Consider the following 1,137,887-nt stretch of genomic DNA (forward strand, 5'->3'; position numbering starts at 1 on the left):
AGGAGGCAATATCCTATTGTAGATTGCGAATTGGTTAAAAAATAGGAAACAGAGAATAGATCTGAATGGTCATTTCTCTCAATGGAGAAAATAAATAGTAGAGTGCCCCAGGGATCTGTACTGGGACCTGTACTTTTTAATACATTTATAAATTATAAATAATCTGGAAAAGGAAGTGATGAGTTAGAGTATCAGATTTGCAAACAACACTAAGGGGGTCATTTTCTTAGCGTATCGCACGCGAAAAGGGACATTTCGCACGCAAAAAGTCCCTTTTCGTGTGCGATAGCTTCATAGGGGTGGATTTGGGGCGGAGTTGGCGCCGGAAGAGGAGGAGTCAGGGCGGCGTCAGGGCAGACGCGTCAGTAACTTTACTGGCGGCGATAAGGTAAGACCCGTTATCACTGCCAGTAGCACGCCCAATAGCACCACCTTTCACGGTGGTGCTATTGGGTGCGAACCCTGGCAGCGATAACACTGCGGTGGTGCGATCACTGCCGGCTTTCGCAGGACTGCCCCCCCCCCCCCCCATTATCGCTGGGATTCAGTAATCCCAGCGATATTAGAAAATCCAGGCCTAAATTATTCAAGGTAGTTAAATCACAAGGAATTCCAAGAGGACTTTACAAGACCAGGGGACTGAGCGTCTAAATGTGGACAAGTGAAGTGATGCATTTAGGGAAGAATAATCCAGTCTATTGTTACATAATGCTGGGTTCCAGATTAGTCATCACCAACCAGAAAAAGGATCTTGGAGTACTGTGCACAATACTTTAAAATCTTTGGCTTAGCGTGCTGTGGTGGTCAAAAAAGCAAATGGAATGTTAGGTACTATAAGGAAAGGAATGGGCACTAAGATGGAAGATATCATAATGCCTCTGTTTCTATCCATGGTGCAACCACACCTATAGTATTGGGTGCAGTTTTAGTCACCCATTTCAAAAATATATAACAGAAGTAGAAACGGTAAAGAGAATGGCAACCAAAATGATAAAGGCCATTAAACGGCTCACCTCTGAAAAAAGGCTCAACTGGTTAGGGCTTTTCAGCATGGAGAAGAAATGGCTTACAGGAGATATGGTAGAAGCCTTTAAAATCATGAGTGGGGTGGAATGAGTAAATAAGGAATATGGGTTTCCAGTAGGATTAGGGAATATTTCATGAAGCTAATAGGCAGCACTTTTAAAACAAATTGAGGAAAGTTTTTTCACTCAGTGCACAATTAAACTGTGGAATTTGTTGTCAGCGGATGTGGTGAAAGAAGTTAGCATAACTGGGTTTAAAATTGGTCTAGCAGGTGTAACTTGTGTGGGTAGATTCATTGGGATAGTTTTAAAAGCAGATCAATGTATGGAAGTCTGACCAAGTCATGCACGACGTTACAAAATTTTCAAAGGGATTTTTGCTGGTAAAACAGTGTTTTATATGCAGAAGTGGCTTTGTATAAAATTGCACACCCAGTATGCGAGTAAACCTATATGCTTTTATCATGTTTGTGTGTAAGTTTACCTAGATTGAGCAAAGGCATTTCTGGGGTACAGTTGGGAGTTACATGCAGGCCCAGATTTAGGCATAGGCAATATAGGCCACTGCCTCCGGTGCCAAATTTTGATAGGCACTGGAGTGTTGCCGCTGTTGCTGTGTTTCCATCAGGCCCTCCTGTCTCCCAGCTGCTTACCTAAAGTGGCGCTGTGCTGAATCTGTGCGGAGGCAGCTGCAGCAACCTAAAAGAAATTCAGTGCGGAACCTGCAGCCGCACTCTGAAGGTCCCTGCCTCGCGCATGGGTGTCCATAGCAACAGGAAACCTGTATGGGGAAGGGGGCAAGGCCTTGAGTGTGCAGCCATGGATTGCAGGGCCCACGCTGAATTTCTTTTAGGTTGCTGCTACTGCCGCTACACAGAGCCGGGACAGCGCCGCTCTTGGTAAATGGCTGGGAACTGACTTCGCCCTCACCCCCACCCTGAGTATCTCAATAGGAGAGAGGGAGATGCCCCCTTCCTCCCGCTGCCTATGCATGCTGGCAATGCAAATCTAGCCCCATGCTTTATAATATCTTACCATATGTGTATACATTTTCAGGAAGATTTTGTGCACACCAAAACAGCAGTTATAACTTGTGCATGTTGTGGCTTTGAGGTATTTGAGTGGATTCTCGGGTGCTGTGGAGATGACCACGCCCACGGGGAGGAGCCCCGTGAGGAACCACAGCACTAGGCTAGACTCGGTAGGCAGAAACCCAGGAATCAGTCTATTATTGTACAGCTGAAGTATACCACCAGAGGTGGCAGTAGTGAGATGATTCGATGGTAGCAGTCTGGGGACCCTCGGCTGAGGGACCCGTCTCACCAAGATGTAACAGGGAGATCCAGGTGCAGGTTCCCAGCACAGCAGAGCTGTAGATGAGACACACTGAGATGGTTAGATTACTCACAAGTAGATAGCTGTATGGGTGAAGATTCCAGCAGGCAGAAGTAGTTGAAAACAGGCACTGAACCAGGAAGAGCAGGTCCTCGAGGAGTGAGTACCTGATTCCAGATAGGCACCTGAAATAAAGCAAAGGGCCCCTGAGGAGTGGGTACCCAAGTTAGAGAAATACCCAGAGGGGCAAAGAGGCTTCCGGCGACAGTACAGAAGCGGCAGAGAAGCTCAGACCGGAGGCTTTCCATCAGTTCACCATCCTTGCTAACTTGCAGGTCGATACAGTAAAGTGTGCTCCGTCGGAGCGCACTGTCAGCCTGCTCTGGACGCGTGTTTTCCCTTACCCCTTATTCAGTAAGGGGAGGAAAACACGCGGCCCACCCGCGGCACCTAATAGGGCCATCAACATGCAAATGCATGTTGATGGCCCTATTAGGTATGCGCGCGGGATCCAGTAAGTAAAATGTGCAGCCAAGCCGCACATTTTACTCTAAGAAATTTCTTCCGGCACCAGGAAAGTGCACAGAAAAGCAGTAAAAACTGCTTTTCTGTGCACCCTCCGATTTAATATCATAGCGATATTAAGTCGGAGGTCCCCAAAAGTAAAAAAAAGTAAAAAAAATAAAAATAAAAATTTGAATTCGGCCCGCGGCTGTCGGGCCGAAAACCGGATGCTCAATTTTCCCGGCGTCCGGTTTCCGAGCCCGTGGCTGTCAGCGGGCTCGAGAACCGACGCCGGCAAAATTGAGCGTCGGCTGTCAAACCCGCTGACAGCTGCCGCTCCAGGCCAAAAGGAGGCGCTAGGGACGCGCTAGTGTCCCTAGCGCCTCCTTTCCCTCATTTGCACCGCGTCGCCTTATTTGCATGCTGGAGCATACTGGATAGCTGGCACCGGCGAAGGGCCGGTGCATGCGCCGGGAGAGCGGGCGTTCGTCCGCTCTCCCGCGGTTTTACAGTATCGGGCTGTTGATTAGCTAGCAAACAAGGGCAGGCTAAATACCCGGATGTCCTGACATCACTCGGAGGGGACGCCCCCGAGGTTCTGGATAAAGACGTGGGTAGCGCACGCGTGCGCACCCTAGGAGGTCCTTAGAAGAAACATGGCATAGCTGTTCCTGGGACGCCGGAGAGAGCGGCAAGCAGATGCGGCGGTGGCCATCTTCCCAAGTCTGTCGGGGAGAGCAGAGAGAAAGGTGAGGCACAAAGGTCGAAGCCGTCTGAGACCGACAGATGCAACAGTGCAGGGTAGGTTCAGTGGGCTAATTTTCAAAACAAACATAGACATATAAGTCTGCTTCCAAAATTAGTGTATTTTATGCACATATTTGTTGCATAAATTATGCAGGATGTTTGAAAATCATCCTCTGGATGTCTATGACTCCTAGAAACTTACAGTGATAACATTGTCTTGGCATGTACGTGACTTCTGGCATGAAAAGCAGATAAACTAATTATATTTGTGAGAGGAATGTGTACACAAGGAGTTGCAGAGATATGAGAGAAAAAGCTGAGGAACTTCCTTCTTCTTGTTGCAGTTATTATTTTTGGACACTAATGTTTCACTTTCACTTTCAATCTCACTCAAGTAGCGGTGGTGCATCAATTAAGACTGTGTCCATATCTTTCTTATTTTAAGGTAAGATATCTGATTCTGATTTAGCATTATATAATGTAAGCACATCGCACTAATTACAAACAGCTTGATAGTATCTAATAATAAAGAATGTTAAATGCATTGAAAGTAATGTGCCAGGGGATTAGGCTAAGATACCAGTGTATTTTTCAAGCAGACCAGTGCCCAGCATGTGATATTCTCATGTGATACTGACAGTCATACATCTTATTTGGATGAATTTATGTGACATGAATAATCCTTTGTTAGGATTGGGATACGGTTTTTATGACTGTCTGTGTCACAGGTTGTGTTGCTTCACCAAATTGTTGACTCTTTGTGAGCTGTTGTGCTGAGAGGTCTTCAGGCTACAAGGGGAGGGTGGAAGAGACAAAACTAGGTTGAGGATAAAGGCTTAAGCCACTTTGTTGCGGTGAATTCCTGCCTGTAAAATCTGTCATCACAATGCTCCTTGTTTTTTGTTTTTTTGTTTAATTTTGATTGAGATTTTATTTTATCCTTGTTGGATTGTTACTCCACCTTGACCACATGAGGCTCCTGGTTTTCCATTTTTATAAGTAAATGCAGAAGGAGTTGCTGTTAATATTTCATTTGTACAATAAAATGGATGTACAGAAGTGGTAGAGGGCAAGAAGGAATGTCCACAATTCAAAAACAGAAAGAAATTAAAACTAAAATTGCATCATAATAAACGATAAAGCAATGTGAAAGAACAAAGCAAAATGCTTTGTTAATAAAGCAGAGACATTGCCCCTTGTGTACATTTAATTCTGACATTTATAACTCATCTTTCCAATCCAGTGCTCAAGGCAAGCATACAGTTTTGACAGTAAAAACAGGCTGGTATATAATACATACAGTGAAGCATAATAAAACAAAGCAGGTAATCAAGTCACATAAAATAAAAAATGTAAGTTTATATTTTCTGATCCTTTTCATTTACAGACTTTCCTTAGGGATAAGAAAGGTGCGGTGCTGGGTTGGTGCACGGACGCCGCTGATAATCCAGCGCTGCACTTGTAGCAGGACGGGGGGGGAGTGGGGGGAGGATTGCGGCACTTACCAGCAGTGCATCAATGGTGGTGTCACTCCGACTGTGTGTGTATGCGCGGCTGAGTGCGGTGACGCCGATGGGGTTGAAGGAAGAAGGGGAGGGAGGCAGAACAGGGGAGGTACCCGATGATGCCTAAGGGCTTTGGGGGTGGGTCAGGTCAGCCAGAGATGGCCCATTAGGCCATTTTGTATACGGGGGGGCCCATCCCGAGGGGCAGAGGCAGCAGCGTGGAGAACTTAACCTGGGCAGCACACCCAGGCATCCTTCACTTTTGGCTCCTGCTCCCCCGCGCTGCTGCCTTCGCTGCGGGTCCTGGTCCCATCTGAGGTGCCACGTTGCTGTCACTGACCTGAGATGAGAACCAAATGCATTTTCTGCTGCCTTTGCTATAATTCAGTGGCTCAGGCCACAAGAGGCCATCTGTTGAAATCCAACCCCAGTTCCTGAGGCACATTTTTGTGAACCTGGTAGGTTATTAATCTAACTTTATTTATCTAATCTAACCTAATTTAAATTGAATCGACCTATTCAGCTAATTGGTTTAAAAAAAAAAAAGGGTAAAGGAGGAAGAGGGTACATTTAAGCCCTTCTTATGCAGCCCTGCCGCAGACCCGCCAGCCGACTTGAGTAACCCAGAGAACGGCAGCACAGCGTTGGGGGGGGGGGGGGGGATTGGGGTTTCCTGCTGGAGGTGGTTACATCCCTCAGTTCTCTCCATCGTTCCCTAGCCAGTGGGGTAGGGACCTCATGGGGACCATGTAGCCATCCATCCAGGCAGTTTCACCCTCCATTCCCCCCCCCCCTCCCCGGTAACAGGGGGAGCCCAGCCATGCAACTTCCCTGCTTTCCGTACAGCGCACCCTCGGTGCAGATATTGGCTTGGAGGGCTACAGAGGCTGTACCTCCTTCCTGGCCTGTGTGGCCATACTCGGGTCCCACTGGTTTTTATCAGGGGGCCCAATCGCAATAGCAACCTGGAGCACCCCCTTGGCACAGGGCAATGGGCTCTCATGTATGTTATGTGCCCGCAAGCTCAACGCAACAACATGCCCACATTGCAGGAGTCCGTGGTGCCAGTTCCCTCACATGGGGTAGGCTTGGCCCCTGGCTGATGCCTGTGGTACAGCTCCTAGCGAGATTTCCTGTCCTTCGGACTCACTGGATCTCTGGAATACCATCAATATGGATCCTCCTCCAGCCCCTGTGGTACGGGCCCCTTCCCCCTGCCTTTTTTCTACAGAATGGTTTTATCATCATTGTTTGTAGTGTCCCAGAAAGAGCCAGGTAATTTTAGGCTTATACATAGCCTTTTTTATCCGGCAGGTCAGGCCATGAATGATTTCATCCCCCAGGAGGCCTGTATGGTACAATATGCCTCCTTCGGCAGCGTGCTTGACCTCCTCCAGGACTGTGGGGAGGGGGCCCTCATGGCTAAGGTGGTCATAGAGTCTGCCACTTGGTTCTTACCTGTACATCCAGATCACTTGCCAACTAAGGTGCTTACTTTCCTTGGCATCCAACTTGTCCAGATTCCTGGCCAATAAAATACAGGAACTGGCCGAACTGATCCGCAGTGCACGCCTGGCTTGCAAGGTAACCCTAGCCACCGGGCAATCCCTAATCAGAAGCCTGGTTTTTGCTTGTCGGATAATTCCAAGGGGGCAGTCGTTTCTGCGCTGATTGATTATTGCGTCCATGACAGTCAGGAAGAAGTACCACTGCTGTGAGTTACCCATGCCATGCGTGACGATCTAGGGGTGGGGAAAAAAATTCTTGGCTGATTTCAATGACTCTGAAGTGTGATTACCTCCACCAGTATCCAGCTTTGACCAGAGTTGTTCTTCAATGCCTCGGGCGGCATTGGCTTTGGCCTATACTGTCAGGGCAGCTGGTGTGCGAAGACATGGTCATACAATTGGGTAGCATCAGGGATCACATCGAACATCACCTTTCTGGAGCTGTTACACTAGCAGTTGTCCACGTAATCAATCGACAATCTTCCAGATGCAATCTGGTTTCGGAACTCATGAGGCTAATGGTCTTTAAGTGATTGCAGATAAACGTGATGGTGTGGGCGAAGCACATTGCTGGTCTTCGCAATGAGATTGCTGATTGTCTTTCTCATTCTAAATATGAAGAATTCTGGAGGCTCGCTTTGGATACCGAAGAGAAGTGGACACTGGTTCCTTCATACCTCTGTTGGATTGGAGCCAAGATGCACTCGAATTGCTGCACCAGTCGATCACAACATCTACCTGGCGAGCTTTCCTGAGGGATATAATGAAGTCTTGAATTCCTGGAATTCTCTGACCAGTCAGAGGACCTGAGTCTTTCACACAAGATGATGGAATATATTGCGCAGGTTAAGCAGTACATCTCGTCTCAAGGCACAGTCCAAACCAACCTAGCAGGTTACACCTTTTGCAAAGACCCGGGGTTTGCCCAAGCCAGTAAGGGACTTTGCGGTTATGCGCATCCTTGTGGGTTGGGCCAAATACAACCCACACATTCCTGATGCACGCCATCCTATCTTGAACGATCACCTGCTTGCCCTATGGTGCTGTCTGCCCTCTGTGGTGCTGGACAATTTCAAGCTGGCCTTGTTTCGAGCTCTCTTTTGCATTGCATTCTTTGCCGCATTACACGTGAGTGAATTAGTTGCTGCAGCCAGTTGTAGATATGACAGCTCCCAGCTTCAAGCTTGTGAGGTTTCCATCGCCAGTGAAAAGTTAACTTTCCGGATATGGAGATCAAAGAACGACCAGCTCGGCCAGGGAGCATTGGTCACACTCACTTAATCACTAAAGTACCAGATCTGTTACGTGTCTTGTTGCCAATGTGGTGCACTAAAGGGCACTCAGGCCCACTGGGGGGATACAATTTCTATTGTATGCCAACTCACTCCCTCTGAGCAAGTATCAATTTAACACCATCCTAAAGCGCGCCCTGGACGTGGCTGGGCTGAGGTTGGAACAGTTCCTCATTCCAAATTGGGGCAGCCTCCAGTGCAGCTGCATCTCGGTTGTCGAGTATCAACATTCAGCGTATTGGTAGATGGTGTTCCCTGGCATATCTATCCTATATTAGACAGGTAAATGGATCCCTAGGGCTTGGCACACCTTAGCAATTTGGGTATGGAATCTCACAAGCGTTATTGTTCCCTCCCCCCCACCCCCACGGCTATTTTAATATCTTCTGACTTTCAGGCCCCCATCGGCGATATCGATTGATATGGATTGCTGGACACTTGTTTGTGTTTTGGGCAGAGTAGCACGCAATGAAATTACCAGTGGCGGGAAACTGGGCGTAGCGGCAATGAACAGGAGGGTGCGATGACTGGGTTGGAGAGGCATGCATTGGGACCAGCTTGCCCCCCTACTGAAACAGCAATTAACAAGATTTGCCCCTCTAGAGGTATTAATCATACACCTAAGAGGCAATGATTTGGAACCACACCGGGAAGCCTGCTCCTGGACAATATGAGGAAGGACATTGCGATCATCTTGTCCTTAATGCCTTGCACCAGGTTTATTTGGTCAGAGATCCTCCCCCATTGCCAATTCCAGAACTTGCTACTCTGGGGACAGTGGAGGAATAAATTAAACAAGCAGATAGGCAATTTCACCGAACATCTTGGTGGCATTCACATGAGGCACAACTGGCTATGCGTGCATGGAGTTGCTTCGCAACAAAGGGGGCGCATGTCTCAGATATGGGACAGGACCTGTTCTTGAACACTTTGAAGCATGCTGTTCACATGGTGGTGTTGTGTTCCTAATCATTGGCCGCAGTGGTGTTGGGGGAGGGTCCCGGATAAGGCGTACAGCTATCTGGGCCCTATGGCGGGGGTGCCCGAGCTGGGAAGGGGGGGTCACCAGTTGGAGGCAGTGCACAGCCTGCCAGTCCCGGAGCGGTAGCAGACCAGATGCCCCCATCCTTTGATTGAGCAGTCACCTTGCTTGGGCAGGCAGGAGACCGGAATGCCCTAAAAATAATTACCACCCAGAAGGCAGGGCCTTGCGGGGTTGCAGCAGGCCCCGGGCCAGAGGTGGCATGCTGCCTGCACAGGGGGCTGTTTTACAGCTTTATCTTTGTTACGGCTCAGGTACACGTTTATGGTTGTATATTATTATCATTGTTAATAAAGCCGAGGCCAATTTTACACCTCATCTGGTCTCTATGGTACTTTGGAATACGTGAGTGTGAGCTGCCTTCGCTCCCCTTCTCCCTTTGCGACAAATGGTCACGGCTGCCTGGTTCTGAGGCTAACTGCGATTTTTTGATACTATGAACCATTAGATCTAATTAGGGAAGGGCCTGGTAGAATGTATATTTTTTGCATGGCTTGCCTAATTTTTTATATTTTTCTTTGATATATTCTTATATTTCTCTCTCTCCTCAAATTAAGGGGACTTATCATAGTGTACTAATTATTTTTTCCTGATAATTTATACTCTTTGATATTTTCTTTATATATTCATGTTTGCTTTATGATTCTAATTAGTGTTAATCATTTATATGCTAATAAAGAGGAAAAAAAATAAGACAAATATAAAACACAAATATAAGTAATAATAAACAATCTAAAAGCCATCCAAACTAAGAATGCAAAACATTAAAACCCTGTGTCTGAATGTACGTGCCCTGTGCTCCAAATCGATATCAGAAACTAGAAACACAGAAACCTAGAGCCCTATATTCAGCAACTTGGGGAGCAGACAAGTTATCCAGCTAAAGTTAGACAGATAACTTGCTTGGGATATTCAGCGCAGCACTGCTGATTAGGAATTCCACTGAATATAGCTGCGTAAAGTCCTAGTTTGCCAAAGAAACTTATTTGGTTAACTTTAGGACTGCTCTCCTCCATAATCAGAATTAGCCAGATAAGTTATTTGACTAACTCTGAATATCACATATCTATATGCTTCAGACAGCCCACACCAAAAAAATGAACAAATATTTGGTGTTTTTCTCGGGCTTACAATGCCATCGCCTGGACTTCCTTAGCACCGTGGGGAGAGGGTTCAGTAAACCCCTCTTCCACTGATGACAGCAGCAGCAGCTTTTACCTATGATGACATTGTAAGCCTCTAGAAAAACAGGAAAACTTTGTTAATTTTTTGGTGTGGGCTGTTTAAGGGTTTTTTCCCTTCTTTTCTAATAAACCTTTTTGGGATAAGCCTTTTCACCAAGCTTATGGTATGCACACCGTATGACTGAGATTTATAGACCATAGCTTAAATTTTCAGAGCAGGTTTATGTGCACAAGTCCACACTGAAAATTCCACGGTGCCCGCAGTACGCGCGCCAGCACAGGCACATTATGTTACACCTGCTCCTGAGCGGGTGTACCTTGATGCATGTAGATTACTTGCATACCAATAGAAAATCAAAGGTAGTCACATAAATCCTCCCATTCCCCAATTCCACCCCCTAAAATGCGTCTTGCGAGTGAGCATAGAAGTATCTGTATAATTAAATGATGCACATACATTTGCATGCAGTGGCTCTGGTTGATTTTCAAAAGGCAATTTATGGGCATAGATTGGGTTTTGTGTGTGGAAATCCTTTTGAAAATGAACCCCACTGAGGATAATTTTATATTTCCACAAACAGCAGTAAAGTCTGTGTGTATAATGTACACAGAGATTTTACCAAGGATTTTTAAAGTAAAACTTATGCACTGTCGGGACTGGGGTCAGGTGAACCCCGTGCAGCTGACATCATCAGCAGTCAACCAACTGGCCCTTTAAGGGGTTGCACCAAGGGACCACCCCGCCAGAGACCCACACAATCTGCCATGAGGTGGCGAGTAGCCACCACCTGGACTTCCTTTTAAGGGTCCTGCCCACTCTCCTGCTCTAGCACCATTGGGACAGGGACAGGTAAACTGTGTTCCACTGATGTCAATAGCAGTTGACTAACCAGTCCTTTAAAAGGCTGTTCCAAAAGCAGGCCCCCCTTTGATGAGCCTGGCATAGAAAGGCCATGCCAAAGGCTGTTCCCCACTCCAAAGTGCACTCCAAATACTGGAACCACTCCTGAACTCCTCAGTCAATACTATCAGTTCCTGAAGGTATTGCTGCCAGTGATTTACTATCCCAGCATACAACCTGACTGACAGCAAGCCCAATACACCACACACTGTCAGTTATTGACTCTGGCACCAAGCAACGCACACAAACCAGACTACGCTTACTCGGTTCCTCCCCATGCCTCTTGTGAGCCAACCTGCCCATGCCTAACTCACTCGCCACTCCTTCCTCCACCATCCCCACCCCACCTTCAGGATGTGCCACACACCAAACATAATCTCAACCCCTTCTCAGCTTCATGAATTACCGTAATCACAGGCAAAGGCAAAACACTTCACCCACTACTTTCTCAATCCATGCAAACAAAGAAACTCCAACAAATCTCTTATCTACCCATCAAAAGAGGTCCAAAACCAGGACTGGGTGCTTCCCAGACTCAGCCCTCCTCATGGGAGAAAGATGCTGCTCCTGAATGCCTGATATATCCATAATAAGATTAACTTCCTTCATGATCTACAAATATATGACCCTGCTGACGTCCTCTGCCTAACAGAAACATGGACAGAAGTCACACCTATACACCCTAGTTTAACCAATTCTGGCCTAAGGCTATACCTTTCCTCATACTCTACACAAAAACAAGAAATGTGTAGGGGTAGCCACAATTTTTAGGACCTCACTGGATCTGACACCCAAGGAATTGAAGCCATCTTCCTCCAGGCTAATGCTCACCTGAAATGGGGGATCCTTCTGATATACGATCCCACATTCATGCTCCATTGCAGTCCTATAGGACTTCATACAGCTAATATCAGATTCATAGATAATCCTGAAGCCTCCAAGGTCTATGCTCCTGGATGACTTCATCGTTCATGTTGTTGAGCCTCACCTGGACCTCCCACAAGAATTTGTAACCTCACTGGAAATTCCTGGCCTTACCCAATTAGTCAGTGAACCAATGTGTGCTGCAGGCCACATATTTGACCTGATGATACTTGCACTATTGCAACTGCTATTCAAATGTGCTTCCTCAGCCTCTTTGGCGCCCCTTCCCATTGCTCAGTCAGAGCCACCAATGCCGATTGCCCCATATCCTGTCTCAGCACACCAGAGACGTCGGTACACACCCACTTGACATGCTGATTTAGATGAGGATGAAAAGGATGAAGAAGAACTAGAGGAAGATGAACTATGCATCCTCATACCTCTTCCTCTTTGTTCCCCCATCTGAGATCCACACATTTGACTCACCAGCCGCAGGCCAAGAGGTGACCCCGGCTCCAGAAGTTCCAGGCTGCTCACTCTGCCTTCTTGCACCACCCACTGACTCCTCAGGGTTAGGATTTGTGTGTATGTGGCCCCTTTGGTCGAGGTGAGAGGTGGTACCACCCACAGGGAGGAGCCCAGTGAGCCTCACTGCTGTGAGGCAAGGTCTTGTCTGTGGGATATGCAATACAGCAGGTGCTGAGATGGAGGAGAGAGAGAGAAAGCAGGAAGGTCCAGGAGGAGCTAGAGAGGGTGGCTCCAGGGGGTGGAGCCACGGAGCATCAGCGAGGCGAGCTGACGTCAAACACAGCTCAGGAGATACAATAGTCTCTCTTGAGAAGTAGAGCGGCACAGGGCGGAGGTGTGCCGGGAAAGTCATACAGTCACAGTGATGCCATAGGGTCCGCAGAGTGGGTATTACCCACGAGGTTCTTCTGTGGTGATATCACAGCAATGGTCCGCAGAGCGGGGTACACCGATGAGGGTTCCTCTGTAGAGATGACATGGCAATGGCCTGCAGAGCAGGGTACACCGACGAGGGTTCCTCTTGAGAAATGACGTGACAATGGTCCGCAGAGTGGGGTACTCACCGTAGAAGTAGGAGTAGTAGTAGTTCTGAAGGAAGCCCCTGGAAACGGGGCAGACAGCGGTCCTAGGTGCAGGGCCCTCTGAGGAGCGGATAGCCAGAGACAAGGGTATCCAGGGAGTTTCACACCAAGGAAACAGGAGCTGGAACGAGAATTCCGTAGCGAGTGTAGCGGATTCAGCAATGAGGGAACTCGTTGCCAAATTATAGGCAGTCAGGGCCAGCTGACTTAAGAGTCCACGATGAATGACATCATCCGGGGGGGATGCCCCCCGAGGTTCCCGCCATGACGTGCTTAAGATTGGCCCGGGAGCGAGCACACGTGCCTAAGGAACTCCGAGGGCAAGATGGTGGTCGGCAGTGTCCACGCCGTCCAGGGAGGCCCGGGAATGGAGGCCAGAAGGCTGGCAATAGCTGGTGGAGGCCGTGAGTCTACCCAGCAGAGATAGAGCAGTGAGGCAGGAGGTCAGCAACAGCGGTCGCAGTCGTTTGCGACCAACCGGCGTAACACTCAGGTCCACCCAATCGAGCAATACCTGCTGGGGTTAAGGCACCACCATTCTATGACTCTTGTCACGAAGTGCCTGGACTGTTCTCCTCCTCCAATGCCCCTAAGAAACCAGAAACACACTGTGCAGTGCCCCTCTCTACCCCAGCACCCAAATCACAAGGCAATAACATTGCAGTGCTATCCTCTGGGCCCCAACACCACCTCTGCTCACCTCCATACTTCTGCCTCGCCCGTGTACCACCTGTCTTCTTCTCTATCCATTCAGTGTTGCCCCAGCTCTCTGCATATCACGAACACCCCTACCACCCCAATCTCCGCCCCCCCCCCCAAATGGCTCACCCCTTCCTTCGTAAAACTACCCATCCTCCATCCCTCCATGCCCCTCCCCATTCCTCACTAGGCAACCAATCCACATTGCCCTCTCCTTCCCCACCCATACATTCCTCACCCTGCCTTCCCTCTATCCCAAAATGAGGGCATCCTCCTAGGTGTCTTGCAATGAATATGCCAGCACATTATCAGTCAAAATCAATAAACTGAAAAAACAATTCCCTATCTGATCTCCAACAAAAGCATCTGAAGACCCAAATGACATGGATAAGCGGTCAACACATGACAGAGTATTGCAGCTGGGAATTAGTCAATTATTGCTAAAATTAAACCAGCGACAAACCCACATGACCCAATCCCAGCCAGCTCCTTGAAACAAGTACACCAAGTTGTCACTCCAACAATCACTACCTTAATTAATCATTCACTATCAGAAGGAAGTATATTACATGGATTAAAATAAGTGGTAATAAAGCCAATCCTAAAAAATAAGACTGGGAGGACTGATGACTTGGACAACTATCATCCAATAGCAAACTTACCATTCCTTACAAAAGTTCTTGAGAAAGCAGTGTTATCCCAACTTGTAAATGATCTGGAAAATCAAAGTACTCTCTTCCCAAATCAGTTTGGATTTAGGAAATATCACTCAAATGAGACACTACTCCTCTCATTAACGGACCTGTTATGATTCTACCAGCAGCCGGAGCCGCAGGTAGCCTCTCACCTCTTTTTCCACCCTTCTTCGCAGCCTGGAGGCTGCCGACATTCTCTCCTTGCAGCATGGAACCGCCGTCATCGCCGCTGAGACCCACGGCATGGAGCCACCACTGCTGCTGCTTCCATTGCGGCAGGAGCCGCCGACCTCCTCCCTTTGTTCTGCGGCCAGGAGGCTACAGACGCCGCTCCCATGTGTCTGGAGGCTGCCCGGAAGCCTGCCCCCCTCGCGGTGTGGAGCTGTTCTCCTGTGGCGGGGAGAGCCGCCTTCAGCGTCCTCTTCACAGCCGGAGGCCACCGCCAGTGTTTCTGTGTGCCTGGAGCCTCCTCCAGCCTTCCTTCTTGCGGCAGGAAGCCGCCTTCAGTGTCGGGGCCTGTTCTGCGGCCTGTTCCAGCTCCTGCTTCGCTCTGTGGCATGGCCGCTCTCCAGGTCCTGCCTTCCACCTCTGTAGGCGCGGGGCCACGCCTCCTTTTCATATTTAAAGGGCCAGCCTGGGAGTGGTCCTCCTGATGATGTCATCGTGGGAGTCTCTCTTCAGCCCTATTAAAAGGGCCTGACTTCATTGCTTCATTGCCTTCGCAAGGAGCCAGTCCTCCTTAGGACTTCTCTTCAATCCAGCTTCTCCTAGGCACTCCGTTTCATGTTGGAATTCCATGTCTTCATCAAGGTCCCTCGTCGGATCCCGTGTCTTCATCCGTCCAGTTCCTGATGTTCCGACGTCCTTCTCTTCGGATCTCCTGATGTTCCGACGTCCTTCACTTCAGATCTCCTGATGTTCCATCCTTTAGGTCCCCTGTAGTCCTGATGTCCTGTTCTCCGGATGTCTTCACATCCTAGATGACCTTTTCATTCCAGATGTCCTTCTCCTCTGCAGCGCAAGTCTCCAGAAGAACCCGGCATTTAATGTTCCTTACACTGAGCCCCAGTGTTCCTCGTAATAAATCCTGTCTCGGTGTTTCTTGCTCCGAGTAGGAGCTGGAACCAAGCTCCTACTCTGAATCCTGAATCCTGTCCAGGTCTTCGGAGACCCTTGCACCTGTCTCCGTCCATGACTAAGAACTCTGCTTAAACCTGTTCCATTTCTGCATGGTCCATGCCTTGCCTTGACTGGCTATGGACGGCACGCCTCGGTGTAGGCCTCGCCGGAGCCTTCATCTTGACACCTCCAAGTAACCTGAGTTGGGAACCACCAGTGTGGTCCATGACCTGCCTTGATTGGCTGTGTAGGATGCGTGGTGTGGCAGTACTAATTCAGAATTGTTGATTTTGTGACTCTGTCAGAGTCCTCCTTCAACCAACCTGAGTTCCGTCTCAGTCCTTCAATCAACCTGAGTCTCGTCTCAACCCTTCATCCAACCTGAAGCTCGTCTCAACCCTTCATCCAACCTGCGTCTCATCTCATTTCTTCAAGTATCCTGAGTTTCGTCTAATCCTTCATGTATTCTGACTCTTCGTGTGAATCCCTCACGTACCCCGAGTCTTCGTCTGAGTCTGTCTTCACCCTTCAGCCTCTGTTCGTCCTGTCACATCTGCCATTCTGTATGGCAGGTCCGAAAGTGCTATTGAGTGGCTGGAGGGCTACTCCAGAGACTAACATTGCATTGTTGGGTCTCTCTGATGCATTCAGGTTCGACAGAGGCCAGGGTTCAGCCTGTCCGCCCGTGCTTGGACACTCCTCGCCTGCCTCGGCGCTTCCCAGAGCCCTCTGCGGTCGCATCATGGCCAAAGGGTAAACAATCTCCAGAAATGGGACCGCCTCCAGCGCTCTGCATAACAGGACCCAGTTTTATGAGGACTTGACACTGATGAATATTATTGTCTTGTGCTAATTGACTTAACAGCCACCTTTAACACAGTAGACCATAACCTGTTATACAATCAGTTGAGAAACATTGAGATCAACGACAGGGTTATCAGATGCTTCTTCTCATTTCTAGTTAACAGAACATTCCAAGTCAATTTGGGCAACCATATATCTGACACTTTCTGCCGTTAACAGAGAGCATTTGGAATGCTGAGAGCTGAATGAAAGATATTCAGGGAGATTTCTACTTATGAAATTAAGTTAGAAGGGCTATTGTGATACTCCTTGGAATTAGCTTTCATTGGTTACATTGGGAGCATCCTTATGAACTGTCCCCTGATGCAGGTGGCAAGGAGCCGCTGAAACGCCATGGCATCGGGCATGTTTTAAGACAGCAGGGCATTGTTGAAGATAATTATGGATATGGCTAAAAGAAGCTGAAAAGGAAAATATACTCCATTTGACACCTATAAAAGGAGTATTATTGCTATACGGATAAATCAGAAGCGGTCCTTTCTGTTGTGATATCTACTTGAAATGAAAAGTAAAAGAAATGGACCCCATATAAAATCTGCAAAAGAAGAAGAAACATGATCTTTATATGACTGTGGTTTGAGAAAGTAATATAAGAAAAGCTCATATTCTTTGGGATATTTACAAATGATGTAACATCAGTCTCGTATAAAAAATTAAGGAATTATTGATGTGCAACAAGGAGTTGGGGCATTTCCCAATAGTGATAACATCTGCTAAGTTGTGTAGAGTTCACATCCGTGCAACTAAATGTGTGTATTTTTAAGGGGTGGGGGTGAGTGTTAATGTAATATGGTTTGAATCCGGATGAATGAATGTTGGGTTGTTTTAGGTATTTTTGTAAAATGTGGTTATTACATGGGGGTATTAGGTAAAGAAATATGTAATACTGAAAAAAAGAGTATAAATAAAGAAATAGTATACAAAAAAAGCTTTTGGTGTAGTGCAATATAGAGTGAGCAAACATTAGGACCTTGTCTATTGAGTTATTGTACTTTCCAATGTGATACAGGTATACCTCAAGGCTCAGCCCTCTGCTCCAACTGTGTAAATTACTGACAAAACTAGGGATTACTTTCTTCCTGTATGCTGACACATATAGTTCTACATCCCACTCTCCAGATCATTTGAAAATACAGCTTTGGTTCTCTCTACCTATATAAAAGCAATACAACAAGAACTATCGCAACTTAACCTGCCATTAAACCCTAAAAAGACTGAAATCATTTGGCTGAGCAGAAAACCATCAATAGTTAAACCACCTGCACTAGCCCTGGGCTATTTTCAAATTAATCCCTCAAATCAACTATGGGATTTAGGTGGACAGATAGAGGAGATCCTCTCAATGAAAATGCACCTCAGTAAATTAATTAAGACAGGTTACACCTAGTTACGTATACTACATCGGTTGAACCATTATTAACCTTCGCAGATTTCCGTACTGTATTGCAAACTCTAATCTTCTCAAACCTTGACTATTTATTTATTTATTTATAGAATTTTCTCTACCGTCGTTTGGTGGGGACCGTCACAACGGTTTACAATAAGGCACAAAAAGTAATGATCCTATGATTTGTTCATTTACATAGGTGCCATAAGGTTCGGTAACATAGTTTGTTATCAATGTTGTTGTTAAATGTGATTAATCATGTCCATATCTTTCCTTCTCAGTTTTAAGTACAGAATTAATTTCACAAATGTAACTTATCCATTAGTTACTATTGTAACTCCTTACTACTAGGTCTTCCAGCAAGTCACTTAAAACCACTTCAACTACTACAAAATGCAGCAGCAAGAATACTACTAGGATCTAGGAAATATGATCACATTACACCCTTGCTGATGTCATTGCACTGGTTACCAATACAAACCAGAATCTACTATAAAGTACTAACGATAATATTCAACATCATTCATTCCAATAGCATTGGCTTAAAGGACTACTGGCTATTTCCACGATACGGAGCACACACCTGACACAAATAAGAGATTGTGTGTTTTCCATAGTGGGTCCAAAGCTCTGGAATTCTTTGCCTGAGACGCTACTTACTTTACCAGACAGAACAAAATGTAAATGTGAATTAAAAACACGGTTATTCAAAAATGCATATAGCTTAACCTAAAATCATTAGAATGCACAGAGCCACAAAGACTACAAAGACAAAAGATAATAATTGAATCATGAAGAATAAATCAAACGAGAGAATGCAAGGTTCTCAAAACAAACCACTGACAAAAGATACAAAAGCTATCATTTTGTTTTAACTACCCGTACTCTTTGCCTTTTGAACTAGATCAAATATTACTTTTATTATTACTAGAACAAACATCTTGATAAATACCAATGCCTGCCTATGAAAACCACCTCTGTAACCAATCTTTGTTTGTATGTTTATTGATTTATAACTATGAATGTCAATCTGTAAATTGTTGTTATCTGTACATGGAGCAATATAAAATGTCTAAATAAATAAATATGCAGCCCAGCATTCTTTTGGCTTTAGCTATTGCCTAGTCCCACAGCTTCGCCATCTTCAGATCATCAGACACTATCAGTCCCTCTCCCAGTCCATGCGCAAGCTCTTTTGGATTACCACACCCCAGATGCATGACTCTGCACTTCTTGGCATTGAATTCCAGCTGCCAAATCTTTGACCACTCTTCACGTTTTCTTAAATCACTTTTCATTCTCTCCTTCAGACGTGTCCACTCTGTTGCAGATCTTAGTAACATCCACAAATAGGCAAAATTTACCTTCTATCCCTTCTGCCAGGTCACTCACAAAGATATTGAACAGAGCCGGTCCCAAAACCAATCCCTGGGCTCTCCACTTAACACCGTTCTTTCTTCAGAGTAGGTTCCATTTACCATTACACACTGTCTCCTGTCAGTCAACCAGTTTGCAATCCACGCTTCTCATTTTGTTCACGAGTCTCTTATGTGGGACTGTATCAGAGGTTTTACTAAAATCCAAGTAAATCATATTGAGGATTCTTCCCTGATCCAATTCTCTAGTCACCCAATCAAAAAATCAATCAGATTTGTCTGACAGGACCTTCCCCTGGTGAATCCATGCTGCCTCGGGTCGAGTAACCCACCAGATTATAGATAATTCACTATCCTTTACTTCAGCAGAGTCTCATTAATTTTCCCGCTAACAAGGTGAGGCTAACCGGCCTGTAGTTCCAGTCTCCTCTCTGCTCTCACTCTTGTGAAGCAGGACCACCATCGCTCTTCTCCAATCTTGTGGCATCATTCCCATTTTCAGGGATCTATTGAACAGCTCCTTCAGCGGATCCACCAGCACATCTCTGAGCTCCCTCAGTATCCTGGGATGAACTTCATCCAGCCCCATGGCCTTGTCCACTTTCATTTTCCTAGCTCTTCCCATACATTCTCTTCTGTAAATGGAGTTTTGTCTACTCCACCCCCATCCACAGTCTTGTCAACTAGTGACGGTCTTTCTCCAGGGTCTTCTTTAGTGAACACCAAACTGAAGTATTTGTTTAATATTTCGGCCATTTCTTCATCTCTCACCACACATTGATCTTTGTCACCTTTCAATTTTACTATACCACTTTGGACCTTTCTTCTTTCTCTGTTATATCTGAAAAATGTTTTGCCACCTCATTCTACCTCTTTGGCAATCCTTTTTTCTGCCTGACTTTTTGCTTTCTTGATTTCTTTCTTCGTTTCCCTCAGTTTCACCAGATATCCTTCTCATTTTGGAATCCTTTGTAGGCTCCTTCACACACACACACACACACACACACACACACACACACACACACACACACACACATGATCCCTCACACACACACACACACTCATTTTCACAGGCTCCCCCATACACATACACACACACACATGCTTTCAAGGACACACGATCCCTCTCACACATATAGACACACAAACACACACAAACATGTTCTCACACACACAGATGCTTCCTCACTCCCTTATCCTCTCTCACACAAACTGGTTCTCACTCTTGCCAGCTCCTTTATACACACATGCAGGCTCTCTCTAACAGGCTCTCTCTCATACACACATGCAGGCTCTCTCACATGCTCTCTCTCATAAACAGGCCACTCCCACACACACATGCAAGCTTCCTTACTCCTACATGATCTCTCACAAATCATCTCTCACTCCCACAGACACTCTCACATTCATATGCAGGCTGTCACATGCTCCCTCTCACAGGCTCTCTCTCATACATACACACACACACATGCTCTCACTCTCATATGCTCTCACCTCTCACAGGCTCTCTCAAATACACATGCTCTCATATACACACGTTTCCTCACTCCCACATGTTCTCTCTCTCAAACGCAGGCTCTCATGCACACAAGCTTAGTCTCACAGGCTCCCTCAGACACACACACATGTGCTCAATTTCACAAGCTCCCTTACACACACACACATGCTCCCTCACACACACACACACACACACACACACACACACAGGCTTCCTCACTTCCACATGCTCTCTGTCACAAACTGGCTCCCTTATAATATACACAAGTTCACATTCTCAGATGCTGTCTCTCACAGGCTTTGTCATACACACTCACACACACACACACACACTCTCTCAAATACACAGGCTTCCTCATTTCCACATGATCTCTCTCACAAGCTCCCTCTCTCTCACACACACACACACATACTCTCTCTCACTCCCACAGACTCTCACACAAACACACACACATTCCCACTCTCAGGGCCTCCCCATTTTCTGGGTCTGTGGTGGCCCTGCTGCAGAGCCTCTCCTTGGGCCATGGCAGCAAAACCTTTTTGGAGGCAATGCCACTTCCCTGTGAGCTGCGAGCTGGCAGAAGGAGCAATAATATTCGAGCCTATGTTATCTCCTGCTGCCACGGGGCCTATCTTACAGTAGAGACAGCATAATCTCACAACTTCTACCACAAGACAGGCCTGTGGCAACAGGTGATGACTTAGACTTAAACGCTGCTCTTGCTGGTAGCTTATGCAGAGGGAGTGAGGATGAAGTAGAGGACAAAGATCGATGGGTGAAGGATCTGTATGCAGAAGATTGCACCTTATTGGATTGGGCAGGGGTTTGCATAACCCTGGGCCCGGCTGGCAAAAGGATAATAAAATATTTTTTGGGGTGGCACTTACCACCCCTTAGCAATAACAATGCACATACAAGCCAATACAGTAAAGTACGCTTAGCACAGTGCACTGTTTAACCCGGGTTGGACTCACGTTTTGGACGCACTAAACCCCTTATCTGCACATTTTATGCTCAGAGATAAGCGCCTGCCCAAGAGCAAGCGTTAATTTCTGAGCAGCCTGGAAAAGTGCGCAGAAAAGCAGAAATGCAGAATGCTACAGTGGTTTTTAATTTTAAGTAGACCCCTTGACACGTGGCAAGACTTTATGCCTGCTCCGGGGCAAATTTTGATGGGTTAAAAAGTGCACCTTGGGCACATGGCAATTTTTTTAATCGTGGGATAATAGCCAATAGCCTCATTTCCATGACATTTACATGTGATGAGCGCTATTAGCTATACCTTTGTTTGGCTGCGCCGATCCCCTTATTGCATCGAGGGTTATGGACGCACGTCCAAAATGTGTGTCCAACCGCTCGTTAACCTGTGCGTTAGGCTGCGTGTACTTTATTGCATTAGCCTGTTAGTATATTTTCGGGGATACGCCTTCCTGCGTACTCCCTGCCAGGCTGGACACTCCTCCAGTTAGAGAAAGAGACTTTGTTAGGATTTTGGACTACATTGAGGGTTGTTTTGCTGGGTTGCAGCCAGGTGCTCTCGGTGAAGGCTATTCCCCGGATCCAGAGGCCAGGTCACTGATGATCTGCCAGTATACCCTTCTGGAGCCAGAGAAGAGCTGCAGTGTCAGTGAGATCCAAGAAGGTTTTGGACATTTTAGTGAAGCATTTTTGTTTGGTTGAGAGGAGGTCTTTTTGTTACCCCCCTCCTCTCATTTGGAAATTTGGCAGTGTGCCTGTTTTTTTGTCAGTCAAACAGAGTAGAACAGACCAAAGAAGAGCTACTCTGCTCCCTAGTTTAAACCCTTCCTTCTGTTGTATTCCCTGTCTGGGCTGCAGAAGCAGGGCCCACTTCTAGCAGTGGCACCCTTGGCCCAGGTCATACACTAGTCATAAACTAGCTACAACTCTGGCTTACAAGCACCTGTTACATTGTTTAATTTTGTCTGAATTATATATGTTTTAGGTCTGGGACAATCAAAGAGCAATGACCTCTTTGAAAGACAAGACAACTGAAATGCCAACTCTAGGCCGTCCTTTCCGACTTGGGATGCTGTACGACTGTCGCACGGAGACTCTTATTCCAGGTAAATGCTTTATGTGACACATGTAACTGCATATGAAAAGGTGAGCACAAATTGTTTGAGTTTGCATTCATTATTCCCAATTATTTTAAATCCTATTTGGACCGCATTTTCAAGAAAGGAACCTGTTTTTACAGTATAAAGGAAGATTTAACAATCGTTTACTGAACCAATGGCCTAGGCTGAAGATGAGGGTTATTATCACTTCTGTAGTTAGGGTCAGGGCCCCTATTCTCTCACAGTGGCCCTGGGAAAGGCTGCAAAATCTGACCCTTGCCATGGAATTTATTGGTCCCCGTGGAATCGCCATGGAAAACCGGAGGCGAGCCAGGTCAGGGAGGCTCCGAACCTTGAAGGGCGCGGGATAGAAATACTTTTACATGATCAGGTGGCAGCAGGAAGAAGAGAGGGATGGCACCTCAGGCCATGCCCTCCTCCTCTTCCTCTTCCTCTGCCGCCTGGGCCCTGACCGCTGCTTTGAACAGTGCGGCAGTTTGGAAACCCGCACTGTCAGAGGGGAAGGACATGGCCAAGGGCACTGCTGCTCTCCTCCTGCCTCCTGATCAGCAGTGGAGGGGAAAGGGATGATAAAAGGGGGATCGGTGGACTAGAGAAGGTCATTGTGTGATAGAGGATGCGGGAGTTGTGTGAAAGAGGAGCCGGGGGTTGTATAAACGAAGTGTCACAGATGCAGAATATAAATGGTAGGGCCTTTGCAAGGGGTAAGCAAGATGGGCACCCACCTGGGGTGGGGAGGGTGCCACACCACTGCCATCATTAGTGGTGTCCTCCCGTGCAGCTCCCAGCCACTTCATGAGAGTTGGATCTCTCCCATGGCCTGCCAGGGTGCCATTGCGCTCCTACCAATGGTCCTGATGGGGGGGGGGAAGGGGGCTGGAGGAATAGAAGAGTTGGGTGAATGGGGAATGTGCGAGATAGAGGCTGGGGGATTAGGGAAGGTGTGAAAGAGGAGTTCGGGGAGGGGGGGAATGTGTGTGTCTATGTTTATATTGGCACTTGGGATGAGAGAGAGGACACCTAAGATGGGGAGAAGAAGGGAAAGAAATAATGTTTATCCATTCTATGTACTACTCTGTAGTCAACAAGAGGAGTCCCTGTCCATATCTACTCCTCAACTCCCTGTAAATTGACATCATATACACTATATATACCCTTGTTATTTGGTTAATCTCTCATCAATCATAGAGGTTCTGTTGTAAGATATAATTTCTGCGCATTGACTACTGTAAGATAGAAGTTCTCCCGCTTTGACTTTTGTTTAATGTTCCTCTCTCTTTTTATCCATTTCCATGTTACAGATGTTCATTGTATTAGACAAAAGGAAATGCCTGATTTCCTGCACCACTCATGTTGAATGTAAACCGATGTGATATGTAAAATCAAACACCGGTATAGAAAAAAACAAATAAAGAAAGAAAAATAAAGAAAGAAAGATGACTGGGGTGGGGAGTAAGAAAAATGGGATGTGAGCGAGAGCTGGGCTAGAGCCAGGGGAGGGGACACCTCCCTATCCCTCTCTCTGGATCCCCCTCCCCCCAAAGATCCCAGAGCCTCCTCTCCCTCCCGATCCCCCTCCAAGATCCAGAACCTCTCTCCCCATCCCCTATCTTAATCTTATCTCTTCTCCACCCTTCCCCAATTCTTCCTCTCGCCTCCTCCATCCTTCCTCTCTCCCTTCCTCCCTGTGCCCAATCTTCTCTCCTTCTCCTATCCCTAGCTCTGATCCTCCCTCCTTCCCTCTCCTCTCCTCTCTCTGTCCTTGATCTAGATGGTCTTTCCTCTCCCCATCCCTGAGATCTCCTCTTCCTTTGCTTCCCCATCCCCCATTTCTATATATGAGATTTCCCTACTCATGCAACTCCCAAAAAGAACAAAATAAATTTATGCAGAAATGAAGCCAGTTGGAACAGGTTTTTATTGTGGATAGTCAAAAGATTTGTATGGCTAACTTTGGTACTTCGCTGGTGTAAAGTCTGCCTGGCAACAGAACCAGAGGGTCAGGCTGTGTGACCTGTGTGTGAACCTGAACATGGGTCCAGCGTGTGAGACCATAAAGAGGAGCAAGAAGATTGCAGCAGGCAACGTAAATAATGAAGTGTTTGCCACAAGCGCCGCCATGGTGAAACTTATCAGTACAGAACAGACACCTGTACGATAGTAAGAAATCAGAGCAATGCTGGGAGTAGGGAGGCTTGCACAGTACCTGGCAATTACTGGTTGCTGGAAATTTACAAGAGATCTAATGACGCAGGACAGAAAGGCTAAAAATAGTCAGAGAGTGGAGATCACTTGATGTAGTGAGCCAGGAAGACGTGTCTCTCTCTGGCTCCGGGGCCCACTACTCTCATCGTGACTCATCACAGTGCGTAAGATACTAACTTTGGGCGCTGGACACAGAGGTGGACAGTGCCTATGTCGATTGTTCATTTTATGAGCAGAGCATCACCAGCGATGACAACTAAAGGTGGCAAAAAGGAGAAAGAAAAGCTGAGGGCTCCCAACTCAAAGATGGCGGCTGTCAGTGACAGTGAGTCTCCCTCCCCCTCTTTACCGCTTTCGATCGCCGATATTAAAAACAGGCGCTCGTTATGAGTGCGGGTTTCGATCACCGCATGAGGCTGAAGCTGCCGTGGGACATAAAATGCATAAATTATGCAAATGATTTGCTCGCAGAAATCCATGCGCGTGCGGAAAATGCGTGCAACTAAGCTTGGTGAGAGTTTACATAATGAGCAGTCGCATCCGCTGCACATAAAAGCGAGCCAGCGAACTGGTCTCCCTATTAAGTGAAAGTATGACCCTGGATAGTATTTCTAATATTTCTAATAACTCTGTGCTGCAGAAAACAGGGCAAATATTTTCATGGATGCTAATTCACGACAATCTTGCCGCTCTTCTGGCCGTGTATCTGTCCGCCCAGGGAAGCTCCTACCTCGGACGCCGTGAAAAGCGCTTTGCTAGGCTGGTCACTCTGAATCCGAGATAGGCGCTTATCAGGCCATTCGTGCTCTGCTGGTGGCAGAAAAATCTATATAATAGGGCACCCAGAAAGGTGTCTAGCTTACCTTGCCGCTAAGGTGCTGAGCTATGCATTTACTTGATCGCAAATCTATACAATCGGGCACCCAGAAAAGCACCTAGTTAAGCTGGCCACTCGGATGCTGAGATAGGCGCTCAGCTAGGTGGTTTTCAGGACACTCAGATACAAACATAGCATCCCCCCCCCTGAGTCAGCGCTGACATTTAACTCATGCCCTGACCATGGTGGTAAAAAACCCGCATTAAAAAAGCCACACTAGCATTAACACGGCTCTGTGCATTGCCTATGATTAGGTTATCGCCTCCTTTGCATGCTGTTAGCATGCATTCGCGCAGGAAAAGCCATGAGTCTGTAAGCGTGTTCATACGCGCTTTTCTCCCACGCACAAAACCCTTATTACATCCCCCTATAGGGCTTTGCGCGGGAAAACGCGCAAAGCCCACGGCAGTTTCAGTGCTCCTAATTCCATCGGCCCCTCGTGTCTTCCGAGTCTCAGGAGGAGAGCATGGTCTCTGCAGCGGCAACAGGACCACCGGCGGAGAAAAAAAAAGGAGCAAATAAGTCAGCTACTAGAAAGGAATGCCCCCACCCCCTGTCTCCAGTGCTTCTGGGTTTTTTTTTAGCCTTTAGAAAATGTATATTTTTAAATGACTAAGACTGGAATCTTTCCATTTAAAAGGGAAGCTGACTAAGGATGTCTTCCTGTTCCATATCTCCCACATGAATAATAATACGACTGATAGTTTGAAGAAAAACACTTGCTTTATTGCCTGAAAGCATAAAACAAGAGAAGCTGTACAGTGTGGGTGGCTGTCCCTTGGGAGGACAGAACCTGAAGGAAGGGTGTCATTTCGCCTTCTGATAGGAATGTGGTTTCCTTATTTAATGGTTGGGAGCATCACTTTCACTTTTAGTAAAAGTGAAAAATCATGCTGCAAGTCTGAAAGCATTTTAGTAACAGTGAAAAATCATGCTGCAAGTCTGAAAGCAAGGTGCTTCTGTGAGAGTGTAATGTGTATGTGAGACAGGGAGGGTGCTTCTGTATGTGTGTGGTGTATATGTGAGACAGGGAGGGTGCTTCTGTATGTGTGTGGTGTATATGTGAGTCAGGGAGGGTGCTTGTGTGTGTCAATGTTTGTGTGCTAGAGAGATGGAGCATGTTTTTGGCTGGCTTGTGGCTGTGAGAGAGGGCATGTGTGTGATTGAGAGCTAGTGTGTAAGTGAAATAGAGAGAGCATGTGTGTGATTGAAAGCCTGTGTGTAACTAAGAGAGAGCGAGAGCATTGTGTGATTGAGACTGGCCAGAGAGGTGATGTGTATAAGTGTGCGAGCGACTGATCAGGGAGATGACTGGTATGTGTGTGCTTGTGAGTGTGTATGAGAGAGAGAGAGAGAGAGAGAGAGACTGGTTGGGGAGATGATTGGTGTGTGAAAGACAGAAACTGATCCTGAGGGTGTGACTGGTGTGTGTGTGTGTGAGAGAGAGAGAAGAGACTGGTTGTAGTCCCTAAGGAAGAGGACTGTGAGGACAGCTTCAGCAGCTACTGCTGCTTCTGGTGTGGCCTGCAAGGGAAAGGAGTAGGAGAACTGCTGGAGAGGGTAAGTAAAGTTGGTTTTTTAAGTTCATTTTTCTTGATTGACTCCCATTTTAATTATTGGGTAGTATGCGATGTGTCTGCTGTATGAAATATTTTATTGGTGTTTGGTAAAGCTTTCACAATTTGCATGAGTCTTTAATTATTGGATATTCTATTCATCAGCTGTTTTGAATTTATTTTATTTGTATGATTTTATAATTATGATTAATGATTTGTATATTTTGATTTTATTGATTTGTTTCACGAGGAATGGTGAAATTTTTGTTTTTCCATTGTTATACTGTATAGAGTCTGGCGTGATGCGTTTTACAGTTCAGTTTTTGTCTGCACATTTCTATTTATACTTTATGTGGCTTTATTCTGTATTTGGTGAGGGTTTGTGTTCTGCATGCAAAGACTGAGATGAAGCATTCTTTTAGCATTCTTTTGGTTTCTCTCTAGGGATCTGTAGTAGCTTGGCATGTTCTGTTTTCCTGATAGGAGGTGTATTGATATTTTAGATTCTGGTGTAATATTTGTGGTATTCTTTATCATAGGTGGGGTTGTTATTCTTTGAGTGTTGGAAAATAGTACTGTGTTGATACGGGAGGACCATGCCAAAATATATCACAATAGGTATGATGCCATATGAATTCCAAGATGCAAAGTTTTCTTGTTCACATCACAACAGTGCATGAAATTATCACAACAACTTGTATATTAATTTTACCTCAGAATGTCATTTTTCATGTAAAATATGTTATGCATAATTTAAAATTGTGTATGGGGAGGGGGCGCCAGGCTATAAGGTTTGCCTAGGATGCCTAATACCCTTGCACCGGCCCTACAACTAGGCCGAAGCCACTTAACCTCTAAGGAGAGACATTATCGCAAGCGCATGGGGTTGTGCATGTACTGTGGCCAATCGGGTCATGCAGTCCAAACCTTTCCCATTTGTCCAGGAAACTGATGGGCCTAGGATCTGCGGGAGGTTTTCTCCTGGGCCTCACCTCTCCTACTCCTCCATTATCTTTACCTGTATCTCTGCTTTGCAGAGGTCTCGAAGTTCAGACTCTTGCTCTCCTTGACTCCGGAGCCGGAGGTAATTTTATTCTGAAGCGCTTGGTCGAACATCTGAGGATTCCTACCACACCAATAGCTAAGCCTCTGCTATTGTCATCCATCCATGGAGAACCTCTTCCTGGAGAAGTTTCATTGACCACCCAGGCAATTGGCCTGCGCACTGGAGCCCTACACTCAGAATCAATTTCCTTTCTAGTGTTGGAAAAAGCCATGCATTCGGTGGTGTTGGGCCTGCCGTGACTCCAAGACCATATGCCACAATTTAATTGGGCTACCTTGGAACTGTCCCGGTGGGGACCAGACTGTCATGGTGGTGTCTTGCTGAAGTTTCACCGCTCATCTGCATGCCTACCACTCCATCATTACCTGGCTTACCTCCACAATACGCCTCCTTTCAGGATGTTTTCTCTAAGCAAGCAGCTGATGTTCTTCCGCCACACAGAGGGTTCGATTGTGCTATAAATCTGAAGCCAAATTCTGAACCTCCCAAAGGAAGAGTCTACCCTCTTTCAGTAGCTGAGACCAAAGCTATGTCTACCTACATACAAGAAAATCTACAGAAGGGATTTATCAGACCTTCTAAATCCCCTGCTGGTGCAGGCTTCTTTTTTGTAGGGAAGAAAGATGGCACCTTATGCCCCTGCATCAACTACAGGGGTCTGAATGAGATTACCATCAAGAACAGGTACCCCCTGCCCTTAACATCTGAACTGTTTGATAGGCTCAAAGGGGCCAAAATATTCTCCAAATTAGACCTAAAAGGAGCTTACAACTTGGTGCGTATTCGAGAAGGAGACGAATGGAAGACTGCTTTTAACACCCGTGATGGACACTTTGAATACCGCGTCATGCCCTTCGGTTTAAGTAATGCACCTGCAGTCTTTCAAAATATGATGAACAACATCTTACGGGACTTACTGCATCAATGCGTAGTAGTTGTGCGTCCGTCGGTCTTCAACGGCTTCGCCCCGCCTACCTCTCTCTACTCTCGGCTCCTCCCGCTCACCTTGGACTGATGGCCGCTATGGCATCTGCTTGCCATTCTCTCTGGCATCCCTGGACCGGCTTTGATGCTGCACTCCTGCCATTCTCCTCCAAGGTACCTCTAGGATGCATGCGCGCACACCACCCTCATCTTTAACTCTAAGTTGGCGCGAACCTCAGGGGCGTCCCCCTGTTCTGACATCACAACTTCCGGGTATATCTGCCTACAGTATTTGCTATCTCGTTGAGTTAGCAACAGGATTCGTACGGATGGGATTCGCTCTCCGTTCCGAAGCTACTCTGCCACTCCAACACTATCTGGAACTCTTACTACCCTTCAGGGTTCTCTAACAGGGTACCCACTCCTCGGGGGCCTCTCTGCTTCTTTCAGGTGCTATCAGAAAACCGGTACTTGCTCCTCAAGGGCCCATGTGCCCTGTGTCGCTGCCTGCAACCTCTACCCTTCTACTTGGAAGAACTGATTTACAGTTACCATCAGTGAGTACAGATACCATCTCTCTTCACAGCACTGCTTCACTGGAATCCGGTACTCGCTCCTCGAGGGCCTGCTCTCTGCTCCGGTGCCAGACCTCTCATCTAGTGGAATTTCTGATACTGCTAAGTGAGTACAACGCTACCACGTCTCTCTGCTCTAAGGGACCAGGTACTCGCTCCTTGAGGACCTGCTCTTCCTGTCTCAGAGCTTCTCCTATTTCTACATTGGGAATCTGAATGCTAATCTTATTGGGGCAGATTTTCAAAGGGATACGCGCGTAACCCCCGAAAAGCTGCCCCTGCCTGCCCCTGCGCGCGCCGAGTCTATCTTGCATAGGCTCGGCAGTGTGCGCAAACCCCGGGACACACGTATGTCCCTGGGGTTTGCAAAAAGAGGCGGGGAATGGGCGGTCCGAGACGGTCTGGGGGCAGGGCATGGCCTGAGCCTCCAGGCACAGTGGCCTCCTAGGGCGCGAGTGCGCACATCTCCAATGCTCAAATACACGTCATAGCGGGAACCTCGGGGGCTGCCCCACTGCATGATGTCAGTACTTCTGGTATATTAAATTAAATTAAATTAGCTTCCCTTAAATTAGCTGGGAGTCTCTTTCATGTATAGCCCTATGTTTATATTATACTTAATTTTTTTTTTCCTATGGTATCATGTGTTCATTGTTTCTTCATGTTCAGTATACCACATGTTCTTGGTATTACTACCAATTGTTCAGTGTTTCTGCATGTTCTATTATATCACATGTTTCATTGTATCCGCCACATGGCGACTATTCAGTTTTGATGTAAACCGGTGCGATATGTATACTTTAAAGGAACATCGGTATAGAAAAGTTAAAAATAAATAAATATATCTAGCCTCCGCTTCTGCTACCACTTTGAGTTAGCAAAGACTTCACTTCGCTACTCTGACTGCTCTAAGCTGCACGCTTAGATGCCACTTTCTCGCTAAGGGCCTCGCTCCAGCAGAAGCTCTAAATACCCACTCCTCGGGGGTCTCTCGCTTCCAACTTCCCTTCGGGGTCCTCACTAACCAAGACAACTGCTCCTCGGGGGTCTTTTCTCTCTATTCATTTTCAGGATATTGGACCATTGGGTACTCGTTCCTCGAGGGCCTATCTACTTCATATCCTGCACCACGGACCTTCAGTCCCACCATTCTACCATCAGGAAGACACCTTCTCTCTGTGAGTACCTCTACGATCCGCACTCCAACTCCACCCACCAGCCACGGTGTTAACCGCACTGCAGGCTCCTACCTATCATGAACATCTGGGTGAGACTACACTTCTGAGCTGTTGAACGTATTGGCACTTCGTGGATCAGTGCCTTACCTTCCTGCTTCACCATCTAATTACAGCAGTACAATAAAGACTCTATCCATTCTGTGTCTGTTATCTGTGTCAAAAACCTATATCAGTGGTTCCCCATGGAGCCCCTCCCCATGGGCGGAGTCATCTCCATTGCAACCAAGGGTCCACAATGCCTCAGACACAACAAAGGTTAAGCTTGCTGAAAACCCCTGGTGGAAAAGAGGCTGTACAACAGGCTGGATCAGGTGGCCAATGATGAAATGGCTTAGGTAACTAGGAGCAGAGCTCCCTGGAGGCCTCTGATGGTGAGGAAGTATAGTAGGCAGAATCAGGGGATGGTTAGGCTGCATGGAAGACAAAATCCATGACAGTACCTCCCCTTTAAGACCCCCTCCTTCTGGATCCTATTTTCCATGGGGGCTATGGCTAGCAGGTACTTGGTTGCCTGAAGGTGCAGAACTAGATTTCTTGAGACATGGAGGTACTGAGTCAAAGTTTTTTGAGCTTAGAAGCATGGGCTTAGGAATTTCTAGATGCTAGTGCCAAGATTTAAAGGTTCCAGATGATGGAAGGGTTAGCCTAGTATTTCTTTGGCATTGGATAGCCATGGTTATGTCATAAGGAGAATGGAGAGTGCACCCAGATTCCTTTCAGTCTGGATACATATGTTGAGACTCTCCCATGATGGACTGAGGATCTGACATCTTACTGGATTTGACTTGGACATGGGCATGTCACTGTAAATGAGCCCCAGGCTCAGGGCATCTGGCTGGAACTGAACCCCTGGCTGGAACTGGGACTCTGTCACAAAGCATCTTGGCTGGAACATAAGAACATAAGAAATTGCCATGCTGAGTCAGACCAAGGGTCCATCAAGCCCAGCATCCTGTTTCCAACAGAGGCCAAACCAGGCCACAAGAACTTGGCAATTACCCAAATACTAAGAAGATCTCATGCTACTGATGCAATTAATAGCAGTGGCTATTCCCTAAGTAAACTTGATTAATAGCCGTTAATGGACTTCTCCTCCAAGAACTTATCAAACCTTTTTTGAACCCAGCTACACTAACTGCATTAACCACATCCTCTGGCAACAAATTCCAGAGCTTTATTGTGCATCGAGTGAAAAATAATTTTCTCCAATTAGTCTTAAATGTGCTACTTGCTAACTTCATGGAATACCCCTTCGTCTTTCTATTATTCGAAAGTGTAAATAACCGATTCACATCTACTCGTTCAAGACCTCTCATGATCTTAAAGACCTCTATCATATCCCCCCTCAGCTGTCTCTTCTCCAAGCTGAACAGCCCTAACCTCTTCAGCCTTTCCTCATAGGGGAGCTGTTCCATCTCCTTTATCATTTTGGTTGCCCTTCTCTGACCCTTCTCCATCATAACTATATCTTTTTTGAGATGCGGCGACCAGAATTGTACACAGTATTCAAGGTGCGGTCTCACCATGGAGCGATATAGAGGCATTATGACATTTTCCGTTTTATTAACCACTCCCTTCCTAATAATTCCTAACATTCTGTTTGCTTTTTTGACTGCTGCAGCATACTGAGCCGACAGTTTTAAAGTATTATCCACTATGATGCCTAGATCTTTTTCCTGGGTGGTAGTTCCTAATATGGAACCTAACATCGTGTAACTACAGCAAGGGTTATTTTTCCCTATATGCATCACCTTGCACTTGTCCACATTAAATTTCATCTGCCATTTGGATGCCCAATTTTCCAGTCTTGCAAGGCCCTACTATAATGTATCACAATCCGCTTGTGATTTAAGTACTCTGAACTGGGCCTCTGACAGAGGCCTCTGACTGAGAGCCTCCTGAGCCTCTGACTGAGGGAAACTGGAACACACCTCTCTCTGGGATCTAAATGAGTGGAATAGTGCCTCCCTCCTGGTGTCTCTTTGTGGGTGCTGGACATCTATAACAGCACCTCTCTGTGGACGCTAGGTGTCTGGAATGGCACCTCCTTCCTGGTGCTTGGCTTCTGGAATGGCACCTCTGTATGGGTGCTCGATATATCTGAGTAACCGAGCCACTGGTTCAGGGCATCTGCATGGCTGGGCCCACAGTACAGAGAGACTTGATGGTAAAACCATCGGTTCAGCGGTTAGGAATGGCTGGACCACCAGCTCAGAGTTTCTCAATAGTTGATTCTGAGGTTCAAGGAATCTCAGGGTACAAATTGGTGGCCCAAGGTTACTCAAGGGCCAGATAGTTGGGCTGGTATCTCCCTGATGTGGGATGGTGTCACTCTGGCATTGGATGGCTAGCTCAGGATCTCCTTGAGGCTGGGCATTGAGAACAGCAGTACCTCCCTCTGGGCGCTAGGCATCTAGAACCACAGAGTCTCCTTCTGGGCACTGGGCATCTGGAACTACAGCACCTCCCTCTGGGCACCCATACTGAGATCTCTCTAAGACAGAGTAGCTAGGCTCGAGTCTCTCAGGCACCGGCTGGCTGGAAAAGCCAGCATGGACTCCTCCTGGAGTTGAGGTACTGTTGGACGTGAGAGGGATTCAAATGGGTTCATAGTTCCCTCAGGCTTGGGAGACAAGACAGGATGTGCAGAAGATATGAATGTTGTTTTTACACAGATCAGTGGGAGAAAAGAATCACTGACCTTTTCTGGACACAGAACTGCAGCAGGATGAGCAACTTGGCAAGAATTCTGTGTAGGAGAATGAAGTTGGTCCCTGAGCTGGGTTCCCTCAGAAGGTTCTGGAATGGCAGGTAGAGCAAAGATGCAGACTACCTGCCTCACATTCAGTGCTGATCTTTTTGTTGTCCTGCTACAAACAGCTGTGGTACTCAGAGCTCTGGAGTTAGAATTAATTAACTTCCCCTGAGTCAAGATTTTTATCATTGGGGGCAGAGCTGTATTTTGCAGTGCTTTTACTTGCCTCAGGTTTTCTGATCTGGATTCAAAAGGAAATTCTGCCTTTCTAGCAGGTCAGTACAGTAAAGTGCGGCCGCGGTTACCCTGCTCCTAACCCGCTTTCTACTCACTTTTCGGCCGCGTTAGTCCAACCCGCGATACACAATCCCCTTTAACCCATTCTTACCGCCTCTTTAAATCACCGGGTAACCCCTTCCGCCCGCGGCATGTATATTAGATGTAAAAGATCGAATTAGCTATTCCCTCCCATACAGTAACGCGCGCCCCGACTATCGCTTTTTTACCCTGCCGTTTTGCCGCGGGTTTAACCTGCTAACTTACCACCTACCCTGACCCCTGCGTTAGAGGCAGGGGTAAGGGTAGGCGGCAAACTTTCCCCCAGCCCCTGCTCACCTGCCCTGGCCGCGTCCATGGGTGCTGGTCTCCGGGGCAGCCCCAGTCCTCTCCCCTCCTCCCGAAGCAACGAAAGCGGAAAAAAGCGAAAAAGCGAAAAAAAAAAAAGCGAAAAAGCGAAAAAAAAAAGTAACAACGAAGTGGACGGTTCTCCTACGCTCGGGATTGCCAGTCCTCTCTCCCCTCCTCCCGAAGCAAGGCGCATAAAGCAGCCTTGCTTCGGGAGGAGGGGAGAGAGGACTGGCAGTGTAAAGCAACGAAGCGACTTACTCTTCTTGCAGCCCCCCTCCGGAGACGGACATCGGCGGAGACGGACCTGCTTTACGCGCCTTACTTCGGGAGGAGGGGAGAGAGGACTGGCAATCCCGAGTGTAGGAGAACCGTCCACTTCCTGGTATCTGTCATTTGAAATGACATTTGAAATGACAGATACCAGCATGTCCGTGAAGCGTTAAGCCAGCGCACCCAGGATACTGTATAGCGCTCTATACAGTAAAATGGGTTGTGCGGGCCTAACGCTTCACGGACGCTTCTTGGACGCAGCTTGCATTTGCAAGCTATTTACATACAGGATCGAGCGGTAGGTGAGCTGCACTGTGCGTGCGGCAACCGCGGGTGCGCCCGGCACTAACGCAGCTCTTCCTACCGTTCCTTACTGTATCGGCCTGTAGGTAAGGAACTTAACTCATTTGGAGAGACTGAGCAGTTTAAATTGGCTTGGCAAACTGTGGAATTTAGGAAGGTAGTATCGATTTTTAAAATATCTTGGTTGTGCTTAGCAGCTTGGGTGCTGGCAGGCTCTGGTGAGCATAGCTTGAGAATTCTTTTTAAAAAAACTCCATAATTACTACAGGATTCTGTGGACTAAAGTTTACCTTCCTGGCCTTTTTTACATGTCCCCATAGCAGTGCTCGGTTTCTGTGGAGTGGAGGATGCTGATGATTTCACTGAACCTAAGGTGGGTTTCTCAGAAGCAGTTTCTTTTCTGATTGAATCTAGGCTTGCTTTCAGAAAACCAGGATTCATGTCATCATGAATTTAAGATAATTGCTCAGCAGCTGGTTTAGGGGCTACACAGAAAAAAACAGAACTCTGCAGAACAGTTATTTTCTAAGGAGCACTGACTGCATCTCCAGAAGGGAGTTTCTAGATTCAGAAGCTTGCAGATCTAACATACTGGTTCTAAGGTGGGGGTCATATGGTGGCACCTTGCACAGTTACAGTAATACAAGACAGTTGCCTGACTGGATCCCCCACTTAAAGGAGCTTAGTCTCTGGTTTGAGCTTTCTGTACCTGAAAAACAGTCATAGGTAAAATTTTTCCACGAGACTTGCCGGCTGGGCTGAGAGTGCTGTACCCACTCCTGTGGGCAGTGGTTGGCCTCTTCATTCTCTCCTGGGGCACTGGGCTGGACTCAGGGTATACCATCCCAGGCAGAGTACAGAACTACAAAGCAAGACATGGTCTGCTCTTCTGCTTAGCCTGCCTCCTCCCCCACAGGTTGAGCCCTTGAGTTCTGGGGACCAGTAGGTCTTGGCTATGACAACAGTACATCATGGTAAGTGAGGCAAGACTTGGACTTAGATAGGCTGGATGAGGCAAGATATGGACTGGCTGGACAAGGCAAGGCTGGCACTGTGGACAGAGACAGACTGAAGCAGAGTTGGACTGGATACTGGAGCTGGACACAGAAGAAGGACTAGGGCTGAGTACAGGCAGAGACAAGGCAATGTACTGAGCATGGAAACTGGGAGAGATACAGGCAAGGCAGGATATTGGACAGGAACTGGAACTAGATACTGGCTGAGGCAAGACAAAATACTGACAATACAGGGAGTGAATACCAGGAATAGGTCTGGGCTGGGCACAGCAAGAGCAAACAGAGACAGGACCAAACAAGGAATAGGCAGGACAACACAGAACAAAGAATATAGAAGCTCAATGGCAGCAAGGCTGGAGGTCCATAGATCATTAGGCTATTGGCCCATAGGCCCCTAGGTATAGAGAGGCCTGGATAAATCACAAGGCAAGATACAAGTGTAGAGAAGCCTGTAGGCGACAAGGCAAGGAATAAGAGAGCAGAAGGTCTAGAGGCAACAAGGCAAGGTATAAGACTGGAGTGACCAAGTCAGAGAGCCAAGAGAGATTCCATGAAAAGGCATTTTGGGTTTGGCACGGCAGGAGCTTGGGTGTGGTATGAACAGTGAGGAGGCAAGGCTGGAGGTTAAGCTTGTTGAGGACCCCTGCTGGAGCAGAGGCTGTACAACAGGCTGGATCAGGTGGCCAATGAGGAGATGGCTTGGGTAACTAGGAGTGGAGTTCACTGGAGGACTCTTCTGGTGGGGAGGTGTAGAAGGCAGAATCAGGGCATGAGGAGGCTGCACGGCAGGGTGATCTTTGTATTACTTATCTAAATATTAGCAAAAGATATCTTATGATTTATCTCTTTATCTCATACTGTATCGGACTTATTTTTCTTTGTATTAGAAGTGGTTCCCGTTCTCCCTAGGGGAGGAGACTTTGACTCCCATCTAATTCACTGTGAACAACGGTGGATTCACCGTCTGAACACTGTCGCCCCGGTAGGGCTAAACAAAGAGATTGAATGGGTCCATTTTACCTGACTCCTGATTGGATGAGAGTTCTAGGTCCTGATTGGTGGGTCAATCTCCTTAGCTGATTGGTCCATGGAGATTTTTGGCGCCTTTTGACAGGTTTAAAGCTCCTTGTCTAACTACATGTAACGCGCTCCCTGTCATGGTTCTCTGAAGACTGTATTTTGGTAAGTGTTGTCTCTTTGCACATTTTACATTTATATACTATGTACGGCACTGGTTTTCTCTAATGCAGTCCCATGTTTATGCTTTATTTACAGTACCCATTTAAGTCTTTTGTGCGTCCCTCCCGATGCAGCCCCTGGCGAAACACGGGTCCGTGTCGGGGGACCCTTCTCTTTGAAAGAATTGTGGTTATATACAGTGGAGTTGCCGTTATGAACAATAAAACTTTTGATATTTAAACATTAATATGAATTCCGGGACTGTATACCCTTTATTCTAGCACTCACTTTCTGGCGTGGATATATATTTGAGTGCTAGTCGTGCTCGGTTATTTGTGGACCTGCATTTGTTTTGCCATTTTTTATGTTCATTACATGGTTTATTAATTTAATTGTTTAGTTTTATGTTTTATAATCTCTATACCTTGCCCTAAGCAGTTAGTTGAAAGGGCAGAAAATAAATGTATATGATCTCTTATCAGTTCTGATATAAAGTAAATAAATGACATAATCTTTAAATCTTCAGTTGTGATGCAAACAAGCTCATGTAATTTACTCTGTTATTTATATGTAGGATTTCTGATTTTAGGTGTTTAAAATTGTAAATTTAGATATTTTCCAGCTAATTAGAGTTTTTTTGAGGATACAAAACATCGGTGTTTATCAGTGCTTTTGCAGCACAGGTACTATTGTTGGGTAACTTTTCCAGTTGAATTAAATACACATATTTGTGCAGGTAAGCAGCTGGTAGCTAGAAAAGGAACAGAAACAAAGGGGTAGGCAAAAGGAGAGGTGAAACAGTATTAGGAGCCAAGATGTTTTTCTGGGATTTATCTTATAAACATCTATTTCATTTATTTATTTATTTATTTACTTATTTAATTTTTTTGCATGGGAGAGCATTTTTATTGGGGTTTATCAGCTTAAACCTAAAATCAGAAACCTCACATATGTAATGTCTAAGCTTATCAATCTATTTTGGAATGGTGTACAAGCTACAAAAGACAGAACAGCAATCTCAGATTAAATATCAAATAAAGAAATAGCCATGGCAATTTTCAGAGAGAAGATACACACTTAGTTTCCTTTTCAGAACTGGTGCACAGCCTGCAGGTAAAAAGACCCAGTGCTGACAATTTGAAAACTGTCTCCATCATGTTAATCCAATGAAATATATCACATTTATCTTGTTGTCATATTGTAACTTTGCAGGCATTACGCTGTGGGATTTTGAGACACTCCAAAAGAATGTAGCTGCAAGCCCACTCCCCAACAGTGAGTTTCAAATAATTGCATCTGACAGCATTGAAAAGAAAACGTCTGCTCTCGGGGTCACTGGATCATTAAAAGCCAGTGTCCTGTGTGATCTGATAAAAGTGAATGGATCTGGAGCCTTTCTGAAAGACATGAAGACATCCAAACATCAGGCAAGAGTTACTCTCCAGTACTCCACAACAACAAAGTTTGAGCAACTGACAATGAGTCATTTGGGGCGTCAAAATGTCTCTTATCCAGATGTGTTTGACCAAGGAACGGCAACCCATGTTGTCACAGCTGTGTTATATGGGGCTCAGGCTTTCTTTGTCTTTGATCAACAATTTTCTTCTACAGAGAACTTGCAAGATATACAGGGAAACCTGCAGGCCATGGTAACAAAGATACCAAAAGTAGCAATAGGAGGAGAGGCATTTCTCCAGAAAAAGAATCAAGATGACACAGATATGAAAGAGTTCACTTGTAAATTTTATGGAGATTTTTCTCTCAAATACAATCCTGTCACATATCAGGATGCCATTCATATTTATTCAACTCTTCCAGGTTTGCTTGGTGAAAATGGAGAAAATGCTATCCCAGTGAAAGTCTGGCTATATCCTCTCAGCCAACTTGATTCCAAAGCTGCGAAGATGGTGCATGAAATACACATTGGGCACATTTTTGATACGCAGGCTGTGACGGAGGAATTGATTCATCTGGACATACAGTGCTGTGATATGATGAAGCATCCAGCTGCCATGCTCTTTCCTGAAATCAAGCAGAAAATCAAACAGTTCAAAAACCTATGCATGCAATTCAAACTCACCTTCCAGAAAGATCTAGCAAGGATCTTGCCTTCTATCCGTGGAGGTGAGGAAGAAGAAGGTGCACTGGTGGATATCTTACTTAGTAAGGAGCAATCCCCATTCAACTCTCTGTCACTGATAGAATTTCTGGATTTAAAGCAGCAAGAGATTGACTTTGTTGTTTCCTATCTTGATTTACTGAAGGATGTGAGAGTGCTCTCCTCCAAGGCAGGATTAAACCAAATAGTACGAAATCCAACAACTGAGTATGTTGTGTCATTTATGTTTACTTCTTTAAATGAAAGAGAACAGTGCTTAGATGATCTGCAACACTTCATGAAGAAAACTCTTGAGTCAAATTTAGTCAGTGATGCCTTTGAGAAACAATATTCAGATCCATGGTTCAATAACACAGAAATAACTGCTAAAGCTAGAAAACAAATAGAGCTATTTTTAAAGCTTGCAAATATCAATAAGCCTAATGAGAAGATTCAGTTCATAGTGGCATCCATTCCAGACGAAAGCAAACCAGGAGCTTCCATTTATCTCTATGAAAGAGGACAGCTGGTGAGCACAAATTTTGAAGCTCCATCCATGCCAAATCATTTTACCATTGTTGGAGTTGGTCACAATAGTGTGCAACTGCACTGTAAGCCAGCAGACTCTGGAAATGAGGAGATACCAAGATGCATGATAGAGTATAAGCATGAGAATCAGGCTGAGTGGACAATTGTGGATGTGAACGAGCACACAGAAGTATTCACCCTAACAGATTTGTGTCCAGATTCAGAGTATCAGCTAAGATTCTTTATGCTGTGCAAACCAGGACTCAGAGCACTCTCTGATAAAATTGATACCGTGAAGACTCTGCCAACTGGTCCACCTGGAAAGCCATCAGTCATCAATGTGACGTCTTCTGCTGTTGCCCTCAGCTGGCAGATGCCGACTGAGGTTGTGGATGGAGTCACCATAAATTGTTATAAAGTAGACTATACAGAGGAGACTTTTGAAAGGAGTGCTGTGGAAAATGTCAACTGGTTGGAACAAAGAACAGCAAATGAGACTCGATGTGAGATTCAGGAACTGAAACCTGATACATTGTACAGATTCCGAGTGTCTGTGGTCTGTGAGGACGGGAGGCTCAGTGTCCCAAGTGATGAGACTGAGGAGTCAACACTGCCACCAGAAGAAGGTAAGGAGACCTCCAAGAAGGCATTTTCAAGTCTAAATATGGGAAGTAGCTGAGCACTAAATAGCATAACACAGCTGTAGCTAGAGGTTTCAATCCCCATGCAGACTGCTCGGTGAAGCACAGGAAAAACAGATAGTCTGAAACAGAGAGCTGCCATTTGGAATTGTGCATTATGGGGGTAATTTTCTAATAGGTTCTTGGAGGAGAAGTCCATTAACGGCTATTAATCAAGTTTACTTAGGGAATAGCCACTGCTATTAATTGCATCAGTAGCTTGGGATCTTCTTGGTGTTTGGGTAATTGCCAGGTTCTTATGGCCTGGATTGGCCACTGTTGGAAACAGGATGCTGGGCTTGATGGACCCTTGGTCTGACCCAGCATGGCAATTTCTTATGTTCTTATGTAACTGCTTGCGTTTGTGAAAGTCCATGGGTACTTTTTACCAGTGGCCTTTGCCCCAGTTTTCAAAGTGAAACTATGCACATGTTTTCAATTTGAAAATTATTCTAAGGAAACTACCCACAATTTTTTCTGAGAAAAAAATGCACACATACTTCTGGAAATTCTGAAGTTATGAGCCTGATTTTAGAAAGTATTTGCATGCCTAAAATTGGGTTTTACACATATAAATGCACTTTATCTATGTAAGTGGGCTTTTGAAAATTGCTATAATATATGCCATTGAATTGTCCATAGGATACTCACATGCACTTTATGTGCGTAAATGAATTTTTAAAATTGCTATGATCGTATACATTTATGCATGTACCTTCTTTGAATATTCACCTGCATGTGTGCAAGCACCTCCCCAGCCCTGCCCCTGAAAATGCCTCTTCCCACTCTGGGTGAGCTTACTCCCTTGTAGAGGTGCTACACATGTAAGGTTACCTTCACAAAGGGAAGACAATATTTTAACAGCCCATTTCTTCAGATTAAGTAATGTGTAACCCATGGAAATGGCTTAGAAAATTGCACTCCCTACCTTTTTATTCCATTGTGTGACTACAATAGAGAAAACAGATATGGTTCAAGCCACCAAGATGACAGCCACTCCTGAATAAATCTTAGGACATTAATATTGATGCAGCAGGAAGAGACAGGTATCATTCACTACAGCACAAAGTGAAATGTGTTTTTTGTCTTTCCTCATCTCTATATCTATTCATTACCACACTACCAAGTAGCACTCAGCTTTACAAATATAACAATCCCCATCCCTCTGTAGTCAACTTGTTGTTTTTTTCTATTGCATTATAATAAATTTGAGAAGCACTATTAATTTTGATGTGGGCTTCTGGCTATCTATCCGGCTGACAATCCATCTGTCTAACTTATTGTCCCACACAACTCTCCACTTGTTTTTCTTATAGAGATTCTGTGCAAAGAGGAAGGGCTTATCAGTAACTTTTCTAATTTTCATAGAGTAGTCTTTGTGCTGAAATGTATTATCTATACAACTTAATTTTTAAGAGGTTACAAGGGGCAGTTATAAAAAAAAGATTGGTTTTTTAAATCTTTAAACAAAGTTTTAAAAATCTATGCTAAAATAATAGGAGGTGGTACACTGCACAGCCACCTTCAAAAAAAAGCTTAAGACGTGGCTGTTCCAACAAGCCTACACTTGAATTAGCTCCCCATTGCTCCTTCCCTCTTTTCCACCCACCTCCAGAATTATACAAACAATGTTATTATAGTTATTGTTCTAGCTACTTAACCCCTCCTGCCTAGGTCACCGGACCATTTCGCTCCAACCTCTTCCAAGTTTTTATACTCCCTGTTACATGTAACTTTATATTTCATACTTCCCTCTCAGTTTCAATATATTTATTCCCCTGTTAAATGTAAACTGATGTGATATGTCTATGAACACCGGTATATAAATGTTTTAAAATAAAAACATAAATAAATAAATGTTGGGCACTGTTACAGTGTAATAACTGTGGGACAGTGGTCTTTAGAAAGACCTTCTGGAGGATTTGCTGTTACCCTCTGTCAAGTGCTCTGAAATGAAGATGGAGTTGGTTCAGCTCTTAATAGAACTGTCTAGGGTTACAGGTGTCCTTCCCCATATCCAGAGTCCTGCAAATCTGCCCCCACTATCACAAAGAATTAGAAGGATAAAGTGTAGATGGATAATAATTGGTTCTGGAATAATAAGAGAAAGAACTGTGACTGGGAGATATACCCCCAAATGATACTGCCACAGAATGCCTTCATCATACCACAAAGGTTTGTGATGTGGAGAAAAAGTTGAAGGAGGAGTCCTACAGTAAAGGAGATCTCAAGCATAGTGTCAGAAGATCTCAAAAAAGGAGATAACTCCTTCTGGTGGGGGGACTTAATCATCAGAGGAGTTAAATTTGGGGGCAAGACTGGAGAAAGAAAAGAGGGTTAAATATCTACCAATGTTTTCAACTAGTTGGGATACAAACCACATTCTTACTATTGCTTGAATAGAATGCAGAGAAGGTAAGATTATTTTCATAGTCCACTAAGGGATAAATGACCTAACTAGGAACCAAGTAAGTGTAGCTCCTCCTCTGGTATTTGTCTGGGAAGAAAGGTGTCCCTACCCAGTCCAACAAGCACCAGGATGTGAATTCTCTGAAAGGGGGAAAGAACTATCTCTAGGGTCCAAGATGTAGAGGGGAAACCTCTTCTGGGGTTGTATGGTCTCAGTAAAGGTAGTGTAGATGGATACAAGTGCCAAATAAGCAACCGAACATTCTGAATGGGTATTCTAAATCAAAATTTACTGTTGCAGATCTTCCACTTATTTAACTGGCACTATGCACGTTTGCTTGTGGTTACCTCCATGTCCCACACTGTATGCCAAGCTTCTCCTTTGCTATGCAAGTGTCTAGAAAAGATCTTACCTTCCAGAGCTTGGAATCGTAAGCTTCCCAGGTGGGCAGAGGTCTTCTAACCTAACGGGATCTCTTCTCAACAATACCTAAGGTCCAGATGTACTTCAAATTCTCGACAAATCCCAATTCTCTCTTTTCCCAGGGCAGAGACTCTGGTGGGATCTCCAAATGAACAAAAATGTCTTACCTACAGTTCTTCTTTCCAGTTGGTATCCTGGGGACCTTCCAGGTGAAGTCTCCAAGACAACAAGGAAAAATTCTTCCCCTTTCCTATCTTTTTTTCCCATTATATCTTTATTAAGGTATACAGCAAAGACATTTCAGTCAAAACATAGAACCCCAAAAACTGTGCAGTATACCTACAAAGTTTTCACCTACTATATCTCTTCCCACACCACCCCCTTCCCCATAATAACACCGCGGCAACATTTCACTGGCATAACATGTTAGAATTCCCATTTACTTAAGAGAGTCATAGCTATATTAAGACAAAATGAAATAATGGAGTTTATGAACCTGCCCAATCAAGTAGTCAGTCCTCCAGTGTATGAAAGGCCTGGCAAGAGTCAGGCAAAGACACTAAGAACCGTCTCCAGATCTTAAAGAATACCTTCTTCTTCCTGGAGAATTGTTGATACATTGAGCCATATTCCAGCTGGAAAAGTTCAATCATTAACGTTTTCCACATTTCCAACGTGGGGGGATCAGGTTTGATCCAATGAAGCAGGATACATTTCTTTGAACTAAACAGTGTGTTATCGGAATTAATACTTTCCTCACCTAGATCATTGTTTAACAAGGAAAAAGAGCAGAACCAGTGGATATCAATATTCATCAGAGTACAAAGTAGACCATGTATAGGTTCCCAAAATGCATGGATAACTTTGCAGTGCCATAGACAGTGTATCTTTGAAGCTTGTGGGCCATTACATTTTAAGCAATGATCAGTTCCAATCAACCCCATTTTGTGTGCTTGCAAATGTGAGAACACAACCCGATGAAAAATTCTTATTTGCAGTTCCCTAAGACTAACATTGTTAGACACCTGAGGAATCGAGGTATAGCATTCCTTCAGCATGCACTCATCAAGTTCCTCTTCAGTTTCTGCCTGCCATTTTTTGACAAGCTGTTCAAAAATTGGGCAAGTTTTAATTTGTTACAAAAAGACATATAGGCATAACAGGGAACCCATCCTAGTAGCAAACAATTTTAACAGTGCAGAGTAAGAGGGATTATCCAGGGCTCCTGATTCCACAGCCTTAATTTTTTGAAAATGCGCCCTAATTTGCCCATACAAAAGAAAGGGTCCATTCTGAAATCCCAATTTATCTCTTTGCATTCCTCAAAAGAATACAGATTCCCAAAACTGGGGTTTATAAAATCCTGGAAGACCCATTCTGAGGGGGTTTGCTAAACCTGTGGCTGGGGCAGCTCTAAGAAGGGAAACCGAGGGTTTCTTCTTAGGGACAGTTGAGGTGATACATGAATTGCCAAAGATAAACATTTTTTAACCAAGGCCCAGATATGACATACAAGCAGTACTAATCCATAAACATGCCGTACCATTCTGGCATGTAAAACAAATTTAAGGCTCAGAGGGACACATAGGGCAGTCACCAGGAATAATCAATATTATCAGACTTTGCAAATAATCAATAAGCCCTGGACATGGATTCTCTGAAAAGGGGGGAGGAAATATATCCAAGGTCCAAGATGTAGGGGAAAATCTTTTCTGACGGTGTGAGATCTTAGTAAAGTGGATGGATGCAAGTGAAAAATAAGCAGGCTGAATACTGTGGATGAGTGTTCCAACTCAACTATACTGCAGATCTTCCATTATAATTAACTGGCCCCATACGCATTTGAATTTGTTTACATGCAGGTCCCAAAGTTATTCTCCAAATGCTTTTCTATACATGAAAATGTCCCTCACTATTGTATTTATTTATTATTGTATTTATTTATTTATGTTTATATACCGATATTCATGGGACATCATACCGGTTCACATAATTTAAATACAAAAAATACAAAAATTGGTTAAAATATATCAATTAAAATATAATGCATCATCACTTAGTACATAAAATACACATCAATAAAATAAATCAATAAAACTAATCAAATTAAAAGGTAATAAAAGAAAACATTAGATTAGGTGGAGACAAAAAAAAATGTCTGAGAGAGAAATTGAGATTTCATATGTGCTGAAATAGCCAAGTTTTTAGTTTCTTCTTAAATGTCTGAAAATTACACTCAAGCCATAAATCAGAAGGTAAGGAGTTCCATAATTTAGGACCTGCTAAAGACAGAGCTCTCTCTCTTACACTATTTAAATGTGCTAACCTGGGAGATGGTATTGAAAGTAAACCTATATTAGCAGAATGCAGATTCCGTTGTGTTGTATGAAAATGAAGTGCTGCGCTGAACCATACAACATTGTCATTAAATAGCATTTTATGGATCAAAGATAAAACTTTAAATTGGGTTCTATAAGTGACTGGTAGCCAATGCAAGTCTTTTAAAATGGGTGTAATACAGGGGCGGATTGGCCTATCGGGGGATCGGGCTTCCCCCTAGTGGGCTGGTCTAGCTGGTCACGTGGTCTCGACCGTGTGGCTCTTTTTCAGCCCAGCCTCAGCGCCTCCCAGCCAGCCCCTGCTAGAAACCAAGCCAGCGGGGGCCGAAGAAATAAAAATCGAGCCGGCGGAGGCCGAAGAAAAGAAGATCAGCTAGCCCGGGCCGAAGAAATAAAAATCGAGGCCGGCAGAGACCGAAGAAAAGAAGATCAGCCAGCCCCCGTGGGAGACCAAGTCGGCAGGGGCCGAATACATTAAAATTGAGGGTGGCGGAGGAGGCCGAAGAAAAGAAGATGGGCGCCTCCCAGCCAGCCTCAAGCGGGGGCTGGCTGGGCGGCGCCCATCTTCTTTTCTTCAGCCTCCACCGCCGCCGGCCTTGATTTTAATTTCTTTGCCCTCCACCGGAGACCAAGCCGGGGGGCGGAAGAAATTAAAATTGAGGCCGGCGGAGGCCGAAGAAAAGAAGATGGGCGCCTCCCAGCCAGCCTCAAGCGGGGGCTGGCTGGGCGGCGCCAATCTTCTTTTCTTCGGCCTCCGCCACCGCCGGCCTCGATTTTAATTTCTTTGCCCTCCGCCGGACACCAAGTCGGGGGGCGGAAGAAATTAAAATCGAGGCCGGCGGGGGCCGAAAAAGTGAACACTGGTGCTGCTAACCGCCGCCGGAGACCAGCTGTTCAGCTGGGGGCCTTAGATCGGAAGGGTGCTTCTGTGTGTATGTGAGAAAGGAACGGTGCTTCTGTGTATGTATGTTGTGTGTATGTGTGTGTGAATGTGTGAATGTGAGAAAGGAATGGTGCTTCTGTGTGTGTGTGTTGTGTGTATGTGTGTGTGTATGTGTGTGTGTGTGTGTGAATGTGAGAAAGGAATGGTGCTTCTGTGTGTGTGTGTGTATGTGTGAATGTGAGAAAGGAATGGTGCTTCTGTGTGTGTGTGTGTGTGTGTATGTGTGAATGTGAGAAAGAAATGGTGCTTCTGTGTGTGTTATGCATGTGAGAAAGGTATCTGCCAGTTTAAAAAAAAAATGAAATGTGATAATAATTATACCTCAACTTTTGTGCTGGTAGCACAACTTTTGAAAAGTTGGATGAAAGATGAAATTACTGAATTTTAAGCATCCCTCTTCTGGAAAATAAAATTTAGCAAAGTGGGTAGAAACAAATACTAAAGCAAAAAAAAATTAAAATATTAATGTTCATCTCAGCAAAATCACAAATTTAAGATACTGATGCCAGGTGGGGTTTGGTTTTTTTTTTGAAGCATAATTTAAGCATGAAGACTAGAATAGTTCCAATCAGAAACGGTTTTTCTATTTTTTTTTAAGCCTTTAGAAAATGTATATTTTTAAATGACCAACGGGCAGATACAGTAAAGTCCGCGGGAGAGCGGGCAAACGCCCACTCTCCCGGCACGCACACAGGCCATTCTCCTGTCCGCGTGATTCAGTATGCAAATTAGGCCCGGCGGTAAAACAGGTAAAAGGAGGCGCTAGGGACACTAGCGCATCCCTAGCGCCTCCTTATGGATCGGAGCGGTGGCTATCAGTGGGTTTGACAGCCAACGCTCAATTTTACTGGTGTCAGTTCTCGAGCCCGCTGACAGCCATGGGTTCGGAAACCGGACGCCGGCAAAATTGAGCATCCGTTTTTCGACCCGCGAGCTGACTTCAATTTTTTTTTTTTTTACTTTTGGAACTTTTTACTACTTTTCTGTGCACTTTCCCGGTGCCCGAAGAAATTAGCACCTACCTTTGGGTAGGTGATAATTTCTGAAAGTAAAATGTGCAGCTTGGCTGCACATTTTCCTTTCTGAATCATGCAGGAATACCTAATAGGGCCATCAACATGCATTTGCATGTTGTGGGCACTATTAGGTTCGGGTGGGTTGGACGCGTGTTTTCGGCCCCTTACTGAATAAGGGGTAATGCTAACGCGTCAAAAATGCGCGTCCAATCGAGGGTTAACTGTATCGGCCTGTAAGACTGGAATCTTCCCATTTAAAAGGGAAGTTGACTAAGGATGTCTTTCGGTTCCATATCTCCCACATGAATAATCATGTGGGAGATATGGCTGATAGTTTGAAGAAAAACACTTGCTTTATTGCCTGAAAGTGTAAAACAGGAGAAGCTGTACAGTGTGGATGGCTGTCCCTTGGGAGGACAGAACCTGAAGGAAGGGTGTCATTTTGCCTTCTGATAGGAATGTGGTTTTCTTATTTAATGGTTGTGATCATCACTTTCACTTTTAGTAAAAGTGAAAAATGCTGCAAGTCTGAAAGCAAGGTGCTTCTGTGAGAGTGTAATGTGTATGTGAGAAAGGGAGGGTGCTTCTGTATGTGTGTGGTGTATATGTGAGTCAGGGAGGGTGCTTGTGTGTGTCAATGTGTGTGTGCAAGAACATAAGGGGCGGATTTTAAGAGCCCTGCTCGCGTAAATCCGCCCAAAACCGGGCGGATTTACGCGAGCAGGGCCCTGCACGCCGGGAAGCCTATTTTACATAGGCCTACCGGCGCGCGCAGAGCCCCGGGATTTTCGGAGGGGGCGTGTCGGGGGCGGGCCCGAACCGCACGGCGTTTTCGGGGCGTGTCGGGAGCGTTCCGGGGGCGGGTCCGGGGGCGTGGCTACAGCCCGGGCGGCCCGGGGGCGTGGCCGCGCCCTCCGGACCCGCCCCCAGGTCGCGGCCCGGCGCGCAGGAGGCCCGCTGACGCGTAAATCCCCCGACAAAGGTAAGGGGGGGGTTTAGACAGGGCCGGGCGGGTGGGTTAGGTAGGGGAAGGGAGGGGAAGGGGAGGGGAGGGCAAAGGAAAGTTCCCTCCGAGGCTGCTCCGATTTCGGAGCGGCCTTGGAGGGAACGGGGGTAGGCTGCGCGGCTCGGCGTGCGCCGGCTATACAAAATCCATAGCCTTGCGCGCGCCGATCCAGGTTTTTAGCAGATACGCGCAGCTCCGCGCGTATCTACTAAAATCCAGCGTACTTTTGTTTGCGCCTGGAGCGCAAACAAAAGTAGGCTATTCGCGCTCCTTTTAAAATCCGCCCCTAAGAACGTAAGAAAATGCCATACTGGGTCAGACCAAGGGTCCATCAAGCCCAGCATCCTGTTTCCAACAGTGGCCAATCCAGGCCATAAGAACCTGGCAAGTACCCAAAAACTAAGTCTATTCCATGTAACCATTGCTAATGGCAGTGGCTATTCTCTAAGGGGCGGATTTTCAGAGCCCTGCTCGCCTAAATCCGCCCAAAACCGGGCGGATTTAGGCGAGCAGGGCCCTGCGCGCCGGGAAGCCTATTTTACATAGGCCTACCGGCGCGCGCAGAGCCCCGGGACTCGCGTAAGTCCCGGGGTTCTCCGAGGGGGGCGTGTCGGGGGCGTGTCGGGGGGCGGGCCCGGTCGTCGCGGCGTTTCGGGGGAGTGTCGGCTGCGTTTTGGGGGCGGGTACGGGGGCGTGGCTACGGCCCGGGGCGGTCCGGGGGCGTGGCCGCGCCCTCCGTACCCGCCCCCAGGTCGTGGCCCGGTGCGCGGGGATTAACGCCTCCCTCTGGGAGGCGTAAATCCCCCGACAAAGGTAAGGGGGGGGTTTAGACAGGGCCGGGCGGGTGGGTTAGGTAGGGGAAGGTGAGGGGAGGGCAAAGGAAAGTTCCCTCCAAGGCCGCTCCGATTTCGGAGCGGCCTAGGAGGGAACGGGGGTAGGCTGCGCGGCTCGGCGCGCGCCGGCTATACAAAATCCATAGCCTTGCGCGCGCCGATCCAGGTTTTTAGCAGATACGCGCTCCTTTTAAAATCCGCCCCTAAGTGAACTTAATAGCAGGTAATGGACTTCTCCTCCAAGAACTTATCCAATCCTTTTTTAAACACAGCTATACTAACTGCACGAACTACATTCTCTGGCAACAAATTCCAGAGTTTAATTGTGCGTTGAGTAAAAAAGAACTTTCTCCGATTAGTTTTAAATGTGCCCCATGCTAACTTCATGGAGTGTCCCCTAGTCTTTCTACTATCCGAAAGAGTAAATAACCGATTCACATCTACCCGTTCTAGACCTCTCATGATTTTAAACACCTCTATCATATCCCCCCTCAGTCGTCTCTTCTCCAAGCTGAAAAGTCCTAACCTCTTTAGTCTTTCCTCATAGGGGAGTTGTTCCATTCCCCTTATCATTTTGGTAGCCCTTCTCTGTACCTTCTCCATCGCAATTATATCTTTTTTGAGATGCGGCGACCAGAATTGTACACAGTATTCAAGGTGCGGTCTCACCATGGAGCGATACAGAGGCATTATGACATTTTCCGTTTTATTCATCATTCCTTTTCTAATAATTCCCAACATTCTGTTTGCTTTTTTGACTGCCGCAGCACACTGAACCGACGATTTCAATGTGTTATCCACTATGACACCTAGATCTCTTTCTTGGGTTGTAGCACCTAATATGGAACCCAACATCGTGTAATTATAGCATGGGTTATTTTTCCCTATATGCATCACCTTGCACTTATCCACATTAAATTTCATCTGCCATTTGGATGCCCAATTTTCCCAATTTTCCAGTCTCACAAGGTCTTCCTGCAATTTATCACAATCTGCTTGTGATAATAAGAGAGATGGAGCATGTTTTTGGCTGGCTTGTGGCTGTGAGAGAGGGGATGTGTGTGATTGAGCCTGTTTGTAAGTAAGATAGAACATGTGTGTGATTGAGAGCTTGTGTGTAAGTGAAATAGAGAAAGCATGTGTGTGATTGAAATCCAGAGGGAGCGAGAGCATTGTGTGATTGAGAGAGACTGGCCAGAGAGGTGACGTGTGTAAATGTGAGACTGATCAGGGAGATGACTGGTATGTGTGTGTGTGTGAGAGAGAGAGACTGGTTGGGGAGATGATTGGTGTGTGAGAGACAGAAACTGGTCTTGAGGGTATGACTGGTGTGTGTGTGTGTGTGAGAGAGAGAAAGAGAGAGAGAAGAGATTGGTTGTGGTCCCTAAGGAAGAGGACCGTGAGGACAGCTTCAGTAGCTACTGCTGCTTCTGGTGTGGCCTGCAAGGGAAAGGAGTAGGAGAACTGCTGGAGAGGGTAAGTAAAGGTGGTTTTTTAAGTTCATTTTTCTTGATTGACTACCATTTTAATTATTGGGTATTATGTGATGTGTCTGCTGTTTGAAATATTTTATTGGTGTTTGGTAAAGGTTTCTAAATTTGCTTGAGTCTTTAATTATTGGATATTCTATTCATCAGCTGTTTTGAAATTATTTTATTAGTATGATTTTATAATTATGATTCATGATTTATATATCTTGATTTTATTGATTGTTTCATGAGGAATGGTGACATTTTTGTTTTTCCATTGTTGCACTGTATAGAGTCTGGCGTGATACGTTTTACAGTTTAGTTTTTGTCTGCACATTTCTATTTATACTTTATGTGGCTTTATTCTGTATTTGGTGAGAGTTTGTGTTCTGCATGCAAAGACTGAGATGAAGCATTCTTTTAGCATGTGGTTTTCTCTGTAGGGATCTGTAGTAGCTTGGCCTGTTCTGTTTTCCTGATAGGAGGAATATTGATATTTTAGATTCTGGTGTAATATTTGTGGTATTCTTTTTCATAGGTGGGGTTGTTATTCTTTGCGTTTTGGCAAATAGTACTGTGTTGATATGGGAGGACTATGCCGAAATATAGAGGTGTGTACATATATATGTAAATTATATATGTAAATTATATTGTATATGTAATTGGGTACCCATGGGCCAGTATGGAGAAAAATCCCCCGGGCCACTAGTTTCCCACAATCCGCCCCTGGTGTAATATGATCATATTTCTTAGTACTGGTTAAAATTCTTGCAGCTGCATTTTGGAGCCGTTGGAGGGGCCTGATAGTAGCTAGCAGAAGGCTCAGCAAAAGAGCATTACAATAGTCCACTTTTGAGAAGATCAAAGCTTGTAAAACTGTTCTAAAGTCATTGGGGTATAAGTATGGTTTCAGTTTCTTTAGAACTTGAAGTTTAAAAAAAAACATCTTTGCTCAGCTTGTCAATGAACCTCTTTAAGTTGAGTTCACTATCTAAGGTAACCCCTAAATCACTTACTTCGTTAACTATTGCGTACCTAGGCTGCATATTGTTAATCTCCAATGTCCTCTTCTTGGTATCCTGAAATGATCTCACCCTGCAGGACATGGAATTGTAAGCATCCCAGTTGGGCAAGAGTCTTCTGTTCTTGGTGGGCTCTTTTCCCAAACAATTCTTAATGTCCAGATGTTCTTCATATTCTCCACAAATCCTCTTTTCTTCTCCTAGGGCAGAGTCTCTGGTTGGGGTCTCCAAATAAACAAAAGCTTCTTACTCACAGTTCTCCTTTCTAGATGGTAGTCTGGGAACTTTCAGGAAGAAGGCCCCAATGAAGCAAGGAAAAAATCTCCTTTCCCCATTCCTGGGCAGGAAGGGTGGCAGCAAAAATCTACCCCTAAAAGTACAGGAGAAAATCTTCATAAAAATCCTGAAATACTCTAACCAGAGATACCACTTTCCATCTACTAGGTGTCAAATGGAATAGCAGATCTTTTCTTGTCCTGATCCTTCCCAGAGCCAGAGGGATTTTTCTCTTCTTGAATCAGGACCCAGAAGTTCCAGAAAAATACCAAAATACACTCAAACGTTCCTTTGATGACCTCCAAAAAAATGTTATAATAGTATTAGTGGATCCTTAGTTCAGCTAATCAATATGAATTGATCAGATGATGGGCGGTCAAAACAGGAAATAGTTCAATTATAAATGACTTTAATTTCACTGGAATACGAGGTTTAATCAGAACAGTCAGATGAGATAAAAAGATTAAAAAACAAACCAAGAATCTGACTGAAATCTGTAGTTGTCACAGAAAAATATCAGCTTCAGAACAAAAGTGTATACAAATACACAGTCTACTAATTAGTGAAGAAATTAGTAAGCAAAAACACTTAAGCATTCAGAAATAACAAATTAATTTGAATTAAAATAATTAATTAAAATAATAAAGGCAACAGACAAGAGCACAATGAATACCAGCCTTTCTCCGTAGTTGATTGTTGCCAAGGCAACCTGAACGCTTAAGCGACACTGTTTCTGTTCCTCAGCTGTTAAATTCAACAGCTGATGAATGTTCTCTGTCCCGCGAATCCCCATACCAATCAATCACTAAACCCCCTTGGCATGCGAACACACGCGCGATGACGTCATCGACGCGTGTGCATGCAAAATATGGCACAGGGATGAAAAAAGTCCCATCAGGAATTACTACTCGTGCGCATAGGGGCGGATTTTAAAACCCCTGCTCGCGTAAATCCGGCCAGATTTACGCGAGCAGGGCCCTCCCGCGCCGGCGCGCCTATTTTGCATAGGCTGCCGGCGTGCGCAGAGCCCCAGGACGCGCGTAAGTCCCGGGGTTTTTTCAAGGGGGCGTGTCAGGGGCGGGGCCGAATGACGCGGAGTTTCGGGGGCAGGATGTGGCGTTTCGGGGGCGGGACCGGGGGTGTGGTGCCGGCCCGGGGGCGTGGTCCAGGCCTCGGACCAGCCCCTGGGTCGGATGACGGCGCGCCAGCAGTCTGCTGGCGCGCGTAGATTTACGTCTGCTTCTAGCAGGCGTAAATCGAAGGACAAAGGTAAGGGGGGGTTTAGATAGGGCCGGGGGGGTGGGTTAGGTAGGGGAAGGGAGGGGAAGGTGAGGGGAGGGCGAAAGAAAGTTCCCTCCGAGGCCGCTCCGATTTCGGAGCGACCTCGGAGGGAACGGAGGCAAGCTGCACGGCTCGGCACATGCAGGCTGCCCAAAATCGGCAGCCTTGCGCGCGCCGATCCAGGATTTTATAAGATACGCGCGGCTATGTGTGTATCTTATAAAATCCAGTGTACTTTTGTTTGCGCCTGCTGCGCGAACAAAAGTACACTGGATCCCGATCAAGCTGACTTCGAGACCGACACGCCGCAAGCCCCAAGGCAGCCCGACTCAACCCCCGACAAAGGGAGAGAGGTAATGAAGCCTTAACAGTACTCCCCCTCTTACGCCCCCTCCCAGAGGGTCCGGGTTTAGTAGGATTATCTTCATGAAATTGTCTTAAAAGAGATTTGTCCAAAATGTTTCATGCCGGTTCCCTTGTATTCTCCTCCGGCCCAAAACCTTCCCATGAAATCAGATATTCCCATCGACGATGATGAAAACGTACATCAAGGATATCCTGAACTTGGTAAATAATATCTGTATCGGCAGCTGTATTCACTGGTTCAGAGGGAGCTGGATGAAATTTTGAAAGAACTAATGGTTTAAGTAGCGAAACAAGAAAAACGTTATGAATTCGGAAATTTGATGGTAGTCGTAGACGATATGAAAGTGTACCTATTCGTTCAGTAATTACAAAGGGTCCAATGTCTTTGGAGCCATACGCATAGAAGGAACTTTAAGACGAATATGTCGAGTGCTAAGCCACACCCGATCTCCAGTTTTAAAGATAGGAGCTGCTCGTCTATGTTTATCCGCAGCTTTCTTTGCCATGTTTTCTGCTTTCGTTAAAATAACTTATGTTGAATCCCACAATGATCGAAGTTGTTGAGCTGTAAGTTGAGCTGCTGGAGATGGTACAGACATTGGAATTGGCAAAGGAGGTTTTGGTTGTTTCCCAAAGACTAATTGGAATGGGGAATTCCCTGTAGCAGAATGAATGTGATAGTTATATGAAAATTCTGCCCATGGAAGTAAAGTCGTCCAATTATTTATTTATTTATTTATTTAACGCTTTTCTATACCGATCTTCAGTCGTAAAAAAGTTTTCAATGACCTGTTAGTACGTTCTGCTTGTCCATTTCCTTGAGGAACGAAAGCTGTAGTGAAATCCAGTTGAATATTGAATTTTTTGCAAAGAGATCTCCAAAATTTGGCTGTAAATTGTGTACCTCGATCAGAAGTTATTTGTTGAGGTAATCCATGAAATCTAAAAATATGTTCAGTGAATAATTGTGCCAATTCGGGTGCTGAAGGAAGTTTTTTAAGTGCTACAAAATGAGCCATCTTTGAAAACCTATCTACTGTTACCCATATTACTTGCTTCCCTTCCGAAGGAGGTAAATCTACAATAAAATCTGTAGATAAATGAGTCCATGGTTCAACGGAATGGGTAATGGTTGTAATAGTCCCATGGCCGACCTGACAAAGGTTTATGTTTAGCACATGTAGGACAAGAATCCACATATTTCCTTACATTGCTATTAACATTTGGCCACCAATAAAAATGAGACAAAAGTTCCAAAGTTCATACTCTACCAGGATGTCCCGCAGTAAGGGAATCATGAGCCCAAGAAAGTACTTGTCTTCGTAAACGAGTTGGCACCACTGTTTTACCTTCAGATGATAAATTAGTATTTGCCGTAACAATATTAGCTGGGTTAATGATATATTGAGGTTGTATGATGGTATCCTCAACTTCATTGATTCGTGAAAGAGCATCCGCACAAATATTTTTGGAAGCTGGTCTGTATCTTAAAGAAAAATTGAAACGATTGAAAAATAGAGACCATCGAGCTTGTCTTGGATTTAAACGTTGTGCTTTACTTAAATATTCCAAATTCTTATGATCAGTGTAAACCGCCACTGACACCACTCCTCAAAAGCCATTTTAATTGCTAACAACTCCTTATCCCCAATTCCATAATTTCTTTCTGCGGAAGAGAATTTTCGTGAGAAATATGAGCAAGGTAATAGTACTCCTTTATCTGAAATTTGACTAAGAACAGCTCCTACTGCTGTATCAGAAGCATCGACTTCCAAAATAAATGGTCGACATGGATCTGGATGATACAAACAACTATCAATCAAAAATGCTTGCTTTAACTCTTGAAAAGCTTTTATAGCTTCTGGAGGCCATTCCTTAGCATTTGCTCCTTTTTTAGTTAATGCTGTAAGTGGAGCAACCTTTCTGGAATAATTAGGAATAAAATTCTGGTAAAAATTATCAAATCCCAAAAAGCGTTGTAATGCTTTAATTCCTACTGGTTGTGGCCAATCACGAATGGCTGAAACTTTTTCAGGATCCATATGAAATCCTGTAACAGAAACTATATAGCCCAAAAATGGTAAAGACTCCTGTTCAAAAAGGCATTTTTCCAACTTAGCAAATAAATGATTATCTCTAAGTCTCTGTAACACTTGTCGAACTTGTTGACAATGAGTATTGATATCTCTTGAATATATGAGGACATCATCCAAATAAACTATAATGGAAGAATTTAGCATATCCCTGAATATTTCATTCATAAGATTTTGAAAAACGGCTAGAGCATTACATAAACCAAAAGGCATAACTAAATATTCATAGTTGCCATCATGGGTATTAAATGCGGTTTTCCACTTGTCTCCTGGCTTTATTCTTACTAAATTATAAGCACCTCTTAAATCAAGTTTAGTAAATATTTTAGCTCCTTGCAATCGGTTCAATAATTCAGGAATCAAAGATAAAGGATAACGATCTCTTCGTGTAATAGCATTTAATCCACGATAATCTATGCAAGGCCTAAGAGTTCTATCTTTCTTAGCAACAAAGAAAAACCCCACTCCTGCAGCTGAAGTTGAAGGACGGATAAAGCCTTTGTCTAAGTTTTCTTGGATGTACTTTGACATTGCTTGAGTCTCTGGTAAAGATAATGGGTACACTCTACCTCGTGGAGGAATAGCACCAGGAAGTAGATCTATCGCACAATCAAAGATTCTATGTTCTGGCAGTAAATCAGCTTTTTCTTTTGAAAAAACATCAGAATAGTCAATGTATTGGAAAGGTAATGTCCAGGAAGTTGAAGATAACGGAAGGTTTGGAATAATGCGATCTGGTATCCAAATAATAGATTTAGGTATTTTTTGTAAACAAGTGCCGAAACAATTTTTTCTCCAAGCTGTTATTTGTAATCCATTCCACGAAATAAGTGGAGAGTGTTTTTGTAACCATGGTAATCCTAATACTATAGGATGAATAGATTTATTTAAAATATAAAAAGAAATCTCTTCTTTGTGTAATACTCCAGTACTTAACTTTAAGGGAACAGTTTTTCTCTCAATGATACCAGGAAGCTGAGTTCCGTGAATAGATGAAATTTGCAAAGGTGGTGTATTAAGTTGAGTAGGTAATTGTAACTTTTTAATAACATCTGCCAGAATAAAATTTCCTCCAGAACCCGAATCAACAAAAGCTGATGTTGAAAAAGACACCCCGGCATACTCCAAAGTCACAGGTACAGTAAATAGGGGAGCAGAAGTAGAACAGCCTAGGATCAGCTCCCTGGAGATTCCTAGACTTTGGAGTTTCCCGGTAATTTTTTACATTGAGCAAGCATATGACCCTTCCCTCCACAGTATAAACATAATCCCAAAGAACGGCGACGTCTTCTCTCCTCAGATGTAAGTGGAGTATGCCCAATCTGCATCGGTTCCTCTACCCGATTATTTGAAACTTCAGAAGATGGAGCTAGAGGACAAGAGAAAGATGTGCTAAAGTCACTGGTCTCTGAAATGCTCTAGTCTCTCGAACTCTCTGTTGTATTCGACGATCGATACGTCCAGTAAGATCTATTAACTCTTCCAGATTCTCTGGAAGATCTCGAGCCACTAATTCATCTTTGACTCTAGATGATAATCCTTCTAAATAAATACTTCGTAGGCTATCCTCTCGCCAACCAAGTTCTGAAGCTAGAGTACGAAATTCAACTACATAATCCACTAATGAGCGTGAACCCTGTCGTAAATTTAAAATTTCTGTAGCAGCAGTGGATTGTCGAGCTGGTTCATCAAAAACTTGTTTAAAAACTTTAATAAATTGTTGTAAATCTCCAAGAATCTGGTCACCACGTTCCCAAATTGGTGAAGCCCAAGCCAAAGCCTTACCATCAAGCAAAGACATAATATAAATTGTCTTAATTTGATCATTTGGAAATTGACAGGGTTGCAATGTAAATCTCATAAAACAGTGATTCAAAAAACCTCGACACTGTTTCATGTCTCCATCATATCTAGGAGGAGCAGGTAGTTGTATTGGAGTCACAGGTCCATGAACTAAACTCGCAGCCGAAGTAGTAGCAGTCTCAGAAGAAGGATTCTGACGATTAGTTAGCCGCTCCACAGTAGCAGCTAAAAGATCCAAGCAATGTTGTTGTTGTTGTATGCGCTGAGCCATACCAGGAATAGCTTGTAAACCAGATATCTCCACCGGATCCATGGCCTTGGCAAACTGTTATAATAGTATTAGTGGATCCTTAGTTCAGCTAATCAATATGAATTGATCAGATGATGGGCGGTCAAAACAGGAAACAGTTCAATTATAAATGACTTTAATTTCACTGGAATACGAGGTTTAATCAGAACAGTCAGATGAGATAAAAAGATTAAAAAACAAACCAAGAATCTGGCTGAAATCTGTAGTTGTCACAGAAAAATATCAGCTTCAGAACAAAAGTGTATACAAATACACAGTCTACTAATTAGTGAAGAAATTAGTAAGCAAAAACACTTAAGCATTCAGAAATAACAAATTAACTTGAATTAAAATAATTAATTAAAATAATAAAGGCAACAGACAAGAGCAGAATGAATACCAGCCTTTCTCCGTAGTTGATTGTTGACAAGGCAACCTGAATGCTTCAGCGACGTTGTTTATATTCCTCAGCTGTTAAATTCAACTGCTGAGGAATGTTCTCTGTCCCGCGCTGAATCCCCGCACCAATCAATCACTAAACCCCCTTGGCATGCGAACACACGTGCGATGACGTCACAGATGCGCACGCACGCAAAATATGGCACAGGGATGAAAAAAGTCCCATCAGGAATTACCTCTCGCGCGCGTCCAATGACGTCACCGACGCGCTCGCGCATACCGCGCACAGGCAAGGCCAGTGACGTCGGTTCCGATCAAGCTGACTTCGAGACCGACACGCTGCAAATCCCGAGGCAGCCCGACCCAACCCCTGACAAAGGGAGAGAGGTAATGAAGCCTTAACAAAAACTTGAGACAACCCAACCAATCAGACTGTGGACTGAAAAGGTATTTCCTCAATGTTGGAAGATAAACAGTGGAGTTGCCTAGGGATATGTACTTGGACCAGTGCTTTTTAATATATTTATAAATTATCTGGAAAAAAGAACAGGTGAAATGATCAGATTTGCAGTCAACACAAAATTATTCCAAGTTGGATTGTGAAAAATTGTAGGAGGACCTTGAGAGACTGGGAGACCAGGCATCCAAATGGCAGATGACATTTAATGTGGACAAGTGCAAAGTGATGCACATAGGGGCGGATTTTCAGAGCCCTGCTCGCGTAAATCCGCCCAAAACCGGGCGGATTTACGCGAGCAGGGCCCTGCGCGCCGGGAAGCCTATTTTACATAGGCCTACCGGCGCGCGCAGAGCCCCGGGACTCGCGTAAGTCCCGGGGTTCTCCGAGGGGGGCGTGTCGGGGGCGGTCCCGGTCGTCGTGGCGTTTTCGGGGCGTGTCGGCAGCGTTTTGGGGGCGGGTACGGGGGCGTGGCTATGGCCCGGGGCGGTCCGGGGGCGTGGCCGCGCCCTCCGTACCCGCCCCCAGGTCGCGTCCCGGCGCACAGGAGGCCCGCTGGCGCGCGGGGATTTACGCCTCCCTCTGGGAGGCGTAAATCCCCCAACAAAGGTAAGGGGGGGGTGTAGACAGGGCCGGGCGGGTGGGTTAGGTAGAGGAAGGGAGGGGAAGGTGAGGGGAGGGCGTTAGAGGATTCCCTCCGAGGCCGCTCCGATTTCGGAGCGGCCTTGGAGGGAACGGGGGTAGGCTGCGCGGCTCGGTGCGCGCCGGCTATACAAAATCCATAGCCTTGCACGCGCCAATCCAGGTTTTTAGCAGATACGCGCGGCTCCGCGCGTATCTACTAAAATCCAGCGTACTTTTGTTTGCGCCTGGAACGCAAACAAAAGTAGGCTATTCGCGCTCCTTTTAAAATCCGCCCCATAGGGAAAAGTAATCCAAAGTGTCATTATTTATTTTATTTACTAAACTCTTGTATTATGCAGCTTCCCATAAGAAAAATTTTAGTTCAGTGTGGATCGCATGCAAACACTCATAAAAATAAACAATTTGCCCATAAACTCAGATAACAAATAAGTATATCAGATAAAAATAAATCAGTTAAAACAGTTATAACAATTAAACAATTAAAACCAAATATAATTCTCGTGCATATGCCAATAATATTTTCAACTGTTTTCAAAAGATGCTTACATCTACTTCCTTTCTTAGCTGCCCTGGAATTGAATTCCAGAAGATTGGGGCAGCCTAAGAAAAAGCTTTAGCATGAGTTGATACTTTCCTATATACCCGGGCTGAGGGTAACTCTAAAAGATTGGCACCAACAGAGCATAAAGCCCTTACTGGCACAACCATGAGAGTTTTGCTCTGAGGGAACAGGATTCATCTAAAAACAGTAAACTATGGACCATTAGCATTCTAAATTGTACTCTCCATTTTACTGGAAGCCAAAGAACTGTTGCAAAGTGGGGCTTGTATGTTCCCATCGAGGCAGCCCAAACAACATTTGGGCAGTAGCATTATGTATCAGTTGAATTATCCTAAGCACCTTATCAGGAAGACCTAACAACAAAGTAGTGCAATCGTCACTATGTCCAAGAACCAGGGATTGAAGCACGGTCCTAAACAAAGAGATTGACAACAAAGTACATAATGGCCTTAACATCTTCAATGTAAAGAAACATGACTTGGACAGACACCCTAGGTGAGACTTCATAGTTAAAGTGGAGTCTATTTGGATTCCTAAACTGTGGACTTCTGACAAGATGTCAATAGTTTCTCCAGCAAATTGGAAGCTATTAACGCCATTGACAGGCTTTTTGCCAATCCAAAGCACCTTGGTTTTCTGAATATTGAGTAGTAAGCCATTTTCAAACAGCCAGGATCTAATGTGTGTCATATATTCACCAAATTAGTGATGGGCAATACTCCAGGAGTCATGCTTGAAATGTACAATTGGACATCATCAGCATATATAAAATAGGTGTAGCTGGTCCCTCATTTCAGTGCGTTATCCTAGACTAGGGGTGTTACAGGTCCAGATTCATGAACGGATAGGGAGGAATATTTCTCTTCCAGGTCCTCTGGAGTTGTCAATTACTATCTCCATAACCACTTCACACTCCAATTCAAGGATCTCCAGAAGGTGCCAAACAGTGAAGAATAAGAGCAAGGATGCCAAAAAACACCACAGGGAGAAACCAGGAATCACAAAAGCGTCCATCCATCCCCTAAAAGGCCACATTCGGGTAAAATGCAATAAAAACACTGGGGTCTGAAGTTTTTGTTCAAATGAAAGATAGTCTTTATTGTAAGTGAAATAGAAAGATCCAGGCCAAAATGACAAAAATTACACTCAACATACATCCAATGATCAACAAAGAGCAACTTGTTTCTCTGTCCATCCTTATTCTACTCACATCTCTTCTTACTTCTGCACCTTCATAAGAACATAAGAACATGCCATACTGGGTCAGACCAAGGGTCCATCAAGCCCAGCATCCTGTTTCCAACAGTGGCCAATCCAGGCCATAAGAACCTGGCAATCATCCTGATTCAAAATATCCTCACCAGTGAGGATGGGATAACTAAAGTGTAGTTCCAGTTCAGGCATGAACTGGTCTGGAAAAAAAGTATCCCCAAGCAAAATATCCAACTGTGTCCTCAAAATATCAGAACTCTTCCAAGTCAACTAGTGGCTCAAACATCTGCAACATTCTCTTCACCCAACCTATTAACTGGTCGAATGGGTCAAAAGGTCCTTGGCATAGCCCTTTGAGTTACCAGGGAAATTTGCCCTTCCCTCAGGCACTGGTCAATCACAATCCAAAAAGTCTTATCAAGACAATCTCTTCCTCAATTCCTCTGTGCCATAATGCTTGAATTGCCTTCTGTGAGATCCAGGGGGAATCTCCAGCTCTGCAACCACCTTGCTTTGAGATCTTAGGGAAATCTCTTGCTCTCCAATCCTCTCTCCTGATTGAAACCCAGGGAAGATTTCAACTCCTCACTCTCCAACACACTCTGCTTGAGATACTGGTAAAATATCTAGCTTCCTTCCTTCTCCTTAGCTCCTGACTCACTTGAGTCTCTCCTTCCCTCTGAAGCATTGAGCATGTCCTAAAGATTTTTATATCCCAAAAAGCTTATCCCCCAAAAAGATGGGGTTATAGCAATGGGAGGAATCAAAAACATCAAAACCCCTCCTATTGCCCCTAGCTAGCAAAAATCACATAGGGATAGGCTAGTGACTGGTGAAGCCCCGCACATAGAAAACACCCATTGTTTGAAGTCTTGTACATAAAGAGGTCAAATACAGAATAAACAAAACTGAGGAAAGGGCCGACCCCTGTGGAACACTTAGAAACATAGAAACATAGAAACATAGAAATGACGGCAGAAGAAGACCAAATGGCCCATCCAGTCTGCCCAGCAAGCTTCCCTCATTTCTTCTCCCATACTTATCTGTTTCTCTTAGCTCTTGGTTCTAATTCCCTTCCACCCCCGCCATTAATGTAGAGAGCGGTGGAGGAGCTGCATCCAAGTGAAATATCTAGCTTGATTAGTTAGAGGTAGTAGGAGTAGTAACCGCCGCAATAAGCAAGCTACACCCATGCTTATTTGTTTTTACCCAGATTATGTTATACAGCCCTTATTGGTTGTTTATCTTCTCCCCTGCTGTTGAAGCAGAGAGCTATGCTGGATATGCATCGAAAGTGAAGTATAAGAATGGAGTGATCAAGCTAGTTGAAAGGCATCAGGAATAGAGGAAGGTGGAGGTAGTAATCTGGATATTTGGTTTGGGGTAGTAACCGCCGTGACAAGCCAGCTACTCCCCGCTTTGTGAGTGTGAATCCTTTTTTCTTCTCCCCTGCCGTTGAAGTTATGCTGGATATGCGTGAAGTATCAGTTTTTCTTTTCCCCTGCCGTTGAAGCAGAGAGCTATGCTGGAAATTCGTGATGTATCAGTCTTTCTCCGATGCCGTTGAAGTAGAGAGCCATGCTGGATATGCGTCGAGAGTGAAGTATCAGGTACATTTGGTTTGGGGTAGTAACCGCCGTAACAAGCCAGCTACTCCCCGCTTTGTGAGTGCGAACCCTTTTTTCTTCTCCCCTGCCGTTTAAGCAGAGAGCTCTGCTGGATGTGTGAAGTAACAGTTTTTCTTTTCCCCTGCTGTTGAAGCAGAGAACTATGCTGGATATGCATTGAAAGTGAAGTATAAGAATGGAGTGATCAAGCTAGTTGAAAGGCATCAGGAATAGAGGAAGGTGGAGGTAGTAATCTGGATATTTGGTTTGGGGTAGTAACCGCCGTAACAAGCCAGCTACTCCCGTCATTGTGAGTGCAAATCCTTTTTTCCACATTTCCTCATGCTGTTGAATCTTAGAGTGATGTTGGAGTCACAGTAACCATGTGTATGTTTATTGACTAAGGGTATTGTCTCCAGGCAGTAGCCATCATTCTGGCGAGTCACCCACTCTTCATTGGCGGCCTCTTGACTTTATGGATCCACAGTGTTTATCCCACGCCCCTTTGAAGTCCTTCACAGTTCTGGTCTTCACCACTTCCTCCGGAAGGGCATTCCAGGCATCCACCACCCTCTCCGTGAAGAAATACTTCCTGACATTGGTTCTGAATCTTCCTCCCTGGAGCTTCAAATCGTGACCCCTGGTTCTGCTGATTTTTTTCTTATGGTAAAGGTTTGTCGTTGCCTTTGGATCATTAAAACCTTTCAAGTATCTGAAAGTCTGTATCATATCACCTCTGCTCCTCCTTTCCTCCAGGGTGTACATATTTAGATTCTTCAATCTCTCCTCGTACGTCATGCGATGAAGATCCTCCACCTTCCTGGTCGCCCTTCTCTGTACCGCTTCCATCTTGTCTTTGTCTTTTTGTAGATACGGTCTCCAGAACTGAACACAGTACTCCAGGTGAGGCCTCACCAAGGACCTGTACAAGGGAATAATCACTTCCCTTTTCTTACTCGATATTCCTCTCTCTATGCAGCCCAGCATTCTTCTGGCTTTTGCTATCGCCTTGTCGCATTGTTTCGCAGACTTCATATCATTAGACACTATCACCCCAAGGTCCCTCTCCTGCTCCGTGCACGTCAGCCTTTCCCCCCCCATCGAATACAGTTCATTCGGATTTCCGCTCCCCATATGCATGACTTTGCACTTCTTGGCATTGAATCTCAGCTGCCATATCTTCGACCACTCTTCCAGTTTCCTTAGATCCCGTCTCATTCTCTCCACTCCTTCCGGCGTGTCCACTCTGTTGCAGATCTTAGTGTCATCCGCAAAAAGACAAACCTTACCTTCTATCCCGTCCGCAATGTCGCTCACAAAGATATTGAACAGGACCGGTCCCAACACCGATCCTTGCGGTACACCGCTTAAAACCGCTCTCTCTTCAGAGAAGGTTCCGTTTACCATCACACATTGTCTTCTGTCCGTCAACCAATTTGCAATCCAGGTCACCACCTTGTCACTCACTCCCAAGCTTCTCGTTTTATTCACCAGTCTCCTGTGCGGAACCGTATCAAAAGCTTTGCTGAAATCCAAGTATATGACATCGAGCGCTCTTCCTTGGTCCAATTCCTTGGTTACCCAGTCAAAAAAGTCAATCAGATTTGTCTGACAGGATCTTCCCCTGGTGAATCCATGTTGCCTCTGGTCCATCAATTCTCCGGACTGTAGATAGTTCACTATTCTCTCTTTCAGCAGAGACTCCATTACTTTTCCCACCACTGAAGTGAGGCTAACCGGCCTGTAGTTGCCAGCCTCCTCCCTGTTCCCACTCTTGTGAAGCGGGACCACCACCGCTCTTCTCCAGTCTCTCGGCACCACTCCCGTTTCTAGGGATCTATTGAACAGGTCACACAGCGGACCCGCCAGAACATCTCTGAGCTCCCTCAATATCCTTGGATGAATCCCATCAGGCCCCATGGCTTTGTCCACTTTCAGGTTCTTTAGCTCTTCCCACACATTTTCTACTGTAAAAGGATTTTCATCTATTCCACTTCCCTCCAGTTTCTTGTTGTGTAGAGATGGTCCTTCTCCAGGGTCTTCTTTAGTGAACACAGAGCTGAAGTATTCGTTTAATATTTCTGCCATTTCTTCGTCTGTCTCCACACATTGATCATTACCACCTTTCAATTTCACTATACCACTTTGGACCTTTCTCTTTTCGCTGATGTATCTGAAAAATGTTTTGTCACCATTTTTTATCTCCTTGGCAATCCTCTCTTCTGCTTGATTTTTTGCCAACTTGATTGTTTTCTTTGTCTCCCTCAGTTGATACAAATATTCTTCTTTGTGCTCCTCCCTTTGGGATCCTTTATATTTCTTGAATGCTGTTCTTTTAGCTTTAATTTTGTCAGCCACCTCCTTTGAGAACCAGATAGGTTTCAATTTTCTTTTGCTTTTCTTTATGTTTCTAACATATAGAGCAGTTGCCTTGGTGATTGCTCCTTTTAGATTGGTCCACTGCTGATCCACATCTCTCTCGTTCTCCCATCCTTTAAGTTCTTCCTCCAGGTACTTTCCCATTTCCTCAAAGTCTGTGTTTTTGAACTGTAAAACTCGGGTCTTTGTGGTTCTTTTCCCTATTCTATTAGTGATATTAAACCATACCGTTCGATGATCACTGCTGCTGAGGTGGGCGCCCACCTGGACATCTGAGACATTATCTGCATTATTGAGCAATAAGTCGAGTATAGCACCTTCTCTCGTGGGTTCCAACACCATTTGTTTGAACAAAGATACTTGCATGGCATCCATTATTGCTCTACTATTTTTAGTTTCTGCAGAGGGGATTTTCCAGTCTACATCTGGCATATTAAAGTCACCCACGATCACCACTTCTCCCTTCTTACCTATCTTATGGATGTCTTCAATCAGATCTCTGTCCAGCTCTTCCTTTTGGTTTGGAGGCCTGTAAACCACTCCAATATAAATGGACACTCCGTCATCTTTTTTTAGGTCGACCCATAGAGCTTCTTCTTTACCCCAACTTCCTTGTAGCTCAGATGCTTGGATGTTGTTTCTGACATAAAGAGCCACACCTCCCCCTTTTCTATCCTCTCTGTCCTTCCTTAACAAGTTATAGCCTGGTATTGTTGTATCCCATTCATGAGATTCTGTGAACCATGTTTCTGTGATAGCAACAATGTCCAATTCTGCCTCAGCCATTAGGGCCTGCAGATCTGGGATTTTATTTCCCAAACTATGAGCATTTGTGGTCATAGCCTTCCAGGTACTCTCTTTAAGGTTATTGCTTTTCCTGGACTCCTTATGAGATATTAGTTGAGATTTGTTATTCACTTTACTCTTTCTGTTTGTAGTTGCTTTCAGAGGCCGCCAAGATGAAAAAGCTATATCTAACTGGACCCTTTGCTCTTTGTCCTGTAAAAATAGATATAAACCTAGATAACACTTATCCATCAGTGCCAATAGCCCACAATATGAATGTTGTGACTAATGCTGTCGAAAGCCACTGACACATCAAGTTGTACTAAAAACCCTATTTCTCCATGATCTAAACATCCTAACAGAGTATCAAACAAAGAAGTAATAATTCCATATTATGTGCTTTACAAAACCAAAATAATGGTTAACATCAAGCACATTTTTGCTTCTCAAGTATTCCTCTAGTTTATTTATTTATTTATTTTATTTAATTTCTTTTACTATACCGATGCTCAAGACTAGGTCTTATCGTACCGGTTTACAATGTAACTGAGGGGAAACCAATTAACATCAAGGTAGAAAGTAAAGTTACATTAAACAGGGAGCGTAAAACCTGGGCAATGGAAGACAGTACAGAATTTAAACTAAGAAACAATTAGAGAGAGATAAATATATATATATAATCAACAAAAACTATAAGATACGTAAACATAGATTTATCCTAGGCAGTTATTAGCATGGTATGTCCAGAGGGAGAAGGAAAGGGTGAGGTTGGGTGGGGGGGAAGGGGAGAGGGAAAAGAGGGGGGGGGGGTAGGGATTAAGGAGGGGTGGGAGAATGAGAGACAGTGATGGTTGAGGAGATCCTTCAGCGGTAGGCTTCTGCGAAGAGCCAGGTTTTCAATTTCTTTCTGAATGTTGAATGGCATTGTTCTTGGCGTAAGTCTTGGGGAAGTGAATTCCAATGTAGTGGACCTGCTGTTGAAAGAGCACGCTTGTGAATAGAGTTGTGGACAGATGATTTGTTGGGGGGGGCCTTGAGCGAACCTTTGTAGGCAGTTCTGATCGGTCTTGCTGAAGTATGTAATTCGAGTGGGAAGGTGAGTTGGAGAGTGGATTGCTGGTAGACGGATTTGTGGATGATGGTGAGAGCCTTGAAAAGTATTCTATATTGGATGGGCAGCCAGTGTAGGATTTTTAGGATTGGTGTGATATGGTCCTTGCGACGAGTGTTTGTAAGGATCCTAGCCGCTGCGTTTTGCAGCATCTGAAGAGGTTTGGTGGACGAAGCGGGGAGACCAAGTAATAGAGCGTTACCATAGTCGATCTTTGAAAACAGTATGGCTTGAAGCACCGAACGGAAATCCTTGAAGTGTAAGAGCGGTCTAAGTTGCTTCAGGACCTGTAGCTTGAAGAAGCATTCTTTGGTTGTGGCGTTAATGAATTTTTTGAAATTCATTCTAGAGTCAAGGGTGGCCCCAAGATCTCTGACCTGGTTTGCTAATGGGGTGCTAGCATTATTTGCGAGGGGGTTGTTGTCACTAGGGGAGATAACCAGTAGTTCCGTTTTGGAAGTATTTAGGACCAGGTTGAGACTAGAGAGCAGAAGGTTGATGGCTTGTAAGCAGTTGTTCCAGAAATTTAGAGTAGAGATGGGGTCCGAGATGGGGATTATGATTTGAACATCGTCCGCGTATATAAAGTGGGTGAGATTGAGACTATTGAGTAGCTGGCATAAAGGGAGTAGATATATATTGAACAGGGTAGGGGAAAGTGACGAACCCTGAGGTACGCCTTGGTTTGATGGAATGGAGTGAGATTCTTTGTCATTTATTTTGACTTTGTAGTGTCTGTTGTTCAGAAAGGATGTGAACCAGAGCAGTGCAGAGCCGGATATGCCTATTTCCATTAAATGGTTTAAGAGGATAGTGTGGTTTACCGTGTCGAACGCGGCAAAGATGTCGAGAAGGGCTAGCAGGTAAGATTGTCCCTTGTCAAGGCCCATCAGGATGTTGTCCGTTAGAGAAAGAAGGAGGGATTCTGTGTTTAGGCGTTTCCTGAATCCGAATTGAGAGGGGTAGAGAATATTGTGGGAGTCAAGGTAGTCTGTGAGTCGGATGTTGACAAGCTTTTCCATTAGCTTGGCTATAAAAGGTAGGTTTGCAATGGGGCGGAAGTTTGCAGGGTTGGCTGGGTCCAGGTTGGGTTTTTTAAGTAAGGGTTTAAGTGAAGCAATTTTTAAGGAGTCCGGGACCGATCCTTGATTGAGGGAGCAATTTATGATGTCTGCCAGCGGTTTAGCAATGGTGTTAGGGATGGTGAGAAGTAGTTTGGTTGGTATTTGGTCCAATGGATGAGTGGAAGGTTTCATTTTCTTGATTATTGATTCAATTTCCAGGGAGGATGTCTGTTCAAGAATTTCTAGTGACGGTCTGTAGATAGTTGGTGGAGGGTTATTGGTTGCGAGGCTTAATGGTTGCGAAGGGTTTGGGGAAGTGTTAGTTGATGCCAGGGGGGCAAGTAGGTTTTTGATTTTGTTATCAAAAAAGATAGCCAACTCTGTGGATTTGTTCTGGGCTTCTTCTTCTGGGATGGTGAGGGGCCAAAATGTTACAAAATGATAGGACTTACTACCCAGGAAAAGGCTCTAAGCGTCATCATGGACAATAGTTTGAATTCCTCAACTTGGTATGTGGCAGCAGTCAAAAAAGCAAACAGAATGTTAGGAATATTAAGGAAGGAATGGAGAATAAAACAGAAAGGGGCGGATTTTAAATGCCCTGCTCGCGTAAATCCGGCCGGATTTACGCGAGCAGGGCCCTTGTGCGCCGGCGCGCCTATTTTGCATAGGCCGCCGGCGCGCGCAGAGCCCCGGGATGCGCGTAAGTCCCGGGGTTTTTTAAAAGGGGCGGGAGGGGGCGGGAGGGAGCATGACGTGGCATTTGGGGGGCGGGCCCGGGGGCGTGGTTTTGGCCCGGGGGCATTCCGGGGGCGTGGCCGTGCCCTCCGGAACAGTCCCCGGGTTGGGTCTTGGCGCGGCAGCAGCCCGCTGGCGCGCGCGGATTTACATCTGCCTCTGGCAGGCGTAAATCCATGGATAAAGGTAGGGGGGGGGTTTAGATAGGGCCGGGGCGGGGGGTGGGTTAGGTAGGGGAAGGGAGGGGAAGGTGAGGGGAGGGCAAAAGAAAGTTCCCTCCGAGGCCGCTCCGATTTCGGAGCGGCCTCGGCGGGAACGGAGGCAGGCTGCGTGGCTCGGCGAGCACAGGCTGCCCAAAATCGGCAGCCTTGCGTGCGCCAATCCGGATTTTATAAGATACGTGCGGCTACGCGCGTATCTTATAAAATCCAGCGTACTTTTGTTTGCGCCTGGTGCGCGAACAAGATCTACCTCAAAATGTCATAATACCCCTGTATCGCTTCATGGTGAGACTGAACCTGGAGTACTGTGCACAATTCTGGTCACCACATCTCAAAAAGGATATAGCTGAACTGGAAAAAGCACAGAGAAGGGCAATCAAAATGATAAAAGGGATGGAACAGCTCCTCTATGAGAAAAGGCTAAAGAGGTTATGGCTGTTCAGATTGGAGAAGAGACAGCTGGGGAGGGGGGAGGATATGATAAGAGGTCTATAAAATCATGAGTGGAGTAGAACAGGTAAATGTGAATCATTATTTACTCTTTCAAATAATACAAAGACTAGGGAACACTCCATGAAATTACTAAGTGTTATGCTCAGGCTTGTGAACCCTTGGCCGAAGGGAAGATGGAATAACTTAGGAGGAAGATCCATAGGTTCTACCGTCGGTGGCAAGGAAGGAACTGAAGACGTGACCAGCTGACCCTTGGCACTGGAGACAAAGGCGACTGAGGAGGCAGACGAAGAGTCGTGACGTCGAAGAAAGGAGGTGTGTCTTTGCCACTGGAAGTCCGCGGTCCCCCCAGGAGGAGCCTGTAGGGACCCAGACCGCTGGGACTTGGGTGGACCTTTGAGAGGTCAAGAAGTTTGGTGCAAGGGCTGACTGGAGCTTTACCCCTGGAAGCCTGCGGTCCCCCTGGGAGGAGCCCGTAGGGACCCGGGCCACTGGGACTTAGGCGGGCCCTTGGAGATGATAGTCAAGAAGAGGTCCGAGGTCAAGTGCCAGAGGGTCGTCGTCTACCACTCAGAGGCCACACACCGAGGAATCACCACTTGCCAGTCCGAAATCACACACCAGAGAATCACCGCTTGCCAATCCGAAGTCAATACCAGGAATCAACGCTAGCCGATCTGAAGTCAGGAACCAGGAACACCAAGACGGAACAGGAACAAGAGTTCAAGACACTGGAAGACTCACCGAAGCAAGCAGACTTAGACAGCATCAGAGGACGTTGCCAAGTCAAAGAATGGGCAGAGGAAGCTGCCTTTTATACTTCCCCTGCTCTGGCTGATAGAGAACAGCTGAAGCTGATTAAAGGGATCAGGTCCCTTTAAATCAGCCAAGGAAGCGCGGCCTCACGCCTAAAGATGGCGACAGCCATCTTGGATTTCCTCCACGGAGGAGCAGGCTGCTGGACGCCGTGAGGGGGGAGCAGGAACGGCTCCCCCTGCAGCGAGCAGCACGGAGATCTGTGCCGGAGCGACGGGCCTCAGATCAAGGCCTTCCCCCGGGAGTCCCGCGGCGGTTCGCCGTCGCGGGCAAGGTAGGGGACCGCAGTCATGGCCTACCACGACCGCGGAACATAACAGTACCCCCCTCTTTAGGGCGCCTCCCCGGAGGCCTGGGTTTAGCTGGATGGTCTTTGTGGAATTGCTCTAGTAGGTTTCGGTCCAGGATGTTAGCCAATGGCTTTCAGGAGTTATCTTCGGGACCGAAGCCTTCCCACGCTAACAGGTACTCCCACTTCTTCCAATGTTTCCTCACATCTAAGACCGCTCGGACTTGATAGGTGAGGTCATCTTCGGAGGCAATCGGTTGGGGAGTCGGAGGTGTCCTGGAAGGCCATGATAAGACCAAGAGCTTCAGGAGGGACACGTGGAACGTGTTGTGTATCTTAAGAGAGGGTGGAAGACGAAGTTGATAGGAGACAGCACCCACCAGCTGGATGATGGGAAATGGCCCGATGAATTGCAGGGCTAGTCGCGCTGATGGTAGCTTCAGACTGATGAATTGCGTGCTCAACCAAACCTTTTGGCCCGGCCTGAGAGGCGGGTATGGCTTTCTTCATTGGTCAGCACTCTTCGCCGCCTGACTGGCCTTGATCAGAGCGCGTTGTGTGGATACCCACAGGCGGTGTAGCTCGTCTGCAGAGAGCTGGGCTACCGGAGACGTAACTGAGATGGGAACGGGCAGTGGTGGACGTGGCTGTTTCCCATACACTATTTGGAACAGAGAGGATCAAGTAGCCGCGGAGAGATGGGAATTAAGAGCGAATTCGGCCCATTGGAGCAGGCTAGCCCAGTCATCTTGTTTCTCATTGACGTAAATGTGGAGGAACTGTTTCAGAGTCTGGTTGGTTCTCTCCGCGAGACCATTGGTCTGTGGGTGATAAGCTGACGTATAGTCTAAAGTGACGTCGAACTTCTGGCAGAGGGCCCTCCAAAACTTGGCAGTAAATCGAGGCCCTCGATCTGACAGGATGCTTTTTGATAGGCCATGTAGCCGGAAGATATGCTGGACGAACAGCTGGGTCAGCTGTGGAGCGGACGGCAATGGCACAAAGTGCACCATTTTACTAAAATGATCGACGACCACCCATGTTACTGTGTTGCCACTGGATAGTGGCAGATCAACCACGAAGTCGGTTGCCATATGGGTCCACGGTTCTGAAGGCGTGGGTAAGGGCTGAAGTAAGCCCGGGACCGAACCGGGGATCCTCTTGTGGCGGGCACATGCCTGGCAGGATTCCACGTACGCTCGGACATCTTTATTAATCTTCGGCCACCAGTAGTACCGGCGCAGGGTCTGTAATGTCTGGGATTGTCCTGGGTGACCAGAACAACGTGAGTCGTGAGCCCATGCCAAGGCCTGTTTCCGCAAACGCGGCGGAACTAGAGTCTTCCCGGCGGAATGGTCGTAGTGGCCGACAGCAGGATGCGGGACAGCTCAATGATGAACTGCAGCTCATTGGAATCTTCCGTGGACTCAAAGACCCGTGAAAGGGCTTCAGCCTTAACATTCTTCCCGGCCGGTCTGTACCGGAGGATAAAATTGAAAACGGGTGAAGAACAGGGCCCAACGGGCTTGTTGTGGGTTGAGTCGTTGTGCCCGATGCAGGTATTCTAAATTCTTGTGGTCTGTGAAGACTGTAAACTGGTGTTGTGTCCCCTCCAGCCATGGGCGCCACTCTAAGGCTACCTTGATGGCCAAGAGTTCCTTGTCCCCAATGGCATAGTTCCGCTCTGCCGGCGAGAACTGGCAGGAGAGGAAGGCACAGGGACGTAACTTATGGCCTTCGGAGGCCTGGCTCAGAACGGCCCCTACTCCTTCCGAGGATGCGTCCTCCTCGATAAAAAATGGCCGCTGCGGATCTGGATGCCGAAGGCACGGTTGTTGCATGAATGCCTCCCTTGAGGCGACGAAAGGCGGCCTCTGCTCCCGGAGGCCAATTTTTGGGATCCGCGCCTTTCCGGGTCAGGGCTGTCATCAGGGCAACAATGGACGCATAGTGAGGAATAAAACACCGGTAATAGTTTGCGAAGCCCAGAAATCTTTGGAGTGCCTTTAGTCCAGACGGCTGTGGCCATTCACGAATGGCTTTTAGCTTTTGCTGATCCATACAGAATTCCTGACTGGAGACTATATATCCCAGGAAGGGAAGAGACTCCTGCTCAAACAGGCACTTTTCGAGCTTCGCATACAATTTATGTTCCCTGAGGCGTTGTAAAACTTGGACGACGTGCCGGCGGTGAGCGGCCAGAGTGTCGGAGAAAATCAAGATGTCGTCTAAGTATACGACCACGCACTGGTACAAGAGATCGCGGAGTATCTCATTCATGGTATTCTGGAATACTGCGGGGGCATTACAGAGCCTGAACGGCATCACCAAATACTCATAGTGGCCGTCTCGGGTGTTGAAGACCGTCTTCCATTCATCACCCTCCTTGATTCGAATGAGGTTGTAAGCCCCTCGGAGGTCCAACTTAGAAACAATCCTCGCACCTTGTAGCCGGTCAAAGAGCTCAGAGATGAGAGACAAGGGATAACGGTCCTTGACCGTTATATCATTCAAGCCCCAGTAGTCAATGCAGGGGCGAAGAGTCCCGTCCTTCTTCCCGACGAAGAAGAACCCAGCCCCTGTGGGGGACTTTGACTTCCGAATGAAGCCCCTCTCCAGGTTCTCTCTGATGTACTCATTCATGGCCTGCGTCTCTGCAGGCGAGAGGGCGTAGGTGCGGCCCCGAGGAGGCTCAGTGCCAGGGAGGAGGTTGATGGCGCAATCGAAGGATTGATGAGGTGGAAGTATCTCGGCCTTTTGATTCGAGAACACATCCGCGTACGAGGCATAGGGGGCCGGCAGGCCTGGAAGACTGGTGGAGGCAACGGAGCAGGAGACTGGAATTACTGATTGGAAGCATTTGCTCTGCCTGTCTTTGAGCAGATAGGAGTTTACCACTCCAGTAACCAAACAGGGGATGCTGTAAGAAAATGGTATGCTTCTCTCCTAACTCCTCTACTCTACATTATAAACTAGGGCCATTTAGTGGAGATCCCAAGGCAGTCTCCATACAAAAGGAGATCAAGAAATTAGGAAAGGCTCAAACACAGCGACCAAAAACAGTGGTACCCCCTAGCCAGTTGGGTTTTTCAGAATATCCATAATAAATAGGCATGAAATAGATTTCCATGCATTCCCTCCATTGCATGTACATTTATCTCATGCTTATTCATTGTGGATAAGAACATAAGAATTTGCCATACTGGGTCAGAACAACGGTCCATCAAGCCCAGTATCCTGTTTCCAACAGTGGTCAATCCAGGCTACAAGTACCTGGCAAGTACCCAAAAACTAAGTATATCCCATACTACTGATGCTAGTAATAGCAATGGCTATTTTCTAAGTCAACTTGATTAATAGCAGGTAATGGACTTCTCCTCTAAGAACCTATCCAAACCTTTTTTTAAACCCAGCTACACTAACTGCACTAACCACATCCCCAGGCAACAAATTCCAGAGTTTAATTGTGCGTTGAGTGAAAAAGAACTTTCTCTGATTAGTTTTAAATGTGCTACATACTAACTTCATGGAGTGCCCCCTAGTCCTTCTATTGTCCAAAAGAATAAATAAACGATTCACATGTACCCATTCTAGATCTCTCTTAATAGCCTGTGGTAAGTGGAGAGGCTATGTTGTATCTCAGGGGTGGTGCTATCTGTTCTCTCCCCTATGGACACATAATTACTGTACTTCCCTCTCCCCCAGAGATTCTAATGGACCCCTTCATGGGCTTCTCATTTTTCCCCCAACAACAAACTTTATGAGTGTCTGAACACTGTTTATATTTGCCTTTGCGTTAGACTAAGTGTTATGGTTATGAGGTGTTTGAGTGGATTCTTGGGTACTGTGGAATTTGACCACGCCTATGGGGAGGAGCCCCATGAGGAGCCACAGTACTGGGCTAGACTCAGGATGCACAAACACTGAATTGTCTTTTATTATATTTATTTATTTATTTAAAATAATTTATATACCGGAGGTTCCTGTATAATATACATATCACCCCGGTTCACAAAGAACAGTAACTATCGCTACAAATAGCGGTTTACATAGAACAGAATAAAAGAAGTTTTACATTGAACAAAAACTAAGTAAACAAGTTTTTACATTGAAGTCAGCATGTGTAAATTTCTGATTAACAAAGGAAGAAAAAAAAAAAAAAAAGATCTGAATAACTCGTTGTGGGCTTGAAAAGACTTTTCTTCGTGTTCTTGGCTCTAGGGGAAAGCTTGTTTGAAAAGCCAAGTCTTAAGTTTCCCTTTAAATGTAGAGTGGCATGGTTCCAAACGAAGGTCTGGAGGGAGCGAGTTCCAAAGTGAAGGGCCCGCTGTGGATAATGCACGTTTCCTCAGAACGGATTTCGCAGGTTGTGTGATTAGTCTGTTCTGATAGGCGCTTCTGGTTGGTTTCACAGATGTGTGTAATTGAATTTGGAATGTTAGGTTGAGAGGTGCGATGTTGTGTAAGGCCTTATGTATCATCATTAAAGACTTGAACTGGATCCTGTATTTAATTGGAAGCCAGTGGAGATGGTGGAGAATTGGGGTGATATGATCTCTCTTTTTGGCATTTGATAGAATTCTTGCAGAGGCGTTTAGGACCATCTGAAGTGGTTTGATGGTGCATGCTGGAAGGCCTAGGAGGAGAGAGTTACAGTAATCCAGCTTTGGGAGTATGATGGCTTGTAAAACCATGCGGAAGTCTCTGTATAGGAGGAGAGGTTTGAGTTTCTTTAATGTTTGAAGTTTAAAGAAACATTCTTTTGTTGTGTTGTTGACGAATTTGTTGAGACTGAGTCTGTTGTCTATGATGACTCCCAGGTCTCTAACTTGTTGCGTGGTGGAGAGCCCTGCGGTGACCGGATGTTGATTAGTGTTAGAATGTGAGGAAGGGGTATAGTTTTCAGGAGTTATAATGAGGATTTCAGTTTTGTTTTTGTTTAGAACCAAGTTGAGGCTGGTGAGTAGATTGTTGATAGCTGACAGACATTTATTCCAGAATGATATGGCTTTGTGTATGGAATCTTCTATAGGGATGAGGATTTGAATATCATCCGCGTATAGGTAATGTCTTAGCTTAAGGTTAGTGAGAAGTTGACAAAGTGGGAGTAGATAAATATTGAAAAGAGTCGGGGAGAGGGATGATCCTTGTGGTACCCCCCTTTTGGATTCGATGGTGTGGGACTCTTTGTTATTTATCTTGACCTTGTATGTTCTGTTCTCCAAAAACGATTTGAACCAGTTAAAAGCTACTCCTGCAATGCCGATGTCTATTAGGCGTTGCAGGAGGCATGAGTGGTTAACGGTATCAAACGCTGATGAAAGATCCAGGAGAGCGAGGAGACAAGGTTGGCCCTTTTCTAGGTTGAAAATGATAGTGTCTGATAATGATGTTAATAATGATTCGGTATTCATAGACTTACGAAAGCCAAATTGGTTTGAGGTGAGGATGTTGTTTTCGTCAAGATATTCTGTAAGTTGTTTGTTTACAACTTTCTCCATAACTCTGGCAATCAACGGGAGGTTTGCTATGGGTCTAAAGTTTGCTGGGTCTGAGGTGGGTAAGTTGGGTTTTTTGAGCTTGAGCATGGCTAACTTGAGTTGGTTCGGGACATGTCCTTGAGAGAAGGAGCAGTTAATAATGTCTGCTAAAGGTTTGGCTATGGTGTTGGAGATCAGACACAGTTTGTTGTATGGAATATGGTCTGATGGATGGGAGGATGTATAGCAGCTGTAAGCCACCAGAGGTGGCAGTAGTGAGTAGATCCTGTAGTAGCAGTCCAGGGAGATTCTGCTGTAGGGTTCCCAGCATGGCAGAGCTGTAGATGAGACAGACTGAATTAGAGTACTCACTAGATGATAGCTGTACTGTAGAAGGTTTCCACCAGGCAGAAGTAGATGGTTCAGGCACCAAGGCAGGGAGAGCAGGCCCTCGTGGAGCAAGTACCTGATCCCAGTAAGGCACCTGAAAGAGAAGATAGAGCCCCCGAGGAGCGGGTATCCAGGTTAGCAGTTACCCTGAAGGGCAGAGAGGTAGCTTCCAGCGGCGGCAGAGTAGCGTAGACCGGACGAGTCCAATCCTTGCTAGCTCAACGAGCTAGCAAACAAGCGAAGGCTAAATACCCGGATCTTGTGACGTCACTCGAGAGAGACACCCCCGAGGTTCGCGCCATAGCTGGAATAAAGACATGGGTAGCACGCACACCCTAGGAGGCCCTTGGGAGGTACATGGTGGCAGGCAACACCATAGCCGTTCCGGGGACGCTGGAGAGAGCGGCTTGCAGACACGGCGGTGGCCATCTTCCCAAAGCTGGTGGGGAGAGCAGAGAAAAAGGTGAGGCACAAAGGTTGAAGCCATCTGAGACCGACAGATGCAACAGTTACCCCCTTCAAAGGGCTCCCTCCAGACCTCCTACCTGGTCTTGGTTTCTGAGGATGCATTCTGTGGAATTGTTGAAGCATCTCTTTGTCCATGATATTTGCCAGAGGTTCCCAAGAGTTATTTTCAGGTCCATAACCCTCCCATGACAGGAGGTATTCCCATACTCTGCCTCTTTTCCTGACATCAAGGATAGTGTCTACCTTGTATTCAGGTGTCTTAGTTGAGAACTCACTAAGGATTAATGGCTTCAATAGTGAGACATGGAACGCATTATGAATTTTTAATGCTGGTGGTAGTTTTAGACTGTAGGTAAGAGTACATAGTCGTCGGAGAATGGGGAAGGGTCTGCTGAAGCGAGGAGCAAACTGAGCTGAAGGTACCTTGAGCCTTAGGTGTTTTGTAGACAGCCAGACTTTGTCACCAGGCTGGAATTCTGGAGCCTTGTCGTGATGAATATCATAGCTTTTCTTCACTCTTTGTCCTGCTTTGTGAAGCATCTCTTTAGTTTTAGTCCAAAGTTGTTGAATAGTTTTGGCAGTGGATTGAGCTGCCAGGGACGACACTGAAAGTGGAAGTGGCAAAGGTGGAGCTGGTAGTCATTCGTAGACCATTTCAAATGGTGTTGATCCAGTGGATGTTGCTGGATGAGAGTTGATGGCGAATTCAGCTCAGGGCAACAGTTCAGCCCAATCATTTTGACGAGTGCCAACATAGGCGCGAAGGAACTGCTTTAGGGTCCTATTCATTCTCTCTATTTGCCCATTTGACTGAGGATGGTATGCAGAGGTGAAATTGAGAGAGATATCAAACTTCTTGCATAGTGCCTTACAGAACTTGGCTGTGAATTGAGTTACTCTGTCAGAGACGATGTGCTTAGGCATGCTATGAAGGTGAAAGATGTGAGCTATGAAAAGTTTTGCAAGCTCTATAGCTGAGGGTAAACCAGGGAGAGCCACGAAGTGAGCCATCTTTGAGAAACGATCCACTGTTACCCAGATTGTGTTGTTTCCTCCTGAAAGTGGTAAGTCCACCACAAGGTCTGTAGCTATGTGAGTCCAGGGCTTGTCTGGCACTGGCAGTGATTGGAGAAGGCCCCAAGGATGTCCGGGCGGCGGTTTCTGTCTGGCACAGTTGGTACATGAAACAACGTAGGAGAACTTGTCTTCCTTCATGGTAGGCCACCAGTAGTACTTCTGTAACTTTGCCAAGGTTCTGCGTTGGCCAGGATGTCCAGCCAGTTTAGAGTTGTGAGCCCATGCTAACAGCTTTTTCCTTTGCTTCTTGGGTACAATGGTTTTATCCGCAGGAACAGGGTGAGTAGCTGACAAGATAACTTTCTTCGGGTCAATAATATGTTGAGGTTCATCTGGTATGTCCTCAGAGAGGAATGAGTGAGATAGGCCATTTGCTCTGACGTTTTTATCTCCAGGGCAGTATTTCAGCACAAAGTCGAACCTGTTAAAGAACAGGGACCATCTTGCCTGCCTATGGTTTAGGCGTTGAGCATGGAGGAGGTACTCCAGATTCTTGTGATCTGTGGAGACTGTGATCTGATGTTGTGCACCTTCAAACCAGGGTCGCCACTCTTCGAATGCCATCTTTATTGCCAGCAATTCTTTATCCCCTATGCTGTAGTTCTTCTCCGCTGGCGAGAAGTGACGGGAGAAAAAGAAGCATGGGTGTAAGGTCTTGGAATCACCAGACTGGCTTAACATGGCCCCTACGCCCACGTCAAAGGCATCGACCTCTACGATGAAGGGCCAGTTCGGATCCGAATGTCGGAGGCATGGCTTGTTTGAAACAGCGTCTTTCAATTTCTGGAATGCTGTTACTGCCTCAGTAGACCAATTGGCAATGTTGGCACTCTTCTTGATCATTGCTGTCAGCGGGACAGTTAGTGAGGAATAGTTCTTGATGAAAGTTCTGTAATAATTAGTAAATCCCAGGAAAAGTCTAAGAGCTTTGAGACCTGTGAGTTGAGTCCATTTCTGAATGCTCTCCAGCTTATGGGAGTCCGTCTGAAAGCCTTGATTGGAAACAATGTACCCTAAGAAAGGCACTGATTCCTTGTGGAACTCGCATTTTGACAGCTTGGCGTATAAGTGGTTTTCGCGGAGTCTTTGCAACACCCTTTTGACATCTTCCAGATGTGAGTTCATGTCTTGAGAAAAGATTAAGATGTCATCCAAGTACACGATGACACATTTATAGAGTAGATCGCGAAGGATGTCGTTCATCATGTTTTGGAAGACAGCCGGGGCGTTGCACAGGCCGAAGGGCATCACTAGATACTCAAAGTGCCCATCCCGGGTATTGAAAGTTGTCTTGCATTCATCGCCAGAGCGAATGTGAACTAGGTTGTAGGCTCCCTTGAGATCAAGCTTGGAGACTATCTTGGCTCCCTGTTGTCTGTCAAATAGCTCTGAGATGAATGGTAAGGAGTAGCGGTCTTTCACAGTGATCTCATTTAGACCTCTGTAGTCGATACATGGACGCAATGTTCCGTCCTTCTTCCCCACAAAGGAGACTTGGCAGGAGACTTGGAAGGTTGTATGAAACCTTTCTGGAGATTCTCCTGTATGTATTCAGACATAACCTTGTTTTCTACCACAGAGAGCGGGTAAACTCTTCCTTTGGTTGGCTCAGTGTTAGGCTTCAAATTGATGGCGCAGTCGTAAGATCTGTGTGGAGGAAGTATGTCTGCAGCTTCTTTGGAAAACACATCTTGAAAAGATGCATACTGAGGCGACAGTAGTTGGCATGCAGGGTATCGGAGAGACCTTCATCAGACATTTATTCTGGCACTCTGGACCCCAGCATGAAAGCTCCAGAGTGGCCCAATTGAATTGAGGCATATGCTGCTGCAGCCACGGTAGCCCCAGAACTAGAGTGTGCATGGACTTCTCTAGCACAAAGAAGGAGCACCGGTTCGTAAATTCACTGGTTCGGTGAGCTGGATTACTTCGCCCGGTAAGGGCTCTCCATGAATTGAAGATAGGAGTAGTGGAGTCATCATGGTGGTAGTGGGGATTCGTAAGTGCTCCACTAATCATTTCAGAATGAAGTTGCCTCCTACCCCTGAATCCACTAGGGCAAGAGTCTGGTATTCTAGAGGTCCGCAGATTAAGGATACAGGGAGAGAGAGTGGAGGAGAGGGTGCAGTTAGACCTAAGAAGAGTCCTCCCACAGGACTTAGGTCTGCCAGTTTCCCTGACATATAGGACATGTTTATACAGCATGACCCGCTTGGCCACAATACATGCATAGTCCCAACCTCTTCCGTGTTCTTCTCTCTTTAGACGTCAGGTGACTGCGGCCTAATTGCATTGGTTCTTCTTTGCCAGCAACTGGATCCGAGAAAACAGGTCTGGGAGTAGACTTAATTCGAGTCTCACCCTGAAGGACTCTTTTGGGGGGCTTGGCTTCTTGAACCTTGTCACGAAGCCAGTGATCAATCCGGGTTGCCAACTTCACCAGTTCAGCCAAGGTCTTGGGCATCTCACGAGCTGCCAGCTCATCTTTCAAACGAGAATTCAGTCCTTCAAAGAAAAGGGTCTTCAGGCATATAGGGTCCCAATGTATTTCAGATGCCAGTGTCTTGAATTCGATAGGGAAGTCAGATAAAGGTTTATTACCTTGCTTCAAGTGAACCAACGAGGATCCTGCAATGGTGAGCCGGGCAGGGTCATCAAAGATTGATTTGAACAGTTCAAGGAACCCGGCGAGGTCATGTAGGATAGGATCATCGTGTTCCCACAGCGAGGAGGCCCAAGCCAGCGCTCTTCTGTCCAGATAAGACAAGATGTAGCTGGTCTTGGCATATGCTGTAGGGAAATGATTAGGTTGCAGAGAAAAGTGCATGCAACATTGGTTGATGAATCCTCTGCATCTCCACACTTCTCCTGAGAAGCGTGTTGGAGCAGATAGAGGTACAATTATCTTAACCGTCACTTCAGGCAGTGTCACTTCTTTACCTGTGGAGGTTGAAGAATTCATCTGTGCATGCAGCTGATGAAAGGTAGCAGGCAAAGTCTCCAGCGTGTTCTGTTGTTCAGAGATTCACTGGGCCAGGCCTGGAATGGCCTGCAATGTGGTGAGCTGAGCCAAATCCATGGAGCTAGCAATCTGTTATGGTTATGAGGTGTTTGAGTGGATTCTTGGCTACTGTGCAAGATGACCACGCCCATGGGGAGGAGCCCCCTGAGGAGCCACAGTACTGGGCTAGACTCAGGACGCACAAACACTGAATTGTCTTTTATCATACACCCCATTCGTTTTTGAAACATGGAATAGGAATTTTGCCCATTTGTTTGTTCTTTGGTGCCAGGGAGCAAGGATGAAGATGAGGGGTTGTGATGGAGTTATAAAGGAGAGGAGGCAGTCATGTCTCTCCTCCTTTTGCCACTGTCTAGTCTGCTCCCTCCTTCCCACCCACTCCTGTCCAGAGCAGTCTACCCCATAAATCACAGCTAACATGTTCAGCAGACACGGTGACTCAATTTCAGAAACAGATTTGTATTATATATGTACAAAAAAATGTTTAATATTTAAAAGTATTAGGGAAACTTTCAAAACTTGTATGGTTCAAGAACAAGAAGTGGATCTCAGGTATTTTAGGGAACAATCCTTAAGGAGATAAAAGGATCCTATTCAGTTTACCCAGGGCAGCTTCACAATGCATCCCAGGAGAAGGAAGGGACCCTAAGGGAGAGATTAAGGGAGCCTTAGATTCACAGATTTACTATTTGCAATTTCTTTATGGACATTATCTGAGACATGTATATCAAGTGCCATACTTTTCATGTTTGAACTATTTCTTCAATAAAGTTTGTCCTGGAACACCAACATTTGGTGTCCAGCATTTGGGGCTTAAAAAGTGAGTACAGAACTTAGTTCCAGTATTGAGTGTTTGGGATACACTCGATTTAGTTTGATTATAATATTTAGCTTGACCTCGGTGACATTCTCACTTTTATAAGTTAACACCAGGATCTAGCAGATATTTAATAGAAGAAAATGGGTTCTTACCTACCAGTTTTTGTTCTTCTAGTACCTCAGATCAGTCCAGAATTCTGGGTTTAGCATTCCTGCCAGCAGATGGAGACAGAGAAAATTTTACTGACACTGCTACATAACCTAGGAGCCAAGCGCACTGTTTAACCCACAGTTGGATGCGGGTTGTGTAGGCGTGTCCACAGCCCCTTATACTATAAGGAGATTAGTGCCTCCACAATGTGCGTCCAACGCGCCGCAAAACTAATAGCACTCATCACATGCAAATCCATGTTGATGAGGCTATTGGTTAGTCACCTTAAATGCTAAAAAAAAATGTGCATCCAATATGTACATTTTTGCGCTCATAAATTAACATCTACCCAGAGCAGGTATTAATTTCTGAGTGCTCCTAAAAAGTTGCTTTTCTGTATATCCTCCAACTTAATATTGTGGCAATATTAAGTCAGAGGAATGAAACATTTAAAAATAAAAATGTTTAAAAAAGTGCCGGCGGTCAGGTTTGGGAAATGGATGGTCAGTTAATCAGCATCCGTTATCCGAACCCATGGCTGTGCACCGAATAGGAAAACAGATGCCATTAAATTCAGCATCCATTTTCTTAACCGGCGTACAGCCGACTTCTCCTGGGCACCCGCTGTCAAGGAGGCGCTAGGGGCGTGCAGTCGACCCTAGTGCCTCCTTGACAGTGCGACCCCTAATTTCAATATTGCATGGCACCCTGAGGGGACGTGCCTGGGGGCGCATTAGGAAACGGGGCACTGAACACTCAGCGTCTGCTTTCAGTGCATTTGTTTTGCATCGGCCCCCTAGTGTCCCACCTGCAGTCCCTCAGTATCCAAGCCAAGAGAATATTCTCAAAAAAACTCAACCTTAAACTCCCTCCCCCCAAACCGGAGGCTAGTGACACCTTTAGTAGTCAAAAGCAAAACTAACAGCATGAAAACAACAACTAACAACTCTGCATTGCACATCAAATAACAGAACGAGCAGATGACTTTCTTAGCCTATATGGATGGGTTCTGGACTGATCTGTGGTACTACAGGAACAAAAATTAGCAGGTATGTACCCAGATCAGTCCAGACTCCTGGAATGTAATTAAGCACTCTAATCAGGGTGGGATCTGGAGAGTCCCACTCGCAGAACACTCTCACCAAATGCCATGGAAGCCAGGTCCGCTAGACAAAATTGATCCGCCTGATCTGAAAATACTGGGCCCTGACAAAGAAGATTCATCAGATGACTGAACCGCAGTGGGCCATCCACTGCCACGTTGCCAAGATCCATGAACCAAGGACAGTGTAGCCCCTCCAGAGCCACCAGAATCATATTGCTTGGATGTCTATTTATCTGTCGCAACACCTTGCCTACTAGAGGCCACAGAAGAAAGAGGTAAAGTAGAACACCCTGAGGCCATGAGAGAACCAGAGCAGAGCATTGATGCCCTCTGCTGTGTACTCTCTTTGCCAACTGAAAAACAGGAACGCTTTGGCATTTTGATGAATTGCCATTAGGTCCACATGAGGACAACCCCACTTTTTGCGAACATTCTCCAGGGTCCAATGCTCTGTGACTCAGAAAATTCACCTGCACATTGTCTACTCCTGCAATGTGTGATGCCACTATGCTTTCCAAGTGTTTCTCTGCCCAGAGAATGAACTCCTGAGGCACCGCTTGACTCATGGTTCCTCCCAGCCAGTTGATGTAGGCTATCGACATCGCATTATCCAATAGGACCCTCACTGACCAACCTCTCAATAATGGCAAAAAGACAAGCAAAGTGAATCACACCATTCTCATCTCTAACCAATTGATAGACCAAGAAGCCTCCTCTTTGGACCACCAGCTCTGCATTGACTGACCCTGACCCCACTCCCCAGCCTAACAGGCTGGCATCGGTGGTGAGAATCACCCAATCTGGAACCTCCAATTACCCACCAGGCTCCAGATTGGACTGAAGGAGCCACCACAATAGACTGTCCCTGCCTACTCCCTTGAGCAGAAGGGGAAGATGAAACTTCTCTGACAATGGATCCCACTGGAAGAGAAGAGCCCGCTGAAGAGGCCACATATGTGTGAATGCCCATGACACCAACTCCAAGGTTGAAGTCATAGAACCTAAGACCTGCCAGTAGTCCCAGACCCTGGGCACCAACATCTCCAACAGCCTACGAATCTGCTCTTGCAGCTTCAGCATCCTCTCTTCCGTGAGAACACTCTGCCCCCATATATTCTAGGGTCTGAGCGGGAAGGAAGTGTTTCTTCACCAGATTCACCACCCAGCTTTGCCCGAATAAGCTAGTCATCTAGATGGGAGAGTGTACTCATGCACCCCTGATGCATTTCCACCGCCACTACCACCACCGCTTTGACAGCCAGATCTTGCCCATAACGTGGTATATAAAAACTTTTAAAATAAATAAATAAATAACATTACCTTGGTGAATAGATCCCTAGAAACGGGAGTGGTGCTGAGTGATTGGAGAAGAGAGGTGGTGGTCCTGCTTCACAAGAGTGGGAGCAAAGAGGAGGCTGGAAACTACAGGCCGGTTAGCCTCACCTCGGTGGTAGGAAAAGTAATGAGGTCACTGCTGAAAGAAAGAATTGTGAACCATCTACAGTCGGAAGAATTGCTGGACCAGAGGCAGCATGGATTCACCAGGGGAAGGTCCTGGCAGACAAATCTGATTGACTTTTTTGATTGGGTGACTAGGGAATTGGATCAAGGAAGATCGCTCGATGTCATCTACTTGGATTTCAGCAAAGCTTTTGATACGGTCCTGCACAGGAGGCTTGTGAATAAAATGAGAAAATTAGGAGTGAGTGCCAAGGTTGTGGCCTGGATTGCAAACTGGTTGACGGAGAGAAGACAATGTGTGATGCTAAATGGAACTTACTCTGAAGAGAGAGCGGTGTTAAGCAGAGTGCCGCAAGGATCGGTGTTGGGACCCTTACTTTTCAATATATTTATAAATGATTTGGAAAGAAATACGACGAGTGAGATAATCAAATTTGCAGATGACACAAAATTGATCAGAGTAGTTAAATCACAAGCAGATTGTGATAAATTGCAGGAAGACCTTGTGATACTGGAAAATTGGGCATCCAAATGGCAAATGAAATTTAATGTGGATAAGTGCAAGGTGATGCATATAGGGAAAAATAACCCATGCTATAATTACACAATGTTGGGTTCTGTATTAGGTGCTACAACCCAAGAAAGAGATCTAGGTGTCATAGTGGATAACACATTGAAATCGTCGGTTCAGTGTGCTGCGGCAGTCAAAAAAGCAAACACAATGTTGGGAATTATTAGAAAGGGAATGGTGAATAAAACGGAAAATGTCATAATGCCTCTATATCGCTCCATGGTGAGACCGCACCTTGAATACTGTGTACAATTCTGGTCGCTGCATCTCAAAAAAGATATAATTGCGATGGAGAAGGTACAGAGAAGGGCTACCAAAATGATAAGGGGAATGGAACAACTCCCCTATGAGGAAAGACTAAAGAGGTTAGGACTTTTCAGCTTGGAGAAGAGACGACTGAGGGGGGATATGATAGAGGTGTTTAAAATCATGAGAGGTCTAGAACGGGTAGATGTGAATCGGTTATTTACTCTTTCGGATAGTAGAAAGACTAGGGGGCACTCCATGAAGTTAGCATGGGGCACATTTAAAACTAATCGGAGAAAGTTCTTTTTTACTCAACGCACAATTAATCTCTGGAATTTGTTGCCAGAGGATGTGGTTAGTGCAGTTAGTATAGCTGTGTTTAAAAAAGGATTGGATAAGTTCTTGGAGGAGAAGTCCATTACCTGCTATTAAGTTCACTTAGAGAATAGCCACTGCCATTAGCAATGGTAACATGGAATAGACTTAGTTTTTGGGTACTTGCCAGGTTCTTATGGCCTGGATTGGCCACTGTTGGAAACAGGATGCTGGGCTTGATGGACCCTTGGTCTGACCCAGTATGGCATTTTCTTATGTTCTTATTCAATATCTTTGTGAGCAACATTGCGGCGGGATAGAAGGTAAGGTCTGTCTTTTTGCGGATGATACTAAGATCTGCAACAGAGTGGACACACCAGAAGGAGTGGAGAGAATGAGATGGGATTTAAGGAAACTGGAAGAGTGGTCGAAGACATGGCAGCTGAGATTCAATGCGAAGAAGTGCAGAGTCATGCATATGGGATATGGAAATCTGAAAGAACTGTATTTGATGGGGGGGGGGGGGGGGGGGGGCGGGGGGAGGTGAAGGGCTGATGTGCATGGAGCAGGAGACAGACCTTGGGGTGATAGTGTTTAATGATCTGAAGTCGGCGAAACAATGTGACAAGGCAATAGCTAAAGCCAGAAGAATGCTGGGCTGCATAGAGAGAGGAATATCTAGTAAGAGAAAGGAAGTGATGATCCTCTTGTACAGGTCCTTGGTGAGGCCTCACCTGGAGTACTGTGTTTAGTTCTGGAGACCATATCTCCAAAGGGACAGAGACAGGATGGAGGCGGTCCAGAGAAGGGCAACCAAAAAAGGTGGATGGTCTTCATAAAATGACTTATGAGGAGAGATTGAAGAACCTAAATATGTACACCCTGGAGGAGAGAAGGAGCAAGGGTGATATGATACAGACTTTCAGATACTTGAAAGGTTTTAATGATCCATGGTCAACAACAAACCTTTTCCGTTTGAAAAAAATCAGTAGAACAAGGGTTCACGATTTGAAGCTCCAGGGAGGAAGACTCAGAACCAATGTCAGGAAGTATTTCTTCACAGAGAGGGTGGTGGATGCCTGGAATGCCCTTCTGGAGGAAGTGGTGAAGACTAAAACTGTGAAGGATTTCAAAGGGGCATGGGATGAACACTGTGGATCCATAAAAGCTAGAGGATTGGAATGAAGAGAAGAACCATGGGGGTGGAGTACTGGAGTGGAGGCTACTATCTGATGATTACTACCCTTACTCAATAAGCCTTCACAACTCCAACATTGCTCTCTGCTTCAATGGCAAGGGGAAATGTGGAAAAGAGGATTTGCATTTAGATAACAACCAACAAGGACTGAACTTCACAATCTGGGTAAACAAAGAAGCATGGGGGTAGCTTGCTTATTACGGTGGTTACTATCCTAAACCAATTAAGCCTGATACATCACTTTGAATGTATATACAGAGTCGCTCTCTGCTTCTATGGCAGGGAGAAATGTGGAAAATAGGATTTGCATTCAGACAACATCCAACAAGGCATTGATCTGTGCAGTCTGGGTAAACAAGCATTGGGGTAACTTGCTTGATGCGGCGGTTACTACCCTTAACCATTAAGCCTTATGCTCACCTTTGATGCAGCTCCAATATTACTCTCTGCATCAATGACAGGGGAGGGCAGGAAATTTGAATCAATCAGTTACCAACAAGGGCCCTGAACTTGGTGGTTGATGAAACAGATAATTTGGGAAAATAATGAAACAGATAAGTATGGGAAAATAAGTGTGGGAGCTTGCTGGGAAGACTGGATGGGCCGTTTGGTCTTTTTCTGCAGTCATTTCTATGTTTCTATGTATGTTTCTATGAACATTCATGGCACTGTAGCTACACTGAATGGGAAGGTTCAAAACTTAAAATGTTTTCTTAGAACCATAAACCGCAGAAACCGCAGGTGTTCCGGCTAGATGGCTATGTACAGATACACTTCCGTCAAATCCAGAGAAGACAGGAACTCCTCTTTGTGCATTGCCACAATGACCAAGCACAGGGTCTTCATTCAAAAATGTGGAGTTCTGAGGGCCACATTCACATTCTTCAAATTCAAAATCGGGCAAAAAGTCCCTTCCTTCTTTAGCATGACAAAATAAATGGAATACCTTCCTGTGCCTAGTTCCTCACAAGGAACTGGGACTATGGCACCTAGCCTTGCAACCGGTCTACAGTGTCACGAACCACCAGCCAATTGAAGAGGGAACCACAGGGGAAAATAAGGAAGACATCTCAAACCAGATGAGCAAATTCTAAAGCTTAACCATCTCTTACCACACTTAGAACCCGCTGGTCTGTGGTAATTTCGGTCCACTCATAAAACAATGCTAGGTGTCCTCCTACATCTGAAATGGAGGAGTAGACCATCCTCGCTTCATTGCGACAATTTCCCCCCATGTTGCCTGGGAAGGTCTTTGACTCTCTTGAAAGGGCTACCCCCCAGGACTGAGCCCTAGGGGTGGCTTGCCTCTGAGGCCCCAAAAAACCTCTTGCTGGGCGAAATCTCCTATTATCCAGAAAACGTGACTGAGCCAGGAAGAATCTTCTGCCCTTAGGCTTGTCTTCTGGCAACTTGTGCACCTTGGTCTCTCCCAGGTGCTTTATTATCTGCAATTTGAGTTTGTATTGCTACTCCCGGTTTCTAGTAGATTGGGCTGTTTGTATTGTGCTTTATTATCTGCTCCAGGCCCTCACCAAACAAGAACTTTCCCCTAGAACAGGGGTCGGGAACCCATGGCTCGCGAGCCAGATATGGCTCTTTTGATGGCTTCATCTGGCTCGCAGACAAATCTAAATCAGTGTGTCGCCACATTTTCCAGTCCCCCGCTGACCCAGCTGCTCCCCGGTCCTCCTCCGCCCGGGCTTAAAATGCTGTCAGCCCGGGCGGAACGCAGCAGAATAGCTGGAGTCGGCGGCACCGGCGTGCACTCTTCTTCCCGCCCCCCCCCCCCCCCCCCCCCCCCCCATTGCCCGGAAGAGGAAGCGGCAGAATAGCTGGAGTCGGCGGCACCGGCGTGCTCTCTTCTTCCCGCCCCCCCCCCCCCCGTTGCCCGGAAGAGGAAGCGGCAGAATAGCTGGAGTCAGCGGCACCGGCATGCTCTCTTCTTCCCGCCCCCCCCCCCCCCCGCGGCCCAGAAGAGGAAGTGGTGAGCATCGGGTGCGTGCGCGGGAAGAAGAGACCACGCTAGTGTGGTCAGCGTCGGTCCGACGAAAAGAAGACTGTGCAGCGCGGCTCGGAGGAAAATAAAGAAGAGCTTCAACCGCGGCCGATGGGACTCCTCCTCCGCGAGGGCTGAAAATGAAGGAGGTTAGCGTTGGGAGGAGGCTGCTGCTGCCGCGAGTTCCCGGGGTGGGGGAGAGAGAGAGTGAATGAGCGAGCAAGCATGTGTGTTTGAGATCCTGTGTGTGTGAGTGAGAGATTGCATGTATGTGAATGATTGAGAGCCTGTATATGTGAAAGAGAGTATGTCTGTGATTGAGAGCCTGCCTGTGAGAGAGAGAGCATGATTGGGAACCTGTATGTGTAAGTTTGTGATTGAAAACCTTTTTGTGTGAAAGAGTATGTGTGTATGATTGAGATCCTTTGTGTGTGAGAGAAATCGTGTGTATGTATGATTAAGAGCCTGTGTGTATAAGTAAGAGAGAGATCATGTGTGTCTGTGTGTGATTGAGAGCTGGTTTAGGTGATGGAGCATGTGAGTATGTGATTGAGAGCCTGTGTGTAAATGAGAGAGAGAGACCATGTGTGTCTGTGTGTGACTGAGAGCTGATTTAGGTGAGGGAGCATGTAAGTATGTGATTAAGAGCCTGTGTGTAAATGAGAGAAAGAGAGGACATGTTTATAAGCATGTGAATGAGAGTCTGTGTGTGAGAGAAAAAGACAGCATGTATTTATGTGATTGAAAGCCTGTGTGTGTGTGTAAGCGTGAAAAGATAGACAGCATGTGTGTAAATGTGTAATTAAGAGCCTATATAAGTGAAAGAGAAAAAGCATGTGTATATGTGAGTGACTGAGAGCATGTGTGTATAGGTGTGTAATTGAGAGCCAGTGTGAGAGAGAGCGCTGGTATGTGACTGAGAGAGGAGAAAGTTCCAAGCAAACCACCCCTCCTCCTGCTAATTCAGAACAATCTCAGGACACCTGGATATCAAACGTTCCCAGGTATGCAGAGCAAAAAATGTTTTGTATCCTTATTATTTTTCATTACTGGGTCTTTGTGTCTGCTATTTTGAAATATTTTGTTGGTATCTGGAAATTTTTTATATGAGTTTTTAATTATTGGATATTCCACTCATCAGCGGTTTCGAAATATGTTCTTTTTGTTAGTACAGTTTTACTGCTGATGATTTTATATTTCTTGATTTGTTTTATAAGGATGGGTGATGTTTCTTTTTTCCTTTGTTACACTGCATACAGAGACTCTGGCTTGTTGCAGTTTCCAATTCAGTTTTTTCTGCATGCTTCTAGTTATGCGTTTTGGTCTCTTTATTCTATGTTAGGTGAGGGTCAGCACGTGATTCAGGTGAGGTTTTCTGCTGGCGTGTAGTTTCTGTGTAGGACTCTACAGCAGCCTGACTTGGTCCGTTTTCCTAATAGGAGATGTATTGGTGTCTTAAGGCCTGGTGTAATATTTTCAGAGACTTATTGTACTTTAAAAGTGTGATCTTACATAAAATGCACACATTTACTTGTATTTAGTTTTAAACATATTGTATGGCTCTCATGGAATTACATTTTAAAATATGTGGCGTTTATGGCTCTCTCAGCCAAAAAGGTTCCTGACCCCTGTCTTAGGCTGTCTGGCAAGCTATTCCATAATACTGGGCCTGCTACCAAGATTGCTCTTGATCTCACATCACTAAGGCAGGCTGTACGAATGGATGGTACAACTAATAAACCTTTGTTTGAAAAGCGTAGATTTCTTTGTGGTTTATAAAGATGTAAAGATGCGTTCAGCCATTCAATGTTCTCATTATTAATGAATTTGTGTAAAACACAAAGAACTTTAAATTCTATTCTATATTTTATTGGTAACCAACGTAAAGAGACCAGTGTCAGGGTAATGTGATCAAAGTTTTTAGCACTTGTTAATACCCTTGTAGTTGCATTTTGCAGCAGTTGTAATGGTCGTAATGTGTTGGCTGGAAGTCCAAGAAATAATGAATTACAATAATCAAAAGTGGATAATATCATTCTTTGGAGTACTGTGCAAAAGTCATCAGCATTAAGCAGTGGCTTTAGATGTCTGAGTGTCAAGAGTTTGTTGTAACCATTTCTTATTATTTGACTAATACGTTTTCGCATGTCTAGGTCATTATCAATTATGATTCCAAGATCACACGCATGGATAACCAATTCAATTTCTGTTTTTTCTATTGTCAGGGTTGGAGGATTATTTATTTGCAATTTTCTGTTTAATAGTATAATTTGTTTTTTTCAAGTTTAATGAAAGTTTCATATGAGACAGTAAATGTTTGATTGTTGTAATGTAAATGTTCACAAATTTTAATGTATCTTCTATTGAATATTTTATTGGAACCAGAAACTAGATGTCGTCTCCATACAGGTAATGTGTGATTCCAAGTCCAGCTAGTAATTGGCATAACGGCAACATATAGATGTTGAAAAGTGTTGCCGACAGTCAGGATCCTTGGGGTACCACTCATTCAAGGCTAATTTTCTTTTTTAAATCGTTGAGTTTATTCGTACTTGAAAGGTTCCGTTTTTCAAGTATGATTTAAACCATTGAATTGTTGTTCCTTCTAGACCCAATTTCTGTAAGTCTTGTCAATAAAATTTGATGATTTACTGTATCGAATGCAGCTGATAAATCGAGCTGTATTAAGAGATATGACTGGCCTGCATCAAACCCTCTTAGAATTTTATGGAGGCAGACCTGGCCCACCAGTCATATTGGCCACCTGTGATCACCGTGGCTACCTGGCCTCTGGCCATCGCTAGCACCTCCAAGCATGGCACCCTGGGGGACTGCCTAGCTCACCCTACCCAAAGGCCAGCCCTGGTAAGGATATAAATTAAGCGGGGGAAAATCCCCCCGTGGTTTCAAATGAAGGCTCAGACATGGCGCCAGTTCCCAGTCCTAGGTTCTGATTGAGCTGAAGGTACAAAGGAACAGGAGGAAAATAACCAGGTTAAAAAAAATAAAATAAAAATAAAGAAGTCAAACTTCAAAGCCACTGAGATTGATAACTCAGAAGCTCTATAGAAGCCCGAGAGATTTATTAATTTATTTATTTAGGCATTTTATTTACTTTCATTCCAAAAGAAGATCACAATGGTACACTTGCATGAAGCAGCTGCCATTACCACAGAGGGAGAGTGAGAGACAGCCAGGGCAGGAAGAGAGTGAAAAGACAGAAGATACAGAGAATTACCAAAAAGTAAAGGGTTTTATAGCCACTGTCATGAAAACTCACATAGGATGGGGTACATAAGAACATGCCATACTGGGTCAGACCAAGGGTCCATCAAGTCCAGCATCCTGTTCCCAACAGTGGCCAATCCAGGCCATAAAAACCTGGCAAGTGCCCAAAAGTTGTCTATTCCAAGTTATTGTTGCTAGTAATAGCAATGGCTTTTTTCTAAGTCAACTTAATTAATAGCAGGTAATGGACTTCTCCTCCAAGAACTTATCCAATCCTTTTTTAAACACAGCTACACTAACTGCACTAACCACATCCTCTGGCAACAAATTCCAGAGCTTAATTGTGCGTTGGGTTAGGATAGGATGGAGCTAGCACAGTGGCCCCCCAACTTTAAACTTGGGCCTCCCATTCCTGGATACAGCATGGTCTCAGAGCTATACAAAGTGCTCAGTACTGAGCCAAGAATGGTCTTAATCTTTATTCTACATGTGCAGCCCTATGCAGTTCATAAGAACATAAGAAATTGCCATGCTGGGACAGAACAAGGATCCATCATGCCCAACATTCTGTTTCCAACAGAGGCCAAACCAGCCAACAAGAACTTGTCAAGCACCCAAACACCAAGAAGATCCCATGCTACTGATGCCAATAATAGCAGAGGCCATTCCCTAAGGCAACTTGATTAATAGCAGGTAATGGACTTCTCATCCAAGAACTTATCCAAACCTTTTCTGAACCCAGCTACACTAACTGTACTAACCACATCCTCTGGCAACAAATTCCAGAGCTTAATTGTGGGTCGAGTGAAAAAGAATGTTTTCTGATTAGTCTTAAATGTGCTACTTGCTAACTTCTTGGAATGCCCCATAGTCCTTCTATTATCCAAAAGTGTAAATAACCTATTCACATCCTGTGAGGGAGTCAGTTGGACCGTTAGATGATCGAGGGGTTAAGATTAAATGATTTCTTTGCTTTGGTGTTTACTGAAGAGGATGTTGGGGAGATACCCGTAATGGAGAAGGTTTTCATGGGTAATGATTCAGATGGACTGAATCAAATCACGGTGAACCTAGAAGATGTGGTAGGCCTGATTGACAAACTGAAGAGTAGTAAATCACCTGGATCGGATGGTATACACCCCAGAGTTCTGAAGGAACTAAAAAATGAAATTTCAGACCTATTAGTAAAAATTTGTAACTTATCATTAAAATCATCCATTGTACCTGAAGACTGGAGGATAGCAAATGTAACCCCAATATTTAAAAAGGGCTCCAGGGGCGATCCGGGAAACTACAGACCGGTTAGCCTGACTTCAGTACCAGGAAAAATAGTGGAAAGTGTTCTAAACATCAAAATCACAGAACATATAGAAAGACATGGTTTAATGGAACAAAGTCAGCATGGCTTTACCCAGGGCAAGTCTTGCCTCACAAATCTGCTTCACTTTTTTGAAGGAGTTAATAAACATGTGGATAAAGGTGAACCGGTAGATATAGTATACTTGGATTTTCAGAAGGCGTTTGACAAAGTTCCTCATGAGAGGCTTCTAGGAAAAGTAAAAAGTCATGGGATAGGTGGCGATGTCCTTTCGTGGATTGCAAACTGGCTAAAAGACAGGAAACAGAGAGTAGGATTAAATGGGCAATTTTCTCAGTGGAAGGGAGTGGACAGTGGAGTGCCTCAGGGATCTGTATTGGGACCCTTACTGTTCAATATATTTATAAATGATCTGGAAAGAAATACGACGAGTGAGATAATCAAATTTGCAGATGACACAAAATTGTTCAGAGTAGTTAAATCACAAGCAGATTGTGATAAATTGCAGGAAGACCTTGTGAGACTGGAAAATCGGGCATCCAAATGGCAGATGAAATTTAATGTTGATAAGTGCAAGGTGATGCATATAGGGAAAAATAACCCATGCTATAATTACACGATGTTGGGTTCCATATTAGGTGCTACAACCCAAGAAAGAGATCTAGGCGTCATAGTGGATAACACATTGAAATCGTCGGTTCAGTGTGCTGCGGCAGTCAAAAAAGCAAACAGAATGTTGGGAATTATTAGAAAGGGAATGGTGAACAAAACGAAAAATGTCATAACGCCTCTGTATCGCTCCATGGTGAGACCGCACCTTGAATACTGTGTACAATTCTGGTCGCCGCATCTCAAAAAAGATATAATTGCGACGGAGAAGGTACAGAGAAGGGCTACCAAAATGATAAGGGGAATGGTACAGCTCCCCTATGAGGAAAGACTAAAGAGGTTAGGACTTTTCAGCTTGGAGAAGAGACGGCTGAGGGGGGATATGATAGAGGTGTTTAAAATCATGAGAGGTCTAGAACGGGTAGATGTGAATAGGTTATTTACTCTTTCGGATAATAGAAAGACTAGGGGGCACTCCATGAAGTTAGCATGGGGCACATTTAAAACCAATCGGAGAAAGTTCTTTTTTACTCAACGCACAATTAAACTCTGGAATTTGTTGCCAGAGGATGTGGTTAGTGCAGTTAAAATAGCTGTGCTTAAAAAAGGACTGGATAAGTTCTTGGAGGAGAAGTCCATTACCTGCTATTAATTAAGTTGACTTAGAAAATAGCCACTGCTATTATTAGCAACGGTAACATGGAATAGACTTATGGGCGGATTCTAAAAGGCCCGCGCGCACCGGCGGCCTATTTTGCATATGCCGCCGGTGCGCGTAAAGCCCCGGGACGCGCGTAAGTCCCAGGGCTTTCGAAAAGGGGAGGGAGGGGGCGTGTCTGGGAGGCGTTCCCGAAACGACGCGGAGTTTCGGGGGTGTGCCGCAGCGTTTCAGGGGCGGGCCCGGGGGCATGGCGCCGGCCCGGGGGCGTGGTCGAGGCCTCCGGACCAGCCCCCGGGACCGGAGGACGGAACAGGGCTGCCGGCCGACGCGCGCAAAGTTACGCCTGCTTTCAGCAGGCGTAATTTTGCCAACAAAGGTAGGGGAGGTTTAGTTAGGGCCGGGGGGGTGGGTTAGGTAGGGGAAGGGAGGGCAAGGTGGGGGGAGGGTGAAGAAAAGTTCCCTCCGAGGTCGCTCCAAAATTGGAGCGGCCTCGGAGGGAACAGGCAGGCCGCGCTGGGCTTGGTGCGCGCAGGTTGCACAAATGTGTACCCCCTTGCGCGCGCCGACCCCGGATTTTATAAGATACGCGCAGCTACGCGCGTATCTTATAAAATCCAGCGTACTTTTGTTCACGCCTGCTGCGCAAACAAAAGTACGCGCTCGCGCAAGTATTTAAAATCTGCCCCTTAGTTTTTGGCTATTTGCCAGGTTCTTATGGCCTGGATTGGCCACTGTTGGAAACAGAATGCTGGGCTTGATGGACCCTTGGTCTGACCCAGTATGGCATATTCTTATGTTCTTATCTACTCGTTCAAGAGCTCTCATGATTTTAAAGACCTCTATCATATACCCCGTCAGCCGTCTCTTCTCTTGTTGAGGCTTTTTTATGTGCGCTGAGAAAAATATATATGATTGTTTTTGTGATTTATGGGTGAATAATTGAGAAGACTGGGAAAAATTGTGGAAACTATTATAAAAATAAAACCACAGAACAAAGAAATAGACATGGTTTAATGGGGCACAGCCAGCATGGATTTATCCAATGGAAGTCTTACCTCACAAATTTCTTACATTTTTTTAAAAGGATAAATAAACATATGGATAAAGGTGAACCAGTAGATGTGGTGTATTTGATTTTTCAGCAGATGTTTGACAAAGTTCCTCATGAGAGGCTTCAAGGAAAAGTAAAAAGTCATGGGATAGGAGGCGATGTCCTTTTGTGGATTGTAAACTGGTTAAAAGACAGGAAACAGAGAGTAGGATTAAATGGTCTGTTTTTAAAGAGGAAAAAAGTAAACAGTGGAGTGCCTCAGGGATCTGTACTTGGACCAGTATTTTTATATATTTATAAATGATTTGGAAAGGGGTACAACGAGTGAGGTGATCAAATTTGCAGGTGACACAAAATTATTCAGAGTAGTTAAATTACAAGCGGATTATTATAAATTACAGGAGGGTCTTGCGAGACTGGAAAATTGGGCATCCATATGGCAGATGAAATTTAATGTGGACAAGTGCAAGGTAATGCATATAGGGAAAAATAACCCATGCTGTATAAGGTTGGGTTTCATATTAGGAGTTACCACCCAGGAAAAAGATCTGGGCATCAGGGTTGATATTACATTGAAATCGTCAGCTCAGTGTGCCATGGTGGTCAAAAAAGCAAACAATCGGGCCGGTTCAGTAAAGTCCGTGGGAGAGCGGGCGAACGCCCGCTCTCCTGTCACACGCACAGGCCACTCGCCTGTGCGCGCAATGCAGTATTTAAATGAGGCCCGGTGCTAGGTTGCCTTTAGCTTGGCTGCAGAGACGATGGGGGACCGGGGGTCTGGGAGTACCGGACATGCAGCTTTATAATTTGGCTTGCAATGTGCGTATTATCCGTGATTGGCTGCTAGGGGAAGCGGTTTATACGTCCTTAGAGGCGGATAGGGCGAGCACCTTCCCCATTGCTCTCCCCTGTGCTTTGCAGATGGAAAGACGAAGTTTACCCTACATGTTCACGCAATCAGTACTTGTCACTCCGCTTAGGCAAACCTGGGAGGCGTTTACAAAAAAATTGCATCTACCCCGAATATGTGCTTATTTATTGTCCGTGATAGGGAACCCTGATTTCACCCCGGGAACTCAGTCACGGGCTTTCCGGAGGTGGCAGCAACTGGGCATTACCTATTTGGGGCACTTCTATCATACTGATTGGACGTAGATTTACCTGGCCCGAATTCCGGGAGCTCTATGGGGTGGACGGTAAGGATATTTTTCCCTACATGCAAATAGATCATTATTTGAAATCTCTGCCGCCTGCTTTTCTGCAGCAGAGGGTGTTTCAGAGATTGGAGGAGATATTGCATTTATCCCAGCCTAAAGCCCTTTCCCTCTCTACTTACTATAAATGTTTAACTAAGACCAGCAGTTCGGATTTCTTTGCAGTCATGGCGGCTCGTTGGAACGCAGATGGGGAGTTTCCGATGACAGCTACAGTGTTACGTACTTGCTACCGGGGGATATCTCAGATCACGAGCAATAGCGCTTATCGTGAACTGCTGTATACATTTTTGGGACGGGCGTATACTTCGCCACAGCGGGCGTACCAACAGCATATTGCGCTTTCAGAATGCTGTCTCCGATGTCCAGGCCGCATTGGAACTTTGACTCATGTTTTTTGGTCCTGTCCTGCGGTTTTGCGGTTCTGGACACTTATTGCTAAATATATAGCTGGGATATTGGGGGTTTCCATCCCAGTTGCTCCACGGTGGCAGTTGTTTGGTTATATCCCGGAGATGGGGATCCGTGATCTGGGTACTCGCCTTTTTATCTAAAAGGCGAGTACGGTGGGGAGGAGAGCAGTCCTTGGGCAATGGCGAGAGGTGGATCCACCCTCCTTTTGGGTGTGGAGAAACCTTTTGTTTACCATGATGCATATGGAGTCTCTCTCTTCCAAAGTACCTCCACAGTTGCGGAAGAGATTCTTAGACATTTGGGAACCGTATATTCAATCGCTCCCACATCGGGTTCGGAGCCGAATTCTAAATGACTGACACACAACGAATCAAACTCCGAAGAGCAATTGCGGAAGGAGTTTCTTTTTCTTGTTCTGCTCACAACGTTGGAAGCGGGTGCGCTCAGTGATGGACTGGACTTTCTTGGGAGAAGTTCACTGGACAAAGATCGACGGCGATTGGGGGGGGGGGGGGGGGGGGGCTGGTATTGGGGTTTCAGTTCTGTTATTGTTGTGGTTGTTGTCAGTACTGCTGGGGGCGGCGGCAGAACAAACCGAGCCCAGACAAATGTATTTTTGTACTTTGACAAAATTTAATAAAATTGTTTAAACATAAATGAGGCCCGGTGGTAGAAACGGGCAAAAGGAGGCACTAGGGACACTAGCTCGTCCCTAGCGCCTCCTATTTGACAGGAGTGGCGGCTGTCAGCGGGTTTGACAGCCGACGCTCAATTTTGCCGGCGTCGGCTCTCGAGCCCACTGACAGCCACGGGCTCGGAAACTGGCCGCTGGCAAAATTGAGTGTCCGGTTTTCGACCCGACAGCTGCCGGCCAACTTCAAAATTTTTTTTCTTTTTTAACTTTTTTTACCCTTCAGGACCTCTGACTTAATATCGCCATGATATTAAGTCGGAGGGTGCACAGAAAAGCAATTTTTACTGCTTTTCTGTGCACTTTCCCGGTGCCCGAAGAAATTAGCGCCTACCTTTGGGTAGGCGCTAATTTCTGAAAGTAAAATGTGTGGCTTGGCTGCATATTTTGTTTTCTGAATCGCGCAGGAATACCTAATAGGGCCATCAACATGCATTTGCATGTTGAGGGCGCTATTAGGTTCGGCGGGTTGGACACGCATTTTCCGCCCTTTACTGAATAAGGGGTAAGGGAAAACGCGCATCCAATGGCAGATTGTTAGGAATTATTAGGAAGAGAATGGCAAATAAAACAGAGGATATCATAATGCCTCTGTATCGCTCCATGTTAAGACCGCACCGTGAATACTGTGTGAAATTTTGGTCACTGCATTTCAAAAAGATACAGTTGTACTGGAGAATGTTCAGAGAAGGGCAACCAAAATGATAAAGGGCATGGAAGAGCTCCCCTATGAGGAAGGCTAAAGAGGTTAAGCCTGTTCAGCTTGGAGAAGAGATGGCTGGGGGGGGGGGGGGAAGGGGGAATATGATAGACGTCTATATATTCTTGAAAGGAATTGAATGGGTAAATGTGAATCGGTTATTTACTCTTTTAGAAAATACAAGTACTAGAGGGCATTCCATGAAGTTAGCAAGTAGCACATTTAAAACAAATCAGAGAAAATTGTTTTTCACTCAACCCACAAGCTCTGGAATTCATTGCCAGAGAATGTGGTTAGTGCAGTTAGTGTAACTGGGTTTAAAAAATTTTTGGATAAGTTCCTGGAGGATGATATGTGTGCCTGAACTTGAGATCAACATGGAGACAGCAACTGACCCAGAATCCTCTGCTATCTTAGCCTTTCTGGCTATGTGAACTTTAAATGCCCAACTGAGCCTGATTGGAGGAATTCCAAGGACATTTGGACAGCAGTTGAAGCTGGCGACAATTTGTGATGCCTAATTATAGGGTCACAAAAGCAGAAGGCAACGGTCAGAACCTCAGGCTAGACTGTCAATTACAAGGGCTTCTGTAAACACAGCACACAGCCTACGATATGATGATTGCCCTGAACAGCAAGATTTTAACAGAACAAAGGATAATCTAAAGATTGATGGTAAATGGGCCTCAACTTGGAGAACTGGTCAGGGTAATTTAGGGATAATTTATCATGCTGTTGACATGACAACCTATGTAAATGATACTCCAGTTGGTCATGCATCTTCAGAATTTCTGACCTAGTACGGAACATAAGAACATGTCATACTCGGTCAGACCAAGGGTCCATCAAGCCCAGCATCCTGTTTCCAACAGTGGCCAATCCAGGCCATATGAACCTGGCAAGAACACAAAAGCTAAGTCTATTCCATGTTACTATTGCTAGTAATAGCAGTGGCTATTTTCTAAGTCAACTTAATTAATAGCAGGTAATGGACTTTTCCTCCAAGAACTTATCCAATCCTTTTTTAAACACAGCTATATAAACTGCACTAACCACATCCTCTGGCAACAAATTCCAGAGTTGAATTGTGCATAGTTTTAAATGTGCCACATGCTAACTTCATGGAGTGCCCCCTAGTCTTTCTATTATCTGAAAAAGTAAATAACCGAATCATATCTCCCCATTCTAGACCTCTCATGATTTTAAAGACCTCTATCATATCCCCCCCTCAGCCGTCTCTTCTCCAAGATTTATCCTTCTCCAAAACTTCTCCAAGTTTATCCTCCTGTTCCATGTAAGACAATTATTTTGTCACTGTTTGTTCAAGGTTGATATGTAAACCGAAGTGATAATTAACTCTGTTATTTGAACTTCGGTATAGAAAAAGTTATAAATAAATAAATAAGATGAAAAGTCCTAACCTCTTTAGTCTTTCCTCATAGGGGAGCTGTTCCATTCCGCTTATCATTTTGGTCGCCCTTCTCTGTACCTTCTCCATCGTAACTATATCTTTTTGGAGATGTGGCGACCAGAATTGTACACAGTATTCAAGGTGCAGTCTCACCATGGAGCGATACAGGGGCATTATGACATTTTCCGTTTTATTCACCATTCCCTTTCTAATAATTTCCAACATTCTGTTTGCTTTTTTGACTGCCACAGCACACTGAACCGACGATTTCAATGTGTTATCCACTATGACACCTAGATCTCTTTCTTGGGTTGTAGCACCTAATATGGAACCCAACATCGTGTAATTATTGCATGGGTTATTTTTCCCTATATGCATCACATTGCACTTATCCACATTAAATTTCATCTGCCATTTGGATGCCCAATTTTCCAGCCTCACAAGGTCTTCCTGCAATTTATCACAATCTGCTTGTGATTTAACTACTCTGAACAATTTTGTATCATCTGCAAATTTGATTACCTCGTCGTATTTCTTTCCAGATCATTTATAAATATATTGAAAAGTAAGGGTCCCAATACAGATCCCTGAGGCACTCCACTGCCCACTCCCTTCCACTGAGAAAATTGTCCATTTAATCTTACTCTGTTTCCTGTCTTTTAGCCAGTTTGTAATCCACGAAAGCACATCACCACCTATCCCATGACTTTTAACTTTTCCTAGAAGCCTCTCAAGAGGAACTTTGTCAAACACCTTCTGAAAATCCAAGTACACTACATCTACCGGTTCACCTTTATCCACATGTTTATTAACTCCTTCAAAAAAATGAAGCAGATTTGTGAGGCAGGACTTGCCTTGGGTAAAGCCATGCTGACTTTGTTCCATTAAACCATGTCTTTCTATATGTTCTGTGATTTTGAGAAGACTTTTCATTATTTTTCCTGGCACTGAAGTCAGGCTAACTGGTCTGAAGTTTCCCAGATCACCCCTGGAGCCCTTTTTAAATATGGGGGTTACATTAGCTATCCTCCAGTCCTCAGGTACAATGGATGATTTTAATGATAGGTTGCAAATTTTTACTAATAGGTCTGAAATTTCATTTTTTAGTTCCTTCAGAACTCTGGGGTGTATACCATCTCATCCAGGTGATTTACTACTCTTCAGTTTGTCAATCAGGCCTACCACATCTTCTAGGTTCACCGTGATTTGGTTTCGTCCATCTGAATTATTACCCATGAAAACCTTCTCCGGTACGGGTACCTCCCCAACATCCTCGCGTCAGTAAACACCGAAGAAAAGAAATCATTTAATCTTTCCGCGATGGCCTTATCTTTTCTAAGTGCCCCTTTAACCCCTCGATCATCTAACGGTCCAATTGACTCCCTCACAGGCTTTCTGCTTCAGACTTATTTTTAAAAGTTTTTACTATGAGTTTTTGCCTCTACGGCCAACTTCTTTTCAAATTCTCTCTTAGCCTGTCTTATCAATGTCTTACATTTAACTTGCCAACGCTTATGCATTATCCTATTTTCTTCTGCTGGATCCTTCTTACAATTTTTGAATGAAGAACTTTTGGCGAAAATAGCTTCTTTCACCTCCCCCTTTAAACCATGCCGGTAATCGTTTTGCTTTCTTTCCACCTTTTTTTTTTTTTTTTATTTGTCAATTTTTGCAAAAATATACAATAAATCATTGTATCGGAAATTACAGAAATTATAATCTCAGTATTGGGCCTTTCCTGCCCTTAACATAGAAACAAAATTCAAAAATTTCTCATTCAAACATCGTTTTCTTATTACATAGGAAATACTGGGGGGAATGAAACTATGCGAGGAGTAAAAAAAGAAAAACAATTACAAGTTACTAGCCCTGTAACTACCGCTTTTTCAAATAGACCTCACTACATCTCCTCTGGTGGTCTCCTACCAGATAAGAAATCCTTCAATTGGGCTGGTAAGAAGAAAATATATGTATTTCTGGCCAGTTGTATTATGCATTTACAGGGGTAGCGTAATTTAAAACTACCCCCCTGCTGCTATGGTCTCAGATCTCATAAGTAGAAATTCTTTTCTACGCTGTTGCGTAGACTTAGCTAAGTCGGGGTATATCCGAACAGGACCTCCACAAAAAGAAACATTTATATTTTTAAAATAATTCTTCATTATCAAAGATACAGCTGTTTCTTCAAAAAAGGTCACAAAGAGCACTGCACGGTCAATGATTTCAACATTAGAGTTTTCTAAGTAATCAGTCAGATTATGAAATTCTGACGTTTGAGAAGGAAAACTGATCAGCGTGCTGCTTTTCTTTGGAAGAAAAAAGAGCTTTTTAGTAGCTGGTATCTCACTTTGTGGAATCTTCAAAACCTCCATTGCGAATTTTTTGAAAGTTAGCAAGGATATTTCCCCTGCAATTATAGGAAAATTCAACAGTCTCAAATTTAAATGTCTCATATGATTCTCTATCGATTCAATTCTTCTTAAAGATGAAATCCTTTCTGAGACCATTGTAACATTAATGCTTTGGAGGTTTTTTATATCACTACTTATTTTCTTTATGGAATTATCTTGCTCCAAAAACTTTTGATTAGTGTCCTGTTCAAGTACACCAACCTTAATCGCTATTTCATCCAGTTTCAGGGTTTGGTTATCTAGTTTGGTAGACATTTTCACCATTAGTTCCCAGATGTTATCCAGGGTAATAACCGCCGGTTTATTCAATTGCTGGGAGAGGGTTCTTACCCCAGTTCTCTCGAGTCCATTCGCTTCTCCCGTTGTTCTGGGTCCATCTGCAGCCTTCTCCACTCCTCTGCTCGGTTCCTCGGTCCCTCGGGGTTCCAGGATTTCTCCTGCCTCTCCAGCCGTTCGTTCGGCATCTGAACCACCCAGCTGAGCATGCCCGATGATTTCATCAGCCTGCGACTCAGCTCCTCTGTCGACGAGCGGGGGCAAAGCTCTAACCGGCGTCCTGAGGTCAGGAGGGCTCAATGATAACTCCCCTGGTGAGTACGGCTCTCCTCCCGCCTGCTCACCAACGGGGATTGTAGCCCTCAATTGCGGCATTTGGAGGGAGAATTCAGTTATTAAACGCTGACCGGCGGCATTATCAGGGTCGGGTGGGAAGACCCGAATCTTGCCTTTCCGCTTATGAGGCATTACATTTCGAGGAAATAGCATTATCAGCTTTAGATATTAAATCGTGGGTCCGGAGCGACACGAATTCACTCCCTCTCAGGGTGCCATCTTGGTTTCCCCCTCTTTCCACCTTTTTTAATGTGTGGAATACACCTGGAATGTATAAAAGAAGGATCAGTTCATGTATACAGACAAGATGCTGGCTGATCAGTTTGTCAGAGAAATTGCATCCACATCTCCCAAGAACACTTATATAGGTCAGTAAAAAATTATACTTTCTATAAAATCTAAGTACATTGTTCTTGTGCTCATGGAGAAGCACCATAAGCGTGTTTGGCGCATAACAAAGAGAAGTCCATAAACTGCTATTAATCAATAAGGAATAGGCACTGCTTGTTGTCGGCATTAGTAGCATGGGATCTACAGAATTTAATGTTTGGGTTCTTGCCAGGGACTTATGACTTGGATTGGCCATTGTTGGAAACAGAATACTGGGCTTGATGGACCCATGGTCTGACCCAGTATGCATATGTTATGCTCTTATGACTCATAAGACACCTGGAATTTTGCCTTGCTGCACCATATGCATATCACATTTTTTCCTATTTGGAAATTTATGTTCTTGTTTCTTGATTCACAGTACCTTCTTATTATAATTTTAGATGGTGACCAGGCTTGTTAAATAGGGACCTTGTGCACATTACAGTACTGCTCCTGTGGGACCTGCAGTGGGCATAAAGGCCTTCGAGAGATGTCCAAATCTATACATGAGGCAAGATCTGCCTGCATCATGCTTTTTGCTTTAATCTGTTTCCATTATTCCTGCCCCAGGGAGATCATATAGTCTGCAATTCCAACTAAGTTCAGGTCCTAGTTAAAATCATTTTGTCTTCAGTTGGTCCCTTTTCTTTTGAGTTGCCCCTTTCACAGAAACTCTTAAAATTTTGTAAGGCACCATGAGGCCTTCAAGTTTTGGTTCCATAAATTATTTAAAAAATCAATTAAAATAAATTGAAAGAAGACATCATGGTGATTTCTAAATTATGGCATTCTTTAATCTCTTCCCAGGAGATAGCAGAGCTGACGGCCGATACACTGGTAAAGATGAACTGAGAATAGTCCTTGTGGGCAAGACTGGAGCTGGAAAGAGTGCAACAGGGAACACAATCCTGGGGGAAAGGAGATTTCCAAGCAAAGTCGGAGCCAGCGCAGTCACCATGGAGTGCAGCCGAGAAAGTTGCAGCTGGAAAGGAAGACAAGTTGTAGTTGTTGATACTCCAGGACTCACTGATAAAAACGTTCCCGATAAAGTTAATGCCAAAAAGATCGTCCAATGCATTGGAATGTCCTCCCCAGGCCCCCACGTCATCGTGCTGGTTCTGCAGTTGGGTCGTTACACTAAAGAAGAAATGCAAACCGTAGAGAAAATCCAAGCCATATTTGGAAAGGAAGCTATCAGGTACATGCTTGTCTTGTTCACCAGAAAAGATGATTTAGAGGATCAATCAATAGAGGAGTATGTAGCAGATTTGAGAGATAAGGACCTGAAGAAGATGCTTCAAAAGTGTGGACATCGATTCTGTGCTTTCAACAACAAAGCCTCTGGAGAGGAGCGTGGGGCACAGGCCTCAGAGCTCATTGCAATGATTGACAAAATGGTAGAGGAAAATGGAGGCACGTGTTACACCAATGAGATGTACGCCCGCACTGAAAAGAAAATTGCCAGCCAGGAGAGGCAGCCGATCAGAGAGCTAAAGCAAAACATCAGCAGAGCATTAGAAGGAATACGAAACAAGTTTATGAGACAAAGTAGTCTGCCAACAAATTCAATAGCAATGACAAGGTCAAACACTGCTATGCATAACAGTCTGTTGGACATGAGACATAACTATATGGTAAAAAAAAGCAAAATCAGACAAATAGCAGTCCAGGATGTGCTGGAGGTCCTCTTAATAATTCTTGGGGTAGTATTAGCCACTGCTTTTGTTGTGATTAGATCATTATAGAGCTGTCAGACAGCAGCCCAAGAATTCAAGTGCCCTTGCACTTACTGGTGCTAGAAAAGTAGTGCCATTAAGTGCAAAAAGTTAAAATTGCTATTATTGCTTCCTAGAAATGTACACCCGTAATATTTTCATTTTAGGGGTGGAGGGGGAGGGGTATTTGTTTTTCTTTTTTGTTTAATGTTTATTTTTAATTGATTCATTTGTCGAATCAAAATAAACATTAAAAAAAAACCCCTAAAACAACAACAACAAAAAAATCGACCAGGCCCCAGCCCCGCTAATTCTGTTGCCACTTCTGAGGCCTTTCCTGGTCCCTGTTATCTTCCACCTCCCCTGCCAAAAAGAAGAGCAGCTAAATAATGATGTCGAGGTCCAGGCCTACTCAGTTGTGCTGAACCAAGTCCAGCCAGGTAGGCCAGGCCCTGCCATCTTTTAGTTGCTTTGCTTTTAGATGGGGGCAGGGGCGGATTGGCCTATCGGGAGATTGGGCATCCCCCGGTGGACCGGTCGCGCTAGTAACGTAGTCTGCCGAGTGCGGCCGTGACAGAACCGCACTCGGCAGGCCACGTGGTATCTCTGGGGCGGCGAATCCCCCGGACCGGTCGTCAGCAAGAATCCGCCCCTGGATGGGGGGAAGGGGAGGTCAGAGGAGCCTGGGAAGGCCCTGGGGATGGCAGCGTGGATAGTGGGAGGTAGAAGGCGTTACATATATTGGGGATTTTTATGTTCATGGCTAATAGTGTGCAATATTTGCCGAAATGAAAACCAAAGAAACATTTTTGTGGTTTTTGATAGACTGGTACATTTGTTTTGGGTAAAATGAACCGAAACAAAAATGGACCATTTCAGTTCAGATTATCCATTCATTTAAAATGAATTCACCTCCCTATTTCTTACTGTGCCCTAGAGGTAACAGGAACACGCCCATTAAATTAAACTGTTCCCTTATGTTTATGTCATATTTTCAGCCTCTACTAATGAAATGCATGCCACAAGATTAGAGCTCAAGTTTGGCATTATTCAGAATGGCAACATAATATAATATCATTACTTGCACAGTTACAGTCCAGGGTCGTAATCTCCAGGAAGTCTGTCCAATACCCTGATAGACAACGTACTTAGCTAATAAGAATTTACATTTCTCTCAGAGGGTTCTCCCGCACACAGTTCAAACAGCCTTCAAATTGCTGGGAACAAGGTATTGCTCCTAGAGATCCGTTTTGTTAGCTCTGAGGAAAAATTCAATTCCTCAGGAGTGGAGTTGCAGGTCTTGCCTCAGACCCTATTGCAAACCCTCCTGACTTGCTCAGTCTTAGGTTTTCAAGAGCCACCCAGTGGACCAAAATCAGAATGTCAGCCTGTCATCCCAGCAGACTATGGGGGTCATTTACTAAAGGTTTTCTCCCATTCTGTGTCTATGGGAAAAATGCTTAGTAAATAGGGCCCTATGCTGGTTCATAATCAGCCAGTACATTTTTCCCCTTACAATCTGAGTGCCTAACAAGATGCCTAGCAGTGAAAATCAACACTGGGCAGCTAAATTATTTCCCCTAACTGCACCCGGAGGGATTCTCTCAATGTGCGATCTAGCCACCTATCTCCCTAGTTAGGCAGCTAGATTTATTTGAAAATGCAGCTCTAAGTCATATTATAACAGATGCTTACCATAGAGGTTATTGCAAATAAGTGAAAGGTAAAACCAGAAATCATCTTTTATGTTGTTATATGCTTATGCCAGTACTATTCCCCTAAAGCAAATTCAGGTGGCTCTTAATTACTGGTTCATGACTCCGGTTGCTGCCTGCTGCTAGATGGCTATTGTTTTAAAAGAGCAGCCTGTAGATGTTATTAGTTTTGTAGCAGTCATGAAGGTTGTAAATGCAGCATGGACACTTGGAAGAGTTCTTGTCCACATATTACAGTCAGGATAAAGTTTAGTGTGCTTTATGCCCAGAGGCTATTGCAGTTTTGTCTTGACAAGATTCATGAGACTAAAAGATGTTCAGCTTCAGCATGGGAATGAGGCAGTGGAAGCCCTACTTTTGCTAGCGAGTGAACATCCGTAAAGGGATTTGTTTCCTGCATCACAAAATTTATTGAGCTCAGCTTAGAAAGTGATGGCTTAAGACTAGTTCTGCAACCTTCTGAAGTTTATCATTTCCCACTGGGTTACAATTTTCTCAGTGGTTTCAAAGCCAAACACAAGGAGCTGAGCCTGCTCAAGTCTTCCCTGCATGCCTTTGTATTAAGTGCTTCTTCAGTGCTTGCTATCAGCAGCATTTTCCCGTCCACTGGAAGCCAGTGATGAAGTTCTTTGCTCAGCGTAGCTTTGGAAGCATTAACTTGAAGTTGAATTATGGTGAAAGTCCAGCAAAATGTCACCAGCTGAACACATTGAGAAAGGGCTTGCCTGTTTACAGTAATTCTTGGTGGATAGTGATATTGGTTCACAGCCCAGAAGCCTTGTACAGATAGAGGCAGTAGACCTGAGAAGGCCTGCAGAGAAGCAGATGAAGCCCCCAAAGAGGAGGTCACCGCAAATGCTGAAAACATGGAGGAGCAAAAGGGTAAATTAACAGAAAAACATATTTCTGTAAAAAGCTGCTGCTTTAATACATCAAAAAGCAATATATAGTGACATATATTTATCTCAATCTTTATTACATCAAAACAATTACAAAAACAGTATTTAAATATTTAGCATATCACCCTTTTTGTTAACAATTTTGTGATATATAATTAAAGTTGCCAGAATAATTGTAGCTTTAATTCATCAGCAAAAAGCTGTTGTGATTAGAAGCTTCCTATCCATGAAAGTAGGACCATATTGCAGTAGATTGGGACCTATGTCCCAGCCAGCTTAAAATCATTTATTTTTGCATTATGTTATCAGTCAGCAAACGATCCCGGCATTAAGCCTGGGCATAAATTCAAGGAGCAAACCACAAATAACCAATCGGAGCTTTAATTATGGAAACCGAAGGCTTGGGGCCCTGAGTTAGCAGTTTATACTCATAATACAGAAATAATTAACCTTTGTATGAGACAGATCCCCTGCACTCTTAATAGATAAGGTGAACTGCAGGAAGCGCAGAAAGTATGCACCAGGAAGAGGGAATTGCAGAGAACAAAGATCTGGGAAAGGTACACAAGGGATCCCCAAGTGGACATTGCTGGGGACCCACAGACCAGAAGGTTGGAGGCTGCTGGAAGGAGAGGTGGTCAGCTCCAGCCCGCAGCGGTGCAGGGGATGGTGAAAATGCGAGGAGGTAAGAGATAAGACCAGTTACTAGAGGGTCCAGAGGACGTTCCTTGCCCCCTTGCTATTTTGCTAAGTTTGAATTGTATTAATGTAAAACTGATTTTTCTGACTAAAGGAGCTGCAATTTGCTCACAATGCTGTTATGAAAACAATTATTAAACATGTATACCAATTATATTACAACTCATTATCTCATTAATAAAATCATTTATATTTTAACTGTGACTCTAGCTCTTGATTGGTGTGGAAGGGGCAAGGTTTTGTTAATAGCCAGACTATTATACTGCTGCCCCCTGAGGCAAAGGAGATGAAATAAGATGGTTTATATCCTAAGGAGTCAGATGCATGGATAGAAATCAGCCACTAGGGGTATTTAAAATGACAATGGAATAGATCTGAAAGGCTCAGCCAGCAGGGGGTAGAGAAGGAGAAGTGAAAGGGTCAAATGGAGATGTTGAGGATGCAGTCTAGAGCATCCTGCAGACACCCAGGAGTCAGGCACATCAGAGATGTCTCTTGAGAGATGTTGTACCACCCAGCTGGAAGAGGACCTACAGACTTGCTCACACTGTGTTAAACAGAATATGGCAGCAGTCTTGTTAGACCTTGCAGCCCACATTAACTATTCCACAGATGTGAGGCCTGGGCTGGTTTGCCGAACTGCAGGGGATCCGACCTTCCCCCTCCCCCATTAGTCAATCACTCAAAGGGGTGGGTACAGACATTTTGGGGGAGTGGCTAGTTAGTAAGGACTATGATTGTTAAGAGGCAGTGAGAGAGGGGAATGACTGGCTGTGGTGGAGAGTGTATGTCTGTGGGAGAGAGGGCATACAGGATTGCAGGAAGAGGAAGAAAACAAGGTATGAAAGGGGGTGAAGATGAGCAGGAAAGGGCCAGGGGTAGGAACACTTACCCCCCCCCCCCCCCCCCCCTCATTCCCTGTTTTATCTTGGATTCTGTCTGCCAGCTCCTGGAACCTCCCTCACCTTCCCTTCTCCCAGCCCATATCCTGGAACCAACCCCCTTCCCAATCCTCCCATCTCCTATTTGGCCGCCTCCTCCCTGTGTTGATACTCAATATCCCTTTTATGTCAGCTCCTCCACCCACCCTGAAGAAAAAAACAAAAGCCAAAGAAGCTATGCAGACGCAACAAGACTGGAAACCTACTTTATTTTTATAACACAATATAACATTTACATTATTTAGTATGCAACACTGTGAACATTTTTTTGTTTCAATTAATATCTTTCTGAAAATTGTTGGGTGGCCCACATGAGAAAATATTGCAGTAAGATCCTTGCATGAAAAGGTTGGACAAGCCTGAGATAAGCAGTAGTAGGGGGGAAAAGGGATACTGGAATAAGAGACCCGAGAGCGGGTGTATTTCTAGTCCCACAGGCCTCCAGCCTCTTCTCTGGGGGCCCCACTGTGTGATGGGAGAGCACCTCCGAAACAGCCCAGCAGCCGTACGATGATCAGGAGCAGGGGGCGGCTTGCAAAGAAATAAACCTTTGCAAATTACCAATCACATGAAGTCTGAGGCCTCCTGCTGGTAGCTTACAGCCTCACACCAGGAACCTGTCTTACTGGAAGGGTTTGCCAGAAACAGAAATAGTGAAGACCCTCAAGTGAGCAAGGCTGAGGGAAGGCACCCAGCAGTTTCCTGTCTCTACCATTAAATTCTTCACTGCCCAACACAGCAGTTTTTCATGTATCAGTGTCGCCAGCAGAGTCCTGCACAAGTTGCTGACGACGGATGAGGGGTTTATTATTACTATTGTGGCAGATAAATCCTGAACTTTTTGTGTGTTCTTTATCTGTTCTATCTTCTGGGACTCTGTATCTCTCAATTGCCTCACCTTCCCCCTCCCCAACCCAGCGACAAGGCCCACCTGTCTATCCCTGCAATATTAATAATCTTATACTTCCTGTTGTCAGGAATCCACCCTTCAAATAAATTTCATCCTAAGCTGCAGCAAGAAATGTCACATTACAAATCAGTGTGTATTAAGTACAAAATAGTCCATCTTTGCTCCTTCTCAATCTAAAAATGTCTGTGTGGCACTGATGAGCCTCTGAATCTCTGCCTCTCTTGCTCCACTTCTCCTTCCCTCGTTTTAGGCTCTCAGCTGTACTTGGTCTTTTAGCGGTGTCCAGGGATGACTTGTTGATGAGAGCAGTTGGAGTACGGGACGCCCCCTCATGGTATATTGAGCTTGCACGCTTCCTGAAACTCCTCCCACACGTAAGGTTTCTCCCCCAGGGCCAGTATCGTCAAATGGGTTTGTTTTGCACAGACTATGAGAAGAATGAGCCTCGCTCGTAAGTATGTTGTATATGAACTCAAGCCTCAAATTTACTGTTAGTGCTCTTCTTAATATGGGCATTGTGCTAATCAGCTTTTCCTTCTGGAGTTCATAGGATATAATACAGTATGTACACACAACATATCAAAATGTGTTTAGAAATGTTTTAATCAGGCCAATGGTGCTCAAAACAACTGGGACTATTTCTCTTTCTGTCACATTTCTTGGACTCCAATTGCATCTTTCAGTATTTGAGGACCTCCTCTCTCTCTCCATACTTTTTACAGAAAATAGTTGCTTGGTACTGACACTTGTGGTTTTTTCTCCTTTACCACTATGTCCAATTTCTAGCATCAAGCTTTTTAATCGGTTAGAAGGGGAACGCCTTAGGTGATCACAACTTCTTCAATCTCTGCAATTCTGGCAGAGTCTCCTTGGTGTAGATTTCCTGGTGGTCCACAAGACCTTGGTTGTACTTGAAGCTCTTCTCACAATCAGAACACTTTTGTGGTTTCCCCCAGCATGGTTCTAGGATGAGCTACCTCTGCAGGGCAAAGCTCATCTCACATTCACCACATGTGAAAGGGCTTACTGTGGGGTCTTTGCTGCTCACTCTGAGGAGAAGCTGCACCTAACCATTCCCCAGCATATCCTGCCCGAACACTTCTGCAGAGCTCCAGGGATCAGCTCTGGCTGCTGTCAGAGTTCCAGAGAGTTTCTTCTGCGTCGTCTTCTCCCCGACTCCTCATCTGCAGGATAAAATGCATTGAGAACAAGATTATTTATTTATTCTTATATTCTGCAAAATCTCATATAATTATTCAATGCAGATAAACAGTAAAACATCCAGAATCACAAATAATGAACAAATACATCACTGAGAAGATGAAAAACAAGGTATAAAATGATCAAGTGAAATGACTTATTCAAATGCCAGTAAAACCAAAGGTTCTAGCTTGCATTTCTTGCAGCTTAATGAAAAGAATTGACTTCAAACAAATTTTGCCCCAAAGAACAAAGCTGACTTGTAGGAACAAAAAGATTCACAGCATCATTCAAAGAGTGCAGACCATCACTATAATAAATCTTATGTACCATTGTTGAATTCTCTGCTCACTTTTGATAGCCCAGTGTAAAATGAATTGCAGTAATCAAATGCACTTAATACCAAAGCCTGCAACAGTATTCTAAAATCCATAGCAGTCATGTAAAATGTTAACCATTTGATCATTCTCAGCTTACAAAAAATGCTGATCTAGCTTCACAGTAAGCCTCGAATCTAAACGCTCTTGAGATCACGAGCTTCAGTTAAGTTTTAGTATCTCTGCTGCACACCCAGACACAGCTGTGAGAACAGCACCCAAACCTATCCTCTCCTTACTGTGCTGCTCAAATACCTTCCTCACCCCTTCACCCCCCAAACCAGCATCTCCCTCCCATTCCTCAGTCTAGCCCAGGAGTAAGCAGCCACAGGCCAGTTGGGTGTCCAGGATATCCACATAGAATATGATTGACATGCATTCACAGGCACTACCCCCACTGCGTGAAAATACATCTCGTGTATATTCATTGTAGATAACCTGAAAACCCGAGCAACTTGCGACACTCAAGGACTGGAGTTGTTTACCCGTGGTCCACTCTCTTATCACTGCTCTCATAACCTGACATCCCTCCCTCCTCCAGCCTCCCCCCACACCCAACTCCCTGGCCTCCATTTACCATACATCCCTCAAACCAGCGTTTCCAATCCTCTCTCCTGTAGGAACATCTAACCAGTTGGGTTTTCAGGATATCCATAATGAACGCACTCATGAGACAGATTTGTATACAGTGGAGACCCAGAGTATGCAAATCTCTCTCATGCATATTCATTGTGGCAATCCTGAAAACCCATCTGGCTAAGTGTGCCGCTGCAAGAGAGTTGTAAAACACTGCCTCAGTCTATCCCTTACAGCAGGGATTCTCAACCCATTCCTCAGGACTCATCTAGCCTCTCAGGATACCCACAATGAATATGCTTGAGCTGGATTTGCATGCATTGCCTCGACTGTATGCAAATCACTCTCATTCATATTCATTGTGGATATCCTAAAAACCTGACAGGCTAGGTATGTCCCGAGGACTGGGTTGAGAATCCCTGCCTTACAGCATTGTTCATGCTATAGATTCTGCTCGAGCAGCCTCTCTCAGTCCTACTGGCCATTCCAGCTCCAACAGCCATTCCATGACCTGACTTGAGGAGAGAACTATTCTGGCTGCTTTTACTCTTTGCTTTCTCTGCTGAAATGCATTCTGTATTATTTAATCTCCATCTTGAATTCTATATTCATTGGTTTTCTCTCTCCCCTGTGCTCCTCACTCCTCACTCTCTCCCTGGCTCCTCACTCAACAAAACCCAAACTCAACTGACCACACACTCTAAAGCATTCTGTAAAGCACTGTAAATACTCATAATAGCATTTGGCCTGGAATTCTCTTTTGAACAGTGGGAGAAATGTTTTTAAATTTTTCTTTTATCTGAGACGTGGTACTGAACATAAGGAGCAGAGCTGACAACTAACTCAAAGTCCAGAAGAATCCTTCAAGCCAGGCCCACATCTCTGTTCTCCATGCACTCTGGGATTTGTATTGCCTATAAAACTGAGGCCTTCTGCTGCGGCTGCTTTAAATATTTAGGATGGACAGAGAGGGAATTTTAAATTTCTTATATTCTGCGACTTCTGAAAACTTCGTCCAGTGTGGATTACATGCGGAACAATCATAAATCATAACACGTTCAACATACGTCATATAAACATTAAAACATCCTTCAATTTAAAACAGTAAAACATCAGTTAAACAGTAAAAGAACCACCTCACCCATAAATCTCTTTGAAAAGCATCAATTTAATCTGCAAAAAAAAAAGTACCTCCTACACTTCCCTCGGCTTTACAGGCAACATGTTCCAATGTATAACTGCTGCAAAAGGAAAGCCCTCGACCGAATCTGCTCCAACATAAAATCAGGCGCCGGAGGCATCTGCAACAGGCAAGAACTCTCTCTTCTTCACTTTGTGCAGACGTCCTTTCCACTACTCCAGCGGTTCCCAACCCTGTCCTGGGAACCCCCCATCCAGTCAGGTTTTCAGGATATCCACAATGAATATGCATGAGAGAATTTGCATGCACTGCCCCCATAACAAGTACATTTTCTCCCGTGCATATTCATTGTGGATATCCTGAAAACCCGACTGGCTGGGGGGGTCCTGAGGACAGGGTTGGGAACCACTGCACTACTCTCTAGGAGCCGCTTACCCCTTTACTTGTCTGCAGGACAAGGGGCCCCATCGGGAAGGGAAATCTATTGAAAGGCTCCCCTAAATCCCCCCCAAAATCAAACCTGCTGTCCAATAGAGTCCCGGATGTTCCCAGCTTGTGTCCTGTGTTCCGCGGGTGGAGATCTAGTTGGGGCTCTCCAATTATACTTGAATCTTCTACACTAGACTCCTTCTACTGTTTGCCCTCTTAGGGGAAAAGACTCTTTCCTGAATACCAGCAGGTGACTTCTCACCCAGCCTCCCAGTGAGGAGGGGGGGTGGTACAAAAAAACCTCCTCATACAAAAGACAACTCTTTTGAAAATCTCAAATTTCACCACTGGGTGAGGAGTCACTGTAATCCTCTCACAGACAGGAAAAGTGTAAACAGGTCTTCTCCCTCCTGTCCAGCTATGGGGGTTGCCTCACCAGCAGGAACAGGATTCACCGGGGCACAAATAAAATTGTGAAAAGCTTCTTGCTAAAATCCTTTCTGATCACAGGAAGGGATAAGCCCCCACCAGGCAAGGGGTTCACTGGAAATGAGCAAATCCCAACCCAATTCAGCTCAGGTACAAAAATCGGCTCCTCACTCAACAAAACCCAAACTCAACTGACCCCACACACTAAGGCTCTGACTCCCACCTTCTAGACAGGGACTCAACCATTACAGACAGCCTCAGGGGGCAGTGCTGCTGGAAACAGTCTGTCCTGTTCACTATTACCTACAAGGACAGGGAACTATGGCCACCTAGAGAGAGACCAGAGGGTCCCCACACTAGGGAAGACAAAGTCCCTCTAATATTTCTCTCCTCAACTTACCCCAACAGTCTCTTCCCTGCAGCTCCATTCTCCCTCATCAGCCTATCCACTTCTTCCACCTTTACCAATTACAACCACTCTCTCTGAAACCACCTCCTCCCCCGGTTTCTTTCATTCTCCTAATCTCATCTTCCTCCTCTCACTGTCTTTTCCCTTCTTCACTCTTAGCTCTCCCCCTTTTGCATGGGCATACTTTGAATTTTATATTTGGAGGGAGAGGGTTTAATACCTGTTCCAGTCCCTACAACCCCTTTGCCTGCTTTGCTTCCAATTTTCCACAGACTCATCCTTCTCTGTTCCCCTACCAGTTCCTCTGTCCAACCCTCCACACCCCAGAAGGTTCCTCTCTCCTCACCCCTCCTTAGCTTCTTCTGCAGGCTTGGATCATCTCATCCCTTCACTAATTCCCACTCCTCATCAGCAATTATGCTTCCCTTCATTGGCAAGCTCAGCTCACCTTTCAATTTGTTCTTTCTCCTCTTCCACAGGCTTGGATCACTCCCTGCGCTGCACTCCCTGAGTCCAGACACTTTTTTTCTGGAACTGTTCCCATCAACTCACCCTTTGCAGAACTTCTCCTGGCCTTCACAGATTCCAGGCCAGAACCAGTCCCATGCCTCTACCACCTGTATGTCATGAGCCATACCAGATCAGTCAGTAAAGGAAAATTGGTTTTTACCTGCTAATTTTCGTTCCTGGAATACCACATCTCAGTCCAGACGCATGGGGTTTTCATCCCCTACCAGCAGATGGAGAGGGAGAAGAAAAGCTTTACTGATATTGTGCTACATAAGATAGTGTTCTACCTGCAGTCCCTCAGTATGACCTATACCAAAGTCAAGATGGGAGTAAACCATAAATAACTTCAACCCCCAAACCGAGCAGGTGAAAGTCAAGATGAGATTAAATCAAAACAACGTCATTCCCAAAACATAGTAGGGGAAAAGGTCAAACTTCCCAACAAGAGCCCTTTTGACTATAAAGAAGACTGAAAACTCCCAAACACCCACAATTTCTTTAATAATTACTAGGTATGTGCATTCGTCAGGTCTTTCGTTTCATTCATTTCATCTGTGTGCACATATCTCCCGACTGGCATGTACACGCAAAAACTCATGGCATACGCGTACTCAGGTGGGCACCTACTGGAGAAATTACTTACCTGATGGACTCAGGTCGACTGCCAGCTGGCACAGAGTCTCCGACTTGGCCTGCACCAGCCAATCATCCAGATAAGGACAGACCAGGACTCCTTCCAGTCGGAGAGCGACCGCCACCACCACCATGACACTGGTAAATGTGCATGGAGCTGTGGCGAGACTGAAGGGCAGAGCCCGGAACTGAAAGTGCTGGCCCAACATCTCCAAACGGAGAAATCTCCGCTGGCTCTTGACTGTTTTAGGGCGGTCCTCAGGCAGTTTATGAACCTTGTTCTCACCCAAGGATTTAATAAGCTGCTCCAGGTCCTTGCCAAAAAGCAACTTACCCTTAAAAGGAAGAGTGCCCAACTGTGGTGTGGAAGAGGAGTCAGCAGACCAATTCCGGAGCCAGAGGAGCCATCTGGCCGAGACTGCTGAAGCCTTCGTTTTCGCCTGGACGCTGAACAAGTCGTAAAGGGCATCCGCCCCATACGCTATAGCGCCTTCCAACCTTTCAGCCTGCTCTGCCTCTGCAGACGGGAGGTCCTGGGTGCTGAGCAATTATTGAACCCACCTAAGGCTTGCCCGCTGCATGAGACTGCTGCAGATTGACACATGAACTCCCAAGGCCAAGAATTCGAAGATGCTCTTGAGATAGAATTCGAGCTTGCGGTCTTGAACATTTTTCAGGGCTGTAGCACCCATCACCGTGATGGTGGTGTGCTTAGTGACTGCCGACACCGAAGAATCCACCTTAGGGATTTTTAGCATGTCCAGGCACTCCTCGGGGAGAGGATAGAGCTTTTCCATAGCCCTGCCCACTCGAAGCCCCGACTCAGGATCTTCCCATTTCCGGAGGAGCATCAGCTTGTGCATGGGATGGAAGGGGAAAGTGCGCGGAAGAGCCCCGAGTCCCGCCAGGACTGGGTCCATGCAAGCCGGCATTGCGGCTGTGAGCGCATCCATTGAAGGACTCTCAATTCCCAGCTCCTGAATGATGAAAGGAATAAGCGGATCCGGTTCCTCCCTTTGAAATAAGCGAAGAACTCATGGGTCATCCCCCTCTAGAGGGGAGGTCCCTGTCAAATCCAGAACCGCCAAAGGAGCGGGGGGGATCTGGAGGGGGGGCCGCAGGGACCTCCCGCACTCTGATAGACCCCTGCGCATCGGAGCTGGCTGGGAAGGCATCCGAGGGAGTTTGGGGGGGAGGGGGCCCTGGGTCTACCTCCTCTTGCAAGCTAGCTAAGTAAGATTTGTGCATGAGAAGCACAAATTCAGAAGAGAAACGAGGTCTGGACTTCCCGGGGGGGGGGGGGGGGGGGGGGGGTGGTCAGCAGGGCCGGTGCAAGGGTATTAGGCGCCCTAGGCGAAACGTCAGCTATGCCGCCCCCCCCCCGCCTCCACACACAATTAACTTACATTGTGCATTAATGAAAATAACGAAGTCTGTATTTATAACAGAACACTTATTTGACATTTTTATGCCATGTAAAGCATTGAGATGATTTGTCTTATCGACGGTATAGAAACTCTTTTATAAATAAAAATAAATAAAATAAACATAAACCAAAGCTATACTTGTTGCTCAAACAAAAAAAGCAGACACATCACATAATATTAAATAATTAAAATGGCAGTCAATCAAGAAAAATAAACTTAAAAAAGCCATCTTTACTTACCCCCTCCAGCAGCTCTCTTACTCCTCTTCCATGCAGGCTGTAGTACACACCAGAAGCAGCAGTAGAGGCTAAGCTCTATACTCATGGTCCTCTTCCTTAAGGCCCATGTCTCTCACACACACACCATATCAGTCATGCCCCCATGACCAGTTTCTGTCTCTCACACACCAATCATCTCCCAAACAGTCTTTGACAAACACACCAGTCACCTTCCTGAACAGTTTCTCTCATGCCATACACACACAGGCTTCCCACTCCCGTGTTCCACTTACATATATGGGCTTCTCACTCTCATAATCACTTTCTCTTTCTCACACACACTCACCAGTCTCTCACTCCCATGCTTGTTCTCTCCACATGCACAGGCTTCTCATTCCCATAATCACTTTCTTTCTCTCACACACATACACAAACACACACACCAGTCACCTGATCTCTCTCATGCATACACACACACAGGCTTCCCACTCCCATGTTCTCTTTCAGATATACAGGCTTCTCACTCCCATGCTGTATCTCACACACTTCCAGCTTTCTCACTCCCATGCTCACTCTTCACATGCACAGGCTTCTCATTCCTATAATCACTTTCTTTCTCTCTCTCACAGACACAAACACACACCAGTCACCTGTTCTGTCTTACATATACAGGCTTCTCCCTCCCATGCTGTGTCTCACACACACCCAGGTTTTCACTCCCATGCTCATTCTCTTCACATGCACAGACTTCTCATTCCCATAATCACTTTCTCTCTGTTACACACACACACACACACACACATACACCAGTCTCTCTCTCATTTCCATACTCGCTCTCCAGGTGCACAGGCTTCTCATTCCCTGAATCACATTCTCTCTCTCTCACATTCACATACACACCAGTCACACCGTCACCTTATCAACCAGTCTCTCTCTCATACATGCACACACACACAGGCTTCCCACTCCCATGCTCTCTCTCACATAATCAGGCTTCTCACTCCAATGCTTTCTTTCACATACACTCCCACAACACCAGGCTTCTTACTCCCATGCTTTCTCACATAGCCAGAGTTCTCACTTCCATGCTTTTTCTCTCTTTCACACACACACACACACACACATCAGTCACATCCCTGACTGTCTCACACTCTCACACATCAGTCATCTCCCTGAGCAGTCACTTTCATTGTCTCTAACATATACACATACATCAGCTCTCTGACCAGTTTCTCTCAATCACACACACATGCTCTCGATCAAATACATTCTCTCACTTACACACAGGCTCTCAATCACACACAGGCAGGCTGGCTGCTTCTCTCTCTTTCTCTCACTCACTTCCTCCCCCCCCAGCACAAACGGTAGCTGCTCCTCCTCCTCCAGCGCCCGCAGGCCAAGAAGGAAGAATCCCATCGGCCGCAGGAGGCTCGTGCTGCTGACTCCTTTCCTGATTACCGGCTGCTTCAATTGCTCGGGGGCCGATGCTGCTGTCGCCGCTATTTTTTTCATGCGGCACGGCTCTTTCTCCCCGCGCATCACTTCCTGTTCCGGGTCACGGGGGGGGGGGGGGGGGGGGGTCAAGCGCGCGGGAAGAAGAAAAGGCCAGCCGCGGATGCCACAGCTTTTTTTTTTGCACCGCTGCCGTTCCCGAGCCTAGGCTGTATCAAACAAGGGGCCAAGCCCCCCTAGACTCCCCAAGAGCGAGGAGACAGAATTGTCTCCTGAGAAAAAAAAAAACAAAGTCCAACTTTTTTTTTTTTTTAAACAAACTTCATTTCAAGAAACAATAATACTTGCTTGATCCTGACAGAATTAGAATAAGAAAAGCCCCACAAGCAAGGGCTAAGGAAGAAACCAGGGAACCGCAGGGTGGGCTGCCTGCATCTGCTGGAGACAGAGAAATACTGAATGGACGCAGGGGTGGCACTCTCCTGATATAGGATATCCTTTCAGTTTTGGTCTGCCTCCATCTGCTGGACAGGAGGCTCAACCCACGGTCTGGACTGATCTGGGTACCTACAGGGAATGGTCGTCTTCTTTGTCTCTGCCGCATCCACCTTTGGAAGCTTCCAAAGCTCTAAGGTGTCCTTTGACAGGGGATGCAACCTGGCCAGAGCCCTAGCCACCTTCAGTCCTGCCTCCTGGAAATCCCATTCCTGGTCAATCGGCTTCTTCACCTTCTTCGGTAAAGGGAAGGCCTTCGACGGTTCACGCAGTCCATCCAACACCGGGTTTACCCTCTCATTGTTGGAAACTTCCTGCACAACCTTAATCCCCAGCTCCTCCAGAACCTGTGGGATGAGAGGCTGCAACGCCTCCTTACGGAATAACCTGACCACCCTAGGGTCATCCCCTTCCGCATCCAGGTCATTACCCACCGGGCCAGCCACTGGACCCATGCCCTGACCCAGCACACTGGTCAATATGCGGATTCCCCGGAGGATAGTCGCCCTCAGAATCTTCAGAGGAGTCCTCCTCCGCTCGTGATCAATCCAGGCCCAAGAGGCGAAGAATGCCCCCCGACTTTGGAGGCTTCTTAGACATGCCTCAGTATCTCTGGGTGGCCGGCCACTTACCTGCCAATTCCTTCTTGGCAAAGTAAGCATCATGCAACAACAAAACAAAATCTGTGGAAAATCTACCATGGTCCCCCTCATCTGCAACTGCCAGGTCCTCCCCTGGTCCCGCTGGCACCTCTCCACTTTCTCCAGACTCCTGGTGCACTGGATTCTTGCTATGTGGAGCCAAAATGGCTGCTGCCTTTTTCACTCACACCCCTGCCCCCCGGGGCATCCTGTGCAGGGCCTGCCAAACGGGTGCAGCATCTGCCTGCTGATCCCTCTGTCGAGGCTCCCTCGCCTCCAGAGGCACAGCTGGAGCAGAGAAGGGCTGCATTGAGGCGGGACACCCCGCTCCCCGCCCCTGTAGGCCCGAGAGACTTTCCCGTGCTCCGCAACGCGGCCCACAACTAAAAATAACCCCAAGCGGGGACAAACAAAAGCCGCCACTGCAGTTCACACTGTCCCGGCCCCAGGTGCTGAAAAAACATGCAAGAGTCGCACGGTTCCCTGCTCACCCCAACGCTGAGCAGACTGCCGACCGCCTCTGCTGAGAGCAGGCCTGACACTTTTTTTTTTTTTTTTTAAAGAAACGCCCCCCCCCCCCCCCCCCCGAGCAGTCCAGAAAAACAAAGGGAAGTTATACTTTCCTGTTTCTGGGTGCTCCTGGCTGCTGCAGACAGCCGGACTGGGTCAGAGGACCTCAGAGGCAATGAGGGAACCAGGACCCCTGGATTTTCCTTCCCCTGGAATTCAAGGGTCAAGCCTACCCAACCCCCTGCTCCACCAGAGGCATGGCCCACGAAGGAACCTAACACCTCTGGGAGCACTGTCTTCACTTCTGTCTTCTTTTTAAATCTCTCTATGCTTTTTTTTTTTTTTTCCAAATAAGTTCAGACTGCAGGTTTGCACTTCTACCATCTGCTGGAGACAAAGAAATATTGAGGGATGGCTAGTGGTACTCCTGGTTTAAGTAGCAGTGCCTGAAAAGATTTTATTCTCTGCCTTCATCTGATGGTAGGGATGCAAAACTCTCTTCAGAGTAGGTTCCATTTACCATTAAACGTTGTCTTCTATACGTCAGTTTGTAATCCACGCCACCACCTTGATGCTCACTCCGAAGCTGCTCATTTTGTTCATGAGTCTTCTATGTGGGACCATATCAAAAGCTTTACTAAAATCTAAGTAAATTACATCGAGCGCTCTTCCCTGATCCAGTTCTCTAGTCACCCAATCAAAGAAATCAATCAGATTCATCTGACAAGACCTTCTCCTGGTGAATCCATGCTGCCTCTGATCAAGCAACCCACTGGATTGTAGATAATTCACTATCCTTTCCTTCAGCAGAGTCTCCATTAATTTTCCCACCACAGAGGTGATGCTAACCAGCCTGTAGTTTTCAGCCTCTTCTCTGCTCCCACTCTTGTGAAGCAGGTCTACCACCACTTTTCTCCAATCGCTCGGCACCACTCTTGTTTCCAGGGATCTATTGAACAGGTCGTGCATTAGACCCGCCAGCACATCTCTGAGCTTCCTCAGTATTCTGGGATGAACTTCATCAGGCCTCATGGCTTTGTCCACATTCAGTTTTCCTAGTTCTTCCCATACATTCTCTTCCGTAAATGAAGTTTCGTCTACTCCACCCTCTTCCACAGTTTTGTTAACTAGCGACGGTCCTTCTGCAGGGTCTTCCTTAGTGAACACCGAACTGAAGTATTTGTTTAATATTTCCGCCATTTTTCGTCTCTCTCCACACATTGATCCTTTTCACCTTTCAATTTCACTATACCACTTTGAACCTTCCTCCTTTTTCTGATGTATCTGAAAAACGTTTTGTCACCTCACTTTACCACCTGGACAATCCTTTCCTCTGCCTGAATTTCTCTCTTTCTTCATTACTTTTTTCACCTCACTCAGTTTCACCAGAAAATCCTCCCTGTGCTCCACTTTTCAGGATCCTTTCTATTTCTTGAACACTGCTTCTTTTGGTTTTATTTTGACAGCAACCTCCTTCTTGACCCAGATCGGTTTCTTGTTTCTCTTACTTTTGTTTACTTTTCTAACACATAGATTTGAAGCTTTTGTAATTGCTCCTTTTAGTTTGGCCCATTGTTGGCCACCTCTCATTTTCTCCCAGTTTTCAAGTTCCACCTCCATGAATTTTCCCATTTCAGCAAAGTCTGTATTTTTGAACTGCAAAACTCGGGTCTTCGTGTGACTTCTCTGTATCCTATTTGTGATATCAAACCATACCATTTGATGATCACTGGTGCTGAGGACAGGCTATACTTTCTTTTTTTTTTTTTTTTTTTTAATTCTTAGCCCAAGAAAGCAGACAAGATTGGAACCTGGAAGGGAGCTATTACAAATCTGCACAATCTTATGCAACTATAAAGCCCTATTTCATTAGACACAGGTAAATTACAAAAAAATTTCACTTAGTTTCAGGAAGGCTTTGAGTCCAGGAGATCCCAGGTCCAAAAGATTCAGTTTCCCCAGCACACGAGACTGTGGCCAACCAATTCCAGTTAACCCCACCCCCATTAACAATGGCTAGGAGGACAGGCTATACTTTTTTAATTCTTAGCCCCAGAAAGCAGAAAAGATAGCTCCCTTTCAGGTTCCAATTACAGATCTGCCCCTTTCTAACAAACAAGGCACAATCTTATGCCATTATCCACGTGGCAAGAGAGGCAGCGCTAAAAAGAAAACTTCAGTCTAAGCGTGCCAACCAAAAAGAACAGGCCGCACACGTGGCTTGAATGCTAAGCTGCATGACCACATGATAAACCTCCTCCACACAACTGCATCCCCCAGTGGTAGGAAAAAAGGTGTGCTTATATCTCTCTCCCACCTGGTGGCGCTGACACCTCCTGCCGTCAAAAGCACCCCTGGCGCCGTGCCACCCAGACTGAATCTCCTAATTTTCTTTCTCTTTGTTAAACTTAATGTAAACAGGATTACTTCCCTGACACAGGATGACGGCTTGAAGGAGGAGACCTTCGAGGTAACGAGGGAGCCAGTCCCCTGGCTGTCAAAACCTCCGGAAGTAGCAGGTTACAGCCAGACAGGGTTTCCAACCTCCTGGTCTCCCAGCTCCACCTGATGGATGTCCACAAAGGTTCCTAACACCTCAGGGAGCCTTAATCTTCCTTCCTAATGCCAAATTCGTTTTTTCTGTCACTCTACAGGTTTGCACCTCTACCATCTGCTGGAGTCAGAGAAATACCGAGGGACTGCAGATGGCACTCTCGGATATGTAGCAGTGCCTCAGTTTTGTTCTCTGTCTCCATCTGCTTGTAGGGATGCAAAACCCACTTGTCTGGATTGATCTGGGTATGAACAGGAAAGGTGCAATCTCCAGCTACGGCTTTCCTCACACTCCATGCACATGTAGGGTCTCTCCCTCCGTCTGAATCCTACGGAATCTTAAGATCTCCAGGAAAGCTGAAGCTCCTCTCACATTCAGTACACATGAAGTTTTTTTCCCCATATAGATTTTTTGGGGGTTTCGCACAGTCTTGTTCCTTGTGGGTTTTTTGGTGAGACCTAAGCCTTGACTTCCTGCTGAAGTATCTCCCACAGACTGGACACGCATATACTCTCTCTTCCATGTGCGTTTTCTGAGGCACTTTAACATGACCCTTTATATAGAATCTCTTCCCACACTCTAAGCATGAAAAAATGTTACAGGAAGTTTTTGATGCACAGTTAGATTCTTCTTGTGCTGGAAATCTCTTCCCATGCTCACTACACAGAAATGGTCTCTCTTGGGGGAAGAGCCTTCAAATTAGTTTGTTTTGTACATTCAATGCCAGGAATGAACCTCTCTCTTAAACCAGGGTATGAATTCCACACCTCAAATTTACTGCTAGTGCTCTTCTGTCAAGTATGGATTCTCTGAGGGAATAGAAAATCCTACTGCAAATTGAAATTCTTCCCACAGTTTGCACATGTGAATGATTTCTCTCCCGTGTAGATTTGTTGATGAACTTTAACATTCTGCTGGCTGTTCCAATGTTGCTTACCTTGCGGTGTTCTCCATGGCCTGCTCTCCCTAGCATGCATTTACATTTATGTCGTCGCTGGCATTTTGCTTGCTCTGCATCGATCCCTCCACAAAATCTCTCTCAGGGTTCCTAGTTTCCTCTTCAAGTGACTCAACTTTGACAATCTGCACCCGGAGCTGCTCCTCTGCTGCTGGGGTGGGGGACACCACAAAGCACAGGGATCAATGGCTTATTTATTGCGTGCTAAAGGAAAGGCATGGCCCATGCAAGTGGAGCACCATGCCGCAATACCCCAACATAAGGAGACAACTGCTATATTGAAGGACAGTTAAGAGACCGGCTCCTGTAGGGGCCCCTCAGAACTTGTACTACAGCAGCAGGGTAAACCAAGGCAGAAAAATGGGTGGATATGCCAACATGGAATCATGCTAGGAGAAATCTGCACTCTCCTCCAAGGCACACTGGCCCTGCTGTCCCCACCTTCCCTCTCAATCTTCAGTACTCCCAGTCCCCATAACCTATAAATAAAGCTTTCTCCTAAGCTGGGGGAACAGGGGGCGGAGGGCAGCTGTTGACCCAGCAGTTTTTTCCTGCTTCTTTGGGTTTCCAGCTCAAATTGGCACTGGCTGCCTTCTGGCACCATGAACTTTCATCTGCAGCTATCAGGAGAAGATGTTGCCCGAATTTATGCTCCCTTCCAACCCCCCCTAACATACCTCATCTAGTCACTGTAGTGATGGTCCCGGGCCAGAGGCTGTGCACTAGGGCTCCTTCCAGAATCCTGCAATCATGGGTCCTGAATCTGGCCACCAGGTGTCACCCTTGAGCAATGATCATGACTCCCTCTCTCCCTTTTACTTCCACAGCAACCCCAGCTGACCTGGTGCTGTGAGTTCATTCAGGGTCTGTATTTGCCCTGTGGTCTGTATTACTGAACTGACTAAGAAAAATGACAAGACTCACTATGTATTTTTTGTGAAATAATGAAGAGCTATATTTTTTTTTGTATAATTTATGTACAAAACAAAATTACGCTTATGAGAACACTAGTGAAAATTCAGCAAACAAATTATAATATATGTATTATACATATTGGAAAACTTACTTACCTGATAATTTCGTTTTCCTTAGTGTAGAGAGATAGACTCAGGACCAATGGGTTATGTGCTCTCCTGCTAGCAGATGGAAACGGAGTCAGGTTTCAGAGCTGATGTCACCTTAGTTATAACCCTGCAGTGACCTCAGTCATTCAATATTCTCTTCAAAAGCCACTGTGGACATACTGTTGAAACAACTTGATTAAAACTTGATTACAGCTTGATTAAAACGGATAACCAGAACTGTACTCATCCAAATGTAAACGCTGAATCCCAGCAAAGGTTATAGATGGCCTGATCTATGGACTGGGTGACGACTTAAATGTAACCTCTTGGAATCTATATTCACCTCATGGGTGATTCCTTGGCACCGTTCTTGGGCAGCCGTGGACGGGATGCTGAGTCCATCTGTCTACACTAAGGAAAACAAAACTATCAGGTAAGTAATTTCTCCATTTCCAAGCATGTAGCCAGATGGACTCAGGACAAATGAGATGTGTAAAAGCTACTCCAGATTGGGGCAGGAGGCTGCCCGCGGTCCGGTTAGCACTGCCCTTGCAAAGGCTGCGTCCTCTCGAGCCTGAACGTCCAGGTGATAGAACCTGGAGAAAGTGGGCAAGGGGGACCACGTCGCCACTCGGCAGATGTCGACAGAAGACAGCAGTTTAGCTTCCGCTCGGGAAACTGCCTGAGCCCTAGTGGAATGAGCTTTAACTTGAAATTGTAATGGTTTTCCTGCCTCTACGTAAGCTCCTGCGACCACCGCCTTGGTCCAGCGAGCTATGGTAGCCCGCGAAGCTGATTTGCACTATTTTCTTCAACCATGAAGAACAAACAAGCGGTCCGTCTTGTGCACAGATTCTGAAAGTTCCAGGTACCGCACCAAAAGCCCACTAATGTTTAAATGGCGGAGGAGGCGGTAGTCTTCCGAGTCCTTGTGGCTTTCTAGGGATGGTAAGGAAATGGACTGATTCAAATGAAATTCCGAGACTACCTTGGGCAAGAAGGATGGAATGGTATGAAGCTGTAACGCTCCTGGGGTCATCCGGAGGAAGGGCTCCCGACACAACACTACCTGTAATTCAGAGATGTGATGAGCCAAGCATATTGCCACCAGGAACATTGTTTTCAGTGTTAACAGGCATACTGTGCAGCAGCCAAGGGAACAGGCCACCGTAGGGGTGGTCAGAGGTGTTTTACCCCTTTTAGAAAATGGGTCATGTCCGGATACGCCGACAGGCGGATTCCATTCACCTCACCTCTGAATCAGGAGAGAGGGTCAACCCTTTATTCAGGCCATCCTGTAAAATTTCCAGAACCAGAGGGATTTTGGTCTGCAGGGCAACCCCGTGTTCCTCACACCAGGCCTCAAATACTCTCCAGACCCGCACCTACGCTAAGGGCATAAAGAACTTTTGCGTACAGAGCAAGGTGGAAATACTGCCACTGAATATCCACGCTTCATCGGGTGAGCCCTCTCAAAGGCCAGACCATAAGACAAAACTGAGTCGGATCCTCGTGAAGGACTTGACCTTGTTGGACCAGGTCCCTGTGCGGTGGGAGACACAGCGAGTCTCCACCAGAAGTCTCCGAATGTCTGCATACCATGGGTGTCTGGACCATTCTGGAGCCACTAGAAGGACTAATCCCCTGTGGCACTCAATCTTGTGAATGACCCTGCCTAGCAGGAGCCACGGAAGGAAGGCTACAGCGAGTCCTCCTCTGGGCAAGTCTGATCAAGGGCATCAATCCCCAGGGATAGCTGATCTCTTCTGCAACTGAATAATTGGGAGACCTTCGCATTGTGAGATGCGGCCAGCCGGTCGATGGACGGGAGGCCCCAGCGAACTACCAACAGCTGAAAGGCTCTGGCGAGCAACAACACCCATTCTCCTGGATCCAGACTTTTCCTGCTTAGAAAGTCTGTTCCGACGTTGTCTTTTCCTGTGATGTGGGAGGCCGAGATCAGTAGATTCAATTTCGCCCATTCCAAAAGGCGATCTATCTCCAGAGACACTTGCTGGCTCTTAGTTCCTCCTTGGTGATTGACGTAGGCTACTGCTGTTGCATTGTCCAATATCACGCGAACCATCTGACCCTGGTGCATGTGGCTAAACTGTAGACACGCCCATCTGACTGCTTGGGCTTCCAGATGGTTTATGTTCCAGCATGCCTTTTCCTTGGTCCAACGCCCCTTGGCCGTTAGTTCCTGATAGTGAGCTCCCCAACCCCGGAGGCTCACATCTGTCGTGAGAACTAGCCAGTTCGATGGGGAGAGGCTTACACCCTTGCTCAGGTGAGTTTCCTGTAGCCACCACTGGAGCCAAGAATATACTTCCATCGGTAGGTGGAGGCGAATTGAATAGACTTGGGACAGTGGGTTCCAACGTGACAGCAGAGAGCATTGGAGTGCACACGTGTGCCCTCGCCCATAGGGTTGATGCCATCAGATAGAGGACCTGAAGATAGCTCGACACTCTGGGGCGTATCGTGTTCGTCAACCGACGCACTTGGCACATCATATTATTTAGGAGAGTTGGGGGTGGATCCTTGGGCCGGTGGCAGATGACCACACCCCCGGGGGAATATCCCGAGAGGGACCACCAGTCAGGCTCAGAGTTAGGAGACAGACACACACTAGTTCTTTTATTAGACAGTATACTGAACCACAAGAGGTGGCAGTAGTGAGCTGGAATGCCCAGTTGGGCTGTAGTCCCTCAGATACTGGAACGGCGATCCCTGGAGGCTGAGCTGTAGAGAAAGCAAATGTTGCTTACCTGATGTAACAGGTGTTCTCACAGGACAGCAGGATGTTAGTCCTCACAAATGGGTGACATCGAGGATGGAGCCCACCACGGAAAACTTCTGTCAAAGTTTAAACAGAACTTTGACTGGCCCCTACTGGGCATGCCCAGCAAGGCACTGACCCTGCAGCCAGCAGGGGTCTCCCTTCAGTCTGATTTTCAAAGCTACAGGCAGTGCCTAAAAAAGTAAAAAGTAAAACGAACCCAACACCGCGGGGTGGCGGGCGGGTTTCGTGAGGACTAACATCCTGCTGTCCTGTGAGAACACCTGTTACATCAGGTAAGCAACATTTGCTTTCTCACAGGACAAGCAGGATGGTTGTCCTCACAAATGGGTGAGTACCGAGCTGAGGATGTCCTGACGTGCACCAAATGCACCCAACGGCGTGCAACAGGCACAACAACTGGGGTGGAATTTGGGAAAGGGCATCCGCACCCTACCGGGCAGGTGGAAGGGTGTTGGTACATCATGTTGGAAAAAGGTTACGCAAGACAGATTGGCCGAAGATGGAGTCCTGTCTTCCAGCTTTGTCCAAACAATAGTGGGCTGCAAAAGTATGGAGAGAACTCCAGGTTGCAGCTTTGCAGATGTCAGGAAGCGGCACCGATCGAAGGTGTGCTACTGAAGTCGCCATGGCCCTCACAGAGTGTGCCTTGACACGGTCTTGAAAAGGAATGCCAGCTTGCTGATAGCAAAAAGAAATGCAGTCCGCCAACCAGGAGGAAAGAGCCTGCTTACCCACAGGATGTCCTAACTTGTTAGGATGGAAAGAGACAAATAATTGAGTGCTCTTCCTGTGAGCAACTGTACGGTCTAGATAAAAAGCTAGAGCTCGTTTGCAGTCTAGGGTATGCAGAGTCTGTTCCCTGGAGTTGGAGTGGGGCCTGGGAAAAAAGATAGGTAGTATGATGGATTGATTAATATGAAACTCAGAAACTACCTTAGGTAAAAATTTAGGGTGAGTGCGGAGCACCGCCCGGTCCTGCAGGAGCTTAGTGTAAGGCGGATAGGTGACTAAGGCCTGCAATTCACTAACCCTGCGAGCTGAAGTGATAGCCAAAAGGAATAACACTTTCCATGTGAGATACTTTAATTCACAGGAGTGCAAAGGTTCGAAAGGAGGTTTCATTAGACGACCAAGAACCAGGTTAAGGTCCCAAGATAGGGCCGGAGGACGTAAGGGTGGCTTCAGATGGAGCAAGCCTTTAAGAAAACGTGTTACCAGGGGTTGTACTGAAATAGGGACACCCTGTACACCTTTATGGAAGGCGGCTACCGCACTGACATGCATCCTAATGGAAGAGGTCTTTAGACCGGATTCTGATAGGTGCCATAAATAGTCCAAGAACTTAGAGATTGGACAGGAAAGGGGATCAAGGGACTGAGAAGTGCACCATGATGTGTACCTTTTCCATTTATATGAATAGGATCTTCTGGTAGAGGGCTTTCGTGAAGCTATCAGGACACGAGAAACCGAATCCGAAAGGTTAAAAGGCTGAAGGACTAACCTTTCAACATCCATGCCGTCAGGGACAAGGCTTGGAGGTTGGGATGGAGGAGGCATCCGTCGTTTTGAGTGAGCAGATGCGGATCCGTTCCCAGAGGAATGTGCCTGCGGATGGAGAGATCCTGGAGTATGGGAAACCACACTTGGCGTGGCCAGTGGGGTGCTATCAGGATCATGGTTCCTCCGTCCTGGCGTAGCTTCACGAGAGTCCTTGACAGAAGAGGAAGTGGAGGGAATGCATAAAGCAGACCTGTCGTCCACTTGAGGGAGAAGGCATCCCTCGGCTGAAAGTGTTGGCTCCGAATGAGAGAGCAGTAATCGTCCACTTTGTGGTTCTGAGGGGACGCAAAGAGGTCTATGCGGGGAAAACCCCACTTGTGAAACAGAGAGGTCACTACCAGAGGATCGAGTGACCACTCGTGTGGCTTGAAGACACGGCTCAGCTGGTCTGCCAATATATTGTCTACTCCCGGCAGGTAAGTGGCCCTGAGGTACATAGAGTGGGAGAGGGCTTCCGCCCAGATCTGCGCAGCTTCCTGACATAGAAGGAAGGAGCCTGTGCCTCCCTGCTTGTTTATGTACCACATGGCCACTTGGTTGTCCGTCTGGATTAAGATTATCTGATGGAATAGATGATCTTTGAAAATTCGGAGTGCATAGCAGATTGCGCGAAGTTCCAGAAAATTTATCTGGTGTTCGGCTTCCTCTTTGGACCATAACCCTTGGGTTTGTAATTCGTCCACATGGGCTCCCCAACCGATGCGAGAAGCGTCGGTGGTTAGGATTACTTGCGGATCCGGTGGAAGAAAAGGTAAGCCCTGAAGGAGGTTGACCTGAGTTGTCCACCAGGTTAAGGATAGGCGCAGGGCTTGTGTGACTGTGACTATGGAGGACAGAGGCTGAAAAGCTTGAATCCATTGGTGTCGTAGAGTCCATTGTGTTACTCTCATGGCTAGTCGGGTCATGGGAGTGACTTGAACCGAGGATGCCATGTGTCCTAGGAGAATGAGGAACTGGCGAGCCGTGGCAGTGTTTTGAGACTGGAGCTGGCGAGCCAGGGATATTAGGGTGTGGACCCTCTGAAGAGGAAGGTAAGCCTTTGCCTGCAAGGTGTCCAAGTCTGCTCCAATGAAGGATAAGGTTTGAGACGGGACTAAGCAAGATTTCTCGTAATTGACAAGAAACCCTAAGGAAAGGAGTGTTTGAATTGTCAATTTTAGGGAGGATTGAGCTATGTGTTGGGAGGAGGCCCTGATTAGCCAATCGTCCAGGTAGGGGTAGACGTGGACACCTTCCTTCCTTAGGAATGCTGGTACCACTACGAGACATTTGGTAAAGACTCGTGGGGCAGAAGCGAGACCGAAAGGTAGGACACGGTATTGATAATGGTTGTGGCCTACAAGAAACCGCAGATATTTGCGATGGGATTGTGTGATCGCAATGTGGGTATAAGCGTCCTTGAGGTCGAGAGAGCACAGCCAATCCCCCTTTTGCAACAGAGGGAGCAAGGCGCCCAGGGTTACCATCTTGAATTTTTCTTTTTGCAGATACTTGTTGAGGGCCCGAAGGTCCAGAATTGGACGTAGCCCCCCTGATTTCTTTGGTATTAGGAAGTATCTGGAATAGAATCCTTTCCCTTGTTGACAAGGAGGGACGGGTTCTATAGCATTTGATTGTAGAAGAAGGGATACTTCTTGATGTAATTGAGTAAAATGGTTGGTTAGACTCCATGCCTGAAGGGGCGGGGAGTCTGGCGGAAGTGTTATGAAATTGAGGTGGTAACCCTGTGCGATAATTGCTAGCACCCACTGATCTGAGGTGATCTGTTTCCAACGGTGGAAGAAGTGGAACAGTCGACCCCCCACAGGGATGTGTGGAAGAGGGAGATGGCATGTGCTCAATACAGGGGAAGTCAAAGGCCCGCCGCAGGCCCAGGAGGTGGGGCTACAGTAGGTCTTTGCTTTCTCGGCTGACGAGGCTGAGGCCTGTTAGAGGACCGTGCAGGACGAGCCCTAGTTGACGGAGGGTAGTAGCGACGTGGTCGAAAGAATGACTTCTTAGAGTCCTTCTTTTGCGGTTGCTTGGAGGTCACCTCAGGTGGGACAGATGAGAGTTGTTTCAACGTCTCATGGTGGTCTTTTAACTCCGCCACAATCTGTTGAATTTGCTCTCCAAACAAATTGTCGCCTAAGCAGGGCAAATCAGCAAGACGATCTTGGACTTCTGGGCGAAGGTTGGATGACTTTAACCAAGCCCAACGTCTGGCTGAGATGGCTGTGGCTGAAACCCTTGTGGAAGCATCGAATATGTCATAGGCAGTCCTAATCTCGTGCTTCCCTGCCTCAAATCCCTTGTGAAGAAGGGCTTGAAGCTGTGGTTGGTATTGGTCCGGCAACGTGTCAGCATAGTCTTGCATCTGCTTAAAAATGGCTCTGTTGTATTGAGTCATGTAAAGTTGATATGAAGCTATGCGTGAAATCAACATAGCTCCATGATACACTTTCCGTCCTACACTATCCAGGAACTTGTTGTCCCTGGTAGGTGGGGTAGAAGAATGCGGCTTAAGACGCTTGGCCTTCTTCTGCGCGGACTCAACCACAACAGAGCGATGATCCAGTTGAGGTTTTTGGAAACCTGGTGCTGACTGGACAAGGTATGTGGAGTCAGCTTTCTTGTTAACTGGTGACACCGATGAAGGAGATTCCCAGTTTTTCTTGAGCAGATCCAAAAACACCTGGTGTATAGGGATGGAAGCGATGATTTTTGGAGCATCCAGAAATTGAAGTAGTTCCATCATCTGGTGTCTGTCATCAGCTTCAGATTGTAGTTGAAAAGGTACAACTTCTGACATCTCTTTCACAAAATTAATGAAAGATAGATCCTCAGGAGGAGATCTTTTTCTACTCTCTGTAGGAGATGGTGGCGAAGGCAGATCTGTGTCAGAAGAGGTATCATCATCATCACCCCAGGTATCGTAGGGATCATGTGTGGCTTGTAGCCCTGATGGACCTGGCTGAGGCTCTGAAGGCATCGATGGAAACCGAGGTGGAATCGGTGCGGTAGGTGGAACCAGAAATGGCATCGATGGCTTCGGTGCTGCCGATGGAATCGGTGCCTGGCGCGGAATCGATGGAGCCGAAGGATAAATCGGTGGAGATATACCAGAAGGTACCGATGGAACTACCCCGGAAGGGGGAATTCGAAACGGTGTTTCTCCTGCCGATGAGAAACCAGTCGGAGACGGTGGTGTTGTCGATGGCACTGGAATCACCGATGGAAGGGCCGTCATGAGTGCCTCCATGCGGCTCAGTAGCGGTGCTAGCGCTTGTATCAACGGCTCGGTGGTCGGTTCCCTCCTCGGTGGCGAAGCTGGTGCCGGCGTCGGTGCCGGGGGCGGTACTGGAACCGGTGCCGGAGACGGTGCCAATGGAGGTTGTAATTTCTTCATCGCTTTCTCGATGGCCTCCTGGACCAGCCGGTCCAGTTCTGCCCGGAGACCAGGGATAACCATACCCGGCTCGACGGGAGAGGGAGGCTGAGGCAGGGCCGGAGGGACCACCGTAACCGGTGGGATCACGGCCCCACACCCCGAGAGGGTGAGGGTTTCCTCGATGCCGGCGAACGAGACGTGGAGGGCGTCCGGTCTGTTCGCGGCTTCTTTGTCGGTGGCTCGGCTTGAGCAGAGGTCGATGGCTGTGGATCCTCGACAGGCCGAGACTTATGCCGTCGATGGCGGTGCTTTTCTTTCCGATCCCCTCGCCCATCCGGGGAAGGGACGGGAGTCGACGGCCGAGAAGCGATCGATGGCGGACGGTCACCGGAGGGTTGACGATGATGGTACAACTTCGACGGTGCTGGTTCCGATGACGTCGATGCTATCGATGGGGTTGGGGTTGGTGCATGGAAGAGGAGCCCCATCTTCTCCATCCTGGCTTTGCGACCCTTGGGTGTCATTAAGGCACATTTGGTGCAAGTCAGGACATCATGCCCACTACCCAAACACATTACACAAACCCTGTGGGGGTCTGTGATGGACATAGTCCGGGTACAATCCGGACAACGACGGAACCCCGTTGCCATGGCTGGGAGCCAAAATTTAGGCTGGGGATCGGTAAGTGCCCACAGGCCTCGAGGGCCAAATTCGACGGCAGTCGATGGAAGAAGGCAAAAAACTTACCGGGTTCCGTAAGATGACTAAAAAATTTGTCGAAGGGAGAAGGGGCAAATTTTCTTAGGAAATTAATTTCCAAATTCCTGTCAGGAACGTGGTAGAGAGCTCCTTTCACCGCGTGGCAACTGCTGCGCGGAAAAAAGAAGACTGAAGGGAGACCCCTGCTGGCTGCAGGGTCAGTGCCTTGCTGGGCATGCCCAGTAGGGGCCAGTCAAAGTTCTGTTTAAACTTTGACAGAAGTTTTCCGTGGTGGGCTCCATCCTCGATGTCACCCATTTGTGAGGACAACCATCCTGCTTGTCCTGTGAGAAACTGAAATATAGTGAGTAGGCAGGGTATGCAGAGTTCATGGACAGAACCTGATGGTAACACTCACACAATGTCTCAAAGAAGCCCAGGAGCTGGAATGAAGTAGGCCCTCAAGGAGCGAGTACCTGGTTCCAGGGAAAGCGATGGTAACTCAGATGTAGTAGACAGCGATGATTTCCAGACAGAAGTGAATTCCGAAGAAGTCCGGAAACGAGCGCCCTCAAGGAGCGAGTACTGGTTGCAGACTGCAATCTACAAAGTAAGAGAGAAAAAGGTCCCCCAAGGAGCAGGTACCCCTGGTTAGTCCGAGGAGGCAGAGTAGCATAGATAGAATGAATCCTTATCCTTGCTAATTCGAGTTGTTAGCAATTCAGAGACCTTTAAATATCTAAAGCGGATGATGTCATCTCAGGGGGACGCCCCTGAGGTTCGCGCCACTTCTGGTACTTGAGGCGGGGCCACATCACGCGTGTGCCCCTAGGCCAGGTCAACATGGCGGATTGCAGCATCAGGCTGGTCCGGGCGCGCTGGACGAGGACGGCCGAAGAACACCGCAGCAGCCAGCCTTCCATCAACCCCGGAGGGAGTTGCCAATGCGCTAAGGTGGGTGGAGTGGAGACGTCGGGCAGTGACGGTTGCAACACATCAGCTTCCTTAACGGCGAGGGAGGGAGGAAGACCTTGTCCTGCTTGGTGTTGAATCAGACTCCCAGATACTCTAAGGACCTGGTTGGCTTGAGACTGCTTTTGTCCATGTTCATGACCCAACCAAGCTCCTAAAGCAGGGACATCACTTTGCTGGTCATCTGGAGACTCTCTTCTAATGACTTCACCCGGATCAATCAGTCGTCCAAGTATGGGTGCACCAGGATCCCTTCTTTCCTCAGTGCCGCCACGAGCACCATAATTTTGGAAAACGTTCTGGGGGCGATGGCCAGGCCGAAGGGCAGCACCCAGAACTGATAATGGTGGCCCAGCTCTGCAACATGTAGGAAACGCTGGTGGTCTTGTCAGATTGGAGTATGAAGGTAGGCCTCCGAGAGGTCGAGGGAGGTTAAGAAATCTCCCGATTGTATAGCCATTATAAGGGAATGCAGAGTTTCCATGCGGAAATGAATTACTCGTAGATGTCAGTTGACGCTCTTGAGGTCCAGGATGGGGCGAAAGGAACCCTCTTTCTTGGGTACAATGAAATAACGCTCCATATTTTCCTGGGACGTAGGTACTGGAATTCTAGCCCTCAATTTGAGGAGCCTTGTCAAGGTAGATTCCACTGCCAGCTTCTTGTGCTGGGAGTGGCATTGAGACATCATGAATATGTCCCGAGGAGTGCTGCGAAACTCCAGCGCATATCCTTCTCATATGATATCCAGTATCTGACGTGATCTCGATCCACCACTAGAAGAAGAGGGATAGTTGACCCTTTATCTCCTTGTTCCATGGATGGGTTGGCAAAACTTCATTGGGAAGTTCAGGCCGAACCTGAACTCAAACCATTCACTCTCCTCTTTGTTGACTCCGAAAGGACTGAGACCTTTCCAAGGACTGAGATGTAGAGTTACTGTAGGGCTGAAAGTGCTGGGAGCCCCTGGCCCAACCCCCTCATAGGCAAGGGGCACTGCAACCTCTTTCTCTTATCTTCCGGTAGCCTAGGCACTGTAGATTCACCCCACTTACTGGCCAGCTTTTCCAATTCGCTTCTGAATAGGAGGAATCCCTTAAAGGGCATCTTTGTGAGGTTTGCCTTAGAGGCCACATCCACTGACCAATTTCACAGCCATAGCTGTCTTCTGTCCATCACCACTGAGGCCACTCCTCTGGCCGAGGTACGGACTAGGTCAGAGCTCGCATCCGCTAAAAAGGCACCGGCCAGCTCCATTGCCTCTCTGGAATGTGCCCCTGAGTTATTTGCCTCTCTCTCTCGAGAAGCAGGCAGAAGCGAGCCACCAGGGCACAACAGGAAGCAATCTGTAGTGTCATTGCTGTCGCGTCAAAGGCTTGTTTAAGGATGTACTCCAACCACCTATCATGTGCATCCTTTAAGGCCGCTCCTCCCTCCACTGGGATAGTTGTTTGCTTCAAAATAGCGCAGACCAAAGCGTCCACTTTATGGAAATGCAGGCGTTCTCTGGCCATTGGATCCAGTGGGTATAGAGCTTTCAATGCTCGACCACCTTTAAAACTGGCTCCCGGGGCATCCTATTCCAGGTCAATCAACTCCTTGATGACTTACAGCATCAGAAAATAGTAAGAGGCTTTCCGTAGAGACACCAGGATGGGTTTCTTTTTCGGTACCGTCATATGATCCATGTCAGGAACTCCCAGAGTCTTCAGGTGTCTGGGAAACCATGGCCAGCAATTCATCTCTATGGAAAAACCGTAACATGGTCCAATATGGCTCCAAGCCTGGAGGATTTTTCCATCCTTCAATGAATCTGATTCCCCTTCATCGTCCATGGTGTCTGGGTCCCTGGCAGGGATACCCTTGGTGAGACGAGGCATGTCTTGAGGCCTGCTGATAGGGCTGGGAGAGGAAGGCCTTCCCAGCTGGGGACTGGCCCAGACAGGGGCAGGGGAAACAGACTGCGCCTGTACTAAGGCTTGAAGGCCTTGAAAAAATTCCACCCAAGAAAAGGTCACCGGGTCCATGCCTAGCCCAGGAGGAGCTTGGGTAGGTGCTGCTGAATTTCCCTCTCCCGTGGTAGACCCAACCCTGGGATTACTCAGTTCCAGGGTGCTAATGGTTAAGATCGAGGCTGACCCATCATCTGAATGGGTGGAGCCAGACTTAGTAAAGTTCCGGGAGTCCAACTCTCCCTGGGCCTTCTCACAGTGCTGACATAGGTAAGGATCAAGGTCAGACTGTGTAGCCCTAATATGGCAGGCAGCACAAAGAGTGGCGCTTATGCTTCTTTGTTGCCAGAGCCATTATGAACGGTAACTGTGTGCTCAGCCGGCTAGCACGTGAAATTGAGGGTGCACAGAGCTTGTACTGATTCGTGTAAGCTGAAACATAACATAGAAACATAGAAATGACGGCAGAAATAGACCAAACGGCCCATCCAGTCTGCCCAGCGAGCTCACACACTTATTTTCCCATATTTATCTGTTTCACTGATCACCAAGTTCAGTGCCCTTATTGGTAACTGTTTGATTCGAATTTCCTGCCACCCTCTGCCATTGATGCAGAAAGTAATGTTGGAGTTGCAGCAAAGGTGAAGCATAAGGCTTAACGTTTAAGGGTAGTAACTGCTGCATCAAGCAAGTTACCCCGATGCTTGTTTACCCAGACTGCACAGATCAATACCTTGTTGGATGTTGTCTGAATGTAAATCCTTTTTTCCACATTTCCCCCTGCCGTTGAAGCAGAGAGCAATGCTGTATATGCATTCAAAGTGAAGTATCAGGGTAGTAATCGCTGCTATAAGCAAGCTACCCCCACGCTTATTTGTTTACCCAGACTGTGTAGTTCAGTCCTTGTTGGTTGTTGTCTGAATGCAAATCCTCTTTTCCACACATTTGCGCATTACGAGCACAGTGTGTGTATGCACCGACGCTCTATGAAGGGCAATGGAGATGCACAAAACCGCGCGTAAGATGGCACCGCTTCAGAGCCTACCACACGGTGTGCCCACTGAGCCTGAAGCGGGGCCTAGCCCAATTGGGGGCCCCTCGACCCACTCGAAAGCCCCCTTCCCTTACCCCAACAGGATCGGGAACATTGTCAGTATGGCACGCCGAGCAAGGAGACAAGAGTAAGACTTCCGAGCAAGGAGACAAGAGTAAGACTTCCTGAAGCCCCTCCAACATCTCTGAATCAGAAGGAATCCTCTCCTCTCTTTACTTACCTGGGGTCAGCACTTACCGGCTGAGTACAGAGACGGTCTCCGGCTGCAGGGGGAGAGGGCTTTGGCTGTCACTGCCGTGCTCGGCTTCCTGCACTCGTTGCCTTTCAGCTGCTTCAGCAGCAAAGTCCACACTGGGAACCGGCTATTGGACCAAGGCTCACCTCTGAAGGATCTCGAAAATCACCTCAGGAATTCTCGACTTGGGGGGGGGGGGGGGGGGGACCTTTAGGTATCACCGCAGGAGAATGGGGCTCAGTCTTTCTCCAATTTAAAGGTAAAATTTCTTCTTCTAAAGAGTACAGCGATCCTGACAGGGATAGGTATAGGCACATCCTCATCTGCTAGGAGACAGAGATACTGAAGGGCTGAGGTCACTGCAGGGGTACATCTAATTTCTCCAACTAATAGGGTATAATTTATACAAAGCATAGCAGAAACTGACACCTTCACCATCCAGACGGGTGAATCAGCAAAGTGAATTCTCTTTTTGGAGACCTTAGTTCTCAGCAGGGAATCTGCCTGGGGTATGATGGGCTGAGGTTTTATACCTCTTGGGACTACACATACTCAGAAGGGATCTCTGTTCCCTTTTTCTGAAAAAATTGCCAAGCTAGGAAATTTTTACTTTCTGATCACCATATTGTCTTCCCTGGGTAGTTGCCAGAGGTAACCTTGACTAGGCCAGAGAAAGGGAAGAGAATCTGTGAGTGAAGGAGGGGGAACAGTGTGTCCAGGCTATTTCTAGCAAAGGGAGAGAAGGGAGGGAGAAAGAAAAGAGCAGGGGGCTACCCACAGCCCACAACCTTGTGTTTTATATTTTGCTATGCAGTACTCCCTACTAGCTATGTGCTCACCTAGTGCACAGCAATGGAGTCTAAACTGTACTTTCTGTAACAAGATGGACAAAGGTGAGGGCCGGAGGAGACTCACAGCACAAAGAAAGAACTGCCTCACAGTGACACAAAACTATAAACAATCATAAAAAACTATGACAGTATTTTTCTCTCAAAAACCCAGAAAATTATACACAAGATTATACAATAATACACCTGGGAAAGGGAATAGCTGACTCAGGGAATTGGGGATCTTCTGCACTGAGCCACCAGGCTGCAGTTTTTGCTGTACTATAAGCATCTGCCCAGATCACTGGCTCTACTCACATTCAGCGCACGAGCACTGTTTTCTCCTTAGCATTAGATTCTGAGATTGGGCACATTAGGCTCTTCTCTCCAGAGATTCCCCTATCTTCTGTAATTTGGAAGTTCAAACAAAACTTCCATGTATACAACATTTTGATGCATTTACAAATTTTGGGGGAAACTGAAAGAACACAGCCGAAATTTTAAGAAATTCTTGTAGGTTTTACAAGTTGAATTTTTCCCACAGCCCTGCTTCTCCCATTTTCCCCCTGGGAAAAAGACTTCTTTCCCCAGGTGTCTGTATCTTTGCCTGTATGGTACCAGCAGCTCTTCCTACCTTTGCTGGAAGTCTGTGATTTCTCCTCTGTGTGGACGCGCCGCTGATCTTCAGCAGAATGAGGCTGCTGGGAGCGCCTCTCGCACTGTCCCTCCACTTTCTGGCATGCCTGAAGCACGATGGCCTTCAGGAGGATGCTGGCACTGAACTCACGAGTCGTGGATCCTTCCAGTGCATCTCCTGCAGGGTTTCTCAGCTCCTCCTTTGGACACTCCACTTTCACCGTCTGCTCCTCCTTAATCTCTCTCCCGGGCCTCTCATCTGGAGGGGGGGGGGGGGGGGGGGGGGGGGAGACAGCAATGCACAGAGGTCAGAATAGCAACTGTTTAAAAAATAAGAAAAGAAATGGACTAAATCCTGGGACCTTGTTTTCCAGTCCCAGCTTTGCCAACTGACTGACCCTGTGCAGGATGGCTGAGCAGTCCTTTCTTGTTTGGGTTTACATCAGTTTTGTATCTTTCAGAAACAAGCACAAACATTAAGCGTTCCCTCCTGCGGCCAGGGCTGGCAGTGAAAGGTGTTTCTGGGGTATTTCAGAGGTTTTCTGGTCAGAAACGGTTCCCTGCGTCACTATATGTGGGAGTCGCCACTAAGATTAAAAGAGAAAACCTCAAGCCCATCTCTTATCACGCTGTTCGTGGGAAACTGACCTCTCCTGACTATCCGTCTTTCCGACCCTTAACCTTCTGGCCTACACACAAGCTGGGAGCACACTAGGATAGACTGGGGAGAATCCTTGTTATTATTTTACAGTTTTTCTACTAAAATGAGTATTTGTGCAAGATGCTGAAATGACAGCACTGGAAACCGAATTCCTCCATTTATAAAAAGAGCAGGTACAGCACAGGCAGTGACAGTGCAAGCTTCCCATCACAGAACAGTTCAGAAGCAGTGCAAGCTCTGCTCACTGCCCTGCCAATGTGCATCTACAAGGGTTTGGAGGGAACCACCTCTCGGAGTGAGCAGGTACTTCAGTCTCTGTGCCTGTGCCATCTTTGGTCTCTCTGCTGAGATGGAACACAGATCCCATTCACTGCTAAAATGTGATAGGAAAATTATCATCTTTACCTGATAATTTTCATTCCTGTAGTACCACAGATCAGTCCAGATTCCTGGGTTTGGCCCCACCTCTAGCAGACGGAGACAGAATTTTAACAACAAACTCCGCCTCAACTGGGCTGGTGCCACCTACAGTCTGGCAGTATTACTAATTGTCAAAGCAGAATGGATCATCAAAAACCCCAAACTATATACAGAAACCAAACAACCGGAAAAATTGGCTCATGGAACCCCCAGATGGGATCAGCACCCATGAGCTGCAGAATAACGCAATCGGTCTGCAAAAAACTAGACAGGAATACAATAGTGAGGACTCTCCACACTGATAAGACCCTAAAGAGGGTGGGACTCTGGACTGATCCGTGGTACTACAGGAACGAAAATTATCAGGTAAGGATACTAATTTTCCTTTCCCTGTAAGTACACGGATCAGTCCAGACTCTTGGGATGTACCAGAGCTTCATCTACTTGGGATAGGATCTGGAGAGGCCCACACGCAGTACCCCCTGCTCCGAATGTCCCCTTCCGTGACGCCTGAACATCCAAACGGTAATGTCTAGAAAAGTGTGAAGCGACTTCCACGTAGCTGCCCGACAAATTTCCTCGGGCGACCCCTGATGACTTTCTGCCCAAGAGGCAGCCTGAGATCGAGTAGAGTGAGCCCGGATACCCATCGGCAATGGTCGCCCACTTAAGTATGCAGAGTTTATGGCCTCCTTCAACCAGCGAGCGATCGTGGTCTTAGAAGCCATATTACCTCGACGAGGTCCATTCCAGAATATGAAAAGATGATCGGACACCCGAAACTCATTAGTAAGTTCCAGGTAATGCAGCAAAGTCCGAACATCCAAGGTCCTTAAATCCTTATAATTGGGATCTGACCGGTCCGAAAAGGCTGGTAGTTCCACCGGCTGATTCACATGGAAAGTAGATACCACCTTGGGTAGAAAAGATGGCACCGTACGTAAGGAAACGCCCGAATCAGAAATTCGCAAGAAGGGTTCCCTACACAACAACACTTGGAGCTCTGAAATCTGACGAGCTGAGGCAATCGCCACCAGGAATACTACCTTCAAGGTGAGATCTTTCAAGGTTATCCTACGCAAAGGTTCGAAGGTGCCGCCCCCAAGGCTTTAAGCACCAAATTCAAATTCCAAGACAGACAAGGTTCCTGGACAGGAGGCTTCAAATGCTTCACCCCGCATAAAAATCGAGAGACATCCGGGTGTGATGCTAGGCTTAGACCATGTATGTTACCACGCAAGGAACCAATCGCAGCCAATTGCACTTGTAAAGAACTCCAGGACAAGCCCTTTGATAAACCATCCTTGAGAAAACCCAAGACATTCGAGACCCCCGCTCGGGTAGACACAACACTTCTGGCGAGACACCAAGCATCAAACACCTTCCAGACCCTGACATAAGACAAAGAAGTGGAAACCTTACGGCATTGGAACATCGTGGAAACCACCGCATCTGAATACCCCTGGGACTTCAGACGTTGCCTCTCAAAAGCCATGCCGCTAGACAAAAGCATTCAATCTGATCGAAATAAGCCGGACCCTGATGGAGCAAATCCGGTAGATCCGGAAACCTCAAGGGGCCGTCGATTGCCAGATTGATGAGATCCGCGAACCACGGACATCTCGGCCACTCGGGAGCAACAAGAATGACCTCCAACCGATGCGCTTCTATTCTGCGAAGAGTGCGGCTGATGAGTGGCAAAGGAGGGAATACATACAGAAGGACGCCCATCGGCCATGGAAGAACCAGTGCGTCCACGCCCTCCGCACACTGTTCCCTGTGGCGGGCAAAGAAACGGGGCGTCTTGGTGTTCTTGAACGTCGCCATTAGATCTACACAGGGTGGCCCCCACCGATTGCAAATACGAAGAAAAGCTTCGTCCGCGAGCTCCCATTCCCCTGGATCTATGCAATGTCAACTGAGAAAATCCACTCGAATGTTGTCGACCCCGGCGATGTGGGAGGCGGCTATACTGAACAAGTTCCGTTCCACCCAAGAGATCAACAACCGAGCTTCCAACGCGACTGGACGACTCCTCGTTCCTCCCTGTCGGTTGATATAAGCCACCGTGGTCGCATTGTCAGAGAGGATGCGCACAGACTTGCCTCGAATCATTGGAAGAAAAGCCTGTAGAGCTAACCGTACCGCTCGAGTCTCCAGACGGTTGATGGACCAACGTGCCTCCTGCAGTGACCACCTGCCCTGCACCGAGGTCCTCTGACAAACCGCCCCCCAACCATAAAGGCTGGCGTCCGTGATGACCACCGTCCCCGGAATAACCAAGGGTACACCCCGCCTTAGGTTCTCCCGGTTAAGCCACCATGCCAGACTGGAATGAGCGTATCCCAGTAATGGCAAAGGAATGTGAAACTGTTCCGACACTGGGTTCCAGCGGGAAAGCAACACAGATTGCAAAGGCCTCACATGAGAGAAAGACCAAGGAGTCGAGGTCATGGAACCCAGCACCTGTAAATAATCCCAAACTATTGGTGGAAACTTGGCTAATAATGTCTGCACCTGACCTTGAAGCTTGATCACTCGCTCCTCCATGAGGGAGACCATACCTCGTCGGGTGTCGATCAAAGCTCCCAAAAATTCCAAGGACTGCGTGGGAGTCAGCCGGCTTTTGGACAGGTTGACTACCCAACCAAGATTGCGTAGCAACTGGAGAACCCAACAGACCGCTTCCTAACACTGCAGTTCTGACTTTGCCAGAATCAGCCAATCGTCCAAATATGGGTGGACTAGATATCCCTCCCTGTGAAACTGTGCTGCCACCACTACCATGATTTTGGTGAAGGTTCTGGGAGCCGTGGCCAGACCGAACGGGAGTGCCTGGAACTGACAGTGATGGCCCAGAATGGAGAAACGTAGGAAACGCTGATGGTCCGGTCGGATCCAGATATATAGATAGGCTTCGGTGAGATCCAGCGATGCTAGATATTCCCCTGTCACACCGACGCAATGACTGATCTCAGCGTTTCCATCCGAAATCAAGGAATCCGTAAGCATTTGTTGACCCACTTGAGATTCAGAAAGGGCCGAAAAAAGTGCCCTCTTTCTTGGGGACCACGAAATAAATGGAGTACCGACCCCTTCGAGGCTCCTCCAATGGGACTGGAATGAAGGTTCCGAGATTGAGCAACTGCTGCAGAGTGTTCTGCACCACTGAGCGTTTTGGCATGGATGCGCAGGGGGAGACCATGAACCGCTGACGGGGCATATGTGCAAAATCTAATGCGTAACCGTGTTTTATCACAGTGAGGACCCAATGATCCGACGTTATCTTGACCCATTCTTCGTAAAACATGCCTAGTCTGCCGCCCACTACAGGGACCGAGGAATGAGCCGGCGACCAATCATTAGGAGGCCTTCCCACTCGGTGCTCCCGGTCCAGATCCGGGTCTACCGAACCTCTGTCCCCGAAAGGATTGAGTGTAGGACTGCTGTCTATTGGCATTGTGACGAAAGGAAGAACCCGAACCTCTGGATGTCTGGGTCCGGCGACCTCCCCGAAACAGAGACCTGGAAGAGAAGGACCCTCTGGACTTTGGCTTATCCTCCAGAAGGCGATGCCCCTTGTTCTCGCCCAAGGACTGCACGAGGTCCTCCAGCTCCTTGCCAAAAAGAAGCTTACCTTTAAATGGCAAGGACCCTAGATGTGCTTTCAACGAAACGTCCACAGCCCAATTCCGAAGCCACAATAGACGCAGAGTGGAAACCGCTGAGACCATGGTTCTGGCCGATGTGTGAAGCAAATCGTGAAAGGCATCCGCACTGTAGGCAATGACTGCCTCCAAATGACCAGCCTGTAGGGCTTCCTCCTGGGATAAGGACTCATTGGTCAGGAGCTGTTGAACCCACCGGAGAACTGCTCGCAACGAAAAATTACTACATAACGCCGCCCGAATCCCTAGGGCGGATATCTCAAATATCTTTTTAAGTTGGACTTCCAGCTTACGATCCTGCAGGTCCTTCAGGGCCGTGCCCCCGGTGACCGGAATGGTGGTCTTCTTAGTGACTGCCGTCAAGGCTGAATCCACCTTCGGAACCCTCAAGAGTTCCAAAGCCTCCTCAGGCAAAGGATATAGCTTATCCATGGCCTTCGCCACCTTCAGTCCCAAATCTGGAGTGTCCCACTCCTTAAAAAGTAAATCCGTGGCTGAGAAATGAAAAGGAAAAGCGGTAGGAGGACCCCGGAGCCCCAAAACCAAGGGGTCCGTAGAACCCAGGTGAGACTCCTCCTGGGGAAGCCGATTACCTCGTTCCCCCAGAATAGCTGGGATAAGTGGTCCTAGCTCATCCCTGCGAAAAAGACGGACTACCTTTGGATCATCCCCATCCGTCCCATGGGCTCCCTTCATCCCTGCTTGCTGTCACCCTACGTCTCCCTTCATCCCCCTCGAGGGCTGAGAGGTCCCCACCAGTTCTTCTGGGTCCTCGGACTCTGAAGAGGAGGAATCTGCGTTTACCGCCTGCGCTCTCAAGGGCTTTGGGCATGGAACCGGGAAGGAATCTGCCTCCTGCGGGGTCCGTGCCCGTTTGGAAGGACCGGGCTGTGAATCCCCCAAATTAGGTCTCTTCTTAGCCGCCTTGCGTGCCCGAAATGCCTTATGCATAAGGAGCACGAAATCCGAAGAAAAAGAAGAATCAGACGAAGAATCATCCCCAGTCCCTGCTACATCCGGGTCCGCCAGTGGCTTGCCTCCAATCGCAGCCCTGACCCCTCAGGGACTCCGTACTGCGGTGACAAATGAGGAGGTAAAACCTCCTCTCTCTGTAATGCCGGCGCCGCCGGGGAGACAAAAGGGCACCCGGAGGCAGGGTCACTGACCCTAAGGCATTCAAAATTGCACCCGTTCCCGCGCTGTCGGGGGATCGCCTCCAGTAGCTGCCCCAATGTGCCGACAATGGATTGTACCTGAATCAGGACTCCCCTCAGAGCCGCCGAGGCCCCTTCGCCACCAGAGACACATGCGGCACATAAATGTTCCCTTGACAGGCGCACGCCATGCCGCAGGCCCAACACGCAGCCCGACGCGGCATGGCAGAGATGAAAAATGAACCCCCGCAGCCCGAAAACTCGGCGATCTGGCCCAAAAAAGCCCCCCCCCCCCCCCAATCAGAAGGGCTCACGGAGTCAAATGGCGCAAAACAAAAAAAAAAAAAAAAGAAGTGTCAAATTTAAGTACCTGTCCAGCGCCTCAGGTCCTGAACCTACCAGGGGGAGTGAGCCGGGCTCCCCAGTGTCACCCCCAGTAGTGGTATGTGTTGGATGATGGGTCCTCAACCCCCAACAACCACCGCCTCTGAAACCAGGGAGGATGGTCCCCTCAGGACCTCACAACCCCCTGGGAGGCGGGAGACCTTGACCTGCAGGAACACACTGCGATCAGTCTCTGTCCCTATTTTAATTCTTTTTTTTTTAATTTGCCTACCCCTGACTAAAATGCTAGGCCCTAACTCAGACTGTAGGTTTGGCCCGTCTTCCACCTGCTGGAGACAGAATACTGCCAGACTGTAGGTGGCACCAGCCCAGTTGAGGCGGAGTTTGTTAGGGAAGATGGTTTTTGTGATGTGGAAACCTGAGCACCTACTCCCAAACTGATCTCAAACTGACCAACGAAGAGCTCTCAGCTGGTAATTACCTTAAGGTTACTAGTTACTTGTTACCATCCCATGCAGCCATGCAGTCTGTCCATCCTCTCACCTGCATACTGTTACCACCATTTATTCACGCAATGGACAGGAATGAACCTCACTCTCACGCCCGAGTACGCTGAGTACCTTCTCAACCTCTTTCCCGTATGGCTTTTAGGACACCATGTCCTAAATCCACATTACTTACCCAGGAATGGTCTCTCAGTGACACTTGCAGCATTGCCGGCATTTTGCTCGTGCCGCCTCCATCCCTCCGGTGCCTCTCCAGCAGGGTTTTTTGGCTCCTCCTCAGGCGACTCGATTTTGATAATGCGCACCTCCAGCTGCTCTTCCTTAATCTCCCTCACAAGCCCCTCCGCTGCTGGGGGATAGCAATACAGAGTGATCAGTGCCAAAAAAAATGCGGGTGCTCCTAATGAAAACAGTCCCTATCCAGTCACAGCAGAGTAATTACAGTGACCTACAGCAGCGGATGCTTTATCTGGGGGTATAACTCAAGGGCAGTAAAGCAGCGCATGCTATGTCCTAAGTACATGCAGTGTTAGAACAATGTATACAACCCACATATAGTACAGAGACTTAATATGGCTACTCCTTTATAAGAATCATTTCTAGTACTAAGTGCTGTACCTGTAGCTGGCGTCTCCCCTAAGTGCATCCTCTGGTGTGCCATCAGGTCTGGCCACTGTGTGAAAGACATGCCACACGCGGTGCATATGTAGGGTGTACTTTCCGTGTGCCTCCTGAGGTGACAATTCAGCTCAGCCCTGCTCCTGAAGCGCCTCCCACATTCAAAACACAAGAACAGTTCCTCCCCCGTGTGTATCCACTCATGCTCCACCAGCCTCCGCCACTCCTGAAAGCTCTTCCCGCACACGTTACACACGTGCGGGGCCTCTGCTGCTGCACTGCCCTGCGGCACAGAGCCATCTGGGAGCTGATGGAGGCCCCCCCTGTGACAATCACCATTGCCCCCCATCGCTTCTCCTGTGCTCTCGCAAGATGTCTCGGGTTTGAAAGCGTGTCCCGGGATGTTCTCCTCCTGCTCGCTCCCCGACCTGCTGTTACCTGTTGGATGAAAAGAAGACACCTGGACTAGCTCTGGGTTTGAATGTAAGAGGGACAAAAACCTCAAAGCCGAAGGCTCCGATTTCAAAATTAGAATCAAGGTGAAAGGATAAAATTGGGAAAAGAATGTAATGATGGAGTCAGCAAGAGCACTTGTCCGGGAACCTGTGAGCGTCTGCTCTGCTCCCCCTTGCACCAGAGGGGCAGGGGCCTCGCACCTCAGGGGCTGCCCCACTGCTGGGCTCAAAGGGGCAGGGAGCAAAGGAAAATTAGGTCTTACCTCTGATAATTTTCATTCCTGTAGTACCAAGGATCAGTCCAGACTCCTGGGTTATGCTTCTGCACCAGCAGATGGAGACAGAGCAAAACTTGTCAGGCTCTGCCATAAATACCAGGGTGCCACCCACAGCCTGCCAGTATTACGTAATGTCAAAGCAGAATAATCCCCAGGTGCAAACTAACTATATACATGAAGTTCAACCGGGAGACCCTCGGGTCACTACCTCCAACAAGGAACCTGACCCTAAGACAGAAAACAGACTGGTATAATAAACTTCCAGGCCCAAAAAGAAAAACTTGAGCAAAAGGTAGGAACAGCGGACTCTCCAACTAAAACAGAAGTGGGCGGGACTCTGGACTGATCCTTGGTACTACAGGAACGAAAATTATCAGAGGTAAGACCTAATTTTCCTTTCCCTGTACGTACCGGATCAGTCCAGACTCCTGGGATGTACCAGAGCTCCTTCTACTTGGGATGGGACCCGGAGAGGCCCGCTCATAACACACCTGCTCCGAAATTTCCCTCCCTGGAGGCCGGAATATCAAGCCGATAATGACGTGCAAACGTATGCAACGACTTCCAAGTCGCCGCTCTGCAGATCTCCTGCGGAGAAATCTGATGACATTCCGCCCTGGAGACCGCCTGTGAGCGCGTAGGATGCGCCTTCAGACCCAAAGCAAGAGCCGACCAGCCAAAAGCATGTGGAGATATTGGCCTCCCTCAACCAATGCGAAAAGGAGACCTTAGACCCCAGAGGCCGAAGAGATGATCCGAAAAAACAGACTCATTAAGTTTTACCAAGTCCTTGGAAGACGGATCTGCCCTGTCGAGCTGCACAAACGGTGGGAGCTCCACTGACTGGTTCAACTGTAAAGACTAACTACATTAGGCAGAGAAGAATGGAACTGTCCGGAAACTAATACATGATTCGGAACTCCGTAAGAAAAGTTCCCGACACGACAACGCTTGAAGCTCTGACACCCGTCTGACCGAAGTGATCGCCACCAAAAGGACGACCTCCAACGTGAGGCCCTTCAGCGTTGCCCTTTTCAGTGTTCCGGACAGTGGTCCACCCAAGGCCCGTAACACCACGTTTAAGTTCGTGAGGAACGTAAATGTCTTGCTCCTTTGAGAAATTGTGTAACATCTGAAATTGGACGTCAGCTTCCCACCGTCCACTGAACCACGCAAGCAGCGTAAGGCAACCACCAGTACTCTCAATGAGCTACAGGACAGGCCATGGGCCAACCGCCCTGAAGGAAAGCTAAAATCTCGGAAATGGACGTCCGAGTGGGCTGGAGTGCCCGAAGTAAACTCCAGGATTCAAGAACCCTTCCAGCCCTGCCCGTATGTCAAGGAAGTCGAGGTCCTGCGCAACTGCCGGAGGGTGGAGACCACTGCATCAGAATAACCTTTACCTCTTAAAAACGGTGCCTCTCAAACGCCAGGGCGCTAGACAGAAGTGATCTAACTGATCGAAAAGAGACAGGTCCCTGATGAAGAAGAATCGGTAACGCCGGAAGATGTAGTGGACCTTCCACTGTCAAATTGAGGTGGTCTGCGAACCAAGGTCGCCGCGGTTACCCTGGGGCCACCATAAACACTTCCGCAAGGTGACTCTCTATTCGACGAAGGACCTTGCCTAACAGAGGTCAGGGAGGAAAAATCTACAGAAGAATCAACATCGGTCAGGGTAAGGCTAAGGCTAAGGCATCCACCCCCTCCACCCTGCGGCGGGAGAAGTGTGGAGCCCTAGCATTCTGAAAAGTCGCCATTAAATCCATGACCGGTTGTCCTCACCTGTCGCATATGAGTTGGAACGCCCTGACCGCTAGTTGCCATTCTCCGGGATTGAGGTGATGCAGCCTCAAACAAATCTGCGTGAACGTTGTCTACCCCTGCTATGTGAGACGCGGCAAAGCTGGGAGGGTGGCGTTCCGCCCACTGGATCCCCAGTCGAGCCTCTGACGCCAGCGGGCTACTCCGAGTCCCTCCCTGATGATTGATATAGGCTACTGTTGCCGCACTGTGGGACACGACTCCGACCGATTTTCCCTGGACCAGGGGCAGAAAACGCTCGAAGATCCAACGTACCGCCCTGGTCTCTAAACGATTGATTGACCAACGGGATTTAGGAGGAGACCAGAGGCCCTAACGGATTTCTGCCAACAGACCGCTCCCCAGCCGGGAGGAAGACCCCTCAGAGGAGAGTGTCCGCACGCCACCCCCAATTCAGATTGGAGTGGGCCACCTCTGGTAGGGAAAATGGTAGGTGGAACTACTTGGAAACCGGGCTCCAGCGGGAAAGCAACGCCGATTATAACGGCCGCATATGCGCGAATGCCCACGGTACCAATTCCAGTGTGGAAGCCATGGAACCTATCGAATATAAATGGTCCCAAACCGTGAGAAACTGATTCTGCCAGAAAACCAGACCTGTCATTGCAACTTGACTGCGCTTGACGGAGAGAAACTACCTGGAGTGTTGAATAAAGCTCCCAAAAACTCCAGAGACTGAGGCGGCTCGAGGTGACCCTTGACCGTATCGACTACCCAGCCAAGGGAGCGTAACAGCTGCAAGACCCTCTGTATCGCCAAACGCGCTACGGACTTCGCCCGTATCAACCAGTTGTCCAGATACGGATGGACTAACAGTCCCTCCCGGCATAACTGTGTTGCAACTACCACCATGATCTTGGCGAATGTTCTGGGGCCGTCGCGAGACCAAACAATAACGCTTGAAAACTGATAGTGCTGTCCCATCACATAGAAACTTGGGGCACCTCTGATGGTCCTCTCGGAGACCAATGTGGAAGTACGCTTCCGTGAGATCCAGCTAAGCAAGGAACTCCCCCGTTCTCATGGCGGCAAGCACGGCCCGCAAAGTTTCCATGTGAAAACGCGGTATCCGGAGACAGTTGTTGACCTCCTTGAGATCTAGTATGGGCCGGACTGACCCATCTTCCTTTGGAACGACAAAGTAAATGGAGCCGTGTCCTCTTCGTTGCTCCGAGGTGGGAACTGGAGAAATTGCCCCCGGATGCGACAAACAAAGCAACATCTGCTGAACCGTCTGTCGCTTTTCCGCGTAACCGCACGGGGAAGGAAAGATGTCAGACTGAGAAGGCGAGCAAATCTAAAGCGTAGCCGTGCTTTATCCACTGGTCTGGCGTAATTGTGATCCATACCTCGTAAGGCGAGCCAGCCGGCCCCCTACTGTCAGCACCGACAGGACATCATTGGGCCGACTTAATGCCGGAAGACGAGGGGTCAGACACCTCGAAAGGACTGGGACAGCTGCCTGCTCCCCCCGGAACGAAAGCGGAAAAAAAGGAGGTGCCCGGGCAAAGGACACGAGTCTTACGGTGTCTTCGAAACCTGGATCTGGAGGATAAGGCCCCCCTGGAGTGCGGCTTGTCCCCTGAGAGACGGTACTCTTTCCTTTCGCCCAGCAATTGTATCATGTCATCCAATTCCTCCCCAACGAGCAGCTTCCCCTTAAAGGGCAAGGCATCTAGAAGTGACTTGGAGGCCCCGTCCATAGCCTAGTTTCATAATCACAAGAGTCGCCTGGCTGATGGAGCGAGCCGAAGTCCTGAGAAGGTCATCCAGGGCATCCACCCTATAAGCCACGACCCCCTCGAGGCGACCCGCCCGCCTGGCTTTTTTCCTCGGACAGTCCATCGTTGGCAAGCAGTTGTTGCACCCAACGAAGACCAGCCCGTAACACGAAAATTACTGCCAATGGCCGCCTGCGCCCTCAGAGCAGAGACCTCGCAGATGGTCTTCAGCCGAATCGCCAACCTGTGATCCTGCCGGTCCTTCAAATCCGTGGTTCCTGTGACCGGTATGATGGTCCTCTTCGTGACCACCGAGATGGCGGCGTTCTCCTTTGGTACCCGCAGGACCTCAAGAGCATCCTCTGGCAAGGCATAGGGCTTATCCATCGCGACCTACAGCCCCAGATCAGGAGTATCCCAATTCCGAAAGAATAGGTCCGCTGCCAAGAAACGAACCGGAAATGTGGTGGGAGGTCCTCAGGCGGCGTAGCGATCCCCAACTCCTCCAGGATGGCCGGGATTAGCAGAGTCAGTTCATTCCGTCCACAAGACAAATTGCACTCGGATCATTGCCGCTCCCTGCAGCACCGTGCCATCTCCCTCGGCCCCCCCCTCGGGGGCGAAGAGGGCTCCTCAGGACTTTCCTGATCCGAGGAGTCGGGGGGGGAGGGGGGGGGCTGTGCGTCCGCTCTGGGCGGGAGAACTCTCAACAGGCGATTTGCCTTGGACCGACCCTCTGAGCTCCCCCGAGGGCGAACATGTCCGCGGGGAGAGTCCCCTCAGGACCCCCCCTCCGATGGGAATGAGTGTCTTTTGAGGGCATTGTGGGCCTTAAGGCCCACAATGCCCTCAAAAGTGCATGAGCAGTGTAAAGCCAGAGTAAAGCCAGAGTAAACGGAAGTAATTTATCCCAATTCCGTGTCCGTGCCCCTCCCTACCCTCCCCCCGATGGTGAGAGAGAGCGTGGGGACGGCCGCGAGCGAGAGTGGAAAGCCCTGGGATCAGATGAGGGCGGGCCGCGATAGGAGCCGTGGACAAAATAGCCGACTTTCCCGCGATTTTTTTTTTTTTTAAACACTGCTTGATGGGGGGGGGGGGGGGGGGGGGGAAGGGCCGCCGATCACAAACGCCTGTTGCCTCATGACCACCCCCAAACCGAAGCTGAAGCCCCCTCGCCTCCCGGGATGCAGGTCGAGCAAAGCGCGTCCCGGGAGAGACGCTCACCGCCCGCGCCTCAAGTCAAGCAGGCCACACCGCGTGGCATGCTCGGTCCCAAGAAAAAAAACACTCGCACCTAAAACCGCGGCGCCGAAGGAGAGAAGGGGGAAAAAAGGAACACCGAGAACGATCGCCGCCGAGAAGAGAAAAACCACCACCTGACAAAGAAAAACCGCTCCGTCTTTTTTTTTTTTGTACCTGGAGCTGTCCCTCGTCGGGTCCTGAAGCGGTCCGGCTGGGGTGAGTGAGCCGAGCTCCCCGGTATCACCCCGGCTGGGCCAACACCACTGCAGGGTCCTCGACCCTTGGGCCCAGCAACTGCTCGACCAGGGGGGATGGTCCCCTCAGGACCTGACAACCCCCTGGGAGCAAAGGACCAGTCAAAACAACAGCGTCTCCTGCAATGAAAGGACCAGTCAAATCAACGGCGTCTCCTGAAATGAAGAATTTTCTCCTTTTTTTTCCCAAAACTTAGTCAATCAAAAGAACAATGAAACCTGCTAACTAAATAGCCCTTCACTCCTAATTCAATTGTTTTTTTGTTTTTTTTTTTTATAAATCGACCCAGGCTGTGGGAGATGCATCTGAACCATCTGCTGGAGACAAAGTAATACTGGCAGGCTGTGGGTGGCACCCTGGTATTTATGGCAGAGCCTGACAAGTTTTGCTCTGTCTCCATCTGCTGGTGCGGAGGCATAACCCAGGAGTCTGGACTGATCCGGTACGTACAGGGAACAGAGGTTCCGAAGGCCCTGCTTTTCCAGCTCTCTGCAGCAGCAACAGGAAACAGGAACCACACGTAAGAATCTCCACAGGGAAAGGGAGAGTGAAACAAGGGGAAATCCAGGAAATTGACGGGGGGGGGGCAGGGAAGAATTGCGTGTCCCTGATGGTGGTCATGGTGCAAGGCCTCCTATAGTACACCATATTCCCCTGCCAAGGCCCCCCCTGGAAGGGGGTCACCGCCAAGACTGGTGCAAGAGTATTTAGGGTCCCAAGTGAACCTTGGGTCATGCTCGCGCACCTCCTCCCCCAACTTACCTATTAGTGGCAGCTCCAGCACAGCGCTCTCTTCTTTGGCAGTATTGGCTCTGGCACTGCACCCATCTGGGCCTTGTGCTGGTGGGATTTTGTGGCCTCTAAAATTTGGGCACTCTAGGTGACCGCTTAGTTTGCCTAAGAGAAGCACTGACCCTGTTCCCGTAAGAATATCATGGGAGGGACAGCAGGGATAGATAGCAAAAACAGGAAAAGAAAACAGGGAATTCCTACCGAGCATTTGGAGGGGCAGCAATCCTCCAGCCTGCTCACACAGAGTAATACCGCAGGGCTCAGCATTTGCTCCCCAGCACTCAGTCAGATGGAAGACCTGACTCATCACATGCTATCTTCCTGACAAGGGATGGATGCTAGGGAACCGGGAAATCCATTATTAAATACTCTACATTTAATTGCCCCTTAAGGCACCATTCTGCCTGCATTTCCACCCTCATCTCTGGAACAATTCCCGGCAAGGTTGCCCTCCACCCCCTTACACGGTACAGTAACTAGTTTTCCTGTTTAAAGCAACTTTCCTCTGGGACCCAATGCACCTGCACACCCACCCCCCCAGCGCATTCACCTCGTCGTCTCCTCTCCGCGCAGTAGGACTGGTAGTGCGCCTTCAGCTGCCTGAGCAGCTGGAACGTCTTCCCGCAGGCCTCGCACACAAAGTGCTTCCCCAGGCAGCGCAGCTTCTCATGTGCGTCGAGTTGGGAGCGCCGGTCAAAGCGCCTCCCGCACTTGGTGCACCGGTACGGTCTGCCGATCCAGTGCATTTTCAGGTGGCACTTCAGGCTGGCGGTGCGGGTGAAGCGCTTCCCGCACTCTGAGCAGGTGTGGGGTTTCTGGCCCGCGTGGGATTCCATGTGCCGCAACAGGTTCTCCCTGGTGGCCACTCTCTGCCCGCACTCAGGGCAGGCAAAGAGTTGGGCCCGCATGTGGACCTTACGGTGCCCGCCGAGGCCATGCTTCCCGGCAAAGCACTTCCCGCAGTCGGGGCAGGGGAGGAGCTTCTCCCCCGAGTGGGTCTCCCGATGGATCCTGAGCGTTCTTTTCAGAGTGAAGCTTCTCTCGCACTGGGTGCAGGGGAATGGCTTCTTCCCCGTGTGAGTCCTTTCATGCGCCACGAGATTCTGCCTGTACTTGAACCACTTCCCGCATACCGCACATTTGTGAGCGTTCCCTCGCAACAGATCTGGCGGGTGTGCGGGGGCGCTCGTCAGTTTCTCAAGCACCAAGCCACGAGGCTGAAACGCCACCAGCATCTCTCCAGCACAGCTTCTCAGAGTCTTCTGACCTGGTTCAGCTTTCTGGACGTCTTCCCTAGGATGTTCCTCAAGGTTTCTGCCTCTGGCGTCCTCACCTGAGAAGTGAAAACATAGGCACAGACATTACTTCACTACCTTGCAGCCAATGCTACAAAAGCAGCCAAAGGATTTATAGCACTAGGGACCACATGGTATACATAGTGTATAATACTGAAGGTGTAGACCATGCCACTAATCACTTCAATAGTATACAAAAAATTGATGATGCTAAATCACTAGGTGCAATGATTTATTAACATTTATCCCAGAAAACTACATTTTTAAATACGAGGAAGTGAGAACTGGAAATTCATAAGCACGCTGCATTTAGGCAGAAAGGAATCACCAGTATATATTACCTGACCTTTAGCTAATCACTGTGTTCCATAACAAACACTCACCCTTCTTATAATCATTTTTACACAAAGTCTCTACCATTACTTTACATTCCCTACAAGGGAGCCCTTGTTTCCTCAGTGGTAAATTTTCTAGAGCATAAAATCAATTTATTTGAATATTGTATCCAATACAATATTCTTTATTCATCACCTTCCCTCATGGCTTCTGTAAAATAACCTAATCATATAATTATTAAAGTCTAAATAAAGCTTCCATAATTTCATAAAAATATTGTATTCCCTTACAGCATATCACCTTCCACTACAGACCACCACTAAATCCTTACTGAAAAATATATACTCATCAATATATGAAGGCCTTCACTCAGTGTTGTAAAGAATCAATACTGCTGCTCAGCGTCTTATCAGGATTTCTCTCCCTGGCAACTTTCTCAAGTTAAAATGAGCATTCTGCCATTAATGAATGTTATTGTTATTATGTGTTATTGTTATTATGTGCACTGTTATTGTTATTATGTAAATCAAACCTTTTACCAAAATCACTCATCTGATGCTGCACACAAGAAAATGCCATACTGGGTCAGACCAAGGGTCCATCAAGCCCAGCATCCTGTTTCCAACAGTGGCCAATCCAGGCCATAAGAACCTGGCAAGTTCTCAAAAACTAAAGTCTATCCCATGTTACGGTTTCTATTAATAGCAGCTTTACCACAATATTGGAGAAATTACTTATCTGATAATTTTGTTTTCCTTAGTGTAGACAGATGGACGCATCTGCTCCCCTGCTAGCAGATGGAGATGGAGCAAGCTGACATCACAGTATATATAGGCCCGAGAGTGACCGCAGCCTGCCAGTATTCTCTTCAAAAGCAACTGTGGTCAGACTGGCAAAAAAAAAAAAAAAGATTAAAAAAAAGATAACCAGAACTGTACTCAACCAACCATAAACACTGAACTCACGTAAGATTCCAGGTACCCCAAGCTAGGGACTGGATGAACACTTACCAGTAATCCCTTGGGATCCAGAGCCCCACAGGAGGACTACTGACACACTCATGAGGCAGCCAAGGGCGGCAAGCTGAGTCCATCTGTCTACATTAAGGAAAACGAAATTGTCAGGTAAGTAATTTCTCCATTTCCTAGCGTGTAGACAAATGGACTCAGGACCAATGGGATGTACCAAAGCTACTCCCAAACAGGGTGGGAAGCTGCCCGCGGTCCGGTCAACACCGCACATGCAAAGGCTGCATCCTCCCGGGCCTGCACAATCAAGACGATAAAACCTGGAAAAAGCGTGTAAGGAGGACGTTGCAGCTCGTTCACTTCTCCCTTATCGGGCGCTTTTAAATCGTGGCGGTTTCTCTGTAGTTGGAGCGCTGGGGATTGCCTTCAGCTCTGAGACATTGGCCTGCCCTGAAATTGGAGATCAAAGCCACGACAAAGCAGCAGCGGCCGCACGCCTATCTATACCGGCAGTTAAAATCAAGATGGCGGCCGCACGAGGTTCCCGATAGAGAATCTCCCATCCGGCAGCCTCATGAACGCTAGTTCCCGCAGGTATAATTTGTTAAAGGTGGCTTTGAATGTTAAATACAGCAATCACCTTTGCAGCAGTGTTACTCATGGCTAATGATTTTTAGGACTAGCAGGTCGGGTCTTAGTATATTGCTACTGCAGGTCCCCTTGTAGACACACCAGCCAGCTCTCCCAGAAGGAGTACATCTCTAAGAACTTTATAATTGCTAACATCTCTTTAAGAGGTTTTTGAGAACATTTTAGGCACTAGTGTCAAGGAGAGTGCAGTGGGGGAAAGGGACTCTTTGGCTCCGCGCTGACACCCTTTGACGAGGTACAGCTCTGCTGATCCAGCCAGTTTCACCTTTCTCTCCCCCGCCTACCTAGTACCGTGGTAAGGCTCCTGGGCAAAGAAACCCCTGTGGGGAATGCGTCATAGAAGTGCTCGCAGCATCTCATACCGCCGTTCTCACCCTCCGCCTGCGGCCAAGATGGCGACGGCGCCAACAGGAGAACCTGTGCTGGCCTCTTTCACAGAAGATGCATTACAGCAAATATCACAGAGGGTCACTGATGCTTTGGATGGGCAGCTAATTAAACTCCAGTCCTCTATGGAGGACATTAAAACAGAGCTCAAAGGACATTCAAAACGACTGGATGTAGCTGAGGGGACAATTTCCAACTTGGGAGACCATATCTCTGAATCAGAACACTATCTGGCAGAACTGCAGACCCAGCAACGAGAACCGTTAACAAAAATGGAGGAGCAAGAAGATCATGGCAGACGAAACAACCTTAAAATTATTGGTCTGCCAGAAACTGTAAATGAAGGAGAGCTAAAGGAGTTAGTGGAACAGTGATTACTGCAACACGTTGGGCTGACACTGGCTGACGAGCGACTTGAATGTGAAAGGGTACACCGCGTGGGACCCCTGCGGGACAGAACTAACCAGCCATGGCTGGTAATGGCGAGAATCCTCAATTAGGCCCATAAGACGCAACTGTTAAGAGCCTATAGGCAGAAAGCCACAGTGGCGTATCAAGGAAGCCGGTTACTTCTGTTTAACGAATTTTCCTCTAACACTGCGGCCCAAAGGAAGGTCTTAGCTCCGGCGTGTACCGAGCTGCATAAACGGGGCATTAGCTTTGCCTTACTGTACCCGGCGAAGTTGCAGGTATATCACGCCAATAAAATCCTCTTCTTTCACTCCATGGAGGAAGCAGACGGCTTTATCAAGACCTTGCTGCAGTCTGGCAAGGAGTGAGTGGCCTGACCTACCTGCATTTGGTTTTCAGTTTTAACCTGTTCAAACCAGTTTGATTTAAGGAGCCGAAGTTCAGTTGGATGGCAAGCCTTGGCAGTGGCTGAAGCCTCTATTTACCGGACCTGGCAAACCAGTTGACTATGTTTTTCAGGAGTCGTCGGCGCAGGTTGTGGGGTTCTGTACCTTGCTGGGTCTCACTCTCTCCTTATTCGATGGGAACTGAAGATGATATGAGCTGCATATAACCCTGGGCTTTTCAGCCACTGGTTCCAGTGTCTGAATCTTCCACAAAAAAAAAACCAAAAAACCCTGCCATAATTTTCCCAGAGTCCCGATGAAGCTCCTCATACCCTATAGTTATGGACATTGGCATGGTGAAGCAATGACGGACACTGGCTCATTAGAATCCTCTGGGAAGGGAGGGGGGCCGAAGGAGGGCAGCCCTAGATCCTGGAGTACAGATGTGGGAAGGGGCGGGCCCTGGACCTCTTGGAGCATTGGTATGTATGGCTTATCTGGATGTATGCTGTGCGAATGGTATGGCTGTTGGGGAAGATTTGTGGTATGCGTGATCTTGGGGTGGGGATAGGTTTCCTTGGACAAGACAGAGATTTAGGTCAAAACTTTTCACTCTTCCGAGGTCTAGGCTGGGAGGCCCCGGAGAGATATACGGTATAGTACCGAAGTCCTTGAGTGGGCCTCCGTATAGGCCTATTTTGGGTATAACAGCTAATGGCGCAAGTTAAGATTGTCTTGTTAAATGTGGATGGCATTCACTCCCCGATTAAGCGACAAAAACTCTTCATGATGTTCAAAAGAATGAAAGCTCAGGTGGTATTTCTGCAGGAGACCCGCCTGGGGAGCATGCTAAATTGAAGAGGGATTGGGTGGGGCAATGTTACTACTTCTTCATATACAACGCGCAAGAGAGGAGTTGCCATCCTCATACATAAACATTTACCGTTCCAACTGTTGAGAACCTGTCAAGATATTGAGGGGAGGTACGTGATAGTTGTGGGGACGTTATATCAACAAAAGGTGGCGTTTTGTAATCTATATGCCCCAAACGTGTACTCCCAGGCCTTTTTTTGCTAAACTGGTGAGTTGCTTGTAGATTTGTCAGATTGTCAATTAGTTGTAGGTGGGGACTTTAACGTAGTCGCCAACAAGCAGATGGATGCAAGCCCCCTTATACTTGTCACGTGGGCGGACCAGGGTGTGGGAGTTACATAGAAACATAGAAATGACGGCAGAAGAAGACCAAACGGCCCATCCAGTCTGCCCAGCAAGTTTCACACTTTTTTTTTCCTCATACTTATCTGTTTCTCTTGGCTCTTAGTAACCTTTTGGTTTTATTTCCCTTCCACCCCCACCATTAATGTAGAGAGCAGTGTTGGAGCTGCATCTAAGTGAAATATCTAGCTTAATTAGTTAGGGGTAGTAACCGCCGCAAAAGAAAGCTATACCCATGATTATTTTGTTTCCCAGACTATGTAATTCAGTCCTTGTTGGTTGTTGTCTGTATATAGATCCACTTTTCTTCATTCCCCCTGCCGTTGAAGCAGAGTTATGCTGGATATGCATTGAAAGTGAAGTAGCAGACTTTCTCCCCTGCCGTTGAAGCAGAGAGCTATGCTGGATATGCATGAAGTATCGGCCTTTCTCCCCTGCCGTTGAAGCAGAGAGCTATGCTGGATATGCATTGAAAGTGAAGTATCAGGCTTATTTGGTTTGGGGTAGTAACTGCCGTAACAAGCAAGCTACTCCCCAATTTTTTGTGAATGCAAATCCTTTTTTCCACATTTCCTCTTGCCTTTGAAGCTTAAAGCAATGTTGGAGTCTTAGAGCAATGTTGGAGTTGCATTAACCGTGTGTATGTTTATTGAATAAGGGTATTATCTCCAGGTAGTAGTCGTTATTCCCGCGAGCCACCCACCCACTCTTCATTCACGTCCTCTAGACTTTATGGATCCACAGTGTTTATCCCTCGCCCCTTTGAAGTTCTTCACAGTTCTGGTCTTCACCACTTCCTCCGGAAGGGCATTCCAGACATCCACCACCCTCTCTATGAAGAAATACTTCCTGATATTGGTTCTGAGTCTTCTTCCCTGGAGCTTATTTTATTTATTTATTTTTAACTTTTCTATACCGAAATTCCTGTATGGGATACAAATCATTCCGGTTTACAAATAACGGTAACTCGCCGGGGCTTGGGTGGCCGGGGCTTTTTACATTAAACTCTTAATGTAGCTTCAAATCGTGACCTCTGGTTCTGTTGATTTTTTTTCTGATGGAAAAGGTTTGTTGTTGTCTTTGGATCATTAAAGCCTTTCAAGTATCTGAAAGTCTGTATCATATCACCTATGCTCCTCCTTTCCTCCAGGGTGTACATATTTAGATTCTTCAATCTCTCCTCATAAGTAATTTGATGAAGACCCTCCACCTTTTTGGTCGCCCTTCTCTGGACCGCCTCCATCTTGTCTACCTCTTTGGAGATACGGTCTCCAGAACTGAACACAGTACTCCAGGTGAGGCCTCACCAAGGACCTGTTCAAGGGGATAATCACTTCCCTTTTCTTACTCTACATTCCTCTCTCTATGCAGCCCAGCGATAGCCTTGTCACATTGTTTCGCTGACTTCAGATCATTAGACACCATCACCCCAAGGTCTCTCTCCTGCTCCATGCACATCAGCCTTTCTCCCCCCATCGAATACAGTTCATTCGGATTTCCACTCCCCATATGCATGACTCTGCACTTCTTGGCATTGAATCTCAGCTGCCATATCTTCGACCTCTCTTCCAGCTTCCTGAAATCCCGTCTCATTCTCTCCACTCCTTCCGGCGTGTCCACTCTGTTGCAGATCTTAGTGTCATCCGCAAAAAGACAAACCTTACCTTCTATCCTGTTATGCTAGGAGCTGCAGTTGTTGGATGTCTGGAAAGTTCTACACCCAGATGAAAGGGATTACACTTTTTTTTTCAAATCCACACCGTACATATTCTAGGCTTGGCTACTTGTTAGTTTCGGACAAGGCTTCCCCAAAGTGACTTGACGCTAGTATTGGCACCCCCTCCCTCTCAGACCATGCCCCTGTAACAGTAGTTTTGCGCTGTGGCCTGGAAGCTAGACCTCCGTTCTCCTGGCGCATGCGGCTTGACCTGTACTCAGATCAGCAAGTCCATCAGTATTTACTAGGCTGCTGGAAAGACTATGTGGATATGAATATTACTGCTGATGTCACCCCTGAGACGGTATGGGAGTTGGGAAAGGTAATCATGAGGGGTGCTATTACAGCATATGTGGCCAAGCGCAACAGACAAAGAAATGCGGAAATTCTGCGGCTCACTGGTCCTTAAGGCTGCCCAGCAGCAACATATGCTTGTTTTTATTTATTTATTTATTTAACACTTTTTTTATACCGGCATTCGTAGGACACATCATGTCGGTTTACAAGTAACTGAGAAGGGAAATTACAATGAACAAGGGAGGGGCTAACTGGGTAATATGCAAAATACAAAGGAAGAGAGTCAACAGCAGGATTACAACTTTTTGCATTCAAGTTAGGGTTAAATATGCAAAAGAACTTATAAACAAATTAAGCGAGGCATGTACACTTGAGAAATTAGCATATGAGGGCTTATTTACAGTAAGAGGAGGCAAGTGTACATATGTATAGTTAAAAGCTAGTGGGGGGGGGAGAAAGGAGGGAGGGAGCAGGGGGGAGAGGGGCGGGTGGGGTAGAGTGAAGAGGGGTACAGTAAGGCACGGGTACTTTGAGGGAGGGGTTGCTAGGGGGTGAGAGGGAGGGGTAAAAGGGGGGGCTAGGAGTGCAAGGGAAGGAAACAGGGAGGGGTGGTATGAAGGCTGAGTGTGAGCTGAGGTGGTTCGTAGGACAAAATTAGGATTGAGAGGAGTTGGGGTATGCCTGTCTAAAGAGCCATGTTTTGATTCCTTTTTTGAAGTGGCTCAGGGATGGTTCTAGGCGGAGGTGGACGGGGAGGGAGTTCCAAAGTGTGGGGCCCGCAATAGAGAAGGCTCTATCTCTGGTAGTGGTAAGGTGCCCAATTTTAAGTGAGGGGATTTGGGGAGTGCCAGCAAGGGAGTTTCTCGTGGGGCGATTAGCTTGGCGGAATTGTGGCATATTTTCAAGCCAGGGTGAGTTGTTATTGTATAGAGTGTTATGGAGGATGGTGAGTGTTTTGTACTGGGAACGGAAGGCGATGGGGAGCCAATGGAGGTCCTGGAGAATGGGAGTGATATGGTCTGTTTGTCGGTGGAAGCTAGGACTTGGGTAGACAAGGCCCGGGAAGCTTTAAATTACTTAATGCATCAAAGAGCATCTAAGACAGCCTGGTACTATCAATATCAGCTCTATAAGCAAGGAAATAGGGCGAGCCACCTTATGTCTAATCTGGTGCAGCCTAGGGGCCAACAGGCGTCAATGGTGGGTATCCGAGATGACCGGGGTGTTCACCAAACCTCAACTGCGGCAATTGTGGAGAGGTTTTTGAATTATTATAAACAATTGTATGGGGGCAAATCTATGGATGCAGCGCTTGCGGACTCACTTTTTAGTACGATTCATTGGCTGCGACTGACCAGCGCCTATCTTGCTGCCCTAAATAGTCCTCTAGCCGCCCAGGAAATTTTTGCTGTAATTCAAAAATTAAAAGTTGGGCAAAGCAGCGGGGCAAGACGGGTTGGGATCGGAATTTTATAAGATTCTGAAATTTCCTGTCCTGTCCCCCCTGCAAAAATACTATACTGCGTTATTGACCTCCAATAAGATATCTGAGCTCTCCAACCGTTCCATTACAGTGGGTCCCCAAACCGGGGAAAGATCCCTTGGAGGTGGGTTCATATCGTCCCATCTCATTACTAAACATTGATGTAAAAATTTTAGCAGCTATCCTGGCATCCCGGCTGAATAATATCTTGCCATCCCTTATTCATGAAGATCAAACCGGTTTTGTCAAGGGCCGGCAGGGTGTTCGCAATGCGTGGCAGCTCTTGGCAGCACTTAGCTATCAGCCAGAGGCGAAGGCCCTGATTCTTAGCCTGGATGCCGAAAAGGCCTTCGATTCATTATCCTGGCAGTACATGTTCTGGGTGTTACAAAGGTTTGGTTTTAATGGCGAATGTTTGCAATGGTTAAAGGTCCTGTATAGCAATCCAAGTGCCGCAATCTTATTAAATGGGGCCCCTACGGAATCTTTTACCCTTAACTGTGGGGTCCAGCAAGGTTGCGCGTTGTACCCTTTATTGTTCGTGCTGTCGTTGGAGCCCTTTGTCACTCACCTTAGAGATGAGAAACAGTTCAACGGGTTTAGTGTAGCAGGATACCAATTAAAAACTGCTCTTTTTGCTGACGATGTTCTGTTGTTTGTTGGGAGGTCCCGCACCAGTGTGCCTATCATTGTCAATCTGTTCGAACAATTTCAGAAGGTGGTGGGCCCCAAACTAAATTACTCTAAATCAGAAGCTTTGGCTTTAAATGCCCGGCTGCCCAACACCTGGGAGGGCCTCTTTCCATTTCATTGGGCCCCAAACAAATTTAAGTATCTGGGTATATGGATTCCAAGGCATTTGGATCGCTTATATGATTTGAATATTACTGTCTGTTTAGCTAAGCTACAAGCACAGCTACGGATATCGACTCCCCTCCCACTGTCCCTTTTTGGTAGATGTGCTTTGCTAAAAATGGTGCTCATGCCCAAATTTCTATATTTACTCCACATGGTTCCATGTTGGGTGACGGTAGAAGACCTTAGTCGCTTGCGCTCTAGTATCCAACATTTTTTATGGAAGGGAAAGCGCGCTAGACTAGCTTATAGTGAATTGGAGAGCCCCCGGGAGCAGGGAGACCTTAATATGCCCGACTTTTGGCTGTATAATGCAGCCTGTCAGCTGCGATTCGTGGGGGAATGGTTAACTGGGACCTATAAGTATTGTGAAAAAGGATTATTAGCTCGAATGGTTGCCCCTGGGTCTCCACTGCACATTATGCAACAATGACAAGGTGCGAGGAATGCGGTGGCTTATCCAAAGACACTGATATACCCCTGCATATGGGCTTGGAGGTGGCTCCGCCAACTCGGTAAGCAGACAGGCGTTGCCTCTCTCTGATGCCGGGAAGGGACAGTGGTGCTGTTTTTCAATCTTGGGCAGATAATGGGGTGGTCTCTATATTTCATATGTATGATCCTGAACTTTGCCACACTCACACGCACCTTTTGGATACCAGTGTGTCAGTTCTATGCCTATTTGCAAGCTTGACACTATGTGCGTTCCTTTTCCTGGACACCAGTGGAGCTGGTGGCTGAGACTGACTTTGCCATTAAATTGTTTGCTGTGGCTTGCCTTGCTAATACCATCACTGGGTGGAAGAAACTGGGACTCAAGATGAGGCAGGGCGATAATCTGGACTATCTTGCCGATCTCTGCCAAACAGATGACAGCGTACTTTGGGGCCTTATATAAACAATTGCCTGATGTGAGCCTTAGGGAGGTTAAATTTAAAATACTACATGGTATTTACTGTGATGATGTTCGTCAGCACCAGATGAAGCTTGCCCAATCTCCACTATGTCTTAAATGTGGGAAAAGGGAGGGCACTCTCTTTTATTGCTTATTCGACTGTGAACTACTAAAGACCTTTTGGGTGTCTGTCTGGGCTACTATTAATCAATGTACGGACACTTGTATACCAAGCATCGGTCGGGTGCTACTGGCGAGCTAGGTGTTTCCCTCCCTTCCAGGGAGCTCCTCGAAGGCGAAATTCAAGCGAATGGCCGTTTTGCTGTCATGCCGTACCATATTGGCGGACTGGATCGACCTGAAAGTGCGGCCTTCACATGCCACTTAGCTTGGCAGAATGGCATCACTATTACAGATAGAGAGACTGGACGTTCTCGCAGGCAAACGCAAACCAGATAAAATATATAGTACATGCTGGAATAACTGTTTTGCTCTATTCCCACAGGGCCACAAGATGGACTCATAAATACTGGCTACACGTCTGAGTGGTCTTCGGGGAAAGCTAGGGTATGAATGGTAGACGCATGAGGTATACTTGAGGTATGATTCCGGCTGTGTTGCTGGGACGCTGGATACTGGATTGGGTAGATAGGGGGGGGGGGGGGAGAGGGTGGTTGGGGGACAGGGAGGCACCTTTCATATAAAATAATGGGGGGTGCACACTTCCATGAATATCTGAGATTAATGGTTTACAGGCTAGTAGTGATTGTTCTATGTTATTGTACTTTTTGATGTACTTATGGAATTTGTGTTTGTGGAGGCTGTTTCCTCTATTACCAATAAAAATTATTTTGGGGGGGAAAAAAAACAAAACTCCACAATGGAACCGGTAACATCAAGGTAACATTCAAAAAACAGGCCACATTAGAATGAGACAACAAGGAAACACCATTCACCAGGCCTCTGAAACAGGCAAAAGCCGCAACCTGCACCTTCAAGGAATTAAGGGCCAATCCTTTATTCAAACCATCCTGCAAAAAATCCACAATGAGAGGGATCTTAACTGAACAAGGAAGAACACCCCGCTCCTCAAACCAGGCCTCAAAAACTCTCCAAACCTGCATGTAAGCCAAGGAAGTGGAGAACTTGCAAGCGTGAAGTAAGGTGGCAATCACCGCAGAGGAATAACCACTCTAACAGGCGAGCCTTCTCAAGGGCCAAACTGTAAGACAGAAAAGAGTCAGATCTGCTGTAACAGATCAATGTGTGGTACGGTGTGGATTTGAAAAAAAAAGTGTAATCCCTTTCATCTGGGTGTAGAACTTTCCAGACAACCAACAACTGCAGCTCCTAGCATAACAGGATAGAAGGTAAGGTTTGTCTTTTTGCGGATGACACTAAGATCTGCAACAGAGTGGGCAAATCCACATACCATGGATGCCTGGGCCAGTCCAGTGCCACCAGGAGTACTAGCCCTGGTGGCACTGGACTGATAAGAGAAGGAGAAAAACAGTTGACTGATAAGGACGCACCAAACTAAAAGTAGTTACTTGTAAGCTACAAATGCACATTAATGTTAAATTCAAACCGCCTAATATGATCCCAACAGACAAGCCTAATTTACACACATTGTTTTTTTGAAATGAATTGTTACCGCACTATGATGGCACATGATTAATTTGTAATCTATACCACTCACATTTTCATTAGCGTGCCTTGCTGTAAACCGTTGTGATGGTTATCTAACTTAACCACGGTATAGAAAAGTTTTTAAATAAATAAAAAATAAATAAAAAGATCTTACGAATTATACTGCCCAGCAAGGGCCACAGAGGAAAGGCATAAAGCAGTCTGTCTTCTGGCCAGACCTGTTTTGAGAGCGTCTATTTCCAGGGACCACTGATCTCTCCTGCGACTGCAGAATCCAAGAACCTTCGCATTGCAAGAAGTCACCAGCAGGTCTAGGAACAGAAAGCCCCCACAATCAGCTGAAACACCTCAGCTGACATTCTCCTGGGTCCAGACTCTCTCTGCTGAGAATGTCCGCTCTTACGTTGTCTTTTCCTGCACTGTGAGGGGCCGAGATCATCTGCAGATTACCTTTTGCCCATTCCATAAGCTGGTCTATTTCCTGCAATACTTGCTGGCTCTTGGTTCCTCCCTAGCAATTGATATAGGCCACGGTTGTCGTGTTGTCCAACATCACGTGAATTGCTTGATCCCGCAGTTTGTGGCTGAACTGCAAGCATGCAGGTCACACTGCTTGGGCTTCCAGGCGATTGATATTCCAACAGGACTCTTCGGAATTCCAACGCCTTTGGGCGTTAACTCCAGTCAGCCTCCCAACTATGGAGACTCACATCTGTCATAAGTACCAACCAAGTTGGAGAGGACAACGAACTCCCTTTCTCAGATGAACCTCCCGCAACCACCACTGGAGGCGGGAGCAAATTTCCATCTTCAAGTGGAGCCGAACTGCATAGTCCTGAGACTGCAGGTTCCAATGAGACAGCAGAAAGCACTGAAGAGGACGCATATCCACCCTTGCCCACAGCACCACTTCCAGGGTAGGCATCATCACCCGAGCACCTGTAGGAAGGACCACACTGTCAGGCATATGGTGTTTACCAATTGACGCACTTGAGACTTTAAGTTCTGGATCCGAACTTTTGGTAGGAAAACTCAGTTCTGCCCCATGTCAAACCGGACCCCCAGATATTCCAATGACTGGGATGGCTGAAGACTGCTCTTGATCAGGTTCACCACCCAACCAAGCTCCTGCAATAAGGAGATCATCTTGTGTATCACCAAGCGGCTCTCTTCCTGAGACTTAACTTGAATCAGTCAGTCGGCCAAATACGGGTGCACCAGGATCCCTTCTTGTCGCAAGGTCACCACTTTTACTACCATAACCTTGACAAATGTTCTGGGAGCGGTGGCCATCCAAAAGGGCAACGCCCGAAACTGATAATGGTGCCCCAACACCAAAAAGCATAGAAAGCATTGGTGTGCCATTCGGATGGGAATATGTAAGCCTCAGACAGATCCAAGGATGTCAGAAATTCCCCTGACTGCACCGCCATTATCACAGAGCGTAAGCTTTCCATGTGAAAATGAGTCTCCTTCAAATAATGATTGACCCTTGAGATCCAGGATGGGACGAAAAGATCCCTCCTTCTTGGGCAAAACAAAATAAATGGAATATCGCCCTATACTTTCTTGAGATGTGGGCTCCTCTACGGGGTAGTCGTCTGCTTAGAGGCGGCACATACCAGTGCATCCACTTTGGGAAAACGTAAACGCCAGATTCAGGGGGTACATGCCTTCCAATGTGTAACCCCCTTTAAAATTTGCCCCTGGAGCGTCCCATTCCAGATCAATCAATTCCTGAATGGCATCCATCACAGGGAAAAAGCAAGAGGCTTTACGTAAGGAAATCAAAATGGGATTCTTCCTTGGCTCTGACATGGCATCCGAACCAGGGACACCCAGTTGTTTCAAGGTCTGGGATATCAGAGCCGAAAGTTCATATCTATGAAAGAACCACATGGTTCAATATGGTTCCAGCCCTGGAGGAATTTCCCCATGTCCAGGTAATCAGGATCAACCTCATCATCAGTGCCATCCGGATTCCTTTCGGGAACACCTGCAGGGAGCACAGGCAAGCTCCGGCGCTTAAGCACAGGACTGCAAGAGGGAGAAGCCATCGGCTAAGGGTCTGACTGGACAGGCATGGAGGATCTGGAGGACTAATTCTGAAGAAAAGCTTGTAAGCCTTGAAAAAATTCCACCCAAGATAAAATAGCCGGGTCCAGACCAAGCCCAGAAGAACTGGAGCTGGTCCCACAGAACTGTCCTCACCTGCAGAGGAGCCAGTTAAGGGAAAACCAAGGTCTGGCTTCCTTCTAGTCAAGGCCGTGACCAGCCCATCATCAGAATGGGAGGAGCCAGGCTTAGCAAAATCCGAGGGAGCCAATTCACCCCGAGCATCTGTGCAGCACTGACACAGGTTAGAAGCCAGGTCGGGCTGAGAAACCCTAATATGACAGGCAACACAAATAGGAAAACGCTTAGGCTTTTTGCTTACCGACGCCATCGTAGCGGTAAACATGCGCCTGAATGGCTTGCGCTCAAAAGGGGAATGCGCACAAAAAATAAACGCCTAGGAGAAAGTGCGGCAAGGCACATGTACAACTTGTGCGCCAAGCTAAGCGTGTGAACAGTGTAAAATTTGTGCACGTAAAAAGCACGCCCAAAAACAGAGCACACAATGTGTGTGCGCAGAGTCGATGCACTACACACACCGAAGACGGGTAAAGGGCAGCACAGCACGCACAGGAGCAGGTGAAAAACACTGCCGCGGTGTGCAAGAAAAAAGCCTAAGTGCGGGGCCTAGCCTACCGGGGGCCGCTCAACCCGCCATGCAGCCCAGTTCCCCAACCCTAACGGGAGCAGGAACAAGCATCAGTACAGTGTGCCAAGCATGGAGACCAGAGGTAGTCCTGAAACCCCTCTGTCTCCGATTGAAAAGTAAAACTTCTTTCTTTTTTTTCTTAAACCTTACCTGAGCTCAGCACTCACCAGCTGAGTACAGAGACGTCTCCAGCTACGGGGGGAGAGGGCATCTGCTGTCACCACCGTGCTTGGCCTCCTGCATCCACCGCCTTTCAGCTGAACTAGCAGCTGAGTCCACTCCGGAAACCCAGCTACCGGACCAACACATACATCTGAGGGGCCACGGAAATCACCTCAGGAATTCTCAACTGGGGGAGGGAACTTTAGGTATCATCGCAGAAGAGCGGGGCTCTCTTTTCCTTAATTGAGAATTTCCGCAATCCCCATAGGGAGATGCACGTCCACCATCTGCTGGAGATGGAGAATACTGGCAGGCTGGGGTCACTGCAGGGTTATGTATACTGTGACGTCAGCTTGCTCCGTCTCCATCTGCTGGCAGGGGAGCATAAACCCACTGGTCCTGAGTCCATCTGTTTAGGCGCTAGGAAACCCAATATTTTGTCATTTCGATAATTTCACCATCAATCTGAACTCTAATACCAATACATTTACATATTACAACTGACATCATCTCAGGTCCTCTCAAAGCCAGCAGACGCACTGATTCTTTATATAATGGTGATTCCTTTCTGCCTAAGTGCGGCATGTGATATGAACGTTCCAGTTCTCACTCCCTCTTAGATAGATATGTAGTTCTTTTAGCGATAAATCATTGCACCAAGTGGTTTAGCATCACCAATTCTTTGTATATTATGGTATCAGGGACCACTGGGTGACAAAGGGCAACTGGAGAGAGAAGCAAGAGAAGGAAATGTTCTGATTAGTCAGATACAGAACATGTATATGTCATCTCTTTTTTCAAGGGGGGGGGGGGGGAGGGTTCGGCTCTACAGTTTCTCCTTCCTCCTTTTTCTTCCAGCTCAAAAAGAACCAGTGCTGGGATTCTGGCACCATGAGCCTTCTATTGCAAGTACCCGGGGGCTTTCTCCACCCTATTTTAGCAAACCCTGCCTCCCCCCACTGTTCTTAGACTGGCCATAGCAGCAAAGGTCCCAAGGCCAGAAGTCAGAACCTTGTATCACAGGCTCGAAATCTGGCTTCCAGCCGGTGTCCTTGACAATGATCATGCCTCCCTCTCTCCTCCCCCCAGGGAATGCGAATGCTGCCTCTGCAACCTCCCCAGCCCCATGGTTTGGAAGATCCAATTCAGGAAGCCAACCAGGAACCTTCCAGATGGCAGCGTGCAACACTGCTGCCAAGCCACAGGGCCGGCCCCTGACCAGTTTATTTTAATTTTTTTTTTTTTTTTGCATTCAGTGAAAAATTCAGTTTGTGAAATATTCCTTTCACCATGTGTGAACGTTTAGCAAAAATGATCCCCTTCCCTTCCTCCTACTGTTAGACCCAAAGCCATTCTACCATTAAATGGTGGCATAAAGCTGGGATGGAGATGGCTAGGCTGAAAGACCAAAGGTCCATCGAGTCCAATCTCTTTCCATCACTGCCCCCTCACCTCCATCCCGAGTGCGCTCTATGCAAGAATCCAGGGAAAAGGGTCAAATCCACAGCCAATTCTGCAGCTACACAAAGGTTTCCTTCCGTCTGCTGCTGGTAGGAGAAACAGGTGGAGTGCGAGATCCCGGTAGGGTCCGATAACCCTTGCATAATATAATTAAGTCTCCCCTGGAATGATTTTTTCCTACGGTGGACAGCCCTGGTTTGTACATTCTCACTACACATATGAGCCTCTGTCTCTTGCATTAAATTCAGGGGTCAATATGCAAAGAAACTGAGCACCTGATTCAGGAACCAAAAGTTAGATGACTTTTTCAGCCAAACTCTGAATACGCCAAAGTTTTGGGCTGAAACTTCGCCTTACCTTACACACCTAAATATACGTCTAATTATTCACCTACATTTAGAGGTCCAAGTTAGGGGCCTAGCGCTGAAAAATCAGTGCCGAGTGTGTAACTTACTTCCCCTGACCATACCTCATCCCCTGGCCCTGTCCATCTTTCAGCAGTGGGGAGTTTTCATGTAGGTAGATAGGTGCCCAGATATTTTGAATCTGAATCCCTTTAAAGTCCTCGTTCTATCATTTGGAGATCTTTTGCGACAGGGCTAGGCAACCTTTTTTTGGCCGAAGGCCACAATGGGTTAGCAAACAGTCCCTGGAGGACCGACAACAGGAAGAGGGGTCCTTCTGATAGTCTGAAGTAAGGGCGGGCAGGGAGGGTAGGATAATAATAGTATGCAATCTTAAAAGTGCATTACACAAACAAAACAGCACACTCCTACCCTCCTCCCCTCTTTCATAAATGTGAATAATATAGTTCGGTTACCTCTCTTTACGATGGCATCAAAGTCTGGAGTCAGATTTGTTGTTGAAATCCGCATCACTGGGCTGAGATGGTGGTCTGATAAATGGGATCTGGAGTGAGCCCTGTTGCACTTCAGAACGGAGAAAGTTTGCTCGCACACATAGGTAGAGCCAAAAAATACTAAGGTTTTCTGCGCTTCCCTGCAGATATTGGGGAACTTCGTTGCACTCAAGGATGCATAGAACGCGCCCAGATTTTCTGCATTGTACTTTTTCTTCAAGGTGGAGTCGCACTGGAGGTCAATGAGCTCCAGCTGCAGCTCTTCTGGGGCTCTCTCGTAGTCGAACAACAGCGGGCAGGAGACCAGCTCCAGGGTGCTTTCAATCCCTTCAAAGTCGGCAAATTGATGGGAAAATGCCACATGAAATTCACTCAGAATTTGGCTGTACTTGCCTGCCTGCTCTGGTGACACTTCCAAACCTTGGAGTGTTGCAAAGTGAACCAACACGTTACTCTTCAGTTCTCTGGCAAAACATAACAACATGACTTGGAAAGCCTTCACCCTAGGATACAGTTCATGCACAAACAGGTTCTTGCCTCGCAGCTTCATGTTGAACTCATTTAAATGTGCCATGATGTCCACCCCAAAAGCAAGGTCACACACCCAGCTTGAATCCTTTAATTCAGGGAACTCACCAGCTTTTCCCTCCAGAGCCAAAAAATGGCTAATTTCATCTCGCAGCTTCCAGACTTGCTGCAGCGCCTTTCCTAAATTAAGCCAGCCAACATTTCTATGATCCAAGTGTTCAGCATCTGTGCTTTCAAAAAGGGAAATGAATCGATAGTGATCAAAAGCCCTTGCCCTAATGCACTTCACTATTTTCACTACGGTGCAAAGAACGTGATCAAGGTCCAGGGCGTTTTTGCAGAGCGCCACCTGGTGTAAAATGCAATGCAAAACAGTGAGCTCTTGCATCGGGTCTAGTTCCTTCACTCTATCCCCAATTCTTTTCAGAAGTCCACCGTTTTCCCCCGTTAAATCTAGAGAGCCATCTGTGGTCACGTTTGCCAGCTTACTCCAGGGGAGCTTCACGCGTTCCAGCCAGCCGGACACGGCCTCGTACAAATCCAGTCCCGTCATGCCTTTTCTGGATACCACCGTTAGAAATTCCTCCGTGATTTCAAATTTATCATCAATTCCCCTGACAAAAACCAAGAGCTCCGCTGTATCTTGGAGGTCTGGGCTGCCACTGAAAGCTAATGAGAAGAGCGTGAAGTAGCGCGCTTTCCTGGTTAACTCAGAGACCAATTCTTCATCGATCACTTCGATACAGCGAGCGATAGCTTTCCGTGACAAGCAAAGGTTCTCCATTCTCGCTTGATACTCAGGACACAGCAACCTAGCGACATCTACCAGGCATCGTTTCAAGAACTCCCCATCAGCAAAGGGCTTGTTTTCTTTAGCAATCCTGAAGGCCAAAACATAAGAGGCCTTGGCAATAGCTTCCTGAACTGTGGCTTGGGGCACAAAAGATTTCTGCTGGGTTTTTAATTTAGCTGCCAGTCTCTCAGCTTTAATTGCCCTCTCTTCACACGTTAGGTTGCTCGCATAATTTGGATGTTTGGTAGTAAAATGGCGATACAAATTGTACTTCTTCAACACGGCAATGTTCTCCTGACAAATCAGACAAATGGGCTTGGAGTTCAAGACTATGAAGAAATACTTTGCTTGCCATTCTGGATTGAAAAGTCGGCATTCAAGGTCCACTTTTCTTTGTTTTGAAGAACTCATTTTTTTTTTAATTTTTACTCTATAAAGTATAAAAATATGGCACTGCAATATGTCTGACTCAGTAGGGGTGACTGCTTGAAGCTGGAAAGATCTTCTTCAGGAGTGTTCTCTTTCATTTGCATTCACTCTTTATCAGATGCCTCACGTTTGCGACAGATCTGCTCTTCAATCTCCTTTCTTCCTAAAAAAAAAAAAGAACAGAACCAGCTAAGATAGTCTAACACACATGGCATCACTTGTATTTATTTCATCTTTTGAGGCCTGGTAGGTCCTCATATTTCCTCTTTCTTCCAGCTCAGTTGAAAGAAGTACTGGGATTCTGGATCTTTCATTCACAAACCACCCAGGGGAATTTTTCCCCTATTTTAATAGAATTCCCCCCAACCCCCCAAAATTGCTAGTCGGGTCACTGCATCTCTCCTGAGGCTGGGGGCCATGCACCAGGACTCTTTCCGGATCCTGGCATCATGGGCTCTAAATCCAGCTACCAGGTGTCGCCTTTACCGATGGACATTCTCCTTCCTTCCCCATCTGAACTGGGGTGCAAAAGATCCAATTTGGGACTTGAACTGGGGGGACCCTCCACACTGCCACTGCATCACTTTTATTAATGGTGAAAGCCGATCAGCAGAAAGCAGAGGTACCAACTAGTAACGTCAAGCCAGGAGAGCCACAAGCACTGGAAAGCAATAATCCCCTATACAATTAAAGCCAGAGAGACATAATGAAAGAAACACGCACACAGCCAGTCTCCATCGTTAGCACTGGACAGTCGTTCTGAAAAACAGAAGAACTGGTGAAGGCCTACCAGCCCAAGTGAGGAAGAAAGCTACAGAAATAAGAAAAAAAAAAAAGGGGTTGATCAATAGACAAGGAAAAGCATGTGGCAAACATACAAATTTATAGGAAAATTGGTTCTTACCTACTAATTTTTGTTCCTAGAATACCATAGATCAGTCCAGACAAGTGGGTTTTGCATCTCTACCAGCAGATGGAGTCCAGAACAAAAACTCTGAGGCACTGCTATATATCTGAGAGTGCCACCTGCAGTCCCTCAATATTGACCTGTACCCAAGCTAAGATGTAGACAAATTCAAAAGGTAACCTAACTCCCTCCTCTACGTGAGCAGGAGAATAAAGGTAGAGCCCTTTAACAAGAGCCCTTATGTCCACAGCAGGGATCGAAACCCTTGAAAGTTAAACAACAAGACTTTTCAGTCTTCTCTATGCTACACATAGCTGAAATAGCAGTCTTTAAAATAGAGTGGAGCTCTGGACTGATCTGTGGTATTCCGGGAATGAAAATTAGCAGGTAAAAAGCAAATTTTCCTTTCCTGTTCATACCCCAGACCAGTCTAAATAACTGGGATATACTCAAGCTTTCCTAAACAAGGTGGGAACCTGAAAGACCAATTTGCAACACATGTTCCCCAAATAGCAACACAACTGGCATCCGAACATCTATTCAGTAATGTCTGGTGAAAGTGTGAAGCAACGACCAAGGCACCATATAGCAGATCTCCTGCAGAGAAACCAAGTGACACTCCGCCCAGAAAGCTGCCTATTCTTTGGCCTCTTCAGGAAGTGTCCTTCCCTTTCAAATATAATCCGAAATTAGGGCCTCTTTTATCCACTATACAATTGTAACTTTCAAAGCCTTGCATACCTTCTTTGCTCCACAGAGCAGCACAAAAAGGTGATCAAACCTTCGAAATCCATTGATAACCTTCAGACACCGAATTTTACATCATAGAAACATAGAAATGACGGCAGAAGAAGACCAAACAACCCATCCAGTCTGCCCAGCAAGCTTCACACATTTTTTCTCTCATACTTATCTGTTTCTCTTAGCTCTTGGTTCTATTTCCCTTCCACCCCCACCATTAATGTAGAGAGCAGTGATGGAGCTGCATCCAAGTGAAATATCTAGCTTGATTAGTAAGGGGTAGTAGCCGCCGCAATAAGCAAGCTACACCCATGCTTATTTGTTTTACCCAGACTATGTTATACAGCCCTTATTGGTTGTTTTTCTTCTCCCCTGCCGTTGAAGCAGAGAGCTATGCTGGATATGCGTAAGTATCAGTTTTTCTCCCATGCCATTGAAGCAGAGAGCCATGCTGGATATGCATCGAAAGTGAAGTATCAGGCACATTTGGTTTGGGGTAGTAACCGCCGTAACAAGCCAGCTACTCCCCGCTTTGTGAGTGCGAACCCTTTTTTCTTCTCCCCTGCCGGACAACCCCTGTTGGACAACCAACAAATGTAACTCTCTGGGTCCACCACATCCAGATGCCAGAATGCAGCAAGTTTAACTTGTTGACTCAGATAGAACAAAAAATGACCTGTGGTAAAAATGATGGAACCGTTTTCCACAAAACCCTATTCACTGAAATATGAAGAAAGGGGTCCCTACACGACAAGGCCTCAAGTTCCGAAATTCACCTGGCCGAACAGATAGCCACTAGAAATAGCACATTCAGAGAAAGATCCTTCAGGGATGTCCCCAGTAATGCTCAAAAGAGCCATAAGCACCAAATTGAGGGTTCAAGAGGGATATACCCAACTAATAGGAGGTCATAAACGTTTAGCACCTGTCAGAAAACTACATCTGGATGGATTGCCAAAGAATCCACCTTACCTTGACAAAAACAGCCCAAGACTGCTATCTGAATATGAAGAATTATATGCCCTTTCTATAGAAAGGCCCAATTTTGAGGACAGACACCCACATCAGGTTAAGCCCTTCTTCAACACACCAGACCTCAAATGCCTTCCATACCCTGACATAAGTTTAGGACATGAACGGTTGCCTGCCTGAAGTAAGGCAGCAATAACTGCTTCTGAGCACCCCTTCAATTCCAACTAGCGATCGCAAAAAGTAATCCATCCAATCTGAAAAGATGGAACCCTACCGGACCAGCCTTTGAAGATGACCTAACTTAAGAGAGCCACCAACTGCGAGATTTACAAAGTCTGCAAACCAGTGTCAAACGGCCCCTCTGGTGCCACCAGTTTATAACAAAACTCTCACCGACCAAAGAAGAACCAATGCTTTGATGCTTTTGAGTAGAACTCTTGACTGCTCATCTGGACATTCTTCCTTGTCACCATGAGATCCTACTGAGGAACTCCCCACCTGGCCTGAATTAGCTCCATTTCTTCTGGCAATAATTCCCACTTTCCCAGGTCTAACTGCTGCTGGCTGAGATAGTCCACTTGCACATTGTCCACTCTGGCTGCTAGTGCCGCCAAGTAAGATTCTGCTCAAGCAAACAGCCACTGAGCCCACTGTTGCTGCAGTGTCTGACAAAACTCAAACCGCAGAATGATAGACCATAATGCTTGTATGGATGACCATTGATCCTGAGCCATCTGTCCTTGTCAGACTGGCGTCGGTGGTCACTACTCCCCTATCCGGGATACCCAACTCCACTCCTCGCTCTAAACTGGTCCAAGATAGTCAGCACAAATGACTGGATCTGGCTATCCCTTGAAGCAGTGTTGGGAGCTGAAGTTTCTCAGAGAGAAAATTCGGGAGAGACCATGTGTGTTAATACCCATGGAACTAAATCCAGCGCAGATGCCATAGGACCCAGGACTTGCAAATAACCCCACACTTTGGGTATCAAAGCCGCAATAGATGATGGACCTGAGCCTGCAACTTCGTCACCCTCTCCGCCATGAGGAACACTCTTCCCAACTTGGTATCGAACTTTGGCCCCAGATACTCCAGGGACTGGAAGGGCATAAGGCTATTCTTTGCTGGGTTCACCACCCAGCTCAGAGACCACAACTTCTGCATCACCCACGACACGGAATGATGTCTTCTGACTTTGACTCGAGGAGCTGTACCAAGAACCCTTCTCTTCGCAGAGCTGCAGCTACCACCACCATCACACCTTGGTGAAGGTCTGAGGAGCAGTCACCAATCCTAACTGTAGAGCTCCTGGAACTAAAAATGCTTGCCTAGGGCCAATCGCAGACGTTTCTGATGCCCTGAGAAGCCTCTGTCAGTCTGATGCCAGAAACTCCCCTTTGTAAACCGCCGGTCTTACTGATTTCAATGTTTCCATACAACGAGGTACCCGGAACACCACACTGATCTTCTTCAGATCCAAAATGGGCTGTAAAGTATCTTCTTTCTTTGGCACTCTGAAATTGATTGAATATCTGCCTTTTCCCCATTCCTCCTGAGGCTCAGTCACCATCGGCTCCAAATGCTCTCTTTACTTGCGACGTGCAAGGGGAACTCATGAGACTTCTCGGATCGGACGAGGAAAATCTTAGGTGAAGCCGCTTATGACATCCAGTACCCATTGGTCCAAAGACCTTGGTCCACTCCTTGTAACAAAAGATCAATCTCCCTCCAACTGCTCTTTATTTTTATTTTTTTTTTAGAAGAGTAGACCAGCCTCCCTTCATTGTGCAGCCTTGCTGCCTCTGGCCCCTTGACCAGAGTTATCCCAGGTGGAATTACGCAGACCCTGAAAGGTCTGCTGCCGCCCTGATCCTTGCTTCTGAGATGAGAAAACTCCCCTGATGGAGCAATACTCTCTCTTTGGCTTATCTTTAGGAAACTTTAGCCCTTTGGACTCCCCCAAAAGGTTTACTAGTTGCTCCAGATCCTAGCTGCACACTAACCTCCCCTTAAAGAGGAGATCAATGAGCTGGGACTTGCATTAGACATCCGTTGACAAATTGCGCAACCAAAGAAAACATCTAGCCTGTACCACTGACACCATAATCCCGGTTGACATCTGAAACAGATCATAGGGCGCATAAACCACAGCTACCTCCAGGCATGCCACTTGCCTAGCGGAGGCCAAGAAAACCTGTCCTTTTGCCTGCAAGCTCTGCACCCACTGCAACTAGTCCCGCATGCCCAAGGTTGAAACCTCAAACATCCTTTTTAGGTAGATCGTCAATTTCCGACCCTGAGCAACTTCCAGTGAGGCCGAATGCTCCGCCTAGGTGGTTTTTTTTAGAAAACTCACAGACCAAAGAATCCGCCTCCAGCAGGGGACAGAGCTTACCATAGCTCTCCCCACCTTCAGTCCCGCTTGTGGAGTATCCCACTCCCGGAGAACCAATTTCTTTACTGTTCTATGGAATGGAGGATTTGGAAGCCCCTACAGGCCTTCCCTGACATGGCCCCCCCTTCATGGGGGTCCATGTCAGGGAAGAAATCGGATTACATGGCCTAACTTTAAAATGGTTCAGATCTTATCTAAAAAACAGGTTTTTCCAAGTTCAGATCAACAACACATTATCAGAAAAAATTAATCTCAAAACAGGAGTTCCACAGGGATCAGCCCTATCTGCGACCCTTTTTAACATATACATGCTGCCATTATGCCACTTACTTGCAGGGCTAGGAATTATCCACTACATTTACGCCGACGACATTCAACTAATTCTACCCATAGAGGACACTCTAGAGAAAACATTAAACCTAGCTAACATGTACCTAAGCATTATAAAACAACTACTGACACAAATGGAACTTGTAATTAATATTGATAAAACAGAATTTCTTCACTTAGAATGAAAAAATTCTGAAATCAGTCAAACATCAATAATACTCAAAGACAACCAGAAAATTGAACTAGCAGAAAAAGTACGTAACCTGGGAATAATAATAGACCCTGAAATCAATCTGAAACAAGACATATCACTAAAAGTAAGGGAAGGTTATGCAAAACTCATAGTACTCAGAAAACTTAAACCACTGCTAACTCAAAATGACTTCCGAACAATACTGCAGGCACTAATCTTCTCCAGCACAGATTACTGCAATGCCCTTATGCTAGGACTACCTAATACAACATTAAGACCACTGCAAATACTTCAGAACACAGCAGCTAGAATATTAACTGGAAAAAGAAGGAGGGACCATATAACTGAAACCCTAGCAGAGTTACATTGGCTACCAATTGAACACAGAATTAAATACAAAACCCTATGTATCATTCACAAACTAATTTATGATGAGAAATCAGACTGGTTGAACACAGCATTACGGGTACACACTCCACACAGGAACCTCCGCTCAGCAAATAAAGCACTCCTAACCATTCCATCAGTTAAAACAGCAAGACTGACACAAGTGAGAGAAAGAGCCCTATCACTAGCAGGACCCATAATCTGGAACACAATGCCTCCAGAGATCAGGCTACAAAGTGATCTCAAGACATTCAAGAAAAACCTAAAAACATGGCTTTTTAAACAAGCATTTTACAAAGAGACAGGAGAATAGAGAGAAATATTTCAGGAAAAGACAGAAAGGCACAAACATACAGTCCTTAGGACTATACAGTAGATTAGTCTATGAACTCCACACCACAATAAACCATAACTATAATACTATGTGTAATAAAACTACCAGTGTAAGTACCTTGGTACAATTGGTCATGAACAACTTCGCTAAATGACTATGTCTAATAATATATTGTAACCGAACCTTTGACGGCACCTGTTAGAATGTACTATAGTACACTTTTACCTACATTAAATATGTGCCTACATGTAAACCGTTGCGACGGTATTTAACTTAGCAACGGTATATAAAAGTTTTTAAATAAAATAAATAAATGGTTAGACCCCAGCTGAGAAATGTCAACTCCCAACTGTTCCACCTTAACCTAGGCTGCCACTGAAGGGCTTCCTCCAGAGCCATCATCTTGATCCCCGAACCCCTCTGAGGGATCTGTGTCATCAGCATCACCACTCTAATGACCTTGAAGGTCTAGCAGACAGAAAAAAAAGCACTCAGCCCTCCCAGAGAGTCTTGCCTGCCCATCTTAGCCTGTTACTGGGGATCCAATGGAGGAGCACTCTTGCCTACAGCTCCCCTTTTTGGCTAAATAAGCTTTGTGCCTTTGTACAGGTCCTTGGTGAGGCCTCACCTGGGGTACTGTGTTCAGTTCTGGAGACCGTATCTGGAGACCGTATCTACAAAAAGACAAGATGGAAGCGGTACAGAGAAGGGCGACCAGGAAGGTGGAGGATCTTCATCAGATGACGTACGAGGAGAGATTGAAGAATCTAAATATGTACACCCTGGAGGAAAGGAGGAGCAGAGGTGATATGATACAGACTTTCAGATACTTGAAAGGTTTTAATGATCCAAAGACAACGACAAACCTTTTCCTTAGGAAAAAAATCAGCAGAACCAGGGGTCACGATTTGAGGCTCCAGGGAGGAAGATTCAGAACCAATGTCAGGAAGTATTTCTTCACGGAGAGGGTGGTGGATGCCTGGAATGCCCTTCCGGAGGAAGTGGTGAAGACCAGAACTGTGAAGGACTTCAAAGGGGCGTGGGATAAACACTGTGGATCCATAAAGTCAAAAGGCCGCCAATGAAGAGTGGGTAACTCGCCAGAATGATGGCTACTGCCTGGACACAATACCCTTATTCAATAAACATACACATGCTTACTGTGACTCCAACATCGCTCTAAGCTTCAACAGCAAGAGGAAATGTGAAAAAAGGTTTTGCACTCACAAAGAGGGGAGTAGCTGGCTTGTTACGGCGGTTACTACCCCAAACCAAATATGCCTGATACTTCACTTTCAATGCATATACAGCATAGCTCTCTGCTTCAACGGCAGGGGAGAAGAAAAACTGATACTTCACGCATATCCAGCATAGCTTCAACGGCAGGGAAGAAGAAAAAAGGATTCGCAATCACAAAGCGGGGAGTAGCTGGCTTGTTACGGCGGTTACTACCCCAAACCAAATGTGCCTGATACTTCACTTTCAATGCATATCCAGCATGGCTCTCTGCTTCAACGGCAGGAGAGAAGAAAAACTGATACTTCACGCATATCCAGCATAGCTCTCTGCTTCAACGGCAGGGGAGAAAAAAAAAACTGATACTTCACGCATATCCAGCATAGCTCCCTGCATCAACGGCAGGGGAGAAGAAAAAACCACCAATAAGGGCTGTATAACAGTCTGGGTAAAACAAATAAGCATGGGTGTAGCTTGCTTATTGCGGCGGTTACTACCCCTACTACCCCTAACTAATCAAGCTAGATATTTCACTTGGATGCAGCTCCATCACTGCTCTCTACATTAATGGTGGGGGTGGAAGGGAAATAGAACCAAAGAGCTAAGAGAAACATAAGTATGAGAGAAAAAAGTGTGTGAAGCTTGCTGGGCAGACTGGATGGGCCGTTTGGTCTTCTTCTGCCGTCATTTCTATGTTTCTATAAGAAGACAAAGTCTGAGGAAATTCCTGTCAAACTGCTAGAATCTTCCCTCATGAGTTCCCCAGCCTCATCACCGCCTCTCTGGGTCTGCAGGGAAATCATACTCGACTGGCAATAAAGGGATTCTGCTGGTTGATTGCCACACAAATACAAAATGGCCACTGTTCCACATTTGTCAGCCAAACTATCTCACCAGCTGCAGCCAATTGGGTGTCAGTTTTATCCTGCACTTCCTCAGCAGCTGCCCCACAAGCTTCTCCTCCTGAGAAAACACTTTAAGCACATACACCTCTCTCCACAGGCCTAGCAGCCTTGCTGTATCCCGCAGCCACCACCATTATGCAAACACCTGCCTGAAGCACACTTTAGGAACGTACACCTCTCTCCACATTGTAGCCCTTGCTGCATCCCACGACCACCGCCATTATGTGCACACTTGCCATATCGTGCACTTGTACTTAGGCACATACTCTTCTCCCCGCCGGCTTTGTAGCATTAGCTGTGTCCCAAGGCCGCCACCATTATGCACGCGCTTTGTGCTCGTCCAAGCCAGATGTGCCTCATGCTTGACAGGAAGCTGCCTGCCAACAGGTCACACTGAAGTCGTCCCCCCCGCCCCCCAACACGGGTACCCAGTGGGCATTGACCGCTCGCCCTCCTTCTCCTCCCCCAGCTGTCTCATGACCAGCCGATCAGCATCTGCACACGCACTGCCTCTTTTCTTAATTAAAAAAAAAAAATATATGAGATGACAGGCCTAAGAAAATACCCCATCCCCCAAAAAAAGAAAGGGAATACCTTCCTGATGGTGATTCAGACACTGGAGGGCCAGTGGGAGCAGTCCAAGGGGAAGGAGGGAGCTAGAACCACCCACTTTCAGTCCTCTCGTTGACCTTCAGGGGACAGAGGGAGCCAGAACCACTGAGTTTCAGTCCCCTCATTGATTTCAGGCTGAGCTAAACCAAGGATACCAACACCTTGCTCACCCTGCTCCTCCTGAGGGATGGTCCACGAAGATGCCGAACACCTCAGGGAGCCCATACGAGAATCCTGTTCGCTCTCTTTTCTTTCTTTTTTTTTTTATCTAATTCTCCAGACTGCAGAATTTTCACCTCTACCATCTGCTGGAGTCAGAGAAATACTGGAGGACTGCAGGTGGCACTCTAGCTTATGTAACAGTTTCAGAAAAGTTTTTGTACTCTGACTCCATCCTCCTCAGATCCAAAGAGTTACAAATCTGCCTCATATATGCGCCTCCAAGCTTACTTGAACATGACCCATCCCCACTCATTGAATTCCTCTCTGATACCATCAATATAGAAATCCCCACCGTTATACTAGGAGATTTTAACCTCCATGTTGACACCACCCCCAACTCGCCTTACTGTGATACCCTCCTCAACTCACTACTTGCACTCTGCTTCAAACAAATCATCAAATCCCCCACACATAAAGCCGGGCATACCCTCGACCTCATATTCATTAACTCCTGTATAGACGCCACCCACTCACCGGATAGTATCCGTCCCCTGGTCAGATCACTTTCTCATCAATGCACACCTTACCATAAATCTACCTCCCACCAGCACCGCCCCACATAGCACTAAAATCACTTTTCGTAAACCATGCACCACTGAAGATCTCATCTCTGCCTTCGATAACTTCTCTGACAACCTTGACCTCTCCAACCCTGAAGCGGCCCTCTCCTCTTGGCACTCTCTTACCTCCACTATAGCCGATAATATCTGCCCTATCATCAACAAAGAAATACGTCACGGTCAGACAGCAAAAAAACCAAGATACACAACAAAGCTCAAAAATCTAAAAAACGACCTGAGAAATAAAGAGCGCAGCTGGCGCAAAAATCCTACACCCAAACATACAGCCGTATATAAAACTACCCTCCATGCCTACAGCCTCGCAACCACACAGACAAAACGCAACTACTACTCTGCTAGAATCCATCACTATCAACTCAATGCAAAGGCTCAATTCTCCTACGAGGCGGAACTCACGAAACCCCCTCCCCCCTCCTCTAATGAACAAGAAAAAGGTTCATGTGAAGAACTTGCCCTCTACTTCAAAAACAAAATAGCTAACCTCCTCCTACACCTCCCCACCAACCCCCCCCTAACCAACCTCCTCCCCACAAATCCGAATCTCAAGCTTGAGTCCCTCGACTCAACCTCATCCAAGGAAATCAAAACTATCAAATCAAACCCGTTACTCACCCCTCTGACACCATCCCAACTAAAGCCCTCCTCTCCATTCCCTCCATCATCGCAAAACCCACTGCAGACATAATCAACTGTTCCGTCACACGGCGAAGTCCCAGTCCCCCTCAATCTGGCAGTTGTCAAGCACCTACTCAAAAAACCCACTCTCGACCCCTCCAACCCCTCTAACTTCCGGCCCATCTCTAACCTCCCCCTCATTTCCAAAGTCATGGGAAAAATCGTCAATGCCCAGCTGTCCAACTATCTGGAAGACCACAACATCCTTCACCCCTCCCAATTCGGATTCCTCAAATCCCGCAGTACGGAACACCTACTACTCTCCTTAACTGACACCCTCCTCAAGGGCCTGGACCGCGGACACTCCTTTATCCTGGCCATCCTTGATATCTTGTCCACCTTCGACACCATCAATCACAAAATCCTCCTTACCCGCCTCTCAGAGGTCGGCATCTCAGGCACCGCCCACCACTGGTTCACCTCGTACCTCCTTAACAGAAGCTACACCATAAGAATGGCAAACTCAGAATCCTCACACATCCCCCTCACCCAAGGCATCCCACAGGGCTCTTCCCTTTCATCTACCCTCTTCAACATTTACCTAGTGCCCCTCTGCCACCTGCTTACCGACCTAGGTCTTAAGTTTTTCCTTTATGCAGACGACGTCCAAATCCTCATCCCCATCCAGGAATTCCTCACCAAATCCCTCAAGTTTTGGGAAACTTGCCTTGCATCCATTAACGCCATCCTCTCCAACCTTCACCTTGCCCTAAACTCCGCCAAAACCGAACTCCTCATCATCTCAAAGCACTCAGACCTGATCACACCCACCATAAGCAACCCCTCCGCTCCTGCTATGACCCTACCCAACTGTGTGCGAGACTTAGGGGTATCCTTAGACCATCAGCTTAACTTCAAAGACCACATCAACACTATTATAAAGGGTGGTTTTTACAAACTCCATATCCTCAAAAAACTCAAACCTTTGCTCCACGCCCAAGATTTCTGTACAGTCCTGCAAGCGACCTTGCTATCAATAATGGACTACTGTAATTCCTTGCTCCTAGGCCTCCCCTGCAACACCAGACCCTTGCAATTGCTACAGAATGCCATGGCAAGAATCCTCACAAACAAGTAAATCTGAACACATCACCCCCATACTGAAGGAACTCCACTGGCTGCCCATATCCTACCGAATCAAATACAAAACCCTGACCATAATCCACAATTCACTTCACAATCATCATCACTACTAGCTTGAGGACCCCTTCCGCCTCCACGCTACCAATCGTCCCTCAAGAAGCACACACTCCGGCACCCTCCACACCCCCTCACTTAAAAGTGCCTCCCTCACCTCCACCAGAGAAAAAGCCATATCCATTGCTGGACCCACCCTCTGGAACTCGATGCCACCTATACTCCGTCAAGAATCATGCATTAAAAAGTTCAAAACAGGGGTCAAAACTTGGCTCTTCAAAATGGCCTATCCTGACCCGGAACCCACATAGCTCCTCCCTATGGCTTCCCCTCCCCTATCCCCCCCTAAGTCAACACATTCCTGCATACCCTAACCCACCTGTGAAAGTACCTGTGTGTACCCATGCCCATAGTACCCCTGTGAATACTTCCGCATTATGAATACTACTGCATGTAAAGATTTCTACTCTGTAAATAGCTCTGCCTTATGATTATTACCACCTTGTTAACACCCCTCCCGTCATATAGATTTATAATCTTCCTCGCAAATGTATGTCTCTCACCCAGTACAAAGTTGACCGTAATCACAGAGATGTATAAGACTCTCATAGTTGTATAACATGTAAAAGACCCTCCCACCTTCTACAAACCTGTCCGTAATCATATAGATGTAAAAGACTCTCACATTTGTATATGCCATTGCATATGCCATTATCTGAGATGTTTAAGACCTCCTACCTGTACAAAGTTGACCGTAGTGCCTCTCGCCAAGTGCTCACTACAATGTTATAGTTCTTAATCCCTCTGGTGGCCTTCTTTCACCACTGGTCTTTCCTCCCTACCTTGCCTTCCTCCTGCTCTGCTCTCTTCCTCCTTCCTGCTGCTCCCATCTCCCCCCACCCGTTTTATGTAATTTCCGTCTTTCTGTTACATTGTAAACTGACATGATGTACCCATGAATGTCAATATATTTTAAAAATTTATAAATAAATAAAATCTGTTGGTAGGGATGCAAAACCCACTTGTCTGGACTGATCTGGGGTATGAACAGGAACAGGAAATACAAAGAGTTACTTCAACAACTCCACAGGAAACAGAAACCTAAAAATGAGATAGTGTTAACTGGGGCTCAGAACAGTTGTCTATGGACAAGGTGTTTCACAGGCTCCAGCCAGCATAAAAAAAAAATGGTGAAAAACAAATGCAAATTTGTAGCATAGAACTGGAAACGGATACACATCTTGTCACTGGATGAGATGTGCTGATGTCAGGAGGTCCGTATACAGAGATGCACAACGAAGTGGCACGACTCATTAACTGGAAACCATGGCGGTACCAAATCACCGAGAGAAATTACACGAGATGCTCCCATTCCAACTGATAAAAAGCTCAATGCTCCAAAAAATTGGGCATTGTGTCGAAGGAGAAAAGCATAAGAACAACACTGCTGACAGAAAATGTCTAGAGGGAGTTAAGCCGTGGCAAAGAGGCTGGTGGCACCTTGGAGACCAAGTGATTTATGGAGGGGTGAGCTGTGTCAGATGCATGAAGAGCAGTTCAGGAGTTAAGGAAGGGAGGATACAAAATGCAGACAAGACAAGAAGGGGAGCAGAGTATAGAAAGGGAGCGATAATATCAGCATGGCTAAACTCTAACTTTAGAGGTTGAGAAGAATCATTGATATGACAATGCGAGCATAGTTAAGTCCACTACTAATGTGAATTAACCTGCTCAAACTCTCACTGCAATGGTTTCCCTCAGTCACTACAGGTATTAATTCTCTTAGCTCTGCTGAAATTATCACTTCTTCTCTGCGCTCCTTAAATGTCCCGCCTTCCTTGAAACAAGTCTGACCCAAAGCAGTTTACATCAAGCAATGAATACAATAGTCAAATCAAGCCCGGATTTAGGCAACACAGACAATTGCCTAGGATGCCAAAGTGCAACCTGTTTCTGCTTGCTGTACAGGCAGAGCTTCAAACGGTGCCACTGTGGCCCTCTGCCAACGGGCACCAAAGTCATAAATCCGACCCCGAGTCAAGCACATCATAATAAATCTCCTCCACACCCACCCCCCCCCAACCATCTACTTCCATCTTCATGCATATTTACCCACCTCCTGAATGTCACTTCATGCATCTGACAGTATGGACTTCTGTCCTCAAAGCTTAATAAACTGCTTGGTCTATAAAGGTGCCACAAGCCTCCGTCATTCTTACAGAACGACAGTACCAAGTGACTACATTATATGTATCAGAAGATGCAGAGACCAAGAAAATGTGGCGAAAAGAAACAATTGTACCAGCTGCCTTGGGCACTGCCAGCCTGATTGAAAAGAACTACCAAGGTGCCCACTGAGATGCTGGCTGTACATATGACACCCTATGAGCTCCAGGAGGCTGTTCTGTCTGGCACAGTGCAAGTATTAAGAAGAACACCAGCAGCGAATCTGCGAGACTGAGATCCCACCATCTTACGAGCGAGGTTCTTCCCTACCAAGGTTTGTGCAAAACAAACCCAGCTGGCGACACCGCCCCCAAGAGAAACCATAAGGGTAGGGGAACACGGGCTCAGCCAGGGCTCCGCTTCCTTTCCTCGCATCCATAAAGCTAAAACAGAACAAGAGTCACTCCAATATTAGAACAGAAATACGGAAATCATGAAAGCCACCCAAATCCCCCAGTGCAAGCCCAGCCGGAGAGACAGGGGGGTAACCACACACACACACACACAGTCACAGACAAGGAAGGAGACAGAGAGAAAGCCCTAACAAGCAGATGAGGCGCTGCCCCCAGCTTCAGGGGGGGGCTCATTGGGTCCCAGCAAATGGGACCCCTGCCCCAAACGCGTCTGCCCGTGCCTCGAATTTCATTCCTCGCTTGCTGCCCCCTCCCCTCCTCCATAACTGGATGGCTCTCAGGGAGCGTCAGCTACGCGGGGCCCAGATGCCCAGGCTGCTCTCCCGCGACTGCGAGACCGCGAAAACCGCACGGCGCCCTAACTCACGGATAGCGAGCCCTGCCGTGCGTTTAATACATGGCGGCTTCTGGTGCCCTCTGTGAAAATGACGCGATCGCCGTGTATTCCCTCTGCTTCAGCGCTTCCCCACCGGTGGGTCGCGTGCTCCCCCGCTGCCGCCGGGCTAACAGCACGCTCGAGCCCAATGGGAACGGCGGCGGTGTTAGAGGAAGCTGCGGCTCCTGCGGCTGCCCCGGAACAGGAAGTGATGCCCAGGGCGGTGCGCGGGAAGGAGAAAGAGCCGTGCCGCGTGGAAAAGTGGCGGCGGCAGTATCTGCCCCCGCGCAGTAGCGTGGCCCGGAGCAATCGGCAAAGGACACTGCAGTATAGGCCTCCCGCGGCCGATGGGATTCTTCTTTCTTAGCCTGCAGGGGCTGGAGGAGGCTACTGCAGCTACCATTTGTGCTGGGGGGGGGGGGGAGAGAGAAGACAGCCAGCCTGTAAGTGAGAGCATGTATTTGATTGACAGCATGTATTTGATGAGAGCATGGGTGTAAGTGTGTGAGAGAAGAGCATGTGTGTGATTGAGAGGAACTGGTCAGAGAGACCAGTATATGTGAGAGACAATAAACGTGACTGGTCAGGGAGATGACTGGAGTGTGTGTGAGAGAGTGAGAGATTGGTCAGGGAGGTGACTGGTGTGTGTGAGAGAGAAAGAAAAAGCATGGAAGTGAGAAATCTGGGTATGTGAGACACAGCATGGGAGTGAGAAGCCTGTATAGGTGAAAGAGAGCATGGGAGTGGGAAACCTGTGTGTGTGTGTGCGTGCATGCATGAGAGAGAGACTGGTTGGTAAGGTCACGGGGTGTGAGAGAGAGAGACTAGTGTGTGTGTGTGTATGTGAGAGAAAGAAAGTGATTAAGGGAATGAGAAGAATGTGCATGTGGAGAGAGTGAGCATGGGAATGAGAGAGAGACTGATGCTTGTGTGTGTAAGAGACAGAAAGTGATTAAGGGAATGAGAAGAATGTGCATGTGGAGAGAGTGAGCATGGGAATGAGAGAGAGACTGATGCTTGTGTGTGTAAGAGACAGAAAGTGATTAAGGGAATGAGAAGAATGTGCATGTGGAAAGAGTGAACATGGGAGTGAGAAACCTGGATGTGTGTGAGACACAGTATGGAAGTGAGAAGCCCGTATGTAAAATAGAACACAGGAGTGGGAAGCTTGTGTGTGTGTGTATGCATGAGAGAAACTTCAGGAAGGTGACTGGTGTGTGTGTGTCAAAGACTGGTTGGGAGATGATTGGTGTGTGAGAGACAGAAACTGGTCATGGGGGCATGACTGGTATGGTGTATGTGTGAGACAGAGAGACTGGTCATTGCCCCTAAGGAAGAGGACCATGAGTATAGAACTTAGCCACTACTGCTGCCTCTGGTGTGTGCCACGGCCTGCATGGAAGAGGAATAGGAGAGCTGCTGGAGGGGTTAAGTAACGGTGGCTTTTAAGTTTATTTTTCTTGATTGACTGCCATTTTAATTATTTAATATTATGTGATGTCTGCTTTTTTAAAATATTTTATTGGTGTTTGGAGAATTTTTAAGTTTTTATGAGGTTTTTAATTGTTGGATGTTATTCTGTTCATAGCTGTTTTGAAATATTTATTCTGCTTATTAGTATAGTTTTACAATTATTTCTGTGTGGGGATCTATAGCTGCTTGCTAGTTCTGTTTTCCTAATTGAAGGTGAATTGGTGTTTAGGGCCTGATTTAATATTTGTAGTGTTGCCTTTTCATACATAGGGTTGCTCCTGTTTGAGTGTATTCCACAATACACTCAAACAGGATTAGTGCGGATTAGTTTATGTGCATAACTGCAGACTCTGAAACTTCTAGGTTAAACTTCCAGGTTAAAGCACCTTTTAAGCTTTAACCCGTATGCTCTTTGGTAATACATTGTAATACGTTATAATTTCTTCCTGCCTTATCTTCCTTCCAGCTTGTTGCAAGCTTCCAAGTTCTCCTCCCCTGTTGATTGTAACTTTGACTTATTCCCACTTATGGTTATCTTCGTTCAATTGAATTGTTACTCCAGTTATACCCCTTGTTAAATGTAAACCGATCCGATATGGTTATTTACTATGAAGGTCGGTATATAAAACTGTTAAATAAATAAATAAATAAATAAATAAATAAAAAAAATCCTGGGAGCATGTTAGATCAGTTCTGTGTGTGTTACTGAGGTGAGATATTTTACTAGCATGTAAGCATTTATATCAGTCTTATTTGTTGTGTTTTCTCAAGAGAACATGCATTGGTGGTAAACTGCTGTCTTTTCATAAGTAGGGCTATTGAGCCTGGTAGTAGAAGGAGTTTGAGTTGCTGTTACTGAGATGACTGAGGGTGAGTTGTATGGGGAATGTCGTAATTCTGCTTTACATCCATTATTGTGGGTCAGGGGGGTTCCCGTGGATGAAAACTGTACTTTTACATCTAGCCCCGATACGATCATGGGCGGAACACACTGTTAACCTGCGATTGGACGCGCGTTTGACGCGCTAGCTTTATCCCTTATTCAGTAAGGGGTAATAGTGCGTCGAAAACGTGCGTCCAACCTCCCTGAGACCAATAGCGCCCGCAACATGCAAATGCATGTTGATGGCCCTATTAGTCATTCCCACGCGATACAGTAAGTAAAATGTGCAGCCAAGCCGCACATTTTACTTTAAGAAATTAGCGCCTACCCAAAGGTAGGCATTAATTTCTGCCGGCGCTGGAGAAGTGCACAGAAAAGCAGTAAAAACTGCTTTTCTGTGCACCCTCCGACTTAATATGGCAATATTAAGTCGGAGGTCCCAAAAGTTAAAAAAAAGTAAAAATTTTTAAAATCAGCCCGCGGCTTGCGGATTGAAAACTGGACGCTCAATTTTGCTGGCGTCCGGTTTCCGAACCCGTGGCTGTCAGTGGGCTCGAGAACCACCGCCGGCAAAATTACGCCGACAAAATTGAGCTTCGGCTGTCAAACCTGCTGACAGCCGCCGCTCCTGTCCAAAAAGAGGCGCTAGGGACGCGCTAGTGTCCCTAGCGCCTCTTTTTACCATGGGCCCTAATTTAAATATTTTGTTTTACTGAATCGCGTGCACAGGACACCGCAAACTTTACTGTATTGGCCTGTTCATTGGTTAGGGGTAGTAACTGCTGCAATAAGCAAGCTACTCCCACTCTTAATTAAGAACATAAGAAATTGCCATGCTGGGTCAGACCAAGGGTCCATCAAGCCCAGCATCCTGTTTCCAACAGAGGCCAAAACCAGGCCACAAGAACCTGGCAATTACCCAAACACTAAGAAGAACCCATGCTACTGATGCAATTAATAGCAGTGGCTATTCCCCAAGTAAACTTGATTAAAAGCAGTTAATGGACTTCTCCTCCAAGAACTTATCCAAACCCAGCTACACTAACTGCACCAACCACATCCTCTGGCAACAAATTCCAGAGCTTTATTGTGCGTTGAGTGAAAAAGAATTTTCTCCGATTAGTCTTAAATGTGCTACTTGCTAACTTCATGGAATGTCCCCTAGTCCCTCCACTATTCGAAAGTGTAAATAACCGAGTCACATCTACTCGTTCAAGACCTCTCATGATCTTAAAAACCTCTATCATATCGCCCCTCAGCCGTCTCTTCTCTTGTTTACCCAGCCTGTGCAATTCAGTCCTTGCTGATTGTTGTCTGAATATAAATCCTCTTTTCTTCATTCCCCCCTGCCGTATAGTATAGTCAATTGTCAACTGAGGTAAGTGTAAACTGTCAGAATGATCTGATAACAATTAAGTTCTTAGATAATAAGTGTGACTGGCTCTGTTCTGTCCTTGGGTGCTGGTGTTACGTTTTTTACTGAGCTCCAATTCAGCAGTTTTAGGCTGGAGTGTTCCTTTGAAGTTTCTCTTTAGAAGTATGGCAACATTAAGGTCAGATAGAGAATGTCCTGGAAGACTGAAATGTTCTCCTACTGGTTTCTGGATGTTGCCATTTCTAATGTCAGATTTATGTTCATTTATTCTTTTCTTTATAGATTGACCTGTTTGTCCTACATAGACCACGGAGGGACATTGCTGCCAGATGATGGAGATATTACAGTGGAAGAAGAGCAGGTGATTAAGCTCCGGATGTTGTAGTTGATGTTGGGTCCTATGATGGTATTGTCTGGATTAATATGTGGCCAATCTGCAGACACAAGGAACTTGGTTTCCAGAGGAAGCCAAACACCAAATCAATTTCCTGGAGCTGCAAGCAATCAGGCTCTTAGGGTATTTCAGGATCGCCTCTCCAACCAAGTCATCCTGATTCAGATGGACAACCAGGTGGCCATGTGGTACATCAACAAACAGGGAGGGACAGGCTCCTACCTACTGTGCCAGGAAGCTGCGCAGAAATGGGCAGAGGCCCTCTCCCATTCGATGTACCTCAGGGCCACCTACTTGTCGGGACTGGACATTGTGTTGGCAGACAAGCTAAGTCAAAGCTTTCAACCGCACGAGTGGTCTCTCAACCCCTTAGTAGCGGACTCGATCTTCCAACAATGGGGTTACCCTCATATAGATCTCTTTGCAACATGTCAAAACCGCAAAGTAGAGAACTTTTGCTCCCTCACTCGCAGCCAACACTCACAACCAAGAGATGCGTTCTCCCTCTCGTGGGTGACAGGTCTCTTATATGAATTCCCTCCACTTCCACTTCTCTCGAAGACTTTCGTGAAGTTACGTCAGGACAAGGGAACTATGATCCTGATAGCCCCTCACTGGCCTCGCCAAGTGTGGTTTCCAATACTTCAGGATCTCTCCATTCGCAGGCACATTCCCTTGGGAAAGGACCCGCTTCTGATTACACAAAACGACGGGTGCCTGCGCCACCCCAATCTTCAAGCCTTGTCCCTGACGACATGGATGTTGAAAGGTTAATCCTTCAGCCACGTAACCTTTCTGAATCAGTTTCCCGTATCCTTATTGCTTCTCGGAAGCCTTTCACGAGAAAATCTTACTCTTACAAATGGAACAGGTTTCAGTCATGGTGCTCTTCTCAATCCCTTGACCCCTTTACCTGTCCAATCATGAAGTTTCTGGACTATCTCTGGCACTTGTTTGAGTCAGGTCTAAAAACTTCCTCCATCAGAATCCATGTTAGTGCGGTGGCCGCCTTCCATAAAGATGTTGGGGATGTTCCTAACTCAGTACAACCCCTTGTAACACGTTTTTGTTTTGTTTTGTTTTTTATAATTTATACTTTATTGATTATTGAATATCATTTACAAAAAAATGAAATCACATTTATTGTGGTTAATACAAGAAGATAATATAGCAGCAAAAAAAAAAACAAAACAACTTTCCAGGAAATCTTATAAGGAAAAGAAACAACTGCTATATTAAACCATATAATATAGGGGCCCATTAACCAATATTAATAATATATTAATCAAGGGAATAGGAGGTTTTTTTCTACTATCTTATTGGGCTAACATAGATGATACCTCGTTCTCCATTCGTATCTGACTTTTATCTTTCAGAAATTTTTCCAAATGACATGGTTGTAAAAAAATAAATTTCTTTCCTTGAAAATTTATAAAGCATTTACTGGGGTACTTTAAAAAGAAGTCACCCCCAGTTCTAATGCTTTATTTTTTAGGGCTAAGAACTGCCTTCTCCTGGTCTGTGTTGGTTTAGAGACATCAGGGAAAATAAAGACCTTCTGCCCACAAAACAATATATCCTTATTTTTGAAAATTTTTTCCAAAATAATCTCTTTATCTCTTTCTAATACAAACGACACAAGCAAAGTTGCTCGCTTGTTTATCATATCAACAGACTCCTCCAGAAAGGTAGATATTCCTGGTGAACTTTCTCCTTCCTTCCCAGGAGTATCACCAATTGGAGGAGAGTAATAATATATTTTTGAAAGCGCAGGTACTTTGTTACAAATTAAAACTTCTTTCACATATTTAGAAAACATCTCAAAAGGCGATAACAACCTTGTAATCGGAAAATTTACAATACGCAAGTTTTTTATACGCAGAAGATTTTCAAAATTTTCCACATTAGAATGTAAAATACTATTATCGGTTATATGCAAAACTTCCATTTTTTTAACACTCAACTTCAGTAATTACATTCTGAATCGATGTTTCAATATCATTCAAACGCTTTCCCTGCTCCTGAATAGATATCTTATGTCTATTAACTACAGCTCCAAGAGAAAGATTCATCTGTGAAACATTAGAGTCCAGTTTAATCATCATCCTCCAAAGATCCCCCAACGTCACATTAGTAGCGTCTATGGCATCTAACCTTGCGCTATTAATGTTAGGTATTGGGGTTCCCACTTCTGTCCCTTGCTGAAATAGCTCTGAACATGGGGAACCTGCAATGTTCAGCGGCTGAAGAACCAGTTCAGCTTCACTTACTGTTGCTGTACCTATGGTGGTTTCTCCTGATGTTCTTGGTGAGGGTTGAAGAGGTGTTGGCCCTGTGCCGGGACTTAAAGAGACTTCCAAAGAGTCCCTACCAACGTCCCCTTGTGGCGATATCCTGTAGATGTGAGCATCCATAGGGCCTGGTCCCTGAGGAGCTGGAGATGATGTGAAGACTTTAGCTTTCCTTTTCCGCCTCATAAAACGCAAATAAACTCCAAGGCAATCAAAAGCGATCAAAGTCTATCTAAGTCGCGTGCGCGCCCCTTTGGCATGCGCGGCTTAGGCGACGCGCCGGCGGTGGCAGTGCGCCGCAGTTCTATGGTCTTTTGAACACGCGGCGCCGGCAGTTGCCGTCACACGCAGAGGCTCCCCAGCTGCAGCAGATCTCACGGCACTCTCCGCATCCTCTCGCCGGACTGTCTGTGTCGCCTCCTACTCCCTTTCTCCACAGCAATCAGGCCCCGTAACCCTATCCACCTTACACTAAACTTCTGCAAGACCGGGCAGTACTCTGCACTCACCCTAAGTTCTTGCCAAAGGTAGTGTCACAGTTTCATCTCAATCAATCCATTATACTACCTACCTTCTTTCCCAGGCCCCATTCCAATCCAGGAGAACAGGCTCTGCATACCCTTGACTGTAAACGTGCTCTAGCGTTCTATCTAGACCATACAGCTGCCCACAGGACAAGCACTCAATTGTTTGTCTCTTTCCATTCCACCAAATTGGGGCAGCCTGTGGGTAAGCAGACTCTCTCCTCTTGGTTAGCGGACTGCATATCCTTTTGCTATCAGCAAGCAGGCATTCCACTTCAAGATAGAGTTAAAGCACACTCTGTGAGGGCCATGGTGACTTGAGTAGCACACCTACACTCGGTGCCGCTTCCTGACATTTGCAGGGCTACTACCTGGAGTTCTCTACATATCTTACAGCCCACTATTGCTTGGACAAAGCCAGACGACAAGATTCCATCTTCGGCCAATCTGTCCTGCGTAATCTATTCACAACTTGACGTACCAACACCCTTCCGCCTGCCCGTTAGGGTTCAGGATGCCCTCTACCAAATTCTACCCCAGTTCTTGTGCCTGTTGCACGCCTTTGGGTACATTTGGTGCATTTCTCGGACATCCTCAGCTCGGTACTCACCCATATGTGAGGACTACCATCCTGCTTGTCCTGTGAGAAAGCAAATGTTGCTTACCTGTAACAGGTGGTCTCACAGGACAGCAGGATGGTAGTCCTCACGAAACCCGCCTGCCGCCCCGCGGTGTTGGGTTCGTTACGTTTATTTTATTTTTCGGCACTTTCTGTAGCGTTTTAAACAAGACTGAAGGGGGACCCCTGCAGGCTGCAGGGTTAATGCCATGCTGGGCATGCCCATTTCTAGAAACCTTGACAGAAGTTTTTCCGTACCAGAGCTCCATCCTGATGATGTCACCCATATGTGAGGACTAACATCCTGCTGTCCTGTGAGAACACCTGTTACAGGTAAGCAACATTTGCTAAACTCGCATGCAGCACCATTGAAGGTTGTAGTCAGTCATAGAAACAAAGAACAAGTCAGAAAACAAAGGCCATAAGGCCCATTCAGTCTGCTCATCTTCATCTTCTGTCCTATTTACCTCCAACCTTAGTCGATCCTTGGGCATTTCAGTCCTTTTCCCTACCTCCAGAGATCCCCTGGGCTTGTTCCATGATTTCTTGAAATCTGACATTTGTTTGAGTCTCAATTCTTTGCAAACCGCACAGAAGTGTTCCAGGGCCGGGGGAGAGGATTTGGGCACTTACATGCATATACTTACTGATTTTAAAGTTCTGTGCGTACATGAACTTGCCTAAATTACACCCTCGGAAGAGGGACGTGTAACTTCGTACAAATTAAACCTCTGCATGAACTGTGCCAAACTACCCAAGCATTTTCACAGCCAACGTATACACACGCAAATTGGCTTTAACAATAAATGCTGGCTAAAGTGTGCGAGGTCCCTATTCAGCCGCTATCCACCCGAGAAAGTTATCCAGATGAACAGATCCGGCTAATCTCTCGAATTTTTTGTTCTATGTAAACCAAGGTGATGACTTCAGTTGAATGTCGGTATATAAAAAAACAAACAATAAAATAAATAATCTAGCTAGGATAGTCCACGGAGCTGTGCTGCTGAATATATCTGCTTATCTAAAAGCCTGTGGGGGGCTGGGGGTAGTGCTGGGACCATCTCTTGAGAGGGAGGGTTAAAAAGAGCAAGAGAAAAGGTAAGTGTGAGCCCCCCCCCCGTCTCCACACCAACTCTCTCCGAGTGACCACAAGTGAAAAGTTCTCAGGTGTGTTCCTTCCTGGGGCCTGGCCTGCAGGCATATGGAGGGAAGGGGGATCCCCTGCCGTGTGCAGGAGCTGTAAGCCCTGGACTTGCCTGCCAATATTGTTGTCACTGGAGGAGCCTGCGCTGATCTGTGCCGAGACAGAGCCGTCAAGGGAGGGTCTGCGAGGGGAGCACTCTGCCAACCTGGGAGCCCCCTGCTGGGTGGAGGACTCGAGGTTAGGGAATGTTAAAGATCTACCACGCTTGGGGAAAGGAGGGAGATGATGGGAGGAAAGACAATTTGGGCAGAGCATAAAAGGGAGAGATGCTGGGCAGTGGGTGAGGTGAGAGTCCCTGTCCCAAAGAATTTAGAGGGAAAGAGAGAGACAATTATAGTGTATGCAGTGTTTTACAGTAGTAATAAGTATTCAGGTATATATGTCCCTTCCTCAAAGAGTATATCATCTAGAAAGCTGAGCAGCGTGTGAGTGGAGAGAGGAAGTCCGCTTCAAGCTAGGCCAGGAGAAGGTATGACAGTGACAGACTAGGGCTGTCCAGAAAGAAGGTAATGAAAGACAGGCAGATGAAGGATAGGATTGCCACCTCCCCCAGGTCAATCAATAAGGATGGTGTGTTCTGCTTTAAACCCCCCCCCTCCCCAAAACACACAAATTGCATGCATAGAGTTGCCTTTCTGATTTTCCCTTTGATTTCCCTAAGAACATCAGAACTACAACTCCCTGCATGCAATGGGGGGGGGGGGGGGCGCAAAAATAGCCTGTTTGGTTGGCCTGGAGTGAGGTGGCAAATCATAAAAAAAAATCTATTTTAATTATGCAACTTTGGAGAGTTTTAGATTATATGTATTTTTTACGTTCTAGGCAGAGTTCTTGAAAGGGGTGGGTTCAGATAAGGCCTGATTCTAGGTGCAGTGTTTTCCTTATGCTAATGCTTATGTCCTGCAAAATTTAGAAAATTCAGTTTGGCCGGGAGGCAGGTGTTCTGGGCCTACACTAACGTTTGTTTCTTTTCCCAGCTCTGCCTGACCCATCTTCCTGAAATTCAAACTTGGGCTGTCTCCACAGGCCCCGGGCATCCCTAACTCCCTCACCTCCTCCCTGCTTTCTTGCCCATCATTTCCAGCTCATCCCAGCATCACCTTTTGACCTGCATGTGGACAAAGCATGAAGTGGCAGGGAGTTGGCTGAATTTGATAGCATTAGGCAAAACAACAGTAAGCACCACTCCTCCCTCCTATGGAGGGGCATGGGAGATCAGGGAGACCGTGAGGGGTCTGGGAGGCTTCCAGTTGCTCTGGGCAACCTTGCTGTGCTGAGGTCCATGCAGGCTTGTTGTGCCAGGAAGGCAGTGGAGCAATCAGTATCTAGATGGCCTTTCTTTTGTCAGAGAGATTACAAAAAAAACAATACAACATTGTGACCCTGTGATGCAGGGTTGGCACACAAGCATTTTCCCCACCACTACTCCACCCCTGGGTGAATTTCTCATAGCTACACGACAGTGAGAAAATTAATGCATATTACTTCATGTAGGGATAGAATTTCATATATCACTCATTTAAATAATTACCCTGCACTTAATTTGTCACATGACAGCAGCAAACTTTCTGGTCTCCCCCAACTTAAGCTGTCATCCTACACCCTGTTTACCACTACCCTTTACTGCCTCCCACTTAACCAGTTTCTAACCCAGTTGGTCACTTTAGGGTCCATGCCTAAGATGCTCAGTTTGTCTGTAAGTCAACGATGTGGAAACTGTGTTAAAGGCCTTACTGAAATCCAAGTATATTCCAATGATCCAGCTTTCTGATCATCCAGTCAACGAAATGGATTGGTCTGACAAGATCTACCTCTGGTAAACCCTTCTGCCTCAGATCCTGTAATCCATTGGATCCCTGAAACTGCAGGAACCTCTGTATGAGCAGAGGATTTATTAATTTATTAACCACCGTGCCCAGACTACCTGGCCTGTAGTTCCCAGCCTCCTCTTTATATTCACTTTTGTGAAGACCAGGACTGTTGCAAATGGTGGTGGGCAAGCAGGGTGATTGCCCTGGGTGCCAAGCCATGGGAAGTGGACATGCTGCTCTTTTAGTCTATGGGTCTGCGACCATGTGTACCGGGGTGGGGGTTGCTGAAAGCATCTTGTCCTGGCTGCTATTTTGTCCGGAAACTGCCCTGGTGAAGAGGAACAGCTGTCTATCTCCAGTCCTTTGTAACTACTCATAACTCTAAAGAAGCATTGAAAAGATCAGCCAGCAGAGCTGCCAGAACTTCTCTAAGTTCCCTTCATACCCTCGGCTGTATACCATCTAGCCCCATTGCTTTATCTGCTCTTAGTTTTGCTAGCCTTTCACAGTCTTCTGAAAATTGTTTGAGGTCTGCCTCACTTCCATTCTTATGTGTGGCAGTTTTCTGTGGCCCTACTCCTGGCCCATCCTCCGTGAACAGAAATATTTTTAAATCAATTCCTTTTTCTCCTTGTCAGCTTTTCCCTACTCATCCCCTGCACCTCCGAATCTTACAATTTGTTCCTTCTCACTGTATTTGCTATATTTTCTTCCATTTGAACCTTCTCTCTTGCCAACATTCCCAGCTTCTCTTAGTTTTTTCAGATACTGTTGCCTTTCTTTCTCTTTCTGTGATTTCTTCTAGTTTATGAATGCTTTTTTTTTTTTTTAAATCTTTATTAAGCTGAATACAAACATACATAGCAGTAGCAGAATCAAATTCTTTTTACACATGGTTCCCTGTACGTACCCGGATCAGTCCAGGCAGTGGGTTGAGCCTCCTGTCCAGCAGATAGAGACAGAGAAAAACTGAAAGGGTATCCTATATCAGGACAGTGCTCACCCTGCGTCCCTTCAGTATTTCTCTGTCTCCAGCAGATGAAGGCAGTTGAACCTGTGGTTCCCTCTCTCTGTTTTTTCACTCTCTCTCTCTGTGGGAATTTCTTCCTACCTTTGTTTTCTCAGGATCAAGCAAGTATTAGTTACATAAATTAAACAAAAAAAAAAAGGAGGAAACTCAAGGTTTTGTTATTAAGTGAGACAGATCTGTCTCACAGCTCTTACAGGGGCCTAGGGGGGATTTTCCCCTTGAGTGCTCAGCCTAGAATTCCCTGTTCCCGGTGCCTTTTGCCTGGCTGGGGTGATACTGGTGGTCCAGTAACTCCCCCTTTGCTTGGGTGACCTCAGAGATGAATCAATGCCTCTGCTCTTGTAATATAACTCATTAAATATTAAGGAAGCACTATTTCAGGCACCTGCGATTGAATTTGTCCTAAAATGCAGGGGAAAAGGAGCGCACCAGGGCTGATTCGCCTGCTCGCTCGCAATTACTGTCAGGCTCCGCCGATTTAGTTTTTTTCTCTGCAGCAGCTTGTTCCCCTGTGCTCATGCCGCGTTCAGCTGTCTGCTTAGTCTGCGGAGAGTCTGCTTCGTGGCTCTCCCGCGATGGGCTGTGTTCCGTTTGTTTGCCCGGCAGGGAGGGACCCTCCGCAGCAGCAGCGAAATCAACGGTCCTTGGTCAGACCGGTCCTTGCTTTCAGGCCGGCCCCTTCACGAAAAGCCGCGGGAACGGTGGCCATTTTGTCATTGGATCGAGTAGCAGATTTGGGGCCTGAGGGGGTAAGGGAGCCTGATTTTTGTAATTTGCCACCAGATTTAAGCCCCATGGACTCTCCCGGGGCAGTCCCTGACCCTCCCCACCAGGTCTCCCCTCCCCCTCTGCCCGGGAAAGCTCACCACCATTTTTCCACGGATTTTGTTCTCTTGTTGCACAAATCCTATTTAGCGAGTCTGAAAGAGCAAGATGATCCCTCCTCGGACCCCCCCCCCCCCCGGCAAAGATCCCTCGGGTGTCCACTGGGCCGGCCCCTAAAGCTCCGGATTCCCAGGGCTCCATTATGTCAGCACTGTACTGGATCCCCTTGACCCACCTCAACCCTCTCCTCTGCCAGACCCAGATCAGGATGCAGACTTGTTACTTCCAAATCCGCCCATCGAGGGAGAAGACCCGCAGGTTTTGCGATTGTTCCACCGGGAAGATCTTGATCCACTCATTCCTTTTGTTTTGGACGAGCTGGGTATAGAGGTCCCTCCTGAATAATCCACGAGTGCCTCTACTTCACATACAGTGGACCCGGTCCTGGCAGGACTTAGGGCCCCTCCACATACGTTTCCATTCCATCCCATGCTAATTCAGCTGCTGCTCTGGGAGTGGGAGTCCCCCGAATCCGGTTTCCGGGTGGGTAGGGTGATGGACAAGCTCTATCCCCTGCCAGACCAATGTCTTGAGATGCTCAAGATCCCTAAGGTTGACGCCTCTGTGTCCGCAGTCACCAAATGGACCACCATCCTGATTGTGGGGGCAACCGCTTTAAAGGATCTTCAGGACCGTAAGTTGGAACTCCATCTTAAAAGGATTTTTGAAGTCCTCGCCTTAGGTGTTTGGGCGACGGTCTGTAGCAGACTCATGCAGCGGGCAAGCCTTAGGTGGGTTCAACAATTACTCAGCACCCAGGACCTCCCGTCTGTAGAGGCGGAATGGCTGGAAGCCGTGGTGGCGTATGGTGCTGATGCTCTTTATGATCTCAGGGTGCAGGCCAGAGCCATGGCTTCTGCGGTGTTGGCCAGGCACCTCCTCTGGCTGCAGAATTGGGGGGCAGACTCCTCTTCTATGTCGCAGTTGGGCACTCTACCCTTCAAGGGTAAGTTGCTTTTTGGTGAGGACCTGGAACAGCTTATTAAATCTTTAGGAGATGACAAGATTCATAAGCTACCTGAGGACTGTGGGATCGTAAGCTTAGCCCCTGAAGGAGTATCTCAGGGGCTAACTCTAACTTTCCTCTTTCTCCGGCATTCACTGGAGACAGCAGAATTGTGCAAATTTCCTCCTGCCCCTGAGACAGGAAATCTGTCTCAAACAACCTGCTCCAGACAGGCCTGCCCCAGGAATAGATCTCAAACTGTATCAAACTGAAACTGCTCGGTGCCTACTTCCTCTTACACTTAGCCAGCTAGTTTAACACATCTTAAAACTGTCTCAATGTCCAGCTTATGAACTTTCCCCCTCCTGGCCTGCTAGCTTACGCGTAGTCAGCATAAAGGCCAGGAAAGGACATTTATGGTAGGTCGCTGAAACATCCAATGAATGATATATGTATTTGCAAAGACCCAATGATGTTATGACAAATCTGCATGCCATGCTTTGTGATGGAATTATGTACAATAAAAAGGAGCCCCAGGGAAGGAGGAGGAGAGGTGACCTTCCCGGGGACACGCTTCACCACAAATCCTGCCTGATGTGTCTTTATCATTCCAACAGAGGACCACCCTAAACAGTCCAAGTCCTTATTTCCTTCGCGCTCTCTTTTCAGGGAGCAGCGCAGGTACAACAAACTGCAAGGGGCCTGCCAAAGAAATACTTCCACAAGTATTCCAATGCTTGGGATATTGTTTTTTTTTTTTTTTTAAGTATTGGGGCAAAGTTAACTATTTGTGAATATTATTTAGTGTGTTTGTGCCTTTAATAGTCAGAAAGGCAGTGAATAAACAAGTTAGACTGTTTGCATTTTTAAATAGTCAGTCAATAAGGTAGCAGTAGGTAGGCAGAGAATAAACAAGTTAGACTGTTTGTATTTTTAGTCAGTCAATAAGGTAGCAGTAGATAGTGCGTTTATTTTTAAAAGTCTGCAGAACTGAGTGTTTTCCAGACTTTTAAAGAGCTGAGTGTTTGTATTTAATACTAACTAACTGAGTGCTTGTATTGAAGAAAAAAAAACCCCAACCCAAAAAGTAGCCAGAAGCTAGAAATAAGCTAGGAGCAGTGTATACCAAAGTAAAAAAGTTGAATAGTTCAGCTCAGTTACTCACCTTGGAAAGGTGTTTAGGTAGTGTGATTGGGTTTGAATAGGGACCAACATTTGTTAATCAAGGGAGCAGTGAGTCACTCAGGCTGAAGTTAGACTGTTTGTATTTCCCACCCCTTGCCCACCCACCCCTAGCTCATCCCTTAATTTATAGACAGGTGCCACTTTCACAAAAAAAAAAAAAAAAATCAACAAAAACTTTGAGAATTCAATCAGACCCCGGTAGGCCACTACCAGACACATAGTGAATTCACTAATACATTTAAAGGACGTTAGACACATTCCTACTCCCATAGCAACCTAAAAATTAACTAGGAACTGATCAAAATTGAGATGAAGGCAGCAGTCCAGCAGCAAGAGGGGGGCTTCCCAGTCTTTTGCATCGAGTGTCACATGTATGATTTTTTACCCACCGGTGAGAAGTTGTACATGTGCATGCGATGCAAATAGCTCCTGGCTCTCAGAGAACGAGTCCGATCTCTGGAGGCTAGAGTGGCAGACCTGGAGGAGCTGAGGCAGACAGAGAGGTATATAGATGAGACCTTCAGGGACATAGTAGTCAAGTCCCAACTTCAGACGGGCAGCCCTGGTGCTGCCTTGGAGGAAGAAGGTCTCATGATGGGAGAGCACCAACCAGGTGGAGCAGGAAAGGATCCTGTAGCAAGGACCTGCTCTCCAGGTGATACATTGTCCTTTCGCACTGAGGATAACTCCCCAAGGCCTACTGCCCAGGAGGGAAGGGTTAGGTCGGCCGTCATAGTTGGTGATTCGATTATTAGGAATGTAGATAGCTGGGTGGCTGGTGGGCGTGCGGATCGCCTGGTAACATGCCTACCTGGTGTGAAGGTGGCGGACCTCACGCGTCACCTAGATAAGATTTTAGACAGTGCTGGGGAGGAGCCGGCTATCGTGGTACATGTGGGCACCAACGACATCGGAAAATGTGGGAGGGAGGTTCTGGAAGCCAAATTTAGGCTCTTAGGTAAATATAAAAATTTCTAAATAAATAAATAAAAGCTTAAATCCAGAACCTCCAGGGTAGCATTCTCTGAAATGCTCCCTGTTCCACACGCAGGTCACCAGAGGCAGGCAGAGCTCCGGAGTCTCAATGCGTGGATGAGACGATGGTGCAAGGAACAGGGATTCAGTTTTGTTATGAACTGGGGAACCTTTTGGGGAAGGGGGGAGTCTCTTCCGAAGGGATGGGCTCCACCTTAACCAGGGTGGAACCAGACTGATGGCGCTAACCTTTAAAAAGGAGATAGAGCAGCTTTTAAACTAGAACAAAGGGGAAAGCCGACAGTCGCACAGCAGCGCATGGTTCGGAGAGAGGTATCTTTAAAGGATACTAATGATGCATTAGAATTAGGGCATCCCGACAGTGAAGTTCCAATAATTAGAAAAGTAGTCCAAATGCCTGTAACTAAAAACTCACCTGAGCTAAAAAATTCTAACTTATCCCTATCAATTAAAAAGCAGAATGAAAATACAAACAAAAAACAAACTTTGAAATGTTTGTATGCTAATGCCAGAAGTCTAAGAAGTAAGATGGGAGAATTAGAATGTATAGCAGTAAATGATGGCATAGACTTAATTGACATCTCAGAGACATGGTGGAAAAAGGATAACCAATGGGACAGTGCTATACCGGGATACAAATTATATCGCAATGACAGAGGAGCACTCCGGAGGAGGTGTGGCACTTTATGTCCGGGATGGCATAGAGTCCAACAGGATAAACATCCTGCATGAGACTAAATACAAAATTGAATCTTTATGGGTAGAAATCCCTTGTGTGTCAGGGAAGACTATAGTGATAGGGGTATACTACCGTCCACCTGGTCAAGATAGTGAGACGGAAAGTGAAATGCTAAGAGAAATTAGGGAAGCTAACCAAATTGGTAGTGCCGTAATAATGAGAGACTTCAATTACCCCAATATAGATTGGGTAAATGTATCATCGGGTCACGCTAGAGAGATAACGTTCCTGGATGGAATAAATGATAGCTTTATGGAGCAATTGGTTCAGTAACAGACGAGAGAGGGAGCAATTTTAGATCTAATTCTCAGTGGAGCACAGGACTTGGTGAGAGAGGTAACGGTGGTGGGGCCGCTTGGCAATAGTGATCATAATATGATCAAATTTGATTTAATGACTGGAAAAGGAACAGTGTGCAAATCCAAGGCTCTCATGCTAAACTTTCAAAAGGGAAACTTTGATAAAATGAGAAAATTTTTTAGAAAAAAACTGAAAGGAGCAGCTACAAAAGTAAAAAATGTCCAAGAGGCGTGGTCATTGTTAAAAAATACCATTCTAGAAGCACAGTCCAGATGTATTCCACACATTAAGAAAGGTGGAAAGAAGGCAAAACAATTACCGGCATGGTTAAAAGGGGAGGTGAAAGAAGCTATTTTAGACAAAAGATCTTCATTCAAAAATTGGAAGAAGGATCCAACAGAAGAAAATAGGATAATGCATAAACATTGGCAAGTTACATGTAAGACATTCATAAGACAGGCTAAGAGAGAATTTGAAAAGAAGTTGGCTGTAGAGGCAAAAACTCACAGTAAAAACTTTTAAAAAATATATCCAAAGCAGAAAGCCTGTGAGGGAGTCAGTTGGACTGATAGATGATAGAGGGGTTAAAGGGGCACTTAGAGAAGATAAGGCCATCGCAGAAAGATTAAATGATTTCTTTGCTTCGGTGTTTACTGAAGAGGATGTTGGGGAGGTACCCGTAATGGAGAAGGTTTTCATGGGTAATGATTCAGATGGACTGAATCAAATCACGGTGAACTTAGAAGATGTGGTAGGCCTGATTGACAAACTGAAGAGTAGTAAATCACCTGGACCGGATTGTATACACCCCAGAGTTCTGAAGGAACTAAAAAATGAAATTTCAGACCTATTAGTAAAAATTTGTAACTTGTCATTAAAATCATCCATTGTACCTGAAGACTGGAGGATAGCAAATGTAACCCCAATATTTAAAAAGGGCTTTAGGGGCGATCCGGGAAACTACAGACCGGTTAGCCTGACTTCAGTGCCAGGAAAAATAGTGGAAAGTGTTCTAAACATCAAAATCACAGAACATATAGAAAGACATGGTTTAATGGAACAAAGTCAGCATGGCTTTACCCAGGGCAAGTCTTGCCTCACAAATCTGCTTCACTTTTTTGAAGGAGTTAATAAACATGTGGATAAAGGTGAACCAGTAGATATAGTATACTTGGATTTTCAGAGGGCGTTTGACAAAGTTCCTCATGAGAGGCTTTCAGGAAAAGTAAAAAGTCATGGGATAGGTGGTGATGTCCTTTCGTGGATTGCAAACTGGTTAAAAGACAGGAAACAGAGAGTAGGATTAAATGGGCAATTTTCTCAGTGGAAGGGAGTGGACAGGAGTGCCTCAGGGATCTGTATTGGGACCCTTACTTTTCAATATATTTATAAATGATCTGGAAAGAAATACGAGTGAGAATCAAATTTGCAGATGACACAAAATTGTTCAGAGTAGTTAAATCACAAGCAGATTGTGATAAATTGCAGGAAGACCTTGTGAGACTGGAAAATTGGGCATCCAAATGGCAGATGAAATTTAATGTGGATAAGTGCAAGGTGATGCATATAGGGAAAAATAACCCATGCTATAATTACACAATGTTGGGTTCCATATTAGGTGCTACAACCCAAGAAAGAGATCTAGGTGTCATAGTGGATAACACATTGAAATCGTCAGTACAGTGTGCTGCGGCAGTCAAAAAAGCAAATAGAATGTTGGGAATTATCAGAAAGGGAATGGTGAATAAAACGGAAAATGTCATAATGCCTCTGTATCGCTCCATGGTGAGACCGCACCTTGAATACTGTGTACAATTCTGGTCACCGCATCTCAAAAAAGATATAATTGCGATGGAGAAGGTACAGAGAAGGGCTACCAAAATGATAAGGGGAATGGAACAACTCCCCTATGAGGAAAGACTAAAGAGGTTAGGACTTTTCAGCTTGGAGAAGAGACAACTCAGGGGGGATATAATAGAGGTGTTTAAAATCATGAGAGGTCTAGAACGGGTAGATGTGAATCGGTTATTTACTCTTTCGGATAGTAGAAAGACTAGGGGGCACTCCATGAAGTTAGCATGGGGCACATTTAAAACTAATCGGAGAAAGTTCTTTTTTACTCAGCGCACAATTAAACTCTGGAATTTGTTGCCAGAGGATGTGGTTAGTGCAGTTAGTATAGCTGTGTTTAAAAAAGGATTGGATAAGTTCTTGGAGAAGTCCATCACCTGCTATTAAGTTCACTTAGAGAATAGCCACTGCCATTAGCAATGGTAACATGGAATAGACTTAGTTTTTGGGTACTTGCCAGGTTCTTATGGCCTGGATTGGCCACTGTTGGAAACAGGATGCTGAGCTTGATGGACCCTTGGTCTGACCCAGTATGGCATTTTCTTATGTTCTTATCTCAATCGTGGTCTCATTCCTTTTGGGGACGATGTCCCTTCCGAGATGGTAACTACCAAGGATCTGCCACAAAGTCATCGCAATGAGATGCGGCCGGACCATTCCTCTGATCCCAACTTAGGTGGACATCTGTCCCTATTTTATGAGGAATGGATCAAAATTACTTCGATCAGTGGGTCCTCGAAGTCATCGAAAGAGGCTACGCGTTAGAATTTGCTCAGGATCTCCCGGACCGCTACTTAATATCTCCCTGCGGCAGTCGAAAGCACCCGGCGGTGTGCCAGACTCTAGCCAGGCTACAAGAGCTTGGTGCCATAGTTCCTGTCCCCCTGGAGGAACAAGGGTCCGGCCGTTATTCCATCTACTTTGTCGTCCCCAAAAAGGACGGCTCCTTTCAACCGATCCTGGATCTCAAGAGAGTCAACAAGGCACTGAAGGTTCCCCATTTTCAGATGGAGACCCTGAGGGTGGTAATAGCGGCGGTTCGCTCAGGCGAATTCCTTGCCTCTCTCGACTTGACTGAGGTCTACCTCCACATCCCAATCCGCCAAGAACACCAGAAGTATCTTCGTTTCAACATCCTGGGATGGCACTACCACTTTCGGGCGCTGCCCTTCGGTCTCGCCACTGCTCCTCGCACATTCACCAAGGTTATGGTGGGTAGTGACTGCCTTCCTTCGCCAGGAGGGAGTCCTAGTCCATCCTTACCTGGGCGACTGGCTCATTTGGGCAAAATCGGAGAAGCTCTGTGCAATAGCTGTCAACAGGGTCTTGTCTCTCTCGACAGAAAGTTACTAATAATGTAGATCTTAATGATATGTCGTCTTGAGAGGCTTCCAAACATGAGGTCAAATTTGGAGAATGTTGGACAATGTCCATATCCTCCTGCCCCTCTTGTGTCCTTAACCTCATCTTAGAGATATAGTATATCTTGGATATACTTGACTCATCTATGAAATTGATAACACTTCAGAAAGATACTTTTTGAGCAATTCAGTAGCAGATAATAATCTGGTTTCTGGGAAATTTAATAACCTTAAATTTCTACAACGGTTTTGATTTTCCAGAATTTCCATCTGCCGGTGTATAACTATACTATCTTTTATTGAAGAATTATTTATTTCCTTAAATGTTTCTATCTGGGAAGACATAACCTTTGATTGCTCTTCTACTTTTACCAAACGATTATTATGTTCTTCTAGTACATTTTTAATTTCAGAAATAGGTATTCTATTCTGCTCTATAGTAGTTGACATCATTTTCTGAAGGTTATCTACAGCTACCCACACGTCACGCAAAGTAATATCCTGAGGGACACTAGACTCGATGACCGTTTCATGCGGTCTCGGGCCTAACTGTTGCCCAACATTTTCTAAATTAGATGAATGTGTACCATCCTTATTTATTTTAACCATATCCCTTAGTCCAAGAAATTCATGGTGTGTGGATAAAGCCGTATCCATACTAGGTTGAGACATCTGCAGTGGCCCTTGAGTCTCAGGGGCCTCAGGAGATCCCGAGGAAAAGGAAATATCAGGAATAGTTCTTAAGTTAACTTGACTCACCCCTCTTGCAACATGAGAGTCCATGGGCCCCCTCACAGGTTGTCCTGGGGATGAAGTCCAAACCTTCACTTTCCTCTTCCTGCCCATAAAAGTTATTACTTTATCAGAAGAAAAAAATTTCAGAAGGGGCGCACGGCTTAGGCGGCGCACCGACGGCTGCGTGCCATAGCGTCTTACTTTATATAAGAAGCAAGTTCCGTCCCCTTTCGATGACCTCACGGGGGGCAGAGCAACGGGCGGGTCGGCTCAGCTGTTCCTCCGACTCAAGCCCCGAAGATGGTAAAGCCCCAAACTCAGTCCCGGCCAGTTCCTCTCACTTGGAGAGGGTTCTCCTGCAAGAAATCGCCTCCCTGGTATAAATATTTCTGATATACTGGAAATAATCAGAAGACAAGCTAGTAGAACCTACAACATTAATTGTAACATTCATGCTTGAATCTGATAGAGATTGGATTTTTTAAAAATATTTTGCTAATAGATTAAAAGAATTCTTAGGATGTAGGGTTCAGATTTTTCCTGATTTAACACCAATAACACAAACTTAGGAAACAATTTATATTATTAAAAACACAGGTCTTACAGATGGGAATGTACTTCATTTTGAAGTACCCCTGTAAGTGTATTATAAAAGCTGAGGGTCAAACATATTTTTATGCAACCTAATCAACTGTTTATTGAAAGTAAATCTAAATCTAAACTGACATCTACTCCAGGACCCTAGATAAAGTGCTCTTTTGTGGGAAAAGACTTCCTATATAGAAAGAACTATCCCTAATGGTTGGTAAATGATATTCTTCTATATCTAATTATTGGGAATTTGAGTATTTTGGACCCCTGATATAGTGGGCTTGAAGGACAGGTTTTACAGGGTTAGTTTAATTGTTGTGAATTATTCTATAAAATAACACTGTGTATTCAATAAGAACATAAGAAAATGCCATACTGGGTCAGACCAAGGATCCATCAAGCCCAGCATCCTGTTCCCAACAGTGGCCAATCCAGGCCAAAAGAACCTGGCAAGTACCAAAAATCTAAGTCTATTTCATGTTACCATTGCTAATGGCAGTGGCTATTCTCTAAGTAAACTTAATAGCAGGTAATGGACTTCTCCAAGAACTTATCCAATCCTTTTTTAAACACAGCTATACTAACTGCACTAACCACATCCTCTGGCAACAAATTCCAGAGTTTAATTGTGCGTTGAGTAAAAAAGAACTTTCTCCGATTAGTTTTAAATGTGCCCCTTGCTAACTTCATGGCGTACCCCCTAGTCTTTCTACTATCCGAAAGAGTAAATAACTGATTCACATCTACCCGATCTAGACCTCTCATGATTTTAAACACCTCTATCATATCCCCCCTCAGTCGTCTCTTCTCCAAGCTGAAAAGTCCTAACCTCTTTAGTCTTTCCTCATAGGGGAGTTGTTCCATTCCCCTTATTTTGGTAGCCCTTCTCTGTACCTTCTCCATCGCAATTATATCTTTTTTGAGATATAGCTATTAGAATTTTGGAATTAATGGGATGATACTGTTTATTATATCACTGTAACCTGTATAAAATCAAGAAGTTTAAAATACTTGATGTATGTCAAAATGCTATAAATAAAAAATAGAAAAAAGTCTGAAAATGGGAAGGTGACTCACTCTACCCCAGAGATGCTACAACTGTTTTCTGCCTATTATACAGGCCGATACAGTGAATGTTGGCAGTTTGATGGCTGCCATTTTACTCTGTAAACGCGCAATTGGACGCGCGTTTTGGACACGCTAGCTTTACCCTTTATTCAATAAGGGGTAATAGCACGTCCAACCCCCCCGAACCTAATAGTGCCCGCAACATGCAAATGCATGTTGATGGCCCTATTAGGTATTCCGGCACGATACAGAAAGTAAAATGTGAAGCCAAGCCGCACATTTTACTTTCAGACATTAGCGCCTACCCAAAGGTAGGCGCTAATTTCTCCGGGCACCGGGAAAGTGCACAGAAAAGAAGTTAAAACTGCTTTTCTGTGCACCCTCTGACTTAATATCATGGCGATATTAAGTCGGAGGTCCCAAAAGTTAAAAAAAGTAAAAAAAAAAAAAACCCAGAAAAAAAAATTTTGAAATAGGCCCGCGGTTCGAAAACCGGATGCTCAATTTTGTCGGTGTCCGGTTTCTGAACCCGTGGCTGTCAGCGGGCTTGAGAACCAACGCCGGCAAAATTGAGCGTTGGCTGTCAAACCCGCTGACAGCCGCCGCTCATGTCAAAAAAGAGGTGCTAGGGACGCGCTAGTATCCCTAGCACCTCTTTTTACCGCTGGGCCTAATTTAAATAAATTAAATACTGTATCGCGCACACAGAAGAGTGGCCTGTGCGCGCGCTGGGAGAGCGGGCGCTTGCGTGCTCTCCCGCAATTTTACTGTATCGGCCCGATAGTAAGTTATACAGTGCAGAAGGCTGTGATATACGTGTCAAGTGTTTCTATCCAATCTCGACCTCAAGCCATTAGGTGAGACACTCCTCAATAGGTTAAACAGACCACTTAATATAGAAGTGAGGGTGGGCATCCAATCGGCAAAACTTCTGAAAGCGCCAGGTGCCAACTGTTTCTCTGAATTCTATAAAATTCTAATTGATGAAGTCCCTCAGTTAATGCATTCCTACACAGATCTGATACAGGCCGCTTAGTACCCACCATAGAAAACAAGGCAATTATTAACGTTATCCCTAAACCAGGGAAAGACCCTTTGTTTGAGGAATATTATAGGCCTATGTCGCTCCTAAACTTTGATCAAAAGCTACTGGCAAAGATTTTAGCAGATACATTAGCATTAGTACTCCCAGAATACATCAGACAAGGACAGGCGGGTTTCCTCAGAGGGTTTCCTCAGGGGGTGATATGCCTCGGTGAATGTTGGCAGTTTGATGGCTGCCATTTTACTCTGTTCTAACAAGAATACACCTTTTATGGTGCTGAGCTTTGATGCCGAAAAGGCTTTTGACAGAGTGGAATGGCAATACCTCTTCTGCAATCCTGCATCATTTGAATTTCTCTGGGCTCTTCCTTGAGGCTATACATTAGTTCTAAAACAACCCCTTGTCTTCCATCATTGTCAATGGAGAGCTTTCTTTACCGTTTAGCATCGCTAGAGGTACAAGGCAGGGATGCCCACTTTCCCCTTTATTATTCATTATAGTTTTGGAACCACTTCTGAAAGCAATACAACTCTCATGAGACATTCAAGGTATTTGGAGGAGCCCTTATCACGTTAAATATGCAACTTTTGCAGATGATCTGCTGGTGATATTAAGTGACCCACCTACGTTTTTACCATGCATTTTGCACTCGATTCAGACATTTGAGGAGTTTTCGGGGTATAAACTTAACCAGGACAAATCGGAAGCACTGATTTCTTCAGATACTTTAAAAGAAACTTGGCCGGGGCAATTCCCTTTGAAAAGGGCAAACGGATCATTCCAATATCTGGGAATTATTATTTCTTTAAATCTAGAACAGCTTTACTCTCTTAATGTTACTCCTTTGATGTCCTATACCAAAGGTAAAGTAAAGGTCTGGCAGCAACTATCCTTATTAGGGGGCAGCGTGAACCTTTTTAAAATTATCCTCTTTCCCAAGTGGCTTTATATCCTCCAGACTATCCCACTGTTAGTAAAATGCCTGGACCAACAGGCCTTGGATAGAATGCTAACCCGATTTATATGGGCAGGGAAGAAGCCTAGGATCGCCCAATCATAGTTAAAACAACATCGGTTACAAGGAGGGCTGGTGATCCCGAACCTGGCTGTTTGTTTGTTTATTTATTTAACACTTTTATATACCGATATTCATGTAGAAAAATTACATATCTATTATAAGAAAACTTATCTATTTCAGAAAGCATATACCTTAACCACTAATTCATAAAACAACTTTCATTCATTCCAACTGCTTCCTCTCAATTTATACAATATTCACATGACATAATATTTTTTCTTGTTGTTAATTTATTTGAAAATTGCTGGACATGAATGTTTACTGCGCTATGTTAGCTTTTATTTGTTTTGTCTAGTTTATTTATTGTGTATGTTTGGTTGTAAACCGTTTTGATTAATTCTTTGAATTGTAAAAGCGGTATATAAACATTTTTAAATAAATAAATAAATATCACTTCGGTTTACAATTTAGCCTGCCCATTAAGAGTAATGAGAGTGGCTATACGAGGATTTGGTCTTCTCTCGCCTGGAATGTGATAAGGCGGCACTACATAATTTACATCCGTGCTATCTGTTGCATGCCAAGGCATTTAACCTTCCCATGGGACTCACCAGTCACAAATTGCTGTACCCTATATGTTGGGCCTGGCACACTCTTCTGAAGCGCCTACAACTTAATGCGTCCTGCACACCTTTCCTGCCTCTGGGGTGGAAATTTGGACTTCCTGCTGGGTTTAAATTCTCAGGGTTTTTTATTTTGGAAATCACAAGGTCTCACCTATTTACACCAGATATTGTCCTTGGCAGGAAGTCTTGTCTTTCCAAACTCTGCAGGTGCAATGGGGGCTGAGATCACAAGATTTTTTTCTCCTACATGCAATTATCTCATTATATCCATTCTTTACCCTTCACGCACCTGGGTAATACTGTGACACACAAACTGGATGATTTTTTCCAGATGGAAGGAAACTCTCACTCACACAAATTAAGAAAACTTTACAACCCCTTACTCATAATATTATAGTCTCTGCCACCTCAGAATGAAGGTGTGTGGATAGGGGAATTCATTTAATGGACAAGACTATTCTTGGCCTTTTCAAAGCGCTCAATCAAGTGTCCATAAATAGTTATTTAAGGGAAATGCAATATAAGTTCATCCACCGAGCATTTATATCGCAAACTGTTGCCTTTAAGGCACATATCGCCCATTCAGAGGTTTGTATCAAATGTTTATCTGTATGAGGCTCTATAGCACATGCTTTTTGGTTTTGCCCAATCCTCTTGAAATTTTGGGACAAAATATTGAAGTATACAAACCATTTATTACAAGACTCTCTCCCTCCAATACCAGAACTGATATTGTTTTGTGTTGGACTTTCTCACAGGATCTGAAGAGAGGAGGCATGCCTGTTATTCCTCAAGTTAATGGCACAGGGAAAAGACCATTCTACTAGTTTGGAGGAAGGAATCTCCACCTTCCTTCTGGCAATGGAGAAATGCAGTACCTAATATGATGGTTATAGAATCTCTTGCAGCTCGATCTTCAATGCAAGCCAAGTCGAGATTCCTAAAGGGGTGGGAACCTTAACAGTATCTCTACCAAAGCGAGGAGTCTCATATTAAACACCCTGTGAATTTATTGTACCTCAAGTACCTCATGTTCCTATGTTCGTTTTTTTTTTTTTACTTCTTTTCACCCAGGTAACATAAGGGATGGGTGGAGGTGGTGGTGGTTAGGAGCCCATTATAGATATATTCAGAAGTTTCTGGAAGTTCAGCACACAAGACTCAGGCGTTGGCCCAGCAATCTGTTGTGGTGTATATGTGTTGTGGATGTAGATAGAGATGTGCATTCTTTTATCACAAATTAGGCAATTTCAACAAAATTGCTTAATTTGTCGTGGTTCGGGGACCCGAACCCCGAAACGGATTTTCCCGAAACGGATTTTCCCGTTACATGGTAGGAGCAATGGACGGCCGGTGCCATCATGACCCCCCCCCCCCCCAAGACTTGCCAAAAGTTCCTGGTGGTCCAGCGGGGATCTTGGAGCGATCTCCTGCACTCGGGCCGTTAGCTGCCAGTATTCAAAATGGCGCCGATAGCCTTTGCCCTTACTATGTCACAGGGGCTACCGGTGCCATTGATCGGCCCCTATCGCATGGTAGGAGCACAAGATGGCACCGGCCGTCCATTGCTCCGAGAGGGAGACATCGCTTGCGGGACCCCGCTGGACCACCAAGGCTTTTGTAAGTCTTGGGGAGGGATCGTGATGGTGGGGGGGCTGTAATAAAGTAAAATTGAAGGGCTGGGGGGGTTTTGATTAGTTTTCAGACTAGTTTCCTCCGATCCGCGCCGCTGAAAAACAAAATTTTTCAACGAAGCTCTCGAACCAAAATCTGACCCGACACGGAAAAACTAAGCTTATCTCTCGATGTAGATAGGGTTCAGGGATAAAGGAAACTTGGTTCTTACCTGTTAATTTTCGTTCCTGTAGTACCACGGATCAGTCCAGACAGTTGGTTGAGCCTCCTGTCCAGCAGATGGAGACAGAGAAAAACTGAAAGGGTATCCTATATCAGAAGAGTGCTCATCCTGCATCCCTTCAATATAAACATTATCAAAGCAGAGAAATGTAAAGGTAATCAGAGTAAGATCAAGCAAGTAGCAAAAAATCTATAACATCAAACTTGCAATTTGAAATGCAAAACACTGTTAAGAACCACTCTAACAAAGATATCTGGTAGATTCTTCCAGTGCCTTATAGATCTGATATGAAGTAAATATACACAAACACTGTGAATGAAAAACTTCGGAGGTATCAAAAGTAAATACAGCCAGGGCGGGATTCTGGTTCTACAGGAACAAAATTTAGCAGGTAAGAACCAATTTTCCTTTCCTTGTACATACCTGGATCAGTCCAGACAGTGGGATGTACCAAACTTCCCTAAGTAGGGTGGGAACGAGATAGTCCCACTCGAAGCACTTGTCTGCCGAAGGAGCCAAAGACTGGCACCTGTACATAGAGGCGATAATGCCGAGCAAAAGGTATGCAGAAATTTCCAAGTAGCCACTCGGCCTATCTCTTGCGGAGAGACTAACTGGCTCTCCGTCCAAGAGGACGCCTATGAACGCAAAGAAATGGGCTTTTAAACCCTCCAGAACCATCCGGCCCAGATAGATATATGCCGATGCAATTGCCTCCTTTAGCCATCGCATGATAGTAGCCTTTGAAGCCTTGTTCCCCTTACTTGGCCCGCTCCATAGAACAAAGAAATGATCAGAGACTTGAAACTCAGTAACCTGTAAATATTGCAGTAGGACTCTCTTAACATCAAGATGCCGCAGTTCTCTGCCAGGCATGCTGGCAATGTCCTCTGGAGAAAAAGCCGGAAGCTCCACTGACTGATTTATGTGAAAGGAGGACACAACCTTAGGTAAGAAGGAGGGAACCATTTTAAGAGAAACACCTGAATCAGAAATGTGAAGGAAGGGCTCCCTACAAGACAAGGCTTGGAGCTCGGACACTCTCCTGGCAGAGCAAATAAAGACTAGAAATACAGTCTTAGGAGTCAGGTCCTTAAGCGTGGCCCAGAGGGGCTCGACAGGCGCCTCGCAAAGAACTCGCAGTACCAAATTAAGGCTCCACGACGGACAAGTAGCCAGGATAGGCAGGTTCAAATGCTTGGCGCCTTTGAGGAATCGAATGAATTCCGGATGGGCCACCTCCGCGTAACCATCGACCCGCCCTAAGAGGGAACCGAGAGCCGAAACCTGTACCCACAAGGAATTGAAAGACAAACCTTTGGAGAGGCCATTCTATAGAAACGAGAGTACTTGGGACACCGGGGCCCTGTGTGCCGGTACTCCAGACTCGGCACACATTCTCAAAGACGCTCACTAATCAAATGTAAGCGAGAGAGATAGAAGCACAACAGAGTGGAGATAACTTCCTCCTTATAACCCTTCTTCCTCAGTTGCCACCGCTCAAAAGCAATCCGTCTGATCGAAAAATATGGAACTTTGCTGCAGTAGGTGTGAGAGATGACAGAGATGAAGAGGACAGTCTGTCGTGAGGTTCACCAGGTCCGCGAACCATGGCCTCCAGCGCCATTCTGGCGCTATGAGAATGACCCCTGTGGAGTTCTATTCTTCGGAGTACCTCACCCACCGGAGGCCAGGGCGGGAACACGTAAAAGAGGACGTCGCGAGGCCAGGGCATCCACCCCTTCCAAGCAGTGCTCCCATCTGCGACTGAAGAATCTGGAAGCCTTCGCATTCCTCAGAGTGGCCATCAGGTCTAAGTGAGGAGGTCCCCACCTGCACACGACCAGATCCATCGCCTCTTTGGACAACTCCCCCCTCTCCTGGGTCTAGATGCTGACAACTGAGGAAGTTGGCTTGAATATTCTCCTTCCCCGCAATGTGAGAAGCTGCTAGTGTATCCAGGTGGCGCTCTGCCCAGGAGAGCTGCTTGCTGGCTTCCAGGGCCACCAGGATGACTCCTGGTGCCCCCATGGCGATTGATGTAAGCTACGGTGGTGACATTGTCGGACAGGACTTGCACAGCTTTGTGACGGATCAAGGGTAGGAAAGTCTTGAGTGCCAGACGGACCGCTCGGGTCTCCAGACGATTGATGTGCCATCGAGATTGGGCTGGAGACCATTGTCCTTGGGTAGACTGATTCTGACACACCGCTCCCCAGCTGGAGAGACTGGTGTCCGTCGTAATAATGAACCACTGGTGTGTTTCCAAGTGCATCCCCTTCAACAGGTGAGCGAGAGAGAGCCACCACTGCATGCTGGTGATGGTAAAGTTGGAGAGCGATAGAGGTGTCCGAAACTCCTCAGAGACCGGCTGCCAGCAGGATAGCAATGCTTTCTGTAAAGGACGCATATGTGCAAAAGCCCAAGGAACCAAGTCTATAGTTGAAGCCATAGAGCCCAGGACCTGGAGGTAGTCCTAGGCCGTGGGCACCGAGAGAGATAACAGATGTTGCACTTGATCCATGAGCTTGAGCGCCTGGGCCTCAGGCAGCAAAACTTTGCCCATGCGGGTGTTGAAGCATGCTCCTAGGAATTCCAGGACCTGAGAGGGTTTGAGATTGCTCATACACCCGAGGGTAGTACCTCTCCCGAATGATGGCTAGGACCCACTTGTCCGATGTTATCTCGACCCATCTATGGTAGAATAGGGCTAGTCTGTCCCCTATGGCTTCTTCCCTTGGATGGGTTGGCTGAATCTCATTGTGGGGTGCGGCTGGGGCCTGCACCCGAGCTGGTTCCCCTCTTGTTTTGCTTGGTCCGAAGGACTAGTTCCTGCCCGTAGAGCGGGGGGGGGGGGGGGGGGTTGATAGTTGCTCCTGTAAAGATTGAAGTGCTGTGAACCTCTGCCCCTGGAAGACCTGGGGAAGGGTCGCTGGTTTCTCTTCATCTTAACCTCCGGCAGGCGTGGCAATGGGGATTCGCCCCATTTGTCAGCCAGTTTCTTTAGTTTGCTGCCGAACAGGAGGGATCCTTTGAAGGGCATCCTTGTGAGGCGCGTTTTGGAAGATGCGTCGGCTGACCAGCTTCGGAGCCAGAGTTGCCTTCTGGCCACCACCGCAGCTGACACTCCTCTGGCCGCTGTGCACACTAGGTTGGAAGCAGCGTCCGCGAGGAATCATACTGCTGGTTCCATGTATTCTCCCGGGGTGTTGTTCCTGGTTTGTGATAAACAGACACGTGTCACCATGGTGCAGCAAGCTGCAATTTGTAGAGACATAGCGGCTACGTCAAATGACTGTTTGAGGATGGACTCCAGACGCTGGTCATGTGTATCCTTGAGCGCAGCTCCTCCCTCTACTGGGATAGTGGCGCAGACCATGGCATCCACTCTTGGGCATGCGAGATCTTTGGTTGCCGGGTCCAGGGGATAAAGGGCTGCCAAGGCTCGTCCCCCTTTGAATGTGGACTCTGGAGCACTCCATTCCAGGTCAATCAGCTGTTGTTCTGCTTGTAACAGAGGGAAATGTTGAGAAGTCTGTCGTGGACCCTCCAGCAGGGGGTTCGGTTTAGGTTCCCTGAAGTCCCTGGGCCCGGGATAGCGAGCTCCGTCGGGCATTGATTGACCAGGTCCGGGAGCTCATCCTTTGTGAAGAAGCGTCTCATGGTTTGGTGAGGCTCTGTCCCTGGGGAGAGCTCCCCCTCTTCTACGGGTTCGGCTTCCTCTTCAGAGATGTCAGAGTCCCCATAGGTGGGGCTTCTGGGTAGTGGAAGCCTGTGCCTAGGTCTTGAATGGCCTGGGGCATGAGGATCCTCCAGTGGAGCATGTGGCTGGACAGCCAGAGGTTCAGTTTGCATTTGAACAAAGGTGTGAATCCCTTTGAAGAACTCAACCCATAAGATCGAAGCTGGGTCAAAGCTGAGGGGCGCTGGATCCTTGGGGTTCCCCGTCTGTGGGGAGGTCCCTCTGGCTAGGTCCGGGGTACCCCGAGGAGCTAGAACTCGGCCCTGGGTGGAACTGGCCCTGAACTGGATCTCCCAGGGCCTCCTCGCACTGGGTGCACAGGGCGTCAGCCTCCTCGCTTTGTGCGGCTCTGATGTGGCATGCTGGGCAGAGGCCTTGAGCTTTTATCTTTGTTTCTGGAAGTGCCATGGCTGTCAGCGCGTAAACTCTTATGCACACTGGTGCGCTTAAGGTAAGCGTGTAGTTGTGCGCCCAGCCGTACACATGCGCCCGGCTGTGCGCGCGTAACTTATGCGCGCAAGACTTGATGTGCGTGTAAGGCTATGCGAACATGTGCTTTGTGCGCCTAGGTCGAAGTTGTGCGCTCGGGCCAAGCGGCGAATGGTGCTGCAAACAGGGCCAAAACGGCGACGGCGAGCACACGGGCAATATGGCGACCCCCTCGGAGAGAGTCTCCACGTGGGTAGACCCTTGGAAATAACCGGGGTCTGGCCCTGCTAGGGCGGATCAACCCGGTGGCACTGGTCCCAGTCGGCGACCTGTGCTCCTCCTCGATCCTCGGAGACCAGATTCAAGCAGAAGATTTCTACCTTACCTTGTCTTCGGTGCTTCCCGGACGGTCTCTGGCTGCTGGGGGAGAGGGCAAATACCTTCACCGCCGCACTCGAGGATGCACCCGCTGCCTCTCAGCTGCACCCGAGGTTCGGGGGCTAGGTCCTTGCCGCGATTCGGCCGCCAAACCAAGGCTTACCTCCAAGGGACCACGGAAATCACCTCGGGAATCTCAACTGGGGGAGGGACCCTAGGGTATCACCGCAGGAGAGCGGGGCTCGTCTTCAGGTAGGTTTGTTCTTAAAAATGTGGATTTTCTTCTTTGAATTTGTTCGAACGCTGTGAGAGCGTGCAGATAGTCCCTAACTGCTATGGAGACGGAAAATACTGAAGAGCTGCACTTCCTGCAGGGATATATGTACTAGGAGCTGACATCAGATTGAAAGCTGATCAGTCTCCAACTGATAGCAGGAGTACACTATACCCATTGGTCCTGAGTCCATCTGCTACACGCTAGGAAAGTTTCTTTCTGTAGTATCTTGTTTTATCAACACTGACCTTTTTTTTTCCTTCTCTTTTCAGCTTCTTTAGAAAACCAAGGCAGCCTCTTTTTCCTTTCCTTTATTTCCTTTCCTAAATTTAGTTGCCCGTATAATTTTAGTTTTGACCACTGCTCTTCCACTTCCCCTTGAGGGAATTCTCCCATTTTAACAAAAGTTAGTTTTTCTGAAGTCTAGGACCCTCACACCGTTGAATGAATCGTCTCCTGTGCTCTAATACTGAACCACATCATCTAGTGATCACTGGCTCCCAGATTGTCTACAACATCAGCAACACCGTCCCCACTGGTAAGCACCAGTTCCAGTTATCCCCCTACCATATGGATTTCATTACGATTTTAAGTTCTCTGGGGTAGGGACTTTTACTTGACTAAGGAAAGAAAAATGCTGCATTCAGCCTTGATCTCAGTGCTTTACAGTCCCCGGGTGCACGCGACAATTTATTTTCTGGGGTTTGTGGCAACTGTAAATGCAATTCCTTTCTTCAACATCTGGCGGGTTGGGCTCTTCTGGCTGCCACAGCCCCAACTCTCTTCTTTGGCAAATAGCAGGACAGGCTCTTCCAGCTACATAAGTGACTTTCCTCTGTAGTGCCTGACAAAAGCTCCTTGGACCTCTCCACAACTCGCCTTTCACTCTACAGCCAGTACAGCTTATGTTGCCAGCCACAACTTTGCAGATGGCTCCTCCATCCATGTGACATGTAAATGCACAAGAGGACAAGCTTTAAATGTGAGACCTGTGATGTCTGCAATGCTCAGTCACCCACTTTCTGGGGAAGAATTTAGGCCTGGTTTTTATTGTTGCTACAGACATTATGATACCTGTACTGCTGATTTAAAATGAAAGAAAGAAAATGCCACCATATGCAAGGATATAAAAGTTAATAAAATTGGAAATTGTGTAAAGCCATCTTTACAAAATGATCCATTTCTGGAGTTACAATATGTAAAGTTACAAACTGACAACTTAAAAAAAAAATTGTTTTAGTAGGAGGTCTAATCATAGCCAACGCAAGATGGTTCATTAATACCCTGCCTCTTTGAGGGTCTAACTCCCTTCCTCCCTATATCCAACAAGTTCTTAATCTTAGCCAAAAGGCCCATAAAGGGACAGTCCTCAGTTCACAGCTGAGACCCTGCACTCTAAGATCATCCTTCTCTAAACCCAGGCACTCTCACATAAGAGCAGAATACGGAAACTTGGCCAATTTATCTGTACCCAGCATGTTCTAGTCACACACATGGCAGCGACATCTGTAGAAATATCTGTGACCTCAGGAGGAGGATTCCTCAGACCTGGGAGGCACTGAGACCACAGATTCATGCAGTAGTACCCAATTAGATTCAGCAGGGTGAGCATGTTACTAATTATTCCAATGTCAGCTACACAATTAACCAAAACTTAGACCTGCAAAGTCCTACTGCTTCTTCAACAAAACAAAGATACGTAAACATTTCCTTTCACTTGGCTTTCATTTCTTCTGTTAGGTAACAAATTGTACATCTGATTAGTATGGTCCTACTCCTAGAACACTGTAATAAGAAAGCAGCAACAAAAGTCCAAAGTCTACAACAGCAAAGTAGTATGGAAATGCCTACCAAGGGCAGGGACTAGCTCTGCCAGACAAAGGAAAAACTTTTCTATCATACAATTCACAGGGCAGGGACGAGATGGAGGAACAAAAAAAATACAAAAGTTGATGGAGCCTACAGGCAAAAAAAACCAAACAAACCCCAAGATGGGGGTGACACTCCAGTACAAGCCATCTAAGGAAGTCTATGAGTGGGATTTGTGTGCACATAGAGGGATAGGTTGTGGACCCCTCTGAAATACATTCTAACTCTAAAGGGCAAAAAAAATAAAATATTGGACCTTCTGTGGGTCACCTAATTGTTGGACAATGTCATGAAAAATACATTTGGGATACAGACCTGGAAGCAATGTCATGTGGTGGAAGGCCTGGGATAAGTATGGAGGAACCTTAGTTGCCCCCCAAAAAAGTGACGAGGCAGCAGAAGCACAACCTAGTGGCAAGTGTTTAAAGTGCCCTTTGCAAACAATTAAGTGGTAAGTTTTGGGGATATCAGAATGAACGCAAAGTGAGTCATCTAAAACATTAGGCGTCCAAGCAGAAAAGCAGGCAGCCCTGCCGCCAGGTCACTCGGGCATGCTGTGATGACAATCAACTAGCAGCTAGGTCTGTCTGGCAGATTGCAAATACAATAATTACTAGAAGACATAATGGACAAGCAGGTGCTTACATAGCTGGGTTTGTCTTGCAGGCTACATACCCCTCGTGTTGATCGGGTTTGGTATGGCAGGTTGTTAGTGGTTGTGCACCATCCAGAAAGGCCACAGGGACCTAGGAAGCCAGATGTTTGGGTAAAGATCATGCTGGTGTTGGTAGCAATTTGGATTAGAGAGGGGCTTTGTTGTGGGTTTTTTTAAATATGTATCTACATTTGATATTTCACCTTTTTCCAAAGTTGATCTCAAGGCAGATTATGAATTTAAATGAAGAGGCATTTACACAGCTTACAATCAAAATAAAGTTACAATTAGAGTAGCAATGAGACCCAGCATAGGGGACTTTTTTTTTTTTTTATATATAACTTGGAGTCCCCTACTTGTCCCTGTTGTGTATAACACAGTTCCTAATTAGACATGGGAGAGGGTGCGGTCTATAAACTAAATAAGAGAGCTTACATGCTCATCTACCCAGGGGTACAAAGGAGGATGGCGGCAAATACTGTCTTGCATAAGGAGTGATATCCTACAAGTGGTCATGCCTATTGGCTGGCAGCTGGGATATATCCTCCGCAGTGTGGAGAGCAACAACTACACACAGCACTGAGAGACAAGCAACCTATCATCATTATGGTACCATGTTACTACATAGTTGCGTCATAAAAGGGGTAACATTTTGGAGGCCTGCCCAGAATTCTGAATTCGGGGCCACTGTTCATCACAATTTTTATTAAGATATAGATATAAATTGGCACTGTATCTTCCGAGGATGGTAAGACTCCTGCCAGCAACCCATTAGGGACAGTGAGTCAGCGCTGGCATTCTCAGATTTGGAGCGCAGGATGGTCCATTTATAACAGATCGGGCTCTGTTCCCAGTCGCAGAATGCTGGTGTGCTGCGCTGGGCAGCATCCTTTTGCTTTGAGAGCAACACTCATGCCAGCCTGTACTTGCAGATTTCCTCAAAACTAATGTGCTTCCGAGTCCTGTACTCGGAAGCATATTAGTAACTTGATACTCAAAGGGAGTATCAAGTTACACTCCCTTTGATCCTCCTAGTGACACTTAAACCAATTGGGACTGTTTCTTTCTGCCACGTTTTCCTGGTCACCGATCACATCTCTTGGTACTTGGTCTTCCCGTAGGTAGTAAAGAAGCACTGTTCAAGACAGAATTCTTTTACTTTAGCACAGTCATCCTCTATTTTGAAAAGTAACCAGTGAAGCAGGCTTGGTAGCAGAGGCAGAGTGGTTGGTCCGGGAGGATGAGATGCAAGGTAGAGGGAGGAAAAAAAAAAAAAAAAAGTGAATGAAGGATTTTTGTTAGGAGTCAAAGCCATTTGTTTCCTTTAGCACATTAGGCCTGCTTTGTCAAGGTCTTTTCCCACAGATACAGAATGGGAGAAGCGCCTCCAAGAAGCTAGCCCTATGTCTGGTGTTCTGGCATCAATTAGTGCAGGAATACTGCATGCGATCACATCTCCATTCTCACTAACTCAAGCTGCTTCCTGGTCCTGGGATTCACAGAGTACAGAAATATTAAAGCAGCAGAGATATATACATTTATCTAGATGTGTTTCCTGGCTCTATAGTCCTGCGTCTCCCTTTCTTTCAGTTCTCATATGCTTTATTTCTTGTATATGTACATTCTTTCAGAATAAAAGGCATGCACATTTTCTTATGGCTGCAATCCACTTCTAAAAATCACTTTACACATTTGCTCTAATTATCTGTGCTATATTGATGCTGTGTGCATGTCCGTGCGATGCCTGCAGGGGGCTCTGATGAAGGTATACTAATCAGCCGTCTGAAATATCAGTGTGATGGCTGCATGTGGCTTTGAGGAAAATCTGTTCCTTCAGCTGTCTGCTGCATCCATCCTTTCCTTGCATCCATGTGATGCCTTTTTGAATCTTTTCATACAGATACAAATGCTGCTTGAGTGTCACTGGGGATAAAAGATGTGGTTTTGCTCTGCGTTGGCGACTCCACACTCTGGGTTTCTCATAGGTGCCACAATAGAAAGGGGCCTTATCTTGGCACAGCAGCACACTGGGCCCCCTCTCTGCCCTCTAGCTCTGCTGCCAAGACTATTCTTAATACAGCCATCCCGCATGTGTAGTTTGGTGCTTCGTAAGGTGAGCCCTCTGGCTAAAGCTTTTCCCACATTGCAGACACATAAACGGTCTCTCCCCAGTGTGAGTTCTTTGGTGTGTCTGAAGATTGCCCTTCTGACTGAACCTGCTCCCACATTCAATGCACACAAACGGTTTCTCATGACTGTGGGTCCTTTGGTGAGTCGTGAGGTTGATCTTCCCGCTGAAACTTTTCCCACATTCTATACAGATAAATGATCTCTCGCCTGTGTGTCTCTTCTGGTGCGTTATTAGATTTCCCTTCTGAATGAAGCTTTTCCCACACACAGTGCACATAAATGGTTTCTCTCCAGTGTGCGTTCTTTGGTGGGACATTAGGTTTCCCTTCTGATGGAATCTTTTCCCACAATAAGGGCACCCAAAGGGTTTCTCTCTCGTGTGGGTTTTCTGGTGGATTAAGAAAGACTGCTGATAACTAAAACTCTTTCCACATCTTCCACATATATACGACTTTTCGTCTGAGTGGGTTTTCAGGTGTGTCATCAAATTTCCCTTCTGCACGAATCCTTTCCCACATTCAGGACAAGTAAATGGTCTCTCCCCAGTGTGCGTTCTCTGGTGCACCCTGAGATTTCCTTTCTGAGTGAACCTTTTCCCACAGTGATTGCATGCAAACAGGCGTGCCGCCCCGTGGACTCTCTGGTGCCTTTCAAGAATGACGCCAGCCTTAAAGCTCCTCTCACATTCAGCACAGGTGCAGGGTCTCTCCATTGCCCATCTTGTCCGATGCTCGGAGAGGTGTGTGAGCTGGCTGAAACTTTGCCCATACTCTGCGGCATTACACAGGGCAACCCAGGCAGCATTTGTCTCATGCATTTCTGCTTGGCAGTGATTTGCAAGCTTTCCTGCAACATCTGGAGGTTGAAGAATATATTCTCTCTTTGGTAATATATGGGAAGGCTCCAGTTTCACACAACTCCCCTGCTGTCGCTGAAGCTTCGGCCTCCTCCTCCAACATCCATCCACTGAAACAAAATATCAGAGGGCGGGAATTATTTTACATCCGTCATCCAGCAAATCTAATATAAGGCTTAAAGCAGGAAACAGTCAAATGAAAAAGCAGCAAATCTTGCCATCCAGCACTAAACACTGGAAAGCCAGGATGCCTTGAAAATAGCAAGGTTAATACAACGCCACCAGGAAAAAAATCCCAGGCCCTACAGTCTGTGGCGAGTAGCTGTATCAACAAGCTACAAATAGAATTTGTCTCATGCTCAGGATCCAAGCCAGTTCATGGTCCTATCCTACCGGGCAATCATGTTTTGAGCCCAGCGCTGGCTTTCTCCAAGGGGCTGGGAGCAACCATTTTGTGCAGAGCAGCAATGTCAGCATGCCCTGTCCCTGCTATGGAAGAGCCCAAAAAGCAACAAGGTAGGCAATCCAGTAAAGCCGTGAGGAAACAACAAAGAAGTGGATGCCACAGAGAAGTCTTTTCCAATTCTTTAATAAAAGGAGACGTGTGATATTGTGTAAAACTGCCCGACTCTGGCCGAGTTTCGCCACAATTAGTGGCTGCCTCAGGGGCCTTTGTTTACACGTCAGCACAGACTGTCTCCACTCACATCAGTTCAAGTGGAGACAGTCTGTGCTGACGTGTAAACAAAGGCCCCTGAGGCAGCCACTAATTGTGGCGAAACTCGGTCAGAGTCGGGCAGTTTTACACAATATCACACGTCTCCTTTATTAAAGAATTGGAAAAGACTTCTCTGTGGCATCCACTTCTTTGTTGTTTCCTCCTGCTATGGAAGAAGCAGCTCATACTTCATACCCGTGGCAAGGAGCAAAACAAACAAACAAAAAAAAAAAGTACACACATACTTTCGCTTTTTAAAAAATACCCATAGACTTTATCCCAAGGTTGGACAGTTTGACGATTGCTGCCCCAAAAGCAGTAGCTGGGAGTTCTCACTCAAGAAAACTCACTCCCAATATATTGCGGGGGGGGGGGGGGGTTCTCCAAATAACTGCCAGTGGATGGAGGATGATAGAAAGCTGCCTCTGTAGAGGATGACTACCCAGAAAAAGGCAAATCATACAAGACTTGAGAGAAGATTAGCCAAACAATTGAGTTCTCAGCCTTGTGTGCTTGCAGGTAGACAGGGACATGAGATAAAGATTGATAGCTGCTCCTTATCTTTTTGTAAACTCACTGTAAGGCACAGCTCTTGCTTAACTCCCACTGCAAATTGATAAAGAGATTTAAAGCAAAAAAAAAAGTGTCCAACCTGAACTTTGATAAGGTGGCTTAGGGGTTGGTTTTCAGAGAGTTGTGTGGGAGGAGTAGCCTAGTGGTTAGAAGAGGACTGAGAACCAGGGTTCAAATCCCCCTGACACTTCTTGTGATCCTTGGGCAAGTCACTTCACCCTCCATTGCCTCAGGTACAAACTTAGGAAACTATTTACTAAAGATTTTCTCCCATTGTGTGTACACAAAAAAAAAAAAATGCTTAGGCAGGCTGTAAGCCCGAAAGGGACAGGAAAATATTTTATTTATTTAAAGACTTATATACCGATAACCGTTTGCACATCGTATCGGTTTACATGGAACATTGTGATTCTATAGTGTAGAATAACATTTACATGGAATGATTGGTAGCATATAGAGTTAACATATATAAAAACAAAACTATATACATATTGATAAATAAGGCGAGAATGAAATCAGGATATGTATACTGTACCTAAGGGAAAATTGGTTCTTACCTGCTAATTTTTGTTCCTATAGTACCACAGATCAGTCCAGACTCCTGGGTTTTGCCTCCCCCCCAGCAGGTGGAGACAGAAGTTTTTGATTGACACTGCCACTTAAGTTGAGTGCATCAGTATTGAACTGTACCCAAGCCAGATGAATAGAAAAAAACACAATCAATATGAACTATGTACAATTTCCCCTGAAAGAGCAGAGGTTAGAAGAAAACCTTGGAAATTCAATAAGAACCCTTGCCCGCACAACACACCTGCGCGGGACCAGAACCTGAAGGCAAACGCTGATCGAGTGGACTCTCAAATTCCCCTAACCCAGACTGGGCGGGACTCTGGACTGATTCGTGGTACTACAGGAACGAAAATTAGCAGGTAAGGATCAGTCCACAGACTCCTGGGATGTACCAAAGCTTCCCTATGCCTGGCGTGACCCTGAGTCCTGCTCAAAGAACATTTTCACCAAAGTCCCCTGGATGTCCAGGCCCCAGAAACAGACGATAGTGTCTGGCAAATGTGTGCAAAGATTTCCAAGTAGCCGTCCTACAAATTTCTTGGGGCAACACCCGCTGACACTCAGCCCAAGAGGCTGCTTGCATTCAGGAAGAATGAGCACAAAGCCTAACAGGCATCAGCCGACCTTTAGCGATGTACGCAGAGCTGACAGCCTCCTTCAACCACCGAACAATAGTGGCCCTAGAAGCCTTAAGCCCTCTCCTGGGGCCACTCCACAGCACAAAGAGACGATCTGACAGGCGGAAACTGCTGGTAACCCCCAAGAAACGTAAAAGGGCCTGCTTTACATCCAATCTTCGTAAATCTCTGGACTGAGGAGTAGAAGAATCCAAATCCGGAAAGGAAGGAAGCTCCACAGACTGATCCAAATGAAAAGAGGATACCACTTTGGGCAGAAAAGAGGGAACCATTCTCAAGGATACTCCAGTATCAGTAATCCTCAAGAAGTATTCTCTACAGGATAAGGCCTGAAGCTCTGTCACCCGCCGAGCTGAGGATATAGCCACTAGAAAAATCACTTTCAAAGTCAGATCCTTTAGAGTTGCGCGCTTCAGAGGCTCAACGGGGACAAATACATGGTCCTCAAAACCAGAATGAGACTCCAGGAAGGACAAGTATTCCGGACAGGAGGACGCAAATGCTTCACCTTCCCCCCCCCGAAGGAACGCACAATGTCCGGATGTGCCGCCAAGCGAACACTGCGCACACAACCCCAAAGGCAACCCAGGGCTGCTACCTGAACTCTCAGGGAACTAAACGACAGGCCTTTAATCAGACCATCTTGCAAAAAGGCTAAGATATCAATCACGGAGGCATGGGTGGGGTCCACCCTGTGCTCCATGCACCAAGAATCAAACACACCCACACCCTGACACATGCCAGGGAAGTAGAGGTTTTCCTGGACTGCAAAAAAAAGAGTAGCAATCATGGCATCCAAGTAACCCTTATTCCATAGGCATTCCCTCCCAAAAACCAGGCCACTAGACAAAAGCAATCTGCCTCTTCCAAACAAACAGGGCCTTGATTGAGGAGATTTGGCAGGAGCTGAAACCGCAAGGGGCCATCCACCGCCAGGTTAATCAGGTCCGCAAACCATGGCCATCTCGGCCATACCAGCGATACAAAGATTACGTCCCCTCGGTGGGCTTCTACCTGACGTAACACCTTGTTGATTAGCGGCCACGACGGAAACACTTACAGCAGGACGTTCGGCAGCCAAGGGAGGACTAGAGTGTCCACCCCCTTCTGCTCCCATCTCCCGACATCGACTGAAAAGCCTCGGGGCCTTGGTGTTGCGGAAAATCGGCATCAAATCCATGTAGGGCTGACTCCACCTGCGGCATATCAAGCGAAAAGCTTCCTCCGAAAGCTTCCACTCCCCGGGATCCAGCTGGTAAAAGCTCAGGAAGTCCACTTGAATGTTGTCCAAGCCTGCAATATGAGAAGCTGCTATCCTCTCCAGATGCGGTTCCACCCAGCAGATCAAATCCTGGGCTTCCAGAGCTACTAATCGGTTCTCAGTGCCTCCTTGGCGGTTTATGTAAGCCACATCTGTCACATGTCATACAGGATTCTTACCGACCTTCCCCTCACCAGGGGCAGGAGAGCATTGAGATCAAGATGTACGGCTCTGGTCTCCAATCGGTTGATGGACCACAAGAACTCTGTCACCGAACAATGGCCCTGGACTGCTTTGATCTGACAGACTGCACCCCAACCGGAGAGGCTGGCGTCCGTGGTCACCACCGTCTAAGAAAGGACTTCCAGGTCTGCCCCTCGGCAAAGCTTGTCTGGAGTGAGCCACCAGGAGATACTGGACTGCACAGATTCTGTAAGCGAAAGCGGTAGCTGGAACTGCTCGGAGATCAGATCCCAACGGGATAGTAAGGCTGATTGAAGAGGCCTCATATAAGCAAAGGCCCATGGGACTAACTCCAGGGTTGAAGCCATCAACCCAAGAACCTGCAGGTAATCCCAGACCCTGGGCATGCGCATGGACAACAGCAAGTGAACCTGAGCTTGCAATTTACTGATCTGCTCCTCAGTGAGTAACACCTTGCCCAACCTCATGTCCAAGAGGGCTCCCAAAAACTCCAGGGTCTGGGAGGGAAACAGATGACTCTTGGCCAAATTGACGATCCACCCCAGGGACCACAGGAGGCAAAGGACTCAATCCATCGCCTCCCGACAGAGAGACTGACTTCACTCGAATCAGCCAGTCTTCCAAATAAGGGTGCACTAGAATTCTGACCTTCTGAAGGGCAGCTGCCACCACCATCTCCTTGGTAAAGGTTCTGGGCGCTATCGCCAGGCTGAAAGGCAGGGCGCAGAACTGGAAGTGTTCTCCTAGGATCATGAATCAGAGGAATCTTTGGTGGTCGGGTCAAATCCCGATATGCAGGTAAGCCTCTGTCAAGTCCAGGGATTATAGGTACTCCCCCTTGTGGACCGCTGCAATTACCCACAGCAAGGTCTCCATGAAAAATCACGGCACCCAAATCGCTCATAACATCATAAGAAATTGCCAAGGGTCCATCAAGCCCAGCATCCTGTTTCCAACAGAGGCCAAAACCAGGCCACAAGAACCTGGCAATTACCCAAACACTTAAGAAGAACCCATGCTACTGATGAAATTAATAGCAGTGGCTATTCCCTAAGTATAATTGATTAATAGCCATTAATGGACTTCTCCTCCAAGAACTTATCCAAACCTTTTTTGGACCCAGCTACACTAACTGCACTAACCACATCCTCTGGCAACAAATTCCAGAGCTCTATTGTGCGTTGAGTGAAAAAGAATTTTCTCCGATTAGTCTTAAATGTGCTACTTGCTAACTTCATGGAATGCTCCCTAGTCCTTCTATTATTCGAAAGTGTAAATAACCGAGTCACATCTACTCATTCAAGACCTCTCATGATCTTAAAGACCTCTATCATATCCCCCCTCAGCCATCTCTTCTCCAAGCTGAACAGCCCTAACCTCTTCAGCCTTTCCTCATAGGGGAGCTGTTCCATCCCCTTTATCATTTTGGTTGCCCTTCTCTGTACCTTCTCCATCGCAACTATATATTTTTTGAGATGCGGCGAGCAGAATTGTACACAGTATTCAAGGTGCGGTCTCACCATGGAGCGATACAGAGGCATTATGACATTTTCCATTCTATTAACCATTCCCTTCCTAATAATTCCTAACATTCTATTTGCTTTTCTGACTATTGCAGCACACTGAGCCGACAATTTAAAAGTATTATCCACTATGATGCCTAGATCTTTTTCCTGGGTGGTAGCTCCTAATATGGAACCTAACATCGTGTAACTACAGCAAGGGTTATTTTTCCCTATATGCAACACCTTGCACTTATCCACATTAAATTTCATCTGCCATTTGGATGCCCAATCTTCCAGTCTTGCAAGGTCCTCCTGTAATGTATCACAGTCTGCTTGTGATTTAACTACTCTGAATAATTTTGTATCATCCGCAAATTTGATAACCTCACTCGTCGTATTCCTTTCCAGAACATTTATTTATATATATATATATATATATATATATATATATATAGCGATCAAAAAATATTGGCAATATCGTCTCTAGTGCTATGACTAGTAACCTACAAAAAACCCCCTGTACATTAATAAATGTAAGGGAGACCACTAGCACTTTTAGTTCTTTCAAAAAATTAGAAATTAAGATATTATTAAAAAATTTTTTGATTTGTTTAAATTGTTTATTGAAAACTTAATCACTATCACTATTGCACATATTGAATTTTTAACATAACACAAAGTACAAATTCACGAAGACTAACATATATACCTCTAAAATATGCCCCTCAATAATCTCCTACTGCTTGCCCTAAACTGGACCCTGTATCTCCTGATCCCTATAGATGTTATTCGGGTCTTTATAAACATATACACCTCTAATATGAAAAACTTATATATTTTTTCTTTAGATGGTAAGTCTATATTTTTTTCAAAACAGATTTTTCTTTGGTGTATGTCTATTCAACCAGTTCTTTTGTCCAAAGATGGACAAAAGAACTGGTTGAATAGACATACACCAAAGAAAATCTGTTTTGAAAAAAATATAGACTTACCATCTAAAGAAAAAATATATAAGTTTTTCATATTAGAGGTGTATATGTTTATAAAGACCCGAATAACATCTATAGGGATCAGGAGATACAGGGTCCAGTTTAGGGCAAGCAGTAGGAGATTATTGAGGGGCATATTTTAGAGGTATATATGTTAGTCTTCGTGAATTTGTACTTTGTGTTATGTTAAAAATTCAATATGTGCAATAGTGATAGTGATTAAGTTTTCAATAAACAATTTAAACAAATCAAAAAATTTTTTAATAATATCTTAATTTCTAATTTTTTTGAAAGAACTAAAAGTGCTAGTGGTCTCCCTTACATTTATTAATGTACAGGGGGTTTTTTGTAGGTATATATATATATATATATATATATATATATATATATATATATATATATATATATTGAAAAGCACCGGTCCAAGTACAGATCCCTGAGGCACTCCACTGTTTACCCTTTTCCACTGAGAAAATTGACCATTTAATCCTACTCTGTTTCCTGTCTTTTAACCAGTTTGTAATCCACGAAAGGACATCGCCTCCTATCCCATGACTTTTTAGTTTTCGTAGAAGCCTCTCATGAGGGACTTTGTCAAACACCTTCTGAAAATCCAAATACACTACATCTACCGGTTCACCTTTACCCACATGTTTATTAACCCCTTCAAAAAAATGAAGCAGATTTGTAAGGCAAGACTTCCCTTGGGTAAATCCATGTTGACTGTGTCCCATTAAATCATGTCTTTCTATATGCTGTATGATTTCGATCTTGAGAATAGCTTCCACTATTTTTCCCGGCACTGAAGTCAGGCTCACTGGTCTATAGTTACCCAGATCGCCCCCGGAGCCTTTTTTAAATATTGGGGTTACATTGGCCACCCTCCAGTCTTCAGGTACAATAGATGATTTTAATGATAGGTTACAAATTTTAACTAATAGATCTGTTTACTTTCTTCAAATCGAGGATGGACCGGAAGGTACCTTCCTTCTTTGGCACTACAAAGTAGATGGAATATCTGCCTGTTCTTCGCTCTGCAGGAAGCACCGGCACAATGGCCCCCAGTTTGCTGAGGCGATGGAAGGTCACTCACACTTCTTACTCTTTTTGCTGGTAAGAGCATGGGAAGATGAAAAAACGGTTCCTGAGAGGCCGAGCAAATTCTAAAGCGTAGCCTTGACTTATTACATCCAAGACCCACTGGTCGGATGTAATTTTGGACAATTCTTCATAAGAGAGCGCCAGATGGCCCCCTATTAGCAGCACCGAGGAGCGGCCTCACCTCATTGCGAAGATTTTGCTCCACCCACACCCTGGGTGGATTTGTCTCTGCTGGGCCGGTGGTGGCGAAAAGGTTGACTCCGCGACTGCTCGACGGTTGCCTGGCAGAAGAGCCTAAAGATCTAGATGCCCGAAATCTATGATTTCCTCGGAATCGTGCCCGAGAAGGAAAAGAAATTCTCGTTTTCGGCTTATTCTCAGGTACTCTGTGAACTTTATTCTCCCCCAGGGATTTGATCATCTCCTCCAACTCCTTGCCAAACAGCAGCTGCACCTTGGAGATGTCTGCCGCCCAATTCCTCAACCAGAGGAGCTGGCGAGCAGAAACAGCAGACATGTTTCTAGCCGAGGTCCTCAGCAGATGGTATAACGCATCTGCACTGTAATCCACCAGGGCTTCCAGCCGTTCCCCCTGGAGGGACTCCGCATCTGAGAGGGACTTATCCATTTGGAGTTGCTGCACCCAACGAAGGCCCGCTCGTAACATAAAACTGCTGCACAGAGCAGCCCAAGCTCCCAGAGCAGAGACCTTGAAAATCTTCTTGAGGTGAACTTCCAGCTTCCTATCTTGAAAATCCTTGAGCACCACAGAGTCAGTGACAGGGATGGTCGTCTTCTTAGTAACTGCGGACACTGCAGCATCCACCTTTGGGAGTCTGAGAAGGTCAAGCACATCTTCCAGAAGCAGGTATAGCTTTGTCCATGGCCCTACTCACCTTCAAACCTGTGTCTGGAGTATCCCACTCCCTGAAGAGCAGGGCACTGACTGACATGTGAAAAGGAAAAGCCGTGGTTGGATCACTGGATCCACGGCTCCCAACGCCACGCTCTCCTGGGGGGCCTCAATGCCTAGCTCCTTGAGAACTGCAGGAATCAGGGAGGCCAGCTCCTCTCTACGGAACAAACGCACCAGCCTGGGGTCATCCCCGTCCACCACTGGAGCATCCGACTGGGACTGATCGGGATTTTGGGCCCACCCCCCCCCCACCAGCCACCACCCCTGGAGGGTCTGATGGTTGTGTGATATCATGAGCCAAATCCTCAGCAGGTGGGGGCGCTATGGACCTTATGGGACGGCTAACTTTAGAGATCATTCGATTGTCGGGGGCCCTAGGCCTCGTGGGGGCCGCAGCCACCACTCTCTCCTGCCGCGGTCCCTTGAACCTCTTGGCAGCTCGAAAGTGAACGCTCAATTTTGCTGGCGTCTGTTCTCAAACCCGCTGACAGCCATGGGTTTGGAAACCGGACGCCGGCAAAATTGAGCGTCCGGTTTTCAACCTGCGAGCTGATTTTAAATTTTTATTTTTTTTTAATTATTTTAAATTATTTTTTACTTTTGGGACCTCCAACTTAATATCGCCATGATACTAAGTCGGTGGGTGTACAGAAAAGCAGTTTTTACTGCTTTTCTGTACACATTCCCAGTGCCAGCAAAAATTAACGCCTACCTTTGGGTAGGTGCTAATTTCTGAAAGGAAAATGTGCGGCTTGGCTGCACATTTTACTTACTGAAACGTGCGGGAATAACTAATAGGGCCATCAGCATGCATTTGCATGTTGCGGGCACTATTAATTTCGTGGGGGTAAAGCTAGCGCGTCGAAAACGTGCTGCCAAATGCGGGTTAACAGTGTGCTCCGCTGAAGAGCACTGTACTGTATCGGCCCGTATGAATTAGCCACTACAGCTTCCGAGTAGCCTTTGCCCTTCAGCCATTGCCTCTCAAAAGCCATGCTGCTGGAGAGAAGCTATCTGCCTGATGCAGCAGGTCCGGAAGATCCGGAAACCGAAAGGGACCTGCCTCCGCTAGATTGACCAGATCTGCAAACCATGGACGACACAGCCATTCCGGAGCTACCAGGATCACTTCTGCCAGGTGTATTTCTATTCGCCAGAGCACCTTGCCAATTAGAGGCCATGGTGGGAACACTTAGAGCAGGACATTCAACGGCCAGGGAAGAACCAGAGCATCTACTCCCTCTGCTCCCGTGTCTCTGCAGCGAGCATAGAAGCGTGGGGCTTTGGAATTCCTGAATGTCGCCATCAGATCCATGCAAGGTGTACCCCACGTGTTGCAGATGAGCTGAAATGCGGCGGCCAACTCCCACTCTCCTGGATCGAGTCGATGTCGACTGAGGAAATCCGCGTCAACGTTGTCCGTGTCAACGTTGTCGACCCCAGCTATGTGGGACGCTGCTATGCTGACCATATTATGCTCCGCCCAACTGATTAGCTAACGAGCTTCCAACGCTACTGGCTGGCTTTTTGTTCCTCCTTGGCGATTGATGTAAGCCACCGTGGTCGCATTGTCTGACAGCACCCTGACCGATTTCCCCTTGAGGATCGGAAAGACGACTTGCAATGCCAGCTGTACTACCCTGGTCTCCAGACAACTGATGGACCATCGAGACTCCTCTTGGGACCACTGGCCCTGCACGGACTTCCCCAGACAAACTGCTCCCCAACTGGAAAGACTTGCATCCGTGGTGACCATCGTCCATTCTGGAAACACAGCGGCCCAAGTTGTCCGAGAGAAGCCACCATTCCAGACTGGACTGTGCGGACTCCGTCAGAGGCAGGGGTAGATGAAATTGTTCGGAAACAGGACTCCACCGGGAAAGCACGCATGTGTGCAAAGGCCCATGGAACTAGTTCCAGTGTAGACGTCATTGAACCCAGGACCCGCAAGTAATCCCAGACTCTCGGAGGATGCTTGGACAACAAGACTTGAATTTGACCTTGCAACTTGGCAATTCGCTTGGACGTCAGAAACACTCTGCCCTGTTGCGTATTGAATAGAACACCCAGAAATTCCAATGACTGGAAGGGAATTAGACGATTCTTCGCAAGGTTGACAACCCACCCGAGCGCTCATAATAACTGAAACACCCGACGGATCGCTGAGTGGCAAAGAACTTCTGATTTCGCTCAAATCAGCCAGTCGTCCACGTACGGATGTACCAATAATCCTTCCTTGCGTAGTTGCACCGCCACCACCACCATTATCTTGGTGAATGTCCTGGGTGCCGTAGCAAGGCCGAAAGGTAGAGCTTGAAACTGATAATGCCCTAGGATAGAAAACCTCACGAACAATCTGGTGGTCGGCCCGGACCGCGATGTGCAAAGATGCCTCCGTTAGATCTAGGGATGCTAGAAATTCCCCCTGTCGAACTGACATAATAACGGGCCGCAGCGTCTCCATGTGGAAGCGGGGTATCCGAAGACATTTGTTTACCCGCTTTAAATCGAGAATGGGCCGAAAGGTCCCCTCTTTTTTTGGTATGACAAAGTAGATGGAGTAGCGGTCCTTTCGTTGTTGTGACGGAGGCACAGGCACAATTGCTCAGAGGTCAAGAAGGCGCTGTAACGACGCTTTGCTGCATAGCCGCATGGTGAGATCAGGAACTGGTGCCGGAGCAGACGTGCAAAATCTAAAGCGTAACAGTGTCTTATCAAGAGAGAACTCACTAGTCCAATGTGAGTTTGGTCCACTCCTTGTAAAACAGGGATAGTCTGCCCCCTACAACCGGAACCAAGGAATGGACCGGCCGCACATCATTGCGGGGGCTTACCGCCCTGTGCGTTACCAGGTCTACCGAAGCGTCGCCCACGAAAGGACTGAGAGCATGACTGCTGTCGGCTAGAACTCTACCAAAAGGAGAAAGTGGACGCTTGGGACCTTCGACCCCCACAAAAGCGAGACCTAGAAGAAAATGATCCTCTCAACCTTGGCCTATCTTCCGGCAGACTATGAACCTTATTCTCGCCCAGAGATTTAATCATGTCATCCAGCTCCTTTCCAAACAGCAGCTTGCCCTTAAAAAGGCAGACCCCCCAGCTGGGATTTGGAAGAAACATCCGCCGACCAGTTTCTTAACCTTAATAGCCGACAAGCAGAGACCACAGACACCATGGACCTGGCCGAAGTGCACAGCAAATCAAAGGGCATCAGCATTATAAGCAATGACAGCTTCAAGACGCCCAGCCTGGAGAGCTTCCCCCTCAGACAGTGATTCGTTGGCCTGCAGCTGCTGCACCTATCAAAGACCAGTCCTCAAAGAAAAATTGCTACGACACTGCAGCTCTGACCCCCAGCGCGGAGACCTCAAAAATCTTTTTGAGTTGAAGCTCCAGCTTCCGGTCCTGCAAATCCTTGAGAGCAGTGGAGCCTGTAACTGGAATCATGGTCTTTTTTGTAACAGCCAAAACTGCTGCATCCACCTTAGGCACCCAAAGAAGGTCCAAAGCCTCCTCCGGCAGAGGATATAGCTCATCCATAGCCTTAGAGACCTTTAAGCAGAGATCAGGGGTGTCCCATTCCCTAAACAAAAGGTCAGTAGCCGAAAAGTGGAATGGGAAAGAAGTAGGACCATCCTTCAGGCCCAACAACACTGGATCCATAGAGCCTAAGCGGGATTCCTCCTTTGTCACCTCCAGACCTAATTCCCCCAAAATAGCAGGAATAAGAGGGGCTAGCTCTTTTCTCAACAGGCGGATCACCTTTGGATCACCTTCCATGAGGTGAGAGTCTCGGCCAAGCCCCTGAGGCAGGACACCATCCCCTTCCACCCCCCTCGGAGGCTGGGATGGATGGTTCTGATCCTCCGGATCAGAGGTGTCCATGGACGAATCCATGTCCTGCGACCGCGGTACTGACCTCAAAGGGTGCTTAGCGTTAGTGGACCCTTGATCTTCCTTTTGTCTGGACCTTTTCTGGGACTTAAGGGGCACCGGTGATACAGACTTGTCCAGTCCCTGCTTTTTACTAGCTTTTCGGGCCTTGAAGGCCTTATGCAATAAAAGGACAAAGTCTGAAGAGAAAGAGGATGAGGAGTCCCCATCCCCATCAGGGTCATCCCCCATTGAAATTGGGTCCAAGAATGCTGATTTGGCCCCCCCGGGGATAGGCCGTTGAGGAGACAAGGAAGGCTGCAAAATGCCTTCCCCCGACGCGGCCCGCGCTGAAATTATTCAAAATGGCGCCGTTCCCGCGCTCAGCTCCCCGAACGCATGGGAGACTGAAGTAAGCCGCATCACGACCCACCCCAGCAGCCACGGATGTTCCCTCCCCCCCCCCCAGGTAGACAGCCTGAACAGAGACCGTCCCGCGACAAATGAGCCCGCGCCGAGCCGCACACCCAACTTCTCGGCATGTTGGGCCGACAAAAAAAAACAACCCACAAAAACCCAACATTTTTTTTTTTTTTTTTTTAAACTTGCAGCCACGACCGAACAGTAAGTTAAAAATAACCCCGGCGAAGAGGGGAGAGCCAACGCAGGAACCAATTTCCAAGCAACAACACAAAACGCTTTTTTTTTTTTTTTTAAATGCAATCTGTTGTTCTTATCTGAGTTCCAAACTTCTACCTTTAATCCTGTCTAACTGATACTCCTATTCTCACTAAGCAAGCAATACAGACTGTGGATTTAGCACCTCCACCATCTGCTGGAGACAGAAATAATGACGGACTGTGGGTGGCACCTCAGTATATAGGGCAGAGTCTCTCTCTGTCTCCATCTGCTGGAGGGGAGGCAAAACCCATATAGGGAAATAATGGATGAGGAATCTGAGCCCTCCTCAGAAGAGAAGTCTCCAGCCGCCATGATGCCCCCCCCCCCCCCTCCGAGGCCTCAGTTTGCGACGATAAAGAGGGAGGGTAATACCCCCCGCGGGCTGTGCGAATGTGGCCAAAATTGCCTCCGTTCTTGCACTAAGCAGGAACGGATCACCCGAGAGCTTCTGCGCTGAGGAGAGCCTCCCAGGCTCCTGATGCCTTCCCCCATGCAGCTGTTCTGGAGGGTCCCTCCCTGACGGGGAGCCTCTCCGCGCATAGGCTGTCACGCAGTCCCCAAAGGCACTACAGATCGCAAAGTCCTGACCATGGGACTCGGGGGGGGGGGGGGGAAAGTGAGTGCCAGAGAGGCAGGGAGGAAGACAGCCATCCAATGCAGGAGCCGCTAGAGCCGGGATGCACCAAGCCTACCTTCAAAGAAAAACACCCCGGTCTTCCTTCTGAAAGACTGAGTTTTAAAAACAACTAAACAAAAGAAAAACAAATAGCTTAACTACAATGTTCAGCTGCAGGCTCCTTCCTTCCCCTGGCAGGGTGAGTGAGCCGGGCTTCCTGGTATCAACCCTGGTGGCTGCCTAAAGAGGGGTGAGCTATAAGGACTCCGACCATCTGCTCGAAAGCCTCTATTACCAGGGGTGATGGTCCCACCACGACCAAGCAAACCCCTGGGAGGCTATAGACTTCTTCAGAAAATCTAACCTTTTTCCTTTTGTTTCTGTTTGGTTTTTTTTTTTCCAGACTGCAGGAGTTTGCACCTCCACCATCTGCTGGAGACAGAGAAATACTGACAGATTGCAGGTGGCACCTCAACTTAAGTGGCAGTGGCAGTTAAAAATGTCTGTCTCCATCTGCTCGAGGAGAGGCAAGACCCAGGAGTCTGGAATGATCCGGGTATGTACAGGGAAATATAACTTGCCTTGATCTACCAATGAAAAGGCCTGAATTAAAAACAATAAATAAATAAAAACTAAAATAAGAGTTTAAATGGCTAAACTTCAGAAGTTAGTTGGTTAAACCTCGCCGGTTAACAATGGGCCTCCTCAGACCAGCTGAAGGTGCCATGCTGACGGCATTCCCAGGGAGTGTTGCACACTTAGCCGGTGAATGCAGATATTCCGAAAGTTCAAGCGGCTAACAGTTGCACAATTGGCAAGCCTAAATCTCACTGGCCAAATTCTGTCCGTAGAGATTTAGAAGAATTGCCATCTGAAAATTCCAGCTGGTTAGGCTCTGCTGAAAATATGCAAGACAGCAATGTTAAAATACTTCCAATTATAATATTTTGGATTTATCCAGGGTCCTTTACTAAAATGGGTTCCCACTTTGCTTTCCATATAACTTTATACATCAGTCATTGCTGGGCAGGTCTGGTGCCATCTTCCCCACCGGTCATACAAGTCTCACCTTCCTCAGTCTCCTCCCACCCCAACCTAAAGAACTCACCCGTCTCACCGGCCACCCCCATCCTCTAACAGGTTAGGTCAACAACAGTCTAGTAGAGTGAGCTCCCTCTCTCCTTAATCTCGCCGGCTGGCCTCACTCTCTTCCTTCAGTATCACTGGCTGGTCTCCTCCAATCCACAGTCTCACAGGCATCTCTCCTCCAACCCCTCTCCTCAGCAAGGAAATTGAAACAATTTTTCTAGTGGGGGTAGGGAAAACTAAATTTAGCTCATATAATAGAGGCCTAAACCCTCAGAGGGTGCCCAGACAGCTATACTTCTCAGCCTCAGAACCTGGTTTCCGCTCCCATCTCCTTCAGCCACACAGGCTTCCCCCCCTCCCACCATCCCAGTCTTATAACTTAGCTCCCCAACCACCCAGCAATTCCCCCTTTACTCTCACAGGTCCAGCTTTCGGTCCTTTGGCTCCACCCTCTCTCCCACTATTCACAGGCCGCCCCCCCCCCCTCCCTCCCTCTAATAGAGCCCCAGCTCCCTCCCTCCTATACGTACATTCTAGAATAGCATCAGATGTCACTCAGCAAGCATCAGTGAAGGCTAAGAGAGTTCACCAGGTTTGACTGACCTGCAGAAGAGATACCCGGAGCATCTTCTTCCCTGGGGTTCCTGATCCCATCGCTGCACACCTTCTCCTCAGCTGCAGGCTCTGTCACAGGGTCAGGTTTGGGCATTGGATAACCTGTTCCAGGCAAGAGACAGCCATAGGTTGATCATCTACACTACAGGAAGTACTTTTCACTCAGCCTTAGACCACAGATGGCGAAAGCAGCATGTGTGTCTGTGCATTTTAATATGGTGGTCCAGAGAGTGCAAAAAAAAAAAAAAAAGGCTTATTTGAAAAATATTTTTGTAAACATTCATAAAAATTGCACATGTAAAAATATTCTCCATAGGGTTTAATGTGGAAAGTTTTGCTCAAAACTGGAAAAATCACTAGTGCCAGATTTTGCTTAGCAGAAATTCCTGCACATATTCTGGATGCATGGTAAGAGACATAAAAAGGGGTTAAATTAGAACCTGTCTGAAACCTGCGAGCAGCAGCACCCACTGACATGGCTTCAACCCTGGTTGCTGTCCATTTGCACATTTTTCATACACATTCTTGCTAAGAATGATAAGAAAAGTACATGAACGAATAGCAGCCAGCATTGAAGCCTTTAACAATCAGCACTACTGCTCACAAGCTGCAAACATGCTAATTTAACCCCTTTTTGTGTCTGCCTTTCAGAATGACAAGTGATCGTACAGAGACGTTCAGCAGACACGCTGCCTGGCACTAGAATTGTCTTCCTCAGAGGAGGGCAGAGTTCTGACCGAATATGACCAAAGCACCTTTATCTGCAGACGTACAGTTTCTCTGCAAAGCAGCATCTTGCAAGTCAGTTTGGCATATGGATTGGAAGGGGGGGGGGGGAATGGGAGGGGAAAAGAGGTTTCATGTCAGATTCAGTGCTGCCTTCCATGAGCCTTCATTAGTTCAGCCCACCATGTGCTCTCTAATCAGCAACATATATTTTATATCATTTTAAAGAATTATTTGTCCTTATATCTGCGAAAAGGAGAAATTACTACTTACCTAATAATTTCGTTTCCTTTAATGAAGGCAGGTCAAGTCCCACAAGTAGGTTATGCACCTCTACCAGCAGATGAAGTCAAGAGTAAAAGCTAATGTCTCAGATATATAGCCCTGCCCCAACATCAGTCCCCCAGTATTCTCTGAAAAGCCAAACTGTGGACAAACTGATTATATTAGAAAATGATTAACAACAATCAACCTCTCATGCTTCCAACCAATAAGGAACACTGAGATCAGACAAAACAACGAACATTCACTAGACAAGTCACTTACCAATCCACCAATGAATAGCAGAAACACTCTGCATCAACCGTACCTAAAGGGCGACCCAAAGGCAAAAATCGGCAGCCAAGGGCGGTTAGAGGATTGGCCTGCCTTCATTAGAGGAAAGGAAATTATCAGGTAAGTAGCAATTTCTCATTCTTCTGCAACAGGCAGGCCAATCCCCACAAGTGGGATGTACCAAAGCTACTCCTGAACAAGGCGGGAGGGCTGCCCGCGGTCTAATCTATACCGGATGCACGAAGCTGGCATCCTTCTGAGCCCGGACGTTCAAGCAGTAATGCTTGGAAAAGGTGTGTAAAGATGACCACATCACTGCTAGACAAATCAAAGGAGACAATCAAATCTCTGCCACGATACTGCCCGAGCCCTCCTGGAAAGTGGTCTATTCTGCTTCCGCAAAGGAATTCCAGCATCCACATAGCTGGCCGTGTTGACTTCCTTAACCCAACAGGCTATAGTTGCCCAAGTTGCTGGCTCACTCTGTTTACCTCCACCATGGAGTATAAACAGTCCCTCAGACTTCCAGACAGATTTAGTAACCTCCAAGTACCACAACAAGTGCCGCTTGACATCCAAGATATGCAAAAGATGGCACTCGCTCACTTCTGTCTCTGTCCAACATGGGCAGAGAGAGAGAGAGACTTATTCAAATGAAAGTCCAAATCCACTTTCAGCAAAAAAGGTGGCACAATCCAAAGATCCTGGAGTCATGCGCAGAAAGGGCCTGCAGCTCGGAAACTCAACATGCAGAACAGACTGCCATTAGAAAACAGTCTTCAAGATAAGCAGCCGCAAGGAAAGGCCACATAAGATCTGAAAAGTCGGATCCGCTAAGAAATTCAGGAACAGATCAAGTTCCCACAAAGGCACTGGCAGTCACAAGGAAGGATGAAGATGCTCAACTCCCTTCAAGAATCTGAACACATCGGGATGGGAAGATAAAAGGCCCATCATTGACTCGTCCCCTAAAACAAGTGAGCTGCCACTTGAAATCTTCAAGGTGTTAAGGGCCAAATCTTTAGCAATCCTCCCTGTAAAAATTCCAAAATTAATGGAATTTCCACTTTGAGAGGTTGAGAACCTCACTCCTTACAACAGGCCTCGAAAATGCTCCAAACTGTAAGCCAGAAATGTAGAAAATTTCCTGGCCCAAAGCAATTTGGAAATCACTGCAGTAAAGTAACCATGCTTCAACAACAGAGCCCTCTCACAGGCCAAACCGCAAAACCAAATAGACCCGGATATTCGTTTAAAATGGGTCCCTGCCGTAACAGATCTTTCTGAAGTGGAAGACTGAGGGGAATGCCCACCAGCACTCTCTGGCCCCAGAGGCTATGGTATGACGATCTAAAATCTGGAGCCACCAAAAGTACAGTGTCATCCTGACTTGCAATCTGCCAAATGATCCTGCTTATCAGAGGCAGGGCAGGAAGGCATACAACATCCTGCCACACTTGAATGAAAACATCAATGCCCAGCACCTTCGGATCCCTTTTGCAAGTGAAGAACAGCGGAACTTTCGCGTTGCCGAAGGTCGCCAGCAAGTCTAGGTGCGGGTTGTCCCCAGCACCCCACTATGAGTTGAAAAGCTTTGTCCGTTAACACCCACTCTCCCGGGTCCAGGTTCTTCCTGCTGAGAAACTCGGTCCTTACATTGTCCTTTCCAGCAATGTGGGAGGCGGATGTCGAGCAGATGCTGCTCTGCCCATATCATTAGCGCATCTATCTCCTCAGACACCTGTCAGCTTCTGGTGCCATCCTGGTGATTGATGTAGGCCGTCATCGCACTGACAACATTATCCTGACTGCCCGAGCCTCCAGACACTTGGCAAATCGCAAGCACACCAGCCGAAATGCCTGTGCTTCCAATCTACTGATGCTCCACTGCCGTTCCTTGGCAGTCCATCGACCTTGCACTAGTAACTCCTGATAGCGAGCCCCCAACCCAGGAGGCTCGCATCTGTCGTGAGCATCTACCAATTCAGCATCTCCAAGGAAGCTCCCTTAGATGATCAAGGGGTTAAAGGGGCACTTAGAGAAGATAAGGCCATCATGGAAAGATTAAATGATTTCTTTGCTTCGGTGTTTACTGAAGAGGATGTTGGGGAGGTACCCGTAATGGAGAAGGTTTTCATGGGTAATGATTCAGATGGACTGAATCAAATCACGGTGAACCTAGAAGATGTGGTAGGCCTGATTGACAAACTGAAGAGTAGTAAATCACCCGGACCGGATGGTATACACCCCAGAGTTCTGAAGGAACTAAAAAATGAAATTTCAGACCTATTAGTAAAAATTTGTAACTTATTAAAATCATCCATTGTACCTGAAGACTGGAGGATAGCAAATGTAACCCCAATATTTAAAAAGGGCTCCAAGGGCGATCCGGGAAACTACAGACCGGTTAGCCTGACTTCAGTGCCAGGAAAAATAGTGGAAAGTGTTCTGAACATCAAAATCACAGAACATATAGAAAGACATGGTTTAATGGAACAAAGTCAGCATGGCTTTACCCAGGGCAAGTCTTGCCTCACAAATCTGCTTCACTTTTTTGAAGGAGTTAATAAACATGTGGATAAAGGTGAACCGGTAGATATAGTATACTTGGATTTTCAGAAGGCGTTTGACAAAGTTCCTCATGAGAGGCTTCTAGGAAAAGTAAAAAGTCATGGGATAGGTGGCGATGTCCTTTCATGGATTGCAAACTGCCTAAAAGACAGGAAACAGAGAGTAGGATTAAATGGACAATTTTCTCAGTGGAAGGGAATGGACAGTGGAGTGCCTCAGGGATCTGTATTGGGACCCTTACTTTTCAATATATTTATAAATGATCTGGAAAGAAATACGACGAGTGAGAATCAAATTTGCAGATGACACAAAATTGTTCAGAGTAGTTAAATCACAAGCAGATTGTGATAAATTGCAGGAAGACCTTGTGAGACTGGAAAACTGGGCATCCAAATGGCAGATGAAATTTAATGTGGATAAGTGCAAGGTGATGCATATAGGGAAAAATAACCCATGCTATAATTACACAATGTTGGGTTTCATATTAGGTGCTACAACCCAAGAACGAGATCTAGGTGTCATAGTGGATAACACATTGAAATCGTCGGTTCAGTGTGCTGCGGCAGTCAAAAAAGCAAACAGAATGTTGGGAATTATTAGAAAGGGAATGGTGAACAAAACGGAAAACGTCATAATGCCTCTGTATCGCTCCATGGTGAGACCGCACCATGAATACTGTGTACAATTATGGTCGCCGCATCTCAAAAAAGATATAATTGCGATGGAGAAGGTACAGAGAAGGGCTACCAAAATGATAAGGGGAATGGAACAACTTCCCTATGAGGAAAGACTAAAGAGGTTAGGACTTTTCAGCTTGGAGAAGAGAAGGCTGAGGGGGGATATGATAGAGGTGTTTAAAATCATGAGAGGTCTAGAACGGGTAGATGTGAATCTGTTATTTACTCTTTCGGATAGTAGAAAGACTAGGGGGCACTCCATGAAGTTAGCATGGGGCATATTTAAAACTAATCGGTGAAAGTTCTTTTTTACTCAACGCACTATTAAACTCTGGAATTTGTTACCAGAGGATGTGGTTAGTGCAGTTAGTATAGCTGTGTTTAAAAAAAGGATTGGATAAGTTCTTGGAGGAGTAGTCTTGGAGGAGAAGTACCTGCTATTAAGTTCACTTAGAGAATAGCCACTGACATTAGCAATGGTAACATGGAATAGACTTAGTTTTTGGGTGCTTGCCAGGTTCTTATGGCCTGGATTGGCCACCGTTGGAAACAGGATGCTGGACTTGATGGACCCTTGGTCTGACCCAGTATGGCATTTTTCTTATGTTCCCAAGATGATCCACCTGCAACCACCACTACAATTGGACGTTCATCTCCACTACTAAGTGAAGCCTCACCACATAGTCTTGTGAGTGTAGACTTCACTTGGAAAGCAATGTGCACTCCTCGCCCAAGAAACAACCTTCAATGTGGCCACCATCAAACCCAGGGCATGTAGATAAAGACCACACCGTTGGGCAAATAGTCCTTCTCAGTGCTTGAACATGAGCAATCAGCTTCTAAATGAGACTGGCAGAAAACTCTGCCCTGCTTCATATCAAAAAGAATGCTGGAGGCTGGACCACCAGGGTGTTTTGGGGGCACGATGGCGGCGTAGCCAGACACGTATGCGTTGAGCTCTGATTCTTGCTAAGAATTTCTTCAAAAATGCCCGTGAAAAGGAAAGGCAAACTCCGAATTTTTCCTTCGGATTCGGAGGTTATGGCTACTCAACGCCTAATAACATCATACGTACCTGGAGTGACCATCGAAACGGGAGGTCCAAGCTCCGCTGTAGAGTCCATTGAGGAAGCACTGGCTCTACTAGGAGAAGTTACTCTCACCCCCCGGATCCTCGCAGACCCGAAACTACTCCACTTCCTGAGAGCCCTCAGACAGCGGTGTCGCATGTTTGTGACGCGGCAGATGCAACCTCAGCGGGAGGAGGCCAGAGGGCGGAGGACGCCGACGATCTACTGCAGCCCACAACGAGTCTAGAGAAAATGCGAGCAGAGGGATTAACTTCGGTGCCTCCGGCGTCTACCCCGACTTCGGAGAGGGAAGCTGAGAGGTTTGGAGAGGAGTCGACGGGTCCCAGACGAGAAGTTTCACTGGCGGGACTATCTCCGGTGCAGAAATCGGGTGAGTCAGTTTCAAGACCCCGTTTTCAGATGCCCGGCAAGCCGGATAAAATAACTCTGGAATCTATTTGGGACATAATCGCTGCTTTAGTTAAATCGATCGGGGATTTTCAAGAAAATTTGGATAAAGTTGAACAAAGTTTGGAGATTTTCGACACGCAATTAAAAGAAATTAAGCCAAGATTGGAAATAGTTGAAGTCGAAATGGGGAAAACTCAACAATGTAATGGGAAAATTATAAAAGATCTAAACGTAGTATCCAAAAGGCTAGAATATTTAGAAAATTATTCGCGTCATTTAAATCTAAGATTTCTTAATTTTCCAAAAATGGTAGGAGAATTACCCTATGTTACCCTTATGAAATATTTCAAAGAAGTGTTGAAATTTAAAGAGGATGAAACTCCTTCTGTTAATAAGCTATATTTTTTGCCTGTATCTACGAGAAATAGAGAACAACATCAATCTGTTGATATGAATAAAGGTAATCTGACTAGGTTCTAGAAGATTCAGCTTATGAATGTGCTACACTTTTTAGTAATTGAGAAAGATATTACTGAGGTCATGAAAAGATATATTAAAAATGCGGATCTCCAATTTAGGGGGATCACAGATTCGTGCATTTCCTGATTTTGCTCCTGTTACCCAAGACAGGAGAAGAGAATTCCTCACAATGAGATCACAAGTGTTGGCTTTAGGGTTTTCTTATTTTTTAAAGTATCCTTGCAAGTGTGTAGTAAAATCCCCAAAGGAGAGTTTCATTTTTTTTTACCCCGAGCAACTAAAATCTTTTCTAAATGCTAGGAGGGTAATTGTTACCCCCGGGTTAAAGCCGTAAAAAGAGGATCACATTTTATGAATGATGGTCATTAATCTATGTAAAGCCAATACTTGCATTATATGTTTAATCTTCCTATTTTCTGCCCCCAAACAAGTTTTCTTGATGGGAGAATGCATTACACTGTAATTAGGTGAGGTAATATTTCGCAATTTGTATTTCTTTTTTGAATGTATAATGCATTTCATTTTCTGTAAGTAAGTTGGATAACTTGCTGTATAATTTAAAATGATACAAAATAAAATTAAAAAAAAAAATGCTGGGATATTTCAGCATCTGAAACGGCTGCAAGTTGCTGTTGACCAAGTTCACCATCCAGCCAAGATCCTACAGTAAGGAGACCAACTTGCAAGAAGCCCAGTGACTTTCCTCCATGCTCCTGGCTCGGATAAACCAGAAGTCCATATATGGGTGAACTAGGATGCCGTCCTTATGCAAGGTTGCCGTTACCACCACCATGACCTTGGAGAAGTTTCTGGGTGCAGTGGCCAGCCCAAAGGGCAGGGCCTGAAACTGGTAATGATACCCCAAAACAGCAAGTCTCAGGAATGTTGATGTTCCAGGTGAATGGGAATACAGATATGCTTCTGTCATATCCAGAGACATAATGTATTCCCCTGATTATACTACCATTATTACGGAGCGCACACTCTCCATTCAGAAATGAGTTGACCTCAAATGATGATCGATTCCTTTGAGATCCAGGATGGGTCAAAAAGACCCTCCCTTCTTGAGTACAAAATAGATGGAATTGTGGCCCATATTTTCTTGTGATTCAGGAACAGGAATTATGGCCTTCAAGTCCAGTAGTCTCCACTGCCACCCTCTTCTGAAGAAAGCTGCATGGAAAAACCATAAAGTCATCCGGAGGAACACGAAGGAATTCTAGGGCATAACCATCCAGAATTACTTCCAGGACCCATTGGTCCAAACTGATCTGGGCCCACTTCTGATAAAAACAAAATAGGCGCCCGTCTATCTCCTGCACTAGCAGGTGAGCCCGCAAACCTTCATTGAGAAGATCGAGAGGCTCCACTACCAGAGCACCCATCCTTCCATGGCTTTCTGGGGCAAAAGGACTTAGGCCTACCAAAGGGACAACATCTCTGAGGGGAAGCGCCCCCCCCCCCCCCCAAAAGGACGAAATTGCCTGTAGTCCCAAGAACATCCACTTGTCCGAAAAGGATGTTAAGCAGATTTCTTATCCTAAGGCAAACAAAGGACTTTCTCCCATCCATTTGCCATCTTCGCCAATTCACTGCCAAATAAGAGAGAACCCTTAAAAAGCAACTTATTTATTTAAAAGGATTTTTATACCGACATTAGTCGGATCATATCGGTTTACATCAAACTGTAGGAAGGAAATTACAAAAAACAGGGGAGAGGGGAGGGGAGCAACAAACCAATAGGAGAGCGAGGAAAGCACAGGAACAAATCAACTGGAAACTTTAGGACCTAGAGGACTAGGACTGAGTCAAATTTAAAAAAAACACACATTACATTACACTTCAAGGGGGAAAATTATTGGTTAGGGGGGGAAGGCTTGTTTGAAAAGCCAAGTCTTTAGCTGGGATCTGAATTTTAAAGGGCATGGTTCTAGCCTGAGGTGGGTTGGAAGGGAGTTCCAGTGCATGGGGCCAGCAATGGAGAGTGCCCGATCCCTCGTGGATGTGAGATGTGCCTTCTTTAAGAGGGCACATGGAGGGACCCTTTGTTTAAGGTCCTCGTGGGCCGTTTCAGGCATGTGAGGTGGAAAGGGTCGGCGAGCCAATTGGAATTGTGTGAATAGATGGCTTTATGGATGATGGTCAGGGTCTTGTAAAGGATACGAGAAGGGATAGGGAGCCAGTGCAGGTCCTTAAGAATCAGGGAGATATGGTCATACTTGCGTGCGTTGGAGAGGGTTCTAGCTACTGCTTTCTGCGGCATTTGGAGAGGTTTTATGGAGGAAAAGGGTAATCCAAGAAAGAGGGCATTGCAGTAGTCCATCTTGGACGCGAGTGTGGCATGGACAACAGTGCGGAAATCAGTGGCATGAAGAAGTGGTTTCAGATTTTTTAAAAAACTTTTAATTTGTAGAATCCCTCTTTGAGCATAGCATTGATATGTTTTTTGAGGTTCAGTTGCTGGTCAATCTGAACCCCAAGGTTCCTTGCACAGTGCTGCGCATGAAGGGTCTCGTAGGCAGGGTCGTTTGTGATTGAGGGATTAGTAGTAAGACTACTTAGAAATAGTGTCTGCTGACCAATTTTATAGCCACAGCTGACATTTATCCACTATTATGGAAGCAACTCCTCTGGCGGCAGTGCGAACAAGGTCACAGCTCGCATCTGCTAAAAAGGCGGCTCCAGGTTCCATTACCGCTCTGCCACCCAAAACCATTCCTTCAGGCTCTTGAGAAAGACGCAAACTAGCTCGAACCACCAGAGAACAAGAAAAAAAATCTGTAAATTAATTGCCATGGCCTCAAAGGCTTGCTGAAGGATAGCTTCAATCCTGAGCATCCTTTAGAGCTGCCCCTCCTTTCCACTGGAAAGGTGGTTCGCTTAGTAACAGACACACCAGGACATCCTACTTTGGGAAAGGCAACTGCTCTCTTGCCTTCAGATCCAAAGGATACAAATCTACCAAGGCATTTCCCCCTTTAAAGCTTGCCTCTGTGTACTTGTAGAGACACTCCCAGCCACCCCAAGCATTTTCAGAATCTGAGATAACAAACCCAGCAACTCATCTCTCTGAAAGAAATGGTGCAGAGTTCATTGTGGCTCTAAATCCGGGGGAATTTCTCCCTCCTCAAGAGGAGAGAAACCCAAATCATCAGTATCATCTTGATCTGCATCCTTCCGATCATCATGCTGCACCATGGCGTTTGCACTCATAGTGGACAAGAGGGGATCCCAAACACATGACCCTGATTTAGGAAGCATTACCAACTCTGAAGGGAGCCCCTGCAGAAAGGTCCCAAAAACAACAAGGGAGTTGATCTATCAAAGCCGTGAGGTAAAGAAAAAAGGAGGAGATACATCTATCATCATAAATAGCAATATATCAACCAAAGCCTGACTCAGGCCGAGTTTCGCCTACAAGGCTGCTTCAGGGGCTGTGTTGACAATGGTATGATCATATAAAATCTTGCAAAAAAAAGGGAAAATCCTTGATAGTATTCTAATCCAGTAATATAAAACTGGTCAATGCCGTGTCTCTCAATATTGTATTGGATCTAATAATGATGTGGACTATTCAAAACAATTATTAAGACCTTAGAAAGTCAATTCTTCATTTCTCAAAGACTACCATCGGTACATTCATAGGCTTCTGGTGTTGTTAGATTACAGCTATATATGATAATAAAGACTGACTGAAGGACTTTTTAGATGTATCTCCTCCTGTTTTGTTTACCTGCAGAAAGGTCTTCAGCCACGGAAAAATTCCACCCAGGAAAAGGAGAATGGGTCCATTCCAGGCCCCATAGGGCAAAACCTGACATCCTCTGAGCGAGCATCTCCTGAAGATGTCTCTGCCATCTGATGAACCGAAGAAAGGGACACCCCAGTAAGGGCGTCTCCAGTAACATTCCCCTCCGACTGAAGGGGATGGACCAACTTTGGCAAAATCAATAGGAAAGAAATACACCTTCAGCACACAGGCAGCACCGACACAGGCTCGCATAAAGTCCTGGCTGTTTCACCCTTATCTGGCAAGCAGCACAAATTGCTAAGCGTTTAGACTTTTGACACCAGCGCCATGTGGTCCTGGCTTGTCACGCACTTCAATAAGATATGTGCTCAAGTACACACTCAGCAACATGCAGAAGATGTGTGCAAAACACATTTTCTAAACAGTGCTCAACTATTTATTTATTTAAAATTTTTGTATACAGACATTCGTTAAGAAAACATCACATCGGTTTCCATGTAACATAAAATGGCCAACGGGGCTTTACAATGAAACTGATAAGGGAACTGGGTAGGGGGGAAAACGAAGGAGATTATTTGGTTATCTACACAGCCTAGAACGCTCCAAGCTATGAGCACAAAACGCATGCAATACGTGCTCAACTACTAGCCAAAGCGCGTAAGACAGGCCACATAAGCATGTGCACAAACAGAGGTTGCGGTTCTAGGCTCTCAAGTAGGTGCACACATGTGCACAGACGTCACACACAAAGCATACATGAAGGAGCTGCCTACCACACGGGTGAAGATACTAAGCCTGGAAGTGGGGCCTAACCAAAGGACTATTTATCCTGTCAAGCTTGCGCTGCCTCCACACCTCACTAAACTCCCCAGAGACGTGAGCAGGATGACACCGATCACTAAAGCAAAGAAGGAAAACCCGGTAAGAACGAAATAAGGAATGGAGAACCTCGCTAGGTTTATTACAACTTTGTCAATTTTATTTATTTTTTGTTACATGAACTCAGTCCTCCCTGGCTGATAGCAGGAATGGGTCACCAGCTATGGGTGGAGGCGGCAAAAGCCTTCACTGTGGAGCCTCTCTCAATCTGCAACAGCTCTTTTTTTTGGTCCACGCCAGAAAAAAAAAAAAAAAAAAAAGACTACCACCGACTCAAGGCACTCAACTAAGGGAGGGACAAAATGGTATCACCTCAGGAGGCAAGCAGTGCTATCCAGTAGTTTGTCTTCTCCAGAATTTTTTTTTTGTTTGGTTTTTTTTTTTTTTTTTTTTTAACTTTAACAAGCAATCCCCAATAGAGAAATTCAAGCCCACCATCTGCTGGAGACTGAATACTAGGTATAACAATACAAAGGGCAATTTAAAGTACTACTCCCTATATCACTGTAATCAACATATAACAAAATAGAGAGACATTAATTAGCATCAATATAATATTTTATTAATATTACATATCATCGAGCTTTTGGAAATAGCAAGAAAAGATAAGGTGATTACCAACAAGGAATATCAATTCCTGTGTGTGTCCTTTCCCACTACGGCACATTTGTATATATTACCAAAAGTGCATAAGACTCTAAATAATCCTCCCGGTAGACCAATTGTAGCCGGTATAGGTACTGTGCTGGAACCTCTTGCTCAAATGATAGATCATTATTTACAACCTCAAGTGATAGCAGTGCCCTCTTATGTGAAAGACTCTACTGACTTTATAAACCAACTAGCAGAGGTACCTGATATTCAATCTAATTGGGTTTTATTGACTGCCGACATTACTTCACTATACACTTGTATACCTCAATGTGAAGCATTTGAAATAATCAAGACAGAATTGGCTAAAATTGACATGAGTCCTAGAAGATTAAAATTCTCTCAGTATGATCGCAGAAATTGCATTAACGCAAAATGTGTTTAGTTTCCAATCTGATTATTTTTTGCAAATTGAAGGCATCCCAATGGGTTCGCCCATGGCCCCCAGTGTTGCTGGGTTGTATGTCGCCCAGTTTGAAGACAAATATGTTTATCAGTCGGTATGGTATCAGTACGTTAAAACTTGGAAGCGTTATATCGATGACCTGTTTTTTGTTTGGAGTGGGGGGGAGTAGTGAATTAGATCTGTTTATGCAATTTTTAAATTCTTGCGATCCACACTTAGAATTTACGTTTACTAAGCATAATCAATCCATTGTGTTCTTGGATATGAGGGTACAGATCTATAATGGGAAATTGATTACCAGTATCCATAGGAAAAGCACGGACAGAAATACCTTACTGCACTACCAGAGCTTCCACCCCAAACAGTTAAAGGATAATATACCGGTGGGCCAGTTCCTCCGGTATAGGCGTTTATGTACCTCTACTGCAGAACTCAAGATTCAGGCTACACAATTACAGGAGAGATTCCTTGCTCGAGGTTACTCGAAGTCCGTTATTAAAAAAGCATATAAGCGTGCATTGTACGCTAATAGGGACAATTTATTGATTCATTTACCAAAAGAATCTCCAACCAGGCTAATATGCACTATTCCATTTTCTTCTAAAGTTAATCAAATCAAAGAAGTGATTCGTACCCATTGGCACGTTTTGTCTTCGTTACCATGTTTTATAGACAAACCTATATTTGCCATCAAAAAGCGCCACTCATTGTATGATAAATTGAAAGGTCGTCAAGTATCTGAAGATTCAAATTCCCCTCATGGACAGTTTCCATGCGGATCTTGTTCGGTGTGCTCTCTTATGCTGCAATGTCAGTTTTTTGATCATCCTCATTTAAAATATCCTTACCGCATTCCCCAAGTTTTTGATTGTAATACGAGTGGTGTTATCTATGCAATTGTCTGCCCATGTAATTTAATTTACATAGGACAGACAGTAAGACCTATACGTTACCGTATCATTGAACATCGAAGCCGGATTAAATCAGTTCGTGAACATGTTCCTTTAGTAAATCATTGGGTAGAAAAAAATCATGTTGTGGAGGATATACGGTTTTTTGTTATTAAACAGATCACGCTCAAGTATGGAGGTGACTTGTCAACATTATTGAGAAAAATAGAACAGCGTTTTATTTTTAGTTGGCGCACCATGAGTCCGAATGGATTGAATGGACCTATTGAGTGGAATGCTTTTTTCTAATTAGTATTTTTTCTAATTAGTATTATTATGGTTTGATCTACGAATTATTTGTGGTCGAAGGTCCCTTTAATGTGTGAAGTTGTAGCAACGTCGAGTCGTTGATTTGCCAGGATGGAATGGTGTCTTCTATATAAAAGTTGTTCAATGCTTTGAAACTTGTATCGCTGTGGGTGACGTTAGCCTACGTCACTTCCGAGGAAACGTGAGTACGGGACAATGGTGACGGGATTGTGCCCTAGTAAGTTTTGAAAGTAATAGTTTGCTGAGGTTGGTTCTAATGTTTTGTTTTATATCATTGCAGTGTCATGATAGTTTGACTATGTGGGCCGGCTGATGTGGTAAAAACTTCTCTTTGTCTTCAAGAGAAAGTGCAAGTGTATAATAAACCGAAGGATGTACGCTACAGGAACGACATTTTGAATTATCCAGCCTTTGACAATATTCTTTATAGATATGTTGCAACATTTGGGCGTCCGAATTTGGTTGCAGTGAATAGAATACGGCAATGTGAGTTGGGTTTCATTGGATACAATATAGCAATGTGAGTGCTTTGGTTTTCAGATTTCTTTGAAGTTGCAGATATGAGGTTGTTGAGAGTGTAACCCGTGGGCCTTTGGGTTTTGAAAAGACTTCATATGTAGGATGTGAAGTTGTTTAGAGAGTTGAGTATGGCGGTAGGGTTTGTTTAGTTGGATGGTAGGAGCTTTATAGGGCCAGTTCAGTGTATAAGTTTGTTCATAACATTTATTAAAAACTCCATTAAAAACGATATTAAAAAAGATTTAAATATTGGTGGGAAATATCATGTTGATACAGGATTAGAATATTTAGGTGTGAGCTAAGAATCATGACACATTATGCATTAAGATTCACAATGGCTTTGTTATTTTTTGCAGTGCATGACTGCAAGTATAACGTTATTAAAATAGTCCCTGAGGAAGCCTCTACATAACAGAGGCGAAACGAAGATATCTTTTGTCGGACTCATTACAGATGGATTCTGAATTTATGAAAAGTGTTAAATTACTAAATGCGTGATTTTTACATATTTGTATTTACAGAACTGAATGTATAATTATACTGATATGAAAAAAACATTGGTTTATTAATTTTTCAAACTTCATGCAATGTTTTTATTGTGTTGTATGTGGATGAATGTACTAGCTTAGTTTTAATTTGTCTATGTAGGGGGGTTTTCTATATTAATAAAATATTATATTGATGCTAATTAATGTCTCTCTATTTTGTTATATGTTGGAGACTGAATACTGGCAGGCTGATGTAGGGGCACAGCTATATCTTCATGACATCAGCTTTAACTCAGTCTCTATCTGCTGGTAGAGGTGCATAACCCACTTGTGGGGATTGGCTTGCCGGAGTGCAAAGGAAGCCATATTGTCTGCTACTGCTGCATAAGGCCACTTCTTTGTGTCATCTGGCAGGAAGGCCCAAATCTCAAGAATGACGGATGAAACAACATTTGGGCCTGGAGGCCTGCTTGGGGCTAACATGTACTGTACGAGCCATTTGGTACCTTGCTATGGATGACCTAGCCCTTAACATGATTTGATTGGTCTAAGCAATCTGGATGCGTGAGATTTCATGCACCCAGATTACTTGCAGCAATCAGTGCCAGTGCCAACATGGCAGCTCCCAGGATGGTGCTTGAGGTTCAAGAATGCTGCTGAGAGACTATGTCTGAAATTCTTAATAGTAAAATAGCTGTACAGTACACACTGCACATAGCTTTTTTTTCACTACCAACTGTCAATTCTGGCTGTGGTATCACTAATATTTATTATTCCTGGGCACCAATGTACCCTGCACCATAGAAAGCAATTCACAGAGAGGGAATGGCCCTGCAGAACAAATTTAACATTCCAGGGTGCCGCATGCCCCAGTATGCAATCTGTCATTAAACGTAGGCCAGCATGCCCACAGGCCAGGAGAAGACCATTTTATATCAACATTTCAATCCTAATTCCTCAAAGTCCAACCCAATGCAAGCTTTTTTTTTTTTTTTTTTTAACTCAAGAGTATTCTGATGTATAAACTTGTTTCTTGTAATGTGGGGAATGGGGGTGGGGACAAATAGCAGAACTACACATTCCAGAATACTTATAAACCAGCAATAAAGACCAGGATTGGCCTAGTGTCTCTAACAGCTCAAAATGTTAGCCAAGCAGACAACTCACGTACTCCTTTAGAATGGGGAGGTTAAGTGACTTGCTCAGCCCAAGCTGTTGTGGTGAACTCTCATGTGTGGCTGAGGACTGGGGCGTGAGAAGCCAGGGGCTCTCTCTCAAGAGGAGCTGTGGCTGTGAAGCATCTTGTGTCAACCTGGGGAGCCAGGGATCATCTCATGTGGAGCTGGGGAACTGTCTCCTAGGGCACTGCAACTATTGTGGATTGGGAACTATTTAAAAGCTAGGTCTGGCTAAATGGTCAGTTTTCTCAATGGAGAGAGGTGAATAGGGGAGCGCCCCAGGGATCTGTTCTGGGACCACTGCTTTTTAACATATTTATAAACAACCTGGAAATGGTAACAAGTGAGGTGATCAAATTTGCAGATGACACAAAATTATTCAAAGTTATTCAAGCGTAAGAGGATTGTAAGAAATTGCAGGAGGACCTTGCAAGATTGGTAGACTGGGCATGCAAATTTAATGTGGGCAAGGGCAAAGCGATGCATTTAGGGTAGAGTAATCCAAATTATAGCTCCACAATGCAAGGTTCCACATTAGGAGTCACCATTCAGGAAAAGGATCTAGAGTTCTTCGGCTCAGTGTGCAGCAGCAGCCAAGAAATCAAACAGAATGCTAGGCAGTATTAGGAAAGGAATGGAGAACAAAACAGATAATATCATAATCCTCTGTATCGCTCTATGGTGCGACCTCATCTTGCATATTTTGTGCAATTCTGGCCACCACATCTCAAAAAAGATATAGCAGAATTAGAAAAGGTACAGAGAAGGTGACCAAAATGATAAAAGGGATAGAACAATTCACCTATGAGAATAGGAGAAAGAAGTTAGGACTCCAGCTTGGAGAAGAGACAGCTGAAGGAAGATATGATAGAGGTCTATAAAATAATGAGCGAAATGAAAAGAGTAAACGTGAATTTCAAAAAGTAGAAGGACTAGGCAGGGACACACAAAGTTAGTAAATACTTTTAAAACTACTATGAGAAAATATATTTTTTACTCAACTCACAATTAAGCTCTGGAATTCATTGCCAGAGAATGTGGTGAAAGCAGTTAGTGTAGCTGTGTTTAAAAAAAAGTTTTGGACAAGTTCCTGGAGGAAGAGTCCAAAAACCATTATTAAGGTGGAGTTGCAGAAATCCACTGCTTATCCCTGGGAGCTGTGGTTAAAGAACTGTCTTGTTTCCTCATTGGGTGAGTTTGTTCTCACTAAATTACCATCTGGACCCTGACGTCAGTGGGAGGGGGCTGGAGAGTGCCTCTAAGACCAGCACAGAGCAGCTTCACTACAGGACAGCTAATTACCTGAAAAAAAAGAACTTCAGAGCCTGCTTGAAGCACTGTGTTTCCTCATTGGGTGAGTTTGTTCTCACTGAATTACCATCTGGACCCTGACGTCAGTGGGAGGGGCTGGAGAGTGCCTCTAAGACCAGCACTGAGCGGCACGCCACCGCCACGCCGCCTAAGGGGCACACGTGGCTTTGCCCGGCTTAGTTTGTGAAGGCTAATAGATTTTAATATTTCCGTTTAAATTGTTATTTCTTGTGATAGCTGTCCCACCAAGAGGCGAATCTTAGGTTTGGTAACGTGGAAGGGTATCTCTGGATATATTCTTTGTACATTTAATCTTTTTAGTACAATATGCCGCATAAACGTAAAGCCAAGGTGAGAGTATACCCAGCAGAACACTCACTTTCGCTACAACAAAGATTTATTCCAGAGTATGCTGTTTCAACATCAAGTCAGGGCCTGGCAAATCCCATAGGTGGGAATGTGGGAGGAACACAAGTTTCACCAGGGGAAATATCACTAAGCCCACCTCTACCTCGCCAGCTGATTATAGCTTCCCCACAAACTCCTTCGAATGTTGCTGGAGTAGGAGGAGAAATTCTCGCTCCATTACCCCAGCATGCTGGGAACATTGAGGGTAGTTTGGAGAAAGCTAGGTCTTCGACTCCAGATTTTAAATTAAATCTGGATGAAGGAAACAACATCCTAGCGGGGATTGGAGAAAAATCAGCTGTAACAATAGATTCTTTGGCAGATCCAATGAAAAGATTGGCATATAACATTCAAGAACAATCAAAGTTATTACAGCATGTGTCTAATAAACTGGACTCTGTTACTCAAGATCATCAACGGATCCTTTCGGATCAGTGCATACAGATTATTTCTTTGGAAGGGGAAGTTAGAGGTTTAAAAGATCTAACCATTACTATTACTCATGAAAGATCTGCCACTTTGAGGAAAATACAGTACTTAGAAAATACAGTAAAACATTTGAATATTAGGTTATTAAGTTTCCCTAAGAGGAAAATTTGACAACTTTTAAAAAATATTTGGAAAAAAATTTAAAAAATTTCCTCTGAAAAAAATTCCTGTTATAAAGAAAATAATTCAATTACTTTATAAGCATAATGAAGTAAAAAAAAATACTGAATCTAAGCAACCTATAGATTTCCAGAATTTAACCCAATATTTGGAAGAAACACAGGATGAGATTTTGGATCGGATTACTTTATTAGTAACATTTCAGACCCAACAGGAAATGAATCTGGTTATGCAGGCATATTTTAAAAACATGAGTATTGAATTCTTTGGTGGTAAGGTCAGGGTATGCCCTGACCTTGCCAGAAGTACTCAGATTAGACGCAAAGCTTTTCTTTCTTTAAAGCCTAGCGTCATGGCATTGGGGGCAACTATGGCTGTAAAATACCCATGTAAATGTGTAATAAAACAGGGAAATGTTTTTATTTTCTTTGAGGTATCTCAATTGCAAGATTTTCTGAATGCTAGGATGCAGATATCTATTAAAGATGGAGGTGTAAGTAATTAGTATATTGTTGAAACCTTCATGAATATCCAAATTATTCTACTATAATGTTTTTCAAAAAAAAATTTTTTCCTCACAAATTTCATCCTCTTGGAATTGCCTCTGTGTCGTCTAGTTTTTGAACAAATATGTTTACTTCTTATCTGTAAGTTGTGTAATTAGAATGTATGTTCAAAACTTTAATATTTCATTTTGCAAAGTTGATTTTTACTTTGTAATAGTTTGAAAAACTAATAAATTAAAAAAAAAAAAAAAAAGAACTGTCTTGGTAATTCTGGCACATGGTATTTGATGGTTATCCTGAGGCTGGAGAGAACCATAAGCAGGTGTGCGATAACTTTGAGGCAGGTCCTGCCTATTGTTCTGTCACCACTCCCGAGAGATAGGTCTCAGACAACAGAAAGATGGAAGAACACTGACCAGAGATTGTCTGTCCTCTCTCTGTTGCATCTTTTACCCTGCGGAAGTCCACTTGACCCAACAGTCTGAAGAACACACCAAAACTGCTCCCACTTGAATCCATACGTGGCTTACAGGCAACTAACTTGCTCTGTTGGTTAGTGACTCAAAAACACTGGGTGCAGGCTGTGATAATTTGGGCCAATAAAAGATTAAGACCCTAACACTGCCAAAGCCAACAGGAAGAAGTACAGACTGCAGCAGGTCAATTAGAATAACTTTACTGACTGGGATATATGGACTAAATAATTCTACCAAGGATCAAAGTTCATGTGTATGAGCCTTCAAGGGTCAAAGTTCATAAGGGACTAGTGATTTGAGCAGTGGGTTATGAATCATGGAAGCCAGGGTTCAAATCCCACTGCCACTCCTTGTGGCCTTGGGCAGTCACTTCTCCCTCCATTGCCTCAGGCACACACTTAGATTGAGAGCCCTCTGGGGACAGGGAAATATATACAGTACCTGAATCTAATGTGCTTTGAAGTGTCATGAAAAGCAGAGTATAAATTTAAAAAAAAAAAAAAAAGGGATTTAGTCCTCACCCATTGACAAGAGGGTCTTGTAGTTTTCTTTCATTATATCCATGTAAAGTTTCTTCTGCCAATCTTCCAAAAATTCCCACTCTGTCTCCGAGAAGGACACTGCCACGTCACTGAGTGTGACCAGCCCCTGCAACAGAGTCAGTACAATGTCACCGGGTGTGAACAGCTCCTGGATCCCAGGTTGACTACAGTGTCACAACATGTGACCTGTTCCTGTAACCCAGTCACTACTTTACCACAGTATGACCATCTCCCAGTTTCTAACACACCAAGAGTGAAAACATTTTCTGAAAAGCCTGGAAGCCAGGCAACTTTTTTATTTTTTTAGGAAGCCGTGGGACAAATTTTTTTATTTTTAATTCTTGGTTTACTTAAATTGTTTTCTTTCAGTTTTATCATTTTTTTAAAAAGTTCCTCTTATTTTGTTCTTTTCCCATTTTTTTTTATCTTTGCCTTGCTTTCTTTCCAGCATCTATCCCCCCTGCCATTTTTAACTCCCCTCCTACCTCTCTCTAGCCTCATCATGCACTTTCCCCAAAGCCCTGGCTGGAAAGAGTGGACATGTTGCTTGCTAGGCCCAGAGCAGATACAGCAACTCCTGTCTAGGGCAGGGTGGCTTCTGGGACAAGGCCACAAATTTTAGGCAACTTGTTATTTTTCCAGCCCTGTACAATGTCATTGTGTGCGACTATCTTCTGTAACCCTCAGTACAACCCCCCAGGAGTGTGAGACCATCTCCTGGAAGACAGTTATTCCCCCACAATCCCTTACATAGGGTTACCAACTGGTCATCAAGACATCCCCGGTTCCACCTCAATGCATCTATGAACCTGGAGATTAAACTTCTGATAGTGACCAGGACAGTCTGGGCTTTGCACTATTTTTATCTGGTTTGATGTTAAGCACAGGCACAGCTGTTTTCCCCAATGTTGCTGGATATATATTTACTGCTTTGATTTTGGCTGTTCCCGCTTCTCTTTTAGTCCCCTTTCCCACTAGTATTGTCGCAGGCCAATGTACAAGAGCAGACCTGCTGCAAGGGTGGATCTTCCTAAAAAGGGTTCCTTCAGAGGGATAGAGTCTTCTGGGTGTTGAGCACCTATTAAAGAATTTCAACCACAAGGAGTGAAGTATTCCTCCCTGAAAACAGAGACAGGGGTAATATTGGCAGCTCACTTTACTTCTTGAGATCGGTATATAAAATAAAAAAAATGTAATGCAATGCAATATAAAATAAAAAAAAAAAAAGGCAGTGTGGGGAAACCGTAGAACAGACCAGCCTGGTCAGGTGACACGGGTGTTGGCAGCTTCATGGATACAGGCATTTATGTAGTGCTTTAAAGCAGACCGCTGTATGACAAGTTATACACAAGCACAATCAGTCCCTGTCTTGAAGCGCTTGTGATCTAGTCCCAGCTCCATCAGCGACTCTGTGACCCCAGGAAAGCCACTTTATCCCTCTTTGCACTTCCGGCAGCCATCTTCAAGGAAGGCATTTGTCAAACTGGGTTTCCTAAATGAAGTTTTTAAAAACCTTCAGCACATAGCGTACAGCAAAATCCCCGTGCCAGCCTCCTAATTTGAGCGAGACAATTTTTCCTTAATGGCTGTTTTACCAAAGGAAATGGAGGCCTGATCCAGTACCCGCAGGGCATTAATAATAACGTGGCTCTGACTTTCAAGCAAGAAAGGGAGGATTTTTTTCTTAAAAGATTTGCACTGGATACCGTAGAACAGTTTTGTTTATTTGTTTTTAACGTACCTGAATTAGATTGTTTTGGAGTAACAGCACTCTCAAAATCCCAGCAAAATGGAGCAGCTCATCTGAAGCTGCCCGGCTTCACTTTAATCCATGGGGGGGTGGGAAGGAGAGAAAATGCTTTTATTTTGCGAGGGAACATGAAAATTCTTCAATCCCCCCATCCCAACTTTTCAGGGCCCTGTGGGATTCGCCTACCTGCACCGAAACGGCCTCCACCTCAGGCTGGAGCTGGCTTTTCTCCGGCGAGCCCATGCGGCCGGCCGCAGAGAGAGCGGCGCTCTCGTCCAAATTTTTAGGGGCTGCCATGCAGAGAGCCCGCCGCAGCCCTTTCACTTCCGCCCGCAGTAGAGAGCGAGGGAAGTCCGGCTGCCGACAAGCCGCTCCAGTCCTGCTTTTACCACGGGCCACGCGCCGAATCCCAACTTTTACACTTTCACGGCGAGGAGGGGGAGGGGGGAAGACCAGGCCCGGATCAGCCTGTCCCGAAGAAGCTGGAGCCCGCAACCTCGCTTATTTACCGCGAGATTGGGCTTCTTTTTGTAGTCATTCGCGGGTTGTTTTTTTTTCCGAGTCGCGGGTTGCTTTAAATTGGGCTATTTTTTCTGCCAGTCGCGTTTTTTTTAGGCTTCTTGGGCGGGACTTGTGCTCTGATGTTACAGTGATTGGCTGCGGCTGCGGCTGCTGCGATGAAGCCTGTCTATAGCAGGCACAACCTATCCCTATATTGCAGCAGTAAGCCAATCAGAGCAGACCTGCAAGCCTTGCACACGAGCACGTTTTGTGGGCAGAGCTAGCACCGTCCGTGCAGCACGGCATGCAGTGCACAGCATCGCACGTGGGCAGACCTGGAACGGGAAGGCCAGCAGCAAGCAACAGCTTCAGACCCTGCAGCTACAGCCAGGTATCAAGAGGGGAGGAATGAGTATGTTGGGAATGGGGAAGGAGTGTGTGGGGGGCTGGGGATGTGCTTGGAGGGGGGAAGGAGCGTGTGGGGGCTAGGGATGTGCTTGGAGGGGGGCAATGAGTGTGTGGGGGCCAGGGATGTGCTTGGAGGGGGGAAGGAGCATGTGAGGGGCCGGGGATGTGCTTGGGGAGGGGGAAGGAGCGTGTGGGGGGGCCGGGGATGTTCTTGGGGAGGGGAGGAGCATGTGGGGGGGCCAGGGATGTGCTTGGGGAGGGGAGAAGGAGCATGTGGGGGGCCGGGGATGTGCTTAGAGGGGGGAAGGAGCATGTGGGGGGCCGGGGATGTGCTTGGGGAGGGGAGAAGGAGCGTGTGGGGGGCCGGGGAAGTGCTTGGAGGGGGATGGGGATGAGCCTGTGGGGGGCAGGGGATGTGTTTGGAGGAGGATTGGGGGGGAGGGGTTTGAGCATATGGGGCTGGTGCTTTTTAATTTGTTCTACACCACTTGATTTCATTTTTTTTTCTCATTTCTTCTCCCTGCAGCAGATCACCTCTGTAATCTGTCCATACCTACTATTTCAGTCATTGGCTGCTACGCTACTAAATGGTTTTGATCTACTATGGCTAGAGTAAGGAACTGGGCTAAGTACTGTAATAGGTACTGCAAAGTGTGGGAAGAGGAATGTGAACTAAAAGCATGGATTCAGCCTGCTGTCAGCAATGAGAGGAGGGGGGAATGAGCGTGAGAGGATTGAATTTTCAATCTCACGTGTTTTGGGCTTTTTTTGGGCTTGTTTTTTTGGAAAAAAAGTGCTTGTTCTGTCATGAAAACCTGGCAACCCTGCCGCAGGCCCAGTGCTTACAAAACCCCGCTCCGGGTCTGGTTTTCCGTGAAAGCGAGTCGGATCTCGGTCTGCACTGCTGCGAAATAGCGACTGTGGCTCTCCCAACACTTGGGCCTGTTTGTGGCCTTCAGGGACCAGGCCTGTGCAAGTGGGAGGGGCGCTGATTGAACTTGATCAGCCCCCTCCTCAGGTCAATGGAACGAGGTAAGATAATCCAGTCCTGGTTTTGCTTCCATTACATGCATGAACTCCCAGCCCTGGTTTTCTCAGGGGAAAACAAAACAACCAACAAAAGAATAAAATAAATCAGTGAGAAGCTTAGAAGTGCAAGTCTTTGCATGTGATGGGACAAAACCAGCACATCAGATGCTGGGCTTGCCAGACCTTTTGCTCTGATGCAGCATGGCATGTCTTATGTTCATTTCACCTGGGGAAGGGGAAGGTGGCAACTGTAATTACTCTGTAGTCTTGGGCATCTTATAACGTTTTCCTTACTGCTTGGGCAGGCATGTGGAGTCCTGGTGGGGCGAGGAAAAGGCGGGTCACAGGCTGTGCTTTACAGCTGTTGCTATAGCAATGTGTACAAATGTTCAGGACAATAAAGTTTATTGGATTGATTTGACTTGTACTTAATATCGTAACAGAGTTAAGTGACGGCAGATAACGACCAAACAGTCTATGCAGTCTGTCTAGCAAGTTGCTTATGGTAGTAACTTGCCGCTCTATACAAGTTAGCCCATGTCCTCTTAAGGGTAGTAACTGCCACTCCGTACCTGTTGTCCCTATGTAGAAACGTTACAATTAAAGTTAACAGAGGGTAACCTATTTCTCCATTACCATCTTCGAGCCTCTAAGGAGCCGCAGGATTTGTACCATAACCTTTTGAATTCCAATACTGTTCCTGTCTTCACCACCTCTTCTAGGAGGGCATGTCAGGCATCGACCATGTTCTCGGTGAAGAAACATTTCCTGATGTTGGCTCTCAGTCTTCCAGCCTGGAATTTTATATTGTGACCTCTAGTTCCATAGTTTCCAACTGAAAAGGTTTGATGTTTGTGCATTAAAACACTAGAGTGGTACACAGAAATATATAAATAAGCAAGCAATAACTACAAGCAGGGGCGAATGGCGACTGCTGCAGTTGGTGGTGCACCGTAAAATTTGTGTTATGGAAGGGAACGCTAGGAGAGCGATCCCATCTAGAGGGAATTGTGTACCCTTGGACCTCGGCACGAATCCAAGACAGCAGCGAGGATGGGCGAAGACAAAGTCTGATCCTCTGCCGGACCTGCATGCTTCTGGAAGCCAACAACATTATGTTGGTAATTGAACAGTCCTCCTGAAGGAGTTCGATTTTGTGAACATCTGAAGAATGAGACAACTGACAACCCCTCGACTAACCACGCCAGCAGTGAAACGCACAGCCATCTTGAATGTACTAACATTTGCAACGCAAACGGCACATAATACTTAGTGACGTAGTTACGCACTAACATTTAGTGGAACGTGACTCCATTTTGGAATAATAATTTGTATTGTATTAATACGATCGCCGCTATAAAATGTCTAACACGTCAATTAAATGACGAAACAGTAGTCTGATCATAAGCTACACCTACTAGAGGACCACGCTAGCAAATGCTTGTTCAGCAGTTTGTAAATTGTTTGTTCAGCAGAAAGTAAAACGCATGTGCAACAGATAAGAACTGTAAAGTGCATAAAAGTTTGCTCCTAAGGGGGCGTGGCATGCAGTTGTACTAAGCCCTTGTCTTAGCTGCATCTTGCTGGCAATAAAAGTCTATCTTTGCGGATCAGTTGTCTGGGCCTCCTTACTGAGATAGAGATGGTTACATTTGGCGAGCCTCAGCCAGGAGGTACCGGGGACGCTATTTTAGCCCCCCAGTGGGTCTGGTAGTTTGGTGGCGGAGCGATCCCCCAGACTTACCTGGTGAGTGGACACCGCTGAGTTCAGCGATCAGGTTTCTGAGGGGACCGTTCCACAGAAATTCTTCTGAGACCTCTGGGCTGGTGATCCGGGACGAAGGCTTTCGGGACGATCGGAAGAACCCTGCAGGCGAGTATTTTGGGGAATAGCGGAAGAAGTGGAGAATAGATAAAGAGTAGCTGGTCCGTCACCAAGCGGACCGAGGGGGCTTTGATCACACCCCTCGCAGTGGTTAGTAGGAATCCTGTTCCGAAAGCCACGCGCATAAGAGTAAAAATAACAAAGTGTAAAATAGTGGGAATAGGTTTCTTGTTGTGTGAAAGAGAGTGAAAGGCCTCGCAGTTCTAGACCGGGCGACTGCGTTCTAGTCGGGGCAAGTGTGACCCTTTTGTGTCTGACGGATACGGACCCCTTACCTATCCGTCTTCCCTTCCCTCCTTTGTCTGTGATTCTATCCTAATGGGAGGGGGCTATTCAACTCCATTAAAAGTCATGACGAAGCACTATAGTGAAGTGTTCGATAGACATAAATGTACGAAACCCGGAATGATTCAACGATGCACCCATAGGTGGCCCAGTTTGTGTGTAAATTGGCCTCCGAAAGGAACTTTCGATTTTTAACGGCCACAAGGGTCCAGAAAATCGTTACCCAAGAAGGGAATCCGGGTTGTCCTGAAGATTTACCGTACATAACTGCGTGGATTGCAGTCATTGTAGATCCTCCGTCATGGGCAAAGAAGTTAGTGGAGGGAGCCGCCCTCGTAATGGTGGCTCAAGTGCACAAAATGGGGAACCGGAAGTCCCCAAACCGGAAGAGAAGGGGAAAGGCGGCCATCTTGAGTATCAAAGATGATGCGTCATCTGCGGCGGCCATATTTGTAGTGCAAGAGAATTCAGAGACTCAAGAAAAAAAAGTTAAACCCCTGCCGCCCGCAGCGCCGTCTGAAGCGGAACATCTCTTGCCGCCACCTTATGTTCCTAGTTGTCCTCAATTATATACCTTGCCACCAACCCCCGCCTATGCGCAGGCCGATCCTAGATTAGAACCGTCTCCCGAAGTGAGACTTGAAGTTGAGGCAGCGAAAGTTGAAGACGGCGGCGAGTCGTCCGTCGCAGACAGCACTCGTAGCAAAACCCAAGCCGCAAGTTTGCACCTGCCAATCAGGGAAACGTCTACAGTAGTTCCCTTGGTCCCGACCGAAGAAAACGAATATCGCACTACGCAAACTATAAAGTTATTTACTTACATACCTTTCACCTCCAGTGATCTCTTCAACTGGAAACAGCTTGGCCCCTCTTACGCTGATAAACCAGATCAGATGATAGATTTTTTCCAAATACAAGACAGTAAAAACCTGAATCCTGCAACCCTATTGCCAGCTCCCAAACCAGTCAACCACAATTGTGAAGAAGTTATGGCCACAGTACATTCCAGCCGACCCGATCTCAGAGATCAACCCTGGCAGGGAGCTTGGACTTTATTCACTGATGGAAGCAGCCAGGTTATAGATGGAATTCGGGTCGCTGGTTATGCTGTAGTCTCTGAAGACGACATCATCGAGGCTGAGCCTCTACCCCCAGGAACATCGGCACAAAAAGCTGAGCTAATTGCACTAACCCGAGCTCTGCAGCTGGCTGAAGGGAAAACTGTAAACATCTATACTGACTCTAAATATGCCTTCCTTACCATTCAAGTACACGGAGCCCTCTATAAGGAACGAAGATTTCTAACTGCTGAAGGAAAGCAGTTAACTAACGCATCTGAAATACATAATTTGCTAAACGCTGTCTGGGCACCAAAAAAGGTAGCCGTCATGCATTGCAAGGCACATACAGGAAAGTCAGACCCCATTGCAAAAGGAAACCAATGGGCAGACAAAACAGCGAAAGAAGCAGCACGCGTGCAGTCAATGCAAACAACAGCCACAGCTTGCCCACTCCTACAATTCCCAACTGAAAGTTCTGTTTATTCTGTCGAAGAGAACGATTGGGCACAGAATGAGCAGTTTCACCAGCAGAATGGTTGGTGGGTTCTACAAGATGGTCGAATATGGATACCGGAGGCCATTGCTTGGACTATAGTTAAAGAAGCCCATAACAAAACCCATCTTGGTCGAGACTCATTAACAAAACTATTGGAGAAAACATATTACATCAACAGAATTACTCAGCTAACCAAGTATGCCATTAATCAATGTGTCACCTGCGCGAAGAACAATCCCCGGAATGGACCCGGTCCTGCCCCTGGACATATCCTACGGGGAACAACACCTTTTCAAGTTTGTCAAATTGACTTTACTCACATGACTCCTTCAAAAGGATACAAAGCACTGTTAGTAGCAGTCTGTACATATACTGGTTGGATTGAAGCCATGCCTACACGAACTGAAACAGCTAAAGAAGTAGTGTCCTTACTTCTTCATCAAATCTTACCGCGATTTGGATTGCCAAGACAAATCAATTCCGACAATGGACCAGCTTTTGCCAGTGAGGTCACCCAACAACTAAGTAAAATTCTGGGTCTCAGGTGGCACTTGCACTGTGCTTGGAGACCCCAAAGCAGCGGAGCAGTTGAACAAGCCAACAGAACTCTGAAGAATCAAATAGCTAAATTGTGTCAGGAAACAAAGACTAAATGGTCAGATATCCTACCGTTAGCTTTACTACACGTCCGATGCAGCCCCAGAAAGTCTGGCTTAACACCATATGAAATGATGTATGCAAGACCTCCACCTCTCCCATCCTTTCCTGAATCGCTACAAATCCAAGGAGAAATGTCTCTCAGCAACCAACTTAAAGGACTGTATGACACAGTCATTGCCATCCGCAACTACACTTGTGAGACTGAACCGCTAGTCTTGCTGACACCAACCCATCCGTTTCAAATTGGAAATACAGTCTGGATAAAGGAATGGGATGAATCTGATTTCCTCAAACCTCGATGGAAAGGGCCATATACTGTGCTACTAACCACTCCTACAGCTGTAAAAGTCTACGGATGCCCATCATGGATTCATTGGACTCGACTCAAACCTGCTTCCTCCCAGTGGCAAGTCTCCCGGATAGGGGACCATAAATTAAAATTCACTCAAGGCAGGCAGAGAGATACCCCTGAGTAAAAGACATAAAGTAAATTACTGAAGAATACTAATGTATCCATTTCTTTCCTTCTTTTAGAGACAATAACACATGAAATCAACTCTCCTCATCACAACTTGAAGTGCTAAAACGCAATCTCAAAGGTTCTGAAGATGGGGTGCTACCCCACCCTAAACCTCCAGATCCATACTGCTCCTTATTCTTTTCTTCGACTGTCAAGATGTCTACAGCTCTTACTACTGATCTCATATGCATCAACTCTATCTCCTAAGCTTCCCTTAAGCAAAAATTGTTCTGAATGCATCAAACAAATACGTACTACAACTCAAGATGGATTTAAACTTGTTTCTACAATCATACATCAATCTCAACCTCCAACACCTTGTACATCACGACCTGCTTGTGCTTTAAATACAACCCAAGGGTATCAATCCTTTCACCGATGCTTGGACGGCAATAAAGTCATCTGTCATTCTCCAACCACTCCCAAGTACTATAACATTACCCTCACTGCTGGGTTGCCAAAGAGTCCCACCACCAGCATTGTACCAGAGGGAAAAGGACTCTTGTACTACATCAACTCTACCAAGATCCTAGTGGGGAGGAGGATCTAGTGTTACACTCACTTTCGACGCCTGTGACGCAATTAACAAACATCCCAATGCACTCCACTGCGGATCTCAATCTTGGGAAGAATCCTATACTTACAACCATAAATATCTTTGTCCTTACAATCGAGTAGCTAATCCATCTAGCTGGATGCCTTGTGTTGGGGATCTCACCCTATCCGGATGGGCCCTGGTGTGCGATTATACTGGGGGGGGGGGGTTACCCAGGCTGCCAAGGAGTAGGCAGACTGACAAAAGCAACTGGAAACATTGTGTCCTTGCAATGGCCACTCAGGAGTGAAGGATCCCCTTGGCAGGACACATGGGGATTTGGAATCGACGGAACCGGAAGAGATCCTATGACCTACATTACCATCACACAACGAAGAGACAAACCCCGACCCATCATTCACCAAACCACTGTAGTTGGTTATCAATCATTTTTCGATGAAGTATCCCAACTGACTGAAGAATTACAAAAGCATACAACCTCACATCAAGCCAAAAATATGTTTGTGAATTTAGCTGAAAACATAGCTCTATCTTTGGAAGTCAAAAATTGTTTTGTATGTGGAGGTACGAACGCAGGAGAGCAATGGCCCTGGGAAGCCAAAGAGGTATTCCAATCTGACTTTAATACTCTGAATACCACTGTAGCTTATAACCGAAAAACCAGTCCATACGAATGGGCTCTCCAGACTGATGTCATTGGCAGACAATGTATATCTCGACAACATTCAAAGCTATATACCGTACCTATTGGAAATTCCCCTTGCACAGGGGTCCTTACTATCAACACAAACAATCGTACCTGGTGGCAGACAGAGAATTCTACCATGCCTGTTCCTTTTTGGACTGAACCAACACTCAACAAGACATGGACAGCTGCTGGAGGACCCACTACTTCCTTCACCGCTCCGGATGGATATTATTTTGTATGCGGTCGAAGGGCATATGAACAACTACCTACAAGCTGGTATGGAACATGCTTCTTGGCCACGATCCGCCCAAGTTTCTTCCTATTACCAGTCACGGCTGGAGAAACATTAGGAGTCCCTGTGTACAGTCCCATGAAACCAAACAGACGTCGTAGAAATAACAAAGTTTCGATTGGAGATTGGACTGACCAGGAGTGGCCACCCGAGCGAATTGTGCAGTATTATGGACCTGCCACATGGGCAGAGGATGGTTCTTACGGATATAGAACCCCTATCTACATGTTAAACCGTATCATTCGACTTCAAGCAGTATTGGAACTCCTAACTAACGACTCTGCTCTGGCTCTCAACATACTAGCCAAGCAAAACACTAAACTTATTACAGCCGTTTATCAGAATCGGTTGGCCCTGGACTACCTCCTAGCCCAGGAAGGAGATGTGTGTGGGAAATTTAACCTGTCTAATTGTTGTTTACAGATTGACGATAAGAGCAAAGTCATCGAAGACATCACCGACCGGATGGTTCGCCTGGCCCATGTTCCTGTACAAACATGGACTGGAGTTTTTGACTGGACAGCGTCACTGCCCAACTGGCTCACTTCGATTCCGGGGCTGAAGGAACTCTTTCTTCCTTTATTGTTCCTACTCATTACTTGCATTTTATTTCCTTTATGTCTCCCTCTTATTTTCAGGAACTTACGTTCAATGATTGAACGCATTGCTGATCGAAGAGCAGCTGCCCACATTATGATGATGAACAAATATGCTTCAGTTTCCACATTTCCATCATCTGATTCATCTGACTCCGAAGACGAATACTTTGATACTACTTTATAATGCAATTTATACCACTAACCTGTCCGGGCCATTTTGTTAGCTGGGGTAAGCCGGGCTACAAAGGGGGGTGACGCCAATAGGGCCCACCCGTCTCAAACCCGTGAAGACACCAACGACCTCGCAACATTTTAGGGCCCACCTGGAGTGATAACTGTATTAACTATTGTCTGTCTTTTCAGCTACCTCACAGATTAAAGTGATACTTCTGCCTTCGACCGAAGTTGAAGTATCAAAGGGGGGAATGAAGGAGTTCGATTTTGTGAACATCTGAAGAATGAGACAACTGACAACCCCTCGACTAACCACGCCAGCAGTGAAACGCACAGCCATCTTGAATGTACTAACATTTGCAACGCAAACGGCACATAATACTTAGTGACGTAGTTACGCACTAACATTTAGTGGAACGTGACTCCATTTTGGAATAATAATTTGTATTGTATTAATACGATCGCCGCTATAAAATGTCTAACACGTCAATTAAATGACGAAACAGTAGTCTGATCATAAGCTACACCTACTAGAGGACCACGCTAGCAAATGCTTGTTCAGCAGTTTGTAAATTGTTTGTTCAGCAGAAAGTAAAACGCATGTGCAACAGATAAGAACTGTAAAGTGCATAAAAGTTTGCTCCTAAGGGGGCGTGGCATGCAGTTGTACTAAGCCCTTGTCTTAGCTGCATCTTGCTGGCAATAAAAGTCTATCTTTGCGGATCAGTTGTCCGGGCCTCCTTACTGAGATAGAGACGGTTACACTCCGACCGTTCCCAGCCCTTTCGGACCTGCCGCCAGGTATTGGCAAGAAGCAGCAGGCCGGCTGAGGATGAGGGTAGACGGAGGCCTTGTGACAGAGAAGACTCGAGACAAGACGACACTGGAAGTGGATGAGGATCTTGGAAGACTCTCGCCGAGACAAGGAACTTGGAAGACTCTTGGACGAGACGAGAAGCTGGGAAGGTTAGACATTGGCACTGTCTCTCAGGGCGCCCTACACAGTCCACCCACTGGACTGCTCATGGACCACCCTGTCCCACTGTGCACCCTACACAACATGAAGAGGCTGGTCACAGACCACACAGAGAGCGGGACAAGTGCAGGAAGGGAATCCAGCTGAGATGAAACTCCAATGACAAAAGCCGGTGTCATCCGGAGAACCACAGGAGCTGGAAGGTCAAGAGGACTAGGAAACATAGGAAGAAATCCAGCTGAGACGAGACTCCAATGACAAAGCAAGGTGTCATCCAGAGAATCACAGGAGCCGGTAGATCCAGGAGAACTTGAAAACACAGGAAGAGAATCCAGCTGAGACAAGACTCCAATGACGAAGCGAAGTGTCATCTGGAGAACCACAGGAGCTGGTGGATCCAGGAGAACTCGAAAGCACAGGAAATGAAACATCAGGAAGCCTGGACAAGGAACCTTGAAACATGAAGACATGGAACATCAGGAAGTCACAGGAGACACTAGAAGTACGATGAGACATGGAGCTCCAATGAAGAACGAAGTCCTGACAGAGCGCTGGAAGACGAGACTTCCAGACACAAGTAACTCCAATGCAAGGCAAAGCTGAAATGCAGGAGAAGCCCTTTTTATAGGGCTGACACAGGAAGCAGTCCTTAGGTGGGGCCCAGGGCATATTCGGCCGTGGGCCCTTTAAATCTGGTAAGAAGGCGTGGCTGCACGCCTAGAGCAGGGAACAGGAAGCTGTGCAGGACCATGGTCAGTGGCCCTTCACAGACACCTACGAGGAAGAAGCAGGGCTGGGCCGAGGAGCAGGCCCCGCCGTTGGTAGCGGCTCCTGCCACTGCAGGAGGAAACAAAGGCGGCTCCGGCCGCTAGGAAAGACTGGGGACTGCGGCCTCTGGCGGTGAAGAAGGTACAGACATCGGCGGCGGCCCCAGCCGCAGGCCCACCATGCTGGAAAGGCACCCTAAAGTCTGCAGCTCCTGCTGCGGGGAAGGGGACAAGTTGACTGCGGCGCCGTGCCGCATTGGGGAAGAGGCCTGCTCGCGGGGAGAAACTCCGCGGGCAGGATTCATAACAGTTTGCTGCTGTCAGGAGCCCTAGAACACAGTCCACCTTCCTACATTAGCTTATGAGCACTACTTTCTTTGCTGCAAAAAGCCTATTAATTTTATGCTCACAGCAACCCAGTCCTTGGGAAAATTAGTTAAAGCCATCTCTTAAAATCATCGCCTAATCTATAAATCATTTACAATAAACATCTGAAAGAAAAAAAAATATTTTCTGCAAGAATATTCAAAGCCATTTTTCTGCATGGGAAAGAAATTAATAAAGAACAAACTTCTGTTGAAAATAGAAATGAGAAAGGGAGGATCATAATGCCATAAAGCTAATGCTGATAATTTTCACAGCAAAAATTCTAGTTACACAAGAACTGAACCTTTAAAATACAGAGAAACTCTCACCAAATACAAAATACCAAAAATTGTACTGGAAACCAGAAGTCCGACTGTATTATTATTCCTCGCAAATATCAAGCAATAAAATCAAGATATATAAATCATCATTCATAATATTACAACCAAGATAATAAAGAATAAATGTCAACACAGCCAATGAACATCCAATAATTTTAATAATTTGCATAAATTTGTTCTAATATTGCCAAAACATCAATAAAATATTAAAAAAAAAATCTGATGAATAAAACATCCAATAATTTAAAAATGTTCTAATCTTTACCAAAAAAAACCCAAAACCCCAATAAAATGTTTCAAAACTATAGAAACATTTTACACCCAATAATTAAAAATAATAAAGATTAAACAATTTCCTGCTCCTCCATACCTGGGACCTTTATATTTCCACTCACCCTGAGATTATCCTAGATTGGGGAGGTAGGGCCACACAATGGGGGGTAATTTCCAAAGGAGTTAGGCGTGTAAATGCAACATACTATTGTAACAATTTTCAAAAGCTATTTACTCGAGTAAAGTGCAAAAACAGTGCGGCAGCAACAAAGGGACCTGCGGGGTGCGCGGCCTGCTCTGCCGTCCCCCACCGACCGGCAGCGACAGCGTGAAGGAGGACGAGGTAAGGAGCTCCCCTCCCAATACGAGAGGGGAAGTGCCGGTGCCATGGCAACTGCCTGCCCACCAGCACGAACACTGCGGCAGCCACGACGGGACTTGCGGTGTATGTGGCCTGCTCTGCCGGCCCCCCACCGACTGACGGCGGCGGCGTGAAGGAGGACGAGGTGAGGAGCTCCCCTCCCCCCTCCTCCCAGAACGAGAGGGGGAAGTGTTGGTGCCGCAGCGACTGCCTGCCCTCCGTCCACCCGCTAGAAAGAACACCACGGTGGCGACACCGTAGGTGCCCGCGCCGAGAGGCGCCACAACAAAGGAGCTTGCCCCTTTGTGCACGAATGATGTGCAAGACTAAAGTAATAATAACACTAATTACTATCCCCTGGCTAACCCTACTACCATAATGGATCAAATATACAAAACTGAACTCACAACAGGACAAGGTAGATATGGGGAGCTAAGAAGGAAAGCCCGAAAAAAAAAAAACCACAACACAAAGACGAGCCTCTCCACGATAAGTAACAACTCCTCTTTACTCTCAGCTACTTGTGCCTTGCATGCTGCCCATTAATTACTATACTACGTGCCTCATGCTATAGCTAGGAAGAAGAGACATGCATGATTACAGACAGTATGTTCTTAGAAAGGAGTTCCTACAAGCGTAAAAGCCACTGTTCCTAAACATACCCAGATCAGTCCAGACAAGCGGGTTTTATTCATCCCTACCAGCAGATGGAGGTAGAGAACAAATCTTTGGGCACTGCCACATGTACGAGAGTGCCACCTGCACTCCCTCAGTATTTCTCTACCTCCAGCAGATGGTAGAGGTGCTAACCCTGCAGTACTGACTGACTGGATATTTTAAGGAAAATTGCTCCCCGAGGTGACAGGCTCCTGCAGAAGGGTCGTCCCTCGGGTTGAGCCAGGCGAACAGGGGGTTGGATGCCCCTGGCCAGCTTCAGGCCACGACCCCGGGAACACAGACAGCCAGTAGTCTGGTTCCCTCGGTGGGCCCGAAGCCCCTCCGCCTGCCCAAGACAGGGAAGTACCTTTACTTTTATTTTTGTGCTTTCCTGTGTGTCTGGGCCTTTAAATCTTTGTTAAAAAAAAAAAAAGTCACCGGCAGCTGTCTGCTTTTGCAACAGCAGCCACCTGTGAGCAGGCTGTGCGGCCTAGCAGGCTGAATGCAACAGCAGAAGCATGTGGCAGGCTGTGCGGCCTAGCAGGCTGAAATCCTCGGCGAGATCGTCGGGTGCAGGCCTGGCTGGGCGGATCGGGGGGATCATTCGGAGGAGGGTGGTCCTGGTCAGAGCAGATTCACTCCAGTGGGGGCTGGCCGTACTCCCGAACGAGCTGCACAATTTTCAGTCGCAGCAGCGGCCTGTTCTCCTTGCCGGTGGGAAATTCTTGGGGGCAGTGCGCCCTCTTCAGGGTTTGACAGCTGCCCCGTGATGCACCCCTCCCCCTCGCAATCTGGGCCGCGTGGAAGCGCAGCAAGCATAGGATTGCCTGTTTGGATTTTTTATTTTGCCTTGCTTTATTTCTTGGTGCTTGTTATGACAGACAAGCAGCTCAGAGAGACCCTGCAGGGTCTGTGGTAGCCCGGTCGGCAGGCCTGAATGACCTCCTCCTCTGCACGGGGTGTGCTGGAGGGGGAAAGGGGGGGGGGGGTCTGAAAGACAAGCAAAGTCGCGGAGGCATTCGTGGACCGCGGCGGTGGCGCTGGGATCACAGGAGGGCGTGGCTATGGCCACAGAAGCGGAGCTGGATAGGGGGGGGCTTCTCCCCGGGGGTCCGGGAGTTCCCCGCCGCTTGTGTCTCCTATGGTTCGACCTGGGGAAAAAGGTTCGGATGTCTCAAGCCCTAGCAGCCCCAAGCGCCCAACTTCGTACTTTTACTGCACGAGGCCTTCCTGGCTAGGCAGGCAGGTAAGTGCGGTATCACAGAAGTCCCTACGGATTCGGCAAAGTGGGGGAAGGTCCCCCCTAAAGGTTCCACGGGCCCGTGAACCCTGCCTCCTGAGGGACGGCTAGCGCAATTGGAATCGGACTCGGAAGATTCGGACGAGTCTAAGCAGGAGGATGAGATCTCGGAGGCCGATCAGAATGGGGACCCGATTGGGGGTTCCCCTCTGGACCCAGGGGACTCTAAAACTGAACAGGGGGACCTTGGAGGGTCCAGAGGCTGAAGGTGATGATCCGTGAGTGATCCAGCTTTTCAAGAGAGAGGAGCTTCGTCCGCTTATACTTCAGGTGTTGGAGGAGCTGGGGATTAAGCTCAACCTGGAGGATTCAGATGCTGAACGGGTTAATCCGGTTCTGGATGGCCTACAGAGACCCCCCAGCGCTTTCCCAGTTCCAAAGAAAATCCAGAAATTGATCAACCGAGAGTGGGATTCCCTCGACTTGGGTCTGCGAGTTGGCAGAGCAATGTCCAAGCTTTATCCTGCTTCTGCAGGACCATCTGGACGTTCCTAAGGTCCCGAAGGTGGATGCGGCAGTTTCAGCAGTCACTAAGATGACCACTATTCCGGTGGCTGGAGCTTCTGCTCTGAAGGATGTTCAGGATTGGAAGTTGGAAGTGCATCTCAAGCAAGCTTTTGAGGTCCTGGGGCTCGGCCTGCGGGCAGCGGTATGTGCAAGTCTGGTGCAGTGGGCCTGTTTGGGATGGATCCAGAAGCCGCAGGAACAGTCGGCCTCCGGGACTCTTTCCCCAGTCCAGGCGGCCCACCTGGAGGCAGGGGTTGCCTAGTATGACCTGGTAAGAACCACGGCCCGCGCTATGGTGTTGGTGATGGTGTCCAGACAACGCTTGTGGCTACGCAACTGGTCAGCGGATCTGTCATCAAAATCGCAGCTCTGTAATCTGCCCTTTCAGGGGAAACTGCTGTTTGGTGAGTGTTGTGTCCGTCGCTGTCCGACGTCTCTGCTCCGCCCACCTTACCTCGTTGGCGACTCTCTTTGGGATGGATGGAAGGCTAGCTGCTGCAGCGACTCCTGGCCGTCCTCCTCCGGCGTTCCCGGACCGGCTCAACGCTGCAAGCCGCCATGTTGACCAGATGCCTAAGGGCGCACGCGGCCCGACTGATGTACCAGCATTGGCGCGAACCTCAGGGCATCCCCCTGAGATGACGTCACCAGATCCAGATATTTACGGTCTCAGTTTTCGCTAACAAGACGAGTTAGCAAGGGTTCACTTCCTCCTGGTTCTGCGGATGGGATTTGCTCTCCGCAAACCCAGCTACTCTGCATCCTCGGACTTCCACCTTTGGTGGTTTAATATATTGCTTCTAAGAAGTCTTTGTTGCTTAACATCAGTGAGTCTGTATCTATCTCTCAGAGCGTTCCCTGGAACCAGGTACTCGCTCCTCGATGGCCTAATACATACCAACTCCTGGGCTGCCTTAAGAGACTATTGTGTGAGTGTTACCATCAAGGACTTGTTCCTGAATGCCTCATGCTTTGCCTACTCACTGTCTTAGTTTCTCTACAGTTCAGCTACCTTGGGAGCGCTGTTCCAGAAACTGAGGGACTACAGCCCAGCCGGGCGCCTCCAGCTCACTACTGCCACCTCTGGTGGTTTACAATATTGTCTTATAAAAGAACTTGTGTGTGTCTGTCTCCTACACTAGCCTGACCAGTGGTCCCTCTCAGGATTTCCCCTGAGGGCGTGGTCACCTGCCACTGGTCCAAGAATCCACCCACAACTATTCTAAATAACTACAGATTACTAATACCAGCTTTAACAACAGAGCTTTCTGACAGATTGCTAACTCCCAGCTTTCTCTCAGAGCTTTGTTCACAGATTCACAACAGATTGCTAACTCCTCACGGAGAAAACATCAGATTGCTAACTCCTCATGGAGAACTCTGACAGATTGCTAACTCCTCACGGAGAACACTGACAAATTGCTAACTCCTCACGGAGATCTCTGACAGTGAGGACCTCGATTGTCTGATGAAGTCGCTGGGAGAGATAAAGGGCAATAAGCTTGAGGATCGAAAGTCTGGCCAGAAATCTTTCTCCTCTCGGCCTCGCTTTCAGGAGCCCAGACATTTTCGTCAGACAAGGCCCTCAGGGGCCTCGGCCCCAAGACCGTCGTCGCATAGGCAACAGTCCTTTTGAGGGGCAGGAAGATCATCTAGAGGCAGATCCACCCAGGGTGTGGGTGGCAATAAGTCCTTATAATGAGATCCAGCAGGTCCACTCCTCGTCTCTGGTAATCGGGGGCAGGCTGGCCCAGTTCTACGGGGAGTGAACCAAGATCACTTCCGATCGGTGGATGTTGAGTGTGGTGAGAACAGCTATGCCTTAGAATTTTCTCGCCCACTGCGGTCGGTCTTTCTGGAGTCGCGTTGTCTTTCCCGAAGCAAGCGGGCAGCGGTCCAGGAAATGCTTCAGCGGTTGTTGAGTCTGGAGGCAGTTGTACCGGTGCCAGTGTCCGAACAGGGACAAGGCAGATATTCCATCTATTTCGTGGTGCCCAAGAAGGAAGCCATGTTCCGACCTATCCTAGACCTGAAGAAAGTCAACCAGAGTTTGAAGGTACCACGTTTTCGGATGGAGACGTTGCGCACCATAATTGCGGTGGTACGGGGAGTTTTTGGCATCTCTGGATCTCACCGACGCTTATCTGCATATCCCCATCAGTCAGGAGCACCAGAAGTTTCTCAGATTCATGGTTCTGGGATAGCACTATCAGTTTCAAGCGCTGCCTTTCGGGCTGGCCACCGCCCCGCGGAACTTTACAAAGGTGATGGTGGTAGTGGCGGCGACGCTGCGACAGGAGGGATTGCTGGTGCACCTGTACTTGGTCGATTGGCTGATACGGGCGATGTCACTAAAGGAATGTGTGCAGTCCGTGGACAGAGTTCGGTCGCTTCTGGAATCTCTAGGCTGGGTTATCAATGTGCAGAAGAGCCATCTGGTCCCTCCCGTTCCCTCGAATACTTGGGAGCCCATTTTGACACCCAGCGGAGCAGAGTGTTTCTTACAGATGACAGGGTGAACAAAATTCAGGGGCAGATAGCACATCGGCTTCGTCTACAGGTGCCAAAGGTCTGGGATTACTTACACGTCCTGGGATCGATGGCGTCCACATTGGAACTGGTGCCCTGGGCAGTTGCCCATTTGAGGCTCTGCAGAGAGCCTTGTTGTGCAATTGGGATTCTCTGTCGCAACAATATTTCCTGCCCCTGGCTCTGATGGAGTCGGCCAGGGCCAGTCTGGCCTGGTGGATGATGCGGAACAATCTGGAGAAGGAGATGCCTGTCGAGGTCCCAGAGTGGGTGGTGGTCACCACGGAATCAAGTCTTCGGGGCTGGGGGACAGTTTGTCTGGGCAGGTCTGCTCAGGGCCTTTGGTCGACGTTGGAACAGACATGGTCCATCAATCGCCTGGAGACGAGAGCAGTGCGCCGAGCTCTGGAGCAGTTTCTACCCTTGGTCCGCGATCGGATGGTGCGCGTTTTCTCGGACAATTTGACCATGGTGACTTACATCAACCGCCAGGGGGGGACCAAGTGTCCCACGGTAGCACAGGAGGCTCAGCTGCAGTTCAAGTGGGCAGAGCGTCATCTCGAAGGAATCGCCGCCTCCCATGTCGCAGGAGTCGACAACGTCCAGGCGGATTACCTCAGCCGGGAGCAGTTGGATCCGGGGGAATGGGAATTCTCTCAGAGGGCCTGGGAGCTTCTCTGAAAACTGTGGGGAACCCCGCAGTTCGATCTCATGGCAACGGGTCTCAATACCAAGACGCAAAGGTTCTTCAGCCACCAGAGGGAGTCCGGGACGGTGGGACTCGATGCCCTCGTATGTCCGTGGCTGACCAGGGTCCTCCTGTATGTCTTTCCTCCGTGGCCACTGATAGCAAATGTTCTCAGACGTGTAGAGGGCCACGCGGGGTCAGTGATTCTGGTGGCTCCAGAATGGCCTCGCCGTCCATGGTTTGTGGATCTGGTGCAGCTGGCAGTGGACGGACCGCTACGCCTGACCCATTTACCGGATCTCCTCTGTCAGGGTCCTATATTTTCTGATCGGGAGGATTGCTTTTGTCTCTCGTCCTGGCTTTTGAGAGGAGGTGATTGCGCATGAGGAGGTATTCGGAACCAAACAGACAGCTCCATCAGAAAAAATAGCCTGATTGGTTTATAGATAATGGATTAACGCTATTGAAAATATGAAGGTTATGAGAAACCACAATATGTGATAATAACCAGTGTGAGTGGACGCTTTGATGTATAGGATTGAAGTTTGTAGGATTACGGCTTTGTTTGAGGACAAGCGTGGAAGAAATATTACGGAGATTACTATTTTGAGTTAGTCTCTGAGGAAGCCCCTAGGAGTGGGTGAAAAAAAGATCTTTGAACCAGACACAAGATATGAAACTTGTTGCGATTAGAATATAAATCGAATAACAAAGATTGAAGACAACGCATAGAAGATAGAAGATAAAGGAATAAACAAATGAAAGATGTTATAAGTTTTTGAGCAAAAACAATGTTTTTTGAGTCACAATGTTTACATGTAATTGATATGTGTTCCATGTGGTTTTAAAATTGGTATGAATGATGAATGTATGAATATGTATTGGTTAGTTAGTTTTTAATTGTCTAGATAGAGGTTTATATATCAGATGGAATAAACATATATATTACCTTTGCACAAATAATATGTTCTCTGAGTATGTTATCAGTTAATGGATAGAGAATAACTTGTTGAAACAAATTGCTTTGTGTGTAATACCTTGTATTTATTTGCAAAGCAGATTTGCCATTTTTTGGCTTCAAGGTCTAGGTTTAGCTTTTTCTGCATGGTTATCTAGTTGGTCAGGGGTGTCCATGTTGGGAGTCTCGTTCGCTCTATATTTTTCTTATCTTGGCTTGGGTTTCGATTAATATTTATTTATTTATTTATTTATAACACTTTTATATACCGAGGTTCTAGAGACAAAGTCACTAAGCACTTCGGTTTACATACAACAATTGAAATGACTAATAGTGAGTCTTACAGAGAACAGGGAAATGAAGAACTGGGATGTAACTCATTTTAAACTCATTATGAAATAGATCATTTAAGTAACAGAATAAAAAAAAAAATACAAGATTGGTAGTCAAACATGGAACAAGCGATTATTTGTTGGCTAGAGTAATTCGTTATTGTATCTATGGTTGTTAAGCAGTGGGAGACATAATGAATTGACCAGGGTGGGTAGGAAAGATTAAAGTCAAAGTTAGGCGTAGGCTAGGGTGAAAAGCCAAGTCTTGAGTCTTTTTTTGAATGTAATTGGGCATTGTTCGAGCCTAAGGTCTGAAGGGAGAGAGTTCCAATGGTTCGGGCCGGCTGTGGAAAAGGCTCTTTTATTTGAAAATATTTTGATTGGAGGGGTTTTTAGAGAGCCTCTTTGGGCAGATCTCAAAGGACGGGAGGATGAATACAACTGTAAAGGGATCCTGAGGTCAAGAGGGGAGGTTTTGTAGATGGATTTGTGGATGAATGAACAAGTTTTGTAGAGGATTCTTTATTTTATAGGGAGCCAGTGGAGATTTTTTAAAATTGGAGTGATGTGGTCCCTTTTGTTAGAATCCTAGCTGTGGCATTCTGTAGCATTTGTAGAGGTCTTAGGGAAATCGCTGGGAGACCAATTAAAAGAGCATTACAGTAATCAATCTTTGAAAATATGATTGCTTGCAGAACTGATCTGAAATCACGGGGGTGAAGTAGGGGTCTGAGTCTTTTTAATACTTGAAGTTTGAAGAAGCATTCTTTCACCGTGTTGCTGATGAAGCTTTTGAAGTTAAGTTGGTTATCCATGATGACTCCTAAGTTTCTGACAAGGGGAGAAAAAGAAGGTGGTGCCATTGGGTGAGAGTTGCCATCTTGGGTGATGAGGAGAAATTCAGTTTTGTTGGTATATTAATACTTTTATATATACGATTAATACTGAGGGACTGCAGGTGGCACTCTCGTATATGTGGCAGTGCCCAAAGTTTTGTTCTCTACGTCCATCTGCTGGTAGGGATGAATAAAACCCACTTGTCTGGACTGATCTTTGGTATTACAGGAACGAAAATTAGCAGGTAAGAACCAATTTTCCTCTAGTATCACTTGTTGCTGTGTGGTTCTGGGAACAGAACACAGGCATTGGCCTGGATCTGAGCACCAGGCAATGGTAACGTCTGTGGCACACCTGAAGGCACACTAACTAGTTGGGAATTACTCTCTATTATATCCCACCCTTCAGCCATCTTTTCTCCAAGCTGAACAGCCCTAACGTCTTTAGTGGTAGTAATTATCTAGTGTACCTAGCAGGGGTGGTCCAACACCCTTGGGAATTCCCAAATGGATCAACCTTGTGTGTATCCCCTGATTAGAATCTCTATATATTAGTAGTTCAGCCTGACACCTTCACTGGTTCGGTCTTCCAAGGCCTTGCCTGTGGTGTCTAACTTCAGATCCTTGCCAGATTCTTGAGCCATGCCTAGGCCCAAGCCTCAACCTGCCTGCACCCGTGGGCTCATCTCATGGGGAACAGCCACAGCGTTAGATAAAGATTCTACCTGGGCACCGTGCCTTGTGAGTTTACGTCAGAGGCGCTGCTTACCCAGACCCCTGGCCTCCTCTGGACGCCGCCTTTGTTCTCCCTCATAGGGAAGCCCCCGTATCAACCGACGTATGCTACTCAACTCCATGATAATGTGTCCCCTCCCTGAGCGGTTGCATCCCTTTGCTGCTCACCTCCGTTTGTGCGTGTGCTCACGCAGTATAAGGAAGCCCACTCTGCTCACCTCACTCTATGCACTCATGTAGTAAAGAAGAGCTCAATCCACTGTGCCAGCCTCATTCCTATTCTGTACAGCATATGGATTTGGACATACTTGGGACAAATGGCCCATGGTGGGGGGGATGGCGTGAGAGAGATGGAGGGAACTGATGTTGGTTTATCTGTAGAAATTTGTATAAGTCTCAGCTGGGACTATTGCTCTTTATCTGCCATTGGTGACTCTGTTATAATTAGCTTTCAACCCTCTTCCTATAAAGACTGGAGTCAACTATAGGTTAAGAAACTTTTTTATTATTTCTCGTTGCTTTGATGAGGCTAAAATGAAGAGGAGCTACAATAAACTAACTCGGCAAGGCACAACTACAAACACATACACAACGATGGTTGAACAAATCGAAGCTGGGGATTGGGTGGGGAAGAGGTGGGGGCGGAGATAAAGTTTTAATATTAGTGTTGCTACACCTGAGCTGCATTTTTTTTTTTTTAATTTGCTCAAAATTTTGTTTGAGCAGCTAGAATTTTTTTTCAGAACCTGTTTTGTTTTTTTTTCACCCAGACCAATAAATGTCCTCAACAGTAAAACAGTAAAAACTCCAGAAATTCTTTCTGCGTCCAAAGAAAAGGATCTGGGAAAAAAAAATCACAAAAACACCTTTTCACAGTTGACACCTTAACTCAGTCTTGCCCCCCAGGCTATTAAATCCCACTGGCCGGAGTATATGAAAGTGCAGTTACCAGAATAAGGCCCCATATACTAATTCAAGGCCTCCCTCCTGTCCCGGCTGAGGTTAACCGGTCTCCGGCTCCTGCAACGGTCTCCTCTTCCTGGCGCAGAGTGACTTCACAACTCTGATTCAAGGTTCTACAAATACTCTGTTTCCTTTCTGTCCCCCAATAAAAATGTCTTACTATTTCCCTTTGAAAATGGTGGTGGGTGCAGGAGACCCCCAGAACACTAATTGTTCACAAGCCACAATGAGTTAAACCGATATTTCCCTTACCCTACCCCCAAATATTGGAGGGGATTCACTGACCCGCCTCTGACAAGAGGATTGAGTTCTCTCAGGCCTTGATGTTCCTTGGGTACTGTCCAACAGTGCTGTGGCTTTTCCTCTTTAATACTGCCTGCAGCCTTTCTCCTTCCCAACCAGACCAAGGGTTCTGTCCCTTTCCCTCATGTAAATGTAGCAGAAGTTGAGAGCTCTTTCCATCCTTTCTGGAGATCAAGAGACTTCCTTGCCCCCTCATACACTCTGAAAGAGTTTCACAGAAAACTGTCATAACTGTTACTGGTAACTCCTGAGGAAAAATTAACAAAAAGTAAGGATTGATTTAGGTCTCAGTCATACTTCAAGATGTAACATCATTATTTGATTGTGATGTAAGGTATCACACTTTTCTTTCTTAATGTATATATTTTTTTCCATTATTATTTTTTCTTTACAAAAACCTTCAAAACTAGGTTGTCCCTCACTTCCTGGTTGCTGCATGGTACCGGAACACCTCCATTTGTGAAGGCCTTGACACCGTAGCTGACTGTTTTTTCTTCTCCTTCAGTGCGTTCCCAGCTCATTTTTGCACATTTGAAAGCTCTTGTACCCACAGCATGAAGCCTCAGTGTTGATCTGCCACAGTATGGGAACGGGTGAGCTCCTTTTGGCTTCCATCTTCTCCGTTCGTAACCAGATTGCAGCCAAGGCCTGTGCAGAGGACGTGAGTGAGGCTGGAGGAGTGAATACATTTCCTGTTTTGCAAATGAAGGAATGGGGTGGGCAAGGAGGGGGCATGAAGAGGTGATAATAGAACATGTTTTGCTACCTTCAGCGATTCCCCTTTGTTCTGCGGTAGATCCAGAGTGTTATTCAACCCATTGTCACTCAATGTTATTTTTTTCCAGCACACAGTTTGAAGAATAGTACAGAGCAGAATGAAGGAAGATGAGATTTGGAAGCAGTCACTCAACAAGCAAAGCTGAATGTCATGGGCCTGAAGAAATGGAGCAGGCTGCTATCAACCAGTTCAGTTCTGATTTATTTTATTTTGGCAGTGCAGCAGACCTCTGCCTCATTAATCCCATCCACTTATCAGCCAACAGATCACAGATATCGTGCACAGAATGGGAGAATGGCGGTTTCCAAGGCAAGATGTCCTCCTCCCTTTTTCAGCTGAAATGATAAAATATGCACGCACAAATATGCTCTCTTCCAGAAAGAAAGTTGAAGTTGCTTGGGAAATTCCAGAGAGCATTTCTGCCTCTGTTCAGCATGACTACAAATACCCATTGTGTGCCTAACAAAATCCAAAATCTTCCATATCAATAAATTAACTAAAAACTTTACAGATATCAAAATGTCAACCTTAGCTTTATTAAACTAGTGAAAGAACAAAGGACTGCATGGTGAAGACACACGAGGGCTGCCTGGTTCAGCACGGAAGGTTTATGAGGGGCCGACGTAGGTGGGGTCGCCCTCTTTCTTATTCCTGACGTAAAACATGTTCCTGATTCCTTGGTTGATGGCCGTGCGTCCCTTGGACAGTGCGCTGTCAGCAATGTCCTTTGGGAAATAGTCATGGAAAGCATGCTGGATGGCATGAACTCTCCGTGGGCTGAGGGGCAGCTTCTGGTCCGTGCCATTAAAGTTGTGGCCATAGAGTTCCTCCTCAGTGTACAGCAGCTTGGCCAGCTGCCAACCAAAGGGGCCTGGGTTGTTGACATCCACCTGCCGGCGGATGGAGAGCGCCAGATCCTCATCCACTCTCAGCTCCACGGCATCGACCGGCACGTTGGGGGAGTTGATGACAGTGACAGGTCCCTGCCAGTCACAGATAAAGCGCTGCCGTCTGCGGCGCTTGATGATAGGAAACCTAGGAGCAGCCGCTTGGGGGAGGCTGTTAATGGGGTATGGATAGGGGTATGGGCGGGGTGTTACAGGTGTCAAGTTCTCCTCCTCCTCCTCCTCCTCCACCACTTCTATCTTCACTGCATGGAACTCCTCTTCTTTGGTTTCATGGAAGGTGGTGGCGTCCGGCTCATTGGAAGCTGCACTGCCGCCACCGTCCTCCTCCTCTGTGGCATGACCTGCCCTAGCATTAAAATCTTCCAGCATCTCCTCATAGCTGGAGTAGACGAAGACGGGGTTGGTCTGAGTCCCCACATCCTTCAGCACTGTGGTGTAACGTCCATTTGGAGCCTGTGCTTTCCTGCTGATGGTGGGCTGCTGCAATGAGCTGCTATCAGATGCCACCATGGGTTCCACTTCCCCATTATCAAGTATCCGGATCACTTGGAGTCCCTTAAACAACAAAAAGAAGCAACAGGCGTTAGGTACGGATTCTATCAGTGACATACCCTTTAAGTCAAACATGGCATACGCCAGTCCTCAAGTGCAGGGAAGTGACCTCATTTTCAGAATGGACAAGATATGTCAAGTCGGTATAAACTGGATACAAATAAGCCTCATGAATACATTCAAGGACCAGAATTCTTCACCCCTAACTTAATAAAAAAAAAAATTAAAAAAATTAATGTATACAGTTCCATTCTGCAATCCTTTAGCATCTGAAGATGTGCTCTTCTATAGGGACAGTTCTAAGGATCATAAATAAATATTTACGTTGCTTCCCCAAGTTTATCTGTACGGTGAAAGTTCAGTTATTTTCAACCGGGTCCTCAGGGAGCACAAAGCAGTTGCATGCAAATGCATCTCATATAGATTCAGTGTAGATAGCCTGAAACCCTGATTGGTCGAGGACTACACTGAGAACCATCAAGTTATATGAAAAATGAGAAGAAATTTGATCAATTTCCAAGAATGAGATTGTTCAAACTGTTTTGAGAATGACGATATGTTACAGTCCTTTAAATCCATGTTCACTTGCACTCATACGAGTTCTAGTTGAAGACCTAGGTGACAATTTAACAGACATTGTAAACTTGTCCTTAAAAACAGGTTCTCTACCTAATAGTTTAAAAAAGCCTTCATTTAATTTTGAAGAAACATAATTTGGACCCTACCAATCTCGGAAACCCCAGGCCAATCTCATCCTTGCCGTTTTTGGAAAAAAAAAATCACTGAAGCTATTGTTCATTCGCAGCTATCTGAATTCATCGAAAAACTCGCTTTTGTTAATAAATTCCAATTTGGGTTTAGAAAATTAGCTAGCATGGAGACTTTGTTACTCTCCACCACTAATAGCATCCTTCGAGGCTTTGACAGAGGTGCAGAGTATGTCATATTTTTGACGACATCTCTGCTGCCTTCGACACAGTCAATCATAACATCTTAGTTTCAAGGTTAGCGCCTCTCGGAATTTCTCGGACTGTTCTTAAATGGTTTAAATCCTATCTTGATGAAAGATTACAATTTATATGGCTTGACAATGCATGTTCATCTTTGAAGGCTATGTCAACTAGTGTACCCTAGGATTCCGCCTTGTCTGCTACTCTTTTTAATATTTACATTGATCCAATTTTCAAGATTTTCAGCACATTGGGTGTGCATTACAGGATGTATGCTGACGATGTTCAGCTTTTTATTCCATACACTTCGTCAGAAGCCTTTAAACATGTTACACTTTGTTTGCAGTTAGTAAATCAATGGTTATTTCATAACAAATTATTATTCAACGTTGGAAAAAAAAATCCCAAGCTTATGATTTTGAGCAAATTCCCATTAACTCATTTAACTTTCAACTCTTACAATATTCTGGTATCCAGGCAAGTGCAGAGCCTTCTTGATTTTGAGTTATCTTTTGATGCGCATATCAGATCTATGGTGAAAAATTCATTCTTTGAATTGCAACTTGAGAAGAAGTTACGTCTGTTTCTTGAACCATACGATTTCAGGACCATTCTTCAATCTCTTGTGCTCAGCAGTTTGTAGTATTGCGACGTCTGTATAACTTGCCTTCCTAAATATGCATTACACTCACTCCAGCTGGCTGAAAATGCAGCGGCAAGAGTTCTATCTGGCGTCACATAAAACCTGTTCTAGCAGATTTGCACTGGCTTCCTGTTAGATGAAGGATTATTTATAAACTCGCAATTACTATGTTCAGTCTTTTACATAAAGATCAGCTAAATTGGGTGAGCTCTGTTTTAAGAGTTTACAGGCCTATGAGAGCCTTGAATTCAGCAGAAAAGAACCTTCTTGAAGTTCCAACGGTGAGAGCAGCCCATCTCAATATTACTAGAGAACAGGCCTTTTTTTCTATTGCGCACTCATTATTATGGAAATCTCTTCCCTGAAGAGATCAGGTTAGAGCCATGTGTTTAAAAAGGCCCTGAAAACATATCTTTTCATGGAAGCCTTTTTGAAATTATGTTAATGGCAGCATTCATATATTTCTTTGATCATATCTGCTTTTGTTACTGTTTGTTTATTTTATATGCTTATTGCCTTTTGTGAACTTATTTGAAGTTGTATGATTGGGTTGTATACAAATTTTAAATAATTTAAATATATATATAGGCTTGTCCTGTAAGAAGAGAGATAAAATCATAGGAAAAAAAAGTTCCAGCTCAGTTCCCTGTACGTACCCGGATCAGTCCAGACACCTGGGTTGTGACTCCGCACCAGCAGGTGGAGACAGAGCAAAACTTGTCTGGCTTCCCTACATATAGTAAGGTGCCACCCACAGCCCCTCAGTCTCTCTCTGTCTCCAGCAGCTGAGGCAGGGTCACTCACAGCCTCTGGGATCCCTGGGTGAAGTTAGATAGTCAGGGATTTTTGTTTTGGTTTCAGCGGTGGCTGCTCACCCACTCCTCTGGCTTCGCAATTGGGCGGCAGATGGCTCTTCAAAAGCTCACCTGGGCGCGCTGCCTTTTAAGGGAAGATTATTGTTTGGTAAACAGCTGGATGACCTGATGCAGTCGCTCGGAGAAAATAAGGCTTTTCGACTGCCGGAGGACAGGCCCAGGGCTCGCGCTTCCTTTGCCAATCCGACACGATTTCGAGGGGATAGACCAAAGGTTCCACCCCAACCAAATATCCCCGTATCCACACAGAGTCAGTTAGAACAGGCCTGCCTAAACTGAGGAATAAGTCTTGGACATACGGCTCTTGCTTACCTGCTGGAGGTATGCATCAATTGACACCATGCTGCAATGTCAGTGGACACCCCCCCCCCCCCCCCAATTATTGGCCTATTCCCCTGCTCGGAAACTTCCTCCTCTAGTCTAGTCCCCTTAATAATTCTCCTAAAACCAAACACTCTTGCTTGCACATGCTGATGGTGCCATCTCAATGACAGATTCTTGTTTAAAATGATAAATTACCTGGTTCTTACCCTCCGTTTTTCCCAGGACAGGTAGAGGCCCATTAATCTTACTGAAAAGATTTAAATAAAAGGAAGTTAGTATGCAGCTAAAAGAGAAAGCCTAACATTTCAGACAACGAACGCCCCCCTCCCCCCCCCCCCATCAAAAGAGCGCTGGGATGCGGCAATATCTTCCGAGGTGCTGGGAGGCTGCAGGGTGGCAGGCACACACAAGACAAGTCTGCCTGTCCACCGTGTGGCCAGCACGGCACGGCGGCGTCTCTTGGCGGCCAGTGCCGTTCCAGGCAGGTCATGGTATTGCAGGCACTTTGCGGGTAATTTTCAAAATCGGGTACACTAAATCTGTGGGTACTGCCCCCTCCACCTCCCCACCTCAGTTTTGCACCGGGCTTTCAAAAGGAAATTACAAGGACTCCTTCCCTTTATATATTGCCTCGGGAGGAAAAAAGAAATTCCCGCAAAGCTTCACACCTGCTTTTTCTGCAAGCACTTTTTCCCCCTTGAAAGTAACGTGTGAAGATTTGAAACTGAATCCTCGCGTGAAGATTTGAAACTGAATCCTCCCCCCCCCCCCCCCCCCCCCCTGGGACCATCTACTTTTTAGTCGGTAAAAGCCGGGCAGTGTTTTTAAACAGCCAGGTTACCCAACTAAAATGCTTCTGAAAACGTCTCCATCTGAGGTGGTCCTGGATACAGCAAAGGCTTCCTGGGGCTTAGGGGAGAGGTTAGGTGGCCACCGAAGGTCTCTTCCAGGCCTGTCATTCTGCGAGGCTCTCGCCACAGGGGGAAGGGGCATGGTGAGCAGGCTCTGGGGGATCAGTACTTGAAAGGGCGCACGGGACCTGCCTCGGAGCTGGGACAGAACCGCAAGAGTTGCCACAAGGGAAAACAATGGTTTTGAACTGCAAACGGGGATAAAAGTAATCTGCTGTCATCAGAGCTGTCCAAGAGATGCCATGTCTATAGGCGTCCATTTCAAGGCTTCGTGCCTGCTCTTCTGCTTGTCTCTCCTACGTTTCTATACTGGGGAATCCTGGACCCACCCATACATCTTCTGGGGTCCCCGGTTTGGGTAAACTCTACTCTATGCACTATTACTGCTGCTTACGACTATTAATGTACGCAGGGCTGTACAGTTACACACAAGAGAGCCCTTGCTCCGCTGAGCTTACCATCTAATCAAGACGCACAGGCAAGGCAAGTTAGCAGGTTTCAGGAAGTGTACTTGCCACGGTAAGGCTAGCATCAGGAACAGAGTGAAGATTTAAAAGCAACCTCCAATCGGCAGGTGTTTAGGGTGGGACTTGATTCTGCCCAAGAGACAGGGCAGGATGCAGCAGCTCAGGAAGGCACTGAATGTGGAAAGCCCGAGCTGGTGATGGGGAAAGGCACAGATAAGAGCAGCCCTGAGAGACGACTCGATACCACAAGAAGGGGAAGATAGAGAGCAGCTGCAGAGTGAAGGCACTTCTAGGTGGGTAAAAAAGGAGCCAGTGTGGCGCCTGGAGAAGAGGAGGTCACATGGCTGTTACTACATTGGAGGAAGATAAGTTAAGGCAGCTGAATTTTGGATAGACTCTAGTGGAGATCGGGGGGAGGGGTGTCACAGAATATCGATATGATGACAGAGAAGGATTATTAGTAGGCTCAGCTAGTCTGCCCAGCTTTATTCTGTGGGGCAGTGTCACAGACCCAAGTTGATCTCCCCCTTTACCCTTGCTTTCCTGCAGCGCGGGTTCCTCTGTGTTCATCCCAGGCTTACTTTACTTCTGTTACTGCTGATGGCTGCTGTATGCCATCCACCCCCCCTTCCCATGAAGAGATATGGTCTGATGAGGCTCCCAAGGCTACTCTTGGGATCCTCGTGACCCCACAGGCATCAACCTTTGAAAATTATTTGGGGGGGGGGAACGACTGAAGTCGACATACATTATATCCTCCCCTCCCCCCCCAGCAAAAAATACAAAACAAAACACAGTGGGTCGTGAGTACAACTGACTGGCCTGTCTATAGAAGCAGGTAATGTGAACCTGGGAAAGATTCATGTGGCCAAAGCAAAAGCAAGAGAGGCACTCAGTGATCCACCAGTCAACTCTTCTCCCCAACTCCAGCTCATCCTCACCAGTCTCCTCCTCTCCCCACCACAGTCTCTCCCCAACATTCTCTTTCAACTCCTCTCCTCCACTTTCTCTCACATCCTCCTAATCTCTTCTTCCTCCTCTCCCCCTTCCCCACCTTTTACTCCCTCTGCACTTTTTAAATTCTCCCTCTCCTGCTTGGCCATACTTTTGACTTTTCTACTTGGGTGCAGCGGGGTTTAACCCCTCTGCCTGCTCCACTCCCTACATCTCCTTAGTTTTTTCCGTTTCCCAATTCCCCTTAACTCTTCTCTCTCTGTTCCCCCTCCCAGTTCCTCTTCCCACCCCCTCCATTCCCAGCAGTTTACTCCCCCATCCCTCTTTAGCTAGATCCCTTCCTCTGCAGGCTTAATTTACTCATCCCTTCACTGATCCCCACCTCTCATCCCTCTCTCAGCAAACTGGACTTTCTTTTCACTGACAGGCTTAGTTCACTGCTGAACGTGTGATTTCCCCCTCCTCCACAGGCTTAGTTCACTACCTTCCTCTGCCCTCCCAGATTCCAGCTGCATTTTGGTTTTTTCCTGGAGCTGATCCTGACTCTCCACCGCCTGCAGCACTTCTGGCGCTCACAGATTCCAGGCCAGAGCCAGTCCCGGGCCTGCAGAGTCCATGTAAGACACTCCCAACAACTGCAAATTCTCAGCCTGGGCAGTTCAGTAGCCCGCCTCTTCCCAGTAATAGCCGTATGTGGTGCATCCTACCCCCCTCAGCTAGGAAACCCTAGAGATAACTGCTGTCTCCTTATTTATTTTTAAAATGTATGGCCCGCACTAGACCAAGGTTCAAGGCAAGGAACAACATAACGGTCAAAAAATCTTACATGAAACACAGCACAACGAAACGGCTCCTCTGCATGCCTATAAGATCCCCAAATACAAACAATTACCTGCAAAACTGAAAGGCACACTCCACAGAAGAACAGCCTACACCTTCATAAAACGCCTAGAACACCAGACCCAAAAGCTAAAAGGAACAGGTATGTCCGCTTTCTACAGGTCTGGGCGCACACACATATATGCACACCATTAATCCATCTCAGCTAGCACAAAACTCTTCACCAAACTTAAAACAATTTTCCAACCTGTGGGCCTGTAGTTTGAATCTATCCTCTGTCTCTGTTGAATCTATCTTCTCTCTTTTGCATCTCTCTTAGTTTCTTCTCTGCCTCCTCGTTTCTTTTCTGGTCTTCTTTTTATTTCTTTACCTTTTCTGGTGGGGGTTTCCACCTCCATGGGTACATTTCTTTCTATCTTCCTGTTCTCTCTCCACAGCTTACTATCTTCCCTCACCTCCTACTAGTCTCACCCCCTCCTGCCACTTTCATCTCTCTCCTCACCCCTCCATGCCTCTTTCCTCCACCATGATCTCCTCTCTTCTCACATTCCTTCTTTTGGTTTACCTCCCCTATTAATCTCTCTCTTCTTTGCCTGACACAGCTCCTTTCCCAGTTCTCTTTTCCACTCAATTTCCCTTCACCTCACCATATACCCTGCTCCTTTTCTTATCAAAGCTCATGTACTCTCTCCCAGTCCATATTCCCTCTCTCAGCCGTCTCTGGCCTCACAGTCTGTGTCTACTCTTCTTCCAGTCAGAATTCCTTCTTTCAGTTCCTCTCCCAGTTGCTTTTAGCACTATTTTCTCTTACAGACACTATTCCCTTTTACACCCGATCTTCCCATCTCCGAGCCTGCATTCCCTCTCCTCCTCCCTCCATCTCCCAGCAGGTCTCTCAGCCCCTGCTTATACTTCCTCTCTCCCTCTTTCCTTCCCTAGTTCCTCTATCAGCAGTCTTCCCCCATCTCCACATCACCTCAGGCAACCTGTATGTCTGATACTGCTGCTGCTCTCTGGTGCCCCTGCAGCCCATTGGTCAGACATTCCACAGTCAGCCAATAGGCTGCAGGAGATGGCGGGAGCAGTACCTTACCTGCCCTCCCCTGCAGCCCATTGGTCACACATTCCACAGCCAGCCAATACCTCACTTATGATATATCTCAATCATATCCCCTCCCCTATCTCTCCTCTCCTATATTATATAATACTTAAGTCATTAACTTCTCATATGGCTTTTAATGTAGAACCTGCACCATTCTGGTAGCCACTATCTTGACTACCTCCAACCTGTCTATATCCTATTTGAGGCAGGATCTTCAGAGCTAGACAATATTCCAGTTGAGGTCTCACCAAAGACCTATAACAGAGGCATTGTCACCTGCCTTCTACTGGTTATGCCTCTCCATAGGCATCATATCGTGCCTCTGGCACTTGCCACCACTTTATCATACTGTTTTGATACCTTGAAATGATCAGATATGATCACCTTGAACTCCCTCTCCTGATTGGTGCAAATCAGCATCTCACCTCCCAATGTGTGCTGCTCCTTTGGATTTCTGAATCTCAAATGCACGACACTGTACTTTTTGGATCTAAATCTTAACTGCCAAGCATTAGATCATTCCAGAAGTTTAGATCTTAGATCCACAAACATCAATCATTGGGGCCTGTTCTGATTCATATCTCTCTTCATGTCACAAAGTCTTCTGGGGATCTAGCAAAGCTGCCTAAAATTATCTTCTCACAATTTATGAGTTTCCTCTGTGGGACAGCATCAAAAACTTTGTTGTAATCCTAGTAAACCACATCCAGTGCACACTCTTGCTTTAATTCTCTAATCACCCAGTCAAAGAAATGAATCAGCAGTTGTTTGGCATGATCTTCCTCTGGTATAACCAGGCTGCCTCAGATCCTGCCACCTGTAGGATTCTAGCTACATCACTATCCTTTCCTTCAGCAAAGTCTCCATTCATTTTCTGACCACTAAGGTCATACTACCTGGCCTGTACCTTTCAACCTCCTCTCTGTTGCCACTTTGATAAAGAGGGACAACATCCGCTCTTCTCTAGTCCTGTGGAACTACTCCCATCTTAACAACGCCTTCAGCAGACTCATCAGAACCACTCCAATCTCCTTTACTGTCCTAAAACGTATCCCATCTGGCCCCCTAGCTTTCTCCATTCTCAGTTTTTCTAGTTCTGCCCACGTTCTCTCTTCTGTAACTGGTGTGATCTCTACCCCATTAACATACCCACCCCTGCCAACAATCGTTAGTCCTTTTCTAACCACTTCTTCAGTAAATACCGAACCATTTCCAATTTTTTGTCAGCTTCCTTTTCTCCTCTTAGCCTTCCAATCTCAGCCTCTGCACGTCCTCCTTTCACTGAGACTTGAATAAAGTCTCGTCACCTAGCAATCTTTCCGTCTGCTCTCATCTTCAAGGTATTACTACTTTCCCTTCTGGGAGAGACCTGAGGGGAGCAGAGTTTTGTGTAGTGTGTTCAGAAAGGAAGGAATGGATTTTGATGTGATGAGAAAGAAATGACACATTTTAGCAGTGTTTGAACATAAGAACACAATTTGCTCGACTGGGTCAGACCGAGGGTTCATCAAGCCCAGCATCCTGTTCAACAGTGGACAATGCAGGATGCAAATACCTGGCAAGTACCCAAACATTAAACAGATCCCAGGGTCACGTGATGCCATGCACTGAGTGAGACACATTTGCTTGGCTCTTTGCTACCTCCTGCCACGTCTCTTATTATTTTGAATCTTTTTCCAGCAATTTTGTTATTATTGCCCCACTATTGACTTCTTCTCACACCAAGGGTTGTTTTACTAGGTATGTCGGTCCGTCTTGCACGGCGGGAGAAAGAGAAGGAAAAAGAGAAACCCCGGCTGAGTCCTGGCAAGATGGCAGACGCTTCGTTAAGCGTGGACCTGATCTCAAGAATAGCGTGGACCTGATCTCGAGAATAGATCCCGTTGCAACAACCTGCCGTTTGTAGGTTTGCCTGAGCCTTTGAGTGACTCCTCCCTGCCTCATTTCTGGAAACATGGCTTATGGCTGAATTGGGTCTGGATCTAACGAGAGGCCCGTTGAGAGCTGAAAGAGCACACCGACTGGGCCCGTGACGGGAGAAGGATGAAAGGTCCCATGTTGTCATCGCACGATTGTTAAGACTTTGCATACAAAATTACAATTTTGCAAGCTCTTCATTCTGGGGAAAAATTTACTTATGATGGTAAGACTATTTTGGTTTTTCAAGATTATTCATCTAAACTCTTGTCAGTTTGGAAGGAATTTTCGCCAGCATGCCCAAGGTTGCATACGCTAGGTCTACGTTTTGCACTTTTGTATCCAACTAAGCTTCAGGTAATCCTTCCTGAGGGGATAAAGTGGCTCCAATCTACAGCGAAAGCTAATTCTTTAGCAGATCGTTTGGAATCGGCACAAGAGGTCTTGCTTTCACGCTGAACTGACTCTCTTCTGACTACATTTTTATTTTTTTCTTCTCACGTCTGGGCTACAGTCCGGTTACCCAGATATTGGTGGGGGATTCGTGGTCCCAGAACCGTCATTTCTTTTTTGTTTTTTATGTTCATTTTGTTCCTAAAGGCACTTACTTTTGTCTGGTTACATGCTGCTTTCACCCTGTACCAGGAACACAGGGCGCTACTGCTTTTCAAAAACAATTTTAATTTTCCTCTGCTTTAGTGCCTACTGTTGAGAAGGTGGTGAAAGGGCCCTCAGTGATTTCTATGTTGAGAGTTCTATACATGGGGCCAACTGTGTTGTTTATGTTGTATATTTGCCTCTTGGGGTTTCTTTTTTCTCGGGGGGGGGGGAGATCTGGCAGGAGGGGGCATCTTGGGTGATCCTTGGTCCGATGGTGGGCAGCATTTGGACTCGGGGGGGAGGGGGGAAGGAGGGCTATATTTCAAGTGGGACTTCATTTTGAAGATATGGGCAAATTGGCTTGCTATTTTGTTGAAACAGTTTGATTGGGATTCGAGTGGATGCCTTAGTTGGGGAGGCAACCACTTTTCAATACCTTTTGCAGTACCGTTTTGGCATTTGACCACACCAAATTTAAATACTTGGTAAATCTTCTTTGAAGCTAGTGTCTTGGAATGTGTGTTGTATAGGATCCCCAATCAAGCGGAAAAAAAGCTTGACTTCTTTGAAACAGCAGGCAACGGAGATAGGGTTTCTTCAGGGAACATCAAAAGCTTAAGAAGGATTGGGTGGGTGAAATCTTTTATGCCTCTGCCTCCACTAGGTCTGCGGGGGTAGCCATCTTGGTGCATAAGAATGTGATTATGACTGTTCTCCAAGAATTCAAAAAACCCTCAAGGGCAGTTTTTAATTGTGGTCATGGAAATAGGGGGGAAATGTATTACTTTTTGTAACCTTTATGCTCCTAATGTGTATAATCACTCCTTTTTTCAACTGGTATCCCAAAGGTTATTATCTCTAAGGCAGGAGCTATGGTAGTAGGGGGGGGGATTTCAATCTAGTAGTGGACTCTTCTCTGAATAAGACTCACTATGCAAGGGGTCAGGTGGTAGGTTTGCAAAAGGGGATTCCTTTTCTGCTCTTAGAATTGCTGTGGCGTGTTTTACATCCAATGGATAATGATTTCATTCACTTGTCTCGAGCGCATTCTACTTTTCCCCAAATAGATTATTTTTTATTCTCCAGGGGATGTCTATCTCAGGTGGTGGATGCGGGTATTGGCAATATTAAGATTTCAGAACATGCTCCTATCTGGCTTCAGCTCTCAGGATTGGGAGGCAGACCTGCTCTGATGGCCTGGAAATTTCCTTATTACTTAGCTAATGCTACTGCCTTTCAATCATATGTGAAGCAGAAATGAGCACAGTTTGTTAATAATAATGGGAATCACTTTGAAACTTCTCCGATTCTTTCTTGGTATACCGCCAAGGCTGTTCTGCGGGGCAATATTATCTCTTATCTTGCTTGGAGGAATAAGTCTATAGATAAACAGATATTATATCTTGAAACCATGTTGACTAAGGGCAGGAAATCTCTTATTGCTAAAAATACTGCAGGCAATAGGCAGGTAGAGTTTGCTACTAAAATTGCTCTAAATACTCTTCTGCACCAGAGAGCAAAGAAAAGTCTTTTATTCTATAAATATAAGCTTTATCAGTATGCTAAGTCGGGGAAACTGCTGGCACGCTTGATTAAGGGTGATAGGGGCCTCTCTCATATACAAGGTCGGGGGGGGAGTTCTAACTGCGACCCAAGATATTCTCCAACAGTTTGCAGAATATTATCTAAGTTGTATTCTTCTGAGGGCTTTGATACCAACAAATGTAAACCAGCAAGATATGTTCTCATGATTGCCGGTATATAAAAACCTTAAATAAATAAAATAAAAATAAATAAATGTACTGACTTTTTGACATCCTTAGGTCTTAAGCCATTTGAAGGGCATCATTTACAACATCTAAATTGACCCATTAGCATAGACAAGATAAGAGTGGTAATCCAGACAACGAAATCTTTAAAGGCCCCTGCTCCAGACAGTTTTACTGCGGAATTTTATAAAATTTTAGTGGATGATATCCCTGAATTAATTAGGAACTCATTTATGGCCTTGGTAGAGAGGGCGCATTTCCCTTTGGATATAAGGTGGTTATTACAGTTCTCCCCAAACCGGGGAAGGATCCAACCTTGGTTTTATCCTATCGCCCTGCCTCTCTGCTAAATTTTGACCAGAAACTGCTGGATAAGATTCTAGCTGACAGATTGGAAGAGGCCAAGTGGGTTTTGTAAGAGGGAGATACGCCATAGTTTATGTTCGTAAATTACTAACAGCCATTTCCCTTTGTACCATCGAGAATTTGCCTTTTCTAGTGGTCGGCTTCGACACATAAAAGGCATTTGACAGGGTAGAATGGCAGTACCTATTTTCATATGGGGCTGGCTGGCCTTTTCCTTCAAGGGATACGTCTATTATATACAGATCCAGTGGCATCTATTGTAATCAATGGGGAGATGTCCTCCATCTTTGCAATAAACCATGGTACAAGGCAAGAGTGTCCCCTCTCGCCTTTGTTATTTTTATTATCTATGGAACCATTATTGTTGGCCTTTCAAAATTCTGGGGACATTCAAGGATTTTCCATGCGTTCCTCTGTTTTCAAATATGCTGCTTTTTCAGATGATCTTTTAGTCTTCCTGTGTAACCCAGTGCCATCTCTATCACACCTTTTATGGCTTTTTCAGAATTTGGGGGAATTTTCTGAAGCACTAGCCTTTCCACACACACTTCAGGAGCAATGGGGGGATACTTTCCCCTTGAAATGGGCGGAAGGTTCCTTTCATTATCTGGGGATTAAAGTTTTCTTGAATTTGAATCAATTATATAATCTTAATATTGTTGCGTGTGCTGCCGCGGCAGGCTCACAGTCAGGCCCACGTACCCCCGTTTGCCTGCTCCAGTGCCTGGTTCCACCTTTCTTGAGGCCGTAGGTAGCCGCCTCCGTGCTCAGACTGCTTCCGTTGCTCCCAGCTCCTCCGCGGATGTTCCAGCTCCACGACAGGCCTCCCCACGTGGTCCGCGGGGAGACGCCGCCATCTCGCGCCACACCTTTCAAGGGGCCACGGCGGGAAACCACCCCACGGCCTCGGATAACGACATCACTGGGTCCCGGTATATAAGGCCGGGCCCAGCCAGTGTTTCCCTGCCTTGGCAACAGGTCTCCACGCTTGTCATTGCTTAGTTGCTTGTTCCTGCGTTCCTGGTTCCCGGTTTGATCTGCTTCATCTGTGTTCCTGATTCCTGATCCTATTCCTGCTCCTGAGACCATGTCTTCCTTGTTTGTCTACGCTTCTGATTGATACCCGGCTTGACCCCTGCTTTGTCTGACTTAACATATACCAATAAAATCACAGACAATCATAGCTGTTCCTGTGATTCATCAAGTCTAATATGTTTAAAAGAGGGCGTATCTAAAAGCAATTGCAAGGATGATTGTAGTGTGTAGGCTGATAAAACTTTAAGACTGAATGAAAAGAAGGAGACACAAGCCCATGTAAACTCTTAAAGACATACAACAGAATTTGAAACTTAATTCTCCATTCTTGGGTAAGCAATGATATTGTACCAATATTGGAGAAAATGCTCATGTAAAGGGGTCCCTGAGATCATTCTGGCTGCTGAGGTTTGGACATACTGAAGAGCTCATAGGGTAGTCTTCAGAAGACCAATGAATAGCAGGTTACAATAGTCCTATGGTGTCATTATTAAAGAATGGACTTTGGTTTTTAGGTCATGTTCCTCAATATAGGGATGAATGCTCCATATCATGTGACATTTATAATATGCATTTCGGACAAGCTTGTTAATGGGAGGCTACAATGAAAGAGTAGTATCCATAACGATCCCTAAATTTCAGGCTTGGTGAACTAAGGGAATCAATGATCTGTTGATTTGAACATTGGCTGGAATATTCTGTTTAGGGTATCTTGCTAAATATAGAATTTCAGTTTTGCTCATATTTAGTGATAACATTTTCCAATAACCATTGATTAAAAGAAACCAAAGCAAACTTTTATCTTCTCCACAGCTGGGTTAACAGCCCAGATGGGACAAAAAACTAAATATCATCTGCAAATATATGAAATTCGACATCTAAAATAACCCAATCTCTCGTTGGTTCCTAAACCAATTTCTCCATGAAGCAGTAATTTATTCCATCCAGGAACTTTACATCTCTAGCCTGTCCTGATGTTACATTTATTTGGTAAATGTAACATCAAGACAGGAGAAGGGGAGGGAGTCGAAGATAACCCCAGGTTGTGAGCTAGAGGAACCGGGAAGATGACAGTTTTATCCACAGAGCTAGAAAAAGGGGGAAAGAGAAAGTGTGTTTTGGAGGAAAGCTAACAAGTTCTGTCTTGGCCATGTTAAGTTTAAGGTGGCAGCGAGTCATCCGAGCCATGATGTCAGACAAGCAGGCTAAGATTTAGGACTGTATTTCTGGTGAAATTTCTGGTACAGAGAGGTAGATAAGAAAATAAGACCATAAGACCTGCCATAAGCATCCTGTTTCCATCAGTGGCCAATCCAGGTCACAAGGACCTGGCAGAATCCCAAAAGGTCGATCGATTCCATGCTACTTATCCCAGGGATAAGAAGTGGATTTCTGCTACTCTACTTCAATAATGTTTTATGGACTTTTTCTCCAGAACTTTAGCTTCCACCACATTCTATGTGTTGAGTAAAAAAATATTTTCTCTTATTAGTTTTAAATGTATTACCTAGTAACATCATTGTGTGTCCCCTGGTCTTTGTACTTTTTGACAGAGTAAACAAATGATTTAACATTTACTTGTTCCACTCTACTCATTTTACAAACTTCTAGGGGAAGTCAGCATAAAAATGGTACCGAAAGCCATGAGATGAGATCGGTCAGTCAAGGGAATGGAGCGTAAAGAGAGGAGAAAAGAGGGCCTGGGACAGAGACCAATGGATAATGGGACAGCGCTGAAGGAGGAGCCAGCAGAGAATATACTAAAAGTGTGATGGGAGAAGAGGAGAACCAAGATAGATTGAAATTGCAGTAAGATCATCCTGCTCAACCAGGGTGGGGAAGGGACTCATTAGAAATGGGACCCAATTTATCACTTCACAGAGGCATGTGAAACCTGCAGATACCAAGAGCACACAACCCAACTGCCAGCAAAAAAGCAAAAAAATACTAGCACCTGCCAAACCCAAACAAATCCAGAGTACTAACCTCTTCTTCAGTGTCAGGGCCATGTTTCTAGAAGCAAATGCATGGACTGTGGAAGAGGGCTGGTGATTGATCTTACCGAACTCTGCAAAACACAAAAGACAGTCGCTGACAACCTGGAATGGCAACATGAAAACCCTGGGGACAGAGAGGAAAGTAGCCACCTCCTTCCATAGGCCAGATTTTATTTTGATCATTGCGAATATTAAACTCCGCCGCGCGTTACATCCACATTCAAGGCGCGAGCTTGTTCGCCTGCCTTTAAATTGCAGGGCCACACCCTCAGGTATCGGTCACGCTGACAAGTCACATATGACTGCGCCAAGAGTGGCTGTGGCATTTTCCAATACCGCCATCCCTAGAAGCAGGAGTTTGTTCTGACAGCTCACCGAATCACTCAAAGTGAAAACTGTTTTCTCTGGGTACTGTGCATGGAATGCCCCTCATCGATCCTACACCCAACGGCTCTGGAACACAAGCTTTCCACTAGGCTGCTCTCCTGCATGTGTTGGAAGGAGCTTCTATTGCCATCATACATGCTTTGGCATCTGATAGGGCCTTGTAGCCGCAATGTGGGGGCAATGTCATTTGGGACATGTTTGCCAAATCAGGCTGCAGAAAAGTTTTGAGACAAAACACCACTAAGCAGAAAGGAAAAAAAACCCCCAAAAACCCCCCAAAACCTCTTACCCTGATGCAGGGTTAGTAGGCACTCATGTGCACACACAAGGTATGGTCTGCTGGAAAGGAAAATAAATAAATAATAATTCTCAAGGTATTCCCGAGAACATGACAGCTTTGCATTTGACAGTGTTTTCATTTTTATACAGGGCCAAGCATATGCAGCGTTGTGCAAGGTAAATGCAGACCCAGTGAATGATTACAACCAGCAGGACATTAATATATGATCCTCTTAATAAGAGTACTAGTATAATTTTATCTCATATATATTAATGAGCTGGGATTCTTGTATGTGTGTGTGTATATGTGAAGGGAGATGGGGGAAGTATGTGTATGTAGTGTGTGTGCTCCAGCCAGTGGTGGAGGAATCTGTGTGTATAGGGTGTGAGGTGGTGTGCAAGTTCCAGCTGCCAGTGGACACGTGTGTGTTTGCTCCCGCTTTTCACTATCTGTGTCTGTTTTCCTCGTGCAGGAAAATGAATATTAAAAAATAATCATTAAAAAAATGATTTAATAGCAACAAATGTAGCTGAGGTTCAGTATTTCTCAGCTCCAGTAGCAGGGGATAGAGATGATTACAAGACCCCAATAAGTAACATAAAAAAAAATTTAACAGCCTGCGAATCCCCACCGCTGCACATTGGCGCAAGCTTTTTTTTTTTTTTTTTTTTTTTTTTTTTTTTTTTTTTTAAAGGTGGTTGCTTTTCCTGCTCTGCCATGCCATTGCCACACGTGCTCTGGGCTGCCTGCGATGTCACCTGCTCCTTTGAATACAGTTTTAGTCGGCTACCAGGGCCATCCTTGACAATCGTGCTGTAATTGTCTGTATATTCCTCTCCCAAAAACCCACAGTGACTATAATCTCCAGCTATGTTTACACAGCAGAAACACAACCCCCAGCCCAGCAACAAGCCATCCACACACATACCTGCTGTAGGCCCTGAGAGGGACTGGCACAGGAGCACACACCCCAGCGAATGAAGGGAGCAGGGAGGAAAGATTACAGGGTTTGCTAATTAATAAAACACATTCAACCTGGCCGTGCCATTCCATGCAGGGCGGCTTGTGCTACAGAAGGAAGCCAAAGGGGTCTAAGCGAGAGGAGATACGACAATGACATCTAAATTATAATTGGGCTCTCAGTTTTAACCAGCTGAATTTCCTAGTTTTACTGGAATGCAGCTCCTAGGCCATTCGAAACAGACTATCCACCATTTCATTCCTGGTGGAGATAACAGTGCAGTGTTTCTCAGTCTGGTCCCTGGACCTTCCCTCATCACCCCCACTCCCTCAAGTTTATTTGGGTTTCAAGATGTCCTCAAGGAAGAGGCATGGAATATGATTTCGATTCATTATTGCATATCCTAAGGAAAAAATGCCTGGTTGAGAGTGGAGGGTTTATCTGCTGTGGGACAGCTCCCTGGAGGTGACACACGAAGGCTCCTGGGGCTCCAGCCTCTCCATTGTAAGTAGCTGTAGTGAGCTGGATGGGGGCAGGTTCCATTTGGGCTGGGAGCCCAAAGAACTGGAAGGAAGACTTTAAAAAAAAAAAAAAAGATGTAGGAGGATCACGTGATGTGGTGAACGGAAGACGACGCATCTCTCTTGGCTCGGGGTGCCACATTCCTGCAATCGCCAGCAATCTGATCCCAGAAGGGTTTTTTATTGTCTTACACTCTTCTCCTAAATCAGGCACATGTCGATAGTCCATTTCATACAAAAATTGCCAACTGTTATGCCAGCTAAGGCAGGAAGAATGGAGAAAGACAAACCGCGCAGAACAGAAGGCAAGATGGCGACCGCAAAGGAACTCAATGAGGGCCAACCGCAAGCAGAGGCGATGATATCTGAAATTAAAGAGGTAGTTATCGCGACCCTTATTGAAAAACTTAGCGGCATATCAGAACAGATATCCAATCTAAAAAAAGTAATTACAGAATTCAGCCCTTGTCTCAGTGCTTGAAGACAATGTCCTGGCTATTACCAACAAAATGGTGGCCTTGGAAAAAGCATTAATGATCATGTCGATAAAACAGACGACCTGGAAAACAGGTCAAGACGGTCTAACTTATGTTTTGTTGGCTTTCCTGAATCTATAGAAGAAAGAGGCCTGAGAAGCATGCTGCTTAGACTTGCCCGACCTGAAGGGAACTCTGGAGATAGAACAAGCTCACAATCTGGGCATGCATAGGGAAATGGATTCGCGGCCCAGAGTGGTCATTGCCAAAATACTGAACTTTGCCCAAAAGCAAAGAATTATGCAAGCCTATCATAAAACCCTGGATTTCAAATTTCAAGCCCAGAGAATCCGTATAGCCTACGATTATTCGGTACATGTGTCTGAACTGTGGCGTGAATTTTCGCCAGTCTGTGTGGCTCTAATCCAAATCCAAATCTGTTTTACTTTACAATTTCTGGCCAAACTACATGAGGGGAAATCCACAGTTTATGATGCCTTAGCTGCGGCACAAAAGTTTTTGGAGGGACTGAATAAATGATTGCCAGCGTCTTTGGAAACTGATAGTATTCCAACTTCTCAATAAAGGACTGCCAGCATTTTTGGAAACTGAGATTACTGCAGCTTCATGGAACTTTAATGGTTGCCTAAAGCGAGGAGGAAGTTTCTTGATTTGCACCAACTGCGTGGCTTATACAGGCAACTTTCTACAGTTCCAATCCTACCTATGGCGTATGCAGTTTCCACTGTTCCTTGTTTCTATATAAAAGACTTTTTACCAGTCTGTAATAGAACTTTTACATTATTGGCGAAGCGAAAGTTCAGGTCCAATCGCTCGTGTCCAACCTTTCACAGATGCCACTATGTTGCTTCGACCAAGTGCTGTGACCAGCAGCAGAGTATGGTATACATGCAGCATTTTCTTTACGTCTTCTTGTTCTCCGATATAAGCTCATGTTTGTACAATTGTTGTTAATCTGCATACCTTCAGCAGCAACTTGAAATATATGCAGCAGCGGGGTTGTAGGAGCGAGGCCCCTGCTCACATATAATGTTGATCCTGTTTTCTGATTTAAGGAGACCAAGATGTGTGGGGTACCAGAGAGGTTAAGAACAGGAGTCCCTGTTCTTTGGAATGGGTGGGCTTTTTGGCCTGCTCAGATACAGCCTTTGTATTAATTTGGAAACCAACATGGGGTACACGTTGTTCGGGTGGAACCTGGAATTATTTTGTTCTTGAGTTATGTTATTTCTTCTCTCTAAGGAGGCAGGCGCTTATGGTATCTTTTGCAGTGGGAGGAGTGGCTGGGACCCTTCCACTGTTCTTTGGGAAGTTTTTCGTTTTCATAAATATCACCTTTGCTCTAAATGGGGGTTAAAATATGAATAGTTTCCTGGAATGTGGACAGGTTAGGGTCCCCTGTTAGGAGGAATAAAGTATTCCAATCTCTGAAATGTGCCAAGGCTAATATTGCATGCCTCCAGGAAATGCATTTAACTGAAGCTGGGAGACAAAAACTAAGAAGGGAATGAACCATAGCCTGTTACATGCTCCAGCGAAAGGGAAAAAAGGAGGTGTAGCAATCCTTGTGAATAAAAATACTGTATTCCAAGTACTCAGAAAAATTAAAGACCCAGAAGGTCATTACCTTGTTATTGGTAAAACTGAAGGCAAGATCATTACAATTTGTAATGTGTACGCGCCTAATGCATATAACCATTCTTTCTTTATCAATTTGGTTAACCAAGTGATGACTAACTTGCAGGGATCCTTAATCATGGTGGGTGATTATAACTGCATACACAACTCTTGCTTGGATAAATCATCTAGCTCCCGTGGGTTGCGTTTGGGAGCTGGTAAGGACATTGTCTTTTTATACAAGCGTTTACAACTGATTGATATTTGGAGGGTATTGAACCCTGAAGTCAAAGAGTTTACACATGTCTCTCGTGCCCATATGACAATGTCCAGAATTGACTATATCTTAATCTCACAAGATCTCTTTGCCAGAGTGGATAGGGCAGAAATAGGCCCTATTGAAGTAGCTGATCATGCCCTGATTTGGGCAGATTTCTTCTTCTCAGTGATTCCTGGGGCATTTGGGAGATGATAAGGAATTTAAATCTTTTTTGGTAGGAAAGTGGGAGGACTTTCAAAAACATAATTCGCAACACCAACATAACCCTACTTTATTTTGGGAAACATGTAAAGCTGTTTTGAGAGGGGAAATAATTTCCTGTGGGATTAGTAAAAACAGACAACTAAATAAGACCATATTATATTTTGAGGACCAATTACATCAAGTAAAAAGGAAACTGGCCAGTCAAATTACTCAGCTGCATAAAGATCTCTAATAAAATACCCTAAAAAGTTTACATTTTTATTTACATCTGGAGAGCTCAAAAATCTTTGCGGTGTTCTGAGCACAATTTGTTTTTAGATTTAACAATAAGTCAGGCAAAATGATGGCCAGACCGGTAACATTCTGGAAAGGGAAAACCTTTATGGAGGGTCTGAAAAGTGAAACAGGACATATGGTTACCAGTGGTAAGGAAATAAGTGAGGTTTTGAGAAGATTTTATGAGGCCATATACTCAGGAGGACAGGGAAAGGGGAACATTTTAGGAAAACAATTTCTTTAAGGACCTCCATCTCCCGCAGCTATTGGAGCTGCAACTAGAATACATTTATAGACCTATCACTAGTTTGGAGGTAATGAAGGTGATTCATGCTAGTAAGCCACATAAAGCGCCTGGCCCTGATGGCTATATGGTGGACTTTTATAAATTATTTTGTCCCCAGATTGCTGGCCCTCTAAGTAATTTCTTTATGGATGCCTTTCAAAAGAAATCCTTCCCAATAGCTTTAATAAAGCTTTTATAATGGTGCTAGTGAAACTAGGTAAAGATCCCAGCCTAGTGTCATCATATAGACCAATATAATTTACTAAATTGTGACTTAAAGATTTTTGCTAAGAAACACTGTGCCGTTATGACTGTTGCTCTTCCTTGTCACTTTCTAAACATCACATGTGAGACGTCGGGAGGGGGATACAGCCAGCTATCCACAGCCAGGGCTACAAATCCATAAGTGTTTCACAAAGAATACCCAAACCACTGTGCAGCCTCATTCTTTTAAGTGGATGACCTCGTGGCCAGGCTGCACGCGTCCCACAGCGGCATGGGAGACTTCTTTTTTTCACTTTTTTTAAATAAAACCATATACCCTGCAAAGCCCCCAAGAGTTGTCCACTCAACGTTATCTCTGCGGCATTACCTCAAGGTAACTAGATACAGCAGATCCTGGTTTCACCCCCGCCACCACTACACCTACAGACTTATAGTCATGCTGATCTCAGAGAAAAACAAAGTCCCAGAATGCAGTAGGAGTAAAACTAGGACTGCCTCCTCCTGTCCTGGCATGGAGCTACTTTGCCACCTTACACACATGTGCACGTACAGCCTTTAGGATCATGTTTTTCTGCATCCGTCTGACAATCAGAAGAAAACGTTGGTGCAAGAGCCACAAAACACTTTGCACCTCCTTTAATATTGATGTTATGCCTCTGGGAATCTTGAAGTCTTGGGGAGAAAAATGACAGGAAACTGAAATACCTGGAGTAGTTACTTACTTCTGTAGGAATAAGAAATGGAGCCTGTATAATTTACTACAGCACACAAAAAAAGAACTGTCTGTGCATTTGAATTCTTTCAAGTTCATCTGAATAATAATGACAAATATACCTAAATTAGGGCCGAAGCTGGAATCACACACAGAGATCCTTAGGTGGATTTTTCCTTTACAGCCGGCAACTAGGGAAAAAAACACAGAAAAGCTTTAAAATATAATAATAAAATAAACAGAAGACAATATACACAGACAGGAAGGAAGTTCAAACCTTCTGACCTAGAAATAGTATATAACCATATCTGATGTTATCCCATGGAAATAGCTGAAAATTGTGTGCCAGAGAAAAAGCAAATACACCGAACGTTTGTATAGAGCAGTAACCAGAGCACTTTATTATGGACCAACAGTAACATTTAGGTACAGACCCAAAGCACATTGAAATGCCACTATCTTCTTATTCTTGTAACAAGGGCTGTAATTTCAAATAAAACTAATCTTCCCATGGACCGGTAGAATATAATGAAAACAATTACTAGTGTATTCACTTCTGAAAATGAGGCCTACATGATCTTGAAACCTCATGAACCATCTCTGCATTATTCTTACTTTGGCCTGATAACAGGTAGCAGTTGCGATTTTGTCACATTGTCCCCACAGCTCCTTCCACCATGCTTTTGCTCTTGCTCCAAAAAGCAGTGACCAGTAGCTGAAAAAAAGCAAGAACAACAATAAGTGAGACTCATTCTATCAGAGCCACATGCAGGGAGGGCTCCCTCAAAGGGGAAGCATCCTTCTACACACACACACACACTCCTTTCTCTCTGGGAGGCAAATGGCAGCTGTAGAAGACTTCCCCTTGCCCCTCAGGCCCTGTGCATGTGGCAGCTTTCCATTCTGCATGCTTTGCTTTGAGAATCCTGCACTCACGTGCCACAGAGGCATTATGGCAAGGGGTTAGAGCGGTCTGATGTGTTGGCAAAAAAGAAGCGCAATTTAAAGGGGCAATGAAATGGAAATAGGGAAGTGGCCATCTTAGTTTCAAAGATTCTCCAACTCCCACGATACACTACAACCTCTGCCACAGCATAATTCCAGAAAGAAGTACATCTAAATACCAAGAAAACATGAGAGAGACTTATTTTGGTGCAGTAATCCAGTTAAAAAAGAGAAACATCTTGATTAGGAAGTGATGTCACTCCTCATGAGAGCAGCCTAACTCTTTTGCTCCCCGAGAACGCTGGGCTTTAAGCTTGCCTTTTGAACGATATCGCACCTATAACCGGACCCAACAATTGATAAAACACCCCCCGACTGAGCGGCAATGTCCACAAAAAAGAAAACTTCAGATCTGCATAAGTTTTCGTTCTCCCGCGGTGGAGACGAAACATACTCCGGGAAATCCAATATGGCGCAGGATGACCCGATCGCCAAAATGGAGGAAGGCAGTGGAGAATCGCCCGACTTGGATTGCGCTTACCCCACCCGGTCTGAAATGAGAGGGTGGTCTGGGGAACTCCGGCAAGATATTAAAAACTATAAGGCTGAGGTTTCTGCCTTAATAGATGAAATGCGGGAAGACACTGCAGAGCTGGGCAGTCGGGTCGACGAGGCCGAGATCAGGTTAGACACGCAAGGAGAGGGGTGGCTTACTCTGCAAATAGAGCTTAATGCGCTTCAGGAGACTTGCCACAATTTAGCAGAGAAGCTTGAAGATATAGAAAACCGCAGCCGGCGCAGTAAGATAAGGATTAGGGGAGTGCCCGAAACGGAGGAGTTTACTGACTGTGTCGCAGTTGTGGTTAAAATTTCCACCTTTCTTCTCAATGATGGTGCTGCAACAGCTGAAGTCTCAGATCAAACAATCCTAGTGGATCGGGCTCACAACACCCTAGGGCCTAGGATAGCGAACAAGCCAAGAGGCACAGAGGTATGCTTTCACTCATATACCTTAAAGGAGAAAATCCACAACGCTGCGAGACGCCAGCGCACATGGCTTTGGGAAGGCCATGATATCGCCATTTTTGCTGACTTGTCATCTGCCACCTTGAAAAAATGCCTGGAGTTTCGCTGTGTCACTTCTAAGCTTAACGAGGCTAATATTCGTTATAGATGGCTGTTTCCAGGAGGACTATCCTTCATGCTACGGGGAATCTCTCACCGCATTAAGTCAGTGCAAGAAGCAGCTGGGATTTTAAAAGACGCTGGCATCAATGGTGACATTCCACAGTCGGCATCTAGTGATCAGGGGACCTCAAACCACGCATCTGTACCGCAACCCCAATGGCAACGTGTCACTAAGGGCAGACTGCGACTCCAGATGAACCCAGCTGATAGTGAGAATGGAGAGCCACCTGCGTGAACGGATATTATTTCATACATTTTTGACATATTCCTGATATGTATTGCGGGAAGAAAATACGCTGGCAGACCAACAAAGGGAATCTCCTTTGTCATTTCTTATGTTTATATGCTTAGGTTCGATTTCGCCTTATTACAGCGGAAAAGGCAGTTATTGTTGATTTGAAAAGCAAGCCCAGGCCGGGTGTCATGAGGAGTGCTGTAAGACTTTCTCCATGGTTCTACGGGGCATGGAGATAGTGCTCTAGATTATTGAGGGTGGGGGATGGGGAGGCAGGAACTTGGGCTGACAATGCGAAGGTGATCTTGTTTACTATGTTGAGATGGGTGATTATAGGAGGGGTGGGTTACATAGGATGGCTACTTTTACATTTTTCTCTCTGAATGTGAAGGGCCTTAACACCCCGAGAAAAAGGCGGTTGCTGTTCAAAGAGTTAGAGCGCTTAAGAGTGGACGTGGTACTCCTACAAGAGACCCACTTACGGAAATGGTATCAAGGTCTGATGAGTAATCCGAAATTCCCTCACCAATATTGGGCAGCAGCTACTGTTGCGTCTAAATATTCTGGAGTGGGGATCATGATACATAAAGATTTTCATTTTGTGGCAGACTTTTATTGGTTAAGCTTTCCGTGGTGGGGGGGGACGACTCTTTTCCTTGGACTCTATTTACGGCCCCACTTCCCATAAAGTAGAATTTTATCAATCTCTTAACCAGACCTTGGCTCCCAGAATAGAGGGCCAATTGATTCTCGGGGGAGATTTTAACCTGACGCTCAATCCCTGCTTGGATACTTCCTCAGGCTCTAGTTCAGACCCCAAATTGGCTAGAAGTGCTTTAAAAACTTTTATGCATAGTCAGGGTGTATTAGATATGTGGCGGTCTCGATACCCAAGATCACGGAATGCACCTTCTTCTCCTCCCCCCATGGCAGCTACTCCTGGATAGATCTATTTCTGGGCAGTGTGGGACTATACCCTAGAGTTATCATGGTCTACATTGAACCTATTTTGTGATCTGACCATGCCCCTATTTGGTTCACCCTATAGATTAGAGATTATGATAGACGTACCAGGTTTTGGTGGTTCAATGACTCGATTATTGAGGACTCTAAATACGTGTCCCACCATTGTGTCTGATATACAGGAATATCTGGAATTGAATGATACTGTGGATGTGAATCCATTGGTGGTCTGGGACTGATTGAAGGTGGTTCTCAGAGGGAAATTTATTGCAAGGGCATCATTCCTAAAAAAGAAACGAGAGGGTGAACAGGTCCAGCTACTGAGTAAACTTAAGGAATTAGAGCGAATTCATAAGCTCGCAGGACCTTCTCGGGTCTCCCTTGCTCAATTGGATGATTTAAGAACTCGCATAGCATCTCTAGATGCTGTGACTATAGCCCATCAGTTAGAGAGAACACAGCAAAAATACTTTGAGGGGGGAAATAAAGCGGGGAAAGTGCTGGCCCAGCTTTTAAAGTGGAAGCAGGCTCAGAATACCATAGTAAAGATAAAGAGTCAGGAGGGAGCTATGCTGACTGATAATAAATCTATAAGGCAGCGATTCCCATCAGTTTTATTCTGAATTATACGCGAGGGATGAAGCTAATGACCAAGGAGAGATTGATAGTTATCTTGAGAAATTCAAACTCCCGGTACTCGAGGAATCCCAAAAAAGCATATTGAATAAGGACATTTCAGAGACAGAAATTCTAGCGGCCATAAAATCCCTCAAACCTGGGAAGTCCCTGGGACTTGATGGTTACACTGGTCAATTTTACCAACAATTTGCTCCGCAGTTGGCCCCTGTGTTGGTGAAATTTTTTAAAGCCCTAAAAGAGGGGACCCCACTTACAGCTTCTGCCAACACAGTGGGTATAACGATTCTTGCTAAACCGGGCAGAGATCCCACTGTGTGCAGATCATATCGACCGATTTCCTTAATAAACATTGACCTGAAAATTTTGGCCAAAATTCTAGCAACCCGATTGAATAGTTTTATAGCCCAAATTATTCATCCTGATCAGGCGGAATTTATACCGGGACATCAGGCTAGTGATAATGTTCATAAAATTCTCGACATGATCTGGTGGGTCAAAAAACATAACATCCCCACTGTGGCTCTCTCGGTTGACGCTGAGATATGTGCACTGGCCATATCTTTTTGCTCTGTTGAGGAGGTTAAAGTTTGGGGATAATTTTGTTCAATAGATCCAACAGCTATACATAGATCCCTTAGCGTGTATTAAGATAAATGGTGGCTACTCCCCCACCTTTCCGGTCAGACAGGGCTGCCCTTTATCACCACTCTTATTTGCTATATTCTTGGAGCCCTTTGCAAATTAGGTAAGGCAACATCCTGATATCCGGGGCATAGACGTGGAACAATTCTCCTCAAAGTTGTCATTATTTGCAGATGACATCTTGATTATGGTAACTGAGCCAGAGTCTTCTCTTAACCATCTGACTGCAGCCCTAGAATATTTTAGCAAGGTTTCTGGATTCCGGATCAATTGGGAGAAGTCGGAGATTCTAAATGTTAATATTCCCTCCTCCCTAGAGACTATCCTTAAAGTGAGATTTCGATTTAAATGGGCCACGCACAAACTAAAATATGATATGATAAATTTACCCGTAAAAGTACTTTCAGTACACTCGGTCATGACCCACTTCTCTAAAAATTATTTTGTCTAATGATATATTGTAACCAAACTTTTGACGGCACTTGTTAGAATGTACTATAGTACACTTTTACCTACATTAAATATGTGCCTACATGTAAACCGTTGCGATGGTATTTAACTTAGTGACGGTATAGAAAAGATTTTAAATAAATAAATAAATATTGGCGTCACTCAGGACTTATTCCTACTGAACTATGATACTCTGCTTACCCATGAGTTGGAGGAATGGAATAGGTATAGAATATCTTGGATAGGCAGAATCACTGCTGTTAAAATTACAGTTCTCCCTAAATTGTTATATCTTTTTCAGACATTGCCAATCGATATGCCACGGAAATAGTTGGCTCAATGGCAGAAGAGGTTATTGACTTATGTTTGGGGTGGTAAACGGCCACGACTAGCTTGCAAAACTCTCTATAAATCTAAGCTACAGGGAGGACTGGGGGTTCCCGATTTAGAGAGAATCTTCTTGGCTGCTCGGTTTAAAATGCTAATAGAATGGCACAGGCAGCATTCGCAAAAAGCCTGGGTGCATTTTAGTCAGCAACTCCTGCGTGATATACCATTATTCAGTTTGCTCTGGCAGCCCAAGAAGACATGGACCATGCGCCCAGACGATATTTTACCCCTTACCATGTTATTATCTCTTAACCTCTGGACAGCCAGGAAGCATGTACTTTTGGGTACCCGGGAATATCATTTTAGAACTTATTTATATGCTAACAATAACTTCCCCCCGGGGTATAGGTCTCGTACCTTCCGGAAGTAGCATCTCCGGGGGATTTGTCTATGGGAGCATGTCTGGGGGCAGAGGAGTCTTATCCCGTTTCCCGAACTTCAGCTGAAATACGGGTTGGAAGGGTCCAATATATTTATGTATTTACAATTACGTCATTTCACTCATAGTGCACAGCTTAGCGGACACTTCCAACAAGGAAAATCTAAGTTTGAGATACTATGTCAAAAAGCAGATAAAATTACTAAATTGTTATCGTTAATATATGCTTTGTTGGGAAAGGAGATATTCCTGAAACCTAAATTTGTGATAGCATGGGAAACTGATCTGAATGTATCTCTATCTCAGTGGGATTGGGAGAGGATCTTTATGCACACTGGTAGGGGATTGATTGCGTCCTATATGATTGAGAATTCGTTACAGTTGTTATTGAGATGGCATTATTGCCCGATCCATTTACATCGTATGTCACCAGCTGTCTCAGATCAGTGTTGGAGGGGATGCCGTAATACTGGCAGCTTTCTACATATGTGGTGGGACTGTCCCATGATTCATACTCTGTGGGCCTCTATAGAAGCCGGGATACATCTGTTCTGTGGGGTCACAACGAGGATTCTTCCAACACATGCCCTTCTAGGGATGCCCATGTTTTCGGACAAGGACAGCTCTAATAGATTGGTAAACTATATTTTTACAACTACCAGGATTGAAATAGCAAGGAAATGGAAATCACCCCAGATTCCCTCATTAGTTGAAATTCAAACTAAACTTAGGACTGTATATCGCTTTGCAGAAATTACAGCGAATGTTAAGAAAAACCTTGGAAAATTCCAGGACACGTGGCGTACCTACTGCAGATGGAAGGAGGGTATGTCTGGCTCTTCTGCAGATTGAGGATGGTCCCCCTATTTCGCTCCCGGTATCTCCATAGTATTTCATTTGTTATTCCCATATCATTTCTATTTACAACCATTTTTTGGGTAATGTACTGGTATATCACCTTCGCATCCATCAATCAATTAAACGTTTACTAAGGCTAGGGAAAGGGAGGGGGGAGAGTCTTGAGGGGATTTCCTGTTAGTTCAAAGACACAATGAGACAATGACTCACTGATTACCCGTGGTACTCTTTATTTGTTATCTGTTCTGAGTCTTGATACTAGACATTGATATCAGTTTCTACTATGATGTGTTACTTCGATACAACCTGTCAGTGTACAAGAACTTGCTCTGGTTTGCACTGTTCATGTTTCGGATCTTGTTAACTGTTTCACGTGTATTATTGAGCCTTAATACTAAACAAAAACATTTAAATTAAAAAAAAAACCAAAAGAGAAAACTTCTTGAATGTGGATGGCTATAGCTGCTGTGGGAGACCATACACATAGCCCCCTTAGTGTTATGTGTGTGTACTAATACAGCTGTCTGCTGAGACAGGAAACAGTTTGAAAAGCTGAAGAAACTTGTATTATTAAAAAAAAAAAAAAAAAAGTCCCCTTTATATTGCTGTCAGTGAGAAGAATGTGTTTGATTTTGGAGGCCCACGTTTGTAAGCACATTAAGAGGATGGAAGCAGTTCAGGGAAGGGCTACTAAAAATGATTTAAAAAGCCTGCAACACAAACCCTACAGTGGTCCAAGATACTCAAAATGTATTCACAGGGGGAGGAAGTGATATCATTGGAGGAGTTAGAAGCTTAAAATGTGGAGCTTCTCTCCCTATCCTGAATATCGTGGGTGATCGAAGCATTAAGAGCAAACATCTCTTACAAAGTTGGGCGATATCGCTGCGAAGAGAAGCGTGGTGGCTGCGAAAAGAAAATCCATTGATTTTTGCCAGTTCTCCTATCAAAAAAGGGGCGCTGCTGAAGAGGAAGATGGTGGTAATGGCAGCGGCTAAGATAGCCTCGTGGAAGACTCGAGCCCCGATGACGCATTTAACACCACTGCAGCAGTTTTTCCCATACATGCCGAATTTAGAGACTGGTTTTGCAGTCTGAGAAAAGATCTGAAGGACTATAAAAGAGAAATGATGGACATGACTCAGTTCTATTGTAAACCGGTACGATAAGACCTGGTCTTGAGTATCGGTATAGTAAAAGAAGTTAAATAAATAAATAAATAAATGATGGGAGAAAATAAAGAAGAAATAGCCAGCCTGGACCATCATGTGGATGACTTAGATAATCGGATGGATTATCAGGCTGAAGTTACCAAACATATTCAAGAAACTTGCACTGAGCTATAAGAGGAGAATTTTCTTATCAAGGAGAAACTGGCGGATAGGGAAAATTGTGCTAGGAAGGGAAATCTTCATTTTTGAGGATTTCAGGAAACCTCAGCTAACGCAGATTGCACAGCGCTGATTGTACGATTCTGCAGGAATCTCTTGGCCATTGCTAATCCAGAGGATGAGACCGATTCTCTTGAGATTAAATTGGATAGAGCTCATCGGGTGCTAGGTGTACCTAATAATAATCACATTAGAGATATCAAGGTCTGCTTTCATGATTTTTCAGTCAAAGAAAAGGTGGCAGCCTATCTGGTCAAGGGAAGACCAAGATATAGCAATTTATGCTGATCTATCACAAACCACTCTTCAGAACAGGCAACAACTGTGGGAAGTCACTACCTTTCTGCACAAAGAAAACATCAAATACAGATTAAGGTTAAACCTGTTTGGTTTTCCTTTTCTTGTGATGGGGTAACCTCTAAGATCCGGGGTCTGCGGCAGAAGCTGTCATTACTCTCAAAGACCGAGGGTTTGTTAGCTCTTCACAAGCGCAGAAACCGGCTAAAGCTTCTTCCACGAAGGATACAGTTCCAAAATGGGAACATGTGGGTACACGTAACAGCTGACTGAAGACATAATCTTCCGGTTCCTTGGTAGCGAAGCAAGCCACTTGACATTTTTATCTTTTCTGTTCATAGTCTTGTTCATGGAAGTGTTCTGGTTGATTTTAGTGATCTTCCTGATTTCTTCCAAATGGAGGTTTCTCTGTGTCACATGCTCCTGTAATTGAACTTTATTTTGTTCTTAGCTCCAAGTGATGATTGTATAATATGCTGTCTCCTATCACTCTTGTTTAAAGTTTCTTTCTTCTAGGTATGAGAGAGCTCCATTGCCTTGATGACTGACCTTCCTTCGTTGGAGATGGCGTGAATGATCTGCAAGGAAGTTTCAGCAGATCTAACTTGGCCTCAGCGGGGGGGTCTTTCTGGGGGGAAATAGGCTGGGGGTACCTTCTAACCCTTATATTTGTATTACTGATCCTTTATATCAGTATTTGGCAGTATTGCATAAGTTTCTGGTATATGGCACCAAGTGTCCAATATCTCTTTCTTTCGCTAGCTGAGGATGTGAATTTTGGTTTGGGTTCTTCTATTACGGGTCAGTGGTGATTTTCTCTTATTTTGTTTGGTTTTTAGGCGATATCTCAGGAATTGTATTAGATATCCTTCCTAATTACTATAATTAACAATGGTTTATTTTTTAATAACATCTATTAATATCAAGGGGCTCAACTCCCCATTTAAGAGAAATTTGTTCTTTAGAGAAATGGAAAACCTTAGGGCGGATATATTTGCACAGGAGACTCACCTTAAAAGCAGGTATGAGTACCTGCTTCGTTCTTCAAAATACTCCCACCATTTTTTCACCCCCCTGCTGTAAAAATGCTAAATACATAGGTGTTAGTATAATGTTCTCCAGAGATTTTATTTTTGATTGTAAACTTTGTGTCAAAGATCTGATGGGTAGATACTCGTTAATGCAGATCTTAGTTAATGGTTCCCCATATACTCTGGTTAATATATATACTCCTAACAGGGACCAGGTATATTTTTTGCTTACCTCATGTTTTGGGTCCTTAATACTTGGAGGAGATTTCAATCTGGCTAAATCCCCTACCCTAGATACTTCTTTGGGTTCCTCTTCAGAGTCTCAATATCACAGGAGAAGGTTAAAAAACCTTATGCCAGATTTGCACTGAGTCTGGAGGCTGTTTTATCCTACCTCTCGCTCTTATACTTTTTGATCCCATTCTCACGATTCTCAATCGAGAATTGATTATCTATTAGTGAACAGGTCTATTCTTAAAATGATGACTAAAGCAGACACAGAAACTATAGTTTGGTCTGACCATGCTCCAGTGTGGCTGGATATCACCTTTGAAAACTAAGATAGGGGGAAAAAATTCTGGAGACTGAATGACTCTTTGCTACTATATGACAATTACAATGCTGTTCTCTCTAATATTCAAGATTTCTTGGCTAGGAATGATATTGGAGATCCCTCTCCAATAGTTTGTGGGATTGTCTAAAGGCTTATGTATGCATTCTCTTGGTATCAAGGTTTTCCTATCAGACAAAAAGGAAGGAAAGAGACAGCCAAGCTTTACAACATAAAATTCAGTTTCTAGCTCAGAAACATCAATCAGATGGTTCTAGAAAAACACCTACTATGCTTTCATATGCCGGTGAAGAGCTTAAAAGACTTGAAACATCTAAATTATCCCATACTTTTGAAGGAGATGAGAAAGCAGGAAAGCTGTTAGCTAATAAATTAAAGAAAATTACTCTCCAAACCACATATTGAAGGTTTTCTACCTTAAAGAAAATGGGGTTCAGTGAGTCTTTTCATTCATGGCTTCATACACTTTATGATCGCCCTAGAGCTCGTGTTAAAATAAATGGGGGTTATTCACACTTCTTCCCAGTAGAAAGAGGTACTAGTCAGGGTTGCCCCTTATCCCCATTATTTGCACTTTTTCTTGAACCCATAGCTATTAGAAGTTGAAATAATTCCTCCATATCTGGTTTTCAGCTGGGTTCACAAATGTTTAAACTTTCTCTTTTTGCCAACGATATCATGTCACTCTTACTGATCCACATACCTCTTTGACAACTATAGAAAAAGAATTAAAAGATTTTAGTAAAGTATCAGGTTTCAAGACCATCTGGGAAAAGTCTTTAAATTCTCAATAATTCCTGTAGTCAGGTTATGGAGTTTTCTTTATGTTCACAACACCCATTTGAATGGACATCTAGTAAACTTAAGTGTCTGGGTATATTCCCTAAGCAAACATCCGAAAGATTTATTTGCTCTAAATTATCATCCTCTGCTTGACAATATTTGCCATGGTTTGGAAAAGTGGAATCATCTGTTTCTTTTCTGGTTGGGGAGAATAGCAGCTGTAAAGATGAATGCCTTACCAAGACTGCTCTATTTGTTCCAAATTTTGCCTATTTCAATATTGAATAAATATGTTAAAACTCTGGCAAAGAAAACTTTTTAGTTTCATTCGGGAGAGACGACATCCCCGGGTTAGCAGGTAAGTATTATAATAAAGGGATCTCGGAGTACCAAATCTTTTGTGGTACTATGCTGCTGCTCAACTATGCCTGGTGATAGATTGGCATAACACTCATATTATTAAACAGTGGGTCACCATGGAACAGTCTTGGATGAATAATATGCACTTATCAGCTACCATTTGACAGTCAAGGCAAACCTGGCGCAAGTGCTCTGGAATGGCATCCACCACTCGTAATACTTTAAGGGCCGGGTTTTAAAAGGGTTACGGGCTTAAGTTAAGCGCGTAACCCTTAAAAAAAAAGTCCCGGGGCTTTGCTAGGGGGGCGTGTCGGGGGCGGCGTGATGTTCGGGGCGTTCCGGGAGGCATGGTGCCGGCCCGGGGGCGTTCCGGGGGGGGTGTGACAGAGGCCTCCGGACCAGCCCCCGGGTCGGGTGATGGCGCGGCAGTGGGCCATTGGCACGCGCGAGCAGGTGTGACTTGTGCGATAAAGATGGGGGGGTTTAGATAGGGCCAGGGGGTGGGTTAGGTAGGGGAAGGGAGGGGAAGTGGATGGAAAGTTCCCTCCGAGGCCACTCCGATTTCAGAGCGGCCTCGGAGGGAACAGGCAGCGCGCATAGGGCTCGGCACGCACAAGTTGCACAAATGTGCACCCCCTTGCGGGTGCCGACCCCGGATTTTATAAGATATGCACGTATCTTACAAAAGTACACACGTGCCGTTTTTTAAAATGTACCCCTAAATATATGGAAAACTAAACTAGTGGGGTTTAGGGAGTATTTCTATTCCACACACCTATTTCATAACATTTCCTTTCTTTCTTGCATTCCTCTTCAATCATTTAAAATTTGGAAAGCTTAGAGAGTTGTGCATTTAGACTATTTATAGGAGATGGGTTCATCGACTTCATATGATAATCTACAACGCACTTATCAAATTCCTCAATATGAATTTTTATCTTACCAACAATTATGTCATTTTCTCCATAGTATTAAGATGAGATCCCATCTGAAACTTGGGAAACCTCTTTTTGAAGGGTTCTGTTCCATGTCTAGGGGGGACACAAGGGCGTACCCTCAGGCTCAGACTGAGTTTGTTGCGCACCAGTGCACCATGATGGATGACGTGGCTGCAGGGCTACCCACCCTGTAGTACTGGGATGGGACTGGACAAATGCTGGGACAAACAGTGCCACAGTAGCCTTTGAACTGTGGTCTGCTCAGTTTGGGGCCAGTGTGTTGTGTGTAAAGCCAAAGAATGGCTTTGAGGAATCCAGCCTCAGATTACTGATAGCTTGGTGTATGTCCCCCACCCCGGGGCTCCAGATTGATCATCGGGGGATTCAAAAATTGTTAGGACACCAGGAAGGAATCCCTGTTATTTAGATGACTCGGAGGCTAAGAGACGGTGTGTGATCTTTGTGTATACAGGCAGGGCCGGTGCAAGGGGATTAGGCGCCCTAGGCGAGCCTTCTCCCTTGCGCCGCCCCCCCCCCCCCCCCCCGGTCTCGGCCCCGATTCCTACCTCATTCTCGATCACGCCCGCTGACTGTGTGGTTTTCCAGTCACAAGCAGGTTGGGCACTGCTTGCGGCCCGCCAAATCTCCACTCCTCTTTGCCACCGCTTGCAGCCCCATATGACTCGCACCCAGTGGCGTACCAAGGGTCTCCGGCACCCAGGGGCCAATGCATGTGTGTGCCTCCCCAGCATCCCCCCTTAATCCTTCTTGTACTAATGCTTAAGGTCACAGAAAATCTGTGGTGTCTCTAGACAGAAGAATTTGGGGGGGGGGGGGGAGCCAAAATGACATTTCTTCATCACACCCACCTCTATAGCATGGATCGTGCTTTCAAATTGGTTATTTAAAAAAAGTGTTAATAAAAAAGTCCAAAGGCTCTTCTGGGTAATTTTAAAAAGCTGGCCAGTTTCACACTATAAAATTATTTGATAGCCTCATTCAACTAATTCTATATGGCTATGAGAGTGAAGTCAGGAATATATAGGAAGGAACAGAATGTCAATATAAATCCTGCACCTCCAGTTCTGTAACTGTGCATCCACTGAAATTCCCCCAAACAATGGAGCTTGGATGTTTCCCTTACAGCTCATCATACTAAAAGATATTTTCAAATTCTGATGTCACCTCACAGTAACAGCAGCACAAACATCTTCCACTGCCAGGCACATTGTGAACTAACACAAAACCCCGCAAAAAAAGACACTCAAAATCTATACTGCAATCCCATCATAACATAACAGTAATAACACCAAGGACTCAAACAACAATAACCCTACCTTTGAAAAAGCAAGGGTAAATATTACATTGGGTCCTAGAATACCAATACACCACCTACTGAGGAAACAAAACAAACCCGATTGCTAATGATCCCTATACAGACACTATATGCAAGCAGAATCTCTCATCATGGTCACACATACAGAGCAGAGACAGACCTCTCATCAAATACAGAATAAAGCCACATAAAGTATAAACAGAAATGTGCAGACAAAAATTGAACTATAAAACGCATCACGCCAGACTCTATACAATGTAACAATGGAAAAACAAAAAATTCACCATTCCTTGTGAAACAAATCAATAATATAAAGATATATAAATCATTAATCATAATTATAAAACCATACAAATAAGAATTTCAAAACAGCTGATGAATAGAATATCCAATAATTAAAGATTAATGCAAATTTTGAAAGCTTTACCAAACACCAATAAAATATTTCAAATAGCAGACACATCACATACTACCCAATAATTAAAATGGTAGTCAATCAAGAAAAATGAACTTAAAAAGCCACCTTTACTTACCCACTCCAGCAGTTCTCCTACTCCTTTCCCTTGCAGGCCATACAGGAAGCAGCAGTAGCTGCTGAAACTGTCCTCACAATCCTCTTCCTTAGGGACCACAACCAGTCTCTTCTCTCTCTCTCACTCACACACACACACACACACACACACACACACACACACAAAAGTCACACCCTCAGGACCAGTTTCTGTCTCTCACACATCACTCATCTCCCCAACCAGTCTTTCTCTCTCTCACACACACACACACACACACATACCAGTCACCTCTCTGGCCAGTCTCTCTCAATCACACAATGCTCTCGCTCTCTCTTACTAACACACAGGCTTTCAATCACACACATGCTCTCTCTATTTCACTTACACACAAGCTCTCAATCACACACGTTCTATCTCACTTACAAACAGGCTCAATCACACACATGCCCTCTCTCACAGCTACAAGCCAGCCAAAAACATGCTCCATCTCTCTCGCACACACACACTGACACACACAAGCACCCTCCCTGACTCACATATACACCACACACATACAGAAGCACTCTCCCTGTCTCACATACACAGTACACTCACAGAAGCACCTTGCTTTCAGACTTACAGCATTTTTCACTTTTACTAAAAGTGAAAGTGATGCTCCCAACCATTAAATAAGAAAACCACATTCCTATCAGAAGGCGAAATGACACCCTTCCTTCAGGTTCTGTCCTCCCAAGGGACAGCCACCTACACCTTCTCTTGTTTTATGCTTTCAGGCAATAAAGCAAGTGTGTTTCTTCAAACTATCAGTCCTATGATTATTCATGTGGGAGATATGGAACAGAAAGACATCCTTAGTCAGCTTCCCTTTTAAATGGGAAGACTCCAGTCTTAGTCATTTAAAAATATACATTTTCTAAAGGCTTAAAAAAAAAAAAAAGCAAAACTGTTTCAGATTAGAACTATTCTAGTCTTTATGCTTAAAAAAACCAACAAAACCCACCTGGCATCAGTATCTTAAATTTGTGATTTTGCTGAGATGAACATTTTAAATACTTTAATTTTTTTTTTTTTTACTTTAGTATTTGTCTCTACCCACTTTGTTAAATTTTATTTTCCAGCAGAGGGATTCTTAAAATTTAGTAATTTCATTTTTCATCCAACTTTTCAACAAAATCAGCACAAAAGTTGAGGTATATGTATTATCACACTTCATTTTTTTAAACTGGCAGATTCCTCTCTCACATACACATCACATACACACACACACAGAAGCTCCATTCCTTTCTTACATATACATCACATACACACACACAGACACACAGAAAGAAGATCGGCGCAGCCGGTCTAGCTGATCACGTGGCCGAAGAAAGGAAGATCGGTGCAGCCGGAGACCAGCCGCCGAGACTTAAGGGGCGCCGGGGCAAGCAGCCAGCCCCCGACTCTCCCTGCCTCCTCCCCAGTGCCACCCTCCCGACGCCCCCCCCCCGATGGTCCAGCGGAGGGCCCGGGAGCGATCTGCCGCTCCCGGGGCCTCGGCTGCCACTAAGCAAAATGGCGCCAGTGGCCTTCAGCCCCTGTCACATGGTAGGGGCTAAAGGTCACCGGCGCCATTTTGCTTAGTGGCAGCGGAGGCCCCGGGAGCGGCAGATCGCTCCCGGGCCCTCCGTTGGACCACTAGGGGGGTGTCGGGAGGGTGACACTGGCGGGGCGGCAGGGCGAGTCGGGAGCTGGCTGCCTGCCGCGGCGCCCCCTAAATCTCAACGCTTGGTCTCCATCTAGGCGAGTCGAAAGCTGGCAGGATTTTGAAAGGGCACTTTTTGCCCTTTCAAAATTCTGCTGCCTGCCGTGGCGCCCCCTAAGTCTCGGCGCCCTAGGCACAGGCCTAGCTCGCCTGGTGGTTCCGCCGGCCCTGTATACAGGTGTCCTGCGATACGAATGTATTGAAATTTGCTTTAACCTTACAAGACGAAGTCTTGTCTCAGCTATCCCCTGTGACTGTCCCAGAAGAGGAATTACCCTGGAAACTGGACCTGGACTGGATTTAAGCTTTCCCCTGCCTGTGAGTGTTTGCAACTTTGGCTGAAGTTACCTGTTAATGTACACTTGCAAATACATCATAAGCAATGTTTATGTTATCATCTTATCTATAAATAAACCAGCATTGAGGCACCATCCTCAGCAAGGTATGTACTGCCCGAGCTACCAACCCGACAAGTCTCCCCAACAGCAGACGACCAGAACTTTACGTTAGTGGCAACCCAGGTCCACGCCCAGCGCAGGCAGGACCCACCCTTTTCTCAGAGAAACTCTTTCCCCATCAGCAGCCCTGACCTGGTCAGTTTAAGGCTCCAAGCATGCAACACTCAGAGGGCGTGCTAATCCCCCAAGGAAAGGAATTACTCAATCAAGGAGGAGTGCTGGACCGTCAGATGGGCAAGAAAGCATCCACTAATACCCGCAACAGATCTTTCCCCCCAACCACAGTGGACGAAGGACCCGAAACTATCATTAACCGGTGAGAAACACTCCGACAATTCAGTTTCCCAGTGCTGAGAAAGAGAATTCCAATGCGGATTTTTTTTTTTTGTCCCAAGCCAAGAAGCTGAAGAGAGGGATAGGTGCTGACGCTGGAAGTGTAGAAGCGTTCAAGTAAAGTGAAGAGGTACCGTACGTGGCTGGCCCAGAAAAGAAGAAGGAAAAGAGACAGCAGGCAGCCCCCGCAGCTGTGAAAGGAAAAGTGCAAATAAAATTAGGAGGGGGAAAAAAAAAAAAAAGATGGAGAAAACTGGGCGGAGTTTTGGGAGAGGGAGGCAGCAAAGCTCCACCTTCTATGAATAATTAGTTTCATAAGCTACAAAACAATATTCCCTCTAGCTCAACTGCATCATCAAAGAGAAGGAAAATTATCTTCAGCCAGGATGCCTTTCAACAGTATGGCGCTGAGCTGCAAAGTGAAAGGAGAGCAAAAGAATCCTAAACAGCAGCTTGCAATCAACAACAAAAAAAATATATATGTAACAGGTAACCCAAAAGGTCACAGCCCATCCTACAAATGATTTCAGGTAGATATTACCATGAGAAAAATATACTGAGAAACCTTGCTTTTGAATGCTGACACTGCTGTAGAAGAAACAGATAAAGGCCACCTGCTCCACTCATCTACCCCCACATGTTTAAAAGCAATCTGAGTTGATATTTTAGCCTCTTAGAAATGTTGCACTCTTATCTGAAATCTGCACATTTGAACTGTATAGAAATGAGATTCTGTATGCCATAGCAGCAAAAAAAAAAAAAAAAAAAAAAAGGCCCAAGATAGCACAAGTAATACAATTTAAGAGAGTTTGTCTTGGGTTATTCTTGGGATTTTTTGGCTGTTGTAAGAAAGTCCTGACCACCATTCTTGAAGAAGCTCCAGCTGGCAATGACACAACGGTATGGGGCTGGATGGAATGGATTCCAGGATATTAAGGGAGCTCAGGAAGGTTCTGGCAAGGCCTGCTGAGGAACTTGTCCAATAGCTGTTTGGAGACAAAAGTGGTTTTGCAGGACTAGAGAAAGACAAATGTTATTTCTCTTCATAAACGTGGTAACAAATGGCAGTTGAAGCTACAGTGGTGTGAAAATTTAATAGAGACGCTAACTGAAGGAAAAATAGTGAAGGATCTAGGATCCAAGGCAGTCTGGTTTTTACCAAAGGGAGAGAGATTGCATCAAAAAAATCTAATTGTTATGACTGACTAGAGAATTTGATCAAGGGCATGCACCGGGATGTGGTTTACTTGGATTTCAGCAAAGCTTTTGATACTGTCCCACATATAAATGAAATGAGCAGCCTGAATGTGGACTAGATTAGAGACTAGTTGATAAATGGAATCCACTTTGAGGACAGAACGACGATTACTGAAGTGCCTCAGGGACTGATCCAGGGGCCAATTCTGTTCAATATCTTTATCAGCGAAATTTGCAAAAGAGTTAGGGGGAACTGTTTCATTCAGGTGACATTAAGATCTGCATCAGAGTGGACAGAGTATGAACGATGCCTGCAGATCCACTCCCTCAGGAAAGAGGTGACAGAACTCAAAAGAAAAGATGGGGAGACTGAGAAGCATCCTAGAGAATGAGGGCTACATCGATGAAATGCTTATCAAGGCATCTAAGATGGAGAACTCAAGAGTGGAAAGTGAAACTGGTCCACGAGATGATAGCTGGTCCCAGGCCCGTAATAGTGGCAGCTCCTCCTGGGTAAATGGCAGGTACCCAGGAATTTGCCCCCCCCCCCGGCGTGACACCCACAGTTGGGGATACAAGGTGCATGCATACTGGGCTTCAAAGGGAGCTCTGGTCCCCCCCCCTGCCCTACTGATGGCTCTCACTACAATGACTAGCACTAGGGTTGCCATGGCTGTCCGTTTTGGACCGGACAGCCAGGTTTTCAGGCATTCTGTATAGTGTCCAGTCAGAAGTACCGACTGGACACTAAATGTCCGGTTTTGCAGGTGGATCCCCCCGCAGCCTTTTAGAGGAAGAGAAAGGCAGATCGGAGCCTATGGGAGAAGAGCTGTGCTGTATCTCTGCCTCCTTTCCCATGCTGTGATTGGACAGCATAAGGAGAGGAGGTGGTGCACAGCACAGCCCTCAGCTCCCAGTGCTTCTGCAGATACATAGATACACTGTATAGGCAGTTCACTGGCAGGATCTAACATTTATGCAAATGAGGGGGTACCATTCCCCCACCCCAGCCCTCAAGTGTCAAGTCCTGGTCTGTGGAAAAGTTGGCAACCCTAACTAGCACTAGCTTTAAAAATGGGAGGGGAAAAATAATAAAAATTCAGCCACAACGTATGCAGAATGAACAGATGGCGGGGCCATCACCGCTTATCAACAGTGCTCAAGATAAGCAAACTTGGAGTACCTGCACTCAGGACTCCAGCCGTTCCCTCACATCACCTTAACTTAAAGCGCTCTCCAGAAGCAGAGCCAGGAGCACTGTAAATAAAATCCTTAAGAAATAATATCCAGGGTATACCAAAATTGGAAGAAAATACAGGAAGGTGTTTTGGGGAGAGTGGCCACTACTGAAATGATATCGCACAGTAGTACTTCACCCTGGGGCCCTCCCTGTAATACAAAAGGTGTTTCTGCCCCCAAGACCCTTACTTCCCCTGCCCCCGCCCAATATTCTTAAAAGTATGGGTCCTAAAAATCTCCCTGCTGCATTTGGATAGTTTTTTGTTTTTTTTACAGCTTCTGAGAGGAGAAGAAAGATTATGGTTTATTTTTAACCCGTTCAGTACAGTAACTGTTTCAGGGTCTCCAGCGGCAAAAAAAAAAAAAAAAAAATCAGTTTACAGACGGTGCAGGAACAGGGATCTGCTATTCGTTCACTTTATACTTTATGGAAGTGAACGATTAAAGAAACCAAACAGAAAAAAAAAAAACCAAACAGAAATTTAGGTGGCTTGCAGCAAGAAGTGCTTAGGTGGGGTTTTCCCTTGACCGCCGTTCCAAGGGGTGAAAAAGGTAAGAGCAAACATCAAAGGCAGGACGAGGAGGGGGGGGAGAGATTGACAGTCCGCTATTATTCTGGAGATGTATCGGAAAGCCATCAGGAAGTGACGTGCAAACACTTACAGAAATGAAGGGGCAGGGGGAAAAAGAAAAGCAAGCAAGAAAGCAATCAAGGCCCGGAAGGAGAAAACCAGTTCAAACCTCGGTGTAAAAGAGAAGGAGAAGGAGGGCTGCTAGCCCTGGAGGATGAGCAGAATTTTCCAACTCCATACAGCAGGGGACTGCAACCTCCCTTCCATTGCAGGAGCAGCCACTAGTGGACAAACTAAAAGTTACCCAGGACAGCTGCTTGTGGCTGGTTGCGTTACAGGAGCCGGACGCCAAGTTTTAAAGAGGGGGTGGGAGAAGATTTCCAGTGGGGGATGGGCGCCCCGGGCAGCTCTTATGCACACATTTGGGCGGGGGGAGAGGAGAAACACCTACACCTATAGTCATTCCCCCCACTATCCTCTTTCTCCTCCTCCACCCAACCAGGGGGAATGCAAACGATCTGATCAGCCAAAAATAAAGAACTGTGAGCACTGGCTCCAGCTCACTCCCATAAGTAAAGAAACACCCCCCCCCATACCTGCACGGAGCAGCTCCCCCCTCGCCCAGGAATGGGTGAGGAAGGGAGGCAGGAGCCCAGGCGCCACCCTTGCCTGGATCCTGGCCCGGTTCGGGAAGGCTGGGGCTGGTGACTGCGGTAAAACGCCAGACTGGGAGAGCGAAAGCCGCGAGGAGGAGGGGGGAGGGGCAGCGATGGCAGCGCGTTCTTAACTCATTGCTGGCCTGTTCCCGGCCCGGGCTGGTACGGCATTGGGAGCGCATTGCCAGGGGGTTGGCAGCTGGCTGCTAACGAGTTAATCGGGCAGCGGAGCCCCACGTGGGCTGCAGGCCTTGAATAATGCATGACTCCCTCCAGCGGGCCAGGCTCTGAGCTTTGCATTTCTCGCTCCCTCTCTCTTTTTTTTTCCCCCCTTTTTTTTCTTGAAAAGCCTAATGTGCACATTCCTGCCGCTGCCTTAACCCTTGCAATGCTGAGGCCGGTGACTGGCTTCTGATTGAAATCTGCAAATTGCTTCTCTCTCTCTCTTTCTCTTTCTCTCTCTCTCTCTTTCTGGGAGGGGGAGGAGGCCTCCCGCCCCATGTCCTGCCTTGTGAAGGTCACGAGCACTGACCGGGACCCCTCCCTGGAAATCGTTTCATCTGCTTCTTCGCTAGCTTTGGCAATGCATTTCAAGCAGGCCTGGCAAGGCGCTGCCTCTTCGGCATAGCGCACGCTCGAGTCCTAGTACTGCATCGCTAGCCAGAGGCATGTTCAAGGTTTTTTTTTCTTCCCTACATAATTACAGTTTGCTGCTCAACTAAACCTCTAAGCAGGGTCGTGTTCAAGTATATGTAGAAGAGAGTCACTAGCCAGGGGGGTGCTCAAGTCACTTATACAGGATTACTAGTTACTGGTGTGCTCATGTGCCTAAATAGGATCACTGGCCAGGGGCATGCTCAGGTCTTACAGAATTACTAGTCAAGGGTGTATGTAGGTCACTTTTACATGATTATAGTTTACAGTTCTGCTAAACCATTAGCCAGGGGTTTGTTCAGATACCTGTGCAGAAGCACTAACCTGGGGCGTGCTTGTGCCACTGTACAAGATCAGTACCCAGAGATGTGTTCAGGTGCCTGTATAGGATCACCAGCCAAGGCCATGGTCAGATCCCTTTACAAGGGCACATCTCAAATAATAACATCTGTGTTTCTGTATAGAATCAAATCTCTATTGCCCTGCCAACCAGGTCAAATTCAGTGGTTTCCTGTGGTCAATAAACTTTCAGTCAGCTCAGTGACCAGTGCTGGGATACTATCCTGCTTGTGGGATTTGGATCTGGGGAGGCAAACACAGAACTTCCTGGGAGAAAACCTAAGGTGATAAGCTGAAGTGAGGCCATGCCTCAGCCGGAAGGGCTCACAATGCTGGAAAGTATTACAGCCTGTGGGGATCTAGAGTTATTTATCGCCTGAGTGGGAGAGTGAGTGAAAAGCTTGACACGTCCCATGGGTCACTTCAAGAAGAATCCCAGGACTGCAGGAAGAGTCTCAGACTGTCAAGCATATCAGTTGTTTAACAAAATGCAGAGAAAAAAAAAGTCTGAATGGTTAACAGTAACCAAATGCCAAGCACATAGTACACCAATATCCTTTTATTAAGAAAAAGAACATTTATTTATTTAACAGTTTTTTATACCGACCTTCATAGTAAATTACCATATCGGATCGGTTTACAGTTTAACAAAGGGAAAAACTAGAGTAACAAATTCAAGTAAACGAAAGATAACAATAAGTAGGAATAAGTCAAAGTTACAATCAACAGGGGGAGAGAACTTGGAAGCTTGCAACAAGCTGGAAAGAAGATAGGCTGGTAAAAGAGATTTTACCATAGAGTGTACAAGTTAAAAACTTAAGGACGGTGCTTTAACCTGAATGTCTCAGAGTCCATTTATTTTCTTTGAGAAACGGAGTGCCAGACTGGGTAGGAATGAAGGCCAACTAGTGATTGTCTGGTGGTTCAGGGAAGGCTTGTTGAAAGAGCCAGGTTTTAAGTCTTTTTCTGAAAGATAAAAGGCATGGCTCCAGTCTGAGGTTTGATGGGATACTGTTCCAGATCGATGGGCCTGCTATCGAAAAGGCTCTGTCTTTGGTCATAGCAAGGCGTGTGGCTTTAGTGGGGGGAACATTAAGAGTGCCTTTGTAAATGTCTCTAGTTGGTCTGATAGAAGAGTAGAGTTTGAAAGGTATTTCCAGGTCAAGTTGAAGTTGATGATGGATGGTTTTATGGATTAAGGTGATTGATTTGTATAGAATTCTGTAATTTACTGGTAACCAGTGTAGATTCCTGAGAATTGGTGATATGTGATCGTAGCGGCTGGTACTGGTTAACAATCTTGCTGCCGCATTTTGAATCATCTGCAGAGGTTTAGTAGAGGATTTAGGAAGTCCTAGTAGAAGGGCGCTACAGTAGTCTATTTTGGCGAACAGTAGCGCTTGGAGGACTGTCCTGAAGTCGTGGAAGAATAAGAGAGGTTTAAGTCGTTTTAGGACCTGTAATCTGTAAAAGCAATCTTTCGTTGTTGTATTGACCATTTTCCTTAGATTTAGTCGGTTGTCTAGAATCACCCCAAGATCTCTAACCTGATTACATGTGATTTGAGAGTTGAGTGGTGTTGGTTGGTGGATATTGTTGTCATTTGAGGAGATGAGGAGAAGCTCTGTCTTAGAAGCGTTAAGGACCAAGTTTAAACTGTTGAGTAGATTGGTGATGGAAAGTAGGCAGTTATTCCAATGGGTGAGCGCTTTTGAGATTGATTCTGTTATGGGGATTAGAATCTGTACGTCGTCTGCGTACAGATAATGAATTAGGTTGAGATCTGTTAACATTTGGCAGAGGGGGAGGAGGTATATGTTGAAGAGGGTTGGGGATAGAGAAGATCCTTGTGGTACACCAAGATTAGATTTTGTTAGGGGTGACTCTTTATTATTGATTTTGACTTTGTAAGTCCTATTGCTGAGGAAGGACTTGAACCAGTTGTACGCAGTTCCAGAGATGCCGATATCTGCTAGGCGATCCAACAGGATGGTGTGATTGACGGTGTCGAAAGCCGCCGAAATATCTAACAAGACTAGTAAGAAGGAGTGTTTATTTATTTGTAAGCTTTTATATACCGACGAACGTTGGGAACATCTCATCGGTTCACATAAAACATAACAGCAGCTAAACGAGCTTTACAAAGAACAAGGAACAATGGGCATACAATAGAAAAACAGCGAGCAATGTAACATAAACAAGGGGGAACCACGAAACAGGGTAGTGGAGTAAGAGCAAAGGATATGTACATGAACTCATAACTATTTACAGGGAGGATGTCTAGTAACATAGCTAATTGCATCAGTAAATATGGTTAGGGAAAACAGGAGGCAAAAAACAGATACTCACAAAGATAACTATTACATGTTTGCAGTTTAATTACATAGCTAATTAAGTAATAATCTAAGGCAGAATAGGAAGAGGAAAGGGGTCTAGAAGGTTATTCAGGGAAGGCTTGCCTAAATAGGCAGGTTTTCAGATTCTGCTTAAATTTTTTTGGGCATGGTTCCTGCCGTAGGTAGGGAGGGAGTTTGTTCCATAGAACGGGTCTAGCTAAGGATATAGCCCGAGCTTTAGTGGAAACAAGTTTAGATAGTTTAGGTGAGGGAATGTTGAGGGTGGCTCTGTGTTGATGCCTTATTGGCCTGTTCGAGTTGTGAAAGGTGAGGTGTTCCGAGAACCAGTGCATGTTTGGGTTGTGGAGAGCTTTATGGATGAGAGTGAGAGTTTTGTATGTAATTCTTTCAGCAACAGGTAACCAGTGCAGATTTTTTAGACCAGGGGTAATATGGTCGTTTTTGTGTGTGTTAGTTAGGATGCTTGCAGCTGCATTTTGGAGTAATTGTAAAGGAGGTAGTGTGCTTTTGGGTAAACCTAGTAGTAAGGCGCTGCAGTAGTCGATTTTGGAAAGGATAAAAGCTTGTAATATGGTGCGAAAGTCACTAAGGTGCAGTAGGGGTTTAATTCTTTTGAGGGAGTGGAGTTTGAAATAACAGGCTCTAAGCGTGTCATTGATGTGTTTTTTGAAGGAAAGTTGGTTGTCAATAGTAATGCCAAGACTGCGTACCTGTTGGTTGAAGGCAGTGGTGGGGTTGGGGGAGCAACCTGTCTGCAGGGGAGGGGATATACCTTGTGTAGAGATGTACAAAAGCTCTGTTTTGGCCGTGTTAAGAGCCAAGAAGTTGCTTGTGAGGAGTGTGTGAATAATGATCATTAAATAAAGGGTATGGTATAACTATAGTTACATGTGAACCAGGATGATGTTCCCAACGTATCCCGGTATATAAAAACACTTAAATAAATAAATAAAATAACAGATTTAATCCTTGTTCTATTACTATTTTACTAATGTGTTTACTAATGTGTTTAGGCATGTTGATGCCTGCTTTTTGTGGTGAGGGGGGTGGGGCAGAGAACTGCTATAAAAGACACACAGCAAAAACTGTCATCTGGATGAATGGTGCGCTACATAACCCAGTATGTCTTGGTTGATCATTGGGTCCTATCTCTGGGTGCTGACAGATGGCAGTGAGAAGAATGGTAGAGTAAAACTCCTGTCAATCTGAGGGAAGGAGGTAACATAGCAGCAAGGTCAGAGGGATTGGAAAAATGAGACATGAATTAATAATACTTGAGTGATTGAGAGTTTGGCAAACTAAGATTAAAAGCAAAGAAGTGCAGAATTTTGCATTTGAGGGCACAGAAACCCAGAGGAGTGGTACTTGATGGACAGGGTGGGTGGGGTTTTGAGTCCTTACTGCTGTGCAGCAAACCAAGAGAGCGATCTTGGGATCATCGTATCTGATGATCTCAAGTTTGACAAATAGCGTGAAAAGGCATAGGGAGAGGAAAAAGGAAATGATAATTGATGAGACCTCATCTGGAATATTGTGTCCAATTCTGGAGATCATACCTCCGAAAGGCCAGAGAAGGGCTACCAAAAAGGTACAAAGTCTGCACTGCAAGCCCTAGGATGTGAAATTTAAGGATCTAAACATATATACTCTATACTAGGGTTGCCAACTCTTCCATAGACCAGGACTGGACACCGAGACCTCATCTGGAATATTGTGTCCAATTCTGGAGATCATACCTCTGAAAGGCCAGAGAAGGGCTACCAAAAAGGTGCAAAGTCTGCACTGCAAGCCCTAGGATGTGAAATTTAAGGATCTAAACATATATACTCTATACTAGGGTTGCCAACTCTTCCATAGACCAGGACTGGACACTTGAGGACCGGGGGGGAATGGCACCCCCTCATTTGCATCAATTTTAGATCCTGCCAGTGAACTGCCTAAACCATGTATCTATGTAACTGCAGAAGCACTGGGAGCTCAGGGCTGTGCTGTCCAATCACAGCATGGGAAAGGAGGCAGGGATACAGCACAGCTCTCCTCCCATAGGCTCCGACCTGCCTTTCTCTTCCTCTAACTAAGGAGGAGCCACCTGCAAAACCGGACATTTAGCGTCGGGTCGGTACTTCTGGCTGGACACTGTACAGAATGCCTGAAAACCTGGCTGTCCGGTCCAAAACTGGACAGTTGGCAACCCTACTCTATACTCTAGCCTGGAGAAGAGAAGGGAAAAGGTGTCTTTGATAGAGATGTTGCAATATTTCAAAGGTATAAGTAGTACACAAGAAGCAGACGTTTCTCCAGGAGGAGTTCTCGGACAAGAGGTGTTGATGTGAGACTGGAAAAGGAGGGAGGATGGGGAGGGTAAGAATCAGGAGTAATATAAGGACACAATTTTGTCACGGAAAGGATGATGGATGCACGGAGTGAACTCCCAGTAGAGGTGATGGGACAGCAATGATAACAGAACTCAGGAAAGCACAGGGAGGGTCCTTAAGTGGTGGGGAAGTGTAAGACCAGAGATCAAGCAGGGCTTGCAGTTATTCCAGTAGGAGAGGAGGGGATCTTACCTGTCGTCTTGTCTCTCTCATTCTGTGCCCTGCAATCCGCAGCCGTTGCCGGGGTGCATCGGAGAGAGCGCAGGGGCAAGATCATCACCGTCTTCCGACAGGTGAAAATTAAGATTTTAAAGTGAGCTAAAAAACATTTTTATTTCTTCGTTGCTGGTGCTCCGTTTCTAGTCGTTCCATTCTAGGAAACTCAGGGCAAGCCGCAATTAAACTGGCATTGTGAACCAGTGAACTTTTTGGCTTGGCTAATAAAGAGTTAGCATATTGAGGTCAATATTCAAATGTAAAGCTCTCTTGTCTAAATGGCAAAGCCAGCATATTCAGCTACAATTATCCGGGGCGTTCCGGGGAGGAGTGGCGTTAGCTGGATAACTTAATCTGGCTTACTCTGGTCGGGCCACCGACCTGTCCTAAAGAGATAGCCTTCCTTCTAGGTGGTATTAGCCACAGGCACGCCACCCTCCAATAACCCCAGCAGCATTAATAGAACCGACCTGTCAATGTACCTGGCACATCTCATGCAGAAGAGAGAGACATTGACAGACTGACTGAGTGCCATGTACATTTTAGGAAGGTGAGGGGTTCATTCCTGTGAGGATAGTTCTGTTCCAGCAGACGGGGATACTTCTTGTAGGTATAGCTTTCTTTCAGGCCGATACACTACAGTGCGCTCCGACGCGCAATTTCCCTTACCCCTTATTCAGTAAGGGGAGAAAAACGCGCGTCCAACCCGCCGAACCTAATAGGGCCCTCAACATGCAAATGCATGTTGATGGCCCTATTAGGTATGCCTGCGTGATTCAGAAAACAAAATGTGCAGCCAAGCCACACATTTTACTTTCAGAAATTAGCGCTGACCCAAAGGTAGGCGCTAGTTTCTGCCGGCACCGGGAAACTGCTTTCCTGTGCACCCTCCGACTTAATATCATGGCGATATTAAGTCGGAGGTCCCGAAGAGTAAAAAAAGTTAAGAAAAAAAAGAAAAAAAAAATTTAAAATGGGCCGGTGGCTGTCGGGCCGAAAACCAGATGCTCAATTTTGCCGGCGTCCGGTTTCCGAGCCCGTGGCTGTCAGCGGGCTCGAGAACCGACGCCGGCAAAATTGAGCGACGGCTGTCAAACCCGCTGACAGCCGCCGCTCTGGGCTAAAAGGAGGTGCTAGGGATGTGCTAGTGTCCCTAGCACCTCCTTTTGCCCGTTTCTACCGCACCACCTCATTTACATACTGAATCGCTCGCACCGGCAAGTGGCCGGTGCGCGCGCCGGGAGAGCGGGAGTTCGTCCGCTCTCCCGCGGAGTTTACTGAATTGGCCTGTTTGAAAGGTTTGTGGGTGTGGGTGTGGGTGTGGGAGAGGGGGGGGGGGGAGGGGATACCTCCTACGGGAATGCCCTCCATTAAGAAGGTGAGGGCATTACTTCCTGCGGGAATTGCATTTTTTTTCTTTTCTAGAAATTGCAGAAATCGCTTTTTGTGGGGCCTATTGTCATTTAGAAAGCTGAGGAGCCACTTTCTGGGTGAGATGACTTCCTATAGGAAGGCTGAAGGGTTATTTCCCGAGGAAGTGAGAGAAAGCAGAAGTAGAGGTGCATGGAGGAGCAGAGGCAGAAGCAGCAGCTCCCGTCCTTTCCAGAAGTTTCCCACGTGCTTGCCCCATCATGATTTGCAAGGGAAAATATGCAGCAGAGGGTTATTTTTTTTTTTGTCTACAGGGGTCCTGCAGGCTGGTTACTCCTTGGCTCCTCCTCCAGCAATCCCTGACAAAGATTCATTTCTATTGCTTTTATTTATTTATATACTGCCTACCCAGTCCTAAAAGCGTGCCTGAAGTGGTGTTCAAGTCATAAAAACAATGAAATGAACCCTAGACACAGACAAACCAGGTATACAAGCCACAACAGCACCAAACCACCTAACTTGTCCAAACATAATCTATTAACTAAGCCACTGGAACCTGATACCCAAGGCCATAAAAATGCCTTGTCGCAAACTTAATCAGGAAAGAAAAAAAAAAAAAAAGCAAATCTTTACAGTTATGAAAGGATAAATAATTTGGCTGCGAATGAATCTCCAAAGGCAAACTATTCCACAGCTGAGGTGCCGCAGCTGAGAAAGTATTGCATATCAGTTGCATCTCCGAAAATATTGGAATTTATACTAAATCCCCTTGACTGAATGGAACTCGCGCTTTGGCACATACCGCTCCAAAGCGAGGTGACAGCTGCTTTCAGGAGTATCAGAGAAAGGAGCCAGGCCAGAGGTGGAATTGTGAGATTAAAAGGTAACAGAGAGAAATGTGTGGATAGGGACAACAAGAAAGCCAAAATGCTAAACAAATACTTCTGTTCAGTGTTCGCTGAAGACGACCTTGGAGAAGAACTGTTGCTGGCTGGCAAGAGTACAGTGGGGTAGATACCGCACCATTCACAGAAGAGAGCGTTTGTACAGAAGCTGAGTGATGGACAGCAGAGGGTGGGGGGTGAATGGAATTCACTCTGAGGAGAGATAGATGTGACTTGTGGAGTGCTTCGGGGATCGTTTCGGGGGTCAGTTCTCAATATTTTTGTGGGCGACATTGCAGAAGAGTTTGAAGGAAACGTTTATCTTTTATGGCCGACACTAACAGCCAAAAAAAGAGTGGACGTGCCGGAGGGACTAGACTGAATGTGAAGTGACCTATGAAAGCTTGAGGAGTGGTCGAAGGCTTGGCAGTTAAGATTCAGTGCAAAAAAGTGTTGTATCATGCATTTGAGGTGCAGAAATCCAAAAGAGCTGAAGGGAGGGAGAGGTGCTGATGTGCACTGATCAGGAGAGAGACTTTGGTGTGATAATCTCAAAGTGGCAAAAAAAAAAAAGGGGGACAAGGCAGTGGCTAGAGCCAGAGAGATTCTAGGCCACACAGAGAAAGGCAAAACCAGTAAAAAAAAAAAAAAAGGACATGCTAATTCTTCTGTATGGGCTATTGGCGAGGTCTCACATGAAGTGCTGTGTTCAGTTCTGGAGACCTCATTGCAGAAAGAATAGAGATAGGTTAGAGGCAATCCAGAGAAAGACAACCGAAATAGTGTGGGGTCTGCAGCAAAAGACGTATGAGACGAGACTTGAGGGCTTAAAACATGTTTACCTTAGAGGAGAGGAGAGAAGGGAATATGATACAGACATTTAAAGCACATAAAAATAGGAAAACCACTCTCCACCAATTTTCAAAACTCCATAAAATATGATCTAATTATTTTCTAATGTCAACTTTATAAGCAAAGTTAAGAACACGGAAGATGATCACAAGTGATTTAAGGTTCCGTCCATCTTGTGGAGATTGGGGTTGTTGTTGTTGTGGGCCCATGCGATGCACTCTTTCCATTCTTCGGGCATGTAGGAGATTGTGTGATTTGCAATATGAGGGAAGGAAAATTCTACTCTTTAAGGATATTCTGCTAGTGTGGCAGAGAAGAGAAGATCCTTTGCACCGGTCTGCAACCAATTGATCAAAAAAAGTCTGCGCATTACCCTTTTATTCCCTGCTAGATTACGGGTCATACATCAAGGCTGGGCGCACCAGTTTACTACTCCACAAGATGCTTTTTCCTTCAAAACATGGGCAAAACGCTCTTTTCATTAAGTTGTTTTGCTGCTTAACACAACTGATTACATTTATATCTTTCGGTATGTGGCAGGCGAAATATTGGTCGGGGTACATTTGATCTTTTTCTTTTTCCTTGGTCGTCCTTTTTCAGTGCTAATTTTTCTGGGCTTAGGGGGAGGAGTCCTCGGGGCATGAAACATGAGTCCCTCTGTGTGGATTCCAGGTCGCTTTTGTGTTCTTTTCTTGTTTTTCTATTTCTTTGCAAAGTCACATGGCGTCCTTGTTGAATTTGGGGAGTTGGGTATGGGGAAGTTCACAGGTTTGATCTTGGAAGTAGTTTTCCTTTTCATGAATCCTTTTCAAAGGTCCTGTTCAATATGGTTTCTCTTGGGGGTGACCTAGGCTGGGGGGTGTCTCTCTCCTTTACTCAGTAATAACACTCATTCCTTTTTCTTATTTCTTCTCAGTGGCAGGGGAGGATGGCTAAGACTCTTAAACGTATTTCATGGAATGTCTGTGGTACTGGTAATGTGGTGAAACGCTGCAAACTTACAGGCTAGGCAGTGTTTTCAGGCTGACATAGCACTAATTCAATAAACACGTTTAACTGCTATCGAACATGTCGAACTGCAGAAACTGGGTTAGGAGAGTGCTTCATGCCTCCACCACTGCTCATAAAGCAGGCATAGCAATAGTGATACATAAATCATTACATTTTCAGCAACTGAAAGTGATGCAGGATCCCGAGGTTCCAATAGATATTTGTAGAGGGGCAAATATTTGGTTGTTGCATGCTTCTGGGCAGTATTTATGCATCTAATATCTATTCTCATGCTTTCTTTGCCCAGATAGTCAATATATTGGCCCCTTATTCTTATATACCTATCCTTCTCGGGGGTGATTTTAATGTGGTTTCTGACCCTCAAATGGATCGATTCCCGATTAAACCCCCCAGCAGGAGTTCTCAGAGGAGGGGTATCTCGTATCTATGTGAACATCTTTGACTAGTGGGAGTTTGGAGATGTCTCCACCCTCTAGAGGTAGACTTTATCCACTATTCAAGGGCACACAACACAAAGTCTAGAATTGACTATATATTACGCTCTGAGATCTCATTCTCACAAGTGCAGACTGCAGACATTAGGCCTCTGGAAATCTCAGACTATGCACCACTGTGGGTTACTGGTGCATGGTCTGAGATTTCTAAGAGATCTTGGAAATTCCCTCATTACTTATATATTGATCAGGTTTTTCATTCCTATTTTATCAAACCATGGAAAGAATATGTGGAATTTAATAGAATTCACTCTGACACCCCTTTATTATATTGGGATGCTGCTAAAGCTGTATTGAGGGGAGCTACTGTTTGTTATGTAGTCCGGAAAAAATGGATGAGGTTCAAGGAGATTCTCTTGTTGGAAAAACAGCTACGCTCTGATAAACGGAAACTACTTCTTGACCCTTCTCTGTTACATAAAACCCAATTCTTGTCAACCCAAATTGCATTTAATGCCCTGATCCATCAAGAGACACAAGAGAGTTTTATATTATAAATTCCAATTTTTTCTACATGGTAAAACGGGTCGCATATTGGCTAATTGGAACAGACTTGGAGGGAGATGTTGCATATAGTGGAAATGAAGGGACCAAGTGGTCAGTCGGTGCGCTCCTCTAAAGAAATAGGGGATTTATTCACCACTTATTATCAACGTCAATACTCGGCTGAGGGGGTGGAGAACAATGATATACTGTAGTATTTAAATTAGATTGTGGTACCTAAGCTTACAGATGATCAGTTGCAATCATTGAATTCCCCTTTCACGTTTACTGAAATTTACTCCCATGTTAAACAGGCACCACTGGTAAGGCACCAGGCCCCGATAGTTTGCCAAGTGAGTTTTACAAAAGATTCTACTTGACAACATTTGCCATCCCTTGGGGAGAATGCATGAGACTTCATTACACCAGGGTGCCTTACCTAAGGAGACTAACACAGCGACCATAGTTCTACCGAAACCAGGGAGATACAGAAAGGTGACCAGCTCTTACTGCCAAATTTCTTTATTGAACTCTGAGGTTAAGTTGATGGCAAAGACGTTAGCAGATAGACTGTCTAAACGTCTTCCCCTTTTAATCTCTCCCGAGCAGGCGGGTTTTATAAAAGGAAGAAATGCTGTGACTAATGTGCATAAAGTGTTAGCTTCGGTGGCCCCAATCTCTGCAGTTTAACTTGAAATTCTGTACTTATCAGTCTTCATGCTGAGAAGACATTTGATGGGGTAAATTGGAATTGTTTGCTGTGCTTGGGAAATATGGTTTCGAGGTAGCTTTCTGGATTGTATTCCTATTCTGTACCGGAACCCTAGTGCACGTATTTTGATTAATGGCACCTTTTCAGATGCCTTTCCACTACAACGGGGCACATGACAGGGCTGTCCACTTTCTCTACTTTTGTGTTATCATTAGACCCTTTTGTTCGTACTATACTCCTAAATGACAAAACACAGTTAGGAACCATGCTTTTAAAATTGAGGCTTTTGTAAATGCTGGTTCATCTTACAGATCCTCAACTCCAGCTCTCCACTTTGTTACAAACAGTTTCACAATATGGTATCATAACTGGTTTGAAACTTAATTTGGACAAATCTGAAGCCATGGCTATAGGCCCTTGGAGTAGGTGGGATTGGATGGCCCCTTGCTTTAAAACAGGCAGAACATAAGTTAAGTTAAGTTTATTTATTTATTTATTTTTAATTTTTATATACCGAGGTTCTTATAGAGACTACAAATCACTCCGGTTTACATATAACGATAAACTGCCCAACAGAGATAAGGGGCTTTACATAGAACAGTGGCACATATGGAACAATATAACTGGATGACAATTTAACATAATGATAATAAATAATATAGTATAGTTTAACATTGTAATTAATAAAATTATGTAATATAATCTGTATAATTTAACTATTTAACTTGGATATAGTGACATATTAACCATGCCAGATATAAATAATAAGATAAAATGAATTTTTGAACTTAGAAATTGTAGTCCAGTTGCAGACGAAAATATAAATAATAAGATTAATTTTTAGAACTCAAAGATTGTTGTCCAGTTGCAGAGACCTGAAGGTAGGACTTGGTATGGTGACCATAATTAGGGGATACTTCTTATTTGGGAAGACTTTCCGTCTTGGTAGGATTGTGAGTCTGGGAAGGCTTGTTGGAAAAGAAGAGTCTTTAGTCTTTTTTTGAACTCTTGATGATTGGGTTCAAGTCTTAGATTTGGGGGGAGCATGTTCCACTGGTGGGGGCCTGCTAAGGATAGCGCTCTTTTGCTCAGAGATGATTTTACTTGTTGGGCATGCAGTGTTCCTTTGTAAGCGCTTCTGATTGGTCTAGAAGATGTGTGCGGTTGGAGTTGAAAGCTTAACGTGATGGGAGCTATTTTGTTTGTCGCTTTATTTATTTATTTATTTATTTATTTAAAGTCTCTTTTATACCGATGACCGTTCACACATCGCATCGGTTTACAATTAAACAGTAACAGATGGGCGGAAACCCTTACATATAACATTGTAAAACAGCGTAACTTACCTGTTTGTGGATGATTGTGAGTACCTTACCTGTTTGTGGATGATTGTGAGTACCTTATAGAGTATCCTTTGTTTAATGGGAAGCCAATGTAGGTTACTAAGGATTGGGGTGATGTGATCTTTTTTGTTAGTGCTTGTTAGAATTCTGGCAGCAGAATTCTGTACCATCTGTAATGGTTTGATCGTGTTGTTGGGTAGACCTAGTAGCAGGGAGTTGCAATAGTCGAGCTTAGATAATATAATGGATTGAAGTACCAGCCTGAAGTCGGAGAAGTAAAGGAGGGGTTTAAGTTTTTTGAGGACTTGCAGTTTGTAAAAGCAGTCCTTTGTGGTATTGTTTACGAACTTTTTTAGGTTAAGATGATTGTCAAGCCATGCTCCAAGGTCTCTGACGTCTGGTGAGAACATGTTATTAGCGTTTGGTAGAGAGAGGCTAGAAGAGATTGTGAAGGGATCCTGAGAGACAATGAGCATTTCGGTTTTATTGGCATTCAATACTAGGTTGAGGCTTGAGAGTATTTCCTTAATGGGCTGTAGGCATTCGTTCCAGTAAGTGATGGTTTTTTGAAGGGATTCTGTAATCGGGAGAAGGATTTGAATGTCGTCTGCATAGAGGTAATGGGTAAGCTTGAGGTTTGAGAGTAGGTGGCAGAGAGGGAGGAGGTAGATATTGAATAGGGTGGGAGAAAGTGATGATCCTTGCGGGACTCCTTGCTCTGTAAGGATTGGATGCGATTCTTTGTTGTTTATCCTTACTTTGTAGAATCTGTTGCTTAGGAAGGAGTGAAACCATTTGAGAGCTGTGCCTTTGATCCCTATATTAGCTAGTTGGTCTATAAGTGTAGTATGTTTTACCGTATCAAACGCCGCAGAAAGATCAAGTAGAACCAGCAGGTAAGATTGTTTTTTCTCCAGGTTCACGAGGATGGTATCAGTGAGCGATAATAAGAGAGATTCGGTGTTTAGTCGTTTTTGGAAGCCATATTGAGCTGGGGATAGAATGTTATGATCTTCCAGATATTCTGACAGTTGCTTGTTGACAATTTTTTCCATCAGTTTGGCGATGAGTGGTAAGTTTGCAATAGGTCGGAAGTTAGCTGGGTCTGATGGAGAAGCATTTGGTTTCTTTAGTAACGGTTTGAGGATTGCCAATTTTAACTGGTTAGGAACTGAGCCTTGAGACAGGGATGTGTTGATAATTTCTGCTATTGGTTTTGAGATGGTTTTGAGATGGATCCAAATACATAAGTTAAAATACTTATGTATTTGGATCCCGGCGGATCTTTCCTCTCTGCACAATATCACTATTACTACCTTACAAAATGCCACTAAACCTTTCCTTGGGGCGGGAGTCGCATTCAGTTATACAAAATGAACAATTTCCCTAAATGGCTTTATACTAAGTATTCTCCCTTTACTTCTTTCTAGACAAGATAGCCGTAGGTTACATAGAGAGCGCCGGCATTATTTATGGAGGGGAAAGAAACCTAGGATTCCCCAGACAACTGATGGCTACCAGCAAATAGGGAGGGATGGGTCTTCGAGATATTTGATTATATAATTATGGAATACACCTTTGTCATCTTGGCTCCTGGCTATGTCATATTACTGTGATTATGTTTAGGAGGCGGCCTTTACCTTTCCCTTTCCCTGTCAGCTTCGGTTTATACTGCATGCCACCGGATCACAACTCTCTCCTTATTTGAAGACACCTGTACTTATATCGCCTGCTCAGAGAGTGTGGCGTTGGATCACCTCTAAGATGGATCTAACATATATTGTCTCTCCCTTCTTGCCTATTCTTAGTAATTTGTCCTTTTCACTGGGACTGGATAGGGGAGGGAGGTTTTCTATTGACCCATATTCTGGATGCGCAAGGTCAAATGCTGGCCTTAGATTCCATGTGACAAACATTTCCTGATTTTACTATCCCAACGTTTAGTTACTTACAATTGCAACATTATCGGGCCATTACAGTAAAAAATGCGGGAGAGCAGGCGCTTGGTGTTGAGCGCCCGGTCTCCCGAGGCAAACCCAGGCATCTCTCCTGGGCACGCGATTCTGTATTTAAATGAGGTGGCGTGCTAAAAAGGAGGTGCTAGGGACAATGGCACGTTCCTAGCACCTCCTTATTAGTGGGTCAGGTGGCTGTCAGCGAGTCCAACAACCGAAGCTCTATTTTACTGGCGTCGGTTCTCGAAGCAGCTGACAGCCACGGGTTAGGAAAATGGATGCCGGTAAAATTGAGCGTCCAATTTTCTAACCAGCTTGACCGGCGGGCAGATTTTTTAAAATATATTTTTTTTAAGCTTTGGTTCCTCCGACTTAATATTGCTAGTATATTAAGTCAGAGGGTGTACAAAAAAGCAATATTTTCTGCTTTTCTGTACACTTTACCGGGTTGTTCAGAAATAAACAGGGCAGGCGTTAATTTCTGAGCTTAACATTTTTTCTTTCAGTATCCCGGGGTTAACTAATCGCATCATCAACATGCATTTGCATGTGATGAGCGCTATTAGCTTTTGGGGGGGGGGGGGTGTTCAATGCACTAAATCCTTTACTGTATAAGGGATAATAGGCGCGCGTCGAAAATGCGTGGCCAAATGCAGGGTAAATGGTGCGCTCAGCTGAGCGTCCCTTACTGTATCGGCCTGTATGTAAGATCTTTGGAAGAGAATACCCTTGCAGCCAAGGGATGGGAGGTGTTCCAAAGTTGGTTGATATACAAGATCTGTCCAAACATTCATTGTCATTTTTTTTCACAAATCTTTGAAATTCTCATTTGGCATTATTTCCTTGGGATCTTTATGGTCCAAGTGGAACCAAGACTTGCACACCTCTCTCCCTTAGTTGGACTTCCAGACTTGCTTTCAGCATATTTCTAATCTCGCGCAAAAATGCACAATTACAGGAGATGTAATTTAAATTCTTATATAGAGCATACATTTCTCAAAGGCAAGCCTTTTTAATGGGTCTAACTGATTCTGATTTATGTAACAAATGTATGATCAAAGAGGGAACCTTAGGATACTTTTTTTGGTTCTGTACTCATGTTCAAGTTTTTTGAATGCAAATATTTAGCTATATGGAAGCGTTTCTGTCAATCCTTTTGCCCTTTTCTGTACAACTTGCCCTTTTCTTTCCTATGGCCAGAGCTTATACAGATGAGCAAAGGCTGTGGGTTTCTACGGTTTTGCTGGTTGCCCGCAACACTATTCTGCACTACTGGAGACAGAACGTGTACCCTTAATTTGATTTTTGGAGAAATGCTGTCCATCGCCTGTTAATCATGTTATTAATGCTGGGCAGACGGAGTCACCCTACCAAGAAGCGGAGCATCCTGACCATAGGGCTCCCTTATTTACTTTTGAATACTTATCGATGGGCCTTTGCTGAAAATAGGACTCATACCTGTGATTAGTGGGGAGGGCAGGTTTGGTGGTTTTATTTCCATTGTTATTCCAACTGTCCTACCTTATTTTGTGTATTTTATGCTCCTTGTTGTGTTAAGACTCAAAACCAACAGGGTTGCAGTTTTGATTCTCTACAGTTTGTGCTATTGGAGTTCTTTGTTAATGTTACTATTATTATGCTGATAATTTAAAAAAGATTTCAACATAAACTTTGAACTTGTCTTATTGTGAAGCAAGTGAGATTATCTACTTACAAGGCTCACCCAGAACAGCCATTTTTTGTAACAGCTTGCTTTGGGACAGCCATGTAACAGACTCACACTGTTGTAGTATGGGTGTTTGTTCTGCCAGTAATAATTGTAATAGTCAGACTGCTGATATGCAGGTCTCCACTAGATGGCCCTAGATCCCTGCCCTTTTGTAAGTCGGCTTCAGAGGGACAAAGCAGCAAGCTAGAGGATGGCTGAGCTGGTTAGTTTCCAGTCCAGAAGGGGGTGGGGGCTAGGACAGTGTAGAGCAATGTTTCCCAACCTTTTATAGTCCAAGGTACACCTGTATTAACAGAAATGTTGTGTGGCTCACCAGCCTCTATGGAGCAGGCGATTACGACAGAGAGAAGACTCGTATGGCCAAAAGAAAAGATAGGGAAGCACTGAAAGCCTCACCAGTCTCTCTTCCTAACTTTAAAATAAAGGGTGGGCAGCAGAGACATGCACGAGCTTGTCACAATAGGCCAGTTCCTTCTATATACAAGTGCAGGAGAAGGGAGAAGCCGGCGTGGTGCAGGCAGCCTGCTCAGTTAGCCTGGCTGCTGCTTGTGGCTGCCAGAGCTCCTCCACTGCCGCTACCCCCCCACATTCAGAGTGAGCCATGTCCAGCGCTCAGGGCACGCTCTCCCCATCTCACTCAGCCTGAGGTCGCTGAAAAGAGAAAGCTCAGGAGAGGGGAGATGAGGTGCTGTCTGCAGTGCGTGTCGAACAAAGCAGGGCTCGACCAGCCATGCTGCCCATTCTGCTACCCTCGGGGTCTCTTGCTGTAGCTGGGAAGAGGAGGCGTGAATAATTGCACATGTTCTCAGAAAGGAGCTCCTACGTGTTTAAGAGCCACTGCCGGTGTCTCTTGTTGCTGTGAGGTGCTGAGGGCAGAGCCCAGGTGCTGGTCTGGATCTGAGCATCAGGCAGTGGTGACTTTTCCATGGCACACTGGTTGGGAAACACTGGTAGAGTGTGGTCATTTTTGGTTTGGATTTTAAGGAGAGAGGAGCTATATTATAGTACTCTTTCTTTTGCATTTGGAATCCTGGTCTGACACTTGATTTTTGAGGAAGATCTGTTTCAGTGCATCCCTGGCCAGTTCGGATCTGCTTCCAGCAAGAGAAGCGACCTTTCGGGTAAAGAGACTTTTGTCAGAAATTGTGAATTTTTGGTCGAACCCTTGGGTGAGAACCTGGTCCAGTCTGGAGAGGGACAAGCCCCAAACCCAATGGCCAGAGGTTAGAAGATCTTATGTGCTCCTCTCCCAGCAGCTGAAAGGGGCTGCAGTGACTCTCATCACCTTAGAGAAAGTTGGAACTTTGAAAGGGTTTTTTCTTCCTCCTCTTTTTGGTTTGTGAGGAAGTTTTGTACCATCCTTCCTTACACTGAGGCTTAGGTTATATCATCCCTGCTTCTTCCAGCTTCCGACCTTTCCCCAAGAAAGGTCACTTCAGGAGGAGTCTGGACCATGCAGGACACAGAGAAGAGACACAATCTTTGGAGAACCCATCTCTAGGGATCTCCACCCTTCGGGACACAAGATACAGGCCGGGGCTTTGAAGAACTGGACTCTTGTGGACCTGAGGTGTGATTATTTGGGGCTCAGTGTATCCCTCTCACATCCAGGGCCGGCGGAAGCACTAGGCGAACTAGGCGATCGCCTAGGGCGCTGAGCATTAGGGGGCGCCGAGCCGCTGACGGCCAATGGCCGCCGGTGGACGTCATCCCAATGGCAGATACACACAGCAAGAAGATCGCAGGGCCGTGGTACAGTCGCGTCTAAACATGCTGGTGCTCCTCCTCCTTCCTGCCCGCGCGGCCCCGGAAGAAAAATGTTGCCGGAGCCGCGCGGGCAGGAAGGAGGAGGAGCATCAGCCAATGCAGGAACTTCTCCTCCTTCCTGCCGGAGCCGCGCGGGCAGGAAGGAGGAGAAGCATCAGCCAATGCAGGAACTTCTCCTCCTTCCTGCCCGCGCGGCCCCGGAAGAAAAATGTTGCCGGAGCCGCGCGGGCAGGAAAGAGGAGGAGCATCAGCCGCGTGCCGGAAGGAGGAGGAGCATCTGCCACGTTCAGAAGAGGATCAGCGCGGCTCGAGAAGACCGGGGCCGCTGCAGAGCCCATCCTGCAGTGGCCCGTGAAGAGGAGGCCCAGAGGTGAGAGAGAGACTGAGGGTTTGTACAGTGTGTATGTGTGCGTGCATGAGATGAGTTGAGAGACTGTGTGTGTGTGTGTGTGTGGGAGTGAAGACCTGAATGTTTGCAGAGACAGCATGGGAGAGCCTTTGTGTGTGTGAGAGACAGCATGTGGTAGTGAGAGCCTGTGCTTGAGCAAGACAGCATGTGGGAGTGAGAGAGAGCCTGTGTGTGTGTGTGAGTCAGCATGTGACAGTGAGAGCCCATGTGTAGGAATGATTGTATGAGAGAGAGCATGTGACAGTGAGAGCCTGTGCTTGAGCAGGACAGCATGTGGGAGTGAGAGAGAGCCTGTGTGTGTGAGTCAGCATGTGACAGTGAGAGCCTGTGTGTAGGAATGATTGTATGAGAGAGAGCATGTGACAGTGAGAACCTGTGCTTGAGCAAGACAGCATGTGGGAGTGAGAGTTAGACAGCATGTGCAAGAGAGAGACTGTGTATAAATGATTGTATGAGGGACAGCATGTGAGAATGAGTGCCTGTGTATGTGAGAGAGAGAAAGCATGTGAGAATGAGAACCTGACCGTGTGTTTGAGGGAAGCAGACAGATGGAGAGAAAATAAATATGTTATAAAAGGAATTGGCAAAAAAGTAAGAAAGGGAAGGTGGAAAAAAAAAAGCCTGTGACCAACCGATTAGAAAACTAAGATCAGACAGCAAATGTAAAAAGAAATAAATTACTTTTTACTGATTGGAACATGTAATCTTTGGGAATGTGCAAGAGTAGCACTTTCTCTATGCGGATCTCACAATGTACGAGATCAGCATAGAGGAACTGGAAGCCCATGGGGCCTGCACAGAGGAGGCAGCAGAATGGGCTTCAGTGCCAATAGCAGCAATCAGCACCTCCGCAATAGCCATACAGCGGCAGTGACAGTGGCAGCAGAAGAATGAGAGAGGCTCTGAGGTTGCTGGCAAAAGAAAGAGAGGGGGTCTCTGCCTTTAGTGTGTGCATGTGTATGAATGGGAGTCTGCCTGGGGGTGTATGTGTGTGAATGCATGGGTGCCTGCCTGAGGGTGTGTCAGTGCATGAGAATGTATGGGTGTCTTCCTGGGGTTTGTATGTGTGAGAATAGGTGCCTGCCTGTTTGTGGTGTATGGGTGTGTGTGAGAATAAATTGGTGCCTGCCTGGGGGTCTGTGTGTGTGAGAATGAATGTGTGCATGCCTGGGGGATGGGGAGGGAGTGGTGTGAAAATGAATGGGAGCCTGCCTGGGGTTCAGTGTGAGAATGACTAGGAGCTTGCCTGTGTGTGTGTGTGTGTGAGAACGAGTGGGAGCTTGCCTGGGAGTGTGTGTTTGTGTGTATGTGAGGGAGCCAGTGAGAGTGAGAGCATGAGTGTGTATGAGAAAATCCAGGGGAGTAAAAGTTTGTGTGGGGGGGGAGAGAGTGCCTTAGAGCCTGAGTGTGTCAGTGTCTGTGAGAGCGAGAGGTTATGGTGGGTATAAGAGCATGAATGTGTATGTATGTGACAGTGTATGTGTGAGAGAGAATGGACATGTGAGTATGTGTGAGAGAGAGAGGATAACCTCCTAATCCTCGACAATATCAGGGTGACTGGAAATCAAGAGCTCCCATGTATGGACAGCAGGGGCTTTTTAAAATCCTTATTAATTTTAATTATTGTGTGTTATTTGATATATGTACTGTTTTGAAATATTTTATTGGTGTTTGGGAAATTGTAAAAAATGTATATGATTTTAATTAATAGAAATTCTATTTATCAGTAGTTTTAAAATATTTTATTAGTATGGTTTTACTATTATAACTGATGCTTTGTTTCTTGATTTTATTTGTTTTATGAGGAATGGTTGTTCTGTTTTTCCATTGCTAATACACAGAGTCTGACTTCTTGGGGTTTCCATTCCAGTTTTTGTCTAATTTGTGCTCCTTTATTTTGTATTCTGTATTTGGTTAGGGTCTGTCTCTGCTCTGTGTGTGTGACCATGATGAGAGATTCTGCTAGCATGTAGTGTCTGAATAGGGATCTATAGCAATTGGGTTTGTTTTGTTTCCTCAGTAGGTGGTGTATTGGTATTCTAGGACCCAGTGTAATATTTACCCTTGCTTATTCACAGGTAGGGTTATTGTTGTTTGAGTCCTTGGTGTTATTACTGTTATGTTATGATGGGATTGCAGTATAGATTTTGAGTGTCTTTTTTTTGCGAGGTTTTGTGTTAGTTCACAATGTGTCTGGCAGTGGAAGGTGTTTGTGCTGCTGTTACTGTGAGGTGACACCAGAATTTGAAAATATCTTTTAGTATGATGAGCTGTAAGGGAAACATCCAAGCTCCATTGTTTGGGGGAATTTCAGTGGATGCACAGAGTTACAGAACTGGAGGTGCAGGATTTATATTGACATTCTGTCCCTTTCTATAAATTCCAGACTTCACTCTCATAATCCATATAGAATTAGTTGAATGAGGCTATCAAATAATTTTATAGTAGTTTTACTAGAAGTGTGAAACTGGCCAGCTTTTTAAAATAATGCAGAGGACCCTTTGGACTTTTTTTAACAACACTTTTTTTTATAACCAATTTTAAAGCAGGATCCATGCTATAGAGGTGGGTGTGATGAAGAAATGTCATTTTGGCTCCCCCCAACCCAAAACAAATTCTTCTGTCTAGAGATGCCACTGATTTTTTGTGGCACACAAATGCATTGGCCCCTGGGCGCCGGAGACCCTTGGTGCGCCACTGGGTGCGAGCCATATGGGGCCGCAAGTGGTGGCAAAGAGGAGTGGAGATTTGGCGGGCCGCAAGCAGTGCCCAATCTGCTCGCGACCCAGAAAACCCCAGTCAGCGGGCGTGATCGAGAATGAGGTAGGAGTCGGGGCCGAGACCGGGGGGGGGGGGCGCAAGGAAGAAGGCTCGCCTAGGGCGCCAAATCCCCTTGCACCGGCCCTGCTCACATCTAGGATTTCCCTGCCCAGCTGGGACCCTTACCCATTCACATCGGGGGGGGGGGGGGGGGGGTGAGATTTATTTCAGGAACCAGTACCAGGGACACTTAGAAAGAGAGAAGAAGAGGAGTCCAGAGTGTAAACAAGCCAGTTTGAACAGAGATGTAATTTGGAACAGTTTTATCCAGAGTAATTGGACTTTATTTATTAATCACAGTAAATGTTGATTTGGAGCACCTAAATCTGTTTCCTGTCTGTTCCCTGCAGCACCATCACAGCAAGAGGCTTAGTAACACACAAGGGAAGGGGATTCCACTTACCCGCCCAGGTCCTGAAGGACTACCTTCCCCCCACTAGAGAGAACCCACCCCAGGGCAACAAGAACTGCGACAGTGAATGATTTGGAGCTGGTCCGGGCTTGTACTGTTTTGTTTTTATGGCCCCACTAGAATTCAGTTATGAACCTGAATTGAGGTTACAGTAATAAGGCATATTTTGGTATGAACTGGATTTTTCCACCGTCATTTAGAGACATAGCAATGTTTGATAAAAATTAAAAAAAAAAAAAAAACTTTTGGTAGAAAATAATTGCATCACATTTTTGGATGTTTTAAAAATTGATGGAGGGCATATCCTTTTTTTGTGCGATATATTTTTTGAACACACCACTATTGGATTATTTGCTTGCTGAATAATTTGTATACCTCAAAGACATTAACACACAAACAAACGTTTTCCACTGGAAAGGAAACTGCAGAACTAGGGGTTACAGATTGAAGCTACAAGGTGTTCTCGGGAGCAAAAATCAGAAAATATTTTTCACAGAAAGGATGGTGAATGCCTGCAATGACCTGCTGGAGGAGGAGGTGGACATAAAAATGGAAACAGAATTTAAAAAACCAGGGGATAAACACAGAGGATCCCTTATAGGCAAAGAAAGGAAACAAAATATTGGGTTAACCTGCATGGAGTAGTGGTTCAACCTAAAACCACATTGCTATGATTGTATTGTGCTTCCCAGAAAGACAAGGAGGTTACCTACACACAGGCCCAGCGCTACCAGGTGTGCAAACTGTGCAGTTGCACAGGGCAACACCCCCGGGGGGGGGGGGGGGGGCAACAGACTACACCTCAGGTCCACAAGAGTCCAGCAGAAGTGAGGAAAGGCCCACTAAAGAAAGCAGAGATCCATGTGACCAATGGTAGTGGATCCAATCCCTCCAGCAGAAGGAAGATGGCCATGTGGCCTTCTGTGGACCCGATCTTATCAGCAATGGAAGATGGGAGAGGACCATATGGCTGCCAGTAGACCTGATCCCAGTATGATTGGAAATCAAAAGTTTTCACCTGAGAGTGGGGGATTTTTCCATCCTTATTAGTTTTAATTATTGAGTGTTTGATGTGTCTGCTATTTTGAAATATTTTATTGCTGTATGGAAAAGTATAAAATAAGAGTCCTTAATTATTGCATGTTATTCTATTTGTTAGCTATTTGGTGAAATTATTTTTATTAGTATGGCTTGTTATGACTGAGTTATTTTTCTTGATTGATAATTCATGAGGACTGGTGATGGTTTTATTTTTCCATTGCTGCACTGCATAGAGTCTAGCTTGTTGCATTTTCCAGTTTGATTTTGGTCTACATGTTTCTATATATACTTTATTTATTTATTTATTTAACATTTTATATACCGGCATTCGTAGGACACATCATGTCGGTTCACAATTAACTGAGAAAGGAAATTACATTGAACAAGGGGGTTTAACTGGGAGAAATTGGATAATAATTGGATAAATTTATAAATTGGATAATTTATGGTCTCTTTATTCTGTATTGGGTGAGGGTCTATCTGTGCTCTGCATGTGCGATTGAGGTGGGGTATTCTGCTAGCACGTAGTTTCTTTATAGGGATTTATAGCAGCCTGGTTTGTTCTGCTTTCCTAATAGGGGTTTTTTAAAGGCCTGGTGTAATATTTGCAGTGTTGCTTTTTCATAGATAGGGTTGTTCCTGTTTGCATAGTATGATAAGTTTAATATATTGTTATTGTAATTCAGTTTTCTCAAGGTTGTCTGAAGACTAAACCACACCCATCATGCATTACAATAAGCCTAATACCATATGGGTTCCAAGTGTCTTTTTTTTCTTTTTTGCAGGGTTTTCCAGGTGGCATCAAAGCAGTGTATATTTTTCTGTAGAACAAAATGGTGCTGGCTACAGGGCCCAGCTGGCGTCATTTTTATTTACCTGTAGGTGGCGCAGGAGCACCTGGGGCTCACTCCTGGGTCTTTTGGATCTGTGGCTGGGGTAAGATAGTTTAGGAATTGTGTCAATTTTCAGTTTTGATCATTGGAGGGAGCAGGACTTGATTCAGGGACCTGGGACAGAGTGTAAGACTGACAGTTTCTATTGTGTGTTGGTTATTGGGAAAACAAATATTTTTGTGTTAAAAAAAACCAAAACAGAACGAGAAGTCAGGCAGCACAGTAATTGTTCACAGAGGGCAGGAAAAATGCTAGCACAAGCCCCACCTGCACAGAGCAGCAGTCCCAACCCTAAACAAAGGGCATGGGGGTGACCCGCACAGAGCAGCAGTTCCAACCCTAAACAAAGGGCATGGGGGTGACCCGCACAGAGCAGCAGATCCAACCCTAAACTAAGGGCATGGGGTGACCCGCACAGAGCAGCAGTTCCAACCCTAAACAAAGGGCATGGGGGTGACCCGCACAGAGCAGCAGTTCCAACCCTAAACAAAGGGCATGGGGGTGGCCCGCACAGAGCAGCAGTTCCAACCCTAAACAAAGGGCTAATGGAAGCAGGTGGGGGTAAGAAAGACTAGAGTTGGGATTTGGGGATGGGGAGGAGAGAGGGTGTGGGGAGGAGCGCAGGCACCACCAGCTTTAAATCTCGGTACTGTTGAGTTCTTATCCACCACCAAGAAAAGGATACAGAATTTTCCAATAACAGGTAAGAAACATGGAAAGCACCCCTAAACCCCTCTCCCATCTAATTCCCCATCCCATCCCCCTAAACTATTACCGTCCTTCATTATACCATAGAGTCGATTACCTAGGCAGTGCAATTCACTCTACGGACAGGTCATTAACAATAACAATCATACTGCAAACTTTATGTGGAGTCGATTGTAGATACATATTCCAAACCCATAAGAAAATGGACTTGGTTTTTGATAAATCATATTTAACCACATCTTTTTCCATAATACACAAGATAAATAAATCATTTTTTAATTGTGTAATTGTGGATAGCTGCAGTTTAAGCCATTTCTGTAAAATTGCTTTTTTCGCTAATGAAAGTTCCTTTCTGCACCACAAATGAGAAAATTTAATGCGAAAGAGTTCTTTACTCAAATTATCAAATAATATGTCCTGTGCCGCTAAAGGTAGCTGAGTCCCAGTAATTGAAAGAACTAAGTCCATCACTTTTCTCTAAAAGCCTTGAACCCTGGGGCATGTCCAGAACTGATGTCCAAGAGTTCCCAGTGCTCCCCTGCACTTCACACATAGGTCTGACGTAGACAAGTGCATTCTCTTAGCCTGTTTCTGAGGATATAGAAATCCACCTGGATAATTCAAATATCTGCGTCAAAATCTTTAAAATTCTGCATCTTTGAGTTAGAACATTTTATGTTTTCAAGTTTAAATTATTACTTTTCAAAGACAGTGATTATACTATATTACTTTGATAAATATGCAGAATTTGGAAGAATTTTAACATTTTTTTTGTGCAGAATTCCTTCAGCAGTAGAGCATCTGACTTTAAAAAAAGGAGAATATAATAGAATGAGGAAAGTAATTGAAAAAAATAAAAGAAGCAGTTGCAAAGGGTTAAAGGTTTACATGAGGAATGAATATTTTAAAAAATACCATTGTGGAAGCCCAGATAAAATGTATCCAATGCATTCATCATTAGTATCTTTAGATATAACTCCTGTACAAAGTCTCTCTCCTGTTCCACCTTTCTTTTTGGCACAATGTACATAAAAATGCAATTGAAATGTTATAATCACACTGCGCACCCTTAACCTCCCCTATCATAAGAACATAAAAATATGCCATACTGGGTCAGACCAAGGGTCCATCAAGCCCAGCATCCTGTTTCCAACAGTGGCCAATCCAGGCCATAAGAAACTGGCAAGTACCCAAAATCTAAGTCTATTTCATGTTACCATTGCTGGTAATAGCAACTTAATTAATAGCAGGTAATGGACTTCTCCTCCAAGACCTTATCCAATCCTTTTTTAAACACAGCTATACTAACTGCACTAACCACATCCTCTGGCAACAAATTCTAGAGTTTAATTGTGCGTTGAGTGAAAAAGAACTTTCTCCGATTATGTTGCGACCGTCGGGCTTCGCCCCGCCTACCTCTCACTACTTGCTGCTCCTCCCACTCACCTCGAGCTACTGGCAGCCGCTGTGTCTGTTTGCCATCCACTCCGGCGTCCCTGGACCGGCTTTGGTGCTGCCTTCCGCTATGCTCCTCCAAGGTATCTCAGGGCGCGCGTGCGGACGCCTTCCTCATCTTTATTTCCATGTTGGCGCGAACCTCAGGGGTGTCCCCCTGATATGATGTCACGCTGCCCGGATATTTAAGCCTACAGTATTTGCTAGCTCATCGAGTTAGCAACGGAAACCCTACAGATGGGATTCGCTCTCCATACCGAAGCTGCTCTACCACTCCAGCGTTATCTGGAACTCTTACTACCCTTTGAGGTTGCTAACGGGGTACCCGCTCCTCGGGGTCCTCTTCTGTTTCTTTCAGGTGCTATCAGGAAACCGGTACTCGCTCCTCGAGGACCCATGTTCCCTGAGTCGCTGCCTGCATCTTCAAATCTTTCTACTTGGAAGACTTCACTAACAGTTTCCATCTGTGAGTGCAACTACCATCTATTCCACAGTACTGCTTCACTGGAACCAAGTACTCACTCCTCGAGGGCCTGCCCTCTGTTCCAGTGCCAGACCTCTCGTCTAGTGGAATCTCTGTTACTGCTACGTGAGTACAATACAACTGAGTCTCTCTGCTCTAAGGGATCAGGTATTCTCTTCTCGAGGGCCTGCTCTCCCTGTCTCGGAGCTTCTCCTAATTCTACCTGGGACTCTGAATGCTTCTCATTGTGTACTCATAACTCTCAGTCTCTTTCCACTACAAATCTGCTTATGATTTAACTACTCTGAACAATTTTGTATCATCTGCAAATTTGATTACCTCACTCGTTGTATTTCTTTCCAGATCATTTATAAATATATTGAAAAGTAAGGGTCCCAATACTGATCCCTGAAGCACTCCACTGTCCACTCCCTTCCACTGAGAAAATTGTTCATTTAATCCTACGCTCTGTTTCCTGTCTTTTAGCCAGTCTGTAATTCACAAAAGGACATCGCCACCTATACCATGACTTTTTACTTTTCCTAGAAGCCTCTCATGAGGAACTTTATGAAACGCCTTCTGAAAATGCAAGTACACTACATCTACCGGTTCACCTTTATCCACATGTATATTAACTCCTTCAAAAAAGTGAAGCAGATTTGTGAGGCAAGACTTGCCTTTGGTAAAGCCATGCTGACTTTGTTCCATTAAACCATGTCTTTCTATATGTTCTGTGATTTTGATGTTTAGAACACTTTCCACTATTTTTCCTGGCACTGAAGTCAGGCTAACTGGTTTGTAGTTTCCCGGATCACCCCTGGAGCCCTTTTTAAATATTGGGGTTACATTAGCTATCCTCCAGTCTTCAGATACAATGGATGATTTTAATGATAGGTTACAAATTTTTACTAATAGGTTTGAAATTTCATTTTTGAGTTCCTTCAGAACCCTGGGGTGTATACTATCCGGTCCAGGTGATTTACTACTCTTCAGTTTGTCAATCAGGTCTACCACATCTTCTAGGTTCACCGTGATTTGGTTCAGTCCATCTGAATCATTACCCATGAAAACCTTCTCCGGAATGGGTATCTCCCCAACATACTCTTTAGTAAACACCGAAGCAAAGAAATCATTTAATCTTTCTGGGATGGCCTTATCTTCTCTAAGTGCCTCTTTAACCCCTCGATCATCTAACGGTCCAACTGACTCCCTCACAGGCTTTTTGCTTCAGATATATTTAAAAACATTTTTACTGTGAGTTTTTGCTTCTACGGCCAAATTCTTTTCAAATTCTCTCTTAGCCTGTCTTATCAATGTCTTCATTCAAAAATTGGAAGAAGGTTCCTACAGAAGAAAATACGACAATGCATAAGCGTTGGCAAGTTATGCATTATCCTATTTTCTTCTGTTGGATCCTTCTTCCAATTTTTGAATGAAGATTTTTTGGCTAAAATAGCTTCTTTCACCTCACCTTTTAACCATGCCGGTAATCGTTTTGCCTTCTTTCCACCTTTTTTAATGTGTGGAATACATCTGGACTGTGCTTCTAGGATGGTATTTTTTAACAATGACTACGCCTCTTGCACACTTTTTACCTTTGTAGCTGCTCCTTTCAGTTTTTTTCTAACAATTTTTCTCCTTAATACCCACCCCTAATCTGTGACTTTCTCTTATAACATTGGGATGTAATTTCCTTTCATATTCTTTTTGTTATGAAAGTGGACCCTTGTTTCGAGGTAGATGACTACCGTCGAAGGGCGAGGCCTCTTGGACTGTAGAGACTTGCTAGAAGTCTTCACCCTGGAAGCACGCAACCCCCTCAGGAGGAGCCTGTAGGGGTCCGGCCGCTGGGACTTAGGCGACTCCTCTGAAGACTGTAGAAGGTCGGGATGCAGGCGCCTCCTGCAGGTCGTGTGTTCCAGATGGCTGGCGCCTCCAGCAGGTCGAGACAGTCTGAGGACGGAGTCGAGGAAGAGTCCAAAACTGGTCCGAGAATCAATATACCAGCGGGGTCCGAGTCCAGTCCAGGGTCAAAGCAGGAGAAGGGTCCAGAGCCGTACTGAGGTCAAGCCAGGAGAAGGGTCCAACGCCATACCGGGATCAAGCCAGGAGAAGACACGTCCACCAGTCCAGAGGTCAGAAGCCAAGAATCAATCCACGGAGCAGGGGAGAAGTGCGGGACGAAGAACCAAGAACCAGGAGCCAGGAACACACTCAGGCAGGAACCTCAATACCAAGGCAAGGACTGAATGCTCAGCCCTTGCCTTTAGTACAGGAAGCCGGGGGAGGAGCTCCAGGGGGAGCCATGACACTTCCTGTCATGGCTCCTTTAAGAATTTCCTTCAGCCGCGCGCGCGGCCCTAAGGGGCAGAGGAGGAGGAGCCGGATCACCGCAGAGCCATGCTGCCGACACAGCGATGGCAGCAGCCAAGAGAGAGAAGAAGAAGGGCTGCCTGCCCCCGCAGGCACCCTCCACCATATCCGGCGATCCGGGTGAGTTTAGTTTTGCTGCGCCCGTCGGCCTTGCCTCAGTCGCGGCCGACTGCGGCCGGCAGCCATGACACCCAGTCCCGGTTGCGGCCTGCCGCGGCCAACGCCGCTAACACTTTTTACAACGTTTATCTTTCTGTTACTTGTAAACCGATGTGATGTGCAAACGAACGTCGGTATAAAAAGCTATAAATAAATTATAAAAAGGTCAAGAAAAGACCAAATGACTGCCAGCATGATTTCCTGATGAGGTGGAAGAGGCAGTTAAATCCAAAAAGTCATCATGCAAAAAATGGAAAATAGACCCTAATGAGGAAAATAGGCATGAGCATAAGAATGGAAAGTTAGATGTTAAAACAGTAGAATGGCTGTCCTAGAGAGAATTTCAGAAGAAGCTTGCCAGAGAGGCAAAAAGTTACAGATTACTAGTGACAGGTTTACAATTTCATGTCTGAGTTATTTTGGTCCTGTAAATTTGTTATTCTTTAGTTTGTCAATTTGGTCTATTCCATCCTCCATTATCACAGAGATTTGTTTTACTTGCTCAGAATCATCCCCATAAAAGAATGTTTCAGATGTGGGTATGTTCCCAACATCCTCCTCAGTAAAGACCGAGGCAAAGATTTTAATCAATTTTTCTGCTATTTCCTTGTCCTCACTGAGGAACCCTTTTGCCCCTTAGTCATCAAGGGGCTCAGCTGATTCCCTCACAGGCTTTTTGCTTTGAATGCACTTGAAAACGTTTTTTTACCCTTAGTTATCATTTAAAACAGCCAGAATGCTAGAAGTCTGGAGTGTGGCCAACGTAATGCCGATTTTTAAAGAGGGCTCTAGGGTGATCTGGGAAAATATAGCTCAGTGAGCCTGGGTGAAATGGTAGAAGAAATTTTTAAAACAAAATCACTGGCCATGTAGATAGACATGGCTTAATTAGAGAGGGTCAACATGATTTTAGTAAAGGGAAGTCTTGCCTTACAAATCTATTAAATTTTTTTCATGTGTAGATAAAGGTGAGCCAGTTGATTTAGTGTATTTGAATTTTCAGATTGCATTTGACAAAGTCCCCCATGAGAGACTCCCAGGAAATTTAAAAGTCATGGGATAAGAGGCAGTGTCTTTGGAGTGGTAACTGGTTAAAAGAGAGGGAACAGAGGGTAGAGCTAAACGAACAGTTATCCAAATGGAGAAAGGTTATTAGTGAAATACCACAGGGACTGATACTGGGACTTATGCTGTTTTAACATATTCATATATGATTTGGGGAAAGGTCAATGAGTGAGATAATTACATTTGAAAATGACAGAAATTGTTCAAAGTTATTAAAACAGTAGTGGATTGTGAAGAATTACAGAAGACCTTGCAAGACTATTATTATTAGTTTATTGCTTATTTATTTGATTTATATTCTGAATGGCAGATGTTATGAAGTCTCAGTTTAGTGGACCCTTGGGCCGACCTGCAGGAGACTGGGAAAGGTATTCTAAAGTCTCTAGTATACCACAGGCCGGGAGGCAGATGTTCAGGCTGGACGTAGAGGTGCTCTTCACCCTGGAAGCTGGTGCTCCCCCGGGAGGAGCCCGTAGGAGCCCAGCTGCTGGGACTTTGGTGGCTTCACCCTTGGAAGCCGAAGCCCCCCCGGGAGGAGCCCGTAGGGGCCCGGCCGCTGGGACTTAGGCGGGTTGATGATCTTGAGACTGAAGCAGGCAGGCTGATGAGCAGGACTGGGAACTGGAACCAGACTAGGACAGTAGACAGGAACTGTAGCAAGACTTGGGTACTGGAACCAGGCAGGAACTGTAGCGGGCAAGCAGGAACCAAGCAGGTACTGTAGCTGACAAGCAGGAACCAAGCAGGTACTGTAGCAGACAAGCAGGAACGGAGCGAGTTCCAAGGCAGCTCACTCCGGGGCACGAAGCAACAGGGATCCGGTAGGTAAGCCCGTTGCAAGGCGAAGACTGAGTGTCCGCACCGGCTTATCAAGGCCACGGCGTCTGACGTCAGGAATTGGGTGGAGTCACCACTGGCGGGAAACGGCCTAGAAAAGCGCCCAAGCGGCGCGTGCGCGCACCTAGGAGCAGGGCGTCCATGGGAGGTTTCCTGGCGGAGTGACCCCCGCGGGGACGCCACCGAACAGGCCGCAAACTAGACCACCAGAAGCGGGAACAGGTCTAGGAACTCGGAGGTAAGGGTCTGGTCGCGGCGCTCGCGGCCAGAACTGTAACAGGCAGATGCAATTTAATGTGTACAAGTGCAAAGTGATGCACAAAGAGATAAATAATATTAACTACAGATGCACACTGCTGGGTTCCATATTGGGAGTTACCACCCAGGAATTAGAGATATTGTGAACAATACATTGCAATTCTCAGCTCAGCATGCAGTAAGCAGTGAAAAAGCAATAGCATGTTAGGAATGATCTGCAAAGGAATAGAGAATAAAACTGAGAACTATCATATTGCAACTGTAACAAGCCATGGTAAGACCATATCTAGAGTATTTTGTGCAGTTCTGGTTACCCCACCTCAAGAAAGAGCAGAACTAGAAAAGATGCAGAGGAGCCTGAGAAAAATGAGAAAGAGGATCCCAAATAGCACTCACCCTCAATCACACAAAAACTGAAATCTTACACATCTCTAACAAGCCACCAGCATGGAATCTTCAAGACTGCACAGCCACACAAAGCACAAAACATCTCGTCACAACAACAAGAAACCTAGGCGTCACCATAGACTCCGAACTCAACTTAAAAGCCTACATCAACACTATAATAAAAGAAGGATATTTCAAATTACAAGTCCTCAAAAAAATCAAACTCCTACTTCTCAGTCAAGATTATCGATCTGTACTCCAAGCCCTCATTTTCTCCAGACTCGACTACTGTAATTCCATCCTTCTTGGGCTCCCAACCTCCACCCTCAAGCCACTCCAACTACTCCAAAATGCGGCTGCCAGATTCACACAAACAGCAAGCGCTCCACACACATCACCCCCATACTAAAAGACTCCACTGGCTCCCCACAAACCACAGAATTCAATACAAAGCCCTTACCCTAATACACAAATCCATTTACAACGAAGAAACAGAATGGCTAAAGGACACCCTTCATCCATACTCCTCTCGAAGAAACCTACGGTCAAACAACTCTGGATTACTTTTCATTCCATCCAACAAACAAGCACATCACACCTCAACACGTCAACGAACAATTTCAATAGCAGGACCCACACTATGTAACAAAGTACCAGCAAATCTTAGAATGGAACCCTCATCACAACTTTTCAAGAAATCACTAAAAACATGGCTATTCCAAAAAGCCTACCCAGCCAACAGTTAATTTCACAGCATATCCAAAGATCGACAACAACCAGATCTACTACCCCCCACATATATTCACAATGAGTCCTCTTAACAGTCATATCAAATCTCAAGCTATTATATTGTCATGTAAATAAGCCATCCCATTACAATGTATATTCCTTTCCTTTGCAATGTTTATTACTACATATTATATTCCTAACTTTCTCATAACTATACCTCGCTGTATACTTCACTCCAGCTTTATACTGCCTCAATGTAAAGATAAAGTGACCTGTAATCACACTATCTCACTAAACATCATGTAAACCGATGTGATACCCTTGGGTGAATAAAAAAATAGAAACAGCTCCCCTATGATGAGAGGTCCCCTGTTCAGCTTGGCTGAGAGGGGACATGATAGAAGTTTATAGAATCATGATCGGGGTGCAACAGGTAATTAAAGGATGGTTATGTACCCTTTCAAAAAACCCTAAAATAAGGGGACTCTCCATGGAACTAAGAACCCAAGGATTTAAAACAGAAAGTAGTTTTCACTTGGTGCACTGTCAAGCTGTGGAATCTGTTGCCAGAAGATGGGGTTAATGCGACTAGCGTAGCGAGGTTTAAAAGAGATTTGGACAAGTTGCTGGAGGAAAAGCCCATAAAACATTATAAGACAGGTAGACTAATGAAAGCTATTGGCAATCCTTGGGAATGAGAAACAGGATCTACTTTTTTTTGGGATGTTGGGTACTTGTGACCTGGATTGGCCACTGTTGGAACTAGGATGCTGGGCTCGATGGACCTTGGTCTGACCCTGCATTTCTTATGCTCTTATGGATTGGTGCATGGCGCCAGACTGAGGACTGTTGCTACAGTGATTGGGCTATATGAAGCTGACAGGAGTTACAACATAGGGGAAGAATCTCTGGCTTAGTTGTGAATGAAGACTAATGTTTCCAAATCCAACTGAGCTGAAGAAAGAGCAGGAGGAAATGGCCCAGGCTCCCCAAAATATAGTAAACAAAGCATGTTGAAGAATAATTTTTGGGCACGCACATTTATCTGTTTAACTTTCAAGTACCAGCTGTATGATGTAAGGAAGATTGATCATCACTGCAGATCAAAGCAGAATGGTCAAAATTAAAAGTACAATTTTCAAAATGACATACGTGGGTAAAATAGCTTTTACCCGTATTTTTCAGCTGTCTGAATATTGCCCATCCTTTATTTGTTTTTAATTTTTGTGTTATCCTGGATAGTGCCTCAGTTTGCTACTCTCAATTCAGTGTCTCCAGGTGGATTTATATTGCACAAACCACAACAGGAATGGTAAACCAGGGCATGCTGGGTATGATCTCAGTCTCTCAAGTTTACTGGTGCTGCTCTTCTTAATACAAAGCATTGTGCCCCATAACTCAGTCTCTCCAGCAGGAATTTTCAACTGGAAGCAGCCCTAAGCCCCAGGAGAGATATCCTGAACCCAGCTGAGCAGTCTTCACTGTACTGTGGCATCTGACTCCATGGGAACTGTGAATGGACATTGGTTGAGCCTTGGTGGTATCCCTGAAATTCCCTTGTGCAGGCTAAAGGGGACACCCTCATGATCTGGCACAGCGGTCAGTCAGCAGCACACTCCTGGATGTCACTTTGCAGTCCAGTCACTGATGGAACCTGTTCTACCCTGACCAAACAGATATGCCCCATGGTTTGGGAAGCTCACTCCAAACCTTTCCCTGAATAATCTGCAGGAGACGCCCATGCAGTGGTGAGAAGGATGCAAAAGGTGAAGAAAATATACCTGCTCGGCATGGACAGGAATTACTGACTGCAATTAAACTGTATTTTCCTACTGATATAATAGCTCCAACTTTCTACCTCTGAATAATAAATGCAAGCTATTGGGAATCCAAGCAAAATGTGTGGAGTACTTCCTTGCAGCTACTCTGGGTTCCCTGCCATCGTGGGTCAGATTGAACACCTCCATGACCCCCTAAACTGGACTCATACACCCTCCAGTCCTGTAATTGGCGTAGATGGTGGCTACATGAGTAATAAAAACATCCCAGTTGTCTGTTCCTTACCAAAGTTTCTCCATCTTTCTTATGACCACAGCCAACCAGGTGGAAACTTTTTTCTCAACATCCTAGCAACAGCTAACTTAACAGCCAAGGGAAAATGGCTGATCAGGCTAGTTGGGTTCTTTTGCTGATTGGTCTTAAAGCCTCACCCTAAAATTAGAAGTCTTACTTCCATTGGCAGCAGAACGTTAGTAATGTCCAGATGGAATTAACCTGAAGGGTTTTTACAATCTGGCAATTTAGTTTAGTTTAATCACTGAATACGTGTAACCTCACCAGCATTTGTTATCATTGATGTGGTAATACTGTATTATTTCATACTTTAGTTCAAGAACTTTATTCAGTCTATATCCCCTCCTCTCTCATAATGTGCCAAGAAATTGAGGGAGGGAAGATGACCCTGTCTACCACGCGCACACCATCTGTTTTGGCGCACCTACTATTCATTCGCGAGATACGGGCGTATGGCTGAAATAATTGAAACGAATGGAGCAATGAATGCACATCTTTAGTCTGGGGTGCCCCGAAATGCTATTGTTACAGCAATATTGTCTGTGTTACCCCAGCTCCTATCCAGCACATAGTACACTCTTAGTCTGTGGCGCCCCGTAGTGCTTTAAAGTGCGACCTTATAAACACAGACGCGCTTTCTAAACTACAGACTAGCTTTTCATCCTTGGCAAATGTGGCTGATGCTGGAAACCGGTTTGGAAATCTTTAGCTCTACTGACCTGTACTGTATGAGAAGAGCAGGAGAGACAAGGGAGGGATGGAAGTGTTTACGCACACATATGTGTACGAGTGAGTGTTTGCTAGGGGGAATCGGCTGGGGTTACTGGAAATTCCTCAGCAGGCTCAGCCGCTGAACAGGACATGAGGATTAAAGCAGTTCCGTATTTTTCAGCAGCTGATAAAGAATCACTTTGCTGGGGGGGTGGGGGTGGGGTCCTCTCCATACAAAAAAAATACCTCCATGCTTGTTCCCACCCCATCCCCTCCTGCTATGAATGCCTCTCTCTCCCCCCTCTCTTGCCCCCGGCTCTGGTCACATCCTAGTTTCAGAAGCAGTAGGTAGTGCATATCCAATCCAAAACTGACGCACGGCTCTCCCCCCCCCCCCCCCTCCTCTCTGCACCATCGTAAGCACTAAGGGACTTTAACTGATAGAAAGCGAAGCACATAGTGTGTCTTGCTATTGCCTTAGATTCTTTCCAGCGCCTTTATTTTGTTACAGATTTTTGTATCACCTGCAGACCCACACATTTTCCCTGCACTCTCTGCAGCGGTCACTAATAAAGATACCTGAAAGAGACAGGGGAACCTCACTGGCCCCCTTTCTCTTCCTCCAGGGTGGGCTTCGCTGACCACGCTCTTGTGTCTTGCCGCTTAACCAGCCCCTCACCCATTATCGGCTCTCAGGCCGGTTTTCACGCTGACCGACCCCCGTTGACCAGTTTTCTACGCAGAACGGCATCAAATGGCCCTTATTGAGTTTCCGGAGAGGTAAACATCTAGCGCCGCTTCCCGACGCAACGCTCTTTATCACCCCATTAAAGAGCTCAACTGAGTGCACCGGGTAAAACATTCTCCTTTTTCTTGGGGCCCTTTAAATCACTTCTTTCAAAGTGCGGCACTAATGGTTAATTTAGTAACATTTTCATAGCTTCCCCCTGCCCCCCCAGAAAACGTTATCCTGACGGGCCCATAATTACCTGCCTCCTCCTTGTTCATAGAGAGGACAGAGGGAAAGAGAATCCCCAAGATTGTTTCGTCAATACATGTGTACGCTTTGGTGGTGAGATGGTGGAGAGAGGGCAAGCAAGGCACTGGGGCCCTAAAGCCATGGGGAGGAGGGGGCCCTGTGGCAAAGCGGAGTTATTTGTTTTTTAAAGTGTTATTTTGATTAGATTTCTCGCCTTTCCTTGTTTTGCTCAAAGTGAGGTGCAATTAAAAATAGTTTCAACGTAAATACAGTATTAAAATGAACCCCCCCCCCTGTTCAACATGCATAATGGGACCCGTCGCCAAGCAGGAGTTGAAAAGGGACATGGCCCCCAGGGCCAGAGAGAGCAGGAATCAGGCCGGCGCCAGCTAAGAAAAGTAGGCCCCTATGTAAGGTTCTGAGGTGATACTTAATAAGGGAAATTGTTTTCTAAATTTCCCAAATAATATTTATTTATTTAAGAAGGCTTTACGAGCTTTTTTTTTTTTTTAGCAATTTCTTCAATTACAATTGAAATTTTTATTTATACACATTAGAAATAGATATATTTAGCTTTTTTTTTTTTTTTAAATTTTGCCCAACAAAAGTAGGCCCCTTGAACATTGCAGGCCCTAGCCAAATGGCCATGCTGGCACCCCCTCTCTCTCTCCTGGAGTGCATGGCCCTCTCTCTCTCTCTCCTTCTGGCCCCGATCCTGGGTAACTAGTCCTTTCTTCTCCTCCTGCTCCGGTACCCTAATGAGCAGCCAGCACCTGGCAGGAGGAGAGCAGCACTGCCGCTGTCACATCGTTCTTCTGCCCCCGCACAGCAGGGTAAAATCTTCAGTGGAAACCCTGAAGAGTTCCATAGTCTCATGAAACCTGACAACGTGATTCGTACCCCGAGAAGATTGTCTGGAATAGGTAGGGTCAGTGCCCATGTGACACAGGGACTCGGAGAGAAGGCTTGAAGCTGAAAGCAGGACTGGCTTACACAGACACAGTATGAGGTACTGGAGATTTGGGAGGGATGGAGATTGGGGGTGCAGGAGATCAAAGCCTAAGAAGCGGAAAAGGAAGCAGGCAGGAGGAGGAGGAAGAAAAGGACCTAAATTAGGGGTAGGCAATGCCAGTCCCGGAGTGCCACAGACAGGCCTGATTTCAGGATATCCACAATGACTGTCTATGAGGTATATTTATGTGCACTGCCTCCACTGTATGCAAATATACCTCATATATATTGATTGTGGGTGCCTGAAAACCAGGCCTGTTGGTGGCACTCCAGGTTCAGAGTTGCCTAGCCCTGGTCTAAATGTTGGGGAAAGAGGAAGAAGGACAGTGATGGCAAACCACAGTCCCCGAGTGCCACAAACAGGCCAGGTTGTCAGGATATCCACAATGAATATGCATGGGAAAGATTTGCGTACAGCGGAGGCAGTGCGTGCAAATCTTTCTCATGCATATCCATTGTGGATATCCTGAAAACCTGGCCTGTTTGTGCCATACGAGGAGCAGAGTTCGTAATCTCTGAAGTAGGTAGAGGTAGAGGACAGGGAAGGGGACATGGTGGTGGTGGTGGAGAGAATACGATCCAAGATTAGGGGTATTTATTGGAGGCTTTCTTTCTTTTTTTTTTTTAATTTCAGAAAATAGTACACTGTTTCCAAATAATGCCAACTATATCTTGGGAAGAAAGAAATGAAAAGCAAAACAAAACAAAAAAAATCTCTCTTCATTGTTGTCCAAATGTGTTCCTGGGCATGGCCTGGATAAATGGGACAGTGGTGGTCCAGCTGCCACTCTTTCTGGCTCTGAGCTGTTTCTCCTTGCTCGCAGTTTCTACCTCTCCTTCCTGGGGAAAGGGCCTGCTGTGCATCTTGCCCTGGAAAAAACAGGATGGGACTCAGGGTAAACTGTATTTTTTTTTTCTAATCCCTTTAGGAGCACATGCTGAGGGAGGTGGAAGGGCATGAAAATATTCTCGGGGAGGGGAAGGACAGATTCCACCGTCCCCCCCTTTCACCCCCCCCTACCTGCTCTCAAGTTTCCATTTGAATGGAGAAGGCTAATGCCCCATCCAACAGCTGTGTTGAAGCAGAGGATTATCCAATCCAGAAATACTCAGATGTTGCAGGCTCAAGCAAAGCCTTCCCCCCCGCTGCCCCCCCTCCCCTCCCCAGGTATAAAATGCTCTTCTCCAGAGGCTGCCACAGTTAACAAGGTAAAGGCCAGGAGAGGAAGAGAAGAGGAGTGACACAGATGCGGTAGGCGGGGAATGGTTGTGGAAAAAGAGACCGGGAGGAACTCGAGACAATCCAGGTCCCTGTGACCAACGCAGGAACCTCCAGGTAAGAGGCATTTCATGCCAGATGTCTGAACCCGGCTTCTCAAAGGCTGGCTGAGCCAGCTCTCTGGCTAATGCACAAGGTCCAATGGTTCCAGCACCCCTGAGAAAAATCAGGCTATTATTTTAAGCATTTCCCTCTTGTGCTGCAAGTGTGCACAGTGCTGTGCAAGGTAATATAGAGAGGGGGAAAAAATGACCGGTCAAGCCAAATCAATGAAGTACAAGCAGGATGATCATCGCACTGCAAGCACACTAGTAGTGTCTGTAAGTGCGTCTGTGTCAAGGGCTGAGCATAGTCACAGGACTGGTTCAAGGGGGTCCTTGGTGACCTGCAAACCCTAGGTGAATGCGCATACCACATGTTGTCAGGGGAAAGGGGACAGGAAGGGCTATCATTATTCTCTCTAGAGTAACAGGCTTTAGTGCATGATAGCATAAAACACCGTGGGAGCATCGCTGACGGTGAGGGGCTGAACTGCACACTTGCTGGAGTGTGGATGGTGGCCTATGGCATTCAGTCCCGGGGAATGGAAAATATTAAGACACATTGTGGAGCATTCCTGATAGATACTGCAGGCACAATAGATGGGTGCTTGCAGGCCCTGAGTGCAAAGAGACAGTTTTTCCAGTTGATAAATATTGAGCTCTGTTGCACTAGTGTTTGTTCTGGTAAATAGGAATGTCCTCCCCCCCATGCCCCTGGTGCACATTGATGATAACATGGTAGAGCACACTACTGCACCCAGATACAGAAGAAAATAACCTTTCGGTTACACAGTCTGCTCAGCCTCAGCGTCTCAGTGAGGCAGTGTTTCAGCTAGGGGGGGATTTCCTGACCTGATAATGGTACACACAGGGTTGGATTCAGGAGGAGGGATCTCGTAAGCCCTCTGAGAGCACGGATAGACTTAAACACAGGGTGAATTTCTGTCCGGCTCCAGGCAGTGGAGTGCACCTGAAGCTCACAACTTGATCTTATGCCTTCTCCTGGTTTCTTCTGTGTGCTTTTTGACAGGAGCAGTCTGAATCCCCCATGGGGACAGCGGGGGTCCACCAAGGAGCAATGGGAAAGACACTTCTCCTGCTGCCCCTCTGGGTGAAGCTGGCATTCACAGACGGGTACGTGCACTCCCGCTCGCTTGAGCCGAGCCCTTTATTCCCCCTCCTCAGCCTCTGTGTGTGAATGCAGGACATTGTGCAGGGTCCATCTGTGAGACATATTGTCTGCAGTGCTGTGTATGCTGGGGTAATTTTAAAAAGGGATTTACGAGTGTAAATGCACTTTACCCATGTAAGTGGGCTTTTGGAAATTGCTACAAATTATGCCTTTGAATTGCCTATAGAATTTACCCATTTGCTTTACGCGCACAAATGGCTTTTTTTAAATTGCTATGATAGTATGTTATATTTATGCATGTAACTCCTTTTAAGATTACCTCCATAGTGAGCAAGCTCCAAAAAAAGATATGCTGATACTCTTAGGGAGTGAAGCATGGGGGTGATACTGCGGGGCTATCTTCTGTAACTGAGGGGTGAATCGGGATTACCCGAGAGCTTCGTGTTGCCATCAGCAGGCTGAGGCACTCCAGGCTTTTCTCGGCTGCGTCTATGGTTTTGTAGTTCCTGCTCCGGCTTGCCATCTCCTCACCCAAGTAAATTCGAAGATGCTGATCTGGTCCTGGTTGTGCCCCAGTGTATGTGGGAAGTACTCTTTCTGATTGCTGTAAGATAAGTAGGAATTACATCTGCATGCAGGCAAAGGGAGGCAAACCCAGGACTGAATCAGTCTTTTTGGGATGACCTTAGGGTTGCCAGTTAGCTCAATGTTTGAACAGCGAAGGCTGATATAGGCCAGGTTTTACCCCCTTGTATGCATGGGCCTATTTCAGTCCAAAAGCGAAATAGACCTGGGGGGAAGGCAAGGTGGCCGTCCCCCCATCAGAACAAAGAAAAACAACAAGTGCGCCCCTGCATCCCGCAGGGTACCTTGTATGCATGGGTCTGTAGACGATACAAGAACTATATTTCCCAGCATGCAGTGGGTGGGTAAAACCAGGATCGGATCAGCCTTTTCTGTCAAAATGGAACCAGCTGGCTACCCCATGGGCGCCCATTGCACTTGCGATAAGGAAAAACTCTCCCATTATAGATAGACTGCCCCAAGGATAAAGGAAGACTTGGGTGAGGTCGCAACCTAAGTTTCTGCTGTTCCTGGAGAAATATATAATTCAATATACCCACCACCAACCTTCAATCTAGTGGCAAAAACTGCTAAATATTTAAATCAAAAAATATATTTAAAAAATGTATTTAAAAGAGAGTGGTAGCAGTTTCATATATACGCTGTTTTTGAATAATTTTGGTACCATGCAGGTTACCCAGCGTTATTCTACTTATAATTATTAACAAACCAGCATCCTCCAAGACTTTTTAAAATTTGCAGTGCCACCAAAAGTTTTTTTGAATGATTTTTTGAAAATAATATTTAACTTTTAAATTCTTATATCAAATCGCCATTTAATACAACTGTATAACATTCAACATTCTTAGACTGAATCACCCGTAGTCTTGTACCAAATCACCATTGCCTTTCTTCTTAGTTTATAGCGTTCTCGCTTGTTATCATCCCGACTTGGCCAGGTTTTGGAAAGATTCCTCCGTCAGGGGAACATGCTTGAATATATTCTTCTCATAGATGTATCAAATTTAAACATCGCAATCTCACTCATACCACTTCAGTGATTTAAAATGGCGAAGTGTCACTTCAACAAACATACCCAGTTTAAATATGTTGTCATGTGTTCAAAGAATTATATAATTCAATATACCCACTACCAACCTTCAACCTAGTGGCAAAAACTGCTAAATATTTAAATCAAAACATATATTTTAAAATTATATTTAAAAGAGAGCGGCAGTGGTTTCATAGATACGCTGTTTTTGAATCATTTTGGTACCTTGCAGGTTACCCAGCATTATTCAACTTGCAATCATTAACGAACCACCGTCCTCCATGGCTTTTTTTTTTTTTTTAAATTCATGGAGAAATTGCAAGTAGAAGTCCACAAATCTGGGATTAAAACCAGGACTGGCTCAGTCTCTCCTTATCCTAACCTTACCCTGAATCCCCTAGAGTCGCAGAGACCTGATTTCCTTCCCTCTGCGATGCTTCCTACAGACGCTGGTGTGACCGAACGGTGCAGGTCACCCAACAGGAGGTGATCAGCCCACGGCGAGAGCAGCTGGTGTCCTGCGCTCAAGTCTACCAATACAACATGCAGGGCTGGCGGCTGGACCAGGAGCGCATGCGCCAGACATATGGAGGCGATGCGGGGATAGCGCACTACTACGCCGAGAGCGGGTCAGCCTCCATGTGCTTCATTTACAAGTAAGGACATGCTTTCTGCAAATCAGCATCTTGTCAGGGTCGTTGGGGAACCTCGTCCTCCTTATGTAAATCAGAGGTGCAGGGTGCGCTCGATATGTAAATCGGCACCTTCTCAATGTCGCCAGGTGCAGTGTGTGCTCCTTATGTAAATTAGCACATTACCGATGACAATGGTGCACTGATGTTGAAGGCAGGTGTGTTGTACTGTGAGAGGAGAGAGCAGCAAGGTTTGGCTGTGGTGTGTCCTTGGTATGAGAGGATAGAGCAGCGAGGTTTGGCTGTGGTGTATCCTTAGTATGAGAGGAGAGAGCAGCGAGGTTTGGTTGTGGTGTATCCTTGGTATGAGAGGATAGAGCACCGAGGTTTGGCTGTGGTGTATCCTTAGTATGAAAGAAGAGAGCAGCGAGGTTTGGCTGTGGTGTATCCTTAGTATGAGAGGAGAGAGCAGCGAGGTTTGGTTGTGGTGTATCCTTAGTATGAGAGGAGAGAGCAGCGAGGTTTGGTTGTGGTGTATCCTTAGTATGAGAGGAGAGAGCAGCGAGGTTTGGCTGTGGTGTATCCTTAGTATGAGAGGATAGAGCAGCGAGGTTTGGCTGTGGTGTATCCTTAGTATGAGAGGAGAGAGCAGCGAGGTTTGGCTGTGGTGTATCCTTAGTATGAGAGGAGAGAGCAGCGAGGTTTGGTTGTGGTGTATCCTTAGTATGAGAGGAGAGAGCAGCGAGTTTTGGCTGTGGTGTATCCTTAGTATGAGAGGAGAGAGCAGCGAGGTTTGGCTGTGGTGTATCCTTAGTATGAGAGGAGAGAGCAGCGAGGTTTGGTTGTGGTGTATCCTTAGTATGAGAGGAGAGAGCAGCGAGGTTTGGTTGTGGTGTATACTTGGTATGAGAGGAGAGAGCAGCGAGGTTTGGTTGTGGTGTATCCTTAGTATGAGAGGAGAGAGCAGCGAGGTTTGGTTGTGGTGTATCCTTAGTATGAGAGGAGAGAGCAGCGAGGTTTGGTTGTGGGGTATCCTTAGTATGAGAGGAGAGAGCAGCGAGGTTTGGTTGTGGGGTATCCTTAGTATGAGAGGAGAGAGCAGCGAGGTTTGGTTGTGGTGTATCCTTAGTATGAGAGGAGAGAGCAGCGAGGTTTGGTTGTGGTGTATCCTTGGTATGAGAGGAGAGAGCAGCGTGGTTTGGTTGTGGTGTATCCTTGGTATGAGAGGAGAGAGCAGCGAGGTTTGGTTGTGGTGTATCCTTGGTATGAGAGGAGAGAGCAGCGAGGTTTGGCTGTGGTGTATCCTTGGTATGAGAGGAGAGAGCAGCGAGGTTTGTATCATTAGTATGAGAGTGTATCATTAGTATGAGAGGAGAGAGCAGTGAGGCCATGCACTAGCTTGTCCTCATTGTAAAAAGCATGGAGACTGTCTTCCTGCTGTCTCAATGTTTTTCATTTTTCCAGGCCTGAGGATACCAGACCCACAGTGTGGAACCGGACTGTGCGAGCCTGTTGTGATGGGTGGAGTGGTCCCCACTGCACTGAGGGTAAGGAAAGTCTCCCCATTATGCAGAGGCTGCCCCAAGGATAAGGAAAGACCCCCCAGCTCTCCTTCCCCTTCCCCAACACACACAGGGGCTAATTTTCAAAAGTCCATTTATGCAGGTAAAACCCAGTTTTAAGCGTGTAAATCCTTTTGAAAATTACCCCCCACGGTGCCCCAAGGGGGGTAGGAAAGACTTTATAAGGGCAATACCCTCATAGGAAGGCAGACACTCTTCCCCCCTCACCCGAGGGTAGAGAACGCCTCCTGATCCTCCTTTCCTCTCCCCCATTATACGCACGCAGAGAGGTAGGAAATACTCTCCCACGTTACGCACACGGTGCCTGAGGATAAGGACCTTCCTGACCCTTCCTCCCTTTCCCTGTTATACACTCAGTGCCCGGAAGGGCAGGAAAGTCTCTGCCACATTACAGGCACAGACGCCTCCTGATCCTCCTTTCCCCTCTCCATTATACACGCAGAGCCCTGAGGGGTAGGAAGGACTCTGCATCATTATAACTGTAAAAGCATTCATTAATTAATTGCATCGCTGTCTGCGTGGACACTGGAGTTAGGAGGTCAGAGAGCAGGAGTCCAGCGCTGATCAGCCACTCCCGAGTGGAAGGCGTTGTGTGTTTCCATAAAACTCGTCAGCCCCCTTCGCTCGTGCTCTTCTCTTCCATTTCCTGCCCTAGGAAGGTGGCTGAGATTCAAGGGCGGGATTGGGGAGAGTTCTTGGGGGTCCAGAGCAAGAGAGAAAGGACCAGAAGATGAATTATTGCGAGAGCCAGGGGAGTCGGCTGCACGCTCCTTGCCTGCAATGAAGAATTAAGTGCCGGTAGAGCCGATTTACATTCTGAGGGCGGAGGAAAGACTGCCAGCAGGGCTGGTGGCAGTGACACTGCTTCAGAGTTGCTGCTTAAAGGAGAGGAAGTCAGCAGGAGCTCATCTGAAACTCTTCAGGAGGATTGCCTTAGTTTCATCCTCTGGACTTCAGAGATCTGCACTTTATCAAGGAGGTCTCAGTACAGGGAGTGGCAGGGGTGACAGCACACTGCGAGGGGGTTTCGAGGAAAAGGATTCCCTAGCCCAAAGGATTTCTCTGACCGGTATCATTTGACTGTGTTTCTGGATGTTTGATGTCTGTATGGATTGCACCAGACGCAAGCGTACAGCTTGCCAAATTATCCCATCTGCATCAAATACCACCAGTAAAAGGATTTAATTTTTTTTTTTTTAATGCCACCACGTTGTGGGGTGCTGTGTGTTTATTCCTACTGGCCTTAAAAGACTTTTCCTTTACCCCCCCCCCCCCTAAGAGGAAAGAAACCCCTGGGAGCACGGGTCACAACCTGGTCCCTGAACTCCTGTAAGAGTCCCCTGCATCTGGCAAGGAGGAGGGGGCAGGGGGCCAAATTCATGAGTCCCTCATATCAAATGCAGACTGCCCCAAGGGTAAGGAAAGATCCTGACCCTCCCTCCCCATGATATTATATACAGTGTCCCCAGGGGATACGAAAGATCCTTCGTATTGTAGAAGGGCAGGAAAGGTGCCACTCCCCTCCCACTGCTCCCCCTCAAGGGTCAGCAAAGACTCTCCCGCATTAAACGCATGGCCACAATGATAAGGAAAGACTCTCAACAGTCTACAATCAATCCCTCGTGCACATATTGCACATATTCGTCATGTGGAGAGTCCTCCCCATTTTAATATGGCATTTTCCGGGTCCAAATGAGGTCAAACCCCTTCACTCATTCTCTTTATAAGGTCAATACCCTCATAGGAAGGCAGACACTCTTCCCCCCAACCACATCATTCAACTCGGCGGACCTGAGAGGACATCGTTCGTCTACCAAGGCAGTCAACCTCCTACCCACATCATTCAACTCCAGCGATCAATGGCCTCAACTTCTCGGACATCACTTCCCCACCTCCTTGACATTCAGAGACTCCCACAGTATCGTCCTCTGAAATATTGGAAAGGGGCAAAAGGAACGTCCAGATTTCTGGCTCAGCAGCTTTAGGGATATCCGGAAATCTGAGAGAGGATATTGGAAAGTAACTCGCTCTGCTAACGGGAGGAAATGATTTATGTCTTTGAGCGTCCTTTCTGTACTTTGTGTGTGTGTGTGTGTGTGTGTGTGTGGAGCTGGAGATGCCTTCCTCCCCCTAACGCACCTCCAGGAACGCCGTTTCCAAATTCAGCTGCAAACCTGTGCGTTCTTCCACGCCGTGGGCACTTTTGGCTGCATTGAGGGAGGGCAGATTTACAAAGGTAAATTACTGTTTACCCCTGTAAATGAACTTTGGAAATTATCCATTTCAGTTCTGTTTTTTACTTTGTATTTCTCGCCTCTTTTATTTTTAACCATTTTTGGGGCAATTTTTTTTTTAAAACCGTGGAGACAGGTGCAAAGCCCACGGGAACTTAAATTTAAATGTTAAATTTTGCACCGGTTTCTCAAAGGGAAAAGTGCGCCTGCACTTCTCATGTAAAAACTGTCCAAGGCAAAAAAAAACTCGCAGAGCTCTGCAGCTGCGGTTTCTGTGGTCACTTTTTTTACCCGGTGAAAAGGAGCATGCAATGCTACGTGTGTTGTTGCTTCCCCCAGACTAACCCTGCAACGACTCCCTGCATAGAGTGTGGGCAATTTTCAGATAAGCCCTTTTACCCATGTAGGTAGCCATTTCCATACGGCTTTTGAAAATTACCCTCCATCTATATTACTTTGGCAAGGGCTGAACAAAATTGTTGTGCTTTTAAAGTTTTCTGACTCTGAGTGGCAGCTCCCGGCTGGAATTTACTTGTTGGTCCGTTAATGTGCTGCAGGGGACTCACAGGGGCTTTAGTGGGGCCAGAGAGATGGCAAAGGAAGGCTGAGTGTAGGGGGAGAAATGGAGAAACAAAAATGGCGTGCTGGGAGGGGCTAAGAGACATAGGGAGGGGCTAAGAGACATAGGGAATTGGAGAATGGAGGTGTGAGAAACAGAAAGAGGAGGTGATTGAGGGTCGGGAGAAATTGTAAGGCTGAGAGATGAAGCCACGGAGTGGGGATTTCCCCAGCAGGAGCAGGGCCAGAGTCTAGGGCAAAGCCAGACAGGGTCTTCCGCCTGACCAGCCACCTCCCGCTTGGGTTGCGCCCGCAGGTTTGGTGGCCGACAGGGCTTTTCCGGAGAAGTATATAGCAGACTGGAGTCAGGGCAGGCAGCGAACAGGCAAAGTCAAAGCCGGGGGCAGTCCAGGTCAGCAACCAGAGCAATCTTAGGAATGCTAACAGGGAAGACAAGACGAGACAACATAAAGGAACCAGACTGGAGCTGGAGACTGGCCCAGGAGACAAGGGTTGGGACTGGAAACAGGAACTGGAACAGGAGGCAAGGCAGACAGGGAGACAAGGGCTGAAACTGAAGGCCCACAGGGAGCATGGGCCATAGGGAGGACCGGCAGGACAAGACAAGGCTAGAACAAGACAAGGACTGGACAGGATAGGAACAGAACGGGGAAAAGGAAGGGGAAGTATAACGCAGGAAACTTAACATAAAGCAAGGTACAACATATACAGCAAAACAAGGGAAAACAGATAAGGAGATCTAAGCAGGCCACAAAGCAAGGCAGAGCTTGTTAATAGGCCCGAAGGCCACAGGGCTGGTCAAGAAGGCCAAGGAGGCTGTAAGACAAGGCAGGGAGGCCAAGAAGGCTGCAGAACAAGGCAAGAAGGCTGAGGATGCCACCGAACAAGGCATGAAGGTTGAGGAAGCCACAGGACAAGGAGCAACAAGAAGGCCATGGGGGCCGCACAGAAGTAAAGCAAGGCAAAATGGGCCAATGTAAAGAGCCAAGGTGATTTGATGACGAAACACCAAGTTCTGGAAGAGGAAAGGCTAACTAGGGCTGGCCTTGCTGCATCATAGGAACATCAAGGAGGTGGCTAGCACAGGAGAGAGGGTGGCTCCATGAGGACCTCTGCTGGCAGGGAAGCTGCCTATCAGCCCGGATTGTGACAGATGACAAGGTGACAAAGTAAGAAAGGGAAGATGGAGGAAAAGGAGCAGAGGGAACGCTAGAAGGGGCACTGTGGATAATAAATGGGAAGGTAGAGTAGGGCTATGAGGGGGAGATGGAGGAATAAGAGATGAAAGATGTGGGTAGAGATGGATAGACATGATAGATTCAAAGAAGTGATGGAGCGAAGAGAAGTGGAGAAAAAAGATGGAGAGTAGTAAATAATTGACTGGAAGGGGGTTATGAGGAGGGTGAATGGAGGTAACACATATTGGATATTTAAAAATATGAGCTTGGGTTAGGGAAGGGTCCAATGTTTTTTTACATGAAAAAGAGAAGATTGCAATGCTCACATGTGCAGTCTCTTCCTCTTTCACTCAGTAGATTCCTCGGTATCAACAGGATCAGTGGAGTTGAGTCCTCCACCCCTGCTATCTGGTGTAGGGGGGCCATGGAGGTGGGTTCTGCTTTTCCCATTATCTGGCATCACGATGCAAGGAAGTGGGTTTGCCTCAACCCTTATCTGGTATCTGGACCCGTGGAGGAGAGACCTGCCTAGCAAAAGGACCCATGGAGATGGTTTCTGCTTCCCTCCCCTTGCTCCCCACTTCTCACCTGGCATCAGGACCCATGAAGTAGGATTTACTCCATTCACCTGGTCTCACGATCCATGGAGATGAAATCTACCTTTCTTCCTCCCTCCCCTTACCTGGCCCTGTCTCCACTATTTTTTCAAGGGACTTTTGTGCTCCTTCTGAAGAGAGGTTTTTCAGGCAGCCATCGCCAGATGTCGTAGGTAGCAGCCTGGGTGGTTAGATTTTGCATACCCCCCCCCATGTTTTCAGTCAGGCTGTCAGGGTCCCTGTCTTCCTCATGCTGTTGTGGTCTTCTCATGCCAGGTGAGGAGTTCCTTGGCCACTGCTTTTCCAGCTGGAACTGCCAGGACTTTCCAGGGATGAAGAACATCTCACTGATGAGCATGGAAGAGTGTTGCTCCCAGCCCTGGGGCCACAGCTGGAAGAACAGCACATCCCAGTTCTGCTTCAGCTGCTCTTACATTGCTCCAACAGGTCAGTGACCCTCAAGACAAAGAGTCTCACCCCCTCACTTCCCTCAGTCTGAAGAAATGCATCAAACTCACAGTCCAGCGGTGGGGGTGGAGGGGGGGGGGGCACAATAGAAGTGTCATAAAAGTAACATAGTAACATAAACATAATGAGGCCAAATTGTTTTAGCTCCTAACGTTTGGCGTTAGGACCCTAAATTATCCCTTTTGAAGCTGAGACCCTAAGGGGGTAATTTTCAAAAGGAGTTACATGCGTAAATGTAGCTACTATTGTAGCAATTTTCAAAAACCCACTTACTCAAGTAAAGTGAATTTACCCCAGTAAACCTGGTTTTTACTCGAGTAAATGCTTTTTAAAATCAGGCCCTAAATGGGGACTCCTGGTTTAAGTAGGACCCTAAATTTAGGATTCTAAAAAGTGGATGGCTACAGAGGCGGAGTAGGGAGGGGTGACAAGTTAGGAGCTTAACATTGATTTTCTGAGCTAGGGACCTAATTTAGGGTCCTAAATCTTGGCAAATGAATTGCAGGCTTACATTTAGGGTTGTTACTTTTAGGCCCCTAAATTAAAGTGAATTTTCAGCTAAAACTTAAGCTGCTACCTTCAGCTGAAAAAAGGTGCTTAACTTAGGAACCTGATTTAGGGGCCTAGATTTAGGAGTTCAGGGACCAATATTCAAACAAAGCTGAGCTCCTACATTTATGCTTCTAAATTAGCTGCCTAAGGTAGATGTTTATTTTCAGCCAAACTCAGGAACCTAAGTTCTCAGCTGAAAATTCACATAAATTTAGGGAGCTGAGGCAAGATGGCGGCATAGCAGGAGGCAGGAACGCTTGGTGCTCCTAGCTGGAAACTTTTTTCTTCTAAAATTAATATGCCCGCCAAGCGTAAGGGTAAGGTGAGGATTTACCCGGTCGAGTCCTTGCCACCCATGACCCAGCTGGAGATAGACCGCTTCCTGTCCGCTTCAGTTGTGCAAGGAACCAAGAAAGCCGTTGAGAGTCAGTGTGAGGGAGAACACGGGGCTCTCTTGGAGGAGGTGTCCTTGAGCCCCGAACAGCGTCAACCTCCAGCGCAGCGCGAAGCCGAAGCTGAATCAACCCCGGCGCCGGCTGATGATGCGGTGGAAGCGTCACGGCAGGAGGGGGGAGAAGCTCCGGCTGAAGAACTTGCGGAAACCTCCCAAAACGCCGTGGAAGAAGCGGAGTTCGGCGTGAGAGGGGGAAAATCTGGGTATCAGATGGCCGGAGGGCTGGAGAAGGAGAGGCAGTCTCCGGAGGATCGAGCCCAGACTACAACAGCTTCTGGAGGTGAGTCGGCGGTCAGTTTCCTACGACCGCAGACCATTACCTTGGAAAGTCTTTGGGAGGTTATGGTGGGACTCGGAACCTCTATGGACAGGCTTGAGAAAAAAATGGACTTCGTTGCACAGAACACCCAAGAGAAAGCACAAGAAGTCAAAGAACAGATTGCTCAGATGTCCACTAGAATTGGAGTGACTGAAGATAAGATTAAAACAATGCAGGAATTAAATGGGACTATAATAAGAGAACAGATATCTTGTACTAGGAGATTGGAAGCAATAGAAAATAGTGCAAAACACTTAAATATTAGGATTTTGAATTTCCCCAAGATAGTGGGAGAAATTTCTTTTACTACTTTGAAAAAGTTTCTAAACGAGGTTCTCTCTTTTTCACCTGATCAATTACCGTCTGTAAATTCATGTTACTTTATTAACAAGAGAACCTCGGCTGCAGAAACTAATCAGTTGAATATTCCCGCTAACCTGACTAGTTTTCTTGAGAGCTCAAGTCTGGATATTATAGAGAGGGGTACTCTTTTAGTATCTTTTATCTATAAACAAGATGTTAACTCAGTCATGAAATCTTATTTTAGGAAGTTCCCTGTTAACTTTTATAGTCAACCAGTGAAATTATTTCCAGATGTAGCTCAGGCTACTCAAATAAGGAGAAGGCAATTTCTTTCTTTAAGACAAAAAGTTATCGATTTGGGGTTTTCCTACACGTTACGATATCCATGTAAATGTATGTTAAGAAAAAGCAACGAAGTCTATGTTTTCTTTCAGTTTGATCAGCTTAAAAAATTTGTAGAGGCAAGGGTTCCAACTACTTCTTCCCCAATTCCGACCAATGTATAAGGGTTAACTAAATATAGTACCTGGAGAAATGCTATGTAATTGCCCTGTTTAATATTAATAATAAGGTCTTTTCCTTAAATTCTCTCTATAATTTGCACTTGCCTTATCTATAAGTGTTTCTTTAACGCTCTTATTGAGAATTATATAAAAATCAATCCTAGTATACTTTGTAGGGATACGCGAAGTAAATTTTCTTTATTTGTTGAAATGATATGTATAACAGTGTATGTTATGGATTGGATTTATTTCTATTATATAATGGAAAATTTGAATAAATAAAGAATTTAAAATAAAAAAAATAAAAAAAAATTTAGGGAGCTAAAAGTTAGACTAAATTTAAACCTGCTACCATGCCCGGCGCCACCGGGTGTGCAAACCGTGCAATTGCATAGGGCTGCACACCTGGTGGGACAGCGTTGGGAGCAGGAAGATGCTCGTGTTGCTGCTGGCGGATCTGATCCCACCGGTTCTGGAAGAAGTGGAGGCCCTTGGTGCCAGCCGGTGGGATCAGATCCGCTGGCAGCAGAAAAAGCAGGAGGGCCCTGGTGACACCGGAGGACCCAATCCTACCTGTGGCAGAAGAAGCAGGAGGCTACAGCAGAAGAGGAAGCCCGTCCAGCAACTCCTCCTCGTGTTGCTAGCACTTCCTGTATCCTCATCTCACGATGAGAATACAGGAAGTGCTAGCAAAGCGAGTGTTGAATTACCTCGGGGCCAGCAATGAAGAAGATCTGCAGAACAACTGCTTTCCACAAAGAAGGTACAGGCTGGCAGCAGCAGCAGTGGAGGAGGAATGACTCATGGACCCTAACTGCCTGGTCTGCATGTGTGTGAGAGTGAATGGGAGGCTGCCTGTGATGGGTGTGAGTGTGAATGGGGAGCCTGCCTGGGATGGGTGGGTGTATAAATGGGAGCCTGTTTGGGTTGCATATGTGTGTGTGTGTGTGTGTATGGGAGGCTGCCTGTGATGGGTGTGTGTGTGTGTGAATAAAAGGCTGCCTGGGATGGGTGTATGAATGGGAGCCTTTCTGGGATGGGTGAGTGTGTGTGTGTGTGTGTGCGCGTGCGTGAATTAGCATACATGCATGGGAGTCTTCCTGGGATGGGCAGGGAGTGTGTGTGTGTGTGTGTGTGTGTGTGTGTGTGTGTGTGTGTGTGTGTGAGAGAATGGAAGCCTGCCTGGGATTTGGGTGGATGTGAATGGGAACCTGCCTGGGGTGTGTGAGTGTAAATAGGAGTTTGTCTGTGTGTGTGCGAGTGTGAGAGAGTGAGAGAGAATGGGAGCCTGCCTGGGTTGTGTGTATGTATGTGTGAGAGAGAATGGGTGCTGCAGGTGGATTCTAACCTTCCAGCAGCTGAAATGAAAATTAGGTCCTGATGCTGCTGGTAGATCACAACCAAAAAATCGCTGGAGACACCTGTAGGTTTATCTGAAAGGGAGCATATATGTGTATGATCTTGTGTGTGTGGTATATAATAAAGAGAGGAGAACGTTTTTTCATCCCACTCCCACTAATCCACGACACTCTCAGAGTGACTGGAAATCAAAGTTCCCAGGAATGGAGAACATGAATTTTTTAAATCCTTTTTCCCTGTACGTACCCGGATCAGTCCGGATTCCTGGGTTTTGCCTCCCCTCCAGCAGATGGAGACAGAAGTTTTGACTGACTCTGCCCTATACCCTCAGGTGCCACCTACAGTCCGTCAGTATTTCTGTCTCCAGCAGATGGTGGAGGTGCAAAATCCTACAGTCTATAAATAGTTAAAAAAAAAAAAAAGGAGTATTAGGATAGTTGTAAGGTTTTTTGTTTTTAGGACTGGTTTCATTTACAAAAAAAAAAACAAAGAGCGGAAAATCCTTCAGAGCGGACGGCAGTTGCTGGAGCCTCCCAGGGAGCTGGCAGGTCCTGAGGGGACCATCCTCCCTGGTATTAGAGGCTGTGGGTGGCAGGGGTTGAAGGACCTGAGGACCAGTTCTGCCCTCAGTGTTAGGGATTGAAACCGGGGAGCCCGGCTCACTAACCCCAGGAAGCAGGACCTGCGGTGACAGGTTGGAAAAAAAAATAGAAGAAGAAGGAAGATCAGTTAGTTGCTGCCTTCGGGTATCTCCGTTTGTTCCTCTGTGAGGAGAAGAACGCACTGAGGGCCGAGGAGAGCTGTTATTTGAAGGTAGTTTTCAGGTTTGGGAGCTTTGGTCCGCTACCAATGCCGCATGCGGCTATTTCGTGATGGCTTGTGTTCCGCCTATCTTCCCGGCGGCGAAGGCTGCTCCATTGATGCCGGGGGTGATGGGTCTAAGGCGTGCCATGACTTGTCTCGCTTCAGACGGCAGCAGTATGTACCTCCCGATCTGTTCCCGCTCAGTGTGGGAACGGACGCCATTTTGAATTCCCTTCAAACTGCAGCGCAAACAGCTGAGAGGGAGGGGAAGTCTCCTCCTCCCATATCCCCACAGAAATTGGCCTCTGAGTGGGCAGACCGCGGGAGGAGTCAGCAAGCGCGGCTGAGGAGGGCCCTGAGAGGGCTTCAGACTCTTCCTCCTCATCCTTTTCCCCTGATTTTATTATGCTGCTCCACAAGGCCTTTATGGCCCGGAAGGCGGCAAAGAGGTACCCGGGAGGAAACTCTAAGGGGTTGGTTGCGGCCCGAGTCCCAAAAAGGTCTTGACCCACGGATAGAGCTGAGGCTCCGAGGGCAAAGCGCCTCCTTCGGAATGCGTCGACTTGTGCGTTGAATCCTCCTCCAAGGATTCTGATCAGGAGAATCCAGAGCCGAACGACAAGCCTCCGCAGGGGCTAGACCATGGGAGGATCGGGGCCATGGCCCCCCCCCCCCCCCCATGTCATTGAAGGTGATGATCCCAAAGTGGTTCGTCTCTTTAGAAGGGACAAACTGGGCCCCCTTATTCCGGCAGTTCTGGAGGAATTGGGCATTGAGACTCCACCGGAGGATTCCAGGATGGGGGCCATTGATCCAGTTATGGTGGGCCTCCGTGGTCCAACCCAATTTTTTCCCTTTCATATTTCTGTCACTGACTTGTTGTTTCGGGAGTGGGACACTCCGGACTTGGGATTGAAGGTCAGTAAAGCCATGGACAAGCTCTATCCTTTACCAGAAGAAGCCCTGGACCTTCTGCGAGTCCTCAAAGTTGATGCAGGTCTGTTGGCGGTCACCAAAAAGACCACCATCCTGGTGACAGGCACAACAGCTCTGAAGGAACTTCAGGATCGTAAATTTGAGGTCCAACTCAAGAAGAGTTTTGAAGTGTCTGCGCTATGGGTGCGGGCTGCCATGTGTAGCAGCTTTGCCTTGCGAGATGGGCTTTGCTGGGTGCAACATTTGCAGAATATCTCATCTCTCTTAGGCAATGACACCACTCAAGCAGGATACTTGGAAGCAGCAGTTGCTTACAGTGCGGATGCCCTATATGATCTGCTACATACCTCGGCCAGATCTATGGTCTCAGCTGTCTCTGCCTGCAGGCTTCTCTGGTTAAGGAACTGGTCTCCAGATGTCTCCTCCAAAGCTCAGCTGGGATCCCTGCCTTTCAAAGGCAAACTTCTTTTTGGGAAGGATTTGGAAGACATGATTCAGTCCTTGGGGGAGAACAAGGTCCATTGCCGGCCTGAGGATAGACCCAGGTCGAGAGGTTCTTAGCCTTCGTGGCCTCGGTTTCGGGGGAATCAGAGGCTCTGTTCTTCCCGGTCGTCGGCTCTCGTCTAGGCAGAATTCTGGCAGGCAATAGTCTTGGTTCCAGTCCTTTCAAGGCCGTCGCTTCAGCAGGGTCGGAGCCCCCCAGTCTGCAGGAGGAGTTAAGTCCTCCCAATGAAATGAGGTCGGTCCATTCCATGGTTCCGGTTGTAGGAAGCAGATTGTCTCTGTTTTACAAGGAATGGACCAAATTGACTTCAGACCAGTGGGTCCTCAGTGTAATAAGACGCAGCTACGCTTTAGATTTTGCTCGACACCTTTGAGACCACTTCTTCATCTCCCCGTGCTTGTACGAAGAGAAGTGTCAGGCGGTGCGGGATAATTTACAATGTCTATTCGATCTCGGAGCCATCGTACCAGCTCCTCTGGCGGAACAGAGGAGGGGCCGTTATTCCATCTACTTCGTGCTGCCCAAGAAAGAAGGCATGTTCTGGCCCATTCTGGACTTAAAAAGGGTCAACTGCTGTCTTCAGATTCCGTGGTTTCACATGGAGACCCTAAGGCTGGTCGTGGTGTCAGTGCACAAAAGCGAGTTCCTAGCATCCCTGGATCTGACCAAAGCATATTTGCACATCGGGATACAAGCCGACCATCAGAAATTCCTGAGGTTTTCCATTCTGGGGGACCATTTCCAATTCTGTGCTCTGCCGTTCGGACTTGCCATGGCACCCAGGACCTTTACCAAAATAATGGTTGTGGTGGCGGTGCAACTCAAGAAGGAAGGATTCTTTGTTCATCCGTATCTGGACGATTGGCTGATTCGGGCGAATTGGAGTCTCTCTGTCGCTCTGCAGTGCATCGAGTTCTTCATCTGTTGCAGTCACTAGGCTGGGTGGTCAACCTAGCCAAGAGTTACCTAGTTCCCTCCCAATCCCTGGAGTTCTTAGGGGCCCTGTTCAACACACGGCTAGGGAGAGTCTTCCTGACAGAAGAGCGAATCATCAAGCTGCAAGGGCAAGTTCGGGAATTGTTGTGCAAGCGTCCTCCCAGGGACTGGGATTATTTGCGAGTCCTCGGTTCGATGCCTTCCACCTTGGAGTTAGACCCATGGGCCTTTGCTCATCTGAGACCTCTTCAGTCAGCATTGCTTTTCCATTGGAACCCGATGTCCAAACAATTTCCCCTTCCCCTTCCTCTTACAGACTCTGCAGGTTCCAGTCTCGATTGGTGGCTCCTCTCGGACAATTTTCACCGGGGGGTGGTCCTGGAAGTTCCCACCTGGACGGTGGTCACTATAGATGCCAGTCTCTCCGGCTGGGGAGCAGTTTGTTAGGATCCTGGCCGATCGGTGCAGGGACAATGGTCAGTGGAAGAATCCCAGTGGTCGATCAGTCATTTGGAGACCAGAGTGGTGAGATTAGCATTGAAGGCTCTTTGGCCGCTTCTGCAGGGGAAGTCGGTCAGGGTTCTCTCCGACAATGCGACCGCAGTGGCTTATATCAACCGCCAAGGAGGAACGAAAAGTCAACCGATGGCGATCGAGGCTCAGCTGTTGATAATCTGGGTGGAGCAGCATCTTGTGAGCATTGCGGTCTCTCATATCGCCGGAGTCGACAACATGCAAGCATATTTTCTCAGTCACAGCCGACTCGATCCCGGAGAGTGGGAACTTTCCAAGGAGGCGTGCCTTCTCATATGTGACAGGTGGTCCAGACCGAGCATGGACCTGATGGCAACGTTTCATAATGCCAAAGCCCCACACTTCAGTCGCCATCGGGAGCCAGTCACCTGGCCGACAAACGTCCTGCTGTATGTGTTTCCACCCTGGCCTCTGATAGGCAGGGTGCTGCTGCGCATAGAAGCTCATCCAACAGAGGTGATCCTGGTGGCCCCAGAATGATTGAGGTGTCCATAGTTGTGGATCTTGTCAATCTCACAGTGAATGGACCCCTGAGGTTTCGGGACCTCCTGAATCTTCTGCGTTAGGGGTCCGTTTGTTTGGAAGGGGCAGATCGCTTTTGTCTAGCAGCATGGTTTTTGAGAGGCAACGGCTAAAGGACAAAGGCTATTCAGAAGCAGTTGTTGCTACCCTTTTGCGGTCAAGGAAAACTTCTACATCCCTGGTTTTTGTCAGGGTGTGGGGAATTTTTGAGTCTTGGTGTGTGGAATGCAAGGTGGACCCTACTCGGGCATTGGTGTCTGATATCTTGTCCTTCTTAGAGGCCGGCCTGGCTAAAAGCTTATCGTGCAGCTCTCTAAGGGTACAAGTAGCAGCCCTCGGTTGTTTCCGTGGTAAGATGCATGGTGTAGCTTTAGCCGCACATCCAGATGTGGTGTGTTTTCTACGGGGGGGGGGGGGGGGGGGGGGGGGGAAACATTTGCGTCCTTCGGTCAAGAACTCTTGTTGATCCTGGAGCCTAAATTTGGTTCTCAAGGCTCTGTGTGCGGCACCATTTGAGCCTTTGAAGAGGGCAATGCTAAAAGATCTTAAAATGAAGGTGGTTTTTCTCGTGCTATTTCCTCAGCTCGCCGGGTTTCTGAGCTTCAGGTGTTATCCTGCAGAGAGCCCTTTTGTAAGGATATTTTTAAGGATAACAGATTCCTTGCAGATGGTACCTTCCTTTCTACTGAAGGTTTTCATTTGAATCAGTCGGTGGAGCTCCCATCCTTTCCAGTATTGAATTGCTCTGATCCCCAGTCTAGAGATCTGAGGAAACTTGATGTCCGCTGAGTGTTGCATTATTTGGAGGTTACAAATAGCTTCTGTTTGTCGGACCATCTTTTTGTGCTGTGGAGTGGGCCCAAAAGAAGTCATAAGGCGTCTAGGGTGACGATCGCTTGTTGGTTGAAAGAGGCTATTGGTTCGGCGTATCTGCTTAATGGCTGGCTGATTCCAGTCGTTCTTCGAGCACATTCTACCCGTTCACAGGCAACCTCGTGGGTGGAGTGTCAGTAAGATTTGTAGGGTGGCTACGTGGAAGTCTTTACACACCTTTGCTAGGGGGAGTTTGGTGAAGGTGTGGTTTGAGCGGGACTCTTAGGGTCCCACCCCATGTAGGAAAGCTCTGGTACCTCCCAGGAGTCTAGACTGATCCAGGTATGTACAGGGAAAGGAAAATTAGTTCTTACCTGCTAATTTTCGTTCCTGTAGTACCACGGATCAGTCCAGAGTCCCACTCATTTCAGCGCAAGGACAACTGAGAGTCTGCTCGTTCAGTACTTCTTTGGCTTTCTGCAGAACATTTTAAGAGTTCTCAAAGTTTTCAATGTTTTTTCACGGGTTCTGTTCCTTCTTGGGGTTAGTGACCAAGTAGTGTGTGTGAATTAAGATGGTTATTATTTATGGAGGTTTTGAAATAGTCTGCTTGGATACAGTGTAATACTGACGGATGTAGGTGGCACTGAGGGTATAGGGCAGAGTCAGTCAAAACTTCTGTCTCCATCTGCTGGAGGGGAAGCAAAACCCAGAAGTCTGGACTGATCCGTGGTACTACAGGAATGAAAATTAGCAGGTAAGGACCAATTTTCCTTTAGTTTTATTTTTCAGGTGTTATTTGATGTCTACTGTTTTGAAATATTTTATTGGTGTTGGGGCATTTTAAAAAACTTGTCTATGAGTTTTTAATTATTTGATCTTTTATTCATTCTTCTGGAATTTCATTAGTATAAAAAAAAAAGAAAGATAATGTTGATTAGTTTGAATTCAGGTTGTCCACTGTTAGCTTGTAACAGATACTACTGACAGGCTGAGGTCAGCATGGATGCCTATAAAGGGTGACATCAGTAGACCTGTTGATCTTTGTCACCATCTGCTGGATGGTGAGCATGAGCAAAACCCATTCATGTGAGCTGGTCTGATTATATGTAAGGAAAAGAAATTATTGGGTGAGAATTCATTTCACCATATTTTTTTTTTTTACAGACACTGACATATGCTGCCTGACTTCTGTAGAAGTGCAGTCATACCCTGCTTAATATACAGTTATACTATAACCATCTGACAGAGAGATTACTGTTTCTACTACTGCTGGTAGCATGGCTAGGATACAGTGACTATAATACCACACCTTGCTTTCTCCTCTAAATTTAAAACCTTTTTCTAATATTTTCTTTAACTCTGGAACTTTTGAAGTAAGGTGCTTCAAAATCTGTCTTCTCTCTTAAAGGAATGATTAAAAACAAAGTGGTCACCAGCTGCTCACAGTGCTCTTAGCTTTACTTTCACCTAAAGAAATGATGAAATTAATCCGAGCTGCTGCTAGCTGGATAGGCTGATTGAAAACAATGCTGAAATATGTTTGGCTCTCTCTTCTTTATTCCATCCCCAACCAGCTCCGCACTGTGTGGCTTTGCTTCCCCCACAGACCTTAATAGGATCGTGTTGAGAAACTCAAGGTGTGGAACTGAGCCATCAATCATTGGACCAGGGAACAATAATGGCTATGAAAGATTTAGTTTCCACTTCTTTGGGATATGTTTCTGAGGAAACCAACCAAGTTGGGAACTTCTCCATCTTTAAACATACAGAACCAGGGATCATTGCTCTTTCTCAAAATCTGGCCTCTGGGCCTCATAGTCTGGATATTGAGAGGAATGTAATATGGTCCCTTGATGTCCTCAATAAGGTGTTTTAAATCCTTTTGACTTATAGATGGAAGTCCACCAGAAAATCTTATGGATTTAAATGGAGGAGATTTTGCCATCTGGTGTGAATATAAGACCCTAGATTTCTTCACTTGCCTTACACAAAAACTGCCTGAATACCTTCTATATTTTTCAGTTTGGCCTAAACTACAATTCTGTAAAGTTTCACCTCAGTGCAACTGGCAATCATCACCAGCGTGTAGAAGGAACCCCCATTTCTGTATAGCCTTAGTTGTCAGAGTCATTTGAGGCTTGCTTCCCACCAAGCCTCCCACAGAGTCATAGGGCATCAGCATGATTCTTACTCAGCTGATGAAATTTCCCTTTCAGCCGCTTGACTCTCGTGAGCTCAAGTTCTTGACCTGGAAAGTCATATTTTTGGTGGCAGTCACTTCAGCCCACAGAGTCAGTGAACTCCAAGCCCTAGGGATTTATCTACCTTATACTAGATTTCACCATAATAGGGTATAGGTATTAGGTAATGCATATAGTCCAAGTACCTGTCTAAGATGGTGCAAGACTTCCACTGTAATCAGTCACTTGTACTGCCAACACTTTCCCCTAGGCCACATGTCTATAAAGGGGAAAAGGCCTTTCACTGCCTTGATTTCAAGAGAGATGTAACCTTCTATCTGGAGCAGGCTCAAGTCCATAGGAAATCCACCCAACTTTAAGGATTCATTTTGTTTTGTTTTTTTACTTTTTGGAAATAAAATTTTAATGCATGTAAAATTATACTTACATGCATAAAATCAAATTTATGCTTGTACTCAAATGCGTATGCACATAAATATCAAACAACAAAAGAAATTTAAACATGCAACAAAAATCCCCCTCCAAAAAAAAAACTTTTTTTTTTCTTTTTACCCCAATAGCCTTTGAAGTGCATGACAATACACAGCATTTCTAACAGTGGACCAGGTTTCATCTCTTTCTGTTATGCCCAGGCCAGGCCTGATCTTAGAAGAGCATGTCAAGGCCTACAATGTTAGGGCCATCGTAACATTGGTCACCTGTCTAAGGCCCACCTCTCTTGAGGAGATTTGAAGGTTGTGATGCAAAGTTCAGGCCACACAGCCACGTCCCATCTGGACGTGGCCTTGTAGCTGAATAGTAGATTTCGACTGTCCATTCTCCTCTGTCTCTTTGAGGGGTAAAGCTCAAATCCCTCCTTCCTGGAGCCCATTTTATAATTTTGAGTTGTCTTGCTTGCTGTTAAAAAAAAAAAAAAAAGACAAAATAGAAAAATGAATTTTTCCTCATTAAAAATATTACCTTCACATTGGTGGCTCTTGCTATTGTCACGTTTTCTTTTTTATTTGTTGAAGATGACCCTTAGCTAGGGAGTCCCATGTATGTGACTCAGTGAACTGCTTGTCTTTTGGAAAAAATGAATTTGCTTACTTGTATCAGTTGTTATCTGAAGACTGAAGTTCATCCCCTACTTCTCCCTTTGAATTGTTCTCCTCTGCAAAGCTTTATAGAGAGAGCTGAGGGGAGATATGGAGTCACTTCACCACAGGAATAGCTGAGCATATGCAGTGAAAGGCTTTTTTTCCCAGAAAGATCTGGAAGTTTATGTCTGTTTGGCACTAAGTGTTTGTCACATAGCACAGTTGTGTGACTGGTGAACTGCTATCTTCAAAGAACACCTGATACAAGTAAGCAGCTTTGCTTTACGTACTTAACTCTATGTCAATACATGGTCCCCAACTGATGCAGTATTTTAATGAAATTCAACAATGTGTTTTATGCTTGTTTTATAAATAATAGAACATTTTCAGCACATAATGCTCTCGTCCATTCAAAGAGGCACCATGCAGCTCTGGGGAATCTGCAATTAATGTGACTAAAGGCTAAATTAGCAATGCAAAGATAAGTGTTGATACTGGGTATCCCTGCCTTATATAGAAACATGATGATAGAAAAAGACCATATGGCCCGTCTAGTCTGCCCATCTACAATCCCTAACACTGCTCAGAGGTCCCCCGTGCTTGTCTCATGCTTTCTTGAATTCATATACAGTTCTTGTCTCCACCATCTCCAATGTGAAGCTATTCCACCACCCTGTCTGTAAAGAAATATTTCCTTAGATTACTCCAGAGTGTACCTCCTTTCACCCTCATCTCTGCCTCTTTCTGTTGAAAGAAGCCCATTGCATTGATACTTAGAGACTTGTAACCTTCCCAATGCTTCATTATCTTGCTGCCTACAGTTTTTGTGTACATTTTCTCTTACAATGAGATCAGTGACCTGGTCTCCATTTGTCAGTGCCAGATCTAATATAGCCTGCCTTCAGATGGACTTTTCCACTCGCTGCCTGAGGAAAGCCTCTAGCAGGACATCAAAGACTTCTGCACTCCTAGCTGATCACAACAGGTAGGCTCCAGTTCACACCTGGTAGTTTGAGATCTCCTTACAAGCAGCACCTTCCTTTCTGCTCCAGTCTTATAATGCCTCTCATCATGTCAGAATCTACATTTCCCTGTGCCAGAGGGCTGTACATTACTCACATATAGAAGGAAGTCTTCATAGGTTTTTGCAGGGCAACCCACAGTAATTCATCTTTTCTATGATCGCCCTGTATTTCAATGGCCACTATTGTGCCCCTAATGTAAAGAGTTGCTACCCATCCCCTTTCTCCCCCTAGTCCATCTCTTTAGAAGAATTTCTAGCCTGGGATGGTTACATCCTAATCCTGATTTCTATTACACCAAAACATAGTAACTGCAACCATGTCCAAGGACCTGATTTAGAACGGGCTTTCCTACAGGTTCAAAATGGGAGAAAGTTTTTGATAAATCAGGCTTGAAGTGCACCTCTGCCGTGCTGGTCTCCCCGTGGTCAGTTTTTTTTTAACAACTCTTCAAGATGATACTCTTCCACACCTTCTCTTCATTTCCTTTCATTGTTCACTTTATCTTCTCCATCATCATCCTCTTGAATATCTCTTCCCCATGTCATTCACCTCCAGAGACTTCCATGGCATCAGCCTCTTAAATTTCTCTTCCCAGAGCTGTGCCCATGGTTCTGTCACAGTGTTGTGTGCTGCCGTACAGTAGATCCAGGCTTGATTCCTGAGACAGGCTTCCGCATTTTGGGTTGGCCAGGGCTGGTGATACTGTGTCTATAGGTGCCAACAGGGAGAGTATAGACATCTCTGAAAAGTGACACCTATGGCCTGACTCAGGTTGCACACATACCAAGTTCTGGATGGAGTCGTGGTCTGAGGACCCCTGACCAAGCACTGTTGCAGTAGTGGCTAAGGCTTAGATGGGAGATGGGGAGAACAAAATGGGAAAGGGGGGGGGGGGGGGGGTTAGGGCCTGATTTAGGCGAAAGCAACATAGATAAGTGGCTAGGTTGCCAAATTCTGAAGGCACTGGGACCGCCCCACTGCTCTTTCATTTCCCGGCGTGAAATCTCCCCCCCCCCCCTGTATTCTGCCTATGGCCATCATAATCTGAAATCCAACCCTGGGTGAGGGCGGGAACCCCTTAGGTGGTTGCGAATGAAGGCTCTTAGCATTTAGATGGAAGGTCAAACGGCGCAGAAGGAAATTCTTATGTCAGAAGGATTTCTCTTCCCCCACACAATTCACCGCCAGAGACTTCAGTGGCCATCAGTATTCTTTCAAAAAAAGCTATTGCCACCCATATTTGTGTATCAGTTGGCTGGAAAGAGATTTGAGCCTCCAACATAGAAATTTGATATTTTTGCGCCAATGCTTTCATCCATCCGGTCTTTTGAGTTACCAATAAAAAAACACGAAGAGTTAGGTGGCCCAATGCCTTTCAAGTCTTCAATGTATAAAACCCAGGTCCGTGTTCTGCCTGGATCTGGTTGGGGCCAAGCTATATGTCCTCTGTAACCTCAGTAGCCAAAGGCCGGGATTTCTATGCTGAGGTGTGGGCTCCTTTCCTTCAAATTCTTCTGTGCTGGGCCACTGCCAGGAGGAGCCTCGCCTCTGATACGTAGTTTATGGCTTTGAATGTTCATGACCTTAAAAGCCTAATGGGGAACGTACAGTGCAAGCATTTAAAAATAAATAAAAATGAAACAGTAAAGTTGCTGCAGTCCTTAAGCAAAATCTTTTCTCCATTTTTGGTTGGGGGGGGGGGGGGGGGGGGCGGGCTACATTTTGATAAGGCTCAACCTGCCTGAATAAAGGATTCATCTTCCAGCCTGGCTGAACAGAGCTGTCAGGAATGAAAGATTCATCTCCCCAACAGATTCAAGCCTCCAGGAATAAAGCTTTATCTTCCAACACAATTTCCCTTCCACAGCAACCCTGAGCTGTGCCATTGGATCATCAGTCTAGTTCTGTATTGGTTTTCTTATGGGTGCTCCCAGAGTTCTTTTCCAGTGACCCGGCTGTGCCATTGTTCTAGCTCCTTGTTCAGCGGTTTCTGCCTTTTTTCACAGGCGGTCTTCCCTCGCCCTATCTCCTGAAGCCGTATCTCTCCATTGCTCTGATGGGGGGTCCTGTTGGGGACCATCACCGCCTCTTCGCCACCTGTGTGACCTGGGCTGGATTCCACTATCGCAGCTTTGATGGAAAGCACTTCAACTTCCACGGGAGCTGTACCTACACCCTGGCCTCCTCCTCCGACACCACCTGGGCCATTTACATCTCAAGTGAGCCCTGCCCACATGCTGGAAGGTGCCCAAAGGTACAGTACCTAGAGTGCATTGGGGATAGCAGCAAGCTTAAGGGAAGCTCAACAGGGTAGAAGAATTTGATTCACTTCTTTCTATACCTCCTTTGACCTCCTTCCACCGCAAAAGAAAGAAATGAACCAAATTCTCTTGAGAGTTGCTCTGGGTATTCCATGACCTGTGTCTCTCTCCTTTTTGTATCTCACTTTCTGTCTCCTCGTCTCACTCCAGTCTTTCTCCTTCTCTACTCTGTCTCTCCTTCTATCATCCCTGTTTTCCATCTCTTTGTCTTTCTTCTGTGTTTCTTCTGTCTATATCTCTCCTCCTCTTGCCATCAGATCCCCTTGTAGGGTTTGCTCAAGGCTTCCCGAAGAACAGACAGACAAGCATGTCAAGTACAGGTCTAGGTGTTTACTTCCGGCTATAGCAGGTAACAGATGCAGACAAGTCAGCTTTGACTTTGGCAATGGGGAGCCAATAATTCCAGTCCCAAACCAAGGCTCAGTGAAGTCCAGGCCCATTCCAGGTACAGGGCAAGTAGGATTGCGGCAAGAAGGTGAAGTCCAGAGTCAGAACGCTGGTCTGAAGTTCTGCAGAAAGAAAATAACCAACCTTTAGATTGCTGGAAGTGTTTCCTTTTTCCCCACACCCCCTTTTCACTGGTCCCCCCAACTAATCCAGTTCCTCAGATTATGTAGCTTTGGATGCAAGCCCTGAGGTCATTTCTCCAGGGCCTTTGATCTTTTCCTGTATTCTTAAGTTAATTCATTTGTCCTCCATTTTGAGCTGTCCCCGATTCAAACCTGTGGTGACCAAACCTCAGCGCTTTGGGCCTCTCCTTTGTGCCTTTCCGCTTCTCTGTCCTCTCGGTCTTCCCTTCTTTCTGCCACAGCTTCTTTTCTTCCTACTTCCCTCTAACCCTGCCAGCTAAAAGACTTCTCTGATTCCTTCTCTCCTTCCAGGTTCTCCGGATGATGTTTGGTTTGAATTTGGTTTTGGCTAAAAACAGAAACATTTCAGTGAATGGAGCAATGATTCCGGAGGGGGAGCCACACCTCCAAAATGGTGAGAGATGAAGATAAATAGAGAGAGAGAGAGAAAGAGAGAAAAAGGGAGACTGGGAAGCTTTCTGTGGATGAGATGGAGGAGATTGCCAGTGGGATGCTGTATATTGTGAACAATACTGTAGGTCTGAGCTCTCTGCTTCTGCTTTCAGTTTTCCAGGCTGGAAGTTGCTCATCTGTACATTGTGCTCTACCTTCCCGTGGCCTTGTTATTGTCTTCAGGATCTGTGCAGACTGCTCTTGCTGTCTCTCTCTTCCCAAGGATGGCTGTGCATCTGGGGCACAGAAATCTAAGGGAGCAGTACATGATATGTGTGTGGTAATGATGGTGGGGTGGGGGGGGGGGGGGGTGAAGAGGTGCAGGAAGGGAGGAAGGTGAGATACAGATGTGGGGTGATCATATTTCATGATCTCAAGTTGCAAAACAATGTGACAAGACGGTGGCCAAAGCCAGAAGGATGCGAGAAAGCATAGAGAGAGGTAAAGCCAGTAGAAAAACGGAGGTGATACAGGTCATTGGTGATCTCTCACTAGAAGGTGAATTAAAAAGACTGGCTTGCGCCAAAACTGGGGGATGCACACTCAAGTTGGATCGGTGCACACCAAGCAGATTTTAAAAGCTGCCCGTGTGCATGCATATTTCCTGCTACGCACACAAACAAAAAGTTCCAAAAAGGGGCGGGGAATGGGTGTGGTCTGGGCGATTCTGGATTTCACCTTGAAGTTTGTGCATAAATACTTACATACACAGGCACATGCTGGGGGGTCCCCTGCCGTAACTTTGTTTCTGCTATGGATGATATGCAAGTTATAAAATAAAGATAAATAGGCAGATCGGCAGGGTTTTAAATGTTGGGGCTAACAGGGGAGAAGAGAGGCTATTAAACTAGAAGGGTTTGGAAGTCCTATCCCTTACCTAGGCGAACTGGGAAAACTGGAAATGGCATTGGCGTGCGTGTCTACTAAAATCTCCCCACTTAACACGATAGAAGCAGCATTTGTGCACATAGGTGTGTGTCCACTTAAAATTGTGGGCACATATGCACACGATCAGTCTATTTTATAACATTCGCATATACGCATGTATATTATAAAATGGCCACATCCCTGGGCATGGGCCGAGAAACGTGTTTGCGCTCTGGTATTAAAGTTACTGTCTAGGAGTATTGTGTCCACTTCATTAATACTTAGCTCTGAAAGATATACTGACTGATAGGAGTAGAGGTAGTCCAGAGAAGGGCTACCAGCATGGTGCAGAGTCTGCATTATAAATCCTGTGAGATGGGTCTTAAGGACCTAAGCATGTATAGTCAGCCCAAAAGATTAGAAAGACAAGGAAGAATCTGATAAAGACATTAAAACACTTGAAAGGAATGAATAATCCACAAGAGACAAGCATTTCTCAGTTCAAGAGATCAAGAGGCCATGATATGAGACTGGAAGTGGGGTAGTTTCACGACTACCATTAAGAAGTGTTTCTTCACACTAAGAGTCATTGAAAAACGGAATTCATCTCGGTGGATTTATTGGGGAGCAAATGTGATATCGGAATACAAGAAAGGAAAGGGCAGGCACAGAGGGTCCTTAGCAGCGAAAAACAAAGGTAAAGCTGGAGATCGAGTAGGATTTGTAGTATTGCATTAGGTGGGGGAAAGGGACAGATTAGACAGGCCAGTGATGTTTACCCATCGTCAGCTTCTGTGTTTCTATGACAACTTGATAAATCTTGGATGTCTCTTTCCTGCCATTGAAATTTTCCTGAAATCATTGAGATAATTTATCTTTCTGAGCAAAGGAATGAGATCACTGAGAGGAATGGGCTCTTCTCTGCCCTTTCCTAGGGTAACCAGGTCATGGGGGACGGGAATAATCCAATTCAGGTTTTGTGCCCTTTGCATTTCTGATCCTACAGTTTCCATTTCTCTGAGAAAATCAGGGATAGAAGTTCATAGATGCAATGGGGCGAGACCAGGAGGCACTGGAACCATCTGATAGGTCCTACCTTTCACCCTCTTTGTGTTGCACCCTGACCTTTAACCCTTATGCTTCTCATTGCAGGGATCAGTGTTCTTTGGCTGGGGGACTTCATCTTCATCGAGAGTGGGCTGGGGGTGCGAGTGAAGTTTGACGGCCTGGACACCGTGTATGTGACAGTGAGTGCGGACCTGCGGGGTGGCACACGCGGTCTCTGTGGCGTGTACAACGATGACCCCGGTGGTGAGTGGCTGACTCTGTGCACCCAGTCGCAGCTCTCTGCTGCTCTTCTCCTCATGGGAAGCATCTCGCCTTCCCAGCCCAAGGGGCACGCTCCTCGTGAGAAAGCTGGGCCCCTTACATGCCATGCTTTCTGGAGCCTGAGCCCCTTCAAATAATTTGGCCATGCTCTACTTCTCAACAGATACAGTTGTCAGTGCCAGCTTTAGTGTTTATTCGCACTAGTGTTTATTGCTAGCCTAGCGCATCCAAAACGCTCATCCAACTGCGTGTAAACCCGTGCACTAGGCTGGGTGCACTTCATTGCATCAGCCCCCGAAGTTGCCATCACCCGCCCCTATTCCCCTGCTTAAAATTCTTCTTTTTTAAAGACATAGCCTGGCAGTGCTCTTTGTGTCACTGCTTGCCTTTGCTTACAAGACCTGCAGTCTTTCTTGAATTTCAGTACATTTTGAAGTCAAGAGGAAGCAAGACATTGCCCCTATGGCTTGGGCTGCAACCTGAATCTCCTCTCTGACTGGTGTAGCGGGGCTGGGTCATGCTGTAGAGGGGGAGGAAGGCAGCTGTAGTGACCCTTGCTGGCCAAAGGGGCAGCACTGAGGGGAGGTCTCAGAAGTGATCTCTCTCCAGTATTACTGGCTGCCTTGGGGGATATGCGTTGCTCAGGCCTGCCATCTGGGGCGTGTGGAGGTTGTATGGAAAGAAAGAGTGAAAAATCGGGGATGAAAAGAAGTTTACAAGTATCAGAGAGGAAGGCCATTGTGCCAAGAAAGAGGTGAGGTGATATTTTGCAGAACTGGGCTAGAATTAATTTGTCCTTGCTTGATTTCAGTTTTTGTCCCCAGGTCTCCTGTCACTAGCTGTACTGCAATAGCCGGATTGGTACCAGCAGTCTACATTTCCTTAGAAACCAATTGGGTTGATGCCGGCAGGATGATGGTGGTCTGGTACCATTCAGCAGGGTCATGGTTTCAATGGCCACTGGATGTTTGGTTAACAGTCTCATTAGATTTTTGTAGCTATTTAGATAATTAAAAAGCTTGGCGGTGTCAAGAGAGTGCCAGTGGGGGCTTGGATAAAGTATGGGATCTTCTATGTTCATCTACCTAAGATGAGAACCAATGAGGATGAAAATAATAACAGACTTGGATAAGGAATGATATCCTACAAGTGTTCAAGCTTCTTTGGCTGGCAGCTAGAAGATATTCTTAGCAGTGCGGATGGGAATAATCGAGCCAACTGGATGGGCCAATTGGTCTTATTCTGTATTCATCTACTAATGTATGGTTCTGTCAGGTCCCTGAATCTTAAACAGACCCTAATGGAAATCTTTATAAACTCTGAAATGCAGCACTTAGGTGATGTCAGCTGAGCCTTCCTGGACCCCTTTCTTCAGCATCCTCCTATCTTTGTTTTTCAGATGATTTCACGCAAGTCGGTGGCAGTATCTCGCCGTACCCTGCCAGCTTCGGGAACTCCTGGAGGAGCCCAGATTCCAGTTCAGAGGTACAGATTTCTTCCTCTGCTTCTCTCCAGCCTGCAGAAAGCTTTACCTGTCATTAAGCAGAGAGAAGAAAGGAAAGGGATAGAACAGTGATTCTGAAAAAAAAAAAAAAAAGAACAGGGAGAAGGAATAGAGAGAATTAGAACAAAATAAATCATTCAGGAGCACATAACAAAGACTGTAAACCATTTATTTTTATTTAAAGGATAATAGATATCTAAAGAAAAGAACATTTCCCTGTACGTACCAGGATCAGTCCAGACTCCTGGGTTTTGCCCCCCCTCTAGCAGATGGAGACAGAAGTTTATAAACAAAAAACTCCGCCTACATATAGGCTGGTGCCACCTACAGTCTGGCAGTATTCTTCTGTCTCCTAGCAGGTGGAGAGGGTGCAAAACCTACAGTCTGTGTTAGGCCTACGTTGGTTAGGTGGTTTTTTGTAAAAAAAAAAAAAAAAAAAAAAAAAGGTAGGAAAGTTTGTTGTTTTGTTTTCTAGTGGGAAGGGACCGCAGAGGCTTGCCTGCTGGTCCCAATCCCCGCCTCCCAGGGGAAGTTAGGGTCCTGAGGGGACTGTTCCCCCTGGTAGAGGCAGCCGAGGAGTGGGAAAGCCCCACGTACCGGCTTCACAGGGCTGGGGGTGATACCGGGGGTCCCGGCTCACTCCCCCCAGCCGGCTCCGGATCCGAGGTAAGCAGTAAAAAAAAAAAAAAAAAAAAAAAAAAAAAAAATTGTTTTTCATTTATTTTGTCTGCTGTGAGTGTGTGTGTGCTTGTACTTACTAGGCTGTGCTTGCTCGCGGTGACTGGGACCCGTCGATCAGGGGAGCAACTTGATTTTTGTCTCTCTCTGCCTCCGTTCGCCTCCGTTCGCCGCGGCAGTGTGAAGGATGCCTCGGCAGGCATCGTGCAGGGCCTGCGGGTCCGCGACAGGGAGGCTATCGCGCGACAGCCTCTGTTCCGCGTGCGTGGGCGGCGGCGAAGGGGGGTCGGCGGTGCCTTCGGCGTCTCGGCGGGGTAGGCAGGACCGCGAGGTAGCAGCGTTCCCGGAGCGGACGGCGGCGAGTTCGTCAGGGACGGCGGCCATTTTGCCAGCGTTTTCGGCGGGAACGGCGGCCATTTTCTCAGCGCGGGCAGCACAGGTTAGCGCGGGCCGGCAGCCCAGCGCACAGGTGCGGGACCCGCCGCGTTTGTCCCCCCAGAGGGTATCTGGAGGTGAAGAAGGGCCGTTAGGGTTCAGGTCTCCTGCGGATGATTCCCCCGAGGATGGGGAAGAGGAGGAGGGGTCATCGGACTCCTCCTTTAACTCGCGGTTCGTGTTACTTATGCATAAGGCGTTTAAAGCACGCCGCCTGGCTCGGAAGAGAGGTCCGGGGGCCCCGGCTTCTGAGAGCGGAGCGCCAGCGGTCAAGGCCCCAAAGGCCAGTACGGGGGGAGGGGGGCTGTCTAGGCCCCGGCCCAGGCCAAGGCCTCTTCGTTCCTCTAGAGGGGCGGAGGGGCCTTCGCTCTCCTCGTCAGAGTCTGAGGCGCTGGCGGATCCGGAGGAGGATCTGGACTGCCCATCCCAGCCCCCGAGGGGGGTTGAGGAGGATGAAGAGCTGGAGCCTAAGGATGCAGGGACTCTGCACGCTGCGGATGGGGACGATCCGAAGGTAGTTCGGTTGTTCCATAGGGATGAGCTAGGGCCCCTCATCCCGGAAATCCTGGGGGAACTGGGAATCCCACTTCCCCAGGTAGAATCTCGTCTGGGTCAGACGGATCCGGTTGTCTTGGGCCTCAGGGGTCCCTCGTCGGCGTTTCCACTACATTTCTCGGCATCGGATTTGATGTTAAAGGAGTGGGATACTCCGGATTTGGGACTCAAGGTAGCTAAGGCTATGGATAAATTATATCCACTGCCGGAGGACGTTTTGGAACTTTTGCGCCTGCCAAAACTTGATTCGGCGGTGGCGGCGGTTACCAAAAAGACAACCATCCCGGTAACCGGTGGTACGGCTCTCAAAGATATACAGGATAGGAAGTTAGAGGTTCAACTGAAGCGTATTTTTGAGGTCTCAGCGTTGGGTATCCGGGCCGCGGTTTGTAGTAATTTTTCGTTGCGAGCCGGTTTACGCTGGGCACAGCAGCTGTTGGCGAATGAGTCTCTATCGACGGAGGAGGCGAGACAGGCGAGTCGTTTGGAGGCGGTCATCGCGTATAGTGCGGACGCTTTTTATGATCTCCTGCGCACTTCGGCACGGACCATGGTCTCTGCGGTAGCGGCGCGGCGTCTATTGTGGCTTCGTCATTGGGCGGCGGATGGTACCTCCAAGGCTAGGTTAGGCTCTCTTCCCTTTAAGGGGAAGTTGCTTTTGGTAAGGAGTTGGACGATATCCTAGAATCCTTGGGGGAGAATAAAGCACACCGTTTACCGGAGGATAGATACCGCTTCCGGGGTGCTCCAGCCGCTCGGTCGCGGTTTCGTGGGGGCCGTAGAACTCGGGCGGCGAGAGGATCGATCTCTTCGTTCCGTCACGGTGCGGCCCGCCAACAATCGTACTCGCAGTCCTTTCGTGGGCGTCGATTCGGCCGTCCGGGGGCCAGTCAGGCTGTGCAGGGCAGTAAGCCAGCACAATGAAGTGAGGCCGGTCCGTTCCTCGGTTCCTCCGGTTGGCGGCAGGTTAAGCCGGTTTTACGAGGAATGGACCAAGATTACGTCGGATCAGTGGGTCCTAGAGGTGATAAAACACGGCTACGCGTTAGATTTTTCACGCCGTCCGGCTCCGGCTTTTCTGGTGTCCCCTTGCGGGTTTTCAGAAAAGCGCCGGGCGGTGCGGGAGACTCTGGCGCGGTTGCGCGACCTCGGGGCCGTCGTTCCGGTTCCGTCCGGCGAACTCCGACAGGGCCGGTATTCCATTTATTTCGTGGTACCCAAGAAGGAGGGGACATTTCGTCCCATCCTCGACTTGAAGAGTGTCAACAAGTGTCTAAGGGTTCCGCGTTTTCGAATGGAAACTTTGCGGTCCGTGATCGCGTCGGTCAGAAAAGGAGAGTTTATCGCCTCTCTGGACCTCACAGAGGCGTACCTGCACATTGGGATTCGACGGGAGCACCAACGGTTTCTCCGTTTTGCGGTACTGGGACAACATTACCAGTTTCAAGCGTTGCCATTTGGCCTCGCAACGGCTCCGCGCACGTTCACCAAGATTATGGTGGTGGTGGCGGCGAGACTCCGCCAGGAGGGGCTGTTGGTGCATCCATACTTGGACGATTGGCTGATTCGGGCCAAGTCGAGGACTCTTTGTCAGCTGGCGATTCAGCGGGTGCTGCACCTGTTACGCTCACTGGGCTGGGTGGTCAACCTGGCCAAGAGTCATCTGGTGCCGTCGCAATCCCTGGAGTATTTGGGGGCGGTGTTCAACACGTGTCAAGGCACGGTGGCCCTAACGCAAGAGCGTATCCTCAAATTACAGAGGCAAATTTGCAGGTTGTTGCACAAACCGGTCCCAGTGGTCTGGGATTATCTGCAGGTCTTGGGCTCTATGAACTCCACGCTAGAGTTAGTTCCATGGGCGTTTGCGCATATGCGTCCCTTGCAGTCCGCGTTGCTCTCCCGTTGGAGCCCGGTCTCGGAAGAATTTTTCCTCAGCCTGCCGTTGACCCAGGAAGCCAGAGACAGCTTGCCATGGTGGCTCTGCCAGGAAACTTGAGTCGCGGGGTTTCGTTGGAAACTCCGTCGTGGACGGTGGTTACCACGGATGCCAGTCTGCTCGGTTGGGGAGCAGTCTGTCTCGGTCGAGCGGTTCAGGGAACATGGTCGGCTCGGGAGGCGTCGTGGTCCATCAATCGGTTGGAAACTCGAGCGGTGCGCTTAGCTCTGGTGAAGTTCCTCCCGCTTCTCCGCGGGCGTTCCGTCAGGATTCTGTCGGACAATGCGACCACGGTGGCTTATATCAATCGTCAGGGGGGAACCCGGAGTCAGCCGGTAGCGGCAGAAGCTCGGTTGTTGATGATATGGGCGGAGTCCCATTTGAGCAGTATCGCGGCTTCCCACATCGCCGGGGTGGAAAATGTCCAGGCGGATTTTCTCAGTCGGCATTGGTTGGATCCCGGGGAGTGGGAGCTCGCGGAGGACGCCTTCAGGCTCATTTGCGATCGGTGGGGCACACCAGCGATGGACCTGATGGCCACGTTCCGCAATGCAAAGGCTCCTCGGTTTTTCTCTCGTCGCCGGGAGACGTTGGCGGAAGGAGTGGATGCACTGGTAGTTCAGTGGCCGAGGGATGTGTTACTTTACGTGTTTCCTCCGTGGCCGCTTATCGGACGGGTGCTGCGTCGCATAGAGCAGCATCCGGCGGAGGTGATCGTGGTGGCTCCAGAATGGCCAAGAAGGCCCTGGTTCGCGGATCTGGTAATCTAGCGGTCGAGGGGCCACTTCGGTTTCCGTTTCTGCCGGATCTCCTACATCAAGGGCCCGTTTGTTTCGACCTGGTGCATCGCTTTTGTCTAGCGGCATGGCTTTTGAGAGGCAGCGGTTGAGCTCTAAAGGATACGCGCCTTCCGTGGTGTCCACGTTGTTGCATGCCCGAAAGAAGTCTACGTCTCTGGCGTACGTGCGCGTGTGGCGACTGTTTGAGACTTGGTGTGTGCATCGCGGCACAGCACCTACTCGGGCGACTATTCCGGATATTCTGCTGTTTCTACAGGAGGGGTTGACTAAGGGCCTGTCCTGTAGTACTTTGCGGGTGCAAGTGGCAGCGCTAGGATCTTTTCGGGGGCGAGTGCACGGAGTTTCGCTAGCGCAACATCCGGATGTGGTACGTTTCCTTCGGGGGGCAAAACAGTTACGCCCTCCGTTTCGTCCTCCGTGTCCGTCTTGGAATTTGAATGTGGTTCTTAAAGCGCTGTGTAAGGCACCGTTTGAGCCTCTGCGACACGTCACTCTTAAGGACTTGACGCTCAAGGCGGTATTTTTGGTAGCTATGGCATCGGCGCGGCGGATTTCTGAGCTGCAGGCTCTGTCGTGTCGAGAACCTTTTCTGAGGATTTCGGATTCGGGAGTCTCCTTGCGTACTGTGCCGTCTTTTCTACCAAAGGTGGTTTCGTCCTTTCACGTCAATCAGACGGTGGAGTTGCCATCGTTCGGTCAGGGACAGTCTTCGGATCCCTTAGCTAGGGACCTGCGGAAGCTGGATGTTCGGCGCGTCTTGTTACACTATTTGGAGAGTACTAATGTGTTCAGGGTCTCCGATCATCTGTTCGTCCTCCATGGTGGTCCCCGGCGCGGTAAAGCGGCTTCCAAGACTACAATTGCTCGTTGGTTGAAGGAAACCATTCGCTCAGCATATCTGTTGGCGGGGAAGCCGTTGCCGGTGGGTCTGAAAGCCCACTCAACCCGCGCCCAGGCGGCATCCTGGGCGGAATGCCAACATATTCCTACAGAGGAGATCTGTAGGGCGGCCACTTGGAAGTCAGTCCATACTTTTGCCCGGCACTATCGTTTGGATGTGAAGGCGCCAGGGCCGTCGGGATTTGGAGAAGGGGTGCTTAGAGCAGGCCTCTCCGGCTCCCACCCTCAGTAAGGGAAGCTCTGGTACATCCCAGGAGTCTGGACTGATCCTGGTACGTACAGGGAAAAGAAAATTAGGTTCTTACCTTTGCTAATTTTCGTTCCTGTAGTACCGAGGATCAGTCCAGAGTCCCGCCCAGTATTGCGATTGTCTGCCGGGAGAGGATGTGTGATCTGTGTGCTGTTTTTTTGCTGGAATATGTTTGTTTGTTGGTTACCTCGAGTTCGGTACCCAGTTGGGTGGAGTTAAGATTCAATTTCGCTTAGTTTGGAGGTAATCTTCAGTGTTCGTTGGGTTCTTTGTTGCGGGTTCTCCTGCTACTTTGACATTAAGTAATACTGCCAGACTGTAGGTGGCACCAGCCTATATGTAGGCGGAGTTTTTTGTTTATAAACTTCTGTCTCCATCTGCTAGAGGGGGGGCAAAACCCAGGAGTCTGGACTGATCCTCGGTACTACAGGAACGAAAATTAGCAAAGGTAAGAACCTAATTTTCTTTTCAATAAAATGTACCTTTTTATGCATACTGGGCAATCTACACCCAATACCGCAGAACCTTGAAAACTTTCAGAGAATTTCATAGTCTTCACTGCAGAATTTACTTCCAGACTACTGCAGGAGAAGCAATGGCCTTGTGTTTACATAAGAACCTGAACAAGCAAAAGATGGAAAGAAAATCCAAGGGCAAGAGGTCAGAGTATGAGGCTGGAGGGGGGCGTGCTCAGGGATAACATTAGAACACACTGGTACCCAAACCCATCCTATTGACCCCACAGTCCGCAGTCCCAGCCTTTACTCAGCAGTGGACAGATGATGCCTCTAATCTGATGTCTGTTCCTGGTGGGCGGCCACGGCCTGCGTGGTGGAAGATACCAGCAGAGTGTCCAGGCCGGGAGGAGGGTTGGATCAGGAGTATGCCGGGTACAGGCCGGGGAGGGGAAGGTCGGGTCAGGAGTATGCTGTGGTGGGGAGGGGAAGGGGAGGGCCGACAGTGGGGTGGGGATGGAGGGGAGGGGTGGTCTGCAGTGAACTAAGCATTGGATAAAGGAGGACAGAGATCGTGCTGGGGCTGGGGAGCAGGGTGTGCTGGGGTCGACCGGGAGAGGGGGGGGGGGCGGAGCGTGGTGGGGTCAGGCTGGAAAGGAAGGGGGTCAGAGTGTACTGGGAAGGAGTACTAAGAGTACTGGGACTGGCCTGGGGCCGAGGAGACAGTGGATAGGCTGAGATTAGACTGAGAAGGGTGCAAGGCAGTGCTGTGAGTGGCGTGAGGGAGGAGAACAGGGCGTAGGGTCCTCCTGGGAATTTCTTCGGGTTTCAGCTAGTTATTATTTATTATACCACAATTCAATATTTGTCAAATAACCAGCATGGTAGAAAACCAGTGGGAGAATCTCAGCTGGGCAGACTGGATGGGCCATTTATTTTTTCATCCGTTGCCATTTACTATGTTACTATATTATTATGTTAAACGGACGCGAGGGATGGTAAAAAAAAAAAAAGGTTCATTGGCGCAGCCTGCGGAAGACTCTTTCACAGCTTGCTCACTGTGACTGTGAAATGCTTTACAGACGTAACACGAGTCTCTCTCTAGCCTCGCGCTGTTACTTTGCTTCCTTTAGCACACCTGTGAAGACGCGGCAGAGACAGGCCACAGCTGCGATGCTGGCATCGACGCCACACTGTGGGCAGAAGCGGATGCCGTTTGCCAGAAGCTGCTCACCTCTCCCTTCAGCCGGTGCCACCCTAAGGTGAAGGAACAGGGGTTTGTAAGGTCCCCACCTGGCTCTGTCCACTGGTATTCTTTTTCCATTGCTTTGGTGTCTTTTTTTTTTCTTTTCCCCCAATATTTTTATTAGGTTTTTTTTCAACATATAACAGAAGCAACCATCAGAGTCAAAAAAAAAAAATCCCTAAGTACAATATCACACAACGAGGTATGCCCCGGTTATCCCCCCTCCCACCTACTAATCCAGCTAGTGCCCCGACATGTAGCAAAGAGCACTGAAAAATGTAACAGCTGATACGTGACTGCATGAGTGTTCTAATGACCAGACAGCACTAAAGAATTCCAGGTCGGAAGCTGATCCAACTCTGCAGACACAAGAACTTGCTTATAAATTAAGAATCACATTCTTAGTCACAGTGGGGACCGTGTCCAAGAATGGGAGCCATATTGCCCTCATAGTTTCCCTTTTAATATCAGGGAGTGTCTTAGCAGACAGGTGTTCAAATGTAAGTAATTTTAACATCCTAGTCTCCCAGGAGGGTAAACAAGGAGAGACCTTACCAACCCAGAGGGCTAGAATTGTCCTTTTTTGCGATGACCCCCGCTCTATCAAGAAGCATAGTTTGTGGTTTGGTAAGGTTCGAATAGATAGGGGTATATATGCCAGAATACCAAAAATGTAAATCAATAGGTAGGGAAACACCCAAAATAGTAGAGCACCTTTTAGCTATTGCAGTCTGGAAGGTGCACATTTTTGAGCAGGTCCAGAAACCATGTAAATAGTTATTGTGTCAACTTCACATTTTTCACAAACAGGAGACCGACATGCTTTGACTTTAAATGCCATAGATTGTGAGACATATAACTACTAAATAAATATGAATTGTGTCTCTTGCAATATAACATTTTCTGAAATCTCCGGAATGCGAGAGAAGAAATAATGAAGTTCATTATTCATCAGCTTTACCTCTAGCCAACGAGACCAGTGTGTTAACACCTCAGTGTATTCTCACTGGTCTTCTAAAAGAAGCAAAGCCTTAGAAAAGTTGGCGCATGAGGAAGATCATATCTAACTGGCTTATGAGACCTAAACTGGGATTTTGATTAAGCAAGGACGTAATGTAGTGGCGAAGTTGCAAATAAGCAAAGAAATCTCTGTGTGGTAAATGAAAGGCACTTTGTAATTCATGAAAACTACATAACATACCCATGTTGCCCATGAACAATTGCTGGATATAAGTAAGTCCCTTTTGTTCCCAAACTTTAAACACTCCTTGGACCATCTCTGAGGGGAAAAGGGGGTTTCCACAAATGGTTAGATGAGCGGTGATGGGTCCAATCTGTCCCGAAATTTTACAGAGTAATTTCCAAGCTTGCCTATAAGAAATAACCACCATAAAAGACTTTAAGTCCTTCGTAAGATCCCTCCAGTCTACTTGTAAGATAGAAGAAAGAGTGAAGCCACCCAACCACACCTGTAAGTGTTCGTTTGGAGAGGAGAAAGATGAACCCAGAAGCCAGTCCCGAACGATTCTTAGCATATAAGCAAGATTGTAATGCTATAAATTAGGGCAATTCAGCCCCCCTTGTAGCACTAGTAGTTGTAACATTTTTAGAGGGAGTCTGGCCCTCCTAACTTGCCATAAAAAATTCTTAAAGGATTTTTCAATCTCCCGTATATCTTTTCGAAGTAGCCAAATGGGTAGCATTTGCAGCAAGTATAGCCATTTAGGAATTTCAAACATTTTTAGTAGCTTGACCCTGCACGTAATTGAAAGTGGTAAGTTCATCCACTCTTCATAGACCGGAGTAGAGGCTGTACATTTGCCTTATAAAGGGATTGCCCGTCAGAAGGGATCTGAACTCCCAGGGATTTCATTTCTGAATGAACCCATCTGAGAAGGGAAAGTCCCATCCCAATTTTGACATAGATTCCCAGAAACATCCAAGGCCTCTGACTTATCCTGATTGATTTTCAGTCCAACAAAAGTGCCAAACTGGTCTTGAAAAGCCAAAACTTTAGATAACGAGGCTTTGGGGTAGGTAAGAAAAATTAAAACGTCATCTGCAAATGCTGCAATTTTAAAAGACGTGCCTTCTATTTCAAGGCCCGAAATAGGTTTGTCTTCCATAATTATTTGAAGAAGAGGATCTATAGAGAGAAGGTATAAAAGCAGGGAAAGAGGGCACCCCTGTCTTACCCCTATGAATAGGGAAGGGAGCAGATTTGCCTCCATTCACTAAAATATGTGAAAACAGGGTATCATAGAGCAGGGAAATGTTTTTTAAAATACTACTAGTAACTTCAAATCTACCCAACACCGAGAATAAGCATGGCCATGAGACTCTATCGAAAGCTTTTTCTGAGTCAAAGCCCACCGCTGTAGCTGGGATTCCCCTTTTTCTACAAAAGGTCATTGCTGTAACCAGTTTGATAATATGAGTCTCCGCCATCCTGCACTTAACAAAGCCCACTTGATGAGATTAAATAATATTAGGAAGGATGAAACTCACCAGGTCAGCCAGGACTTTTGCAAAAATCTTTAAGCCGCAGTTAAGTAAGGAGATCGGCCTGTAGGAAGCTGGTAACATGGGATCCTTGCCCGGTTTGGGTAGTACTGTAATATGCGCGGTGTTGAAGCCTCTTGGGAATTGCCCTCGCAGTAAGGCATTATGTAAATTCAAAATTGTTTTATTTAATTTAGCATTCCTTCCTTTTAAGAAAGCAATTATTTCCCCTCCCCTCCCCCCCCCCCCCCCCGAAGGACTGCCTTACTGGGCTCCCAATAAAGCCTAGGAGAATCTACATGGGCAGCATTGTATAAGGTGAGCTTATCCCATTTTCAGGCCGATACAGTAAAAACACGGGAGAGCGGGCGAATGCCCCTTCTCCCAGCGTGCGCACAGGCCACTCTCCTGTGCGCGCGATACAGTATCTTAATTTATTTAAATTAGGCCCGGTGGTAAAAAGAGGCGCTAGGGACACTAGTGCGTCCCTAGCGCCTCTTTTTTGACGGAAGCGGCGGCTGTCAGCGGGTTTGACAGCCGACGCTCAATTTTGCTGGTGTCGGTTCTCGAGCCCGCTGACAGCCATGGGCTCGGAAACTGGATGCCGACAAAATTGAGCATCTGGTTTTCGACCCGACAGCCACGGGCCCATTTAAAAAAATTTTTTAAAAATTTTTTTACTTTTTTAAACTTTCAGGACCTCCGACTCAATATCGTCAAGATATTAAGACGGAGGGTGCACAGAAAAGCAGTTTTTACTGCTTTTCTGTGCACTTTCCCCGTGCCTGGAGAAATTACCTTTGGGTAGGCGCTAATTTCTGAAAGTAAAATGTGCGGTTTGGCTGCACATTTTGCTTTCTGAATCACGCGGGAATACCTAATAGGGCCATCAACATGCATTTGCATGTTGCGGGAGCTATTAGGTTCGGGGGGTTGGACGCGCGTTTTGGATGCGCTATTACCCCTTACTGAATAAGGGGTAAAGCTAGTGCGTCCAAAATGCACGTCCAAATGCCGGCTAACAGTGCGCTCCGTTGGAGCGCACTGTACTGTATCGGCCCGTTTGTTTGAAAAAATGTTCAAAAATCTTTATCTTTGCGAAGGAATGAGGGGAACCTCCACAAGGCGGCACCCTCTCCAAACTCTGTAATATGAAAATCTATCCAGACGGGGGCATGGTCTGAAGTGCCCATGTTTCCTATCTTTGACTGGTGGAATTTATGGAAAAAGACCTGAGAGCCCAAAATATAATCAATCCTGGATAAGGATGTATGGGCCCTGGAGATGTGGGTAAAATCCTTTAATGTAGGATTGAGCACTCTCCAGTAATCTAATGCATGTAAACCATTACATAAATATGCAATACCTTTGTGCTGCTCAGGATCCCCCTTAGCTCTGTGAGGTGGGAGTCTATCCGAAAGGGGATCATGCACACAGTTAAAATACCCTGCCAGGAAAAGCCAGCCTTTCTTATTTAGGAGCAGTAAATGTGCCACCTTCTCAAAAAATCTGTGATCGTACTCGTTAGGACCATAAACATTACAGATGGTTTCTTCTCTACCTTTGAATGATCCAATTAGAATCAAAAACCTTCCTCCTGTGTCTTTAATTTCCTTATAAACCTGGAAAGAGATATATTTGTGAAGAAGGATAGCCATCCCAGCCTTCTTACCCAGAGCCAATGAGCAGAAACAGGAACCTACCCAATCTTTCTTAATTTTTGGCTTTCAATATCAGTCAAATGGGTCTCCTGGAGGCAAGCAATATCTTCCTTGTGTTTTAACCAGGTCACCCATTGTTCCATAGAAACTTGATGGCCAGAAATGTGCTAATCTGTTTCCGAGAACCACAGACACCCCCCCCCCCCCAGGGGGGGGGGGTGTCTGTGGTTCTCGGAAACAGATTAGGCCCCACCCCCAGCCTAGACCCACAGCCAAACAAAAGACATCTCTAGGTTTGATAATCCAGTCCGAGAAAGAACATTCCTCCTGAATTCCCCAGATATAAGAACCTCATGCCAATTGTGTGTCAGCTGAAACCCAATAAACCCCCTCCCCCCTCCATCCCAGTTCCTCACCCCTAAACCCATCTGTCAAACGCCGACAAAACTTCTCAGCGATCTGAGGTATGATTAGGATGTGGAGGGGCACCATCCCCCACCCGAAAAGAAAAAAGAACAGTAAAACCACAATGTAAGGTTGGAAAGGCTATGCAGAGTATAAAAGTTTCTACGCAGAAACTTGATAAACAAAGAAAGTTAACGTCAGATAATAGGGTAGTAGGTCACCCTCACCTGCAGTGAATGAATGATTCATTTATAAATATGGCCTGGGGGTATCACTCATGAGTGAGAATGGCGAAAAGGTCCCTTCTGGAGCAGAGATGCTGACCAAGTTCCCGGAGTCGCCTTCGGTGAGACTCCGGGAACTTGGGGGCCAAGATGAAGATGTACTGCAAAAAAGCTGGAGGCCCAAACACCCCTCCTATTATACCAAATGCTCACTCTATTCCCATGGCGAGAAGGAGCCGTCTCTGGCATGACTCTCCATTACGACGAAACAACGGCAGCAAAAGATACTTCTAGAATGAAGCTGGAGAAGCACCTACCCGGCGCCGCCTGAGGAGAGAAGGATTTGAGAGTCGGACACAGCAAATTGCAATGGTGTTTTTGGAATAAATCATCAAGCTCACAAAAGCCTCTGAGCTATGCCATTTGCAGAGTGCAGGCACTGCAGCGCTAGGCCAGCTGCTCCCGCAGACTACTGAGATCTGATGCATCGGCAATGGCCAGAGCTGGACAGGAAAGCTTAACGCCTCATTTACAGGCCGATACAGTACAGTCCGCTCCGACGGAGCGCACTGTTAGCCTGCTATTGGACGCGTGTTTTCCCTTACCCCTTATTCAGTAAGGGAAGGAAAACGTGCGTCCAACCCGCGGCACCTAATAGGGCCATCAACATGCAAATGCATGTTGATGGCCCTATTAGGTATGCGCACGGGATACAGAAAGTAAAATGTGCAGCCAAGCCGCACATTTTACTTTCAGAATTTTTGCTGGCGTCCGGTTTCCGAGCCCATGGCTGTCAGCGGGCTCAAGAACCGATGCTGTCAAAATTGAACATCGGCTGTCAAACCCGCTGACAGCTGCCGCTCCTGTCAAAAAGGAGGCGCTAGGGACGCGCTAGTGTCCCTAGCGCCTCCTTTTACCCGGATCTACCGCCGGACCTAATTTAAATACTGAATTGCGCGCACCGGCGAGTGGCCGGTGCATGCGCCGGGAGAGTGGGCGAATGCCCACTCTCCCGCAGACTTTACTGTATCAGCCCGTTAGTAAGTCTAATCTGCTAATAGCTGAAAGCTCAGAGTGCTGACTCACCAAGGCTTCCACACGATGTCTTCTTCATTGTGCAGGCGCTGCATCACAGATTCCTTTTGTTCTCAGAAATCGCAAGAGTTGACCGCACAGCTGACGCCATGCCAAAATAACCCAGCTTTATTCAAAGCTCAAAAAGAAACAAAACTAGCCCAAAAGTAAGTCAAAGCAGGCTATGTTAGCTCTGCGTCCACTAAGGGAGATCTTCCAGGAAGACTTTACCCTGGGAGATATCGTCAAACACCTGCATTTGTTTCAAGTGCCAGACCCGCAGACTTGCAGGGAACTGAAGAGAGAATTTCACTTGTTTGGTTGCTAAGGCTTGTTAAGCGCTAAATCAGCTTAAAAGCACTGCCCCATGAACACAAAGGTACCATACCAAATTTAGTAGAAACAAATTTAAATATATTATTGCATATCAATAAGCAATATAGGTATCTTTGGGAGGAACAGAGTAGCAGTTCTCTCTGTAGAGAAGCACTACTCTGTGTCTCACTGTATATCAGTGAGTGCTGCTTTTTTATAGGTAAAAAACATACAATAATCCCTAATAGGGATCCATGAGAGTACCATGTATTAAGTTTCTTGTGTCAAAACAAGATAAATTAAACCTAAGTTATCTTGATCCCCCTCCCAAATTGAGGCCCACTTGCCTGATGTTCACATCAATCTTCGTTAGTCCTTTGTCCTGTCAGGTTTTCATCCTCAGGGAGGTTTCAAGACTCTGGTTTCGCTGGTACCAATTAGTGGAAACATTAGCCTGTGAGATTTTAACCTTTTCCTTCTGCTTTTCTGTGACCCCATGATCTTCCATCATAAGTTTTTGACATCTCCTGCTGCAGTCCAGATGTCTCCTGTAGTTTCTCCAAATCAGGGTCAATAGGGCAGTTAAGGTTCCCATGGCCAGAACTGCAAGCAAGCCAAGGCAGCAAAGGATTCTGGGTGAGCCGTAGTCTCCAAGTTGGTTTCAAACTCAGGCACACATATCAGGCTGCACAAATAGGGTTGAATGCCTTGCGATGCTGAGTAACTTGCGTCGACTAATCCTGGAAGAGACAGACATGCACTCCTTGGTACTTGATGTCCTGGTTTGTGCGGTAGGACTGCATAATGTCTTGTTTATGGGACCAGTTCAGTATCCGGACAATCACAATCCTGGGTCTCGAGTCTCCTTCTTTCCTGCTTACCAGTCTATGAACCCTCTCAATTTTTAGGTTAGTCGACAAGGTTGAGAGCTCCAGAACCTCTGGTAGCCAGTTTTCCAAAACCTCTGCCAAATTCTTATCAAGGATAGATTCTGGGAGCCCCAAAACTTGAATATTGTACCTGCAAGACCTACTCTTTAGGTCTTCCAGTTTCTCCTCTTGTGCTCCCAGCTATTTCTCGAGCTTAGCAATCTGTACCGCAGTGGCAGTCAAATCATCTTCTAAGCTGGCTGTCCTGCTTTCCGCCATGACTAGCCGTGCCAGGATCTCAGCCAGAGAACTTTTAAGATCAGTGATCTGGTCTGAGATGCTGTTTAGTTTAATGTCCAGGGCAGCAACTACTGCATTAGTTACCTTCTCCGTGATTGTGCCAAGAGAGAAGCCAGAGGGAATGCAGGCTCCAGAGAATCTCCTCCCTCTGTGGCCATTTTCTCAGGCATCATCTTTGGGTTTTCTCTCTTTCATACCCCCCCTTCAAGAGCATTGTTCCTGGTGATTTATGCATATATTTATCTATTGATGTAGGCACAATGTATTCCTCAGAAAAGTATGAAGTTATGGGGCCGGATGCTGCAGATTTTTCCCAATGAAGGGGGATGGTGCCCAGAGCCCAGGAAACCACGTATTTCTTGGCTCACCACATCACGTGACCTCCCCTGCTTTAGTGTCTTTTTTTTGGGGGTGGGGGTGGGAATTCTCTTGCTAATTGATGCTGTGTCTATAAGAGAGCTCTTTCCATCGCCATGGTCTCTCCAGCAGTGCATGCCTCCTGCTGTCGCTCTCTCCATAGGAAGCTCTCATTCTAATGACAGTTTCTGCCCACCAGGAGTGCTCTTCCTACCCTCAGCACTTTCTCCATCATTTGCCCTCTTCCACCCTCTAGTAACTGCTGGAGCTCTCTGTCCACAGAATAACCTTTTGACATACTCCCGCCATTTATTTATTTAAAAATGTTGATGCCGCTTGTGTCCACAGATGTAGGCGGTGTACATTTATTTATTTATTTATTTATTTCAATAATTTATAGTCCGCTAATCAGAAAATCTTAGCGGATAACAATAAACACATAGAATAAAATCAGCAAAATACAAACAGTCGACAAAATATCTGAGTACAGAACAGAAAAAAAATTAAACATTACAAAAACTCACAAAGGTATATTCTGAACAATAGGTAAAGCAGCACGGAAACCCACAATAAAACTGCAATGAATCTACAAAACAGAAGGCATAGCACGTAGTGCTCAGACCGTATACAATAAAAACATAGAGGCCCACATTCAGCCATTGTGCTGCTCGGCTGGTCAGTCAAATAAACTTATCTGGTTAACTTAGTCTATATATTCAGTGGCACACTTGCACCGCCGAATATATCCAATTATCTTGAAGTCGAATTTATCCAGCTAACTTTAGGACAGGTGTATGGGCCGACCAGAGTTAGCTGGATGAATTATCTGGCTAATTCTGAACATGAGATTTAGCCGGCTAACATAGCCAGCTACCTTGGCTTCCATTTACGCCCTCAGAATGCTCCCAATTTATCTGGCCAAAGTTTAACTAGACAAAAAATTATCTGGCCAAAATTTAACCACATAAGTGCCCAAATATTCATTTAGCGGGATAACTTCTGAGTTATCTTGCTAAACCTTCAGATTATGAACCTCACACATAATAATCTCACATATCAAATAAGGCCTAACACAGAAAGTGACACTTGCTAGAGCCCGAAGCCAGAAGCCGGATAGCAGATGCCAACCTAAAACTCTCAGAATATAAAGAATTTCATTAGTCACACAAATGCCTGCTTTTCTGAAAGTTTCTGTACAAGTAATTAGACAAAAGCTTTCCTGCAAAAGACTTCCACAAGATTTATTTATTTATTAAATTTCTATACCGTCATTCTGTACTCAGTAGTAACAGTTTACAAATATACAAAAATAAAACAATCATATAATCATGTACAATTATAAATATGAATAAAACGCATCACAAAATTAAAAGTATAAAAGAAAACTTAAAACACATCTAAAATAAAGACAATAATAAAACCCAAATCATTATATAATTTAACATCACTATAATCCATGAGCCTTAATCCGCTTTCACTACACAACTCTCATATGCAAGCGTGAACAGCCAAGACTTTAAGTTCTTTTTAAAAATCAGGAAGTCTTTTTGCAATCTTAAATCAGTGGGGAGAGAATTCCAAAGTTTAGGGCCAGCAATCGAGATTGCTCTTTCTCTCATTTCAGTCAAGTGTGTGGATCGAACAGAAGGAAGAGTTAACAAGCCTTTATTCACCGACCTCAAGTTTCTCTGTGGGATATGCAAATGTAATGAAGCATTTAGCCATTCTGTTTTCTCTCTATGGATTGATTTATATAATAAGCATAAAATTTCATAGTCAGTTCTAAACTTAACTGGGAGCCAATGTAGGGCAACCAAAATTCAAAATAGGAGTTATGTGATCGAACTCTGGCCGTTGCGTTCTATAATAACTGTAATGTTCTTAAAGAGCTAGCAGGTAGGACCGAGAAAAAGCACGTTACAGTCCAGCCACTGAAAATGATCTCTCTCAGGTCTCCGCAAGACCTGTACATCAGACCGATGGAACATCAAGTTGACTTTGATGTGAAGATCTAAGTGCATGAGTAGGGCTATAAATAAGAAACATTGTATTCATCCAGGGAAAAGAGTCTTCACCTAACATTCTGTGGATTAACAAGGCAGTTCTGTATTTAATTCATCATTGGACAGGTAACTAGTATAACTCCTGCAAGACTGGGGTAATGTGAGCTCGCAGGGCTTGCCCCAAGATCAGTCGTAAAATCTGCAGTGCTCTAATAGTGCATGCCGGCAATCCTATATAGATGGAATGTTCCTTGTGGTAGAACGAAGGCCTGAACCACATCAGATATGGCAAGTAAAGACTTACAGGAGTAGGCGCAGCTTAATAAAGACAGCTTTAACCACAGGCTTAATTTGATCTTGGAAATCAAATTCGCATCAGTCGGTACACCCAGACTTTTTGCATGAGGTACAACTGGTAACTCCAAATTATCAAAATGAAAATAGGAGGGCATGGGAGCAACACTAGACTTCTGCAAGACAATAATCTTGGTTTTGGGTAGATTTAACACAAATTTATTGTGGGAGAGGCACTGTCTTACAACAGAAAGACAAACTGAGACTGTGTTAGACTTAAAGGCTTTGTCTAACAATGCAGCCTTCCCTGCAAGCTCTCTCTCCAACACTGCTCTCTCTCAAATAACACTCTCCATCCCTGTGCTGTCTCTGTTGGTAGCATTCTCTTCATCACTGCACTCTCTCCACTTGCAGTGCTCTGTTTTTCTCTCTCACTGCTCTCTCTCGCTCTCTCCCCCTCCCACCTCTCTTATCTCTGCTTCTCTCTCTTGCCATTTGCAGTGCTCTTAATCTCCATTATTTCTCATTTTCCACTTGCAATTCCTTTTCCGTTATTACTTCCTTGCCATTGGTAGCATTTTCTCTCACTTTGGTAGCTCGCTTTCCGTCGGTGCTGTCTTTTCCTTGGAAGCAGTCTCTTCTTGTGTTCTTTCTATGGCTTTGTGTGCTCTCCTCACGATTGCTGTCTCTTCACCGGAATCTCACTCTGCACCTCTGTTCCGTCTGTACTTTGTCTGCTGACCCTCTCCTCCTGACTGTGCCCTCTCCACCTGTACACGCTCTGACACTCTGTCTCCATCCCTGCCTCCCTCTTCCTCATCTCTCCCTGAAGGATCTGGCAGGACAGACAAAACCCACCTGCCCTCACCTCCGGCAACACGGACTCCTGTTTGCTCTTTAATCTGACTGCAAGCCAGCACTGTAGAAAGTGACGAAAGTGTCTATGATATTTTCTCCTCTCTATCCCTTTTGTTTGGGTTAACCTAATTGTATTTCAACGTTATGTTATGTGTATGTGCCATATGTAATCCACACAGGTTTGATGTAGCAGTATATAAATAGAATAAAAATAAAATAAGCTGGCACTAGCACACAGAGCAGGAAGGCCTTGTAGGGAGGGGCGGTTACTGGTGGAGGAGGGGGAGGAGAAAGGAGAAAGGGGGGGGGAGGCGTGGTGGTCTTGTGCTCACTGTGCTGTGGCTTTGTGGCAGGTGGATGCAAGGGGCTTCCATGACACCTGTGTGTACACGTACTGCCGGGAAGAAGGCGGGGACGAGAGGAGGCGTGCCGCCGTGTGTGCCACCTTCGCAAGCTACGCCCGGGAGTGTGCCCAGCAGCACATCTTCATTGACTGGAGGAGGCAGGGATTCTGTGGTAGGTGGTGCAGTTCCCCCATTCTCATGCAGGGCCTTTGTCACTGCGACCTTGGGCTTCAAGAGACAGGCTTGCAGCTTGCTCCGAGTGACGCAGCGCACCCATCCTCTGTCCTTGCTTTTTCGATCCTGACAGGACCAGGGCTGGCTGGAGGGCAAATGGCTCCCTGGGTGATTCAGCTCCAGCTGCAGGGCATCATTTCTTCTTGTAAGTGGGGCCGACCCACATGACGCTGGCACCTCCTCCTCTCCTGCCAATGCGGGCGGGCAAGATGTGACTCCTCCTCCTTCTGTTGCATGGGCCAATGCAATGTGGACTGCTCTGATGCAATGACTGCTTTCTTCCGTACGTACGCCTGGAGAGAGAGGCATTGTCATCAGCGAAAAATGTCTGGACTTCCTGGGTTCATTTTGAGAAATCTGTTTGTGCCTGTTGTTCGATTAGTGCAGCACGGTGCATGACCCAGTATGTTTGATTTTAAGCAGGTGACAAACCCTGTAACTGTTAGCCATTTCCCTCTATCCTGCACTATACTGAGAGCGTGTGTGTGTGTTTCTCTCCACAGAGAAGCAGTGTGGGAAGGGCAAGGTGTACTCCGACTGTGTGTCCTCCTGCCCGCCCAGCTGTGCCACCGTGGGCGCCTCTGAGGAGGGCCCCTGCCGGGACGAGTGTGTGAGCGGCTGCGAGTGTCCTCCGGGCCTGTACTTGCAGGAGGGGGTCTGTGTGAGGGAAGAGCAGTGCCCCTGCTACCACCGGCGCCAGAAATATCTCCCAGGACAGAGCATCAGGCAGAGATGCAACCAATGGTAAGAGCCACCACACCCTACCTACCACCTGGTGCACTGCCGACCCTGTAACTGGGGAGACAAAGGCAGGGGGCTTGGGAGCCTTGCCGACTGGTATACAACTAGCTCACAATTCTAGTTGTGCCCTCCCAGATAATCCTGAGCCAGGCTGGGCCTGATTCAGCCCTGCTATTGGTGCCAGCCTGTTGTCTCTCCGGAGGCTGCTGCAGTCACATTTCCCGCCCCCTCCCAGCCCGTGAGCTCCACGAAGGCCCGGTGCAGAGCACATCTCTTACCCATGTGTTGGAACAAAAGGCAGAAGAGGCCAAGGTGTGCGCCAATCAACACGGTAAATTCGGCTAGAGCAGTTGTGCCGTGGGCTGCTCACCCAGTTGTGGTTGGGTGTCTGCTGAGAAAGACTGTCACCCCCACATGCAGGTCTTCACATACAGTGCAGAGATCAGGCGCTGCCCCCTATCTCTTTTTTCTCTCTCTCCACACAGCATGTGTCAGGGGGGCCGCTGGCACTGCTCCCAGGAGAAGTGTGCAGCCGAGTGCTCGAGGGTGGGAGACTCGCACTACGTCACCTTTGATCGCAAGAGATTCTCCTTCCAGGGGCCATGTGACTACACCCTGGTGCAGGTAAGAGAAGGGCTTCCTCCATCTTCTATGCGGCTGTTCCCTCAGCGCTTCACACCTAGGGTCTGTGACAGAGAGGTAGGGAGGACATGTAGCAGAACGGGTGGCAGGATTTTCCCTGGAGTTGGGAGAACGTCTTAGGCGCATTTTCACAAAGGCTTTATTTTAGAAGGAGAGGGTATCCCCAGTAGGAGCAGGAGGTAATATTTCCCTTGTAAAGGTCACTCATGAGACCCTACCCCGAATACTGTGCTCACTTCTGGAAGTCGTACTTTTGCAAGGGCGTTGAGAGGGGGGGGGGGGGGGGGGGAGCGGTTCAGAGAAGGGCTACGAAAAGGCCTTTCAGGGCCTGCAACACAAATCCTAGAAAGAGAGGCTTAAGCAACTCACGGGGGCTTATGTACAAAAACTTAAACAAGCAAGTTAAGGCTGTTTTGTGCATGCTAAAGTTAGGGAGCTGTGTACTCAGGTGCCTGTTAACCCAGTGCCCCAACCCATCAGCAGGATGCTGCAAAAGCTAGCATATCCTCATATGTAAACGAGGGAGCGTTACGAGCAAATGAGGCTTCACACCTGCTATTGTCCGTGGGCTTGGTAAGTCCAAAAATGTTAACAACGGCCTTGAAACAAGTGCTAAATTTTAAATGTGCACCCGTAAGGCCAAAGATGCCTAGATCTGTGTGGAAGATCCCCCATGCCAACTGGCTTGAAATGTAAGAGCTGGTTAGCGGGTGGGATTCTCTCTCTCCCAAACTTCCTTCAACATGTGAGGCCCGACATTTCTCCCTGAGCAGAGTCCACATTCCCTAGGCCCAAAAGAAAGAGCCCCCTTAGAGGCAGCCCTCTCCCCTCTCTATCTCCCCAAGATGTACCAAGAGCCCCCTTCCGTGTCCAACCCCAGACCCTCCCACCCACCTTTCATCCCTCCCGAATGGGAACTTACCATGACGCAGGTCCCAGCTATCCTCAGTGGCAAGAGACACTGCTGAGCCCAGGGCCAGCGCAAGCCTGTTTGCTGCCCTAGGCAAACCTTTGGTTATTCACTCCCCCCCCCACCCCCCAACTTACCTATTAGTAAGAGCTCCAGGCCAGCATTCCCTCCTACCCACATCAGTGGCTCCAGCCCAGCACTCCCTCCTACCCACATCAGTGGCTCCAGCATTGCACTCCCTCCTACCCACATCAGTGGCTCCAGCCCAGCACTCCCTCCTACCCACATCAGTGGCTCCAGCATTGCACTCCCTCCTACCCACATCAGTGGCTCCAGCATTGCACTCCCTCCTACCCACATCAGTGGCTCCAGCCCAGCACTCCCTCCTACCCACATCAGTGGCTCCAGCATTGCACTCCCTCCTACCCACATCAGTGGCTCCAGCCCAGCACTCCCTCCTACCCACATCAGTGGCTCCAGCATTGCACTCCCTCCTACCCACATCAGTGGCTCCAGCATTGCACTCCCTCCTACCCACATCAGTGGCTCCAGCATTGCACTCCCTTCTTTGGTAGCATTAGCTCTGGTGTAGCACCCCCTTTAGATCTCACACACCGCTAGGATTTTGACGCCCCCCCCCCCCCCCCCCAAATCTTGGCGCTCTAGGCAACTGCTTAGTTTTGCCTAATGGAAGCACCGGCCCTGGCTGAGACCTGCAGGAAATTGTTAAAAGCCAAGGCACCGGCCCGCAGAGGTAGCGTTAGACGAGCCGAGAACAGGACCCGCCGGGAATGCTAGCAGGATGAAACCACATGCAAAGTCTAGGTTGGAAACTGGGCCAGGGTTAAGGGTATGAGAGGTCCATCCAAAGAAGCAGGAAAAGCAGATCAAGGCAGAAGAAGGAGAGAACAGAGAAAGGGACAGGAGTAAGTGAAGATCTTAGGTGGTCTGGAATGAACACAGGTCCAGAGTTAGGAACAGCAATCCTAAGACACATATTTGGGAACTTAAGAACATAAGAAATTGCCATGCTGGGTCAGACCAAGGGTCCATCAAGCCCAGCATCCTGTTTCCAACAGAGGCCAAAACCAGGCCACAAGAACCTGGCAATTACCCAAACACTAAGAAGATCCCATGCTACTGATGCAATTAATAGCAGTGGCTATTCCCTAAGTAAACTTGATTAATAGCAGTTAATGGATTTCTCCTCCAAGAACTTATCCAAACCTTTTTTGGACCCAGCTACACTAACTGCACTAACCACATCCTTTCCAGTTCTACTCAAGATTAGTCGGGGGGGGGGGGGGGCATGGAAGCAGGAGGCGGAGCGGGGGGAGCAGGGGGGAGGGTGTAGAGTGGGGAGAGGAGAGCAGGTACAGCGACACAACACAGTTTCTCTCTTCTCTCCTCCAACAAACAACAACAGGCATTCTTTACCATGGGCCTCTGCAATCCTCGTGCACAGGGCCGGTGCAAAGGTCTGTAGCACCCTAGGCAGACCAGTGTAACACTGCCCTTGCCCAACCCACCCTGAGTTGAAAGTGCTCTCTCCATCTCTCTCTCTCTCTCGCTCTCTCACATGGGCCAGACGTCAGCCAAGGTACCAGATAGTTTTATGGTCCTGCCTGGAGACCCGGTAATTTGTCTACATTTCCGGAGCCTCTGGGCTAATTCCGGAGAGTTCCCAGGTATGCCTGAGACGAGGTCTGTTGTGCCAGCAGGGACCAGGAGGCAAACAGTACCCGGGACTGATTCATGCCTGGTCCCTCCTCCAAGGAGGCAGGGGGTGGACAGTGATCCCTGATTTAAATCTGAGGCAAGTCGTAGATCTTTCATGCAACCATTGAGCACTGTGAGGCTGGATAGCTTGCAGTGGAAAATCGTCAGGCTGGGGGGGGGGGTTTGAAGAGCAATTCCAGTTTAAACTTGGCAGGCACTTAACCCAAAATAAAGAGGAGTGTGTCAGTAATTCAAGGGTATTCAGAAGTGGGTAGCAGAGCAAATAACTGGATGCAGTTTTACTTAATCATTGGAATATCAATAACAAGAAAGCAGACTGGATGTTTCATTCTCTGTGGAAATTAGCTTGCGTTTTCTAAAGCTTGGTCAGGATTTGTGCCTGCCAGTTGGCCATCTGCGCTTAAGCGGATTTTCAGCCGTGTAGGAAAACGTGTGTTATTTTAATAGCAGGCATGAACTTTCCACCTAAAAAAAAAAAAAGAGACATTACAGAGGGCCCTTCAGGTGTGTATGACAGATTTACCTGCGTAACTTGAATTTTATAACCCGCAGAGATCGTTTCCACGCAGGTAATAAAATACAGTAGTAAATTACCGTGCGCCCTTATACGTAAGGACTTGGGCACACGCAAGCAGCTTTGAAAGTTACCTTCCATGTCTCAGTGCAATCCTGCAGTCTCAATAGAAGGTGTCTTTTCTGTTTACTGTTGTTCTGTTTTAGTATCTTGTTTGAAGTTTTTTTTTAAGATCATGGATGTTTTTTTTAACGTAATCCACCTTGAACTATAGATATGAGTGGAATATAAATCTTTTAGATAAATAAATAAAAAGCCTTTTTACCCATTTAAAAGGCCATTTATGCAGGTAAATGGCTTCTGAAAACTCCCATCTATATAAAGAGAGGGCTAAATTTTGAAAAGCTGAGGACCCGATTCACTAAACTTTTTTCCCATAGACAAAGGGCAAGTTCTCTTTCTCACTCTTCTCTTCCTTGGCGCCGTGGGCTTCAGGCGCTATTTGGGTTATGTTTTGTCCTGCTTGATTTGTAGGATTTTGTGGACGGGAAGCTGCTGATCACCGCAGAGAACGTCGCCTGTGGGAGTAACGGGGCTGCAAGCTGCCTGCGCGCTCTCGTCGTCACTGCGTACAAAACAGCTGTCCAGCTCCGGACCTCAGGTAAGTGCAGGGGCTCGCTGCTCCAGGGCAGCACCAGCCGATAAGTCACAGGGATCCCCCGCTGCAATGCTGATCGTTCAATATCAGGCGTCAGATGGTGCTCACGAGAACTCTGATCAAGCTATAAATACCAGGAGCCAGAGAATGGTGATGGGATCCCAGCTCCACCATACAGGAGGCAATATTCAAAATGTCTGCAGGTAGCTGCAAAGTTTTTCCCCTGCGGACTTTGCACCAGTTCCCAAAGGGAGAGTAGGCACATATTTTGCTTTTCAAAATTGCCCGAGGGAAAAAGTACTAGCAGAGATTTGCATCTGCTTTTTCTACGGACACATTTTACTCTTAAAAAACTATGCACGTTGTTGCAGACTCCTCGAAATACCATGCGCCAGATAATACGCATGTGCTCCCAGTTCCTACCATTGCCCCTATTCCACTAGCTTGTCTGTTGCAGGGGCTCCCTTTGGGGAGCTGGGACCAGATTGCTCTGCATAATCCTGGGGTTCTTTCCTGGGGGAAAAGTCAGTATTTAAAGGTCCTGGGTACTGTTATTAGGTCTTCTTATACCTTCCAGCAAAAGACAGACTGCATGTAGTCACCTGTTGTTAAAAAAAATAATCCTTTTGTGGTTTAATGTGGTGCAGAGGGATAACCTCATGGGTGGCACACTTTGGGATAGTGTATTTCAATACACGAAATAAAGTTCAGCAATCCGGAAAACGCAATCTTGGATACAGTCCCTGGTAAAGGCAACAGAAATCCTGTATACTGTGTGATCTGATGCATTACACTTCTGGGCAGTATCCCCTAGGGCTTCCTTGTACAAGTTCCTTTCCTTTGGGTGTAGACTCCTGCAGTCTATCAGTAGTATGCTGTAAATCTCTCTGCCACTGGCAAGGATGAGATCCTACAGCCTCCTCTCACATTGCAGCTCTAAGATCATAAGAATCATAAGAACATAAGATATGCCATACTGGGACAGACCAAAGGTCCATCAAGCCCAGTATCCTTTGTCCAAAAGTGGCCAATCCAAGTCACAAATACTTGGCATGTACCCAAATGATTAGAAAGATTCCAAGCTACTAATGCTGGTAAGAAGCAGTGGCTATTCCTTATTGATTAATGGAAGTTTATGGACTTCTCCTCCAGGAACTTATCAAAACCTTTTTTAAACCCATCTCTTCTCCAAACTGAACAGCCCTAATCTCTTTAGCCTTTCCTTATAGGGCAGCTGTTCCTAGCCCCTTATCATTTTGTCGCCCTTCTCTGCACTTTCTTCAGTGCAACTATATCTTTTTTGAGATGCAGCGACTAGAATTGTACACAGTATTCAAGGTGCGGTCTCACTATGAAGCGATATAGAGGCATTATGACATCCATAGTTTTATTTGCCATTCCCTTCCTAACAATTCCTAAGGTACAGAGAAGGGCAACCAAAATGATAAAGGGGATGGAACAGCTCCTCTATGAGGAAAGGCTGAAGAGGTTAGGGCTGTTCAGTTTGGAGAAGAGACGGCTGAGGGGGGATATGATAGAGATCTTTAAGATCATGAGAGGTCTTGATCGAGTAGATGTGAATCGGTTATTTACACTTTCGAATAATAGAAGGACTAGGGGCATTCCATGAAGTTAGCAAGTAGCACATTTAAGACTAATCGGAGAAAATTCTTTTTCACTCAACGCACGATAAAGCTCTGGAATTTGTTGCCAGAGAATGTGATTAGTGCAGTTAGTGTAGCTGGGTTCAAAAAAGGTTTGGATAAGTTCTTGGAGTAGAATTCCATTACCTGCTATTAATCAAGTTTATTTAGGGAATAGCCACTGCTATTAATTGCATCAGTAGCATGGGATCTTCTTGGTTTTTGGATACTTGCCAGGTTCTTGCATCGTGATCTGTTTTCTACATCATCTACCTTCTCCTCCGCGACTTTGAGCTTCATTTTTAGCTGAACCACTCATGAGGTAAATGCTAGGGTGTCGTCCTCCACCACAGAAATGCTGCCTTCTGCTACCTCCAAGTGCCTACCAGTATCTTGGATAGGGTCTTTCAGTTCCACAATGTGGTTGGAGGCACCTTCAAATTCATGCTCAAGGACAGTCACGAAAGCTGTTGTGAGCCGGGTAATGGTCAGCTCGTCAGAGGAAGCAACCATGAGAGATTCTTGTCAGTCGGCCAACTTAGTATCAGGCGCTTTACCTTTTTCCTTCTCTCTATGAGCTGGCCTCGTTGTCATACTGCCCGATCAAATTCTTCACATCATAAAGCTCCAGAACTAGTCTGCAACTCCCGAGAATTCAGCAGATTAAATCAGAAATGGGACCAAATGGTAAAAAAATGATTAAATACACTTATTTCAGAGGGGTGGCACCCGGAGCTCTAGTGGCTGCATCCCACCAGGCTCACCGCATCACGTGATCTCTACATGCAACTTTTAAATATGGCCTCCTGCTGTTCCAGTCCTCAGGCTCTCTGTCAGTATACCTCAGCCTTCACCTGCAGCATTCCCCACTATTCCCCACAAACAGCTCTGCCACTGTGCACTGTCAGTGTTCAACAAGCAGTAAGTGTCTTTGTACCAGGATTTCAGAGCATACGCTAACCTCCCTGACGTACAAAGTCCAACCACAATGGAAGAGTCAGCAAAGGATAAATAAGTGATTGCAGGATCAAATAACACAATTTCTTGACCGACAAATAGATTGAGAAACAGAGGGTCCAATGAAAGCTTGGAGGTGGACAGATTAGACCAAAGTGTTTGGATCAGCTTTTGCTGCAGAGTGAAGAAATAGTCTATATGTAGATTTTGGTTCTTTTTTCCCTCTCTTGCCTTTGTCTCATGTTATTCCTGTCTGCCTTTGCTCAATGACTCTGTTCTCCATTTGCTCTCTTTTTCTTGCCTTCTCTCCTTGTCTCCTGCTTTCTAAAAATTGTCCTTGCTCAGCCTTTCCCTTTCCCTCTCTCTTTAATTGCCTTGCCCTGCAGTTGTGGCTCTGACCCCACCCCCCCCAGGCTCCTGCTTATGCTCTCTGCTCCCTGCAGGCGAGATCACCGTGAACGGACGTGAGGCGAGCCTGCCCTTCCTCAGTGCGGACCTCTCGGTGAGACGGGCCTCCTCTTCCTTCCTCCTGCTCCAGACCTTCGGGGCCCACGTGCTGTGGGGACTGGAGTTCCCAGCGGTCTATGTTACCCTCCAGCCAGCATTTGCCAACAAGGTGAGGGCGTCAAGGCTACCTCTGTCTGCATCAGTGCAGGGGCCCAGGGTTTTCAAACTCCTGTTTCTTTCAGGACTAAAGCGTCCTAGCCAGCAATAGTGTCCCCTGTTTGAATCCATTTTCCTTGTGTCTCCTTTAATGTTTTGCATTCTCCCAGGAAACTTTCTCCTTCCATCTCATCCATAATAACAAGGTACACAACAGATGGTAAATACGATGCCCAACATACACGCAATGTTGACGTTGAATCTACACTAACACAGTGCAGGACAGTACCCTACATACTGTAATACAACCTGAGTGAAATGACCCTGATGAGATGGGATTGGGAAGGAATTGTTTTCAAGGGTACACAACTGGTTACCGAGGCACAGTGGATTTTTTTTTTTTTCATTTTCCTTCTGGACTATCACGCAGAGAGAGCTGTGAGGAAATCGGAAAGAGGCTGAATTTGGTGGGACTTTGGTTTTCTATTATTCTAAACAGCTATGTAATAAGGGCCTCTCTTATATCATAAGAAGCATAAGTCAAAGCTTTCATTCTTTGGACTCCACTGTGCCTTTACAGGTGCTTGGACTGTGTGGTACATACAGCTGGAGCCAGAAGGATGATTTCACCACTCCTGAGGGGGACATTGAGACCAGCATTGCTGCCTTTGCCAATAAGTTCAAGAGGAGCAGCGAGTGCCCAGATGTCAGCACTCTGGCGTTTGACCCCTGCGGGACGTACACACAGCGAAGGGAATTTGCAGAAGGCACCTGCTCGGTCATCCACGGCGCAGTGTTCCAGGTAAGGTGAGCATGAAGATGGCTGAAGGGAAGAGGTTGGCTCTCCATTTACGAGCATTGGCACCAGTACTCAGAAAAACCCTGAGTTTGTAATTTCAGCTGAACTTAGGCTCTTAAGAGGTCCATATTCAAAGAGGTTTATTCAGCCAAGCTGGCACTTAACTGGACAACTCCCAGGGGTTTTACTTTTGACATAATTTTTACTTATTTTCTGGGGGTGAGGGATTGAGCCTTGCGGCTCGTAAGATTTTGGGGTTGTTTTGGTACTTGACTGGGGGCTATATATTGAATATAGCTGGTTGAGGTTAAAGTTATCCAGGTACATGTATCTGGATAATTTTAGAACTGCTCTGAGGCAGGCCTAAACTTATCTGGATAACTATTCCAGATAACTTGGGGGCAAACAGGGGAATATGGCTCTCTTAAGATATATTCAAGTAGAGCCAATTAGGGTTTAAGTTATCCATGTAAACTACCCGGATAACTATAACCAAGTATAGTCAGAGGGAGACTTTAGCCTGATAACATATCTTCTTGCTGGCTTATTGAATATTTATCAAAATGTAAATATCGCATGCGATGAGAAAAGCGGTATGTTTTATGGTAAGAGGGAGTTTATCACAATTTGCACTAATACCTATGCGAAGAGCTAAGTTACCGCAAATGATGGACGCTCTACCTGGGTAACATCAAGCTAGGTTGAGAGAACATTGCACAAATCTCATCTTTGGGTGAGTTTCCTCACTCCGAAGGCCATCAAATCTTCACAAGAGTGCACTGTTCTATTCGTACGTCTCATATGAATGTCAAAGTGACCCCTAACCCCCTACACTAATACCTAAACCTCACCTTGAGTTACTAGTTGTGCCTCCCATAGAGATATAAATACCTATCTAGGGTGATAGCATTATGGCTAGGCTCTCTCTCTCCCTCCCTCCCTCCCCTCCCTTCAAACCAGCATCTATGCAAAACATCACAAGAGGGCCTTGCAAACTGGTAAGCCTACTCCTCTTTTTCATATGGTGCTATCGCATACATTAATGGCACTTTTCGCATGCGATAAGCCCTTAACGCATGCAAAAATGCCTTAGTGCATTTTGATAAATGAGGGGGTTAGGGACTTAAGGGCCTAGTTTACTGCTATTCACTTTCCTAACTTTAGTTGCCTAAGTTAGGAACTGGAAATCAGCGATGAGGCTCTAACATTGTTCCCCTGAACTGAGACTGCCCCTCCCCTGGCCACACCCATATTTTAGCCATCTAAATGAAAGTGTCTAGTAAAAATAGGCACCTAAATTTAGATGCTCTGATAAGGGAAATTTTGAATTGGACAGATCTCAGTGCCTAAATCCTTAAGTTAGGTGCCTCATAGCAACTTGGATAATCTACAGCAAGAGAGACAGGGTTGGGAGGGAGGGTAAGGGGGTCAGCTAGTCAAAACTGATTTGAGACAGGCCATGTATTGATTCAGATACATAATAACAGTAGACGTCAGTTGGTGAGAACCATTTGACCAGCCCAGTTGCCCCATCCACATCGCTCAAGCTCTGGTCATTACTCTTCTTTGCCCTTACCGTTACCCTCAGCACCAAAGGATATCTTCCAGCTATCAGCCTCACAAGCTTGATTGACTGCAAGAGGTCACCGTCTATCCTTTTGGCCCTTAGATGGGGAGTGCAATTGAGTCGTCCTTCTTGATTACGCTTGTCAGTGCTCCATGGTTCCAAGCTTTTGGCCCTCCCATCTTTTCCTGTTGGCTTCATGCAATCCAGCTTTATTATCTTCTTTTTTCGGCCCTAGACTCTTCCAGGTAGATGGATATACAAGCTTTCATTCCTAAATTAACACCCAGGCCCTCCATGTCATCTCCTCTTTACTTTCCATCGCCCTCTGATCTGTCCCAAGAAGGCTTGAATTCTAAAACAGTTTTGGTTTTCACCACCAGATATTTGCCACCCTCTCAGTAAGAAATAGTTTCTCATATTTTCTCTGAACTTTCCTCCCTCCAACATTTTATCATGAAGATCTAATGGAGGCTAAGTTTGACTCCATACTCACTGGGTCTGGATCTTTTTCACGCCATTTGGATGCAAATATTCACAGATTCAAATGGTGCAGATTTCCCAGTACTTTGAATATATCTTCAAATAATTCAAATTCACGAGTAAGAACCAGTCCAGGTACTCCTGGATTAAAAAAAAAAAAAAAAAGAGGCAGGGGGATTTAAACTACATTGCAGTGAATTCCAATTACCAAAATCAGATATTTGTAGATTCAGTTCCCAAATGTGAATGGAGTCAGGGGAGGTTCACCTCTCCTGCCAGTGTGACTATGTTGGTATATCTGTGTTGGTAGATGTAGGCTTCAGTAGGATAAGAGATGGAGGCATTTTCTATAGAATGAAGAGCTCACAGAGAAGAGGGTCATCTTATGAAGCTGAGGGGAAGGAGACTCAAAAATAATGTGATAAAATACAAATACCCACCACTCTCTCAGTAAAATAGTAACAGATTTCCAGAAGAGGTTATAGGAATCAGTGCAATGCCAGAATTCAAGAATGCATGGGAGAGACACAGAGGGACCTTAGTGGTGGAGGGAGGGAGAACGGCCCAAGGCGAGTAAGACCTGTGATATTAGAATAGGCAGACAGCAATGAGCAGATCAGGTGGGTTCTCATTTGCCTGCGTCTTCTATGTTTCTGTGTGTGCACACATAATGTTTGAGTGCACATGTACAGTATATCTGAGGTTAGATTCTTGTAGCCCATCATGAGGCTCTCTTTTCTCTCTCCCCCTACTGCTTCACGATCCACAGCCCTGTCATAACCAAGTGGACTGGGAGCCATACTACCAGCTGTGCCTCCAAGATGTCTGTGGATGTGCCCCTGACAAGGACTGTCTCTGCAGTGCTGTGGCTGTCTATGCACGGCAGTGCGCCCAGGAAGGTGCAGTGTTCCCATGGAGGAACCAAACTTTCTGCGGTAAGTCATGACCAGGAGCCATTCTTTTAGTAATAGTCACTTCTGTATCCTACCCCAATTATACTGTGGCCTGGGAGAACTTGAATGTGTGAGACAACAGACGATAAGCAGGGTCAGGCCTGCCTAGTACCTGGGTGAGGGGATCATCAGGGAAGTCTGCGTTTTGGGGGCTGCAGGAGGAGGTGGCAAACCTCTGCAGTATTCTGCCAAGCAAAGGTCACCGGCACCTAATGAGGATGTGGTCACCTAACTCTGGATGCCCAGAAATGAGGAGAAACAAGAAAAGCTCAGATCAGCAGAGAGACATCTGGTTAGGAGGAGCTTGGGGGTGCCCCTTGATAGAATGGAAGTGCATTGCTTCTCTGGCTGGATTCAGGCTGTAATGCCTTTTCTTGGAAGAACACATTTGGAGATGATAACATTGGTGGACTTGAGTTTTTGATACCACATAGATCCCTTCTTTTTGATGACTTATATCTTCTATGATGCCTGAAGAAGGGACCTATGTCATGGCCTGCAAAGAATCTGGTGTTCTCCAGGGCCAATATGGCTGCTCTTACTTTGGCTCACTCCGCTGTGCAATGTAAGACACTAGTGCCATAACCAGGTAGACAACACTGCTCTCATTTTTTCATGATTTTATTTTACGACCCTAATGACCACAGACACAAGCAGTTTGCGGGCTAGCGATGTTGACGGTATCTCACTTCAGGCAGTGGTGGTTATTGGATCTCTCAGTAGGCTGCGCTGTACTGCCCAGCGAGTTTCACCGGGATAGTGAAGTGACTCTCTCACCATTGTTGATTCTTTTCCCAGGATTCTAAGTTCATTCTCTATCTCTTGTACCACACTCATCTTTTTCCTTTTTTTCTCTTCCACTCTGTTCATTTCTTCTTGTTCTTCTTGTGCTCCTTTTTCTCTCCCCTTCTGTCTCTTACCTCCAAACATCACCTCTTCCCATCTTCTTTTCTTGCCTTCATCTTTCCACCCCTTCTCTTCTTTGCCTCCTTATCCTTGATTCTCTTGTCATTATCTCTTTTGCTCTTTCCTTCCTTCTCATGCACCCTTTTCTGTTGACTCTCTTGCTTCCTTCTCTCTTTCTTTCCCTTATCTTGTCTCCGTGTCTCTTTGTTCCACTCATCACTTTGCCTTGTCTCTTTCCTTTCTCTCTCACTTCACGCTCTCTTGTCTGCCTCCCACATTTCCGTCTCTCCCACAGCTGTCCAGTGCTCGGGGGGCCAGGTTTATGCCGAGTGCTCCCACCCTTGCAGGAAGACCTGTGCCGACCTGCGGATGGCTGGAGGAGGAGCCTGCCAGGAGCTGGAAGGCTGCGTGGCTGGCTGTAACTGTCCTGAGGGACTAGTACTAGATGACAGCGGTCAGTGTGTCCAGGCTGCCCTGTGCCCCTGTCAACATGGGGAAGAGATGCACCCACCTGGCAGCAAGATCCAGAAGAACTGCAATACTTGGTGGGTATCAGTCTCTGCCTGTAATTGACATGTCCATGCAATGAATAATCTTTCTGCAAGTGAGAGTACTAACATGATCAATAGGCACTTGAGGACCATGAGGCTAACTGACTGTTATTTCCCATGATGTGGGTGTTCAGCAATCCCATTAAGGTTCTTAAGTCTTAACTAGATGATGGGAGATCCAGTGACCAATGGTGGGAAGGCTGAGGTTGATAACTTCATCTGCCATACTTGTTCCTTTGTTCGGACTGGGTAATAATGTGAGGGGAGGTTGGTTGAGAGGAGAGATCTAATAATATTGTAGAGGATATTGGCTGTATTCTTTTCCGTACCTTTTTTAATATATTAAGAATAGTGTATATGCAGGGAGAGTGCTATGTTTGTGTTTATCCTCTTACAGTGCCTCCCTCCTCTATGATGGGTGGATGATATAAGAGAGGTCCAATATAAATGCCGTGATTAGACCTACCATCCAGCATTTTTCTTTCCCGCTGATTGTTGGAGGATGTGGCATGAGATAGGCACAATAAATGCTATGATTGGAGGCACTATTTTAAAAAAAAAAAAAAAAAAAAAAAAAAGCTTTTGCCTTCCTGCTCTGTGATTGGTAGATGAAGTGGCAGGAGCTATGCCCAGAGGATGCTATGATTTCAAGGAATATTCATGATTTTTTCTTTCTGCTTGGTGGATGAGTCGGCAGGCAGTATGCCCAGGGAATGCCATGATTGGCAGGATTCTTTATCTTTTTTGTTTCTGCTCTCTGATTGGTGGATGAAGTGGTAGGAGATGTTTGATGAAATCACCCTATGGCCTGTTTCAGATTCTAGTACAGGATAGGTTGATTTCATTGAATGTCTTTACCACGTGACTACTACTGAAAGTTTACCCACGGGATCAATGGCATACAACGGATCATCTCTAGAGAAATCTAAGATCAGTCTTATTGGAAGTTATTGGAGAGAGAGAGAGGTGCTACCAAACTAATTCCATGTCATCTTGAGCTGTGAGTGCAATCCTGGTTTTATTTACAGATTTATATTTATTACGTATATTTCCCAAATTAAAATCAAGGCGATTCACCATAGATGTTCAATAAGAATCCTATTCTAATCCAGCCTGGTTACTGCTGTCCTGCAGAGTGCAGTGGGATAGAGGGATAGAAAAGGCAATTGTTCAAAATCTCAGAATGTGAAAAGGGGTGGCAGAATATGAAAGCACACCTAGCACTGGTGAATTCTTAAAGAAGACTTGTCTACTGGGAGGTCTGGTGGCACGTTGCGTTGTTTTAAGGTCAATCGACTCATGGTTTGCAAAAAATTACAGGATGGAATCCTTCCCCCTTCTTCCTCCTCTCCCACTGTTCAGTGGGACATAAGAACATAAGAACATGCCATACTGGGTCAGACCAAGGGTCCATCAAGCCCAGCATCCTGTTTCCAACAATGGCCAATCCAGGCCATAAGAACCTGGCAAATTCCCAAAAACTAAGTCTATCCCATGTTACTGTTGCTAGTAATAGCAGTGGCAATTTTCCAAGTCAACTTAATTAATAGCAGGTAATGGACTTCTCCTTCAAGAACTTAGCCAATCCTTTTTTAAACCCAGCTACACTAACTGCACTAACCACATCCTCTGGCAACAAATTCCAGAATTTAATTGTGCATTGAGTGAAAAAGAACTTTCTCCGATTAGTTTTAAATGTGCCACATGCTAACTTCATGAAGTGCCCCCCTAGTCTTTCTGTAATCCGAAAGAGTAAATAACCAATTCACATTTACCCGTTCTAGACCTCTCATGATTTTAAACACCTCTATGGCCTGGATTGGCCACCTTATGGCCACCTTATGGCCTGGATTGGCCACTGCTGGAAACAGGATGCTGGGCTTGATGGACCCTTGGTCTGACCCAGTATGGCATTTTCTTATGTTCTTATGTTCTTATCATATCCCCCCTCAGCCATCTCTTCTCCAAGCTGAAAAGATATCCTTTAGCTCTATAGTGGAGCTGCAAAGATGGCTGCATTATAAAAAGAGAAAACCTGTACCACATATGTTATCTGTCAGAGTCAAGTAATAAGTTGTAACAAATATAAAGATAGGAAAAACACAAAGAGACTAGTATAAAAGTATTATTTTTCTCATATGATACTATTTATACTGGGCAAGTATCTGCAGGGAGTACTGCTATTGTAAACAACAACAACCCAGGATAATATTTTCTAAAATGGCAAACAGGGATATAAGCAATGCACATAACCAGAAGAGTGAAGGAAGCCAGGAAAATAAAGAGGAAAGCCAAGAGTCAATAGAAGGACTCACACTGAATTGTGCATACATAATGTGGGTCAAGTAGCAAAAGTGTTGCACAGCATCATAGGCAAAAATGGGTGTATAGGTAAATAGAAGTGTCACACTACCAGAAAACATCTGAGAAAGGTGATAAACAAACTCTAGGTAAATAAACTGATAGGTAGTGTTACAGGAAGAAATGTTCAGAAAGATATACAGGGCACTCATAGTAGACTGGAATAACCAAATTTGGTATATTGGGTAAGGTTAGGAGCAGGGGGAATAGAATATGAAAGACCAGCAATGTGAGTACCATAAATGTAGGCTGCAGGAGAAGAAATAAAGAGCAATAGGCCAGAATTTAACTCAAGGGAATATTTGATTTATACCAAGACATATGACACTGTAGAGTGGCAAGCAGTGGAACAGGGTGATTGGTTAGTGTGATCAACCTAGCTTGAATAGAAAAAAGTAAAAGAGAACATATCAAATAATCATCTAGCTGACTCAGCGAGTAAATGCATATATGCATTATAAGGTATAGGATTGGAAAATGCTACAAAACGCTTGGACTGTAGGGACTAATAAAAACTGCATTAATTCAGAGTGTATCATTAACCTGAAATCTAAATAGTGGCATCTGCAAATGGGTACATAACTAAATATTGACTAGGTGTATCATAAAAATATTTTTGTTATGACAACCAGTTATCACATGTCAAATAAAGGTCCATATAATGAAGGGTGCAAGATGACTTCTGTGCAAAGGATGGGATGATTTCTGAAATCAATGATACATGACGTATGCAGTTCTCTCAGTATGGTGGATTTCTGACATCAGAGCATAGTCTCTTAACTCATTATTAGATGCATATGTTATGGATTAAAGCCTAATATAAGAGCAAAACAAATTCAAATTAATCAATGAGAAAATTCCATCATGCCCATAACTCCCTGCATCTAGTAATCCCTACATCTGCATAATATTCCCACCCAAACAACAACTTAAGTGTTCAGACATAACATAGAAACATATATTTAACTGAACTGACACATAAATTCATTCATTGTATTCATCAGGTGTCATGACACACAAATAACACAAAAAAACCAAACAACAATTAACACATATTTGAGCTCATAACTTAGACCAAAAAGTGTTTGGATCGATCCAAAATAAAACAAAAGTCAAAATTAAAATTGATCTAATTAAAAATGGAAAAAATCAAACTGGGAAAAAATATAATCTTCAAGCATTACAGCTCATATGGCTCAGAAAGCTTTGTGTTTTCAACCTGGAAAGATATAAAATCTGGCAGACAATAAAATTAAGGTGATGGTTAAAGTGAAATTACAGCTTCATTGACACTAAGCATTCTGATATACTTTACTTCAGCAAATAGCAGTCTTGAAGCTACTTTCTTGTCTCTATTGTTGTGCTACTAGGAGGCACTACCACAAGCTATGGTGTGAGAGCTTCTCTTCCTCTGCAGACCTAAAACCTCTTTTATTCCATTTCCTAAGGTGATAATGTGACGACATCTTTTCTTTAGTCTTGAGTGAATGTAGATAATTTTTTTTCTGGTATCTGTTTGATTAAATAACTCATATTCTTAGTCTAATGTCTTCTCTTACCCATTGCCATATCATAACTCACTCCATTCACTCTTATAAGAAGAGAACTCCTTTAGTTCATTTTTAAAATCATTAAACCTTGAATGAGTCTATTAAGATATCTGAGGAATGGTTTATGTTAGTGCTTTGTAATTCAAAATTTGAAAACCTGCCACATCTGCTAATTTTTAAAAATGAAACCTGTGACTGACAACTTTGTGCTTTATTGGAATTTTCTTTGTATCCTCCCTGTGCTAATGTTTGTAAAACTAACTCTGTAGTGTGCATGCAAATAGATTGGGTAGGTGCTGTAATTAACAGATCATTTACATACTGAATCAAAGATGCACCAGCTGGGAGTAGGGTGTGAATTATCTGAAGGTCTTGGGACAAGATTTTAGAAAAGATAGAAGGCTTTCTACAAAATCTGGTGGGATTGAGAACGTTGTTTGTATTCTAGAAAGCTATTAATCCTCTACTTTGCACAGCCATAGACACACAGTAGTATACATTAGCCAAATCTAAAACTGTATATGAGGAATTTCTTTCAGAATTTGCTCTACATTCATTTGCAAAATGTACAATTTCCTACAATACCAGCATTTTATACCTGTGCTCCTATCAGGATCAAAACAAGCTCCTTGTGAAGGGATATCAAACACACCTCTGCCATTCCCCTTCAACCTCTTGCTATCTCTCTTCCACAGGCATTATTCCCTCTAAGTATAATTACTGCACCTATTAATTGATTCTGGGGATACCAAGCATCACCCCCACTGGTTCTCTATGCAACATTGTCAGAAACCACTGTAACCCCGGTTATCCTAGATACTTTCTTAGCAGCTGTTCTATTTAGAAAAACTTTACATTTCTTTCCCTCTTGTCGTTTATTTAATTCCTCCATCTGCATAGAACATAATTTAGTTTGGAGTTTAGTTAAATACTCAGCTCCTTTACTCTTTTCTCTAATATACAAATCACTATAATGACAAATATTGAGAAACATTTCTGACCTCAACTTATTTTCCAGCCCTGCTACATTATCTAACCTTTAATGCTTGGTAAGACAGAGGTAACATACCAGGCTGATTAATCTTTTAAATCTAATCACATGGGGGAGACAAAGACAGCTACCAGATACCATGTCATTTCTAAGTAAAGTACTACTGTGAATATTTTACCTAACTTAAAAAGAAAGACATCATATTCTATTCTAACCACATGATTTTGTAATCCAATAACCAAAAAACCACAAGCAGAAAAGTAGAAAAGTAATCAGAAAAGTAAAAAAGGAAACTTCTCTCATCTCTATCAGATCTGTGTTTAAACAATTACAAAGGCAAGGCACTCAGAAATTAACTGCATATGTCCATTCATTCTGCCATACAGGTTCCTTCCCTAAATAAACAGTATCTATAGTATCATTACACACAGATATCTAACAGACATACCAGACTGATTCAGGACCCAAACATATATTATATGAAGAGAAAAAGGACAAGAGAGCCTCAAAGCCATTTTTATTTACCCATCCTTTAAAAAGACCATACCTTATTAGTTTCTGCCCAAATTCAGTGTTAGCCATTCAGAGAAAGCTGGCGAAACCAACCTTTCTTAAAGAATCTCCTAAAATAAATTCATTTTCTGTAACAGTTCTCCACAACTTTAGATTCTTCCTCAGTCTGTTATACCTTTCAAACAAAAACAAATCATGTAAACCAATTCTCTCCACTGTGTCCTACTGCGCATACCAATAGCCTGGAGCTTTACATACCTCCCACCTTCTCTGTACCTGCCAGCACAGTTAACTCTCCAGCTCCCAGTACCCTTTCAGGTTCTGAAACTTCCATGACGATTGTAATTAGACCCCATTCACTGCAATGCGTTACACCATGGCAGAAATCAGACAGAAACAGAAAACCAGATTCCAAACTATGCTTTTCCAAAACTTTTCTTTTTTATGTTCGTCTAATAATCCCACATTTTTGCAAGCATGGCAAGGACCCAACACAAAGGACCAACTGTTGCTATTGTTAAACCTCCTTGTATTGTTTTTTCCAGTACACATTTATTAACAAATGTACAGACGAATAAAGCGAAATCACTCAATAATTTTTTTCATTAAGTATACCAAACAATAATCTACAAATGGGCATCCCCAAAGTAGATCAAAATAAATAGTGCACTTTTATTTACAACTGGCCAAAGAAGATCTTTTACTTCCTAACTAGAAAATTATACTTACAAGTTGATTATTAAATACTTACAAACAGATCTGTCATCCCCGCAATGGAGGGCACTCTCTCTTCTGTCTTCTGGGTATTACTATTTCAATAAACATTCATCCAGAAATCTTCCGTTCCTGGGAAATATTATGCAATAAGCAAAACATCCTTCGGATGAGAGCCAATTAAAGTCCGAGTACTAGTGTTAGGTCTGAGCCTGTCCAGCAGATTCAGACATAGCACTGTACAATAGGTAGCCTCAGCCACCTTGTCCCTGTTCAGGTGCCATAATGTTAAGCACCATGCCATTCTTTATGATGCTTATATATCCAGGGAGACAAGAACACTTAGATTTTGTAGAAAGTATAATTTTTATTGATCAATATAAGTATTCTTGGGAGATGCTGATGCCATTTCTCTGATAAACTGACCAGCATCTCAGTATATACAGGAAGTGATCCTTCTTTTATAGATAACATACAATATCGTACTAGGTTAGAAGATTCTAGAGGTGCGTGACTACCCAAGGAATAATATACATTGACTGTCATGTCAACAGCATGTTGTGATTATTCCTAAACTGCCCTGATTACTTCTCCCAGGTGGGCCCATTTACCATCACTCTTTAGGTAATCTTTTGTTCTGTTAGAATCTTGTTGGTCAGGGCAATTAACACATCTGAGGATGTGTTTTACAGATGCTTCTGAGAATAGTGCCTCTTATTGTGACAGTATAGCCTGAAGTTCCCAACCTTGCCTTCTCCTTTTATGACCCTATAATTAGGCATCATAACATGGCGCCAGCTTCAAATGCTGTCCAGGTGTCCCTGGAATTTCTGCAAGTCAGGCTCAATAAGTCACTTAGAGTTCATACAGCCAAGACAGGCTAAGAAAGCAGAGGATTCTGGGTCAGTTGCCTTTCTCCATGGTGGTTTTCAAGCTCAGGCACACTCTTCACTTAGTGAATGAGTTCCATCTTGGGTACTGTGTCACTGGATTTTCTGGCCCTGAGGTAAGAATTACAGTGCAATGTTACCAAGCTATAGCATGACTTTAAGGACTTCCAAAGTGTTTTGATTCTGATTTTGCAGTTTCAGATTATCCTGTTTCTTTTTCTTTCCCATTCTGAGATTCTTCCTGCTCTTGCGAGCACAGAATTTTTATTTATTTATTTAGATTTATATTCCGCCTTTCAGATGCTCCAAAGCGGATTACATTCAAGTATTGTAGTCATTTCCCGGTCCTCAAATGGTTCACAATCTAAGTTTTGTACCCGGGGCCATAAATCAGAGCTACAAATCTCAGGCCAGAACAGAGATGGGAGTTTAAATGTAGAATTGGCTGAGCCTGTTGTTGGAGTCTTGGAGTTAGGCTGCAGCTTTGGCATTGGGAAGTATGTGATGAAGGCTGAGCTGCCTCTTTCCTGCTGTGGACTAGCTCAGGGCAGAGTGAAAGGGTTCACTCAAATTGCTTACACCAGGAAAACTCTTCCACCCTGGGCATTTTCTCAGGATTCTTGCAAAGGTTGCCAGTGTGACATCTTCTGCCTAATGCCGTTTCTTTCCCTGTCTTCTAATCCCTCTCCTTTATGTTTCAGTGTCTGCATGAACGGAGTGTGGAACTGTACTGAAGTGGCTTGCCCTGAAGCTGCTTACTGTCCAGGGGACCTGATCTATGCTTTTGGGTCCTGCCTGCGTACCTGCGAGAGCCTGGAGGGGAATCTGACCTGCTCTGGTGCTGTGGAGGGCTGTGTATGTCCTGATGGTACGGTGTTGCTGGTGAGTCTGCTTTTCTGAGATCTGCTTCTCTGTGACACTTGTCAGAGTTAGGTTTTTACGGATTGCACTTGGTTACAAGTGAGCTTTTGAAAATTGCCACAATATATGCCATAGAAGACCTATGCATGTGCGCGCACACATGGATGCACCAGTTTTATAACATACATGCTTATATGCACGCATGTTATAAAATTGGCTATTTGCATATACATACGCGAAAGATTTTATAATGTCAGGCGCATGTGCGTGTGAATGCCATCTCATGCATGTAAGTAGGTACGTGTGGCGACGCAATAGGCCTTTTTCCCAGTTCCCTCAGTAAAGGAGAGGACTTTCTAAACTCCCTATCTAACTTGCCTCCCTTTTATCCTATTAGCTCGGAGCCTTAAAACTCCATTGACTAACCTAGTTTTTTTGGTTACATGACTTACCCGCTGTCCTTAGCAGAAGTAAAATTACGTAGTAAGGGGACCCTGGCACATACTTGTGCGTGTAACTACTTACTCACTGAGTTCATGGTGCGGACCCGGTGGTGACACAAAGACACAGTTCAGAAGGTGCAGACAAGCTGAGCACAATACCTTAATTATGGATAAAGCCATGTCTGGCGTACATGAGTAGGGTCAGAGTTCGGCAAAGGTCAAAGCTGGGAACTCAGAGCAAAAGCTAAAGATAGAGGAATAGGCAGGGATGTAAATACATTAAAAGAGGGCAGGGAACAGGCAAACAGGAACAGAGACTGGAAAGAGGAAAGCAGGAATGGGTCCAAATAGAGCTAGGAGCAAGAGGAAATTAGGAATCTACAGAGTCCAGCCAGCCCTGACTGACCTCAGGGTCAGTCAGGGCTGGCTGACTGACCCTGAGGTCAGGCCCACCCTTTGTCTCCTAATTGGGCCAAATCAATTAGGAGACAAAGGGTGGGCCTGAATGTAACCTGCGGAGGGACGTGGGAAGCTGGCTGGAAGGCATCCAGCATTAGGTGGAAGAATAGTTCACGGGGCAAGTATCTGGGCTGGGCAGCTGCAAGGCTGCAAGGGAAAAATAACCCATGTTATAGTTACACAATGTTAGGTTCCATATTAGGTGCTAGCACCCAAGAAAGAGATCTAGGCGTCATAGTGGGTAACACATTGAAATTGTCGGCTCAGTGTGCTGCAGCAGTCAAAAAAGCAAACTGAATGTTGGGAATTATTAGAAAGGGACTGGTGAATAAAACGGAAAATGTCATAATGCCTCTATATCGCTCCATGGTGAGACCCCCACCTTGAATACTGTGTACAATTCTGGTCACCGCATCTCAAAAAAGATATAGTTGTGATGGAGAAGGAACAGAGAAGGGCGACCAAAATGATAAAGGGGATGGAACAGCTCCCCTATGAGGAAAGGCTGAAGAGGTTAGGGCTGTTCAGCTTGGAGAAGAGACGGCTGAGGGGGGGGGGGATGATATGATAGAGGTCTTTAAGATCATGAGAGGTCTAGAATGGGTAGATGTGAATCGGTTATTTCCCTATACGTACCCGGATCATTCCAACTTTGGGCTGATCCTCCTGTCCAGCAGATGCAGACAGACCATAAGATCATGCCATATTGGGTCAGACCAAGGGTCCATCAAGCCCAGCATCCTGTTTCCAACAGTGGCCAATCCAGGCCATAAGAACCTGGCAAGTACCCAAAAACTAAGTCTATTCCATGTTACCGTTGCTAGTAATAGCAGTGGCTATTTTCTAAGTCAACTTAATTAATAGCGATAATGGACTTCTCCTCCAAGAACTTATCCAATCCTTTTTTAAACACAGCTATACTAGCTTCACTAACCACATCCTCTGGCAACAAATTCCAGAGTTTAATTGTGCGTTGAGTGAAAAAGAACTTTCTCCGATTAGTTTTAAATGTGCCACACGCTAACTTTATGGAGTGCCCCCTAGTCTTTCTATTATCCGAAAGAGTAAATAACCGATTCACATCTACCCATTCTAGACATCTCATGATTTTAAACACCTCTATCACCTCTATCATATCCCCCAAAAACTGAAAGGGTATCCTATATCAGGACAGAGCCTACCCTGCATCCTTTTAGTATTTGTCTGAAGTCCATTACCTGCTATTAATTAAGTTGAGTTAGAAAATAGCCACTGCTATTACTAGCAACAGTAACATGGAATAGACTTAGTTTTTGGATACCTGCCAGGTTCTTATGGCCTGGATTGGCCACTGTTGGAAATAGGATGCTGGGCTTGATGGACCCTTGGTCTGACCCAGTGTTACGCTCGTGGACCCTTGGATCGGTTGGAACAGAGGATGGAGTGCTGTGGTAGTTCTACAGCCGATGTCCCATCCGGGAGGCGGTTCGGAGAACTTGGAGTACGCTGCGATACTGGACTACGGTGGAATCCTATGCGACCAAGGACTCGATACTCAGTGGAAGGACGGACGACGTTGGGCCCTGGTGATCGAAGGGTCTTCACCCTGGAGACCGGCACTCCCCCAGGAGGAACCCTTAGGAGTCCAGCCACTAGGACTTTTGGAGATTCACCCTGGAAGCCGAAGTCCCCCCAGGAGGAGCCCGTAGGGACACGGCCGCTGGGACTTAGATGACTTCCCTGAAGACTTGAAGATGGTCTGGATGCAGGCGCCTCCTGCAGGTCGTGGGTTCCAGACGGCTGGCGCCTCCAGCAGATCGTAGGTAGTCTTCGTAGAGAAGAAGAAGAATATCCAAAAGCCGGTTCAGGGGTCTGAGTCCAAAGAGCGGTCCGCAGCCAGTCCAGGGGTCAAAGTCCAGAGAGCGGTCCAAAGCCAGTCCAGGGGTCGAAGTCCAGAGAGCGGTCCAAAGCCAGTCCAAGGTCGGAGTCCAGAAGAATCAATCCAGCAAGGAGGGCAGAGCAGAAGCGGGACGAAGAACCAGAACCAAGGATGAAGCAGAGAAGAGTCAGGAGACAAGCCGGGTCGAACGAAGAGCAATCCAAGCGCAGCAACAGCATACAGGAGTCCAGGAACCTTGTTGCAAGGCTCTGGAGAGGTCTAGGTGCAGGGTACTTATACCCTGGGGCGTCTGACGTCATCCAAGGCACTTCCTGTATTTTCCCGCGCTGGCCCCTTTAAAAGACTAGCCCCCGCGCGCGCCTGGGGGGTGGGGCCAGCGACGGGAGTTGGCAGCGTCTCCGACGCCGCACAGGAGCCGTGGCAGGCTGCTAACCAGACTCCGGGGACCGAGGAGCTCGTCTTGCGGGCCGGGCTGGCCTCGCGGTAGGAGGAGGCACCGGGGCACGGCCCGGACCCGTAACACCCAGTATGGCATGTTCTTATGTTCTTATGTTTTTAAGGCTCTGGCTCAGCACCAGCCAGCCACGACAGGTATATGAATCTGTCCTGGGTTCTTGAGGTTTATTAGCCTTCCCTGGGGTTTGCAGAGTTTCTGAAACCAATCTCAGACCTCTAACACTGCCCTGGCCTCTGTGTTCTCACTGCACTACATACAAGCACTGACGACTGGGTATCATTAATAGCTAGCGTTGTCCATCCCTGCTCTTCTCTCTAGAATGACCGCTGTGTTTCGCCAGAGGAATGTCCGTGTCATCACAATGGCAGACTCCACCACCCCAATGAAACTATTGAAAAGGACTGTAACACCTGGTAAGGAAATACCACAAATAGTCAGGACCCTTATGCATCTGTATTCCTTACAGATTTGGGACATAGTTAAAGAATGACAATTTACTGCTCATCTACAGCTCTGCCAGGATAGAATTATGCTGAGGTACTGCATCCAGATGTGGTTTGTTACAGTATGGTAGCATATTCAAAGTTAGCACTGATACAAATCATCATGGCATGACTTGCACTGGTGCAAACCCTTTATTTATTTATTTATTTATTAATTTTTATATACCGCCGCTCATCAAAGATATCACGTCGGTGTACACAGAACAAAAATACGCAATTGCGTGTACATATAACAGAATAATAGTAGCTGAAATCCAAATTACATTAAAACAGTATAATACGGTATCAAGAACAACTTATTTAACTAATAATAGATAATAAAATATAGTAAGAAATAACTGTAATAGCATAACTTAATCTAATATCAAGGCAAAAAATGGAGGGAAGAGAGGGGTGGGGAGCAAATGGGAATGAGAAGGAAAAGAAAGGGTCAGGAGGGAAAGGGTTAAAAACATATAAACAGAAGGCAAAATAAGAGGTTATAAGAATGGTAACAGAAGTAGAAGGAATGAGCCGAAAAGGGCATGGATGAAGTAAAAGTTAAGGGTAACAGAATAGGGAAAAGACAGAGTGATAGATTAGGTAAAGATGGAGTAATAGATTAGGGAAAAGATAAGTTAAAGATGGGGTAATAGATAAGGGAGAAGATGGAAAAGTTGACAGACTAAAAAAGGGAGTGATAAGAGTTAAGATATACCAACCCCCATGTGTACTGGGGACAAGGATGTAACTTATGCTTCTCTCCATAATTACCTTTGAAGCTGTACCACCAGTGTGCATCAGGGGCCAATCTTGGCACTCAAGACTGGAGTTCTGATCAAACTCTTGGGTGGCCTAGAACTCCTGAATTGAAAAACCTGTCGGTGGTACTGTTGTGCTTTTCCTTAGTTAATATCCATGTCACGGTCCCTGGAGCATAAGGGTGACCTGCTGGTGCAGCTCTAAGATAGGAATCCCACAGCTATGTCCTACCCGATGACAAAATCACTGGGACAGAGCCTTTCTGCACTAAAGGAATCCTCCATCGAGGGAGTACCCCTTCATCCTCAGCCCCAATCCACCCATTGAGTTCATCCCCACGCCCCTGGACTCATCCTCTCTCTTTTCTGCAGTGTATGTAAGAACCGCCACTGGCAGTGCACTGACCACCACTGCGCTGGCAAGTGCCTGGCAACTGGAGACCCGCATTATATCACCTTCGACGGGCGAGCCTTCACCTTCCTGGGGGACTGCGAGTACGTGCTGGTAAGGGAGAATGAGGGCCTCTTCACCATCACCACCGAAAACGTGCCCTGTGGAGCCAGTGGTGTCACCTGCACCAAGTCCGTGACTGCGGTGATTGGAAACACAATCGTGCACCTGCTGAGAGGTGAGGCACTCTGGACCACCAAGCACAGGGCAGTGGGGAGGGCCCTGCCTAATTAACGTCATCTCCGCAGAAAAAGCAGATGATGCGAAGGAGGAATTCATGATTCTTAGACTAGAGAATGGGGTGAGAATTCAGAGACAAAGAGAGAGAGAGAATGAGAGCACGTCTTACAGGCTTGGAGGAAGAGAATGCTCCTTTGGGATTAGGCCTCAGGTTTGGGATAGGGTAAGAGGGCCTCTGCTTGTGTGACTGGGGAAGGTGAGAGCTCCATTTGGGATAAACCCTTCACTGGGCTTGGGACATAGTAAGGAAACTCCTACTCATGTGATTGGGGGAGGTGGGAGCTCCCTTTGAGATAAGCCTTTAGTTTTGGGATAGGGTGAGACAGCTGCTGGTTGTATCTCTTTGCATACATTTTAAGATTTGGATTAGTAATAGAACTCAGGATGTACCCTCCTCCCCACCACTTCACAATACCTGTACTGAGACACGGCTCTCTATTTTTCAAAGGATGTGGTCAAAGCAGCTAACATAGCAGGGTTCAAAAAAGGATTGGACAAGATCCTGAGGGAAAAATCCATAAACAGTTATTAGCCAGGTAGACTTGGGAAAGGCAGCGCTTATCCCTGGGAGTAAGACACGAGAAATAGATCAGCTATTGGGCATTTACCGACCCGAACTGGCCACTGTTAGAGACAAGATGTTGGGCTTGATGGACCTTGGTCTGACCCAGCATGGCGATTTCTTATGTTCTTATCATATCACGTTGTGAGATGAATGTGTCATTTGTAATTTTTTGGGAATAGACTGCAAAAAATAAATCTTGAAATATCTAACTTTATAAATGAAAAGAAATCCATACTGCATTGGTTGAAGGTAATCTCTGAAATGACTGTCTGGGCTTCCCCTCATTACTCATGTACAAAATAATTCAAATTCTTTCGTCACCTCAGTGATAGTAGCACAAACTTCCTCAATTACCAGATTCTTAGTGAAGTAATACAAAACCTGCAGAAATGTCACTCATATCCTATATAGCATACCTTCCATATTAAAACAGCCTAAGCCTCAGAACTCAAACAGCAACAAGCTTATATGAAAAGGCAACACTGCAAATATTCCACTGGGCCCTAAAACACCAGTACACCTCCTTTTGGGAAAACAGAATAAGCTGGAACACTGCAGATTCCTACAAAGAACCTATACACTGGCAGAATACCTCACCTTGATCACACACACAGAGAACACAGATCCTCACCAAATATATAATTAGTGACCACAAATTAGAAACAAATATACATGTGGTATCCCCATACCATAGAGTATATAGTGGTAAATATTGTTAACAGGTTTATGGTAAAGTGGAGGTTTTCCCCTTCTGAGAAATATGCAAAATTTAAACAAAGTGTGAACCATCTGCTAAAAGGGCACACGATGTGGAGAGTGCAAAAGGTTAACCTGGGGCAAGAAAGTCCCAGGGCTGCTAGGTCATCTTTTTGTCAGAGGGCGTTACATGCCCTTCTTGACAGACGGTGGGGGGTACATCCTCTATGGGCTCGGCCAACGTGGAGAAGTAATAAAAACCCTGGCACTTCTGAGCCTGGGGCTGCTCCAGATTTGTTAGGACAGAGATAGGTTGGAGCTGTGATCCTCTTCCAGGGCTACAGAAGGGAGAAGTAGGAGTGTAGGCAGCGATTTTTTTTTCCCCCAAAAAAATCTCAGGAGGCCTGAAGAGAAAAAAAAAGTAGAGGGTTTGCAATACCATTTAGAAAGATCTGAAGGAAAACCTGTGCTTTACTGCTGCGGGCCATGTGTCTGGATCAGGAGGACAAACTGCGCCAGCAGCGAGACTTGTTGCAGGGCTCGGTGGGTTCCTGTCTGCCGCCCCAGAGGGAATCTCTCCTTGAGCTAAACAGGAACTTTTATATTTTCCTACGTAATGGGAAGGAAGAGAGGACCAGGATAGGCCGGTGAGAAGACTGAATAAAGGAAAGGAGCAAAGTAGAAAGAGACGCTGTTACCAAAAGATCAGAAGTCTGAAGTGAGATGAGGAAGCATTTTCTGGAACTGTGATTTTGTTTATTTTTCTGAATCTACTGGAGTTTGTTATTATGTTTTATTTATTTATTTATTTAAAATCTTTTCTATACCGTCATTAAGTTATTTACCATCATAACGGTTTTCAGGCTGGCACAAATAGGCAAAACAAATGTTAGTACTTTAACAGAGGTGCCAATAGATAACCGGTAACATATAATTCCATACAATATCTATTTGAATCATGTCCTATAATGTCCATTGAGTACATGTCTCGTGGTTAGCTTACATGTAATTCGTTCTTGTACTTTCAGGTTTAATCTACTTTTGTCAGTGAGAGTTTAAAAATAGTTGCCTGTGGCAATGTAACTAGTCGTTTGGTGCTGATTTGTAAGGCCAGCTTTTCCTTATTTACTTTCTTGGTTCTCTTTGTAAAAGGCCTGTTTGAAAAGCCATGTTTTCAGACTTGTTTTGAATAGTTTGTAATTATTCTGAAGATTCTACAGTAAACTATTTCTATTTTGGAGCACAACTTGTGTCTGGACGTTGTTGTGCTCCATTGTGTGGAGTGTCCACAGCCTGCCCCCAGCTCATGGCCCCCGAGACTTGATCTCTGAGGCTGGGAAGGTGACCCCCAGAGGTACAGGGGGTTACGTGCAGACAAAAACTGAATTATTATTTGCTCTGCTGCCCCTTCCATCTTCACCCACTCCCCTTCTCTTCCCTGCAGACAGGGGGGAAGGGATAACAAGAGGGGAAGAGGTGCTCTAGATTAGGAATGGTTATTCTTTGCTCTTCAGTGTCTGTTCCAGGCTCAGCCCCCCTTCTCCTCCTGTCCTTGAATGGCAGGAAGAGAAGGACTGGATTGGAACGCAGAGCAGTTCTTCATTGCTGTGCTTTGTGCTCTGTCTGCTCCAGGATCGCTCCTCCCCATCTTGTTCCCTGCAGCTGACTGGTGGGAGAGGGGTTGGGAGCAGAGGGATCTTCTCTGCTGCTTACAAAGTCATCAGGCAGAGCCCCGTGTGCTCGTGCAGTTGGCCCTCTGCCGCGCGGGGCCCGGATCAGCCGCCCCTGTTGTCCATAGGTAGAAGTGGCCCTATGAGTCCTGCAGGTGGGCCTTGGGGGGAGGAGTTTGCTGCACCGGGACTGAGAGCCCGGCTAATTATGTGTTCCTTTCACAAACAGGCAAGGAGGTGACAGTCAACGGTGTTGCTCTGAGACTCCCGAAGACCTACAGTGGCAACGGCCTGATCCTGGAAAGAGCTGGGCTCTTCATCCTTCTCCTCTCCAGGCTGGGGCTGACCATGCTCTGGGATGGAGGTATGAAACACATTAGTCTGAAGGCGACTGGCATTCACTATGGTACTGTGCTGGGAAAGAGGGAGAAATCTTAAAGCTTCATCGAGGCTGATTGACTTGGCTCTTTTTTTTTTTTTTTCAGCAGAACAAAGTGAAAAATAATTCCACATTTAAAAAAAAAAAAAAAAAAAAAAAAAGTTTGATTGTGCTTCCAGATCCAGGGCCCTTGACATCCCTATGTGACTCAATACGTTACCATGCAAGAGATGTGCAAATGAGCTCGAATGTTTAAAAAAAAGAACTGACCCATTCCCGGTGGGAATTCCATGCAGGAATTTGTCTCGTTTTAATTATAGGGTATTTTTCCCTCATTAGTTGGCTCAATCTATTATGCTAAATCTGCTCTTTCATATGGTGCCTGTGCACAGCGTTTCCTCGCTCACTCCATGTCATCGTAAGAGAGTAGTCCAGGCTTGATTTTCTGCCTTGCTCCCATCCGGCCATTGCTTTGCGGTCTTGACTGTTCTCGCCTTGATGCATCAGGGTGGCAATTTAAAAAAATCAGGACTGGATGAAAACCTCACGATGACGGTGAGTTTGACAGGAAACAATGCATCTACGACAAGACCATAGTGACTCCGGGAATGAGCTGAGTGAGCACTTGTATCAGTCTAGGGGTGAAACACGACTGAAGTACCAGAGGTGGCGCAAAACAAATATTTCAGAATTAAAGTGGAAGACTTTTACTGTCCTTAAGGTTTTGAAAGCGATCTGTATGACAATGATTATTATCATCCCACAGCACAGTGCAAAGCACACCAGCAGAGCAAGGGGAAGCAAACAAGTGCAGCACGCCATCCTACATGTCAATATAAATAGTCAGCGTAGCAGCAAAGGAAGTGGACGCCTTTCAACCCGTGGACCTTGTAGCTAATTTTCAAAGGGAAAACACACGGAGGCCCATATTCAAAAGCATTTAGCCTGCTAACTCAGAAGTTAGCTGATTACGTGAATATTTGAGCACACATCTGGCTAAATTCTAGCCGGCTAATAAGTTAGGTGACTTAGCAGGATAAGTTAGGGGAGTTTCGGGGGCATAAGTGGGAGGAGTTGAGCTAGACGGCCATGTTAACAGTTAACTCCGATATTCAGAGCTAGCCGGATGAATTAGCCACCTAAGTCTGGTTGGGCCAATCATCTATCCTAAAGTTAGCTGGCTATGCTTAATAGTGTGGCTGCACCATTGAATATACCTCCACTAATTTGGCTGTCTGGACTGTGTCTGAATATGGATCTCATGGTTGATTTCCCTTATAAAACTGTCTGTGGGGTACATGAATACATAATTGGATTTGAGTTTTAATTACTCACTTTTCAAAACCCGAGTTCAATGTATGTTACTGTGCATTCAGGTGCAGTAGGCATTTCCCCACCCCAGAGAGCTTACAGTGTAAGGGGGTCGTTTACTAAGCATTTTCCTTATAGACACATAATGGGTGAAAAGCCTTAGTAAATGACCCCCTACGTTTCTACCTGAGTCAGTGGAGGGGTGAAGTGACTTGCTCAAGGTGTCAAGGAGCATCAGTGGGAGAAGCAGGATTTAAGCCCTGCCGTCCCTGGTTTTCAAGCCGCTGCTCTAACCACCAGGCTTCACCCCCTCTCCAGGCTTCTGCCTTGCAGCACCAGCAATGGTTGTGACGAAACAAGGAAAAAAAACACCACATGTAGATCTGAAAATCAAATCTGTGTGTGTTGTTTTCCTCCCCCGTCCATTTCCCAAGGGGAAAAGTTCCCATCTGGTGAAACTGGGCATGTATATTTGCCAGCTGTGAAACAGACAGTTTTCCTCCAGGAAAATCTGGCCGGGTAGCTTCGCTGTCACCCAGCCTAATGCCTTTGAAAATGATCCTCCTTGTGGGAATGACGTCTGTCAGGATTTGCCCATCGCCTGGCGTTCTGTCTGCTGCTTCTTCACATCACAAGCCTGAGTGTCACCTGTTTCTCCATAGGGACACGAGTGTATGTCAAGCTTGACCCCAAGTACCAGGGCCGAGTGAGTGGGCTGTGCGGGAACTTTGATGGCGACACGGAGAACGATTTCACCAGCCGGCAGGGTATCACTGAGCCAACCTCGGATCTCTTTGGGAACTCGTGGAGGATCAGCCTGATGTGCCCGGAAGTGCACAGCGATGACTTCGAACACCCCTGCACCGTATGACGTGTTTGTTTTATTGTTACAGCTGTTGTGAGTTACTGCTTGTGTGGTGTAGCTGGGTAACAGTACTGATGTGGGTACAATCTGTCTGTACCGCCACTGGCTGGGCCGCAGAGTAACTGCGCTTCTTTGTTGATGGGTAAAGCATATCTAGTACTGATTAGATTTGGTTGTGGTCTGATAGCTAAAGAATGTCTTTTTCTGAATAGCCATGATAGACTTGGGTGTTAGCAGATGGCAAATGTCTTTTTGCTGGTATATGAAGGGTGTATGGAGGAGATGAAAGATGGAATTTGTTATGGTGATGTAGGCATGGCACAATTGTTTGTTAATAGAGGGACACATACTGTATTGAAGTGGGCATAGTAAGGTTGAGGTGTTTATTTATTTATTTTGGCATTTTATCTACCGTCATTCCGAAAGAAGATCACAATGGTTTACAAAAGCAACATTCACATTATAGGTCAACACAACATCAAAAAGTTGTTAAAAGTTGTTAAAAAGTAATTTGTGATCAATAAGTTCCTTTTAAATAACCTTCACGAGGTAGTCAATGAGTTGTCTTAATACTCTTTACGTCTTTTAATAATTGTCGCTCGTTCAACTACCAATATCTGTGTAATTTTCTACAAGCTGTTATTTTATATCAAATCATACGCATTTTTGAAGAGCCAAGTTTTCAGTTCACGTATGAAGTTCTTTCTTTCTGTACAATCAGCCGTAATGACTCAGGTAGAGAGTTCCACAGCTTGGGGCCCTCTATAGAAAACATTAGGTCTCTTATTTGCGTTAGAGTGGATGATAGAAGATGGAGGACAGATTCCAGTGATGTGAAGGAATATTATAGTTGGGGATATTAGTAGATGGAGTACACATTTTGGAGATGTGGGTGTGGTATGGTTGGGTGACAAATTATGATCAAGTAACCAATCAAAATATAAATATTTACTAAAAAATTAATATAAATAATATCACATTTTATAAATAATGTATAAAATCACATCTTACAAGTACTTAGAACAACTCACCTTTCTCTCTCCAACCACAGCTTTTACTCCCAACTCCCCAATCCCCCCCCTCCCCCCACACACACACACTCCTCCCTACTTAGTGCTCTCATCCCACACTTGCCCCTCCCTGCTCTGGTTCTTAACCTTCTCTGTCTCTGCCCAGTACTTTCATCTCGTTCTCCCTCCCCAGAGCTTTCCTCTCTTCCCTCCAAGGTGTTATCACCCTTTCCCTCTACTCAGTGCTCTTCTTGTGTTCCTCTCTGCCCTCTGTAAGTACGGTCCCTCTTTTCCACTCCATGCATATACCCTTATCCCTCCTGCCCTTTGGTCCTCCTGTCCCCGTCTCTCTCTGCTCTCATCCCCATCCAGTGCTCCCACACACTATACTCCTTCTCTGTGCTCTCATTCCCTCCTACTTCTATTACCACTTCTTTTTATCATGTCTAAAGCACTACTAGACATACACATGTAAGAGGACACCCCCTCTCTCCCCAACACAGTGCTCCAAAACAGGGCTTTCCCCCTTGCTCTTACCTCTTGCCCACCTATGCCAGTAGGGGGGAAAAACCTTGCCTAGCATGAGGCTCCTTCTCCCACCTCCCTTGGTTGATTGGCTCATTCTGTTCACAAGAACCAATCAGCTGCTGGAGGCAGGGCAGCAGTTTAGCAAGCCGCCTTCTCTATCTCCAGTTGCCAACACCGTCCTTTGAAAACAGGCGAGGAGCCTGTGGGGAGAGAGACAGACTGATCCCTGCGCTTGCTGGCTGATCCTCTGTCCTACTGGGGGTGCTGTTTGTGAGCCTGCTTGGCTATACATGGAAATGTGATGGAAACAAAAGATCCTATGGCCCATCTAGTTTGCCCATCCACCCAACTAATTCAGCTTTACAATTCCCGTCATTCCCTCAGAGATCCCCTGTGTTTATCTCATGCTTTCTTGAATTTAGATACTGTTTTTATCTCCACCACCTCCACTGGGAAGTCATTCCTTGCATCCACCACCGTCTCTGTAAAGAAATATTTCTAAGATTATCCTGAATCTTCCCCTTTCACCCTCATCCCATGATTCCTTGTTGTAGAGCCTGCCTTTCCTTTGAAAGAGGCTCACTCCCTGTGTATGGAAAACTTGGTGTTATTTAAATGTCTCTATCATATCTCCCCTGTCTCATCTTTCATCTAGGACATGTTAAGATCTTTAAGTCTATCCTCATATGCTTTAGAACAAATACCACTGACCATTTTAGTAGCCAAATGCTAGATCAACTCCATCCGGTTTATATCCGTTTGAAGGTGCGGTCTCCAGTATTCTACCCAGTATTCCAAGTGAGGTCTCACCAGGAACCTATACAGGGGCAATATCACTCCTGTTTTCTGCTGACCATTCCTCTCCTTTTGCGGCCAAGCATCTCTCTGGCTTTTGCCATTGCTTTAGTCATGTGTTTGGCCAACTTAAGATCATCAGATATAATTACCCTCCAGATCCCCCTGTTCTTTCGAACTTAAAAGAATTTCACCTCCAATACTGTACCTCTCCCTTGGGTTTTTGCAGCTTAACTGCATAATTCTGCATTTTTTAGCGTTAAATCTTAGCTGTCAGACCCTTGAGCTTTGCTAGATCCCTCCTCATATTTTCCACATCTTCCTATCTGTCCATCCTGTTGCAGACTTTGGTATGATTGGCAATAAGACAAACCTTTCTTGACAATCCTTCTGCAATGTGACTGATGAAAATGTTGAAAAGAACTGGTCCAAGGATCATTCCCTAATACACACTGCTAGTAACACATTAATAAGAGTACCCATGAGCATGCCATTATGAAGGAATTGCAGAAGGAGGCTTGGTAAGATTTGTGCGATATTGTTGCTGTCTCTGAGGTCTCGTGTCCTTATTAGGAGAACTCCCACCGTGTGACCTGGGCCCGGAAACGCTGCAACATCATCATGCAATCTCTCTTTACCTCCTGCCACCAGGAAGTGCCCTGCCAGCAGTTCTATGATTGGTGTGTCTTTGATGCCTGTGGGTAAGTGACTGAGGCTTTAAGACTGGGCCTGAGAACAAACTAAATTTACTAAGTGTCTTATTCCAGAGAGAGAGAAACAGTAAGAGAAAGGTTGATAATACAACATAGCATAGCGTTTATTTAGGACATGCCTTTCCACCTCAAAGGTGCATCCATATTTCTTACTTATTAAGGGCTTATTCCATCGAAGGCCACTCCTTGAGTCTTCAGCCATTGGATAGTCACCTGTGGAAGTCTACAACCACATAAATCATTTGACACTTTAAAGCTGCTGCATGTTAAATAAACTGAGTGGGCTCAGTGCTCTGGGATCAATATTCAGATGAATGCATTCCAGAACCAAGGCTGGGGGGGGGGGGGGGGGTCTGGCACCATGAGCCCTCATTCACAACTATCTGAGGAGTTCTCCCCTATTTTAAATAAATCCCCACCCACCCAACATACCTAGTGTGGTCATTGCCATAACTGTCCTTGGACTATGGCCATGTACCAGGGCTCCATCAGGAAGCCTGCAATCATGGGCCCTGAATCCGGCCTCTAGTTATTCCCTTTTAATCAATGACCACCGCTTCCTCCCCCTTTCCCTTGGGCTGCGAATGCTGTGTCTGCAGCATCCCAGCCCAAGCCCACCTGAGGGGGGAGGGGGGTGGAAGACTTGATTCAGGGATTGAAACTGGGACCTTCCTCATGGCAGTACACAGCATCGCCACTTAGCCATCAGGTTGACTGCACTTATCTAAAAGGCCTTGTGCAGTGCAGAGTGAAGTGCTGAAGGGGAAGCAAAAGAGCAGATGAAGACTGGTAAACTTGAAAATGAATTTGGGTTGTGCTCACTAGAGCTTTCACAGCTTAGATACTGACCATTCATGAATAATCTGGAAGAGATCCACAAGGGCTTGTGATCAGAATAAGATGCCAGTCCCAGAAATTAAGGAATGTAAAACTGTTAATTAAAAAAAAAAGAAAAGAAATTAAGGAATGAGACACAGTCACAGGAGGGAAGAGCCCTGCTGAAACTCCACTTGTTCGTTGCCAACCATTGTGAGGTTGATTGACATCGCACTAATTCTGATCTGTACCTACGGTTGCCAACTGGCTCCAGATTTTCAGGACAGGTTGTTCCAGTCCTGCTTTTACTCCCCTGCAAGCAGGTACTTATAATCTTGCTTTTCTTAGGGAATGCAATAGGGAAATCAGAATAATCCCAGCATGCAATGGAGTAAAACCAGGACTGGATCAACCTGACTTGAAAATCTGGAGCCAGTTGGCAACCCTATCTGTACTACATAGAGGGAATTCAGCCCAGAGAGAATTATAGGGTGCTGCTGAGTGAGATTTATGAGTGTACTCTGCTCAAAAATCTTTACAACATGAAAAGTCCTTTCTTTTTCTTTTTTGTTTGGGATACAAGATGTGACTCTGGTGGGGACTGTGAGTGCCTTTGCACAGCCATTGCGACATATGCAGAAGAGTGTAACCAGCGCGGGGTCTACATTCGCTGGAGGACCCAGGACTTGTGCCGTAAGTAACAGGATTTAAGTCAGTCTATATATAGGGGTTTCCCTTTGAAAATGAGCTTGTGCGTACAGAGCGGACATGCGAGTTGCGTGGTGACTATGACAATCACCTCCTTAGTGCACACCCTGCCATGTACTATTATTTTTTTATTACACATCCTGTGGTGTGCTATTGCTTCATTACTATACAGTCTTCTATGTGCTATTGACTCCCTATTATGCATCCTGTTATGGGCTTTTGCTTTGATTTAATATATGTGCTATTGCTCCATTATTACACAATCTCATACCCCATCACTTTATTGAATACCCTATCATGTACATAGTTACATAGTTTGTCATATCATATCGGTTCTGTATTACAAACTCTGCCACATTCTGTTTCTTCCTTATTGCACACTCTGTCATGTGCTGTTGCTTACTTATAACATGCCTCTGTTAGTTATTGCTCACACAATACCGAACCATCTCTTATGTGAACAATACATACCAATACATGAGAGCACTGTCTTTACACTTGTTTCAGTGGCATCCTATCTTCTTTAACATGGTGAACAACAATGGGTCCATCTCTTTTCAATGCACGGGAATGTGCACGTACCGAGCACATGCTCACATGTGGACAGCAAGTAGACGTGCAGAAACTTTAATTGAATTTTAATTTTTGATGTATATTCCACCTTTCTTGACTGGTTAGCCACTTCAAAATGGGTTACATTCAGCTTCTTGTTTCTGTGAGCTCCACTGTAACGCAGAATGTTCGCTCTCCTTCCTCCTTCAGCTATGCAGTGTGACAACGGACTGGTGTATGAAGCCTGTGGCCCCGCCTGTCCTGAGACCTGCAGGAGTCTGGGGATGGAGTCTGCCGAGCACTGTGACTCTGTATCCTGTGTGGAGGGCTGCTTCTGCCTGGAAGGGAAGGTCTTGCATGGTAAGGTTTGCCGTGCATCCTCTGTCCCTGTAAGCGGGTGGCAACTGAGACAGGGACAAAGATGACCACAGGGACAAAGATGACCACAGGTGATCCTGAGAGCTCAGCTTCAGCAACTTGTAATACCCAGAGGAGCATAGTTCACAAAACAGCAACCATGCTGGCCCCTCAGGCCCACAAATTTTAGCAAGATAAGTGAGAATTAAATGCCACGTTGGGGTGAAGATACTGGAAGATCGAGTAGGCATGTCTAGTTTAGGAATAGGGTCTAGATTAGGAATAGGGTGGTCAATCTTGATAGAAAGATGAGGCATTTAAACAAGAGCAGAAAGTGCTCTTCAAACAAATGGGCCAGAAGTTGCATAAAACATTTTGCTTCTTTGTTAAAGTCTACATGAAGGGGCCAGTAAGAGAGAGGACATGACCATTGCATCTCCTTTCTCGAGGGGTTTAGGCCTGCACACGTTGGCCAGGTCCTCTCCCATGCTGACTGTGACCGCCTGAATTTTAATAAGGTGTGGACTACCATGGCGCTGCTTCTGGAATGATTTATGACCAGAGTCATGCCTGCATTTGGAAGGACGATCCTTCATCGTAAAGAAAAAAAAAAACATAAAAAGAGAAAAGGTAACATACTTCAATCTGTCCTGAAAAAATAAACATTCATCCCGTGTCCTTGGGACGTTAGGACCCAGCACCTCATTTACATCACACATGCCCTGAAACACTTTCCAAGAGGTATATAGAAATTAACCACTGGGCTTACTGTTTTCGGGAAAACGAGATCCTATGACACCGGGCAGGGGCATAGAGCAGGGCTTCCCAAACCTGTCCTGGGGACCCCACAGCCAGTCGGGTTTTCAGGATATCCACAATGAATATACATGAGAAACATTTGCATACCATGGAGACTCAGTATATACAAATGTATCTCATGCATATTCGTTGTGGATATCCTGAAAACCCGACTGTGGGGTCCCCAGGACAGGTTTGGGAAGCCCCGGTGTAGAGAGAGGGGAGTAGTTCCGGATGATGGGTGGAAGTGTTTCTGACACCATGTGCAGGTGCGACACATCACATCATTCGGCTTCTAAACTGGGGCGCAAAATCAGGGTTGCCCATTGTCCTCATTGGGAGGGACGGCCCTTCATCTGGGACAAAATATGGTCCATTTCTCATCTCCCTCCTTCAAAAGAAACAAAGGGCTCTGCTCCACCGCACTTCACTAAGAGATTACAGTTGCCGCTACCTTTCCTCTCCAGAATGTCCCATATTCAAAGCTTGACATTAGTGATAAAACAGGTGAGCAAGCTACTGCGGTCAAACCACAAGGTGGGAGATCCTCCCTTAGTCGTCTCCTTCGGTGGTTCTAGATGCACGGTTTCTGGCAGTGAGCGGGGTAAGCTGCTGGCTTTCCTGACTCTGCTCCCCCTTCTTTCCTCTTTAAGGGTCTCCAAAAAGGCACCTTCAGGGTTGGGGCACCTCCGGGGGGGGGGGGGGGGGGGGCTCATGCTAGAAAGTCTTTAGTTCCTGGAGAAACCCCACCCACTTGTACTGGCCTGGAGGCTCCAAGAATAGAATTCCTGTCTTAAGAACGAGTGGTGTCATAGGTTTTACCCTCTGTTTCACATCACCATTCCCACGGTGAGAGAACAGCAGTCATACAGCCCGAATACTGAACTAAAACAGCGTGTGTGGAGACCCAATGCTTCCTGTCACAGGCGGGAAGAAGACACAGTGCATCCTGTCACAGGGTGGAGACACCACAACTTCCTGGTCCCTAGTGGGAAGGTGCAACACATCACAGGGAGGAGACACAACATATCCTATCACAGGGAGGGCAAGCTGATTGCCAGAGCATCGCAATAAGGGGACTGGAAGTTAGGGGGCTCATAGTGTCCCTAGTACAGACCATCGTGCTTACTATCTGATGGAGGAACTGATAAGAAAGATATTGTAGGAATGGGTGGGTGTTACAAGGTGGGAGACGTGCAGCGGCATGACTCAGATAGAGGAAGGCTTGTGTTGTTTTTGAGATTGGTTGGGAAGCAGCATATCCACAGAAGAGAAGGTTTGGTGGTTCCCCCAGCTGTTACAACTCAGTTTTAGCTTCATTTTTCAAAGTCAGAATGCTCTGTTTTTTTTTCTCTTGATGACCTCTCCAATTGCACGGTGTGTGCCTTGAGTGTTTTCCTCTATTGTACTCGTTCCACTTTCATGCAGTGCTTTAGAGAGCCGCTGTAGGAGAGGTGCTCTGTAGACTACAGCGCATATTCTCATTGACGGACTTGTTCTTTTCTTTCCATTCTGTGCAACCTGTGGTGCTCGAATATCCTCCCTCCTACCTGCCCCTCATACAATCAAGAGGGTAGCTGCATCGAGCCCTCAGACTGCCCCTGTTTCTGGGGAGGAATGCCCTTCCCGTTGGGAGCCATGGCGATGCAGGACTGCAGGAACTGGTGAGCCTTCTGCCGATGTACCCACCTGCTGATACTGGGATGTGCAGGTTGCTGGGCCTTTCCTCCAGGGCTGGGGGGGGGGGGGTGAGAGGTGCAGCACTGGTGCTGTTTCTAGGACTGGGAATTTTTATGCTGGCTTCACGTGGGATGTCAGCTTTACCATTCAGTCAGCGGTCCTGACCCCCAGGCCTGAAGACTTCTTCTGGGTGGCCTAAGGGCCCGCCTTATATGTATTATTTCATTTTTATCCAATATAAACTATGATAACGCATTGAAGAAGGTAAGCATGGTTGTGGCGGTGCAGAGACACGATGGAAGATTAACACAAGTTAACTGGAAGGGCTCAAATAGTCCCTGCCTCAAATAGTCTAAATATGAAGAAATGGGGGTGGTGTCATGGTGGGTCAGAGAGGAGGGGGAGGGGTGGCCATTTTTCAGTGACCAGTGGATTGTCTGTCACAGATAGGGCATTTTCAGGAAGTATGTGATGCTGAAAAGCCAAAGTCATAGAAAGTGGTGGAATATGTTTTATTATTATATATGTTTATGGTACCCTGCCAAGAACCTGGGATCTGTTCGGCTTATAAATTGTTTTAAATAAATAAGTGAACAGAGATGCTGTGTCTGCTTTTTCCATCCAGCACCTGTGAGGCTGGGCTGTGGCAGTGCACTGGAGAGCCCTGCAGCTTGCCGTCCCGGTGCCAGGACAGCGAGTTTCCCTGCCACGGCTCGGAGCGCTGCATCCCCAGCGTCTGGGTCTGCGACAACGAGGACGACTGCGGGGATGGCTCGGATGAGTTCTGCGTGCTCACCTGTGCGCCCCACGAGCACCAGTGCGCCAACGGGCAGTGCCTCCCCTGGGGCTACCGCTGCGATGGTACCGCAGACTGCGTGGACCGTTCAGATGAGTGGGGCTGCCCCGCAGTGGCCTGTGCGGCCCAGGAGTTTCGCTGTACCAACGGGCGCTGCATCCCTCAGACACACGTCTGTGACGGGGACCTGGACTGCGGCTTTGCCGATGATTCTGATGAGGCTGGTAAGTGGAATTGGAAGGGCTCCCGCCCTCCCTGACATGGGCCGCTGAGGAAGGACGACTTCGTTTTGGGGTTCCTGGCCAGCAGTGACTGGGAAAGTAATACAAGGAAGTTTGCGCAAGCTTGTTTATTGCTATAGAGACCATTTTAGTACCACAGCAAACCAAGGCAAGTCCATAAAGCAAGACCAAGGTTGGGTGCAGCTTGAGGGCAGGAGCCTGGAAGTCACGTGAGACGGGATGCATGGCGAAGGATGGGACCGAACAGGGCAGATTACACAGTCCCACGTAAAGGAACAAGGCAGGGTCAGGCAGGAACAGATACAGGATCAGAGGCTGGTGCAGAACTGAGGAACAGATCTAGGAGTTGGGACCGTAGAGCTGCATTAAACCAGCGAGGAGGAAAGCCAGAGAAAGGGATGAAATACTCTCAGTAATTTAAGCCTGGGCTCCTGCTGCACCAATCAGAGAACAAGAGACAGGACAGAGTGCAAACACTCAGAAATACTGACACCTGGAAACATTCAGGAAGTAGAAGACAAGGCACAGCTTGAAGGCAAGGCATAGAACTCAGGTGAGCTGTGATTTTCATAGCTCCCTCTTGGCTTAGACAGATCTGTTTTCTGCTCTTTTGGGATCATTCCATTCAGAGACCAATAAGATGGGATATTTTCCCAACCCTTGCATCACAGAACCAAGGAAAGCTTCTACATCCCGATCTCTAATCCCTCACCCTCACATCTTGTTGCTGAAAGCGAAGTAATCTGTTCCTTTGGTTTCACTGATCCAGTGTCTCAAATTCTTCTGGCATCTAGGAGGTCTTAACATTGTAATCCTGCCCCACATAAAAACCACTTGATTACCTTCTGAATATTTCAGAGTCTGTTAGATTTCATCTTAGTGCAGTTGGTGCATACCACCATTTTGTATGTAACAGGGCCTATGGTCCTTTCACTAAGGCCTATGCTTCTCCCAGCAGAGGACATATTGCAGTTGTCAATGTAGTGAGTGGACTGAAACATTTGCTATGGCATTGCGGTTTACGAGTGGCTACAATGATGCAGTCCTGGGTTTAGACAGAGAAGCCCGAGAAAATTCTGGTCAGAGGGTTTGGCACTGAGAGAGAGAAGTCCAGTCTCTCATCTCTCTGCAGGAGTTAGGAGTTTGGGGAAGGGGGAAAGCCCACCTTCTATCCCCAATGTTTTCATAGCCCTGTTGTGGGTATAGACTCGCACCAAACAGAAAAGTCCCTGTTGGTGCTTCTGACACTACACTGTAAGAAGCAGCTCCTGAGGGATCCAGCAGTTGGGGTGGAGACGTATCCTTGCTGTGCGTGCGTAAACCTCTCCACCTAGGTTTGTCTTTCGATGGAGAAAAGGAGACCTCGATCTAAGTTCAACATGTGAACAAAAGATCTACGCAGGAGGAACAAGAAGTGAGTGTCGGGTGTCTGTTCAGAGATACCCAAACGTGTGGAAAAGAAGAGAGGAGTAAAGAGAGAGAGCCTTCCTTCTGGTGCTCTGATCAGTGACTCATGAGTCCAGAGGAGGGAAGGAGAAAGAACATATAGAAAGACATGGTTTCATGGAACAAAGTCAGCATGGATTTACCCAAGGCAAGTCTTGCCTCACAAATCTGCTACATTTTTTTGAAGGGGTTAATAAACATGTGGATAAAGGTGAACCGGTAGATGTAATGTATTTGGATTTTCAAAAGGCGTTTGTCAAAGTCCCTCATGAGAGGCTTCTAAGAAAACTAAAAAGTCATGGGATAGGAGGGGATGTCCTTTCGTGGATTACAAACTGGTTAAAAGACAGGAAACAGAGAGTAGGATTAAATGGTCAATTTTCTCAGTGGAAAGGGTAAACAGTGGAGTGCCTCAGGGATCTATATTTGGACTGGTGCTTTTTAATATATTTATAAATGATCTGGAAAGGGATAAGATGAGTGAGCTGATCAGATTTGCAGATGATACAAAATTATTCAGAGCAGTTAAATCACAAGTTGATTGTGATAAATTGCAGGAGGACCTTGCAAGACTGGCGGCCATGCCGCTGAATATCCCTGTTAAGTTAACTAGCTGCTCTGTGGCTGAATATTGACCTTCTTAGGCCTGAAGGTAATCCTTCCCTCTATCAAAGGATCCATACCAGGGTTTGCAGGACTAAGTTGGGACAAGGTCCTGGTATCAAATATGCTCCTCAGCATAGCAGTGTATTGGAGGAGGTGGGGGGACTACATGTATACATTAGACCCATTTCTCTGCAACCCTCATTTGTGTGATTCATGCAGATCTTGTGTCATCCTAGGCCTCCTATAAAGCCATCTGATGTGTAATGGGACCTCAGTGTGGTTTTAGCATAGCTGATGAAAGCCTGCTTTGAGCCTCTGCAATCCTGTGGGCTGAAGTATCTGACCTGGAAGGTTCTGTTTTTGGTGGCAGTAATTTCAACGCATAGGGTCAGGGAGCTTGAAGCCTTGGTGACTTCTTCTGCCTGTGATAAATTTCATCTGGATAGCATGGTACTTTGTACTCACCCAAAGTTTCTGCTCAAGGTAGTCTTGGTCTTCCCCCTTAATTAGTCAGTTGTCCTGCCAGCATTTTTTCTGAGGCCCCATGCAACAAAGGCAAACAAGTCCCTCACACTTTGGATTGCAAGGGAGCTGTCACCGTCCACCTGCAGTGGACTAAAGACCTTAGAAGGTCCACCCTGCTTTCGGTTTCTTTTTGCTCTGACAAGACTAGAATAGCCATATCTATCTAATTGGATAGAGAATTGCAAATCCTTCTCTTATTCCAAAGCAGGTTTAACCTTAGAAGGGCATGTCAATGTTTATAATGGCAGAGCCACAGCTGCATCGGTGGCCCATCTCTACTGAAGAGATACGCGAGGCCACAACATGGAGATCAGTCCACATATTCACATCACATTACTCCCAATGTGAGAGCAAGTTTGGGCATTCTCTTTTTCAGATCCTCTTTGAGGCTTAGAGCCCAGTTCCACCTCTCCACGAACCAATTTTTATTATTTCAGGCTATCCTTTGTTTTTGTTGTTTATGGATGTTTTTATGTAATATATTTTTATTATTATTATTATTATTAATAATAATAATAATAATAATAATAATAATAATAAAAAGCGAGTTTTAATCCAGCAAAAAATGCTTGACCTGCCTGGTTGATGGGTTGGGGTTTTTTTTGTGCTTTTCCCCAATTTTATTTGAGGACAATCCTTAGTTAAGGAGCTCCAGTTGTGTAATGGTTGAACCGCTTGTTCTCAAATTAAACAAGATTACTTACCTGTAATAGGTGTTCTCTGAGGATGGCACTTCACCAGTCACATAAACCCTCCCTCTTCTCTTTTCAAATGACTGAAATGAGGCACATTGTGGGAGCACAACTGTACAGGACCTTACTGCCAGCACCCAGTGGAATTTAAGAATCTTCTAGAAAACTCAGAAAGTGAAGGTCCAGATCAGTGTCATCAGAATGACATCTCCTGCTTATGTGACTCATGAGCTGCGTCCTCAGAGAACACCAGTAACTTTGTTATCTATATAGAACAGCATTTGAGGATTATTAGAAGACTGAATACCAACAAATATCCTTCTGAATAATATGGTGGCCCTACCTCTCATTGGTATAATTCCATTTTTGTGAACAACTGCAGGTTTCACCGGCTCGCAAGGTGCTCTTGCAGTGTTATACTGAAGCTCTTCTCTGCCCCCACCCCCTGCAGGTGGCATCCTCATCTTGCTCTCAGAGTTATTGTGATGCTACAGATTCATTAATATACCTCAAAGATATAAATAATGCATAAGATGCAAGCATTTTTCAGTGGACAGGGAGTTCTAGAATAAGAGGTCATGATTTGAGGATCAAAGAGGGCAGACTCGCAAGTAACATAAAAAAAACATTTCTTCACAGAAAGGGTAGTGGATGCCGGCACGGCCTCCCAGGGTAGGTGGCAGACACTACAATCTGCTGCACCAGGGGGTAATTGGGTAGACTAGATGGGTCTTACGGTCCTTATCTGCCATCGTGTTCTTGGCTCCTGTTTTCCTATGTTTCTCTCTGCAGGTTGCCGGCCAGAGTGCAGTAGCTTGGAGTTCCGGTGCTCTACCGGGAAGTGCGTGGCATACATTCACCGCTGTGATGGGCATGACGACTGTGGGGACTTCAGTGACGAAAGGAACTGTGTGTGCAGCCGGGGACAGTTCCAGTGCCCTGACTCGCTGTGCTTGCGGAAGGAGCAGGTGTGTGATGGAGCCTGGGACTGTGCCCTCGGGACAGATGAATTACTTTGCCCAGGTAATGGTCAGCATCTGTCTGTCTAACTTTATGTTCTTACTGTTAGGCTTGGTGGAGGGTGTCCCTATGTAGTCTGCTAGAACGTCCTAGATAATGTGCATTATTCTACTCCTAGGCTCCTGATAAATTTCAAGTAATCTTCTAAATAATAAAGTTTAACAATGTAGCTTGTTATTTTGATTCTTAGAGATATTGTTTATTATATTATAATTATTTCCTGGAAGATTCTGAATTATTTGGGATGGCATGGGAGTCTTTTCCTGGCATAGGCCGGTCTTAAGGGGACGGGTCATTAGTGAGAATACGGTAAACAGGACCATCCCACCCCTGGTTTGAAAATGAAGGAGCAGGTTCTATTTGTGATGTTAGGGAGGTCAAAAAATAGAAATAAAATAAAGAAAAGATGCCAGATAAGAAGCTTGGTGACCCCGATGTGAGTCTATCCAAACAATATGGAGTTAATATGGACATTAAATGTAAAAACCTTGGGATAGGTTTTCAGGAAGGCATCTCACTGCAGTAGTACCTGCGTGCCTTGAGTTTGAAAATCAGGCTGTTGCGTGGGTATTTGTGCTCACATATGTTTAGATAAAATGAAACAGGGGTGCAAAGTTAGCCAAGCTGGTAGCATGCTGTTTAGACATTATAAAGTACACATGCACATATAATGCACATCCCCAGAAAGCCTTCTTTTAATACAGGAAAGGTGATGCACGTGATAAAGGTACGTGCCTAGCTCTACATGGCTGGAAATCCACTTATCTGCGTTTGACTAACTTAACGTGGATTAACTCCGTTTTTATCCATGTAATAGGCAACTTGGGGACCTATGCAATAAAGCTTAGCTTGCACGCTAAGGCTATTTAGCGTGCATAAAAATAACATGCTAAACCTGAGGGCCCTAGCATGCACACTAAACCAGTCTGAAAAGATAATGCACGTGTCAGAAGAAAATGAGGTTCTAATGGGTGCATGTTAAATAGCCTGGCAAGCTGGTTTTAAGGCACTAATTAGCACACGCTTGCTAAGACTTAAAATTTAACACGTGACATGCCTTAGTCCAGGGATTGACTTTTTTAGTGTGCTCGCCATTTCAAGGGCTCAGCTAACAGGATGCATTGCGGGCTTCTGATGGAGGAGAAGGGAGATGTTAGAACAGGAAATGCTGTGGGATGAGTGGAATAGAGAGAGCCAGAGAAGAATGAGAGAAAGAGAAAGGGGGAGGCCAGAGAGGGGATACATCAAAACACATTTGAACTCTTACAAAAAAAAATTCCACATTTAATTTGATAAGAAAATGTATTTTCAAACCAAAGTTTCGTAGATGGCAACAGTTTTTTCAAAATGACAGACTAACCATGAGGCATCTTACTCCAAAATAAATAAACTTACAGATTAGCTAAAATGGATGGACTATTAAATTAGCAACCGGAGACAGTGAAAAGGAGTTAGAGATCTAACTTTTTGCATCTGGCCTTTTTTTTCATTGGAGTTTGTTCATGTTTGCTTTTGCTGCAGGATCTCTCACTCTGACTGCATCTGTGTCAGGCTGTGAGCTGCTGCATAACCACAACATTATCACTCCTTTTGCTTCCCCTCGCTCACTCTGAGCAACATAATCTCTTATAGGAATTCCTCACTGAGAAAAGCAACTCATTGACAGATCACTGTGACAGCCCTGTTGACCACCCAGACCCAGACTGTCTGGGATGCCCCACTTACACATGATCCACAAAATGGAACAATTTTGTGGGGGGGGGGGGGGGGGGGGTGCTTTCATTAGAGAGGATGTGGGCTCCTGCAGAATTGGGTACTCCATGAAGTTAGCATGTGGCACATTTAAAACTAATCTGAGAAAATTCTTTTTCACTCAACGCACAATTAAGCTCTGGAATTTGTTGCCAGAGGATGTGGTTAGTGCAGTTAGTGTAGCTGGGTTTAAAAAAGGTTTAGTTAAGTTCATGGAGGAGAAGCCAATTATCTGCTATTAATCAAGTTGACTTAGGGAATGGCCTCTGCTATTACTGGCATCAGTAGCATGGGATCTACTTAGTGTTTGGGTACTTGCCAGGTACTTGTAGCCTGGATTGGCCACTGTTGGAAACAGGATGCTGGGCTTGATGCACCCATGGTCTGACCCAGTATGGCAATTTCTTATGTTCTTACCCTTCTACACCCCACTGCAATGGGCTTTCACTGAGCACGCCTTGTGATCTACAGGGGTGGTGACCTGTGCCCCGGGACAATTTATTTGCCCGGATGGCTCATGTATCAGCCGGTGGAAGGTGTGTGATGGGGCGCCAGACTGTGCCGGAGGCTTTGATGAGGATACAGCGCAGTGTCCGAGCACGGTGTCGCCCGCAGGAGTTACCAGCAGTGAAGCGTCCTCCAGAACCACATTACCCACCAGTGACAGGACTTCAGGTGAGAGTGAAAACACTTACTGATGGGGTGTCTGCTCTTAGGGGGGAGCTGTGGAGATGAAGAGGGACTGCAGGAAGCTGAAAGCTAAGCTCTCCTCATTTCTAGCTTTTGCTCCGTTATAATTTCCTCCTGGGAGAGGCAGGAGAAAGAACAGCTCTGGGCTGCCTTCACCTCCGTCCCCCTGTTCCTGTAGCCTTCTCTAAAGCACTTCCTGCTGGAAGAAGCAGGGATTGCTGGAGCTCTCCATTATGTACTCCCACAGCCAGCACTCCTACAACATTGAATACGGTGCCTCCTGCACAGCCATCACTCCTGCACCATCCATTACAGCATTTCCTGCTGGGAGAGGCTAGGAATGCAGGAGCTGTGAGCTCCCCCAACAGACAGTGTTTCCACACCATTCGCTACAGCACCTCCTGCTGGGAGGGACTGGGAATGCAGGAGCTGCAAGCTCCCAATAGCCAACGCTCTTGCAGTTTTCTTTGTAGCGCTCATGGGACTACCGTTGTTACTTTTCCTGTCACGATGCTCTTCTCTAGTACAGACAATGCACATGTCCTTTCCTGTGGTGCCAATGGGGACATAACTAGCCCTGGGCATTTGGTTCAACACTGGCTCTTTTCCCTGTTTCTCCCACCAGGCTCTCCCTGCAGTCGTTATGAATTTCACTGTCGGAGTGGGGAGTGTACACCGCGTGGCTGGGTCTGTGATTATGAGGCGGATTGCGTGGATGGCAGTGATGAGCTGGAGTGTAACCGTACCTGCGGCCTCAATGAATACAAATGCTCCCTGACAGGGGAGTGTATCCACTACACGCAGCTGTGCGACGGGATCCCTCACTGCAGGGACCAGTCTGATGAGAGCATGGACAACTGTGGTAAGTGACTGGGCCCTAAGATTTCAACAAAATATTTACTTAAGTGTACCAAGTTATCTGTGAGGGTCTGTAGTTTCAGTTTTATTCATTTACTATTGAAAACCTTTTAACAGAGAGTGCTATCAATACTGTGTTGTTGGAAAGCAAACATTTTGAAGTCCATATTCAGTAAGCCGGCGAGTGGACAAATTATCCGAATAAAGCAGGGGCGGATTCCGGGTAAAGATCGACCCGGGGATTTTCCGCCCAGGCCGGCCCAGGAGATACCCCGTGGTCTGTCGAGCGCGGCTCTGTCGTGGCCGCGCTCGGCAGACCACGTAACCAGAGCGACCGGCCCACCAGGGGATGCCTGATTCCACGATAGGCCAATCCACCCCTGGACTAAAGTTAGTTGGATAACTTGTCCTGTATGTTCAGTGGGATAAATGTCCTGCTGTCACCTAAAGTTATCTGGCAATATGTAGCCGGATAACGAATAAACCTAACTGGCTATGTTTGAATATAACCGTTGGGCTTTTAAGTTATCCAACCTTCTGTGGCCGGTTAACTTGTTTCTTAACTGGATATCTTCAAAGATATCCCCACCCCTTTCCTTGGTTCTGCTGCCAACCCCGCTCTCTTCACTCACCCGCAATCCCTATGTTCCTGGCTGCCCCCCCCCAGTCCCCGGACATCCCACACTCCCTCTGACTCTAAAAACCCCAGCCGGGAGTGAGGTATTCACTCACCCGCTCCTAGTGCTTCCAGCGCTACTCTTGTCAATCCAGTGAAAGCAAGGACAACGGTGATAAGTGACCAATCACAGGGGAGTGTAGATAGCTCTCTTCTTTCCATGAGAAGCTATAAGACAGTCCGTATACCAAAACTATGCTGCCGGCGTTTCCATCCCGGAGAAATCGCACAGCGATGAAGAGCCCATGCCCCCTAACCCGAATTCCTTCATCCAAGCAGGTCCCCATCTCCGCGATCCACGCTGGGCTCCTCTCGGTTTATACTTTGAGGGATGAATTGCTACTCGAAAAGGCAGGAAATAAATCCAAGCAATAAATAAATAAATACAGAGTGTAGCACTGTTAGTGCTGGGCTCTTGTGGGCTTGGATTATAAGTGTCTATAGTAACATAGTAAATGACGACAGAAAAAGACGCAAGCGGTCCATCCAGTCTGCCCGGCAAGCTCTTTATTTTTTAATGGGTAGTACCTGCTGCTTCCTGCAGGTTATTCCCCCCCCCCCCCCCCACCACCACCACTCCCCCTGCCTTCCGTTAAGGGTAATAACTGCCTCTTTGTGCAGATTACATCGGTTAACACAGGTTACCCCTTTTCTTCATTTTCACCCCTAACCCATTAGGGATCCTCTGTGTTTATTCCATGCCCTTTTGAATTCCATGACCGTTCTTGTCTCTCTGGAGCGTGTGGGGCCTCACGGGGCGCCGTGCTTGTCCCCCTCTCCCGCACCCTTCCACATGATGTCTGCAAGTTTGGAGACTCGGGAATGCTGTGCAGGGGAAAAGGCAGATTCCGTCTGCGTTATTAGGGAAAGGATCAGCCTGCGGGGAGGTGAGAAAGAGAGGGGGGATGCTGCTGGGTAGGAAAGGAGAGAGAGAGAGAGAAGAGGATGCTGGGAAGAGAGAGAGAGAGAGAGAGAGAGAGAGAGAGAGAGAGGGGGGTGGGGGGATGTCGTGCACTGTGAGCAAAGGGAAAGAGAGCAAATCAGAAGGTGGGAGAATTGGGAAGGAGAAGGGCGAGATGTGGATCTACTGTGCTGGACTCACCGCCACTGCTGAAGGAGGGAATTTCAGTTTTCACTCAGGGCGCCGATAGCTCAGAGCCGGACCTGTGAGCGACTGGTTACTCAGGAGCTGCACTGTTGGCACTGGACTCCTGTGGGGTTGCACCGTGAGCGACGGGCTCCTTTGGCATTGCACGGACATGATCGCTTTTCTAGTGTCACGGTTCCGTGACATCGACCTGTTTTACTGTTCTCTCAGGCTGAAGCGCAGTCGCTTTCTCGACGCTCCCGTTCTCTGGCGTCGAGTTGTGATCGCTTTCCATGTCTTTCCATTCTCCTCTAGGCTCTGCACAGATTCCGCCGTGCCCCGGTCATTTCATCTGCAGTAACCGTGTGTGCGTGAACATCTCGCAGGTGTGCAACGGCCTCCCCGACTGCCCGCAGGGCGAGGACGAGATGGCCTGCGGTGAGAATCTCTGGTGGTCAGCGTGTGGGTGTTCCTGTGGAGGGCAAAGGAATCAAAGATCATTCCCAGAACCTAAGCCTCTCCAACCTCCTGCGATACAACCCAGATTTTTATCCCCAGACAGACAGACAAAATGAGGGAGCATAAGAGAGAGGAATTTTTACTGAAAAAGCAATGAAATTCTGGAACAGGTTACATCACTCACTAACTTCAGAGGCAAACGAGACAAGTTTTTAGAGGGAACAGTTATTGCTGGGTGCGAATATGTAATGAGACTCTAGGGGGGCAATACTGAGCCAAGCACATTAGCCGAGTGCCAGATTTGGAGTTGGGAAGGAATTATTTTCCGACGTGCGCAGTCCCCTGGCTTGGCATAGAGAGTCATCCAGAAGATGGTTGGACTTACTGGGTCTCCAGTCTTTCAACTTAAACCCACATATGCGACTATGTAACTGTATAAGAATGAGAGGTGCTGTCTTGGTGCAGGGGCGGGACATTTATGTCTTGGGTTTGATTTGGGAGGCTGGAGAATCTGAATGTTTCTGTTGTTCCAGTATATGGTAAGAAGCATTGCCCTCTGCTGATTGTAAATAACCAAGATGGCAGACACTCTGCACCAGGCCCTGATACTGGGAATGGTCTGTTAGTGAGAGAGAAGCTCCCTGTCTCCGCAAACACTCTGCACCAGGCCCTGATACTGGGAATGGTCTGTTAGTGAGAGAGAAGTTCCCTATCTCCGCAAACACTCTGCAGCAGGCCCTGATACTGGGAATGGTCTGTTAGTGAGAGAGAAGCTCCCTATCTCCGCAAACACTCTGCACCAGGCCCTCTTACTGGGAATGGTGTGATAGTGAGAGAGAAGCTCCCTGTCTCCGCAGACATTCTGCACTAGGCCTTGATACTGGGAATGGTGTGTTAGTGAGAGAGACGCTCCCTGTCTCCGCAGACACTCTGCACCAGGCCTTGATACTGGGAATGGTGTGTTAGTGAGAGAGGAAATCCATGCCTCTGAGGGTATCAAACACATTTTCCCAGGCCCTGATACTAGGCATTGACTTATCGGTGGAAGGGGGTTCAGTAGTCTGCAGTTTGGGGCTATCCATATCAATACTCTGCTGATTCCATGACCCACAGTAGTCTTTAAGAGAGGTATAGATGTGATTGGGCCTGTTTTTAATATGACTTTATGTGACTCTTGTTTTCAGACAGTGAGGTCAGCACCACACTGCCCCCTGGTGACAGAAACCAGACGCTCATCCCCTGTGCAGAGTACTCTTGTGCAGATGGCAAATGTATCACCTTCAAGCAGGTGAGAGGTCAAACAACAGGTGCAGAGCTTCTCTTCTCATCCTCTACTCCTTTCTTCCCTTATTCCTTTCTTTTCTGACTTTCTCTTTTCTCTTTCCTTAATCCTAGGATGGCGCTGCTCTCTGCATTGGTGGAGGGGTGGAAGGAACTTGGGGCCGGAGGGTGCTGGAAGCCAATAGAGACGGGTGGGAGGGAGAAAAAGGGGGGAAAAAAAATGGATAAACTGAGTAGCTTACTGGGCAGACTGGATGGGCCGTTGGTCTTCTTCTGCCGTCACTTCTATGTTTCTATTTTCTCATACCTTGCTACACGTTCTCTGACCTTTTTCCTTTCTTCTCAGCTTTTTCCTCTTTCCTTACTCCTCTCTTCCCTTACTCCACTCCTCTATTTTTCTTTTCTCTTAATCTTCTCTTCTCATATCTTACTTCTATCTTCTTTTCCCTTACTCAAGTTTTCTCTTTTCTTCTCTCTTTTCCTTTATTTCTCCTTTCTCTGATCTTATTCCTTTTTCCTTTACTTTATTTCTCCTTCTCTTACTTTAATCTTCTCTTATTTTACCTTACTTCTCTCTTCTTTTCTCTTAATCCTGTCTTCCATCTCGTCCTGCCATGCCAGTCCCACCCTCTACAGGTGGGTTGATTCCCCCTACCAGCAGATGGAAACAGAGAGCACTGTTTTCCTTGCCTGACATCATCTCCACTGCTTAGGGGTGGTGCAGCACAGCAGGCATCCAGCAGATGGTAGGATCAGGTGATGCAGCAGATCAATGGTGGATCTAGCGATTGGACCCTGGGCCAAGTCACTGGTCATGACCAGCAGTGTGAGCTCAAGACACGCTCCCAGTCCCAGAGGAGACCTTGATTTTGCTTCAGTGGGGGAGCAGGATAGATAGGTAAAAAAAAGGAGTTTCCCTTTTCCTGAGAGGAAGATTTGCTGCTTTCCTCTTCCTCCTCTCCTGTCCTCCCCCCCCCCCCTCCTTTACCTCACCACTCTAGTTCCTGCAAAATTTCCCTCAGGCTCGTCAATGTTCTCAACCCCAGGGGAGCTGGGGGACTTTTCACCTGAATTTTTAAGGTTTTTGCACCAGGCCTTCTATACCTTCAAAAGACTGGAGGAAAGTCCTGCTGTGGATTTTGTTAAGGTTCCTGAGGACATTTCCCAAAGAGAGCTCCATTGAGGCTCCAGACCCTTCATGGGAAAACTCTGAAGGCTCGGACGATCATGGAGATGAGACAAGCTCAGTCTGGAAAAAAGGGATGTTCCTCCAGGCCCGGAGGATGATTCCATTATCCACCTATTCCACAGGGATGAGATTGGTGGCTTAATCGAGCAAATGGTTACTTGTCTCCACCTTGAAGAGGTGAAGTCCCAGGATATTTCAATATGGGATCTTAATATTAAGAGGGTATGGAAGTCCACTAGCACCTTTCCCCTGCACCCCGAAGTGGTGGAGATGGTACTTGCAGAATGGGACTCCCCTGAGTCAGCGCTGAGGGGGATGAAACTCTTGCAGAAGTTATACCCCTTCCTTTGGCCATGCTCCAGAAGTTATTTCAAACTCCAGCAGTGGACACCTTGGTCATGGTGGTGACATGGCGTACCACCATTCCAGTGGAAGTGGGTACTTAGTACGCCACATGTTAAGATAGTTGATTAGGAAAAATTTAATGCTGATTTTAGCATATATTAATGTAGGTAATTAATCTTAACACTTATTTATACTGTTTTGATATTTTTAGCATTATCTTAGAATTATGCATTGTTTATTTAATTATTTTTCTGTGTTTATTGAATGTGCTTTTATTGTTTTTATGTTTATTTATTGTAAACCGATGTGATGATTTCTGATACGTCGGTTTATAAAAAGTAATAAACTACAAACTATAAGGATCCTCAGGATCGCAAAATGGAGCCCTCGTTGAAGAACTTGTTTACTTCTTTGGCGGTGGCTGTTCATATTTTTATTTGTCTTGCCCTGATTGTGCAAACTGTTTTTCGCTGGATTCAGCAGTTCTTGGAAAGCAAGAAGGTGGCAAAGATGGAGTTGGCACTGCTTTTTTGGCAGCCGCTCTCTATGATCTGCTCCGTAATTCTTCTTATTCAGTGGCTCTCTTGGTCGCTGTTCATCAGTTACTTTGGCTACATAATTGGGCAGCGAATTCATGGTCCAAAACATGACTGGGCAAGTTGCCATTCAAGGGAAGGTTGCTGTTTGGTGAGGATCTGGACCAGTTGGTGGAAAACATGAGGGACCCTGAGCCACACTCTTACTACTGCGATCCGTGGTCTCACCTCCTTCGTCCATTTCTCAGTCATCTTTTGGGCCTACCTCAGTCAGGGCTGCCCTATTACCATAAGAAAAGTGCCATAAGCCTCACCATCTTCCAGGTAAGGGAAATATTTATACAGAGTTTTGCCTTATATTATATGCAAAATCTCAAGATTAAACAGGGTTGGCTAAAGATGATAGTGGGAGCTCCAGCCTCAGGCAGCCATTTGCTTCCATTCTTAAAGGTCAATTTTGAAAGTACCTGCAAGTCTGCAAACCAATTTTCAAAGGGAAATTTCTGATCCCCAGCGCCTTCCCTTTTCCCTGCATTCCCGGCGCCCACCCGCACCTAACTGCGTCCACCTCCCTGCCGAGGCTCGCGCGATCGGCGCGGCCCATCCGGGGCAAGAGCCTGCTCACCAGCCTACCTTGAGGTGAGCCGTGCAGGAGAGACGGGAGGCAAAGGAAACAATTTAAAAAAAACAATTCCACCGCTCCCGAGTTAAGAAGCAGGCCGCAGGACGAAACGTGGTGAGTGAGCCGCGCCCCTAAGCAGGCATCAGGCCTATCAGAGGGCGGCTACTGCCCCCTTTAAACTCCGGCGCATCTCGGCGGCGTCCATTTCGGCGCCCACCCGCACCTAACTGCGTCCACCTCCCTGCCGAGGCTCGCGCGATCGGCGCGGCCCATCCGGGGCAAGAGCCTGCTCACCAGCCTACCTTGAGGTGAGCCGTGCAGGAGAGACGGGAGGCAAAGGAAACAATTTAAAAAAAACAATTCCACCGCTCCCGAGTTAAGAAGCAGGCCGCAGGACGAAACGTGGTGAGTGAGCCGCGCCCCTAAGCAGGCATCAGGCCTATCAGAGGGCGGCTACTGCCCCCTTTAAACTCCGGCGCATCTCGGCGGCGTCCATTTCGGCGCCCACCTGCACCTAACTGCGTCCACCTCCCTGCCGAGGCTCGCGCGATCGGCGCGGCCCATCCGGGGCAAGAGCCTGCTCACCAGCCTACCTTGAGGTGAGCCGTGCAGGAGAGACGGGAGGCAAAGGAAACAATTTAAAAAAAACAATTCCACCGCTCCCGAGTTAAGAAGCAGGCCGCAGGACGAAACGTGGTGAGTGAGCCGCGCCCCTAAGCAGGCATCAGGCCTATCAGAGGGCGGCTACTGCCCCCTTTAAACTCCGGCGCATCTCGGCGGCGTCCATTTCGGCGCCCACCTGCACCTAACTGCGTCCACCTCCCTGCCGAGGCTCGCGCGATCGGCGCGGCCCATCCGGGGCAAGAGCCTGCTCACCAGCCTACCTTGAGGTGAGCCGTGCAGGAGAGACGGGAGGCAAAGGAAACAATTTAAAAAAAAACAATTCCACCGCTCCCGAGTTAAGAAGCAGGCCGCAGGACGAAACGTGGTGAGTGAGCCACGCCCCTAAGCAGGCATCAGGCCTATCAGAGGGCGGCTACTGCCCCCTTTAAACTCCGGCGCATCTCGGCGGCGTCCATTTCGGCGCCCACCCGCACCTAACTGCGTCCACCTCCCTGCCGAGGCTCGCGCGATCGGCACGGCCCATCCGGGGCAAGAGCCTGCTCACCAGCCTACCTTGAGGTGAGCCGTGCAGGAGAGACGGGAGGCAAAGGAAACAATTTAAAAAAAACAATTCCACCGCTCCCGAGTTAAGAAGCAGGCCGCAGGACGAAACGTGGTGAGTGAGCCGCGCCCCTAAGCAGGCATCAGGCCTATCAGAGGGCGGCTACTGCCCCCTTTAAACTCCGGCGCATCTCGGAGGTGTTGCGCTCCCGGCGTCGCGCGCCCCTTGGAGCGACCCAGAGCCAGGGCCGCTACACACTCATTATCAGCCACGGAAAATATACGCCAGTACCTCCAGCTCTCAATCAAAAACCTCCAAGGTCAAGACGACACATCCAGAGGCATATGGGCATCATTCAGCCTTCATTAGCGTGCCATCCTTACAGCCCCCAGCAGCACCCATCCAGACTATAACAGCACTCATCCAACTGCACTCAACCAGTCAACAGCACTCTTCCAGCTGCACTCAACCAGTCTACAGCACTCATCCAGCTGCACTCAACCAGTCAACAGCACTCATCCAGCTGCACCCATCTAGCCTCCAGCACTCATCCAGCTGCACCCATCCAGACTACAACAGCACTCATCCAGCCACCAGCACTCATCCAGCTGCACTCAACCAGTCTACAGCACTCATCCAGCTGCACTCAACCAGTCAACAGCACTCATCCAGCTGCACCCATCTAGCCTCCAGCACTCATCCAGCTGCACCCATCCAGACTACAACAGCACTCATCCAGCCACCAGCACTCATCCAGCTGCACCCATCTAGCCTTCAGCACTCATCCAGCTGCACCCATCTAGCCTCCAGCAATCATCCAGCTGCACCCATCCAGACTACAACAGCACTCATCCAGCCACCAGCACTCATCCAGCTGCACCCATCTAGCCTCCAGCACTCATCCAGCTGCACCCATCCAGACTACAACAGCACTCATCCAGCCTCCAGCTCTCAACCAGCCTCCAGCAACACTCATACAGCTTCCAGCACCCATATAACCTCCAACAGCAATCATCCAGCACCGATCCAGCCTCTAGCATCTATGCACTACCGACCACGCACCTACAAATCACTCATTCCAATCATGATTTCCCCCACCACACAATTCCTAGGTCTCACCCTATTTACCATCATCCTATTTAACGCCGAATCGCTCACCAATAAAACTCTTATACTTAACGACATACTGCAGGACACAACCCCAGACTTTTGCGCCATAACAGAAACATGGCTCAAACACACCGACATCACCCTCATTAACCAACTACCAACACAAACTTACGATTTCTTCTCCATCCCTAGACAAAAAAAAAGAGGAGGGGGTATCTTCTTAGCTGCTAAAAAATCCCTAAGGTTCACACACTACCCGATCAACACAGCTACCAAACTAGAACTAGGATTGTTCAAATCAGAATATCTCCAAATCCTTCTAGTCTATGCCCCTCCAGGCTTGCTAGAATCAGACGCCTCCCCTATTCTCGAAACCATAACTTTGCATCTTAATCTTGACTCCCCTGCTATAATCCTGGGCGACTTCAACTTACATGTTGACAAAGTCCCACTTTCAACAAACTGTGAAGCCTTCCTCACCGCATTGTCAGCGATGGGTTTCAGTCAACAAATCAACAAACCCACTCACAAAGGAGGCCACACACTCGATCTCTTCTTTACAAACTCCGGTATTTCTCTAACAAAACAACCAAATTGCAAAAAAGTCCCATGGTCAGACCACTCTCTAATCTCCACCAGCTTTTCTGTACCACGATCAGACTCTAATCTCGACTCAAGACCTTCTTTCCAATACAGAAAACCATGCACCTCGGAACACCTCAACAAACTACTAAATACAGATCTACCACTCATCGATGTTTCTACACCCAACTCTGCACTCCAATCCTGGTCCAAAATAACAAAATCTATAGCTAACACTCTTTGCCCTCTGACAACCAAAATACAGACTTCAAATGCATCCAAAAGACAACCCTGGTTTAATGAGGAGCTGCGAAAACTCAAACAACTACTTCGGCAGAAAGAAAGAAAATGGCGCAAAGCCCCTTCACCGGCCTCACTCTCTGATTATAAACGCTCACTCCATCTATACAAAAGTACTACGCTGAAAACCAAAAGAGACTACTATGCCCTTAAGGTTCACCACCTCATCTTTGACTCAAAAGCTTTATTCGCCTTCGTTTCCAGTCTCACCAAACCTATCATTCCAGATATCCCCCCCGAACTAGCTCAGACTAAAGCAGATGAACTGGCTCTTCATTTCAACAAAAAAATATCTGACCTCCTCAATCAGCTGATACCTAACAATGCCTCTCCAGATAACTTATATCTTCCCCAAAACAAAGACATTCAGTTCAACACGTTCGAACACATTACAATCATAGAAATACAATCGGTGCTGAAGAGAATGAAACCGTCATCACATCCATTTGATCAAATCCCTTCCAAAATGCTTCTTCTCATCCCTGACACTATAGCAAAAACACTAGCAGACATCATAAACTGCTCCCTGTCACATGGTATCTACCCAGATGACCTAAAAACTGCCTCAATCAAACCACTCCTAAAAAAACCAAATCTAAATGCTGATGATCCTAATAACTTCCGCCCCATTTCCAACCTCCCATTCATAGCCAAAATTATGGAAAAATTGGTAAACACTCAACTATCCAACTACTTAGAAGACCACAGTATTCTGTCTCCAAACCAATATGGCTTTCGCAAAGCAGCAAGCACCGAAACGCTACTTCTCTCACTCATGGACTTCCTCCTCTCTGGAATTGATAAAGGCTAAGCATTTTTACTAATCCTCCTTGACTTCTCGGCAGCCTTCGACACCGTCAACCATGTCCTTCTTCTAAAACAACTGGCAAACATTGGATTGTCAGGTGCTACACTAAACTGGTTTAAAACATTTCTTGAAAACAGAGGATATAGAGTCAAAATTCACAATACAGAATCCCAATATCACCCTTCCAACCGTGGGGTGCCATAAGGTTCATCACTTTCACCCACACTCTTTAATGTCTACCTGCTTCCCCTATGTCAACTTCTCTCAAAACTAAGCCTGAAACACTTCCTTTTCGCAGACGACGTACAGATCGTGATCCCCATAAAAGAATCAATCTCAAAAACAATGGAATACTGGGATAGTTGCTTATTAGATATCAAACATCTCCTCACCAGCTTAAACCTCGTCCTCAATGCTTCGAAAACGGAATACCTGCTCATATCACCGGAAAACAACAACACACATCCAAACCCACCAGCCCTCCTTCAAACAACCCACGTAAGAGACCTAGGAGCCCGCTTAGACAACCGGCTTAACCTCAAACCATTCATTAACCATACCACCAAAGATTGCTTCCACAAATTACATATTCTGAAAAGAATTAAACCACTTTTCCACGCTCAGGACTTTAGAACAATCTTGCAAGCAATAATCTTTTCCAAACTAGATTATTGCAACTCACTACTACTAGGCCTCCCAGCTTCCTACACCAAGCCTCTACAAATGGTTCAGAACTCAGCAGCCAGAGTCCTTACAAACTCCAGGAAAATCGACCACATCTCACCAATCCTCAAAGACCTTCATTGATTACCGATCCACTACAGAATCATGTACAAAACTATCAATATCATCCACAAGGCTATCAACCAACACACTCAACTCGACCTACAAATACCACTTAAAAAACACACATCCGCCAGACCCATCAGGGAATACTACAAAGAGTCACTCCAAATTCCTCATGCTAAAACCTACCAACATAAATCATTGAGTCTCAGAGCTTTTTCTTCAGCAGGTCCAACACTATGGAACTCTATCCTACCTGACTTGAGACAAGAACCATGCACTCTAACATTTAGGAAAAGACTAAAAACTTGGCTTTTCAAAAAAGCATTCCCAGGCCCTGATTAAAACCACCACCCTTCAGCACAAATGTATTCAAAAATTGGATCAAAATTAGAATCCACCAACCACAAACTTATACTCAGCACAATATTATCATCACTCACAACTGTGTCATATCTATTCACTTGGGTGTCATATTTATTCACTTGGCTATATTTATTTACTGCGTCATATCTATCCACAGTCATATTTACTCACGTTGTCTCATTTACTCACAACTATGTTACTTGATGCAACTGGCTGATATTTACTCACTTGGCTATACAATTATGTTACTTGATGAAACTGTCTGATTTGTAAATATCTCTTTATACACTTTCTCCCCCCCTTTTCTGATCCTAGTTAATTTTCCCTGTTTTATTGTAACTTTCTCACATCCTTATTGTTTTACTGTATTTAAAGTTTCAATTGGGAAATTTGTTTATTATGTTACGCTTTACCCTACACACATTGTTAGCTTTAAACCGGGTTGATGTGATATTAGTCATGAAACTCGGTATAACAAAAATAATTAATAAATAAATAAAATAAATTGAGAGAGAAGAAAGGAATCTTTAAAGAGTTTTTTCCACAGCTAACCTTCTTTGTACTTACAGAAAGGAAAATTGGTTCTTACCGGCTAATTTTCATTCCTGGAATACCACAGATCAGTCCAGATGCATGAGTTTTTCATCCCTACCACCAGATGGAGACAGAGAAGAAAACCTTTACTGACACTGTTACTTAAGATAATATGCCACCTGCAGACCCTCAGTATGACCTGTATCCAAGGCAAAATTTGATAAAACCATAAACAATTTCCCCCCTTCAAACTGAGCAGGAGAACGTACTAGCCTCCAAACCAGAGCACTTTCGTTTAGAGGAGATTGAAACTCCCAAACCAAAAACAATTCCTGTACCAGCTACACATAGCAAATAAAGCATTTTTTCAGAAAAGGTGTTCTGGACTGATCTGTGATATTCCAGGAACAAAAATTAGCAGGTAAGAACCAGTTTTCCTTTCCTGTTCATACCCAAGAATAGTCCAAATGCATGGGATATACCCAAGCTCCCCCAAAATGGGCAGAAATCTGAAAGACCCACTCATAAAACACTCTCCCCAAAATGTGCCCAAACATCCAGTTGATAATGCCTTGTGAAAGTGGGTAGAGAAGACCAAGTCGCTGTCATACAGATCTCCTTTGGGGGTACCAACTGTCTCTCACCACTGAACATCACTTGTGCCCTAGGACAATGGCCCCAAAGCCCTTCAGAAATCGGATGTCCACTGCAACATTAAGCCGACATAATTTATTATTTATTTATTTATTTCAGATTTTTATATACCGGCATTCGAGACAGCAGTCACATCATGCTGGTTCACATAAAACAGGGATGCATAGTAAACATAACTATAACAATGGTGCTGAAAAGGCAGTTACATATAACAGGATGATAAGAACTTGGCTTAGAAGAGAAAGGACAGGTTATTAATTCACACAAGTAAACGATAGAAGATAAGGTTAACCATGGTGTAGGTGGAGATTAGGGGTGGCTTGGAAGTGTTAGATCAATTAGCGTCCGGGAAGGCTTGTATGAATATCCAGGTCTTTAGTCTTTTTTTGAAGGTTGAGATGCATGGTTTTATTCTGAGATTTGAGGGGATGGAGTTCCATAACGGTGGGATGGCTGTAGAGAAAGCTCGGTCTCTTAGTGTGCTGTGTCTGGTGGATTTGGGCGGTGGTACCTGTAGCGAACCCTTGTATGCATCTCTTGTCGGTCTTGACGAGTTGTGTAGTCGGAGAGGGATCTGTAGGTCAATGGGAGCCAGTTGGTAGATGTTTTTGTATGTGGTAAGAATGGCCTTGTATATTATTCTAAAGTGTATAGGTAGCCAATGGAGGCTCTTTAGAATGGGGGTTATGTGGTCCCTTCTCCTGGTATTTGTCAGAATTCGTGCAGCTGCATTTTGCACCATCTGAAGCGGTTTGGTGTATGAAGCGGGAAGGCCAAGTAGGATGGTGTTAGTACAATAATGCCCTCCTTTAGCCAGCAAGCAATTACGGCTTTAGAACTTTACTCCCTTTATTCGTTCCTCCAACAAAATGAAAAAAATGATCGGATCCCCAAAAACTGTTGGTGACCTTCAAATAGCTTAACAGTATGTGGCGGACCTCCAACAAGTGAAGCTCCTTTGCATGAGGACCAATAAAGTCCAAACTTCAAAATAAGAAAACAAATCTCTGCAGTGACACCTTAATCACTGGCTTGAATTGAGGACCGCCAATGCTTCTTTCAAAGGCCAAGCCGCAATACAAAGTGAGCATCCTGAACCAAGAAGATTAGTCTTGGATGAACAACTTGGGTAGCTGCCTGAGCCTTAGAGGATTATCCACTGAAAGATTTACCAAGTCTGCAAACCATGGGTGATGCAGCCATTCTAGAACCACAAGGACCACTGTCCCTGGATGAAGCTCCATGTGCCTGAGCACCTCCATATTAGTGACCAAGGAGGGAAGACATACAACAGAAACCCACATGACCACGGGAAGACAAGAGCAATGAATATTTCTGCTTTGACCTCTTGCCTGTGACTGAAAACTCAGGTCGCTTTGGAGTCCTTCTTGGATGCCATCAAGTCCTGTCCCACCTGGAGAAAAAGAGCCATCTCCTCCTCTTTCAGCTCCCATATTCCAGGGTCCAGAATCTGTTGACATAGAAAAGCTGCCTTAACATTGTTCACTCCTGCAACATGAGAGGCCGCCAGCACTACTCAGTATTGCACGCCCAGCAGAAAGGCTCCTGTGCATTCTGAGAGACCATAAAATTCCAGGTCCCCTTTGATGGTTGATATAATCTACCACTGGCACATTATCAAATGAGACTCTTATGGCTCAATTGTGCAACCATGGAAGAAAGAGCAATGCCTTGCGAATTGCCCTTGTTTCCAACGAATGATTGGCCATGAAACCTCCATCGCTGCCCATCGGCTCTGTGCTGCATGCCCCTGGCAAATGGCTTCCCTCCAGCCTTTGAGATTGGTATTGGTAGACACTACTACCCAATCTGCGATCTCTAACTCTATGCCCAGCTCCAAAGCAGCCCGAGAAAGCCCCCAAGAGAGACTGGACCTGGATTTCTCCTTCCATGGTAGCTGCAGTTGGAACTCTTTCGCCTGAAGGTTCCTGCAGGTCAGAAGCACCCTCTGACGTGGCCACATATGTATGAATGCCCAGGGAACTAGAGCTAGTGAAGTTGCCACAGAATCCTGGACCCTCTAATAATCCCAGACTCTAGGTACTGAAATCCCAAATAACTGGAGGACATAACTGCTACTGCAGCCGCCTGTCCTTCATGGGAACAATTTGCCTAAACAGGTATCAAAGTGGGTCTTCTAGATATATCAGAGAATGGGCCAGAACGATATTACTCCTTATTTATTTAACATTTTTTATATACCGAGGTTCTGGTAACAGTGTTACTAATCACTTTGGTTTACATATAACTTTGGGGTGACATAACATATGTGTCTTACAGAGAACAAGGATATGAAACTTGGAAATATTAATTTACAAAACAAATTATGAGAAACAACAAATTATGAGAAACAAATTATGAGAAACAACAAATTATGAGGAACAGGGATACGAACTTGGAAATATTAATTTGCAAAAACAAATTATGAGAAACAACATTTGAATTAAAGCATCTAGTGTACTAGCGAATATTACTCCTTGTCAGATTCACTACCCAACCCAGGGTCAGTAACCTCTGTCTGACTCGTTGAACCAACTGCTGACATAGGCCCTCTGACTTTCCTCGAATGAGCCAGTCATTCAGAGAAGGATGCCCTAAAATGCCTCCTTTCCATATCACTGCTGCCAACACAACCATCACCTTGGTGAATGTAAGATGTGCCGTCACTAAACCCAAACGGGAGTGCGAAAAAATGAAAATCTTTTCCCAGCACCATGAATGAAGAAACAACTAATGCACCTTCCTGACAGGAAGCTGTAGTTATGCTTTTGATAGATTAAGAGAAGCTAGGAACTCCCCTCTTTGGACATTCTCTTGTCAGGACCAGGGCACCCTCAGACCTGTATTCAACTTCTTCAGATGTATAATGGGTCGATAGGCTCTCTCCTTTTGTCATAGATGATCTAGTGTGGTGTGAACCACCTCTCTTCTGGTGTGGGAGGTGCCCAGGAAGTTCCTACAGGCCTTGCAGACCAGACCTTTGAGGAATAATGGATCAGCCACATCTCACTGAGTATTTTTGCTACCTTCAGTCCCCTGAATGGAGCTCTCTCAGGCAGGACTACGCTAACTACAAAAGGACAGCAGTTGGTCTAACCCTATTACTGGGTGAAAAAAGAGTCCCTACCTGGGCGATATCTCCTCGCCTTCCTTGTCATAAGGATTTATTGAAGTCCCCTTAAGGGGTCTCTGGCAAAGACTTTCTGCATGGTCCTTCCTAGACTGCTCCCCTTGATCCATCTAAGGTCACTAAGGAAAGGTGGATACCAGTCCCACAGTTAGGTAAACTCCTAGAGACTCCAGTTGTCCATAGTGTCCTTCTGCAGATCTATCCAGAACACAAATGCTGCCACTAAACGATTCTGAGAAAGCCCGCCTTAAGACTTCAAACAAAGGCTTATCTCAGCCAGCAAACCTTCTCAGGGGATTGCCTTCAATGGCACATCTCCCCAGTTGTACATAAATTGGCAAAAAGAAATAATTTACAGCCCTGAGGAAGAGGGATGTCCCTCAAACAACTATTCACACTCCCAGTGTAGGGATGTCTGAGGTGCAATGTGGAAACCATCTTGTCGATCTCACAATTTAAAATCCCTGGCTTCCAGCACTTAGGGGTAGCCTCCTCAGCGGCGGAGGCATGCAGCCTTGTTTTACCAGGGCACAAAGGAGTCAAAAAGAATGCCAGACACGTTCTCCTCAGGTCTCCCTCAGGCAAATCTGGTCAAGAGAACTGCAGCTTGCGAGCTACCTGTGACTCGCCAGCCATTGGATGCAAAGAGGGGACCTCCTCCACATGGATCTCTCTGCCTCACATCTGAACTGGAGACTTAGGTTGGGGCGCACCATGCTTGCCCAACATTTCCTCTTCCAGGAGATCTCTGCCTGCTATCCTATTCTGCCAAATAGCACCAAGGCCCTCCCCCAGATGTTTTTGCCCTACAGGCAACCAATTCTCCTGATAATCCACCTCTGTCCAACACTTCGCGCCAGATGGAAGGAAGATGTAAGGAAGCCCTCAAGAAGTGACCAGCACTCCAATCCAAGAAGAATGAGTGTCACTTTTCCTTTTTTTTTTTTTTTTTTTTTTAAATAAAATGGCTTTGTGTATCCACACAATGACCCAGGGTACAAAAGCTCCTCCAGGGCCTAGCATAATCTGGTGTGCAAAGTAAAGCCTTCCAGAACCCCGCTAGCTCGGTGCTCATCAACTACCCTTCCACCACTGTCGAACCAACAGGTCTGAGTAAGCTTTTCTGCGCTCTCTGTCACCATCAGGCACATCCAAACGGCTGCCGCAATTCCTCGAGGCAAGCTCCTCTGAGCCCTTCTTCAGCAAGAACAGGAATCACTGAGGGTGAAGACCCTTCATACCTGGTGCACCAGGGGAGGAGAAATAGCCTAGTGGTTAGAACAGTGGGCTGTGAACCAGGAGACCAGCATTCAAGTTGCTCCTTGTGACTTTGGGCAAGTCACTTTACCCTCCATTGCCTCAGGTACAAACTTAGATTGTAAGCCCTCTGGGGATAGGGAAATACCTACAGTACCTGAATGTAAATCGATGTGATATCTCAGATCAAATGTTTGTATATAAATACATTTAAATGGTGTCAGGCTCAGCAGGTTAGAACAGTCCTCTCTGCTTGCATCCTCCCACCCAAGAGGGCTTAAAAATGGCTGCCGTTTTCGTCTGATTAGCCTCGGCATCCATTCATTATTGAGAGCTGGTTTAGTTTATAAGAACAGGGGCGAAGTCTCTTTTACTGCTACTGCCTGAGAAGCAGTAACTGCAGCCTGGAAGCATTGCTTCATTTCCCTCCTTCTATCTGCAATAGACAGAGCCTTGCCAATTCTAAAACGTCCATTTCCGCACTGCAGGATAAGGAGGCCTTAATAGCAGCAGCAGCATGGCCCAATCTTCTCTCCCCCAACGCGGTTCCCACAGCGCAGTCCCTTCTCCTTCAGATCGGCACCTGCCACACAGGCCCACGGAGGAGAGATGCGATGTCTTTTCTTTTGTCCACCTGAGCGGCCACAGTTGCTATGGTCCGTAGCCGTCGCCATGTCAGCTCTGGGTGCGCGCACGTGACACAGCCTGCAGCCCACCGCCGATCAGGGGAGCAATCCCACGGAGCAATGGAGCCGATCCCTGGACTCCCACAAAGACCGAGAAGCCGCTGCACTCACACCCAGCTGGGCTCCCAGAGCCACTTAAGTATGTGCACCGGGCCCCTTCTATTCAATTCTTTTTCTTTTTTAAAATACTTTCTAAGAATAAAAACAAAGAAGGCAATACTTCCCTTTGCCGATGGGGAGCCCAGGAGAAGTCCAAAGGCTGCGTGGAAGATCAGGAGGGAGCCAGACCACTGGGTGCACAAGTCTCCACAGTCGTCGAGCTGAAGCAAGCTTAGGGTCTCCAACCTCCTGCTCAGCCACTCCACCCAAGGGATGGCACTTAATGGAGTCTAAACCCCAGGGAGTCACCTGACCTAAAGCATTTCTTTCTTTCTTTCTTTCTTTTTTTTTTTAGCTCAAAACTCCAGACTGCAGGTTTTGCACCTCTACCATCTGTTGGAGACAGAGAAATACTGAGGGACTGCAGGTGGCACAGTGGGTTATTTACAGTGTCAGTGAAACTTTCTCTGTCTCCATCTGCTGGCAGGGTGGCAAAACCCATGCGTCTGGACTGATCTGGGGTATGGACAAGAATCTCTTTCCAAAATTGTCCCCTTATATTCTATATCTGTCTTCCATTTTCCTCCTTTAATTCTCTTCCTTTTATCTCTTATTCTTTATTTCTTTTGCAATTTGTCTTTCTTTTTTACCTGTTTTCTTCCTTCTGGCAAATTCCTCTTCCTTCCTTCTTTCCATCTCTCTCTTCTCCTTCCTCTGGGCAGTGTCTCCGGATAGGGCTGATTTTGTCCATACTGTGACAGGAATGAACCTCACTCGTAAGGCAGGGTACGTCGGGTGTGAGCTCAGTCTCTCTGATTTACCGCTAATTCCCTTCTTAATACTTGCAATGTGCCTCTGGAGTTCATAAGTTTTGATATGAGCAGGCAACATATCCATTTGCTCTTGGAGGGTCTTTATAATGAAGCTGGGGGCACCCAGTCCAATTGGGATAATTTCTGTATCTTTCTGCCACATTTTCTTTGTCTCTGATTGCATCTCTTGATATGCGGTGATATTCTGTCTCTCCTTCCTCCTGCATGGGGATTGTCTCTCGTGCATTCCCTCTCTGTTCTCCTTCCTCTTGTGTGCTCCCGGGGATGCCTCTCATTGCTTTCCCTGTCTCCTCTTGCCGCAGGTGTGTAACAGGATAGCAGACTGCGGGGATGGAGAGGAGGCACTGGGCTGGACTCCTTCCGACGAGAGGGACTGCGGACTCTGGAGCCCCTGGGGTCCCTGGAGCAGCTGCAGCCGCACGTGCGCCACGGGCATCCAGTTACGCCGACGCACCTGCGCCAGCCCATCGGGGGACGTGCTCAGACACTGCCGGGGGGAGGAGACGCAGGCTCAGCAATGCTTCTCTGTCACGTGCCCAGGTGAGGCCCAAGCGGCAGCATTGCAGAACATAGAAACCGTCACCTCGAGAGGCGCGACATTGCACAAGGAGGCCAGGACACCGGCAGCCCTGAGAAATGAGCCGTTACACAGGCAGGGTGTTCTACCTACAGAAATGTTCCTTTAGAAAATTGTGCAACGGATAATGCACGTGAAATGTCTTGCATTGTACGTGTGTACTGTTATGCACAGAGAGAAGTGGCCGTTCCACGGGGACGGAGTCTGGGCGGGGTTGGGACTTATGTGTCCAGTTTTTGATTCTCCCTGCAAAACCAGGCACAGTAAACAGCAGGGGTAAATGTGTGTGCCTGGTTTTGCCCGGGATAATTTTAAAAACAAACTTACATGCATAATTCACTTTGAAAATTGGTGTAACTTGAGGGTGTAACAGTCGGCAAATGTATGCCTCCTGTTATAAAATTACCCCCAAAGAGACCAGGACAATGACAACCTCAAAAGATGGAACATTACACAAAAATACTAGGACACCGTCACCTCGAGCGATGAGACATTACACGGAGACCCAGACGCTGTCATAGGGAAATTACCTAGAGAGACACAGATATATGACATGACACAGAAAGACCCAGACATCATCACCCCAAGAGAATGGGCGTGACACATAGAGTCTTGGACCCCCATCACCCTGAGACTTTGGATGTTACACAGAGAGTCACGGACACTGTCATAGGGATATTACAGAGAGACATAGGGATATGACACAGAGAGAGATCTGGACACCGTTGCCTCAAGAGATTGGACATTACTCAGAGAGACATGGACACGACGGGGAGATCAGGGGGTTTTGTCATGTGTGCAGGCTCCTTGGACAGAGTGATTGTTTTGGTGACCTCAGGAAGAGTGGTAGGTTAAGCTAATGTGATACATTAAGCAGGACACTCCTCCTTGTTCTGTCACTGCTCTCTGCTCCCTCCTCCCTCCCCTTACTGATGCTTCCGTCTCTTTCTGCCCCGTTAGTGGATGGAGCCTGGACTGCCTGGACCACGTGGTCGAACTGCTCTCACGACTGCTCAGGCGTGGTGATCCGTCGCAGAGAGTGCACCGCCCCACAGAATGGTGGCAGGTACTGCTCTGCCCTGCCTGGGTCTACCTCGGGCAGCATGGAGATCGGTGAGTGCTCTGAACACCTTCCCCCCACCCTAACCTGGGCACTGGCCTTGTGGTGATTCTCTCACCTCTGACAGAATATGGTAATGTGTGATGTCTGTACAAACACCTCTTGGATTCTCATTGTGTACTCCATGTCTGTTCTGTGTACAGAATCTTGCCACGTGGAAGGCTGTCCCAATGCCACGGCCTGCCATGGTGACCTGGTGGCTGGAGACTGTGCTCCCTGCCCTTTGACCTGTGCTGATATTACCAATAAGGGGAGCTGTGAGAAAGACAGGCCCTGCAGCCCTGGTAAGGAGGATCACTCTCTGGGGGCGAAACATGCTGAAGTTTCCAGAGCTATTTTCCTGCAATCAGGAGAAGGAAAGTAATTAAGAAGGTTCATACTAAAATTGTCTTGTTTGGAAAAACAGAACATGAACTTTTATCAGTCCTGTTGCATTCTAGGTGATTCGGGGGGTCTAAATAGGGTTGCCAAGTATCCATTTTTTATGTGGCCAGGCCTGCATTAAAGAACAGGGAGCCAATGGGCAGTCGGATTACAGCAGCGCAGATCAGAGTCGGGAGGGAGTGGAGCATTCCTCAGCAGCCTCACCCCCCCCTTCCTCCACATGCTGATTGTTGCTATGGGGTCAGCAAGGGTGGGGCAGCTTTGTGAGCTTCCAGGACTTCTAACTCTGCTCTACCAGCATGGACAAGAAGAGGAAGAGGGAGCTACAACTCACTCCTCCAACATGTGGCAAGATGTGAGCAATTTGTGGGGCGGGAGAGGAGTTGAATTCTGAAAGTGGGCAAGGCGAGAAGAAGTGAATGATGATGGTGGTGGTGGGTAACTGCCGGGGGGGGGGGGGGGGGGGGGGTTTAAAGAGTGAATGTGGGGAGGATGACAAGAAAGGGATGAATGCTGGGGGAAGGGTGTGACAAGCAGAGTGGGTGAATGTTGGAGGATGACAAAGAGGGGGACTGAATACTGGAAGCCGGGAGGGGGAGTGAGATGAAAAGGGTGAGGATAGGAGAACGTGCAGGTGGTGGGGATTGTTTTTCCTGTCACAACTGGCATTTGTAGTCCTAAACAGGCCTGGTGCATGCTGGGCAATTTGGAATGCAGGCTTGGTGCAAGCTGGGGGATTTTTTGTATATACAGGCCTGAGTGATTCCTTATGTAAGCAGGTCAGGTGCATGCTGGGCCATTCAGTGTGTAACCTCTGGGTCTAAGATAAGCTCATTGGCTGCCCTGGGGGAAGTGCTACTACTGTTCTTCAAGAAACCTCAGTCCACTCAGGCAGGACTATGCATGCTAAGGTATCGTTTTATTGGTCATCTGTAGAAAGCATGATCATTATAAACTAGGAGAACAGATATAGTTTTTCTCCTACTGTCAGCTCAAACTCAGGCTGAAAGTAAAATAAATTTAGATGGATCTGTTTAAACAGTAACATTAGCAAATTGTTCCGTAGTGTCCTCAAAAAAATGAGTACTAAAATTCCTAACAGCAAAACGTCTACACAGAAGTCAGTGGGTTCTTGCCAAACCACCTGTAAGCCTTTTCTTTGGAGGGGTATATTCTCCAAGGGCGCACAAATGCAATTTATCTAGCAGGGGCTGTCTTTCTTGCCACTTATCCCCTCCTACTCGTTATATCCCAGGGGTGGGTCCTTTCTGTTGGGGGGAAGCTATTGCTTGTGGCCCAGGCAGTGAGGGGAATCCTTTATCTGTGTGTAACACCTCCTTGACCGCTTACCTCGCAAGGCGTTCCTGGGTCCAGGACCGACCTGGCGAGAGCCGCCCCCCCCCCCTCCCCCCGGCAGTCTTCGTTGGTCCTCATGTTCTTGGCCCCTCCACCTGGGGAAGAAAATGTTAGTGGGTGCCAGCATTCACCTCCCTTCACCCCAGGAAACAAATGGGAAACAAGGCTGGCAGTAAGTACAAATATATACAGGTTTATTGGACTGTACAAATATATACATTTCTACATGACTATGTACATGGCTAATAGGATGTCAGACAGCACACTGATCCTCTCATGGTTAATAGTCTCAGTCTACACAACTATATACCTTTCTACAAGGTAGCAAGAACATTTTGTATTTGGCAATTTGGGGTTGTTGGCCCCCACAGTATACCACCAAATAGAATAGAAGGGACTTCTTGTGTTCCCTTATTCAAGTTTTATCATCCTCCCTCCTTTATTTCCCAAGTATAACCCATGTGAACAGATGCAACTGGGATGGTGGGCAGTATTAGCCTGGGGGGGGTGGAGGGGGGGGGGGGGTGTTCCACTGAAAGGTCCATGCCAACACTGGGGTCCATGCCCTCCTGGGAGACCCGACTCCACCTCTCAGACTGCCACTGGGGTCTCCTTGCTCAAGGGGGAGGAACCACTCCACCGCCAGGTCTGCTGCTGCTGTACCTCCCTCGGTAGGAAGGTTTTCCCTGGCTTGGGTTTACAGCTCCACTAGGCTCATGGCTGTTTTAGCATTTAGTGATTTTAGCTCCGCTAAGCTCATGGTCAGTCATGTGCTGATACCCATCCTGGATAAGTCACCTTCTCTCAGCCAAAAGGCCAAGACCCAAGCAGGATCACAGAGCGAGACCATGTGCACACTCCTCCATCCTGCCTGGCCATCCTCTGTTGTCTGGGAACTTTGTACCCACGTGTCTGAATACCCTTGTTAGTCAGGGTGAAAATCTGTTTGCTTCCTAGGACTGTTTTCCAGCACATTTCTCTCACAAATCCCTTTCCCAGTCATGGTTCAGTAATTTAGGAGGTTGAATCCTTTTGATTTTTAGTGATATTTTCTACAAAAAAACACCAGAAGTCCAGGGGGCTGTGATATGGGAATCCTCTACCTGAATCTGTGACTTATCTATTCAATGGTCAGTTAAGCACCTTCACAGTAAGGGGTATTTTGGGTTTCCTGGGCTGGCGGCTCAAGTTACATAGCTGCACTGTTCTCTCTTTTTGTTTCTTCTGAAGTTCACGTAAAAGGTAGCATGCTCAAAACTCTGTCTCTTGTGAGGGGGGTTTCATGTGTGTATCTGTTTATCTGAATTGGTACTGTGATGATGCTTGGCTGGGACAGATGAAAGAGGACACAGAACTGGGTGTTCAAATAAATATTTTACTGATTGTTTCAAAAGGTAATCACTGTCCATGGTGTAATAAGTGAAAATACAGATGAGTGTCCTTTCTCTCTGGGTTCCTTGATGGGTTCCTAACACCTTTTCACTTAGTGTCCAGGAAACCTGACTCTGGGGAAAGTCCTATTCTGCATAGGATCCTCTTAGAGAAAATAACATTCCTACCTGATTCTTGGTTGATCTGAAGTGTTTACCCAGTCCGTGCCTCCGTGCCTGTGACCCCAGGGATTGAAGATCCTGTGGAGGGTCTTCCAATTTCTTCACTCTCTTCTTTAAGGTTATGACCACCCAGTAGGAAAGGGCCAAATCCCACTTCAGGATTGAGCTAATACAGCCCCAGCCCCAAATGAGGAGGGGTGGTAAAAAGAACCTCCTTAAAACCAGAAACTGGGCCAAAATTCTCTAACAGACAAAACACTTCTCTGGAGTGAGCACTGTCACTGTAGCCCCTTTTCTTAGCTGGACATCTACAGATCTTCAGTTTCTGGGTCTGCAGATCTTGGGGGGTTGCCATCTCCAAGAAGCTGCAGGGCCTCACCTCCAGTCACAAAAAATCCTCAGTTTAGTCAAAAACTCACAATCAATATCTCTATTAATCTTAAGGTAGCCCACACTGGCAGGCAATGCCTAGCTGGGATTTCCTTTAAACAAAATGTCTACCTAAAGAGGGGTATAGGCCTCACTTAGTCAACAGAAACTAACAGAGCTCTTTCGTCTTCAAGAGCCAAACTAAAAGCCCACACCTAATCTTCTCTCAGCGCCCACCTATATGCAAGTGCACCTACACAGGTAGCCTCTAGTGGAGGAACTGAAATGTGATATTTCTGCAAGTTGGCTCATGGGCCATTAGGGACATCACACCAAACCACTGACCACATCTTTAGCTTACAGATGCTGATTAACAAACAGCAAACACTCCCCTCCCACTAGCACAGAAACATGATTTGACCAGGGACAATATGGATCAACATCAGAATCCGGGGAATTGTCCTTATTATTGTTGTAGCCCCCCACCCATGTTCTTGAGAGGGTGCAAATCCATTTTCGAGCAGGGGGGGAAGATGAACTTCTAGACCCTCAGGGCTTAGAAACGTGTCTACGTGTGAAAACGATGTTCCAACAATGCTCTTACTTATAACTCAACTTCTTCAGCAATGACAATCTGACACACCATGCATTTACATGGAGATGAGTCTGTTTCATCTGTCTGTACACTCAGAAGCCACACAATTTCAGGATCCCCCTCAACTGTCCATCACAGGATCTCCTAATGGGTAAACTCCAGGGGTTCCTTGACGTTGCCCGAATTCCAGTGATCGTGCCTTGCTGTACTGCAGGACTGTCTCCTCTCCTTACTTTTCCTTGGGTTGAGTACCATGTGGATACAAGCCCCATTCTTCCTGGATGTGTAGTACTGGATTGGCACTCTGTACACTAACTGGAAGGTTTAATGTCAAGCTCCTCCTCCTAATCAAACTGTAGCGGAGAACCAAAATTAGAGAAACATTAGGATTTCTTTCCTCCCTTTAGAAACATCCTGAGAGCAAAAGCTATCATCCACTTTTGGGAAACTTTCTAATCCTTCCCTTGTTCACTATTTTAGAAATGATAGAAAAGTAGAAACAGAAAGCCTTAGACTTGCTTTCCCCTCCTTATGTTCCAAAAATAGGTAGAGTGCATAGGAACCCCTTCTTTTGGTCCTGCAGCTTCTGCCGTGTGCACGGTAGCTCCTGTACTGTCTGTGGGGCCGATGTAATGAGGTGCACTAGGCTCAGTAAATATCTTTACTCATTTGTACACACATTTTTTGTGCATCTAATTTTATTCATTTAATAGGGATTTTTTAAAATAACTTTTCATTTTTAAACCCACACATACACAATTTGATTCACCTTTTAACATATACCAACATCTTTCAAACACAAAAAGCAATAAAAAAGGACACCATAGTAGCTTTCATGTTCACATAGGTACTCTCTCTACCTCTCTACCTATTTACCATGAGTTTGCTAATATTAAGAAATAACTTCTTGTCTGCGCCATGACCAGTAAGGTCCCCACATTTTGTCATAAGTATCAGCTTGATCTCTTAACAAATATGTGAGTTTTTCCTTTTGGGTCATCTCTACAACCTTAATCTTCCAGCAGGCAAGCACGTATAGCGTGCAAAAATTACCCACCAGTCTGCAGCTTCCTCACATGCTGGACCAGTCATGCTATTGTCCCATAAAAATACAAGGCACCATCCTTTGAGAACTTATTTCCTCAATGCAAGCTGTAACCTCTGCCCAAAAGGACTGTATCTGTTGACTGTTGTGCTCAGGGGTGGACCCTTGTCCTGGAGCAGTGGAGAACGGCTCCCTGGTAGGGACCAGGAAGCACCTGCCTCCAGGGGGCGGAGCACTGGAGGAGACAGAGGCTTGGATGAGCTTCACCACTGGAAGCCCGTGGTCCCCCCGGGTGGAGCCCGTAGGGACCCGGGCCGCTTGGACTTAGGTGGGCCTCGCAGGGTCTCCTGGAGAGGTAGTAGACAGGCGTGCCCACGGACAGCAAGGGAGCACGGTCGGACTTGAGACTGTAGGTCAGATGGAGCAAGGAGGACCAGAACAACGTAGGCGATGACAAGGCAAGGGACAGAGCCAGAATCAGGATATGTGGTCAATCAGGCAGAGATCATAATCCAAGGGTCAGTCCGAGGAGTAGTCAACAAGGCAGAGGTCAGGTTCCAGAGGTCAGACGAGGTCGCAAGGCAGGCAGAGGTCAGGATGCAGGCAGCAGACAGGAAGGTCAAGGAACAGGCCGAGGTCAGTACCAGAGAGACAGTCCGAGGGTACTACCTGGGAGACGCAGGAACAGAGGGACGCTGGAACAGTAGGATGCAGGAACAAGGCGGGAACAGTAGGATCCTGGAACAAGACTGGAACGAGACTGGAACTAGACTGGAACAAGGCTTAGAACGCAGTGACAATCTAGCACACAATACAATGCCGACCCGATTGCCAAGGCAAGGAAGTGCAAGCAGGGACTTCCTTAAGTAGTTCCTTCAATCAGGGCGTGCCGCGGAGCTAGGACCCGCCCCTGGCCCTACAAGAGGCGGGCGGTCTGCGTGCGTGTAGGGGCGTGGCCAGCGCTAATGGAGACGCCGAACTCTGGCGTGAGGCCTGGTGTGCAGTAGAAGGCCAGGCGACCGCCGCTGTGGGATGCCGAGGCCTGGAGGAGCTCGCGGCTGCTGCTGGGGAGGCCGACCCAGGACCTGCAAGGGAGCCAGAGAGGTGAGCAGGACGGTGCGCGAGCAGGACCGTGCGCAGGCCGGACGTGGACGGGATGCGCAACCTTGACATTCCCACCACATATACATATATATTCCCTCCCACCCACAACACCTTCAGCACTCTTTCCTACCACACTAAATTTAGCATAAGCGGATACAAGCCCAAGATTGTCTTGCAATAAGTGACAGCTAGGTTTCGAGATCTCTCCCATATCCATTGCATTGAGACCCCCAACAAAATAAAAATTGAAAAAAAATCCTAAAACCTTCAGAGCTGAGTCGAATTTGCATTGTTCGCATCCCCTGGCCCTAAGTACTTACGGTTATCCATTTTTAGAGAAGAGCAATTTGTCTCAGCATGGAGCTCAGTCTGCTGTGCCGCGTGCTTCCTTCAACTCAGGCCGTCGCTCCAGGCACACACGGAGAGATCCTGAGCCCGAACCAGCTAGGAACCACTGCACCTCCGTAAATTAATCGAAAACCTGGGTGCTGTTATTCACTGACACTCGTAGCCAAGCCAGATATAACATTGCATGTGTTAGGCCCCGTTGACGCTGTTGCTTCTTCACATACAGAAAGCACACTAGCTTTCTCTGAAGCTGCTGAAAAAAGTCAGAAAAGAAGAAAATCCTGCTCTGCTGGTAAGAAACCAATTTCATTGCCCGGGCTTTATCTAAGATTCTCACTTTGTCCGGATAGTGGTGAAACTGAATAATGATCACTCAAGGTCTTCATCCTGGAGCGGGATGGGTGGGGTAAGGCTCGGTGTGCCCGCTCGAGTTTCACGCGGTCATTTTTACTTTCAAGGCCTAGTTATCTCCAGGATCCAACTCAAGAAAAAAGGATACCCGCATAGAAACATAGAAACATAGAAATGACGGCAGAAGACGACCAAACGGCCCATCCAGTCTGCCCAGCAAGCTTCACATTTTTTTCTCATACTTATCTGTTTCTCTTAGCTCTTTGGTTCTATTTCCCTTCCACCCCCACCATTAATGTAGAGAGCAGTGATGGAGCTGCAACCAAGTGAAATATCAAGCTTGATTAGTTATGGGTAGTAGGGGAAGTAACCGCCGCAATAAGCAAGCTACACCCATGCTTATTTGTTTTACCCAGACTGTGTTGTTCAGCCCTTATTGGTTGTTTTTCTTCTCCCCTGCTGTTGAAGCAGGGAGCTATGCTGGATATGCTTGTAGTATCAGTTTTTCTTCTCCCCTGCCGTTGAAGCAGAGAGCTATGCTGGATATGCGTGAAGTATCAGTTTTTCTTCTCCCCTGCCGTTGAAGCAGGATATGCATTGAAAGTGAAGAATCAGGCTTATTTGGTTTGGGGTAGTAACCGCCGTAACAAGCCAGCTACTCCCCGCTTTGTGAGTGCGAATCCTTTTTTCTTCTCCCCTGCTGTTGAAGCAGAGAGCTATGCTGGATATGCGTGAAGTATCAGTTTTTCTTCTCCCCTGCCGTTGAAGCAGAGAGCTATGCTGGATATGCGTGAAGTATCAGTTTTTCTTCTCCCCTGCCGTTGAAGCAGAGAGCTATGCTGGATATGCGTGAAGTATCAGTTTTTCTTCTCCCCTGCCGTTGAAGCAGAGAGCTATGCTGGATATGCGTGAAGTATCAGGTTTTCTTCTCCCCTGCCGTTGAAGCAGGGAGCTATGCTGGATATGCGTGAAGTATCAGTTTTTCTTCTCCCCTGCTGTTGAAGCAGAGAGCTATGCTGGATATGCATTGAAAGTGAAGTATCAGGCTTATTTGGTTTGGGGTAGTAACCGCCGTAACAAGCCAGCTACTCCCCACTTTGTGAGTGCAAATCCTTTTTTCCACATTTCCTCTTGCTGTTGTAGCTTAGAGCGATGTTGGAGTCACAGTAACCATGTGTATGTTTATTGAATAAGGGTATTGTCTCCAGGCAGTAGCCGTCATTCTGGCTAGCCACCCACTCTTTATTGACGGCCTCTTGATTTTATGGATCCACAGTGTTTATCCCACGCCCCTTTGAAGTCCTTCACAGTTCTGGTCTTCACCACTTCCTCTGGAAGGGCATTCCAGGCATCCACCACCCTCTCCGTGAAGAAATACTTCCTGACATTGGTTCTGAATCTTCCTCCCTGGAGCTTCAAATCGTGACCCCTGGTTCTGCTGATTTTTTTCCTACGGAAAAGGTTTGTCGTTGTCTTTGGATCATTAAAACCTTTCAAGTATCTGAAAGTCTGTATCATATCACCTCTGCTCCTCCTTTCCTCCAGGGTGTACATATTTAGATTCTTCAATCTCTCCTCATAAGTCATTTGATGAAGACCTTCCACCTTTTTGGTCACCCTTCTCTGGACCGCCTCCATCTTGTCTCTGTCTCTTCGGAGATACGGTCTCCAGAACTGAACACAATACTCCAGGTGAGGTCTCACCAAGGACCTGTACAAGGGGATAATCACTTCCCTTTTCTTACTCGATATTCCTCTCTCTATGCAGCCCAGCATTCTTCTGGCTTTAGCTATCGCCTTGTCACATTGTTTCGCCGACTTCAGATCATTAGACACCATCACCCCAAGGTCTCTCTCCTGCTCCGTGCACATCAGCCTTTCTCCCCCCATTGAATACAGTTCATTCGGATTTCCATTCCCCATATGCATGACTTTGCACTTCTTGGCATTGAATGTCAGCTGCCATGTCTTCGACCACTCTTCCATCTTCCTTAAATCCCGTCTCATTCTCTCCACTCCTTCCGGCGAGTCCACTCTGTTGCAGATCTTAGTGTCATCCGCAAAAAGACATACCTTACCTTCTATCCCTTCCGCAATGTCGCTCACAAAGATATTGAAAAGGACCGGTCCCAACACCGATCCCTGCGGTACACCGCTTAAAACCGCTCTCTCTTCAGAGAGAGTTCCATTTACCATCACACATTGTCTTCTGTCCGTCAACCAGTTTGCAATCCAGGCCACCACCTCGGCACTCACTCCTAAGCTTTTCATTTTATTCACCAGTCTCCTGTGCGGGACAGTGTCAAAAGCTTTGCTGAAATCCAAGTAGATGACATCGAGTGCTCTTCCTCGATCCAATTCCTTGGTTACCCAGTCAAAAAAGTCAATCAGATTTGTCTGACAGGATCTTCCAATGGTGAATCCATGCTGCCTCTGGTCCAGCAATTCTCCCAACTGTAGATAGTTCACTATTCTCTCTTTCAACAGTGACTCCATTACTTTTCCCACCACCGAAGTGAGGCTAACCGGTCTGTAGTTACCAGCCTCTTCTCTGTTCCCACTCTTGTGAAGCGGGACCACCACCGCTCTCCTCCAATCATTCGGCACCACTCCCGTTTCTAGGGATCTATTGAATAGGTCACACAGCGGACCCGCCAGCACATCTCTGAGCTCCCTCAGTATTCTGGGATGAACTTCATCAGGCCCCATGGCTTTGTCCACTTTCAGTTTCACCAGCTCTTCCCATACATTTTCTACTGTGAATGGAGTTACATCTACTCCATTCCCCTCCAGTTTCTTGTTAACTAGTGTTGGTCCTTCTCCAGGGTCCTCTTTAGTGAACACAGAACTGAAGTATTCATTTAATATTTCTGCCATTTCTTCGTCTCTCTCCACACATTGATCCTTTCCACCTTTCAATTTCACTATACCACTTTGAACTTTTCTCTTTTCACTGATGTATCTGAAAAATGTTTTGTTACCACTCTTTACCTCTTTGGCAATCCTCTCTTCCGCTTGACTTTTTGTCATCTTGATTAATTTCTTCGTCTCCCTCAGTTCTACCAGATATTCTTCTTTGTGTTCCTCCTTTTGGGATCTTTTATATTTCTTGAACGCTGTTCTTTTAGCCTTTATTTGTCAGCCACCTCCTTTGAGAACCAGATAGGTTTCATTTTTCTTTTGCTTTTCTTTACTTTTCTAACATATAGATTAGTTGCCTTGGTGATTGCTCCTTTTAGATTGGTCCACTGTTGATCCACATCTCTCTCGTTTTCCCAGCCTTTTAGTTCTTCCTCCAGGTACTTCCCCATTTCATCAAAGTCTGTGTTTTTGAACATCAAAACTTGGGTTTTTGTGCTTCTTTTCCGTGTCCTTTTTGTGATATTAAACCATACCGTTTGATGATCACTGGTGCTGAGGTGGGCACCCACCTGGACGTCTGAGACATTATCTCCATTAGTGAGCACTAAGTCTAGTATAGCTCCTTCTCTCGTGGGTTCCATTACCATTTGTTTGAACAAAGCTAATTGCAGGGCATCTACTATTTCTCTACTATTATTAGATTCTGCAGATGGGATTCTCCAGTCTACATCTGGCATATTAAAGTCTCCAACGATCACCACTTCTCCTTTCTTTGCTATCCTGTGGATGTCTTCAATCAGATCTCTGTCCAGCTCTTCCTTTTGGTTTGGAGGCCTGTAAACCACTCCAATAAAAATGGATGCCCCATCTTTTTTTAAGTCGGCCCATAGTGCTTCTTCTTTGCCCCATGTTCCTTGCAGCTCAGATGCTTGGATATTGTTTCTGACATATAGAGCCACTCCTCCCCCTTTCCTATCCTCTCTGTCCTTCCTTAACAAGTTATAGCCTGGTATTGCCGTATCCCAGTCATGATATTCTGTAAACCATGTTTCCGTGACTGCAACAACGTCCAAGTCTGCCTCCACCATTAGGGCTTGCAGCTCTGGGATTTTATTACCCAAACTACGAGCATTTGTGCTCATAGCTTTCCAGCTTTCTTTGCTCAGGTTACTGCTGTTCCTGGACTCCTTTTGTGACCTATTTAGTTGAGTTTTGTTATCCACTTTTCTCTTTGCATTTGTGCAAGGGAAGATATTAATGCCTCTGATGACAGAGTCATCCATCACTGTGAGCTTTTTCCTTTGGTTTCTGATTTGGAATTTCTGTATGCATTGGGTTTTTTTCTCTCTTTTCCGATAACATTTCAATCTTTTTCTCAAGGACTTCTTCAGAATTTAATACAGAGAAGGCATTTTGTACTTGTTGCACTTGATACAGTGTGTGTCTACGGAACACAGGTCTTATTCTTCCAGAGCCCACTGTAATACTTTTTAAGTTCCTTAATGGCCTGTGTGAGTGGTGGGATAGAGTTGTGGGTTGCACAGCTTTCAATAATGGGTGTCTGTGGGTTACAGGTCTTATCCTACCTGAGCCCACGGTAAATGTCTTTTTTCTTGAGTTTTGGTTATTCAGTGGTAAGTGGAAATTATTTCCTGAATAATGTACCGTGGCTGAGACTCTCTTTATTGAAGCTAATTCAGCTTTAAAGTCATCCAGCTCCTTTTCCAAGGTAGAGAGTTTTGAACAAAAGGGGCAAGCCTTAAGTTTCCATATGATTACCCTCAATATAAAGGCTCCACAGCAGTTGCATTGAATAGTACTCATTTAGGTAAGTTATTTGATTGGTGCACCTAAGGAATAATCAATTTACTAATTTATCTGGTTGCCTATTATGAAGTTAGGATGACTACATTAGAAATACAAACCTAGGGGTGGGTGGGCAGAGGGGTAGGGTGGGAGGGAGTTAAACAGTTTATACCTAGGTCAAGCTGGGTAGGGCAAGACACTTTCTTGTCCTTTAGCTAGTAAAAGATCCCACAGCACTTATATCCCAATTTGGAACAGATTATATGACAGCTATACAATAAGAGGGATACTGGGAATTTTTTTTCTTTTTTTTGGCTTTTTTGAATCTTACAACAATCTAATATCAAGAAACCAAACAGATTAGTATACAATATAATCAAGAAACCAAACTGATTAGTATACAACACTGGAATAGAAAGGGATTTGAAATCACAGAGCAGTTTTCTATACAGAATCAAACCAATATCAAGGAACCACAGATTATAATACTAGAATAAAAAGGGATTATGAAACACAGAGCAGTATTTCCAAAAACTAGTATCTTATCTGCACTGGAACAGTTGGCTCCTCTCCTGGGCTGTGCACAGTCTGTATTGTTTCTGCTGGCTCACAAGTTAGCTACCTCTAGCCACTGAGTGAGCCACACCCAAACTGGCTATACCTGGACTCTTCTGGATCTGGTCCCGGAACAACTTAAAGGTACAGCATCTGTACCTTTAAGTTGTTCCGGGACACCCATAGTGCAAATGTTCTTGCGTCTCCCACAATTCTCTACATCATCAAGCTTTTCCTCTGCCGCTGTTAGTTTCCGCTCCAGAATATCGATCTTCCTCCTCGCCTCTGTAAGGGAGATCTCCAGCTCCTCCACGTGGTCCTGAGTTTCTGTAGTCTGGGTAGAATTATCTTGAGCTCTGGACGCTGGTTCTGCTATTTTTTCTACCACCACAACTAACTTGGTATTTGTATTGGCTGTTATGTTATTGGGAAACTTCTCAAACATTCTCTGCAGCTGTTTCGTCGTATCCAGAGCGGGTGGCGGGTAACAGCCATTCCTCCTCCGATTATGGAATCCTCCACAGAACCCAACATTTCTAGCCAAGTACCTTTACTTTTCCTCAGAGGTTTAGGTGTCAGCCCAATAAGATGGCAAAGACCTTTTCTTCGAGTCTTTGAGAGTTATAGCCATTGCAGCAAAGAAAAATCGCTACTTTTCACAGGTTTTTTACCATAGGCCATGGGAGCTCTTCACGGCAGCAGCCTCCTGCTAGCAGCGCATCACGTGACCCCCATTTAATAGGGATTTGAATTAAAAAAATATGCGTGCGCCCTCCTCCAGTTAAATCGTATGTTAACGAAGGTATTAGCTATTACTCCCCAATGGTAGGGAGGTGTGTTAAAGCCCTGAAAGTTTAGCGCATTATTTTTAATGTGGGAAATTTAACTCCTGGGTAAGAGGTGGAGTAAAGTTAACTCACATTTCTGGGGCTATTGCTATGATGGTGTACATCAATGTGATCCTGGGCCTGGAGTGCCTGGGTGTAGGGGTCCTAGGATGCCTGGACCAGGTGGATCACAGCACCCAGGAACCCCCAGAATAACACTAGCCCCAGAAACGTGAGTTAACTTTTATTCCATCTCCGAGCCAGATGGATGCCGCCCTGGGACCTCCTCCCACCTATCTATCCTCTAAAACCCCCGAATTAACCTCTCCATCCACCTACCCACCCCTTCTCACTCCCCTAAACAACCTACACCCACCATCCACTAGCTCACCCCTCACCCCTCCTCCACTCACTATCCATCTCCTGCAACTGGACTTTTGTCTCTCTCTGCATTCAGCCAGTTCCCTCAGTTCTTTTTCAGACTGGATCATAAACCTTACAGTTACAAAAGGTTTGATTCACTGCCATGTGAAAATGAACAAGTACGGGAAATAACAACTCCTGTGCTGGTCTGGTCAGCTCCCCTCCTCTCCGGCAGCATGTAAACAGCGCTACCAGATGGAGACGGGATTTAGGGGCCAATGCAAATTATACAGCATCTCTGACTGCAAGGCACTGCAGCTAAATGACCAGTTTTGACGATGCTGTCAAACTCTGATATCCACTGCTTAGTATAATATAGGTAGATTTTTATTTCTGTTACACATGTAGGGTGATTTCTTGTGTATGTAGGCCTGCTGCATTTTTCAGGATTTCTGTGTATATGCAGGCCTGGTGCACGCTTGGTGATTCTGAATGTATTCAGGCCTGGCGTATGCTGGGTAATTCCCCGTGTAAGCGGGCCTAGTGCACGGTGGGTGACATTAGTTCCAGCGCACTCTGGGCCGAGCAGAGGCCTGAACCGGGTTCTTTGCTTTCTCAGGCTGCTGGTGCCCGAAAGGTTTGGTGCTGGATGGAGAGCATCGCTGCGTGCGGCCCGAAGAATGCCCCTGCCAAGTGGAGGGTGTTACCTACTGGCCGGGGCAACTGGTGAAAGCGAACTGCCAGATCTGTAAGTGCCAGGGAGGTCAGCTCAAGCAGTGCCGTCGGAACCCAGAGTGCACAGGTAGGTCCATGACCAGAGCAGGGGAGAGGTGGGTCTGACCAGGCCGCAGAGATAAGAGGAAGACATCATTTTCCGTCTGCCTTTCTCGTCCAAATTTCCCTGTAAAGGTCAAGAAACAAAAAAAATATATTTATCAGGTGATACCTGTTTATTGGACTGAGTTTCGGGAGCTAATACTCTCGTTATCGTGTTGAAATAAACAAAACGACGTGCTGTACCTGAATTGTAATAATGCTGAAAGCTGCCCTGAGCATCCCTTGCAAAGGTGGACTAAATATTCAAAATGTATTAATTAATGAATTATTATTAGGAAGGGAGCTCTCCACATGTTGCATAAGAGCTGTAACAGCACATGTAAGCCGGAATCAATGGACTTGCAGGGCAGAGCAGGTGGTTCTTCTCTGTCATCATTTTCTATTTCATGAGACACAACGATGCTAGGAGTCTGTGTCCAGATCTAAAGAAGGATTTTTTTTTTTTTTTTTGTAGATTTGAACAGATCACAGCTGTCTTAAGAGTCAGAAATAGTTCCAGAGGAAAGAGATAAGTTAGAGAGAGAAAGGGAGGAGAGGCATATTATTGTTCAGTAGGAATAGGATCAGTGAAGAGATAGTAGGCTTGGAAGCAAACAAAGAGTTTGTAGAGTGTGGCGAAAGACTGGGGAAATGAAGAAAAAGGCGAGGTGGATGGGTCTAGGCTAAAGGGAGCTGGATGGCTAGAGGAAGGCGGAGCAGCAGAAAGAGCGAGGCTGAACAGTAGAGAAAGTTGGAAGAGCAGAAACAGTGGAAAAAGTAGAGTGAGGTGGAATGGTACAGGGAATGGAACGAGTGGAGGGAGGGAGGAGGAAGTGTAGAAAGAGTGTAAATGTCAGAGGGGGTGGAATGGTACAGGAAATGGAACGAGTGGAGGGAGGGAGGAGGAAGTGTAGAGAGAGTGTAAATGTCAGAGAGGGTGGAATGGTACAGGGAATAGAACGAGTGGAGGGAGGGAGGCGGAAGTGTAGAGAGAGTGTAAATGTCAGAGGGGGTGGAATGGTACAGGGAATGGAACGAGTAGAGGGAGGGAGGAGGAAGTGTAGAGAGAGTGTAAATGTCAGAGGGGGGTGGAATGGTACAGGGAATGGAACGAGTGGAGGGAGGGAGGCGGAAGTGTAGAGAGAGTGTAAATGTCAGAGGGGGTGTAATGGTACAGGGAATGGAACGAGTAGAGGGAGGGAGGAGGAAGTGTAGAGAGAGTGTAAATGTCAGAGGGGGGTGGAATGGTACAGGGAATGGAACGGGTGGAGGGAGGGAGGCGGAAGTGTAGAGAGAGTGTAAATGTCAGAGGGGGTGGAATGGTACAGGGAATGGAACGAGTGGAGGGAGGGAGGAGGAAGTGTAGAGAGAGTGTAAATGTCAGAGGGGGTGGAATGGTACAGGGAATGGAACGAGTGGAGGGAGGGAGGAGGAAGTGTAGAGAGAGTGTAAATGTCAGAGGGGGTGGAATGGTACAGGGAATGGAACAGGGAATGGAACGAGGGGAGGCAGGGAGGAGGAAGTGTAGAGAGAGTGTAAATGTCAGAGGGGGTGGAATGGTACAGGGAATGGAACGAGTGGAGGGAGGGAGGAGGAAGTGTAGAGAGAGTGTAAATGTCAGAGGGGGTGGAATGGTACAGGGAATGGAACGAGTGGAGGGAGGGAGGAGGAAGTGTAGAGAGAGTGTAAATGTCAGAGGGGGTGGAATGGTACAGGGAATGGAACGAGTGGAGGGAGGGAGGAGGAAGTGTAGAGAGAGTGTAAATGTCATAAGGGGGTGGAATGGTACAGGGAATGGAACGAGTGGAGGGAGGGAGGAGGAAGTGTAGAGAGAGTGTAAATGTCAGAGGGGGGTGGAATGGTACAGGGAATGGAACGAGTGGAGGGAGGGAGGAGGAAGTGTAGAGAGAGTGTAAATGTCAGAGGGGGGGTGGAATGGTACAGGGAATGGAACGAGTGGAGGGGGAGGGAGGAGGAAGTGTAGAGAGAGTGTAAATGTCAGAGGGGGGGGGGAATGGTACAGGGAATGGAACGAGTGGAGGGGGGGAGGAGGAAGTGTAGAGAGAGTGTAAATGTCAGAGGGGGGTGGAATGGTACAGGGAATGGAACGAGTGGAGGGAGGGAGGAGGAAGTGTAGAGAGAATGTAAATGTCAGAGGGGGTGGAATGGTACAGGGAATGGAACGAGTGGAGGGAGGGAGGAGGAAGTGTAGAGAGAGTGTAAATGTTAGAGGGATGGAATGGTACAGGGAATAGAATAAGTGCAGTGAGGAGGAAGAAGTGTAGAGAGAGTGTAAATGTCATAGGGCTGGAATGGTACAGGGAATAGAATAAGTGGAGTGAGGAGGAAGAAGTGTAGAGAGAGTGTAAATGTCAGAGAGATGGAATGGTACAGGGAATAGAATAAGTGGAGGGAGGAGGAAGAAGTGTAGAGAGAGTGTAAATGTCATAGGGATGGAATGCTACAGGGAATAGAATAAGTGGAGTGTGGAGGAAGAAGTGTAGAGAGAGTGTAAATGTCATAGGGATGGAATGCTACAGGGAATAGAATAAGTGGAGGGAGGAGGAACAAGTGTAGAGAGAGTGTAAATGTCATAGGGATGGAATGCTACAGGGAATAGAATAAGTGGAGTGAGGAGGAAGAAGTGTAGAGAGAGTGTAAATGTCATAGGGATGGAATGCTACAGGGAATAGAATAAGTGGAGTGAGGAGGAAGAAGTGTAGAGAGAGTGTAAATGTCAGAGGAGTGGAATGGTACAGGGAATGGAATGAGTAGAATGAGGTGGAACAGTAGAGGGAGTGGAGTGTGCTTTGGGCCTTGCAGTTCACTGGAGATGTCTTTAGTTAAGCACTCACTGTTATCAATGTCTGCTCTTTGCCCTTTCTCCTACTCTCCTCTCCAGTACATTGTGGCTGGTCCATGTGGTCTCCTTGGGGGGAGTGCCTAGGTCCTTGTGGAGTTCAGAGCATCCAGTGGTCTTTCCGTAGCCCCAACAATCCCAGCAAACTTGGCAATGGAAAGCAGTGCCGGGGGATCTACCGCAAGGCCCGCAGGTAATGAGTGCCAGGGATCTACCACAACCCAATGGGAATAGGGGATGTGCTGGGTTGATTTTTGGGATTTTGAGTCAGTATTAGTGCTTGTTTTATCATTGCTATATTGATGTTTGTATTTTTTAATGTATTATATTATTTTTAATGTATTATGCTGTACTGATGTCTTTTTATGTAAATCGTCTTGGGTCTTCTTTTTGGGGAAGAAGGCAATAAGTAAGCCTAAACTAGAATAGAACAGAAGGCTGACCGGTATAGTGTGCTGAAGGATCCCACGAGGAGGTAAAGAGTGCTGGTGATCTTCCTCAAGGCTCACAGGTAAAAAGTGCCAGGAAAAGATGCTGGGGGGGATCTACGATAAGGCTCTCAAGGAACGCAGGTTCTACCAAGAGAGCCGCAGGGAAAGTGTGGCAGGGGATCCACCATAAGGCTCACAAGCAAAGAGAGTCGGGGATTTACCAAGAGGTAGAGGTAGAGAGTGCCGGGGGGATCCACCACAGGGCTTCCAGGTGGAGAGTACTGGGAGATCAAAAACCAGGCTGACAATAAACATAAATACTATTACATTATCACAGTACATTATATTTAGGGACTGCCTTCCCTACAACAAGGTGTCCCAAGGCGGTTTACAGCACTTATCAAGTTACAATACAGTAATCATCAAACCATAACATAAAGCCCTGCCAAACCTTCACTCTCACCGAGGGGAGAGCTGAATCAAATGTAAAAACATTAAAAAGCATATATAAATACAAATACCTTCTCTCTCAAGTACCGCCCACCCCCCCCCCCCCCCAAAAAAAAAATCCATCCTGCTTATAAACAATACCGTCAGTGCCTATGATCCCAGACCCACCCCTGAGAGTGGGTCGCAGCAGAAAACAACGGGTCCTCGTGAAAAAAATGCCTTACTCCTGACTCTCCTGATCGCTCCCACAGGGGCAGCCCCCCTTTGGTGTGCTCCTTTTTGAGGTCCAATAAAACAAATCGGAAGGCGGTCCCACGTAGCCAACGCAAAAAACAACAAAGGGACTACCTTACACCATGGAAGATTTTATTAGAGATGCCCGACTCGAACTGAGTTTCGCCAACAAGGCTGCATCAGGGGCTTTATGTTGTAAACATACTCTCACCACAGTAAGAGTCAATATACCAATCTGTAAATTGATTGTTGCAATAAAACTTTCAAACAGCGTTCTGTCCAAAAACAAATATCACTGCAACTAGCAATATTTGCAGGAAAGGGCCATGAGGTGGATTTCAGCCCCTGGAGGCTTGCAGGTAAAGAGTGCTGGGAGAATATATCGAGTGCTTGCAGATGTGCCTGCATGCTATCGTGCACCTTTCCCCGGACTGCAATTTGCAGCGAAACTGGCGCAAAGATCACGGACGGTAACCTTAAAACGAGCGTGTGCAAGCCCTCAGTAACGCTGGGATTTTAAATCATGTGCGCAGTTCTATGCTAAATAATGATTTAAAATTACAGCTGTTGTGCATATGTGTTCTCCTAATTTTAAACTGTTACTCGAGCAAACATAATTCGCATACGTTCCTTAGGGCTTTGTCAGCTTTAACATTCACAGGTAAGCGGATTTTAAAACATGCTCACGTGAAGGACATTCCCAGTTTTACCAATTAGCCCACCAGTTTGCTCAGTCCATCTGGAGGTCATCCAGACCCCTCTGGTTCTTCAGCCTACACTCTGCCCCCCCCCCCCCACCCACCAGTTGACCCAGACCCCCTCATCTAGTCGCTTTAGGCATAAACAAAGATTTATGCAGACTTAACGCCTCAACAAGAGCAGAAGTAAACATGCGGGACTAACAGCCTGAGACACACTGCGGCCACTGGATTTAAAATTCGGATTTATGTGCGTAAATTCGGGCCCCGCCCCGGAATGCCCCTGACACACTTCAGCTCTGCCCCTTCTTTTTTACTCGCACGCGAAACTTGCAGCATTTAAAATGGCATGTGCGTCCCCTATACGCATGTATACGGGGCTTTTAACATGAGCAACGCTTTTAAAATCCACCCCTTAAAGTGCTGCCAGAGGCTTCATGAGACACAATGCATGATGGCTAATTTTATATGTCTTGAGGGCCGGAAGGGTCTGGCAGATCTGTCACTGCTGGCAGGTGCGCTATGGCCCTTTCTGACGCCGGCTCACGACCCACATCGAATGCAATGTGGATTCTCTCTGGGAACACCTTTCAGTTTCCTGTGACCTGTTGCTCTGGGATGGCCAGCTCCGCTCTGCCTAGCTACATTTTTTACACACTCAGAGGCTGAGTTTCAAAGGTTTTAGGCTGCTAACTTTGGGAGTTAGACTCCTAAATTGTCCCTTTTGAACATTTACCAGGGCTGAATCAGTGTCTAAGTACAGACTCCTAGTTGCACTAGGCCCCCTACATTTAGGGAAATCAAAGTGGTTATCGGCAGGGGATAAAAAAGAGTTAAGAGCTGATTTTCAGTACCAGGTGCCTCACTTAGGGGCCTACCTCTAGGCACATGAATTGCAGGCCTAAATGTAGGAGTCTAAATGTGGGTTCATTTTCAGCTGAAAATTTAGGATCGCAAGTCTGACTGAAAATAGCTGGCTAGCTTAGGTGCCTCAGTTTAGGCTCTTTTTTTTTTTTTTATATCGGTCTCTGAGTCACTGCACTGTGAAAGTGTGTTCACAGCTCAGACTGTGTTCTCTGGGAAAAGAGCGGGCCGTGGTAGTTGGTTCAATCCGTTATGATATGCAAGGTGAGGTTATCTGAAGCGCTGTGCACAGAGTCGCTGGGTGGGAAGTCCGGAAGAGACCTTTGCATGATGTATGACATGGGAAGTCTCCTGACCCTTGCTCCCCCCCTCCACTCCCCGTCACAGGTGTCAGACGGATCCATGCGAGACGTGCGAATACCACGGCAGGAGCCACGGCATCGGTGAGCGGTGGAGGTCGGGCCAGTGCCAGGTGTGCCAGTGTCTGCCCAGTGTCACTGTCCAGTGCTCCCCATACTGCCCGTACAGCACCCTCGGCTGCCCAGAGGTAAGGGGGTGCCTGGGTTTTGAGGGCAAGGAGGTCTTTAAGAAGTTCTTCCTCAACTGATTTATGTGAACGTGTCTCTGTCCCCCTTTCTATCTGCACCTGTCGCCAAGTGTTGAAGCTCTGTAACCCTCCTTAACGTCAAATCAGCCAGTACAAAAAAGGGGTCAAACCCCACAGATGAAGGGGAAATACCCCAAAAATAATTCTGTGCATTAAAATGAATAAAACTCTCAATAACGAACCTGGTTTTTCGAACAAGAGAGTCCTCGTGCGTTGCTGGCTTAGCAGTCCCTAGGGGATCCTGTGCTCATGCAACAGCTGACCACTCTCTTTAGCGTTTTTAGGGTGAAAACTTAAAAAGAAAGTGAAGAAACGCCCTCAGATGCAGTCGCTTTTTGACAATAAAGCATTTTTGCACAGCATGTGTATTTACTTTTAAACGAGTTAGAAAGAAGAGCTCCCGCGGGCTTGTTTTGGTTGGGGGAGTAAAGACGGTGCACACAATTCGGATTTTCAAATCTCTGCGTGCTATTTTGACCCCGTCCTATTTCCCACAGGAGTAGCAGGTGGGCGCTTTCAGCACATGTACTTAGCGCTTGCTAATTTTCAATGGGAAACAGTGTGGGTGGTTTCCCTTTGAAAGCTGAGTGCAACGCACATGCCCTGAAATTTCCTGCGCGCATTGCAAACAACGCGTGATAGTCAAAATTTCCCCCACTCTATGTGTCTCCAGGGGAATTTTGTGAAAACCCCCAGGCCATACAGCCTTTATGGTATGATGGATAGGCAGGGGCACAGTCACCATTTGGAGACTGGGAATGTGTAGTCGAGCGTCCCTTCCTTCCGCTAACTCTCAGGTGGCTATCGGACAATCCCTAGTGCCTGTTAGCCTCCCTGCCAGGGTTACGGTGAAAATATCGGGAGCAAGATGAGCTCCTTGTCAGATGATTTGATTTCAGACAGTGGTGGGGGAATCTCGTGCTGGCTAGTGGATGAGCTCTCCGAGTCAACAGGTGGCAGCAACAAGGACAAATAGTGACTGCTGCAGAGCAGCTTCTGCCTTTCCCAGTCATTACACTAAAGTGTGAAACTGCACCCTGAATTCAGAAGCCCAGAGAGAGCAGCAACTAGAGGAACACTATCCGTTTTCCCTTACCATGCACGGCATGGAAAATATTATTTTGGGGGAATCCTGTGGTGACGGAGTGAAAGTGACAGCAGCAGGTCTGAGGAGCAGAAGGTCTGCCAGCTGGCGCTCTGCTCATAGCTAACCTAAACATGATGGTCGCGGGGTCACTGACTGAGCGACTGCAGACTGATGCAGCTGCTGAGGTATCCAGACCAGCTCTTTTCAGGGACAGCACTGCCTGCTTCTGTTGGGGAAGTCCGCTCTGGAAAAGGTAGGGTAAAGAACATAAGAACATAAGAACATAAGAAATTGCCATGCTGGGTCAGACCAAGGGTCCATCAAGCCCAGCATCCTGTTTCCAACAGAGGCCAAAACCAGGCCACAAGAACCTGACAATTACCCAAACACTAAGAAGATCCCATGCTACTGATGCAATTAATAGCAGTGGCTATTCCCTAAGTAAAATTGATTAATAGCCATTAATGGACTATTTGCTCTCTTTAACCTGGATGGTAAGCTGCAGTTAATGGGCCTTCTTTTAGTAGAAAGAGAAACGGCATTGAAACAAAGACCTTGGCGACCTGGAATGTTTGTACTCTTTTAGATAATGAAAATCTCAGGTCAGCTGGAAAGGAGGACTGCATCTGTTACCAGTGAGTTAGACCATTTCAAGATTCATGAGAAAACTGGCGCCATCTTTTGGTCTGGGAAAGACCATGGTGAGAGAAGAGATAGAGGAGCAGCATTTTCTGCCAGGAACAATCTTGCTAATAGGCTAAGTTCACTACCCAAAAATCTATCAGACCAAATCTCATCTGTCAGAATCCCCCGCACCACACAATGATTTATTACACTCCTGAGTGTTTATGCGCATGCTCCAACAATGTTGCACACTAGTGAGGCTGAAGAGTTTTACTCTTTCCTTAACAGCTCTGTCTATGCCATTCTATCAGCTGAGAAAAGTTTTAGCTTAGGCAAATTAGATGCAAGAGCTGGTTGTGATTTTAGAACTTATGTATCAACCCTAGGCAAAGTCGGCAAGAGAAAAGGTAATGCAAATGGAGGAATGTTGCTTGGCTTTTGTCATGACGAATACTTGTTTCTACCAGCCAGAGAAACATTTCTTTACATGGAAGCATTCACAGTCCAAGGATTACCGTCTTATGGACTACATCCTCACAAGGCAAGATGAAATGAAGGATTATCTTAATATGGCAGCCATGTGTGGATTTGAATGCACCACAGATCACTTCCTTGTTAAAACTATATACAGTTTCCAAGTCTCCATACCCAGATGCAAGACTGCTCCTGCTGCTCCTAAAAGACTTTACGTCAGGAAGAGATAATCGACGGATAGTCAGAATGAATTAGGACCTACCATTACCCAAGCCTTAGGGTCTGACAATGCATCTGGCAAGGAAACAATGACTTAAGAAATACTCTTAAATAAATAGTTTACAATGCTTCGTGTAACATACTTTGTCACCTGAAACATAAGAATGTAGGTTGATTTAATGAACATAATGATAGCCTACAAGATTTTCTCCAGCAAAATATGGCAATGTGCCTGATGATCTGAAGGCGGCAAACAAATGTGACATAGAAAGAGGCATAACTAGCAGGAAAAGGGAAGTGATAATGCCCTTGTACAGATCCTAGGTGAGACCTCACCTGGAGTACTGTGTTCAGTTCTGGAGACCGTATCTAAAAAAGGATAAAGACAGGATGGAAACTGTCCAGAGGAAGGTGACCAAAATGGTGTGGGGTCAGTTTCAGAAGATCTACAAGAAGCTGTTGTGAATGCCGAAAAGATGTGGACCCTTAGTCCGAGGAACAGATGGTACCTCCTGAGTAGACGACTCCCCCAGGTTCCCTCGTTGGGAGGTGAGGCTGGACTGAAGCAAGGACCAACTGGATCTTCACCACTGGAAGCCCACGGTCCCCCCAGGTGGAGCCCGTAAGGACCAGGTCCGCTTGGACTTAGGTGAGGTTCCCTTGTCAAGAGGCGAAGCTGGACTGAAGCAAGGGCCAACTGGATCTTCACCACTGGAAGCCCGTGGCCTCCTGGGTGGAGCCCGTAGAGACCTGGGCCACTTGGACTTAGGTGGGCCATTGAGAAGAATGAAGATTCGTCAGAGTCCGGTCCAAATTCAGAAGCCAAAGGGTCGCCAATCGCCAGTTCGAGATCAGAAGCCAGAGAGTCGTCAATCACCAATCCAGGGTCCGAAGCCAGAGATTCATCCAGGGGTAGGAACAAGAGTACCAGAGGCATAGGCAAACTTACGGAAGTAAGCAGACTCGTTGCCAAGTCAAAGAACAGGAAGAGGAAGCCTCCTTAAGTACTTCCCTAGGCCTGACATTATCTGTTGCAGCTGGAGCTGATTAGGTGACGAGAGCCCTTTAAATGTATGCAGGAGGTGTGGCCGCGCGCCTAAGAAGAGGACGGCCCGAGGACAAACCAGGAAGTGCTGCAGTGCGGCCCGATGCCGCGAAGAGGAGGTCGAGGGACGCTCCTTCCGTCGCAGAGGGAACTGCCCTGAGGGAGGAGAGCAGGAGGCTGCAACGGGAATGTCTCCACGCCATCGCTGGGGTGCCGGCAGTGGTCCCGATGCCACGGAAGGAGGTAGGAGGCATCAGCCGCGGGCGGCCACAGCTGGGAGTTATAATAGACTCAGAACCAATATAAAAAAATATTTCTTCATTGAGAGCATGGTGGATGCCTGGAATGCCCTCCCCGAAGAGGTGGTGAAGATGAGCACAGTTAATGAATTCAAAAGAGCATGGGGCAAACATTGCATTTGAATCTGAGAAAAAATATGAAGCAATCAAATCATACTAACAGAAAGAGATCTATATGACAAAAGACAGCTGATGGAAAATAAAGCAAAAAAAAAAAAAAGCATGCTTTCCCTGTTTCAAATGACTCTCAGGTTCTTTATAATGCCCTAAAGGAAGTATTTAGCACCTGTCAAGAGTGTGGATGGTATGCAGATATTTAATCACTGGATAGAGTTGGACCAAACTGGAAATGTTCATCCTGATGCATTAAAACAGCTAAAACAACTGCCAATACAAATTGGAAATTAGTTTATCAATAAAGACTGAAAAACTTGATAAAGCGACTGAAACAACTACATGCAGGAGGGCCTAGATGGGATTCATCCTAAAGTGTTCAGATATGGTGGCTTTGAGCTCAAAGGATAGTTTTTTGACTTTTCATAAGCTTCCCCAGAACTTCAAAGATGTTCTCACTGTTACCATTTATTTATAGACATTTGAAATTCCGCCTATTACAAAGAGTAGCCTCAAACCAGATTACAATAAATTTAAAACAAACAAATGCAATTTAAATAACTTACAGAAGTGATGAACTTTATAACAGAGTATAAAACTTCAAGTCCTTGATTAAAAGTACAAGGAATTAGGTCAGGGAAAATGGGGTCTCTACAGGGAAGGCCTAGCTGAAAGAAAGGTAGCATGGCTCAAGTCATAGAGGTAGTGATACCTTGTTCCAGATTTTTGAAGCATGACAGCTGAAGGCAGGCAGACTAGTGCCTGATAATCTGGCAGAGGCCAGAGGGGGAGATGAAAGGAAAGCCTATTGGGAGGACTGGAAATCTCTTGGTGGTGTGTAAGAGGAGAGAAGTTGAGAGAGTTAGTTGGGTGCTTGCTTATTCACACATTTGTAAATGAGTTTGGAAAGTTATCCTACTTTTGACTGGAAGCCAGTGCAATTGGTAGAGTTTTGGTTTTATGCGATTGGTTGCTTTGGCTGCTATCAAAGTTCCAGTGGCAGTGCTGCACGGATTACTGTGGTGAGGTTGTGTTTCTCGAGGCGGTTGCATGGTGTGAGATTGCTTGGTGAAGTTTTGGTTAAGCTGAGCCTCTAGACTTCAAACTGAGTTCTTAGGCTGTAAGAGGGTGCCTGACAAGGAAGGTATATTGTGAAAGCGCTGTCTACAGCAGCCATCGTGGTATTACTTGGTTATCAGGCGCTGGAAAGATTTTGGCTAAAATTCTTCTAAACGAACTAAGAATGTATAATCAGAAAGTGTTCTTCCAGAAAGCCAATCAGTCTCCATGTAAGAAGATCTACTATAGATATGATTTTTTTCTATGAGGCAACTATGAAATGAAAAGATCATTAAAAAACATTTTGCTTCAACAGCAAGAGGAAATGTGGAAAAAAGGATTTGCACTCACAAAGCCGGGAGTAGCTGGCTTGTTACGGCGGTTACTACCCCAAACCAAATGTGCCTGATACTTCACTTTCGATGCACATCCAGCATAGCTCTCTGCTCCAACGGCAGGAGAGAAGAAAAACTGATACTTCACGCATATCCAGCATAGCTCTCTGCTTCAAAGGCAGGAGAGAAGAAAAACTGATACTTCACGCATATCCAGCATAGCTCTCTGCTTCAAAGGCAGGGGAAAAGAAAAACTGATACTTCACGCATATCCAGCATAGCTTCAACGGCAGGGGAGAAGAAAAAAGGATTCACACTCACAAAGCGGGGAGTAGCTGGCTTGTTACGGCGGTTACTACCCCAAACCAAATGTGCCTGATACTTCACTTTCGATGCATATCCAGCATAGCTCTCTGCTTCAACGGCAGGGGAGAAGAAAAACAACCAATAAGGGCTGTATAACATAGTCTGGGTTAAAACAAATAAGCATGGGTGTAGCTTGCTTATTGTGGCGGTTACTACCCCTATTACCCCTAACTAATCAAGCTAGATATTTCACTTGGATGCAGCTCCATTACTGCTCTCTACATTAATGGTGGGGGAGGAAGGGAAATAGAACCAAGAGCTAAAAGAAACAGATAAGTATGAGAGAAAAAATGTGTGAAGCTTGCTGGGCAGACTGGATGGGCCGTTTGGTCTTCTTCTGCCGTCATTTCTATGTTTCTATGTTTCTATGTAACATTTCTTGAATTTTCTAAGGCCTTTGATAGACTGGATAAAGAAACATTATGGTGGTTGCTTAAACTGTCCTGAGCAATTTGTCAAAGTACTACAAGAATTTCTTGATGGGATGACTGATAAAGTTTAAATGAACAGAAATGTTCCTGAGTCATTTGACATATGTTGTGGTTATTATGTTACAAGTTGATTACTGCAATGCCCTCCACTTGGGTTACCGGTTAAGAGCCTGGACCTCCTACATCTTCTTTGATTTGTTTAAGAAGCAAGAAAGATATGAGTCATGCTTGGATTGCTTGGATTTTCTTGGCCTCTCCTGCCTGTTTAATCCACTGTGATTTCAAAGATCTTCTTAACTTTTCTTGATCTCTTAAATCTTTGTTGATCCTTTGAGACTCCTTAACACTCCAGTATTCTGGTGGCTCCTATGATCTGTCTATTCCATTTTTCCACAGCTGGCAGTGTAGCATCTTAGTGGTTAGAGTGGAAGGCCAAAAATACTGCAGACCCTCTGTATTTTACTCACTGTGTGATTAAGCAATCACTTAAACTCATTGTCTGAAAATTCAGATTGCTTGCTCTCTGGGAAAGGGCATTATAACCATGAAAATTATTCTGTCCATGCTATGTACCCTGATGGTGCAGGTGCTATGTAATACTGTATATATTATTGCTGTTAATGTTTGCATCTTTGTGGACGGGGGTAGCTGCAGAAGAGGTGTGCTGAGTTTCAAGCTTCAGGTCTTACCCTGGGGCAGCTATGGAGACGGTGTGCTGAGTCCCCAGCTTCAGGTCTTTCCCTGAGTCATTTGCAGAGAGGTGAGCTGGATCCCCAGCTTCAGGTCTTTCTCTGGGTCAGCTGCAGAGGGGGGTGCTGAGTTCCTGGCTTCAGATCTGCCCCAGGGCAGCAGTGGAGGAGGTGTTCTGAGTTCTCAATGTAGCCTTCACTCTGGATAAAAGAATAAGCTTGAGGCACATTCGTTACCAGGGTTGAGTTCGTGACTTGCTTTCCTAATCTTGGTGTGGATTCTTTCCGATGGAGGGAGGGGAGGGAAGAATTTCTGCAGGACCCAATATTTTTGGGTGGTCTTTATCCAAGGAGTCACTTGACACAAGGTATGGGGTTCCAAAATTAAAATTTTGACTTTACTGATACAGTTCAAATGAAATGGTTGCAGATAGTTCAGTATTTAAGCATGTAGAACCCACAAGCAGAAAGTAAGATACAACAAGTGGGTTTCTAATCCTTGCTGTCACACCCTTCTGGGATCCCCTTACTTCTGTTCTTGGGTTTAAGGCTCCCGTGGATGGATGAGGAGCTCTTTGATCCCAGGGACCCTTGTTGGTACCTGATTCTTCAATGCCTGAACCGCTCCTTTCACAGTCATCTCCTGTCTCCGCCTGGGCTCCTTTGCACTCTTGGATCACTGGAAACAGAGCACCTCTCCATTTCCCTTCTGTTCTCTCCACACATCTGGTCACCTCTGGACAAGCACCTGACACTTACTTCTCACTGCTCCTGTGCAGAACGTGGTTCGCCTTTAAATCCGAACAGGGTCTTCCTTTCCCCATAGAAGGACAAACCCAGGGTGAGAGGTTTACTCACTCAGAGTGAGGATACAGTTTCGATCCCACTGCTGGAGCCAACAGGCACATTTACTTTTAGTGAAGTATCAGAACCATCACCACTGGTAACTGTCTGTGTGGCCCTCAATACTTATTAGAGGACTCTGAAAAAATCATGTATAAAAGCAGACTTTCCTCTCTCTCTAACTCCAGATTCTGGTAAAGAGAAGAGAGACTGGACTTCTCCAACTCTCAACTCCAACCCTTCTGACCAGAATATTCTTGGGCTTCTCTTTCCAAACCCTGAACAGCCCCATTATGGACATTTGTAGAGGAGAAGGTCATAAGAAAATGGTTTAGTCAATGTGTCCATCACTGGAAGGAGTGTAGATGTAGTGAAGGGAGTTTAGGCCTATTTTACATCAGCTTCAGATCTTTCCCTGGAGCAGCTAATGAGGAGGCGATGGTGAGTCCCCAGCTTCATGTCTTATCTTGGGAAAGCTGTGGAGCTGTTTTGCTGGGTCCCCAGGTTTAGGTCTTGCCCTGAGGCAGCTTTTGAGGGGAGAGCTGACTGTCTGGCTTCAGGTCTTATCCTGAGGTAGGTATGGAGGAGAATACTGAGACGCCATTTTTAAGTCTTGCCCTGAGGCAGTTGTGGAGGGGGTTGAGCTGAGTTCCCAAAATCAGGTCTTGCCCTGGGGCAGCTGCAGAGGGCATATGCCCAGTCCCAAGCTTCAGTTCTTTCTCTGGGGCGGTTGCAGAGGGGGAGGGCTGAGTCCCCAGCTTCAGTTCTTACCCCTAATTCCCTCTTTCCTCCTGCAGGGCCATGTTCTGGTTGAGGGGACCGTGGACGTCTGCTGTTACTGCTCTGAGGCTGGTGAGTGCTCCGCGTATGGTGGACCTGTGAATGTACTGTGCCATGTCATGTACCAAGGTGCCAGAGTCACCTTACCCAGCACTGCTCCGAGCGGGGGGGACACTGAGCTGTACCGGAGTGACAGGAAGAGCGGCGGTGTTCATTTGTAAAATGCTTTCAGGACCATTTTGAACGCTGATTTCTGTGGGTAAAATGTGACTGAACATTGTCCACCATCAGTGCTGCAAAACGTACGCGCGTGCAGGGCTCCACAGCGCATGCAAAACGTTCCACAGCATGCGGACCTTTAGTCACATTGAAGGAGGCCTTCCTTGGGCCGTGTTTAGGTCAGAGCAGGAAAAGTACGGGTGTAAATTCAGTTTTCAAATCTATGTGCCTGGTTTTTTTTTTCCAATTGTATTTCTACCTGCACACAAAAGCAGGTGCAAGTACTGCCCACACTGTGTGCCTGCGGCGAGATTCAAAGCAAAACTTTTATGAATACTTTGGCCTTGGTTATTGGTGGAAACCCCGCGAGTAAAAAGTGAGTGCGGTATTTGCATCAATGAAGGCAGTTTCTTGCCTCCTTTGATGTGAAAACGTCAACACTGTGGGATGTTGGATGAGAGAGGGAAGGCACAGCGGTTTCCTCCTAGGTGGGAAACTTTTCTAGCACATTTGTCTTTTTTACGTGGACCTTCAGCGCTTCCGAGGGTGAACGGCTGGAGGTAAGACACTCAGAAGAAAGAAGAGACATGGAGGAGGGGGTGGTGAAAGAGCTGTAATGGGATGGGTGGGAGCAGGGGCTGATCCAGGCAAGTGAGAGGAGGGAAGCTGGGGGAGAACAAACTGCTCAGGTTTCCACCCTGTTCTGAGGTTTAATCCCAGATGCCTGCACAGCGTTCAGGATGTCCTCATGAAACCAGCTGCGTGTGTGACTGTGCGTGCATATTTATACGTGTGTGTGTGTGTGTATAATTATACACATAGAAGTGACGGCAGAAAAGGTCCAAATGATCCATCCAGTCTGCCCAGCACAGCAAGCTTATGGTAGTATCTGCCGCATCATGCAGGTTGCCCCGATGCTTATCAGTTTCCCAGACCGTAAAAGTCAGGGCCCCTGTTGGTTGCTGTTTGAATCCAATTCCCCATTAGCCCTGGCTGTTGAAGCAGAAAACAATGTTGGAGTTGCATCAACAGTATGAAGGCTTATTGGTTAAGGGTAGTAACTGCTGCACCAGCAAGTTATCCCCAGATAACTTGCACTCTTTTCTTTATTTCCATCTTCTAGCCTTTAAGGATCCACAGTGTTTATCCCATGCCCCTTTGAATTCTTTCACTGTTTTCAACTTGACCACCTCCTCCAGCAGGGCATTCCAGGCGTCCACCTCTCTTTCTCCGAGAAGAAATATTTCCTGATGTTGGTTCTGAATCGTCATCCCTGGAGTTTCATTTCGTGACCCCTAGGTCTACTGATTTCTTTCCATTGGAAACAATTTGTCGATTGTGCATCATTAAAACCTTTCAGGTATCTGAAGGTCTGTGTAATATCTCCCCTGCACCTCCTCTCCTCCGGGGTGTACATATTCAGATCCTTCAGCCTCTTCTCATGGGTCTTCTCATACAGAGCCCACACCATTTTGGTCACTCTTCTCTGGACTGCATCCATCCTGTCTTTTTCCCTTTTGAGATGTGGACTCCAGAACTGAACACAGTGCTCCAGCTGAGGCCTCACCAAGGACATGAACAAGAGCATTATCACCTCCTTTTTCTTACTGGTTATTCCTCTCTTTTTTTTAGCCCTGCATTCTTCTGGCTGTAGCTATCACCTTGTCACACTGGTTTGCCATCTTCAGATCTCCAGCCACTATTACCCCAAGATCCTTCTTTTGGTTTGTGCACATCAGTCTTTCATTCCCCATCACATATACTCATTTGGATTACCGCACCCCAGATTCATGACTCTGCCCTTGTTGGCACTGAATCTCAGCTGCCAAATCTTTGACCTCTCTTCTAGCTTTTTAAAATCTTTAAATTCTTTCTACACCTTCAGGCATGTCCAATCTATTGCAGATCTTAGTATCATCCGCAAATAGACAAATTTTACCTTCTATCCCTTCCGCAATGTCGCTCACAAAGATATTGAACAGAACCGGTCCCAAAACCAAACCCTGAGGCACTCTACTTAACACTGATCTATCTTCAGAGTAGGTTCCATTTACCATTGCACTCTGTCTCCTATCAGTCAACCAGTTTGTAATCCATGCCACCACCTTGGCGCTCACTCCCAAGTGTCTCATTTTATTCATAAGCCTCCTATGCGGGACCGTATCAAAGCTTTGCTGAAATCCAAATACGTCTCATTGTGCGCTCTTCCTCAATCCAGTTCTCTAGTTGCCCAATCAAAAAAATCATCAGATTTGTCAGACAGGACCTTCTCCTGGTGAATCCATCCTGCCTCGGGTCCAGCAACCCACTGGATTGTAGATAGTTCACTATTCTTTCCTTCAGCAGAGTCTCCATTAATTTTCCCACCACCGAGGTGAGGCTAACCGGCCTGTAGTTTCCAGCTTCCTCTCTGCTACCACTCTTGTGAAACGGGATCATAACTGCTCTTCTCCAATCCCACGGCACCATTCCCGTTTCCAGGGATCTATTGAACAGGTCCTTCAGTGGATCCCCAGCACATCTCTGAGCTCTCTCAGTATCTCATCAGGCCCCATGGCCTTGATCACTTCTAATTTGCCTAGCTCCTCCCATACATTCTCTTCTGTAAATGGTGTTTTGTCCACTGCATCCCCATCTACGGTCTTGTTAATCAGCAATGGTCCTTCTCCAGGGTCTTCTTTAGTGAATATTGAACTGAAGTTTTTTTTATATTTCTGCCATTTCTTTGTTACTCTCTACACCTTGCTCCTTCTCACCTTGCAGTTTCACTACACCACTTCTGATGTCCCGTCTTTCACTGATACATCTGAAAAATGTTTTGTCTCCTCACTTTACCTCTTTGGCCATCCTTTCTTCTGTTTGACCTTTTGCTTTCTTTATTTCTTTCTTCGTCTCCCTCAGTTTTAACAGGTATTCTTCCGTGTTCCTTTTTTTGTGATTTTTTTACTTCTTGAACACTATTTTTTTTTGCCTTTATTTTTTCAGCCACCTCCTTAGAGAACCAGATTGGTTTCTTTTTCCTCTTACTCTTGTTTCTTTTCCTGACACATAGATTTGTTGCCTTTGTAATAGCTCCTTTTAATTTGGCCCACTATTGTTCCCCCTCACCCATTTTCTCCCAGTCTTCCAGTTGTTCCTCCAGGTGCATCCCTATTTTGACAAAGTCCATATTTTTGAAATTCAGAACTCGGGTCTTCATGTAACGTCTCTGTATCCTATTCGCAAAATTGAACCATACTGTCTGATGATCACTGGTGCTCAGGTGAGTCTCTATCATTATCACCATCAGTGAGCACTAGATTGAGAATCACACCCTTCCTCATGGGTTTCATTACCATTTGTTTGAGCAGAGCCCCTTGAAAGGCATCCACTATCTCTCTACTTCACGTAAATTCCACAGAAGGGATACTCCAGTGTGTGTGTGTGTGTGTGCGCATGCATGTGTGTGTGTGTGCGCGCGCGCGTGTGTGCATGTGTGTGTGTGCATGCATGTGTGTATGCATGTGTGTGTATATTTATACATATGTGGTTGTGTATGTTTATACACGTGTGTGTGTGTGTGTGTGTGTGTTTATTTATACATATGTGTGTATATGTGTGTGATTATTCAGGACTACCACAAGGCTCTCCTTTTTTTTTGCGCAGCTGAAAATAGATCAGTGACGCCAATACCTCTGCAGACCTGGACCAGTACCCGTCCCCCCACCAGTCCCCCTCTCGACACCTACCCTTTGCCATCTGTTGGGGGTAAGTCTGGATGTCATTACTCACAGGGACCTTTGTAGGATGGTACGACGGGGCAGTTTGTGTTTTAGGGCAGCCCACAGTTTCATAGGCAGTGATTACCGCAGAGAATTATAATGTGGTTTTAAAGCAGCAGTTCCTGCTCAAGTCTTCAAAATGTCAACATGCTTCCTTTTTTGTTGACTATCTTGCTTTTTTGATGGGAGAGGATGAGAACTTAATCCAAGGGCTCCTGTCTGTTTTCTTTTCTGTCCAATTATATTTAATGTATTTTACAATTTATTATTGCAACCTTTCATTTTCAGCCGAGGATTGTTTGCTAGGGATGTGCAGGGGAAAAACTTTCGTTGCAAGATTCTTTTTTTTGGAGGGGGGCTTTTAAACTATTTTTTTCATTTTGTTTTGTTTCTGTGTTTTAAAGCGTATTAAAATACAGAAATGAAACAAAAATTTGTCTGTTTTTTTTTATGTCATTTCGGATTGGGAACACCAAATGTTGTTGATGTTTTCAGCGTTGTTGTAAATGAATGCACATCCCTAGTAGAATCAGAGGTATCTGGTAACTCTGGATAACCCTAGGTGAGTCTCTTTATCAGTGTGAATCCATCTTAGCACATGCACAGTGCTCCCAGGGACTCTACAGGCACGTTAAGATGCGGTTTTCTCTGTCTCCATCTGCTGGAAGGAAGGCAAAACCCAGCAGTCTGGACTGATCCGGGTACGTACAGGGAATGAATCATTTTCTGTTTTATATTGCCACATATCTGGTGAATATAAGCTTTAGCAGCAATTACTATTCCAGTTTTTTGGTCCCATTTTTGCTTTCTGGAAGTCAAAATTACTTTGGGTGAATTTGAGCTCACGGTTAAGAAAAGTAGAGAGCATGGAGAGATTAGGACAAGCTGGGAATGATAAAGAGAAAGAGAGAGAAGTTTTACAGCTCTGCTAACTGTGCACCAACCGCAAGGCTTCTGACAGGTCACTTGACAGTGTAAGGATCTCATTCACCTTGGGGAATAGGACAGGGCCATGCATCCCCTGCCATACCTTCCACAGGCTATTGATCAGTGAATAATTCCTAGCAGCCCTAGGATTGCTCAATGTGATTTCCTGACAGGGAGCCAGAAGAGTACCTCCTGAAGAAGTCTATCCTAGCTCTGTCCCTGAAGCTATGTGTGATCCTGAGTGAGCCACTTTATCTCCCCGTGCCTCAGTTCTAATCCTAGCTCTGCTCATGACTCTCTGTGATTCTGAGTGAGTCACTTTATCTCCCTGTGCCTCAGTTCTAATCCTACCTCTGTCACTGATGCTCTGTGTGATCCTGAGTGAGCCACTTTATCTCCCTGTGCCTCAGTTCTAATCCTAGCTCCGCTCATGACTCTCAGTGTGACCCCGAGTGAGTCACTTTATCTCCCTGTGCCTCAGTTCTAATCCTAGCTCTGCTCATGACTCTCTGTGTGACCCCGAGTGAGTCACTTTATCTCCCTGTGCCTCAGTTCTAATCCTAGCTCTGCTCATGACTCTCTCTGTGACCCTGAGTGAGTCACTTTATCTCCCTGTGCCTCAGTTCTAATCCTAGCTCTGCTCATGACTCTCTGTGTGACCCTGAGTGAGTCTCTTTATCTCCCTGTGCCTCAATTCTAATCCTAGCTCTGCTCATGACTCTCTGTGTGACCCTGAGTGAGTCACTTTATCTCCCTGTGCCTCAGTTCTAATCCTAGCTCCGCTCATGACTCTCTGTGTGATCCTGAGTGAGTCACTTTATCTCCCTGTGCCTCAGTTCTAATCCTAGCTCTGCTCATGACTCTCTGTGTGACCCTGAGTGAGTCTCTTTATCTCCCTGTGCCTCAATTCTAATCCTAGCTCTGCTCATGACTCTCTGTGTGACCCTGAGTGAGTCTCTTTATCTCCCTGTGCCTCAATTCTAATCCTAGCTCTGCTCATGATTCTCTGTGACCCTGAGTGAGTCTCTTTATCTCCCTGTGCCTCAGTTCTAATCCTAGCTCCGCTCATGACTCTCTGTGTGATCCTGAGTGAGTCACTTTATCTCCCTGTGCCTCAATTCTAATCCTAGCTCTGCTCATGATTCTCTGTGACCCTGAGTGAGTCACTTTATCTCCCTGTGCCTCAGTTCTAATCCTAGCTCCGCTCATGATTCTCTGTGACCCTGAGTGAGTCACTTTATCTCCCTGTGCCTCAGTTCTAATCCTAGCTCTGCTCATGACTCTCTGTGTGACCCTGAGTGAGTCTCTTTATCTCCATGTGCCTCAATTCTAATCCTAGCTCTGCTCATGACTCTCTGTGTGACCCTGAGTGAGTCTCTTTATCTCCCTGTGCCTCAATTCTAATCCTAGCTCTGCTCATGATTCTCTGTGACCCTGAGTGAGTCTCTTTATCTCCCTGTGCCTCAGTTCTAATCCTAGCTCCGCTCATGACTCTCTGTGTGATCCTGAGTGAGTCATTCTATCTCCCTGTGCCTCAGTTCTAATCCTAACTCTGTTCATGACTCTCTGTTTTGACTCTGGGTGAGTCACTTTATCTCCCTGAATTTTATGAACATCTGTTTTCCTAACCTGTGCACAGCCACAGGTTTGGAAAATGGACGTTCTGCTTTTCTTTCAACTTTAGGGGCTCCTTGAAACCTGATGCCTGCTCCAGGGCAGGCGTTAATTAATTTGAGGGTAAAATTGTGCACATTTCATGGGGAGTTGGAAGCGCATTTTGGACGCAGTAATCCCCTAATTGCATAAGGGGCTGTGGACGCATATCCAAAACGTATGTCTAACCATGGGTTAACCAGTGCACTCGGCTAGGCACACTATATTGCATCAGCCCGAAAGTGTGTTACCAGCACTCTATAAATGATAACTGAGAAATGACACAACTCAAGTTATTTTTACTTTCACTCCTCCATTTTTCCTCTTGCTCTCTCTTTCTATGTCTCTTCCTTTGATCTCTTGACCTTTTTCCCCCACACATTTTTTTAGAAGACCATTGCTATAATCCTCTGAGGATCTCCTCCTTGCCAGACAGCAGTTTCACCGCCTCTTCCCAGCAGCCAGAGAACCCGGCACGTGCAGGACGCCTAAACCATGTGAACTCCAGGGCAGACCTGCAGGGCTGGGGTCCTCAGGCAGACGAGTACCATGCGCTGCTCTCTAAGCCACCTTACCTGCAGGTCGACCTCCTGGAGCTGCGCAACCTAACGGGTAAGGTGGATGGTCAAGCCGGTGACTGGTGGGGGACAGGTAGGGGTAGCGATACGATGGGAAGATGGGAGCGATCTGCCTTTCTCACAGCAGTGAGGGAAGCATGACTTGTGCCAGATGTCTAGACTGTTCTGGGGGTTCTTGGCTCTGCTCCTTCACGCCCCTAAAGAGGTCCGGGTTGTAAGGCAACAAAAATATAGAAATTATTTGAGTTATCTGACCAAATGTGTGTGACTTTATCTGTTGAATATTCACTGCGAATATCTCGAAAGCTCGATTTGTTGCTTTAGAGGATCGTAGCTGGGAATGCTACAATCATATGGAAATTGCAGGATACAAATTGAACAAATCTATATCTATATAAATAAAAATGTTAAATAGTTTGTACCAAATCGCTAATCTCAGCAACCACTTAACCGATTGCGTTCAAATTTGGACACAAGTTTCACCTCACATACGGCAAGGATCTTCTACACTTACGTTACATATATGTCACACCGAGGGCTGGTAAAAAAGTTTTAAAATTTGGTTCCACAAAACAGCGACATCTGGTGGACGTAAGCGGAAGCTCTTACACCTTGCACAAACGCTCACACCCCACACACACGTGACCAATGTTTGGGATTCACACACCCTCCGAGCAGACACAAATCCACCCTCCTCACACCCCCCCGCACACATGCCAATTGTACTTATTTCACACACCCTCAAAAAACACACAAAAAACCCACTAAATACCAGCATGCTACACCGGGAGGCCACTCACATGCCACATGTTTGCAATTCCCACACCCTACGAACTCACACACAAACACCCTCCTCACACCCCTCACGCCCATGACTTTTCTACTTACTGCCCTCAACCTCCGAACGCACGGAAAACTGCAGAATAGTTCGGGCTGCTCCAGTGGAGGGGGTCAACACCGCTCCAGGTCACATCGCATACACTACGGCTGTCGGCTGGCAGCAATCAAAATGGCGCCGACAGCTCTTTCCCTTACTAGGACACTCGGGAACGCCAATGGCGGCAGTAGCCCATGTGACATAGTAAGGGCGAGGGCCCGTCGATGCCATTTTCTGAACTGGCAACCAGCGCACCTTCGTCCTTACTATCTGAGCGAGACGACCGCTCCCATTGCTCCACCTCGAGGGCCCGGCGCCAATACTTCCATGCCGGAACGAACGCCCGCTCCACCGACTACCATTTTTGAAAGGTATCGTCGGGCCTGCGGGGGGGGGTGGGGGGGCGGGGGGATGTTCTTGTGTCCATGTTCGGAGGGGGGGCCAGGGGGCAGATCTGAGATTCTGCAACTCTTGTGGGTTAGTCTATTTCGCTGGTCTGGGGGGGGGGGAAGGGAGGGTGGGGGAGGCTTATATAAACACAACGTTTCTGTGGGGATTACTTTGGGGTGCAAAGGGGGAGGGATCACACAAACACATACACAAAATGTGCACCATCTCCGAAAGGTTACAAAACAGCCCTCACCAGGTGGGGAGTCACTGAGGTAACAGTGAGGGGAGGGAGAATGAGGAGGGAGGTAACTGTCAGGGGAGGAAGAATGAGGGGAGAGGTGAGTGTGAGGGGACAGAGGAATGGGGACAGGGGAGGGAAGGGGGGGGAGACCAAGGGGGGAGAAGATGAGTGACTCAGCTAAATGAGCAACGGGAAGGGGCAGGGAGGGCAAAGAATCTGACTCAGCCACTGCAACGCGTGGCAGGGGCTGCTAGTAAATAATAAATATTTTCACTTTCCCGTTTCCTCGAGAATCCATTCAGGTGAGGCATTGTAGGTGGATTTGTTGGAAGCCTCTAGTGCCACTTCTCCTCTCACCGCTGGAGAACGTGCGTTAACCCTTAACACTGGATGGGCCCAGGTTTGGATGCCCTTTTGTTGTGCTGGATTTTTGTGTTGTTGCAGGTATCGTGGTTCAGGGGGCCGGCTCCTCGGACGCTTACATCAGCAGTTTCATCCTGCAGTTCAGCGCTGACGGAGTCAGGTGGCACAGCTATCGGGACGTTTCCTCCAGCTCACAGCCCCAGCCCAAGGTGATTCTTCCATGTCTTGCTCCACCATTTAACCCTTAAGTGGTCTTTGCTTACCCAGGCGCCTTAGGGTACAGCTGCGTTCCAGTTCCTTTTCGCTAAGGGAATTCTCGGGATAGTACGGAAGACCTCGCCTCTGGTTGAGCAGGAGATTGTTGTAAACCAGATATTTTTTTTTTTTGCTTCCCGATAGCTGTTTCAGGGTAACTCGGATGACTCTACCCCTGCGGTCAGAACCTTTGAGAGAATGATCAGTGCTCGCCACATCCGGATCCTCCCGCAAGACTTTCACAATGGCATCTTCCTACGCACGGAGCTCCTGGGCTGTGGAGAAGGTACTGAGCCGCTGCAGGCTCATGTCAGTGTGAGCAGGGACTCGGGGGTACTCATCCCCCAACCTACGCCAGGAGTTTGGTCAGGTTCTGTAAGGCCGGCTGCATCCTCTAGGGGTTAAGGCCCAGAGGGAAGACTGGCAAAATAAAAAACATTTTTTTCAGACCAATTTGAAATACATTATTTAAGGCAAACAAGAGATGGTGGTACCACAATACACTTCTTTAATGCCCCACCCCTAAAGAGACCTACAAATATCTGTTCATATAAGTCCATACAAACCTTTTGCTATGGGAGTGATTTAGACACTTTAAAAAGCTGTAATTGGGAAAAAAAAATGAGGAAGACTTCCTCTATCAAACCTCATCATTTAGTCTAACCCAATTCTGGAAGAAGGCAGAAATGCCCAGGCAATAGCAGGATATGTTTAGGATCCTGGGAGAAACAAATGCCATTCTCCCTGTGTTTTATTTATTTATTTAACACTTTTTTTATACCGGCATTCGTAGGACACATCATGTCGATTTACAAGTAACTGAGAAGGGAAATTACATTGAACAAGGGAGGGGCTAACTGGGTAATATGCAAAATACAAAGGAAGAGAGTCAACAGCAGGATTACAACTTTTTTGCATTCAAGTTAGGGTTAAATATGCAAAAGAACTTATAAACAAATTAAGCGAGGCATGTACACTTGAGAAATTAGCATATGAGGGCTTATTTACAGTATGAGGAGGCAAGTGCACATATGTATAGTTAAAAGCTAGTGGGGGGGGGGGGGGGGGGGGAGAAAGGATAAATTCTTTATCCTCATCTCCTCTCACACGCCTCAGTCTCCTCGACCCAGAGTGGAGGAGTGGCCTAGTGTTCGGTGCAGCAGGTTGAGAATCAGGGAAGCCGCGTTCAAATCCCACTGCTGCTACTCGCGATCTTGGGCAAGGCCCTTCGTCTCTGTTGCCTCAGGTACTAAATAAGGGGCCCTAATAATTTACTAAGCTGTGATAAACTCTGATTTCAGTGTTTAAAGCATATTGTTGTGTGGTTTTTGTCTAATAAGCCTCATCATTTAAGTTTGGTGCCTTTCATCCTCCTCCCAATCTTTGGATTGTCTACAGTGCTCCCTGAGGGCCCTACAGATGGAGGAATGCCATGTCACAGTGGTGAATTCCGGTGTCACAATGGTCATTGTGTTGCTGCTGGACCTGGCGGTGTGGTGTGCAACGGAGTCAATGACTGTGGAGACGGATCTGATGAGCTTTACTGTGGTAACACAACTTTTCCTTACTAAGAGCCCATTCCCATAGGTCAGAACTTAGCTTTATCAAGTACGGCCAAACCAGCATCTATACTCAAATAAGCAGGTTGCCCATCCTGAAAATGTACCTTAACTGCATTATTTAGCAAAATTGTAGATGTTTTCTAATAACATCTACTAGCCCTGTTTGACCGGTTGCTCCTCCCTACACTGGTCTAGAAGTGGTTTTCTCTCAGCTGTCAGCTACCTGTGGCCATCATCCTTCCTTACCCCTTCCAATTCCCAGCTGTGCTAAGGTCTATCTACTCCCAGCTGTCAGCCAAAGAAGTTTGACTGCCTATTGGATATTGTTCCTTCTGCTTAGCTGTCACCATCCCTATGATTATATTTAAGAACATATCAGATCCTTGCCGCCATTTCAAGCTGATTGTCCTGAGTCCTCCTCTTGGAAGCTTCAAGGTTCATTCTGTACTGCTGTTTTGTATACATCAGGTCCCTGTTCATACTCAGATCAGTCCAGACTCCTGGGTTTTGCCTCCCATCCAGCAGATGGAGACAGAGAAAGATTTACTGACACTGACACTTAACACGAGGTGCCACCTGCAGTCCCTCAGTATTTCTCTGTCTCCAGCAGATGGTGGAGGTGCAAATCCTGAAGTTTGCAATCTGAGACTAAAAAAAAAAAAATAGAGAGAGAAATTTCCAACGCCAGTTTGGCTTGCCTTCCAGCTCTCGGTGGGGCCATCCCTCCTGGTTTGTGAAGCGGACGAGCAAGGGGTTGGGGATCCTTGTTTGCTCGTCCCTTCTGGCCGGACAGGGTGAAAAGCTGGATGGTTCAGTTCTCTCCCCCTGGAGGAGGAACAGAGCCAGCTGCCTTCTTCAGCTAAGGGAAGTGCTGCTTGTCTTTCTTTCATTGCTTAAAGTTTTATTAAAAAAAAAAAGAAAGGGCAAGAGCCTGAAGACAGAGAAAGGGTTACCGTGGGTCTGCATGCTTGCCTGGAGTCTTGCTTTACTGGTCGGGCGGCTCTTCCTTTTTTCTTCCTGTTCCTCCAGAGGTGTTTTTTTTGTTTTGACCATGGCTTGGCACCACGTTTGTATTGCTGCGCGTGCCGTGCTGTTCTGTGTATGGGGACAAGAGCGCGCATCTCTCCTGCGAGGGCTGATGCTCCCGGTGTCTCTCTGGAGGAAAGCACACCTCGGGGAAGCTGAAAACTGCCTTGGCCGGGTGCCACGAGCCTGTGACTCTCCCTGCAGCGAGGCAGCCGGTGGACAATCCCTTCCTGCTGAGCGTGGGAAGGGTGGCCATTTTGTCCATATTCTCCGCTGCCTCGTGCGCCTTGGAGGGGGAGGGGGATTTTCCTCCCCCATTGTCCCCTGTGGTTAGGCCCTCCGGGGGAGGTCAGGAGGCTGAGGGGAATCTTGCAGGAAATGGTAATGAGTCCTGGGAGGATTCTGATTCACCTTCTTCCTTTTCCTCTGACTTTGTGCTCCTTTTGCATAGGGACTCATAAATCCAGGAAAGCCCAAGGCAGTACAGGGCGCTTCGGTGCGCTCAAGGCTGGTGAAAAGGGTCAGGACCTCTCGAGCTGCTGGGGCTACGAGGGTCCGGCGGGTCCCAGGGGCCCCAGCCCTATCTATTGTGGCGAACACCCTCTTCTGACGCTTCAGAGGTGGGGGGCGCAGGGCCAGTTTGGTCCGGATCCGGGTTTCGCTGATCAGGACCTGGATCAGGCACTAAACAAAAGCCCGTCTGTGGAAGGAGATGATGCCAAGGAGGTTCGGTTGTTTCACACATTAGATAAAATTGCACCCCTGCATACCGTAAAAATAAAAAGAGCCAAATCTGCACCCTGGTTCACGCACACGTTAATGGTGCATAAACATAAAATACGTGCTCTCGAATACAAATGGAAAAAATACAAAAGTACGGCAAATTTAAACATATTTACCACTGAGCTCTCATTCTATTGCACAGCCGTTAACAGCGCCAAGAAAAATTTCTAGAACTCTCTCTATCCACAGTAAATAAATGGCTACTATATAACAAACTTAGCTTAAATTTATCAAAAATGGCAATATTGATTCTAGCAAATCCTCATTTTGACAATATCTCAGAATATATTTCTATCAACAACTCTAACATCAACATCACAAAACAAATCCGTAACTTTGGCATTATCCTTGATCCAAAATTAGATTTAACCACACACATCAAAGCAATACTAAAAACATCTTTTTACAAACTTTGCCTCCTCAAACACATAAAACTATTACATGACTCGAATCATTTTTGCACAATACTCCAGTCACTAATTCTCACTGGCCTAGATTACTGCAATTCGCTCTATCTAGGCCTTCCCCAATCTATTATCCGCCCACTTCAGCTATTACAAAACTCTTCAGCACGACTCCTTACCAATAGCAGGCCTATACTCCATCAATTATGCTGGCTTCCTATAAAATGGTGCATCCTTTATAAAATGCTGACAATTATTCACAGTTTGATCTACAATAATAATTCTACCTGGTTATCCACAACACTTCATGTATACACCCCTTGCAAAAATCTCAGATCAAAGATCCCTGCAGATCCCATCCCCCAAATCACCAAGACTAACCATAACTAGAGAGCGAGCATTTTCAATTGCAGGCCCTATCCATTGGAACTCTGCCTCCCGAGCTAAGACTAACTGCCCGTAAAAAGGATTTCAAAAAAGCCTTAAAATGTCATCTTGCCCTACAAGCCTTCCCAGACCTATGTGTGTCTTAACCACTCCTCTTCTTCTTCTCCACTGTCTTCTTACGCTGATGTTATTCATAACCTGATTTTTATCTTATTTTCCCAGTTATTTTTATCATTATCATATTTTAATATTTATGTTGCTGTTTGTTTTAGCTTCTTTTCCTTTATTACATTATGTATGTTTTTAGTTTATAACCCGCCCCAAACTTTGAAGGGCGCAGGAAATAAATACGTTTAAATAAATAAAGGTCTTTTCCTTTTCACTAGTCGATCAGCTCGTTGGTGTTTAGGAAGTGTGATACTCCTGACACAGGCCTGAAGGTCAGCAGAGCCATGGATAAGTTGTATCCTTTGCTGGAGGAAACACTGGAACTCTTGAAGGTCCCAAAAGTGGTTGCATTTGTGTCGGCTGTTACCAGAAAGATGACTATTCTAGTTGCAGATGCTACCACCCTGAAGGATCTTCAGGATTGGAAGCTGGAGGCACACCTCAAGAAGATATTTGAGATGTCTGCCCTTGGCATTTGAGCGGTTGTCTGCAGCAGTTTCATGTTCAGGGCTGGCTTGAGATGGGTGCAGCAGTTACAGGTTGACAGGTCCTTATCTGAGCCTGAGATGCAACAGGTGGAGTGGCTGGAAGCTGTGGTGGCCTATGGTGCTGAGGCTTTGAATATCTGGTCAGGATGTCCTCCAGGACAATGATGTCAGCTGTTTCGGCCTGCAAACTCCTCTGGTTGAGGAACTGGTTGGCCGATGACTCATCCAAGTCTGTTAGAAGCCTTGCCTTTCAAGGGGAAGCTGCTCTTTGGACAGGACTTGGAAGAGATGATCAAGCTTCTGGGGGAGAACAAGATTCATAAGTTGCCTGAAGATAAGCTGAAGCAGAAAGGCTCTTTCCCCTCATGTTCCCATTACAGAGGAAATAGGCAGTTTCGGTCTACTAGAGCAACAGGGAACTCTCAGCAGCAGTCCTCGGGAAGGCAGCTGTCCTGGAACCAGTCCTTTCGTGGGAGGAGGCCTGGAAGAGATAGTCCTCCCAGGGCGGTGGTGGAGCCAAGTCCACCCAATGATGCCAGGCTGGTCAACTCCTCAGTGCTAGTCATAGAAGGCTGGTTGGCTCTGTTCTACGAGGAGTGAGCCAGAATCACGTTAGACCAGTGGGTCTTAAGTGTGATAAAACAAGGTTACGCTTTAGAATGTGCTTGGCTGCTCAGAGATTTGTTCCTGGTCTCCCCATGTACATACGAGGAAAAAAAAATAGCAGTACAGGAAACCATTTGTCACCTTTGCAGGCTGGGAGCCATTGTGCTTTTCCCCATGGAAGAGCACGAGACAGGCCGCTATTCCATTTATTCCCAGTTCCCAAAAAAGAGGGCACCTTTCATCCAATTCTTGATTTGAAAAAGGTGAACGTGGCTCTAAAGGTTCCTGATTTTCAAATAGAGACTCTGTGCTCAGTGATTGCCTTGGTGCACAAGGGAGAATTCCTGGCATCTCTGGATTTGACCAAAGCGTACTTACACATAGGCATCAGGCCGGACCATCAAAGATACCTGAGATTCATGGTTCTGGGGGAACATTTTCAATTTTGCGCTCTGCCCTTTGGGCTGGTGACGGCACCCAAGACCTTCACCAAGGTGATGGTCATGGTGGCTGCAGCTCTCAGGAAGGACGAAGTCTTAATTTACCCCTATCTGGACGACTAATTGGTTTGAGCAAAGTCAGAATCCCTTTGCCGGGAAGTGGTGGATTTGACACCTGCGATCCTTGGGTTGGATAGTCAATTGTCCAAGAGTCTCCTTTTCTCTTCCCAGTCTTTGGAATTCCTGGGGGCATGTTTCAATACCAAGGTGGGGAAAGTCTTCCTCACCGAAGAGCAGATTTTCAAGTTGCAAGCTCAGGTTCATGGATTGTTGGAGAAGCAAGTGCCCAAGGTTTGGGATTACTTACAAGTTCTTGGGTCTATGGCTTCCACTTTGAAGTTGGTTCCATGGGTGTTTGCTCATACGAGACCACTACAATCAGCTTTACTATCCCATTGGGAACCATTGTCAGAGCAATTTCAGTTTATGGAGGTTGCCAGATCCAGTCTGTCATGGTGGCTCCTTCAAGACGAGGGATGGACCTCGATATCCTGGTCTGGATGCCATTCTTTCTGGTTATGTCAGAATCTGTCCATTCAGGGCCAGTAGTCAATGGAGGAAGCTCTATGGTCCATAGGTCGCCTTGAGATGAGAGCTGTATGTTTGGCCTTTCAGGTGTTTCTGCCCCTCGTGAGGGGAAAGCCAGTAAGAGTTTTGTCGGACAACATGACGACAGTGGCTTACATAAATTGACACGGTGGTACCAAGAGTCGAGCAATGGCTCAGGAAGCCCGGGATCTCATCAGCTGGGCAGAGCAGTATCTGGCACTGCCTCTCACGTAAAGGGCACAGACAACGTACAAGCGGATTTTATGAGCCGACAACAGCTTGACCCCGGAGATTGGGAGCTGTCAGAAGAGGTGATGTCCCTTATCAGACGCAGGTGGGGCACGCCGTGCATGGATCTAATGGTGACTTACCGAAATACCAAGGCCCTGGGGTTCTTTAGTTGAAGGAGAGAGCGAGGAACGGAGGGAGTAGATGCCTTAGTTCTACCTTATCTGACAGACGTCCTGCTGTATGTGTTTCCACCTTGGCCGCTGGTGGGCAAGGTCTTGCGACGCTTAGAGGTTCATCCAGGCGATGTGATCCTCGTGGCACCGGAGTGGCTGAGGCGACCTTGGTTTGCAGACTTAATCAACCTTGCGGTGGATGCTCTGGTACGGTTAGCTCATCTGTCAAATCTTCTGCATCAAGGCCCTATATTTTCAGATCAAACAGCTCGCTTTTGTCTAGCAGCTTGGCTTTTGAGAGGCAGCATTTAAGAGATAAAAGTTACTTGGAAGGGGTTATCACTACTCTCTTACAGTCCAGGAAGATTTCCACCTCCTTAGCTTATGTGAGGATATGGAGTGTTTGAGGGCTGGTGCATAGAGCAAGGAGAAGATCCTTTGGGAGCATTGTTTGTTCATATTCTTGTTTTTCTGCAGAAAGGTTTGGTAAAGGGTTTCCCTCCAAGTTCAGGTGGTGGTCCTAGGCTGTCTTCAAGGCAAGGTTTGGGGCTCTACTTTAAATGCCTATCCAGATGTGGTGTGTTTTCTCGGGGGAGCAAAACATTTGCATCCTCCAGTTTGGAAGCCTTGTCTCTCTTGGAACCTTAACATAGTCCTTAAGAGTATGTCTGCAGCCCCGTTTGAACCTCTGAGATGGGTGACAATGAGGGATCTCACTCTGAAGGTGGTTTTCTTAGTGGTAATTTGCTTGGCTTGCCAGATTTCAGTGCTTCAGGTCTTGTCCTGTAGGGAGTCCTTTTTGAGAATCTCGGAGTCGGGTGTTTCCTTGAGGATGCTTCCTTTCTTCCTGCCTAAGGTGGTATCATCATTCTACTTAAATCAAACTGTGGAGCTCCCGTCCTTTCCAGGAGTAGATCCTTTGATATTGCAAGCAAGAGAGTTGAGTCACGAATAATTTCCGCTTGTTGTATCATCTTTTTGTCCTTTGGAGTGGTGCAAAAAAGGGGCATAAAGCATAAAGGGCCATGATTGCGAGTTGGCTCAAGGAGGCTATTAGCTCTGTGTATTTCTGTCAGGGTCGCCCTATCCCGGAGGGGCTAAGGGCTCATTCTACCCGTTCCCAGGAGGGAACTCCTGTACCGAGTGTCAGCAAGTTTCATTGCAAGAGATCTGCAAGGCAGCTACTTAGAAATTTTTACTCACTTTCGCCAGGCACTATCTCTTGGATGTTTAGGCTCCAGAAGCCATGGGCTTTGGTAAAAGTGTAGTACAAGCAGGATTCTCACAGTCCCACCCTGGTTAGAGAAGCTTTGGTACATCCCAGGAGTCTGGACTGATCTAGGTATGTACAAGGAAAGGAACATTGGTTCTTACCTACTAATTTTCATTCCTGTAGTACCACAGATCAGTCCTGTAGTACCATTCCTGTACTACCATTCCTGTAGTCACAGATCAGTCCAGAGTCCCGCCCATTGGAGGAAAGGGAGATTTCCTCCAATTGGTAATTATTCTGAAGAATGGCGCAGGTTTTGTTAGTCCTACACAGGGTTGTTAGTGGGCGCGGTTATCTGTTCCAGTTTTCCACTTCACACTGCTCATTCAGGGGATGTTAGTTGATATTTGATATTTGTTTCTATTTTTTAGCTTGGGTACAGATCAATACTGAGGGACTGCAGATGGCACCTCATGTTAAATGTCAATGTCAATAAAACTTTCTCTGTCTCCATCTGCTGGTGGGGAGGCAAAACCCAGGAGTCTGGACTGATCTGTGGTACTATAGGAATGAAAATTAGCAGGTAAGAACCAATTTTCCTTTCTCCAATTTGTTTTAATTCTGCTACCTGTTAATCTCATGGAGTGTCCCCTAGTCTCCTACTTGCATTTGAATGGGCAAATAACCGAACCCTATTGTTGCACACCTGTCATGATTTTATAAACGTTTAGCATATCCCCTGTTATATCTGCTGTTAGTATCTAGGGGTGTGCATTCATTCCCTACGAATTGGCAATCCGCAACGTACAGGGACATATTCGTTGTATTCGTGGGGAAGCGAAACGTATCGCGATTCCCCACGAATACAACGAATCTTCGCCAAATTATTCGGCCGTCTAAACGAGCCAATTTAAACAAACCCCCCTCCCTCCTGACCCCCCCAAGACTTACCAAAACTCCCTGATGGTCCAGCGGGGGTTCCAGGAGCCATCTCCTGCACTCACATCCTCGGCTGCCGGTTTCAAAATGGCACCGATAGCCTTTGACCTACTATGTCACAGGGGCTACCTGTGCTATTGGTCAGCCCCTGTCACATGGTAGGAGCAACGGATGGCCGGCACCATCTTGTGCTCCTACCATGTGACAGGGGCTGACCAATGGCACCGGTAGCCCCTGTGACATAGTAAGGGCAAAGGCTATCGGCGCCATTTTGATTACTGGCAGCTGACGGCCCGAGTGTAGGAGTTCGCTCCTGGACCCTGCTGGACCACCAGGGGCTTTTGGCAAGTCTTGGGGGACCCTCCTGACCCCCACAAGACTTGCCAAAAGTCCAGCGGGGGTCCAGAGTACCAGCCATCCATTGTTCCTATCATGTGACAGGGGCTGACCAATGGCACCGGTAGCCCCTGTGACATAGTAGGTCAAAGGCTATCAGTGCCATTTTGAAACCAGCAGCCGAGGGTGTGAGTGCAGGAGATGGCTCCCGGACCCCCCGCTGGACCACCAGGGAGTTTTGGTAAGTCTTGGAGGGGTCAGGAGGGTGGGGGGAGGGTTGTAGTTAATTTAATTTTAGCTGGGACAAATAAGAATTAACATATAAACGTATCGGGGGCCCCCTCTTGCCGAATGCAACATATCTGCCCCCCCGACGAATACGAATCCCGAATGCAACGTATGGCGTCCATCTGCACATCCCTATTAGTATCTGGTGCAATCTCTTTCCAAGTATAGATTTCAGGAATTTCTTTTCCAGTCACATTAGTGGCAACAGCAAATTCTCACATCAATGCTGCTGAGCACCGTGCAGCTATGATGCATCTGGTGGGGGAGGTATTAAAAATATTGAGAATCTGATTCACCTCCCCCTGCCCCCCCCCCCCCCCCAAAAAAATAAATTGGGACAATGTTTCATCTTTCCCTCTCTGTGGCTCCCCAGGGAGCACACCTTCCCCAGTGTCTCCATGTCGGCCCTTCCAGTTTTACTGTGTGGCCTCCGGCAGCTGCATTGAAGCCTACCACAAGTGTGATGGGATCCTGGATTGTCCGGATGGTGCTGATGAGATTGGCTGTGCTTCTCTGACCTGGAGCACTGCAGTGCCCACTACTACGATCAGGTAGCTAAAGAGTGTCTCTGTCTGAGCTGCCCTGTGAAATGGGCATAGTGATGACAGGGAGCGAGTAAGTAGCTGGGAGTGCTTAAGTATGAGATCTCTATTGGGTTTAGCTGGAGAAGCTGCTTTTTTTCAATACTTTATTTATAGTAATAGCAAATATAGTATATATGATTTATACTGTTTTACTGTTTTATGTATATATATATATATATATATCTAAAAATAGATATATCCATCAGAGAACCCTAAGAAAGGGTATGTAACAACACTAATGTTTTAAAAGATGCTTAATGTTAAGAACATAAGAAATTGCCATGCTGGGTCAGACCAAGGGTCCATCAAGCCCAGCATCCTGTTTCCATCAGAGGCCAATCCAGGCCACAAGAACCTGGCAATTACCCAAATACCAAGAAGATCCCATGCTACTGATGCAATTAATAGCAGTGGCTATTCCCTAAGTAAATTTGATTAATAGCAGTTAATGGACTTCTCCTCCAAGAACTTATCCAAACCTTTTTTGAACCCAGCTACACTAACTGCACTAACCACATCCTCTGGCAACAAATTCCAGCATTTAATTGTGCGTTGAGTGAAAAATAATTTTCTCCGATTAGTCTTAAATGTGCTACATGCTAACTTCATGGAATGCCCCCTAGTCCTTCTATTATCCGAAAGTGTTAATAACCGAGTCACATCTACTCATTCAAGACCTCTCATGATCTTAAAGACCTCTATCATATCCCCCCTCAGCCTTTCCTCATAGGAGAGCTGTTCCATCCCCTTTATCATTTTGGTTGCAAGCTTTATTACACAATGGCAAAGAATATCAAAGCTATTAAAAAAATAAAATTGGCACAAAAACACACACATATATTTATCAAATGCCCTAGTCAATCATTCCTCATTTGCACCGCTTCTAAATTCTCCGTTGGAGTGCACTGTACTGTATCGGCCTGATAGGGATTGATGTAATAAGCTGAGGGTTAAATCTGTGTGCAGAAATTTAGTGCAGTTTTTTAGTGCACACATACAAAAAATGTTTTAATTTCCAATGCAGTAAATGGTATGTTAATGCATGGGGAGTTACAAAATGCACACAAACCAGAATATGTGATAAAGAAAATTTTTAGCATGCCTAAAATCAAGATTTATACACAGAAACCATGTTTTTCATGAATAAGAAATGGTTTATGTATGAATACTTGATATTTTTTGTGCAGCAACCATTTCTTCTGTGCATATAACAGTCCCACATTATAAACCATGTATATTATAAAGAAAGTATTGAAAAAAAGCAGCTCCTCCAGCTAAACTCAACAGAATTATGGTTTTTTGTGCAGAAAACATGGTTTATTTATGAATATTTGATATTTTCTGTGCAGCAACCATTTTTTATGTGCATAACATATTTTATGCACTGAAAACATGATATATGCATATAAAATAAGATTTAGGGTGTCTATATTTAGCAGCATTTTGCTGGATAAAATGCATAAAAAAAAAAAGGATTTCTGAACGGAAAACATTTTAGTCACATAGAGGATAATATTAAGCAACTGGTCAGCTTGTAAGGTTAGCAGGATAACTTGTCTGGCTAACTTTGGTGGGACATTCAGTGGCACAGCTGCACCATTGAATATACCCAACTTCCTTAAAGTTGGCTGGATAACTATTATCTGGCTAAACTTAGGACTACTCTACGGTATAACCAGAGTTAGCCAGATAACTTCTCCAGCTAACTTAACTCCGCCCCCTAATGCCCCCACATTAGCCAGCTAAATTTTAGCCAGATGAGTGGTGGACATATTCAAAAGTCAGCATTTAGCTGGATAAGTCACAAGTTTTATGTGCAAAAAATATGGTTTGTGTAGCATGTTTTTTGTGCATAAAATAATGACTACAGGTCCCAGCACCTGAACTCCAGCTTCTGCCCATAGACCAAAATTAGTCCAGAACTAAGGGGCCGATGCAAAAAAAACCGTGGAAAGCGGGCGCTGAAAAGTCAGCGCCTGCTTTCTTAATGTGTGCATGGCGCCCGCAAGGGGGGTGCCATGCTATATTGTAATTAGGGGGCTGCATTAGCAAGGAGGCACTAGGGTCGCTTGCGCGACCTTAGCGCCTCTTTGCTAACGCAACCCCACGGTTACCGGCATTCTCCCGGTTATGAACACCGATGCCGATAAACTCGGCGTCGGTTTTCATAACTGCAGTCCGCCAGTTATGAAAACAGACGCCGAGTTTATCGGTGTTGGTCTTCACTGCGGCCAGCTGAGTTTTTTTTTTTTTTAACTTTTAAAAGAAGTACAGAAAAACAGTTTTTTTCTGCTTTTCTGTACTTCTTTTCAATGCGCTCAGCTATTAACGCCTGCTCCAGGCCGGCATTTAGAGCTGAGCGATAAATGTGTGTCTGAGACGCATATTTATCTTTTTGCATTGGAGTGAATGAGTAATAGCCTCATTCACACGTATTTGCATGTGATGAGCGCTATCCTATACACTCCATGTCTGAGGCGCATTAAATAGACGCTAATCCCCCTATTGCATTAGGGGGTGGATTAGCGTCTATTTAACCCTCGTCCGACTGCGGGTTATAAAATTTGCACAAAAAAAAACTGAGCACAACTGCAGATTAAACTGTGCACTCTGTCCTTTGTGACCAATGCCAATACATTAAATTTAGCAGGATGGTGACTCTGCATGCTCCAGACACTGAAGGCACCTGAACTCTCAATATGTCAGTGATTTGGGGGGGGGGGGGGGGGAGGGATTGTTAGAGCTGGGGGATAACCCTGCTATTATTTATCTTCTGGATTTGCTAGTGGTGAGGAAGCAATCAGCGCTGGAATAAAGCCCGAAAGCACACGGAGCCCTCATGGCCCAACATCCTCTTCTGGACTTCCATTGCCCTACACTGGGGAGGTGAGAGAGCCTGGAACTGAAATCTCGGCCTTGAGATACCACGGATCAGAGATGCTCATGATTACCCGATGGACTGGTCCTGTAACAGTTGGTGACATCTCGGCTGCTGCTGCTGCTGCTTTTCAGTATTTAATGGGCTGACATCTCTGAATTCCCGAGATGGGTGAAGGTGGATAGAGAGGGGATCGATGGCTTGAGAGACGGCAGAGAGGCGAATGGGTTGCTGGGTGAATGGATACTGCAGGTGGATGGATAAATAGCTCCATTTCCAGATAAGTGGGGGGCTAAATAGAGTGGTGGGTGCTAGGTAAGTAGATACACACTAAGCCAGGGGAAGAGCTTGGGCTGCCAAACGCGTCAGTCTATCATGTTGGCCATTAGTTTTGCATCCTGGCATGGCTGACTCAGTCTATTGTGCTGTTGAGGTGGATCGCAGCCAGCTTTGATGGAGAAGCATTAATAATTGTGCAGCCTGTTGGCAGGGCGCTTTGACTAAAAACATTAGAAATACTGGAAATGGAGGACAAGTTCCACGGCCTTTTTACCGGAGTAAAATAGCCTGACTTGACAATTGCTCTCTTGAAATGCGGCTAAAAGTGCATCGTGCCAGGTTCCACAGGGGAGACGCTGACAGCCGCAGGGCCGAGAGGCGTTCCTAGAGGGGGGGTTTCTAACATACGTGCTCCACTTTGTTGGAGTCTCCCCCCCCCCTCCACATACACACACACACACACACACGCACAAATAGCAGGTCGGGAGAGTGCAGATGCATTTAATGCACATGGTTCGCGCTGGCTAATATTCAGGAAAAAAACCCAACCCCGTTGTAGTTTTTCTTTGAAAACACATGGAAGCCCGTGTGGTTTGCAGCTTGGCGGGCGGCGTGAAAATTGCGCCCGTGATAGGTGAAGGCGAGGGCAAGTGAGGGCTAGGTGGGCGGATAGCTGCTAGGTTAGTGTGGATGTACAGACGGCAGATTGAGTTTTGGAGGATGGATAGAGTAATAACGGCTTGTTGAAAGCTGCAGATTTCAGCACTGAAGTCACTGTCCTGATTTGTGATGCTACGGGGATGGCAGTGGGATATCGGCAGAATGACTGTGAATGACCTGGTTAAGGACACAGCACAGGAACATCGGAGTGCCCTGTAGGTTGGACCAGTGGTTGATTGAGCCCCATTATTCTGTATCTGACAGTGGCTAATCTGGATTACATGGGAGTTCCTAGCACAGGGGTGGGCAAACCTATCTTTTTTTTTTTTTTTTTTTTACACAGGCTCACATTAGTGGCTCTCTGCTTGCACCAAGGGCTGATGGGATTTCCCCTTTGTAGTTCTGAGGGGCGACCCTCTCCCCCTCTCCTTCCCCCACTTTATTTCTAAGAAGGGATGAGAAACTGGGGCCTAGCCTGCCTTGCCTCGCTGTTCCTCATTTCTGTCAGAACCCAACTGATCTTCCTACTTTTTTTATTGCAGGGAAGCCTGACTTCTGGGTTTCGCAGCCGACACTAGGGTGGCGGTAAACCCGGAAGTCAGTCCACGGGTGATAAAAAAGGAAGTAAGATCAGACGTTCGGTAGAACAGCTGTGATCGTGGGGCATGGAGGAACAGAGAGAGGTGGCGATGGGCGATGGCACCTGGAAACTGCCGGGAGCTGGAGGAAAGCTGATCCCTGGCTGGTTTTGCCTGCGGGCCCCAGTTTGCCCACCCCTGACCTACAATCGCAGATCCTAATGGGGAGATCCGTTCCCTGTTGCTCACGGCCTTAGAAGTAAGAAGCGGCGATCCCCCGTGTCTTCCTGGCTAATAATTGTTAATGGACCGCTCCTCCAGAAATTTGTCCAAACCTTTATTAATCCCAGCCATGCTATTAACCCTGGCCTCATGCTCCGGCAACGAATTCCACAGCTTATTTGTGTGTTGCTGTTGACCCGAAAAATAGTACGTTCTTAAGTTTGTTTTAAATCTGCTACCATTCTGTTTCATGGGGTGTCTCCTTGTCCTGGAACTGTTTGAAAGGGTTTCCTGTTTACCTGTTCCACCCCACTCATGTTTTTGTAAACCTCTGTCGTATCCCCTCTTATTCCTGTTCGTATCCCAGATCACTCCAGACGCCCGGCTTTTTCATTTCTCCCAGCAGAGATGATTGAAGACAGAGAAGAAAAGCTTCACTGACACTGCTACTTAACCCAGTGTGCCATCTGCTGACCCCTCAGTATTTCTCTGTCTCCAGCAGATAGTGGAGGTGCAAAACCTGCAGTCAGGCTGAAGAAGACAGAAATTATTCTCAGGTGTCCGTTCTGGGGCCATCCACCTGCTTGAATAAGGGTGAACAGGGTGTCAGTGGCCCTGAATGTTGCTATGCCAGGATTAAGATGGGAGATCTTGACAGCCAGTGGTCTGGCCCCCTCAGGTCAACCCTGATTCCTCTATCACTGATCTGCTGAAAGCGCCCTGGATATAAGGAACAGGAAGGTACAACATTTCATTTATTTCTGAGGGCACTGTGTCTTTAAATTGAAAAGAAAAAAAAAAAAGCAGCAGAGACAGCATTTTCCAGTGGGGAGCTAAGGTGGGAAAGAGGAATTAAATCATCAGAAGATCGGGGCTTTGGTGCAGCTGTGTGGTTTTCAGCATCGGGGAAGCTCGGGGCCCGGTGAGTGAACAGCTGAGGCAGGCACTGAGTGAGCGCGTGGTGCAGATGCTGGCTCCCGCTAAGCGTGGGAAACACTGCTGAGCGTGTGATGACAAGCGCTCAAAGCTGCAGGCTTTCGGCCTTCTCAGGCAGTGTGTTAGCTGGGTGGAAGGTGCGTCTGGAGCCAGCAGAACTGTGGCAGAGACAAGGAAATCGATGACACAGAAGCAAGCAGCCTAGCCCCCAGAGGAAGGCACGTCAACCTTCCTGGCAGCGTGGTTACCGAGGCCATTTTGTTTGCTGGGCCTGAGGTACAGGGAGCATCGAGAAGGAGATGACTCTCTCCCAAAGTCCTGTTCTCTGCGTGGATAAGAACATAAGAAATTTCCATGCTGGGTCAGACCAAGGGTCCATCAAGCCCAGCATCCTGTTTCCAACAGAGGCCAAACCAGGCCACAAGAACCTGGCAATTACCCAAACACTAAGAAGATCCCATGCTACTGATGCAATTAATAGCAGTGGCTATTCCCTAAGTAAATTTGATTAATAGCAGTTAATGGACTTCTCCTCCAAGAACTTATCTAAACCTTTTTTGAACCCAGTTACACTAACTGCACCAACCACATCTTGCTCTCTCTCTCTCTCTCTCTCTGCAGGGAGGTCCCCAGGGAAGACTAGCACAGGGAAGTGTTCCTATTTTTTTAAAGCTGCTTTTCCTTGGGGGAACTTTCTCTCGGGAGACAGGTCTGCTCGGCTCGGTGGAGCTGTCTGCTAGGGGAGTGAATCAGCTGCAGCTTGAGTAGGTGAGGGTAGGGATTGTCTGTACACTACTGCAGGGCTGTTTATCTTTTGTTGGTGAGTTCCTTCTCTTACCAAGAGCGAGTGTAGCCCAGGTCCTGGCATGGCAGCAACCACAGAGCATGGGAAGTGCTGCCGAGCATGTGGGGGGAAGATATTGCGTGTGATTGCTTTGGGACTGTATGGCCGGGTACATGGTAGGGAAGGCAGCTCAGTATCAGTGAAGGCGGCCTCAGAGGGAAGAAAGTCATCCTGATCAGTTGAGGCTGGTGATGCTGCTTTTCCTGTGGCTATTTCACAGTCTATACCTGCGGTACAGGGAAGATCACGGGGGGGGGGGGGGGGGGGGGTCTGCTTCCCCTCTCCACTTTCCCCAGCCATGCAGAGCCTCAAGAGTGCCCAGGAGGAGTCAGAGAATGAGGAGGTTTCCTCCAGAAGAAGATTCTCCATCTGGTGAAGCTTTGTCAACTGAATTTGTGTTGTTAACGCATAAAACCACTTTAAGGAGAAATGGGTCAACGGTAAAGTATCCACTCAGGTAGATATAGAGCACCCCTAGATACTTCCAGCAGTAAGTGGCACACCGATGGTGAATAGGACAAGTCTGTGGGCTCTCAGGGAGAGGAGGTTCTCTCATCAGATCCTCCCTTGGAGAAAGATGTGGACTCTGATCTCTCAGAGAATGGGGAGATTCCTCTGGTAGAAGGGGATGACCCCAGGAGGGTCTGGCTCCTCTGCAAAGAGGAATTATTTCCCATAATTTCCCAAGTTTTGAGAGAGCTTGGGTTTAGAGAGGTTCAGGAGGAGTCTGAACATAAGGGAGAGGATCCCATCATAGAAGGACTTAGAGGTCTGGTAAGAGTTCTTTTCCTTCCATCATAGAGTTTAATTTAAAAACGCCTGAGACTAGTTTAAAAGTTGGCAGGGTGATGGCAAAGCTGTACCCGCTGCTGGAGGACACGTTGGAGCTCTTGAGGCTGCCTTAGGTGAATGTGTTGGTCTCCGCAGTGATCTAGAAGATTACCATTTTGGTGGCTGGTTTGACTGCACTGAAAGATGCTCAGAAGATGGAGATATATCTTATGAAGATGTTTGAAGTCTCAGCATTGGGCAGATGGGTGGAGGTGTGCAGTAGCTTCATGCAATGGGCCTGTTTTTGCTGGGTTCAGCAGCCTCAGGTAAAGGAGGCAGGAGCCTCTGCTGTGAGAAGCCTTCATGCTTTTTCCATGAACCACTAAATACAAGAGGTCTGTGGTTCTTGTTAAACTAGTGTGGCCCCTAGAGTTGGAAGGTCCAAAGAAACAAACCGGAAACCGATCCAATATTTCTTCTTCTGGTCGCCCCTAGAGTTGGAAGCAGTGGTCCTTATGCCTGCTAGGGAAAGCAAGCAAGGAAGATATTTCATCTAGTTTCTGGTTCCCAAAAAGGAGGGTCATTTCATCCCATCCTACGTCTCAAAAAGGGGAATGCTTCCTTACAGGTACCTCATTTTTCCTTGGAGACCTTGTGCTCGGTCCTTGCCGTGGTCAGAAAAAGGGGAATACTTACCATCCTTAGACCTCATGGAGGCTTATCTGCATATTCCCATTCGGAAGGAACTTCAAAGGTTCCTCAGGTTTACCATGTGGGAGAAGCATTATCTTTGTCGAAGCTCTTCTCTTTTGGTCTTGCGACAGCCCTCGCACATTTGCAAAGGTGTTGGTGGTCATGGTGACCGTCCTCCACAGGGAGGGCATTCTGGTTCACCCTTATCTGGCAAAATCAAGTAAGATTTGTCAGCACTTGGTGTGTTACAGATGTTATATAACAAAAAGTCACCTGTCTCTCTCTCAGTCACTGGAATACCTAAGAGCATGTTTTGAGACCAAGGAAAGCAGAATGTTTCTCACTTCCAAGATGATAAACAAAAAGAAGAGACATGTTTGGCAGTTGCTTAATTGCTGGAATCCCAGGGTTTGGGACTACTTGCAGACACCTGGCTCCATGGCATTTACACTGGATTTTGTACCCTGGGCATTTGCGAAGCTGCAGCCATTGCAGAAAGCTCTGCAGTCACAGTGGAGCTCACAATTGGAGGATTTCAGGCTCCTTTTACCCCTTCTTGGAGAGGTCAAGTCTTGGTGGCTTTTGCAGGACAACTTGGAGGAGTGTGGGGCTGGAGATTGTAGTAATGACAGATGCCAGTCTAAAAGGATGGGGAGCCATCTGTCAGGGTCAAATGGCTCAAGGACAGTGGACACTGGCAGAAGTGTCCTGGTTCATCAAATGTCTGGAAACTAGAGCAATCCAGCAGGCATTGTTCCTGTTTCTACTGTTGGTTTTGGCAGGGCAGAAAGAGCAGAATCAGTTGCGATTGATGGGTTACTCGAATGAGGTTATACCAACTTTGCTGCAGGCGTGTAAACCATCCATATCTCTGGCATACATGCGGGTGAGGAAGGTGTTTGAGGCTTAGTGTCTGGAGGACAGAGTTGCCACACTACAGGACTCGGATACTTGCCTTTTTGCAGAAGGAGCTTCAGAAAGGGTTAGCTTTGAGCTCTCTTCGGGTACAGCTAGCAGCAGTGGCTTGTTTCAGGAGGCGAATCCACAAATCCTCTCTCGCATGCACCCAGGCATTCTGCATTTTCTAAAAGGTGTGAAGCATTTGCGCTCACAAGTTGGGCAGATAATGCCTCTGTGGCACCTTAACATGGTCCAGAAAGCGTTGTGTAAAAAACCTTTTGAGTCTTTATGAATGGCATCATTGAAGGATCTCCCCTTAAAATCGATCTTTTGGTAGCAATCTGTCAGGCATGGTGCATATATCAGAGCTACAGGCATTTTCATGTAAGGATCCTTCCTTCAGTTTTTGGAGGCTGGGAGGTCTTTGCGCACTGTGCCTTCCTTTTAACAGAAGGTAGTATCATCTTTTCACCTCAGTCAGCCGGTGGAACATCCCTCTTTTCGGAATTTGGACTCTTCTGTTCCGCATGTGAGTGAACTTCACTTGTTGGATGTCCGTCGGGTCCTGTGGTGCTACTTGAAGGTCACCAACAGTTTTCAGAGGTCCAATCACCTTTTTGTTCTGTTTGGGGTATTGAATAAAGGGAGTAAAACTTCTAAAGCCACTATTGCTCGATGGGTTAAGGAGTCCATTTTGTTGGCTTATGTTGACAAAGGGTGTCCGATTCCCAAGGGGCTTTGGGCGCATTTTACCAGGTAGCTGGTGGCATCCTGGGCTGAGTGTCAGTCGATGTCCCCACAGGAGATCTGTCAGGCAGTGATCTGGTCTTCTCTGCACACTTTCAAAAGGCATTACCGACTGGCTATTTTAGCGCCGGAAGCGGCTGGTCTCGGGGAGAGTGTACTATGAGTGGGTCTTTCAGATTCTTGCCCAGTTTAAAAGAGCTTAGGTACATCCCATGCATCTGGATTAATCTGGGGTATGAACAGGAAAGGACACTTGATTCTTGCCTCCTAATTTTTGTTTCTGGAATACCACAGATCAGTTCAGAGCCCCACCCTCTCTGGAAAGATCATTTTGTTTTCTGCGTGTAGATAGTACACTAATTGGCTTTGGGTTGGGATTTTCAATCTCCTCTATAGACGAAAGTGCTCCAGTTTGGGTGCAGGTCATACGGAGGGACTGCGCGCTATCTTTAAACTATATATTTATTAAATTTCAAAATATATACAAAGCAAAAGCATTGCATACAGAAAAAAAGACAGAATATGCTTTTCTACACAATCCAATAACAAATATCACTTCCAAGACAAAACAATTAATACCATATTCATTGTCTCCACAAAGAAACACTATCCAAAAAGGAAGGGCCATAATATAAGGGAGTATAAAAGAAATAAGAGAAATAAATAAATAAGCTTAACATGAAACACAGAACCTTCTGTATTAGATCAATACATTCCTCCTTCTATATGTCAGCAATGTTGATGGAGCATTTCTGGATTCTATAAAGGACTTAAGGTGTTAGGAGGAAAAAAAACCAAAATAGTTCTTACAGGGATAACGTAAAACAAACAAAAAAAAAAAGCCCAATGAGGTAGTCTTAGACCTTAAAGCAATAAAATGTTTCCTTCTTTCCTGCAAGGACCGGGCAAAATCAGGAAAAACACGTTATCGTCTGACCTAGGAAAAGAGAGGATATATTTCTAAAGAATCTTCTCATAACTTCACTAACATCTTTTTAAAAAATTAAAGAAACTAACAGAGTGATGCGCTCAACTACCTCAACCCCTGAACTTTCTAAGAATTCAAATTTTCAGGAATAAGGGAAACAGGATGAGGATTATGAGCACTCGCTCCATGATTAACAGGAAGGAAAACTGCTTGGTTAATTGAAGGAATTTTTCCAGAGTCAAAAAAACAATATCTCCTCAAAATATTTTTTAAGAGTGGTAAATGGTGTCTCTCCCAATACTTTGTGGAAATTTAGAAATCTCAGGTTTAAAACGTCTGATTTGATTTTCCAAGACCTCCACTCGCTGACACAAGATGTTAAGGCCTTTGGCGGCTGACACATTACAGGTCCTCAGATCCTTAATGGCGTGCTCAGTGTTAACCAGTTTTTCTTGAACAGCAACAAATTGGGAATTAGTATTATTTATTTATTTATTTATTTATTTATTTAACATTTTTATATACCGGCATTCATGTTGCGAACACATCATGCCGGTTTACATATAACAGGGGTGTACAAAGAACAGTTGAATAACCTATTAGTGTGGAAGGGAGCAGTTACAAATAACAAGGTAATAGAACTGGGAGAAGAGAAGAGAAGGTAGAGGATAACATTAGATAGAGGTATTTACATTAGTAATAACATTTTTACATGTGGAAGTGGTAGATCTGGCTGAATAGAAATTAGTCAGTGCTGGGAAGGCTTTTTTAAACAGCCAGGTCTTAAGTCTCTTCCTGAAGGTTGGGAGGCTGGGCTCCTGTCTAAGGTCCGGTGGGATGGAGTTCCACAGAAGTGGGCCAGCTGTTGAAAGGGCCCGATCTCTCAAGGTAATGTGTCTGGTAGTTTTGGCTGGGGGCACTTGAAGAGATCCTCTGAGTGCGTCTCTTGTTGGTCTGGAAGAGTTATAAATTTGGAATGGGATCTGTAAGTCGAGTGGGGAGTGTTCATGGATGGTTTTGTAAATTATGGAAAGAGATTTGTAGAGGATTCTGAAGTGAACAGGTAGCCAGTGGAGGTCTTTTAGGATTGGAGATATATGGTCCCTCCTCCTGGAATTTGTCAGTAATCTTGCCGCAGCGTTTTGTAACATCTGGAGGGGTTTAGTGTAGGAGGAAGGTAGGCCCAGCAGGATGGAGTTACAGTAATCGATCTTAGAAAAAATGATAGCTTGAAGAATGGTTCTAAAATCCTGGGTGTGGAAGAGTGGTCTAATTCTTTTCAGAACTTGGAGTTTATGGAAACAGTCCTTGGTGGTTCTGTTGATGGAAGCTTTAAGGTTCATCCGGTTATCTATTAATACTCCTAGATCTCTCACCTGTGTAGTAGTTGGGGTAGTTGGAGGATGAGAGATGGAATTGTTATCTGGGGAGATGAGCAGCAGTTCTGTTTTGGAGGAGTTTAAAACTAGGTTTAGGTTAGACAGGAGATGTTTAATTTCAAAGAGACAGTTTTCCCAGTGAGCCAGTGTTTGTGTGTATGATTCTTTAATGGGTATCACGATCTGGATGTCGTCGGCGTAAAGGAAGTGTTTGAGGTTAAGGCTGGAGAGTAGTTGGCAGATTGGTAAAAGATAAATGTTAAAGAGTGTAGGCGAGAGTGAGGAGCCCTGAGGGACTCCTATGGATGCATCCATTCGTGAAGATTCTTTGTTCTGTATCTTAACCTTGAAGCCTCTGTTGGAGAGAAAAGATTTAAACCATGAGAGTGCGGTGCCTGAGATACCAATAGAAGCCAGAATGGAAGTGAGTATGGAATGGTTGACCGTATCAAAGGCGGCTGATAGGTCCAGAAGAATTAGGAGGAAGGATTGACCTTTGTCAAGGCCCATTAGTATGAAGTCAGACAGGGAGATGAGGAGGGATTCTGTGTTCAGTGATTTGCGAAATCCGTATTGTGATTGGAATAGGATTTTGTTTTCTTCAATGTATTCGGAGAGTTGGGTATTGACAACTTTTTCTAGGATCTTAGCTATGAAAGGGAGGTTAGCAATAGGACGGAAGTTGTTGGGGTCTTTAGGATCCAAATTGGGTTTTTTAAGTAGAGGTTTGATGGAGGCCAATTTGAGGTCGTCAGGGTATAGTCCTTGTGAGAGTGAGCAGTTTATGATGTCCGACAATGTTTTAGCGATGGAATCAGGGATAGCCAGGAGCAGTTTGGTAAAAAACAAACTGTATTAGTCTTAGAAACTTCAAACTTGGTGGCTTAGAGGTCAATTTTGTTGTTAAAGTCCTTTAGAGATCTACCTAGGCCCACTAATAGGTCCCAGATAGCATCCAGTGTAACAACTGCCAGCTTGTTGACTAAAGAAAAGAACTCAAAGGTGGAATCCTGCAAAGTCAGCTCTGCACTGTCCAACACTGCTGGCTGAAACAAGGGCAAAATCTCTCCCTGAGCCGAGTCTGGAGAAGAAGACAATCGGGCCACAAAGCTCTCTCCACCAGGCTCACCAAGCAAAGAAGATGAAAACAGTTGCTCCGGTGCTGCTCCACCAACGTCTCCCACCAAGGGAGACGTCACCAAAATGTCATCGGGACGCGCCTCTGATGGAAGTGGAGTGGAAGATCTCCCCACAGGAGGCAATCTTTGATCTTTGGGACTGAGAGTTTCCCCTCCTGGTAAGTCAGATGCTCCCTCACCCAAACCTGCAACGGAGCCTCCGGTCCCATCTGATGCTGACCTAACAGGGCATGAAAGTTGGAAACAGATGCTGCCCAGGAAGGAAGATGTCTGAGGGAAACACCCAAACCTTCCCTTTACGCCTGGATGGCATAATATAAGGTAAGTCAGAGGAAATCCTGGAGCAATCGAACACAGCCCATGTCATGCCGCCATCTTGACCCCCTATCGGTGGCACACTATCTTAAGTAGCACAGTGTTAGAAAAGCCTTTCTTCTCTGTCTTCATCTGCTGGTAGGGGATGAAAAACCCATGCATCTGGACTGATATGTGGTTTCCAGGAACAAAAATTAGCAGGTAAGAACCAATTTTTCTATCTTCGCTTCTCTAAGCTGTTTAGCTGGTCTTTATAAGGGAGCCGTTTCATCCTCTTTATCATATTTGTTGTCTTCTCTGTACTTTTTCTAGTTCTACTATATCTTTTTAGAGATGGGGCAACCAGAACTGCACGCAGTCCTCAAGGTGTGGTCGTACCATACGACATTCTCTGTTTTATTCTCAATTCCTTTCCAAATAATTCCTAATATCCTATGGCTATTTTGGTCACTGCAGCACACACTGAGCTGAGGATTTCAACATATTGTCCACAATCACTCCAAGATCCTTTTCCTGGGTGGTGATTCCTAACATGGAACCCAGTACTGGGTACCTACAGTTGGGATTATTTTTTCACTATGTGCATCACTTTGCACTTGTCCACATAAAATTTAATCTGTCATTTAGATGTCCAGTTTCCCAGTCTCACAAGGTCCTTCTGCAGTTCTTCACAGTCTGCTCATATTTTAACTGATGTATGGATGGAAACTAGGTGGATGGAACAATGAATGGATTAGTTGGTAATGAGTTGGACAGATAGAAAATTAGAGAGGTGGTAGATGAATGATAAAGGATAAATGGTTATATAAGATGGTTCAATGTATACCTGGTGGGAACAAGCGTGTAATGAGAATTTTTCATTGGTGCTTCTGTTTTTTAACAGGGAACCACGGGACCTGATGGTGCCCCTTCACCAAGAGGTAAATTTGCAGTGCCAGGATCCATTTTCCCTCTTTTAGTATGGGGATGGTAGAGTCCCCAGCTGATGACATGCGAAAGCTGTATTTATGCAGACAAAAGAGACCCGGCACCCCACGGAGCACAAAGGCATAGTTCCATTAGTGAAGCTGCATTCACCAAGCCTTCTTATAGATGGTTCAGCAAGCCCCTGCAGTTTTTCTTCTTCACCCCACAATTAGCACTAATGAAGCTTAGAAAGTGTGGTGCCTTCCTGATCCTCAGTAGTGGAGCAAGGTCAGGGCTTCCCAAGCCTGCCCTGATGACCCCTGCAGCCAGTTGGGTTTTCAGAATTTCCACAGTTAATATGTATGAGATAGATTTGTATGCATTGGAGAGTTTATGCAAATTTTCTCATGCATATTCATTGTGGATATCCTGAAAACCCTACTGACTATGGGGAGGTCATAAGCACAAATGTAACAAGCCCAGAACTATGTTTTTGTGTTTTGTACTGACCTGAGTTTAGGAGTGCAGGAAGTGCAGTAGATCGGAATTCTGATGAACTCAGTTTTATCCTGGCTAATTTGTGGGTTCCCAGGCTTGATCCCTGGTAGTCCATTAACACATAGTCTCCCAGTGTTATCTTTCTGTAACTCTTGGGTAGGTTAGGACCTGGATACTGAACCCAGAGACAAGGAGAAATAAAATAGATCTTATCTGCAACCAGTTCTCCACAGCTTTTGCTTCTGAGGTCCAGGGCTCCCTGGGGTGTGTGTGTGTAGCTTAAATGCCCTTTTGCATTAACCAAAGTACACAACCCTTTTCTAGTCCCTGTAAACAGCACTCATAATCTCCACATTTTATAGCAGCAATAATCAGTGGCAATGTGGTTTCCATATTCTTTACTGATGGTTGATAAATTGACTGAAGATTTTTTACAGCAATTAGGTTTCAAATAAAGTTGAACAATAATGAAAAATTAAGATTAATAAATTTCTGACCTCACTCTTCTAGTAAAATCTTTGAATTTATGGAAGCCAATTCCTTAACAATTTATCTCCTTCTTCTCCTCAATTACTCAGATTGAAGAAAATGTAATCCTTCTTCCAATTCCAAAATGAATCTCAATCCTATTCCCAGTCCCAGTTACTTATCAGAATACACAAGTCCCAATTCTCCTACCTCTTCTGCAGTCTTCTTAAATATTTAGATCTCCTTCTGAAAGCACCAGATTAGCACTTTCTGTTACGCCTGTCGGTCGCAGATGGCTGCGACCACTAATGCTCACCTCTTTTTTTGGGCCTTGTCATCATTGGGGAAAGTGGCAGCCTCCGCCAGCTACCGCCGACCTTCCTGGCGTTCCCGGGACAGCGTGGGCGCTCCGACCGCCATCTTGCCTTTGGGATCACTTAGGCGCGCGCACAGGCCAGTCTTAAGCACGTCATGACGGGAACCTCGAGGGCGTCCCCTCCGGATGACGTCTTCACTCTGCTATACTTAAGCTGGCTGGCCCTGCCTATTGATGAGTTAGCAAGGAGTTCACTCATTGCTGAATCTGCTTCACTTTTTCGGACTTCCTGTTCCAGTCTCTGCATTTCGGCATGAGACGCTCTGGGTACCCGCTCCTCGGGGGCCCTTCCTCGTCTCTGGCTATCCGCTCCTCAGATGGTCTTCTGCCTTGGACTGCTGTCTGTTCCCATTCCCTGGGACCTCTCCTGGAACTACCATTCTGTGAGTACCTTGACTCCGCGGACCACTACTAGACCTTGGGGTTATAGTGTCTAATGATATGAAGTCTGCGAAACAATGCGACAAGGCGATAGCAAAAGCCAGAAGAATGCTGGGCTGCATAGAGAAAGGAATATCGAGTAAGAAAAGGGAAGTGATTATCCCCTTGTACAGGTCCTTGGTGAGGCCTCACCTGGAGTACTGTGTTCAGTTCTGGAGACCGTATCTACAAAGAGACAGAGACAAGATTGAAGCGGTGCAGAGAAGGGCGACCAGAAAGGTGGAGGGTCTTCATCGGATGTCATACGAGGAGAGATTGAAGAATCTAAATATGTACACCCTGGAGGAAAGGAGGAGCAGGGGTGATATGATTCAGACTTTCAGATACTTGAAAAACTTTAACGATCCAAAGACAATGACAAACCTTTTCCGTCAGAAAAAAATCAGCAGAACCAGAGGTCACGAGCTGAGGCTCCAAGGAGGAAGACTAAGAACCAATATCAGGAAGTATTTCTTCACGGAGAGAGTGGTGGATGCCTGGAATGCCCTTCCGAAGGAAGTGGTGAAGTCCAAAACTGCGAAGGACTTCAAAGGGGTGTGGGATAAACACTGTGGATCCATCAGGTCTAGAGGAAGCATATAAAGAGGAGGCAGCAAAACACTGCACGGAGCGGCAGTAGCCACAGAGGCATTCACGGAACGGGATGCCAGTGGCCAGTGGTTGGTGTTCCACCTTCACGGAGCAGAAGGATGGAGGGCTGCCATCTCCAAATTAAAAAAAGAAAAAAAGCAACAAAAAAAACAGGGATGGGTTCATGGGCTATAAGTATTACCAATTATTAGGCTTATTCAATTACCAATTATTAGGCATTTCAATATTAGATGATAGTTAATGTGTCTTTCAAGGCATACTTCACTTTCAATGCATATCCAGCATAGCTCTCTGCTACAACGGCAGGGGAGAAGAAAAACTAATACTTCACGCATATCGAGCATTGCTCTCTGCTTCAACAGCAGAGAGCTATGCTGCCGCTTAACCAACTAATCAAACTTAATATTTCACTTGGAAGCAGCTCCATCACTGCTCTCTACATTAATGGTGGGGTTGAAAGGGAAATAAAACCTAAGGTTTCTAAGAGCCAAGAGAAACAGATAAGTATGAGAAAAAAAGAAGTGTGAAGCTTGCTGGGCAGACTGGATGGACCGATTGGTCTTCTTCTGTCGTCATTTTCTATGTTTCTATACCAGCCTTATTGTGGGATCCTCTCTGGTGTAACCCATGTCTCGGGCCACTGCCGTGTCATCTCTAAGTGAGGAACCACTCCGGTGTACCCTGCGCTGCAGGCCACTACCGCATCATCGCTACAGGACCCTCACCCGTGTTTCCGTTCCTCGGGCCACTACCATACCATCTCTAAGTGAGGAATGCCTTGGTTAACCCTGCGCTGCAGGCTACTACCGCATCAGCACCATGGAGAGACTTCTTCGGTGTACCCCACTCTGCGCACCATTACTGGATCTCCACGTCCGAGGTATTCCCCCTGGGTATACCCCTCTGCTCAGACCTTGTTACTTTCCTGCACCCCCCGCTCTGCGGGCTGTGCCTTTCGACCTCTCTAATAAAAACTCTGTTTCACAGCTGTGTCTGACGTCCGCTGAGACCTCGCCTCCCGACGGTGAGGCTCACAGGGCTCCTCCCTGTGGGTGGTACCACATCTCACCTCAGCCCAGGGCCCACACACCAGCAAATCATAACCCTTTCCTCTCAAGCGCAGCACGCTTGAGCCAGTAGAAAAAAAACAACTCTTGAACAATACCTTCAGCTCCTTCTCTCTGGTAATGGACAGGAATCGATTCCTCGCTGATGAAACCTCCCCTCCTCAGGCTCTTCGTAGGTTAGAGCGTTCCAAACGTTTAGCCAGTGGAATCCCATTCTGGCACTTGAAAATTTACATGACCCCAGAGGAAGACCAAAACAAATGAACAGGTGTGCTGTCCCCCTCCATGCCATTCTGCCCCCCCCTGCACGCCAACTGATCTCCTCTCTCAACCCTCACAGTCTCCTGTTTATCCTTTCTCTCAGCCTCCATCTTCTCCAGCAGATCTCCTCCTCCCTTAATCCCCTATCCAGCATTTCCCCCCAGCTCTCTTCCCCTTCTTGCATTGCCCATCCTCTCTTATTCTCTCCAGCCCTTTCTGCATCCCCCAACTCATCCTCTTTCACCTCCAATCTCTTCTGATAACCCCCAGCTGATCCTCTGTCCTCCCCTTCCTCTCACCCATCCCCTGTTCCCTCCTCCACTCTCTTGCCCTATCCCCTCTCTCTCAACTCCAACCTCATAGTTTCCACTCCAACCCTTTCTCTTGCATTCACCTCCAGCGCCTATTGTTACAGTATATCCCCCTAAGTCAGTCTTCTGTCATTTCCCCTCTCTCAGCCACCCACCTGATCCAACCTTCAAACCTCTCTCTTTCATCTGATCCTTCCCTTCAACCAGCCCTGGCCAGGGTCAGCAACAATATTTTCTTTGGATGACGGATGGTGGGAAGAGGGCAGGCTGATGACAGGGACAACGTTTTTCTCTTGGATAAGTTCGGTGGTGGGTGATGAGAGAGGAGCAATGGCAATCTCACTGGCCTATGCACATTCAGCCCTTCTCTAGCCTCCTTTCATGGCTGGTCCCAAGCCGGACTGTGATCTGTAAGTGGCAGCAGTAGCAGCATTAGGAACAAAAGTCAACATGGGGGTCTATGAGCTGGTGCAAGCTCATAGGTTCTGCTCTGACCCCAATTCCTCCTCATGCAGGACCTCTTGGTACCACAGAAACTCCTGCAAGGGCAGTTCCACTGCATGGCTTACTTTAGGTTTAGTTTAATATATTTAATAAAGTGCTTTTCCGTATCACAAATCAAAGCGGTTTTCCTGTACATACCCAGATCAGTCCAGACTCCTGGGTTTTGCCTCCCTGCCAGCAGATGGAGACAGAGAAAGTTTCACCGACACTGTACATAACCCAGTATGTCATCCGCAGTCCCTCAGTATTTCTCTGCCTCCAGCAGATGGTAGATGGTGCAAAACCTATAGTCTGAAGAGAGAAAAAAAAAGATTAAAAGAAAATTTCTGGATCCTCTCAGGGGGTTGTGAGGTCTGGTGGAGTCATCCCCCCTGGTTTGAGGCAAATGAGGAGGGATTTGATGACTCCCTCCTCATTTGCTTGGTCTGGAAGTTCGTGGGGTGGAAATCTGGTGGCGCAGATCCATCATCCCCCATGAGTCAGCGGTGGAATCTGATGGAAGTTCTGCACTGCAGGCCTAATGGAGCAGGGAAATATCCCTTTTAATACAGTTTGTCCTGAGCTGGGTCCCTAAAGTTTGATGAAAGGAGACTGATATAACCAGTGATTTGGCTCTTTTCTGTTCTGCCATGTGGCCTGAGCTCTTGGAACTGGAACCTCTGCACCAAAGGAAAGTATTGGTTTCTTTGTATCTTTATTTGCTTTCAGAGAATAATAATAAAAAAAAAAGAATAAGGAACATTATCAGCAGCATCGGGGTTCCAGGGGGGAAGTTACCATAGCAGCTTGGGGAGCTCAGCGATGGGGTTTTTCAGCAGCTTCTCTGCCTGCGGAGGAGACCGGGTGTTGGCTCCGTGTCTCTGAGGGACTGTTCCCCTGCTTGCCGTTGAGCTCCTGGTGCCGCGGATGCGGGAAGGAACAGTGTGCACATGGGGCAAAAGTGGTATGGCGTTTGGGGGTATGCGTTAAGCATGGCCGCCCTGGTACAACAAGCCTTGCAGGTGACGGGGTCTAGCGCTGAGGCTTTCCCCCATCAGTGCGGAAATGGCGGCCATTTCAGATTCCCTAGCAGCAATGGCAGGAGAGGCAGGGGAATCCCATCCTCATCTATCGCCGGCGGTTCCCTGTGCCATGAAGGTGCAGAGAGGCACATGCACTGAGGAGCATTCTCTGGTTCTGGTAGAGGTCTTCTGCCAATTTAAGTTATTTATGTTCAAAGCTTGTTTAGTGGAACAAGCAGCAGGGGATGCTGGCTCTCGGCCCCAGTCTCCATGGATTCTCGGCCAGTCAAGAGGCCTGAGCCTTCGATGATTTTTTTATGCCAGATGTTGAATGGATTCAGGCCTAAACATACTGAAGGTGCAGGCAGGCTTTGCTTAGCTGTGTGGTAGTCCACGCCAGCGGTTCTTTTCCTGTGTGCGTAGGCATGTGTGCACATTCTTGCCGGATGGCGGTTGCATGCACAGGAATCTGTGCACGTAAGACTGAGGCCTAGATTTGAACACGTATGTCTTTGACTTAAGCCCAGATATGCACAGGTACTTGAGCGTGTATTTGCATAGGTTCTTGTGCATGTAAGACTGCGACCTAGATTGGAGCGTGTATTTGTGCATGGTCTTGTGCACATACAATTGCGACCTAGTCTTGAGCGCGTATATGCACATGTCCTGGAGCTGTGAGGCTTGCCATCTGATAGAAATTCATTCCTCACTCTCTCTCCATTTCGGTCAGTGCTGTTTAGAAGCTCAAAGTGATTTGACTATTACAGCTTTTGCCCATGTTGGGACATCTCCTTGGCCTATAGTATTTCTGGAGGGGAGTGGAGTGGGAAGCGAGGCAATGGTCAGTTCCCCTCCTCCCTTGTTCCTGACGGCAGAAGCTTCCCCGAGAGAGAGAGTTTGGAAAGAGCAAGTTTGGGCCTATGGGCTCCGGTATAGATCCATCCTCCTTCTCCTGGGTGGAATGTTTCCAGGGCCTGCAGAACTTTCTGCAGGGGCACTCAGCGAAGGTGATGTAAACTACTATGTAGGGATTGTGTGCTCAGGCCTCCCATCTGTCAATCACAGTGGGTAAATGCTGCAGGGAGGTTGTCCCTGGTAATGCTTGCCTGCCTGCCAAGGTTACGCGGCCATCCAATAGATATCAGACATTGCAACAACTGTGGCATACATCAACAGTCAAGATGGAACCAAGAATCAGGAAGTGCCTCGAGAGGCCCTGGAGTTGAGTCTTTGGGCAGAGCAGCACTTGGAGCAGCTGGCAGCATCTCACATCACCAGGGTGAACAACATTCAGGCGAATTTTCTCAGTTGGAGGACGTTAGACCCTGGGGAATGGGAGCTGTTGGAGGCAGTGATGTGTCTTATTCACATCGCCAGGGTGAACAACATTCAGGTGGATTTTCTCAGTTGGAGGAAGATAGACCCTGGGGAATGGGAGCTGTTGGAGGCAGTGATGTGTCTTATTCACGAAAGATGGAGGTAACACAGCCACTAAACAGAACACGGTACAGAAGGCATTGGAGCTCTGGTGCTGCTGTGGACTCAAGGGATTCTTCTTTGTCTTATCTCCATGGCCTCTGGTGGACAAGAGATCATGGCAAATAAAGAAACATCCAGGCAACGTGATCCTGGAAGCTCCAGAGTGGCCACATCGACCTTGCTTCCCAGATTTGATCAATATGACCATAGATGGATCCCTGAGGATTGGACAGCGGTCAACTGTTTTCCATCATGGCCCAGTATTTTCGAGTCATAAGAACATAAGATATGATATAAAGGGTCAGACCAAGGGGCCATCAAACTGTGTCCTACAGTGGCCAACCAAGTCACAAGTACCTGGCAAGAGGCCAGAATTTAAATTAATAGATCCCAAGCTACTAAGCCTCATTGATTATTTATTTATTTATTTATTTAACTTCTTTTACTATACCGACACTCAAGACCAGGTCTTATCGTACCGGTTTACATTAGAACAAGGGGAAAAATCAATTAACGTATAAGTGGAAAAGAGAAGTTACATTAAAACAGGGAGAGTAAAAACATGGATGTCGGAAGATAGGACAGGATTAAGTAATTGAACAATAAGTTAACAAAATTACAAACTATAAATTAACATAAAACAATAAATTAATAGCAGTTTATGGACTTCTGCACTAGGAACTTATCCAAACCTTTTTTTTAACCCAATTCCACTAATTGCTATAACCACATCCTCTGGCAATGAATTCCAGAGCTTAATTATGCGTTGAGTGAAAAAGAATTTTCTTCAATTTGCTTTTAATGAGCTACTTGCTAACTTCATGGAGTGCCCCCTTGTCCTTCTGTTATCTGGGAGAGTAAATAACCAATTTACATTAACCTGTTCAAGTCCTTTTATGATTTTATAGTTCTCTATCATTTCCCCCCTCAGTCATCTCTTCTCCAAACTGAACAGCCCTAACTTCCTTAGACTTTCCTCATAGGGCAGCTGTTCCATGCCCCTTATCATTTTGGTCACCCTTCTCTGCACTTTCTCCAGTGCAACTATATCTTTTTTGAGATGCGGCGACCAGAATTGCACACATTATTCAAGATGCGGTCTCACCATTGAGCAATACAAAGGCATTATGACATTCATCATTTTATTTGCCATTCCCTTCTTAATAGTTCCTAACATTCTGTTATCTTTTTTGATCACAATAGCACACTGAGCCGAAGATTTCAATGTATTGTCTATTATGTCGCCTAGATCTCTTTCTTGGGTGGTAACACCTAAGATAGAACCTAACATTGTGTAACCACAGCAAGGGTTATTTTTCCATATATGCATCACCTTGCCCTTATCCACATTAAATTTCATCTGCCATTTGGATGCCCAATCTTCCAGTCTCACAAGGGCCTCCTGCAATTTATCACAATCCGCTTGAGATTTAACTACTCTGTATAATTTTGTGCCATTGCAAATGTAAGCACCTCACTCATCATATCTCTTTCCAGATCATTTATAAATATATTAAAAAGCACTTGTCCTAGTACAGATCCCTGAGGCACTCCACTGTTTACCTTTTTCCCACTATGAAAACAGACTATTTAATCCTACTCTCTGTTTCCTGTCTTTTAAACAGTTTGCAAACCACAAAAAGATATCACCTCCTTTCCCATGACTTTTTAGTTTTCTTAGAAGCCTCTCATGCAGGACTTTGTCGAATGCCTTCTGAAAATCTAAATACACCACATCTACAGGTTAACCTTTGTCCACATGTTTATTCACCCCTTCACAAAAATGTAGATTTGTGAGGCAAGACTTCTCTTGGGTAAATCCATGCTGGCAGTGTCGCTGTAAACCTTATGTGAGGCTCCGTTTGAACCTATCCGCAGAGCGACTCTTAAAGATTTGACTCTAAAGGTTGTTTTCTTAGTAGCCATTTGCTCTGTGAGGAGAATTTCAGAATTGCAAGTGCTGTCGTGTCGAGATACTTTTCTTCAAATATCGGACATCGGTATATCCTTGCGGACAGTGCCATCCTTTCTCCCGAAAGTGATGTCCACCTTCCATGTTAATCAGTCTGTTGAGTTACCGGCCTTTCCGGATTTGGGAGCTTCTGAATCTAATGCTCATGAGCTTAGGCTACTGGACGTCCATAGAGCGTTACTCCACTATCTTAAAGTCTCAAATGGTTTTAGACAGTCTGGTCATCTTTTCATTTTGTGGAGTGGTCCAAAGAAGGGGTCTTAAGCTTCCAAAACTACCATTGCCAGATGGCTTAAGGAGGCTATTGCCTCCGCTTACATCCTCAGGGGTAAGCCAGTTTTGGAAGGCTTGAGGGCCCATTCCACTCAAGCTCAGGCGACCTCTTGGGCAGAGGCTCATTTTGTGTCGCCACAGGAGATTTGTAGAGTTGCAATTTGGAAGTCTCTGCATACTTTTGCAAAACATTATCAGCTGGATGTGGCGAATCGGGAGTCTCGGTCTTTTGGCGAAAGCATGTTACGAGTGGGACTCTCCAGGTCCCACCTGTTTAGGAAGCTTTGGTACATCCCAGGAGTACTGATCCGAGTACATACAGGGAAAGGAAAATTTGGTTCTTACCTGATAATTTTCATTTCTGTAGTAGCACGGATCAGTCCAGAAGCCGCCCAAGTATTGAGAAGGGTGGAGAGTCGTCTGCTCAACTGTTGTAGATTACAGACATCAGAAGTTTTTTTATCAGTTTATATTGAAATGTTTTTTAGGGTTTTTTGTGGTGTTTTTGCATTTAGCTTGGATACAGATCAAAACTGAGGAACTGCAGGTGGCATCAATGTATATAAAGCAGTGTCAGTTTTACTTTCTCTGTCTCCACCTTCTGGCACAGATGAATAAACCCAGGAGTCTGGACTGATCCATGGTACTACAGGAACGAAAATTATCAGGTAATAACCAAATTTTCCTTTCACAGCTTAATCAAACCTAACCCTTCCTGAGTTTTAGCCCTTACTTCAGGTTTCATACCAGCTGTAGAGCAGTCTTCTACAGCAGCTTATCTGTTAAAGCCTGTCCTCTCTGGCAGGTCTCAAGAGTATTGATTAAATAGTTTTACACTTTTAATGAATCATTTGTTTATATGTGCAAAGGGTGCCAACTGTACAGTGAATAAGATGTGGTGGAATGTTGTTTGGGAACATTTATAATGTATTGCACAGTTTATAATGTATTGCACAGTTCCACTGAGCTCTCAGCTTCTCTCCGCAGGCCCCTGTGATGAAACCTTGGGTTTGGAGGATGGGCGGATTCGTTATCAGCAGCTCAGTGCTTCATCATACAAGGAGAATAACCCCCCGGATGCTGGACGTCTCAACATTGTCCCCAACATGTGAGTCTCTTGTCCTTCTGTGGAATGGGCTGAGATCCAATGCACCCCCAGAAAATGGGTTGAGCACCTCATCTCCTCCGTGAGATGGGCTGAACTGTGATGTCTCTTGATGAGATGAATTGAACTCTGCTGTTTCATGAGTCAGGCTGAGATCTGATGGGATAAACTCTAATGCTCCTTGGAATGAATTTAATTCTGTGCTCTGTCAGATGAGCCGAGCTCTGGTGCTCCTCTATGGAATTGGCTGTGATGCTCTATGGGGATTTCTGGTGCTTTGTCAGATGGGCTGAACTGCAATGCTTTTTTTTTGTCAGATGGGCCGAGCTCGGGTGCTCTTTGGGTGGTTTGAATTCTATTGTTCTGTGGGATGAAATGGGATTACGCTAATGCTCCGTGGGATGGATTTAAATGTGTTCTCTGTTGGATAGATTGAGATATGATGCTTTGTGGGATGGGATAGGCTGAGCTCTGGAACTCCATGGGATGGATGGAGCTGAAGTGCTTCTCTATGAGATGGACTCAGTTTATTTGTTCCCCTCCTACACAGGATGCTGCCAATGATTCCAAAATCTGCCTGAGGGTAGACAGCTAGGAAGGAGCTAAGATGTAATGCTAAAGAATGCAGAGTCATGCACTTAAGCTGCATTAAACCAAAGGGAAAGGTACAGTATAGGGGATACAATTCTAAGCACAAAAGAAGATACGGATCTGGGGATGATGGTATCAAATGATCTAAAAGTGACCAAACAAGTGGATAAAATGACAAAATAAAAAGCCAGGAAGATGCTTGGCTGCATAGGGAGAGGAATGGCTGACAGAAAGAAGGAGGTGATTTTGCCTCTGTATAAATACTTGGTGAGACCTCATTTGGAATACAATGTACAGTTCTGAAGACCACACCTTGAAAAGGATAATTCAGTTGGAGTCAGTCCAGATGGTGGCAACTAAAATGTACACTGGTCTATGTTCTAAAACATAAGAGGTCAGATTTCAAGATCTAAGCATGTATATCCTACATAAGAGATGAGTTAGGGGAGATATGATAGAGACAATTAAATACCTCCACGTGGATCTCGTTCAGTGGAAAGGAGGGGCTAGAACAAGGGGTCATGGGATGAGGGTGAAATGGGACAGACTCCGGAGTAGTCTAACAAAATATTTCTTTATAGAGAGGGCAGTGGATGCATGGAGCAGCCTCCCCGTGGAGGTGGTGGAACAAGGACAGCATCTAGAAACATAGAAACATGATGTCAGAAAAAGACCAGTCTGCCCTTCCGTCCAATTAATTTATCATTATAATTCTCATCACTTCCTTAGAGATCCCCTGTATTTGTCCCATGTTTTTTTGAATTCGGATACTGTTCTTGTCTCCATCACCTCTACTGGGAGTGCATTCCATTCATCCCCCATCTTCTCTGTAAAGAATTATTTCCTAAAGGTAGAAGTAAAGCTAAAATTGTGAGAGGGGAGAAAAATTCAGCTCTTGTGGTAACTTGAAAGATACCTGGACAAAACTTTGGAATATCAAATTCAGAGATAACAAGCATAAGTCAGCTGCTATAGGTGACTGACAGAAAGTACGTATTTTTATAATGTGCACAAGCTAGTGCACATCAAAAAGGGGCATTTTGAGAGCTTGTTTTAGATGCATGTGTGTGGCTCACTTTTTTAAAGGTACAAGTGTAGCCATAATGCAGCTAGCATGCTTAACATTGCATCCCCATTTGCACTGCGTAAATGTGCATGCATACATTTGACTTCCTAACAACCCAATTTTCAGAGTCAGTGTAGGCAGGGAACTTTGTGTTTGAGCGTTGGCTTGTTTTATGCATACTTAAAAGTGCACATGTAACTTTGTAATTAGGTAACCCGTTGAAACTTTATCCCTGGGTAACTGTCGACTACAGATGGCTGCTCTGATGTCCACCTAGGCACCTTGACCTATTTCTGTGAGGCAGCCCAAGCAGGGAACAGGCAGTGGGGCCGCAAGTCTCATGCTTTAATTCTCTCTTCTAGCCTGAACATCGTGCCAGGATGGAGCCCCTTGGACACTGACCGCAGACCCTACTTCCAGGTGGACTTCCTCCTGCCCACCTTCATCACGGGGATCATCACTCAGGGTGGCAGGCAGTCGGGCGGCTACGTCACCAAATACCGCCTCATGTACAGCCATGATGGACTTCGTTACCAGGTCTACACAGATGGAAGGGACGGAACCATCCAGACTGCTAAGGTACCACTGTCCCAGTACCCGCTCTTAGGAAAATCAAGCCGTCGGCTTTTCTGCAGAGAATCTCATTGGATCAGTCCTGTTCTATAACACCATCCTTTGCCTAGGAACGTCTCATCCCTGCACTCTGCTTGGGTTGGCACAAACATTAGGAGACCAGCACAGCAACACCCAGAGCCCCAGGCCTGACTCCCACCTCCATCACTCTCTCACTTATTAACCTGAGACCTTTTGTTGTCTGAATCTGTTTCTAATATGAATTCTAATAATGATACCCGGCCTCGGCTGGGTATCCCTTCACCTTCTCGCACTCCTCAGTCTACTCCTTAGAGGTCCATATTCAAGCACCTGCCAAGCGGTGTCATTACCGGTTATCTTTATCTGGATATTCAGAAGCACTTATTCAGCTGGACGTGCCATCGAACATCTAGTTGAAAGTTATCGGGACAGAGCTGCCCAGCTAACTAAATAGTCTTGTTTGGCCGACCAGAGTTACTCAGCAATCCATGGCAAGCCAGTACCGAGTGTCAATGCTGTCAGGCTAAAGTTAAAACCTGGGAACACCCCGAGTGCCTGATTTTATTTGGCATAATTTTGTGCAGGCAACAATTTGCCCAGAGAAAATGTAGTTGGTCAGCGTGGCGTTACTTTTAACTGTGAAGGTTTGTCCGGCTGTCTTCCACTTAGCTTAATGACTGCTGCACTATATAATGATTCATATTGTATGAGTACAAGGTGTCGAGATAACATCTGTCTTTCTCTCTCAGACACACATAACTTTCTTTTTCTTTCTGTTTTTGGGCACAAAGCTTTCTCCAGTCCTAGGCAATGTCACCCCCACCCATTCCTGCTGGGCTGCAGCAGGCTTGCAGTGCCCTCACCCAGTGGCATTCTGCAGGTGTAGGGGGACAGAAATATTCCCTCTCAAACCAGATTTTCCTCTTCTCTGTTTGCCCCCTCAGATTTTTGAGGCGAATCTGGACAGCGACACGCCGGTGAGACGAGAGCTGGGCCGCACTCTGCTGACTCGCTTCCTGCGCATTTTGCCTGTGGAATATCACCGGAGCGTTTACCTGCGGGCAGAGGTGCTGGGCTGCCCCTGGGGTAAGCTGGAGGCCAGGCCCTTTATAACTTAATGATCAGCACTGCTGGTTTAAAGAGGGATGATGGGAAAAGATCCAAAGGTACTCGTTAAGGTGAGAGGAAGATAAGAATTCCCTGTACGTACCCGGATCAGATGGGAAAAGATCCAAAGGTACTCGTTAAGGTGAGAGGAAGATGAGAATTAAAGTTAGAGGGCACTGAAAGATGAAGCAGGAGAACTCCTGGTGTGTGTGACAGTACGGAGTTCTGGTAGCCGTACTGTTCCTGGAGAAAACTGCAGCCTTTGTAGTTTGTAAAATCAACACAGAGGCTGGTGGCTCTTTATAAACCAGCAGATATATGGAAGCATAAGCTTTCAAGCACATCATAAGAACATAAGAAATTGCCACGCTGGGTCAGACCAAGGGTCCATTAAGCCCAGCATCCTGTTTCCAACAGTGACCAATCCAGGCCATAAGGACCTGGCAATTACCCAAACACTAAGAAGATCCCATGCTACTGATGCAATTAATAGCAGTGGCTATTCCCTAAGTAAACTTGATTAATAGCAGTGAATGGACTTCTCCTCCAAGAACTTATCCAATCCTTTTTTAAACACAGCTACAGTAACTGCACTAACCACATCCTCTGGCAACAAATTCCAGAGTTTAATTGTGCGTTGAGTGAAAAAGAATTTTCTGCCATCAGCCTGTGTTTCCATAAATCTGTTAGTTTATGAGGTGCCGCCAGCCTCTGTGTCCTTTTTGCTATTTCAGTTTTGCACGGTGTCCCCTCTGGAAGTGTTGTAGGTTGTGATACCTTTTAAATACCCAACAAAAAAAATATGATGCAGAACTTGGCGTTGTTTGCTGCCAAGTGGGATTTGAGACGCCACCATATAAACTGACTACAGCGCAATCCTTACTCCGTTGAAGGTTGAAAGAAGTCATCCTGTATTCCCCCTGATGCAGTCATAAATGACAACCTTCTACCCATACACCACTGTATTCCAGTGTACCTTAATTGTGCACCCACAAATTCAAATCAATCGTATCACTGGTCACTAATTCATATGAATAAGTTTTTGCCAAGTATATGTAGGCCCCTCACTCTAAGGGTCTGTCAAATCTCACAGACTTCCAAATTGGTACGAGGCCACCTTGCTTTAATTATAACATCATTTTTTTAAAGGTTTTACTTTTTATATTAAAACTTCCCCATGTCAGTCAGTTCAATAATCACTTTAACCACGTTCAATCATCGCTTTCATAACACCAAAGTTGTTATGAGCGCGCGCGGGCGCGGTCGTCTCGGGCGGGTGGTGAGCCCTTGGGCCACGGCAGGACTCAAGGAGGAGCCCCAAGCCACACCGTGGGAGGTGAGCTGAGCAGGCATGGTGAGCCAGGCAGGCAGGAACAGAAGCAGGGAGTCCGACCCTCAGCCGGACCTGCATGCCCATGGTAGCCAACACAGGGAAGTTGACTAATGAACGGTCCTCCGACTGTTCCCGGCCCTTTCGGACCTGCCGCAGGGAACGGCAATGGGCAGCAGGCCGGACAGAGGTGAGGGCAGACAGAGTCCTTAAACAGAAGACATCAGATGGGGCAGAAGCAGGCTGAAGCAAGACGGAGACATCAGGACAAGGGCTGAAGCGAGACACAGGAAAGATCCAGGCGAGCAGGAACTCCGATGCTGGGATACTCACATCCGAAGCCCCCTCGGCTGGCAGAAGCTCAAGAGCCCATGGGACGAATCCCTCCTGTTGGCCACTCCAGGGCCCAACAGGACAGAAGGCTCAGGAACCAGACGAGGACGTAGGTCAAGGCAGAGACAGGAAGACATCCGGGCAAGGGCTGAAGCAGACACTGTAGACAAGGCTGGACGGAAACATGGCACTGTCCATCAGGGCGCCCTACTCAGCCCACCCGTGGGACTGAGTCGCGGACCACCCTGTCCCAGACGCGCCCTACACAGCCCAGGAAGGCTGGTCGCGGACCACGCTGAGAAGGAGGGTGCAGGGAAACTCCAGGCGAACAGGAACTCCGATGCTGGGATACTCACATCCGAAGTCCTTACGGCTGGCAGGCACAGGAACAAACATCTAGGCAGAGACACAGGACAGGAACCCATCAAGGCATAGGCGAAACCAGGGGACCTGGATCGGCAAAGTTACAGACGACTGTAGAGCCCGATCCGGAGGCCCGGTGCAAATGAACAGACAGTCCTTAAATACTGGAGGTAGAAGGCAACTCCCTGGGAGGAGCTTGCCAGGACCGCCCACCGCTGGTCCTATAACTAGGGTAGAGAGCTGCGGGCCAGCCCCTAGGGAAGGGTGTCGCCCAACAGGAAGTCCAAACGCTGAGGCATGCAAGCCACAGGCACAGCTAGGCCTCTCAGGCCCTGGAGCAAGTCCCGGATGGAACACAGGCGAGGCCCTGGCTTCAAGGCGGCCTCTGGAGGAAGGTAAGAGACCTCCTGTAGCGCAGCAGCAGGGGGGATCGCAACATCGCTTTCATAACACCAAAGTTAAAAGATACGAGAGGAACAATCACTACTCATCTGCTCCAATTTTGGCTGATCTCCCTCTCCCCGACACGCGCGTGTTTCGAACCAAAAGTTCTGCTTCAGGGGGATTTCCTTCTGTATCTGTTGATTAAACGATTTTCCCAACTTCAAAACCGCGATTTGCCTTCTTCAGTTTCTTTCTTCTTGTCTCTTCTTGGCATCTTTTAACGTATCTTAATTTTCCAGCGGCCCCATTGCGCCGCCTCTGTATTTAAAATGGCATCCCGTCAAAAGTGAACCTCTTATAGCCCGGACCGGAACCTACGTCATCACGGGCAGTCTCCCTTCACGTCCGACGCCCCTTTTTTTCATATACACAATCACCACGGGTATTCCCATTCGATTACATCACATGTTATATCTCTTATTGTTGCAGTTGATGTGAGCGCTTCTTATTCCTCATCATCTTCTCCTTATTCAGAATCGGGTCAGACAGGCGACTAGCAGTCCTCTGACACGTCCGCATCGACGTCACCGGGTAATTACATCCGGGTATTCTCAAAAGAATCCTCGATCTTCAAACATTGATCCCCATCTAGATTTCCTAATACCCGATCATAAATGGCATGATCGGCGATCTTCTACCCTTATGCATGTCTCAGTATTTTAATATCATCAGCGTCCTTCTTCACTTAGGGTGCTAATGTCAAACACTCTGAACGCACCTCGTCCACCGGCAGAGCACTCCATTACTCTCCAGTGTCACTCAGTCTTCACTGTAGACTTCACATCCAATTTACTACAAAACTTGAGATACTAACAACTTTTTCTGGCGGAACTCAACCCACAGAGCAAGTCTAAATCAGGGAGTACCAATTTATCTTTTCATTCAACCCTGCCGGGTCCATTGTGTTTAGCCAGTAAATCCAAAACTGTTCCCGCATATTTAAGCGAGCTTGAATATCCCCACCACGTGGGCCACATTGCACCTGTTCCAGAACTAGCCATTTAAGGTCTACAAAGTTATGTTGTAAAGTAATACAGTGTTGTACCAATGGGGCTGTAATTTTCCCAGTTTTGATGCAGCTTCTATGCTCAATGAGCCTGGTTCTAATCTTCCGTTTGGTACGCCCAATGTACAGAAGATTACATGGACATTGTATAGCATATATGACTTTTTCAGATTCACAGTTGGTGAGTACGTTTAATTTCAGGACCTTGTCTGAGTTTGGTACTTGCCACTGGCTCCCTTTCAATGCCAGTGCGCACATGTCACAGTGACCACACTCCTGGTGGCCCCCTGTTGGCTGGGGCATGCTTGTCGATACGAAGGTGGATTTCACCACCATGTCTCTGATATTTTGGCCCCTAAAAAATGCAAACCTTGGTCCCGTTTGAAAAATAGAATGTAAGGTCAATATATGCCAGTGTGACTTAATGATATTCATCACTGTATTAGCTTGTTTGCAATATTGGAGAGTGCATGTGGACTTCTGTGAGAATGGACGTTGTTGGTATTGTAAGAGTAATGTTCTATTAGTGTATAACGCCCTCTTATATGCTTTCTTCACAATTGTGTTGGGATACCCACGTTGGGAAAATCTTGCTATTAGATCTGGCGCTTGTGCCCTAAACTCTCCTACCGATGAACAAATCCGCCTTAACCGCAAGAATTGAGAAATGGGGAGTCCATTCTTTAAACCCAAGGGATGATCACTAGAATATCTTAGATAGTTGTTTCGATCTGTTTTCTTCCTATACAGAGTGGGTTTGATGTGGTCTTCATCGCGTTGAATCAGAATATCTAAAAATGCAATCGACTGCCGATCAACGTGTGCTGTGAATTGTAGATTATTGTCAATTGTATTAATCCATGTTAAGAACATCTGCAATTTGTCTTCCGATGACCCCCAGATGAGAAATATGTCATCTATATATCTCTTGTAAATTATGATGTATTGGAACCAGTGAGACTTGTACAATTTATGAACCTCAAAATCCACCATATATAAGTTTGCAATGTCGGGGGCAACTGTGGCCCCCATTGCCACCCCTTTCACTTGAAGATACAATGTGTCATCAAATTTGAAGAAGTTCCTGAATAATACTAATTCTAGAAGACCCAATAAAAAACCTGAGGGAACCGAATGGGGACGAGGGCGGGACTGAAAAATCTTCTTCAGTAGATCAAATGCTTCCCGTTGTGGGATATTGGTGTATAGAGCGGTCACATCAAGGGTGACCAACCAATATTCTTCCGGTAAATCTGATACTTCATCCAAGATTCGAAGCATGTGGGATGTATCTTGTAAAAATGAACGGGCCTCTTTCACATACGGCTTCAAAAAGAAATCAAGAAACATTGACAAAGGTTCTAATATTGAGCCTTTACTAGAGACTATAGGACGTCCAGGGGGGACCCTAACATCTTTATGTACTTTCGGGAGGGTATATAATACCGGGACCACCGGTTGTTAGACCCTCAACGCCCGAGCTTCTCTGGAGGTAATATATCCTTCTTGAAAGCCTTTCTCAACAAGCTCCTCGATAATGTGTTGTAGCTCATCTGTTGGATCACTCAATAAAATTTGATAATACTCACTTTGATTTAATTGACGGTGTATCTCAAGTACATAATCCTCTGTATTTTGAATCACGATAGCTCCACCTTTATCCGCAGGTTTTACTGTGACGTGTGGGTTAGCTGCAAGTTGTTTAATAGCATGATATTGATTATATGACCAGTCTGATGCTCTGGAATAGCCCATCATCTGGCCTTGCTCTTCCGACTGACCCACATCTCTTAAAACTAACTGCATAAATGTAGCTATTGCAGGATCAATAGGGCCTGGCGGTATCCAAGTGGATCGTGGGGCTATAATAGAGTGATCGTGAGTTACCTGATCTTTAAAAAACAGCTGTAGTTGCAATCTTCTGAAAAAACGATGTAAATCGATCCTGGTTTTGAATGAATTATATTTACAGAAAGGGATATAGGATAATCCCTTATCTAACGCCTCTAGCATAGTCTCAGATAACTCGACTTTCGAGATGTTTATTACTCCAATGTCCTGTTGTTTTACTCCCGTCCTTAAAAATTCTGTTGATTGCGGTACTGTGACCGTGTTGTTGGACCTTGCCAATTGGAAGATCTCGTCCCTCTGTGCCCTCTGTACGGTCTTGGATAATTGGACTCCTTGTTTGTCCCTAAAAAAGGAGCCGATTGTGTTGTGTTGGACTTTTTTCTTTCCTCTTCACTCCCACTATGACTCGAATCATCCGATGAGTCTTGGAACGTGACATGAGGACGCCTTCTAGTTTCTTTTCTATTCTTCCAAAAATAGATGTTATCATTTTAATATAAAAAGTAAAACCTTTAAAAAAAATGATGTTATAATTAAAGCAAGGTGGCCTCGTACCAATTTAGGAGTCTGTGAGATTTGACAGACCCTTAGAGTGAGGGGCCTACATATACTTGGCAAAAACTTATTCATATGAATTAGTGACCAGTGATACGATTGATTTGAATTTGTGGCAGTCATAAATGGTCGATGATGAAAGATTCAAGTGCTGTGGCTGAGTTGATTTTACAGGCATAAAAATTATAAAACTATTTAAAAAAAGAGAGCACAAAAAGAAAGTTCAGAATTCACAAGTATTAATGTTTACTGTTTGACCAATGATTAAACAAAGGCAAGGAAGGCTGTGTTTGGCCAGTGGTGCCTATTATGAATGGTCATTAAGCAGCATTGAATGATACATGGGGGATCTTTTCACTTTATCAACAGTTATACACGAGCTATCCAGACCTCACATGATTCTTTGTCCTACCTCTTTGTGCCACTGATTCCTTCTATGATCCTGATCTCATTGTTAATCCCAGCTCTGCCAATGATTCCTTTAATGACCCTGATCCTCAGTGTTAATCTCTGCTCTCTGTGTGACCCTGAGTGAGTTACTTTATTTCCCTGTGCCTCATTTCTAATCCTTGCAAGTCATTTTCGGGTCAGTTTTCAATGGGATCTAGGTGGTTAAGTAAGGATGTAGCCAGTTAGATCAAAGCCTTTGAAAACTGTCTGAGCTGAGCAGCTAAATGTAATCATCCAAGTTTCAGTAAGCAGCTAAATTTAGGAGTTCAAAATGTGGGCAGGCCCAAGGGTGGGCTTAGGTTGGGGGTAGAAAGGAAGCTAATGATGATTTTCAGTGCCAGCTACCTAACTTGCAGGCCGATACAGTAAGGAGCGGTAGGAAGAGCTGCGTTAAGTGCCGGGCGCACCCGCGGTTGCCGCACGCAGAGGTCCGGCTCACCTACCGCTCGATCCTGTATGTAAATAGCTTGCAAATGCAAGCTGCGTCCAAGAAGCGTCCGTGAAGTGTTAGGTCCGCGCAACCCATTTTACTGTATAGAGCGCTATACAGTATCCTGGGTGCGCTGGCCTAACGCTTCACGGACACGCTGGTACCTGTCATTTCAAATGTCATTTGAAATGACAGGTACCAGGAAGTGGACGGCTCTCCTACGCTCAGGATTGCCAGTCCTCTCTCCCCTCCTCCCGAAGCAAGGCGCAGAGAGGGGGGAGAGAGGACTGGCAGTGTAAAGCAACGAAGCGACTTACTCTTCTTGCAGCCCCCCTCCGGAGACGGACATCGGCGGAGACGGACTGCGGCTCCCCTGCCTCCCGGAGGCAGCTGCCGGCGAAGATGGATGCCTGCACGGGCGAAAGCGGCCCCTGTGCGTGCAATTGGGCCGCTCAAGGCGTGACGTCACGACATTTGACGTCACGACGTTTGGCGTCACATCTTGAGCGGCCCAATTGCACGCACAGGGGCCGCTTTTGCCCGTGCAGGCATCCATCTTCGCCGGCAGCTGCCTCCGGGAGGCAGGGGAGCCGCGGTCCGTCTCCGCCGATGTCCGTCTCCGGAGGGGGCTGCAAGAAGAGTAAGTCGCTTCGTTGCTTTACACTGCCAGTCCTCTCTCCCCTCCTCCCGAAGCAAGGCTGCTTTACTTGGGGTTTGCCTTTAAAAAGTATCATTGCATAGATACAAACGCTGACATGGTGCACAGGAGGGATTTGATTGCGGCCACCTCACATTTCTCTTGCTCTCTATGCCTTCCTCCCCTGAAGCCCCTTCTCCAACACACAGTTACATCATGGGCTGAATGCATAATTATTAGAAGTGCGGAGTAATTTGGTGTCTGTTAACCTTTTCAGGAGCAGCATATTCTGCGTCATTGCCACAGGCCACGAGTGACCCAGACCCCCTCACCCCCTTCCTTATTGCCATTTTAAACTTTTTTCTTTCACTCATGGCTCCCTCCAATCTCCGAGTATATCCAGGAATCAGGTTTATTTAACCCAGCGATGATTGAGGGGTGACTCGAAAGTCGTATTTGTGTGCATAAATGGGGGGGGAGGGAGGTTATAAAGCGGGCAATGATCAGTCATGTTTCATCTCAACTAGGGCTAGGAGATGAGGTAATGGGCTTAATCTGCAGCAGGGGGAGATGTTTAGGCTGGATGATATTAATATAGCCTCTGTCACAATCAGCTTTTGGGCACGGGAGCCCACGGGGAGGGTCACAGACTGGGTTTGGGGAGGTGAGGCCTGCTCGCTGCCAACGGGGGAAGTTCGAGTGCCGCGGTGGGGAGTGTATGGGTGCCACCTCGGCCCTGTGCGATGGGAAAGCCAACTGCAAGGACTTCTTGGATGAAGAAGAAAGTGGTAGGTTTGGAGTTTCACCCTAGGATTTACTTGCAGAGTAGACATACAACAGGTGGGGATATTATAGCGTCCCCGTGATAGTGCTATATGAATCCAGGGTGCTCAGATGGTAATGGGGAGTATATCAGTTTCTCCTACCAGTACCATCCTATGTGGTAAAATCCCAGATCTGCAGTATTACTGAAGGGATTTGATGATATCCCAAATGTGAACTAAGCTGGCAAACTGTGCTGTGAACTTGGAGAGCCCTCTCTGTTCCTGTGGTCAGCACTCAGTGTGGGCCCTGATACGAGGCTCTGATGCAGAATATATAAAGCTCTTCTGGCCAGGGGCTTTGTGACAGTGCAGTGCTGTTTCCTATGGGACTCTCTACGTGGACGAGGGATATGAAGATGAATTCTTATTATTACGAAGGAGGCGCTGGGCCTTGCTGTCCTACAAGAGAAGAAAGTGTTTTTAGCAGGGAATACAAGGCTGGGAGTAGAGCGGGAGAATGACAGAAGTAGATGGGATGGAAGGGACCTAGCGGTGAAAGAATGAAGAGTGAAGCTCTGCAGACTTGGGTCTTAGAGACGGGGAAGGGGTGCAGTAATTCTACATGAAGGTCTTCCCTATGGCTGCATCCTCTTTAGCTGTCTTTTCTTTTTTTTTTTCTTCCCAAGGGACCACCTTGCCCCCTCTGACCAGGCACCCATCAGCAGTGACTGGGGGGACAGTGTTTCCACCAGAAGGGCTCCCTGGGACAGCCAATGAGAGCAGTGAGGCCAAATCCGAGGACAAAACGCTCACCCTCATATATCCAACCACAGGAGCTCAGGGAGGTGAGTGACCACCATCTCAGACAGATTCACTGCTAGGGACCATGGGACCAGAGGCACAGAAGTAAATACTCCATCTTCTCCCCACCCTTCAAGAAGGACGTGGAGGAGTCAGAGAAACTTCTCCAGAGGAGAGAGCATTAAAAATAACATGAGGTCTAGATGACCTATGACGAAAAGAATCAGGTTTGTTTAACCCAGCGATGTCTGAGGTAGAGTTTGTGTGCATAAATACTTAGATGGGTTATAAAGTGGGAAGCTCTCTGTGTTGTCAGTATCAATAAAAGCTTCTCCGTTAAGTAATATGAATACGTTGCAAAAGCTTGAGCTGCTTGCCCTTCAGTCCCTCCCATCGCAGCCTCCGGCTGAAACACAGGTCTGTGGCGGAGGGTGGGGGAACTCAGTGATTTGTGTCACTATTTTGAACCTTGCTTATTTGAAGGTCTTGAATAGACGTTGTGCGGTCCGTATTCAAAAGCTATTTTGATGGATAATGCAATAGTTATCTGTTTAAATGGCTCTCTCGGCTATACTTAGCCCTTATCCGGCTAAATTCTAGCGGGGTAACTAGTTCCCTGGCTAGACTTTAGTTGGAGAAAAAGGGGCATTTCCAGGGCATTCCGGGGAGGGGCTGAGATATCCGGCTAATCCAGCCGAATGTCGGGTGCGTCTGGTTTGCTTAGCCACATAACTTTCAGATCTTTAGACCGTTTCAGATCTTTTCAAGATATCCAGTTAAGTAGCGTGTTATCTGGCCACATAAGGCCGCATAGCTAAAAGAATTTACCTGGCTATTTTCAAAGATAGCTGGTTAGGTGTTTTTGTTATCTAGCTATACATAGACAGATGACTTTAGGCTGGGATATTCAGGAGGATATTCCTCCCATTGAATATACGTGACAAGTTATCCGGCTAACTGTAGATGGATAACCTGTCCGCTAAACGGCCTACTGAATATAGAACTCTGTATTCATGATTAATATCTGCCTTGGCAATTGGGGTGGACAACTCGTAACTTTTCACTCGCATCACTCAGTGTTGCTGATTTATTGGATGTGTGAAAATCTACTCTCTTTTATTTATTTATTTATTTATTTATTTATTTAAACATTTTTCTATACTGTCGCTAAGTTATATACCATCGCAACAGTTTACAAATAGGCACATAGACTAAGGTAAGTAAATGTAGGATATCGTACATTCTAACAGGTGCCAATAAAGTTCGGTTACAATTTCATAAATAAAATCATTATTTGAATAATGTTGGTCAAGTCCAGGTATATTATTGAGTTACTATCGCTTTGAGACATTACTTTATTTAATTTTAAACATTTTTATATACCGTCATTAGTTGTGGACATCATGCCGGTTTACATCAAAACTGGTAAAGTATGGAAATTACATATTAACAGGGAATTAGAAACTGGGAGGAGGGTAAATAATTAAATAGGATAGACGAGAAATAACAATAACATTTAAGAAGAAATACTTCTTAAATGTAGGATTGAGTAAATTCATTCTCATCTGCATTACCCTGTACTTTCATTCTCTATCCTCCACACTCTTTAGTGAAGGCTTTTTTAAAGAGCCATGTTTTTAAATTTTTCTTAAAAGTTTTGAGATTATTCTGTAATCTGAGTTCGGGTGGCATCGTGTTCCATAGTATGGGCCCAGCCAATGATAAAGCCCTTTCTCTCACTTGGGTTAATTTTGCTGACTTTACTGAAGGGATTGTTAGTAGTGCTTTGTTTGCTGAGCGGAGGTTTTTTTGTGGAACGTGTACTCGTAAGGCTGTGTTTAGCCAGTCTGCTTCTTTATCATATATTAGTTTGTGTATGGTGCATAAGGCTTTGTATTTTATCCTGTGTTCGATGGGTAACCAATGTAGTCAGTGCTAGAAAAGATAAGTGTTTGCAATACTGTTCTGAAGTGGGCAGGTGTGAGTAATGGTTTCAATCTTCTGACTACTACTACTGGTTCTCCCTTTGGCTTATAAAGTGGACGGTGATCAGCCATGTTTCATCTCCACTAGAGACGGGATATTTATTATTTATTTAGAATCTTTTATATTCTGCTACTTCCCTATTCTGCTACTTCCAGGTGTCAGCCCAGTGCGGATTACAATAGAACATTCGTAAAACACACTTTTCAATACATAACGCAATAATACAAGACGGCCATAAACAACTAGAATGCTAAATTGGAGATTAGGTGACCAAGGTGAAGGCAGAAGGTAAAAATAAAAGCAGGATGTCAAGAATAGAGAAGCCCCAAGGAGGTGGTGGGGTGATGAGGACTCCCTAGTTCAAGGGAAGGAGGGAGGAAAGAGTTTTTGAGTGGGAGAGTGAAAACAGCAAGAGAGAGGCCGGAGGTAAAGGAGCATGAATGGAAGAGGAAGAGAGAGGAAAGAACAAGAGAGACGCACAGGAAGAGCAATACCGTGCTGAAAAAAGTGAGCGATGAGAAGAAATAAGGAGATCTAAATATCTTTATGGGGAGGGAGGGAGTGGAGAGAGGGACATGGAGGGATACCTAAGTCCCAAATAAATGACAGAAAAATGGAGTCTTCCCAAGGGCAGCTCAACGTGGGGCATTCGTAATATCTGTGATTATAGAGGCCCCGCTGAAGACCCAGCACACAGCATCCTTCAGGGTTACGGTGACTGGGTGTAGGGCAAGCAATCCCCATGATGTACCTGGTTTACTGTGCTTAATCTGGCATAATTCGCTGATCAGATATTGCATTGTTCCATTAATCTTTGCATAGGATATGTTATAATTAAGATACAGCGTTCCAGAGAGAGGGATCTTTGGCATTTGGCCTACTTTAACTTTCCTTATTTGAACGATAATGTGGTATGTCTTGTAGTTCATTTTCCACTCATTCGTTTTCACTGATAAGATATTATAATTCATTGAAGTAGCACAAGCTTGGAGTAACTATAGCTAATGCTCCAGTCTGCCTAATGTATGTATAGAATTCATGCTTCTATTCACTGCACACTGCTTTAGGGCTTTATAAATGTTGACTGATTTGTAATCTTCTCCAACATTCTCTCGGGACCAGGGACAGCTACCATGGTATCCTGGTCTACTGGAGAGCCAGGAGTGGATCAAGGAGCACGAGTCACGGGAACTCCAGGAATAGCGACTTCCAAGCCTGGCCATAAAGCAACAGAAGAATCTGGGACAGGAATTACGGGTGAGCCGGGAATTCCAACGGAGTTTGAAGCCAGTGGAAAACCTGGAATTAGAATCACAGAAAAACCCGGAGAGAGCAGGAAGCCATCTGTTCCTGTCCCGTTCGCAACAGAACATCCAGGGCATACAGTTCCTGGTGTAACAGAAGTTTTGGAAACAACTGCACCAGGCATGGCTCGGATTACATCTGGTGTCAGGGTTTCCACGTCGGAAGGTGATGGGAAACATGGATTTACAGGAGAACCTGGAGTATATACTGGCATGTACCAGACTGGCATACCTGGACTAGCCACTACAGTTATTGGTAAGGATGAATCATCAGTAAGTTGTGTGATAAGGGTGGATGGCATTCCATTGCCAACAATTTTGTCTGCTTAAATGTAGCAGCATGAGATCTAGGGTTGACTTGGTTTCTGCTTTAACCGAGTCTGCATTATAGAAACATTATTTATTGACTTTACAGGCTGGATTTTTTAAAGCATTTACACTTCCCTGTACGTACCCGGATCAGTCCAGACTGCTGGGTTTTGTCTCCCTTCCAGCAGATGGAGACAGAGAAAAACTTGTAAAGCACCTCCTCTTAACCTGGTTTGCTACCTGCATCTCCTCAGTATTTCTTTGTCTCCAGTAGATGGAGGTGGTGCAAAACCTGCGGTCTGCACTTTTTTCTTAGGTGTAGGCTAATCTTAAAAAAAAAAAAAAAAAAAACAGACAAGGAGGAAATATACATTAGTGGCAGTAGAGAGAGTAAAGTTTTTTACCAAAAAAAAAAAGTAAACAGAAACAGCAAGGGAAAGGTTTTTGCAGATCAAGCAGTACAGCAGATCCAGCCTCCCAGGGGGTAGGCAGGAATCAGGGGAGACTATTCTTCCTGGTAGGGTAGGCCTGAGGGTCCCCCAAGTAAAGTGCCTAGATCTCAAGACCCCCAGGGGTCTTTGCAGGTAAAAAAGCTTTGGGGCTCTTCTCTTCCTGGGTCTGGAGCCCCCGTATCTGACCCAATGGGAGAAGGCCAGGCAGATGCATCCCTGGCTCTTCCACCCCTCCCTGGGGGGGGACCCGGACGAAGACCTTGGGAAGGCAGCTCCTCTGGAAGGTGATGATCCTGATGTAGTCCGCCTGTTTCACAAGGAGGAATTGGACCCGCTTATTCAGTGGGTCTTTGTGGAGCTCGGTGTGGACCTTCCTCAAGAGGCACTTCCTCAAGGCTCGGTAGACCCGGTCTTAGCTGGGTTGCGGGGTCCCTCCCGCACATTTCCTCTTCATCCCATGCTCCAACAGTTGATGACTCGTGAGTGGGATGTTCCGGATACAGGCCTCCGAGTGGGGCGTGTCGTGGAAAAATTGTACCCATTGCGGAAAAGCATCTCACCACCCTAGCAGCATCGCATATCGCAGGCATGGACAACGTGCAGGTGGATTTCTTGAGTTGACAATGGATCGATCCCCGGGGAGTGGAAACTATCCGAAGTGGCGATGGCTCTCATCACCCGCAGGTGGGGCTTCCCCCATCTGGACTTGATGGCAACTCAGAGGAATGCCAAGGCCTCCCACTTTTTCAGTCACAGACGGGAACACGGGGCAGAAGGGATCGACGCCTTGGTTCTTCCGTGGCCGATCAAGATTCTTCTTTATGTCTTCCCTCCGTGGCCGCTGGTCGAAAAAGTGTTACGCTGCATAGAGGTCCACCCAGGGAAGGTAATCCTGGTAGCTCCAGAATGGCCTCAGCATCCATGGTTCGCAGACATGGTCAACCTCGCAGTGGACGGTCCCCTCAGATTGGGTCATCTCCCCCTTTTGCTACATCAAGGCCCTGTATTTTTCGATCAGGTGAATCGCTTTTGTCTAGCGGCCTGGCTTTTGAGCAGAGGTGATTGAGGAAGAAAGGTTATCAGGAGGACATTATTACTACCCTTCTATGAGCGCGCAAACCTTCTACCTCGTTGATGTATATTCGGGTATGGAATGTATATTCGGGTATGGAAGGTTATGGTGTAAGGAGCAGGGGGTCCTTCCGTGCCATTCTTCCATGCCACAGATTTTGGCTTTTACACAGAAAGGCTTGGCTAATAGATAGGGAGGAATAGATAGCTTGAATAGTCCTGGAGTCTCCACATTTCTGGAAGACTCCATGGATAGTATTCAGACTAGAGCAACATTATTGATTTCCTTTTCATTGAAAAGGGATAAAGACTTATTTTTCTCAAAATATTTTCAAAATAAAGATTTTATATTTTGCGGGCAAAAAATAATAGTATTTCCTGATGTCTCCCGCGCAACACAAGCGCGAAGGAAACAGTTTCTTGTTCTTAAGAAACAGGCTCTTGAAATAGGAGCAAGTTTCTTTCTAAAATCCCCCTGCAAATGTCATGTAATATTTCAGAATAATAAGTTCATTTTCACAGATCTCACACACTTGGAGCGATTTTTAAAGGATAAATCCCAGAAATATAGTGATGTTGTTGGAGATAGGGTTGCATAAGAAAGTAGACATCCAGCAGTAGGAACTTCCTTCTCCCCCTAGATGTGGGCTAGAATATAAGAGTATTATTATGTATTGAAAATTGAATATGGTAATTGTTTTCTGGAAATTCCTGGATTATTACATTTGTTGTTTAAATGTTATAAATCAATAGAAAGGCTTGGCTAAAGGATTGTCTTTTAATTCCCTTCGGGTCCAGGTGGCAGCCTTAGGTTGTCTTCTAGGCAAACTTAATGGCAGTTCCCTAGCGGCACATCCCAGTGTGGTCGATTTCCTTTGAGGAGCGAAACATTTGAATCCTCTAGTCCGGTCGGTCTGTCCATCTCGGAGCCTGAATTTAATACTTAGAGTCTTCTGTGACGTTCCTTTTGAGACTCTTAAACGGGTTACCTTAAAGGACCTCACCCTAAAGATGGTGTTTCTGGTAGCTATTTGCTCAGCTCGCAGGATGTCTGTGCTTCAAGCCCTTTCTTGTCAGGAGCCTTTTCTATGCTTTTCGGATTCGGGGGGGTCTCTCTTAGGACCTTTCTTTCCTTTTTGCTGAAGGTGGTTTCATTGTTCCACCTGAATCAGTGTGTGGAGCTTCCGGCGTTTTCGAGCATCGATTCGGCTGCGCCACATGCTAGGGAGTTAAGACGTCTCAATGTCAGGAGGGTTCTTCTGCGCTGTTTGGAGATCACAAATTCTTTCCGTGTTTCGGACCATTTATTTGTCTTATGGAATGGTGCGAGGAAAGGACAGCAAGCTTCTAAGGTGACTATAGCCTGGTGGCTGAAGGAGGCTATCTTGTCGGCTTACATTTGTCGGGGCCGGCCGTTTCCTGAGGGTTTGAAAGTGCATTCGCTATGCGCTCAGGCCTCCTCTTGGGCTGAGTGTCAGTCGGGGTTGCCGCAGGAGATTTGCAGGGCGGCGACATGGAAGACGCTACACACTTTTGCTCGTCACTACCGTTTGGACGTTCCAGCTCCAGACGATGGCAATTTTGGCAGCGGTATTCTTTGAGCAGGCCTCTCATCGTCCAACCCGGGGTAGGGAAGCAGTCTGGACTGATCCGGGTACGTACAGGGAAAGGAAAATTAGTTCTTACCTGATAATTTTTGTTCCTGTAGTACCACGGATCAGTCCAGACACCCTCCCTTGTATTGAGAGTCCACTCTGATATTTATTTTCTACTGAAGAAATCTTATTGAAGAAACCAAAAGAAGGCTTCATGTTTATTTGATTATATTACTCAGTTCAATAGTTTTCTGGTTTGGTTTTTTGCTTGATCTACAAATTTCTACATTTTTGCTGCACTATTATCCTCCAAGTTATTTCTGCTTTGATACTGTTTATACTGAGGAGATGCAGGTAGCACACTAGGTTAAGAGGGGGTGCTTTACAAGCTTTTCTCTGTCTCCATCTGCTGGAAGGGAGGCAAACCCCAGCAGTCTGGACTATTCGTGGTACTACAGGAAACGAAAATTATCAGGTAAGAACTAATTTTCCTATATAAAACCAATACTGAAATCTGATGGTTTTCTATCTGTGGTTTCTTTGGTGGCCTTGATTAATGTAATTCACTTTATACAGGCCTAACAGTTTCTATAATGAGGGTGCTACTGCTGGTCTAAAATATGGTGCTCATCTGATAGTCGGTGCTTCTCTCTGTTATCACATTAGACCAATTTTGAAATTGTTGCACTAGCTTCCAGTTAATAGAAGAGGAAAATTTAAAATCTTAGTATTAGTGCTTAAAACGTTGCATAGCGAGTTTCCATCTCGTAGTAGTGCTGCACTGAAGAAATATGTATCTGTTCGTCAACTGAGATCACAGTGGGCTAATCTTATTTATTTAGTTAGTTATTTATTAAATATTTGTATATGGCATATCATAATTTCTAGGCGGTTTCCAAATTTTACATCCATAAAATCATAATTATAAAACAGAAACACATAATAAAACAGCATTAGACAATCAAAACAAACTACAATAAAACATAAACCAAATTAAATCAATCAAATAAAACATAAACCTCAATAAAAGAACTCATCATAGAGACTACTCACTGCTCATCTTTTAAAATGCAAATGACATTGACATCAACTGTAACATTTGCCTGCAATGCATAACAGACAACCAAAATTAATTCAATAGTTGATCAAGCCTTACTAGGACGCATTTAGACTCCTTTGCCAGAAACAGACAGTAAAAGCACACATTTCCTAGGATGTAGACAGATGGACTCAGGTCCAGTGGGTTATGCTCCCCTGCCAGAAGATGGAGATGGAGCAAGTGACAGCACAGTATATATATTCCTGCAGTGACACCAGCCTCCCAGTATTCTCCATCTCCAGCAGATGGTGGATGTGCATCTTCTATAGGGATTGCTTCAGATTTTGGAAGGAGAATTTTAAAATAGAAAAAGAAAAGCCCCGCTCTCCTTTAGTGAAATCAGATGGTCCCTCCCCCAGTGGAGAAATCCTGAGGTGATTTCCATGGTCCCTCAGATGTGTGCCTTGGCTGGTGGCTGGGTTTTCCGGTGTGGACTTAGCTGATTTACAGCTTAAAGGCAGAAGTTGCAGAGGCCAAGCGCAGTGGTGACAGCACATGCCCTCTTCCCTCACAGCCGGAGACCATCTCTGTACTCAGCCAGTAAGGGATGAGCTCGGTAAGTTTAAAAAAAAAAAAAAAAAGAATTACGTGAAGGTAGAGACAGTGTAGAGGGGTTTACAGGACATCCTCCAGTCTCCATGCTCGGTGCGCCATTCCAACATCAGTTCCCACTCCTGTGGGGGTTAGGGGAATTGGGCAGCCTGGCGGATTGAGCGGCCCTGTGGGCAAGGCCCTGCAGTTAGGTTTTTGCCTGAGCACTGTGTAGTAGGCTGCGGCGACATTTTCGCGCGCTTCTGTATGTGCTTTACTGCCCTCTATAGGACGTCGGTGTGCGCAGTGCGTTGGCTCTGCACACACATTGTGTGCTCAGTTTTGGCCAAGCCTTTTGCACGCTCAAATTTTTAAGCACTGGTTGTGCGCCCAGGCCTTGACACACAGTTTGTGAATGTGTTTTTTGGCGGTGCTTACTCTTGGGGGTGCCTCATTTTTGTGTACATAAATTTTGTGCACTTGAATTTTTTTGGTGCAAGCTGGCTGGACAAACATTCTTCATCACCTGTGCACTGATGGCGCCGTTGAGCAAGAAGCCTAAGCACCTTTCTCTCTGTGTTGCCTGTTATATTTGGGCATCTCAGCCTGACGAGTCTTCTAACCTGTGTCAGCACTGTTTAGAGGCTCAGGGAGAATTGTCTTCCTCTGATTTTGCTAAGCCTGGATCCTCCCAGCCTGATGATGATCTGGTTAAAGATCTGTCTGGGTCTACACTGGCTCTTAGAACGTCCTTGACTGGTTCCTCCGCAGGAAATGGCAGTTCAGTGGCCCCACTCCAGTTCCTTCTGGGTTTGGCCTGGACCCAGCTGCTTTTTCCTGGGTGGAGTTTTTTCAAGGTTTGCAATCCTTTCTTCAGGTGCAGTCCTCAGCTTTGCCCTCTCCTGTCAGGTTGGACCCTCAGCCAGTGGCCTCTCCCTCTTCCAGTCCTATGTTTAAGTGTTGGAGCATGCCTTGATTTGCTGTGAGCAATCTTGACAGGAACCTGGATGGCGCTGATGATGAGGCAGATCCTGATTCTCTGGAAGATGGGGAAAATTCCTCCAGGACTGGAACCATATCAGACCATGTTGTGGTTCTTTCATAGAGATGAACTGCCGGCCCTGGTTTCCCAGACCTTGAAGATGCTGGGTGTCCCTGGTTCAGATTTCATGTCTGAACCGAAGAAGAATCCCATTTTGATTTCCTTGCATAAAGCCTCTTGTTTTTTCCCTGTTTTGGACGCCATTCAGGAATTGATTGATCTTGAATGGGGTGCCCCAGAGGCAAATTTCAAAGGGGGTCAGACTCTGGAAGGCCTGTACCCCTCTGGATCCAGCGGTGAGGAAGCATTTGCATTTTCCCAAAGTTGAGGTGCTGGTCTGTGCCATCTCTAAGTGGACGACTATCCCTGTGGAGGGAGGAGCGCCCCTGAAAGATGTGCATGATAGAAGGATTGAGTCTATCCTTAAGCAAGCCTTTGAGGTAGTGGCAATGACTTTACAGACAGCTTCTTGTTGCGTCCTAGTGGCATGATCTTGTCTGCTTCTCTCTCAAGAAGTTGATGATTCTGGAATGAATTCCAGAGTGGTTATGGAACCCGCTGCCACCTTTTTAGCTGATGTGGGCTGTAATTTGGTCCATACCTTGGCCAGAGGAGTGGCTTTAGTGTTAGCTGTCAGGCGTCAACTATGGTTGCGAAAGTGGTCAGCTGATGCAGTCTCCAAAGCTAATCTTACAAAAATGCCTTTTAAAGGCTCACTTTTGTTTGAGAACGAGTTGAAGAAATTGGCCAGTAAGTGGGGTGAATCTCTGGTTCCTCGGTTGCTGAAGGATAAGAAGCAGTTGCATCGCCCCTCTGGTATATGGGTCATCTCTGGGGTTCCAAGCACTTTCATCCTTCCAGAGGGCTGGCCTTCCAGAGGACATGGCCTTTCAGTAGGTCTCAGTCCTTTTGTCCCAGACAGCCCAAGAGAGGAGCGGGATTGGGTGGTGGATCCTTCCGAGCTTCTCAATGAGAGTTTGTTGACCCACCTTTGGGAACAAGAGATAGGGGGGACATGTCTCTCTCTTTTATCAGAGGTGGGCCGAGATCACATTGGACCAGTGGGTTCTGGAGGTGATATGAGAAGGATATGCGCTGGAATTTCACAGTATTCCTCGGGATGTGCTCATGGTGTCTCCTTGCACACTCCCTGCAGAAGAAGCAGGCAGTGGAATCTACGTTTCAAAGGCTGCTCTGTCTGAGGGCTATGGTTCTAGTGCCTATGTCTCAAGAAAGTATGGGGCGATATTCCATTTATTTTGTTGTGCCCAAGAAGGAGGGCTCCTTTCGTCCCATCCTTGATTTTGAAAGTGTCAACCATCATTTGAGGGTGACTCATTTTGCATGGAAACCTTATGCTCAGTGATAATGGCTGTGCAGTTGGGGAGATTTCTGACCTCCCTGGATCTGTCTGAGGCCTACCTTCATATTCCCATCCATTTGGAGCACCAATGTTTTCTGCATTTTGCGGTGCTGGGGCATCATTATCAGTTTTGGGCGCTGCTTTCTGGCCTAGCCACCGTTCCCAGAACATTTTCCAAGGTCATGGTGGTAGTTGTTATGAACCTTGCCCGCGGGCTTCTCCTGCGAGCAGGTCCCTCACCTTGCTGCTTGCTGTTCCCGATGTGGCCAGACGCTGCCGACGTCAGGCCTTCTACTCGGCCGGAGCTGCCGACTCAGTTGGGCTCTTGCAGCCTGGAGGCCGCCTATCAAGTTCCTCTTCTCAGCGGCGGGAGCCGTGGACTTCGGGCTTCCTCCCCGGCACAGCAGGCCTGCGGCAGTAATTCTTCGTGGCTGAAGCCACCGCCGACATCGTAGTCATCTTCGCGGCCGGAGGCGCCAGTCCTCGGGCTTGCCTGGCGGCCGGAGCCACTGCTGACGTCGGGGCCTGCTCCTCGTCCCAGCCCTGCTTCTTCTGCGACGACTTTGGTGCAGGGCCACTGTCCTCGGTCCTGCACAGCTTCCTGTTCCTGCTCCTAGGTGCGCGGCCGCGCCTCCCTGCTAGATTTAAAGGGCCCACGGCCGGATATGCCCTGGGCCCCACCTAAGGACTGTTTCCTTTATCAGCCCTATAAAAGGACTGCTCCTGCATTCCATCTTTGCCTTGCACCGGAGTTACTTCTCTCCTGGAAGTTCCTGTCTTCCAGCGCTCCGTCAGGTCCTTCTCGTTCATCGTTGGAGCTCCATGTCTTGTCTGCTTCTTGTGCCATGTCTTCGTCTCCTGAGGTCCTCGTCCAGGTCTCCTGATGTCTCGTTTCCCGATGTCTCACTTCCTGATGTTCCAGGTTTCCTGATGTTCTTCTCCAGTGCCTTTCAAGTTCTCCTGTGCTCTTGAGCCTTCTTGTCCTGCTAGCTCCATGGTTCTCCGGGTGACACATCTCCATCATTGGAATTGCCTGCAGCTGGATTTGTTTCCTGTGCTCCTGAGCCTTCATGACCTGCCAGCTCCTGTGGTTCTTTAGATGGCATCGGCTCCGTCATCAGAGTCTCGCCTCGGCTGGATTCCTTCCTGCGCTCGTCCCGCTCTCCATGTGGTCCATGACCAGTCTCCTCAGGCTGTGTAGGGCATACAGTGGGACAGGGTGGTCCGTGACCAGTCCTGCGGGTGGACTGTGTAGGGCGCACTGAGAGACAGTGCCAATGTCTACCTTCCCAGCTTCTCATCTCATCTAGAGTCTTCCAAGCTCCTTGTCTCGTCAAGAGTCTTCCACGATCCTCATCCATTTCCAGTGTCTCCACGTCTTTGTGTCTCAAGGCCTCCATCTGCCCTCATCCTCAGTCCGGCCTGCTGCTCCATGCCGATCCTATGCAGCAGGTCCGAAAGGGCTGGGAACGGTTGGAGGACTGTTCATCTACCAACATCAGCTTGTTGGCTCTGGGAGCATGCAGGTCTGGCAGAGGGTAAGATCTTGTCTCTGCCATGCTGGGACACACCACCAACCCTTGGTTTGGTCCTAGATTCATCTGGGGTCAGGCCAAGGCCCAAGGGCACAAGAAAAACTTTCTATAACAGTAGTAGCAGCGGCATTGAGAAGAGATGGGTTCCTGGTATACCCGTATTTGGATAACTGGCTGATTTGAGCCAAGTCTCAGGAAGAGAGCTGCCTGCCTACCCGCAAGGTGATCTCCTTGTTGCAGGAGCTCAGTTGGGTGGTGAACCTGGCCAAGAACAGTCTTCATCCATCTCAGTCATTGAAATATCTGGGTGTTCAGTTCGACATGGGGCAGGAAAAGGTTTTCCTGCCAGAAGTTCGGATTCAGAAATTGATGTCACCACTGCATCAGTTGGTGAGCACTATATGCCCGACAGTGTGGTCCTATCTACAGATGCTTGGTTTGATGGCAGCAACCCCGGAAGTGGTGCTGTGGGCGAGGGTTCATATGCGTCCTTTTTAGCACTCACTGCTGTCTCGTTGGAACCCACAGTCTCAGGACTATTTGGTTCAGCTCCACTTGCGGATGGAAATCTGCTATCGCCTCCAGTGGTGGTTGCAGGAGGCACATCTGAGAAAGGGTGTTTCCTTGACCTTCCCGAACTGGTTGATACTCATGACAGATGCAAATCTCCAGGGTTGGGGAACTCTCTGTCGGGAGCTGACGGCCTAAGGGTGTTGAAATGCCAAAGAGTCCCTCTGGAACATCAATCGCCTGGAAGTCCAGGCGGTTCAGTTAGCACTGAAGGAACTAAAAAATGAAATTTCGGGGGAACCAAGGTGGCTGCCGACTTGTAAAGACGCATAAGCTGCAGCTCCCGGTCCTCGGAAGAAAATTTCGAGCTTATTTACTTGAAAATATTATCTTGAAAGAACAAAATGCCTCACACGAAGAGGAAAGCTTGAGTAAGAGACTTTACCTCGACTCCGGAGCAAGACTCCCGACAACCGCGGATTGAAGCTGCTTTCGCGAGGACGCCGATGTAGACGCCGGTAGAAGTCTCTGGGGTCAGCAAGGAGCAGCTGCTGAGCCCCCTGACATTAGAGACCTCGCTAAGCCCGGGTGCACCAACTATTCCTGATCCACCAACGGGGCGGTCTGGCTATGTGAATAGCTTGCCAGATGAGAGTGGGAACCAGAGAAGAGAGGGGGAACTCTCTTCTGTGAACCCTGGGGAACCGGGTTCCAGGACCCATGTTCAAACAGCGCAACATCGCACGGAACATCGCAAGAGTGGAGAAGGCCTTACAGAGGTAGGAATGGTGAAGGAGAACAATATAACTCTATTCAAGTCCTACTCCAACCCTCGCTCTTTCTTTGGAAGAGATTAGAAATATATTATTGGTGATGCAGAAGTCCATAAACTCATTATCGGTAACTGTTCAAGAAGCGATAAAAAAAAACTCAGGAAGAAAAAATGATCAATATGGAGAAACAACTTGGAGTAATGGAAGTTAAAGTAAAAGAAATTGAGAATATGCAAATAAATTTAATAAAGTCAGAAAAAATGTTTGAAAATAAAATGGAAATTTTTGAAAACCAGGCTAAAAGAGCGAATTTGAGAATTTTTAATTTCCCTAAAACTAAATTAATGGCACCAATGGATTTATTTAAGTTATCTCTTAAATATATTAAAATCCAAATCTGAAGAAATTCCTGCGATATCAACGATGTATTATCTACCTCAGAGGCCATTGCAAGGAGATATGCCTAGAGTGGAAAATCATCAAGAAGAAAATTTGAACTTATCTGACTTTCTCGAAAAATCTTTTGAGATGGATATAAGTTTAAGAGCAACTTTATTTGTGCAGTTCTCTTTTTTGACCGAAAGAGATAAAGTTTTGAAATGTTATTTTCGTTACCAGAAGTTAAAGTTTTATGGTCATCCAATTCAAATCTTTCCGGATATTGCACGAATAACACAATCTAAGAGAAAAAAATTTCTTGCTATGAGGGGGGAAGTGACAAATAGGGGAGCTAAGTTTATTTTGCGATTTCCCTGTCGTTGCATTTTGCTTTGTGGTGACACTAAATATGTATTTAACGATCCAATGCAACTTCGTGCTTATTTAGATTCTTCTTCGTGATCCTAAATAACCTCTTTAAGGAATGTTGTAATGTAGAATAGTCGAGTCACTGGTTACAAGTCTCACATGTTTGATTTAAACGAATTTCTTAAAATGTATCTGCTATATTTTCTCCTCTTGGTTTCTCATATTACCTTTCAAATAGTCAATGTGTGCATGACCAGATACCATCAATAGGAATATATCTTGGGAATTTTCTTTGTTTTAATTTTGTTATTTGGTTTTTTTGCAATCACATTGTATACATTCCTGTTAAAATGTTAAAAATGCAATAAAATATAAATTAAAAAAAATGAAATTTCTGATCTATTAGTTAAAATTTGTAACCTATCATTAAAATTATCCATTGTACCTGAAGACTGGAGTGTGGCCAGTGTAACCCCAAAATTTAAAAAAGGCTCCAGGGGCGATCGGGATAACTATAGACCAGTGGGCCTGACTTCAGTGCCGGGAAAAATAGTGGAAACTATTCTCAAGATCAAAATCATAGAGCACATAGAAAGACATGGTTTAATGGAACACAGTCAACAAGGATTTACCCAAGGGAAGTCTTGCCTAACAAATCTACTTCAATTTTTTGAAGGGGTTAATAAACATGTGGATAAAGGTAAACCGGTAGATGTAGTGTATTTGGATTTTCAGACGGTATTTGACAAAGTCCCTCATGAGAGGCTTCTAAGAAAAACTAAAAAGTCATGGGATAGGAGGCGATGTACTTTCATGGATTACAAACTGGTTAAAAGACAGGAAACAGAGAGTAGGATTAAATAGTCAATTTTCTCAATGGAAAAGGGTAAACAGTGGAGTGCCTCAGGGATCTGTACTTGGACCGGTGCTTTTTAATATATATATAAATGATCTGGAAAGAAATATGATTAGTGAGGTTATCAAATTTGCGGATGATACAAAATTATTCAGAGTAGTTAAATCACAAGCGGATTGTGATATATTACAGGAGGACCTTGCAAGACTGGAAGATTGGGCATCCAAATGGCAGATGAAATTTAATGTGGACAAGTGCAAGGTGTTGCATATAGGGAAAAATAACCCTTACTGTAGTTACACGATGTTAGGTTCCATATTAGGAGCTACCACCCAGGAAAAAGTTCTAGGCATCATTGTGGCTAATACTTTAAAATCGTCGGCTCAGTGTTCTGCAGCAGTCAAAAAAGCAAACAGAATGTTAGGAATTATTAGGAAGGGAATGGTTAATAAAATGGAAAATGTCATAATGCCTCTGTATCACTCCATGGTGAGACCCACCTTGAATACTATGTACAATTCTGGTAGTTGCGATGGAGAAGGTACAAAGAAGGGCAACCAAAATGATAAAGGGGATGGAACAGCTCCCCTATGAGGAAAGGCTGAAGATGTTAGGGCTGTTCAGCTTGGTGAAGAGACGGCTGAGGGGGGATATGATAGAAGTGTTTAAGATCATGAGAGGTCTTGAACGAGTAGATGTGAATCGGTTCTTTACACTTTCGAATAATAGAAGGACTAGGGGGCATTCCATGAAGTTAGCAAGTAGCACATTTAAGACTAATCGGAGAAAATTCTTTTTCACTAAGTGCACCATTAAGCTCTGGAATTTGTTGCCAGAGGATGTGGTTAGTGCAGTTAGTGTATCTGGGTTCAAAAAAGGTTTGGATAAGTTCTTGGAGGAGAAGTCCATTAACGGCTATTAATCAAGTTTACTTAGGGAATAGCCACTGCTATTAATTGCATCAGTAGCATGGGATCTTCTTAGTGTTTGGGTAATTGCCAGGTTCTTGTGGCCTGGTTTGGTCTCTGTTGGAAACAGGATGCTGGGCTTGATGGACCCTTGTCTGACCTAGCATGGCACTTTCTTATGTTCTTAAGCTTAACCGGAGCTTAACCGGAACTTTTGGCCAGCTTGGGGGGGCCTCCTGACCCCCCCAGGCTGGCCAAAAGTTCCGGTTGTGTCCAACGAGGGTCCCGGAGCGAACGCGCGGGGAATCACGTGACATCCGCGTCACGTCGGAGTGACGCGGTCGTCACGTGATTCGCCGCGCGTTCGCTCCGGGACACAACCGGACACAACCGGAACTTTTGGCCAGCTTGGGGGGGGCCTCCTGACCCCCCCAAGCTGGCCAAAAGTTCCAGTTGTGTCCAACGAGGGTCCCGGAGCGAACACGCGGGGAATCACGTGACGTCCGTGTCACTCCGACGTGACGCCGACGTCACGTGCTCCTCGCAAAGGAATACAGAAATGGCGTCCTGACTCTCCACTGGACCACCAGGGAGTTTTGGTAAATCTTGGGGGGGGATTAAGGAGGGTGAGGGGTTTAAATTTTTATTTAGGATCAACAATCGCGATTTCCAACGTATTCAACATAGCTATGTTGAATAAGTTGGAAATCCGATCGTTTTCGCCTCATCACTTTTTTAAGTTAAAAAAAAAAATTACGTTGCGTTTTACATATGCGTTCAAAACGAATGCACACTCCTAGGATATTCTTCTGTCATGATTGCTGCCTTGCTTCGCCCTCGGAAGTTCTCCACTTCCTTGGCCTATATGCGGGTTTGGAGAGTGTTTGAGTTTGGTGTGAGGATCAAGGTGTTCTTCCTTGTTCGGTCAAGACCCGCTCATTCTGGAATTTTTGCAGGATGAATTGAATAAAGGATTGGCCCTTAATTCCTTGAAGGTATAGGTTGCAGCTCTTGCCTGTTTCAGGGGACTGGGATCTGTCTGCATTCTGCTAGTGTGTAGGGATCTATAGCAGCTTGGCTTGTTCTGTTTCCTAATAACAGGCGTATTGGTGTTTTAGGGCCTGGTGTAATATTTGCAGTATTGCCTTTTTCATAGGAAGGCAACACTGTTACTGTTTGAAGGCTGACAATTAGCGCTGTTTTGGTATAGGAGGCTTACTATATTATAATTCAATTTAATTATGGGTGTCTAAGGGACAAGCCCACACCCAAAATGTATTACAGTAGGCCTAATACCATACAAATTCCAAGTGTCTTTTTTGAAGTATTTTTTGGCTGGTACCTAAGTAGTGCATGTAAATATATACATGCTTTTGTAAGTGATTTGTTTCCTCAGAAGACTGTACTTTGATGTCCATTTTCATGTAAGCTCTGTTATTAATGCATAATTTTTAACTATGTGTGGGAATGGCTGGGGAAGAGGGAACAAGGCTGTAAAGATCACCTAGGGCACCACACACATATCCCCCACCATTCACCCGTCTCCCACTTCCCCAGTGCACAGATGCTGGGGAAACATGAGAGATAGGTGGTTGGGTTACTGAGAGTGTGGCTGAGTTGCCAGATCTATTTATTTATTTATTTATTTATTTATTTATTTTATTTATATACCGGTGTTCGATTTTACATATCACATCGGTTTACATTCAAATACAAAATGCAGGAAATATGTTTCCTTTGTCTAATACATTTATAACAAGGAAATTGTTAACAAGGGATAAAACTAGAACATTAAGATGGTTAACAAAAAAGAGGAACAGTAATGGAAGTTAAAATAAAAAGCTGGCACTGCAGATTGCACGAAGGGGTGCACAAAGGGGAGTGCCCCTTTGTCGCGTGACGCACGGCGCGCGACGCCTGGTGGAATGGCGCCATTTACCGGCTTGACGCTGGCTGGGATGATGTCATGAGGGGGCGTGTCTCCCGATCAGTGTCCCTCTCTCATCGTTCTTTTCTCAGTTTTCAAAAAAAAAGATTTTTCATTTTTTTTTGTCTTTTTCTCTTCAATGTGAGGTTTTTCAGCGTGCCCGTTGATGGTGGGCATCCCCCTCAGTATAGGTGCCTGGTGGAATGGCGCCGTTTACCGGCTCGACGCTGGCTGGAATGATGTCATGAGGGGGCGGGTCTCCCAATCAGTGTCCCTCTCTCATCGTTCTCATCTCAGTTTTCAAAAAAAAGATTTTTCTTTTTTTTTTTGTCTTTTTCTCTTCAATGTGAGGTTTTTCAGAGTGCCCGATGATGGCGGGCATCCCCCTCAGTATAGGTGCCTGGTGGAATCCTAAATATTATCACTGACACTATCTGCCACTCCTCTGGGAACGTGGATGTTTGAGGGTTGAGGGAGCCAGCCAAATGGGGGTCACTTTTTGCTGGTGCCGTCTTACAATTTTGTTCCATGCCTGGCCTCAGGCCCTGCCTAATTGTAGAATTGTGCAGTTCACAGGTATGAATGATGGGACTGGGAAATTTCTTTGTTTATTAATTTTAAGGTGTGTGTAAATATATATGTAAATTATATATATGTAAATTATATTGTGCATGGAATTGGGTACTCATGGGCCAGTATGGAGAAAAATCCTCCGCGCCAATATTTTCCCACAATCCGTCCCTGGTAGTGCCTAACAGCAATGAGCAGTGCCGAGGATGTACCTCAGAAGAGGAGTCCCTCCAGCCCCGAGGCTTGTCTGAGGAGGGGAGGGAGTGGCAGAAACTGCTGAGGGGAGAAAACAGAGGGAAAAGACAGAAAAGAAAAAGAAACATCTGAAGATCCCAGAAGCCTTTTCAGGAAGGTACAAGGGGATGGGCAATGGGGGGAAACAGGCAAAAAATGTGAGGAAGCGATACCAGAGAGGAGAAGTGCAGAGAGGGAGAAGCACAGGAGGGAGAGTGAAGAGAGAGATATAATGAAAAGAAAGAAGCAAAGGAGGACAGGCATAGGAGCCAAAAGGCCTGGAGGGGGGGGGGGGGGGAGTAGGGAGACATCATGCCTAACAGGCTCTTATACCATAAGAGACATCACTTTCTGCACATTTGAATTTCTAATGTCTACCCTACACTCAGGGCCTATCGCCAAAGTTTAGGTGACAGTGCTAGGTTCACTGAAATTTCTGTCCCATTTTGTCTTGCAGGAATGAGTCCCACCCCTCCAGGCAGTCTGCCTCCATTACCCAGGATCCTCTGCACACAAGAGCAGTTTGCTTGTGAGCTGCAGGGTTGTGTTGACGCTACCACTGTGTGCGATGGGCAGGAGGACTGCCTCGACGGGTCAGATGAGCGACACTGCGGTGAGTTTGTAGGAGGAGGGGGAACCAATGGAAGGGGGTGGCTATTTCTAGTGACTGTGTCAGGCCAGAGCCCCCTGAACTTATCCCCTGGTCATCTGGTGGGTATGCTGGGGCCCTCCCCCCCCCCTCCCCCCCGACTTCTGGCCCGGCATCGGCCATTTTCCAAAATGGTGCAGGTTACCTTTATCATGTGATGGAGCAAAGGCAAGTTATCAGTTGGCTGGCACCATTTTGGGCGATGACTGCTCCAAGTAGACCACAAGGGCTCAGGAGGAAGAATGCATTTTTAGTCAAAGGGAAGAGGTTGGGACGGGGCCTGTCCCCAGAGATATTTAAAACAAATATCTTTTTTAATCCACTTCATCTCTAGGCTTGTAGCACAAGCTTGCACCCACCAGAGGAATTTTATCGTCTCTGGGCTTGTATAGAAGGTGGGAGAGTGACCGGCCCACCGGTAAATACTCCCCCCAGCTCACCGGGCAGGGACATAATCTCCGGGTAAAAAGGCATTAGGGCACTGCCCTGCCTTGCCTGCCCTTCAGGACGCTATCAGTACACTTGCCTTTCCTGACAGTATTTATTATTAGTTATATAGATATATTCTGTTATTCAACGACTAAGAAAAAAAATATGTTGATTGTTCACAAAACCCTACTGTTCCCAACTACTATGTTAACTCCATTTAATTGTAAGATAATTGCATATGTTGGACGATAATTGCAGATTTGTAAACCGTTATGACGGCTCTACCGAATAACGGTATATAAAACCCTATAAATAAATAAATATATGTATATTTTTTTTAATCAAGATTGATCTAGCCAAAGGTCTAAGGGATATTTATTTATTTATTTATTTATTTGCAATTTTTATATACCGATGTTCATTTCAAAAAGAGATATCACATCGGTTTACAATAAGGTACAATAGGTAATACACTATCCCCTAAAAGGGCTTACAATCTCAAATGCCAAACCTTTCCCAATGTACAGGATCATCATGGAATTTGACAAGGAACAGGACCGCAGGTTATGCTTTCCTTCATCTGCTGGAGTCAGAGAAATACTGAAGGATCGCAGGTGGCACACCGGTATATCTAGGGGGTGCTTTTCAGCTTTTCTCTGACTCCATCTGCTGGAAGGGAGGCATAACCCAGCAGTCTGGACTGATTCAGGGAACGCTGCTTACGATGTTTGAGGCAAGCTGCATTATTTGATTTGCATGTTTTAGGGTAGTGATGAGTAGATTAACATACATTTGCATGCTAATCAACTCAGGATACTCATGGTGCCAAGGGCAGAATAATAAGTGGCATTTTAAATAACTCACATTGTCACTGCAATAGGCCATTTACTGGGCAGTATACAGCCTATCGCTGCTTAGTAAATGACCCCCTTCGATTGTAAGCCCTCTGGAAACAGTAAATAGCTACTGTATTTAATGTACTTACTGGTACCTTGTGCTACCAATGAAAAGGCTTGAGTTTAACATATTTCTGCTGGGGGGTGGGTGGAAGGGAAGGGAAGGGAAAATGATTATGCTAGAGAAGAAGAGGGAAGGTGATGTGCCAATATGAAGTAATCACACAAAAAGCCCTTAAACACAATGGGGCGGATTTTCAGAGCCCTGCTCGCGTAAATCCGCCCAAAACCGGGCGGATTTACGCGAGCAGGGCCCTGCGCGCCGGTGAGCCTATTTTACATAGGCTCACCGGCGCGCGCAGAACCCCGGGACTCGCGTAAGTCCCGGGGTTTTCGGAGTGGGCGTGTCGGGGGGCGGGGCCGGAGTGCGCGGCGTTGCGGGGGCGTGTCGGCAGCGTTTTGGGGGCGGGTACGGGGGCGTGGCTACGGCTCGGGCGGTCCGGGGGTGTGGCCGCGCCCTCCGTACCCGCCCCCAGGTCGCGGCCCGGCGCGCAGGAGTCCCGCTCGCGCGCGGGGATTTACGCCTCCCTCCGGGAGGCGTAAATCCCCCGACAAAGGTAGGATGGGGGTTTAGACAGGGCCGGGCGGGTGGGTTAGGTAGGGGAAGGGAGGGGAAGGTGAGGGGAGGGCAAAGGAAAGTTCCCTTCTAGGCCGCTCCGATTTCGGAGCGGCCTAGGAGGGAACGGGGGTAGGCTGCGCGGCTCGGCGCGCGCAGGCTATACGAAATCGATAGCCTTGCGCGCGCCGATCCAGGATTTTAGCCGATACGCGCGACTACGCGCGTATCTACTAAAATCCAGCGTACTTTTGTTTGCGCCTGGAGCGCAAACAAAAGTAGGCTATTCGCGCTCATCTGAAAATCTACCCCAATCCGTGTATTCTAGTAACCTTCGTTGTAAACAATAAATCACAATGTGTGGTTAAAACTGGTATCTCATTCATATGATCATATTCAAGCCATCAAACTTCAAAAGAATATATATACAAATTTTGTAGGACCCTTACTCCTAGAGTCAATGTCCCTTTACTTTGTATTATATCATTTTATCATTTTAAAAATGTAGCGTTATTTTAGACCAGTAATTCCCAACCTTCCCAACCTTTAGACCAGTAATTCCCAACCTTTATTTTAGACCCTTTACTTTGTATTATATCATTTTTAAAATGATAAAATTATATAATACAAAGTAAAGGGACCCGATACCACAAGAAGAGTCTGGTACATTACATTGACTCTAGGAGTAAGGGTCCTACAAAATTTGTATATATATTCTTTTGAAGTTTGATGGCTTGAATATGATCATATGAATGAGATACCAGTTTTAACCACAAATTGTGATTTACCAGTATGAAGTAAACCATGTGCCATGTGTGCCATGACACAAAAAAGGTTGGGAATTACTGGTCTAAAATAAAGCTACAATTTTAAGCATGTAATGGGTCAAAACCAGGATTTTTATCAGCTGTTTGGCTGACCTGAGGTGAGGTTGCGAGCCTACACACTAACAATATAGTTTGTCAGCAATTATTCAATTTTAGCATGTAACAATTTTTTTTTCTTTCTGTCACTGATGAGGTCGATATTTGCTTAACTTGGGACATGTATTTGGTTCCCGTGCTCTCTTTTGGTCTTCCTGGGTTATATAATTTGCATAGTATGATGGTGTCACTTTTTTTCTGCAGGAAGTTCAACATCTATTCCAGTCCCCACTGCAACAGAATCTCCATGGATTGGTTCCACCTTGAGCCCAGGCACCTGCTCTGGGAAGCAGTTCAGCTGTGGCAGTGGGGAATGTATCCACTTGGACAGGAGATGTGACCTTCAGCATGACTGCCAGGATGGCTCCGATGAGACAAACTGTGGTATGAAGGTCCCAGTGACTACCCTGTGCCCTGTTTTCAGTTCACATGTCTCTACAGAGTAGAGACATAAAAACATAAGATGTCTAATGTTGGCTCAGACCAATGGTTTGTTGAGCCCAAAATCCTGTCTCAGTGGTTGATCTAGGTCACTTGGACAGTTTTCAACCAGTATCCTATGTAGGGTACAACAGGTCCCCAGTGACCGCTCTGTGTCCTGTTTTCAGTCCATGTATCTGACACAGGGTACAGAGAGGGCCCCAGTGATTGCCTTGTGCTCTGTTTTCATTCTGTGTGGCTCCCACAGTGTATGGACAGGGCTCATATTTAACACTTTATATCTTGTTTTCAGTGGACTGTATTCTCTCTCCCTGGACTTCATGGAGTCAGTGCAGCCAGTCTTGTGGGCTGGGGGTGATCTTCCGACGGCGGGATGTTATCCGTCAGCGTTTGCCCGGTGGGGACTGCAGCAGTGTGGGCTTTGACAGCCGCACCTGCTTTCTGCAGGCCTGTCCAGGTAAGATCAAGCCTCAGGGTTCTAGAGTGAGGAAGGGAAGAGCTTGGAAGAAGGAGCCATGAGAAAGCAGAACAAATACGTTTTTCACATTTTTTCTGATCTCTTAGTTGTGTTTTTGGCCTCCGCATTTCCTGTTCTTACTGTATAGGCTCAAGTGTTGGTTTTGCAAGAGTTAGAAAACCTAAAGAGGAGTCATTGACCCTTGCCGTAGAAAAATTGGTTCTTACCTGCTAATTTTCATTCGTGTAGTACAACTGATCAGTCCAGACTCCTGGATTTATGCATCTCTGCCAGCAGATAGAGACAGAGAAAGTTTCACTGACGCTGCTTTATAAACCCTAGTGCCACCTGCAATTCCTCAGTATTGATCTGTACCCAAGCAATTAAAAAACAATTGTAACATCAAACCAATCAAAAATTTCTTCTTGAACAAAATTATTCCAAACAAGATTGTCTTCCGTAAGAAAAAAGAAGAGCTGCGAGGACAACTCTCCACCTCCCCAAATTGGGCGGGTTTTGGACTGATCCGTGGTACTACAGGAACGAAAATTAGCAGGTAAGAACCAATTTTCCTTTCCCTGTATGTACCTGGATCAGTCCAGACTCCTGAGATATACCAAAGTTCCCTACTCAGGGTAGGATCTGGAGAGCCCCGCCTTTAGAACACTCTCGCCAAAGGAAGGAGAACCTGTGTCTCCGACATTTAAACGATAGTGTTGTGGAAGTGGACCCTTGTATCGAGGTAGCGGACTACCGTCGAAGGGCGAGGCCTCTTGGACTGAAGAGATTTGCTAGAAGTCTTCACCCTGGAAGCACGCGACCCCCCCAGGAGGAGCCCGAAGGGGTCCGGCCGCTGGGACTTAGGCGACTCCTCTGAAGACTGTAGAAAGTCTGGATGCAGGCGCCTCCTGCAGGTCGTGGTTTCCAGATGGCTGGCGCCTCCAGCAGGTCGAGACAGTCTGAGGACAAAGACGAAGAAGAGTCCAAACCGGTCCGGGAGTCAATATACCAGCGGGGTCCGAATCCAGTCCAGGGTCAAGGCAGGAGAAGGGTCCAAAGCCGTACCGGGGTCAAGCCAGGAGAAGGGTCCAATGTCGTACCAGAGTCAAGCCAGGAGAAGACACGTCCACCAGTCCAAGGGTCAGGAGCCAAGAATCAATCCACGGAGCAGGGAAGAAGAACAGGACGAAGAACCAAGAACCAGGAGCCAGGAACACACTCAGGTCGAAACCTCAATAGCAAGGCAAGGTCTGAGGGGCAGACCTTGCCTTTAAATACAGGAACCTGGAGGAAGTGCTTCAGAAGGGAGCCACGACACTTCCTGTCGTGGCCCCTTTAAATCTTGTCTTCAGCCGCGTGCGCGGCCCTAGTGCAGGAGGGGAAAAGGGGCGGAGTCACCGCAAGAAGCAGAGCCCCGCGGCCAGCTGAGCAGCGGCCCAGGCTGTGCGGAGACCATCGTCGGAGGCTCCCTGCACCTGCAGGAGCCTCAACAGAGACCCAACACCGTGGGTAAGAGCTGGGACCCGGCTGCGGACCGCCGCGGCCGGCAGCCATGGCAGTCAGCCCCGGTCGCAGGTTGCCGTGGCCGGCGGTCGTAACAGATAGTGTCTTGCAAATGTATGTAGTGACTTCCAAATCTCTGCTCTGCAAATATCCTGAGGAGACACAAGCTGAGCCTCAGCCCAGGAGGCTGCCTGCAAACGCATAGAATGAGCATGCATACCCTCAACCAATGCGCATTAGTAGCCTTAGAAGCTTTATAACCTCTTTTCGCGCCGCTCCACAAAACAAAGAGGTGGTCAGACCTCCTGAAATCATTCATTAAAGCCCGCCTCACATCTAACAACTTGAGCTCCTTCGTATGTGGAGCGGAGGTATCTACAGTTGGAAAGGCTGAAGCTCCATTGTCTGGTTCACATGAAACGCTGAAACTACTTTTGGCAAAAAGGAAGGCACTGACCTTAATGAAACTGCTGAATTTGAAATCTGAAGAAATGGGTCCTGTCAGGACAGAGCTTGCAACTCAGAACTCCTCCTAGCTGAACATATGGCCACTAGAAAAACGACTTTAAGAGTCAAGTCTTTCAGTGTCACTCTCCGCAGAGGCTCAAAAGGAGCCACACACAAACCTTGAAGGACCAGATTAAGATTCCAGGATGTACAAACTCTTCTGACCGTAGGACGCAAATTCTTTGTTCCTCTAAGCAACCTAATAACATCTGGATGAGCTGAAATAGTGGAAGCCTCAATCTTGTCACGAAGGTAGCACAGAGCTGCCACCTGCATTTTAAGAGAGCTGGGAGACAAGCCTTTAGTGAAACCTTCTTGCAGAAAAGATAAAATGTCAGGAACTGAAGACCTGATAGCAAACATGCCGTTAGCAGAGCACCAGGACTCAAACACCTTCCATACTCGTACGTAGGCCATATTAGTGGACTTTCTTCTGTCTTGCAACAACGTAGCAATCACTGTCTCTGGATAACTCCTATGCCTTAAACATCGCCTCTCAAAAGCCATGCTGCTAGACAAAAATGAACAGGCTGATCTGAAAATAAGGGTGCCTTGACAAAGAAGGCCCTGCAGATGACCGAAGTGAATCGGCCCATCCACCGCCAGGTTGATCAGATCTGCGAACCACAGATGCTGTGACCATTCCAGAGCCACCCCCCAAAATCACCTCGCCGTGATGTTTTTCTATGCATGCAACACTTTGCCCACTAGCAGCCAGGGGGTAAACACATAAAGTAGAACCCCTTGTGGCCATGACAGAACTAGAGCTTCGACGCCTTCGGCCTCATGCTGACATCTCTGACAAGAATTGAAATGCTTTGGCATTCTGATGAGTCACCATTAAGTCTATGAAAGGAGAACTCCACCGATCTTGAATGAGTTGCATCGTGGCTTCCGATAACTCCCACTAACCCTGGTCTAACTGAGTCCAACTCAAGAAGTCCACTCATACTGAGGATAAGTTGTATATAAAGTAGTATAGTAGATTCAAAGCTGTTTCCCTTTGGTTTCTTGGAATGAATTTCAATATTGTTGTGAATTCACCTTCCTCCCGCTTGTTGTGGGACTTTGGGTTCAGGATTCTTAGTGTTGATTTGAGAGTTCCCTATACGTACCCGGATCAGTCCAGACTCCTGGATTCCTCCCCCCCCCCCCCCCCCCAGCAGATGGAGACAGAGCAGTTTTCAAAACAAAACTCTGCCTTATATAGGATGGTGCCACCTACAGTCCGGCAGTATTTCTCTGTCTCCAGCAGATGGTGGAGGTGCAAGACCTACAGTTTGTGCTGATTTCTTATTGGAGTTAGTTAGAGTAGTGAGTTCTGTGAGTTTTAGAGAGTTTTCGGTCTGTAAAACGTTTTTACTTTGATTTAAAAAAAACCAAGAAGGAGCAGTTTCTATCCTGAGCCTCCCAGGGGGTTTGTAAGGTCCTGAGGGGACCATCCCCCGCTGGTTGTTGAGGCAGCTGCATTACAGGGTCGAGGGCCCTCTTGTTCCAAATTGGCAGCTCTGGGTGTGACACCGGGGAGCCCAGTTCACTCCACCCCATCGGATCAGGACCATGAACCACTGCCGGGCAAGTCTTTAAAAAAAAAAAGTTTTGATTTTCTTTCATTTTCTATCAGTATCACCAACGCTGCGGCTCTCTCTTCCCTCCCTGACTCGGCGCTTGGGCAGACCATGATTATTTTTTACAGAATTGAATTTTAGCTTTCTCAGGCCTGCTGCCCGATGCCTCGCTCATCTGCATGCCGCGCATGTGGCTCGGCCCGCGCGCGTCTTTCTCGGGAGGGACTGTGCTCGGCGTGTCTTCCCGGGGGGGGGGGGGGGGGAGGGATCCTCGGGGGCCGCAAAAATGGTTAAAGGCAAGGCTGTCCGAGCTCCTTCAGTGTTAGGTGCACCAAGATCAGCTGAGACAGATCCGTTCCCGCTGAGCGTGGGAACGGAGGCCATTTTGGAGTCTTTTAGATCAGCGACTTGTGCAGCTATGGGGGAGGGGATTCTCCTGCCTCCTCTCTCTCCTCAGCCAGCGTTTCCTGGAGGGAGCGAACCTTTACAGCCTCTCTCACCTGCAACGGAGGACAGCCCCGAGGGGGCTTCTGACTCCCCCTCCTCTTCCTCCTCCTCCTCAGAGTTTATTTTATTTCTCCATAAGGCTTTTAAAGCCAGGAGGGAAGGGAAGCTGCAGGCTGGGGGTAAAACTTCCTCTAGTGGTCCTAAGTCTCTTTCTCGAAAGTGATCTAAGTTTAAGGGAGTCTCTGGGTCCTCCAAAGCTAAACACCCTTTGCGTACAGGGGCTCATCAGACCGATACTGATTCCACGGGCCAGGATACGGACCCAGGGGACCAGGACCCGCAGGGCAAGCCTCCGATGGGGGTGGATACAGATCCTGATCAACATCCACAGGATTCAGCACGAGGCTCTCACATTGTGGAAGGAGATGACCCGAAGGTGGTCCATCTGTTTAGGAGGGAGGAGTTGGCTCTGCTTATCCCTGCCATACTTAGAGAGCTAGGCATAGATGGTTCACCAAAGGAGTCCAGTCTTGGGGCCATGGACCCAGTGTTGTTGGGTCTGAGGGGCCCGGCTACTTCCTTTCCTTTTCATTTTTCTGCCACACACTTGCTATATACAGAATGGGATTCCTCGGATCTGGGATTGAAAGTTAGCAAGGCTATGGATAAGCTATATCTTCTTCCGGAGGAAGCAATTGACATACTGTGGGTGCCCAAGGTGGATAGAAAGTTGGAGCTGCAGCTCAAGAAAATGTTTGAAATCTTTGCACTGGGAGTGTGGGCAACTATGTGCAGCAGTTTTGCCTTACGAGCGGGCCTTCGCTGGGTTCAGCAGTTACAGGCTAATGCTGGTCTTTCCAATGCAGAAGCACAGCAAGCAGGGCGTCTGAAAGCTTTGATCGCTTATAGTGCGGATGCACTTTAGGATCTGTTACAGACTTCGGCCAGATCCATGGTGTCGGCAGTCTCGCTCGTCGGCTCCTGTGGTTAAGAAACTAGTCGGCGGATATTTCCTCTAAGGCTCAGCTGGGGTCTTTGCCTTTCAAGGGTAAATTGCTTTTTGGCAAGGACCTCGAGGATATAATTCAATCCCTGGGGGAGAACAAGGTTCACTGACTGCCAGAGGTTAGGCCCAAGTCGAGGGGCTCCTTTTCTTCACAATCTCGATTCAGAGGGAATAGGAGATTTCATCTGTCCAAAGCTCCAGCTTCTTCCTTTCAGCAAGCATCCAGTCTCCAATAGTCCTGGTCTCAGCCCTTTCGTGGCCGACGCTTTGGCAGAACCGGGGCTACCCAGTCCGCATCTGGGGCCAAGTTTTCCCAATGAAGGGATGCCGACTCATTCCTTGGTTCCAGCTGTCGGAGGCAGATTGTCCCTGTTTTATGAGGAATGGGTCAAGGTGACGTCAGACCAGTGGGTCCTTACTGTGATAAATCAAGGCTACACTTTATATTTTGCACACCGCCTTCCAGAGCAGTTTCTGGTCTCCCCATGCGGTTACGAAGAGAAAGACAGGCAGTACAAGATACCTTGCAATGCATTCTGCAACTCGGTGCCATCACCCCAGTTCCTCAGGCAGAGCAGCGAAAAGAGCGTTATTCATTTACTTCATAGTCCCCAAAAAAGAGGGGTCCTTCCAACCCATTCTGGATTTGAAGCATGTAAACCGCTGCCTCAGGGTGCCACGTTTTCGCATGGAGACGTTACGTTTAGCCATTGCCTCGGTAAGAAAAGGAGAGTTTCTGAGGTCACTGGACCTAACGGAAGCGTATCTTCACATAGGCATTTGGGCCGACCACCAGAAGTTTCTGAGGTTCTCGGTGATGGGTCGCCATTTTCAGTTTTGAGCTTTGCCCTTCGGTCTTGCCACCGCGCCCAGAACGTTTATGGTTGTGGTGGCGGCTCATCTGCGCAGAGAGGGGATCCTTGTGCATCCATACCTGGATGACTGGCTAATTCGGGCAAAGTCTGAGTCGCTTAACCAGTTGGCAATTCTTAAAGTGCTTCAACTCCTGCGATCACTGGGTTGGGTGATCAACTTAGCTAAGAGTCGACTGGTGCCCACTCAGTCTTTGGAGTTTTTGGGAGCTCTATTCGACACTCAACAGGGGAGAGTGTTCCTTACCTTGGACCGAATTGTCAAGCTACAAGGACAAGTACGGGACTTATTGGCCAACTGTCTCCCCAGAGTGCAGGATTATTTGCGGGTTCTCGGCTCCATGACTTCCACCCTGGAGCTGGTGCCCTGGGCCTTTGCTCATATGCGTCCTTTACAGTCAGCGTTGCTTTCACGTTAAAATCCAGTCTCTGAACAGTTTAATTTACCTCTCCCTCTTACGGATACGGCGTGCTTCAGTTTCGATTGGTGGCTTATCTTGGACAACTTATCCTGAGGAGTTTCCCTGGAGGTGCCCGAATGGACAGTGGTGACCACGGACGCCAGCCTCTCAGATGGGGAGCGGTTTGCCTGAGGAAGTCGGTGCAGGGACAATGGTCCCAGGAAGAATCTCGGTGGTCAATCAATCGTCTGGAAACCAGGGCAGTGTGGTTAATGTTGCAAGCGTTCCACCCTCTCCTCCAGGGGAAGTCAGTCAGAATTCTTTCCGACAATGCGACCATGGTGGCTTATATCAATCACCAAGGGGGAAGCAAGAGCCAGCCAGTGGCCACGGAAGCCTGGCAGCTGATCAGCTGGGTGGAAAAGCATTTAGTAAGTATTGCAGCGTCTCACATAGCAGGAGTCGACAACGTTCAGGCAGACTTTCTCAGTCAGCACGCCTCGATCCCGGGGAATGGGAACTCGCAGATGAAGCTTTCCAGCTCATATGTGACACGTGGGGTGTAGCCCGCATGGATCTCATGACAATATTTCAGAATGCCAAGGCTCTGCGTTTCTTTGCTCACCGCAGAGAAACGGGAGCAGAAGGGATAGATGCCCTGGTGCTGCCCTGGCCGACCGACATGCTGTTGTACGTCTTCCCTCCTTGGTCGCTGATAGGCAAACTGCTCAGGAGAGTGGAGATACACCCAGCAGAAGTCATCCTCGTGGCTCCCTCGTGGCCGAGATGGTCTTGGTTTGCGGACCTGGTCAATCTGGCAGTGGCGGGTCCCCTGCGGTTGCCACTGCTCCCGGACCTTCTGGAAGAGGTCGATCGCTTTTGTCTAGCAGCATGGTTTTTGAGAGGCGCAGCCTGAGGAGCAAAGGGTATTTGAATGCTGTGGTGGCAACACTTCTCCGATAGCGCAAGACATCCACCAATCTTGCGTATGTCCATGTGTGGAGAATCTTTGAATCTTGGTGCGTGGACCAGGCGATTATTCCTACTCAGTCTTCAGTGTCGGATATTTTAGGTTTCTTACAATCTGGACTCGCCAAGGGTTATCGTGTAGTTCCCTGAGGGTTCAGGTGGCAGCTCTTGGTTGTTTGCACGGTTCCATTCAAGACATGGCATTGGCTGCTCACCCCAATGTGGCTCATTTCCTAAAGGGGGCAAAGCATTTACGTCCCCTGATCAGGCACCCTTGTCCTTACTGGAATCTGAACTTGGTTCTCTCAGCTCTGTATACGGCACCCTTTGAACCTCTGAAAATGGCTTCAATAAAGGATCTCACGTTAAAGGTGATTTTCCTTATCGCTATCACATCTGCTCGCAGGGTATCAGAGCTCCAGGCTCTATCCTGTAGGGAGCCATTTCTGAGAATTTCGGTTTCTGGTGTGTCCTTGTGGATGGTCCTTCCTTTCTTCTGAAGATGGTGTGTCCTTTTCATGTGAATCAGTCAGTGGAGCTTCCATCGTTTCCCGCTTTGGACCAGTCAGACCCTATGTCTAAAGACTTATGGAGCTGGATGTTCGTCGGGCATTGTTGCGTTATCTGGAAGTTACTAACACATTTCGTGTGACGGACCATCTTTTTGTGCTGTGGGCTGGTCCGAAACGAGGAAATATGGCATCTAAAGCTACGATTTTGCGCTGGTTGTAAGAGGCTATAGGCTCGGCATATTTGCTGCGTGGTAAGCCTGTACTGTTTGGTCTTTGGGCTCATTCTACCCGTTCGCAGGCGGCTTCTTGGGCGGAGTGTCAAATGGTCTCACCGCAGGAGATCTGCAGGGCGGCGACTTGGAAGTCTTTGCATACCTTTGCCAGACACTAGAGACTGGATGTTCAGGCACCGGGTGAAGGAGGCTCTTGAGAAGCAGTGCTTAGAGCGGGCCTCTCCAGATCCCATCCCAGGTAAGAAAGCTCTGATACATCCTAGGAGTCTGGACTGTTCCAGGTACGTACAGAGAAAGGAAAATTAGTTTCTTACCTGATAATTTTCATTCCTGTAGTACCACGGATCAGTCCAGAGTCCTGCCGGGGGAAAGCATGAAAGTAAGGGAGAGTCCGCTCAGTTATTGATTTGTTTTCAGTGCTTCTACAGATTCAGTTCCTAGGAGGGTTAAGTAAACTGGTTATTTGGTACGAGATCTGCAACACAAACCCTGCAGAGAGAGGTTGAAGGAGCTAAAAATGTACTTTTTGGAAGACAGAAGGGGAAGAGGATGGGGAAATGATGGAAACATTCATAGATCAAGCAGGGTTGAAAAATGTAGCATTTCCCATAGAAAATTATCTAAAGCAAGGAGTCTTGATATGAAGTTGTAGGGAGGGAAGCTCAGGTGGACACTTGGCAGAGCCAACCGGAGAGAAAGCAGAAACTATAACGGTGACGGACTTTAAGCACACCTGGGTTAAATACAGGAGAGGGGGGAAGGAAGACGGAGGGGGAGATCAGAGATTGAATGCAGAGTCTGAGGCAATAGAATCAGTACAAGCAACTGGGCAGACTGTCAGGCTGATGCAATAATCTTGGCGCTAATAAAATGTGAGCTGGTTTTTAGCACACATTTTTAATGGCAAGATTATTATTATTATTATTATTATTTTAATTTTATGTTTAATATGCTTTTTAAATTTACATGCCAAGATATTATTCTTCACAAAAAGAAAGGATTCAGCAATATAAGGAACTCTATGAAAAAAGGTGTCAAGCAACTGTCATATCTTGCCACATATGCTTTATGGCTTATATTATCAAGCCCATGGAGCACTGGGCTTGTCTAATCATAGGTTGCGTGGGACATATAATTCTCCTTTCGGAGCTATATCACAAAGGCAAGCAATGTATGACAACTAATGCGTGCACTTATCTCAATCCACAAGTCAGCAAGTAGTACGTGAAATCCTGGAATGCATCTTCCGACACGGCAGTGTTTCGGAGTATAACTCTTTCTTCAGGGAGTTCCAGGTGGTTGCAAACTGACGAAATGGTTTAAATAGTTGTGTGCGATCAGTCCATGCGCTGATAACAATGTCTGCTTAAACGATGTGCTGACAAAGTGCAGCCTTTCAGCGATCTGTTCTGCGACTGATATTATTCTTGACATTAGAACATTGAAGCTTTGGTAAACAAGAAAAAAATAAATTTTTTTACACCATCATTAAAATCAAACTCTTTAACATTTACCGTACTTCATAAAGATCCTCTATATTTCAAAAGAAGATCTATCACACAAAATAGTTAGTTTAATTCAGACTAAACTTATTGAAGAAAGAACATAGCCTATATACTGTGAGAAGGAATATTTCCTAGTAAGAGATAATCACAGCCTAATGGGGACATGGTTGAGCTTGGACATTAAGCTCTTCAGCTCCCTGTGATATAGCTTTATCAGAGAGAAACAGAGTTAATTGTGATGGTAGGAAAAAAAGGTAGGTTGACCTTTTATATTTAAGTTGGCATTTGCAAGGGAATTTCAATAGAAAAGTAGCCCCAATTTGTAGGGCCTGTGATCTCAAAAGTAAAAATTGTTTTCTTTTCTTTTGTGTCATCCTAGACACATCAGGAAATATTCTCACCTGCAAGTTGAGAAAACTATATAAACGATATTTAAAATACAATTTGAATATCCATTCTCTGACTATCTCTAATGCAAATGTAACAATCAAAGTACTTTTTACAGCTATACTAGAATCTGACATCTCCAACATCTCTGTTACATTTAAAGCTGGTATTTTACTTTCAGTTCTTGGGCCTTCTCCTGGCTCTTCTACATCTTTTTTCCTTTGTGGTAGATAGGACGTTCTCACCACGGGTGGGATACTTTCTACAGGCACTTTTAAGATCTCTATCAAGTATTTTCTAAACATCTCTTTTGGATGTTTAGAAAGTCTAGGAAAACGTACAAATCTCTGATTCCTAGACTTCAACATATTTTCCATAGATTCAAACTTATTCAACATTTTTGCGTTATCTTTTATCAAAGACTCTTGAGATATCTTATTAATATTTACAGATGATTTCATTTCTGTATTCTGTAAGAGAACACTATTAACAGTGTTCTCCGTTGCCTGCATTCTCACTTCATGGTCTTTTATCACTCCATTTATAGGAAGAATTTTATTTACTATCAAGTTACTCAAACATTCTATTGCTGACCATAAAGATTCCATGGTTATTTCTACCGGCTTTTGTAATGTATATGTTAAACTTGTAGCCACAGGGGTTGAAGAGCTATATCCAATAGTCCATCCCTGTTCTCCCCTAGCTGGACTGCTAGCCAACTCATCGGGATATATTTTCCCGGTGTCTTCACTTCCTCCACCCGGGCTAGGATTCCCTGCCTGGACCGTACTGCCAGCAACTTCGGCATGCAGTAGGGCCAGTTCCACCTCTGGGTTCCTTAGTGTAGCAGGGTTAGCTGGCGCTTCTCTCGTTATCGGGGAAAGCGAGATGTCCGAGTCAGGCACCGGAGCGTGGGCACCATCCCAAGCTCCCTGCCTCAGCGACTGCACTCCCGATTCTGTTCCTCCTCTAACAATGTGGGCATCCATAGGACCGGATACTTCAGGGGTAAGAGAGACTCCAGGGCTAGCCTTCTCTTTTGCCCTGCATTTCCTGACACTATGAGGCATTTTAATACAGTCTCGTTAAGAAAACAGGAGCTCCAAAATGTGTTTCAGTATATAAGGCTTAATTCTCTTGGATCCTCTTATACTGGAAGATTAGAAGCGAGGAAACCATAAAGATAGGTAAATAACAATATTATTATAACTTACCAGTGGTGGAGGTGTTACATTTAATTTCCAAATTATGATAAAGTTTTTCAAATAAAGGTGCGCGCCCCTTCGGCTTGGGCGAAGTGCTGGCAGCTCGATGCGCCGCTATTAGGCCAATTTTTTAGGCCCCGGGCCGATCACCCTCACTGACATCACTTCCGGGTAATTTTTCAGAGGCCTCCATTCTGGGCCGGGATTCGTTCCTCACCCACAGGATACCTCATAGAAGTAAATGTTGCCTTCTCTTCACCTCCACCTCCGGATTATTCGTGTTATTAGGCCGATCGCCCTCGCTGACGTCACTTCCGGGTAATTTTTAAGAGGCACCCCTTCTGGGCCAGGATTCGCTCCTCACCCACAGGATACCTCATACAGGTAAATGTTGCCTTCTCCTCACCTCCACCTCCAGATTATTTGGGTTATTAAGCCGATTTTATATAGGCCCCAGGCCGATCGCCCTCGCTGATGTCACTTCCGGGTAATTTTTCAGAGGCCCCCGTTCTGGGCCGGGATTCGCTCCTCAGCCACATGATACCTCATACAGGTAAATGTTGCCTTCTCCTCACCTCCACCTCCCAAGCTTATTATTTTTTTAACTCCCAGTACAGTAAGCTAATAAATATGCTAATGCATCAGGAGTTAAAAAATGCATAAAATGTGCCGCATAAGTCAGTACTTATACAGATATCTGGCACGGTTCACTTCTACTTAGCTGGATAAAGTACTTATCCAGCTAACTTGCGGTGACCCACAGCAGACAGCTGTATAAATAAGTATTGATTTATTATTATTTTTTTATATACCAATGTTCAATCTGAGATATCACATCACTTTACATTCAGGTACTATAAATATTTCCCTGTCCCCAGAGGACTTACAATTAAAGTTTTGTACCTGAGGTAATGGAGGTTAAAGTGACTTGCCCAAGGTCACAAGGAATGACAGCAGGACTTGAACGCTGGTCTCCTGGTCCATAGCCCACTGCTCTAACCACTAGGCTATTCCTCCTCTGTCTGGTTATTCCTCTGCTGTATGGCAGCTGCATAAGTCAGATATCATGGGATTTCCATGCGCGGGCGCAAAGCGGTTCTCCCATTTGCTTATTGCGGCGGTTAATACCCCTAACTAATTAAGCTGTTTTCACTTAGATGCAGTTCCAACACTGCTCTCTACATTAATGGCAGGGGTGGAAGGGAAATAGAACCAAAATGTTACTAAGGGCCAAGATAAGTATGAGAAAACAAAAGTGTGAAAGCTTGCTGGGCAGACTGGATGGGCCATTTGGTCTTCTTCTGTGGTCATTTCTATGTTTCTATAAAACTCCTTGCTGCATTGGCATCAAGCTTTGCCTACAGAATGGTGCATTCAGCTGAATGCACCTTTCTGCAACGGCCTAGCTGCGGTATACAATGGGGTCAGTTTCCCAAGGGTTTATGTACCTACCTTTGGGAGCTGGGCACCTAAATCAAGCTCTGTGAAAGCTGACTAGGGCTGAGCACCTCAAAAAGTGGGCAGCTATGGGGGCAGATTAAGACAGAGAAAAAAAGGTTAAGGGCTTAGCACTGATTTTCAACCCTAGGCACCTAACATAGGAATCTAAATCTAGGCCAGTGAATTGGACTCCTAAGTTCAGGACACTGCGTCTTAGGTACCTAAATTTTAGGTGAATTTTATTTTGAAATCTTAGGTCCCTGAATGTGTTTGATAATCTTCCTATATTCTGGCACCTAATTTCGGCACGGAGCATTTTTTGAAAGTTGATCCCGATGTTAATATGCGTGGTGTCTGCACGCTGTATTATTCACACACGCTTTCCGTGTCCCAGCAGCGATGGTGTCTGGGTTATCTGCACGGTGTGATTCACGCATTTGGTGTTTCCCATCAGTGAATGGTGCCTGGGCACACTGGGGTGAGTGGTCAGCCTGCGATGCTGAATGCAGAGGAGGAGTAAGAACTCGCGGCAGGGGCTGTGAAGACCCTCCGCCTAAGAATGGGGGCCTGCCCTGTCCCGGAGACTCTGTCCAAACTGAGCCCTGCAACCTGCAGCCCTGTGGAGACTCTAGAGGTGAGGGGTTTAGTTGGGGGAACGCCTCTGCTGGAGGCGGGGAAGGATCCAGGGATGCAATGGAATGAGGTTTGATAGTGGGACTTGGGAGGTTGATTTGGGGGCAGAGGATAGGGAGCAATTCAGGGACAATGAGGAGTGATTAAGGGGCAGGGGTGGGAGTGATTTGGGAAATGATTTGGGGTGGATGTGGGGACTGTGTTTGGTGGGATGAGGAGTGGTTTAGTTGCTTGGATGATGAGTGGTTTGGGATGGAGGTAGGAATGATTTATTGATGGGTTTGAGGAATAATTTACTAGGGATGTGAATCGTGCTGCTGACGATTGAAAATATCGTACGATATTTTCAAAGTTGTCAGAAATCAGGGGCTCCCCGAAACCAATAGGAAAACCCCACAAAATTGTTTGTGGGGTTCTTTTATCGTTTTGGGGGAGGGCAGGAAAAACGGCACACATAAACAAGCCCTAAACCCACCCCGACCCTTTAAAACTGATCCCTTAGCTTCCCCCACCATCCCAAACCCCCCCAAAACTTTTTACAAGTACCTGGTGGTCCAGTGGGAGTCCCGGGAGATCGCTCGGATAGTTTAGGGTGGGAGTGGAGAGTGATTCAGTGGTTTGGGGAGTGATTTGTGCTGAGGATGAGTAGGGAAGGAGGCGTATTTGGGGCAGAGAAGAGGAGTGGTGAGGGGCCGGGATGCTGAGTATGTCAATGGTTTGTCTGGGGAATGGGCAGGGATGGGGAGCGATTCAGTGTTTTGGATGGAGACTGGTTTTTTGGTGGGGATGGGGAGTCATTGGGATTGGAGTGAGGACTAATTTAGTGGTTTTGGGTGGGAGTGGAAAATGATTCAGTGTTTTTCATGGCGGATAGTTTGAGAAGTGATTAGTACTGGAAGTGGAAAGGGATTCGGGGGGGGGGGGGTGGTGGAATGGAGAGTGGTTTGCGATGGGGAGTGATTCAGGGGAGGGGATAGGGAATGTAGTCAACAGTTTGCAAAATGAGCGCTAGTGCTAAAAAGTGTGTAACTGGGCTGCAAAAATCCACAAGCTACAGAAAAGACAAAAACTGGAGACTGTTAAACTTAGAAGAGATGACCAAAAGGGTAACCAGTTAATGTAGGAGAGCAACAGTAAAAGCTAACAGGCGGAAGGTGGTTTGGGATGGGATGGGGAGCAGTTTGGAGCAGGAGTGGGCAGTGATTTGGGTTGGAAGTGGAAAAGTCATTCACGGTGTGGGCGGAGACTGAGATGGGGCAGAGTTTAAAGTGGTTTGGCATTGGGGTGGGAAGTGATTTAGGGGTGTGAGTGGGGAGTGGTTGGGGGGGAGGATCCAGAGAGAGATTCAAGGATGGAGATGCGGAGTGAGCCAAGATTGGTAATGGGGAGTGATTCATGAGTAGGACACGTGTATATATGTATGTGTGTGTGTATAAATGTGGGTGTGTTGGTGTGTATACAGCCATGTGTGTGTGTGTGTGTGCATGACTGTTTGCAGGCAGCTGGTGCCTGTTCTCATGTCTCTTGTTTTCTTCCCTCTCCTCTCACAGACTGTGGCCCTGAGATGATGTACATTCAGGCTGAAGACTGTGAGAGGGCCCAGCTGTCCCCATGTCCCCCAATGTGCCGGGAGCTGAATGCAGAGAGCATCTGCAGTGTGCGCTGTGTGGAAGGTGAGCACCCGATAATCATCCCATGTCCTGCCTCTTTCATGCATCCTCTGCTTGTAATAGTAAAATGCCTAAAGCTCCTCTCTGTGACCCCAGTGAGGACTGGAAGAGCCCCTGGAGATAAAATTAGTGACCCTGTGTACCTGCATCTGCACAGCAGGAATCTTTCATGTGTCTTTAGAATTCAGTTCTCACAGGCTGTGAGCCATGTCACTGTGGGAAGATCTCAATCAACTCTGACTCACCTCAGGGCATATCCAGGAGCTGTGTGATCTCTTCTGAAATAGGACCCATCATTGCAGAGTTTCTAAAAGCTAAATTTCTAGCTGAACCCATGAAATATTTGTGAGCAGATTTAAATGTTCCACATTATCTCCTCTTGCTGAGAGCCCCGGTCATGTCTGTGTGGCCCAGGGAAATTCTCAGGCCCCTCCAGCCACGCCTGCATTCTCCACAGAGATCCTCAGGGCTTCTGGCCATACCTGTGGTCCCCAGGGATATTCCCAGTCATGTCTCCTTTCTTTTGGATGGGGATGCTGAAGTGCTGTCATTATTTCTTGGGTATTGCAGGTTGTCGATGCCACCCAGGGCTGTACCTGCAGGATGGACGCTGTGTGAACATCAGTCAGTGTCATTGCTATTCACAAGATGAGCAGCGCCTCCCAGGGGAGATCTTCAGCAGGGATGGCTGCCGGCGCTGGTGAGTGATTGATCCAGTGCAGCTCCTGTGTTCTGGCCAGCTCACTCCTCAGGGAATAGTCTCAGCCTTGAACATCCTGCCTTTTGCACAGGATCCCTGTGCTCGGCCCCTTTTGCTTTGTATCATGGGCTGAGAGCTATGGCTAAGCAGCATATACATTTTCCAAATAAATATCAGATCCTCAAATAATAAAGAATGGGCTTGCATACCAAGAAGCCATAGGTGTGAAATGTATTCCTTCATAAAGACTGACATTTTGGTCCACAAATTGACCTTTTTCAAGGTCATAGTTATAAAGGGGGCTCTCTTTGTCTCTCTATCTATATATTCTGTATATACACATCAAAATGCAGACCGTAGCCATTCCCTGTACGTACCCAGATCAGTGCAGAATCCTAGGTTTTGCCTCCCATTCCAGTAGATGGAGACAAAGTTTCACTGATACTGCCATGTAACCTGGTGTGCCACCTGTAGTCCCTCAGTATTTCTCTGTCTCCAGCAGATGGTAGAGGTGCAAAACCTGCAGTCTGAACTTAGTTAAAAAAAAAAAGAAGAGAAGTTGGTGATTTCCTCACAGGAGGTTGGTAGATCCTGGTAGAGCCATCCCTCCTGGTTTTGAGGTGGACGAGCAGGGGGTTGGGGACCCTTAGTGTGCTCAGTCTTTCGTCACCGGAGACAGATAGCTGGTGGAGCCAGTTCCTTCTCCTCCAGAAAAGATAGCAGAGCCTGCTGCCACTCTTCATTGCAGGGAAGTGCTTTTTCTTGTTTGCTTTTGCTAAAGTTTAAAAAGAAAAAAAGTGAAGAAAAAAAAAGAACTTTTTTTTTTATTTCTTGTAGTTCGGCGGCAGAGTGGGGCTGATGCCAGATCGGGGCTCAGCTTCCATGGGCTCTCATGGTTTCGTTCCCCTAGGCGACTGTCGATACTTGCGCTTGCGGCGGCCAGTGGCCACGCAACAACAAATGCTCTGCGTTTGGTGAGTCATGCACACGACTCTCCCGGACCGGCCTATGTTCCCGCTGCCTCTCTAGGGGAGAGGGCAGTTCGGGATTGATCGTGGTGGCTTCAGAGGACAGCATAGGTCTGGCAGGCCCTTGGCTGAGTCGCAGGAGATAGCAGATCTGTTCCCGGTCAGCGTGGGAATGGCGGCCATCTTGTTTTCCTTTGCAGCTGCTACGGAGGCTGCGGTGGGGCGGTGGTGGAATCTGCCACTCGCAGGAGGCTTCTTTTGTTGAGGAACTGGTCGGTGGATGTTTCTTCCAAGTCTCAGTTAGGAGTGTTGCCCTTCAAGGGAAAGTTACTTTTTGGAGAGGACTTGGAGTAGCTGATAAAGCATCTGGAGAGAATAAAGTGCACAAGTTACCTGAGGATAAGCCTAAAGGGGCAAAAGGTTCCTTTTCTTTGCGTTCACAGTTTCGAGGGAATAGGTGGTTTTGGCAAGAGAGGACTTCAGAAGGAGCCCAGAAGCAGGCCTTGGGGATGCAGCAGTCCTGGAACCAGTCCTTTCGAGGCCAAAGGTCAAACAGGAATGGCTCTGGCCAGGGCAGTATGGGAGCCAAATTCACACAATGAAGCAAGGCCAGCCCAGTCCTCCGTCCCGGTTATAGGGTTTGGTTGACTCTTTTTTACGAGGAGTGGGCCAAAATCACGTCGGACCAGGGGTTCTTAAACATTTTAAGACAAGGTTACGCTTTAGAATTTTCTCATCCGCTAAGGGACCTGTTCATGGTTTCTCCTTGCGCTTCCATAGAGAATAGGCGGGTGGTGCAGCAAACCATCAACCACCTACAGATGCTGGGAGTCATGGTTCCTGTCCCCCCAGAGGAACGAGGGATGGGACGCTATTCCATTTATTTTATGGTTCCAAAGAAAGAGGGGAATTTATGCCCAATTTTGGATTTAAAGAAAGTGAACGTGGCTCTCAAGGTTCCTCGATTTCGGTGCACAAGGGAGAGTTCTTGGCGTCTCTGTATTTGACCGAGACATACTTACACATAGGGATCCGACCTGACCATCAGTTTTGTGCCTTTCTGTTCGGTCTGGCAACAGCTCCATGGGCTTTCACCAAGAGGATGGTGGTGGTTGCGGCAACTCTCAGGAAGGAGAGCGTGCTGGTACACCCATATCTGGACAATGGCTCATTTGAATGAAGTCAGAGGTTCTTTGCAGACAAGCAATGGACTTGGTGCTGCAGTACTTGCGATCCCTAGGATAGGTGGTGAATTTGTCCAAGAGTCATCTCTCCCCTTCTCAGGTATTGGAGTTTCTGGGGGCGTGTTTTGATACCAGGGTGGGGAATGTTTTTCTCACCGAAGAGCACATTGTCAAATTGTAATCACAAGTTTGCAAGTTGTTGGAGGATCAGGTGCCCAGGGTCTGGGATTACTTGCAGGTTCTTGGTTCCATGGTGTCCACTTTGGAGCTTGTTCCTTGGACGATTGCTCATATGAAGTCTCTGCAGGCAGTGTTGCTTTCTCAGTGGGATTTGTTGTCAGAGCAGCTTCAACTTCCACTACCTCTTACGGAGTTAGCCAGGTCCAGTCTCTTGTGGTGGCTTGCTTGGTTGTGGTGGCTTGGTTGTGTCATGGGATGGACTTGGAGATTCTGAAGTGAACAGTGGGTAAAACTGATGCCAGTCTCTCCAGTTGGGGAGCTATCTGCCATGCTCAGCCAGTGCAGGGCCAGTGGTTGGCAGAGGAAGCATTGTGGTCCATCAGTCGCTTAGAGACAAGAGTGGGAGGGTGGCACTGCATGCGTTTCTTCCTCTCTTGAGCGGCCTTCCAGTCAGGATTTTGTCAGACAATGTGACAATGGTGGCATACATCAACCAGCAGGGTGGTACCAAGAATTGAGCAGTGGCGCAGGAAGCTCAGGAGCTGATCCACTGGGCAAAACAGCATCTGGCATTGATAGAGGCTTTTCACTTTGCCAGGACCGACAATGTACAAGCAGATTTTCTCAGCCAGCAACAGCTAGATTCTGGAGAGTGGGAGCTGTCCGAGGAAGCAATGAGCCTCATCCGTTGCAGATGGGGCAGACCCTGTATGGATTTAATGGCAACTCAGCACAATGCCAAGGAGCCACATTTCTTCAGTCGCAGAAGAGAGCATGGGGCAGAGGTGGTCAATGCCTTGGTTCTCCCTTGTCCTCAGGACATCCTGCTGTATGTGTTTCTGCTGTGGCTGCTGATGGACAAGATTTTGTGGCATGTGGAGGTTCATCCAGGAGACATAATTCTGGTGGCTTTGGAGAGGCCTCGGAGGCCTTGGTTTGCAGATCTGATCAATCTAGCAGTGTATGGCCCAAAGAAGATCACTTATCTGCCAAAGCTTCTGCATCAAGGTCCCATATTTTTAGATCAGGCAGCTTATTATCTCTCGGCTTGGCTTTTGAGAGGAAAGGTTTAAGGGAGAAAGGATACTCTGAGGATGTCATTTCTACTCTATTGCAGGCTACAAAGTCTTCCACTTCCTTGGCGTATGTGAGGGTCTAGAGAGTTTTTGAGGATTGGTGCATGAAGCAGGGAGTTGACTCTGTGTGCTTTTGTAGCACATATTCTAACCTTCTTGCAGAGGGTTGGTGAAGGGTTTGGTCTTTAATTCCCTCAGAGTTCAGGTGGCAGCTTTGGGTTATCTTCGAGGCAAGGTGCATGGGGCGCTCTGGCTGCACATCTGGATGTGGTGCATTTTCTCCGAGGGGCAAAACATTTGCGTCTCTGGATCGGAAGTTGTGTCCCTTTTGGAACCTTAACTTACTCCTTAAGAGTATGTGTACTGCTCCGTTCAAGCCTTTTAAAAGGGCTATTATAAAAGATCTCAGTTTAAAGGTGGATTTCTTGGTGGCAATTTGTTCTGCTAGAAGGATCTCAGAACTTCAAGCCTTGTCATGTAGGGTTCCTTTTTTGAAGATTACGGATTCTGGAGTCTCCTTGAGGGCAGTTCCTTCTTTTATGCTGAAGATGGCATCATCGTTCCACTTAAGTCAGTCAGTAGAGCTTCCGGCGTTTCCAAGTTTGGATGCTACGACACCTCATGCGAGAGAATTGCGACTTTTGTACGCCAAGCGTGTATTGTTGCGCCATCTTAAAGTCACTAACAGCTTCTGTTTGTTGGATCAGCTTTTTGTTTTGTGCTATGGAGTGGTGCAAAAAAGGTCATAAGGCATTAAAAGCCATGATTACGCAGTGGTTGAAGAAAGCTCTAGGCTCCGTGTACATCTGTCAGGGTTGTGTTATTAATCTGATGCCTGATGGGAGGAGCAATCAGATAGGGGTTAGCAATCTGTTATAATGCTCTATTAAGAAAGCTGGGAGATAGCAATCTGTTAGCATTCTGTTAGCATTTCTGCTAGGAGTAGCAATCTGTAATATTGGCTCCTAAAGAAGGAGGAGTCAGCAATCTTGTAGTGTCTCAGATATGGTCTTGCTACATACGGCTCGATACAGTAAGGCCGCGGTAAAAACAGTGCGGCAGTGTCAGGCGCACCCTTCCTCCCCGCACCCACAGTTCTCTTCACTAACTCCCCGATACTCTCCTCTAATCGCATGCAAATGCATGCCGCGGCTGTGAAGCGTTAGGGAAGGGTTATGCCTGCGCAACCCATTTTACTGTATAGGCACTGTAACAGCGCCTATACAGTAACCTGGGTGCGCTGGTACCTGTCATTTCAAATGACATTTGAAATGACAGGCAGCAGGAAGTGTAAAAAGTGTAAAAAACAAAACACCTGTGTGTTATATAAAAAAATAAAACAATTTTAAATACCTGTCGGAGGGCCCTGGGTCCAGGTGGCCGGTGGGCGGCGGGCAGCCATCAGCGGCATCCGGTAGTCCCTTCTCCCTTCCTCCCTCCCTCCCCTGCCTGGATGAGCGCCAAAATCGCACGGGCGGGTCGGCAGCGGGGGGGGGGGGGGGGGGGGGGGGGCGGCGGCGGGGGGGCGGCAGCAGGATCCGGGAGCAGTGGGTAGGCAGCAGCGGGGTCCGGGGGGGGCAGCGGCAGCAGGATCCAGGGGTGGCAGCGAGATCCGGGGAGCGAGTAGCGGCAGCGTGTTCGATCGGGCAGGCAGGTAGGTGGCAAAATAAAGATGGCCGCCTGCACGGGAAAATCGTGCAATTGGCCGCTGAAGACGTGACATCACACCCCGTGACGCCAAACGTCGTGACGTCACGTCTTCAGCGGCCAATTGCACGATTTTCCCGTGTAGGCGGCCATCTTTATTTTGCCACCTACCTGCCTGCCCGATCGTACACGCTGCCGCTACTCGCTCCCCGGATCTCGCTGCCACCCCTGGATCCTGCTGCCGCTGCCCCCCCGGACCCCGCTGCCGCTGCCCCCCCGGACCCCGCTGCTGCCTACCCGCCGCTCCTGGATCCCGCTGCCGACCCGCCCGTGCGATTTTGGCGCTCATCCAGGCAGGAGAGGGAGGGAGGAAGGGAGAAGGGACTACCGGATGCCGCTGATGGCCGCCCACCGGCCGCCTGGACCCACGGCCCTCCGACAGGTATTTAAAATTGTTTTATTTTTTTATATAACACACAGGTTTTTTGTTTTTAACACTTTTTACACTTTTTACACTTACCATAGCAGGCCCGAGCCTTGCTACTTTTTCGTTTGTTTTTTTTTTTGCTTCGGGAGGAGGGGACCGGACGGGGCTGCAGGAGACCGGACGGGACCAGGGCGGGTAAGCAATGTTTTTACCCTACACTACACTACACTAACTCCTACTAGGGGGAGGCGGTAAACTAGCAGGTTAAGGCCGCGGCAGAACAGCGGGTTACGGAGGAGATAATATCAGCGCCCGTTACAGTATCGCAGGGGAATAGCTAATTCCTTCATTATACAGCTTTTTCGTTAATTTACATGCTGGGTGTGGAAAGGGTTTAGGAAAGGGTTTAGGAAGCGCTAAGGATGCGTGAAACTGGAGACTGTATCGCTGGATGGCCTTACTCGTCTGTATTGTGCGCTCCCAGCACGTTACAGACCGGGAATCTTTAACTCAACGTTACTGTATCGACCTGATAGTTAGCAATCTGTTCAGGATCTGATATAGTTGTAGGTGGATCCCTGGGCCGGTGGCAGATGACCACGCCCCCCAGAAGGATATCCCGAGAGGGACCACCGGCTAGGCTTGAGTATGAAGACAGACACACATTAGTTCTTTTATTAAACAGGTTTTTGAAACCACCAGAGGTGGCAGTAGTGAGCTGATTTGCCTGGCAGGGCTGAAGTCCCTCAGGTACTGGAACAGCGATCCAGGATGGCTGAGCTGTAGAGAAACTGTAGAAAGTGAGTAGGCAGAGTAGACAGAGTTTATGAACAGAACTAGATGACAAAACTCACATAAGGTCTCAAGGAAGCTCAGGAGCTGGAAAGGTTTAGGCCCTCGGGGAGCGAGTACCTGGTTCCAGGGAAAGCTCTGAGAGAGCGATGGTAACTCACAATTGTTTGTACCAGCGATAGCTTCCAGGCAGTAGAGAATCGTCAGAGTGTCCAGGAACATGGGCCCTCGAGGAGCGAGTACCGCTTCCTATCTGTAATCTGAAAGGTAAAGAGAGAGCGAGGCCCCTGAGGAGCGATTACCTCTGGTAAGTCCGAGGAGGCAGAGTAGCTTAGGATATCGAAACCCTTCCCATGCTAACTCAATCAGATAGTGAAATAGAGACCTTTAAATATTGGAAGCGGATGACGTCATCTCAGGGGGACGCCCCTGAGGTCCGCGTCCTTGCTGGTACTTCAATCAGAGCGCGTGCGCGCGCGCCCTAGATCTTCAGGCAACATGGCGGATCTGCAACGTCGAGCCGGTCTGGGGACACCGGAGGGAGACGGCATGGAGACGCTGCGGCAGCCAGCCATCCATCAGACCCGGAGGGAGTCGCCACAGAGGTAAAGAGGGCGGATTGAGGACATCGAGTAGCAAGGGTCGCAACAGGTTGTCCTATCCTGGAGGGGTTAAGAGCTCATTCTACCCATTCCCAGGCGGCCTCCTGGGCCGAGTGTCAGCAAGTTTTTCTGCAAGAGATTTGTAGGACGGCTACTTGGAAATCTTTGTAGACTATCGCCAGGCATTATCGTTTGGATGTCCAGGCCCCAGAGACCATGGGTTTTGGTGAAAGTATGCTTCAAGCGAGACTCTCTCAGTCCCTGATAGGGAAGCTTTGGTACATCCCAGGAGTCTGGACTGATCTGGGTACATACAGGGAAAGGAAAATTGGTTCTTATCTGCTAATTTTCGTTCCTGTAGTACCACAGATTAGTCCAGAGTCTCACCCAGTTGGGGTGAAAGGGTTTGCAGAGTCTGCTCGATCTGTTATTGTAATTATTCTGAAGAATGGCACATATTTTGTTAGTCCTGCACGTTTTTGATGTGAGCAAGTTTATCTGCTTTAAGTTTCCACTTCCCACTGCTCGTTCAGGAGAATATTATGTTGTTGTTGGTATTGGCATTACTACTATCTTGGCTTGGATACAGGTCAATACTGAAAGACTGCAGTTGGCACACTAAGTTATATGGCAGTGTCGGTGAAACTTTCTCTGTCTTCATCTGCTGGAAGGGAGGCAAAACCCAGGAGTCTGGAATGATCTGTGGTACTACAGGAATGAAAATTAGCAGGTAAGAACCAATTTTCCTGTGCCTGCCAAAAAGTCCCATAGCCACATCATCACTCCTTGTGTACATACTGAATGCACCACATCTATACATCTCAGATCATATACGCTGCCTGTTCAAACCTTCTACTCAGCACATCTGAAGATTGCATGGATGGGGAATTTTCTGAGCCCCGGGAAGGTGGCTCTTCGCCTTCTTGCTGGGAACAGAGCTGCCTGTGAAGGGGAGGGGGCTGCAAATTTGCTGAGTCTTACTGACCCCTGACCTTACTCTCCACAGCGTGTGCCAGGATGGGAAGGTCACGTGTGATGACTCCCTCTGCCCGGTGAACTGCGCCTGGTCCACGTGGTCACACTGGACCCCTTGTGACAGAAGCTGTGGCTCAGGGATCCAGGAGAGATTTCGGTATGGACACATTCCCAACTGTAATTTCCTTTCTTTATCTTTAATACTTTATCTATAAACAGTTTATTACTAAGATGCATTGCTTTACGTAACACACTTGTAGATAAAGGGTGCAATTTTCGTTAAAGACGCCTATGGCAAGATATTTATTTATTTATTTATTTATTTATTAACTTTTATTTACCGACATTCGTGAAACACATCATGCCGGTTTACATAGAACTCAATTGGGAAAATACAGTATAACAAAATAACAATATAACAGTATGACATTGAAACAATAGGATGTTACTAAAACGAGAAGCAACAAACAGAAAAACCAAAAGCAAAATACAACAAAATAAATAATGTTAAAGGAAAACGAAGAGTGTAGGTTTGAAAGAAGGGTAGGCAGGGGGGTAGGGCGAGGGGGGGGAGAGGGTAAGGGGTAGAAGGTAGGAAGGGTAGGAAAAGGGGGATAAGTAAGGGAAAAGAAAGGTATAGATTGAGGAAAGAAAGGGGAGAGAAAGTGGGAAAAGGAAGGGAGGGGGAGAAAGGCTTGTTTGAAGAAATGAGGGGAGAGAAAGGCAGAAAAGAGGGATACCATGTACAGATGGCTAATGTACATGGAATCGCTTAACTAGGTAGGATTATGGAAAAGTTGAAGTTGGTGGTGGGTGGTAAAAGGTTTTCTTCAGAGGAAGGACCTGGGAAAGGGGGGGAGCAAGGAGTATAAGGTAGAGCAAGGGGGCTAAAGGGGATATTAAATTTGGTTTGTGTCGGGGTAGGCCTGTCGGAAAAGCCATGTCTTGACTCCTTTCTTAAATTTGTGAAAGGATGTCTCTTGGCGTAGGAGGGTGGGGAGGGAGTTCCAGAGGGTGGGGCCAGCGACAGAGAAGGCTCTCCCTCTGGTATGAGTTGAGTGTGCTGTTTTGAGGGATGGGATGTGGAGAGTACCTGTATGGGTTGTTCTTGTGGGGCGGTTGGAGGAGCGGTAATGAGGCATTTCATCGAGCCAGGTGTGATTGTGTTTATGTAGGGTGTTGTGAAGGATGGTGAGGGTTTTGTATTGTGAGCGGAAGGAGATGGGCAACCAATGTAGGTCCTTTAGTATGGGGGTGATGTGGTCTCTTTTGCGCGTACCGGTTATGACTCTGGCCATGGAGTTTTGTAGAATCTGAAGGGGTTTGATGGTGGTGGCGGGGAGTCCTAGTAGCAGGGAGTTGCAATACTCTAATTTTGTGAGCATGGTGGTCTGTATGACTGTGCGGAAATCATTGGTGTGGAGGAGGGGTTTGAGTTTTTTTAGGATGTTAAGTTTATAGAAACCCCCCTTAAGAAGAGTTTTGATGTGGGGTTTAAAACTTAGGTGCTGATCTATGAAGACGCCCAGGTCTCTTACAGACTGGGTCTGAGAGAGGGTTGTGGTAGTATTTTGAGGAGTGTTCTGTTGCATGGGGATGGTGAAACGTTCAGGTTGGTTGGAGATGATAAGTAATTCTGTTTTAGAAGTGTTTAAAGCTAGATGGAGTTCAGATAACAAGGCGCTTATGGTGGTGAGGCAGGATTCCCAGCGTTGCAAGGATTCGCTTATGGATTCTTGAAACGGTATGAGAATCTGCACATCATCTGCATATAGGAAGAAATTCAGGCCTAGGTCGGAGAGGAGGTGGCATAGGGGTAGGAGGTAAATATTAAAGAGGGTGGAGGATAGGGATGAGCCTTGGGGTACACCCTGAGTGATAGGTATGCGTGAGGATTCATGCTTGTCGATTTTTACTACGTATTCTCTGTTTGTGAGGTAGGAGGAGAGCCATGATAGAGCTGTACCTGCGATGCCTATTTCTGCTAGGCGGGCCATTAGTATTTGATGGTTGACTGTATCATAGGCAGCTGAGATGTCTAATAGGGCGAGGAGGTACGAGTTTCCGTGATCCATACCTTTGAGTGTGGTATCTGTCATGGCCAGTAGTAGGGTTTCGGTGCTTCGGGCTTTACGAAAACCGAACTGTTTAGTGTGGAGGACATTGTGGTCTTCTAAAAAGTCCGTCAGTTGTTTGTTAATAACCCTCTCTAGGACTTTGGATAAGAAAGGAAGATTGGAAATCGGACAGTAATTGGCCGGGTCTGTGGGGTCAAGGGTGGATTTCTTCAGGAGGGGTTTAACTATGGCCAGTTTGAGTGGGTTTGGGACACTACCTGCGGTAATGGAGCAGTTGATTAGGTCCTTAATAGGTTTGGTGATGGCGGGGGTAATAGAGAGAAGGGTTTTTGAGGGAATGGTGTCTGAGGGGTGTGTGGCAGGTTTCATCTTTTTTAGGATAGCTTCTACTTCTATGTTGGTGGTGAGGTCAAATTCTCTAAGGGTGATCTTTTTGTCATTAGGGATGGGGGTGAGGGGGGTGACGTTGGCTGGGAAGCGAAGTAGGATATTGTCGACTTTGTTTTTGAAGTAGAGAGCTAGTTCTTCGCATCTTTTGTTGGAGATGGTTTCGTTGAGGGTAGGTGTGTTTTGGTCGGTGAGTTCTGATACGTATGTGAATAAGGCAGTTGCATTAAATTGGTAGTCATGGATCTTAGCTGCGTGGAAATCACGCTTGGCCTGGGTAATTGCATGACGGTATGCGTGCAAGGTGTTGTTGTAAGTAGCTTTGAGTGTAGCGGATGGTTGTTTGCGCCAGGCGCAAGATACACACGGATGCTTTTATATCCGCATAAGGTTTGTACTCAGGTAATTTGTCTTTGAAAATTTGCTAAATCCTACATGGGCACAAAGAATCCTGCCTCATCTTTTTCTGCAGATAGACTTCTGCACTGGAAAATGTGCACGATTATTGGAAAATGTTATAATCAAGCATATGTGCGTATATTCCCCCCAACTTACTTGGTATCGTCTCGCCTCCTGGAAAGCCTATTTTTTGAGTGGTCAGATATAACGGAGGTAGATTTTCACTCCATTTCTAGCTGGCTAGCCCCTCGGTTAGCCAGCTACATCCTCTTCAAAATCTAACCCGTAGAGACCACAATACAGGTGTCTGACAAGACATCCTCAGTTCATATTCAGTAACTGAAGCTTGCACGTTGCATCTGTACAATAACTGGCTGCACTTTATTTTTTAGTGGTGTGCAAAACAGCTCTCTCCTTTTACACTTCTTCACTCTGCTTGTCCATTCTTGCTGGCCTTGTACTACACTAGTGCATGCATGTACCCCTACACCACTTCCTTTGACTATGAACCACTTCCTTTGACTATGAACTGTGAAAAAACAAAGTCTTTTAGTAGCACTCTCTTACCACACTCAGGTATATCTGCCTGCACCGTTACTTCACTCAGGTGTTCTGGGGTGTAATATTACCACACTCAGGTATTACTGCCTGCACCGTTACTTCACTCAGGTGTTCTGGGGTGTAATCTTACCACACTCAGGTATTACTGCCTGCAACGTTACTTCACTCAGGTGTTCTGTGGTGTAATATTACCACACTCAGCTATTTCTGCCTGCATCGTTACTTCACTCAGGTGTTCTGGGGTGTAATATTACCACACTCAGGTATTACTGCCTGCCCCGTTACTTCACTCAGGGGTTCTGGGGTGTAATATTACCACACTCAGGTATTACTGCCTGCACCGTTACTTCACTCAGGTGTTCTGGAGTGTAATCTTACAACGCTCAGGTATTACTGCCTGTGCCGTTACTACACTCAGGTGTTCTGGGGTGTAATCTTACCACACTCAGGTATTACTGTCTGCGCCGTTACTTCACTCAGGTGTTCTGGGGTGTAATCTTACCACACTCAGGTATTACTGCCTGCACCGTTACTTCACTCAGGTGTTCTGGGGTGTAATCTTACCATACTCAGGTATTACTGCCTTCACTCAGGTGTTCTGGGGTGTAATCTTACCACACTCAGGTATTACTGTCTGCGCCGTTACTTCACTCAGGTGTTCTGGGGTGTAATATTACCACACTCAGGTATTACTGCCTGCGCCGTTACTTCACTCAGGTGTTCTGGGGTGTAATTTTACCACACTCAGGTATTACTGCCTGCACCGTTATTTCACTCAGGTGTTCTGGGGTGTAATCTTAGGTATTACTGCCTGCACTGTTACTACACTCAGGTGTTCTGGGGTGTAATCTTCCACACTCAGGTATTACTGTTCGTAGTCTCACCATACTCTGGGGTATAGTCTTACAACACTCGGTATTACTGAATACATGCTTATCTCGTTTGGATATTATTGTGCACACACTTGTCATACTCAGGAACTTTGGGGTTTACTGTTGCCACACTCACGTATTACTTAGTGCACTTTTAACACATTCAGGAATTACTGAATACATACTTACCATACTCGGGTGTTCTGGGGTGTACTCTTGCCACGCTCGCATATTACTTGATGCACTGTCACCATACTCAGATAGGCTCTTGCCATATTTAGCTATTCTAAGGAACCCTTCTCCTATTCTTAGGCAATCTCAGGCATGATCTTATCACACATGGCACTGTATTCTCATTTAAGTTCTTTACTCATTCTTGTATTGTGAAGATTTCTCATATATTTTTTGGTGTCTTCTTACCTGTATTCACCTTTTTTTTTCTTTCTAGATCGCCTTCAAACCCTGCTGCTGCACACGGTGGCTTTCCCTGTGAGGGAGATGCCAGGGATGTGCGGCAGTGCCATTCCTCCTGTGTCACAGGTAGGTCACATGCATGTCCCTTTCAGAGCCTGCCTGCAGTCCATAACTTTGAGATGTCATGGGACCTCTTTGCTCGGGCATCTTAGCTGATCATTTGGGGCCAGAGAGGCCACTCCATGTTGGCTCCTATTGGCATTTCATTGACTGATTTATGTGTGACAACAGCATGTCATGAAACATCTTGATGTAATTAATGCATTGTGACATGATGAAAACTGAATGGTGCCTTTGTTTTAAAATATTGTACCCATAATAAACATTTGGGTAAATTTTAAGAATTGTTTGGGTAACAAGACCCATAATTGTGGGTATATTGGCTGAGGGTGCACAACTCTTATTTTAAAACCAGCAAATTACGCGCATATGTGCTTGTACACTTGCAACAGAATGCATGAAAAGGGCGGATTTTGAGGCAAAGCCAACATTTACGTGCATAAATCCCGATTTTAAATCTGGCGAACACAGCAAGCGTAGGTGTTGCGATTCCACCTGTGGCTACGGCCATGGGCGGCCTCTCACCTTCCTGCCATCCGGCACTCCGACGCCGTCACCATGCAGCAGATGCCGACACCGTCGCTGCCTTGGTCCGTGGTCTGGAATCGCCACTGCTTCCTTCTCTCTCCTCCCTTGCGGCTGGCTGGAGCCGCCCCCAACATCGGGTCTGCGTCTCCAGCCTCACCATGGTTGCTCTCCAGGGTCCAGCCTCCTTAGGCACACCTCCTCAGCTCACTTAAAGGGCCAGTCCTCTGGCTCCTCCTAGTGACGTCATCGAGGGAGTTCTTCTTGGCCCTATAAAAGGGGCCTGCAGTCATTTGAGCTTTGCCTTTGCAACATGTACTCTCGTTCCTTGTTGCCCTGGGCTTCCTAGCTCCCGTGCCTTCTTATTATCTTCGCTTGATCTCTACCTGGTACCGACCTCCGCCTCTCTGACTACACTGTCTTCTCCAAGCCTGACCTCCGCCTGCTTGACAACGCTGACTTCTCCAGACCTGACCTCTGCCGGTCCGACTACGCTGACCTCTCCAAGCCTGACCTCTGCCTGCCTGACCACGCTGACTTCTCCAGACCTGACCTTCGCCTGTCTGACTACTCCGTCATCTCTCCAGGAGACCTCCAGAGGCCCACTTAAGTCCAGGCGGTCTGGGTACCCAAGGGCTCAACCTGCAGAAACCCCGGCCTGTTATTGGTGAAGCTCCAGCTTGCCTCTATCTCCTCGTGAGCTCCGCCTCCTGGTAGCAGATGCTCTCTGGGTCCACCAGAGGGCCGTACCAACCCTGCGCCAGGCCAAGGGTCCACCTCCAATGCAACAGATTGCAAAGGCCATGGACTCGGTGAAGTTCTCCGCTCTGCATCCATTCCTGGTTTGGCGTCCAAGGTACTGGAGCAGTAGCAATGCCTTGAGGCCCTGTCCTCCTCTGTGGAGCGTCTGCACTTATGACTGGATTCCTACTCTGGGATCATTCAGAAGCTCCAGTCAACTCTGGAACAGGTGGTAGCGGACGTGAACGGCTTTGCTACCCAACAAGACTTCCTGACCTGGATAAATGTCCCATTACCTTCTTTCCCGATTCCCGCACTACTGGCACCCAGCCCTGGCTGGGCGGTCATCGCTTTACCAGCACCACCTCGTTACTCGGGAGATTCCAAACAATGCTGGGGGTTTTTAAACCAGTGTCAGATGCAGTTTACTCTACAGTCTACGCTTTTCCCGGACGACTTAGTCAAAACAACGTTTATCATGTCCCTTTTGGATGGCAAGGCCCTGGCCTGGGCTTCCTCGCTGTGGGAACGCTCCGACCCTCTGCTATCCAGTCTTCCATAGTTCATGTCAGTTTTCAAACAAGTTTTTGATGAACCTGGCAGGCTTCCCACAATGGGTTCTGACTTGTTACTGCTGAGACAAGGGACCCGCTCCTTGACCAATTATGCAATTGAGTTCCACACGTTGGCCATGGAGCAGAACTGGCAAGGGAGCAGTCTACATGCCATCTTTCTGGAGGGACTGGCACCTCGACTAAAAGATGAACTCGCCGCATGGGAGATCCCTGCATCCCTGGAAGGTCTATTTGACTTAATGGGAAAATTGGACCGACGAATCCAGGAGAGGGCCCAAAAGAACGGTCTATTTTGAGAACCTATCGGAGGGTCCCACTTCCCTCCATTGAGAACCAGCCACTGTTCTCGGAGAGCTCCAAAGAACCTATGCAACTGGCCCCGTGTCCTTCTATCAGAAGAGGAGAAACCCCGTCTTCGTCAACTCAGCGTATGCCTGTATTGCGGGAACCAGGGTCACCCTTGTCTTCAGTGCCCTGAGAAAAAGGAACCTCCTCTGTGCCAAGGAATCACAGATGCGGTAGCCCTTGGTCTATCTTCCACATCATCTTCGCTCCTACTATCAGCCTCCCTGGAGCAATCCTCTACCTGCTTCGCCACCCAGGTTCTAGTGGATTCTGGTGCTGGGGGGAATTTTATCCAGCAAGACCTCGTGAAGCAATACCGGATTTCCATGTGTCCTTTGACCCCACCAGTGGCTCTAGCCTCTATACATGGAAACTTACTTCCCAAATTGGTGACTCAGGTTACACATCTTTTGACCCTATGGATGGGAACCGATCACACCGAGCTCATTACCTTCTACATCCTTCCCAAAGCCGTGAACCCAGTTATACTAGACTTGCCATGGCTACAAAAACATCAGCCACAGTTCAATTGGGCCTCGTCAGTGGGGCCAACAATGTGCTGAGAACGACCTTGAACTAGCGAACTTCCCTCACGCCTTGGTTGTGGCCACTGCGCTGCCTAACCTCCCGAGTCCTAGTAGGAGGTCTCAGGAAACTCAGACCGATTCCGATTTCCTCCATAAGAATCCTTCGAAGACCACCTCTCCACTCTTGAAGGAACAACTGGCACACAGGACGATCGAATACGAGGCCTTAGAAAAGGAGCACAAACAAACCATGAAGGGATTTGTTTCCCTCCTGTCCTTTAAAGAAGAAGAAGTACAAAGTCTTCAAGTCCTCCTACAACAAAGGAGAGTGGGACTGTCCCTCGATACACCCGAAGGTTCGAACACCCCATGTCCCAGCCTACTAAAACCCCGTATGGGGGGCCTTGAAGAGAGGGTACTTTTCCAATTCCACCCATGGCTAGGGCCTCGGGCGGCCTCTCACCTTCCTGCCACCCGGCCGCCACCGTCGCTGCCTCAGTCCACGTCTGGAATCGCCACCGCTTCCTTCTCTCTCCTCCCTCTTGGCTGGGCCGCCGATGCCGGGATTTCCTGCGACAGGGACCGCTGACCAGACTCCTCTTCTTGCGGCCGGGAGGCCACCTGAAACTCCTCTTCAGGCCGGAGCCGCCCCCAACGTCGGGTCTGCGTCTCCAGCCTCACCATGGTCACTCTCCAGGCCGCGCCTCCTCAGCTCCTCCTAGTGACATCATCGAGGGAGTTCTTCTTGGCCCTACAAAAGGGGCCTGCACTCATTTGAGCTTTGCCTTTGCAACAAGTACTCTCTTTCCTTGTTGCCCTGCGCTTCCTAGCTCCCGTGCCTTCTTATTATCTTTGCTTGATCTCTACCTGGTACCAACCTCCGCCTCTCCGACTACGCTGTCTTCTTCAAGCCTGACCTCCACCTGCTTGACTACGCTGACTTCTCCAGACCTGACCACTGCCTGTCCGACTACGCTAACCTCTCCAAGCCTGACCTCTGCCTGCCTGACCACGCTGACTTCTCCAGACCTGACCTTCGCCTGTCTGACTACTCCGTCATCTCTCCGAGAGACCTCCAGAGGGCCACCTAAGTCCAGGTGGTCCGGGTACACAAGTGCTCAACCTGCGGAAACCCCAGACTGTTATTGGCGAAGCTCCAGCTTGCCTCTATCTCCTCGTGAGCTCCGCCTCCTGGTAGGAGACGCTCTCTGGGTCCGACCAGAGGGCCGTACCAACTCTGCGCCAGGCCAAGGGTCCACCTCCAATGCAACAGTAGGGCTGAGAGCTGCGCATATTTACTGCTGCTCTTTTTCAGGTGCAAGTCTGAATAAAACTCGTTATAGCCAAAAACTGACTGGTTGAGGGTTCTGGCTATACTGGTGGGGTGTGCAGGCTGAAGAACCGAGGAGTTTGGATGACCTAGAGACAGATTGGGCAAATTGATGGAGTAATTGGTAAAACTGGGAATGTCCTTCACACGTGCATGTTTTAAAATGTGCTCACTTGATGTGTAAAAGCTGACAAGTCCTAAGGAAAGATATACGAATAATGTTTCCTTGCGCAACCGCTTAAAATTAGAAGCAAACATACATGCTGTAGGCGTATTTTATATTATATGCACACCCTTGCATGCACGATTTAAAATTCCATCGCATGTGTGCACGCGCCCACATATGTGCATATGTGGGTGCGTACACGCGCTGGTTTTAAGGTTATTGTCTATGTTTGAAGCTATTTCTGCTTTGCCTGCAGAAGAGGCTTTTTAAAAATTTAATTCCCCTGTGTGCACTGAAAGAGGCACTCCCGGGAGTGGGGTTTTGGAAGGGTTTGCATTTATGCGCATATTTTTGGAAATCCAAGCGTAATAGCATAATTTTTATAACGACCTCCACCCGCACAGGTTAGCAGATGTAAATGCATGCAGGTAGTTACAGTATGAAAAGGCAGTGACTACCGCTGGGTGCATGGGGATAGACAGTAGAAAGAAGGAAGCAAACATTTTGAGCCATTCATTCAATTGGTTGGGGCCCCCCAAGATGCGTTACTTCATCTATCTATCTATCTATCTATCTATCTACCTATCTAGTACCCACTAAGCAGCCACGCTGCCAGCCAGTAGTTTAAAGCTCCCTTTTTTTCTCTTAAAGTTGCTGAAAGAACTCATGTTCACAGACAACCCACACCCAGACAGACACAGAAAGATACAGATACCTGGTACCCAGACAGGCATAGAGACACAGACATACCACATCTTGACAAAAAAAAAAAAAAAGACAGACAACACCCAGAAAAAAGATAGACACAGACAGACAGACACAGCACACTCAGACACACAGAGAGAGGCATAGACACACCACTTTTGGCCTTTGTTCTTCCCTGTTCGTACCTGGATCAGCCAAGACTCCTGGGTTTTTGCCTCCCCTCCAGCAGATGGAGCCAGAGAAGTTTTGACCGACTCTGCCCTATACCCTCAGGTGCCACCTACAGTCCGTCAGTATTTCTCTGTCTCCATCTGCTGGAGGGGAGGCAAAACCCAGGAGTCTGGACTGATCCGTGGTACTACAGGAACGAAAATTAGCAGGTAAGAGCCAATTTTCCTTTACTTCCCCACCTTCTCTCTCTCTCCCCTCCCCCTCCTTATTTTCTCTGTCCATTTCCCTCCCCTACCTCACCACTTTCTTTTCCCCTGGCAGGCAACAGCTGCGATCTCTCTCCCTGGGTAGGGACCTGGCAGCAGCAGCAGGAACTCCTCCCAGGCTGAGGCCGGAGGGTGGGCAGCTCTTCCTGGGTTGTGGAACACCGCAAATGGCTGCTCCTGTGTTCAGTTCTGCCACGGAATAAGCAGCTTCCTGCCCGGACCCGCCATAGGGGAAGCAGCTCCTCTCCCTGGCCCCACCCCCCGAAAGAGAAGCATGGCTAAGTCGAGGCAGCTCTGTCCCTCCTGAGCTTGCAGTGCCTTCATGATGCCAAGATTCGACAGCACATCCGTTTTTATCTTCCTTGCTAGGGCAGCCAGCGTGTCCCCTTCGGCATCATTCGTATCACTCCTCGGGGGCACGCCCCCTCCCCCCGTTTCCTCACCTCTGTTCTAGAACTAGAATCGTGAGATGGGCTTTGAGGCTGTCGACTCAGGAGTAACATCAGGGAACATTTCTTCCTGGAAGGCATGATGGATGCGTGGAATAACATCCCAGAGCGGGTGGTGGAGGCTTAAATGGTAACAGACTTTTAGAAGGCCTGGGTTAATTGCAAAAAAGGCTAAGAGACAGCAGAAGCACAACCTAGCAGCACATATTTAAGGGTGAAGATACCCTACGGGAATGATTCAACAATGACTGTTGAGGCTGTCAAAATGAGTGGCAGAGTGGATAATATGAAATGTTGGAAGTCCTAACGGAAACGCAGGCAACTATACAGCCAGGTCTGTCTGGCTGGCCGCAGGTACCGTAATAACTACAAGCTGGAGTGGAAATGCAGGCACTCACTTAGCGCCATTTGTATGATAAGCTACGCAGGCGACTTAGGAGGCCAGGTATTTGGGCAATGGCCAGGCTGTTGGTGGCTGCTTGGATTGTTGCGGGGCCTTGTGGTTAGTTATGGGAAAGGGGGTGGGGGTGCTGGGTGTGAACTGGGTGGGGAATTTTGTATGCTCATCTACCCGAGATGAGGGAGTACAGATGAGGAGGATGACACAAATTCTCCTGGATAAAAAAAAAAGAGAGATCTTACAAGCTGGCAAACGGGATATATTCTTGGCATAGTTTGGACAGGAATAACCAGTCAGACTGGATGGGCTGGTTGATCTTTTTCTGCTGTCATCTACTGTTACTATTCGGTACTAGTAATAACAGCATTAGCGGTTGCAGTTATACGATTAATAACAGCAGCAGTAAGAGTAGTATTTATTTATTTAATATTTTTATAGACTGACATTCGTTGGGAACATCATATCGGTTTACATTGAACGAGAATGTAGAGTAACAAGAGCTTTACAGGGAACTGAGTTTAAACCATATAATAGCTTGGAAAGGTAATATTAGATAACATTGCATAGGAATATGTAAAGTAACGGGGTAACAGTAATATTAGATAACAATAATATTATGAAAATAAAAAGAAAGGGATACATTCTTAAAAGAAGACCCTCTGTTCATAAACTCTCACAGTACAGCTAAGAGCTAATTGGGATTTATTTATTTATTTAACATTTTTATATACCGACCTTCATGAAAGAAAATTCATATCAGATCGGTTTACAGATAACATGAGGGGAATAACAAAGTCAACCATATAACAAGAAATGAAAGTTACATATAACAAGGGGTATTAACCTGGAGGGCTAGGATAGCCGGAGCGATAGAAGGCATAACTGAACAAATTAGATAATACAATAATATGATGAGAAGAGGCATAAGTGTATAGGCTACACTTGTCAGAGAGTTTAGGTAGGAGTCAGTGTCTGAATTAGTGAGGAATTGCTGGAACTGTAGGTTAAGTGAAGGCCTGGATGAATGTCACAGTAAATGTCACAGTAAATGTCACAGTAAAGGTGACATTTCATTTTATCCCATATTGGGGGCTTAGGACTGTTATACCTGCTGTCATCCAGTAAAGGGTCCTATGTCCTCTAACAGCTGACACAGATCCCAGGTCCCCCCGATTATAGCCCCAGGTGTTCTAGCAGCTGAGTGTTGAGCCAGGGTCCCCTGGTTACATATTCAGGGGTTCAGACACCTGGGGATAAAAACTAGACCCTGGTTACAGCCGCCAGGCCTTCTAACCACTGGGGATGCAACCCATGTCCTCTGGCTACAGCCCCCAGGCCTTCTAACCACTGGGGATACAACCCATGTCCTCTGGCTACAGCCCCCAGGCCTTCTAACCACTGGGGATACAGCCCATGTCCTCTGGCTACAGCCCCCAGGCCTTCTAACCACTGGGGATACAACCCATGTCCTCTGGCTACAGCCCCCAGGCCTTCTAACCAATGGGGATACAACCCATGTCCTCTGGCTACAGCCCCCAGGCCTTCTAACCACTGGGGATACAACCCATGTCCTCTGGCTACAGCCCCCAGGCCTTCTAACCACTGGGGATACAACCCATGTCCTCTGGCTACAGCCCCCAGGCCTTCTAACCACTGGGGATACAACCCATGTCCTCTGGCTACAGCCCCCAGGCCTTCTAACCACTGGGGATACAACCCATGTCCTCTGGCTACAGCCCCCAGGCCTTCTAACCACTGGGGATACAACCCATGTCCTCTGGCTACAGCCCCCAGGCCTTCTAATCACTGGGGATAGAACCCATGGTCCCTGGCTACAGCCCCCAGGCCTTCTAATCACTGGGGATAGAACCATGGTCTCCTGCTTATATAGTCAGACGTTTTAACAATTGGGATAAAGTTAGACTCTCTGGTTACAGTCCAAGAGATATAACCCATGTCCAGTGGTTTACAGTCCTAGAGGTTGTCACAAATGGGCATAGACCCTGTGTTCTGCTTACTTTCCCAGAGTCACTCGCTTGGGATAGACCCTGGGCTGGAAGATTAATGTCCAGATTCTTGGAACACAGAACACCATCACTGTACCCCCAATATAAAGAGACTGGGATGTGTTGGGGCAGGAATTTTGCTGCAGGTAACAAGGTAGATGTACCCTTTTCACCGTGGGCTCTTTCTCTCTTTCTCTCTCTCTCTCTCTTTGCCTCCTGATGCGCAGAACCTGCTAACCTTTGGAGCGACTGGAGCGCCTGGTCACCCTGCTCCACAACCTGTTTCTACGACGTGGAGCGGGTGGGGCTGAGGAAGAGGTTCCGTTACTGTAACAGCACGCTGGGGGTTTCACCCATGTGCGAGGGGGAAGCTGTGCAAGAGGAAACATGTGACACTTCACTCTGTCCAGGTAGGAGAAGCAAAAAAACATCAGAGGCTCCGAGCTTTGCAACCTCTAAGAATGCAGGAAATATAATGAGGTCCACCTGCTCTATTCAGTCTTACGGTTTTGTCTCAAGTTGTGAGGTTAAGATCCCAAGAGAGAAGTCTAATAATAAGTTGTATTTCTGTCTCATCCAAGCAGATGTTCAATAATAGCATGAGGTTGCCATCAGGCTACTCCTTTGGCCCTTTCGGACCACCTCTGGACACAATGCAGATGCTGCTGTTGGCAGCATTATCGACCTCTGTTGGTCTTTCGTTTCCCCGTTTCCATTTCCTGCTATGTATAGCTCTCGGGCGGGACCCCACGCAGGATCTCTTAAGCCTGGGCTTTCTTTGGGCTCCTTATGTCTTGGGTGCCACACTCTCAAGTCCGGATGCCGCACATTCATCCTTCAGGATTCTGTCCTCTGCCGCTCCAGTCTCTCTCTAACCTGAACTCTGGTTGCCTCCTCTCCAGCCTGTTCTGGTACCCCCATGGTTGTCAGCGCTTGCTGAAGAGTGGAGTTTGGTCCCTCCCTCTTCCTGAGCTCCTCCCAGGGGCTCTTGTTTTCTCTTCCTGTGCATTATTATTTTTTTTTTTAATTTCCAGCTGTCTTTATTGGTTTGCTTTGCTCTTTGTGTGGGCCCCTGGCAGACCACTAGAGTGTATCCTCTGTTCTCGGCTCTAAGATTTTTCCAGCAGGGAAGGTTCATGTACAGTTCAGGGAGGTGTGAATAAGAGTCATCTGTGGGAGGTTCTTTCCCCCTAAGGGGAGGGGTTTTTCTGGTTTGGTATAAAAGAACTTCCCCTGAGGCACAAGGGGAGTTTTAGGGGAGAATAAGGACTAGAAAAGAGAGAGAGGCTGAGGGGGATCCTGTTCAAGGGTTCTCAGAGGTTGTGTTGAGGTTTGGCACGGAGGTTTTGTGAAGCCTTGGTAAGAGCGGAGGGGGGTCCTGTGCTGCAGCCTCGCAGACTACAGGGCTGGGGTGCGGACATCTGAGGCTTGCTGGGAGAGCAAAGGGATCTTCCTGTCAGTACTGACTGGATGCCAGCCAGCCAGGAGGATAAAGACCCCAGGGTTTAAGGAGACACCACCCTGCCTGGGAAAGCCAACAGTCGGAGAAGGGTGAAGAAGAGAAATGTGAAACTGTGTTCTACTTTTGGTCTGGAGGAGACTAGAAGACTTTCAAGGGGAAGCAGAAAAGAGAACTTTGTCCAAAGACCTTGGGCTTAGCAAGTGAAAGAATTGTAATTACTGGAGTTTTTTCAACTGTTTAGAACCTGTTAAAGGATTTTCTCTTGTGATTTCCAGGATGGTTCTGTTATGTACCTGCCGTTTGCTTGTACTTTACTTTGTGCACTTTTTATAAATTCTCTCTCTCTCTTTTGGAACAAACTTTCTTTGGTGTAGGCTCCTATTTTTTTACTGATTGAGTGAAGTCTCCCCTTGGGCCTCACAGCTCTGCCACCCCTGTAGCCCCCTTTGGATTTTTCCTCTAGCTGAAGCTTCTCCAGTTGCTGTCAGGTACCAAGTTATTTCTGTAGAGCAACTTAGGCCTTAGTATGGGTTAAATTGAGTTTCTTCTTCATCCAGGCAGGCCGGTCCACTTAACTGGGTTATGCATGCCAACCAGTAGATGGAGAAAGAGATTAACAGACTCACTGATGTCACCTTCATACACCCTTACACTGACATCAGCCTGCCAGTATTCTCTGTCTCCAGCAGATGGCAGACATGATTAACGTGCTGGGGACGTAGGCCTGCCAGGATTGGTCAGGCCTGGGTACTCCTGAAGTGATAGGTCAGCCTTCCTCCCTCAGTGGAGCTGAACCCAGTAATGGTAAACTCAATGCAGGGGGAATCCTAGAGGTGAAGGCCGATGCCTGTCCCTCAGGGGAGGGCTGAATCTGCTTCCAGGAGTGTAAGGCAGCTTTGATTCCCCATTTCTGCCTGATTTCTCTGCCTGAGTGTTCTTTCTGGAGGCCCCTCTCTTCCTCCCTTCCCCTCCATTCCTCCACTCTGCCCCTCACTCCCCTCATGAGTATCAGCGGCAGGGGTGTGTGAGAGTCAGGGCCCTTTAGTCAGACTTTGCCAGTAGCAGTAAAGATTTTTTTTTAAAAAACAGCAGTTGGTGGAACTTCCCGCGTTCCCGAGTTTGGAGTGGGAAGGATGGTTAGCAAAGGATCTTCACTGTCTGGACATTCAGCAGATGCTGTTGTGTTATCTTGAGGTGATTTATTTATTTATTTATTTTTAGATTTTTATATACCGGTGTTCCTATATGAAATAAAGATCACATCGGTTTACATTGAAACAGAACATGAAAATTGCCAAAAGGCATTACATAGAACAAGGTTATGAAACTTGGAACAGTGTACATAAGTTCAAAATTTAACAATAACGTTGTAACATTGATGACCAAAAGATGAATTCCTTTTTGCAGTTGGATCATCTTTATGTCCAGATCAGTGGCACAAAGAAGGTAACCAAGACTTCTAAAGCCCCATAGCTCATTGGTTAAAAGAGACTATATTTTCAACTTATCTTTGGAATGGATTGACGCTTACAATGGGGTTGCAGGTGTACTCAACCAGAATGGAGGCGACCTCTTGGGCTGAGTGTCAGTTGGTGTCACCATGGGAGATTCCTAGGGTGGCCACTTGATCGACTTTACACACTTTCACCAAGCATTATCATTTAGATGTAAGAGCACCTGAGGAGATTACTTTTTGTGAGAGTGTTTTGAGAATGGGTCTTTCAGTGTCCCGCCCAGTGTAGGGGAAATTGGGTGGATTCCACTTGTCTGGACTGATCTGGGGTATGAACAAGAAAGGAAAATTGGTTCTTACCTGCCATTTTTCATTCTTTTAGTATCACAGATCAGTCCAGAGACCCATCTCCTCATTTTGTTTTCTGAAAGACAGCATAATTGTGAGTAATATTTTCAGCAGAATTTAGAGCTGTATATAGTTGTGTTCTAGGAACTATGAAAAGTTAGTTTTCTGTGGCCTTGGATGTGAGTTCTCCAGTTAAGGGGGGCTCTAACCTATCTTACATGTTCACCCTAGGAGGGAGATTGTTATTTGAGATTATAGTTGGCTCTACATTGGCTTGGATGCAGGTCGATACTGAGGGACTGCAGGTGGCACTCGGTTAAGTAGCAATGCCTGAAAAGTGTTTAATTCTCTGCCTCTATCTGCTGGTAGGGATGCAAAACAGACTTGTCGGGACTGATATGAGGTACTACAGAAATGAAAATTAGCAGATAAGAACCAATTTTTCTATCAGTAGGTTCTCAACCTCATCAGGTACGGGTGTGCCCTAGAATTCGTGCATCTGGTTTCAGATGCTTTTATGGTGTCTCTGTGTCATTCCACTGAAAAGAAAGCCACCATGCAGCTACTGAGTGTGTTAAAGGTTGTGATTCCAGTATGGAAGGGTCAAGAGGCAACAGGACGCTATTCCATTTATTTTGTAGTTCCCAAAACGGAAGGTTTGTTTCGACCGATCTTTGATCTGAAGCAGGTCAATTAATCTTTGTGGGTGACTCATTTCAGAATGGAAACCTTATGGTCGGTGATCATGGCAGTGCAGAAAGGGGAGTTTCTCGCCTCTCTGGATCTGACAGAAGCATACCTTCACATCCCGATCTGGAAAGAACATCAGTGATTTTTGCGCCTCTCAGTTCTCAGGTACATTACTAGTTTCAGGTGTTGCTATTTGGTCTGGCAACAGCACTAAGGACATTTTTGAAGATGATGGTGATGATGGTGGCAACTTTACGCAGGGAAGGCATTATGGTTCACTTGTATTTGGATGATTGGTTGATCAGAGCCAAATCCAGAGAAGAGAGTCTCTCAGTCTCTCTGCATCTTGCAAAAATGGGATGGGTGGTCAGTCTGTCCAAGAGCAATCTACTACTCTCTCAGAATCTGGTGTATCTTGGAGCCTGCTTTAATATGCCTCAGGGCAAGATATTTCTGCCAGAACAGCGAATCCAAAAGCTATGGAGGTCAAATTTGAGTTTTACTATCTGCAAACTGCCCATCAGTGTAGTATTACCTGCAGAATCTAGGTTCCATGGAGGCGACTGTGGAATTGGTTTCATGGGCCAGAGCACACATGCACCTTCTTTAAAGGACCTTGCTCTCTCGATGGAACTCTCAGTCCCCCGAGTACACTGTGAGGTTGTCTCTTCCAGAAGTGGTGAAGGAGGAGTTGCTCTGGTGGATGCAGAGAGGACATGTGGCCAAGGGGATGGAGTTAGCAGCCCCAGTGTGGATGGTGGTGACCCCAGATGCAAGTCTTAAAGGTTGGTTAGTTCACTGCCAGGAGCTGGTGACTCAGGGGCAGTGGTCTTCCTAGGAGACGAGCTGGTCCATTAATCACCTAGAGGCTCAAGTGATTTGGTTGGGACTTCTAAGATTTGCAGACTGGATAATCAGGCAAGCAGTGAGGGCAATGTCGGACAACGCCATGGGATAGCATATATAAATCACTAGATGGAAACTTACAGTCAACAGGTTTTTCTGGAAATGGATATTCTTCTACTGTGGACAGAACAACACCTTCAAGATCTATTGTCGTCTTATATAGCAGGCGATGACAATGTCCAAGAAGATTATCTCAGTCATGCTGTGGATCCAGGAGAATGGGAGCTGACAAACGAAGTCTTTCAGCTAATTGTTTCCTGACGGGGGTCAACCATGCTTAGATTTGATAGCAAGCACCATAAATGTAAAGATACACTGGTTTTAGAGTCGCAGAAGGGATCCTCAAGCAACTGGTATCGATGCTCTAGTGCACATTTGGCCACAGGACACAATACTGTTTGTTAGGGATGCCCAACTCCAGTCCTCAAGAGCCACAACAGGCCTGGTATTCAGGATATCCACAATGAATATACATAAAAACATAAGATATGCCATACTGGGTCAGACCAAGGGTCCATCAAGCCCAATATCCTGTTTCCAACAGTGGCCAATCCAAGTCACAAGTAACTGGCAAGTACCCAAACATTAGACAAAACACAATCTACTATTGCTTATTAATTAACATTATAGCAGTTTATGGATGCATGAGATAGATTTGCATAGAGCGGGAGCAGATTTGCATATAGTGGAGGCAGTGCCTATTCCTTGCACAAGTTCTGTGTGGTTAGATTTTATCAGATATTCAGTCCACTCTTCTGCTGCTGAATATCACTGCTGAATTATGAGCTCCTAGTCTTAAAGCTTCATGCTCTTAAATCTTGGAGATTTAAGAATGGATTCCAGTAGGTTGCCATTAACAAGTCTCAGAGGAATAGACTTAGTTGGGGAAAGTTTGTAATAGAACTCTTGAGAACGATTGGCATTCAAGCGCCGTTGGACTTCAGTTCATTATCGTCCATTCCTCTGTTCATGAGCCCTGTGCCCCCCTTTTGATTGTATCGTAGCTGCCTATCTTATTTATTTGATTTATATTTCGCCTTTCAGGCACTTCAAAACAGATTATATTCAGGTACTGTAGGTATTCCCCTAACCCTGCTGGGCTTACAGTCTAGGGGGGTACCTGAGGCACTGGGGGGGTGAAGTGACTTTCCCACAATCACAAGGCACGGCAGCAGGATTTGAGCCCTGGCTTCCCTGTTTTGCAGTCCGCCAGGCAAATAGAGATGTTACATCCCATCAGAAGTACCCAGAGAATGTATGCATTATTTCATGTACAAAAAAAAAAAAAAAGGTCAAAGCATGCGGTTTCAAGGGAGGGCAGACTGAGGGGTAACATAAGGAAATATTTCTTACGGAAAGTGTGATGGATACATGGAACAGCCTCCCCGAGGAGGTGTGGGGGCAAATACTGTCTGGGATAAATCCAGAGGACCATTAATGGCGTGGAAGTGAATATAAAGCCAGAGGCAGGGTGCCCTCTGCAGTACCACAGTAGGAAGGATAAACTGGACAGAAAAGATGGGCTTTATGGTATTTATTTATCATTTTATTTTGTGCCTCTGTGTGTATCCATGTCTGCAATCTAATGCTTTCATGATTCTCTCTCTCACTCTCTCTCCTGCTTCATTACCCTTCCTTGTTGTCTTTTGCATCTCTCACCATTCTTACGCTCTCTTTTCCCCTTCCCTCTTTCCCTCGCTCCTGTCCCCCTCTCTCTTTTTACCCTTTCTTTCATGTTTTTCCCTTTCTTTTATGTCTCTCCTTCCCTCCACACTCCTCCATTTCATTTTCTTTCTGTGCTTTCCCTCTCCCCGCCTCGCTGCATCCGCTTGGTTCTCGCCACACTCCTCTCTCTTTCTCTCTCCATTTCTCTTTCCTCTCGCCCTCTCTTCTCCCTTCCCTTCCTCTCTCAGTGGAAGGAGGCTGGACTCCCTGGATGCCGTGGTCCGAGTGCTCAGCGGCCTGCGATTCTGGCGTCCAGACCCGTAACCGGACCTGTTCTAGCCCAAACCCATCCCACGGAGGACTGGACTGCAAAGGCCCGCTGATCCAAACCCGAGACTGCAACACGCAGCCCTGTAAAGGTGAGAGAGTGTGTCACTCTTCCTAAGATCCCGCCACTCTTGAGACGGTAAGAGGCAGCGCTATAAAAGTGAGAGAATGCCACCGATGTCGCCTCTCCGATGCCTGAGTGTAAATGTAAATCCCTGAATCTCTGATTCCACTTGACAGGCCCCTTTTCTTCCTCGGATATCACAAGGAGACAGTCTTCCTGGAATCTTGTCAGTTGCAGCAAAGGCCATTTAGCAGAAGCACAGATACAGAAAGGCAAAGCAAACAATAAAAAGCCCAAAAGCTGCGTTCCTCTTTGTGCTCCATATTATGTAGAGAGACAAATCACAAATTTACCTATTATCATCTCATTATTCCAAGTTTCTGTATTATAGTAACATGTTAGTAGATTAGCTATGCCCATATCCTGCGACTTAACAACCCTGCTCCCTGTTCGTACATGGATCAGTCCAGACAGTGGGTTGAGCCTCCTGTCCAGCAGATGGAGACAGAGAAAAACTGAAAGGGTATCCTATATCAGGAGAGTGCCACCCCTGCATCCCTTCAGTATTTCTCTGTCTGCAGCAGATGAAGGCAGTTGAACCTGTGGTTCCCTAGCATTGTCTGTTCTTTTCTCTGTGGTGATTTCTTTTCCTTTCCTCCTTCTGGGTTGGTTCCTGGATCAAGCAAGTATTAGTTATTTCAATTAAAAAAACCCAAAACAAAAAGTTTTCAAAGGAATTCAAAGTTTTGTGACCAAATGAGACAGACCTGTCTCATAGCTCTTACTGGGTCCCAGGGGGGATTTTTCCCCTTGAGTGTACAGTCTGGGACTCCTCATTCCTAGTACCTGCTGCCTGTCTGGGGTGATACTGGTTGTCTAGTCACTCCACTTTGAGCTTGGATGACCCAAAAGAAGTCTCATGCCTCGGGTCCCACTGCAGAGCTGACTTTCTCTGTCTCCATCTGCTGGACAGGAGGCTCAACCCACTGTGTGGACTGATCTGTGGTACTACAGGAACGAAAATTAGCAGGTAAGAACCAATTTTCCTATCTGATTATTGATTGGAAATTGGTATAATCATCTCAGAATTATTTAGTCTATGGCGCCATCGCACAAGTCTGGAGAGATTTACTGTAATTTTCCAGGCCATGGGCAGTCAATTGCTTTTGTTGCTTTTTGTACCTACATGCCCAGCCTCTCTCTTCCATTTTCATGGCTCACAATGAGGGGAGCAGAGTGCCTTGTAACTCAAATGTCCTTATCTTGTACCAAAGCAGAATACTCCCTGTTCCGCAGAGTACTGTACTTCTCCCCTGATGAGTGAAGGCAGGGATGTGAGATTTCTGCCAACTCTGAACCGGCCTAAGAATTCACAGGTCCCAAGTATTGCTTTCCTTTCCAGTAGGAGGGTTGCCAATTTCTGCCTTCCCTAGGCCCCAATATACTGTATTTCGGGTTGCATTTCTTCACTCTGAGACTGTAAACACGTGACCCTCTGAAGATGATGAGATGGTGTCACTGAGGTCGGATCTCTCGCACCTGAGCCAGTAACCTGGGAAGTGAGGAGAGGGGGAGCCCCTGCCTTCCATCCCCCCTCTCCGGAGTGAGATGGTTCAAGGGGCTGTGCTATACCTTTACCTGCTCTGCCTGCCTTCCTCTATCAGAACCCAGAGGGGACACTGAAAAACCTGGCCCTGGCATGGGCATCATTGTGGTACTCTTTTTTTTTTTTTGCAGATCTGGCAGTTTCCTCTTGTTTCTTTGGGTTTCCAGCCTGGTCAGAATCGGGGCTGGGATCTAGCGCCATGAACCCTAATTTTCAAGTGCCTGAGGAATTTTTACCTTGTTTTATATCCCCTTTGCAACTCACTTAAGCCCCACCATAATAGTAGCAGCCCCAGCCGGGGCCACTCAGCAGGGGTCCTTTCAGAATCCTTCAGTCGTGGGTCCTAAATCCAGCCGCTAGGTGGTGCTGTTGCAGAATTGACTGTGACTCCCTCCCCAGGGCTTGTGAGCACTTTCTCTGCAGGATCCAACTCTTTTAAACAAGGCAGAAGCCTCTATAAGCCACCTCTTGTAAACGATTTCCCCTTTTTAGATCAGTATTTCCATGCTGTCAAGGGTGCCTGGAATGCCTGGAGATTTTCCATTTGTGCTTCTCCTCTAGGTCGCTGTGCATCTTTCCATTCCAGCAGGAGCCTTCCATATCTCCCTTTTGTTGCCTCATTTTCCCCTCTCATGTAGACTAAACTGAGATAGCAGATTACAGCTCCTGCAGAACTTGTTCTAGTGCCGTTCTCTGGTGAAATCATGAGAGCACTGCTTAGCTCTGCCTCTCAGAGCTGTGAGGATCAGGAACCTGGGCTTTGATCTTTTATTATGACAGCATGGGGCATGGGGCATCCAGAACAACTGTTATCACTTGTTGCAGAACTGTGTCCCGAGGATATGATCTTCCAGTTGGCAGAGGAGTGCCGCAGCGGTAGAGGGGCCTGTCCCCGGCTCTGCTTGGACCAAGCCGCCAGCGTGGAGTGCGCCACCACTTGCTATGATGGGTGCTACTGCCCCGAGGGGCTTTTCCTGCAGAATGGCAGCTGTGTACCACCGAGCCAGTGCTTGTGCTACCACCGAGGGGAGCTCTATCAGCCAGGGGACACCACTGCATTGGATGCCTGCAATAACTGGTAAGAGTTTAGTAGTTCTGTGCTGGGAGGCATAAGCCACACTGGAGAATTCACGCGCTGAGGTTCTGAGTGCGAGGTCACCAGCGCCTGAGATCTGTTACAGTTGTGTTTGAGAAGCTTACTGGCAGGTGAGATTATATTGTGTTTAGACATTCCTGACATCCTGAGATAGGATAGGCGTCATGGTCGTAGACTCCTTGAGGTTAGTTATCATTCCACTGCACGGGAAGCAGAGTGATTTGTGATGGATAAACCAACACTTTGAAGAAGGGAAAAGAGAGGGAGGAGGGAGAAATGGGAAAGTGAGGCACACCTGAGCTGGAAGAGCAGGGGGGAATGCGGGCTCCAGAGGGAAGCCCCTATGCAGAGAGTGTAGGTCAGAGGGTCTTCTCTAAACAAGGGAAAGGGATATCCCTGAGCTGGTAAAGAGGGTGGGATTAGCAACACAAAGCAAAGAGAGTGGTAGAAGTGGGACTCCCTTGAGCAGGGTCAGAGGGGGGAGGGATTCTTCTTCTGAGGAGGAGGAGGAGCAGCAGCAGAGGAGAGAGATTTTTCTGAGTAGGGAAGAGAGCAGGTTGGAGGAATAACAGAGCCGAGTGTAGTCTGGCATCTGAAGGAAATGAAAACAGAAATTATGTTTACTTACATGAGCTTTGTTCCTTGGATTATATGAAATGCATTGGGCGGGAAGCTGCAAGTTAATTTCTGCTTCAAGCTGGCGTCACAGAGTCTTCTCCTATGTGCAAATTACCGCACCAGGATATCACTTGAAGGCTGTTGTGTGCTCTTGAGAAAGCCCGACCAACGTTTCCTTCCTTGGACAGAAAGGAACTGAGCTATTCTCTTTTCTTGCCGTTTCAGTACCTGCAGATCTGGAGAGATGGTATGTGGGACCGAGCCCTGTCCAGGTAACTCATCATCTGCTCCACAGTTTTAACATTTTTGTGGGAATTTGAAAAATGTGTCGCAGGCCTGACCAAGGACTTGTGCCTGGGGTTAAGTTCTGGGAAGGAAAGTGTTTCCCGAGCTCTCCTAATTCTTTGTTCAGGTGTTGAGTCCTCATCAGAGAATAATAAGATCCAGTATACAGCCTGTTTTAGAGTGAAAAGAAGGCTGGTAGTGGACTTGAGATGTTTTTCCTATAAGGACTAGAGATTGGTTTTTAGGAACTTGCCAGGCTCTTATGGCTTGGATTGGCCACTGTTGGAGACAGGATGCTGGGCTTGATGGACCCTTGGCCTGACCCAGTATGGCATGTTCTTATGTTGGTAATGTTAATGTTCCTGCTCATACCCAGATCAGTCCAGACAAGTAGGTTTTGCATCCCTACCAGCAGATGGAGTCACAGAACAAAACCTCTGAGGCACTGCTACTTAACCGAGAGTGACACCTGCAGTCCCTCAATATTTCTCTGTCTCCAGCAGATGGTAGAAGTGCAAATCTGCAGTCTGAACTTAGTTTAAAAAAAAAAAAAAAAGAAGTTAGGAAAAGAGAAGAAGAAAGGAAGAAGCGAAGACTGGTGTTCCCAGGGGTGTTAGGTTCCTTCGTGGGCTAATCCTCTGGTTGAGCAAGGGGTTGGCATTTCCTGGCAAGGTTCGACCCTTGATTTCCAGGGAAAGGGAAAGTCAGGGGTCCTGGTTCCCTCGCTCACCCTGAGGCCTTCTCACCTGTCCTGCTGTCTGCACCAGCTGGGAGCATCCAGAAGCAGGAAAGTATATCTTCCTTTTCTTTTTTCCCTATCTGGGTTGCTTGATAGTTGTGCCTTTAAGAAAAAAAAAGTGTTGTGCGGGCTTTTATTTTTCAGCGACGGTCAGCAGTTGGCTCAGTGGCTCGATTTTTCATGATCTGGGGCCGGGACAGCTCCCGCAGCGGTGTCAGAATTTTCATTTCTTCCGCTCGGGGTTATTTTTAACTGCGGGGCATGTCGGGCTTCATGGTGCCTCCCGCAGAGTACAGGAAACTTTGTCGAGCCTGCGGTTTGAAGCGATTGCACCTCAGTGCAGCCCTGCTGTGCACTGGCTGTGCCTCTGGAGGTGATGGGGCCTCGGTAGAGGGTTCAACAAGCGGACGTTGTACACAATCGCCAGGCCCCATCCAGGAGGCCCCAGGGGGGGGGGGGTTGAAGGAGACGGCAGCCATTTTGTCTCCACGTGTCTTGGACACGGAGTGCGCGCGATTCTATATTTAAATTAGGTGAGGCGGTAAAAGCGGAGAAAAGGAGGCGCTAGGGACACTAGCGCGTCCCTAGCGCCTCCTTTTTGACAGGAGTGGCGGCTGTCAGCAGGTTTGACAGCCGACGCTCAATTTTGCCAGCGTTGGTTCTCAAGCCCGCTGACAGCCATGGGCTCAGAAACCGGACGTCGGCAAAATTGACCGTCCGGTTTTCGGCCTGACAGCCGCGGGCCGAATTAAATTTTTTTTTTTTTTTACTTTTTTTACTCTTTGGGACCTCCGACTTAATATCGCCATTATATTAAGTCGGAGGGTGCACAGAAAAGCAGTTTTTACTGCTTTTCTGTGCACTTTCCCGGCGCTGGAAGAAATTAGCGCCGACCTTTGGGTCGGCGCTAATTTCTGAAAGTAAAATGTGCGGCTTTGCTGCACATTTTACTTTCTGTATCCCACATGCATACCTAATAGGGCCATCAACATGCATTTGCATGTTGAGGGCGCTATTAGGTGCCGCGGGTTGGACGCGCGTTTTCCTCCCCTTACTGAATAAGAGGTAAGGGAAAACGCGCATCCAATAGCAGGCTAACAGTGCGCTCCATCGGAGCACACTGTACTGTATCGGCCTGTTAGAAGGAAGCGGCAGGTAAGTGGTTGGCCACCCTGAAGTCCCAGAGCTTGGCTAAGAAGCCTCTCATGGAAGGGGATGACCCTAGGGTGGTGAGATTGTTCCATAAGGAGGAGTTGCAGCCTCTTATCCCCTAGGTTCTGGAAGAACAGAGGATCAAGGTCTCGCAGAAGGATTCAGATAACGAGGGTGTAAACCCGGTATTGGACGGTCTGCATGGTTGCCAAAGGCTTTCCTGTTGCCGAAATAGGTGAAGAAGTTCATTGACTGGGAATGGGATTTCCCTGAGGCAGGACTGAAAGTGGCCAGGGTGATGGCCAGGTTGTATCCCTTGCCGGAGAACACTTCAGGGTTTAGGAAGATTCTGAAGGTGGATGCAGCGGTGTTGGTGGTGACAAAGAAGACAACCATTCTCGTGATGGGGCCTCAGTAGAGGGTTCCACAAGCTCTAAAGGATGTCCAGTACCGGAAGCTAGATATCTTGCTGAAGAGACTGAGATTTCAACTCTGAGCCTTAGAGATGCGGTCTGTGCTAGCTTAATGCAGAGAACTTGTTTGTGCTGGGTGCAGAAAGCACAGGAGAAAATATTGGGTCCTCTGCCAGGAGTTTCGGTTGGAGGCGGGGGTGGCATACGTGGCGGATGCCCTGTATGATATGGTTCAGACGTCAGCCAGGAATATGGTGTATGAAGTAGCTGCTCAAAGACTCCTGTGGTTACATAATTGGTCAGCGGATGTGTGGTCAAAAGTGCAGCTTTGCAATCTCCCCTTCAAAGGAAAGTTGTTGTCTGGGGAGGATCTGGAGAAGCTGATGAAGCATTTGGCAGAATCTAAAGGGAACAAATTGTTTGAAGATAAGAAAGTGAACAAGAAGACCTTTGTGCCGCACACTTGCTTTCAGGAGATGAGAAGATTTCACTCCAACAGAAGTTCTTCCGGATCCATGCAGAGGCAGGGTTCAGGAAGACAGCAGTCCTTTCGAGGTACCCAAGAGCAGGCCAGAGATACTCCGGACAGGGTTCCAGAGGTATGAAATCCATCCAATGAAGGCAGCCTGGTCCACTCCTCCCTGGAAGCTGTCAGAGTAAGGTTGTCCCATTTTTACGAGAAGTGGACCAGAATCACTTCCGATCAGAGGGTGCTGGAAGTGATAAGGGATAGCTACACCTTAGAATTTTTGCACCCCATCAAAGAAGCCTTTGTGGTGTCCCATTATGCTTCACCCATGAAGTGGGTGGTGGTGCGGGACACTCTTTTAAGGCTGCAGTGCTTGGAAGCCATTATCTCGGTTCCGCAGGAAGAACGGGGTCGAGGAAGATATTCGTTGTACTTCGTGGTTCCCAAAAAGGAGGGTTCCTTTTGTCCATGCTGGATCTGCAAAAGGTCAATGTGGCCTTGTGGTGCTGGGTTTTTGGATGGAGACATTGAGGATGGTGATTGCAGTGGTACACAAGGGTGAATTTCTTGCCTTCTTGGATGAAATGGAGGCATATCTCCACTTTCCATCCAAACAGACCATCAAAAGTTTCTTTGCTTCATGGTACTAGGAGGACATTTTTGGTTTTGAGTGCTTCCCTTTGGGCTGGCAACCACACCAAGAATGTTCATGAAGGTGATAGTGGTAGTGGAAGCAGTCCTCAGAAGGGAAGGGATGCTAGGGCATCCATACCTGGACAATTGGCTCATTCGGATGAAGTTGGAGATGGAGTGTTACTGTTCCATTCGACGGGTTACGGAGCATCTAAGGTCCCTAGGCTGGGTGATAAGAGTCCCCTGGTGAAGAGTCACCTGGAGCCGTCTCAGTTGCTGAAATATCTGAGAGCATGATTTGACACCCAGTTAGGCAAGGTGTTTCTTACCCCAGAGAGCGTGGTCAAGTTGCAGTCACAAGTGGTTCAGCTGCTGGATCTGGAGGTGCCCAAAGACTGGGATTATGTAAAGTGCTAGGTTCCATAGTCTCTACCCTGGAATTGGTGCCATGGGCCTTTGCTCACATGTGACCTCTTCAGAAGGCACTCCTGTCCCATTGGAATCCGTTGCTGGAGGAGTTTCAGCTTCCATTGCCGCTCCAGGAGGAATCCAGATCCAGTTTCTTGTGGTAGCTGTCGCATCCCAATTTGGAGAAAGTAGTGGATCTAGAGGTTCTGGACTGGGTTATTGTGACCACAGATGCCAGCCTCAGTGGTTGGGGAGAGGTATGCCAGGGATCAATGGCCCAAGAGCAGTGGTCACCAGCGGAGGCGTCCTGGTAAATCAACCATCTAGAAACGAGAGTGGTGCACAGGGCATTGCTGGTCTTCCTTCCCCAGATTCAAGGGCATGCGGATTCAGGGGTATTCTTGGACAGTGTGACCACAGTGGCCTATATCAATCAGCAAGGTGTTGTTTAGATACTCAGGAAGTTTAGGAACTCTTTGCCAGGGCGGAGTGTCATCTGCCTGAACTGGCAGGTGTGGACAATGTGCAAGCAGACTTTCTCAGCAGGCAACAGCTAGACCCAGGGGAATGGGAGCTGTCAGCAGAGGCCTTTGCCCTCATTCGACGCAGGTGGGTTGAGCCCCAGGTTGATCTCATGGCAAGATGAGCAGGTTTTTCAGCTTCCAGATGGAGTTTGGCTCCAAAAGTATCAACACTCTGGTTCAGCCGTAGCCAGTAAGACTTCTACTGTATTTATTGCTCATGTGGCCATTTATAGGCTGAATATTACAGTGCATAGAGCAACATCCAGGAAGAGTGATCCTGGTGGCGCTGGAGTGGCCACGCCATCTGTGGTTCGCGGATTTAGTCCAGCTCGTGGTAAACAACCCCGTCCGGTTAAACCACCTGAGGAGATTGCTGCGTCAAATGCCCATCTTTTCGGAGCAGGCAGATCACTTCTGTCTAGCGGCCTGGCTTTTGAGAGGCAACACTTCTGCTTGAAGAGGTATTCAGAGCCGGTGATTACTGCTCTACTTCAGGCTAGAAGATCTTCTATTTCTTTGGCGTACATCTGAGTTTGGAGCATGTTTGAGTCCTGGTGCAGGGCTTATGACGCTGATCCTTTGCAAGTGAACATTGCCCAGATCTTGGCCTTCTTGCAAGCTGGCTTGATAAAAGGTTTAGCCTATAATTCTCTCCAAGTCCAAGTAGCAGCCTTGAGCTGTTTCAGAGGTAGGCTGCAAGGACAGCCGCTGGCGACTCATCTGGACATAGTACGTTTTCTTAAAGGAGCAAAGCATTTGCATCCTCCAGCTCATAGACTTTGCCCATCTTGGAATCTTAATGTGGTTCTTCAAGTATTGTGGGGGCCTCCTTTTGAACCGTTAAGAAGGGCATCTGTGAAGGAGCTTACCCTGAATTCCGTGTTCGGCTAGACGAATTATGGAGCTACAAGTCTTATCGTGCAGAGATCCCTTTTTGTGGATTTTGGACGACGAAGTTTCGTTGCAAGCGGTGCCTTCTTTTTTGCCCAGGGTCATGTTGGCTTTTCATCTGAGCCAGACAGTGGAATTGCCGGGCTTTCCGTACCTAATGTCTGATTTACCTCATGCAAGGGAGTTTCACCTCTTGGATGTGCTCGGGTCCTGTTGGGGTATCTCAAGGTGACCAATGGATTTTGGTGCTCAGACCATCTTTTTGTGTTATTCAGTGGACCAAAGAAGGCTGCAAAGCATCTAATAGTACGATTGCAGATGGGTGAAGGAAGCGATTGTTTCGGCCTATATCTGTAAATGTCTGTTGGTCCTGGAAGTATTGTGAACGCATTCTGCTAGGGTGCAGGCAACCTCCTGGGTGGAGTATCAATTGATTTTTCCACAGATTTGTTGAGCAGTGACTTGGTCCTCATTGCACACTTTTATTAAACATTACCATTTGGATGTTAGGGCTCTGGAAGAGGCCACATTTGGTGAAAGTGTACTGCGTGTGGGTCTTTCAGGTTCCCACCCAGTGTAGAGGAGGTTGAGTACATCCCACTTGTGTGGACTGATCTGGGGTATGAACAGGAAAGGAAAATTGGTTCTTACCTGATAATTTTCATTCCTGTAGTATCACAGATGAGTCCAGAGACCCATCCCCTTCTTTTGAAAGACTTCCTCGCTTCTAGATGTTGTTGAGACAGTATGTAGACATATGCAGAGTTACTGAAAGTGTTCATAGGCTAATATATTCCTTGTTTTTTTATGCAAAAGGTCCTAGTTATAGGGGGCTCCAACTGTATTCTCTGCTGTCCTTTAGTTTGGTTAGGGTTTGTTAATTTGAACATCTTGGCTTGGGTGCAGGCCAGTACTGAGGGACTGCAGGTGGCATTCTCGGTTAAATAGCAGTGCCTGAAGAGTTTTTATTCTCTGCCTCCATCTGCTGTGAGGGATGCAAAACACACTTGTCTGGACTGATTTGTGGTATTCCAGGAATGAAAATTAGCAGGTAATAAACAATTTTCCTTTACAAAGTAGGGAAGCTTGGCTTATTTTCCTACCCAAGGAGCTAGTAAATGCTGGGGTGAAAAAGGAAATAATCTGATCCTCTGAGAATACAAAAAGACAGTGTTACGGAGGTGGACCCTTAGTCCGAGGGGGGTGTTAGCACTACCCATGGGGACGCCCCCACAGGTCCCCACCATCGGGAGGCAGAACTGAACGGGAAGCAGAGGCCAACTGGAGCTTCACCATTACCAGCCTCTCGTTCCCCGCAGGTTGAACCCTTGGGTACCGGGGCTGGCTGGTCTTATGCAGGCCTCCGCATGGTTGATCCCGAGGAGAGTATCCTAAGTAAGGGGCCAGGAAGCAGCGGAGAGACAGGGTCCAATGGAGCTGAGTTAAAGACAGGGCCCGATTCTAGAAGCCCGGACAGACTAAAGCAGGCTAGGAGTCAGGAACACGTTAAGTCCAGGCCTCTAAAAGGCAGTAGCCTAAGAAAGGCCAAGTCCAAAGTAGTCAGCTGGAAGCAGAGTCAGGTTCGAGCTGAAGTCAGGGGAGGTGGCTGGAGACAAGGTCTGGTTCAAGGCTGAAGTCAGAGCAAATGGCTGAAGACAAGGTCAGGTTCAAGGCTGAAGTCAGGCAGGCGGCTGGAGACAAGGTCAGGCTCAAGGCTGAAGTCAGAGCAAATGGCTGAAGACAAGGTCAGGTTCAAGGCTGAAGTCAGGCAGGCGGCTGGAGACAAGGTCTGGTTCAAGGCTGAAGTCAGAGCAAATGGCTGAAGACAAGGTCAGGTTCAAGGCTGAAGTCAGGCAGGCGGCTGGAGACAAGGTCAGGTTCTAGGCTGAAGTCAGAGCAAATGGCTGAAGACAAGGTCTGGTTCAAGGCTGAAGTCAGGCAGGCGGCTGGAGACAAGGTCAGGTTCTAGGCTGAAGTCAGAGCAAATGGCTGGAGACAAGGTCTGGTTCAAGGCTGAAGTCAGAGCAAATGGCTGAAGACAAGGTCTGGTTCAAGGCTGAAGTCAGGCAGGTGGCTGGAGACAAGGTCAGGCTCAAGGCTGAAGTCAGAGCAAATGGCTGAAGACAAGGTCAGGTTCAAGGCTGAAGTCAGGCAGGCGGCTGGAGACAAGGTCAGGTTCAAGGCTGAAGTCAGGGCAGGCGGCTGGAGACAAGGTCAGGTTCAAGGCTGAAGTCAGGGCAGGCGGCTGGAGACAAGGTCAGGCTCAAGGCTGAAGTCAGAGCAAATGGCTGAAGACAAGGTCAGGTTCAAGGCTGAAGTCAGGGCAGGCGGCTGGAGACAAGGTCAGGTTCAAGGCTGAAGTCAGGGCAGGCGGCTGGAGACAAGGTCAGGTTCAAGCTGAAGTCAGGGCAGGTGGCTGGGGACAAGTCAAAGGTTGAGCACGGGTCAGAGCCAAGGAATCCATCCAGAGCGTGGACAGGAACAAGCGAGGATCAAAGCCAAGGAATCTGTCCAACTGGTACTCAGGAGTCAGGGAGCTGGAACTCGAACGCAAGGACTGGAACAGTAACAGGAACACAAAGACTGGAACTAGGTCAGGAACAGGAATCAGGAACACAACGAGCAACTAAGCACATGACAGGAAGCGTGGATACCTGTTGCCAAGGCAAAGGCCGAGTGGTAGAGCCTACCTTAAATAGGAAGGCCTGGGGACGTCATCATCCCGGGCCGCAGGAAGGTTTCCCCCCATGGCCCCTTTAAAGTCAGGGAAGGCGCACACACACGCCTAAGGCAAACAGACAGAAATTAGGTGATGGCGGCGTCTCCCCTCGACACATGTGGGGAGACCTGACTGGAACCGAGGAAAGCCATGGAGCAGCCGGAGGAACCTAGGAGTGAAGCAGGAGCGCGAGCACATAGGCGGCTGCCTACTGCTGTCAATGAGGAAGGGCCAGGTCCAGAACCCGGGTGTCGGGGGTGAGTGGAACCGGGCGCAGTCCTGCCACGGCCGGGAATCGCAACAGACAGTTAAGGGTGAATTTTAAAAGACTTGCTTGTGTGAAAAGGCCCATATACACGAGTAGCTGGTTTGAGCGCAATCAACTTGTATTTTAAAACGGCCCAATTACGTGCATATATGTATATGCGCAAGCAATCCTACATGTGGAAAAAGGGGGGGAGTTAGGGCATCAGGGCATTCTAGGGCGGGACCATCATTTACGCATATAAATCCGGATTTTAAATTCCATGCTCACAGTACATGTTGGATTGTTCTCCGAGGACAAGCAGGATGGTAGTCCTCACACATGGATGACATCAGATGGAACCTGATGCGGAAAACATGTCAAAATTTCTAGAACTTTGACTAGCCACACTGAGCATGCCCAGCATGCCCTATATCACGCATCCATGCGGGGTCCCTCTTCAGTCTCTTTTTTTTCCGCGGAGCTGTGAGCCTCGTGGTTTGATTGAGCTCTAAAAACTTGGCTTTTTGCCTCGTGGAAAACTTTGTTTTTCACATTTTTTTGCGATCCTTTTTCTCCGGTCCCTTGCTGGCTCCCTCTCAGTGCCTCCCCAAAGAGTCCCCAGTCAGGGGTTTTGGCGTTTTGGGTAAGAACCTTTTCGCGGTCAGTTCCCACCATGGTGGCGGTGCCTGCCTGCCTTCGATGCCTGCTCCCATTGTTCTGACTTTCAGTCCTTTTGTTTTGCCCTGTCATGGCCACATCCAGGTTTTGGCGATGCTGCCAGTGTCCAAGGACCATGTCAATCCCTGATCCTCATGAGGTATGCATCCTCTGCCTGGGGGCATCACATGATGTCTGGGGTTGCCGCTTGTGCACCCAGATGTCTGCAGAAAACTGGCTTTAATCCGAAAACGACTGGGTGAAGGGTCTGGCTAAACTGGGGGGAGTGGTAGGCCGAAGAACCAGAGGAGTCTGGGTGACCTAGAGATAGTCTGGGAAAACTGGTGGACTAATAGGTCAAACTTGCTATTTCCTTCGCGTGTGCATGTTTTAAAATCTGCTGTGCACATTAAAGCTGACAAATTCCTAAGGAAGATAGTGAATGCATAGGAAGTTCGCTTGCGTAATTGCTTAAAATTAGCACAAATATGCGCGCTAGCTGTATTTTAAATCATATGCGTGCACTTGCGCAAACAATTTAAAATTCAAGAGTATGTATGCTTGCATGCTCAAATGTGTGTATGTGGGCATACATGTCCTCATCGGAGTCTTGTGTGTCAAATGTTTGCAAATATTTTCTTAATAAACAGTTTCTAAATAAAGTTACTATTCACAGATTTATTCATTGTTTAAATACTACTGTTACATTAACGAGCAAATATCATATAGAGAGTTTCTATGAAGATCAACAGTTGCATACTTATTCTTATGCGTGGAACCAGCAGTCTATCAGGGATATCTATGCGTAGAACCAGCAGTCAAATCAGGGATATCTATGCTTCAAAGCTGTACCTGAGGGAAAGATAGCTACTTCTACTGTCACCAGGGCTTTTATGTTAAAAAGTTTTATTTTATATTATTTTGTTTAAATATAAGTGCTAGCCTCCACCTCTTGTTACATTTGGAAACCCAATCTGCCCATTTGAATCTGCCTATTGTGTTGACACAGCTCTTACCTGATCTGTGATCTTCTCCCTCCCTCTGCCACTAAAGTCTCTTTTTTGCCTATCTCATGCAGGCTTGAATTCTGCCACTGTATTGGCCCCTATAACATCTGTTGAAAGTCCGTTCCAGGTGTACATCACTCTCTAAATAAAAAAAGTATTTTCTCACATTCCTTTTGAGTTTCTCGTTCCTCAGCTTCAGATAGAGAGCAATTTTCCAACTCTCTGCAGAGCTTAAAGTCGCATGGGAACAGGTGCAAAGCACACACGAGAAAGTATGCATAGAGATTTGAAAATTAAATCTCCATGAGGTCAATATTCAAAGCCATTTAGACAGATAATGGAGTTAGTTAGCTGCTTAACTTTTGCAGTTAACTCTGGTCGCACCGTAGGACTGTCTTAAAGTTGGCTGGATATACTTATCCAACTAACTTTAAGATAGGCAGGGATACCACAGCACAGCCGCACCACAGAATATCCCCATTTAGCCAGATAGCTATATCCGGCTAACTTAACCAGCTGCTCTGCAGCTGAATATCGATCACCATAAGAACATAAGAACATAAGAAAATGCCATACTGGGTCAGACCAAGGGTCCATCAAGCCCAGCATCCTGTTTCCAACAGTGGCCAATCCAGGCCATAAGAACCTGGCAAGTACCCAAAAACTAAGTCTATTCCATGTAACCATTGCTAATGGCAGTGGCTATTCTCTAAGTGAACTTAATAGCAGGTAATGGACTTCTCCTCCAAGAACTTATCCAATCCTTTTTTAAACACAGCTATACTAACTGCACGAACCACATTCTCTGGCAACAAATTCCAGAGTTTAATTGTGCGTTGAGTAAAAAAGAACTTTCTCCGATTAGTTTTAAATGTGCCCCATGCTAACTTCATGGAGTGCCCCCTAGTCTTTCTACTATCCGAAAGAGTAAATAACCGATTCACATCTACCCGTTCTAGACCTCTCATGTCTCATTGTCTCTGCCAAGTAACAGTTTTTGCAGCATTGATTTTTGCAGTCATGTGCAAATAGCTCAAGAATCTAGGTTGTGCAGAATCAAGCCAATCCATACTTATAAATCCCAGTGCTTAGGGCATATAAACACCAGCTTAATCAAATTGGGTCTGGAGGAAGAGGTTGAGGTCTGAGGTGAGAGAAAATATCAAATATAATATATTTCTCTCACTAAGTCTTGCTGAGTTCTTTCATGTGGTGATCTTCTTGCATAACATCTGAACTAAATCTCAGCAAGGTGAATGCTACTATTAAAGGATCACAGAAAAGAAAAAGAAAAATTCATACTGGCCACACATTACTCAGGATAAAAATGTGCCTATCCTTAGCTTAGCACTAATTTTAATGATGGTGGCAGCGACAGAGCATATTCTTCAGATAAAGATAATAAGCCTGGTACAATTATAGATCATGTTCATGGACCCATTGTAGCACTGGATAAAAAACAGAATTTAATTAAAAAATTGAAGAGAAAGCAATATAGTTATGTGAACCCCTGAAGACAAAAAGCAGATAATGTACTGCTATTTTTATGCCACAAATCCTATGTTTAAATCAAGAGGTTCACAAGGAAAGAACACCAAAAACTGGAAGATAGAGGAATAATATTCAAAGAAAAGCTGTTAAAAACAACCGATCCACATTTAAGATCTTTAATAACAAAAATTAAAGAAAAGAAATATATAAGCGATACCATTTTAAAAGAAAATGTGGTAGAAAGATACAGCAATACTTCCAATTGTATTGGGTGCCAATGGTCTGATTGAAACGATTTCCAGGCATGTTTAGACATCAAATTATTTTTTATAATTTGCTTTTCAGCACTTCCAAGCAGATTACATTCAGGTACTGGAGGTATGTTCCTATCCCCAGAGGGCTCACAATCTAAATTTGTACCTGAGGCAATGGAGGATAAAGTGACTTGGACAAGGTCATAAGGAGCAACAATGGGATTTGATCCCTGCTCTCCCTGGTTCATAGCTGCGCTAACCACTAGACTACACCTCCATCTGCATAAAACATCTTATGAAATTCAGAAGGATGCTCTGTTTAGCACAATGCAAGTATGAAGAAGGGCATTAGTAGTGAGAGATTGAGATCATATTCGATATACCCTAGCTTACAAGTGAAGTTCCACTCTTGTCAAGGTATGCACAAAATTAACCCATTTAGAGACATTATTAGAAGATGAACCTGACGCTTTTCTGGTGAACTTTGAGAGGGTAGCATTGACTTCCAGTTGACCCAGAAAGCAGTGGGGTGGGTGCCTGACTCTGGGCCTCACTCTACCAATAGTATGTTGGACAATTTGACAGCAAGGAACTATTCAGAAATAAAATCATCAGACCAATCAATACTGCAGATGAGGTGTCATCAATGACTTGTACAGAGGCATTATTACCTCCATTTTCCTGGTCAGATAGGGAAAGACAAATGTATCCATATATTAGATTTGAGAAAAGGATATTGGCAAATTCCCCTGATACTCAATATGAGAAGAAACAGCATTTTCTTCTTTTTGGCTTGCATGGTGGTCCAGCAACTTTCTAAATACTAATGGATAAGATATTAACCCCAGTCTTGATATTATGGCAGCCTATCTAGATCAGTGGTTGTCAACCCAGTCCTTGGGACACGCCCATCCAGTGTGGATCTCAGGATATCCACGATAAATGTACTTGAGATAGATTTGCATGAAATGGAAGCAGTGTATCCAGATCTATTTCATGGATATTCATTGTCGATATCCTGAAAACCAGCTGAATATACTTCGAAGACCAGATTGAGAACCACTAATCTAGGTGACCTAATTATCCACAGCATGGATTAGGAATCTTAGTAACAAAAAGTGAAAGCTGTATTATAGTCTGTCATGGAATCAGATTTAAATGCCAATCCTTTGAAATGTGTATTGAGAAAGGCAGAGATAACTTGTTTGAGATATACATAAAGTAAAAGTTTAGTAATTCTTGTACTCAGTAAAATCCAGGCTATATGGAATTGTAAAGTTCTTACGATTAAGAATAACTGAGGTCAGTTTTGAGAATGGACAATTATTACATAGAAACATTGAATATGATGGCAGATCAAACCTGCAAGGCCCATCTGTTTACCTGCTTTCCTTTCCTGTTGAAATACTGCAGATCCTATATGATCTCTGACTTTACCTACGATTCCTTGTAACTTCTGCATATTATCTCATAGTTTAATACCCCATCTCCTGTTACAAGTATCCATTTTTCTTCTCCCTAACAGAGGAACTCAGTTATTACAATCCCTTTCCCAGCTGCCACTGTCTGGATGTCTCTTCTTTGTCTTGTAGAGAGCTGTGTTCTGCAGTCTCTTTCAGCCGTCACTCTCTCTTTTTCCCTGTCAGTGAGTGTGATGTTGTGCAGTCTGTTCCCGACCGTCGTTGTTTCTCCTTCCCTGGCAGTGAGTAGGGCTGTGCGCACTCTTCCCAGCTGTAACCCTCACCTTCTCTTGCAGTGGATTGTGGCTGGAGCAGTTGGACCCTGTGGAGTTCCTGCAGCAGGAGCTGTAATGTTGGTACACGTCGTCGGTACCGTACTGGGACGAACCCCCCCGCTGCCCTTGGAGGCCTTGACTGTGTGGGCTCCAATGTGGATATTGAGTTCTGCAGCCTTCAGCCTTGTCGGCGTAAGTGCCAGCGACCGTCTCTCTCTACCTTTCCCCTACCGTTCTCAGTTCCTCTGCTCTTCATTTGTTGGGTGCTTTTAACAGCATCTTTAACCTTGCTGGCACGAACACCAGCAAGGAGGCAGTTTAATGGCCAGAGTCATCAACTATCTGGAAACTAAGGAGAGCAGAAGTGAAGGGCAGGCACAGGATAAAGTAGAATGATTTATCAGGATAGACAAGGTACAACGTATGAGAGTGTGGAAGAAAGCTTGAGCTGAGGATAGTATGTGGCAGTGAGGATGGGATAAAGTAGAATGATTTATCAGGATAGACAAGGTACAACGTATGAGAGTGTGGAAGAAAGCTTGAGCTGAGGATAGTATGTGGCACTGAGGATGGGATAAAGAAGAATGATTTATCAGGATAGACAAGGTGCAACGTATGAGAGTGCGGAAGAAAGCTTGAGCTGAGGATAGTATGTGGCAGTGAGGATGGTGATAAAGAAGAATGATTTATCAGGATAGACAAGGTACAACGTATGAGAGTGTGGAAGAAAGCTTGAGCTGAGGATAGTATGTGGCAGTGAGGATGGGATAAAGTAGAATGATTTATCAGGATAGACAAGGTGCAACGTATGAGAGTGCGGAAGAAAGCTTGAGCTGAGGATAGTATGTGGCAGTGAGGATGGGATAAAGAAGAATGATTTATCAGGATAGACAAGGTACAACGTATGAGAGTGTGGAAGAAAGCTTGAGCTGAGGATAGTATGTGGCAGTGAGGATGGGATAAAGTAGAATGATTTATCAGGATAGACAAGGTATAACGTATGAGAGTGTGGAAGAAGCTTGAGCTGAGGATAGTATGTGGCAGTGAGGATGGTGATAAAGAAGTTAACTCCTAACAAATGTTGGCTAGAGAGGAGAACGTTCTTAGACTGGATTTGGCATGTAGGAGATGATAGGTGGGGAAGGCAGGAGGGATATCTGAGGGGCTGAACAGGAAGGGATAGCATTACGAAGCTATTGAAACCATGTAGGTGGCATTGGAAGAAGGGTAAGGGGCCTGTATATGGTTTCAAAAGCTCCTGTACAATGTGATCTCTGGATTATTCTTACAATGGTCCCATAAAAGGTATTGTGGCTTGCAGAGAATCCAGAGCTAAAGAGACAGTATGGATAGGGTATGTGATTGGACTGAAAAGCAATATGTAGCATTAGTTGAAGCATGCTGGAATTAAGGGATTCATTTAAGAGTGGGCCTGTAAGAAAGGAAAGCTGGAAGGGATGGAAGAGGCATGATTTACAGATGATTCATGGGGGTGAGATAAAGTGTAATGAGCCTCAGCCAGAGGGGGCAAAGGGCACAGTGATTCGAGGAAGGAGGAGGAAGAGGAAGCAAGTGGCATGGAAGGGGATGAAGAAAGAGAGAATTTCGGTTTTTCTCATATTAAACTTCAGTCTGTGGTCAATCTTTACCTAAGGATGCAGAAATGATTTGGTGGATCAATAGAGTGAGGGATAGGAAAGTAAAACATTTTGTGCACCATCAAGATAAGAAAGGCTGCACTCCTGTGCCATTATTAAGGCTGAAGGTGGATCTGAGCTGCCGGGCAGATTGCAGATACCATTTCAGTCTCTCTCTCTCTCTGTTAGGGTGCCATGTACACGTATTGTATATGTGTGTGTTCACTGTGCGTCAGTGCTCTCCGTGCCTGTCTGTTAGATGGCAGTGTGTGTGTGTGTGTTTGTATTGTTCATGTGTGTACACTGTCTATGTGCCAACGCCCTCTCTCTCTCTTTCAGATTCTGCTGGCGAGTGGGGTGCCTGGTCGGAGTGCTCCGTACTCTGCGGGGGTGGTTACAGGAACAGGACACGAATCAGTGTTGTCCTGCGCAGGATTGAGTTCTCTACCTGCAACCTCCAGGCTTGTACTGGTGAGGCTGCACCTTCCTTCCTGTCTCTCTTTCTATCTCTCTTTCCCCTTCCTGCCGGTGAGGGTGCTATAAATTCCAGAGGCGGCGTCTGCCACTGGAAGCGCTCACCTCATAAGGGGTTCTGGTTTCTGCTTTGGAGATCCGCGGTGCAGCCCCTTTATACTTCGGCCCCCAGGCCGGTGTGGAAATCCAGAGCCTGTGTGTGCCCTCTGCACGTTTTTTTTCCCCTTTGTGTAACCCCTGTGATGGCTGAACCCGGATAACAGTTCCAGAGGCCATATCTCAGATTTCTATTCTAAATGGAACACTGTGATTATGCCATAAGATGCAATTTCCAGGGTTTCCTGCGTCAGGGGAAAGATAGCTTTCGCAGGACCTTCGCATTGCTTAGTTCCAGTCCCAGGTTTATGTATTGTATATAAGAGTGATCACCCCAGCATCAAATAAAGGTCACAACTCAATGAACCACTCGAGAGATTTGGTGGGATCCAACATTTCTCCTTACTAATAAGATGCAGTTGATAAAATAGAGTTCTTTACAGCTGAGTTAATTTACTTTGTGATGGTTCAAACGTGTTTTAGTAAGTTTGTGACTTCTTTCAGTCTTTTCTCAGTTCAGTGTTAGAGCCAATTCCTTTCTGCCTCCATGACATTCTAGGGCTTGGCGTTCCACAGGTTAACTAAGGGCCATGAGAAGAAGCACTTCCTTTTGTTTTAAACCCACTGCCTGATCATTTCATTGGTCGCCCCCCTCTCCCATGGCAAGGAAACCCTAGAAAGGGCTAATTCACTTATTAATACATCTTGTTTTTCTAGCGTCCCCATCGGATGGGACACTGTCCCAACATAACACGCTTGTCCTAACATCATTCTATAGTTGCTGATTTGGCCACTGTACTGCCTAAAAAAAACCAAAAAACATTAGACAACTATCAAAGAATATTTTTAATCGCCCCTTTCAAGATTTTCCACAGGCCATTTTTTGCCTTTTCATTTAAAGGTTTCGGGGGTGGGGGAGGACTTAGACAGAGGAGATGGCCTTTCATGTGACAGCAGTGGGACCCTGAACATTCAGCACAGGTGTCATTTTTTTTTCCATGGGCAGAACCTGTTTCTTTTGCCCGTGTAACCTGTCTTGAGATGTCTTACTTTCCCTTGGGTAACACCGTTAAATTCCTCCTCTGCTTCAAGGTGAAATACCAGGCGTGTGCTCAGATGGGAAGGTGTGGCTGGACTGTGCCCAGGGGCCAGCTTCCTGTGCTGACCTGAGCCCTGACCGCTCCAATAAGACCTGCCAGGCTGGATGCTACTGTACTGGTGGAACTGTTTTGCTGGTGAGTGGCAGATATCCCGGGGTCTGCAGACTGTTGTTGCCTTCACTGTTCTAGCTCTTGTTGGTAGAACCAACTGGAGAGGGGTTTATTTATTTATTTGAAAATACTTGTATTCTGAATATCCCAAAAAATTGTTCTTAGCATGTATATAGCACGTATGTAATCAGGATCTACATACCGTAATAAAATTACCTACAGTACTAGAAGGTAATCCGCATTTTTGGAAGGAGTTAAGTTATCCGACTAACTTAGCCCATTTTTAATTAGATTCGGCTAAGTAGGCCGGAAAGCTTTAGACCCGCTTCTCTCCCGCAGTAAATGAAACTAACTTTCCCTGTACGCACCCGGATCAGTCCAGACTCCTGGGTTGTGCCTCCCGTCCAGCAGATGGAGACAGAGAAAGTTTTACTGACACTGCTACTTAACCACCCGTGCTACCTGCAATTCCTCAGTATTTCTCTGTCTCCAGCAGATGGTAGATGGGTGCAGACCTGCAGTTCTGAGACAATTTCTGTTTTTCATTTTGGAGCCTTCCTCCCGGGGGTTTTTTTTTATTTTTCTGTATCCTGTGGGATTCTCCCTGTCCGGTTGAGGCGGGCGGGCAGGGGGTTGGTGACCCTTGTGTGTGCCCGACCTGTGCGCCGGTGGGGTGTAAATCTGGTGGTCCAGATCTCTCCCCTTCACAAGGCTGTTTGGCGGCTGCAAGCTCTGGGTACCTTTTTTTTTGTCTGAGACAGCCTATAAAATTTTTATGGTGCTAGGCTCAGTCTCAGTTTGGGGTACTTTTTTATTATGGTTTATTAAAGTTTATTTAAACAAACAAAAAAAAGAAGCAGTTTGACCTGGCTGAGCGCCAGCCCACCTCCTAACAGTGCGGTAGGTTACGTTTTTATTTTCTTCTGCTGCTCTCTTTCTGGGCTCATCGGCAGCGTGCACTGATGGGCCGGGATTGTTCCCGGCTCAGCCGGTAGAAGTTGGTAGAGAAATTGGTAGAAGAGGAATGGGCCTCTCCCAATTCTAGTTTAAAGGCAGGCAGAGCCATGGCGCGTCTTTATCGTTTACCCGAACAGGCATTGGATCTGTTTGCCCTTCCTAAAGTCGATGCTGCTGTGTCGGCCATTACGAAAAGAACGGCTATTCCCGTGGTAGGTTCTATAACATTGAAAAATATTCAAAATCGTATATTAGAGGTCCATCTTAAAAGGATCTTTGAGGTCTCAGCACTGGGCTTGTGCGTGGCTATCTGTACTAGTTTTTTGCAAAGAGCCTGTCTCCATTGGGTCCTTCAGTCCCAAGAGAATCTCCCCACCTCTGGCACGGAGGCAGACCTGGCCTAGAGAATTGAGGCGGCAGTTGTTGCACTGTGCTGGATGGCAGACTAGGGGGCGCTCCCTAGTGCAGGACAAGTGGTGTGTGGCCCTGCGGTGAGACTAGTCCAAGTCTGGGAAGGACTCAGGAGACAAGATGAGGACTTGTAATTGACGATCCAAGGAGACGAGGACTTGTAACTGAAGGTCAGATGAGACAAGGACTTGACACTGAAGATCCGAAGAGACGAGGACTTGTAACTGAAGATCAGATGAGAAAAGACTTGACACTGAAGATCCGAAGACTCTCAGGGACCTGCGCCAAGCGCGCCCTCCACAGCCAGTAAAAGCCAGGCACGGACCATGCCACGGACAGGCATGAACAAGAGTTCATTCATGGAGAGGGGCAAGTGCAAGGAGCTCCAAACCAAGAATGGGTTCAGATTCAGGTTCAGATTCAGATTCAGGTTCAGATGTAAAACAAGGTCTCGGAGGTGGAGAGGAGCGGGAGCAAGTATTTCCTTGAATTGAGAATTTACCCAGGATAGGAGAGGTGTCCTGTCCCGGTGATTGATCTTTCTTTCCCAGCTGAGTACAGATGCTGACTCGAGAGGCATTGACGGAGGCGGACCCAGAAGTCAGCTATTTAATAGTATCATCTTATCCGGGGCGCCACAGATGCCGGCGCACCGCTTAAGCCACGCACGCTCAAGGGGCGCATGGTTAAGTTGGGCTTAGCCGGGCTTCGCCGGGATTTCACTGGGATTGTGTTGGATTTGCTTTATTTCCTTAAAAATTGCAAATAATTACCCCTCCGTTTTCCACCTACATGAGATCCTTAAGTAAATGACATGGAGGAATCGTGAAGTCCATTAGTGATAAATATTTCCATATGCTTCATACTTCCCAGAAAAGGAAGGCCAAGGAGCGCCAAGCCTCAGGAGCTTCAGTGGCCAAACCTATACTGGGTCCTATGGATGCACATATCCTCCGTAGGATAAATACGGAGGCAGAGAGCTCACTGAACGATAAGAAGGGAGAAGAAGAGCCCTCTAACGCTCCTGAGCTATTATTATCATCATCACTCTCCTCTGAGGGGAGATCAACACCACCAAATCCAGCCGTCAGGCTCCAGATGGAGTGGGGTACAATCAGACCACCCAGAGAGGAGGATCAGATAGAATCACCTTTGAGGCAAGTAAGCCATCTGGATGAACAGGCGGAACAAATTACTAACTTGGAGGTGGGGAAAAACTCCGATGGAGTGACTGATGAAGCTTCTGGAGGGGACTCTACTGGGTTTTCCTTGATACAATTTCAAGAATTGGTAAGACCCCAGAATTTTACTATGGAACTAATATGGGAAGCTATCAATGCTTTAAATAAAAATATGGGGTCTCAAATGTCAGTTCTACTTGGAAACGTGAAGGAGGTAGAAAGTAGAGTTGTGAAAACTGAGAAGGATAATTTACAGCTTAATTGTGATGTTAATCTTGTTAAGAATGAAATAAGAAAAGTTAATGATATACAATGTGCTATGATAAAAGAAAACCAAAATATACATTATAAAGTTGAAAATTTAGAAAATGTCTCTAAAAGTAGGCATATCCGTTGTATAAATTTCCCAAAATCAGTGATTTCAACTCCAGTGCAACTCTGGAGGAGATATTTAATGGAAGTATTAGGTATACCAGAAGCTACATTACCTATTCTTTCAAAATTATATTTCCTTCCTCCATTGAAGAAAACCTCCGAAGCAGCATTGGGAGAAAATATTCCTATGCAAGAATTAAAATCGGTTCATGAAGTGAACGTAAATATTTCAGAGATGTTGGAAAGAACAGAGATCGAGTTAGTGAATCCAGCTACACTCCTAGTAACTTTTATGTTAGAGTCTGTCAAGGATTGGATTTTTAGAAAATATTTCTAGAATAGGACAAAGGAGTTTATGGGCTGTAAGGTCCAGATATTTCCTGATCTATCTCGTCAGACTCAGAAACATAGAAAACAATTTCTGTTACTAAGACCTCAGGCAGTACAACTTGGTATATTTTTTATTTTAAAATATCCCTGTAAGTGTTTAATAAAATTTAATGAAAAGACATATATATTTCAACAACCAGTTCATCTAACAAAATTTTTAGTTGAGAAAGGGAAACCATTGATGAGTTCATATCCAGAGGCAACATAAAGTGCTCAGTGTAAGGAGATTGGATATTCCAATAGCAATAATATCCTATAGTCTAATTGCTTTGTTTAGGTTTATGCATTTTGTATAAATTTACTTGGAAAAGTGTAAAGGATCTCATTTGAGGACTTGATAGATAGGAATGAAGGATGTTATTTTGTATTTGTGTATAATGCATGAAAATGCATGTATAAATCTGTGGAATTAGTGGTTCATTCCTGTAATTATATTCAAGTGTAATACTGCTTGATGTATTATATTATAAAACTTAATAAATATTAAATTAAAAAAAAAAAAGCAAGGTCTCGGAGACTTGCACTGCTGAGAAGATCAGAAACATGGAGGTTCCTCGGCGACGACCGCTGGAATCCCACTGAGCGCCCTAAACAACCCAGCCGGGATGGTCACAGGCCACTCGGCCACTGCGCGCCCTACACAACCCCGCTGGACTGGTCGCGGACCACGCAGGGACGGGACAGTGGAGCCACATGAGACAACAAACTGGAACACGGACATCAAGAAGATACCAAGAACGTCTAATGGGATCCCGAGCAGATGCCAAGCTGGAGCGGAAGACAGGAAGTCCTGGAGAGAACTTGCTCCTTGCGAAGGCAAGTTGGAAGTGCCTTTTGTAGGTAGAAGAGGACTATGCCCGGGGAGGAGCTCACAGGAGAAGCCAGACGGACCACGCCATACTGGCCCTTTAACTCAGGCAGGAAGACGCGGGCCCGCCCCTAGAAGGAGCAGGAAGAGGAAGTGGTGCAGGACCCTGGACAGCGGCGTCTTGCCGCTGTGAGTGCAGGAGCAGGAGCTAGGCCTCTGCGTAGGCCCCGTCGTGAAAGGTGGCTTCCCTGCCGCAGGAAGGAGCACGGAGGGTGGCTCCTTCTGCTTGAAGACGGCGTCGGCGGCCTCCTGCCACAACGGAGCATGGCGGGTGACTCTTGCTGCTGAAGAGCATGCCTCCAGGCCTGCGGGAGGATGGCGGCCTCCGGGCCGTGGAGTAAAGACTGGCGCGGCTCCGTGCTGCGAGGGAGAGCCCCGGTGCAGCCCCTGCTGCGCCGGCACGATGGTGGCCTCCTCCCGTGATAGGGAACCCCGGCATGGCTTCTGCCATGCCAGCAAGATGACGTCAGGAGTCGAGCTGGCTGGCTGAAGAAGGTAAGAGGCGGCTCGTGGCTCTGGCCACGAGCCGAATCGCAACAGCAGTGGCTTATGGAGCGGATGCTCTGTATGATTTGGTTCGTACTTCGTCTCATCATGGCATCTGTAGTTTCCGTCAGAAGGTAGCTGTGGCTGTGGAATTGGGCGGTGGATGTACCCTCCAAAGCACAGTTGGGTTCACTACCCTTTAAAGATAGTCTTTTATTTGGCGAAGATCTGGAACATTTGATGCAGTCTCTAGGGGACAATAAAGTCCTCTGGTTATCGGAGGACAAGCCTAAGGGCAAATTATTTTTCAGTAAAGGTTTGAGGTTTCGGCTGGATAGGAGGTTTCAGTGCCAGACCTGTGTTCGGCCTCCAAAGGCAGTCCTCCTTTCGGGGCTCAGCCTGAGGCCAGTCCTTTCAAGGGGCTCAAAAACCTTTTCGTGGAGCCGCTGCAGGGGATGCTTCCTGTAGTAAGTCCCTGCAATGAGGCGAGGCTGGTCCACTCCATTGTTCCCACTTTCGGGGGCCCCTAGCAAGGTTTTACGAGGAGCAGGCCAGTATCGCTCAGGATCAGTGGGTTCTCAGTGTGATAAGGGATGGTTACGTTTTAGACTTTGCTTGTCCTGTCCACGATTTGGTCTTCACCTCCTCAAGCAGCTCGTTAGAGAAACGTGTAGCACTCCATGCTACGTTAAACCATCTACGTCTCCTGGGGGCGGTGCTTCTGGTTCCCCGTGAGGAGATGCTCATAGGACGGTGTTCCATTTTCTTCTTGGTCCCAAAGAAGGAAGGGACCTTTCGTCCAATTTTAGATCTGAAGAAGGTGAATGCTGCTCTCAAAGTTCCGCATCTCAAAATGGAAACCCTAAGGTCCGTGGTAGCGGAAGTTCGCAAAGGGAAATTCCTGGCCTCTCTGGATTTGACTGAAGCCTATCTCCACATCCCCATTCATCATGCATTGCAGAGTTTTCTGTGTTTCATGATTCTTGGGCAACGTTTTCAGTTTCAGGCTCTTCCTTTCGGTTTAGCCACGGCACCAGGCACCTTCACCAAGGGGATGGTGGTGGTGGCAGCGGCACTCCAGAAGGAGGGAATTCTGGTGCATCCCTATCTGGACGACTGGCTTATCAGGACCAAGTCGGAAATCTTTTGTCGCCAGTCAGTTCAAAGGGTCCTCAATCTGCTACAGTCGCTTGGGTAGGTGGTGAATGTAGCAAAGAGTCATCTGGCACTGACACAGTCCCTGGAATATCTGGGGGCTCGATTTGACACCCTAGTCATCAGGGTGTCAAATCGAGGAACGCGTTTTGAATCTGCAGAGGCAGATTCGGCAGTTGTTGCAGTTGCGGGTGCCCAAGGTATGGGATTATTTTCAAGTGCTGGGCTCTATGGCCTCGATACTAGAATTAGTGCTGTGGGCTTTTGCTATATGAGACCATTGCAGACAGCGCTTTTGTCATGCTGGTGCCCGGTATCGGAGGATTTCAGCTTCCGTTGCCCCTTGAGGGCGTTGCTTGGGAGAGTCTTTCTTGGTGGCTTCTACCTTCCAATTTTTTTTTCAGGGAGTGGATATAGAAGTCCCAGATTGGGTGGTAGTTACTACCAATGCCAGTCTTTCTGGTTGGGGAGCAGTATGTCAGCATCAGTCAGCTCAGGGTTGCTGGTCCAAGAAAGAGTCTGTCTGGTCTATCAACCGCCTAGAGACCAGAGTGGTCTGCTTGGCCTTGCAGGAATTTCTTCCATTAGTGAAAGGTCATTTGGTGAGAGTTCTCTCTGAAAATGCAATGATGGTGGCTTATATCAATCATCAGGGTGGAACCAAGTGTCAAGGAGTAGCCAAGAAGGCACAGAAGTTGATTCATTGGGCAGAACAACACTTGGAGCATATAGAGATGTCCCACATCGCCGGGATCAACGTTCAAGCAGACTTCTTGAGTTGAGTTGAGTTGAGCTGACATTTTATCTTTCCTGCAGAGGGTTTTGCCAAATGATTGTCTCTTAGCTCCCTTAAAGTGCAAGTAGCAGCTTTAGGTTGTCTTCAGGACCAGATTGATGGTATATCTATTTTGGCATACCCGGATGTCCTTCATTTTCTTTGAGGGGCAAAGAATTTGTGTCCTCCACGTCGACGAGTGTGTCCTTCCTGGAATCTTAATCTGGTCCTCAGGGGCTTATGTGAGACTTCTTTTGAACCACTCCAAAGAACGACTTTGAAGGATTTGACTCTAAAGGTGGTTTTTCTGGTGGCCAGATGATTTCTGAATTACAGGCACTGTTGTGTCGGGATCCTTTCCTTCAGATCTCACAATCAGGAGTTTCTTTGAGAATCGTCCCTTCCTTTTTACCAAAAGTGGTTTCCACATGAATCAGACTGTAGAGCTTCCGGCCTTTCCCATGCTGGAACCCTCTACTCCTCATGCGAGGGAACTCAGGTTGTTAGATGTCAGAAGAGCTTTGTTGATTTACCTCAAGATAACTAATGACTTTAGGAGGTCAGATCAACTTTTTGTTCTGTTGAGAGGCCCAAAGAAGGGACTTCAGGCTTCTAAGGCTACCATTACTCATTGGCTTAAGGAGAGGCTATTGGTTCCACCTATATTCTTTGAGGTCAACCAGTTCCAGAGGGGTTATGGTCTCATTCCATACATTCTCAGACGGCCTCGTGGGTGGAAGCTCAGCTAGTTTCTCCCCAAGAGATTTGCAGAGCAGTGACTTGGAAGTCACTACATACTTTTGCTAGACACTATCATCTGGATGTGGGTGACATGGGCTCCTCATCATTTGGCGAAAATGTTCTATGAGTGGGACTCTCCAGGTCCCACGCTGACTAGGAAGCTTTGGTACATCCCAGGAGTCTGGGCTTATCCGGATACATACAGGGAAAAGAAAATTGGTTCTTACCTGCTAATTTTCATTCCTGTATTCCACGAATCAGTCCAGAACCCGCCTAGTCTGTTGAGGGGGAGAGTTGTCCACTCATTCAGGTTTTTTTTATATAAAGCAGAAAATATTTTCATGTTTTGTAATCTTTTTAGAAGTTGACATATTTTCCAGTTTTATGGTGTTTGGCTTAGGTATAGATACATACTGAGGAACTGCAGGTAGCACATGTGGTTAAGTATCAGTGTCAGTAAAACTTTCTCTGTCTCCATCTGCTGGAACGGAGGCAAAACCCATGAGTCTGGACTGATCTGTGGTACCACAGGAACGAAAATTAGCAGGTAAGAATCAATTTTCCTTTACTGTTTATACCAGTTCTTCTTCACTGAGGAGGGAGGGAGGGAATGCGATTATGGGTAAAAAGGAGGGATGAGAAGATAGTGTAAAAGTGAATCAGGACGAGAGTGCGTGAGGCTGAGAAGTGTATCCTTTTCACCTCCCAGTACTCTGTGGGAGACCTTAAATCCAAAGGATCCGTCTTCTCAAATCATTTCTCATTTGCTTTCAGAATAACTACTGTGTTTCTAAATCTGACTGTCCCTGCACGGAGGACGGTGCACTGTACGCACCAGGAGAGACAGTTCCAAGAAGATGTAACAACTGGTCAGTACTCTAATCTACCACAGACTCTTCCAAGAGCAGAGAGGGATTCAGAGATTTTGCTCACTGATTCGTTCATGTACTCTCTATCACACCACCATCCAGGAACAGGAAGAGACTCAGAGATTCTGCTCCCTGTCATACACCCATTTACTCTCCATCAAACCCTCATTCAGGAGCAGAGAGGATGCTGGAGGCTCTATTTCCTGACATATGTCAATTTACTCTCTATCATATCTCTATCCAGGAGCAGAGAGGGTCCCTGAGACTCTTCTGCTCCCTGTTACATGTTCCTTTAATCATTTTCCCCATTACCCTATGGTCCAGCCTTGAACTTTCCTTGTTGGTTGATCCTTATGCCTTATCTTTGCTGTGGAGAAGTTGCCTGTAAGGATGAGGGGCCATAGTAAAAGTAAATGGCAGCAAAAAAAGACCAAATCGGCCCGTCTGTGGTTTTTTCCACTTTGGGTAGATGAGCATACAACACCCAAACACAGATCCCCCCACCCAATGAGGCCTATATTCAGCACTGCTTAACTGGAAAATTAATAACTTTATCCGGATAAGCAGCGGCCACTGAATATCCGGCTGCGATCAGCAGTGGCTACTCAGCCGGATAAGTGCTTATTCAGATAAGTAGATAGCCAGATATCTTGTGGGCGAGCAATGGGCGTTTTGGGGAGACCCTACTTATCCGGACAAGGGCTGATACTCAGATATATCCAGTTAAGTTAACAGGATAAGTTATACCTGCCTTGGAGCACATCTAAGTTAGTTGGATAAGACTTATCCAGCTAAGTAGTGATTTCTACAGGATATTCAACAGCATAGCCATGCTGCTGAATATCCCATGTAAGTTATCTGGATAAGTCTTATATGACTAACTTACCTAAATGTTTAGGTTTGAATATTACAGTCAATGTCTGTTACCCGATCTTTCAACCCTTTTCCTACTGCGCCTTCCATATCAGTCCCAAATATGCCTAGAATCTGTTAATCTATTAACGTACTGCCCTCCACCACCTCCATTGGTAGGCCATTTCAGGCCTTTCTATTTCATTCTCATAAGATCAATACTTAATCCAACACCCAGCTCCCCCTCCATGTATTAGTATCAAGCTTGGTAAGAATCCACACAGCCAACAAGGCCATTATCCAAAACGCCAAATTTCCCCAAGCTCATTGAAGAATGGGTTTTAACTGCACTCTTTCCATTCAGGTCATTCCAGTGCCTTCTTGGAAGTCTGATGCAACCATACCACAGCTATTAGTATTGTGACTGACGCTCCATGCAGGTTACCCCTTACTGGCTTACCCCCAGGTCTCCCGCTCATTCTGTTTCTGTGGCTGTTCATCTCTTGACCTCTGTTTTGAGCCTGTTAACTTCAGTGACAGGTCAGCTAAGGTGGGGCGTCATACCCACCACTCTTAAATCAGACTGAAACCCTCCTATTCATTTCACACAACTCTCTGTGGCTAAACAACTTTCAGTCCCACCAATCTGAGCCAGGGTCATCGAGTGAAGGAGACTTTAACGCTCCTTTGCAGTCTACCTTTGTTATTTCCGCTTTACATTAACTGCTGGCTTTGCTTGTTGTCTCTCCCCAGTTCTTGTCTCTCCGGCCAGATTTCCAACTGCTCGCAGCTGCCTTGTGACGGTAAGCTTGGAGGGAACCTGGAGACAGGGGGTGTGCCAGCTGGCTCAGTTTTCTCAGGGGAGTTTGACCCATCCTGCTTGTACCCCATTGCATGCTGGGACTCGTAGTTCCTAAAGAAAAACAGGAATAGGAATCTGTCTGCTAGGGTGGTCAAGGGTTTTCTCTCTCTAGTGAGCTGCAAGTTTAATCTCTGGAAACCAAGTCTGAGTTCTCATGTGGGGATCTCCTCCCTGCTGTCAGCAATACAAGACATTATTTAGGTAGTAATCCCTTGGAAGCGGGCTCTGAGACCAGGTTATTGTACTGCGTCAGCTGTAAGATACAGGGTGGGAAGGACCTTCCAGCTGATGGCACTTCAAGGACCTTTCTACAGAAGGGGGGAAGGCTTGGGGGAGAAAGGAGAGTGCAAGTTATGTTGTTTTTCTCCACTTGTCCAATCAGTATGCAGGAAGTCATTCCTCATTTAGTCCTTTTTCCTAACACTGGAAAGAAATCTAGGAGAAAAATCGAAGTCATTCTATCTAAGCCGTGGCTGCACCCAGTCCTTGTCCCTCGGACTCTCCAAAATATGGCCCACCTAAATTTAGACTTCTCAGACATCAGCACTCCTGACAGCAACCCATATCCCTCCTCCCGTCCATCTGATATTATAAAGAAAGTTGTCTCCCCCGCCAGATCTTATTAAACAAACGTAGCCAGGCTGCTCCTGGGGGGTCCAGGATGGGCTTTGTGTGGATCTTATCCACAGAGGGGACAGGAGTGGGGGATGGGGGAGCCGAAACGCCCGGGACATGGCAGTCACAAATCTCTGCTAGCTGAATATATCCAGGCAGCTTGTTTCAAAGCGTTTTTATTCTGACACAAGTTACTCAGCAGTGATCTGACAGCATTACACATCCCATGTTACCGTCAACTTAATTAATAGCAGTTCCCTGTACTTCTCCTCCAAGAACTTATCCAATCCTTTTTTAAACCCAGCTACACTAACTGCACTAATCACGTCCTCTGGCAACAAATTCCAGAGTTTAATTGTGCATTGAGTAAAGAAGAACTTTCTCAGATTAGTTTTAAATGTGCTACATGCTAACTTCATGTAGTGCCCCCTAGTCTTTCTACTATCTGAAAGACTAAATAACCAATTCACATCTACCCGTTCTAGACCTCTCATGACTTTAAACACCTCTATCATATCCCCCCTCAGCCGTCTCTTCTCCAAGCTGAAAAGTCCTAACCTCTTTAGTCTTTCCTCATAGGGGAGCTGTTCCATCCCCTTTATCATTTTGGTTGCCCTTCTCTGTACCTTCTCCATCGCAATTATATCTTTTTTGAGATGCGGCGACCAGAATTGTATACAGTATTCAAGGTGCGGTCTCACCATGGAGCGATACAGAGGCATTATGACATTTTCCATTTTATTCACCATTCCCTTTCTAATAATTCCCAACATTCTGTTTGCTTTTTTGACTGCTGCAGCACACTGAACCAACGATTTCAATGTGTAGGTTTGGGAAGAGAGGCTGCTCCACTCTTCCCAAACCTACAGGCAAAACCCAGAGCCAAGCTGCTTTGTCTGGCTCCCAGAGCTCTTACCCTCGCTCCTTTCCCCAATAAAATAGAGCCAAGCCTCTGTTCCCTGCTCGTACCCAGATCAGTCCAGACTCTTGGGTTTTGTCTCCCTGCCAGAGATGGAGACAGAGAAAGTTTTACTAACACTGCTATGTAACCACGTGTGCCACCTGCAGTTCCTCAGTATTTCTCTGTCTCCAGCAGATGGTAGATGGGTGCAAACCTGCAGTTCTGCAACTGTCAATGTTTTTCTTTTTGAGCTTCCTTCCGGGGGTTTTTGAATCCTGGTGGGTTCTTCCCTATCCAGTTGAGGCGGGCGAGCCGGGGATTGGTGGCCCTTGTGTGTGCTCAGCCCGTGCGAGCTGGCGCTCCAGATCCCTCCCCTTCATGAGGCCGCTCAGGCAGCTGCAGCTCCAGGTATGCGTTTGGTCTAAGGCAGTGTATTATTTTTTGTAGACTTTGCATCTCATATAGAGAATTTGAAAAAAAAACCCAGTGAATTATAAAAAGAACTGAAAGCAGTAGATAAGTTCTGCTATGCGGGTGGCTTCTTCCTCAATGTTTGGCGGCTGAAGTAGGTTTATTTTCTCCCACTTGTGTTTCAGGCAGCTTCCCCTGTTCGTGATGGGCAATGGCTCTGCATGCCGCATGTGCAGCTCAATGTGGTCGTGACTTAGTCGGCTTGGCAGACATCTTGGATTTGTTTCCGGCCATTCCCGCGCCGTCTCCGGACATGATCAGGGGGACTTTGAGGAGGAAGGGAGCTCCATGCTGCCGGCCTCTGGCTCCTTTCCTGTGGGGTCTGGAGCATTAAGGCCATTCTCAACAGACTTTGTGCTGCTGATGGATGATGCTTACCTGGCCAAGCAGCAGGCAGCTTGTGCGGCTAGGGATTCGCGGTCCCTGCTGGCCCAGCCAACAGAGGGACGTACTGTTGGCCCAAAACAGGATCGTTCTGGGAGAAATCGGGTTTCCCCTGTCCAGAGATTGCTGGGTCCCTCCTCGGGTTCTGGCCCGGGGGGAGGGATGCGTTCTATGAGTCTGGTGAGGCTCACGAGGGGGCAGGGGAGGCTCCTGATCAGGATGTTCCAGTAGATCCAGTGGCCGGAATTGTGGGTCAAGGGGATGATCTGGTAGTCCCAGTACTCGAAGGGGATGACCCAAAGGTAGTATGCCTTTTTAGAAAGGAAGAGCTTGATGCCTTGCTGTCTCTGGCTTTTCAGGATCTAGGGGTTAAAATCCCCCAGGAGGACTCTGATTTGGAGGGGGTGGATCCAGTCCTGGATGGGATGCGGGGTCCCCCGATGGCCTTCCCGTATCTCAGTAAAGAAGCTGGTGGAAGCAGAATGGGGAGCTTCCGATTCTGGGTTAAAATTGAGAAGGGCCATGGCGAAGCTTTATCCTTTACCTGAACAGGTGTTGGACCTTTTTGCTGTCCCTGAGGTTTCATCAGTTACTAAGGGGACGACTATCCCTTTGGTATGGTCCACGGCATTGAAGGACATGCAGGATCATAAATTGGAGGTGCACCTCAAGAGATTTTTAAGGTCTCAGCTCAGGGTTTGCATGCTGCTATTTGTACTAGTTTTATGCAACGTGCTTGTCTCCGCTGTGTTCAGCAGATGCAAGAAAGTCTGCCGAAGTCGGGCGAGGAGGCAGACAGGGCTGAGTGGGTTGAAGAGGCAGTTGCTTATGGAGCAGATGCTCTGTATGATTTGATGCTCTGTATGATTTGATTTTTGTCTCAGATTATGGCGTCTGCGGTTTCCGCCAGAAGGTTGCTCTGGCTGCGCTCTGGATGGCAGACATCTCCTCCAAGGCTCAGTTAGACTCGCTGCCTTTCAAGGGTTGACTCTTATTTGGGGAGGACCTCGAGCAGTTGATGCAGTCTCTTGGGGATAATAAGGTCCTCAGGTTGCCAGAAGATAAGCCTAAGGGCAAGAGGTTTTTACAGGTGCTTTCCCGTTTTCAGGTAGATAGGAGGACTGGTCCGTCAAGAGCTGCACCAGGCCCCCAAAGGCAGTTTTCTCTTCAGGGGAAGTCCTGGGGTCAGTCCTTTCGGGGTGCCCGAAGGCTATTCCAAGGCCCTGCCAGGGGGAGTGCATCTGGGGTTAAGTCCTCGCAGTGAGGCGAGGCTGGTCCACGCCGTCATTCCTATTAGACGAGGTCGCCTGATGCAGTTTTACAAGGCATGGGCCAGATCAGGACCAGTGGGTTCTCAGCATGGTAAAGGATGGCTACACTTTAGAATTTTCTCATCTCGTCTGCGATTTGTTTCTAGTTTCCCCATGCGGCTCTTTGGACAAACAAGTAGTGGTTTGAGAGATGCTGGATCGTCTGCGACGCCTGGGGAGGTGATTCTGCTTCCCCGCAAAGAGGTTTGCAGGGGAAGATATTCCATTTACTTAGTGGTCCCAAAGAAGGAGGGGACTTTCCGGCTGATTCTAGATTTAAAGAAAGTAAATGCAGAACTCAAGGTTCCATGTTTCCGTATGGAAATCCTAAGGTCATTGATAGCAGCAGTTCGCAAAGGAGAGTTTCTGGCGTCTTTGGATCTAACAGAGGCCTATCTGCTCATGCCCATTCATCAAGACTTGCAATGTTTTCTGCGCTTCATGATTCTGGGGCAACATTTTCAGTTTCAGGCCCTGCCGTTCGGATTGGCCATAGCTCTACACACCTTTACCAAGTTGATGGTGGTGGTGGCAGTGGCTCTTCAGAAAAAAGGGATTTTGGTGCATCCGTATCTGGACGTCTAGCTTACCAGGGTGAAGTCAGAGATTCTTTGTTGCCAGTCGGTTCACAAGGTTCTCAGTATCCTCCAGTCACTCAGTTGGGTGGTGAATGTGGAAAAGAGTTGCCTGTTGCTGACGCAGTCCTTGGAGTATCTGGGGGTTCAGTTCAACATCTAGTTGGCAAAGTGTATCTCTCAGAGGAGCGTGTGCTGAAGCTGCAGGGACAGATTCAGTGGTTGTTGCAGTTACAAGTACCCAAAGTATGGGATTATTTGCAAGTTCTGAGCTCTATGGCTTCGATCCTGGATTTAGTGCCATGGGAGTTTGCTCATAAGAGTTTGTTGCAGAGAGTGCTTTTGGCTCAGTGGAACTCAGTATCGAAGGAGTTTCAACTTCTGTTGCCACTCGAGGGCATCGCACGGGAGAGCCTTTCCTGGTGGCTCTGTCTTATCGTGACCCTTTCCTCCAGATTTCAAATTCGGGGGTCTCGTTGAGGACAGTACCTTCTTTTTTGCCAAAAGTGGTATTGGCGGTTCACGTAAATCAGACAGTGGAGCTTCCAGCCTTTCCTATGGTGGACGCGTCCGTTCCTCATGCGAGTGGCGCCAGTTGTTATATGTGCGAAGAGCTTTGTTGAAGTATCTCAAGGTAATGAATGATTTCAGGAGGTCTGATCACATCTTTGTTCTGTGGAGCGGTCTGAAGAGAGGCTTCAAAGCTTGCTACTATTGCTTGTGGCTTAAGGAGGCTATTGGTTCCACTTACATTATTTGTGGTTGTCTGGTTCCAGAGGGATTGCATGCTCACTCTACACGTTCTCAGGTGGCCTCGTGGGCGGAGGCTCAGCTTGTTTCTCCACTGGAGATTTTCAGGGCAGCGACTTATAAGTTGCTACATACTTTTGCAAGGCACTGTCTGTCTAGATTCCCCATCCTTTGGCAAAAGTGTTTTGTGAGCGGGGCTCTCCAGGTCCCACCCTGAATAGGGAGCGTTGGTACATCCCAGGAGTCTGCACTGATCTGGGTATGTACAGGGAAAGGAAAATTGGTTCTTACCTGCTAATTTTCGTTCCTGTAATACCACAGATCAGTTCAGAACCTGCCCATTCTACTGAGGGGGAGAGTCGTCTGCTCATTCTGTTTTTGTTTTTTTATAGCAGAGGATATTTTCATATTTTGAGGGTTTTTAGTTTTGGACATTTTAATAGTTTTTGGAGAAATATGGAATTTTTGAGATTTGTTTGGGTATAGAATAATACTGAGGAACTGCAGGCAGCACATGTGGTTAAGTAGCAGTATCAGTAAAACTTTCTCTGTCTCCATCTGCTGGCAGGGAGGCAAAACCCAGGAGTCTGGACTGATCTGTGGTACTACAGGAATGAAAATTAGCAGGTAAGAACCAATTTTCCTTTCCTCAGGAGATCATAATACCCCCTGGGCAGAAGATAGCAGTATGCCCTCCAATCTTAGAGGTGCACTGGACAGGAATGTGCTGACTCTGATTTAGAGGTGGATTTGAATATAGTTTTAGTAAACAAGTGGAGGGCAGGTTTCATAAAGTTGCCCTTGGACATTGCCCCAATCCAAACAACCTCATAGATCTTGTAAAGAAAGTTGCCCCAGACAGTGGCCCAATCTTCCCCATCCCTAAACTAAAAAAAATCCTCCCTGACAGCCACCTGACCTACTTCCCGCTCCTAATGCCAGGGTAGCAAGAGGACACAACCTTGCCTTTTTCCAGCCTGGCATCCAGTGTTGCTCTGGCAACAACTAAGAACAGGTAAGCCCTTACTTTCCTATTGGTTTGGCATCGGTAAATTTTTGGGAGGGCTCTGTGAGTTTGGGGCAAGGTGCAGTTGGGGATTACTATTTTTTTTTTAAGATTGGCAGATGGGAGAGGGATTAGGGCGATGTCTAAGGGCTTCATTTTAAAAATGATATCAGACATGTTGGAGGGATGTCTGGAGGCAACTTTCTTTATGAGATCAGGTAGGTGGGAGAAGGATCAGTACGATCCTTTGTTTTTTAGATTAGATGGGTGAGAGAGAGGATCGGGGTGCTCTCCAGGGGCCACTTTGCTTTTTAAGATTGGGCAGTCTGATGGAGCACTCAGTCGTGTGGTATGCTCTCTAGTCTCTACTGCTGGTCCCTTGATTGCCCCAGTGAGAAACTTCTCAAGAAACTGGTAGGAATAGCTTTTCTTAAACTATTATATCTTTTGCACCAGTTCACCAAGGTATATAGTAGTGCTTCACAGAAAATATAGTATATCTCCATGATGCAGTCATTAAATGTTTCTACATGTGCCTTTTACAAACATTCCTGTGCTTAACCATTTTACTCCCTATCTATCACAGTTCTTTGTTCCCCACAAATAGCTTTCTATATTGCAAACCTGCTAAAATCCCAAACAGCTGGCTTATCCAGCCTTTAGAGATACTCAGTTTTTTTTAATTTAAATTTTTTTGAACACACATACAAATAATAACAGATTAATAAGCAAGTTGACTCCCCACCAGTTTTGACCTCTCGGGTTCCCTGCCTTGGCTCTGTCTGTTTCTGTGTCATCAAGCCCCTTTTACTACTCCCAGCTGTCTAACTGGCCACACCTGTTTTCCCAGGTCCTGCCTTCCTGGTCCCAGGGCAGCCTCTCCTTCTCCTTGCCCTTTAGTAGCCAGCTGTCATATTTCCATGACTGGAACACTGTGCTTAGGTTTGGCTAGCGAAGTTAGTCTCCAGCACCGAAAAAATAAAAGTTTTTTACCTCAACAGGTGTTCTCCATGGACAGCAACACAAACAGCCACACAAGTGGTTGACGTCAGTGAGCATGCACCAGCGTTCCCACCAATGATCCTCTCTTCTCTCATCGTCAGTTTAGTCCAAAATCTTGCAACCAAAGTTCTTCCATGTTTGTGCACAGTGTCTTTTCTCAGTTCTTCTCTTTTTTTTTTTTTTTACTTTCTGGGGAAGTGGGAGGGATTGTGTAGCTGTTTGCATTGCTGTCCGCAGAAAACACCTGTTAAGGTAAGAAACACTCAATACATCCACACAAGTGGAACTCCCAAGCTTTAGATGCTGAAGTGTTCCTTTTTCAATAACTTCCTCACTTTGCATCCAATGGCTATGTGGGAAGTAGATTTACCGTCCCTGTTTAGGAATGATGCTTTCCAAAACAGATGTTCCAAATGCAGGACCTGGAGAAAGGTAGTGGTCTAGGAAGTAGTGTTTGATGAGCTTGTGTGTATTTGACCACATTACAGCATTAAGAATTTCTAAAAGGGGTCTTTGATTACAGAAAGCAGTTGAAGTAGAGACCGCCCTTGTTTGATGTGATTTAAACCCCTCTGGAGGGTCGCTTTTTTTCTAAAATATAGGATAGGTTTATGCACTGCTTTAACCAATTGGAAATTTCTCTCCATTCTTATGTTCGGAATATGATATGAACTATTGCGAAGATTTCCTGTAGTGTTACGTTCTTTTTAGATAGAATAGAAGGGCTCTTCTACAGTCTAGGTTGTGGTGTCTTTGTTGATTCTTCGTGTAATGAGGCTTTGGGTAAAAAATGGGGAGCCATATGGGAATAGGAGGCTGTTCTGTCTGCACAGTGAAGCCGCTACTACAGCTAAAACTTTTGTGAATACTCTGGGTGCTGAGGATAGGCTGAAAGGTAAAACCTGATACTGGTAGTGTGGATTTCCCACGGAAAAATGGAGATATTTCCAATGTTCCTGTCTTATTGGAATGTGAGTGTACACGTCTTTTAAATCTATGGTGGCCATCCAGTCGTTCCTTTGGAGAATAAGTACAATGGTTTGTAGTGAGTGCATATAGAATTTTTCTTTTTGTAAGTGCTTGTTTAGGCCTCGTGTTGGGTATAAATCTCCTGTTTCTTTGGAATTAGGAAGTATTTGGATAGCCTTATCTATCGACACTTTTACATGGTGCAACACTTCGCAACGAGGTTTTTTAGTTGAATCTATAATTGGGGATTCTACTCGTCTATTACGTTTTACTGGCGAACAGCCCCTACTTTCCTTCCTTAAACTTGAAGTGTGGGATGAGGAGTGAGCGGATGACTTTTTCTTTGATCGGTCATGTTTTGATGATTTTTTAGAGGTCTTTTTTTCGTCGTTGAGCATCGCTGGCATAAGCGATCTCATGTCGCATTTTTAATTTTCTTAAACCTGGGCCCTAAGTGACATTCTCTGCTAGATATCTTTTGCTTATAGTGATCGCATAATTTAAAAGGCTTTTTGCCTTTCTTCGTAGACATTTTATGAGAGAGAGTTGGAACAGTACTCTGTTTACGAAAGTGGACAAAGTAAAACTGACGATGTGAGGAGAGAGGATTGTTGGCGGGAATGCCAGAGCATGCTCAGTTAAATGTTCAAAAACTTTCTGGGCCATATATGGAGAGCAAGCCTGAATTTGTCACTGGGGGTTGATGTCAATCACTTGTGTGGCTGTATTGCGTGCTTGTCCACAGAGAATCAGTCATCTTTCCCTCGACCTAACCCTGCCCCTGGAAATATTCAGAATTTGAGCAGCTAAATTTAGGAAGCTGCTTTTAGCTGCTCAGAGCCAGAAATTACATAGGGGCCAATCTAGATACCTAACTCCATTGTTAAGCAACTATATCTCTTTGAAAATGCTCCCCTTAGCCTTAATTTTGTTGTTCTTAATGAATGAAACCAGATATGGTGAAAAGGCATATTCCTATTTCCTAACAGTAATGTCATGTTTTTCACTTACACATGGAGTTTGACTGGATTGGATACATCACTGTTAATGCAGGGTTTTTTTAAAATAATGAATGGTGTTGGATTGAAAACATTCCTAATACTTTATATTATATTTTTCACTAACAAATGGAGTTTGATTGGATGGGACATATCACAAATGATTATGTTGTGTTTTTCATCAGTGAATGGAATTTGCTTGGACACATTTCTAGTACTACTCTATGTTGGTTTTCTTACCAAGAAATAGTTGCACTGGAAAGGTTCAGAGAAGGGTGACCAAAATGATAAAGGGGATCAAAAGGCTTCCCTCTGAGGAAAGGCTAAAGAGATTAGGGCTGTTCAGCTTGGAGAAAAGACGACTGAGGGGGGATATGATAGAGGTCTATAAAATAATGAATGGAATAGAATAGATAAATGTGAATCAGTTATTTACTCATTTAGATAATACAAAGACTAGGGGCATTCCCTAAAGTTAGCAAGTAACACATTTAGAAAATTCAGAAAAATTAAGCTCTGGAAATCATTGCCAGAGGATGTGGTTAAGGCAGTTAACATAGCTGGGTTTTAAAACGTTTTGGACAAATTCCTCCAGGAGAAGTCCATAAACTGCTATTAATCAAGTTATCTTAGGGAATAGCTACTGCTTATTACTGGTAATAGTAGCACAGGATTTATTTACTGTTTGGGTATTTGCGAGGTACTTGTATCCTGGATTGGCCACTATTGAAAGCAGGATGCTGGACTTGATGGACCCTCAATCTGACCCAGTATGGCAACTTCTTATGTTCTAATGCTCTTACTAGTGAATGGAGTTTGGCTGGATGGGATATGTTGCTAATGTTAATGTTGTATTTTTCAGTAGTGAATGGAGTTTGCTTGGATTAGACACATTCCTAATACTTTATGTTGGGTTTCTCAATAGTTAATGGTAATTGGTCAGAATGGACACCTTGGAGTCAGTGTTCAGCCACCTGTGGAATTGGACTCCAGAACCGGTATCGATTCTGCACAGATCCTTCTCCATCTGGGACTGGAATGCCATGCTTTGGGCCAGATCGAGAAGACCAGCCCTGTAATATCCAGCTCTGCAGCAGTGAGTCTCTGACTTCTTCTCTCCCTCTTCCCACCCCTGGGATCATCGCGTCCAATGTTCAGAGCTGCTTGTCAAACTCTAACGTCAGATTCTCATAAGGCAATTTTTATAACCTAACTAGGGTATCTTGGAATGGCAGGCTAGTGGGATCCCGGGCACTGCTGGCCAACCCAGATTTAAATGTCCAAAGTGGAGCAGGTGGTACACTAACTTCCTTCTACTCTTTAAATCGTCTCGCTTACCCCTGAGCTTTTAATACTGTTGTTCCCACCTCCTCCAGTCCTTTTGGAAGCTGAAACTGACATAGCTGCTCTTTGATCCCTGGCCCTTGCAGGCTACTACTGTTGCCACTTTCTCTACTCCTTTCCCATGACCCCAACTGCTGCTGTCACCACCCTTTGTCCCGCAGCCTGCATGGGTCGAAGCTGCCACTGTTTCCATTGCTGCTTCCTCTGTGCCCTCCAGCCTGCACTGGTTGAAGCTGCAGCTGTACTCTGGCCAGCTGGTGGAAGAGAAAGCATTTGGCAGGAGGAGGGGCAGCACAGGGACCATGTTGCAGCACAAATGGAAGCTGAAGTTTGGACCCTGCTGTCTGCATCTTTGCATTTAGATCCTGGTTGACCTGGGAGACCTGTCCCTGCAGACAAGAGATAGGAGGCTCTCAGAAGAATCATGATACTAGGGCAGTCTTAGTGTGGGCCGCTGCTCCCACTGAATCAACCACTACTGCTTCTGTTAGGATAAAACAAGGGGAACAATGTTTTGTGATAAGGGAAATGGTGTTTCCTGTCATTCCTCCTCAGTTTGAACCCTGTACACAAGCCCATGTAGTGCTATGCAGCACTCCTTGTGATATCTCTACAGTGAGATTTCTCAAGACAACACACTATCATCCAGCCCTCTCTCTGACTCAGGCCTGCAATGACACCTTTCACTCCCACATAACTGCCATCCAACATTCCCTGTGACTTATCCTAATATTAAGACACCTCAGTCCTGCACACTGCCACTTAGCACTCCAATGAGACCTCCCAGCTCCACACACTGTCATCCAACAGTTGCTGTGAAACCCTTAAAATGAGACCCTTCCAATGCCATACACTGCTACCCAACATGTGATTCATCCCCACAGCGAGATCTCCTAAACCCACACATTTTCACCTAACACTGCCTGTGATACCCCAAAACTGAGACCTCCCAAGCACACTCACTGACTGCCTGTGACTTGCCCCCACAACGATCCCTCCCAAGTTGTCACTGCCATCCAGCCGTGCCCTGTAACTTTACCCATTCAATGATTCCCTTGAGCATAGGGTTGAGGTTCTCCTTCCCTGCCATTTGAGGCTGTGGTCCTTTTCCCCAGCTTTCCTTGTTTGTTATTGCATGGGGCTGACTGCTTTCCCTTGCCAGCAATCTGTGGCATTGCAAGGATTTCCCAGCGGTGGCAGTGGTAGGTTTCTGTGTCAACACTGGAAGTGGAGTTGATACTGGGTTGGCATCCTGACGTACATCAACAGGCCACCACGGATTGCTAGCAATTTAAGATGGTGAGCGCAGCGTGTGTAATGTAAATTATTTCAAAATCGGAGCGTGCACGTGCAAGTCTTTTTGTTAATTTTTATTTGCTCCGGTTTATATTACTCCATGAGATTTTTCCTTGAGTGTCTCCTCCCCAAGGAGATGCCTTGTCTGTGTGGGGATGACGCCCTGATTATATGGGGAGGTCCAGCAGAACAGAAATCTTCACACCATGCAGAGTATTCTAGTGAGACATTTCATCTTTTCTACTCCCTTTGCCACCAGCCAGCAAAGGCTCTGTTCGAGGTCTCTGCAACTTTCTCCCCATGCTGGCTCCTGAAGGCAGAGCTTGGAATTACCATCAGTTTAATTTTGCTGCCTCTTCCTCCCCCCCTCTCTAACTTCTGCTTCTCCTTTCCCCTGGTTTAAATCTTCTCACCCCTCCCCCCCCCTCCCCCCCCGCTGTCTCTATCGTCACCCCTTTATATTATTCTCCTGACAGGAAATGGTGACTGGAGCGAGTGGGCTCCCTGGACAGGATGCAGCAGGACCTGCGGAGACGGGATGCAGACAAGGAGGCGGAGCTGTGACAATCCGGCCCCCCTGGGAGATGGAGATTACTGCGAGGGTCCTGGGGTGGAGATGGAGGCCTGTCACCTCTCAGAATGCCCAGGTAAGTGGAAGAAGAGGGAGCGCACAGAGCAGAGAGCCTGCACAGCCCAGCTCGATTTCACCATCTGTCACTTTGTGACCTTGAGGCAGTCGCTTGACCTTGCCATGCTTAAGATTTTGAGGGGCACTGTGGTCGTGGAAATAATCCGCAGCTTCATGTGGGCTGATGCCATTCCTGTTCATACCCAAATCAGTCCAGACTCTTGGGATTATGCCTCCCTTCCAACAGATGGAGACAGAGAAAGTTTCACTGGCACTGGCATATAACCCAGAGTCCCACAGTATTTCTCTGTCTCCTTTTTTCTTTTCCAGACTGCAATCCCTGCAGTCTGGAAAAGAAAAACGCAATGGAGAATTTAAAATTTGTGGATTTACCCTCCTAGGAGGTTGCTAGGCCCTAGTGGGGCTATCCCTCTTGGTGTTTGTTACGGTTCTTGCTAGGAAGTTAGCAATCTGTTACGCTCTCCTCCTCCAGAGGGAAGGAGTTAGCAATCTGTTAGTGATGTTGCTGGGAGTTAGCAGTCTGTCATCGCTCACCTCCGCCAGGAGGGCGGAGTTAGCAATCTGTTCTGCTTTCCTCTTGAAGGAGGAGGAGTTAGCAACCTGTCATGATCTGCTCCTCCAGAAGGGAGGAGTTAGCTATCTGTAGCGCTTATCCCATCAGGAGGGCGGAGTTAGTATTCTGGTAGCGAACTACTGTTAGATGCTCCTGTAAGGTAAGGAGGTAGCAATCTGTAAGGATCAACTCCCCCAGGGAAGAGGATTTGGCACATTGTTCAATAATACTCCTCTAAGGAGAGGAGCTAATAGGTATATTGTACTTCGCTACCCAGATAGCGAACTATCATGTCTCTACTACTTTTCTTCTCCCCAGTACTTTAAAAAAAATTTCCCAAGCAAAACTTACTGATTGCTTTCAGCCACCAGCAAGGTGATCAACTTCCTTTCAGTGCTCTCCTCTTGGTTGTCCCACTCATAGACCAGGACTTTTCTTCCTCAGACAATTGTCCCTAGGCCAACTGATTCTGACATACCGCCCCTCATCCAGAGAGACTGACATTGGTGGTAACTACCACCCAGTCCGGAACCTCCAAGTCCACTCCGTGTCTTAACTGTTCTTGACCAAGCCACCATGAAAGACTGGACCTGGCAGAGTTGCAGGCTTTGACCTGTAGGGAGCTCTTTCTGAGAATCTCAAATGAGGGGGGTTTCATTGCGTACGGTTCCCTCGTTCTTGCCTAAGGTGGTTTCTGCCTTCCATCTGAATCAGTCAGTAGAGCTGCCTGCTTTCCCAAATTGGTCGGATGAATTGGCGGAGTCCAGGGAGCTCCATCTTTTGGATGTTCGTTGGGTTCTGTTGCGTTATCTTAAAGTCACCAACAGTTTTCGACGATTGGATCACTTGTTCATGATATATGGAGGGGCAAGAAAGGATTTCAAGGCCTCCAAGGGCATGATAGTGTGTTGTCCAAAGGAAGCTATTGTCTTGGCCTTCATTTGCAAAGGAAAGCAGGTTCCAGATGGATTGTGTGCACACTCTACTAGAGCGCGGGTGGCTTCTTGGGCCAAGTGTCAGTTGGTTTCGCCGCAGGAGAATTTTAGAGTGGCGACGTGGTCATTTTTGCACACTTTTTCTCTCGCCCTTTCCGGTTGGATGTTCAGGCTCCAGGTGAAGTGTCCTTTGGCGAGAGTGTGTTACATGGGGTTCTTTTGCGGACCCGCCCAATGTAGGGATGCTTTGGTACATCCCACTTGTTTGGATTAATCTGGGGTACGAACAGGAAATTACCTGCTAATTTTCATTCCTGAAGTACCACAGTCAGTCCAGAGACCCATCCCAGTGTACTTTTGGCTCAAGACCTTGGCGGCAAGTCTATGCTAGGCCACATTTCTGAGAAGAACTGTACATAGTTTGGGTCTTTGGTAGATGGCCTGGTTCTTTAGTTTTCCCTTGGACGTCTGGTGGTTATGCTATGTTCAGGGGATGACCTATGGATCGTGTTCAGTGTTTTCCCCTTAATTTTCACAATAGTTGGGGTGGCTGATCTCTAATCTGGCTTGGGACAAGTAATACTAGGGACTGCAGGTGGCACTCTAGGTTATGTAGCTGTGCCTCAAACACTCTGCCTCCATCTGCTAGTAGGGATTCAAAACTCACTTGTCTGGACTGATCTGTGGTACTTCAGGAATGAAAATTAGCAGATAAGAACCAGTTTCCCTTTCTAAGCACCCCTGGTTCCAACCCCCACCAAGTTATCCAAACACCCCACTTCCCCCAGACCTCCCTACTTCCAAAGATGAAATCCCTGGTTTCTAGTGTCTCCCCACCTTAGTCATCCATCCCTGTTCAAACAATGAGCCTCGTATGTATTAATATGAAGGAAAATTTTGAGTTTTTGCTATGTTTGCATTTATCTCATGTTAATAAAAATTATTGATAAAAAAAACTCCATGGTGTCTTGTATGCCCCCCCCCCCCCCCTCATACCTTTTGATTGAATCCCTGGTGTCTAGTGGGATCCAGAGTGCCCCTTAGCTCTGCGCTAGTTAACACCTTTATTCAACATGGTGCCAGCCGGCTTTTGCTCCTATGCAATATGCATTAGATTTATTGAGTGTCTGATAGTATCAGCCCCTTGGCAGCCTTTCGTAAAAACCTATTTTGTCTCTCTGGATCAAAGCAAGAAGATGATGCTTCAGCCTGCTAACCAAGACTTTATCTTGATGTCCTAATTTAACAGTGAAAGGGGACTGATACGTTCTGCGCTCTAATGGATCTTTACCTCCCTTGTGAATAACAGAAATCATAGCTTATAATCATGAAGCTGACTCCTCGGCGCAGTCTAAGAAACCATGTTGGAAAGATCAGCCAGTCTGGGTGCCAGAGCACCTGAAAAAGGGTTCTGTAGAAAGGCTGAGAAAAGCCGTCTTCACCCAGGCTTTTCCCAGAAGGCAAAGCTGTAATAGCCGCTCCACTTAAGACACTACGTATGAAGAAACTGGCGATAATTTGCAAAAGCATCACACATTTGTTTGGTGCCTTGTTAGGACCCCACCCAGAAACCTAACAGTCCGTACAGCGGAACTATTCCGCTGAACTTTTAAGTCTGCGAGCCAACGGCTCATCTGCTTTATTTCCCTTATCATAATATTTCTGCTAGCCTGCCTGGAGAAAATGTTTTATCCCGTCCTGCACGCTGCTGTTCTGCATTGTTTCTTGGTGTGCTCTCCTCTTCCGTGCGTGACTTCCCCTTTCCTGTCCTGGCAGCGATGAACTGCTCGGCCATTGACGGCTCCGTGTACAGCAGCTGTGGACCATCCTGTCCAAGGTCCTGCGACGATATCTCGGTAAGTGGCCGTCATCAAATCCTCTGTGCCTGCCTCCCCCCCCCCCCCCCCCCCCGCCATATTCCATCCCTCCTCCATGATCTCAGATCTGTCAGCGAAGGCGAGGAGGACTTCCCTCACTGTCAGGCGCTCCTTTCTGTCCCTGCGAATTCTCTCTTACCTCAGCGCTCTTTCTGAAGGCAAGAGAAGTCCTTCTTCTTCAGTGCGGTGTGCTCAGCTATCTCCCGCTGTGGCTTCCTTTCTGATCTCAGCACTGCGCCTGGAGCTGTGAGCCCGGCTGCTACTGCGCCAGCGGGCAAGTCCTGAACGAGAACGGTACGGCCTGCGTGGAGAGCGAGGACTGCACCTGCCTGGACCTGCTGACGGGGGACAGGTACCTCCCGGGTGAGAGCGTCCTGCGAGACGACGGCTGCAACAACTGGTAAGCGGGATCACGGGTTCCCCGTGCTCTGGGTGGAAGTAGGTCCCAGGGAAATCCACAGAGATCCATGTTGAGTAAGTCGGTGAGCAGGAAAGGTATCCAGATATTCGGCGGAACTTACCCAGATAAGTGATCCGGATAACTTTAAGGCAGAGGTTCATCCAACCAGGATTACGTGGCTAACTTTGTCCGGCCAGCGCTGAATACCTGCGGTGCCTGGACAAAAGTGAAACCGCACCCCTGGAATTCCCCCAGCGCAGCCTCTTGCTATCCAGATAAATATATCCAGGGAGCAGGAGGGGGAAATATTCAAACCTCAGGTTTTGTTTGGCTTAACTCCAAACGTTAGCTGGACAAACCCTTTGAACATTGGTCTCACAATGTTTGGATTCTAGCAGGACACAGGATTCCTAGAGGGAGAGGTGAAGCTGGGCAGCAGAAAGCAGCCCCCGGGCTCCGTGCAGAACATGTAAAGCACTGTGCGGCGCTGGTAAGCCATAGCGTGCAGAATGAAGAGGCCTTCACTTCCACCGGCGTCTTTTAATTCCCCTCCAAAAAGCTGCCAGCAGAGGAAAGCTATAAATGATTTGTGTAAGATGCCCAACCTGTCCACACCTCCTCCAGCACTTCTCTGAGTGAAGATTGTTAATTGCGTGCATTCTTACTGGACTTAATGACGCTCTGAGTAATATAAGATGTTGTTGCTCCAGAATGTTTTCTGAGATTGAACATTTCCACACACCCTAAGAACATAAGAACCTGCCATACTGGGTCAGACCAAGGGTCCATCAAGCCCACCCTCAATCATTTGGTCCCATTCCTCCTCCTCCCATGAATTCTCTATCTCCTTCTCCCATACTTGTAATCCCAGGTAATCTGTTCACTTCCTCCTTCCAGCCAATGGCTTCGCAAATATGGCTCATGTGACCCTTAATTGCCACTCCCCTTCTCCAGGTAAGGATGGAGGCTTCGGTATCTCCTGCTTATTATTCTTTGCCAAAACGTATGACCTTAACTGGAGAAAGCCAAAAAAAAAAGGAAAGTCCTTCAGGCATAACTTCTCCTTAAATTCATCCCAAGAAAAGACATTTCCATGACTAAACAGTTGAGAAAAGTTTCTAAGAGGGGAAGCATGAATCATCTCTCTCAGATCCACACATCAATTAATTTGGTACTCGCCAGAATGAGCATGAAACCCCATCAATCTATCCTCCCTTCCCTTTCCATTAAATAACCACCATCTTCTAGCAGCTATCACCCAATCTCCCATGGGTACCACGGTCCATGTGATTTAGTACCCATCTGCTCAAACTCCATCCGGTGTTGAGTGGGGGAGGGTGGATCATATTGCTCCAATAAACTAAACAAAGTAGCTAAATAATATTTCCGAAAATCCGGTAACCCAACACCCCCTTCAGTTCCAGGCCTTTGCAGGATTTTCAAGCTTATTCTTGCTTTTTTTTGTTATTCCAAATAAAGCCCTGTATTAATCTCATTCAGAGTGGTGAAGAAGAATTCAGGCAAGGCAGGGATAAAACATAAAACACAACAACTATGGCAACCAGTTCATATGCACCTCATTTATTTTATCTAACCAAATCACATAAAGCCCTTTATCCACTTTATCACATCTTTTAATTTGGGGATGATAGAAGCATAATTCAACTGATATAATCTATTCGAATCAGGAGAGACAGAGTTACCCAAATACTTAATCTGGCCGAAGTCCATTCCAAGGGGCTCACAATTTTGTGTCTCTCAGCTGCGCAAACTCTTCACCATGAAGTACCAAAATCTCTGATTTTTCAATATTCACCTTATACCCAGTGTGATCTGTACTCCTCCAACACACTGAGAATTCTGGGTCTCGATCACCCCTAGTCTGAGATGTACAGCAAAATATCATCCGCATAAAGGTTGTTTTTCGTTTTTAATTGATAAAACATCTGTAATGCAAAAAAAAAAAATGTAAAAAGGTATTTATTGGATAAACACCATTGCCCCTCAGACTGTCTCACCCGTTCTCTTGCCTGCCTTGGATCTTCCATTCTTTTTGTGCCTTTTTGGCTCTGACGAATCCTCAGCTGAACAAGCTTTTAGCAGCTGTTGGGCCTCCATTCTCCTCCTCCTCCTCTTCCCTTCATCTGCTCTGCTGCAAGCTGTTCCCTAACCACAAGCATTAGAGCTGGTAGTAATGGGACAGAACGAGGAAGAAGTGGTAGGGACAGGGGTGGGGAGAAAGTTGAGGGCAGGCTGGTGGAGAGAGAGAGAGTGCTAGTGCTGGGCCTAAGTCAGGGAATGTGCTAGGCGAAGGGGCATGTGCTGGTCATCGTACTGGTTATTGGGGAGGTTGTGAGTATTGTTATGCTATTTGTGTTTTGAAAATGTATGTATTTGATATAATCACAAAAGGTACCCAGCAATAGTACCTGAGCTGTGAAAAAATAGATTAACAATTTTTTTTGTGCCCTAGTTAGCCGGAATATATAAACATCTAAATATCGAAGCCCTAATTGTAACTAACTAAGGGCTCTATTTACTAAGCATTTTTCCCTTCGACAGAGACTGGGAGAAAACCTTTAGTATATAGGACCCTAATTTAACTGATTTTCTAAACCTTGGGCCAGATTCATTAAGGCTTTTCTCCCATTTTGTGTGTATGGGAAAAACCCTTAATGAATCGGGTCCAACTTATTTACAAGACTGTTTCAGTTTTTTTATTTCCCTGTTTTTGATTTCTTTTCAATAAAAGCCTGCCCCGTTCTCCTTTCTGATTTTCCCGTGCCTAGTCTACGTTCTTTTTGTTTCCACGTTTGCACTGTTTGAAAACCAGAGCAAGGGGGGGATTGTGGAGGAAACTGAAAGTCGCTGTCATTGGAAGAGTCTTTCCTAACTCAGAATAAAGACCTTGGTGGAATAAGGGCCAGCAAGCAAGCTGTAGGGGAGACCTTTGTTACTGGACTAATTCAATACACTGTGACTAAAATATACACTGTTGCCTGAATATACGAGCAAATTTCAAATTGCATTATCATAGTGGTAGGGTAGTATGTGTTTTCAAAGTTGTAAATGCACCATCATGGTAACGCAACTTGGAATTTACTCATACATTCAGGTAACTTCATCCTTAGCTCATTCTGTGCTGACCTGATGTAGGGAGCTCAGCTCTCAAAAGCTAATCACAATTGTACCAAGTTAGTCCACTAAAAATATCTCACCAACAACTTGTTTGATGTCCTCTATTCCTAAGAGAGAAACTGCTCCACTGGGAGGGTCCCAGCGTTATTTGAGGTATGCTCGCATGAGTAAAGAACTGGAAACCATTCTCTTTAAAATGAGCCTCAGGTTAAATAGTAAATACAAAATTCATATTCAAAGTAGGACTCTTTTTAAAGAGACAAAACCACCTGAAGAAAGATCTCTTCAGAAAAGTCGCAGTGCGTCTTTGGATAATTCTTATGCTGGTTCAGTAAAAGGTAGTGCAGCCCGCTAAGATTCCAGCTTTCTCTGGGACCAATGTGATTGCTAAACTCGTTAGCAAAAAAAGCCATTTACCAAATCTTTGCTCATGGCAACACGTGCACTCCCAGAAATGGAATGGCATAGAGAGATCATTGCAGCAGGAGGTATCGCCCTGGCCTCTCCTGTGCCGCCAGCACAAGCACTTGGCAATCTTTGGAGGTCCATGGGCAGACGAGTCGGGCCTTGCAGTCTTTATGTACTGACATAGTCTCTCTTCCCATGACTTCTATCTAGGCATTAGCTTGAGGTCAAGGTAGAGCGGTGATTTCCTTTCACTCTCTCCATGACTCTCGTTTCCTGGCCCAGCCTCTCTTGGGTTGACAGGGAGTCTCAGATTCGTGATTGAGGTTTATGCCTGGCTTCATAATTTCAGGCTTACCGGTAGGTTTCACCCTTTAGATCAGGTAATGTTGACTACAAATTCCGTACTCCACCCAAAGAAAGAATCACCTCATTCAAAACACGTGGCGCAAACAATGAAAATGACCCTCTGTTCTACGTGTTACCCTCTTTCTTTCACACATCTGTTAAGCACCCACAGTTTGCCGCTGTCAGAGAAAGGACACTGGGCTAGATGGCCCTTTGGTCCAATCCAGTGTGGTGGTTCTTCTGACCCAGTACTGAACCCGCAACTTGCTTAATTCCTGGGAATTGAAAACACTAGGGGGCATATTTTACAGGCCTGGATCGGAAGTGGTTCTAGGTTCTGAATCTGTGATGGGGCCCAGACTTGGCCTGGGTCTCTACTCTGTCTGTGCTATATGGTAATTGCTTTTCTTCCTTCTCTGCAGCACCTGTGTGAAAGGGAAAATGCTCTGCACTAATCTGCCCTGCACTGGTGAGTCTCTGAAGACAGGAAGAGAATGGGGGGGGGGAGGGGGGGAAGAGGAGAGGGTCGGAGCAGGAAGGTGGAAGCTGGTTCTAGAAGGGGGGGAGGGAGCAGCATCCCTTCAGGAATATATAATATGTCTTGCCACAAAATAAAAATGCCTGACTCAGTTACTGGATTATTGAGAAGATGAGAGGAGGGGTGAGAGGTTACTGAGAGGAGGAGGGGGGTGATAGGCCATTAGGGGAAGGAGAGAGGAAAGACTGGCAATACTGAAAGAGGGAGCAGGGAGGGGCTATCGAGGGAGAGAGGGATGTGGAGGCAGGAGTGGGTTGGGGTGAAGGAGTCCTGGTGTTGGTCCTGGGAGTGGGTGAGACTGGGAGATGATGGAGTATGAGGTGGACTGGAGTAAAGGAATTGTGAAGTTGCTTCTTGCAGGGAGGGTGAGACTGGCAGTCGATGGATGTATGAAGTGGGCTGGAGTGAGGGAGCTTTGGAGTTTGTCCTGGGAACAGGTGAGATTGGGAAGTGATGGATTCATGAATTGGGCTGCAATAAAGGAATCACAGAGCTGTGGTGCTGGGAACGGGTGGAACTAGCAGGTGATTTATTGCACGAAGGGGGCTGCAGTGAAGGAATCCTGGAGCCATTTCCAGCAATGGGTGAGGACAGGAAGGAATGGAAAACGCAGAGGGTTGGATTGGTTTCTTTATTGCAGATGGCATCCAGGCCTGTTGGCAGTACAGATATACTGTAAACCGACTGCAAAGTATTAGTCTTTTGGCTATAGACTAACCCTCAGCCAACATGTGTCATCATCACTCCTGGAGCCATGCGTCCTGATCTCCACTTCCTCCAGCAGAAAAATAACCCGGCGGTGTTAGACACCTTCTTCAGGCTTTCATGTGATTGCTGTGTGCCGATGCCTTGCTTTGCTTGGGGCATTGCTTGCTCATGTGATGGCAGAATTAAATCGTTGTTTTTAAGTAATCTAAACTCTCCCACAGATTATCCACGTGCTTGCTGGCGTTTTAAAGGGAAGTGCCATGCAGGTTTACATACATGACCTATCACATTAACACGAGTTGGATGGAAATCTCATCTCTCCTAGGAGGAGTGACTTGTACCCGTGTTAGATCACGTTCTAGTGCAGGAAGGCTGCTATAAGGTGCACCACGTGTTAATCACCACCATCTAATACTGATTTGAGACTGTAGGGAACAAATCAGATTTGGTCTGTTTAGTTCCAGGATGAGAACTTGCAGTGAATTGTATTACATGAGATCATGAGGTGCCGATGACTTGGGGTACAGTGGGGAAGGGGAGTACACGTACGTAAGAAACCTGCAGGAGTCTAAGGCCTCAACCAGCCACGCGACTGAAGTACCACCTGGGTTTATTTTCTGTTTGGATCCTTGCAGTAATTGTTCAACTTTTCTCTTTCTCTGTACCTGCCTGTTGTCTGTGGTCTGGTGTGTAAACTTGTGCGTGTGTGCGTATCTGTCTGTCTGTCTTCCTCTGTGTTCCTCATCAGTGTCCATGGGCCTGCGTGTGAGATTTTTCTTTTGCATAATGTTTCTCTCTGTCTCTGTCTTTCACTGCCACCTACCAGTGACCGGAGGCTGGTGTGAGTGGTCAGACTGGACTCCCTGCTCGAAGACGTGCGGCAGCGAGATGAGAACCAGATACCGCACCTGCTCCTGCCCTGGTCCTCAGAACGCTGGTGCAGAGTGTGAGGGGGTGCAGCAGTATTACAGCGACACGGGGGTGCAGCTGCAGAGGAAGGAGTGCTTGTCGGTGACTTTCTGTCCAGGTATTGTACCCCCAAACAAGCGTGGGATAGTTTGGGGTTTGTTTGTTTTTTGTTTTTTGTTTTTTTAAATAAGACATATTTATTTTGCATGGTCACCCTCCTGTTTTAAGGGCCACCATCCCTGAGTCCATTCTTTGGCTGTCCATGCTGTATTCATGCTTTTACATGTGTGTGTGTGTGATGCCTGCATGGGAGTCTGAAGATCTGCTCTTCCGCTGTCAGTGCTGTATTAATGCTTTTCATATAGCAGTTTGACTTCTACATGGGGACCTGATGATGATCAGTTCGGCTGCACCCCAATGTACTTTAATTCATGGTGGTGGAAAACAGTTGGAAGACCATCCTAAACCTTTAAACATTAGCATCTCCTCAGGTACAAAATTAAAACTAGAGCAGAACAACAAGAGATCTTAATGATTTTGGTTAACAGTCAAAAGAATTATTTAATCTTTTTCCTGAAGTTTCTGGTTTAATAATTAAAGAATAACTGAAATCCACATAGTTTATTCTGGCTTCATCCATTGCTTTTAAACACATATTATATTCTGTTTTCCTATGTACATGTTACTGTGGCTGGCCTCAATAGAATTAGGGACTTTTAAAAATATGTTTTCACCTCATTTTTCTCCTTGGGCTGATTCTTTGAGTGATTTAGGACTCCCTTACTAACTGAGGCTTGAGGGGAGACCACCCCAAATCTGAAATCATCAGTTCTGTGTCTTTTCCAGCAAGGGGCTCCTCAGCCTTGGTAATAACATCCCCTCAATCAATCCCAGGTCATGAGCACACCTGGCTGGCACTACTTCCAGCACTGCCTGAAGGAGTGTCTCAGCTCCTATTGTTATGGCAGCCTCACCTGTAACTGGGGTTTCCAGTGTAGCCCACACCCAACCAACCCTAAGGGAGTGCCTCAGCTCCTATTATGATTGGCAGCTATAAGCCTAACTTGGGTCTCCAATGCAATCCCTCTGTAGCATCCCCTCACCTATCAGTTCTGAGTGGGTGCCCACAGTATTACTGCCAGCCAACCTCTGCCTGGGGTCTTGGTTTCCAGGAGATTCGTTCCTGTGGCAACCTGTAGTTTGGGCCGTAATAAGCAGATGGGAAGGATGCTTGTTAAGTCAGTGCTTGAGGCTTGGGGCAGGCCACAATTGATTACAGTCACAGGATTGGGAAGGTAGGAAATGTATCAGTTTCAGTCCTCGCAGTCCTGTGCTTGGAGTCTGCATTATTCTCACTTGCTGTAGAACCAGCAGCAGAGCATGGTGAGAGCATTCATTCCCTGTATGTACCCAGATCAGTTTTGCCTCCCCTCCAGCAGATGGAGACAGAGAAAGTTTTACTGACACTGACACTTAAGCTGAGGTGCCACCTGCAGTCCCTCAGTATTTCTCTGTCTCCAGCAGATGGTGGAGGTGCAAAGCCTGCAGTCTGACTTAAGATAAAACAAAAAAAAAAAAAAAAAGAGAAAAGAGGGACTCCATCTGCAATTTGCAGTACTGTTTGTCTCCCAGAGGGTAGCTAGGTCCTGGTGGGACCATCCCGTCTGGCTTTTGAGGCGGATGAGCAGGGGGCCAGGGACCCTTCTCCAGCTCGCTCATCGTTCTTGCTGGGCAGGACCGACACCCGGGGGATCTGGGTCACTCGCCCTGAGGGACCAGCGAAGCCTCAGCCCCCTTGTCAGGGAAGTGACTTGTATATTGTGCGCTGGCTTAAAGTTTGTTTAAAAAAAAAAGGCAAGTATAGGAAGAGCAGCCATGAGTTCCTGTGAGGCAGTGCTCCTCCCATCCAGGGGTTTGCTGTCTCTTCTGTCGGCTCCAGCGTTTGCCCTCTCTGGCGCTTTGCTTTTCTGCTGGTTCGGCGCTGTTTTTTCCTTCTATCCACCGACCCTGATTTCGATGCCGTGTGGGGCAGCTTGCTCAGCCTGCGGGAACACGCACATCTTTCCCACAACAGCCTCTGTGCTCGATGTCTCCCCGGGGGGGGGGGAGGAACCATCAGGGAGCACAACCGAGGATTGTGGGAGCATGCGCCACAAGCCTGTGAGGCTCGGATCGGCGCAACAGACTTCAGAAGACCCGTTCCCGCTGAACGCGGGAACGGCGGACATTTTGGACACATTTAATGCTGCAGCACGATCCGCCCCCGTTGTTGCTGGAGGTTAGGACCTCCAAAGGAGGCCCTGAGGCTGATGGGGCCTCTGTAGGGAGTGAGGAGGACCCCAGAGGGGTTCTCTGATGCATCCTCCTCCTTCTCCGATTTTGTTCTTCTTATACACAAGGCCTAAAAGACTCGGAAATCTGCTCTTTGTAAAGTGATGAGGGAGCTTCTGGTGAAGCGGTCAAAGAGGGACAGGGCCGATGTGGGGGCCACAAGAGTCAGGCTGCTTCTAGGGGCCTCGTTGCCGCCATCAGTCTTGGATACCTCTCCAGACCCTCAGATAAGGAAGATCACCATAACCTGGGCCCTCAGGATATGGTCCCAGCCGTGATTGAGCAAGACCCGGATTGGGAGTCAGCTGAACTGATGGCAGATGAAGGGATGATCCTAAGGTAGTCCGTTTGTTCCACATGGAGGAGTTGTCTCCTCTCATCCCGGCAGTTCTTGAGATCCCCCAGGAGGGTTCCGAGTTGGGAGCCTTGGACCCAGTTATGGTTGGCCTCCGGGGTCCAGCTAGATCTTTCCCTTCCATTCTTCGGTCAGTGCTATCCTGTTCAGGGAGTGGGATACCCCGGACACAGGTTTGAAGGTCAGCAGAGCTATGGATAGGTTGTATCCGTTGCCTGAAGATATGCTGGACCTTCTCAAGGTCCCCAAAGTGGATGCCTCGGTCTTGGCGGTTACCAAGAAAATGACCATTCCAGTTACGGGAGACGCAGCTCTGAAAGATCTTCAAGACAGGAAGCTGGAAGTTCATCTCAAAAAGATCTTCGAGATGTCTGCTCTTGGGACCGAGCGGCTATGTGCAGCAGTTTTATGCTGACAGCGGGGCTGAGCTGGGTGCAGCAAGTAGAAATGGACAAATCTTTGTCTGACTCTGAGGCTCTTCAAGGGAAGCAGTTGGAAGCCATGGTGACTTACAGTGCGGATGCATTGTATGATCTTCTCAGCACCTCTTCCAGGACCATGATGTCAGCGGTCTCAGCCCGGTGGCTCCTCTGGCTGAGGAATTGGTCAGCCGATGTTTCTTCCAAGTCACATTTGGGATCGTTACCCTTTAAAGGGAAGTTGCTATTTGGTAAGGACCTGGAAGAGATGATCAAGTCCCTTGGTGAGAACAAGGTTCACAAATTGCCGGAAGATAAGCGAAAAGGAAAAGGTTCCTTCCCTTCTTGCCCTCGCTTCAAGGGGAGTTGCAGGTTTCAGGCATCCAGGCCTTCAGAGACCATTCAGAGGCAGTTTTCGGGTGGACAACAGTCGCGGAGTCAGTCCTTTCGGGGACATTAGTCCGGCAGTGATGGCTCTTCCCAGGGAGCTGGTGGTGCCAAATCCTCCCAATGATGCCAGGCTGGTCCACTCCTCGGTTCCAGTGATAGGAGGACGATTGGGTTTGTTTTATGAGAAGTGGACCAAGATTACATCCAACCATTGGGTCTTAAGTGTGATAAAACTAGGCTACACTTTAGAATTTTCTCGGCCTCTAAGAGCCCGCTTCCTAATATCCCCATGCTCTTACTGGGAAAAGAAGATGGCAGTAAGAGACACTGTTTCTCTCCTGTGCCAATTAGGGGCCATTGTCCTAGTTCCTCCGGTATAGCAAGCGACAGGTTGCTATTCCATCTTCTTCATCATTCCCAAAAAAGAGTGAACATTCCATCCAATCCTCAATTTAAAGAAAGTGAATGAGGTTCTGAAGGATCCTCGATTCTGGATGGAAATTCTACGTTCTGTAATTGTGGTGGTTCACCTGGGAGAGTTCCTGCCATCCCTGGATTTAACCGAAGCCTACTTGCATATAGAAATTCACCCTGACCATCAGAGATATCTACGGTTCATGATTCTGGGGGAACATGTGTCGTGGTACATGTGGGTACCAATGACATAGGAAAATGTGGGAGGGAGGTTCTGGAAGCCAAATTTAGGCTCTTAGGTAGAAAGCTTAAATCCAGAACCTCCAGTGTAGCATTCTCTGAAATGCTCCCTGTTCCACGCGCAGGTCACCTGAGGCAGGCAGAGCTCCGGAGTCTCAATGCGTGGATGAGACGATGGTGCAAGGAAGAGGGATTCAGTTTTGTTAGGAACTGGGGAACCTTTTGGGGAAGGGGAAGTCTCTTCCGAAGGGATGGGCTCCACCTTAACCAGGGTGGAACCAGACTGCTGGCGCTAACCTTTAAAAAGGAGATGGAGCAGCTTTTAAACTAGAACAAAGGGGAAAGCCGACAGTCGCTCAGCAGCGCATGGTTCAGAGAGAGGTATCTTTAAAGGATACTAATGATGCATTAGAATTAGGGCATCTCGACAGTGAGGTTCCAATAATAAGAAAAGTAGTCCAAGTGCCTGTAACTAAAAACTCACCTGAGCTAAAAATTTCTAACTTATCCCTATCAATTAAAAAGCAGAATGAAAATACAAACAAAAAACAAACTTTGAAATGTTTGTATGCTAATGCCAGAAGTCTAAGAAGTAAGATGGGAGAATTAGAATGTATAGCAGTGAATGATGACATAGACTTAATTGGCATCTCAGAGACATGGTGGAAAGAGGATAATCAATGGGACAGTGCTATACCGGGGTACAAAGTATATCGCAATGACAGAGAGGAGCATTCAGGAGGAGGTGTGGCGCTTTATGTCCGGGATGGCATAGAGTCCAACAGGATAAACATCCTGCATGAGACTAAATACAAAATTGAATCTTTATGGGTAGAAATCCCTTGTATGTCGGGGAAGACTATAGTGATAGGGGTATACTACCGTCCACCTGGTCAAGATGGTGAGACGGACAGTGAAATGCTAAGAGAAATTAGGGAAGCTAACCAAATTGGTAGTGCAGTAATAATGGGAGACTTCAATTACCCCAATATTGATTGGGTAAATGTATCATCGGGTCACATTAGAGAGATAACATTCCTGGATGGAATAAATGATAGCTTTATGGAGCAATTGGTTCAGGAACCGACGAGAGAGAGAGCAATTTTAGATCTAATTCTCAGTGGAGCACAGGACTTGGTGAGAGAGGTAACGGTGGTGGGGCCGCTTGGCAATAGTGATCATAATATGATCAAATTTGATTTAATGACTGGAAGAGGAACAGTGTGCAAATCCAAGGCTCTCGTGCTAAACTTTCAAAAGGGAAACTTTGATAAAATGAGAAAAATTGTTAGAAAAAAACTGAAAGGAGCAGCTACAAAAGTAAAAAATGTCCAAGAGGTGTGGTCTTTGTTAAAAAATACCATTCTAGAAGCACAGTCCAGATGTATTCCACACATTAAGAAAGGTGGAAAGAAGGCAAAACGATTACCGGCATGGTTAAAAGGGGAGGTGAAAGAAGCTATTTTAGCCAAAAGATCTTCATTCAAAAATTGGAAGAAGGATCCAACAGAAGAAAATAGGATAAAGCATAAACGTTGGCAAGTTAAATGTAAGACATTGATAAGACAGGCTAAGAGAGAATTTGAAAAGAAGTTGGCTGTAGAGGCAAAAACTCACAGTAAAAACTTTTTTAAATATATCCGAAGGGAGTCAGTTGGACCATTAGATGATCGAGGAGTTAAAGGGGCACTTAGAGAAGATAAGGCCATAGCGGAAAGATTAAATGATTTCTTTGCTTCGGTGTTTACTGAAGAGGATGTTGAGGAGGTACCCGTAATGGAGAAGGTTTTCATGGGTAATGATTCAGATGGAGTGAATCAAATCACGGTGAATCTAGAAGATGTGGTAGGCCTGATTGACAAACTGAAGAGTAGTAAATCACCTGGACCGGATGGTATACACCCCAGAGTTCTGAAGGAACTAAAAAATGAAATTTCAGACCTATTAGTAAAAATTTGTAACTTATCACTAAAATCATCCATTGTACCTGAAGACTGGAGGATAGCAAATGTAACCCCAATATTTAAAAAGGGCTCCAGGGGCGATCCGGGAAACTACAGACCGGTTAGCCTGACTTCATTGCCAGGAAAAATAGTGGAAAGTGTTCTAAACATCAAAATCACAGAACATATAGAAAGACATGGTTTAATGGAACAAAGTCAGCATGGCTTTACCCAGGGCAAGTCTTGCCTCACAAATCTGCTTCACTTTTTTGAAGGAGTTAATAAACATGTGGATAAAGGTGAACCGGTAGATATAGTATACTTGGATTTTCAGAAGGCGTTTGACAAAGTTCCTCATGAGAGGCTTCTAGGAAAAGTAAAAAGTCATGGGATAGGTGGCGATGTCCTTTTGTGGATTGCAAACTGGCTAAAAGACAGGAAACAGAGAGTAGGATTAAATGGACAATTTTCTCAGTGGAAGGGAGTGGACAGTGGAGTGCCTCAGGGATCTGTATTGGGACCCTTACTTTACAATATATTTATAAATGATCTGGAAAGAAATACGACGAGTGAGATAATCAAATTTGCAGATGACACAAAATTGTTCAGAGTAGTTAAATCACAAGCAGATTGTGATAAATTGCAGGAAGACCTTGTGAGACTGGAAAATTGGGCATCCAAATGGCAGATGAAATTTAATGTGGATAAGTGCAAGGTGATGCATATAGGGAAAAATAACCCATGCTATAATTACACAATGTTGGGTTCCATATTAGGTGCTACAACCCAAGAAAGAGATCTAGGTGTCATAGTGGATAAGACATTGAAATCGTCGGTTCAGTGTGCTGCGGCAGTCAAAAAAGCAAACAGAATGTTGGGAATTATTAGAAAGGGAATGGTGAATAAAACTGAAAATGTCATAATGCCTCTGTATCGCTCCATGGTGAGACCGCACCTTGAATACTGTGTACAATTCTGGTCGCCGCATCTCAAAAAAGATATAATTGCGATGGAGAAGGTACAGAGAAGGGCTACCAAAATGATAACGGGAATGGAACAACTCCCCTATGAGGAAAGACTAAAGAGGTTAGGTCTTTTCAGCTTGGAGAAGAGACGACTGAGGGGGGATATGATAGAGATGTTTAAAATCATGAGAGGTCTAGAACTGGTAGATGTGAATCGGTTATTTACTCTTTCGGATAGTAGAAAGACTAGGGGGCACTCCATGAAGTTAGCTATGGGCACATTTAAAACTAATCAGAGAAAGTTCTTTTTTACTCAACGCACAATTAAACTCTGGAATTTGTTGCCAGAGGATGTGGTTAGTGCAGTTAGTATACCTGTGTTTAAAAAAGGATTGGATAAGTTCTTGGAGGAGAAGTCCATTACCTGCTATTAAGTTCACTTAGAGAATAGCCACTGCCATTAGCAATGGTAACATGGAATAGACTTAGTTTTTGGTTACTTGCCAGGTTCTTATGGCCTGGATTGGCCACTGTTGGAAACAGGATGCTGGGCTTGATGGACCCTTGGTCTGACTCAGTATGGCATTTTCTTATGTTCTTATGTTCTTATGTAACACTTTCAGTTCTGCGCTCTTCCCTTTGGTCTGGTGATCGCACATCGGACTTTTACCAAGGTGATGGTCGTCATGGCGGCAGCTCTCTGGAGGGAGGGCGTTCTGGTCCATCCATATCTGGAAGACTGGCTGATCTGGGCGAAGTCAGAAACCCTTTGTTGCAAGGTGGTGGATCTGGTTTTCTGGTGCCTGAAATCTTTGGGATGGATAGTCAATTTTTCAAAGAGTCATCTTGTTCCTTCCCAGAGTTTGGAATTTCTGGGGGCACATCTCGATACGAAAGTGGGAAAGGTCTTTCTCAATGAGGAGCAGATTTCCAAGCTTCAGGCTCAGGTTTGCGGATTCTTAGCCACGCGAGTACCCAGATTCTGGGATTACCTGCAGGTGCGCGGATCTATGGCCTCTACCTTGGAGTTGTTTCCCTGGGCTTTTGCCCATTTGAGGCCTCTTCAGTCCGCGTTGTTTTCTCATTGGGATCTGTTATCGGAGCATTTTCAACTTCCTCTCCCACTTCCGGAGTTTGCACGTTCCAGTCTTTATTGATGGCTCCTCCCAGACAAGCTGAGCAGCAGCATGGATCTCGATCTCCCATTCTGGATGATTGTCACCATGAATGCCAGTCTCTCAGGATTGTTGGTCGCCGGAAGAAGGCTCTTGGTCCATCAGTCGCTTAGAGATGAGAGTGGTGCATCTGGCACTGATGGCCTTTTTGCCCTTGGTGAGGGGAAAGCTAGTAAGAGTCTTGTTGGACAATGCAACTACAGTAGCTTACATCAAGAGTCGAGCTGTAGCTCAGAAGGCCCGTCTTTTGTTTGCCTGGGTGGAGCACAATCTGGATCGCCTGGCAGCCTCTCATGTAGTGGGTTCAGACAAAATGCATGCAGATTTTCTGAGCTGGCAGCAGATAGACCCCGGGGAGTGGGAGCTGTCACAAGAAGCGATGCGTCTAGTCATTTGCAGGTGGGGCTCGTCATGTGTGGACTTGATGTCGACCTTCTGCAATGCCAAGGCCCCTTGTTTCTTCAGTCGTCGAAGAGAAAGAGGGGCGGAAGGGGTAGATGCCTTGGTTCTGCCCTGGCCAAAGGACATCCTACTATATGGATTTCCTCCATAGCCACTAGTAGGCAAGATCTTGTGGCGCAAAGAAGCTCATCCGAGCGAAGTGATTCTCATTGCTCCAGAGTGGCCGAGGTGCCCTTGTTTGCAGATCTAGTTAGCCTGGCAGTGAACGGGCCCTTATGGCTCACTTATCTACCAAATCTTCTGCATCAGGGCTCTGTTTGTTTAGATCAGGCAGATCGATTTTTTTTTTTTAATTCTTTATTTATAAGGTTTTACAAATTTTACAAGAAAACCTTGCATTCAAGAAGCATCGCAATACTAAGAAAGAAATCTTTACAGAATCACACAGGCCAAGAAGATTGCTACAAAATCCACATTATGGGGAGAAAAACATAGGAAACATTACTTTAGGAAATCACTAGTAATATTCCTCATTAATGGTCTATCCCAACTCCCTATGGCTGATAAACATTTCATTTAGGAGTAGTTTTATTTTGTAAGAAATTTTCTAATTGAATGGGATCAAAGAAAATATAATTGTTACCTTGAAATTTAATTAAGCACTTACATGGAAATCTAAGTAGAAAAGAATCACCAATTGCCAATACTCTGGGCTTCTTAATATGAAACATCTTCCTTCGAACATGTGTTTCTTTAACAACATCTGGAAAAACATTTATCTTAGAACCTAGAAATGGAGAATCTTTCAAACGAAAGAATAGTTTGAGTCCATTGTTTATCACATTCACGAGCAAAGCTCACTAACAATGTAGTTCTATCGTTAATATCTACAGTGGAATCTTCTAAAAATTTATTAAGATTTAGTAATTTCTCCCTCGCATCCAATTCTCTTTCTACAATCCCACCCTGATCAGATGATTTATTGCCTAAGATATAAAAAGCATTAACAATCTCAGGGATGATCTCTTTAGAGATTTTCAAAAAATCAACATAGAATTTCTTAATCATCTCCAAAGGAGAAAGTAAAGAACAGTGAGAGAAGTTAAGAAATCTTAAATTACATCTCTTAGAGTAATTGCCCATATTTTCTACCTTCCTGCATAAAGATTGGTTATCTCTAATCAGGGATACTGTAGTATCACGTAATTTATTACAATCAGCAACAACATTTACTATCTTACTTTCTAAATCAGCAATTTTTTGAGACTGTTCATTAATTGAACCAGATAGGACCCCATAAGATCCCAAAACATTATCAATATGTAAAGAAAGAGCTGACTCCAAAAGTAGACCATAAAGAGTCTAATGTTATTTCAGCAGGTTTAGCCATCTTGCAAGGTGTCACCGGCAAAGAGACTCCTATCTCCTGGGGCCTCACCTTTGAGGGTGAGTTGGAAATGTTTGTTACATAAACCAAATCATCCCTAGGCCCCAGAAGCGATGTATTAGGCAGCTGCGGTGGAACTGGACCAGAAGGGCTAAGAGAGAATAAAAACTCTCCAAGTCAGATCGATTTTGTCTAGTGGCCTGGCTTTTGAAAGGCAGCATTTGAAAGACAAGGGTTATTCGGACACAGTCGTCACTACCCTTTTACAATCTAGGAAGACCTCCACTTCTCTAGCTTACGTGAAAGTCTGGAGGGTTTTTGAGTCCTGGTGTACCAGTCAGCAACTGGATCCTAGGCGAGCCATGGTGGGTCATATTTTAGTCTTTCTCCAAGATGGCTTGGTAAAGGGGTTATCCTTAAATTCTCTCCGGGTTCAGGTGGTGGCTTTAGGTTGTCTGCGTGGTAAGGTTCGTGGAATTTCTCTTTTGGCTCATCCAGACAAGGTGCCAGTCTGTCAGCCATGCTGTTCTTGGAGTCTGAATGTGGTTTAAAGAGTATGTGCGTGCCACCCTTCAAACCTCTGAAGCATGCGACTATTAAGGATCTCACCTTGAAGATGGTTTTCTTGGTGGCTATCTGTTCGGCTCACAGGATTTCTGAGCTTCAGGCTTTATCTTGCAGGGAGCCCTTTTTGAGAATCCTTCCTTTTTACCTAAGGTGGTGTCGTCCTTTCACTTAGATCAATCAGTTGAGCTCCTGTCCTTTTCAGCTTTGGATCCTTCGGAGGATCTTAAGATGTTTGGACGTCAAGTATGCGTTGATACAGTATTTGGAGGTTACCAACAGTTTCCACTTGTCAGATCATCTTTTTGTTCTGTGGAGTGGTGTCAAAAAGGGACATAAAGCGTCAAAAGCCACCATTGTGCGGTGGTTGAAGGAAGCTATTAGTTCGTAGGGATGTGAATCGGGCTTCGGACAATTGAAAATATTGGACGATATTTACAAAATCATCAGAAATCGGGGGCTCCCCCAAAACGATAGGAAAAACCCACGATATTGATCGTGTGGGTTCTCTTATCGTTTTGGGGGAGGGCGGGAAAAACGGCACACAAAAATAACCCCTAAACCCACCCGACCCTTTAAAACTAATACCTTAGCTTCCCCCACCCTCCCGACCCCCGCAAAAACTTTTTACATGTACCTGGTGGTCCAGTGGGGTCCCTGAAGCGATCTCTCGCTCCCGGGCCGTCGGCTGCCACTAATCAAAATGGCGCCAATGGCCCTTTGCCCTTACCATGTGACAGGGTATCCGTGCCATTGGCTGGACCCTTTCACATGGTAGGAGCACTGGATAGCCGGCGCCATCTTGTGGTCCTACCATGTGACAGGGGCTGACCAATGGCACCGGTAACCCCTGTGACATAGTAAGGGCAAAGGCTATTGGCGCCATTTTGAATACTGGCAGCCAACGGTTCGAGTGCAGGAGGTCGCTCCCAGACCCCCGCTGGACTTTTGGCAAGTCTTGTGGGGGTCAGGAGAGTCCCCCAAGACTTGCCAAAAGCCCCTGGTGGTCCAGCGGGAGTCTGGGGGCAATCACCTGCACTCGGGCCATCGGCTGCCAGTAATCAAAATGGCGCCGATAGCTTTTGCCCTTACTATGTCACAGGGGCTACCGGTGCCATTGGTCGGCCCCTGTCACATGGTAGGAGCACAAGATGGCGCCGGCCATCCAGTGCTCCTACCATGTGACAGGGTCCGGCCAATGGCACGGATACCCTGTCAAATGGTAAGGGCAAAGGGCCATCAGCGCCATTTTGAATAGTGGCAGCCGACGGCCCGGGAGCGGGAGATCGCTCCAGGGACCCTCACTGAACCACCAGGTACCTGTAAAAAGTTTTTTGGGGGGTCGGGAGGGTGGGGGAAGCTAAGTTATTAGTTTTAAAGGGTCGGGGTGGGTTTTTTGTTTATCGGCTCAGGCGCAGCTGATAAACAAAACCGCGATCGGGCCCGATGAAAAAACCCCCCACATGTGAATCGGAACCGGAATCCGAACCGATTCCGGTTCCGATTCACATCTCTATTAGTTCGGCGTATATATGTCAGCGGCGCCTGATTCTGGAGGGATTTCGGGCACATTCTACTCGTTCTCAATCAGCCTCCTGGCCGAGTGTCAGCTGGTTTCTCTACAGGAAATTGCAGAGCGGCTACTTGGAAGTCGTTGCACACTTTCACCAGATATTATCGTTTGGATGTCCAGGCCACAGAGGCCAGGGGCTTTGGTGAAAGTGTGCTTCGAGTGAGACTCTCTCAGTCCCTGATAGGGAAGCTTTGGTACATCCCAGGAGTCTGGACTGATCTGGGTACATACAGGGAAAGGAGAATTGGTTATTACCTGCTAATTTTCGTTCCTGTAGTACCACAGATCAGTCCAGAGTCCCACCCTCTGGAGGGTTTGGGAGGTTGGGAGAGTCCGCTCAATCTTTCTGTCTTTTCTGTTCACTCTCTGAAGTATGGCAGAGGTTCCGTTACTCCTACACAATTTTTATGATGTGGGCGCAGTTTCGTTTTTATGGTTTTTCCTTCTCCCCCTGCTCGTTTGGGGGAGACTAGTTGGTTTGTTTAATTTTATTTCTGGCTTGGGTACAGATTAATACTTAGGGACTGCAGGTGGCACCTTAGCTTAAGTGTCAGTGTCAGTAAAAATTTCTCTGTCTCCATCTGCTGGAAGGGAGGCAAAACCCAGGAGACAGGACTGATCTGTGGTACTACAGGAATGAAAATTAACAGGTAATAACCAATTTTCCTTTCATTCAGTGCTCAAGTGCTGGTTAACTCTACGTATGGACTCACTCCCCTCTCTCTTGCCTTTGGTTCTGATTCTGTAGTTGATGGCAGCTGGAGTTCCTGGAGTCTCTGGTCCCCGTGCGATGCCTGCGTAGGAGAGTCCTGGCGGAGCCGGGAGTGCAACAACCCCCCCTCTCGCTTTGGGGGCCTGCCCTGCCCCAGCGAGGCCCGGCAGAGCCAGGCGTGCTCTGACAACATCACAGTCTGTGCAGGTGAGAGAAAGAGAGTGAGAGAGCTGACAGTTGGTGAAGAGCAGAACTAAAGATGGATGCTACACATCTTACAAAAAAGAACGTTGAAATTCTAATGCCTCTTCAATAATAGCATCACAGACTCCCTCTACTACCAGGCACTTGGTAATGCAGCACAAACCCCTGCGAAGTACACATACAGGCATCAATGGAGCAGACCTGCTGTGCATGCCAAAACAGCACAGACTCCCAGAATTCAAAACAGCAAAATCTCCTACTTAGGGCAATGCAACACTGCAGATGGAACAACAGGTGCTAGAAAACCACCACATCTCCTACAGTTATAGGTCCCCACACAGAAGAAATATCCAGCTAACTTACAAGGGGCATTCAGCAGCTCAACTATGCTTCTGAATATCCCCGTAAAAGTTACTAGTTAGCTGGATAAGTCTTATCCGGCTAACTTTAGACCTGCTATTAAGCAGGTGTATCTTAACTGGTTAACTTCTCCAGATAAATCCAAATATCGGCACTTATCTGGATAAATTAACCCAGATAAGTAACTCCTCCCCTAAACATCCATTTCCTGCCCATCTCTTAGCTGGTTAAGTACTTAACTGGCTATGTGACGATTGTTGAACGTAACCGGATATTCAGCTGCTGCCACTTAGCCGGATAAGTCACCACTTTATCCGGCTTAAGTGGTGCTGAATATCGGCTTCCCACATATCAGTGATACACATTTCCCACAAAAGAGTGAGCAGGAAAATCTCTGTGTAATCCCAGGAGAAATAGCAGCTATAGCAGAAAAATGTCATATCCAGGCCAGAAAACTTAATGGAGTAAACTCTTCCCTTATCTGAATACAGTTGTGTATTGTAAGTCAGTCATAGGCTTGTAAGTGGGTTTTCAGCTTCCTAAAGTGACGCACACGTTTTCTCAATGTGCGCAAACCTGTTTGCATGAAAGCGAGGCGCTCTGGGGGTGGCATTTCAGGCTTTGCATTAGATGTGCATGCGCATGCGTAGGTCACATGCCATTTGTGCGCTTAACTTTACGCTGCCCTCTGCCTCCCCCACACCCAGCCTGTTTTAGTTTTCCTAAAGGTAGGTGCAAAATTATACCCACCTAACAACCCAATTGTCAGACTCAGTGTATGCGGGTAGCATGGAATTCCAAGTACACGCGTGTGCCCTTGTAGCGAGGTGTACCCGTTTATTCAGAGGCAGTGCCGGACATCAGGACACCAGGATCTTGGATTGCCTTTGTTTGTGTCTTTTCTGTAACTTTGTAACTTTATATTATTGCTGTTACGACTTTGTAGTCAACTTTTATTTTATTTTTTTTAATCCACCTTCGGCTACATTTTCAACAGGGCGCCCAACTGCAATAGCCATGTATGCACTTTTCAACCCGCACACAACAAGCTGATTTTAAAACATGCATGTTCAGAAGGGTAAAAATCCACTTAGGTGGTTTAATTCTCTTTTTAAGTGTGTAAAAGTACACCTAAGGCTTTGAAAATTCACCCCTTTACATTGGCAACACGTGTGAGCTGTCATGCCAATGAAAGATTCCTCAACATGAGAGGGAAACGGATCGAGAGTTAGAGGGAATTGCAGCTCTGTGGTCAGCACCGTCTGTCTCCGCACCGAAATGTCCTGTGGTTAGCAGCTGGAGAGCAGGCCTCAGCTCCAGCCTCTACCCTTCTGATTCAGAGGCTCCCACACCGAGGAGGTGGGGTAGAGGTGGTGTCTACTACCAAAAGCGGAAAACTTTCGGTTAGATCCTGTGCTAAAGGCTCCTCCCTCCCGGGACACTGATCCAGGAAACTGAGGTGGGAGAAACAGAATCACTTATTGAAAGTTTTGCAAATGTGGCCCTCCTGCCTTTGGCATTACAGCTGGAAGAACACAATAAAGTGTGCTCAGCCGAGCGCCCTGTTTAACCTGTGGTTGAACGCAGGTTGTGGACGCGCGTCCACAACCCCTTATTCCATAAGGGGATTAGCGCATCCAAAATGCGCGTCCAACCCCCCGCAAAACTAAAAGCGCTCATCACCTGTAAATACATGTTGATGGGGCTATTAGCTATTCTCCCCAGATCAAAACAAAAATGTGCATCCGACCCGCACATTTTTACACTCGGAAAGTAACGCCTGCCCAGAGCAGGCGTTAATTTCTGAGCAGCCCAAAAAAATGCACTGAAAAGCAGAAAATACTGCTTTTCTCTACTTCCTCCGACTTTTGGTTCCTCCGATATTAAGTCGGAGGAACCAAAAGGACCAAAGGATTTAAAAAAAGAAAAAAAAAGTATGCCGGTGGTCAGGTTAGAAATAGGGACGCTCAATTAACATAAAATTGAGCGTCTGTTTTCCGCGCCCGCTGCCGAGGAGGTGCTAGGGGTGCACATTTGTCCCTAGCGCCTCCTTGGCAGTGCGACCCCCCTCACTTAAATATTCAATCTCGTGCCCAGGAGAGGTGGCTGGCGGCGTTAGACAAGCGGGTACTCAACACTGAGCGCCTGTTTTCCGTCACAGGTTTCCTGCGTTGGCCCCACTCTTGTTTAATCCTGAAGTCTTTGCATTTTGAGGAAAGTCCAATGATTTTCTAGCAGAGAAAAGTGCAATGTGCACGCACGTAATGGATACATGGCAACACGTGCAACGAAAGGGGCTGAATTAGCACAAGCAGTAGCACCAACCTTAGTGACCGACTATTTGTGCAGCCCTCTTACAGCTGAAAAGTAAGATATAAAGTAGGGAACCAAATATGTCCCTGTTATCTGAGTAGTCTCTTTCTGGCATGCCCTTATTCTAGACTCAGATTTATGATGTAAGCTTAAGGAATGGTCAATTGCTTGTCGGCTAACATTCATTACAGAAAAAGTGCAGAAACCTGCATTTGAGGTACAGACGTTCAAGGGTACAGTGGAAGGAACGTTCTAGAGCAAGTGGTCATGATGTGCTGTTGAAGAACTTAATGAGTTCTGATGGGTTTTTCCCCCCCTAAAGCGCTGGTTTTAGAAAGCATATTTACAGGAAAGTAACGGGGCAGAGTTCCCATGGGAGTGATGTTTGGCTGCTGGCTCGGGTCCCCCGGGTTCATGCGATACCTTCTTTTTCGTGTCTTAGACTGCGGAGGGGGCCAGGTGGAGTTCGCCTGCGGTAAGCCTTGTCCCCGCTCCTGCGCGGATCTCCAGGAGGACACCAAGTGTCTGGACAGCGTTGAGTGCAAGGCGTCGTGCGGTTGCCCCCAAGGGCGGTTGATGCAGGACGGGGTGTGCGTGGCCCTAGAAGAATGCCACTGCAAGTACAAGAACGTCTCTCTCGGTGAGCTTGGAACCAAAGCACGGCACTTAGGTGTCCGGGGAACAAGGCGACATAGTTTAGGACAGGGAGACAGAGATTCTGGGTACAGTTTTCAGGGGGAGGGGACATGAGAGTTCTCAGGGTGGGGAGAAAGAAGAGGCCATGGGACAGATCTCAGCAGAGGGACAGGAAAGACCACGGAAGAGGTCTCAGTGGAACAGGACAGGAGAGGTAGTGGAATAGGTCTCAGAGGAGGGGGAAGGAGAGGCCATGGGACAGATCTCAGCAGAGGGACAGGAAAGACCACGGAAGAGGTCTCAGTGGAACAGGACAGGAGAGATAGTTGAATAGGTCTCAGAGGAGGGGGAAGGAGAGGCCATGGGACAGATCTCAGCAGAGGGACAGGAAAGACCACGGAAGAGGTCTCAGTGGTACAGGACAGGAGAGATAGTGGAATAGGTCTCAGAGGAGGGGGAAGGAGAGGCCATGGGACAATCCTTGGGGTGGGGTGGGGGAGGGAGGGGGAAGGACAGGAAAGATCATGGGGATACAGCTCAGGAGAGGGAAACAGGAAACCATGGGATAGGTCTCAGGGGAAGGTATGAGGAGAGACCACATAGGAGGTTAAATAATGAATTGAGCAGCCTAGTCTGAATGGGTTAGAAATTGGCTGAGTTTTGGACAACAGAAATGGAGTTCACTCTGAGGAAAGAGGGGTTATTAGTGGAGTCTACTGGTGCTGATTTCATTTAATAATTTTGTGAGTGATATTGCAGAGGGGTTGGTAAGGAAAGTTTGTCTTTTTATAGCTGACACTAAGATCTGCACAGAAACAAAGGTTATAACAAAAATAAAAACAAAATATATATCAGGTGATACTTTTTTATTGGGCTAAGAATGCATTTCTTGACTAGCTTTCAAGAGCTAAAACTCTCTTCTTCAGGTCAAGATTTACTAAGATCTGCAACGGGGTGAGCATTCTTGGTGGAGCAGACAAAATGAGGCATGATCTTAGCGTGAGGAGTGGTTGAAAGTTTGTCAGCTAACATTCAGTGCAGAAAAAGTGCAGACACTTTCATTTGAGGTATAGATATTAAAGTCCTAGACTAGAGCAAGCCGTCATGATGATCAAAGAGGGTAGATGCAGGAATAATAGTAGAAAATATTTCTGCATAGAACAGCCTCAGTGGAGGTAAAAACAAAACAAAACATAGTAACAGAATTCAGGAAGGCACAGAGGATCCTTAGTTGAGGAAAAAGTGAAGGGAAAGGCCAAGATCAATTATGGTCTATGACATTTTATCAAAACACTAAACTGAGCAGAATGGATGGTTTTTGTGGCCTTTATCTGCTATCAGAATCCAAATCCAGTTTATTTAATTACATACCTAACTACGGTAATTTAATGCCCTAAGCGTGGTACATCCAAATCGATGTTCATCTGGAATCCTGATGTGACTTAGGTGGTTTTGGAAATGATTTGTTTATTTATATATTTGATTTCTATTCCGCCTTTCAGGCACCTCAGAGCAGTAAATAATAAATAAAATAAATGTTTCTGGGAGAGAGGGACAGGCGAGAGGCCATGGGAAAGATCTCCAGGGCAAGGGAAGGAGAGGCAGAGAAAGGCAAGCTCCAAATGGAAGATCACCGGGTCCAGTGTCCCCTACAAGATTATTGGACATTAGGCCAGCACTTAGGGGGAGCCCGGCCTCCTATTGCGCTACTAATGACTTCCCGCAGCCTGCTGGTCAGACCTGAAGGTAAATATTACAGCCTCCATTAAACTAAAGCTTCCTCTCCTTCTCTTTTCTCTTCCTCTTTGCGCAGGGGTGGCTGAGGACGGGAACAGCACGTCGTGGGCTGGCCTGGCTCCATGGCAGTATGCGCAGCCTGGGGAGGTCGTGTCCGGCCCCTGCCAGAACTGGTAGGTGGATGATAGACTCAGAAATCGCTAACGAAGGGCCCTCGGGTTGGAAAGCACGAATTTGACACCCCCTTACATAGGAAACTCCCAAAGGAAGGAAGTAGCAGCAAAACAAAAAGAACACAGAAAGCCAGGAAGATACGTGAGGGAATGAAGAGAAGTCTGAAAATCTTTAGAAGCTGCCATTGAACTGCTCCTGCACATTTTTTTCTTGGCCTCACTTCTTGCACTTATAAAATCTTGCATGATCATGGTCCCTTTTTCCAAAAAGATTTTCCTCAGCCATATAGAAAGAGAAACCCTTTTAATGAATCCCATTTCCACTCAAGAAGAAGACTCATAAATGTCTCCAGGTGTGATGAAAATCCACAATTTAAATCAAGGAGTTGGAGAAGCATACGATGGACATGCCACATTTGCTCACAGTGTATATAGCATCACAGCCTGCGTCGCATCCTTTAATAGCGGACTGCCTTTATAGGAGACCTTTTAATGAAGTGTTTCTAATAATGGGTGTCCTGTATCAGCAACTACAGTATGGGCCTGTTACAAATTCAGCAACAAGCAGCATCCTCAGAATTTGGGGAAGTAGTTGGGATGTTGGGTTATTTTGGCAACCTGCGACCAACTCCAGTAAAACAAGCGGAACTGCGATGAATTGCCCTAGTAAAACCCCAGCAGGTCAGTGGGATGACTGCAGTATAGCATCTAGGGTTCCACTCTTCCCCTTAACATCCTGTATGATTTGATTTTAAAATAAGAAATATTCACTCTTATTCTTTTTTTACCTACATTCAACTCTTATAAGTTGAGTGTAGCTGGAGGCTGTTTTGGAAAGCTTCCTTACCATCCATTAGTTACTCATGATGTGTCTGACTATGCAATAAAGGATTGCAGTTCATTGTCACATGATACTGGCTAACAAATCACTGTGTTTGCTTTTTCTCAACCAGTGTTCCTCACCATGAAGGGAACCCAGTACACTGTCAACCCCAAGAACATTCCCAACCAATGATTCTGTCTTTGGGTGTGTGTTACATCCATTGAAAGGGATCTAAGGAGTAGCTATTTCTTGATATCAATGTAGATAATATAGCTTGACAATCAGAGACAGACTTGTGAGTCTGACCATGGGAAGCCATATAAAACCTTAGCTTCTTGGGAATCCTATGGGGGGAGACATGGTTGCACAGAAAGGGCATCATTCAGAGGTGGCAGACTTTAGAATGCATGTAGCACTTTAGAGAGATCTCTGACCAAGTATCCCAGCTCCTTTTTGACTGACACTCATAATCTGTCTTTCAGCTGGTAGACTTTAGGAAAGTGGAAGGTTTTCATGCGGTTTCATCCATCCCCTTCAACTGACATCTTTCTCTCTTCCCTGTGTTCTCACCTAAAAGAGACATCAGGTGGAAGGTTTACACAAGGAAATGTTAAATTCAGCTCCAGGCTGTGGCCCTGCAAAAGTGAGAATATGCCCTCTGTGATTGGAGGAGCAAGAGCACTGGAGGAGCACATCCTCAATCTTCCTTCCCCACTCCTGTTCCTAGTGAGAGTCCTCATTCCCTTATTATTTGCCTGCCTGTGGTCTTCGTACCTCATTGTTTAGATGCCTGGGAACAACTGACAAGAAATCTGTGATAATACAGTTGACTGGTGAAAGAGAGACAGCTCAAAAGAAGAATATTCAACAGCCAGCCTGATTTATAAATAAGAGAACAGAATTGCAGGTCATTAATGTGATACACAAAGCCAAAGATTATCTGGGGTCTCTGGCAGTTGCACCAGGAAAAAAATTAGACAGACCAGATGGGTCTTATTTCTTGTCATATTCTAAGTTTCTTTCTGTATTTTGACTTTGATGGCAGAAGTCCACAGCTCCTGCCTATGAGGCTCAGCCTTCCCCTGACCAGCTACTGAAGCTATTCTGATGCCCTGGCTTCAGTCACACTTTTTTATTTATTAGAACAGCTTCGCTGTGATATTTATTGGAAATGACCTTGAACTCTTTCCTCAGCACGTGTGAAAGTGGCATCCTCCAGTGTAGACCAGATCCCTCTTGCCGCTTGGATGGTGCATGGAGTCCTTGGGGTGCATGGAGCCCCTGTTCTGAGAGCTGCGGGGAAGGGGCCCAGTACCGGCTGCGAGAGTGCAGCAATCCTGCTCCCCAAAATGGAGGAAAGGGGTGCCTGGGAGCAGACCAGCAGCAGCGAGAATGCCGCGGCCAGGAGTGCGAGGGTAAGAGACGTCATGATCCTCTGAATCCTGTAATTTCTGGCAGTTGCTCGTCTGTAAAACTCTTTTCCTGTTCATATCCCAGATCAGTCCAGACAAGTGGGTCTATGGCATCTACGCTGGAGTTGGTCCCGTGGGCCTCTGCTCACATGCGGTCTCTCCAGTGGGTGCTGTTGTCCTGATGGAATCCGTTGTCGGAAGAACTTTCAGCGTCCCATACTAGCACTTCAGAGAGATCCCAGGTCCAGTCTATAGTAGAAGCTGTCTTGACCTAATGAGCAAAGGCCCACGGGACCAATTCCAGCGTAGACGCCATAGACCCACTTGTCTGGACTGATCTGCGGATTTCCAGGAACCAAAATTAGCAGGTAAATACCAATTTTCCTTTTGCTTCTAACAAACTGAAATCTTCAACCCAAAATATTTAATGCACAGTTTTATGTTTTATAAGCATTGCCTTCTGCTTTAACAAATTCATCTGATGGCTTGCAGCACATGTGCTGCAGAGGTAGCACTGGATGTCAGTCATACTATTGGCTTGATGCAACACATGGTGCTTCGGGGAGGTAGAGCACTATCCACGGGGCCTGAGACTGGCTGGGTTTTTTTTGATGGTAGGGAAAGTTCTCTGGGATGGAAATTCTCTTTCTTAGGGAGGGGCAGCAGCTCAAGGCAATCTGCTGCCTGAGGCGAGGGATGAGATGGTGCTCCCTCTTCCCCAAGGTCAAAACAATGAGGGAGCCAAGTAGGGTGGGGGAACCCCATGAACTCTGGCCCTTGTGATTGTTTGAAACGCTGGGGAAGGGGAGGAGGCAGGAATCAGGGTTTCCAGAGGAGTGGCAGATCGTGTCAGTCATAATATTTCTAGGAAGCTCGCAACCCTGACACACTCCCGGGAACCCTATTTATTACCACCTGCTTCCCACACTTCCCCAGCATCTGCCCCCAGGATGTGGGAAATGGGTAAATGGTGGGGGTCTGTATGCGGTGTACTCTCTCAAGGCTGGTGCAAAAGGTATTAGGAGCCCTTGGTGAATCTTACAGCCACCCCCAGCCAGCCAGCCGGCCCTCCTCAAAGACAATTAATAATTATGCATTCATTTTAAAATTTCCTATTAACTGATTCCCTCACACAAAAAGGGGAGATTTTACATGAAAAAGGATATTCAAAGTACAGTGTTCTGAGGTAAAAATATTACGTGTATATTATATTTATATGCCAACTTGTGGTGCCAACCAGAAAACTCTACAAAAAAGATACTTGGAACTCATATAGTATTAGACTTATTATAAAGCATGTTGGATGTGGGCTTGGCACTCAGAAAGTCATGAGTAAACAGAATTACCATTGCACTATAGTAAACATCATATACAGAAACAGAATTAATTGCCAGCATTAAAACAGTACTGAAAAAATGAGGAACCCTTATGAGTGAAAAAACAATATAGCATGTGTAATCTATTTCACTCACATAGACAGGAACATACATTCACCTGAACATTTATTTAATTATATGTAAAGACCTCATAAAGAGAGCACCGGGACTGTACCATATTGTTTGTCAGTGCCTTATGTCCTATCAAACTGTTCCTTAATGTTTCCAATCATCAGTCTTAGAAGGTTTGATTCACCCTTTGAGATTGCTTGTTTTTTTTATGATTTTTTTAAAGGCTTTTTTGAAATACAAATAAAATGCATCAAACGAGGCCAAAACAGGTAAACTAGAAAGCCAGTACTTATCTTGGGTCATTGAAATATGAAAACACCTTGACAGGCTTCAAGACCATTCATTCCTTTGAGTGTGTTAATTTATGAAGCGAATTGCAAGCTCTTTTACAAAAACATCTAACACTAAACATAGGCTGAGGTGCCAGCGTCACGCTCAGGTGCCTAGGCCCGATGCAGTCATTTAAAATGAATGAAACGAATGAACTGAATCAGCTTTATTTGTTGCATTTTGCACATTCGCTTTAATGAATGCACATCCCTACTAGGTATAGTGAGGCCTGGATAGACAACCAAGAAAGGATACAATAGTAGAGCAGGCCTGGAGACCACAAGGCAAGGAAAGCCTAGATAGGCCACAGGTCAAGAAGCAAGAAAACAGAAGACCCAGAGGCCACAAGGCAAAGTATAAGACTAGAGTGGCCAGGTCAGTGAGCCAAGGGTGACTCCATGAAGAGGCATCTTGGGTTTGGCAAGGCAGGGTTAAATGGGTCTGGAGCTTGGGTATGTTGCGAGCAGTGAGGAGCAGCTTGGCAAGACTGGAGGTTAAGCTTACTGAGGACCCGTGATGGAGTGGAGGCTGTACAACAGGCTGGATCATGTAGCCAGTGAGGAGATGGATCAGGTAACTAGGAGCAGAGCTCACTGGAGGCCTCTGCTGGTGGGGAAGTGCCTTAGCGGCAGAATCAGGGCACAGTGAGACTGAACAGGAGACAAAACTGTGACAAATCCATACTAGAAAAGCTGTGAGAACAGATTTCTCCATGGAGAGCAAAACAAACAGCCACACAATCCAACCAAATTCCTTGGTAAGCTTACCAAGCTTGAGAAAAAGACTGAGGAGATTTGCGCGTGGGAACGCTAGCGCAGGAAGACCCGCACATGCTCAGATATCAAAACTTGGAACCTTCTGGGCTTTGAAAGAAAACAACCCAACTTGGTGCCATCAGATGACATCACCCATCTTGTGTGGCTATTTGTTTAGCTGTCCGCAGAGAACACCTGTTACAGGTAAGCAACTTCGCTGTCCTCTTCTGCTGATATCTTCTGTTTTCAATTGCCTGGAATGTTGAGTTGTATTTGAAATTTCCCAGCATTCCATGGCAGGCGCCCATCGCGCTGAGCCTTTTTTAATACGTGGCTGATGGTAGCAGATCTCAGAGCCAGTCATGGGAATTCTCTGGTGGCTTCATTCACTGAAATGGAGTCACCTACATGTTTCCAGTGGCTCACTAAGCGCAAAATTCAGGATTATCACAGTCAAGCATGCATTTTAACCTCCCTTTCCGTTTCCCTCCTGGTACCGACACGCTCAAAAATGCGACAAAATGTTGATCTGATCTCTTTTACATTTGCACATGGGAGTTCCTTTCTATGAAACTCCTTTGGCCAGGGTGGAGCCCCCTTCTCAGTCGTTAGATCTGCCCCCTTATCCCTGAGCCCTCACCTTCTGTCTTGGATTGTAGAGGCAGAGCTGTGGAGTGAGTGGTCCTCCTGGTCAGCCTGTAGTGTGTCCTGCGGAGGAGGGGAGCAGATCCGCACTCGGAAATGTCACTACCTGGAGTGTGAAGGGCTGGGAGTGCAGAGCAAAACCTGTAACACTCAGGTCTGTCTTGGTAAGTACAACTCTTTTGCTGTCTCTGTGTTTCTGCGTGTGTCACCCCCTTCAAACCGTCAGTGTGCAGGGAATGAGTCACTCCCCGATCCCTGGCCTATCTGACTGAGTCGCCCTATTGTCATCTCCATAGAAGGAGTTTGCCCTTATAGTGGCCAGCATGGAAGGGCTCTGATTTTTATTTCACCCCAAACTTAAGTTTAGCTCAGTGAGTAATCTGTTGTATTTTTGTCACTGAGCATTTGCAGTGAGGTCATGTCCTGAAACATCCTTAAAAGGATCACATCAGGCAGGGTTAGCCAATGGCAGAGCAGCATTTACAATGCCTCGTGAAATCACACTTTGTATGTTCCTGAAACAATAATTGATGTAGGACATTTTCTAATGAATGCCTAGGGGGGGCTGAACCTGTGACCCTGTGCAGCATAAGCGTGTTTGGAGAGTGTCAGAATCTTATGGCGCACGCCCGAAAGCGGGTCATTGCTGATATCCCGCTTCCTCTTCCGAAGTGGGCTGCCCCTGTGTTACCTGACTGACTTGCTTTTCTGCCCTGCTGTAGAGGTGGGCTGCCCCTCCGACCGCCTGTACCGGGAGTGCCTGCAGGAAGAAGGGTGCCCGTACAGCTGTGCCCACCTCTCTCACCGGATGGACTGTTTCTGGGATGGTTGTGAGGAAGGCTGCCACTGCCCGGTGGGCATGCTGATCCACAATGGATCCTGTGTTAAGGTATGTCCTTTCTGGCTACTGGGTGTCTACTAACTTCCACTAAATGCCCAGGAGAGGAGTGACATGGGTGTAGTTACACTATAATACCCACACTAAATGATAGCATTAGGCTACCTATGGCGATCCAGGCAGATGCTGATACTGTGCTTCAGGATAAGAAATAGTCTTGATTTCTGCCATTATAGTACCAAGTTCATTAAAATATTAATAAATATGGCATCCTGATCATACCATACAGAGTCCTATTCCACTTAAGTGATAAGAGCACATAGATGCCTTCCTTCCTTGGGAGTTATTGGATGCTTTAATTGCTGCTTTGCTAGTTGTAGCAATGACCAGATATCCTCTAACAATTGCTTGCCCACAATTCTATACGTTTTTGCTGTTTGTATGTGTATATGTGTATATCTATCTATATATAATTTTATTTTTTTTTAAATTAAGGATATATTTATTTGCTCTACAGTGCCATGATCCTGTCGTGATTGTAGAACTTCATTATCTTTCCACTAAGCATATTTAGTTTTCCAAACCAGAGTTTCTGAATGGGCTATGCTTGGCTGGAAGTTTGATGACATAGGGATATAAATTTAAAATAGAGTAGAATAGGTGGGCCTTAGAGCCTTTATCTGCCATCATATTCTATGTTTCTCTGGTTCCATGTCTGCGTGATCATAGTTTCCGTGTGTGACATTTTGGAGTGATAAGCTTGGTAGGCACTGTAGAAGCTGAAGAGATTGGTCAGCCAATTTTTGGCAGTTAGGATTCAGCACTGATGAGAGTGGTGTGGGTGGGGGAAGAGCTTCCTATGGCTTTGGTTGTTTTTTTATCACCAATTTCCTTTCCATGAGGCGATGCCATGTTAACCTGTAAAAGGAATGCAGTCTTCAATCTGGTTTGCTCTTTTCTTTCCTTGTGTAGGACTGTCCTTGCATCCTGACTGAGGAGACTTGGCAAGGATTCAGGAACCATTCAGTTGGGCCAGAAGTTCTCCCTGTGGTCCTCACTGAGCAGAGGATTCCAGTCCTTGTGGGCGAGGAGGTGGTGCCAGAAAGCACCATCTGGCATGAGTGCAGCTCTTGGTACGGCAGACCTCAGCATGGCCCTTAAAAGAGAGCTGGTGCCTGTTCGGCTGTAATTGTGCTTTTGTGAAGGGTTGTAGAACCACACCCACGTAATCAAATTAAATATCTCCAGTTTTCAAGATTTTAATATGCAAAGAAAGTGAGCTATACTGTGTATCAGAGGAGGCAGACATTAGGTTTCGCCTCAGGATCTTGAGGTACTGTCACAGCAGGTTCTTCTCTGAAGACAAGCAAGATGGCAGGCCTCATACATGGATGACATCATCCGATGGAGCCCGGCATGGAAATTTGACTTCAAAATTTCTAGAATTTTGATTGTGCCTCACTGAGCATGCCCATTTATGTTAACATACCATGCATCCATGCAGGAGCCCCCTCAGTCTCTCTTTTTCAGCAGAGCCTGCAGTTACAGTTTGCCTTACGTTTCCTGCTTTAGGCCTCTGCAGCAGATTTTGGAAACAGGATCGTTCATTGCAGGGGCCTTTTCTCCTAATCCAGGGGATCATTAATTATTAACCCATGGTATTTTTCTGCAGAGGGGAACAATACTACAGTGGTTTCACAAGCTGCAGTACTGGGTACCGCAGCTCTGGAACCCGCGCAGTATTTTCCCCTGCGGAAAAATTGCGTAGGAAAAAATGTTGTGAGAAATGACAGAAAAAATACCAGCAGTGGCCCTTCCAGTGTATCTTAAAACATGCACTGGAAGGTCTTGTGAGACCCCCGTCCCAACCCTCTGTCACTTCTGGAGGCTGCCAGCAGGGCTTCAATAAGAAAAAAAAGTAATACATGTCACGTGGTGATGTCCATGCCCTCTGTCTCCACTCTGCCTCCCCCCCCCCCCCGATGCTCCCAATGAAACAACTCTGAGTTGTAACAAACTTTCAATAGAAAAACCCCATGGCTTGCATTTTTTTGAGGCAAGCCGTGTTATTTTATTAGCATGAAATTACCTAATAATAATCTGCTTTGTATGCATTTGCATAGCGTATACATGTGAAGCTGTTCTTCTCCATACCTGTGTTATTTTTGTTTAAATAACGCACAAAAATTAATATATTGCGCGATATTACCATGCTAATCGAGCTGTTCTGGTGGAGGAAACGCCATTGGCACTGGGGAAGCTGTCGATTACCTCGGTGCTGAGGGCTGATAGGGAATCCAGGAACAGACCTGATAGAAGACAGCGAAGGAATTTGCTTCTTCAGCATTGAGGTGTTCTGATGCCAGGCATTGAGGGAAGCCAAAGAAGCATTGGTTTCCGTCTCCATTGATATGCAATGTCAGGAGCAGAGAACATCCAATGTCTGCTGAGAACCTCCCAGTCCCTAAGCGATCCCATGCTAAGGAGAGCTCATCCTCTCAAAAGTCCCGGGTTTCACGACAGCCTCCACAGGTCCTGGTGTCAACCTCCAATATGCTTCTCAGATCCAAGGACGATGCAGCCACCACTCTTTGTTGCGATCCCCCCTGTTGCTGCGCTACAGGAGGCATCTTACCTTCCTCCAGAGGCCGCTCTGAAGCCAGGGCCTCGCCTACGCACCGTCCGGGACTTGCTCCAGGGCCGGAGAGGCCTAGTTGTTCCTGTGGCTTCATGCCTGTGTTTGGACTTCCTGTTTCCAGCCACGCCCGTTTCTCTAGGGGCTGGCCCGCAGCTCTCTTCCCCAGTTATAGGGCCAGCAAGGGGCGGTCCTGTCTAACTCCTCCCAGGGAGTTGCCTACAACCTCCAGTATATAAGGACTTGCTTGTTAGTTCTGTTTGGCCTTCGGATCGGGCTCTACAGTTGCCTGTAACCTCTCCCGATCCAGGTCTACCGTGGTCTTGCCTGTGTTGATAGTGCCTTGTCCTGTTTTGATGTCTGTTCCAGTCCAGGCCTTCGGATCGGGCTCTACAGTTGCCTGTAACCTCTCCTGATCCAGGTCTACCGTGGTCTTGCCTGTGTTGATGGCGCCTTGTCCTGTTTTGATGTCTGTTCCAGTCCAGGCCTTCGGATTGGGTTACACAGTTGTCTGTGGCCTCTCCCGATCCAGGTCCTCCGTGGTCTGCCGTGTCTAGATGGTACCTTGTCTCGATATCTGTTTCTGACCGTGCCCTGATGTCTTCGTGTCTCTACCTTCGGATTGGGTTACACAGTTGTCTGTGGCCTCTCCCGATCCAGGTCCTCCGTGGTCTGCCGTGTCTAGATGGTTCCTTGTCCTGTTTCTGCCTTGATGTCGGGCCTTCCGATTGGGTTACACAGTTGTCTGTGGCCTCTCCCGATCCAGGTCCTCCATGGTCTGCCATGTCTAGATGGTACCTTGTCTGTTTCTGACCGTGCCTAGATGTCTGTTCCTGTTCCTGTTCCTGCCAGCCGTAAGGGCTTCGGATGTCAGTATCCCAGCATCGGAGTTCCTGTTCACCTGGAGTTTCCCTGCACCCTCCTTTCCTCAGCGTGGTCCGCGACCAGCCTTCCTGGGCTGTGTAGGGCGCGTCTGGGACGGGGTGGTCCGTGACCAGTCTAGCTGTGCTGGCTGAGTAGGGCGCCCTGTTGGACTGTGCCATGTTTCCGTCCTGCCTTGTCTACAATGTCTTGCTTCAGCCCTTGCCCTGATGTCTTCGTGTCTCTGCCTTGACCTACGTCCTCGTCTGGTTCCTGAGCCTTCTGTCCTGTTGGGCCCTGGTGTGGCCAACAGGAGGGATTCGTCCCACGGGCTCTTGAGCTTCTGCCAGCCGAAGGGGCTTCGGATGTCAGTATCCCAGCATCGGAGTTCCTGCTCGCCTGGATCTTTCCTATGTCTCGCTTCAGCCCTTGCCCTGATGTCTCCAATGTCTGCTTTAGCCCCCGTCTGACGTCTCAGTGTAAAGGACTCTGTCTGCCCTTGCCTCTGTCCGGCCTGCTGCCCATTGCCGTTCCCAGCGGCAGGTCCGAAAGGGCCGGGAACAGTCGGAGGACCATTCATTAGTCAACTTCCCCGTGTTGGCTACCATGGGCATGCAGGTCCGGCTGAGGGTCGGACTCCCTGCTTCTGTTCCTGCCTGCCTGGCTCACCATGCCTGCTCAGCTCACCTCCCACGGTGTGGCTTGGGGCTCCTCCTTGAGTCCTGCCGTGGCCCAAGGGCTCACCACCCGCTTACGACGACCGCGCCCGCGCGCGCCCGTAACACTCTTGCCTCCGAGTTGTTGTTGGCATTGGCTATTTTTTAAGAAGAACTGGACAAAGAAATCCAGTAAGCATTAGAGAAGATGCAGGGCCTTGGCAATGATCATCTTAGAGCTGCTGCTCAAGGCCCTTTGACTGCCTGGTGACCAGGCACTGATGCTGGAACCGATGCAAATTCCTAGAGGGGGGAAGGGATTGATGCCCACTGTCCCATTGGTGATTTTCAGTCCATTAGGGGAGGAAGCTTACCCGGGGCACAGAAGTTCCTTGGGATCCAGGCAAAAATAGCAAAGAGTCCACCTCTCTGAAACCTTGGCTGAAGGTTGCGCACTGCCAGAGTCCTCACCATAATGAGGATGTGAGCGATCGCTCATACATTTCAGAGCAATGCTCATAGGTTTTACATGGTCGCTCACGTACATTTTTCTTTGTGCTTTACACAGAAATGCAACGCTAATACAGGTGCTCAAAAATTGTTGGTTTAAAAAATTGTTGCTCACACAAAAGTACATTTGCACACACCTATTCTTCACTCCTCACCCCTGGCAGATCACAGGGAGTTGAACTCTGAGTATTCAAAGGAGTATGGCTATGGATCAGGCAACACCTCAGAAGAAGAGGAGTCAATGAGTTTCTTCTCTGACCCTCTTGTCCCTCAGAGAGAAAGAAGTCCCCTCCTGAGGACCTCTCCTTCACATGTTTTGTCTGGAGAATGGAAGAGGCCATTCCCTTTACTTTACAGATGGAGGAGGAAACTGGACATCATCCAGTATGTGGAGCTGCCTAAGGCTGTGGAAGCCCCAGTCCTTGAAATCCTTCAGGACATACAGATGACGATGTGGGAGAGTCCCCTCTTTGTGGCTGCCATTAATAAAAAGGTGGATATGGTTTATCTCTTCTAGAAGGCTCCTGGATTTAAAGTCAGACAGTTACCACACCAGTCTGTGGTGGTTGATTCTACTCTCAAGAGACCCAAAAGGCAGAGGACTTATTTCTTGGTGCCCCCAGTCCAAGGAGTCTTGGATCTTGGATACTCTTTGCAGAAAGGTCTTTTAGGGAATTATGTTGAACACCTGCAAGGACGTTTACCAGGTCTTCATGGGCTGCTTCATGTGGCAGCTGCTGAAGCATATGCAGGGAGTAGCCAAGTAGCTTCCTCAGAAGCAGCAAAACACCCTCCAGTCACTGGTGGACAAGGAAATGGAGTGTGAAAAACATATAGTCCGCTTGACCTTTGATATTTTTGAAATGACATTGAGTCTGCTATGGGAATTGGTGCCTGAAGACTTGCCTAGCTGCGGGCCTCACACCTTTAATTTGAGGTTCAGGAAAAACTTGCCAGATGTGCACTGTACTGGAGAAAATCTCTTTGGAGATAAGATGAAAGCTGCAGTGGCACATATTTGTGACAACTGTGCAATGCTGCAGCAATTCTCCACTACCATTCTAGACCCAATCTCCACGTCCAGGCGGTGCCTGAGGCTGAGACAAAGGAGGCACTTTTTCCACCCAAGGAAGAGCTATCTTCTACCCCCTCAGTCCAGAGCACAATAAGTCCCACGTGCCCGTCCGAGGTAACAGCAGGCCCCTAAGACACTGCCAGCACCCCAACACCCCAGTCAACTCTCAAGATTGGATTTTGACTGGATCACAGAGAGCATAGCTTTTATTCTGGTACTTGTGCCAGAGGGTGGAGGCAGGCTAAGGTTTTATGCAAACTGTTAGCCATGTGTAACTTCAGACCAGTGAGTCCTTGGCATTGTAAGATGAAGAGTGCAAATTAAATATATGCAGTATCTGTCAAATCACCCTCTGGACCCAAGATGGGGTCACTTACCACATCAGGAACTGCTTCAAAAGGAGCTGTCCTCTCTCTTAGAGACCAGAGTGATCAAACCCGTTCTACCAGGGAAAAAGGGCACAGATTCTACTCTCAAGAATTTCTTGATTTAAAGAAAACAGGAGAGCTCCATCCTATCCTAGACCTAAAGAAAGGTTCAAGAAGTTTTCCCTGGGCACTTTAATTCCCTTTCTTCAAAAAGGGGACTTCCATACTCTCTTGATCTCAAGGATGCTTACACTCAAATGGAGCTATTCTCCTATCACAGGAAATATCTCAGATTTGAGGTGGGGAACTAACACTTGTTTGATGCTATCCTTTGGCCTAGCATCAGCCCCGCATGCCTGCACCAAATGTCTTGTCGTGGCAATGCACCTACACAAGCTGAGGTTGCATGTGTTCCCCTATCTGGATGTTTGGCTAGTCAAGAGCAGATTTCAGGTAAGTGCCTCAGAATTGATATGCAAAACCATCCAAATGTTGGAGTTACTAGGGTTCATTCTCAACTACCCCAAATCCCACTTGAGCCCATCACCTCAATTGGAGTTTATCAGAGCTCTGCTGGACACGATTCAGGCAAAAGCTTTTCTTCCACAGCGAAGGGCTATCACTTTGATATCCACATTGGAAAGAATTCAAATGAATCAACAGATATTAGCATGGGACAGACATATTGAGGATGTTGGGCCTTATGGCATTCACTGTACATATTACTCCCTTGGTACATCTCTACATGAGGAGAGCTCGGTAGACCCTCAGATCTCAGTGGCTACAGGCCAATCAGGATCTACGAGACAGCATCCATATCACAAATTCACTGAGGGACACGCTGTCCTGGTGGCTGGGCAATTCCAATCTGACCAGAGGTACACTCTTTCAAATTTCTCCAGTTCAAATTTTCCTTACCATGGATGCTTTCCTGGGATAGGGAGCTTAAGTAGAAGGACTTTGCACCCAGGATCTTTGGTCTGCTCAGCTCAGGAAAGAAGCCATCAGATAAACTTCAGTATGCGCTAAAGGCTTTCAAAGATTGGTTGGCCAACAAAATTGTCCTAGTCCAAATGGACAATCAGGCTGCGATGTATTACAACAATAAGCAGGGAAGCATGGGATTGTACCTCCTGTATCAGGAAACTGTCCAACTGAGGGACTGGGCAATGTCCCAGGGGATAGTTCTCAGAGCCATGTATCTTATAGGCATGGAGATTGTCCTAGTGGACAGATCAAGATGAATCCTAGATTCACATGAGTGGTCACCAGAGCAGAAGATATCAAGACAGATTTTCCACCAATGGGTGAATCCATTGGTGGATCTGTGCATTTCCTCTGAACAGGTCGGCTTGACTTTTCCATTCCATAAAAATGACAAGAGCAAACTATCCTCAGACGTCTTTGCCCTGCATTGAGGCAGACAGCTTCTGTATGCATATCCTCTCATACCGCTAGTATCAACGACTCTCTTGAAACTGAGAGAAGACCAATGGACTATGATTTTCATAGCCTCCTTTTGGCCAAAACAGATTTAGTTCCCACTGCCCAGGGAGATGTCCGTAAGGGAACTGATCAGATTGGGGACTTCCCCAGACCTCATCTCTCAGGATTAAGGCAGGTTGCCCATCCCAACATCAGGTCCCTAGCTCTTACTGCCTGGATGTTGAGAAGTTGACCTTGCAACCCCTTGATCTACCTGATGATGTGTCTCGAGTTCTGTTATCTTCAAGAAAAGATTCCACTAGGAAGTCCTATGGTTTTTTTTTTTGCGTTTTAATATGTTTATTAACAACAGAGAAGTCAAGTACAAGACTGCACTTGAACAGACAAGTGCAAATTGCAACGATTAGCAGGGCTTCATACATATCTCTACATTTGCCATCCCATGCATTGCTTCTCGAGAATACCCAGTAATCAGTATCCAGTAAGAAACTTTAGAGAAGAAAAAAACAGTAGAGAACATTACTAAACAAAGTTGAACTCTAAGGAACATTAACCACAAAAGTACAGTAGAAGTACAGTACATTACCAAACAGTACAGCAAGGCATCACACCCCGCCTTCTATGTCCTGGTTACCTAGCAGTAATGCCTCATGGTATGCATTGCCTCCTCCGTACACATGTAATATCAGCAGGCAAGACTAATTATCCTTCGTACCCACCTACAGACATACCTGGAAGCCTTGGAATCCAGCTATCCATATTGGTACGCTCTACCATCTGGTCGGCTTCTGAGTCTCAGCCATGGCCCTCCCAATATGGTTCCAGAGTAACCCTCTCTATCGAGGTATATCTCTCTGTTAGAGTTTTTTCTTTTTCTTCCCCTCCCTATGACCCACCATGCCTAAATCACTATACCCCGCCCTACCCGAGTTCCCCCCTCTCCTTGGAGGTAACCGTATGACCTTAGAACACATATCCAGGTCTGGTATAACTACACCTGCTGGGGCAACTAGATTATACATCCACTCAACTCCAAGTGTTCTCTTTCTGCAGCTTCAAGTCCCATTCCTCCTGCCGTAGTTATTTATTCCCTCGTAGTACAGTTATACAAATATAGGGTCAGTTCGTAGGGATTAGGAACTACCATTCATTATAAATTATTAGCAAACATATATCGGCAAGTATTAAGCATCATCTAATATACAGTATAAACCTTCTACTGAAATTAGGGAAAGTCTTGTTGTGTCTGGATAGGATTCCCAATTATCGTGTGTCGCTGACATCTCCCAGACTCAGCAAAAATCCTCATCGTAATTTGCTTTATCCCTAAAGCTTCTTCCAGGCAAAGCGCATATCGTCTTAGTGTCCATAAGGGTCGTTACTGAGGGCCATCCGTTCCTCGGCTGTCATCTAATGATCGCAAATGTGCTACCGCTTCCTGCGGCAATAGCGACAGGTAGTCTCTCCATATGGTCGTCGAAATATGTCGGAATGCTTCCGATTTTTGAGAGGCTGTTAATTGCTCTCTATGAAGTAATTGGTGAAACTTAGCTTTCCAAACCACTTGATATTGTGGCTTCGGTGTGAGCCATTGGGCGAGTATAGCATCCAGTGCTGTCATAGTAAGTTTACAAAAGAATTGGAATTGATACTTTTCTGCAAAGACCCCTTCTTCTGCTCCTACGCCGAATAACCAGATTATGGGATCCAGTGGTACAGGAATGCCCCACAGTTTAAGCAGAATCCGTTGTAAAGATTGCCAAAACCTCTCCACCACCGGGCATAACCAGAAACTATGATAGTAATCTGGTTTATCCGCCTTGCATCTGAGACATGCTTTTTCAGTAATAAGGCCCATTTGAAAAGCAATATACTGAGGATAGAAGGCTTGATAATAAAATTTATATAATTTATCCCGTAAAGCCACATTCTTGCATATTTTAGGAATTCTGTTGATGGATTCTTCATATCCTTCTCGGAGAGACCCCTTGGCAACCACCTATTCCATCTCTCTGTTAAGGCAGTGAAAGTTTTTGGGTGCGATAATGTCATGAGCGCCTGGTAGTATTCAGCGCACCGCACCCTTTTTCCATCCAAGCCTTGTAAGATCTGCTTTAAACGGTAGGATAACGGAAACAACGAAGCGGGTTGAAGATGTTCTTGTACATAGCTTCGTAGTTGTAGATAGCCATAGAAGTCCGCCTTTGGAACACCGTATCCATCTTGTAATTCTTTAAAGCTGTATAGGTGAATTGGCTGCGCCGACCAATCTAACAAATGCATAAACAGCGACAAAGCTTTCTGTCGCCATCGCTGGAAAAGCCCTCGTAAGGTCCCTGGTGTGAACATTGGGTTCCCCATAATCGGTTGACAGGCCGTGCATTCCGGTCTAATGCGTAGTAAGAAGCAGATGTGTTTCCAAGCCAATCTTAACGGGAGTATGATCACACTCGATTTAAGGCGCTGTGGGATCATCCTAATTGGGCATTGTAGGAGTGCTCCTGGATGAAAGGGTGTCACCCATTGTATGATAAATTGTATGGGGGAACAACCCTCCATTGTAAAAATCCAGTCCTTTATGTGTCTCGAAAGGCTTGCACAATTATAAACTCGTAAGCTGGGGCAATTCAGTCCCCCCTCTCGCTTTGATCTCATGAGAGTGGTTAATGGTATTCGTGCTCTTTTCCCATTCCACAAATATTTTTGTATCGCTGAATTAATGTCCATCACATCCTTCTTCCTCAGCCATATTGGGAGCATGCTGAATAAATATAGCCATTTTGAAATTTCTTTCATTTTAATGAGTAAGATTTTCCCGGAGAGGGATAACGGTAACGTTTGCCATGCTTGCAAATTTGTAATAAGTTTTTTCTTCCTAGGAAGTACATTCAGTGCGTAAATATCCTTGGGTTGCGCCGGGATTTGGATGCCCAGGTACTTCAAGGAAGTGGACACCCATTTTAAAGGGAAGGTACCCGGCCAATTATGTTGCAAGCCCCCCGTAATGTCCAAGGCTTCGCACTTGTCCACATTAATTTTTAATCCCGCAAATTTGCCAAACTCAGATTGTATCTTCAGAACATGCGACAATGCCGTCAGGGGATTAGTCATATATACCAGCATGTCATCTGCAAAGGCTGCAACGGTAAATCTGTCTCTTCCAATTTGTTGTCCTTGAATTTCCGAGGAATGGCCCAGTTTCCGAAGAAGTGGGTCCAAGGAAAGGATATATAGTATCGGCGACAATGGGCACCCTTGCCTCACGCCCCTCTGTATTGGGATTTCAGCTGATATAGAATCATTTGCCACAACATATGACTTCGGGTTATCATATAGGATAGAAATCGCCCTGATAATGGAGTCTGGAAAGCCAAATCTCTTTAAGACCGAAAACATGTATGTCCACGACACTCGGTCGAAAGCTTTTTCGGAGTCAAAGCTGACAGCCATGGCCTGGGTCTGAAGATGATGTGAAGTCTCCACTGCTGCTACCAACCGAAGTACATGCGCTCCCGCATTCCTCCCTTGCACGAAACCCGCTTGGTAGGAAGAAATAATATGAGGTAAAACGGCTCCCATCCGAATTGCGATGAGTCTGGCATAGAGTTTCAAATCATTGTTCAGGAGGGAGATTGGTCTGTAGGAGGCAGCTTGTTCCAGATTTTTCCCAGGTTTAGGCAAAACTGTAATAAAGGCTGAATTGAATGAGGCAGGAAATCCAGTCTCCCTCCAAGCTTTATTATAGTAGGAGGCTAGCACCTCTGGAATCTGGTCACTTAAGATCTTATAATATTCCAACGGGAAACCATCAGGTCCTGGTGACTTATGACTTTTGCCAGCCTTTATCACTCCCAGCACCTCCCCGGCTGTAATGGGTCTGGTAAGAAAATCCTGTTGTAATTCGGTAAGAGAAGGCAAATCAATGTCCCGAAAAAAGGCATCCTCATCCAGTCCCGTGCCCTCCCGATCCTCGCAGTACAGGTGTTCATAAAATTTCCTTAAGACCTCTAGGATACCCTCTTTGGACGTCGTGTAAGTTCCCGCAGAGGATTGTAATCCGGTAATGTAGGATTTTCTCCTTCTTGTGGCTACCAAACGTGACACCAGTTTACTCGATTTATTACCCTGCCTGAAAAAGAAGTGGTCCGATGATTTGATAGAATTTCTTGATCTGAGGTGTAAATGTGCATTCAGAGATTGTAAACACACCCAATACGAGGTTTTGTTATGCGGAGAAGGGTCCATAGCTAAGTTAGCTTTTGCTTGTTGCAGTTTCGTTTCCAAAGCAAGAATTGTATTATTCAATTGTTTATTCTTTTTCACAGTATAGGCGATTATTGCTCCTCTCAGCACCACTTTGCTCGTTTCCCAAAATAAAGTTATGTCCTCCTTATGTTGGCTGTTATGTTCTTGGAAAGTATTCCATTGAGACCGTAAGTACTTATGGAATTCTTTATCCTGGAGGAGATGGCCAGGCAATCGCCACGACTTATGCAATTTTCTGTCTGAAGATGTCCACAGATCGATCCAAATTGGGGCATGGTCTGCTATCCCCATGACGCCTATCTCTGCCACATCCACTTTTGTAAACATAGTGTCCGCCACTAGCAGATAATCGATCCTGGACATCGTTCCGTGAGCTCTCGACACGTGAGTGTAATCGCGTGACATCGGATTCAAAATTCTCCATGGATCTATTAAGTGAAGTTGTTTGCTTAATTGCTGCACTCCTGTCTTCGTTTGTTGGCGATAGCCTTTGGGTAGTTGAGATTTGTCCAGCGTTGCATCCATGACACAGTTCATGTCCCCCGCCACCAGAATTTCACCTTGTGCATGAACCAGCAATAGATTAATAATATTCTGGAAAAAGAGAGTGTCCGGCGAATTCGGCCCATAAATGGTACAGAGAGTGATGGGTTTCCCGGCTAGGGTGCCGGTAAGTATCAAATACCGGCCCTCTGGGTCCGTTATTTCTTTACTAAGCATGAAAGGGGTATTTTTATTTACCAAAACAGCTACACCTCCTTTTTTTCCTTTAGCTGAAGAATAGTAACAATCAGAGACCCATTCCCTACGCAATTTTTTGTTTTCTTTTTCCAGCAAATGGGTTTCTTGGAGACATGCAATATTGACTTTTAATCTTCTAAGATGCTGATATACAGTCTTCCTCTTTATTGGAGATCCCAATCCGTCCACATTCCACGATATTATCCGAAACTTACTCATTTAAGAAATTCAAAACTTTATGAAAAATCCAGAAGACTGTTACATGAGAGGTCCAGGCTCCCAGCCTAACCTGTCCCTCATCTGCCCCAAGGAATACTGGTTTGCGCTCTGCAAGAAACTTGCCCCTCCATTGTTTCCCCACCTGCATCTCCAGGCGAGTGATTACTGTGTCCAGATTCAATTCTTCCCAGTTGCGGTTACCTCCGAACCCGCCTCCAAACATATAGTTCCCTTCCCTTCCCCTCCCCGTCCCTTACCCATTCCCCCTCCCAAGTCCCCTATCATGGATCACTGAAATAAGTATACCTCTTCTCAGAGGCTTTCGGAGATCACGCTTATGAAGTGGCCCTGCTCCACAACACACTTTGTAAAGGCATTTAGACATTCTGTTCTATAGTGGCAAACTATTTCATGGCTCCATCTTGGCTTCATAATTTTAGCGAGGTCAGGAATTTTTGAGCCGCCTCCGGTTGGTCGAACGTATGTCCTTTCCCCCCATGCCATATCTTAAGGACAGCAGGGTATTGCATTGCGAATTTTATCTGTTTTTCCACTAGTGCAGCGCATGTAGGTGAAAAAGTTCTTCTCAGTTGTGAGACTTTTATGGAAAAATCCTGTGTTATTCTAATTTTATGCCCCTTATATTCAATGTCTCCCTTCTTCCGGGATGCCTGCCATAGCTTTTGTTTGTGAGCATAGCTGAGAATTTTCGCTATTGCTATCCTGGGGCGGTTGTCATTATCTTTTCGCGGGCCTACCCTGTGCGCCCTCTCGACATGCAGTTTGCCCTTGAGCTCGGGTTCCCCCACTGCCTCCGGTAACCAATCTTCCAGGAAGGTCTCAAGTTGTTGCTCATCTACTGTCTCCGGGAGACCTAAGAATCTAAGGTTCGCCCTCCTTGACCTATTCTCTAAATCATCCAATTTGATTTGTAATTCTTTTATGATTTCCTCCTGCTTACTCATTTTCCCCGTTTGCGTCAGCATATCATCTTCTAACAGGGAGATACGGCCCTCTGCGTGGTCAATTCTGGGGCCGAGTTCCGTGAGAGCTTCCCTTACCTCCGACAACTTTTCAGCGATCCCGGCTAGTTTTTCATCTAAAGTTGTTGCGATTATGTCCTTTAAAGCCTTCGCTGTCAGTGATCCTTGCTGCGTTTGCCCTGGGCTCGCATGTGGTCGCGGCCATTTTGTTCTCAGCCGCCGGTTTCGCCTTTTCTTTTTCTTTTCTGGTGCTTTTGCTCGTCATTACACCTGGCGATCGGTTCATGAAGTTTACAATCGACATGTGCTACCTGACCCTGTGTGAAATCGGGTATTTTCGCCGTGGAAAAAGGTAATCTCCAGTATTTGTGCGCCGTGGAGCAGGGAGCCGAAGCTAGGCACGTCTGCTTCAGCTCATCCCCTCACGTGACCTCCAGTCCTATGGTTTTAAATGGAAGAGGTTTGCTCTGTAATGTAAGCAGAAGGCCATAGATCCTTTCTTGAATGCCTTCTACATTTATCTGAGTCTGGTCTCTAAACCAGCTCAGTAAGGGTTCACCATAGTGCAACTGGTGCTTATCACCAGCATGTAGAAGGAAAACCCATCACTTTCTATAGCTTTTAGTTGTCCGATTCATGTGGGGTCTGTTTCATTTGAAACCTCCCATCAGGCCTCCTGCTGTGTCTTGGGAACTCAATGTGGTACTGACCTAGCTGATGGAAGCTTCCTTTGAGCCACTGCACTACTGTGACCTGAAGTACCTGACCTGGAAGGTTGTATTTTTTGTTGTGGTTACTTCAGCACACAGGGTCAGTGAGCTCCAGGTTTTAGTAACTTATCCACCTTATATCAGTTTCCATCAGGATAGGATAGTCCTGTGCACCCATCCTAAGTTCCTGCCTAAAGTGGTGTCAGAATTATATTTTAACCACTCAATCACCTTTTCAACATTCTTTCCTAGGCCATATGTCCACCAAGTTGATCAAATGCTATACAGCCTGGACTGCAAAGAGCCTTGGCCATCTACCTAGAGTGGACTGAAGCCTATAGAAAGTCCACTCAGCTTTTTATTTCTTTTGATACGAACAAACTGGGGATAGCCCTTATATCAGACAGATCTGAATCTGGTGGGCCATGTCAAGGCTCACGCTGAGACATGGCATCTTTGGTGCCTTGTCTCAGCGTGAGCCTTGGGACTGATCTTTGGATCTCCTATGACCAGTCCCTATGGAGGAGATCTGCAAAGCTGTGATGTGGAGTTCTCGCCACACATTCACATCTCGCTATTGTTAAATAGGGATGGCTGCCCCAATAGTAGGGTTGGCCAGTCTTTCCTACAGAATTTGTTTGAGATGTAGAACCCAACTCCTTTCAATCCTAGGGCACATTGTTTATTTATTCCAGGCTGCCCCTTAGATTAGGATACATATATTATATGGAAAAAAGGCTTGTTGCCAACAAAAATATTGTTGTGCCTGTTGGCACTTGTTGCTGTTCCTCTTTTTTTCCTTCAGGGCAGCCTATAGCTAGGGCTTCCCACGTATGAGGACTTTCATCCTTGTTGTCCTTGGAGAAAGCAAAGGTGCTTCCATGTAACAGGTGTTCTCCGAGTACAGCAGGATGTCAATCCTCAGAAAACCTGCCCACCTTCAGTTGCATAGCTAAGGTGGACACGTGGTATGTAAGCATGCCTGGGCATGCTCAGTGCGGCACAGTCAAAGTTCTAGATGCTTTGAAGTCTAATTTCCTTGCCAGGCTCCATCAGATGATTTCACCCATGTGTGAGGACTGACATCCTGCTATCCTTGGAGAACACCTGTTACAGGTAAGCAACCCTGCTTCCTTATGTTTGCGATAGTATGAGTATGCATTTGAGGGTCCATAGGAAGCTGCAAAGGTGAGGGTGGAAAGGGAAATGCTGCTCTTTCAGTGGGCTGATTCTGGAGCCAGCCCTCCATAACATCATCCCTTACTCAACCCAATTCCCAGAGGACCAGATAAAAAAAATGAAACACAAATGTTTGAAAATGGAAAATCCCTGTAAATTATTTATCACTAGTTCACATTTATAAAACTGCCCCTCTAATAAAGGCTCCGCATGCCACGTAAAATATAAATTAAATGATAGTGATCAGTTTAACAGACAAACATACAGATTAAGTTACCACTCGTAAAATTGAATATGACAATAAAATAAAGCAAACTAAACTCACATCTAAATTTAACAGAAAATACACTGTCCAATCTGCAGATCTCAAATACTAAAATAATACAAAATCAATAATCCCTTAATTATCAAATGCGGAAGCAAACAACCTGGGTTTACATAGTTTGCAGAAAATTAAATAGCTATTAATAAACCGTAGTTCCCTAGACAATGAGTTCCGAAGATATGGGCCTATATCCGAGAAGGTCTCGTGTCTGGCATCTGTCAAACAACCCTCCTTACAAGAGCTTACAACAACAAATCTTGGGACGATCGCAAACTTCTTCCTGGATGATATTGTGGTACCTGGTGAATGAAGTACTTAGGGCAGTGACCATGTAACATCTTAAATACAAATGATTATGTTTTAGACATGATGAATGAGTTGTGGTGTTACAGCCTGACACAATTATAATTTGAGAAGACAACCATTCTCGTAAGTGCAGATGATGTGTATCGAGAACCATTCCTACACAGGGGCTGCTCCGCTGATCTATAAAGACACTCCCACCTCAGGCAGGGTCTGCTCTCTGGATTGGGGTCTTTTTTTTTTTTTTTTCAAGCCTATTCTTGTTCGCTGTTGGGGGTGAAGTATGGTCTGTTGGCTAAAACACTGATCTGCGAGGCAGGACACGAAGAAGGGCTCAATTTCAGCACAAACCTGCTCTATCACTGAGTTTGTGAGCGTGTGAGTCTCTGGGAAGACCACACTCAATCTCCCTTTGAATAGTTTACCCAATGGTGGTTTCATGTAGTTCAAGTCCCGATGTTGCTGCATATCAGTCTATGGACTACTGTTAGGATACAGGTGCTTTATAAATTCAAAAAAATTATTTTTTTTCCCAATATTTATATAGAACTCTAAACCAGTTGGCTGAACAACAAATTCCATACAGGTAAAACGAGACCCTGCCCCAAAGAGTTTACAGTATGCATGGGTATGTATTCCAGGGGGTTTCCCATTTTGTGTCTGTGAGAAGAAATCTCAGTAAATCTAGCCACTAAAGGAGTTGCCGAAGGTCACAAGGAGTGTGAGTGGGAGAAATAGGTTTTGGTTCCCAGGCCATTGTGTTTACTGCTAGTCCCTCCCTTTCCTCATGAACCCTTAGCAACGTACAGTGCACTGTTCAGGTCTAGAGAGCAGTAGTAGCACAGATTTAAAAAAGAGGGGGGTAATTTTCAACAGGATTTACACATATAAACTCCAGTATATGCATGTCAATTGGCTTTTTGAAAAATACCTAGGAGTTCTGTGGGGAAAGAAATGCATGCGTGACTCAATGACGCATGCACTTTTTCCCTGCATTTGCAGTAGGCCTGCCAGGGGGCGGAGCTGGGGGCGGGGAAAGCGGCTATATGCATACTTTCGATAGCTTGTGTGTGTGTACAGGCAGAAAGTTTCACCTACTTCAAAGGAGGTGGAACTTCCTGCACGGATGTATGCAGGGACAACACACGAGTTTTCAAAGCAGACTTAGCCACATCTGCTTTGAAAATTCGGGCTAATGTCTGCAGGTACTTTCCCTGTACATACCCAGATCAGTCCAGACTTCTGGGTTTTGCCTCCCTGCCAACAGATGGAGACAGAGAAAGTTTCACTAACACTGTGCCTAACCCTGTGTGCCATCTGCAGTCTCTCAGTATTTCTCTTATCTCCAGCAGATGGTAGTTGGTGTTAAAACCTGCAGTCTGGAGTACATAAAACAAAAAAAGAAGAAAAAGAGAAGCGAGATCTCCAGTTCATCCCGGGAGGTTGTTAGGTCCTGGTGAGGCCATCCCCTCTGCTTTGAGGCAGATGAGCAGGGAGTTGGCGAACCTTGATGGCAGCTCACTCTGAGATTCTGTGGGGGTGTATATTCGGTGGTCTAGATCCCTCATCCCCCATGAAAAAAAGTGCAGAAAGCAGAATATAAAACTCTAAATAAAATGCAAATAAATGAGGCAGCATTGGTTCCACTGGCAGCTCTGCATTTGGGGTCCCGTCTAAGCAGGGAAGTATTGAATTTCTGTTCTTCTTCGTTCCAGGACTAGTTACAGCAGTGGATGCAGTTTTAAAGCTTGTTTAAAAAAAAAAAAAAAAAGTAAGCAGGAGCAACCAGGAGGTAGTGGAATCGTTGTGCCGGTCACTCGGGGGCCTTGATTGCTGCTGCACAGCCGTTCACTCAGGGGTTTCCGGAGGTTCAGGTAAACGAGGTAGCGATATTGGGTCACTGCTCGGGCCGCGTGACACTGGCGCAAGGCAGTCAGTGCCGTTCGTGTGCAAACTCGTGGCCAGACCTAAATTCAGACGGCTTGTATTCTGTGTGCATCCCTAGTGGGGAACCCAGTGATAGACCGATGGCCTAATGAGCCTCGCAGGTGATGGGGGTCTATGGCTGAGGCTTTCTCCATCAGCGTGGGAATAGTGGCCATTTTGGATTCCCTAGCTAGTGTTGGCAGTGTCAGTGGGAGAGGCAGGGGAATCCCCTCCTCAACTATCATCGGCGGGTCCTGTCCTGTGGAGGTGCAGAGAGGCACTTGTACCAAGGAGCAGTCTCTGGTTCAGGTAGAGGTCTACGCGCAAAGGGGCGGATTTTCAGAGCCCTGCTCGCGTAAATCCGCCCAAAACCGGGCGGATTTACGCGAGCAGGGCCCTGCGCGCCGGGAAGCCTATTTTACATAGGCCTCCCGGCGCGCGCAGAGCCCCGGGACTCGCGTAAGTCCCGGGGTTCTCGGAGGGGGGCGTGTCGGGGGGCGGGCCCGGTCGTCGCGGCGTTCCGGGGGCGTGTCGGCAGCGTTTTGGGGGCGGGTACGGGGGCGTGGCTACGGCCCGGGGGCGTGGCCGCGCCCTCCGTACCCGCCCCCAGGTCGCGGCCCGGCGCGCAGCAGGCCCGCTGGCGCGCGGGGATTTACGTCTCCCTCCGGGAGGCGTAAATCCCCCGACAAAGGTAAGGGGGGGGGGGTGTAGACAGGGCCGGGTGGGTGGGGAAGGGAGGGTAAGGTGAGGGGAGGGCAAAGGAAAGTTCCCTCCGAGGCCGCTCCGATTTCGGAGCGGCCTTGGAGGGAACGGGGGGAGGCAGCGCGGCTCGGCGCGCGCAGGCTATACAAAATCGATAGCCTTGCGCGCGCCGATCCAGGATTTTAGTGGATACGCGCGGCTCCGCGCGTATCTACTAAAATCCAGCGTACTTTTGCTTGAGTCTGATGCGCAAGCAAAAGTAGGCTGATCGCGCTTCTTTTAAAATCTACCCCAAAGCTTGTTTAGCGGATCAGACAGCAGGGGATGCTGGCTCTTGGCCCCAGTCTCCAGGGATTCTTGGCTGGTCAAGAGGCCTGAGCTGTTGAGAAGCTCTTCAGGCCTTCAGTAATTTCGGTTCTGGATGTTGAACAGATCAGGGCCTAAATGCACTGAGGTTGCAGGCAGGCTTTGCTTAGCTGTGTGGTAGACTGCGGTGGCAGTCCTGTTCCTGCTCGCATAGGCATATACGTGCACTCTCGCTGCCTGGCAGTTGTATGCGCAGACACCTGTGCGCATAAGGCCGCGGCCTTGATTTGAGCGCATACGTTTGTGACCTAGACTTGAGCATGCATTTGCGCAGGTATTTGAAGCACATATTTGTGTAGATACTTGCATGCGTAAGAATGTGACCTAGACTGGAGCACATATTTGCACAGGTACTTGTGGCACGTATGACCACGGCTTAGAAGAGTGCATATTTGCGAATGTACTTGTGTGTGTACAACCACAAACTAGTCTTGACCGCATATTTGTGCGTGTTCTGGAGGGATTCACACATGCGCCCAGGTGGCATCGGTGTGCGCGCAGGAGGCCACCTAGAGCCGAAGTTCAGGAGAACTAGGCACTAGGGATGAACAGGTCCAAGCGCCTTGCTATTTGTGAGGCTTGCCAACTGAGAGCAATTGAGTCCTCTCTCTCTTTCCGTTTGTGTCAGTGCTGTTTAGATGCTCAAAGCGATTCGGCTACTACAACTTTTGCCCCTCAGCCTATGGTGTCTCTGGAGGGGACTGGAGAGGGAGGCAAGACAATGGTTAGTTCTTCTCCTCCCTTGTTCCCAATGGCAGTAGCTTCCATGAGAGAGTAAAGTTGGGCCTATGGGCTCCAGTATAGATCCATCCTCCTCCTGGGTGGAATGTTTCCAAGCCCTGCAGACCTTTCTGCAGTAGTCCCCAGAAAAGGCAAAGCAACCTATTATGTAGGGATCAGTACTCAGGTCTCCCATTTGTCAGTCACGGTAGGGAAGGAGGCTGTTCTTGGTAATGTTCAAGGGGATATGGATCATGAGATATCAGTGGATTCCAATGAGGATTTGGCTTTTTAACCTCTAGAAGAGGGAAAAATTACATCCAATTGAGAGCCGCATCAGACTCTGCTCAGATTTTTTTCTTTTTTCACAGAGATGTCTTGCTGAGTCTGTTGGCTAAGACCCTTATCACACTAAGTGTGATCAGAGGTCAATTTAAGTTAAGCGTCCCGTTTCTTTTTCCGCCGATATGCAATTCAGGAGTTATTTGGTCTTCAGTGGAATGCCCCAGAGGCAAGTTTTTAAAAGGGGGAGAAACAATTTTCCTATATTCCATCTATTTTGGCTGAATGCCTCTTTACGTATTCATGTCCCATCACGAAATTTGAGGTCCCTTGGGCAGGCCTTGTTTATTTATTTATTTATTTAAGTTTTTTTATATACCAACATTCAGGACGATAGTCCCATCATGCTGGTTCACAAGAAACAGGGGTGCAATAATAATAAAACTTTACAATTTGAACAATAGTGCAGAATAGTGCAGAATAGTGCAGAATAGTGCAGAAAAGCAGTTACATATAACAAGTTACATATAACATATAACCTTGTTGACCATTCCATCACCCAAACTGGCCCACCTTAGTTCAGTAAGGGAGAGGTCTTTATCTCTAGCAGGGCCGAAAATGTGGAATTCCTTACCCGCGGAGATTCGGACAGAGGAGGATATTAATAGCTTTAGGAGGCAGATAAAAACCTGGCTATTTGAACAGGCTTTTAGCCTAAATAGTTGATCCCGTTCATTATAGTAATATAGAGACACCAGGGGAAGATGGAGATGAAAGTTGGAGATGGAAGGAGGGGAGATGGGTGGGGGGGGAGGAGGGTAGATGGAGGGGTGGAGGGAAGGGGGGTATCCTGGTAAGATGTGGCAGTACTGCTGCGATTTGAAAGAGATTAGTTTTAATGTATGGTTTAGTTAGTGAGCCTTTGGTTTTACTGTATTTTAGTCTTGTATTATGTTTAAGGATATGTTTTTAGTATATATGTATTTGAATGTTGCTACTGCAATTTCAATCAATGTAAACCGCCTTGAAATGAACTTGAAAGCCGGTATATAAGGTTGAATGAATAAATAAATAAATAAATAAATATTTTGTGGTTTTGAAAAAAAAGGAAGGGACAAAGAAGGTAGGTGAAGTGTCTAAGGCTACAATTGCGCGGAGGCTGAAAGAAGCAATCGAGTCAACTTACATTTTTAAAGGTTACCCGATGCCGGGAAGTTTAGGGGTGCACTCGATGCATTCTCAGGTGACCTCCTGGACTGAGTCAGAACAGGTATCCCCACATAAAATTTGAGGGCGGCTACTGGGAAGTCGCTGTACTCTTTTGCTAGGCATTATCACTTGGCTCCGGCTTCCATGTGCTTTGCTGAAAGTGTTGTATGAGCGGAACTCTCCAGGTCCTATCCTAGTTAAGGGGAGCTCAGATACATCCCAGGAGTCTGGGCACGTACAGGGAAAAGAAAATTAATTCTTACCTGCTAATTTTCATTCCTGGAGTACTATAGATCAGTCCAGAGACCCGGCCATTTACTGAGGGGCGGGTTCCGCCACTCGTACTGTTGCTTTGTATATAGTGCAGAGTTGGAGGTTTTCAATGCTCATAGCTTATGTTAAATTTGCTTAGAAGTTTATGGTTGATGCTGTCATCTTGGCTTGGGTACAGGTCAGTACTGAGGGACTGCAGGTGGCATATTAGATTATGTACAGTGTCAGTGAAAATTTCTCTGTCTCCATCTCCTGGAAGGGAGGCAAAACCCAGGAGTCTGGACTGATCTGTGGTACTACAGGAATGAAAATTAGCAGGTAAGAACCAATTTTCCTTTATCCCTCATAAATGCATAACATCAGAAGCCTGGTGCACAGTAAGTTTATGTGTTGATTGCAATAAATCCTGGATCATTTCCCTTTGATAGCAATGGCATTTAAGTTTGATTAAAGTTCACACCTCGATGACATTTTGTCACTGTAACATAACACACATACAGAGATCCATATTCAAAAACCATTTAGACAGATAACGTAACCCAACTATATTCAGCCTTTATCCAGCTAAATTCTAGCCAGTTAATAAATTAGCTGGCTAGAATTTAGCTGTATAAATTAGGGGCTGTCCAGAGGCGTAACTGAAAGGAGTTGAGTTAGCCACCTAAGTTAACTGGCTAACACCAATTTTCAGAGTTAGTCTGATGTCTTAGCTGACTAAGCCTGGTCGAGTCAAAGCACTCTCCTAAAAGTTAGCCAGCTACAGTTAACCAGCTAACTAATTAAGATAACTGGCTATATTCAATAGTGTGGCTGCAGTGTGCCTCCAAAGTTAGCCGGCTAACTTTGCTATCTTCCTGTGTCTGAATATAGACTTCACAGTATTTAAAAATATTTCCACCATGGGAAAAATAGCAAAGTCCAGCAATTCTGTTGCTTCTAGCATTATTTTGGGAGGATAATGTTGGGTTTGAAGCTTTCCCATTATGTTTTGAAGATGCACAGAAGCTGTGTTCTAAGAGTGTGCCATCACATTTCCCTTCTCTTGTTAATTCCATTATAGTTCTTGCTCCAATGGCCAACTGAACTGCACGTTCAAGCTGTGCGCTGTGGATGGCGCCTTGGCTCCATGGAGTCCGTGGAGTCCCTGCTCTCTGACCTGTGGTGGCCTGGGCAACATGACCAGATCACGTGACTGCACCAATCCACCGCCAGCCCGTGGAGGGAAGGACTGTGTCGGCCCTAGGACCGACGTCAAATACTGCCAGACCCCGGAGTGTGAGGGTAAGAGTACACAGGGGCTTCTGTTCAGTGCATGGTTCCCTAGTTTTCAGACCTGTTTAACTGAACCCCTTCATGTTAAAGTTTACATTCTGGAGGACATGCAACCAAATTCAGACGTGTTCTGATATTTTTTAAAGCAAAATGGAAAGAACTAAGTTTTAAAGAATTAACAATATTTGAAAGTCAAAATACTTCCAACCTGTTAGTTTTGGAAGTTTTTCCTTTTTGTGTGTGTGTGTGGTTTCAGCTATCATCCCAGTCGGATTTTATACCATGTGCCTCTTTTATCAAAGGCCTGTGGGAAACACCAGGCCTCAGGTCTCCTTAGGTGATAGATGGTTTTGGATAAGTTCTTGGAAGAGAAGTCCATTACCTGCTATTAATCAAGTTGACTTAGAAAATAGCCTCTGCTATTACTAGCATCAGTAGCATGGGATAGATTTAGTTCCCTGTACGTACCCGGATCAGTCCAGACCGTGGGTTGAGCCTCCTGTCCAGCAGATGGCGACAGACCAAAACTGAAAAGGGTATCCTATATCAGGACAGAGCCTACCCTGCAGTCCCTCAGAATTTCTCTATCTCCAGCAGATGGTAGAGGTGTAAACCTGCAGTCTGTTAGTTAACAAAAAAAAAGAAAAGAAAAGTTAGTACAGAGTAGGGAAAAGAAGATCCAGATCTCCCAGAGGTGTTAGGTACCTTTGTGGGTCATCCCCCTGGTTGAGCAGGATATCCTTGGCCAGGCTTGACCCTTGATTCCTGGGGGAGAGAAAGCCAAGGGTTCTGGTTCCCTTGCTCCCTCTGAGGGCCTCCCACTGAAGCTGGCCTGTGGAAGTGTCTGGAGCCCCAGAAGCAGGAGAGTATCCTTTTCTGCCCTTCCGTGAGGGGCTGGGGAGGCTGGGTGCCTTTCAGGGATGTGGGTGTGGCTATTTTTTCCCTTGCTGCAGCTCTGTTGGTTCAGCGTCAGGGGGAGGAGATGCTTGCACAGCTTGTGCTGTCTGTGCAGCACCTGGAGCCTGGACAATGGTGCGGCTGCAGCAGCTTTATTTTTTATCCTTCTCGGTTTATTTTTAGCTGCGAGCCATGCCGCACTTGCCATGCTGACACCCGCTGAGCATAGGAAATCCTGTCGGGTCTGTGTGGGGAGGTGTTCTCGCCTCAGCGCGGCCCTTCTCTGCCTGAACTGTGTCTCTGAAGGCGAGGGAGCCTTGACACAGACTCCCAGGGGCAGATGCTTCATTCGGGCTGCAGGCCCTGTGCAGGTGGCATCGGGGGCGGGGCACAGAGACGGTGGCCATTTTAGCTCCACGTGGCAGGAGCCCTTCTTTGGATGTGGAGAGCAGGGATTCCCCTCCCCCGCTTTCTCCTGTTGTTCAGGGATCAGATGAGGGTAGAGAGGTGCCAGCAAGTGCAGGAAAGGACTCAGTGACCACGGAGCAGGTGACCCGTGGTGGATTTTCTGCGGATTTCATTTTGCTGATGCACGAGGCCTATCTCGCCAGGCAGGAGCTGGTGACTAAGCAGCCAGCCTCTCAGCTGGTCCGGTTTGGCCTTAAGAGGCCTCAGGCTGAAGCGCCTTTGTGGAAGGGGGGGCATTTTGCGCTTGTTGGGTCTCGAGCGTTCGCTTGGTGATGATATTTCCTCCAAGGATTCCGAGGGCCCTGATCCGACGGGCGATAATCTGCAGGAGCTGGAAGTGGACCAGGGTGCTGGTCAGGGCACGGCTCTGGGGGCTGGGTTGCTGGGGGACCCAGATACTGACAAGGTCCCTTTGACAGAAGGGGATGATCCTAGGGTTGTTAGGTTATTTCGCAAGGATGAATTGCGACCGCTCATCCTTCAGGTTCTGGAGGAACTGGGGATTAAGGTGACGCAGGAGGACTCTGACATGGAGGGGGTAAACCCAGTGTTGGAGGGTCTGCATGGACCACCAAAGACATTCCCTGTTAGGATCCGTGAGTTAGTGGGCCCTTGGCCCGAGATGAGAGTTGGTATCGCCCATGGGGAGGAACCCTACCGGACCTCACCATCGGGAGGCGAGGTCTGTAGCAGCAGATGAGACAGCCTAGAGAGAGTATCGTGAGAGATAGGCTGAGATGCGGGTGCAAGTGCCAGAGCAGGAACTCACTGTGGTGAAGTGCAGAGCAGGCCCCGAGGAGTGGGAGTGCGAGGCAGAGTTCAGAAGGAGTGCCGAAGGGACAACCCAGGGGGCGGAGCTGCAAGATGAGTCAGCTCAGGAGAATAACGTAGGCTTAACCGAGGAGCGGGGATGCCCGAAGGAGTCTCTGGCAATGCACGTGAACACTGCCCCGAGGAACAGGGAAGTGCAAGCACAGTCACTGAAGTGAATCAAGGCGCTGCCCCGAGGAGTTCGAAGTGCGGCACAGTCACTGAAGTACACAAGGCGCTGGCCTGAGGAGCAGGAAGTGCAGCACAGTCTTTGAAGTACACAAGGCGCTGCCCCGAGGAGCGGGGGAGCGTGGTACAGTTACTGAAGAACACAAGGCGCTGCCCCGAGGAGCGAGAAAGTGTGGCACAGTCACTGAAGAACACAAAGCGCTGCCCCGAGGAGTGGTGAAGCGAGGCACAGTCTATGAAGAACACAAGGCACTGCCCTGAGGAGCGGGGAAGCACAGCACAGTAGCTGAAGTAGATAGGCAATGGTCCGCGGAGCGGAGGACACCAACACTGAGTCTCCAAAGTAGCAGTGGTTCCAGGGGCAACCCCGAGGAACGGGGAAGCCGGCAGGCAGGACTTCAGAGGTGCTGGAACCTCCCCGAGGAGCGGGGTAGACAGAGAGGAGCGAGCCCCCGAGGTACCCAAGAGAGTGTCTCACACCAGGTAGAGCAGGATGCAGGAACCACCGGTCCGAGGAGACTGTAACAGGAATCAGCAAGGAGAGAACTCTTTGCCAAGTCGATTAGGGCTAGGCCTGGGTGGTGCTTAAGAGTCATGGGCTAGTGATATCATCAGGAGGAGACACCCCTGAGGTTCCCACCCTAGTGTCTTTATAGGTGGGATGAGTAGCGTGCGCGCCTAGGGAGGCCCAGAAGAGAGATGGAGGTCAGCGGCGTCCCTGCTGCCAAGAGGAATCCCAGAAAAGGGCGCCATGTGTTGGGAGCGGCTAGCCGCTGCTGCGAGTATACCCCAGGAGGAGAGGGCGGGAGCACATGATATAAGTAAGAGTGGTCGCAGCTGTCTGCAACCAACGGTTGTAACATTCCCCTTGCCGAAGCAGGTGAAGAAGTTGATTGACCGGGAGTAGGATTCTCTGGAAGCCAGTTTGAAGATGGCCAGGGCTATGGCCAGGTTGTACCCCCTGCCCGAGAGCATCTTGGAGATGTGGAAGCTGCTGAAGGTGGATGCGGCGGTATCGGCGATGACGAAGAAGACGACCATTCCTGTGCCAGGGTCGGCAGCTTTAAAGATGTCCAGGATCGGAAACTGGAGTTCCTGTTGAAGAGGCTGTTTGAGGTCTTGGCTCTGAGCCTGAGGGCTGCAGTCTGTGCCAGCCTTATACAAATGGCTTATTTGTGCTGGATTCAGAAGGCACAGGAGACCACCGGAGGTACCCCATCAGCTACTGGCCAGGATACTCACCTGGAAATGGGTGTGGCTTATGTGGCGGATGCCCTCTATGATTTGCTTCGCAATACAGCTAGAAACATGGTGTCTGCGGTGGCCGCGCGAAGGCTTCTATGGCTACACAATTGGTCAACGGATGTTTGGTCGAAGGCGCAACTTGCTAATCTCCCTTTTAAGGGACAGTTATTGTTTAGTGAGGTCCTGGAGAAGCTGATGAAGCATCTGGCAGACTCTAAGGGGAATAAGTTGCCTGAGGATAAGAAGGGCACTAAAAAGACCTTTCCATCTCACTCTCAATTCTGTGAGATGAGGAGATTTTGTGCCAGCAGAAGTTCATCCAGTTCTTCACAAAAGCAGGGTTCAGGACGGCAGTAGTCATTTCGGGGGACCCATAGACTGGTCAGAGAGGGTTCCGGACAGGGGTCCAGAGGTGCTAAGCCCGCCAAATGAAGGCAGGCTGTTCTCTCCTCCCTTGTGGCTGTTGGAGGAAGGTTGTCCCGTTTTTACAAGGAATAGATCAGAATTACCTTGGATCAGTGGGTGCTGGAAGTAATAAGAGACGGCTGCGTGTTAGAATTTTCTTGACCACTCAAGGATGTCTTTGTAGTGTCCCATTACGCTTTGCCTCGTCTAGCAAATGGCGGTGCGGGACACTCTGCTACACCTGCAGTGAATGGGAGCCATTCTCCCAGTGCTGCTCAAGGAGCACAGTCAAGGAAGGTATTCCGTGTACTTTGTAGTTCCCAAGAAGGAGGGCTTGTTTTGGCCCATTCTAGATCTGCAAAAGGTCAGTGCAACATTGCAGATCCCACGTTTTTGGATGGAGACGTTGCAAACAGTGATTGCAGCGGTGACAAAGGCATATCTCCATATTCCCATCAGGGTGGATCATCAGAGATTTCTGAAATTCACTGTGCTAGGAGAGCATTTTCAGTTGCGAACCCTGTCCTTCGGATTGGCTACAGCACCAAAAACATTCATGAAGGTGATGGTAGTAGTGGCTGTGGCTCTCAGAAGAGAGGGGATACTGGCTCATCCTTATCTTGATGATTGGCTCATTTGTGCAAAGTTGGAAGTGGAGTGCTTCGCCTCCATTCGGCGAGTATTTGAGCACCTGGAGTCCCTAGGCTGGATGATAAACTGGACAAAGATTCAGCTAGTTCCGTCTCAGTCCTTGGGCTATCTGGGTATGAGATTCAACACCCTGGTGGGCAAGGTGCTTCTCACCCTGGAAAGGATTCTCAAGTTGCAGTCGCAAGTGGTTTGTCTGAGGGACCTGCTGGTCCCAAAGGTCTGGTATTATTTGCAGGTCCTAGGGTCCATGGCTTCTATGCTAGATCTGGTACCATGGGCTTTTGTGTCTCTTATAGAAAGCTCTCCTATCCCATTGGAATCCAATGTTGAGGAATTTCAAGTGCCATTGCCACTCCAGGAAGTCTCTCGTGGTGGCTATTGTGGCTATTGTGGCTATTGTGGTCCAATTTGGAGAAGAGCGTAGATCTGAAGGTTCCGGACTGGGTGATAGTGACCATGGACGCCAGTCTCAGCGGTTGGGGAGCAGTGTGTCAAGGATTGGTCCCTGGTGGAAGTGTCCTTGGTGGAAGTGTCCTGGTCGATCAACCGTTTGGAAACAAGGGCAGTGTGGAGGGCGCTGTTGTTCTTTCTCCCTCGGATTCCAGGCCGTGAAGTATGTGTGTTCTTGGACAGTGCACTGACGGTGGCCTATATCAATTGGCAGGGTGGAATGAAGAGTTGTTTGGTGGCTCAGGAGGTTCATGAGTTCTTTGCCTGGGTGGAGCTTTATCTAGCAGCTCTCACAGCATCTCACATAGCAAGAGTGGACATTGTGCAGGTGGACTATCTCAGCAGGCAGCAACTAGACCCATGGGTATGGGAGTAGTCAGCGGATGCCTTTGCGCTCCTTCGGCATGGGGTGCAATACACAGTTCAATCTCATGACAACAAGGAAGAATGCCAAGGCAGCCAAGTTTTTCAGCCGCCGGATGGAATATAGATGTTCTGGTTCAGCTGTGGCCAGAGAGGCTACTGCTGTATGTCTTTCCTCCATGGCCGCTTGCAGGTCGGGTGCTACTTCGCTTCGAGTAGCATCAGGGACGAGTGATCCTGGTAGTGCCAGAGTGGCCGTGACATCTGTGGTTTGTGGATCTGATGTAGCTGGCGTTGGGCGGACCCATTTGCTTAAGCCTGCTGCATCAGGGACCTATCTTGTAGGAACAGGCAGATTGCTTTTGCCTAGCGGCTTGGCTTTTGGAAGGCGATGTTTCTGCCTGAAGGGGTATTCCGAGCCAGTGATTTCTACTCTGCTTCAGGCTAGGAGATCTTCCTCTTCTTTGGCGTATATCAAAGTTTGGAGAGTGTTTGAGGCCTGGTGTGGTACCCATGACACTGATCCCTTGCAGGCAAATGTGGCCCAGGTTTTGGCCTTTTTGCAGGAGAGGCGATTGAAAGGTTTGGCCTATAATTTTCTCCGAGTCCAGGTTTCAGCCTTAGGTTGTTTTAGAGGAAGGTTGCAGGGAAGACTTTTAGCTTCTCATCCAGATGTAGTGCGTTTTTTGAAAGGAGCAAAGTATTTGCGCCCTGCAGTTCATAGACTTTGTCCATCCTGGAATCTCAATTTGATTCTGCAAGTCTTGTGTGGCCCTCCTATCAAGCCTTTACGCAGGGCTGCTTTGAAGGATACTTACGCTGAAGGCAGTGTTTCTAGTGGCGATTTGCTCGGTGAGACGGATTTCTGAGCTTCAAGCCTTATTGTGCAGGGAGCCCTTTTTGCGGATTTCTGATGATGGGATCTTGTTGCGGGCGGTTCCTTCCTTTTTGCCCAAGGAGGTGTCGGCCTTTCATCTTAGCCAGGCTGTGGAGTTGCCGGAGTTTTCACATTTTCACATTCTCCCCATGCGAGGGAGCTTCATCTTTTGAATGTGCATCGGATTCTCCTAAGATATCTTAAGGTGACTAATGAATTTTGGACCTTGGACCACCTTTTTGTGTTATTCAGTGGACCAAGAAAGGGTGGTAAGGTGACTAAGAGTACGATTTCTCATAGGTTGAAGGAGGCTATTGTTTTGGCCTATATTTCTAAAGGTCGGCTGATCCCTGAGGGTTTGCGGGTGCATTCCACTAGGGCTCAAGCAGCCTCCTGGGTGGAGTGTCAGTTGTGTCGCTGCAGGAGATTAGTCGGGCAGCTACGTGATCCTCTTTGCACACTTTCACTAAACATTACTGCTTGGATGTTAGGGCCCCAGAGGAGGGCACCTTTGGAGAAAGTGTGCTGTGTGCAGGTCTTTCGAGATCCCACCCAGTGTAAAGGGGCTTGGGAACATCCCACTTGTCTGGACTGATCTGGGTATGAACAGGAAAGGAAAATTGGTTCTTACCTGCTAATTTTCATTCCTGGAATACCACAGATCAGGCCAGACTCCCGGCCCATTCTGAGTATGATTAATTTTGTAGAAAGACCTTTCCTGATTCTGGATGCTGCTGGGGATGCAGAGTTTAATTTTGTTCTGCAGAAGATAATTGTATATAGTTCTCGCAGTTTTGAAATTAAAAAAAATGTTTCTTTCTTGACCATAGTTCAGGGGTCAGTTTGGTTGGGAGTTCCAACTTGTTCCCCAGCTCTTTTAGAGGAAGAGATCCTGGTGGTTTGGAGTTATACATCTTGGCTTGGGTACAGGTCAAAACCGAGGGACTGCAGGTGGCGCTCTTGGTTATGTAGCAGTGCCTTAAAGTTTTTGTTCTCTGCCTCCATCTGCTGGTAGGGATGCATAAACCCACTTGTCTGGATTGATCTGTGGTATTCCAGGAATGAAAAATAGCAGGCAAGAACCAATTTTCCTATTGTAGAGGTTGGATTTGGTGGCCAACACAAGATGGCACCAAAAGCCTCCTTTCTCCTCATGGTTATCTTCCAATGATGTAATAGGAAAGGCTCTTGCAAGCACACTATTGAATTCTTTTCTGAAAATAAATAAGAATTAAGTGTAGATTCATTGATGTTTTGTGAGGCTTAAAGTGATGGAACTCTTAAATTCTTTTATTTCTTTCAGCAACTGCTGGTCCCACAAAGGAGCCTCCTACTGGCATGCCAGGTAACTAACAGAGCTATAACCCATCACAGTTCATATTTTATGGAAATGTTTTTTGTTTATGGGATCCTAGGCTTGAAGAACTTAATTATAAAAGTCCATCTGCAATATAACATGTTTGTCTAAGTCTTAGAGCAAAGTATCAAAGTTGCCTTGTTAGACTACTTGCATCTGTACAAATAAGGGTCAACAGACAAGTTCGAGGTGAGACCTTTTTATTGGACGAACTCAAAGCATCTACGGCTGTTTTATCTGACACTAGAGAAACTCAAGCGTCCCATGCATTCGAAGCCTACGATGTGCTTGCATGCATGTATGCACCTGTCGTTCATTTCTCTTCTTGATTTAGGGGCTGACCACTGCTGCCAGGTTAGTTTTTTCCCCAGCAGTCGGTACTGAAAAGGTTTTTTTTCCTGTGTAACACTGCTTCTGCTGTTCTCCCTGTGAATGATACTGCAGTACTCTGTGTGGTAGTATCATGTTCCTGTTCATACCCAGATCGGTCCAGACAAGTGGGTTTTGCATCCCTACCAGCAGATGGAGGCATGTCTGTTTTCTCTGCCAGGGGATCCCGGCGGCTGGGGGGCTGGTTTCTGTGCACCGTTCGGTGCGGCACGGCAGAGCGGCTCAGCGGCATGTGAGGGCTGCTTTCTGACTTCACGAGTGGCCTCTGTGTGAGGTGGCACGCTCCAGCGACGCTGTTCCTTCAGGAGTTTTTCTTTTAGCTGCCGCGAGAAAATGGCGCCAAAACCATGCATGCAGGCCTGCAAAGCTTGCGACCTTTGGTCAGCTCGCCTCAATTCCCGTTCCCTTTGTACTGGCTGTGCTGTGGGAGGGGAGGGAACCTCCTTTAGCACTTCAGGAGACTGGAGGGCCTCGAGATCGCAGGGGGCCTTGGCTGGGGTCCCGGGAGGGGGGGGGGGAACCAAATGCGGCAGCTGGATTGATAGAGGATTGCAGGCAGTGGCCCGAGGGCCTTATGGATACCAGTGATTCCTCTCCTCTGCTCTCCCCTGTGTCGCAGGTGTCTGCGCAGGATCAGCATGGAGGAGGGGAGTCTGAAGGTAGCTTGTCAGATCATAGCACTGTGGATTTAGAGGATTTTTACCCAGAGTTTGTACCCCTGCTGCATCATTCCTTTCTGGCAAGAAATGGAGCAGGGGGGAAGCGTCCCAGTTGCTTGGCCAAGAAGCAGAAGGTGGGATCTTCTGGTGGCTCGGGCGATCTTGTGCGGCGGCTGGGTCTCGGCTGTGCAGGGGTCGAGAAGGTCCCCGGGAATTGGGGGGGGACTCCAATGATATGCAAGAGAATTGTGCAGATTTTCTGCAAGCGGATCCGAATATGGCCACTGAACCCGGATCTTAGGGGTGTGCATTCATTTTCGACGTATTAGCAATCCGCAACGATTATGTCCCTATTCGTTGCATTCGTGGGAAGCGAAACGTGTCGCGACTCCCCACGAATATAACGTATCATCCGTTTTATCCATTGCATGGTGCGTGGCGCGCGCGTGCTTTTCTTCGCCACCATTTGCAATCGGAGGACGCCATTTGGGTGTATCCAGAACCAAAAATCAGCCCTTTCCTGTGAGTGATCAGTGACCTCACAGCCCTGTCAGAGTGGGTCGGACAGGTTAGCACGGATACCGGAATGCAGTGTACCAGCAATAACATTTTGTGAAATGCACTGAATGCAGCCAATCGTGCTGTCATTCAGTGCTAGGTGATGATTTTCCTGATAACCCAGCACTATATATACTTAAGCACGCGGCATGCCACGCACTTTCTTTGCAGGGGTGGTCTGGGGAGGTGGTCTCTGCGGAAGGTGGCTGCACTCTGAGCTAGTCTAAGTTCAGAAATCTCTATTCAATTGCTAGCTAGGCTAGTTACTTAAGAGAAAAAGATATTTCTTTATTTTGCTGCAGTGCAAAATAGCCCTGTTTGTTGTTTAAGCAGTTTATTTAGGTGATCTGAGACGGTCTCTCTGTGCCAGGGAGAGAAGCTGCTAGCAGTGCCATTTTGTTTAATTCACCCTCTGGGCTAGGCAAGGCACTGTGACAGTGGGCAGTGGGTAGTTTAGCAGACTGAACTTTATTATTGGGACAGTCTGTGCAATGAAATCCTCAGTCTGCCTCTTTTGTGCTTACAAGCAAGCTATGTGTATGCGCACACCACACACATTACATTGGTGCATAACAAGGCACTGTGACAGTGGGCAGTGGGTAGTTTAACAGACTAAACTTTATTATTGGGACAGTCTGTGCAGTGAAATCCCAGTTTGCCTCTTTTGTGCTTACAAGCAAGCTGTGTGTATGTGTGTATGCACACCACACACATTACATTAGTGCACAGCAAGGCACTGTGACAGTGGGCAGCCAATAGGCACTAGGCAGTGACATTAAATCCATAATGTCAGGGCAAGCTAGATGTGGTCGAGTGATTGGGACTGGCAGAGGAGGCACTTCAAAAGGCACTAGTGACAGTCCCCCATTAAAGTTAAAAAGGGACCTGTTTGCAATCTAAACTCTTTGGAGGGGCAGGCAGTTCCAACCGGAAAAAAATTAAATCTAAACATTTTTATTTAACTCTTATTTATTTAACTCTTTTCTATACCGACATTCATGATACATATCATATCATATCGGTTTACAAGGAACAAGATGCATGATGCATCGCCACCACCTGTTTCTGACCCTGTAGTTTTGGAGGTGAGGGAAGGGGAGGCTGAGTCATGCCAGACAAAATGTCGACACCCAAAAGCAGCAGTGGGACAGAAGTCTCGACTAAGCATTGACAATGTAGCGCAGGCACTGTTTGCTTCTGATTCAGATGAACAATCATCTTGTTTGGGATTCTCATCAGAAATGGAAGAAGTAATAGCTGACGAAGCTTAGGAGGATCAGTTAGTCCTGTCTTAGCCTCCACTTCAGTGCAGCAGGGGAGAGATGAAACTGATGAGGAGGAAGAGCAGTCAGTGCAGGCACAGAGGGGGACTGAGGTCCCTGGCATTGCTTCTCAGGGTGCACCCACTACTAAAGCTTCAGTGCCAGCATCCACCCCCAATCTATACAGAAGGGAGGATCATGAAAGACATCTGCGATCTGGAGCCACTTTAAAGTGACGGATGATCCACGTTTTGCTCGGTGTAATTACTGTGGCAGGGCTATTAGCAGAGGCAAGCAAATGGGATATCTATCTAATTTTGGCATGATGCATCATATGAAGAGGCAACACCCAACAAGAGTACTGCCATCTGGGGATGGTGGCAGTACCAGTCAGGGGACCCCTTCCAAGCAGCGTAAAGAGGTTGAAAAGCAGCAGAGTCAGCTCACGCCCTCATCCCCTTCTAGGAGTCAGGTGGCAGGCCAGCAGCCTCCTGACATGTGGCAGAAGCGACAACCCACCATGGTGGAAATGGGGTGGAGTGTGGTAACGCTATCCTGGGGTAGGAGGCAGGCAGCCTCAAAAGTTGTAACCAGGAGCATTGGAGAAATGATTGCCCTTGATGACCAGCCCTTGCAGTTAGTGGAGAATGTGGGTTTCAAGCGTTTTCTGAAAGTCGTAGTTCCAAATTACAAAGTCCCCTCCAGAACCACATTTAGCAGAAATGTCCTCCCCAGCCTGTACAAGCAGTGTCGCAGTCGCATCCAAGCGCTGCTAGCTAAGGCACAGGGGAGTGTGCATTTCACCTGCAATATCTGGACCGCCATGAATGTTGCACACTGGTGGGCCATGGCTGAGGCAGGGGCAGGCAGCAGCTCTATTACTGTATAAGTATCAGGGTGGAGGTGGGCTTTACTGCACACCCACCTGATGGGCCAGGCCCATACCTCAACCAATATTCTGACATGCATCAGACAGATGCTGGAGGGCTGGCAACTACACTAGCGAGACAGGAATCCTCATGCAGGGTTCTTTATCACAGACAATAGTGCAAACATAGTTAAGGCAATAAAGACGGGCACTTGAAGAACATCCGATGTTTTGCACACACTCTGCACCAGGTAGTGAAGTCAGCTCTGGGGTTGGATTCCAATGACCAAATGAATACCTGCATAGGTTAATACAGATGTGCAGGAACATAGCAGTGCACTTCCACAGAAGTGTGAAGGCGGGGGCAGGTTCTCCAACAAAAGCAGACTGATTTGAACATGCCTCCCAAGCATCTCATTCAAGACATTGCCACCCGGTGGAATTCCACATTTATGATGCTGGAGAGGTTAGTGGAGCAGACACCCCTTCATGAACTTTCTGGTACAATGGACATAGGTGTGCAGAATCCCCTAGGGCATCATGATTGGTTAGTCATGAGTCAGCTGGTAAAAATCCTGCAGCCCTTCAAGGATGTCTTGGAAGAGCTGAGTTCCAGAAGTGCCACCTTGGCTGACATCATCCCTATAGTTAATTTCCTGGATGAAAATGAAAAGATGCCATTTTCTTCTGGCAGTGAACCAGTTCAGGAAGAAGTGACAGGTCAAACCACAACATACCTGCACAAAGGAAATCCTCGAATGCTGTGCCTGTTCGTCCAAGCCTTATGTCCCTAGGTGGGATTGCCCTCTGTCCTCAACTGCTGTGCCTGTCCGTCCAGGCCTTATGTCCCTACGTGAGCTTGACCTCTGTCCTCGACTGCTGTGCCTGTTCGTCCAGGCCTTATATCCCTAGGTGGGATTGACCTCTGTCCTCGACTGCTGAGCCTGTCCGTCCAGGACTTATGTCCCTAGGTGGGATTGATATCTGTCCTCGACTGCTGTGCCTGTTCGTCCAGGCCTTATGTCCCTAGGTGGGATTGACCTCTGTCCTCGACTGCTGAGCCTGTCCGTCCAGGCCTTATATCCCTGCAAGGGTTGGACCTCGATTGCTTTGCCTGCCCATCCAGGCCTTATGTCCCTACAAGGGTTGGATCTCAATTGCTTTGCCTGTTCGTCCAGGCCTTATGTCCCTACGTGGGCTTGACATCTGTCCTCGACTGCTGTGCCTGTTCGTCCAGGCCTTATGTCCCTACGTGGGCTTGACATCTGTCCTCGACTGCTGTGCCTGTTCGTCCAGGCCTTTGTCCCTAGGTGGGCTTGACCTCTGTCCTTGACTGCTGAGCCTGTCCGTCCAGGCCTTATGTCCCTACAAGGGTTGGAACTCGATTGCTTTGCCTGTCCATCCAGGCCTTATATCCCTGCAAGGGTTGGACCTCGATTGCTTTGCCTGTCCGTCCAGGCCTTATGTCCCTACAAGGGTTGGATCTCAATTGCTTTGCCTGTTCGTCCAGGCCTTATGTCCCTAGGTGGGATTGACCTCTGTCCTCAACTGCTGTGCCTGTCCGTCCAGACCTTATGTCCCTAGGTGGGATTGACCTCTGTCCTCGAATGCTGTGCCTTCCTGTCCGTTCAGGCCTTATGTCCCTACGTGGGCTTGACCTCTGTCCTCGACTGCTGTGCCTGTCCGTCCAGGCCTTATGTCCCTACGTGGGCTTGACCTCTGTCCTCGACTGCTGTGCCTGTTCGTCCAGGCCTTATGTCCCTACGTGGGCTTGATATCTGTCCTCGACTGCTGTGCCTGTTCGTCCAGGCCTTATGTCCCTAGGTGGGATTGACCTCTGTCCTCGACTGCTGAGCCTGTCTGTCCAGGCCTTATATCCCTAGGTGGGATTGACCTCTGTCCTCGACTGCTGAGCCTGTCCGTCCAGGTCTTATATCCCTGCAAGGGTTGGACCTCGATTGCTTTGCCTGTCCATCCAGGCCTTATGTCCCTACAAGGGTTGGATCTCAATTGCTTTGCCTGTTCGTCCAGGCCTTATGTCCCTACGTGGGCTTGACATCTGTCCTCGACTGCTGTGCCTGTTCGTCCAGGCCTTATGTCCCTAGGTGGGATTGACCTCTGTCTTCGACTGCTGAGCCTGTCCGTCCAGGCCTTATGTCCCTACAAGGGTTGGAACTCGATTGCTTTGCCTGTGCATCCAGGCCTTATATCCCTGCAAGGGTTGGACCTCGATTGCTTTGCCTGTCCATCCAGGCCTTATGTCCCTACAAGGGTTGGATCTCAATTGCTTTGCCTGTTTGTCCAGGCCTTATGTCCCTAGGTGGGATTGCCCTCTGTCCTTGACTGCTGTGCCTGTTCTTCCAGGACTTATGTCCCTAGGTGGGATTGACCTCTGTCCTCGACTGCTGAGCCTGTCTGTCCAGGCTTTATGTCCCTACGTGGGCTTGACCTCTGTCCTCGACTGCTATGCCTGTTCGTCCAGGCCTTATGTCCCTACGTGGGCTTGACCTCTGTCCTCGAATGCTGTGCCTACCTGTCCATCCAGGCCTTATGTCCCTACGTGGGCTTGACCTCGATTGCTTTGCCTGTCCATCCAGGCCTTATGTCCCTACGTGGGCTTGACCTCTGTCCGCAAATGCTGTGCCTGCCTGTCCATCCAGGCCTTATGTCCCTACGTGGCCTTGACCTCTGTCCTCGACTGCTGTGCCTGTCCGTCCAGGCCTTTTGTCCCTACAAGGGTTTGACCTTGAATGCTTTGCCTGTCCGTCTAGGCTTTATGTCCCTACGTGGGCTTGACCTCTGTCCTCGACTGCTGTGCCTTTCCATCCAGGCTTTATGTCCCTATGTGGGCTTGACCTCTGTCCTTGACTGCTGTGCCTGTCCATCCAGACCTTATGTCCCTACAAGGGTTTGACCTCGATTGCTTTGCCTGTCCGTCCAGGCCTTATGTCCCTAGGTGGGCTTGACCTCTGTCCTCGACTGCTGTGCCTGTACGTCCAGGCCTTATGTCCTTACAGGGGTTTGACTTTGATTGCTGTGCCTGTCCGTCTAGGCCTTATGTCCAGTCCTAACGGCTGAACCCTCGTTACAAAGGGAAACCTCAGTCTCTGGCAATTCAAACTAGTATTCCTTCACAGCATGGATCCTTAAATAAAACAAACAGTTTTCTTTAGTTTCAGGGCAGAGAAGAGAACTTCCTCCATCTTGCTTATGAAGTCATGATCTGTTTACAATTTGTACCATTATACACTCTAGGGGCCAACCCATTCCAGGGAGCCCTTTCCTGCTCAAAGGAAAGGGAACTCTCCCCATTGTTGCAGCCTATCTCTTAGCACCTGTTGACCCATGTTCAGAATGGGAAAAGATCGCCAAGTTACTTAGACTGTGGCAAACACAACACAGTGAGACCCTGCTCCAGGTCGCCACGTTTTGAAGGCTCGTGCTCCACTCTAGGGGCCAACCCATTCCGGGGAGCCCTTCCCGGCTCAAAGGAAAGGGAACTCTCCCCGGGTGTAGCCAGCCTGTATCTGACCCATGTTGAACCGCTGTTTACATGGTAACCTCATCCGCCTCGGCCTTGAAAATTCTTGTTTGTATATCTGCTAACTCTACCAGATTTTAAAAGTCCAGCGACAGCTCACTAGACGCCAACGGAAACACACCACTCTAGGGGCGAACCCATTCTAGGGAGCCTTTTCCTGCACAAAGGAAAGAGAACTCTCCCCGGGTGTAGCCAGCCTGTATCTACCCTCTGCCTCTGTGCCTTGCTCCCATACACCAGATGACTCACTCAACTCCTTGTGGTGTTCTGGCCACTATCATGGTTGCTCAGTGTGTTGGTGCTAGTCTTTCTGCTTGCTATGTTACCCCTTCATTGTGCTGTAGGATGTTGATGCCACTTGTCTTGCCGCTTTGCCTGTTGTGCTGCCTTTGAGGGTTCATGCATCTGTTATCGGTACTCTCTTTTGAAGCTGTGGTGTGTTTTTGACACTCTTGCTGCTGCTTTGCACCTCCATTAAAGCACTCTTCTTGCCACTCCTGGTACCCCTTTGCCCCTTTAAAGTACCTTAGGCTATTCATGCCATTTTGGTGCCACTTTGCCACAGTCTAAATACCTTGGAGCTGTTTTGTTGTTCTGATGATTGCTCCCCAGAAGTTTCATCAAAATTGATAATAAAACCCCAATTCTGCAGCCAAAAATAGGCTGCAAATACTTCCCCCATTGACTTTAATGGGAACTGGAAAACTAATGCACGTATCAACATATCGGGGGCGCCATTGAACGAATGCAATGTATCTGGCCCCGACGAATACGTATCCCGAATCCAACGAATACTTTCCGGCTGCACATCCCTACCGGATCCAAATACCAATGGATGAACCCGATCTGGATGAGTTCCCAGTGATGGAGGGGGATGACCCCAGAGTAGTCCATCTATTCAAGAAGGAGGAGTTACGGGTCCTTATTCCCCAGTTTCTGGACGAACTAAGGGTGAAGGTAGCCCTGGATAAATCGGATAGTGAAGGGGTAAACCTGCTTCTGGATGGCCTGAGTGGGTCCCCTAGCACCTTCCTGCTACCTAAAAAGATCCATAAGCTGGTCAGCCGGGAGTAGGACTTCCCAGAAGTGGGCTTGAAGGTTGGTCGCTTGATGGCAAAGCTGTATCCGTTGAATGAAGAGATTCTAGATCTTCTACGGGTCCCAAAGGTGGATGTGTTCGAGGTGAGGAGAGAGAGAGGCTCAAGTGTGGGAAGCTGCCCGAGTCCAGTATTGCCTGTTCAAGGCAATTTTGAGAGAGAAAAAGACCTTTTCCTGGATCGGAGTGGGGAGGCCCGGAGCGAGTGGGCGGACCCAGTGACATCATCAGCAGGAGCCCCGGGACAGCATAAAATCAGGGCCCTGCCTCGTTTGAACCGAGGTGAGGAGAGAGAGAGGCTCAAGTGTGGGAAGCTGCCCGAATCCAGTATTGCCTGTTCAAGGCAATTTTGAGAGAGAAAAAGACCTTTTCCTGGATCGGAGTAGGGAGGCCCGGAGCGAGTGGGCGGACCCGGTGACATCATCAGCAGGAGCCCCAGGACAGCATAAAATCAGGGCCCTGCGGCGCGCAGCCAAAGCCGCGCGCCAAAGGGGCGTGCCCCTGGGCGCAAAAATTATGGACAATTAAAACTTGGCTATTCCATCAAGCTTGGCTATTCCATCAAGCTTTCCCAGAGAGCTAATAGCAATAAGAACAAACATCCAGCCTTGCCTTGCAGCAATAATGTAATGTTCATCTTGCTTCAGTTACATGTACCAAGTTATTTCCTAAGTTTATTTCAGTTGTTTTAAATTAGATTGTACTTTATTATAGTTTATTCGATATGTTCCATGTTCCATGTATGTTCCATGTAAACCGCCTTCCCGGCGATAGTTTTCTCTGTTAATTGTGAACCGGAGTGATATGTATTGTATACAGGAACTTCCGGTATATAAAAACCTAAAAATAAATAAATAAATAAATAAATAAATAAATGTGTCTGCGATGAATAGGGATGTGCAGAGCAAAATTTTATGTTCATATTTTTTATGTCCGAAAGGGGGTCCCACTTGCGGCCAATATGGACATAAAAAAAATCCAATGAGTTGGGTATATGTACATATGTGCAAAAAAAAAATTTAAACCCCCTCACCCTCCTTAATCCCCCCCCCAGACTTACCACAACTCCCTGGTGATCGAGCGAGGAGTGAGGACGTCATTTCTGCAATCCTTGGCGAGAAGCATGTGACGTCGGTGGCACGTCGAGTGACGCGGCGTCACGTGATTCCCGGCTCGTTCGCGCCGGACGGCTCGTTCGGCCCAAAAAGAACTTTTGGCCAGCTTGGGGGGGCCTCCTGACCCCCCCAAGCTGGCCAAAAGTTCTTTTTGGGCCGAACGAGCCGTCCGGCGCGAACGAGCCGGGAATCACGTGACGCCGACGTCACGTGATTCCCGGCAAGTTCGCGCCGGACGGCTCGTTCGGCCCAAAAAGAACTTTTGGCCAGCTTGGGGGGGCCTCCTGACCCCCTCAAGCTGGCCAAAAGTTCTTTTTGGGCCGAACGAGCCGTCCGGCGCGAACTCGCCGGGAATCACGTGACGTCGCGTCTGAGTGACGCGGCGCCACGTGATTCCCGGCTCGTTCGCGCCGGACGGCTCGTTCGGCCCAAAAAGAACTTTTGGCCAGCTTGGGGGGGTCAGGAGGCCCCCCCAAGCTGGCCAAAAGTTCTTTTTGGGCCGAACGAGCCGTCCAGCGCGAACGAGCCGGGAATCACGTGACGCCGGCGTCACTCGACGTGCCGCCGACGTCACATGCTTCTCGCCAAGGATTGCAGAAATGGCGTCCTCACTCCTCGCTCCATCACCAGGGAGTTGTGGTAAGTCGGGGGGGGGATTAAGGAGGGTGAGGGGGTTTATATTTTTATTTTGGCTCAACAATCGCGATTTCCCACATATCGAACATATCTATGTTCGATATGTGGGAAATCCGATCGTTTATGTCGAATCAATTTTTTAAGTAAAAAAAAAATATGAGTTGCGTTTTACTAATGCGGTCAATCCGAATGCACACCCCTAGCGATGAATATGAAGATGGCGATCCCAGTGGTGGGGTCTGCCACTCTGAAGGATGTTCAGGACCTCAAATTTATCCAGTTGAAGAGGATATTTGAAGTCTCTACCTTAAGCATGAGGGCAGCGATCAGTGGCAGAAGGCTCAGGAACAGGCTTCATCTGGGGCGTTTAGCGCCATATAGTCTACATAACTGGAAGCTGGAGTGGCTTATGTGGCAGATGCATGCTATGACTTGGTTCATACTACAGCCAGGAGCATCATCTCTGCGGTGGCAGCCTGCAGGCTTTCATGGTTGTGCAATTGGTCGGCAGACATGTGGTCCAAGTCCCAGTTATGTAATCTACTCTTTAAAGGGAAGCTCTTGTTTGGGGAGGATTTGGATCAACTGATGAAGACTTTGGGAGAGTCCAGAGAGAATAAGCTATCTGAGGATAAGAGAAGAGGCAAGAAGGATTTCCCTCCTTAGTCCCGCTTTCGGGATTTGAGGCAGTTTCATTCTGTCAAGAGTTCCTCTGCACTGGGATCAAAGCAGAATCTTGGCAGGCAGCAGTCCTTTTGAGGGACCCGCAGGTCTACCAGAGACGGTGCTGGTCAGGGGACCGGTGGAGGAAAGTCATCCCAATGATGTCAGAGGTGCCCCTTTCTCTGTGGAACCAGTAGGGGGGCAGGTTGCCCCACTTTTACAGGGAATGAGTCAAGATTACCATGGATCAGTGGGTGCTGGAGGTGGTAAGAGATGGTTACATGTTAGAATTTTCGTGCCTGGTCAGGGAGGCCTTCCTAGAGTCCCACTGCGTGTCTTGAAGCAAATGGGAGGCAGTTCAAGTGACTCTACAAAGGTTACTAATGCTGGACGCCATAGTTTCGGTCCCATTGGCCGAACAGGGTCATGGGAGGTACTCCATTTATTTTGTGGTTCCCATTAAGGAGGGCTGCTTTCAGCCCATAGGTGAATGTATCCTTGCGGGTTCTGCGTTTTTGGATGGAGATATTGCGCATGCAAAGGAGAGTTTTTAGTGTCATTGGACTTGACAGAGTGTTATGGTTAAGCGTTGTTTGGTGGATTCTCGGGTACTGTGGCAGATGACCGCGCCCATGGGGAGGAGCCCCATGAGGCGCCACAGTACTGGGCTAAACGCAAGATGCACAAACACAGAGTTAGTTCTTTATTATACAGCTTGACGTATACCACCAGAGGTGGCAGTAGTGAGGTAGTCTGGATGTAGCAGTCTCTGGATCCTCAGCAGAGGGGACCCTTCTCACCCCGTTGGTATTGGAGAATTACGGTGTAGATTTACCAGTAAGGCAGTACTATGGATAAGATAGACTGAGAGTTAGATTACACACTAGATGGTTGCTGTAGGTATGCAATTCTACCAGGTTGAAGAAGATGGTACAGGCATCGAGGCAGGGAGAGCAGGCCCTCGAGGAGTGAGTACCTGATCCCTGTGAGGCACTTGAAATAAAGCAGAGGGCCCCCAAGGAGCAGGTACCCAGGTTAGCAATTACCCTGAGGGGCAGAGAAAGAGCTTCCAGCGGTAGCACGGAAGCGGCAGAGTAGCTTAGACCGGCAGAGACCAAGTCCTTGCTAACTCAATGAACTAGCAACATAGTACAGGCTATATACCCGGATGGCGTGACGTCAGTAGAGGGGAACGCCTCCGAGGTATGCGCCATTGCTGGAATAAAGACGTGGGTGGTGTGTGTGCGCACACTCTAGTAGGCCCTTGGGAGGAGCATGGCGGGAGGCAGCACCATAGCCATTCCGGGGACGCCGGAGAGGTCGGCATGTAGACACGGCAGCAGTCATTTTCCCTAGGGATGCAGGAGGAGCCGTGAACAAGGTGAGGCACACGGGGCCAAGCCATCTAGTACTGACGGACGCAACACAGAGGCTTACCTCCAAATTCCCATTCGAAAGGATCATCACAATTTTCTTCAGTTCATAGTGCTGGGGCAGCATTTTCAGTTTCGAGCCCTTTCTTTTGGTTTAGCCAAAGCGCCAAGCACTTTCACTAAAGTGATGGTGGTGGTGGTGGCTGCCTTACAGCGAGAGGGGATCTTGGTGCACCCATATCTGGATGACTGACTCATTCAGGCAAAGTCTGAGGAGGAGTGCGGTCGCTCCATTCAGCGCATGATGTTCCAGTTGGGTGATAAATGCGGCAAAGGGTCATCTAGTTCCGATCCAATCCTTGAAATATTTGGGAGCGCGATTCGATACTTGGACAGGCAGGGTTTTTTCTGACTGCAGACAGTGTCGAAGTTGCAAGCACAAGTGCAGCATCTGCTCCAGCTACCGATGCCGAAGGTCTGGGATTATCTCCAGGTTCTGGGCTCTATGGCTTCCACGTTGGACTTGGTTCCATGGGCCTTTGCTCACATGCGTCCTTTACAGAAGGTACTGTGTCCAGATGAAATCCATTGTCAGAGGAGTTTCATCTACCCTTACCTCTTCAGGGAGAATCCAGATCCAGTCTCTCGTGATGGCTCTCCCGTCCCAGTTTGGAGAATGGAGTGGATGTGGAGGCCCCAAATTAGGTAGTACTGACTACCAACACCAGTCTCAAGGGTTGAGGATGATGTGTCAGGGCAGTCTGTGCAAGGTGGTCATCAACAGACATGGCCTGGTCGATCAATCGCCTGGAGATGAGGGCATAACGCAGCGCTTTGGAGGCCTTTGTTCCCTTGGTAAAGGGTTGCATGGTGAGAATCACAGTACATCAATCATCAGGGAGGTATGAAGTGTCAGGCGGTGGCTCTGGAGGCTCAACAGTTGATCACTTGGGCGGAGCATCATCTTGAAAGTGTGGTGGTATCTTACATAGCGGGAGTGGACAATGTACAAGTGGACTTCCTCAGCAGGCAGCAATTAGATCCGGGGGGAATGGGAATTATCCCTGGAGTCTGGGTTGCCTGTGTAAGAACATAAGAACATAAGAACATAAGAAAATGCCATACTGGGTCAGACCAAGGGTCCATCAAGCCCAGCATCCTGTTTCCAACAGTGGCCAATCCAGGCCATAAGAACCTGGCAAGTACCCAAAAACTAAGTCTATTCCATGTAACCATTGCTAATGGCAGTGGCTATTCTCTAAGTGAACTTAATAGCAGGTAATGGACTTCTCCTCCAAGAACTTATCCAATCCTTTTTTAAACACAGCTATACTAACTGCACGAACCACATTCTCTGGCAACAAATTCCAGAGTTTAATTGTGCGTTGAGTAAAAAAGGTGGGGAATGCCCCAGTTGGATCTAATGGCAACAAGGGCCAATGTGAAGGTGCCGAGGTTCTTCAGTTGCAGGAGGTAAGCTGGGGTAGAAGAGCTAGATGCTCTAGTTTGCCCGTGGCCAACAGGGATCCTCCTGTACGTGTTTCTTCCTTGGCCTCTGGTCAGTTGCGTGTTGCGACGCATAGATGTGCATCCAGGCCAAGTGGTTCTGGTGACGCCAGAATGACCACGGCAGCCTTGGTTCGCGGATATGGTGGGTCTTGCAATAGACGGTCCTCTCCAGTTGGCTCACCTGGCAGGGTTGCTTCAGCAAAGTCCCATATTTTATGATTGGGAGGATTGCTTTTGTCTCATGGCTTGGCCTTTGAGAGGCAGCAGTTGCACTTGGGTTATTCGGAGATGGTCATTTCCACGTTGCTCCAGGCTAGACATCCTTCTACATTTATTGTTTCATTCAGGTTTGGAAGGTGTTTGATACTTGGTGCCTTCAGCAGCATCTGGACCCCTGTCTGTGAGCATCCCGCACATTCTGGACTTCTTGCAGCAAGGGCTGTCGAAGGGACTGGCTTACAATTCTTTCCGAGTTCAGGTGTCCATCTTGGGTTGCCTTAGGGGCAGGGGCAGGGCAGGCCTTTGGCTTCCCATCTGGATGTGATGTGTTTTCTCAGAGGAGTCAAGCATTTATGGCTTCTGGTTAGGTAGTTCTGTCCAGTTTGGAATCTCAATCTGGTATTTTGTGTACTCTGTGAGGCCCCCTTTGAGCCCTTAAAAGGAGCGTCATTGAAGGATCTAACGTTAAATGCTGTTTTTCTGGTAGCCATATGTTTGGCCAGGAGGATTTCGGAGCTACACGCTTTAGCTTGTAGGGATCCATTTCTCCAGATTGAGTCTTTGTGTTTGGCGCCATCTTTTATACCGAAGGTGGTTTCCTTTTTTCATCTGAATCAGACAGTGGAGCTGCCAGCCTTTCCAGACTGGTCTAGGGTGTCTCCACCAGAGAGGGAGCTGCATCTTTTGGATGTACACAGGACCCTATTGCAGTATCTGAAGGTTAAGAATTCCTTTTGGCGTTCGGATCACTTCTTTGTACTTTATGGAGGGGTGAACAAAGGAGCTAAGGCTTCAAAAGCTATGATTTCTCATTGGTTGAAAGAAGCCATTTCTTCTACTTATATTTGTACAGTTCGTGTGGTGCCCGTAGGATTGTGAGCGCATTCTACAAGAGTACAGGTGGCTTCCTGGGTGGAATGATAGTTGGTATCGCTGCGGGAGATATGTAGAGCAATGGCGTGGTCAACACTTCATACTTTCACCAAGCATTACCATTTAGATGTGCGGGCTCAGGAAGATGCATCTTTTGGTGAGAGTGTTCTGCGCGTGAGTCTTTCGGGATCCCACCTAATTTAGGGGTGCTTTGGTATATCCCACTTGTCTGAACTGATCTGGGTATGAACAGGAAAGGAAAACTGGTTTTTACCTGCTAATTTTTGTTCCTGTAAATACCACAGATCAGTCCAGAGACCCAGCCTGTTGTTACTTCCAAAAGACTGAATATCTTGGTATGTTTTGCAGAACATTTTACTCATTGTAAATTAGCTGAGTTGCTGTTTTTTTGCTGTTTGAATTTTTTCTGGAAGCATGGAGGACTCTAGATCGGGGGATGGGGGGGGGGTCCAACTCTGAATTCCCTGTTCGACCTGAAAGTGAGGGTGGTATATTCTACTCTTCAGCTTGGGTACAGTTCAGTTCTGAGGGACTGCAGGTGGCACTCTCGGTTAAGTAGCAGTGCCTCAAGGTTTTGTTCTCTGCCTCCATCTGCTGGTAGGGATGCATAAACCCACTTGCTGGACTGATCAGTGGCATTACAGGAATGAAAATTAGCAGGTGAGAACCAGTGTTCCTTTCTTTCACTCCGCTGCTGGTGTATTTGTGCGAATAATTCTCAGTCTTGTTTGTGCTGGTCCTGTCTAGGTTGGGAAGGTGGATTTCAGCCCTGGTCCTCCTGGACACCCTGCTCAAAGACCTGCAGTGACACGGAGTATCCAGCAGTGAAAACGCGGACGCGCTTTTGTGCTAGGGGAATGAACTGCACAGGAGAATCATTCCAGGAGCAAACCTGCAATCTCCCTCAGTGCACAGGTAACACTCCACTGCACCGCCCCTCCCTCCCCTGCACATAGGTAAAAACATTAACCTCACACTGCACTGACACATCCACAACACACAGATAACGCACTAGCACAGTGACACTGCTGCAGAGCAAAGGTAACACTCACTATCCTCACACTGCCTAATCATTAATCTTATATGAAACCCACATGCCACAGTACACAACTATACACATTTAGATCGTAAAAACACCCCCACAAAGAACAGGTAACACACCGCACTAATTCTTCCAGAGTAAACAGGTAATAAATTCATCAGTAACCTCAGAGAAATCCTCACAGTGCACAAGCACCAAACTCACTGTCCTTACCCCACACTGATACCACCATGGCATACACATATGCACTGACATCACCACAACTCCAAAGTAACATGCTCACTGATCACACAACCCTGTGTTTAAATTTATTCATGATTAAGATTGCTTTGGTCTCAGTACTATTGAGTATGTGTTGGTATAATTTGTCTTGTATGTGAATTAATTTGTGGGCCATTATTCATGGTTTATTATTAGTCTGCATATATTGTGTTATTGGACTGTAATTGATTATTGTTGATGGTTTATGCTTATTGTTGTTCTGTATGTAAGACACCCCCGTACCCAGCTACCTTGCAGAGTCATTCCAGGGTCTGGGACCGACCAGATGGTAGCTCCCCTCAGGCGGATTATGTTGGTCCTTGTGTCCTTGGCTCCTGCTGCCGCTGTCTGGGGAAGAATGTGTTAGTGGGTAGGATTTCTCTCCTTTCACCCCAGGAAAACTCAAAAAAGATGGGACTGTAAACAGAGCTGGCAGTACTTAGAAAAATATAGAATTTTTATTTGACTTTATAACTATTTACCTTCCCCTAAGAAATCAAACAACATTGTGGGTTTCAGGTTCAGACTGCACAGCTGTATCCAATTTCTACAAGGTATCAACTGGCACATGTAGCTACTTGGGGGTGTTAGCCATTTCAGAAACACCACCATATAGAAAAGAGAGAACCTCTGGCATTCTCTTTGATCCAGTACAATTACCTTCCATTTTTTTCCTTCCCACTGAACCCCAAGTCATCCATGTTAAGAAATGCAGCTGCGCTGGTGGGTACTGCTGGTCGCAAGGGGGTGGGGTGGGTGGGGGGAATGTGTAGTGTCCAGGCTGCCTCTCCTCTCCACTCTACTACTAGGATGGATGCACTGCTGGGGGTCCTTGCCCTCCTGGGACCTGACTCCACCTCCCAATCAGCTGCATCCTCCCGTGGGACCCAACTTCACCTCTGCACAGCCAATGCCCTGAGGCTTTTTTTCCTCGGTGGGGTTTCCTTTGCTTGGGTTTATAGCTCAAGTAGGCTTGTGGCTTGCTCATCGTTAAGTGACTCTATAGCTCTCAGTGATTCCAGCTCAGCTAAGCCTGTGGCCAGCTATTTGCTTTTACCCAGCCTGGCAGGACCATTTCCTTTCAGCCATAAGAACAAAACCCAGGCAGGATTACGGAAAAAGAGAACAAATGCAAGCTGTTTTTGCTCTCGGTTCTGAAAATCCAGTACCCAAGAGTTCTTATCTTTGTCATTCAGGGTGAAGATCTGTTTGTCTGATAAGGCTTGTCTTATCCTTCTTTTAGTCAAACTTCTACAATTTAGAATTTTGCCATTGTTTGTTTGTGAAATGATATTTCACTGTAAGTCAGCAGCAATGATCAGGGGGTTGTCACATACAGATCTGACTCATCTCTTTAATAGGGTTTAATCACCTTCAGGCCGATTCAAAAACCTCCGCGGGAGAGCCAGCACTCTGAGGCGAGCGCCTGCCCTCCCAACCCACGCCCAGGCACCTCACCTGGACGCGCAATTTTGTATTTAAATTAGGGCCTGCGCTATTAAGGAGGCGCTAGGGACACTAGTGCGTCCCTAGCGCCTCCTTATTAGCGGAAGCGGTGGCTGTCAGCGGGTCTGACAACCGACGCTTAATTTTACCGGCATCGGTTGTCGAACCCGCTGACAGCCATGGGTTCGAAAAATGGATGCCGGCAAAATTGAGCGTCCATTTTTCTAACCCGTGGGCCGGCGGACAGGTTTTTTTTTCCCTTAAGTTTTTTTCTTAATTTTTTTTATTTTTGGGACCTCTGACTTAATATAGCTATGGTATTAAGTCGGAGGGTGTACAGAAAAGCAGTTTTTTTCTGCTTTTCTGTACACTTTCCCGGTGTTGTCCATGATTAACGCCTGCCTTTGGGCAGGAGTTAATTTCTGAGAGTAAAATGTGCGGCTTGCATTTGCATGTGATGAGCACTATTAGTTTCGGGGGAGTTGGCCACGTGTTTTCCATGTGCTATTACCCCTTACTGTATAAGGGGTAATAATAGCGCATGTAAAATGCTCGGTCTAACAGGGGCTAAAGGGTGCGCTTCGCCAAGCGCACCATTCTGTATTGGGCTGCTTCACAGTAAGGGTCTAATAACCTTTTCAGTCTTGCTCTGGCTTTCTCAGGCTATTGGCTCATGTTACCTTGCCTCTTCCTGCTGCGGTAGGACAATAATTGATTCATATTGATTGTTGTTTTTACTATTTGTTTTATTTGGTGTAAATTGCCATGGGCAATGTTTCTGGAAAGGTGATTAAGAAATTAATACCTTAAATTAAATGAATACATTAAATCTTACTGACACCCCCCACAGCTCACAAGTAACACACTCATCATTCTCACATTGGAATGACGCCTCACAATACCAGGGGAGTGTATGGGCAACATTAGATTTGGGTCATGTTATTTGGGGGGTTTTTCCCTTTTTTTAAATTCATTTGTTGCTTTTTTAAATTTTGCTTTGATTTTTTTTTCACACGTGCCCATTGGTCCTGCAGATTTGTAGATATTCTTCCTGCCTTACTCTGCAGAACCACCAGTAATGTCCCGCTCAGGAGAAGTCACCCTTGCTCCCTACCCAGTGAAGTACTGTTTGAGAACATGTTCTAGCATGGTACATATGAATACATCCCTGTTAGATTATCTTTGCCCCCTTATCTGCCCTTTACCCATGTAATGCTTTTCCTGGTCTCTCTGACATCTTACCTCCTGGGTATTATGATTTCCTCAGATACCACCCCATGCGTTGGCGAGGAGTGCCACAGCAGGAACTGTTCCTGGAATGCCTGGTCAGGCTGGAGCGAGTGCTCTCGCTCCTGTGGTGTGGGACAGCAAAGACGCTTCCGCACGTACAATCCCCCCGGCGAGAGTGGTCTCTGGTGCGAGGACATCCTGACAGGGAACAGAGAGAGGCGTTTCTGTAATCTCCAGGCCTGCAAAGGTAGGAAGACGTCTCGACCCGAGTGGGTGCCCTTCCGAGGGGGATCCTTGTCACCGTGTTAGCTCTCTTCTTAGATAAGGCAGAATAAGACTGCTGGGACCGGGGATATAGTCATTCAGAAGTCAGCTGCAGGTGTCGCCTCTGACCACAGCAGAAAGGCCCAATGGATGCTCCGTTGCCGCCTGCTCCAGGGACTTCTTATATCAGCTTCATATCGTGATCTCTGTCCTCTAACCCAGCTTTCCACTGAAAACTGTTTGCTTTGAGGTATTTGCATGTCTCTTATCACATTCTGTCTTTCTCTGCGGTCCTCTAGGGTATGCATATTTAGTCCTTATGTCTTGTTTCTTGGGCTTTTGGTGGGAGTTCTGCAACCTTTTGGTAACCCTCCTCTGGATTGCTTCTACTCTCTCTATATCTTTTCAGAGGTATGGCCAGGTGAGATCTCACCAATGACCTGTACAGAGGCATTGTTACCTTTTTTTTTTTTCTTCTACCGGTTATGCCTCTTCTTATGAGCCCAGCATTCCTTTGGCTCTGGCAGAGGCAATCAGGTATGGGAGGAACAGCACAGAGAGACCAATTTTACAGGAGAAATCATTTCAGAAGCATTTTCCCCCTGTTGTGGATATGAAGTGCAGCCGCCTAGTGCTGTACAACCAGAGGGAACAAGTTAACTTGGCCGTCAGCTAGGATGGGAACCAGTTAACCAGGTGGCCTGCCTTTTTGCACCTTTTCTACCTTCAGATTGTCAGATATGATACCCTGTGGTCTCTCTCCTGTTTGGTGCATGTCAGTGCCTTACCTCCCATTCTGTACTACACCCCTGGGTTTCTGCGTCCCAAATCAACGACTCTGTACTTTTTTGCATTAAATCTTAGTTTTCAAACTCTCAACCACTCTGCAAGCTTTCTGAGAACCTTCTCATTTTTCCTCTCCCTCTAAAGTATCCATCCTGTCATAAATCTTAGTAACATTTGCAAAACATTCTAGGGAAACGAGCTAATCCAGTGATCAGAAATGGAGCTTTTAGGAATTGCCTTCCTAGCCCTCCTCTCTGATTTCTGTTATTCTTCTTGTGTTACCATTCTTTCTTTTTTCTCATATTGTTTTCTCGTGTTCTTCCCTCTAACCTTTCTTTTCTCCTCTCTTGTGACCTGCTCCCCTGCCCCCTTGTACCCCCCCCTCATTCCTCTCTGTCTTCTCCATGCATTTCAGGGGATGGCAGCTGGTCCAAGTGGAGTCCATGGTCTTGGTGTGACCGGACCTGTGGGGGTGGAAAATCCGTGAGGACTCGAGCCTGCGTGAGCCCTCCACCCAAAAACGGAGGCAAGGAGTGTCCTGGAGAGAAATATCAAGTCCGGATCTGCAATCCCAAGGCTTGTGGTAAGGACATGGGTCAGTGGTGCAGAGGCTCACTGGTAGGAACAAGGTGAACAAGAAAAGAGTGTGCTGATCTCACACGCCTTCATAGAGGAGAGCCTGAATGTTACGGCAAGTGCAGCTTTGTTGGAGACACTATGGCACTCAGAGGCTGGGAATGTGAATCCAAACACTAGAGTCCAGCTGTGTGAAGCACTAGAACAATAAGGGAGAGATTTATCAAGTCATGTTAGGGCTATAATGCGCGATAAACTCTGTATATCATGCGATGTAGCACTATTGCCGCAATATCACGATATTCACGATAGAAAACATATTTTTGCCCAGATTCCTGCCCTTATTACAATGTGCTGTTTTGCATGGCATTTGCATGCATGAATTTTGCAAATTCTTGCAAAGCAGCTTATGCATACCTAATCCTATATAATTAAAGTAATGCGGCTGATTTAGAATTTTGTCAACCACATTATTTTATCTGCAGCTTTTGGAAATTGGTTGATCCACTACGGGAGCATGGAGACCCTAACGCGGATCCTGATGCTCCCGTGGTAGATTTAAAGAGCCCAGGGGCCGAAACCTACATTACCCCAAAAAGTTAAAAATGTCACCGGGGTTCTAACTTGATCCCCCTCCCCACCCCGGGCCACCAATTGAGGTGGCTCCGCCAAAAAAAGTAAAAAAAAAAAAATTAGATTTGCGCGATGACGACCTCCCTTCCTCGCCCTACTCCATCCATATAGCTGAACCCCCCCCCCCAATCCCCCAGGTCCCCTTTCCATTAAAATAATAAAAAGGTAATGGCCCCCCCCCAACTCTTAAAAAAAACAACTGGTGGCATAGTTGCCCACCCCCCTGGACCCACTCCCTACATCCCACAACCCATTACCTTAAATCCAGCATTGGTGGTCAGCATAAGGATCCAGGGCACACACCCTAGCCCTGGGCTCGGTCAACGCCATTTTCCAAAATGGTGCCGACAGGCCTTGCCCCTGTCACATGATGTAACTTTAAGGCCCCATAAATGGGAGCGTGAATCTTGATATTAGTGTCTTGCTGGTTGAGACACTGGTGCTCAGAGAGTAGGTGTGTGAATCCTGACACTAATTGTTAATATAGGCTCCAGAGGTGTAATAGGGAGGAGGAATAGCCTAGGGGGCAGCGGGCTACGAACCAGGAGATCAGTGTTCAAGTCCTGCTGTTGCTCTTTGTGACCTTGGGCAAGTCACTTTACCCTCCATTGCTTTAGGTACAAAAACTCAGATTGTAAGCCCTCTGGGGATAGGGAAATACCTACAGTACCTGCATGTAAACCCATGTGATAATATTCCTATAGAGATGCATTGGAAGGTGCTGATAGGATCTCATCCTATCAGAAACTGGATTTAAATGGTGTCAATTAAGGAAAGCTCCAGCTGTGTGTTGGACCTTGCTTAGCTTCTCTGGCTGAGCAGAGTTCATAGATATTAGGATGGGGAGGAAACAACAGGAGGTGATTAGAAAGGTTTCCTGATCAATGCAGACAAGTGGGTTTTGCATCCCTGCCCAGCAGATGGAGGCCAAGAACTAAACTTTGAGGCACTGCTACATAACCGAGAGCGCCACCTGCAGTCTGACAAAAAAAAAAAAAAGAATAAGAAGAGAAGGAGTCACAAGAAGTTGTGGAGTTGAGGCTCCCTGAGCTGTTAGACTCCTTCGTGGACCATCTCTCAGGTAGAGCACGGCGACCAGGGAGTTGGAAACCTCTGGCTGCAGTCTGAAGTGTTTGATGGGAAGAAGATCAGGCAAATTCAACTCCTCGAGGTGTTAGGGTCCTTCAAGGGCCATCCCTCAGGTGGAGTAGGGCGAGCGGGGAGGGGAGGGGGGGGGGGGGTTCGAGTGTGTTGGTGACCCCTATGCTGACTCAGCCCTTTTTTGGCAGGAGGGGTTGACAGCCAGGAGTCCTGGTTCCCTCACCCCCTCTGGGCCTCTCTCTCCCTCTTCCTTCAGCACTCGGCCTCCAGAAGCAGGAAAGTGTTTTATCTGCCTTTTGGATGAGCTGTAATTTAAAAAAAAAAAAAGAGACGTCAGCTGCATTTGAAAAGAAGCAGGGCTGAGGCAGTGGGAAAATGCCTAAGTTGTTTTCCCGCCGGGAGGCAGGCAGGAGGAGACAGGCTGAATTTGGCCATGTTGGTCAGGGCCGGGTGCTGCTGTCCTTCAGTACCGGACATCAGCAGACAGTGTCCTTCAGTGTTTTTCTGACTGCAGAGCCTATTTTTAGGCCTAACCACTTGTAGAATCTATTTTTAGGCCTGACTGTGTGTGCATGCCTGACCGTGCTGGCATGCTGACTCCCACGTAGCGTGGCAAGGTTTGTCGCTGCTGCGGGTTGAGGCAGGGGCAACTGGATTGAGCCTCCTTTTGTAGGGAGTGTGCCTCAGGGGGTGCTGTAATGTCTGTGGGACCCCTGGGGGGCGGCAAGAACACGATGGCGGTGGGGCTGGCTCTGGAGACCCTGGGGGGAGGATCGGGGGAGCCAGCGGCCATTTTGTCAGCCTGTGTTGGGAGTTAGGCCACAGGTTCTTGTGGCCTGGTTTGGCCTCTGTTGGAAACAGGATGCTGGGCTTGATGGACCCTTGGGCTGACCCAGCATGGCAATTTCTTATGTTCTTATGTGTTGGAGCCTGTAGACTCTCCTCCCATGCTTTTCCCCACTGTGTAGGATCCTGCTGGTGGCAGGGGAAGGGGAGAAGCTCGGGGAGTGGCTGCTCAGGACTCTTCCTTCTCGGATCCGGAGATTTTGTTCTACTCCTTAAGGCTTATTTAGCCAGGAAGGGGTTATGGTCCAAGCAGCAACTATCCAGGAAGTCCCAGTTGACCAAGAAGGCTAGGGATCAGGAGCCTGTAGATACAGGTGGGATCCTGCACTCGTTGAATCTTGGGCGAGCTGTGTTGGAAGATCTGTCCTCAGAGGGGACGGATGATCCTGAGCAGATGCAGGGGGATCCAGTGGATCCGGGCGGAGACCCTGTGGGTACCATGCAGGACCCGATGCTGGATCCGGTCCAGGACTTGGTGGATGCACTAGGAGATCCAATGCAAGATCCTGAGGAGGTGCCGATTGCGGAAGGTGATGATCCGCTGGTAGTCAGTCTGTTCCAGAGGGAGGAACTGGGTCCGCTGATTCCCCAGGTGTTAGCGGAGCTGGGGATTAAAGTCACCCAGGAGAACTCTGATAATGAGGGAGTGAACCCAGTCCTGAAGGTATTAAGGGGTCCACCTAAGGCCTTTCCATTGCCAAAGATGATGAAGAAGCTGGTTGATCGGGAGTGGGAATCTCCCAAGGAAGGCCTCAAGGTTGCAAGGGTGATGGTGAAGTTATATTCCTTGTCGAAGCAGACCTTGGAGTTGTGGAGAATCCCCAAGGTGGATGCAGCGGTGACTGCGGTTACCAAGAAGATGACAATTCCAGTGGTGGGGGCAGCAGCTCTTAAATATGTCCAGGAAAGGAAACTGGAGATTCTTCTCAAGAGTCTGTTTGAGGTTTCAGCAGCGGTGTGCAGACGTTTTATGCAGAGAACCTGCCTATGCTGGGTGCAGAAGGCACAGGACAAGCAGATGGGGTCAGTGGCTGTTTGGATGCAGGCGTGGCCTATGTGGCCGATGCTCTTTATGACATGATAAGTTACCTGAGGACAGAAAGGGCACTCGGAAGCCTTTTCCATCGCAAGCTCATTTTCAGGAAGCCTGGCGGTTTTGTGTGGGCAGGAGCCCAGGATCGACTTTGCAGAAGTAGGATCCTAGTAGACAGCTGTACTTTCACAGTCAGCGCAGACCCCCAAGAGATGGTGGTTCTCAAGGGGCGGTGGAAGCAAGACTGGGCAATGAAGGCGTATTGGACCGCTCCTTCCCAGAGGCTATTGGAGGAAGGTCCCTTTTTTACGAGTAGACCAGAATCATGTCGGACCAGTGGTTCCTGGAGGTGATAAGATTCGCCTTAGAACTTTCTTGTCCACTCAGGGACACCTTTGTAGTCTCCCAGTGCAAGCGATAGGCGGTGCAGGAGACGCTTCACCGGTTCCAAGTCCTGTGCATCATTGTATCAGTGCCCCCTCAGGAGAGGGGGCACAGCAGGTATTTCATATAATTCATGGAGCCAGAGAAGGAAGGGATATTTTAACTCATTCTCGATCTGCAAACGTTCAATGCTGCCCTCCAAGTGCCACGTTTTCAGATGAAGATTTTGTGCATGGTGATAGCGGTGGTGCACAAAGGGGAATTTCTGGAATCGTTGGACTTGAAAGAGTCACGATGTCACGGCATGTGACTGCCTTGAGCGCTGAAATGAATGCACGGGCACGGGCACAGGCATTCATTCACTGCCGGCGGGGGCCGTGCATTCATCCAGGCAGAGGGAGCCGGAGGCCGTTTTCGCCGCCGGCTCCCTCTGCCTGGATGAATGCACGCCCACCCGGCCGCCTTGAGCACCGAAATCGGGAGGAAGGGAGAAGGGAGAAGGGACTACCGTGGCAGGCCCGAGCCTTGCTACTTTTTCGGTTTTTTTTTTTTTTTTTTGCTTCGGGAGGACTGGGGCTGCACTGGAGACCGGACGGGGCCAGGGCAGGTAAGCAATGTTTTTACACTTTTTTTACACCATTTTTTACACTTTATTCCCGTTTTAATTTTTGAACACCACACTAACACCACGTAGAGGGTAGTGGTAAACTAACACGTTAAGGCCGCGGCAAAATAGCGGGTTACAAAGGAGATAATCTGAGCGCGCGTCACAGTATCGGAGGGGAATAGCTAATTCCTTCATTATACAGCTAATTAGTTCATTTACATATCATATACATGCTGCGTGCGGAAAGGGTTATGCGTCTGTTTTAAGAAGCGCTAAGGACGCGTGAAACTGGAGACTGTATCGCTGGATCGCCTTACGCGTCCGAATTGTGCGCTCACAGCACGTTACAGACGGGAAATCTTCAACCGAACGTTACAGTATCGAGCTGATAGTTGGCTAGTGGCTCAGGAGGCGCAAGCTCTGTTCATGTGGGCGGAGAAACATCTGGTGAGATTAGCTGCTTCTCATTTCGCAAGGGTGGACAATGTGCAGGCGGACTTCCTCCGAAGAAAGCGTCTGGACCCAGAGGAGTGGGAGTTGTCAGTCGAGGCCTTCGCTTTGCTGCAGGCAAAGTGGGGAAAACCAGCGCTAGACCACATCGACTCCAACAAATTCAAAGATGGGTCAGTTTTTCAGTCGCAGAAGAGAGGTCAGATTGGAGGGCATCGATGCTCTAGTTCAACCGTGGCCGACACATCTGTTGCTGTATGTGTTCCCAGCGTAATCAACTTGAGAGCTATTATACATCCATTCAAGATATTTGTAAAGCAGCAACATGGTCATCAATGCATGCCTTTACCAAGCTTTACACTCTGCATAACGAGTCACACAAAGACAATATTTTTGGACATGCAATGTTACAGAACGTGATTAAATAAGACTACAGCTTCTTGTATGTCCATGGCATGGAGAAAGCAACGTTTCTTCCCTAGAATAGGTGCTCTCCATGAATAGCAGGACAAACAGCCACACAATTCCTCAATCCTCCCTGAAAAGCTGTAAAACTTCTGAATTAGACTGTGGAGATGTGCTTGGTGATGCTAACGTGGGAAGACCCGCACATGTTCAGAAACATTTCTAGAAAATTCTGAGCTAAGAGAGAGCATATCCCAATCTCTGTGCCATTGGATAACATCACCCACTTGTGAGGCAATTTGTCCTGCTGTCCATGGAGAACACCCATTAAAGGTAAGTAACTTCACTTTACTTGCCTTTGTTAGGCAAGAATATGACTACTCCATTCAGTAGTCACTGTTAGTGCCTCCTGGTCACTAGATAGTTACTCTTCACCTAATCTTTAAAGGTGCAGTTTTCCTGTGGGATTTCTCTTGATAAATGGGGGGTTAACCGTGGAAAATCCCCTTTGAAAATTGAATGTTGCAGGAAAAGGGGCAGGTCTGGGAGCAGGCCCAAGGCAGGCTGGCTAAAGTGCATCGGAGATTTCATTGTGGAATCCCCGTGCATTGTTTAACCCACATGCTCTGCACTTGCAAAGCACGCAGCCGCCGTGGATCTTGAAAGAGGAAGTCTGCGGAGAGGTTCCCTTTGAAATTTGGCCTGCAGGTCCATGAATGCAAAGTACCTGCAGGCCTGTGAGTCACGTGGGTGGGGACGGACAATCGCCCTCCAAGTATATGTTACAGAAGTGAAGTATGACTAATAACGATTTATAGAATCAGATCATTTAGTCCAGTGGTCCTCAGAGACCACCTCAGCCAATCTGGCTTTCAGGCTGTCTACAACAAATGTGCACAAGATATTTTTGCATGCACTCCTCTTTCTATACCAATGTATATATCATGCACGTTCGTCATGCATCACATGACAGTCTGGCCGGCCAGGTGCTCTCTGAAGACTGGGTTTAGAAACATTGATCCAGTCCCTCTCCCCTTACTCCAGCTCCAAGCAGAACGTTCCAGGCAGACATTTGTCTAACCCTAAAAGTCTCTAATAATGGATGCCCCGTCACCTCCCAAGGTTAGCTTGTTTGCGGTGCTTGACTCTCCTCACAGTTAGAAAGGTCTTCCTGGTGCCCCCTGCAATAATTTGAACTCATTACTTGTACTGTATTCTCTTTCTTCCCTTCCTTCCCTTTCCCTTTCCTTCCACCTGTGATTTCCGTGCACCTGCCGCTCCAAGCCGAAGGCTGTCCCCCGGAGATGGAGAATGCGGACTGTGCCAATAGATGTCCACGGCACTGCTCGGACTACCAGCAAGGCATCGCCTGCCAGGATGGGCAGGCCTGCGAGCCCGGCTGCCGATGCCCGCCAGGTAAGGGGATATTCGGTGTGTTCAGCAGCAGAACATCTTCGGAGACGGGCCTTTGCTCGGGATGTTACCAGATGGGAGGCTCTTTTGTAGTGTCGGCGTTCCAGTGGTTTTCTTCAGTGGTGTGAACCCGTACAGTCTGATATCCAGGTACCGACCACAGCAGAGGGAGAAGGTTTGGGAGAGTCAGCAACATACACCATTAAGGTGGGAGTTGCTTCTGAAGCAATCGCTGGTGAGAGCAGGAGTTTCTACTGGATAAAAAGTGGAGTCTATCTAACTTGCTAAATTATTGTGCTTGCTGAGGGGAATTAGACCTATCTCAATTGAGATGAATGTCGGTATATAAAAATAATAAATAAATAAATAATAAATAAATATTATTTTCTGTTTGGGACTGTGACTGAGCTTTAAAGGATAATGGGCACAATATTCAGCTGCTATTCAGCTGCCTAATTTAGTTGGATAAACTTATCCGGCTAACTTGGTTGAAATATTCAGTAGTGTGGCTGTGCTATTGAATATACTCAGCCTTCTTACACTTTAGCATTTATCTGGCTAAGGCCTAGATTTGCTATGTCACGTTGAGGCGATATCGTGCATTAAATGGCATGTAACGTGCATTAAATGCTGTTTATTGTGCAGTATCGCCATATCGTGGCACTGTCGCACGATATAACAAAATATTTCCTCCCCCTATGGAAATAAGCTGATTTGCATGCATTTGCATGCATAAAATTGCCTAATGCATGCAAAGAGCTTATGCATAGACAAACCTATGTAAATAAAATAACATAGCTGACTTAGAAAAAAAGTCAGCCCCGTTATTTTATCATGTTTAAGAGAGCTGTAGGTATTTCCCTGAGGGAGCATCATATAACGCTAATGTGAATTCTCGATACTCCTGTGGGAAAATTAAAAGGTCAGAGGCCCAAAAAAATGGCCCTCCCCCAAGTAAAAAAAATCAACCCTGGAGTCAATGGCAACCCCCACCCCGCCAACTGAGGTGGGATTGACCCCCCTGAAATTAAAAAAAGAAACAATGCCACGCGCACAGGGATGACCTGCTCCCTAACTCCACCCCCTCCCCTTCAACCCATAAGACATAGTAACATATTTAGTAACACAGTGATGACGGCAGAAAAGGACCAGAGGGTTAACACAGTCTGCTTAGCAAACTTCTTATGGTAATATCTGCTGCTTTGTGCGATGACCCCCAAGCCTTATGGTAAGGGTAGTAATATTTACAATCAAAACCAAGCAAGTTTAACACTTGTTCTGCTGGTGTGTTCTGCTCAGGGCTCCTGGAACAGGATGGTACCTGCGTGCCACCCCGGCAGTGCGAATGCACGGACATCCACGGGCACAGCTGGGCACCTGGAAGCATGCATGTGGATGAGTGCAATAATTGCACCTGTGCTGATGGACGCTTGGCATGCACCAACAATACCTGCCCCGCATTGGACTGCGAATGGAGTCTGTGGTCCACCTGGTCCCAGTGCAGTGTTACATGTGGGAAGGGGCTGCAAAGCAGATTCAGGTGAGAGAATAGCAAATTCTTTCGGTTTATCTCCTCACCGCCACATTAGAGCTCCTGTAGTCCCAGCCTCTCTCAGCAGGAGGCGCTGTAGTGATTGATGCATGGATGCTGGATGTGGCAACACTCAGCGCCTGCAATCCCAGCCTCAACCAGCAGGAGGTGATGTAGGACATAGTGCAAGAGATCTGGCTGGATGGGAGTTACCACTAAATGGTATTTCCCTTTCAGTTAAGTAAGGGCCTTGTGTGGAAAACGTTGGGGGGGGGGAGGGAGGAGGAGATGGTGGGAAGTTTAAAGAATATCATGTTTTAGAAGCACCTTGCTTTCTTTTGCTTGTGTTTTCACGGCTGGTGATAAACAGGACATCGACATCTGAATTATCGAGCGAAGACTGCTGGACCGCGCAGACACGAACCCGGCCCTGTTACGAGGGTTCGTGCCCTCCTTTGTGTGTGCACGATGGCCAGGAGAGCCACCTGGGGTACACGTTTCTGGTCGGAGAGTGCCAGCAGTGGTCAGTGTCTGTACAGGCTAATTACAGTTTTCTTGTATGGAGGGCTCTGGTTCCATCCTCCTTTGTAGCACTGCAGACCGAGGGGAATTGGGAAACTGAGAACCCAAACAGGAGGGGGAGGTGGAGAATTGGGAATTCTAGGGGGAAAGAGAGTGGTAGAAAACTGAACATCAATGGGGAAAAGGGACATGGTAACATAGCAGGTTACTTTTGGTAGTAATTGTTGCTCCGTGCAGGTTACCTCCATGCCTATTGTTAAGGGCAGTAACTGCCACTCCATACAAGTTACCCCCATTCAATCTGTTAAGGGTAGTAACTGCCACCTCATACAGGTTACCCCCATGCCTTCTGTTAAGGGCAGTAACTGACACCCCATACAAGTTACCCCCATTCAATCTGTTAAGGGCAGTAACTGCCATTCCATACAAGTTACCCCCATTCAATCTGTTAAGGGTAGTAACTGACACTCCATACAAGTTACCCCCATGTCTACTGTTAAGAGCAGTAACTGACACGCCATACAGGTTACCTCATGTCTACTGTAAAGGGCAGTAACTGCCACTCCATACAGGTTACCTCATGTCTACTGTTAAGGGTAGTAACTGTCACTCCATACAGGTTACCTCATGTCTACTGTTAAGGGTAGTAACTGCCACTCCATACAGGTTACCCCCATGTCTACTGTTAAGGGTAGTAACTGCCACTCCATACAGGTTACCCCCATGTCTACTGTTAAGGGTAGTAACTGCCACTCCATACAGGTTACCCCCATGTCTACTGTTAAGGGTAGTAACTGCCACTCCATACAGGTTACCCCCATTCAATCTGTTAAGGGTAGTAACTGACACTCCATACAAGTTACCCCCATGCCTTCTGTTAAGGGCAGTAACTGCCACTCCATACAAGTTACCCCCATTCAATCTGTTAAGGGTAGTAACTGACACTCATACAAGTTACCCCCATGCCTTCTGTTAAGGGCAGTAACTGCCATTCCATACAGGTTACCCCCATGTCTACTGTTAAGGGTAGTAACTGCCACTCCATACAGGTTACCCCCATGTCTACTGTTAAGGGATGTGCACAACAGAGCACGCACAGAGGAGAGGGGGAAGAGGGAAGCTGAACACATAAGAAGGAGGGGAAGTTTGGAAACTAAGGGAGGGAGATGAGAATTCATGCTCTTGTTGAAAAAAGAGGGAGATAGGAAATTTATAAAACATCCTCAGAGGAGAGTCTGAGGTAGGAAAATAAGCACCCACAGGAGAGGGAAGAATCCACATATTCACGGAGAAGGAGCTGGGGGGAAGCAAAGCCTCTACGGAGAGCGGTGACCAAGGGTGTCCAGACGCCCAAGGCAGTGACGTCACTACGTCACATAATGTATTCTCTCTCTCTCCCCCACCCCGGGTGACCACAAGTCTGGTAAGGGTGTAAGATAGCAGATGCAGGAAAGATGAACAAAACTCAATATATTCACCCTGGAGCCAAAACAGCAGGGATGGAAGGGGACAAGCGAGGACCTTTAGGATCCAGAAGGGAAATGGCAGCGTGTGAAACAGAATAATCTGAGTAGTAGCTGTGGGCATGCAGTGGTATTAGGGAGCTTTATAGTCGCAGAGAGTGGCAAGGCTGTGGAATTCTTTTTGCTAGAGGAAGTGACTGAAGGAAACACCGGGCATGCATTAAAATGCAGACTAATTCAGCTGAAGCCCCTGAAGGGTTATTTATCCATAGAGACCTTGTTTTCAGTTTTTATTTTATTTTCCTCAAAAAAATTATTGGTGCTTTTTACAACAAGAACTAAAACGAGAGATCAGAGGGGAGAAATGACGTATCATTTTTCCGGGTAAATATGATTTTTGTTCTTGCTGTAACAAACACTCATAAATTCTCGGGAAAAATAAATAAAAACTGAAAAAGCAAAGGTCCCTGTTTCTGTAGGATGGACTGAGGCTGAGAGGAGCAGGCTGTGCGCTGGAAGTCTCTCCCATGGGTGGGCAGTATAGGTCTGCAGTGGGGGGCACCACTCTGGACACCAGCTCTTACTCAATGACTGTCCATCATGGGAGAAGAAGCCACCCTTTCCAGCTCCGTTTTAAATACAAGAAAAAAATGTTATGCTTGTGAAAGGTACAAGATCAACAGGACTGGTAAACCACAGTCCTCCATTTATCCATAGCCCAGATATGGCACGGGGTAGCCACCTGAGTACCCATATCGGTGAGAGGTCCTCTAACGCTGTGACCATTCCCTTGAACGGTCAAGTCCCCTTTCCAGCTCTGTTCTACCACGTGCTGGAATGTTTTAGAATAAAGGCACGAGTCATTAAAATAGAACTCCTTTCATCCTTTTGTTCATTTTTTTTAATTTTTATTGGCAGCATCTGCACTCCAGAGGGGATTTACTGCCAGGATGTGGACTGTAAAGGTGAGAACGAGGTAGAACTAGAACGGGCGTCCTAAATGAAAGGGCTGTGCTGTGGAGGATGGAAGGGGATGGACTCAGGGGGGGAAACGGGTCCCCATAGGAAAAAAAAACCCTCCGATGAAAACCGGCTCACTGCAAACCGCCCTCCCTCACTGCACGTGTAAAGGAGGAATTCCCAGGGGCGCGTTTAGGCGAGGGGCAGGAAAACAACGGGCGTAGATTGCACTTTTAACTCTTATCTGGGGGGGGAAAGTACTCGCAGAAAACGCAGGCCCTACGATTTGGTGCAAAAGAGTCATTCTATATGGTTTGCGCTACCAGAAGCTCTCTGCTTCACTTTATATTCTGTGAGGCTGATATTTAAAAAAAAAAAAAATAGATGAGCACCTAGGTTAGGCCGAACTTAGGGGCCTATGTTTCGGGCATCAAACAGGTGCTTGACTTTAAGCACTTAAAACCGAGGTCCCTAAATTGAGTCCTGCCATTCATTCTCCTAACTTTAGATGCTTTTAGTGCCAAACCTCGATCCCCCGACCGGACCCCCCGCCCACGTTTTAGACGCCTGACTCCTTAAGTTACGCACCTGGATCTTTTGAATATCGCCCTCTAGGAGGATCGTTTTGTAGCTGCCCGCATTGATTCAGAGGTTGGTTACCTGCGGACTTTCAAAGGGAAGGTACGCCTGGACTTTCCCTTTGAAAACTGTCCTAGAAAAAGTTACCCACGCTCATTTACACCTGATATTTGTGCGCAGATTTTGTTCTGTACTTCAACTTTCGCCAAACTGTCATAGCTTAACAGAAAATACAGAAAAAGGCAACTCACAGTTCCCAGACATTAAAGCGCACAGCATATGCTCGCATGTAGATGAAAGAGGTTTGCACTTTAACCCTGCTTTTCTAATCCTACCTCCTCCCAACATCTCCCCCTTTGATATTAGACAGATCGCAGATATTTTTTTGGAAAGATTTATGTATATACTTTTGAAAATGTAAATGTATGTGCATAAGTGTAAATCCCTCCCCAACCCTGCCTCAGCTCACTCTGGTAGGCTTTACTCACGTTCAGGCTCTATGCATGTAAGCTTACCCCGCATATCAGGCAGGCAATTTTATAACAGGCCATTTCTGAGTAAAGCACTGTTTTACCCTTGATAATGCCTTTGAAAATTACCCTCCCTTCGTCCAGACCTCATGGAATGACCCTCGTATGCAGTAAGAGACATTTTTCAGAGCGAGTGATGTTAGCTCATTGAGCTAGGATTGAGATGCTCTGCACATCTGGACACACCATGCTGATGTGCTGCTGAGCTGCACTCTGGAGAGCAATCTTACTCATCTAACTGCTATATTCCTCTTCCCCCTCTCAGTGGATGGGTCCTGGACCCCTTGGTCTCCCTGGTCAGACTGTCCCGTCACCTGTGGCCAAGGCACTCAGATTCGTACCAGAGCATGCATCAATCCTCCTCCCCGTAACAATGGTTCAGACTGTCTGGGTTCAGATAGCGAAGTACAGGAATGCACCATTTCTCCTTGTAGGGGTAAGTGGAATAGCACTGCATGTAAACCATTCCTTTGTTGGACTGAGATTTTTTAAATTGCAAACCCACAGAGAGCTGGCTGTGGAATGTTGAGTATTTTTTGCATTCTGGTTGGCGCTTTGACAAGGGCGCACAGACTGCGGCCCGCTCTGTAATCCGATGTGTGCGCGCTCTGAGACTGGCCAGCAGGTGCCACCAATTAGTGTTCTTGCCCCTGGGGACAGTGCGTGCTGTTCCACCAGGCCAAAGAACAGAAGCTGGGCTCTGAACTGAATTCTAGGTCTTTCCCATGGCAGTTGGCAGCCCTTGAGCCAGCCTCATCTTTACAGTTCAATTAGAAACAATAAAGCTTGGAGGAGGTCATTTTCAAAGAGATATGTGGGGATTGCACATGTAAATTTAGCAAATATTCATGTAAGTAACATATATACACATCATCCTATTTATAAACCTCAAGTAGTGCCTGGAAATTTTAACAGGGAAAAAAGGAGTGGTTTAGGGCAATCTAGGGTAAGATTCGGAAGTACACGCATAAATTGATATTTTGTGAGCGGTATACGCACATATATTACCAGGCTTGGCAGTACACTTATACACCTTGATAATTGACTCGTGCAATTAAAATCAGACTTGTCTTTTGACTGCAATATTTAGATAGGAAGGCTGGGTGACCTGGTGGGGGCTCAGGGTGAAATGATGGAAGGGTCTAGGTGAACTGGTGACGGTCTGGGTGAACTGTTGGAGGTATCAGCAAACTGATGATATTGATTCCAAGTTCGTGCGAAAGTAAATATTTTCCAAAGAGAAGTATGCATACACTTTATAAAATTCCTGCCTCCGCATTTAATTCTGGGTTATTATGCCTAAATTGTTACAGTTATTACGTTCATAAAATATACGCATGTATGTTTATAAAATGGGTAGAGAAAGTATGCATTTTCTTGCACTGAAAATATTCGCATGTACTGAAACGTACGTGTGTACTTACAGGAAAAAAGTATGCAATGTTTTATAAACTGTGTGGCTCCCAACACAGTTTATAAAATACCAGCATAAATCTCAGCATGCCCACTTATGCTCAAAAATGGTGTACCACGGACAGTAAAGAGGAACTCATTATTTCTTAAAGAAGCGCGTTGCAATGCATAGTAACACGTTGTGCTCTCTCTTTGTGCCTCTCTCCTTCTCTTTATCCTGCTTCTTTCTCATTTTCTCCCACTCGCTCCATCTGTCTCTGTTCATTGCCTCTGTCTCCTCTCTCTGTTCTCTCCCATTTCTCCTTCCTTTTCTCCCTCCCTCGTTCTTTCCCTTTCTCCTCTCCTGTAGAGAGTGACTGGTGCAAATGGTCAGACTGGAGTCCTTGTTCCAGGAGCTGTGGCGCTGGAATAGCCAGCAGGAAGTGGACCTGTCAATGCCCGGCCCCTGAGTCTTCGGATGTCCCATGTAATGAGAGTGAGCTTGTAGAAGCACAGGCCTGCTATGCCCAGCCTTGTGATGGTAGGTGCCCTCTCACTCCCATTAGGGATGTAGTTCTACTTAATTCGAGGCCTTTTTTGGGAGGTCTCCCCCCCCCCCCCCCACACACACACTTCAGGAGAAACATGGAGATGGCTGAAAAACCACAGAGGAGAGCAACGATAAGACTGAGAGTTTTGGAAAATGTAACCTAGGAGGAAAGGTTGAATGAGTTGGGTTAGTTTCGTTTGGAAAAGGAAAAATTGAGGGGTTGACTGACAGCAGGCTTCAATCCTTTGCAGCAATAATAACAAACATCAAAATGGCATAAGAAAAATAGAAAAAAAAAATGGAATTTAATGTTCCCAGTAACTGAAACAAAAAAAATACTCAAAAGATGATCAAAGTCACTTTACTCTCCATTGCCTCAGGTACAAAATTAGATTGTAAGCCCTGTGGGGATAGGGAAATGCCTATAGTACCTGAATGTAATCTGCTTTGATGTACACTTTGAAGCGCCAAAAAGCAGAATATAAAAATTTAAATAAATTTAAATAAATAAATAAAGATGTATTGATATTGGTGTATCCCAAGATCTGATGCAGAACTGCAAGTATAAAATCTACAGAATATGTAAAATATATGTAATATATCAGCAGATAAATTCCCATCCAGCCTTCCTAGTTTTCTCTGAGGATAAACATTACATACAGCCACACAAGATGGGTGACGTCATCCAATGGTGCCAATTCAATCTGTTTTCTCCTCTAACCCAGAAACTTCTAGATTACGTTCTGGGCATGCATGGTAGTTCCTGCCCTGGTGTCGCTGCATCACCTCCCTCAGTCTGTTTTTGTCTGCTTCACGAAGGGTCACATTCCCTGTATGTACCCAGATCACTCCAGACTGCTGGATTATGCCTCCCTTCCAGCAGATGGAGACAGAGAAAAACTTGAAGGGCACCCACTCTTAACACGATGTGCCACCTGCGTCCCTTCAGTATGTCTCTGTCTCCAGCAGATAAAGGTGGCAGAACTTGTGGTCCTCCTTTAGCTTAAAGAAAAAAGAAATTTAATACTTTAAGGGATTCTTTCATTTAGGGATCCTCATATTTGCCAATTGTTTGGTCAAGCAAGTTTTGAAAAAAAAAAAAAAAGGTCAGTTAGCAAGGACCTAAAAAAAAAAAAAGGAACAGAAGAGGATTCTGCCATGCTGTTCCTCCCAGGGAGTCGCTAGGTCCTAGGAGGACCGTCCCCCCTGGTTGTAGGTTGAGCTAGGGGTCGGTGGCCCAGTAGCTCGTGGACCCCGGGAGATGACTGCCTGGCTGGGATGAGTACCAGTGGTCCGTGCCCTCCCCCTCGGCCCTAGCCTCAGATATTATACATTCCTCTGCAGAGGCCTTTAAAAAAAAAAAAAAAAAAACCTTCTGTGAGTGGATGGTTTTGCCATGGCTCTGCATTTAGATTCCCGCTTTCTCACTCCCAGGTGTCTGAGGCAGTTCTTTTGTTTTCTCTTCAGAGTCGGCAGGTGGCCTCAGAGGCGGACAAGTTGATGGCCTGGGCGGAGCTCCATCTGGCTCGGCTGCAGGCCTTCCACATAGCCGGAGTCGACAATGTGCTAGCGGATTTTCTAAGTCGGCAGCATCTAGATCCCAAGAGTGGAAGCTGTCTGAAGAGGCGATGTCACTACTCTCTCGCTGGTGGGGTGCTCCATATCTAGACTTGATGGCGACCCAGAAAAATGCGAAGGCCCCATGCTTCTTCAGTCACAGACGAGAACATGGGGCAAAAGAAGTAGTCGTCCTAGTTCTCCCATGGCCCCGCGACGTCCTGATCTATGTGTTTTCTCCTTGGCCTCTGGTGGGCAAGGTCCTCAGGAGGATAGAGGTTCACCTGGGGACGGTTATCCTCGTTGGGCTAGAGTGGCCACGGAGACCATGGTTTGCGGATCTAGTCAACCTAGTGGTGGACGGTCCTCTTCGCCTTGGACACCTTCCAAACCTTCTGTGCAAGGGTCCAGTATTTTTCGACCAGGCGGATCGCTTTTGTCTAGTGGCCTGGCTTTTGAGAGGAGAAGATTGAGGAAGAAAGGATACCTGGAGGAGCTCATTTCCACACTTCTCCAGGCACGAAAGCCCTCTACCTCCCTTACCTATGTTCGGGTCTGGAAAGTCTTTGATTCCTGGTGTTGTGAGATAGGGATCTCCCCTCGTCGTGCTTTGGTGGCTCAGATCCTGGCTTTTCTACAGAAAGAGTTAAGCAAGGGATTATCCTTCAGTTCCTTACAGGTTCATGTCACAGCCTTGGGCTGCCTGAGAGGATGCATTGAGGGAGCACCTCTTGCTTCTCACCCCAATGTGGGTCATTTTCTGAAGGTAGCAAAACGCCTTAATCCCCCAGTCTGTCCCATTTGTCCATCGTGGAGTCTCAACCTGATGTTACAGGTGTTGTGTGAGCCTCCTTTCGAGCCCCTCAAGCAGGCTATCCTAAAGGATTTAACTCTCAAAACGGTGTTCTTGATGGCAATCTGTTCCGCTAGACAGGTCTTGGAGCTTCAAGCATTGTCCTGTCGGGAACCTTTCCTGCGTTTTTCCGAGGCTGGGGTGTCGCTCGAAACGGTTCCTTCTTTTCTTCCGAAGGTGGTCTCGGGCTTCCACTTAAACCAGTCGGTGGAACTTCCGGCCTTTCCGGATTTAGATTGGGAGGCTCCTCACTCTAGAGATTTGAGACGGCTTGATGTTAAGTGGGTACTCTTGCGGTATCTCGAAGCCACTAATGATTTTCGGGTTTCAGATCATCTTTTTGTACTGTGGCGTGGTCCCAACAAGGGTCATAAAGTGTCCAAGGCTACAATTGCCTGGTGGCTGAAAGAGGTGATCGCTTCCGCTTATATTTGTCGAGGGTGACCTGTTCCGGAAGGTCTCAAAGCGCATTCCTTCCACTCACAAGCAGCTTCCTGGGCAGAGAGCCAGCTCATATCGCCACAGGAAATCTGTAGAGCGGCAACTTGGAAGTCGCTACACACTTTGCTAGACTTTATCGTCTAGATGTTCAAGCTCCAGTGTTTGGGACATTTGGCAGTAAGGTCATCCGAGCGGGACTCTCCAGGTCCTACCCTACTTAGGGAAGCACTGGTACATCCCAGCAGTCTTGACTGATCTGTGTACGCACAGGGAAAGGAAAATTGGTTCTTACCTGCTAATTTTCATTCTTGTAGTACCACGGATCAGTCCAGACGCCCACCGTTGAGGGGGTCTATTGGCTGGAGAGTCCGCTTGCTTACTCTTCTATTTCCAGATGTCCACAGGATTTACTACAGGCACCAGAAACCTCGACAGAAGAGCTTACTTCGTGTATATAGTTGTAGTTGCTGTTAATTCTATCCTTGCTTGATCTACCCATTAGTATCATTTTGTTCTATTCTGCTTTGATATTCTTAATACTGAAGGGACGCAGGTGGCACACCGTGTTAAGATGGGGTGCCCTTCAAGTTTTTCTCTGTCTCCATCTGCTGGAAGGGAGGCATAACCCAGCAGTCTGGACTGATCTGTGGTACTACAGGAACAAAAATTAGCAGGTAAGAACCAGTTTTCCTTTTCTTCTCATCTCGTCAACCACGTCAGCACAGCTGAGAAGAAAACTACGCTAAAATCATAAGTAACCAAATTTGAAACTAAAGATGGCAATGCCAACATCAAAATCATTGAAAAAGAGCAGGAGCCCTTTTAAGACGTGTAAACAATTCCATCATAAGATGGCGATAGTGGATCAGCATGACTGCTGAATCTGCTGTTTGGGCCTATACCATGATAGTGGTGTTAGGTATCTTTGTCAACCCGACTCCTCTACTTCATATGCGCTTCTAAAATTCAGTACTTATCGTCTTCTCTATTGTGGGCCAATGCCCACCCAATTGCTGGTAACTTCCTATAGGAGTTGGAGCTGCCTAGTGTGTATGACATAGGGGAGACGGATTCACCGTCAGGGAGAATGAAAAATTAAATTTAAGATTTAGAATATAAATAAAAATAATTAAAAATATAAAAAAAGTTTTTTGAGAATAAAGACGGTATGCTATAGAAAGGTATAATCACACAGTGGTTATTACGTATATAGCTACCACAGAAGTTCCCCAGAAGTGGTTGGTGGTTGGTGGTTGATAATATTATAGAACGGGGAATCGAGGTTTGGTTGTTTGTAGTTGACACCGCCAATCTGTGGCATTGATCCAGTTGGCTTTTAGGGAGTTGTAGCCTGCAGGTACCAACCTGACGATCGCATGACCTGTGGTGTCACTAGGTTGTGCTTCTTTTATCTGCTCCTTGTTGTACACTTGTTGGATGTTACCCAGCCACTATTAAATCTGTTGATACTAAGCTGATTGGTTTCTAGAGAATCGTAGCCTGCTGGTTCCCAGACCCATATCTTAGGTTTCTGCATCATGATAAATGCATTGAGGTAAAGTGTCCTCATCCTTGGATAAATTTAACAAGACATCAGGATTTACCCAAGCTGAGCTTTGGGCTGGCACATGAAACCTTAATGGTGATGACCTGTTATTGCAATGTATTTATTTTTTAAATTTATGCACTGCATAATCAATAAAAATATTAAAAGCAGTGTACAATAATACACTCATAATTACAATACACATACCATAAGGATGTTTGCAGCTTTTTTAGTGCTGTGGTGAGACACCAGATTTTTTTATCCAGATTTCTCTGCTACTACTGTTAAGCATTTATATAACTGGCATTTACCTCTTACGGGAAATGACTTGGGAATCTCCCCAGGGGCAATAAAAAAGGCTGCTATTGCCCTTGAGACAAGCAGTCAGTAGCTGGTTTGTAAGAGTCTCACCTCGTTCACCTAGAATATGGGATTGAAGCAGCACATGAGATGGATGTCTCACTTTACTCAGTTTAGCGTTGTTTGTTTTGCGCAGTTCATTCACGTGTCTGTAGGAGCGGGCTGTGCTCCCAGGTGTTGTGCTTTGCGTGCTAACTCGTTCCTTCTTTGGCTCATCCTCCTAGGGGACTGTGCCTGGGGCCCATGGACTGACTGGACCGAGTGCTCTTGTCAGTCTCTCATCCAGCAGCGATTTCGAGACCAGCTGGGCCCGAATTATGGAGACAAATCATGCCATGAGCTGGGAACACAGCTGAGGAAGTGTGACCTCTCTGATTGCTCAGGTGAAAAGGGATCTGGGGAAGGACTTGGGGGTGGGTCCATGTAACTGCCCGAGGAAGAGGGAGCTAGAGACAGAGCTCGGGGAGGGCGGGGTGTGTGAGTGCCGAGGAGACAGGTTGCTGGGGACAGATGGAACTTAGGCTGTGGGATCAGTGAGTGCTCATGTGAGAGGAAGTGGGGGACAGAGCCTGAGAGAAAGGAATCTATAAGCCCTCAGGTGATAGGGGCCCAGGGACAGGGATGGGTGACGGGATGGGAACATGATGTGACAGGCAGCTGGATACTCGGTTATGTGCTCTTTGCCATCTCTTTTCTATTTGCTGTTTATTTTAATGCCTCCAGAAACCAGCTGTGATCCTCCCTTTGAGTTCCAGGCCTGTGGTTCTCCCTGTACTGCTCTTTGCTCCACCGTGTATCAAAAGGAGATCTGCAGGGACATGTCAGCGTGTCTGCCAGGCTGCTACTGTCCACATGTAAGTCTATTGCAGGCAGTATTCTAAACAGAGCAAGTTTTTGGGGCCTACGTGTTCCATTTAGTATATCTATACAGGGTACAACAGAAATGCTTTGTGATACGTGGAATGAGACAGAGTTTTGGCAGAGCGTGCCAAAGCATGAAATGAGTGTAATGTTTGCCAGAACGAGCTGCAGTGTGGTGCAAGGTGGTAGTCTGGCAGAGCAGCTGAGACCGGATGCAAGGTGGAGTTGGGACAAAGCAACGAGGTGGAATTACGCGTGCTGAGATACTGCACGAGGTAGTGCTTTAGTAGAGTATGCTCAGGTGCAAGTTGGACTTTGGTTAGAAAGGGTGAAACACAGCATGCGATATAGTTTAGGCAACATGGATGAGATATAGTACAAGGTGGAATTGGGGTAGAGTATGCTAAGACACAGTGTGAGGTAGAGTTTGGGCAAAGCAGTTGAGACCTGGTGCAAGATGGCAGGCTAGCAGTGTGTTGAGACACCGCTATGTGTGGTAGAGTTCAGGAAGAGTGGGTGAGACACGGCTCTTGGTGGTACATCAGCAGCTTTATTCCATGTCCTAGACATAACTGGGGGTTGGGTGCAGCTTGTCTCTTTGGCAGTTTACTTGGGTGAACACTTGTGTACAGGTCAGAAAATTGCCTTTCCGTGCACATAACAGCTCAGTCGCTTTAACCCACAGAAGCAAAGAGGCAGGGTTAAGTTGAGGGAATGAAAGTATGTGTGGAGATCACAGGTGCATGCCCAACTTGTCAAAGGGAAATTCTTGCTCTCACAAGCCCATGTTTACAAAAGGTTTTCCATTATATGTAAGGTCAGATATTTAATCATTGCGATTTGTCTGGCTAACTGGAAAGTTATCAGGACTGCTTCAGGAGTTTAAGGTGATTTTAACCTTGTTGCAGGCTAGGAAGTCTTCTCTTTATGTTGGGTGTTTGAAACCTGGTGTCAGAGAGCGGAGTTCTCTCCGTTTGAAGCGATGATTTCTTTGCAAACTTTCTTTTCTACAGGCAGGATTGTAGAAAGGTTTAGCCCTAAATTTTTGTAAGGTGCATGTTATTGCATTCTCTTGTTACAAAATCTTTCTCTGGCTTCTCACCCGGAAGTGGTCAGGATTTTTAGGGCAGTGAAAGGGGAGCAGGTATCCAAGACTACTATTGCCAAATAAATTAAGCAGGCGATTGCACCTGCATACATTTTCAAGGGCATGGTGATCCCTGATGGTCTTAAGACGCATGCCATTCAGGATAAAGTGGCTTCTTGGGTGGGCCGTCAGTTATTGTAGCTGCAAGATATTCATAGGGCAATGACATTGTCTTCTTTACATACATTTTCTTGTCACTACAAATTGGAAGTGCAGGCCTCTAACACTTCTTCCTTTGGGGGCGGATGTCTTGTGAGTGGGTCTTTCAGGTTCCCTCCCAGTTTAGAGTGGCTTGGATATATCCTATTTGTCTGGACTGGTCTGGTGGATGAGGACAAAGAAAAAATGTGTTCTTACTTTCTAATTTTCTTTCCTCGAGTCTTATAAGACCGGTCTATAATCTCACCCATTTGTTCTTCAGAGTGCTCTTCTGTGTACATATATAAGACTATTATGATTGTTTTCCTCTTTGGAGGGAGGAGGGGGTCAAGCATAGTTTGGTGGTTCACCAGCAAGAGTTTTGCCTTCCCCATGCTAATGGGGAGGGTTTGTTATCTTTGATATAGAATTACTGAGGTGGCACACTGGGTTAAGTACCAAGCAGACATTAACGCTTTTTTTTCTCTATCTTCATCTGCTGGTAGGAGAGAAAAATCCATTTGTCTGGACTGGTCTGGTAGGATTTGAGGAAAGAAAATTAGCAGGTAAGAACTAATTTTTCCTTAACTGAATATTGAAATATTTGGTTAAATGGCGGAAAAGGAAAAAAAAACCTTTGCAGGCCAACAATCTCAATTTTCTACATCCTACCCTGCTAATAAACTAAAACTAAAACTAAGGTGGACAATAGTGCCGGAACCCCCCCCCCCCCCCCCCCCCACCCCTCACCTTTTCCCAAGCCTCCAAAGATTACAAGAAAGTTGTGGGCCACTGAAAATAAAAGTGGCCCACCCTCCTCCGCAATCCCAACCCAAACCTTTCTGCCCCACCCGATGCCTCCAAAATTCTTATGCCACTGGGAGAAAACTACGATCGTAGAAGTCCTAACAGCATCTAGAGTTGCTATAACAGCAGCGGCGGTAGGGGGAGAAGCTGCTCAGGCTGATAAGCCTATAACTTTCTTGTAATCTTTTTGGGGACTTAAAGGGAAGGGAGAGGTTTTGGTGACTAATGACCCACATTAGTTTCAGTTTTTTTTAGCAGGGTGGGGGATTGGGCCTATTGGTTTGCAAGGGTTTTCTTTTTTCTTTTCTGTCATTTAACCAGATATGTTTCAATATATCCAGATAAGCTTAAAGTTATCCGAATGCACTTTAAACCTAGAAACATAATGGCAGAAAAGACCATATGGCCTATCTAGTTTGCCCATCCACCCAGCTCATGTAGCTGTACACTTTCAGTAACTTCCTCTGAGGTCCCATGTGCTTAGCCCATGCTTTCTTGAATTCAGATACTGTTTTTGTCTCTACCACTTCCACCTTCTCTGTAAAGAAATATTATTTTCTACCCCTTTTTTCCGTCGATAAGCAGGATGAATTAGCCATGCTTTCTGGGTGACGTCATCTGGCGAAACGGGGGCGGAGCTATGCAAGCTTCAGAGCTTTGCTCTGCTGAGCCTGCGCGGTCGTTCCCGCGCATTCCTCTGACTCTTCCTTAGTTTGTTTTTTTTATGCATTATGTGCAGTAGTGTGGAGCTACTTCTCTCCTAAATTTTTTCTCCTCATCTAATTTCACTCACTACACGATCCCCAAAACAGCACTTTTAAGTGCTATTATCTCTAGAAAATTACTCGGCTTTAAATACTGCTAATGTGGGCATAGTATGTCTGTGACAGACGGACATAATTATTGTTATATTTGCCTAGGCTCAGACCACAACCAAACAACCTGCAGGGTCTGTGGATGGATTACTCCCTGGGCCCAAAGGCAACATGCTCAAAAAATCACCCAGCTCAGGGAAGAAGATAAAGGATCTTCAGAAACAGGAAGCCCTTCCTCCCCTCCTTGGGATGGCAGGTTGACTCAATCGTCTCCAGGGCCTAAGTCTCATCACCCGTCTGTTCAAAAGAGGAGGGCATCCTTTATTGGGCTGGTAATATACATAGGAGATCCTAAACAAGTTCCAACTCGGTACCGAGGGCCTCGACGCAGGCAATAATGGACCTGTCGCATAAACAGACAGATGTCAAAAATGTTACAGAAGTGCATGCACAAGCCACACAACACACCAGTGCATAGTGAAACATTACAGCTGACACCACACGGTGCACCATGAAGCGTCGTCTCAGTCAATGCTTACACAAAGCATCAGGCTTCGGTGCAGCCGACGCAGGAATCAAAGCATCATGATACATCAGTGCAGTCAACACATGCCCATAGGCTACTATGAGGGGAGATGATGCATCGACGCAACAGTTGCATATGAAGCACTATGATCCAAAGCAAATGCGTCCTGGCCATTCTTTTTTAAAACAAAAGGAATGAACAAGCACAGGAGACAAGAGAACATTTGCAGCTCCTTTCACCTCTACTATGCAAGCTAAAAAGAGACAGGCAGCTCCCATGGAAAGGACACATGCTCAGTCTACAAAGAAACAGAGAACAGAAGAAACTATCATGATCCAAGAAGAATCCAAGATAGAAAATTTATTGGACTAGGGTGACATATCACCTTTCTTGGGCTTTCCTCACTCCAGCCCTTCATCATTTTCTTCTCAGAGTGTTAGAAGAGTTTACTCCGATCTGTCTTCAGCTTCTCGCAAGAGGAAACACTCTCATTTTCAAAAGAACTAGTGAAAAGGAATAAGGAGGCAGTCACAGAACCAACCACTTTTACTTGTAGAAGACCGCCAGATTTTTCTATTTTAATGGTAGCTATCCCATCTCCTCAATGATCAGTATATAAGCCTTTCACACCTTCGCCCACACCTCTGCGGCATTGATTGCAGCACACAGAATGGCATGGCTCAGAGTGAGTGCCATCAGGGGAGATGTCCATGAAAAAGCTAGTTTTATCTTTATCTTTACCTTTATCTTTATTTAGAATTTAAAAAATCGCCTATATCCTAGGCAATGTAAAAAAAGATCCTAAAACATATGTACTAAAACATAAAATCAAATATAAAAACATCAATAATAAAACAAGACTGCAGAATAAAGCAGAAATCACTAATATAACAATAAAACCACATGAACATGGCTCCCTGAACGGATGTGTGTACTCTCAGCTCCTGCTTGTCCTCCCTTTTCTTAACATTTGCCTCGTTCCCTTTTCATGGAAATGTGAGGAAAAGGAAAGGAGTTGTTCAGTCTTAGTGTTACGTGAAGGGTGTTTAGTGTGCCCTTGGGCCTTAGCCCGACCCCAGATGGATCCAGGGCCGAACCGAGGGATGACTGTGTGTCCCAGCATGGCAGAACACGGTCTTACCCTCTGCTAGGCCTGCAAGCTCCCAGAGCCAACAACAGATGATGTTGGTAGGGGAACGGTCTTCCGACTGTTCCGAGCCCTTTTGGACCTGCCGCTTGAATCGGCATGGAGCAGCAGGCTGGCCTGAGGATGAGGGCAGACGGAGGCCTTGACACGAAGACATGACACCAAGGTTGATGCGACGGCATCACAGACGAGGGTTAAGGCGAAGACATGACACCAGGGCTGATGCAACAGCATCAGAGACGAGGAACTTGACAAAGTCCAGACGAGATGAGAAGCTGGGAAGGAAGACATTGGCACTGTCTCTCAGGGCACCCTACACAGCCCACCTTCACGGGCGGACCCAATGGGCTGGTCACGGATCACCCTGTCCCACTGTGCGCCCTACACAGCCCGAGGAGGCTGGTCACAGACCACGCCAAGAACGGGACGAGCGCAGGGAGGAATCCAGTCGAAGTGGGACTCCGACGACGAAGCCAGATGTCGCCTGAAGCACCACAAGGGCTGGCAGGACATGACGGCTCAGGAGCACAGGACACCAGTCCACTGCCAGCATCTCCCATGACGAAGCTGCATCACCTGGAGATCCACAGCCGGCAGAACAGAAGACTGCGGAGCACTGACGACACAGGAGCAAACCACCAAGGAAGCAGGAACATCAGGAAGACGAGACACCAGGACATCTGGACGAGGACCTCAGGCACGAAAACATGATTCAAGACACAGACGAGACAAGGAGCTCCACAAAGAAGACAAAGGCCTGTCGGAGCACTGGACAGCAGAAGTTTCCAGAGATGAAGTAACTCCGATGCAAGGCCAGGCTGACTGGAAGTTGAAGTCCTTTTATAGGGCTGCAGACCGGTGACTCCCTGGGAGGAGTTTGGATGGCCCACACCTAGCTGGCCCTATAACTACGGAGGAGTGCTGCGGGCCGGCCCATAGGGAGAAGGGCGGGGCTCAGTCAGGAAGTCCATGCAAACACAAGCAGCCTCAGGCAGGCCCCAAGGACATCGAGGCCTCCCAGGCCCTGGAGCAAATCCTGGACAGTTCGCAGGCGAGACCCCGGCTTCGGAGTGGCCCCCAGGAAGAGGTAAGGAGCCTCCCGTAGCACCGCTACAGGAGGGTTCATAACACTTAGCCCTCTGCAGGAACTCCTCAGCAGACCACCATTCCAGAGTACGCACCGTGCTGCCCCAGCAAATGATTGTGGTTTCCGACTTGGCTGAAGGGGCTGCTGGCCCCTTGATAGCTGAGGTTTCTCTCAGCCCGATCAATTGCTCATCATCTCGTCCTCCTGGACTGTCCTCCTGTGCAGGAATTGAGTTGTTGGGGCAAATCAGGATCCCCGATGCTACCCTGAACCACTGAGCGGCATTCTGCTGCCTCCTTATGCTGATGTACCGCAGCGGGGGAAAGCCACTGCTCATAGACTGCCGTGGGAAACAGCAGCACAGCTTCAACTCCAGGGGACGGAAAGCATGGCGGAGAGAGAGGTGTCTGGCATCTTGGCAGCGGATGAGGCCCCGCTAACTGATAAGGTGTCTATAGCTGGTTCGCGGGAGATTCAGGAGGCTATTAATATTCTTCAGGTTAGACCAGCATTTTCTAAACCTAACCTAGTTACTTTGGATACTTTGTGGGGTGTGTTGGCCTCTTGAAAAATCTGTTTCTGCTTTAGTAACATTAACATTTGACATTCATTCAAAATGTTTGCATCAAGATCAAGTGTCTGCCTGCGAGTCAACTATTTCTAATTTACAGTCTTCTGTTTCTCAAGTAAGAGAGGGACAAGCCAAACAAATGATGGATTCTATGCTGGTTTCCCGTAAAATGGAAAGTCTGGAATATGCTTCAAGGAATCTGAATCTGTGCATCTTGAACTTTCCTCAGGTTCCATTACTTTCCCCAATCAAGATGTTTAAATTATGGATGAAGGACGTTTTGCTTATTCAAGATTCTGCATATCCCCCTATTCAAAAGATATTTAACCTGCCATCTAACAAGAAGAAATTAGATTCAACGCAGCAAGATGTCTCAATGAATTTAACCGAGTTTCTAGAGGACTCATCCGTGCAATCTTATAATAGAGCCACCCTGCTAATTTCTTTTGTGTTTTCGCAGGATCGAGATAATATTTCATGCTTGTATTTTCCCAATCGGGAAGTTTTGTTTAAGGGGGGAAAAGATTTGGATTTTCTCTGATCTCGCTCGAACTACCCAAGAGCGCAGGAACAAAATTCCTTGTTATGAGACCCGAAGTGTTGGCTTTAGGTGCCTCTTGTGTTTTATGACACCCATGCAAATGTATTATAGTGTTAAATGCTACTAAATATGTTTTCTTTGATCCTGGGCAACTGCGAGACTACATCCAGGCCAGGCGTCCCACATCTCCTGAGCCTGCTTAGGATATGTTTAGTATAATGGGGCAGCGTTAATTCAGGTGGCTGTTATTTACTTGTTTTATATCTTTGTATTATATGGCTGATTTGCCCTAAAGCCATTTTCTTTCCCCCACCCCCCCATATATACTTTTGTTTATCATGAGGTCTCTGCTGTTTAAATTTCTGCATCTGTTTTTTATGTTCAGATTGTCCTTTTCTTTTTCTTTTTCAAGCATTGTATCTTCAGTTTTTCTTTTCAAATATGATTGTATTTGAATCATAGTCAAACTTCAATAAAAATAAAATTTACAAAAAAAACACATGAGCATAAGATGGATTAAAACTATAAAATACCATATACAAGGACAACTGTGGAGACAGCCTTTTTGGAGACAATTTAAGGGAAATGATCTCCCAGATTAAAGAGCAGAATGTGGCAGTACAGTCTCTGATGTCCAGTTTAGCAATCGAGAAGGTTCTATTCTTACTATAAGAAACCTTACTACCAAAGGAGACCATAAAGACAGTACCAACAAATACAGAATGTTTCCTTACCAGCCACCTGGACAACAAGCCCAGCCTTCACAGCAAAGGATATTTCAAAGGAGTCAGAGACCGCATAAACAGTAGCAGCAGCCTCCAAAACCCCACTAGGGGGTTCAGCCACAAAGACCAGTACAGGTCGGGGGCAGATTAATGTGTTTTTTCAAAGCTTGGTCCAGCATTACAATGGACAAGTGGGTATTGAACATTATTCAAAACGGGTACAAGCTAAATTTCAAACAACTCCTTCCCATCCCACACTCAATAGCTTCGTCATGGGATCTATCTCAGATACCTCTTTTACAACAAGAGGCCCTCAATCTGCTTGCTCAAAATGTCATATGTAAGTTTCCAGTGCCTCAAAACAATGAAGGCTATTACTCCCAATACTTACTCATCCCAAAAATGTTGGGAGTCCTACATCCAATCTTAGATCTCTGAACTCTCAACAAGTATTTATGCAGGGAAAAAATTCAAGGATCCTTTCATTCATTCAACCCAATGATTGGATGTGCTCCCTGGATCACAAAGATGCATATACTCATAACCCAATCCACCACTCATATTGATGCTACCTGTGTTTCAAGATAGGGTTGGATCATTACCATACAAGTTACACCCTTTTGGACTCTCATTGGCCCTGAGAGTCTTCACCACATGCCTAGCAGTAGCTGTGGCTCATCTGCAAAGGAAGGGGATAAGAATATTCCCCTATCTCAATGACTGGTTAATAGTCTCCTCCAGCTCCAAAAGTCTGCAGATTCATCTAGCTGAAACTATTTAATGCCTGGAGAATTTAAGCTTCTTAGTGAATTACAAAAAACCCATACTGGAGCCATCTCAAGTTTTTAATTCATTGGTGCAAAGATAGATACAAACCTATCAAGAGCTTTCTTGCCCAGGGACATATCCCAAAAGCTGCGCTCCCTCTGTCAAAGCCTCTATCTTCAACCCTACTCAACAATACAACGAATATTAGCACTGCTAGGTCACATTGCAGCGGCGATTCTTGTAGTACTGCAAACTCATTTGCACATGTGTTGAATAAGTGGGGCTTGAAATAGCAATGGTCACAGTATTGTCAACCCATGTCAGTAAGTGTGTCAATAACACAATCCATGAAAACAGACATAGCATGGTGGCTCACTCCATCAGTACTAGCCAAGGATGCCCCCCTACGTGTGGCTCCTCATCAGCTAATCCTCACGACAGATGCATCTATCCAGGAATGGTGAGCCCATGTACTCAGTTACAAAACACAAGGCCTGTGGACAAATACTGAGAAAACTTTTCAGATTAATTTACTAGAACTCAGAGCCATAAAGAATACTCTTCATGCCTTCTGCCATTTACTACAAGGAAAGAGTATAATGATCCACACGGATGATCAGGTAGTCATGTTTTACATAAACAAGCAAAGAGGGTCCGGTCCCTGGATATTATGCAAGGAAGCAGTGAACATATTGGAGTAGGCAGAGGCACACTCATTAACACTTCAAGCAATTTACCTTCCAGGGATAGCAAACACGGAAGCTGACAGACTCAGCAGAATCTTCCCCCAGTCAATTAGAGGCAAACAAATGTTTCTCAAATGGGGCCTACCATGGATAGACCTATTTGCATCTAAGCACAACAAGAAAGCAAGCAGGTTTTGCTCAATCCTTCCCAGTCCATTCTGGGAGACTCAGGATACTTTTCTCATTTCCTGGTCCAAGGGCTTAGTTTATGCTTATCTAATTCCTCTGATAGCAAAAACGATTCAGAAGTGCATGCACGACAAGACCAGAATGATTCTGTTCACACCAGCTTGGTCAAAACACCCTTAATATGCTTATCTAGTACAACTTTCAGCTCAGGTCCCAGTACTTCTAGGCAGCACCATAGATCTACTGACACAAAAAAATGAAACTCTCTTGCATCCATTTCATTCATCTCTCAATCTGACACTGTGGATGTTGAATGGAAAATTCTAGAAAAATTCAATTTCCCTCATTCTATCAAAGACTTAATAGTTTCTGCAAGAAAGCATTCTACCCGCAAGAACTACACATTCAAATGGTGTCAATTCCCTCTATGGTGTACTATAAACACCATTGACCCTTTCTCTTGTACTCCAGAGAAGTTGTTACTATACTTTCACATGCAGTCTTGTCTAGCTACTTTTTCCAAAAGAATGCACCTCAGTGCTATTGCAGCATATCACTCCGTGGGAAGCGGACCATCAATTTTCATCCACCCATTAGTTTTATGTTTCAAGAAAGGTCTCTTCCAGACTAAACCCCCTGTGCCAAAATCCCCAGTACCTTGGGACGTTAATGTGGTCCTGGACAGTATTCGCATCTACCATTTGAACCAATGGAGTCTATTCCCCTGAAATATTTCACTTGGAATGTTCTCTTTCTAGTAGCAATAATCTTGACCAGAAGAGTCAATGAACTTTAAGCTTTACTCCATTTTCCAATTTATTTAGTTTTTTTTCATGGCAAATTGGTAATTCGTACCCACCCGAAATTTCTGCCAAAGGTAGTTTCTGCTTTTCATCTGAACCAGTCTATTTCTCTGACAACCTTTATCCCAAAGCCACACAAAAATGGAAGGGAAAAGATGTTGTACACTTTGGACTGCAAACGGGCCTTAGCGTATTACAAACGCCGAACCCAGTCCCACAGATGCACCTCCCAGTTGTTTGTTTTCTAAAATCCAAATGCCTTGGGAACAGCAGTGACGAAAAGAATCTTATCCATTTCTGCTATGAGAAAAATTGTTCACAGCATGCAGGACCAGTTAGAGCAAGTGAGCAACAACTTCTTCAATTACCTATCTCCATGGGGTTCAATTGAAGACATTTGCAAAACAGCAACGTGGTTGTGACTTCACACCTTAACCTCCCACTATTGTCTAGACCAGAGCTTTCCAAACTTTTCATGTTGGTGACACACTTTTTAGGCAAACATAATTTCGTGACACAGTAATTCAGTCTACCAGCAAACCAGAAGTTAAAGGTTAAACGAACAAAATGTATTTCAACAATTTATGTATGTTTCCTTAAATATATACATAAATAAAATGTTTCACAACACAACCTATCTCATAATAAATATTTGCAGGCTTCCACTTCCTCCATGCTGATCTCGTACATTGTGAGATCAGCATAGAGAAAGTGCTACTCTTGCACATTCCCAAAGATTACATGTGCCAATCACTAAAAAGTAATTTTTTTTTTTACCTTTGCTGTCTGATCTTAGTTTTCTAATCGGTTGGTCACAGGCTTTTTTTTCCACCTTTCCTTTCTTGTTTTTTTGCCAATTCCTTTTACAGGGTCTTTTTTTCTATTTCTTTTCTCTCCATCTGTCTTCCTTCAAACACACAATCAGGTTCTCATTCTCACACGCTATCTCACACATTCTCACACACACAGGCTCTCACTCACATGCAATCTCACACATCCACAGCTTTCACATGCCTCTCTCTCATACATACATACATACTGTCTCTCTCGTGCACATGCTGTCTCACTCTCACACACACAGGCTCTCTCACTCCTACATGCTCTCTTGCTCAAGCACAGGCTCTCACTGGCACATGCTGTCCCTCTGCACGGGTTGCCGAAGGATGGGCTCTTCAGAGGCCCTGATCTTCCCTGGCCGTGACATGGGATCTGCAGCGGCCCTGCTATCGGGTTTCCTCCTCTTCTCGGGCTGCCGCGACGTGGGATCCGCAGCGGCCCTGCTATCGGGTTTCCTCCTCTTCTCGGGCCGTCGCGACGTGGGATCCGCAACGGCCCATTAATGCTGCTCTTCTTCTGTACGCAGCAGATGCTCCTCCTCCTTCCTGCCCATGCGGCTCCGGCAATGTTTTTCTTCCAGGGCTGCACAGGCAGGAAGGAGGAGGAGTGAACGTGACCCTTTTCTTTGGGCCGTGGTGATGTAAGCTCCACCACTGCCCGCCGATCTTCCTGCTATAGTTCCCTGCTTCCACCGGCCCTGTGGACCGGGTGACACACCTCCACACTACAGGCGACATACTAATGTGTCCCGACACACACTTTGGAAAGCTCTGGTCTAGACAAACCTTCAGCCTCCGACGCTTCAGTTGGCGTAGCAGTCCTAATCATTTGATGAACATTTAAAAAGCTGTCCATGAGGAGTCCGGGTTGTAAAAAAAAAAAATAGTAGCGATAGCAAAATAAATAATTATGGGAAGGCTGGAAAATGGAGGACCACTGTAACCACATTTCTTCCCAGCAACCCTAAGCTTGGGACTCCCAGAAAGCATGGCTAATTCAGCCTACTTATCGACAGAAAAAAGCAAGTTTGCTTATTGTAAACTGTGTTTTCCATAGATAGCAGGATGATTTAGCTATGTGAACCCACCCTCCTCCCTGAACAGCCATTTGAGACCTAGAAGATTATTAACTGCTTTAATACAAACTGAGAAGAGTCAGAGGACTGTGCAGGAAGAGCTGTGCAGGCTCAGTACAGCAAAGCTCTGAAGCTTGGAGAGATAGCTCTGCCCTCATTCTGCCAGATGACATTGCCCAGAAAGCATGGCTAATTCAGCCTGCTTGTTGATGGAAAAAAGGGGGTAGATTCTAGAATCTCCTTTCCATTGTAATAGGCTCATCTCCTGTGCATGGAAACCTTTGAGATATTTGAATGTCTCTCATATCTCCCCTATCTTGCCTTTCCTCCACAGTGTATATGTTTAGACCTTTAAGTCTATCCCCATATGCTTTAGAGCGAAGACCACTGACCATTTTAGCAGCCAGCCTCTGGACTGACTCCATCCTGTTTATATCCTTTTGAAGGTGCAGTTTCCAGAACTGAACACAGTATTCCAAGTGAGATCTCACCAGGAACCCATACAGGGGCAACCTAACTGAGTATAGTCAAACGTAGCTGGTTATGTTAGAAAGTTACCTGGGTAGTGTTACCTGGATAATTTGAAATTCCAGACAACTTATCTGGCTAACAGCCTCCACTGTATGCAAATCTATCTCATGCATATTCATTATGTATATCCTGAAAACCTGGCCTGTTTATGGCTCTCAAGAACCAGAGTTGGCCATTCTTCTTCTAGGAGGATGCTGTAACTAGGTTGGAGGCATACTGGATAGTGCATTTAATCTGTGTGTGATGTCTCATAGGGACTGGTGGAGCAGAATGGCGAATGTATCCCGCCCTCTGAGTGTGGCTGTCTGCATCTTATGCACATAGAAGGTGTTCCACCTGGGACTCCCGTCTACCTTCCCCCAGGAGAATCTGTAGTGACTGGGTGCAAGGAATGGTGAGCATCCTAGACTGACTATTGCCTCTTTTCATACTGGAAACAAAACTTCAAGATAGAATTCATTTTGTGTTGGGCATACCATTCCAGTAATGTTTTTCATACATATTCCAGAATCCTTTAACATCACATCTGATACACACGGTAAAATTTTGTCACTGCTGGCCAGGATCAGATTAGCAATTTCAGGAGTGGTAGAAGATGTGAGTCTTGAAGTGGGATTTAAAGGGGGGGAGAATGAGGATGATAATACAAAGAGAGACTAGTGGTTTATTTCAGAGAGAGGGGACAGCAGTAGAGAAAGATCTGCTACTGTGGGGCAGAGAGAAGACAGAGATTATGGAACTGGAGGGATGGAAATACAAACAGAGAGAAGATAGGAGAAAGAAGATTGGAAGGATGGGGAGATATATGAATCAATTAAGGACAGAGGGATTGTGGGAGTGAGTCTGTGAACAATTCTGAAAACAAGGAAAGTTGTTCTGACGTGGAGTCTGACAGAGAGTTATTGACATTCCCAGAGGACTGGATTGGGGGAGGTAGCCCTGCTGTTTGTAGTGAATGGGAAGGAGAGGAGCAATGCTCTGAAAATGCTGAAGGTGTAATCACAAAAGCATGTCTGAGCCAAGAAAGCAGCAAACATAAGCGACACTGCAGTAGGTGATGAGAGGCAGCAATGCAGGTATCAGAGAGGTGAGGCACAAAAAGGAGACAGATCAGGAATGACACTAACCCTACAGAGAGAGAGGGGGTAAGTGAGCAATCAAAGGGTGAGGGCCTCTCCAGCCGAGGAGGAGAATCTCAGTCATGGAGAAGGAAGCTGAGGTCAACATGTAAGCTCTGTGCTCGAATGGATGGCACCAGCCGTCCATTGCTCCTACCATGTGACAGGGGCCGACCAATGACACCGGTAGCCCCTGTGACATAGTAAGGGCAAAGGCTATCAGCGCCATTTTGAATACTGGCAGCTGACGGCCCGAGTGCAGGAGATCGCTCCAGGACCCCCGCTGGACCACCAGGGACTTTTGGCAAGTCTTGGGGGGGTCAGGAGGGTGGGTGGTTGTAGTTAATTAAATTTAAAGGGTTGGGATGGGTTTTTGTTTTTTAACTTTAATGGGAAACGATTACCATACGTAACTAATGGACGACTCGGGGTCCCCCGAAAACGGATGTAACGGATTTGGGTCCCGACGAATACGAATACCGAATCGAACGTATCCTTCCCTGCTGCAAATCCCTAGCATCCAGTCTGGTTTTTAAGAATCCCCGTATTGAACATACATGAGATAAATTTATATATATCTGCTCGCCAGTGCATACAAATTAATCCCATGCATGTTCATTGTGGATATCCTGAAAAGTGAGCTTGGGGTGGCCAGGGTGGGTGGGATGACAGGATGGCTTTGGGACGCCCTGTTGTCCCTCTGATATATTGTATTTATTTATTTATTTATTTCACACTTTTCAAGCACTTTTAAAGCAGATTACATTCAGGTACTGTAGGTATTTCCCTATCCCCAGAGGGCTTACAGTCTAACAGGGAGATGCATCAAGCCACGACAGTGCTCTAATGCACGTTAAACAGCATTTCCTGTTCGTACCCCAGATCAGATTGGACAAGTGGGTTTTGCATCCCTACCAGCAGATGGAGGCAGAGAACTAAACACTTTTCAGGCATTGCTACTTAACCAAGAGCGCCACCTGCAGTCCCTCAGGTATTTCTCTCTCTCCAGCAGATGGTAGAGATGCAATGACTAGTTAAAAAAAAAGTTAGTTTAGGGAAAGAAAAAATAGGTTCCTTCATGGGCCATCCCTTAGGTTGAGCACGGCGAGTGTGTGTGTGTGTGTGGGGGGGGGGGGGGTTTGGTGATCCCTGTGCTGCTTTAGCCCGCGCCATCCAGGGTTAGGAAAACCAGGGGTCCTGGTTCCCTCCTTTCCCTGAAGGCTCCTTCCACGAGGATCAACCGATAGCCGCCTAACAGGAAAGTATTTTATTCTTATTGGTCTCTTGGCTGGGCTGTTGGGGGTGCCTGTAACTTTAAAAGAAAAAAGAAAGGCAGGCTGGAGAGAAGCAGGTGCTTTCTGTAGAGCCACAGCCAGGTGTTTAGTTGCAAACCACTGGACCAGGGGAAAGGAGATAGTTTTCTGTGTGGCTGCTGTGTCTGTAATTTCTATGGTGGCTCGGGCCACCACATTTTGCTTGCTCTGCTGCGCCGGGCCTCACACTGCGCAGAGTGTTTTCCCCTTCCCCGGCATGGTGCAACCTCGGAGCTTGCCAAAACCTTGCTGGGCCTGTGGTAGTATTTGATTGCAGCTCAACTAGGCCACTTGTTGTCCTGACTGTGCTGCAGAGGGGGAGCAGCCCTCGTCAGAACAAACAACCGATAGGAGGGCTACCACTTCGCAGGGCCCTGTAAAGGGGGTCACTGGGGGAGATTTTGTCTCAAGAATTAGAAGAGCCACGCAGATTTCAATGCATGGACCAACCCAGGTGCTCCAGGACTCTCCCTCTCCCTTTCTCCGGCAATGCGGGCCGGGACTGAGGATCAGAGGGTGGAAAGTGTGTAGTTGCCTGAAGAGGACGACAGTGAAGGAGATTTTTCCAGAGTTAGTTTTACTCATGCACAAGGCCTTTTTGTCGAGAAGGAGTGGAGGGGCTAAATGATCTCTCCACCAAAAGCGGCAGCCCAATCCTAAGAAGACTAAAAGGTCTCCGGTCAAGCGCTTGGGCTCCCTTCTCTGCCGATTGGGGCTCAGTCACCCTGATGCGGATTTGGATGCAGAGGATTCAGATAATCGGTTGGCCAATCTGGATGAGGATCGGACAGATGTGGACCCTGATGTTATTCAGGGGGATGAGTCGACGGAACGCAAGGAGCCAAGACAAGTCTGTGGATTTATCTGAGTCTGAGGAAGTCCCTGTTGCGAAGGGGGATGACCCGAGAGTTGTCTGTCTTTTCCACAGGGAAGAATTGAAGCCGCTTATTCCTCATGTCCTGAAGATGCTGGGAGTGAAGGTGTTGTATGAAGACCTGGATAATGAAGGAGTGGATCCAGTTTTGGATGGTCTTCTAGGTCCTCTTACGGCTTTTCCTTTGCCTGAGAAAGTAAAAAAATGAGTGGACCGGGAGTGGAATGCTCCAGAAGCTAGGCTGAAGCTGGCAAGGGCAATGGCGAGATTGAATCCCTTGACTGAGGATGTCTTGCAGCTCTTGTCTTTGCCCAAGGTAAATGCCTCAGTTTCAGTAGTCACCAAGAAAACAACCATCCCGGTGGTGGGTTCCACTGTGCTAAAGGACATCCAGGATCGAAAGCTGGAGATCCAGTTAAAGAGGGTATTTGAAGTTTTGGTCTTAAGCCTGTGTGCAGCCATCTGTGGTAATATGATGCAGAGGGCCTGTTAGCATTGGGTACAGAAGTCTCTAGAGGGAGCAAGAGGCTCCTAGGCAGATGCTCAGATAGCAGCTCAGTTAGAAGCCGGCATTGCCTATGTAGCAGATGCCTTGTACGATCTCATTAGGACCTCAGCTAGGAGTATGGTATTGACAGTCTTAGCTGGCTGCCTGCTGCGGTTATGCAGTTGGTCGGTGGATATGTAGTCTGAGTCACAACTCTGTAATCTCCCCTTTAAATAGAAGCTGCTTTTTGGTGAGCATTTGGAAAAGTTAATTAAGCAGTTAGGATAGTTGAAAGGAAATAAGCTAGTGGAGGAAAAGAGCAATAGGAAATCTTTTCCAGCTCAATCGCATGAGGCGTTTTTGTCCCAACAAAGGTTCTTTGTCCACATTGAAGTCAGTTTCCGGGAGACAGCAATCCTGTTGAGGGTCCCAAAGGTTAGCCAGGGATGGTGCAGGTCAGAGGGCCGCAAATAGTAAGTCCTCACAATGAAGCCAGATTAGTCAACTCTCTCGAGGAGAGCTTTATTGGCTGATCTTAGATTTCTCTGGGGGACATGTAGTCATAGTGCAGTGTTTAGCCAGTCAGTATTTTCCTCATAGATTAGTTTGTGGATTGTGCATAGTGTTTTATGGAGAGTGGACCAAGATTACCTTGGACCAGTGAGTTCTGGGGGTAATAAGAGATGGCTACACTTTAGAATTTTCTTATCCCATCAGAGAAGCCTTCATGGAGTATCACTGCATGTCCTTGGGCAGGTGAGAGGCAGTTCGAGAGACCCTGTGTCACCTACAGAGGTGAGGAGCAATCGTATCCATCCCAACAGCGGGGCAAGGGTGAGGAAGATATTCAATTTAATTCACCATTCCCAAGAAGGAGGGGATGTTTCGCCCCATTCTGGACCTGCAAAAATTCAATGCAACACTGCAGATTTAGCGTTTTCATATGGAAACATTAAGGTGGTAATAGCAGCTGTTCGCCAAGGAAGATTTCTGGCCTCTCTGGATTTAACAGAGGCCTTTCCTCACATTCCCATTCGCATGGAGCTTCAGAAGTTCCTTCAATTCATGGGCTGGGCCAGCATTTTCAGTTTTGGGCCCTTCCCTTTGGGCTAGTTATGGCTCCATGGACCTTTACAAAAGTGACGGTTGTGGTAGTGGTTGTGATCGCCCCCGGACCCCCGCTGGACCCCCAGGGACTTTTGGCCAGCTTGGGGGGCCTCCTGACCCCCACAAGACTTGCCAAAAGTCCAGCGGGGGTCCGGGAGCGACCTCCTGCACGCGGGCTGTATTGCCAATGGCGCCAGGGCTACCTTTGCCCTCACTATGTCATACGGGCGACGGATCCACAGCATTTATCCCATGCCCCTTTGAAGTCCTTCACAGTTTTGGTCTCCACCACTTCCTCCGAAAAGGCGTTCCAGGCATCCACCACCCTCTCCGTGAAGAAATACTTCCTGACATTGGTTCTGAGTCTTCCTCCCTGGAGTTTCAAATCATGACCCCTGGTTCTGCTGATTTTGTTTCCAATGGAAAAGGTTTGTCATTGTCTTTAGATCATTAAAACCTTTCAAGTATCTGAAAGTCTATATCATATCACTTCTGCTCCTCCTTTCCTCCAGGGTGTACATATTTAGATTCTTCAATCTCTCCTCATAAGTCATTTGATGAAGACCCTCCACCTTTTTGGTCGCCCTTCTCTGGACTGCCTCCATCCTGTCTCTGTCCCTTTGGAGATACGGTATCCAGAACTGAGCACAGTACTCCAGGTGAGGCCTCACCAAGGACCTGTACAAGGGGATAATCACTTCCCTTTTCTTACTCGATATTCCTCTCTCTATGCAGCCCAGCATTCTTCTGGCTTTAGCTATCGCCTTGTCACATTTTTTTGCCGACTTCAGATCGTTAGACACTATCACCCCAAAGTCTCTCTCAGCTGGACTTGATCACGTTGCGCAACAATGCCAAAGTGAACAGATTTTTCAGTTGCAGAAGAGAGTTGGGAGTTGAAGGAATCGACACTCTGGGATTCTGCTCTACATGTTTCCTCCGTGGCCTCTTGGAGGATGAATCATGCGACGCATCGTAAGGTATCCGGGCAGGGTGGTGTTGGTGGCGCCAGCGTGGCCTCAGTGTCCCTGGTTTGCGGATCTGGTTCATTTCTCCATGGACGGACCCCTCAGGTTGGCTCACCTGCAGGGACTTCTTCTTGGTGTTATGGGGTCTTTGTGGGTCTCCATTTCAGCCGTTGCGGAAGACATCTTTGAAGGACCTTACTTTAAAGACGGTGTTCCTAGTAGCTATTTGTTCAAGCAGACAGATTTTGGAGTTACAGAGCTGTTTCTGTGAATTTTGGATGATGGGATCTCTCTGTGGACTGTTCCCTCGTTCTTGCCGAAGGTGATCTCAAGTTTTCACCTTAAGCAGTTGTTAGAACTTCCCGCGTTCCCGAGTTGTGAGTGGGAAGGCCGAATAGCGAAGTATCTTCACTGCTTAGACGTACAGCAGATGCTGTTGAGTTATCTTAAGGTGAAGAATTCCTTTCGGTGGTCGAATCATCTTTTTGTCCTGTTTGGTGGCGCAAAGAAGAGAACCAAGGCTTCTAAAGTCACCATAGCTCATTGGTTAAAGGAGACTATATTTTTTACCTATCAGTGTAGGGGTTGTGACATCCCGAGGGGGTTGCAGGCTCACACAACCAGAGCGCAGGCGACCTCTTGGTAGCAGTGTCAGTTGATGTTGCCGCAGGATATTAGTAGGACGGCCACTTGATCTTCTTTACACACTTTCACCAAGCATTATAGTCTGGATGTCAGAGTGCCTGAGGAGGCAACTTTTGGAGAGAGTGTTTTGAGAGTGGGTCTTTCAGGTTCCCGTCCAGTATAGAGGAGCTTGGGTACATCCCACTTGTCTGGATTAATCTGAGATACGAACAAGAAAGGAAAATTGGTTCTTACATGCTAATTTTCATTCCTGTAGTACCACAGATCATTCCAGAGACCCATCCCCTAATTTTTGTTTCTGAAAGACAGCATAACTGTGAGTGGTATTTTCTGAAGAATTTACAGCTGTATATAGTTGGGTTCTAGGACCTATACGAAGTGGTTTTCTGTGGACTTGGATGTGAGGGCTCCAGTTCAGGGGGCTCCAGCTGATCTTACTTGTTCGCCCTGGGAGGGACATTATTAGTTGAGATTTTTTGGACTCTGCATTGGTTTGGGTACAGGTCAATACTGAGGGACTGCAGGTGGCACTCTCAGTTAAGTAGCAATGCCTGAAAAGTTTAGTTCTCTGCCTCCAACCTGCTGGTAGGGATGCATAACCCACTTGTCTAGACCGCTCTGTGGTACTACAGGAACAAAAATTAGAAAGTAAGAACCAGTTTTCCTATATCACGTGATAGAGCACTATCGCAGCGAAATTGTGCAATATACGCTATATTTTGCATCTCCCTGCCCAGGTTCCCTCCCCATTACTTCTTTGCATGCGATTTGCAAGCATGAATAATGCAAATACATGCAAGTCCTATGCAAATATTTTATTGTTTCTAACCACCTTGTCATGGCCTGGGTCCGATCCCTGGACCTTGCCCTAGTCACATAGCTAGGGCAAGGTTTGGTTGGTGCCATTTTAGAAAATGGCACCAACTGGGCCAGCTGCAAGGGTATGCCCTGGCCCCACCGCGGGAGCCTCGAGTTGGATTTAAGGTTCCGAGGTGTCTGGGAGGTGGGTGGGCTGCCTGGGGTGGGGGCCTGGACCCTAATTGAATTTTCTTTTACTCTCGGGGTAGGGGGTTGTTATAGGAAGGGGGCTGGGATCCTATTTTTTAATTTTTAGCTCTGGGGGCGGTGGTTGGGCTGGGGCTGGGTTGCTATTTTGAAGGACTTGGAATGGGAGTTGGGGGGCCAGGACCCTGGTGTAGTTGTTGCACTTGAGGAGGCCGGGGCCTGGACCCAAATTTTCATTGATGGACGAGGGGTGGGGGGGCCGAGACTGGGACCAGATTGTTTATTAATGGACTGGGGGGTAGGGTGTCATTGCCATATGGGCTCCTTTTTTAATTTTTAAACTTTGGGGGGAGTCGAGGCTGCCTTGAGTAGCGGCTCTAGCACTGTCCCCTGCTCAGCCTCCATGTGGTTGCAACATTTTTTGGGGGGGGGGGCCAGCGGCCCTGTAAGGTGATGGTGGTCCCTTTAGGTTGGGGCCGCTATCAAGTTAAAGGGTCGCTAGGCACGATCTCTTGCCCCGCAGGGTTTGGCTGTGAGACAAAAGAATGAGCCATGCATCTACAATGTTTTTTTTGGGGGGGGGCCCCACTAGTATGGTGACAATCCCCCCCCCCCCATGAAAAAAACATCATGGCTTGATGAATCTAAGAGTAAGTTTGTACCTGAGACAATGGGGGGGTAAAGTGACTTGCCCTAGGTCACAAGGAGCAGCAGTGGGATTTGAACCCTGGCTTCCTTGTTTCCTCTGTTCTAACCACTAGGCTCCTCCTTCCTGCCGTATATAGCATGCTTATTATTTGGCCTGCTGCCCCGAAACCTTCAGCATGTCCTCAGCATGCCACTAATAGGGAGTTTTTCTGTCTCTGCAGCGTGTGCCGGGATGGGGAGCTGCAATGCACCTGGAATAACTGTGAAGGTAGGAGGTTGCTTTCACATTGCTCTTATAGCAGCGTGCTGCTGCCCAGCGGACAGTGTCCTGTAGCCCCCCAGCTGCCAGGCTGCAGGCTGGCTACATGCTGAATTGTGAATATTTTGGGCTCTTATTGGAACTTTCCTGGGTCATTTCTGGGAGGAATTAAGTCAGCCGGCTAACTCTGATATTCAGAATTATCTGGCTAACTCTGTTCATGCCAAAGACCTTTCCTAAAGTTAACCAGATAGAGTTATCCGGCTATCTTTAAGAAAGCCAGCTATAGTCAATAGTGCAGCTGCACCATTGAATATCTCTTCTTAGATACCAAATAAGTATATCCAGCTAACTTTGCAATCCAGCCAGAGGGTGATATCCAGTGCTGTTCAGACGTAGCTGGACAACTGGTGGGGGTTTGAAGCTTCTGCTGTGCTGACCGGCCCAAAGATAGCCGGATCGCGCGTTAGCTGGCTAAAATGTAAGCGGCTAGCTCGGGGGATTTGATAGCAATGCTGGAAGTGTACATTAATAATGTTGCTGCCAGAGTCTGCAGGGCCGGGGCAGGAGGAGGCGGCTTGGTGATTTGTTAAAAATATGGTAAGAGGTGGGGGAGTCCAGATTTGGGTTGCTACAACCACTTCTCACTTTTTTTTCGTTTGGTGTGTTGGGGGTACGCACTAGCCCTCACTTATGTCAAGTGTTTTCATGGGTGAGGGGCTGTGAGATCAGGCCTGAAGGCCCACATATTTTATTTTTTGTACCGAATTGGCTCTTAACTGGCTATATCCCTGCAATATATAGCCATGTCACAGATTATCTCCTGGGCTCTGCGCAACCCTCTGCAACGCACTGTTCAGAGCCGGCTCATTTGCAGTAAAAACAACTTCATTCCCTGCATCAGTGTTCACTTCACATCCGCAGCTTTCGGTTCCCGTCCTGAGACTACAGGACAGCCACAGTAAGATAACCTTGGCAATCGGCTGTAGGTCAGCCCAATTCCCCGGCACCATATAGAACCGACTTCTCAACTGTACCTTTTGCAGATTCAAAATCCCTAAGTGAAGGCTGTGGGCATCTCTGCTTCTGGGCCTAACTCCAAATATCAGAGTTGGCCAGATAAGTTATTCGACTCACTCAACTCCACCCCGGCACGCCTCCGAAAGGCCATTTTGTTAGCTCTCCCAGTTGCTTTATTACATTGACTGGCTACCTGTAGGTTATCTGAGATGGTTACTCCTAGATCTCTGCCTTGTTTAATAGTTTCCAATTCTTGTTCTTCTACTTGCTACTTGCCAGGTTCTTGTGACCTGGATTGGCCACTTTTGGAAACAGGGTTCTGGGCTTGATGGACCTTTGACTGACCCTGTATATCAGATCTTATGTTCTAACAGGTTTAGTCTTGAAGCTGTGCTACAGTGTTTCCAAATTCCTGACCATTCTTCCAATTTATCAAATCTTCTTTCATTTTTACCCCTTCCAGCATATCTACTCCGTTACACAGTTTTATATAATCTGTGAATAATAATTCTGCTTTTTTTTATCTTGTCATATGTGTTTGCTTCCCTCAGGGATGGTGTCGCTGAGCGAATGGTCAGAGTGGACCCCCTGCAGCTCCTGCCTGCCCCTCTCGTCTCTTAGCGCCAACACGCTCGCTGCCTTCCTGTCTCAGAACGGCACAGACGTGTCCGTGGACCTGCCTCTCTACGCTTCCGTCCAGCACCGGTTCAGGGTGTGCCTCAACCTGAAAACGGGCTTTGCCTGGAGCGGAAACCTGTCCCTCTGCTCTGGGGAGCTGCTGCAGGAGAGGCCCTGTCCTCACACCGGCATCTGTGAAGGTACAACATGTCCTCTGCTCCGACATCCTGGCCCTCTAACCTTAGGCTCCCAGGGACGTTGAGTACTGGGGATGCCTGCAGCTCCACAGTGGTGCTCCTGGCAATCTGTGCATTTTAGCCTGGAAGATCAGTTATTTTGAGTGTTCATAGGCAGGATTCCAGTGTTTCTGGGTGCCCTGTCTTGTAGTTTTACAGAATCTTACTGCCTAATCAGCAGTTTCATAGGACAGTCCCAGTGACTTTTGTAGTTTCACCAGGAAATCTGCTAATGCTTTTTATGAATGAGTTTTTTGGGGATGAGATTCATAATCAGAGCTTAGTAAGGATCCTGATGTGTGTGTTCTGTATTGGAGAGCTGTGAGGATCCTGGTGCGCGCCGGTATCCATTGACACGGTGTGTCAGAGAGCCAGATGGCACTGAGCATGTTTTTTTGTTTTGTTTTTTTTTTGTTGCGCCTGCTTCTCAGATCTCTGTCTCTGGAGCGAATGGAGTCAGTGGAGTCCATGCCGGGAACCCTGCAGTGGGGGCTTCCGGGTCCGATGGCGTCATGTCCACCACCCCGCGGGAGGGAGCCGGTGTCAGGGTCCCAGGTTCCAGTCTGAGAGCTGCAATACTGCCGCCTGTCCAGGTAACACCGTGTGCACACTGCAGTCCATTCTGTCCTTATCTCCAGGATCCTGATCCCGAAGCCTCACATCTGTGAGGCCAGACATGGGCCGGCTTAGGGTATATACACCTTGGACTAGGACCAATCTCTGGCATTTTCGGGTTATGGAGTCAGGGGAACCAGCTGTACTCAAGGCTACATGTCAAATTATCGTAGACCAAGGATTAGGATATAAGGATTGACAGAAACAAATCAACATGCAACCTTTTTTGCATTGGTAATTGAGTCTGATTTTCAGAAGACATGTAGATGGATAACTGAATATTTATCCATCTAAATGGCTAGCCGGCAATATTTAGCACCATATGCATAGTTTGGGGGGCGGTCTAGGGGATTTTTGGAACGGTCCACAGTTAGCCACATAAATTATACAGCTAACTCCAAGATTCAGAATTAGCTGCTTAACCAATGTGGCTAACTCTGGTCGGCCCATAGGGCTGTCCTAAAGTTAGCCAGTTTAACATATCCGGCTAACTTAACTAGTTGCTCTGCAGCTGAATATTGGCCCCTATAGAAAAGGGAGGTGACCTCTTAACAGTTTCGTATTGCTGTGGATATAAATTGAGAGCCCTCAGGGGTGAGATTAGGGCTGGGTTTACTGTGGTGGCTCAGATGGCTGGTGAGCAGGCTGCCTCAGAGCTCGACGACGTCTCCTGTGGCCTTTCTCTCGGCAGTACCCTGTAAGATCATTTCCTGCACGCTTGCAAATAAAGATTTTTTTTAAAAGAAGAGAGAAACATCTCCCCCCCACCAAAAAAAAAACAAAAAACCAGCAACAACGTCTGGTACACTAAAGATTCAGTAGTAGGATTTTTTGTTTTTAGATTATTCATTTGACAGCTGAAAACCGGGAAACACATTTTCAGGCTCCCCCCCCCCCCCCCCCCCACTGCAGAGTTTTCCCTTGGGAAATGCGGGAAACGGGCTGGGCTGACGCTGGTTGCTGAGGGAAGTCTTGACCCCCATGCCCTTTACAGGTGCAAAGTACTCGGGATAAAGCAGAGGCACAGGGGCTTTCAAAAAGAAATTCCCACACGCACGTAAAGGGACCTGCCCTACTCCTGACCTCAGCACTGCCCCCTATTCCACATCTGGAGAGGTTTGCGGCTGTGGATGGGGCCTGTGTTTTACCCCATGGAGAAAGGGGGGGGGGGGGAACATGGGCAAACCCCTGTTTACCCATGGAAATCCTTTTGAAGATTGCCCCCAGAGAGATTCATTAAGGTCCTGTGATGGGGCCGCTCTTCTGGACGCTGGCAGGAGATGGGGGTGGGGAAAGGGGAGGCAGCCAGGAAGCATTCTGAGGACAGGAAGGTTGGTAGCACAGTAGAAGATTATTATTTTTGCATTCACAAAGCTTTTCACCAAATGAAGAGAGTGTGTGGCATGGAAAGTTTGCAAGCAATGTGAAGGAGACAAATGATAAAAGAACAGTCAAAGGACTACATGACACATAATACTAAAATCTTCATATAAATCCAAAGTGAGAGCAGAGAAATATAGAAACCCTTATAGAACAATTTATTGTTACAAAAAAATCATAATAACGTAAGAGACTAAAATCTCTTAACTCTCCTAAGGATTACATGTGAACTGGTTTAAAAGGGAATACTTTAAAATTGAAGTCTCAACATTGGCATCATCCTGCTGCAGAGAAAAATTAAACCATTAAAAAATTGAAAAAAAAAATTTACAGAAATCCAAACTGATTCACAACCTCCAGCAATTTCAGTTCCTGAAATGAAGAATCATTTAGATCAGGGATAGGCAATTCTAGTCCTTGAGTGTCACAAACAGATTGGGTTTTCAGGATATCCATAATGAATATGCATGAGAGAGATTTGCATGCACTGCTTCCACTGTATCCAGATCTCTTTCATGCATATTCATTGTGGTTATCCTGAAAACCTGACCTGTTTGTGACACTCAAGGACCAGAATTGCCTGCTCCTGATCTAGAGGTGACCTCATGAGGAGTTTGGTCATCAAACTTCAGAAGCTGGGTTCAATCTTACTTTCTGGCAGGCACTTCTGACCATGCCCTCGGGTGTTTGGAAAATGTCTAACAAGGAGCCAAAATTCAAGAGACGTGTCACAATTCCTGCCGGGGCATGCACAGAGGAGAACAAAGTTGGCAGTGCTAGTGGTATACAAGCTTCTGAGGTGTGATGACGAAATTATTTGGAGCAGTGGAATAATAAATATATCTATATCTTTTGCACATTTTTCCTTTTCAAAGCACCCATGAATTTTTTTCACCTGCTGTTTGTGCATGGAAGTTCCCTGTATGTACCCAGATCAGTCCAGACTCCTGGGTTTTGCCTCCCTTCCAGCAGATGGAGACAGAGAAAGTTTTACTGACTCTGGCAAATAACCTAGGGTACCCTCTGCAGTCCCTCAGTATTTCTCAGTCTCCAGCAGATGGAAGATGTTCAAAACCTGCAGTCTGGACTTAGTTTAAAAAAAAATAAAAAGGAATAAAAGAAGAAGAAGATTTGGTGATTCCTCCCAGGAGGTTAGCAGACCTGGTGGGGCTATCTCTCCTTGTCTTGAGGTTGACAAACAGGGGGTTGGGGACCCTTAGTTTGCTCGATCCCTAATCGCCAGGGTTCCAGCTCCCTCTTCCCTAGGAGGATCGAAGGAGCCTGCTGCCAGTCTTCAGCACAGGGAAGTGTGCCTTTTATCTCTTTGTAGCTTTACTAACTGATTTGATTAAAATTTAAAAAAAGAAAAAGAAACATTTCAGGAGAGTGAGAGGTTCTTCCTTTCAGCAGCAGTGGGCAGCTCGCACCAAGTTTCTCCAGTGTAGGTCTCCCATGGGCAGCCACTTTGAGAGAATGGAACGCGGCACAAAATGTGCAGACTGTGGTGATTTGCGCACGAGGCTCGCACAAAACGGCCACTGCTCCGCTGACTCCCGGTGGAAGAGGACAGTTCGGGCTTGCCCATGTGGGGAAGGGGGGGGAGGGGGGCCCGAGCGGCAGCGCAAGTTGGGAGGACTTATGCAGATGCCGCGGGAAACCCTGGAACTGTTTCTTGTGGGTGCGGGAAGGGTGGCCATATTGTCCAAGTTTGCGGGCCGGCAAGCTGCTGTTATGAAAGCCATGGGGGAGGAGGTTTCCCTCCACTTTCTGAGCCGATATAAGCCAGGCGAGGAGGAGGGGGCAGTTGGGGATGGCAGAAGACCTCCCAGGGGAGGACTCAGATAGTTATGCCTCTTTTTCAAAGGATTTTGTGCTTTTGATGCACAAGGCATATCGAGCCTGGAGATCCATGGAGCAGAGTGGGTCCAAGTGGGATGCTTCTTCTGGGACTCGGCCCAGTAAGAGATCCAGAAACGCAGGGAGGCTGGGGGCTACCAGGGTTCGACGGACCCTTGGAGAGCTCACCCCATGTGCTGCAAGAGATGATTTTTCAGAGGATTCTGATCTTGGCATTCCGGCTGGTTCTGCTCCTCCTCAGATGGATTCTTCCCTGGGGGGATAGGATTCTGAAAAGGGACAGGGAAAGGACCACCGGTGGACGGCGATCATCCAAAGGTAGTGCGTCTGTTCCGCAGGGAGAAGCTGGGGCCCCTGATCTCCCCTGTTTTGGAGGAGCTAGGAATAAAGCTTCTGGAGGAGGTGTCCGATCAGGAGGATGTGGAGGTCATGGCTGGCTTACGAGGCCCGGCAAAGGCTTTTCCATTTCATAAATCTGTCAAACAGTTGGTGATCAGGGAGTGGGATACTCTAGAGACCAGCCTGAAGGTGGGCCTGGCAATGGATAAGTTATATCCTCTGCCCGAGGACACCCTGGAACTCTTGCAGGTTCCGAAGGTGGATGCCACCATGTCTGCTGTTACCAAGAAGACGACAATTCCGGTAGCCGATGTGGCTGCTTTGAAGGATCTTCAGGACAGGAAACTTGAGGACCACCTGAAGATTTTTGAGGTGCCAGCACTTTGCATTCAGGCTGTGATGTGCAACAGCTTAATGCTTTGAGTGGGACTGCTTTCGGTGCAGCAGCTGCAGTCCAATAGGTCCATGTCCTCTCAGGAAGCGAAGCAGGCTGAGCAGCTGGAAGCTGTGGTAGCCTATGGAGCGGATGCACTGTATGACCTTATCAGGATGTCCTCTAGGACCATGATGTTGGCAGTCTTGGCAAAGAGACTACTATGGTTGAGGTCTTGTCGAAGTCTCAGTTGGGGGAGCTACCTTTCAAGGGGAAGCTGCTTTTTGGAGAAGTTTTGGAGGAGCTGATAAAGCATCTTGGGGACAATAAATGTTACAAGTTGCCTGAGGATAAGCCTAGAAGGGTGAGGAATCCCTCTTCGGGGCGTGTTCGCTTCCAAGGGAACAGGCGTATTCATTAGGGCAGATCCTCGGCAGATGCTCAGAACAGGCCTTGGGGAGGCAGCAATCCTATAACCAGTCCTTTCATGGGCAAAAGCCTAACAGGGATGGCTCTGGTCAGGGTGCCTCTGCAGACAAGTCAGCACAAGAAAGCGAGGCTGGTTCACTTCTCTGTCCTGCTTATAGGGGGTCATTTGGTCCGGTTTTATGAGGGGTGGACCACAATTATTATGGACCAATTGGACTTAAGCATGATAAAACAAGGTTATGCTTTAGAATTTGCTCGTCCACTTCAAGATCTGTTCATGGTATCCCCTTGTGCTTCCATGGAAACAAGATGGGTCTTTCAGCAGACTCTGGACTGGCTACGAAGCCTGGTAGCCATTGTCCCGGTGCCCGTGGAGAAGCACAGGAAGGGATGTTACTCTATTTACTTCATGGTTCCAAAGAAAGAAGGGGCTTTTCATCCCATTCTGGATTTAAAGAAGGTGAACATGGCCCTCAAGGTCCCTCATTTCTGCATGGAAACTCTTTGCTCTATTATTGCAGCGGTGCACAAGGGGGAGTTCTTGGCGTCCCTGGATCTGTCCGAGGCCTACTTGCATATAGGCATCCGGTCTGATCATCAGAGATTTCTGAGGTTCAACATCCACGGCATGCATTTTCAATTTTGCGCCCTGCTATTCAGGCTGACAAAGGCTCCCAAGGACTTTCACTAAGGTGATGGTGGTGGTGGCAGCAGCCTTCAGGAAGGAGGGAGTGCTGGTTCATCTGTATCTAGATGACTGGCGTATTCGGGTGAAGTTGGAGGCTTAATGCAGGCAAGTGGTGGATCTAGGGCTGCAGTGATTGCAGTCCAAGGACAGGGTAGTGATTTGGACCAAGAATCATTTAATCCCGTCTCAGGAGTTGGAATTCCTGGGAGCATACTTTAGTACCAAACTGGGGAAGGTTTTCCTGACAGAAGAGCGCATAGTCAAGGTGCAGTGCAAGTGTGCAGGTTGATGGAGAGTCTAGTGCCCAGGGCCTGGGATTACCTTCAGGTTCTTGGCTCCATGGCATCCACACTGGAGCTCATGCCTTGGGCATTTGCCCATATGAGGCCTCTGCAGATGGCATTGCTTTCCTGGTGTGATCTGTTGTCAGAGCAGTTTCAGCTTCTTCTACCACTTATAGATTTATTCACAGTCCAATCTCTCATGGTGGCTTGATCGGGACCATTTGTCTTGAGGGTGAACTTGGAGATCCCAGAGTGGACAGTGGTCAACACCAATGCCAGTCTCTCTGGTTGGGGAGCTGTCTGTCAAGACTGGATGGTGCAGGGCCAGTGGATGGTGGAAGAGACATCATGGTCTATCAATTGCTTAGAGATGAGAGCAGTGCATTTGGCATTGGGAGCCTTTCTCCCCATCGTGTGTGGCTATCCAGTCAGAATCTTGCCCAACAATGCAACGATGGTGGCTTATATCAATCAGTAGGGTGGTACCAAGAGTCGGTCAATTGCTCAGGAGCTGATCCACTGGGCAGAGCAGCATCTGACATTGAAAGCGGCTTCACACACAGCTGGGACCGACAATGTGAAGGCAGATTTCCTAGCTGTCGGCAGCTGGATCCGTGGGAGTGGGAGCTGTCAGAAGAAACAGTGGCTCTCATCAGTGCCAGGTGGGGCAAGCCTCACTTGGACTTAATAGTGGCGCAGCAAAATGCCAAACTGGCCCAATTCTTCAGTCACAGAAGAAAATGTGGAGCAGAAGCCAGATTGACAAACTAAGAGTAGCAAATCACCTGGACCGGATGGTATGCATCCTAGAGTACTGAAGGAAATAAAAAATGAAATTTCTGATCTATTAGTTCAAATTTGTAACCTATCATTAAAATCATCCATTCCATTGTACCTGAAGATTGAAGGGTGGCCAATGTAACCCCAATATTTAAAAAGGGCTCCAGGGGTGATCCGGGAAACTATAGACCAATGAGCCTGACTTCAATGCCGGGAAAAATAGTGGAAACTATTCTAAAGATCTAAATCATAGAGAATATAGAAAGACATGGTTTAATGGAACACTGTCAACATGGATTTACCCAAGGGAAGCTTTGCCTAACAAATCTGGTTCAGTTTTTTGAAGGGGTTAATAAACATGTGGATAAAGGTGAACCGGTACATGTAGTGTATTTGGATTTTCAGAAAGCGTTTGACAAAGTCCCTCATGAGAGGCTTCTAAGAAAACTAAAAAGTTATGGGATAGGAGGTGATGTCCTTTTGTGGATTACAAACTGGTTAAAAGACAGGGAACAGAGAGTAGGATTAAATGGTCAATTTTCTCAGTGGAAATGGGTAAACAGTGGAGTGCCTCAGGGATCTGTACCTGGATCGGTGCTTTTCAATATATTTATAAATGATCTGGAAAGGAATATGACGAGTGAGGTAATCAAATTTGCAGATGATACAAAATTATTCAGAGTAGTTAAATCACAAGCGGATTGTGATACATTACAGGAGGACCTTGCGAGACTGGAAGATTGGGCATCCAAATGGCAGATGAAATTTAATGTGGACAAGTGCAAGGTGTTGCATATAGGGAAAAATAACCCATGCTATAGTTACACAATTTAGGTTCCATATTAGGAGCTACCACCCAGGAAAATAAATTAGGCATCATAGTGGATAATACTTTGAAATCAGCTCAGTGTGCTGCAGCAGTCATAAAAGCAAACAGAGTGTTGGGAATTATTAGGAAGGGAATGGTTAATAAAATGGAAAATGTCATAATGCCTCGTATCAGTCCATGATGAGACCACACCTTGAATACTGTGTACAATTCTGGTTGCCGCATTTCAAAAAAGATATAGTTGCGATGGAGAAGGTACAGAAAAGGGCAACTAAAATGATAAAGGGGATGGAACAACTCCCCTATGAGGAAAGGCTGAAGAGGTTAGGGCTGTTCAGCGTGGAGAAGAGACGGCTGAGGGGGGATATGATAGAAGTCTTTAAAATCATGAGAGATCTTGAACGAGTAGATGTGAATCAGTTATTTACACTTTCGGATAATGGAAGGACTAGGGGGCACTCCATGAAGTTAGCAAGTAACCCATTTAAGACTAATCGGAGAAAATTCTTTTTCACTCAACACACAATTAAGCTCTGGAATTTGTTGCCAGAGGTTGTAGTTAGTGCAGTTAGTGTAGCTGGGTTCAAAAAAGGTTTGGATAAGTTCTTGGAGAAAAGTCCATTAACTGCTATTAATCAAGTTGACTTAGGGAATGGCCTCTGCTATTACTGGCATCAGTAGCATGGGAGCTTCTTGGTGTTTGAGTACTTGCCAGGTTCTTGTGGCCTGGTTTGGCCTCTGTTGGAAACAGGATGCTGGGCTTGATGGACCCTTGGTCTGACCCAGCATGACAGTTTTTTATGTTCTTATGTTCTTGTGATGCCTTGGTTCTCCCTTGGCCGAGAGACATTCTGCTGTATGTGTTCCTGCCGTGGCCACTGATGGGCAAGATATTGCAGTGCATGGAGGTCCATCCAGGAAATGTAATTCTAGTGGCTCTGGAGTGGCCTCAGAGGCCTTGGTTTGCAGATTTTGTCAATCTAGCGCTACACCGCCCATTGAGATGCGCTCATCTCCTGAACTTTTGTGTCAAGGTCCCATATTTTTGGATCAGGCAGCTTGCTTCTCTCTTGCAGCTTGGCTTTTGAGAGGAAACGCATAAGGAATTAAGGTTACTCTGGGGATGTTATTGCTACTCTTTTGCAAGCTAGGAAGTCTTCTGCCTCCTTGGTGTATGTGAGAGTCTAGAAGGCGTTTGAGGATTGGTGCATGGAACAAGAAGGTTGTTCCTATGCGAGCTTCCATAGCGAATATTCTTACTTTCTTGCAAAGAGGTCTGGTGAAGGGTTTGTCCTTCAGTTCCCTCAGAGTTCAAGTGCTAATCTTGGGGTGTCTCTGGGGCAAGGTGCATAGAACGACGCTGTCTGCCCACCCATTTTCACCGTAGAGCGAAGCATGTGCGGCCTGCACTTCAAAAACTTTGTCCTTCCTAGAACCTTAACTTGGTTCTGAAAGGAACGTGTGCAGGGCCGTTTGAGCCTCTCAAGAGGGCTACTATAAAAGATCTGACATTAAAGGTGGTTTTCTTGGTGGCGATTTGTCCCACTAGACAGATCTCAGAGCTTCAAGCCTTGTCATGTAGGCAATCTTTCTTGAGAATTTCAGATTCGGGGGTCTCCTTGCACACGGTTCCAGCCTTTCTGCCGAAGGTGGCTTCATCTTTTCACGTAAATCAGTCGGTGGAACTCCAGGCTTTCCCAAACTTGGACGTTACGGCACCTCATGCGAGAGAGTTACAGCTTTTGAATGTCAAGCGCTAGGGATGTGAATCGTTTTTTGACGATTTAAAATATCGTCCGATATATTTTAAAACATCAAAAATCGTTAGGGCCACGATACAATACCAATTCCCCCGATTTATCGTCAAAAAATCGTAAATTGGGGGAAGGGGGAGAGCAGGAAAACCGGCACACTAAAACACCCTAAAACTCACCCCCGACCCTTTAAATTAAATCCCCCACCCTCCCGAACCCCCCCCAAATGCCTTAAATTACCTGGGGGTCCAGCGGCGGACCGGAACGGCCTCCTGCAATTGAATCGTGTTGTCTTCAGCCGGCGCCATTCTGCGCCGCCATTTTGCAAAATGGCGGCGCAAAATGGCGGCGGCCATAGACCAACACGATTCGACTGCAGGAGGTTGTTCCGGACCCCCGCTGGACTTTTGGCAAGTCTTGTGGGGGTCAGGAGGCCCCCCCAAGCTGGCCAAAAGTCCCTGGGGGTCCAGCGGGGGTCCGGGTCCTGCCGGCGCCATTTTCCGTACGGAAAACGATTCGCGGCAGGAAATCACTCTCGGACCCCCGCTGGACCCCCAGGGACTTTTGGCCAGCTTGGGGGGGGGCCTCCTGACCCCCACAAGACTTGCCAAAAGTCCAGCGGGGGTCCGGAACGACCTCCTGCAGTCGAATCGTGTTGGTCTATGGCCGCCGCCATTTTGCGCCGCCATTTTGCAAATTGGCGGCGCAGAATGGCGCCGGCTGAAGACAACACGATTCAATTGCAGGAGGCCGTTCCGGACCGCCGCTGGACCCCCAGGTAATTTAAGGCATTGGGGGGGTTCGGGAGGGTGGGGGATTTAATTTAAAGGGTCGGGGGTGGGTTTTAGGGGGTTTTAGTGTGCCGGTTTTCCTGCCCCCCCTTCCCCCGATTTAGCTACGGACCGCCGCTGGACCCCCAGGTAATTTAAGGCATTTGGGGGGGGTTCGGGAGGGTGGGGGATTTAATTTAAAGGGTCGGGGGTGGGTTTTAGGGGGTTTTAGTGTGCCGGTTCACGATTTTAACAATTTTCACGATACTCTAAACACCCAAACGGCAACGATACGATTCCCTCCCCCTCCCAGCCGAAATCGATCGTTAAGACGATCGAGGACACGATTCAGGAGGTGTCGCTGCAAGAAATTTGCGGGGGGTGACTTGGAAGTCTTTGCACACTTTCGCCAGACATTATCGTTTGGATGTCCGGGACCCAGAGGCCATGGGCTTTGGTGAGAGTGTACTTTGCATAGACCCACCCCATTTAGGGAACCTTTGGTACATCCCAAGAGTCTGGACTGATCTGGGTACGAACAAGGAAAGGACAATCGGTTCTTACCTGCTAATTTTCATTCCTGTAATACCACAGATCAGTCCAGAGTCACCGCCAGTTGAGGTAGGGAGATTTCGAGAGTCCGCTTGATCTGTTAGGTAATTAATCTGAAGAGTGGCACAGGTTTTGTTTGGTCTTTCATGGTTTTTCTAATGGGGATAAATTTATCTGTTCTAAGTTTTCACTTCCCATTGCTCATTCAGGGGTCAATTATTAGTGGTTGGTATTAGTGTTTTTCTACTATCTTGGCTTTGGTACAGGTTAATACTTAGGGACTGCAGGTGGCACACCAGGTTATATATATGCCAGTGTCAGTAAAACTTTCTCTGTCTCCATCTGCTGGAAGGGAGGCAAACCCCAGGACTGATCTGTGGTTTTACAGGAACGAAAATTAGCAGGTAAGAACCAATTTTCCTATAACATGCTTAGATTTATGTTTAATCTGTTCATTAAATGCAATTCAAATACAGAAGATTTGGTATATAGTTGTTTCTTAAGCACACCAAGTCTAGAGAAGTCATTCATTGCAAGTGATCATTTCCTTTCTCATACATATTGACTATCTCCCCGACCCCCTTCTCCCTCCCCAATCTCCCAAACTTGAGGCAATGAGGATAATAAATTATTATCAACAAGACAAAAGCAAACCATCCTAACATACTGTATTTCCAGGCATGTTATTTTCTGTACGCTCCCTGCAGGGAGCATACAGAAAATTATGGCCCCAGGAATGCCTCTCCCACACTCGACAGAAAGTCCGTGTGTTATATGTGTATGTGTCTGTCTGGTGACATGCTTATTTGTGTGGGTGAGATGAAGCCACACAAATACACATGAGCCAGAAGGAAGAACATGAGACAGAAGGAAGAACCTGATTTCAAATTTTGCTGCTTCCCTTCAGGAGAGGAGTGCGAGGATAGAGGGAAGGCTTACAGGATGTTCTGCGCTAACCAGTGCCCTCGTGCCTGCACCGACCTATGGGAACATGTGGAGTGCCTGCAGGGAGAGTGTAAGACAGGTAATGTGCAGCACCACTGTCATTCCTCCACTCTCTGAGAGAGACAAGCAGGAAGCGAGCACATCCAGGGAGAGTGTAGGACATCTATGTGCAGTACCCCGTCTCTCATCCACTCTGACAGACACGTAGGAAAGAGGTGCCTGCAGGGAGAGTGTAAGCCAGGTAATGTGCAGCGCCACTGTCACTCCTCCATTCTCTGAGAGGCTTGCAGGAAGGGGGTGCCTGCAGGGAGCGTACAGGACAGGCCATGTGCAGTGCCACCATGACTCTTCCATATTCTGAGAGTTAAAGCTGCATGTTTGTTCTTAAGAACATGTTGGGTCAGACCAATGATCCATTCAGACCAGCGTCCTATTTCCAACAGTAGACAATTCAGGTTATTAGAAAGTACCCAGTACATCCCAAAGAGTAGATTTTATTCCTTGTTGTTCACTGCCAGCAGTGGCTTTCCTTATGTCCACTGGGCTAATAATTGTTTATGTACTTTTCTTGCAGGAACTTGTCCAAACCTCTTATAAACCCAGCTATGCTAGATGCCTTGACCACATCCTTCAGCAACAAAGTACACAGCTTAATTATGCATTAAGTGATAAAATACATTTTCTAATTAGATAAAGCTGCCATTTTCTAGTTTCATGGAGTGTCCTCTAGTCCTAATACTGTTTGAAAGAGTAAATAATTGTTCCCTATTTACCTATTCCACCCCTCTCAATGGCTTTATAAACCTCTTTCATATCCCTTCTTACTCATGTGTTTTCCAAGTCAAAGAACCCTAACTGTATTTGGCCTTTCTTCATAAAGGAGCCATTACATCCCCTTTATTATTTTTGTTGTCCTTTTCTATATCTTCTTTAGATATACTCACTTTTAAGGTTCTTGGTAAAGGAAATAACTATTTGGACACTTTTGGTATTCTCTGTGATTTTTACTATTAGTTACCGTCGGTCCTACCCAAAATTGAAGATCAATTTCAAATCTATGGTTATAGTGTTGGTCCTCTCTAGTTCCGCCATGTTGTTTTTTGAAATGAAGTTACTAGAACTACACACAGTTCTCAAGGTGTGGTAGTTGTAATATTTTCAGTTTTCCCTGTACATACCCTGATCAGTCCAGACTCCTGGGTTTATTCATCCATGCCAGCAGATGGAGACAGTCAAACTGACACTGCTTTATATACATTGATGCTACCTGCAGTTCCCTGTACGTAGCAGGATCAGTCCAGACTGCTGGGTTGTGTCTCCCTTCCAGCAGGTGGAGTCAGAGAAAAATGTTCAAGGCACCCTATGATAACCCAGTGTGCCAACTGCGATCCCTCAGTATTTCTCTGACTCCAGCAGGTGAAGGAAGACATACCCTGCAGTCCTGATCCTTTCTAAAATTGAGTGTTTCTTTCTATTAAGAATAAGGGAGTTCCTTAACCCCTGATGATCATTGGCTAGATCAACCTTAGTGAGTACTTTAAAAAAAATTAATTAATTAAATAGAAGGATTTTTTTATTTCCATTACATGAGAACAATGGACTTTGTGCCCACAAGTCTTGATACCCGGAGGAACTTGTTAATACCCGGGTAGGGGGGGATTTACCGGTGGGTCGGTCTCTCCCCCCTACAATTCCAGAGACGCTTAATTCCTCTGAAGGGAGCTAATTTTTCATAACATTCCAGGGAGGTATATTCCCCTGATGCAGTGGCTCCATTTTTTGTAAAAAAAAACAAAACAAAAAAAAAGGCCTGTTCTCACTACCCGGCACCGGAGAAACTTACTGATTTTTTCTCTCTCTCTCTCCTCTGGTCTGCCATGCCGCGGGGGTTGCGGTGTTCGGCGTGTGGAGAGCGGGCAGTGCGGCTCTCCCATGACAGTCTCTGCTATCGTTGCCTCCCCAGGGGTGAAGGACCTTCTGATCTGCCTATTTCAGGCAGAAGAGTGTCTCTGCCGCGTGCACGCAGCTCAGGCAGGGCTCAATATTGAGCTCAGTCGGTGAGAGTTCTCTCAGACAATGCGACAACAGTGGTGTACATCAACAGGCAAGGCGGTACGAAGATTCATCCGGTTGCCACGGAGGCGGACAGGTTGATGGTATGGGCAGAACGTCATCTGGCTCAGTTGGCGGCCTCTCACATAGCCAGAGTAGACAACATTCAAACAGACTTTCTCAGTCGCCAGCAGCTAGACCATGGAGAGTGGGAGCTATCCGTGGAGGCACTGAGGCTCCTCACTCATCGTTGCGGGACGTCCGAACTGGACCTGATGGCTACTTGCATGAATGCGAAGGCGGATCATTTTTTCAGTTGCTGGAGGGAGCACAGGGCGGAAGGGGTAGATGCCCTGGTCCATCCCTGGCCCCACGACATGCTACTCTGTGTGTTTCCTCCTTGGCCGCTGGTGGGAAAAGTCTTGAGACGAATAGAGTACCACAGGGGTTCCATGATTCTCGTGGCTCCGGAATGGCCATGGAGACCATGGTTCGCAGACCTCATCAATCTAGTGGTTGACGGTCCCTTGCATCTCAGTCATCTTCCCAATCTGCTTTGGCAGGGTCCGGTATTTTTCGATCAGGCGGCTCGCTTTTGTCTAGCAGCTTGGCTTATGAGAGGAGGCAGTTGAGAAAGAAGGGTTATCCGGATGCGGTTATCTCTACTCTGCTCCACTCAAGGAAAACCTCTACCTCTCATACTTATGTTCAGGTATGGAAGGTTTTCGATACTTGGTGCACGGATTGAGCATGTCTCCGCGCCGAGCCACGGTAGTTCACATTTTGGCATTCTTGCAGGTCAGTTTAAAGAAGGGCCTGGTTTACAGTTCTCTCCACATTCAGGTGGCAGCGTTGGGCTGTTTGCGTGGTAAGGTTGATGTACGTCTCTTGCAGCACATCCAGATGTGGCTCGTTTTTTGAAAGGGGCCAAACATTTGAATCTGTTGATTCGAGCACTTTGTCCGTCGTGAAGTTTGAATTTGGTACTTCGAGGGCTCTGCGGCTCTCCTTTTGAGCCTATTAAGCGTGCTACCTTGAAGGATTTAACCTTCAAGACGGTATTCCTCGTGGCGCTATATATATGCTCCTCTGATATATGCCTAGCGGAGCATTTATCAGAAATTCAGGCCTTGTCCTGCCGGGAGCCGTTCTTGCGCATCTCGAATTCGAGAATTTCGCTGCGAACGGTTCCCTTTCTGCCCAAGGTGGTCTTGGCATTTCACGTCAATCAGTTGGTCGAGCTGCCAGCGTTTACAGATTTGGATCAATCTTCGCCTCAGGCTTGGGACTTGAGGAAGCTCGATGTACGCCGGGTGCTTCTGCAATATTTGGAAGTGACTAATGCTTTTCATCTTTCAGACCACCTTTTTGTCTTATGGAGCGGTCCTAAGAAGGGATGTCAGGCATCTCAACCATGCAAACAAACCCTAACCCTCCATACAAACCCCCCGAAACATCTGAATCATCCTAACACACCTAATCCCTTATACATAGTTTTTGTTTCTTACAAATATCAATCCCAACGTTAACGTCTTGGCTATCTCATGTTTCAGATTAGCCTGATTCCTATGTATTTCAAGCTATGTTCTAATAGTTCCTATCTCTCCCTCCCCAACTCCCTGTTTTATGTATTTTCCATCCTTTATGTTATTTTGTTTAATGTAAACCAATATGATGTCCCCACTAATATCGGTATAGAAAATTTAATAAATAAATAAATGTTAATAATAAATAAATGTCAAGCTTCCAAGGCTACCATTGCACGATGGTTAAAGGACACCATCGCTTCCACATACATTTGTCATGGCTGGCCGGTCCCTGATGATCTGAAAGCTCATTTGCTTAGGTCTCAGGCGGCTTCATGGGCTGAGAGCCAATGTGTTTCACCGCAGGAGATCTGCAGAGTGGCGACTTGGAAATCTTTGCACACTTTTACTAAGCATTATCGCTTAGATATCAGAGCTCCGGAAGTCGATTCCTTTGGTAGCAGTGTGCTTAGGGCGGGACTCTCCAGATCCCACCCCATTTAAGGCAGCTTGGGTACATCCTGGTACGTACAGAGAAAGGAAAATTGGTTCTTACCTGCTAATTTTCATTCCTGTAGTACCAAGGATCAGTCCAGACGCCCGCCCAGTGGTATAGTTTTCAGGAGAGTCCGCTCAATTGTTCCTTTTTCTCTCTCTCTATGCAAGGTTCAGGAAATTCTGAAGAATGTCGACTTTGGATATTATCCGTGTTCTTTTTCCTGTATATAGTTTTTGACACTTTTTCCTGGCGTTTTTTGTTCCTGATCTAGTCATTGATTGTTTGACTTAAATAATTTCTGCTTGGATATTCAATATACTGGAGGATCGCAGGTGGCACACTGGGTTATCATAGGGTGCCTTGAACTTTTTTCTCTGACTCCACCTGCTGGAAGGGAGATACAACCCAGCAGTCTGGACTGATCCTTGGTACTACAGGAACGAAAATTAGCAGGTAAGAACCAATTTTCCTTTCCTCACTATTTCTCTGTCTCCAGCAGGTGGTGGTTGATGAAAAAACCTGCAGTGTGGTCCAGTATATTTTCCTTTTTTTGTTGTTACTGAGCCTTCCTCCCAGGGTTTGGGGTTCCTCATGAGAGATTCCTACCATGTTTGGTTGAGTTGGAGAGGCTGGGGGTTGGTGACCCTTTTGTATGCCCGATCCAGAGGTTACCGTGGGGTGTAAATCTGGTGGTCCAGATCCCTCCCCATCATGAGGTCACTTAAGTGACTGGATTTTTTTGTATTAGCTCTAATTTTCCTCACTTTAATCTCCTTTCTTGTGTTCAATATATTTATTGAGTGAACCAAAAACCGACAGTACATAACAGTCATGTGACATGGTATCAACCGACATAACATCAGAATTGTCCAAACAATCCAGATATCACACATGGTAAGATTAACAGGCACTCTAATTTTTATCTTACATAAGCCTTCCCCCGAGACCCATTGCTGTAGTCGAAACATGTCCGGGTAAAGTTTACTAATTCCCAAGTCACCCATTAAGCACCAAACTCCTAGCTCTGTGAGGTAACTTTTGCAGGTAGGGGTCCCAGATTCTGAGAAAGACGCTTCGACGTCTTATTGAAGCTTGAGATGCCAAATTTTCAAATTGCATAAGACGATGAAAATGAATTCTCTAGGTCCAAAAGGACGGTCCCTTCTGTTCATGCCACTGTAGCAAAATAACCTTTTTTCCCACTAGCCCTGCTTTTTTTAACAGAGTTCGAGGGCCATCCCCCGATATCAAATAATGCGTCACACAATGCAAAAGCCACAGATATGGGGATTGGGGTACAGTCACGCCAATTAAAGCTTCTAGATAAGCTTGGATCTGTCGTCAATACCTGTGAACAGCAGGACATGTCCAGAAAACATGTGCTAGAGTCCCCTTCTCCTTCCCACAACGTAATCTCCTTTCATTAACTTGTTGAATTGAGCTGGACAGCTCTCTTCAGCGTTTGGTGCAAGAAGTCGGTGTGAGGTTTTTGTTTTCAATTTATTTATTTAAGATTGTCAGAAAAAAAATCTAACAGCTATGGAGAGCTAGTGAGGAGGACAACTCCCCCCTCCCCCCACCCCCTGAGTTTTTCGGGGTTCCTTTCATTGGCGATTTGCGGTCTTTTTTTTTTTTCTTTTTTTACTGATTTTTGTTTTCTCCTGCTCCGGCACCGCGATGGTAAGGGGGGTGAGCAGCTCCCGCTCAGCTGAATCGCTGTTGTCTTTGTTTGGCATGCATCTCGGGTGGGGAGAGACCCTCGGATCTCCCTACTCCTGTCAAACAGAAAAAAATCACACCTGAACCTCGGCTACAGGCCGGAGCAGTGCAGCAAGCGTGCAGCCTCCCGACACTCTGACTGTGGGAACGGTGGCCATCTTGGATCCTCTGGCAGTCGGGCCTACTCATTTGGGGTCCTCAGGGGATCCCCCTTCTGTGCTTTCCCTGGTTTTCCCGGGTCCTATTGAGGGAAGGGGGACCAGGAGGGATACCTGGGGCAAAATCCCATATCCTGCGAGTCAGGACAGTTTGAAACCCCATTCGCTTCTCACCGGGCCGACTCCATTCTCGCCCAAGTTCGTACTTTTGATGCACAGGCCCTTTTATTTATTTATTTGAAGAGTTTTATATACCGTTATTCGGAAAGCCATCATAACAGTTTACAAAGTGAACAGGATTTTTTAACAAGGAGGTTTTGAGATATCGTAACATATTGTAATTACAGTAATAAACATAACCAAATAAGTCTCTGAAGAAATAAGGTTGAATGTGGAGGGAGGTAAGTTAGGTTGAGAATTAAGGTTATGAGTTCATTTGAGAGTTGGTATGAGTAGATGATTGGGGGTCCATGAAGAATTTACGAAACTGTAAAGTTTTTAGGTCTTTTTTGAAGGTTTTTATACTGTGTTGGCGCAGCAGGACAGTTTTGGTTCCACCGGGGCGGTCAAGAACCTCCCGCTTTGGTTCCAGAGTCGGGTTTGGGACCACTTGGGTCTGGGCCATTGCAGACCTCTTCAGTTGTGCTGCAGAACACATCGACCATCAGGGGGCTGCATTTGCCTAGAATGGCTTCGCAGGCAGAGACCTGCCACCCGGGGGTGCCACTCTCGGAGAGCCGGGAGGCGGATTTGGATGCGGCGGCTATGCAGGGGGATGATGTCGTACTTTTTGGGAACAATGAAGTAAATTGAATACTGGTCGGCGCCCTGTCCTTGCACTGGTACCGGAAGGATCGCCCCCAAATCCTGAAGTCTCAACAGGGTACTTGTAGCCTGGATTGGCCACTGTTGGAAACAGGATGCTGGGCTTGATGGATCCTTGGTCTGACCCAGAATGGCAATTTCTTATGTTCTTATGATCTACCCTTTTGGATCTGCTGGATAATTCCAAGTGACCTGGATTGACCACTGTCAGAAACAGGATGCTGGGTTCGATGGCCATTGATCTGGCCTAGCTTGACACTTTCTATGCTCTATATTCTTATAGGAAGTGAAGTTGCTTACCTATAACAGATGTTCTCCATTAATCACCCACCCCATCTACCCCAGCTTTGGAGTTGTTCTCTCTCAAATCAGAGCTGATACATAGAACTGAGAGGACCCATAGGGCTGCTCCAACACAAGGATTGCCACATGTGCACAGAAAGGCTTTTGCCTTTTCCAGAAAGTCCTTTGCATGTCTTTTTAGTGCCAGTGTGTGTGATATGTGACCCACTTGCATAACTAGTGCACTGCTGTCTCCAGAGAATGCCTGTTTCAGGTAAGAACTTCACTGTCTCCAGGACTGATACAGTTAACTGCAGCTCTAACCTGAATACCTGAATGCATTTAGTTCAGTGCTGTTGGCATACTGGGCCTGTCTGCAGTCAGTGCTGTGTGGTGTACCGAGCCTCTCTGTGTACAGTTCGGGGTGGTGTGCCATGCATTTTGATTTCACTGACTTTGGTGCACTCATTAAAATGAGTACATGTGGTATCGAATGCCTTTAAATTCAACTTCTGTCTATTAAGTCTGTTATAGAACCAAATAGTTATGAGGCTCCATGTTCCTGTTGTACTGAATAATATGTCGTCCCCCCCCATCTGTTAAGGACTGGGAGGGGAGCGAAGTCTCACTGCTGCTGAATGTCTCGGCTATCAGATGTTAGCTCCAGAGCTGCCTGTGCCCCCTGGTCCACATCCAGAATCCGAGCCCCCTCATCTTTGGGAGTCCCACTCATCGTATCGTGCATCCGGCAGGGCCTGCACTCCAGAGAGTTTGGGGTGGGGGGTGCTTTGATCATTTGGCTTCAGTAGCCCCTTGAGATGACCTCAGACTTCTGCCCTCCAGGTTGTCGTTGCCAAGAGGGTTGGCTCCTCCAGGACAGGAAGTGCGTGCCCATCACAGATTGCAGATGTGGCCTGCCTACTGCCAACACCATCCAGGAGTATCTGCCTGGGGAGCAAGTGCTGTTGGACTGTAACAGCTGGTAAGGATGAGCCCAGCCTTCTTTCTGTCACACATCTCAAGGGGATTATAATAGCATGGATTCAGTCTTCAATGGGCGGAGTTATTCAAATTTAAATCTTTATATACAGTGCATGGTTTTAGTTTGAGGTGCTGCTCATATCATTTAGATTCCTTTTTACCTCTCTTCTCAAAGGCTGATACAGTGACTGAATCCTGTAGGACTTTCTTTTTGTTATAAGTTGAAATGTTTTATTTCTGATAGGTGTTTGTGCCTCTTTCTTTTACAGCATGTGCATGAATGGTACCTTCCTTTGCACAGATCTGGAATGCCCAACCTATGGACCCTGGTCAGCCTGGAGCACATGTACTGTGAGCTGCGGAGGAGGGCACATGGTAAGGAATCGGACCTGTGAGGAGCAGGCCGTCAACGGGGCACCCTGTGGGAGCGAGACCCTGGAAACCCAAGAGTGCAACGCACAGCTCTGCCCAGGTGAGTCCCAAAGTCAAGGCCTGATTATAACCCGCAGCTCTGCATCAGAGTGTCCCAAAGTCACAGCCATTCATATAAACAATAGTCCTGTCTAGGTATGTCCCGTTCCACTCTGCCTTGATCCATCACATGTATATCTCTTTCTCTGTGTCGTAGCTGACTGTGTCATGAGTGACTGGTCCATTTGGAGTGAGTGTAGCTCTATCTGTGGAGGAGGAGTGTCCAAAAGAAACAGGAGTGTCCTGGCTGCAGCTGAGCCTGGAGGAAGGGAGTGTCCCACCTCTCTGTTACAGCACAAGGCCTGTCACACACACAGCTGTACATCAGGTAATGCATAGCAGAGGGGGAAAGGGTCACACTTCTTAAATTCTTTTATTCACTTTCACTTTCTTCCTCTCTCTCTCTCCGGCTTTTACCCATCTCTCGTCACCTTACACCTCTCATTTTATATCCCCTTTCTTTCCTAATGTCCAAGCCCCTCCTCCCCCATCAGATCTCAGATTTTCTCCAGTCATTTTGATTTCTGACCTCTAGCCCTTGAAATTCCCATTTGTAGAATTCAGAATGTGACATGCGGCAGTGATTTCTATTTTCCCATGTGTATGAAATATCAAATGAATAAGAGCCAACAGGAAGTTGTTGTTCCCTTTGCAAACAATGGCATTTGACCTTCAGCAGCACTGTGGAAGAGTATCAGGAGGTATTTGCAGTTAGCCTCCTGATACTGCTGTGCCCCACAGTGTCCAGGATCCCAGGAGGGTTTCCACCTTCACTAGCACAGAATCCTGTCTTTGGGTATCAACATTGAGATGCTACATCATGTCATCCAGCTACTTGGTGCCACCCTCTCCTTTCACAGGCTGTAGGGGTCTCCTGTCACAAGACAGGGAGAATGAGGAAAGGTGTTATATAATGCCTTTGTGCTATACCTACCACCTACCAAAAGTTGAACTTTGGCCTCTTGAAGATCCCGACAAGCACTACACAGGCACATCTGTACCTGCCCAACAAGCTGTTCCCTTATGGTTTCTCCAGATGCTGCAGTTCCATAAACCCAGGGGTCATGCAGCTCTCAGAAAAGCACTCAGACTACACACCCAAAAATACTGCAGACATATAGTGACTTATCTTGCTTGGTCACTGGCCAGTCACAAACACAGAGCTAATAAACTAAAAAGTTTACTATTAACAAGCAGGCCTGGATTTGTCAATAAATATATTAGGCCTATGTCTAGTTTGGAAAAAATCTGGGGATAGTAGGCTAGCTGATTTATGCATCCCATCTGCTCTGAATCTCATTCAGCAGAAAACAGCATGCTTCCTAGTCTAGCCCCTCCTCTCCCAGGTGGCTGCAAAGAACAGAAAAGGAGAGGGTAATGGCTGGAGCAGCCAAAGCAGAGCAAAGAAAAACTGCTTTGCTCCCTAATTCAGCCCATCCCATGTTGTTTATTTTATCATACAGCTGATGGATAAATGCATGGATTTAATTATATCATTGCCCCCCACCCTCTCTGCCCAATTCCACTTTGCAATAGTTTAAAGTCAAGGCCAGGGTATGAGATAGAATCAAAAGCTTTTGTAAAGTCATTCAAACATGCAAATATTCTCCATGGGGAGAGAGGGGAGAGGTTTTACATGCTTGTTTATCAATGTCTATAAGGTGAATATATTATGGTCACTGTTTTGATGGTTTTGGAGGAACCCAGTCTGACTTCTGTGTAAATTTTTGTAATCATTAGGAATTGTATTCATTAGATATTGTATTGAGGATACTGTAAGCAAGTTTAGGGGTGCAGGGATCTGTCTGCTACAATACACTGCCAGCTGCCCTCCCACCTTACTTGCGATCCTAAGTCAAGAAAGGATAACGTGTATTGTCCTCAGAAACAGACTTTAATTTATCGGATTTGGCAGGATATATCGTTTAGAAAATAACCAGAATTCCTGTCTCTAACATCCTGGCCACTAAGCACCAGTTTTCCCTAAAGAAAGTTCTGTATCATGGGTGATAACAGACATGCTATAAACCTTAGCCTGCTTAGTATATTAACACTTATGGCTAACTTACTTATCCCTGATTCCAGCTCCAAGCGATACCTCTGTTCTCCTTTGAAACAGGCCCTGGCTGGAGAGCTGGAGAATGTGTGCAGAGAAGGACTTGCTTCCTGGGCTTGGACCTGGCAGAGCAGGCCAGCGGTCTCGGAAGGAGATTTGCTTCTGGCTCTGGTACTGGCCGGCTGTCTGGGCTCGCTCTTGCCCCTCACCATCTCAGACTCATGTCACTTTCCACACCTGAGCAGGCACCTCGTCTCTCTGGACTCTGGGCCACACCTAGTCTTCTCCCTGCTCGGTTCAGAGTTGCTCCCTTTTCCATCTTTGCCCCCCTGTCTTATATTTCCCAGCTATAATCTCATGCATAACGACGTGGAGGGTAGAGAGTCTTTTGCCACATTGCAGGTCTTTTCCTCCCCTCCCCATTTCTTTGGGGAGAGAACTGCCACGACTGTATGCCAAGCTGTCTGCCAGTGTTAGCGTTTTTCTCCATCTCCGACTGCTCCCAGCCCCCGGAGGTCTTTCTGACCTATGGACTCACCTTGGCTCATCCCTGACACTTGCTTAGGAGCTTAAGTCATTGTCTTTCTGTCTGCTTTGCTCCTATTGACACAGGAACATGCAAACAGGCAGATCTGATAATGTATCCTTCAGTGTAACAGGACAAAAGTTCTTCATTTTCCACCGAGACAGTGCTCTTGTTGTTTCAGTGCTTGGGGCCTGTCAGTTTCTTGGGTATATGGTTCATATTTGATGATCCAGTTGTTTTCCTGTTTATTGTCAGTTGCTCCCAAATGTATTAAGTTGTTGTATCTGTAAACCGGAATGGAGGCAGCCTGCTAAATTCCGGTATATAAAAACTTTTAAATAAATAAATTAAATAAATAAATAAATAAACATGAGATAGCTCCCTACAATACTACAGAACGATGGACTATTATTACTGTTGACACAGATCTATCTATAATAGTTTATATTTGTGGTATCTCCATGTTTGTAGATTGATGCAATTAATTCCTCTAACCATGTCTTAGAGAAAGGGCCAGAAAGTAAGAAGCAAGTTAAATTGTTTTACTAGTGCTTCCTGGATTACAGTATTTGAGCATTTCATTATGTATCCTATCTGGTGTTGGTGGTCCTTAAGAAGAGCTGTGCCCAGGTTGTGTGGGAGATCCAAATAGCCAGTTGTCTGGTTCCCTCAGGTCTGCCCTTTGCCCTTCCTTCCTTGGTGTCCCGGGTCTAGCAGTGATGCCTAAAGAAGCCCTGGAGCAGGAAAGAACAGAAATAACGACATGTCTGCTGCATCCATTAGGCCTGGACATCCCCTGGCAGCTGTCGCGCTCCAATGCAGGGCAAAAAATGAGAAATTAAAAGAACAAACAACCTCTGTTTGGATTTGCCACCGTCTTTTCTCTCATTTCTCATCTTCTGTGTGCTGTTGTAGAATGTCCAGATGGCCAGGAGTACACGGATTGTGCCACGGTTTGTCCCTACACCTGCGCTGACCTCCAGCCTGGAACCGAATGCCTGCAGGAGAGCTGCGAGCCTGGATGCGCTTGTCCCCCTGGTCAGGTGTGTCTCCAGAAGTGCTGTGTTCTTCACTGAATAAGGGGTTGTGGATGGGGTTCTTTTCAATGCAGTGTGATAGGATGGAACCAAATTATGATGGGGATGTTGGGAACTGGAAGCCACTCAACAGGCTGACTTTTTTTTTTTTTTGCTTGGGTTTTGCGCCCCGCAACATGTCAGCACTCCCAAGTTCTGAAGCTGGTTCAGTTCAGCATAAACAAATATTGCAGAGGGGCTGTTCCCTGTACGTACCTGGATCAGTCCAGACAGTGGGTTATGTCCCCAATCCAGCAGATGGAGTCAGCACAAGCTTTGAGGGGGCGTATCCATATATACTACTACCCCCTCTGCAGGAGTTCAGTATCTTCTGACTCCAGCAGATGCGAGTAGGGGAATCAGGCTTCCCCTCCTTTTCCTTCACTTTCTTGCTTGATTATGGCTTGTTGTTGTCTTTTTCTGTGGATCAAGTTTGTATCAAGTTTGTATTAAGTTTAAAAAAAAAAAAAAAAAAAAAAAAAAGGCAGAGTTCTTTCAACTTCTGGGGAGTGGCTTATCTTCCTTGTCTCTTCTCTGCGGCCTTGCTGTTTATTTCTCGTTGCAGCCAGGGGTAAGTTTGTTTTTCCTTTGTAGTTTTTTCCTTTACAGCTCAGCCCCCGGTGCCCGCGAAAGCCGGTGGAGCCGGCCTCTTCGCTCCCTCACCCGCGGCCATTTTACAGCTCCTCATGGGCTGCTGAGCCATTTAGGGAAAGATGTCTGGGGCGGGTCGTGTGGCCGGGAAGGCCCCCCCGCGGCACCCTCCTCTATTTTCGGACAGCGGGCAGTGCGGGCCGACCGGGCCCCCCCGCAGCGGCGCCTTTGTGCGCGTGGCCCCCCCCGTGGCTTTTTCTTTTCTCCTGCAGCGATCCCGATGCCGCGGCCGTCCCGCTGTGCGGCCTGCGGAGACCCGGGGACCCGGATTTCCCGGGAGGGCATCTGTGCACGATGCCTTCCCGGGGGGGAAGGTACCTCACAGTCCCTGACTGATTTCTCTTTTTTGCCCGGGCGGTGCGGGCTGGCCACTCCGCCATTTTTGGCGGGAACGGCGGCCATTTTACATTCTGAGCGCCCTGAGGCGCAGGCCACGAGGGGGAACGGATCCCTGGAGGCCACGAGGGAGAACGGATCCCTGGAGGACTCTACCAGCGGGGGTGTTCCCCCGATTTTGGTGCAGGAACCAAGCACCCAGAGCCAGGGAGCAGGAACCACGCCGCCCCCGAAGCGCACCCGAGCAGGCCGGGGTTCTCTCCGGAGTTTATCCTGCTCATGCATACCGCTTATCTGCAGGGGCTGGAAGCACCTGTGGGACCCCCCCCCCCCTCCTAAGATCCCTCGGATGTCGCCCTCGACGCCGGCCCCCCCCGACCCTCCGGGAGTGGGGGCCTCCCGCCTTCCTACCCGGGTCCGATCCACGCCCGCGGCAGTGGGGGCGGTGTCAGACCCAGCGGGACATGGACTTGACCTCCCGGACGGGGGACAAGGGGACGGCACACAGGAGGGGGATGATCCGCGTACCCTACGCCTCTTCCAGAGGGAAGAGCTGGACGACCTCATCCCGCAGATCATCCAAGAATTAGATTTGGATCCGCCACCAGACCCGCCTGCCCCAGTAGCTCCCGCTGTCATCACTTCTTCAAGGAAGGGAGATCCTGTCCTGGCGGCACTCCGGCCGAGGGCTCGGGCTTTTCCCATTCATGACTCGTTTTTACAACTTCTCACCAGGGAATGGGACACCCCGGAGGCCTCCCTGAAGAGCAGCCGGGCTATGGAAAAGCTGTACCCACTCCCCGAAGATTTTCTGGACCTCATCAAGGTCCCAAAGGTGGACTCCGCAGTGTCGGCGGTCACGAAGAGGACGACTATCCCAGTGACGGGAGGTGCGGCGTTGCGGGACACACAGGATCGTAAGTTGGAAGTTTCCTTAAGCGGGTTTTCGAGGTCTCCGCTCTGGGTATGCGGGCGGTGATGTGCAGTTCGCTTGCCCAGCGGGCTAGTCTCCTTTGGGTGCAACAACTCCTCACGTCTCAGAACCTGCCGTCCGATGAGGCTGCCCAGGCAGATCGGCTAGAAGCCGCAGTGGCGTATGGGGCGGACGCCTCGTACGACCTTTTTCGGGTCCTCGCAAGATCCATGGTTTCGGTAGTGGCAGCACGACGACTACTGTGGCTACGCAATTGGGCGTCTGATACGTCCTCTAAGTCCAGTCTGGGCTCTCTTCCCTTCAGGGGCAAGTTCCTCTTCGGGGAGGATTTGGACCAGATCATCAAGTCCCTGGGGGAGAACGCTGTTCATCGGCTGCCGGAGGATAGGTTTCGACCATCCAGAGCGTTTTCTTCTTCTCGGACCAGAGCCAGAGCGCAACGGCGCTACAGGGGCTACAGACAGATGGGCTCCCGGCCATCCGCCCCCAGGTCTCAGCCCTGGTTGCGCGCCTTCCGCGGGCATCGGCCCGCACGCACTACTCCCGGAACCGGGAACCCCTATACCAAGTCTTCACAATGATGCCAGTCTCGCCCACTCCCCTGTCCCCAGGATTGGGGACCGACTAACGTATTTCTAAGCGGAGTGGGCACGGATCACCTCGGACCAGTGGGTCCTGGATACCATAAAACACGGCTACGCATTGGAATTTGTCCGCCCCTCGCAGGGAAGGTTCATCTTTTCCCCCTGTGGCTCGGACCTCAAGAGAGGAGCGGTGCAGCTGACTCTGGACAGACTCCGGGAGATAGGCGCTACTCGGGCCACTATTCCATCTATTTCGTCGTACCAAAGAAGGACGGTTCCTTCCGGCCTATCCTAGTCCTCAAGGAAGTCAACAAATCCCTTCGAGTCGTTCGGTTCCGCATGGAAACGCTCCGGTCAGTGATTGCGGAGGTGCATCGGGGGGAGTTCCTCGCCTCCCTGGACTTAATGGAGGCCTACCTGCACATTCCCATCCGCCCGGACCACCACAGTTTCCTTCGTTTCAAAATTCTGGACCAGCATTTTCAGTTCACGGCTCTCGCGTTTGGATTGGCGCCGGCGCTGCACACCTTCACCAAGATCATGGTAGTTGTGGCGGCAGCTCTCCGGAAGGAGGGCATCCTGGTTCATCCTTATCTGGACGATTGGCTCCTCCGGGCGAAGTCATTCGATCATGGACGCTCAGCGGTGACCCGAGTAGTACGGTTTCTACATTCCCTGGGATGGGTAGTGAACTTCTCCAAGAGCTCCCTCATGCCCTCGCAACGCTTGGGTTTTTTTTGGGGGCAACTTTCGACACCCTACTGGGCAAAGTTTTTCTGCGCCAGGACAAAGCTCAATCCTTGCGGGATCACACACGACGGTCCTCTGCGTTACCAGAGCCCACCTCCTGGGACTATTTGCAACTCCTGGGAGTGATGGGGTCCACCATCGACCTTGTACCTTGGGCTTTCGCGCACCTCAGGACCTTACAGTGGGCGCTCTTCTCCCGTTGGAAACCAGTATTGCAGGACTATCAGATGATTCTCCCGCTCCCACAGAATGCCAGGGACAGTCTGGGCTGGTGGTTGGATCCGCCGAACCTGGCCCGTGGCATGTCCCTCGATCTGCCAAATTGGGTGGTGGTGACCACCTATGCCAGTCTAGCAGGCTGGGGTGCAGTCTGCGATCGAAGCGCCACGCAGGGGACGTGGTCCACGGTGGAGGCGAAGTGGTCAATCAACCGTCTGGAAACCAGAGCGGTCCGGCTAGCTCTGCGACATTTCCTCCCGCTTCTTCGGAACCGAGAAGTCAGAATCCTATCGGACAACGCTACCACCGTGGTCTACATCAACCGACAAGGAGGCACGCGCAGCCCGCAGGTCGCGCTCGAGGCGGCGCTGCTGATGCAATGGGCGGAGCGTCATCTCGTCCGGCTAGCGGCCTCGTACGTCGCCGGTGTGGACAACGTCCAGGCGGACTTCCTCAGTCGTCAACTGCTGGACCCGGAGAGTGGTCTCTCTCCGACAAAGCAATGCAACTTCTCGTCCATCGGTGGGGGGCCCCCCACTTGGATCTGATGGCGTCCGCTCTCAACGCCAAGGCTCCACGCTTCTTCAGTCGCCGGAGAGAGCGCGGAGGGAGTGGATGCCCTGGTCCTCCCGTGGCCGCCATATCTTTCTTTTCCACCATGGCCCCTGGTGGGCAGGATGCTCCGCAGAATAGAAAGCCATCAGGGGACCGTGGTTTTCGTCACCCCAGAATGGCCCAGGCGACCCTGGTTTGCGGACCTGCTACAGCTGGTGATCGACGGGCCAATCAGGCTGGGGCACCTCCCCCAGCTCCTACATCAGGGCCCAGTATTTTTCGAGCAGGCAGAATTCTTCTGTCTTGCAGCCTGGCTTTTGAGAGGCGCCGCCTCCGGCGTCGGGGCTACCTGGAGGCGGTAGTATCCACGCTATTGCGGGCACGAAAGACATCGGCCTATGTTCGAGTCTGGAAGGTGTTCGAGCTGTGGTGTACCACCCAGGCCACGAGACCCGCTAAGGCTTCTGTACCTCAGATCCTTCAGTTTCTACAGGCGGGGGTGGAAAAAGGGCTCACCAATAATTCATTACGGGTTCAGGTGGCCGCCCTTGGTTCGCTGTTGAGCGATGGGGGCTCTCTTCTACAGCATCCTGACATTGCTCGTTTTCTCAAGGGTGTCAAGCATATGCGTCCTCCTTTACGGGACCCTTGTCCCTCCTGGAGTCTTAACCTTGTGCTTTGCTCCCTGTCGGGACCACCGTTCGAGCCGCTGCGCAGCGCAACGATAAAGGATCTCACTCTCAAGACTGTATTTCTTGTGACCATCTGTTCCGCTCGACGCATCTCGGAGATGCAGGCTCTGTTGTGTAGAGAGCCCTATCTCCGTTTCTCCGACTCTGGAGTTTCGCTTCGCACCGTTCCCTCCTTCCTTCCGAAGGTGGTTTCTGCATTCCATGTGAACCAGACGGTGGAGTTGCTGTCCTTCTCTTCCTCAGAGCCGAAGTCTCTCCGTCTCTTGAATGTCAAGCGCACTCTGCGCCTCTATCTGGAGGCTACAAATGAGTTCCGAACCTCTGACCATCTCTTTGTACTCTGGGCCGGTCCTAAGAAGGGGTCTCAGGCCTCGAAGACTACCATTGCCAGATGGCTGAAGGCCGGCATTGCTGCTTCTTACATTGGGGCGGGTCGGACTCCCCCACCCGGAATCGTAGCGCATTCTACACGTTCTCAGGCGGCTTCCTGGGCGGAGGTTCGCTCGGTATCCTCGCAGGAAATTTGTAGGGCAGCCACCTGGAAATCGTTACACACGTTCTCGAGGCACTATCGTCTGCACCTCGCCTCTTCGGTCTCTGGATACTTTGGCGAGCAGGTTCTCCGAGCAGGCCTCGCAGGACCCCACCCGATTTAGGGAAGCTTGGGTACATCCCACTGTCTGGACTGATCCAGGTACGTACAGGGAAAAGAAAATTATTATTTACCTGCTAATTTTCGTTCCTGTAGTACCATGGATCAGTCCAGACGCCCACCGCGTTTGGGTTCTTGATCCTGCTCAGCTCTGCGCTGCTTCTTGCTCGCAGTGTTCTGTGTCTTCACAGTTGTTTCTTTTCGCTGTTTTTCACAGCTCCCTACAAGTTGGTAGGATGTTTGCAGTTACTTGTTGCGGTTACAATTGTTTTCATTATCTGTTTCCACAAACTTGATCCTTCGGGGGTTTCTACTCTGGCTTTGATATACTCGATACTGAACTCCTGCAGAGGGGGTAGTAGTATATATGGATACGCCCCCTCAAAGCTTGTGCTGACTCCATCTGCTGGATTGGGGACATAACCCACTGTCTGGACTGATCCATGGTACTACAGGAACGAAAATTAGCAGGTAAATAATAATTTTCTTGTAGGGAGGAATTTTCTTGTAACAGATGAAACAAAGATGTGGCAGTTAAGATTTAATGGCATAATGTTTGGCGTCACGTAGCTGGGGTGCAAAAATCCAAAAGGGCAGTACAAGGAAGAAGAATCATGATTGGCCAAGTGGCTGGCTTTGCAATTTGCAAAGCCATTTGCAAAGCCATATCGCATATCGCACAGTTTTAACTACACCTTTTTCATTTGCATTAAGCTGCGCAATATGGCTTGGAGGAGAGAGAGAGAAAGAGAAAGCGCCTAGCTATAAGGCCCTTATAGTACATAGGTATTTATACCTCTATATGAGGCCCACCTAGAACCTCGAGGTGAGGTTTAGGTAGTAGTGTAGGGGTTAGGGGCCACTTTGACATTCAGAGTGAGACATACGAACAGAACAGTGCTCTCTTGTGAAGATTTGATGACCTTCGGAGTGAGGAAACTCACCCAAAGATGAGATTTGTACAATGTTCTCTCAACCTAGCTTGATGTTACCCAGTAGAGAGTACCACAATTGTGGTACTTACCGCAAAGTGCAAAAAAGCTATCGCACTCTGTGGTAATACCTATGCGAAGCGCTAAGATAGCACACTTTGCAATAAACAGGCTATTACCATAAAACACACCCCTTTTCCTATCGCATGCGATATTTAGTGCATTTTGATAAATCCTGGCCATAATCAGTTTTGAGGGAGCTGAGAAGTAAATGCAAAGCACTTATGTATTTGGGTGAATTAGTGTTTGCTGTAGTGGGTCCATTCCCTTCTGTCTTTTTTCAGGTAATTCCAAATATTTTTTTCCCATGTAAATATCCCCTTATAGAACAGTGGTGGTTCAGCTTTTTTGCTATTACTAGGCCTCCAAAAGTAAAAAAGAACAATTTGGGTGAACTGAGCCCAGAGTTACAAGTAGAAAGGTGACCAGTAAAAAGCAAAACATAGAAAACAGCAAAGAGACCAGGAGGCTACAAAAACAGCAGCAAAGACAGCGAAGAAAAGATTTACAAAGAGGCCAAAGATCACACCAACAAGGAAAGCAGCAAAGAGATCAAAAGGGAGCCCAGCAAAGAGACCAACTATCCAGTGCAGCATTTTACTATATTATTTTGACTTTGCATTTTTATGCTTATTTAATACTAGCTGTACCCGGCCACGCGTTGCCGTGGCTCAGTCAGGTTTAATTTCACAAAGCGCATTAGCTCTGCTCCAGCCGTCCCAACTCCCTCCCCCCCTTCCCCGGCGGTGGACGGACTGGCTCGGCGACTCTTTTACCCTTTCCTCCTCCTGTGTGTAACTGTCCGGCAGTCCCTACTCCCTCCCCCCTTCCCCGGCGGTGGATGGACTGGCTCGGTGACTCTTTTACCCTTTCCTCCTCCTGTGTGTAACTGTCCGGCAGTCCCTACTCCCTCCCCCTTCCCCAGTGGCGGAGGAACAGGCTGAGCCGTTTCTTGGAGCGGTGACTCATCTGCCCTTTTCTCCTCCTCTCTGTGACACCCAGCACGTTGCGCAGAGCTCTATGGTCCACACATGTGCGGTAGAGCTGCTCTCTACTGCGCATTTGCGGTCCGTTGGTCAGAGATAGTGTGTGTTGCTTTTACGTTCAACAGATGGTGCTGTTTTTCCCAAAAAGCATGTTTTTACCTGTCACATGTATGACATCTTTATAATATAGATATATAAAAACACTCGCAAAATCGAATGCAACATTGTGTCAACATTTCAGAGCAATCGGTAAAGAACTTTCGGAGATTCAAGATTTTGAACAAACGATCATTTACATTTTTATTTATATACATTGTGTAATTGGCTTTGTGTATTTTTTATTGGTTTAAGTAATGTTTTTTGATGCTTTTTATTTAATGTAATCTTGTTTCATTATTTTATTTTCATTTACTATACTATGTTTTATTATTTTAACTATGTATCAAATGATTAGTTTTGTTAATGGCTCTGAAGCCTATGGGAAAGACAGTCTATCAAATAAATAAACTAAAGAATAAGATAAGCAAAGGGTCAATAAGGAAACCATTAAGACTATACAAACTGTCGCAGCAATTACGATCACTAGACAAATGCCTATTAGAAATACCTACTATCAAAACAGCAAGACTTGACCATAACCCGTAGACAAGCCTTTTCAGTAGCCGGCCCAACATTGTGGAATGCATTACCTGTACACATTTGACTCAATCCCACTACAAAAGAATTTAAAAACAGCTCTCAAAATGTATTTATGTTCAACAGCTTTCAATAATCGCAAACTTCTTAACCCCTTGATCATATTCAATTGGAGCACTTCATTCTCCTACCTCCCCCTTCCTCAATCCTAATATTTATATTACTTTTAAATTGTATCCTGTTTCTTTTATTTTATTTTAAATAGAATTCAATTCTGTATTTCTATTTTTATCTACTAACATTGTAAACCTCAACGCTTTGTTTGTATAAGCGGTATATAAAAAAAAAATCTTTAAATAAATAAATATTTCCTAAATGTTTTTCTGGTAGTTTTTCCAAGTTCTTGATCTGGCTGAATCCAGCCTGATGTTACTTTATTTACATGTATTTATGTAAGTTTATATACTGCTTTTTCAAAATATAAAATCAACATGGTGAACAATAGGTGTTGAACAAAGTAATATACAATTAATTAACCAGTTAGAAGAAATACAATAGTAAAACATAAACATTAAAATAAAATAATAAAAAATAGCCTTCCAACCTTAATAATCCTTGAAAACCCACAGGAAAATAAGAATAAATATTATAAATACTCATCTCTAATTCAGTTCATCAAAATTAATTAAGTTAAAAGCACTCAAAAACTAAGGTAAGAAATCTTGCATTGCTAAACAACCAAACATATGTTCCTAAAAAAATACTTTTATAGAATTACAGCAGTGTTTCTTTAGCTGCTCCTGGAGTTATCTCCAAGCCAGTCTGATTTTCAGGATAGCCACAATGAATATGCAGCCAGACTGGCTTGGAGGTAACTCCAGGACCAGCTAGAAAAACACTAAATGCTTTTGAATTGTCAGTAGGTTTTACCCACATTAAGTGCACTTAATGCAGATAAATGGCTTTTGAAATTGCTATGATAGTCTGTTACATTTACATGTACAACTCTTTTGTAAATTCACCTGTATTTGTGCATGAGATATGGATTTTTAAGGTTGCTTTTGAAGATGTACAGCCTAGGGAGTCATTTTCCTACAGTATCGCACGCGAAAAGGGACTTTTCGCACTCAAAAAGTCCCTTTTCGCATGCAATAACTAAAAGGGGGCGGAGTCGGGGCGGCGTCGGCACCAGAAGAGGAGGAATCAGGGCAGCGTCGCGGCGGACGCTGCGAAGACTTCGCTGGTGGCGATACGGCAAGCCACATTATCGCTGCCAGTAGCACACCCAATAGCGCCACCTTTCACGGTGGCGCTATTGGGTGTTAAAGCCAGCAGCGAAAACACCGAGGTGATGCGATCGTTGCTGGCTTTCGCAGGCCCCTCCCCGTTACCACCAAATTCAAGGAGCTCCGCAAAGTTAGAAAATCCAGCCCCTGGTGTGTTGATGGGTTAAAAAACCTAATGACAAAATAATGCATCAGAATAAGAAGTGGATAGTAGAAATGATGTAATTTTCGCATGTAATGTGCTTGTCACATATTAGGTGTACTGAAATATGTATGTTTTACTGTGAGCCGCCACGATCAGTGGCATAGAAATCATTTTACAATAAATTAAATAAGCAAATTTTGAAATACTTTGCACCCATGTCACTCAAAGCCCTGAAAGTTACTCTCTTCTGCAGGTACTGCAGGATGGGAAGTGTGTTTCCCCGGATGACTGCCGGTGTTCCCTCCTTACAGCCTTCACCATTCCCTGGTCCTTCAACCTCTCGCTGGAAGAGAAGGCGCAGGAGCACCCAGCGGGTACCATTATACATCACCAGTGTAACACCTGGTAAGCAAGCGGGCACTCAGCCCAGGCACTGGGTCCCAAACAGGTCTGAGGTATGAGGGTGAGGAGCATCCAGCAGGCACAATCATACACCATCCATGTAAGTGAGTGGGCACTCAGCCCAGGCAGTGGGTCTTGGAGATGAGCAAAATGGCAGCTGGGTGACGTCCTGGGACACATTTCTGGCCCAGCTTCAATGACTTTCAGTGATTTTAGCTCCATCCACAAAGGAGACCTACACCTGGAGACCTGAATGGATATAAAAGATGCATTGCCTCAGGCTGAGGAGTTTGGGTCTGCATGTGTGGGTCTGCAGGTGACTGCATGAGTGGGCGGGCGTGTGCATATGGGGTTGCGTGTGTGTATGTGGCTGAATGTGACCATCCAGGTTGTGATGCTATGTGCATGCGAGTGTGTTTTGGGGGCATGAGGGGCGGAAGGATGGCTAATCATCCGCGCCGCACCTTGTTAAAGGACCACGCTCTGTGCCTCATCTCCATTGCTCATTTGCCTGGCTTTCTCTTTCCAGCGTCTGTCAGGGCGGAGAATTCACCTGCACCCAGGAGGACTGCAGTGGTAAGTAAAATCCAGTTGCACCCCTGAGGGGGAGAGGCCCCCCTGAGCACTGTCTAATCCACATCTTGGGTACCAAGGACAGAGTCTTGGGCGCTGCCTCCCACACTGATGTGGGGAAAACAGTGAATGGCTGGCACAGGCAGGCCATTCCTTTCTGGTGACACAGCGACGCTTTTGTCCTCAAAACAGCTCTCGAACAGTGCTCGTTACAGAAGTCGCATTCTGTTTTTGAACGCTGCTAGCTCATTGTTTTTAAGGAAGGGGTTTATTGTCCACGTTGCTTGATAGGCTTATGTCCCAAAACAGGAGGAAATTCCACCTCACCTGGGTCCCTATAGGATGCTGACAGGTGGTGATCAGCGGGAACACAGCGCAGTGCGGGGAGAGGGGGATGGGCAAATGACCGTGCTTGTCTGCCTGTTTCTGTATTTGCGTTAGGAGGATCGTTGTCAAACAGCCTGGATTTTCGGAAGGCGGACTTGCATGCATAAGTCCACTCTGAAAATTCGTGTGATGTCCCATGCATGCAGGAAGTTTCTGTGTGAAAAATCGAAAGTATGTGCACAAATCCGTTCCCTGACCCAAATCTGCCCCAAGGAATGCCTACTGTGCGTGCAGGAAAAAGCACATGTGTAATCAAGTGGAGATCCTTTTTCCCGAATATTCTTCAGGGTAGTTTTTAATATCCAATTCCCTGTATGTACCCAGATCAGTCCAGACTCCTGGGTTTTGCCTCCCTGCCAGCAGATGGAGACAGAGAAAGTTTCACTGACACTGTACATAACCCACTGTGCCACCTGCAGTCCCTCAGTATGTCTCTGTCTCCAGCACATGGTAGATGGTGCAAAACCTGCAGTCTGGAGAGAAAGAAAAAAAAGATTAAAAGACAAAATTTCTGGATCCTCCCAAGGGTTTGTGAGGTCCTGGCGGGGCAAATCCCCTGGTTTGAGGTGGACAGGCAGGTGGTTGGTGACCCTTCTGATAGCTCGGTCCGGAGGTCCGTAAGGTGCACATCTGGTGGTCCAGATCCCTCATCCTCCTTGAGACAGCCCAGTGGAGCAGGGAAGTATCCCTTTTAAACAGTTTGCCTGGGCTGGGTGGCTAAACTTTGGTGAAAGGAGATGGATATAGCCAGTGGTCTGGCTCTTTTCTGATCTGCCATGCGGCCTGCGCTTCTGGAACTTGCACCTCTGCACCAAAAGAAAGTATTGGTTTCTATTTACCTTCACAACCCAGGTGTCTGGACTGATCCTGGTACGTACAGGGAACATGGAATTAGTTAGAGGAATCTGTGCAGCATTGGGGTTCCAGGGGGGGAAGCTACCATAGCAGCTCGGGGAGCTCAGGGATGGGGTTTTTCAGCAGCTTTTCTGCCTGCAGAGGAGACCAGGTGTTGGCTCCGTGGCGCTGAGGGACTGTTCCCCTGCTTGCCGTTGAGATGCTGGTGGGGCCACGGATGTGGGGAGAAACAGCGTGTGCATGTGGCAAAAGCGCCATGGCGTTCGAGGGTCTGCGTTGAGCATGACCGCACAGGGAGAACAAGCCTCGCAGATAACGGGATCTAGTGCTGAGACTTTCTCCGTCAGCATGGAAACAGCGGCCATTTTCGATTCCCTAGCAGCATCGGAGGGAGAGGCAGGGAAAGCCCCTCCTCAACTTTCACTGGTGGTTCCCTGTCCCGCAGAGGTGCAGAGAGGCACTTGCACTGAGGAGGAGTCTCTGGTTCTCGTAGAGGTCTCCTGCCAGTTTTAATTTGCTTATGCACAAAGCGGGTTTAGCAGGATGCTGGCTCTTGGCCCCAGTCTCTATGGATTCTTGGCCATTCAAGAGGCGTAAGCTATTGAGAAGATCTTCAGGCTGATGATTTTAGGTGCCAGATGTTAAACAGATCCAGACCTAAATGCGCTGAAGGTGCAGGCAGGCTTTGCTTAGCTGTGTGATAATCCACGGCAGCGGTCCTTTTCCTTCATGCATAGGCGTGTACATGCATTCTCGCTGCATGGTGATTGCATGCGCAGGGACCTATGTGCATAAGGCCGTGGTCTAGATTTAAGCACATATGTCTGCGACCTAGACTTGAGCACATATTTGCGCAGGTACTTGAGTGCGTATTTAGAAAGTACTTATGCATGGAGGGTCGCAACCTAGACTGGTGAGCATATTTGCGCAGGTACTTATGCATGTAAGGTTGCGACCTAGAATGGCGCACGTATTTGCGAAGGTACTTGTGTGCATAAGACTTAGACTTAAACTTGAGCACATATTTGCACAGGTACTTGCTCGGATATGACCATGACCTAGTTTTGAGCGCGTATTTGTGCACGTCCTGGAGGGGTATGCATGTACGCCCGGGTGGCATTGGTGTGCGCATAGGAGGCTGCCTAGGGCTAGGTGCCGGGGACAACAGGTCCAAGCATCTTGCTATCTGAGAGGCTTGTCATCTGATAGCAATTCAGTCCTCACTCTCGTTCCATTTGTATCAGTGCTGTTTAGAAGCTCAAAGCGATTTTACTACTACAGTTTTTGCCCATGTTGGGACATCCCCTCGGCCTATGGTGTCTCTGGAAGGGAGTGGAATGGGAGGTGAGATAGTGGTCAGTTCCCCTCCTTCCTTGTTCCCAAGGGCAGAAGCTTCCCTGAGAGAGAGAGAGGTTGGAGAGAGCAAGTTTGGGCCTATGGACTCCAGTATAGATCCATCCTTCTTCTCCTGGGTGGAATGTCTGCACATAGTCATCAGGCCGAAGCACCAGAGATTCCAGAGGTTCATGGTTCTAAGAGAACATTTTTGGTTTTGAGACCTTCCCTTCAGCTGGTGATGGCTCCATGTATCTTCATCAAGGTGACAGTGGTAAGGGCAGCCGCATTGCAAAAGGATGGTGTATTGGTGTATCTGTATCTGGATGTCTGGCTCATTTGTGCGAAATCAGATGACCTCTGTTGAAAATCAGTACAAAAGGTACCAATGCACTTGAAGTCTCTAGGATGCTTGGTGAACCTAGCAATGAGCCACTGCTCATACTGTTGCTTTGTATATAGTACAAATTGTTAGAGGTTTTTCAAACCTGATCGCTTATGTTAAATTTGGGAAACAAGGTTTGCATTGTCTTTTTTGGGCAACTTCACCTTCTTCCGGAATGGTGTAGGGGAGTGAGTTTGCTTAGAAATTTAAGCTCGTTGCTGTCATCTTGGCTTGGGTACAGGTCAATACTGAGGGACTGCAGGTTATGTACAGTGTCAGTGAAAGTTTCTCTGTCGCCATCTGCTGGCAAGGCAGCAAAACCCAGGAGTCTGATTGATCTGTGGTACTACAGGAACGAAAATTAGCAGGTAAGAACCAATTTTCCTTTCCTGTACATACCCAGATCAATCCAGACTCCTGGGTTTTGCCTCTCTGCCAGCAGATGGAGAGAGAGAAAATAGTTTCACTGACACAGCCATATAACCTAGTGTGCCATTGGCAATCCACCTGCCTTTAGTATTTCTCTGTCTCCAGCAGATGGTAGAGGTGTAAAATCCAATTGATTCACATAAACTAAGGTTTATGCATGAATATCCTTTTGAAAATTACTTTTCAAATGGTTTCAGTGAGTGAAATTGGAAGTCATGCCTTTAATTAGCATGTATGCACGCAAGTAGTATTTTGGAAAGCCCTCCTGACGTCTTTGTGTACCAGCAGCATCACATGTAAATGTGAAAGGAAAAATCAAGGTGAAATTTAGGGGCATTCCAGGGCGGAGTTCAGAAGTTTGTGCACAAGTTAGTATTTTGAAAGTGGTATGCGAGCATTCATTACTGAACTTCTATGCATGCTTTTACACCTGCTAATTGTGTCATGGAATTGAAATCACACTAGCATTTTGTCTGCAGTTTTTGGATGGGAGATCTGGGTTGAGTGGTGGGGGATCAGGGTGAAGTGCTGCTTGTAGGTTGTTCCAAGCGTTTGCCACCTCCTCAGTAAAGAAGCATTTTCTCATGTTTCCTCTGAACTTTTCTCTCTTCATATTCAGGACCCCTTGTCCTTGTAGCTCCTTTTCCTATGGAAAAAGTCTTCTTCCTGTGATTTATTGATGCCTGAGAAATATGTGAGTGTTTTTAAGTCAGTGCAGCAGGTTGGCCTCTCTTGTTCCAGTGTGAAATGGTGCTCTTCTCTCCGCAGTGGATTGCCGGTGGTCCCAGTGGTCTCCGTGGTCCCAGTGCTCTATGACATGCGGGAGCGGAATGCAGACCTCCATACGGTACCAGAGCCAGCAACGTCTGTATGAGGGGGAAGACTGCGTGGGCTCCCCCATGCACCAGCGACTATGTACTCTTCCAGATTGTGGTGAGAGACATGGGTTTTCCTTTACAGTCTCATTACAGCATAATGCTGTATATTGCTTTATTACTATTATCATTATCACAATTTCATTTTCTCCTATTACAACAATCCTCAAACTATTTTCTGTTTTTAAACTCTTCCTCACTCTCCCTCACCCCTAATTTCTCACATTAATGTGTTGGTATCATTTCTCCTGTTACCCCTTTTGTCCCCTCTTGGTCTGCATCAGTCAGGCAGAATGATTGACAGAGAGTCATCAACACACCATCCTTCTCTGACCATATCTTTCCTCATCTGTCTAAAATATGTATAAGCACCCATTCCATCTACACTAAATTATGCTAGCACTGCTTCTTTTCCCTTCTCTTTCCTCCCCTTTAAGTTTTCCTCATACTCTGGTATCTTGCTTAATGTTTTCAAAATGGCTTCCACCAGCCTCCTTCTGAAGCTGCCTGTAGACCCTGTAACTGACCAGAATTCTTGCCTCATCTCACTGGGGCCGACTTACACATGTGTAATTTTGTCTCCTTCCCCATGGATTACCATGTAGAGAGAGGGCTGTTAGGCAATGAGAAGCAGGTTTGACTCAACAGATCTCTGGTCTTTTTTTCAATCTAAACCAGAGGTTCACAGCTCTGGTCCTCAAGGCCCCCAAACAAGTCTGGTTTCAGGGCAACTAAACTTTGCAAGTACAATTTGAGAGCAGTTTTCAAAAACTGTTTACCTCAGGTAAGCAGGCCTGAATGAAAAATACCTCACCTTTATGCCAGTATAAGTGCGAGCAAGGATCAACAGTGCATGTACTTTTTACCTCTGATAAAAGCAGGTGGGATCAGAGGTGGAGTTAGGCCAGGGGAGGCATCAATACACATAGAAACTATGCACCTAGGTTTTCATGGAAAAAGTATCCGCAGAAAAAGCAGATGGAAATCTCTGCAGCTACTTTTTTCCCCAGGCGGTTTTCAAAAGGAAAAGATACACCTACTTTATCATTATCCACAGACTTTGCAGCTGCTGACTTAGTTTTGAAAACTGCCCCCTTAATGAATATTCATTTGGGGTGGGAATGAAGGCTTCCTCCATTCCACAGAAGTTGCTGTTCTCGCTCTGTTTAGAGTGCCTTCCCCCCATAAAAACATCTACCTTTCTCCTCCCTGATGCTTCTCGGCATTTGCCACTGTCAGCCCTTGAAAATCATGATGATCTTCTCATGCTCAAATTCCCCACTTTTCAATTGACAACATCAATATCCAGCTGAAGAACACTGTAAGAGACCTAGGAATTTGGATAGACAATGAGCTGAACCTTAAAACATGCATAGCTACAAAAACGAGAGAAGGTTTCCACAAACTTCACATACTCAAACACCTAAAACCTTTACTATATCCAAATGATTTTCGAACTGTACTGCAATCTCTCATCTTCTCATGTATTGATTACTGCAACGCTCTATTCATTGGACTCCCAAAATCCACTCTTAAACCCCTACAATTACTGCAAAATGCTGCAGCACGTGTCCTCACAGGAAAGAAGAAATTTAACCACATCTCACCAACCCTGATGAATCTACATTGGCTACCTATCTCTCAAAGAATCAAATACAAGACATTATCTATTCTTCATAATGAAATATACAAAGATAACAACTTTCCACTTGATTGCATGATTAAACTCCACAAACCACCACGGTCAACAAGAATCTCTAATAAATTACAGCTAATCATACCCCCTCTCTCAGATGCGAGATTATCTATCACCAGGAATCGAGCTTTCTCTATAGCTGGTCCTATAGAATGGAACTCCCTACCAACGTATTTAAGCTCAATAAGGGATACTAAATCCTTTAAAAAAGAACTTAAAACCTGGCTATTTAAGCAAGCATTCACAGTCTAAACTTGATGTCCACCCTCATTCATTGGTAATTTGCCTTTGTAAGAACCCTAACCCTCTCCTCCTCTCTTTACTTCCATTTCGCTTAAACCTTCCCCACTCTTTCCTCCCCTCTTTATTTTCTCCCCTTTCTTACCTTTAACCTTCCCTCTCTCTTTAATTACCCTGCCCTTACACTTTTAATTTTTCTATTTCACCCCTCCTCACCTCCATTCTGACTTCTCCTTACTCTTAAATTATTATCCCCTTATACATCAGAAAACCCATTTATTCGATACTTGCTTTATTTATGTTATATAATGATGTTCTTTATAACTCTGCTTTAGCCGAGATGTTAATTATAATACTAATGTTTTATGTTACTAAATGTTTCCATGTATGAAGTTGTTCATTGTAAACCGGAGTGAAGGCTTCTCGCTATACTTCGGTATAAAAAAGAACCTTCCGCCTGAAGTTTCGCTCTCGGTGTGACTTTAAGGGCAGGGTTTTCTGATGCGTAGAGCACTGACGGGTCTCCATGCTCAGTGACTGCTTGAGTGCTCTGGCACAGACTTCTAGGGCAGGCAAAACAGATTGGATAAAAATTCATTGCAAAACTGCAGATGTTTGTGGGTATAATGATTCTTTTATTATGGGAGAAAGAAGCCTGTGTGAGACAGATTGAAAAAATATGGCGCAGAAACACAGAATATGACACGAAATAACAAGCGTAGCCTATCGTCTGCACATTTCAACTGAATTCAACAATACCAGAGAGCCAACATTTATCTTTAGTCTCATTTGTCTGTAAGGCCCATATCCTGGGCCTTCTTGAAGTCTGTCATTATTTTTACCTCCATCCACTTCCTAGGAGGCCATTCCACATGCAACAGAAAGTGGTTTTGGATACATTGGAGGCTGAGGTTGTGTATGGAGCAGTAAAAAGCTATATGTTAAGGATGTCCTACATTTGTCTGTGGCAGGAAGGAGGATGCTAAGTGACAAATTCAGATCATATATTATCAGACATTTAAACTAAAGAACGGGGGTGGCAGGAGATGGCCAATTAAATTGACAGGTCACTCCCAAGCAATACAGGAAGTGGGAGGAAAAAATAACAAAATCAGTCAGCTCAAAAAAGCAGAAAAGTTGTCTAGGAAGTACAACAAATCAAGGGAGAAATATTGGAAAGCTATGACTACAAATGCTCGTAGTTTGGGCAATAAAATCCCTGACCTGCAGGCCTTAATGGTGGAGGTGGATTTGGACATTGTTGCTGTTATGGAGACTTGGTTCACAGATTCTCATGATTGGGATACAGCCATATCGCGTTAAAACTTGTTAAGGAAGGACAAAGAGGCCAGAAAAGGGGGAGGAGTAGCTGTTTATGTCAAAAACAATATTCAAGCAACTGAACTGCAAGGAATGTGGGGTAGAGAAAAAGCATTATGGGCCGTCCTAAAAAAAGAAAATGGGGCATACATTTTTACTGGTGTGGTTTACAGGCCTCTGACTCAAATGGAAGAACTAGACAGAAATCTGATTGAAGACATCCAAAATGTGGGAAAGAAGGGAGAAGTGTTGATTGATGGAGACTTTAATCTGCTGGATGTAGACTGGAAAATCCCTTCCGCGAAATCGGCCAGAAGTAGAGAGATAGTGGATGCCCTGCAAGGGGCTTTCTTCAAACAAATGGTAATGGAACCCACGAGGGAGGGAGTTACACTCGTCCTAGAGCCTACTAACAGGGATAATGTCTCTAATGTCTGGGTGGGTGTCCATCTCAGCACCAGTGATCATCAAATAGTATGGTTTGACATCGCAAATAGGATACGGAGAAGTCACATGAAGACCCAAGTGCTGAATTTCAAAAATACGGACTTTGTCGAAATGGAGACATCCCTGGAGATATAATTAGAAGACTGGGAGAAAATGAGAGAGGTGGAACAACAGTGGGCCAAACTAAAAGGAGCACTTACAAAGGCAACAAATCTATATGTTAGAAAAGTAAACAAAAGTAGGAGAAATAAGAAACCCATCTGGTTCTCAAAGGAAGTGGCCAATAAAATAAAAGCAAAAAGAACAGCGTTCAAGAAATATAAAGGATCCCAAAAAGAGGAACACAGGGAAGAATATCTGGTGAAACTGAGGGAGATGAGGAAAGAAATCAAGAAAGCAAAAAGTCAGGCGGAAGAAAGGATTGCCAAAGAGGTAAAGCAAGGTGACAAAACATTTTTCAGATATATCAGAGAAAGAAGAAAGGTCCAAAGTGGTATAGTGAAATTGAAAGATGACAAGGATCAATGTGTGGAGAGAGACGAAGAAATGGCCGAAATATTAAACAAATACTTCAGTTTGGTGTTCACTAAAGAAGACCCTGGAGAAGGACTGTCATTAGTTAAAAGACAGTGATGGGGGTGGAGCAGACAAAACTTTGCTTATAGAAGAGAACATATGGGAAGAGCTAGGAAAACTGAAAGTGGACAAGGCCATGGGGCCGGATGAGGTTCATCCCAGGATACTGAGGGAACTCAGAGATATGCTGGCGGGTCTGATGCACGACCTATTCAATAGATCCCTGGAAATGGGAGTGGTGCTGCAAGACTGGAGAAAAGCGGTGGTGGTCCCGCTTCACAAGATTGGGAGCAGAGAGGAGGCTGGAAAATACAGGCCAGTGGTGGGAAAATTAATGGAGACTCTGCTGAAGGAAAGGATAGGGATCTATCTTCAATCCGGTGGGTTGCTGAACCCAAAGCAGCATGGATTCATGAGAGGAAGGTCCTGTCAGACAAATCTGATTGATTTTTTTGATTGGGTGACTAGAGAATTGGATCGAGGATGAGCACTTGATGTCATCTATTTGGATTTCAGCAAAGCTTTTGATACCCTTCCACATAGGAGGCTTGTGAACAAAATGAGAAGTATCGGAGTGAGTGCCAAGGTGGTGGAGTGGATTACAAACTGGTTGACTGATAGGAGACAGCGTGTAATGGTAAATGGAACCTACTCTGAAGAAAGAACGGTGTTAAGTGGAGTGCCACAGGGATCGGTATTGGGACCAGTTCTGTCCAGTATCTTTGTGAGCAACATTGCGGAAGGGATAGAAGATAAAGTTTGTCTATTTGTGGATGATACCAAGATCTGCAACAGAGTGGACATGCCTGAAGGAGTACAGAGAATGAAAAGTGATCATAAAGGCTTGAAGAGTGGTCAAAGATTTGGCAGCTGGGATTCAATGCCAAGAAGTGCAGTCATGCATCTGCGATGTGGTAATCCAAAAGACCTGTATGAGATGGGGAAGGGGGGGAAGAGGCTGAAGTGCATGGACCAAGAGCGGGATCTTGGGGGATAGTTTCTGGCAATCTGAAGATGGCAATGCAGTGTGACAAAGTGATAGCTAAAGCCAGAAGAATGCTGGCCTGCACAGAGAGAGGAATAACCAGTAAGAAAATATAGAGGTGGTGATGGCCCTGTACAGGTCCTTGGTGAGGCCTCACCTGGAGTACCGTGTTCAGTTCTGGAGCCCTTATCTCAAAAGGGATAGAGACAGGATGGAGGTGGTCCAGAGGCGGGCTACAAAAATGGTGTGGGACCAGTATCAGAAAAACTAAGAGGAGAGACTGAAGGATATGAATATGTAATCCCTGGAAGAGAGGAGGCACAGGGTTGATATGATACAGAATTTCAGATATCTAAAAGGTTTTAATGATGTGCAAACTTCAAACCTTTTCTGTTGGAAAAAAATCAGTAGAACTAGGGGTCATGAAATAAAACTATAAGGAGGACGCCTCAGAACCAAGGTCAGAAAATATTTCTTCACAGAAAGGGTAATGGATGCCTGGAATGCCCTTCTATAAGAGGTGGTAAAAAACAAAACAGTGAGAGAATTCAAAAGGGCATGGGATAAATACTATGGATCTCTAAAGGCTAAATGATGGAAATGAAGATAAGAGTGCATAGAGTAACTTAATGGGGTGGCAGTTATTACCCTTAACCAATAAGCCTTGACACTGTTGATGCAACTCCATCATTGCTCTCTGCTTCAATGGCAGGGGGAAAAGGGGAATTGGATTCATTCAGCAACCAAGGGCCCCGACTTTTACGATCTGAGGAAACAAGTATGGGGGTAACTTGCTGATGTGGCGGGTACTACCCTTAATCAATAAGACTGATACTTTGATCCAACTCAAACATTGCTCTCTGCTTCAGTGGCATGGCATAATGGGTAACTGGATTCAACAGCAATCGACGAGGGCCAGTGTGGAAAACTGAAAAGCACAAGGGTAATGGGGAATTGGATTCAAACAGCATCCAAAGTGAATCCTGACTTTTATGATCTGGGAAACAAATAAGCATGGGGTAACCTACATGACACATCAGATACTTCCATAAGCTTACTGGACAGACTTGGACAATTTGGTCCTTTTCTGCCGTCATTTTTATGTTTCTATGTAGCTGGCTTTATTCTGCTGTCTTTCCCTGAGGGAGATTCACTCCTGCTGCTGGCACACAGATTCCTACAATTGGCCCTCTCTCCCTTCAGCTGCTTATCTTGGTTCTTTTAAAAACTGGACGCCAAAATTTGCTGTTCCAAAGGATTTTTACTCACCGTCATCTGGAATGACAAACTACAGGGAATAAGAACTTGTTGATCAGGTCATCTTCTCTCAGTATGCAAATTGTGCATGTTTAGTGATTGAATATATTTCACAAAACATTTGTTAAGCGCCAAACACGCTTAAGGCGCTTCTCCACGGACACAAGGATACCATACCAAATTTTTGTAGAAACAAATATCAATTTTTTATTGCATATCAATAAGAATACAAATACCCTTGGGAGGAACAGAAGGGCAGGGCTTCTGCTTATGAAAAGCAGTAGCCTCTGTCTCTCTTTGTATGTCAGTGAGTGCTGCTTTTTATAGGTAAAACGTACAATAATCCCTAAGTTGCATGAACCTATGGGAGTATCACATACACAAAACAAGATTAATTAGACCTATATTACCCTGATCCCCCTCCCAAATTGGGGCCCACTTGCCTGATGTTCACATCAATCTTCTTTCAGTTATTTGTCCTGTCATTTTTTTCACCCTCAGGGAGATTTCCAAAACTGTTTCACCAGTGCCTGTAGTTGAAATGTTAGCCTGTGAGATTCTGACCTTTTCCTTCTGCTTATTGTGACCCTATGACTCTCCATCACAAGTTTTAGACAGCTCCAGCTGCTGTCCAGATGTCTCCTGGAATTTCTCCAAATTAGAGTCAATAGGGCATTTAAGATTCCCATGGCCAGAACTGCAAGCAGGCCAAGGCAGCAGAGGATTCTGGGTCAATCATAGTCTCCATGTTGGTCTCAGACTCAGGCACACATATCACATTATATATCCAAAATAGTCTACCATTCAGAGTACAACATGTCAGAACAGAATTAACTCTAAACTAGAATTACAATAATGAAAAAAGCACTACAGTACCTAGAATGAAACAAAATGTAAACCCTTACCTAAGGGAGGGTCACATGAATAACGCACCTCACAGCTGTATGATTTAGAATGGGCATGCGTAACATGCCAACACAATTAAAGTTCTCCCAGGGATAGGATGTACAGGTTGGAGCAGAAAAAAATGAAATAGCAGAAAAAAACAAAATATTACTATTACAAGTAATATAAGCAAAATCAGTACATGCGCATCTACATCACACATTTACACTTTTATACTCTATAGGAGACAATCCCATTATAGCAAAATAAAAATGTATTAGGTTTGGAAAAGACAGAAAAATTAGCTTTTTGGTAACATATAACCAGAAATCCACAAACCCCCACCCTTTCTCTCAGTTCTCAGTTCTAGCAAATTAAGAGGTTCCGAAAATCTCCATCTAAATTCTGACCAGAATATTAGCATATGATTTCTCATTTCAATTCACATGATCGTCAGATACACTAGACAAGAGGAATGTCTCTGCAGTCCAGTTGGGTGATGAATGCGGTTCAAGATGCTTGGGAATTGACTTCCAGCATGTCACATGGACCTGGGAATCAAATTTAGCCTCATAGAGAAACTGTCCAAAACCTCACAAATTAAAATTAAAAATTACTTCTCTGTTCTGAATAAAATCATGCAAATCTTCAACATTCCCTAAAATGAAGTTTTCCTCATACTAAGGGTGTGTAAAGACCAACCTGTTCAAAAAGCTAGAAAATAAACCAAAATGTTTCTAAAAATCACCTTAATTACCCTTACTAAAAAACAGCTGAGGGGGGATATGATAGAGGTCTTTAAAATCATGAGAGGTCTAGAATGGGTAAATGTGAATCAGTTGTTTACTCTTTCGGATAATAGAAGGACTAGGAGGCACTCCATGAAGTTAGCAATGCACAATTAAACTCTGGAATTTGTTGCCAGGGAATGTGGTTAGTGCAGTTAGTGTAGCTGGGGTTAAAAAAGGTTTGGATACGTTCTTGGAGAAGTCCATTACCTGCTTTTAATCAAGTTAACTTGGAAAATAGTCACTGCTATTACTAGCATCAGTAGCATGGGATATACTTCGTTTTTGGGTACTTACCAGGTACTTGTAGCCTGGATTGGCCACTGTTGGAAACAGGATGCTGGGCTTGGTCCAGTATGGCAATTTCTTATGTTTTTATGTTCTTATGACTATGTGTATGTGGTGAGGTTGATGCAGCCTATGGGGTGAGCTCCATAGGCCATCTACGTCAGCTGGCGGAGGTTATCTGGCAGGAGACTGATCTAGGGCTTCAACTTCACCAGCCCCTTTTCCCACAGGTTGAGCTCTTGGGTTCCAGGGGCTGGCAGGAATTAGGCAAGAGTCTCTTAGAGAATGACATAGGTGATAGTCCAGAACCAGGCAGGGATCAGAGGCAGGTAGTAAGCAAGGGAGGTCAATGTCCAGGCGTCAATCCAATGGTCAATCTGAAGAGGAGACAAGGATGAGGCAGGAGGGACTGACACAGTAGGATGGGCAGGAAGGCAAGAGGTGCTGAATATAATGAGGCTGGGCAGGCTAGAAAAACAAGGCAAGGCTGGGCTGGGTTGGACGAGGCAGGACAGGCTGGAGCGATGAGGCAAGACTGATCTGGATGAGGTAAAGCAGGCTAGAGAGACGAGGGCCCCAACTGTGCAGTTTTGAAATACTGCATGTTTATATTTAGCATCAGGGAAAATGTTTCCCTATGATTAAATTGTACTGGTTGAAAATCGAACAGGAGGAAGTCCAGGTTTGCATCTCCTGATTCCTTTCCTCCTTGGATGTGTGCTGATGTAACATCTCTTGCTTGTGTTCCCAGAGTGTCCGCAGGGCGAGCGCTGGAGGAGACCCTCACCAGATGTGCTGTTCTGTGAGCGGACGTGTCGGGAGATCTATGATGATCCCCAAAGGAACTGCAGCTCAGGAAAAGCTCAGGGCTGCGTGTGTGAGGCTGGGCGCTATCGGAGTGTGAGTGGGCCGTGTGTCACTGCCGCTCATTGTGAGTGCATGCAGGGTGACCACATCTATCTGGTAAGGATTTAGGTTCACATATCCCTTTGTCCATGTCTGTATGGTGTGAACAGACCTAGACAGGCTATTCATCTAGACAGGGTACCTAATCTGCTGGAGTGATGCTAGTGTGTGTTTGGCAAGGCTGTGCCATCCTACTGTGCCCCAGAAAAGTCCAGGGAATCTCTCTCACCTATCTGTGTAGTATATAACATCCAGACATGATATGTAAGCCCCAATGTGAGCCTTGGTGTGACTGTGATCTCTCCTGTTTGCTTTGATGCTGGAGTCAGCCTTAGTGAGACTGTGATCTTTCCTTTTTGCTCCATATTCCAATGTCAGCTCCAGTTATATTCCCTCTAGTTTTTTTGTGGGCTGTTCGTACAAAAAATTCTTGTGTGCAACATAGTGTGCAGATCTGTGCATGGTGTTCTTTGAAAGACCATTCCATTTTCCTTTTCTTGTGCATGCTGTATTTTCCTTGTTTCACGACCTGTGTTCATGTACACGGCTTACAGGGAATATTGGCTCCGATGTAACTCTGATCTTTCCTTTCTGCTTCGTATCCTGGCCAGACCCCTGACGTGACTGTGATATCTCCTGTTTGCTGTTTATCTCAATGTGAACCCCGGTGTGACTGTGGTCTCTAGAGCCCCAATGTGACTGTTATCTCTGCTGTTTGCTGTTTATCCCCGTGTGAAATCCAGTGTGACACTAATCTCTCCTCTTTGCTGGTTATCCCAGTGTGAGCTCCAGTGTGACTATGATCGCTAGGGATGTGAATCGTGTCCTCGATCGTCTTAACGATCGATTTCGGCTGGGAGGGGGAGGGAATCGTATTGTTGCCGTTTGGGGGGGTAAAATATCGTGAAAAATCGTGAAAAATCGAAAAATCGAAAAATCGCAAAACCGGCACATTAAAACCCCCTAAAACCCACCCCAGACCCTTTAAATTAAATCCCCCACCCTCCCGAACCCCCCCCAAATGACTTAAATAACCTGCGGGTCCAGCGGCGGTCCGGAACGGCAGCGGTCTGGAACGGGCTCCTGCTCCTCAATCTTGTTGTCTTCAGCCGGCGCCATTTTCCAAAATGGTGCCGAAAAATGGCGGCGGCCATAGACGAACACGATTGGACGGCAGGAGGTCCTTCCGGACCCCCGCTGGACTTTTGGCAAGTCTCGTGGGGGTCAGGAGGCCCCCCACAAGCTGGCCAAAAGTTCCTGGAGGTCCAGCGGGGGTCAGGGAGCGATTTCCCACCGCGAATCGTTTTCGTATGGAAAATGGCGCCGGCAGGAGATCGACTGCAGGAGGTCGTTCAGCGAGGGTTCCGGCGCCTCGCTGAACAACCTCCTGCAGTCGATCTCCTGCCGGCGCCATTTTCCGTACGAAAACGATTTGCGGCGGGAAATCGCTCCCTGACCCCCGCTGGACCTCCAGGAACTTTTGGCCAGCTTGTGGGGGGCCTCCTGACCCCCACGAGACTTGCCAAAAGTCCAGCGGGGGTCCGGAAGGACCTCCTGCCGTCCAATCGTGTTCGTCTATGGCCGCCGCCATTTTTCGGCGCCATTTTGGAAAATGGCGCCGGCTGAAGACAACAAGATTCAGGAGCAGGAGCCCATTCCGGACCGCTGCCGTTCCGGACCGCCGCTGGACCCGCAGGTTATTTAAGTCATTGGGGGGGGGTTCGGGAGGGTGGGGGATTTAATTTAAAGGGTCGGGGGTGGGTTTTAGGGGGTTTTAGTGTGCCGGCTCCGATTCTAACGATTTATAACGATAAATCGTTAGAATCTCTATTGTATTGTGTTCCATAACGGTTTAAGACGATATTAAAATTATCGGACGATAATTTTAATCGTCCTAAAACGATTCACATCCCTAATGATCGCTCCTGTTTGCTGGTTGTCGCTGTGAAGTCCAGTGTGACGGCGATCTCTCCTGTATGCTCCGTATCCCAGTGTGACTGTGAAGTCTCCTCTTTGTTCTGTATCCTGGCATGAGCATGTTCTCTTTCTTTGCTCTCTAGCCTGGCGTGGAGTGGCAGGAGGGATGTGAGACATGTCACTGCATGAACGGGATGAAAGTCTGCACTGCGGGTTGCCCTCCTCTCTACTGCATCGAGGTAAAAAAAACAAACAAAAAACAGACCCTGATGGCATTTGACCATCGTTCAGAAAGATCTCCTCACACTTGCACTCCTCACACCCCACCTGACAGACTGCCCTTTATAGTCATCTAACCTCTTACACTGATTCTGTAACCCTTCCTGTCACTGGCTGACCTGCTGTACTCACTGTCTGGCTGTGGTAATGACCCCCTGACCTGTAACACTTCCTGTCACTGACTGACCTGCTGTACTCACTGTCTGGCTGTGGTAATGACCCCCTGACCTGTAACACTTCCTGTCACTGACTGACCTGCTGTACTCACTGTCTGGCTGTGGTAATGACCCCCTGACCTGTAACACTTTCTGTCACTGGCTGACCTGCTGTAGTCGCAACACTGACTTGTGACTCTCTCTTAATTTATTTATTTATTTTTATATAGCGACACTCGATCTGACATATCGCATCTGATGGGTGAGGGTCAGAAGTCTGACCCTCACGCCAACCATGTAAAACTCCTGCTGAACTCTCCATGTACAGTAATAACCCTGAACCCATGAGTGGGGTATTAATAATTTCTTTTATGGAGTTTATTAAAAAACTCTTCCCTTTCATCCCGACCCCTGTGACATAGAACTGATAGATGACTGCACTGACAGGGATAGAATCACACTGGCCTTCTGTCATTGGTCTCTGGCAGTGACACGTGCACAGCTCTGACACGCATATCATTATCACGTGCACAGCTCTGACACGGATATCATTATCAGAGAACAGACTGATCCAACTAACTCCATTAAGATTATCGTCAGTGGTAATTTACTAAAAAAAAAAAATACCAGGTTAAGGCCATTGGTGACCTCCACCTTCCTCTCTGCAATGAGGAAAAGGAAGCCAGAGGTCAGGGACCTGGCCTGACCTGGCAGAAAATCAGCACTGTCTATTGCAAGAGGTGGGGACAGGGGTGTGGAGGAGCAGGAAAAATGATCCAGCTGTAATTATAGGCTGGCGTAAATTGAAGTCCTCAGAGATGGGAGGGGCCGTGCCTTCAGTCTCACGCCGGTCATCTGGTATTCAATAGACGATTGTAGTCGCCGTGTGAAGGACCCTACAAAATCAGAGCCCCCAAAACTGGAGCATGACTAGTAGATCTGGGAGATACGGTGGATGGATGTTTCCCCTGGATCACCCACAGGGAGCTAACCAGGGGTGCAGGAGAGAGTTAAACGTGAGGGTCTGCTGTCCCTCTTCACTTTAATCCACTGTGTCGTCTTGTGATACACCTTTTAGAGGATCATTTCCATAGGTGAAAGGGTCTGACTGAAAATGGACCTCCTTGAATGTCGCTGAAAGTGCAGGCATGCTGCATAGCATGCAAACTTTTATCCCTGTTAAAAAGAGGCATTCTCAGAGGATGGTTGGGTCGGAGAAGGAAAACAGTGCGCGCACATTCAGCTTTCAGATGGGAGCGCACTATTATGCCCTCCCCGTCAGCTGCCCACAAAAATAGCACATACAAATTACACGGATGCTTTTAACGTGCGCACTTTGTACTTGCAAATTTCCAGATAGCAAAAATTGTGGGTAGTTTTCCTTTGAAAATTTGCTGGAGGAGAGAGAGAGAGAAGTTGGTAGGGATGAGCTGAGGAAGAGGTAGAGAGAGATTGGTGGAGATGAGCCGGGTGTGAGAGAAAGAGATAGGCAAGGAAGGGATAAGGAGAGAAGGAATTGGTGGAGATGGGATGAAGAAGTGATAGAGATTGGTGGGGATGAGCCGGGTGTGAGAGAAAGAGATCGGCAGAAAGGGATGAGAGAGAGTGAGAGCTTAGTGTGGACAGGCTTGGGAAGAGGGAGAAAGAGAGTGGTAGGAATTCACTGGAGGAGAGAGATTGGTGAGGACGAGATGGGGAGAAAGAGGGAGATTGATAGGGATAGAGGCTGGTGTGGACAGGCTAGGTGGAGAGAGAGAGATTAGTGGGGATGGACTAGGGGGAGAAAGAAAGGGAGAGACTGGTTGGGAGTGGCTAGGGGAAAGAGAAAGAGAGGCTGTTAGGGATAGGCTTTGGGATGAGTGGAGAGATAGTGATGTGGATGGACTTGGGGGTCCCCAAACCTACTGGAGGTTGATGAGGGATCCACACAGCCAAAAAAAAAAAAGGTTGGGAACCCCTGGCCTAGAGGCCGGAATAAGAGGGCTGGAAAACAGGAGACCTTGGTCCAAACCCCACTTTGCCACCAATACTCTTTATGATTTTATGCAAGTCATATGAATCTCACTGCCTAAGGTTAGACTGTAAGTTCTCTGGGTCAGGAACTGGGATTCCTTGTGCCTGTATGTAATCTGCTAGTAATTTAGGGTGCTGCTTAAGTGCCAAAATAATAATAATAATAGTGTTCAGGGGAGCCACAGAGAGTTTGTTAAGAGGGACAGAATGGAGAAGAGGAAGGGGGAAGTCAGGTCTTGAAATTCGGTTCCTTCAGATGGCCTCATTTTTCTGTATGTACCTCTGCTCAGGGTGAAGTGAAGGTGCAGGAGCCGGGCAGCTGCTGTCCCGTGTGCAGGAGAGAAGTTCCAGGTAAGGGACGGCAGAATGTAAAGGGGCCATGCGTCGTCCTCTTGGCACTGAGAGTGTTAACGCCTTCTGTTCCCGGCACTTGGCTTGATTGAAAAATCGGTGTCTGCAGAGAAATGGCAAAACCCGCTAAGCACAGGCTCAGCGGGAGAGCAACGGGGGGAGGTGGGCACACAGGCTCCATTTGAATTAAGCAATCATCTGTCCAGCTAGGAGAGAGAGGCACCGCTGCCTTGCCCTGAGAGCTGGATCCAGGTAGGTACAGTTGGAAACCCTCCATTCCCTGCTCGTGCCCAGATCAGTCCAGACCAGGGGCGGATTGGCCTATCGGGGGATCGGGCATCCCCCGGTGGGCCGGTCGTGTTAGTCATGTGGTCTGCCGTGCGCGGCCGTGACAGAGCTGCGCTCGGCAGACCACGTGGTATCTCCTGGGCCGGCTCGGGCGGCGAATCCCCGGGCCGGTCTTCATCAGAAATCCGCCGCTGGTCCAGACTCCTGGGTTTTGTCTCCCTGCCAGCAGATGGAGACAGAGAAAGTTTCACCGACACTGTTCATAACCCACTGTGCCACCTGCAGTCCCTCAGTATGTCTCTGTCTCCAGCAGATGGTAGATGGTGTAAAACCTGCAGTCTGGAGAGAGAGGGGAAAAAAAAGATTAAAAGACAAAATTTCTGGCTCCTCCCAGGGGTTTGTGAGGTTCTGGTGGCGCTGTCCCTCTGGTTTGAGGTGGAGGAGCAGGCGGTTGGCGACCCTTCTGATAGGTCAGTCCGGAGGTCCGTGGGGTGCACATCTGGTGGTCCAGATCCCTCATCCTCCATGAGACAGCGGTGGGATCTGCTGGCAATTCTGCACTTCAAGCCGAGTGGAGCAGGGAAGTATCTCTTTTGGTGTTATGTATGTGGACCCTTGAGCCGGTAGAAGGTAGATGGAACTACTAAAGGAAAATCCCTTAGAATTATCTCCAGCCGGAATGCAGACAACACCAATAGCTTAGACAGGAAACCTCACCTTACTATCCCACGTTCCCTGCAGGTTGAACCTTTGGGTACCAGAGCCAGTAGGACTTACCAGAAAGTCTTTTAGCAGAAAAGAGTCCAGGAAAGATCTAAGTCAAGATTGGTGATATTAGGGTTAATAGTAGTCTGATGATCCAGGCAGACGGTTAAGGCATAAATCACTGAGGTAGCTATGACTCCAGATGTAACCATAGAAAAATAGAACTTTATTCTTTTAAAACCTCAGCCAAATATACAGTCCAGAGAAATGCACGCTTTCTGGGACCACAGGCAATGAGACTGAAGGGAAAAAAACACAGCAGAAAACAAAATAATAAAAACAGGAATCCACCGGAGAAAACCCTGACAGTTGCTTACTCTAAGCAGACTCATTGCCAAAGCAACCAGAGACGCTGACATCGGCCTTACCCGTTCCCCGTGTGATGACGTCATCCGGAACGTGATGACGTCATCCGGAACGTGATGACGTTGTCAGCTGCTGCTCGCGCCTGCGTCCAGTAAAAAAGATCCACAGGCAAATGATCCGCCTCGGCCCGCCAGCCCGCGACGCTGCTAACACCCGCCAGCGCCCCCTTCCCGGAGCTAGGGTCGCGACGGCTCGAGCCACGCCACCCGCCTTGAAGGAGCGACAATCCGCCACGACCCGAAACAGCGCCCCACCCCCTTCCGTCTCGAAAAAGCACCGAGACCGGGGACCGCGACCAGACTTGTGACTAAAAGAGACCGGGGAATGCGAGTAGGCCCGAGACCAGTATTAACATTTATACGGTTTGTCCTGGGCTGGGTTGCTAAAGTTTGATGAAAGGAGACAAATATAGCCATGTGGCCTGCGCGCCTGGAACCTGAACCTCTGCACCAAAGGAAAGTATTGGTTTCTATGTATCTTTATTTGTTCTCAGAGAGTGGACAAAAAAAAAAAAAAAGAGGGAGCAAGGACTCTGTGCAACATGGAGGTTCAAGGGGGGGAAAGCTTTGTTAGCAGCTCAGGGATGGGGTTTTTCAGCAGCTTCTCTGCCTGCAGAGGAGAGTGGGTGTTGGCTCTGTGGCACTTAAGGACTATTCCCCTGCCGTTGAGGTGCTGGTGGTGCCTCAGGTGCGGGGAGGAACAGCAGGTGCTTGCGGCCAAAGCGGCATGGCGTTCGGGGGTCTGCGTCGAGCATGACCGCACCGGTAGAACAAGCCTTGCAGGTGACGGGCTCTAGCGCAGAAATGGCAGCCATTTTCGATTCCCTAGCAGCGTCGGTGGGAGAGGCAGGGGAATCCCCTGCTCGGCTGTCACCAGTGGTTCCCTGTCCGGCAGAGGTGCAGAGAGACACTTACACTGAGGAGGAGTCTCTGGTTCAGGTAGAGGTCTCCTACCGGTTTTAATCTGCTTATGAACAAAGCATGCTTAGAGGGATTCAGTCCTCACTCTCTCTCCGTTTGTGTCAGTGCTGTTTAGAAGCTCAAAGTGATTTGAATGCTACAGCTTTTGCTCATGTTGTGACATCCCCTCGGCCTATGGTGTTACTGGAGGGGAGTGGAGTGGAGTGGGAGGCAAGGCAATGGTCAGTTCTCCTCCTTTCTTGTTCCTGAGGGCAGAAGCTTCCGCGAGAGAGAGAAGTTGGAAAGAGCAAGTTTGGGCCTATGGACTCCGGTATAGATCCATCCTACTTCTCCTGGGTGGAATGTTTCCAGGGCCTGCAGAACTTTCTGCAGGGGTGCCCAGCAAAGGCAAAATAACCTACTATGTAGGGATTGTGTGCTCGGGCCTCCCATTTGTCAGTATGGTGGGCAAATGCTGCAGGGAGGCTGTCCCTGGTAATGTTCAAGGGGATGTGGATCATGTGACATTGGAGGATTCCAATGGGGAATTGGCTTTTTCACCTCTAGAAGAGGGAGAAATTGCATATGATTGAGAGCCGCTTCAGACTCTGCTCTGATTTCTTTATTTTTTCACAGAGATGTCTTGCTGAGTTTGTTGGCTCGGACTCTGAACACACTTAGTGTGGTCTGAGGTCAATTTTTAGTTAAACATCCTCTTTGTTTTCCCTCCATATCCAATTCAAGAGATATTGGATTTAAAGAAGGTAAACTCTGAGGTCCGTCATAGTGGCAGTACGCAAGGCAGACTTCTTGGCCTCTCTCACCTTGATTGAGGTGTATCTGCACATAGCGATCATAGCCTTCAGCTGGTGATGACTCCATGTATCTTCATCAAGGTGATGGCGGTGAGGGCGGCTGTGTTGGTCTATCTATATCTGGATTACTGGCTCATTCATGCAAAATCAGATGACCTCTGTTGACAATCAGTACAAAAGATACCGATACTCTTGAAGACTCTAGGATGGTTGGTGAACCTAGCAACAAACCATTTAGTTCTCTTACAAAGTCTGGAGTATCTGGGAGCTCAGTTCGACACACTAGCAGAGAGAGTGTTTCTCATCAAGAGAGATTGCTGAAATTGTAGAGTCAGAATAGGCTTCTGCTAGAGCTTTCGATGCCCAGGGTCTGGGACTATTTAAGGGTCCTGAGTTCTATGGCATCGACATTGGAATTAATGCATAAGGCGCTTGCACATATACGGCTTCTGCAGGGGGCTCTTATTTCCCACTGGAATCTGTTATTGGAAAAGTTTTATCTTCCTCTTCCATTAGAGAGGGAAGCCAGGGACAGTCTATCGTAGTGGCTTACTTACACCAATCTCGAGCGTGGTGTGGAATTGGAGATTCCAAATTGGATAATAGTCACCACCGTTGCATGCCTCTCCGGACAGCGGGCGCTGTGTCAAGATCAGTCAGTACAGACCCAGTGGTTGAAACAGGAGGCCTCATTGCCTATCAATCAGTTTGAGACGAGAGTGGTGCATTTGCATTGCATGCCTGTCTGCCAAGGCTATGTGGCCATCCAGTATGGATCCTATTGGACAATGCGGTGATGGTGGACTACATCAACTATCAAGGTTGAATCAAGAATCAGGCAGTGTTTCAAGAGGCCCCAGAGTTGATACTCCAGGAAGAGTAGCACTTGGAGGGGCTGGCCGATTCTCACATCGCCAGAGTGAACAACATTTACATGGATTTTATCAGTTGGATAAAGTTAGACCCCAGGGAATGGGAGCTGTCGGAGGCAGCGATGTGTCTCATTCATGGAAAATGGAGATACCAAAGAGAACACCAAAGTGTTGTGATTTTACAGCCATTGGACAGAACATGGTACAAAGGATTCAGAGCTCTGATGATGCCGTGGGCTCGAGGGATTCTTCTTTGTCTTCCCTCCCATGGCCTCTGGTGGACAAGGGATTAAAATGAATAGAGAAACATCTGGGCAACGTGATTCAGGTAGCTCCAGAATGGCCATATTGACCATGCTTCCCAGACTTGATCAATATGGCCATAGCGAAGACTCTGAGGTTCGGACATTGGTCAACTGTTTTCCACTAGGGCCCAATATTTTTTGGTTAGGCGGCTCATTTCTGTCTTGTGGCTTTGATTCTGAGAGGAGATGTCTGAGATGGAGGGGTTATTTCCACTTTATTGCAGGCTACGTGATCTTCTACATCCTTGAAGTATGTGCAAATTTGGAGGATCTAAGAGTGCTGGTCTGCTGTTGACGGCATGCAGCCTCAGTCTGTTCAGGCTATGGTGTCACATATTTTGGCTTTTCTGGTCAAGAGACTGGCTTTTAACTCTCTAAGAGTCCAGGTAGCAACACTAGGTTGTCTCCGGGTAAGGTACAAAGGTATCCACTGTCCACACATCCGGATGTTATAGGGTTCCTTCATGGAGCTAAGAACTTGCTTCCTCAGGTGCGGAACATTTGTCCATCTTGGAATCTGAATCTAATCCTTAGAGGATTGGATGAGACTCGGTTTGAACCACTAAACAGAGTTACTGTTAAGGACATGACTCTTAAAGTGATTTTCTTGGTGGCTGTTCAGTCAGGAGAATTTCAGAGCTCCTGGCGCTGTCGTGTCAAGATCCCTTCCTACGGATGTCTGATTCAGGGGTATCTTTATGTATGGTGCCTTCTTTTCTGCCTGAGGTAGTCTTGGTGTTTCATCTTAGTTAGACAGTAGAGCTTCCAACTTTAAAGGATTTGGATTCCTATATGCCTCATGTGGAGAAGTTTAGGCTCTTAGATCGGAGGCATGCATTATTGAGGTATCTAAAGGTCACTTATGATATTCGTAGATTGGATCACCTCTTTGTACTGTGAAGTGGTCCAAAGAAGGGAAATAAGTTGTCTAAAGCTACAATTGTGTGGTGCCTGAAGGAAACGATCGAACTGACTTACATTTCTAAAGGGCACCCTCTGCCAGGGGTTTTAGTGGCATACTTGACGCATTCTCATGTGACTTTCTGAGCTGAGTCACAAGAGGCATCTCTGAATGAAATTTGCTGGGCAGCTACTGGGAAGTCATTGCACACTTTTGCTAGGCATTATCGCTTGGATTTGGGGGATCCAGCTTCCATGTGTTTTAGTTAGAGTGTTCTACAAGCGGAATTGTCCAGGTCTCACCCAAATTAAGGGGAGCTTAGGTACATCCCATGACTCTGGACTGATCTGGGTACATACAGTGAAAGGAAAATTGGTTCTTTCCTGCCTTTTCATTCCTGTAGTACCACAGATCAGTCCAGAGACCCATCCATTTACTGGGGGAGGGGGAGGGGAGAGTACGCTGCTCATACTGTTGCTTTGTATATAGTGCAAGTTATTGGACGTTTTTCAATGCTGATTGCTTATGTTAAATTTGGGAAATGAGTTTTCCATTGTCTTTTTGGGCAACTTCACCTTCTTCCGGCTCGTTGGAGGGGAGCAAGTTTGCTTATAAGTTTGCTTAGAAATTTAAGGTTTTTGCTGTCATCTTGACTTATGTACAGGTCAATACTGAGGGACTACAAGTGGCACACTGGGTTATGTACAGAGTGAGTGAAACTTCCTCTGTCTCCATCTGCTGGCAGGGAAGCAAAACCCAGGAGTCTAGACTGATCTGTGGTACTACAGGAACGAAACTTAGCAGGTAAGAACCAATTTTCCTTTCATGATGGTCCCATATGTGGAACATTCCTCAGTTCCTGCTGGGGAGGTTAGTAAGCAGAGTCCTAATGACAGGATTTTTGCTGTCACTGTACAGTCCTAGACACTCCTCCTGGCATTCAGAAATGTGTGGAGGAGAAGGGATCATGCAGGGATATACAGCAGGAAGATGCACTAGCTTAGGGTAACTTTGATGGGTTCTCAGGGTCCCACTGACAGGATTCTTGCTGTCCTGGCATTCAGAGGTGTGAGGGAAACAGAATCCCATCCCTTGATCAGCCTCTAACACCTTGGCGGGGTCAGGGAGAGATTTTTAGGGTAGAATGCTATTGGCTAACACTGCTCAAGCCTTTATACTGTAGTTGCATTACACAAAAGCAAGCCAAGGCCCTGGGAACTAGAAGGGAGAACATCGCAAAATCGGAGTTTTATCAAGAAAATTCAGAAGGCAACATCAAACTATTGTTCTTACTTGTACACAGCCCTAAAGTATTTACATAGCTCCTAGCAGCCAACCACATACCCATCCAACATGTAATATGCATCAACCACTCAAATACCTATGTAATACAGACCAGTCAGCCAAATAGCCATGTACTTCTCATCACCCACTAATGCAGCACTAACCATCCTCCCAAATAACCCTACAGTTCCACCCAAAATACCCATGCAGTACTTTAGCAACAAGCCAAAATACCTGCCTCCCATGGGTATTGATCCATCATGCAGTCATAACACCCATGGCAGCATATAGGGACTCATACTGTAACACTGTGTACTGCAGAGCGGTAGATCAGGGTTTGGATTCCTTTGCCCTTTGAATCATCCGGGGCAGGGCATGGCACAGAGGTTGTGCCCCCAGGCCTGGAGAGGGAGCTTCTACTATGGTAGCCCCTGCTGGCCAATGACTAGTGCTGAGGGTGCATTTCACAGGGAGGCAGCCCTTGAGACAGCAAAGAGTCTGGGGTCACCCACACTAGCCTTGTGGGTAGGGGAAGGGAGAACAAGAGGGAGCATGGAGGAAAGAAAGCAACAGAGACAGCATAAAAACAAAATTGGTGCATGTGATGTTTGCAGTTACTTCACACACATACCCCGACATTAATGCTTTGCTCTGTATATTAAGGACTCTCCTTCACAAAGGATGTTATTCCTAGCCCCATCAAATCCTGTCATGTATATTGTCTCTTCTCATATATTAAGGGTTTACGTTCCAGAGCTGAGCTGTCTTCTTTTCCCAGATTGTATGATAACAGGAATATGGTGACGTTTCCCCTGAGGCCAGGGTTCCCAAACCTGTTTTGGTGACCCCATAGCCAGTTGAGTTTTGTAGAATGTGCCGAGATCAGTTTTAACAGATTAACAGATTTATTACATGCTATAATATAATCCCTAAGAATGGCATTAAAAAATCATTACATTACAATCAGTATACATCTCTGTGAATATATAATATTACCAAACATTTCATAATACAAAAGTATAAATAAATCATTTCTGATTATCTCAAACTGAGCAGTTGGTGTAGATGGGCAGACTAATAGGTCATATGGTCTTTTTTCTGCCGTCATGTTTCTCTGTTTCTAGAATCATAAATTTAAAAAAAGCAATTAAATCATTCAATATACATAAAACAGAGCAACTGCAAACCTGCAGCTATAGCAGAATTAGATACTATCCAGGAACAATAGTCAACCAGAGCTTACCCTTTTCATTATCATAAAACGTCACAATAATTAGAATAGCCCCAAAATATGTCAACCAATATTGGCTACAGTCCTATTAAAATTTCTGGCCTAGGTACATCACCAGGACAGGTTTGGGAAGCCCTTCCCTAAAGGGATGGTTGGCCAAGCTGTGAAGGATATCGTAGGGACTCAATCTAATTTTTCCTCTGAACACAGAAGAGCCCCTGTCCGAGTGTCAGCGTCTCACCGAGCTCAGAAACATCACCAAGGGGAGCTGTCACCTGGCTCAGGTGGAGGTGAGCTACTGCAGCGGAAGGTGTGTGTCCCGGACCAACGTCATCCCTGAGGTAAGGGCAGGAGGAGCAGGTGCTGCTCTCACACACAGCGCTTTCTCAGAGATCTTCACTCTCGCCACAGCTCCTTCAAGTCGGATTCTTCACCCTCTTTTCAAATCCCTGCCCTCCAACACCCCTTCCTATCTCAGCCCTCCTCTCTCCCAGCCTGTGTTCCTCTCCTGCTCCCTGCACCCACCCCCACACCCACCTTTCAGTGCACTCTGTTTCTGCACCTCCCTTCTGCTCATTAAGACTGTCTCTGTTAGGAATTGTGGACCCTTGGCCCGAGGTGGGTTGGACCCCCACAGGTCCCCACCGTCGGGAGGCGAGGCCGGCCGGGAACAGAGACAAGCTGGAACTTCGCCTGTACCGACCCTCATTCCCCACAGGTTGAGCTCTTGGGTGCCGGGGCCGGCAGGACTCAGGAGCGCCCCTGTGTGGCTGGTCCCGGAGAGGGTAGGCGAGTGGGTGCAGAGAGTGTCGGAGAAGTTAGGCACAGTTCGAGACAGGAGCACTCTCAGAGGGAGGAGGAGAAAAAGTCTCAGGGAGTGCAAGGCCACTGCAGCTCTGAAGGGAGTAGAGCCGGACCTCGTGGGTTATGGCTTCCGGATGAGGAGGTGCAGGTGCAGAGACACGAACTGTAGTATGCTGAGAAGGGCTGAGCGGGGAACCCACTGAAGCTGATGTCTGGAGAGTAGCTGGGCGGGGGAGTGCCCCGAGGAACGGGGCGCCGAGGCACAGTCTGGTGGAGTACTCTGCTGAGCCTGGTCTTGAAGAGAACAGGCACTATAGTAAACCACAAGGAGAAGTGCCGTGGGGGTCCCAAGGAGCAGAGGGCACTGCGGAAGGGATTCACAAGTAAGGTGGCGTTGAGCCTGGCCCCGAGGAGCGGGAAGCGCTGAGAGAGAGTCCAGGTGAAGTGGCACTGAGCCTGGCCCCGAGGAGCGGGAAGTGCTGAGAGAGAGTCCAGGTGAAGTAGCACTGAGCCAGGGCCTGCAAAGCGGGAAGCGCAGATGCAGGAACTCAGAAGGAGAAGCGCAGAGATCCGAAGGCAGGAACAACTGGTCCGTGGAAAGGAACTGGCACCTAGAAGGAACCAAGGAACTCATTGCCAAGTCGGTTAGTGGTGGCTTGGAGGTGAAGCTTAAGTACTCCGGGCCAGTGATGTCATCAGGGCAGACAGATGGCATGTGCGCCTAGAGGGGCCCAGGATCGGAACGCCGGTCGGCGGCATCCCAGCCGCCATGTGGAGTGCAGGGAGCCAGAAGGAATGCAGCGACAGCAGCTGGCCACCGCCGCGAGTGTACCGGGGGTAGAGAACCAGGCATGACATGACGTGAATTGAGCCTGCCGTGGGCAGCCATGGCCGACGGTCATAACAGTCTCGCACTGCGCTACTTCCAAGGAGCCTCCTGTTAGGGCCCCGGTGCAAGGGCTGCAAACTGCAACCTCCAGTACATGTCTCTGTGCTTTCCCCTGCTGCCTCACGTCCCCTAGAGGTGGAACCACAAACTTTCTGTATCTGTTTCTTTGTGTTCCTTGTATAATGTTGCAAGCTTGCCTGTTGACATCTTGTTTTATCAACCTCCTTCCCAATGGCGCTGTATTTTCCCTCTCCCGTGCAGTGCTGTGTTTTCCCTGTATGTACCCAGATCAGTCCAGACTCCTGGGTTTTGCTTCCCTTCCAGCAGATGGAGACAGAGAATTGCTCACAGCCACCGGCACATAACCCAATGTGTAGCACCTGCAGTCCTTCAGTATTTCTCTGTCTCCAGCAGATGGAGGAGGTGCAAAACCTGCAGTTCTGAACCTCAAATAAAAAGAGACATTTTTTTCTTCAGAGAAGATTTCCCTCTTAGGAGGTTGGCAGGTCCTGGTGGGCCATCCCCCTGGTTATAGAGGTGGACAAGTAGAGTTGGAAACCCTAAATTTGCTCTTGCTAGCACTCCGGAGGTGAAAGTTGGTGGTCCAGTTCCCTCACCTGCCAAATTTCAGATAAGGCTGTTCTTTCTCTCTTGTCTGTCTTGCTGATTTTTGCTGTAAAGTTAAAAAAAAAAAATAGAAAAGTAAGGTGTTTAGAGGCAAGGATCGCACCAACTTATTTCTGTTTTCCCCGGTACTGGTGGTGCAGGGAGGCAGCCTGGGGAATCAATATACTTTCTTTCAGCTCTCCCGGTGGGTTTTTTTTTCCCCGTTCGGGTGTCTGTTGTATGGTCGGTGTGGTGCCCAGGCATGCTGAAAAGAGTCCAATGCTCCATGTGTGGCCACAACTCCACACGCCTGTCACATGCTGTTCGATGTTCCCGGTGCACCTCTGCAGGGGAAGGCGCATCAGCATCCCCTGCGCAGCGTTGGTCTGGTGAGCCAAAAGCCAAGCGGCGCAAGGCCGATGATCTGTTCCACTTGAGCGCGGGAACAGTGGCCATTTTGGAAAAATTTTCGGCTAAGTAATAGCTTGCAGCAGGGGGAGGGGATCTCCCACCCATTCTTTCTCTCTCCGATTTAATTCCTGAGGAAGCCCGGGGAGCCCACGGGTGGCAGTCGGAGGAGGACTTAGACCCTCCGGAGGAGGATTCTGAGAGTTTCTCTCCTTTTTTTTTGCCTGAATTTGTGGTATTGATGCATAAGGCTTTTTTAGCCCACCAGGCCACAGGGCAGCCCTCACGCAAGCACAGGGCAGCTGGACCTCCATCCAGAAACAGGTCCAAGTTTTCTGGGACCTCAGGGGCCATGAGGATTCGGCAGGACCATGGTCATCTGGCATTGAGGGCCACTGAGGAGGCTTCCTCAGAAGATTCTGATCGAGGATTATCACAGGGGGATGGTGCTGCAGACACTGATCCTGATCGGGGTTTGCAGCATCTAGCCAAGGAGCCAGGAAAGGTTCCAACGATGGACAGAGATGATCCCAAGGTGCTTTGTCTTTTCAGAAGGAGGAGATGGGTCCCCTGATACTGTATGTCCTGGTGAAGTTAGGTATAGCGACTCCTCATGAGGAATCGGACCAGGAGGAAGTGGATCAGGTCATGACAGGCTTGTGGGGTCCTGCCAAGACTTTTCCATTTCATAAGTTGTTGAAACGGTGGTCAGGTAGTGGGATACTCTGGAGACTGGCCTTAACGTGAGCCAGGCTATGGATAAGTTGTATCCGTTGCCCGAGGATACAACTTATCCTCGGGCAACGAGGATAAGTTGTATCCTCGTTGCCTGCGGGTTCTGAAGGTGGAAGAGAACGACCATTCCAGTGGTGGGGGTCGCGGCTGTGAAGGATGTGCAAGACAAGAAGCTGGAAGTGCATCTTAAGAAGATATTTGAGGTGTCATCCAGGAGGCTGTCTGCAGTAGTTTTATGCTTCGAGCATCACTGCAGTGGGTGCAGCAGTTACAGAAAAACAGAAGTATGTCACCCTCGGAGTCTCAGTGGGTGGAGCACCTGGAAGCCTCAGTCGCTTATAGCGCGGATGCCTCATATGACCTCATTTGCACTTCTTCCAGAATGATGATATCCGCAGTCTGTGCCAGGAGACTTCTTTGATTGCAGAATTGGTTGGCGGATGTCTCCTTGAAGTCTGTGCTTGAAGCATTGCTATTCAAGGGCAAGCTTCTCTTTGGCGAGGACCTGGAGCAGCTGATAAAACTTTTGGGTGAGAGTAAAGTTCACAAATTGCCGAAAGACAAGCCCAAGGGGCCCAAGAGGTCTCTTCCAGTATGCTCTCGGCATTGTGGCCAGAGGTGTTTTTGGCAGAGCCCCAACTACTGGGCAGAGGCAGGCCTCAAGGAGGTCACAGTCATGGAACTAGTCCTTTCACGCTCATAGAGCGGGCAGGGAGGTCACCAGCCAGAGTTCAGGCTGGCTAAGCCTTCACAATGAAGCGAGGCAGACCCACTCCTCCATCCCAGTGATAGAAGTCCGTCTCACTCATTTTTCGAGGAGTGGGCCAAGATCATGTCAGACTGGAGGGTTCTAAGCATGTGTTGTGACCACGACCTTTGGATCCTGTTGTGGGCATGGCCCACAGCCAGTGATAATTGCACGGAGGTGCAGTCGCTAGCTCATGGGAGAGCATGAGCCCCTGAACCATGGCACGACTCAGGGAGGAGCCTCAAGGCACCCGTGGGAGGTGAGAACATGCAAACACGGGTGGCGCAGGAACAAAGCAGGACTGGAACTAAGGCAAGGAACTTTGAACAGTAACGCTGGACCTACACGCACCAAATGAGGCCCAGCAACGCAATGCTGGTCTCAGGAGTAGCCCTCCGGCCACTCGGAAGCCCTTCCGGACTCGCCGCTTGGGAAAGATGAGTGCATGAGGCCAGACGGAGGCTGAGGACTTGGAACTTGGAAGGACTCAGACGAGGACTTGGAACTTGGAAGGTACAGGTGGGCACTGTCCCTCAGGGTGCCCTACACAATCCCCCATGGGCTGGTCATGGACCACCCTGAATGCTTGCATGCCCTACACAACCTGGGAAGGCTAGACCACACGGGAGCAAGACAAGCGCCAGAAGGGTATCCAACCAAACGAGGCTCCTATGACTGGAAACAGGAACTGGATCTATACGGATTTACCCTTGGGATGGCCATCTGGAGGACTTGAAGAGCTGGAAGACTTGGAACTTGGAAGACTCGGAACAGGACTTGGAACATGAGGAATTCAGGAACATCAGGACTTCAGGAAACGGAACGAAACCTGTGGAACATCAGGACCAAGGACATCTGGAACATCAGGACATCTGGAACAAAAACAAGGCAACGAAGGAGCTCCGATGAGGAACGCAACCAGGAACATTAAGATATGGAATGAAGAACCATCTTAGACACATGAAGACCACAGAGGACCTGGACCGGCAAGGAAGAACATGGACACCCATGGATTTCGATCCGAAGGCCCTGAGGGACAGGAACTGAGAACAATTTCCAAGATAGATACTATGGAGCCGAGGACCTGCAAGTAATCCCAGATCTTAGGGAGATGGGCCTGCAAGAGGCTCCAAATCTGAGACTGCAACTTGAGCATACGCTCCTCTGTGAGAAAAACCTTCCCCACTCGGGTATCGAAACGCACCCCCAGAAAACTCAAGACTTGCGAGGGGAGAAGTTAGCTCTTGCATATTGAGCCTCCACAGCTTGCCTGCATAAGTCTTGTGACTGCCCGAATCAGTCAATTGTCCAGATACAGGTGTACCAAAAAGCCCTCCTCCCTGAGGGCTGTCGCCACCACTATCATCATCTTGGTGAAGATCCGCGGAGCTGTCGATAAACTGAACGCAAGGACGCAAAATTGAAAATGCTCTCCTAGGATCATGAACTGGAGAAATCACTGATGGCCCAGATGGATCCTGATATGCAGATATACCTTCATCAGATCCAAGTACACCAGGAACTCTTCTCTTTGTACCGCCACGATGTATGCACATTGCGAACAGCATGCACACTTTTACCCTATGATGGATTGGGAGGGGGAGGAGCAATAATCACTGCCCCTTGCTGTCTCTCCCTATCTCTCACCGCCCCATGCCACCTCTCCCTGGCTCTGTCTGCCTCTCACTGCCCCTTGCTGTCTCTCCCTATCTCTCACCGCCCCTTCACCTCTCCCCAGCTCTGCCTGCCTCTCACTGCCCTTGCTGTCTCTCCCTATCTCTCACTGCCCCATGCCACCTTTCCCCAGCTCTGTCTGCCTCTCACTGCCCCTTGCTGTCTCTCCCTATCTCTGACCGCACCGTCGCCTCTCCCCAGCTCTGCCTGCCTCTCGCTACCCCCTTGTTGCCTCTCTTCAGCTCCTGCTGCCTGCCTGACCCAGCCCTTGCCTCTTTTCTGCAGGAGCCGTACCTGCAGACCATGTGTGACTGCTGCAGTTACCGTCTGGACCCGGTCAGCCCCGTGCGGATCCTCAGCCTGCAGTGCGCTAATGGAGAGGTGGAGCCGGTGGTCTTGCCCGTGATTCACAGCTGCGAATGTAGTAGCTGTCAGGGTGAGTCCTGAGACAGCACCCATGGGCGGGGGGTAGCCTTTCAGAGAGTTTGCTAAGCACTAGCTGCTCTCCTCCCCTTCACTGGTGTTACTGTGTGTACAGCAAGAGCTTGCATGTTGCTTTAATTTAACGATGTATGTTTTATTCTACCTCGCCCTGAACTTTATTTGGACGGGCGAGTAATATATAAATACAATAAATAGAAATAAGATCTAGTCTTGTTCCAGCAGAAGGAAATCAGCCATCGCCTCACCCTTGTCTCGGGGGACTTGCACTTGTCGGCTGATTCCGCACCTTGCTGTGTGAATGTGGAAGCCAGGATGGAGGAGGAGGTTGACCTGGCGGGTTCCCCATGCTCCTTTGGGCTTGCAGCTCAGTCAGTACTGGGGCTGAGAAGATCTGGCGCAGTGAGAGCCTTTATTCGCAGTCACTTGGGAATGTTTCCTCTGTTTTATATGCTTCCCAGCACAAGACGACCTGTCATTGCAGGGTCAGCCCTCTGTCTTCCTGAACCCCCCCCAATCCTGGGCCCTAACTCTGGCAAGCGAGTGGGGGTCTCTGTTGTGTGATGACTGAGGCTCCCCCCCTCCCCCACCACCAGGCTTCTGCTGCAGCCGCGGCCCTGGCTGACCATGGGAGCAAAAGACCTGAGCTGCAAACCGGACCTACATTTCTTGGTGTGCCAGTGCACAGCGCTGCCAGGGAGCCACTGGACTGACCCCAAAAGTTGTATTCCTTTGAGCTCCTCGGCAGTGTCCTTCCCATCCTAGCAGGATAAGGTACTGCTCTATAGGGTTGGCCAAACAGAAAAACCTGCCTGAGATAGACAAGTGACTGACCCACCATCCTCACCTCTCTGCCTCCCCTCCCCCTGTTGGTGGTGTTTGTGCCTCTCCGTCTTTTGTGACTGCTCATAGACCACCCAGTAAAAAATATCAGACGCAGCAGGAGACGCTGACGTGAACCGTGATGAACAAGCAGTCGAGGGATTGATTGATAGTAACAGAGGGACATGGATGTATGCTAGGATAACGATGTTCCAGGGCCTGGAATAGCTAGGATCTGGGGACATGACAGCAGAGATTGTTGATGAAATCACTCAAAGATGGAATTATGAAAGGGAACTAGAAGGCTGGTACTTAATCCTACACACTAAAGAGAACAGTAGTTAAACAGTGCCTTGGGAGCCCTGACAGAATATTTGTCCTTGTCCTCCGATCTCATCTGCTGAATGGCAAACTAACAAAGCGCCTCTCGTTTCAATGCAGACCGCCAAAGCCAGGCCCGGAGTAATAATTCATGACCCTGCTTGGAGCCTCCATTCTGTTTCTCTGAGATCTTTCTCTTTCTGTTTTCTAGGGGGAGACTTTTCAAAGCGTTGATGACAGACCGAGCACGGAGCAGGAGTTGAGGGTGGTTTGCGAACGGCGCCATGGTCTGGCCACCATTTGCCCTCCTTCTGGACAGAGCCCATAAATATTTGTTAGTATTCTTCTACCAATGGGCTTTTTTTTTTTTTTCTTGCATTTTTTTCCACTGCTTTGAAAATCATGCCTGCCAAAGTTTGCTCCTGTACAGAGTGAAGTTTGTAATAAAGCTAGCTGAACGCATGCTCTGGAGGCTGTTGATTTCTGTGGACTGGAGTGTGCGTCTGCCTTTCCCTTCTTTAGTCAATGGCATATATACACAAATATCCACCACTGAAAATGTGTTATGTTTTTAAATGTGATTCTCCCTACCAGACTTCTCTCTCTCTCTCTTATCGTATGAGGTCCTGTCTCAGTACTTTCCAGATTTCACCTAAGCGACTTATGTATGTTGATTATCTGTTGATGGAAAATAATAGCCAAATATTGGTTATTCTTATCGGTCACATGATCACTGAATTTCTCTGTCTTGGGTGCCTTGGGCAGTTGAAGGAGAGAGGATGTGTCAATAGACCATTGAGCAGTTCCTCTGATATTTTCTCTAGTTTCTGTACACAGGCAAAGGGTTTCCTGCGAGTCTTCTGCCAAGCCACATCTCCCCTTCCAGTGCTGTCCAGCTGTTTGTACGAATGCCAAGCCATTGGGGGTTGATTATTGTCTCACAGCAACTGACTTATAACGTAAAACCCAATTTTGGTATCACAGCATAGGGCGGGAGCAAAAATGTTATATTTTACCTCAGAATAAAGCTATATCCTTAAATTGGAGCTCTGATGTTATCTATATAAATGACTTGCATCTCCTAGAGGCAAGGTACAAATTAAATATTGTTACCTCAAGTCTTAAGCGTTCTCCACCTCTTGTACCTTCCTGTTTTCATACAGCCTGTGAGAAGTACATTTTTTTTGTTTCAGCTAGGTATACAAATGAAATTTTAAAAAGTCTCAAACTACTACCCAGCCTCAAAATATGGAGATAGCACAATCAGAAAGGCAAGGAATAAGAGAAGACTTTCATACTTGGAGATGAACACTCTATACATCGTCTTTGCGAGTTCTGCCCATCGTTACAGTCACCAGTCTTCAAATAAATGTCCTTATTTTTTAAATACAATAAAACATTTGCCAAGCAGTACTTATCTTGTCCTTAAGAGTAAATAGCGTAGAAAAACAACCCAACAGGCCCGTGCTTTTAAAAAGAAATCTGATTCAGGGGGTTGCTTCATATACTGCTGGCATCATGGTGTCTGTGGGAAACTGGAACAAATGCTGTTTTATACTGAGCTGTTACTCCAAAATGACCCAACCATTTTAAAGGTACAATAATCAATCAGATGTGGACCAAACATGTGACAAGAAAAAAAACTTTATCAATACCAAAGCATGCCACTCTACTGCCTCATTCAAACCATTTGGAGAAACTGTATTGCGTGTCAATATCCATGTCTGTTAAGCCGCTATTCTCTATCACCTCCCTTCCAAGATACAGGCACTTGTTCAATTACTGTCCCACTGTAACTGATGAAATAAATGTTTGACATTCCAAACAGTGCTTCACTATAGGAGCTTGTGTCTTCTTTGTTTGCAAACAGCTGCAATGTTCAGTAAGCTTGGCGCATATCGTCCACTTAGTGCAGCCAATATGTACCAGTGGACAGGGACATTGCAAAACATATCTCACATAGCTGGAACGAGAACTGGTCTGATGTTTATATCTTACAGTTTATTGTGGTGTTGGATCACTGCAGCTAGATCCTGTCACATAGCTTGCAGACACAGGTCACGTTCTTCACGACTCATGTGGCCAATGGGGTCTCTGCACCCATTTTCCGAATCATTGTATGGTATCGCTCGCACCACCTCAGGTCAAGGCTACCAACAGGAATTCCTCAGATACTTTATGTAATGCCAATACATGCCAATGTATATAAATTAAAGAGACTATCACTGATCTCTTGGTATGTTTTAACACAACAGCCAGGGAGGTGATAGGGAATAGCATCTTAAGCAGATCTGAGCAGTATTGGATATTTATGCACAATAAGGTTTCTCCTAATGGTTTAGGTGAGGCAGCAGAGTGGCATATTTTGTAGTGTGTTTAGAGTATTCAACCCCACATATGAAGGTTTTCCATTATTCCCTGTCTTAAGAGGTTTTTTCTGATGGGGCTATCTTCATATTTGAGGCTGGATAGTTTGGTTATATTTTGGCTTAATTCAGTAACAAAGAGGCTCACAAATGTGCCAAAAAAAAAAAACCGACTCTGCTTCTCAGTGATCAAATGAGCCAAGCTGGGAGTGACGTGTCAAGGCTGAGGGCTCTCTGTCCATGTCTACAAATGTAGATGTGACACTAGGCAGCAACTGCCATTTTTTTTTTCCATAAACAGTTTCCATTTTCAAAGCTCTCACCTTCATTAGGACACAGTATAGGCAGAGGATGGTGCTTAGCCTCAATAGAAAGACCAAATACCCAAACACAGCAACTTTAGGTCAGGAGCAGCAGAAAACCTAACCTTTAGTAAAGCTTGCACGCTCTTTGCCAGAAAGGGAAAAGGATGGCGGTCTTGGTATCGGGGTGCACACATACTAGGTTCCATCATCTACTGTGTTACAGTGTTCTAGGGATGCTGCAAAGAGCTTTGCAGAAATTATATTCCAAAGAGAGAATTTTAAAAGGTCTGGTTTTCAGGACATCCATAATGACTGTGCATGAGATACATTTGTATGCACTGTGTCTATTATTATATGTAAATCTATCTTGTGCCTATTCACCGTGGATAGGCTGAAAGCCTGACTGGCTAGGAATTTTGTAAGGACCGGGATGAGAATCCCTGGCTCTAAAGTCCTCTGGTTTGCAGTACACACACTAGGCCAGATCTGTAGTGGCAATCCCAGTGGGGAGCTCTACATCTAAAACGCACAAACGTCAGGAAAGTTCCAAGCTATGTCAATGTGGCACCACTGCATGGCACAGGGGAGACATCATCGGCGACGTCACAATTCACACAATGAAGGAGGATGTGATGGAATGCAGGGGGGGAGGGGCAGGTGGAAATGAGAAACACCGGAGGAAAGTGTGAGATGGAGTGGATCCAGGGGAGAGTGCTGCTTGGTGGGGTGGGCACGGAGGAGCCTGGAAAGATGAGGAAAAGGCAGAAACTTTAGACTGTTTTACACACTTATTTCATGTTCAAGCTCAGGACAGCAAGGATTTTCTTATGTTACAGAGAGAGATGTGCCTTAAAAGGTGAATTTTCAGAATGCTAAGCATGTAAAAATGAGCCTATACTTGCATAGGTAGCCTCTGCTCGCATAGTCCGTATTTTATAAAAGTCCTAGATTTGCTCGTATTTTCACTTTCGCACGCACAAATAAGCATGTAAAAAAGGAGCGGTCTAGGAGCATTCCCAGGTGGGGCCCACAGTTATGGCAAGTAAGTTGCAATTTTCAAAGGCACACGTACATTTTCCAACTTGTGTATTTTTACACCTGCTAATTATCTGGTATGAGTGATATTAAATATGTTTACTGTGTACTGTTGGTTGAGTGGGAAGTCTGGTTGAACTGGGGGGGAGTTCAGGCTGAAGAACCAGGGAGATCTTGATGAACTTGGAGAAGGAATGGGCAATCTGGTGGACTAACTGGTAAAGATGGTAATTTCATGGATTATGCACATGTTATAAAATACATTAACTTGCACCCGTAAATCGTGACTTCTGCGGTTAAATCCTACTTTCCTTTCACGTGTAACCTATATGCAGGATTATTTTTAAAATAGATGGGTAAAGTTCACACATTCAATGCATTGACATACCTGGTTTTTAATGCATTCGTGTGTAAGCCTACATAAGTGTTTGTTGCGGGATAAAGCTGCGTATTTCATAAAATGCGCATTTATCATACACGTGTGTTATAAATTGCTATGTAAATGTACGTACGGCCGCATACATGCATATGTGCTGCCAGGCGCAGCAGGGGTTTGAAAGTTATCCTTTAAGTGAGGAGGCAGCATACATAGCTCAGTGAAGCAGTGGGGCTGGATTGTTCTTTCTTATTATTTTATTGCATTTGTTCATGAGGGATCCTACTCTTTAAAGATCCACTTGAGACTTCATCCTCAGAGCAGATACAGCACTGGTGGGGAGAGTGCAAGCATCCCACACGCCCACCCCCAAACACATCGGCCTTAGGGGTGTTCATGCCCTGTGCCTTGGGATGGGATAGCACTCTGTGCCTTTCCCCCACCGGCATCAGAAGAAAGAGGAGGTTCCCTTCTAACAATCGGAAAGACGGCGTCAGGTGCCCATCCCTCCCCAGACAACCTCTTGCCACCCAGTCCCTGAGATCAGCGCATGCAGTACCCCCTGAACAGCTCCCATTTCAGCAACAGCACCCTATGCACCCGCAACAGTTGCACACCCCTAACTTTGCCCGGGCAGTCCCAGTGCGAGCTTCCCCCTCACTGGCCTGCCAGTGTGCCTCGACCTTGCTCTTGAGGGACCACCTTTAGGGCTGATGGGGCAATTCACTTTCCATACTTGTGCAAACTCTGGTCTTTTCTGAAACTGCCAACAAGGCTACCAATTAATGCTAGGTTGTGAAGACGGTTTTATGACCTGAACACCGTCTCCGAGCACTAGACTGACATCACTAGAAGATTTTGCAGTAACTACCAAATGGTTTCCAGATGGTAATGATCACACAAGTGATCTGAGCTGGTTTCCAACCAGTAACCTATTGGTGGAAGACTCTGTAAACCAGGCTGTGCCAGCCCTCTAAGCCATCCAGTGCTCCCACCTACTTTCATTTATTTATTTAAAATATTTCTAGACTGCCTAGACAAAACATTTCAAAGCGGTTTCCAATAAAAAAAAAAAAAAAAGCATAGCATAAAACATAGAAATTCTATATCAAACTGGACAGATAAGTAAAATTTAAAATAAATAATAATAGTAATTCAAATCATAACATCAACATCCTAAATTATCTTAACAGACTCTAAAAATAGAGTAGGGATTGACAGGAACCTAGACTAATCAGGGGAGAGTAATCAGAGTCAACAGGAACCTAGTGTAGTTTCTAAGATTGAACGCCAGCTTCTTAAATGTTTTTGAGCAAGTGAATGTTTCTGAGTGTTGCTGGCAAAGAGTCCCACAAGCTTGCTCTGGCAATTGAGAAGACATGTTTTCCCGTCTCAGAGAGACAAGCAGCTTTTAAGGATGATGCAGTGATGATCGCAGTGACCTGGTTGGGATATAGATTTTTAGAAGGGTGGAACTCCATGATTGCACCCTTGTGGATTATACTGATAACTCTGTATTGCACTCGCAATCATATTGGCAACCAATGAAGATTGCACAACACCAGAGTAATATGCTCATCTTCATAGGCTGAGAAAATAAGACCCTTGCCAAATCAGACTTCCTGTAATTAGGTGAAATAAACATTTTATGGTGTTGTGAAAACTATTTTATTCCTGCAAAGGCTGGTTACCCATAGCATTATTTCATCACTTTTAACTTATGTGATAATGGTCCAGGATGATGGGTTACATAATCTTCAGTAAAATGTGCCATGTCTTAAAAATCATCATTTCGGCATGTGTTTGGGGAAAAGAAATAACTTGTGGCAGTTAATTCCTTGTCACTTTAAAAGCCCCTGTGCTCCTATGGAGAAGGGTGTGTGAGCCCTAGCCTGTTCCACTGCCTTCTGTCACTTTCCTGTTTCTGTTCTGGAAAGTGCAGCTGGCCGATAAAGCCTTTCCCCTGCACGTTATGTTTCCTCCAATTAAATGAAATTGATGGTGTGGGAGACAGGTGGTTCTGCGTCCTTCTCGGCGCTCCACAGCCTGAAGACTGGGCCACAGGTAAGGAATGGGAGAAAGTGCAGGGCGAGAGCAAAGGGAGAGATCACCAAGGGTATGGGGAGGGTTTGGAAGAGGCGCAAAGGGTTCTGGGAATTCCCAGAGGTGGAAAGAGATAAGGCACGTCTAGTCTGCCCAGTTTTCTTACTCTTGCTATGCCTTAGGGTGAGAGTTGATCCCTGGCTTTCTAAAACACGTTTTGATGTATTAAACTTTTCCTTATTCTACGCCACCTAATTGAAATCCATGATGTGATCTTGCAATGTTGTGACAATGAAGAAGGCCGGTGGATCCATTGGTTTCCATGGCAGGCTAGAACTTGGCATATCCCAACTTTCGTGGGTTTGAACCCTCGACGATTCCTTCGTGCAGCATGTGCGGTTGACTTTCTCGCATTAGAGAGGTTTCAGAGAAAGTTGCCTGTGCATGGTGTGATGGATCTTATTCTGCGCAGCTCTATTCACAGCGCCGCCTTTGATGAAGCAAGCAATTCAAAGCTGCTACAATGAGATGGACTAGCAGTGAATTTTAGCATAGCAGGAGAATTGTTCTATTGATAGTTGGACAGCCTGGCCAAGTCTATTTAACTTCAGAGGAAGATTAACAAGATGGAGGAATTCTCAAATACTGAAAGAAAATGGAGTATTCCAGTTCAGCTGCCCAAAGGTACAACTTTCTTTCAAATCTGTAATCTGCGAGAATAGCATAATTTACTAAAGCATAAATTATCTATTTGCATTGTTGATGTTAAACAAAGATTGCATACAGTAATTTAACAAAGTGGTCCTATGTTATAACTAGCCCAGATGATGACTGCAGGACATGGATAGCACAAATTCCTGTGGCGCATTGGATCATATTCCCTAGATTTAGTAAACGCTCCTTACTCCAGGCAGGAAAGAACTCTGCTTAATCTTGGATCCCCCAGGCCCTGTACAAAGGCCTGTTTTACTAGACGTGTTGGGGAACAGAGAGGGTTTGCCCGGGACATGTTTTCTCCTCTTTCCGAGGAGAAAATCCCCTACAGCCAGCTACCAATGGAATTTCTCTGCTTGAACTTTATGACCCATGAAATTTTATTTTCCCTGTACGTACCCGGATCAGTCCAGACACCTGGGTTGTGCCTCCACACCAGCAGATGGAGACAGATCAAGACCTGTCGGGCTCAGCCACATATAGCAGGGTGCCACCCACAGCCCCTCAGTCTTACTCTGTCTCCAGCAGATGGGGCAGGTGCTCACAGCCTCTGGGATCCCTGGGGTGTTGAAAGTTGTTTTTGGTATTAGTTAGTCAGGTTTCTTTCGGGGATTCCTCAGTAAAGAATAATGTGCTAAAAAAAAAAAAAAGGAAAAGAAGAAATAGAAGACGTCCCTCGTTGTGGGAGCCTCCCAGGGTGGTGGAAGGTTCTGAGGGGACCATCCCCCCTGGTTGAGGCCACTGCTAAGGGTCGAGGACCCGGTCCTTCTGGTTAGCAGCGTCGGGGGTGACAACGGGGAGCCCGGTTCACTCACCCCCGCTGGAACAGGAGTTTCAGGACCTGGGACATCAGAGGCAAGTAAAAAAAAAAAAATAGAAGAGAACTGTATTTTATTTTCCCTGAGCGCCGACTCTCCGTTTCTTTCGCTTGGGGAGCTGTCTTTGTTTTTCGTTGGTCTCTGGCGTTGAGGGCAGATGCCGCGGGGGTCTTCCTGCCGTGCGCTTATCGCGCAACAGCATTTGCTCTAATTGTGTTCAGGGCGATGAGGGGCCGTCCGATGCCGGTCGGGGGGGGGGGGGGGGTCCTGGCCTCCGAGATCGCCGCCGCATGTCTTGCCGCATTCGGAGGGCAGTGCAGAGCCGTTCTCGCTCAGTGCGGGAACGGCGGCCATTTTGGATTCTCTTCGGGAGGCCACGCGGACGGCTGCAGGAGATGGCGCCATGCCTCCCGCGCTTTCTCCGCAGCAGAGGCCGTCCGGGGGGGGGGGCGCCCCAGGGGGGGGCTGCGTCTCCTGTGCTAGAGAATAGCCTGGAGGAGGCATCCTTGTTATCGGACTCATCATTTTCTTCTGATTTTGCGCTTCTCTTGCACAAGGTGCTGAAGCACAAGATTTTTAAACGGAAGGCAGGCAAGAAGTTAGCCCCTGGGGGACTGGAGAGGCAGTCAAGGTCCCGGAAGAGCAGATCCAGGGATAGGTCCTGGAGGGGCTCGGACCCGCCCAAGGAGAAGCGTCCATTATGGTGTGTCCCTCAGGACACGGACACCGAGTCCACGTCGCAGGATGAGGCGGACCTGCTCATGGGGCCCCTGGGGGGGGGCCGGCGAGCCGGAAGGGGAGGTGCCAGCCCAGCTTGGTACCAGCAAAGGCACTCTGGTAGTGGATGGTGATGACCCGAAGGTGGTACGGCTATTTCGGCCCCGCTCATTCCGGCCATTCTTCAAGAGCTCGGCGTGGAAGCTCCACCAGTGGAGTCCCGGCCAGGAGCTAAAATGGATCCGGTGTTGTTGGGCCTTGGTGGTCCGGCGGTGGCTTTTCCATTCCACTTTTCAGCGTTGGACATACTGTTCCAAGAATGGGACACTCCGGAGTTGGGCCTGAAAATGAGTAAGGCCATGGATAAACTCTATCCGCTTCCAGAAGACGCTTTGGAGCTTCTCCGTCAACCTAGAATGGACGCAGCGGTTTCGGCCGTGACGAAGAGGTCAACGATTCCGGTCACAGGGGCCACAGCGCTTAAGGACATACAGGATAGGAAGCTGGAGCTCCAACTTAAGAAAGTTTTTGAGGTCTCTGCTCTGGGAGTCCATGCAGCCATATGTAGTAATTTTGCCCTGAGAGCGGGCCTGCGCTGGGCCCAGATGCTCCAGGCCAATGCCGGTCTCTCGGAAGATGAAACTGTTCAGGTGAATCGTTTGGAGGCGGTGATCGCTTACAGCGCGGATGCTCTGTATGACCTGATGCGCACGTTGGCCAGATCAATGGTCTCGGCAGTCTCTGAGCGCCGTCTCCTTTGGCTCCGGAACTGGGCAGCTGACGGTTCCTCTAAGGCTCACCTTGGCTCACTGCCGTTCAAAGGGAAGTTGTTGTTTGTTAAGCAGTTGGATGACCTGATGCAATCGCTCGGAGAAAACAAGGCATTCAAGCTGCCTGAGGATAGGCCTAGGTCTTGGAGCTCCTTCTCCAATAGGACCCGGTTTCGGGGAAACAGAAAGTCACGACCACAGAGGTCTTCAGGATCGTCTTACCGTCCCGGCTCTTCAAGGCAGTCATCTTGGCCTCAGTCCTTTCGTGGCCGAAGGTTTGGGAAGCAAGGTGGTACTTCATCAGGAACGGGGTCTAAGGCTTCCCAATGAAACTCATGTGGTCCATTCCGCTCAGCAGGTTCCGTCAGCAGTGCCAAATGTGGGAGCCAGGTTGGCTCTTTTTGTCGAGGAATGGACCAAAATAACGTCGGACCAGTGGGTCCTCAGCATGATAAGTCAAGGTTATGCTTTAGATTTTGTACGGATTCCTGCAGACAAGTTTCTCGTCTCACCTTGCAAGTGCCGAGAGAAGCGAGTAGTGGTGAGGGACACTCTTCAGCACCTGGAGGACTTGGGAGCGATAACCCCCCGTGCCTCCCGGGCAACAACACAAGGGCCGTTACTCCATTTACTTCATAGTGCTAAAAAAGGAGGGCATGTTCAGACCAATATTGGACTTGAAGAGGGTCAACAGGTGTCTTCGCATCCCACGCTTCAAAATGGAGACAATTCGGTTGGTTGTCGCCTCAGTTCATCCGGACGAATTTCTGGCTTCTCTGGATCTCACGGACGCGTACCTCCATATAGGCATTCAGCTGTTTTATCAGAGGTTTCTCAGGTTCTGCATTCTGGGCAGGCACTATCAATTCAGAGCTCTCCCTTTCAGCCTCGCTACCGCTCCTCGCACGTTTACCAAAGTGATGGTGGTGGTGGCGGCTCAGCTCAGGAGGGAGGGGTTTCTGGTGCATCCCTACTTGGACGATTGGTTGATTCGGGCGAAGTCCAAGATGCAGTGTCAGCAGGCGGTCGCCAGGGTTCTCCAGCTCTTGTGCTCTCTCGGATGGGTGGTCAATCTTGGCAAGAGTCGTTTGAACCCCACTCAGTCCTTGGAGTTTCTGGGAGTGCTATTCGACATGAAGCATGGCAAGGTGTTTCTCTCCAAGGAGCGAATGGTCAAGCTTTAGAGTCAAGTGAGACGCTTATTGTCCCTACAGATTCCTCAGGTGTGGGATTATCTGAAGGTCTTAGGCTCCATGGCATCCACGCTAGCTTTGGTTCCCTGGGCTTTCGCTCATCTACGTCCTTTGCAATCAGCATTGCTCTCCCGCTGGAAGCCGGTGTCAGAACAATTCCATCTCCCGCTCACGGACCAGGCGAGGCCCAGTCTCCACTGGTGGCTTGTGTCAGATCATCTGACATGTGGAGTTTCCCTGGTCATGCCCGACTGGACGGTGGTCAACACGGACGCCAGTCTCTCCGGTTGGGGAGCGGTCTGTCTTGGGCAATCGGTGCAGGGACAGTGGTCAAGGGCTCAATTGCAGTGGACCATCAATCGCTTGGAGACCAGGGCGGTAGCTCTGGCACTGCAATCCTTCCTCCCGCTGATTCAGGGGAAGGCGGTCAGAGTGTTGTCGGACAATGCAACTACCATGGTGTACATCGCCAGGGCGGGACAAGGAGTCAGCTAGTGGCGGAAGAGGCGCAACGTTTGATGTGCTGGGCGGAACGGAATCTCAGCAACATTGTGGCGTCTCACATCGCCGGAGTCGACAATGTTCAAGCGGACTTCCTCAGTCGGCATCATCTGGATCCAGGAGAATGGGAGCTGGCGGAGGAAGCGTTTCACCTCATCTGCGAAAAGTGGGGCACGCCACACATGGACCTGATGGCCACTTTTCAGAAGGCAAAGGCTCCGCGATTTTACAGCCGGCGGAGAGAGAGAGGGGCCGAGGGCGTCGATGCGCTAGTGCTTCCCTGGCCAGAAGACGTGTTACTGTATGGGTTCCCTCCCTGGCCCCTGACAGGCAAGGTACTTCGGCGCATAGAACTGCATCCATCGGATGTGATTCTGGTGGTGCCGGAATGGCCGCGGCGGCCGTGGTTCGCGGATCTACTCCACTTGTCAGTAGAGCCTCCCCTTCGTCTTCGGGTGTCCATGGCTCTCCTTCATCAAGGCCCTGTTTGTTTGGAGGCAGCAGATCACATCTGTCTCGCGGCATGGCTTTTGAGAGGCAACGCTTGAAGAATAAAGGGTATTCGGATGCGGTAGTAGCCACCTTGTTGAGGTCTAGGAAACAGTCTACGTCCTTAGCCTATGTTCAGGTCTGGGTGGTGTTTGAGGACTGGTGTAGGGATCGCAGTGTGGATTCTAATAGAGCTTCAGTATCCGATGTCCTAGCTTTTCTTCAGGCTGGTCTTTCTAAAGGTCTCTCTTGTAGTACCGTTCGGGTCCAGGTGGCGGCACTTGGTTGTCTTAGAGGTAAGGTACACGGGGTGACTCTGGCACTACACCCAGATGTAGCTCGTTTTCTTCAGGGGCCTAAACATTTACGTCCTCCGTTGCGTCATCCTTGTCCGTCCTGGAACCTTAATTGGGTACTTTCCGCCTTGTGTTCGTCGCCTTTTGAGCCTATCAAGCAGGCGACGCTAAAGGATCTTACGCTAAAAGTGGTGTTTCTCGTCGCGATCACTTCGGCGAGACGAGTTTTGGAGTTGCAGGCTCTGTCATGCAGGGAGCCGTTCTTATGGATCTCGGATCCCGGAGTATCCTTGAGGATGGTTCCTTCTTTTCTCCCGAAGGTGGTGTCAGCATTTCATCTGAATCAGTCGATTGAGCTTCCCGCTTTTCCTGAAGGGGAGTGGACGGATCCTGGGGTGAGAGATTTACGGAAATTAGATGTTCACAGGGTTCTCCTTCGCTATCTTGAGGTTACGAACCCTTTCCGTGTCTCGGATCATCTCTTTGTTTTGTGTACTGGTCCGAAGAGAGGTGGTGCGGCTTCCAAAGCCACGATCGCTCATTGGCTGTAGGAGGCTATTGGTTCGGCATACATACTGCAGGGGAAACATGTTGCCGTGGGCCTTCGGGCTCACTCTACACGGTCGCATGCTGCTTCTTAGGTGGAGTCCTCACAGGTGTCACCTCAGGAAATTTGTAGGGCGGCTACTTGGAAGTCGTTGCATACCTTTGCTAGACATTATCGACTGGATGTCCAGGCCGCAGCTGCGGGGGGGCTTTGGTGAGGGAGTACTCTGAGCGGGACTCTCTGGTTCCCACCCTCGATAAGTTGGCTCTGGTATATCCCAGGTGTCTGGACTGATCCGGGTACGTTCAGGGAAAGGAAAATTAGTTTTCTTACCTGATAATTTTCGTTCCTGTAGTACCACGGATCAGTCCAGGGACCCGCCCGTGTCTGTGTTTTCTACTCTGAAGTAACGAAGAGCCGCTCGATGGATTTATTTGTTTGATTTGCTTGTATTGTTCTCTCCTCTGGTTCTGGGAGTTCTGTTTCAGTTGCTCTTGTTTTTGCGTGCGGTTTAGTTAGGTAGTCTGGTTCTTTGTTCCACTCTGCTTTGACATTACGTAAGACTGAGGGGCTGTGGGTGGCACCCTGCTATATGTGGCTGAGCCCGACAGGTCTTGCTCTGTCTCCATCTGCTGGTGCGGAGGCACAACCCAGGTGTCTGGACTGATCCGTGGTACTACAGGAACGAATATTATCAGGTAAGAAAACTAATTTTCCTTTTCTTGGGGGTGAGAGGAATGGGAGGACGGGGAAGGGCTGAAGGGAGAGGTCACAATTCATAAAATGACCTGGGATCCCCTTGCCCCTTCTCTAGTGCTTAACATATGACTTTTGATCCCTATGCTCTACTGCAAGTTTAGGAAAAAAACATATAGATCTCAGACTCAATACCAAATATATTGGTCACTAGACAAACTAGATATTAAATGCAAAGAAATAAAAAAAGGAATCTCTTTAGAGCATTTCCCCAAATCTTATAAAAGACCTATGCAAGTTGAATTAACCAAAACATAAATGGATTGATGTATACCTCCTGCTTGCAAAGCACCTCTAAATCATAGATCCATGGACTGTTCCCTCTTTTTTTGAAAATGTTCTTTATACTCCCTATAAAGAGCACCAAGGTTTCCTGACATCTCATTTCCTGGATGCAAAAAGAGGGTGAATTAGTAGTATAAGTGTGAAACTTGTGAGCAGTAGCAAAACTGTCAAGGTTTTTCAACCCTGGCTACTGTCGATTCACATGTCTTTCATATGCATTCAAATTTCAAACATCTTTAAAAATTCTAAAGTAGAGAGCTTACTTAACCTTCTGCTTAGATCTAAAATGGCTGTCAGCATGCAGGCTGTAAACTCTTAAGAAGTTACGTTGGGAATTTAAATATCAATGGGTGGGCAGTTTTGTAGATGGATGTGATTATCCAGGGAGGGAGGGAGCAGATAGCTAAGATACTTTTCTGAAGATTGAGGTGCTAAAAACACAAAACGTTTAGCATGAATCGTACATTACCATTGATCCTCCCATGATTCGCATCATCTTACTATGCACATTTAAAAGTTTTTTAGGTTTTTAGACTGTCCAATTAAATGTACTCCTGGTATACTCACAGCCAGATGACGATTTCAGCCATACATTTCTTTTAGTCTGTGAAAAGAGTATACATGATACATTTGGAAAATCTACCTAACTGTAATTACATAGAGAGATACATGCACTTATAAGGCCTGATTTTGAAAAAAAATTTACGCGCTTAAAAATGGGTTTTACATGTATAAATGCACTTTGCCCATGTAAATGGGCTTTCAAAAATTGCCACAATATATGGCATTGAATTGTCCATAGGATTTACTCGAGTAAGTGCATTTAATGCACATAAATGACTTTTGAAAATTGCTATGATAGTATGTTACATTTACATGTGTAACTCTTTTGAAAATTCATCTGATATTGAGCACATGTTAACAGACAAAACAAGAGGGGTTGAATTAGCACAAAATTTGAAACTTGTGAGCAGTAGCGCCAATAGTCAAGCCTTCAGCCTTGGCTATTGATGGTAATAGGTTTTCCAAATCCTTGAAGGCTTACTTGATTCTGTTCCTTCTGTCTTCCACCTGGTTATGTATATGTGTGTTCTCTCTCCTGCTGCTATATTTAAAAATTAAATGGTGTCAGTATTTGATTTTTAAAGGATTTTACTATAGCATGGAGGCATTGGTGAACATTCTCCAATCAAGTCTGATATGATTTTACTAAGACCATCAGAGTCAGCTTTTATCTGGTTCAAATCTGTTTTTCCCCCCTCAAAATATCCTGATTTAATGAAATTGACGAGTTTCTGCAAGATAGCTTAACCAAACTAGCTCAGGAACATCTAGAATGGATAAATTTGAAAGAATCTATTGGAACCCCACATGACTTGGATTTATATGAGTCAACTCAATTTGTAGCGTGTCACTCCAGATAGCCAATTCCCTCCCCTTCGACCAGGTTCAGCTTTAATTCCAATTTAGGTAGCTATATAAAATGTGGCTCTGATAATAATGTCTCACCTTCCTCCTGTTGGTAGATTTGCATTCTGTACATTCATAAATATAATCATAAGCATGGATGTAGACGCTATAGGCCATCTTATCTACCTTCCTTGTCTTTTAGCTCCTGCATTAGTAATAGTTCTAACCTGTACAAATTGTTCCTAATAGGTTTTGGTGAAGTCTCAGACTTAAAAAGCCAAGAAATAAGAATAGTTCTGGTTGGTAAAGCTGGCACAGGCAAAAGTGCGACAGGGAACAGCATCCTTGGTAAAGAAGAGTTCCTCTCTCAGCCATCTCTCAATTCAGTAACCTTGGTTTGCAACAAAAAGAGCCGAACCTGGAATGAGAGAAAACTGATAGTAGTTGACACCCCTGGCCTTTTCGCCCCCGAGCATACACTTGATGAATCCTCCAAGGAAATTGGCCGATGCATTATTATCTCCTTCCCAGGCCCCCATGCAATAGTGCAAGTGTTTTCACTGGCTAATCGCTTCACCGATGAAGAAAGGACAGCGCTACAGCTACTGCAAGATATCTTTGGAGAGGAAGCAAAAAGGTACATGATTACTTTATTCACCCGGCTAGATGATCTGCAAGGTCGATCCTTAGAGAGTTACTTACGCTCAAATAAGAGCAGAGATGTTCAGAAGCTGACTGAAGTTTGCGAAGGACGGTTCATTGCTTTTAACAACAAGGCACCCAAGGAGGAGAGGGAGAAGCAAGTCTCCAAGCTGATCAACATGGTTGATGGCCTGGTGGTCAAGAACAAAGGCAGCTGCTACACCAACAAGATGTACATCAAGGCTGAAATAAAGCTCAGGGAAGAGAGAAAGAGGATGCGGAAAGAACTTGCAGCACACAAGAAAACAGAAGGCACAAATGTGATAAACAAGCAAATGCAGAGTCATCGCACTTTACTATCATGCCATGGGTCAGAAGGAAAACATCCGACAAGCGCAGGCCGACATGGAGGCACGGAAAGGGCTGAAGAGCAAAACCCATGCATGGCATTCTTAAAGCGCTGCTGGAAAATCTTTTCCTAGATACCTTTCAAGATGGCAGGTATGGTGTCCACATAAACATGCAAAGCAATAACAATGATAAACTGATCTCTTCTGCTCCTCCAGTGGCCTTGCCTCTTTGATTAATAAAGCATTTTGGCTCACTTAGAACCAGAAACGAATATGATTAGTAAATATCTTTTTGAGTCAGCAACGCACATATACGCCTTGTCTTGGAGATGGCAGTGACCTATTGGGTTAACACAAACTGCAGTCCTGGAGGGCCACCTACCCATCTGGTATTCAGGATATCCCTAATGAATAGGCATGAGATATTTTCATATACTCCCTCCATGGTAAGCAAATACCGCTCATGTCTATAATTAGGGATATCCTGAAAACCAGACCATTTGTGGCCCTTGAGGATAGTCACTTAGCAGAATATTTTCTGCTAAGTGATTCTGATAATTTATTACTTAGGCCAAAATGTTGACCCTGCCTGTAATCTATCACCTTGCTCTGATATTCTGAATTCATTTCTGATTTATATTTTGCCTTCATGGCATTTCAAAGTGGATTGCATTCAGGCACAGTAGGTATTTTCCCTGTTCCCAGAGGACTTATAATCAGGGAAGATAACTTTAAAAAAACTCCACATGGCCCCATATACGCATGTATCAGGTACACGCAGATTATAAAACATATATAAGAACATAAGATATGTCATACTGGGTCAGAACAAAGGTCCATTAAGCCCAGTATCCTGTTTCCAACAATGACCAATCCAAGTCACAAGCACCTGGCAAGAACTCAAACATTAAACAGATCCCATGTTACTAATGCCGGCAACAAGCAGTGGCTATTCCCTACTGATTAATAGCAGTTTATAGATTTCCTCTCTAGGAACTTATCCAAATCATTTTTAAATCCAGCTAAACTAGATGCCTTAAACACATCCTCTAGCAAGAAATTCCAGAGCTTAATTGTGCGTTGAGTGAAAATAAAATTCTTTGATTTGTTTTAAATGTGCTACTTGCTAACTTTATGGATTGCCTCCAAGTCCTTTCTTTATCCAAAAGAGTAAATAACCAATGCATATTTACCCAGTCAAGTCCTTTCATGATTTTGTAGACCTTTATCATATGCTCCCTCAGCTGTCTCTTCTCCAAGCGGAACAGCCTAACCTCGTTAGCCTTTCCTCATAGGGGAGCCGTTCCATGCCCTTTATCATTTTGGTCGCCCTTCTCTGTATTTTCTCCAGTGCAACTATATCTTTTTTGAGATGCGGTGACCAGAATTGCACACAGTATTCATGGTGCAGTCATGGAGTGATACAGAGGCATTATGACATTTTGAATTCTATTTGCCATTCTCTTCCTAATAATTCCTAATATTCTGTTTGCTTTTTTGACCGCCACAGCACACTGAATTGACAATTTCTATATAATATCAACTATGACACATAATATGGAACCTAACATCATGTAAATACAGCATAGGTTATTTTTCTCTATATGCATCATCTTGCACTTGTCCACATCATATCTCATCTGTCATATGGACTGCTCAATCTTCTAGTTTTGCAAGGTCCTCCTGCAATTTATCACAATCTGCTTGTGATTTAACTACTCTGAATAATTTTGTGTCAACTGCAAATTTGATCACCTCACTCATACTCCTTTCCAGATCATTTATAAATATAATAAAAAGCATCAATCCAAGTAGAGATCCCTGAGGCACTCCCCTGTTTACCTTATTCCACTGTGAAAACAGTCATTTAATCCTACTCTCAGTTTCCTGTCTTTTAACCAGATTGCAATCCAGAAAAGGACATCTCCTCCTATCCCATGATTTTTAGTTTTCTTAGAAGGGGGCTTTGTCTAACACCTTCTGAAAATCTAAACAACACCACATCTACCGGTTCACTTTTATCCACATGTTTATTCATCCCTTCAAAAAATGTAGCAGATTTGTGATTTGGGTAAATCCATGCGGCTGTGTCTGTTACACCTCTCACCTCTGATCCAAAGCGACTCCGGCAGCATGCTGTTCCAAGGACCCGGAATAGAACTTCCTGTAACTCCTGACATCCTTTTTAAGTCCCCCTAGCCGAGACTTCCTGTGGCATTGGCTGATGACATCGCATCCTCCATGAGTGTATAAGAAAATCCTTTGCAACCAGCCAGTATCTCAGCAACAGGTCCTCTAATGTGTCTTGTGTCTCAGGGCATGTTGCTAATTAGTTTTCTTGTTTTTGCCTTATCTCTGCTTTGACCTTTCTTCGTCTTTGCCTTTTACATGCCTTGCCCATGTTTTGCCTTGTTTATGCCTTGTCTTGTCTGTCTTGTTCTTTGTTCCCTCTTCCCCTGGCTTGAATTTCTGGTTCTGATCCTGGCTTGGATTCTGACATTGCTTTATCTGCTGCCTGCCCTGACCACTGGCCTGCCTCTCATCTCTGCTGTGTACTGCCTGCCCATCCACTGGCCTGCCTCTCATCTCTGCTGTGTACTGCCTGCCCTGACCACTGGCCTGCCTCTCATCTCTGCTGTGTACTGCCTGCCCATCCACTGGTCTGCCTCTCATCTCTGCTGTGTACTGCCTGCCCTGACCACTGGCCTGCCTCTCATCTCTGCTGTGTACTGGCCTGCCTCCCATCTCTGCTGTGTAAGAACATAAGAACATAAGAACATAAGAAATTGCCATGCTGGGTCAGACCAAGGGTCCATCAAGCCCAGCATCCTGTTTCCAACAGAGGCCAAACCAGGCCACAAGAACCTGGCAATTACCCAAACACCTAGAAGATCCCATGCTACTGATGCAATTAATAGCAGTGACTATTCCCTAAGTAAACTTGATTAATAGCAGTTAATGGACTTCTCTTCCAAGAACTTATCCAAACCTTTTTTGAACCCAGCTACACTAACTGCACTAACCACATCCTCTGGCAACAAATTCCAGAGATTTATTGTGCGTTGAGTGTACTGCCTGCCCATCCATGTGCGTTGAGTGTACTGCCTGCCCATCCACTGGCCTGCCTCTCATCTCTGCTGTGTACTGCCTGCCCTGACCACTGGCCTGCCTCTCATCTCTGCTGTGTACTGCCTGCCCATCCACTGGCCTGCCTCTCATCTCTGCTGCGTACTGCCTGCCCTGACCACTGGCCTGCCTCTCATCTCTGCTGTGTACTGCCTGCCCATCCACTGGTCTGCCTCTCGCCTCTGTCTGCTGCCTGCCCCAACCCTTTCCTTGGACTCTGATTCTCTGATCTCCTGGATCACCCAAGGGACCCACCTAAGACCTGTCAGCCACCAGAACCTAAGGGCTTAACCTGTGGGGGAGGTGGCTGGTATAGGCGAAGCTAAAGCTGGTCCCACCTAAGGGCTTCTCCGCCAGCTATTGGTGTGAGCCTGGTGGGCTCACCCACTAAGCAGTGCCAATTGCACCACAGCACAAAGGGTCCACTCTTCTAGTCAGCCTTACAGCATCCCATGAAACCATGTCTATCTATATGTTCTGTGATTTTATTCCTTAAATTTGTTTCCATGATATTTTCCAGCACTAAAGTCAGACTCCCTGGTCTATAGTTTGCCAGATCATTTCTGGAGACTTTTTAAATATCGGGGTTATATTGGCCACTTTCCAGTCATCAGGTACAATGGATGATTTTAAAAATAGGTGATAAATTACTCATAATAGTTCTGAAATTTCATTTTTTGAATTCTTTAAGAACCCTGGAGTAGATACCATTTGGTCCAGGTGATTTGCTTCGCTTCTGTTTGTCAATCTTGTCTACATCTTTCAAGATCACCGTGATTTGGTTCAGTTCATCTGAAACATTAGCCTTGAAAACTGTCTCTGGAACAGGTATATCCCCAACATCTCATCAGTAAAGACCAAAGCAAATAATTAATTTAGTCTTTCCATGATGGCCTTATATTCCTTAAATGCCACTTTAACCCCTTTATCATCTAACAGTCCAACTGACTCCGACACAGACTTCCTGCTTCGGATATATTTTAAAAAGCTTTTATTATGAGTTTTTGCTTCTATGGTCAACTTCTTTTCAAATTATCTCTTACCCTGTCTTATCAATATTTTATAATTAATTTGCCAATGCTTATGCTTTATCCTATTTTCTTCAGATGGATCCTTCCAGTTTTTTAAGGAAGATCTTTTGGCTAAAATAACCTCTTTCACCTCACCTTTTACCATACTGGCAACTGTTTGGCCTTCCTTCCACCTTTCTTAATGCGTAGAATACATCTGGACTGCACTTCTAAGATGGTATTTTTTAACAATTTCCATGCCTGTTGTACACTCGTAACCTTTGTAGTGCACCTTTCAGTTTTTTCTATTTTTCTCATTTAATTAAAGTTTCCCTTTTGAAAGTTTAGTGCTAGAACTGTGGATTTATTTATTGTGCCCCTTCCAGTCATTAATTCAAATTTGATCATGTTATGATCACAGTATTGTCAAACTGCCCCACTACCGTTACCTCTCTCACTAAATACTACACTCCATTAAGAATTAGATCTAAAATAGCTCCCTCTCTTGTCAGTTTCTAAACCAATTGCTCCATAAAGCTGTCTTTTATTTCATCCAGGATCTTTATCTGTCTAGTATGTCCTGATATTACATTTACCCAGTCAATATTGGGGTAATTGAAATCTAGTATTACATAGAAGCTAACCTTGCACATAAGCAAGTACTCAGTTCAATCGGTGCAAGAAAGTATATATTCCCATTGAAGATTCAAAAGTTATTTATTCGATTTCAGAAGATCACAGTTCATTTATGAAAATCAGGCAACTCCATTTAAATACAATCGGGAAAGAGCCGACTCTTTAAATCTTTCCCGATTGTATTTAAATGGAGTTGCCTGATTTTCATAAATGAACTGTGATCTTCTGAAATCGAATAAATATCTTTTGAATCTTCAATGGGAATATATACTTTCTTGCACCGATTGAACTGGGTAATTGAAATCTCCCATTATTACTGCACTATCGATTTGGTTAGCTTCCCTAATTTCTCTTAACATTTCATCATCCGTCTTATCATTTTGGCCAGGCGGACGGAAGTATACTTCTATTGCTATACTCTTTCCCAACACACATGAGCTTTCTACCCATAAAGATTCTATTGTGCATTTAGTCTCTTGCAGGATCTTTATTCTGTTGGACTCCATGCCATCCTGGACATAAAGCAACCCCCCACACACACACACACACACACACACCCCAAATTTCTCCTCCCTATCATTGTGATATAATTTGTTCCGTGGTATAGCACTATTTGATTGGTTATCCTCCTTCCACCAGGTCTCTGAGATGCCAATTAAGTCTATCTCATCATTCACTGCTATACACGCTAACTCTCCCATCTTACTTCTTAGACTTCTGGCATTAGCATACAGACATTTCAAACTGTGTTTTTTGTTTGTATTAACCTGCTTTTCAGTTGACAGGATAATTTGGAATCTTTTATCTCAGGTAATTCTTTACATATAGGCACATGGACTACTTTTCTTCTGGTGATACATGAATTCCTACAATGCATTAAAAGCACATACTTTTCCTACCTATTTTATAAACATATGCACAAAAAAATAACTTGATTGCATAAAACTCTGATATATATGCAAAAGTTGGTGTATTTTAAAATATCTGCACGTAACTGAAATCACCAGTTTGCCGATACCTCCACCAATTCACCCAGTCCTTCTCAAGATCATCAAGACCCTTCTAGTTCTTCACCCTGAACTTCCCCCGATTCATGTAGACCTCCCACCTAATAGCAGACAACAAACAAGTCTGATATCAATTGTGTTAGATAATTTGTGTTGAGAGGTGGATCCTTGGACTGAGATGAGGTTGACGCTACCTGCAGAAGGATAGCCTCCTGCAGGTCCTTGTCATCGGCAAGCAGTACTGGGTGATGTGGAGACCCAACTGGACTTTCTCCATTACCAGCCCTCGTTCCCCACAGGTTGAGCTCTTGGTACCGGGGCTGTCTGGACTTAGGCGCAGGTCTCTGGGCGATGAATTCCTTGATGATGATAGGCGAGGCAGAGTCCAGGAGATGGGCAGAAGACTGGGGCAGGCAGCAAGCAGACAAATCTAAGAGGAGGTCATAGGTCAGAGCAGGCGGGGAAGAGAACAGAGTCCAAGAGGCAGGCAGATGGTTGGGGTAGGCAGCAGACAAGCAGAAGTCAAGAGAATGTAATGAGGTCAAGTCAGCGAGTCAGTCCAAGGAACAGGAGTGCAGAGCCAGGAATAGGAACACGAAACCAGAAGCAGGAACATGGAGAAGCAACTCGTCACTTGAGAGAGTTCGACCTGTTGCTGAGCAAAGTTTTAGCAGCAAAGACTGTTCTTAAATAGTCCCAGGGGTTGACATCATCATCCGGTGCCGCGGGGAGTTTTCCTGCTGCGGCCCCTTTAAACATGAGAAGAAGCCATGCGCATGCGCCTAAGGACAGCGATGGCTGGCTGGGCAGTGGCGTCGGCTCCCTACCGCGCTGGGAAGAAACGGTGTCGGTGGCTCCCCAATGCCATGAACAAGGCCGGAACGCGGCCGGCTGAGCAGGGGGTGAGTGAGGCTGGACGCGTTCCTCCATGGCCAGCTGTTTCAACAGTACCCCCTTCTCTAAGCCCCCTTCCCAAGGGCTTGGGCTTCTTTCGGCGAGAGGCACAGAACTTCTTAAGGAGTGCTTTGTCCAGAATATTGGCTGTGGGTTCCCATGAATTCTTCTCTGGGCCATACCCCTCCTAGGATATTAGGAACTCCCATCTTCTGTTTCGGCAGCAGACATCTAATATTTCTTTTACTTGGTAGGTCTTCAGAGAAGACCTTTTGTGGATCGGGGAGTCTCCGGGTTGGCCATGACAAAACTACTGGTTTAAGAAGGGAGACATGGTAGACATTGTGAATTCTTAATGACGCAGAGAGTCGGAGCTGATATGTGACCGGGCCAATCTGTGTTAAAAATTTTTATTGACTCAGCCTTAGAGTTACAGATTAACCAGAGAAACAGAACTCGTAATTGATATATAAAAAGTAAGAGAGTAACATCATTAAGTAACTGTCCAGTCATCAATTTACAAAATACAAAATAAGCAAAATGCAGAATACAGAATAATCCCCTCTCACCCCCACCTCCCCGAGCAACGAAAATGCAGGGGTTAAGAGATAAGGGTAATATATCCTAGACTTCAAAACATAAAGGTACCAAGCTGGAATGGGTTAGTTAGTTAGGGTAATGTTTGCTGTTGTGACTGATGGTAAGCAATAACATGGAGTACATAATAAGCCATGACAGGTGTCTCAAGAAAAAGCACTATTGCAGCACGATAGGTGCAGAAAATTCACATAGTCCAATTTCCAGTATTTAACAGATAAATTTATTATTGTTCACACATGGCAACTCCTGTTGTGAGCGGGACGCTACGGCGAGCCCCGCTTGGGATGTTTAGTGTGCCCATGGGCCTCAGCCCGACCCCAGACGCGTCCAGGACCGACTCGAGGGTTGACGGCGTGTTCCAGCATGGCTAACAGTCTAACCCTCCACCAGGCCTGCAAGCTCCCATGGCCAACAACAGAGGATGTTGGAAGTTGAATGGTCCTCCGACCATTCCGAGCCCTTTCGGAACTGCTGCGTGGAACAGCATGGAGCAGCAGGCCTGGCCTGAGGTGAGGGCAGATGGCGACCTTGACACGTAGGCAGGACTATGATTGATGCGACAGCATCACGGACGAGACTTGGGTTGATGCAACGGCATCAGAGACGAGACTTGGGTTGATGCAATGGGATCACAGACGAAGACAGTTGGGTTGATGCAACGGCATCACAGACGACACTTAGGTTGATGCAACAGCATCACAGACAACACTAGGAGCTTGATAACAGCTGGGAGGAAGGGCATATGCACTGTCTCTCAGGGCGCCCTACTCAGCCCACCCACGGGACTGAGTCGTGGACCATCCTGTCCCACGCGGCCTACACAGCTCTAGTAGGCTGGTCACGGACCACGAGGAGAGCGGGATAAGCGCAGGGAAGATCCAGGTGAGGAAGTACTCCAATGATGGAACTGATGTCATCCGAAGCTCCATCTATGGCTGGCGGGAACAGAAGCTCAGGAACACAGGGACAAATCCCTCCTGCAGGCCACTCCATTCTTGGGCACGACATCATCCGAGAACCACAGCCCTACAGGATCAGAAGGCTCAGGAGCACCAGACGAAGACGCAGGGAAAAACATCCGGACAGGCAGGCACATGAGGACGTGGAAGATCATGACGGGACATCAGGACATGGAAGATCATGATGGAACATCAGGACATGGACAGGGACCTCAGGCAGGACATCAAGACTTGAAGACGTGGTACAAAGGCAGACGAGACGAGGAGCTCCAAGAAGAACAGGAGACCTTACAAGGCTCTGGCAGGCAGGAGCCTCCAGAGAGATGTCACTCCGATGCAAGGCAAAGACGTACTGTGAAGACAGCCCTTAAATAGGGCTAGGCAGGAAATCAGTCCATAGGTGGGGTCAGCCACACTTCCTGTGACTGGCCCTTTAAATCCGCAGAGAGACGAGCGCCGGCACCTAAGAAGCAAGCAGGAAGCTGTGCAGGACCGCGGACAGCGGCCTGCACGGACGGGCAGCGTGAGAAGTGCAGGGCTGGGCCTGAGGAGCAGGCACCGACAACGGCGGCGGCTCCAGTCGCATGGGAGGACGCTGAGAGACCGCGGGTCCAGCCGCGGAGAAGAGAGCGTGTCAAGGCGGCCTCCGGGTCGCAAGGAAGAACACAGTCCGTGGCTTCGGCCGCGTGGCAGGCCCGACGGGGCGTCGGGTAGCAGCGTCCATGAGGTGAGTGAAGCCTGCTCACAGGGAAAGCCCGCGGGCAAAGGGTTCACAACAACTCCACTGTTTATCATGGATAAATTTCACACGAATGGTCCCCTGCCACGGACACGTGTTTCGCCGAGGCTGCATCGGGAGGGACAGACCTATGTTAACACATCGTCATGAGTCTCAGAAGTGTATATCAGGGAGCGCCTGATATACACTTTTTTTTATTGCAATGCAATAATTTTCAAATGAGCCTGTGAGGCGTATAGTGCCAGCTCTGGTTGCCCGGCTCAGGAAATGGAGAATTTTAGCGTAAAGTAAAAAGTCCACCGCTGGTAGGTGATAATGAAGGGCTTCCGTAGTCATCAGTACCCCTTGAGATAAAACATACTCTAAGCGAAATATGCCAGTGTTAAACCATATATGGGAGGCCGTGGTCAACAAAGCAGGGGGTAGGATGGAGTTGGTGAAAAGGTGGGTTAATAGTGTATAGGCGCCCTCCCCGACCAAACAGGATTTCCATTGAGTCCAAACCTTCAGGGTGGCATGTAATTTGGGTGGGAAGTATGGAAACAGTCCCCAAGTGGAGCGAGGCTGCCATGGTAAGGCTGATAGGGGCAGAGGTCCAATTAAGGCTTGCTCCAACAGAACCCATTGTGGTGGCGCACACGACCTATGCAAAACCACCAGCGCCCGAAGTTGCGCTGCGCAGATATATCAGCACAAGTTGGGGACACTAAGACCGCCCCTCCCCCCCCGTATTTTTGGGAGGTACAAAACAGATCTGGCCACCCTGGGTGGCCGTTTGCACCAGATGAACCCAAAACTTATTTGCTGCCACTGTTTTAATATGGAGTTGGAAATGTAGATTGGAATGGTAGTGAAAAAATATAACAAACGAGGCAAAACATTAATTTTAATGATCGCTATGCGACCCAGCCAGGAGGGTGTATTGTGAGCCCAAGTATCTAAATTATCTCTAATAGATTGTATAAGTGGGACATAGTTCAAATGGAATAATTTTATTTATTTATTTATTTAAGTTTTTCTATACCGGCATTCGCGATAAAAATCGCATCATGTCGGTTTACAATTAACAAGTAGATAGGGAACAAGAGGCAATAAATAACATTGATCTAAGTAATAATAATAATAAAATAATAGTAATAGTAGTAAAAAACGTTAAACAAGAGAAGGCTAAGGAATGCAGTTACAATAAAACAAGGGAGTAATATAACTTGGATCAGAGAAAAGAAGCAGGGGTTTAAATATATATAACATATATGTCAGTCAATGTGCTTATAGCGTTGAAGAATTGCCCTTATGAGGTAGGGATATTAATTATTATGATTAAGGCAAAGTCTGAGCGAATAGGTAATAATGGAATAGGTTTAGTTTAGTTCCGGAAAGGCTTTCGTGAATAGCCACGTTTAAGTCTTTTCCTAAATGTAGGAAGGCAGGGTTCCTGTCGCAAATCTGGTGGGATGGAGTTCCACAATGTTGGTCCTGCAGTGGAGAAAGCCCTGTCTCTGGCGGTTATGTGCCTCATAGATTTGGAGGGTGGTACTTGTAGGGTTTCTCTATAGGATTCTCTGATTGGTCTTTTGGACGTGAATTTTTTGAGAGGAATTTGAAGGGTGAGCTGAGAGTGTAGATGTATAGCTTTGTAAATAATGGTTATGGACTTATATATGATTCTGTAATGAATTGGCAGCCAGTGCAGATCTTTGAGGATTGGTGATATGTGGTCTCTTCTCCGTGTGTTAGTTAATATTCTAGCAGCCGTGTTTTGGACCATCTGAAGGGGTTTGGTGTGAGATGATGGAAGACCTAATAGCAAAGAGTTGCAGTAATCTAGTTTCGAAAAAATTATTGATTGTAGAATAGTTCTGTAGTCATGAAAATGGAAGAGTGGTCTTATTCTTTTTAAGACTTGGATTTTATAGAAGCAGTCCTTAGTAGTTTGATTTATGAATGCTTTTAGGTTTAACCTGTTATCCATGATAGCTCCCAAGTTTCTTACTTGTGGAGTTTGTAAATTGGGTGGAGGGTTTGTGTCAATGTTACTGTTTTCAGATGAAATTAGGAGGAGTTCGCTTTTTGAAGAGTTTAGTATTAGATTAAGGTTTGAGAGGAGTCCATCAATTTTTTGAAGACAGGTTTCCCAGAATTCTAGAGTTTTGGTGTATGATTCCTTGACGGGGATGACTATCTGGACGTCATCTGCATACAGAAAGTGTTTAAGGTTTAAGTTGGTTAGCAGTTGGCAAAGAGGGAGCAGGTAGATATTGAAGAGCGTTGGTGAAAGGGAGGAGCCCTGTGGAACTCCCGTAGATGAAGAGTAGTGTTGAGATTCTTTGTTGTGAATTTTGACTTTGTATTTTCTGTTCCCTAAGAACGATTTGAACCATGATAGTGCTGTTCCTGTTATTCCGATGTTTGCTAATTGGATTAGTAGGGTGGAGTGGTTAACCGTGTCAAAGGCGGCTGAGAGGTCCAGGAGGATCAGTAGATAAGTGTGACCTTTGTCCAGGCCCATGATGAGGTAGTCGGTCAGTGAAATTAGTAGTGATTCGGTGCTTAAAGCTTTTCTGAAGCCATATTGAGATGGGAACAGAATTTTATGTTCTTCGAGGTAGTCGGAGAGTCTGGAGTTAACTAATTTTTCCATTACCTTAGCTATGAAAGGGAGATTGGATATAGGATGGAAATTGGTAGGATCATTAGGATTTAAGTTGGGTTTTTTTAAGAGCGGTTTGATGGATGCAATTTTCAGGTTGTCCGGGTAGATTCCTTGTGCTAGAGAACAGTTAGTAATGTCTGTCAGAGCCTTGGAGATTGTGTCTGGTATTAGCAGGAGAAGTTTGGATGGGATGTGGTCTAAAGGGTGAGATGAAGGTTTCATTTTCTTCAGTGTAGACAGTATTTCAGAATTAGTGATGGGTTCGAAGGATTGTAGAGTAATGTCTTTGTTGTGGTGGAAGTATGTGTTGGGTGGTGTTGAAGTGTTGGTTCTCAGCTGTGTTATTAGGTTGGAGATCTTGTTGCTAAAGAAGAAGGCCAACTCCTCTGCTTTTTCTTGTGCTAGGTTGGCAGGGATGTCTGGAGTCATGGTTTGCGTTAAATTAGATACATAGGCAAAGAGGGCTTTGGAATCAAAGATAATATGGTGGATCTTCTGTGCAAAGAAGTCCCTTTTTGTTTTTAATGTAGCGCTTTTGTATTGGTGGAGTGCGAGTTTGTAAGCAGAGAGGGATGTCTGTGTTGGTGTTTTTCGCCATTTGCTTTCCTTCTGTCGGAGGTAGTGTTTCAGTTTTTGAAGTTCTTCTTTAAACCAAGGTTGTCTTTTGGAGGAGTTGTGTACGAGTTTTTTTGTTGCCAGAGGACAGAGATTGTTGGCTGCAGTTTCTGTTATCATGGACCAAGAGTGGAGGGCTGAGTTGGGTGATGAGATGTCTATGAGAGGGAGTTCTGGGCCAAGATGATTGTGTAATTCCTCGGATGTGCAAGATTTCCTGTAAATGAATTCAGGTTGTGGGACAGGTTTTTTGCTTATTTGTTCTAGCAAGAAGGCGGAAGATATTAAAGTATGGTCAGACCAGGGAACAGGTTGGCATTTGGGTGGAGTTGAGTGAGAGATGCTAGAGTTTACGAATATAAGGTCCAGGGTGTGACCTGCTCTGTGGGTGGGTTTATTTATGATCTGCTTGAACCCTATGGCCGACATGGCGGTTAGGAAGGATTCGCAATTGGTTGAGGGGATGGGGTCGTCGACGTGTAAGTTGAAATCTCCCAATATTATAGCGGGATGCTCCAGATTTAGGTAGGTTGTTGTTAATTCTAGGATGGGTGAAGCATCGGATTCCAGAAGGCCTGGAGGAGCATAGATTAGAAGGATTTGTAGACTGTCAGATTTGAATAGTCCTGTTTCTATTTTTGATGGGGAGTTGATTGGGAATTGAGTGATTTTTAGCTCTTTTTTGGCTGCTAGGAGGATACCTCCACCCCTTTTTTTCTTTCTGGGGATAGAGAAGATATCATAGATTTGAGTTGGAAGTTGGTTTAGTAGTGCGGTATCCGTTTGTTTAAGCCATGTTTCAGTTATGGCGCAGAGGTCAGGATTTTTGTCCAAGAGAATGTCGTTGAGAATTAGTGTTTTCTTGGAGAGTGATTGTGCGTTGAATAGTATCAAAGAAAAGAGAGCTAGGCCTAAAGTTTGGGTAAACGGGGAAATCATGATGGGGATAAGGGATTTGTAGGTGGGAGGTCGTGAGATCAAAGAGTGTTTTGCTGTGAGAAAGGTTCTGTGCTGGAGTATTGGAATTGGGAGGCCCATGTACATTGTGGTCTGCTGGATGAAGAATGGAGGAGTGATTGCTGGATGAGGATTGGAAGAGTGGCTGCTGGATGACGATTGGATGAGTGGCTGCTGGATGACGATTGGATGAGAGGCTGCTGGATGAGGATTGGAAGAGTGGAATTGCTGTGAGAAGGTAGGTGAGTGTTTGCTGGAAGACGATTTAGCTGCATGTATATGATTAATGTTTGGGGTGGCTGTACTGTGTGTGCCAATTTGAGGTTGAACGTTGAAACTCGCTGGAGGGAGCTAGAGGACGGGCTGGAGTACTTTTGCTTAGCGCTGTGGAGGTCTACTCCGCTCTTAGGGGCCGCACGAAGGGGCGCACAAAGGGGCAGGCCCCTTTGTTGCGCTCCTTCATGCGCGCGACGCCCGGCGCGCGACGCCTAGCTGCCGTTCGTCGATTTAAGCCAAAGGGGCTGTCCCCCGATTGGCTGTGCGGCTGAGCTGGCGATTGGTTCCGGCGACGGAGGAGGCGGAGAGGAGGCGCGGTTTTTGTCGGGACAGCCTCGTGGTCGGCGCTGGGTCTGCCGTGGGTAAGCTGAGAATTTTTAAAGGCCTTACCCCGGCAGGTCTCGGCGCCGAATGCGCAGGCCCTCAGCGATCCCCGGAGCTCCTTCTGCCACGAAAAGGATTTTTTCAGCCTGCCGCTCGTCGATTTAAGCCAAAGGGGCTGTCCCCCGATTGGCTGTGCGGCTGAGCTGGCGATTGGTTCCGGCGACGGAGGAGGCGGAGAGGAGGCGCGGTTTTTGTCGGGACATTTGCTGGGATAATTGTCGGTCACTCCCAGCAATTATCCCGACATTTGTCGGGATAATTGCTGGGAGTGACCTCCTATTCGGACCCCTAGGTATTTTAAAGCTTTAGCCGCCCACTTAAAGGGGTATTGTGGTTGTAATGACTGCTGCATGAGCTGCATGAGCTGTTCCATGCAGCAATCCAGTATTATCATTTTAAATAATACAGAAAACAAAGAGCCTTCACATTTTTCTCACTTCACTGCATGGGCTCTGATGCAACTGCACCTCCACCTCTGTTGCGTGGAAGTGGCTTCTCTAATGGTTGCATCATGCCACTGCCGTATGGGAGACTTGGGATGAATCCCCAATATGCTCACTGTCTCTCTTACATGATATCAGACATATGCTTTCTCTCACATGCCATCTGTCACACACATGTTCTGTCTCCCCACATACAACTCTCTCTCTCTCTCTCTCTCTCTCTCTCTCACACACACAGACACTCCCAGGTAGACACCTACCCACGGGCTCAAACATACAGTCTCAGGGCCTGGGTCTCTTCTTTAGCCCCTCCCCCTTCTTTCTCTGTTTCTCTTTGCCCCTTCCCTCTGTTCCTCTCCCTCTTCTCCTTTTTATCCCTTCTTTCTTTCCCCTTTCTCCTCCTTTCTTTTTTCCCCCTCCCCCTCTCTCTCTATTTTCGATTGGTTTTTAGTTTTAAGCACGGTACAGCTTGCTAACCTCGAGCCGCCGGTGCTGTGCTGCGATATGATGCCCCCACTCTGTACACCACCTGACTTTGCTGTCCCGGATTGGCAACAGTCCGTGCGCGACATGCTTCCATTTTTTTTTCCTCTTCCGGGGCGGAAGGAAGGGCAGCGAGGGAGGAATTCTGCGCAAATTCTGCATTCCGCAGTAGCGCAGAATTCCTCCAGGAGTAAATATTAAGTCGGAGGAACCACAGAAAGCAGCAAAATGGGGGGAAAAAAAGTCTTGACGGCAGTCAGGTTAGGAAAACGGCCGATCAATTTATGACAGGGCTTCCCAGGCCTGTCCTGGGGACCCCACAGCCAGTCGGGTTTTCGGGATGTCCACAGTGAGTATGCATGAGATACATTTGCATACCGCACCTTGAATACTGTGTACAATTCTGGTCGCCGCATCTCAAAAGATAGCATTCATTTCATTCTTTTAATTCATTTCATACGTTTCCCATTACATGTCAATTAGATGTGCATTTGTTTCATATGTTTCATACGTTTCATATTACATGCTTGTATAGGAAACGTATGAAACGGATGAAACGAATGCACATCCCTAATTTGACTGCACAGCATTTGACTGCACAGTGCTTGACTGCACAGCATTTGACTGCACAGTGAGAGTGAGGTTGAGAAGTTCCGACTTGTCATAGTTAACTTTAAGACCCGACACTGCGGTGAAGGATTGTAACTCTTGCATTACCCCCTGCAAGGAGGTAAAGGGATCTGACAAAGTGAACATGACATCATCGGCAAATAGGGATATTTTAAAATGATGACCACCGCTACGGATGCCTATGATCCCATCTGTCTCCCACACACGAGTTGCGAAAGGCTCCAAGAACAAAGCGAATAACAAAAGCAACAACGGGCACCCCTGCCGCGTACCCCTACCAATTGAAAAGGGTACCCCATAACTGCCATTGGTCTTAACGCGGGCTTATGGCAAGTGATACAGCTTAGTAATCTAATTGAGAAATTGAGGGCCAAAGGATATATGTGCTAGTGTATGAAATAAAAAGGGCCAGTGGACTAGATCGAATGCTTTCTCAGCGTCGAGGGAGAGTAGTACCGCAGGTGTGCTAGTATGTTGGACAAAATCAATGATATCAACTATACGCCGGACGTTATTGGCATATAACCTCCCTGGCACAAAGCCCACCTGATCAGAATGAACTAGCAAGGTCAGTACCCCATTAAGGCGGGCGGCAAGACACAGGCTAAGATCTTCAAGTCAATATTAATAAGCGATATATGTCTATAAGACCCGCACTGGGTAGGATCACAGCCAATCTTGGCTATAACTGAGATCCCTGCCGTATTAGCATGCAAGGCTATCTGGTCACCCTCCCATAAGGAGTTAAACAGATCAGGGAGTGGACCTACTAAAGTAGAAGCAAAGCTGCGATAATAAGCTCCAGTAAAGCCATCAAGCCCGGGTGCCTTACCAGGTTTTAGCGCTTTGTTGGCCGCTAGTACCTCAATGTGTGTTATAGGCTTATCTAGAAATGTCTGCTGGTCTTGTGTCAAAGTGGGCAGAATCACTGACTCTAAGTAGGCCTGGATGTCAGCTTCTTGTATGTGAGAGGCGCCCTCATAGAGCTGAGCATAGAAATCCATAAAAGCTTGGCGTATGTCCTCAGAGGCTGTCACCAAATTCCCCTTGGAATTATGTACTTTAGGAACCAGCGTCTGGGATCTCGCCGCCCTTAATTTATGGACAAGATATCGCCCTGCCTTGTTATCGCCCTCAAAAAACTGTTGCTTCAACATAATCAGGCTATGACTTATAGTGGTACCATCAAGTGCTTGCAACCTGTCCTTTGCTTTCAGTAGTTTCTGGTAAGTAGTAGGGGAACAATTGGCCATATGTTGCTTAGTGAGTAGTGCTATGTCAGCTAAGAGCGAAGATCGTTCCCGGTCTCTCTCTTTATTACAGTATGCCGCCCTGTCTATAAACAGCCCCCTAATTACCACTTTGGAGCATTCCCAAACTGTCGAGGGCAGAACATCATCAGTCTGGTTATGTTGGAAGTACTCCTAGAATTGTGTGTTGATACTAGCCGTGAATGCCTTGACTTTCAACAGGCTGTCATTAAGCCTCCACGGGCGATATCCCATATCCGAATCTCCAAGATGCACGTCAAGCCATATGGAAGCGTGATCAGACCACGTCATGGGGTCTATATCTGCTCATGTGACAGCGTTTTGGAGATGGGCAGACACAAATAGGTAATCTATATGAGAGTATGTGCTATGTGGGCAGAATAAAAGGTGTAAGAATGGGAGTGCGGGAATCTGTGCCGCCAAATGTCCACTATACACCATCTGTTGAGAAATTGTTGCCAGGCCTTTCGCATACCTGGGGCAGGAGCCTCTTGCGATGAGCTGTCCAGGGTGGGCTCTCTTGTGGCGTTAAAATCCCCACCAACAATAAGCTCCCCCTAGCCATGGGAGGTTAGTAACCTGTCAATATCTTCTAAAAACGGGATTTGATTGGTGTTAGGGAAGTATACATTCAACAGAGTGAAGAATCGGGCTCCCACTTTCAATTTGAGAAGAATATAGCGACCTAAGGGGTCAGAGAGGCAAAAGATTAAGTCATGAACAAATGTATTAGAGAGGAGTAGGCCCACACCCATATAACAGGATGTTTTGGTACTCGCCACCCTGTGAACGCTCGTGTAAGAAGGATACACCAAAAGGCGTTCATGGTGTTTGCGTACATGCGTCTCTTGTATGAAAGCAATCGCACGTGTTGTGAGTGCAGTTCCTTTTTAAGGAGCTGGCATTTGCGTGGAGTATTCATCCCCTTAACATTAAGGGAAATAATACGTGAAGCCATCTCAAGGCTAGCAAAGTGAGGTCAATACACATGGCCTAGTACCACCCATATACCCAGCACCATCACCCAACAGTATAAGTACAGCATATATGCAGCAAAATAAAAAATGTCTCCTTGCTCTTCCCAGTAATCCAATTATATTCTGCCAATTTCCTGCGGAAAACCCTGTTCCTAAGGGACTCACACATCCGAACCGGAGCAGCCGGCAAGGGTGCAGATGCCACCCCCCTCCCCCTAGAGCATATGTAATGTAGGAGATGAAAATAAACTCAACTGAGTAATCATGGACACAGATATCTAAGTATAAACCAGAAAATCAACCGTGTGGAGAAAGTTTGGCAAAAAAACGCCAGTTAAGATAAACTTTCAAAAATAGAAATTAGAACCAAGAGGTACAGCAAACCAGTACTATGAGCAACACCAGAACCCAGCTAGGGCATGCAGCAGTCTCTCATCCTTAGTCTGTCACGGGCAGCGGAAGAGTATCCGGCTGGCCTCAGTATTGGCGGGATATCCGAAACCAGAAACCTCTTAGGAGCCAATTATTTCAGTCACTGGTCTTATATTCTCTCATTTTTATTTTAATAAAATTATTTCTGAAAAAACTGTGGTGTTTGCTTTAATTAATGTGTTGTCATCGTTATTTAATTGTAATGGGTTGTTGTTTTATTTTGAAATACACTTCTTATTGTAATTCTCACCAAGTGTTTTCAAAAAACATTTTGAGAAACTGTCCTTCTTCTAATCGTCTTTGTTATCAACCATCGGATGTTAATACTTGCAGTAATCACGTGACATTACTCAATAGTTTTCTCCACAGATGAATAGCACTTGCAGGGTATCACACCCTGCAAGCGCTATTCATCTGTGAAAGTTTGAATTATACAAAATACCATTGAGACGAAGATAAAGTTTTTCAAGTAGGGCCACCAGACTACGTTTTAAATTTGATGTTGTGGAGAAAACTATTGAGTAATGTCACGTGATTACTGCAAGTATTAACATCCGATGGTTGATAACAAAGACGATTAGAAGAAGGACAGTTTCTCAAAAATTTTTTGAAAACACTTGGTGAGAATTACAATAAGAAGTGTATTTCAATATAATACAACAACCAATTACCATTAAATCACGATGACAACACATTAATTAAAAGCAATCACCACAGTTTTTTCAGAAATAATTTTATTAAAATAAAAATGAGAGAATATAAGACCAGTGACTGAAACAATTGGCTCCTAAGAGGTTTCCGGTTTCGGATATCCCGCCAATACTGAGGTCTTCTCTCCACTTAAAAAACAATAAATTAATAAATTAAAAAACAAAAAAATATAAAAAAATATAGAAATTTTGTTATAATAAAATTACAAGTTTTTAAATGTGATAATTTAGTTTATTCTCGGCAACAAACATATAACTAGTGATTGGTTTATAATTATTGTATACTAGTTATTCCCGTATTATATTTCCAGTTTGACAGAGTATCCGGCTGGCGCCATAGATGCCTACCACCTTTAGCAGCACATCGCCATCTTGGAGCGCTGTCAAATTTCACGGATGCTGCCGCCATCTTGGGGGCTTGAAAGTTAGCAAGGAGTTGAGCTTGCTTGAAGGTCTCGACGGCGTCCGCGAGCGTCTTCACTCGATGGGTCACCCCCTGATGTTGAAATTGAAGACCAAATGGCTAGGTCCATCGGTAGCAGATTGAGCAGGCATGCAGGTTGGACGTGACCTCGCGGAACTATTAGCGCTTCTTTAAAGTGATTGGGGCCAGGTCCTGATAGATAGCTAATTCGTGACTGTGCCAGCGCACCTCTTTACTTTGCCTCGCCGCCTCGTACACCTATGTCTTCTGTTGAAAGCTGTAAAAGCAAAGCACTATGTCCCTGGGGCGCTGTTCCTGACGAGGCCCTAGTGTGCAATGCGCACGTTCCAGGTGAATCTTCGCTGGTGTAGCTATGGTGTCCTCTGGCACGGCATTAGCAGTAGTAAGAATATGAGAGCAAATTTGTTGAGCTACCTGGGCCGTATCCGCGTACTCTGCCGTATCCGGGACCCCGCTTATTCGGAGGTTGCAGCAGCGGCTCCGATTTTCTAAGTCCTCCAGTTTCTCTGCTATGGAAGCAAGTTCTGAGACGGTGTTTGTATGCTGAGAAGTCAGGTGGTTAAGGGCCTCTCCATGTCCCTCCACCCGTATATCAATGTCGTCAACTCAGGACCCCATGGATGCAATGTCATCTTTTAATTCTGCCACGGCTGCCATCATATAGGCTCTAAATTGCTTCATGTCTGACCTTAAGGCAATGAACCAGTTGTGAGCGTCCGCTTTAATAAGTAGTTCAGGGTCCGAGCGCGAATCCAATGAAGCACTGTCGCCGGGCATATCATCAGTAAGGGCTTCCGGGTCTAAATTTAGCTCGGCCTCCTCGTGGCCTGCTAGGCCCAGCTCTGGTGAAAGTTTCTCGTAAGAAAACTGCTTTAAATCTGTTGTCCTGCGTTTCGCAGTCATAATGATGCGTCGGAGAGTTAACAGAAAAACCCTACTGCAAATTATCTTAGTTGAGAGGCTGAAACGGCTGTTTTAGGAGGGTTTATTTGCTGTGGGGAACGGAGCTCTGCGATCATGCGATTGCCTCCATTCACTGCCAACAGCGCCCCCCGACCAGGCCAATCTGTCAGAGGATGGAGAAAGGGCCAATATAACAAGGTGCCAGCCTCATGGAGGGTACTCAAAGTCGAATGTTGCGAGTACTCAACCAAACTTTATCCCCAGGTTTGAACTGTGGGGCAGAACGCTGACATTTGTCTGCCATCATCTTTGCTCTCTGGGGACCACAGTTCCTGGAGTTCTTGTTGGTTAATTGGGCCACCGGAGAAGGGATAGACAAGGGTACAGGAAGTGGGGAAACTGGTTGTCTCCCATATACAATGAAAAAGGGGGACGATCCAGTAGCCACATTGATGTGTGAGTTGTGGGAGAAATCCGCCCACGGAAGGAGGGTGGCCCAGTTGTCCTGTCGCTCATTTACAAAAGCTCACAGGAAGGTCTGAAGTGTACAATTTGTTCGTTCTGCCTACCCATTGGCCGTGGTGAAGTCCAGTTTGATGTTAAACTTACAGCAAAGTAATTTCCACTACTTGGCAGTGAACTGGACTCCATGGTTGAAGACAATGTGGCGAGGTAGCCCATGGAGGCGAAAGATATGAGAAGTGAACAGCTTGGCCAACTTAGGTGCGGATGTAAGAGCTGGAAGGGCAATGAAGTGAGCCATCTTGGAAAAGTGGTTGATGACGACCCATATTATGTGGTTGCTGCTAGAATTGGGGAGATCTACTGCAAAATCGGTAAATAAGTTGATCCAGGGTTCCTTGGGAGCTGGCAGCAGCAGTAACAGCACCCAAGGTCGTCCCACCAAAGACTTTTGTCGAGCACAGGTGGGACACAAATTCGCATAAGCCTTCATGTCCTTGTCTATCAGAGGCCACCAATAGTACTGTTTGAGCAGAGAGAGGATCCGAGCACAACCTAGGTGGCCTGCAATCTGAGAGTCTTGAGACCATTACAGTACCCATTGGTAGAGTCGGGACAGGACCACTGTTTTTCCCGGAGGAACCGTCTTCAAAGCAGCTAGAAGAATACATGCTGGATCAATGATGTAGCCGGGAGGCTCCGGGTTATCTTTGGGCTCAAAGGGCATCAGCTCTGATGTTTTTGGTGGCCGGTCTATACTTCAACACAAAGTCAAAGCAGCTAAAACACAGGGACCAGTGAGCTTGGCGGGCATTCAGTCACGGAGCATGGTGAAGATGCTCCAAATTTTTGTGGTCGGTGTAAACAGTGATGATATGCTGCGGCCCCCTCCAACCACTGGCACCACTCCTCGAAGGCCAGTTTTATGGCCAGAAGCTCCTTATCCCTGATGCTATAATTCCTCTCTGCTGGAGAAAACTTTTGGGAGTATTAAGAGCATGGGTGGAAGGTCGCCTTGGCGGTGAGTTGGCCCAGAACTGCCCCGACTGTGATGGAGGAGGTGTCGACCTCCAGAACAAAGGGGGAGTAGGGTCTGGGTGGTGAAGACAGGGCTCTTGGAGGAAGGCCTGTTTCAGGTTGGCGAAGGTGGTGGTTACCTCTTCGGGTCATTCCCTTGGATTGGCTCCTTTCTTTGTGAGCACCGTAAATGGAGTGACCAGTTGTGAGAAATGAGGAATGAAGTGCCTGTAGAAATTAGAGAAGCCCAGAAATCTTTGCAAAGATCGAAGCCTGGTGGGCTGGAGCCAGTCCCGGATGCAGGCTACCTTCTCCATATCCATCTTGAATCCCATGCTGGAGATAATGTATCCCAGGAAGGAAATGGACTCTCTCTCAAACAAGCACTTAACCAGTTTTGCATAGATTTTATGGGCTTGCAGGCATTGGAGGACTTGTCGAATGTAATGGTGGTGAGCCTGGAGAGCCTTTGACAAAACAAGGATGTTGTCAAGATCAAACACTATGCTGGTATACAGTAGATCCCTGAAGAACTTGTTCATCATGTGTTGAAATACCGCAGGGGCATTACACAACCCGAATAGCATCACCAGGTACTCGTAGTGGCTGTCCCATGTATTAAAAGCGGTTTTCCATTCATCACCAGGTTTGATTCAAACCAGATATTCCCCCCCCCCCCCCCCGGAGGTCTAGTTTAGTAAACATCTGGACTCCCCATAAGTGGTCTAACAATTCAGAGATGAGAGTCAAGGGGTACTGATCTTTCTTCATTAGGGAATTGAACCCCCGGTAATCAATGCAGGGTCAGAGAGTGGCCACAAATAAGAATCCGGCCTCTGCAGTTGATGTTGAGGGCCGAATGAATCAGCTTTCCAGATTTTCTTGAATATACTTGGCCATAGACACGGTCTCAGGAAGGGACAGAGGGTACACCCTACCCCGAGGAGAAATGGTACCGGGAATTAAGTTGATGGCGCAATCATAAGGGCGATGCTCCAGCAGGATTTCTGCTTTCTCCTTGGAGAAGACGTCAAAGTATTCGGCTTATTGCAGAGGTAAATCCAGGGAGGCTGCAGCAAGGAGCATCGAGGGAGGGCGCCTGACAGAGAGAAGACATTCCTGATGGCAACAGGGGCCCCATCTTGCTAATTGGAGAGCCTCCCAGTCAATAATAGGGGAGTGCCATTGTAACCATGGTAACCCATGGACAATAGGGCGGACCACCTTCTCAATGACGTGGAATGTTATTTCCTCGAGGTGCATTATGTTGGTCCAAAGACACACGGGGAGAGTGATCTTGATGATTTGACCTGGGAGAGGATCCCCGGAGATCAAAGAGATCACGAGTGGAGTGTTTTGCAATACTGTAGGCAACTTTAACTGATTTATCAGGCTCTTTATGATAAAATTCCCTCCTGCGCCCCAATCTATGAGGGCTAGGGAGGAGAATTCTCGGTGGTCCATGAGGAGGGCCACTGGAATCACGAGTTGGGGAGCGGGATCAGTAAAGCCTAGAACCACCTCCCTGGTTGGTCCTAGGCCTGGGAGTTTCCCAGCTTCTCGGGACATTGGACTAGGAAGTGCCCCTTCCCTGCACAGTATAGGCACAGGCCCAAGGCTCCGCAATGCTGCCTCTCTTCTGGTATCAATGGGCTTCGCGCAAGCTGCATGGGTGCTTCTTATTTATTTATTTGTTTTTATTTAATTTATTTAAATTCTTTTAATATACCGATGCTCAAGACCAGGTCCTATCGTACCGGTTTACATAAAACTAGGGGGAACCAATTAACAGAGCAAACAAAAACAAAAGTTACATTATAACAGGGAATGTGGAACTAGGCTGTTAGAGAAAAGATAGTTTAAACAAATTCTAACTGGAGAGAAGGGCAAAAGCAGGAGAGGGTGCTTACAGGATAAGAATTATGTACAAATTTACATAGTGTATATGAATTAAGCAAGTTATAAAATAGTGCAATTATTCGGACAACAACAATAGTTCCTTTGCGTTGCGGAAATGGATGCATCCATGGGGTAGGACTGTGTGGGTGACCCTGAGGCTTTTCAGGGATAAGCTTGGGTGAACAGCCAGGTTTTTAATTTTTTCCTGAACGTGATGTGGCAATGTTCCTGGCGGAGATCTGGCGGGAGGGAGTTCCAGTGATGCGGACCAGCAGTTGATAGTGCCCGTTTTTCAATAGAGTTGTGGAATACGGATTTTTGGGGGGGAACCTGGAGGGAATCTCTATATGCAGATCTGGTGGGTCTTGCAGAGGAGTGTGGTTTGAGGGGTATGGTAAGTTGGAGCGAGGATTCTTGAAATAAGGTTTTGTGGATAATAGTGAGTGTCTTGAAGAGAATTCTGTAGCGAATGGGTAGCCAGTGAAGTATTTTTAGAATCGGGGTGATGTGGTCCATGCGGCGGGAGTTTGTGAGGATCCTGGCTGCGGCGTTTTGCAGCATCTGAAGAGGTTCGGTAGAAGAGGCCGGGAGACCAAGTAACAGCACATTACAGTAGTCTATCTTTGAGAATAGTATGGCTTGAAGGACCGAACGGTAGTCATGAAAGTGAAGGAGAGGTCTTAGTTGTTTTAATACCTGTAGTTTGTAAAAGCCTTCTTTGGTGGTGTTGTTGATGAATTTTTTAAAGTTCATTCTGGAGTCTAGGAAGGCTCCAAGGTCTCTCACTTGATTTACTAGAGGTGTGTTATTATTGATGGCTAGTATGTTGTTATCATTAGGGGAAATGATTAGCAGTTCGGTCTTGGACGTATTGAGAACGAGGCAGAGACTTGTGAGAAGGAGGTTAATGGCGTGGAGGCTGTATCAGATGCAGGAGTCATAGTGATAAGTGGTTGAGAAAAGAACGGAGCCAATGAAAAGGCCTGCGCAGTGACCGCAGTTCCCGGGCTCGTTGCTGGAGACAGCGGTCCACTCTCCCGGTTAGGTCTATCAGAGCATCTAAGAATTCCAGGAGTTCCTGGGCTGCCAGTTCATCCTTTATGCTCAGGGATAGACCTTACAAAAAGATGCTTCTTAAGCTATCCTCCTTCCAGTTTAATTCAGTGGCCATAGTGCGAAAGTTAGCAGGTGGCACATTTAAGACTAATCGGAGAAAATTCTTTTTCACTCAACGCACAATAAAGCTCTGGAATTTGTTGCCAGAGGATGTGGTTAGTGCAGTTAGTGTAGCTGGGTTCAAAAAAGGTTTGGATACGTTCTTGGAGGAGAAGTCCATTAACAGCTATTAATCAAATTTACTTAGGGAATAGCCATTGCTATTAATTGCATCAGTGGCATGGGATCTTCCTAGTGTTTGGGTAATTGCCAGGTTCTTGTAGCCTGGTTTGGCCTCTGTTGGAAACAGGATGCTGGGCTTGATGGACCCTTGGTCTGACCCAGCATGGCAATTTCTTATGTTCTTATGTTCTTATTCTATGGCATAATCTACCAATGGTTGTGCTCCCTGGTGGAGGTGCAGGATGTCTGACCCAATAGCAGCCAAAGGGTCAGGCTTGTCAAAGATTTGTTTAAAAACCTGGATGAGCCATTGCAGATCCTGGAGAAGTGGATTCCCTTGTTCCCACAGAGGGGATGCCCAGGCCAATGCCTTTACGTCAAGGAGGGAGAGGATAAAGGTAATCTCAGTGACATCTGAGGAGAACTGCGCAGGCTGTAGAGTGAAGTGCATGAAACACTGGTTGAGAAATCCCTGGCATTGCTTGGGGTCACCACCATACCAGGGAGGAGCCGGTAGTCTAGGACGGATGCTGCATGCACCGTCAGAGCTGGAGGAGTGTCAGAGGTGGCTGCGGAGGCATCGAGGTGAGTGTTCAGACAATCCATGGATGTAGCCAACATCTCCAAAAACTGCTGCTGTTGCTGAATCATCAAGACCAGGCCTGGTATATCCTGGAGAGAGATCGGACAGGTCCATGGCCTCAGCAAGCTGTTGAGAGGTGGACCATTGGACCGAGATGAGGTTGACCCTACTTGCACAAGAAGGGCCTCCTGCAGGTCCTCATCATCGGCAGATGGTATTAGGTGATGCAGAGACCCAACTGGACCTTCACCAATACCAGCCCTCATTTCCCGCAGGTTGAGCCCTTGAGTACTGGGGCCAGCTGGACTTAGGTGCAGGTCTCCGGGTAATGAATCCAATGATGATGATAGGCGAGGCGGAGTCCAGGAGATGGGCATATCAGGGGGCAGCAAGCAGACGAATCCAAGAGGAGGCCAGAGGTCAGGGCAGGTGGCGAAGAGAGCGGAGTCCAAGAGGCAGCAAATGGTTGGGGCAGGCAACAGACAAGCAGAAATCAAGAGAACGTACCAAGATCAAGCCACTGAGTCAGTCCAAGGAACAGGAGTGTGGAGCGAGGAACAGGAACACGGAGCCAGGAGCAGGAACACTGAGCCAGGAACAGGAACAGAAACAGGAACACGGAACCAGAAGCAGGAATGTGGAGAAGCAACTCGTCACTCGAGAGAGTTCGACCTGTTGCTGAGGCAAAGGTTTAGCAGCAGGGACTGTCCTTAAATAGTCCCAGGAGTTGACATCAGCATCTGGGGCCGAAGGGAATTTTCCCACCACGGCCCCTTTAAATCTGAGAGGAAGCCATGCACACGCGCCTAAGGATAGCAATGGCTGGCTGTACCTTGGCGTCAGCGTCGGCTCCCCACTGCGCCAGGAAGAAGTGGCGGCAGCTGCTCCCCAATGCCGTGAACAAGACCGGAACACAGCCGGCTCAGCAGGGGATGAGTGAGGCTGGTTGCGTGCCTCCACAGCCAGCCATCGCAACAATTAGCAGGTGTAAAATTTCACAGATAAGTTGCCTAATGTATTCATGTAAATCTCTTTTAAAACAGCAACTTCTGCATGTTCCTCCTGGCTCCACCCTGGAACATCCCTAAACCGCCTCTTTTTTTTGTGCGTGCAAAACTGAAATTGCACATGTACTTATAATATTTATAAATTACCATGTATGCAAGTACAAGCTACTTATGCATGTATATGTGATGATTGAAACCAGATAATTTTTTCAGAGGCCATATCTGAAATCACAGTTTCAAGCAGTTCACTCTCAGATGGCTTGTTTGTTTATTTATTTATTTTTAACTTTTCTATACCGACGTTCCTGTAACAGTTACAAATCACATCGGTTTACAATGTAACGCAAAATTCGCTCATGGGCGATACAATGAACAGGGGAGACAATTAACAATGGATCGGGTCATAACAAAGCATAACAGAAACCTAACATGTCATCTCAAAACCGGTTAAAGACATTATTGCAGGGTTCACTGAGCAGGATTAAAGATCTCTTTCAAAGTCTTTCACATTGCTACTCTTAATTCCCAATTCAATGTCTTATATGCCGCAGGAATGATAACAGCACAGATAAACACTAAATTCATTAAACAAGAAAACATGCTGAAGGCTGTGGTGGTTTCCAACAATGCTTTTACTGATAGATTGTAAGATGATGAATAAAGTTCTTTAAGCTGACAGATTCAATTTTAGATGGTGCAAGTACTTTTCAAATAAATTTGTGACATCTTTAAATTCTTGCTTAAGTTCAAGATGGTAAAGTCAATTGATATAATCTTTATGTTGAAGAAGTCTTTCCTCCCATGGATACAGGGCAAGTTGATTGCCTCCCTCCCAATGTAGGTGAAGTATAAAAGATGGAATTCATGTTACACAGTCATTTATCTCCTACTTCCTCCATGTTGTTTACTCACACTCCTTAGTGTCCTCACATTACCTGAATGGTACAAGTCCTTCTCCTCATCTCCTTTTCCAGTATCAGGGTATACCTTTTCTGCTCTTCTCCAAATCTTCAGTAGATGTTCCTGGGCCCTTCTGTGGGTCAATTCCAATTCCAGTTCTCCCCTCTCTCCTTCTTCTCACCAGAATGGCTGAAATTCATCCTTCCCCTTGGATCTTGATGATCTCAGGTTCTTCTTACATGAAGGAAACCTCTCCCATTTGACGGTAGAGCAAAACAATAACTTGAGTCCCTAGTTAATGGGTACACCAAACTTAAATTAATCAAATTAAGAATACAAAATGGATTGAGAGAGTGAAAAGAAGCTTCCATCCAACTAAAATGCTCCATGGAGGCACCAACACAATTAGCAGAAAATTCAGAGGACAGGTAAGACATGCTGGCTCTACAAAAGAAAATAGAGAATCCACACAATAAGATGATGGAAATGCTCTAAGTACCAGAGGAGCTTACCATTTATCAGCTTGCACATGGGGAGCTATACATTTACAAGATTACTATTATGTCTCTCCCCGACACTAATGGTATATTCTTCTAACTAAATTCTAATAGGAGACTAAAAGGATCCCTACATGCGCATAACTCCTTTGAAAATTCACTCTTACGTTTGTACCTGAGGCAACAGAGGATGAAGTAACTTGCCCAAGATCACAGGGAGTATCAGCAGGAGCTGAATCCTGGCTTCAATGGTTCATAGCCTACTGGTCTAATCACTAAGCTACTCCTCTACTCCACTGGCATATACTAATTCTTTTGCACTTAGTGAGGGCACTTCTTGCTTTCACAAAATTATTTAATCCTCCTCCACTTCTCGCCATATAACAAAAAAAAAATCATTTACATAGACTTTATGTACCTCGCAGGGCATTCCTGGGTCCGGGACCGACCTGGCAGAAGCAACCCCTAGGGCAGGCTCCGTTGGTCCTCACTTTCTTGGCACCTGGTGTCTCCACCTGGGGAAGAAGATGATAGTGGGTGGGATTTCCCTCCCTTCACACCAGGAAAACAAATGGGACTGTGAATAAGGCTGGCAGTAAGTACAAATATATACAGGTTTATTAGACTATATAAGTATATACATTTCCACATGACTATGTACTTTACTAATAGGATGTCAAACAGCTCACTTAATTACTCATAGTTAGTAGTCTCAGGTGACATAACTATATACATTTCTAAAGATAGCAAGGATATTTAATATTTGGCAATTTGGGTTTTTGGCCCCCATATAGAATAGAAGAGATCTCTTGCATTCCCGCTTATTCAAGTATTATTATTATGCTCCCCCTTTTATCCCATGTCTCACCCATGTGAAAAGATGCAACTGGGCTGGTGGGCAGTGTTGGCCTGGGGGGGGGGGGGGGTCCATTGTATCTTAACTGCTGCTATCTCCAGTGAAAGGTCTGTGACCATGCTGGGGTCCATGCTCTCCTGGGGACCTGACTCCACCTTCTGGTCTATTGCTGGGGCCCACCCCCTCATGGGGAACCCAACCATGCCTCTGGACCTGCCGTCTTCTTCCTGAGGGACAGCTCGATCTGCTGCTGGGGTCCATGCCTTACTAGGGGACTGCTCAGTCTGTCACTGGGGTCTACACCCTCCTTGGGGACCACCCACTCTGCTGCTAGGGTCCCCTTGCTCAAGGGGGACTCAGGGTCACCTCCCAATCTGCTACTGAGGTCCACACCCTTCTGAAGGAGCCTCTCAATCTGCCACTGGGGTCCACGCTCTCCTTGGGGACCACTCAATCTGCTACTGGGGTCCCTTTGCTCAAGGAGGACCCGGTGTCACCTCCCTTGGTAGGAGAGTTTTTCCTGGTTTTGGGTTTATAGCTGCACTGGGCACATGGCTTGATTAGCATTCAGTGTTTCAGGCCCTCCACAGTCTCAGCTTTCAGTAATTTTAGCTCCACTAAGCTCATGGCCAGCTATTCACTGTTACTCAGCCTGGATGAGTCACCTTCTCTCAGCCAAAAGGCCAAGACCCAGGCAGGACCATGGGAAGAGATTAAGGGACAGATTTTAAAAGAAGCACGCACACGTCCATGTGCACATGCTTCCCGGCGCACACACTTGGACGCAATGATTTTATAACGTGTGCACGCCGGAGCATGCTGTGCGTAAATATGCACTGGATTTTATAATCTATGTGCATATGTGTGGGTGGCACTTGCAAGGGGAGGGGGGGGGTGATACATGCAAACCTCACACGGTGACACATCCCGGCCTTCCCCAGTTTCCTCCCAATCCGCTCCAATTAAGGAGCGGACTGGGAGGGAACTTCCCTCCCACCCACCCTAACCTCCCTTCCCCTTTCCTCCCCAACCCCTAGGTCCAACCTTTGTCCTTTTTTTTTTGTTTGTTTTCCAACTTACTTCAGGGCCTGACCTGAAGTAAATTGCCAGCATGCAAGGCTCCAGGCCAGTGATCAATGGTGCTGTCCCGGCCCGCCCCCCCCCCCCCCCCCCCACCCCAGCAGTCCCTGCCCAGAACATGCCTCCCAGTCCTCCTCTTGCAGGAAGACTGCACTTATGCGCTTGCCGGCCTTTATGCGTGTAGCCGGGCCTTTTAGAAAATAAGCTTAGCACGTGCAAGACCCGGCCACGATTGTAAGGGCAGGATTTTATGTGCGCAGCCTATTTAAAATCTACCCGTAAATGCACACCCTTCTATCCTGCCTTCATTTTTTTTGTTGTTGTCTGAGAATTGAGTACCCAAGGGTCTGACTCCCCTTGTTAGTCAGGGTGAGAATCAGTTTGCTTCCTAGGACTGTTTTCTCAGTACATTTCTCTCAGAAATCACTCTCATTCAGAATTCTCCAGTGTAGGACTTTTCCAGTTATAGTTCTGTAATTAATTCTACAGTGTAGGACTTTTCCAGTTATAATTCTGTAATTTAGAATTTTGCTATCTTTAGATTTAAAGTGATATTTCATTGCAAGTTACTAACAGTAGTCCAGGGGGCTGTGTTTTATTATTGGATGTTCTATTCTGATCTATGAGAAATCATGATTTTTCTGTTTTTCAGTTGTTGTACTGCATAATACAGTCTGTCTTGTTGTAGTCTCCTGTTCAGTTTTTGTCTGTATATTTCTATTTATACTTATGGTCTCTTTATTATGTATTTGGTGAGAGTCTGTGTTCTGTGTATGTGATGGCGGTGATGTATTCTGCTAGCATGTACTTTCTGTACAGGGATCTATAGCAGCTTGGTTTGTTCTATTTTCCTAATAGAAGATGTATTTGTGTTTTAGGGCCTGGTGTATTATATGTAGTATTGCCTTTGAAAAGGTAAGGTTGTTACTGCTTGAGTGCTGCTAGTTGGAACTGTTTTGGTATGAGAGGTTATAGTGTAATTGTAATTCAGTTTTCTCATGGCTTTTTGAGGGCTTCTGTATGAAGTGGCTGGACTGGACTCTGAGAGGCAGCTGCCTGTAGAACCAGAGTCTCCTGGAGATTGGGGTGGCAAGAAAAGGTGGGAATAGGACATGAAGGAGACTGCTGTAAGCTGCAGATGGGCTGACAGCAAGCAAAAGCTGTATAATGACATGGCAGCACTGGGTTGGGGGACATTCACTGAGTGAGCACATGAGCAACAGCAAAACAGCAGAATATTTGTGTGTGAATGGGACAGAGTGTGTATGTGTATGACTTTATCTTGGAGACAGATATAAAATGTGTCTCTCTCTTTGTGTTTGGGAGTGTGGGGAGGGTGTGTGTTCATCTTTATGTCTGGGGGAAAGAGAGGATGTGCATGTGTCTTTTTGTCTGGGAGAGAGAGAGGGAGGGGAGTGTCTGTGTCTGAGAGGGAGAGAGGGTCTGTTTGTATATGTGTGTGTCTGGGAGGGAGAGAGAGAGAGGGAGGGAGGGATGGTTGTCTGTGTCTGGGAGAGCGAGAGAAGGACAGAGGGGGAGTGTTTGGAAGGCAGAGAGGGTGTGTCTGTGTGTGACTGGAAGACAGAGAGGGAGGGAGGAGTGTGTCTGAGCCTGAGAAGGAAAGACAGAGAGTGTGTGTGTGTGTGTGTGTGTGTGTGTGTGTCTCTCTCTCTCTCTCTCTAGTGTGTGTGTCTGCGTTTGGGGGAGAAAGAGGGAAAGGTTTTGTGTATCTGTTCTTAGAAGAGAGAGAACGTGGTTGTGATTGTGTCTGGGAAGAGTTGGTCTCTTCTGTCAGAGGGGAGGAGGTTCAGCTTCACAACCTCCCCCTCTACTCCACTCTTGGAATGTGAATTCTGGTTTTGTTGCTCTTGATGTGTGGAAGGTTGGTCACCCCTATTCTATGCCGACAATTCTCTGTTACTAGAAGTGACTCTTGTGACCCAAGGTATAACCAGTCGCAAGGTCCTTCCACCTACTCTTTCTCCTCACAATCTTCCACGTTTCTCTCTATTAAGAACAGGTGCAGACAAATCCCATGGTCCTGTTCAATATCTTTGCAGTTACTTACCCATCCCCTTACTTAGGTGCAGGGATTCAGGAGCAACTTTAGGACAAAATCACCTTTGCCTCTTTCTATCCTTCACCACACTTGCACACTCAATAATTACCAATCCCCGTAACTGTTTCTCTTAAGTGTTGGTTGGTTCCTCCAAGTTTCATGTTGGCTCCAGCAACACCAACCGTCCCTGCCCAAAGTTTTACACTTTTTTTTTTCTCTAGAGCATACGCTTGCTCTGTTGAGATCACCAACAAAATAGTACACTTTTAACAGTCTTCATATTCCTTATCTCAGCATTTTCTAGCCTTCTCAATACCCTAGAAGAGACAACAGCCATTTTAAATTCATTTTTACATTTTTAAAAAGTAGCTGTCCTGACCCCAAAAGTCCTAGGAGGACTGGTCCCTGTAATCCGCTGTAATCCCTGTAATTTTACTCCTCTCAGCCAGGAGGCTATTTCTCCTGCTATTGTACTTGCCATGGCAACCTTCCTTTTAGCGATGTGCAGGTGGAAAAACCTGGAATGGAAACCCCTGCACACACTGGAGCCCGGGAATATGGGCTTTTCCAGGCCAAGGAAATGTGCCTCAGCATTTTTTGTATATGCGATGGGGGCTTGTACATAAGAACAGGGCACCCCATCACTATACCTGCTCCAATCCTTTATTTTAATTAAAGTTCCCCAAGTCAACACAGGTAACCCACTTCCAACTTTTCTCAGACTTCCCAACATCGCAGCAGGGGCTTTGCCATGGCCCCTTGCTACTGGACATGTTCCTTTTATTCTTACTGACACTTCCAGGAAGGGGGGGGTGTCATGATTCACGTGGTGTGGGCTTGCCTAGGACTCCCTGCTACTTATCATGTCCCCTATGTTTTTATTTTATTTTTTCTTTCTTTTTTTTCCCCTTTTTCACTGCAGTGGCACCACGACCTGGTCCTCTTCTGTGTCACATAGTGATGATGTCACCATTGAGCCCGGACGCCTCAGTCTACCAGTGGCAGGAGCTCCCCAAGGCTACTAGCCCCTTCCTCCACTTTCCCCATGCTGGTGAAGAGTAAGAGCAGGAGCCTCCTTCATCTGCCACGGCTGAGAAGAGCCGTGCAGCGACACAACTTGCTCTGCTCTGCCCCCTCCCTCTCCAAAATTGCAGGAGGCAGAGAAAAATGCTCCTGGCAGCTGCTACTCCTCTCTAGCAGTAAAAAATATTATATTCTAGTTGATAGTGTAAATAGTGTAAATAGTTGATAGTGTAAATAGAGTAAAACAAACATAATAAATAATGAACTGCCCGGCCCTTGTGCTCTGATCCTGGAGTCCTGGCGTCTGGCTGGAGTGTTGGCTGTTATGGGCCTGGCACTGTGGGGCTGGTTTTAGTGGACCCAGTTTTAATTTAGGCTTGGGGCTTAAAAGGCCTGGAGATAAAGCCATTGCAGTTTTTAAAAATTTTATGGAGTAGTCTGGGAGCTGGGCAGCGCTGGGCTAGTTGCGGCTGTCAGCCATGATCTTTGAAATTGCTGCAGGAACCTGGGGAGAGGGATTGTGTGTGGCTGAAATTAGGATTCGGAGCAAACAGCTGTTTTATTTTTTGTTTTTAACTTTTTATTGATAATTTTCAAGATTTTACAAAGCAAATAAACTTTGTTCGGCAGCATAGAGAAAATACAATATGAAATAATATGTAAAAAATAACAAAGGAGAATAATTCAGAATTACTACATTTCCTCATTTATGGAAATGACATTTAAAGAGGGGGAGGACAAGAAACAAAGGAGGAGAAATAAGTGCAAATAATCACTCAGATAAGGCGGCGAGAAAACAAATCCCGACTATTATTAGGATCGAGCCTAAGAAGTCTCTGAGATATCAGACCTGGCATTCTTCTTAACCTCCAGAAAGTCCCGCAGCTGGCCTGGGCTAGAGAAAATAAAAGTATTGGCATTGAACTTTACAATTCATTTGCATGGGTAATAAAGAAGGAAACTAGCGCCGAGAGCCAAAACATTGGCGCATACTCAAGAAAGCTTTACGCAGCTCTTGTTTATGTTTAGCCAAGTCCGGAAAAATCCGAACTGGACCCCATAAAAGAAAACATTTAAATGCTGAAAATAATGTTTCATAACCAAACTCAAATCTTGTTGACAATGAAAGGAAATCAGTAGCGTAGCCCTGTCAATCATTTCATCAGATGAATTCTCCAAAAAAGCAGTTAAATTTACCTAATCAGAAACATTAGGAGGATTGTGACATTGATCAGGTTTCTGCTTATAAGGAAGAAACACGAGTTTTACAAGAGCAGGAATTTTATCAGATGGACTCTGTAATATCTCTAAGAAATACTTCCTCAAGGTAGTAATTAAGAGTTCACCAAAAATTTTTGGGAAATTAGTTAATCTCAAATTCAAATGCCTAGAATAATTTTCTAAAGATTCCAGCCTCTTCAATGTAGAAAATCATTCACGAATCACTGAAACATTTACCGACTGAAGTTTTTGAATGTCTCTTCCCATAGATTGAATTGATGAAGAGTGTTCTTGCAATATATGTTGGTGATCTCGGGCGATGAAATCTAACTTCAAGGAAACAAGTCCCAGAGCAATTCTAAGGTCATCACCGCTGGCTTAGTAAATGCTATGGAGGGTCTAGGTGTAGTCCACTCACCTGTTGAAACAGGGCCAGATTCAGACTTTCTTCGCTCTAAGGCGGCCAAAGGTAGAGCTTCATTGGCTACACCAACAGCTGCAGGCAAATCCACCCGTGGTAGATCTCCAACAGTCCCTTCAACCCACTGAGAGTCATCATCTCCCTTTGAATGGGACAGACCACAGAACTGTCTAGAACTCCGATAACGGGGGAAAGCAATATGCAGCGACTTCTTATGATCTGGCGGCATTAGTGAAACTACCCCAGGTGAGAGCAGAACTCCTCCCTTCGCATCACTAACGAGGCTTACCCACGTACTTTTGGAGGTAGAGGTAACGAATTCGGTGATGACAAGTTGATCCAAAGGAAGAGAGGAATCAGAGGGAAAAATCCTCACTTTACCCTTCCTCTTGTGCGGATAATCAAAAAAGTATGGGAATTAGACCCACAACCTTAAAAGGAAACCAGGAAGATCGGAGCACAGATAGAACGCAACTGCCTCACGCTGCCATCTTGGGTCCAAACAGCTGTTTTAATTGTCACGATTGCTGAGTCTCCAATGGCAGGCAGGGCCATGACAGCAATGTTTAAACTTAGTGTGTGCCACCATGGGAAGGTAGAGCAGAGCAATGGCAGCCTTGGGAAAACTGATTCTGTATTGGGAGTGCATGTCAAGGTATCAGGGACTTTAAGCAAACCCCCAGCATGATAATGCAGTGAATTCCATGTCCCACTGATGTCACCAATGATGTTAGTGAGTGGCCACGAGACTATTTGCAGGCATGGAGGCATCATGGCAGGCAAGGCCAGGGCATGGAGAGGCTGCATAGCAGGCAAATCCATGACAGTAAGTTTTAGGATGGAAACCTATAGAGATGCTCCCCACTGAGTATTGACACCCAGGAAACACCTGGGTGTAGCTGGTGTCATAAATATTAAAAACATCTTAAAAATCACAAAATTGTTTATTTTGATGGTGTGGTAAGGTTACAGGAGGCCAATAACCTGGATAGATCCAGAGTTTGGGGTTAGAAAGGATTTTTAAAGAGCTTATTTGACCAGTTTTACAGAAGGGTCCTTGGGTTTAAAAAATGATGAAAACACTTCAGAAAAATTAATTTGATGGTGATGGACTCCTGAAGAGACTATGGGGACACTGGTTTGCCATTAGTTTGAGTAAAAAATAATTAAATTTTTGAATTTTGAGTTTGAATGGGTTCGGGTTATTAATGGCTGGTTTTAGAGGTGTTTGAGTACTGGAAACCTGATGGCAATCGTGTGTGGTAATGGATTGGTTTTGGATCAGTTTTGGAAATTGACTTGGGATTTTTGGCTGATTTGGGGGTTTCAATTGGATGGATTTTTTCCATTTTTAATTTGCATTTACTGGTGCTGATTTAGTAAAAAAGAGGGTCTGACAGCTCAGACGTTAGGGAAAAACAAAGTTTCTGAAGCTGTTTCCTAGGAGATGCCATAGCAATGGGATGCTTATCTGAAATTACCTTGCTAACAGGCTGGTGGAGTTTTACATTTCATGTTGAAGCACAGAACTGTTTTATTAATTAACTAAATTAGGAAAGGGTTTTAATGTTACCTAAATTTCCTTGGTTTATCTCATCCTATACCAGAGGGGTTATAGCTGGGGTGTTAAATAGAGAATTTACTTTGCAGGAACCATTTCTCCATGACATCATCACAGTGATGACCTCACTCACAAAAAAACAGACTGTGACAGTTTATAATGAAAAGGAGAGCTGTGGTGAGAGTTGACTGAGGAAAGCGGTGTCACAAATTAGAACCTGAAAAATGTTAAGGGGAAAATATTTGTTGCGACCGTCGGACTCAGACCTCTTCGTCCCACTTGTCTCACCTCTTTATCCGCCTTCTCCACCAGCCTCAGGAAGATGGCGACCACCGCGTCTCCCAGTCGCACCCTCCAGTGTCCCCGGAATGGCTCTGGGGCGGTGCTCCACCATGATGATAGGGTGCGTGCGCACTACCCATGTCTTTATTCCTTCATTGGCGCGAACCTCAGGGGCGTCCCCCTCGTCGGACGTCACACCATCCGGGTATTTAGCCTGCCCACATTGCTGACTCCGCTTCTTTGCTACTGGAAGCTCTCTAACCTCTGGGGTTCTGCTAATTTTGGGTACCCACTCCTCGGGGGCCCTATACTTCTTTACAGGTGCCTATCCAGTATCCAGGTACTCGCTCCTTGAGGGCCTGTGTCGTCTACCTTGGTGCCTGATCACTCACTTCTATCCACTGGAAACTCAACGATTGCAGCTACAAGAATAGTGAGTAATCTACATCTATCAATCTGCGTCACCTACAGCTCTGCATAGGGAACCGCTCCTCGGGGTCCTATGCTTATCACCAGGTGCCTATCCAATATCCAGTTAGTCGCTCCTCGAGGGCCTGTGTCATCTACCTTGGTGCCTGCTAATCATCTCTTTCTATCTGCTAGGAACTCTGTCATTGCAGCTATAAGAGTTGTGAGTAATCTAAACTATATCAGTCTGTCTTACCTACAGCTCCTCATTGAAACCTGCATCGGAGCCCTATACCATCTTTGTGGAACGGGCCTCCTCAGCCAAGGACCTCAGACTACTGCTGTAAAAACCTACTTACTACCGCCACCTCTGGCAACCACTACAAGCTGCATAATAAAGATTATTTCTGTGTTTGTGCATTCAGAGTCTAGCCTGGTACTACAGTTCCTCACGGGGCTCCTCCCCATGGGAGTGGCCATCACTGTAGTACCCAAGAATCCACCCAAACACCTCAAAACCATAACAATATTTAGTCATCTTAAAGTGAAACATAGCTGATACATGGGATTTTCATCAGCTTAATTAGTTAGCTGAATGAAAAAAGAATGTGATTAAACAGACCTTGGTGATCTAACTTGGTGTGGACATCCAAAAATATTTTATCATACCCGAATTAAAGATCCTTCTGTGTTCATGAAAGCTAGATAATCATTTAGCACATGCTACCTGTAGATAAAGGTTGGTGTTTCCCCAAAAGAGAAAAGATATCAAGTAATGCCATTTGAATATATTCTGGGGAGACCTGAGAAAGCTAAGTGCTGTTTCTGTCTGTTTTCATGGCAATAAATTGAAAAGTGGTGCTAATCAAATACTACGGATATTGGTGGAGTAAAAGAATCACACATAAAGTGAAAAGATATAAGAATGGATGTGTGAAATAAAGTGTACTCTGTTTATCCCTTAAAGATTCAATAAGGAGAATTACAACATTCAAAGTCCAAGCTGAGAAATTTAATTATGATGAGAGTTCAAATCAATACAGTCCCCCGACACGGCCGTGTTTCACCGGTGGGGCTGAGTCGGGAGGGACCCACAACAGTGTCTCAGCTGAAGACTGAAGGGGGTTTAAAAGAAAAAGATATTTATACCGCATAATGCATTTTAGTAAGAGGAAGTGTATGTTCTGCCCAAAGATGCTTCCTTCTTTAAGTTTATACAATTGTCAACAAAAGCCGTTTCTCCTTGCTGTTCTGCACTTCGCTGGCCGATTCTCGGCAGCTCGCCTGTTTAAAACCGCTGGGGAAGATTTTCAAAGGGTCACGCGCGTACGATGCACGGGAGGCAAGTGTAACTTCTTCAACAAAGGTAAGGGGGGTTTCTAGGTAGGGCTGGGGGGTGGGTTAGGTAGGGGAAGGGACGGGAAGGTGCAGGGGGGCGGAAGGAAAGTTCCCTTCCAGGCCGCTCTGATTTCGGAGTGGGCTCGGAGGGAACGGAGGCAGGCTGCGCGGCTCCGCGCGTGCAAGTTGCACAATTGTGCAACCTCTTGTGCGCACCGACCCTGGATTTTATAACATGCGCGGGTTCTGCGAACAAATCTGCGCCCGCCCTCAGGTTTTAAAATCTGCCCCTCTGTCTTTAGTTAAGCTGCTCTCCTGTCGCTCAGAGCTGCGCTGGTCGGCCATCAGCATTTTTGTTCCTTTAAACCTTCTTCAGCTGAGATACAATTGTGGGTCCCTCCCGAAGCAGCACCACTGGCGAAACATGGCCGTGTCGGGGGACTGTATTCATTTGAACTCTAATCATAATTAAATCTCTCAGCTTGGACTTTGAAAATTGTAATTCTCCTTATTGAATCTTTAAAGGGTGAACAGGCTTCACTTTATTTCACATATCCATTCTTATATGATAGTCAAATACCTTGTCTGAACCTATAGAGAATCCTTTGTTCATAAGAATACAACTCTTCCTGACAACTGAGAATTTATCTCTATGGAGATAGAAGTTGATAGAGAGAAACAATGAATTTAACTTCTGAAACAATAAAAATTAAAGGAACAGTTATAACTGGGAAGTAACAGTGTGAGAGTGTATATGTTACAAAATCAGCGAACTGGTCACAAGCCTGATTTTTCTCTAAGTGTCTCAAATATTTCCAATCACATTCACTGCATACTCACTTCCTGCCTAACATCTCAACACACACCTCACTCCCTCATTTATAAAAATGTGCTAAGGCGTTTTCACATGCGATAAGCCCTCTCTCTCTCTCCCTCTCTCTCGTGGTTGTATGTAGGAAATACCACATTCTGGCACTTATCTGAAAGTGTGAAAAAAGTTATCGCAATTTGTGGTAACTAATCTCTTCGCATAGGTATTAGTATAAAGTGCCTATTACCATAAAATACACCCCTTTTTCTATCGCAGGTGATATTTAGTGCATTTTGATAAATCCAGGCCTCAGTTCCCTAATTGTACTGTAGTCAGGAAAGCTATAAGAACATAAGAACATAAGAACATGCCATACTGGGTCAGACCAAGGGTCCATCAAGCCCAGCATCCTGTTTCCAACAGTGGCCAATCCAGGCCATAAGAACCTGGCAAGTACCCAAAAACTAAGATTATTCCATGTTACTGTTGCTAGTAATAGCGGTGGTTATTATCTAAGTCAACTTAATTAATAGCAGGTAATGGACTTCTCCTCCAAGAACTTATCCAATCCTTTTTTAAACACAGCTACACTAACTGCACTAACCACATCTTCTGGCAACAAATTCCAGAGTTTAATTGTGCGTTGAATGAAAAAGAACTTTCTCCGATTAGTTTTAAATGTGCCACATCCTAACTTCATGGAGTGCCCCCTAGTCTTTCTATTATCCGAAAGAGTAAAAAACCGATTCACATCGGTTCTAGACCTCTCATGATTTTAAACACGTCTATCATATCCCCCCTCAGCCATCTCTTCTCCAAGCTGAAAAGTCCTAACCTCTTTAGTCTTTCCTCATAGGGGAGCTGTTCCATTCCCTTTATCATTTTGGTCGCCCTTCTCTGTACCTTCTCCATCGCAATTATATCTTTTTTGAGATGCAGCGACCAGAATTGTACACAGTATTCAAGGTGCGGTCTCACCATGGAGTGATACAGAGGCATTATGACATTTTCTGTTTTATTCACCATTCCCTTTCTAATAATTCCCAACATTCTGTTTGCTTTTTTGACTGCCGCAGCACACTGTACCGACGATTTCAATGTGTTATCCACTATGACACCTAGATCTCTTTCTTGGGTTGTAGCACCTAATATGGAACCCAACATTGTGTAATTATAGCATGGGTTATTTTTCCCTATATGCATCACCTTGCACTTGTCCACATTAAATTTCATCTGCCATTTAGATGCCCAATTTTCCAGCCTCACAAGGTCTTCCTGCAATTTATCACAATCTGCTTGTGATTTAACTACTCTGAACAATTTTGTATCATCTGCAAATTTGATTACCTCACTTGTTGTATTTCTTTCCAGATCATTTATAAATATATTGAAAAGTAAGGGTCCCACTACAGATCCATGAGGCACTCCATTGCCCACACCCTTCCACTGAGAAAATTGTCCATTTAATCCTACTCTCTGTTTCCTGTCTTTTAGCCAGTTTGTAATCCATGAAAGGACATCACCACCTATCCCATGACTTTTTATATTTCCTAGAAGCCTCTCATGAGGAACTTTGTCAAATGCCTTCTGAAAATCCAAGTACACTACATCTACAGGTTCACCTTTATCCACATGTTTAACTCCTTCAAAAAAAGTGAAGCAGATTTGTGAGGCAAGACTTGCCTTGGGTAAAGCCATGCTGACTTTGTTCCATTATAGAAACATAGAAACATAGAAATGACGGCAGAAGAAGACCAAACGGCCCATCCAGTCTGCCCAGCAAGCTTCACATTTTTTTCTCATACTTATCTGTTTCTCTTAGCTCTTTGGTTCTATTTCTCTTCCACCCCCACCATTAATGTAGAGAGCAGTGATGGAGCTGCAACCAAGTGAAATATCAAGCTTGATTAGTTAGGGGTAGTAGGGGTAGTAACCGCCGCAATAAGCAAGCTACACCCATGTTTATTTGTTTTACCCAGACTGTGTTATTCAGCCCTTATTGGTTGTTTTTCTTCTCCCCTGCCGTTGAAGCAGGGAGCTATGCTGGATATGCGTGTAGTATCAGTTTTTCTTCTCCCCTGCCGTTGAAGCAGAGAGCTATGCTGGATATGCGTGAAGTATCAGTTTTTCTTCTCCCCTGCGGTTGAAGCAGGATATGCATTGAAAGTGAAGTATCAGGCTTATTTGGTTTGGGGTAGTAACCGCCGTAACAAGCCAGCTACTCCCCGCTTTGTGAGTGCGAATCCTTTTTTCTTCTCCCCTGCCGTTGAAGCAGAGAGCTATGCTGGATATGCGTGAAGTATCAGTTTTTCTTCTCCCCTGCCGTTGAAGCAGAGAGCTATGCTGGATATGCGTGAAATATCAGTTTTTCTTCTCCCCTGCCGTTGAAGCAGAGAGCTATGCGTGAAGTATCAGTTTTTCTTCTCCCCTACCGTTGAAGCAGAGAGCTATGCTGGATATGCATTGAAAGTGAAGTATCAGGCTTATTTGGTTTGGGGTAGTAACCGCCGTAACAAGCCAGCTACTCCCCACTTTGTGAGTGCGAATCCTTTTTTCCACATTTCCTCTTGCTGTTGTAGCTTAGAGTGATGTTGGAGTCACAGTAACCATGTGTATGTTTATTGAATAAGGGTATTATCTCCAGGCAGTAGCCGTCATTCTGGCGAGCCACCCACTCTTTATTGACGGCCTCTTGATTTTATGGATCCACAGTGTTTATCCCACGCCCCTTTGAAGTCCTTCACAGTTCTGGTCTTCACCACTTCCTTTGGAAGGGCATTCCAGGCATCCACCACCCTCTCCGTGAAGAAATACTTCCTGACATTGGTTCTGAATCTTCCTCCCTGGAGCTTCAAATCGTGACCCCTGGTTCTGCTGATTTTTTTCCTATGGAAAAGGTTTGTCGTTGTCATTGGATCATTAAAACCTTTCAAGTATCTGAAAGTCTGTATCATATCACCTCTGCTCCTCCTTTCCTCCAGGGTGTACATATTTAGATTCTTCAATCTCTCCTCATAAGTCATTTGATGAAGACCTTCCACCTTTTTGGTCACCCTTCTCTGGACCGCCTCCATCTTGTCTCTGTCTCTTCGGAGATACGGTCTCCAGAACTGAACACAATACTCCAGGTGAGGTCTCACCAAGGACCTGTACAAGGGGATAATCACTTCCCTTTTCTTACTCGATATTCCTCTCTCTATGCAGCCCAGCATTCTTCTGGCTTTAGCTATCGCCTTGTCACATTGTTTCGCCGACTTCAGATCATTAGACACCATCACCCCAAGGTCTCTCTCCTGCTCCGTGCACATCAGCCTTTCTCCCCCCATTGTTTCGCCGACTTCAGATCATTAGACACCATCACCCCAAGGTCTCTCTCCTGCTCCGTGCACATCAGCCTTTCTCCCCCCATCGAATACAGTTCATTTGGATTTCCACTCCCCATATGCATGTCTTTCTATATGTTTGATGATTAGAATACTTTCCACTATTTTTCCTGGCACTGAAGTCAGGCTAACCGGTCTGTAGTTTCCCAGATCGCCCCTGGAGCCCTTTTTAAATATTGGGGTTACATTGGCTATCTTCCAGTCTTCGGGTACAATGAATGGTTTTAATGATAGGTTACAAATTTTTACTAATAGGTCTGAAATTTCATTTTTTAGTTCTTTCAGAACTCTGGGGTGTATACCATCTGGTCCAGGTGATTTACTACTCTTCAGTTTGTCAATCAGGTCTACCACATCTTCTAGGTTCACCGTGATTTGGTTCAGTCCATCTGAATCATTACCCATGAAAACCTTCTCCAGTACGGGTACCTCCCCAACATCCTCTTCAGTAAACACCGAAGCAAAGAAATCATTTAATCTTTCCGCGATGGCCTTATCTTCTCTAAGTGCCCCTTTAACCACTCGATCATCTGACGGTCCAACTGACTCCCTCACAGGCTTTCTGCTTCGGATATATTTTTAAAAGTTTTTACTGTGAGTTTTTGCCTCTACGGCCAACTTCTTTTCAAATTCTCTATTAGCCTGTCTTATCGATGTCTTACATTTAACTTGCCAACGTTTATGTGTAATCCTATTTTCTTCTGTTGGATCCTTTTTCCAATTTTTGAATGAAGATCTTTTGGCTAAAATAGCTTCTTTCACCTCCCCTTTTAACCATGCCGGTAATCATTTTGCCTTCTTTCCACCTTTCTTAATGTGTGGAATACATCTGGATTGTGCTTCTAGGATGGTATTTTTTTAACAATGACCACGCCTCTTGCACACTTTTTACTTTTGTAGCTGCTCCTTTCAGTTTTTTTCTAACTATTTTTCTCATTTTATCAAAGTTTCCCTTTTGAAAGTTTAGCACGAGAGCCATGGATTTGCTTACTGTGCCCCTTCCAGTCATTAAATCAAATTTGATCATATTATGATCACTATTGTCAAGCAGATCCACCACCGTTACCTCTCTCACCAAATCCTGTTCTCCACTGAGAATTAGATCTAAAATTGCTCCCTCTCTCGTCGGTTCCTGAACCAATTGCTCCATAAAGCTATCATTTATTCCATTCAGGAACTTACCCAGTCAATATTGGGGTAATTGAAGTCTCCCATTATTACCGCACTACCCATTTGGTTAGCTTCCCTAATTTCTCTTAGCATTTCACTGTCAGTCTCACCATCTTGATCAGGTGGATGGTAGTATACTCCTATCACTATAGTCTTCCCTGACACACAAGGGATGGTGAATTCAGCCCATGGAAGCAATTCGGCCCAGTTATTCTGTTGGGATGTGACATAAGCTCGAATAAACTGCTTCATTGTTAGATTCATCCGTTCCATCTGGACATTCAACTGCGGATGATAGGCTGAGGTTTAGTCTAGAGAGATGTCAAACAATTTGCACAAGGCCCTCCAGAATCGTGCCGTGAATTGGGACCCACGGTCGGATACGATGTGAGAAGGTAGTCCATGGAGGCAGAATATGTGCGTTATGAAGAGCTTTACAAGCTCCAAGGCTGAAGATATGCCAGGGAGCGCCACGAAGTGTGCCATCTTGCTAAATCGATCCACTGTCACCCAGATGGTGTTCATTCCTCCGGAAGTAGGTAAATCGACTACAAAGTCAGTAGCGATGTGTGACCAGGGCCGTTCCGGAACTGGCAGTGGTTGCATCTGACCCCATGGTTGTTCCGAAGCAGGTTTGTTCTTGGCGCAATTGGTGCAGGATGCCACAGAAGGAATAGGTATCCTTTTTGAAGGTAGGTCACCAATACATCTTCTGTATCTTGAGCAGGGTAAGACGATGGCCAGCCAGCTTGGAATCGTGTGCCCAAAAGAACACATTCTTCCTGAGTCTTTTTGGAATGATTGTTTTACCAGTGGGTACAGACTGAGTGGATGCCAAGAGGATCTTCTTCGGGTCAATTATGTGCTGTGACTCATCAGGCACATACTCCGAATGAAAAGAGCGTGACAGAGCATCTGCTTTGGTGTTTCTATCACCAGGGCGAAACTTCAACACAAAATTAAAATGATTAAAAAACAAGGACCAGCTGGCCTGTCTGTAATTCAGACATTATGCGTGGCGGAGATACTCTAGATTTTTATGATCCATGAATACGGTTATTTGATGTTGAGCGCCTTCGAGCCAAGGCCGCCATTCCTCAAATGCAAGCTTTATTGCCAAGAGCTCTTTATCACCGATCCCATAGTTTTTCTCGGCTGGAGAAAATCTTCGTGAGAAGAAGGAACAGGGACGTAAGGCTTTCGAGTCTCCTGTTTGGCTCAACACAGCCCCTACACCCACATCTGAAGCATCAACTTCAACGATAAAGGGCTTATTGGGGTCTGGATGCCGTAAGCATGGTTCTGTGTAGAAGGCAGTCTTCAATTTCTCGAAAGCAGAAATGGCCTCTGCTGACCGTTTTGAAGCGTTGGCACCCTTGCGGGTCATCGCAGTCAAGGGTACGGTTTAAAGAAGAATAATTCTTTATAAAGCTTCGATAATAGTTGGTGAACCCCAGGAATCTCCTTAGAGCCTTCAGGCTGGTAGGTTGAGACCAGTTCTTGATACTTTCAAGCTTGTGCGAGTCCATTTGGAAGCCTTCTTTCGACACTATGTAGCCTAGAAAAGCCACTGAGTCTTTGTGAAATTCACACTTAGAGAGTTTGGCATATAGCCGGTGTTCGCGAAGACGGTGGAGTACTTGCTTGACATCTGCAATGTGGGTATCCAAATCTTGGGAGAAGATTAATATGTCAACCAGATAGACCACAACATTCTTGTACAGCAGATCCTGCAAGATGTCGTTCATCATATTTTGGAAAATGGCAGGTACATTGCACAACCCGAACGGCATTACTAGATACTCGAAGTGGCCGTCTCGCATGTTGAAGGCCGTTTTCCATTCATCGCCGCTCCAAATGCGAATGAGGTTGTAGGCCCCCTTCAGGTCGAGCTTTGAAAATATCTTGGCCCCTTGCAGCCGGTCAAACAGCTCCGAGATTAACGGCAAGGGGTAATGGTCTTTGATCGTGATTTCATTTACACCTTGGTAATCGATACATGGACGTAGGGTACCGTCCTTCTTCCCCACAAAGAAAAAGCCTGCGCCGACTGGCGACTTTGATGGTCAGATAAAGCCCTTCTGGAGATTTTCTTCAATGTATTCTAACATTGCTTTATTCTTGATGGCTGAGAGAGGGTACACCCGTCCTTTCGGTGGCTCAGCATTGGGCTTCAGTCTTATGGCACAGTCATAGGGCCTATGTGGAGGAAGAATATGAGCCGCTTCTTTGGAAAATACATCCCCGAAGGATACATATTGGGGCGGCAGTCCTGGCATCACTGGAGTCATAGGCATGCAAATGATAGGCAAGATTTCCTTAAGGCACCTCCCCTGACATTCTGGGCCCCAGCGGGAGAGATCCAAGGATGCCCAGTCAACCTGTGGTTGGTGCACTTGCAACCAGGGTAACCCCAGGACAATAGGGTGCATAGCCCTTTCCAGTACAAAGGACAGCGATTCGTATGGAGAACTCCGGTGCGGAGAGTAACTGGTACGGTTTGGCAAGTCACGTCGCCCGGTAAGGGCTCCCCATGAATGGAGGATAACAGTAGTAGATCTTTCAACTTGATGAGAGGAATCCTCAAGTATTCCACTAGACATCTGAGAATGAAGTTGCCTCCTGCCCCTGTATCCACCAGGGCAGGAGTCTGAACCGAGACTGGTCCGTAGGTCAAGGAGACTGGGAGAGAGAGTCGAGGAGAGAGGGTAGTGAGGCCTAAGAACAGTCCTCCTGAAGGACTTAGGCCCGTCTGTTTTCCGGACAAATGGAGCATGTAGAGACCTCGTGGCCGGGCTAACCACAGTACATGCAAAGGCCGCGCCTCTTCCGAAGTCTTCTCTCTTTGGAAGTCAAACGTCCATGCCCAAGTTGCATCGGTTCTTCTTTATCAGCAGCAGGGATTACTGGAACCATCCGAGGTGCAGGAATAGCACTAGCCTGTTTCAACCCAGGTAACACCTTAGGCCGGAGTTCCTTCACCTTGTCCCGAAGCTGGTGATCAATCCGAGTGGCCAAGGCTATTAATTCGTCCAATGAGTCAGGTGTCTCACGAGCAGACAGCTCGTCCTTTAAACGGTTATCCAGGCCTCTGAAAAAGAGAGTCATGAGACATTTGGGGTCCCAACAGAGTTCCGCCGCAAGAGTTTTAAACTCTATGGCAAATTCAGCCAATGATCTGTGGCCTTGCTTCAATTCAATCAAAGCAGAACTGGCAACAGATGTTCGAGCAAGGTCATCGAAAACGGATTTAAATAAGTCCATAAATCCTTCTATGTCCTGCAAAATGGGGTCCTTGCGTTCCCACATGGTAGATGCCAAAGACAAGGCCCTACCATCCAGGTATGAAAGGATGTAGGTAGTCTTGGAGAGAGCCGTAGGAAATAAAAGTTCGCAAAGTGCATGCAATGGTTTAAAAAAACCCGGGTCTTCTAGATTTCTCCGGAGAAACGAGTTGGAGCCGCCAGTGGTACAGCAGTCTTTAAAGTTACCTCCTGTAACTGACCTTCATTGCTGGAAGCTGTGCCTTGAACCTTCTGTGTGTGTAGCTGATGGAACGCTGAAGTAAGTTTCTCCAAGGGGTCTTGCTGCTCCGAAATGCGCAGGGCCAGGCCCGGTATGGCCTGCAAGGCATTGAGCTGTGCCGGATCCATGGAGTTAGCAATCTGTTATTATTTGTGATATTTGTGGGTGGATCCTTGGGCCAGTGGCAGATAACCACGCCCCCGGGGGAAGATCCCGAGAGGGGCCACCGGTCGGGCTCAGAGTTGGGAGACAGACACACACTGAATCTTTTATTAGACTGTATAGTGAACCACTAGAGGTGGCAATAGTGAGCTGGAAGATCCCAGCTGGGCTTTAGTCCCTCAGGTACTGGAACAGTGATCTCAGGATGGCTGAGCTGTAGAGAAACTGAAATATAGTGAGTAGGCAGAGTATGCAGAGTTCAGGAACAGAACCTTGATGGTAACACTCACAATAGTCTCTTGAGGCAGCCCAGAGGCTGGAATGAAGTAGGCCCTCGAGGAGCGAGTACCTGGTTCCAGGGAAAGCTCTGAGAGAGAGATGGTAACTCACTGGTGTCGTAGGCAGCAGTGACTTCCTGGCAGAAGTAGTATTCGGTAGCAGGTCCAGGAACATGGGCCCTGGAGGAGCGAGTATCGGTTCCAGACTGTGACCTGAAAAGAAGAGAGAGAGAGCAAGGTCCCCGAGGAGTGGGTACCCCTGGTAAAGTCCGAGGAGGCAGAGTAGCAAGGTATACGGAGAGCGAATCCTATCCGCAGCGATACCTGGAGGAAGCTAGGAAACCCTTTGCTAACTCGATTAGCTAGCAAAACAAGAGACCTTAAATATCCGGAGATGATGACATCATCTCAGGGGACGCCCCTGAAGTTCGCGCCACTGCTGGTACTTGAGTCGGGGCCATGCCGCGTGCACACCCTTAGGCCTCAGGAGAACATGGTGGAAGGCAGCGTCTAGCCGGTCCAGGGACGCCGGAGGAAGTAGGCAAGATGATGCCGCGGCAGCCAAACTTCCATCAACCAAAGAGGGAGTCACCAAAGAGGTAAGGAGGGTGGAGTGGAGACATCGGGCAGTGACGGTTGCAACACCAGCCATTGGATGTTGTGGTTATGAAAGATTTTGTGGATAATGGTAAGACTCTTGTGAAGGATTCTAGAGCGTATTGGGAGCCAGTGTAGGGCCATGAGTATGGGGGTAATGTGATCTATTCTGCAGGTATTGGTGAAGATTCTAGCCGCCGTGTTTTGGAGCATTTGGAGCAGTTTGATTGAGGTAGCAGGAAGGCCTAGGAGGAGGGAGTTGCAGTAGTCAATTTTGTTGAAAAGTAAGGCTTGGAGGACCATGTGAAAGTCATAGGGGTGGAGAAGGGGGTCTTCATTTTTTTAGTATGTGGAGTTTGTGGAAACAGTCTTTCATGGTGGAGTTAATGAATTTTTTTTAGGTTCAGATGATTGTCAAGAGTGACTCCTAGGTTTCTGACAAATTGGACCTTAGTTACAGGTGAATCGGGTTGAGGACAGTTGTGGTGGTCTGATGAGAGGAAGAGGAGTTCTGTTTTTGTAGTGTTGAGGGCAAGGTTGAAGTTAGTGAGGAGGTGGTTAATTGAGGAGAGGCAGTTGTCCCAGATCTTGAGGGATTTGGGGATAGATTCTGTAACGGGGATGACGATTTGGACATTGTCAGCATAGATATAATGAGTAAAGCCTAGGTCAGTGAAGAGTTTGCAAAGGGGGAGGAGGTAAATATTGAATAGCGTGGGGGAGAGGGAGAAGCCTTGGGGGACTCCTCATGTAAGTTTTATGGGGTTAGATTCTTTGTTACCAATTTTGACCTTATAGATTCTATTGTGGAGGTAGAATTCAAACCAGCTCAGGGTAGATCCCTTGATGCCGATTTCTGAGAGTCTATTTAGTAAGATATTGTGGTTGATAGTGTCATATGCTGATGAGATGTCAAGTAGAGCAAGGATGAAAGATTGGCCCTTGTCTAATCCTTTGAGGAGGGTATCAGTGAGTGAAATAAGTAGTGTTTCAGTATTGAAAAAATTAAGGAAGCCGATGGGAAGGGAAGAGGAGGTTGTTTTTTCAAGATGATCCGTGAGTTGGAGGTTCACTACTCTTTCCATGAGTTTTGCTACAAAAGGGAGGTTGGAGATTGGCCTGAAATTAGCTGGGTTTGAGGGGTCGAGGTTGGGTTTCTTCAGGATGGGTTTGAGGGTGGCTTGTTTCAGAGCATCAGGAACGTGTCCTCGGGTGAGCGAGCAATTGATGATATTTGCTAGAGGATGGGAGATAATGTTAGGGATGGTTAGTAGAGATTTTGTGGGGATGGTATCAGAAGGGTGGGAGGAGGGCTTCCTTTTCTTAAGAAGGGATTCAATTTCAGAGGGGGTGTGGTTTCGAAGGATTCGAGAGACTATTCGGGACAGGTTATGAGGTTAGTGGTGGTGGTGGTGGTGTTGGAGTGAGGGGATAGTGGGGTGAATCTAAGGAGGAGCTTAGTGATTTTGTCGTGGAAGAAGAGAGCTAATTCTTTGCATTTGCTTTTGGCTTCTTTATCGGAGATGGGAGGGGGGCTGTTTTTGTGAGGTCAGAAACTAATGCGAAGAGGACTTTTGTGTTGTATTGAAAATTATGGATTTTATGAGCATAGAAGTCTCTTTTTGGTTTTTGTATAGATGTTCTGTAGGTGTGGAGGGCTGATTTGTATGCAGCTAACAGGGGGACAGATGGGTTTTTGCGCCATTTCTTTTCCTTTGATCTTAATTCCTGTTTGAGTTTTTTTAGTTCTATGGTAAACCAAGGTTTTTTTGTATTCCGAGAGCGGTTTAGCACAAGGGACTTTAATGGGCAGATGTTATTTGCAATGTTGTTGGTTATATTATTCCAAGATGAGAGGGCTGAATCCAGGCTGGAGAGGTCTAGATTATCAATGGCCTCCTTGAGGGCGAAAATTAGATCTTCCTTATTGCAAGGTTTTCGAAAGAGTATAGTGTTTTTGTGAGTGGTGGGCGGATTGGTATGTTTTTTTATAGTGAGGTTGGTTTTTATGAGAGTGTGGTCTGACCAGGGGACCGGGGTGCAGGAGGGTGTGTCAGCTGTAAGGAGGGGTATGTTCGTTAAAATTAAATCCAGCGTGTGACTGGCCTTGTGAGTGGGTGAGGTAATAATTTGGTCAAAGCCCAGGGCATTGACAGAAGAGAGAAAGGCTTCACAATTAGGGGATTGGGGGGTAGCGTCAACGTGGAGGTTGAAATCGCCTAGGATGATGGTTGGGATGTCCAGGTCCAAATTCTCAGCTAAGAATTCAATGAGAAGTGAGGGATTATTTTCCAGAAGGCCGGATGGGGTATAGATTGGGAAACTTGCACGGAGGTAGATTTAAAGAGTCCGATTTTTAATTTAGGGGGGTGTGATGGCCTGAGAGATTAGTCCGAGTTTCTTTTTGGAGTCTAGAAGTAATCCACCACCTCTTTTAATGTGTCTAGGTATTGAGATAATGTTGTAGGTTTGTGTAGGAAGTTGGTTCAGGAGGACAATGTCAGTGGGTTTGAACCATGTTTCTGTTATAGCAAATATATCAGGTTGGGAATCGAGTAGGAGGTCGTTGACGATAAGGGTCTTTTTTGTTAGGGATTGGGAGTTGATGAGTAAGAGAGTAAGGGTGGTGAGGCCAAGAAATTGGGTAAGTGGGGATATCATGATAGGTATTAGTGATCTGGAAGGAAGTATGGATGTTATGGGTCTTTTGAGGAACTGTGAGGAGTGCTTGATGGTGAGAATAGGAAAGGTGAGCATGACTGAGTTGGTGTGATAGCAATGTTGTGAGGTGGGATATCAGGAGTCTTGGAGTTCGAGAGAGATTTGATGGAAGAGTTTGGTTAGATAAAAAGGGGGGGTGGGGGGATAAGGTAGTCTGGAGGGAGCAAGGCAAGGGGGTTTGTGGAACTCAGAATTGTGGGTGAGAGGAAGAGAAAGGGAGGGAGCAGAGGGCTAGTCTAGAGAACTGAGCCTAGTGTGGCGGGGGAAGGGTGGGGGTCGCACAAAGGGGGCTGCACAAAGGGGCGCAACAAAAAAAGGACTTAAAAAAGACTTAGAGAATAGCCACTGTCATTAGCAATGGTAACATGGAAAAGACTTAGCTTTTGGCTACTTGCCAGGTTCTTATAGCCTGGCTTGGCCACTGTTGGAAACAGGATGCTGGGCTTGATGGACCCTTGGTCTGACCCAGTATGGCATGTTCTTATGTTCTTATGTAGGAACAGGTAAAAGAACAAGGATTAAAGAGTAGACAATAACTAATAGGCTGATACAGTACGGTGCACTCGGCCAAGCACATCATTTAGCATGTGATTGGCCACACGTTTTCGACGCGCGTCTATTATCCTTTATACTGTAAGGGGTTTAGTGCATCGAAAACCCCCCTGAAAACTAATGGCCCTCATCACATGTAAATGCATGTTGATGAGGCTATTAGTTAGTTGCCCGGGATACTGAAAGTATTAAATTCTGAGCAACCCGGAAAATACACCCTAGCAATATTAAGTCAGAGGAACCAAAAATTAAAAAAAAAAATCTGCTCGCCAATCAGCAGGTTAGAAAGCTGGGCTCTCAATTTTATCGGCGTCCATTTTCCTAACCCATGGCTGTCAGAGGGTTTGGAAACCGACGCCAGTACAATAGAGTGTCGGTTGTCAGAACCCACTGACAGCCACCTCTATACTAATAAGAAGGTGCTAGGTACGAGCTATTGTCCCTAGCGCCTCCTTATTAGTGCAACCCATCATTTAAATACTGAATTGCATGCCCAAGAGAGGAGCACTGAATTGCTTGCTCAACACGGAGCACCCGCTCTCCCACGATTCTTAAGGAATCAGCCTGTAAATACTTTACACTACTTAATAGTGCCTGGGATGGTCAGGAAAAAGGCTGTCCACAGGAGCTGAACAGGGCCTCAGCACAGAGATTTGCTCCCTCTGTACTCCCAGCTGAGACTGGAGAGTTCTAGCACTTTCAGAGCTAATTCTCCATCTGCAGGGCCAATCAGTGCACACAGTACTAACACTCTTCTGGGCATTGCACTGCAGGGTGTTTTAGTTTTACATTTTCTCAGGGCTGCTGAGATGTGTATGCTGATCAAGCCACCTTATGAGTCAAGGCAGCATCCAAAGCCTCTGCTTGAACTACAATGTAGAGGTCAAACATCATCTGCAGGCCAGCACACAGGGAATGAGCTCTCTGAGGCAGATCAATAAACTACAAAGCATGCAAAACCCGTTTCACCACACCCCTATGTTAACAAAGTTAGTTTTCCTGAAGTCTAGGACTCTTGCCTTTAAATGAACTATCCCCATCTGCACTCTGATAACTGAACAACACCATCATGCATTGATCACTGGATCCCAGATGATCATTCACTACAACATCAGAAATACTGTCCATATTGGTAGTGCCAGGTCCAGCATCAGTCCCTCCAGTGTGGGTTCCATTACTAATTGACAGAACAATTCTGTTGCATTTCCATCCACTGTGCAGCCTCCCCTTCAGCAGAGGATTCCGGTGAGCCCGGCTCTGAACAGAACTCTCCAGCACATCCCTGGTTTCTTGCCTCAGCCAGGCCTACAGCTGCCTGCACCATGCCCAATCTCCAGCATTATCACTCCTGCCTGCACCATGCCCAATCTCCAGCATTATTTAATCCTGCCTCGCCCCTGCCTCAATGTTTTAGCATCAAGTGCTATTCTGCTCCTTGTTCTAGCCACATCTGCCTTGTGGCCTTTCCAAGCCTTTCCGTCATTTGTCTTGTGGCCTTTGGGCCTTCTGATTACAGCCTTGCCTTCTCTGTCCGTGTGGCCTCTAGGCCTTCTGATCTTTGTCCCTGTCTTGCGGCCTTCTGGCCCTCAGCTCTGTCAAGCCTGTCCTTAAGATCTCCCTAGGTCTCTTCCTGACTCTAGGCCTCTCTCTGTCTTGCCTCTCAAGGACTTTCTGTATTGTTGCCTTTGGGCTTTGTGTTCCATGTTCTGTGTTGTCCTTGTCCTGTCCTGTCTTAGTCTGTCCATGCCCTAGTCTCTGTTCCAGTGCTCCTAACTTCCATGCTTACTTGTATTCTGTTCCAGTGTTCCAGTTCCACTCTTACTGCACTCTGTTCCTATGTTCCTGTATTCCATGCTTACCTGCATTCTGTTCCTATGTTCCTGCATTCCACGCTTACGTGCACTCTGTTCCAGTGTTCCAGTTCCACGCTTACCTGCACTCTATTTATTTATTTATTGAGTGGTTTTATATACCGTCATTCCAGGTGAGAATCACTAGATCACAGTGGTTTACAGCATAAACATTCACAGTTATAAGCCACTAGACAAAGGGAAAAACATCTTGAAAAACAGTTGATGTATGTGTTACAGGTAATAAGTGTAGGAGAGTAAATGTTAAAAGTCTCATCGTACTGTTGATTTTGAAATCTTTAATGTTCATGGGGTAAATTCTCTTGGGGTTGGTTCTTTCGAATTGAGCCTTTGATCCAATGTTTCTGAGTTCCACGCTTACCTGCACTCTGCTCTAGTTGTTCCTTTTCCATGCTCACCTGCACTCTATTCCAGTGTTCCTGAGTTCCACTCTTACCTCCACGCAGCTCCAGTCTGTTCCAGTGTTTCAGTTCACTCTTACCTCCACGCAGTTCCAGTCTATTCCAGTGTTCCTGAGTTCCACTCTTACCTCCACGCAGTTCCAGTCTGTTCCAGTGTTTCAGTTCACTCTTACCTCCACGCAGCTCGTCTGTTCCAGTGTTCCAGTTCACTCTTACCTCCACGCAGCTCCAGTCTGTTCTAGTTCACTCTTACTTCCATGCAGCTCCAGTCTGTTCCAGTGTTCCAGTTCACTCTTACTTCCACGCAACTCCAGTCTGTTCCAGTGTTCCAGTTCACTCTTACCTCCACGCAGCTCCAGTCTATTCCAGTGTTTCAGTTCACTCTTACCTCCACGCAGCTCCAGTCTGTTCCAGTGTTCCAGTTCACTCTTACTTCCACGCAGCTCCAGTCTGTTCCAGTGTTCCAGTTCACTCTTACCTCCACGCAGCTCCAGTCTATTCCAGTGTTCCAGTTCACTCTTACCTCCACGCAGCTCCATTCTGTTCCAGTGTTTCAGTTCACTCTTACCTCCACGCAGCTCCAGTCTGTCCCAGTGTTTCAGTTCACTCTTACCTCCACGCAGCTCCAGTCTGTTCCAGTATTCCAGTTCACTCTTACCTCCACGCAGCTCCAGTCTGTCCCAGTGTTCCAGTTCACTCTTACCTCCACGCAGCTCCAGTCTGTTCCAGTTCACTCTTACCTCCATTCAGCTCCAGTCTGTTCCAGTGTTCCAGTTCACTCTTACTTCCACACAGCTCCAGTCTGTTCCAGTGTTCCAGTTCACTCTTACCTCCACACAGCTCCAGTCTGTTCCAGTGTTCCAGTTCACTCTTACTTCCATGCAGCTCCAGTCTGTTCCAGTGTTTCAGTTCACTCTTTCTTCCATGCAGCTCCAGTCTGTTCCATTGTTCCAGTTCACTCTTACCTCCACGCAGCTCCAGTCTGTTCCAGTGTTCCAGTTCACTCTTACCTCCACACAGCTCCAGTCTGTTCCAGTGTTCCAGTTCACTCTTACTTCCATGCAGCTCCAGTCTATTCCAGTGTTCCAGTTCACTCTTACCTCCACGCAGCTCCAGTCTGTTCCAGTGTTCCAGTTCACTCTTACCTCCACGCAGCTCCAGTCTGTTCCAGTGTTCCAGTTCACTCTTACCTCCACACAGCTCCAGTCTGTTCCAGTGTTCCAGTTCACTCTTACTTCCATGCAGCTCCAGTCTATTCCAGTGTTCCAGTTCACTCTTACCTCCACGCAGCTCCAGTCTGTTCCAGTGTTCCAGTTCACTCTTACCTCCACGCAGCTCCATTCTGTTCCAGTGTTTCAGTTCACTCTTACCTCCACTCAGCTCCAGTCTGTCCCAGTGTTTCAGTTCACTCTTACCTCCACGCAGCTCCAGTCTGTTCCAGTATTCCAGTTCACTCTTACCTCCACGCAGCTCCAGTCTGTCCCAGTGTTCCAGTTCACTCTTACCTCCACGCAGCTCCAGTCTGTTCCAGTGTTCCAGTTCACTCTTACCTCCACACAGCTCCAGTCTGTTCCAGTGTTCCAGTTCACTCTTACTTCCACACAGCTCCAGTCTGTTCCAGTGTTTCAGTTCACTCTTTCTTCCATGCAGCTCCAGTCTGTTCCAGTGTTCCAGTTCACTCTTACCTCCACGCAGCTCCAGTCTGTTCCAGTGTTTCAGTTCACTCTTACCTCCACGCAGCTCCAGTCTGTTCCAGTGTTCCAGTTCACTCTTACCTCCACACAGCTCCAGTCTGTTCCAGTGTTCCAGTTCACTCTTACTTCCATGCAGCTCCAGTCTGTTCCAGTGTTCCAGTTCACTCTTTCTTCCATGCAGCTCCAGTTTGTTCCAGTGTTCCAGTTCACTGTTACCTCCACGCAGCTCCAGTCTGTTCCAGTGTTCCAGTTCACTCTTACCTCCACGCAGCTCCAGTCTGTTCTAGTGTTCCAGTTCACTCTTACTTCCACGCAGCTCCAGTCTGTTCCAGTGTTCCAGTTCACTCTTACCTCCACGCAACTCCAGTCTATTCCAGTGTTCCAGTTCACTCTTACCTCCACGCAGCTCCAGTCTGTTCCAGTGTTCCAGTTCACTCTTACCTCCACGCAGCTCCAGTCTGTCCCAGTGTTTCAGTTCACTCTTACCTCCACGCAGCTCCAGTCTGTTCCAGTATTCCAGTTTACTCTTACCTCCACGCAGCTCCAGTCTGTCCCAGTGTTTCAGTTCACTCTTACCTCCACGCAGCTCCAGTCTGTTCCAGTTCACTCTTACCTCCATTCAGCTCCAGTCTGTTCCAGTGTTCCAGTTCACTCTTACTTCCACGCAGCTCCAGTCTGTTCCAGTGTTTCAGTTCACTCTTACCTCCACGCAGCTCCAGTCTGTTCCAGTGTTCCAGTTCACTCTTACCTCCACACAGCTCCAGTCTGTTCCAGTGTTCCAGTTCACTCTTACTTCCATGCAGCTCCAGTCTGTTCCAGTGTTTCAGTTCACTCTTTCTTCCATGCAGCTCCTGTCTGTTCCAGTGTTCCAGTTCACTCTTACCTCCACGCAGCTCCAGTCTGTTCCAGTGTTTCAGTTCACTCTTTCTTCCATGCAGCTCCAGTTTGTTCCAGTGTTCCAGTTCACTGTTACCTCCACGCAGCTCCAGTCTGTTCCAGTGTTCCAGTTCACTCTTACTTCCACGCAGCTCCAGTCTGTTCCAGTGTTCCAGTTCACTCTTACTTCCACGCAGCTCCAGTCTGTTCCAGTGTTTCAGTTCACTCTTACCTCCACACAGCTCCAGTCTGTTCCAGTGTTCCAGTTCACTCTTACTTCCATGCAGCTCCAGTCTGTTCCAGTGTTCCAGTTCACTCTTTCTTCCATGCAGCTCCAGTTTGTTCCAGTGTTCCAGTTCACTGTTACCTCCACGCAGCTCCAGTCTGTTCCAGTGTTCCAGTTCACTCTTACTTCCACGCAGCTCCAGTCTGTTCCAGTGTTCCAGTTCACTCTAACTTCCACGCAGCTCCAGCCCAGCTTATACTCTGTCCCAGAACTCCAGCCCAGTCTGCTCTCAATCCCTGAGCCCCAGCCCAGCCTGCACATAGTTCCTGAGTTCTAGCTCTGCCTGCCCTTCGTTCCTTGCTCCAGCCTCACCGGCCTGCCCAAGCCCGAGCTCCACCATCAGGCCAGTTAGTGTCCACCATGCTCCTGCTGCAACGGAACCACAACAAATTCTCCCTGCAGGGAATCCAGGGTCTCTGTGCTTCTAGAAGACACTGCAGCCTGGATGTCCCAATCAGCATCCAGCAGATTGAAATCCCCTAGCAATAACACCTTCCCTTTCATAACAACCTAGTGAATATCCTCCATTAAATCTCTATCCATTTCTTCTGCCTGCAAAGAAGGTCTCCATATCATACCAATATAGTTGGATGTTTCATTCCCCCTTTCCAGATTAACCCTACAGCATTTGAATGTAATCCACTTTGAAATGCCAAAAAGCAAAATATAAAAATAAATAAAATAACTAAAACCCCACAGAGCTTCCTCCTTTTCTCATTAGTCCTGCAGTTCTGTAACCTCTTTTATATATATATATATATATATACTAGTGCCTCTCCTCCTCCCTTCCTTCCTACCCTCTCCTTCCTGAATAGATTATAGCCTGGAAAACTATATCCCATTTATGATTTTCCATATACCACATCTCTGTGACGGCTTATTCCTTGACTGCCTCTAGATCCAGGACTTTATTTCCCATACTGTTAACATTAGTGTACATAGCTTTCCAGATATTTCCCTTTTCCCCCATTTCTATACAAGTGTTTAATATTTTACTTACCCGAGGGCTTCTTTCATCCATCCATGACGTCCTAGTTTAAAGCCCTTCACAGACGCATGCAGGCAGATGTTCTGGCAACAGCCTCACCCATTTTGGTAATTGTTTAGATTATTACAAAACTTGGTGTAAGACATGGAGTGTAGGACCCTGTATATTTATCTACTAGGATGGTAGTGAACCAAAGAGGAGGAAAACAACACAGACTTAGATCAAAGGTGATATCCTACAAGCAGTCAAGCTTGTACAGCTGGCAAGTAGGATGTACCCCTGACAGTGTGGACTGGAATAACTGGGTAGACTGAATGGGCCAACTGGTCTTTATTTACTGTCATCTCTTCTGTTACTTTTGATTACTGTGTATGCTGCTTAACCAGTGCCAGTGCAAGAGTATTTGGTGCCCTAGGTGAACCTTTGATCATGCATTCTTGTCCCCTACCTACTCCCTTCTTTGGCAGTATTCGCTATGGCATAGCACCCCTCTTGGCGTCATGCTGGATGGATTTTACCACCTCCAAATTTTTGGCACTCAAGGCAACAGCCTAGTTTGTTGAATGGAAGCCCAGCCCAGTCCTGTACTGTACTTAACACATCTGTAAACACTGAGTTGGCTTGGAGGGGATGGTGCATGTCATGAATAGTTTATAACAGTGCTGGTCGAAAGGGTGGATGCCTTAAGCAAATATGAGTGACCTTCTGGGAACAGGCTTTACCAGTTTCTTTCTTCCCATGGACTGCATTGCAGAGTCAAAACTGAAGCTGCAATTGTTCTCCTAAGTAAAATTTAATAGTAATTCCGGTAAGTTGGTTTTTATTAGTGACTTCATTGTTCTGAGGTTTTAAAGTACAAACATTTGTGGTTGGCATATTGTTTGCTGAATCAGAGAACCAACACCTTGGGAAGTAGAGGAAGTGTAAGAGCTAGTGAGGGTTCATGGCCTCACCTGTGCTAGACCGGTACACCTGGGTGGGGTTACATATATATAGTTTAAATCATGTGTATGTTAACCCATAACCCTTGTTAAATGAGAAAAAAATCATCAAAAGATTCAGACCAAATGAAAAATGTGCATTCATATAATCTCCAGCTACCCTTTTAAAGCACCTTGGGTGTATGAAGGAGACCAATCATAATCATAATCATAATACACCAAAAAACAGTTTTACTAAACAAAAACTGCATATGTTAAAGCTCTCAATGTGCAGGATTTCACTTAAAATCATAATGTGAAACAAAAATGCAATATATCTGAAGAATCTCATTAACGAACCAATATTTAACAGTTTGTTGTCAAATAGTTATTATGTGCATATGCACAAAACACATTCACTTGATTGTCTGTGCGTTGATGCTAGCGCCTCCAACATGGGCCATGTTTCACCAGATGGCTTTCTCAAGGAGGATCCTGACAACGTTTAGGAGAACATCACTGTGTACAAATTAGTGGAAGTTCACTTGCTCTTTAATTACAAACTCATAACATCCAGGACTTCATGACTTTAGTGAAAGCCTGCTCATTGAGAACTTGCTGACCTGCTTAAGAAACCTCTTAAGTATGTGTGGTAAGACCACTAAAGGTCTCTCCTTCAGAGATCTGTGAGGCAGTTCTGCAAGAGCCAGGGAAGGAGTAACCAGCTCATCAAATTAGCTACTTTTCCAGGCATTGAAGATTTCAGTTTTCCAGCCAGCACCTAGGCTGGGCCTATTCAAGCCCCAAAGAAGATCATTAAGTACAACCATAGAGATCTACCTAAGAACATAAGATTTGTCATGTTGGGTCAGACCAAAAGTCCATCAAGACTTTACATTGTTTACAACAATGGCCAATCTCGGTCACAAGAACCTGGTATGATGAGTGATGTGGGAGTGAGCCCTTTAGGCTATGGTGTAGTTGACCAGCCTCTTAGATGAACCTACACACTCTGTAGAAGTACAAATTGGAGCTTCACCTATATTAGCCAATTCCCCTGCAGGTTGAGCCCTTGGGTTCTGGTGGCCAGCAGGATTTAGGCAGGTCCCTAGGGAGATGAAGAGAGCAAGAGTACATGGGCATGCTGGAGTCAGGAAAGGCAGCAAGCTGAAAGTACCGGGACAGACCAAGCTTTGGAGCAGGCAGCAGGTAAGTGTAGTCTGGGGCAAGGCAAGAGGTCTGGTCCAAGCAGCAGGCAATCACGGTCAAGTCCAAGTGAGTTAACGGACAAGACAGGCTGGGCTAGGCTGGATGAGGCAGGACAGACAAGGCAAGGCTGGTCACAGGAACGATCAGAAACACAGAAGAGAAATGCAGGTCAAACTGGAATGCAAGAGCAACATGCACTGCTTCTAGGCAGGAAGCCCATTGCCGAGCTAGTGACAGGGAGTGCGGGCCGTGCTTATATAGAGAAGTCCTGCTGATGTCATCACTGGGTGCCATGGGGCTTTTACCATCACTGGCCCTTTAAGTGGTGCATGCATGCCTATGGAACCTGAAGGGAGAAGCAGGATGATGTCAGCATGCAGGCAACATTGGTGTTGTTCTGGATGCTGGGTCTTATGAGATCACAGTGACATTCTTGTCACGTTGGGAGGTTGTCACCAGTGCTGGAGTGAGTTCAAGAGAGCGGCTGTCATGGGCCTACTCCATGGCCAGCCAAACATAACACGTGGCAAGATCCCAAAAGCTAAACAAATTCCATACTGATTATCCCAGCGATAAGCAGTGGATTATCCCAAGTCCACCATAATAATGGTTTATGGACTTTGCTTCTAGGAACTTGTCCAAACATTTTTGAAACGTAACTACGCTAACTGCTTTCACCACATCCTCTGGCAAAAAAATTCCAGAGCTTAATTATGTGTTGAGTATTTTCTCTTATTTGTTTTAAATGTACCACTTGACTTCATTTCATATTTTCCTAATCTTTGTACTATTTGAAAGAATAGACAACAGATTTGCGTTTACCCATTCCATTTTGCTCATTATTTTATAGACCTCTATCATATTTCCCCTCAGTCATTTTTTCTCCAAGCTGAAGAGCCCTAATCTCTTTAGCCTTTCCTCATAGGGTAATAATTCCATCCTTTTTATCACATTGGTCATCATTCTCCGACCTTTACTAATTCTGCTTTATCTTTTTTGAGATACTGTGACCAGAACTGCACACAATACTTAAAATATGGTCAAACCATGGAGCGATACAGAGGCATTATAATATTCTCTGTTTTATTCTCCATTCTTTTCCTAATAATTCCCAGGATTCTATTTGCTTTCGGGACTGCTGCTACACACTGAGCAGAGGATCTCAACTTATTATCCATGACAATGCCTCTATCCTTTTCCTGAGTGGTGATTGCTAAAAAGGATTCTTGCATTGCGTAGCTATAATTTAGACTGTTCTTCCCTAAGGAGGTAATTTTCAAAGGCATTATCTGTGTAAATATAACATACTATCATAGCAATTTTCAAAAGCCATTTCCTCGAGCAAAGAGCACTTAAGTGAGTAAATTCTATGGACAGTTCAATGGCATATATTGTAGCAACTTTCAAAGGCCAACTTACTCGAGCAAATCCCAGTTTTACGCATGTAAATGCATTTTAAAATCAGGCCCTAAGGGGGTAATTTTCAAAAGGATTTACATGTGTAAATGTAACTACTATTGTAGCAATTTTCAAAAGCTATTTATCCATGTAAAGTGCACTTACTTGGGTAAATCCTATTGACAATTCAATGGCATACGGTATAGCAATTTTCAAAAGCCCACTTACTCGGGTAAAGCGCATTTACACATGTAAAATCCATTTTTAAACGTGTAAATGTTTTTGAAAATCAGGCCTCAAGTGCGTAACTTTGCACTTGTTCACATTAAATGTCATCTGCCATTGGCATACCCTGTTTCTCATTCTTGCAAGGTACTTCTGCAATTTCTCACAGTCCTCTTGTGATTTAACTTTGAATAATTTTGTGTCATCAGAAACTTTGATCACCTGACTCGTTCCCATTTCCAGGTCATTTATAAATATGTTAAAAAGCAGTGATCCCATAACAGATCCCTGGGGTACCCCTCTCTTCACCTTTTTCCATTGAGAACATTGAACATTTAACCCTACTCTCTCTTTTCTATCTTTTAATTAGTTCCTAATCCACAATAGGACACTGCCTCCAGTCACATAACTTATTAATTTCCTCAGACGTCTGTCATGAGGGACTTTGTCAAACACTTTCTGGAAATCTAGATACACCATATCAGCTGACTTACCTTTATGTCCACATATTTATTTACACCTTCAAAAATATAGCAGATTGGTAGGCAAGACTTTCCTTGGCTAAACCTATGTAGGCTTTGTACCATTAAATTATGACTATATGTTCAGTAATTTTTTTCTTTATGATAGTTTCTACCGTTATGCCTGGCACTGACATCAGAGGTCCTATACGCAATACTATATTCTACAAATAAATCTTTTTTATTAAACACATTCAATATAAATCATCCTCCTCTAATACATAGGAACTCCTAGCTAGACAATAATTATTTAAAAACCACTCACTCATTCATTACCCCCAATCATACTTTCCAAACACACACCATTCTCTAACTTATAAAATAATACCCCAACATGATTAATGTATCAGCAAATATCTTATGAGCATTTCACATAATATACATCACACTCCCTCTCAGTATATAACAGATGAATATTATGTGTCTATTTGTGTATTCAATCACCCGACGAAGATCTCGTTTCGTCCGCCGTAGCAGACTTCCTCAGGGATGTATTCATAAACTCATAAATTGATCACGTTGAAGTTGGTTATTGCACCTCCCGATCACAATGCTTATAATAATCACCCAAATTCTTCTTATAACCCTACTCCTTAAAGTGCCTTCCCACGTCTAGCAGGAACTCCACATCTAATAGCGATGTAACCATGTAAACTCCTTTCACTTCTATTTCCTTATGTTCTTTTAAAGCGGTTAGCGTTCGTGGTGCTGCCAATCTTCTTTACATGTGTCTTCCCTTCTTCTCCTTTTTCATAGTTCTTTCAACCAACATGCTGTCTTCTTCCGTATCGACACGCTATGCTCAAACGTATGATTGGGGGTAATGAATGAGTGAGTGGTTTTTAAATAATTATTGTCTAGCTAGGAGTTCCTATGTATTAGAGGAGGATGATTTATATTGAATGTGTTTAATAAAAAAGATTTATTTGTAGAATATAGTATTGCGTATAGGACCTCTGATTGTATACTTTATCTTCGATATAGACGGAGGCATTGCACTATTTTAGTGTACCTGGCACTGACATCAGACTCACTGGTCTGCAGTTTCCTGGATCACCCCTGGAAACCTTTTTAAAAATTGGTATTACTTTGGCAACCCTCCAATCTCCAGGTATCATAGGGGATTCTAAAGATAGTTTACAAATTACTAATAGTATGTCTGCAATTTCGTTTTTCAGTTCTTTCAACACTCTGGGATGTACACCATCTGGTCCAGATGATTTGGTACTCTTTAGTTTGTCAGTTTGCCCTAGTACATCTTTCTGGTTTACTGAGATTGTTTCAGTTCCTCTCAATCATCATCTTTAAATATTTCTAGCATGGGTATCTTCCTTATGTTTATTTATTTATTTATTTATTTATTTAAAAACTTTTCTATACCGTCGCTAAGTTATATACCATCGCAACGGTTATATCTTCCTCAGTTAAGATTGAAGCAAGAATTCATCTAGTCTCTAAGCTATGGCCTTGTCTTCCCTAAATGCCCCCTTTATCCCTTGATCTTCTAATTGTCCAATTGACTCCCTCTTTCTTTAAAGATTCTTTTTTTTTATTTATTTTTTATTGAAATTTTATACAAATACATAGTACAATAGTTCTCAGAATTATCAAACATCGTAATTAACAGAATAAATAAAGAGAAACTTTAGGGTTACCACCCTCTTAGGCAATTATGTCTATCATTATATGAAATTGAGAGACTAAAATGTTTATAAAGCAGTCACAATAAGAAGTCAATAAACTATATTAACATTAACAATATAGTTGACCCATGCATATTTATACTAATGCCAATCCCCTCTATTTAGGTGTGGTAGTCAAGCTATACCCTCAGTTGTTCAGGTTCTCTAAAAATATACTTAGAATTCTGAAACACAATAATACATTTACATGAAAAGCGGAGTGTAAATCTGGCACCTCTCAACATAACCTCTTCTCTCACAGAAATAAATTGTTTCCTCTTAATCTGTGTACTTTTTGTTATATCAGGAAATATTCTAATCTGATGTCCAAAGAAAGTTTGAGTTTGATTACGAAAGAAAGTTCTTGATACCAAGTCTCTTTCCGATGCAAAAGCAAATTGTACCAATAATGTGGCTCTATCTTCAACAAACATTTCATGAGACTTCTCAAGAACTGAAGTTAGGTTTACCGATGAATCTGATTTTTGATCATGATCATGATTTTTTTTCTCCCCTATATTGGGGTAAGTAATACATTTTTGCAGTAGCAGGAATTGCCGACTCAGGAATTTTAAGTATATTTATCATATAACTTTTAAACAACTCTTAATGTGATACCAGTCTAATCCTGGGAAAGTCAATACCCTCAAATTAGATCTTCTTAGCTGATTTTCAGTAATATGGGCACCCGTGACTACCCACTCGCCCCCCCTCCTTCACCCCTCAATAAAGACCCGCAGACATTATTTGGATGAAAATAGGCCGCAGCTTTTATTAACATAGAGGCCCGAGCCATCATTTGATACAATACAATATAACACGGTTTCAGCATCCAGCCCCCTTTACCATCCGCCGCCGTCCGGCAGGATAGTCCGTACCAGCCGTCCGGCTCGAAGATCCGGCCTCACACCCTAGTGTCTGACTCCCGCCACCTGCCTGCAAGGAGCCGAACCCGGGTGGGCTCCCGCCGCCAACTTGCAAGGAGCCGGGCCCCAAAGTCTCCCGGCCGCCTTGCCAGCAAGGAGCCCCCATCGCTGACAGCAGCCCCCCGCTGTCAACCTCCGTCCATTGCCAGCTGAAACCCCCATTGGTCTAAGTATAACACAACATTATGGCTCGGGCCAACCGCCATAGACACGGGCAACCTATGCCCGTGCCCCCCCCCAAAGATGCGGCCCCCGCTAATGCGGGAATAGTTCCTCCAGGACCTCCTGAATTGAATTCAGGAATAGGTCCATCCCCAAAAGGAGAGGTGAACCCCATCCTTCCCGAACAATCCCGTGGTCTGCCCCCAAGACCAGTCGTGCTTGATATGCCGGCCACCGAATCGGGCCAACCATCCCCCAATCTGTTGGTTGGCCTTCGACCGGCTCCTGCGCCAGATGACCCACTCGCCCTCCGCCGGCCGGACAATGATGTCCGACCAACACAACACCGTGGTCTGCAATAGGATAGATACAGTCATGAAGTCCTTACGGACTATACTAATGAAATGCTTTCCCGGCATTGTACCCCAATCATTGCCCCCCAAGTGGACCACTAGGGCCCGTGGCGGCCCCAACCGCTCACGGTCCCTGCGGACGCATGGGATCAATTCGTCCCAGCCCATGCCCCCGCCGCCCCCCAACCAGTACACTCGCACCCCCCTGCAAGTCAAGTCCAGGTTTGGCCCGTAAGGTCGTCCGCCAGGCGTGTCTGTAGGCCCCAGTGCACATATGAATGCCCCCACGATCCATACGGACTTCCCTTCGGCCGCCGCACCTGCAAGGAAACAAGCGTTAGTCTTTCACCAGGAACCCCCAGGCCCCGGGCGAATATACCCCCGGAACGCCTGCGACCCCCACCTCCCGATCCTCTGAATGACCCCCGCCGCCAGCCCGGCATCCGCTGCCGCAGTCGCCGCCCCGATCCGGAAGGAATGAGTCCCAAAATCCCTCGCATCCAATCCCACCGCCACCAAAGCCCGTCGCAAGATCATCCCGAATTGGTTAGCGAGGTAAGCGGCCCGCTGATCCCTGTGAACCAGGAACGCTGATGGGGAACACGGTCGCTCCAGGCAGTACCGGACCGCGTGGCCACCGGGCAAAGACCGCAACCCTGGGGACCGCTGTAAGTGCCACTACCAACCCCCTGCCCAACTGATCCGTCTTCGACCGCGGGATCCAAATCATCACGGACCTACCGGTGACCACACGTGACACGCCAGCAACCCCGGACTGTCCGCACTCCTAACCGAACGCGCCACCAATTCGCCAACCCAAAAGGCGCCGAAAAAAGCAAACACGAACGCCACTCGGAACAGCGATGTTTCATACGCCGACGAACACAACTCCGCCAACACATCCCACAGTCGCAACAAAACGTCATGCGTGATCGGTAATCGTCGGTCCCTAGGCCGCCCCGCCATGCGCAGCCATCCTGCAAGCATACGCCGCACCACGAAATGGCCCGAGGAGAAACCCCACCCGTGGGCCCGCATAAAAAATGAGAAGCCCGCCAACTGCCTCCCCACCGCCGCCCTAGAGCAGCCCTCACCCTTAGCCCACACCACGTACGACGCCAAAGCCGCGTCCGATACTGGGCCCCCCAACCACCCTCGTTCGGCAAAAAACGCCGCCACTGTCCTGGCGCCCCCAATGTAACCTGACCAAGTAGATGGGGCTAGCGAGGCCCGCAGCAAGTTCCATGCTTCAGGGCACCGAACTTCCATAGGGAAGGCGGTACAGGGCTCCACACAGGTTCCACCTCCGGCACCAGTTCTCGAAAACAACTCCCACTTGAAACGAGAAAGGGAGTCAGCCCACACTATTGTCAACCCCCGGCACGTGCCGGGCCCAAATAGTTACATTCATCAGCATACAACGTAAGATGAGTTCCCGCAACAATTCCGAGACCAGCAAGCACCGAGCCGCCCTTTTGTTAATGACCTCCACGACTCCCTGATTATCGCACCAGAACACCACCCGCGTGCCCCTCAACCGCTCCCCCCAGACATGCAGAGCCACCACGATCGGAAACAGTTCCAAGAACGTGATATTACTGGTGACCCCCGCCGTCACCCAGTCCTCCGGCCACCGCGCAGCCCACCAGGCCCCCTGCAAATACGCCCCGAAACCCACCGACCCCGCCGCGTCCGTCCACAACTCTAAGTCATGATTGGCCAGGGGGCTCGATTGCCATAGGGCTTCCCCGTTGAAGTCCTGCAGAAACATGTCCCAGAGCCGCAAATCTGCATGCATCGGCGCAGTGATCCGTATCCAATGGTGCCGTCTACGAACCCCCGCCATCGCGTGGGACAAGCGGCGTAGGAACGCTCGTCCCATCGGGACCACCCGGCACGCAAAGTTGAGGCTCCCGACTAAGGATTGTAATTCCACCAGGGTCAACTTGGGCCGCAAACGCGCTGCCGCCACCGCACTGCGCAGCCTCTCCACCTTGTCCCGGGGCAACCGCGACATCATATCCACCGAATCCAGCTCTATCCCCAGGAAGACCAGTTGGGTACGCGGCCCCTCCGTCTTCTCAGCGGACAATGGAACCCCGAACTCCGCCGCCACCTCCTGAAAACAACCCAGACTCTGCTGGCACGCTCCGGACGACGCTCGGCCCACGAAAAGGAAATCGTCCAGATAGTGCACAATATCCGCCGATCCAGACCGCTGCGCCACCACCCAGTGCAGGAAGGTGCTGAACGCTTCAAAATACGTGCACGCGATCGAGCAGCCCATGGGCATACACTTATCGTAATAGAACTCCTCCTCGAAACGGAAACCTAACAGCGGAAAGCTGTCCGGATGCACCGGCAACAGCCGAAATGCTGCCTCCACGTCCGCCTTGGCCATCAACGCCCCACGGCCACATCGCCGCACCACCTGCACCGCTGAGTCGAACGACGCGTACCTCACCGCGCACAAGTCCCGGGGGATCCCGTCATTCACCGACTGCCCCTCCGGATACGACAGATTGTGAATAAGACGAAATTTCCCCGCCTCCTTCTTCAGGATCACCGCCAGCGGGGAAAGCACTAAATTCGGAAACGGGGGAACCGCGAACGGGCCCGCAATCCGGCCCAACGCAAACCTCCCCCCGCAATTTGTCCCGCACCACCGTTACTAGGCGCCGCACCGAGGGGCAATTATCCCCCCCCCCCCCCCACGACACCCCCCCGTCCGACACGTGTATTCGGAACACCCTCCGTAAACCCCCCCCAACAACAGCTCCGCCATCTGCCCCCTCCGGATACCCCTGCAGCCAGGGCCGCATGGTCGATAACTTCGTACCGGCGTAGCGGCTAGGCTCGGGCACCACTACTTTGCCGGGGGCTTTGGCCACCGGGGCAGCTCCCGCGCCCCTCCGCCTGCCGCTTCCCACATCGCACAGCGGGGTGGATTCGCGCTACAGATGGAGCAGGCATGGCGAAACTTGCAATCGGGGAAAATGCAGGTGTTGCGATTATACCCGCCAACAGACGTCACTGCGCCCCGCCCCCGCCTTAACTGCTCCTCCCCGCGGGTGTCCCGCCTCGAAAAGGGCCGCGCCCCCCCCCCCCTGTCGCCCCCAAGCCCGGCGCCCCCAGTCCGGCCGCCCCCGTCGACACCTTGGCAGCCATTTGAGTTAACCATAGCCCCACATCCGTGGGAACCCCAGGACATGAACCGGTTTTCCTCCATGCGGTCGCGGAAACGCTCGTCGTAGTTTAACCACGACCAACCCTCGTACGTCCTACTTTGCCGCCAATATCGCGTCCGCGTAAGCCAATAAAGGCCCATACTGTGACGGGTCCCTGTGCCCCACTACGCTAGCCAGACGCAGGAACGCACGCATCAATTATGGATCGTGCGCGCCACCTTCTGTGGGCGCCCCCCACCCCCCTCGCTTTCTTGCGCCGCTTCTTCCCCTTTCGCCGCCCCCTGCGCCCCTCGAGCAGCTGGAAGATGTCAATAAAACTGGCGGCGCCGATCCCGCCGCCGCACTACCGCGGCACCACCTCCCAAAGTTTCCGTCAGGGCCACCAGCGCCGGGGACCCCCTGAGCCGCCGACCCCTTAACCGGCGCCGCCGGCGCCACCCCCGCCGATTCGGAAGAGGATAGATGAAGAGGACGAGGAGGAACGTAGACGACAAGGAGTCCGATGAACTCCCCCTGTCCCGTTTCCGCCGCCTCCGGCTTCTCCTCCTCCCGCCTCGCTTTTCTTTGGCCCCCCCCCCCCCACGCCGTCGCGTCTGCCTCCCGCACCCCGCGGCACCCCGGGCGGACTCCGACTCCCCGCCAACCCCCTACCACCCCGGGCCCAGGCCCCGCCGCCCCAGCCGACACCCCCGCTACCGGTCGCGGGAAGACGAGCAACTCCACCTGCCGCCATCAGATCACCCCGCACCGCCTCAGGCCGCCTCGGCGTCCCAGGCCGTCCGGCCTCCGACCGACCAGTCCCCGGCTCCACGTTCCGCCACGCCTCTTGCCTGGACGAGCCCGCCTCCTCAAGATCCTCCGCCGTCGCCGCCTCCTGCAACGACATCACAGCAAGCGACGGAGAAGGCACCCAGCCCGCCCCTTCAGCACCCGACCGCCGCCGGCACCCCCCCCGGCTCTCCCCCGTCACGCAGCCGAGAGGCCCAACCCCCACTGGATCCCCCCAAGCCCCCCAGGCTGCCTCCCCATGTACCTCCGGCCACCCCAAGCCCCCCCAAGTCCCCGTCGCCAACCCCCCTCCTACTCGGACCACTCCCCCCTCCACCGCCGCCCACTGGGCCCCCCTGCCGGCCTACCGCCTGCCCCCCCGCCCCCGGCCAACGGCTAACAAAGCTGGAATCCCGGGGTCCGGCCGCCCCGCCCCTCACCACCCCGGCTTGCCCCGGGACCCCCTCCCCCGACCAACCCCCCGCCCCCTGCCCACTGGCGGCTCCCCCCCGCCGGCCGCCCCCGGCTAGCAGGTAGCCCGGACCCATCCACCCTTTCAGGCCCCCCTGACTCGGTCCCCGACTCCGCGGCACGCCGTTGCCCCACAGCCCCCCCCACCTCAAACCCCACTGCCACCCGCGGCCTGCTCACCCCCTCACGCCGCACTTTCACCCACCCTGCTGCCACACTCTAGGGCCCGCACCGCCACCGGCGACGCCAGGGATCCCCATCCGCCCCGCCCCCCTTTCCCCGCCCCCGCCCTCGCTGGGACTTCGACCCTCGTCCTCGCCCCAGCCGCCCGGGCTCCTCCACAGACCGCAACTCTAGGCCCTTCCCGGCCTGCCGCCCCCGCTGCCCCCATGCTCCCCCAGACTCCCCCCGAGCCCGCCTGAGACCCCGAGACCCCCGCCGACGCAGCCTCCCAACTCACCCCGGCCATCATCGCCAGTCCCGTCGATAGACCGCCAGGCCGCTCCTGTCCACCTCCGATTCCGCGCTATCTTCAGCCTCCAGGCCCGGCAACCACGCCGCCTCCTCGGACCTCCGCGCCACTCGGGTCCTCCGCCTCACGCCCCCGGTCCGCCATTTGCGCCCCCCCGCCACCGCCGACACCACTGGACCCACGAACCGCCGCACCACCCGCTCCGCCGCCGCAGCCGACCCCAACCGAGAGCACTAGGGATCAACGAGGAAAACCCTTCCTCCCACCGCTCCGCCGACGCGCGAATCCCTCGCCCGTGCTTCGCGCCCTGCCTGCCCCACGTGACCCCCCCCCTTACGCGCCGCCCCGGGCCTCTCGTTGCTATCGCAACGCGCCCTAGGCAGCCAATCCCTCGGCCCCCTCCGGCGTCCTTCCTCCTCCCCCACTCCTTCACCGCGCGCTGACCCCCTCGCCTACACGCCCCGGCTCCCCCCCCCCCCCTCCCTTCCCTGGCTCGCGGTGGGCCCGGGGCCCACATTACCTTGCTCGGCTGGACACTGGGTCCGTCCGAGCTTCCATGTTCTCCATTTTATTCAACTGGACATTCTCAGATTTAACTAGATTGCATTGTATCTTCTCCACCTCCACTATTTTCTGATCAAGACCTTTCATTGATGTTCCATATTCCCTATTTTATTTTCCAGATTTTGAGTTTTATACATACTTTCCTTCACCAAGATTGTCAATGAACTAATTGATTTTTCAATAGAAGATAAGACTTTCCATATTTCTTCTAATGTGATTTTTGGCGGCTTTAACAATGGCAGATTACATACTATTTGTACATCACAGTCTCCCTTTCCTACCTCCACGGGTTCGCCTCTTTCGCCAGCTCGATGCTGTGCCTTCATGTTTAGGCCCCTGGAGCCCCATAATCCTGGGCTCTCCGAAGGCGGCGATATTTCACCGACTCTTCTCTGGGTGCCTATCTCCAACGAAGCCGTTTGTCTCTCCAGCAGAGCAGCTGTTAGCTTCTCGGACTCCTCAAGGTTTCCAAGCGGTGGCTCAGGGGTTATTGGCGCGCCGGGGCTGAGTGATGTCTCATCGGCCAAGGGGCTCAGCGTCTGCTCTCCGCTGAAACCACCAGCGGCTCCTCCCTCCAGCAACGGTTGCATGAGCCCAACGAACATTTCTTCAATCCGTGGCTGCCTTGCTTCTAGAAGCGGCGTCGAGGTAACATCTTTTATTTTTGCCTTTCGCTTTGTGTGTGGCATCTTCTGCAGCGATGCGGCGCTTGAGAACGTTGAAAGTATCAAGAAATAAGACAAATTCAAAGCAAAACGCCATGGATGCTCAGACGTTCGTGTGCTCACTATATGGCGGCCATTTTGGTGTTGTTTAAAGATTCTGATAGTGTTAATCTAAGGAACTGTAATATCTTATTACTGGGAGGTGGGTGAACTGCAGATAAGATGTGGTGACTGGAATTTGCAGAAGTTAAGGGAACAACACCCAACAGCTCAGAGGGGCAAACCCTTCAGCCAGCACTGCTGTAATTACCTCTAATACCTTTTGAGAGTCTGAATTTTGCAGATATATATCTAGATTATTTAGAATTGTATTAATAACCTATTAATTAGCTTATTAATAAGTTTGTGTCAAATGCAAGATTTGACATTTAACAAGCACTAAGTCTGTGTTAATGCATGTTATTGGCAACACTTGTGTATTTGCCAATGGCCCAACTCACAAATGCATTGATGAATTATATAACATGTAAATATATGCAAAGTAGCTCATGAATATTAAAATTGCCCAGCATTGGTCACAAGTTAACAGTGTAGTTAACTTTCCTCCTGAAAGAACTCACAGATTAATGCATCTGCCAGTATTCTTGGGGCCCTCTGAAAAGCATAAAGGGACATGTATCTCTGAGTTCATCCCCTGTTGCCTACATTCAAGTTGAAAACCAGCTACCTGTGCCCACCAGCAATGTAAGTTGGTAGCTCCACCCCATTACAAAGCCTGCCCCCCCCCCCCCCCCCACCTCAACTTGTAAAATATCTGCCTCCAGGCCTTCCCAAACCCCTTCCATAGACTCTTTTTATTCCAGTTCAGTCTGAAGTCTTAAGGGGCATGGGTGATGCCCGATCACTCCTACCCCACCGCACCATTTTAAATTTTGGCACTGGCAAGGCAGGAGCATTTGGGATGGGAAATGGGGTATGTGATTTCAGAGGTATACATTTACTCTGTTGGGGGTACTCTGGGAGGGCTAGGGGTTTTTCTTACCAGAGTGGATGAGGGGTGTGCTCATAAGGGACAGCTGTCCTTACATCGTAACTATTCCTGTAGAGAGCTCTAGTGAGGCTCTACTAAAGGCGCATACCATTTAATTAAGTGGGTAGAGGAAGGAATTAGATTTGGTTAGGTTATAGCTCCCCCTTGAAGTACTTGCTCATTAAGTACTTGCCCATAAATAACCAAGGTACTATTTTGTAAGTGTGGATTTTGAGTTGCCTTTTCTAGAGGTAGCATGCTAACATGCTTACTTCTCCCTTTTCTTTTGTGTTTGAGACAGAAACTTGGGTATGGCATAGAAGTAAAGGTGTCTTGCTTCCCATTTTGAAGAATCCATTTTTAACCCTTGTGTTTGGAGGAAGAGATTCTACCATCCTTCCCTCATTTTGGGTTACTTTTTGGAACTGGGTTATTTTTACCATCTGCCGGACTTTCCAGGGGCCCCAGGACTCAATGCTACCATCTAGATGAAGTAGGAAACTCTCATATTGAGAGACCCATTGACCTATGAAGGTCACTAAAGGAATTAATCTTCAATCATTCCTGGGAGGAGGGGAAGTTGGACTTCAGAGAAGACCAGTGGCACCCGTCCAGTGTTACTCACTATGCTATCATCTGGATAGTGAAGAGAGGAGTGGAGAGATACCCTTCTGTATCAGTAAGGACTTTGATGAGTTTGGACTAAGAAGTAAGGAGTAACGTCTATTGATCTGGACAAAGGTATGCTTTCTGCAATATTAAATTTTGTTATTTACATAGTAATATAGCAACAATGGCAGAAAAAGACCAAATGGTTCATCCAGCCTGCCCAGCAAATTTCATATGGTAGTAATTGCCACTCCGTGCTGGTTACTCCCAAGCCTTATGTTAAAGATAGTAATATTTGCAATCAGACATGCTGCTTGAACATGCTTTGCTTTTGGTCTTGGCTGTAGAAGCAGTTCTGTGCTTTTTCCTTGATGTCTGCATTTCAGTACCCCAGATCATAAAAGTCCAGGCATTGGCCCAGCATTGGCAGTCATCTGAAACCTATTCCCTTTTCCCCCATCATTGAAGGGGAGGGTGAAGTCACAATTGCACTAAAAATATCAAGGCTAATCAGTTAATGGTAGTAATCCCCAGGCCTTCTGATTAAGGGTAGTAAGTTATGGTATTAATCCCCAGGCCTTCTGATTAAGGGTAGTAACTAATGGTAGTAATCCCCAGGCCTTCTTATTAAGGCTAGTAACTAATGGTTGTAATCCCCAGGCCTTCTGATTAAGGGTAGTAACTAATGGTAGTAATCCCCAGGCCTTCTGATTAAGGGTAGCAACTAATGGTAGTAATCCCAGCCTTCTGATTAAGGGTAGTAACTAATGGTAGTAATCCCCAGGCCTTCTTATTAAGGCTAGTAACTAATGGTTGTAATCCCCAGGCCTTCTGATTAAGGGAAGTAACTAATGGTAGTAATCCCCAGGCCTTCTGATTAAGGATAGCAACTAATGGTAGTAATCCCCAGGCCTTCTGATTAAGGGTAGTAACTAATGGTAGTAATACCCAGGCCTTCTGATTAAGGGTAGCAACTATCGGTAGTAATCCCCAGGCCTTCTGATTAAGGGTAGCAACTAATGGTAGTAATCCCCAGGCCTTCTGACTAAGGGTAGTAACTAAAGGTAGTAATTCCCAGGCCTTCTGATTAAGGGTAGTAACTAAAGGTAGTAATCCCCAGGCCTTCTGATTAAGGGTAGTAACTAATGGTAGTAATCCCCAGGCATTCTGATTAAGGGTAGTAACTGCGCTCCATTCAGGTTACCCCCATGCACCATTTGAATTGGATTAGAGAAACCTGAATTCTAAAATGTGGGAGGAAGCTTCTAAACTACCCTTTCCATTAGCAAGGATCAGAAATGAATTAAAAGAGGCACAATGAAGTAAAATAATCCTATTTCACCAAATCTGGGAGGCTGCTCCAAAACTATCCTTGCAATTGGAAAGGAATGTGGAAATAAAAGAAAAGATGCACAATGGAAGAAAGATGCCTTAAGAGATACAAAGTGATAGATTTATTGAAAAGTCAAATATGTAAATGGATTGGATGCCACAAGGAGTTGTAAATAGTCATTTTCCCTATTTCATCTACAATTATCAGTAAAAAAGTTAAGCTGGAAACCACTTACAGTTTCCAGTGTGATTATTACTACTGTATGCAAAGACTGTCTTTACAATGCTCAGGACTTAGAAGAGAAATCTTTGCCACCCAACAGGGAATCTTGGAAGTCAGAGAGGGACTTAAGAACTATATGGAATAGTTGGATGTTTTAAGCCTTTGAAAATAAAGGTGACCCTGGGGCTCCATAGGGAGCCAGTAGCCCCGGTGTTACACTAATAACCAGAGTCATATCACAGCAGGAAAAGGAAGAACCTCAAGAACCTATCCACTTCCTAATTTTGGCTGTGAACCATTTCATGATTTTCCATAAGGCTCCTTTAGTAATAATCTCTGTATCTCCCCTGATTTGTTCACTTTTAGCCTCATATGCTTTCCATTGTTTTACAGAATTTTGCAGACTTTCTCGTTCTGCTTCTCTGACTCTCTTTGCTGTTGAAGGACTGCTTCCATTGTCTTCTGGTACTGATTTACTGTGGAGTTTAGTTCTGTCATCTTTTCTTCAGTTTGTCTTTGATGACGTTCATCCTTTGCCTTGTCTTGTTCATATTTCTCCAGCTCTTTCCTAAATTTCTCTCTTTCGGCTTTCATTTCTTCATCAAACTGTTGTTGCAGTTTTAGCTTCTCTCGTTCATGCTTCTCATTATATTTTATTAGTAGCTCTGCCTCTTTCTTTTTAAACATCTCCTTGGCTTGGATGAATATTTCGCTGGTACAACAGGTGCCATCATTCTCTTCCACCATTCTGTCGATCATTGCAGTCAGCTCAGAGACCTGATCCTCCTTATCCTCTTTGGATGCCCTGTTATTGAAAGCATAGTATCGGCTTCCACACATTTCTATCACCTCCCGCAGATGCCTGTCTATTACATTTGTTACATAATTTTCTAGTCTTATCTCTTCATATTCCAAATCATCCCTGTGAGTGAATAAGACAATCACATACTTCATCACTTGCTTTCCAAAAATGTCTACTAGTATCTCCACTGTTTTCCTGTCTTCCTCAGTGTACCTGCCTAGGCATAGCACCATGAGAATTGCATGGGGACCTGGGGAGGAGACTGTTACACACTGACCAATTTCTTTGGCTACCGTTTCTGGCATTGGATGGATGTCAGAAAGGCCTGGGGTATCAATAAGTACAATGTCTCTCCCATTCCTCATCACCTTCTGTTTACTGCACACTTTAGTCACTGATTCTTCTGTGATGCTGGATTCAAATTTCTTCTCACCAAGGATGGTGTTCCCAGTTGCACTTTTCCCAGTTCCAGCCTTACCCACCAGGATTATTCTCAGCTCTGATTTTCCAGGACATTGGTCTTCATTTCTTGGAACTAATGAGAAAAAAACATTATAAATTAAGGTCATCGTAAGGTACAGGACACTATTTCATGTATCTATTTGTGGTCTGCACCTCCAGCCTACTCAGCATATCTTTAAGTTCTCCATCCTTATACAATACAATGCGGTACTAGAAGCCATATTGATCCTCAAGAAAACTGGATTCCATGTGTTCCACCACGAATTAATTTGTTGCACTACTTCTGAGTCCTGTATCTTGAACCCTTGTTCTAGAACTTCTTTCCCAGCAGTCACTGCTTGCTTCTTTACCATTTCTTCACAGAAAGGGTCTATAGATACACCTCTAAGTAGAATCAGTACAGGAAAAAATAGTAACAAAATTCAAGAAAGCACATTCTAGATTAATGATGTATGTTTATGCTGTATTATAAATTATATTTTAGTACTGTTTTATTTATATGTTGTATTTTGATTGTTATATTTGCTTGATGTAAACTGCCTTGGGCTGAACTTTGTTCTAGAAAGATGGTATAAGTTTATAACACACCAGAAATGCAGAGTAAATAGCACACACATACACATAAATATGAATCCCAAAATAATGTGTGGCATTACAAAATAAACTGTTCAATACATATATTGATTGCTTTATTTGTTTGAAGGCCAACAGGAAAGAACACTTGTTTGAACAATATACTCTTTGGGGCGGATTTTCAGAGCCCTGCTCGCCTAAATCCGCCTAAATCTGGGCGGATTTAGGCAAGCAGGGCCCTGCGCGCCGGTGTGCCTATGTTCAATAGGCCTACCGGCGCGCGCAGACCCCGGGACTCGCGTAAGTCCCGGGGTTTGGCGAGGGGGGCGTGTCGGGGGTGGGCCCGGTCGGCGCGGCGTTTTGGGGGCATGTCGGCAGCGTTTTGGGGGCGGGCCTGGGGGCGTGGTTACGGCTTGGGGCGGTCCGGGGGCGTGGCTGCGCCCTCCGTACCCGCCCCCAGGTCGCGTCCCGGCGCGGGGATTTACGTCTCCCTCCGGGAGGCGTAAATCCCCCGACAAAGGTAAGGGGGGGTTTAGACAGGGCCAGGCGGGTGGGTTAGGGAGGGGAAGGGAGGGGAAGGTGAGGGGAGGGCAAAAGAAAGTTCCCTCCGAGGCCGCTCCGATTTCGGAGCGGCCTCGGAGGGAATGGGGGTAGGCTGCGCGGCTCGGCGTGCGCCAGCTGTACAGAATCGATAGCCTTGCGCGCGCCGATCCAGGATTTTAGCGGCTACGCGCGTATCTACTAAAATCCCGCGAACTTTTGCTTGCGCCTGATGCGCCAGAAAAAGTACGCCAATTCGCGCGGTTTGAAAATCTACCCCTTATTCTGAAAAGGTAGAAAAACCCCAACTCGGCCGTGTTTCGCACCAAGACTGCGTCAGCGGGATGGCGAGAATTCACATCAAGTCAAGATAAAGAGCATTTCCCTGCCCATCACAGGTTGTAGGCAGCGTTATGAAGGAAGCTACCAACAAAGAGGGACCACGAGGGGTGAGAGATTAATATCATTTCAGTACAGAGTTTCAAAAGTGGCTTAATGCTGCAGAAACTAGCACAGCAGTATATGAAATCTCAAGGACGAGGAAGCTTGTCAGGATACAATGTAGTTTGCTTTGAGCCGGTCCATCAGCAAATTCTCTTTCCACAAAGTGAGTCAGGAATTTTTATTTTTAAGGAGTGAGCACCGGCAGCATTTCCTGCAGCAGTACTTTAGGCACAATTCATTGTTAGTGGTCTGCATTTTTTGTTTCATGTAAACCGGTACGATGTGCAAACGGCTATCGGTATATAAAAATGTTAAAATAAATAAATTCAGAGTATTGCTGTGTCGGGTGTTTCTTGTTGCGCCAGAGGTGGACCCCCTGGCCTGGGGCAGGAATGGTGTGGCCCTCTGGGGGGTCCCAGAGGGCGCCTGCAGCCAGGAGGCGGAGCACACAAGGGGACAGAGGCCAGCTGGAGTTTCACCAGTAACGATCCGGGGGCTCCGCGGGGCCTGGACTTAGGTGGGCCTCTGGGAGTTCCCCGGCAGGACCCCCTCCTTCCCCTTCATCAGTCTCAAAATCCTCCTCATTCAGTGTACCCGAGGCCCCCCCCCCCGGGCATCATCGGGTCATCAGGTCTCATGTCCTCGGGAAACAACTGAGGAGGGAGATCCCCCTCCCCCTGCTGCTCTCTCCTCAGCCACTTCCATTTAATGGCCATTTTGGAAGGCATCCAAAATGGCCACCATTCCTGTGCTGAGAGGGAACGGATTGGCCCGAGAATCTGCAGTACCCTGTGCCTGCACGGCTGACCGCAGCAGAACAGAAGCCGCTGCCACGCTCTTGGAGGCTCCCTCCCCACCGGGGAGGCAACGAGGGCAGGGATCGGAAGACGTGCAGATCAGGAGACGCGTGCCGCACAGAGAGCAGCGACTTGAACGCGGCATGGCCGTCCCGCGCTGAAATCCAGGGGGGGGGGGGGGGGAGAGAGAAAGGAGACAGCGACCACCCACAAAATTTCTCCTTGCTGCGCGTGCGAACCTTCATGAGGGCCGGGCCTCCCCCCACCCCACAGTTCATCCCTTGCTGCCCGCTGCAAAACTGCAAAGTTTTTTTTTTTAAACACAAAAGGTTCTAAAGAAAGGAATACTTCCCTAATATCAAGGCAGCAGCTGCAGGCTGAAGGGGAGGGAGCCGGTCCCCCAGCTATCACCCCCAGCACCAAAGGAGCAACTTTTGGGGTCCCCAATCCCTGCTCGCTCTACACTTACAACCAGGGGGGATGGTCCCAGCAGGACCTAAACAACCCCCTGGGAGGCTAGACCTAAGAATCTTCTCTTTGCCTTTTATTTATTTTATTTTTTTTTAAAGCTGGGTACAGAATCGCAGGTTTTGCACCACCTCTATCTTCTGGAGACAGAGAAATACTGAAGAGAAGCAGGTGACACACCAGACTAAGAAGGGGTGCTCTCAAAGTTTTTCTCTGTCTCCATCTGCTGGAAGGGAGGCAAAACCCAGGAGTCTGGACTGATCTGGGTATGTACAGGGAAATTCCAGCAAAAATCCCATAAAAAAGATACTTGCAACCCATTTGGTATTAGGCCTATTGTAAAGTGTGTTAGGTGTGAGCTTGGCCCTCAGAAAGCTATGAATAAACTGAATTACAAATTACAATACAGTAAACCTCCCATACAAAAATAGCACTAACTGCGAGAGCTCAAATAGAATCAACTCTACCCATGAAAAGCAACACTGAAAATATTACATCAGGCCCTAAAACATGAATACAGAACAATCCAGGAATATAAGAACATAAGAAGTTGGCTGTGACTGCATGTGGCTGAGAGGGAGCACCCGGTGAGCTCCGACATTTCCTTTGAACTTTTTGCCTGCTAGCCCCGACATCATCGGGAGGGGCCGAGGAGACGCCATAAGAGTGGCGTCAGGGAGGTACCTATTTGCTGTGACTGCATGTGGCTGAGAGGGAGCACCCGGTGAGCTCCGACATTTCCTTTGAACTTTTTGCCTGCTAGCCCCGACTTCATCGGGAGGGGCTGAGGAGACGCCATAAGAGCAGCGTGCTCTAGGTGCGCCACCGCCACTGGCAAGCCACCAAAGCCGCGCACGCCTAAGGGGCACGCAGCTTTGCTCGGCTTAGCTCGGTTAGTGAGGTTCGAGGGGAAACTCTGCTGCAGAAGTCGCCGCCACAGAGGCAAGTAACACTGCATTGTTAGCGGGAACAAACTGCTTGCTGAATTAATTATTAATTATATTTCTGATAAGATGCCATCAAAACGGAAGGGGAAAATAAGGATGTTCCCCTCAATGCCCCCTCCGTCTCCTATTCAACAAGAAATTTTTCGTTTTTTGACTGCGCCTGCATCAATCCCAGCAGCCAAGGATACTGCTGATTCAGGCCCTTTGGGAGAACGGTCTGAGTCTCTAGAGGAGGCATCGCTGAGCCCCAATCTAGATATACCACCAATATACAGGGCGGCTGAAGGCTTCTTGGGAGGTTCACCAGAGGAACTCAATTTAATTGAGTCAAGAACCCCGATTAGAATCATCAGAGGTGGAGATGGAAAAATGGCTGAGGAAGGAGAACAAGCCTCAGGGGGCGACCACATAGAAACTCTAAAGCGCCCTGCGGTGGTTACATTGGAACTGTTATGGGATATGATGGCTAAAATGTCCTTGGATATAAAAGGGTTAGAGAAAAAGGTGGACATTGTGACAGGGAAAAGTCAGCAGGATATAATAGAAATTCGAGATTATGTTAAAAACTCTGAAGTAAGAATAAAGATTTTAGAGGATAAGGAAAAAAAGAATTTAGAATTTCATTCAATAGTAGCAAAAGACAGACTCTTTGTCCAGACGACTTGAAATATTTGAAAATAACAATAAGCGTTTGAATCTGCACCTGCTCAACTTCCCTAGTACCAGCAGGTACTAATGGAAACGCTAAAGAAATTTCTGGTGGAAGTATTGAGTTTTTCTGAAAACGATTTACCGATAATTAGCTATTGCTATTTTCTCCCAAAGAGAAATCCAAATTTGAATACAGAAGAGATGCCTTTTCAAGGCAACCTCACAAATTTCCTCGAAAGTACTAACAATCAGATAATTGATAGGGGTTTACTAGTGGTTTCTTTTTCAAATTTACTTGATCTTAACAAAGTTATGAAACAATATTTTGGTAAAAACCCTATCACTTTTCATGAAAGTTTGGTAAAAAAAATTTCCATATTTATCCATTACTACACAAGTTAGAAGAAGAGAGTTTCTGGTTTATAGACAGGACATGTTATCAATGGGATTTACATTTACCCTGCGATATCCCTGTAAATGTGTTAATAAGAAACAACAGGATATTTATATATTCCACCTGACCACCTAAAAACATTTGTTGAACAAAAAAGATTAGCTGTGTTACCATCACAGACCAGTGAAATATAAATAAATGCAGGATTACAATGCTTGAATTTAGATAAAACTGATTTCTGTTTGTCTCTCCCTTAATTTGCTATGTCTCTGGTAATTTTAGATGTTGAGTGAAATGATTTCTTTTGATTATATCATAATTAGACCAATAATTGTTATTGAAAGATTGAAATTTTGATTTTGAAATGTTAATAACTATGGTGTAATTATATACGTATTTACTTGTCTAATTTGAAAAATCAATAAAAATATAAATTACAAAAAAAAAAGAACATAAGAAGTTGCCATATTGGATCAGACCAAGCGTCCAAGAAGTTCAGCAGTGGCCAATCCAGGATACAAGTACCTGTTAAGTAGCCAATCATTAAATAGATCCCATGCTGGTAATAAGCAGTGGCTATTCCCTAAGTCAACTTGACTAATAGCAGTTTATGGACTTCTCCTCCAGAACATGTCCAAACCATTTTTAAACTTAGACAACTGCCATACCCACATCCTCTGGCAATGAATTCCAGAGCTTAATTGTGTGCTGAGTGAAAAAGAATTTTCTACAATTTGTTTTAATTATGCTACTTGCTAACTTCACAGAATGCCCCCCTAGTCCTCTGACAGAGTAAACACCCGATTCATATTTACCCGTTCTAGTCCTCTCATGATTTTGTAGACCTCCATTACTTCCCCCCTTAGCCATCTCATCTTCAAACTGAACAACCCTAACCTCTTTAGCATTTCCTGATAGGGGAACTGTTCCATCCTCCTTATCATTTTGGTTGTCCTTCTCTGTACTTTCTCCAGTGCAATTATATCTTCTTTGAGATGCAGCAACCAGAACTGAACACAGTACTCAAGGTGCGGTCTCACAGTGGTGCGATATAGAGGCATTATGACATTCTCTGTTTTATTTACCATTCCCTTCCTAATAATTCCTAACATTCTGTTTGCTTTTTTGATCACTACAGCACCTACATCTGTTTCCTGAGTAGTAACTCCTAACATGAAACCCAAAATTGTGTAATTACACCATGAGTTATTTTTCCCTATATGCATTACCTTGCACATGTCCACATTAAATTTATCTGCCATTTGGATGCCCAGTCACGCAGTCTCACAAGTAACTCCTGCAATTTATAACAATCCGCTTGTGATTTAACTACCCTGAATAATTTTGTGCCATCTGCAAATTTGATCATTTCACTCATCGTTCCCCTTTCTACACAGAGGGGCGGATTTTAAAAGCCCTGCTCGCGTAAATCCGCCCGGATTTACACGAGCAGAGACTTGTGCGCCGGCGCACCTATTTTCCATAGGCCGCCGGCGCGTGCAGAGCCCCGGGACGCGCGTAGGTCCCGGGGTTTTTGGAAGGGGGGTGTCGGGGGCGTGTTGGGGGCGGGGCCGAACGACGCGGCGTTTTGGGGGCAGGATGCGGCGTTTTGGGGGCGGGGCCGGGGGCGTGGTTTCGGGCCGGGGCGTTCCGGGGGCATAGCCGCGCCCTCCGGAACCGCCCCCGGGTCGGGTCTCGGCGCACCAGCAGCCCGCTGGCGCGCGTGGATTTACGTCTCCCTCCGGGAGGCGTAAATCCATGGATAAAGGTAGGGGGGGGTTTAGATAGGGCCGGGGGGGGGTGGGTTAGGTAGGGGAAGGGAGGGGATGGTGAGGGGAGGGCGAAAGAGTGTTCCCTCCGAGGCCGCTCCGATTTCGGAGCGGCCTCGGAGGGAACGGAGGCAGGCTGCGCGGCTCGGTGCGCACCGGCTGCCCAAAATTGGCAGCCTTGCACGCGCCGATCCAGGATTTTAGAGGATACACGCGGCTATGCGCGTATCTTATAAAATCCAGCGTACTTTTGTTTGTACCTGCTGCGCAAACAAAAGTACGCGATCACGCCTTTTTTTTTAAATCTACCCCAGAAAGTATATGCTAGCAGAATACTTCACCTCAGTTACTCATACAGAACATAGACAGATCCTCTCCAAATACAGAATATGGAGGTCATAAACTATAAATAGAAACATGCAGACAAAACTGAACTGGAAACCACATCAAAGCCAAACAAGCAATACAACAATGGAAAAAGAAAAACATCACCATTCTTTATAAAACATAGAACAATAAAAACACAAAATATAAATTATAATACTAAAACCATACTAATAAAAATTGAAAAAGTTTTAAAATTTTTCCTAATACCTATAAAATATTTTTTAAAAGCAGACACATGAAATATCATGCAATAATTAAAAAGAATAAAAGATTTTAAAAAATGATCCTGCTCTCCATACCTAGGAACTGTTGATTCCAGTCACCCTGAGATTGTTGTGATTAGTCAGAGGTGGTGACCTGCACAAACTTTCTTCACTATTTCGTATTCAGATACTCTGTAACACACATGTTCATTCTTATACACACTCTCTCATATGCTCACTCACAAAAGGTCCCTGACACTCACACATGCTGACTCACTGACTTTTTCACACACATACACTCACTGCTCGCACATATGCTCTCACGCCCATACACATACATGCTCACCGACTTTCACATATGCTCTCTCTCTCTCATACTCACATACTGACTCATGCTCTCTCTCATCCTCACACACACACTCACTTGTTCACTGACACTCACATACTGTCATGCTCACATTTGCACATGCCCATTGACTCATGCATTCTCACAGCACTCACTGACACACACACACACTTACTCTCAGTCAAAAACACACATTCATTAACTCGGGTGCATTCTCTCTCTCTTTTCTCCTCTGAATAAATAAAAAAAAAATTAGTTTATATTTACATTGGTGGTCAGGGGGACCCAGGCAGGGCCCCAAGATTAGGATTTGGACGGGCTGCCTGTTGCTGCTTCATTCCCCCAATTGGTTTGGGAAGGGGTGGCTTGGAAGATCCCAATGAAAATGTTTGTTTTTCAACTACTTTTATGGCCCAGCGGCTGAGAGCAGGGTTGGCCTGCTCACTGCCTCCCGTCGGCTGCCAGCAGAAGCCACGTGAGGGAAGGAGCCAGGAGTGCAGCAATGGTGGAAAAGAGGTGCCTGGGCAGAGCAGCAGCAACAGGTGCATGAAGCCCACCACTGCTGTTACTGCTGCCACCTCTGCTGTACCAGTAAAAAAAAAAAAGCAGAGTGAGTGCAGAGTCTCCCGGGATCCTCCTGCTCTGTAATAAAAGATTACTCCTGGGGGAATTCTGCAGAAAAAAAAAGTAAAATTCTGCGCACAAAAACTTAAAAATTTGCAAAATTCTGCATACTTTATATTGGTCAAAATAGCACAATATACATGACAGTCTTTAAGTAATTACATTTTAAATTTAATAGGGAAAAAAGTTATTACTTAAAGATACAGAATTTTAAATATTTTGAGCAGAATTTCCTTAGAAATTAACTGTAAGAGAGTGTCCCTTCCACTCGCTCTCCCTACTCCTCTGGCCACTTTGCCCTCTCAGGCCCCAACTCCTCCACCTGCCAGTATCTCCCCCCTCCACATCTAGGCTCAACCCCTTCCACTCTTATCTCCACTCCCAAACTTTGATCCCGCTCTCAGTACTGCCCCTCACACAGCCTCCCTCTGTCCCTCTCTCTCTCTCTGTCACACACAGGCTCCCTTTCTCTAGTACATGTACATACCCCCCTCATACAGGCTCCCTCACTCTCTCTCACACACACACACACCCTCATACAGGCTCCCTCACTCTCTCGCACATACATATCCCCTCATACAGGGTCCCTCTCTTTCTCTCACACACACATATCCCTTATATAGGGTCCCCCTCTCTCTTGCATATGTAACCCTTGAAGTTCAATTTTCTTTATGACTTCTTGTGTCTGAAACCTGCACTTTGATTCCCAACCCAGTATCAGAAATGAATCCACACGCTCTTTAGTGAGTAACAGTTTTATCTTTACTGGAATGAATGACTGAAATAAATCTGTTCACTTCCTAAGCATCTGCATTTGTCATATAAACACATGTATATAGTACAAGAGAAAACTCAACTTTGTCATAAACTCATGTTAAGTATTTCAACCAGAATCAGCATGTGATATAGCACCCGACCTTAAGCAGTCTCTGAACAAGCAAAGTCCCAGATTGTATCCTACTGTGTGTCCATTTGAATATAGAACTGAAGAGGGCGTCAGTACTGCTGCTCCAACTGCCAAATCCACAATACAGCAGCCTCTATCCGAAAGAAGAGCTTCAAATCCTGACAGGGCACAGTTCAACTACTCCCAAGTCGTCCACAGCAGGGTTCCAGAAAAGAGAACCTTAATCAGTACAGATAATATTTATTAATTCAGAGCAGGGCAGGAACTCTGTTCAAGCTGAGCAGTGATCTGTTTGCACATGCTCAGACAATCCAATTTTTATAAATCTCTTTAGGTAAAGTAAAAACAACTTCAATACATCTCAAAACAATGTTAACTAACATAAATACATTACCCATGAATACAATTATAGAGGGCTGCTCACCTTAATCAGTACAGATAATATTTATTAATTCAGAGCAGGGCAGGAACTCTGTTCAAGCTGAGCAGTGATCTGTTTGCACATGCTCAGACAATCCAATTTTGAATCTCCTTTCCCCCCCCAGCTCTTAAAGAGACAGCACTCTATTGTCAGTCTTTTCATGTCACAATGATGATTCAACATTTCTCTGCCCTAGTTCCTAGAGGTATGTTACATGGTCCCCTCCTAAAACCTGACGTCCCCGGCAGGTATTTATGTCCACAGCTTATATATTAACTCTGTTTGTTTGCTCAATATCTCTTGCATCATACTATTTAGTTGCTGCATGGATATACACGTCTCCAATGGATTCCTTGAATATGACTGTCTCAATATGTTGTGGCTGTGCAACCCCTTGGGCAATTGCACTTCAAAGTCATCGAATCTACTAGGCAGTCTCCTTGGTCTCTGCGATCTTTGAGGTAACGGTAGAAGTCCTATTTTGGTCATTGATTCATCAAGAGTTTTCCTCTTCCCCGAGGAGGATGCACTCTGTTCTTCATTGACTGAGCTGTTCAAATCGCATGAATTGTTATGATTTACTGGTATACTAACTTCCACAGGATCCTCTTCCCATGACTCTGGATGAAACTCCTCCGCATTAGGATTTAATGTTCCATTTGACTGAATTTCACCAGTAATTGGACTCTCTTCCAGTTCAGCTGGATCTGAACTTCCGCTCTCCATGATAGAGCCATCCATACTATCCTCAGCGTCCTCCTTCTGCTTTTTCATCAATTGCTTGGTACTATTGAATGGTTCACAGTGAATATCAGCCTCTTCTCTTCCAGAAATAAATCCACAGGGGTGCAGTAGATCCCTGTGTAACGTCCTTTCGGGTCCATCCCCTGTTTCTGGCTTCACCACATAGACTGGTATACCTTCAATTTGTTTTACCACAATATACACTGAAGACTCCCACCGATCAGCCAATTTGTGCTTGCCCCTCAACTTCACATTCTTGACCAATACTCTATCACCCTCTTCCACTGAGGATGGCATTACTTTCGCATCCCATCTGCGTTTGTTGGCTAGTTGATGTTTCTCAGCTTCCTGAGTAGCCAGCTCGTATGCATACTTCAACCTCTGACGTAACTCTCGTACATATTGGTGATGAGTTTTAGCGTTATGACCCACTGGACTGATGCCGAAGCATAAGTCTATTGGAAGTCGAGGTTCTCTTCCAAACATGAGAAAAAAACGGAGAAATTCCAGTACTGTCATTCCGAGTACAATTATAGGCATGTACTAGTGGCCGAACATATTTTCTCCAATGTACCTTACGCTTATCCTCTAATGTACCCAACATTTCTATTAAGGTTCTATTGAAGCGTTCTACTGGATTTCCTCGAGGGTGATATGGAGTGGTTCTGGATTTAGTGCCTGCTATTCTACATAGCTCTGAAATGAGTTCAGATTCAAAATTGGCTCCTTGGTCACTATGGATTCGTTTTGGAAATCCATAGTGGCAGATGAAATTCTCCCACAGGGTAACAGCAACAGTTCTTGCAGTCTGATCTCTAGTGGGATATGCCTGAGCATACTTAGTAAAGTGATCCGTGACTACCAAAACATTTCGTGTATCCTTGTCGTCAGGCTCTAAGGTAAGGAAGTCAATGCAAACTAGCTCCATGGGGGGGTAAGCTTTTATATTTACCAAGGGGGCTGCTTTTTCTGCTCTAGCTTTTCTCCGCACACATCTTTCGCATGTCTTCACCCATTGCTCTACCCCATGTGCCATTCTCGGCCAATAAAAACGTGCACGTGCTAAGTCCAAGGTCCATTCACAACCCAGATGGCCAGTTTCATCATGTACCCCCTCCAGAGCTCTATGACGATATTTTCTTGGAATCACAAGTTGTTGGTGTGGTCCTCCACTCCTCATCACTTTTCTGAAAAGTACTCCCTCTTGAAGACATAGTTTTTGCCATTCTCTGAAGAATAATCGCAATTCTGGATGCTCCCGATTCCTGTCTCGATCTTCAAATTTCTCACCTCTCTCCAGCATCATTATGACTTGGGATAAACATGGGTCTTCCCTCTGGAACACTCTCCAGTCACCCAAGGTAAACCCAGGTAGGGTGGGTTGTCCAGGCCACAGGTCCGGGTCATCAAAATCATCTGGAACAGCATCTCCTCCTGCAGGTAAGATTTCCACCAAGGCACCAGGGCTGCACTCAAACTTGGAAGTAGAATGAGGTGTAATGGGAGTGTCGTAGTCTCCCGAATCTTCAGAAATATGTGTCAAAATAGAGACATCATGCTTCTGGAATGCCGCCTTACATATTACCTTAGATAGAGTGTCCATTCCTTCTTGATCTGTCTTCACACGAGATAGCATCTTGGCAACCCTCTCCTCATATTTCAAAAATTCTTCATCATCTTCTTCAGGATCATGTGGTCTCCTAGACAACCCGTCAGCATCTATATTGGCTTTACCAGATTTGTATCCGATGTCAAAGTTGTACAGGGAGAGGGATGCTAACCATCGATGACCTGTGGCATCCAGTTTAGCAGTCGTCAGGACGTACGTCAGAGGGTTATTATCTGTCACTACTTTAAACTCTGCACCATATAGATAATCATGAAATTTTTCACAAACTGCCCATTTAAGGGCTAAAAATTCCAATTTGTGGATAGGGTAATTCCGTTCACTTTTAGTGAGCCCACGACTGGCATATGAAATCACTCGCAGTTTTCCTTCTTGAATTTGGTAAAGTGCAGCGCCTAGCCCTGTAGTGCTGGCATCAGTGTGTAATACATAAGGTCGCTTCCAATTTGCAAAAGCCAACACAGGGGCAACCGTGAGTTTTTCCTTTATAATTTCGAATGCTTTCTGACATTCTGAGGTCCACCGCGTACCCAATAGCTGCTGACTTTGAATCCGGGCTTCTTTCCTATCCTTTCGACTGTTTGTTAGTCCCACCAACAGATTACTGAGCGGCTTCACCAAGCGTGAGTATTGATTCACGAATCTTCGGTAATAGCCCGCAAATCCTAGAAAAGATCGCAGCTCTCTAATGTTTTTAGGTTGTGGCCACTTAGTAATGGCTGAAATTTTCTCTTCATCGGGGAGCACCCCCTTCTCTGAGATATGATGACCCAAATATTTCACTGACTTCTGAAAGAATTTACATTTAGATGGAGAGAGCTTCAATCCACATTTCAACAGTCGTTGTAACACCCTCATCAATCGGTCCTCATGCTCTTCCAGTGTGTCCGAGAATATTATAAGATCATCCAAGAAGGCCACAACTTCATGTAGATTAATATCAGTCATTACTTTCTCTATCATTCTTTGAAAACTTGCTGGAGCATTTGTCAGTCCTTGAGCCATTCTCTTAAACTGCCAGTTTCCAAAGGGCGTGGTAAATGCAGTTTTAGGCCTATCCATTTCTTCTACCTCAATCTGATAGTACCCACTCTTGAGATCTAGTACTGAGAACCACTTGCTACCTGATAGGAGAGTGAATGTCTCCTCAATTCGAGGCAACGGATAGGAGTCTTTTCTGGTTATGTTGTTCAATTTACGATAATCAACAACCATCCTCAAGGTACCATTCTTCTTTCTAACCAATACCACAGGTGAAGCATAAGGGCTATCAGACTCCTCAATCACTCCTGTGGCTAATAGCTCCTTCAGGTGCTGCCTGAGATCCTCAAAGTCAGCTGGGGATACATGACGTGTGCGCTCTTTAAATGGAGTTGGATCCAACAGGGTGATTTTATGCATTATTCCTGGAATACATCCAATATCAAGGTCATGACAGGAAAATGCTCCTTTTGCCTCTTGATTAATTCTCTTTTCTATATGCTGTTTAAACTCTTCAGATATTGGAGAATCTCCGAAGTCTAGCGACACCTTCTCAGACTCCATGTTACCCTCTCCAATAGATTCTAGTTTAGCACCATCCTTATAGGTCGAGCCTGTAACGTTCATGGTCCTCACTATATCGACTGGCTCACCTACACCCAATGTCCTTCTAGGAGGCAAACTGATGCTACAATCCGATATATTCTTCAATAGCACCCTAGCCTTTATGTGCGACTTACTGCCAGTTCGGATGAGTTGAGGTTGTACTAGTAAGCCTCCGGGTAGAGGATAATTTTCTGAAGCCTCAAGCAATATGGACAAACTCTGACCATGTCTGGGCATTCTCAGAATGCATTCCACTTCCTTCGCTTCATCCCTTTCGAACACTATTGGTCTGGTGCTGGTCAATCTAGCCATCATTGGCCTAGTAACTCTTTGATTGGAACTTTGATGAGAAACATAGGTCTGATATGTAGTTACCCAATTTTTGTCCATGGCTAACTCCTTAAGGTAATTTGGGCCAGCCAGTTCTTTACAGTCATGTATTAGATGTCTGAGAATATTTGTTCCCACTATTAAAGGCAGGGGTTTGTTCTTTTGATCGGGACAGACTAGAGCAAGGACAGAATATTTGTTCCCACTTCCACAGGCCTCCTTGGGAAACTGTACTTCAACTTCAATATACCCCAGATAAGGAACAGGTTGACCTCCTGCACCCGTAACACAAAGTAAGTCTTCTAGCGGGTATAGCTTCCGATGTGATAAATAGTCTTCATAGAAGGTTTGTGTTATGCACGTCACTTGAGAGCCAGTGTCCACTAAGCAAGGGCACTGCACACCATCCAAATAAGCGGTTGCAGAACAAACCTTTCCCACGAGGCGTTTCAAAACATCATCTGGTAGAGGACATGGTGGGATATGATCACTGGATATTTTTCTTTTGGGACTTATCTGAATTGCATTTGGTGCCTTTGTCTGCCCCTCGCAAAAGCACCTTTTTAGTTTAAAGGAGTATTTGAAACCTGCCTAATGCTGGGTATTTTTTTTTTTCAAATTTTTCCCGCAATTTCTGTTGGACTAGAGCAGCATTTACAGGATTGATGCATTCTCCCATCATGTGTCCATTCTCTCCACAGTTATAGCAAAATGAAAGTATCTTGGGATGATGCCTCCCTTTTTGAGGCATCTTCTCTACCCAAGAGTTTCTTCGCATCATGCTGTTTGCAACAGGGCTATTTACTATTTCTGAATTGGCAGCTCTACAATGAGTGATCAATGGGGCGAGCAAAACATTATCTTCTCCTGAAAATGTTCCCAACTCAGATCCCACCTTAAACTCACTTGCCTCTGGTGTCATATGTTGAGCAATGCTTATGTCATTTGCTAGGTAAGTCCTGCTTACAGGTTTAATCTGGGTAACTCCCAATTGACGTATCCTCCTAGATTCTTTCATGTTTCTTTCTTCCTCAATCGTTCTGATTTTAAATAGCAGCTCCGAGTACTGTGGCAGTTTCTTCGACTGGCTCTCTAATAAGTCCCTCAATTGCAGTCGGGTAATCAGGGTCTCCTCCCAGCACCCACGTACAAACTGTTGTAGTAACTTCCTGTCTGGGGCGAGCCCAAAGAAAATTCCCCGCTCCACGACTTTCTGTAACAGGACCTGAAGCCTTCTCAAATAGTCTGAAGATTTTTCTTTGCCATTCTGGAAAGTTTCAATAAATTGAAAAAATAATTCCTCTCCATTAGTTACACTGCCATATGCCTTCTCCAGTTCCTCTAAACACTGCTCTGCTGTGGCGCTTTTATCTATGTAAGAGACAATATTTAAAGCTGGAGGAAGGAGACTTTCAATTAATTTCCTTTTTTTTGCACCTGCGGTGAGATCTGGATCCTGCAGTAATTGCTTAATTTGAATATGCCAAGTTTCATAGTCTCCTTCATTACTAGGTTTAGGGACATTTCCAGAGAAAACTTTAATTTTGTAGTACGTATGATTCAACTCTGCGCCCTTTTCCTTAGGAGTTTTGATCACATGCTCCACTATAACCTTTGAAACATCCGGAGGAATAGAAATTGGTGGAATGGAATATTGAGAAGAATTGACTGCCACAGGATGTTGGGTTAGCATAGCATCCAAGCACTTGGGGACTCTTTTTCGGCTTTTAACTGGAGTCTGCAATATACTCTGGGGTGATTGATCTATATCTCGTGTTTCTTTTTCTTGTGACCCCAAACTCTCAATCATGAGAGCAGATGTTCTTTTTCTCAGATCTTGAATATTGATTTTATGACTGTCAGCTATATATGCTAATTCTTCTTGAAGTCGATCTGTCATATCTAAAAGTATGTCACTCACTAGTGGGTCAGTGCATGCTTCAGGGGACATTGACTCAACATCCTGTTCTGATACTGTCTCATCTAAGACAGGTAAAATTATCCACTGACTGTCCAGTTCCCCTTTTAAGCTCATTCTTTCTAAAATAATTATAGAAAGCGGTTCTTCAAACTCACACAAAACTTGATCAGATGACTCAGCTCTTAAACGTTTCAATTTTGTAACTACACCTGCTGGGCTTAATGCATCTTCTACACTTGCTAAAGATATTTCAGGATTTACAGAACTCAGAATAACAGATCTATCAGGAATACAATCATAGTACTTGCAATACTCCATTTTGTATGAGAAAGAAACAAAGAGAATACTGTGCTCACTTCACTATTGATGCTGGGTCGCTCAGTAGCAGGTCAGACAGAGAGAAGAGAAAAAAAAAAACACTGCCCCACGTTGATGCGCCAGAATTTGTTGTAACCCTTGAAGTTCAATTTTCTTTATGACTTCTTGTGTCTGAAACCTGCACTTTGATTCCCAACCCAGTATCAGAAATGAATCCACACGCTCTTTAGTGAGTAACAGTTTTATCTTTACTGGAATGAATGACTGAAATAAATCTGTTCACTTCCTAAGCATCTGCATTTGTCATATAAACACATGTATATAGTACAAGAGAAAACTCAACTTTGTCATAAACTCATGTTAAGTATTTCAACCAGAATCAGCATGTGATATAGCACCCGACCTTAAGCAGTCTCTGAACAAGCAAAGTCCCAGATTGTATCCTACTGTGTGTCCATTTGAATATAGAACTGAAGAGGGCGTCAGTACTGCTGCTCCAACTGCCAAATCCACAATACAGCAGCCTCTATCCGAAAGAAGAGCTTCAAATCCTGACAGGGCACAGTTCAACTACTCCCAAGTCGTCCACAGCAGGGTTCCAGAAAAGAGAACCTTAATCAGTACAGATAATATTTATTAATTCAGAGCAGGGCAGGAACTCTGTTCAAGCTGAGCAGTGATCTGTTTGCACATGCTCAGACAATCCAATTTTTATAAATCTCTTTAGGTAAAGTAAAAACAACTTCAATACATCTCAAAACAATGTTAACTAACATAAATACATTACACATGAATACAATTATAGAGGGCTGCTCACCTTAATCAGTACAGATAATATTTATTAATTCAGAGCAGGGCAGGAACTCTGTTCAAGCTGAGCAGTGATCTGTTTGCACATGCTCAGACAATCCAATTTTGAATCTCCTTTCCCCCCCCAGCTCTTAAAGAGACAGCACTCTATTGTCAGTCTTTTCATGTCACAATGATGATTCAACATTTCTCTGCCCTAGTTCCTAGAGGTATGTTACACATACATACCCACACAGGCTCCCTTTCACTCTCACGCATACACCCTCACACAGGAGACCTATGTCTCTCTCTCACAAACCCCTCACACAGGTGCTCTCTCACACATATACAATCCCGTCTCACAGGCTTGCTCTCTCACAAACAAGCACCCTCACATACAGACAATTGCTTTTTCATACCCACCAACTCCCAATTTCTCACCAACATACACACTCCTTCACAGTCTCCTCACATAGGCACCCACACTTAAGCACCCCCCCACTCTCTCTCACACCCCTCTCTCCTGCTCTCTCTCACCCCTCTCCTCTGCTATCTCTCATACCCCCCTCTCCTGCTCTCTCATCCCCTCCCCTACTTTCTCACACCTCCCTCCCCTCCTCTCTCTCAAACCCGCCCCCTGCTCTCTCTCACACCCCCTCTCACGGGTCCTTCCTCTTCACCGCGAGTGGAGCACGTCATGCTTGCGGTGAAGAGGAAGACCCAGAGTGCTGCGAGCAAAGCGCATCATGCTTATGGCAAAGAGGAAGGCCTGGAGTGCCGCAAGCGGAGCATGTCACTCTCGCCACAAACAGGAAGGCCCAGAATGCCACGAGCCAAGCGAGTCAGGCTTGCGGCGAAGAGGAAGGCCCCGGTGTGCTACTCCATTCGCGGCACGCCAGGGTCTCCTGGAAAATCTGCACAGGGGGACTAAAGATTGTGCGGTGCCTGGTGTTGGTTGTAGCAACTCCACCTGCACCGGTCCGCAATGACCAACACAAACCCCATAATCCTCCCGCCTGGCAGCTCTTTCTTTCTTGCTTCCCGCAGGGACTGAGGACTCTGTGGGCTTGCTGGCAGAACTGTGCATTGATGAGCCTGAAGGCAAGGTGAGGCAGCCATGGATGGAGAGTTTTAAAGGGCAATTTTTGATGCCTCAAAACTTTGCCACCTGAAGCAGCCGCCTCACCCTGCCTCATTATAGAACCACCCCTGGCACTAAAGTATACTGAATATGCTTGCCTTCCGAGGATGGGAGTTGCAGCTTAGTGGTGATCATAACTTGATTGTTGGCTGGAATTGTATTTTCATAAATGAAAATCCCCCAAAGTAATGTCACCCTCAACGTAATGCAAAGTCACCCAGAGTTGTTCGTGCTGAATAGCACATGTTGTGTATACAGGTTGGAACGGAGGATGACCCATGCCACTGGAGGTCAGGCCAACGTCCCGTGACTGAGACTTGCCCCTGCCTAGATTAACATCGGCCTTCTCTTGGCACGCACACTTGTTTGTGCAGCTCTATAAAGATCGGGGATTCCCCGGGACCCACAGAAGCCTCACCTATGGGTGGATGCACAGGGACTTTCCCGATTGTGAAACTTCTGGCAAAAGCTATCCCGGGGCTTCCCAGCTAAGGTGCAGCCTGGATGTAGGTATAAGGATCGATGATGTATCCTTCTTAAGTGACGTATCTTTCTTAATCAATGTTATATTTGTTACACGATAATGACTGTATATATCTCCTCTGGAAATCAATAAACAGTGATTTAATATTTAAACATATAGGACTGCTGCAGGATTTAAAAATAGCAATACATTTGGCGCTGCGAGCAGGGTATATCTTTAAATATGTCACTGTTTAAGAAGAGGAAAAGTTCAAAACAATCAGAAAGTGAGGGAGATGTTAAAGATGTACAAATAGAAATCCCAGGCTGGGATGTAGTACCTTATAATGTTATGGCCACTGAGTGGTCGAAATGTCCAGGATTATGTGAAAACTGGCAATCCTGTTTAAAGGATTCAGAGCCAGTGGACATGGTGAGGTGCATGCAAAGAGTGGTAGTGGAAAATGGAAAAAAAAGAGTCATTAAGTGTAGGACACCGAGGGTGGATTTTATTATCTGCCTATCGAAAAATACATCAGGATAGGGATCGTCAACATCAGAAAATAGCTGAATTGGAACAGCAAATCTGTGACCTATGGAATCAGAATAAATTACTTACTGACAAAGTAGACACATATCAGACATTTGCTGAAAGGGCAGCTGTCCAGGTGGCACATGTCAGGAACTGTTTGGAATCAGGTCTCGTGCCTTTGTCTGATTGCCCTTGCAGTGAAGAACTGCTGCCTGCCCAATTCCTGGGGCAGGGAATGGCTTCAAATCCAGGAATCACAGCCCAGCCTCAATTTACACCTGGAGCAGACTTGCACAATTGTGAAGCGATTCAGAATTGGGTCATGGGGGAACACCGGGGGGGGGGGGCTCCTCTATTGGGGATATTGACAATTTGGTTGATGTAGAAGCAATCCCTAGTGTTAAAGTTTTACAGTTTGAAAAGACACAGGGAGTTAAGGGGTTAACAATAGAGAGAAAGGAGGGCGAGTGGGGGGTGCAGGAAAATGTTTCCCAAAGGCAAATACAAACAGCAGAGGAAACTCCTTTAAATAAATTGATCTTTCATTTTAAAAGTTGCAAACAGACTGATGGGGAATTAAAGATATTTGCAGAAAATGTGCTTGATTTAGCAAGAATGTTTAATTTTGTTTACACTGTCAGAACAGGGAATGTGAACCTCTCTTCATGACTAGCATTGAATTTGTACAAAATCTATAAAGGTTTGGTTTCTATAAGCGCTGGGTATGGTAAATACGTGTATGGAAATGGTCAGCATTGCTCTATGGTTCAACTTTCTTTTCCATCAGGCAGATGTGCGATATAGTCTTTATGTCTGATAGTGATGATCCTGCTACAAGAAAGGGGAGACAAGATTAAAAGAAAATTCTTCTGGTCCTGAATCAGCAGACAGGAATGCCTATCACATGACTAAATGTGTTCATAAGTTTCTATTTTTTACATAAGAACATAAGAACATGCCATACTGGGTCAAACCAAAGGTCCATCAAGCCCAGCATCCTGTTTCCAACAGTGGCCAATCCAGGCCATAAGAACCTGGCAAGTACCCAAAAACTAAGTCTATTCCATGTTACCATTGCTAATAATAGCAGTGAATATTTTCTAAGTCAACTTAATTAATAGCAGGTAATGGACTTCTCCTCCAAGAACTTATCCAAACTTTTTTTTGAACCCAGCTACACTAACCACGTCCTCTGGCAACAAATTCCAGAGCTTAATTGTGCGTTGATTGAAAAAGAACTTTCTCTGATTGGTTTTAAATGTACTACATGCTAACTTCATGGAGTGCACCCTTATTGTCCAAAAGAGTAAATAACTGATTGAGATTTATCCATTCTAGACCTCTCATGATCTTAAAGACCTCTATCATATCCCCCCTCAGCCGTCTCTTCTCCAAGCTGAAAAGCCCTAACCTCTTCAGCCTTTCCTCATAGGGGAGCTGTTCCATTCCCCTTTATCATTTTGGTTGCCCTTTTATATGTAATGTGATGAAATATTATAGATAGTGTTAGGGAAAGAACCTGTATGGCAAAATGAGTTAAAACATGCAGTTAGTTTCCGAGTGCCTTGCTCTTTGAACAAAGCAGATGTTTGTAGTTGTTTATACAGAGATCGGATATAAAAGATGAGATAAGCTTCCTCCTTATCTTATTGCTTTTTACTTCAAAAATTATAAAGGGGGATTTCCTTTTATCATGCAGTTTCTTTTACTTTTATTTTTTGCAATTTAGAAACAGCGTGTAGAAACACCTGCCAGGAATGGCAAGAACAAGGGGTCAGAAAGGGGGAGGGGAAAAGGCAAAGGGGGCTTTTCATAACTGCAAATTAGAGGAACTGAAAGAGGGGAAGGAAGTAAGGGACGTGCCATAGTGCTCAGAACCGAGAACTAAAGGAGGGGAAGCGAAACAGGAGTTAAAGGTATATAATGTACTGCAGAATGATGTAAAGGTGTTGCCCGCTCTCCTACGACCCCCGTGCTTGCAAGCCCGTGAAATAAACCCTCTAAGATGTTTCACTTACTGATTATTCCCAGAGAGGAATCTGATTGTTGCTTACACTGCCTTGAAGGGACTGTACACACTATGGCCGGGAGGCGGGGGAAACCATCACATTCTTTGCCACAAGAAAGATCCCCTTCAAGCTTTCATTTTTTTTGGACTGAAGTGCTTAGGATTTATTCAAAAGCTTCTGTTCTCCTGTTTTTATTTGTTTCATGAAAGCAATATAATCTCTATGTGAAATGTCATAACTGATTCTCATGTCGAGAATCACTTAGTTCATACCTGGTTACATACATACTCGCAGCTGCCGCTATTTTGTTGCTCACATACACGGCAAAGACTGAACGGACGCAGTTTTATTGGTCCTTAAGTTGCTATTCTCTGTGTTCCTGGCATGAGCTGTCTGCGTGCGCCCAACATTCAGAGAATACTTTTTCTTTGTAAGAAAGAATTAGGATAGATTTTTGAAACAGAGGTTTGTTTTTTGTTTCTAACCTCCTGTATCAGCGGCAGGTGGGGGAACATATGCCACACCTAAGTTTAAATGTTCTGGAAATCTAAAGAGAAAAATCAGCAGGCTATACTATACTGGCAGTGGGAGACCGGAGACCGTACTTCAATGCAGGGTGGAGGGACACCCAAATAGCAGCACCTGAAGAGCCTTTCCCGTTCAGGCTACACTGAGCGCAGAGAGCCTGGCATTGAACACACAATGAAAGCAGGGGGCCCCCAAGCGTCAGGAAAGGCTAACTACACTCCTGGGGGAATTCTGCGGAAAAAAATGTTAAATTCTGCGCACAAAAACCTACAATTCTGCAAACTTTATATTGGTCAAAATAACACAATTTACAGGACAGTCTTTAAGTAATTACATGTACAATTAATACAGAAAAAAGTTATTACTTAGAGATGCAGAATTTTAAATATTTTGAGTAGGATTTCCCTAGAAATTCACTGTAAGAGTTGTCCCTTCCACTCGCTCTCCCTACTCCCCTGGCCACTTTGCCCTCTCAGGCCCCAACTCCTCCACCTGCCAGTATCTCTCCCCTCCAGCTCTAGGCTCAACCCCTTCCACTCTATCGCCAGTCCCCTCAATACTGCCCCTCACACAGGCTCCCTCTGTCCCTCCCTCTCTCACACACACATGCTCCCTCTCTCTAGTACACACACACATCCCCTCATACAGGCTCCCTCTCTCCCTCTCTCCCACACACCCACACAAGCTCCCTTTCTCTCTAACACATACATCCTCACACAGGCTACCTATGTCTCTCTCACGCAGCCCTTCACACAGGCTCTGTCTCACACATACACAATCCCTTCACACAAGCTAGCACCCTCACATACACACAATCCCTTTTTCATACACACGAGCTCCCAATCTCTCACACACATACACACTCCTTCACAATCTCCTCATAAAGGCTCCCTCTCTCTGGCACCCACACTCAAGCATACCCCCCTCCCCCCCCCCCCCCCCCGCTTTCTCACCTCCCATGCTCTCTCTCACACTCTCCTGCTCATCCCCCTGCTCTCTCACTCCCCTTGCTCTCTCACCCTCCCCTCCCCTCTCTCACCTTCCCGTCTCTCTCACCCTCCCTTCTCCCTGTTCTCACCTTCCCCTCTCTCACACCCCTTCCCTCTCCCACACCCCCTCTCCTTTCTCACACCCCCTCCCCTCTCCTCTCTCCTCCCCTATCCTCTCTCACATCCCCTCCCCTTTCTCATACCCCTGTCCCTCTCCTCTCACACACACACACATTCACTCTCACTGGGGCCTTCATCTTCACCGTGAGTGGAACATACTCTGGTCGCAGCACACGCGGGGGCCTTCATCTTCGCTGCGAGCAGAGCACACTCCGTTTGCGGCACCTGAGGGCCTTCATCTTTGCTGCGAACAGTGTGCCGGGGCCTTCATTGTCCCTGCGAGCGGAGCACGTCCCACAGCACACGGGGACCTTCATCTTCGCCGCGAATGGCAAGCTAGGGGCTTCGTCTTTGTGCGCTCCGTTCGCGGCATGCCAGGGGGTCTCTTCTGCCATTTTCTACACAGAATTTGGCAATTCTGCATGGGGGGGAATCCTACGCAAATTCTGCACTCCACAGTAGCGCAGAATTCCCCCAGACCTAGAGATTGCAACGGATGACAGAAGATACCATGGACACTCCTGGCAGATTAAAGATACGCTTTGCTATTTTAAATTGGCCAGTTTCTAGGTCAATGAAACTCCAGGTGTACTTAGATGGGGTTTAGGTAATACTTGATTGATGACGTCATATGTCCAATTACACAGAGAAAGCCTTAGACTAATAGACTGCGCTTTTCCTCTTTAGTTAAGGTACTTTGTACATTGCAGACAGACATTGGTAGATCTGTCTGTCTGTAATCAGAATGCATTCACAAGCCCTGACCAAGCAAAAATGCAAAAGACCTTCTATTCTGCAGATTCTTGTTTCATCTCCATTTTCTTGGACTACCTTCATGAACCTTCTGTACAAAATTGCTTCCTTTGATTGCTTTTGAATCCTTGGGACATTATTGGCTTTTCTTAATATTTCTTAATTACGCCATCTCATGCTTGGTATATCATAGAATGTCCTATACCATTAGCTCTAATAGCTAATTGCACACTAGCAGGCCCATACAGTAAGAAACGCATCTCTCTCCCGTGCGCGCGATTCAGGGGGGACAGATATGCAAATTAGGGCTACCGCATCCCTAGCGCCTCTTTTTTGACAGGAGCGGCGGCTGTCAGCGAGTTTGACAGCCGATGCTCAATTTTGCCGGCGTCGGTTCTCAAACCCGCTGACAGCCACGGGTTCAGAAACCAGACGCCAGCAAAATTGAGCGTCCGGTTTTCAACCCGCGAGCCGCAGACCGATTTCAAATTATTATTATTTTTTTTTACTTTGGGACCTCCGACTTAATATCGCCATGATATTAAGTCAGAGGGTGTACAGAAAAGCAGTTTCCCGGTGCCGGCAGAAATTAACGCCTACCTTTGGGTAGGCGCTAATTTCTGAAAGTAAAGTGTGCGGCTTGGCTGAATAAAGGGTAAAGCTAGCGCGTCGAAAACATGCGTCCAAATGCTGTATCGGCCTGATAGTAATTTCCTGTGAAGGGGATATAAGTTTAAGTTGCTTTCCCTTTTGACTGAACTAGCACATTTCCTTTCTTATTGCTTATTTCCAGGCTTGCAATGAGAAATGCACTTTTGTAGCCCTGTATCCAATGATCTTTTTTTTTTTTCTAATACATTTTAGGATCCAGTTCTCCTTTTGCTAGAAGTAGCTTGGTACCTTGCTACCTATACAGGCCACAGTGCAAGGTCACATGTACAAAGTAGAAACATGACTTTAAAAAAACACTTATTTAAGAGTGAGACAGGAGATTGAGAATTTAATGCAAACAGCTCTCTCCTAGTGCTGAATGCTGGAATGAGTTGATTGGACTTCATCTAACTGATTGGACTTCATCTAACAGACTTGTTTAACCGTGAGGTAACTAGTGGACATGTTTAAATGTTAGTTAACGGACATATTAGAACAGTCGTGATACACATTGTATAAAGTCGCGTTGTCTATTTATTTATCCAATTATTTTTGTTGCTGTATTCAGTTAATATATCCATTTTCATTGCTGTATTCGTTATGAAAATCATTATTATATCTAACTTCTCTTTCATAGTAACAAGTTGTTATGAAAATCTTCGTTATATCATTATTATTCTAACTTGTATTTCTTTGTAATAAGTTGTCATATCTGTAAACTGGGGTGAAGGCATGTTCCAAACCTCAGTATATAAAAAACACATACATAAAGAAAGAAAGAAAGAAAGAAAGAAAGAAAGGGTATTTTGGTTGAGTGGCACAGAGGTCAGGCCTAGCCAACCAAGGGATACAGGTGATGGGAGGAGTCATGGATGCTGACTATCAAGGGGATAAAGATATTTATATACGACCTAAGGACCGTGGGTTTGGGTCCCACTGCTTTACGGAATGGAGCAAAAGTATGGGTACAACAAGAAAATGGACCTCCAATACCCACCGTAATTTTGTATATGGGCATTGTTTACTAACTGTATTCGGTAAATATTTGCCCTTGGACTACAATTCCCGGGGATATTCACTATTTTGAAGTTACAGGGCCTCAGATAGTATGAGTGATTACTAATAACAAGACTGGAATCCCAGGTATTTCATTACCCTTCAGCGGGTGCCTATTTAATATCACTAAATTTGTGTGGGACAATGATACGTATTTGTTGGCTCCTATTGAAGAACATTTCTGGAAAGACCCCTGGCAATATCACCTATCGTGGATACTTACTCCTCATTGTAGCCTCCCTCTGGATATGCTGTCTCACTTAATGAATAATACCTTTGTGCTGCAACATCATATTGCTTTAATAAATCTATTTTGGAACATGAAATGCAGGCAATTGTGACAAAAGGGCCACTATTAAAATTAGCAACTAAAACAGAAGCTGATACAGCCCATAGTTAATTTTTATTGGAATGTTAAGTTTGTATTGTCACATGAAAAATGATTGTATGATTCTTGCATAGATAATGCTTTGAAAATTAAACAAATATGTTACCAAGAGATTACTTTGGAACCTCGAAACATCAAGGGGGTCGAATGTAAGATAAAGTATTAATGTGCTATGATGTTTCAAGGTCCCAAAGTAATGTCACCCTCAACGTAATGCAAAGTCACCCAGAGTTGTTCGTGCTGATTAGCACATGTTGTGTCTACAGGTGGGAACGTTGCCCCAGGCAAGGGAGGATGACCCATGCCACTGGAGGTCAGGCCAACGTCCCGTGACTGAGACTTGCCCCTGCCTAGATTAACATCGGCCTTCTCTTGGCACTCACACTTGTTTGTGCCGCACTATAAAGATCGGGGATTCCCCGGGACCCACAGAAGCCTCACCTGTGAGTGGATGCACAGGGACTTTCCCGATTGTGAAACTTCCGGCAAAAGCTATCCCGGGGCTTCCCAGCTAAGGTGCAGCCTGGATGTAGGTATAAGGATCGATGATGTATCCTTCTAATGTGATGTATCTTTCTTAATCATTGTTATATTTGTTACACGATAATGACTGTATATCTCCACTGGAAATCAATAAACAGTGGCTTAATATTTAAACATATAGGATTGCTGCATGATTTAAAAATAGCAATAGATCCCTAAAGCTGGGGGATGCTGGAACAAGTTGTATTTGGATGGGTTGTGGCATAGGTCCTGAGGCTGACTGGATGGTCAGTGTGGTTGGCGTCTCTCATCCACTGTGTAGCCACAGGCCTTCATTTGACCGGTGAGAATGTGGATACATCTGGCTCGGTTTGTGTGCTCTTCTTATTAGCTCTGGGCATGCCTCTGAAGTTGTAGTTTGCAAGAACAACTTGAAAAATATTTGAAAAAGGAAGGAGTGTGTGTGTGTGTCCGCAAGGCCAGTAATGGCTGTAAGTTGGAAAAATGTGTGAGAGCTGGAGAGGGGAGGGGAGTAAAAGAAAAAAAGGTAAACCTTGACTTAACTGCAGTCGGGAGCCCAGGGAAGCCTGTGTTGAGCTGCACACAGGCAGTGCTTTCATTAGGAACAATAACCTACCTAGAATGTTTCGGTTTTGATGGGGATCCAAAAAAAAAGGAAAGGTGCCTACGAACCTTTAGGCTGTCTTGATGAGGGGAAAAAAGGAAGGAGGAGTTAGAACTGAAAAAGTTAAATGCCTATTTGGCCAGGTGAGAAAGGAGGGGAAAAATAACTTAATCAAAAGGAGGAATTTACCCAGCAGGGTAGGGCAAACACTCACACCAGCAAACACACGCAGGAGGGGGAAGAGAAACCTTTCCCAGGCAAGCAGTGAGAACTTGCGTTTTAGGATAAATAGATAACTAAAGAAAGAGGGTAAGTGAAAAATGATGTATTATCTGCTCCGGGAATGACATAAGAAGAGGCTAGCTGTGATTCCTTCAGCTGCAAGCTCCCCACTCCAATGTGCAAAGAAAAAAAAACTCCAAAGCCGTTTTACCTGGTGCTCAGGAATTGCAGCAGGGATGGTGCTTGCCTCTGAAGCAATCAACAGCAGCTGCAGGAGGACCTGGGAAGGCTGAGAAGCGCAGCGGGAAGGAGAGGGTGCGGGACGGGGGAGGGAAGCTGGAGCACTGGAGAATTCTGGGAGGAACCAGGGAGCTGTGAAGGGGAAAGAGTACAGATGCTTATAAGGGGAAAAAAAGAGGAAAGAGATAAGAGAATGAGCAGTCGTCTCTGGCCCAAAAGCTGCTGGGTGGAGAGGGCAGTTTTCTGCTTCCCTCCTTCCCAAGATGTGCCTTGTCTCCTCTGTTACTGCTTCCACCTCAGAGGCCAGGTCACGGCATGGGTGGATGAGCACAAATCTTTAAAAAAAAACTGTGGCCAGCAGCAGGAGTCATGTTTAAGCCATGTTATCTCTTGTTGCCGCAAAGCCAGTCTTGGGATAAGATCTGTGAGATTGGCCCCATGGAGGCAGACGACATTCGCTTAAATGTGACCTCTGCTGTTGGTTTGGGGGTGAGGGGAGCAGTGGAATCAAGGAGGATTGCACCGCAGTTTGACAGCATTACATAAGAACATAAGAAATGCCATACTGGGTCAGACCAAGGGTCCATCAAGCCCAGCATCCTGTTTCCAACAGTGGCCAATCCAGGCCATAAGTACCTGGCAAGTACCTAAACATTAAATAAATCTCAAGCTACTATTGCTTATTAATTAATAGCAGTTTACGGATTTAACATCTAGGAACTTATCTAAACCTTTTTTAAACCCAGTAACACTAACTGCTGAAACCACATCCTCTGGCAATGAATTCCAGAGTTTAACTATGCGCTGAGTGAAAAAGAATTTTCTTTGGTTTGTTTTAAATGAGCTACTTGCTAACTTCATGGAGTGCCCCCTGGTCCTTCTATTATCTGAGCGAGTAAATATCTGATTTACATTAACTTGTTTAAAACCTTTCATGATTTTGTAGACTTCTATCATATCCCCCCTCAGTCGTCTCTTCTCCAAACTGAACAGCCCTAATGTCTTTAGCCTTTCCTCATAGGGCAGCCGTTTTGTGCCTCTTAGCATTTTGGTCGCCCTTCTCTGCACTTTCTCCAGTTCAACTATATCCTTTTTGAGATGCGGTAACTAGAACTGCACACAGTATTCAAGATGCAGTCTCACCATGAAGCGATACAGAGGCATTATGACATCCTCCGTTTTATTTTCCATTCCCTTCCTAATAATTCCTAACATTCTGTTTGTTGTTTTGATCGCCACAGCACACTGAGCCAACGATTTCAATATATTATCCACTATGACGCCTCTTTCCTGGGTGGCAGCTCCTAAGATAGAACCTAACACTGTGTAACTACAGCATGAGTTATTTTTCCCTATGTACATCACTTTGCACTTGTCCACTTTAAATTTCATCTGCCATTTGGAAGCCCAATCTTCCAGTCTCATAATGTCCTCTGCAATTCATCACAATCTGCTTGAGATTTAACTACTCCACAAATTTGATCACCTCACTCATTGTACCCCTTTCCAGATCATTTATAAATATATTAAAAAGCACCGGTCCAAGTACAGATCCCTGAGGCATTCCACTGTTTACCTTTTTCCACTGTGAAAACAGACCATTTAATCCTACTCTCTGTTTCCTGTCTTTTAACCAATCTGCAATCCACAAAACACACAAATGTCTGTTTGTTGCCTGACTTTCTGACTACCTATTTACAATAAAACACACAAACTTCTGTTTGTTGCCTGACTTTCTGACTACCTATTTACAATAAAACACACAAACTTCTGTTTGTTGCCTGACTTTCTGATTACCTATTTAAAACAAAACACACGAACACACTAAATAATGTACCCCAAATAGTTTAGTTTTCCCCAATACTTTTAAGTTTTAAAAATGTCTCCAAGCCACCAACAAGGTGATCCTCTCCTCTCAGTGCTCCCACTGGTTTTGGTTTATCCCTGCCTGATGTGGTATGAAGCCAGGGAGGCAAAGGTGTAATAAGTCATTTTTTTTTTTTTAGGTGGCACTTGCCACCCTGTGGTGAAGCCTATGACCCAGAATTGTGGGGTGGAGAGCAGACCTTTTACAAATTGCTCTAACAGGGCTGACAAGGTTACCTCTGGGCCTAACTGCTCCTCAGGATTCAAGCAATTTCAGTAGATCTCTCCCAATGATAATGCAAGTGGTAGCTTTTGCAAGGTTAGACGCATTTCCCTCTGAACTTTAAACAATAGCTCTCCTCTCCATAGCCCAATCATTATTTTGTTGATCCAGTCTTTCATGTAGAGCCTGCTTCTGAATTTACTGACCTTTTGCCAACCTTAGGACTAGTTCTTGGCTCTTAGCATGCATCCTCTTCATGTTGCAAAGTGAGTCCTGGTCTTTTACAGATCCTCCTTGGCCTGCATGAGAGGAAAAGAGAGAGAACCCTAGTGTAAACTGTTTAACTTGACTGCTCTCTAGATACTACTATAATACCAATATTAAACAGAGGGAAAAAATTGCTGTTTCACAATCTTGCCATCTTTACTCCAGCTTTCTCCAAGTACTCTTGCCCAGTCTAGGAGAAAAAACTAGACACTTCAAAAGTAGCATCTGGTTGGACTGTTCCTAGGTAATGGCTTATTACCCCTTCAATCAGGCTCCAATGAAGAACCCAACTACTGCCGTCATAAATGAAGATTTCACACTCACTGTACACACCTACCCTAACATGAATGCAGCAGCTCAAGTACAAGTTTATTTATTTATTTATTTATTTATTTTTAGGTTTTTATATACCGGGAGTTCCTGTATACAATACATATCACTCCGGTTCACAATTAACAGAGAAAACTATCGCCGGGAAGGCGGTTTACATGGAACATACATGGAACATGGAACATATCGAATAAAGTGTACAGATAAAACTATAATAAAGTACAATCTAATTTGAAACAACTGAAATAAACTTAGGAAATAACTTGGTACATGTAACTGAAGCAAGATGAACATTACATTATTGCTGCAAGGCAAGGCTGGATGTTTGTTCTTATTGCTTTAGCTCTCTGGGAAAGCTTGATGGAAGAGCCAAGTTTTGAGTTTCGCCTTGAAAGTAATGTGGCATGGTTCAAGACGGAGGTCTGGTGGTAGTGAGTTCCAGAGAGACGGGCCCGCTGTGGATAGAGCACGTTTTCTCAGGGTAGATTTTGCAGGTTGTGTGATCATTCTATTCTGGTATGCTGTTCTGGTTGGTTTGTTAGAAGAGTGTAGTTGAAGCTGGAAAGTTAGGTTGAGTGGGGAGATGTTGTGAAGTGCCTTGTGAATCATCATGCAGGTCTTGAACTGAATCCTATATTTGATGGGAAGCCAGTGGAGATGTTGGAGGATCGGGGTGATATGGTCCCTTTTTTTGGCATTGGTAAGTATTCTTGCAGTGGCATTCAGTACCATCTGGAGTGGTTTGGTAGTGTATGCTGGAAGGCCTTGCAGGAGTGAATTACAGTAATCTAATTTAGTGAGAATGATGGCCTGGAGTACTGTGCGGAAGTCCCTATAGAGTAGAAGGGGCTTTAGTTTCTTCAGCACTTGTAATTTAAAGAAGCATTCTTTTGTGGTGTTATTTATGAATTTGTTGAGGCTGAGTCTGTTGTCTAGTAGTACTCCCAGATCTCTGACTTGAGGTGCTGTGGAGTATCCTGAGGCGTCTGGAGGGTTGCTGGATGTTGGCGGGGCAGAAGTTTGACTTTCTATTTTTCCAGCCCCCACTATCAATCATCATACAATCTGTCTTTCTTGAGATCTAACTCTGGACACAGGTAGGCATTCATATGGAAACAAACCATTCTGGTTCCTGGCTACACAAAAACATTAAAAAGGAATAAACAAACCTGGCTTCAAAGGAAATAAATAAAATAACCAATGCCAGCTTAAATCAGACAAAATAAAGAGTGATAAATCACCAGGAGAAGATAACATCCACCTCAGACTCCTGAAAGAACTCAAACATGAGATTGCAAACCTGTTACTAGCAGATTTCCCAGTTTCTTGCTACACATTTTGAAAGATTAGGTGTCAAGTGTTAGCAAATTCAAAATTATGTACCAATTATGTGGCAAATTTGGAGGAGTAACCTAGTGGTTAGAGCAGCGGGCTATGACCCTGCCTCTCCTCGCCATTGTTGAGCTCGGGGGTGGACCCTTGTCCTTTGGCAGTGGAGATCCACCTCCTGGTAGGGACCAGGAAGCACCTGCCCCCAGGGGGCAGAACACTGGAGGAGACAGAGGCTAGGATGAGCTTCACCACTGGAAGCCCACAGTCCCCCCGGGTGGAGCCTGTAGGGACCCGGGCCGCTTGGACTTGGGTGGGCCTCGCAGGGTCTCCTGGAAGGATGGAAGTCAGGCATGCCCACAGACAGAAGGGGAGCACGGTCAGGTTCGAGACTGGAGGTCAGTTGGAACAAGGAGGACCAGAATAGCGTAGGTGATGACAAGGCTAGGAACAGACCGACAAAACAGGAGGGTAGGCTATCTAAGAAAGCCGTTAAAGTAACAGAATGGATTAAAGCCAAAAGGTAGTCCAATTTTGAGCTTTATTTGAATGGAGATGCAATTTTATATATGTGCCTGACTCAGGCCGAGTTTCGCCCCATGTAGGGGCTGCTTCAGGGGCTGTATATAGTTAGTCTTAATGTATATGAGTGTACTCTCATAACATTAATTCACAAAATCTCTGGCAGTCTGGTGGTCTCTAAGCTGACCCGCTCTTGATGCAATTCTAGCAGCAGTGCAGGGACACTATCCTGACTCCAAAACATTTATATAAGAGCAGCTGTTTTTTTGAGGAGACGATAGTTGTTTGCTGCATCCACTATAAACTCACTGCTGCTTTTATATAAATATTTTGGAGTCAGGATAGTGTCCCTGCTTCTAATCCATTCTGTTACCCTATAGGAATGGTACAGGTGCTTTTGAATGTAGGTTGCTGACATTCTTGCATGAGTGAAAGAGAATAGAGACCTGCACTTCCTGCAGTGTCAGGTTGTGCAAGAATAAAGGAAACCTGCATTTTCTGCTTGTGGCAGCACCCCCTCAGTGGGAAGGGGAAAAATACGGCTTTTTACCAAGAAGTGCATTACAAAAGAAAGCCTAAAAACATAGACATCCACTTAGTGGCCCTTTCTTGTTATCACGTCAGGCACAGGTGCTAGACCCACGCACAAGAGGCTAAGCAGTTCCTTAGTACAGAAGCAGTTCAGACTATCTGGGTAACTCACGGCAAAAGTCAAATCCTTGGCTCTAAGTTCAGCAGTTCCTGAGTCCTTAGAAAAGGCTGCAAATGTTCCCGCTCAGTCTGAGTCCTTCTTCCTCGCAGTAGCTCTGCTCCGCCTCCAGAACACACCAGTTTTTCTCTCCCTCTCTGAGAGTCAGGTGATGTGCTAGCTCCTTTTATATTTGTTTTCATCTAAGTATACTTGCCAGGATGGAGCTCTAGACGCGCCCTCTCCCCAGAGCTCTGCCCACGACCATCATCCCACCTAAAGGCTGCCCTCTGCCAGTATATTTAGAAGCTAAATCCTCCCTAGGACTTTTGGGGGTGTGTGTGAGAACAAGAGCCCTGTACTTCCTGCTATTCGGTGCCAATGTGTGAGAATAAAGGAGATCTATGGAAGCCCCTGATAAAATGAGAGAGGTGTCTGATGCCTGGCTGAGTTTGCAAAAAAAAATAAATAAAAATGGATCAAGCAGATGCAGTAGTGGGACCTGGCACAGAGGCAAAGGCAGTGTTTCTCCAGCCGAATGGGGAAAGCACCACAACACCCTTCTTTCCCCTCTGTGATTGGTCTGACTGCACCCCTCCTCCTTCCATGAACTGATAGTTGCTTTTCTTGAACCTACACCTTGGCATAAAGGAGGGTCTAATGCGTCCAAGAAGTGTAGCGCTTACATTTAAAGAGTCCTTCTTTTTCAGATAATCAACCATTTATTCAGAAGATGCTTAGTAAAATTTCAAACAAGAGATAAGAATCCACACACACACACACACATACACATCTGGAACAGTTAATTGAAGAAGATCACCAGTCACTTAAATCCTTTATGGATTTGGCAAGGGGATTTCAAATTCCTGATTCCACCCCGGGGCCTCTATTTTCATTTACAAAGAGATATATTAAAGATATATATAAAGCCTGCATCCCACCTGAGTTGCACAAAGGTCCCTTGGTCAGATCACTCACTCATTTCAACCTCATTCTCGCTAAAAGAAACCATCACCCCACACGTACCCTCACCCTCCTTTCCATACAGAAAATCATGTTCCTCTGAAGATCTTAGCAACCTCTTGGCATCACAACTTCACCTCATAGACCTGTTCTAAGGAGCCTGTTCTAAGGAGAATGAAACCTGCCTCTCATCCTTCGGATCATATCCCCACCAAACATCTCTTGACAATTCCTGATTCCATCTCCAAAACATTGGCAGACATCATAAATTGCTCTCTATCCCAAGGAACCTACCCAGACGACCTCAAATTGGCTTCCCTCAAACCACTCCTTAAGAAACCAAATTTGGACCCTAAAGACCCAAATAACTTCCGCCGGATCGCCAACCTTCCCTTCATAGCTAAGATTATAAATAGCTTAGAGATGTGGTGTGTCAGGATGTTATACCGATGACTGGATGTTTGCTACAGAGCCCGCAGGCTGAGGGAGGGGGTGAAAGGTCAGGCAGAGACGGGGCTGGGAGGGAGCAGGGGAGGAGAGACGGGGCTGGCTGGCACTCCTTCACAGGGCTATTTACATGCTGGTTTCTAGGGGTGAACACGGAATTCACTAATTATTTTATTTATTTATATGCTCTTATATACCGAAGTTTAGCTAGAGGACTTCACTTTGTTTTACAGGTAAAACAACGAATTACAAGTAAGAAGATAACTGGAATAGCAACATAACTCTGGTATTAAAAAAAAAACTTAAAACATGGCTTTTCAGCCAAGCCTTTTCGGAGAGAACTCACTAAGGCCCCACTGTTCCTCCAATGGGCCTCTCCAGGGTTTCGCCTCACCCTCATTGGTTCCAGTTCCATCTTGTCCAACTACTGGTTAGCATGTCCAGTTCCCTCCATGCAGACCTACCCCTTATTGACCCTTAGCCCTTTTTACTTAACCTGTAAATTAGTTATTCCCTAAGCATTTTAACTAACCTGTGAGCTAGATGTTTCACACGTAGCTAGAAGTCTCTTAGTCCTTTTGTTAATGAACTTGTAAGCTAGATGTTCTTAATGTATTCTTATGCATTCCTTTAACTTGCCCTCTAGATTGTAAACTCTTTTCACCCGGTATTCATCAGTTACTTCAGTTTCCCGACAATTATTGTTCACACCCAAAATGTATTGGAAGTGAAATCATGTATAGCTTTGTTTCTTATTTTAATATTTTACTATTTTATTGTATTACATGTTCCTTGTATTCGCCCTTAGGCGACAGTTCAGTTTCTATGTAAACCGGTGTGATATGTATGCTATACAAGAACATCGGTATATAAAAGTTAAAAATAAATAAATAAATAAATAATGGAAAAATTAGTGAACACTCAACTTTCGGACTACATTGAAGATAACAAATTCGTATTCCCATCCCAATACAGGTTCCGCAAAGCATTAAGCACTGAATCCCTCCTCATCTCCCTGACTGACTACCTCATCATAAAGGGCAATCTTTCTTACTGATCCTACTGGACCTTTCGGCAGCCTTTGACACGGTCAACCACTCCATCCTCATAAACCAGTTGGCATCCATAGGAATTTCAGGCACCGCACTCACATGGTTTAAAACCTTTCTCAGCAATAGAGGCTACAAGGTCAAGATCCAGAACAAAGAATCATCATGCTATGACTCGTCCGTAGGAGTCCCACAGGGTTCCTCCTTGTCTCCTACGCTCTTTAACATCTACCTCCTACCGCTAAGCCAGCTTCTCACCGACCTCAATTTAAAACACTTCCTCTACGTGGATGATATCCAGATCTTGATCCCCATTAAAGATACCTACTCAAAAACACTTGATCATTGGGAAAACTGCCTCCAAGACATCAAACGCCTCCTCACCAGCCTAAACCTAGTATTAAATTCCTCCAAGACTGAACTGCTCATCTCTCCAGAGAATAGTACCATCACCTCTACGCATACAGCCATTCCACCAACCACACAAGTGAGAGACTTAGGAGTTATAATTGACAATCGCCTGAACTTGAAAGCTACTATCAACAGGACCACCAAAGACTGTTTCCACAAACTCCAAGTGCTGAAAAGGATAAGACCTCTATTCCACGCTCATGATTTCAGAACGATTCTTCAAGCAATTATTTTCTCAAAGTTAGATTATTGTAATTCCATCTTACTGGGTCTCCCTTCCTCCTTCACCAAACCGCTTCAGATGGTACAAAATGTGGCAGCCCGAATTCTGACAAACACCAGGAGAAGAGACCACATCACCCCAATCCTAAATAACCTACATTGGCTGCCAATTCACTTCAGAATCATCTACAAGTCCATTTCCATTATATACAAAACCACACATCAACTGGCTCCAATCGATCTACATACCCCTCTCAGATTACATAACTCTTCAAGACCTATGAGAGACGCATACAGAGGATCACTCCAGGTGCCTCCTACCAAAACCACCAAACACATTACCTTAAGAGATCGGGCCCTCTCTACAGCCGGTCCACCTTTATGGAACTCCATCCCCCCCGATCTTAGACAGGAACCTTGCCTCCCAACTTTCAGGAAAAGACTTAAGACTTGGCTGTTTAAACAAGCATTCCCAGACTCCAATTAATTTAATTTCCCACCATCAAAATATATATCACAGCCTTTTCAATACCATTTTTTGTAATTATCGTTAGCAATCTTTAACCTTTCCTTCCTTTTATTTTTCTCTTCGTCAAGTTCATTCATCCTTGTTATTTATAACTGCATTTTCCGCACTATAGTTCCAGTTCGAAGTTTATTGTGCACCCCTGTTTTACTGTGAACCAGCATGATGTGATTGTTTTCATGAATGCCGGTATATAAAAAACATCAATAAATAAATAAATAGATAAATAATAAATATATTAAACCACTCATTGGATTATGATGCAGTGAGAGATTGTGAAGGGGTGGAAGGGTTGCTTAGCTGCAAGGTCCGGCCTCGGCGTCTCATCTCAATTTTGTATATTTCCATTCGCTCTGAGCTTGAAAAGACCATTACAGCTTACCGGATCCTACGACAGTGGAAGGCTGATCTGGGGCTTCAACTGGAGACCAGGGATTGGAAAGTTATTTGGAAAGCTGCTAGGAACATGTCTATTTGTAATAAAGGGTGTTGTTTAAATTATTACATCATTTATACCATACCCTGGCATTTTATGCTAGATTCAGCCCCATCAGCCCCCTGTGCTGGAGAGGATGTGGGAGAGAGGAATCCTATCTGCACATGGTGGTGGGAGTGTATTGAAGTACAAACATTTTGGGTTATGGTAACTAATTGTGCCTCTGCTATCTTTAAGCGCCTTCTCTGTTTTACCTCTTTTTTCTCTCTTTCCTCTCCTCTGGGCAAGATGGCTGCCTCTGTCTCTCCTCGCTGACCTTTCCGGCGTCCCCAGACCGGCATGGGCGATTGTGTTTGCCATGTTTGCACTGAGGCCTCCTAGGGCATGCGTGCACGCACGCACCACCCTCGCTTTTGTATACGTCATGGCGGGAACCTGAGAGGGCGTCCCCACTGCATGACGTCGCTACCTCTGGGTACTTAGCCTCCGATCTCCAACACTGCTACGAATTAGCAAGGATTCCAGTCCAGTTAATTTCTACTGCTTCTGAGACGCTCGCTCAGAGTACCTTCTCCTACGACCCTCCGGGGTTACGCTGATTCTAGGACGCTCTGGGTACCCGCTCCTCGGGGGCCCTGAAGCTCCTACCTACCCTCTGGGGTTTCTCGCTCAGCAAAGCGCTCAAGGCACCCGCTCCTCGAGGGCCTTGCTTCATTCTATCTCCTCTCCAGGTTACCCTGCATAGAAGGACGCCTAGGTACTCGCTCCTCGAGGGCTTTGCCCGTTCCTGACTACTTCCTGGGTTTCCTGCTCCTCAAGGACCATGGCACCGGCGTCCCGGTCTGCCTCTCTACCTTCACTACTGCGGAAGCTATATCCTCAGCAGCATTACCAGCCTTGGGAGTACCTCATTCTTCAGGCTCTCTACCTCGTCTCACTACAGACCAGATTCTCGGTGTACTCCGCTCCGCGGACCACTACCGGATCGGTCACCACTGTTTACATCACCTGTGACTGGGTTCTCGGCCTACCCCGCTCCACGGACCACTACCTGACCCTTCACTTCCCAGCATCGAGTGAAACCTACTCTGCACTTATCACCAGTGCCCGGACTGAACACTATCATCGGAGACTACTCAGTGGCTGAGGAGAGCTGCTCACTCCACGGGCATTGCTCTATTGCTGTATAATAAAAGCTTCCATTCTTCGTGTGTTGCTTACTGTAGAGTCAGCCTATTGCTGTGTTTCCCCACGGGGCCCCTCCCCATAGAAGGAGTCATCAATACAGCAACCAGGGGTCCACAACCATGTCACAACCACAACAGATGCCTCTTTATATCTATTGGGAAGGTGGGCTAACAAATAGGAAATGAGAGGACATCAGAAATTGGTGTTAAAATTTGGCTTGATGGTGAAACCTGGATAGTGACAAGAGTTGACTCCACCCACAGGGAGGAGCCCTGTGGGGACTCGCCACGATAGGCTGGGTCTCAGCAGTAATGGACACAGAGAGAGGAAGGTATTTATTATACTGCAATGAAGAAGGTAGCCCTAGAATAGGCAGTAAGGCACAGTCCAGAGTAAGAACTACTCAACGATGGTATCCGGAAGCGGTCCACAGAGCGGAGTGCGCTGGAACCTGCTCTGTCCAAGTGCTTGTTGTAGTGTAGGTCTGGTAGTGGTCCGCAGAGCGGGGTACGCCGAGAATCCACACAGTAGATGACACGCTTGGAAGGTAGATCCAGTAGTGGTTCGCAAAAAACTTTTTTATTAATGAAGCAATCAATATTGGCTTATTGGATGAAAGAAGAGACACCAACAGTTACTTATTGGAGAATTAAACTATAGAAGTTAGCCACTTATAAACATCTGACAGTTTGTAGATCAAGGACACAGGACTCCGCTAAAGCATATGCTAAATATATGGCACTTTGGAGTGATTACTTTATGTTTTTGTCGACTAAAGCCCGCAGTGCTATTTTAGAGTTCCATTAATAATTTTGGACAATACACTTACTGGGTTGGAAGAGATCTTTGTTCCCTTTGGTTACAGAAGTCACGGTTCTGGAAATATGGGGAGGGGAGGAGGGGATGAAAGATATGGGAGTTAATGGAAAAACAAGCTTGTAATATTAGATATGGTTGACCTATGTATTTTGTTAAAATTGAAAAATAAAGTTAAAAAAAAAAGTTTGCATATCCTAAAATGCCATGGTCCCTTTCCTAAAATCAAAAGGTTTGGCAAATTTTAAAATATACATTTGCATTACATGCTTTGCTTATTCTGACTAGAACTTGTTGGTATTATTATATCACTTGTTTGTTTACATTTGTTACCAGGCACTGGCCATCTCCCCACAAATACCACCTTGCAACCTTGGCAACACAAAGAAGTAACTAAGGAGACAGCCAATGGGAATGTAGAACCATACTTCTAGCTAACGAACTGCTCTCCAATTGACACTTTTTAACTTACTGGTAAAATTTTTAGTTAGTGCACGCTAACTCAGAATTAGAGAAACCCTCTTGCTGAGTCCCGGCGTGCCCGAGACTCCGTCCCCACCCCAGCGAAAGGGAGAGAGTCATGAGATGATGCCTCTAAGTTCCCCGGAAAGCCTCGAGAGGCCTAGGGGCTGGAGAGAGGACGATCCGGAAGGGACATCTCAATTGGGAACATACTTACCTACCCCAACGCTGGAAATTGAACGGGACACTATTACTGAAGCCACATGAGGTGGTGAGCCTGGGCATTTAACCTCTTTCCTTGATAAACATGTGGTCATAAAGATGGACTCAATATGGGAAGCTTTGGCTGCTATTGAAGCTGCGGTTATTAATTTATTAAAAACATAAGAACATAAGAATATGCCATACTGGGTCAGACCAAGGGTCCATCAAGCCCAGCATCCTGTTTCCAACAGTGGCCAATCCAGGCCATAAGAACCTGGCAAGTACCCCAAAACTAAGTCTATTCCATGTTATCGTTGCTAATGGCAGTGGCTATTCTCTAGAGGGTAGATTTTCAAAAACAGCGCGTTGGCGTACTTTTGTTGGCGCTCCAGGCGCCAACAAAAGTACGCGGGATTTTAGCAGATACGTGCGTAGCCGCGCGTATCCGCTAAAATCCTGGATTGGCGCGCGCAAGGCTACCGATTCCGTGTAGCCGGCGCGCGCCGAGCTGCGCAGCCTACCTCCATTCCCTCCGAGGCCGCTCCGAAATCGGAGCGGCCTCGGAGGGAATTCGCTAACGCTCTCCCCTCACCTTCCCCTCCCTTCCTCTACCTAACCCACCCACCCCCAGCCCTGTCTAAACCCCCCCTACCTTTGTTGGGGGATTTACGCCTCCCAGAGGGAGAAGTAAATCCCCGCGCGCCTAGACGCAACCCAGGGGCGGTTCCGGAGGGCACGGCCACGCCCCCGGACCGCCCCGGGCCGAAACCATGCCCCCGGGCCCGCCCCAAAACGGCGCCCCGCTCGGCCCCGCCCCCGTCACGCCCCCCTCGGAAAACCCCGGGACTTACGCGAGTCCCGGGGCTCTGCGCGCGCCGGTACGCCTATTGAACATAGGCGCACCAGCGCGCAGGACCCTGCTCGCGTAAATCCGCCCGGATTTACGCGAGCAGGGCTCTTAAAATCTGCCCCTAGGTGAACTTAATAGCAGGTAATGGACTTCTCCTCCAAGAACTTATCCAATCCTTTTTTAAACACAGCTATACTAACTGCACTAACCACATCCTCTGGCAACAAATTCCAGAGTTTAATTGTGTATTCTGTGAAAAAGAACTTTCTCCGATTAGTTTTAAATGTGCCACATGCTAACTTCATGGAGTGCCCCCTAGTCTTTCTACTATCCGAAAGAGTAAATAACCAATTCACATCTACCCATTCTAGACCTCTCATGATTTTAAACACCTCTTTCAGGTCCCCCCTCAGCCGTCTCTTCTCCAAGCTGTAAAGTCCTAACCTCTTTAGTCTTTCCTCATAGGGGAGCTGTTCCATTCCCCTTATCATGTTTGGAATCCAACAAACGAAGTAATGAAAATGAGAAAAGAATTAAAGTTCAAGAAAAGAAAATGCAAGAGATGGAAGAGAAAGTCAAAATGATGGAAGGCTATCAGCAATGCGTAGTACAACATGAGACAGTGTTAAATAAAAAGATGGAAAATATTGAGAACATGCTATGCAGTACAAACATAAGAGTTCTTAATTTTCCGGTCATTACTCAAATCCCACCGGTAGAATTGTTTAAAAAATACTTGAGTGTAATTTTGAAAATTCCTTTGGAGGCTTTACCTTTAATCTCCAAGTCATATTATCTGCCACAGAAAAAAAAGAGAAGAAGATCATGAGAAACCACAATTGCAATTAAACGTATCAGAATTATTGGAAATGTCGCATGAGGACACTGTCTTAACGAGGGGTGTATTATTTGTGACGTTTGCTTTTATAACAGAAAAGATAATGTTCTGAGATTATTTTTCCGTAACATCTGTAGAATATTATGGCCAAAGAGTATGGCTTTTCCAGATATCACAAGGTCAACGCAGGAAAGAAGGAAAAGATTTATACAAATGAGAATTGAAACGCTGACTGTTTGTACCAAATTTACCCTGTGCTATCCATGTAAATGTGTAGTTAAGTATTTAGACTCTGTATATGGTTTTTTTTAACCGTCACAACTTCATTTCTTTCTAGACTCACACCCAATAACTTTGACTTAGAAAATACAGAGGGCATGTATTAGGCTTAGTAAATCGGCAGCCTTAAATTTTCTTTTTTCATGTTTAACTTTGAAGTTGCTCACTCCAAAGATTTACTATCCACCCCTCCCTCCCCCCACTTATTTCTTAATATACTAGATTGGTTTAAAGATTATAATTATTATCTGCATTTGTTTCAATTTCCTGGATTGGATATTGTAATGTAAACCATCTATTTTTCCAATCACAATGGTTTATTTGTGTAATAAGTTAAAATGCAATAAAAATAAAATAAAAAAAAAAAAGAAATTAGGGGAACCTGAAATAAACACCTCCCGAACCATTTTAAAAATGAAATCAAACAGATAACAACCCGAAACAAGAATGACACAAAAATAATCAGTGCACTTCTTTATCCCAAAGCGTCTGATTGGTTAGACTAAAACATTCCAGGTCCTCTCCTGAAGCCATCTTAAGTATTATAGGAATCAGAGAGTTAGGCCGGGTCGTAGCCACTTGCACAGCTTGTGCTGTTTTTGTAATCAATGTTTGTTGCTGGTTAAAACACTCTTATATTGCTTGCTATTGTGTGCACTGGGCCTGTATGACAGTTTGCAGCTGTTGTTGCCCCTCTGTGAGGGCCTGGAGTAAATGTTCCATGTTGTTTTATTAAGGGCTCACGTGAAATGGGAATTTTCTGCTCCCAGAGGACCACCGCCCTGTTCCAGAACATAGCAGGAAAAAATTTGTCCTTTATTCTTGATTTTTTGTAGTTGGGAGGGGAGGGGAGAGAAAGAGAAAGAGAAAAGAAAAACTTAGCCTGCCTGGCTCTAACTTACTGTCGGGCCGATACAGTAAAATCACGGGAGAGCAGGCACGCGATACAGTATTTTAATTTATTAAAATTAGGACCGGTGGTAAAAAGAGGCGCTAGGGACACTAGCGCGTCCCTAGCGCCTCTTTTCGGACAGGAGCGGTGGCTGTCAGCGGGTTTGGCAGCCGACACTCAATTTTGCCGGCGTCGGTTCTCGAGCCTGCTGACAGCCACGGGTTTGGAAACAGGATGCCGGCAAAACTGAGCGTCCGGTTTTCAACCCGCGAGCCACGGGCCTGTTTAAAAAAAAAGTTTTTCTATTTTTTTTACTTTTTTTAATTTTCGGAACCTCCGACTTAATATCACCATGATATTAAGTCGGAGGGTGCACAGAAAAGCAGTTTTTACTCCGGAGGAGCGCACTGTACTGTATCGGCCTGTGTATTCCTCTCTATCCAAGCTCAGCTGAACATTGTAGCCCACTAGATTCAACTCTTGCTACAGCCAGGCCCAAAAGAAAAATCTGAAGTGTGCATCCGTGGTCTGTGCTGGGCTTAGACAAGAATCATCCACTACCACTACATGTTATAATGCGGGCATGGCCCTTAGCTTGGAGAGGGTGATGGAGGACAGTTGTAGTCTGGATTTAGAGTTGCCAATTGTCCTGATTTTTTTCTGGACTGTACAGATTATTGGAGTACAGTACAGAAAATAGAGGAAGGGCTAAGAAGTTCAGAAATGTCCTGATTTTAGACCTTCAACTGGAGGGTTAGCCTTTAGTCTTCCCCTCCAGTAATGCAATATTGGCTGCACTTTGGTAGCTATTTTATATTTAGTGTGTGTTGGATACATTTATTTTGCATCACTTACATAGATTTCATTCCAGATTTTCATCAGAGGCCTAAACTATTTTACAAAACAGCAGTTTGGCCCCTGGGCTGGTAAATGCAAACCTTTTTCGGAGTAAAAATGTTCGTGACCCAGTGGTCATGATATCGGGCTCTAAAAGGGTAGACTCCGGCGTAACATCAGAAAATATTTCTTCACAGAAAAGGTGGTGGATGCATGGAGCAACCTCCCAGTGAAGATGATGGGGAAAAAACAATAACAGTTCAAGAAAGCATAGAACAAGTACAAAATGCACTGACGTGACAAAAAGTCTATGGCAATGAAGCAGCAAGTGAGTACCATGGTTCTGCACCAGTCCGGTGACGATAAACTCAGTGAGAGTAATGCTTGAGTTGGATAGATAAATGCATCAAATTCATTTTACTACTTCATGGTACACCTTCGGTTCAGGATTGGATTAATATAAAATCATTTACCTCTTCCTGGTGAGTAATATGTGTCGTGTTAAGTGTAAGAGCATGGAGCGGAATGACGTTGGTACGAGGAGAACAGCTGAGACCAACACCTCCCCCTTTCAGAAATCCTGCAAGCTCTAAGGAAGTCGGGGTTGCAAAAGAAGGCTTTCTGTGCATAAAATCCACATTACAGGTCCCGGCACTGGAACTCCAGCTTCCACCCATAGTCTAAATTTTCACTCCACCTCGGACTAGAAGTCATGTTTCCAGCACTAAGAAAGCCAGCACTCCTCTCTGCATTGGGGAATGGGTAATAGCTAATGCCATTATTAGCATGGGATTTGCATGAGAGGGTGCTATCCGTATGCACATTGTTGTGTGCACTTTTTTTTTCCCCACAAAACTCCTTGCTGTATTGGCAGTAAAGTTTGCCCACAAAAACTGGGTGAACACAACTGCAGTTCAAACTGTAAGCTCTGCTTAGTGCACCTTATCACATCGGTTCCTATAAGAGTGTCTTGCACAGAACCTGAATATTCCATACAACTAGAGCGCCCTCTGCTGCATGTGTAGCAATTGGCAAGCCTGTCTTTCTCTAGAAAGTAGCATGGCTGCCACTTTAGTCCACTTGAGTGCAGAGAAATAAAAGGTAACAAGTAAAATCAAAACAAAAAATATATAAGGTGGTGACACCTTTTTATTGGGCTAACTTAATACATTTCTTGACTAGATTTCTGGAGCTAATACTCTTATCATCAGGTCAGAATAGAATAAGCAAAGATGACATTAACCAGTAATATAGATAAGGCCCTTCGTTTTCAGTTAAAACCAATTTTCACCATAAATTCCTGGATATTTTCCAAAAGTTATAATCGGTTTAAACTGATTTTCACCCTAATTTTAGGATGATTAAAGAACATCTCCAGAGCTGCAGACGCAGTGTCTCAAGACCTCCAGCTGGAAGCCAATGCGGGCCAAAGCACCTGCAACATTTCAACTTCTGACCCCCGCCAGCAAAAGCAATCGCTCTCCAGTGCCTGCCTCTCCCTCCCCCCAAACAGCCAAAGCGCCTGCTGCTTGGTGCCGGCAGTACAGCATTTAAAACGGGCCATGCCCTCCAGAAGCCCTTCCCGGCAGGCTCCCTGGCCCCACAGAAAAGCAGACATGCAGTGCTGCAGAGCACGCGAGCCTCAGATGGGGGTGAATTTTTAAAGCTGGATGCACAGCGAAACTGGAAGATGTGCCGGTATCTAGCACTTACACGTGTCCACCCAATTTTATAAGGGGCCAGTTGCACACACAAGCGCACACGTCTCATATCGGGCCAAAAAAGGGGCATGGTATGGATGGGATGTGGGCATTCTGAGGTGGGGGACAAGAGATAGGTGTGGAAGTACTTATGTAACCGTCTCTTTTTTAGTCAGTAAGGAGGTCCAGACAACTGATCCGTAAAGATAGACTTTTATTGCCAGCAAGATGCAGCTAAGACAAAGGCTCAGTACAACTGCATGCCCCTCCCCTCCAGGAGCAGACTCTTATGCACTTTACAGTTCTTATCTTTTACACATGCGTTCTAAGCATTGCTGAGCAAGCATATTCCGGCTGAAGGGGCTACTGACCCCCTCCCTAGACACCCTGGAACTTTCGTGAAACTTCTCCCATGTTCTGCAGGAGAGGCTGCTGGGACTTGCAGTTCTGGAAAGGAATTCGCGAGTCTGCAGTAATACAGCCCTTCACATAATACATCCATTGTTCTATTCTAGGTTACAGCAGTGAAAGCTTATCAGAGAATAAGAACAGCGAAGCCAAAAAATGAAAATGTGCAATGTGCTGACAGAGAGTTTCTCAATGTCCTAATTACAGCTGTATTGCAGACTGTAAGTAAACCCGTCATGAAGCAGGGAATTCTGGTACATGAAGTCCTTTGTCAGGTTGAAGCGTTCAGACCCCTTCATTCCCCCCTTTGATACTTATCATTCTTTATGAAAAGTATCACACCATCACAACGCAACTGTGGAGCTGAAAGAAACAGAAACAAGAAAAATTAGCAATTTGAGTTCTCAGGGGGCCCTAATTTCCCAAACAGTCCGATGGTTTCTTCACGGGTTTGAGACGGATGGGCCCTAATGGCTCCACCCCCCTTTGTAGCCCGAACTTGTCATGTATGGGAAGATGGCCCAGGATAAAACATGAGGATGGTTAATGTACAGTGACAGAAGCTGCGTGGCTGTTTTGCGTTCAGCAATGTCCTTCATCACCCGACGAAGGCGGTTTGAGCAAGAAAGGAATAATTCAGGGTCCTAAAAAACAAAACAGAATTAAACTGGCTGGGATAACAAACAAGCTCTTAAATCCACCGATCATGGAAACCAACCACGGAATCCATTGGTCCAGTCCCAAGCACTATTCCATTGCTGGACAGGGACGTGTGCCATCTTGACCATGCGATCAGTGATGTCTTGGATAACCTTGTTTTGGTCATCTACCTGTAAACAACAATTGGAGAGGTTAAATGTTCCACAAACCCTCCTTCCTGGGCCAGAGGGTAATCTAAAACCAATCTATTCTGGTACACTGCAGTCATAATTTTGGTATTTTGTTTTGCCCAGAGTTTTAAGAGCGAAAGCAGTCGTTGGTGATGAGCTCCAGGACTGCCTGAAGCCTGATGATTCGATGCAATTAATACTGCTTGGAAGGGTTCCCGAGTTGCCCCTTTTTGCTGCTTCATCTGCTCTCTGATTTCCTTGACAATAGGGTTTGATTTCCTGGTATGTGCTTTGTAATGCATTACAGCCACCTTGCGAGGTAGCCAAACTGCGTCTAGTAATTCACGTACTTCTGATGCATTGTTCAATTGTTTTCCCTCTATAATGCTCCATGCACTTGAATTGTAAGGAAGGCATATTTAGAGTCTGTATAGATATTTACAGTTTGTCCTTCTGCCAACTGCAGAGCTCGAGTAAGGGCAATTAGTTCAGCTTTTTGTGCAGACGTTCCTGGGGGAAGAGGTTGAGCCTCAACGATTTCATCTTCGGATACAACAGCATATCCAGCAGAACGTATCTCATGAATGATTTGGCTGCTCCCATCAGTGAATAAAGTCCAAGCTCCTTGCCAGGGTTGATCCCTCAGGTCTGGTCTACTGGAATGTATTGTAGCCATGACTTCTTCACAATCATGGGCAACTGGTTCAGGTGCCGGCATAAGAGTGGCCGGGTTCAAGTTTTTGCTGTCTTGTATTTGAATTTCAGGAGTTTCACATAGTAAGGCTTAATACTTGACGAGACGTGAATTAGTCATCCATTTTGGTCCATGGGTCTCTAGCAGTCCTTGAATGGTGTGGGGAGTTGTTACATTCAGAGTTTGACCAAAAGTTAATTTGACTGCTTCTGGAATTAGTAAGCATGCAGCCGCAATGCTTCGAAGACAACCTGGCCATCCTTTTGCAACATTGTCCATTCCTTTTGACAGATATGCAACAGGTCGTTCCTATGATTCTAGAGTTTGAGTCAATACCCCAATGGCCATTCCTTTCTTTTCATCGACGAATAGATGGAATGGTTTCATTACATCTGGCAATCCTAAAGCAGGTGGTTCAATTAAGGCTTCTTTTAGTTGACGTAAGCTTGCCAGTTCGTTTCCTTCCCATTGGAAGGGTTGAGATTCTGCCTCTTTACCCCGCAGCTTGTCGTATAGGGGTTGGGCCATAACAGCATAGTTAGCAATCCACAGCCTACAGTATCCTGCAGCTCCAAGGAACGCCCGGAGCTCTTTCTTGCAAGTGGGTACAGGTTGATCTCTTATAGAACTGGTGCGAGAAATCCCCAGACATCGGGTTCCTCCACGTATTTGGAAGCCTAAATACTCTACTTCCAATTCACAGATTTGAGCTTTCTTTTTACTTGCACGATACCCTTTTGAGTACAACATCTTTAGCAGCTGAAGAGTGGATACCGCACATTCGAGGTACGTCTCTCGAAACAACAGAAGGTCATCCACGTATTGTATGACTGGCCCATACTTTACTTGATACATCTTTAAGTCTTTTGCCAGTTGCTCACCGAACAGCGTAGGTGAGTGCCTAAACCCTTTAGGCAACCGAGTCCATGTGTACTGCTGCTTTACTCCAGTATCTGCATTTTCCCATGTGAAAGCAACAATCTTTTGACATTCCTCCGCCACCGGGACGGAGAAGAAGGCATCTTTGAGATCAATGACACTGTACCACTTCGATGCAGGAGAGACTTGGGCAAGGATTGAATATGGATTTGGCACGAGGGCTACTAGATCTTCTACTTGACTATTCACTTTTCTTAAGTCTTGTACTGGTCGATAGTCATTAGATCCAGGCTTCTTTACTGGCAACAAAGGGGTGTTCCAAGCAGATCGGATTCGCCGAAGAATGCCCAAATCATACAGTCTTTGCAGGTGTATCTGGATTCCTTGTCTGGCCATATATGGAATGGGGTATTGAGGTTGATTAATCACCTGTGCATTCTGTTTCATCTCTATCCATATGGGGGTAGCGTCGATAGCTATTCCTCCCGGGTTCTGCTCGGACCATACTTTAGGCACGCTATCCATCAGTTGTCTTCGTTTTTGTTGAGGGGGGTGTTGTTTTCATATCGATGTTCGATGGTTCGTTCGACTATGGGAAGATGTAGTCTCCATTCTTCTTGGAGGGGACAGATGAGTATCACTGGATGGTCCCCGAAGGAGGCTTTAACTTCCCCTGTTGGTTGAAATCTCAATGTGGTCTGAGGCTTACACAGCAGGTTCCATCAGATAAGGGATACCATGGTCCCGCCTACTTGTATAGTTCATTCTTTCTGCAGAGGGGCAGTGAGTACCTGACCTGAGGCGCCCACTATAAAAACAGTCTCTTTCGTCGGGGGGGCCGATTGGTGCAGTCATGACAGATCGTTGGCCTCTGAGTCCAACAGGCCCCTGATTTTTGTTGTGTTACCTCGTGGATCTCCACCAGAGGGTCAGTGGGGATTCTTCCCTCCCGGTCTCTTCAGGCTGTATGCTCCTTGTCGCCTCCCCCGCCATCTGCCAGTGGGGGTTGTCCGATCTCCTTCCTCCTCGGCCCCTTTGTGTCGGTGCAGGTCCATTTTTGTCGTTAGTATTCACTGCAGGGCTCCCGTATTTCTTTTGCCATTCTTCACAGTCTCTCTTCCAATGGCCTTCATTTTGCAGTACGCACACTGATTCTTTCCCAAAGGGGGTCTTGTTCCCCCTCCTCTTCGCGGTCTGCCATTGTCTTGGCTCCTTCCCGTCCGCGTGTCCTCGAGAGCGGCGGCTAACAGTCACTTTCTCCTTCATGTCTCTACTTGCTTCTCTCTTTTCTCTTCCACTTCTCTATTTCCACATACCTGGTCTGCTATAGCTTTTAACTGGCTGAGGCTCATGCCCTCAAAGCCTTCGGCCTTCTGCAGCTTCTTTCGGATGTCGGGTTTCTATTATTAAGTTCCTGGTTGCAGGGACGGGCCCTTTTCTTCTCTTCCTGATCCCTGTTCCCATACATCTCAAAATACGATGAAAAGATCACTGTCCATCTGGAAATTGAATAGGTGACCTGCGCCTGGAGGCAAATCAGTTCTGACGAGGCTGAGAAGCTGCAAAACATTGCTTCCTTCTTACTTGTAAGTTTGGCATTGGGTTAATTCAATAAAGTAAACCTGGATCTGCAGGCAAGGATCCAAGGGGGGCGCTTTAGGTGTGCAGGAGTGATGATCAAACCCTTGGAAGCCTTGTATCAATTACATTGCAAACACTAAGAACATATGGTAATAGCCAGAGCCCAGCCCCCACCAGTGGTAAAAGAACATAATTGCAATATATATATATATATGTGGGGGGGGGGGGCCACCACTTTATCATTTGGGTCGACTCATATTTGCTCTTGTTCCTAATCTTGCATAGTGGCCCCTTCTCTTGCCCACAACTTCCAATAATCCTTATCTTGCGCCTGCCACTGAATCAAAATTTTTAATATTAAGTCTTTGTTTTCTCTGGTTTTTTTTTTAATCATTTCTCTAAATTTCCCAGAGACAGCTTCAAAATAAACTGCGTCAGCAAAAGAGAGTTCATACTTTATCATGCGTTCCAATGTAACTTTTAAATAACAGATAATATATAGGAGACAAGTAAGAACAATAATTAACATGGTATTAGAGAATAGAAAGATAAGCATAGGGAGGACACTGGGATAGAAGATATGAGAAAACTAAAACTTCTGATTAGCAATGCCAGCATGAAACGCACAGCCATATTGAATGCCTACGCACTACGTACTGACGCGCAGTGGGACGCACCACCATTCCACTTTGTACTGTAACAATTAATTTGCTGCTATAAAATGTCTTAAAAATAGCCTGCATCATAAGGCACTAAATGATTTGTAAGGGACCCTTGGTTCTGGTATTTCTTTGCAAGTAGCAATCCTTTGTCAGATTACAGACAGTTTTAGCAAGGACCTTGGAGAATAAATTTAATCAGCAGAAACTCGGAGCTACAATTTCTTTTAATTAACATACCACAATTCTATCTTTATTCACATACGCACACCATGAACTAACTTTCAATAATGTTCTGTTAAAACAAACGAAACAATTTTTCTTTCTCTTTGTCTTCATTCACCCAGGCTAGCCCAATGTCCCCTTTTTTTTTTTTTTTTTTTTTCTCTCTCTGGCTCGATCCCCTCCTCTCTCCTGTAATTATCTCTGCCGTTAACCCTTAACTGCCATCAAGTTCTAAACTTCAACACCAGTAAATGCATTCTTCAGCAATCAAATCAGTATTTTAACTTAACACTGTAAATTAATTAGTTGTATAGTAGTCTTGTGCAGCATCTGTAAACCAAAACTCTTCTTATTAGGGTTTAAAACAATTAAAAAAATCCCTGGTACATGTGCTTGCAATTCACAGATAGCAGTTATCAAAAGAAATAATGCATTTGATCACAAAAAGAAATTTGTCTAACCGATCTACCACAGTAGAATATTTTTTTTTTTTTTTTTTTACAGGTACCTTACAGACAGACAGACACTGGGGACTTCCGGTTCCCCATTTTGCGTACTTGAGTTACCATTACGAGGGCGGCTCCCTCTACTAGCTTCTTTGCCCACGACGGAGGATTTTCAATAACTGCAATCCAAGCAGTTATGTACGGTTAATCCTCAGGGCAACCCGGATTCCCTTCTCGTATAACTATATTCTGGACCCTTGTGGCCGTTTGGAAATCGAAAGTCCCTACCGGAGGCCAGTTTACACACAAACTGGGCCACCTATGGGTACATTGTTGAATCATTCCGGGCTTTGTACATTTATGTCTATCGAACACTTCCCTATAGTGTTCCGTCATGACTTTTAATGGAGTCGAACCGCCCCCTCCCATCAGGATAGAATTCACAGACAAAGGAGGGAAGGGAAGACGGATAGGTAAGGGGTCCGTATCCGTCAGACACAAAAGGGTCACTTTCACACAACAAGAAACCTATTCCCACTATCGTATGCGTTACTTCTTTTTCCTCTTTTTATGCGCGTGGCTTTCGGAATGCAATTCCTACCAAACCACCGCTTGGGGTGTGATCAAAGCCCCCTCGGTCCCCTCACGGATGGACCGGTTATTTGCTACTCTTTTAGCTATTCTTCACTTTTCCCATCATTCCCATAATACTCGCCTGCAGGGTTCTTCCGATCGTCACGAAAGCCTTCTTCCCAGATCACCAGCCCAAAGGTCTCAGAGGATCTCCGTGGAATGACCCCCTCAGATACCTGATCACTGAACTCAGCGGTGGCCACTCACCAGGCAAGTCTGGGGGATCACTCCGCCACAAAATCCCCTGGACCAACTGGGGGGCTAAAATAGCGTCCCCGGTACCTCCTGGCTGAGGCTCGCCAAATGTAACCGTCTCTTTTTTAGTCAGTAAGGAGGTCCAGACAACTGATCCGTAAAGATAGACTTTTATTGCCAGCAAGATGCAGCTAAGACAAAGGCTCAGTACAACTGCATGCCCCTCCCCTCCAGGAGCAGACTCTTATGCACTTTACAGTTCTTATCTTTTACACATGCGTTCTAAGCATTGCTGAGCAAGCATATTCCGGCTGAAGGGGCTACTGACCCCCTCCCTAGACACCCTGGAACTTTCGTGAAACTTCTCCCATGTTCTGCAGGAGAGGCTGCTGGGACTTGCAGTTCTGGAAAGGAATTCGCGAGTCTGCAGTAATACAGCCCTTCACATAATACATCCATTGTTCTATTCTAGGTTACAGCAGTGAAAGCTTATCAGAGAATAAGAACAGCGAAGCCAAAAAATGAAAATGTGCAATGTGCTGACAGAGAGTTTCTCAATGTCCTAATTACAGCTGTATTGCAGACTGTAAGTAAACCCGTCATGAAGCAGGGAATTCTGGTACATGAAGTCCTTTGTCAGGTTGAAGCGTTCAGACCCCTTCACTTATGTGCCTGGGTACGAGCCCAGGTCCAGTGCCACGTAACATTACTTCTGCTATGGAGGAAGTGAAAGTTAAAAAAAGAAATACAGGCATCTGTAAGAGGTTTGAGGGTCTGGGGCAACTGGGGAGGGGGGAGGAGTAAAGGCTAAAGGGGATTGGGAGGATCTAGCAGAACATTGAGTGAAGTGGTGGACGAACTGGTGAAACTGGTCCTCAGCGGGACGTCCGTCTGTTTTAAAATACAGGCAGTTGCGAGTCCGTAAACCAACTTACTCTGCTGGGCGTGCACAAGTTTAAAATTAGGCACACATATACACGCGCCTAGGCTATTTCATGCTTACACGTGTGCGCACGTTATAAAATGGCTGCATATCTGGGCACATGTTCACACGTGTATATGTGCGCTTGCGCGCTCGTTTGAAAGTTTCCTTCTTAGCACGCTGCTGTAGGAGAGAGAAGCTTGGAGCCACCAATGTTGCAATGGTAGGGAGGGGGAAGAGGGAGATTCTCAGAGTTGTGGGGAAAAGGACATGCCAGAGGGATGGTAGTAGAGAGAGGGATGTTGCTGTGTGGGAAAATCTGCTTAATATTGCTTCTGTCCACCAAAATAAACTCCAATATTTACTCAGAAAAATGACTCACATTTTTCCACTCATTTTCTTTTTTTTTTGTTCTTGTCATAATAAACCCTGATAAATTGCTGTGAAAATTTAAAAAAATAAAAACAAAAAAATGAAGGACCCTAAATCTAGAGTAGGATGGCTGCCATAAAGGGCATTTATGATGCCCTTCATAATTCACTTATGGCCAGCCTCGCTGCTTTATATTTCCTGGTAAGTTCATCCTGTCGTTCATTCTATTCTGAGCTGAAGAACAGCGTTTTAGCTCTTCAAAGCTAGTCAAATGATGTATCAAGTTAGTTCAATAAAAAGGTTGCACTATTTTTATTTCTTTCTCATAGCTTTTTGCAGAGTCAGGATGCTAGGCTCATTTCTGCTGCCGTCTCACTCCAATTTAAAAGGCTTTATGAGAGAAAAAACCTGTCTTCTAGTGGTTTCGTTTTCAGCCAAGAGGGCATCTCAGTCTGACTGTGCCAATAAAGATTTAAAATGTCAACCCAAACCTAAAGTTAAACCCTGGACAGACTCCAAACTGCTATAACTTCATGAGGCACGGTTTGGCCCTGTCCTGGGTTTTTGTTAACTCTTCTTTCGCTAAGCATTTTCCCTAAAACGGTAGGAATCCCGGGCTGCTTAGAGCCGGGACATTCACCAACCAGTGCTGTATCCTGCCATGGAGCTGGTTGGCAGATGGGACTCATAACCGGAGTCTCAGCAGCTTTTTGCCAATCAAAAGATGGACGCCTGCTTGCCAGCCTGATACAGGGGGGTTTCCCTTCCCGTTTTTCTGTTTCTCTGCCTAAATCCCTCCTCCTCTTCCTCTTTCTTCCTTCCTAACCCGGTAACATTTCCAGCCTCTTCTCTGCAAGCACCAGCCATTGAGAGAGAATCAGAGCCTGAAGCCTTCATCCCAGGAAAGAAAGAGAGATAAGGGAGCGCGTTCCTCCTTATCTGCCACCTTCCAGCTGAGAGAGCAGATCCTCCTGCAGCTCCTTCCCCAGATAAAGCAGGAAGGAGAATGGCGGAGGCAGCGCCTGCACAGGTACAGTACATTTCACTTCATGGCTGGGGATCACAAGGAAATACATAGCAGAGGGAAGATTGTGCTAGCAGGTTACGGGGGGGGGGGGGGGGGGGGGGGGGTGAAAATTATTCCATGCAGTAGCTAAATGAACATTTCCTGTAACACAGCTTTGACCATGAGACTTAAATGTACATATTTTTCAGAGTTCAGAATAAGGGCCTGAGTGCTGTGAATTGGAGATCCTACTTCTGACTTATCCCTCAGATTTCTGGACCATTTATAAATCCTACTTCTGACTTATTTCCAGGATTTCTGGGCCATATATAAATGGCCCAGGTCAGATAGTAACTGCGTAAAGTATGCCAATAAATCAACGAAAAGAATACATGATCCTGAAATAATCTGCTGACTTGGACTCATCTCATGCCTATTAACTGCACACATGATAACAAATGTTATTTTATATGTTTGCTGACTCTCAACTCTGAATGTTAATTTGTAAACTGTTGAGATCTAGTGAATTTCACATGGAACATCGATATATAAAATGTCTAAATAAATATGTCTCTTTTTATAATTGTTCATATTAGTTGGTTTCAGTTTTCAGTGCAAACTGCCTGATGGTGATAAGAGAATAGAGACAGCCACTGTATAGGGAAGTATTTCCAAATCGTTTTTTAGCCTGAGGCACACCTACATTAACAAAAATGTTATTTGGCACACCAGTCTCTTCAGAGCTGGCAGTATGGACACGGGCCGATGCAATATCGTGTGCGCAGGCTGGTGCACAGGTTAGCCTGTAAATGGACGCGCTAGGCAAACACCTGATGCCAAAAGGGGATTAGTGTGTCCAAAACACGCGTCCATGCACGCTGGTAGCTAGTAGCGCTCGTCACATGTACATATCATATAGATGAGGCTATTAGCAATTGCCCCCAATGAAAAAAAATCACCACGCGCCCAACGGGCATGTTTTTACACGCAAGAATTAATGCCAGCCCCGGAGCTGGCGTTAAGTCTTGACGCAAATCAAGGGCTAAAAAAAAAAAAGCAGAAATTAATAGTCTAATAGTAGAGGGTCTAATAGTAGGGTCTAATACTCTCTTCCCCCTCCACAAATAACACCTGACGACCAGTAAGTTATTGCTTAATCACCAGAAACTTCTCTCTCCCCCTCCTGTCTTCTATACTCCCTTATTGTTACCCTTATTTCTCCCACTCGCATCCTCTCTATACCTTGTATTATGTTTTATACAGGATATAATCTATTCCTAACATACCTGTTTTATTGCTCCTCCTTTTTCACCTTATATATAGTTTGTTTCCTTTTTTGTTATTGTTCTATGTAAGGGCCTTGCCCATTAGTTCTTAGTTGTAGGTAAACCGATACGATGTGCAAACGGTTATCGGTATAGAAGAAATTCGAAATAAATAAATAATAATAAATGGAATTTATTATGGAATGAAATGTCTGTGTCAGGACAGGTGGCTGCCCCACACTGCCAGCTTTAAGCTGGCATGATTACTTATGCACATAGAGTCAGACCAACACGCACGCGCACACCTGCTGCTAGTTTTGCTCCTCCAGTTGTTTCTTGTGAATTTTCTCTCGCCATCTCCATGGCTCCTCCGGCATAGGAAACTGAAGTACACATTGGGGTAGATTTTACAAATCTACGCACGCGCGTACTTTTGTTCGCGCACCAGGCGCAAACAAAAGTACGCTGGATTTCTATAAGATATGCGCGTAGCCGCGCGTATCTTATAAAATCCGGGGTCGGCGCGCGCAAGGGGGTGCACATTTGTGCACCTTGCGCGCGCCGAGCCCTGCGCGCGCTGCCCATTCCCTCCGAGGCCACTCTGAAATCGGAGCGGCCTCGGAGGGAACTCTCCGTTCACACACACCCCCCCCCCCCCCCCGCACCTTCCCCTCCCTATCTTTATCTTAAAAGTTACTACTGCCTCCGGGTAGTAATAACTTACGCGCGCCGGCGCAGCAGGCCCCGACACAGGCCGCTTTGTCAGGGCACTCGGCCACGCCCCCGGACCACCCACACGCCCCCTATCCTAGACCAAGCCCCCTGGCCACGCCCATGACCGCCCTTTTTTGCAAGCCCCAGGACCTACGTGCGTCCCGGGGCTTGCGCGCGCCGCCGAGCCTATGCAAAATAGGCTCGGCGCACGCAGGGGGGATTTAAAAGGGTTACGCGCGTAACTTATGCACGTAACCCTTTTAAAATCCGGCCCATTGCGCCTGTGGTTTTACCCACGCTTCATGGACATCAGCCACACCTTGTCCCTGCTATTGCGCAGAGAGGGGTCTCATCTCAGGCCCCCGCCTCTCTCCTGCTGCTGCCCTCTGCTTTACTGTCGCCACTCTTAGCCGTCTTTTAATCGGTTCCATCACCCTGCAGATGCTCCTGCTCTCTCCACTGTGGATTTCTGCTCCTTACCACACCTGGCCTCTTACTTCCTCTGTCCTGTCCCCTCAGTTCCTTACCACAAGCAAAGCTCCCCACTCCCAGACTCCAGCTTCCTCTATACAAGTGCAGGAGAAGGCAGAATTTTATAGGGTGTGGACACCCAACTCGATTAGTTACCTTGGCAGGAGGTGGTACATGTGACTGCCAGAGCTCCAGCGTTTGCTGCCGCTCCCAACGCTCGGAGTGAGTCGCGTCTGGGGCTCACTGCATAATATGATGGAAGGACTCGAAGGAGGAGTTCAGGAGAGGGTGTGCACTGTATATCCAGCTCTCTGTGCCCTGCATGCTGCCCATTAATTCCCACAGTCTGGGGGCTCACACAGCTGCTAGGAAGGAAGAGACATGCACGACTGCACGTGTGCTCAGAAAGGAGCCTTCTGCATGTTTGAGAGCCACTGCTAGTGTCGCTTGTTGCAGCGAGGGGCTGAGAGCAGAGTCTGGGCACTGGTCTGGAGTGAGCATCGGGCAGTGGTGTCTTCTCCATGGCACACCTGATGAGGGTTGATGGCATCCTGTTTTGGGAGACATTGGTTTAGGGAGTGTCAGCATGATGGGGAAACTCTAGGGGCTGATGCAATATTGGCACACGAAAAACAGGCACTCATGATTGAGGGCTCGCTTTCCTAACGCGCGCCCACCCACCGACCCGTGATGCAATAGGGTAATGAGCTCCCGCATAAAAAAAGGAGGCGCTAGGGTAAATTGTGCGTCCCTCCCACTTCCTCTGCATCGGGTGCCCAGGAGACGTGGCTGTCGGTGCGGGTTTGGAAAACGGACGCTCAATATGAGCGTCCGTTTTCTCCGGCTGCCGGCACAAAAAGCACGCACAGTGTACATGGCCTGGACCGTGTATACTGTGCAGGTATATTGGGCGTCCGGAATTTTTTTTTTTTTCAAGATTTTATTTTTTTTGCACGATGCTGCTTTCTGTGGATCTTCCTTTTTTGGATCGCCACAATACTAATAGGAGGAACCACGGAAAGCAGGATTTTTGTTTTTTTCGGTAGAGCCCTCGACCGCAGCGCGCTTTAACGCCAGCTCCCGGGAGCTGGCGTTAAATCTGCCACGTTACAATGGCGCACTGGCCGCGCAGGAATTGTTTTGAATCGGGCGGTGATAGCTAATAGCCTCATCTCCATGGAATTTACACGTGATGAGCGTTATTAGCTATGGGCTGGTTTGGACGCGCGCTTTGGACGCACTGATCCCAGTATTGCATAGGGCTTCAGTCTGGCGCGTCCAACCGTGCGTTTAATGGCACGCTGACCTGAGCGCTCGATATTGCATCGGCCCCTTATGAGAAAGGGGGGGAGCAGCTCTTCCCAAAACCCGGGCGAGAAAGCGGTAGCCGCACTTTGGGGCATGTGGAGGAGGGTGAGAGAAAGGAAGCCACGCTTGGGGCGTATGGAATGAGAGAACCAGCCATGCTTCAGGGGAATGTGTGTGTGTGTGTATGTGTGTGTGTGTGAGAGAATGTGTGGGGCAGTCATGTCTGAGGGGCATGTGGGGGAGACCCGCATGAGAGGCAAGACTACTGCAGGGCTCCAAGATGTGCGCTTGGAATCGTAGGAGCTGCCCTCTTTATGTTCAAACAGTTTTATTGGGTTTTACAAGTTCAATAAAAATAAACAATACAAGAGAGAGTGGACTCATATCTCTCCCTCTGCCAACTGACCCAACAATATGGCATTAGTTCCCCTCCCACAGAACCCCCCCCCCCCCCCTTTTTATGCGCCGGAAACATGAATAATACTGGAGAATCGCAAAGAGAGGCAGTCAGACGAAGGCTCCACACGGAGCTGCCCTCTTTATGCGTCACTTTGGCAGCATTTGTACAAATTATCGTGCAAATAAAGTTTCCTAAATGTGAATTACAGTCTTGTGGTGGTAATTGGGGAAGGGGGAGGGGCCAGCCACGCTGAAGAAGTGAGAGAGAGGCAGCGGCACTGGAGGAATGTGGAAAAGAAAGAGACATAGGCTTGGAAGTGGAGAATTTGGAGGAAATTAGGTCTCCATTCTTGGGCAAGGGGAGAAAGAAAGAGCAATGCTGGGGGAAAGAAGAGAGCTGTGTCAGAGAGAGAGAGAGTGGAAGGGGAGAGACATTGGATGGCGGGCAGTGGTTTGGGGAGATAGGTGAAAAGGTCAGCTACTGGGGGGGAAAGGGAGAGAGGCAGGAGGGCAGGCAGTGCAGACATTGGGATAAAGTCAGAAGGAGAAAAAAATGTGGGATTGGAGAGAGGCGGGGAAGGAACTGACGGGCCGATTCAGTAAAGTCCGCCACTCGCCTGTGCACGCGATTTGTATTCAAATTAGGCCCGGCGCTAGGGACACTAGCACGTCCCTAGCGCCTCCTTTTTGACAGGAGCACCGGCTGTCAGCGAGTTTGACAGCTGACACTCAATTTTGCCGGTGTCAGTTCTTGAGCCCGCTGACAGCCTCGGGCTCGGAAACCGGACACCGGCAAAATTGAGCATCCGGTTTTCGGCCTGACAGCCGCTGGCTGAATTCAATTTTTTTTTTTTTTTTACTTTTTTTACCATTCGGGACCTCTGACTTAATATCGCCATGATATTAAGTCGGAGGGTGCACAGAAAAGCAGTTTTTACTGCTTTTCTGTGCACTTTCCCGGTGCCCGATTTCTGAAAGTAAAATGTGCGGCTTGGCTGCACATTTTACTTTCTGAATCGCGCGGGCATACCTAATATGGCCCTCAACATGCATTTGCATGTTGAGGGCGCTATTAGGTGCCGCTGGTTGGACTCGCTTTTTCCGCCCCTTACTGAATAAGGGGTAAGGGAAACTGCGCGTCCAATAGCAGCTAACAGTGCGCTCCGTCGGAGCACACTGTACTGTATCGGCCCGTGAGTGAGGGCTGGATCACTCAGATACAGGAAGAGGGTAAGGCTGAAGAATAGGGAAATGAAGGGATAGAAAACTCGCCAGGAAAAAGAATCGGGGAGAGCCAGTCTGAAGGGGGGGCAGAAAGAGAGACGCAGGCCGAGAGAGAAGGGGAAAGCTCTCAGGGGAAAAAAACCTTGGGCTATGAGAGAGGGAAGAGAGAGAGGACAGGCCGAAGGGCTCAGGAAAGATGACAGAGACTGGAAGATAAGGGAGCGACACTCAGACTGGGGAATAAGGGAATGATGACTACAGGGCCTTGAGAGGAAAATCTGAATATTTAGCTAATACAGAGTACTAGGATAGTCTGTCAGAAATAAAGTTGGTTAACAAACCTGTCTAATGATTTGCAGAGATGCGAGATTCAGGGTGGCCGAGGTTCCTCTTTCAGGCAGTTTACGTGCTGTGAACATGCTGTCTTTATTTAGACTTAAAATCCACTAAAAATGGAGAGCACAGGGAGAAGGTGGGAACGAGTTCAGAGCTTGTTTAAAGGTGATGGAGGTGGGGGGGGGGTCTCCTGAAGAGAAAGAGATAACAGTTCATCCAGTGTCAAAGCATCACAGAAGTGATCCCACCCCGCAGAGCTTCCCTGGGACAGTTTATGGAGGTGCAACCTGTGAACTCCAGTCTGGTTGATGCCAGGGATGCAGCTGGTTCAGTAGCTTCTTTTTAAGCAAATCTACGTATTCTGAGCCCTGCTTCTCAGTACTAAGACTTCGGGGCACTGTGACGCACCTGAAGCAGCAGGTCATGAACATGGAAGTACATCGCCTTCTTTGGTACTGAATGGGTAATGGTTTACGTTGCAGGTCCCTGTGACGTTTGAGGACGTCGCTGTCTATTTCTGGGAGGAGGAATGGGAGATGTTAGAAGAATGGCAGAAGGAGCTTTACAAGGAGACCATGAAGGAGAATTATGAGACTCTGACCTCTCTGGGTAAGGCTTACTTTTAATTCCTTTACTAAAGGACGTTCATGGAAATGTTCTGGATCCCTTCAGTACAAGGGATAATTTACAGACAGGCCAATTAAAAAAAAAAAAACCCGCGGGAGAGCGGGCGCTCCGTGTTGAGCGCCCGCTCTCCCGACGCGTGCCCAGGCACCTCTCCTGGGCGCGCAATTCTCTATTTAAATTAGGGCCCATGCTAATAAGGAGGCGCTAGGGACACTAGTGCGTCCCTAGCGCCTCCTTATTAGCGGAAGTGGCGGCTGTCAGCGGATTCCGACAATCGACGCTTAATTTTACCGGTGTCAATTTTCAAACCCGCTGACAGCCATGGGTTTGGAAAACGGACGCCGGCTAAATTGAGCGCCCGTTTTCCAACCCGTAGGCCGGCAGACAGCTTTTTTTTGGGGGGGGGGGACCTCCGACTTAATATCGCTATGATATTAAGTCAGAGGGTGTACAGAAAAGCAGTTTTTTTTCTGTACACTTTCCCGGTGTTGTCCATGATTAACTTCTGCCTTTGGGCAGGCGTTAATTTCTGAGAGTAAAATGTGTGGCTTGGCCGCACATTTTACTTTCAGTATCCCGTGGGGATAACTAATAGGCTCAGCAACGTGCATTTGCATGTGATGAGCACTGTTAGTTTCGGGGGGTTGGCTGCGCGTTTTCCTCGCGCTATTACCCCTTACTATATACTGGGTAATAATAGCGCGTGTAAAACGTGCGGTGAAACAGGGGCTAAACGGTGATCTCGGCCATGTGCACCGTTCTGTATCTGCCTGAGAGAGAGAGCACTGACCATCACTTTCAGCCCTGGTGCTTCCTCGCTGCCTGTGGGCAGTTCTTGCCCTTGCATGAGTTTATAGCACAGGTGCACGTATAGACACAGGCAAGCTACACTAGTGGGCATTACTTTTGAAAATAAAACAATAAAAGATTTGTACTGCATGATGCACCTGCATATTCACACATGTTCTTAAGAATATTCAGCATTCGGAATTAGCTTTTTCTCCACTCATAAATGAAGATCGTCTGTCATTCTGATCCACTAGGAATCCTCTTCTTGCGGCATGAACGAAAATCATAAGCAGTCCGTGTTCCTCTCGGCAGTGGATAATGGCCTTAGGTTTGTCCTGTACTAATCCAGAGGTCAAGAAAACAGTCCTAAGAGCAATTAAGAAATAGGGGAGCTCTGAAACTCATAATCCAAGTCCACTTATTATACGTCTATATGAAGTACATCTCTAACTGGACAGCGGGTTTGGCCAAAGCAGAGCACAAGATAGCTTGCCTTTAAAGAGTTTTCCTTCCTGCCGCTGAGGGAATGGAGTGTGCACCAGAAGTCAGCCATATTTATTATAATGCTGAAGTGTCTGCTAGAAAGATGAACAGACTAATGACAGCAATAACCATAACAAAATACTGTTTGTGACCTAAGGTACAATGGCATTATAAACTATTAAGAACTTGTGTGGCTTTTCCTCAGTGATAATGGAGTTTGCCTTATTATGATTGGCAAAGTATATCCCTATGGGTCAGATTGAATGTGACTCCCTTCAACCCATGTCAGCATTTTAAAATAAACTTGAACCTCCTTTTGTGATTCTAAAAAATAATTTAAGGAACAAAGCCAGAAGCCAGTTGAGTCAGCATGCTACATGCTGACATGTGGGCGAAATGGGTTCAGTTCCCGAGCCCGGCCTCTGCTTCTCAGGCTGGCCAGGCCTGGGGATGCAGTGGAGAGAATGTTTGCAGCCCCTGGGGAGGGGGGAGTCTCTGTCATTGCACAAGGGTGACACCTAGTGGGCACACTCCTGCATTTATCAGGCTCTGCTGTCAGTCCTCCAGAATCCCATTTGCAAGATCCCTAATACGAGCAGCCCTCATGGTTTGGAAAGGGAACAGGGGTTAGTGGGAGGGTTACAAAAACGTGGATATGCAGGAAAAGGGAATTAGTTGAGGGATTAAACACATGCATTTATAAGGAAAGGGGGTTCAGTGGGGGGGGGGGATTAAAGACATAAGACAGTGAGGGAAGAGAAGTTCAGACATAGAGGGAGAAGTTGGGGAGAAGAGAGAGATGGAGGAGGAAGTTCAGAAGGAGACGGGTAGGTGATAATTCCATCCATCAGTGCTCCGGTAGTGTCAGGACTTTGAATAAGTGTTGGTGAATCATTTGGAAACCTTTAAAAGACTGGGATGAACTGGAAGCTCATTCATGCTTGTATGTATGTTTTAGCCACAGAAGATTATCGGAAAGGCATCAGTGGTAGTTCATCTTTGCCTCCTTAAATTCATGTGTTATAAAATGCAGTCCATATATTAACATATGTGTCCTGTCCTTTATGCCTTTGTGGCATCCCCTGCTTTGGCCCGTTGAAAAGCGGAGTCTTCACTCGGGGTTTAAACGCAGGTCCCACTGTGTGGCAGTACGTGGTCCTTGCCACTGACTCGCCAGGCTGGCTTTTCTTGTCAACCATTCTGACCACATATTCTGCAGTCCTGCATGATGAAGGGGCCCATTGTGTTAAGCATTTTTCCCCAGAGACAAATTGGGACAAACCTTTTAATATGTCAGACCTTAAAGTTTGTTCGTGGCAGTATGCAACATTGATGTCATGATTTAATCGAGAAGAAAAAAGGCAACCCGAACAACAATTGAAAGACACCAGTACAATGCTAAAACAGTCCTGGACAAGTGAGTGGGTACTAAGTTATAATGAGAGGATAGACATTTAATATAATTAGAGGAAAGCAGTATGTCCACCTGATGATGAAAGGGAACCACAGATCCCAGCAAAAAATCCTAGCCCCCCCAGTGCTCCAGAGCACTTCCAAACTTATCCACTCAATATAAGTGGAAATGTTACAGCAAAGTATTCCACTCAAACTCACTATTCAAGCCAGTGGGGTGAATGATGTCCAATACGTATTTTCTCTGCTGTTCTATCAGCAGGAACCATACTTATGGTCACTGCCTCATCAACCAGTATGAGTTTGGTCCAGAAGCAAACACTTTAAATTCTAGGAAACATGATGGAAACACCTGCAGAGGTCTACAATCCATTCTTCTAATTTATTAGTGTGAGGGCAGCTCCAATGCTCGATTATCTTTATCCTAAATATTCTTTTGTTCCCTGTACTTACGCTGTGGTACTATAGGAACAAAAATTATCAGGTAAGAACCAATTTTCCTATAGCCATGAATTTGTCTCCCGATGACTGGGCTCAACCCACAGACTGTCGGGTGAGACACCACCAGTACCACAACTGAAATAAAAGAGAGCTGAATTATGTTAATCAATCTCTTCCCTGAAATAAGCTTCTGCATCTCCTCGTTGTCCCAGTTGTTTGCAAGGAAAAACTCTTGGCAACTCACTCCCCTCCAATCTAGAAATGACTTTCTATCCCTCTAACGGTCCTCATAAACCTTGGCAGTTACATTGAACTAGGGAGATACCATCGTTGATTTAGCATATGGACTTACAATATTACGTTTGTGGGAGAATAACAGTTTTCTTTCAACATTTTATGAAAAGTATTTCATGAATTTAGGGGAAATGTATTGAAATTCTCTTTTTCTAGGAACAGGCTTGCCAACTGAGAAACCTGATTTGATAGTAAGGATTGAGCAGGAGGAAGATCCGTGGGTCAGGGATCAGCAGGGCCCAAGAGACGGAAGAAGATGGAGCAGCTCCTGCACAGGTGAGTGGCAGGGGACTGAAAACTACAGAAAGAATTCAGATTGGCCCATTCTGGTCTGGCCAGTTGCAGTTCGTTCATGTACGGGGTAGGTAAGAGTATAAATTCCCATATTCAACCCAACACTAGCTCTTTTACCTGAACTTTCAGCTCCTTTCCTCCCACTGCCTTCCATATCAGTCCCAAGCATGACCAGAATCAGTTAACATACTGGTTTCCACTATCTCCACAGTAGGCCATTTCAGGCCTGAGCTTCCTCTATAATTCTTACAAGACCACCCCTAAATCCAACACCCAGGTCCCCTTTCCATATCTTATTACCAAGTTTTCTAATAATCCACAGAAGTCAATTTTCCAAGTGTTTGTTCAGCTAACTTTGGAGTTGGCAGGACAGAATCTGGCATTTAATATTTCCCCTCCCGCCTTTCACCAGATGATTTTAGGCAAGGTAAGTCATTACCCGCCTAAAATTTAGCCAGATAAAAAGAGGACGTGCAGGGGGGCTGAGGGGAAGAGTTTCAGGGTCATGGCTAAAATGTATCCAGCTAGTGATGATATTTAGTACTAACCACATAAAGTTATCCGGCTAACTCTGCTCAGAAACTTTAGGATAACTGGAAAAAAAAAACAAACCTAGCATGCCCAGCAGCTGCTAATCTTCCTCTCCTCTGATCCCCTATCTTACAGGCCCTTGGACGTGCGTTTTCCCTTACCCCTTATTCAGTAAGGGGAGGAAAACGCGCATCCAACCCGCGGCACCTAATAGCACCCTCAACATGCAAATGCATGTTGATGGCCCTATTAGGTATTCCCGCGCGATATAGAAAGTAAAATGTGCAGCCAAGCCGCACATTTTACTTTAAGAAATTAGCGCCTACCCAAAGGTAGGCGCTAGTTTCTGCTGGCACTGGGAAAGTGCACAGAAAAGCAGTAAAAACTGCTTTTCTGTGCACCCTCCAACTTAATATCATGGCGATATTAAGTCTGAGGTCCCGAAGAGTAAAAAAAGTTAAAAAGAAAAAAAAAAATTTAAAATGGATCGGCGGCTGTTGTGCCGAAAACCGGACGCTCAATTTTGCCGGCATCCGAGCCCGTGGCTGTCAGCGGGCTCGAGAACAGACACCGGCAAAATCAAGCGTCGGCTGTCAAACCCGCTGACAGCCGCCGCTCTGGGCTAAAAGGAGGCGCTAGGGATACGCTAGTGTCCCTTGCGCCTCCTTTTGCCTGTTTCTACCGCACCACCTAATTTAAATACTGAATCGCACGCACCAGCGAGTGGCTGGTGCGCGTGCCGGGAGAGCGGGCGTTCATCCGCTCTCCCGCGGACTTTACTGAATCGGCCTGTTAGAAAGGTGTTGGCAAAATCCCCAGCCTCCATCTTTTTAGGACAGGTGTGCTTACAGATAATATCTGAGATAGCTCATACTGCAGAATTAAATGACCCACATTCAGTAGTGACTAGATCATTTACACTTTCTTTGGTTTCTGGTACGAAGCTTTTAATGTGGCGGGTAGTAGTTCACAATGAATTATGATTTCATTAGACATTGCTTGGACTTGTATGCAAAACCCATAATCCTTCTGGATTCAACAGTGCCTTAAAACTATATGCCAAATTAGTTTCAGCTTGCCCTTTTCACACACATTGCCATCTAAATACCCAACATAAAAGAGAAAGCTAGCCAGGTTTTATGTGTGCTTGGCAGGAATGTGGAGGCATCTGGAAGTCTCTCCTTGGAGTCGGTCTGGTCTTGGGGGCCATTGACACACAAGGAGTGCAGCTACTCCTGTGACTTAGGCAAAAGACAGATGCACGACATCTGAGTAGTGTAGAGACAATTTCTTATTAGTCAGGGATAAAAGACAGCTCTTGAGACTGGAGAACGGGCTGCTGAGCAGTTGAGGCAGGCAGGGAGCAGAGAAAGCGTGCAGGTGTAGAAGACGGGAACTTGGCAAGCAGGCCCGAACAGGAGCCCAAAGGAGTAGCCCGCAGAGAGCCGGTCCTTTTTCTTAGTCCTTTCTTAAGATCTTTTAAGGGTCCTTACCTGTATCTTCTTCATGTGAATGCCCAGCAACCAACGAAGACCCTTTGATTGGCTATACCAATGGGAATATGGTATGTCCAGTCTTCTTAACGGGCATATTCATGACGTAGCTGATGTGGCAATGGACGCGTGCTGGCAGAAACAACCTGGTGACCAGCACATGCTGCTTAGGTGGATACAATGTCTCTCAGGGCCATAACAGCTTTAACAAGTTTCTGCCCTGCTATGTCAGCTCATGTCAACTGTTGCTAACGTCCTGATTATTGAACAATAGCAGCTCTTTTACAGTATCTGCTGCATCTGTCTTGTGGTGCTCAACTCCATGTTGTTTGGTTCAGTTAATGCACACAGCTTCTTTAAGGGTGAACTTGGCTAGGCCCTACACATCCCCACACCCGTAAACCCCAAAAGTGGCCTCCGGAATGAATACTAACCGCCATAGAGCCTACAGCCCCTAGCATTGGATTTGGGTAGATTCAGCTTTGGCAACATTATGCATATTTTGATTGAATGTTTTACTTATATTTATGGATTTATGTATGCTATTTTGCTCCTCACTGACATGTTTGGAACAGCAGGTTTTACATTTTTTAAATAAACAAACAAATTCAGTTAAGTAATGGCTTTCCGTCGTTCACATTTACTACACGGAATTGACTGCATTAGATGTGGTAGAATCACTCCAAATCTTATTTTTCAACTGACATCGTCATCTGTGCCCATAGGTCTCCATCACCCATTCAGCTCTAAGAGTCTGAATATAGAGATAAGAACTGTTCCTATGCCTCCAACATATGATATAATATCTGGCTTTTCTCTCTTATCCAGCAGGTCATGCAATCAGTCATGAAAATAAGAGGCATTATAAGGGATGTACTGAAAAAGAGGAAACCCACAAGTTGCTCCCAGAGAAAAGGAAAGAAACGTTTATTCTGGAATCAGATGGGGAAAGAGACTGGAGGACTGAGTCTAACTCAAGCAACCCTGCAGAGCCCAGAAAAAATAAATATACTATTTACAGAGTCAGAGGAGATGCTACAGGACCAAAGGTATTCCTGGCAAATCAAAAAATAAATAATCAAGCATATGTTATTCCTGAGAAATGCCTTGGTGAGAAATCAATATTAAAATATCACTGGGAAGTTCATGCAGAACATTCACTGCCACCCAACAGATGTGGAGAGCACTTCACAACGAAGGATCATGTTTCATTGCAACAGATAAGATGCACGGAGGAAAAGCCAATTGAATATTCTGAACGTGCTAAGAGCTTAATTAATAAACCAAGTATAACACAACAAGATGAGATCATAACCTGGCTAAACAAAGAGGTTCATTTATGTCATGCTATTTACCAGCAAAAAACATTTAGCTGTATGAATTCTCAAGAGAAGCCCTTCACTGAGCCAGGAATAAGTTTCATATGTTCAAATATATCAAAATACCAGAGGATACAGAGAGACAACCGATTTAAATGTACCATGTGTGATAAAAAATTCAATCGAAAATCATATTTAAAAACGCACCAGAGAATCCATACAGGGGAGAGACCATTTTCTTGTATGGAGTGCGATAAATGCTTCTGTCAAAAAGGACATTTAATAAAACACCAGAGGATACATACAGGAGAAAAGCCCTTTATGTGTGCTAAGTGTGATAAAAGTTTCAATCAAAAATCAGATTTAAGGATACATGAGAGGATCCACACGGGAGAAAAACCATATACATGTACAGAATGCCATAAAAGCTTCATTCGTAAATCAAATCTAACAACCCACCAAGAGACACACAAAGGAGAGAGAGAGAAGCCATTTACATGTACTGACTGTACTAAAAACTTCAACAGGAAATCACATCTAATAATGCACCAGAGGACCCATACAGGAGAAAAGCCGTTTACATGTAGTGGGTGTGATAAATGTTTCAGTCAGAAAATACATCTCCTAAAACATCAGAGAATTCACATGCAAGAGAAACCCTTTACATGTGTGAAGTGCAATAAGAACTTCAGTCGAAAATCAGATCTAAGTGTACACGAGTGGGTCCATACTGGAAAGAAACCATTTACCTGTACAGACTGTAATAAAGGCTTCATTCGTATATCAAGTTTAATAAATCATCAGGGCATACACACGGGAGAGATTAAAAAAGTATTTAAATGTCCAGAATGTGATAAAGAATTCATTCGTAAGTCTCATCTAAAAATGCACCAGAGGACCCATACTGGAGAGAAGCCATTTATTTGTAATGAGTGTGATAGATGCTTCAGTCAGAAAGGACATCTCATGAAACACCAAAGAGTACACACAGGAGAGAAACCCTTTCCATGTATTAAGTGTGGTAAAAGCTTCAGTCAGAAATCAGTTCTAAAAATACATGACAGGATTCACACAAAAGAGAAACCATATACCTGTGTGTATTGTGGTAAAAGCTTCAATTGTACATCAAATCTAATAAAACACCAGGGGATACACACGAGAGAGAAAAATCATTTAACTGTGCTGACTGTAATAAAACCTATCAAAAATCACATCTAAGATTGCATCTGAGGACTCATGTGCGACAAACTGTTTACTTGGATGGAGTGTGATAAATGCTTCTGTCAGAAAGGACATCTAGAAAAACTCTGCTTAGTCACAGGAGTCTGATGGGAGAGAATAACAGAGTAGAGTAAATGTCTCTCAAGTCTTGCCGAGTACCTTCACAGCTGACCTTATTTTATAACATATAGACCACATCTCAGAAGGTGACCCCCTTACTATTGAAGTATGGAAGGAAGCAAAAAGAAAAATTCATATTGGCCACATTTCATTTGGAGTAATGATCGTGGTTATAATAATGTAGAAACCTCAGTTGACAACTACATCCCTGATGAAGTTGTAGGCCATGGTGATCCTGTTCATGGTCAAACTGCAGTAGCAGACATACTACAGAAGCTAATGAAAACACTAAGAGAACAAACTACATTTAGGTGGACGTCTGAAGTTAAAATGAGATAATATACTGCTCTTTTTATGCCAAAAGCCCTATTTCTAAGTCTGGAGGGTGCACAAAGAACGCACTTAAAATTGGAATAAAGAGCAAAAATATCAAAAGAAAAGCAGAAAGCTGCTGCAAAAAGCAACTGATGGAAAAATAAGATCTTTAATTGGAAAAATGATAGAAATATCCCCAATCGTGTAACACCACCAACCTGCTGAAGGAGAACTTTCAAGTTCACCTTGATATGTAGCCTGAATATTTTATGACTTGTGAACTCCACAAGGAAGCCTTCTTTGGTGCAATGCAAGTATTAAGAAAATCATAAGCAGTAAATTTGAGAGTCTGCGATCATACCCAACATACTTTGGTTTAAGAGTGAGGGCCATTCCTGCCATGCTGTGCGCAAAATTAAATCTATTTAGAGATGCTGACCTGAGGGCAGGGAATAACTGACCAAAGTACATTTCTCTTGCCAAGTCTCACTGAGTTACCTACATGTAGTGACAATGTTGGACAAAATCTAGACCAGATCTCAGCAAAGTGACCACCATTACTGTGTAAGTGCCCAGGATAAAAATATGTCCACTCTCTGAGCCTCAGCATTAGGGCTAATGAGGGTGGGAGCGATAGTACAGAGCATTCAAGTGAAGATAAAATCTCTGATACTGTTAATAGATCATAGTGAACCTGGCCATGGACTCACCTCACCAAAAAAAAAAAAAGAAAAAGTCAGCAGCTATGAAAAACATGAAGACTGAATACAGTCATGTGGGTCTTTCTAATTGGAAACATATATTTAAAAAATGCATACAATCTAAAACAACTGAAGGATGCTACAGAAAGAGGTCAAGAGAAGGAAGAGGAGACCTGAAAAGGAGCAGTAGAGGAAAGATGCCAGAGTGACTGAAGATGTAAACGGAGGCTGGGACCAGAAATAGCCCTGAAGCATGATAAAGGTACAACACAGGAGCTGGAGAGTGATATAAGACAGGCCAAAGAGAAGAGTCAAGATGTAAATAAGCAAGTTGAAGATGGAGGAACTGATGACAGAAACGCTGAGGCAGGGCAAAGACTGAAATGTTTATTGAAATCCAGGAGAGGAAGAGACTTCCTAAGATAAATCTGACATCCTAAGTAAAATCAACAAGGCTCTAACATTTATACAATGAAAGTCTGTTGATATTATAGAAGTAAATCACATATTGTGCAGCAGCAGTCATTACCCAGAACATTATACCACCAAGGTTGTAAGCTGAAATAAAGGAAGATATATCTTCCCTAGAAATAGCTTATTGATGGAAAAATCAAAGCACTGTATGATGAGGTGTTACTTCTAGATAAGTACCTGAAAGGAGCCAGAATAGACGCAGACAATAGATGATCATATAAGGTCAATACTGCGTGGTGGCAGAGTGGACATAGTTAATTGGTTAACTTTTCCCAGATATTCAGCCACACTTAACTGGTAAAGTGTGCAGCTGAACATCTAGTTAAATCTAATCACACAAAACTGAATCTGTCATTAACCAGCTAAATTTGAAGATTCCACCCATAACCAGAACCTTTTTCAACTGGCTAAATGGGTACACACAGTGATTTTGTTGATAGATTTAGCTGTTTAGTGGGGGATATATTTAACTAGGTAGCTTAATGTGGGCTAGAAGCCACTTTGAACCACATACATTTTTTAATAATAAGAGTCACAGATGCAATAGAAAGGCAGAAAGAGCAGCATATGGAACCAAAGATCAGTTAATGCTGAATAAAGCCATAAACTAAAGACTTTATTACATAATGAACTTAAATCTGGATTTTTAATCTGATTTTTTTGGCCATATTGGAATTGGATGCAAGAATTTAAAACTAGTTCCAATTTTAATTTAGCCATAACTATGATTGGATATTGTTTTTTCAATGTTATGCTGTTGTATTATTTTTGTGTGTCTGTTCTATGTCCTAGCCTGTTTAATATTTTTTACCTTGTAATCCGCACTGATGAATATTTCTTTGGAGTTTGAGGAATATACTATTTTTAATAAATAAGGGCCGGCCATAAGAAAAGTATAAACCCTAGTAGAGCATAGATCTGCTAAGGGAGGGTAACTTTCAAATTGATGCATTGGCGCATATTGGTGCGTGTATGCCAGCATGCGCCCAGGGGCGCTACGATTTTATAACTTGAGTGCATGTTATAAAATACACTTGTTACATATGTATGCCCAATTTTATTTATTTATTTAATAATTTTTATATACCGATGTTTCATGAGAACATATCAAATCGGTTTACATTATTTAACAAATATTCATTTAAAAATATTTGCATTTCCAATGGGCGAGCATTCACACTATTGCCAGTTTCACCAGTTCGTTCACCAGTTTGCCCAGTTATGAGCTAGGTCATCCAAACCTCCCTGGTTAAATAGCCTGCACTCCTCTAGTTACCCCAGACCCTGTAAACCCCTCCCAAACTGCTGTATTTTATTTCTAAACTTACGCCTCCTCCATAGCAGAAGTAAACTTACACGGCACTGGACCTGGACGCGTACCCAGACGCATAAGTACTTATGTGTACATCTCTTAGTCCCCTCCCTGAACGCCTGTGCCCTGCCCTTTTTTGAAACTCAGTGAGATGTGTGTCCAGCCTGAGAAGCGGGTGAATCTCTGAGTTTTGAAAATAGCGTAGGTACCCGTAAGCCTGACTTGTGCATGCATCTCCTAATTCAGAGGTTCCCAAACCTGTCCTGGTAACCCCCAGCCAGTCAGGTTTTCAGGATGGGCGTCCTCCACTGCCCGCATTGATGCCCATATCGGGCTATTAAAATCCACCTTTAAGAAAGCAGTTTATAGCATCCCATACACTTAGGTTATAAACTTCCTTTGAAATATACAAAATAGACCCTGTGGTGATTGAATACATCAAAATCAACTTGAAAATGTGGCAGGCTACACTACCCCTGAATTACAAAGATGGACAATTTGTTATTCCTATCGTCAAGATCCAGCAAGGAATATTTCAGGGACGTTTTTCATCAACACACTTGTTATTTCTGGCACTAAATCCACTGAGTATTCATTAACTCCTTGGGCTATAGATTCAGCCTTTACCTTAGAGATTCAAAAAAATCTTTAACATTACACCCTACTCTTTGAAGATGATTTGAAGCTTTATGGCTCCTGTCATTTTCATTATGTGGAACAACTTTTCAGTAGAGAAGAGCTACTTGGATGATATTGGAATGACAGTTGTCTTCAATAAATTTGCTAAGGTGACTTTCAGTGGTGGAACACTAAGCAAAAATAATAGTAGCTCTCTGACTGAAGATCGTATTATACAAGAACTGAAGCAGGCGGCATATATAAATGTCTGGGAATAGAGGAAGGTGCAACATTCCCACAAACCACTAAGAAAAAAGGATCAGCAAAGAGTATGAAAAGAGACTGAAATGGATGCTGAAACGTATTTTAACAGCATTGAATGAGGTACAAACCATTAATAAACTTTCAGTTCCTACACTTTCTTATTGTTTTAGAATCATAGACCTCAACCACTTGGATATAAGAACTAGAAAACACATCTGTGCCCACTAGCTAGTCTGTAAGAATCAATGTATGCGGAGATTGTACTTCCCAACAGCTGAAGGAAATAACCGGGCTTATAGGGCTAGGTTATACATCCAGAACTATTAACGCAGGCCTCCAAACATACTCAAAAGCTGCTGAAGAATGAAAGCAAACAACTTATCATCAGACTTGGATGAGAGTTGTAAAGCAGGGGTAGGCAACTCCAGTCTAGCAGTGCCACAAGCAGGTCTGATTTTCAGGACATCTATAGTGAATATAGATGAGATATATTTGCATACAATGGAGGCAGTACATGCAAATATACCTTATGTATATTCATTGTGGATATCCTAAAAAGCAGACCTGGCTGTGGCACTCCAGGATCAGAGTTGCCTACCCTTGTTCTAAAGCAGTGGTTCCCAACCCTGTCCTGGGGACCCCCCCAGTCAGTCAGGTTTTCAGGATATCCACAATGAATATGCATGAGAGACAATTTGCATGCACTGCCTCCATAACATGCAAATTTTCTCTCATGCATATTCATTGTGGATATCCTGAAAACCCGACTGGCCCCTGGAGGGTCCCCAGGACAGGATTGGGAGCCACTGTTCTAAAGAATAGAAGTAATGAGTGAGGATTCCCCAGTACACATGGAGAAAAAAGCCACCCGAATTTGTAAAATGAGAGAAAAATCTCTAAAGAGTTGGACCAGCAAGTAAAGAAAGACAAGCAGCAAATGCACAACTACCAAACTATGACCCAGGACTGGTAAAAAGAAGTGAACTTAAACCTAAAGATGAGAACTTGATAATTGCAGCAGAGGCCAGTGGCCTACATTTCACTACCTGTATAGAAAAAAATACAGCAAAACAGTTGAATGCAAATTCAAAACTACAGAGAATGAAATGGTTTCACATCTTGTTGCTGAGGACTATACTTGTATACCACAAATAGGTGACACTGCTGCTTGAGTGCTGCAAACAGGTCTGATTTCAGGACCTCCACAATGAATATGCATGAGAGAGATTAGCGTGCACTGCCTCCATTGTATGCAAATATATCTTATATTCATTGTGGATATCCTAAAACCAGACCTGCTTGTGGTGCTCAAGGACGAGAGTTACTTATCCCTGCAATGTGCTTTAGCAGCATTGAATAAGGTATAAAAGGGATGAATGGAGTAGGCTTGTGGTTAGAGCAGCAGGCTACAACCCAGTGAAACCAGGGTTCAAATCCCACTGTCACTCCTTGTGACCTTGGGCAAGTCACTTTACCCTCTGTTGCCTCAGGTATAAAATTAGGGGCGGATTTTCAGAGCCCTGCTCGCGTAAATCCGCCCAAAACCGGGCGGATTTACGCGAGCAGGGCCCTGCGCGCCGGGAAGCCTATTTTACATAGGCCTCCCGGCGCGCGCAGAGCCCCGGGACTCGCGTAAGTCCCGGGGTTCTCGGAGGGGGGCGTGTCGGGGGGCGGGCCCGGTCGTCGCGGCGTTCCGGGGGCGTGTCGGCAGCGTTTTGGGGGCGGGTACGGGGGCGTGGCTACGGCCCGGGGGCGTGGCCGCGCCCTCCGTACCCGCCCCCAGGTCGCGGCCCGGCGCGCAGCAGGCCCGCTGGCGCGCGGGGATTTACGTCTCCCTCCGGGAGGCGTAAATCCCCCGACAAAGGTAAGGGGGGGGTGTAGACAGGGCCGGGTGGGTGGGTTAGGTAGGGGAAGGGAGGGTAAGGTGAGGGGAGGGCAAAGGAAAGTTCCCTCCGAGGCCGCTCCGATTTCGGAGCGGCCTTGGAGGGAACGGGGGGAGGCAGCGTGGCTCGGCGCACGCAGGCTATACAAAATCGATAGCCTTGCGCGCGCCGATCCAGGATTTTAGTGGATACGCGCGGCTCCGCGCGTATCTACTAAAATCCAGCGTACTTTTGCTTGAGTCTGATGCGCAAGCAAAAGTAGGCTGATCGCGCTTCTTTTAAAATCTACCCCTTAGATTGTAAACCCTGTGGGGGATAGGGAAATATCTAGAGTACCTGAATGTAATCCACTTCGAAGTGCCAAAAAGCAGAATATATAAAATAAAAGTGAATGAAGTTAGTGCAGAAAGACAATAGCAGGGATCATACTAAGCTACCTTTCATCAACAGAGGTAGATAAGGGGAACAATAAGGGCCGGATTTACGTGCGCAGGGCACGCCCGCGCACCTATTTTGCATAGGCCGCCGGCGCACGCATAGTCCCGGGATGCACGTAAGTCCCGGGGCTTTGTAAAAGGGGCGGGAGGAGCCGGGCCCGGGGGCTTGGCGAGGCCTCCAGACTAGCCCCCTCGGGTAGGCGTAAATCTGCCGACAAAGGTAGGGGGGTTAGATAGGGCTGGGGGGGTGGGTTAGGTAGGGGAAGGGGAGGGGAGGCGGAGGGAACAGGCAGCGCACAAATGTGCATCCCCTTGCGCGCGCCGACCCCGGATTTTATAAGATACGCACGGCTACGCGCGTATCTCATAAAATCCAGCGTACTTTTGTTCGCGCGTGTGCTGTTTTTGAAAATGTACCCCTAAGGTAGCTTGGCTCAAGCCCTGGAAAGTATGTAAACACAATAACTAGGGTAGGCAGCTCTGGTCCTTGAATGCCACAAACAAGTCTGGTTTTCAGGATATCCATAATGAATATATTTGCATTCTATGAAAGCATTATATGCAAGTCTATCTCATGCATATTCTTTGTGGATATCCTGAAAACTAGACCTATTTGTGGCAGTCAAGGATCAGAATTTTCTACCACTGCACTATAACAATGCTTCACAACCCAGTCCTCAAGGCTCACCCAGCCAGTCAGGTTTTCAGGATATCCATAAAGAATATGCATGAGATAGATTTGCATGCACTACTTCCATTGAATACAAATCTATCTCATGCTTATTCATTTTGGATATCCTGAAAACCTGACTGGGTTGAGAAGCACTATACTACAACATCATTGTACTAGATAAGCCAGGGGTTCCCAAACCTGTCCTGGGGACCCCACAGCCAGTCGGGTTTTCAGGATATTCACAATGACTATGCATAAAATTAATTTGCATATACTGAGTCTCCACGATATGCAAATTTATCTCATGCATATTCATTGCTGATATTCTGAAAATCTAATTGGCTGTGGGTCCCCCAGGGGACCCACAGCCCTGGCAGGTTTGGGAAACCCTGAAACTATTGTAGAAAATAAAGTTATCACAAGGGTCATTCTCCTATTCTAACCAATAAAAAGCTTGATGCCAGAAAACCAGACCGTGGTAAAGGGAAAAAAACAAAAGAACAGCATTACTAACTAACAGGCCGATGCAATAGAGATGCGCTAAAACTGTGCATCCAAACAGTGCGCCTGCTTGCCTAATGCGTGCCCAACCACCTCTCCCGGGCACAGAATGCAGTAGGCAAATGAACCGCTGCATTAAAAACATAAGAACATGCCATACTGGCTCAGACCAAGGGTCCATCAAGCCCAGCATCCTGTTTCCTCCAAACCAGGCCATAAGAACCTGGCAAGTACCCAAAAAGTCTATTCCATGTTACTGTTGCTAGTAATAGCAGTGGCTATTTTCTAAGTCAACTTAATTAACAGCAGGTAATGGACTGTTATGGTTTGAGGTGTTGGAGTGGATTCTTGGGTACTGCGGTAATGGCCACTCCCACGGGGAGGAGCCCCGTGAGGAACCGCAGTACTAGGCTAGACTCTATACACGCAGACACAGAAGATTTTTTTTATACAGCTTAATGATACTGCCGAGGAAGTGGCAGCAGTGAGATAACCCAGTAGGAGTCCAGAGGTCCTCGGCAAAGGCGACCAGTCCCACACTTAATAGATGGTAGGCAGAGTGAGGTAGAAGAGGAAGTCCCGGATGCAGGCTCCCAGCGCTGAGCTGTAGGTGAGACAGACTGACAAGGTTAGATTACTCACTGAAGTAGATAGCTTTAGTGATGGAGATCCTGGCAGGCAGAAGTAGTTGACTTGTAGGCACCAAGGCAGGGAGAGCAGACCCTCGAGGAGCGAGTACCCGGTATCCCAGATAGGTACCTGAAAGAAGCATAAGGGCCCCTGAGGAGCGGGTGCCCAGGTTAGAGATGAATGACCCAGAAGGGCAGAGAGGGCTTCCAGTGGCAGCAAGAAAGCAGCAGAGTAGCTTAGACTGGAGGCAATCCAATCCTTGCTAACTCTGTTAGCAAATGAAGGGCAGGCTAAATACCCGGATGGCGTGACGTCACTCGAGGGGGACACCCCCAAGGTTCCCACCATGAGCTGGATAGACGTGGGAGAAACGTGTCGAACACAGTTGCCGTTTCGGGGATGCCGGAGAGAGCGGCATGAAGACGTGGCAGCAGCCATCTTCCCGAGGCTTGAGGAGAGAGAAGGAAGAAAGGTGAGGCACAGAGGTCGAAGCCATCTGAGACTGATGGACTTCTCCTCCAAGAACTTATCCAATCCTTTTTTAAACACAATTATACTAACTGCACTAACCACATCCTCTGGCAACAAATTCCAGAGTTTAATTGTGCATTGAGTGAAAAAGAACTTTCTCCGATTAGTTTTAAATGTGCCACATGCTAACTTCATGGAGTGCCCCCTAGTCTTTCTATTATCCAAAAGAGTAAATAACCGATTCACATCTACCTGTTCTAGACCTCTCATGATTTTAAACACCTCTATCATATCCCCCCTCAGCCATCTCTTCTCCATGCTGAAATGTCCTAACCTCTTTAATCTTTCCTCATAGGAGAGCTGTTCCATTCCCTTTACCATTTTGGTCGCCCTTCTCTTTAGGAGGTGCTGTAGGGAGATATCCCATATTTTACCACTGAAAGCACCAAATATGAATCATAATAGCCTAGAAATATGCAGACCAGTGTGCTGACGGGCCAAAACACTGTGACAGCTAAGAAAATAAATTTTGCCTAGATGAGAACTTTAAACTGTAGGGTGCTATCAAGATCTGCCTGTTTTTAAGCTCCTGTATAAATAAGACCAAGACAGAGGAACAATGCAGCACATAAGATGAAGTCAGGGACTGGCCAAAGCAAGAACAGAGGTCATAGGGACCCCCACCCTTGGAAGAAGGGGGGAGTCTAAGAGAAAACGATGCTGGCATACAGCTTGAGGGGGGGGCAGAGACCCTGAGTTCAAGTGATCCACTGGCCTCAGTCCAAGATGTGGCAAGATCCGCTGAAGAAATGGGAAGGGGGAAAAGACCTGCAGTGTAGCAAAGACCCTCCACCCACCTCAAGATTATGCATGAGCTTATGCATATTTATCAGCTGGAAAGTATAAGATGGGGGAAAATAAGAAGAAAGCAAACCAAGAAGGAGTGAAAGGGGAGCCCAAAGCAGATCAGTACCCCCTGCTATGAAGAGGGAGACGACTAGGTGTGGCTAGGAGATTGGAGAGAGGAGATGCCCTGCTCAGGGTCAGAGAATGACATGGAGTCTGAGACGGTGAGGGGTCAAAAGCAAGCCACAGACAGCCTGGCAAGTACCAGATCCAGAAGCAAGCCTCTTTCCTGGACCGCCTGCCAGCTCTGCCAGTACCAGACCCAGGAGCCAACTTTCTCCCCTGCCCACATTCTCCAGACCTTAAGCCAGAGCTGCTTCAGAGGTGAACAGAGGGATATCACCTGAAGTTGGGACCAGGGGTAAGTAAGTTAGCCATAAGTATTAATATATTAAGCAGGCTAAGGTTTATTCATGTTTGTAAACAACCATGGTATAGAACTTTCTTAGGGTAAATTGGAGCTTAGTGGCCAGGGTGTTAGAGATAGGAATTGTTATCTTCTAAATGCTAAATCCTGCCATATCTGAGAAATCAAAGTCTATTTTTGAGGAGAATGCATCTTTTTCCTGAACTTACTGAAGAGGATGTTGGGGAGATACACTTTCCGGAGAAGGTTTTCATGGGTAATGGTTCAGATGAGCTGAACCAAATCATGGTGAACCTAGAAGATGTGATAGGCCTGATTGACAAACTGAAGAGTAGTAAATCACCTGGATCAGATGGTATACACAACAGGATTTTGAAGGAACTCAAAATGAAATTTCAAATCTATTAGTAAAAATTTGTAACCTATCATTAAAATCATCCATTGTACCTGAAGACTGGAGGATAGCTAATGTAACCCCAATATTTAAAAAGGGCTCCAGGGGCGATCCGGGAAACTACAGACCGGTTAGCCTGATCAGTACCAGGAAAAATAGTAGAAAGTGTTCTAAAGATCAAAATCACAGAACATATAGAAAGACATGGTTATTGTAAATAACTCTCTCTGATGTTAATTTTTCCTTTTGTATTTCTCTCTTCTCCTAGTTTGATCATCCCTGTTCATTGTAACTGCATTCTTTCATCACACAAATTCCAGGTTTTAGTTTATTATACACCTTCCTGTTTAACTGTAAACCAGCATGATGTGATTGTATCATGAATGCTGGTATATAAAAACCTTTAATAAATAAATAAATAGATAAATAAATAATTTGCTTCACAAATCTGCTTCACTTTTTTGAAGGGGTTAATAAACATGTGGATAAAGGTGAACTGGTAGATGTAGTGTATTTGGATTTTCAGAAGGCATTTGACAAAGTTCCTCATGAGAGGCTTTTAAGAAAAGTAAAAAGTCATGGGATAGGTGGTGATGTCCTTTCGTGGATTACAAACTGTTTAAAAGACAGGAAAGAGAGTAGGATTAAATGGCCAATTTTCTCAGTGGAAGGGAGTGGGCAGTGGAGTGCCTCAAGGATCTGTATTGGGACCCATACTTTTCAATATATTTATAAATGATCTGGAAAGAAATACGACGAGTGAGGTAATCAAATTTGCAGATGATACAAAATTGTTCAGAGTAGTTAAATCCAAGTGGATTGTGATAAATTGCAGGAGGACCTTGTGAGACTGGACAATTGGGCATCTAATTGGCAGATGAAATTTAATATGGACAAGTGCAGATGAAATGTAATATGGACAATATGCATATAGGGAAAATAACCCATGCTATAGTTACACAATGTTAGGTTCCATATTAGGAGCTACCACCCAGGAAAGAGATAACACATTGACATTGTCAGCTCAGTGTGCTACGGCTGTCAAAAAAGCAAACAATGTTAACAATTATTAGGAAGGGAATGGTGAATAAAATGGAAAAATGTCATAATGCCTCTGTATCACTCCATGTTGAGACCGCACCTTCAATTCTGTGTACAATTCTGGTCGCCGCATCTCAAAAAAGATATAATTGCAATGGAGAAGTTACAGAGAAGGGTGACCAAAATGATAAAGGGGATGGAACAGCTCCCCTATGAGGAAAGACTAAAGAGGTTAGGGCTGTTCAGCTTGGAGAAGAGATGACAAATTTGGGGTTATGATAGAGGTGTTTAAAATCATGAGAGGTCTAGAATGGATAAATGTGAATCGGTTATTTACTCTTTTGGACAATAGAACGACTCGGGGGCACTCCATGAAGTTAGCATGTAACACATTTAAAACTAATCAGAGAAAATTCTTTTTCACTAAGTGCACAATTACATGCTGGAATTTGTTGCCAGGGGATTTGGTTAGTGCAGTTAGTGTAGCTGGGTTTAAAAAAGGTTTGGATAAGTTCTTGGAGGATAAGTCCAGTACCAGCCATTAATCAAGTTGACTTAGAAAATAGCCACTGCTATTAATTGCATCAGTAGCATGGGATCTTCTTAGTGTTTGGATAATTGCCAGGTTCTTGTGGCCTGGATTGGCCTCTGTTGGAAACAGGATGCTGGGCTTGATGGACCCTTGGTATGACCTAGTATGGCAATTTCTTAGGTTCTTTTGTTCTTATGATCACTCTGAAGAGGCAACAAGGATGAGACAGGAGTGACTGAAACAGCAGGATGGGCAGGGAGGGAAGAGGAGCTGGATAAGACAAGGCTGGGCAGGCTAGAGAAACAAGGCAAGGCTGGGCTGGATGAGGCAGGAACTAGCAACACGCACTACACTCAGTAGGAGAACCTGTTGCTGAGATCTCATTTGTTGCTCAGCTGGGGTTTAAATACCCAACTGCGTGACATCATCAGATGCAGGACTGAGAGGTTTCCACAGTGGGGCTTTTAAGAATAGGTATGAACCTTTGGGAGAGGTGGATGCGGTCAGGGGCAGCTCAAGGCAATTTTGCTGCCTGAGGCAAGGGATGAGATGATGCCCCCCCCCCCCTCCCTTTTCCCCACACACCCATACATGCATACACACACAAATATACACTTATTCACTTTTCTCCTTCTTCCATACACATGATACACACTCCCACCACCCCCTCCATCCTCTCATATACACACACCCACCTACACATACACACACCCCCACCCACCCTCTCATATATAAATACACATGTACACACACACTCATACAGAGATCCATCCACACGCACGCTCCCTTTCATATATACACAAAACCACTCATACACACACTCACCCCCACACACCCTCTCATGCCTACACACAGCCTCTTGTACACATTCACAAGCTGCCACACACACACACACACACACACAAATTGTGCCTTTTCTTGTTCTTCCGCCACTGCCGGTGGCTGCAGCCTCTTTTTTTTTTATTTCTTCATCACCTTCAGCCTGTGCTGCAGCCTCCTTTCTCTTCTTTTGGCTACTGCCAGTTTGGTCTCTTTTTTTTTCTTTTTGGCCATCATCGACGCCCCGGTGCTTCTTTTTCCTTTCTCTGCCACTGCCAGCTTGGGCGGTGGTGGCAGCACGCAGCCTCTTTCTTGTTCGTTGGCTGCCACTGGATGCAGTGGCAGGCTTTCTTTTTTTTTGGCTGCACCTCTGCTCTTCTTTTAATTTCTTGGCTGCTGGCGACCTGCGTACTGGAAGCAGCCCACGGCCTTCTTTTTTTTCCCCACTGCCACCGGTCTGAGATCCGGCAGCGGGCCGCGGTATCCTCTCTCTTTCTTTGGCTGCTTCCAGCCTGGGCTCCGGAGGTGGCCTGCAGTCTCTCTTCTCTTTGTCTCCACGCCTACAGCACTGCAGGTTTTCCTGCCTGCAGAGTTGTTTGCCTGAATGAAGGGTGAGGTGGCTATGGCAGGAAGGTTTCAGGGGCAATTTTGCGCCTCAAAATCTTGCTGCCTCATTATAGAACCTCCCCTGCCGGAGGTGTTCTGAGTGCTATGAAGAGGGGCAAACCATCAAACCTAACAGTACCCTCTCCTTTAAGCCCCTTCTTGAGGTTCTGGGTCTTGGCTTCCACAGGAAGCGATAATGAAGTTTTTTTTACCAACAAGGGGGCCTGAAGCTTGGTTGCTGGCTCCCAAGAGTTCTCCTCCAGTCCATAATTCTTCCAAGCTATGAGGTGCTCTAGTTCATTCAGCTTGGAGAAGAGACAGCTGAGGGGGGATATGATAGAGATGTTTAAAATTATGAGAGGTCTAGAACGGGTAGATGTGAATCGTTTTTTTACTCTTTCGGATAATAGAAAGACTAGGGGGCACTCCATGAAGTTAGCATGGGGCACATTTAAAACTAATCGGAGAAAGTTCTTTTTCACTCAACGCACAATTAAACTCTGGAATTTGTTGCCAGAAGATGTGGTTAGTGCAGTTAGTATAGCTGTGTTTAAAAAAGGATTGGATAAGTTCTTGGAAGAGAAGTCCATTATCTGCTATTAATTAAGTTGACTTAGAAAATAGCCACTGCTATTACTAGCAACAGTAACATGGAATAGGCTTAGTTTTTGGGTACTTGCCAGGTTCTTATGGCCTGGATTGGCCATAAGAACCTGGCATCCAGGTTTCCTGTTGGAAACAGGATGCTGGGCTTGATGGACCTTTGGTCTGACCCAGTATGGCATGTTCTTATGTTCTTATTCCATCATCTGAGAGTGTCGAAAATCTCCTGTCAGCCTCAGGCAGTTTCCATGCATTTGGATGGCTGCTGAGATGGCCAACAAAGGACCAGTGATTGCAATAGAGACACATGAAACATGTCATGTCTTCGCAGAGTAGGAGATAGTTTAATCTGGTATGTTACCAGCCCCAACCATTGCAGGACCAGAAAAGGACCTGGATGGCAGCCATACAGGAGGTAATTTGAGGCATAGGTTTTGCAAGCAATCTCTACCTGGTTCTGTGACTGTTATAACACTGGCGCTGTACACCACAGCTCGCATATGTCATTGCTGAAAGACGTCAACCTTGTGGTATGATTGTTCATGTCCCCAGCTGTTCTGCAGTATGTCCTCCAGACATACACACTTGTCAGACAAGACACAGTGAATAGGATTGGCCCAAAATGCACATCCCACGGCTTCCATTGAACCTGTGCACCCCTGTGATGGTAAAGACAAACTGTGGCTGACATCCTGGCTGTCAGAGCATAAGCATTGCAGACAGGATACCGATATGGGCACTGTTTAGCTGAGGACTGACAGAGCACTAACAGAACACACCTGACCTGGGAGTCCCTGCACTGTGCATCCAAAAAGGTTTGGGTAGACAAGCGACATTTCACCAGCTCCAAGAGAGAAGAATTGTTTTAAGCTGCCAAGTTGAAAGTCTGTAGTGCTCAGTAGGGATGTGCAGACCAAAAGTTTAAGTTCATAAGTCCATAAGTCGAAAGGGGGGGTCATTTGCGGTCAATATGGACATATGGAGAATTCCATAAGTTGAGTCTATGTCCATATGTGCAAATAAAAATTTAAACCCCTCACCCGCCTTAATCCCCCCCCCCCCAGACTTACCAAAACTCCCTGGTGGTCCAGCGGGGTCAGGACGCCATTTCTGAACTCCTTTGCAAGGAGCACGTGAGGTCGGCGTCACGTCAGAGTGACGCGGCGTCACGTGATTCCCCTCGGGTTCGCTCCCGGAACCCTCGTTGGGCCCAAAAGGAACTTTTGGCCAGCTTGGGGGGGGGGGTCAGGAGGCCCCCCCAAGCTGGCCAAAAGTTCCGTGAGGGTCCGGGAGCGGACGCGTGGGGAATCACGTGACGTCGGCGCCACGTCGGAGTGACGCGGCGTCACGTGATTCCCCGCGGGTCCGCTCCTGGAACCCTCATGGGGCCCAAAAGGCACTTTTGGCCAGCTTGGGGGGGTCAGGAGGCCCCCCCAAGCTGGCCAAAAGTTCCTTTTGGGCCCAACGAGGGTTCCGGGAGCGAACCCGAGGGGAATCACGTGACGTCGGCGCCACGTCGGAGTGACGCGGACGTCACGTGATTCCCCACGCGTCCACTCCCGGACCCTCACGGAACTTTTGGCCAGCTTGGGGAGTTTTGGTAAGTCTTGGGGGGGGGGGGGATTAAGGAGGGTGAGGGGTTTAAATTTTTATTTAGATCAACAATCGCGATTTCCAACGTATTCAACATAGCTATGTTGAATAAGTTGGAAATCCGATCGTTTACGCCTCATCACTTTTTTAAGTTAAAAAAAAAAAATAAGTTGTGTTTTCCATTTAAGTTCAAAACGAATGCACACCCCTAGTGCTCAGTCACCCACAGACCTTAGTGGATAGTGCTTGATGTAGATATATAACATTATCAGGCCTCTACAGCATGGGGAGAGAAATCTGGGCCCTGGCACTATGGCTTGTTGACCTAAATGTGCAAGCTACTTGTCATCTGATACAGTCATATCCCTGACAGCCCCCTGTGTCACTGCCATTTGCTCTAAACACACAGATGGAGAGGGATAATAGAAAGATGCACTGCTTTTATCTATTAGCAAATCATCACCATAAAGGCTGTCTTCAAATTGTTCAAACAGACAAGATTGCCTAAGTATAAAGGAACCATGTGCAGCTCCCGGGCACCTGGCGACCACATCGAGGATGTGTAGTCGAGCATCACAGACCACATGCACATTGTTGGAGTGGAAGAGCTTTCTGTTGCAGTAGATCTCCTCTTTGCGACAGGGTGGGATGATGGCTACATGAGTGCAGTCAATAGCTCCCAGAAAATTTGGAAAGTTCGCTATGGCATTAAAACCTCTCTTCAAGTCCAGCAAGTCTTGCCTTTCATGACAGAATCTTATGTGACAATTAATGCGACTACGTACAGCTGTTAAGAACTGGCCCAGACAGTGGGAAAAAGACATTTGGGACACTGCCCAATGACCCGACTGTTATTAGGAATGAACCAGATGCCATAAAATGCAGGGCACAGAATAGTTTGGTGAGACCTTTCTTTGACCAGATCCAGCTCCCTTCTGAGTTCTTGATATAATTCCATGACAGCCTGAGAGCACAGGGGTTACCCTCATAACTACGTGGTCCTCCGGTATCCCCAGCAATGTGGTGCGGGGATGAAAGATGTACCACCTGCATGCCCTCCTGCATGACAAGCCCTTACATGGGCTAGCAAGCTCCACCAGCAGGGCTTGCAGCTCTGGCTCTGGTACGGGTACTTTCCCAGGATGCATTATAACCTCTTCCCTGTTGTGCTGTGTGTAGTTGTTGGGCAACCTGAAGCAGCTAGTATCTCACAATTACAATACTTCCACCTCACACTGTAGCTTTAGGAAGACAGGGTAGGTAAGAAAAGGTGTTTTTAGTGGCTCACCAGGGTTGTGTAGATGTGTTAGAGAGAAGGTCTTATTTTACCATACACGATAACCACTTCTATCCCGCGCTATCAGCCGCTATGGTGCAATAAAACCTTTTCTGTCCCCCCTACTGCAAATCCCCCCTACTGCAAAGGTGTTATTTCCCATGTTAAATCCGGCATTAGTATGTGATATTATACTGCGAAATGCGATAGGAAGCCTTCAAGTGCATAATTTTCTTGATTTTTGCATATTCATGATCATATTTAAGTACTAGCGCAGTTGCTGTAAGCATTGCATGTTTAGTGCATGTCAGACCCCATTTATTGTGCGATGTCCTAACGCACCTTGATGGATGACCTAGTGCAGGACAGAAGTGACGACCGTATCTCAGTTAGCACAAAATCTTTTCATGTGTCTGTGCCACTAATGGCCCCAGCCCGACACTGCAGCATTTTGGAATGGTCATGCCTGCTTCAGGGGCATGTGTTCTTCAATATATAAAAACAAAAAAAACGAAATTTATCTACAAAGTGGCCTTTCAAACAAATTTATTTTTGTGAAATATAAAAAGTAGGCCCAAGATGTCATTAAGACGGCTGTCTCATTGTGGCCCAGATTTTAATACCTACCCGCGGGCGTACAATTTGTGCGCGCAACCCGGCACGCACAAATGTACGCCCAATTTTATAACATGCGCGCGCTGGCCTGGAGGCTCTGGCCCCGCTCCGACCCACTCCACCCACGCCCCCCCCCCCCCCTTTTTCAAGCCCCGGGGACTTACACATGCCCTGGGGCTTTACGCGCACCGCCGGGGCTTTTGAAAATAGGCCCGGTGCGCATAGGGCTTTGAAAATCTGCCCCTTAGTGTTCAAAAAATGGTGGACATAAAATTTCATCCCTAGTATTTTTATTTAAACAAATGTCAACTAATCCCCTGTTATGTTCACCTTAGTACATATAAATGGTGAAACCCTGCCAATTTAATAAAAAACTGATCATTGAACCTCTTTGTTAAGCCCTTTTGCAAAAACCGTATCCCATTTGTAAATATAAGAATGTTCTTTTTGTAGGAGACGTTTTGAAAAATCTCCACCCTACCTCCATTGTGCGAGTTGTGTTCAGGTCAAATCTTCCGGAATGTGACCTGCATCCATCCAGTAGGAAACGAAGAACGTTCTGTTTCAATCTCCTGCTGCATCTGATGACGTGGACTCTGTCCCCGAAAGCACATGCTTAAATGAATCGGTTAATCTTTAAGGTGCCACTCGACTCCTGTCTTTTACACTGTAACTAAGATGTTCCTGAATATGAGTTGTAACCATTCAAGTAGTTTTTCCAATATAAATGAAATCACACGGGCACCATATAATATAGACAAGCCCCACAGATAAACGGGGTGTGTAAATTCAACTTCTAAGGTTGATGCTTTGAAAACTACATTGTCCCCACTAAAAGATCTTGGAAAGATGCTGCAACGCTCACAAACAAAAATGTCCTTTCTGCTCAACGGTTTATTTTTTTGTCTTTGTGTGAGTAAAAGGTAGAGCACACTGACCTATCTTTCTTAGCTCAATTTAGTCTCTTGTGGATTACAAGTTGGAAATAAAAAGTTGGAAGTCTGCTTGAATAAAATATAGCGGTGAATATTCTGACATAAGTGACTGTATTAATTGGAATCAAGGAAGATTCAATAATTGGAATGGTGTATGATTATATTTAGTGATTTCTAGCCCAATTCCTGGGGCAGACTTTCACCCTGTAAGATACCAGTTTTATAGATAGCTCAGCTTTTTAAAACAAAACAAAAAAATCATACTGAGAAAAAATTTACAAAGGTACTTTTCTTTGAAATGTCTAGATTTATGTTGATTTTGAACAGTAAATATGTTTTCCCTGGAGGAGAGGAGGAGCAGGGGAGATAGGATACAGATTTTCAGATACCTGAAAGGTTTTAATGATGCACAATCAACAAAGGCTCTCCGTTGGAAAGAAATCAGTAGAAGTAGGGGTGACGAAATGAAACGCCAGAGAGGACGACTCAGAACCAACGTCAGGAAATATTTCTTCACAGAGAGGATGGGGGATGCCTGGAATGCCCTCCCAGATGAGGTGGTGAAGACAAAAACGATGAAAGATTTCAAAGGGGCATGGGATAAACACTGTGGGGATCCCTAAGTGCTAGAGGATGGAAATGAGGAAAAGAGCGCATGGGGGTAACTTGCTGGTGTGGCGGTCATTACTCTTAACTAATAAGCCTTGATGCAACTCCATTGATGTAACTCCATTATTGCTCTCTGCTTTAATAGCAGGGGGAAAAGAGGAAAAGGGGAATTGGTTTCAGACAGCAACCAACAAGGACATTGAATTTTACAGTCTTGGAAAACAAATAAGCATGGGGGGAACTCACTGATGTGGCTGTTACTATCCTTAACCAATGAGCCTGATACTTTTGATGCAACTCCAACATTGCTCTCTGCTTCAAAGGCAAGAGGTAATGGGGAATTGGTCTCACACAGCAATAAACAAGGGCCCTGGCTTTGACGGTTTGGGAAACTAAGTATGGGGTAAACTTTTATAGCGTGGCAGATACCACCCCCTGATGCTACCATTATGGAGGAGATCTGTATGATGCAGCCGATGCTCCTATAAGCTCACAGGGCAGACTGGATGGACCATTTGTTTATATACTTTTATATTCTCTTTGGGGATTTGAATTTAGACTGTAGAAAAGAAGCTTTTTACAATGTCACAGCCGGTAAACTGAGATAACAAATTAGTTTTACAGATGCATGGTTACAAGAAATCTCAGAAGTCCCACTATCTTTGAACAGTTTGGAGATGGTAGAAATAATATCGACTGGAAAAAGGTAATACAGCTTAATAAACACTTAGGGGCCGATTCTAAATGTTACGCGCGCGCGGGTACATTTGTGCGCGCTACCCGGTGCGCACAAATGTACACCCAATTTTATAACATGCGCGCGCGCTACTGCGCGCATGTTATAAAATCCAGGGTCGGCACGCGCAAAGGAGTGCACACTTGTGCACCTTGCGCGCGCCAAGCCCAAGGGGAGCCTCGATGGCTTTCCCCATTCCCACCTTTCCCTCCCTTCCCCTATCTAACCCACCCCCCAGCCCTACCTAAATCCCCCCCACCTTATTTCGCTGAGTTACGCCTGCCGGCGCACCAACCCCTGGCACAGGCCGCTGTGCCGGAGGACTCAGGACCGCCCCCAGACCACCGCCACTCCCCCGGTCCCGCCCCCAGACCCCCCATTTTTGAAAGCCCCGGGACATACGCGTCTCCAGGGGCTTGCGTGCAAGGGTAGGTTTTCGGGGGTTACATGCATATATTTTGCACGTAACCCTTTGAAAATCTACCCCTTAATTTGGATAGGGGATATCCTAATTGAATATTGCTGAGCACAAAATATCCCTCGGAATTAAGAACACCGAAGGAGTCTCGACTCTGGAATGAAGATCCAGAATTTGTATAAGACTGGAATAAAATATTGAATAAATGCGCTTTACATTTAATAATATTTATCATGCAAAAAGCAAAATCAGTGTCCATACAAATAAAAACTGAATTAGGCACAGCTTTGTCTAGTACGCAAGCAGTTTCATCATTTGATTCCTTTAATAAGATGAAGTCTGAGCTAAAGCAACAAATAGAAGAATTCACCAGAGAGGTCCGTAAGATCAAATACACAAAGTTTTACGTAAAATGATGATAAGTGAGAGAAAGTGTACACATGGATGGGGACTAATGCAACACAGATTTGTCAAAGAAAAGTTCCATTTCAAGGATCATCTAATGATTTCTCAGAAGATAGTGATTTGGCTCCTCAGAAAAAGCCGCTTCAACTTTTTTTTTTGTTTTTAAGAGATGACAACCAATGAGCAACAAGGCAAGTCAAACCACGCAGACGTTTCAGCTCATTATATACACTATATCAATCCTGCCACATATATCAGGACAGTTACAGACCAAAAACCTAGTCACAGTTTTACTCCTGGGGAAATTCTGTATTACTGCAGAATGCAGAATTCCCCCCCTGCGCAGAATTTCCAGTTTCTGCGCAGAATTTGGAGCAGGCCCTGGCGTGCTGCGAGCAGACCCCCATCCTGCTTGTGGCAAAGAAAAAACAAGCCCTGATGAGCCACTTCACAGGGAAGAAGGAGGCAGCCCCAGCATGCCCTGCCACAGCAAAGAGGGAGAAGGCCCCAGCGGGCCCTGTCACAGCAAAGAGGGAGAAGGCCCCAGCGTGCCCTGTCACAGCAAAGAGGGAGAAGGCCCCAGCGTGCCTCGTCCCGGCAAAGAGGGAGAAGGCCTCAGCGTGCCTCGTCCCGGCAAAGAGGGAGAAGGCCTCAGCGTGCCTCGTCCCGGCAAAGAGGGAGAAGGCCTCAGCGTGCCTCGTCCCGGCAAAGAGGGAGAAGGCCCCAGCGTGCCTCGTCCCGGCAAAGAGGGAGAAGGCCCCAGCGTGCCTCGTCCTGGCAAAGAGGGAGAAGGCCCCAGCGTGCCTCGTCCCGGCAAAGAGGGAGAAGGCCCCAGCGTGCCATGATTGGAGCACTTCCAGCTCATGGAAAAGATGGAGGTGTAAGTCCTGGCATGCCGCGAGCGGAGCAGGCCCCAATGAGAGTGAATGTGTGTGTACAAGTTGTTTGTGGAGGAACTGCAAGGCTGTGTGTGTAGAGGTGTGGGTATAAGGCTGTGAGCCTGTGTGTAAGGGCATGTGTGTGTGTGTGTGTGTATGTGAGAAAGAGCATGAGTGAAGGGGTGTGTGTGTGCCAGAGAGAGAGAGTCTTTGTGAGGAGATTGGGAGTTAGTGTAACATGAATAAAGGGAGTGTATGTACGTGAGGGAGTGAGGGTGCTTGCTTGTGAGAGAAGGAGCCTGTGTGAAGGGATGTGTCTGTGTGTGAGAGAGAAGTAGCCTATGTGTAGGTGTGTGTGTATGTGTGTGAGTGAGAGAGAGAGAGAGGGAGAGGGAACCAATATGCTGGGATGTGAGAGACAGAGATAGGTAGCCTGTGAGAGGGTGTACGCATAAGAGAGAGAGGGAGCCTGTGTGAGGGGCAGTACTGAGAGAAGAGTCAAACTCTGAGAATGGAGATAGAGTGGAAGGGGTTGAGCCTAGTGGGGAAGGGGAGAGATAGTGGAGGGTGGAGGAGCCTGAGAAGGCAAAGTGAAAGCAGACTGGCTAGGGAAGCAGAGAGAGAGGGTAGAAGGGACAGTCTTACAATATACTTCTAGGGAAATTTTGCTCAAAATATTTTAAAAACTCCGCATCTTTAAGTAATAACTTTTTTTTGTATTACATTTTAATTACTTAAAGACTGTCATGTATAGTGTTATTTTGACTAATATAAAATATGTAGAATTTTTCAGAATTTTCAATTTTTGTGCACAGAATTTTAAAATGTTTTGTGCAGAATTTTCAATTTTTTTGTGCAGAATTCCCCTAGGAGTACAGTTTGCAACAAATCAGCAGTAATTATCTCAGCAGCAGCTGACAATTGTATTAAAGGTTTATCTTTTTTGTCGTCTATCCGTTTTGACATTTCAATTTCAAATTGCTCTACAGAGGTTTATTCATATTTTACGTTTGAAGCTTTTTTTTTTCCAAGCAGTCTAGCAGAAAACATTGACAACTCGATTGTTAAACAACCTTCCTCGAGGATATCCCTGAGCCCCATTGAACTAGGCATCTCTACTTTTATGGAAACGGTGAAAAGAGATTTGATATCTACAAGGATTTTTCTTGAGACCATCGGGCTTTTCAGAATATTACAAAGCGGGAACGTAGGGCTATTGAACAATTACAGATAGAAGTATCATTATATGGTTAAACTGTTTATTAATGAGAATTCAAGCATAAAAAAAAAAAAACTTGCCACACATGGTTCCTTATATACAGCAAGCCTGATAAAAGTTACATTCAGAATAAGCAAACTTTATTTTATAAAAGCTGCTGATAAATGAGGTTCCATAATGGTGCTGGAAACAGTAGATTATATACATGAAGTTGAAAAGAAAATTGGTTCTTACCTGATAATTTTCGTTCCTGTAGTATCACGGATCAGTCCAAACCATGGGTTATGCCTCCCTTCCAGCAGGTGAAGACAGAGAAAAACTTGAAAGGCACCCTCACGTAACCTGGTGTGCCTCCTGCATCCCTTCAGTACTTAGAATATCAAAGCAGAAAAGGACTAGCAATGAATCAAGCAAGATCATAACTGTAAATATGAGCAGATAAACACGTAAACTGTATCTTTCTTTCTTAGTATGCTACAATAACATAACTGTAGCATGTGCATGTGGACTGCAAACATTTCCCTGTTACCCACTCCTAGTCTTTGGGCGGGGGTTTGGACTGATCCGTGATACTACAGGAACAAAAATGATCACGTAAGAACCAATTTTCTTTTTCCCTGTACGTACCCGGATCAGTCCAAACCATGGGATGTACCAAAGCTTCCCTAAACCGGGTGGGACCTCGCGAGTCCCGCGCGCAGCACATCACTGCCAAAATCTCTGGGCGCTTGAACATCCAAACAGTAGTGGCGAGCAAATGTATGGAGCGTCTTCCAAGTAGCGGCTTTGCAGATCTCCTGAGGCGATACCAACTGGCATTCAGCCCAAGAAGCTGCTTGAGAATGAATGGTATGGGCCTTCAAGCCCTCAGGAACTGGTCGCCCTTTACAAATGTATGCCGACAAAATGGTTTCTCTCAACCATTGAGCAATCATTGTCTTAGAAGCCTTTTGACCTCTCCTGGGACCACTCCAAAGGACAAACAAATGATCTGAGAGTCTGAAAGAATACCGTAGCAAAGAACGTCTAACATCCAGCCGACGAAGTTCACGCGCGTGCTGGGCAGTGTTTACTAAATCAGGAAAATCCGGAAGCTCGACTAACTGACTTAAATGAAAAGAAGACACTACCTTGGGCAAGAACGATGGTACCGTTTGAAGTGAAACCCCCGATTCAGAGATTCTCAAGAAGGGTTCCCTACAGGAAAGCACTTGCAACTCAGAAATTCTGCGAGCTGAGCATATGGCCACCAAAAACATTGTCTTCAGGGTGAGATCCTTCAATGTTACCGACTTAAGGGGCTCAAACGGTACCACATCAGGGTGGGACACCACTGAGCTACCAACCAGATTGCCGAGGGCCGCCATCTGTACCCGAAGGGAATTAAAAGACAAGCCCTTGGCCAAACCATCCTGCAAAAAACTCAACATCTGAGCAATCGTAGCGCGTCTGAGAAAACACCTTGCTCCTGACACCAAGTCTCAAAAACTCTCCACACTCTACTATACGAAAGAGAGGTAGATGCCTTTCTGGCTTGTAGCAATGTAGTGATAACTGCCTCAGAATATCCCTTCCTTCTCAATCTCCTCCTCTCAAAAGCCAGGGCGCTAGACAAAAGCAAGCTGTCTGGTCGAAATATATAGGACCTTGACGGAGAAGATGTGGAAGATGTCTGAGTCGCAGAGGTCTGGCCACGGCTAGATTGATGAGATCCGCAAACCATGGACATTGGGGCAACTCTGGAGCTACTAGGATTACCCCTCCCTGGGTGAGCCTCTATCCTGCGTAATTTGAGTATGCCTGCCAAGTGCCGGACGAACTAGTAAAACTGGTCATGAAGTGGACGCACGCCGGTCATAAAATCCCCTCACTTATGTGGCTAAAACCCGCCTTGATGCATCACTCTCTGCCTCAAAGGAGGGGGTTTGGAGATGAAAGGAAAGAGAAACTTGGATTCAGAGGCAACCGACACGAGCCATGACTTTTTTACAGTCTGGGTACTGATGCTCGGACATTAAGAAAAAAACGCTGGACTGCTTCTACAGCCAAGACCATAAGCAAAGCACTTCAAGCAAAAATGACCAATACATGGGGGTAACCTGCATGGCATGGCAGATACTACCATGGGAAGCTTGCTGGGCAGACTGGATGGACCAATGGTCCTTTTCTGCCATCATTTCTATGTATCTATGTTTACAATGCCGGGCACGCACAAGCTTAATATTAGGTGCACAAATACGTGCCCCTGGGCTATTTTATAACATGCGTGCATATGTGCGCGCATGTTATAAAATCACCATTTTCCTTGCTACAGGCCAACATTTGCCTTTGTATGTGCATCCACGAGCCCGTTTGAAAGTTAGTCATAATGAGACAGCTGTCTGAATGAAGTAAGTTGGGTCTGTTGTTATATTTTAAAAAATAATTTTTTGAAAGTTATTTTTCTAGATAGGTAGTTTTGTTTAAGTATTGAAGAAAATATACCCCTGAAGCAGGCATAATCATGCTGAAATGCTGCCATGTCAGGCTAAGGCCGTTAGTGGCAAAGAAGCATAAAAATGTTTGAGCTAACCAAGATGTCACTTCTATCATGGAGTCTCTTGTGTATTACGAGGTGTAATAAAGAAAGACAAGAAAATTGGAAGTCTGCTTGAATAAAGTCTAGCAGTGAAGATTCTGAGCTAATTGGCTGTTTTACAAATTTTTAGTGCATATATAAAACAAGATATCATATAATTGGCATCAAAGAAGATTGATTGATTGGACTGGTACATGATTATATTTGGTGATTTCTAGCCAATTTCCCATGGGACACTTTCATCCTGTATGATACCAGCTTTACAGATAGTTAACCTTTTTTTTAAAACAATCCTACTGAGAAAAGTTTAAATAGGTCCTGTTCTTTGAAGTCTATAGTTTATAGATCCCAATATGGAGCAGATTACAGTTGTGTGATACTTCCTTCTATACTTTATTGGAGAAGGATCCATCTGGTTTAATTCAGAAGGAGATTCAGACGGTATTAAACTGGGGTTCCAATAAAGGAATCATTACTCAAAAAGTGGGATGTTTTGATGTTAAAACATCCAATGTTCCCCACATTTTATTTAATACCCAAGATACATAGATCCACTGGATTTCCTCCTGGTTGTCCGATTATTTCAGGTACTAGCTCTATTTTAAAAATGTTATCAATTTAATAATATCAATACTACTAGGTTGATCTTCAATTGATGTATATGTTCATTAGTATAACTCAAACCATATAGAACTGTATCAATTATTTAAATTATTTTTATCCAACCTAGACAATTTCTAATAAGAACAATTTTTAAGGAGAGAGAAAGAAGGTTTCATATAATTTCATGTGTCACCACATCCAATGGTGTATTCAATTTTAATCATTAACCGACCTCCTCCCGCAGGTGTTTTTTTGTATCTATACTATAGCGTGCAATAACTTTTTCATTTTCTTTTGTGGAAAGAGATTTTTTATATGTGTATATATCTAAAAGCACTTTTATCTTAAATCATGCATATCTCTATGTCATTTATCAACTGTAACCATTAAGTTTCACTTGAAACCCTTCTAGGAACACCAAAGAAATCTTTGGATGTCGACTATCGACTAGGATTACACTGAAAAATCTTCCTGAACTTATCTTATTGTATGTCCCAACAAGGCCTTGTTTCTAATCAGATGATCCTTCATTAGGGGATTGTCATGTGCTTCCAATTTGTCGAAATAATCTGGCATTTCACAAATGTATTAAACCCATCATAACGTTCGCCATTTTACCTCATTTAATAATGGCATCAACACAATCATATATTAAAGATTAGTCTCATCTTAATATATTAATGGAATTTGATGAAGTAAACTTTAATTGGCAGTTGGTCACTTTGGATATTACATCTCTCTATACTAATATCCCTCAAAAGGAAGCCATACATCTGGGACAAATGATGTTAGAACATCAATCATACAGACCATTTTGTGTGCAGTTTTTGACAGTTAATTCGGATAGCGCTTACAAAATATTTTTTCACATTTAATGGTCAGTAACATCAACAAGTGCAGGTACATCAGTGGGTGCCATTGTGACACCCACTATTGAATGACTACATGTTCCTAATTTTGAAAAATATTGTTTACATGTTTCAGTTTTGGTCACTCATGAAGTTGTAGAAATATTTTATTTATTGTTTGTTTTTTTCATTTGGGTTGGATCTATGGAAAAAGTGCAAGCATTTCTCATTAAGTTAAATTAATCGTATCTGGTGATCTTAAGGGTGGCCAAACAGGTAGATAAGGCGAGGGTAAAAGCCAGAAAGATGTTTGGGTGCATAGCGAGAGAAATAGTCAGCAGAAAAAAGGAAGCGATATTGATCCTGTATAAGTCCTTGGTGAGACTCAGGATATAAACCAGCTGGAGTCAGTCCAAAGGATGGCTAGTAAAATGTTCAGTGGTCTTTATTCTAAAGCATACAGGGACAGATCTGAACATGCATACCCTAGAGCAGAGCTTTCCAAACTGTGTGTCGCGACACGTTAGTGTGTCGCCTGCAGTGTGCAGGTGTGTCGCGACACGTTAGTGTGTCGCTTGCAGTGTGCAGGTGTGTCGCACAAGCCCGGGCCACATAGCCGCTTCCCCTCCAGCTTAACGCGCATGCGATGGCACATGACGCCGCGCCGACAACTCTGACGTGAGTTTGGGCTTTTTTTTCTAGCAATTCACTTTTTTTTTTCAGTTCGTGGGATGTTTATTATTGGGCGATCTTTGCTGTCAATCGTGGGTTTTTTGGGGCTTGGTGGGTGGGACTTGAGCCCAGCTGTCCCTGTCATTGGCTGCTGCCGCCAATGAGGCCTGGCCACGAGGAGTACTGACTGCAAGCAACAGTGTCTGGTGATCCTGGAAAGTTTTATGCACCACGGCAGGCTTGAACCCTGAAGGGAGTGAAGCACTTAACTGGCAACAATCAAAAAGAAGAGGTACATGAGTGTGGGGGCCAGATATGTGCTGGGGGGAGAGAGATGAGTGAGTGGGGGGCAAATGTGCTGGGGGGACAGACATGTGCTTGAGGGGGAGAGATATGAGTGTGTGGGGGCCAGACATGTGCTGGGGGGAGGAGAAAGATGAGTGTGTGGGAGACAGACATGTGCTTGGGCTTTTTTTTTTTTTTTTAAATAGCGCTTGGTTTTTCATGAAACACTGGCAACAATCAAAAAGAAGAGGTACACGAGTGTGGGGGCCAGACATCTGCTGGGGGGGGGGGGGAGATATGAGTGTGGGGGGGCCAGACATGTGCTTGGGGGGGGGAGAGAGATGAGTGTGTGGGGAACAGACAATTTGTTTTATTATTGTTACTCATAAATTATAACAATAACATTAATCTTGGAATATTATATATTTTTAATATAAATGAAAGGTTTACATGAGATAGGTTGTGTCGTGAAACATTTTATTTATGTATATATTTAAGGAAACATACATAAATTGTCGAAATAAGTTTAGTTCGTTTAACCTTTAACCTCTGCTTTGCTAGTAGACTGAATGACTGTGTCGTGAAATTATGTTTGTCTAAAAGGTGTTATAACTGTTCTCTCAAAAAGTTATTTGAAGGAGGGTAATAGCCAAATGAACATTCAACACATTAATAAGCTAGAAACCCAAATGCTTGCACAATATACACCATGTATTACAGAATTTTTTGCTCATTCAAAAAGACCTCATAGAAAGGCACACTTATCCATGCTAATTAGCAAAGGTTTTATGTATACTGTTAGTATAATCATAGGTCTTTTGTATGATATTTTAGTATGTTTAGTGTGATAAAAGTTAATGTGATCATCCGAAGTAATATGTCATGCTATATTTCATTTATTGTTCAATATATGCATTTCTTATGCATGACATACACTGACAAGAAGTCTTGAAAAATTTAGCTTTGAAATCAGCGGAGGAATGCCTGAAATCATAGTCAGAAAGGCTTGAGTGTTGTCAGCCTGACCCGGACCACGTTTCGGCATCTAACTGCCTTCTTCAAGGGGCCAGTTACATCTGTAAATGCAAACATTTGTAAAAGAGATATAGCAGAAAAGTGCAAAAAATTCAAACAGACACACTCGGGTACTAACGTATAGAAGTAGCAGTGGTATATTCTGGACTGGTAGTTCATTTCCTCTGCCAGAGAGGCTGCACAAGCGCCATTTTTAAAGGGATGAATGGCCAATGGACAGATAGCACATTTAGACAGAACGGTGAAATCATTAGTTGCCAGGAGTGTTTTTTTTACAGAACGGAATACCATTCAATGGCAGCATTAAGTCCATTAGGTTGCATGCTATTTAAATAAAAAATCCATTGCTGTTCACGATAATTCAAGATATTTTGTGGATCCCACCTCCCCCTTGAAGACACATAAATTCTGTCAATCACCCGCCACTTAAGATCCACAAATGAATGTCGGTTTTCTAAACAATGCGATACTATAGGAGCTAAAAGCTTTTCAGTATTCAAGCAGCTCCAATGTTCGATCAGTCTGGTTCTAATGGCTCGTTTAGTCCTACCAACATAAATTTTGTTGCACGGACACACAATGATGTAAATAACATGTGATATACAACAATCCGAATGGTAGTTGGCAGAATGAATTTTTCCAACATTATCCGTCCAAGAGGGCCCATCAAGGGATTGAGAGCATAATGTACATCTATTACACGCCCAGTGACCAATAGGATCTTCGATATCATAAACATTATCTGAGAGTAGAAACGAGTGCGTAAGTTGGTCTCTCAAATTACGGCCCTGACTATAGGCAATCAATGGAGGTTCAGAAAAAAATCGGATGCATTTTTAAAGTGTGCCAATATTTACGGATGGCCATAGCAATTGCAGTAGATTTCGAAGAGTATCTCAGGGTGCAGACCAACGGAAAATCGTCAGGATGATCAAATTTATCTAAAAGAAGCCACTCACGTTGGGCATTAGATGCACGCTTGAGAGCTTTCTTTATTATGGATGGAGGATAATTTCGTTGCAACAATCTGGATGCCAGTATTTGGGCTTGCGTGAAAAATTCCTCTTTTTCAGAACACAACCAGCGGAGACATAGAAATTGGCCCACCGGAAGATTCTTCTTCAAATTGTAAGAGTGATAACTGGAAAAATGCAACAGTGTTTCTGTCCGTGGGTTTCTTATATAGTGTAGTAGAAAAATGATCGTGGTTGAGGGTGATGAGAATGTCCAAAAAATTAATCTGAAAATAGTAAACTGCATAGTGAAAAATAAATTGGGGTCCAGGGAGTTGATCCAATCTAGAAATAGCTACAAACCAAATTCATCACTGTGCCACAAAAAGAAAATGTCATCAATGTACCGTGTCCAATGGGATACATATTTAAAAACTGGAGCTGGGTATAAATGTTGTTCCTCAAAATTAGACATGAAAAGATTTGCAAGGCTCGGGGCCATGGTCGCGCCCATCGCTGTACCATTTATTTGTTTGTAAAACTGCTCATTGAATAAGAAGTAGTTCTCACATAATGCAATTTGAGCTAATTTAACTAGAAAAGTAGTGGGAACTCGATGAGGTTGAGGACAAATGTCAAGTGCTTGTTCCAAAGTCAACAGGGATCGATCTTGGGGAATACTGGTATATAAATCTTGAATGTCCAAAATCACCATAATACATGTGGAGGTAAGATGTATAGAGGATAGCAACTTCAACATTGATTTTGTGTCCTTGACATAAGAGACCATATTGGGGATTAACGGTTGCAAAAACGTGTCCACAAATATAGATAGGGGTTCAAGGAGGGACCCAATAGTACTCACAATGGGTCTACATGGAGGATTATCAATGTTCTTGTGGATCTTAGGAATCATATACAAGATAGGAGACCTGTAAGATTTGTTAACCAAAAAAGTGAGTTCCTTATTGGACAAAAAACCAACGATGAATCCATCTTCAACTATTTCTTCAATGCGTTGCAGTAGGGCTGGACCCGGATCCTGGAATAATACTGAATAATTGTTGCCATCAGAGACATGATTCTGTACAGTGTCAACATAAAAAGATTTGTCCATGATGACTGTAGCTCCACCTTTATCGGCTTGTTTGATGATCACTGATGTGGATGCCTTTAATTCCTTTAAAGCTAGATGTTCAGTCTTAGATAGGTTTTATTGAGGATTATCATGAGTGGATTCAATTTCCTCCAGTTCAAACAACACAAGGTCCATAAAGGTTTTGATGTGCGAATTGATAGGACCTGGAGGTAACCATGTGGATTTAGGAAAGACAACAGAACAATCAGTTGTCGGAGCGTGCAGTGAAAAAAATAATCTGAGTTGCAATTTGCGAAAAAAACGATACAGGTCACGTCTAGTGAGGAAAGGATCATAAAAGTAGAATGGCACGAAGGAAAGACCTTTTTACAACAGATTGATTTGTGGAAGTGTAAGCTGCTTAGATGATATATTGACTATGGTGGATTGAGAACGCTCTGTGAGCGAGTTTGAGGGTGACCTCCCGTATCCAATCAATTGGTGTCTCGGTTCCGAAAAAAACAATGTCCGAACCTTCATGTAGTTGATCGGTAGTTGTTATATCTGGAGTCAGATGTTGTAGATTATTGGTTAATAGGAACTTCCTTGTCTGAAGCAGATGATGATTCGTCAGATCTAGCGAATGCCACTTTTCTTGGTCTCGTATTTTGGCGGCGTTGACATGGATAAATGGTACCAGCAGCTTAATCCTTTTCATCACTCTTATACTTAAGAGATTTTGGATTGCCGAATTTCAGCGCGAAACGTCTCCATGGATTGATTGAAGTCATGAAGTTTTTTATCATATTCTTCCAGGCTTTCTGTGGTTTGCAAAGATATTTTTATATCTTCACATGTAGATTTGACTGTTTCTGCTAACTTGTTAGTGGTCTCCATGATAAGAAGCATTATATCCAAAGAACATTTGTTCAAAATCATGATCCACTTATGCACGAAGTCTTCATCATCGCCATAAATAGACAGCACTAAATTTAAGCGCAATCTGCGAGGAATCATCTCTGATTTAATATATTGCAACAAAGTGGACACATGCAACTCCGATCTGATGTACCGTTTGTAAGAGTCTATCAGGGAAGTCCAAGATTTATTGTCAGACGGAGCCAGTTCATCGGGGAGCAAAGTGCCCTGCAGGGCTTGCGCCACCTGTTGGTCAATGTAGCTAAATACGTTAGACCACATGATTCGGTGTCAGGAGAAATTTTGGATGAGAGTGACAACTTGAATCAGAGGTATAACTGTTCTCTCAAAAAGTTATTTGAAGGCGGGTAATAGCAGTTAGATGCCGAAACGCGGTCCATGTCGGGCTGACACCACTCAAGCTTCTCAGACTAAGATTTCAGGCATTTCCTCCGCTGATTTCAAAGCTAAGTTTTTCAAGACTTCTTGTCATTGTATGTCATGCATAAGAAATGCAATTATTGAACAACAAAAAATGAAATATAGCATGACATATTACTTCAGATGATCACATTAACTTTTATCACACTAAGCATACTAAAATATCATACAAAAGACCTATGATTATACTAACAGTATACATAAAACCTTTGCTAATTAGCATGGATAAGTGTGCCTTTCGATGAGGTCTTTTTGAATGAGCAAAAAATTCTGTAAAACACGGTGTATATTGTGCAAGTATTTGGGTTTCTAGCTTATTTATTTGTTGAATGTCTAAAAAGTGTGACACCAACATGAAACGTTTGGAACGCTCTGCCCTAGAGGGAAGGCGGGATAGGGGATATGATAGAAACATTTGAATACTTCCAAGGTTTCCATGCAGAGGAAGCAGGTCTCTTTCAAAGGAAAGGAGGCTGTAGCACAGGGCTTTCCAAACCTGTCCTGGGGACCCCACAGCAGAGTTGGGGAGAGGAAATAAAAGAAAAGGTGATGCTGCCACTGAAGAGGGAAGGGAAGGTGATGACGATACCTGGGAGATGGGAAGGGAAGAAAGTGATACCAGTAGAGAGAGAAGATAAGGTAATAATGCCAGTGGGGTGGAGGGAGAGGGAAGGGAATAGAAGATGATGATGATAATGCTGGGAGGGGCAGTTAGGGAAGGGAGGAGAAGGTGGTGATGATGCCAGGGGGGTGTGGAAACAGGGAAGGGAAGATGATGATGCCAGAGGAGAGGGAAGAAAAAGTGACGATTATGCCAGGGATTGGGGAGAATGGAAAGGGAGGATGATGATGCCAGGAGTTGGGGAAGGGAGGGGAACATGACAGCGGGTTGAGGGAGAGAGTTGGGAGGAAGGGAAGTTGATGATGATGGCAGGGGGTGGGGGAGAAAGAAGAGAAGAGAAGGTGATGATGTCAGGGGAGAGGGAAAGAAGATAATGATGCTGGAGGGTGGGAGGACGAAGGGAAAAGAAGGTGATTATGATGTCTGGAGGGAAGGGAAGGTGATGATGTCTAGAGGGGGAAGGGCGAGGGAAGAGAAGAGAAAATGATGATGGTGTGCCACGATGACGTGAACTCTGTGTCAGGTGTGCCACCTCTCAAAAAAGGTTGGGAACCACTGACCTAAGAGGTAGTTGTGTTTGCAGTAGTAGGTTCCTAGCTTATGGAATATTCAGATTCTGTGCAAAACAGTTTCTTGGTTCTTTGTTCCTTTCTTTTATCTCTTCTACCCGTGAAACTTCGAGGTAGGTGGGTGCCAGTATACATAATAAAATCTGGTTAATACTTGCCGGCTCCATCTAATATTCTGTACTAATAGAGTCCCAAAACAAATCAAAGCATTTTAATGATTCTGCAAATCCAGTGTTTCAGTTCTCAGCTTGGAACCTGCACCAAAATGAATACATTTGTGTTTTTCAGCCTGCCTGGGAAACTCCCACCTAATGCAAGAGGCTCAAGTAGCTCAGTGGAGAAAGACAGGCTGCTCTGAGATACCTTGTCTTTACTCACAGCCACAGAGAGGTGCAGCAGTGCAGGCCCCATGCACAGTGATGCTAGTCCCTGTGGCCTGCATCTCCTCCTATTCACATGCATCCTGTTGAAAGCAGAAGCATATGGGCAGAGGAAGAAGGGTAGGCCACAGGGAAGCAGGACACATATTCTTAATTTCTGCAGCACATGCTCTGGCCCTGTGGCCAGCTGGGGAAAGCTTAAGCTTGTGGTGGTGGGATGGAGTAGGGAGGATAAGGAAGAGAAGAGAAATGAGGGAGGGCATGGAGGAGGAGAGAAGAAATAAAAGAGGGGGCAGAGGAGGAGAGAAATATGTAGGGAGAAGGTGGGATGCATGAAAAGTATGTGGACCCAACAGGGTGCTCAAACATGGCCATGTACAAGTCCAGGAAGCACTGGTAACATTACTTAACCTGAGTCTACTTTCAGGCCATTTCCCTAAGACATGGTCAGAGGGGTTAATTACACTTAGGATATCATAACCTAAATAATTATAGAGAGATCTGTGTTAACAGTAACATATGTAGTTTGTCCTCAACAAATGAATATTACAATTTTTCATGAACAGCAAGTCATGACAGAAGACACATTTGGTTCCCCTCCACCCTTCCAAAACCACAAACCACCAATCATATCTTTTCCTTACATACATAGAAACATGGTGGCAGGTAAAGACCATATGGCCTATCTAGTCTGCCCATACACTGATTAAAAAGCATATACTCTCTCCCTTCCTTTCTCGAAGAATATATATACATGTTTTATTGACTTTATAAAAGCTTTTGATTCAGTCTGGCACCCTAGCCTCAACCTTAAACTATTGCAAACTGGAATCGAGAATTAAATCCATGAATTCATCAGCTGTAAGGTAAAAATAAACCACCTGCAGACGGCTTCAGGTAGAAGGGGAGAGTGAGGCAGGGATGTAGCCAGAGTCTCACCTTCTTTAACATCCAAGAGCCATATATCCAATAAAGAAACCCCATAGACAATCCTACAGTAAACTACTATTAAAATTAATTGTTAGCATCATTTAACCAGTTCTCTTATATGTGAGTGAAGTCTGGGGTCTATCAGTTCCAAACTGTGAAGAATGGGACTGAATCCCAATAGAAATCCTGCACTTCCAGTTCTGCAAACATATATTCTGTGTCTACAGAATCACACCTAATAATGGGTGCAGAGCAAAATTAGGCTGCTTTCCCTTATCAATCACTATTCAAATTCTGATGTCTTCCAAGTAACAGGGACACAAACTCTCTCCACTACCAGGCTCTCTGTGAAATAACACAAAACCCTGCAATAAATCCATACAGCACATAAGCAGCAAACCTGTGATACCAAAACAGCACTAATATCCATGACTAACTAGGGAAAAGCAGTCCTGCAAATACTGCTATATGCAGCAGAATAGAACAAATCTCAACAGGGCAGAGCGGATGGGCCATTTGAGTCTAATCTGCCATCATTTACTCTGTTACTATCTCAATGCTCACTATACCACTGCAAAAATGACTTTTATAAAAGCCAGCTTATTTATTTAACCTGTTTTTTTTTTCATTTGCTTCCCTGGTTTGTGTTTGAAGTGAAGAACTGCAAAATAATGCAAACAAAACACATTCGATAAAAATTGTACTAAACAATATCGAAAAGTAAAATTACACTAGTGTACACAAATAAAACTGAACAAGGCAACAAGCTGATCCCCAGCCCAAGCACTAACATTAAAAACTAAAATGTATTTATAAGCCAGAGCGTGTCCAGACATAGATCACAGAAGTAAACTGCAAAAAAAAAAAAACAACCCACAGACTTTCATCTGACAGGGAGCGACGTGTGTTGGAACAGAACAGAAAGATCATCGAGCATCCCTGGGGAACACGGGTGTGAGATCGCCTATCAGCGTGCATGCCGGCAGGTCCCCGTTTACAGATTTCCACAAAATACATAGACAGGAAAGCAGCACAGCCCTGTGTCATTCACTTAGAACTTGGACACAAAACCCATCATAGTCATTCTGGTGCTAATGTTACGAATACAAATTGTTGAGCAGCTGTGTGCATGGGCAGTCTAGATAAGCTGGATGGGTCTTTTTCTGCCACCACGTTTCTAGGATGGACAGGAGCCGCCACTGTCCGGTGAGTTTTGAAACAATGCGACTCTATAGGACTGACATATATATATATATATACAGTATTTCTCCAGAACGTTTCCGTTTCGGTGGTGTTTCAACTGCACTTAAACTCTTTCCCAGTTCTCCGTAGATCCTCTCTCGGTTCATGACTTCCATCACTGTTCTCTTCATGTCGCTTTAGTTCTTTTTACGTCTGCTGTTATCTTCTACTCGGGCATTGTGTTGAAGTATGAAATTACTCCTTTCTCTTGGGATCGTTGGTGTTCTGGCACCTTTCAGCTATTCATCTACCAGTGAAACTATTATTCTAAGGAATAATGTCTACTGCACAGTAAGACAATTGTCTTCAGTTATTTCATTAGATATTCCTTTCATACAGGTTATAGCCTCGAAATTACAAGTTTATCTGAGGTAGTCATTCCCTCTCCTGGGCTCCAACATACAGTCCAAGAGTTCAGGCATCATTTCTTCCATTCCTTAGTCCTTTCCTGGCCTTCTTTTTTGGGTCTGCTATTCGGCCTCTCTCATGTTACCCTCCAGCTCCTAGTTTATATTAGTGTCTCATTGTTTACGATCACAGCCTCACTTACCTCCTCCAGTTGCTTTGGTGCCTCAAAAATCTCAGTTCTGGGTTTTATTTTCTCCCTATTTCTCTTTGTGTACCATGCTAGGTATGTTCTCCATATCTCAGATTTACTGCTAATACACCTATTAATATGTGCATTATGCCAGACAGAGCCTCCTTCTGGAGTCATAGGATGTAATATCTACAGGCCACACCGTAAGGTGCACTTGGAAGGTTTTTTAATTGGACCAGTAGCACCCAAGACAATTGGGCCTTTTTCTGTTCTGCTACACTTTCTTGGCTTTAATTTCATCTTTTGATACTCTCTCTTCATATATAGTTCAGAATAGTCTCATGGCACTGATATTTCTATTTGCAATGTCTCTGTTGTGTTTTTCTCTTTTACCAATATGGGTTTCTAGCATTAAGTTAGTATGGAAGCGGCAGAGTGATCAGAACTTCATTTTCTGCAACTCTTCTCAGGGTTGTGATTCTAGTGTTTCTCTGGAAATGGGATGTTGTATGGCGCAGGGCTTCATACTGGATCTTCAGTGATGGAAAAGCTGCAGTACATTTATCTTTTCCTTGTCTTCAGAAGTCTAGCTGAATATATCCAGCCCTATTCATTTTTCATTAAATTCAACAACAGGCCAATATTTGTGGCAGAAGTGTTATAGTCAACTTTAGATTCTGTATCATTAAGCCTAGTGCTGAGGCTAAGAGTAGGCACATTACTATCATGGGCCACGTGCAGCCAGTATGGATTTTTTTGCTTCTTTTATTTAAAAACTTTTCTATACCGTCGTTAAGTACCATCACAACGATCATACTTCAATAGTAGTGGCCATCTGGCTGTGTTGTATAGTGAAGTCACCATGGGAAGGATCTCAGTGACACTTGGCTGTAGAAGTTTACTCTATTTAATTATTCTTTGTCCATCAGATTCCTACTAGGATGTTCCACTCCTAAAGGGAGGGGAACTGGAGATGTTGAATTGTGTGGGTTCTCTGGTGTTTCTTCAAATGTGATTTCCGACGAAATCTTTTTTCACACTCAGAACATATAAATGGTCTCTCCCCCGTGTGTATCATTCGATGCCGGTTTAGATTTGATTTGTCACGGAAAATTTTACCACACTCGGTACATGTATATTGTTTCTCTCTTCTGTGGATTCTCAAAATTCTCAGGTCACGTCTACCATTAAAGTATTTTGTGCAACCTGTATCTTTAAAATGTTTCTCTTCCATGTGGATCTCCACATCTTTCCTTAGCTCAGATTTGCTAACATTCTTGTCATATGCAGTTTGCAGAATTGGTCTTGCTCCCACATGGATCATTTGGTGCATTTTTAGATCTGTATTGCAACTATACTCAGCACTCAAAAATACTTTCTCTCTTATGTGTCTCCTCTGGTGTCTTCTTAAATTTGCTTCTTGACTAAAGCAATGATCGCACGATGTGCACATAAATGGTATTTCTCCGGTATGTCTTCTCTGGTGCATTTTTAGATGTGATTTATCACTGAAACCTTTATTACACTCAGTACATGAAAATAGTTTTTCTCCTTCGTGTATCATCTGATGTACTATTAGCTGCGAATTGTAAATGAAGCTTTTGTCACACTCACTGCATACAAAAGGTTTTTTTCCTGTGTCTACTACCTGATGAATTGCTGGCTGTGATTTCTGACTGAAGCTTTTGTCACACTCAACATTTGTAAAGAAGTTCTTTTCTTCGTGGGTTTTCGGATGCATGATAAGATCTGCTTTATCACTGAAAATGTTATCCCTCTCAGGAAATGGAAAGGTTTCTTCTTTCTTGGCTGGTGTCTCCAAATGGATTTGTTTTGCATGTGCCATGCCAGGAATGATCCTCACTCTTAATCCAAGGGCATGTCTCCTCTGATGTCTTTTTAAATTTGATTTTTGACTGAAGCTCTTATCACACTCAGAACATGAAAATGGTTTTTCACCTGTGTGTATCCTCTGATGAATTCTCAGATGTGACTTATGCTTGAAGCTTTTATGACACTGAGTGCATGCAATTGGTTTCTTTCCTGCATGCTTTCTCTGATGTATTGTTAAGCTCTTACCAAACCCAGCACATGAAGCTGTTTTTTCTCCTGCGTTTATTTTCTGCTGTTGTCTTAGGAGTTTCTGACTGAACTTGTCATCAGATTGCATATATTCAAGTGGCTCCTTTTCTGTGTGTACTGTGTGGTGCAATTTAAGCTGGTGCTCCTTTTGGAAGCTCTTTTCACCTTTAGTGCATGGAAAATTTGTTTCTCCTGTTTCAGCTTTCTGGAGACAGCTTAGCATTAGTTTCTCCTCACACCATTTCTCTCTTTCAGCACATTCATGGTTGTTTATTTCTTGTTGTGGTGGAATGGCCTGAGATGTATCAGTGGTACCCCCATCCCTGTAAATGGTGCCTTTATCGTTCCTGGCTTCTGCATGGATTCTGCTTTCCTTGCTTGAGTTAGACTCAATCCACCAGTCTCTTCCCCCTTCTGACTCCAGGATAAACATGTCTTGGTCTTTCTCTGGAAGCAGCTTGTGAGTCTCCTGCCTTCCAGCACACTTATGTTTATTTTCAGAATGGACCCCATAACCTGTTGGATATAAGAGAAAGTCCAGCTGTTATTTCACATGTGGGAGGCAGAGGAACAGTTCTTGGGCTCCACATCCAGACTCTAATAGCCAAATTTACAATGGGGAACTAAACGCGCAGGGTTAAGTCACATTCAAGTGTCAGGTGGGAAATGAGATTTGAGGGCAGCTCCACCAGCAAATCCCGTACAAGTCTTCCCACATAATATTCAGGGCTAATCAACAAAATCTTATTTCAGATGTTCCATTATTAAACTAGCCTATTCGTTTTGGTGTCTGGAACGTTCCAGCCTTATTTCTGTCTGCATTCTTTATAGTCAGACACAGCATGACCTGTGAAGTGCCCTTAAAGCAGCAGTAGCAGCCGTTAGGGAACTTCATAAAACTGATGAGACCGAAACATCTCTCAGATTTTTGGATCCTGTTCATGCTGGAGCTTTGACTTAATAGAAATGTTATGAATTCAGAATCCACAACACCAAAGGAATTTCATCTGCCTTAGCAGTCCTCTGTGCCAGCCAGTGGCACAGAGGACTGCTAAGGCTAAGGCTAAGGCAAAGAACCAGAATAATGCACCACAAGAAAAGGAAAATTGGTTCTTACCTGCTAATTTTCGTTCCTGTAGTACCACGGATCAGTGCAGACTGCTGGGTTTTGCCTCCCTTCCAGCAGATGGAGACAGAGAAAAACTTGAAGGGCACCCCCTGTAAGTACGGTGCACCACCTGCAGTCCCCTTCAGTATACACAGTATCAAAGCAAAAATTGAATTCTAACTTGTAACAGCAATCCAAATCCAATGGCTAGATCAAATCTAATACAAAAAACTATGTACAGATTAAGAGCACTGTGACATCTTCGTTCTGCTACGCAGTCTGACAGTAAAATTGAAAGAAAAAAGATTTGAGCGGATTCGCAAAATTAAAAAACATTTACTCTGGGCGGGCATCTGGACTGATCCGTGGTACTACAAGAACGAAAATTAGCAGGTAAGAACCAATTTTCCTTTCCCTGTACGTACCCGGATCAGTCCAGACTGCTGGGATGTACCCAAGTTGCCTTACATGGGGTAGGACCTAGGAAGCCCCGTTCGAAGCACACTGCTTCCAAAACTCTCGGAGTCAGGAGCCCTAATGTCCAAGTTGCCACTCTACAGATTTCCTGGGTGGAGACCAACTGGCTTTCTGCTCAGGACGCAACCTGAGACTGAAGCGAATGAGCCTTAAGACCGCCCGGAACCGCTCGCCTGTGACATATGTATGCTGAAACAATAGCTTCCTTTAACCAACGGGCAATGGTGGCCTTGGAAGCCTTATGTCCCTTCTTAGGACCGCTCCATAAGATAAAGAGGTGATCGGACAAACGGAATTCGTTGGTGACCTCCAAGTAACGCAGAAGTACCCGCTTAACATCCAACTTCCTCAATTCGCCAGCATGCAGAGAATCTTGATCCAAATCCGGAAACGCCGGCAGTTCCACCGACTGGTTCACGTGAAAGGCCGATTCAACCTTAGGAAGAAAGGATGGCACCGTTCGCAGAGAGACGCCAGAGTCTGAAAACCTAAGAAAAGGTGCGCGACAAGATAGTGCTTGAATCTCAGACACCCTCCGAGCCAAGCAGGTAGCCACCAAAAACACTGTTTTGAGCGGAAGGTCCTTTAAAGTAACGCGCTTGAGCGGTTCAAAAGGAGGTTCGCACACATTGCCTCCCGAGGGGAACTCTCATCTGAGCTTCCCTCCTTGGTAGAAGGCCTGGCGGGGGTTAGTTTTAGCAACCCTCATTCCCGAAGCTGCAGAGCAGTGAGTAACTGGGGGGATTTACCGGTGTATTCTGGTGAGGACTGAGCGTGTCGCTTCGCCATGCTTATAGGAAAAAAAAAAAGCAGCAAAGACAGCGGCGTTTTTTGGTGTCCCGGGCTCCGGAGGTTAGTTTCAGGCTTCCCCTCCTCTACACCGTGGCGATGCGGCGCGCTTCGTCCTGTTGTGCCTGCAGGGAGCCAGCGACTCGGCTCTCCCACAAAAACCTCTGCTCCCGGTGTATCCCGGGGTGAGAGGGTCCGTCGGCAGCAGCAGCCAGTGGGAGGGGGAAGCCTGTAGCACGGTCCCGTGGGGCGGGTAAACCGTTGCTGCCTCGTGCAATACAGCCTGCTCCATTCCCGCGGAGTGCGGGAACGGCAGCCATTTTAGATTCTTGTGATGCTGATGCAGATTTCTCTGCAGGGGGATGGGATCTCCCTCCACAGCTGTCTCCCCAGGACTCGTTTCCAGCCTCTCCTGCGCCTTTAGGGACCCCCCCTGCGGGGAATTTAAAAGGCCAGCCACCATTTTCACAGACCTTTAACGCCACTGTAGGCAGTTACAAAATGACCAAATATCCCTCAGGGGCAAAGCAGTTACAGCACCAGAATTTGTCCTACATCGTCCAGAGAGGAGGCGTCATCCAGCCATTGTGTCCTCCCCTGAAGCAGCAGCACCAAAACTGCCACTTGAATAAGAAACATGGGTTTATGCGCGTCAACTACTTGTTATAAAATTGAGGGGGGGGGGGGGGGGGGCTGTGCATATGAAAGTATGTGCCCAACATATTTCACACACATTTATATGCACAAGCAGACAGTCCGGAGGCTGGAGTCAGGATTTATGCACATTCTTAAGGATAACTTGCAAAGTCAAGTGATGCACAGAAAGTTCGCTTGGAAAATTGGTGTAACTTCTGCACTTTGGCAATGTTATTACTCTGCAAATTTTATTTTTTTTGTTTGTAGACAGTAATTTACCTACTGAAATGCCCCACAGCTACATCCTCATGACTAACCTCATGGCTGGCAGTGACAGGGGCCAGGGGCACTTGGTAGCATCCCTGCACTGCTCTGTACGCCCCCAGCTACAGAATTCCTTGATCCCTCCGTCACTCACCTGTGCAGGAGCTGCTCCATCTTCTTCCCTCTCTCGGGCCCTGCTGAGCCCTGACACACGGATCTTCCTCCCGCTCAATCCTTACTATCAGATCAGGTTTCTCATTTGGACAGCCGGCTCCTAATAACAAGATAATTACATCTGTTACAGATCACCAAACCAATCACAATTGTGTCTGGGAGGTTACAAGTGAAGCGTAATAGCAGATTTGTCCTTTGCTCTTTATCTTTCCGAGACTCTTGAGATAAATCGTGTTTGTTCTTATCTCTCTTTCAGATTGACCGATGATCACTCATGATAGGGATTTGAAAATTCCACCATGGCTTACTTACCAGCAAGTACTGTACTCCTCTTCCCCCTCACCCTCAAACACCACCTCCAACCCTCTTCATTCTCCTTCAACCCTCCCTTCCTTCCTGGTACAGCTGTCTTACTCTTCTTCCTTTTCCACTCTCCCTTCCCCACTCCATTCTTGTACTCTTCTCACTCTCCTCCCAGCTCCCACCTGCTGCAGCCCTTTCACCCTCCTGCAACACTCTCACTCACCCACTACAACTCTCTCTCACTCTCCTCCCTTCCCCCTCTCCTGCTCCACTTCCACTCACTCTACAACCCTTACTCTCCTCCTCTCCCCTTATTCATCCCTATGCAGCCCTCTCACTCTCCTCCTCCACTTCCATGCACCCCCCCTGCAATCCTCATTTCTCCTCTCCTCCTTCATGCCTACGCAGCCCTCTCACCTTCCTCCCTCCCTCATTCCTGTGCAGTCCTCTCAGTATCTTCCCACCAGCCATGAAAATCCTTGTCAAACTCTGGCTCTATCAGGACCTGTCCCAAGGCACCAACCAGGGAACCCGAGGTAAACTAGATCATAGATCACACCGAGAGGTAGGGGTGTGTGTGTCTGTGTGTCTGTGTGTGTGTCTCTCTCTCTCTGCTGGTTTGCTTTCACATGCTTCCTGTCAGTCTGACATGCTGGTATGGCAGGCACTTATGTTGTGGAAGGTTTTGTATGCACCACAGTTCGGCCTCTTATACAGTGCATACCATGTGCTCTCTTCTCTGTCCTTTGTGCACGTATGTGCTCTGTCACCATTTCAGTTCTTTGTGGTTCACCACTACGCGCACCATGCAAAGGAAATGCACATGCAGAGTGAGTGTTTGTCTAATCATCACATTCTGTGCTGTCCTTTGTTACACAGGCTCTCTTTTCTCTTTTGTGTCTGTGCAGTTATATGGGGGAATTTGCAAAGACCTACACAGGGGTTGTACATGTAAAACTGGCATATATATGCACATGTAGCCTCTGTGTGCAACAAGCAAAGTTTCAGAAGAGTGGAAGTACACACTGTTACTGTCACACAAAAAACGTATGGGCCCAAAATTCAAAGATATCCGGTTATCTAAGTTATCCAGCTAAGCGGTGCCCATTGGAACATAGCCGGATAATCTGCAGCAGCAGCCACGTAACTGGATAAGTCTGATTTATCTGGCTAAATAGCATTTGAATATCTACCCCATATGCATAAAAAGACATTCTATCATATTTGGTGGACTTGCCAAAGAGTCACAGGGTTTTAGTCTCTAACATCTCGACCAATCAAGGATATATTTTCATACAAGGGCCTTGGGACTCTAAAATATTTCTACTTTCTATAAATCCGAGTTGTTGGCCACCTAAGAAGAGGAGACTGAAATGCATCTTGTGAAATAGCTACTAGTTGGAAAACAGTTAATGGTCCTTTGCAAGAGATGCTTATAAGTAGAATCTGGACAGTTCATTATTTAAGTTACCTAATGAGAAATGACTGCCTACCTGATCATTTACTTTTCCTTAGACCAGATGAATTCAGTACCAGTGGGTTATGCACCTCTACCAGCAGATGGAGATGGAGCAAAGCTGATGTCACAGTATATTTACTCCTGCAGTGACATCAGCCTGCCGGTATTCTCTTCAAAAGCCAACTGCGAACAGACAAGTCAAAAAATTTGATTAATAACAGATAACCATTTCATTAATCAGCCAAGAGAAAACACTGAACTCAGACAAAGAATGCATTAACGCTAGCCTAGGATGTGGAGTAACACTTACCAGTAACCACTGGAACACTTAACCATGCAGGAAGACCATAACACAATCATTTGGCAACCAAGGGCGGGAAGCTGAATTCATCTGTCTGGTCTAAGGAAAAGGAAATTATCAGGTAAGTAGTAATTTCTCATTTCCTAGTGCCCAGACAGCTGAATTCAGGGCCAGTGGGATTTATTTATTTATTTTATTTATTTATTTAACGTGTTTTGTATACCGTCATTCGGTTTCGCCATCAGAACAGTTTACAGTAGTAGAGACATAGTATTCTCTACAAATATCTTTGCAGCAAACTGACATATTGAAATAACGTTTGGGGTTTAAAGGTTAGGTAAATACATATAAAATTATAATTACATATTATCAATCTTATGTAGCAGCAGAGTTACTACATACGTAATAGGGTGGGAGGCTGCCCGTGGTCCTGTCATAACTGCATGTGCAGAGCCTGCGTCCTCCCAGGCCTGCACATCCAGATATCTGGAAAAGGTGTGTAAGGAGGACCACGTCGCAGCTTGGCAACTGTCAACAGGCAACAACCATCTAACGTCCGCCCATGACACTGCCTGTGTCCTAATGGAATGAGCCCTAACCTGACAAGATAACGGCTTTCCAGCATCCACATAACATGGCTGTGACTACCTCCTTAATCCAGCGAGCTACTGTAGCCTGCGAAGCCGGCTTGCACTGTTTACCTCCACCATGAAGGACCAACAGGTGATCCATCTTACGGAAAGGTTTAGAAACCTCCACATACTTCACGACATGTCTCCTGACATTCAAGGGTCAAATAGGCGATATTCCTCCGCATCTCTTTACCTATCCAGAGATGGCAGGGAATCGGACTGATTCAAGTGAAAATCTGAGACCACTTTTGGCAAAAAGGAAGGAACAGTACACGGCTGTATCGCCCCTGGAGTCACCAGAAGGAGTGGCTCCTAGCAAGATGAGGCCTGCAACTTGAATATTTGACGTGCAGAACAAATCGCCACAAGAAACATCATTTTCATGGTCAGTAATCACAAGGAAAGGCTATGCATCGGTCGAAACGTAGGGTCCACCAAGAAATACAAGACCAGATTAAGACTCCACAAGAGTACCAGTAACCGCAAGGAAGGACGAAAATGTTTCACTTCTTTCAAGAAATGGGCCACATCTGGTTGAGCCAATAAGGATTCACCTGACCCCTGAAACAGACAAGAGCTTCTACCTGTACCTTCAAGGAATTTAGGGCCAACTCTTTATTCAATCTATTCTGCAAAAATTCCAAAATGAGCAAGATCTTAACTGAATGAGGAGGCACCCCTTGATCTTCACACCAAGCCATAAACACTCACCAAACGCGCACATAGCTAAGGAAGTTAAGAACTTACTTACTCGTAGCAAGGTGGCAATCACTGCAGCAGAATATCCACACTTCAGCAAAACAGAGTTGGATCTTTGTGAAAAACAGGTCCCTGCCGCAAGATTCCTGTGCGCTGGAAAACATAGGGGGGGAGTCTACCAAGAGCCATCACAGATCCGCATACCATGGTCTCCTGGGCCAATCTGGTGCCACCAAAAGCACCATCCCCCTGTGACCCTCGACACTATTCTGCCCAACATAAGCCACAGGGAAAAGGCATACAGCAGCTTGTTCTCCGGCCGTTTCTGCACAAGAGCATCGATACCCAAGGACTTCAGATCTCTCCTGCGATTGAAGAATCAAGGAACCTTCACATTGCGAGAAGTCGTCAGCAGGTCTAAAAATGGAAGGCCACAACAATCCACTATCAGCTGAAAGGCTTTGTCCGACAAAATCCATTCTCCTGGGTCCAGACTCTCCCTGCTGAGAAAGTCTGCTCTTACATTGTCTTTTCCTGCAATGTGCGAGGTCGAGATCTCCTGAAGATGCACTTCCACCCATTCCATAAGTTGATCTATTTCCTGCAAAAATTGCTGGATCTTGGTTCCTCCCTGCCAGTTGATGTAAGCCATTGTCGTTGCCTTATCTGACATTATCTGGATCACTCGAACCTGCAACCTGCCGCTGAACTGCCGCTGAACCTGCCGCTGAACTGCAAGCATGCCATCCGGACCGCCTGGGCTTCCAGCCAATTGATGTTCCAGACAGACTCTTCCACACTCCAGCGCCCCTGCACTGTCAGTTCCTGATAGTGAGCTCCACAACCCTAGAGGCTTGTATCAGTTGTGAGTACTAACCAGTCAGGCGATTTTAGGGAAACTCCTTTTCTTAGATGATTTGCTTGTAATCACCATTGTAATTGAGAGCAAACCTCCATCAGCAGGTGGAGCCCAATCAAATAGCCCTGAGACCGTGGGCTCCAATAAGACAGCAGGGAGCGCTGAAGAGGACACATATGCGCCCTTGCCCATAGCACCACTTCCAGGTTTGCCACCAAATGGTACCTGTAGATAGGACCACACTGCCGGGTGTATAGTATTCATCAAGAGACATACTTGTGCCATCAACTTCTGAATGGGAGCTTCCAGCAGGAAAACCTTGCCCTGCTTCATGTTGAACTGACCCAGATACTCTGTAGACTGAGATGGCTTAAGACTGCTCTTGGCTAGGTTCACCACCCAACCGAGCTCCTGCAACAGGGAAGATCACCTTGCAGATCACCAGACAACTCTCTTTCAGAGACTTGCCCGAATCATCCAGTTGTCCAAATATGAGTGTACCAGAATCCCATCCTTTCTCAACTCTGCCATCACTACCACCATAACCTTGGAAAAAGTTCTGGGAGCGGTGGCCAGACCAAAAGGCAGCACCTGAAACTGACAATGGCACCCCCAACACTGCAAAACACAGAAAACAATGGTGCTCCAATCAGATGGGAATATGGAGGTAGGACTTGGATAGATCCAAGGAGGTCAGAAATTCCCCCGACTGCATGGCCATTATCACTGAGCACAATGTTTCCATGCAAATATTAGTCACCTGCAAATGATGGTTGACCCCACTGAGATCCAGGATGGAATGAAAGGAGTCCTCCTTCTTAGGCACAACGAAATAAATGTAATATCGACCCATATTTTCTTAAGACATGGGCACTGGGACCACAGCCCTCAGACTGAGAAGCCTTGACAATATACACTCCACTGCTTGCTTCTTCTGCGGGAGTGGCAGGGAGACATCAAGAACACGTCCCAAGGAACACTACAAAACTCCAGCGCATATCTCTGCCATATCACCTCCAGACCCCACTGATCTAATGCGATTTCGACCCACCTCTGATAAAAGAGAGAAAGGCACCCCCCATCTCCTGTTCCTGGGGGTGGGTTGGCAACCCTTCATTGGGAGTTTCCACTACCCGAGCCCACGCCCCACCTGGGCTGTCTGGGACAAAAGGACTGAGACCTACCAAAAGGTCAAGTTCTCTGAAAAGTCACTTCTCTTAGAGTCTAAAATGCTTGGAACCCCTGGCATGATCCCTCATGCCAAAGGAGCGCAGCATCTGTTTCTTATCCTGCGGCAACCGAGGAACCGGGAATTCACCCCACTTACTGGCCAGTGTCTCCAACTCACTACCAAACAAGAGCGAGCCTTTAAACAGTAATTTTGTAAGGTTAGCCTTGGAGGTCGAATCAGCCAACCAGTTTCTCAGCCATAACTGATGCCTGTCTGCTATTATCAAAGCCTTCCTTCTGCTGCGGTGCAGACCAAATTGCAGCCCACATCTGCTAAAAAGGCAGCCGCAGGCTCCATAACTGCCCTGGAATTCACTCCAGATTCATCGACCTCCTGAGAGAGTGTGCTTTGAATAGTCACGTGTGGCTGTACTCAGTGTAGTACAAGTCCAAGGTGCCATCCTGTCTGTCAGGCTGGGTGTGATCGTGATAGCAAAGCGTATATGCAAGAGTTTGCATGCATGTATACAATATGTGCACTGCTCGATTGAGAATGATAGCATGAGATAAGGGAGGAAGGGAGGGTAATATCAGGTAGGGGATAGTGTTAGGCTGCCTTTATAGCATTCTGGGTAATGAAGGATGTGACCAAGTGATTTTAGAAAGTTGAACGCAGAGACGGCACTACTGTCTCTTTAAAAAAGGACTTGCTTAAAAAATTACAGCGAGTAGTTTTTACAGAGCAGAAGGTGTTTTCATATGATAGAGTTAAGGAGAATGGCTTGTTTCAGTGAGGTTTTCTATTTTTACCCCAGAAGTGAAATAAATTAAAGAAGGTGACATCATTTTTCCCATGGACTACAGTGAGAGGTGTGCAGCTGCAGCAAGGAAGTCCAGGAGATATCCCAACCCCAGGAAGGAGAAACTCTATTCAGGTTGGAGGGCTCTGGGAGGTGAATCAAAGGTGGATGTGTAGGGGGGATAATGTTTTGTGAGTCAGTTCATGGGTGAAGAACCAGGAAGGTTTTGATGTCCTGGAGGACTGGGCAAACTGGTGAACTAATCGGTAAACTGGTTAATTTTATTTAAGTGCATGTTTTAACGTTGGACGACTTATGAGAGTAAGTTCTACTTTACTTTTGCGCATAAAATATACGCACATATATTTTTAAAATAAGTAGGAAATGCACACGCATGCAATGTATCGATATACGTGCGTGTATGTATGCCCATAGGCATACATACACGCGTACGTTGGGGGGTAGAGATACGTGTATTTTATAAAACACACATATATAATTTGCCAGGGTTATAAAATACTAGCGTAGATCTGCTTGAGGCCATATTCGCGCGTATACACCACCATGTACATTTGTTTGAAACGTATCCTTCCTGATTTTAACAAGGCCAAATGTCTCAATATTTCAAACATTAGAAGCAATCTTTACCTAGTGATGTTAGAATCTCGTAATTCTCCTTCATGGTCTCACTGTAAAGCTCCTTCTGCCGTTGTTCTAACATCATCCACTCCTCCTCCCCAAAGTAGATGGCGACGTCCTCAAACGTCACAGGGACCTGAAACTCATAACAACAGAATGTGACAGCTGATAAAAAGAGCAAAGTCTGCTCAGTCTCTCCATGTTCACGAACTACTGTAATAACTCAGATCCTGTGCCTTTACCCTCATTTCCCAAAAATGAAGATCCTCTGTACTGATCTTGGGCTTTCTTAAATTCTGTTACTGTTTTTTTCCTCACCGCCTTCCCTGGGATGCTGGCCTTTGAATATTTTATATTCCTCTGTCTTTTGTATGTTTTCTTATATTATCCCTGCCTCTATTCCAGGGCTTCCCCAAACCTTCCCTGAGGACCCCTAAGACAGTCGGGTTCTCGGGATATCCTCAATGAGGATGCATGAGATAAATCTGCATACAATGGAAAGCCATTGCATGCAAACTGCTTGGGCAGCATATTCACTGTGGATATCTTGAAACCTGGCTGGCTGTGGGGTAACACTTGACAGGTTTCAGAAGCCCTGCTCTATCCCCTCCAATCCAACAAATGTTTAAACATTATACATAGAAGATGTTGGCAGATAAGGACCATCTGGCCCACTCAGTCTGCCCAGTTGTCCCTAAGTACATCACTTTCGCTGAGGATATGTCTCATCTATCAGCCACACACACTAGCTTCACTGTTCCCACAGTATTTCTCCTAGCACTCAGCTGAAAACGCCGACCCCCTAATGTAAAGAGCAACTTCTCCTCGTGACCCTGTGCAAGTCTAACTTCATGGTGACACCGGCAGAGGGGGAAGCAGGAGGTTACAAGTAGGAAGCACCACCACTGTTTTCCTCCTTCTGGTGGGAGGAATATCATGGAGAGCGTACGCCAAGGGGGAACTGGAGTGGGAAGACAAAATGCAAATGAGGGACAAAGTGAGAGTGAGCAAGGGGAGAAGGGGAAGAAAGTGAGCAAAGTGACTGGAGGGGTAAGAAAAGTGAACCGGGGGGCATGAGATAGCAAAGCGACTGGAGGGGTAAGAAAAGTGAACGCGGGGGGCATGAGATAGCAAAGCGACTGGAGGGGTAAGAAAAGTGAACGCGGGGGGCATGAGATAGCAAAGCGACTGGAGGGGTAAGAAAAGTGAACGCGGGGGGCATGAGATAGCAAAGCGACTGGAGGGGTAAGAAAAGTGAACGCGGGGGGCATGAGATAGCAAAGCGACTGGAGGGGTAAGAAAAAAACTCAGGGAAACGCATGAGAAAGTGAGCAAAGGGGCTTGGAAGGTGAGAGAATGAACGAGAGGGGATGGTGGATGGAAAAAGTGAGCACTTCAGAGAGAAAGGAAGAGGAAGAAAGTGACAAAAGAACAGCCCTAATATGGGGGAAGGATTTCATCTTTTGATCCAGACAGGAAGATCAGGAACAGATGGGGAAACCCAGTAACTGTAAGGGAAACAACCCGATACTTGTTTTTTTTCCCCATACTTTAATTTAATTTGGGGATTTTTAGCCCACCTTTCCAAATAATGCTCAAGGTGGCTTATGGCTTTTTTTCCGCCCTTAGAATTCAGGCACAAGTCATGGGGGAATTGGGTTTGAACCCTGACTTCCCTCTCAGCCCATTGCTCTAAAACGAGATAGGGTAAATCTGGTGTTCGGTACCATGAGACGGTGGGGTTTTCCACTGCATGCAGACCTCATGCATATTCATAGAAACACAGGAAATGACAACAGATAAAGAGATCAAAATGCCCCATGCAGTCTGCACAGCAAGATGTTCAGGGTTTTAACTGGCACTGTGAAGGTTACTCCCTTGCCTTCTTGTTCAGGATTGTAACTGCTGCTTCGTGCAGGTTACTTCCATACAGAAAAGTTATCACAGGCTACCCCAGTGCTTTATCGCCATCCCCAGCCCTTCTGAATTCTGCCACGACATTTGTCTTCATTACCTCCTTCAGGAGGGCATTCCAGGTATCTACCACCTTTCCCATGAAAAAATATTTCCTGACATTGTTCTCGAGTCTAGCCCTCTAGAGAAAGGTGACCCTTAGTTCTACAGATTCCTTTCTATTTAAAAAGATGTGATTCTTCTGCATTATTAATACCTTTCAGGTAAGAAACATAAGAAATTGCCATACTGGGTCAGACCAAGGGTCCATCAAGCCCAGCATCCTGTTTCCAACAGTGGCCAATCCAGGCCATAAGAACCTGGCAAGTACCCAAAAACTAAGTCTATTCCATGTTACCATTGCTAATGGCAGTGGCTATTTTCTAAGGGGCGGATTTTAAAAGGAGCGCGAATAGCCTACTTTTGTTTGCGCTCCAGGCGCAAACAAAAGTACGCTGGATTTTAGTAGATACGCGCAGAGCCGTGCGTATCTGCTAAAAACCTGGATCGGCGCGCGCAAGGCTATGGATTTTGTATAGCCGGCGCGCGCCGAGCCGCGCAGCCTACCCCTGTTCCCTCCAAGGCCGCTCCGAAATCGGAGCGGCCTCGGAGGGAACTTTCCTTTGCCCTCCCCTCCCCTTCCCCTCCCTTCCCCTACCTAACCCACCCGCCCGGCCCTGTCTAAACCACCCCCTTACCTTTGTCGGGGGATTTACACCTCCCTCCAGGAGGCGTAAATCCCCGCGCGTCAGCGGGCCTCCTGCGCACCGGGACGCGACCTGGGGGCGGGTCCGGAGGGCGCGGCCACGCCCCCGGGCCGCCCCGGGCCGTAGCCACGCCCCCGGGCCCGCCCCCGGAACGCTCCCGACACGCCCCGAAAACGCCGCGCGGTTCGGGCCCGCCCCCGACACGCCCCCCTGACACACCCCCTCCGAAAACCCCGGGACTTACGCGAGTCCCGGGGCTCTGCGCGCGCCGGTAGGCCTGTGTAAAATAGGCTTACCGGCGAGCAGGGCTCTGAAAATCCGCCCCTAAGTGAACTTAATAGCAGGTAATGGACTTCTCCTCCAAGAACTTATCCAATCCTTTTTTAAACACAGCTATAGGTATTTAAAAGTTGTACCATATCCCCCTCTCCTCTAGGGTATAAATATTTAGGTCCTCAAGTCTCATCTCATGGTTTTTTGTGCACATCCTGCACAATTTTGGTTCCTTTCTCTGGACTGCTTCTATCCTAACTTTACCTGTATCAAGATACAGCCTTCACTGTGTGGCTATCCTGGAAACCCGACCAGCTTCTGGCTCTAACTACTAAGCCACTCTGTTTAAAATAGTTTACATGTAACATGAACGTCTAATTATAGCTGTTACTTGACATGAAATGATTATAGCGAGCCCCCTCTCACCCCCACCAGTTTCCAGGGCGGGAGGAGGGGATGCCATTATCCCTAAAGCCATCACTGGCTATTTCACTCATCCTTAATGCTAACGCAGAAAATTATCTCCAGATTCCAAAGATGACTGCAGGAACAGTTTTAGCTAAATGAGCTGCACACCAGAAAATCCCGCCCCGAATTAGGGATCAGTCTCTCTATAACAACTGGAAACGGGGTGAGAAAGAGAAGAGCTACCAGCAAATCAGAGTTTATTTCCAGAAGCAGATAGAGCAAAGATAAACACTGATCTTCAGGACCGTGCAGAGGCCAGGGTAAGGGGGATGCAGACTTCAGAGCTGCTGCCAGGGTGCCAGACCCTCGCTGGCTGGAACAGTGAAACCCAAACTAGGTTCAAAGTGAATAACACACTCCTGTCCATGTTACATCTCACTGAAGAGGTCCAGAGGATCAGAAATCTTGTAAACGGGATGATGGGGGCATGAAAATTCTGATATAAATATTCCGTTTAAAATAACTCCTTAACTAAAAGACGAAAAAGTCAATCGGAACCAGGTTACATCCTAAACTCTGCAATCAGAGAACATTTACTGCTTGCATTTGTAAATCTGTTTCAGGAACTTGTTATCAAACTGCTACATAGCATAATTTTGCCACTCTACCCATGCACCCCTATAACCTGCTGGAATATATTCCCTTCTCCCTGTATTTTCTCATTGGACTCCCCTCCCCAGCTCTGTAGTGCAAGCTGCTGTACCTGTGCAGGCGCTGCCTCCGCCATTCTCCTTCCTGCTTTATCTGGGGCAGGAGCTGCAGGAGGATCTGCTCTCTCAGCTGGAAGGTGGCAGATCAGGAGGAACGCGCTCCCTTCTCACTTTCTTTCCTGGAATAAAAGCTTCAGGCTCTGTTTCGTTCTCAGTGGTTGATGCTTGCAGAGAAGATGCAGGAAACGTTACCGGGTTAAGAGAGAGAGGGGGGGGGGGGAGAGGGAAGGGGAAGGGGAGGAGAAATCTAGGCAGAGAAACAAAAGACTAGAAGGGAAAAACCCTGTGGGCTCAGAGCTCTGGCTCAAGATCTCAATCAGATCGCCATCCTCCGACTGACAAAAAGGGGAAATTAGCAACACAGACTTGAATCAGTGCCCCTCCGGGCATGGAGCTGGTTGGCAGATGTGGAGTCTCAACATCTTTTTTGCCAGTCGGAAGATGGCCGCCGGAGACCGATTTAGAACAACTTTATTGGCATGACAATTTTACATGTGTTGTCAAAGTAATATACAGCAGGATTGACATAAAAAAAGAAAGGTAAAATACAAAGTAGTAAAGTTATAGCTTAGGAGAAGTATAATATCAAGGACATGTCTCAGGGTTTGGTGCAGGTCTATATTGTCACTGGTCAGATTGCATTTCTGTTTTGCTTCTTTAGCTTCTGTTTCTCCAAGGATTACACAGATTTTTTTTTTTTCCTGCTTATTCTTTTGTGGGACATTTCAGATTCTCTGTCAGGTTTGGGAAATCTGAAGAGTCTGGCTTTTGAGGTTTCCCTCCTCCAGCCCCCTGCATCATTCAAGTATAAAGTTAAAAAGTTAAAACGGGGGGGGGGGGGTATGATTTTTTTTTTTTAATTAAAAACAGAACTGACTTGGGTTGAGGTGGAGCTGTTATAGCTCACTTTGAAAAGCCTCTTATGGCCCATGCCTGGTCTAAGCTCTATACAAGACAGCTCAAGGGAAGAGCTGTTAGGGTTGTCATAGCCCCTTTTGAAGAGAGTTCAAATTCTGGAGTATCCCTGGCTTGATTTGTGTGGCTGCAGTGGTCCATACTCTGGTCTGGATTCGCTTTTAGAATTTAGAAAAATTTCCAATTGATCTGGCTCCATGAAAACATACCTATTATTTTCAATAATAGGTATGTTTTCATGGAGCCAGATTTATTTACAAGGAAATTTTATTAATATTTTCGCACCAATTTGGCACACTCTAGGACAGAGAGTAAGAAATTTCTTTCTACGCAATTGAGTTTCTTTTATAATATCTGGAAAAATCCATATTTTCCCACCAAGATAGAGCTTATTTCTATTTCGAAAGAAACTTTTTAATATCATGTCTCTTTCCTCAGATATTGCACATTTCACAAACAGTATCCCTCTTTTCTCAATTTGTTCTTCTTGAGACATTTCATGAAATCCTGTCAGATCTTCTAATGGTGAAGGTGACTCCGGATGATGACCTCGAACTTCACTGTCCCCCCGTCTCTCCACCACTTTTTTGCTCCAGCCCTGATGTAAAATAGGCTTTCTGAATTTTAGGCAATTCTCCACTGGCAATAGATAATGTTTCTTGAAAAAACTTCTTAAGTTGCTCTTTGGGAGATACTAATTTGCATTTTGGGAAATTGATTATTCTTAGATTATTATATCTAAGATTGTTTTGCAGTAATTCCATTCTTTTCTCTAGCCTAGAGTCTCCTTGAATTAAACCCGTTTGTATTTGCTTAATCTGGTTAATTTGTAGATCCATCTCTTGTATTTGTAGATCCATCTCTTGTATTTTAGTTGAGTTTGTTAGTACAACAGAATTCACCGTATTAAATTGGTTTAAGGGGGGGTCGAGGTTCCCTCCCTTACCTTCCCCTTTCTTTTGGTATATTTATTCTCAGAACTTATAGGTCTTAATTCAAATGATTACACTAATATCAGTGATTTCTGTTGCGTCCGTCGCTGCTCGATGCCCTCACTCTGCCCTCTTTACCTCTGTGGCGACTCCCTCCGGGTCTAATGGATGGCTGGCTGCCGCGGCGTCTCCATGCCGTCTCCCTCCAGCGTCCTCAGACCGGCTCGACATAGCAGATCCGCCATGTTTGCCTGATGACCTAGGGCGCGCGCGCTCTGACTGAAGTACCAGCAAGGGCGCGAACCTCAGGGGCGTCCCCCTGAGATGACGTCATCTGCTTCCAATATTTAAAGTCTCTATTTTCACTATCAGATTGAGTTAGCAAGGAGTGGAGAAGATACGGATACGGATCCGTCTACGATTCGTCCAAGCTACTCTGCCTCCTCGGACTTACTAGAGGTAACCGTTCCTCGGGGGGCCTCGCTCTCTTTTTACCTTTCAGATTACAGATAGGAACCAGTACTCACTTCTCGAGGGCCCATGTTCCTGGAGACTCTGAAGATTCTCTACTGCCTGGAAGCTATCGCTACTACAAACAACTGTGAGTTACCATCACTCTCTCAGAGCTTACCCTGGAACCAGGTACTCGCTCCTCGAGGGCCTATACCGTTCCAGCTCCTGAGCTTCCTTGAGACCTTATGTGAGTTTTGTCATCTAGTTCTGTTCATGAACCCTGTCTACTCTGCCTACTCACGTTCTACAGTTTCTCAACAGCTCAGCCTTCCTGGATCGCTGTTCCAGTACCTGAGGGACTACAGCCCTGCCGGGCATATCAGCTCACTACCGCCACCTCTGGTGGTTTCATCACCTGTTTAATAAAAGAACTAATGTGTGTCTGTCTCCATACTCAAGCCTAGCCGGTGGTCCCTCTCGGGGTAGCCTCCCGAGAGAGTGGTCATCTTGCCATCAGCCCAGGGATCCACCCACAACTATATCAAAGACTACAGATTGCTACTCCGCAGTCTACTAGTACAGATTTCCTTCTGCTTGCTCCTGCCATCAGCATACAGATTCAGAACATTACTAACTCCTCCTTCTTTGGAGTCAATCATAACAAGATTGCTAACTACCTAGCAAATCCTAACAGATTCATTACAGATTGCTAACTCTTCCCCTTTTAGGAGCCCGCAAAACAGATTCATTACAATTTCTCTGCTTCATTACTTTCTATCGCAGTACAATATTCTTCAAGCAGCTAACTAGCTGCTTAAAAAAAAGACTGAGAGAAGGTATAAGCAAATTTAAAATTGAATGGGGTGTGTGTGTGTGTCTTATGGTGGTTAAATACAAATTTGAAGAAGTTTCTCCAGGTAAGAGATAAAAATCCCGCTGAATATACTCACCTAAAATTATCTGGCAACACAAAATTATACAAAGCCAGGATGGATTTGGCATGGCTGTCTAATTGAACATAGATAGATAAACTATTTTGCTCTGCTTGGAAGTGATTAGGGCTGCAGTGGGGACTTTCTTGACGCAGTCCCTTTAAGATGCAGCACGTCAGCTAAGAGTCTTTCCATTTCAGTTTTGTCTGCATGTTTCTGTTTCTAGTTTGTAGTCCTTTATTCTGTATTAGCTAAGAGCAACACAGACAGACTCTTAGCTGATGCTGATGGCAGGTGGGTAACAGGTGGGAGAGAGAAAAAGGGAAAAAAAATGGATAAAGTGCGTAGCTTGCTGGGCAGACTTGATGGGCCGTTTGGTCTTCTTCTGCCGTCATTTCTATGTTTCTATGTAATACAGAATAAAGGACTACAAACTAGAAACAGAAACATGCAGACAAAACTGAAATGGAAAGCCAGAGAAACCAAACTCTATGAACTCTGAAATACTGAAGAAAAAGCAAAATACAAATAAATAAGAAATGTACATTCCCAAAGATGACATATTCCAATCTTATTTTTCTAATCAGTTGGTCCCAGTCTCTTTTTTTTCCCCTTGTCTGTCTTTTTATTCCTTTTTCAGGGTCTCTCTTATTCTTTCTTCTCTCCTCCTGTCTTTCCTTCCTTCTTCATGCACACAAGTGTTCTCTCATACAGGAGACAGAGGTTCAGTATTTTGACTAGCGTGTAGTTTGTAGGGATTTGTAGCAGTCTGGCTTGTTCTGTTTGCTCAGTAGATGGTGTATTAGTGTTCTAGGGCCTGGTGTAATGTTTGCCTTTTTGTAGATAAGGTTGCTGCTGTTTCAGTCCTGAGTTATTGCTGTTATGGTATAATATGGCAAGGTTCTAGATGGCTTTTTTTTGTATGGGTTTGTGTTACTTCACAAAATGTTTGGTAGTGGAAGGAGTTTGTTTTGCTGTCACCCGAGATGATGCCAGAATTTGAATATATATATTTTTTTGTGTGTCCTAGTTATGTTCTATACCAACTACAAATCTAGGGACGGTAACTTTCAATATGGTTCCTTGGCCTGTCATTCAGTGTCCTCAGGGTCCCATGGCAGTCTTCAAGTATTTTGGTTGTTTCAAACGATATGTTACAAATTACTAGTAGCAGGTTTGCAATTTCATGTTTGAGTTATTTTAGGACTCTAAAGTGGATTCAATTCAGTTCTATTGATTTGTTACTCTGTAGTTTGAGAATCTGATCTATTACATCCTCCACATCACAGAGATTTGTTTTAGTTGCTCAGAATCATCCCCATAAAAGAATGTTTCAGATGTGGATATGTTCCCAACATCCTCCTCAGTAAAGACTGAAGCAAAGAATTCATTCAGTTTATTTCTGCTATTTTGTTGTCCTCCCTGGATACCACTTTTACCTCTCAGTCATCTAGCAGCCCAACTGAACATAAGAAGTGCCATGCTGGGTCAGATCAAGGTACATGGAGCACAGCATCCTATCTTTAACAGTAACCAGTTTGGGTCACGAGTAATGGTCAGATCCCAAAGAATTGATCTATTACTTGTATCTCACACCCAGGGTAAGCGCTGGCTTTCCCAAGTCTACCTGGCTAATAACTATTTATGGCACTACAGCTGCATTGGCAGGAGGGGCCTGGTCCATCTTGGTGTAAGAGACCTTCGGCTTCCCCTTACTAAAGGAGCGTACCAATTGACTGGGGAAGTTCTTTGCAGAGACAATTGAGGTTTGAGTTTTGCTCCCCCATGTGGGAAGTGCAGGTGGTATGTCCTAGCTGTTTATCATCCCACAGCACAGTCTTTCCTCATGGATTTTTAATTAGTGCTTGAGTTAACCAGTTGTAGATTTTTAGTTACCCTGTCAAGGAGGCAGTTTGCTCTCTTTCTCCTGCTTTAATTTTTCCTAATTTATGGGACAGGAGTAAGGAAGAGGTTCCATTTAGGAGTCAGCTTTCTGTTGACTTGACATTGCAGTCTAGGTATTGCTTTGGCCTCTTAAGACAATTTTTGAGGATTCCCTGTGAGAGCCAATCCCTTTGTTGGATGAATTGGGACGTCCCTGTATTTGAGGTAAGGAAGACCTGCAGGGAGCTATATTCCCTTCAGAGTATAGACTTGACAGTGACCTTGTTATGATTATTGGTGTTTGGGTGGATGCTTGGACACTGTGGCAGCTGACCACGCCCACGGGGGCAGTCCCGTGAGGAACCACAGTGTCAGGCTAGACTCTGGACACACAAATACAGATTGAATCTTTATTTAAACAGTTTTGGAAACCACCAGAGGTGGCAGTAGTGAGTAGTAGATGTTGAGCCCGGCTAGGCGAGTAGCCCACAGCGCTGGAACAGCGGATCCTCTGCTTGGCTGTGCTGTAGTGGAAAGAGACTGAGAGTTATGAGTACACAGTGAGAAATATACAGAGTCCTAGGTAGAATAGGAGAAGCTCTGAGGCAGGGAGAGCAGGCCCTTGAGGAGCGAGTACCTGATCCCTTAGAGCAGGGAGACTCAGAGGTATTGTACTCACACAGCGATTCCACTAGACGAGAGGTCTGGCACTGGAACAGAAGGCAGGCCGTCGAGGAGGGAGTACCTGGTTCCAGGGAAGCAGTACTGTGGAATAGATGGTAGTTGTACTCACAGATAGATACTGTTAGTGAAGTCTTCCAAGTAGAAAGGATTGTAGATGCAGGCAGCGGGTCAGGGAACATGGGCCCTCGAGGTGCGAGTACCAGTTTCCTGATAGCACCTGAAAGAAGCAGAAGAGGACCCCGAGGAGCGGGTACCCCGTTAGCAGTAAGAGTTCCAGAAAATGCTGGAGTGGCAGAGTAGCTTCAGTACGGAGAGTGAATCCCATCCGTAGTAATCCAAGTAGTTGCTAACTCATTTAGCTAGCAAAAGAGGTAGGCTTAAATATCCGGGCAGCATGACGTCATCTCAGGGGGACGCCCCTGAGGTTCGCGCCAATGAGGAAATAAAGATGAGGGCGGTGTGTGCACGCCCTATGGTACCTTGGAGGAGTATAGCGGGAAGCACCACCAAAGCCAGTCCGGGGACGCCGGAGAGGTCAGCAGACAAACGCCCCAGCAGCCAGTAGTCCGAGGTGAGCGGGAGGAGCCGCAAGAAGAGTAAGGTAGGCAGGGGGAAGCCGTCGCAGACTGACGGTCGCAACAGACCTGATATAGTAGAATATTTTTGCATTAATTGTCTTTTTGAACTATCTCCTCTGTTTGGAGGCATGGAGATTTTATTCTACCCTTCCTGCATCTTGCTTGATTTTTTCCCTTTTGGGTTCATCTAATATTTTTTCCTCTTGGAGCTGATAAACCATGGTACATGGGAGTTAGTACACCAAACCTTTAGAAGAGTAAAGTCTTTCATTTAGAAAGATACAGGAGTATTGCAAGTTCATCTAAAACAAGTAAAGTGCACTACTAGGAGAAACAAAGTAGATACAACATAAAGGTAACAAAAACTTTGTTGCTATTGTGGAAAGCCTTACACAAGGGTGTGAGAAGTGCCCACCAAGCGTTGACTAAGGAGTAGATTAATTAAAGAAGCTATTGGGGAAAAGATTAAATCTGGGCCTAAGTTCTGATTAAATATTGGAACTGTATACATTCTGATTATCTTCAGTAGGAAGATCTAAGCATTAAATTAGGAATTAAAGGAGGATTGGACAACATTCATTCTATGGGGTCATTAGAGAAAGAAATTAGAGAATAAAGGGAATTCCATGTAAATTTAAGAGCTTCCAGGAGAATTTGATGCAGAATTGGAGTCATAAGAACATAAGAACAAGTTTATTATATCTTTTTGCTATCTTATTATTTAGTTACTTGAACTACGGAGAGAACTGAAATGTAACAGCATATAATCAACTATCGGTAAAGAAGTTAGAAACCTCCATTCTTCTCTTGTGTGTTATCTCGGGCAGACACAGTATAAAGTTTAGTGTTGTGGTCCACGGACGGAAATGCAAAGAAGCAGGGTATAAGAACTATTGTTCTTGAGAGGTCTAGAACGGGTAGATGTGAATCGGTTATTTACTCTTTCGGATAGTAGAAAGACTAGGGGACACTCCATGAAGTTAGCATGGGGCACATTTAAAACTAATCGGAGAAAGTTCTTTTTCACTCAACGCACAATTAAACTCTGGAATTTGTTGCCAGAGAATGTGGTTCGTGCAGTTAGTATAGCTGTGTTTAAAAAAGGATTGGAAAAGTTCTTGGAGGAGAAGTCCATTACCTGCTATTAAGTTCACTTAAAGAATAGCCACTGCCATTAGCAATGGTTCCATGGAATAGACTTAGTTTTTGGGTACTTGCCAGGTTCTTATGGCCTGGATTGGCCACTGTTGGAAACAGGATGCTGGGCTTGATGGACCCTTGGTCTGACCCAGTATGGCATTTTCTTATGTTCTTATGTTCTTATGTTCTCCCCACTTAGAAGCCTGGCCCTCAGAGAGTAAAGCTATTTGGTGGGAGGAAAGGAGTTTCATAGACTCATTGGAGTGGGTGTGCAAAACAGTCCATCTCCGTGTCTTTCTTATGCCCCTGGGTGCAAGTTAAAGGATCCATCCCGCCTAGGCACTTCAGAGTGGATTATATTCAGGTGCTGTGCTCAGAGGAGCTGGTCTGGTCCGTGAAAAGAGAAAGAAGTGTGTGGCAAGCCATCAGGTGCTGTGCGCAGGGGCGTGATGTGCAGCTTCATGCATGAGAGGGGTGGAGGCAAAGGGAGTGATCCTAGCTATATAATCTAGACAACCTATATTTGGCCTTGCAACCCATGAGCTATAAGGGGTTGCAAGGCCATATCTAGGTTCTAACAGAAAGGGATGCATCTGTACACCTGTCCTTTACAGCATGGTGCCTAGTTAGTGATATAGGTACTCCTAGAAAAAAAGCCTGAAAACTCACCTGTACTTCAAAGCATAACTCAACTGTGAATTAGGCACAAATTCTGCATAAAGTGTAGGTGGACTCTCATATCTAGTGGCGATTCAGGATTATCGATTCAGTGTGAGACAAGCCCATAATGCCAATTGTAATCACTGTCCAGTGTGTATGTGTATAAATCACCCCAACTAATCATTATATGGTGAAACAGGCTTTTTAAAATGATTTTTCATAAAACTTATCAATAACTTACCTGAATCTGGTGAAATGTCTCCAGTAAGACAAAGAGTTGAAGGTCAAAAAGCTTGGAACCAGTCTCAATAGGAAAACAAAAAAAGTCCATGGGGTGGGAGTATTAATTGTAGCAGTGCTGCCGACTGGCAGAGGGGAGGGATTTCTTGCTTTTTTGTATTTGGTTTTAATGACCAACGGGTGGCTGAAAGGGAGAGAGAGCGCTTTTTTTTAAGATCATCTGGTGGTGGGTGGAGAGGGATATTAAGGTACTTTTTTTTTTTGTTTTCTGAGGACAATACTGTTGGCTGGCAGGTAGTGGGAAGGGAGGGGTTCTTTAATAAAAACATTTTATTTTTTTTTTTAAAGAAAATTTTCTTCAACTGACCCATAAAATTAAACACTGGGTGAGGGAGGGAGTATATATTCTCCTCCACCTCCTTCCTCTTTAATTTAACGGGGGGATAGCCCTTCACTTCACTCCTTAGCACTGCAACCGGTCCATATAATTTCCGGAAGATAGCTAGCCGGTTCCTGGCATTCACAAGGTTGAGAAACACTGCTCCAACATATTTATCTATGAATCTTGGAAATGGCAGATCTACTGCACTAAGTTATCAAGATATAGTAAGTGGATTTAGGTTTTAGTTTTTTTTCCCATGCTTGATCTGTTTTCCCAATAAGAGATGGGTCGTAATGCCTTTTCATAGGCATTGCAGCCGATAGCAGGGGATGATTGCCCTCCCTAAGGATGGTCCTGAATTTTTTATTTAAAAAAAAAAAGGGGCACTATACAGATCCTTACATGGAAACATGCTAGCAGAATACATAGAAACTGCATGGCAGAAATATACCATTATGACCCATCCACAGCAACTATACAGCTTTACAATCTCTACCGCACCCCCAGAGATCCTCTGTGTATATCCCATGCTTTCTTGAGTTCAGATACTGAACTTGTCTCCACCCTGTCCACGGGGAGGCCATTCCATACATCCCCAGCTTTCCTCTGAAGAAATATTTCCTTAGATTACTTCGAAGTCTACTCTTTTCATCCTTATCCCACGATCCCCCTATTCTAGAGCCTCCTTTCCTTTGAAGGGGACCTGCCTCCTCTGCATGGAAACCGTGGAGGTATTTAAACATCTCTATAGTATCTCCCCCTATCTTGCCTTTCCTTTAGTTATACATGTTTAGCTCTTTAAGTCTGTCCCCATGTGTACGTCACACAGGCAAAAGATAAAGACCCTCACCAAGTACAAAATACGTGAGCATAAACTATTAACAGAAATATGCAGAGAGAATGTACTGGAAACCCCAAGAATCGAGCAGTGCAGCATCAGAGAAACAGACCAGAAATTTATGTGCTCCTGTACTGTGTAAAATACAAAGCTGTTACAGGTGCACATTTCCCAAAGATGTCAGAAAAATAATCAAAGACATCCCATGAAAGAATGACCAAGAAAATGTCTGAAAAAAAGAGAAGCAGCAGCTATAGCAGCAAGAAATGTATCCTGCCACCAGGCCAGAAACATAAGCTGACCAGAGACAGAACAAATCAAATTGTTCTTTCTGTACGGAATAATTTTATTTTGCTGTTATTTTTATTTTATTTCTTTCCACTTATTTTTAACCACTTGATTACATGGGCAACAGATATGTACATTTTTAAGTCAATAAAATGTCCTGAATCTGAATATTAAGAAACAGTGATTTAAAACTTTAGGAACCCCAGACTGCTTAGAGAAGGGAAATTTACAAACCTAGACCTGGATCAGATCAGGTTGGCAGCTGTGACTGCTAACCGGGCTCTCAGCAGCTTTTTGCCAGTCAGAAGATGGCCGCCTGCTTCCCAGCCTGAGACAGAGCACTGAGGTCACAGGAGTTTTCCCCCTTCCAGCCTGTTTCTCTGCCCAGATCTCTCCTCCCATTCCTCTTAACCCGGTAACACTTCCTGCAGCTTCTCTGCAAGCATCGGCCATTGAGAGAGAATCAGAGCCTGAAGCTTCATCCCAAGAAAGAGAGAGAGAGAAGGGAGCGCATTCCTCCTTATCTGCCACCTTCCAGCTGAGAGCGCAGATCCTCCTGCAGCTCCGTCCCCAGAGAAGAGAATGGCTGCACAGGTACAATAGCTTGCACTACAGGGCCGGGCAGAGGAATATTATGAGTAAATACTTGGAGATAGGAATATTCCAGCCGGTTATAGTGCTGCTGGGGTAGGGACTGATAATTACAAACTGCTTTCACTTCAGGGCTATAGATGAGAAATACACCCGGAGGAGGGATTATTAAAGGCAGAGGGAAGGGAAAGAGAGATCTTAGATCAGTGTTGACAACCACAGCTTGAAGAAAATAACCAGATCCACTGTGGAAAGTCTCCAGATTGGATAAAAAAAAGTAGCTAAAACCGCAGTATGAATACAGAACATGGGCAGGAAGGAGTTTTAAAATGATTTAGCATTCATCATGTTTAAAATCTGCCAGTGGCCAGGACTAACTCTTCTCCCAGCACCCACCCTCTCACAAATGAAGACACCGATTAAAACACAGACCAGTAATTGGGGGTCAAATAGGCCACAGCTTTATTGCATAACAACACAGGTGCCCGAGCTCAATCAATAACTCACGAAGGCAGCACTGTACACCCACCACCGACCAGCAAGATGCACAGATACAGGCTAGCCGACCTTATGGCGTTGACATTATCAATAGATGCACCCACAACCCTCGCCACCACCCTGCAAGGAGTCGTGCAAAGAAGCCCCTGCCACAGTCCAGCAAGGAGCCTCACGCAGGACAACTGTGTTGTGTCCGTCCGGTGCTAGACGGCTTCGCCCCGTTTGCCTCACCTTGTTCACGGCTCCTCCCGCTTACCTTGGGAAAATGGCTACCGCTGTGTCTACAAGCCGCCCTCTCCGGCGTCCCCAGAACGGCTATGGTGCCGTCTCCCGCCATTGCTCCTCCCAAGGTCCTACTAGGGTGCGCGCGCCACCCACGGTTTTATTCCAGCATTGGCGCGAACCTCGGGGACGTTCCACTCTCCTGACGTCACACCATCCGGGTATTTAGCCTGTACTGTTTTGCTAGCTCGTTGAGTTAGCAAGGATTGGTCTCGGCCGGTCTAAGCTACTCTGCCGCTTCTTTGCTGCTGCTGGAAGCTCTCTCTCTCTGCCCTTCGGGGTATTGACTAACCTGGGTACCCGCTCCTCGGGGGCCCTCTGCTTTATTTCAGGTGCCTTACAGGGATCAGGTACTCGCTCCTCGAAGGCCTGCTCTCCCTGCCTCGGTGCCTGTACCATCTACTTCAACCTGGTGGAACCGCATACCCACAGCAACCATCCAGTGAGTAATCTAACTCTGTCTATCTCATCCACAGTACTGTCTTGCTGGGAAACCTACATCGGAATCCCCCTATACCAACGGGGTGAGAAGGGCTCTCTCTGCCGAGGGTCCTGAGACTGCTACATCCAGACTACCTCACTACTGCCACCCCTGGTGGCACTCTTCAAACTGTTTAATAAAAGAACTAATTCTGTGCTTGTGCGTCCTGAGTCTGCCCAGTACTGTGACTCCCCACAGGGCTCCTCCTCCCTGTGGGCGTGGCCATCTGCCACAGTACCCAAGAATCCACCCAAACACCGCTTAACCATAACAAACTGCACCCAGTTGTCCCACCCATAATCCCCACCTGATACCTGTCGGGTCATCTCACCTTTCAACACCACGCTGAATCTCGCCCCAGCTGCGACACCAAAACCCATCCAAACCAACCAACAAACATAACAATAATATGAAGGTGGATGGGAGGGAAGCGGCTTGACTCAGCGATGGCAGGCAAGTGCTGGCTGCCATTGCGCATGGAATAACCCCCAATAAAACTCCTCCCACAGCCGTTAGCCAAGCCCCCCCCCAGGAACCAATCGGCTCCCAGTTCTCCAGAGGTTTGAAATTTCAAATCACCCTAACTCCACTAACCAGCCAGGAGGCTGGCACGCCGGGCTCACACCACACACACCCCCCTTTGAGCCCAGCAGCTCATCCACCCTCCCCCTTCCCTAACTTCCAGCTCGAATCGGGCCTGGCACCCACATTAATCCGGGCACCCTGGTACTAGACCAAGGTGCCCTTCTCATCTGCCTTGTCCCTTCATTGTTAATCACTTGCAGAACAATACAAAAATATGCAGTAAGTTATTTTAAACAAAAAATAACGATCTGGATAATCTGCTTCTAGTCGCTGCACGCCTTTGGAGACATCCAGGGAAAACAAATTAGCAATCACTTCGCACTTTGTCAGAGCCAACAGTCAGGCCGATACAGAAAAACATGCGGGAGAGCCGGCGAGCGCCCGCTCTCCCAGCGCGCGCACAGGCCACTCTCCTGGGCACGCGATCCAGGAGGGTGGCCTATGCAAATTAGGGCCCACAGTAAAAGGAGGTGCTAGGGACACTAGCGCATCCCTAGCGCCTCCTTTTTGACAGGAGTGGCAGCTGTCAGCGGGTTTCACAGCCGACGCTCAATTTTTCCAGCATCAGTTCTCGAACCCGCTGACAGCTACGGGTTTGGAAAACGGATACCAGCATAATTGAGCGTCCGTCTTCTGACCCGCAGGCAGATTTTTAATTTATTTTTTTTATAATTTTTACTTTTTTTTTTTTTTTACTTTTGGGGCCTCTGACTTAATATTGCTATGATATTAAGTCAGAGGGTGTACAGAAAAGCAGTTTTTTCTGCTTTTCTGTACACTTCCCCGGGGCCGGCAGAAATTAACGCCAGTCTTTGGGCAGGCGTTAATTTTTGAAAGAAAAATGTGCGGCTTGGCTGCACATTTTGCTTTCTGGATCGCGCGAGAATAACTAATAGTGCCATCAACATGCATTTGCATGTTGCGGGCGCTATTAGTTTCGGGGGTGGGGGGGGTTGGCCGCACGTTTTTGACGCGCTATTACCCCTTACTTTATAAGGGGTAAAGCTAACACGTCGAAAACGCACGGCCAAACCCGGGCCTATAGTGCACTCCACCGGAGCACACTGTACTGTATCGGCCCAAGGGAAAGGTACAAGCAGAGGAGCGGGGGAGCAAGGCTCATCCTGGCCTAGTCCCTACAATAGGTTCCTGGAATTCCAGGCTCAGTGAGAAAGTGCCCTGGGAGATCTCTCAGATCCTAGCTGCACAACAAACAAAAACAATTACATAGCTCTCTTTGTTTTGCACTCTTCCGTCTGCTGCTGTCAGTCTGTCGTGCTATAGAATGACAATAAAGTTGCACCTTGTGCTTTTTATTTTTGTCACTAGCTGTGATTAGATCCCTCAGTGTATCTGGGTAGAGGGTAAACGAACAGCCAAATCAGCCTGCATGCGTTCAGGAGGGTGGGCGCAGAACCAGCCAGCCTACCAGAATGACACTCTAGCCAGAGAAGAACTCACTCTCTGGCACTTTCCTGCGGCGCTCTAGTTAGAGAAGATCTCATGGTCTTGTAGTTTGCTGCCAGACACTCTCCGTCAGTAGGGAACCCAATGGAAATTTTAGTTTTGAGAAGGTTGCTAGGTTTGTTGCTAAATTGTTCAAAAATCGCATTCACATTTCTTAAATCTACATCGAGTTAAAAAAAAAAGTCAACAAATCTAGTGACAAAATCACTAAATGGGCAAGAACAGGCAGAATGGCACTCTAGCTAGAAGAGGTCTCACTCCCTTACCTATTCCTGGCCAGAGCAGTTGTTGCTCTTTTGTACATTCCTGGGGCATTCTAGCTGGAGGAGGTGTCGTTTTCTTGCACTTTTCCAGCTGCCAGATTTGCTCTACGTAAGGACCCCGATGGAAATTTTGAAGTTGTGAGAAAGGTGCTATGTTTGTAGCTCAGTTCGAAAATTGCTAAACTAACGCCCTGTTGCATTCAGCATTCTAAAATCTTCATGAGATTTAAAAAGTCACCAGGTCTAGCAGCTAAATTGGCAACACTACCTTACATAACTATTTTGAATAGAGATGGGTTTGTTATCTAGGGTTGCCATGTGGTTCCATGTTGTAGTCTCTTAGAAAAATGAGGCCATCTATTTCAAAATCTCATTCAAAACTAATCACAGAAGTAACCAAATGCTCTGAAGTTAGAATTTTTTGTATTTAATATGTTTTTATTTTACTAAGAGCAGTGCTCCTGCTCTTCATCCCTCCGGTCAATGGGAGATGTGAATGGGCCGGATGGTGTTTATTTGTCATCAACCTCTTGTTTCCCTAGTGGGCTTTTTGCTCTGGACTCTTGGAAAATGCAAAGACTGGATGGAACTGCTGACTGATAAAGCACTGACAAGCTGCCTGATGATGAAGCCTGGGAAGAGAGCTATAGAATTTCTGATTCCACCTCTATTTCTGGCTTTAAAAAATCCCTTACAAACATAATAGCAAAAAAACAAAAGTATAGTGTTTGCTCTAAGTTTTGAATTTTTGTGAACTGGGAGTACAAGAGACATCTCAGACTCTTCAAAGTTTCCATGCCCATGCTGACTTCTTATATTTCAAAATTTATGTTGACCTCATTCCAGTCTGCTATGTCCATCTGATAAAGTCATTACATTCAACCCTCGTCATCTCTTTGCAACACTCACAGGCTGATCCAATAATCCATGTGCTAAAATGCAGTGCACAGTTTCTTAATGCACAGATTAAAATTTTTCTTAACTCCCAATGCAGCAAGCTAATGCAGTGAGAGTTTAAATAAAAGGGTGCAGACTGGAATGAAATGTTGAGAACCACTGACTTAAGGATCCTTGGCTCTGTTGTGAGGATGCAGCGCTTGTTGGTAAATGGAATGCAATCCTCAATATATGTTCCCTCATTTCCAGGAGTTTGATTTCTATTCTGATCCAAGAGAGGGAATACTGGCTTTCAAAAGTTAATCAAGAAATACATTAAGCTGGTCCAATAAAAAGATATCACCTTGTATGTATGTATGTTTATATATATATATTTTTTTCTTTTTGTTTTGTTTTTGTTAATTTGTATTTCCGTGATAATTCTAAGGCAGTAGTAAAGACCCAGGGTCTGTGTTACTGCAGTAGGAAGGGAACATGGACAGGCTGAGCAGGCCTTGCTGTTTTTATCAGCCATCATGTTCTATATTTATATGCAGCAGTTTGTATTTCAGGTCCCTGTGATGTTTGAGGATGTCGCTGTCTATTTCTGGGAAGAGGAGTGGGAGATGCTAGAATTATGGCAGAAGGAGCTTTATAAGGAGACCATGAAGGAGAATTATGAGATCCTGACATCACTGGGTAAAGATTACTTTTTATATTTGCAGTGTTGAGTCATTTGTCTTTGTTACTTGTTAAAATGTATCCTCCTAATGTCAGATTTTTTTTTCACTGTTTGAAGATAATTTTGAATTCTAGTCCTATTCTTCCAGGTGCTTATACACTTCCCATTAAGGACGCTATTTATCCCACGTTTATTTTATTTATTTATTGGTATAGTTTTATATTACACAACTCCCATAAAGATAGTCCAGTGTGGATCACAAGTCACATCCATAATCACATGGATCACATACAAGGAAATATACATAAAAATAAAATTAACAATGGAATAAACACAGCCTGGGCTCTGTAGTGTGACTCTCAGAATATCTGGGGTTTATCAAAAAGCAACTCGCAAGGCCCATCTGGTTCAATTCCGGGCTCAGATCTTCAGCTCCCCTGGTTGGCTGGGGCTGGGGCTGATGCAGAAGCAGCATTCATAGCACTGGCAGAGGGCCAGAGCAGCACATAGCACATAGCATGTTTTGGCGGAGCCTCCACCGAAGCGGGTACCCATGGGGCCCCTGGACCTCCAACAATCTTCAGGGGCTCAACAGGGGTCCCGAGTCGAGGATAGGTTGTCGGTCCCGCTCGGGGATCCCTCGGGCTCCGGAGTAGATCAGGATCCGGGACTCACCCATGATATGGATGATGGGAACCAGGACCCAGACGACCTCCCACCCTCAGAGGGTGATGATCCCAGCATGGTGTACTTATTTAAGTGGGAGGAGCTCCGGCCTCTCATTTCCCAGATCTTGGAGGTCCTGGGGATCAAGGTTTCACAGGAAGAGTCTGACAGCGAAGGAATTAACCTGGTCCTGGATGGGATTCGGGGACTGACAACTTTCTTCCCATTGCCTAAGAAGGTCCACAAGCTGGTGACCTGGGAGAGGGACTCGCCAGATGCTGGTTTGAAAGTGGGTAGAACCATGGCGAAACTTTACCCCCTATTCGCAAGATGTTTTGGATCTTCTGAAGGTACCGAAGGTGGACGTGGCAGTGTCTGCCATGACTAAGAAGACCACCATTCCTATGGCTGGGGCTGCTGTGCTGAAGGACATACAGGACTGCAAGCTGGAGACAGACCTTAAGCGAGTCTTCGAGGTCTCCGTGCTGAGTCTCCGTGCGGCGATTTGTGCCAGCCTCATGCAGAGAGCCTGTCTTTGTTGGGTCCAGGAGGCGTCTGCAGCTCTGAGTTCCGACGGCAGGGGACCCTTGCAAGCCACTCGATTGGAGGCAGGTGTTGCCTATGTCGCAGACGTGCTGTATGACCTGGTTTGGACCTCTGCGCGTAGTATGGTGTCCGCTGAAACGGTTCGTAGACTCCTCTGGTTGCGGAATTGGTCAGCAGATTTGTCCTCCGAGTCTCTACTCTGTAACCTCCCCTTTAAGGGTAAGTTCTCTTTGGGGAGGATCTGGACCAATTGGTAAAATTACTGGGAGAGTACAAAGGCAACCAACTTCCGGAGGATAGGAAACCTTCTGGGAAGGTTTTTCCCCCCTTGAGCTTGTTTTCGAGATTCTCGCAGATTTCACACTGGTAGGTCTTCAGCTCCTTCGGGGCCCAGGCTGGTCTCGGAGCGTTAGCAATCCTTTCGTGGAGGTCGGCGGCCAGGGATAGCCAGGGCCCGTTTTGAGCAGCATGCACTCTGGACACACACTTTCAGTGGATTCCACTGGCTTTGCCCTGCCCAAGGATAGAAAGTTTGCTGTTTTCCAGCTTCTCGATGGTTTAATATGCCCTTTCCCCTACATTCTGGTCTGAGGACTGATTGGCACTTCAGGGGCACTACAGGCCTTTTCCAGAATTTTCTCTGGCTTCAGGTCACTGTGATACTTTCCCCTCTCACAATGATTTGGAGGTTCTGGCAGGGGAGTATCGCTATTCATATAACCTTGACCTAAGAAAAGTACTACAGTACTTCTATTGGAAAAGGTCATTCTCACTGACCAATGGCACAGCTTCCAGAGGGACAAGCAAGGCTGGTTGTGAAGCATCTTGTCCCTGCAATTATCATTCTCTTAACTTTGGTTTAAGTTTGCCTCTCCTTAGCCATTGCAGTGTCAAATATTGATCAACATGGGGTTTCTATAGTGACTTTGTACTTCCCACTATATTTTATTTATTTATCTATCGACAGTTGATATTCTGCCTTTTACCAAAAATGTTCTCAAAGTGGACCAACAAATTGGTCTGATATTTTTTTTTTTTTAAAGAATTTTTTTCTTTTGATTTGCTAATTCTGTTGCTTCTTTCCCCTCATGTGCTGGTGGATTTTCATCCATTCCCTCCATTTGCTGGAATGATTGTTCAGCCTTAAGAATGAAGACCGGTGGTGAACGTTCACTTTCATACTTCAATGCTTTTGGGTCTTTGATGCCATCAGAATTTTTCCTTTTGCTTCATTTGATGATCTATAACAGATGCAATTATCTTCTACCAGGAACAGGTTACCTAGCTGAGAAACCTGATCTGATAGAAAGGATTGAGCGAGAGGAAGATCCATCTATCAAGGCTCAGCAGGCCCCAAGAGATGAAACAAGATGGAAAAACTCCTGCACAGGTGCGTGGCGGGGGATAGACCAGATCCTACAGGTTAGTGCAGTGGGTCTACCAAATTTAGCATTGTGACCATATACCCCTAACCTCTGTTACAGATTGCCGTAAGGTGGCTGGTGGTGCATTCTAGTAAGTGGATAACTGCTTTAAAAAAAAAAGTTAACAAGTAATGGTTGGGTATTCCCACTAAGTCTTATGTACGTGTGGGCACGGCATTCGTTTACCCAGTAACTCTGCATCTTCTGTTGCAGATACCATGAACTAAAATATTTTAGTGTACAGGACTGGTAATGGTAATGATGGCAGAGAAAGACCAAATGGTCCATGCAGTCTGCCCAGCAAGTTTCTTATGGTAGTAACTGCTGCTCCGTGCAGGTCACCCCCAAGTCTTTTGTTAAGGGCAGTAAATATTTAAAATCAAAACTAAGCAACTGCCAAACCCATAACAAATTGCTGCTAGGAGCATTTTTGCAGGGTGAGCAGCCTTGATCATTCAGAAAAAGCTGCTTTAAATTGCCGTGCTTTTGACCCTGGCCGTAGAAGCAGTCCTGCACTTTTTCCCCTAATGTCTTTATATCAGTACACCCCGGACCGTAAAAATCAGAGCCCGGTGTTGGTTGTCGTCTAAATCCAACTCCTCTTTTACTCCCGCTGTTGAAGCAGAGAATGATGATGCAATTGCTTCAAAAACATGAAAGCTAATTGGTTAAGGGTGGTAACTGTCACTCCGCGCAAGTCATCCCCATGCACCCTTATCTTCACTTACACCTCTAGCCTTTAGGGATCCATAGTGTATGTTCCATGCCTTTTTCAATTCATTTTTGTCCTCCCTATCCTCTACTGGAAAGGCATTGCAGGTATCCATCACCCTTTCTCCGCGAAGAAATATTACCTGATGTTGGTTCTGAGTCATCCCCGCCCCTGGAGTTTTATTTTGTTCTATTGTCTGCTTTCCAATGGAAAAGGTTTGAAGAAGGCATACAATAGTAGTTTGTTGTATGTTAAATCTGCGTAGTGCATGATAATGCTGGTAATACTGATCCCAAAACAACATGGAAACCCAGAAAAAGGAATGTAGGGCCATGCAGAGTTCTAACCTACACCATCAAATCAGCATATTCCCCAAATGTTCCATGCCAGTTTTCAGAGCAGTCTGTTGGTTGTTTTTTCTATTGAAATGAGGTTACAGACAGACAGGTACGCTCTTGCCACTAGGCATTCTTTTTCACTTTGTAAATGAACAGCTAAAATCTTAGATGGCATATACATATTTATCTAAATATAAAATATATAAAACAACAAAAAACAGAGAAGAAAGCTTGAACTAATCTTGTGTGTGGTTTAAGATTTAAATGTAATTCTGCTTTAAAAAGGAGATAGAGCGGCTTTTTAAACTAGAACATGGGGGAAAGCCAACGTGCTCAGCAGCGCATAGTTCATAGGGCAGTATCTTCAAAGGATATTAAAATAATGGGGGAGTTAGAGCATCCTGATAAAGAGGTTCCAACAAAAGCAGATGTAGCCCATGTGTCTATAAGTAAAGATTAGATTGTTAGGATTCCAAATATTTGTTGTTATTATTTATTTATTTATAGGTTTTTATATACCACTTTCTCCAAAGGATTGTTCGTGGCAGTTTGCAATTTTACATTCACAATATAAAATAAATTAAAACAAATATTACAATAAAATAAGACTGAAATAAAATACTAACTTTGTACAATCAAATAACTCTGTACTAACTCTGTACAATCAAATAAGAATACGTCGTTCGTTCTTTTAGTGCTAGCGTTGTTGTATAGGTTATGAGGCTTCACCCTGCTTTAATTCAATATCAGATGCCTTTTTGCAGAAGGTTTTTAAATTACATTTAAATTCTTTTAATTCTGTGCAAGTTCGCAAAGCGCCAGGCAGGACGTCCCAGAGAGAAGGGCCCACAATAGAGAATGCCCATTTCCTTATCATATCAAGCCTGGCAATTTTTATTGTGGGAACGTCTAATAGATTTTTTTCTAGGGACCGAATCTGTCCTGATGGTTTGTATAGTTGGAGTAAAGTACAGGTCCAGATTAAAGAATCATCGTGAATTAATTTAAATATTGTCAATATTTTGCATTGAATGCAAAATGGTATTTGGAGTCAGTGAAGTGATGCAAGGGTGGGAGTAATATATTCACAGCTACTGACATTTGTTAAAATACGAGTGGCTGAGTTTTGAACCAATTGCAGTGGACGGATTATATATGCAGGTAATCCCAACCTTAGGGCGTTGCAGTAATTAAGTTTGGATAGAATTAAAGCCTGGAGAATGATTTGAAAGTCACAGTTTTTATTTTATTTTTATTTTTTTTAATTTTGAAAGTTTTAACAAAATTATAACAAGCATTACATCTTGCTATGGAAATACAGTGCAATTCCAAGTAATGATTTTAAAGTAGGAAATACATTATTATATCATAAATTTTGCACTACAAAATATAAGAAATATGGGGAGGACAGAAAACAAGAGCAGTAGTTTTAGGAAATTCATAAACTTAATTCAGATCGCCAAGTAATTTAGACATAGCCATTTTTTTTTTTTTTTTTTTGCGGACCACTTCTGTGTTATCTCTGGGTATGAGATTCCAAAAAGGCTCTTAACTGATCTATTTCAAAGAAGGTATAGTTGGCATTTTTATAAGATATTACACATTTGCATGGATAGCGTAATATGAACTTCGCTCCTAGCTTTATTGCATCAGGTCTTAACTCCAGAAAATGTTTACGTTTAATCTGTGTAACTCTAGTCAGGTCTGGGAAAACCCAGACCTTTTGTCCATAAAACGGCGATAGCCTATTACAGAAAAACATTTTCAATATATTATTTCGTTCTGACACAAAAGCAAATGTCACTAGAACTGGTTTCCTCTGGATTATTTCTGTTTCGTTAGATAATTCCAAGATCTCAGAAATGTCCAATGAAACAGGTTGTTCTCTCTCTTCACTTTCATTTTCTCTAGAAGAATTCTGAGGAAGGTAATAGATCTTTGTAATAGCTGGGAATGCTGACTGAAGAATATTTAATATTTTCACCATATAGGTCTTTAATAATTCCAGTGGAGAGACTAGCCTGACCACAAGAAAACGTAGTATTCTCAAGTTACAAATTCTTGAGGTATTCTTGAGACTTTCCAGTCTTCTATTTAACAATAGGTCTGACTTAATCAGATTTTGGGTTATTGTTTCTGTATCTGTAATTCTCTTATCTATTTCTTCCAATTTTTGGTTGTAAGTCGATAATAAATTGGTATTTATAAGAACTTGATTTTTGGTGTCCATCGTTGTCTGTGTCAGCATGGTCAAGGAGGACTCAATTGACTTCAATGCCCCACATATACCTTCCATAGTTATGCCCATTCCCTACCTTTCTGCGATGTTCCTGGGGTCAACAGCCCCTTCTCCTCCGGGACATGTTGTTGTCTTTGCTGTTCCTTATTGAGGGTAATTTGGAGCCCGGAGTTCCCTTCCTGGGTCCCCGAATGCTGCAGCCGCAGGAGCGAGCGGAGGGTCCAACCGCGGGAGTTTGGCCGGCAGGGGACCTGGCGAGGGGTCCTCCTCCTCCTGCAAGCTGGCCAGATAGGATTTGTGCATGAGGAGCACAAATTCCGACGAAAAATGAGGCCTAGACTTGCCGGAGGTGGGGAGGGGGGTCAGGGACCACGTCCTGGGGTCGCACGGGCTCAAATCGGGCGGAGACCCCCCCAAATTTTAATCTTCTGTGCCAAGCAGCTCCGAATCGGGAGCTGCTGAAACCCCCAAGATGTCCGCCATTCCCACGCTTTGCTGACCCGGGAACGGCCTAGCCATGCGAGGAGCCGAGCGACCCCGGGCTTCCTTTGCTGGCGCTGCCAGGGAAGGACCTCCCCACCCGGCAAACATGAGGAACAGAGTCCCTCACGCGAAAGACGCGTCAAGGGCTCTCCCCAGGCGAGGCAGCAGTTAGATCGCGGCATAGTCGATGCAGAGAAGCCGCGATCTGAAGAGAAAATCAGCTGAGAGAAACTTCGCTGCCGGGAGGAGCGGAGGCAAAAGAACGAACCCTGCACACTCCTCTGTCAATCAGACCCTGGCTGCCGGTCGAAAAATGAAAAAGTGCCCAGAAGTAAAATGGACCGGCTTGGGGCTTTTTTCCCACTTTATTTATTTTTATTTTTTTATTTCAGCAAGCTAGAGACAGGGGAATGCACATCCCTGAGGGCACTGCCGGGGAAGGAGTGTCCCGGATCAAAAAGCAGCCAGGCAAGGGGGGAGTGACTGGACCACCAGTTTCACCCCACAATAGGACCACCGGGAAAAGGGGCCTAGGCTATGGAACACAAGGGGATGAGCTCCCCTTAGCCCCGCAAGAGCGAGGAGACAGAGCTGTCTCCTGAGAGAAAAAAATCATCAGAGCCAATTATTTTTTTTTTTTTTTTGTATATGTAACACAGAACAAATTAAAAGTACTTGCTTGATCCTTTAAAGGGAAAAGAAACCCAACCAGGACAAAGAAAAGGCTAGCTAGCCCAGATCAGGGAACCGCAGGGTGAGCTGTACCATCTGCTGGAGACAGACAGATACTGAAGGGCTGCAGGGTAGGCTCTGTCCTGATATAGGATATCCTTTTCAGTTTTAGTCTGTCTCCATCTGCTGGACAGGAGGCTCAACCCACGGTCTGGACTGATCCGGGTACGTACAGGGAACGGTTATTTACACTTTCGGATAATAGAAGCACTAGGGGGCATTCCATGAAGTTAGCAAGTAGCACATTTAAGACTTAATTGGAGAAAATTCTTTTTCACTCAATGCACAACTAAGCTCTGGAATTTGTTGCCAGAGCATGTGGTTAGTGCAGTTAGTGTAGCTGGATTCAAAAAAGGTTTGGATAAGTTCTTGGAGGAGAAGTCCATTCACTGCTATTAATCAAGTTGACTTAGGAAACAGCTGCTGTTTTTAATCGCATCAGTAGCATGGGATCTTCTTGGTGTTTGGGTACTTGCCAGGTTCTTGTGGCCTGATTTGGCCTCTGTTGGAAACAGGATGCTGGGCTTGATGGACCCTTGGTCTGACCCAGCATGGCAATTTCTTTTCCTCCCCTTTGAGGAAAAGCTAAAGAGGTTAGGGCTGTTCAACTTGGAGAAGAGACAGTTGAGGTTTATAAAATCATGAATGGAATAGAATAGGTAAATGTGATGAATCAGTTATGTACCCTTTCAAAAAATTAAAAAGCTAGGGGACACTGCATGAAGTTAGTAAATAGCACATTTAAAATAAATCTGAGAAAATTCTGTTTCATTCAATACAAGCTCAAACTCTGGAATTCATTGCTGGAGGAGGTGATAAAGGCCGTTAGCATAGCTGAGTTTAAAAAATGTTTGGACAAGTTCTTGGAAGAGAAGTCCATAAACTGTTAATAACCAAATAAACTTGCAGAAAGCCACCACTTATACCTGGGTGTTAGCAGCATGAGCCGTATCTACTGTTTAGGATCCTACCAGGTACTTGTGACCTGGATTGGCCATTATTGAAAACAGGATACTGGGTTTGATGGACTCTTAGTCTGACCCAATATGGCAAATCTTATATTCTAAACAGATTAACTACTGGGGATCTGCTGAGTACTTGTGACCCAGACTGCCCACTATTTAGAAACAGGATGCTAGGCTCTATGGACTTTGGTATAACCCAGCATGGCACTTCTTATGTTCATTCTGAAAGCCATTTATCCAGTTAATTTGTGAGTTATCCAGCTAAATGCCAACTTTTCAATATAGTAGGCACTTATGTGGCTAAATTTTGGCCAGATAATTGAGTGGTGCTTCATGGGCAAGGTGGAGCAGATTTAACCTCCTAACCCCTAGATTCATCATTCTGCTATATTTATAGCAGAATGATGTTTCGTGAAAAAAAAAAAGGGGCGGGGGGGGGGGGGGCGATAGTAGCCGGCCGCACCGCACACTATGGGCCACCATAGCGCCATGGGAAAAGGTGTAGTTATTTCCCGTGGTGGTGCCAGCGATAATGTGAAAAACATTATCTCCCGCAGCGCTGCCGGAGAGATAACTCTGCCCAAATCCTGCCCACACTCCTTCCCCTAAATGTAATAATACCGCCACGTTGTGGCCGGTATCGCATGCAGTAGGGCCAGCACATCGCACAAGAAAGCATGACCCTATAAGTTAGCAGAATAATGCCTATATTCAGTGTTATCCAGTTAATTCATCCAGCAAACTTTAGGACTGCTGCAGTGCAGCCCTAAAGTTAGCCAAATAAATGTTAAAGCATAAAATAAAAAAATACAACAAAGGCCTGAGCTGCCTGCCCCCCCTCCCTCCCCCCCGCTTTCTGATCCCACATTAAAAATAACTAGAGTGGTAGTATCTCTCACTCCCCTTCCCGATTAAAAAATAAAACAAAAACAAACTGAGAGTTGGAAAAGCTGCTAACCAGAGGAGCCACAATGGTTCATTGAAAATCGTTCACAAGTCTGGAACACGGAGGATACTGCATTTTATGATTGTGCAAAACCGCGGTTGCTTAAAAATGTATACACCTAAAAATGAAGATTTTCCAACTTGTCAATGTAGCGGGGGTTCTTCTAAACAACTGACAATAACCCTGATGTTTCGAAACGCTGAGTCAGTGTCGGGAGCTTATCACCACTAACAGTGCATTAACATGGTTAGTCCGGTGGAATAGCACTACCTCTCTGCAGATTTGTAATTCTTTTATGATATATATGCATGTTAAGTTGAAAAAAACCCGAAAGACACAGTATTGCTTCACACAAGTGTTTTTATTTGTATAAAAAAGCACATCCAAAAAAAGAGGGGCATATTACGCGTGTAACCCCGAAAACCTGCTCCTGCACGCGCCGAGCCTATTTTGGATAGGCTCGGCGACGCACGCAAGCCCCGGGACGCGTGTATGTCCCGGGGCTTTGAAAAAGGGGCGGGATGCCAGTCCGGGGGCGGTCGGGGGGCAGGACAGAGGCCTCCGTCACAGCGGCTGTGCCAGGGGATGACGCGCCAGCAGCCGGCCAGCGCGCGCAAGTTATGCCTGCCAGAGGCAGGCGTAACTATTGAAAACAAGGTGGGGGGGATTTAGATAGGGCTGTGGGGTGGGTTAGATAGGGGAAGGGAAGGTGGGGGGGAGCGGAAGGAAAGTTCTCTCCGAGGCCGCTCCGATTTCCCGTTCCCTCCGTTCTCGTTCCCTCCGAGGCCGCTCAGATTTCGGAGCGGCCACGGAGGGAACGGGGAAAGCCAGTGGGGCTCCCCTAGGGCTTGGCATGCGCAAGGTGCACAAGTGTGCACCCTCTTGCGCGTGCCAAGCCTGGATTTTATAACATGCGCGCGGCAGCGCGCGCATGTTATAAAATCAGGTGTACATTTGTGTGCGCCGGGTAGCGCGCACAAATGTACACCGCGCACACAGGTTACAAAATCTGCCCCAGAGTCCTATGATTATAATTACATGCCATTGGCAAAACACATAAGAAACATTGAATGTGTGCAGTCCATGGCATAAATTATTATGGTCATCATTAAATATATTTGTGACACAAATAATAGACACTCATTTGCTTGAGCTTACTGAGTGATTTTTCTTCTTTTGGATCATTTTTTTGCCTTTTGTTATTTTCTATAAACTCAGGAGCGACATCAGAAAATATTTCTTCATGGAGGGGCTGGCAGATGCATGGAATGGCATCCCAGTGGTCGTTGTGCAGACAAACTTGGTAACAGAAATTACGGAGACCTGGACTAAGCTCAGAGATTCTATAATTGCAAAGAAATAAGGGGCATAGAAGCGATCAAATGGGGCCTAAACCATTGCACAGGAATCAAATTGAGCAGACTAAATGAGCCTTGATGCTCCGTATTTGTCATCAGATTCAATGTTTTTCTGTATAATTTGAAGCTAGAGATCTGTTCTGTTTTTCCAAAATATGAAATAATGCTGGTATTTCCCTCTTATTCAGCAGATTATGGGATCAGGCATGAAAATAAGATGCATCATAAGGGATGTACCGAAAAAGAGGAAACCCACAAGATGCTTGCAGACAACAATACAGAAATGTTTATTTTGGCATCAGAAGGGAGAAGAGACTTGAGGAATAAGTCTAATTCAAGCAAGAAAGGGAAAAACCCTGTAGAAACCACAATAGATAAATGCACAATTTACAGAAACAAAAGAACTTCTGCTAGACTCAGGATAGAATTATCAAAAGAGAAAATGTCCAGCCATGAATTTATTGAAAGTGAAAATCAGTGTAAAGGAAAGTTAATAGCAAATTATCAACAGAGGGCTCCAACAGCAGGAGAAATAAATCTTTCCACTGAAAGTGGAAAAAAGTTAAAAATGAAGCACCAACTTAGGACACAAGAGAAATTCTGCAATAGAGATACTTGCTATATATGTACTGAGTGTAATAAAAGCTTTGTGTGTCCAGCAGAACTAAAAGTGCACCAAAGGATTCACACTGGAGAGAAACAATTGCCATGTACTGAGTGTAATAAGAGCTTCATGTTTTTATCAGATCTGAAAATACATCTAAGGATCCACACAGGAGAGAAACCATTTACATGTACTGTGTGTGATAAAAGCTTCATCCGGAAACAAGAGCTGAACTCACACCAACTGATTCACACAGGAGAGAAAAGATTTACTTGTACAGAGTGTGATAAAAGATTCATCAGGAAAAAGCAATTGAAAACGCACCAAATGAGCCACACAGGAGAAAGACCATTTACGTGTCCTGAGTGTAATAAAGGCTTCACACGAAAATATCATCTGAAAACACACCAAATGACCCACACAGGGGAGAGACCATTTACTTGCACTGAGTGTAATAAAGACTTCTCTCGAAAAGAACATCTAAAAATGCATCAAATGACACATACAGGAGAGCGACCATTTACATGTACTGAGTGTAATAAAGGTTTCAGTTGGAAACACCAACTGAAAATCCACAATAGGATCCACACAGGAGAAAAATCACCCCAGTTAGAAAACCTGCCGCAAGGGAAACAATTTGCATGTACTGAGTGTAATAAAATATTCATGCGAAAACCAGACCTGTGCATGCACCAAATGATCCACACAGGGGAGAAACCATTTACATGTACAGAGTGTAATAAAAGCTTCAGTTGGAAACAGCAACTGAAAATGCACCAAAGGATCCATGTGAAAGAAAAACCATTTTCATGTATTGAGTGTAATAAAAGCTTCCTGTTTCTATCAGAACTAAAAAATCACCAAATGATACACACAGGGGAGAGGCCATTTACATGCAGTGAGTGTTATAAAAGTTTCAGGTGCAAAAAATATATGAAAATACACCAAAGGATCCACACAGGAGAGAAACCATTTACATGTACTGAATGCAGCAAAAGCTTTATTATGAAACAACAACTGAAAATTCACCAAAGGATCCACATCTCTCCAGCAAGACCTAGTAAAATGCAAAAATCAGTTGATTAAAAGTCAGATCTAATATCATAATAGCTAATAGCAGAAGAGCACTTCTCATTCCAAAGGGAAACCCAAGTAACTCCCCCAAAACATTACTAGCCAATATCATCTCTATCTACAAGTTGTTCACTGCAATAAATACAGATAGAATATACAGTCATATAGATGTTAACATCATGGCAACAGAAGGGCAATAAAAGAGGAGCATATAAATGCAAAAAAATCAGTTTTTGTTGAATAAAGCCATTATGGCCAACTGCAATAATGGCCAAAACCTCAGCATGGCATGAATAGACAATAACAAAGATTTTAATAGCATCCCATGCTCTTGGATAATGAATTTCTTTGAAACGAACAGAGTAAACCATGAATTGACTGAATACATCGTTTGCTATGAAAGTGGAAAAAAATCCATGCCATCTGAATTATGAAGATAGACAATGTATCTTTCTTACCATTAACATCCAACAAGGAATATTTTAGAGAAATTCTGTCGCCACGCTTTATTTTATTTTGTCTATTGCTGAATCCAGTCAATATTCATATTAACTCATTGGGCTGTGAATTTAATCCTAGAGACATTCAAGATCCAAAGATATATGCCACCTACTATTTGTAGATTTTTTGAAGCTTTATAGCTCCTCTGATCAGCGAGTAGAACAGCTCAGAGTTCTGGAGAGCTTAGATGACATCAGGATGACATTCAGCCTGGACTGATGTGCTAAGGAAACCTTCCCTAAAGGAAGATTTGGCAAAACTGTAACATAAAAGAACTTGAGCAGGAAGGCATATACAAGTATTTAAGAGCAGAAGAAGGTGCAATAATCCAGCATTAATTACTGAATGAAAATATCAACAAAAAATACTATAAAACTGAAATTGATATTGAAAAACACTTTAAAAGCATGAAATATGATATGCTATCAATCAAATTACAATCGCCATACTCTCCTACTGTTTTGGAATTGTGGACTGATCCAATAAAGATCTCAACCCAGCTGAGTTTAAGAAAAAGAAAACTCTTCCATGCTCACCAAATAATCTACAAGAATCAGTATGTGCCGAGACTGTACATTCTAAGGGCCGGATTTTAAAAGGGTTACACGCATAAGGGGGTAGATTTTCAGACCGCGCGAATAGGCGTACTTTTGCTGGCGCATCAGGCGCCAGCAAAAGTACGCTGGATTTTAGTAGATACGCGCGGAGCCGCGCGTATCCACTAAAATCCGGGATCGGCGCGCGCAAGGCTATGGATTCTGAATAGCCGGCGCGCGCCGAGCCGCGCAGCCTACCCCCATTCCCTCCGAGGCTGCTCCGAAATCGGAGCGGCCTCGGAGGGAACTTTCTTTTGCCCTCCCCTCACCTTCCCCTCCCTTCCCCTACCTAACCCACCCGCCCGGCCCTGTCTAAACCCCATCCTTACCTTTGTTGGGGGATTTACGCCTCCCAGAGGGAGGCGTAAATCCCCGCGGGCCAGTGGGCCGCTAGCGCACCGGGACGCGACCTGGGGCGGGTCCAGGGGGCGCGGCCACGCCCCCGGGCCCGCCCCCGGAATGCTCCCGACACGCCCCGAAAACGCCGCGTGGTTCGGGCCCGCCCCCGACACGCCCCCTCGCCAAACCCCGGGACTTACGCGAGTCCCGGGGCTCTGCGCGCGCCAGTAGGCCTATGTAAAATAGGCTCACCGGCGCGCAGGGCCCTGCTCGCCTAAATCCGCCCGGATTTGGGCGGATTTAGGCAAGCAGGGCTCTTAAAATCCACCCCTCGGGTTACACGCATAAGTTATGCGCGTAACCCTTTTAAAAGCCCCCTGCTCGCGCCAAGCCTATTTTGCATAGGCTCGGCGGTGCGCGTAAGTCCCGGGGCTTCGCTAGGGGGGGCGTGTTGGGGGGGCGTGTCGGGGCCGACGCGTCATTCGGGGAGTTCCGGGGGCGTGTCTGGGGGTGTTTCGGGGGCGTGGCCGAGGCCTCCGAAACGGGTCCCGGGCCTGGGAATCGCGCGCCAGCAGCCCGCTTCTGGCAGGCGTAACTTTTAAAACACAGATGGGGGGGGGGTTTAGATAGGGCCGGGGGGGTGGGTTAGGTAGGGGAAGGGAGGGCAAGGTGCGGGGGGGGGGTGGAAGGAAAGTTCCCTCTGAGGCCGCTCCAATTTCGGAGCGGTCTCGGAGGGAACGGGCAGAGCGCGCAGGGCTCGGCACATGCAAGGTGCACAAATGTGCACCCCCTTGTGCGTGCCGACCCCGGATTTTATAAGATACGCACAGCTACGCGCATATCTTATAAAATCCCGTGTACTTTTGTTTGCGCAGGCGTAGATTTATAAAATCTCCCCCTAAGAGTTGAAGGTGTTATGGACCTTAAAGAAATAGATTACACAAATAGGGCTGTTACCATAGGCCTCAAAACAAACCTAACAGCATCAGCTGATCCAAATACTCAAAGTGCTGAAGTAGATGGCCAAAATCAAGTCTCCACTCTTAAGCTGGGAAAAATTACTTTCACAAATAGGAGGAGCTAGTAAAAATGTATCAGCACATTTGGGGAAAGAGTTCATAGAATTTACAGAGGAAAAAAAGCAAGTTTGCTTACCATAAACGGTGTTTCCATAGATAGCAGGATGAATTAGCCATGCTGTCATGGGATCTGTCAATCAGGTCCGGGAGGCGGAGCTTGTCAAAGCAGAGATAAGAGTTTTGCTCTCTGCAGCTGCGCGTCTGTTCCCGCGCAGGAAAGTAACGGAATCTCCTCAGTCTGTGATTAAGCCTTAGTGTAGTTGAAGACTTGGTGACTGCCAGGGAGGAGGGTGGGTCAGCATGGCTAATTCATCCTGCTATCTACGGAAACACCGTTTACGGTAAGCAAACTTGCTTTTTCCCGTCGATAGCAGGGCTGAATTAGCCATGCTGTCATGGGAGTCCCAAGCTACCGATCACGTTGTTTATGATATATATGTTTGTACGTGATCTTTGACAGTGTGGCAGTCACCGTGGACAGGAGGATAGAGATTGCAGGATTGCTTGCCCTATCTTCTCATCAGTGGCTGTTGTTGATCAAGGCAGTAGTGAGATGTGAAGGTATGGAGCGATGACCATGTAGCTGCCTTGTAAATGTCTATGGGTTGCACATTCCATAGGTGTGCCAATGAGGCTGATACTGCTCTGACTTGGTGAGCTTTCAGCTCTGAATGTAGTTGTAGTTTCTTTTCTGTTTATTGTAACAGAATTTGATGCACTGTGCTATCCAGCTGGAGATGGTGTGTTTAGCCACTGGTAGTCCAGGTTCCTTTGGGTCAAAAGAGACAAAGAGTTGAGAAACACAGGAGTCCAAATTTGTCCTTTCTTTGTAGTATACTAAAGCTCTTTTACAATCTAGTGTGTGCAGTAGTTTTTCCCTATCATTTGCGTGAGGTTTAGGGAAAAAGGTTGGTAATTCCATGGTCTGATTGAGATGGAATTGAGAAACCACCTTTGGTAGGAAGGATGGGTGAGTTCGGAGAACTACCTTCTGGTGATGAAAATGCAAGTATGGAGAATAATGGACCAAGGCCTGCAATTCACTGACTCTTCGTGCTGATGTTACTGCAACCAGGAACACAACCTTCCATGTGAGGTATTTAATATGTGCCGAGTCCATGGGTTCGAACTGGAAAAGCATGAGCTGTTCCAGAACTATGTTGAGATTCCATGGAACTGGAGGCTTAGAGATGGGAGGACGAAGGTGAGTTAACCCCTTAATGAAACAAGATAGTAAAGGATGATTGGATATAAGAATATTGTTAACTGATCTATGATATGCCCCTATGGCACTGAGATGAACTCTAATGGATGATGTTGCTAGACCAGCTGTATATAGTGTATGAAGATAATCAATGAGCAATTCAGGTGAGCAGTCCAATGGTGGTACACCTTTGGACGTACACCAGGTAGAGTAATGTTTCCGTTTATAGGTATAATTTTTCTTCGTTGAGAGTTTCCTGGATTCTAACAAGATGAATTGTGCCGAAGTGGAAACTCCTTGTTCTGTTAAAAGGAGCCTCTCAATCTCCACACTGTCAAGTGGAGAGATGAGTGTAGTGGATGTAGGAGCGTCCCTTGATCTTGGCAGAGAAGATCTTGGCAATTCGGTAACCGAATTGGATCCATGATGGATAGTCAGAGAAGGAAACTGTACCATGGTTGCCTTGGCCAGGCCGGGGCGATGAGTATCAGTTGAGCTTTGTCTGCTATGCACTTTTGAATTGTCCTTGTTATGAGTGGTATGGGAGGAAAGGCGTATAGGAGGCCTGTCGTCCACGGAATGAGGAAGGCATCTTGTGCGATCCTGAATTGGCTTGGTCTTATCGAGCAGAATTTGGGAACTTGAGCATTGATCTCTGTTGCAAAGAGATCTATTGAAGGTGTCCCCCACTGCATGAATATATCTTGGGCTATTTCTGAATTGAGTGCCCATTCGTTAGGATGAAAGATGCGGCTTAGCTTGTCCACTCTTGTGTTTGCAACTCCTGGTAGGTAAGTTGCCTGGAGATGTATGCAACTTCAGTGAGCATGTTCGAAGATTGTCAAGGTCTCCTTGCAAAGGGACCATGAACCGGACCCTCCTTGTTTGTTGATGTAAAACATCGTGACTTGGTTGTCCGTGTAGATCATGACCCTGTGTCCTTTCAGGTGATCTTGGAACACTCGTAATGCATTGCGAATCTCTCTGAGTTCCAATAAATTTATTTGCAGGTTCTGTCCCGAGATTGTCCATAACCCTTGTGTTTCATAAATCTCGAGGTGTGCACCCCAGCCCTTGCGAGACGCGTCTGTGGTTAAGACTGCGTTGTGAGGAGGGGAACTGAACAATGCTCCCTTGGATAGGGTGGAGTCTAGGAGCCACCATGTTATGTCTTTTCTCATTTCGGCAGTCAATGATAACTTCTGTGTCAATGGTTGCGAGTGCTGTTTCCATTGACGTTTCAAGCCCCATTGCAGGCGTCTCATGTGTAGCCTGGTGTTGGGAACCATTTGCTGCTGCCATGTGGCCGAGGACTACTAAAACCTGTCTCGCTGAAGGTCTTTGAGTATGGTTCAAGGTATGTAACAGAAGACGGAATTGTGATATTCTGTCGCTTGGTAAGTATGCCCTGTTGCACTTAGTGTCCAGGCATGCTCCTATGAACTGTAACTGTTGTGTTGGTTGTAGGTGTGATTTCTGAAAATTGATCACCAATCCAAATTCTCGCAAGCATTGTATCACTCGATGGAGGTGCTCGAGTAAGATGTTTGGAGTTGGGGTGATTATGAGCCAATCGTCCAGATATGGGAAAATGGTTATATCTTGTTGTCTGAGATGAGCCACCACCACTACCATGCATTTGGTGAACACCCTGGGTGCAGCCGATAGTCCAAAGGGGAGAACTTTGTACTGGTAGTGTTGATGCCTGTAGCGAAAGCATAGGTAACGCCACGAGGATGGATGGATTGGAATGTGTGTGTAAGCATCCTTCAGGTCGATGGAACACATCCAATCGTTGGTTTGAATCAGAGGAAGGATTGATTTCAACGATACCATTTTGAATTTCTCTTTGGTGAGAAATTTGTTCAATTCCCTTAGGTCTAGGATGGGATGAAGGCCACCCGACTTCTTCGGTATGAGGAAGTATGGGGAATAAAATCCTACTGATTGGGTCCGTGGGTAAATTTGTTGAATTGCTTGTTGTTTGCGAAGCAAAGCAATTTCCTCCCCCAGTTGTGGTTGGAAGTTGTGAATCTTGAAAGTGGAAAGATGAGGTAATATGGGTTTTGTGACAAATTGGAGTTGGTAGCCATGACGTGCTGAGTGGTGCTTGATGTTGTGGTGGTGGCTGGGTAACTAAAAAGATGAAGTCGCTTTCACTGCAGTAGCCGGTTGTTGTGCCTGCTGTCTCTGATTACGTGGTTTTCCTCTACGTTGGTTTGAGGTATTCTGTTGTGGAGCAGGACGCTGGTACGCAGGGTAAGTCTGTGTATGAAAGGACTGGTAAGATCCTGGCATAGGATTGCCTACGAGTAGATCCAATATAACGATGTGTGGTCGAATAGTTAGGATGTGATGTTAATGATTGTACTGCTAGAGCTTCTTCCTTCAGTTTACCCACTGTGTCCTGAAATCATTCTCCAAACAGGTTATCTCCTGTACATGGGAGGTTCGTTTGTTTCTTGTGCAAATCTTCACGTATGGAACTTGATCGTAATCATGCTAGTCTGCAGGCTGCAATAGCTGTTGCCGATGCCCTAGATGATGTTTCATATGCTTCGTAGATTGACCTCAACAGGTGATGAGAACATTCTTCCATGTCATGAAGAAGCGGAGGTATCTGATCCGCAGTCGAGAAAAGCATATCTCTTATAGCTTGTATGCACTCATATAGGTATTGTACCATGTAGAATTGATGGTGCATAATTCGGGCATTCAACATTGAGTTATGGTATATTTTCCTGCCAAACTCATCCAAATATTTGTTGTCTTTGCCTGGTGGGTATGAGGAATGTGACTTTGTTTTCTTAAATCTTTTCATCGATGACTCTACTACAATTGAAGCATAAGGTAATTGTGGTACAGAGTACGGTGAGAAATTTCCTCATACGGAATTTTATGTCCGTTTTCCTGGAAAATGCTGCAATTGCGTAAGGAGTTTCCCAGGATTTTTGTAAGACTGAATGCAGGAGCTCTTGTGGTGGAAGAGATGTTGGTTCCCCTGGAGTATCAAAAATTTTTAGGAGACCAAGGGTTTCTGAGCTAGGGTCTGGCTCTTTTTGGACCTCTAGATGCAGTATTGTCCCCAATTTTTCTAGAAATTTTGGGTATGTAAGGTCTTCCGGAGGGGAATACGGCTCCTGAGGTTGTTCCTGCGGATCCGATGGGAATGCCGTAGATGATGATGGGGATGTATACGGTGAAGGAGAATCAAATGATGTATCCTGTTTATAATTTGGTGAAGCTGGTCGGTTTGCTATAGGAGATGTCGGAGGCTCCACCGACTGTTCTCTATTAGTCTGCATCTTATGTTCCAGAGAACTGTCAGCAGCAATATTAGTCATTTTGAATGATGACTGAAGAGTTTCATAAAAACCTGCCAAAGATTGGGACAATTGAAAAAATGCCTCTTTTGTACGAGGGGGCATTATTGTACGATCATCTGGTTCTTGTGACTCAGATGCTTTAGGGTGCATTGGTGTGTTCTGAGGTAAAGTAGTGTATACTTTATGGTCTTTCTGTTTTTTGTCGCATATGATGTCCCTCGAATCCTCTGAAGCTATAGAAGCGGTAGAGGAAGCAACTTGTATTACCTCTCTGTGAGAGAAGGTATTTGAAGTTGGTATATGAGATGATTTAGAAGTCGAAGGGCTTACTTCCCATGTTGCACTCCTCTTTGCCGACTTTTTGTGGTGGGAGTGTCGTGAGTACTTATGATAATAGTGTGACGATGAGTCTGTATGACTTCTCCGTGAAGACGGTGATCGTTTTCTACGTTTTATTGTAAACTGTCGAATTCTCTCTCGAAGAAAGGGAAGTACCCGAACGAGGTGAGGTTATTGATGAAGAGGCTGAAGAAGACTTGTGTGAGGGTCCACGTCTTCGTTTCAACTCATTTTGTAATACATGAGATGGGTGCTCATGTGTCTTATGCGCAGATTTGCATTTATGCATGGATCTAGACTTGTGCACATATCTTTCTGTTTCCATACGCGCAAGAGTGATCAGCACCGATGTCTCCGGCGCCGTGCACATAGAGATGGTTGGCGCCGGCACACAGGTGTTGTCAGCACCATGCACGCAGATGTCGACGGCGCCGTGCGTGTAGAATGTCCTTTGGTTGTGCGCACAGACTGCTTTAGCCCTTTGCGCCGATGTCTTCGGCGCCCTGCGTGCAGAAATCTTCTGCGCCGTGCGCGCATGGTCCTTCAGCGTCGTGTGCACAAGTGTCTTCAGCGCCATGCGCATAGAAATGTGCGCCGATACTTCAAGCGCCGAAGTGTTATACGCCGACACTTTTGTATGCGCATAAGGCGCCTTAGGCGCAGACGTTTTAGGCGCCGAGATTTTTGGCACCACTGTGTCCTGCGCCGGCGATTCTGGCTCTTTGGATTTTTGAAAATCCGATGGCCTTTGTCGGCTTGCCACCTCCTTACCTCCAAATTTGGAGGACTGAGGATCCCACGATGATGCCCTCTTTTTTGAGGGAGCCGATAAAATCGCAGGGCCAGGTGACGAATGAGCCTCCGATGGCTCTGGTGAGGCAAAAAGTTCTTGAAGCCTGTAGGCCCTTTGCTTCAGTGCTCTGGGTGACATCCTTGAACAAAATTCACAATCTTCCTGATTGTGATCTGGTCCCAGGCATCGGTAGCATCGGTCATGGCCATCCGTGACTGACATTACCTTGCTGCAATTACAGGGTTTAAACCCCGATTTTGACGTTTATTATATTAACGCTGAGGAGAAGAACAACTCCGCGTGCGATCCTGCGCGCGGAAAGAACAGACTGAGGAGATTCCGTTACTTTCCTGCGCGGGAACACACGTGCAGCCGCAGAGAGCAAAGCTCTGATCTCTGCTTTGACAAGCTCTGCCTCCCAGACCTGATTGACAGATCCCATGACAGCATGGCTAATTCAGCCCTGCTATCGACGGGGAAAAAAGAACCATCAAAGAAGAAAAAACAGTTGGCTAAAGAAATACAGCAGGAAATGCAGAGTTATACTTACAAACAGAAGAAGATCAAGATCTAAGAGAAATGGGTAAAGAGAAGTGAATTTAAACCTCTAAATGAGAGATTGATAAGACAGTGGACTGAAGTCAAGATGATTCACAGCCAGCATAGGAAAAAATGGTAAAACAGATAAATGCAGATTCTGTAAAACAGAGAAGAAAGGCGGGCAAGAGATCAGGAGATGTATTGATAAGCTAAGGAACAGAAAGGTCTAAGATAATATGAACTAAAATGATTTGTATTATATGATATGTTGTTAATTAGTATATTTTTTGTTAGTCTTTTTAATTTGGTTGTGAACTGCCACGATTGAACACAAAGTGCCGGTGTACAAATAAATAAAGATGAGGGAACTGGTGGGTGAGCTCCTGACCTATGTGAAAATGGCAACCAAGGGGATGGAATGGCTTTCCTATAAGGAAAGGCTAAAGAGGTTAGGGCTGTTCAACTTGGAGAAGAGATGACTGTGGGAGGATATGATAGAGGTCTATAAAATCTCGAGAGGACTAGAATGGGTAAATGTGATTTGGTCATTTACTCTCAGGCCGATTCAGTATGGTGTGCTCAGGCCAAGCGCACCATTAGCCCCGTTTGGACGCGCGTTTTCCACGCGCTACCATTACCCCTTATACAATAAGGGGTAATAGCGCATGGAAAACGTGTAGCCAACCCCCCCAAAACTAATAGCACGCTCAACATGCAAATGCATGTTGATGAGCCTATTAGTTAGTCACATTCAATACAGAAAGTGAAATGTGCGGGCGCACATTTTACTCTCAGAAATTAACTCCTGCCGACACTGGGCAAGTGTACAGAAAAGCAGAAAAAACTGCTTTTCTGTACATCCTCTGACTTAATATCATAGCAATATTAAGTTGGAGGCCCCAAAAATAAAAAAAAATAAAAAATCTTTTAAAAAAAAAAAAATCTGCCCGCGGGTTGGAAAACAGACGCTCAAGTTTGCCGGCGTCCATGTTCCGAATTTGTGGCTGTCAGCGGGTTAGATACCAGACGCTGGTAAAATTAAGCGTCAGCTGTCAAACCCGCTGACCCGCACACCCAGGCCACGCTCAGGAGAGTGGCCTGGGTGTGCGTTGGGAGAGCAAGCACTCGCCTCGGAGCGCCGGCTCTCCCACGCAGTTTACTGAATCAGCCTGTCTTTTAGATAATACAAGGACTAGGGCACACTCCATGAAGTTAGCAAGTAGCACATTTAAAACAAATTAAGAAAATTATTTTTCACTCAGTGCACGGTTAAGCTCTGAAATTCATTGCCAGAGGATGTGGTAAAGGCAGTTAATGTAGCTTGGTTTAAAAAGGTTATGGACAAGTTTCTGGATAAGTCCATAAACTGCTATTAATCAAGTTGACGTAAGGAATAGCCACTGCTTATTACCGGCATTAGTAGCATGAAATTTATTTACTGTTTGGGTACTTGCCAGGTACTTGTAACCTGGATTGGCCACTGTTGAAAACAGTATCCTGGGTTTTATGGCCCCTCGGTCTGACCCTGTATGGCAATTTCTTATGTTCTTACAATATTTAAAAATAGTTAAGGGCTGATGGAGAAATAAGGTATGAAAAAAGAGATTTGGTGTTTGGGTAATTGCCAGGTTCTTGTGGCCTGGTTTGGCTTCTGTTGGAAAAAGGATGCTGGGCTTGATGGACCCTTGGTCTGACCCAGCATGGCAATTTCTTATGTTCTTATGGAGAGGAGTGCCAGAACAGCTAAAGAGTAATAGCAGAAAGGTGAAGGAACAGGCACGGGGCACTTGTAGAAAGACGTAACAGTTGAAAAGCTCCAAAAAAGAGGTGTTAAAACAGCCCAAGCAATTGGTGAGATACCAGTGAATGAGAATGGTTCACCGGAAGGAAGGTTAAGAAACAGTAAACAGAGGTAGGCCGCTCCGGTCCTGGTGTGCCACAACATGATCTGGTTTTCAGGACATCCAAAATAAAGAGATATATTGGAGGCAATGCATGCAACTATATTTCATGCATATTCATTGTGGATGTCCTGAAACCAGACCTGATTGTGGCACTTCAGAATCAATGTTGCCTATTCCTGCGCTAGAAGAAAGGAGCAGAAACAGTCAAGGAGCACCAGAAGAAAAGCATCAGAGCAGCTAAGGAGCATCGGAACAACTCAAGCAGCTGAAGGACGTAATGGATGAGATACTGGTGAAACACAGGAGAATAAAAGCAGTGTAAGACAGGTCAGAAAGCAGAGTGACGAGGAAAGACAGGACATTATATATATGTAAGAGCACATAAAAGGATTTTTTTAAAGTACTGTTTAAAGGGAAACTATTTGTTGAGCTATATTGTTTATTGCCAGACTGTTTTAAAAATATTTTTTTGTTTTCCTTGTATAATAAACTGTTAAGAATTTTACCTCTAGGTTCATTCATTGCAGAGGTTTCTTTACAGACTAAATTCCTTTCTTAGGATGTTTTCCTAATTTTTATCCCTGTTTCCCTTACTAACCCTGGGAGACAGACAGGGTGGGCCACTTTATTCAGCCACATAATGCCTGGCAGGAAAGGAAAATTGGTTCTTACCTGCTAATTTTCGTTCCTGTAGTACCATGGATCAGTCCAGACTCCTGGGTTTTGCCTCCCCTCCAGCAGATGGAGACAGAGAAGTTTTGACCGACTCTGCCCTATACTCCGAGATGCCACCTACAATCCGTCAGTATTAATCAGTATCAAAGCAGAATGGCTCAAAACCAAATTAACTATATACAAATAACACCTTTCCTGAACTGGCTCACTAATCCCAAGTGGGAACAGAACCCGTTGAACACTGTGAGCAAATTTGATCTGCAGACCCAAAATAAATGAATGCTGAACGCGCGGACTCTCCGTTATCTATATGCATAAAGCGGGTGGGACTCTGGACTGATCCGTGGTACTACAGGAACGAAAATTAGCAGGTAAGAACCAATTTTCCTTTCCCTGTACGTACCCGGACCAGTCCAGACTCCTGGGATGTACCAGAGCTTTCTTACTTGGGGTGGGAGCCAGAGAGGCCCGCTCGGAACACACCTTCTCCAAACCCCCTGGAACCCGGGGTTTGGACATCCAGCTTGTAATGCCTTGCAATGGTGTGTAAAGACTTCCAAGTAGCCGCCCTGCAAATCTCTTGTGGCGAGACTTGTTGGTACTCCGCCCAAGACGCTGCCTGCGAACGGGTAGAATGGGCACGAAGCCCAACCGGTAGAGGTCTACGGCGTAGCAAATATGCTGAACTTAAAGCTTCCTTCAGCCAGTGGGCTGTTGCAGTCTTAGATGCCATATTACCTCTTTTTGGACCACTCCATAGCACAAAAAGATGGTCAGACATATGGAAACTGTTTGCAACGTTCAGATAACGCAGTAAGGCCCTGCGAACATCTAGCTTCTTTAAGTCTCTAGAAAGGGGATCCGACCGATCCACTTCCGGAAAAGATGGGAGCTCCACGGATTGATTCAAATGAAAAGAGGAAACCACCTTAGGAAGAAAGGAAGGAACGGTCCGTAAGGAGACTCCAGAATCAGAGATTCTTAAGAAAGGCTCTCTGCAGGATAAGGCCTGAAGCTCTGACACCCTACGAGCAGATGAAATAGCCACCAGAAAAATCACCTTTAACGTTAGATCTTTCAATATCGCCCTTTTTAGAGGCTCAAAGGGTGCAGCACACAGAGCTGTGAGAACCAAGTTTAGGCTCCAGGAAGGATAAGGGTGTCTGACCGGGGGATGTAAGTGCTTTGCTCCCTGAAGAAAACGAGCCACATCCGGATGTTCAGCTAACGTTACCCCCTGTATTGTACCGCGTAAGCAACCGAGAGCTGCTACCTGCACTCTGAGGGAAGCTACACGATAAACCCTTCGATAGTCTGGCTTCTAGGAAACACAAAATATCCGACACTGACCCCCAGATAGGAATCATATCACATTCCACACACCAAGATTCAAAGACTCTCCACACCCGGACATAAGCCAGGGAAGTGGACGGTTTACGGGATCTCAAATGTGTAGCCACTACCACGTCAGAATAACCTTTGCTCTTCAGATGCTGCATCTCAAAAGCCATGCTGCTAGACAAAAGCGATCCGCCTCTTCCAAACAGATGGGCCCTTGATGTAGAAGGGCTGGGAAATCCCGAAAGCGGGAACATATCAGAAGGGTGCCGTGGTCTATCCATCCCTGTAGGAGGTTTGCGGGCGCTCCCTCCATCACCCCCGGCTGCTGCGGAGGTTCCTTCCCCCCCCGGGGGAGACATGAGGAGCAGAGGCCGTCGCGCGAAATCCGCACACATGCTGAGCCGCCAGCCCGGCAATCTGCTCTCCGCGGCATCGCTGAAGAAATAAAACCTCGGATCCCAGCGAAAACAGCGGTGAAAAACAACCAGCGGTAGCGAGGGAAGGGAGAGCCTGATTAATCAAAAAATAAAGACTTTTTTTTTTTAAAACTCTGTGGGTCCTGGTCCTCCTGGGGTGAGTGAGCCGGGCTCCCTGGTATCACACACAGAGCTGCTCTGACTAGGCAATAGGGCCCTCGACCCCTAGCCTCAGCGGCCTCAGGCACCCTCAGGTCCTGGCAACCCCCTGGGAGACTGAAGGGAATCCTCTTCAGGTAGTTGAAATTTAGTTATGCTTTTTTTTTTTTAACGAGCTAGGCTAAAATAAAATATCTAAGAACATAAGAAATTGCCATGCTGGGTCAGACCAAGGGTCCATCAAGCCCAGCATCCTGTTTCCAACAGTGGCCAATCCAGGCCATAAGAACCTGGCAATTACCCAAACACTAAGAAGATCCCATGCTACTGATGCAATTAATAGCAGTGGCTATTCCCTAAGTAAAATTGATTAATAACCATTAATGGACTTCTCCTCCAAGAACTTATCCAAACCTTTTTTGAACCCAGCTACACTAACTGCACTAACCACATCCTCTGGCAACAAATTCCAGAGCTTTATTGTGCGTTGAGTGAAAAATAATTTTCTCCGATTAGTCTTAAATGTGCTACTTGCTAACTTCATGGAATGCCCCCTAGTCCTTCTATTATTCGAAAGTGAAAATAACCGATTCACATCTACTCGTTCAAGACCTCTCATGATCTTAAAGACCTCTATGATATCCCCCCTCAGCCGTCTCTTCTCCAAGCTGAACAGCCCTAATCTCTTCAGCCTTTCCTCATAGGGAAGCTGTTCCATCCCCTTTATCATTTTAGTTGCCCTTCTCTGTACCTTCTCCATCGCAACTATATCTTTTTTGAGATGCGGCGACCAGAATTGTACACAGTATTAAAGGTGCGGTCTCACCATGGAGCGATATAGAGGCATTATGACATTTTCCGTTCTATTAACCATTCCCTTCCTAATAATTCCTAACATTCTATTTGCTTTTTTGACTGCTGCAGCACACTGAGCTGACGATTTTAAATTATTATCCACTATGATGCCTAGATCTTTTTCCTGGGTGGTAGCTCCTAATATGGAACCTAACATCGTGAAACTACAGCAACGGTTATTTTTCCCTATATGCAACACCTTGCACTTGTCCACATTAAATTTCATCTGCCATTTGGATGCCGAATCTTCAAGTCTTGCAAGGTCCTCCTGCAATGTATCACAGTCTGCTTGTGATTTAACTACTCTGAATAATTTTGTATCATCTGCAAATCTGATAACCTCACTCCTTTCCAGATCATTTTTATATATATTGAAAAGCACTGGTCCAAGTACAGATCCCCGAGGCACTCCACTGTTTAGCCTTTTCCACTGAGAACATTGACCATTTAATCCTACTCTCTGTTTCCTGTCTTTTAACCAGTTTGTAATCCACAAAAGGACATCGCCTCCTATCCCATGACTTTTTAGTTTTCGTAGAAGTCTCTCATGAGGGACTTTGTCAAACGCCTTCTGAAAATCCAAATACACTACATCTACCGGTTCACCTTTATCCACATGTTTATTAACCCCTTCAAAAAAATGAAGCAGATTTGTTAGGCAAGACTTCCCCTGGGTAAATCCATGTTGACTGTGTTCCATTAAACCATGTCTTTCTATATGCACTACAATTTTGTTCTTGAGAATAGTTTCCACTATTTTTCCCGGCACTGAAGTCAGGCTCACTGGTCTATAGTTTCCTGGATCACCCCTGGAGCCTTTTTTAAATATTGGGGTTACATTGGCCACCCTCCAGTCTTCAGGTACAATGGATGATTTTAATGATAGGTTACAAATTTTAACTAATAGATCAGAAATTTCATTTTTGAGTTCCTTCAGGACCCTAGGATGCATACCATCCGGTCCAGGTGATTTGCTACTCTTTAGTTTGTCAATCTGGCCTACTACATCTTCCAAGTTCACAGTGATTTCGTTCAGTTCGTCTGACTCATCACCCCTGAAAACCATCTCCGGAACTGGTATCTCCCCAACATCCTCATTTGTAAACACGGAGGCAAAGAATTCATTTAGTCTTTCTGCAATGGCCTTATCTTCCCTAAGAGCCCCTTTAACCCCTCTGTCATCTAATGGTCCAACCGACTCCCTCACAGGTTTCTTGCTTTGGATATATTTAAAAAAGTGCTCTAAAAAAGCCCTGTCTAATTCTTTTTTTTTTTTTAAACACCAAACTAACTAAGAACAGACTGTAGGTTTTGCACCTCCACCATCTGCTGGAGACAGAGAAATACTGACGGACTGTAGGCGGCACCTCAGGATATAGGGCAGAGTCAGTCAAAACTTCTGTCTCCATCTGCTGGAGGGGAGGCAAAACCCAGGAGTCTGGACTGATCCGGGTACATACAGGGAAAGAAGCTTTTCAGAGGTTCCCTCTCAAGAGAACATTGTGAGTCCCTATCCACCATCACACCCCCGCCTTCAGCCTAGGATATCCAAGTATGAGGGACCCTACCCTGAGGTGGTTTACACAAGCATTGGAGAAGAGACAGCTTGGAGAAGAGATGGCTGAGAGGGGATACGATAGAGGTCTTTAAGATCATGAGAGGTCTTGAACGAGTAGATGTGACTCGGTTATTTTCACTTTCGAATAATAGAAGGACTAGGGGGCATTCCATGAAGTTAGCAAGTAGCACATTTAAGACTAATCAGAGAAAATTCTTTTTCACTCAACGCACAATAAAGCTCTGGAATTTGTTGCCAGAGGATGTGGTTAGTGCAGTTATTGTAGCTGGGTTCAAAAAAGGTTTGGATAAGTTCTTGGAGGAGAAGTCCATTAATGGCTATTAATCAATTATACTTAGGGAATAGCCACTGCTATTAATTGCATCAGTAGCATGGGTTCTTCTTAGTGTTTGGGTAATTGCCAGGTTCTTGTGGCCTGGTTTTTGGCCTCTGTTGGAAACAGGATGCTGGGCTTGATGGACCCTTGGTCTGTCCCAGCATGGCAATTTCTTATGTTCTTATGTTCTTATGTTCTTAAGCATGAGTCCAACCAAAGATTACTTCTGTATATGCTGGATAAAGTTATTGTCCACACCTTCCAGCCTTTTAATTTAACTGAGGCATAAAAGAGCCACAGCACAATATCACCACACAGAAATTGAGGTTGGGCCTACAGGCCCACAGGCTCTCTCACACACACACACAGGCATACAGGCTTGCACATACCATATTCACACAGATGCTCACAACAGGCTCTCTATACCTCACACACTGGCTCTCTCCTTTATGTACATGTTTGCAACCACACAGCCTTTCTTTCTTTCACACACACCCTCTCTCTCACACACACATACAGGCTCTCACACACACCTCTCTGTCTGTCTCTCACATAGACATACACACACAGGCTCTCTTGTTCTCACACTCTCACTCAAGTTCTCTCCCTCTCTTCTGGATCTTTTTTTGAGGACCTGCCAGGCATCTTTTTCAGTCGACATGATGGGATCCTTTCTGGCCTGCCAAGCCTTCCCCTCTCTCTTTTGCTGCTACAGGATGGGATCTGCAGCAGCCTCACTGGGCCCTTCTCTGGGATAAACCAGACACGACCAGGTTTGGGGTGTTAAATTAAAGTTTACTGATTGGGCAACAATTCAATTAAAATCCATTTGTCCATAAGACTGAAGTTACATCTGATTGTTGGTACAAGTGTATATTGCTCTTTAGGTAGGTGTTCTTTGTTTCAGGCATTAGAGTAGAGCTTCCCATGGTGAATTTAATTGCGCAAAGTTCACCCAGCAGCTAATTGGGAATCCTATTGGAGGGGTCCCCTCAAACACAGCAAAACAGTCCTACCTGAATCCATATTATTTCTGGACACCCAGCCGTCATTCTGGTCCCATCAGTGGAGATCTGGTTGGGGTCTCCTAGTCTTGCACATTCTCCTTAGTTCTGTTGTTGGGGATGTCTCTTGCAGGAAAAGTCAAAAGGGGGATCAGGTTTCCTAGCCCAGCATCCCAGTGGGGAGGGGCAAGTCAGAAAAAACCTCCCCACAAAGGAATTGTCCAAAAATACTTCTTAAAGGCTGCTTTCTCTATGTTTTTCTCCCTTGTTTTGATGTAAACCGGCATGATGTCCCTGACGAATGTCTGTAAAGAAAAGCCTTAAATTAATTAATTAATTAATTAATTAATTAAAGGTACAACTGGACACATCTTCAGCCATCATAATCTCTTTCAGAAGGAGCTGTCACTGGTGCTTGTCCATGTACATGTTGTTGTACATGTGCATGCGATGCAAAGAGCTCCTGGCTCTCAGAGAACGAGTCCGATCTCTGGAGGCTAGAGTGGCAGACCTGGAGGAGCTGAGGGAGACAGAGAGGTATATAGATGAGACCTTCAGGGACATAGTAGCCAAGTCCCAACTTCAGACTGGCAGCCCTGGTGCTGCCTTGGAGGATGAAGGTCTCATAATGGGAGAGCACCAACCTGGTGCAGCAGGAAAGGATCCTGTAGCAAGGACCTGCTCTCCAGGTGATGCATTGTCCTTTCGCACTGAGGATATCTCCCCAAGGCCTACTGCCCAGGAGGGAAGGGTTAGGTCGGCCGTCATAGTTGGTGATTCGATTATTAGGAATGTAGATAGCTGGGTGGCGGGTGGGCGTGAGGATCGCCTGGTAACATGCCTACCTGGTGCAAAGGTGGCGGACCTCACGCGTCACCTAGATAGGATTTTAGACAGTGCTGGGGAGGAGCCGGCTGTTGTGGTACACGTGGGCACCAACGACATAGGAAAATGTGGGAGGGAGGTTCTGGAAGCCAAATTTAGGCTCTTAGGTAGAAAGATTAAATCCAGAACCTCCAGGGTAGCATTCTCTGAAATGCTCCCTGTTCCACGCGCAGGTCACCAGAGGCAGGCAGAGCTCCGGACTCTCAATGCGTGGATGAGACGATGGTGCAAGGAAGAGGGATTCAGTTTTGTTAGGAACTGGGGAACCTTTTGGGGAAGGGGGAGTCTCTTCCGAAGGGATGGGCTCCACCTTAACCAGGGTGGAACCAGACTGCTGGCGCTAACCTTTAAAAAGGAGATAGAGCAGCTTTTAAACTAGAACAAAGGGGAAAGCCGACAGTCGCTCAGCAGCGCATAGTTCGGAGAGATGTATCTTTAAAGGATACTAATGATGCATTAGAATTAGGGCATCCCGACAGTGAGGTTCCAATAATTAGAAAAGTAGTCCAAATGCCTGTAACTAAAAACTCACCTGAGCTAAAAAATTCTAACTTATCCCTATCAATTAAAAAGCAGAATAAAAATACAATCAAAAAACAAACTTTGAAATGTTTGTATGCTAATGCCAGAAGTCTAAGAAGTAAGATGGGAGAATTAGAATGTATAGCAGTAAATGATGACATAGACTTAATTGGCATCTCAGAGACATGGTGGAAAGAGGATAACCAATGGGACAGTGCTATACCGGGGTACAAATTATATCGCAATGACAGAGAGAAGCAGTCGGGAGGAGGTGTGGCGCTTTATGTCTGGGATGGCATAGAGTCCAACAGGATAAACATCCTGCATGAGACTAAATACAAAATTGAATTTTTATGGGTAGAAATCCCTTGTGTGTCAGGGAAGACGACAGTGATAGGGGTATACTACCGTCCACCTGGTCAAGATGGTGAGATGGACAGTGAAATGCTAAGAGAAATTAGGGAAGCTAACCAAATTGGTAGTGCAGTAATAATGGGAGACTTCAATTACCCCAATATAGACTGGGTAAATGTATCATCGGGTCACGCTAGAGAGATAACGTTCCTGGATGGAATAAATGATAGCTTTATGGAGCAATTGGTTCAGGAACCGACGAGAGAGGGAGCAATTTTAGATCTAATTCTCAGTGGAGCACAGGACTTGGTGAGAGAGGTAACGGTGGTGGGGCCACTTGGCAATAGTGATCATAATATGATCAAATTTGATTTAATGACTGGAAAAGGAACAGTGTGCAAATCCAAGGCTCTCATGCTAAACTTTCAAAAGGGAAACTTTGATAAAATGAGAAAAATTGTTAGAAAAAAAACTGAAAGGAGCAGCTACAAAAGTAAAAAATGTCCAAGAGGCGTGGTCATTGTTAAAAAATACCATTCTAGAAGCACAGTCCAGATGTATTCCACACATTAAGAAAGGTGGAAAGAAGGCAAAACGATTACCGGCATGGTTAAAAGGGGAGGTGAAAGAAGCTATTTTAGCCAAAAGATCTTCATTCAAAAATTGGAAGAAGGATCCAACAGAAGAAAATAGGATAAAGCATAAACATTGGCAAGTTAAATGTAAGACATTGATAAGACAGGCTAAGAGAGAATTTGAAAAGAAGTTGGCTGTAGAGGCAAAAACTCACAGTAAAAACTTTTTTAAATATATCCGAAGCAGAAAGCCTGTGAGGGAGTCAGTTGGACCGTTAGATGATCGAGGGGTTAAAGGGGCACTTAGAGAAGATAAGGCCATCGCGGAAAGATTAAATGATTTCTTTGCTTCGGTGTTTACTGAAGAGGATGTTGGGGAGGTACCCGTAATGGAGAAGGTTTTCATGGGTAATGATTCAGATGGACTGAATCAAATCACGGTGAACCTAGAAGATGTGGTAGGCCTGATTGACAAACTGAAGAGTAGTAAATCACCTGGACCGGATGGTATACACCCCAGAGTTCTGAAAGAACTAAAAAATGAAATTTCAGACCTATTAGTAAAAATTTGTAACTTATCATTAAAATCATCCATTGTACCTGAAGACTGGAGGATAGCAAATGTAACCCCAATATTTAAAAAGGGCTCCAGGGGCGATCCGGGAAACTACAGACCGGTTAGCCTGACTTCAGTGCCAGGAAAAATAGTGGAAAGTGTTCTAAACATCAAAATCACAGAACATATAGAAAGACATGGTTTAATGGAACAAAGTCAGCATGGCTTTACCCAGGGCAAGTCTTGCCTCACAAATCTGCTTCACTTTTTTGAAGGAGTTAATAAACATGTGGATAAAGGTGAACCGGTAGATATAGTATACTTGGATTTTCAGAAGGCGTTTGACAAAGTTCCTCATGAGAGGCTTCTAGGAAAAGTAAAAAGTCATGGGATAGGTGGCGATGTCCTTTCGTGGATTGCAAACTGGCTAAAAGACAGGAAACAGAGAGTAGGATTAAATGGGCAATTTTCTCAGTGGAAGGGAGTGGACAGTGGAGTGCCTCAGGGATCTGTATTGGGACCCTTACTGTTCAATATATTTATAAATGATCTGGAAAGAAATACGACGAGTGAGAGAATCAAATTTGCAGATGACACAAAATTGTGCTGAGTAGTTAAATCACAAGCAGATTGTGATAAATTGCAGGAAGACCTTGTGAGACTGGAAAATTGGGCATCCAAATGGCAGATGAAATTTAATGTGGATAAGTGCAAGGTGATGCATATAGGGAAAAATAACCCATGCTATAATTACACGATGTTGGGTTCCATATTAGGTGCTACAACCCAAGAAAGAGATCTAGGTGTCATAGTGGATAACACATTGAAATCGTCGGTTCAGTGTGCTGCGGCAGTCAAAAAAGCAAACAGAATGTTGGGAATTATTAGAAAAGGAATGATGAATAAAACGGAAAATGTCATAATGCCTCTGTATAGCTCCATGGTGAGACCGCACCTTGAATACTGTGTACAATTCTGGTCGCCGCATCTCAAAAAAGATATAATTGCGATGGAGAAGGTACAGAGAAGGGCTACCAAAATGATAAGGGGAATGGAACAACTCCCCTATGAGGAAAGACTAAAGAGGTTAGGACTTTTCAGCTTGGAGAAGAGACGACTGAGGGGGGATATGATAGAGGTGTTTAAAATCATGAGAGGTCTAGAACGGGTAGATGTGAATCGGTTATTTACTCTTTCGGATAGTAGAAGGACTAGGGGACACTCCATGAAGTTAGCATGGGGCACATTTAAAACTAATCGGAGAAAGTTATTTTTTACTCAACGCACAATTAAACTCTGGAATTTGTTGCCAGAGCATGTGGTTCGTGCAGTTAGTATAGCTGTGTTTAAAAAAGGATTGGATAAGTTCTTGGAGGAGAAGTCCATTACCTGCTATTAAGTTCACTTAGAGAATAGCCACTGCCATTAGCAAAGGTTACATGGAATAGACTTAGTTTTTGGGTACTTGCCAGGTTCTTATGGCCTGGATTGGCCACTGTTGGAAACAGGATGCTGGGCTTGATGGACCCTTGGTCTGACCCAGTATGGCATTTTCTTATGTTCTTATGTTCTTATGTTCTAATCCCTAGGTGGACAAGCACCAGTGACAGATCCTGCTGAGAGAGCCAGTGAAGGCTAGAAGTACATTCAATTTTGACTTAAGAAGTATTTTTTACCTGAACAGAGTGGAGATGTTTTGGATCCCCCTTCCCCACTGGGATTTCAGTGCTGAGGGAGCCTGATCCCCTGACTTTTCCCCAAGAGAAGTTCCCCAAAAATATCAGTAACCAACTAAAGATGAATGAACAAGAAGCCTGACCTCCACACAAACATCCAAAGGACCAGGATGGGCCAGGTGTCCAGGAAGAAGAAGATGTCTAAAAGTAGGATTTTTCAGTAAAGTTGGAGACACCTCCAACAGGATTCCCGCATGGTTGCTGGGAAAGTTTAGTAAATGTAACATCACCATGGGCTCTATCCAGAGGTCTGAATTAAGGACACCTACCTACAAAGGAAAACCAATAATGTATCATCAATCAGATGTACATTCAGAGTTCTGTATAACAGACTTTAATTTTCAGTATTAATCAGTAAACTATTTTATTTAACACCCAGACCTGGTCCTGTCTGAATCATTTCAGCCTCTCATCCCCTGAAAAGCACCTACAGCTCTTAGACAAACTGAAGTTTCTTTTCTCATCATCTGGACCATAACTGAGAGCATAATTGAGAGCAGACTGGATGGGCCGTTTGGTCTTCTTCTGCCGTCATTTCTATGTTTCTGCGTAAAAGAACCCCTCCCCCCAGGGATTGAGAGTCAGTGTGGGATGGAATGGTTAGCCAGAGTAGCCCCTGAAGAGATAAATTAGTTATGGATCCTGAGGAGTCACCAGTCTCCAAACAAAGGGGTTACACATGCGAGTAGACTAGCTCACCTCGGCTTATACATACTACCCTCACCAAATAAATAAAGTGGCCACAAACTAGAAAAAAGAAATGTGCAGACAAAAAATGAATTGTAAATCCCCAAAAGCTAGACTCTACATGCAGTGCAACATTAGAGAAACAGAAATGCATTTCCTCCTGTACTATATAAAATGCAAAGCTATTCAAGTTGCACATTTCCCAGAGCTGACATTGAAAATCAAGGACTTCCCACAAAGGAAAAAGAATGAGCAGGAAAAACTGCATAATACTGGTGAAAAAATGAGAAACCATTAACTATAGCAGCAAAATACCCTGCCATCAGGCCATGTCTGACCAGGGACAACAATACTGAACATCACCAAACTCCTGAAATGTCCTTTCTGTACGTTGTAATTTAATTTTACTGTTCCTTTTATTTTTAACCACTTGATCATATTACATTGGCAACAGATTTATAAACTGTTAAGCCAAAAAACATTTCCATAATCTGATGGTTAAGAATCACAGATTTAAAACATTAGGAATCCCAGAATGCTTAGAGAAAGCCGATTTCAAAATCATGACCTGGATCTGTGCCCCTACTGGCATGGAGCTGGTTGGCAGCAGTGGCAAGGGCCTCAGTGGGATAACCCATAAAGTCATAACATGGCCATGCAGCTCGCCCAGTGCAGCCAAAGCAATAAAAAGGCTGCAAGGGGGAGGAAGAAAGGATGAGCTAGAAATTGCTAGTATAGGAGGGATGAAGACACATTAACATTGCAGCTGGATAAAGTCACTGCTTTCTCAGTGGTTCCTCCTTTTCTCTCTGCAAGCAGATGAATCTAGCAGCAGCAGGAGCAGCGTGAGCAGGCCGATGGTAGTGTAGCGAGATCGCTGTGGGATTCAAGGAGCTTTGGGGTGTCTGTGGCTTGAAACGTTATGAGGAAAAATATCTTTTGAGCTAAATGACCACTGGATGGCACTGGGAGGAGGAATAGCCTAGTGGTTAGGGCAGTGGGCTATGAACCAGAAGACCAGGGTTCAAGTCCTGCTGTTACTCCTTGGGACCTTGGGCAAATCAAGCCCAAATCAAGCCCCAGAGGGTTTACAATTTAGATTGTAAGCCCTCTGGGGATAGGGAAATACCTACAGTATCTGAATGTAAACCAGTGTGATATCTCAGATCAAATGTTGGTATATAAAAATAAATAATGGTGGGTTGTATTGTGTTACATGGAGATATCTAACCTGAAGTTACCAAGGGGTTTGTTGTAGATTTTCCTTTAAGAGGATGGGATGATCTGATTGGTGGCCATGGAGGATATAAATTCTGGGTCCATTTGTTGGGCGTTTGCCTTTTCTAGGTTGGAGCTGAGGAGAGAGGGACCTCCAGGAAGTAGGGAGCCTGGAGTAGCCAGTCTGATTTTTTCCCTCAAGGGAAGAGGCTCGAGGCTGTCAAGTGGAAAAAGAGTATCCTCTCCCCAAGGAAATGTCCAGCAATGAAGGAGTGGAAGTTTTGATTCCTCCTTCTGAGGAAATGGCTAGGAGAGAGGAAGGAAGGGGTTTATCCAATATGAGGAGGGCTCCAGGGAGACCAGACTGTGAAGAAGACCAGGAAAGCCTACACACTGCTGTACACATTATAGCATTGACATTGGGGACACAACCTTAATAGAAGAGAAGAGAACAATGAAGTTGTGATCACTTGGGACAATCCTATTCCCACCGACAGGAAGATCGATGCGCGTAAAGCCAGATATTGTGGTGAAGGAGAAGAAAATAAGAATGGCATTGTCGATAAAGGTGTCAGTTCCCAGGGATTATGGGTACATAATTGCCAGCTGGATATTTCAGGCTATAAAGGTTGAGTTTTCATGATACCTTTATGTGGTGTGAATCCTTGAGGTTAATTATGGCTACTACAGTTAGAGCTGTAGATGGACAGAGTTCATGGAGGGGGGATATAGTGGATAGGTTTCACTGACCAGTTCAAGAATAATAACCCCACACCCTCACTATCTCCAGCTGGGTCCACTTTACCACCTGTATGACCCTCTTATCAAACCCACCAAATAAATTTAGAGAGACTGATTCTTACAATCATTGGATCAAACCCTTTTGATATTTTATGATATTTCATATGGGGGTTACATGGAAAGGCAGGAATCAGCAGTGGGCAGCAGAAGGCAAGTGGCAGAGGGGGAGAGGGGCTGGCGGTGCGACTTGGGAAGCCCCAATGCAGAGAAGGCATACCAATCTATCATAGTGCATTTCTACCAGGAGGACAAGGTTTTGATGTATTTTTTCCAAACCGGGGGTTGTGCTGAAGCCTGGTTGGAGTGATGGCACAGTACTGGCATAACAAAGAACATAACCTTCCTAGAGTTGTTCCCCATATTGGTAGCATTGGTGATATGAGGTAAAAGGCTAGCCAACAAGAGGGCTCTGTTTCACAGAACCATAGCTACCCTATGGCCAATATGGTCTTGGCCATAGGTGCCATCTACTAGGGGCACAAGAGCTTCTTCCAAATATTGCTGCAAATAAAACTGTTTCTTTGTCACTCTTCTTGCTGCTGCTCTCCAGGCTCAGAAGCTGCTGCTGTTTCAGGGATAAACAAGGAACAGTGGTAGGGTTGCCAGCTATCCTGTTCTGGACTGGAAGGTCAGGTTTTTAAACATGTTGTGCAGCATGTTAGCCGGGTAAGTTGTCCTGGATATTCAGTGGGAGAAACATCCCACTGACTATTCCCAATTAAAGTTATCTGACTAACCTTGAAGGGGTTCAATTTCGTGACCCCCCTGAAGTACGAACGAGCAGCTGAACATCCTCCGACTAATCATGCCAGCAGTGAAACGCACAGCCATCTTGAACATACTAATATTTGCAACGCAAATGATACGTAA

General features: G+C 46.2%; 11 protein-coding genes across 38 annotated transcripts; 6 read left to right on the forward strand and 5 right to left on the reverse strand.

Annotated features, from left to right (window-relative positions):
• Positions 1-4,002: 4,002 nt before the first annotated feature.
• On the forward strand, positions 4,003-109,169 carry LOC115083937. Its single transcript, XM_029588075.1, has 4 exons — positions 4,003-4,056; positions 22,618-22,738; positions 38,557-40,596; positions 104,757-109,169. The coding sequence occupies exons 2-4, from the start codon at positions 22,639-22,641 to the stop codon at positions 105,692-105,694; spliced, it is 3,078 nt and encodes a 1,025-aa protein (XP_029443935.1). The 5' UTR covers positions 4,003-4,056; positions 22,618-22,638; the 3' UTR covers positions 105,695-109,169.
• A 940-nt stretch (positions 109,170-110,109) lies between these two features.
• On the reverse strand, positions 110,110-188,431 carry LOC115083936. 9 transcript variants are annotated; one of them, XR_003854427.1, is made up of 9 exons: positions 188,077-188,431; positions 171,655-173,606; positions 154,452-155,234; positions 147,335-147,772; positions 146,892-147,065; positions 139,961-140,221; positions 124,767-124,938; positions 116,060-116,119; positions 110,110-112,012 (listed from the first exon to the last, which is right to left on the reverse strand). XR_003854427.1 is itself a non-coding variant. In XM_029588069.1 (8 exons), the coding sequence occupies exons 2-7, from the start codon at positions 173,423-173,425 to the stop codon at positions 124,796-124,798; spliced, it is 3,567 nt and encodes a 1,188-aa protein (XP_029443929.1). In that variant the 5' UTR covers positions 173,426-173,606; positions 188,077-188,430; the 3' UTR covers positions 110,110-112,012; positions 124,767-124,795. The 9 variants fall into 9 exon arrangements, 8 of the variants coding, with proteins under 8 accessions (XP_029443929.1, XP_029443932.1, XP_029443930.1 ...); XM_029588069.1 differs by lacking the exon at positions 116,060-116,119 and having other exon boundaries at positions 146,892-147,062; positions 188,077-188,430; XM_029588072.1 differs by lacking the exon at positions 124,767-124,938 and having other exon boundaries at positions 188,077-188,430.
• A 35,880-nt stretch (positions 188,432-224,311) lies between these two features.
• Positions 224,312-262,364, reverse strand: LOC115083209 (zinc finger protein OZF-like). The gene is made up of 4 exons (XM_029587015.1): positions 261,946-262,364; positions 259,989-260,115; positions 240,564-240,677; positions 224,312-225,336 (listed from the first exon to the last, which is right to left on the reverse strand). The coding sequence occupies exons 1-4, from the start codon at positions 262,054-262,056 to the stop codon at positions 224,312-224,314; spliced, it is 1,377 nt and encodes a 458-aa protein (XP_029442875.1). The 5' UTR covers positions 262,057-262,364.
• A 71-nt stretch (positions 262,365-262,435) lies between these two features.
• On the forward strand, positions 262,436-271,671 carry LOC115083939 (endogenous retrovirus group 3 member 1 Env polyprotein-like). 3 transcript variants are annotated; one of them, XR_003854429.1, is made up of 3 exons: positions 262,436-262,651; positions 263,195-263,280; positions 264,420-265,319. XR_003854429.1 is itself a non-coding variant. In XM_029588076.1 (2 exons), exon 2 carries the CDS (start codon positions 269,508-269,510, stop codon positions 270,921-270,923), a length of 1,416 nt encoding a protein of 471 aa, XP_029443936.1. In that variant the 5' UTR covers positions 262,456-262,651; positions 268,619-269,507; the 3' UTR covers positions 270,924-271,671. The 3 variants fall into 3 exon arrangements, 1 of the variants encoding a protein (XP_029443936.1); XR_003854428.1 differs by having other exon boundaries at positions 263,195-265,319; XM_029588076.1 differs by lacking the exons at positions 263,195-263,280; positions 264,420-265,319 and adding an exon at positions 268,619-271,671 and having other exon boundaries at positions 262,456-262,651.
• An 11,496-nt stretch (positions 271,672-283,167) lies between these two features.
• LOC115083942 lies at positions 283,168-327,373 on the reverse strand. Of its 11 annotated transcripts, none has more exons than XM_029588092.1 (8): positions 327,084-327,373; positions 307,655-307,754; positions 307,162-307,230; positions 306,878-306,999; positions 301,470-301,519; positions 300,783-300,864; positions 289,042-289,082; positions 283,168-286,046 (listed from the first exon to the last, which is right to left on the reverse strand). In XM_029588092.1, the coding sequence occupies exons 7-8, from the start codon at positions 289,072-289,074 to the stop codon at positions 285,192-285,194; spliced, it is 888 nt and encodes a 295-aa protein (XP_029443952.1). In that variant the 5' UTR covers positions 289,075-289,082; positions 300,783-300,864; positions 301,470-301,519; positions 306,878-306,999; positions 307,162-307,230; positions 307,655-307,754; positions 327,084-327,373; the 3' UTR covers positions 283,168-285,191. The 11 variants fall into 11 exon arrangements, with proteins under 11 accessions (XP_029443952.1, XP_029443944.1, XP_029443943.1 ...); XM_029588084.1 differs by having other exon boundaries at positions 289,031-289,082; positions 301,470-301,516; positions 327,084-327,367; XM_029588083.1 differs by having other exon boundaries at positions 289,031-289,082; positions 327,084-327,367.
• Positions 327,374-365,693: 38,320 nt separating this feature from the next.
• LOC115083210 (SCO-spondin-like) lies at positions 365,694-874,059 on the forward strand. Its single transcript, XM_029587016.1, has 113 exons — positions 365,694-365,804; positions 366,819-366,922; positions 368,982-369,191; positions 370,632-370,714; positions 375,614-375,784; positions 390,660-390,907; positions 391,856-391,958; positions 394,016-394,174; positions 395,592-395,677; positions 402,839-402,967; positions 414,167-414,329; positions 414,895-415,135; positions 415,618-415,756; positions 419,473-419,599; positions 422,640-422,812; positions 423,380-423,601; positions 426,415-426,580; positions 427,800-428,049; positions 435,776-435,956; positions 439,492-439,586; positions 440,789-441,045; positions 444,268-444,402; positions 446,391-446,593; positions 449,500-449,627; positions 451,039-451,148; positions 451,926-452,075; positions 454,441-454,534; positions 455,176-455,570; positions 459,650-459,880; positions 462,101-462,304; positions 462,945-463,181; positions 465,256-465,378; positions 466,584-466,687; positions 482,006-482,243; positions 483,241-483,393; positions 483,544-483,684; positions 497,538-497,720; positions 500,637-500,787; positions 503,659-503,818; positions 512,261-512,315; positions 516,108-516,209; positions 519,194-519,415; positions 521,334-521,461; positions 521,652-521,822; positions 522,906-523,055; positions 531,575-531,711; positions 534,531-534,630; positions 545,897-545,933; positions 556,149-556,269; positions 558,286-558,502; positions 559,462-559,603; positions 568,474-568,632; positions 571,697-572,134; positions 591,118-591,297; positions 591,647-591,811; positions 604,821-605,000; positions 606,550-606,672; positions 607,240-607,369; positions 615,252-615,377; positions 619,966-620,057; positions 628,485-628,667; positions 635,030-635,200; positions 637,604-637,856; positions 638,718-638,764; positions 652,138-652,308; positions 654,093-654,224; positions 655,416-655,558; positions 663,648-663,742; positions 665,348-665,397; positions 675,363-675,533; positions 677,554-677,724; positions 680,991-681,070; positions 681,322-681,491; positions 685,805-685,851; positions 687,455-687,655; positions 700,444-700,614; positions 703,727-703,924; positions 705,734-705,830; positions 707,848-708,068; positions 711,258-711,407; positions 711,966-712,132; positions 713,054-713,214; positions 734,897-735,117; positions 742,767-742,808; positions 758,351-758,518; positions 761,620-761,829; positions 763,048-763,215; positions 769,952-770,083; positions 771,380-771,620; positions 771,982-772,134; positions 774,515-774,561; positions 775,931-776,101; positions 777,428-777,598; positions 782,589-782,747; positions 783,088-783,218; positions 795,873-796,012; positions 804,005-804,051; positions 805,614-805,880; positions 806,348-806,509; positions 817,474-817,590; positions 825,416-825,554; positions 825,823-826,025; positions 826,182-826,352; positions 829,522-829,649; positions 839,354-839,505; positions 840,032-840,078; positions 844,235-844,399; positions 853,575-853,786; positions 855,790-855,885; positions 858,384-858,444; positions 866,381-866,511; positions 872,320-872,470; positions 873,830-874,059. Exons 2-113 carry the CDS (start codon positions 366,837-366,839, stop codon positions 873,850-873,852), a joined length of 17,280 nt encoding a protein of 5,759 aa, XP_029442876.1. The 5' UTR covers positions 365,694-365,804; positions 366,819-366,836; the 3' UTR covers positions 873,853-874,059.
• A 2,915-nt stretch (positions 874,060-876,974) lies between these two features.
• Positions 876,975-889,491, forward strand: LOC115083940 (GTPase IMAP family member 4-like). 4 transcript variants are annotated; one of them, XM_029588080.1, is made up of 3 exons: positions 876,975-877,145; positions 880,216-880,427; positions 888,489-889,491. In XM_029588080.1, exons 2-3 carry the CDS (start codon positions 880,370-880,372, stop codon positions 889,361-889,363), a joined length of 933 nt encoding a protein of 310 aa, XP_029443940.1. In that variant the 5' UTR covers positions 876,975-877,145; positions 880,216-880,369; the 3' UTR covers positions 889,364-889,491. The 4 variants fall into 4 exon arrangements, with proteins under 4 accessions (XP_029443940.1, XP_029443937.1, XP_029443941.1 ...); XM_029588081.1 differs by lacking the exon at positions 876,975-877,145 and adding an exon at positions 877,205-877,331; XM_029588079.1 differs by lacking the exon at positions 876,975-877,145 and adding an exon at positions 879,440-879,764.
• Positions 889,492-962,066: 72,575 nt separating this feature from the next.
• Positions 962,067-997,059, reverse strand: LOC115083943 (GTPase IMAP family member 7-like). The gene is made up of 3 exons (XM_029588094.1): positions 996,857-997,059; positions 993,912-994,004; positions 962,067-964,703 (listed from the first exon to the last, which is right to left on the reverse strand). Exons 2-3 carry the CDS (start codon positions 993,961-993,963, stop codon positions 963,754-963,756), a joined length of 1,002 nt encoding a protein of 333 aa, XP_029443954.1. The 5' UTR covers positions 993,964-994,004; positions 996,857-997,059; the 3' UTR covers positions 962,067-963,753.
• Positions 997,060-1,017,637: 20,578 nt separating this feature from the next.
• LOC115083944 (gastrula zinc finger protein XlCGF57.1-like) lies at positions 1,017,638-1,033,642 on the forward strand. 2 transcript variants are annotated; one of them, XM_029588095.1, is made up of 4 exons: positions 1,017,638-1,017,835; positions 1,024,011-1,024,137; positions 1,027,732-1,027,851; positions 1,030,722-1,033,642. In XM_029588095.1, exons 1-4 carry the CDS (start codon positions 1,017,812-1,017,814, stop codon positions 1,032,428-1,032,430), a joined length of 1,980 nt encoding a protein of 659 aa, XP_029443955.1. In that variant the 5' UTR covers positions 1,017,638-1,017,811; the 3' UTR covers positions 1,032,431-1,033,642. The 2 variants fall into 2 exon arrangements, with proteins under 2 accessions (XP_029443955.1, XP_029443956.1); XM_029588096.1 differs by having other exon boundaries at positions 1,030,725-1,033,642.
• Positions 1,033,643-1,064,377: 30,735 nt separating this feature from the next.
• Positions 1,064,378-1,085,163, reverse strand: LOC115083945 (oocyte zinc finger protein XlCOF6-like). The gene is made up of 4 exons (XM_029588097.1): positions 1,084,973-1,085,163; positions 1,080,878-1,081,004; positions 1,073,987-1,074,106; positions 1,064,378-1,071,074 (listed from the first exon to the last, which is right to left on the reverse strand). Exons 1-4 carry the CDS (start codon positions 1,084,994-1,084,996, stop codon positions 1,069,429-1,069,431), a joined length of 1,917 nt encoding a protein of 638 aa, XP_029443957.1. The 5' UTR covers positions 1,084,997-1,085,163; the 3' UTR covers positions 1,064,378-1,069,428.
• A 10,052-nt stretch (positions 1,085,164-1,095,215) lies between these two features.
• LOC115083947 (gastrula zinc finger protein XlCGF26.1-like) lies at positions 1,095,216-1,113,583 on the forward strand. 4 transcript variants are annotated; one of them, XM_029588098.1, is made up of 4 exons: positions 1,095,216-1,095,499; positions 1,100,509-1,100,647; positions 1,103,113-1,103,232; positions 1,111,228-1,113,583. In XM_029588098.1, the coding sequence occupies exons 1-4, from the start codon at positions 1,095,488-1,095,490 to the stop codon at positions 1,112,727-1,112,729; spliced, it is 1,773 nt and encodes a 590-aa protein (XP_029443958.1). In that variant the 5' UTR covers positions 1,095,216-1,095,487; the 3' UTR covers positions 1,112,730-1,113,583. The 4 variants fall into 4 exon arrangements, with proteins under 4 accessions (XP_029443958.1, XP_029443959.1, XP_029443960.1 ...); XM_029588099.1 differs by having other exon boundaries at positions 1,095,217-1,095,499; positions 1,111,231-1,113,583; XM_029588100.1 differs by having other exon boundaries at positions 1,095,218-1,095,499; positions 1,100,521-1,100,647.
• Positions 1,113,584-1,137,887: the final 24,304 nt, after the last annotated feature.

The sequence above is a fragment of the Rhinatrema bivittatum genome, chromosome 2 (genome assembly GCF_901001135.1).
Source record: "Rhinatrema bivittatum chromosome 2, aRhiBiv1.1, whole genome shotgun sequence".
Lineage (NCBI taxonomy): Eukaryota > Metazoa > Chordata > Amphibia > Gymnophiona > Rhinatrematidae > Rhinatrema > Rhinatrema bivittatum.

Bases quoted from the DNA above. Each gene is read 5' to 3' on its own strand.
- LOC115083209 (XM_029587015.1), bottom strand. From the start codon at position 262,056: ATGGCAGCCCCTAAAAATTTGGACGAGAGCGCCGCTCTCTCTGCGGCC. The intron at 260,116-261,945 runs GTAGGCGAATCC...ACTCTGTTGCAG, and splicing joins TGGAGGCCGTTTCGGTGCAG to GGGCTGGTCACACTCAGTGA. The intron at 240,678-259,988 runs GTGAGGACTAAA...TGCCTGGAACAG, and splicing joins CAAGACCCTCTTGTCAATGG to GTTATCCAATGCCCAAACCT.
- LOC115083937 (XM_029588075.1), top strand. From the start codon at position 22,639: ATGACCTCTTTGAAAGACAAGACAACTGAAATGCCAACTCTAGGCCGT. The intron at 22,739-38,556 runs GTAAATGCTTTA...GTAACTTTGCAG, and splicing joins CACGGAGACTCTTATTCCAG to GCATTACGCTGTGGGATTTT. The intron at 40,597-104,756 runs GTAAGGAGACCT...ATCTCTTCCCAG, and splicing joins AACACTGCCACCAGAAGAAG to GAGATAGCAGAGCTGACGGC.
- LOC115083944 (XM_029588095.1), top strand. From the start codon at position 1,017,812: ATGGCGGAGGCAGCGCCTGCACAG. The intron at 1,017,836-1,024,010 runs GTACAGTACATT...TTTACGTTGCAG, and splicing joins CGGAGGCAGCGCCTGCACAG to GTCCCTGTGACGTTTGAGGA. The intron at 1,024,138-1,027,731 runs GTAAGGCTTACT...CTCTTTTTCTAG, and splicing joins TGAGACTCTGACCTCTCTGG to GAACAGGCTTGCCAACTGAG.
- LOC115083942 (XM_029588090.1), bottom strand. From the start codon at position 300,805: ATGGCCCTGACACTGAAGAAGAG. The intron at 289,083-300,782 runs GTTAGTACTCTG...AAATCTTTTCAG, and splicing joins GCCCTGACACTGAAGAAGAG to TAAGATTAATGGGCCTCTAC. The intron at 286,047-289,030 runs GTAATTTATCAT...TTGTTGTTTAAG, and splicing joins AAACGGAGGGTAAGAACCAG to GGACTCCAAGTGATCCGGAT.
- LOC115083943 (XM_029588094.1), bottom strand. From the start codon at position 993,963: ATGAAGAGGATGCATGCTAAGAGCCAAGAACTAGTCCTAAGGTTGGCA. The intron at 964,704-993,911 runs GTCAGTAAATTC...TTTTCTCATTAG, and splicing joins AGTCCTAAGGTTGGCAAAAG to TTCCAAGAAATGAAGACCAA.
- LOC115083936 (XM_029588067.1), bottom strand. From the start codon at position 173,425: ATGAGTTCTTCAAAACAAAGAAAAGTGGACCTTGAATGCCGACTTTTC. The intron at 147,773-154,451 runs GTGAATGCGCTG...TTCATCCAACAG, and splicing joins CGCGGAGAGGAGACGACGAG to GTAACAGCAGGTCGGGGAGC. The intron at 140,222-146,891 runs GTAAGTAATGTG...CCCCCCCTCCAG, and splicing joins CACTGAGAGACCATTCCTGG to ATGAGAGGCCCGGGAGAGAG.
- LOC115083947 (XM_029588098.1), top strand. The intron at 1,100,648-1,103,112 runs GTAAAGATTACT...ATCTTCTACCAG, and splicing joins TGAGATCCTGACATCACTGG to GAACAGGTTACCTAGCTGAG. The intron at 1,103,233-1,111,227 runs GTGCGTGGCGGG...CCTCTTATTCAG, and splicing joins ATGGAAAAACTCCTGCACAG to CAGATTATGGGATCAGGCAT.
- LOC115083945 (XM_029588097.1), bottom strand. From the start codon at position 1,084,996: ATGGCGGAGGCAGCGCCTGCACAG. The intron at 1,081,005-1,084,972 runs GTACAGCAGCTT...TATGAGTTTCAG, and splicing joins CGGAGGCAGCGCCTGCACAG to GTCCCTGTGACGTTTGAGGA. The intron at 1,074,107-1,080,877 runs GTAAAGATTGCT...TCTTGTTATTAG, and splicing joins CGAGATTCTAACATCACTAG to GAGCCGGCTGTCCAAATGAG.
- LOC115083940 (XM_029588077.1), top strand. From the start codon at position 877,085: ATGTTCAAGCTCAGGACAGCAAGGATTTTCTTATGTTACAGAGAGAGA. The intron at 877,146-888,488 runs GTGAATTTTCAG...TGTTCCTAATAG, and splicing joins AGAGAGATGTGCCTTAAAAG to GTTTTGGTGAAGTCTCAGAC.
- LOC115083210 (XM_029587016.1), top strand. From the start codon at position 366,837: ATGGGGACAGCGGGGGTCCACCAAGGAGCAATGGGAAAGACACTTCTC. The intron at 654,225-655,415 runs GTGAGGCTGCAC...CTCTGCTTCAAG, and splicing joins CAACCTCCAGGCTTGTACTG to GTGAAATACCAGGCGTGTGC. The intron at 655,559-663,647 runs GTGAGTGGCAGA...ATTTGCTTTCAG, and splicing joins CTGGTGGAACTGTTTTGCTG to AATAACTACTGTGTTTCTAA.
- LOC115083939 (XM_029588076.1), top strand. From the start codon at position 269,508: ATGACCTACATTACCATCACACAACGAAGAGACAAACCCCGACCCATC.